Source organism: Pleurodeles waltl, chromosome 2_2 (assembly GCF_031143425.1).
Source record: "Pleurodeles waltl isolate 20211129_DDA chromosome 2_2, aPleWal1.hap1.20221129, whole genome shotgun sequence".
NCBI classification, from domain to species: Eukaryota; Metazoa; Chordata; class Amphibia; order Caudata; family Salamandridae; genus Pleurodeles; species Pleurodeles waltl.
In genome coordinates this window covers 593,452,674-594,606,106 of record NC_090439.1, presented here as the reverse complement: position 1 = coordinate 594,606,106, position 1,153,433 = coordinate 593,452,674, and the positions used below count along the sequence as shown (strand labels likewise).

The window sequence follows — 1,153,433 nt, the reverse complement described above, 5'->3', positions numbered from 1 at the left end:
CAGTTTTGTTCCCTGGTGATAGTGAGGGGCAATATTTAGATTTACTTTTCAAATTGCTATATTGGTGTCTGTCAGTATTAATCTCCAATTATTGTAATATCTCCATTTCTGTCATCTCGTTATCTTTTAGATCAAACATCAGATCAAACATGTTTTAGGTCGAGCCTAGGCAAAGCACAGCACTGTCTCCTGACATGCTGTAATCTATTCTGTGGGTTTTCAACATGCTCAATACACACCCATCACTTTCATCCGTTGCTTGGCCTGTCTTTCAAAATCCCTTTCGTTTGTTAGGTTAATGCTTTAGGTTTGTTCCGCCTTGAGGCTGTTTTGTTACCTCCTTGTAGACTGACCCTATTACATGGATTATTGCACATTCGGCCATATACCTTATTGTCAGTGCACTGTTTTTTTATTTTGCCTCTCTGCTTGGCGCTCGTGGCTATATGTTGTTTCTTCCTCTGGCATCTCGCTGTTTCTTTGCCTATTTGCAACTGACAAAAGCTACAAGCTGGAGTGGATACTCTTTTATTTACGTATATAATGCAAACTCCACTGGAAGATTGGAGCACTCTACATGAATACCAGTTACATTTTCAGCCCCATTCCTAAATTCCTCCCAAATTTTGCAGTTGAAAAATATGCAAACCGGTGCCTTTTAAATAGAAAAAACACAAGGGAAACCCTCAACGCAGCTCTCCAGGCACAGCAGGAGAGCCTATACTGCAATATTCACTGCACTCAAGAAACTCATCTCATAATCCTATGCGGGGCATTCCTTTTACAGCGAATGTTTGCCCATAAACTCAGCTTGTGGTGGTCCTAGAGGAATGAGACCATCACTAAAACCTTTCAGCACAATGTACTCTTTCTGTCTAGCTTATCTTCTGGGTCCCCACACTAGGATGGGGTGGACCCCAAAATCATAACCTCTCCCACCATGCAAGTTTTTTTTTATATCTCTTATGACTGGAGCTTTTGCTTTATAGCGGGGAATAGTTTGTGTTCTAAGAATCTTGTTTGTAATAATATTTTAACAGGCCTTTTAGGCCTGAAAATGTGTAATGCATTACGTCCTCTAGGGGTTGAAAATATAGTTACACTGCAATATTCTCTACTCTTTTCTTTTTGTGCAGTTATGCTTTCTAGGGGCTGTCTATATGGTTACATGACCATGTTTTTTCCAAATGCTATTTTTATTGTGGTGCCCTCTAGGGAATGTTCTGACCATTACAGTCTAATACCAAGAGTAGGAAGGAATGCACAAACACAGTTTATGTCTCATAAAGATTTAGGGGGTCATTACGACCTCGGCGGTCTTTTCGCAAGACCGCCGAGGTACCGCTGTGCTGAAGACCGCCAGTGGTGGCGGTCTTCCGCGCCGCATGTTATGACCGCTGGCAGGCCGAAATCCTTTTTCGTACGGAAAGCCGCCAGCAGCCATACTGGCGGACGGCGGGAAAGTGGAGGTTGCTCAACCTCCACCGCCACGTCAACAGAGCACTGCCCACTGAATCACGTCCCATGATTCGGTGTGGCGGTGTTCTGGTGACGGTGTTCTGGTGGCGGAGCTGCCCCCATGGATCCCCTCCCCTCCCGGAGGATCAACGGACAAGGTAAGTTGATCGTCCGTTAGGGAAGGGGGTGTGGGGTGTTGTGTGTTGTGTGCGTGCATGGGGTTGTGCATGTGAGAGCGTAGAGGGGGTGAGTGAGTGAGTGTATGCATGCTGGGGGGTGCTGTGTGTATGGGAAATGTGTGCGGGTCGAACAGTGTGCATGTCTGTTTGTATGTGTGCGGGTATGTGTTGTCGGGGTGTATGTGTGCGTGTAGGGGTGTGTATATGTGCATGTTAGGGGTGTGTGCGTGTAGGGGTGTGTATATATGCATGTTCGGGTCAGGTGGGGAGAGGGCTTGTGCCACCTTTGGTGGGGTGACAGGGGGGAGGGGAGTGTGGGGGGAGGATTTGTGGGGGGGTAGCGGGGTGGGGGAGACCCCTATCCGTACCAGGGAAGGAATTCCCTGGCACTGATAGTGCCTACCGCCATGGATCTCATGGCGGTTCCCAACCACCCGAGATCCATGGCGGTATGCAGGGTCCTGATACCGTCGGCGGTCTAGTGACGACCGCCGGGCTGGAGACTGCAATCTCCAGCCCAGCGTTCTGCACCGCCATGGTGGTCGGAATGGTGAAGTGGCGGATGACCGATTTTTTTTCCCACCGGCCTGTTTGCGGTCTTACCGCTGCTTTACCACCGACCGCCAGGGTTGTAATTACCACCTTAATGTGCTGCAGGACTAAATACTTATAAGGTCCCAAACACAGTTTATTTCTGATAAAGGTGTAATGTGCTGCATTGCTAACTACTTATAAGGTCCCAAAGATACTTATAAGGTCCCAAAGACAAGACCTACTGGCTAGGCCAATGCTTGTTAACATTTGGAATCTGTTCAATCTTTTGATTGGATCTGGATTTTTTATTTGTCTCTCATTCACAGGTTTTGGGGTTTTCTGGGCATGTACTTCGGCAAGCTTTTATTTACATATGTATTTGTACACATCTAGAATAGTTTCTTTATAATCAACATGTCGTTCTGAGCAGAATGAAAGTTCTTTGTTTAGCCTAAAAGCTATTTTCAATTTTATATTGGAACTTCTGTGTATTGTTAATACATCCTACAGTGGCAGACATGTTGCCTTATCATTGATTAATCAAGGATTTATTGATTGGTTTATTGATTTACCACTTTTCTGTACTGACACTTCCAAGACGTTTTTATGCACTGATGGAGTCAAATGGCCCTCTGTTACCTAGCTGGCCTAGTCAGCGCTAAAAAAAAACACGAAAAAACAAATATCTAATTAGCTTATACCACTGCGTGCGCGAAAGAATCTATATTTTCCACAGATTTAGTGCAAATCATTGCAGGAGGTCCTTTTAAACAGAATTGCGTTCATTATGCCGTGGTGTTTCAAATTTAATGGAAACACCTTCAGTTAGTCTTCACGAGTTCTCACCATATTCTGTGGGACAAGTTAAGATACGTTGTGCAACACAAATAGAGGGGGCAGTCACGCTGACAGGCTACGCAGCAAACAACAAGTACATTAATTCCATAAGCATAGCGCAGACACACAAAACATTCCCTGCAGTGGAGCGCCTCGGTGCTGCATGACCCTGACTATAAATCTGCATGAAACCGGCGTGAGCGTTTCGGGCCAGGGCTGCCAGAAATAGTCGTCTTCCTGCAAGATTACAACTGAGATGACGAAGAGGTGGGTGGAAAGGGAGGGGGAGCAGCGCGAGGGAACTCATAAAAAGTCCCACTTGTTGGACGTCTGTCTGGAGGAAGTGAGGGGAGCCTTGGCACACGTGTTCATGGGGCTGAATTAACTGTTAAGACAAATAATCAAAGTGCGCGGCCCATCGCGGACCTGGCGCCAGCGAACAGAGGGAGAGGCCAGGTCAGCGGCGCTGTCTCCAGAGCCAGGCTAGCAGGTGGAGACCGACCGGGGAGTCGACAGGATGGAAGTGCTTACAGAACATCATTGACCTGCTGACAGAGGAAAACTCCACTGCGCACCGGCTTTCCAGCTATTGTGTGCATCCAGAGTGCAATTTTTTATTTTAATCCGTGGTGTTTGTGTGTGTACCTGTTTTTTTCTAAGTTTCTAAAAATCGAGAACTCGTCCGAGAAGTAAAAAGTCTATACAGAACAGCTTGTTAACGGTTAGTTCTGCTTTATTTACGGGGTCGACTCATAAAAGCATTTGTGAGTAGTACTAAAGGGGTACTCATTTATGTACTCTCACACACGCCGTTGTGAATTACCCTGGAACGTCCAACTCCTTGTTAGTAAAATGTGTTAGGTGGTAGTTTGATTTCTTTTCTTGGCTAGCAGCGCTTAGAATAGTTTAATCTTCTAATGTCGATACAGGCATTTTGCGGGTCATAGCATCTCAATGAGAAGGGTCAGCAGAACGGGAGTTCCTTAGGATTCAGAAAAGTCAGCCAGAGACATTGCGACCGCCTTCCATGTGGTAGAGAAGGCGCTCCCAGGGTTTAGTGTGGTTGCAGAATGAGACCATGCACCCAGGTATCAGCAAGGCAAGCCGGAGGCAATGCGACCTGTCTAAGTTTGATTTTCCTGGCTGGCAGGGCTCATCATACTTTCATCTTCTAATGTTGATAAAGGCAGGGGCAAAACTTTGCAATGGAGAGGGTCAGCAAGACAGGACCACCTGCCTAGGATTCAGCTAGCCTAACCTGAGATATTGCGACCAATCGTAATGAGTAGGTGATAGTTTGATTTTTACTGGCTGGTAGGGATGTGCATACCTGCATATACTAATACTGATAAAGGCAAATTGTGGGCTGGGCAGTCTCTAGACCGGTGCTGATTTTGGGAGGGGGCGCTGTGTTTGCAAGTATATTCTAGTTCTAAAAGACCTTACTGCAGGTTCCTTGCCTCCATCAATTGTCAGGCAACAATAAAAATGTCTGGATTATGTCTCATTAATATTCTGCCTGGAGAGAGTTCGAGTTTTCTCTAGGGGAAGTTTTAAGATAGCAAAGGGGGTTAATATGCCTCCTGCAAAGAACATGTACCATGCAAATCACAAGTTGCATATAATGCAAATAGGTCAGTGGGTTACTGCTTTTGTCAGAGGGGTCATTTTGTTACTTACAGTTTATAAGTTAAAATCCTAACATAGAAGAGTAAACTGTTAACTGTCATCAAAAACTGCATGCATTTCACAAGATATAGATTAGAGCATTATTCATTTTCCCAAATCTTTCATTATCCTAATGCTGCACAAAGAGTTTAACCGGGTATAAACCAGTTCTGATGATTAAAGAGAGCCCCCTACCACAGTGTTGCATTTTAAGTTCTGAGTTTGTGGTTCTCCAGACCAAGCACTCTTAAACAATACATCCTACCAATATGGATGACATGTGCCTCCTACATCTTGTAGTGCTCTGTCTTATGTAACATTTCTTATACACTGATTTACACACTTATGATTTATTGTCTCTGTGTAATGTGTGTGCTCTGACACCCTACACTGGTGTGAGCAGCGCCACAAAACTAATAAATGCATCTCAGAGAGAGTGGTTATGGAGACTTGAGGGGCACTGTTAAAGTGTGGTAGTGAGGGAATCTGTGGTGGAGATGGTCATTGGGAGTGCCAACAAACGTACAGGGCACCGCCAGCACTAAGGCTGGCCCTGATTGTGGGCCATATCTATGCCTAGTGAAGATTCCGCAGTATATTACCAACTGTCTGGGAATCAGAGAGGCTAGCCACAGACAAAGCGACCAGCCTCACAGTAATAAGGTTAGTCTTATTTTCCCAGCAATGTCGCTGTATGGCACAAGACCAGACTTCTTGAAAGAACAGGGCAGGCAAAGTCTCTGCCCTCCTACATTCAGTAGACCCAATCAACACACTTTCATGACTGGAGCCACCATTCAGAGAGGTTGAATTAGGAGTTATGCAGGTCAGGAAATTACACCTAGTGGCTGCTACTGTTTAACTTTAAAGGCCTCTGGCTAGAGGTGCGAGCCGAGTTAATGGGCAAAGGGTGCATGGAGGGAGGGGTAGATTGGAATGGGCCTGACAAAGGAGCTTGGAAGGGCAGTAAACTTGTGGAGGCATATATTACAAGCAAAGGCAACGCCAATAGCTCTCACCTTCGTGACCTACTGGCTTTGCCAGTGGTTATTAGCCATGCTGCACAGTGTCTGTGGTGTTTTGCAGCATGTCTAATGTTATAAAAAAAAGAATTTGACAGGGCCATTTGTGGGTGTGTGCACCACACCTGTGCTCACCTACAAAATGATGCAGGTGTTTTTTTTATTTTTAATTACTGATCTGAGTTAGAAGGTAACTAAACAGAACATAAAAAATGCACAATTTACTCCTTAAAGCGTGTAGACAGGGGAGTGGAAGCACACAGATGGACAAATGGCAAAGCAACTCAGAAAGGGAGGCAAAACCAATGGGGTAGATTAGAAAGGACGTGAAAGAACCAGGGGAAGGGCAAGAGCAAAAGTAACACTCGTTCGGGAGAAAGCAACACTGTGTGCACATTTGGAGCAGGAATGGGAAGAAGCACCAGGGTGAGTACAAAAGGGGCAGGAGAGGGGAAAAGCAGTCAGGCAACTGAGAGCAACACAGAGTGCAGGGGGAGAGGCGTACATGAGGCAGATGACTCAAAAACACACACACAAGTGTAATGCTTCTCACAAGAGAAAAAAGTAGTGCATGAAAAGTAAGCAGCGGAAGGAGCACTGCCAGCCAATCAAAGAGATTGTAAAGAGGCAATGATACCAGGGAGGGACACACACTAGATTGACAACCTGGGGCGGGAATAAGAAGGGGACAAATAAAAATGACAAGGAAAGACAACCAATGATAGGCAATGGGTGGGCTCCAAGCCCCTTTATGTTTTTTGTAACCTACAATATGCCTCGCAACAGACAGCGCATGGTACATGGTTACTGCTTATGTCACCAATTCATCTTGCCCTTTTAGTAGGTGATTTACTCACTCGTCAGCATGTAAGGCTGCTGCATGCCTCTGTATGGATTATTGGGCCTTCTCAGATAACCCCTCTCCCCCCCATTTGGGTGTATTGGTGCACAGCAGCCTGATGCCCCATAGGCTAAGTTGATTAGCTGTTATCATAGTACTAACTTGTACGACCATTTCTCTCATACTCTTACCCATCACTGTGCAAGGCACTGCGTCCCATAACACGATAACCGCACCTTCATGGTCATCAAGCACCACATGAAAATACTTTACATCTTGGCTCAAAACAAAAACAATACCCTCCCTCCAACAAATCCCACAGTAGCTTGCTATCCATGTGAGTAAGTGCTTCAGTGCCCCACACAGGGTAGTAAGTGTTAAACAAATGCTATACTACAATTACAATGTAGGCAGTATTGAATTACCTTTGGTGGTGAAAATACAAACAGTGGAACACATCATCTCCTAGTATTCAACAGATAATACATTGGTATTTGATACCCCCAGCAGTGAATTTTAAGCCACTGTCGTAAAAAAACTTCTTAGGGAAATCTAAGTGGGAATTAAAGGGGTGGTGTCTGGAACCATTTGATTAAACATTCTCCTGCCATTATCTTATTGTGTATTGACCATCACTTTAATAGAAGTTGTTTTCTGGGATAAAGCCCAGAAACTAAGCAGATTATTGAACAAATGGTTATATTCTGATTGTTATTCTGAGTCCTTGCCTTCCTTGTCTGAGGTCTGACATACTTGAGGCAGCATACCTCCCCTGAAGTAATGAAGATTACCATTAATTATCCAGGACATTACATTCTCACCCTTCTTCTTTGTCCCAGTCCTGACATGCATGAGGTTGTAGAAAGCCCAGAAACTGGACATAGAAATAATGATCTAAAATTGAGAATTAAATGCCATAATGTTCTGAAGAAAGAAGATGCTTAAATAGAAGCAGCACTTGTAACCGTAAACACAAAGTAGCCAGTCCCTAAACCCCACACCTAAAGGTGGTCGCGAGAAACAAAAGTGTTAGAATGCAACCAAACAGCTGTTCTACAAATTTTGTGAAGGGGAATCCTACAAATGTCTGCCCAGGAGGCACCCATACCCCTTGTCAAACTAGCTTGGACCCTCACTTGTTGAATCTTCCCTGAATAGGCCTGAACTAAGGCCACTCTAACCTAATTGATTAGCTTAGCAAAAATGGGGCTTCATTCTGCTACCAATTCCTGCAAAGGTCACAAAAACAGATTCCAAGGAACACAATTAATTGGTTCTGTCTAAATAGATTGAAAGGGCCTTGCATACATCCAAAGAGTAGAGAATCATTTAAACATTCAAGAGGAACACCAGTAACACAATAATCTGGGATAAATGAAACTAGAAAGGATTCTTGAGAGGAAAAACTGGCCCAGGCTTTAAGAACCTAATCAGGAACACAAAAGGAGGAGAAATAATCAAATATCCTAATTCCCTACTCTAAGGTCAGAAGTAATGTCAACATGGAAAAACCTATGCAAGAAGCCTGAAAAGGCAGCAGATTTCAGTGGCTCAAATGGGCTCTTTGTTAACCCTGAAAAAAAGGGGGAAGACCGCACACTGGAAAAGCGGGAAGAAGAAGAGGAAAGCCACTGAAGTCAGTGATCCCCAAGACTTATTAAAAGTGCAAACAGCCACTGATTATTCACCTGATGTTGAAGGAGCCAGACCCTTCAAAAAGCCACCCTGAAGGAAATATAAGATGAGAAACGGATTTCAAAATATGAGAGTAACTTCACCATTCATGCATCACCAGGATTAAAAATGGACTTGATGTTTTACATAGCATATAACAATAGGTACACTCCTGAGTATCCAAATCCACAGCTCTAGAAGAATTCTGGGCTTCAAACCTATCCGCTTATTTCTTAAGGTGTGAGCTGAAGGTGTCACTGAGCCTGACAGGAAAGTTCAGGACACTTTAGGGGAGGATGGATCTCTGGGAGGTGTAACAGAGGAAATACTGGCAATTTTGGAATGCTTGAGAATGAGTGCATCATTTCCAAAAGGGTGCTATCCAGATCGAAGATGCCCCTTCCCCCCGAATCATTTTTTGTCCCATTGGAAGGCAATCGGAAGTAAAACATACAGTACCCCAGTGGCAAGACCAGAGACAGAGCATCTCCTCATTTTGCCATATGAAACCAAACCCCCTACCAGAAAGGAGGAAGAACAGAGGGCTCTTCTGTGGCAAAGAGATGCAGTCAGGATGGGTCCAACTGGTCTGTTACCAACTAAAGGGCCTCCACATAAAGCTGGAATGCTCTGAGATAGGTAACACTTGGTTGATGAGATATGCTGTGTGGTTCTCTGTCCTCTGAAGATAGGATGTCTGAAGAGCTGATAAGTGTGCTTCTGCCCAAAAAAAGAGAGTCTGAATTACTTAGGTAAACACTTGGTGCCCTGTGTTCCACAACAGTTGATGGTCATTCATATTTAAGTTATGTCCATTCTGACACCATTAGTTATTCCCCCAACTCAAAATTGACAAACCCTCTAGTACCCTCACTGATCCTTTTTGTTATAATAACATCAAACCTTTACTCATGCTACCATCTCTCTCTCACGCCTCTCTCAATCTTCCTTTAATCATTGGCAACTAGGCACAATGTTTGAGGTTGAAAATGTCTAACAATTCACTCCTCAACTACTGTGCAGCATCTAAATAGCCTGTCTTTGGTAAAGTCATAGATTATGTGGTGTTCAAAAAGCACACTCTCTACCAAGCCTCTGATATCTACTTTGTTATCTCCAGTCTGAAGTCCATGCTCTTATCCACTCTCTACCTTGCTCTAATACCAGAACCACCTCAGCCCATCACACCTGTCCTTCAGCCGTAAAAATAAATTTCAACCTGTCTGCAGCCTTCGACCCTGTCTATTACTCTATTCTGCTTAAAATGTATGCATCTCTTCATCTTTTTGGTTCAACTGTCATTTTTAAAGCTTCATACAGATCACAGAAACAAGCTGAATTCTTACTCAAGTAATACCTCCCATGTAACAGTAAATAATCAATGCATAGTAAAGTGAACAGGGGGCACATCAGACCACATATACAAATCCTTTCTATATAGCAGGAGGGAAACCCATGACTTTGTTATCACTTAGTGGTTGAGTTTTTCACTTTTTTATTTTTCATTTCACAGGTTGTATGTGACAAGAATAGGTATTGCATACAGAGGGCCTATCAAACTAGTTGTTTCAGTTTTGTCAACATAAGAAACGAATGAGAACATAGGACATTGAAATAGAGAAGAGAGAGAGCGAGAGAGAGTGAGAGAGAGAGAGAGAGAGAGAGAGAGAGAGAGAGAGAGAGAGAGAGAAAGAAAGCACACAGTTAGATCTAACATACCCATCACTCAGCAGCAGCCACACCACCCTTCCTAAAAGTCCACTCAGGGACCCACCTCCACGTACCTGATCATCAAAAGCCATTTTAAGAGGATTCTTTCTGTATTTCACAAATACTTTCCCTAAACAGTTCCCTGGGTTTCCCTTCCACCCAAACGTAATCAGAGTTAATAGACTAAAATGGATCTCAAAGTACCTGTCTTCTGCATAATCTTCAGGCAGTAAAATACTACGCCGGAATAGCACCCACTCCTCCAAAAACTCAGAGTGCCATTCTCTGTAGCATACATATTTCAGATATTATGCATCCACTAAGGACCTGACTTATGGCCTCATTACGTGTACGATGGCCCATAGGACCATCAAACCCATGGTGGCAGTCAGAACGCTGCACTCCTAGCGGTCCAAATGTCAGTTTACAACCCTGACGGTCAGACCGCCACCAGGATCATGGATCCCGGCGGGGTAGCGGTGGTTGGAGTTATGGTCAGCCACGGTGGTGCTGAATTCAGCACTGGCATGCTGATCATGAGTCCCCTGTCTGCCAGCCTTTTGATGGCAGGGTCCCCGCCATAAAAAGCCTGGAGGACAGGCGGTGCTGGAGGCCTCCAGGGGGCCCCTGCACTGCCTACGACCATGTAGTGAGCAGTGCAGAGGCCCTCCTGCCCAGCATCCTCGGGAATGCGCAGTCTACTATGGAAGAAAGTGCGCATTCTGAGGGTGCTGGGGGCACCCTCTGTGCGACGGCATTGGCCTCGGCTCCCTGTGGAGCCGAGGCCATTGCTGCCACACTGTTTTCACTGGGCTGACTGGCCATATTAGGAGGTTTCCACTTGTCAGCCCAGTGGAAACATCTAAATTGGGCTGGAGGGGAGACCACCAGATCCATTGTCGTCTCCAAACTGGGCTGGTGGGGATGACAGTTGGCCTACCAGTCTCGTAATGAGGCCCTTGGAGTTTTGCAGAAAGGATACCCAGTCACAAACGTTCATAAAAAAATTCACAGATATGCATCTAGCAGAAGGATGTATGTCAAACTCCCAACAATGCCAGCCATTTCAGAGCCCATATGCCTTTTATTGTAAAGCAAGATTAGACATGCTTACCAGTAACTAATAGAAATGTCAATGTCTCTCACATAGTTGTGGGGTTTAATCCATAGATCCTTGATTATGTAATAATCAATAATTATTATTGTGATAATGTCATACTCCCATGTGTAAAAGTGGGAATGATCACACGTAGGTGTAGGCACTTGGAGTGTCTGTGAAGGCTTAATTTGGTAAACAGAAACATCAGATATTGGCTGTTCATTAATTCGAGCTGCATAAGCAGACATATCTGCATGACTCACAGGAAGGAACAGGAGGAAAGCGGTCATAGCCACTCTTTGTTACTCACTAAAAGTCCATGGAAGTATGTGGTTCTTCCTGCCATTCCCGCTGAGGCTGCCCCAACCCGGACAATTAATTCATTGACGTGAGTTCTCAGTCCCCTTGACAGCAGCGCAGAGGCTTCTGGGAAGATATCAGAATCTCCCTAGAATTAAAGCGGAATATTTCACTTGATCAACCACTGTCAACAAGGCAAATCCGAGAACCAGACTGCTTGGATTCTAGTATTTCTCAACATCTTAAATGGTTTGCATTCAGCGGCTGTTAGTGTTAAATATGTTTTACGAATGTCGCCAAAGAAAATTCAAAAAAATATATTGCAAAAGAAATTGGGAACCACGCTTCAGAACAAACTTGCTGGTTTTCGGATAAAAAGTTGATATTACAGAATCTGAGCAGTAGTTATTTTGGGGTCTTAATGAATCAATTCCTTTATAAGCTATATACGTGACTCTTACTGACCAAGCAGCAATAAATGTGTTTGATTTCTACTGCAGCACAGCGATTTGGAAGGCCTCTCATTTATATGCACTACTATTACTGAATACAACAGTTACGATTTTATTAGCCTCAAGTTCATGATAAGTATTGGCAAAGCCATAATGTCTTGTGCTACCAGCGTTTTGCTTTGTCAGTTCTCATTTTGTGTTGACATGTTTTTTGTGAAACTTGTTTTGTTGGGTGAGATGCCGGGTCCTCACCATTACATAAAAAAAAAATCATTGGCTGAAAGCAAAAATATTTTTTGATGTCAAAAAACACACATTGCTATAGTAGTCCCTGGCACTAAAATGTACTACGGTGTTCGCAAATGTGCTCCGTGTGAAAGTACTGAATGCTGTCATTCACAGTGAAGTTAGCCAATGGCTGATTGGACTGACCCATTGCCTCATGCTGTATAATAGACTAATAGATGAATAAGGCTAGCTGAAAACCCTTTGTTGTGTATTATATGTATAATTTTGGTAAAATCAAATGTCTTGGCTACTGACAGATCTTAAACGGGCTGATGGGTCTGTGGAGGTACAACCTCTGACCTTCAGGTTTCACACAGATTTGAGCAACAAGGCCTTACCTCATTAAGCTATCTTAGTGGTTCTATCAGAATAAGTCCTAAATACACGTTGCAAGGTATTGGTGTGGTGCATCTCTGCACCTGTACTTACCGGTGCCATGTGTTCAAACCCACCAGTACCATAGAATTAGGAATGAAACCTCAGACAATGAGGAATAACTGCACGTGCCTGCAGTTGCCCAGCAGTATTGTCCACTGCATTCCCTCTTCTGTGGGCTTCAACACACGTGTTTACCACCTGCTGTCATAAGGTGGTCTATATGTGTGGTGATCAAGACCCCGGGATATAATTCCCTTTATAAGAGTGTGCCTGTATGTCCTGTGGAATTAAAAGTTAGTCACAGATTTCAATGGGGGCCTGCTCTGATGATGAAAATCACAGACGTGGAACTGATCTTACACTTAGAGGTTCTTTGCTGATGTACCTTATGTGGATGAATATTACAGATCTTTTCTCATGAAATAAAGATGTGCTACGCCCACAGGTGGGTATTAGTAGTATGGAAAATTGTCAGGTTTAGTGGTCATACGAACCAGAAAGCTCTTTTGGACTTGCAACATGTATGAAATGCACTATATAAATGCTGTTTACATTTTCATTTGACTAAGAACTGAGGGCCTAATTTCTTGTGCTGCCCTATAACCCCTTAACGGCGCCATGAATGTGCTGTATTTACAATACAGAGCTCCATGGTGCACGTTTTCACAGATGCGTCAGAAATTCTGACACATTTGTGGCGCTAAACTGCCGCATTGCTGGACTAGCGCCTAAAAAAGTACACTACTCCAACAATGCGAGGAAAGCTCCCATGGAGAAAAGCTCTACGTCAGTTTAACGCCTGCTCTAAGCAGGCGTTAAAATTCTGATGCAATGAAGTCACAGAACGACGCAGTGAAATGTAAATTTCACAGCGTCAGTTCTGTGTGGCTTTTCCCAAGGGAATGCCTACCTTGCATACATTATACCTGGCGCAGGTATAATTTGATGCAAGGCTTTACAACTGGTGTATTGGGCCCAATGCGTCAGTTGTAAATGTGGAGCAGTGTAAAGCACAACCGTTCCGTCAGAAAAAAAGTTATGCAATGGTGGTGCAAAGGTCTTGTAAATTATACCCTAATTACTAAAATGGAGATAGCAAGGAGTACTAACTAAGGGCCATGCTTTGTATTTGGTTGACTTCAACTATCCCCCAACAATAAACTTTTAATTCAGCCTGTTCAGCACTGGAGACACACACAACTTTTTAAAACGTCTGAGTAAACACACAATTTACCCAAAACCTTAAACTGGAAGCTTTACCGCTGGCAGAAAAAAACGTCTGGCTTAGGGTGGGACTTGAACACTGAAGTCTTACATTTTCATAGATTTGTTGTCTACCCCTCTGAATTCTGTGAACTCCACAAAAGCAGTAACTTGGCATAAATCCTAGGCATAAGCCTATGAATCCTAAAGTTATTATTTTCTTTCTGAACATGTCCTTTGTATTCCAAGATCTTTTAATCTCACAAGCATATCTCTCCCCAAGGATGTGCTCTATATTTGCTTGTTTTAGTTCTCTGATTGACTCTAAAATATGTAACTTTTCCTTTGAGTTTAAATGTCATGAAACGAACACCAGCTCAAGTCTCTAAGTTATCAATAAAAGAAAATAAGCATAGATGCAAGTGGCATAATTATTCTCAAGGGCATGACAAAGTGGTCTATACATATCCGAAGAAGCTGGTGACCGCAGCAGAGTTATAGCAGACTTCAGCATATGAATTGAGTTAGGGAGATATCAGTACAGGAACAGAAACAGCAGTGCCCTTCTGAAGACAGATTTTATGTTTTGATTGCGATGGAAGAAATAATAAGGGCCACTGTAGAATTCCATTTAGAAGATTGCATATCATCTATATGTGAATATTTTTGACCCTCAATGTGATCAGTATTTTCGTTTCAAAGGTGTTGTGTGCCTGGTAAACAAGATGGAAGGAAAAAAGTATTGACAGTGTAAAGTATTGGCCCAAAAGCCTTGGATGTGAAGTTCACTTCTATTTTAGGCAGATGTGCACATGTGATCAGAAAAAATGCCACCACTCACAGTGCAAGTAGGCCAATGGCTGAAGTGGACTGACCCAATGCTCCATGCTGTTTGTTGCAGTGGGTAGAAGCAAAATGTGAATGACAGCTGAACAGAGCAATGGATGAAGAGGGCTGACACAGAGGCCCTCTTTGTATGCATATACATTTATATATTTGTGTTATTGTCTTTGATTATATGAGGCTGTATAAACAGCTAAGATTGTCTGTAGGCCAGAATCAAAAAAGGGCGGTAGCGTTATCGCTGGTGGTAGTGCTCGGCTATTATCAGAAGCTTCCTACTACCAGTTAAACACGCTGCAGCAGTAGAGAGGGGCAGTGACCTTTCCCTCCTAAAAAAACAAATGTTCTGGTCAACCTGGGAAAGGATAATGAAGTCTAATCACGCGTAGTGGCTAAAAGTTAAAGGCTAGTCAGCCTTACATCAACCACAGGAAATAATGTAAAAAAGAAGCAATAGTCAAATGGATTAAAATGGGTAGCAACATGTTTTCACAACAGCAAAGTTATGCCTGTCAAATCTAATTGAGTTCCTTGCCTGGTTGTCTCTGGAACATTCCAAGTTCTTAATTTACATTTGGGCAAGGCACTAGCGCCTAAATGCTTTAAAAATAAATTTTTACAACACTTTGGTGTGGACTTGGCTCCTCTGATGAGGTGAGTATTAAATGGTAAGAATGGTTATTTCTGTCAGGTTATGAAGCTTTTGCAAATTATTTTGATCCATAAAGAATTGAAGGGCAAGAGTTGGAGACCAATTTCACTCATGAACAGCGACATTACATTTATGAAGATTTAGGCAACAAGGCAACATCAAGTGATAAACTATCTGGTTTTCAAAGAACACGTTGGATTTATAAGATGTGAATGTAGCAGTGTTAGGCATATCCTCAGAGTTATACAATCAGCCACATCAAGGGATAGCACATATGTTTTGTTTAGACTTGAATGCCAAAGAAGAATTTAATATTGTATATCAAGGATAGCATCACACTCAGGCTGTCTCATAAAACTCCAGCAACGTAAGACTGATAACATTCTTCTGCCAAATCCCTAAAATATGAATTTATTCTCATCATGCTTAAACATAAAATCAAATTTGACACCATACTTGTGAACAAACTTAAAAATGAGGGTTCCACTCATCTCTCTCTTCTATGAAATACATGACCATCACCATTGAGAGCTCTTTATAATTAATACCTCATATCAACAAGTTACCTAAATCCTCAAAACGTTCCTAATGGTCATGGAAGAAAACTTAGCACACTCTGACAATCAACCAGATGAAAATTTGTTTTCTAAACTTGCCCATCTTTTCAAAATATTCTTATCGAGTGAAAAAGGTGTCAGTTAGTTTCCCAGAAAGAAACCATACCCTTTCCTTAGCACTATAAATCAAAACAGTTACCGTGATTTGTTCCTATTTGGGTATAGGCTTATCTGATTGCTTGAGAAGATGTGGGTGAGGGTTGATATAAAGTAATCCTCCCAACATGATTTTCTAATCCTACTGAGGTTACACTCAAATGAGATAAGTTTTGGAAGTGATTAACTGTCTCAATTAAAACAGCTTGAATATTAGTGTGGAGGACAGCTCTAAAAATGAAGATGATCTGTGCCAGAACATCTGTTTTTGTGCAAAAACCAAACAATAGAAATACATAATGAACCATAGTTCTGGAAAGAAAATGGATACCCAGCATGCATTATAGTTTAGTTTCAGAGAACTGAGAAGAGAATACAATCCCCTTTCAGAACTTTGAATCATCTCATACTGGTGTATGTTCTGAAGGAATACACTAAAGAACCTAGGGAGCCTTGAGTCCAGTGTTTGCACTATGAATCAATGCTATTCAAAGTTTCAGTGGAAAGATTGCACACTCTATATGATTGGGAGCTAGACAAAGTTTCATCTTGATAAGCAATGTTAGGAAAAGGTCTTGGGTAGATAAAATAAATTTAGCCCGGGTAGACAGAACAAGAACTTGCAATTGATGATCTATTTAATAATGTACAGGACTCAAAGTAACATGTATTTGTTGGGTATGAAGGACACATTTCAGTAGAGGCGCTGCAATTACATTAATGGTTTTTATAAACAGTCATTTTGACACTGCAGAGTTTTGAGGAACTGGTTGAGTGATACTAAAGAATCGACCAACATCTGACAATTTCCCTGACTCCTAGAAGTGCCATTCTTCTTAAGCTGGAGGACCTACAGAAGGTTGAAAAAGTTGCAGCACTTTGAAGTGTTACAAGCATTTCAATCGCTCAGTTCAACCATCGATGCGATCAGTCACTCACTCGTTCATCATCCATGCACTTAGTGATCCATCCACCGATTGGTTCTTTCTTGCATTCATCCATTCACAGAATCACACACACACAAACTCACCAATCGATGAGGAAGTGGTTTCAGATACAAGAACGTCGGACCTACTGGCCTTACCAGAGCATGTGTTGAGATGAGAGTATTCCCTGTATGGCATAAGGGCATGCTCTCCTGCTCTGAGTGACACCTGCCTGTGACTCTAGTATCCTGACTTTTAATTTGGGCCTCAAGTCACACAAATCTAGTGTGTATGCAAAGCCCCAGGCATGCCCCTGACAAGAAAAGGTCCAGGACCTGTTCTGTGGCCTGAGGTTGTCACCAAGTGTGCCCTCATTGTGGACAGAGGACTGCAGTCCCTATCTTGGGCATAGCACTTACAGTGGTGGTGGCAGTGTACAGTCTTTTGTGAATCCTTGGTATGACAAGACCTTTTCATATGTGTCAATGGAAGTGTGGCCTAGTGACCACATTTGTGTAAAGTTCCCCTATTATATGTACCCAAGCATGTCACATTGACATCCCTTGTATATGTCAAGTGTGTGTGCGTTTATAGTATGTATGTAGTATATGGGTGGTAGTTAGGTTCAATAGGTGTATGAATCTCGCTAAACACTCTAGTGGGATTTATCATGGATACTTCTAATTCTCATGGCAAAACATGGATGGTGACGACAGCTTCCTCAAACAGGGGAAGTGTATTTCCTACATTCCTGGTGCTGGAGGTTGAAGCTCCTGACACTGAAATGATGAGGATGGAGATTAGTCTCCCGTTAAAAATTCTATAAAGTATTCATGAGCAAGGGACAGCAGGTTAGCTCTTCCAGAGCACTGCCATTTAGTATATGGTAGGGATGAAAAGGGACTGCAGTTTATGTTGTTCGAGGTGAGGAAGTTCTAGGCCTGTTCTACTCTCTTGTCTATCCCTGAGTACTGCTTTAGAAAAGCTGTTGATAGCCAGCAGCATATAAATCATACTTCATTGTTTCCATGGGGTGGTTGTTCCTGCTTGGAGATAGCCACAGTGCTTTCAGATGTGTGTAAGAATCACCATATACAAAGGCCGCATCTGGAGTGCTGCCTGAGAAGGACACTTGAAAGGTGAAACCACCCAACAAAAACAGACAGTAGATCTAAATCCCCATTCTCGGAAATGTGTATAAAACTGGGATTCAAACCAGCCCACTTTGTTCCAGACTCAAATTCTTCTTGACAAAGAAAGGGAGTGATCCACATAGTAGTCAGCAAGTTGCTTTGTAACCAGGGATAACAGTCAGTCTTCCAGAGCTTCAATTACATCACCAAGTCTTCATCATTTGCTGGAGAAGCATAGGGTCTGCTTGGTTCCTTGACAAAGACTGCCTGCCTTCTGAGAGGGTAAAGGAGTGTGCCTGTACCTGCAGGAGGAGAGTCTGTCAAGGAGGAGAGGTCCAGCTTGTTCCCAGTGTGCAGAGAACCAAGAGAAAGCAGAAATATCAGGGAACAAAGTCAGATGCAAGCAATATCATGAGTGAGTTCCCCGGTCTCTCTGCTTGGTTCTTACCTGAGAACTGCCCCAAAGGTTGCACCGAATCAAATGTGACAGCCAGCTACTGCAGGCCAGGAACTAGTGCCACCTCTGCTGACACACGAAGATCACAAAGGCACCTCACCACTTGGAGCCCGGTCTACCTGGTAGACCATAACTGCACCTCGACACTGTGAGCCTCATCAGCCTGGAATGCTGCAACTACATCTCATTGTTGAAAGCATTAGAAGGGGATGCAACATTGATAAGAGTGTACAAAGATGAGAATGTTTATGGCAGAGAAGAGTGCAGCTCTGTCTTTGAAAATACACCATGGGATCAGGCCCGAAGGGAGGGGAAGCACTAGAACCTTCCTTTTAAGTTCTGTTTAAAGTATACAAGGCAGAGAATCTTTGCACTGAGGCAAAAGGAACTCATTCCTGAGGGTGGACGCATTGCTCAAGAAAATCAGAGTCCCAATGGGGAAATTCCTCCTGTCTCAGCTGCTCCAGGTTCCACAGCTTGAAGTTGGCAGACAAGGATGATGGATTTGATCCCCATGGTGATGAATTCTCAATTCTTAATTATCTAGCTTCAATGTGTGCATGCATAAATATACTTAGTCACTGCATATATATATTCATCGTTGATATATTGCATTTTCTCTGATTATTATTATCCTAATGCTGTGATTATTTTAGTAGCTGCACGTGTGTTACTGCATTCAAATTAAGTGATCACTTTATTATTTTGTATATTTGTGTTTGAGACCTGGGAAGTGCCTTAATAAATTCATTACTCAGACTAAGAGTGCTACATTCTTCGCATTCTTTAGCTTTGTTCCCTCTTAGTTTGAAGCAAAGCAGAACAGCGGAGCAAATGCAAATACCAGTTCTCCTGAGAAGGGCTTGTAAACCGAGAAAAAATAAGTTCTTAAAATGGTAATAAAATGAGGAATAGTGGAAGGATTGTGTACTCAATCCCGGCTCCCGGGGAGGAGTAAACAGAGAAAGAGGCATGTCAAATGCATGTACAAATGGTGACAATGGGAGAGCAACAATGGAGCCAGCCAACAGCAAGCCTATAGGCAGGCTGAATTTCATGATGTAGCTATAGCATATCTCGGTTTCCAGACTCTGCATGCGCTCTGTCTAGAGCCAAGACCTAAAAATAGACTGAGTTGCACTGCAAGCCTCATGGGGGTTACAGTAATAATCTGCTCCTGTGGCTAATCCACGAGATAGAGGGGACTGTATTTTCCAGGGTAACCTGGGTTGAGTGTGGAAACTGGAGCAGAAGAGTGTAGCATCTTCTGTGGAGCACAATCATACCCTATATTCATTTACTTAATTTAATTGTGTAATATTCAGTTCTATTATATGATAGAAGTACCTTTTGTTGTGAAAGACAAGCACTGGGCAAGTTATTGTATCTATTGGCTGATTGTTGAGTTTTGAGCTCTTGCACCTCACACTACCTCACTGAGAAGCCTGTGATAGCGTGCCCTGGCAACCCTGAGAGGCAAGTGTAAAAAGAGTTGTACTTGGCTCAGATTGCAGAAACATAGTAGGACAGACCCTAAACCACCATGGTGTTGGCCCAGTCAACCCTGTCTGCCTTGTGACACATGGCCCCATGAACAAAGCCTGACAGAATGTTTAAAATACCTTATTGCATTGCACACTCCTTTAATTTCCAGTCATCTAATTTATTTCTGTGTTTTTAATAGAGTTTGTACAGCAAGCCATATCATTGTATGTACAGTGTGTGCAATACCTTAAAACATAGATACATAATACCGTTCTTTGCATTCACAGGATGGGATTTTATACCTTGAAAAACGTACACCACAGTATTGGCTTCCTGCCAATAAATATATTTAAGTAAAATATATATATTTTTAATACATTGGAACAATTCTTAGACATGCAATTCCTGGGTGTGAATTTCTACTAAAATTAAAGAAATGTTCTATTTGTTTTATTTCAAGTCATGTAGATGTTTTCCTCATTTATGTAAACAAAACTAGTGCTTCACTGATTAGTCTGTTTAAAGCCTACATCCCTCTGCTTCATAACTAGGAACAAGATTGCAACCTGTCACTGAGTAGAAAGTTTAACTTGGTGGCCGTCATTTAGGTATGCTCATTGCATAACCCTGTAAAACAGGAGAAACAGTAATAACAAGAGACTGTGAGGATGTTTTGTTATAGTTGAAAGTAGAACATGGTGGACAGATGTTTAAAGGACACGTTGCCACTTTATAGAACATACTGCCTTCCCAATCTACAGTTACTGCTTTATGTCTTGCATAGACTGTATCTTTGTAAAGCTCATATTTTAATTTCAAAATACTTTATTCAGTATTATATAAAACAATACAAAGAGGTAAGCTGTATAAAACATTTTGTTACATAACATATGACCTAGCTGGAGTTCCAGTAATCAAATATACAAGTACCTTATGAGAATGTATGAGATAACAATTCTGTTAATATTAGTACAAATAAGGTAATACAGTGTAGAAAATCACACAAAACACCTTTATGTATGCTGTTCAATAAATGATTGAGTAACCATTCAACAATGGGTGAAAGTTTGTTGTAAACAGTGCTTGCGAGAGGAAATTAATAAATGGGAAAAGAAAAAAGAAAAAGAAGACTGGAGAAGATAAGAAGAAACAAAAAATGGGAAACAAAGAGAGAAGGTAAGAGATTAAGGGCCTGATTCTAACTTTGGAGGACGGTGTTAAACCGTCCCAAAAGTGGCGGATATACCTCCTACCGTATTACGAGTTCCATAGGATATAATGGACTCGTAATACGGTAGGTGGTATATCCGCCACTTTTGGGACGGTTTAACACCGTCCTCCAAAGTTAGAATCAGGCCCTAAATGTACATTCCCGTCAAAGTTCCTAGAAGATAAAACATCTGAGTGAGTTCTTCAATGTTGTATTGAAAATAACAAGTGTAACACTGTAGAAATATACCAGTGTTTGAGTCTGTAACTTATCTGTATTTTTTCCTAAAAGTGTGGTATTGAAATTATGGAGGTGCAATATTTTCAAGATATTCATCTAATTTCCTTCATAAAGGAAAATTTGCTAAGATTTAGGGATAGTGTTGGGCCACAATGCTTTCAGCTCCTCTAATGTATTATAACCACTCCCACTAAGTAAGAACTGAGTTGGTCCCAAGATCCTTTCATAGTTCCATAGTTTTGTGTGCCAGAGAGAACATGGGATCTAATGAAATTAAGTTGTTCTATTAACATATGGATACTAGTACTGTATAGGTGAAATTTGTAGGCGGTCTAAATTTAAAGAAATGTATGAATATATTGTGTCACAGTATTGATGAAGTAGAAGGCACTTCAAAAAAACATATGTGCAAGTGTTAGAAATGGGGGTTTTGGTTGGCAGTCAGGTTACCCTCTGTCCAAGCAAGAACCTTCACTCTAGTCAGGGTAAGTCACACACAATCCAAATTATCCTGTGCCCACCCTCTGGTAGCTTGGCACGAGCAGTCAGGCTTAACTTAGAAGGCAATGTGTAAAGTATTTGTGCAATAAATCATACAATAACACAATATAGCACCACAAAAATACACCACACAGTGTTTAGAAAAATATATAATATGTATCTGGATATTTGCAGGTCAAAACGAATAAAGATGCAATATGAAATTGTAGAGATATCACTGAAAAGTGATATAAAGGCCCTCATTCTGACCTTGGCGGGCGGCGGAGGCCGCCCGCCAAAGTCCCGCCGTCAGATTACCGTTCCGCGGTCGAAAGACCGCGGCGGTAATTCTGACTTTCCCGCTGGGCTGGCGGGCGGTCGCCTTCAGACCGCCCGCCAGCCCAGCGGGAAAGAGGCTTCCACGATGAAGCCGGCTCTGAATCGAGCCGGCGGAGTGGAAGCTGTGCGACGGGTGCAGTTGCACCCGTCGCGTATTTCACTGTCTGCGCAGCAGACAGTGAAATACATGTAGGGGCCCTCTTACGGGGGCCCCTGCAATGCCCATGCCAGTGGCATGGGCACTGCAGGGGCCCCCAGGGGCCCCGTGACCCCCCCTACCGCCATCCGGATCCCAGCGGTCGGACCGCCGGGATCTGGACGGCGGTAGGGGGGGTCGGAATCCCCGCGGCGGTGCAGCAAGCTGCGCCGCCGTGGAGGATTCAATGGGGCGGCGGTACACTGGCGGGAGCCCGCCAGTGGTGCCGGTCCGACCGCGGCTTTACCGCCGCGGTCGGAATCCCCATTGGAGCACCGCCGGCCTGTCGGCGGTGCTCCCGCAGTCCTCCGCCCTGGCGGTCAAAGACCGCCAGGGTCAGAATGAGGGCCAAAGTGTCTTAAGTCTTTAAAAAGCGAACAAAGGCCCTCATTCTGACCCTGGCGGTCAAAGACCGCCAGGGCGGAGGACCGCGGGAGCACCGCCGACAGGCCGGCGGTGCTCCAATGGGGATTCCGACCGCGGCGGTAAAGCCGCGGTCGGACCGGCACCACTGGCGGGCTCCCGCCAGTGTACCGCCGCCCCATTGAATCCTCCACGGCGGCGCAGCTTGCTGCACCGCCGCGGGGATTCCGACCCCCCCTACCGCCATCCAGATCCCGGCGGTCTGACCGCCGGGATCCGGATGGCGGTAGGGGGGGTCGCGGGCCCCTGGGGGCCCCTGCAATGCCCATGCCACTGGCATGGGCATTGCAGGGGCCCCCGTAAGAGGGCCCCTACATGTATTTCACTGTCTGCTGCGCAGACAGTGAAATACGCGACGGGTGCAACTGCACCCGTCGCACAGCTTCCACTCCGCCGGCTCGATTCCGAGCCGGCTTCATCGTGGAAGCCTCTTTCCCGCTGGGCTGGCGGGCGGTCTGAAGGCGACCGCCCGCCAGCCCAGCGGGAAAGTCGGAATTACCGCCGCGGTCTTTCGACCGCGGAACGGTAACCTGACGGCGGGACTTTGGCGGGCGGCCTCCGCCGCCCGCCAAGGTCAGAATGAGGGCCAAAGTCTCTTTCAAGCACAAAGTACCTGGTTTAAAGTGGAAAATCTCCTCAAAGGGCCACAGAGGAGGAGATACGTGGAAAAATGGTGTGTGCGTCGGTTTCGCCCCTTCACACACGGACTTGCATCGTTATTTTTCACGCGGGAAGTCGTGCGTCGTTTTCCGGCGTGCGGACAGTCTCCTTCTGTGGGTTTGCGGGATTACCAGATGTCCCGGGGTCTGTGCATGGAATCCTAGGCTTGTTTTCCGGCTGCGCGTCGTTCCGGGGGGCTGTGCGTGGAATCTTCTCCCTCACGGCAGGCGTCACGTCGATTTCCTTTCTGAAGTCGGGCGGCGTTGTCCAGGCAAGGCCGTGCGTCGAAGATCCGGTCGCACTGCAAGCGTTGCGTCGAGCGGTGTCTTTCCGGATCGGCGTGCGGTGAATTTTTCACCGCGGAGCAAGCTGTGCGTCAAATGAAAAAGAGAAGTCTTTTTGGTCCTGAGACTTCAAGGAACAGGAGGCAAGCTCTATCCAAGCCCTTGGAGAGCACTTCAGCAGCAAGGCAAGAGTTCAGCAAGGCAGCAGGGCAACAGCAAGGCAGCAGTCCTTTGTAAAAAGCAGTCAGGTGAGTCCTTTAGGTAGCCAGGCAGTTCTTCTTGGCTGGATGCAGGTTCTGGTTCAGGTTTCTTCTCCAGCAAGTGTCGTTGGTGGTAGGGCAGAGCCCCTTTTTATACCCAAATGTGCCTTTGAAGTGGGGGAGACTTCAAAGAGTTGCTTAGAAGTGCTCCAGGTCCCCTTTCAGTTCAATCCTGTCTGCCAGGGTCCCAGTAGGGGGTGTGGCAGTCCTTTGTGTGAGAGCAGGCCCTCCACCCTCCCAGCCCAGGAAGACCCATTCAAAATGCAGATGTATGCAAGTGAGGCTGAGTACCCTGTGTTTGGGGTGTGTCTGAGTGAATTCACAAGGAGCTGTCAACTAAACCTAGCCAGATGTGGATTGTAAGGCACAGAAAGATTTAAGTGCAAAGAAATGCTCACTTTCTAAAAGTGGCATTTCTAGAATAGTAATATTAAATCCGACTTCACCAGTCAGCAGGATTTTGTATTACCATTCTGGCCATACTAAATATGACCTTCCTGCTCCTTTCAGATCAGCAGCTGTCACTTCAACAATGTATGAGGGCAGCCCCCATGTTAGCCTATGAAGGGAGCAGGCCTCACAGTAGTGTAAAAATGAATTTAGGAGTTTCACACTACCAGGACATATAAACTACACAGGTACATGTCCTGCCTTTTACCCACACAGCACCCTGCTCTAGGGGTTACCTATGGCACACATTAGGGGTGACCTATATGTAGAAAAAGGGGAGTTTTAGGCTTGGCGAGTACTTTTAAATGCCAAGTCGAAGTGGCAGTGAAACTGCACACACAGGCCTTGCAATGGCAGGACTGAGACAAGGTTAAGGGGCTACTTAAGTGGGTGGCACAACCAGAGCTGCAGGCCCCCTAGTAGCATTCAATCTACAGGCCCTAGGCACATACAGTGCACATTACTAGGGACTTATAGGTAAATTAAATAGTCCAATTGGGTATGATCCAATATTACCATGTTTAAAGGGAGAGAGCATATGCACTTTAGCACTGGTTAGCAGTGGTAAAGTCCGCAGAGTCTAAAAACCAGCAAAAATGAGGTCAGAAAAAGAGAAGGAGGAAGGCAAAAAGTCTGGGGATAACCCTGCAGAAGGGCCATTTCCAACAGCAAGGTTGCCAGAACTAGATTTACAGTTCCAACACATTTTATATGTTAGCAGCCCAATTTGGTTGTCTCTGAGCTGTCAAAAAGTCCTGTTGAGAAGTAAAAGTTTGGACTGAGCCAGTTTAGAGGTGATTCTTTTGTAAGTGGTATATGTCCAGAATTTAGTCCACATCTTGTCTGTCAAGTGTGCTTTGTTATCCATTAACCAATTTGACGACCATCTTTCTTGTTTAAACTTCAATAGACTAGCGTTAAGGGTTTAGTATGCTGTATATTTTGGACACAACATGCCTTCCTTTCCTCAGTTTATTAATTAGCGAGATAACAAATGGTCTTGTGGAGGGAAGAAAGGATGCTTGGAGACAGTTTCTTTTAGCTTTAGGAAGTCATAGAAATCAGAATTATCCAGTCCATATTTGTGCTGCATGTTTGCAAAGGACCTAATATCTTTCCTACTAGCCTGATCTCTAATCTAAAGTACTCCTTTCTTACACCATTCTTCTTGCATTGACACAACATTGTCCAATATAATCTTCTTGTTTGACCATAATGAGGCCATATTAGAATTATCATGCATCAGATCCAATAATTTGGAATCCATTTTAATGGTACATGTGATTATTATATTTTGTAGAATTGTGTTGTCTTTGTTAAGAGTGAGTGAGGATATTAGAGGAAGGTCACCCATCAATAATTTTTCTAATTTAATCCAAGGAGGGGCATAGTTCTCCTCAATCTTCAACCAATGGATTCACTGACTAAATAGAAAGGCTGCTTAGAATTTCTTAAAATCTGCCAAGTTAACATCACCCAGTTCCTTAGGAAGTCCTCAAATTTTATTGAGACACATTCTTTTGTCCCAGTCCAGACAAATGCATTACTATTTTAAAGATATAGTTGAAGATGTCCCTGCACACTTGGTGTGGGACATACTTCACAGATAATTGAGAATAGGCATAGTGATCATCTTAAGTGATTCCACCTTGCCCCACTAAGTGAGGAATATTTGGGACAATTATTCAATACAGTTAGAGAGTTTTTGATCAGTAAATTCTTGTTGTGAGTCAGGGATTCTTTAAAATGATCATTAAACTTGTCTCATGGCCTCGGATAATCTTTTTGCCATGCTAGCCCTGAATTTTCCAGTATGGACCCACTACATCAAACAATGAGGTGGCCTACCTCAGATTTGTCTTCATGAAGAGAGTATCCAGATACTCTAGCATGTTCATCAGTGATTTCCATAAGGGCCGGGATGTCTGTTTGTGCTTGTTCTGTCATAACCAAAATATCACCAGCATATGCTGCCATTTTGAAATTATTATTCTTTATTCGTAATCCTGTGAACTTCAAGTTGTGGTTCATAGTAGTGATAGATGGCATCTCTGTCTAGTCCCCTGTTTTAAATAGAAGAAATCAGACATAGGGCCTGATTACGACCTTGGCGAATTGGATTCGCCTGTCCCAAATTGACGGATAGCATGCCCGCCATATTACAAGTGCCATTATGTCCTATGGAACTTGTAATATGGCGGGTGGGACATCCATCACATTTGGGAGGCATCCCCTCCACCAAGGTCGTAATCAGGCCCATAGTGTCTCCAGCCCTAACTTTCGCTTTTGGTAAAGTGCAGTGGCCATTCTTATGAACTTTTCTCCCAGGTTAGAATTTTTTTTTAGTACATTTTTGAGAAATGACCATGCCACTTTATTAACAGACTTTTCAGCATCTAGTTCTATTTGCCACACCTTAGCTATTTCTAGAGTATCATAGAAAATCCTTATATTGTTACTAATTGTCCCTTCAGAAACTCTGCTTGGTATGAACAAATTAGCCAAAGCCCGATTCTTTCTAATCTTTTGGCAAATATTTTTACATAGATCTTACAGTCACAATTAATCAGCCACAACTGCCTATAGTTCTTTGGCATGCTTAAATCTTTCCCTTCTTTTGGTACAAGCATTACTATTGCTTTGTCCGCCGTCCCTGTAATCTCCCCTGTCAACATTTACTCTTGAAAAAGGTTCAACAACAAGTCTTTCAGACTCTCCCAAAAGGTTTTATAAACTTATTCTATCAACCCACACGGACCAGATGTTTTCTCTTCTTAAATTCCTTAATTATCAGATACATTTTTTAGATTAATTTCACTGTTCACAAGACATTTGTGGGCCTCAGTTAATTTGAGTTTAAATTTGTTATTCAGAAATGTTATCCCCTCTTCAGTGTCAATTGTTTTAATTATCAATATATTGAGCCTTGTAGTGATCATAAATGACTTGTAGACTTTTCTGAGGGCCAGAGTGAATGTTACCTTTTTTATCCTTAATTATTAGAACCTGATTATTGAGTACTCTGTTTATATTTCAGGTGTCTTGCTAGGAGTTTGCCTGCATTATCACCTTCACATAGACAAATCAAGTTGTGTTTAATTTTTCATTGCCCTGCTTTATTACGCAGGATTTTGTTAAATTCATAAATATTCACTATTCAACAACTCTACAAATGTATTGCCTTTTTCCGATCTAGGTGTAGCTGTGTTTATTAATGTCTACTTCTAAAGACTTCAGTTTCTTATTTGTCACTTTATTAATTTGAGCATGTATACTTATCAGTGTCCATTAATTTGTTTCTTTAAAGGCATACCAGCATAATTGGGGCTTGTAGACTTCTTTGGGGTTTTCTTTAAAGACGTTTTGTATTCGTCTACAGAGTAATAGTCCTGCAGAATTTCCACGTTCAGATGCTAGATTTTGTCTTCTTTTTTAGTCATATTCCAATTTGAATGACAGAATAATCAGAGACTATTTTCAGTCTGATTGTTGTTGTGAGAACTGAACTGAGATTAATAGGTAATCAATTTTGGAATGTGTTTGATATCGGTGGAAAAAAAATTATAATCTCTTTCGTTAGGGTGCTGAAGTCTCCAAGCATCCTTGAATGTGTATTGGTTATAGATTCTTTGCATTATTTTATGTGATGGAGTCGGGCGGGATTTGAACCTGGAAAGACTTTTCAGGGTCATAGTGGAAAATTAAACTCACCTAATGAACTAGAAAGTCAGTACGTGAGTTTCAAAACTTTTGTACCAGTGACATTCGGGCATATATGTTAAGTGCATATCATTATTTTTCTGCATTTGAAAGTTTAATAAATACCCATCTCCCTTCTTTATCTATGAGTTTCTAAAATTGACATTTTGGATTGTTTTGCTAACATAGATATAACGCTTTTTTTTTGTTGACATCGGGAGAACAGAGAATATCACTTATCCTACCCCAATGAAGGGAGGTTGACTCTTTCGTGACTTTTGTTACTTGTATGAACAGAACATAATGCCCCCTTAAATTTATATAGGTATTCTGAAGCTTTTCTTCTCTTCATAAGATTGTTAATACCTTCAACATTTATTGTCACTAATTTTATGCAATCACTTTTTTGGCAAGTCATGAGTTAATTTTTTTAAAACTGTAAAAATCATTGGGCAAAAGCTATAAATATGAAATATTTCCAAGGGACTGTTCACAAGTTTCATCATGTGTTCCATTTCTTCTAAAGAACCATCAAATGAAACACAGGACTGACTGTAATGAATGTCAGTCTAAAGAAAATAAGAAAAATAAAAATAAATAGGAAATTAAAAGACAGTACCCTTCCACGTCCGTACCCCTACCTTTCCCCCCTTATCTAAATATGTATTGCATGGTAGCAACAGAGTAGAAAGTAACAAGGGCTCCACCCTCCGATCCCCTATCAGCTTCTAAGCAATTGAGCCAATATGAACTTCTTATCAGTAGACCACAACCTTCTTTGGGTGGAGAAGAGACATAACTATAATTGGTTTGGTAGTTAATCATAAACATGGAATGTCTAAGAATGAACATAAGGATCTAGTTTATGTTGAGTACAGTCATAAAAACTAATGTAGAATTACCTTAAAGTTTAGGAACAAATGAGTATTCATTTCTTTATCTCAATCAGTATAATTCCAACTTAGTATCATCATGATGGGTATCCTTAATAGTCAATAAAATGTAAACAACTTCCAGACAAATCTGGCCTGCTTACTTTATAAGCTTCTTTTACATTCTAGTGTAAGAAAGTGCCCTTTTGGATTTTTACCCCCACTTTTTGCTCTAGATGTGGTTGGTTACAACTCTGAAAGTGCAGTGAAGCCTGCTAACCAGGCCCCAGTTCTTTCTCCTTAAATTGGTAACTCTGAATTGGTATTCCCAATTGGCAAGTATTTTAACTCCCTTATAAGTTCCTATTATATGGTACCAGTAGTACCCAGGGCATCGGTGTTAAAGAGGTCACCAGGACCTGAGCACTAGTTGTTCTACCCTGCATGACCCAAGCATAATACTGACGGCAGGCCTGCCATTGCAGACTGCAGGAGTCGTGCAATCTGCTCAAACCTGACTGTGCCCATACCATGTGTGGCACAGCCCCAGCATTGCCATTAATATATGTAAGTCATCCCAAAGGTAGGCATCCAGAACTCAGGAGGAAGGGTGCACTATATTAAAGGTGTGGACATATACGTGTCAGCTTAATTGTCCTTATAGTAGCCTTTTCCATTAAAGGCTACTATAAGTGAATGGCGGTCCATAGGTCAACAGGGGCTGGCACCTGGGCAAACCCAAAGTCACCAGCTCCATAATAGTATCATCAAAGTGGGCCATGTTTGGTATCAAACAATGTACATTCTCCCCCTTGACATGAATCTCGCGTTGAGGGTGAGGTGCATGGACCCAGAGAGCACCCCACTTTTCCTGTGCTCTGGCTGCCAGCACACAGCTGCTGCTGCCAAGACTGGATTCTGACCCCCTGGACAGAGGTGCGAACGCTCCCAGGAGTAATGACAACTGCCTGAATGGGAAGGAGGTCACACTTCCCTCACTCCCAGGAAGGCTTTTTTGAAGGTGACATGGAATGTGGTCAGGCAGAGGCTCAGTGGGAGGGATTTCCAGATTCCTCTGGCGCTTCTGGAGATGTATTAATTAATATAGCTCTTGTGCCTGAAGGTGGGGGTTCAAGGAGCAGCAATTTAGTGTTTCTTGAATCTCGTCAGCCCCTGAGATTTTCAGTTTTTCAGAAAGGTGCAAGGATAAAGATGAGTGAAGAGCTTTATGAGTGGTGGAGGCAGTTTTAAATTGAGCTCTTGCTTCTATGGAAAGCCACTGAAAGGAGCGTAGAATTAGGGGAGATGTGATTGAATTTCTTGTCTCCTGTTATGAAGAGGGCTAACGCATGAGTGGACTTAGGTGGCCTTTGGGAATGCCGGAAAGGAGTACAATTCACCAGTCAACTCTAGAGTGCCTGAGAGCAAGGACAATAGATTCAAGGTCTTGTGCTGGGATATGGTTCTTGATTTCCCTAGGCAGCCTTAGCTGGAACCGGGCATTCTAATCCCTGGAAGAGATACAGCTCTAGAGGTTAAGGTATCTGTCCAGGGTGAGTCCAAGAGATTCTGCATTCAGAATGATGGAGGAGCAAATGTCAATTTCCGGGAAGAGATCCATCCAGTCTTCGATTGAAGAGTTTGATTTCTTTGGAGAGATAAAAAGAAATTCTCTTTTCACAAGGTTTAATTTGAGGTGGCTTGGATTCTATTCAGGTAGTTGGACAGGCAAGTGAAGTTTTCCAGGCATGAGACTTTCAGGTAGATGTGGGCGTCAACGGCATATAGGTGGAAGAAGACACCTCATTTCCTGAGGACCGTGCAGAGGGGTTTGAAGTAGGGGTTTGAAGAGTTGGGGAGAGAATTGAACCTTGGGAGACCTCTTGCTGCACGCTGACTTGATCTGCAATGAAATTCCCAATTTTTACTCTTTGGGATCAGTTTGTTACATACGAGGTGAACCACTTAAGTGCAACACCATCAATACTCAATCAGTACTTCAGGGTATCTAGCAAAGCCTGGTGGTTGACTGTGTCAAACGCAGCAGAGTGGTCGAAGAGTACCAGTAGACAGGAGTTACCCCTGTCAAGGATATGGAGGGTGTTGTCCACGAGTTGCAGAATCACAGTCTCAGTGCTGTGGCCCTGTTGGAATCCGAATTGATTAGAGTCAACTAGGTTGCTGTCCTGGAAGTGGGAAGACAGTTAGGATGCAACTTTCAATTACCTTGCTTAGGAGACATAGGGTAGATGCAGGGCAGAAGTTGTTAAAGTTGTCAGGGTCCAAGATTGTTTTTTTAGGAGAGGAGGAGAAATTTGACTCCCTTTTAGATAGTCTGGGAATAAGCCCTGATGCTAAGAATGAGCCAACCAGTTATCCAAATTAGGAGATGCAGTTTAGCTATGAAGCCCAGAAGAGCATTGCAAAGATGGTTAGAGGGCTTCACCATGGATAGAGTTAGTAGTAGATCTGCCTCTGAGATTGGGGAGAAAGAAGACTATGGTGCAGTGCCTTGCAAGGCAGTTTTTCCTCTACTATGTTGTCGAGTTTGACCAAAAGAAAGATGTGAATGTCTTTGACTTTTTGTCAAAGAACTCTATAAACGTATTCTTAACTTAAATGAGGAGCTAGAGGTAAGGTCCTTGGTTTGTTTATTTACCTTAAATAGCAGTTTCGCTTTGTTCTTTGCCAGCTCCAGGAGGGATCTAATATGTGATGCCTTGGCTTTGAGGGCTTTGAGGATGAGGCATTTGGAGTTTTGTCTTACAGTTTGAATCCTTTTTAGACGTAGTGGTGAGGGAGCTTGTCTCTAGTCTTTCTCCAACTTTCTGATATTTTTCCTGTCTTCTTAGAGTGCTATGGTGTACCAGCTGCAAGAGGGTTGGGTTCTAATAAATTTGCTCTAGATGGATGAAAATTCCCCGATCAAAGAGTCCAGTCAGAAGTTGAAATAGCCTGTGATTGCTGATGTTGAGTTGAGAGACTTTCGTGGAGAGATTTGAGAGGGCTAGATGAGCCGATGTTACTGGTGCCTTTAAACCCAATTCTTTTCTTTCTTCAGTTGTCCAAGGGTTTTCTTGTTTGAGAAAGGCACTGTGAAGGGAATCTGCAGGCGATCAGACCAATCAACTTGTATGGGGTCACTGGTCTATAGATGAGGTGTTGTTAAGAAGGTTAGGTCAAGAGTATTGCCTTTTCTAGTTTGTGGGTTTCCAGCTGTGTTGGTGGAGGTCACTGTCTTCTAGAAACACAATAAAGTTGTCCAGTGGTTTATTTTCTTTGAAATCCTAGTGGAGGTTCGAGTCACCAAGAAAGACCACGTTGTCAGAGCTGATTAATTATCCTATGCAGAATTAAATGCACTCTTCGATAAAGCTGTTAGTTTGGTCAGGTGGGTGGTAGATCACTTTCAAACTGAGGTTAGAGCTAGCTTGTGAGATGATTTCCAGTGATAAAAACTCTAAGTATTGAAAGCGGGTACCTGGGGGTACCCTGTAGTTCAGAGAGTTTCTGTGTATGACGGCTAGGCCCCCACCTTGATTCCTTACCGGTCGCATTTCAGAATGGAGTGGAGGGGTTAGGGGAGCAGGAGAAGGACACTGTAGCATCATTCAACCAGGTTTAGGTGAAGACCAGAATGTCAATGTTGTGGTTGATGATCGTGTCTGAGATATCAAGGCAGTATTTGACTGCAGAGCAGCAGTGATGCATCATGTAAATAAGGGAGGAGCTGGTGAGTCTGTGCTCAGTTTGACTGAGAGGGAAGAGTGGTAATATGGATCAGATTTGAGGATAAGTTGCAATTTTGGGTAGTGTAAGGAATGGCTTTTGCATACAGTTCGAGATAATGGTGGAGATAGAAAGGATATTATGTGTCTGGCTTGGGGTCTGAGTGTCGGGGGCAATGGGGTTTTCATAGCTGTTTACAAGTTTGAGTATTTCATTTTTGTTTAGTGGGGAGTATATCTAAGGGGGTGATTATCCTTAGGGATTGTGTTTGGAGAGGGGCTCTTAAACTGCGCCGGATGTGGTGGGTAAACTTTATGAGATGAAAGTGAGTTGCTGAAATGAGAGAAGGCTTGCGTATGGATGTCTATTTGTTTCCATGAAAAAAGATAGAGAGAACAGGAGTGCAAAGAAAGAGGGCCAGTGTTGTATGGGGGCTGAGATGCATGTTGTTCTTTAGTGGTAGGCATAGGAAAGGGCTTTTGGCTCCAAAGACCCAGGTGTGAGGGGGTGAAGTGGGCAGAAGTGAAGAGTTAAGGTGAGAAAGTTTCAGAAGGTGATTGATCCTGTTGAATGAGATGATGAGGGTAACAAGTTAATGGCCTGGGGAGTTGTGTGCAAGGCAATAGTAGTGGGTGTGGAGACAAGCGTTGAGGGAGGAAGGAAGGTTTTTGTATGACAGCTAAGAGGATGTGCTGACTCTTGTTGAAGGTTGAGGGAGAGAATGTGGCATAATGGCCAACTTTGGAACTGAGGACCCAGGCTTGAGTCTTGGTGTTGGCTCAACATCCTGTGATTCTGGCCAAATCACTTAGGCCCTCATTCTGACCTTGGCGGGCGGCGGAGGCCGCCCGCCAAAGTCCCGCCGTCAGATTACCGTTCCGCGGTCGAAAGACCGCGGCGGTAATTCTGACTTTCCCGCTGGGCTGGCGGGCGGTCGCCTTCAGACTGCCCGCCAGCCCAGCGGGAAAGAGGCTTCCACGATGAAGCCGGCTCGGAATCGAGCCGGCGGAGTGGAAGCTGTGCGACGGGTGCAGTTGCACCCGTCGCGTATTTCACTGTCTGCGCAGCAGACAGTGAAATACATGTAGGGGCCCTCTTACGGGGGCCCCTGCAATGCCCATGCCAGTGGCATGGGCACTGCAGGGGCCCCCAGGGGCCCCGCGACCCCCCCTACCGCCATCCGGATCCCGGCGGTCCGACCGCCGGGATCTGGATGGCGGTAGGGGGGGTCGGAATCCCCGCGGCGGTGCAGCAAGCTGCGCCGCAGCGGAGGATTCAATGGGGCGGCGGTACACTGGCGGGACCCCGCCAGTGGTGCCGGTCCGACCGCGGCTTTACCGCCGCGGTCGGAATCCCCATTGGAGCACCGCCGGCCTGTCGGCGGTGCTCCCGCGGTCCTCCGCCCTGGCGGTCAAAGACCGCCAGGGTCAGAATGACCACCTTAATCTCCTTGTGTCTACTAAAATGAATGTGTCCTTGTGTTAATGTAACAGGTGCTCATGTAAAGCGCTCTAACACCTTTGGGTTGAGCTCGCCATGCATAAACTTTTAAAAAAGAAGTCCTGGGTGTGGAAGTAGTGGTGGATGAGTGAAGCGGGGAGAAGAAGAGTGAATGAGGGCAAGAGGAATTATGGGGTGTGTTACAGTTGAATGAAGGTGTGCTGAGTGCAGAAGTCAGAGGAGGGAAGCATTGAATGATGGGTGGAAGATGAGTAAGGGGGAGTAGGGTAAGAGGTTGAGAGATCGGATAGTTTAAGATGTGAGTTAACTTTTGAGAATTAGAAATGAGAAAGATATTGTCAACCAAGGCTAGGATACTATTGTTCACTTGAACATGATTTTCTCATAATCAAGGACGGATATTGCAAGGTTATTGGGTATGCCAAGCAGGGGGGTGATTTTCATTTTTCATCCAAAGGGAATGTTTGACAGGGAGGGGGCTCAGAACTTATTTTGTAAGGAGATGTACCAAAGGTCAGTGGAGAAGGTCTGGCCTGTGGGCTCCTTTCTGCATGCACTGGTATTGGTCTGCAAAAAGGGATTCAAGGAAGCCTCTCAAGATTTTGTGTCTCAGATTTTTCTTCGAGTATTTAGAGAGGTTAGGAGAGAATGTAATCTTGAAAGCAAAGATAATTGGGGGGTCATTACAACATTGTGGTAAAAGCCGCTTACCTCCGTGCAGAAGACCGCCAACACACCGCCGCACCCGCAGAAATCCGCCACAGCTATTATGACCCACATCCCGAAATCCGACAAAATTCAAACACCCACACAAGTCCGCCACACCAAAGGTCAGTGATAAACTGGCGAAAACAAAACCTCCACCGTCACGCCAACAAAAATACGCCCATGCTATCACGACCCACGAATCCACGCAGCGGTCTTTCAACCGCGGTATTCCATTGGCGCTACACACCGCCACGCTCAAAATACCCACACACCTCCAAAACACCACCACATTGGATAATTCGAAAGACACACACCTGATACACATACACACACCACTCCCACACACACAATACTATATAAAACACACACCCACATCACCCACAAACCCCTACGACCACAATTACGACAGAAGGCCAGAGAGAGACACTACAATCTACAACCAAGCATCCACAGGCACACAACACCATCACCCACATAACATCCACGCACAAAACACCACACACCACTACATGTCACCACACTTATCACCACATACACCGCCCCACACATCACCTACACCACCCCATGGCACGGCAAAGACACCCCAGGTTCTCGGAGGAGGAGCTCAGGGTCATGGTGGAGGAAATCGTACGGGTAGAGCCACAGCTATTTGGCTCACAGGTGCAGCACACCTCCATTGCTAGGAAGATGGAGCTATGGAGAAGAATAGTCGACAGGGTCAACGCAGTGGGACAGCACCCAAGAAATTGGGACGACATCAGGAAGAGGTGGAATGACCTACGGGGGAAGGTGCGTTCCGTGGTCTCCAGACACAACATCGCGGTACAGCGGACTGGCGGCGGACCCCCACCTCCTCCCCCACAACTAACAACATGGGAGGAGCAGGTCTTGACAATAATGCATCCTGAGGGCCTCGCAGGAGTCGGTGGAGGAATGGACTCTGGTATGTCAAATCTTAACTATCATATCCCCTACCCTACCTGCATGCTATCACAGACCCCCACCCTCGCCCCCACCCCTATCACTCCAACTCCTCACAAATGTACCTATATCACAAACCACCCATCCCAACACCAAGCCCTGCATGCAAAAACAAAGCATGGACACCCATCACTAAAGCATGCCCACTGCACATACCCATAACACCCCCCTCAACCATCATCACACAAGCCCACACACAGAAATGCCAGCACTGGGGTACACAGTCACCCACCCATTGCACACCATAAAACACACAGATGCAATAATCATGCCTTTCCACCCCTGCAGGACCACTACCCAACGTCACCAGACAGGAGGGTCCAGACATCTCCACCCCACCCACAGAAGAGGCCCACAGTGATGACAGCAGCTCTGTCCAACTGGACCTAGATGACTAGCCCGGACCATCGTGGGCCTCGGGACAGTCGGTTCCCCTCACACAGGCACAGCCCACCACAGACCTTCCACCCTCTGGGAACAACAGCACAGCACCCACCCAGGGGCCCCATACCTCCGTCCCCAGGACACGTCAATCAGCTGTGTGTCCACCACTACAGGGAACCCAGGATAACCCACCACCCCAACAACAACAGGGACCTGGGGGCAGTGGTAGTGGGCACACGGTCCAGGGGACAGAGGCACAGGAACACAGGGGAACTGGGAGGGCTGCCGTGCGACAGGGGGCGGACAGGCCTAGGGAACCCACTCTCCACGAGGCCCTCTCCTCCATCATGGGAGCATACCACCACTCCCAGGAGACGATGGCGACGGTCCTGGCCAAGTTTCAGGAGACCCAGTGCCTGCAGGAGGAACAGTATATGGGCTTCAGGGAGGAACTCAGAACCATCAGCACCGCCCTGGGCACCATCGTAGGGGTGCTGAAGGAGATACTCAACACCAGGAGGGACACTGTGGCACTCCAAGGGGCCCCTGACACTAGTCAGGACGATGAACTGCCCACCAACCCCGCCGGCGCTAGTGGACAGGAGGCACCGCCACAGGACCACCACACCAGCACCCCACCCCCTGCAGACGGAGAACCACCCCGCAAGCGGTCCCTGAGAACCAGGAACAAGACAGAGCACGATGGCAAGACCCCTGCCAAGAAATAAGACCACCCTGATTGTCATCCTACTGTCCCACTTTGTAACCCTGTCCATATTGGAACTGCCCCAGCTCCACTTCCAATGCCCATATGGGCAATGCACCTGTGAGACTCAGAATGGACTCTGCCATGGACAGTCCTCCACCATCACCCCTCACCATTTTACAACCCCCCTCCAATATTTAGCACTGCAATAAACACCCTTGAAGCACAAAACAACCTGGTGTCAGTCTGTGTTTTAGAAAATGTATATTAGCAATGACAGTGACAAAATGCGTTCTCAATTGTAATGTCAACATACCTATGTCAAACATCTCAAGTCCATGAGGAATCTAAGCAGATGACACACGTTGGAAACCACACCTGTGAAACCGTAATGGAAATGTACAACTCAGTACCATATACTGGTTGAACTCGACAGACAGGATAGAGGTAGAAGTGTGAAAGTACTTGTAGTAGGCAGGAATGTTTTCTCACCTGTGTGTCACTGGAAATATTGCTGGATAACTGAGTCCCTGTTGTCAATGTCTTCTTCCTCTGCTTCCTCCTCATCACTGTCCACAGGCTCCACAGCTGCCACAACACCGTCATCTGGGCCATCCTCCTGCAGAAAAGGCACCTGGCGTCGCAAAGCCAAATTGTGAAGCATACAGCAGGCCACAATGATCTGGCACACCTTCCTTGGTGAGTAGAATAGGGAACCCCCTGTCATATGGAGGCACCTGAACCTGGCCTTCAGGAGGCCGAAGGTGCGTTCTATCACCCTCCTAGTCCGCCCATGGGCCTCATTGTAGCGTTCCTCTGCCCAGGTCCTGGGATTCCTCACTGGGGTCAGTAGCCATGACAGGTTGGGGTAACCAGAGTCCCCTAATAGCCACACCCGGTGCCTCTGGAGTTGACCCATCACATAAGGGATGCTGCTATTCCGCAGGATGTAGGCGTCATGCACTGAGCCAGGGAACATAGCATTTACCTGGGAGATGTACTGGTCTGCCAAACATACCATCTGTACATTCATGGAATGATAACTCTTCCGGTTCCTGTACACCTGTACACCTGTTCACTCCTGTGGGGGGGGGGACCAAAGCTACATGGGTCCCATCAATGGCACCTATGATGTTAGGGATATGTCCAAAGGCATAGAAGTCACCTTTCACTGTAGGCAAATCCTCCACCTGAGGGAAAACGATGTAGCTCCGCATGTGTTTCAGAAGGGCAGACAACACTCTGGACAACACGTTTGAAAACATAGGCTGGGACATCCCTGATGCTATGGCCACTGTTGTTTGAAATGACCCACTTGCAAGGAAATGGAGCACTGATAGCACTTGCACTTGAGGGGGGATTCCTGTGGGATGGCGGATTGCTGACATCAGGTCATGCTCCAACTGGGTACACAGTTCCTGGATTGTGGCACGGTCAAACCTGTAGGTGATGATTAAATGTCACTCCTCCATTGTCAACAGGTCCACCAGCAGTCGGTACACCGGAGAATTCTGCCATCTCCTCACATGTCCCAGCGGACGGTGCCTAGGAAGTACAACAGCGACCACAGAGTCAAACAACTCAGAGGTATGTACCCACAGTCTACACAGAACACGAAACATAATTCAAAAAGTTGCTTGTATGTGTGTTGAGTCTAGGCCTAGGTATGTGTGACACAGTTGAAAATGAAGCCATGTGGGCCCCTGAAATGGCGGCTGCCTGACCTCTAACGTGGGACAATGGGATGTGAGGTAACTGCGCTGGTGTTGTACACCGTCGCGGTAGGCGGTCGAAGAGCGCGGCGCAATGCTGCATTGGTTAACATTGGACCCTATGGGTCCCAGGAGCCAATGACGAAGTGCGCCGGCGGTAATGGTACGCACCGCCGCGGACGTGACCGCCATTTTCTATCTGTTCAATCACTTGATACCTGATCTTCGACAGGAGAGGACCTACACTGCAAGTGCTGCTGTGACCTCGGTCTGGAAGAGACAATGGCTCGTGCGTCTGGGGAAAGGGCCCCTGCCTTCACTGCACAGGAGTTGGAGAAGCTCGTGGACGGGGTCCTCCCCCAGTACACGCTACTCTACGGTCCTCCAGACCAACAGGTAAGTACACAGGGAGCACGTTGTATGGGCTATGCCTGAGTGGAGAGGGCTGGTTGTAAGAAGGAAGGGGCCACGGTTCTGCGTGCATGATGGACTGTGAATGCATGTGCCACATGGCAAGGGTAGGGATGTGGGCCACTCACTTCGACGGTGCAGTTGCTAATGACTTCTCCTCTTCCCCTGAACATTTCATTTAGGTCAGCGCCCACCAGAAGAAGGATATTTGGCGTGCCATCACCAAGGACGTCCGGACCCTGGGGGTCCACCACAGACGGAGCACCCACTGCCGTAAAAGATGGGAGGACATTTGCCGCTGGAGCAAGAAGACGGCGGAGGCTCAGCTGGGGATGGCCTCCCAACGTGGGAGGGGTGCCCGTCGCACCATGACCCCCCTGATGTTCCGGATCCTGGTGGTGGCCTACCCGGAGTTGGATGGGCACTTGAGGGCATCACAGCAGACACAAGGGGGTGAGTACAACATCATTCTGCGGACTTTGCGCGCAGTGAAGGAGTCTGGGTGGGGAAGGAGGGCTGTGGGTTCCCCTAGGCCAGGGCGAGTTCCGTAGGCTAGGCCCCTCCGTAATGCAGGCCATGTGGCACTCCACCCCACCTCTGTAGAGTGCCAAGTACAGGTATACATGCCCCTGTGTCATCTATGTGTGCAGATGTCGACCATAGCCATGTAGGCCATATCCCAGGAACTGCATCTGTAGAGCCCAACAGCACGGCGTAGTGCAGGGGGCTGCTGTGTCTGTATTGTCCGCCAACGGTAGCCGTAAGACATGCACTCAACCTGTCTTTCTTCTGTCGTCCCCCCCCTTTTTGTGGTCTCCCTGTTCTTGTGTGCATCAGCATCATCAGGCGGAGGTACAGTGGCACCTGAGCACGAGGGAGCTGCATCCCACATGGCCATGGAGGGCCACACCACGGACTCAGAATACACCAGTGGGACAGAGGGCGAGGGGAGCTTCACGGCGGGGACAGGATCAGCAACCAGCGACACAGACTCGTCCTCCGATGGGAGCTCCCTTGTGGTGGCGGCAAAATCTGTGCCCCCCACTTCTACAGGTACAGCCGCCACGGCCCCTACCAGCACCGCCCTCCCAGCAGCCCCTCAGCCTTCGCCCAGTGCCCGCTTGCCCAGGAGGGTGGGCATCACCTTTGCACCATGCACCTCAGCCCCTGCCCCTGTCACCTCTGCTGCCCTCAGTGAGGAGGCCATTGACCTCCTCAGGTCCCTCATTGTTGGGCAGTCTACCATTTTGAATGCCATCCAGGGTGTAAAAAGGGAATTGCAACACACTAATGCATTCCTGGAGGGCATTCATTCTGGTCAGGCTGCCCTTCATCGAACCCTGCAAACTCTTGCCTCAGCACTGATGGCAGCCATTGTCCCTGTGTCTAGCCTCCCCCCTCCAACTTCCTCCACCCAGACCCAATCCCCTGTACCCTTGCCTATCCCAAGCACACCATCAGACCAGCATGCACACACCTCACCACACAAGGGAAGCTCAGGCAAACATAAGCACCACACATCCCACAGGCACTCACACAAGCATCACACACATACAGACACACCAACATCCACTGCCTCCACTGTGTCCCCCTCCTCGTCGTCTCCCTCCTCCCTCCCAGTCTCATCTACACTCTCACCTGCATGCACTACCACTACAGCCACTAGGTCCCGCACCAGCACACCCACCACCACACCCCGCTCATGTACACTCACCACCCCCACTACCATTTACACGTCCCCTGTGTCCTCTCCCAGTGTGTCTGTGACGCCCCCTCCCAAAGTACACAAACGCAGGCACACCCCCACCCAACATACATCCACCTCACAACAGCCTTCAGCGCATGCACCTGCACCCAAAGCCACAAAAGTTACACCTCCTACATCCACCTCCTCTTCCTCCACTCCCAGACCCCCTCCAGCTACCCGTCCCAGTGTTCCTAAGAAACTTTTCCTGACCAAGCTTGACCTCTTTCCTTCCCCCCCTCCAATTCATAGGTCCCGTACTAGCACCTCAGCCAAAAATTCTCCGGAACCAGTGGTGCCTGTTGTTAGAGGTATGTGGAGTGCACCGGGCTATTGGGCAGCCAGTGTGACACGGAGCCACAGCACAGCCAGTCCCCCCCCTGTGAAGCACCAGAAGTTGGACAGTGCCCGGCGGGAGTGGGGGAAGACTCCAGCCAGCAAAGCCGCTCACAAGGGTCCCGGGGGGAGTGTCCACTCAGCTGTGACTCCTCCCAAGGTGGGGAAGGGGCAGAAGAAATCGCCAAAGTCTGGGAGGAGCAGCACGGCGGAGAAGACCGCCATCATCCCCGCTGCCCAGGAGGCCACCGCCAGCCCAATCGTCAGTGGCCAGGAGGCCACCGCCAGAGTCAGTGCCCAGGAGGGCAGCCCGATCGTCAGTGGGCAGGAGGCCACCGCCAGAGTCAGTGCCCAGGAGGGCAGCCCGATCGTCAGTGGCCAGGAGGCCACCACCAGAGCCAGTGCCCAGGTGGGCAGCCCAATCATCAGTGGCCAGGAGGCCACCGCCAGCCACAGCCCAGCTGCCCAGGAGGGCCCCGGCAGCCACAGCCCAGCTGCCCAATGAAGGACCGCCAGCCCCAGCCCAGCTGGGCAATGAAGGACCGCCATGGCAAGCACCGCTGAACAGGTCAGAAACTTCAAACTCAAGCACTGCTGAACAGGGCAAGCACCACTGAACAGGGCACAGACTGCCATGGCAAGCACCGCTGAACAGGGCAAAGACCACCATGGCAAGCACCGCTGAACAGGTCAGAAACTTCAAACTCAAGCACCGATGAACAGGGCAAGGACCGCCAAGTCAAGCACCGCTAGCCCATGAGCGGCAGGGGCAGTGACGCAACTGGGACCGTCACGGGGAGAATGATGCACTCTGGGCACCAGTCCCCCTCCAGAACCAGTAGAGACATGCATCCACTCAGTCTGTCCTGCACAGGATGAAGCACTCTGGGCACCAGTCCCCCTCCAGAACCAGTAGAGACATGCATCCATTCAGTCTGTCCTGCACAGGATGAAGCACTCTGGGCACCAGTCCCCCTCCAGAACCAGTGGAGACATGCATCCACTCAGTCTGTCCTGCACAGGATGAAGCACTCTGGGCACCAGTCCCCCTCCAGAACCAGTGGAGACTGTTCTCCACTTGAGAGACTGTGGCTTTGCACTTCCCAGGATGTAATAGTGGGCAAACCACCCACTGTAGAGACTTGAGAGACTGTGGCTTTGCACTCCCCAAGATGTAACAGTGGGCAACCCACCCACTGTAGAGACTTGAGAGACTGTGGCTTTGCACTCCCCAGGATGTAATAGTGGGCAACCCACCCACTGTAGAGACTTGAGAGACTGGCTTTGCACTCCCCAGGATTGAACAGTGGGCAAACCACCCACTTGTGAGACTTGAGAGACTGTGGCTTTGCACTCCCCAGGATGTAACAGTGGGCAAACCACCCACTGTTATCCACTTGAGAGACTGTGGCTTTGCCCTCCCCAGGATGGTACAGTGGGCAAACCACCCACTGTAGAGACTTGAGAGACTGTGGCTTTGCACTCCCCAGGATACAGCAATGGGCATGGAGCTCCCTCGTGGATCTGGCGTGGTGCACTCATCCGGCTGAGGTGCCCCCCCTTCCCTTCCCCCTGAGGTGCCTGTTGTATTTGCATCTGATGCCCCAGCAGTGTTCTCTCCGTTTCTGGTCAGGTATCTTGTGTGGGCCTCGCCCATGCATTTTGGGCCCAGTGGTCCACGGACAATGACTTGTGCATTACCTGCACTACTATTCGTGGTTTATATATTTTTTAATGTGTATATATATATATATATATATATATATATATATATATATATATATATATATATATATATATATGTATATCTTGGTTACTGTATTTTGACATATTACAATGGTTCCATTCATTTCCTTTGGTCTTTGCATTCTTCTGGGGGGGGTTGGGGGGTGTTACTGTAATGTTTGGATATGCATTGGTGTGTGTGTTGTAGTGGGTGAAGGTGGGGGTGGGGGTGGGGGTGTTGCGTGTGTGTGTCCCTGTCTTTTGCCTCCCCCTCCCCTATGTCGTAGGTGCAGTACTCACCGTTGTCTTCGCCGCCGGCGTTGATGATCGTCGTACAGGAGCAGGAAGACTAGTGCAGGAAGTATTTGGAGTTCCGGCTCCATGGTGTCCTCGTTCCTCGTGGAGTGTGTAGAGGTGAGCGTTTTCCCTTTGAAATGGCTGTTTCTGCCGTGTTTTTATCCGCGGTGAATCCGCCCCGGAAAAGGTGGCGGATTGGTAGGTTGTGATACTGTGGGCGGTACATTGTCTCCCGCCTGTCTGTTGGCAGTGACCGCTGCGCTGTTTGTTTGTACCGCCGTGGCGGTCGGAGCGTTAAAGTGGCTGTCTTTGTTGGCGGTTTCCGCCACGGTCATAATTCCAATTTTTTTACCGCCGGCCTGTTTGCGGTCTTACCGCCGCTTTAACACCGTCCGCCAGGGTTGTAATGACCCCCATGATTTGGAAAAGCGGTTTGAGTGTAATGTTGGTAAGTGTCTGCTATGAGTATGCAGAGGCTTGATTGGGAGGGAGAAAACTGGATCAGGTCGCCAAAACACTATAAAATGTGAACTACGGCTGCCTTAATGACATGAATGACAGTTAAAGTAAACACAAATGGAATACAAATGGTTTCCTATAAAGTATTCTTTAAGGGCCATGTCTGTGCCTTTCCTGGATGTTAAAATGAAAAAGTAGGTGGGAATTTTACTCCGGGAAACGTGGCAATCCCCTGTGAGAAAGGTGTGGAGGGGTTAGTGTTGTGAGGGTAGTTTCAATAACCAACCCTTATTGCTTCTGTTAAACATCTGGCTATGAAAGCTATAGTCATGACTTGTAGTAAGCTGGCAATAGGTCTTTCTCAATCTTCTGTGTAGTCGGCTTGATCTAAAAGTGGTGCACGGGGATGTGTCAAGGATGGGTCGATGCATAGAGTGATGATTTTAGACAGTAACTCTGGCTTCCAGGCCTCTTCCTTTTCAAGTCCTTCTTCTGTGTTTACAACACGCACTGTTTAGAGTCTTTCTCTATTTCCAGATCCCCCTTTGTGTTTGCCCTTCGTTTGTGTTTACAGCACACTGTTTCCTATTCAGTTCCAATTTTCAGCTTTTGAAAATGTGTATTAGAAGCAACAATTTGGGAAATCATAGCACCAAGATCAATGTTTGTGGTTATGCAGTGTTTTGTGCAGTAGGCAGAAGAACATCACCTTGCATTCATTGTTATTTCATTAATACCAGAGAGGCGAGGGTTGTGCTCTCAATGGTCATATGGGATCCATCCCTTTAGTTATTTGGTTCCCTTCTCTAAATTGGCAACTCTCAGGTGCAGCATGAGAAGTAGAGTCCAGTTCTGAAATCAATGATTAGAAAAATCATGTATCTTATTTTTCTTTACCTTTCTGTGAGATTTACTAGGGAGTAAGTCCTGATTCACTGCTGGATCCTCAAAAAACTGTTGTCAAAATCTGGAACTATTTAAGAAATGTAATAAAAATGAAAGACTGGCACAGGAGCCCAGGCACATCAGCCTTGGAACTAAAGTGTACTCCTTTTCAGGAAACCGGTGCACATGTGATCAGGCAAAATGGTATCAGTCAAAACAAGGCAGGCAATGAATGAAGTGAGTTGACTCATTGCCTCATGCCCTAGGCTGTGGTGGTTGGAAGCAAAATACTGATACTGATGAAAGTTAATGGCAGCAAGTTTAAAACAAACAATGATCATTTTTTTTCAATCATCCACGAATGAAACCCTGCTGAAAATCCATAATTGTAGAAACATGTCTGCACAGGGAGGGAGACAATTATAAAAAATACAGTTTGTATAACATTAATAAGTTTAAGTCTCACCTACAGACAACTGTTGGCTGTCTTTTGGCAAGACCGATTGTTTCAAGTGCCAGTATTTAGAGTGGACTTCAGGTCAGCCCATTACTTGTCATTGGCTTTCTTTTCAATGTCATTTGCTTCTTATTCAATGGCTTTCTTTCCTTTTCTTGTGTTTATCTCTCTCCGGGAGCATTCTTTACCATTTTTTGACTTGAAAACTTTTTCCCTTCATTTACTTTCATTCAGGAATTACATTTTTCTTTTGAATTCAACACTCAATGGAAATGGATGTGTTTTCTTTCTCCCTCACGTCTGTGCCCCCTTCCTGTTGAGTTCCTTTTATACTGCATTTGAAGTAGTTTTCTGTTAAACCATTGCTCCACTGCACAGCAGTGCTTTTCAAAAGGGATTTCAATGTTGCTTGATGAAATGTCAGTGCTTCTAACTTTTGTTCTACCTTTGTAATTTTAGGCCATCACGTAGTTTATTGTGTTCACTTTGTGTGCAACTACCTGTGTTTGCTGTAAGTGGAGTCATAAATACATTATTGCACAACATTTTATCTCACTGTACATTGCAGTGGTGTGCTCTAGCCTCCCTTCTTCATTGCCCTTTCTTTTAGGTAATTTTGATTCATTCTTTTGTCATGTCATTTAGGGTCACCAGGGGTCGCAGCTGCGACCGCTGACTTTTCCCTTGTGGCCCCTTGGCAGTGCCTTTGCGACTCCTGGCCTAAGAGGAGGCAAAATAAGTGCCTGAAACACAGTGGTAGCTCATGTTAACGTGCTTTGGTTGGGGATCCACTTTCCTGATTTTATGCCAATTGTTTCTTACACATTATTCACTATTTGTGTAATAAAAATGGAGTACAGTTCTCTGGAATATGACCCTATCTGACAGCCAAGGTAAGAAAAAACGTTTTCAAATGTGGTATGCGTGCTTGTGGGTTAGAATGTGTTTATGTGAGAAAAAGCGTGTGAATGTGTGTATATGTGTAAGCATGTGAATGTGAGTCACAGTAAAGATCAAATGGCTTGTTATGTCACTTCGGCTACCCCCAACATTTTGGTGAATTGACGCCCATGGCTTTTGTCAGTTCCAAGTTAAGTTGGGATTAGCTACAATTCTCCAGGCCTTGCTGCATGCCGAAGTATTTCTGCTAGAGGCTCACTTAATGAGCGTGGGTTGTTTCACTTCCTGCTATAATTATACTGTTCCTAGTGATTCTTAAATTATTTCCTGATGAAGCTGCCACCCTCAATGCTCTAAAACAATTGCAAGACTGTTGTAAATGTGTGTTTAAAAAAGCTAGTATACCTTGTCTCTTTTATTTCATTATTCGTGGGATTGCTCCAGAAGATAACACACAATGGCCCTCATTCTGACCTTGGCGGTCGGCGGAGAGGCGGCGGTCGGACCGCGAACAGACCGGCGGTATTAAAAATGGCATTCTGACCCTGGCGGGAACCGCCAACACAGCCCGCCAACTTAACACTCCGACCGCCACAGCGGTACAAACAAACAGCGCGGCGGTTCCCGCCAACAGCCCGGCGGCAGACAAAGTACCGCCCACCCTATTACGACCCACCAATCTGCCACCTTTTCCGGGGCGGGAGCACCGCCGATAAGAACACGGCGGAAACAGACTACGAACGGGAAAACGCTCACCTCTACGCACTCCACGCGAGATTCCGGCAGTATGGAGCCAGAGTTACAGGTCATCCCCGCACTCCTATTCCTCCTCATATACCAGGAGCACGCCCGGCGGCGCGGAAGACATCGGTGAGTACTGCACCTACGACACAGGGGAGGGAAAAGATTACCGGCACACACCCACCCACCCACACCCACTACAACACACACATCAATGCATTCCCACAGATCACTGTCACAACCCACAAACCACCCCCCTCCGAAATAATGCAAAGACCAAAAGAAGAGATCATAAACGGGCAGATATATTGAAATATGTACGCCATTAATCCCAATAAATAAATAAACTATGTACAAAATATATACAGCTACTAAATGTAGTCCAACCACTGTCCGTGGATCACAGGGGTCCTGTGCAAAGGGGCAAGGCCCAGTCCCACGACAAGAACTCCACGGAGAGAACACTGCAGGGGCATCAGAAAGAAAATAGGACAGGCACCTCAGGGGGAAGGGAAGGGGGGGCACCTCAGCCACTTGAGTACACGACGCCAGATCCACGAGGGGACTCCATGACCACTGGCCCATCCTGGGGAGAGCAAAGCCACAGTCCAAACAGTCCATACAGTGGGTGGCCTGCCCACTGGGCCATCCTGGGGAGAGCAAAGCCACAGTCCATACAGTCCATACAGTGGGTGGCCTGCCCACTGGGCCATCCTGGGGAGAGCAAAGCCACAGTCCAAACAGTCCATACAGTGGGTGGCCTGCCCACTGGGCCATCCTGGGGAGAGCAAAGCCACAGTCCATACAGTCCATACAGTGGGTGGCCTGCCCACTGGGCCATCCTGGGGAGAGCAAAGCCACAGTCCAAACAGTCCATACAGTGGGTGGCCTGCCCACTGGGCCATCCTGGGGAGAGCAAAGCCACAGTCCATACAGTCCATACAGTGGGTGGCCTGCCCACTGGGCCATCCTGGGGAGAGCAAAGCCACAGTCCAAACAGTCCATAACAGACCCCACTGCCACTGGAGGAGGCAAGTTGGCCAGAGGACATCCTGCAGCCCTGCCCGAGATAGATCCTGCCCTGCCACGTCTGCCAAAGGGCCAGCGGTTCTTGCCTTGAAGGGCCCAGTTCAGCGGTTCTTGCCTTGAAGGGCCCAGTTCAGCGGTTCTTGCCTTGAAGGGCCCAGTTCAGCGGTTCTTGCCTTGAAGGGCCCAGTTCAGCGGTTCTTGCCTTGAAGGGCCCAGTTCAGCGGTTCTTGCCTTGAAGGGCCCAGTTCAGCGGTTCTTGCCTTGAAGGGCCCAGTTCAGCGGTTCTTGAGACGGCGGGGCCCAGTTCAGCGGTTCTTGCCTTGAAGGGCCCAGTTCAGCGGTTCTTGAGATGGCGGGGCCCAGTTCAGCGGTTCTTGCCTTGAAGGGCCCAGTTCAGCGGTTCTTGCCTTGAAGGGCCCAGTTCAGCGGTTCTTGCCTTGAAGGGCCCAGTTCAGCGGTTCTTGAGACGGCGGGGCCCAGTTCAGCGGTTCTTGCCTTGAAGGGCCCAGTTCAGCGGTTCTTGAGACGGCGGGGCCCAGTTCAGCGGTTCTTGCCTTGAAGGGCCCAGTTCAGCGGTTCTTGAGACGGCGGGGCCCAGTTCAGCGGTTCTTGCCTTGAAGGGCCCAGTTCAGCGGTTCTTGAGATGGCGGGGCCCAGTTCAGCGGTTCTTGCCTTGAAGGGCCCAGTTCAGCGGTTCTTGCCTTGAAGGGCCCAGTTCAGCGGTTCTTGCCTTGAAGGGCCCAGTTCAGCGGTTCTTGAGACGGCGGGGCCCAGTTCAGCGGTTCTTGCCTTGAAGGGCCCAGTTCAGCGGTTCTTGAGACGGCGGGGCCCAGTTCAGCGGTTCTTGCCTTGAAGGGCCCAGTTCAGCGGTTCTTGAGACGGCGGGGCCCAGTTCAGCGGTTCTTGCCTTGAAGGGCCCAGTTCAGCGGTTCTTGCCTTGAAGGGCCCAGTTCAGCGGTTCTTGCCTTGAAGGGCCCAGTTCAGCGGTTCTTGCCTTGAAGGGCCCAGTTCAGCGGTTCTTGCCTTGAAGGGCCCAGTTCAGCGGTTCTTGCCTTGAAGGGCCCAGTTCAGCGGTTCTTGAGACGGCGGGGCCCAGTTCAGCGGTTCTTGCCTTGAAGGGCCCAGTTCAGCGGTTCTTGCCTTGAAGGGCCCAGTTCAGCGGTTCTTGCCTTGAAGGGCCCAGTTCAGCGGTTCTTGAGACGGCGGACGGTCTATGGCCAACTGCTAAATGCCTGGTGGTGCCCTCCTGGGCAGCGGGGATGGTGCTCCTTCACTGCCCACCTGGGCTGTGGGTGGTGGGGCCCTCCTGGCCAGCTGGGCTGGGTCCTCCCTGGGCAGCGGCTATGGGGCTGGTGGGCTCTCCCGGGGCAGCTGTGCCGGTTCCTCCCGGGGCAGCGGCTATGGGGGTTGTGGGCTCCTCCTGGGCAGCAGGCCTGCTGCCTGACCTCTCCAACTTGCTGCCCTTGCCCTCCTTAGTCGTCGGCCTGTGGCCCTTTCCTCCCTTTGGAGCTGTGGCAGGTGACTGTCTCTGGGTGGTGTCCGGGGGGGATGTAGAAGGCGGGCTCCTGCGGCGCCCCTTCCGCCTTCTGCTCCTCTTCCCAGGGGGTGGGCTGGCTGTCCCCTTGCTGCTGGGCGAAGATCCAGACATGCGGGCTGGCGGGCTCCAATACCCCTGCACCCTTGTCAAGGGGGCTGCAGGGCTGGTGGTGGCTGAGGTGCTCTTCTTACCCCGACGAGAAGGAGGGGGGGGCTCAGGGTCAGGAAAGAAGTTAGTAGTGGCGAGGAAGAGCTTCTTGGGACAATGGAGAGTGGTAGGTACAGTGGGAATGGGAGTGGAGGGAGAGGATGTGGTTGTAGGTGAGTCACGTTTGCTGTCTTTGGGTGCAGGTGCAGGAGGGATAGGCTGTCGTGAGGTGGATGGCTGTTGGGTGGGTGGGTGGCTGCGTTTGTGTGGTGTGGAAGAGGGGGTGACAGACACAGTGGGAGAGGACACAGGGGACGTGTAAATGGCAGTGGGGATGGTGACTGCACGTGTGCGGACTGGAGTGGAGGGTGTGCTGGTGATGGAAACACTGGCTGATGGTGAGGTGAATGGAGGTGTGAGTGTAGACGTCACAGGGAGGGAGGAGGGAGACGAGGAGGTGGGGGTCACAGAGGTGGTAGTGACTGTTGGCATGTCTGCATCGGAATGTTGCGTGTGTGAATGTCTGCGTGATCTGTGGTGCTTATGTTTGGATGAGCTTCTCTTGGGTGTTGAGGTGTGTGCAGGCTGGTCTGATGGTGTGGGTGGGACAGGCAGAGGAACAGGAGACTGGGAGGAGGGAGTTAGTAGAGGCAGGCAGGAGACAGGGACAATGGCTGCCGTCAGTGCTGAGGCCAGAGCCTGGAACGATCGCTGATGGGCAGCCTGACCCGAATGAATGCCCTCCTGGTACGCATTGCTGCGATGAACCTCCCTCTCCACCCCCTGGATGGCATTCAAAAGGGTAGTCTGCCCAACAATGAGCGTTCGGAGGAGGTCAATGACCTCCTCACTGAGGGCAGCGGGGGTAACAGGGGCAGGGCCTGAGGTGCCTGGGGCGAAGGAGATGCCCGGCTTCCTGGCAGAGTGGGCACGGGGCGAACGCGGAGGGGCTGCTGGGAGGGCGGAGATGGTGCGCTGGGTGGCGGCTGTACCTGTAATGGCGGGGGGCACGGATGGTGCCACCCCCGCAAGGGAGCCCCCTTCCGAGGACGTGTCCGTGTCGCTGCAGGCTCCAGTCGTCCCCGTCGTGGAGCTCCCCTCGCCCTCCGTCTCACTGGTCCAGTCTGACTCTGTGGCATGGCCCTCCTGGGCCATGTGAGATGCAGCTCCCTCCTGCCCCGATGCCACTTCTCCTCCGCCTGATGATGCTGATGCACACAAGCACAGAAAGACAAACAAAAAGGGGGGGGGGGAGAGAGAAATAAAGGGATATTGAGTACATGGATCTCCGGTACAGTTAGCGGACATGACAGACACAGATGCCCCCTGCACTAAGTTGCGCACTTGGGGTCCGCTACGCATTCCGTGGAACATGCCCTACACGCCTAGAGTTGTCAACTGCACCCATGGATGACACGGCCCAGGGATGGCTGTACTGACACACTACTGAGGGTGGTGGCTGGGGACACAGGGGCTTACGGGGTGCCCAGCCTACAGATATCGCCCTGGCCTAGGGGGACCCACAGCCCTCCTCCCCCACCCAGACACCTCCACTGCACGACAACAGAGTAGATGATGCTTGTACTCACCCCCTTGTGTCTGCTGTGCTGCCCTCACGCGCCCATCCAAATCAGGGTACTCCACCGCCAGGATCCGGAACATCAGGGGGCTCAGTTGACGGCAGGCACCCCGCCTACGTTGGGAGGCCATCCCCAGCAGAGACTCGGCGGTCTTCTTGGTCCCGCGGCGGATGTCCTCCCACCTCTTGCGGCAGTGGGTGCCCCGTCGATGGTGGACCCCCAGGGCCCGGACTTCCTTGGCGATGGCACGCCAAATCCCGATCTTCTCATGGGCGCGGACCTATGTGACACGTACAGGGAGGGAGAAATACCACGTTCAAGTTACTCAGCATTTTCCTTTCCAGTGGCCCAACGCCCCCCATCCCCGCCAGGCCCCCCGCCAGGCCCAACATGCCCCCCATCCCCGCCAGGCCCCCCGCCAGGCCCCCCGCCAGCCCCAACATGCCCCCCATCCCCGCCAGGCCCCCCGCCAGGCCCCCCGCCATGCCCAACATGCCCCCCATCCCCGCCAGGCCCCCCGCCATGCCCAACATGCCCCCCATCCCCACCAGGCCCCCAAGCCAGCCAGTGGCCCCAAATCCAGATAGAATTAAACTCACTTGTTGGTCTGGAGGACCGTAGAGTAGCGCATACTGGGGGAGGACCCCATCCACAAGTTTATCCAACTCCTCTCCAGTGAAGGCAGGGGCCCTTTCCCCAGTCGCAGCAGCCATTGTCCCTTCCAGACCGAGGTCACAGCAACACTTGCAGTATAGGTCCTCTCCTGTGAAAGTTCAAGTCGCAAGTGGATAAGTAGATAGAAAATGGCGGTCACGTCCGCGGCGGTGCGTACCGCGGCGGTGTGTCCCGCCACCGCCGGCGCCCTTCGCCATTGGCTCCTGAAACCCATAGGCTTCAATGTTAACCAATGCGGCTTCGCGCCGCGGTCTTGGCCCGCCGCCCGCCGCGGTGTGCCACGCCAGCGCATTGACCTCACATCCCATTGTCACACTTCACAGGTCAGGCAGCCGCCATTTCCAGGGCCCACATGGCTCAATTTCAACTGCGTCACACAGGCCTAGGCCTTGCATAGCCACTCATACACGCCATTCACTGCATAGAGAATCGTATACTGTGCTAGCTGTGAGTACGTACCTGTGGGTTGCCTGACTGTGTGCTCCATGTTGTCCTTCCTAGGCACCGTCCGCTGGGTTGGGCGAGGAGACGGATGAATCCTCCCGTGTACCGACCGCTGGTGGACCTGTCGACAATGGAAGAACGCCACATTATCCTGACCTACCGTCTTAACCGTGCCACTATCCATGAACTGTGTGCCCAGCTGGAGCCCGACCTGATGTCCCCCATCCGCCAACCCACAGGGATTCCCCCTCTGGTGCAGGTCATGTCAGTACTCCATTTCTTGGCAAGTGGGTCATTTCAGACAACTGTGGGAATAGCTTCTGGGATGTCTCAGCCCATGTTTTCAAAGGTGTTATCCAGAGTGTTGTCTGCCCTGATGAAATCCGTGAGGAACTACATCATTTTCCCTGAGGTGGGCGAACTGGCTACAGTGAAGGGTGATTTCTACGCCCTTGGACATATTCCCAACGTAATTGGTGCCATTGATGGGACCCATGTGGCTTTGGTTCCCCCAAGAGACAGGGAGCAGGTGTACAGGAACAGAAAAAGTTACCATTCAATGAACATCCAGGTGGTGTGTTTGGCTGACCAGTACATCTCGCATGTAAATGCCAAATTCCCAGGGTCAGTGCATGACGCCTACATCCTGAGGAATAGCAGCATCCCTTACGTGATGGAACAGCTACAGAGACACCGTGTATGGCTAGTGGGGGACTCTGGGTACCCCAACCTGTCGTGGCTACTGACCCCAGTAAGGAATCCCCGGACCAGGGCAGAGGAACGGTACAATGAGGCCCATGGGCGTACTAGGAGGGTGATCGAACGCACCTTTGGCCTCCTAAAGGCCAGGTTTCGCTGCCTGCATATGACCGGTGGATCCCTAATGTACTCACCTAAGAAGGTGTGTCACATCATCGTGGCCTGCTGCATGCTTCACAACCTGGCTTTGCGCCGCCAGGTGCCTTTCCTGCAGGAGGATGGTCGAGACGGTGGTGTTGTGGCAGCGGTGGAACCTGAGGAGAGTGACGAGGAGGAAGACGACGGGGCTGAAACAGACAACAGGGACAGAATCATTGAACAGTACTTCCAATAGGACACAGGTAACATTTCAAAGATAATTTAGTAAAAGTTAACTACTCTGCAGCATCTCTGCTGCCTGTCTATTTGCCCCAGTGTATGATGACTGAGTTTTGGCTTTTCCCTCCCTATTTCAGATCTGGGGTCCCCACTACGAGTCCTGTGCTTCGTTTCCCCATGGACTACAGCTTTGTGGCAGCTGTTTGTTGACTTCACCATGTACAAGGACATATTTGCACTGTCATGTCAATTACAATCTATTGAAATCACAGCCAGACTCCTGATATTTTGGTGCAAAATAGGTGTTTATTGAAGTGCTCAAAATTGGATGGGTGGTTTCAAGTGGGTGGGGGCTATGGTGAAGGAATGTCCATGGCAGAGTCCAGAGTAACAGTCACACAGGTGCATTGTCCAGAGGCCTGTGGAGAGATGGAGCATGGGCAGTTCGAGGATGGACAGGGTGACAATGTGGGACAGTGGGATGACATCAGGTGGTATCCATTGCTGGCGGGGGTCTTGACATCCTACTCTGTCTTGCGAGATCTCAGGGCCCTCTTGCGGGGTGGTTCTTCTCCTGCAGGAGGTGGGGGTCTGGTGGGCTGCTGCTGTGCGGGGGCCTCCTGTCCACTAGCGCCGGCGGAGGTGGATGGCTGTTCTTGGTCCCGGCTAGTGGCAGGGGCCCTTGGGTGTTGTTCAGTGTCCGCCCTGCTGTTTACGAGGTCCTGCAGCAGCCCTACCATGGTAACCAGGGTGGTGTTGATGGCTCGGATGTCCTCCCTGTACCCCCGATAGTGTTCCTCCTGCAGCACCTGGATCTCCTGGAACCGGGCCAGTACCGTCGCCATCGTCTCCTGGGAGCGGTTGTATGCTCCCATGATGGTGGTGAGGACCTCGTGGAGAGTGGGTTCCCTGGGCCTCTCCTCCCCCCCCTGTCGCACAGCTGCCCGCCGAGTTGCCCTGTTTCCCTGGGCCTCTGCCCCCTGGCCGGTGTGCCCACTACCACTGCCCCCAGGTCCCTGTTGTTGTTGGGGTGGTGGGTTATCCTGGGTGCCCTGTAGTGGTAGACACACCGCAGATTGACGCGCCCTGGAGACAGAGGCATGGGCCCGCTGGGTGGGAGCTGTGCTGGTGTTCCCAGAGGGGTTAGGGTCTATAGTGGCCTGTGCCTGTGTGAGGGGAACCGACTGTCCAGAGGTCCCCGATGGTCCGGGCTGGTCATCGGTGTCCAGATCGACAGAGCTGCTGTCATCGCTGACGGCCTCTTGGGTGGGGGGTGTGGATAATTCTGGCCCCTCCGCCGCGGTGTGTTGACGGTCGGGTCCTGCAGGGGTATAGAGGTATGGTTATAGTTTCAATGTGTCGCATATGGGTGTATCTGTGGGTTCTCGTGTCCCCAAGTGCTGGCATTCGTGTGTGGGGGCTTTGGTGAGGGTGGCTTGTGGGGGGGATGTGTATATGCATTGGGCATGCTTTGGTGATGGGTGTCCATGCTTAGTGGACGCATGCAGGCCTAGGTTTTGGGATGAGTGGGTTGTGATGGTGAGACATTGGCGGGGAATAGGTGTGGTGGGGGTGGGGGTGAGGATGGTGGTGGGGGTGAGGATGGTGGTGGGGGTGAGGGTGAGGGTGGGGGTGAGGGTGGGGGTGAGGGTGGGGTTCGAGGATGGGGGTGAGGGTTGGGGTCTGATTTGGCATGCAGGTGGGGGGGAAGCAGTATTGAAGCTTCAACTTACCAGTATCCATTCCTCCGCCGACTCCTGCGAGGCCGTCAGGATGCAGGATGTTCAAGACTTCCTCCTCCCATGATGTGAATTGTGGGGGTTGAGGTGGGGGTCCTCCGCCAGTCTTCTGCACGGCGATGTTGTGCCTGGATACCATGGAACGCACCTTCCCCCGTAGGTCGTTCCATCGCTTCCTGATGTCTTCCCGATTTCTGGGGTGCTGTCCCACTGCGTTCACCCTGTCGACAATCCTCTGCCATAGCTCCGTCCTCCGGGCAATGCTGGTGTATTGGACCTGTGTGCCGAACAGCTGGGGCTCTACACGAACGATTTCCTCCACCATAACCCTGAGTTCTTCGTCTGTGAAGCGGGGTTGTCTTTGGGGTGCCATGGGGTGGTGTGTATGATGTGTGGGGTGGAGTATGTGTATTTAAGTGAGTTGAGTGTGGTGGTGTGTGTTGTTTTGTGTGTGGATAGTGTGTGGGTGATGGTGTTGAGTGGCTGTGGCTGTTATGTTTTGGATGCTGGTGTCTCGCTCTTGCCTTCTTTACGATTTTGTAAGCGTAGGGGTTTGTGGGTGATGTGGGTGGGTGTTTTATATTGTATTGTGTGTGTGGGAGTGGTGTGTGTATGTGTATCAGGTGTGTGGGATTCAAATCGTCCAATGTGGGTGAGTTTTGTTCGTTGGTGTGTATTCTGACCGCGCCGGTGTGTCCCGCCAATGGAATACCGCGTTTGAATGACCGCCGCGTGGATTCGTGGGTCGTAATGGCATGGGCGTATTTCTGTTGGCGTGGCGGTGGAGGTTTGGTCACCTCCACCTTTCCGCCGACCGCTGGTCTGGCGGTCTGTTGTGGCGGTCGGATTTTCGGAGGTTTGCCTTCTGCGGGTCAGAATGACCGTGGCGGGTTTCCGCGACCGCGGCGGGATTATGGAGGATTTCTGACCGGCGGTAGGCGCCTTTTACCGCCGAGGTCAGAATGACCACCAATGTGTCATGTTGGGTTTTCTGCTTCTGAACCTCATTAGCAGAGCCAAGAGGTGAGAACTTTTGACATTGCCGATGCTGGATATAGTTTTTTCATTTAATGTTCCAACCTGGGCATCCACCATTTTATACAGTAAATCAAAAGAAAATATCAAAATGGCCACTGCACCGTGAGCACATGCATGGTGAAGCTGGGTCATAGTTGCGTCAGGACACATACAGGTGCATGTATATGCATCACTCCTTTTTTCTATATAAAAACATGCTTTCCTTTTACTGATGATGATCACCAAAAAGTATTGGCAAGGCCAATACTTCTGCAGTGGCAGCCTAAAGGCAAACTCTATTGTTTGCCATTGCTTGTTTAACATTTTCACTTTGTGGCATAAATCAAGCCCTAGCCTCACTAGAAGCTACCTAATACAGCAGTGTAGGTACAATTATTGCTCCGCACTGTGGCCCATGGGGTTGAGAGGCCAACAGCCTCATAAATATTGCTGTTTTTTGTACCCATCCAGGGGGGTGGCCCAGTTTCCTAGCATGCATGAGATGTCATGGCATTATTGCTACACCACTGTCCTAATATAGTGTCAGTTTTCATTTTCCTACTCTTACGCCAGTTACGCACTATGCCATGTCGTACCAAAAGCAAGCAGTGGCGCAATGACCCTTGAAAGGGCCCCCTGCAAAGTGAATGGAGCCCCCCAACTCACTCAGGAGCTGACAGCCCAGGGTAATGTGCTGAGGGGGCCCCCTGGAGCTCAGGTCCCCCTCAGTGGGGGCCTTACTTACACCACTGCAAGCCAGACTGGCCAAATTTGGAACTGTGGTGTCAGTTTCAACTCCCCAGCGTTGCCTCACCATCCTGTGAATCTGGGCAAATCACTAAGGGCCATATGTATCAAAGTTCCATTTTGAATTTCCTAAAAATAAGAATTTTAGTAAATCGCTATGTAGGAAATGCAAAATGGAATGTAACAAAATAGCAATTCCCTAATAGCGATACCTACAGAGTCGCAATCGCTATTAGGGAATCGCTATTAAGAATGGCGACTCCATCCGTTCCTATGGGCCTTCAGGCCCATAGGTGTGAATGATTTTGCATTTCCTGAATTGCGATTTCTTATTAGGGAATCGCAAATTAGGAAATGCAAAATCAAGGGTGCCGAGGGTTAAGACCCCCATTGATACACCCCAAAAATTTATTGCGCACATGTGAAGTGCACCCATGCCCTAGAAGCATGTCTGCCCTACATGGCACTTTCAAAAATACATTTTTACAAATTGCACATGGTTCCCATCAACTTTGCGTTTACAGTAATAGCATTTTCTAGATGCTATTTCACATTTAGGAAATAGTTGATATATGTGCTTATGAAATCGCAAATAGATCATCCCTATTTGCGATTTCATATTTAGGAAATCACAAACTGATTGTGTGTAACATCTGCATAGCTCTCGAATGCGAGTTCGCTCTGTATAAAACTGCATAAAAGAAAGCGGGTCTGCTTTGCTTTGCGAAGCAGGCACGAGGCTTGCATACACACGAGGCAAACACGTGGCTTCAGCATGCTATCGAACCCCGTCATGCATTTACGCACGGCGTAATTAAAAACATCCAGAAGTAATTCATTGGTTCCCACCAAGCAGAGACACGAAGTCTAGCAATTTACCCTCTGCATTTTTAACTCGTGAAAAAATAGGAACAAGCGATTCCAGAGCCAGATTTCGAAACATAATCAACATGATGGCTTCACTCTTGTGGACCGCTTGCGTCCACGGCCGGAACTCCTCTGGGAGACGAAGTGCTGAACACAGGAATCGGACCAGGTTCCGATTCGTAGCCCAGCATCGCACAAGAGGTTTGCTTTTATTTTAACTGTCAAACAGAGACAGCAGTTGCAAAAAGAAATCCATGAGCCTTGGCAGAGACAGACTTTCTGCAGGCTGATGGTAGGAGGGAAGAAGGAAGGGAGGTAACAGAAAGCAAGTAAAGAGGCAGGAGAGGAAGTTATGACTAAGAAAAGCTCGAAGGAACGAAGGAAAACAATTAAAGATGGGAAGATGAAAGGAACACGAACTATAAAGGAATAGATCTAAAGAGGATGTAATAAATGAATGAGGAACAGAATGAAAGAAAGACTAATAGGAGGGAGGGTGGAATATGAAACCAAGGGCCAGATTTACAAGGCCCTTGCGCCCGTTAGCGTCACATTTGTGGCAATACTTTTGCCGCAAATGTGACACTAATGGGCCACTACAATAGTGCCAAATTTACAAGAGTTTGCGCCACCTTGTAAAAACCTTGCGCCACATTATGCATAATATATGCATGATGTATGCAAAGGGGGTGTTCCCTCGTCTAGCGTCATTTGTAACGCCTTCTTGAAGCAGGCGTTAAAATGAGGCTCCCATTCTTTTCAATGGGCCTCTTAACACTATAGTGGATTAGCGTCATTTTTTTACACTAATCCAGTATAGCGTTAAAATATTATTAAAAAATGACACCATTGCCCCCAACATGCATCATGGTGCGCCTTATTGTAAATACTGTGCTACCATGGTAGAGTTAGGGGATGCAAGGGGGCCACAAGAAAAGTGATGCACCACTTTCTTGTAAGTATGGCCCCAAGTAAACAGGCTGAAGAGAAAGTAATTAGAAAGGAAAAGACATAAACAGCAAAGTATAGAATGAAGAAGGAAAGGAAATACAGGGATGGAAGAGGAAGGGACAGAGGGAGAAAGGGGAAGGAAGGAAAAAGAGGAAAGGGAGCAAGCAAGGAAGCGATGGAGTAATGAAGGAGGAAAGGGTATGGAGAAGAAGGAAAGAAAAAAGGAAGGGAGGCGGCGAGAAATGGCTATGGGAAGGAGGGAAGAAAAATGGAGAGATGAGAAAGAAATGGAGTTGCTAAAGCCCTGTAGGGTTACAGTAACTCCAGTTCCGTTTTTAGTCAAGCCATATTGTGTCCGAATTTGGTTAAAGCTATTACTCAGTTTCCATCGTTTGTGGATGGTTGACTATTGTTTTAGTGTGTCAAACAAGTACAGGGTGAGAAACCTGCCACCCTTGTTTTAGAAGACTACGCTCTAAAGATACACATGCTAGCAGCATCCAGATAGATATATTTCTAAAGAGAAATGCTAGAGCATATCCTATCCAAAGCCATATTCGAATGAAGAGGTCAGTTCCAAGGCATCCGGTAAAGGGAAGTCCCCCATCAGTAGAGGTGGCTGATAATTGAATCCTAAAGATCCCTAAATCCATGCACTGGAACCTCCAGGCAAACACCAAGATGGTTATATGCAAATAGAAGGAATGCCATAGCAGGAACAGGAACTGAAATAAATTCCTTTGGGCCACGACTTTAAAGTCTGTGCAGGTGCACCCAATACCCTGGTTTTTGAGGACCATGAAGGCTCTGCAGGGTTGGGCGAAGTTTGATTTCCTCCAGCTTTGTGTGGCAGAAAATTTATAAAGTTGCCATTTATCAACCATTTTCCCATAGACACAGAATAGGTAAACCTCTTTGATACATCAGACCCTGAACTGTAATGAACTGGCAACAGAGAGATTAATTTATTACAGATTACCATTAATTTAAAGTGGCTCACCAAAGTCATGGTAATAAGTGCCAATAACAGAACTTTCCTTCCTATCAGACAGTACATAGATAATCCACAGTTCCATCCATCTTCTCAACCCACTCTCTCACATCTTCATCCAAGCTTTCATCCATCCATCCATTCATTCAGCTGTCTTTAAGATTATTCAGTCCACCAGTTGTACAGCATTACAATCATCCAACTGATTGGAGCATTTAGACAGGATGGCAAACGTTGCATGAGAAAAGCCACCATTAAATAGCACTCATGCAACTTTAAAGTTTGAAATCCTCTATTTCTGGATGGTCTGAAGTGAACACAGTCATAAAACACCCATGGCCAGATGCACATGCAGACATGTTGAACATAACAGTCACAAGTTGTGTACTGACTTTTGCCACCTTTGCGATGAGAGCATTGCACTAATAGTTCACATCACGAAACTTCCAGTCACAGGAAGTTGCAGAGCATCTTGTCTAGCAAATATGAATTAGGCTGTTCTCTATTTGCAACCCCTTGTGATTGGCTACCAACACAGAGATGGTGATTTGCAAGGAACAGCAAATCACCACCCCTGTAATTTGCATTTGGATACCAAAATGCTTTTTTGTTTTTTAAGGTAGGCCATGTTTCCAAAAGGAAATTGTGCTGTTTTAAAAAACAATTCCTTTTGGGAGGACATCTGGGGCAGCAGGCAGTGGTTCCTTGGACCAATGCCTGCTCGCCTGAGGCCACCCACACCAATCCCCAAAGGGGAAGCTTTCCAAGAGGTACAACTTTCCCTTAGCAAATGGTTGCCATCTCCTTTGAGAAGACAGGGACTTTTCAATGATTTGGGACCACAATTTGCAGTCCCAAACCATTGACATAACTCATTGCAAATCACAATTAGGAGGGGACGCTTCTTACACACCTCGTTCTATTTGTGATTTAGAACGAGTTGTTAAGCAACTGTTCTAATTCAGAAAACTACATTTTGTGGTTGTAGACCCTCTGAGGTTGCAAATTGCAGTTTGAAACTGCAAATGGCTTTGTACATCTGGCCCTAGGACACTTCCTCATGCCTATTTTACTCCTACTGTAAGTTTACAGGAGTCTAATAGCAGGCCTAGCTGGGCAGTAGCTAGGGTTTTATAATGAGCTATTTTTCATGCTCTACTTCCTGACACCAGTTCCCTGCCACCTTACTTTTTACCAGTGTGAATGTCCTAATGTTTTAGGGAAATGTAGGCATATGTGTATTGGTCTCAGTCGTGTTGGATGCTTTGGTAGGATTGGTGTGGAAAACAGCACGTCCAGTCTACTGTTAAAAAACATGACAAGATCAATTGTGAATTAAGAGGTAAAAGTGAAATGTTACCAAATAGTATGTAAAGTTCCTCGGCCCTGCAAGAAAACTGGGAGAAGAAATAGCAAATAATGATTACATATTAAGCGTCTGGTTGTCCAGGTGGTACTGGAGTGTGTGTGTGTGTGTGTGTCGTGCGCACACATGTGGGAGAAGAAATACCAAATAATGATTATATATTAAGGTTTACCAGGTGGTACTGGAGTGTAGTGGCAGAGTGTGTGTGACTGTGTGCATGCACATATATGTACATGCGTACTTGTATGTCTGTCTCCCTGATGAAAGTACATATGATGTGGTTTCCCCAGCCTTATTTTAAACAAGAATTTGCAATGCAATGGGTCTCGCATTACGTCGAGTTAGAGCTATTAGTGTTATAAACTCCTAACCAGACTTTTCTTACCACATTAAATGGAAAATCAAACCGAGCGAGATCGCGCTGTGTAAAACACAGCACGATTGCGCTTCGAAATAAAGAGAAAAAGTAGTCTACAAACCATACAGAAAACATGGAGTCTTGTATGTTTCCGGTAGTTTACTGGTGCTCTCGAGGAGGGCTTAACACCCGAAAAGGCATGTCGTATGCATGCCTTACACGAATGAAAACAAGCGGATTTTAAAAGGCAAGCCCACAAGCCAGCGAAAGTGACTGACGTAACATGGGCATGGTTAAAATCCCCCTAAAGGGAGATTAGAAGAGGGACGGAGCGCTTTGTGCTCGCCCCTAAAAAATGGAACTCAGTGATGCCCACAGTCCTAAGTTGATCACTAAGTTGTGGTCCAAAAAAATGGTAGAGGCGCAAAGCCATTTACAGCGTAGACATTCTTGATTGAAATTATATCTTGGTACTCATAATAATGAACAGAAACAACAACTTTGGGAAATGGCTCATGCTTTTCACAGAAGTATACTAAAGTAATCTCAAACATAGCAATGTTACGAAGGTAAATCTAAGAGGGATGTCATAAAATCATGTATGGCTCAAAATGTCTAACACAGTCCCCAATTCATCACACATGGCTGTTTACCTTTTAAAGCTGGGGTGTGAAAGAGCACCTGTGAACAGTGATGGCTGGAAAAATGTGAGTGTTGTAAATAAATATCCGGTAAGAAATGGAAGGTTGTGGGGGTTGCCTACTCTAGAAAAATAAAATGGGACCCAGTAGCACGTTTAAGAGCATAATTTGGGCCAAGGTTGCTAAGATTCATAGAGTCCGATGGAACACTCACACCTTCGTTGTGTGCCAAGCATGCCTCACCTGCACCAGGGGTGTTAAGGATTCACTGTCTCCAACAGTTGCTCATCCATCTACCTTTCAGTTCAGCTTCACTTAAAATGCCCAAAGCTGAACAATAATTGCCACCATTGTAACAGCGATAAAGTGCGGTTCCTGGATTCACTGTCAGGAGTGTGACTCGGATGTGATAGAAAACCAGTATCTAACAAGTACTGGGAGAGTGACAGATTTAGAGACGGTGCCAGGGGATGGTAGGTTGGAAAGAATTACGAGCATGACAGGGATGGAAAGTATGACAGGGACTGGGGTGCTGATAGCATCTGGGAGATGTAACCTGGAGAAGTGCCCTGGCATTAGGACCCAGGGGAAGACACTAAACAGCAGGACACGGGCCACCATGTTTTTGAGGCATGGTGGAAAGACAGGAAATGGTGGGACAGAGGGCTAGAAGAGGCCACATAGTGCCAAGATAAATATCATACATGCCAACGTTTTAGATGTGGTAAGTGGGAGTTTAAAAAAAAATTATCAAGAGAATGTATTTCTCTCATTGACTTCTATTGAAACAGAGACAATTTCAGACGGGAGACAGCCAAAATAAAGCTATTTTTGGCTTTAAAAATCATGAGCCTCCCATCTAATCGAGTCTATTAGCATGCATGGAATATGGGTGGAGATAAACTCCCACAGCAGGAGAAATGACAGTACTAGAGACACTGCTCTAAAATAGTTAGAGTTCAATACATGTGGTGGGGTGATCTCCATCAGAACAGCAATCCGACTAGAGAGAGGCAGGAACTTGGAGGGCTACAGGAACTGGGGAGAGTCATAGGGATGGGAGGGTTGAAAGGTCACTAGAGTGTGACAGCGATTGGGAGGCTAACATTGAGGATGAAATTACAGTAGTGGGGCTAGATAGTCTAATAGAGAATGGTAGTATGACAGTGAATCGGACGGTCATAGGAATGGGGAGGGTGACAGGGAAGTAGAGGGTGATGGGGAAGAGGAGAATGACAGAATGAGAGAGTGGCAGGGAAGGGGATGGTGACAGAGATGTGATTGTGATAGGCTTTGGCGGTGTGACGGAATGTGAAGGTGACAGGGACTGGAAAGGTGACAGGGGTTTATAAGATGGCAGGGATGTGAAAGGTAAGGGGATTGGGAGAGTGGCATGGATTGGGAGTGTGAGAGTTACAGGGTGGATGCCGGGGACCAGTAAAGTGACAGAGTCTGGGAACGTGAGCGTTATAGGTATGACATTTTCTTTGCTTGAATTAAAAGGGCCTTTCGAATTTTGTGTCAGGGCAGAACAAAATTATGTGGCAGGGTTTACTAAATTATGTAGCAGATAAAGGCAAATTATGCAGCATATTGTTTTATTGTGATAGTATGGAATCTGTCATTTGTTACACATGTTAATAATAGTAGGGCAAAGGTGTCACCTCACGAGTGCCAGTCTGACATCCAAATACAACAATAAGCAACAAAAGATGGCCAAACTTTGAAGAGGGTCTTCCACTGCGCAGGGACACGTGTTGCTAAATTTTTAGTACCTTTTGATCCATTGAACTAGAAACAATCTTTTTGGCTAAAATATGCTGCTTATGCAGAAGATAATAGATTATCTTGCAAATGCAGCAAATCCATAATTATGTGGAAAACGTTTCAGCAACAAAATCGCATAATTCCACTGAGAGATAATGTGCAGAGGGTTAATGCACTAATGCAGATATTCGTGTAAAAAATAGGTCTCGTACCCATCCTAATATTGTTGAGCTATGTTTGCAATTTGTAGGTCACACATTCCATCCTTAGTGAGATGCCTCCTTCCCACCACTGCACTGACTGTTTAAGCCAACCTTCAGTAGAGGGATGAACAAGAAAGACCATTAACAAAGCTAACAAACTCCAACCACCTCATTGTGGCACCCCAGACCAGCTGGAACATGCCCCACACCGGCCACGCACTCTTTGGATATTAGCTATGGATCCCTTTGCCTTACGTTTGTGAGTGTTCTATGCACACTGCAACTAGTATTTGCGCGTACAATTGTTGACGTGTAGCGTTATCCAACATTATAGAATATATGTACCTCGCTGTGCTAGGCTCCTGTTTGTACATGTACTATGCCCTGTGTACTGTAACTATTGTCTCTTGGTTTTACTCTGCTTTTTGTCATTGGCATGGAACACTGCCCTATGGCCCTAATGCGAAAAATGTTCCCCGCGGCATTTTCTGCTTTGTAAGACAGTTTGTGCCAGGTTTCTGCTTGCAGAGGATGTGTGTGATTACTTCAGCAAGTGTTCTGGCCTTCAGTTAAAATGTATGGGAATGCTAGTTTTGTGATGGAAACAGTGACATCTAGCGGCCACAAGAAAAGTTAAATGTCGGTCATATCACATTTTTCGTATTTGAAAACTCCTAAAAGTTGCAACAGGAACATATAGTGAGTCTTGGTGCCTATTTAAACAACACTTACAAAGCTAAGTGAAGTGAATTCAGATTGGGAGGGCTCTACGTCTCCTCCCAGCTTCACTGATATGAAAATTGGGCTGGGGCTTTAGAGCGTGTTTACACTCAGGTCGGTGCCAGCTTTGCTCAGCCTTAGGCGGTAAACCTAACGCTAAAACAGGTGGGTGTATCCTCGTGAACTGCTCCTGAGGGTGTGAGGCACTTGTTTCTCAGGAATGAGACGTGGCATGTCAGGAGAAGCGAGAAAGGAATGCACCACTAATCAAATATTATAATACGTGTTTTCATAAGGTGCATAGAAAGAGATCAGGGATTGCTCTCTTGCACCATCATCATTTTGGTGTAATTAATTATAGTAAGAATTGCCAACCTAATATAATAGCGTAGTGTTCTAGCCCTAACTCTTGTCTCCTAGTCCCTAGATTGTTTTTGATTTCTCAACTTTAAAAAACATCAACAAAGCAGTGTATCCCCGTATATTTTTAATCTGTATTTCAAAATCACTCAGAACAAAATTTATTGGGATGAGAATGTACAGACACAGAAAAGCACGCCTTTCGTGAATGCGAAAAAAAAACACTTTATTGAGGCAGGTGCGTATCACAAGCAGCAATTCCTGCAGCTGTCTTTAGACTACTTGAAAACTCACTGTACATTACCATTCCTATCAATGCCCCCCACGCTTAAACCTCCCAAATCCAAAATGACCAAAATCCCCAAACATCTCTCCCATGGGCATCAATTCACCAAATGGCAGTAGTAATGTACGTGATATTACACACCATTTCACCTTCACTTTCTTTCTCTCTCTCTCTCTCTCCTGCTCTCTCTCTCACACACAATAGAGCGTATATTTTAGCTCTGTTCCTCATGCTATTGAAGTCAGCAGATTGTGGCAAGTTTCAGTCACAAACCTACAACTGAAAAACTAAGATAGAAAGCTGCACTAACACATTTTAAATGTGCACTTTGCTTGTATTTCAAACTGGACATTGGTGCCTTTCTAATTAAATCATATGCTATAAAGTTTCAAGTTATGTTAAAATGTAACTTAGACTCTAAACTAATAGCTAATGTTGAATCAAATCTGCATTTCTAATCTTTAGAGAAGAATTAATGACTTTGAAAATACATGCAAGTGGGGAAAATGCACTTCTTATACTTAATGTAATGCGTTAAGGAAGTTTTTACAGTTTATAATGAAATGTTTCACTTATTCTATTGGTATCCTATTAATACTGAATGTATAGGTTTGCATATTATATGTGTTTTATTAATAAGTATTTTTAATGCATTTTATATTTTCTCGTGTTAGCATAATTTAGACATATAGGGCCAGATGTATCAAAGGGTTTTACCCATTCTGTGTCTATGGGAAAATGTGTTCGTACCTATGGCCCATAGAGCTTGCTTTTCGCATTCATGTAGATGTGCTGAATTATTTTTCTAACGTGAAGCCTTCTTTCAGAATCTTTGTCATGAAAAGCAAAGACTCATTTGTAAAAGCCTATTGTTTAACTGTAGAAGAACCGTGCACGTTGACCTTGAGAAGGGTATATTGCAGGAACATGGCATACTTTTGTTTCGAACCTTTGGGTTCACAACAAACTGTGATGATCCCATGGTAAAAACCTGGGAACCAAGTGAACTGTTGCAAATTCATACTTTTGTTTCAAATCATTTGGAGTCACACGGAAAGAGGAGATGTTCTTATGACAGATCTGGGAAATTGTCAGTCTGTTGCATCGTGAAGTTTTCCTAACATTTTGTTTGGATTATGCTCCTTTTTTGTAAATTGAACTGACCATGGAAAGCAAGTTGGAACATTTCATGTGGTTTAATATGTCATTGCTGATGGAACTTTGCTCAGATCCCCAGATGTCTCCTGATGCCTGCACATGTCTTGGGAAATTGATGCTTTGCTGAAGAAGATTCCCGGAATGCTGTTTCCTTTGGAGAGGTACATTGCTCTCTACCATTTGCCCCTGCTCCTTGAAATGCCCTTTTAGGTTAGACTCTCCACTATGCTGACACTTCTTTTATTTTTCTTTAGGTAGTGTCCTGTAACCCGAATTATTCTACTTTCCAAATGAATGTTGTCCCTTTTGTAAATTTGTATTTTGCCCGCATGTGTTACACAGCACATATGCATGTCCCTAATGTGGTTGGACGTAAGGTTGACATGTGCCCAGACAATGATTATTGACTTAATTGAATTTGAATTGACTAAATGATTGTGCAATCTGAGCATTGCATTACTTCTATGTCTCAGATATTTTGGTTAACTTTCTGTATTATTATTCTCAAATCCTTAGTTTTATTGATGCTAGTTCGCTTGAACGTGTTTCGTCGTCTTGGGCAACCCTTGGTGGTTATGTATCTCTACAACATTTTTTTTACGCCTAGTCTACATGACTGTGAGCTTGTGTTAAAGCTTTGAACTACATTGCTGATTGGAGTTTACCTTCCGTAGCCACAGTGGTCATGGTGTGCAAATTATTGGAGTGGTGTGTAGTAATTATCTGTGGTTCAGCACACATCTTACTGGGTCAAAAGATTAATCAAACTAGTTGTGTATTTGATTCCTGTGAAGGATGAAAAATAAGTTTGCGGTTTGGTAGCAGAGAAATGGTTTCATTCCATAAGACGGGGAACCATATTTTAGGTTAAGGTAAGGGAATTATGATTTACAATTCTGCCAGCTGAGTTATGGGTTCATATTTTTCTCTAGTGTTAGGGAGTTAGAATTGACCCTATGTCATTGCCCAGTCCAAGTTTTGCCCACTCTGTTATTCGTCCCATGACTCATTCCAGAGATTGATGAATTCCCAGCATTGTGACTACAACTGACGTGTTGTGTGAGTATAACTAGGGATCTGCGCTTTCCATGCTTTTTGCTTGAAGTTTGTGGTGCAGTGTGATGTTGTGAAGTGTTTTGCGGAGTTGTCGTACTTGAAGTGATTGTGGCATTTTGGGCTCAAAAATGTATGCATTGGTGTTGTTGACTGGTCAGTTGAGGTCTAAGATCCTGGGATAGAAGACACCTGGTTAATTTATTGTCTGCAGTAAAGTACGTGTCATGAGGCACCCTTGACAGTGCCCGTAGCTGTTCCTTGAGTGAGTGTGAGTTATGGTTGCCATTTTTGTGACTCCAAAAGACCTATGGAGGATCTATATCAACCAGACTGAGAACTGCTGGTCAAGTTTCACTCTTTGTGTAATAGCGAAAGGCACAGTTGGAAGTGTAGCCTGTACAGTTTACAAAGCATTTGAGCCCTACCCTTAGTGTACATACATGTTTTTGGTTTTCTCACAATATTTTGCGTTTATTGTATGTGGGAGCGATTGTGTGAGAGACAATTGCAAAGCGATTGCAGCTGCTGAGAGAAATGAGTGTGATGTCATTTTGTTCTGTAATGAGATAGGTCAGTTAATGTGAAGCCGCGCTGGTATAGGTCGACAGAACTGCATTACTATTGGTTGAGAACAGATTGCGAAAAGGATTGTGGGATTGAATTTGCTTCATGAATTTTGATTAAATTAATTGTGATTAATTGAAACTGTGCAAAAATGACATTTTCAAAGCTTTGAGAAATGCACTAGGAGGGGGTGTATTTATTCCAGTTAGGGAGGGTGAAAAGGTAACACCAGAGGGAACACCAGCTTACGAAGTGTCAGAAAAAAAAAGGAGTTTCAGCATGCATATGGCTTAAACAATGGTTTAAGGTCACTGAGAATGAAGATCCTTCAACCTTTGCTTGCTAAGGAACATTTCATCTGAGAAATGTAGACAATTTGAGAAGAGTAATGTGTCAATCAAAGCCTTTTCCAAGACCCACACAATTCGAAGCCCTTGCTATTTGGGATCTTTTTGCAAGACGGAAAGAAATGGCAAAAGTTGAGAGTAGAATGCAGAAAGCATTTAAGACATTAGCCGAAGCTAGATGGGCTTAAGAACAAAACATGTGGAGAGAAGTCATACTAGATGGAGTGTGAATGTTTCCAGTTATCACAGAGGAATGTGATGGGGGTGCAAAACTAAAAACAAGAACAAAGCAGACAAAAAATTAGAACAGACAGCAGATGTGAGTAAAAAGGCAGCCACATATGAAAGTGACTCAAAAGATGAGTTAATCAATCAGCTTCCAATGATTATACCCATAGTATAAGTCAGTTGAGTAAGCCATACAGGGTGTAGCCCCAAATGTGTTAAAGGCTCCAATTACACAAAGCCCAATTCAGATAGTTCCAAGTACACCTGCAAATTCAGTGACACAAGTGCCTGTGGTTTATCCAATAGTTCCAATTGTCAATAGAGCTCAGTCCATTACAAGCCCAGTTATGAACCAGCTAATGTCAAGTCCTAATGTAGATCAAATGGTGCAGACACCTAATGTGACTACATCTGTGCAGAACTGTAATCAGAATCAGACTATGCCTATGTATACTGCAGTGCAGACAATGTCAAATGTTACACCAAGTCAAACAGGACAGACTTTCAGTACTGTTTTAATAGTTCAAAGTACTGGAATGCAAATTCCACAGAATCAGACGGGACCAATCGGACCCGATCCATTAATAGTTCCCCTGGTTATAGGTCCAGTTATTCCATTCTATGTCTCAGGTAACTCTGGAAGTAGAGCCCAGTCAATGAATGTCTAAAACAGTAAGGGGCATATTTATACCTCATTCGTGCCAAATTTGCTTCATTTTATTTGATGCAAATTTGGCGCAAAAATAACTCCATATAAATATTTTGACATTAGACCGCTCTAAAATCACAATATTGGAGTTTGCACCATTTTTTAGATGCGTGAACCACCTTTCGTCAATGAGATGCAAGGTAGGCATTCCTAATTAAAAAATGGTGCTAACCCCATATCCCCATATTTATCCCCCCATGCTAAAGTGACGCACGTGTGGGAGGAGGGGCTAAATAATGGTGCAAAGTAAGCTTATTTAATGCCTGGGTCAGACCGGGTGTTAGGGGACCTGTGGACCCATTTCCATGGTTGAACACCATGAAGTGGGTCCAAAGGTGCCCTCCTCAAGCCCCAGGAAAACCCCCACCCACACCAGAGGGACACCGGAGGATGGGGGACCCCATCCCAGGTAAATAGGTAAAGTATAGGTAAGTTATTTAAAAAAAAATGTAAAGTGCTATGGGGGCCCAACTTGGGGCTCCCTGCATGGCACAGGGTGCAATGGCCATGCCCAGGGGACATCGGTCCCCTGTGCTGGCCACTGGGGTGGTGGGCATGACTCTTGTCTTTGCTAAGACAAGAGCCTTGTGGTATGGATGGTTTTGCATCAGAAAATGATGCTAGGCCGGTTAAAGGCCTCTAACCAGCCTAATGTCATTTTTGGATGCAAAACCCCCTTCTCGCATACCGCCACCCCCACCCAGATAATGTCTTTTTTTTTTTACGCTAGCCCACCCTTTGTGCTGGCTTGCGGCATTCCATAAATTTGCCACCCAGCTGGCAGTATGGAATGACGCAAGCCAGCGCTACACTTTTTGACGCAAAACTGCATTTGCGCAGAAATAATGTAAATATAAATAAATATGGGCTCAGGTATCTGCAAGAATGTCATCAATCAGTATACAGGGATCAGTATATTCACACAATTCATAGATGGAGAGAATAGCTTCTTGCACCCAACTTTCACCTCTACCCGAATTGCAGAACCTAACCAGATGTTCAAGCAGGACCAGCTCTTGATGCGAGATTTCCTCTGGGAACTCCACTTCCTTACAAGCCCACACAAGATTACAAATGTACATTGCAGTACCCTGCAAAATATGCCCCAGAGAAATAATATTAGTTTGCAAGGTTTTTCAGCACAGCAGCTAACTGATTGGTTAGACAATCTGAGCCCTAAAGGAGCAGCAGGTGCAACAAATTGTAATATTAGGTCAGGAGAGACACCAGAGTGAGACAGAACAGTGAATGTGCCCAGATTAAAATTAGAATTAAATTAATTAATTATAGGAATGCTCGAGATGGAGCAATTAGAAACATACACAGAAGATGGATTGTGCTTCATGTGCCAAGATGTTACTCAGTTTGCAAGACTGGCTTATGAGAAGTTAGCAGAATTGGCTAATAAATATGAAGTAGATTTAGAAAAATCTAAACCCTTTAGAAGGAGCTACAGATTGGAGTTCAGTACCAAAGATATGCAAAATATGAGATCTTCTGCAAAGATAATGTATATTAAAGAATTAAATATATACATTTAGGAGCATCAGATAAATGGGAAGGCAGATAGGCTAAGAAAAGAGATCAAAAGAAAGCTAGGCAGAATATGTGTCTGGCAGGAGCAAACCAAGCTGAAGACAATGAAAAATTATGCAGATGAGAGAAATACCAGGTGGAGGTTATGTGCTTGTACCTTGGACTAGTAGTGATATATTGTCATTCACAAACAATTACCCAAGATTGAGAGAAAAGCCAGTGGAATGGTACAAGCAGACGGATAGATTTGTGAAACTTTCAAAATGCCTGTAGGAACACATTATTTGACATTGTAGTTCCAGTAGATTTGTGAACAGAGTGTAAAGTATCCATTGATTGGCTAGAACTTGAGCCTCTGAGCGATCCAGTAAAAGGTGTGCCACCTGAAGAGGTGATGAAAGTGTATTATAAGGTAATTGAATTCCTGAAGAGCAAAGTTTCCCCGAAAGATGTTGATTGACAAAAGATTGACAGGACACCACAGGAAACGGAATAGTCGACTTATGCATATTTTGAGAGATTCTTGAAAGCTTTCTTGGTTGTTCTGAAACCATGGAGCTGAAAGATATGAGTCATTTTGTATTTAGGTTTGTGCAAGGATTCAAGCCAGAGATTAGTACCATGATTAAGCTGCATTTAATTTGTTGGCAGAGCAAGCCCATTGATGAGGTACTACAGTACACAAGGTACATGTAGTAATGAAATTGAATTGAAGCAGAAAGAGTTGAGAGAGAAATAGATGGTAATGAAATTGAAAGCTGCAAATAGAGGAAATCAGAATCCTCTGATGATGGTAAATACAAACAGAATGCAAGGACTGCAACAGCAAGTTAGCAATGTGGTTCAGCCTAGAGGTGGAGGAAGTTGTCTTCATGTACATCAGAATGGAAATATGGTTGATGTTCAGCCATTGAAGAAAACAAGTCAATGGGAAAAATTTGGCCAGTGGTGGAGGGAATGTCCATCAAATAATGTGAATAATTTGGTGCAGAATGCTGGAGTTGCTCAGACTCAAGGTAACAATCAGCTTCTAATTCAGAGAGTCCAAGGACCCAGAATCTTCAATGTGCAAATGTCCCCAGTGCAACAGATGCAGGTTCTACAAGCCCCAATGCAGTAGCAGGTGATTGTTCCTCAGAAAAACATGAATCAGATGTCAAAAGTAAAAATCAAATGGTAAATGCAAATGTAAATCACATAGCTTCACAATTTCCTTTAATTGATTTAAGTGATGAGGAATTCTAAGAGACATTTCATAGTGATATTTCTGGTGATGAGGATTGCATGTTAGCCGCATCAGTAGAAGTAGAGTGATGTGGTACCTATGGAAATGCAAGCGTTATGGAACAAAATGTGTCATTCTTGGTCGACACTGGAGCTACACGTTCCACTGCCATAACTGTAGAAGTACCAGACAACCCTATCAGGAAGAAGAATTCAGGTTGTAGAAGTAGCAAGCAAGCAATTGACAAAAACAGTGACAGAACATGTCCCGGTGAAAATAGGTTCCTTTCAATTGTTAATGTTTTTCAATTCAAGTCCAGTAAATCTGTTAGGGTGTGACCTGTTGTGCAAGTTAAATTGTTCCATTAGCTGCACATCTAAAGACATTGAAATTCAAACAAATGAGGGCCAAGATGTCCCTTGCAAAGTTGTAAAACAGTACCCACTTGTCACACTGTATCCAGTGATGACATGTAATGATTTGCCAGAAGAATTGCAGGAAACAGTCATTCCTGAAGTTTGGGATTTTTCAGGAAAAGACCTTGGTATCATAAAAGGTGCTGAGTCAGTCAAAATGACAGTGAAGCCAAATCCAGTGTATACTAGAATACCATCATATAACATAACACTGAGATAATTGAAGGAATAATCTCCTTAATTGAGAGTTTGATAGAGCAAGTTGTTCTGCAGGACATTTTGGGAAGCCCTTGTAATTCCCTTATTTTAGGATTGTGGAAGCTCAGTGGAAAATACTGCATAGTTCAGGATTTGAGAAAAGTGAATACAATTGTTGTTCCATGTTGTCCTGTGGTACCGAATCCAGCAGTGAATATATTCCAGACTCCTTGTGAAGCAGAAAGGTTTATGATCATTTATTAGTGCTAGGCATTTTTCTCTATTCCAATCCACCAGGAATGTCAGTTCCTTTTTGTGTTCAGATTTTGCAGTCGTATTTTAACGTGGTGTCAAACTCCTCAGGGGTATACAGAATCACCATCAATCTTGAATCAGGTTTTACAAAGGAACTTGGAGTCACTTCAAATGCCCTGCTATTCAGTGTTTTGCAGTATATTGACGGCCTATCAGTTGTGTCAAATACAATAGAAGCATGCAGAAGAGATACCATAGGTCTATTGAATCATTCAGGAAAAAAAAAAACATAAAGTTCCCCAGCAAAGTTGCAATACTGTAAAAAGGAAGTCCAATACTTAGGTCACCACATAGAGAAAGGTGCAAGAAAAGTGTCCTAAAGGAGAATTTCAGTAATCATGCGGATGAATCCCCCAGTTACCCCGAGGTCAGAATCTTCCTTGGAATGGTTGACTACTGCTGCCAATGGATTCAACATTTTTCCTTTTTGTCCAAACCCTTACAAAGATCAACATTCAAGAATGTGTCTAATCCCGTACCATTTGATGATGAATGCTTGAAAGCCTTCTCTGAGCTGAGAGGAAGCTTATGCTGAGCCCTAGCTCTGGGAGTACCAGATTACATCAAATGTTTTTCTTTGTTTTGCTGTGAAAGGGATGGATGTGCTCTCTCTGTTTTGACACAGTTACACAGAAGTATTAAGAAGCCGTGGCATATTTTACAGCCACACTTGATCCTGTAGATAATGCACTGACTGGCTGTTTAAGAGCCATAGTTGTGCTTTTACACTGCAAAGGCATTTGTATGAGCTACCCCTGAACATTTTTATTCCCCATTTGGTGGAGATTTCACTCACCCCCACAAAAACACAGTTTCTCACATGTGTCCGTTTGACCTACAATGAACAGGTGATCCTTGGATCCCCCAATGTAACTATAAAATGATGTTCTGTTCTGAATGTGTCAACTCATATGCCAGATCCTGTTGAAAATAAATGGAAGCAACCATGAGGATGAGGTTGAGCATGACTGTCTTGGTGTGATTGAACTGTGCACCAAACCAAGACCCGATATTGAAGATGTCCCCTTGAATGAAAATGACTATGCCCTTTTAGTTGATGGCTCCTGTTTAAGTGATCCTGAAGGTGCCCTGAGAGCTGGTTATGCTTCATGGCTTCAAGGAATCTTTTCAGTCCAAGTAGCCAGATTGATTGCTCTCACTAAAGCATTCAGTATTTCTAAACAGTTCAAAGTGACCATATTCACTGATAGTCATTATGGGTTGGGTGTTGTTCATGATTTTGGACAATTGCAGTCCTGGAGACGCTTCATGACCACTTCTGGATCACCTGTCCAAAACGGTGACAAAATATATCAATTGCTGAAAGCATTACAAATACCTGTGAAAATTGCAGTTGTAAAATATGCAGCTCACCAGAAATCAAATTACTAAATTTCCCTGGGAAATACTTATGCTGACAAAGTAGCAAGATACTCTCCCATGCATTGCACTTCCTTTAATGAAGAAGTGAGCTATGGAAGTGATGATAAGACAAATCAAAATTTCTTTATGACAGCCATTGACACTTGGGAAGAAGTTAAAAGACTGCAGGATGTAGTAGTGGAAGAATAAAGGCATGGTTGTACTAGAGCAGGATGTGTCCAGAGGAATGAGGATGATGTATGGGTTTCAAGTGAAGGTAAAGCAGTGTTGCCAAATAGCTTATTGTACCTGATGGCAAGATACTACAACATAGGTAGGGATGCAATGATTAGAACATTCGACAAAAATGGCACAACCATAGATTCAGAATTAGTTATATACACAGATCAGGAGGACCTTCAACCTAATGCAACTTGATTTTATTGAATTGCCAGTGTGTAATGGATTGAGATACGTGTTGGTGATGGTATGTGTTTTCTCACATTGGGTCGAGGCTTACCCACCCAAAAGAAATGATAGCCTTACAGTTGCAAAACTGCTAATGAAGAAAGTGACACCTCGATTCAAGGAACTCATTTCAATGATGAGATCCTTAAATTGTTGTGTGCCGCATTTCAAGTTGAACAAAGATTGCATTGCAGTTACAGATCAGAAGTCTCTGGTCTGGTAGAGCAGATAAATGGAACGCTCTTGTCCTTTTGAGTATGCGCAGCTCACCCGACAGAAAAACAGGCTTCTCGCCTCACAAGATCATTATGTGGTAAACTATGAGATTGCCAAAAGTGCCTGCAAATACTCTTGTGAACATTACAGATGGCTTGGTTCTGGATTATTGAAAAGGACTAGCTGATGTGGTTCATTCTTTGTCTCACCAGGTTGGAGAAGCAACTGTGCAACCGCCTCAAGAACTCTGTCACAACCTGACTCCTGGCACCTGGGTGCTGGTGAAGAAGCATATAAGAAAGACATGCTTGGAGCTGCATTAGAAAGACCCATACCAGATCATTCTGGTTACAGTGATGGCTATGAAGTGTGCTGGTCTTCTGAACTTGGTTTGTGCGAGCCACACAAAGCAAAGTTCCATGTCCTCTTGATGATACAGCACCTGTTCCTGAATGGTCGGTTACAGTGAAAGAAGGGGTCCAGGTTAGCCAAGCTGTGGGGACTGGACAAGTGGCTATAGCAGAGCATGCACAGCCAGGTGAAAATCTGGGCACGTCAAAAGCAGCTGAAGGTACAGAAGGGTAAAGACAGAGTCAAGCGACTCCTGCTAGCTCAGATCCCACTGAAATTCCAGTAGTGCAAGACAAAGTTGTAACCGGAGACCAGTGTCTCGAGAAAAGCCAGACCCAGTGATAAAACTGTCCCCTACAATTGCTGAAGCAACTGAAGAATCAGAGCGAAGTGACAGTGAAACGTAAGATTGTGTGACAAGGAGATCAAAAGGAAAAGAGTGCCAAGTCACAGATACTCTGATAGACCAGTGGCTCGAGAAAAGCCAGACCCAGTGATAAAACTGCCCACTACAATTGCTGAAGCAACTGAAGAATCAGAGCAAAGTGACAGTGAAAAGTAAGATTGTGTGACAAGGAGATCAAAAGGAAAAGAGTGCCAAGTCACAGATACTCTGATACCAAATGGTCTTATTTCACAACTTATGACTGGGAGAAGGAGTTTGTTGCCTTTTGTGTTGACAATTCATATCCAGCTGAACATTTTGGAGATTGAGATTGCTTTGGAATTGAACTTTAAAATCACATTGCTGCTTGATGAACAGAGACATTATTTGCTGGAAGTGCTTTTGAACTTTGAATTTTGTTTTTGAAAAGACTGTTTTTGAATCTGCTTTGCTCATATAAAGAAAAGACTGAAAGCGACGGTGAAGTAATTGAAAGACGCTTTAGAATTTTTGATTTTGATGTTATTTGTATTTTTTTAATTTAAAATACTTTGGTCTGATTCTATACAAGCCATGATTTCTAATAGAAGTAAAAAGAGTAAATGTAAATATGTGTGTGTGTGTGTAGGTTTAGCAGTGGCATGTGTGATTGTGATAATTTTGATGATTATCAGATTGAGCTTGCATGTTAAGAATGAGAGTGTGAAAACTTCAGTCACAAGTGCCCCAAATTTAGAAGGTTTACTCACAAATAGAGATACACTATGGCCCTCATTACAACCCTGGTGGTAAATCCCGCTCACCGCCGTGCAGAAGACCGCCAACATACCGCTGCTGCCGCGGAATTCCGCTACAGCTATTACGACCCACAGGACGGAATCCGCCACAATACAGACACCAACACAAGTCCGCCACACCAAAGGTCAGTGATAAACTGGCGATAACAAAACCGACACCGTCACGCCAACAGGAATACGCCCACAGTATCACGACCCACGAATCTTTCAACCGCGGTAATCCATTGGCGGTCCACACCGCCCCGCTCAAAATACACACACACTTACAAAACACAACTACATTGGACAATACGAAATACACACACCTGATACACATACACACACCACACCCAATCCAATATAAAGCACACACCCACATCACCCACAAACCCTTACTACCAGAATTTTGAAAGCACGCCAGAGAGAGGCACCACCTAAAATAACACCAGCATCCACAGACACACAACACCATCACTCACACAACATCCACGCACCTCAAACAACACACACCAACACACCCCCTCACACATCACCCACACCACACCATGGCACCTCAACGACACCCCAGGTTTTCTGAGGAGGAGCTCAGGGTCATGGTGGAGGAAATCATCCGGGTAGAGCCACAGCTATTCGGATCATAGGTGCAGCAGACATCCATTGCAAGGAAGATGGAGCTATGGCGCAGAATTGTCGACAGGGTCACCGAGGTGGGACAGCATCCAAGAACTAGGAATGACATCAGGAAGAGGTGGACCGACCTATGGGGCAAAGTGCGTTCCGTGGTCTCAAGACACTAGATTGCTGTACAGAGGACTGGTGGTGGATCCCCACCTTCTCCACCACAACTTACAACATGGGAGGAGCAAGTCTTGGCGATACTGCATCCTGAGGGCCTCGCAGGAGTAGCAGGAGGACTGGACTCTGGTAAGGCAAATCTTTACTACCTTATCCCCCCACCCCCTCCTGCATGCCATCACATACTCCCACCCTTACCCTCACATCCATCCCCCCAACAACCCACAGATACCCCTCTAACACAACCCACACATCCCAAAACCAAGTCCTGCATGTAACACAAATGCATGGACACCCATCACCCAAGCATGTCCACTACAGAGACTCACTCATGCCCCAAAATCACCAGTCACACAAGGACCAAGCCAATCATGCAAGCACTGGAGTAGAGGGTCAACCACCAATTGCACACAATGGCACACACAGATACAATAATTATGAATTTACACCCCAACACGACCCCACCCAACGTCACCGAACCGGAGGTGCCCGGCATATCCAGTCCCCCCACAAAAGAGGCCCACAGTGATGACAGCAGCTCTACACAACTGGATCAAGATGACCAGCCCGGCCCATCTGGGACCTCAGGACAGTCGGTTCCCCTGACACTGTCACAAGCCAACACAGAGCCTTCCCCCTCAGGAAACACCAGCACTGCACCCACCCAGCGGGCCCACCCTCTGTCCCCAGGACATGTCAATCAGCAGTGTGTCCACCACTACAGGGAACCCAGGCAAACCCACCAACCCAAGAAAATCAGGGACCTGGAGGCAGTGGCAGTGGACACAGTGTTCACGGGACAGAGGCACAGGATAACAGGGAAACTGGGAGGACTGCTGTGCGACAGGGGGAGGACAGGCCCAGGGAACCCACTCTCCACGAGGCACTCTCCAACATCATGGGAGCTTACCATCATTCCCAGGAGACGATGGCAACAGTACTGGCCAAGTTTCAGGAGACCCAGCGGCTGCAGGAGGAACACTACCTTGGGATCAGGGAGGACTTGAAGTCCATTAACACCACCCTGGTCACCATTGCAGGGGTGCTGGCAGACCTTCTCAACACCAGGATGGACACAGTGGCACAACAAGGGGCCCCTGACACTAGCCTGGACGATAAACAGCCCTCCACCTCTGCCGGCGCTAGTGGACAGGAGGCACCGCCATAGGAACAACAGGACACCAGCACCCCACCCCCTGCAGATGGAGAAAAACCCCACAAACGGTCCCTGAGATCCAGGAACAAGACAGAGAACAATGCCAAAACCCCGCCAGGAAATGAGACCCCCCTGAATGTCACCCTTCTGTCCCACTATGTCACCCTGTCCATCCTTAAACTGCCATTGCTCCACTTCCTATGCCCCTTTGGACAATGCACCTGTGAAACAAATAGACTGGACTCTGCCAAGGACATCCCCCACCATCTCCCCAGCCCATTTTACAACCCCTCCACTTATTAGCACAGGAATAAACACACTTCAATCAGAAAACAATCTGGAGTCAGTCTGTGCTTTCACAAATGTGTAATTGCAATAACTATGGAATATAGCAATGTCAATTTACTTGTTCACATACCAATGTAACACAGCTGTAGGCCAGCAGTAAACATAGCAGATGGCACAAAGTGGTACCCACATCTGTGAAACGGAAAGCCAAAGTGACACGTCAGGGTCCATACACTAAATGAAAATGACACACTTATGCTAGTTCCAACAATAGAATGAGATGTGGGAAGCAGTGGCATCTTCTTACCTGTGTCTCACTGGAAGTATTGCATGATGAAGTTGTTTCGGTTGTCAATGTCCTCTTTTCTGCCTCCTCTTCTTCACTGTCCATATGCTCCACAGCTGCCACAAGACCACCATCTGGCCCATCCTCCTGCAGAAAAGGCACCTGGCGTCGCAAAGCCAGGTTGTGCAGCATACAGCAGGCCACGATTATCTGGCACACCTTCTTCGGTGAGTAGTATAGAGAACCACCTGTCAGATGGAGGCACCGGAATCTGGCCTTCAGGAGGCCAAAGGTGTGTTTGATCACCCTCCTAGTTCACCCATGTGCCTCATTGTAGAGTTCCTCTGCCCTTGTCCTAGGATTCTTCTCTGGGGTCAGTAGCCATGACAGGTTGGGGTAACCAGAGTCACCTTCAAATGTCGAGGGAAAACTGTTAGACACACACTAACCCTTAGGGACAGCCCACAACCCAGACACCTATGTCAACTGTATTGGGACCTTGGCCTCACCTATTAGCCACACACTGTGCCTCTGGAGATGCCCCATCACATAAGTGATGCTGCTATTCCTCAAAATATAAGCGTCATGCACAGAGCCAGGATACGTGGCATTCACATGGGAGATGTACTGGTCTGCCAAACACACCATATGCACATTCATAGAATGGTAGCTCTTCCGGTTTCTGCACACCTGTTCATTTCTGCGGGGGGTACAAATGCCACATGGCACCAGTGATGTTGGGGATATGTCCCTGGGCATAGAAGTCACCTTTCACCGTGGACAAATCCTCCACCTGAGGGAAAACGATGTAGCTGCGCATGTGTTTCAGCAGGGCAGACAACACTCTGGACAACACATTAGAGAACATTGGCTGGGACATCCCTGATGCCATGGCCACTATTGTTTGAAAAGACCCACTGGCCAGGAAATGGAGTACAGACAGGACCTGCACTAGAGGGGGGATTCCTGTGGGATGGCGGATAGCTGACATCAGGTCCGGCTCCAACTGGGCACACAGGTCCTGGATTGTTGCATGATCAAGTCTGTATGTGACTAGGATGTGTCTCTCTTCCATTGTCGACAGGTCCACCAGGGGTCTGTACGCCGGAGGATGCCGTCATCTCATCACCTGCCACAGCGGACGTGCCCTATGGAGGAGAACAGCGAGCAGAGAGTCATCCAACACTGAGGTATCACAATGTCTTATTTTCAGAAACGTTATTAATCTGCAATGTTCCGGTATCTGTTTATATTCCCGGCCTAGATAAGTGTGACGCAGTTAACATCCATCCCATGTAGCCTCTTGAAATGGCAGCTGCCTGACCTGTAAGGTGGGACAAGGGGATACGAGGTAACTGCGCTGGCGTTGTACACCATCGCGGTGGGCGGTTGAAGACCGCGGCGTAATTCTGCATTGGTTAACATTGGGCCCTATGGGTGCCAGGAGCCAATGACGATGTATACCAGCGGTGACGGTATGCACCGCCGCGGTCTGTTCACTCACTTGATACCTGACCTTCAACAGGAGAGGACCTACACTGCAAGTGCTGCTGTGACCTCAGTTTGGAAGCGACGATGGCTCATGTGTCTGGGGAAAGGGCCCCTGCCTTCACTTCGGAGGAGTTGGAGAAACTAGTGGTTGGGTTCCTCCCCTAGTACACACAACTGTACGGTCCTCCAGACAAACAGGTGAGTACACTGTGAGCATGCTGCATAAGCAATGCCTGTTTTGAGTGGTGTGGATGGAAGATACATGGGGGGGCTGAGGCCTGCATGTGCGGATGGTGAGTGTAGGTGCGTCAGGGCAAGGGTGGGAACTGGGGGGCAATGAGTATGACGGTTCGGACGGGTAAGTAATTTCCTTTCCCCCTGTACCATTCCTCTAGGTCAGTGCCCACCAGAAGAAGGATGTTTGGTGTGCCATCGCCAAGGATGTCCGGACCCTGGGGATCTATCACAGACAGAGCACCCACTGTGTAAGAGATGGGAGGACATTTACCGCTGGAGCAAGAAGATGGCGGAGGCCCAGCTGGGGATGGCCTCCCAATGTGGGAGGGGTGCCGGTCGCACCATGACCCCCCCTGATGTTCCGGATCCTGGCGGTGGCCTATCCGGAGTTGGATGGGCGCTTGAGGGCATCACAGCAGCCACAAGGGGGTGAGTACACTGTCATTCAGCTGACTCTGCGTGCATAACGAGGTGTCTGGTTGGGGGAAGTGGGCAGTGGGTTCCCCTAGGCCAGGGCGAAGTTGGTAGGCAAGGTCCCTTGTGAGGCAGGCTATGTGGCACCCCAACCCCACCAGTGGTAAGAGCCATCTACACCTAGTCAGGCTCCTGTGACTTCCAGGTGTGCAGTAATTGGTCTTAGGCCTCTTACCCCATGGTCAGCTGAAATTCCTAGGAGCTGTTAGTGCATGGCGTAGTAGCGAGGGCTGCTCCCTGTGTGTTGTGTCCGCCAACAGTAGTGGTGTTGCATGCACTGAACATGTCTTTCTTCTGTCTCCCCCTGCCTTTTTGCGGTCTCCCTGTTCTTGTGTGCAATAGCATCATCAGGCGGAGGAGCATTGGCACTGGAGCAGGAGGGGGCAGCAACCCACTTGGCCCTGGAGGGTGAAACAACGTAGTCTGAAGCCACCAGTGGGAGGGAAGGCGAGGGGAGCTCCACGGCGGGGACAGGAGCAGACAGCAGTGACAGCGACTCGTCCTCTGATGGGAACTGCCTTGCAGTGGCGGGGACCTCTGTGCCCACCGCATCAACAGGTACAGCCGCCACCCCCCCCTACCAGCACCGCCCTCCCAGCAGCCCCTCAGCGTGTGTCCCGTGCCCACTCACCCAGGAAGGTGGGCGTTGAGAGGTATTTGCAACAACAAATGCATACCTGGAGGGCATTCATTCTGGGCAGGCAGCCTAACAGAGAGCATTTCAGGTTCTGGCCTCAGCACTGATGGCATCCATTGTCCTTGTGTCCAGCCTCCCCCATCCAACTTCCTCCACCCAGACCCAATCCCCTGTACCTCAGCCTATCCCAAGCACACCATCAGACCAGCATGCACACTCATCAACACACAAAAGTGGCTCAGGCAAACATAAGCACCACACACCCCACAGGCACTCACAGAAGCACCATCCCCATGCAGACACATCAATATCCACTGCCTCCACTGTGTCCCCCTCCTCCACGTTCTCCTCCTCCCACCCTGTCTCGTCTCCACTCACACCTGCATGCAATACATCCTCAGCCACTACCTCCAACACCAGCACGCCCATCACCACACACCGCTCATGTGCACTCACCACCCCACTACCATTCACACACCCCCAGTGTCCTCTCCCAGTGTGTCAGTGAGCCGCCCTCCCAAAGTACACAAACGCAGGCACACACCCACCCAACAGCCATCCACCTCACAACAGCCTCCGGCCCATGCACCTTCACCCAAATTCAGCAGACGTACACCTCCTACAACCACTACCTCTACCTCAACTCCCAAACCCCCTCCATCTTCCCGTCCCAGTGTGTCTAAAAAACTCTTCCTGGCTAACATTGACCTCTTCCCTACACCTCCCCCACCTGTCCTTCCCCTAGTGCCAGGCTTTCCAGGTCCCAGCCCAGCACCTCAGCCACCAAATCCCCAGCCACAGTGGTTCCAGCAACTGCGGGGTCACACATCAGGGCTGCCAGTGTGCCATGTAGTGAGGGCAAGGACATTCCGCCACCTGCTAAGGTGAAAAAGGTGCCCACATCCCAGAGGGAGAAGCCAAAAGTACCTGCCACCAAGGGCTCAGCAAAAACCAAAGGGGATAGTGGCAAGACAACTGCGGCACCATCAAAGCTGGGGAAGGGCCAAAAGCTGAAGAGCAGGTCAGGAGAGGGCAAAGTGGCACCGACTGAGGGACCAGTGGCACACTTTCTGTCCACGATCACGCCAATCCGGATTGATGGCGAGCACCGCTATTTGCCCCACCACCACAACCGCCACCTGCACCTCCCCCGGCACGTCTACAGCCTCAGCGACAGTCCCCAGCCTCTTCCCCAGTGGGCAGCCGTTCGAGGCTGCAGGAAACGTCCTGCTGTGTCCCTCTGCAGGTGCTAACCCATGCATCGCCGGCAGCACCGCCGAAAGCACTACCACAACAGACACCGCGCAAAGCACCGCCGGGACAGACACCGCCGCAAGCACCACCACCTGCACTGCCCCCGGCACGTCTACAGCCTCAGCGACAGTCCCCAGCCTCTTCCCCAGTGGGCAGCCATCCAAGGCTGCAGGAAACGTCCTGCTGTGTCCATCTGCAGGTGCAGACCCATGCACCGACGCCAGCACCGCCGCAACAGACACCGCCGCAAGCACCGCCACCGGCCCCACAGCGTCCTCAGACACTGGCACCACCGCTGACATGGCTACCATCCCCAGTGGTCAGTTGTCTGAGGCTAGAGGAGAGTTCCTGGTCCCTGGGCAGCTTCCATGAGGCATTTCTTCCATCACTGTGTACACCTGCAGGTGGAAGGCGCAGCCGCAGCAGTGTGGAGTATGACGTTGCCTCCATGGCGTATCATGCTACCTGAACCTCGCAAATCTCGTGGCACGCACACCCAGGTGAGAGAATTGTACCAGCCACACTGCACGTAGAGCACTCTGGGCACCATGCCCCATCCAAAACCAGTGGAGAGATACATCCACTACCCCAGTCCTTGGCAGGATGAAGCACTCTGGGCACCAGGCCCCCTCCAGAACCAGTGGAGAGATACATCCACTACCTCAGTCCTTGGCAGGATGAAGTACTCTGAGCACCAGGCCCCTTCCAGAACCAGTGGAGAGATACATCCACTACCTCAGTCCTTGGCAGGATGAAGCACTCTGGGCACCAGGCCCCCTCCAGACCCAGTGGAGAGATACATCCACTACCTCAGTCCTTGGCAGGATGAAGCACTCTGGGCACCAAGCCCCCTCCAGAACCAGTGGAGACTGTTATCCACTTGAGAGACTGTGGCTTTGCACTCCCCAGGAAAAAGCAGTGGGCAAACCACCCACTGGAGAGACTTGAGAGACTGTGGCTTTACACTCCCCAGGATAAAGCAGTGGGCAAACCACCCACTGGAGAGACTTGAGAGACTGTGGCTTTGCACTCCCCAGGATACATCATTGGGCATGGAGCCCCCTCGTGCAGCAGTGGCGTTGTGCGCTCATCAGGCTGAGGTCCCCCCCTCTCCCTCCCCTAAGGTGCCTGTATATTTTCAATCTGATGCCCCGTTTCCAGTCAGATATCATGTGTGGGCCTCGCCCATGAATTTTGGGCCCAGTGGTCCACGGACAATGATTGGAACACTATCCCGACTTGTGTAGTTGGTGTACATATTTGTATATACTGAATTTTGACTTTTGACTACTGGATTTTTCATGATTACACTGGTTACAATCATTTCTTTTTGTCCTTGCATTCTTCCAGGGGGTGGGGGGTGTATATGTAATGTTGTTGCATGTATTTGTGTGTATGTTGTTGTGTGTGAGGGTGAGGGTGGGGGTGTTGCGTGTTGCGTGTGTGTGTCACTCTTTTTCCTCCCCCCTCCCCTGTGTTGTAGGTGCAGTACTCACCGTGGTCGCCGCAGCCGCCGTTTGTACTCCTGGTAGAAGAGGAGGTAAACCAACATTGGCAGTACGTGTAGTTCGGGCTCCATGGCGTCCTGGTTCCTCATTGGGTGTCGAGAGGTGAGTGTTTTCCCTTCTGTGCACTGTTTCTGCCGTTCTTTGGATAGCGTTGGTTCCGCCCCGGAAAAGGTGGTGGATAGGCCTCCTGTAATAGGGTGGGCGGTACTTTGTCTCCCGCCTGTCTGTTGGCGGTGACCGCCGCGCTGTTTGTTTCTACCACCGTGGCGGTCGGAGTATTAAAGTGGCTGTCTATGTTGGCGGTTTCCGCCACTCTCTAATCACATTTGTTTTCCGTCAACCTGTTTGCAGTATTACTGCCGCTTTAACACCAACCGCCAGGGTTGTAATGAGGGCCTATATGAAGATGAGAAACCTTTACACACAGATAGTTCTGTGGGAGATTTGACATCAAATGTATATTACAGATTTTTATATGAGTACATTAAAACCAAGGGGTGGCCACGGACGTCAAGATGACGGTCGCACTCTAGGAATGATCCGAACCCCCCCGTCATCCGCCCTGCTTGGCCTGGCCATCCTGGGGCTCTTTCTGGCTCTAGCTGGCTCCCTGCTTGTGAAGGAAGCGGCGGGGCGGACACCGATCCAGAATCCTAAAAACAAGGCCTGGGAGTGCGTCCGGGCTTGGCGGTTCGGACTCAGCGTCCCAGGCCTACTGGGGAAGCCCACGGATTTGGGGCATTCCCGCCGGGGGAGCGGCGGCCTCCCGTGCCGCACTGGCTTTTCCAAGCGGTGCCCCGTGGGGGAGGGGTGCCGTGAGACCAGACTGCTGCCCTTCCGGGGAGGCAGCGAGAAGATTTCCTCCGTGCCGCATTCGGACGCCTGTGCCCTGGCTGGGGTGGAGGAGGACGGCTGGAAGAAGAGCGGGGGTCTGCGCCGTTTGGTGCGGTCGGGCCCCTTAGCCTGTTGGACTGGGTGCCGGTGCCTGCGGGCAGCCGGGGAGGCACGCGGTCCCGGGAGTGCCCTCGGCGGTGAGGCGGCGGCCTCCTGAGGTGGGGAGATCACCACACGGCGCTCCTCAGAGGAGGGGCGCCGCGGATCCGGACTGCTCCTAGGTGTCCTCCTTTTGGCCACGAGGGGCAGTGGAGGACTTGAGGGGTGCCCTGCCCCCCCGGGCCATGGGCGAGAGCAGGTGCCAGGGTTGAGGCACGATAGACGGCCGCTGAGTGGGGGCCCGAGCTGTGAGGTGTGGTATGGCCCCTGAACCATCAGAGACTGGTGCCTGGCCGGGCCTTGGGTGATCCTGCCGGGGCATAGGTGGGGGACCAGTGGAGAATGCTGGACTGGTGTTCTGCCCGAACTGGTGCCGGGGCAGAAGCCCTCCGGGAGCAAGACCGGGCAGCGGAGAGGACGTGGCAGCGGCATAGTCCGGTGCGAGGCCAGTGGACTGTGTGGTGGACAAGGGGGGTCCATGGGCCCCCCAGTTGAGGCTGAGCCTGAGCAGAGACTCCAGCGACCTGAGAGCGGTGGTGCAACATGGAGAGCTGAGGTGAGCGAGGCGACTGGCGTCGCGAAGAGTGGAGTGTGGCATTCGGCCGGGGATCGGACCAGTGCCCACTCTTGCGGGGCCGGTGCCAGGCGGGTGTTGCTTGTGCCGGTGCCACTTGGACTGACCTGGATTGGTCCCCTCGGAGGGGCGGCAGCCCTTGGCCCGGCGTGGCATCTTCCGGGAGGGGGTCCTGGAGAGCCGAGAGTGACTCTACAGTGGCCCTCTGGCATACCGGTGGGGCCCCTGGAGGGAGTCCTGATCGCGCTGATGCTACTGGACCAGAGACAGTCCTGGTCCTGATCGCGCCGACGCTACTGGACCAGAGACAGTGATGGGGAAGGACAAAGCAAGTAAGCAGGCGCCGGCGTCACAGCAGCGCATTGATCACTTTGCCAAACAGATGTCACCTCGGGCAGCGGGCGATCAGGCCCCCGAGGCTGCGGCAGCTGATGGGGTGCACACAATCCTTCAGGCCATCCAATCTTCACAGCTGGCTGTAGAGACTAAAGTCGGAAAGGTGCGAGAGGACGTGGTCCTACTCTGACAGGATCTGCGGACCGCGGTGGGTCACATCAAGGAGGTGGAAGACCACGTCTCTCAGGCAGAAGACTAGATTGCAGATCTTAAATCCAAGGTCGCACAGTTGCAGACTCGTACAGGTGAAGTGCACCACAGAGCAGAGGACGAGGAAAACCGCACCAGGTGGAATAACTTGCACTTTGTGGGACTCCCGAGGACACGCCATTGATTTCTTGGAACGTTGGATTAAGTCTTGGGTCCCTGACCAGCATCTCTCCCCCTGGTTTGCCATTGAAGGTGCGCATAGGGCTCTGGTGCCCGGGCCCCCACCGGGTGGTCCCCGGAGACCAATGATCGCACGGTTCCTCAACTTCAAAGACCGAGACGTTGTCCTTCGGGAGGCGATGGCGCACCCGGACCTCTGCTGGGACAATCATAGGATCCTCATCTTCCCCGACTACACCCGCGAAGTGCAGGCCAGGCGGCAATCGTATGAAGACGTCAAGCAGAAGCTCTGGGCGATGCAGTTGACCTACATGCTCCTCTTCCCTGCTCGCCTCAAGGTTCTCCACGATGGAAAGTCCTTCTTTCATTCCCCAGAGGCAGCCTGAGATTGGCTTATGGAGGAGCATTGGATGGCCCGGAGGGGCTCCCCACGGTCGGGGGGTGTGAGGCGGGAGTCCGCCACTGGCGGCTCCCCAGGGGATGGGGGGGACGCAGGCGAACACGGTCCCACAGGAGGAGGCGGAGTGGCCTGCGCGGTGGGTCAGTGGAGGACGACCGAGCGGGCCTGAGTCAGCCTGTGGACGGGACCACACTGGGGGGCCCCGGCAGTGGGGGTCTAGTGTCGGCCCGGAGGAGGAGCGCCTTAGCCAGTCCCCCCGGCTTTCTTGTGGCTGACCTCTCGGCGCTTTGTGTTGGAGGGGAAAGCATAGACATCGACGTCCCCCCAGCACTGGGCTCAGGGCAGCCGAGGGCCGTAGTGCAAAACTCCGTCTTGAAGGAGGGGTTCACCACTCCACGCTTACTGTTGACACTCTGTATTTACAATTTTGGGCGACAGATGCTTCTGGGTGGGCAGTTGGGGGTTGTGGAGGGATTGTTTGTACACTGTTGTCCATGGTTGGACTGGTATTATGTTTTTCTGTTCTTCGTTAGTTGGTCACAATGGGAGGATCGGGTGGGCGCACTCCATGGGAAGCAACCACATTTGTCCTTGAGCAAGCTAAGCGGGTCCTCTCATGGAACGTAAATGGACTCTTGGACAAAATTAAGCGGTCCGCGGTCTTCTCCACTATCCAACGGTTTGCCCCGTCCGTGGTCCTGCTCCAGGAAACCCACCTGTTGGGTACTAGGTGCCCTGTGCTTATGAGGGGGGGCTATGACAGAGTCTATCACGCTGGCTTCTCTAGGGGCTCGAGAGGAGTGGCCGTCTTGCTGCATCGTTCCTTGCCGCTAGTGGTAGCAGATTCCTGGTTGGACCCACAGGGGCGATACATTGTGGTGTCCGGTATGCTTGGGGGATACCCAGTCAATATTCTTAGTGTCTTTGCCCCTCCAGGGGCTCGAGAGCGGTTCTTGGTGTCCCTTAGGGAGGTGGTGGCAGGACTTCCCCCAGGACTGACCGTGCTGGGAGGGGACTTTAACTCTGTTGTGGACCCTGAGGTTGACATCACTGGGCCCCCGTCCTCGGGCCGAAGAGTGGGGGCATCTGTACTGCGCAGATGGATGGAGGTTCTAGGTCTCTGTGATGTGTGGCGGGTTTGGCATCCCCATCTGCGGCAATATACCCATACATTGGCGGCGCACCACACCCACGCATGAATTGATCTCTTTCTTGTACCGGCTCTAGACATGCCCCCAATCTCGGGAGTGGCGATCCTTCCTCATGGGGTATCGGATCATGTGCCACTTCTCCTTCGTCTGGACGGGGTGAGTGCAGACTGACAAACAATATGGTGGCTCAACGTCTGGTACCTGCACGACAGTGAGTATGCCCGTGCCCTAGGAGATCAGCTCTCCAAGTTTTTCACTTTTAACCTGGGATCCGTGGCATCACCGGGCATCATTTGGGAGGCCTGTAAGGCCACTGTCAGGGATCACGCCAGGCAGCTCCTCCTGGTGCTGGAGCGCGTATGCAATCAAAAAGTATTGGTGCTCGAGGCGAGGGCGGTGCGCCTGGAGGGCCAGGTCGCAGAGTCAGCGGGTGCAGTGGTCACAGGGAAGTTGGCCTTGGTCAGAGAGGAAATTAAACATATAACACTTGAGACTGCGGAACACATGTGGCGAGCCTCCATGGCCCGTGTATACGGGTGGGGGGACAAAAATGGCAAGTTCCTGCACTGGCTTACCACTAGACCAGTGGCGGACAGGGTGGTCCCAGAGATCGTTGACAGCTCAGGTGCTGTCTCTCGGACTCCAGGCGAGATTGCGCAGAGTTTTGCCGCCTATTATCGGAACCTCCATGAGGAGCGGTCGAGATCAAAGGCCAAGTTGTTGACAGAGGTGATTCTCCCCAGAGTTTCTGAAGTGGAGAGGTGCCAACTTGATGAGCCTATCAGCCTCAAGGAGGTTGGGGCGGCAATAGCGGAGTTGGCGATGGGCAAGACACCCTGCCCTAATGGTTTCCCGCCTAATTTTACGCAAAGTTTCGGGACACCTTGGTTCCCCACCTCCTAGGCATGTATGAGGAGGCTGAAAAAACAGGGGGGTTCCCCCCAGGCTTGGATCAAGCCACTATAGTGGTGATCCCAAAGAGTAGGCCCCCCTGCGGAACTGTTCGGCATACCGCCCCATATCACTTCTTAATACTGAACTTAAGATCTATTCTACGGTATTGGCCCTGAGATTGAAGAGGGTGCTGCCCTCGTTGGTTCACCCTGACCAGTGTGTTTTTTTGCCTGCTAGAAGTACCCGGCACTGTATTAGGCGGTTGCATGTGGCTCTGGCCCACTGGGCCCTCCTAACCTCTCCCCTGGTGCTTCTGTATTGGACTTTGAAAAGGCATTCGATACAGTAGACTTGTAGTACCTACCACGAGTCCTCATGAAGGCTGGGCTCGGGCCGCAGTTCTGTGTGTTGGTGGGACTCCTTTACTCCAATCCATCAGCCCGGGTGCAGGTCAACGTGGAGGTCTCGGAACAGTTTCTCATCCTCAGGGGAATCCGCCAGGGATGCCCCCTTTCCCCGCTCCTATTCGCCTTGGCGATGGAGGTGCTGGCGAAACTAATTCAGAAGGATCCCCTGGTCGAGGGATGGTCGTGGCCTACCGGGAGGGAGGACCGTATCGCATTATACGCGGATGACGTACTCCTGTTCCTGGCCAACCCAGCCAGCAGTGGACCCAGAGTGCTGCAGTTGCTGGGACTGTTCGCAGAGGCGTCGGGTTTAATAGTTAACCCTAGTAAATCTTTATTGATTCTGCTCTGTCATTCCAGGGACCGCTACGACTGCAGCACACCATTCCTATCCGTCGAAATAGCTTCTGGTACCTGGGAATACAAATAGCGCTGTTGCCGGAGCTGGCGTGGTCTCTTAATGTCAAGCCCCTAACCAAGCGAGTCAAGGATGACCTCCGGAGATGGAAGTCTCTTCTGCTCAATATCCTCGGTTGGACAGCATTTTATAAGATGATGGTACTTCCCCGGTTCCTTTACCTACTCCAAAATTTCCCCTATCACGTCCCCAGGCGGTGGTTCGCCGATATGGAAGCCGTGGTGCGGCAGTTCTTGTGGCATGGCTCTCGCCCCCACCTGGCACTTCGGGTCTGTCAAGGTGACGTCTATGAGGGTGGTCTGGGGATGTCCAATCTTTATTTTTACCACCTGGCGATGCATCTGCAGGTGATTAATGACTGGCTGGGGGGACCCCGCCATATCAATTGGAGCTTCTGACAATAGGCGGCGCAGCGAGTGTCGGGGTGGTGGCGTTGTCTCACCCAACAGACCCCATTGTGGCAGGGTTCTTGGCTGAAGGAGGTCTCAACGCTTCAAGGGTTTCATAAATGGGATCTTGTTGGGATATCGTTGCTCGGCGACGTCTGGGCGGGTATGCATATGCGGTCCTTCTGGGAACTCCAACAGCACTTCTCACTCAACCAGACTCAGTTTCACAAGTATTTACAACTCCGTCATGCCCTACAGGTGCACATTCAGGCAGGAACGGTTTCCCAGAGCTCAGCCCCGTGGAGGCCAAGAAGCTTATGGGACATCTGGGCAAAGGGGGAGTATTGCGTATATACCGCATGCTGACTACTAACGCATCACAGCCACTCAAAAAGCTTTGTAAACGATGGGAGCAATGGGTGGTTCCGATGGCAGACGAGGACTGGAGGGATGCCTTGATGGCCCCAAGACTGTTGACTATGCCCTCCTGTCTCAGACTGGTGCAGATTTATTTTCTCCACACCGCATATCTCTCCCCCGAACGGCTGCACAGGGCGGGCCTTTGGCCGCAGGCGGAGTGTCCCCGGTGTGCGGGCCCTGAGGCCGACTTTTTTCTTATGGTGTGGGCATGTCCTTATATTACTACTTACTGGTGTGCAGTGTTGGCGGAGGTGTCCAGAGTCTTACAGTTGGAGATCGAGACCGCCCCTTTGCCAATCTTATTGGGGGTTCTTGGAGGGGTGGGATCCAGCAGGGTGGACCAAGCTTTTGTGGGGTTGGCCTTTTTGGTGGCCAAAAGGGACATTGCTTCGAGCTGGAGAGCGGAGTCAGCTCCTGCGCTGGCAAAGTGGCGCCGGGGGGTTGACTGGTGTGCCTCCCAGGAAAAACTTGTCTATGAAACAAGGGGCTGCCCCGCCAAGTATGAATGGGTGTGGGGGAGATGGATGGGATCCTGGGAGGACGGTGTCGGGCGTGACCCCTCGGTCTGAGAATAGGGACGCGCACCCAGAACTTTATGGTGGTTATTAGTTCTTTGACCATGATATATCTGTGTAATGTTCAATTTGTGGAGAGCAATTGTGACCAGTTGTGTTGTATTCTTTCCTTGATCTTCAACAAAATCAATAAAGCTGTTTTATAAAAGAAATAAAAAAAAATTAAAAACATGGGGGTGCAGAACTGCTATGTTTGTACACAAATCTCTTCATCGGTACATGAAGGAATCACCTATCACAGCTTGCCGCTAACATATGGAATTTCTTGTAGTGTTTTACCAACACAGCTATATGATCAGGAGTATTACCAGTACTTCTATTCAGACTATGACCTAGGGCCTCATTATGAGTTTAGAATTTTTCGGGAAGACCACTTCGGTGGCAGCTGCCAAAACACGGCCATTTTGGTGGTAATCTGACCACTGTATTAAGAGTCACACTGTGAAGTCCGCCAAAAAACAGCCAAAATTCTGACTTTGCCAGGACACTAGAGGACAGAAAAGAGGTGGTCCTACCACTACCATTGCCAGCTCCACAAAAAATCCACGCATCAAATTACGATCCATAATTCACGACAGGCGTTCTTCCATTGACAAAAAGCCCTTGCCAAGGCAAATCGCGGCGGTCTGAACTCACATCAGACAGAACACCACACCACATTGGACAGTTTGAATACACCACACCTGACACACATCCCCACACCTGACATACATACACACTGCACTAAATAACACACCACTACACAACCCACAATCCTCTGCAAACAGAACACCACTCACTGCCACAAAGAAGGAATAACTATCACAGATTTCACTAAAAAAACTTTTGGCACCCATACACATTTACCCCCGCATACATCCCACACCTGCACAACATACCCAACACACAATTTACTATGACACACAATACACAACCATCACCCACTCACATCACAGCACCTACACCTCATCACTAACATTTCATACCACCTTTTTAGTTACAGAACCTCACCGTCTTTACTACCACTACCATGTCCCCACATAAACACCCACGTTTCACTAATGATGAATTGAGGGTCATGGTAGACAAAATTGTCAGGGTAGAGCCACACCTTTTCGGAGCACAGGTCCAGCAAACATCGATAGCCAGGTAAATGGAGTTATGGCAAAGAATAGTTGACAGGGTGAACTCTGTAGGTAGCTATCCACGCATAAGGGAGGACATCAGGAACAGGTGGAACAACCTCAGGGGAGAAAGAATATTCCAAGGCATCCGGGCACTAGCTGGCGGTACTCAAAACTGACGGTGGGCTCCAACCTCCTCCCCCTACTTTCACATTTTGGGAGGAGGAGGTCTTAGACACACTGCATCCTGAGGGCCTGACAGGAATACCTGGGGGAGTGGAGTCTGGTAAGTCCCCACAACATTCATATCACAAAAATGTTTTGTCTTGTATGCTCCGTCACCTCCTTTCCCCACATCAATTACTTAACCACCCACCACCCCTCTGTGCTAAATGTAGCAATACCCCTCTCTGGCATGCCACATGTCCACTAAACTCACCTGGGTCTGCAGTCCTTGGAAATGGCATGTTAAGTACTGGGAACTGACAGCGTTGCAATTCCCAGAAGGCACTACTCCACCATAAAGAAAAGCAGACCAGTGCACCATATATGAGATGTCCTGCATGTGAAACTAATAAGCAATGTAACCCATCATAAGTGTTCCACTATGAAACAGTTTATGGCAATGACAGCAATGTAATGGCCCACTCCCACTACCATTACAAGTACAATACAGCTACAGTTGAGTGCCCCATTAAACTGCCATTAGTAAAAAAGATACCTAAGATTGAAATTTACTCACCTGGGGTAGAAAATTAAATGTCAAACTGGATGCACTTGCAGTACATCCAGATGGAGGGCAATGTCATTTGATTACTCCCATACTGTGTACCAACTCTGATACTATTGTACATTGTTCAGCCTTTTGTACCATGTATCATGCCATACACTTCACTAGACAAAACAGGTAATCACCGATGTCATAAGTCAGGCAAAAAAAGAGGATATAAGCAGTCATACAACTAACAATGTGGTCTAACAGCTTTGAGCATAGTGTATGGTATTGAAATATCTGTGTCTCATTTTGTTCTAAGAAGTGGCAGCAGCTGTCATTGTAATTTCTGGGGATCATGTTAATGCAGTGTATGCATCTCAAGCAACATCACTACTACTCAAACTTAAACATCACTTGTTTTATCACTTAAAGCAACAGTGTGTTCTACTTTTCCCACAGGTAACCTTGCCATTGTCACCACGGAGAGGATACCAGAGACTTCCACAACCCCTCTGGATAAAGGCCCTAGTGAGGACAACAACCCTGGATGTTTGGGCACTGAGGACGAAGGTGGCCCATCAGGGACACCTGGTCAGTCTACAACTGTCAGTCTCACCCTGCCCACTTTGACTCCTCCCTGCCTTGTTGCATCTACATCATAGGCAACCATTGACCCCCAAACCTGTGTCTTAGGGACTGTTTCATCCACTGTGTGCCCCCCAGTACAGGTACCTGGGTATCCTATTGTCACCCCTGACAACGATGGTCCTGCCACCACGGGGAGTGGGCACACTGTGTCAGGGGCACAGGGTGCGTGGGAGGGATGATGTGGGCCAAAGGATCGGGCACAAAAAGAGACACTACTGACCAGGACACCATCTCTTAAGTCATGGTAGCCTACTGAAATTCCAAAGTCATGATCTGCCATTTACTCACCATGATGGGGGAAATCCAACAGCTGCAGAGGGACAACCACCAGGAAGCCATGCAGCAGTGGCAGGCACAAAATGCCATCTTGGCTTCCATTGCTGGGAAACATCAACACTACCCTAAGTAGGTATGGCACCCAACATCAGGCCTCTTCCACTACTAATTGTAGGAGGCTGGCCTGGCTTGTAGTGGTACCAGAGGTACTTACACCTTGTGCCAGCTCCAATTATCCCTTATTAGTGTACAAGAGGTGTTTCTAGCAGCTTAGGCTGATGGAAGGTAGCTATGGCAAAGCAGCTTAGGCTGAACTAGGAGACATGCAGAGCTCCTACTATACCACTACTGTCATATGCACAATATCATAAGAAAACACAATACACAGAATTACTAAAAATAAAGGTACTTTTTTTTAATGACAATATGCCAAAAGTATATCATTGAGTACCCTCAGTATGAGGATAAGGTATATACACAAGATATATGTATACAAACTAAAATTAGGTAAGTAATAGCAAGAAAAGTAATGCAAACAGTGTAGAATTACAATAGATTGCAATGGGAGCATGTAGGTATCGGGGCAACACAAACCATATACTCCAAAAGTGGAATGCGAACCACGAATGGACCCCAAACCTATGTGAGCTTGTAGAGGGTCGCTGGGACTGTAAGAAAACAGTGAGGGTTAGAAAAATAGCCCCCCCCTAAGACCCTGAAATGTAGGTGTAAAGTGCACCTACTACCCCCCAGAGAGCACAGAAGTTGTGATAGGGGGATTCTGCAGGAAGAACAAACACCAGCACTGCAACAACAGTGGATTTCCGGACCTGAGTACCTGTAACACAAGGGGACCAAGTCCAATAGTCACAACAGTGTCAAGAGTGGCCAGGAGCCCCGGAAATGCCAGCTGAGGGTGCAAGGAAGCTGCCACTGGATGGAAGAAGCTTGGAGTTCTGCATGAAAGAAGAGAGCTAGGGACTTCTCCTTTGGAAGATGGATGTCCCACGTCGCGATGAAGCTTGAAGAAGTGTTCCCACGCAGAAAGACCACAAACAAGCCTTGCTAGTTACAAGGGTCGCTGTAGAGGTTTTTGGGTACTGCTGTGGCCCAGAAGGGACCAGGATGTCGCCACTTGGAGGAGGAGAGAGAGGGGGTGCCCAACAACTCAGGCAGCCCTCACAGAAGCAGGCAGCACCCGCAAAAGTACCTGAACAGGCACTTGGAAGGAAAGTGAACCGGAGTCCACGCGAAGTCACAAAAGGGAGTCCCACGACGCCGGAGGAGAACTTAGAAGGTTGTGCACTGCAGGATAGAGTGTCGGGGACCCAGGCCTGGGTGTGCACGAAGGAAATCCTGGAAGAGTGCACAGGAGCTGGAGCAGCTGCAAATCACGTGGTACCCAGCAATGCAGTCTAGCGTGGGGAGGCAAGGACTTACCTCCACCAAACTTGGGCTGAAGAGTCACTGGACTGTGGGAGTCATTTGGACAGAGTTGCTGAGTTCCAGGGACCAAGCTTGTCAGGATGAGAGGGGACCCAGAGGACCAGTGATGCAGTCTTTTGGTGCCTGCGTTAGCAGGGGGAAGATACCATCGACCCACGGGAGATTTCTTCAGAGCTCCTGGTGCAGGGAGGAGGCAGGCTATCCCCAGAGCATGCACCACCTGGAAACAGTCGAGAAAGCTGGCAGGATGAGTCGATACAAGGTTGCTAGTAGTCGTCTTGCTACTTTGTTGCAGTTTTGCTGACGTCCTGAGCAGTCAGCGGTCGATCCTTAGGTAGAAGGTGAAGAGGGAGATGCAGAGGAACTCTGGTGAGCTCTTGCATTCGTTATCTAAAGAATTCCCCAAAGCAGAGACCCTAAATAGCCAGAAAAGGAGGTTTGGCTACCAACAAAGGAGGATTGGCTACCAAGACAGGTAAGAGCCTATCAGAAGGAGTCTCTGACGTCACCTGCTGGCACTGGCCACTCAGAGCAGTCCAGTGTGCCCCCAGCACCTCTAAATCCAAGATGGCAAAGGTATGGGACACACTGGAGGAGCTCTGGGCATCTCCCCTGGGAGGTGCAGGTCAGGGGGGTGGTCACTCCCCTTTCCTTTGTCCAGTTTCACGCCAGAGCAGGGCTGGGGGATCCCTGAACTGGTGTTGACTGACTTATGCAGAGATGGGCACCATCTGTGCCCATCAAAGCATTTCCAGAGGCTGGGGAGGCTACTCCTCCCCAGCCTTCACACCTATTTCCAAAGGGAGAGGGTGTAACACCCTCTCTCAGAGGAAATCCTTTGTTCTGCCTTCCTGGGCCAGGGCTGCCTGGACCCCAGGAGGGCAGAAACCTGTCTGAGGGGTTGGCAGCAGCTGCAGTGGAGACCCCGGAAAGGCAGTTTGGCAGTACCCGGGTACTATGCAAGAGACCCGGGGGATCATGGAATTGTCCCCCCAATGCCAGAATGGTACTGGGGTGACAATTCCATGATCTTAGACATGTTACATGGCCATGTTCGGAGTTACCATTGTGATGCTATACATAGGTAGTGACCTATGTATAGTGCACGGGTGTAATGGTGTCCCCGCACTCCCAAAGTCCGGGGAATTTGCCCTGAACGATGTGGGGACACCTTGGCTAGTGCCAGGGTGCCCACACACTAAGTAACTTTGCACCCAACCTTCACCAGGTGAAGGTTAGACCTATAGGTGACTTATAAGTTAATTAAGTGCAGTGGTAAATGGCTGTGAAATAACATGGACTTTATTTCACTCAGGCTGCACTGGCAGGCCTGTGTAAGAATTGTCAGAGCTCCCTATGGGTGGCAAAAGAAATGCTGCAGCCCATAGGGATCTCCTGGAACCCCAATACCCTGGGTACCTCAGTACCATATACTAGGGAATCATATGGGTGTACCAGTATGCCAATGTGAATTGGTAAATTTTGTCACTAGCCTGTTAGTGACAAATTTGGAAAGCAGAGAGAGCCTAACCACTGAGGTTCTGGTTAGCAGAGCCTCAGTGAGACAGTTAGGCATCACACAGGGAACACATACAGGGCACATACTTATGAGCACTGGGGCCCTGCCTGGCAGGATCCCGCTGACACATAGACTAAAACAACATATATACAGTGAAATATGGGGGTAACATGCCAGGCAAGATGGTACTTTCCTACACAACCCCCCCCCCCCAAACAATGGACAATAAGACTAGCCATGACTTGATGAGTCTTCATTGTCTAAGTGGAAATATCTGGAGAGCCCATCTGCATTGGAGTGGGTACTCCCAGGTCTATGTTCCACTGTATAGTCCATTCCCTGTAGAGATATGGACCACCTCAACAATTTAGGGTTTTCACCTTTCATTTGTTTTAGCCAAAGTAGAGGTTTGTGGTCTGTCTGAACAATAAAGTGAGTGCCAAACAGGTATGGCCTCAACTTTTTCAGTGTCCAGACCACAGCAAAGGCCTCCCTCTCTATGGCAGACCAACGCTTTTCTCTAGGGGTCAACCTCCTGCTGATAAAAGCAACAGGTTGATCCTGGCCCTCAATATTCAGTTGTGAAAAGACTGCCCCTACCCCTAATTCAGATGCATCAGTTTCAAAAATGAATTTCTTGGAGTTACATGGGCTTTTTAGGACAGGTGCAGAGCACATGGCCTGTTTGAGCTCCTCAAAAGCTTTCTGACAGCTGGCTGTCCATAATACCTTTTTAGGCATCTTCTTACTAGTGAGATCATTAAGAGGGGCTGCTATGGAGCCGTAGTTTTTAATGAATCTCATGTAATACCCAGTGAGGCCTAAGAGGGCTCTCACCTGGGTCTGTGTTGTAGGGGGAACCCAATCCATGATTGTCTGGATTTTCCTCTGAAGTGGTGCAATCTGTTCCCCACCTACCAGGTGTCCCAGATAAACCACTTTTCCCCGCCCTTTCGGGCACTTTGAGGCCTTGATAGTGAGGCCTGCCTTTTGCAGGGCCTCCAAAACTTTCCAAAGGTGGACCAGGTGCTCATCCCAGGTGGAGCTAAAGACAGCAATATCATCTAGATATGATGCACTTAAAGCCTCCAACCCTTGTAGGACTGTGTTCACCAACCTCTGAAAAGTGGCAGGTGCATTTTTCAAACCAAAGGGCATCACTGTAAATTGGTATTGCCCTCCTATAGTTGAAAATGCAGTTTTAGGTTTAGCATCCTCAGCCAATTTGATCTGCCAATACCCTGCAGTCAAATCAAAGGTGCTAAGATACTTGGCAGATGCCAGTGTGTCAATGAGCTCATCTGCCCTGGGTATAGGGTGAGCATCAGTTTTTGTTACCTGATTGGGACCTTTGTAGTCTACACAAAACCTCATCTCCCTTTTTCCATCTTTTGATTGAGGCTTTGGTACAAGCACCACAGGACTCGCCCATGGGCTTTCAGAAGGTTCAACCACTCCTAGATCAAGCATTTTCTGCACCTCTTGTTTTATGTAGTCCCTGACATGGTCAGGCTGCCTATAGATTTTACTTTTGACAGGTAAGCTGTCTCGAGTATCAATTGTGTGTTCAGTGTGTTCACACCAGGAAGTTGTTCCTGGCACAATTGAAAAGAGGTCAGAAAACTGTCCAAGGAGATTTATGCAGTTGTCTTTCTGTTCTGCAGTCAGACAATCTGCCAAAACTACTCCCTTCACTAAAGCATCAGATTCAGTGGTGGAAAAGAGATCAGGGAGAGGGTCACTCTTTTGTTCCTGTCCCTCATCTGTTGCCATAAGCAGGGTGAGATCAGCCCTGTCATAGTAGGGTTTTAGGCGGTTGACATGAATCACCCTAAGGGAACTCCTGGCAGTGCTCAGGTCTACCTGATAGGTAACCTCACCCTTCTTTTCAACAATGAGATGGGGTCCACTCCATTTGTCCTGGAGTGCTCTTGGGGCCACAGGCTCCAATACCCACACCTTCTGTCCTGGTTGGTACGGGATCAGAACAGCCTTCTTGTCATGCCATTGCTTTTGGAGCTCTTGGCTGGCCTGAAGGTTTTTACTGGCCTTTTTCATGTACTCAGCCATTCTGGATCTTAGGCCAAGTACATAGTCCACTATGTCCTTTTTGGGAGCTTTTAAAGGTTGTTCCCAACCCTCCTTTACAAGTGTTAGTGGACCTCTTACAGGGTGTCCAAAGAGGAGTTCAAAGGGGCTGAAGCCCACTCCTTTCTGGGGTACCTCCCTGTAAGCAAAAAGGAGGCGAGGTAACAGGACATCCCATCTCCTCCTGAGTTTTTCAGGGAGTCCCATTATCAGACCTTTGAGAGTTTTATTAAACCTCTCTACCAGTCCATTAGTCTGTGGATGATAAGGAGTGGTGAATTTGTAGGTTACACCACATTCCTTCCACATTGCTTTCAAGTATGCAGACATAAAGTTGCTACCCCTGTCTGATACAACCTCTTATGGAAACCCACCTTGGAAAAGATTCCCAGGAGGGCCTTTGCCACTGCAGGAGCTGTAGTGGTCCTTAGAGGAATTGCTTCAGGATATCTTGTGGCATGGTGCACAACCACCAAGATAAACCTATTGCCTGAAGCAGTAGGAGGGTCAAGGGGGCCAACTATGTCAACCCCTACCCTTTCAAAGGGGACCCCAACCACAGGTAGTGGAATAAGGGGAGCCTTTGGTGTGCCACCAGTCTTGGCATTGGCTTGGCAGGTCACACAAGACTTGCAAAAATCTTTAGTGTCCTCTGACATCCTAGGCCAGTGAAACAGGGGGACAAGCCCTTCCCATGTTTTGATCTGGCCCAAATGCCCAGCCAAAGGAATATCATGTGCAAGAGTTAGGAGGAACTCTCTGTACTGCAGGGGAATGACCAATCTCCTGGCTGCTCCAGGTTTTGGGTCCCTTGGCTCGGTGTACAAGAGGTTGTCCTCCAGGTAAACTCTATGTGAGTCACTGACATCCCCATTTTGCTGTTTGTTTGACAGCTTGCTGTCTGAGACCCTCTACTGTGGGACATGTTTGCTGTGCCACACTTAGCTCTTCCCTGGCAGGCCCTCCTCCACCCAAAAGCTCAGCAATGGTTGCTGCCAGCTCATCTGGTGAAGGTTCTGCACAGGGAGGAAATTCTTCTTCCTCAGAAGGAGAATCATCTGTAGAGGGAGGGATAGTGGGTAGGGATTTACCCTTGCTACCCCTAGCTTTAGGGAGCACTTGGTCCATTGTTCCAGGATCCAAGTTACCCTGTCCTTTTTGCTTTTTGGCCTGAGCCCTTGTCAAATCAAAAATATGCCCAGGAATGCCAGGCATTGCTGCATGAGCCTCCAACTCCACTTCTGCCCAAGCTGATGTCTCTAAATCATTTCCTAGTAGACAGTCTACAGGTAAATCTGAGGCAACCACAACTTTCTTTGGACCAGTAACCCCACCCCCAGTTGAGATTCACAACAGCCATGGGGTGACTAAGAGTGTTGTTATGAGCGTCCGTCACTTGGTACTGCTGACCAAGTAGGTGTTGTTCAGGGTGGACCAGTTTCTCTATTACCATGGTAACACTGGCACCTGTGTCCCTGTAGGCCTGGACCTCAACACCATTTATTAGGGGAAGTTGCTTGTACTTATCCATATTATGGGGACAAGCAACCAAGGTGGCCAAATCAATGGCACCTTCAGAGACTAACACAGCCTCTGTGGTCTCCCTAACAAGACCAACCCGAACTACATTACCAATAGTGAACCCAGCTACTCCCTTGGATTGGCTATTTGTAGGTTTGCTCCCACCACCACTGCTATTACTAGGGGCACTAGAATTTGCAGTAGGGGTTGTGGTAGTGGGAGGTTTGGTGTTTTTCTTTGGACAACTGGCATCAGTTGTCCAATGGCCTTTGACTTTACACAAATAACACCATATACTCCAAAAGTGGAATGCGAACCACGAATGGACCCCAAACCTATGTGAGCTTGTAGAGGGGTGCTGGGACTGTAAGAAAACAGTGAGGGTTAGAAAAATAGCCCACCCCAAGACCCTGAAAGGTAGGTGTAAAGTGCACCTACTACCCCCAGAGAGCACAGAAGTCGTGATAGGGGGATTCTGCAGGAAGAACAAACACCAGCAATGCAACAACAGTGGATTTCTGGACCTGAGTACCTCTAAGACAAAGGCACCAAGTCAAATAGTCGCGACAGTGTCGAGAGTGGGCAGGAGCCCCGGAAATGCCAGCTGAGGGTGCAAGGAAGGTGCCAGCTGATGGAAGAAGCTTGGAGTTCTGCAAGAAAGAAAAGAGCTAGGGACTTCTCCTTTGGAAGACATATGTCCCACATCGACATAAAGCTTGCAGAGGTGTTCCCACGCAGAAAGACCACAAACAAGCCTTGCTAGTTACAAGGGTTGCGGTAGAGGTTTTTGGGTGCTGCTGTGGCCCAGGAGGGACCAGGATGTCGCCACTTGGAGGAGGAGACAGAGGGGGCGTCCAGCAACCCAGGGAGCCCTCAGAGAAGCAGGAAGCACCCACAAAAGTACCTGAACAGGTACTTGGAAGGAAAGTGAACTGGAGTCCACGCGAAGTCACAAAAGGGAGTCCCACGACGCCAGAGGACAACTCAGAAGGTTGTACACTGCAGGATAGAGTGTTGGGGACCCAGGCTTGGCTGTGCACGAAGGAAATCCTGGAAGAGTGCACAGGAGCCGGAGCAGCTGCAAATCACGCAGTACCCAGCAATGCAGTCTAGCGTGGGGAGGCAAGAACTTACCTCCACCAAACTTGGACTGAAGAGTCACTGGACTGTAAGAGTCACTTGGACAGAGTTGCTGAGTTCCAGGGACCACGCTCGTCAGGATGAGAGGGGACCCAGAGGACCAGTGATGCAGTCTTTTGGTGCCTGCGTTAGCAGAGGGAAGATTCCGTCGACCCACGGGAGAGCTCCTGGTGCAGGGAGGAGGCAGGCTACCCCCGGAGCATGCACCACCTGGAAACAGTCGAGAAAGCCGGCAGGATGAGGCGATACAAGGTTGCTAGTAGTCGTCTTGCTACTTTGTTGCGGTTTTGCTGGCATCCTGAGCAGTCAGCGGTCGATCCTTTGGTAGACGGTGAAGAGGGAGATGCAGAGGAACTCTGGTGAGCTCTTGCATTCGTTATCTAAAGCATTCCCCAAAGCAGAGACCCTAAATAGCCAGAAAAGGAGGTTTGGCTTCCAACAAAGGAGGATTGGCTACCAAGACAGGTAAGAGCCTATCAGAAGGAGTCTCTGATGTCACCTGCTGGCACTGGCCACTCAGAGCAGTCCAGTGTGCCCCCAGCACCTCTAAATCCAAGATGGCAGAGGTCTGGGACACACTGGAGGAGCTCTGGGCACCTCCTCTGGGAGGTGCAAGTCAGGGGAGTGGTCACTCCCCTTTCCTTTGTCCAATTTCACGCCAGAGCAGGGCTGGGGGATCCCTGAACCGGTGTAGACTGGCTTATGCAGAGATGGGCACCATCTATGCCCATCAAAGCATTTCCAGAGGCTGGGGAGGCTACTCCTCCCCAGCCTTCACACCTATTTCCAAAGGGAGAGGGTGTAACACCCTCTCTCAGAGGAAATCCTTTGTTCTGCCTTCCTGGGCCAGGGCGGCCTGGACCCCAGGAGGGCAGAAACCTGTCTGAGGGGTTGGCAGCAGCAGCTGCAGTGGAGACCCCGGAAAGGCAGTTTGGCAGTACCCGGGTACTATGCTAGAGACCCGGGAGATCATGGAATTGTCCCCCCAATGCCAGAATGGCATTGGGGTGACAATTCTTTGATCTTAGACATGTTACATGGCCATGTTTGGAGTTACCATTGTGACACTATACATAGGTAGTGACCTATGTATAGTGCACACGTGTAATGGTGTCCCCGCACTCCCAAAGTCCGGGGAATTTGCCCTGAACGATGTGGGGGCACCTTGGCTAGTGCCAGGGTGCCCACACACTAAGTAACTTTGCACCCAACCTTCACCAGGTGAAGGTTAGACATATAGGTGACTTATAAGTTACTTAAGTGCAGTGGTAAATGGCTGTGAAATAACGTGGATGTTATTTCACTAAGGCTGCACTGGCAGGCCTGTGTAAGAATTGTCAGAGCTCCCTATGGGTGGCAAAAGAAATGCTGCAGCCCATAGGGATCTCCTGGAACCCCAATACCCTGGGTACCTCAGTACCATATACTAGGGAATTATATGGGTGTACCAGTATGCCAATGTGAATTGGTAAATTTAGTCACTAGCCTGTTAGTGACAAATTTGGAAAGCAGAGAGAGCATAACCACTGAGGTTCTGGTTAGCAGAGCCTCAGTGAGACAGTTAGGCCTCACACAGGGAACACGTACAGGGCACATACTTATGAGCACTGGGGCCCTGTCTGGCAGGGTCCCAGTGACACATAGACTAAAACAACATATATACAGTGAAATATGGGGGTAACATGCCAGGCAAGATGGTACTTTCATACAGTAATGAGTTATCAGGCCCTTCAACATCTGCGGATACTAGGGATATGGAAGCCCAGCCAGGGGGAGGACATGCTTCACACACTCCACCCTCTGTAGCAGAGGAACCTCCCGCAAACGTGGACATCCACCCAAAGATCCAGGAGGAGCAGATGCAAAGGCCAAACCCACTGCCAGGAAGTGACACTCTCCTGATTGTTTCCCCTTGTGTGCCACAGACACATCTGTTGTGATACCTAACTCCATTTTCCTATGGTGCAAAGGCCCTGGACTTGTGTTTCCAAATGGTGTAGCAGCTACCCTTTTGATATCATCCACCATGACTGAACCATTCACTGTTTACTTACTGGTATGTCTGTTTCAAATCACAAATATTGTTTTGCACTCCCAATAAATATCACTTAAACACAAGTCCTGTGTAAGTATCATGTATCAACCATGTACAACTATCATATATGACAACTCTTGTACTAAAATGTCCTTCTGTATTGTACAACCTTTGTTCTGGACATCACACGTGTACTGTATAGCCAGGAGACATATTACATTGGGATTGTAACATAGACATGACCAAAATCAGCTGTATTGTACATCTCAACACATTTTTTTGTAGCTTTGCAATCAGCAGATATACTTCAGAGTGTCAGCTTAAGTGACACTACTAACCCTACTGAAGGTAGATACATGCTAGTCTTTCTACTGGTCATGGGGGAAAACAGATTGACCCTATGTATCACCAGGTAAAACCTTATCACTTACCTATACCTTAGCTTCCGAATAATCATACCCCATGATACAGACAGAGATCAGTATTGCTGTTCCCAGTCCTAGAACTTTTCACTTACACGGTCAGGTAGGCTTGCCGATCACCTATGTCAGTCCTCAGAGACATGCACGTTGGTCTGCAAAGAAGTAACATACTGACAGCTATGTACAAGGTAGGTCACATACAACAGAAATCATTGTGATGGTAGAGGCTCTGGTTCAACACTGTGTCATACACATATGGACACACACATGGCACAATTTGACCGCCTTCAGTTCAAACAGGTTTTCTTGGTGGGAAAAGACACTTCATACCCAGCATCCTGACAGTCTGCCCATATGAGTGACACTCCACAAACACATGCTAAACAGTACCTGGTTTCATCCATGTCCACTTCTCATGTCTGCCTGCCAGTCCCATCTGCCTCTGACACTGTCTGTGATTTCCCAATGAGGATGAGCCAAACAGAAACTCAGCTATTCTGTGATTGACAAAGATAAAGGATAGGACACATTTCTAAACATACATCACTTTGACAATTCATTTGTACATGTGTGACTTTGCTTGTGCAGTAACAAATCATGGACCAGTATACCACACTGTTCAGTACACAATACCAACTTACAATCTGAATGCATAGCTGACTCATTGGCATTGGAGCTACCTAAGACCTCACAGATGGTGGTAAATAGGACGTGACATGCCAGGCATTAATCATACAATACACCATGGAATCCCATCACTCTTAAGAACACATCATATCCCTCTAGTCAGTTGAAGTACTGATTGATGAGATCTGCCCTGAAATCCCCAGCTTCAACTTCATCATGCTCACCCCACATGGCAAATCTGCATTTCCACCCACGGCTTATGCTGGCTCCCCCCATCTGGTATGAATGGTATCTGATGTCTCATGGCAAGGTTGTGTAGCATACAGCATGTAACTATTATGTGACATTCCTTGTTGGGTGAGTAGAGGAGGGCTCCTCCAGGTTTGTCCAGGCTGCGAAATCTTGCCCTCAGGAAACGCAAAAGTCCACTCCACAAATTCCTTGTCCTTCCGTGGGCCTGATTGAAGCGGACTCCTCCTGGCGTGGTTGGGTACCTTACTGGTGTCAACAACCAAGGACGGTTTGGGTAGCCAGAGTCACCTGTAAGGAATAGGTACAACACAAACCTCTATCTTGAACATGCACATTTGTGATAGCAGGAGAAAGACTTTACAGACACACATGACATATGTGACTTACCAACCAGCCAGGCCCTCTCTGTGTAGAGTTGTGTCATCAGCAGTGGGTTTTATTCCTGTTCCGCATGATGAAGGAATTATGGACGGAACCAGGATACTTTGCACATACTTGGGAAATGTACTGGTCTGCCAAACAAACCACTTGGACGTTGATGGAGTGGAAGTTTTTCCTGTTCCTACATTCCTGTTCATTGGCACTGGAGAGAATCAAGGCTACATGAGCGCCATCTATGGCTCCAACCACATGTGGAATGTGTCTCAAAGCATAATACGCTGCCTTTACATAGGCCAAATCCTCAGGTTGGGGAAACCTGATGTAGCCGTCCAGGTGTTTCAACAATGCAGACAGTACAGCCTTCAAAACCAGACTGAACATGGGCTGAGACATCCCTGCAGTTAGGGCCACTGTATTCTTAAAGGACCCAGTGGCCAGGAAGTGTAGCACTGACATGACTCGAACAATGGGAGGTATGCTATTGGGATTGTGAATAGCAGGCATCAGATCTGTCTCCAAATGTTGACAGATATCCATGATTGTATGCTTATTCAGGTGATTGATTTGTATAATCTGTCTCTCCTCCATGGTGTGCAGGTCTACTAGTGGGTGCTACACTGGAGGTTGTCTTCCTCTCCTCATGCCAGGGTAACTATGTGGGACAATAACGGATGGTAGGTGAATTTTACAATCTACACATCATCAATATGTGCACATACAAGTCACATATCTCCCTATAATGTCAGATGAAACATATGACATTTGGTGAACAGCACATTGCTATGCATTCTATGACAGTTCCCTTGATTCAGATCTCCTAAACCCTTATATTTACTTTACATGCATAAATATGTGGCTGGCAGTGATTTATACTCCTACCTAGTTTACATGTGAAACATATTAATTGCACCTATACTCCATTTGCGTTACAAATAGGATGTTGAGAATAGATTATAATTTTTATTACCAGCCTTACCTCTTTTACATAGCTTTTACAACTCAAATGCACATTCACTCTACTAAACATGAAGGCAGCACTCAAACTTGTTCGTATAGAATAGTAAATAGTGAATGACGCACCATCCTTTTCTTTCCCATACATATAATTGCCCCAAAAATGGTAGCTGTCTGACCTACTGTACTGGACACGAGGAAGTGACCTAACTCTGCCGGCGGATGTCGTCATGGTGGTAGGTGGTTACTACCATGGTGGACAATGCCATTGGAACACATTGCTGCCTCTGGTGGACTTGGGCCAAGGGCAGCATCCGCTGGTGGTGACGGTTGTGTACGTGGCAGATGGGACCGCCATCTTCTGCAGTATTGCTCACTTGACTCCTGACACTGCTGCCAGCACAACCTCCACTACCTGGGCTGCTGTGTACTGCCTCTGGGAGCTATAATGCCATGTCATGCAGGCGATAGCGCTCCCGCCTTCACTCCAGAAGAGCTGGAGAAGCATATGTATACTCCTGCATAGACAGCTACATGGTGCACCAAAAGAGGGAGGGATGCCCCTTGGACCTTGACCCCCTTGTAGTGGAGAATCCCAACTCCAAGGAAAGAAAAATCCACACAGATTAAAGATGAAACATCACAGTTTTTATTGGATATTGCAGGAAGAAGAAACTCCATCTACACCTGCAGGCAGCTCTCTATCTCCTAACTGACTGTCTAGAACACAGGATTATTCTAGACCATAACACAGAGAGCCAGTGCAGGGAAGGACGGCACATACCATAATAGTAATAACAACAATAATGCTACAAAGGGTAAAAGAGATATAGTAAAAAGGAAAATATAAAGTTATAAAACTAAATAACAATACTACACCCCTCTAATGGTCTGCATTCTGGTGGTGGCCTACCCAAAGTTGGATGTGCGTTTGAGGGCAGCAGAGTAGCCACAAGGGGGTAAGTACTGACTACACACTTGTAAATCCCTCTGCCAGTTCAGTGTTTGTAAGTATCTAAGCTGTGACAATGTATTAAGTGCTAAAGGTAAAGGGTCTCCTAGGAACACCTAGGTGTACAGTTGCTAACATTGATACGCTGGTGTGGACATTCTATTGTGTATAGGAACATAATACTCAACTATGTTAACACTACTGTAGTGTATAAGCATGTGTTGTGTGCACGTGACTTTGTAATATGTGGACCTCTATACTGCTCTATATATGTAACCTGCTGGTTCATCCTTCCCACCTACCGATCCATACTCCAAATATCCTTTTGATAGGTTGCCCAGGTCTTTGGTCTCTGTCTACTCCAATGCCACTGAATCTAGCTGTATGTGCAACATAGGGTCAGGAAGGTAAGAAATAGGCCAACTATTCCCGAGTTGTGAAATACATGTCAAGTTCATTGATATTTTGCACCACTTGAAGTACAATAATAAAGTCCAGTTAGTCCATATCGTCACAAGATCATCTTCTTTTTATTTAGTTTTCCTTGCACATAAAAACAGATCAGCCAACGCATTTCGTCCATAACAAAGGACTTCTTCAGGGCTGAAATATGACAGATACATACATAATATGGAAGCTACTTACGAATATAAAGTGCACATTGAAATCATGACTAACACATTTAATTAATTGATGAGACATAACACAAGGGACAACCACAATAGAATACGCTGAATTTAAAGGGAAAAAAATAACAATAACAATAAAACAATGTGATAACTTGACGAGAAGTTATTCCAAATATTGCACAAATCCAGTGAATAGACATAAAATAGTACATCTGTAACATGAACAAAAGAAGAAAGAAGGCAAAAAGAAGTATCTAAACATAAAGAGCCAGCGACGCTTTCCAAAAGACAGTGACTGTCACAACCTGCCCTGACATTCCCACCAACCCCAGCATCACTGACAGCACACCTGGCACACCTGCAGACACCAACATTCAGTGATCCAGCCACTACACCAATCCTACCCACAGACAGCACCACAGCAGACCTTCAGACATCCACCCCAGTCACCACACCCGCAGACACCACAACCACTGACACACCTACATGTAGCACATCCACCATACCTGCAGTCACCATCCTAACAGACCCACCCACCAAGGCATCCCCCAGCATCTCTACCCCCCTCATCCCAAGAGACTTAAACACCCTCACTCATCCACCCAACAGACACCCACCACCCACAAACACACCACGTACAAACATGCACCCCGGACATCCACACCAACACCTCAGACAACCACTCCCTCTCCCTCCACACCCAAACCCTTTTGCTTTGACTGTCCCCATGTGTCTAAGAAATCTTTCCTTTCAGAGTTTGCTTTAGCTGTATTCTGTTGTGAATACCACCAATGTCATAATTTGGCGGCCTTTTCCACCAGTCTGTTGGCGGTCCTAAGACTGCCAAACTCGTAATGACCCCCCTAGTGTTTTCTTATGTGCTTATCATAAAGCACTTGAGTATTATTACTAAAGCAAAAAACATTGTAATTGTGGGAGGATTCTTTGAACCTACCCTAACATTTGGAACAGAATATGCACAAGACTAATTTAACCTTCATACTTAGGGCCAGAATAGCGCCACACTAGCATAATTTTTCTTACTCTAATGTGGTGTTAAGGAGGCCATTCTCCTTTGCCATATTTGCAAAGTGGCGCAATGTTTGCATTGCACCACTTTGCGACCCCTTACGTCATATTATGCACATTATGCCTGTGCCAGGCATAATGTATACAGGGGGGGCGTTCTGGAGGTGGGATGCTTGTAAAAATGGCGCAGTGAAATTTACAACATTTCACTGCACCATTTTTTACATCATTTTTAATGCCTGCTCAGTGTGTTAAAATGACGCACCCACTACTTTCAATGGGCCTCCCTTTACTTTGCAGCATTAGCACCATTATTTATGACACTAATCCTGCAAAGTACCACAATAGTATCATAAATTATGAAGCTATTGTCCTAATATGCACCGTATTGTGAATACGGCGCTACCATGGGGTTGTTAGGTGCTGGTAGGGGGGGCACAAGAAAAGTGGAATATCACAGCTGATGCACCACTTTATTGTAAATCTGGCCCCTTAGTTCAGTAGAAAAGGAGTTAATTGGACAAGTTGACGACAGAAGGAGGGCAATGAAAGCCAAAATAGAAAAATAAATAGTTTTACAAACATCGGACAAAGATGCAACACATTCAGTGCCTGAAAGTTAAGGATTCTTAGCTTTAGGTCAGCAACATGTAGGAAAATTATGTATATAGAGAATAAAGTCAAAGACAGATAGTACTAGGTACTAGTTAATGTAGACATGTTTTTGGTTTCCAAAGCTCTTGGACCTTTATCTTAAATGGAAAGGATCCAGCGATACCAGGTGTTTATATCATTTGTGGACAGAAAGTCTATTACAAGCTCCTGGAATAGGAAAGGTTAAAAATGTCTAGAGGTAAAAACTGTTGAAATCTTTAATTAAATGTTAGTACCTCTGGCAAGATTAAAAACAAAGAATAGGGATATAGTAAAATAATGTCTACACTCCCCATAAAACGCAAAAATGCTATTTATAGCTACCGCCTCTCATACTAGGAAGTGGTATAACCTTTTAACCTTTCCTATTCCAATCCTCATTTTCTACTTTTTGACCGGTACGCATTTCATTCTAAAAGATCTCTGGCAAAGAGCCCCCGTGTGGGGCCCGTCAGGCATTGCAGCGCCGGCTTGACGAGGAGCACAGCCCTATGATGAAGCATGTCACCGAAAGGTGAGTGAGGGCTCGTGCTTACAACCTTTTGGTTTCCCTGATTTGCAGAACCGGTAGATACTATTTCCCGCCTTTTGGAACCGTGTGTGCAATTTTTTGGTTTATACAGTATTGGGAGCTCCACACACTGGACCAGGAGTCTATCCTCCAAATATCCCACACTCTGCCCCTCCTGTTGTTGTTTTTTGTAGATAAACTATCTACTGACTATGCAGGAGCTATGTTATTAATGGATACGGAGATGGTTGCTGTGAGATCAATGGTTTTGTAAAATCGTCTTGCGTTAGACGTCTTACTCGCAAAGGAGGGTGGATTACCTCAAAGGAGGGGATGATAGAGCATAAATTTCAGCTCAGTTCCTCATGCTATTGATGTCAGCAGACTGTAACAAGTTTCAGTCACAAACGTACATGAGTGAAAAACTAATGTAGAAAACTGCTCTGATGTGCATTTTAAATGTGGACTTTGCTTGTATTTCAAAATCGACATTGGTGCCTTTCTAACTAAATTTCAGGATGGAAAGTTAGAAGCTATGTTAAAGTGTAATTTAGACTTAAAGCTAATGGCTAATATCCAAATTCATTTGCATTTCTAATGTGTAGCGAAGGATTAATGACTTTGAAAATATGTGAGAAAAATGCACTTCTCTGTTATACTCAGTGTTATGCATTAACAAAGTTTTCTAATTTGTAATTAAGAGTTTTTCTTATTCTGATGGTATATTATTCATACTGAATTTATAAGTTTGCATATTATGCATAGTTGATTACCATGTTTTTTTAATGCATTTTATATTTTTTTGTGCTAGCATAACTTAGTCCTGCAGAGCTTGCATTTCGTATTCATGTAGAAGTGCTGAATTATTTGTTATAACATGAAGCTTTCTTTCAGATTCTTTCTTACGAAAAGCAAAGTCCCAATTGTAAAAGCCTATTGTTTAACTGTAGAAGAACTCAGGCCCATATTTATGCTTTTTGACGCAAACCTGCGTCAGCGCAGGTTTGCGTCAAAAAGTTTAACACCAGCTACCGCCATTCCAACGCACTAGCCGGGCGTCATATTTAAGGAATGACGGTAGCCGGCGCTTTGGCCTGGTTAGCGCGAAGATAAATTACTCTAATCGGACAGCGAAGGGGTAGGGAAGACTGGGGGTTGTATGTCAAAGAGTGGTGCAAGTCAGGTTAGAGGAAAAAAAAATGAATCTAACCTGACTACCGTCATATTTTGATGCACAACCCCCATGGAAATGACTCCTGTCTTAGCAAAGACAGGGAGGAGTCATGCCCCCCTGCCCAATGGCCATGCCCAGGGGACTTCATGCCCAAGTTAGGCTCCCCATACCACCTAAAAAAATAAAATAAAATTACTTACCTCTACTTACCATAAATGGGTCCCCCCATCCATGGGTGTCCTCCAGGGGTGGGCGAGGGTGTCCCTGGGGGCAGAGAAGGGCACCTGTGGACTGCTTCCATGGTCAGAGACCATGGAAATGAGCCCACAGGTCCCTTAACGACTGCCATGACCCTGGCGTTAAAACATGGTGCAAATCCGGCTAGGCGCCATTTTTTAAGGCCCGCCTCCTCCTGTGCGTCAAAATGCCTTAGAGTAATTTTTTGCACGGGAACACCTACCTTGCATGTCATTAGTGCAAGGTAGGTTTTCACGTACAAAAAATGACTCAAACTCCATAACTTTGGCGCTGGACGGGTCTAGAGCCAAAGTATAAATATGGAGTTAAGTTTGCACTGAATTTGCGTATAAAAAAATGACGCAAATCCGGCGTAACAGAATATAAATATGGGTCTCGGTACAGTGGTCCTTGAGAAGTGTATATTGCAGGAACATGGCATACTCTTGTTTTGAACTTTTAGATTCACAAGGAACAGAGATGATCCCACAGTAAAAACCTGGGAACTAAGAGAACTGTTGGAAAGGCATACTTTTCTTTCAAATTGTTTGGAGTCACACGGAAAGAGGAGATCTTCTCATGACAAACCTGGGAAATTGTCGGACTGTTGCAACCTGAAGTTGTCCTAACATTTTGATTGGATGATGCTCCTTTTTTGTAAAATGAGGTGACCATGGAAAGCCAATTGGAACATTTAAATTGGTTTAGTATGTCATTACTGCTTAAACATTGCTCAGATCCCCAGATGTCTCCTGATGCTTACAGAGGCCTTGCAGAATTGATGCTATGCTGATGAAGATTCCCTGAATGCTGTATCCCTTAGAAAGGTACCTTCCTCTCTATATTTGTCCCTGCCCTTTGAAATGCCCTTTTAGGTTAGTCTCCCCACTATGCTGACACTTCTTTAATTTTTCTTTAGTTATTCTATTTGTCAAATTAATGTTGTCCCTTTTGTATTTTTGTATTTTGCCAGCATGTGTTACTCACCACACACGTATAGTTTGGTTAGCCGTAGGGTTGACATGGACCCAGACAATGATTATTGACTTGATTCAATTTGACATGACTAAATAGTTATGCAACCTGAGCACCACATTATTTCTGTGTCTCAGATATTTCTGTTAAACTTTCTGTATCATCATTCTTGAATGTTTTGTTTTATTGATGTTAGTTTGCTTCAACTTGTTTCATTGGCTTAGGCAAGGCTTTGTGATTATGTATCACTATTACTTGGTTTTACGCATAGTCTACATGACTCTGAGCTTGTGCTTGTAATAAACCTTTGAACTATATTCCTGATTGGAGTTTTCCTTCTATGGTCACATTGGTCATTGTGTGTAAATTATTGGGGTGGTGTTGAAGTAGTCTATGGTTCACCACACATCTTACTTGGTCAAAAGATTCATCAATCTTGCTGCACATATGATTCCTGCAAAGGATGAAATATACGTTTCCACACACACATTCATACACACACACACACATTCACACTTACAAACACTTTTACATAAACACACTCTCACGTGCAAGCATGCACACAACATACATTTTAAAACATTTTTTTACCTATCTCAGATGCAAGGAAATGTTATGTACTCCATTTTCTATTACACTAAAAGTGAATAATATAATATTGTTCACTATGAGTGTGATGAAATTGTTGACAGAAATCATAGGGAGTGGAGCCCCAACTGAGGTCCTCACAAGCTGCCACTGTGCTCCTGGCACTGGTTTTGCCACCCCTGAGGCCAGGGGTCGGAAAGGCACTGCCAAAGGTTGCACATGATCCCTCCCTCTAAAAGAAACAGCTTCAACTAACTTGTGCTACCAAAAGGGCAACATTCCTTAACCAAACATCCTGTCAACTCCTCATGATGGTCTCAAAACTCCCCTCGCCCCATCTAACACCATTTCCTCCCCCAAAGTGATCCGTGTGTCCTTCAGTGCTACCAACCATGAGTAAAACCTATCCTAAAATCATACAAGCTCCACCAATAAAATCCCTCCATGCAGAGGCGTTTTTGCCGCACACAACTTTTTCACTCAATAAAGTTGCCAACACATCTCTCAACTCCGTAAGATGTAGAATCATTCCTAAAAATATATGGTGTGCTTTATCAGTCCTAAAGTACTGCTGTTCTTCAAATCTAATCTCAGGGTGCAGCACTTTACCCCCATTCTCGTCCTGCAAAACTTCTGCCTGTTCACCTTTCTCTTTGAACCTTCAGTTGCTGACTGTGTCTGAGCCCCTTGCCACACTCTGTGTGGCATCAACTCCGTCTTCCCCATAAATATCCCTGACCAAAAACTTTCTATCCCTCTGATGTCACACTTCATGTTTTTTCACAACACAAAGCCACAAACACAAATGTAACAGGCCATTCCCTGTACCTTTGTGCATGCTGAAACATAACCCCAATATTACTTACCATAGAATACGCCCCCCTCTAGATTTCCTGTGATTGGACAGCTGGCAAACCTCTTTCAATCATGTCTATAATAAAATTCATTAAGTCATTATGCCGTTCAATATGGAAATCTGTCTTTTTATGGCAACTTGTTGCTCCTGGTGCCAAGAATTCCATCAAAGGCTGCCCATACGCCCTCTTCACCCAGCGCGCGAAGGAGCCTTCCATCAACCTGCATAACTTTCCTACTGTATCTCTGTCCTCCAAATGTGTGCTGCTGGTGCCCACTCACAGTCCATTATCTCCTGGAAATAAGATAACACATCTACAATGTTGTTATTCCCTCATTAACTTCCTGTGTTGTGTACACACGACTATGTTGCAAGCAGCCCAACATGAAGCCCTGCAGCAACTAAACACTCTTAAATCCCTAGCGGACTGCCTATTGACAATATTAACTCCAATCATACTGGTCATTTTGAAACCCACACTCTTGTTTCTAAAATGTCTGCCAAACAGCACCACTTCAACTACAAGATGGAAATATTCATGGATAACAATGCTCATGCCCTCCTCTTACTCATGAGGTAATTTTTCTGAGCACAATTTACCCTGCATAAACAAACTCAAACCATAGCCCCCAACAGCATCTGAAAATATCTGAACACTACATTTCCTCTTCACACAATTCTGACACAGCCTTACCCCTCTTAAGACCCACCTCACCTGCATCCTCCATCCAGACCCACCTGCCAGCTCCTCACTGGCTCACTGTCTACTCCCAAGCTCCACCTCTCCTTTGCAGACCTGCCTCATCAGTCTTCGGGCTGGTATGTGAAACCTCTTTTTCCCTGAATGTGTGAACACAGGAAAATTGCTAATTTCTCAAGCTCGATCTACACATATTGGGGGTCATTCTGACCCTGGCGGTCGGTGATAAAGCGGCGGCCAACCCGCAAACAGGCCGGCGGTCCAAAAAATGGAATTCTAACCCTGGCGGGAACCGCCAACACAGGCTGCCACTTTAACACTCCGACCGCCACGGCGGGACCGACAAACAGCGCGGCGGTCACCGCCAACAGGCAGGCGGCAGACAATGTACCGCCCACCCTATCACAACTCACCAATCCGCCACCTTTTCCGGGGCGGGAGCCCCGCCAATAAAAACACGGCAGAAACAGACTACGAACGGGAAAACGCTCACCTCTACACACTCCACGAGGAAGGAGGACAGCATGGAGCCCGAATTACACATCCTACCAGCTATTGTCTACCTGCTCATCTACCAGGAGTACGAACGCCGGCGCAGACGACAACGGTGAGTACTGCACCTACGACACAGGCGAGGGGGGAGGAGGAAAGCTTACGGGCACACACATGCGCCATACACTCACCCCCCCACCACAAATACCTACACCCCAATGCCGAGCAACAAGTCAGAGTGACACCACACAAACCCCCCGGAATAATGCAAAGACACAATTGAAATGATCTATAAAATATATGTATAAATAGCTCCTTTGAAGGAATGGCAAATATGCCATATAAAAGATACAAAAATAAGGAATGAACATAGTCAACAATGGGGGTCATTCTGACCCTGGCGGCCGGTGACCGCCAGGGTCACCGACCACGGGAGCACCGCCAACAGGCTGGCGGTGCTCCCAAGGGCATTCTGACCGCGGCAGTTCAGCCGCGGTCAGAAAGGGTAAACCTGCGGTCTCCCGCCGGTTTACCGCTGCCCCACTGAATCCTCCATGGCGGCGGAGCGCGCTCCGCCGCCATGGGGATTCAGACACCCCCTACCGCCATCCTGTTCATGGCGGGAAACCCGCCATGAACAGGATGGCGGTAGGGGGTGCCGCGGGGCCCCTGGGGGCCCCTGCAGTGCCCATGCCATTGGCATGGGCACTGCAGGGGCCCCCGTAAGAGGGCCCCACAAAGTATTTCAGTGTCTGCTTTGCAGACGCTGAAATACGCGACGGGTGCAACTGCACCCGTCGCACCCCTGCAACTACGCCGGCTCAATTCTGAGCCGGCGTCCTCGTTGCAGGGGCATTTCCGCTGGGCCGGCGGGCGCTCTTTTGGAAGGCGCCCGCCGGCCCAGCGGAAATGTTTGAATGGCCGCCGCGGTCTTTTGACCGCGGTGCGGTCATTTGTCGGCGGTACCTTGGCGGACGGCCTCTGCCGTCCGCCAAGGTCTGAATGACCCCCAATATATCCTTGGTCAAAAAGTCCTGCACATTCCATCAAAGTTCCATAGTCCGTGGGCCAATGTGCACAAACACATGGGCAAAGCCCACACAGGAGACCAGATACCATTGGAGAGAACACTGCCGGGGCATCAGATGATAAAACTACAGGCACCTCAGGGGGAAGGGAAGGGGGGGCACCTCAGCCACATGAGTCCACGACGCCAGATCCACGAGGGGCCTCCATGCCCACTGTCCCATCCTGGGGAGTGCAAAGCCGCAGTCTCACAAGTCCCTACAGTGGGAGGCTTGCCCACTGTCCCATCCTGGGGAGTGCAAAGCCACAGTCTCACAAGTCCCTACAGTGGGAGGCTTGCCCACTGTCCCATCCTGGGGAGTGCAAAGCCACAGTCTCTCAAGTGTCTACAGTGGAAGGCTTGCCCACTGGACCATCCTGGGGAGTGCAAAGCCACAGTCCATCAGATGGATTACCGACTCCACTGTTATTGGAGGAGGCATGGTGCCCAGAGTGCTTCCTGAAGCCCTGCTCGACACAGAACCGGCACTGTCAATGGGCCAGCGGTGCTTGAGATGAAGGGCCCAGCGGAGCGGTGCTTGAGATGTCGGGGCCCAGCGGAGCGGTGCTAGAGAAGAAGGGCCCAGCGGAGCGGTGCTTGAGATGTAGGGCCCAGCGGAGCGATGCTTGAGATGAAGGGCCCAGCGGAGCGGTGCTTGACAGGAAGGGCCCAGCGGAGCGGTGCTTGAGAGGGCGGGGCCCAGCGGAGCGGTGCTTGACAGGAAGGGTCCAGCGGAGCGGTGCTTGAGACGGCGGGGCCCAGCGGAGCGGTGCTTGACAGGAAGGGCCCAGCGGAGCGGTGCTTGACAGGAAGGGCCCAGCGGAGCGGTGCTTGAGATGTCGGGGCCCAGCGGAGCGGTGCTAGAGAAGAAGGGCCCAGCGGAGCGGTGCTTGAGATGTAGGGCCCAGCGGAGCGATGCTTGAGATGAAGGGCCCAGCGGAGCGGTGCTTGACAGGAAGGGCCCAGCGGAGCGGTGCTTGAGAGGGCGGGGCCCAGCGGAGCGGTGCTTGACAGGAAGGGTCCAGCGGAGCGGTGCTTGAGACGGCGGGGCCCAGCGGAGCGGTGCTTGACAGGAAGGGCCCAGCGGAGCGGAGCGGTGCTTGACAGGAAGGGCCCAGCGGAGCGGTGCTTGACAGGAAGGGCCCAGCGGTTCGGTGCTTGACAGGAAGGGCCCAGCGGAGCGGTGCTTGAGACGGCGGGGCCCAGCGGAGCGGTGCTTGAGATGAAGGGCCCAGCGGAGCGGTGCTTGAGATGAAGGGCCCAGCGGAGCGGTGCTTGACAGGAAGGGCCCAGCGGAGCGGTGCTTGAGACGGCGGGGCCCAGCGGAGCGGTGTTTGAGATGAAGGGCCCAGCGGAGCGGTGCTTGAGATGAAGGGCCCAGCGGAGCAGTGCTTGAGACGGCGGGGCCCAGCGGAGCGGTGCTTGACAGGAAGGGCCCAGCGGAGCGGTGCTTGAGACGGCGGAGCCCAGCGGAGCGGTGCTTGAGATGAAGGGCCCAGCGGAGCTGTGCTTGACAGGAAGGGCCCAGCGGTGCAGTTCTTGTCCCGGCGGGGCCCGTTCAGCGGTTCTTGTCCCGGCGGGGCCCTGTTCAGCGGTGCTCCTCCCGGCGGGGCCCTGTTCAGTGGTGCTCCTCCCGGCGTGGCCCTGTTCAGCGGTGCTTGTCCTGTGTGTCTAGGGAGCCAGACCTGGGCAAGACTTCCCGCTCATTCACCATCCGAACTTGCGGTCGCGGCGCCCTCCTGTGATGGAGTCCTGGGCCCGTGGGTGTCGTCCGTCACACCTGGAATGGGGCTGGTGGGGCCCTCCTGGGCAGCTCGCCTGCTGCCTGACTTCTCCGCCCTGCTGCCCTTGCCCTCCTTCGCTGGAGCTCTGTGGCCCTTGCCTCCCATGGATGATGTGGCAGGTGACGGGGCAATGCTACTGTCCTTGGTGGCAGCCGTCTCAGGCTTGTCGCGCCGGGCCTTCTTCTTTTTTGTCCTCTTCCCAGGGGGGGGGCTGGCTGTCCCCTTTCTGCTGGCCGATGTTCCTGCCCTAGGATCTGGTGGACTCCAATAGCCCTGCACTATGGTCACAGTAGATGCAGGGCTGGTGGTGGCTGAGGTGCTTTTTTTACTCTTACCAGATGGAGGGGGTGGGTCAGGGATTGGAATGAGCTCAAGGTTGGAAAGGAAAACGACTTGGGAAGGACAAGGACGGGTAGCTGTAGAGGGTATGGGAGTGGAGGAAGAGGATGTGGTTGTAGGAGAGTCAAGTGTGCTGTCTTTGGGTGCAGGTGCTTGTGACGGAGGCTGTCGTGAGGTGGATGGCTGTTGGGTGGGTGGCTGGCTGCGTTTGTGTGCTTTGGAAGAGGGGGTGACAGACACACTGGGAGAGGACACAGGGGACGTGTAAATGGCAGTGGGGGTGGTGACTGCACGTGTGCGGACTGTAATGGAGGGTGTGCTGGTGATGGAAGTACTGGCTGATGGTGGTGTGCATGCAGGTGTGAGTGGAGACGTCACAGGGAGGGAGGAGGGAGATGAGGAGGTGGGGGACACAGAGGTGGTAGTGACTGTTGGCATGTCTGCATCTGGATGTTGCTTCGGTGAATGCTTGTGGGATCTGTGGTGCTTATGTCTGGATAAGCTGCCCTTGGGTGTAGAGGTGTGTGCAGGCTGGTCTGATGGTGTGGATGGGATAGGCAGAGGAACAGGAGACTGGGACTGGGTGGAGGGAGTCAGAAGAGGGAGGCTGGAGACAGGGACAATGGCTGCCGTCAGTGCTGAGGCCAGAGCGTTGAACGATCGCTGATGGGCAGCCTGACCCGAATGAATGCCCTCCAGGTATGCATTGCTCCGATGCACCTCCCTTTCTACACCCTGGATGGCATTCAAAAGGGTAGACTGCCCAACAATGAGTGTCCTGAGGAGGTCAATGACCTCCTCACTGAGGGCAGCAGGGGTAACTGGGGCAGGGCCTGAGGTGCCTGGGGCGAAGGAGATGCCCGTCTTCCTGGCCGAGCGGGCACGGAGCGAAGGCTGAGGGGCTGCTGGGAGGGCGGGGCTGGTGCGCTGGGTGGCGGCTGTACCTGTTGTGGCGGTGGGCACGGATGTTGCCGCCACCACTAGGGAGCTCCCTTCCGAGGACGTGTCGGTGTCGCTGACGTCTCCACGGGTCCCCGTTGTGGAGCTCCACTCGCCCTCCGTCTCACTGGTGTACTCGGAGTCTGTTGTATGGCCCTCCGGGGCCATGTGAGATGCAGCTCCCTCGTGCGCCGATGCCACTTCTCCTCCGCCTGATGATGCTAATGCACACATGAACAGGAAGACAAAGAAAATGGGGGGGGGGAGAAATGAAGACAGGTTGAGTGCATGCATTGGCAACACCGTTGGCGGAGAGGACAGACACAGAAGCCCCCTGAACTAGGCCGCGCAATGGGGGTACACTACTCAGTTATTGTGACTAGGCCTACGGGTCTATGGACGACAAATGCACACATGGGTGGGGCCGGACCTTGGGTAGCTCTACTTGGCACCCTACAGAGGTGGGGGGCGGGGGCACAGGGCCGTGTCTAACGGAGGGGCCTAGCCTACAGAATGCGCCCTGGCCTGGAGATAGCCACAGCCCTCCTCCCCCACCCAGACACCTTCACTGCACGCAAAGATAGCAGAATGTGCTGATACTCACCCCCTTATGTCTGCTGTGATGTCCTCATGCGCCCATCCAAATCGGGTTAGGCCACCGCCAGGATCCGGGACATCAGGGGGGTCAATTGGCAGCTGGCACCCCTCCTACGTTGTGAGGCCATCCCCAGCAGAGACTCGGCGGTCTTTCTGGTCCCGCGGCGGATGTCCTCCCACCTCTTTCGGCAGTGGGTGCCCCGTCTGTTGTGGACCCCCAGGGCCCGGACGTCCTTGGCGATGGCACGCCAAATGTCGATCTTCTGATGGGCGCTGACCTATGTGACATGTACAGGGTGGTAAAGGAAATCGCATCAGTTTTCTGCCTGGTCAATGTGAGTGGCCCCCCCCTCCCCAACCTTGCCATGTGGCACATGCTCTCATCTTTCGTGCGTTGCACTCCTCATTCGCTCCCCTCCCCACCATCTTACATACACCCCACTCAAAACAGGCATAGCCCATTCAACGTGCACCCTGTGTACTAACCTGTTGGTCTGGAGGACCGTAGAGTAGCGCATACTGGGGGAGGACCCCATCAACAAGTTTCTCCAATTCTTTGGAAGTGAAGGCAGGGGCCCTTTCCCCAGTCGCAGCAGCCATTGTATCTCCCAGACCGAGGTCACAGCAGCACTTGCAGTATAGGTCCTCTCCTGTGGATGATCAGGTCTCGAGTGATTAATCAGATAGAAAATGGCGGTCACGCCCGCGGCGGTGCGTACCGCGGCAGTGCGTACCGTGACCTCCGGCGCACATTGTCATTGGCTCCTGAGACCCATAGGGTTCAATGTTAACCAATGCTGCTTTGCGCCGCGGTCTTCGACCGCCTACCGCCACGGTGTGCCACGCCAGCGCAGTGACCTCACATCCCACTGTCACACTTCACAGGTCAGGCAGCTGCCATTTCAAGGGCCCACATGGCATGATTTCTACTGCGTCACACAGGCCTAGGCCTTGCATTGGCACTCATACAAGCCGTTCCATGCATAGCGATTCGTGTACTGTGCAAGCTGTGTGAACTAACCTGTGGGTTGCTTGACTCTGTGCTCCATGTTGTCCTTCCTAGGCACCGTCCGCTGGGACTTGCGAGGAGAAGGATGAATCCTCCCGTGTACCGACCGCTGGTGGACCTGTCGACAATGGAAGAACGACATATCATACTTACATACCGGCTTGACAGAGCAACTATACATGAACTACATGCCCAGCTGGAGCCAGACCTGAAGTCCCCCATCCGCCAACCCACAGGGATTCCCCCTCTGGTGCAGGTTCTGTCAGTACTCCATTTTTTGGCAAGTGGGTCTTTCCAGACAACAGTGGCCATATCATCTGGGATGTCTCAGCCTATGTTTTCTAAGGTTTTGTCCAGAGTGTTGTCGGCCCTGATGAAATACATGCAGAGCTACATTATTTTCCGTGAGGTGGGCGAATTGGCTACAGTGAAGGGTGATTTCTATGCCCTTGGACATATCCCCAACATCATTGGTGCCATTGATGGGACCCATGTGGCTTTGGTTCCCCCCAAAGAAAGTGAGCAGGTGTACCGAAACAGAAAAAGTTATCATTCGATGAATGTCCAGGTGGTCTGTTTGGCTGACCAGTACATCTCCCATGTAAATGCCAAGTTCCCTGGGTCAGTGCATGACGCGTATGTCATGCGAAATAGCAGCATCCCTTATGTAATGGAACAGCTACAGAGACACCGTGTGTGGCTAATTGGTGACTCTGGTTACCCCAACCTGTCGTGGCTACTGACCCCAGTGAGGAATCCCCGGACCAGGGCAGAGGAACGGTACAATGAGGCCCATGGGCGATCTAGGAGGATCATAGAAAGGACCTTCGGGGTCCTGAAGGCCAGGTTTAGGTGCCTGCATATGACAGGGGGATCCCTCATGTACTCACCAAAGAAGGTGTGCCAGATCATCGTGGCCTGCTGTATGCTTCACAATCTTGCATTGCGACGCCAGGTGACTTTTCTGCAGGAGGATGGTCCAGATGGTGGTGTTGTTGCAGCTGTGGAGCCTGTGGAGAGTGAAGAGGAGGAAGACGACGGGGACGACACGGACAACAGGGATACAGTCATACGACAATACTTTCAGTAGCACACAGGTAAGAAACAGCCACCCCAATTTACATTTACTTGAGGCCTCATGCGTATCCACTGTCTGTGTTTCCCCCCAGTTCCTGTTGACTGATTTGTGACTTTCCCTTCCCTTTTCAGAGCTGTATGACCCACTGCCTGACTTCAGCTTTGTTTGCCCATGGACTAAAGCTTATTGAAATTGGTATGTTGTCATCACAAAGTAACTGGACATTATTGAACCGTTATGTGTAATACATTTGTTAAGAATACAAGCAGACTCCTGTTTATTTAAGTGGAATAAGTGATTTATTTTAAGTGCTACATATAGGTAAATGATTGGGAAGCGGGGATGGGTGGGGGTGGAGTAATGTCCATGGCAGAGTCCAGTTCTCAGTCGCACAGGTGCATTGTCCATATGCCTGTGGAAGGATGGAGCAGGGGCAGTTCAAGGTTGGACAGGGTGACAATGTGGGACATTGGGATGACATCAGGGGGTATCTTAGGCTGGCGGGGGTCTTGCAATCCTACTCTGTCTTCTTGTGAGATCTCAGGTTCCGCTTGCGGGGTGGTTCTTCTTCTGCAGGAGGTGGGGTTCTGGTGGCCTGTCGTTGTGTGGGGGCCTCCTGTCCACTAGCGCCGGCGGAGGTGGTAGGCTGTTCCTGGCCTGGGCTAGTGACAGGGGCCCTTTGGGGTGCCACATGGTCCCGCAATGTGGTGACGATCTGGGTAAGGGCCAGGACGATGGTCCCCATTGTGGAACCGATGTTCCTCAGTTCCTCCCTGAACCCCATGTACCGTTCCTCCTGCAGTTCCTGGATCTCCTGGAACCGGGCCAGTACCGTCGCCATCGTCTCCTGGGAGCGGTGGTATGCTCCCATGATGGAGGAGAGGGCCCCTTGGAGAGTCGGTTCCCCGGGCCTGTCCCACCCTGTCGCACAGCAGCCCTCCCAGTTCCCCTGTGTTCCTGGGCTTCTGTCCCCTGGACGGTGTGCCCACTACCACTGCCCCCAGGTCCCTGTTGTTGTTGGGGTGGTGGGTCAACCTGGGTGCCCTGTAGTGGTGGACACACCGCTGATTTACGTGCCCTGGAGACAGAGGCATGGGCCCGCTGGGTGGGAGCTGTGCTGGTGTTCCCAGAGGGGGTTGGGTCTGGTGTAGCCTGTGGCTGTCTGTGGGGAACCGACTGTCCAGAGGTCCCCGATGGGCCGGGCTGGTCGTCTGGCTCCAGGGAGACAGAGCTGCTGTCATCGCTGGGGGCCTCTTCTGGGGGTGGGATGGACATCTCTGGACCCTCCATGGCGGTGTGGTGGCGTTCGGGTCCTGCAGGGGTATAAAGATATGGTTATTGCTCCTGTGTGTGGCATTTCGTGTGATGGGTGGGTGTCCGTGTACCCATGTGCAGGCATTTCCTTGTGGGGGCTTTTGTGAGGGTGGCTTGTGGGGGTGATGTGTGTGTGCAGTGGGCATGCTTTGGTGATGGGTGTCCATGCTTTGGGGTCGCATGCAGGGCTTGGTGTTGGGATGGGTGGGTTGTGATGGTGAGCCTTTTGCTAGGGGTTGGTGTGATGGGGGTGGGGGTGAGGGTGGGGGTATGATTTGGCATGCAGGTGGGGTGGGGGTGGGAAGCAGTAGTGAGGATTTGCCTTACCAGAGTCCATTCCTCCGCCTACTCCTGCGAGGCCCTCTGGATGCAGGATGTGCAAGACTTCCTCCTCTCACGCGGTAAATTCTGGGGGAGTAGGTGGGAGTCCGCCGCCAGTCTTCTGCACCGCAATGTTGTGCCTTGATACCATGGAACGCACCTTCTCCCGTAGGTCGTTCCATCTCTTCCTGATGTCCTCCCGATTGCGTGGATGCTGTTCCACTGCGTTAACCCTGTCCACTATCCTTTGCCATAGCTCCATCTTCCTGGCAATTGTGGTGTGCTGCACCTGTGTCCCGAAGAGCTGGGGCTCTACACGGACTATTTCCTCCACCATGACCCTGAGTTCGGCGTCACTGAACCTGGGGTGTCTTTGGGGTGCCATGGGGTGGTGTGGTTGAGGTGTGGGGTGGCGTTTGTGGTGATGAGTGTGGTGCGTGTGGTGGTGTTTGGTGCGTGGATTCTGTGTGGGTGATGGTGTTGTGTGCCTCTGTGTTGTGGGATTCTCTATTCTGTGCTCTGTCTCTAGCCTTTGTCAATGATTTCGGGTCGTAGGGGCTTGTGGGTGATGTGGGTGTGTGTTTTATATTGTGTTGGGTGTGTGGGAGTGGTGTTAGTATGTGTATCAGGTGTGTGTATTTCGAACTGACCAATGTGGCTGAGTTTTCTGTGGGTGTGTGTATTTTGACCGCGGCGGTGTGTACCGCCAATGGAATACCGCGTTTTAAAGACCGCAGCGTGGATTTGTGGGTCGGAATGGTATGGGCGTATTTCTGTTGGCGTGACGGTGGAGGTTTGGTCAGCGCCATTTTTTCGCTGACCTTTGGTGTGGCGGATTTTTGAGGATGTCAGGTTTTTGGCGGTTTGCCAGTTGCTGGTCAGAATGACCGTGGCGGTTTACCGCGGCCGCGGCGGTGTTATGGCGGTCTTCTGACCGGTGGTAAGCGCCTTTTACCGCCGAGGTCAGAATGACCCCCATTGTGCCTTGCAGCTAACTGTCCAATGCTCTCATCCCCTTGCACGCACAAAATTCAGTGCCCTTCACTGCTTGCCCCATTTCCTCCTCACTTTATTTCTCTGACTCAAGGGCTGACAACAAGTCCGTAGAGTCTGCATGAATGCGGATACCGAATACCTCATGCTCCTTTGCAGGCCTTGTTAGCCCTATTTCACTTTTCGCATTATGTGTACGCCTGCACTCAGCCTTAGTGCCCTTCACGGGGTGCTTGGACGTCCCACCTGCTAGGGCACAAACCACTCCACACCCACCTGCCCTAACACGTGCACCTCCCTAGCCCAGAGAGTGCAGATTTTCCCTGCTTCAGTACCCAGCATGCCTCCAAGGCAATGGTCAAGGAGGGTGATAGACCCAGACCACCACTCCCTTTTCTAACTCCTGCCACTATTGCTACTACCTTGTTATCTGAGGGCCTGCTCCTTCACACACTACTGACCCTCTGACTTTCGCCACTCTTTTTCCCTGCTCAGGCCCCTGTGGTGCCACACAACTCAATGTTTGTTCTTTGGAGGGAGCTGGGCAGAGCAGCAACAGCAACCCTCTTCTACACAACCTCCTGACTAGGCAGGCCCATTTAGGAACGGTCGCAAGCCTTGTCCAGCACACCTGGCTTCAATAGGTCCTTCCATTCAGCCTCCCTAAAAAAACAATAAATTATCCACTGCTGTATGATGCTGCTTATTAGCAATTTCACACCACCCAACCACTAAATTAAACTAAGGGACCTTGTTAACTTTGACCTCCCACTACAACCCGAGTGTAGCTACAATTCGCGTCCCCGCCATGCACAGTTTTTTTGTCAAAAAGTTTACTGTAAATATTACATTGATATTATCAATGATGTTATGAAAGATGGCATTATTGCAGTAATTTATGGGTAATTTGCAGTGCATGGCAAGGGTGCACATTATAGTTACCTTAGGGCACAAGTTTTAGTTATTTGAGGTAACTCTTACAATAACTGGTGAATTTCTCTGGTTTGGTACAGTTAAAATCTGAGCCCGACTTTAATGTCCCAGTAACCTTTGTTTTTTTTAAGTGAACTACTATTTTTCTTTTTTAAATTCTATTTCCTAACTATAACCTCCCTGTAACTTTTGTTTTTTACCAAGGAATTGTTATGTTTTTGTTTTAATATATAATAATTTACATTACTATATGTTAAGCCAACCACTTGTCGCCAGGCCCTGAGGCCAACCCCCTAAAAGCACCCAACCTTGCTCTGTGCACAGCCTTCACCTGTGCACAGGGGAGGTTGCCCGAAAGACCTGGCTTGCAGCAAAATCCTGTGGCCAACACCCCTAACCCAAAACTATGATGTGCACAGTGCTTTTGCTGTGTTCAGCAGAGTTGGCCGCAGCTTCTCTGGGTGTGAGAATAGGTGTGAGAGGGTGTATCTGTGGGTGAGAGTGGCTGGGAGATTGTCTGTCTGGGTCTGAGAGCGCGTACATCAGTGTTTTATTGGGTGTGTCAGTGTGTGCACGTGTCTGTGAGTGGGTGTGTGATGGTCTGTGTGTGTGTGAGTGTGCATAACTGTCTGAGTGGGTCTGAGTGGGTGCGTGAGGGTCTGACTGGAGCTGTGAGTGAGTAAATGAGGGTCTGAGTGGGACTGTGAGTAGGTGCTTGAGTGTCTGAATGGGTCTGTGAGTGGGTGCATGATTGTCTGAGTAGGACTGTGAGTGGGTTCATAAGTGTCTTAGTGGGTGTGTGTGGGGGAAAATTCATTGAAAGAGTGACCCACTCAGACTCACTCAGACAGTTACGCAATCCCTCCTTATTTATTTATTTATTTGCTTTGACAGCAGCTCTGTGCTTGCTGAAGCATTTCATCTCTGTCCCCTGCACACATGCAGGAAACAGAGATGAAAGCTCCATTGTTTGACAGCGGGACCTGCTTTAAAGGTCTAGCTGTCAAAAAGGGGAGTGTTGGCTGTGACTTGGCTGCAGCTTCATGCTGCAGCCAAGTCACAGCAAACAGCTATGTCCTGGGGTGGGCACCCTGAGACATAGCAGGAGCCAGCCCTGGAGGGTGGTGGTCCCCAGGGCCATCTGTGGATCCACAAGGTGTGCCACATGCCCCCATCCTACATGACGATACTCCGGGGCTGGTGGTCCCCAGGGGGCGGGGGTCCAAAACGGACCCCTTTCAATTTTTTACAGCTTGCCCGGGGGGGGTGGTCCCCAGAGTGTGGGGTCCATTGCCCCCTGCACGTATATATATATAGAAGCACCGGGGTGGTGGTATCCCCAGAGCTTGGGGGTCCCATAGGAACCACTTTCTTTTTTTTAATGATTTGCCCAGGGGGGTGTTGTTCCCTTGGGCAGTAGCGGGACTACATGACCCCCCCCCCCACAAATACAATGCATTTTGCCCCAGGGGTGGTGGTCCCTGGCGCAGCGGGGGCCGCGCGCCCCTCCCATTGCTGCAAGTACAGTGTTGCCCCAGGGGATGGTGGTCCCCGGTGTGCAAGGGGGCAACAGGTCTCCCCATAAAATTAGCTCAATGGCTTGGGGAAGTTCTGGTCCCTGAGGTAGCAGAGAAGGCAGAACACCCCCGCACCTACTACATGAAAGCCCTGGGGATGTGGAGGTCCCCAGGGCAGCTGGGGGGGCACAAGCCCCCAGCAAACAAAAAAAAAGCCCTAGGGAGGTGGCGTCCCTGGAGCATGTGGAGGGGGACAGGAGGCCCCCCGCTTTTTTAAAAATAAAAGCCCCCGGACCTTGGCTCACCCGGGGGCATTAGACTAACGAAGTGCAGGAGACTTAGCTTCATTTTATTTTTATTTTACGAGCGGAGTCGCGGATCGGTAGGTTATGCAAGATGGAGGAAAATGAAATGGAGAGAGCACCTTGCATGGAACACCTTAGGGGTGGTGCAAGCTGGGGGTGGCCAATTCTTCTGTCCTTTGTGCATTTTCCTGCCGTTGCTCCTGCCAAAAGTGGCGGCTTGTAACGAGGGTGGCCATTTTCTGCTAGCAGCAGGGCTGGGGGTTGAGTTTCAAAGGCGGTAAGCACTTTGAATCTCGCTGGCAGGGCAGTGAACACTCCTGGGGGTGAAGGTGTAACACCTCTGCCCAGGAAGGGCTTTGGTTTCTGAACCCAGAGAGCACAGGCTCTTATCCCAGGGTTCCAGAATATTGTCTGGTAGTGACACTCTAGTTGTGACTGGACAGCAATCATGCCACGGTTATTTAGCTTTTGCAGGCGGCACCTCTAAGGTGGCCCCTGGATACATTTTGCAACACATCCAATACTGGTATTGGATTTATTGTTCTGAGTTGTTTGACAACAAACAACCCAGGGTTCAGAGTGGCCATCATGTAGCTGTGAAATTTGTACTGACCATTGTCCAGCACATCCATTTAAAATGACTGCTCTGTTCACTATCTCTGTCCCAGGTTTGGCAAGGACACAGGAGGGGCATATTGCTCATGCATCTATGCCCACACATGCATTATAGTGCACCCTGGCATAGAGCCCTCAGCCAAGCCTGCCAGAGGGGTGGCTTACCTATGTTGCATGGAGTGTGTCATGGATAGGTCACACAGGCTGTGCCATGTCAGTTTTGCATTTTGGAATTTAACCAGGACACTCAGCCTGCAATGGCAGTTCTGGGTGCACTTGGATGCATGGTCTCTGAGGGTGGCAGAATCTACGCTGCTGCCCTGAGGAGCCTACTCTTAGTATCCCATGCCCTGGGTACCTACCTACCATTCACTAGGGACTTATAGTGGCAGCTAAGGGTGTTGCCAATTATGCCAATGCATCATAACAGTTTTGGGAAAGAGATGTGGCCTGGACAACCTGGTTAGCAGAGGCCCTGGGCAAACCACATCAAATACCAGACAGAAAGTGGGGGTCTAGCCATGTCCAAAGGAGCACTTTATCACTAACATATGTGCTGAAATATGACTTTGCTGCCCTGTTTTTCATACTGTTCCAGCATTTAATAGTATTTTTTTAACTGCAACACTATTTATTTTACTACATTGCAATAATGCATTGTAAATGTATGTGTGGTAATTGTGTGCATGGCAATAGTACACTTGAATATGGTACTTATAATGTACCTGGTGGTATATAGCTTAGTTGATCTCAGCTTGAGTGGAATGCTCACTATGCTGTGCCTTGGGCTGAGGTCATCTATGACCTCAGAGTAGAATGTGAAGGTGAGAGATGAGAAGGGAGCAGAGTGAAGAGCAGGTTGTTCAGGGTTCCTGGTGGATGGGATGCTCTAATAAAAGGACCTACATTTCCTTCTTGAAAGATCTGGTGGAGTGATTCTTTTCTACACTGGCGACGAGGATGGGATATTCTGCATCATGTAAGGTTAATATAAAGCCTGTAATAAAACCAAAAATATTCTTTCTTATATATTTTCAACTTTGATTATATTTTAAAATGTAACCAGCAGAACTTTAGATAATTTGCTGCAACAGATTAAACTTCAAGAGTTCTAATTCATATGTAAATACATGGAAGTCACCAAGATGCTGCAATGTTACACATTGAAACTGAGATCGACCAGTTACCACTTGAAAAAATCAAATTTCACTTGTAGGTACATCAATGTCTTTGTTTTACTTTGGTTTAAAGGGATTATTTTCTATGGGAAATGGATCTTGTTTCCTAGTCGTCCTTTAACCTTTCTCTTCTGTCAAAGGCGCTTGAAATGACTCGCACCCTCCTGAACGCGAGTTAAATGCAATGCGACGAGCTGTAAATATAACACTTGCTGTTTTACTCGCATATATACAAGCGCGAGTTAGAAACTGAAACCACTGACACTTTTACTCACGCCCTCCTGAGCGCGAGTTAGATTTCTTTCGCGAGTGCAACGCCAGTCTTTGTTGTCAAGGAAATGGCTTGCTCGTGTCAGGGAGAGAACGCGCTAAGCAGCGTGAGACGGAGCAACGGTTGGCACAGGTAAGGCAAAATTTGAAAATTAATCACATTTGAAAGTACCTTGTGAATCAGAAGAGTCGCAAAGATCCTTAGTAGAAGACATCCATGTTTAGTAGTTCAAATACAGGATTTAAAAATGGAGAAAAAAAAGTTTCAAATAAAAAACATTAAAAAAAACAGCCAGAATCCTCGCAAGGCAGAGTTAGCTTCAGTTTGGGTCGCTCAAGTCGTTCAATCCCAACAAGCAGTGTGTAATTATGACTGATGCGTGCGAGACAGGACTGGGGGCGGTATTGTTACAGGAGATGGATAATCAGGGTCTTAAACCCATAGTATTTTGTTCCAGAACACTAAGAGGACCAGAAGTTAACTGCTCTACCATTGAGAAAGAGGCATTGAGTGTGTATTGGGCGACTAACAAACTCAGGAACTTTGTGTGGGGAAGAGAGTTTCAAATATTTACAGATCACAAACCTTTGGTGGAGGTGTTTATGAGGAAGGGTCTGGATTTGATCTCGGGAAGAATTAGTAGATGGGTAATCAGTTTACAAGATTACAATTATACAGTACACTATGTTCCAGGATCTTACAACAGGGTTGCGAATTGTCTATCCAGATTGAGTTCTGAAGTTGAAGAGTTTCCGGAGAAGGAAAGAAGAGAGAATATATGTGTGTGCAGTGTGACGGGAAGTGTAGTAGGACAAGATGAGTGGGTGAAAACTGTATTTGGGGAAACAATTTTGCAACAGGTGTGTGAGCAAATCAGGTTTGGCTGGAGGAATGAAGCTAAACAGAATAAGGATCTGTGTAGTTTTTGGAGAGTGAAAGAAGAATTGTCGGTGGAAGATGGTATTCTGTTACGTGGACTGAGGTTGGTAGTTCCAGTAGAGTTGAGAGACAAAATTATTGAGCTGGGGCATGAAGGGCACCAAGGTATGAGTAGAACAAAGGCTAGGATTCGTCTTAATTATTGGTGGCCTGGGATGTACTTGATGATTGAAAGATTTGTAAGGGAGTGCACAGATTGTTGCAGTAGTGAAAAAATATACAGGACAAGGGTTCCTCCTATGTGTGTAAGAGACATGCTGCACAATCCGTGGGAAATAGTAGCAGCTGACATTGTTGGACCTGTGCAAGGAAGAGGTGGCTCCAACTATCTGATAGTGTTGATTGATCAGTTTTCTAGGTGGGCAGAAATTGGTATTCTCAGTTCCACTGAGTCAAGGAAGATTATTGAATTTTTCAAGGATGTTTTAGTCCGTGAGGGTTTACCTAATGTTATAGTGACGGACAATGGGCCTCAGTTTATTTCAAAGGAAATGGAAGATTTCCTTCAGGAGGCTGGGATGAAGCATAGGAGGTGTCCTCCATATCATCCAGAAGGGAATGGTACTGTGGAGAGGTTCAATAGGTGTGTGAGAGAGTGTGTGCAGTTGGAGGTTGCGTCTAATAGAGTCTGAAAGGATTTCTTCATGCGTACAGAGTCACGACACATTCCACCACGGGTAAGGTTCCATTTGATCTATTCAGAGGTCGGAAAGCCAATACTTTCCTTTCACCTGCATGGGTGTCCTGGGGGAAAGAATATGGGGAACGAACGAGTGTTGAGGGTGAAGAAAACGAGCATGAAAAAACATGTGTGCAGAAGAGGACGGAGTATTATGAACACAAGAAAAGTACACATTGGTGATCAGATTTTGGTAAGAAAACCTACTTTGTATAAAGGGGAAAGTAAGTTCATGGGACCATTTGAAGTTGTTAAACTTTTCAGGATTGCTGTTAAGATTAAGGATGGAAGAGTGTGGAATCTTAATAGAGTAGTCAAATCCAAGGGAAAGCAATAGTGTGTTGCTTAAAGTTTTGTGTGAATGTTTTGTTTCTTATGTTTTCTTACTTCTTTAATTTTGTACTTCTTATTTCAGTGTAAATATTTGTAATATAGTTTCCTTGAGTAGTTTCATTGTTAAGGGGGAAGATGTGTGGTATATGGCTTAGTTGATCTCAGCTTGAGTGGAATGCTCACTATGCTGTGCCTTGGGCTGAGGTCATCTATGACCTCAGAGTAGAATGTGGAGGTGAGAGATGAGAAGGGAGTAGAGTGAAGAGCAGGTTGTTCAGGGTTCCTGGTGGATGGGATGCTCTAATAAAAGGACCTACATTTCCTTCTTGAAAGATCTGGTGGAGTGATTCTTTTCTACATACCTCTATGTATGTTTCTGGTAATGACATGCTTGGTAAAAAAGTGCGTTGTAGTGGAAGATGTGTTACAAATATGGCATTGTAAAGGCATGCATGGTAATGGCATGATTTGTTCTCCCATACAACCACTGAGAAGCATACATGCGAGTCGGTGTTAACATGCGGGATAGCTGTGACCTGGTGTAGGGCGATGGTGTAGGTGTTGTTGCCTGTGTGGCATGTGTGTTGGGAGGGGGTGTTGGGGGCATTGTTAGTATTTGACTGGGGGTGTGGGGATGTGGCTGCTAAAGAACTGGCAGTGGGTGCAGGTAAAACCTCCTAACATGGTGTAAGTTACAGCACTGCAGCAGTTGGGGGAATAGTGTCCAGGGTCTAGCATCGTAAGGAGTGCTGCTGAGTATTGATGGGCAGTGACTGGACTAGGGCTCCTGGCGATGGGTGCAGACCAGGTGCAGACAGGCACAGATGAGCTTGCCTTTGGCACACCTTCGGTGCGCAACCTGTGTGTCCATTTTGCAGCTGTCAATAATTAGGTCCTGGGAGGGGTGGGAGTGCAGGGTGCCACAATGTCATTTTCTGTGCTGATGGATGATTGGAAACAAAGTCCTCTTGCTTGGCTTTTTCTTGTAGAGACAGTTGTGGCAGGAAAACCAGTAATATCACTTCCTGTCCAGATGTATGATGAAACATTCAGTAGTCACTTGCTGTGTAGGTGGATGATAGAAGATCCAGTAATGTACATTCCTCTTCTAATGGATGATGGGCTACAAAGCCCTCTTGCTTGGAGTCTTCTTTATAAGTTGTAATTTTTGTTTTTCCACAGGGCACCTGAAAGCATGCCCTTACCCAGGCTGTCTGAAGCTGAACAATGCTTTGCAGATAGCAAGAACAGATGGATGTTTGGGAGTTGGGAGTCATAGATGAGGGGTATGAAGGCTTTGAAAACTATACACATTATAGTTTGTTTACTTCACATGATGACCTGCACATTGTCATGCAGTACAAAACATTATTGGGAGTCTCCAGGAGGATGCTACTCCCTATTTGTATGTGTGTTGTCAAGATGCCTGTCATGGGGAATAATCTCTACTATTACAGGACTACTGCTTCAATTGTAAGTCAGTGGAACAACCAATTTTGCAGGAATGATGTGGACATTCTGGCACTTAATACTCAGGGTATGAATTTTATTGTTTTGTTTTGCAAAAGTGGACTGATGCAAGCGTTAGAATTACCTTGCTTGCAGGTCGGAAATATGTGCATCGACCAAGAGAGAATAATGGTTGGAATTACCTGAAGTCTGAGCTTCAAGGACATTACTGTGCCCTACTCTAGGGACAAAACATATTTATTTAAACCCTCTTTGAGAAGCTTTCCCAGATTTCACATGACCCTGAATCTAGAGGGTAATACTAGGTCCCTGACCTGTCTGCTGTAGGTCTACGCACTCCATAGAGAGTACCAAAACACTTGCTCTGGAGAATAAAAAGAGTTAGCTTTTTTGGATGACTGAAAAAACTTTGACCCAAATGACAGGGGCTACACGCATTGCTCACATTTTCACTGTATGTGCTTATGACTTGATCTCATATTAGTCAGCATGACTATTATGAAATTATATGAGGCCCGCGAAAAGTATGGTCATTGGTAAGCTTATCTATTTTTTCAAGAGCTCAGGAGAGGGAAAGCAGAGCAGTTTGGGAAGGTGCATCTCCAGAGTCTGATCAACAAAATTGAATTTAATTGAAACACACATCGATTGTATATAGGCAATTCATTGAGCTCAGAAGCAAGCTCGACTATCTATTGCTAGGTAAGGCTTGAGGAGACCACTTTTCACCGAGATTCTACTATTCTAAATGTAATCATGTGAGTTGCCTTTTAGCATATATGATATGCATAGCACAAATATATCATCAATGTTACTTAACAGAGGATGTCCATCTGATGAATAAAGAGCAGAAGGTGCATGCCCTCACTGACTTTTCCTCTTGGCTGTTTTCATGGGGGAACATTTTGACCTACATGATCAGACATTATTTGTTTCTGACCTCTCTTTAACAAGGCATGCTGTGGAGGGTAGGAATTGTGTGAGCAATATATCAAACCTGAAGAGATCCATATTGCTATTCCATGCAACAAACCTAAGGCTATGATGAGATACTAGCAGCTTTCAACAAGGCCTTCAGGGGTCCTGCGGAAAGCTCAAGATGTCTGTGGGTTCACATGGGTTAAGGATTAGATGTCCACCTAGAACTGCAAAGGATCTGCAAATCAAGCACCTGTTCCTGCTCCTTTATCAATAACATGGACAGCACTTGAAATATGATTCCCAGAGGAATATTAACTTTGCTCAGCTTGTTGCCATTTTGGCAGTGACTGGAAACGTTACTGTCTAACAATTTCTTTGCTTAAATATTTTGGGATATCTTTACATTTTATAGTTTTCTCCCTTGTAGTTATTTGCATTATATTATATTAACTTTCAATATTCTAATGTATATGCTTGTGCAGTATTCCATCAAAATATAATTTCAAAAATATTGATTGAAACAAATAACATGTCAAAATAGTCTGGTTGAGGCCCATTTGGGGACCGATTATAGTTTGTGCTGCCTTCTTTCGCTGCCAGTCCTCCTTTTAGTGCCCAGGCCTTCAGCACTGTACAACCTCACGGGAGACGGGGTAACTGGAGAATTTGAGAGATAGGCCTGAGCTAGTCATATCACTGTCCGTCTGGTGAATCAGGGAAGTGGTGCCCTCCCGGATGAGAGATGGGTGGGGCTACAAGATTGGAGACCCACCAACACCACTCAGAAACAATTGCTCATCCAGGGCCTCTGCCATCTGGACTACAGCAATCTGATGCCGCAGCAGGATGGCGAGAAGTGGTGGACTCTTCTTAGGGAAGGACTGACAACAGCGCAGAATGATGAGAAGTGGTGGACTTTTCGCAGGGAAGGAGTGACAACAGCTTCACTAGAATGAGTGGGGGCAAGCAGAGGACCAGGGATAGCAAACACTTCCCCAATCAAAAGAGCCCTGTATGAAGTATGACTTTCACATTGGAAATCCTTCAAGCAATGAAAGGCTCCTGTGCAGCCCTGACAGACAGGAGAGGTGGAGTTGGCATTGAGGTAAATCTTCTGCAGCAGGACCTACATATGGTGCGGAATGTACAACAGCAGTGGCGACCAGTGTGACCTCTGCAAAGGAGGAAGTGTGCGCCCCTAAAAAGGTACTTTTCTAAGCTCTGAGAGGTAGTCCTACATCTTAAAAGATGAGCCGAGGATGCAGAAGTCCTACCCTTGCACAATACTTTGCACTAAGGGAGTCCCTGAGGACCTTGAGGGACTTGGACCTGAGCATTTTTTGTTCAAATCCTGGGTTTCAACACAGGAGCTCTCATCGTGCTTTGTAATTGAAAGGGCCAATGTAAAGAAACTTCCACCAGGAACCACACCTGGCCCTGCCCAGATCTTGAAGTAGAAGCTGTCTGCTCACATGATAAGAGCACTAACAGGCGACTTTATGACATGGCTGAGGGACTTTAACAACATAGGCTGGGGGCAACTAAGCTTTCTTGGCTGGCTATTCAACATTCGGTTTATGAGTGGGAGGACAAATTGAGCAAATTACTGTACTGGCTAGCGACAAGGGATTTGGGGTTTGTGTGATATCGACTATTTGTCAGATTAATGGAATGTTGGTGATGGAGGCAACCTTGATATCAGAACCTTTTCTGACTATTATGCTACTTTATATGTGGCCTGTACCCCTCCATGGGCTGAGCACTCTAATCCAGTTGTGCCAGATCTAATTTTGAATGAGCCAGACACACAGCAGAGGTGAGCGCTTGATGACTTCGTTTCTATCGAAGAGACTGAAGAGATTCAGATTACAATTGATTTCACGAATAGTAGTAATTCCCTCACCACTTATGAATTTCCAGCTGAATTTAAAATAAAAATCCTCTAAACTAGCCCTTCACCTCTAGGCCATATATGAGGAAGCAGAAGAGACAGGGCAGTTGCTGGATGATCTCAGCTGCTATTGTGGTCATACTGCACAGGTTAAGGACCTGATGAGATGCTCTTCATGCAGCCTATCTCTTTGATTAATCTGAAAACCAAGATCATGGCTAAGATTCTTGCTATGTGATTGATAAGATGATAAGCTCTTTGATCTACTGCGATCAAAATCACTTTATGCCAAATCGGGGGATCTGACGCTGTATGAGGTGATTTCAGATGGTCATGGTGAGGGCTGCTTAGATTAACAGTGCAGTGGTCTTGATTTCAATAAATTTCAAAAAGGCATTTGATTCCATTCATCTGCCTTTCATGTTTCAAATCTTACCATGATTGAATTTTAACCCTCGCTTTTTGCCTCTCGTACACATTTTATATTAGGCTTCTTGGGCGCTAGTAAGGTTAGTGGAGTATAATTCTAGTCCTTTCAGATTGAGAGAGTTACACCCCAGGGGTGCCTTCTTCCCCGCTCCTTTTTTCCTAGTGATCGAGACACTGGTGGAGTGGATATAATGGGATGTGGGTCTGTGGGGGATTAAACGGTGGTCTGGACATGAATATTGTGTCTCTTTTATGCAGGAATGCATTTGGCCTTCACATTAATCAGTCTAAATCATATACACTGAGTATGTTCCACTCATGGGAAAACACCAAGATGTTTTGGCATGGGCATGTTTTTGGGATCCAGGAAGCCACTTCCTATATTTGGGGATCTCTAGGACCACACAACTAGAGCTATGCTGGAACCCTAATATTGCTCCACTCCTGGCACGTATCAGGAGTGAGGTCTCAGCCTGGTACAAGTTGCCCCTCTCATTGATGAGGTGTGGAGCCATCTTCAAGATGATACTTTTGCCCAGATTTTATACATACATTAAAACTTCCCATATGTGCTACAGCACACCCTACCTACAGGCATTAACACCATACTAAGGCCCTGATTAAGAGTTTGGCGGATGGAACACCTGTCTGCCAAACTCCCAAGAGGGTGGCGACCTTCCAGTTGCCCCCATTATGACTTTACCGCCTGGCTGACCGGTGTAAACCTCAGCCCAGTGGAAAAGTGTCAGCAGCATAGTCACCGGCTCGTAATAGAGCCAGCAGCGATGCTGCCGCCTGTAGGGAGCACCTGCACCCTCGTAATGAGCACTGTGTACACATTACAAGGATGCTGGGCAGGGGGACCCCTGCACTGCCCATGCCTCTGTAGCCTCCTGCACCTGTTCTCTGCCAGGCTTTTCATGGCGATGAAACTGCCATGAAGAGGCTGGCAGAAAACCAGGTTGTAATCGGCAGGGTGGCTTTGAGGTCAGCGCCCCCCTGGCTGATTGAAACCTGCCGTCAGCCCGTCGGGATCTCCCAGCAGAGACTGCGGTAGATTGGCGGGGCTGCCCACCAACCTCGTAATGTGACGGTCGGACCGCTGCAATGTGTGGCTGTCCGAGGACCGCCACACTCACAACCAGGCCCTTAGTAAGTTCTGGTGGGCTGGCTCTCTACCCCAGGTATCAATGGCCAAGTGCATCCAGGTGCTATCTAAGGGGGGCCTGGTGATGCTGGACTCTGCAGCTACTACTGTGTGTCACAGTTGATGATCATGGCTGGGTTTATAGTCACACTCAGAGTCCGACATTCCGGCTGGAGCGGGACTTGCTGCAGACCTGGAACTTAAATGCTGCATGTATGGTTCCTCTCAACCCAGAGCCCACCAGGATTCCACTACTTGCTGGCACAGGGCATTGAAAAACATTAAATGGTTCAAAAGATAACTGGGGAACCCCCAGGTGGAGGGGCACTTGGATGCCTGAGGTTTCGAATCTGTAGGGGTTTGAGCCCTGGGACCTAATTGGCATTTCTAAAGTAGGAGATGTATGGGATAGGACATAATAAAGTGTTCACCCAGCTGGTGGATAAATAAATGCTGCAGATCTCCAAATTCCTTTGCTTATTGCAACAAAGACATGCACTCCACTGATACCACCATCTCACATTAACAGTCCCACAATTCAACTCGTTTGAGCTCAAAATTGTAATGGGACTACTTACGTTGACCGATATTTATCAGATATAGATCACTAGTGATCACCTCTCCAGATTCACTTCTAAAGCTATGTGACAAATGGCAGATAGATGTTGGTCTCATTGACAATGAGGACTAGAGAGAGACCAAGATGAGGGCCAAAGGCTTGGCCATCTTGGCCAAATTGACACTGATTCAATTCAAGGTGTTTCACAGGACCTACTAGGACCCTTTTAAGATTTGGCACATGAGGAGGAGGAGGGACTCCTCCTGTCTGTGTTGCACTCAGGATTGTGTAGGTTTCTTCCATATGATATGAATACATCCAAAGTTCACCCAGTATTGGTCTGACATTAGTGGTAATGTATTGCACCAAATAGACCCAATGTTTTCTGAGTGGACATAGATCTGTAAAGCATCTTTCTTAGTCTTCTTGGTACATGATGCAAATTCTGTCTTGGTTGTTTTTAGCTTCAAAAAGCCTCTGGACATCCAGATCTGGATGATGTGCAAAGCAGTATTTGAGGCGTTGAATGTCTAAAGCAGAGGAGACTTTGAAGTAGAGTTGTGAAAATGGGTGAATCTTGATGCTGTGAGTAGAGCACCAAGCATCTTTGGAGTGTTTGACTGTGCTGTCCATACTGAGGCAAAATCAATGAAGATGGTGCTCTCACAAACAGATCATATACCCTTAGTTAATGTTTGGTGCTGAATAAACCTGAAGATACTGACTATTCTGCATACCTTAAACATATTGACCATAAAGCTCAAGAAAACCACAACGGGATGATATTAGTTGTGAAAATTGCATTTTCGTATGTCAAGCATGAAACCCACAATCAGCAGTTAGATGCGATATTTCCTGATCAATCCAAATGGCTCATCTGTTCATGTAAAATGTGCCTACATTTCCTTTTCCAACCTTCATAACCTCTGTTCTCTAAAATATCATCTGTATCCAATTTGATGCCTATTTACTACCATTTTAGGAATGTCTTTGGGTGAGTATGGTAGTGCTCTTGTTCTAGCCTCCTTGTTGTTTACATATTTCATTGTATAGATTCACTTGCTATTTGAGTGGCATGCAAAACAGTAGACACTTGGAAGTTGTATGAAGTGTTGCCCCATCAACAAAATAGGTTCTTCAGAACTGCCGGATTTGCATTCACATTAGGAGAATGACAATAATGTCCACAGAAGGTCCACAGTGATTTCCAGGTGGCTGCCTTGCAGATCTCCACTGATGCTGTAGTGGACATGACCACCACTATAGTGGATCTCCCACTCATCGAGCAAGCATTCACTCTCTAAAGCAGCTATCTTCCTTACCTATGGAAGGCAAACTTGATGTGGTCTGCAAGAGAACTAACAATGGTGGCATTGGCTGGGGTTTTCAAAGGCCACAACAGTAGAGAGGTAGACATAGGCATCTTGGTCCTCTCAACATGGTAGCTGAGTGCCCTTTTTACATCAAGGACAGGCAGTACTCTATTTGGCTTGGATATAGGTGACTTGCAAAGCACTATCCTGGAAGCTAAATGGTTAAGGTGAAAATTGGCCACCATCATTGATATGAACTTTGGGATTATCTGTAACATGTTAGCGTCTTGAATCTGCTCATGTGGGCAATACCACGAGGCATGGTAATACCACATTAAGGGCCAGATGTAGCAAATTTTAAATTTGCGAGGTGCAAAGTGCGAGTCCATGCGACTCGCACTTTGCACCTCGCAAATTGGTATGCAGTACGGTGTCTCAGACACCGACTGCAACTCGCTATGGGGTCGCAATGACCCACCTCATGAATATTCATGAGGTGGGTCGCAAATTGCGGCCCCATAGCGAGTATAGGCACTCGCAAACATGGAGGCCTGCTGTCGTCAGCAGACCTCCATGTTCGTGACTGCTGTTAAATAAAGCAGTTTTTTTTTTTTTAAGTGTAGCCCGTTTTCCTTACAGGAAAACGAGCTGCACTTAAAAAAAAACCGAAACCTTTAGTTTCGGTATTTTTTCAGGGCAGGGAGTGGTCCCTTGGACCACTCCCTGCCCTGAAAAAATATTTGAGGGTCCAGTCACAAACTGGAAGGGGTCCCATGGGGACCCCTGCCAATTTGCGAGTGGGTTACCATCCACTTGAAGTGGATGGTAACTGCGATGCCATTTGCGACCGCGTACGCGGTCGCAAATGGTATTGCATACCACTCAGACTCGCAAATAGGAAGGGAACACCCCTTCCTAATTGCGAGTCGGAAATGCATATTGCGAGTCGGTACCGACTCGCAATATGCATTTCTGCATAGCGAAGAGGCATTTGCACCTCGCAAACGGCGATTTTTGCCGTTTGCAACGTGCAAATACTTTGCTACATCTGGCCCTAAGTTCCAAGTCCATGCTGTTTTACATGATGATTTTTTCATTTGTTCTAATTTGTCATTCATGGAATTAACTATTTTCAAATCTCAATAAAATATGAGTTCCCACCTCAGCAAAGATAGTCAAACGAGTTGAAATATCCACATTAAGCCAGTCAGAAAGTCCTCAATCACTAGTTTGAATGGGTAGGGTGCCCTGACCAGGCCTCATCGGGTAGGAAGTTAACAGTCAGATGCACTCTTATGGATGTATTTTTGCAATCCCAATTTGAACAGGCCCAGAACATACAGTTAGTATTTGTGTTGTTTACTCATCAGCAGATGTGTGTCTTTCTCCAAGCATCAGGCACAGAAACCTTTCACTTTCAGATTGTATGTAGTGTTGAGAACTCCAACACTGAAATTGGTCAGCACCTCTGTAAAATCATGCTTGATGATGTAGCATGAAATAAAGTCCAACAAGGCAGTGAATTGTCTGCATAAACCTTTGTTTGCCTCCCTTAACGTTGCAGTTCCTTACAGTAAGACCTTCACCCTGCATTCAGATGGTTTCATCCTGCATCACACAGAGCCAGGCTGTGAGCAGAGGAAACAATCTACTTTGTTTTAGGAGGAACAATTGAAAATTGATGGGTAGCCCCAAATATTCGAAAAGCACTGTGGAAGTCTCTCTTGGCCTCATCCAACAACAGTACATGCCAGTCATTGACATAGTGGAAGACATGGAGTCCTTGCTAGCGCAGAAGAGCTGCTATGGTTGCTAGACACTTCATGAACGTCTTGGGAGTAAAGTGTAGCCCAAATGATGGGATTTTGAAATATCAGAGACCTCAGCCTATCCTGAACCTCACGAACGTCTGATATTTCTAGTGGATTTGGATGGGGATGGGGATTGGGAAGTAAGTCTTCAGCCTTCCAATCATAGGTAGGATATCACCTCTGCCAACGTTATCATTGATCTGCTTTCAGATAAACTTGTTAATAAACATGTCCCAAATTCAGGCAGTGGCCTTTGTCTTTCAACTGTACCAGGAAGTACCTGGCATAGTTTTATTTAGTGCATCAGCACTTGTTACATCACACCATTGACGAGGCACACCTGTACATCTGTTTCTGGCTGGATATGTTGTTCCCTTGATTCAGTGCAGCCCTGCCAAAATAAAGAGGGAGAATAATTTCTCAATTGTAGCATTTGGGAAGATGTCAAAATGTCCATTGTCCATATGACTAAAGGGATTGTGTCTCATACCTAGGCACTTTAGGAAATGTGCTCTGGTTGGCTGAGTTTATCCAGCTTCGTCTCCATGGATCTATGGATCATGCATGTTTCAGGACAACCCACAGATCTATGATCATCCCCTCCTTTGGCTCGGTGCTGACCCAAAGCCCTGTTGGCCTCTTTGCAAGTACTAGTGCTAAAAACCACGTGGAAGAGTAGAAAAAAACATTGTTCGAACTTGGGAAGGGAAAACCTCTGTGATTGTGTGACAAGCATAGTTTGAATCTTTTTTTTATGAGAACCAGTGCTTAATCCAGTTCAGCCCAAGGGATTCCGGTTCAGCGGACGTGGTGACGTGCTCATGCCTGCTCCCGAGCCTCTCCTTGCAATCTCGGCATCCCTGCCACTTTGCTTTGCTCCGGCCACTTCTGCCCGTGTCAGTCGTGCTATTCCCAGCTGTGGCAACTGCCGCCATTACCACCACTTGAGGAGGCAAGGGGTGGGGCAGATGGTGTAGGCGCCAACAGCCGATAAAGATCAGACAGCTAGCTGCGAATCCGGGATAACTTGTGAGCTTGATGAAGGACATTTATAAGTGTATCATACAGGTGGGCAGGGGCTGCGGCACTCAGTGGCAAGCGTGCGTGGTGCAGTATTAGGACCATACCCTTATGGTAGAGCTAGGGCAACCCGTAAGGTACCAGGTCAGTACCTGGTGTGGCTTGCGTCTCCCTATGCTCCCGCTTAGCTCTTACAGCTGGTCATGCTTTAGAACTGTGACTGTGACCTGTCAATTGCATCACGCTTTCACTCCGAGCACCAACTCCTGCGGTTCTACCATAACCACAGAAGAAATACACAGGCTTTTAACTGAATTATCAGGGTGGGTGCTCGTGCCCACTTCCCAATAGCTGTTATTTGTAACTTCTATCAGGGCACATGTCCATCCCCATTCCACCCACATAGCGCCCAGATTCTGGGAGGGGTGTGGCGGAGCTCCTGGGGACAGCACCAACAGTTCTACCGGACTCTGGCTGTCCCCTTACTTGGACAAAGACTTACCTCCTACAGTGCCCTGACCTCTGGTGGGTCGTGGGTGCACTTGGGATTAGTGCCAACAGTTCTTCTGGACTCTGATTTTCCCTGTGTTGGGATATAGACTCATTTCCTATAGCTGGCACACTTGTGAAATAACTATCATCCAGTGAGGTGCCACGGTGCCGGTCAGGGGACGAATCTAGGATAGACAGCAGGATAATTCCTATGACATACTGAAGTATTTTTGGTCCCAAGGAACTCAAAAAGCAAGATCAGACGTTGTGTGCTTCCTCGTCTGGTGTTGCCGAGTCAAGACCATCAGCAGCTGATAAAGCCTTCTAAAACCAGGGGGAGCGAACTACCCTGTGAGTGGAGGCGGCGGTAGTACTAGCAGGCGCCGGTCCATCAGAGGATAAAAATATTATAAGACATTATAAGACATCCACCAAATTTGTCTGCCACCTGCCTGCCAAGCCTGCTGGCCATCCAGAGCACGCGCAGCATGGGAAAAAGTGGTCATATGGGTTGTGTGGTGCAAAGAAGGGCCCAAAAGGATCGGAGGGTGCTGGTAGGAGAAGGGTGCACCGAAGAAGAGTCTGACCCTGGGGGCATCAGCCATAAGCCAAGATGGGGGAGACTAATCTCAGTGTTTTCAAATTGAGAGTGCCCTGAATGATGTCATAAGTGACAATGAGGAAAGAGCTGCTGCAACTCGTTTGGTGGCATCAATTAAGGATTTTGTGGGGAAGTACTTTAAAAGTCTTCAAATGCGGCAAGGCCCCTAGAAGGGGGGAAGTATATTAAGCCCTGACCAGAGTAAGGTCGAGCGGGCCATATGAGTGGCACCCAGATCCTAGAGTCACCACAGTTAGAGGATTTGGGAGGGGGAGAGAAGACAATCCGGGGGAGGCTTTCACTGGAGCCCGGGCTGTCGTCATCTCCATGCCTCCTGTACCAATTAACAGGTAGAGACATCCTAGAGGGGTGGTCCCCGTTGTACTCAGAACCAGAGAAAAAAAGTAAGGGTAAGGAGGAGAAGGAAAAAGAGGAGCAGGGAGAGGTGAGTAGAGATGTTAACAGTAAGGGGAAGTCTGCTCCATCACCTATGTCTTTTTTGGGTAGGCAATCAGAAAGATAGTCCACCCTTGGCTTAAACACCACTGCTTTACCCGCAGATTCCCTACTTGATGTGATGTTCCTAATGCAAAAAACTCTACAAGCAATTTTAGAAGTAATAACAAAAAACAATAGCTTGGGCAAAATGCAACAAAATTATTTACAAGGGATAATGGAAGAATTGAAGCAACTCAATCATTGTATGCCGGCACTGGTGTGCCCTGTGGGTGAAAAAAGGGACCAGGAAACAGGTACTTACAGCGAGTATAGTGAAGTAGTGAGTAAAGATACAACAAAGAGGATAGAGCCCTCATCAGTATGTCTTGAAGCCACCGATACTTGTGATAAAAAGGAGTCGAGGGCGGGGGGTGAGAGGCTATGCACCCTATAACCTACATCATAATACTATAAGAAGTAAACGAAGTAAATTAAGAGAAGGTGGGGGACAAAGATCAACAGAGCAAGGGGTAAGGGCAGCTCGATGTAAAAAATTAAGAACTTTCTCAAAGAATATAGGAGAAATGACTGCTCCAAACAAAATGCTTCAAAAGGCTTTGGCTGTACTACAAATGGAAGAGTCTCAAGCAGTAGCAAGGTATAAGCATCCTCTCAAAATTTAAATGAAAGAAAGGAGGGGGAGGAGGGAAACAGAGGAAGGGAAGGATGTTAGAAGGTTGGCAATAAGTAAAAATAGCAATGAAGACTATCATTGGTATAGGAAGGAGATGGGGAGCACCGCACAATCATCAAATGGCCCAGAAGATAGGAGGTGGAAGGAATGTGCATGAGAAATGGGTAGTAGGTGGGTATATTTGGACCCTTGGGGAAGGGAGATGAGGAAGAAAAGGCAGAGGAAGTTAAAAACCTTTAAACGCTCACACCTGCTAGAAGTCATGGCCCTGTACCCAAGTTTATGTAAGATTGAGTCGGATGACATTAAACAAATAGGGTTCTTTCTAAACACAGCGGGGGCAGAGGTTACAAAGGCACTTTTTACTCAGAGTGTGTGAGTCAATTGGTAGTGCAGGCAGAGATGGAGTTAGTAAAGGAGGGTGTACGGTTGGTTCAAATGACTGGGCTAGAGCCCGGGGAAGGAGGTAGTAGAGCTCTAAAGTGACATGGAGGTTTGTTTCCCAATCAAATGCAGCATAAGTGCAATTTGATAGGATCAAAAGATCTAAGAGCGTATGTGGATGGTAACAAAGGTAGTTTAAGTGTAACTAAAACAAATGAACATAAAAAACATTTTGAGCCCATTACAAACCATTGGGATAACCATAGCACGGAGGTCGTGAGTGATCTGGATTAGGAATTTATCCCTTCGCACAGCATCCGGATTTTCTCTTGGAACCTAGGTGGCTACAAAAGACATCTAAAACAAGTTTTATTTAAGGGAAGGCTGGAAAATTATGATATAGTATATTTCCAAGAAACGTGGCTGTGCGAAGAACCCGAACCAGTGGTTGGATTTATGAAACATTTTAAGGGAGCTACCCGCCAGGGCCAAGGCCGCCCCTCACGGGCCTGATTATCCTGGCCTCAACTAGAATAGCCAATAGATTTATAGAAGTAAAAACAAAATGCCATTGGATTCTGGCTGGATATATTGACCTGTACAACACCATTGGCAGGCTCACACAACTTCTGAAAATTAATGTATATATTCAGCCAGAGATGTCTTTAGATTATGATGCCCAAAGGGGGCTTTTTGAAGAAGATCTGGAAGGGATTTGTATCAGTAAAGCAGAATTCCCTATATTAATATTGGGGGATTTTAACCATAAACTTGTGTACATGTGGATTACAAAAAAAGGGTAGCACTCAACATATATTAGTGGATTGCTTATGGTTGTTAAAAGTGCGTAAAAAGTTCTTAAAACCAATATTTAAGGAATGCAATACTAATTATAATCGGGACCAAGCGCTGACATTGTTAACTGATGAGTTTTTTGAATGTGACTTGTGCGCTAGGCAGTTTTCTAGTTGCAACAAGAGACATCTTAGCTGGACTTATATAGGATTTGTGGGCAAGATGACAGTATGTAAAGTTTAAAATTAGGGATGTTGGGATTTAGGCAAATGAATCATATTACAAAGAAGGTGTGGCATTATGCTATATGTGTTGTATTGCTATCCAATTAAACGCAGAATGTAATTTATATGAGATATTTATTTATTATTGGGTTGAAGGAAAAGGTGAAATAATTTATGATATGCTATTTTTGCAAAACCCTGTCAGTACTGCCTTTTTAGTATTTGTATGGTAATTTACATTTTATAATTGACGTTTTAATATTCTTAATGTTTTTCAACTGTAATATTGTTTTTTGATGCACTTTCTTGGTCTGAAACAGACTGAATAAAGATATTTTGACTTGACTGTGTGAACCTTCCTCTCAGTTCACAAAATGTGATACAGGGCTCCCTTAGCCTGACCCTGACTCATATTACGGAACCCTGTTTCCACAAAAAGGATGCATTCACACTATTATTATCTCATATAGATGCTTTGTTTTTCCATATGATAAAGGACAATGGCATGGAAAGCTTCCTGTCCCTCTCTTCGTTTTTCTTGCTGTCTTTCTCTGCGGACAAAGGACTAAGACAGGATTCAAGGAACATCAGACACCACAATATCCAACTTTCTGGTAGTCTTATCTACAGCAAATAGGTTGATATCACTGAGGTTAGATTTTTGAAGAAGCATTTTTAATTCCCTGAATATTTTTCAGTAGAGGGGGAGCCATCAACATTTTCTCTAGTTCCTTTTCTAGCACAAGAGGAAGATTGGATCTTTAGCCTCTACATTTTGTGGAAACCACCCGCCTCAAAAAATTTATTTACTTTAAGTCTTCTTTTGTGTAGTTATCACATACAGGGTCTGCATGAGAAGAAGCTGCTAGAAGAAAGGAAAGCCAACCTCATAGATCAAATCAGCAATCAAGGATAAATCTGAATTCCGTTTAAAAAACTTCACAAATTTTGTGAAATCGCTCTGATTGACTGTATTTTGACTCTCACAATAAAGAGTGATTTACATATTACATCTCCTCAAAGTCACTGAAGTCAGCACATTAGAAAGCCTATTATAAGCAAGACTACAAACTAGAGGTTTTAAACTATCTAAAGAAAGGTTCTCTGATAATGATTATTGTTACTTTGGTGCTACTGCATGCCATTCAGTGCATTCATTTTAACATTGTTAATAGCATTAAGTTGAATGTTGACATAAGAATAACTCTTGCATGGTGAATGGTTTCTATCCTTGCCCTAAGTCACCTGAATGCATGTAAAACTAAAATCCTGACTTTTGTTGGCCTAGCTGACAAGCTAATCTAGCAGTGCTCTAACGGCTGGCCCTGTCCATGGTGATTCCAAAGGCCAGAAGATGTTCTGTGACCTATTGGGGGGCACCAAACATACCCTCTTTTTCGATTAACAATACTGAGCGGACCTTTTTTACTGTTTCACAAGGTTTGAAGCCTACCGGTCTCATTTGCATAACATTTTGCTTAGACGTTAAACCCAGATCCTTGTTCTCACATCTGCTTGTAGAGTGCTTGTATGTAAGGCATAGCTAGAAGCAAGACTCCATATTGTGGTAAGAGTGGGATTGCGAAGACTAGAGGGATTAATTTTGGATGCCCTTTGGTTTCAAATGGGAGAGGATGGGAGATGGAATATGCTTCACTATACTGTGAAAATGCATTGTCTGTGTTTTTTAGTTTAAGGAAGGAGACACACACTGATGTGAGCGACAATAGAGAAAGAGCTAGAAATTCTTAAGGACCTTTAAGTAAAGGAATATTAATTAGTCCTTCCTGAACATTGCTAATTGGTGGTTGGTAGGGGGCAGTGTGTGAAAAATCATATCCTGATGTTAAGGGTGAGGAAGTGTCTAGTGAACCTGCGATTTTGTCATTCTCTGGAGATTGCTGCTTCAGGAAGGCTGATGATTGCCAGGTACAGACTCTTTACGCTTCATTGTATGTTTGTTTTGGTATACTTATGCTTAAATCAAGCATCATCACTGTCTGCTGTGGGAGCCATCACCAGCCCATAGGCTCTGCTGCACTTTACATGAGTGGGCCATCCTGTGACACAGATAAAAAGGCCTGGTCAGAACTACTGAATCATAAAACATAGTAAGCTGCCACCACTGCTTTACATGCTAAACCCATGATAGGGAGGGTAGACCACTGTCAAACAAATGTGGGTATGTTTTGTGTGCCCCTACAGGTTCAGGACAGGTCCAAAACCTCACTCATGTCAGAGGACAGGCATAGATCTTCGCACACACAATCAATCAGAGTGAGCCTGGGACCAAACCTAAAAACCATATAGCAGCTATTTACTCAGGGCAGGAGAACAGGACTTTATAACGCGCAGTGGAATGCACTTCCCAACAAATCTTATCTTAACGTCATAATCTCATCTAGAATTTTATCCGGTATTATTGCTGTGGACACATTCAAGGGCAAGCAATTCATGCCTATCTAAGAATGTTTTTTGTTTCCAGTAAGGCACCACCAATAGGTCATTTCTGGAAGTGCGCCTTTAATCTCGAACAGTAATGTGCAATGCCAACGTAGAATTGATTGAACAGGCGTTTAATACAGTGTTAACATTTTGGTACATTGATTTGTGTATCATTCAAATGCCATTTTAAGTAAGTAAACTAAAAATGTTTGTGCACCTACTGGGTGTGCCATCTGCACAAATATCTACATGTGAAATATCCATTCAGTGACGGTAACAGCTAAATGTGGGTAAGAGCTCTGTGAAGTTGTTAGTTCACATGTATATGAACTAAATGAGTCCTGCAGTTAATTTTATTTTGACATTTGAACACGCCATTGAATTATTTAGTTTAATGATTAACAGTGTTAGTTGGTAACTCAATCTATTTAATGTGAACTTCAGAATCGTATTTACAATATTACACAGTTTTGCTACTGTGGGCAAATTATAGGCCAGCCGTCCATGTCAGTGTTAAAATTTTGTGTTTTTCATAAGGCACCACCACCAGTAATAATGAGTCCAGTATTTTTGCTGTTTTGAAATCCAGTTATGGTGTTCAATAGAAAAACAGGCACATTTCGCCATATCAGTTTTTGATTGGGTTATTAAAGGTTCCTTGAGTTCCACACACCAATTGCTGGCCATTTTGTTTGGTTTTCACTAGGACGAGGGTGTCCCTTGTTATAGCGACATGCCCTTTTCACAGATTGTTTATAAATCGCAAGGGATTACGGTCTGTTGTGCAATTTCCGGCTCAAAATTGTTGCTTCAAAAAATTGATGTTCGCCTCATAATTACCCCTCATTTTGAGAAACTGAAAGAATATTGCCTTTCAGCAATATATTTCTCTTTGTGGTTTTCTATGTGTATAAGTGTACAGTAACTAATTTTTTTTATATTCTAAGTTCCAAGAGGAAAATTTATTTTTATCATACTCCAGTATAACTTTGTAGTAGTAATAATCACATATGGAACAGAGATGTTCCCTAACTATTCTTGAATACCACCTTTATGTATCAGTTTCTTTTACATACACACACCCTTAAAATGGACCTATATACATCTATTATAGAATTAAAGAGCTATAACTACATCACACTCCCCATGGGAATGGAATTTTATGAGTACTTCACTTTAGCTCTGTCCAATATAGCTCCATGAAACTCTGATAAAGTTTAATTCACATGCAATGTCCTCAAGGACATCTTAAGGATTCTGGGGGCCCAGGGCCAAATGTATTTCGGGATCCCCTGTTTGGAACAGCTTTGCCTTTATGAACCAGTTTCAGCTCTGCCACGCCCTCTTTGGCCAGGTCGCTGACAGTGCACAGGCACACTTGTCCAAATTCTAAAAGTGTTTTCATTCAGTATCCCGGGATAGTGACCTATTTGCATATTGTCACATAGCAGCAGCGTACTAATATTACTGCAAATTGTCTCTGGGAAATCCCTATCCACATTTCTCATAGGTGAGGTCCTGTTTTGATCTACAAGAAACTTTTTTACGGGTGTTGCATGAAACAAAAACACAACATTTCTCTTAAAAAATGTTTGTATTCGGCTCTCACACAAATTTGACAAATTTATTGAAAAGCGTATAGTTAATTAAAACCATTAGAGCATGCTGAATAAAAGACATTTTTAACACATTAATATATTCTTTACTATATCCCCATAAAAACATTATAAGAGTACGCATTACATAAAGCTATGAGTACAACAAGCAGCATATATTACCACAGGAATTTTCCAAGTACCCTACAAAGCTAATTGCTGAAAAGGTACCTTGTTTTAAAGTGCACCAATATTTAAAATGTAAACCTCAGAAAATGCACCCCCAAATGTTTTATAAAGTGCAGCCATTTCACCCCACAGAAGTATGAAAAAAATAAGATGAAATATTAACCTAAGTAGGCATTATATTCAACACATAATACAACTGCCCTTCCAACACCACCTACGATATTCAGAGTAAAAAAGAAGCACAATCATTTTAAATCCAATTTTATGAACATTTATCAAACCCTAAAAAGTTTCATTCTCCTACCCCAATTGAGTTCATCTTGCCTTGTTCGTACAGCTTTTCTGATGCCAAGCACACAAATGTTGTTAGTCTACTGTTTAAATTAATAGCTGATGGTTTAAAACTACTGATCACTGCTTGCCTACAAATATGTATAGCACTCTGGTTAAAAGCACTCTTCAACAAACTTCTTCGTTCGTTTAGCAATCCTTTACATATACAAGCCAAATGAATAACATCTTCTACCCCAGATCTACACAAAGTACATGGAGAATTTAGACCTGTCCGTTCCCAGGGAACTGTATTAACTCGTTCTGGCAAGTCCTTTTCTCTTTTTGACCACCCAAACTTCAGGTTTAACTGGGGTTTTAAGATTTTATACTCATTTATTATTATCCATAAGAGGGATCTATCTGCAAGGAGACACTTATCCATGATTAAGGATTTGTTCTTCACTGTGCGGTTAATAACTTTTAAAAGGCATCAGAGGGGACACTTTTATCCCACAGCGTCGGAGCCACCAGATCATCCAAAGCCTGATTCAGGTACTGCTGGGAAAGAGCCAAGGGATTCAAACTCATCTCCTTGCAAAGTGTCTGACAAAGTTGGTTCCCCATACCTTTCTGTACATTTTTCCATATCTTAATATAGCTAAAGTTTTTTGCTAAAATTTGATCCAGATATCCAAACTCTAATCTAATCTGTGCCTGAGAAGAGTTATCTGGAAGATGGAACAGGGACAAAAAACATTAGCAATAATCCCGTTCAAAATCCAGGCGTCTGTCTCATGCAAAGCTTGGATTCTGTAACTAATACTTGGCACTAATTTTACAGCAATCACTTGCAGCAGAGTTCGATAACTAGGGCCATCTAACGATCTTTGCAGAAAGTGAGTAACATGCAGTTTCCTTTCTGTTGTAAATCAAGCCTTTGAGTTAAAAAGGATCACTTTCCATCAAAAAGTACGCCCAGACATCTATAAAACTTGGCCTGTTCTAATTCTTGCCCTTGCAGTTACCACTTATATGTTTTCTATATTTTTTACTTACTTCCATAACTTTAGTTTTTTCCTCATTTATTATCATTCCATTTGCCTCAACATATTCAGATAGACTGTCAAGAAGATGCCTTAATCCTACTTTCATTTGGCTTAGAAGGATTACATCATCTGCATAGAGAAGTTTCAGATAAAACTTCTCCTATCTTTGGACAGTGCGCATTCCCCTTATTTAGCTTAACAGTCAAGTCTGATAGGAAGTGGTTACTTTCACACATCACCCACATTAAAAGTAAATTAAAGTAAAGCAGTATTCAGAACAATCTGTTTAATAATTATTATAGAACATCAGGGCTAGACTCTATGCAGAACAGAGCTTGCTCCAACTGAGGACCCTCTGAAAGGCTGGGGCCCTGTGCCAGTGCCCAGTTTGCCCATGCCTTAAATCGTCTCTGATTGTCCTGATTCTGAACATTTTCATGAAGAAACATTAAGGAGGTCAGAAGTTGCAGGGGGTTCCAAAAGTGCTCATATCCATGTTAATTTCTATAACTTTCTGTTGTTGGTACAGTAAAAACCTTTGAAAGAATGTTCACCAACTGTGGATGAGATGAAGCAGTTTGGTCCAACAAGCCACACTTTTTTGTTCAGTGATTCTCCATTTAATAACTTATACATAAAAAAGTAATAAACTAGGGGCCAAATAAAAGAATAAATGCATGGCTAACTTAATAGTTGGGCTGCTTTCTTGAATGTTCCAAGTCTGTCAACCAAAACTTGAGAAATGAAGGAATCTGATATTATGAACTGTTCTTCCTTGGTCCATGCCACAGGCAAATGCACTGTAAATCCACTGTCCAATGTGTTTTGTTGCAGCAGCAATTATAGAATGATGGCCACTTAAGCTTGCCTTCTGAAAGAAAATTTGGGGAGAACTCCAAAGAGGACTGAACAGTCATATCTTGACAACAGGGAGCGTTTGGATGAAGTCCAAGAGGAAGGCTACTGCTCCAAAACTAAAAGAAATAAAAAACACTTTTTCACAGGATTTGAAGATCCAGCTATAGATTTATGGAATCTAGAAGCCAGCATTTTGAATTGGAATTGTGTTTAAGAACCTGCAGACTTATTTAAAAAAAAATCAAAATCTTTTGTTTTCGGCAGTAAAAACAATGCTATTTAAAATAACAAACTCCACAGTCGAACTGCATGCAGCAAAAGACCATGTGAACACCATATACATATATTATGTAATTGATGCTATTATGTTTGAAGTGATGAGCAGTGTTTTGTAGGGAGGTGAATTGTAGTTTGCTCAGCTTCTTATAACTTGGGTGTTTTTAGGTTTTGCATTATAAGAATAATGTTGCTTTTACTGTAGGTTTTTTTTTTTAGCAAAAGTTAATTCATTTTGAGCAAAGGCATCTGTAGTGTCCTGCCTATGTGCTGCCCAGGAGCACTCCCTGGGGAGTACTAATGGGGAGCAAGAGCGAGGCAACTATTATGGGGATGATCCCCCCATCTATGCCTCATGTTGGTTTAGTCGGGCGTGATTGTGTCCATTTGTTAATAAAAGCGCTAACCTTGATAGCCACAAGACTAGCCAATGAAGCACAATACTGTTTGCAGTGTATTTCTGAGGAATGTGGGAGTTATCGCACATTGCTAACCTGGGCTACTATATTGATGACGCGGGGTCGAACCACTTGCCCAACGTCCTCTGCATGCCTCACCTGCTCCAAGGCTGCGTGTGGGGTGAGCCGAGTGTTCGCGGTGACAGTTTGGGCATCAGAACAGCTGCTTTGCTGTGCTACCCTGCAGCAGCGCCCATCGACTCAGAGTCATCACTGGCCTGTGCTTGTCCCCGTTTCAGAATACTAAAGCAGCCCTGTATGCAGACACCACTCTATTATAATTTGATCCAAAAAAGGACTCGGAACTGGCAGTGGATGAAAGCATGACAGGACTGGTTGCTGTGCTTTCCCAACTCTACGAATGTGGCAACCGGGCCCCTGTTGCGCATGTGAGACACACTCTCACCCCAACCAACAGAGGCACTCTCAGATAGAGAGGGAGGCCATTGCCATACACTAGGGGCATTTTCATGTCTATCTGAACGGACATCCTTTGAAGGTATTCACTGACCACAAACCACTAATCCCTCTTTTCCAAGGGTCAACATCCAGGCCACGACCACAGATGGAAAAGTGTATCCTGCAGCTGCAGGAGTTTGACTTCTCCGTGTTGTATCAACCTGGAACACGAAAGCCAGCAGATTTCTTGTTGAGACATGCATAACCCACCCCCCCCAGGATTCCCAGGATGCCCAGAACACTGAGGAATATACCCATCTGGTGTTTGACCGGTCTAAGCCTCTTCCAATGTCATTAGCGGATGACTGTTTTCTGTGGACAATCATGGCACTGGAATCCAAAGACTGGAAAGTTCAGAGTGCCCACTCACAGTGGCAAATCGAATAAGCCAGTCTGTCCCTGCAGAGGTTACACCAGGTGAGGCAAGAATTGTCGGTAAGAGCTGAGGGGTGCTTAATGCGAGGCCACCGATTAGTTCTACCCAGCTGCCTCCAACAAAAAGCTATTCATCTGGCCCATGGAGCTCAGCAAGGTATCGTCAAGTTGAAGAACAGACTCCGCTCCAAGGTATGGTTCCCTAGCCTAGATCAAGCTGTCCAATGAATAGTGAGAGACTGTACTGCTTGTCAGGCTAGTAATCTTCCGGACATGGCCACTCCTGTTATTACGGAAGAAGGCCCTACTTTTCTGTGGCAGAGGGCAAATGCAGATTTTGGAAGTCTACCTGATGGCACGCATATGTTGGTGATGGCTGATTACTTCTCCGAATATCCTGAGGTGAAGATAGTTAAGTCTACTTTGACAGCTGATGTAATTCCCAAAATTGAGAAAATCTTAGCAGCACCGGGTCTTTTGGGTGAGTTATGTTCAAACAATGGCCCCCAATTCAGTGCTCATGAGTGGGCCAGGTACCTGGTATCCAGGAACATCAAGCACAGACATGTCACCCCAAGGTGGTCCGAAGCAAACGGAGCAGTAGAACTTTCTATGAGGACACTTACAAATATAATACGCATTGCCACAGTTGAAGGGCACAATGGTGAAAGCACTATCTATTTATTTCTGAGAGAATGCAGAGTGACCCCACACTCAGCCCCTGGACTACCAACATTGTCAACCAAGAAAGAATTACACACCACCCTCAATGAGCTGACCAACCAACTCTGCCAAACCAGACAGAAATCTGAAGAACTTGGAATAATGACTATGCTTTCCTTAGAAGGTGAGTTTGAACCCAGTGTCTTGACCCAGGAGTGCTGGTATTGGTGCATGATTGTCATCTGGGAAGAAAATTTAGATTGACATTCGAGCCACTCCCCTGGAGAGTGTTATAGGTCAGAGGGACCATCGTCACAGCCACCCACGGTGATGAGTCAGTCACGTAGAATAGCTCACATTTCTGGAAAGTAACCAGTGGACTCAAGCAGGGTTGAGCAAGCCCTGCACTGCCTGATGGCTGCCAGAGGAGATTTGATAAGTGGAAATCTCAAGAGTGTCTGCCTTTGCAGCACACGCCAGACTCACCGACTTCTTGTTATCCCACTGCTCCCCTGGCGGGCCCTAGTGCCAACCACACTGGCAGCTGCTGGCAGCAATGGCTAGTGTGGAAGCGCGCAGAGCAGGGGGAATGGGGGCACATACTAAAAAAAAATGAAAAAATAACACCTGCTGTGCCGTCTTGCCTCCTCTGCTCCCGCCCCCGCGATTCTTCTCCTGCCTTGCTCCCCTCCCTACCCAAACCAGACGCTTCTTTCATGTTACACAGCATGGGAAAAGCATCAGGATTGGCCTGAGCGGGCTGAAATGCTGCTCAGTGAGGGAGTGGGAAATTGGGCTTGGTCTACACCTAGCTGTGGAAAACAGCCAGGTGGAGAGTTCTAAATGCACATGTCGGTTTGGCCACCTCACATCTAGCACTCCATCCTCCCGCCCCACCTAAGCAGAAAAAATAAATTGATAATAAATTCTTCCTTTCAGCAGGAGGGCGACGCTCCTCCTCCATAGCAGTGGGGCAGTGCCTGGCCACCCACCTCAAGCATACCAGTAGCCAGTTGTCCCCAAGAATCCTCACAGTCAAGCCCAAGTGGGGGAAGCCAGCGCTACAACTTCCGAGCTAATCCTAACCCATTCCAATGGGTTAGACCAAGCCCAATTTCCCACTCCCTCACTGAGCAGCATTTCAGCCCACTCAGGCCAATCCTGACGCTTTTCCCATGCTGTGTAACATGAAGGAAGCGTCTGGTTTGGGTAGGGAGGGGAGCAAGGCAGGGGAAGAACCGAGGGGGAGGGAGCAGAGGAGGCAAGGCGGCACAGCAGGTGTTATTTTTGTTTTAGTATGTGCCCCCATTCCCCCTGCTCTGCGCGCTTCCACAATAGCCATTGCTGCCAGCAGCTGCCTGTGTGGTTGGCACTAGGGCCCGCCAGGGGAGCAGTGGGATAACAAGAAGTCGGGGAGTCTGGCGTGTGCTGCAAAGGCAGACACTCTTGAGATTTCCACTTATCAAATCTCCTCTGGCTGCTATCAGGCAGTGCAGGGCTTGCCCAACCCTGCTTGAGTCCACTGGTTACTTTCCAGAAATGTGAGCTATTCTACGTGACTGACTCATCACCGTGGGTGGCTGTGACGATTGTCCCTCTGACCTATAACACTCTCCAGGGGAGTGGCTCGAATGTCAATCTAAATTTTCTTCCCAGATGATGATCATGCATCAATACCAGCGCTCCTGGGTCAAGACACTGGGTTCACACTCACCTTCTAAGGAAAGCATAGTCATTATTCCAAGTTCTTCAGATTTCTGTCTGGTTTGGCAGAGTTGGTTGGTCAGCTCATTGAGGGCGGTGTGTAATTCTTTCTTGGGTGACACGGTTGATACTCCAGGGGCTGAGTGTGGGGTCACTCTCCATTCTCTCAGAAATAGCAAAGGATGTATGCTGCACCTGTGATCCAAATAGCTGTGGCTCTAGCTGGATGATTTCCTCCACCATGACCCTTAGCTCCTCCTCAGAGAATCTGGGGTGTCGTTGTGGTGCCATGGGTATAGTGTGAGTGGTGTGGGTGAGGGTGTGTGGGGTGATTTGTTGAGGTGTGTGATGTAAGGTGCGTGGATGGTGTATAGGTGATGATGTTATGTGGCTCTGGTTGTGTGTGTGCTCTAGCTGTCTCTCTATGGTGGCAATTCTTTCTAGTTGTAAAGGGTTGTGGGTAGTGTGGGTGTGTGTTTTATAGTGGTGAGGGTGTGGTGTGTGTATGAGTGTCAGGTGTGTGTTGTTTCAATTGTCCAATGTGGTGTAGTTTTGTTTGAGTGTGTGTATTTTGAGTGTGGCGGTATGTACCGCCAATGGTTTACCTCCATTGAACGTCTGCCACGGTGATTCGTGGGCAATAATGCTGTGGGCATAGTTCTGTTGGTGTAACGGTGTGAGTTTTGCTACCGCCAGTTTATCACTGACCTTTGGGCTGGCGGACTTGTGTGTGTGGCTGTATAGTGATGGATTGGCATGTGTGTGTCATAATTTACTTGGCGGTTATCTGCAACGGCGGCATTATATTGGAGGCAGTGAGCATGGCGGTAAGCGGGATTTACTGCCAATGTCATAATGAGGGCCTTTGTGTTGGACAAAGACTACCCGCATGGCGGAACTTTCTGCTCCGTTATTGAGAGAGATCAAACTTTACTAATGTATTAGTGGCATAGAAGTTAACACATAGTGATGAATAAACCTGCATTTAAAGGCATAACGGAGAAAATAACACAAGATATAAAATGTGCACATTTGAATTATGGTGAACCATGTGGCCACCATTCTTAATAAACACTATGGGCCTCATTATGACTTCGGTAGTCTTTTCAAAGACTGCCAAAGCCGCTGCAGTCAATAGACCACCAGTGCTAGTGGTCTCCTGACCGCCATATTAGGGGTTGTGTATGAACTTCCTCCCAGTCTGAGGCCAACAGAGTTGAAGAGGCGGTTGCATCACCAGGACCACCATGGCAGCAAGACTCCGCCCGCCATATTACAAGCCGTAATATGGCTTGGCGGAGTCTTGCTGGCATGGTGGTGCTGGTGGTGCAAAACCACCAGGACTCATCCCCTCCCAGATGACCAGCTCACAGGAAAAGGTAAGTTGATCGTCCAAAAGGGGAGGGGGAGGAGTGTTGGGTGCACGTGTGAGGTGTGTGCGTGTATCTGTTCAAATGGGGTGTATGAGTGCGTGTTTGTGAGCGAGCTAGTGGGAGTGTTTGGATGTATGCATGCAGTTGGAGGTGTGTGTCTGCAAGTATGCGGAGGGGAGTGGGATGTCGGGGTGCGAGTGAGTAGGTGTTTGTATTGGGATGCATGTGAGTGGGGGTGCATGTTTGCAAGTCTGCAAGTGAGTGAGGGAATGTGTGTGTGAATGTATGTGGAAGGATGTGTTTGTGAATGTATGCGTATGCGTAGGGGTGTGTATGTGAATGTATGCATATGCGGAGGGGGTGGGGTATGAATGTGAGTGTTGGTGTGTGTATGTCAGTGTGAGAGCAGGTGGGGTGTTAGAACTGATGTGTAAAGTTGGGGGGTGTTTGTAAGTGTGTGGATAGGTGGGGGGGTGTCTGCAAGTGTATGGACGCGTAGGGATGTGTGTGCCTGTGACAGGAATGGAGATTTCTGTCACCCGGTGCATCACCACCAGTGTTTCTGTGGTGAGGTGACCACGACAGAAAGCATGGCGGGCTGCAACCTTGTAATCCGGCCAGCAGGCAGAGGCCTGCCACCGCGCTGGTGGAGCTTACCGCTGGCCGTGTCGGTGCGACCACACTGCAGGCTAGGCGGCGTTGTGGCAGTTTGGCTTCTGCCAAACTCCACAACTTGTAATGTGGCAGTCTTTACCGCCGGGTCCGCGGCAGTAAAACCACCACAGCGAGGCTGGCGGTCTGATGACCGCCAGCCTCGTTAAGTGGGCCAATGTTTTAACATGCGAGCTTTGCATTCATAATAAACGTGTTATTGAAGTATTAAATTAATATGAATTTAACACACTTATATTGAATTGAATGAATTTTATTATTGCAAGTTACATGAGTGCAGAAAAATAAATCCATGTCTAAATTGTTTTAACATGTCATGAATGATGTTTTAATAAAATAATTTCCTTTCATGTATAAGCTGTAAGGTGTGCAATAGGTTTATTACAATATTACATGTATTAATGTGTATCAAGACTTCTTAACCTGACTAGGCCTGAAAGAATTCAATTTTGCAGTGAATGGGAAATCACTTGTTTATTCTGTCTCCTCTGACCTGAATTCTTTCCTAGTCTGCTAATGTGAATGCTGAATGTCCTAGTAGGCAAGAGACATAGTTTAAAAGCAACAATGTTGCTTTATTTGTTCTAGCTATCAAACATGAGAGGAAATTTGTAGTTCTCATGTGAAAGACTATTAGCTTAGTTTATTGAGTGTCATGAGAAAGGATCTCAAGTAACAAATTATTAGAAAATATATTTTTGTGGAAGTGTATGAAGTCATTCAGCTACAACACACTTTTGCAGTGAAGATTCAGAATAGTAACAGAATTCGATGGTGCCGTCTGCAGTGATTGGATTCTGAATCTGATGTCTGAAGTGAGACCACCTGAGGGACCAATGAATGGATTGTGCATACTTTTAATTAGTGAAGAACTTTGGAAATGTACTCAGTTGTTGTTAGGTCTTGACAAAGTCAGTCAGCCGTCTTCAGTCCATCTTTTCCCCAACTTCGATGCTGTTAAGAACTCTGTCGCAGTATGTTTAAGTCTGCTGTTATTCCTCTATTCTTTAAGTTCCCAGGTGGCTTTTCTCAACATAAGCAGTCTCCCCAATTCTGTTATGTATTTCAGTACTAATAAGCCCAACTAATTCTGAACTGCGGATCTGTCCTATGTGCAGCCCATGTTTTGCAATGTCATGATGCTACTGTCAACTGATGCTGGAAGAAAGTGGCCATCCTGCCCGACAAACTGCTCTTTCTGCTGTCCCTTGAGGAGAGATATACCTAAATGTGGTTCCTTGTTTCCTTTTCAGTTAGGTTCTTACACCAGCGAAATTTGTAGAGTGAGTTATCCTAGTTAGATGTTTTCCAAATTATTTTTGTCTTTCTTTTGTGTTTGCTTTTGCCCATATTGTTAGCCAGCTCCCCCACATGCAAGTCCAAATTCGTGTTAGTGTTAGGAATGGCCCAGCTCTGAAAACTGAAATTTTAAATTGAATATTAAAACTGTATTTTGATGACTTACTGATGTCACCGTCATCTGCTTTGAAATCTGGTAACAATGTTAATATTGTATTGTTGCTAATCTACATTATTCTTTTGTAGTGCCTGGCAGTATTGATATTTAATAGGCTAAATCTTTCCAGACATTTCAGTCAGCCTATGGTTTTTATGTATGTTTATTACTTAATTTTGCATACCATTTATGTGGCATTGATTTTGGGATTTTAATAAAGCTTTGAAACTTTATTTAGTTGGGAGTTTGATTTAGGCCCTCCTTATGTCCCTATAATGTGGTGGTATGACTGCCAACAGGCTGGTGGTACATACCGCCACATTATGAGAATGGCTGCAGCCAACCTGGCACTTCTCCACTCATACCGCCTGGCGGTATGAGCCGCTGGGCCGGAGATGTCTATCTCCAGTCCAACTGCCAGCATAGTACCGCCCATGGCAATATGGGCTGGCCTACCACAATGGTTTTCGTGGCGTTGAAAAACATGGCGATAGGCCCTAGCGGTGACAGGGAATTACTTCCCTGTCACCGGTAGGTGGCTTCCCCACCCCCCCCAACACTCACCTGATGCCCCCATCCCCCTCCATCCAAACTCACCTGCCCACCCACTTACGATCCACTCACTCAATCCCATACACGCACACACCACACAACTGACCCCACCCCTCACAGCCACACATGCACACATCACCACCCCAACCCCACTACTGTCACAGCACCCCACACCCTTCTCTCCGCATAGATGCACACAGATCCCCACACGCAGCAGGCATGCACCCATTCACTTACCCTGACATACACGCATTCATTCACACACTGACATACACGCATTCATTCACACACTGACAAACACGCATTCATTCACGCATACTTCAAGACATGCTCACACACTTTCTTACACACATTCACACTGACATGCAGACACGCACTCGCTTCACCATTCTTACATGCATTCACTCACACATACACCCACGCAAACAACACACTCAGACGCATTCACACACACACTCAGACATTCATACACACACTCAGACACACACACAACACCCCCCTTCCCTGTCGGAAGCCCGACTTACCTTGGATGAGGAGGTCTTCCGGCGGAGAACTGGAAGGGGTGCTGTTACCGCCAGCAGCACCCCACCAGCAGAACACCACCAGACTGTATTACTGGTCATAATACAGCTGGCGGTGTTCTACTGGCATGTCGGTGCTGGTTGTAGAAGCGCCAGCTTACCACCGTCCACCACCATGAGCACTATCTGCCCTTATTGTGGCGGAAGTCAGGCAGTGCTCATAATATGGCGGACGGATGGTAGCCGTGGTGGCGGTATGTTGGCAGTATGTACCGCCGATGTTAAAATGAGGACCTTAGTGTTTAAATTGTTTATGGTGTTTAGTATTGTTTGTGATATAATGTCATTGATTTGCAATTGTAAGATTCTGACCCTTTCATCAAGTCCAAAGATTTAGTTGACCTCTGAAGGTGAGAATAGTGATGGTGTTTCACCCTTAGCGCTTGTGGTTTCTGAACCCGAGGCGGGAAGAAGACCTCTTTGTGTGCTCTAAAAGTTTTTGGAGATAAACGTAAACTTCACACTTGTATAGCGCACTACTCACCCATTAGGATCTCAAGCCACTGTACGCATACCACTGTGGAACTCCTCCTGGCTTTTCCCTGTGAGGCAATCACATCTGGGCAACCCCAGGGTGAAGCCAGGCATCCAAACACTGTCAGGGCCGTTGTAGAGATTAATCAAGCTATTGCCCAGAGTAGGACCCATTAGTTAGAGTAGGCACCAAAGCAAGAATTATCTTGTCCAAGGGAATTGAGCCCAAGACCTGCCAAGGCAGGAATTGAACCTTGGTCCAGGGCCAGATCTCTGCATCAGGGTCTGCCACTCTAACCATTGTGCTACACTTCTCTGGACAGAGGATCGCTCTATCTTGTGAGGAGTAGAGTCATAATTTGCCCACATTGTGAGATGTTCTTGGTGTAGTGTAAGGGTTGATGAAGTTCCAGCGTTGTGTTACAAGTGTACGGTATTTGTTCTGAGTAGGGTTTATGCTTGCAATGCTTTGGCCAAATCACAGTGTAGTGTGATGTATGAAGTGAAGTAGGGAGTTTGCATACTCCGAGGTAATTGAGTAGGGAGTTTGTGTACTCGAAGCAAGAGATCGGGGAGTTGGCGTACTCCAAGTGAATGTTGCACTTTGTGCTCAAAAATTGCCTACATAACAGGTCCTGTGAGGCCTAAGACACCGGAGTATTGTACATGTGTATGGAGACCCTTGGTTACTTTATGTGCAGGCAAGTTGTTGGCCGATTGAGCGCTGTCGACAATCACAGTAGGAGATCCCTTGAGTGTTTTGAGTTGTTGGTTGGCATTAGGTTAACCCTGAGTGCGCATGGGGGATCCGTACCAATTGGAGTGAGTTTTATGGGTCAAATCTTACTTGCGTTTGTGAGAAAGCCACAACTGGAAGAGTAGCTGTTTGCGCGAAAGGCCGCATTTGAAATTTCGGGACAGCTTTCAAAGCGTTTGAGTCCTACCCATAGTGAGCAGACAGGTTTTTGTTTTTGAAGAATTGATGACTGAGAGTTCAGAAGATGAAGGATGTGTGTTGGTTGCCTAATTGGAAGTAGATCAGTGTGGTCCTTATGTGAATGTGAGTGTTATGGGTCATGATGTTTCATTCCTGGTTGACACTGGAGCAACTCGTTCCACTGTCAGATCTGTAGAAGTTCCTAATGTGCCCCTTTCAGGAAGAACGGTTCAGGTGCTAAGAGTAGCAAACCAGCACTTGATAAACCCCCTTACAGAGGCCATTGCAGGTAAGATAGGAACATTTGACGGTATGCATCGATTTGTGGTTTGCAATTTGAGTCCTGTGAGTCTGTTAGGAAGAGACGATGCAAATTAAAATGTTTCATCACTTGTACACATGAAGGGATAGCAATTCAGACCAATAGTGATACTGAAGTTTCCAGTCAAACTGATGAGATGTATCTTCTTATTACATTGTTTCTAACTATGACCATTAAAGACTTGCCTGATGAATTTCAAGAAACAGTAATGCTGAGAGTTTGGAATCTATCTGGAAAAGATATTGGACTTATTTGAGGTGTTGAACCAGTCAAAGTGACCGTAAAACCAAATGCAGTTTTCCCCAGAACAACTCAGAATAACATGACTCCAGAAGGGATTGAAGGATTACCCCAGTTATTGCAGACTTTGTTGAGCAAGGAGTGTAAAAGACGTAATGGGCAGCCCATGTAATTAACCAATTATGGGATAGCGAAAGCCAATGGGGAAATATCACAAAGTTCAGGATTTGAGAAAGATGAACGAAACCTTGGTATTCTTTTGTCCCGCATAGCCAAATCCGGCCTCGAATTTATTTCAGATTCCATGTGAAGAATGGGTTTCAGTTATTGATTTGTCACAAGCATTTTTCTCTGTGCCTTTGCATTAGATCAGTCAGTTCCTCTTTTCATTCCAATTCAGCAATTGTGTGTATTCAGGGTGCTGTACTCCACAGGAGTTTCTGGACTATCTTTCCGATCAGATCCTGAAAAAGAATTTAGAGTCTTTGAACATGTCATTTCAGTCTACTTTAGCGCAGTACATTGATGACCTGATGGTTGGGCCAATACATGTGAAGCTTGCAGACAAGATACCATAGTGTTATTGAATCATTTAGGTGAAAACAGACACAAGGTTTTCCCTGCTAAGTTACAGTATTGTCAGAAAGAAGTGAAGTATTTGGGTCAGCAAATTGAGAAAGGTGCAAGGAAAGTGTCCCGAGAAAGAGTTACAACAATTATGCAAATGAATCCCCCAGTTACACAGAGAGATGTCAGAATATTTTTGCGCATGGTGTGCAATTGTCACCAATGGATCTTGAATTTTTCAGTAATTTACAAACTGTTGCAGAAATTGACACACAAAGAAGTCACAGATCCAGTCCCATTCAATGAAGAGTGCATGAAAGCTATCACTGAATTGGTAGATGATTTGTGTAGAGCTCTAGCTGTGGGAACTTCCTGATTATACAAAAGATTTTGCCCTGTTTTGACATGAACGTGACGGTTGTGCTCTTTCTGTTTTGATGCAGTAGCTTGGAAGAACAAACAGACCACTGGTAAATTTTTCCACCACATTGAATCCTGTCGCTGCTGCTTTTCCCGACTGTTTGAAAGCCGTGGGCAGTGCTGGTGTAGGAATCAGTCAATGCGAAGGCATTGTGATGGGTCACCCTTTAACTGTTTATATCCCACACTCAGTTGAAGTACTTCTGACCCGGTCAAAGACCCAATATTTGACCAATGCCAGTCTTACCCGTTATGAGTTATTGACCTTTGGGTCATTCAATATAACTGTTAAGAGGTGTGCGGTCTTAAACCCCGCCACATTAATGCATGTAAATGTTGATGATTCAAATTATGTTAATGAAGTGAAACATGACTGCCTCAATGCCACTGAACTGTGCACCAAACCTGTCCTGATATTCAGGATACTCGTTTAAAGGAGAATGAACAAGTTGTTTTTGTTAATGGCTGCTGTTTAAGAGACAGTGAAGATACTCTGGGAGCAAGTTATGCTGTTTGCACTCTCTTATGAGTGGTCGAAACCCTCACGGCTTCAAAGTGTTGTTTATGTCCAAGTAGCTGAATTGGTTGCTCTGACCAGAGCATGCTGCATATCAGGGCATCTGAAAGTGACAATATTCACTGACAGTCTATACAGGTTTAGTATTGTCCATGATTTTGGGCAGTTATGGCACCAGCAAGGTTTCCTGGCCTCATCTGGGTCAGCCATTTGGAATGGTGAAAGAATTCCTGATTTATATAAATGCTCTACAGTTACCTGAGAAGATTGTGGTTGTAAAGTGTACCACACACGTAAGATCAAATGATTATGTATCATTGAGCAATGCCTATGCTGATCAAATTGCCAGATATTGTACACTTGATTGTGTCACCTTCTATTAAGAGTGGAGTAATGAAAGTGACATTAGTAAGACAAATCACAATTTCTTGATGTCAATGGTTGTTACCTGGGATGAGATTAAGAAATTGCAGGAAGAGGCAACAGAGGAAGAACACAGAGGGTGGATAAAAGCAGGTTGTGCTCAAAGAGAAGGAGGTGATGTGTACATTTCAAATGAAGGGAAGGTTGTGTTGCCAGATTGTTTGTTGGATTCAATGGCTAGATGGTATCATGGTCAGGTTAATCTCAGCAAGGACACAATGATTTGCACATTCAAACAGACATGGTCTAACCCCAGATTTAGATGGGTTGCAGAAGCGGTCTGTCACAGAAGTCTTACATGCCAACAGATGAATGTAGAGAAACGCACAGTGGTTAATTTGAGTCCCATAAGCAGATCAGGATGTCCCTTTAACAGAATGCAACTTGATTTCATTGAAATGGCTGCTTGCAATGGATTGAAGTATGTATTGGTCATTGTGTGTGTACTCTCCCATTGGGTTAAGGCTTATCCAAAATGTAGGAATGATAGTCTCTATGTAGCTATGCTTCTGCTCAGGGAACTAATACCAAGGTATGGATTCTCGGCTTCTTTGAAGTCAGATCTAAGAACTTATTTTAATAATGAGATCATAAAGTTGTTGTGTGCAGCATGAAACATTAAGCAAAAACTGCACTGCAGTTACAGGTCAGAGGCATCTAGATTGGTGGAGCAAATGAATGGAACACTAAAATGCTTGATTGACAAAGGTGTGTGCCTCTACAGTGTTGAAATGGCGTGCTGCATTGCCACTTGTTCTGATGAGCATGCGTAGCACCCCTGACAGGAAGACAGGACTGTCTCCCCACAATATTCTGATGGGTTGTCCAATGAGACTACCAGCAGTACCTGCAAATGCACTTCTGAACATAACTGATGACTTAGTGCTGGATTATTGCACAGGTCTGGCTGATGTAATTCGCTTTTTGTCTCATCAGGTTGAAGCAGCAGCAGTTCAAATAGCCCAACAATAATTTCACAGCTTGAAAGCTGGAGATTGGGTTGTGGCAAAGAAACATGTGAGGAAGCCTTGCTTGGAGCCAAGGTGGAAGGGACCGTTCCAAGTAATTTTGGTGACAACAACAGCTGTGAAGTGTGCTGGTCTTTTGAACTGGGTACATGCAAGCCCTACACACAAAGGTCTGTGTCCTCTTGAAAACACAGAGTCAGATCTTGCAAGGGTGAATGCTGATGAAGAAGGGATTCGGCTGGACCAAGCTGTGAGGATGGAACCAGTGGTTGAAGCAGAAATCGTGCAAAGTGGTGAAGGTGCAGGCAGCCGAAAAGCAGACAAAAGTGCAGGAGAGCAAAGTCAAACTCAAATGATTCCTACCAGTGCAGCAAACATTATGAAAGCAGTTGCACCCAAAAGGAGAACTGTGAAAGAAGACAAATGGCTTGCAGCTGCACATGAATAGGTTGCTGATAAACTCCCATCAATAACGGAAGCAGTCGAAGAGTCAAATCAAAGTGAAGATGAAGATGGTGCTGTAAGAAGGATGAAAAGGAAAAGAGTGCCAAGTCACAGATACTCTTCAACTGAATGAATCTACCTTGTTACAAATGAATGGGAGAACGAGTTTATAGCCTTTTGGTTTGACCGTGAGAATTCACTTGAACATTCTGGAACTTGAAATCACATTTTTAACTGAGCTTTGAAATAAGCTTGCCAATAGATTAACAAAGGCATTACACTCTGGAAGTAATAATAAGCAATCATCAAACTGTGTTCAATTGAAAATGAACATTGAATTATTTTAAAGAGCCACTTAGTTGAATCTTGAAGAACTTTCTTGAAGATCGAGAATTGCTGTAAATAGTGCAAAGGCTTTGGAAAGCCACTTGATTTTTTTGATTTTTGGTCCTATTTTTTTTTTCTTCAGATTCTACAGAAGCCATGAATCCTGACAGGGCAAACCTAGTAGGTGTAAATATGTGTGCATCGGTCTGATTATAGTACCGTATTTATCGGCGTATAACACGCACTTTTTCTCCCTGAAAATAGGGGGCAAATGATGTGTGCGTGTTATACGCCGATATAATGTTAAGGACCCATAGTACATACCAAAATTTTAGTTTATGGGTGCGTGTTATACGCCGGTGCGTGTTATACGCCGATAAATACGGTATGTATGATTGTGTGCATTTTATTGATTGTTGGAATTAGTGTTTCAATGAAAGGAGAAGTGCAAAGCTCAACAGCCCCAGGCAGAGAATGACAATACCTAAGCAGGATAAGTTCTATAAGGATGAGGGATTGCTTCATTTAGATGACACAAAGGGAGATTTGTCTTCCAATGTAAATTATAGTTTGCTGTATGAGTACGTGGGCACAATGAATGTGCCTGATTGTTATGTGTGTACACAAAGTTCTTTATCAGTACAAGAAGGGATCACTTATCACAGTTTACCACTAACTTTTGGGATTAGTTGCAGCGTGCTATTAACACGTGGGTACAATCAAGAGTACATTCAGTATTTTTATAGTTTTCTCTTTTGTTCCCATTAATCAGTATTTGAGCAGCATTGCAAAAGCTAGAAACATAGATATAGTAGGTGGATTTTTTTAACCTACCCTGACTTTTGCCACAGCATATTTACATCGGAATAATATGACATGTCTTCTTACACTGGTAGAGAAGGAGTTCATTAATCAGGTAGATGATAAAAGAAAAGCAATGGAAGAATGGATAGATAAGGGAACAGTTTCCATGAGTATATGGGATTTTATGCTAAATGGACAAGACCCCGCTGTACCCTGTGTCTATTACAGATGTGGTAGGAACGCTTATTACAAGTTGCCGAAAGGCTGGTATGGTACATACTATTTGGGAATGGTTTTCCCAAAAATGTACCAAGTGGACAATATTGACAATCCTGAATGGATTGAGAGACCTAAAATGAGATTTAAAAGAGGAACAAGTAGTGCAGACATTACAGGAGATATTTGTGGAGCTATTGTCCCATCAGTGGGAGTGACCTTGAATGGCATTAAGATTAGAAAGTTATCAATGATTGTAGATAAGATGTCAACTGACGTTTCATTTGCAATGCTCCTAATGCATACAGAAATGGTTGCGGTAAGGTCAATGGTTCTTTAGGATCGCCTTCCATTATATGTCCTTTTAGCAAAAGAGGGCGGAGTCTGCCGAATTTTGAAATCACAGCAATGCTGCACTTACATAGCCGATAACAGCAAAGAGGTGAGGAGATACTTATCTAACTTGATTAGTCTGAAAAATGACTTGAATGACCTGAAAGAGAAAAATGTTTGGAAAACAATAGGTGAAGGATTTTCTAAGGTAGGGTCTCGGTTTGGAAACTTGGGAAATGGTTTTGTGAAAATGATCTGAAACCTTTATTGATTGTGAAAGTGTGCATAATTTGTGCACTTGGCTTTTACAAAGCTTACAATTTTGGGAAAGGACAAGGAGTGAAGAATAAACAGAGGAGGGAAGAAATGGAAATGGAAAATATCCAAAACAGGTATTATCAGACGATGAAGAGAAATGACAATTATCACAAACCTAGATCTATGTGTTATCAAACTACAAAGTTTTGACTTGTCTCATTGTAAATGAGAAAAGTTATTTTGTGACGGCATAGATTGCCATCAGAGTAGGGACTGAAAGAGATCAAACTTTACTAATATATTAGTTGCATAGAAGTTAGCATATGGCGACAAATTAACCTTCATTTAAAGGCCTAACACAGAAAATAACATGAGATATAAAATATGTAAGTTTGAGTTATGGTGAACCATGTGGCCACCATTCAAATTAACCACTAAGGGCCATATGTACGAACACATTTTGCCATTGACACAGAATGGGAAAAACCCTTTGCTACATCTGGCCCTAAGGCCCATATTTATAATTTTTGCAGTAAAACTGCGCTAACGCAGTTTTGAGGCAAAAAGTATAGTGATGGCTTGCGCCAGATGGGTGCCGTATTAATGGAATGGCGCAAGCTGGCACTAAACCTGGGCTAGTGTCTTAGAAGAAGATGCTAGCCGAGTGGAGGTGACGTTAGGGAAGAAGGGGGTTATGCACCAGGAAATGGCGCTAGCCTGGTTGGAGGCAAAAAAAAATGCCTCTAACCAAACTTGCGCCATTTCCCGGAACACAACCACCAAAACATGACTCCTGTCTTAGAAAATACAGTAGTCCTGCCCACCACCCCAATGGCCAACACAGGGGACAAGTGTCCACTGGGCATGGCTCTGGCACCCTGTGCCATGCAGGGGGCCCTAGGTTATGCTGCCGATGGCACTTTAATTAAAAAAAAAAAATACTTACCCTACCTACCTAGGATGGGGTCCCCCATCCTCTGGTGTCCCTCTGGTGTGGGTGGAGGATGTTCCTGTGGCTTGGGGAGGGCACCTGTGGAACCATTCCATGGTGTTCAACCGTGGAAATGGGTCCACACGTCACGTAACACCTGGTTTGACTCACGCGTTAAATAATGGTGCAAAGCAAACTTTGCACCATTATTTAGCCCCTCCTCCCACCCGTGCGTCATTTTAGCACGGGGGAGATAAATATAGGGCTATGGGGATAGCACCATTTTTTAGATGCAAAAGCCTACCTTGCATCTCATTGACGCAAGGTAGGTCCACACATCTAAAAAATGGTGCAAACTCAACTATTTTGAGGTGAGACAGGTCTAACATCAAAATATATATCTGAAGTTAGTTTTGCGCTGAATTTGTGTTAAAAAATGACGCAAATTCAGTGCAAATGGAGTATAAATATGCCCCTCAGTTTTAACACGAGAGTTTTGCATTCATATAAATGAGGTACTAATGTGAATTAATATTAAAAGTGTTACTGAAGTATTAAATAAATATGAATTGAACGCACTTATATTGAATTAATTTTATCATTGCACATTACTTGTGTGCAGAAAAATAAGTGCACGTTTAAATTGTTTAAACATGAAATGAATGATGTTTTAATAAAATAATTTGCTTTGCATTTATAAATTGTAAGGTGGACAACAGGTTTATTAATGTATTAATGTGTATTAAGGCTTCTTAGCTTGACTAGGCCTTAAAGGATTCAATTCTGCATGAAATGGAAAATCACTTGTTTATTCTATCCCCTTCGACCTGAATTCTTTCCTAGGCTGCTAATGTGAATGTTCAATGTCCTATTGTATTGTAGGCAAGAGACCTGTTTTAGAAGCAACAATGTTGCTTTATTTGTTCTAGCTGTCAAAGAGGACAGGAAATTTGTAATTCTCATGTGAAAGAATATTACTTTACTTTATTGTGTGTCGTGAGAAAGGATCTCAAGTAACAAATTATTAGAAAATGTAATAATTCCACAGAATTGTATGAAGTCATTCAGCTAACAACACAATTTTACTGACAAGATTCATAATAGTAACAGAATTCGATGGTGCCATCTGCAGTGATTGGATGCTGAAACTGACGTCCGAAGTGAGAGCACCTGAAGGACCAATAATGAATGGATTGTGCATACTTCTAATTAGTGAAGAACTTTGGAAATGTTCTCAGTTCTTCTTAGGTCTTGTTGAAGTCAGTCAGTCGTCTTCAGTCCGTCTTGACCTCAACTTCTATGCTGTTCAGAACTCTGTCATAGTCTCTTTAAGTCTGCTGTTATTCCTCTATTCTTTAAGTTCCCAGATGTCTTTTCTCATCCTAGTCTTAACAGCCCTATTCTCTTATGTGGTTCAGTACAAATAAGGTCAAACTAATTCTGAACTGCTGATCTGTCCTATGTGCAGCCCGTGTTCTACAATGTCCTGATGCTGCTGTCAACTGATACCAGAAAATGACCGTCCTGCCTGATGAACTGCTCTGTCTGCTGTCCGATGAGAAGCGGTGTAACTAAATGAAGTTTCTTGTTTCTCTTTTTAGTCAAGTACTTACACAGGCGAAATTTTTATGGTGAGTTATTCTAGTTAGATGTTTTTCCAATTTTGTTTTGCCTCTGCGGGCGCTCTAACGTGATCATACAGATGTCACAAGGATCTGTTTTGAATTTTCGATTTGGCTGTGGGGTTTTGTGTCCATATTGTGTTTTATGTTATTATGCTGTTCATTAATTTTTTTTATATATATATATATTTTTTATTATTCCAAGTTGAGGAGGGATGGAGTGTCCTGCTCACGAGCACTTCCTGGGCTGTACCAATGGGGAGCAACAGCGAGGGTGTGTAGCAGTGCTTTAAATGGGACGGTACTGTCCAGTACTGATTACCTGCACTTTTTTATTTTGAGAGGTAGAATACCTGCACTTCTCAAGAAAAACGTAATACTTAATTACTTTTAATTGGAGAGTACCAGCACTTCTCAGAAACAAGCAGGTACTACCGTACAGAGGGCCTGCACTTCTATTTTTCCATTCCAAGCACTGGTGTGTAGTAAAGTAGTAGTTCTCATGTCACGATGATGACCTCCCCATCTATGCCTCATGTTGGTTTACTCGGGCGTGGATACGTCCTAATAAAAAAGTCTTAATAAAAAAGGTCTAACCTCGGATGCCATGAAGTAAGACAGTGTGAATTACCACTGGAGACCCGCAGAGTTATCCCATGTGGCTGACCTGGACCACTACAGTAACTATTATCATGTCCAGCTGAATATAGGGCTGGCACCAGGAGGTCGGGTCAGTTTTCCTCAGACTCCGAGGGTCACGCACTTATGCTGCAAAATGTATTCATATATTTTTTAAACAAAACTGCCCTTATTATTAACCCCTTCTGTTCCATGGGCGTAATGATAACCATTACGTCCTCGGCACTGAGCTCAGAGGGAGGGGTTCCCGGGTGCCTTGGACGAGATCACCTCGTCCTGCACCCGGGAACTGGGGGGAGCGCTAGCGCTCCCCCCATGTGCTCCCCACCCACCCCCCAAGGCAGGGATGGAAGGGGAACCCATTACAGGGTGCTGGTCGCACTGGAAGCCATTTGCTTCCAGTGCGACCTTGGAGAAACAGACGAGTTTCTCCTCCGGCGGGTCGGGGGTCTCAAACAAAGAGGCACCGGGGGGAAGGAAAGGATTTTCCTTTTCCTCGGTGTCTCTTTGAGCATTCCTGCTGCCCGACCGCCTATTAGTTTTAGGCTGATCTGCCCCCAAGGGGGCAGAAACCACTAGAACACCAGGGATTTTTGTTCAAATGTTTATTTATGTGGGGGGGGTGCCCCCTTGTGCAAGGGGTGCCCCCCAACTGAGGCATTGAACTGTTGGCCATTTCTGCCCCCTTGGGGCCGATGGGCCTATTTATTTTAGGCCCATCTGCCTCAAAGGGGGGCAGAAGCCACTTAGACACCAGGGATAGTGTGTGTGTGTGTGTGTGTTAATGGATGGGGGGTGGCCCCTTGGGCAAGGGTCAACCCCCTTTGGGGGGCACGTGTACTGTTGCTATTTCTATTTTTAGGCTGATCCGCCCTCAAGGGGGTCAGAAACCACTAGAACACCAGGGATTTCTTTTTTATATGTTTATGTGGGGGGTGTCCCCTTGGGCAAGGGGCGCCCCCCCAATTGGGGCATAGAACTGCTGGCCATTTCTACCCTCCTTGTGGGCAGATCGGCCTATATTTTTAGGCCCATCTGCCCCCAAGGGGGGAAGAAGCCACTTAGACACCAGGGATAGTGTGTGTGTGTGTGTGTGTGTTTAGTGGATGGGGGGGTCGGCCCCTTGGGGAAGGGTCGCCCCCCTTTGGGGGCACGGGTACTATGGCCATTTCTGCCCCCCTTGGGGGCCGATCGGCCTATTATTTTTAGGCTGATCTGGCCCCAAGGGGGGCAGAAACAACTAAAACGCCAGGGATTTTTTTTATATGTTTATTTATTTGGTTGGGCATCCCCTTGGGAAAGGGGTGCCACCCCTAGGGGGGCATAGAACTGTTGACCATTTCTGCCTCCCTTGGGGGTGGATCAGCCTATTGTTTTTACCATCTGCCCCCAAGGGGGGCAGAAGCCACTTAGACACCAGGGATAGTGTGGGGGAGAGGCCCCTTGGGCAAGGGTCACCCCCTTTTGGGGCATGTGTACTATGACCATTTCTGCCCCCCTTGGGGGCAGATAGGCCTATTATTTTTAGGCAAACCACAAGAATGCCAGGGATGTTTGTTTATATGTTTATTTATGTGGGTGGTGCCCCTCAAGGGGGGCATAGAACTGTTGGCCATTTCTTCCCCCCTTGGGGGGCAGATCGGCCTATTTGTTTTTGAGCCTTTGGTTCTCTTCAAGGGTCGTTTGGTTTTTAGGCAGTACATTCCTAGCAAGAGGGCACAATATGGAATTAAATTGTATATGCTGTCTGAAAGTAGTACAGAATATGTGTATAGTTTCCGTGTCTACACTGGTAGGGATTCCAGTATTGACCCCCCCGGTTGTCCTCCCACTTTTGGAGTTACTGAGAAAATTGTGTGGGAACTTGGTAGATGACTGTTCAACAAAGGTCACCATTTGTATGTAGATAACTTCTACACTGGAGTGCAGTTGTTCAAGGAATTGTTATGAGTGGACACTGTTGCTTGTAGCACAATTCGTTGTAACCAGAATAACTATCCAAGGGAGTTTGTCTGTAAAAAACTTGAGAGGGGACAGTGCAGTGCCTTGCGGAATGATGAGCTGCTAGCTTTGAAATTTTCAGACAAGAGGGATGTCTACATGCTAAGTACCATCCATGATGAGAGTACTTCCCACGTGACAATTTGGGGCCAGGTTGCTGAAGTGCGCAAACCTGTGTGCATTTTAGATTATAATAAGAACATGAGAGGTGTAGATAGAGTCGATCAGAGGTTGGAACCTTATACTGCTATTTGTAAGTCTTACTTTTGGTATAAGAAGTTAGCAATTAACCTCTTCCACTTGGCAACTTTTAATGCTTTTATTGTGTTTAAGGATAGGTCTCCAGAGTCAAAGATGACATTTGTGAAATTTCAGGAGTCAGTGATAGAGAGCCTTATTGTGGTGGAACAGGCAAGAGTTCCTAGAGAAGCAGTGGTGGAGGATGTGGCTAGATTGAAAGATCACCACTTTGCTGAGCACATTCCTCCCACGCCCAAAAAAAGACTTTCCAGCTAAGAAATGTAGAGTCTGTGCTCGAAGAGGTATCCGGAGAGAGACTCAAATGTACTTCCCAGATTGTCCTTCAAAATCTGGGCTGTGTGTGGGTGATTGTTTCAAGAATTACCATACCCAGAAGAATTACTGGGAACTACCATGAGTGTAAACTGCCTGTTTTATATTTTCATGTGTTCAGTTTCATGGTTGGCATTTCTGTCATGTACTTAGTTAGAAATTTTGTGTTTGTAGTTTGGAATTATTTCTAATTAGTTAGTGGTTTCTTTGTTTTTAAAACAAAAGAAAAAGTGATGCCATTGTGTGTGGAGTGGCGCTTGGCTGACGGTGTACACATTGACTTGCTGTTGGCTACTGCAACACACTGCCAGCCAAACGCCAGTGCACACACTCCCATCAGCTGATGTGATTGCTGTATCAGGCATGTGGGCGTATGTAAGTGATGGGCCCTTGAGTGGCGCTGTCGGTCGATGTGAGTGTTGTAATGTGCTGGGCCCGTGGCTGGCGATGTGAATGGTCTCGTGCATGTCATGTATGAAAGGTGTGTGAATGTCTGTAAAGCGGTTGGTGCCTTGCCGTGGCTTTACAGCTTGCGGGCTGTGAGTCATTGGTTCAGTTTTTTGGCCTTTCAATTAGTAACAGTGCATTTCATTTTTGTGAAATCTCTTGTTAATAAAATTTGATCCACTGAACCATCACTCACCCTTGTACCAAATCCAACCAGTATGTGTGGTAAAAATTACAAAACCTGCTCCGCTGTAATCAGGCGTCGCAGCACACCTGTGACACGCTAGGTGTCTCGGGTGGGACCCCGATGTTGAAGCATGCCACCAACTTGGTTGGTGGGTGAGGGGTCTTTTTAACATAACCTAAGTGTGTTTCTTTTCACAATTTTAGCGTTTGGAACATCACATACGTATGTGGACACACCAAAAGGATCTATTGCAAAACTACCTGTGTTTGGGGGGGGAGGGGGACACCTATGTTTTTGGTCCTGGGTGCGGCCTTTTTCTAGGGAAACCTACCAAACCCAGACTTGTTTTAAAAATAGACACCCCAAGGAGTCCAAAGAGTGTGGCTTGCCTGGATCCCCCAACATTTTCTTACCCAGGTTCCTCGGCAAACCTCAAAATTTGCTTAAAAAATCATATTTTCTCACTTTTCTTTGTAGGATCATCGCTGCTGCACAAAATTCCTACCACCCAGCATTCCCCTCAGTCTCCCAAGTAAAATGATACCTCACTTGCGTGGGTCCCCAAAGCAGAGTCAGCCTAAAAGATGTATAAAAGAAAAATATGTGCTTATCAACTCGCTGTGCTATCCCTTCAATCTCTACAGGTTGGTGGCATTTTTCTGTTGCAGGCACCTGAGCCACCCACACTAGTGAGGTATCATTTTGATCAGGAGACTTAGTGGAACGCTGGGTGGATGGAAATTTGTGGCTCCTCTCAGACTCCAGAACTTTCTGTCACCGAAATGAGAGGAAAAAGTGTTTTTTGGCCAAATTTTGAGGTTTGCAAAGGATTCTGGGTAACAGAACCTGGTCAGAGCCCCAAAAGTCACCCCATCATGAATTCCCCTAAGTGTCTAGTTTTCAAAAATGCACAGGTGTGCTAGGTTTCCCCAGGTGCCAGTTGAGCTAGAGGCCAAAATCCACAGCTAGGCACTTTGTAAAAAACAGCTCTGTTTTCTTTGTGAAAATGTGATGTGCGCATGTTGTGTTTTGTGGCATTTCCCGTCACGGGCGCTAGGCCTACCCACACAAGTGAGGTACCATTTTTATCGGGAGACTTGGGTGAATGCTGGGTGGAAGGAAATGTGTGCCTCCTCTCAGTTTCAAGTACTTTCTTTCACCAAAAGGAGAGGAAAAAGTGTTTTTGGCCAAATTTTGAGGTTTGCAAAGGATTCTGGGTAACAGAACTTGGTCAGAGCCCCACAAGTCACCCGATCTTGGATTACCCTAGGTGCCTAGATTTCAATACTGCGCAGGTTTCCCTAGGTGCCGGCTGATCTAGAGGGCAAAATCCACAGCTAGGCACTTTGCAAAAAACAGCTCTGTTTGCTTTGTGAAAATGTGATGTGTCCATTTTGTGTTTCCTGTCACAGTCGCTAGGCCTACCCACCCAAGTGAGGTACCATTTTTATCGGGAGACTTGGGGGAACACAGAATAGCAAAACAAGTGTTATTGCCCCTTGTCTTTCTCTAGATTTTTTCCTTCCAAATGTAAGACAGTGTGTAAAAAAGACGTCTATTTGAGAAATGCCCTGTAATTCACGTGCTAGCATGGGCACCCCAGAATTCAGAGATGTGCAAATAACCACTGCTTCTCAACACCCGATTTTGTGGCCATTTTGAAAATACAAAGGTTTTCTTGATACCTATTTTTCACTTTTTATATTTCAGCAAATAAATTGCTGAATGCCCGGTATAGAATGAAAACCCATTGCAAGGTGCAGCTCATTTATTGGCTCTGGGTACCTAGGGTTCTTGATGAACCTACAAGCCCTATATATCCCCGCAACCAGAAGAGTCCAGCTGACGTAACGGTATATTGCTTTAAAAATCTGACATCGCAGGAAAAGGTACAGAGTAAAACGTGGAGAAAAATGGCTGTTTTTTTACCTCAATTTCATTATTCTTTAATTTCAGTTGTTATTTTCTGTAGGAAACACTTGTAGGATGACCCCTTGCTGAATTCAGAATTGTGTCTACTTTTCAGAAATGTTTAGCTTTCTGGGATCCAGCATTGGTTTCTCACCCATTTCTGTCACTTACTGGAAGGAGGCTGAAAGCACAAAAAATAGTAAAAATGGGGTATGTCCTAGTAAAATGTCAAAATTGTGTTGAAAAATTGTGTTTTCTAATTCAAGTCTGCCTGTTCCTGAAAGCTGGGAAAATTTTGATTTTACCACTGCAAACCCTTTGTTGATGCCATTTTCAGAGAAAAAAACATGAGCTTTCTACTGCAGCCCTTTTTTCCCATATTTTTTTAAAAAAATGAGATTTTTGCTGTATTTTGGCCAATTTCGTGGTCTCCTTCAGGTGAACTCACACAGTCTGGGTACCTCTAGAATCCCTAGGATGTTGAAAAAAAAGGATGCAAATTTGGCTTGGGTTGCTTATGTGAACAAAAAGTTATGAGGGTCTAAGCGCAAACTGCCCCAAATAGCCAAAAAAAGTCTCGCCACTGGCGGGGAAAAGGCCTGGCAGCGAACGGGTTATTCACGAGGCGGCTACCACCGCTAATGCCACTAGATGGCAGCAGAAATTGGCTCAGCTGTGTTTTCTCTCACCGTGCAAGACAACAAACAGATTCTCCCTCCTCCCATGTCCATGACATGACTGACTCTAATTTATATGTAACAAACTTTTTTTGTCCATTGAGTACATGCGTATGTTAGAGAATAAAAATATGTTTCTAATATTTAATGCTCTGATGAGTTTAGTTTATTGAGTGTATTTGTAGGATTAGGCAAATAATCGCTTGCAATTATCAATTTTATTGAATTATACGGTATGTATGTTATTAGAACCTGATAGGTTTGTCCCCCTAATGAAAGATGGGATGATGAGGTTAACATTTAATAACTGTGGTACATAATAAAGTGAAATGATTGCCGTTGGTTTCCACTCCCTTATGAACGCAGTGCAACAGCAGACATGCGGTAACGCGCTTTAAATTTAAATACACACATTAAATAAATGAACAAATACATAAATAATTGCGTAATATATAATTTTTAGGTACTGGTGCAAATGTGTCCATCCAACCTTCAAGCCTAAAGGTCAGTTCTGATGAGTAATCCTAGCATAATAATGTGGAAGAATTGAACTTGAAAAAAGTACATTACAGGACAAAGCAGTGAAATCCCATTAGTTTTACATCAGGCAACAATTTGAGAACTCAAAACACCAGAGTCCCTCTCTCAGAAAAAAACAAATAGCAGATGTCATTAGATCGCCTTTCTGTTTGATCTCATGCAACATGATTTTAATCTGTGGATTGCGAACATGTACTTTGTAGTTTAAGAGGAACACTGGCCTTGGAAATTCTCTTTTGTATGCATCTGGTACAGTTCTATAGTAATTGGCTAATCGGCATTTAGCTCCCGTGGTATGCTCACGGTATTGCCATCATGAGATAGGGCTGTAGTGTAATGCACCGTGAACTGTCCTCCCAAAGGATTTAGCTGCTGATAAATCAATATTCAGAGAATAAATTGCTATTTCTACAGATTATACAAAATCTTGAAAGCTTTATTATATACGTGCAGCAATGGGGCTGTCACAGTGCTAGAGATTTCCAGAGCGACATTTACACACACACACACACGACCAGTTGAGGGCCAATCTTCAGATTTTCAGGTGCTGGCATTTGTCAGAGCAAACAGCAAACTGTAGTGCTAAATTCCGAGAGGCTCCTTCTGTTCCCAATATGTCTCTCTCAAGGATAGCCTGCAATGATACAGGGAAGCTGTCAAATAATCGAATTTACCCCATTGGGCAAATAGGCCCAAATTTAAGTAAAGTGGCGCACAACTGTGCTATCGCAGTTGTGCGTCAAAAAAATTAATGCCGCCTAATGACATTTCCTTGTGCCATCCGTGCGCCGTATTTAGAAAACAACGCACCATGGAGCTAAGGAAAGATTAGCGTGAAAAGAATGATGCTAACCTTAATGGCACGGTGTAAAGAAACAGACAGCCACTTTAACACACTGACCGCCAGGGTGGTAACGGCCGCTGGGCTGGAGACTTCGGTTTTCAGCCTGCAGCCGTCACAATCCCACCCTCGGGATTCTGACCCGGCCTACCCCAATGGTTTTCGTGCCAATCTTACCGCCACGAAAACCATGGCGGTAGGCACTATCAGTGTCAGGGAATCCCTTCCCTGGCACTGATAGGGGTCTCTCCCGCCCCCCCTCTCCAGAGTCCTCCCCTGCCCTCTCCCTCCCTCTCCTGCCCCCCGCACATTAACAGACCCACATGAGCACCCATATACACACATGCACACACGCATACCCACCACCACCCACGCATGCACACATACATACCCACACACTGCAACACACACCAACATACATTGTCCCACACGCATTCACAACACACAACATACACTCACATTCAGTCATTCACGCACGCATTCAATACGACTCACACCCGCATGCACGCATACCAAAACATACACACACCCCCACATACACACAACACCCCCCACATACACACAACACCCCCACCCCCTCTCCTGTCGGAGAACCCGAATTACCTGCTTGCAGGGGGTCCTCCGGCTTGAAACAGTCCGCTGCGCTGCTGTCAGCAGCAGTGTTCGCCAGCAAAACACCACCAAGCCGTATCATTGGTCATGATACGGTTGGCGGTGTTTCGCTGGTGTGGCGGTGCTGCTGTCAGCAGCGCCACCTTACAGCCGTCCGCTGCCATGACCGTCAGCTGTATTCCGCCAGCATTCTGGCAGAATACCGTAGGCAGTCATAATACGCGTAAATGGCTGGTAGCCACGGCGGCGGCATGTTGGCGGACGTCGCCGTGGCGGTAGGTGGGAGTCACCGCCAAAGTTATAATGAGGGCCTTATTCTTTTGACAATTCATATTTTAACTTGTGTATGTTGGATTTTTGTGTTTTGGTCTTGATTGATTTCGATAAATATTGCCTATTTCTCTAAACTGGTGTGGTGTCCATCTTGTAGTGTTTTCACTGTATTACTGAGTGTGTTGGTTTGTCTTATCCAGGTGACTGGTTGACACCTGTTCGGTATAAGTCAATAAGGACGCTCAATGAAGGACCACACGCCAATTATGAATACAATTTATCTTTACTAGAATTTCAGGTAAATGTAGGCATTTAGCACATTAACAATAGTGGAATAAGAATAGCAATGAAAAACATCTATTTATATATAAGTACACTACAAAGAGCATCTATGCATATATATAAGCAAAGAGTTCATTGACAGATATAAGTTTTGATTAACTGTATACCAAAATGCATCACACTACGATGTTTAGAAAGCAAAATATAAACAAGCTGAATACTTCAGGTTATAAACACAGTGAAAGCATAAATAATCGATCATAATAATAGAGCAGAGAAACAAAGGCCTTTCATCCCTGTGTGGAACTTAACTTAGTCCACTAAATGCCTGCTTGGACCTCTCTCCCCCTCAAGCATCACGGTCAGCAAAACAGGGAGGCAGCGCTGGGCCAGGGCAGCTTTCACAACTCCATCTGTGAGCTTCAAGTCCCTCACACACACTTCAGTGCTTAAATAACTCGATGCTTGGATTATATCTCTTTCTGGCATTTTCTAGCTATGTTATCAGCACTTGGCTGCTCTGCCCTTCCCCAGCCTTTGTTTTCATTCCATCTTCTCCCTGTACTCTGGTTCTCAAGGTTGAGACGGAGTCTTCTACACAAACAAGCTTGAAAATAATATCATTAACTTTTCCACATTGTTCGGGGAGGTTTCAGCAGGCATCACACTCATCTACACTGCTCAAGCTAATTAACCCTTTGCGTCCCAATGTCTTCCGCACCTTTCCCTATACTGATCACTCCACCCCTTAGATGAGCATGATGCATGCAAAACGGATATCATTTACTTTGACATTCCGGAAGCTAGGTTGCTAGTAATACTGGTCAGCATTATTCTAAGCTCCTGCATCTTAGTATAAAGCTGTTTTGTGCATACATATAGTCTGCATAGTATAGTCATTAGCGTAACACAAACAATCAATAACCAAATTAGCTGTTGTAACACTATATTTAGCGTCTTCATAGCTCCTAGTGCCCAGCCTAAGAAGATGTTATACCAATGATGCTCAGTTATTTGCTGGATGCATTATGCAGTGTGTATAAGCTGTTTAGCGTTTATGGTCATTAGTATGGCGGTATCCTTGGTGTATTTAGCTGCCATATCAAATTTAGCAAAGGTAACTTGTGTGTAGTGCCTGATTGCCTCTAATCTGGGTAGCTTAACAACAAGCGAGATGTTCCACTCTAACTGCGCACACATTTGCGTCTGTAATGTGGTTATGGTGAACTTAGTCGGTCGGTACAAGATGTGAGTGCTTATGTCAATAATGCTGGTAATATTGCGCATACACATTACTTGCTCTCCGGTGGTTTGTATAAATCCGTTAATAAGTAAGGGATGATTAATGACATAACATATGCTCTCTGTCCCTATCTGATATAAGTCTGTGCCATTCAATAGGATAAGGTAACCATTCACATTCTACCGGTATTGTGTGAAGACATGGATCTAGCACCCGTCTAGTGTGGGTACATACCCACCCCTTAGACCAATCTGCACATCTACTGTGATCTACAGTGTGATTTGTTTAATCAATCCACTTTTTGTCAGTGTGAGGTAACCACCATTCTTTTACTTCTCACTACGGGGAGCAATATAAAGGGGCACCATATGTCAGGAGGAAGATCACTTCTTACTATATCAAAAAGAGCATAACACATTTCTTCCTCACAGTGAAACTGTATGGGCTTTACCCATATTTCTTCAGGCAAATGCAATTGTTGTCTCCAATATTCACCCTGAAGCTGTCCCCATTCTGCTTTAAAGTCTGCATACTGTTGATTAACAATGCTTTGCCATAGTATGCACTGGATGCCCTTGGACACTGCTTTTGTGTTTTAAAAGCTTTTTTTTTTTTTATTGTTCATAAGTGAAATTATGCCATTGCCAATTGCGATACAACCCACACATGACTTTCCATACTTCTTGTGAGTGTGTGGGCCCTCATTGAGAAATTACTTTTATGGCCTCTCCTGTACTATATCCTGTAGAAGATAGCTTATTCCTAATGGCTTCAACATCAAAAGAATTCAGGGCCCCTACACCGATTCCGGTGGCCCCAGCTATCAAGGACCCTAAATCTCTTCTAATACGTAACTTTGGCAAGGGCCATAACTGTGGTGTCTCTGGTGCACATAATGGATCATACTTTGAGACATTCCCCTTGGCAATATTTATCTGTAACACAATACGATTAATTATGCTTGCATGCAGAGCTTGCTTACATCCTATTCTATATCGAACTATAGAAACGTTGCTTAAGTTGCTAACCATGCGTCTTTCGGTTACATAAAACATGAAGGCTGGTGGTTTGGAGTATCGAACTTCTTTGGTTTCATTGTTCATTGTAATGACCACCATGTGTCCTGGTATCACAATATTTATATATCATGTTTAGCATATAACTCAAAGCCTGTACTGTTGCTGGCGTCCCCTGCACCTCGTTCAGTCCATTGGCATGTCGGATTTGCTGTCCAGTTACCTTCCAGGTCACAGCTTTGGCAGCCATCCACTTGCCTCCAGGTACCTCCACGTTGCAAAGTGAAACATTTCCCTGGTCATCAATTACGTTAGCGGCTTGAGGTGCACAAGTGACAAGAAGGTCCGTAACGACATTCTCTCCTATATTCGGTCGGACCCATACACTTTTTCCGGTTATAATCATGAACCACGTCATCGATGCAGATGTCATCATTTACGACCGTGGGGTAAGTCTCAATGCAGGTACAAATACAGGTACATTAGAGTTCTTTAAAAGTACAATATACGTACTTCCCACCCCTTGACTCAATATCTCTCCTGCCTCTGGCTTTTTCCCTGGATAGTTCACCCATACTTTTCTTCCTGTGCTTCCAAATCCTCCCTCACCTCTCTGGGTATTATCGGGGGGCAGATCTTTCTTCAATGTGTGGGGTGTACGCTTGTTCACAAATCAATTGTGCAAGTCTGTCATGTGCTGATAACTTTTTTAGCTGTTCTTTCAACAATCCGTTATATTTCTCAATCATGCCTACAGCTTGTGGATAGTAACTAAGGTGCAAAGTCCACCGAATTCCCTGTTCCTGCGCCCAGCCCGGCACTGTTTTCCCTGAAAAGTGTGTGCCCCTATCTGTTTGGATCTCAACAGGTGCCCCATAATGTTTTATCAGGTAGTTTAGCCCTCGCAAAGTGGACTTTTGGTCTGCAGACTTACAGGGCACACCCAACATAAGGCCAGAGTAGGTGTCCACCATGGTCAATACGTAGCTTTTTCCTCCTTCTTTTGGTAGCGGCCCGATATAGTCCAATTGCCACACCGTAGTAGCTTCAGTTCCTCTTCTGATATGGCCGCTAGGCTTCTTTTGCAAGGGCATTTGTCTTATCTGGTTGCATGTGGAGTACTCCTTTACTGCTTTTTGCACTTGTTCTTTAGTGACTGGAATTTGTCGTTGCTGTGCCCATGCATAAGTGCCATTCTCTCCTAGATGTCCGGATGTTGCATGGGCCCTGTTTGCTAAAGCAGCTTCAGCTTCCTCCTTGATGACCACAGTTCGCGTTTTGGCCATTTGATCTGCGGTGTTGTTGGATAGAGATGCAAGTGAGGTATCCGATGGGCAATGGGCATCCACATGTCCCACATAGATTTGACATTTTTGCCCTTTCTCCCACATCTCTTCCCATAGCTGCTCGCCTCCCGAAATGGGGGTGCCTTTAATTTTCCATCCATCCTTGCGCCAAGTCGGGCCCAGCTTACTAGTCCTTGGTAAGTGGCCCGACTGTCAGTGTACACAAATGTTTTCTCTCCGATGGGGGCTTGTTTGATCACTGCTGCTACCCCCTGCAGTTCTGCAAGCTGGCTTGATTCATTATCCCCTCCTCGCAGCAACATCGTTTCTGTAGCAGGCTGGAATGCAACTGTTTGCCATTGTCTTTTTCCTTGATAGTACCGGGCGGTACCATCTGTGAACCATGCATTTTGCTGTTCTTCTTCAGTGAGTTGTTCAAAAGGCGGGGCTGTCTTAAATGGTGAGGATTCCATTTCAGAGGGCTCTGGTGCAGGGGCCATTGCCTGCAAGTCCACTGCCGGTAGCTTATCTTCTTGTAACTTCGAAACTCCTGCTGGTCCTGGTTTTGCCCTCTGCTGCAGATACCATTTCCTCTTCACAATGGCAAACTCCTGCGCTCTGCCTACTTTATTGCCAACCCCTCCTTCTCTTGTCCAGCCTAGTAAGGGGACCCATGTTTTTAAGGTGACCAGCCGATCATCAGTTATGCGTTCTATTTCCACTAAGGTCCAATCTTGTGGCACCCTCTTTTTTCCCTGCCTCTGCCATAGGCTCCATATCACTACATCATCTACATCATCCTGTACTATCATTTCCAGCTCAAACGGGTCTCCTTCTGTGATGGGACCTAACGTAAAAGGATTCTGTAACGCATCTTTTGCTCGAGTGTCCCACGATTTCACCAACCATTTAAACTAAGGCTCTGCAGGCATCTGCCTAAACATACGGGTTCTCTCCAACAACTCACTCTGCGTATAATCTCTTACCAAACGAGAATTCTGTATTTGCCCACCATTCACTCCCTTTTCACCTTTAATTTCACCTACACGTCCTTCTCCACTTTCAACTCCACCTAGTTCTGTTACACGTACGTCCACTTCATTCTCCCAAGTATGTGGATCCCAATTTTCTTTGCGTACCAATGCCCTCACTTGCACAGTTGAGGGTATTTTAGGCTTCTGCCTACTCTTCTGTTTGCGTACCAGTGCCCTCACTTGCACAGTTGAGGGCATTTTAGGCTTCTGCCTACTCTTCTGTTTGCGTACCAGTGCCCTCACTTGCACAGTTGAGGGCATTTTAGGCTTCTGCCTACTCTTCTGTTTTGCTACTCGTACTGCTAATGCGGTGCACCTTGCCTCCATTTGATCACCCCGAGTCACTGCACTTTCTATGGTCTCTGTCATAAGTAACTGCCTTTTCTGTAAGGCTGCAACCTCATCCCCAAGTTTTCTTATCTCTGCATCTTGTGTTAATGTTTTCCTGTATACCGTACGGAGCGCAGACAGGAAAAGCCATCCCAATTGCCCTGCTGCTTTCAGCTCTAGCTTCGCCCCTCTTAGCTTCACGCTCTCAACCGCATCTTCCACTAAGAGAGGAGTCACTTTCTCATCTAATGCCTCCCATAACACCGGCGCTGCCCACCGTTTCAGGAGTCCTGCCACACCAGAGAACGGGTCAGTTGCTAACCACCCGGGATGGATCTGGCTTCTGCCCCATGCTGCCTTCCGATCTCTGCCTCACTTTTCTTACGTCCCTAAAGAGGCATTATTGACTTATACCCCACTTCTGGTACCAAAATGTCTTATCCTGGAGACTGGTTGACACCTGTTCGGTATAAGTCCATAAGGACGCTCAATGAAGGACCACACGCCAATTATGAATACAATTTAGCTTTACTAGAATTTCAGGTAAATGTAGGCATTTAGCACATTAACAATAGTGGAATAAGAATAGCAATGAAAAGCATCTATTTATATATAAGTACACTACAAAGAGCATCTATGCATATATAAAAGCAAAGAGTTAATTAACAGATATAAGTTTTGATTAACTGTATACCAAAATGCATCACACTACGATGTTCAGGAAGCAAAATATAAATGAGTTGAATACTTCAGATAAGCTTTGATTTACTGCACACCAAAATGCATGTTTCAGTTACTACAGCAGGCTCACACTACGATGTTTAGAAAGCAAAATATAAACGAGCTCAATACTTCAGGTTATAAACACAGTGCAAGCATAAATAATCAATCATAATAATAGAGCAGAGAAACAAAGGCCTTTCATCCCTGTGTGGAACTTAACTTAGTCCACGAAATGCTGGGAAGCCCTCTACCGCCTGCTTGGACCTCTCTCCCCCTCAAGCATCACGGTCAGCAAAACAGGGAGGCAGCGCTGGGCCATGGCAGCTTTCACAACTCCATCTGCGAGCTTCAAGTCCCTCACCCACACTTCAGTGCTTAAATAACTCGAAGCTTGGATTCTATCTCTTTCTGGCATTTTCTAGCTATGTTATCAGCACTTGGCTGCTCTGCCCTTCCCCAGCCTTTGTTTTCATTCCATCTTCTCCCTGTACTCTCGTTCTCAAGGTTGAGACGGAGTCTTCTACACAAACAAGCTTGAAAATAATATCATGAACTTTTCCATGTTGTTCGGGGGGTTTCAGCAGGCATCACACTCATCTACACTGCTCAAGCTAATTAACCCTTCGCGTCACAATGTCTTCCGCACCTTTCCCTATACTTATCATGGTCCAAATACTTTACACATTGCTCCTGGGTTAAGCCTTTCTGCTCGTGCCAAGCTACCAAGGGGGTGGGTGTGGGTTAACCAAATGTGTTTCTCCTTTGCCCATACTAGAGTGAGGGTCCTTGCTTGGACAGTGGGTAACCTGACTGCCAAACAGAGACCCCATTTCTAACACAGATCAGTTTCCAAAATTAAGGAAGAGTCCCAATTTGTGGTACACTCAGGTTGTTTGATTTGTGAAAATCTCAAAAGTTTTCTGGGAGGATTCAAAACCTTTTTTGACATAGTGGTTCCAAGTGATTTGTCATATAAGTGGAAGGTGTTGATACAGTCTCCAAATGCTATCCAACTGACAAGGCAGTTTTTCACTATGATACGTGTATTGTTTATTGGTAGTGTAGTATTGTTTATTGGAACTGTGTATCGTTTCTCTTTTATGTTAACTTCGATTTGTATATATATTCAATTGGGATGTTCCTATGATCCCTTTCTCTGTGGTTCTATTGTATTAGGCCAGAGTGAGAGGTTCTAGAATAGATTGTAGGTTGAAGATGTTGTAGAGAGGAGGCTTGATCCTGAGATGTGGATGGAGTTTCTTTGTATAGAAATGATCGAGAATAAATACATCTGAATATATCAAGAACTGCCTTATGTCATTCCTGTGATCTTCCTACCTGACACTACAATTTGGAGACGATCTGGTTGGACCTGTGCATTAACTTCAGCTTTTCAAAGAAACTTCAACATATATACTCCATTTTCAAAAGGATTTTTTTTTTACTAAAAAGGTACTGTGGATATTTTTTCTTTTACAATATCAACCTTAATCTTTCATTTCTTTTCCTGCGGTGGTATCCTGATTCTACTGTGATTTACGTTATTGCGCTTCATTGGAAAGTAAACATTTTCTGTGCAACATTCCTCACACTCCATTGAAGTTGTTGCTTTCTACACGCTTTATTAGTTGCTAAGCGCGTTTAGTGAAGTTTTTGCTTTCGACAAGCTTCATAAATCACAGAGCGTGATACCGAGCGGATTGCTCAGGATTGGATAAACGTGTGTTTCCCCACTTTGGAAAGTGTTTTTTTACCGTATGCTTCAGCTGCTTCAGTCTGCTGTTTGACATTTGACTTTGACAAGTTGATTTTTTTAAATCTCTTGTATGCTTTTCAACGTGTGCCTCCATGCGTGTGTAATCGAGCGTGTAGTACAAGTAGCTACGCTGGTGACTACTTCGGTGTTTACAAAAGCTTTGTTTTGCTACATGAATTATACAGTCTTCTCACATACACAAATAGTGATAAAATAATTTTTTGTTACCTACGCTGACTGTTTTTCATTGATTTGCTTTGACGGTCGTCTGCACAATGTATAAACATTGAAGATGGACTAATCTTCTGGCATTTTAATAGAAATTGGAGAAGGACTCTACTTTCCAATCTGGTTTTCTTCAGAAGACAGACTTTATTTTAGAATATTTTAATTTCTCTCAGTTTTCTATCCATTCACTTTTTTTTCTCTCCTTCATTTTCTTTCTATTTTGCATGTTGTTATTTTAGTTTATTATTTTTAATCTTTTCTTTTGAACGTTTGCTCTATCATGCATAAAACGCAACACATTACTCCACCCCCTTTCTTTTTATCTATCACAGGAGATCCACCCATTCCTTGGCCTAAATGGAAAAAGGTTTTCTTAACTTATATACATGTTTGTGGTAGTCATTTATCAGCTGAAGGTGAAAACATCTGTTTTTCAACATTGCTTAGGCGCAGGAGGGCAAGAAATTTTGGAGACATTTTACCACCTATTACTTCTCCTGAGGGTGGTAAAGGTGATACTCCTTTGAATTAATTTGAGATTACGTTACTTTGATTGGATAGACATTATTTACCAAAAATGTCCATTATCCTTCAGAGATATTATTTTGGTAAGCGAAAACAAAATGATGATGAGTCCATAGAAGATTTTGTGACAGCGTTACCTAAACTAGCTGCGTTATGCAATTTTGGTGAGAATGTGGATGAGCGTGTTCATGATCAATTTATGCTTGAATACAAGAGTGAAAAAATTAGAGAAGCCCTCTGGTCTAAAAGTGATCCCACGTTGGATGAGGGGTTAATGGTAGTTAAACAAGTTGAACACTCTATGTCATGTACTGATGAATTGAAAAAATCAAAAGGTAATTCTCTTAATGTGCAAGCAGTTGATGTAAGATCTAATGAAAAATTGTTGTGCTTCAGATGTGGATCTCTCTCTCACCTGGCCAATTGCAAAGAGTGTCCTGCACTTAATATTGTTTGGAATAAGTGTGGGAAGAAAGGGCATTTTGCTAAATGTTGCAAATCCTCAATGAAATCTAAAACCAAAATCAATGAAATTGAGTGCGAGGAGGAGCTTGATTTTATCCTTCAAGTTGTGAATGATGTCAACTGCGTTTCTATCATTCATTGTGAGTATCCATCTGACATTGTTGAAGTGAATGGCATTAACATATCAATGATGCTGGACTCAGGAGCAAAACTGTCGCTGGTCACTGAAGCCGATTGTGTCAAACATTATCAAGGGAAAGTAATGCTTCATGATCCTGATGTTATGCCCTACAGCTATGGTGGTAAACCAATTGAATTGAGAGGGTATTTTGATGCCACTACTTGGGTTAAAGGGAACAAGATGTTAGGAAAAGTGTATGTTCCTGTAGTAGGTGATACTATATTATGCTGGCCTCATCAAAAATTGTTAGAGATCATTTTAAATCCTAATTCAGTACCTCAGGTGGAGGTTCAAAGAATTAACAACATAAGGGATGAGCTCATGAATTAGTTTTCATACGTTTTTAACCCTAAGATAGGATGCATCAAGGGTTACAAGCATCGTATTTGTTTGAAAGATGGTGCACAACTGATTGTGTGTAAAGTCAGGAGCATTCCTTTTAGTTTGCAAGCAAGAGTCAAGTTGGAACTCAAAAGGTTACAATCAGAGGGCATCATAGAAAAGATGGAGGCAGCTCAATGGAATGCTCCAATTGTGGTAGCAATGAAAAGTTCAGGTGCCATCAGACTTTGTGTTTATCTCAGGCACCATAACAAGGTGGTCGTTGAGGACAAATTCCCATTGCCCAAAATCACTGAAATTGTCAGCTCCTTGGGAAATGTGAAATTTCTTACTACATTGGACATAAGGTCTGCATATCATCAGGTTCAGTTGTATGAACAGTCCAAATTGTTGACTTCTTTTGTGACTCCTTTTAGTGTTTACAAATGTAACATAATGCATTTGGACTTTGCTCTGCAGCTTCAGTTTTCCAGAGGCTTATGAATGAGATGCTTGGGGAAATCGATGGTGTCAGGTTTTTTCCGGACGATGTACTTATCTCTAGGGGTACTCTGGAACATCACATTTTGAAAGTTAGAGAAGTATTGGAAATTTTTTGGTCGAAGGACATTCCTCTAAAAGGTAAAAAGTATAAGTTCACTAGACCAGAGATAACTTATTTTGAGCACATCATATCAGCTGAGGGTGTGAGACCTAAGGGCAATTTGATAAACGTCCATAGTTAATATTACCAATCCCAAGAAAAAAGAAGATGTATCAAGCTTTCTTGGGAATGGCAGAGTTTTATGCTAGGTATGTACCAAATTTTGCCAAAAGATCATGTTCCATCAGGGGGTTACTCAAGAAAGAAGTGGAATTTCATTGGTCAGAGGAGTGCCATGAAGAGTTCAATGATTTAAAACATGATTTGTCCTTTGCGCAATGTCTTAGCAGTTTTCAACCAGGGGTACCCTGCTGTATTATAATAGATGCTTGTGATAAGGGTTTAGGTTGTGTTCTCAAGCAGATAAACAATGAAAAAGAAATCACCATAGCTTTTGCTTCAAGGGCACTAAGGGGGACAGAATCCAGGTATTCTACAATTGAGAAAGATGTTTTCGCTGTTTAATGGGCCATCAAAAAATTCAAGCAGTTTTTGTGGGGTGTACGTTTTGTACTGCAATCTGACCATAAACCGCTACAAGTTTTTGAGAAAAAGGGATTGGATTGTATACCTTCCAGAATATGCAAATGTATAGGAGGACTGCAAGATTCCCAATTCATGGTTAGATATATTCCTGGGTGTGAAAATAAAACTGCTGATTGTCTAGAATGAGGAGTGAATGTTGGGATGTTGAAGATGAAAAGGTGTCATGATGGGTTAATGATGAAATCAAGGTATGTGGTATAACGGATGGTTGTGTTTCTGAAAAAGAGTGGCTTGAGGAATTAGGGAAAGATGAGGAATTGTTGTAAGTCAGGGATTTGGTGGTCTCAGGCAATATTTCAGTGAGTCAAGAGAGGGATTTATTGTTGTTCAAGAAGGTTTGGACTGAGCTTTCCGTGGAAAATGGTTTGATTTTGAGAGGAAGTTGGTTAATACCTCCCATTAATTTGCAAGAACGATTAATAAGGCTGGCACATTCAGGTCATCAGGGTATATGCAAGAGTAAAAGAGATTGAGAAGCGCATATTGGTGGTCTGGTATGGGCTTGGCTGTGGAGAGGAAGGTCAGAGACTGTGTAGAATGCAAAGTAGCTGACAAAACCTTGAAGACAAGGACTCATCCCATGGTGTTAAATGAGATTCCTAAAGAGGTATGGGAAGAAGTGTCCTTAAATATTATGGGTCCATTAAATTGTGGTTCTGCTTCAAAATATGTTGTGGTTTTGATGGACACTTTATCTCGTTGGTCAGGGGTTTTGGTAACCTCAGAGGTTACATCGATGACAATAGTGAAGTTTCTAACTGATGTGTTTGCAAGGGAAGGAAATTCAATGAACATATTAATGATAATGGAGTTCAGTTTACTTCTAGGTTATTGTGCAAGAGTCAAGAGGTATTGTACATACAAAATGTGCCCTGTATCATCCTGAATCTAATGGGATGGTTAAACGATTTAATAGGACTTTAAAAGAAACCATTCAAATGGCTATGAGATGGGGGTGAGTTGGATGGAGATAGTTAAATCAAAAGTAGAAGAATACAGATATACTGCTGACACTAGCACTGGTCAACCGCCTTTTGTGTTGTTTATAAAAGGTGTACCGCACACAAAAGTAAGTCTACCATGGGTTAAGTTGTACGTTAAAGGATCGAACAACTGTGAGGAACAGAAAATAATCGCTCTGAGAAAGGAAAAATATGTTCATGAAAGGAGAAAACACATATATAATATACGTAAATTAGTGAAGAGGGTAGAAATGAAAGTTTGAGATTCTGTTAAAATAAAATTACAAGGAAAAATAAGCAATGGACATTCACATTTCAGTGAAATTCAAGGTGATTAAGGTGTTTGAAGGGGCTGTCAAAGTGGATGATGGTCGCGTTTAGAATATGAACAGAGTTGTGAAACTAAATTGAAGTTATGTTTCTTATGTAATGTTATAATTTTTTATTTGTATTATATGTTTTTATTGTTTAAGTGAGAGGGTAGTGTAGTATTGTTTATTGGTAAGGTAGGATTGTTTACTGGAACTGTGTATCTTTTCTCTTTTATGTTAACTTCAATTTGTATATATGTTCAATTGGTATGTTCCTATCATCCCTTTCTCTGTGATACTATTGTATTAAACCAGAATGAGAGGTTCTAGAATAGAATGTAGGTTGAATATGTTGTTGAGAGGAGGCTGGATCCTGAGATGTGGATGGAGTTTCTTTGTATAAAAATGGCCCCGAATAAATACATATAAACATATCAAAAACTGCCTTGGGTCATTGATTCCTGTGATCTTCCTACCTGACACTACAATGCATTACAACAGTTGCAGAAATTACCAGCACATGTGACAGTTATACTGCACACCTGTCAACAGGTCTGGCTTTATCACTCGTTGAGCCCGATGCAGCAACCTTTTTTGGCACCCCATAAACACTTTTTGTGTGCAGAGTTGAATGGTTTCACAGCCTCATTTAAAACACATACAGTTTAACTTAACAGAATATAAAGGTTATCCTCAAATACATTATAAATGGAATACAGACTATATATGGAACAGATATTACAAAAAACATTTATCAAATATAACTGTTTAATTTTGTAGATTAAAATTATATACACATTTTGTTTACATAACTATTAACATGTACTAAATGTGTTCATTTTGTAAAATACAATGTTCATAATTTAATAAATTTAACTCTATGGGCTTTCATGTGGCAGATGCCAATATTTAAGTTGAAAAGTTCAGCCTTTGTGCTACATCATTGTCAATAAAGAGAGTTGCCAAAAAGGACAGTGTCTCATCAATAATTGTTGATCTTGAGTATGTTTTAAATAAATGTAACTTAGAAAACATCTCTCTCCACTAGCCACTCTCATTGGAAAAGTTAAAAGTATGTGCAAAGCCACCCAGCTGTTAGGAAATATATCTTGAAATTGCAATGCTTCATGTGGAATATTTTTACTATCAGAGAGAGTTAAGTGAAAGTGTTTTAATTTTTCAGTTTGGTCTGATGCATTAATGTCCAAACACACCATCAGTAAGGGCTACCTGTAAATCTTTACAATGAGCTGAATTACCTTCAGCCAGCAGGCTGACATTTCAAACTATACAAAAATTCCCACAACTTTGTATGATTACATAGTTGCTGAAAATCTCACTTCAGATATGTGAAATCTGCATCAAACATGGTGAGACAAAACTCTTAGTTAAATGTTTCATCTGTGTTTTTCTTCTTTTTGTCTAAACGTTGACAATCAAACATCCTCATCTTTTTACATATGAGTGTATCTTTGAAGAAGTACCTGCTTCGAGAGATATGGCTAATATGTTTGCTTTTTTCCTTGCATTGTCAAATCCATTCTATTGGTACAAAGGCAAAAAGTACAGAGTGCCCTCTTTCAAGGCTGTTACAGTTGTAACATTTACCCTTTTGCTCTGCAAATATTTGGTAAAAGTGTTGATTTGATATAAAATGTCAGACCATGCGGAAAGGGCTATCAGAAACCTAAAGTCCAAATGTTTCCGATAGGCAATATGCTTTGTGTCAGGTACCTGTATTTACTGTATTTACATTTCTATTAGGGCATCATAGATTTCTGTTGGTTGGGTGTAAAATGTTTTCATCCTCTTGATGCTTATTTCTGGCGAGATACACTGAATAGCTTTACAGTTAGGGTAGGTACATGATTTAGTAAAATAATTAACTTTCGAGTTGGAATGGAAAACAGAGTGCAAGTAAGCTAGCCTCTTTAGATGTTTCGATTTCATCCAATGACACAAAACTCAGGGAACACCTATACTGAAGAACAAATTTAAACATTTCATAGCGTTGACCACTTAGACCTTGCAAATAAAGGCTGTACTTTTTCAGTTTTTGTTATTTTTTTGTGAAATCTGTAAACCAAATTGTCAGTGATGACTTTTTAGAATGGATTATGTCAGGTGTTCAGTCAAATATAACAAAATACTTTCTTTCTGCCATTGCTCTAAGTATAATATTAAGAGGGATTATATTTATTATTGCCACTGGACTTTGAAGGACACATCTACTGACATTTGTCTCTCCCCACAAGTCATAGGAACCAGTACCCTTCCTGTGAAAGTACTCCAGGGGGGTTTATGCAATGGGATGGTGAAAATCAGGCTTTCACAGCTGTCTCTATCTAGCCTAGTTGCTGACAACAGTTAGACGCTAGGCCAGATCCAATGCAATAAATCATCAGCACACTGCATATCAAAGCTAATAGTCTTTAATCCATCACCTGTCACTCCCTGCTGATTTTTCCTGTTTTTGCAGGATCCTTCTTTCTCCCTTTCTGATGATTTTGCTGGCTTTCTCTTCCTCCATCTTTCCGATCAGTGTGTTTGTCCCTCTCTTGCATGTGGGGAAAATCTGATGCTGAAAAAAAAGGGCCAGTGCCCCCCACCGGCAACCACAGGCTCATATTAAGCACTGGATGGAGGACCCTTTATGTGCTGAAACTAGAAAAACTATGCCAAAAGAGTGTATTCACAAAGTCTAAGTAAAAAGATTTTAATATTTCTCCTGTTCAGCTACCCCTATGTTTTGAGTACATTTAAAATCTCCATAGAATTTTACAAAGAATCGAAGTTCTTCGAATTCTTTGGCAGTCATAAATGTGTGTCGATATATGTAAAATATACACAAGCAAAATGCTAAACTTGCTGGAAAATTCTAGATGAGTAAATCATGCAGAGAAAGCAAATTTCACTTTTTTATTTCTTGTAGTTGTTGCTTAGTGGGGAAAACATATTTCCCCTTGAGGAAGCTTTTTCACCGACATAAAATGTTTTCCCTTCCCTTTCAAACCTTGCCAAGGCATTTACTTCTGCATTTGAAACCTTCACTGGATATCCCCAAAGTATGTGTTTGGAAGCATTCACCTACCAGTACTGCCGGGTGTCACACCAAGAAACTTAAATGTACTTTGCAAGGATATAATTCTACACATACTGATTCTGTGAATTAGGATGTGAAATTTGCCCATCCAAATAGCTGGTTTTGTGCACATAAGTAGAACTTAAATGCACAAAAACATGTATGATTCAGGCTCTGAATATTTAGATAGGCTGTGCGAGGTAGACCTCTGAATCGCGTATGTAGATTCAGAGTTCACAGAATTGCTTGGTGACTTCTAGTCCAAGGGCTCCTCATCAGAGTCCAGAAGGCCCGTATTTAATTGAAGGCCTAGTTTTTCCTCCAGCTGGAAGGACATCAGATCTTTCCGGGTGAGTATTCCTACTACTTGGTTGTGCAGGTCGACAACGGTGATATGACGAAGTCCCAGTGTCCGAAAAATAAGATATGTGCGCTGTAGAGAGAAGTGGGCCTGAACAGCCATTGCAGACTTGTTTATATAAGGCTCCTGTAAGCAAAACAGATCGAATCAATGTGTGAATAAGACTCTTGTAAAGACAAAATAAACTGCAGAAAAACACACTGAACACCTAATTGTCCAACAACAGATACAAGTTCAAATGTCCTTATGCTTTGGGCTAGACAGAAATTGCGTTATTCTCAGCACGTTTGCAAAATAGACCCTTCTTGAAAATCTGACTCCACTACATATCTGATAAGGAAGGAGGAAAATAAAGAGGACATTACATCATCAGGAACTTGAGAAACAAAGAAAAAGGAAGGAGGAAGGAGGGAAAATGGGGATGAAAAAAGAGAATGCCTAGAAAGGTGAAAATAGAAAGAGGCGAAGGACCCACCGCCCCTACCAGGATTATCTCTAAAAATTCATATACAAATGACTGAGAACCCCAAATTACACCTCGCGTATCCGACGTTATACACGCAGACAGCTATTGGAGCAAAAAAAAAGGTTGTTTTAGCAAGTTTGGGATGTGAAGTTATGTTTTTAAAAAATATATTTCAGCAAAACAAAGACTAGTTCAGTCATCTTCAGAATTACAATCATGCATTTGTGTGGCTTTACATAAAAAATGCATTTCACTAAGTTATTGCTGAAGCACAAGCATTTTTACAATTCCACACTAGGGATCCTCACACGTCTTCAAACGGGTATTTGCACGTCTTACACGCCAACATTTCAGAAGAGGAAAGTGGGTCATTTAAAAAATAACACGCCCAATATCCGTTTGAGCAAACTCTGGCAGGATGCAGTTAAGGCGCGGAGGAGGCGATGAATACTGGGAAGCTTATTTTCATAATATGGTTGTCAGGACTCAGAACACCTGCACAGCTAACCCCCTACAAAACACATGCCACACTTGCATGGAGTCCTGTGTAGTCTGAAAGATCTATGTAAACATGAATGGATCGAACAGATGTACTACTGAGAATGTAAGATGATGCCATGAAGTTATAGGTCCATGTTCTAGAGGATTTGTGCATACACCTTAGAGTGGGTTTCAGTGAACATATGATATATCAGCAGTACCTGTGCTTAATCTATTTGGTGGTTCCAAAGGTTCTGAGTCTATAGCCCTATCTTCATGCCACTAAAGAAGGAGACTCTCTTACACATGCAGCCCTAAACTCACATTCCTCATGTTGGTAGGTGGACAGATAAACCTTTTGTGATCCCCATTGAGGTCCTCCTTCAGAAATCTTGGTATGCATGCACACTTGATCTCTTTTGCCTGTTTTTGTTTTCTGGTTTCACCACCTTGAATAAAGTATGCATATGTTGGAGCAGATATGTTAATTAAGAAATTTCTAATTACTTATATGTGTGTATGCTAATGAGAAAAATGCATAGAGAAATTAATAGTCGAAAATAATGTGCATGTTTAGAAATGTGCCCTCGGGGAGTGATCACCACATGTACTAAAGTGACTAAATGTGCAAAATAATGAAAAATGTATGTGAAAAATGTACTAATATGTCATAATGAGATGTTTTGTATTAATTCAATAGTGTTAAGTTAGCTGTACCAGAGGCCTAGTTTCACTGGGCCTTGCTCGCTCTGAACATGGAGAATTTAAACGCCTTGCAAAGGACTGGTAACTGGGGGCTGTAACCTTGAACCGTTCTGAGTTCAAGTCGCTTAGCTAGAACATTCAGCAATGTACCGACGGACAGGAGATGGTGAAGACAATTTGAAACAATTATGTGTAGTGTAGGCTAAATGTACTTTCCCAGGACTTGAACAATGGAAGCACTAACTAGAGAACCATGTGCAACAATTTTGATTCCTGAAGAGCCGGATGATGTCCTCATCGCAAGAAGAACCAATCAGCGTTTTGTGAAATATAAGAATATGATTTAGTAAATGAAAACAATAGGTTAGAGTCATATCTTCCGACCGATTGACCAATTAGCGATTAGTGGGATGGAGTGGGAGACCCTAATAAAAAGTTGTGACAAGGGGTGAGGAATCAGAACTGCGAGGAGAATTTTGATGATGTCAGGAGACGCTGTCCGAGGTGCTGATATTGGGCTCATAGTCTGTGAGCCTGATCTGTAGCTGACTATTGATGACCTGAAGATGAAGATTGACTTGTTGCTGATCCACCTTGGATAGGTAGCTATGAAAATGTGACTGCCGATTTTGTGCCTTTTCTTCTAGGTACCAACTGTGCTGTTTTACAGAGATTAACACTTAGGTAGATTTTCCCAAATTAATGTTTTCTCTAAATTGTTTTCGCATGAAGACCCCCATGCAAATGCTAATTTTGGTTAGGTAGGCTGTTAGGGGTGACGTTGACAGTGACAAATGACTGACAAACTAAATTGCTGAATTACATTATTAATGCTGATATTCATAGCTTATGGTGTTGCTTTGTCGCACATGTTTTCTTCAAGAGATAATGGGGGTCATTCTGACTTCGGCAGGCGGCGGAGGCCGCCCGCCAAAGTTCCCCAAACAGAATACCGCAGCGCGGTCAAAAGACCGCCGCGGTAATTCTGAGTTTCCCGCTGGGCCGGCGGGCGACCGCCAGAAGGCCGCCCGCCCGCCCACCGGGAAACCCCCTTCCACGAGGATGCCGGCTCCGAATGGAGCCGGCGGAGTGGAAAGGGTGCGACGGGTGCAGTTGCACCCATCGCGATTTTCAGTGTCTGCTATGCAGACACTGAAAATCTTTGTGGGGCCCTGTTAGGGGGCCCCTGCAGTGCCCATGCCGTTGGCATGGGCACTGCAGGGGCCCCCAGGGGCCCCACGACACCCGTTCCCGCCAGCAAGGTTCTGGCGGTCAAAACCGCCAGAACCAGGCTGGCGGGAAGGGGGTCGGAATCCCCATGGCAGCGCTGCCTGCAGCGCCGCCATGGAGGATTCCTCAGGCCAGGGGAAAACCGTCGGGAAACCGCCGGTTTTCCTTTTCTGACTGCGGCTTTACCGCCGCGGTCAGAATTGGCCTGGATGCACCGCCAGCCTGTTGGAGGTGCATCTGCGGTCCCCGGCCCTGGCGGAATGACCCCCAATGTCTTTTAACTGATGAATTAATAAAGAGTTGATTTGAATAAACTTTGAACTAACAGATGACTTAGAATTGTAAGCAATAGGGAATGAAACTTGTTAACCCTTTTCCTGAATAGTGGTTATTTCTGATTAGTATGTTTTATATTATGGTTTCATAAAGTGTTTATCTTGTTTATTGATGTTGATTATTGGTTCAGTGGTCCCTGCATGACTAGGATACTTCATGCGATTCAAAAGGTTCATCGACCTATACGCGTCCCGTTGTAAGTTTACTTACCAAGGACCGGGCGCGCTAGCAGTTTTTGGCAGCAGCTTGATGGTTAGTTTCCTCGGAGAACGAGTTATGTGGTGATTGCTGGTTGTGGTACTAGTCTAAGTTAGGGTTAGTTGTTCGTATTTTTATGAGATTTGAATTTTGTTTTTCAGAAATGGCATTGTAGCAAGGATGAGGTCCCCTTAAGCCCAGAAATGACTTTCCCAGATCCTGGATCCTGCTAGTAAAGTTGGGTATGTTCTTGGCGAATTTCGAGATAGTGTGAAAGTGGTAGGTTGCGCTGGCACAGGCTTAAGCAAATCGCAGGTAAATTGTAATGTATGGGTGGTAAGTAGGGAGTCTGCGTACTCCAATTGAGGTTAGTAGGAGTGTGCGTACTCCATGGTATGAGAGTAGGGAAGTTGTTGAACTTCATATGTGTATGGTGCTTTGTGCTCAAAAATTATCCACGTGGTTGTTGGTGATGTACGTACTCTGCGTGGTCTAAGACTCCGGAGTAAATTGATAAGTGTAGGAGACACTTGGTTATATGTCGTAATCTGTCTGGTTTACTAGGTTAATTGGGCGTGGTCAACAAATCGGTGTGTGTGAGAATTGAGTAAAAGAAAAATTTGACTGAGATTTGTCGAGTTCTATGTGCACCAGGACAGAACCATTGATCAGCTGAGAGTAAAAATGTGTGGGTTGTATTTTGATTGCGAATGTGGGAGACTGAGAAAGATGAATAACTACAGTATATGAGCCAAGAGAGCCATTAGTGAAAATCTGTAAGGTCTCTAAAGCGATGGTGTCCCTTCCTGTAGTAAACCAGCAGGTTTGTTTTAGTTATTGGTTTTTGGTACATGCTCGCAATAATTAGCATTAGTTGTGGGAATTGAGCTGAGGAAGAGGCAATTGGTTGAGTAAGTGGGTGAAGGGAATCTTGGGAGTAAAAGTAATTTTATCATTGAATCGAAATAAACAAAGCAGGCAAAATGACGTTTTTCAAAGCATTTAAGAGTGCGATGAAGGGTGATACTTACATTCAAGTGTCAGTGGGGGGGGGCAACCCCACCGGAAAATAATCCAGCTTACATTGTGATGGAGGAGCGAGGTGTAGCACTGTGTTTGTGGTTGAAGCAATGGTGTAAGTTAACTAAAAACCAAGGGTCTTTAGCGTTTCCAGAGCATGGAACATTTAATTTGAGAATTTTGGATCAATTACGAATGTCATTGTATGACATGAAGCCATTACCGAGACCAGCACAGTTTGAAGCTTTAGCCGTTTGGGAGCTAGTGGCCAGACAACAACAAGAGATGAAGTTCAAAAGGAGGATGAAGCAAGTAAAGAAATCATTAGCTGAAGCTAGATGGGATTGGGAACAAAAGAAATGGAGAGCAGTGACATTACAGGATGTCAAATTGTTTCCTGCAATTACGGAGGGAGGTGAGGCAGAGAAGGAAGTAGTGCTAAAGAGGATGAGAGTGCAGGAAGAAAGAAAAAGAGAAAGTCTTATGTGGATGACGACGATTCTGATGTTGAGGATCTCATTACCCAGCTGTTAAGAGATCGACCTCCACCTTTAACGACCTATTCAGGGGGTCCAGGCACAAGTGCCACTGCCAAAACAGCTGCTCTGGCACAAGCCCAGGGAGCCGAGGGAGCTGTACAGGTAGAAGGCGGACAAATACCAGGGGTAGAATAGAGTACACCTAATGCAGGAACTATTACTGTAGTTCAAGCGCAGATACATCCAACTTCGGTGCAGAGAATTTATCCAGATGTGCCAGTTCTTGAGACAGTTTCGAGCATAATGGTACCAAGGGAGCAAGCACTTCCGAAGCCAATGCTGGTTCAGACAGACCCAACACCAATGTTATTGCCTTCAGCACAAGCGCAGGGTTTGCCAAAGTTTACACCAAGAACAGGAACGCAATCAGATATTACACCAGTCATGAATCAGGCAATGGGGGTAACATTCCCGCAAGGTGCAAGTGTTAGGGCAGCTCCAGATGCAATATCACTACCAATTACTGTTGGTCCAGCGGTACCCTTATTTGCGTAGAAGAAATCAGACACAGGGGAACAGAATGAATTATCAAAGAGTCTCGTGAGGAGGGGAGTGAGTGATCCTGTGCAGATGATGCCATCTGCAGGACAGACTTTCAATGGATCTAGACCTTTAATGGATCTTAGTCCACTTGTAGCGCTTCCAGATGCAGTGAATGGCACAAATGTGAGTCAGAGTTTGAAACTTTTGACCCCGCATACGTCAGGTGCAGTGGTGCAACAGCTACCAGTGCCAAATGCAAGTAATATTTCATTACAGGGATTGTCAGCTCAGCAGTTGAATGAGTGGTTAGATAGTTTAACTACACCTCAAAATGCATCTAAGGGCGAATATCAGATAAATCGTGTGAGGTTGAATAGAGAAGCAACCAAATTAGTTGAGGGAACAATGGGTGTGAACAGACTGAAATCTTACATCGAAGAAGAGCTGAGGTATTTATGCCCAAAGATTACATGAGAAGTGAGTAAAATACTTCAGAAATTGGCAGAGCTGGCAGAGAAGCATGATATTAAGATTGAGAAAACAAAGCTTTTAAAATGGCAGTTACAGATTAGATTTTGAGACAAAGGATTTTGAACACATGAGATCAGCAGGAATGAAGACACACTTGAGAGAATTGCTGCAGAGTGCACAGATTTGGGGAGCATTAGAGAAGTGGGAAGGTAGATGGACAAAGAAAAAAGATAAATGAAAATGGGATTCACAAGGAGGGTTTGAAAGTGTCGACAAGGGAGAATTAGTTAAGATGCTTCCAATGAGAGAAATCCCATGAGGGCAGTTTGTTCATGTTCCATGGCACAGGAGTGCTATAATGTCATTTACAAATGATTATCCCGGTTGAGTGGTATCAACAGAGAGATTTGTGAAGCTTTCCAAATGTTTGTGGGAAGACTTGAACACGCTATTGGAGATAGTGGTGCCAGCTAACTTGTGGGTTGAGTGTAAGAGAGCAGTAGACAGGCCGACAAGCGATCCAGAAGGGGATAAAGAAACAGGTGCACCTTCACCTGAGGTAATGAAAAATTATTATAAAGTGATCGAATTCCTGAAGACAAGAATCTCTCCTAAAAATATTGATTGGCAAAGGATTGACAGAACGGATTGACAGAACAGTTCAAGAGTCTAAAGAGTCAATACATACCTACTATGAAAGATTGTTGAAAGCATTTAAGGAGTACAGTGGTAAAGAAGCAATTGAGCCAAAGGACATGTTGCATTTTGTGTTCAGATTCGTCAAAGGTTTGAGACCAGAAGTAGGGCAGATGATTAAGAATCATTTGATTTGCTGGCAGGCAAAACCAATTAATGAGGTGTTGCAGTATGCAAAATACTGTAGCGATGAGACTGAATTGAAGCAGAAAAAGTTGAAAGAAAAAGCAACGGTGATGCAAATAAAAGCAGCCCAGGCAGGAGTGCAAGGGGCTATAGTACCGCTTATACCGCCGCAACAGAGAGCTGTTATGTTTCGGCCTCAAATGAGAGGTAGAAGACGTGGAATTGACATGATGCGTGGTCCAGATAGAGGGACTGTGGTTGTTCAGAATGACATGCAGGGAATTAAAAATATGTTGCCGTGTCATTTGTGCGGAAACGTGGGACACTGGAAGCGGGAGTGTCCATTGGTGGCGCAGGATGGTGTTGTTCAGCAAGGTGACGTCAGTACATTTCAAATTGTGAAAGTCCCAAAAATGAAAGGATTCATTCCTAATGTTCAGAATCTAGGACAGAATTTCTTATCGGTGCAGCAAATGCAGGTGCCATGCGCACAATTTACCCAATTACAACCAGTACAGCAGCAGGTCCCTATGGTACCTAGACAGCAAATGCAGATACCTCAAGCCCCGATGGAGCAGCAACAGGTGATGCTTACTCAGCAGATCACAGGTCAGAGGCAAGACAATAGTAATAACACAGTGCATCAGTTTCCATTTTACAGTGAGGATGAAATAAACGAAGAATGGATGAGTGACAGTTCGGATGAAGGAGCTTGTGTGCTTGACGCTTCCCCAGAAGTAGATCAGAGAGGACCTTTTGTGGAGGGAAAGGTGATGGGCTACAAGGTCTCATTCTCAGTGGATACAGGAGCTACGCGCTCTACAGAAAGAAGCATAGAAGTCCTGAATCTACCTCTTTCAGACAGGACAGTTCAAGTTGTGGGTGTGGAGAACAGACAGTTGACAAATCCAATCACAGAACCAGTGCAAGTTGAAACTGGAAATTATCAAGGCTTGCATAGATTTGTGGTGTGCGATTCAAGTCCCATATCCCTATTGGGAAGAGACTTAGGGCCAGATGTAGCAACTTTGCAAATTGCGACTTGCAATTTGCGAGTCCGAGCGACTCGCAAATTGCAACTCGCAATTTGCAATGCAGAACGGTGTCTCAGACACCGTCTGCGAGTCGCTATGGGGTCGCAAAGACCCACCTCATTAATATTAATGAGGTGGGTCGCTAATTGTGGCCCCATAGCAACTATGGGCACTCACGGATATGGAGGCCTGCTGTAGTCAGCAGACCTCCATGTTCGTGACTGCTTTTAAATAAAGCAGTTTTTTTTTCAAGTGTAGCCCGTTTTCCTTAAAGGAAAACGAGCTGCACTTAAAAAAAAAAACGAAACCTTTTGTTTCGGAATTTTTTCAGGGCAGGTAGTGGTCCGTAGGACCACTACCTGCCCTGAAAAAATAATTTGGGGTCCAGTCACAAAGGGGAAGGGGTTTGCGAGTGGGTTACCATCCACTTCAAGTGGATGGTAACTGCGACTCCATTTGCGACCGCATACGCGGTCGCAAATGGAGTTGCATACCAATCCGACTCGCAAATAGGAAGGGAACACCCCTTCCTATTTGCGACTCTGAAATGCATTTTGCGAGTCAGTCCCGACTCGCAAAATGCATTTCTGCATAGCAAACTCAGGTTTGCGACTCGCAAACTGCGATTTTCGCCGTTTGCGACTCGCTAACCGTTTGCTACATCTGGCCCTTACTGTGTAAGACAAAATGTTCCATTAATTGTTTGGACACTGGGATAGAAGTCCAGACAAATAGTGATGATGAAGATGAACAGGCGACTGAAATGTTGGTTAACAACTCCTAAGGAGAATACCCATTGATTGAATTTTTCCCAATGTTTACTGTGAAAGAATTGCATGCAGACCTGCAGGGAACAGTGAAGGAGGAGGTCTGGGATTTGACAGGGAATGAAGTAGGTCTGATTAAGGGAGCGGAGCGATTAAAATCACTCTGAAGCCCAATGTAGTGTTCCCGCAGCTACCACAGTATAACATGGCACAAAATGTTTTAATGAAGGTGGCACAAATAATTGGAGACTTTTTAAAACAAGGAGTTTTGAAAGAAGTGCTGAGCAGCCCATGTAATTCACCGATAATAGGTTTGAAAAAGGCATGTTGTAAAGTGTGAGTTGTGCAAGACTTGCGAAAAGTGAACGACATGGTGGTTAAATGTTGTCTGGTAGTGCACAATCCAGCAGTGATACTGTTTCAGATTCCTTGCGATACAGAGTGGTTCACAGTGGTAGATCTTTCACAAGCTTTCTTTTCTGTGCCTTTTCATGAAGATAGTCAGTTTCTTTTTAGTTTCAAATTCCTAGACAGAATCTACAGCTGGTGCAGGCTTCCACAAGGGTATACGGAGTCACCATCACTGTTTATTCAGATTTTGAAAAAGAACCTGGAGTCTTTAGAATTGCTATATCAATCGACCCTAGTGCAATACACTGATGATTTGTTAATCACATCCAGAACAAGGGACGAGTGTAAACATGACTCGATTGCCCTGTTGAATCATTTGGGAGAATTTGGACATAAGGTCTCACCTGTGAAATTGCAGTAGTGCCAAAAGTCAGTGAAATACTTGGGACACTAGATTGAGAAAGGATTGAGGAGAATCTCCTGGGAGAGGATTACCATGATTCTGCAGAGAAGTCCCCTAACTTCACAGAGAGATGTTAGGATGTTTCTGGGAATGGAGGGGTACTGCAGACAGTGGATTCCAAATTTTGCTGAAATTGCTAAAACTTTGCAGCAGTTGACACATAAGGAAGTTACCGATCCCATTACCTTAGATGAAGATCAGATGAAAGTATTCACTGAATTGAGAGAGAGTTTGTGCAGAGCTCCAGCATTGGGAATGCCTGATTACACAAAGCCTTTCACATTGTTTTGTCATGAACGTGATGCTTGTTCTTTGTTTGTTTTGACACAGGTCCATGGAGGTGCTTATCGCCCAGTAGTCTATTTTTCAGCAACCTTGGACCCGGTCGCAGCAGCTTTACTGGGTTGTCTGCGCGCAGTAGCCGCAGTTGGTCAAGGTCTTTCCCAATGTGAGGGGGTAGTCATGGGATACCCTTTGACGGTAATGGTACCACACTCTGTTGAGATTTTACTGACAAGAAAAAAAAAAAAATTGATGGGTGCAAGACTGACAAGGTATGACACGAGCATATTGGGTGCTCCAAATGTAACATTCAAAAGATGTACAGTGTTGAATCCAGCGACTTTGCTTCCAAGTGACACAGCTGAAATTGAAAAAGAGGAAGATATTGAGCATGATTGTCTTGAGGTGACTGAGCTGTGTACAAAACCGAGGCCTGATATTAGAGACACACGTTTAGAAGAAAATGATCAAATTGACTTTGTTGATGGCGTGTCTCAGAGATGGAGCCTGCACACTGAGAGCAGGATATGCTGTGTGCACACTTACAGGCACATTAAAAGCTTCATGGCTTCCAGGTGTATATTCTGCACAAGTAGCAGAATTAGTAGCTCTTACTAGAGCATGCTATGTTTCTGCAAGATTAAGAGTCACAATCTATACTGACAGTCAATATGGATTTGGAATTGTTCATGATTTTGGCCAGTTGTGGTCGCAGTGAGGTTTTATTACCTCTACTGGAACTCCAGTGAGAAATGGCAATCGAATAAAAGAGTTGTTGTACACAATCCAGTTACCTGAAGAAATTGCTGTGGTAAAATGCAGTGCACATCAAAAGACACAGGATTACATTTCATTGAGAAATGGATATGCAGATCAAGTCACAAGGTTTTGCGCATTGAAATGTATATCGTTAAAAGACAAGTGGGAACTAATGTCTGAAGAAGAAAATAACTGTGCAAGTTTTGCTTTGAAAATAATTGATACACTAGAAGAATTGAAAACATTGCAGGAAAATGCAGACAAGGAAGAAAAAAAACTTTGGGTAAAGTTCAAGTGTGTTCAAAGACCTGATGAAATGTGAGTTTCTGAGGAGGGTCAGATGGTGCTGCCAGACAGTTTGTTGACTCAGATGGCCAATTATTATCATGGCCAAGCACATATTGGAAGAGATGCCATGGTTAGGCTGTTTAAAGTTGATTGGTTTAATCCAAAATTCAGACAAGCAACAGAGGCAGTATGTCATCGATGTGTAATCTGCCAGCAACTAAATGTGGGGAAAGGGACAGTGGTGAATTTGAGCCACATTGGAAAAGCAGGAGAACCATTCAGCAGAATGCTGTTGGATTTCATTGAGATGCCTGCATGTGGTGGATTGAAGTACATGTTGGTGATTGTGTGTGTCTTTAGTCATTGGATTGAAGCATATCCCACCTGAAGGAATGATAGTCTCACAGTAGCAAAGCTGTTGCTTAGAGAGTTAATACCACAGTTCAGATTTCCGATCTCTTTAGAAACAGATAGGGGAACACACTTCAATAACGAAGTGATTAAAAGCTTATGTGCAGCATTAAACATTGAGCAGAAGTTGCATTGTAGTTACCTCCCAGAAGCATCAGGACTTGTAGAGCAAATGAATGGTACACTGAAATCTAGAATTGCCAAAAAGTGTGCAGTGACGAATCTGAAATGGCCAGACGCATTACCTTTGGTATTGATGTCAATGCGAAATATTCCTGACAGGAAGACAGGACTGCCAACCCATGAGATTCTCATGGGCAGAGCAATGAGGTTGCCAGCAATTCCAGCTAATGCTCTTGTCAATATTACAGATGATATGGTGTTGGACTACTGCAAGGGTCTGGCTGATGTGGTTCAATCTTTCTCTCAGCAGGTACAGGCTGTTACCTTGCCACCCATCCATGACCCAGGTCACAATCTGAGAGCTGGAGATTGGGTCGTCATCAAAAAGCATGTATAAAAGACTTGTTTAGAGCCACGTTGGAAAGGTTCATCCCAGGTGGTGCTGACAACTATGACAGCTGTGAAGTGTGCAGGACCGCCGAACTGGATACACGCAAGCCACACAAAGAGAGTGGTGAGTCCGCAAGAGCATGAAGAAGTGTTGTTGAGAGCACTAACGGCAGCGAAACATGTGGCTGTACCTGAACCGGAACAAGAGCAGATTGAACCTGAAATTGATCCTGAACTGGTGGAAGATGGGTCAATCACCCCTGAAAGAGATGAAAGTGAAGAATTGCAGGGGGGTGAGCAAGAGTCTAACAACTCGACAGATACAGCAGGAGAACCGAGCACAGCAGGGGTTCTCCCAGAAGCAGACGGTGCTGAAAAACAGGCAGAGCAAGTGTCAGATCAAGGGGGTGAAAGAGTTGAGACGGATCAAAGTCAAGGTGGTCCGACTTCTCCTGAACGCGTTGCAGGTCCATCAAGAGAAAGAGGAAAAGAGAAGAGTCCAATTCTGAAGAGAATATTGACAGAAGGAACAAGAAAAGGAGACAATTGCCCTGAATCGCAATTTGGAAAGAAGAAAGAAGAAAGAATTGGTTATAAATGAACCAATAGCGGAAGAAGTGGATGCTATGAGAAAAGACTAATTAAGTGAAGGAGAGTTAGGTGGACAAAGAAGGTTGAAAAGAAATAGAGTAGCAAGTCGAAGATACGCAGGTCCTGAGTGGGCATATGCAGCAACAAGTGAATGGCAAAACGAGTTCATGTCTTTTTGCTTTGACAGAGAAGTTCTGAATCAGTACTTTGATGCAACCTGAAGGAAATCAATAGACTGAGCTGTTGAGCTAATCTGAAGAAAAATCTAAAAAGAGACTGTTGAAATAAAACCGGAAAAGACATTGATAGCCTGATTTGACATTTGAAAACCTGGATGTAACAGGCTTCTAACCGATTTTCCCAATTTTCATTTTCCTGCTGCACTTAATTAAGGGTTATTTCTTGCTTTCTGATTCTTTATAGATCATGGCTGAATTAAATAATTGCGTTGGAAATATTAGATATTGTAGGTATTTGAGTGTGGGAGTGGCAATTATGTGTGGAATAATGTTCATAATAATGATTGTGGGTATGTCTGTTCATGAAATGAAGGAGGCTACTATTGCTTCTATTCCTGAAACTACTACATTAACAGCTTTAGAGAGATTTAAGTTAGATGAAAAATATTTGCATGATTATACTAATGCACAAGGAGAGCTTTCTTCTAATGTGTTCTATCGGTTGTTGAGTGAGTATGTGGAGATGATGGATGCAAGGAATTGTCTTGTGTGTACGCAATTTCCTTCCTCTGTGGAAGAAGGGATTACATACCATAGCTTGCCTTTAACATATGGCATAACTTGTAGTCTCCTACTAACCAGATTCTATAACCAAGAGTATATTCAATATTTTTATTCCAATCACGATATAGTGTTCTCCTTTGTTCCTATTATTAGATAATTGAGTAAAGTAGCTAAGAAGCATGATATAGTATTAGTTAGGGGATTCTTTGAGCCAACACTAACATTTGGTACTGCTTATGCACACCACAACAACCTAACTTGCTTATTAACCCCATTAGAAAAGATCTTTATAGGGCATACTGATGACAGAAGGAAAGCATTGAAGGAAAAGTTAGAGAAAGGATTGGAAAAAAAATAATATAAGAATGATTATGCTTATACTGCTATTAAAACACAAGGGAGATTATCTTTAGATGCATTACATATAGGGATGCTTTGTAAATATATAGGCCAAAATCATGCATTGACACCTTATTTGTGGGAACGAGTGAATGTAGGCATGTGTTTTTGTTCCAGTGTAAATGGACTTTTATGCTGAATGGTCAGAACCCTGCGATTCCTGGGATCTACTATATTTGTGGAGTTAATGCTTATTACCGTCTTCCTAGAGGGTGGTATGGGACATGTTATTTGGGGATAGTTTTCCCTAAAATCTATCAGATAGATGATTTAAAGAAAATTCCGAAAGTGACTGAATTACAACATGAGCGACAGAGGAAGGAAACCACTTCTGCAATTGTGGGAGATATTTTTGGTGCAATAATTACTTCTGTAGGGGTTATTCTGAATGCAATTATAATATGAAAGTTGTCTACTATTGTGGATACCATGCTGACAAACTTTACAGGGGCAATAATCCTGTTAAATACTGAATTGGCTGCGGACAGAGCTATGACGCTTCAAAATAGGGTTGCTTTAGACATAATTTTGGCAAAAGACGGCGGAGTCTGTAAAATGATTAATGCTAGGCATTGTTGCTCATATATTCCAGAGAATGATAAGGAGATAAGAGACTTAGGGCCAGATGTAGGAAGCATTTTGGACGTCGCAAACAGCGATTTTCGCTGTTTGCGACGTGCAAAATGCACTTTGCAATGTACAAAACCCGTTTTGCGATTCAGTAACCTAGTTACCAAATCGCAAAATGGGTTTGCGAGTTGCAATTAGGAAGGGGTGTCCCCTTCCTAATTGCGAGTTGCAGTGCAATGCAGGATTGCTTTGTGACCGCAGTCGCAAAGCAATCGCAGTTTGCACCCATTTGAAATGGGTGGTAACCCATTCGCAAAAGGGAAGGGGTCCCCATGGGACTCCTTCCCCATTGTGAATGGAACTGCAAACATTTTTTCAGAGCAGGCAGTGGTCCTGTGGACCACTGCCTGCTCTGAAAAAATGAAACAAAAACGCTTCATTTTTCGTTTTTGTAATGCGTCTCGTTTTCCTTTATGGAAAACGTGCTGCATTACCAAAAAAAAAACTGCTTTATTAAAAAGCAGTCACAGACAAGGTGTTCTGCTGTCCGCAGCAGGCCACCATCCCTGTGAATGCCGCCACTCGCAAGGGGGTCGCAAATTGCGACCCACCTCATGAATATTAATGAGGTGGGCCTTTGCGACCCCCTTGCAAGTCGCAGATGGTGTCAGGGACACCATCCTACATTCCGATTTGCGACTCGCAAATTGCGAGTCGCTCTGACTTGCAATTTGCAAGTCGCAATTTGGAACCTACCTACATGTGGCCCTTGCTTACTAACTTAACTAATTCAAGCAAGGATTTGAAGGATTTGAAGGAACCAGGGGTTTAGGAAAAAGTTGGAAATGGATTTGCCTCTGTGGGAAATTGGTTTAGTCAAATTTGGAATGGGGTATTATGGAAAATTGTCCAGGGAATATTAATTGTCATTGTTTCCATATTAGGATTATGGGGTGCATGCAAATTATGGCAAAAGATAAAATTAAGGAAATCTAAGAATGATCAGAGGAGGGAAGAACCACCTAGTTGGCGAATTTATAGGGAAAACTCAAGAAGAAGGCAAAATACATCTGAGACAGAATTATAAAGTGTGATAAAGAAGGTGTGATGACATACTTAGTCATGAGAAGAGGGATTGTTGGAGCATATATGTTAATTAAGAAATTTCTAATGACTTATACAGTATGTGTGTATACTAATGAGAAAAATGCATAGAGAAATTAATAGTAGAAAATAATGTGTGTGTTTAGAAATGTGCCCTCGGGGAGTGATCACCACATGTACTAAAGTGACTAAGGGGGTCATTCTGACCTTGGCGGTCCATGACCGCCATGGCGGAGTGCGGCGGAAGCACCGCCAACAGGCTGGCGGTGCTCCCATGGGCATTCTGACCGCGGCGGTACAGCTGCGGTCAGAAACGGGAAACCGGCGGTGTCCCGCCGGTTTCCCGCTGCCCCTGGGAATCCTCCACGGCGGCGCTGCAAGCAGCGCCGCCATGGGGATTCCGACCCCCTTACCGCCAGCCTGTTTCTGGCGGTGTCCACCGCCGGAACCAGGATGGCGGGAACGGGTGCCATGGGGCCCCTGGGGGCCCCTGCACTGCCCATGCCACTGGCATGGGCAGTGCAGGGGCCCCCTAACAGGGCCCCACAAAGATTTTCACTGTCTGCTTAGCAGACAGTGAAAATCGCGACGGGTTCCACTGCACCCGTCGCACCCCTTCAACTCCACCGGCTCCATTCCGAGCTGGCTTCATTGTTGAAGGGGCTGTCCCGCTGGCCTGGCCGGCGGTCTTCTGGCGGTCGCCCGCCGGGCCAGCGGGAAAGCCGGAATGACCGCGGTGGTCTTTTGACCGCGGTGCGGTCTTTCGGCGGGAACCGCTTGGTGGGCGGCGACCGCCGCGGTCAGAATGACCGCCTAAATGTGCGAAATAATGAAAAATATATGAGAAAAATGTACTGATATGTTATAATGAGATGTATAACCTATGTTTTGTATTAATTCAATAGTGTTAAGTTAGCAGTATTGGAGGCCTAGTTTCACTGAGCCTTGTTCGCTCTGAACATGGAGAATTCGAACGCCTTGCAAAGGACTGGTAACCGGGGACTGCAACCTTGAACCGCTCAGAGTCCAAGTTGCTTAGCTAGAACATTCTGCAATGTACCGACAGACAGTAGATGGTGAAGGCAATTTGAAACAATTATGTGTAGTGTAGGCTAAATGTACTTTCCCAGGACTTGAACAATGGAAGCACTGACTAGAGAACAATGTGCAACAATTTTGATACCTGAAGAGCCGGATGATGTCCTCATCGCAAGAAGAACCAATCAGCGTTTTGTGAAATATAAGAATATGATTTGGTAAATAAAAACTATAGGTTAGAGTCATACCTTCTGATCGATTGACCAATTAGCAATTAGTGGGATGGACTGGGAGACCCTAATAAAAAGTCGTGACAAGGGGTGAGGAATCAGAACTGTGAGGAGAAAGTTGATGACGTCAGGAGACGCTGTCCGAGGTGCTGTCACTGAGACAGTTTTACTTGGGCTCATACTTTGTGAGACTAATCTGTAGCTGACTATTGATGACCTGAAGACAAAGACTGACTTGTTGCTGATCCATCTTGGATAGGTAGCTATGAAAATGTGACTGACAATGTTGTGCCTTTTCTTCTAGGTACCAACTGCGCTGTTTTACAGAGATTCACACTTAGGTAGATTTTTCCAAATTAATGTTTTCTCTAAATTGTTTTCGCATGAAGACCCCCATGCTAATGCTAATTTTGGTTAGGTAGGCTGTTAGGTGTGACGTTGACAGTGACAGACTGACAAACTAAATTGCTGAATTACATTATTAATGCTGATATTAATAGCTTTTGGTGTTGCTTTGTCGCATATGTTTTCTTCATGAGATAATGTCTTTTAACTGATGAATTAATAAAGAGTTGATTTGAATAAACTTTGAACTAACAGATGACTTAGAATTGTAAGCAATAGGGAATGAAACTTGTTAACCCGTTTCCTGAGTAGTGGTTATTTCTGATTAGTATGTTTTATATTATGGTTTCATAAAGTGTTTATCTTGTTTATTGATGTTGATTATTGGTTCAGTGGTCACTGCATGACTAGGATACTCCATGGGATTCAAAAGGTTCATTGACCTATATGTGTCCCCTTGTAAGTTTACTCTCTACATGTGTATGATGTGGTATTTGTATAGCTGAAACCTTTTCGATTGGAAGCAGAGCACTATATAGGTTAATACAGCCAATCAGTGATTGGAGAAGAAGCTGAGTTCTAGGGTTGGAGATGAGCTATTTCTTTGTAGTGATGTGATGTTCTTAATAGAGGTGCACCTTCAGCTGGTTCCAAAATTGGAACAGGATTGACACAGTCCTGTGGCCATGTTTTTGTATTTTTGCACTTTTTCACCACCAGTCTGATGGTGTTAATTGTGGGTTTAGTAAGTGACACAGGTTTTGCGCCTTTCAGCCAGATAGGTCAGGGGCCATTTGTGATGCTTTTGTAGGGGATGTACCTGGTTTTGAAGATTGTGGAAGCTGGCAAGGGAAACCAGTTGACTTCTATCTGAGTTGGGTGTCATGGCCATATTTCTTCATGTCCTTGACAAAACATGCTGCAGTGTTTAGGAAACTGTTAATGAGGGTCAGAGTGGCATTATGGGGACTGTAAAGTACAGCTATCCAGATTTGAAAGTATAAGGTCATTAACAGTAAGTCTGATGACTCATATAGGCAGCAATTATTGTACTTTCTTCAGTACAGAAAGATAGCACTGGGTAAAAGTTGGGGTTTGAATATCTCCAGGGTCATGTGGTTGAGCCAGTTTTAGATTGAGTGTTCATTATTCTTTTTGGCATATCGTAGGAATTTTGTTCTGGTCGGGTTGAACTTCAGATGGGTGGAGGAAACACAGGACTGGATGAGTAGCAGGCAGTGTTTGAACACAGGAGACTTTCACATAGAGTTATATGCTGCTGGAGTATTGGTGATGTATGATGCTGTTATCAGTGAGTAAAGTCCTGAGGGCATCACATAGAGGTTGAAGATGACAAGGAGCAGAATGAAACCACAGGGGACTTTACAAGTGATAGGGATCTTCTGAGCCTGTGGGTGCCCATGAAAGAAAACTAGTGTTAGTTGAATAGGTGGAAGCAGAGTTAGAGATGGATGTTGCCAGTGAACTCCATTGGAGACTTCAGAGTGTGGATGTAGGTGGGATGATTGACAAACGGCTTGAAGATGGCTGAGGATTTCAACAATATCAGCAGTCAGTGTTGCCTTTATCTGTGGTCAGGATGCCACTGTCTATGATATGCAATGCAGCTGTCTCAATGCTGCGTGTGGCAACCTTAAGCTGTAATATACTCATGCAGCAGTCAGTTGGCACTGATGTGAACTTGAGGTTGTGCACATAGTGCTTTAAGGTCTCATTTACAGAAAGCTGTTAGCTGTATGTTGTTGAAGATTTGAATAATGCCAATATTTAGAGAGGAATGTGGCTCAGCCCATTTCTTTGCTTTCTTGTCACTCTTATTTTCTTGCTTCTTATTGGAATTGATTTTCATCATCTTCGTGTGTTTGCCCCTCCCCTGAAGCATAGCTTCTTTACCATGCTCTGTTTGTATGACTTGTATGCTTTTACTGTTCACATTCAGAGGCTATTTTTTTATTATTGGCCTTAGCACTTCTTGGGAGTGCATGTATTTTCTTGCTCTCCCCCTTATATACAACTTGCCCCCTCAAATCCCTCTCCTCTGTGAGTTTCATGTTGTTCACCCTCTGCACCCAGCTCGTCCATTGCTTCCCCCAGCCATATAATTTTTGCTTGCTTATTTTATTTTCAATCCCCAACCCCCAACATCCTTCATTGCATTCTCTATCCCTGCTCCATTTTGCTCCCCACTTCCCCTCTCCAGTGTTGACTTATCTCTTACTGCCTAGTTGTTCCCCTACCCCTCCACCTCACGTTCTTTTTTTTAACATTTATTGAAGATTTGCCAGCTATAATGTTTCTTGCTTGACCTCACTTTTATTAAAAAGCTTTTTTTGCACATATTATTCACTTTTCAACATTTACAGGCCTAAGATGTGCATCTGCCAACATGGAATTGTAAATTATACAAAAATTATTATTGTGTCATACCGTATTCATGAATATATGTGGTGACGCATGCTTACATATGCCAGTACGCTGTTCTGCTGTATCATCATGACACATACATATCATATAATTTTTTCTATGTTTTTTCTTTTTCAATGCTGTTCAGGATCTGCCAAAAAAATTATTTATTTTTCCTGATGCGGAATAGCATCAACAAAAAGCATTGACAAAGCCATTATGTCTGCATTGCCAGACCGCAAAGAGGAGACTTTGCCAGTGCTTTCTCAATGGTTCTGGCCATGAAGATAAGTGAGTTTGGAGGCCATATTTGGCAAAGTCATTAAGGTTTGGTGCGGTTTCTTCAGGGAAGGGAGGATTTGGCCTGTCTTGTGAGCTTCTGCAAAGATGCTTTGAGTGAGGCATTGATAGCGATAAGTGAGGTGAGGGAACTTCTCTGAACAGGACTTCAGAATGTATATGGAAAAATATCCCTATTCTCTGTTTTGCAGCTTGGGACCACTGAAAAAAAGCGGTTCTATCATGCGTTAAATAGAAGTTGGACTTTTGTTAACGCTCGTTATGATCTGAGAAACTTGGAATAGAGCAGTAAGAATATCGCAAGGAAAAAAAAAACAAGGTGTGGTAAGAGGTTTTTCACTGAGACAGTTTTACATGTCGATATTCCTGTAGACCTTAGAAAGAACGACAGGTTTGATCATCAACTTCGCCCTTGAATTTCTACTTTTCATCCTTGTAACCAATATTGACTGTAGGCTGGAGGAATATGTCTTGTGCAGCTGTTGCGTCGGTATAGTTTACATTTTCAAGCAAACATGAAAAACGTATTCTAGATAATAGACATAGTGCAAACCTGGCTGCAAGACGCAGTAGGGAACTTCCCAAAGAACACTGTTGTGTCAAGGTCTCTACATTAAACATCAGGGTAGGAGGCAGCTGAGACCAGATCACCCAAAGCAGACATGATGAGGACATTGTTAATTGGGACAACGGTAAACAACAGATTACACAGCTAGTTTGTAAATATAATATAAGGTCCAGCGCAGGGTTGTGAAAAGTTGCATAATTTGCTTTTGGGTATGTAGGCAAAATTCTGCAAATTTGTGCAAATTGCAAAACAGAAATTTAGTGCTACATTTTAGCACAAAATGCAGTCTTGTGTCCATTTTGGAAGCAAGGTGCATATTGTGCCAAACAAAGATACGGCAAAAAAGAAAAGAACCTTGAACTGCAACCGCTCGTGTTCTGGTCATTGTCATAACAAGCAGAATGTTAAATTTGCTAAATGACTCAATATTACGCCTGCATTACATAAATATCGCTGGGGCCTGAGCCACAGAGCTAAAGCAATATTTTTTTTATCAAGTACCAAAACTGGGTTTAAGCCCATTTTTTTCAAATTACTAATTCACCGGCTTAGACCATCACCTGTTCCCCCCTGCTGGACGATTGTGCTTTACACTCTGTGCAAAGCCTTACTGTGTTTACCTCTTGGTGTGTACTGGCGCACATATGACAACAGTGTCATCGCACGCCCCTGACGGTGCAGACTGGACAAACGGGTGGGAAGTTCGCATAAGTGGACATACAGTGGAGGCAAAAGTTTACAGAAACAGCACTCAAGTGCATTGCTTCACATTACTTAGCAGTTACTCAAGAGCTAAAAGTGACATATAAATGATCCATTCTATTAACATTGCATCGATGCGTCACTCTGGAATGCATTTTCACAGAAAAAAAGCGGTCAAATTGTCTCCTTTGTTGTATTTTCGTGTTGGCTCATTTTTACAACATCTGTTATGTTTATACGGCAGGAATTAGAAGGCAGGAATGCTGTTTGTGCTCTGCTACTTTTGTTGAAAGTGCACCGTCTTGGGCTTGGCACTGTTTATATAAATCAGTGAGGCTGACACAGCCATCATAAACAAATGATCAGAAATATAACAAACACATTGTTCAGAGAGGAAATGTTTGTTTTTGTAGTTGGCTCCGGCTCTTACCAGATTGATGAAGAGATGCTGGTACCGAGGGTCTGTACTGTAGCGCTTCAGCAGGCTGCTTACTCGAAGCACATCAGGCAACTTCTCCACCACTACCTGAAACAGTCAAAGCAGTGTGGTGTAACCATTGGCCCATACCATAAAAGTGAGAGGTTACCATTCTGTGAACAGTCAACCATCAGCCCAGCACTATGCAACCATGTGAACCTGGCTAGTGAGATCTTATCATTCTGCGGCGTTAAAGCAATGTGGCGTAACCATGGGTCATATCTATGCAAGTGCATGCTCCTGGCCAGTAAGCGTTTCCTAGTCTGCGAACAGTACAAGCGGTGTGGTGTAATCATGGGCCCATAGCTATGCAAGCTCACACACCTGTCCAGTAAGAGGTTACTGTCCTGCAAACTGTCAAAGCAATGAGGCATAACCATCAGCCCATCTCTATGCAAGCACATGCATCTGGCCAAGGAGAGGTTACCAGTCTGTGTACAATCAAAGCGATGAGGTGGAAACCATTGGCCAATCCCTATGCAAGCACATGAATCTGGCCAAGGAGAGGTTACCAGTCTGTGTACAATCAAAGCGATGAGGTGGAAACCATTGGCCAATCCCTATGCAAGCACATGCATCTGGCCAAGGAGAGGTTACCAGTCTGCGTACAATCAAAGCGATGAGGTGGAAACCATTGGCCAATCCCTATGCAAGCACATGCACCTGGCCAGTTGGAGGTTACCAGTCTGTGAACAGTCAATGCAATGTGTCGTAACCATTGGCCCAGCCCTATGCAAGTCCATGCACGTGGCTAGTGACAGTTTACCACTCTGCGAACAATCAAAGCAATGTGCCCTAACTATTAGCCCGTCCCTATGCAAAAGCATGCACCTGTCCAGTGAGAGATAACTAGTCTGTGAATGTAACATTGATAAGAAATGGCCTGATTCACGGAGAATTGATATGACTTACTCTTGGAGTAGTGGTGGCTCAGTGGTGTGGCTTAGTGAGATTTAGTGTCTGGCCCTCTAATTTTCCAACTAAAACAGCAGTGGGCTGCAGGGTGGATGGGCGAGATGACCAAGTTTCGAAGTGGACTGTTTCCATGAATAACAAGGTTACCACTGATTTGCACTAGGTGGGCATCTGTCTAGAGTGGCAGTGTGTGTGAAAAACAGTGGGGTGCAATGCTACCCTGAGTGACTGAAACTGGTTAGCCTATTTGAAAGCATTCATCCAAACACTTCTGGGTGTTTAATTGCCAGTAGCATGCATGGAAATCTGAGACTGGTGCAACAAATTCAATGAATGTGAATTTTAAAAAGTAGCACATTTTCACCCATTTAAGTACCTCTATGGATGCAAATGTACTCATTTTTGGTGTACAAACTACCTTTTATATTTAAGTGTCCACTCCAGAAAATGAATGTTTAATGCTCCTAGAAACTGAGAACAATGAGAAAAATGACACAGACATAGCAGATGTGATTCAGGGCCCACAGACCCAACTACCAAGCCAAGAATGCATTTGGTTGGTGGCGCACCCCAACACCATTATGAAGCTACGTTCCTGCCCATCCAACCTGAGCCAGGTAGTTCTCCCTAGGAACTCATGGCTACGATCACATACAACACAACAGTCTGGAGCCCTTGCCCTGGGATCATTTATTTTAAATGTATTTTTATTTAACGCACCCTTCTTTGTGCCTGCTATTAAAAGCCTTGATTGTAGAATTGTCAAATTGGTGCATATAGGCAACATTATTTTTCCATCCTCGCCTTCTATAAATCATTTTATCACGTGACTGACAGCCTCATATAATAAACTTGAGTTGCAAATAGAGGTGGGTGTACCAGCAAATTAATAGGGCGAGCAGAGATAGGCAAGGTTCTCGTTTAGCTCTAAGATTACATGCATGACCCTAGCCATGAAGATATTTGGCATGTATATTGTGCAACAAGCTTAATGTAGAAATATGTTTTAGTCTCCTCAAACTCCAAAAACGTGTATTTCTTTAATATGCAGAAGATTGTATCACAATTAATACATCAGATTGGATCACACTTAAGCAGACATTTATTAAAAGTGATTTAAACATGAACCTAGAAACATGAATTACTTCTTCACCAATGGCAATACCATTAGTGAACTAATAGGGAAGTCAGTAGTCATGTAAACCCTAAACATGGACTAGATGCTTATTATAGATGAGAACGACATTATAATCCATTAAATCAAGCATAAGAGGTGCTTGTACAGCGCACATCCGGAGCTCAAATATTTGAGAGTGCTCTCATATGAGATTATGGAAAACGAGGTTCTGTGAAATAAAATGTTTGCCTAGGATCACACAGTTGGACAGGGAGGCCAGTATTGATTCCAGTTTATCTAGTTTCACATTTTTTAATTCAGCCCCGAGATGTATATCTCTGTCTCTCTCTCCTGCTTTACATCAAAAAGTCACTGTCTTTTATTCTTGGCAGCCCCCAGACCAAGAATGCATTTATTTGGGGAGTGTCATACCCCAAACACCTCCTGAAACTACGCCCTTGTGCTGGCTTACTAAAATGTTTTTGGATCGGGCTCTGCCTTCTGACATGTTTCTGTATCCACACGTTGTCCACGTATCTCGTCATTACGTGCAGCCCTCCATTACCCTCTGCGGCAAAGTTTGTGCTTTGAGTTGTCCCTACTAAATACAAACATTTGCAAAGTCAGTCGGTCTGGCATTGGCAGGGGCGTAGCTTCAGGAGGGTGTTTGGGGTGATAAATCCCCCTCATAAATGTACTTTCTGAATAAAGGGTACAGGTGCTTTCAGTCGGGTATAGTGAGATGTCTGTCTGATTTCACCAGGAATTCCTACACATACACAGACAAAAACACTGTTAGATTCTCTCTCTCTGTTTTGAAAGTACTGATTTTTTTTTTTTTTTTTAAATAATGTGTTTTCTTTCACATAATACTCCTACTAGTCTGAATTTCTCTCCCTGTCAACTGTCACACAGTCCCCGCTCATGCACTAATCTATTTTTACATTATATGCCAGCGTGATTGTTGGGAAAATCTGAAGCTCCCCCCAATCTTAGTGACCTAGCTAAGCCCCTGGGCATTGACTGACAACCTTTAGGTTTGTCAATTATTATTTTATTTCTTCATTGCTTTTGTAGATTTTTAATGTTGGAGTACAGCTGCCTTCTGCAAGTATATTAACGAAATTGCCTAAAAGCAAAAAAATATTTTTTTCGTTTGAAAAAGCATATATTGGGATAGTAGCATCTGACATACAGAGACATACTTTGTGTGTGTACTCTTCAGGGCAGTGGCGTAACAAAGGCCCCCGCAGCCCGTGCTGCGAGTGGGCCCCCGGAGCTCCAGGGGGCACCTCAGCACAGTACCCTGGCTTGTGAGCTCCTGAGTACGCTCAGAGGGGGCCCCTCCATTATCTTCACAGGGGCCCCCTCAAGTTTCGTTATACCACTGCTTCAGGGGCAAAATGGAATTGTCCTGGCTCTGTGTACATGGAATGATTGATGGAATAATGGCAAGTGCACATGCAACGCATTGCATACATCCCTTGTCATATATAAGAAGAAATGAAAATAATACATGAGGCATATTGCAAAGACCACATACATTTGGAAAGTGACCAATGCCAGTAATGCTGCATTTTGTAGTAAAGAGTGCATCTGCTTGTTTGCAGGGCTTGCTCTGAGAACTTTTCAACGGCAATGGCACCAGTGCACATTTCCCTGTTGCAGTGTCACATAGCAATGGGCAAAAGCCCTTAGTATATGTGTTGCATTTATGCACAGTGTGCACATTTGCTAAATCCAATTTGTATCTGGGCAAGTTTAATTTGCGCATACACCTGTCAACAGTCAAGTTACCCTCATTTGTGGTGTCACATTCTGAACATGAATAGATGAATTAGGGGTATTACTGACAAATGTAGGGTGTATATCCATTGGTCAGAGACTTGTGAGTTCTGAATGGAAAAGCTAACACTGACCTCACCGTCCACCACTGTGTAGGTTTTAATGTTTCTAAATCCAGTCTCCCCACCCCTAGCTGGTGAAATGAGGACATCAACCATAAGAGCAAAATGCAATCTTCAGTGAAAACCCATTCTAAAAATTCACAACCATCAAAAACACCAACGGTGCAAGCACTATTAAGCAATAGCTATGTAAGGTTGAGCACCTGTTTAATTGGACATTTTACAATACAGAAGATTTAATGGCGTTATGGACATTTACCAAAATGCTAGGAGTAACCCATATGACATTATGCAACATTTACCCATCGATGACATCACACGGTTGACATTATGCTCTGCTTTTAATACCTCTGCAGCCTTCTTTTTGCAAACTACAGGATGCAAACTGAAGTAACACTTACTATTTATTCATGCCTTTATTTTAATGGCCCCCGATACTAGATAAATGCTACCCCTGGCTACCTCTAAATCTACTTCTGTGAATGGTGTTAGGTCTTCTGTCAAAGTAAACATATTGACTGGAAATTAACAGTGCTTGTGGTAGATCAACAGAGCCAAGAAGGGTCTTATCTGTACTCTGACATTTACAGATTCGCAAGTTTAAAGCTGTGCATCGTATGCATGGTATCTGATCACATTATGCAAAGGGTGCACTTTCCCTGTTTGTGCTGAAGGGCATCTTTAACTAGATGCGCCCTATTACAATTAATTCACAACACCCAGAGAAGCCGCAATCTCTCACCTGTCTGCACAATAGTGAAAGGTGGAGTGGCTCTTTGAAGCAGTCACTCAGGGGGTCATTACGACCCTGGCGGCCGGCGGTAAGGTGGCGGTAACACCGCCAACAGGCTGGCGGTGTTCTGCCAGCAATCATGGCCGTGGTGCAATAGCCACGGCCATACCGCCGGCCCCTCCAACATACCGCCAGGCTTCTGCCTGGCGGTCATAATCCCCAGGGCAGCGGTGCAAGCACCGCTGCCCTGGGGATTATGAGTCCCCGACCACCAGCCTGTCCGGGGACTTGGGGTATCCCTGGGGGCCCCTGCACTGCCCATGCACTTGGCATGGGCAGTGCAGGGGCCCCCAGGCATAGCCTCGTCGCGCATTTCACTGGCCGAATTTCGGGCAGTGAAATGCTTGACAGGTGCTACTGCACCCGCTGCACATCAGCATTGCCGCCGGCTCTATTACAAGCCGGCAGCAATGTTGATGTGACATTTCCGCTGGCCCAGCGGAAATGTCATAATCGGGAGCCAGGAATACCGCCGGCAATGGCAGTATTCTGTCTCGCGCAGCCTCGGTGGTCTTTTTCCAAGACCGCCGAGGTTGTAATGACCCCCTCAGTCTTTAGTAGTGTAGGCTGCACCCAGAAGGAGACCGGATCCACCTTGTAGGCAGGCCAATGAGTGACCGCACCCGTCTGCAAGGAGATGTCTGGGGGAATCCATGGAACCCCGTTTGCATTCTACAAGAGTGCTCCCTCAGGGGACACACAGTCTGTGAACCACCTCTCTGTGGTGGACAGCCAGTGCACCTCATGACAGTCTGTTTGCCTCTGCACCCACATCAATAATGCGGCGCGGGTGCAAAGACAAAATGTGCCCCTCATTTGCATGCGATCAAGTATGTGTGCACCAGAGCAACCTACATTACAAGAAAGTCTCCCCTTCTGTGGTACCAAATGGTTTCAGGGAGTGCAATGAACACATGCACTCCCTTTCTTGCCCCCTGGGAAAGTTTGATACTGCAGAAGGGACAGCCGATGCTTCTGCTTCCCCTTCTGCAATGCAGAAGGCGAGCATTTGATATAATATGGCTTCTTGTGTCTTTTTCTTGCACGCCTGTGCACTTAGGTCAGCATTTCACCTCCTTTAACACTAGGTTCTGCAGATAAAATGTCAGCACCGCCATCTAGCTAAACCAAAAATAAAATGTGGACTCTGAGGTCACATCTGAATTCTTAAATTCTTACCATTTGAAGCACTACGTCAATAGCCTTGAAAGCTTCACTTACATTTTATAACTAGAAGGCTCGTGTGTAACTACATATATAGTATTCACTCACCCCTTACTATGCTCATCAGTATTTTTTCGTCTGCATGTTTCACATATTTGAATAAATCATTTTTTTTCTCCATTTATTTGATTAACACAATACAGTAGTTTTTATCCGTGGGGTCCTTGGATATCTCACAATAATACTTATTTATTCCGGGGGTCCTTGGATATCTCACTATAATACCTATTTATTCTGGGGCCATAAATAATTAACTTATTACATGCCCCCATATATAATGTATAGTCCTATCTTAGCAAATATATGTTCGCTTCCAACCTTTTCTAATTATGGCCTCCGCACTTCAGACCAATGAATTTTACAGCCATGAGGCAATGTTGCTTTTTCTACTAATAAAGTCCAACATCTCTCTGCCTTTCCGCTGCCTTCTGGCATTATATCATCTCTTGATTCATCTGATTTAGTAACACTACTTGAATCAGTTATTTTTACTGCAGTTTTAGAGCTTTACTGTTCTGTAATAAATGCATGACTTGTCATTTACACACCAAATTGTGCATCTAGCACAATCATTAAGTGAGCCACTCCTTGGTGTCAGAGGTGTAGTTGATGGTCACTCCCTTCCACAAGTTTAATTCTTTGTCAGTAGAGGAGTGCAATATTTTCTATAAAATTAAAACATAACAACGGGATATCGGCTATTCTGCACTGAGACTTCATCCATAAAGCCATTCTTTCCAGACTAAGCCCCACCCACCAACCTATGGCCCTTCTGAACCAATCACCTCCAAATGACTCTAGCTGACTTCTACTCTTCTATATCATAACCCTGTCCCTTATATCTTGACGTTTTGTGGGAATCAAACCCAGTGCCATAATCACATCCCAACTTTTGGGAGAAATGACCCAACTACCACTATTCCCCTAGATGAGTTTGCATGCTGTTATTTAGAGGGACAGGTGATGCATCCTGATATATTTGGGTGTTTTTAAATCACACAGAGCGCCTTCAAAGATGTTGCCCATAGACAAAGCATAATAGGGTTTGAGTGTCCATAGAAAGCTTAGCCCTGCTCAGAAGTCCACTTGTATTGGGATCCTTTGGATGACCGGAGAAGTCTTTGATACCATTCCCAGAGCAAGAAGACTGTGTTGGTAATACTTAATCAAACCACTCATGCAATATTAGGGGATTAACCCTTAAAACAGGATGGTATCCCGAAGGCTTCCCTGAATTCTATACATTACTCTATATGTAACAAGGAGCTTCCTCATCTGTGCATGTACCGACTGTAGCTACTGTAACCACAGGCATCAACCATTGGTTTCCCTAGTGGAGTACCCAACAGTCCTCCACAAATATCTCACCCTAGACATCTGCCATTTGCCTCACACTCAAATCCAACATAGCAGCATCTCAAACCCAATTCACCATCCTAATATACCGGCCAACATTTAACAACCCTAAACTCATGCAATTCTCAAAGCAGAAAACACACAGACAGTTCGGTCACCAAATCACAGATCAGAATTCATTGTAACTAGAGATGAAAAATTAATTTGTTAAAATACTCACTGATGATCTATTTCAACTACATTCTAAAAAAGTGGTCTCACACTTTAGAAGTCATGGGGGTGGCTATCAAAAGGCATTACATCAGGACCTTACTCGGAAAATTGGAATTGATATTGCCACAGTAGGTTTAGAATGAAAATGTGAACCATGCACTAACATAGTTAAAACCATGGCTGATGGACACCTAAAAACTGTTCATTCAGTACTCTTAGACACCATCCTTTGGGCCTCTCACCGAACCATGCATTCAGTCTAAGCAAACAGGTGCATATGTTTTACCTTGTAAAACCCTAAGGAGTAACACCCATTAAAAAACTTCATGCCACAACAGCTAAACTGTCGACTTTACATCTATAACCGCCTACTCCTCAGGGAAATTTGTAATAGAGAAGATTGAACAGTTTGCAGCTGTTGCACCTTTAGTACCATAAATAGCTGTTGTATGATTCTTTCCCTGAACGAGTGACTTTGCAGTTACTTTATAGCTGCTCAAATTAATGAATTGTTTGAATTACGAAGAAAACACCTGTGCCATACCCAAAGATGCCCAATCTCGACATATTCTATTAGTGGACCCATAAAGAGCTACACCCATGACTACAGAACTCAGTAGGCATTACGTGATGAGCTTATCCCATTGATACTTCACTTTCTACTTGTAGATGTAAGACTTACGGTGCCATTCCATTTAATTTGTCCCTGCCAGTACTCGTACCTTATAGACCCTGTGGGCCAGATTTACGAAGCCCTTGTGTTTCCAATGCATCACGCAGCATGGTGCAAGGAACATAAGGGTTTCAGTGACAATAATTAAGCCATGCAAAGCCATCATATGTGACTCTGTCACTAAGTGAATGCAGGGAAAATCAAGGCAGCGCAAGTTGCTGCCTCACATTACTCTCAATAGGGAAGGCATTCCATGGGTGGAGCATGGGAGTTTCCACACATCCACCCATGGTTTTGGTGCATTACCAGAATTACTAAGACAATTAACCTGAAAATGCGTCAAAATGCTATGACTTCCTAGGTGAGGCGTACCAAAGAAAAATATGTTTATACAGACAGTGCGCATTCTGAGGGTGCATGTAGCCCCCAGCACTGGCTTTCTGTCAGCCTTTTCATGGGCAGGTCCCTGCCGTGAAAAGGGTGGCAGAATGTGAAGTCGTGATCAGACGGTGGTGCTGTTTTAAGCACCACCGTTGCTGTGCACGACTTCAACCACTGCCTACCCGTTGAGGACAATGGCAGCGGTCCCCTCACAATCTGACTGTCAGGGTCTAATTTTCGGCAGTCGGACCACCAGGAGCGTGGCGGTCCAACCTCAACCACATGTCTGGCAGTCTAAAGACTGCCAGACTTGTAATGAAGGACTACGTCTTGGTGGATTCCGACTCATGCTGAACCACTGACTTCTACATGCACCCTGACTACACCACAGGATGGAACTTAGTTTTAGAAACCTTTGTCCTCTATGGCCCGTTTGAAAACTCTATCAAGTCTGTACACATCTGTTATTTGAACACCTTAGCAGTTGTTAGATTTCCCAGACTTAACACATGGATCCCCTCAAAGCACAACCTGATTCACTTACCCTCTTGCATTCAGCCACACATAGAGTGCATGTGCATCACGCACTCCTGAGATTGTCGTGCTGCGTATGCTGTACAAACCTATGCATAGACACTTTCTTGCACTACCACTTATGACCATTTTGTACAATGTTGGCCTATATCACACAAGTGAAACTTCTGCTTACCTAAAATCTAGTCAACATTGGTACTATTTTAAACATGTATTGTACATTTGACATTCTGAAACATGCCCATACACAGCGCACACTGTCTTTAAATTTTTTTGCAATGTATGATGATATAAAAGAAGACTGTGTGAAGCATTACTTATCACATAATTAAAAGCGCAGGCATGACTAAACAGTTTAAAGGAATTTGCAAAAGCAAACCTAGCTATTTAATGTGTCAAATCAAACTTAGTACACAATGGTGGTCATTCTGACCCTGGCGGTCTTTGACCGCCAGGGCGGAGGACCGCGGGAGCACCGCCGACAGGCCGGCGGTGCTCCAATGGGGATTCCGACCGCGGCGGTAAAGCCGCGGTCGGACCGGCACCACTGGCGGGGTCCCGCCAGTGTACCGCGGCCCCATTGAATCCTCCGCGGCGGCGCAGCTTGCTGCACCGCCGCGGGGATTCCGACCCCCCCTACCGCCATCCAGATCCCGGCGGTCGGACCGCCGAGATCCGGATGGCGGTAGGGGGGGTCGCGGGGCCCCTGGGGGCCCCTGCAGTGCCCATGCCACTGGCATGGGCATTGCAGGGGCCCCCGTAAGAGGGCCCCTACATGTATTTCACTGTCTGCTGCGCAGACAGTGAAATACGCGACGGGTGCAACTGCACCCGTCGCACAGCTTCCACTCCGCCGGCTCGATTCCGAGCCGGCTTCATCGTGGAAGCCTCTTTCCCGCTGGGCTGGCTGGCGGTCTGAAGGCGACCGCCCGCCAGCCCAGCGGGAAAGTCAGAATTACCGCCGCGGTCTTTCGACCGCGGAACGGTAACCTGACGGCGGGACTTTGGCGGGCGGCCTCCGCCGCCCGCCAAGGTCAGAATGAGGGCCAATATGTTTCTCTTCATTCTTCTCATGCAGCACCTTCCACCCTAACCCTCTTAGTCCAACAGATGTCAACATTTCAACAATCCTTTCAATGTTCACTTCTGCTACCTGTTAGCCTTGTGATCATTCAGGTGTCATTTGTTATCTGTGCTCATCAGAGTCAGATGTTGAAGCATTTAAAACTGTGAGCGCAGATATTACATGACATGAACCGTTATTCTTATGTAATCATACTGCTGTACTAATATGAAAAATGCTTTAAATGTATCAACTGTAAAAGAACATCTCCATAGAACTACAAGCTTCTTTTGTCTTAATCATGAGTTTATTCTGTGTTCGTACTAATGGAATGTTTTTCTCCCGAGGGTAAGAACTGATTTGGGAAATGTTTCTACTTCTTCCTGACTATCGTCCGGCACAAGTGTATTCTGAAATGTGTTGATCAAAGACCTTCACTGAACAGTGCGGAAATATGCATCTGATATAACAATTAATATCGTTTGGGCTTACACAAAAAAGAAGAGGCAGAGAAATACAGAACATTTAGGCTAATTTTAGGATATTTTCTGAAGAGCTAATGTTTTGTGATTGGTTATGTACATATGAAGTTTTCAGCCAATCACTGAAGTTTAGCAAGTTTAATTTAATGTTTGAGAGTCAGGCATTGAGGTTCATTGCTTCCTGGTTTCCAGAGACTTCACATCTCATTCTTATAATCTGTCACTTAGACATTTCATGCTTTACCAATCAGTCTACTGACATTCTGGAATTTTATTCTTTTGAATTATTTTTCTATGTTCCATGCAATGATGCTGGTGCCTACTTTAGCACTCAATGCTTAGAGCCTGTAGTGCTATGCTGCCTGCCATAGATAATTACTGTTACTCCTTTCCCTGCCCCTGTCCTGATGCTGATGTTCCCCTGATGAAGATATAACCTGATTGCTGATTACCTTAAGAAGAGGTAAATGTATGAATTCTGTGTATTGTTTTTGTCTTTTGTACAGGTACCAGCTGCTACTGTGTTAAATTCTCCTGCTATTTTGATAGTGTCATAGCCAGATGTTTTCTAAATGTATGTTACTAAAACGTTTGCATGAAACCCAACATGCTAATGCTAATTTGAGGTTAATGGGGTGTTTTCTCTATGCTTGTGATTTGACATTGTTTTATTACTGAATCAAATGTATTCAATCTCTCTTACACAGATTTTCATGTTATTGAATTGTGTTCTAACTATTGAGGTCATTGTTTTATTTTCTCTGTTCAAACTAAGATTTTTTCAGACCAGTCCGTCAGCCTGTGATGCTTCTTTATTTGTACCATTTGATGTTGCAAATTATTTTTGTGACCTTAGCATTGTAGAGCAGTGTCCAATCACTCACTATTATGAAATAGATGAGCCAAGGATCTGCGCTAACGGTTTTGGTATCCCGAGTTTGTTATGTCTCTTTAGATTGTTGATTATTAATTATTATTAATTTTTTATTAAGATTTATGATTTTTTTTTAAATTGATGAAAAATATGGAGAATATGTGTCCCTAAACACCCAAGGTGACTGTGCCCGGTCCTTGGTGTCTGCCTATGTTGATGGGAATGTTCTCAGCGTTCTGTTGTTAGATTGAAGTAGATTATGCGCTTGCACAGCTTTAGCTAATTTTGTAGGTGATTGAGATGTTTGTGAGATTTTAGGAGTGTTGACGTACTTCAAATGTTGTTGAAGAAGGAGTATGTGTACTGCAAAGTGTGAGAGTAGGGAAGTTGGCAAACTTCATATGTGTGTGGCACTTGGTGCTCAAAAAATGTCCATGTGGTTGTTGGTATACGGACCCTGAGCTAGATCTAAGACTCCTGAGTATATTAAAAGTGTATTGAGACACTTGGTTTTTGTAGTAATTTGTCCATTTAGTAGGCCAATCAGGCGTGGTTGGCAAGTCAAGTGTGTGAGTCAAGTTGAGTGTAAGGAATTTTTGACTGAGATTTGGTGAGTCCAATACGTGCCAGGACAGTATCCATTGATCAGCTGAGAGTAAAATTTGCAGGTCAAATTTTGCTTGCGAATCTGGGGAACTGAGAAAGAAGAATAGCTGCTAGAGCGAAAAGCCATTAGTGAAAATCTGTAAGTTTCATGAAGCCATTGTATTACCCTACCTGTAGTAAATAGGCAAATTAGTTTTTTTGGTATTTGATGAAGTGCTTGCAAATAATATTGCATTAGTTTTGAATGTTTGTGAGTTTAGGAGGGCAATGGCAAGACCTTGTCAGCTGTTGGGTGTCTGTGTGAGGTCATTTTGTCCTGCGCTGAGATAGATTGGTTAGTGAGAAGGGTCGCAAATGGATTAGTGGACAACTGTGAAGCACAATTGGTTAAGAAGGGAGACAAATAGGATTGTGGGATTAAAAGTCACTTAAAGATTATTGATTTTTTACATAAATTTGTGAAAATGAAGTTTTTCAAAGCTTTAACAAGTGCTCTTACAGGAGATGAATATATTTCAGCTAGGGTAAGAGAAATGTTTCCACCAGAAGGTACTCCAGCATATATGTAATTGAAGAGAAAGGTACTGGAGCATGCCTTTGGTTAAAACATTGGTTCAAAATCACAAGGAAAGAAGGGAGCTTAGCGTTTCCTGAAAATGGGACATTTAATTTGAGAATTTTGGAGAATTTGAGACAGGTGATGTATGGTCTAAAACCTCCACCAAGACCAGCACAGTTTGAGGCATTAGCGATCTGGGAACTAGTAGCCAGACAACAACAAGCATTGAAATTTGAGAGAAAAATGAGAAGAGCAGAGAAGTCACTACCAGAAGCTAGGTGGTGCAATGACCAGAGACAGTGGAGACTCAATACCTTACATGGTATTGGAATATTTCCTGCAATGTCTAAAGACAGTGAGGAAGTTGCAAAGAAAGCTTTAAAGAAATCTACAGTGAGTTTTTCTTCATCAGATGAATAGCAGACATAACCTGGAAGGTCTTTGATTAATAATGAGGAATCAGATGATGATGAGTTTATTTCACAGATATTGAGAAATCGTCCACCACCACCATATGTAGCACAAGAGAACGGTCCAAGTACTAGTGTGAATCCTTTTGCACCAACACAGGCTAACATATCACAGAGTTCAATACAGAGTAGTCTTAACATGATTGAGAGTTCCACACAGGTTAATCCTAACATGACACAGAGCTCAGTGCAGAGTATTCCTTTAGTACAAATACCAATGCAGAGCAGTCTAAATCAATCACAGATTCTGTACAGTTGCCACAACCTAGCATTCCAAGGATTTATCCAAATTTGCCAATTGTGGAGGTAACAACAAATCTAGTAGTGCTAACAGGACAGGTTTACCAGAAACCAATGTTGATTCAGTCAGAGACAACCCAGTTGTTACTACCTCAAATGCAGAACACAGGTGTAATGCAGTCTCAGAATGTAAATGCCAGAATAAGTCTGGATGCAGTGTCTGTACCTGTCACTATTGGTCCACCCATACTATTGTATGCCCAGGGTAACAATGGTACAAATGGACAGGGAATCCTGAATCAGAATTTGGTGGGAGGAGGAATCAGTGATAATGACAAAATAGGTACATCTGTGACAGACAGTTGATGGAACAAGGTAATTGATAGATTAAGTCCTTTCAGAGGTCCTCTGAATAGTGGAGCAGGGTCACCTATTGGTGCTGAGCCGAGGTCATTGACACCTCAACCTCTGAGTCTAACTGTACAACAGCTACCTAGTACTCAGCCTAATAACATCTCATTACAAGGGTTGACAGCTCAACAATGAACCCAGTCGTTAGAAAAGCTGAAGCTGAATACCTCACAGAATGCTTCTAGTGGAGGGAATTATATTAACTACACTAGGCTTTCAATGGAAGCATGTTATCTTGTTGAGGGTACCATGGGTGTAAATAGGTTAGAGTCCTATACTGAAGAAGAACTGAGATACTTATGCCCAAAGATTACAAAAGAAGCAGGTGAGATACATCAACAGTTAGCTGATGTAGCAGACAAACATTGGAAAGATGTATCAAAAATGAAATTTTTTAAAAGGAATTATAGGTTAGATTTTGATGCAAAAGATTTTGAACACATGAGATCTGCAGGAATGTAAACACACCTTAGGGAATTGCTTCAAGGCATCCAGATATATAGAGCATTTGGCAAATTTGAAGGCAGATGGGTGAAGAAAAGAGACAAGGTGAAAAAAGTCCTGATAATTCTTCTACAGAAGCATTGCAGTATACAGAAGCAGTAAAAGTTTTACCAATGAGAGAAATTCCAGGAGGGAATTTTGTACATGTCCCCTGGAGCAGAAGTGACATTTTGTCATTTACAAATGATTACCCCAGGTTGAGGGAGAAACCAGTGGAATGGTATCAACAGTCAGATAGGTTTGTGAAACTTGCAAGATGCCTGTGGGAGGACTTGAACACTCTTTTAGAGATAGTTGTTCCAGCAGATTTATGGATTGAATGCAAGAGGAGTGGAGATTAGCCAACAAGTGAGCCACCAAGAGATCCAGCAAAGGTGCACCATCACCTGAAGTAGTGAAATAGTATTATAATGTCATTAAATGTCTGAAAACAAGAATTTCGCCCAAAAACATTGATTGGCAGCACATAGATAGGACAGCTCAGGAAGCAAAAGAATCGATTCATGCATACTATGAGAGGTTGTTAAAAGCATTTAAACATTACAGTGGTACAGAAACAATTGAGCCAAAAGATGTGATTCATTTTGTGTTCAGATTTTTTGAGGGACTCAGACCAAAAATTAGTCAGATGATTAAAAGTCATTTGATTTGCTGGCAAGCCAAACCGATTGATGGGTGCTGCAGTATGCAAAATACTGTAGTGACGAGATTGAGTTGAAACAGAAGAAGTTGAAGGAGAAAGCGATGGTGATGCAGATTAAGGCTGCACTGACATGGATTCAGGGAAGTTTCCAGCCTCAGCAGCAACTGGGAAGTGGCATGTTTCAGAATCAAGGTACATTTTAGAATGGAGGCAGAGGTAGAGGTCATGGTGGAATGGAAAGTGTTAATCGTGGTTTGGATTTGAATACAGTAATGATTCGAGGAGAGCAGCAAGGAAAGAGAATGTTACCTTGTCATGCTTGCGGGGGAATAGGGCTTCGGAAATTGCAGTGTCTGATGGTAAATCATGTAGATATGATTCAGCAAACAAATAATGTCAATTCATATCAAAATGTGAGAGGACCAAGAATGAGAGGTCAAATTCAAAATTTCCAGAATAGTGTAAACCCAATGCAAGGTTTCCAACCCATGCAGCCCATGCAAAATGTACAGCCTTTATAAATGTGAATGCCCCAGTTACAGCAGATGCATTAACAGGTGCAGATGGTGCCTGCACATCAAATTCAAATGCCTAGACAACAGTTTCAGATACCGGAAGCCCCTATGGATCAGCAGCAGGTGATGCTTTCTCAGATGGTCACAGGTCCAAGTGTGAATCAGAATACCAGTCCAGTACACCAATTTCCATTACACAGTGAGGATGGGATAAACAATGAATGGATGGCAGAGAGCTCAAATGAAGAAGAATGTGTGATGGCGGCTTCTTTAGCAGTGGATCAGAAAGGTCCTCATGTTAAAGGAAAGGTGAATGGTCACAGAGTTTCATTTTTGGTTGACACTGGAGCTACATGCTCAACAGTGAGATTTCCAGATGTTCCAGATTTGCCCTTGTGAGAGAAGACAGTTCAGATTGTGGGGGTTGCTAATCAATATTTGACAGACCCAATTACAGAACCTGTTTTGGTTAAAATTGGCAATTTTAAAGGCTTGCACAAGTTTGTCATTTGTGATTCAAGTCCTGTGTCCTTACTGGGAAGGGATTTATTGTGCAAAACACGATGTTGTGTTACCTGTTCAGATGAGGGAATTGAAATTCAAACAAACAGTGATGATGAAGAAGACCTAACACTTGCTGTTAACAATAAGTCAGTGTCTGAAGAATTTTCTTTGATCAGTTTTGATGAGCCAGTGAAGGACGAAGATCCTTTGATTAGTTTCTTTCCAGTATTTGCAGTGCAAGATCTTCCTGATGACCTACAGAAAAGTGTAAGACTGAAGTTTGGGATCTTTCAGGAAAAGACATTGGGTTGATAAAAGGAGTAGAGGAGTAGAGCCAGTTAGAGTTGTAGTGAAGCCCAACGTAGATTTTCCTCAGACTCCACAATACCCGATGGCAAAATATGTAATTGAAGGAGTGAGACCATTGATAAGAGAGTTTGTGGAGAAAGGGATTCTGAAAGAAGTGTTGAGCAACCCATGTAATTCACCAATAATGGGACTGCGCAAGCCCTGTGAGAAAATTCAACTTGTGCAAGATTTGAGAAAAATAAATGACTTAGCGGTCAAGTGTTGCCCAGTTGTGCCAAATCCAGCTGTAATAATTTTTTAGAACCCATGTGATGCTGAATGGTTCACTGTAGTGGACTTATGTCAAGCATTTCTTTCCGTGCCTCGTCATGAGGACAGCAGATATCTCTTTTGTTTTACATTTTCAAGGTCACCGTCCATGTTTAACCAGATCTTGAAAAAGAATTTGGAATCATTAGTGATGCCCTTTCAGTCAACATTGGTGCAATACGTTGATGATTTGTTAATTGCATCCAAAACAAAAGAAGGGTGCAAATACGATACAATTGCATTGTTGAATTTCCAGGGAGAGTATGGACATAAAGTCTCCCCTGCTAAATTGCAGTACTGTCAGAAAGAGGTGAAATACCTGGGTCATTTGATTGAGAAAGGAACTAGAATTGTTTCTAGTGAGAGAGTTGCAACTATTTTGCAAATGCCAGCACCAACTACTCAGAAAGATGTGAGGATGTTCTTGAGAATGGTGGGTTACTTCTGCCAATGGATCCCGAATTTTTCAGCTTTTTCAAAGCCCCTACAGAAGCTGACTCATAAGGATGTTTCAGACCCTATAGTGCTGAATGAGGATTGTATGAAAGCATTTACTGATTTGAAAGAGAGTTTGTGTCAAGCTCCGGCTTTGGGTATGCTTGACTACACTAAGCCTTTTTTGTTGTTTTGTCATGAACGTGATGCATGTTCTTTGTCTGTTTTGACTCAGACTCATGGTGGTGTGAATTGTCCAGTAGCATATTTTTCAGCCACTTTGGACTGGTTGCAGCAGCTTTACCTGGTTGTTTGCGGTCCTTTGCAGCAGTTGAGCAGAGCCTCGCTCAGTGCGAGAGTATAGTAATGGGTCATCCCCTTACTATAATGGTTCCCCATTCTATTGAGATTTTGCTTACTAGGTCTAAAACATAGTGTATGACCAGCTCAAGGCTGACCAGATATGAGACAGCAATCTTGGGGTCTTCAAATGTAAATATTAAGAGATGTACAGTGCTTAACCCAGCAACGTTACTTCCAAATTGATAACTTGGATGATACTGAACATGATTGTCTGGAAGTTACAGAGCTATGCACAAAACCCAGAACAGATTTTAGAGATACTTGCCTGGAAGAAAATGACCAAATTATCTTTGTTGATGGTTCCTGCCTGAGAGATAATGAGGACACATTAAAAGCTGGATATGCAGTATGTACCATTACTCCTACTGGAAGCTTCATGGCTTCAAGGAGTGTTTTCTGCACAAGTGGCAGAACTAGTGGCTCTTACTAGAGCATGCCACATTTCAACTCAATTGAAAGTGACAATTTACACAGGTAGTCAATATGGATTTGGCATTGTGCATGAATTTGGCCATTTGTGGTCACAGAGAGGATTCCTGACTTGATGAAATAATTTATGATTTGTTAAAAGCAATTAAAATGCCTGAAAAGATTGCTGTGGTAAAATGCGGTGCACATCAGAGACCACAAGATTACGTGTCATTGGCAAATGCATATGTGGATCAAGTCGCAAAGTTTTGCACATTGAACGGCATATCCTTCAAAGGAGAATTGGAATTGTTACCTGAAAATGATTAAATCTATGCAAATTATGTGATGCATGTCATTGATAATTTGGAGGAATTAATAAAGTCTTCAAGACAATGTGGGGAAAGATGAGCATAGAGATTGGGTTAAGATGAAGTGTGTCCAAAGAAATGATGGCATATGGTATCGGCAGAAGGCAAAATAGTACTGCCAAACAGGCTACTAACTCAGATGGCCGGATACTATCATGGTCAAGCTCTTGTGGGGAGAGATGCCATGGTTAGGCTATTCAAGCAATATTGATTCAATCCAAAATTTAGACGGGTTGCGAAGCAGTTTGCCACAGATGCGTTATCTGCCAGCAGATGAACGTGGGAAAAGGAACAGTTGTCAACATGGGACATAAAGGCATGGCTGGAGGACTATTTAGTAAAATGCAAATGGATTTCATTGAGATACCTGCATGTGCTGGTTTGAAATATGTGCTGGTGATTGTATTTATTTTCAGTCATTGGATTGAGGCTTACCCTACAAGGAGAAATGACAGTCTCACAGTAGCAAAGTTAGTACTTAGGGAGTTAATTCCACATTTTGGTTTTCCGGTCTCTATAGAATCAGATAGAGGAAGCCACTTCAACAATGAGGTGATTAAGTTGCTACGTTCAGCTTTAAACATTGAGCAGAAGCTTCATTGTAGTTACCGCCCAGAAGCCTCAGGACTTGTAGAACAAATGAATGGTACTTTAAAATCGGGATTGGCATAAATGTGTGCATCCATAAATCTGAAATGGCCAGATGCTTTGCTGTTGGTTCTAATGTCAGTGAGAAGTACTCATGACAAGAAAATAGAGGTTGCCAGCTGTACTTGCAAATGCTCTTGGGAACATTACAGATGATATGGTATTGAACTACTGCAAAGGTCTGGCTGACGTGGTGCTCTCTTTCTCTCATCAGGTGGAAGCTACCACACTGCAACCGTCACAAGAGCAAGGATACAACCTGACTGTAAGTGACTGGCTTGTGATCACAAAGCATGTGAGAAAATCATGTTTGGAGCCTCTGTTTAAGGGTCCTCACCAGGTGATATTGATCACTACCACAGCTGCGAAGTGTGCAGGACTTCTCAACTGGATCCATGAGAGCCATACTAGGAAGGAAAACAGTCCAACAGAAGAAGAAGAGCTGTTGAAATTACCACCACCTGAACATATTCCAGGACAAGACAGAGCAAATGAGCTGGAGATAGTGCCTAAACAAGTTCCAGTTGACTTGCCCACTCCTGTGTCAGACGAAGTGGAAGAAATCCTGGAAGATGAGGATGAAACTCCATCAATGTTCTCAAATAAAACAGTAAAAGAACAGGTCCAGAGAGAACGAGAAAGGGAACCGGTCCAGAGAAAAGCTGCTCAGAGGAGGGTGTCCTCAGAAGCAGATAGTCTGATAAACAAGACTGAACAAGTGACTGACCCCAGCAGGAATGGAGTTGAGGAAGATCTAAGCCAAACAGATTTGCCTCCCCCGGAACCAGTTGTGGGAACATCGAAGAAGAAGAATTTGAGTCCTATGCTGAAAAGAGCATTAACAAAAAAATCTCTGAAAGGTGATAACTGGCCAGAAACAAGTTCAAAGTCAAAGAAGACAAATCTGGTGCAACCAATACAGGAAGAAGTTGATAACACCAGAAGTGAAGATCTAAGTGACGGTGAATCAAGTGATGGTCAAAAATCAGAAAGAAAGAGAGTTGCCAATCAAAGATACTCTGGCCCTGAATGGGCATATGCAACTACTAATGAATGGCAAGAAGAATTTCAGATTTTTTTGTTATGACAGAGACATTACAGGTCTATATTTTGGCATATGAAGAAAACTGATGGACTTCTGTTGAGAAAAAAAATTGAAAATTTGAAAACTATATGAAAGAGGCTATATTTTTGAGAGACTTTGATACCTGATTTTGACAAGCTGCTAAACTGATTTTGACAACTTTACAGATTTGTGACAAAAGGGTCCTGTGTGAATGAAGCTGTAAACATTATTGAACAAAAAAATATGGAGGGATTGAAATTGAAGACTGAAGATTGAAAGTTCTTGAAAATTTTAATTTTTATTATTTTTGATTTTTGCTGCATAGCCATATTTTTGTATCTGATTTTACTTTTTGATTCTTTACAGACCATGTGTAGCCAAAACCAGCAGAATTCTAAAAATAGATGCTGTAAATACATGGGTATTGGTTTGGTGATTGTTTGTGAAATTGTATGTTTGGTATTGATTGTGGGTGTGATTGACTTTGATAAGAATGGGACCAACCATACCATACCTATAGAAACAACTTCACAGAATTAGTCCTGGGATTGACTATGCATACACTGACATTACTAAACAAGGGAGTCTAACTTTAGATGCCCATCATGTAGGAAAGCTTTGTATATACAGACCACAATCTAGGGTAGATAAAATATTTGTGGGAACAAGTGAATGTAGAAATGTTTTTTTGTTTGAGAATAAGTGAAAATTTATGTTAAATGGTCAACACCCACCTGTGCCTGGAGTCTATTACATCTGTGGAAAAAATACATATTACCATCTTCCTAGAGGATGGTATGACACTCGTTATTTGGGAATAGTTTTTAAAAAAAATGTACCAACTTGATGACTTGAGTAAATTTCCTAAAATGACTGAATTACAACCAAAGAGACAACAGTGAGAATCAGTTTCTAGCATTGTTGGAGACATATTTGGAGCAATAATTCCTGCAGTGGGAGTTGTTCTGAATTCTAATAAAATTCAACAGTTGTCTACAGTTGTGGATAACATGCTGACAAGATATTCAGGAGCTATTATCCTTTTGGAAACAGAAATGGCTGCGGTAAGAGCTAAACATTCTTTTATCAAAGGAGGGTGGAGTTTCTAAATTACTAGGTTTGCGTCATTGCTGTACCTTTGTTCCAGACAACAGTGAAGAGGTTAGAGGTTTGATTAACAATTTAACAAAAGATGAAGAGAGCTCAATATTTGGAGAAAACACTGGCAAAGGGATGCCTGCTGTGGGAAACTGGATTGGCAACTTGGGAAAAGGATTGGTAATGAAAATAATACAAGTAGTTTCAATTATGGTGATTTGTCTAATTGGGATATGGGGAATGCGCAAATTGCACAAAGGGATCAAAAGAAGAAGATTTGAAAAGAATCAGAGGGGGTAGAATTTTAATTAGAAAGATTATATGGGAAAAACTCAAAGAAGAGAGAAACACAATTTTAGAAAATAAGTACAATGAAATAAATACATTTATTTGGGATGTAAGTGTGAGGACATATATAGTCATCAGAGAAGGGATTGTGAGCGCAGATATTTTGAAATGAATAATTATTCTTATGTAATCATATGATGTACCAATATGAGAAATGCTTAATGTTAACATGAAAATGGTGCCTACTTAGTGGCCACTACCTGAGGAAAAAGCCTGCACATGCTTTATAAAATGTGTTAACTTAGTGAGGAGAAAAATATTCTGTTTCTTTAAGAACATGTTTCTTTGCAAAAATAAATGTTGAAATAATACAATTAATTCTTGGGTTTTCTGCGGTGCCTTTTGGAAAAGCAAGGCCAGAGCTAATGTTGAATGTCTGCCAAAAGAACTGAAAGCGCATGTTCTATGCTGTGCATCAAGCATGCAAGGTCACAGCATGTAGTTATCTGACTGTCAAGATTAGCTAAAGTATCAACTGTAAAAGAACATCTCTGTAGAATTACAAGCTTCCTTCGTCTTAATCATGAGTTTATTCTGTGTTTGTACTAATGGAGTGTGTTTCTCTCGAGGGGAAGAACTGATTTGGAAAATGTTTTTACTTCTTCCTATCATCCAGCAGCAAGTGTATTCTGAAATGTGTTGAATAAAGACCTTCTCTGAACAGTGAGGAAATATGCATCTGATATAACAATTAATATCGTCTGGGCTTACGCAAAAAGGAAGAGGCAGAGAAATACAGAACATTTGGATGATTTATGTAAATATGAAGTTTCCAGCCAATCACAGAAGTTTAGCAAGTTTAATTTAATGTTTGAGAATCAGACATTGGGGTTCATTGCTTACTGGTTTCCAGAGACTTCACTTCTCTTTCTTATGATTTGTCACTTTGACATTTCATGTTTTATCAGTCAGTCTACTGACTGACATTCTGGTATTTTGTTATTTTGAATTATTTTTCTATACTCCATGCAATGATGCTGGTGCTTACTTTAGCTCTCAATGCTTACAGCCTGTAGTGCTATGCTGCATGCCTTATATAATTAAGTTGATGGTTCAGAGAACTTAAAGTCCAAATTATGAACAGTTACCCCTTTCCCTTCCCCTGTCCTGATGCTTATGTCCCCCTTATGAAGTTATAACCTGATTGCTGATTACCTTAAGGAGAGGTAAATGTATGAATTCTGTGTAATATATTTGTCTTTTGTTTTACAGTACCAGTTGCTGCTGTTTTAAATTCTGCTGCTATTTTGATAGTATCATAGCTAGATGTTTTCTAAATGTATGTTACTAAAAGATTTGCATGAAACCCAACATGCTAATGCTAATTTGAGGTTAGTGAGGTGTTTTCTCTATGACTATGATTTGACATTGTTTTATTACTGAATCAAATGTATTCAATCTCTCTTACACAGATATTCATGTTATTGATTTTCATTACAACTATTGAGGTAATTGTTTTATTTTCTCTGTTTAAACTAAGATTTTTCCAGGCCAATCCGTCAGCCTGTGATGCTTCGTTATTTGTACCATATGGTGTTGAGAATCATTTTTGTGACCTTAGCATTGTTAATATAGGGAAACAAATATTTTAATTGATACTAAAAGGTGTGGTTATTCATGGCAAAATGGGTCATGGTGTGTCATATATTGATTCTTTGGTGATTATTGTTATTGTTTAACATTGCTGTTTTATGTGTCAATAACCATTATGGTACTCAATACGGTAATCAATATAATCTAAATGAGTCGAAAGGTTCATTGACCTTAGAGCAGTGTCCAATCACTCAATATTATGAAATAGATGAGCCAAGGATCTGCGCTAACAGTTTTGGTAGCCAGCGTTTGATGGTTATGTCTCTTTAGATTGTTGATTATTAATTATTGATTATTATTGATTATTGATTGTTTATTGTGATTTATTAATTTATTTTTTAATTGATTAAAAATATGGAGAAGATATGTCCCTAAACACCCAAGGTGACTGTCCCTGGTCCTTGGAATCTGCCTATGTTGATGGGGAATGTTCTCAGGGTTCTGTTGTTGGACTGAATTAATTAGATTATGCACTTGCACAGCTTTAGCTAATTTTGCAGGTGATTGAGGTGTTTGTGAGACTTTAGGGGGGTTAGCGTACTCCAAATGTTGTTGAAGAAGGGGTTTGTGTACTTCAAAGTGTGAGAGTAGGGAAGTTGGTGAACTTTACATGTGTGTGGCGCTTGGTGGTCAGAAATTGTCCATGTGGTTGTTGGTATCAATAATCAATATGTTAATAAATAGGGTAATCAATATAATCTAAACAAGTCAAAAGGTTCATCGACCTTAGAACAGTGTCCAATCACTCACTATTATGAAATAGATGAGCCAAGGATCTGTGCAAACAAAACTATCACATTTCCTCATTCCTATCCTTCTCATCTCTGTATAGTTTCCCCATGGGGAGGCAGATACAATCAGATATACTTTCATTCTTTATTTCACTTTTTCCAGTGGCATGAAACTATCAACACACTAACTGAAAAAGCTATATTCATCAGCTATAACACTAAAAATCACTGTAATGGTACATAATATATACTTAAAAAATGAGTGTGCAAGGCACCACTTTTAAATAACACAGGGCCTTAAATCCAGTCAGTAGGAACCAGATGCCATAAATCCTAAAACGTATTTGACAAAATTCCTAAGACATATTAAATGGTCAATATTCAATAACAGATGAGCTGCAGATAAAGATTTGTAGGTGGTGGATTTGAGAACCTGGTGTCACTGAGGATGCAGAATAAATTATGTGATACTACTCTCTTGGAGATTCGATTTTATGAACAGCGAAATGTAATCTTGATAAATCCAGATCATCACTACCAGATAGCACTACTCAATAAACCAGACAAGAGGACCACACCAATCTGCAAAAGTCACAAAAAAGCAGCACCAGCCCCTAATAGGACTCGAGGTACAGACTATGAAATAGTAAATAATATTCTGCAACTGCAAAACCGCATATATTATAAAACATCACATAATGGAAATAAAACAGCTAACTGCTAAGACTGAGAGAGCAGAAGGAAGAGTGACTAGATGCAAGGACAAGTAGTTACAGACCACACACAAATTAAAGGTGCTGCTAGAAAAATTAAGGAAATATAGTGAATTATTGACTCACAAAACAGACAAAGTTTAGCATCACAGCCCAGAAAAAATAAAAGAGGTGATTCATTTGAGAAATGGCGTTTGCTAGAGGAAATACTGTTGAAAGTATTCAGACATGGGTCCATGCCTATTGTGTCATAAGATCCAAGCTGCACATCACCAATGGGGCCGAAAAAGCTTGACACCAGTCTGGGGTTGCTTGTTTTCCAGGTCAGAGAGAGCATGATCAGGCAACTTGGGGTGCATGGTTCCTATTGGAGGAGGATTGTTTTGTCTATGGGTGCTCCTGACCTGGAAGGACACATGGTAAAAAAAGATGGATTGAATGTAGCTTTGAGCAATTGCCAGTAACTGAGACTTTTGCAAGCATTCTGCCCATCATCTATTGCTGTTATCATATGGCACTCAAATTTGAAAGATATGCCTTGGCATGGCTGCCATGGCCACCATGCCAAAGGATCCAAGCTGTACCTCACCGGTCCAATAAAGCTAAAAACAGTGTTGCTCGTATTCAAATGTAGAGGGGACATGGCCTGGATGTTTAGACTGGACTGTTCCTATTAGAGCAGGATCAAGACCGATTTGTATATGATTAGGTATTTGAGAGATATATATATTGAGAGTAACACACTGGGAAAAATGGACTGGAATGCGGCTACAGTATTTGACAGTGGTTGAGACGTTTGCAAGCATTCCACCCATCACTTTTTTATTTTAATGCAGCATCTCAATGGAGAAACCCATGAGACCTCAGTGTTGACAATAGCTGTCTAAAAACAGATTGCAAGTTAATGTGTATCAACTCAATCATCTTATGACTTGTGCTTCTTGTAGCTCTCACCTCTTGATGCGTAAGAACCGGTGCACAATTCGCAGATTCTCTGTTGTCCTGAGATTGGAAGATTTGTTGATTTTCCAGCAACATACAGAGTTCCAGCCTGGAAACAAAAACATTTCATGCAAAGAAATATAGACATAATTAAGCTCTATACCAAATCACCCCGTTCATCTTCATCAAATGAAAGAAGCATGCATGATAACAAAACAAATGAGTTGTGCAAATTGCACATCTTTTGTATTTTGTATAGTGCTACACACACTAGGTACTTACAGAATTATTTGGGAGAATTCTCATAGACATAGTAGCAGCACATGAATAATAAGTACCACTATGCCCTTTTGTGGTGCATTGCTGCCAGGCTTAAAATCTGACTGGAGAAGTCCCGCAGAAGTGTCACACTGTGAGTATAAATAGCTCATTTGTGCTTTCTAAAGGACTAGATTTTCAACGGAAAATGTGAAGAAATGTTTATGGTTGAAGCTTGGTTAAGAAACTTTAGGCAGATTTCTTGACAATGGAAGTAAGGTATAACCAGTTTGCTTTAAGCCTGATTTCATATTCAATATTTAAAGCACTTCTGAGCTGGCCTTGAAGTTAGCATGTGATCAACTCCCCATTGTAAGAGTCTGGCTCTCTATTTAGTGTACAAAAGTAATATGCACTGTGCAGAAAGTCTGAGCAACCCTGCGTTGGTTTACAGAGGTAAAAACTAGACCACCTAATGCTCTAATATTTTGGGTAGCTTGGTTGAGCAGTTAGGCCAATATTGGAGAAGTGCAAAGCATTTGTTATAGTCACAGTATCTATAAATATGGACACACACTCACAAGAAAAACTCAAGACCAATTTAAAACTTACTTCAGATTTTTATAATTTTTTTAAAACCAAGATCATCAAAATTGGGTAAGTACCTTGTAAGTTATTATTTTTTTCAAAGTTTAGCAAAAATAGTATTTTTTGCGTAATTATGTACCATAGGAATCAATGGGAGAAGAGTTTAAAAATGCATATAAAATCAAGCAATGCTTTCACAAATGGTTTAGGTCGAGGTCATTGAGCTGTCCTGTGGGCCAGCCGGAGAAGTTCAGGCAGTTCCCAGTTCGAGCTGGAACAGTGGCTGATGCTGGTGCATGGCAGGCGAAGGGGACCACTTAGAAATGCACTACACAGGTGGACTTAAAGGTGAGTCCTGAGGATCCCTTTGGAGTGTAGAGGTCGCAAGTGGTGGGGGACCCTTACAGCACAGCTGGTTCTCTGGTGCAGGGGCCAGGGAGGCCTGGTGCAGAGCAGATAGGTCCTCCAAGAGCTGTGCTCTTATGTGACCTGAAGCCCCTCGACTGGTGCTTGCTTCTTGTCCTCGGAGAGTCCAGAGTGGACTTTTTTCTGGGTGTCCGTTGTTGGGGATCCAGTACCACAGGCTATTGCACGGTTCAGCCACTGGAGGTGACAGTGCCACCAAACTTGGCACACTCAGAGCGTTCATCCTTGGGGTCTGTTGGGGAAAATTTGGTCTGGCTGCTGTGTCCAGTTCCTTGGTCAGCAGCCAGTAACTGGACTTCACCAGATCTTGCTTGCTGGTTGCCGGGAGTGATGCCTTTACTCTGGAGGAATGTTCTTGGCAATTTTTAGAAGGTTGGAGATCCTCTACAGGAGTCTATCCGATGTCCAGTTGACCCCTCATTCGCGATTGTCGAGTCTTGGGTGCAGCAGGTAGGGTTTGATGCCTTTTTCTTGGTGCAGCAGGACTTCAGTTCGCAAGCCTTGGGTCTTCTTTGTCACTGGCATTCTTGTGTCTATTGAATCTGATCTGCAGGTCTAGGGGTGCCAACTAAATACTGCATTTAGTGGGCATTTAGGGGAGTACCTGGTAGTGGCCAGTGGGCCATCTATGTTAGGGTGGCTACACCCACTATGTGACCACTTCGTGGGGGGCGGGAGAGGTCACATCCCTAATCCTGATTGACTATTTTCCTACCATGAAAGATGGAGGAAAATGAAATGGCAATGTCACCTCACCTGCTTCACCTGATGGGTGGTGCAGGCAGAGGATGACCACTCCTCCTAGTTTTCCTACATTTTCCCGTCACTGCTCCCACAAAAGTGGGAATTTGCAATGGAGGTGACCGTCTGCTGCTAGCAGCAGGGCTGGGGTCAAGTTTCAAGGGCAGCATGCCCTTTAAAATTTGCAGGCAGGGCAGTGCGCATTCCTGGGGGGGAGAGGGGGTGTAAAATCTCTGCCAAGGAAGGGCTTTGTTTTCTGGTTCCAAAAAGCAAAGGCCCTCACCCAAGGGATCCAGAATCTTGTCTGGTGATGGCAGACTGGTTGGGACCGGCCACAACCATGCCAGGGTTATTTAGCTTTTGCAGGAACACCTCTAAGGTGTCTCCTGTTGCAATAAATCCAGTGCTGGTACCAATTTGGATTGGTTGTTCTGAGTTGTTTGATACCAAACAATCCAGGGTCCAGAGTGGCCATCATGTAGCTGTGAAACTCGTACTGACCAGTGTCAAGCACATGCATTTAAAATGGCTGCTCTGTACACTTACTATGTCTTAAGGTTTGGCAAGGACACAGTAGAGGCCTACGCATGCAATATAGTGCACCCTGCCTTAGGGCTGTAATGCCTGCCATATGGGTAGCTTACCTATATTGCATGCAGTGTGTAGTGGATTGATCACACAGGCTGTGTGCCATGTCATGTTTACATTTTAGGATTTTACAGGACACTCCTACCTGCAATGGCAGTGCTGAGTGCAATTTAATGCAGGGTCCCTGAGGGTGGCACACTATGTGCTGCTACCCTCAGGGGCCTTCCTATAGTAGCCCATGCCCTGGATACCAAAGTACCATTTACTAGGGACAATATGTTTATCCATTTTAGGGGAAGAACAGTGGCACTGGGGATCTGGTTAGCAGGTACCTAATGCACTCCAGTCCAAGTTGCATTCAGAAACCAGGCAAAAGGTGTTGTGGGAGGCACTCAACAAGGGGTCAGTGCCACCCACCTATAGCCATCTAGAATGGTGCAGGATAATTTTGCTGACTCCAGTCCTAGCACTGCATGCTGCCAGGAAGCACTAGATAAGGGTAGATTGTGTTAAATGGAGGAAGAACTTCTGAACCAAAATGAGCAAGCAATGGCAAAGCCAGTAGGTCACATCTTCATAATGTGAGTGTCAAGCTGTTGGCAGAGCCAGCACTTGTTTGTAAAGAATTGTTTAAAAAAGTAATAAAAGAAAAACATTTCAAAATACTGGAGGAACAGCAAGCACATAATTTATGGTATCTGAAAATTGTACACTGAATTCAATATTTTCAGTCTTCATAAAAGGTCTGCTTTAGTTTTCAAATACTTTTCACTAATGAAACTCTGAACAGAATTTAAAAAGAATAAGGGACTGTCAAAATGTAAAAGGAAATGCATCCCATTTCCACAGGATTCACCCATTTGCAACAAACCAGGGAGCACACTTATGGGCCTCCAGAAGTGTCATGCTAAATACATTTTCCTCCTCGGACACCAGCGGAGTGAGCGTAGCGAAGACCCTTTCTCCAGTGCCACAAAAAGACTTTGTATGTCAAAGATTATGCTCTGACACAATATAGGGAATGCAAGAGATTAAAAAAAACAACCCATAAAGTCTGCTTTTGAGCCACACCCCTGCAATAGTATCCTTGTTGCTGTGCTCTTACAGACAAACCTGGGGGTGTGGGGAGAAACACAGCATGGTGAGAAGGTATTTGAGTGGGAACAGCACACAAGAGAGCTACAAAAGCATGCAATTAAATGGAGTGCTGAACAAAAAAAGGAAAAAGTAGCTCTCTAAAGGTATTTCCCAAGTGTGGGAAAAGGAAGAATACAATTCAGCCAATCAAAAGGATTGTAAGGGGCTATGCTCCAGAGGAGAGACAAATACAAGATGAGGAAGGCTTCCATTGAACAAGAAGCAAGCAAGACTGACAATAAAGCCAACCAACAGTAAAAAGTGGGTGGGCCCACTGTAAGTTCATAAATAGATATTTCTCAAACAAACAGCTTATACTGTATTGTAGGTGACGTCTATAAATGTGACTTCATGGTTAACATGCAAAAAGCAGACCAAATGAAATGGCAGCTAGGAAGGATTGGTAGCAAAGGTTGCTGAAGTGGTAGGAGAGAGATTCTGCTGGTTGATAATGGTAAATTAAATACATCCAATAGAAATTATGTAAATTGCTTTAGCACCAAAACTAATTTTACTAAAAACCGTGGGGCAAAAAATGGCTCAATGGTTCATCGTTCTACACGTCTCTTCAATCTCTAAAGTTTCTCTGGTGAAGAGCTTCTACCAATTGCACACAGGTTCTTGCCCACTTTCCATTCTTAACAGCGTAAGCCATTTATATTCATAGTGCATGATGGAGAAAGGAAATGGGAGCCCACAGAACCTTGCATTTACATAAAAAAACTATGCCAAAGACAATAGGTCTCACCTTTGGGACAGATTAGCTTTGATAATGGTTTCTAGTTTTACTACAAAGGATCCCAATGCTGTGCAGCATGGATAAAGAAAACTAAGTTAAAAAAGGTGCTTTAATGTGGCAGTCACATAATTTTGTAACCATGCACACCTACAAAATGACACAGTGATGAATTTTATTTACCTTGTTGGATCAGTAAATAAAAAGAAAATCAGTAGCGCAAAACTGTTTTTTAAAGCGCATGTAGAGGGAAGCAATACCGAGGGCTGGGGAACCACACAAAAGGCTTGGATGGGGGAAGGAACATTTGAGAGATAGAAGTAACACTAAGGGTGAGTCAGGGGAGCAGAAGCAACAAGCACGAGAGGAGGGTGCATGTAAGGGAAGCAACATGAATGGTGGGGAGGGGATAGGAGAAGCAATGTGTGAGAGAGAAGAAGGGTTGAGTGGGTGGAAGCAACACAGAGGGCAGGGGTGAGGAGGAGAAGTAATGGGTGAGGCAACAACGTGAAATGGACTGGGGTTAAGCACACGGATAGGAAAGCAATGGGAGAAGTACACAAGGGAGAGTGCAACATGGACGGGAATGGGGAGAAGCATACTGACTACAGAGTGCAGAGGGAGGGAAGTATAGGAGAGAGACAGTTGGCAAACACACGCACTGCTATAGACTTCTTATCCTAAAAGAAAACTGTGGTGCTTGGAAAACAAGCAGTGGAAGCACAGAGCAAGCCACACAAAAGAAAATGGAACAAAGCTCTTCTCCATGTAAGGGACAAAAAGTAAGATTGATAAACTGGAACACTAATATGAAGTGGAGTGGGCACGACTCATGTAACATTACGTAGCGTAATTATGAGAAAATACAGTGAGATGACACGTAATTACACGAAATGCATCTCATGCTTACAAAATTACCCAAATTATCTTTTCTGGTAAAAATCCAAATTTAAAATGTAATTTGGAATTTATTTCCATTCAGTTGCTGACATTCAAAACACTTCTGCTCAAGTGCAGATTTGTATTTGTGCGCTCAAATGTTACCTGAATGGTCTGCTTGGGTACAAATCTATCTGAAATGTTTGTTGACCTCTCATGTTAAAGTATCTACTGTTTGCATTCAAAATACTGATGGCTGCTTTTTTAAAAATGACCGAATGGTCTGCTCCTGAAAAAAAATCTATCTGAAATGCAGTTCACCTTCCAAAATTCCTTGAACGTTACATCTTGTGTTAAAATTTCTCCCTCAGATTACATAATGTGGCATATTGGCATAATCTTGTTAATTTCACATGAATGTTGTTACACAAAATTACCAAAAATTACCCAATTAGTCCAGCATAATTGCAATTTCGCCCAGGCTTTATAAGATTCAGGTAAGTGAGCATGACCGCAATATTAAGCAATGGGCAGGTTCCAAACCCTTGTATGATCTTGTTAAGTCCACAATATGTCTCACAACAGACACTGCATGCTATGTCTGATAGGCTTGACCTAACCAGTAAAATCAAAATCAAAATAATATTTAGGGAAAAGCTACACTTTTTTTCGTCAGATTGCAGCTCTCAGTTAACCCTGATTATGGCATATTTGCTGTGTTTCAGAACTAGGGTATTTAAAGTCCTTTTTTGTCACTGAGACTTTGCAAAGTTACCCATTTTCTTTCGTGACAGTTGTAAAGTTCCTAGTTTACCTTCGGTTTCGCCCTATACATCTTTCTCTTCACTTTACAACATAATTTTGACTGCACAGCAAGATACATCAAGACAGAGTCTGTTTTAGGGGGGTGCTGACCTGGAGGGGGGCACCAACGTCAGGGGGAAGGGGAAGGTTCTGTGTTTAGCAATAAATTAGAATTTAAAACAGTTGCTGCAGAGTTTTTTATGCAGCCAGCTGTGAGGCAACAATAAAATTGTCACAATAACTCTCGTGATTAATGTTCCTGATAGATAAAGAGTTTGAAGTTTTGTCCAGTGGCAGTTTTGACAAACTATAAAGTAGCACAAAGGGTTAATATATCTGCTGCAAAGAACAGATCTGGATTTTATATGGATAGCCGAGTGGATTAGTAATGCTAGTCAGCTCATCATCATCCTTTTTTTTGATTAATTTGAATCATAAAAGGCACAATTACAAAAAGAAGTAAAACCATCATGGACTAAAATATAATAGAATTCGTGCTCTCACTTCTTATGGGGTTAAAACCTAGATGAAGTGTTAAAATATATACAATGCATTGTTATATACAATAATACACGTGCTCCACAATTAATTTATGGCCCTCTGGTGTTAGAGTGTTTCCTTGATACTTAGAGACTTTGAGCTAATATGGCATATTGCTGTTAAAAACTTTGCTACAGCACACACAACAACACCATGGGTGCTAGTTCTACAAATCCTAAGGGCTGAATGACAATCGCTAAGCCCCAGCAATTTACAGAGGGATCTAATCCAACGAGCCCTCTGTTTCTTGTAGACAGGACAAAAAAAATAAAACATGGCTAGTATTCTCTTGTGTCATGCATCCCATGGGGCGAAAATCTGTTAATCCGCAATTTTATTTCCATCTAGTTGTGAAATCACGCAAAGGTACAGATCCAATTCTAAATCTAATATAAAGTGCACGTGCTAACGGCTGTGAAACAGTATCAAAATAGTGTTCTGATTCATAGAAACACTTGATTGTTAAAAAACTGTCTGTCAGACTGCCTGATGCTGCAGATGCTAATTTCTCTATTTGCACACTGGCCCAGTGTGCATCCTTTGTGCTCTGCAAAGCATTTTTGGGAAGATGTAAGGGGTCTGACCAATAGGACCCCAAGCCTAATTTAGTAAAACTGCCGTTTACATAACAACACCACACAATTTTCTCAACGTGTGAACTCTCCAACAGCCATCTAAGCCATACCCTGTATGGCTCTAATTCTTCTGTGGACCAAACCCTGATCCAGTACTGCAGCAGCCGAAGGGCAGCAATATCTGCAATAGATAACAGACTCAGATCCAGACGGATAGGAAGAGTTGGTGAGCTCTAGGGATCTTTAGTAAAGCTTTTAAAAAGTTGTTTTCTACTTTTTCCATGTCATCCAGTTTTCCGTAAACCCACAACTCAGCGCCATACAGGACTCCCCTCTGGCTTGACTTTTGTATATTTCTATCACTGGTGTGATGGGAAAGTTGGATGCTCTTCAGACAAATCTTAGGATTCCCCCACTTTTTGTTTTACAGCACCTTAGTAATTGGCCCGACCATTTTTGGGAATTGTCTAGTCTTATTCCCAAGTAGTTGAATTCTGGGAATCTTTCAAGGGCCCCACCATCTTAAAATATGGCTTTCTTCTTGGATTCAGAGGTGTTGGGGCACAATGGACTGCTCTGAGTGGCCGGTGCCAGCAGGTGACATCGGAGACCCCTCCTGATAGGTGTTTTTCCCTCTTTCAGTAGCCAAGCCTCCTTTCTTAGTAGCCAAACCTCCTTTTCTGGTTATTTAGGGTCTCTCCCCTTTTGGGCTATTCCTCAGATAACGAATGCAAGAGCTCACCAGAGTTCCTCTGCATTTCGCTCTTCGACTTCTGCCAAGGATCGACCGCTGACTGCTCCAGGGCGCCTGCAAAACCGCAACAAAGTAGCAAGACGACTACCAGCAACATTGTAGCGCCTCATCCTGCCGGCTTTCTCGACTGTTTCCTGGTGGTGCATGCTCTGAGGGCTGTCTGCCTTCACCCTGCACTGGAAGCCAAGAAGAAATCTCCCGTGGGTCGACGGAATCTTCCCCCTGCCACCGCATGCACCAAACTTCTGCATCACCGGTCCTCTGGGTCCCCTCTCATCCTGACGAGCGTGGTCCCTGGAACACAGGAGCTGGGTTCAAGTGTCTCCCACAGTCCAGTGGCCCTTCTGTCCAAATTTGATTACTATCTCCAAAGACCAAGTATTTTGTTTTGGTATTATTTACTTGCAGGCCAGAGTCTCTGCAGAACCCCTAGAATTTGTTCAAGAGCTTCGACAATCCAGACGCTGTCTGCAATACTAAAAGGGTATCATCAGCAAATAACAAACAGGGTGTCCTTGACCCACCTATTTTAGGAACATCATTTTCGCAATCGTACAAGTAAAGAAAACAGCCATTAATGTACAGGAGGAAAAGTGTAAGTGCCAGCACACAACCTTGCCTGACGCCTTTCTGAATGGGTATCTCGTCTGATACTTCACCCATCTTATTCTGGAAAATTTCTCAGAGTACAGTTCCTGAATCAGTCTTAACAGAGCCCTTGAAATGCCAGTTCTAGCAAGAATCTCCCATTGTTTGTATTGAGAGACAAAGTCAAAGGCTGACTTAATTCTTCCGGCATCCAGGTCGACCAGTTTCCACTTTATTGTGAGAAACAGGAAGATCTGGTCACCATACTAGTCTTTTGCCTGAAGCATGCTTGAAGATGGCTTAGAGCGTCTTTCTTCACAATCCAGTCTCGAAGACTGACCAATATTTGATAAGAAAATATTTTCTGGAGGTTGTCCATCAGATTAATGGGTCTATAGTTACCCGGGCCGACTTGTCGCCTTTTTTATAGATAAGTACAATAATCGCACCTTTCCCGAAGTGAGGGAAAGGACTTCCTGTCAGGACAGCATTTGACACATGGTTTGTGTAGGGGCCCAGAGCTTCAAGTCAGATCTGAACAAGTCAGTTTGTATCCTATATCTAGTCCAGGTGGTTTTCCAGGTTTCTGTGCAATGTGGCTACCTCAGTTTCCTTTAACGTAAAAGGGGTGATCGATCCAACCCCTATATCACTCAACTCATTTAGGTTCACCAAACCTAGAGCTGATCTAGGCTCTTGTCTATATAGTTTGGAAAAGTGAAGAGTCCAGTTTTCAGCAGAGATATGATAATCGGGTCTGGGATTCTCATTACCCCCATTTTGTGACACCAGGGATCAAAACCATGTGTCATTGTTTTCTTTCGCTGATATTAACAATTAGTTCCATGTATCCTGTTCCCACTGTGCCTTGCTAATTTTAATGGCACCTGTGGCAGTTTTGACACACCATGAAGTAGCAGAGAGGGTTAATACAGGGAGTGCAGAATTATTAGGCAAATGAGTATTTTGACCACATCATCCTCTTTATGCATGTTGTCTTACTCCAAGCTGTATAGGCTCGAAAGCCTACTACCAATTAAGCATATTAGGTGATGTGCATCTCTGTAATGAGAAGGGGTGTGGTCTAATGACATCAACACCCTATATCAGGTGTGCATAATTATTAGGCAACTTCCTTTCCTTTGGCAAAATGGGTCAAAAGAAGGACTTGACAGGCTCAGAAAAGTCAAAAATAGTGAGATATCTTGCAGAGGGATGCAGCACTCTTAAAATTGCAAAGCTTCTGAAGCGTGATCATCGAACAATCAAGCGTTTCATTCAAAATAGTCAACAGGGTCGCAAGAAGCGTGTGGAAAAACCAAGGCGCAAAATAACTGCCCATGAACTGAGATAAGTCAAGCGTGCAGCTGCCACGATGCCACTTGCCACCAGTTTGGCCATATTTCAGAGCTGCAACATCACTGGAGTGCCCAAAAGCACAAGGTGTGCAATACTCAGAGACATGGCCAGGGTAAGAAAGGCTGAAAGACGACCACCACTGAACAAGACACACAAGCTGAAACGTCAAGACTGGGTCAAGAAATATCTCAAGACTGATTTTTCTAAGGTTTTATGTACTGATGAAATGAGAGTGAGTCTTGATGGGCCAGATGGATGGGCCCGTGGCTGGATTGGTAAAGGGCAGAGAGCTCCAGTCCGACTCAGACGCCAGCAAGGTGGAGGTGGAGTACTGGTTTGGGCTGGTATCATCAAAGATGAGCTTGTGGGGCCTTTTCGGGTTGAGGATGGAGTCAAGCTCAACTCCCAGTCCTACTGCCAGTTCCTGGAAGACACCTTCTTCAAGCAGTGGTACAGGAAGAAGTCTGCATCCTTCAAGAAAAACATGATTTTCATGCAGGGCAATGCTCCATCACACGCGTCCAAGTACTCCACAGCGTGGCTGGCAAGAAAGGGTATAAAAGAAGGAAATCTAATGACATGGCCTCCTTGTTCACCTGATCTGAACCCCATTGAGAACCTGTGGTCCATCATCAAATGTGAGATTTACAAGGAGGGAAAACAGTACACCTCTCTGAACAGTGTCTGGGAGGCTGTGGTTGCTGCTGCACGCATTGTTGATGGTGAACAGATCAAAACACTGACAGAATCCATGGATGGCAGGCTTTTGAGTGTCCTTGCAAAGAAAGGTGGCTATATTGGTCACTGATTTGTTTTTGTTTTGTTTTTGAATATCAGAAATGTATATTTGTGAATGTTGAGATGTTATATTGGTTTCACTGGTAATAATAAATAATTGAAATGGGTATATCTTTTTTTTTTGTTAAGTTGCCTAATAATTATGCACAGTAATAGTCACCTGCACACACAGATATCCCCCTAACATAGCTAAAACTAAAAACAAACTAAAAACTACTTCCAAAAATATTCAGCTTTGATATTAATGAGTTTTTTGGGTTCATTGAGAACATGGTTGTTGTTCAATAATAAAATTAATCCTCAAAAATACAACTTGCCTAATAATTCTGCACTCCCTGTATATCTGCTGCAAAGAACAGATCTGTATTTTATGTGGATAGCTGAGTGGATTAGTAAAGCTAGTCTTTACCAACATGTTTAAACAAATGAAATGTATGTGAGAGAAGGGCTATGGAGATATGAGGGGCACTTTTGCCAGGTGGTAGTGCAAGAATCTGAGGAGGGGGCCATGGGGGGGGCACTAAACAAGAACGTCGCCACCAGCTCTAAACCTGGCCCTGCCTCAGGATAACTTTAATCGTAATTGCCTCCATCGTACTCGCCTGTAGAAGCTTACCTTTTTCATTTTTTTTTTTTTTCAATTTCAGCACTTTATCAAAGTTTTATCAAAATGATGCAGTGGTTAATGATATTTTGTTACCACCCAGAAGTTCAGATACACATATTGTTAGAAATGGGGTATTTGATTGGCAGTCAGGTTGCCCCCTGTCCAAGCAAGGACCCTCACTCTAGTCAGGATAAGTCACACACAATCCAAATTATCCTGTGCCCACCCTCTGGTAGCTTGGCACTGAGCAGTCAGGCTTAACTTAGAAAGCAATGTGTAAAGTATTTGTGCAATAAATTATACACTGACACCATATAGCACCACAAAAATACACCACACAGTGTTTAGAAAAATATATAATATTTATCTGGATAAATGCAGGTCAAAACGATTAAAGATACAATAAGTAAATGTTGAGATATCACTGAAAAGTGATGTAAAGTGTCTTAAGTCTTTTAAAAGCAAACAAAGTCTCTTTTAAGCATAAAGTACCTGGTTTGCGTGAAAAACTCTCTGCAAAGAACCGCAGAGGAGGAGATGCGTGGAAACAAAGGGGCGTGCCTCAATTTCTCAGGCCTCACACAGCAATACGTTGTTTAGTTTTCACGCAGGGACGGCTGTGCGTCAATTTCCGGCACTCAGTCGTGGATCCTCTTCAGGTTGCGGGGTTTTCAGACACCCTGGGGAAAATGCATGGATTTCCTGCGCTGGCAGGACGAAGTCACAAGAGCTGCTTCGATCCGGTGGGCGTTGCGTCTAATTTTCTACCACACGGCAGGCGCTGCGTCAATTCCTCTCTGGAAGTCAGTCGGCTGTGCGTTGATCCAGTGGTCCGGGCGTCGAATTTCAAGTCACTATGCTGGCGCTGCGTCGATCTTCTCATTGCAAAGTCAGGCTACCTCGTTGCGGTTTGGTGTGCGGTGACATTTTCAGGCAGGCTGTGCATCATTTCTGGCAGGCTGTGCGTCGAATTTCGCCGCACAATGAGTCTTTCTTGAAGAGATGAAGGCCCTCATTACAACCTCGGCTTTTCTTCTGAGAAGACCGCAGAGGCTGCGCGCACCAGAATCCTGCTGTGCTGGCGGTAGTTCTGGCACCGTATTTCGACTTTTCCGCTGGGCTAGCAGACGGTAACAGTGAAATGCACAATGGGGCTATGCCAAGTGCATGGGCAGTGCAGGGGCCCCCAGGGGCACCCCGAGTCCCCTTACCGCCAGCCTTTCCATGGAGGTGCCTACCGCCATGGACAGGCTGGCGGTAAGGGGAGTCGAAATCCCCAGGGCAGCGCTCGCGGATTACGACCGCCGGGATCGCCATGGCGGTATACCGCCGGTCCTGGCGGTGTTACCGCGATGGTACCGCGACGGTCAAAATGAGGCAGGCAGTACCACCGGCCTGTTGGTGGTACTACCATGAGGGCCGAAGTCTTTTTGGTCCTGAGACTTCAGGGAACAGGAGGCAAGCTCTATCCAAGCCCTTGGAGAGCACTTCTTCACTACAGCCAGAGAGCAGCAAGGCAGCAGGGCAACAGCAAGGCAGCAGTCCTTCACAGAAAGCAGTCAGGTGAGTCCTTTGGGCAGCCAGGCAGTTCTTCTTGGCAGGATGCAGGTTCTGGTTACAGGTTTCTTCTTCAGGAAGTGTCTGTGAGATAGAGTGTCTACCCCAAGAAGTGTCTAAAGTCTGTGGTTTTGGGTCCTCTTCTTATACCCATTTTGGACTTTGAAGTAGGCCTACTTCAAAGAAAAGTCACACTTGTTTATAAAATCCTGCCTTGCCCAGGCAAATACTCAGACACACATCAGGGGGTTGGAGACTGCATTGTGTGAGAGCAGGCACAGCCCTTTCAGGTGCGAATGACATCTCCTCTCCTCCCTCCTAGCACAGAAGGCTCATCAGAATATGCAGGCTACACCCCAGCCCCCTTTGTGTCACTGTCGGAGAAAGGTGCAAACAACCCAACTGTCAAACTAACCCAGACCGGGAATCAGGCAGAGTCACAAAATGGTTTAAGCAAGAAAATGCCCACTTTCTAAAAGTGGCATTTTCAAACACACAATCTCAAAATCAACTTTAATAAAAGATGTATTTCTAAATTGTGAGTTCAGAGGTCCCAAACTCCACATGTCTATCTGCTCCCAAAGGGAATCTACGCTTTAATCATGTTTCAAGGCAGCTCCTAGGTTAACCTATGAGAGAGATAGGCCTTGCAATAGTGAAAACCGAATTTGGCAGTATTTCACTGTCAGGACATATAAAACACATTAGTATATGTCCTACCTTCACAATACACTGCACCCTGCCCATGGGGATACCTAGGGCCTACGTTAGGGGTGTCTTATATGTAGGAAAAGGGAAGAGTTACACCTGGCAAGTGGGGACACTTGCCAAGTCGAATTTACAGTTTAAAAACTGCACACACAGACACTGCAGTGGCAGGTCTGAGACATGATTACAGGGCTACTTATGTGGGTGTCACAACCAGTGCTGCAGGCCCACTAGTAGCATTTGGTTTAGAGGCCCTGGACACCTCTAGTGCAATTTACTAGGGACTTACTAGTAAATCAAATAAGCCAATCATGGATAAACCAATCAACAGTACAATTTACACAGAGAGCGTATGCACTTAAGCACTGGTTAGCAGTGGTAAAGTGCTCAGAGTTCAAAAGCCAACAAAAAGTGGTCAGGGAAAATAGGAGGAAGGAGGCAAAACGTTTGGGAATGACCCTGCAAAAAGGGCCAGGTCCAACACATATGAAAGACAAAATCAAATGCTTACCGAATATCCTGTCAGTAAACCTAATGAGCATAATACCATCTCACTGTCAGTTCCTCGCACAACTTCCAACAGTGCTGGAGGCTGGAAACAATGTCTGAACTGTGTATGAAAGTCTCACCTAACCTGTCATTGCAAGGCAGTAATGTACCCAAAAAGTGTTCATAGGATAATGATCTCACAATAACTTAGACCCCTGGGAGGGAAAGGTCCATTAAGCATCTCAAGTGTCTCGAAAACCACAAATGTGGTGGGGAAAATCCTGTCCTTGGTCACTGTCCCTTCTGTGATGGTTTTGTATGGGTGCCAGTGTCCAGGGTGGAGCGTGGCTTGATTAGTTGGAGGCCAATGATAAAGGAAGGGGGAAGAGAATTGAAAAGCTTTTTGATGCACAGTAGTGAAAGGTTGTGGAACTTATATCATTTGAATCCTGGGCATAAATCTCAAAATAGTTAATAAATGTTGTTTGCGCTTGAATCTCATTACAAGCTTATAAGGCAGACCTAAATCATGGATACCGTGGGTGTCATTACCTGCATCATGTTTACCAGGTAAACTTGGCACAAATCAAGCAGGTGAACAATTTAAAACCATGTTTGTGCATTTCAGAATGCAGTGTAGATTGTGCAAACAGTAATTACCGAATCCCTTTCTTTCAGTAAGTGCCAGGTGTACAATTTGCACTTGCACTCAACATTGAACCCGACATAGAATAGAGGGCTCTCTGCTTTCTGCAAAGTAGAAATAATGCAGAATCATATTGGCACTGTAAAATAACCTTATGTAGTGTGTTGTTATAGTTGCTAGCGCAGGTGTATTAATAAAAATGATTAACAAGTGTTCACGTATTCTGAATTAGTGATTTGTGTAGAAAATATAACAACATAGAAAATAATGCACACATTTGAAAATGTGATTACGAAGAGTGGCCGCCAATGTTCATGAAGTGTACTTATTAATACCCTAACACTGTAAAAAGTTCAATATATGTTTGACTAATGTAGTAATATGTCATATTAAGGGTTATGCAGTATGCTTTAGTTTTATTTATTGTAGGCCTTAACTTAGCGAGTGTCTTGTCCTACTTGCCAGGCCTCATGTCAAAGCTGTATTTCTTAATGTCTAATAAATGGCTTTCCTTGAGAGTTACATTGTGATTTCCATTTTGCATTGTTAAATGTGCTCACAACGGATGTTTTCTCATGAGAACCGACTGCTAGAAGATGCTGTTCTTGCTAATATAACATTTTGTGTGTAATGTGTGTGAGAGTGACTTTCTCAGGAGAAGAACAATGGAGATACTGACAGGAGTAGAAGCTGCAACAATATTGTTACCTGACAAGCCGGATGATGAGGACATCATAGGACAACCAATCAACGACATGTGAACGGAGTAATAGTAGAATTTATAGATTTGGAGTTTTAGTTTTATTGGACAAAGTGTGAACGAGTGATTAAATGGCCAATAGGGATTTGGGAAATAGTTTTACTAGTTTTAATATAACAACACTGCACTGAGAGAAGACACCTTTATTGTCCATTTTCTTGCTGGCCGAAAGGTCAACATTTTCTTGTGCGTTTTGACAAGAGACGTGCTTAACTTTACTGCTTACAGACTTTGGGGGTCATTACAACATTGGCGGTAAAAGCCGCTTACTGCCGCGCAGAAGACCGCCAACACACCGCCACGACTGCGGAATTCCGCCACGGTCATTATGACCCAACGCCCGGAATCCACCAAAATCTAGACGCCCACACAAGTCCGCCACACCAAAGGTCAGTGATAAACTGGTGATAAAAAATCCTCCACCGTCATGCCAACAGGAATACACCCACACTATCACAACCCACGAATCCACGCGACGGTCTTTCAACCACAGTATTCCATTGGCGCTCAAAAATACACACACATTTACAAAACACTACCACATTGGACAATTCGAAATACACACACCTGATACACATACACACACCACTCCCACAAACCCAATACAATATAAAACACACACCCACATCATCCACAAACCCCTAAGACAAAAATTGCAACTGAAGGCCAGAGAGAGACACCACCATCTACAAACGAGCATCCACAGGCACTCAACACCATCACCCACATAACATCCACGCACCTCACACAACACACCACTAAACATTACCCCACACATCACAACATACACCACACCACACATCACTCACACCACCCCATGGCACCGCAAAGACACCCCAGGTTCTCTGAGGAGGAGCTCAGGGTCATGATGGAGGAAATCATCTGGGTAGAGCCACAGCTATTCGGATCACAGGTGCAGCACACCTCCATAACTAGGAAGATGGAGCTATGGCGAAGAATCGTGGACAGGGTCAACGCAGTGGGACAGCACCCAAGAACTAGGGATGACATCAGGAAGAGGTGGAACGACCTACGGGGGAAGGTGCGTTCCATAGTCTCCAGACACCACATTGCGGTACAGAGGACAGGCGGCGGACCCCCACCCCCTCACCCACAACTAACAACATGGGAGGAGCAGGCCTTGGCTATTCTGCATCCTGAGGGCCTCGCAGGAGTAGCTGGAGGAATGGACTCTGGTAAGTCAAATCTTTCACTGCTTCATCCCCCACCCTACCTGCATGCTATCACATACCCCCACCCTCACCCCCATCACTCCTACTCCTCACACATGTCCCAATATCACAAACCACCCATCCCAACACCAAGACCTGCATGCAACACCAAAGCATGGACACCCATCACCAAAGCATGGCCACTGCACATTCCCTTACACCACCATAAACCATCATCACACAAGGTCCTACACAGGAATGCAAGCACTGGGGTCCACGGTCACCCACACATTGCACACCATGGCACACACAGATGCAATAATCATGCTTTTACACCCCTGCAGGACCCCTACCCAACGTCACCGGACAGGAGGGTCCAGACATGTCCACTCCACCCACAGAAGAGGCCCACAGTGATGACAGCAGCTCTGTCCAACTGGATCTAAACGACCAGCCCGGCCCATCTGGGACCTCGGGACAGTCGGTTCCCCTCACACTGACGCAAGCCACTAAAGGGCTTCCCCCCTTGGAAACACCAGCACAGCACCCACCCAGCAGGCCCATACCTCTGTCCCCAGGACACGTCAAGCAGCAGTGTGTCCACCACTACAGGGAACCCAGGCTGACCCACCACCCCAACAACAACAGGGACCTGGGGGCAGTGGCAGTGGGCACACGGTTCAGGGGACGAAGGCCCAGGAACACAGGGGAACTGGGAGGGCTGCTGTGCGACAGGGGGAGTACAGGCCCAGGGAACCCTCTCTCCATGAGGCCCTCTCCAACATCATGGGAGCCTACCACCATTCCCAGGAGACGATGGCAACGGTACTGGCCAAGTTTCAGGGGACCCAGCGGCTGCAGGAGGAACAGTATTTGGGCTTCAGGGAGGAACTCAAATCCATCCATTCCACCCTGGGCACCATAGTAGGGGTGCTGAAGGAACTCGTCAACACCAGGAGGGACACTGTGGCACAACAAGGGGCCCCTGACACTAGCCTGGACGATGAACTGCCCACCACCTCTGCCGGCGCTAGTGGACAGGAGGCACCACCACAGGACCACCACATCAGCACCCCACCCCCTGCAGAGGGAGAACCACCCCGCAAACGGTCCCTGAGATCCAGGAGAAAGACAGAGAACGATGCCAAGACCCCCGCCAAGAAATGAGACCACCCTGATTGTCATCCATTTGTCCCATCTTGTCACCCTGTCCATCCTTAAACTGCCCCAGTTCAACTTCCTATGCCCCTTTGGACAATGCACCTGTGAGACTAATAGACTGGACCCTGCCATGGACATTCCTCCACCATCACCCCTCACCATTTTACAACCCCCTCCAATATTGAGCACTTAAATAAACTCCCTTAAAGTACAAAACAATCTGGAGTCTGTCTGTGATTTCGAAATAGTGTATTAGCAATTACAGTGCCAAAATGCTCTTTCAAATGTAATGTCAACATACCTATGTCACACAGCTATAGTCCATGAGGAAACAAAGCAGATGTCACACAGTGGGACCCACATCTGTGAAATCGTAAGGGAAAGTGACAACTGAGAGACCATACACTGGATGAAAAAGACAGACAGTAGAGAGGTATTAGATTTAAATAAGATGTAGCAGGCAGTGTTGTCTTCTTACCTGTCTCTCACTGGAAGTATTGCAGGATCACCGTGTTCCTGTTGTCGATGTCCTCTTCTTCTGCTTCTTCCTCTATACTGTCCACAGGTTCCACAGCTGCCACAACACCTCCATCTGGACCATCCTCCTGCAGAAAAGGCACCTGTCGTCGCAAAGACAAGTTGTGAAGCATACAGCAGTCCACGATGATCTGGCATACCTTCTTTGGTGAGTAGAATAGGGAACCACCTGTCATATGGAGGCACCGGAACCTGGCCTTCAGGAGGCCAAAGGTCCACTCTATAATCCTCCTAGTTCGCCCATGGGCCCCACTGTATCGTTCCTCTGCCCTTGTCCTGGGATTCCTCACTGGGGTCAGTAGCCATGACAGGTTGGGGTAACGAGAGTCACCTGCAAATGGCGAGGGACAACTGTTAGATACACACTAACTCTTAGGGACATCCCCAGACCCAGACACATAGTAACACTGTATTGGGTCCATGTCCTCACCTAATAGCCACACCCGGTGCCTCTGTAGTTGCCCCATCACATAAGGGATGCTGCTATTCCGCAGGATGTAAGCGTCATGCACTGAGCCAGAGAATTTTGCATTAACATGGGAGATGTACTGGTCTGTCAAACACACCATCTGCACATTCATGGAATGGTAACTCTTCTGATTTCTGTACACCTGTTCACTCCTTCAGGGGGGTACCAAGGCCACATGTGTCCCATCAATGGCACCTATGATGTTGGGGATATGTCCCAGGGCATAGAAGTCACCTTTCACTGTAGGCAAATCCTCCACCTGAGGGAAAACGATGTAGCTCTGCATGTGTTTCAGCAGGGCAGACAACACTCTGGACAACACGTTGGAAAACATAGGCTGGGACATCCCTGATGCTATGGCCACTGTTGTTTGAAAAGACCCACTTGCTAGGAAATGGAGTACTGACAGCACCTGCACTTGAGGGGGGATTCCTGTGGGATGGCGGATAGCTGACATCAGGTCTGGCTCCAACTGGGCACACAGTTCCTGGATTGTGGCACGATCAAGCCTGTAGGTGATGATCACATGTCTTTCCCACATTGTCAACAGGTCCACCAGCGGTCTGTACACCGGAGGATGCCGCCATCTCCTCACATGCCCCGGCGGATGGTTCCTATGGAGAAGAACAGCAAGCACAGAGTCAACCAACTCTGAGGTACGTAAACACAGCTTACTCTGAAAATATTCATAAATCAAAATTTGCCTGTATGAGGGTTTAGGCAAGGCCTAGGTATGTGTGACGCAGTCAAAAATAATGCCATGTGGGCCCCTGAAATGGCAGCTGCCTGACCTGTAAGGTGGGACAAGGGGATATAAGGTAACTGCGCTGGCGTTGTACACTGTCACGGTAGGCGGTCGAAGAACGCAGCGCAATTCTGCATTGGTTAACATTGGACCCTATAGGTCCCAGGAGCCAATGACGATGTACGCCGGCGGCGACGGTACGTACCGCCGTGGATGTGACCGCCATTTTCTCTCTGTTCAATCACTCGATACCTGATCTTCGACAGGAGAGGACCTACACTGCAAGTGCTGCTGTGACCTCAGTCTGGAAGAGACAATGGCTTGTGTGTCTGGGGAAAGGGCCCCTGCCTCCAGCACGGAGGAGTTGGAGAAGCTCGTGGATGGGGTCCTCCCCCAGTACACGCTACTCTACGGTCCTCCAGACAAACAGGTAAGTACACTGTGAGCATGCTGTATGGGCAATGCCTGTATGGAGTGGGGTGGATGAAAGATAGGGGGGGTGAGAATGAGGCGTGCATGAAACGACGGTGAGTGCATGTGCGTCATGGCAAGGGTAGGGATGCGGGCCAATGACTGTGACGGTGCAGTTGGTATTTACTTCTCTTTTTCCCCTGTAAAATTTGTGTAGGTCAGCACCCACCAGAAGAAGGACATCTGGCGTGCCATCGCCAATTAAGTCCGGACCCTGGGGGTCTACCACAGACGGAGCACCCACTGCCGGAAAAGATGGGAGGACATTCGCCACTGGAGCAAGAAAACGTCAGAGGCCCAGCTGGGGATGGTCTCCCAACGGTGGGAGGGGTGCCCGTCGCACCATGACCCCCCTTATGTACAGGATCCTGGCGGTGGCGTACCCGGAGTTGGATGGGCGCTTGAGGGCATCACAGCAGCAACAAGGGGGTGAGTACACTCTCATTCTGCTGATTCAGCGTGCATTGTAGGTGTCTGGGTGGTGGAGGTGGGCTGTGGGTTCCCCTAGGTCAGGGCGAGTTTGGTAGTTAAGTTCGCTTCTTCAGGCAGGCCTTGTGGCACCCCACCCCACCTTTGTACAGTTCCAACTATACCTAGTCAGTCTACTGTGACATCCATGTGTGCAGAAATCGGCCATAGCCTTGTAAGCCATGTCCCAGGGATTGAATAGTGGACCCCAAGTGTGCAGTGTATTGCAGGGGGCTTCTGTGTCTGTCGTGTCCGCCAACGGTAGCGGTATTGCATGCACTGAACATGTCTTTCTTCTGTCTTCCCCCCTCCTTTTTGTGGTCTCCCTGTTCTTGTGTGCATTAGCATCATCAGACAGAGGAGCAGTGGCACCGCAGTAGGAGGGAGCTGCATCCCACATGGCCCTGGAGGGGGACACTACGGAGTCTGAATACACCAGTGGGACGGAGGGCAAGGGGAGCTCGACGGCAGGGACAGGAGCTGACACCAGCGATACCGACACCTCCTCTGAAGGGAGCTCCCTTGCGGTGGTGGCCCCATCTGTGCCCCCCGCATCTACAGGTACAGCCGCCAACCCCTCGTACCAGCACCGCCCTCCCAGCAGCCCCTCAGCGTTTGCCCTGTGCCGGCTCACCCAGGAGGGTGGGCATCACCTTCGCCCCAGGCACCTCAGCCCCTGCCCCAGTCACCCCTGCTGCCCTCAGTGAGGAGGCCATTGACCTCCTCAGGTCCCTCACTGTTGGGCAGTCTACCATTTTGAATGCCATCCAGGGTGTAGAGAGGCAGTTGCAACAAACCAATGCATACCTGGAGGGCATTCACTCAGACTCTAGCCTCAGCACTGATGGCAGCCATTGTCCCTATCTCTAGCCTCCCCCCTCCAACTTCCTCCACCCAGACCCACACCCCTGTACCTCACCCTATCCCAAGCACACCATCAGACCAGCATGCACACACCTCAACACACAAGGGAAGCTCTGGCAATCATAAGCACCACACATCCCACGGGCACTCACGCAAGCATCACACACATGCAGACACAACAACATCCACAGCCTCCACTGTGTCCCTCTCCTTCTCATCTCCCTCCTCCCTCCCAGTCTCTTCTCCACTCACACCTGCATGCACTACATCCTCAGCCACTACGTCCATCACCAGCACACCCACCACCACACCCCGCTCACGTGCAGTCACCACCCCCACTACCATTCACACATCCCCTGTGTCCTCTCCCAGTGTGTCTGTGAGGCCACCTCCCAAGGTACACAAACGCAGCCAAACAACCACCCAACTGCCATCCACCTCATGACAGCCTCCAGCCCATGCACCTTCACCCAAAGTCAGCAAACGTACACCTCCTACAACCACAACCTCTTCCTCCACTCCCAAACACCCTCCAGCTACCCGACCCAGTGTTCCTAAGAAACTTTTGCTGTCCAACCTTGACCTCTTTCCCTCACCTCCCCCACCCCTTCAGTCTCCTAGGGCCCAACTCTCCAGGTCCCAATCGAACACCTCAGCCACAACATTGGTGGGACCAGTGGTGCCAGTAGTCACCGGATTATGGAGTGCACCAGGCAGCAGGGCAGCCAGTGTGGCAAGGAGCCACAGAACGGACAGTCCCCCACCTGTCAAGCATAAAAAGTTGGACAGTGCCCGGCGGGAGAGGGGAAAGAAATCAGCCACCAAAGCCGCTCCCAGGGGTACAGTTAGGAGTGTGGAGACAGCTGCAACACCATCCAAGGCACAGTAAAACCGGCAAGTCTGGGAAGATCAGCACGGCGGACAAGACCACCAGCAGCCCCGCTGCCCAGGAGACGACTGCCAGCAGCCCCACTGCCAAAGACAGGACCGCCAGCAGCAGCCCCGCTGCCCAGGAGACGACTGCCAGCAGCCCCGCTGCCAAAGACAGGACCGTCAGCAGCAGCCCCTCTGCCCAGGAGACGACCGCCAGCAGCCCCGCTGCCAAAGACAGGACCGCCAGCAGCAGCCCCGCTGCCAAAGACAGGACTGCCAGCAGCAGCCCCGCTGCCCAGGAGACGACCGCCAGCAGCCCCGCTGCCAAAGACAGTACCGCCAGCAGCAGCCCCGCTGCCCAGGAGACGACCGCCAGCAGCCCCGCTGCACAAGACAGGACCGCCACCAGCTGAACCACTGCCCAGGACACCACCGCCAGCAGCACCGCAGGCCAGGACAAGACCGCCAGCAGCTGAACCGCTGCCCAAGACAGGACCGTCAGAAGCTGAACCGCTGCCCAGGACACCACCACCAGCAGCACCGCAGGCCAGTGAGCACCAATGATTCCGATGTTACTGAGTCCACCACAGGCAGGATGAAGCACTCTGGGCACAAAGCCCCCTCCAGAACCAGTGGAGAAAGGCATCCACTACCTCAGTCCTTGGCAGGATGAAGCACTCTGGGCACAAAGCCCCCTCCAGAACCAGTGGAGAAAGGCATCCACTACCTCAGTCCTTGGCAGGATGAAGCACTCTGGGCACAAACCCCCCTCCAGAACCAGTGGAGTATCACATCCACTACCTCTGTCCTTGGCAGGATGAAGCGCTCTGGGCACAAAGCCCCCTCCAGAACCAGTGGAGAAAGGCAACCACTACCTCAGTTCTTAGCAAGATGAAGCACTCTGGGCACAAAGCCCCCTCCAGAACCAGTGGAGAAAGGCATCCACTACCTCAGTCCTTGGCAGGATGAAGTACTCTGGGCACAAAGCCCTCTCCAGAACCAGTGGAGAAAGGCATCCACTACCTCAGTCCTTGGCAGGATGAAGCACTCTGGGCACAAAGCCCCCTCTAGAACCAGTGGAGAAAGGCATCCACTTGAGAGACTGTGGCTTTGCACTCCCCAGGATAAAGCAGTGGGCAAACCACCCACTGGAGAGACTTGTGAGACTGTGGCTTTGCACTCCCCAGGATTGAACAGTGGGCAAACCACCCACTGTAGAGACTTGTGAGACTGTGGATTTGCACTCCCCAGGATTGAACAGTGGGCAAACCATCCACTGTAGAGGCTTGTGAGACTGTAGCTTTGCACTCCCCAGGATTGAACTGTTGGCATGGAGCCCCCTCGTGGATCTGGCGTTGTGCACTCAACCAGCTGAGGTGCCCCCCCTTCCCTTCCGCCTGAGGTGCCTGTTTTATTTCTAACTGATGCCCCTGCAGTGTTCTCTCTGTTTGGAGTCTGGTATTGAGTGTGGGCCTCGCCCATGCCTTTTGTCCTCGCATTCTTCCAGGGGGGGTTGGGGGATGTAACTGTTATGTGTCAATATGTATTAGCGTGTGAGTTGTAGTGGGTGAGGGTGGGGGTGTTGCGTGTTGCGTGTGTGTGTCACTGTTTTTTCCCTCCCCTGTGTCGTAGGTGCAGTACTCACTGTGGTCTTCTCCGCTGGCATTCGTGCTCCTGGTAGAGGAGCAGGAAGATAAAGGCTGGCAGAATCTGGACCTCGGGTTCCATGGCGTCCTGATTCCTCATGTGGTGTGTAGAGGTGAGCGTTTTCCCTTCGAAGTCCTGTTTCCGCCGTGTTTTTGTTCACGGTGACTCCACCCCGGAAAAGGTGGCGGATTGGGGGGTTGTAATAGTGTGGGCGGTACATTGTCCTCCGCCTGTCTGTTGGCGGTAACCGCCGTGGTGTTTGTTTGTACCGCCGTGGCGGTCGGAGTGTTAAAGTGGCTGTCTATGTTGGCGGTTTCCGCCACGGTCGTGATTCCATTTTTTTTCCGCCGGCCTGTTGGCGGTTTTACCGCCGCTTTAAGACCGACCGCCAGGGTTGTAATGACCACCTTTGTGTTTTCAGAACTTTGATGCTGAATCCTGGTGCCTTGCTGACCGACTGATGTCCTTAGGACAAAGACTGACTCTGCTTGCTGATCCACATTGACAATAGCTATTATGAATTAGACTATTGATTATCATGCATGTTTGCTTTTCCTTTATAGGTACCAACTGCACCATTTTGATAGAGCCATAGTTAGATGATTTTCCAAATTTGTGTTACTAAATTATTTTGCCTGAAGCTCAACATGCTGATGCTAATCTGATATTAGTTAAGGATCCTCGCAAATTAAATTGTGCTAAGAGGGAATAATGCTTGATGAATTTCTCTGCTAAACATAAATGTATGTAATTACTTTGACGCAATTGACTTTGTAATTCATTTGCACTGTAACTTTAGAATGTGTTGTAGGTCAAGCTTTGATTAGATTACATTTCTTCTGCCACTTTGGACAGCCATTATAGTTTCTGTATGCGTTTCATTTGATTTTAAGATTAATCTACATGACCCTAGCACTGTTAATATAGGGAAATAAATATACTACCTTTACTAAATGGTGTGGTTATTCATGACTGAAAGGTCATTGTGTGTGACAATTACTGACTCTATTGATTATTATGGTTATTGATTGTTGTTGATTATTGATATTGTGTATTGGTTATTGATTATGTACTGGAGCTATGGTAAGAACGTCTTAATTGCGAGTCAAAAGGCTCATCAACCTATTTGCGTCCCCTTGTAAGTTTACTTATTGAGGTCAGACGTGCTAACACAGTCAAGTGGCAAACTGAAATGAATTGAACCTTCATGAATTTCCAAGTATTTTCACAGAAATGTGTAAAGGTTGCTGAAAAGAACCTATCCCCATACTTAGGCCTCCCTAAAGTTTGTAACATGAAACGTGCATCATGAACATGTAAGATGAACTTTGAGCTTCTGATGAGACCTGCAGCGAGTTTTGACATATTTTCTCCCGCTAACAAAAATCCAGTCCATCATCTCAAAGAAACTGACTTTGGAGTCATCAATTCACGTACCAATCACGTCATTTGTTGCTTCCAATCCCATCATACTCAATAATATTTTAAATGATTATTAGCATCTACGTGACTCTAGCAAAGGAAACAGAGGTACTCCTGAGGAGAAGGATTGTTACCTACACTGATAAGCCATGAGAAAGCCAGGTAAGCAGAATGGAGAGAGAGCACAGCAACATTATGAAAATATCATGTAACTAACTATTTAGTTGCCATCCCTCTCAGTACTGTAAAGTAATCTACCAAAATAGACTCTACTTATGTATCTTCAACACCATAAAACATAGATTTTTCACAGGACTCACCGCTATGTTAGGAATAGTTTACCATCCAAGATAAGCCTCACCCGTCACCAATTGACTAATATCCGAATTTCCGACCTAGACCAGGCTAGTTGGTCAATGGTCACCTTTGGTCCATGGGCAATTGAACCTCAGGTCATTAAACTATAAAACTGCACAAAATCCTACAAAGTAAAGTGTAAAATTGTTCTATGGATCCTAGGAATTACGAACAGATCCCATTACTCATTCAGTCATTTGCCGAGATTTCAAGGTAAATAATAAGCTGAGCCGATCTTACAGTATGCCATTCAATAAGTAATACCATTACTTTTCATTTTCACAATGGAATTGAAAAGAAATATAATATGAGATTGCTCAAGAGAAACAGGCACACCATATCCTAAAAAACAATTTAAACACCTTGATATATGAAATAAATTTATAATGATAGAAGTTCAAAACTAAGCCCATGACTTGGAGGAGATATAAAAATGATTACAATATCAGTTGTGCCGAAGATCCACTATGTTCTCCTGATTGGCCGAAATAGATCAGTATTTGAGGAGAATCCAGATGAAATGTCCCAAGCTAATGAACATATAACCATGGACTAATGCTGAGTATTATTATGGCCAAATACATAGCAAACTTTCTTTTTAGGTCATGTCCCACGAGACAGCACAGCTGTCTGGTATGCAAAAGACATCTTAGGGTGCTTCAAACAGACCTGGGAATGCATTTTGTCCGTTGTTTGCCATTGGCTTTGTGGTTTGTAACTCTCATTTTCTTGCTTTCCATTTGCTATCTTAGGCTCTCCAGGTTCACTTCCTTCCCATGCCATAACCTTATTAACCAGCATCCTTCCGAGAGCTACCTTTCTGTAAATAGGCCTGTAAATCTTCTGATCTAGTCACATTTTCTGTGAAATCAAAGACAAAAGTCAACTTTCAGGCCGTCTTCCAGAGAGCTGGGTGTTGACTTTGATTTACGCAGACTTCAAAGTGAAAGCAGAATGCAGATTAGTCTCCGCATGGGGCTCACTGGTGCCCCTCCTATTTTCCATTTACGAGATTGAAGCATAACCCTTAAATAGCACATAATGTAACATGCGGATGACAGATTTTTGTTTAGGCATGGAGAGATGAGTGACTTGCCAGAATCACAGGATCTTGCAGCGACAATGCCATCCCTGCTTGTTACACATGGATAGAGTGCAGTAAATACAGATGGGGCCGCAGTAAGGGTACAAATGCCAAGCAACATAAAACATCCTATCAAGAGTTTGGTAAATTTCAACAGTTCCTGTGTCTTCTATTTAATGGCCTAGTGCCCTAATTTACATTGGGAGGACAAAACGCTAGAGCTTTAACAAAGTGTTAAAAAGTCTAGAATCCGGTGTCACGTACAGAAACACTAGGCTACACACCATTTAGGTGACTGGAGCAGAAGAGACAACGTGAGCTGAGACTTGGGGCCTGAGTTTTTAGATTTTTGAACTGCACCCGAGTGACAAGAACCTGAATCAATACATAGACCTGAGTACCTTTCTTACCTGTGCTTCAGACACAATCTGCATCATATAGGCAATGATTATGAATTCATTAATGCTAGTGGCAACATCAACACTATTTAGGGGTCTCTGGTGTTCTAAGCTTCGGCACACCTATCTTTCACTAACCTTCCTTATTCTGCCTTATGGGCCATTTTTCACTTCTGGGTTACTGTTGACATCATATACAGCAATTTGATCGGACTGTTCTATTTTTGTAAACTTGTTATACTTCACCTGCTATTTAATTATATTTTAATCAATGTTCAGTATTAAAGACCTGCTCGTGGAGCAGGATTTTTCTTAGAAAATGACAAATCACGCAACTAAGAAGACTTTTTTTTCTTTTCTTTATAACGCCACATTCGTATGGCTGGTCTACAGCCGTCAAGAAGCTTCAGGGCAAAATTACCAGCGCAAAACAATCTGACTTATTTTTGGTTTCTTGTGACAAAATGGAGACTCTTGAATGGCAAAGGTAAGTGCATAACAAATGTGATCCAGTCCTTATTCTTCGTCAATACTCTAAAAATCTTTTCTGAAAACCTGAAGCTGTAATGGTGGACAATCTCCCTGCTGGAAGTTGCTTTTGGGTGTTCAGTTTAGTGGTTGCTGCGTTTTTCTACATCTTGGTGAAAAGCTCTGGGCTGTATTTAGGACACTTTTTGAAGCTTGGAGATTTTTTCCCTGAACAAGTATTCCATACAGGAATGCTTTTTAAAAATGTTTTTATGATGAAGTATCAGTGGTAGTAGGTTGTCACCATTTTTGATTTGATGGATAGTGGACTTTAGTACGGAGTGGAATTTTATGAACATACATTTGACAAATCACTCGTTATGAATAACTGAATATTGTCTGTGCAAGTTTTTTGTGCATGTCATAGAAACAGCACTATTTTTTAACTAATTTCGTTCTACTGAATTCTTACTTCATATTTTAGTTTTCCGTTGTCTTTAATCATTATATTGTTAGCGTCACATTTCAGTTTTCCGGCTTTGTCAAAAAATACTGTTTTGTATGAACGTCTGAGGAGTACATTTTACACTTTGGTCCTTAGTGAAGTACAAAGTTCAGTAGTTTATATACCTTGTTTGACTGAGTGACTTTGTTTCATCCAGCAAATAGCCATTGGTTATTGCAAAGCCCATTTTTCACATCAATTCAGTTGGTAATTATGTGCATTCAGCAAACCTAATTTGGCCAGATGTGTTGCACTTTGCACTTCCTCATGTTCTCCAAACCACACATCCTGCTCAGACAAAGGGCCTGATTTAGATCTTGGCAGGTTTAATGCCAAGCTGCATCGGCGGCAGACCCAAAAACACCATCAAGTCAACAGTGTTCTGCCCGCCGTATTTAGATGTTACAGCTCTGCAAGGAGCGTACTGGCGACAGATTGGTGACAGAGGGAGATGGCAGTCAGACCCAATGGACTTCGTACAATGGTAGGGGCTATGGAATAGAGGTAGGTGACACACACACACTGTCCCCTAAGCATATATGTCCCCCTGCAGTACACACTACACAACACACCACATTCATTTCATCATCCATTAAAATTCCAACATAACACAACCCGTACATGCTGAAAACACACATTGACATACATTCATGACACATACCATTGACACTGCACCTACACAGGATACGACCACAACAACTAACAAACCACACACCCATCTACACAAACATACTCATGCACAAGCACAGCTACACACATCACAACATCGTCCGCCACACAACACTCACCTGAATGTGTCACACGGCAACACAACATGCAAATTTAACATCAATCTCACATGCAAGTGGCACACATACAGACACAACCACACCACCCACTCCAGCTACTTCCACCTCTACCAGCCAATCTCCAAACATACACATTCTGACTCACATACACAACAGATGGCACAAACCTACCAGGACAGGTCCCCTTGCAATGAGCACACATGGACACCATTGACAAGTGTGAATATCCCATTGTTGTGGTGCAAACAGTCATTTGGCAATGAATACTGACACGTAAATGATGTGTATTGGTGTGCAATATGCATGTTGGGCCAGTGTGTCCACAGCTATGTGTTACACAATTGTCTCCTCGACATACACATGTCACAGTGATAAAAAAATGACTGTGACATGCATATGCCTGCAGCGGTCCCGACCTCCATTGAGTCCCCACCCAAGGTACTGTGACAATGTGCAATCCCTACCTTAGAGTCCGGTGACGGGGGGGGGTGTCATGTTTTCTCAGTGGGTGGCAGCATCAACAGCAGATGTTGTACGGTTGGGTCCAGTCAAAAACAGAAGTGGAATTGGGAAACAAAGGTGAGTTTTCACCCCATTTCCCCCCAATCCACCAACTCAGAGGTAGAGGTTGGACTGCCACTTTTTGCTTGGTGGTATGACGATTTGGGCAGTGTTTCTTGGTAGGGACGGCGGTTTAAAATGCAGGCTTTCGGCTATGGGCCATCCACTTTCCTCTCTCCCGCCGTCAACGCATGCAGTGTTTCATGGCAGAGGCGGTGGTTCAAATGCAGGCTTTCGGTTATGGGACAGCCAACATCTAAATATGGTAGGCAGATCATCACAGCGACGGATGGGTTTTCAGTTGAAAACTCAATGGTGGGACCGTTACTGCCAACATCGACATAAGACCCTAAATCTCCATACTGCCACCCACAGTGTGCCTCATTTAACCATTTTTGCAGCTTTTGGAAATACTGCTGAAATGGTTACCCTACACATTTTTATTTCTTATAAGCGAGGAACAGCGTAAAGTACTATGCAGCACATTTAAACTTTGTTTGCACTGCATTTGCGTAATTTTTTTCCCTTAACTCCATATTTATATTTTGATGCTAGACGTGTCTAGCGTTAAAATGTTGGAGTTTGCCCCATTTGATGCAAGCTAAGGGTTCCCATCCAAAAAATGATGCTATTCCTATAGCGCCATATTTATCCCCCCATGCTAAAATGACGCATGGGTGGGAGGCGGACCCAAATAATGGCGCTAAGCTTGCTTAGCGCTATTATTTAATGCCTGGGTTAGACCAGGCATTATGGGACCTGTGGACCCATTTCCATGGCTACAAACCATGGAATGGGTCCACAGGTGCCCACCCCAAGCCATAGGGATACCCCCACTGACACCAGAGGCACACCAGAGTATGGGGCCCCCATCCCAGGTAAGTAGGGTAAGTATAGGTAAGTATTTGTACAACATGTTTTAAGGGCCATTGGGGACCCTGAAATGAGCCCGCTGCATAGCACTAGGTGCAGTGGCCATGCCCAGGGGACACTCGTCCCCTGTGCTGACAACCTGGGTGGTGGGCATGACTCTTGTTTTTTATAAGACAGGAGTCATGTGTTATGGATGGTTCTGTGTCAGGAAATGACACTAGGCTGGTTCGCTGCATTTTTTTTGCCTCTGACCAGCCTAGCGTCATTTTTTGATGCTCAACCTCCATCTACTCTACCGCCACCTCCACCCCGCTAGCGTCTTGTTTTTTCAACGCTAGCCCAAGCTTAGCGCTGGCTTGCGGCATTCCATAAATTTGGTGCCCGGCTGGCACCTTGGAATGACGCAAGCCAGTGGTAAACTTTTTGACGCAAAACTGCGTTAGGGCAGTTTTGCACCAAAAAGTTTAAATATGCCCCTGTTATGTCCGGAAAAATCCCTCTGGAAGTTGCTGTATATTTGCTTCATAGATCGTGGGGCCAATGATTTCCTGATCACCTATGTGATTCCTTTCTTCTGCCTTTTTGAGTGAGCGATGTGTACGCTTTTCCGTTCATATCACTTGGATTCTTGGGCAGCTCGAGACCAAAGTCTGAGGGAGAAGGGAGAAGATTCTGAAGTTATGGAGTAGAGTTGCAGACATCTACAATTTCAGTGCACATTTGATGTTAGACTTCATTCAACCTGCTGTAGCTTTGGGTTGTTTATTGGGGAGGACATTGTGTCACGCCTGTGAGGTAAAATCTCTTTACCATAAAGCTTTGTATGTGTGTGTGTGGAGGTGAACTCACCCACCCACCCATCTGCCCACATTTTCTTAAGGAATGATTTTGTTCCTCTAGTAAATTAAGTTTTAATATGTACAACCCTTTCACCACTGCATTCTGCCACTACACAGCACTATACTCCACACCACTCTATGCTACTCTACTCTGCACCACTCTACTCCAGTAGAGTTGTTTCTCAACTCTATCCTGCACTCTACACCTCTGCACTCTGTGCCGCTCTACTCTGCTCTGCACCACTGCCAGCTGCATCACTCAACTCTACGCCACTCCACTCTGCACCACTCTACACCACTCTACTCTACACCACTGCACTCTATGCCACTGCACTCGAAGTCACTCTACCCTACTCTAATCTGCACTAATTTATTCTGTGCCACTCTACTCTGTGATACTGTATTCTGTACCACTCTACTCTGCACCACTACACTCTCCACCACTTTTCTCCACGACACTCTACTCTGTGCCACTCCAGTCAGTGGCACTCTACTCTGTGCCACTCCACTTTGCGCTACTCCACTCTATGCCACTCCACTCTAATCTACGCACTGCATTCCATGACACTGCATTATATGTCACTGAATTCAATGTCACCGCACTCAGTGCCACTGCCCTCTATGCCACTATACTCTGCAACACTCTATGACAATACACTAAACCAGTCCATTCTACTCTACGCCAATGTAATTTAGGCCACTATATGCGACTCCACACTATGCCACTCCAATACACAACACTCTATGCTACTATACTCTAAAACACTCTACTCCACTCTTTACCATTCCAGTTTACGACACTCCACACCACTCTTCTCCACGTCACTAACTAGACATGTTGCGTGGTTCTGGTGGACTTAGGTCAAAATACTACCAACTGAGCATGTTTATGTTAAACATATATCAAAACATACACTATAGCCAAACTGATTTAGTGAGCTAGGGAATCGACATGTGTGCCTCTCTAAAACCTGAATTACTATTTCATCACAACACACAGTACTGTATCTACTACAAAATATTTCTTGTACATATGAAAACTAGCCGCTAGGTTCACCAGAGTTTGAAATAATTTCAAACGTATTTAAAAATAGTATCATTCAATAACGCATCAAATTGAATGATTACACATAGACACCTCCTGTAGATAAAATTAGAACGGAAGAATGGAAAACAGAATAACGTGTGCAATGGAGCTCCAAGATACTCACCAAACAAAGAGAGATGATGGGCAATAACTTGAGCAGCCTGCTAACTGAGGCACCAATTTAATGGTGCCATGTGAAATTTATGAATTAGATAGGCTGACCCCTCCAGCTACACCAGATATCATCTGTAGTAGACTCAGAAAAGAGACAAATGTAAAAAAAGGTACATTTTGGAAAAATGTGAAAAATATCTGAGAGAGCATAGCTTATAAAATCTATATTTACGTGAAATGTTTATAGACTAATGTGTGATAATGCCACATAGAAATTGTATTAACCTGTTTTACTAAAACATGCGTTTGAAATGTGGCCACCAATATATACGTGGTTTAATAAAAATGAATAAATGCCTATGAATATTTGAATTAAAGAATGGTTTGCACTAATTATTAATGACTATGCTATTAGAGTTATGCTAAATAAATCTTGTAGGCTTTAAGTTAGTATGAGCCGAAGCTTAGCTGCCTGGCTCGCATATTAAATGTGTTTTCTAACGTGCAGTGTGCTGACTCACAAAAGGACATGACCTCTTGTTTTCTTCAAACTAGAAGCTGAATGTAACCATAATGGATCCATCGAAATGCAACAGTGTAGACTAATATAATGTACAAGGTCGTTTAAACCGGTGAAGACAATGGAGCTACTGACCAGAAGATGTGCAAAGAATTACAGAAGGATGAAATCGTACCGGACGTCTACCTCTGAAGACGTCAATCATATGGCCCAATAAACTGTCTGAAATTAATTGGGTAGAGATAGTGGGGTGCAACCCCTTAGCCAATTAGATTTTAGGGGAATGTACAATGAAAAAGGGATAAAAACCCATGACACGGGGAGTCTGAGAGAGGTGTTAGGGAATGCTATTGATTTTATCTAGAAACTCTGTCACTCTGTTTGGTGACTGATTGGTTTATTAAAACCATCCTCTTCCTTAGATTGCACATTTAAACTTTACCTCCTTATGAGGGAAGTGCCCCTTTTGCCCCAGAGCTGAGTTTTGACTGATGGCGAATCGACTGATGTCCTGAAGACAAAGACTGAACCTGAGTGCTGACCTAAAACTTGGAGAGTAACTATGACAATGAAATTGTGATTTGTCTGTTTGCTTTTCCTTTCTATGTACCAACTGCTTACTTTTGATAGAGACCGTAGTTAGATGTTTTCCAATTTGGTGTTCTAAATTGTTTTGCATGAAGCCCAAAATGCCAATGCTAATCAGCAGTTAGGACAGGGTTCACTAAACTGACGCAAATAGACATACAACTGAATATATGCTTTGTTGAACCGACGTGTTAATGACACTCTGCTAAAGTTGAACTATGTTCACGCCGTGTTATGTTTTGATGTTTGTGATCCTTGCCTTGATGAAATCTTATCAGAGTTGCCATATTGTGACTATGCTGTTTTGATTCTTGGTTTTGAGATTAACACATTGGCTCTTAGAATTGTAATTAATAGGGAATAAAACTCATGAACTTCTACTAAACTGGTGTGGTTATTCATGACTGCCAGGTCATGGTGGTGTCTTGAATTGATTAATGTCTCTGACTAAAGTGAAATGCATTGTTGTAATAAATATTGATGACATTATTGACGTATTGATTGACATATTGATTAGCTATCTCGTCCTAAGGTGTCTCTCAAATGGGTCAAAAGATTCATTGGCCTAAAACGAGTCCTGATGTGTAATAAATTATCATAAAGGGACGCGTTATCATACCCATGTCCAGTGAAAGGTTGGAGTATTTGCAGGGCAACGACAGCATACTATGAAAGTGTGGGAGAAAAATGAGAGACAACATGGAAACCTTCATGGAGTTGTATGTGTAATTCTGACCTCAGCAAGGATCAGGCAAAAGCATATGGTTTGTGGTGGATCTCAGTGGGGCATGTGTTCTTCGTAACTAAAGGAAATTTGGAACTGAAAGACATTTCCAGATACAGTTTGTCCTCTATGGACCTACCTACTCTTTTGCTGTTACTTTCTTTTGTTTACATGAGTAAAGGAAAAATTAGGTGTGAAAAAATGGCAAAATATTGTAAACACCTAATTATTAAAACTCACATGAGTCTGAATGAAATGTGAACCCGATCTCCAAGCTCTTGATCGGAAATGCTGAGCAACTGCCATTGAATGATGTAATGTTCCAGCCAGGTGAGGGGTCCAAGATAGAAACACTGTCACGTTGTGAACTACTTCTAGAAGTTGAGTTTGAGACATGTCAGAAATGGGGTCTCCAGATGGTGTTGATTTGCACCCTGTCCAAGGAGGGTACCTCACCCTGGTCAGGGTAGGGGAGTCACACAGCTAAGATAACCCCTGTTCACCCCCTTGGTAGCTTGGCTCAGGCAGTTAGGCGTATCCCAAATGCAATGCATAAAGTATTTGTACCCTGTTGGCGTGGTCTCCCTCAACTTTTTGCCTCTGTTTCCCAGGTTCTTGATGTGTGCTGGACTCTGTGTTGATTTTGTTACTCTGGGCACTTTATCACTGCTAACCAGTGCTACAGTGCAAGTGCTCCTATAAAAAATGTGAATGTAATTGGTCCATCCATGATTGGTATATTTGATGTACTGGTAAGTCCCTAGTATAGCGCACTAGAGGTGCCCAGGGCCTATAAATGAAATGATACAAGTGGGCCTGCAGCACTGGTTGTGCCACCCACATAACTAGCTCTGTAATCATGTCTCAGACCTGCCACTATAGTGTCTGTGTGTGTAGTTTCAAACTGTAAATTCGACTTGGCAAGTGTACCCACTTGCCAGGCCTAAACCTTCCCTTTTCTTACATGTAAGACACCCCTAATGTTGGCCCTGGTAGCCCCATGGGCAGGATGCAGTGTATGTTTAAGGTAGGACATATACCCATGTGTTTTATATGTCCTACAGTGAAATACTGCTAAATTCAGTTTTCACTGTTGCAAGGCCTATTCTCCTCATAGGTTAACATAGGGGCTGCCTTTAAATATGATTAAAGTGTAGATTCCCTTTGGGAGCGGATAGACACATGGAGTTTGGTGTCTCTGAGCTCACAATTTAAAAATACATCTTTTAGTAAAGTTGATTTTAAGGTTGTGTGTTTGAAAATGCCACTTTTAGAAAGTGAGCATTTTCTTGCTTAAACCATTCTGTGACACTGCCTGTTTGTGGATTCCCTGTCTGGGTCAGTTTGACAGATAGTCCGTTTGCACCTCTCTCTAGACAGTGACACAAAGAGAGCTGGGGTGTAGCCTGCATATCCCGATGAGCCATCGGTGCTAGGAGGGAGGGGAGGAGTGGTCACTCACACCTGAAAGTGCTGTGCCTGCCCTCACACAATGCAGTCTCCAACCCCCTGGTGTGTGTATGGGGCCTGGCCTGGGTAAGGCAGGATTTCACAAACAAGAGAGACTTTTCTTTGAAGTAAGCCTACTTCAAAGGGCAAAATGGGTATAAGAAGGGCACCCAAAACCACAGACTTTAGATCACTTCTGGCAACCAAGAGGAACCTCTGCCTGGAGAAGAGTTAAAGAGCTGAGGAAGAAGAGCTGCACTGTCTGTGTCTGTGCTTTGTGGAGCTGCTCTGCAGTTGCTGCTTCTGCCTGTGCAAAAGGACAAAGACTGGACTTTGTGTGCCTTCCTGCGTGTGAAGAACTCTCCAAGGGCTTGAAATTCAGCTTGCCTCCTGTTGTTGACGTCTCAGGGACAGCAAAGACTTCTCTCTGCCAGCACCTGGAGCCTCTCCTGAGAGTCCTGCCCTGCCAAGTGGTGCCCTATCCAGTTCCTGGGGCCTTGAAAGGAGAAGCTGGCCAAGTTTGAGAAATCCACACACAGACCGCCGTGCGGGGAGAATTTTGACGCAAACTCTGGAAAAATAACGTGCCATGGGTTAGTGGCTGAAATCAACCCTTCGCCTGCATCGTGGCTGGGAGATCGACGCATGCAGCTGTAGAAATGATGCGCAGCATCGCTGACGGAGGCTGGTGAGATTGCAACCCACACTGCGCGGTTTTTGGATCACGTGTGGCAGGATTTCCGATGCAAACATCGCTGGGCATGTAAAAACAATGCAAAGCCTGCCCGGACCCGAGAGTGCTTGTCCGGATCGACGCATCGCTCTCCTGCGGAGAGAAGAAACAACGCCCTCCAATCCGACTGAAGGAGAAACAACACACTGTCTCACTTGTGAGTGATATCGACGCATTGCAGGCTTCTTTCAACGCACACTCGTCCGTTGGGGTTATTTTTGACGCGACCCAGGGACATGTTCATGCTAACAGCATTAGCGTTGTGTTTAAAAGAACATGAAGACTCTTTTTGCTTTTTAATTAATAACTTGACTTGTGTTTGTTGGATTTTTGTCGTTTTGGTCTTGGTTTGTTTAGATAAATATTCTTTATTTTTCAAAACCTGTGTTGTGTCATTTTGTAGTGTTTTCATTAAGTTACTGTATGTGTTGGTACAAATACTTTACACCTAGCACTCTGATGTTAAGCCTGCCTGCTCGTGCCAAGCTACCAAGAGGGTGAGTGTGGGTTAGCTGAGGGTGATTCTCTTTTTCCCTGACTAGACTGAGGGTCCTTGCTTGGACAGGGGGTAACCTAACTGCCAACCAAAGACCCAATTTCTAACAAACCCACACACAGTAACATAGTGAAAACACCACAAAGGTACCCCTTACTAGTTCAGAAAATAGCTAATATTTATCTGAGTAAAACAAGGCCAAGACAACAAACATTGAACATACACAAGTAAAGATATGAATTTTCAAAGATTAAATCATAATATAGCGCTTAGAAACACAATAGCTCCAACTGGGGCTATCACAGCATCTTGACTGAGTCATTGTCAACAGTCTGATACCACTCGCGAGGGAGTGTGGGCCGGTCAAGGAGTCGCATGGACTCCAGGTACAGTACCTTGGAAAACGATGAGGACACAAAGACGTTGCAGGGAGTCGAAGAGGTGAGGCGTCACTGGAGCCGGTGTGGCGTCTGTTCACTAATGCTACAGGGGAGGTGAGGCATTGGTTCCTTACTGCTAGACAGGGGAGGTGAGGGGTCAGTTCCTTACAGTTGCAAGGGAGGTGATGTGGCATTGGTAGCGAGGCGTCGGTTCTTTATGACGGGGGGGTTCGATTAATCCAGCAGGTCAAGATGCAAGGCATTGACTTTGTGGTGTTGTGATCACACCAAGGGGCCACAAGTGCTGCGGCGGAATCAAAGTAAAGTGTCACGGACATCAGTGATATAGTACTCAGGTCTCATGCTGTGGCATGACTTCAGAGGCACTGCAGTGGTGTCAGGCCTGTGTTGCAGGTCGCAGTCGCTGCACTCAGCGGGCACCCCGGCTTTGGTGCAGGTGGTGGCGCTGAGACGGAGGGCGACACCAGTCCTGAAGTTGTTCTAGAGTAGATGTGCTTAGTTTCTTCTTGGTTGCATCAGAGCTTACTTACAAGGGCCCAGGAACTGGATTTGGCACCACTAGACAGGAAGAGGCACAGAATGATTAAGCAAGAAAAATCCCACTTTCTAAAAGTGGCATCTTCAAACTTACAATTCAAAAATCAACTTTGCCAAAAGATGTATTTTTAAACTGTCAGTTCAGAGACCCCAAAACATTTCTCCATCTGCTCCCAGTGGGAAATTACCCTTAAAAGATATTTCAAGGCAATCCCCATGTTGCCCTATAGGAAAGATAGACCTTTCAATAGTGAAAGACTAAATTGGCTGTATTTCACTATTAGGACATGTAAAATACACCAGTATATACCCTGCCTTTTAAATGCACTTCCCTCTGCCAATGGGGCTGCATTGGGCCTACTTTAAGGGTGTTGTACATGCAGTTAAAGTGAAGGTTTGGGCCTAGCAGGTGGCTACACTTGCCAGGTCGAACTGGCAATTCAAAACTGCACACAAAGACACTACAGTGGCAGTTCAGAGACACTTTACAAGATTAGTCATATGGTGACACAAGCAGTGATGCAGGCACAATAGTAGCATTTGGTTTACAGGCCCGGGGCATGCATACTGCACTTTACTATGGACTTACTAGTAAATCAAATATGCCAACCATGGATAAACCAATTACCAATACATTTTAGACAGGGAGCACTTGCACTTTAGCACTGGTCAGCAGTGATAAAGTGTCCAGAGTCCTAAAGCCAACAAAAATAGATCGAAGAAAATAAGAGGAAGAAGGCAAACATTTGGGAATAACCCTTCAAAAAGGACCAGGTCCAACAAGAAAGAAGGAGGTCCTAATTGATTAATCTTGTCTAACAAGAATGCCCTTTTCTGAAATGTTTCTAATTCTTCTTTTATTTTTTATATGGCTTGTGTCACAGCCTATCACTGCTTCACATCACAATAAGCCTGGCAAATTGCGGACCAGATGAGTCTGAATCCAATATAAAACCGACCCTCCACTTTGTCATTGTAAATGTCGCCATTACCTGGTAATGCACTATGGACAGGTAGGGGAAGAATGGGAGGGGAGGAATGGAGAAACACATCTGCTGTAATGTATCTTCCAAGGATCATGTACGGAGACGGCTGTCTCTAACATCATGCAAATATTTGTCAAAGAACCCACGGAACTCTCTTGTGCATAACGGTATTGCACTTTCCAGTACATGCTAATATAATCATACTTGAGCCACTGTCAGTGGTGCTATGGTGACGATTGTGGAAGACCAAGAGACATTTCCAGCAATCAGTCTAAAGCTAAAGGTATGGACTCCACCAACTGTAGACGGAGGAAGCGAAAAACGGAGCAGCAACATCCTGCCTAACTGAGCAGGTATTAATAGAAACTAAACAAGCATTTGCAATGCAATGTGCCTCGCATATTTCGATCAAGTTAATTGTCATCTTTTGACAACAGCGCCCACGACGAAAAAAAAAAAAAAAAACATGAGTGCAAACTGAGAAAAGGCAACTTAAATAGAAGAAAGTTAGCTTTAAAAAATAAAACTTTGCAATTTTGTTTCTCCTGCTGGGCATGTTGCTTTTGCCAGTCACAAGCCTTGTGTTTGAGAGGCACTGGAAGTTAGAACAAAATAGTACCTCGATCACGTTGGGAGCAGATGACGGGCACTAATTAAGTTGAAATCAGTTAGTGCTTGATCCCTGTTCCACACTGAGGAACGGAAATCCCTTGACAAATTACAAGGCTATAAAGAAGAGTGCCATGCAAACCAACAAATGGTGAGCAACAGGCGGGCTCCAAGCCCTCTACTGAACACAACAGTGTCTCGCATGTGAGACGCATGCACTTGCGCATGCACTCGCAGGCTCGACCTTAAAAAGGGAATTGGAAAATAAAACAAATGTGAGGGTTTGGAAGGCTGTGTGGCCAACTGGAGCGACAGAGAAAACCTCTTATGCATGTATCCCCAAGGTGACCTGCAAGTAAAGGTCACACGTACAGAACCACTTGCTGACTATAGCCTTAGAACCCGCTGTAGCGGGCTCTACCGGCTATTAAAGGCCCGCTCCCGAGTTAAATGCCCGAGCCGAAGGCGAGGGCATTTAACAAGGGAAAGGGCCTTTAATAGCCGGTAGAGCCCGCTACGGCGGGTTCTAAGGCTATTAGAACATTCTGCCACTCAGGGCAGAATGTTCTCTTAAAAAAAACAAATTGCTCACGGAGCCCGAGGGGATTAGAATCCCCTCGGGCTCCGTGAGGCTTTGTTCACAGCTGCTGCTGTGAACAAAGCCCATTGGAATGTTGGCGCTGCGGGCTTTTACCGGCCAGTAAAAGCCCGCAGCACTCCATTGTTTTCAATGGAGCTGCCAACTTCCAATGTTCTAATTGAACTGTAAGACCGATAACCCACGCTTAGGGTGCCAACTTCCGGTTGTCCACAATTCACAGGATTTCCTACCAAGTGCTGGAGCTTGACCCTTCCGTACCGTGGCACTAACAGACAAAAACACTGCTTTTTAATTTACAGAATAGCCTAGTGTAAGAAACGCTGAACAAAAAATAAAATATTGAAAACTAGGAAAAGGTTGCATTGACAAAAAATAAGATGACACACCCGAGAGATTAAAAGGGGCCTGTGATGTGATAGAGACACTTAAAATCTTAAAGAGGCAAGTATTTCAGGGCGTGAGTAGTCCTTGAAGTAGAAGTCACCATATCAGATGCGGAGGCTCTGTGGAAGAATTACCAACTTAGTGGCAGAGTCACGAACAGTAACAAAAAGCAGGAAAGCCTGGGAGAGCCACAGGAGCACAATAATGGCAGGTGAGCCCTACTTATCTGTTTAAAGAATAAGCAGGAAGTGCGCTCCGGTGGGCTGGTAACCCGTGCCATGAACGTCTGTCTGGCTATTATGAGAAGGTGATATTTCAGTCAAAGAGTGTTTCCTCCTTGGTTTCCATCAAGGAGCCTCACGGGAAGCAATGAAAGGAACAGTATTACGCAGTGCTTTAAATGGGCCAGTTCTGTCCGGTGCTGAGCGCCTGCGTGTCTTTATTTTGACAGGGAGAGTACCTGCACTTCTCACTAGAGGTGTAATACTTTTTAATTGGCTATTACCGGGGGTTCTCGGAAGTAAGCCGGTACTCTAGTGTACGGTACCTGCACTTCTGTTTTTTCCATTTTAAGCACTAGGATTAGGAATTAGGAAAGTATAGGGTAGTATTACTGGACATCCCAAAGCTACCGACAATCCACTTCTCGACTGTTCATATACCAATTACAGCTAACGCTCTTCTGGACTGCGTGCGCTCGTTTATATGGAAAAGGTAAGAATAACATGCAGTCACCTGCATGCCACCCACATTCCTACACATATTTCTCATTTAAAACAACGAAGGTCGACCAGCTCAAGGCGCTTGTAAAGAATGCAACGCCAAATCATGCAACACCTGGGCAAATATTTCTTCTACAATTCGGGGCTTTTCATTCAGAATACGGCGCCGAGCGGCTCTTTATACACAGCTTTGCTTCTCGGACCTTCCAAAAGTGAGCTTTTAGATGCCTTTGGCCTCTACCGGGTCGCGTGAGGTATACTGGATACTGAGGGCTTGGAACGCACGTGCGAATGATAACTCGCACAGACTGCATAAGCCCTCATGCTCTACGGCTACACTGCGAGGGCTCCCCGAAAGCAACAGGATTTCTATTTCAGGCCTGAGCTGTGGGGACGGTGCTGTTTTATTAGCTCACTGGGTTAAGCCAGAGACGTTTAAGGCATGGGAAAAGTGGGCTCTGGCCCAGTGCCCCAGCCTTTCAATGGCCACCCTGATAGAGCCAGCTCTATTATGCAGAGACATAGGTTACGGCCTTGACGGAGGGGTTTCTTCATCACAATTGTGACGGATATTCCTTCCGCAATATTAGGATCCCCATTGAATAAAAAAGGAATCATAATATGGCGGATGAGATATCTGCCACATTTGTGGTGGAGGAAAACCCCTCTGTCAAGGTCCCAATGAGACCCTGAGGGTCTTGCCCTGATGACCTTGAATAATTCTTAGATTTTTTCAAATACCGTTCTCCTTTAATTTATTTTTAATGTGAGTGATGTTTGAGAGTCTATTACATATATTTTGCAGAGTAATTATGTTTTTATGTTTCATGCAACATCCATACCAAGTTTTTTTTTAGAGCAAAACAGGCCCTCACATATGAGAAATGGGAGGGTGTCAGAGATTATTTGCGTAATGTTAGTGAGCTGCTGCTGTGTTAATATTGAAAACTAAAATACGTTTGGCCCAGGGCCCCCAAAATCCTTTACCTATCCCTTGGTTAAGCTGGAGAGGAGGAATGTTTCCTCCCACTCCTACGCAGTGGCGTAGCCTGTGTGTCATAGTCCCTAGTGCAGGCAAGGAAATTAGTTCCAGGGCTGTTGTTTGAACTGTGAAATAAAGCAATATTCAGGATTCAGTGGGTCCTTCGGGCCTCAAGGGTCACGTGCTACTGCACCTTTTGCACCAATTAAAGCGAAGACCCTGCCTATGCTTTAAATCATGGTGGGCCTGACATAGAGTTACAATGGGATTTAGATTTCGGCAGACGGGATATCCGTCACCGTTATAATGGAGTAACTCCTCCGCCAAACTCTAAATCAGGCCCTGAGTCTATAGTTTCACGGTGTTAGAAATGGGGTTTTTGGTTGGCAGTCAGGTTACCCTCTGTCCAAGCAAAAGCCCTCACTCTAGTCAGGGTAAGTCACACACTATCCAAGATTATCCTGTGCCCACCCTCTGGTAGCTTGGCACGAGCAGTCAGGCTTAACTTAGAAGGCAATGTGTAAAGTATTTGTGCAATAAATCATACAATACCACCATATAGCACCACAAAAATACACCACACAGTGTTTAGAAAAATATATAATATTTATCAGGATAATTGTAGGTCAAAAAGAATAAAGATGCAATGGAAACTTGTAGAACTATCACAGGAAAGTGATATAAAGTGTCTTAAGTCTTTAGAATGTAATAAAGTGTCTTTCAAGCACAAAGTACCTGGTTTCTGGTGGAAAATCTCCTCAGAGGGCCACAGGTGAAGAGATGCGTGGAAAAAGGGGTGTGTGCGTCGATTTCCTCTCAGCACACACAGACTTGCGTCGTTCTTTTCCACGGGGGGAAGTCGGGCGTCGTTTTCCGGCGCGCAGACAGTCTCTTTTTTTTTTTTTTTTTTTTGTCCTCATATTCATCCCCCATGCTTTGGTTAAGTAAAAAAGGCAATGACACAACAAACGACAACATGCCACCAAACCTCAGTAGATCATCCCCTCTAATCTACTGATTGTACTTTCTCGTACGGGAGTCATTGATCAAAAGTTGTCACTTTCAATCGTAGCCAAAGCAGCACCTCCAGAGAACGAGGGGGAGATCTTAATCATTGGACTTTAATTTTTTTTTTTAAAGTATACGGAGTTTATATGACAAAAAAAAATAATATGTTATTGATACACATTTTCCCAATATAACCAAAAATTATCTTTTCTAGACAAGGGGCCCCATTGTTCCAATGTACAGATTCGATTTACAGCTATCTGCCAATCCAACACCCGAGGAGGCAGAGGATCAATCCATTTACGACAAATTTCTCGCCTAGCTAGAGGAATTAATATGAACAGCAAATGCTCCTGCTGAACTGACAATTTCTGATAATTTGTATCCTGATCCCACACCCCAAACACCACCAATGCTGGATTTACAACTAAGTTTACATTAAAAATTACTTTAAAAATACTCTCTATGTCCCCCCAATAATTCAACAACTTAGTGCAATGCCAAAACATATGGATATCATCCGCCTTATCATCCCCGCACCTTGGACAATTTTTCTGAGATTTCCCAATAGCTGTTAATTTGGCCGGAGTCCAGTAAACCCTATGGAGTGTGAACAAATGATTTTTCTTCAGCCCTGCAGGACTAGTAGTAAGCCACAGTATTGAACAAGACTTTTGCCACAGTGTTTTAACATCTAAAGTTGGAAAAGTTGCTCCCCACTTCGACAAGGGGAGGGAAGCGCTATCATCTGATGATTCTAACAGAGCGTGGTACCACAATGCAACCTCTTTGTTGATAGCTCCCTGATTTAGCTTCCCTTCCCATATACTCCTCCCTATTTCCCCAATTCGACGGGACTTTACCCAACTAGATATTTGAAGATACTTAAATCTAGAAACTGTCCTACCAGTACCTTCCTGGAATGCGCCCCAGCTTAACACTTCATCTCCTTCCATCAACTGGCCCCATCTTTCCACCCCACTTGTTCTCAAAGGAGTTGATAGTTTGTCTATGAGGCATTCCGGAGTGCCAGGCGAATCCCAAATGGGAGCTGAGCTACAAAAATAAGGTATCTCTAACGCCCTCCGAAAATGCATCCAAACATTACATGCATGTCTGGGGAGTTTCAAGCGAACTTTCTTGAAGTAACTGGGGTGTCCAAATTTATATAAAAAGTGATCTGCTCCTTCTTCAAGGTGAGCCGTTAATGCTCCCCAGACTGAATCGTGCTCAGTCCTTTTATTCAATAAAACTCTAATATTTTTTAAGTGAAAAGCCAAATAGTACTTAAAAAGGTCTGGAGACGCAATACCTCCCCATTCCCTTTTTCTACTCAACTTCTTCCAAGCAATCCTAACTCCTTTGGAAGCCCATACAAATGAGGATAACTCCCCTTGTAGTTTTTTAAACCAACTCTTCTCAAACTCTAATGGGATAGTGTTGAACAAAAAAGTAAATTTTGGAAGGATACACATCTTCAAAATATTAGATCTCCCAATTATCGTGAGAGGAAGAGCAGCCCACGCTTTTAACAGTTTTTTGGTTTCCCTATATACTATATCAAAGTTCAATTTAGCTACCTCGTTAAGAGCAGCTGTTAACCGAATACCCAAATATCTGATCTCTTGTTTAACTAAAGGGGAAGCATACATCAAATTCCAACACATTATTTCTGTCTTTTCTGCATTTATGCTGTACCCAGAAAGTCTTCCAAATTGTTCCATCAAAGCAATGACCTTAGGTAGAGTAGAGCTAACATCACTCGTATATATCATCAAATCATCTGCGTATAAAGCTAGTTTTTTTTCCCATCCCCCAGTTCGAAATGGGATAATCTCTTTAGAAGACCGGAGTAAAGTTGCCAAGGGTTCAATGTATAAATTAAAAAGCAAAGGAGATAGGGGGCATCCCTGTCTCGTACCTCGCCAAATCCTAAATTCTTGTGTTAAATGGCCATTTACCAGAATTCTCGCTAGAGGACATCTATACAGTTCTCCTATAGCCCTGATAAAAGGGATTCCCGAGCCCGCTTTTTCCAGAACCACCTTTAGAAACAACCAATTAACACGGTCAAAGGCCTTGGCCGCATCAAAAGACAAGATCGCCAGAGGCGCCTTCTCGTGAACCGCCAAATCAATTGCAGCAAATAACTCGTGAGTTATCTCGTGAAGCTGCCTCCCCTTCATAAAGCCCTTTTGGTCCGAATGGATTAGATTGCCAGCAACTCTCCCCAGTCTCTTGGCTAAAAGTCCTGAGTAAAGTTTATAGTCTACGTTCAGCAAAGAGATGGGCCTATAGGAGGAACAAGACGTGGAATCCTTACCCGGCTTTAGCAATAAGCAAATTGTCGCCTCTCTCCAGGAATTGGGAATTTGGGTCCCTTCTATCAACATAGAGTTGAATAACTCTAATAAAAAAGGGATAAGTTCCTCCCCCAAAGCCCTATATAATTCGTTAGGGAGACTATCTGGCCCCGCTGCCTTACCTTTTTTTAGTGCCTTTAGACCTTCCGCCAACTCAGCCTCATTTAACTTATCATTCAGTAGGAGCATCTTCGACTCCTCTAAAACTGGGAGATCTACATTATCTAAGAATTCTCTTACCGGCTCTTCTAAGTTAACCGAACTTTCTGAATATATCTCCTGAAAGAAAGATACGAATGCCCCCTCAATCTCCTCTTGCTCCGTACAGACCTGATTCGCAGGCTCTGATTTGACTGATAAAATGTGCCTTTTGGAAAGGTCCGACTTAACCTTCCACGCTAACAGTTTACTGCAACCTTCTCCATAATCAAAATGAGCATATTGACTACTTTCCCATTTTAACCTACAGCGGTTTTCCAAAAAAGCATCTAGATTAGACCGGACCTTTTCCTCTTGACAAGACAGCTCCATTACTAAATCCGTTTTCCCTTCTAACTGCGCATTATACCTTGCAACCTGCAAGGTTTTCAATGACAACTCCATGTTTCCCAACTTTTCCCTCTCTTCACGATACTTATAAGCTGCAAGGTTAACTATCCTCCCTCTTATAAAAGCCTTGAACGCATCCCAAACACACCCCAAACTTGCTGTTCCTTGATTCAACTGAAAAAATTCTCTAGTATCTTTTTTTAACACTTCTACTGATGCGTCGTATAAAAATAGAGCACGATTGATTGTGCTCCTAATTGTCCTGTTACTCACCCTAATATCTAAATGTAGTATTACTGCAGAATGGTCTGACATGTGTGCTGTGTTGTGAGCTACCCTTCTTACCTCCGGGCATAAACTTTTATGAATTAAAAAAAAATCTATTCTAGATCTATGCCCATATTTTTTATTGTGGAATGTATATCTATCTCCTTCACCCCTTCTCCAGTGCCAGACATCTACCAAGCCTAAATCCTGCATTGCTTGCTTCACTACTGCCCTTGTTTTAGGTGAATTAACCGTACCCCTAGGGGTTGACTTATCCTGTACAGGGTCTAGCAGTATATTAAAATCCCCACCCAACACCACTGGGTACCTAGCTGAGAGTAGAATATTAAATAAGTCTTGAAATGGCGATGGGTCGTCAATATTCGGCCCGTAGTAACCCGACACTGTAACCCAATGACCACCTACACACAGCTCTACCACTACCCACCTCCCTCTAGGATCAGCATGTACTATTCCTACCCTGAACCTCATGGATTTCTTAATCAAAACTGCCACACCTTTTATTGTACTAGTTTGAGAAGAGCATACGCTAAACGCAACCCAATTCAGCTGTTTAAGCCAGGTCTCCCATTCAGTTTGGTGAAGATGGGTTTCTTGCAATATAATAATCTCCTCCTCAACCAAACGTAAGTACTCAAAGATCTTCCTCCTCCTACCAGACACCCTTAACCCATTCACATTCCATGAGATAAATCTCAACTTTTCAATACCCTGCATGCTCATTCATAGCGAGAAGGAAAACAAAGGGAGAACAGCAACCCCCGACCTATATTAGCAACATATGAGGACTTTCTTATTTTATCCCTTTCAACCCACCAAACCCAAAACAAACCCAGACTCCCCGTGTCACCCACCCCTACACCCACCACCACCAACGTGCCCCCCAAACCCCATTCCCCCCCCAGAGGAACCCTCCCTTTTTCTACTGGGATAACCATCCTGTTATCCTATCTTCGAACCCCACGCCGAACGGGGGCTTTCCACTAGATCTTATTGAGACGCCTTAATCTGCTCTATAAATATACTGACCTCCCCAGGATCTCTCATATTGTACATTTTATTCTTCCACATTATACGGAGAGCTGCCGGGAACCTTAGTTGGACCGTCGCCCCTAGCTCACGGAGCTCACGCATAAAACTTCCCAGCTCCCACTGCCTATCTAACGTTGCCTTAGACACATCAGATCTTATCCTAAGAGACCATTCCCCTTTGGGAAAAGCCCCAACCTTGAGAGCTTCGGACAAGATTCTTTCCTTAATAGAGTATGTGTTGAAATTTAGGGAAACAGGAGGAACATGACGGTCAGCTAACGAGCTGCCGTGAACTCCCGTCGGACGGATGTGACGCCGAAACCGCGCGTCTTGCATTGTGAGCAGACCTTCCCGCGGTCTCTGCTCGGGAAAGCAGCAGAGGTTTCTTCCCGTCGGATCCACGTCTGTTTGTCTCCCCTGGCCCCCCCCCGGGCGACGGCTTGAAGGATAAAGGGGCGAGGGTGAGGATTTTCCTCATCTCGCCTTCGCGCTCCGGTTTGGGAGTCTGGGCGCGTGAGACTCGGGAAAGCTGCGGTAGCTTTCACTGCCGGATCCACGTGTGTTTGTGCCCCCGGCCTCCACCCGGGCGACGGCTTGAACGACAGGGAGGCGAGGGTGAGGATTCTCTCCTCTCGCCTTCGTGCAACGGATTGGGAGCCCGGGAGCGTGAGCCTCGGATCTCCCGTTTCAGCGTTTCTTGAGGGAAGCCCCTGGAGCTGCGCTAACGGAGCAAGGAGCAGCAAAGACGGTGACAGGGCATTTCTGGTGGAGTGGGGGGGTGCCTGGGTGACTAGTCCTATGATTTTTGCTTGACTATAGCTTGTCTCCAGCAGGCAGAGACTGTTATCATTATCGTTGCTGCCCTCCCAGGAGTATTGGGGAGCTTAAAGAAAACATTTATACCTGTGAAAGTGCTGCCTATTGCAAGAATAACCAGATGCAAGGGTCTTCTACTAGAAGTTTGTATTAGAGGAACTCCAAGCCTAAATATTGAGTTTTACAGCTGCATATTCGCTAGGGATTGTTACGTTTCAGCGCTTGTCATTTTATAATCACAAATTCTGTGCAAAACTTGCTGCTTTATACAGAAGGGTAGTGAGACTCAGAGGGACGCCAAAACTCAAAACGCTTTTGTATTCATGGTGCTTTGCCGTTTCCTGGAAGGACTGAGAGTGTAAATTGTTGTTTCAATTGAGAGCTCCTCAGGTTTAAGGGTCTTGAGAAAGGAGGTGGGACATCGCTTAGATAGGTTTCCTGTCGGGTGAGGGTACTTGGCCCTCCACTTCTTGTGCTGTTTTTTCCCTGGATTTCTAGGCGTTAAAAAGAGAAAAAGAGGGGGCAAGAAGAATACTTTTGGTTATTGCGCCTTGTTAATTTCATTCCTCCTCTCTACAGTGTTTTCCTTTTTCCGACTTTTGTCGGGAAAACTAGGGAGGAAAAACGGCGAACAAGAAGGGGGGGTCATTATCTACGGAGAGGGGTGGCGGGGTGCCTTGGAAGCAGGCTCTAAACTCCAGTATTTGGGCAGAAGCGGTAAAGGGTGTGCGACGTGGGAGATCTTATACCTCCCGCTGCTCTCTCCGTGGGAGCCTCCCGGAGTCCCCGGGGAGCCACACCAGATCCAACTAAAGTGGGACGGGGGCAAGAAAGGAGTGTGAGAGTGTTGGAACCCCGCAGTGCATGTCATTAATGAAGCGACGCCCCAGGGGTGCCCGGGCAGAAGTCAACGATGTGATTGTGGCCAGGAAAAGTAAGCCCGGTACCCGTGGTACAAGTGCTAATCTTCGGACTCAGGTCTCTGGAACTATAACAACAGGTATAGCGGACTTAGATCCTAAAATCTATGGTGAAGGGCCACCCCACACAACACTATTAGTGGATCATCCTTTACCCCTCCGGGAAGAGAGTCAAATTGAGATCCAGGGGAGGAGTGATTCGTTGATCACAAGGTACTTTCAGACCGCAATTCCTCCACCACAGGATATGGCAAACGTTAAACCGGCCTTAGACAAGCTAGAGGCTTCTAAGCTAGTTGAAGGTGGTTCAGTTGTCGGCCCAGCACAAGAATTGTCAGATATGGAACCAGCTACAGTGAGAGAGGGCCCTTTTAAGATACTACCCTTGCCGGAAGTCGATGGTAATTTTTCCAGTGGATCAATAACGCATGACTTGGATGTACAGGCTCTGCTAATTTCTCTCACTAAAGAAATTAGAGGGAAATTCGAAATTTCAGAAACTAATCAAACTAGGATTCGGGAAGCCTGTGAGGTCTTGGAAAGTAAAATCAACCTGTTATCAGACCGGCTGGGGAAACTTGAGGCTGTGGTGGAGGCCCACGAGGAACGAGTGTTAGCTCAAGCTAAGGACATTTCACAATTGAAACGGGGAGAAAAGATGTTGCAGGACAGATTGGAAATGTTGGAAAATAATATGAGGAGAAACAATATAAGGCTCTTGGGAGTCCCAGAGGGGTTGGAAGGGGAAAATATTAAGAGCTATGTGATTTCGCTGATTAGGGATGTCCTCCCCAGTATGGTAGGGATCAATCTGGAGGATGACATTCAGAGAGTCCATCGTGATCCTTTCAAGAAAAATCCAGGAAGGAAAAACCCCAGGAGGATTTTGATAAATTTCAGCGCAGACAGTCTCTTTTTGTGGATCGCGGGGATTACCAGATGTCCCGGGTCTGTGCGTGGATTCTCCTGCTTGTTTTCCGGCTGCGCGTCGTTCTGCGGGGCTGCGCGTCGAAGTTTCGATCTCACAGTAGGCGTCGCGTCGATTTCTCCTTGGAAGTCGGGCGGCGTTGTCCTTGCGAGGCCGTGCGTCGAAAGTTTGGTCTCACGGCAGGCGTCGTGTCGATTTCTCCTTGGAAGTCGGGCGGCGTTGTCCTTGCGAGGCCGTGCGTCAAAGTTTCGCACTCACGGTAGGCGTCGCGTCGATTTCTCCTGGAAAGTCAGGCGGCTTTGTCTTTGCGAGGTTGTGCGTCGAAGTCTCGATCGTCCCGAGGGCGTTGCGTCGATCAGCGTCGGTGTGCGGCGTTTTTCTCGCCGCGAAACAAGCTGTGCGTCGAAATTTTCGGCGCACGGAGCGTCCAAGTGAAAGGAAGAAGTCTTTTTGGTCCTGAGACTTCAAGGAACAGGAGGCAAGCTCTATCCAAGCCCTTGGAGAGCACTTTCACAGCCAGACCAGAGTTCAGCAAGGCAACAGGGCAACAGCAAGACAGCAGTCCTTTGTAGAAAGCAGACAGGTGAGTCCTTTTAGCAGCCAGGCAGTTCTTCTTGGCAGGATGTAGTTTCTGGTTCAGGTTTCTTCTCCAGCAAGTGTCTGATGAGGTAGGGCAGAGGCCCTGTTTTATACCCAAATGTGCCTTTGAAGTGGGGGAGACTTCAAAGAGTGGCTAAGAAGTGCACCAGGTCCCCTTTCAGTTTACTCCTGTCTGCCAGGGTCCCAGTAGGGGGTGTGGCAGTCCTTTGTGTGAGAGCAGACCCTCCACCCTCCCAGCCCAGGAAGACCCATTCAAAATGCAGATGTATGCAAGTGAGGCTGAGTACCCTGTGTTTGGGGTGTGTCTGAGTGAATGCACAAGGAGCTGTCAACCAAGCCCAGCCTGACGTGGATTGTAAGGCACAGAAGGATTTAAGTGCAAAGAAATGCTCACTTTCTAAAAGCGGCATTTCTAGAATAGTAATATTAAATCCGACTTCACCAGTCAGTAGGACTTTGTATTACCATTCTGGCCATACTAAATATGACCTCCCTGCTCCTTTCAGATCAGCAGCTGCCACTTCAACAGTGTATGAGGGCAGCCCTAATGTTAGCCTATGAAGGGAGCAGGCCTCTCAGTAGTGTGAAAACGAATTTAGGAGTTTTACACTACCAGGACATATAACTACACAGGTACATGTCCTGCCTTTTACCTACACAGCACCCTGCCCTAGGGGTTACCTAGGGCACACCTTAAGGGTGACTTATATGTAGAAAAAGGGGAGTTCTAGGCTTGGCAAGTACTTTTAAATGCCAAGTCGAGGTGGCAGTGAAACTGCACACACAGGCCTTGCAATGGCAGGCCTGAGACAAGGAAAAAGGGGCTACTTAGGTGGGTGGCACAACCAGTGCTGCAGGCCCACTAGTAGCATTTAATTTACCAGCCCTGTGCACATAAAGTGCACCTTACTAGGGACTTATAAGTAAATTAATAGTCCAATCAGGTAGGATTCCAGGTTACCATGTTTTAAGGGAGAGAGCATATGCACTTTAGCACTGGTTAGCAGTGGTAAAGTGCGCAGAGTCTATAAACCAGCAAAAACAGTGTCCAAAAAAAATGGAGGGAGGCAGGCAAAAAGTTAGGGGTGACTACCCTAAGGCTGTCAGGTCTAACATGTGTCCCCCCCAGCTGAAAGTGGGGAGAGCTACCCGACCTCCTGGGAGCTCTCATCGCTAAGGCGGAAGTACCTGGAAAGACCATCAGCATTGGCGTGGTCAACCCCTGGGCGATGTTCCACCGTAAAGTCCATCCCCTGTAGGGAAATGGACCACCTCAAGAGTTTTGGATTCTCACCCCTCATCTGCATGAGCCATCTGAGGGGCCTGTGGTCTGTCTGAACCAGGAAGTGAGTCCCAAACAGGTAGGGTCTTAGCTTCTTCAGTGCCCAGACCACAGCAAAAGCTTCTCGTTCAATAGCACTCCACCTCTGTTCCCGTGGTAATAGCCTTCTGCTAATAAAGACTACCGGTTGATCTCTGCCCTCCTCATTCAGCTGTGCTAGGACTGCCCCTATGCCATGCTCTGAAGCGTCTGTCTGCACGATAAATTCCTTGGAGTAGTCAGGGGCCATGAGTACGGGGGCCGTGCACATGGCTTCCTTCAGGGCGTCAAAGGCTTTCTGACAAGCCTCTGTCCAATTCACCAACTTAGGTTGCTTCTTGGAAGTGAGTTCTGTCAAGGGTGTTACAATGGTACCATAGCCCTTGACAAATCGGCGGTAGTATCCTGTGAGGCCTAGAAAGGCTCTCACCTCCATCTGTGTTCGGGGTGGTTGCCAGGCCTTGATAGTTTCAATCTTGGCCTGGAGTGGCTGCACCTTGCCACCACCCACTAGGTGTCCTAAGTACACCACGGAACCCTGCCCAATCTGGCACTTACTGGCCTTGATGGTCAGGCCTGCCTGTTGCAGGGCCTGAAGCACCTCCTTGAGGTGAAGCAGGTGTTCCTCCCAGCTGGAACTGTAGACAGCTATGTCATCCAGGTAGGCTGCACAGAAGGCATCCTTGCCAGCTAGGACCCCGTTAACCAACCGTTGGAAGGTAGCGGGGGCATTTTTCAACCCAAACGGCATCACCCGGAACTGGTAATGGCCATCCGGGGTTGAAAATGCGGATCTTTCCTTGGCCCCCTCAGTTAGGCCGATCTGCCAGTACCCTGAAGTAAGATCAAACGTACTCAGGAACTTGGCAGCGCCTAGCCTGTCCACGAGCTCATCAGCTCGGGGGATGGGGTGAGCATCAGTCCGTGTGACTGAGTTGAGACCCCGGTAGTCCACACAGAACCGGAGTTCTGGCTTCGCACCTGGGGCAGTAGCCTTAGGGACCAATACCACTGGGCTGGCCCAGGGACTACTGGATTTCTCAATGACCCCTAGAGTCAACATCTTGGAGACCTCCTCCTTGATGCTGGCCTTCACCTTATCCGACAACCTGTAAATTTTGTTTTTCACAGGGAGACTGTCACCGGTGTCAATATCATGAACACAGAGGTGGGTCAGCCCAGGAGTAAGGGAGAACAGGGGGGAGAACTGCTCCAACAGCTCATAACAGTCTCCTTTCTGATTTAGAGTCAGGGAGTCAGACAGAATGACCCCGCTTACTGACCCATCACCTTCTTGGGCAGAGAGGAGGTCAGGGAGAGGTTCACTCTCCTCTTCCGTTCCTTCATCTGTGACCAGAAGCATGTTGATCTCTGACCTCTCAAAATGAGCTTTTAGTCGGTTCACATGGAGCACCCTTAGGGGATTCCTAGGGGTTTTGAGGTCCACTAGGTAAGTGGCCTCCCCTTTCCGCTCCTTTATTTCGAATGGGCCAGACCAGCGGTCCTGGAGAGCTCTGGGCTCTACTGGCTCCATTACCCACACTTTGTCTCCAGGTTGAAACTCTACCAGGGTGGCCTTCTGGTCATACCATTGTTTCATCACCTCTTGACTGGCCTCAAGGTTATCTTGGGCTTCTTTCCAGAAGCGGGTCATCTGGTTGCGGAGGGCCAACATATAGCTGACCACATCCTGAGGGGGTGTCTTTGGAGCTTTCTCCAATCCCTCCTGGACAATGCTTAAGGGTCCCCTGACAGGGTACCCATAGAGAAGTTCAAAGGGACTGAACCCTACCCCTCTCTGGGGGACCTCTCTGTAAGCAAAGAGAAGGCATGGTAAGAGGACGTCCCACTTACGCCTCATGGCCTCAGGGAGGCCACCAATCATGCCTTTCAGGGTCTTGTTGAATCTCTCCACAAGACCGTTCGTCTGGGGTTGATAGGGTGTGGTGAACTTGTAAGTTACACCACACGCATCCCACAGAGACTTCATGTATGCAGACATGAAGTTAGTGCCTCTGTCAGACACTATTTCCTTGGGGAATCCCACACGGGTAAATATCCCCATCAGGGTTCTGGCCACCACCGGTGCAGTTACTGTCCTTAGAGGGATTGCCTCTGGGTAACGGGTGGCATGGTCCACCAAAACCAGGATGAACCTGTTGCCTAAGGCAGTTTTGGGGTCCAAGGGGCCAACAATGTCGATGCCCACCCTTTCAAAGGGGGTGCCAACGACAGGAAGTGGAATCAGGGGGGTTTTAACCCTTTTTCCTGCTTTACCACTGGCCTGGCAGGTAGGACAGGATCTGCAGAACTTGTCTGAGTGTGTCCTCATTTTGGGCCAATAAAAGTGGGTGACAAGCCTGTTAAAGGTCTTGCCCTGCCCCAAATGTCCTGCCAGGGGAATGTCGTGAGCCAGACCCAGTAGGAAGGTTCGGTAACATTGGGGGACCACCAGCATACGTGCTGCCCCAAAGCCTGGAACCTTAGGCTCACTGTAGAGGAGATCATTCTCCCAATATAGGTGGTGATCGCCAGAGGCGTCGCCGGCTGCCTGGTTTGAGGCTTGTTTCCTCAACCCTTCTAGAGTGGGACATTCTTTCTGCGCCTTGCAGAATTCCTCCCTGGTGGGTCCACCCTCAACTTGCCAGCCAGCAAGCTCAGGTAAGTCACCTAGGGCGGCGATGTCTTCCCCAGTTGGCTCGGAAGCCTCCTCCTCAGGAGCCCCGTCAGCCACTGTGGGAACAGCGGGGGCCGGTTTCCCGCACCCCTGGTCCCTCCTCCTGGCAGCTCTCTGGGCCATCGTTCCAGGCTCCAGATGCCCTTGACTTCCCTCTCGGTCAGCCATGGACCGTGTGGTCATGCAGACCCACTCAGGTAACCCTAACATCTCCAGGTGAGACCTGAGCTCCACTTCTTTCCAAGCAGTGTGCTCAAGGTCATTGCCTAACAGACAATCTACAGGCATGGCAGGACTCACAGCTACTTTCAGAGTACCAGAGACCCCCCCCCACTCAAATGGAACCAGAGCCACCGGTAGGTGACTCTCGCGATTGTCAGCGACTCTGACCTGGTGGAATGTATTAGGTACTATCTGCTCTGCTGACACCAGCTGACTCTTGATAGTAGTCATACTGGCTCCTGTGTCACGCAGAGCCTCCACCCTCTGCCCATCAATGGTGACCCACTGCCGGTACTTGGAAGTATTTCTGGGCATGTGGGCCTTGGGCACCATTTCTCCTTCTCCCAGGGACACTAGGGAAATCTCTACCTGCTCCCCAAAGCTAGTTGGGTCCATCTCCCCCCCGAGTGCTACACTAGTCAACCCAGGTGCCTGTCCGGTAGTGGACGGTGCCCTCTTGGGGCACTGTGGATCGCCTTTGTAGTGACCATATTGGTAACACTCCATGCATTTGGGGCTAGATTTTCCTGACCTGTCAAATGTCCCTGGCTTTTTCCCAAATTTGGAAAAGGAAGGGTTGCCACCCCCTCCCTGGGAATTCTTTTGGGGGCCTTTAGAGAGTTCCTTATCTGTAAGTTTATCTCCCCCCTCTTTCTTCTGTTGGGAACCCTGACCACCTTTGTGGGAGTCCCCCCCAGGTACCTTTTTGGACACTCTGGTGCTAACCCAGAGGTCCGCCTCCTCAGCAAGCTTCCTGGGATCAGTCAGCTTACTATCCACTAGGTGCTGGCGCAAATCGGTATAAGTAACATTAAGCATATGCTCTCTCAGGATCAAGTCATATAAACCTTTATAATCTGCTACTTTGTTGCCCCGCACCCATCCATTCAGTGCCTTACTAGAGAAATCAAAGAAATCTACCCATGTTTGTGTGGTTTGTTTGGTGCTGTCCCTGAACCTCTGACGGTATCCCTCAGGGGTCAGCCCAAACTTGGCAAGTAAAGTGGCTTTCTGGAGTGGGTATGTGTTTTGATCCGGTGGATCCAATGTGAGAAGTGTGTCCCTCCCCAATGGCGGCACATAACCCCACATAGCTACCCCCCATTGCCCTTCAGGAACCTCATGAGCCCTTAGTGCAACTTCATAAGCAGCTAACCATTTATCTATGTCATCTCCCACCACAAAACTGGGCACCACATTTTTGGGTATACGAACCTTCTTTTCTCCAGCAGGTCCTGTCTGTATGCTGCCACCATTATTGCTGGATTCAGACTGTCTTGCCTTGATCTCCAGCTCCTTGAGACTCAGTTCATGAGCCAACAATAGTTTCTTTTCAGCCAAAGCTCTTTCAGCTTCCACTTGTTTGGCTGCTCTTTCAGCTTCTGCTTGTTTGGCTGCCCTTTCAGCTTCTGCTTGAATCTGTTTGGCTGTTCTTTCAGCTTCAATCTGTTTGGCTGCTCTTTCAGCCTCAGCTTGTTTGGCTTCTCTTTCTGCCCTCCTCTCCTCCTGTTGTGCCTCAATTTTCAGTTTTGCCATTTGCAATTGGAACTCCCTTTCCTCTCTCCTTTCCTCTGCGGTCAGGCTTTGCATGGAGACACTGCTCCCTGGTCTGGAAGGGTGCACAATTGCAGTGGTAACACCATCCATAGATAGTGAAAATCCTTCTGAGGGGCCATTTTCTGGCTCCTCTTCCTCATCATCCTCTAAATGGGCTTCTGCCCAGGCCCTCAGCGCCACTTGAAAGTCCTCCTTTCTGGAGGCCCCTTGGGTGGGTACCCTTAATGCCCTGCAGAATCCTCTTAGTTGTTTGACCGTGTATGTATCCAACTGGACTAGGTCAAAGTCCCCTGTCTGAGACCCAGTCAGAGACATGTTGAGTGAGGATTTAGTTTTTGAAAATTGTCAGGAAAAAACGGATTTTCAAAAAGAGATAAAAACCAAGTTGACCTTCAACTGTGGGTAGGTAGTGAAATACTTAGCTACTGTATGTCACTGCACAAATACAAGTCCTATCCTCACCGCTGATCACCAACGTTAGAAATGGGGTTTTTGGTTGGCAGTCAGGTTACCCTCTGTCCAAGCAAAAGCCCTCACTCTAGTCAGGGTAAGTCACACACTATCCAAGATTATCCTGTGCCCACCCTCTGGTAGCTTGGCACGAGCAGTCAGGCTTAACTTAGAAGGCAATGTGTAAAGTATTTGTGCAATAAATCATACAATACCACCATATAGCACCACAAAAATACACCACACAGTGTTTAGAAAAATATATAATATTTATCAGGATAATGGTAGGTCAAAAAGAATAAAGATGCAATGGAAACTTGTAGAACTATCACAGGAAAGTGATATAAAGTGTCTTAAGTCTTTAGAATGTAATAAAGTGTCTTTCAAGCACAAAGTACCTGGTTTCTGGTGGAAAATCTCCTCAGAGGGCCACAGGTGAAGAGATGCGTGGAAAAAGGGGTGTGTGCGTCGATTTCCTCTCAGCACACACAGACTTGCGTCGTTCTTTTCCACGCGGGGAAGTCGGGCGTCATTTTCCGGCGCGCAGACAGTCTCTTTTTGTGGATCGCGGGGATTACCAGATGTCCCGGGTCTGTGCGTGGATTCTCCTGCTTGTTTTCCGGCTGCGCGTCGTTCTGCAGGGCTGCGCGTCGAAGTTTCGATCTCACGGTAGGCGTCGCGTCAATTTCTCCTTGGAAGTCGGGCGGCGTTGTCCTTGCGAGGCCGTGCATCGAAAGTTTGGTCTCACGGCAGGCGTCGCGTCGATTTCTCCTTGGAAGTCGGGCAGCGTTGTCCTTGCGAGGCCGTGCGTCAAAGTTTCGCACTCACGGTAGGCGTCGCGTCGATTTCTCCTGGAAAGTCGGGCGGCTTTGTCTTTGTGAGGTTGTGCGTCGAAGTCTCGATCGTCCCGAGGGCGTCGCGTCGATCAGCGTCGGTGTGCGGCGTTTTTCTCGCCGCGAAACAAGCTGTGCGTCAAAATTTTCGGCGCACGGAGCGTCCAAGTGAAAGGAAGAAGTCTTTTTGGTCCTGAGACTTCAAGGAACAGGAGGCAAGCTCTATCCAAGCCCTTGGAGAGCACTTTCACAGCCAGACCAGAGTTCAGCAAGGCAACAGGGCAACACCAAGACAGCAGTCCTTTGTAGAAAGCAGACAGGTGAGTCCTTTGAGCAGCCAGGCAGTTCTTCTTGGCAGGATGTAGTTTCTGGTTCAGGTTTCTTCTCCAGCAAGTGTCTGATGAGGTAGGGCAGAGGCCCTGTTTTATACCCAAATGTGCCTTTGAAGTGGGGGAGACTTCAAAGAGTGGCTAAGAAGTGCACCAGGTCCCCTTTCAGTTTACTCCTGTCTGCCAGGGTCCCAGTAGGGGGTGTGGCAGTCCTTTGTGTGAGAGCAGACCCTCCACCCTCCCAGCCCAGGAAGACCCATTCAAAATGCAGATGTATGCAAGTGAGGCTGAGTACCCTGTGTTTGGGGTGTGTCTGAGTGAATGCACAAGGAGCTGTCAACCAAGCCCAGCCAGACGTGGATTGTAAGGCACAGAAGGATTTAAGTGCAAAGAAATGCTCACTTTCTAAAAGCGGCATTTCTAGAATAGTAATATTAAATCCGACTTCACCAGTCAGTAGGACTTTGTATTACCATTCTGGCCATACTAAATATGACCTCCCTGCTCCTTTCAGATCAGCAGCTGCCACTTCAACAGTGTATGAGGGCAGCCCTAATGTTAGCCTATGAAGGGAGCAGGCCTCTCAGTAGTGTGAAAACGAATTTAGGAGTTTTACACTACCAGGACATATAACTACACAGGTACATGTCCTGCCTTTTACCTACACAGCACCCTGCCCTAGGGGTTACCTAGGGCACACCTTAAGGGTGACTTATATGTAGAAAAAGGGGAGTTCTAGGCTTGGCAAGTACTTTTAAATGCCAAGTCGAGGTGGCAGTGAAACTGCACACACAGGCCTTGCAATGGCAGGCCTGAGACAAGGAAAAAGGGGCTACTTAGGTGGGTGGCACAACCAGTGCTGCAGGCCCACTAGTAGCATTTAATTTACCAGCCCTGTGCACATAAAGTGCACCTTACTAGGGACTTATAAGTAAATTAATAGTCCAATCAGGTAGGATTCCAGGTTACCATGTTTTAAGGGAGAGAGCATATGCACTTTAGCACTGGTTAGCAGTGGTAAAGTGCGCAGAGTCTATAAACCAGCAAAAACAGTGTCCAAAAAAAATGGAGGGAGGCAGGCAAAAAGTTAGGGGTGACTACCCTAAGGCTGTCAGGTCTAACACACGGCATGGGCGTTGGGAGTGACAAGTTATTTTGCCTGTCTAGATAAAGTGAAATGTCAACTTCATCTATCACTGCTGACTCCTAGTGGTCATCATTTCTGCGAAATCAGAGTAGCAGCAGAAGTGACATTGTGTAAACCCTTTGCCTCCCTTATAGCATCGCCTGAAAATTATATCACACAGTATCAGACTTCACTGAGGGATCATTGTACATTTTATAAGCAACAATTACTGAATACTGGAGATGACGCATGTCAGTAAATTAGATAAAATAACCTGTTCGTTGATTATAAAGGCCACTGAAATTATGTGTTGCTGCTGCTGATTCATTTTCAGCATAATTATGGGTTTGCTGCGCTTGCATTTTTTGCATAATTTGCAGATTTTAACAAAAAAATGTGTAGGTTAACTGGATTAAAAATTATTAAAACCACTGCCACGCATGTTGCAGGATAGGGACAAATGCTTTGCATGCAGTTACAGATCACATTTGTTAAACTAAAGCTAATGTGGTAGAACCTCTGACCCAGACAACGTTAATATTTACAAAATAAAAAAATAATTAAGTAATAATGCCACAAAATGTGATTCTTCATAAGTGTGTGGATTTTCAAGGTGACTCGCACCACTCTTTTATGTACAGCATACTGTATTTTATTCCTTATTATAATACATGATCACACCATCATCCTTCCTTAAACAGTTTAAATCATTGGTCTTTTGCTATTTTCTATTAAAGAGGAAGTATGTTTTAGATACATGCAAGACGTGAGGAATCTGCACTATGAAAATAAATACATCAATAGGCAGCTAGAATTTTGTTGCAAAACTTTGTTTTAACCAGTTTAATGTTCGTAATTTAAAAATGGTTGTAATTTAGTATGTCTTTAAGCAAAAATAAGGATTCTTGTTTTCAGAAACATTGAAAAACTAGCCCTCCCTTCCACGGCTAAAGCAGCAGTTATCCTGCTATGCTGCTGCTGACAGTTGTCACTGTGACGTCACACCTCAACTGTAATCAGTAATTACAGTACAATGGCTATGCCATTTTCTAGGAAACTAGAGAGCAGCTTTATACATACATTACAGGCTTCCATGTATTCTAAACTGAGAAATAATGAGCACAGACACCAAATAAAAAATCTTTAAATTATCAGTGCTCAGGTCGTTTTAAGACGAGGATTCCAGTGCAGTCGATATTAGGGGACGCACGAAGCAACATAGCAGCATTCATTGCACACCTATGTATACTTTTTCTCGTGGGGATCTAGGATAATTCTATTAATAATTCAAGTAATCTAATAGTTCTCATAAATTATGGTTCATTTTGATTTATTCATTCAAAATCATTATGATAGCATTCATAGTACGAATTAAAGTTTTACAGCACCACTTCCTACTCTTTTCTTATGATTATATCTAGTTTACAAATACCATAGTTTTACTACACATTCAGGTAACGCGTGTTTCGCGGGTATAGTCGCTCCCTATGAGAAAAACTATACATAGTTTACAATTATCGAGCTGGCTCGGGACCGGTCTAATAGGTGGTAGCTTTGCGCAGGGTCATTATGTTTGCTCAAACCGAGTGGACTTTATATCCATTGCAAACCTGCCATGGAGAGATAACACTAGATGCTTTGAGGGCATTTATGGGTAAAGTAGAAGTGACCAGAGTGGCAGGGTGAAAACCACACAAAATTCAGTGCAGGTGAAAGCCATGGACTTTGAGAGAATACCGCTGGTCAGCACATTTAAACAGATTCAAAGTTGCTAACAACTGAGGTGGAATGAGGAGGCGATATTGTCTGCAATGAGTGCTTCCTTCAACTTGGGTGGTGGCGATCTCAGTTCTGCAGCGCCTTTCGCCCGGCAATGAACTGCCAGAGAAGCTCGGATAAACTAATAAAACATTGTAGACACTGCAAGAAGAATCCCAAAGCATTCCACACTGAATCTATGTCCAGAAGCAGACGTGCCACAGTCCTGCTTGTCGGAAGAGATACACGTCACCGCTCCGCGCCGTCTTTTTGTGGAGCATAACCAGTAGCAACAGGGGGCACTGATACAGGGACGCATTGGACCCATGTTCATTTCACATTCTTGATTTTGTAGATTAAACGTGGAGGCGAGGGCAAACAAACTCTAAAACACTCTCCTAATCTTTGAGCACAGTTATGATTTGGACACTGTAAATTTAAGTTAGATGGTAAGAACGCAGCCACATGACTCATCCTCAACCTCCCTTGCCACGAATACATATCCACCCACCTCAAATCCCTACACTGGTTGCCCATCAACAAAAGGATAATTTTCAAAGTCCTCGTCCACGCTCACAAGGCCCTCCACGACACCGGACCGGCCTACCTCAATGAACAAGTAAACTTCCACATACCTACTCGCCAGCTCCGTTCCGCCGACCTCGCCCTCACCACAATCCCCCGCATCCAACGTACCACATCCGGCAGCAGATCCTTCTCCCACCTCACCGCCAAGACCTGAAACTCCCTCCCCACCAACCTACGCAAGACCCAAGACCTACTAACATTCAGAAAACACCTAAAAACATGGCTTTTCGAGCAGTAACCGGCCACTACCCCCCCCCCAGTGCCTTGCGACCCTACCGGGTGGGTAGTGCGCTTAAGAAATTTCTTGATTGATTGATTAAGAAGCGCGCATAGGAGATTCCCTGGGGGAGGAGGATTTAGGACGAATGGCTGAATCACTACTGATCCTGCGGATTGCATCAGAGCGGTGTAAGATTGTTGTGTATTTCTGTCTGTTGTCTGGGTGCTTTCTCTCTGATATCAGATGTGGCTCTTTATTTTCACCAGATCCCGCAAAGCAGGGAATGGTGATGGATTCCCAATCTGACACCCACAAAGGAACTGAATGCAGGTAAGCATGAACTCACGTGGAAAATAATACATACTTTATTGAATGTGCCAGCTCTTCCATGGTGAGTTAAAACAACAGTCATATTGGAAGGGGCCAAGAAGTACCATTAGCTTCTACTTGTTCTTCGCGAGAAGCAGGTAATGTCTAAAACAACTTTTATTGTCACTTGCTGATCAACATGCAAACATTTTAACTTTACTCCTAGACAGGCCAGTCAGAAACTTTTGTTGAGCCAGATACGGGGCTTCCCAGCTTGACCAAATTGTGTTACCCAGGCCAATTACTTTACTTCACTGTGTCTCCTTTTCTCTGATCACCATATTTGAGAACATCTTGAAATAATTCAGTTCACAATTCACACTGTTCAAAAACCTCTCTTGCAATAGCAATCATGTTGCTCAATTTATAACGATAATAAACAACTTGTATAGAAGGCTCTAGACAGGTGATTTGTCTCCTGAGTCACTAACACACTTATTAATAAGGCAGAAGCTTAAGAGAATGTGATTCCCATCCAATGGATGAATTCCACAATGTGTAATCATGAAACCTGGTTTCATTCCCAGCTTCCCAACTTGACCAAACTGTGTGAGCGGAGACAATTACTTTTCCACTTCTTCACAGTGCTTCATTTGCAAAAACATAAGTGCCAGGACTTTCGTCAGGAGGCCACTGCAGCTGGAACCACACATTGCCCCTGCCATGCTGCCAATGATAATAACACCACAGCTACTAACCATTACACTCCTATGTGACAATTCGAACTATACGAGGCCCCCAAAGCTGTACGAATAACTTGGGCTACAGGTAATTGTAATTTTGAATGTATGTTTGAATAATAGTTAACTGTTGTTGTGGACATTCCCTGTGATTACATGCCCTCATGCCTCTAGATTGCAGGGGAATATTGGAAACTCTGCCTATTTTTGCATTGCTGTGGGTCATATTGCAGACTTTTGCAAATGCACTGATTGTGTGGGCAGGGATTGACTCTCTGCCCACAAGTGTAAGACTAGAAATTAATATGCTGACACCATGGTAAAGACAACCTGTAGCAGACTGCAGTCACGCAATCAAGCTTCAACAAGTATGCCAGGGCTCTTGTGCTTGCTGGGTCAAAGCATTGGCAGTGGACCAGGCACAGACAACTCGTACACTTTTAGATATTAACAAGATAACGCAAGACATTAGAGTATCACTGTAATTTAAAGTGGAAGCAATGGCCATAGATTTGAGTCTAGTTCGGGCAGATCTTCACAATTTAACAGATAGAAACACTCAAATTGAGTGCCAAGCAGAGGAGATGCAATCCACAGTGTCGAACATGAAGGAACTAGTGTATAGTCAGGAACAGAGGACAAGGATACTTGAGTTCAGAGTTGAGGATCTAAAGGGCAGGCCCCATTGCAACAACATCTGTTTAGTGAGACTGTCAGAAAACAGTGACAAGGAGCGTCTTGAGCACTTCTCAGAAGACTGGATTACTACAGAAGTGAAGTTGACTGGACTCTCAAACTATTATTAAATTGATAGAGCTCACATTATTCCCATACGGCCCCCACCCCGGGTGCAGCTCCAAGACCCATGATATTCCGCCTACTAAAGTATAGAGATAGGGATGTGCTTCTGCAGGAATCACATAGATGGAAATATTCCAAATGGAGTGCGCAGAAGTAATGCTATTCACGGGTTACTCTCTCCATGTGCAGAAGATGAGACGCTCCTATGCAGCGTCCAATCGACGATGGCATGAACAGCAACTCAAATATATGATTTTCTTCCTGGCCAAGTTGAAAGTGCTTCAGGGCAACAGATAATCTTTCTTCACTGATTCTACACAGGATTAAGACTGGTAGGACAAGTTGCACAAGCAAAACGGCAACATGTATACCGGTGCACACAGGCAGTCACTGAGATCGACAGAGGAGCAGGAGGCAAGATCACTGCATTATGAAGTGATGGAACAACCAGCAGTGAAGTGCTTTCTAGATGGGCTGAGGGCAGGGATGTCAAGATAGCTGACTTCTCTGTTAGTTGCTACCCACAGCCCCTCCTATGTACCTGCTGAGGATGCAACCTAGCACAAACCCTATAATTAGGGCATAGACTGGGTGCTGGATCAGCCTACGCATGTAATTTGTATTGTACAAGAATATTTGTACCCTTTTAATTTGTTTTAGTTCAGCTTTACTTTGCTTCTAGTACTTAAGGCAGCAAGGAGCAAGAGTGGTGCTATCCTCTTAGTTTGGGGGTAAACTATAAGTGCATGCATGGGCCTCATGACAGTGGCTCGGGTGCTAATGTTCTTCACAATTGCAGTTTGTAGTTAATCTGCCATGGGGCAATCAGAAATTTATTGAAGTTGATTAAGGTCAATGAGAGAGCTGCTATTGTGTAACTAGGGACTATGTTTTTTATGGATGATGCAACAGCAATGTTTACCTTGAATGTCTGTGGTTTAAACAATAATGTCAAGAGAGCCAGGGTGGTTGCACAGCTAAGTAGATTGGGAGTCCAAGAGTCCTGTCTAAAAAAAGACTGACTTACAAGCAGAGTAAATAGACAATTAGAGACATACATGGAAGGGAATGATCTATCACGCTAGCTACAGCACGAATGACAGAGGGGTAGGAATATGGATTGCTCCTCAGATGCCCTATGAAGTCACTTCAAAGGAATGGGACCCTGAGGTACGATTTGTCATAGTGGGTGGTAAGCTTAATGGACAGGACCTTACATTGGTGGTATTGTACACCCCTAATACAGATGAAACAGAATTCTTCCCAGACTTGGACCAAGGAGTACATTAGATATCTAGGTACACTGATGATTTGGGTGGGGGATTTTCGTTGTCTCCCACAGGGTAATTTGGCTAAAATGCTGCAATCTATGGGCCTGACTTAGAGTTAGGTGGACAGGTTACTCCCTCACAAACATGGCAGATATCCCATCCGCCGTATTATGATTTCCATAGGATATAATGGAATTGTAATACAGCAGACAGGATATCTGTCAGAATTGTGACAGAGTATCCCCGTCCACCAAACACTAAATGAGGCCCTATGACCTACAAACAGAAAATGAGAGCATCGCTTCATCACTTGATGTCATCCTTGGATTTGCTGGATGTATGCCGGAGTCAATATTCATATGAACAAGTGATCTAGCATTATGCTAGGGCATCGCCCACAAACTATGCATGAAATAACATATTGGCAGACTGAGCAAATGCTCATAGAATTTAGGTTATGCCATACATAAGTAGAGTCCTCTCAGACCATTGTCCCTTGGTATTCAAATAATGTTGTCAGAAATATAGGACCCAGATCCCCACCTGGTGGCTACAGTTAGCTATTCTGCAAGACGGCACACATTCAAACACTTCAAGAAGAATTAGTGCAGTATTTTAGACAGAATGATAATTCCACTGCCGACAAAGGTCTGAATGGGCAGCAATGAAGGAGGGTATGAGAGGGTTGACAATCTTGAGCGTTGCCAAACAAAAATGCGGAAAAATTAGGCCAAAATACAAGAATACATGAGATTCTACAGATCCAAACAACACCAGTGGATTCAGGGACTAGAAAGGAGCACAAACTGATAGCCTGTATTCTGAGAAAAACAAGCAGAAAAGAGGTGCTACATAACGCTCAATATACTCAGCTGTGGCACAGGGGATTGGATAGACCTAGGAAATTAGTAGCATAGCTCCTTCAATGGTAAAGGGCTCCGGTTACTATCACTGCGCATCAAAATGAGCAGGGAGACACAGCTAACATGCAGCTGCAAATCAGTGAGGTCTATTGCAATTATAAAACACTGTACAGTTTACCACCTGTTCATCAGGGAGAAGGCTGGTATCCGGTACTGCGAACATAGTCGATAAATACATTAATATGTGAACAGCATGAGTCACTAGAGGAACCTATCACGCAGGCTGAAATGAAAACGGCAATAGCAGACCTGAATAAATCCAAAAACCCCTGGACTAGATGGCTTCCTGGTAGAATGGTACCAAACATTCCCAGGAACATTACCTGGAAAGCTCCTAGCTTTCTATCAGGAAGCTCATGAATGGGGCAAACTCTCCAAGATGATGAGGGAGGCAGTCATTATTCTATTCAACAGACTGTCAGGCGTAACAACCAGTGTCTATGTTAAATTGTGATAATAAAATCCTAGTCAAATATAGGCAAACGATCTAAAGGGTGTTATCACAGACCTGGTGCATACTGACAAAAATGGCTTTATTCCAGGCACGAGTACTCCATTAAATATTATACGTTTGGACAATGTGCTGGGTTGGGTGGAAAGTAGCACCAAAGACCCTGCTTCACTATTGCTGGATTACTAAGAGAGTGTATGACACAGTTGGCTGGCGGTCCCTGTTTCCTACCTTGGAAACCATGAGTTTCAGCCTGTAATTCCTAAAACTGGTTTCACTCTTATATACAAAACCACTAGCCAAGATCAATACTAACGAATATATTTCTGAAGAATGGAAGCTAGAGGGAGGCAGCAGGCAGGGAAGCCCTTTCTCACCCTTGCTGTTCACCTTGGCATAAGAACTGCTAGTGTGCAGGTTGAAATGAGATATGGATGTTTGGGTCATAAAAACATGGACGCAGAAGCATGTAGTGTTCCTATATGCAAATGACCTACCGGTATATTTGACAAACCCAAAAAGGGGTTTCTTCTAGCTGAAATGGGTCACTTTGTTGAACAGACAGAATTGAAAGTGAAGGAGCAAACATCCACCCTATACTCCTTGGGTCACCTGCAGCTCGTGCCCTAATTGAATGGAAACAGCTACATCCTGGAACAAAGACTCTTTCCATATCTGGGAACACCTGTTACAAGCAACAAATATAAGGGCCTCATTTACAAGGCCTTTGCATCACCGTTGCATCCTTTTTTTGGACGCAACAATGGCACAAGCAGTGCTTTACACTGCTCCACATTTATAAACTGATTGGGCCCAATGCATCAATTTGGAAAGCCTTGCATCACATTATACCTACAACAGGTATAATGTATGCAAGTTAGGCGTTCCCTCAGGAAGAGCCATGGAGAACTGACAAAGTGAAATTTACAACATTTCATTGTGTTGTTCTGCGACTTCACTGTGTCAGAATTTTAACGCCTGCTCAGAGCAGGCATTAAACCGATGCAGGCCTTTTCTCTATTGGAGCCTTTCTCGTATTGCTGGAGTAGCAACATTTTCTTTACACTAGTCCAGCAATACGCCAGTTTAGCGCCACAGATGCATCAGAACTTCTGACCTAGCTGTGAAAACGTGTGCCATGGAGATCTGTATTGTAAAAACAGTGCATCCATGGCATTATTAGAGGGTTGTAAGGCAGCACTAGAAATCAGACGCATCAGAGCCAACAGCAGAGTCGCTTACAGAGTGTTTGTAAGCCAGAAGCCTACTAAACTAGATGACCTGCGCATAATCAGATCACGTTGCACTCCTGGCAAATGTTTCTGGCTAGATGGGGTAGAGGGCTTTTCTATTCCCAAAATATACCCTTGTGGGACATACCAGGGTTCTGAAGTATGGATGAGAGTCTGGGTATGGCCAGGTGGAAGGAGGGAATATACTGTGTAAAAGGGTATCTTTATACAGATGGCCCTCTGGTCTCCTTGCAGCAAGCTATCACAAAATGCTGCTTGGGACAGGGACAATTCTTGCATTACTACGTCATACACACTACAGCCTTGAGGGTATGGGGAACAATAACTGAAAACCCAGGTAAATCCCATATACAGGAGCTGTTACACCAGACGAATTGTGGCAGAGGAGTCATAACATGGATATATTTGGCCTTGCAGTAAAACTTTCAGAAATCGCCACCTAAACCTGGAATGAAATGCAAGGCAGACTGTGGCCAATTATTCACTGACTTGATTTCTAGCTGGAGAAAAGATATTGTCAGATGGTATATGGCAGAAGAGGTCAGAAGAACTGAGAAACTGGAGGAAGATTTAGAACTCTGGCAGCTGCTAAATAAAACAAGCATTGGCAAAGCCAACACGTCTCACCTATGCAAGAGCTATTGGATTTGGCAATGTGTTTTTGCCAAGTTGTACACCAGTGTGGCTGCAGCTCAGCATGGCTAAAAGTTGGTGTATTGGGTTGGAATGGGGTGGATTGTTTTGCTTTGGGTGGGGCAGATTGATGAGGTGCAGAATGTTGTTCATTGGAGCTGATTAGAGTGGGGCAGATTGTTTCTGATTTTCTGATTGGAGCTGACTGGAGTGGGGCAGATTGGAGTTGGGAAGATTGTTTAGGATTGGAGTGGGGCTGATTGGAGCTGGGCACATTGTTTTGGATTTAAGTGGGGCAGACTGGAGTTGGGCATATTGTTTTGGTTTGGAGTGGGGCAGATTAGAGTGGGGCAAACTGTTTTGGATTGGAGTGGTGTAGATTGGAGCGGGGCAGATTGTTTTGGATTGAGTGGGGCTGATTGTTGTGAATTGGAGTGGGGAAGATTGTAGTGGAGCAGATTGGAGTGGGGCAAATAGGAGTGGGGCAGATGGTTTTGGATTGCAGTGGAGTGAGGTGGATTGGATTGGATTGGATTGACATGAGGTGCATAGGGGAGGGAGTGGATTGGATTGGGGTGAGGTGGATTGAGTTGGGATGAGGGGGATTGTGGTGGATTGGAGTGGGGTGAATTGGAATGGAGTGGGTGTATTGTAATGGGGGAGATTGGAGTGGGGTAGATTGTTTTGGATTGGAGTGGGGTAGATTGTTTTGGATTGGAGTGGGTCAGATTAGACTGGGATGGATTGGGATGATTGGAGTGTGGTGGACTGGAGTGGATTGGATTGGGGTGAGTGGTTTGGATTGGAGTGGGGTGAGTGGTTTGGATTGGAGTGGGGTGGAGTTGAATGAGTGGTGCGGATTGCTGTGGTGTGAGGTGGGGTGGATTGGCATGGATTGGAGTGGGGCAGATTGGCGTGGGGTGGATTGGGGTGTATTTCACAATAATGTGTTAAAGCACCATTTCAGAAATTATACATAAGAAAGAAACAATGTTACTCTGCAATAAGATAATCCTCATCTTTTGAGAACAGTGCCCAGAAGCAAAAACAAAAGAAAACATGAGTGCAAAGTGAGCAAAATAAAAAAAACATAGCTATAGAAAATAAATCCTAGTAATTTTGCTTGTCCTGCTGGGCACGTTTTTGCCAATCATACACCATCTGTTTGCAGGGCACTAAAAGTTAAACAGAACAAATTAGTACCTCAATCATGCCGGGAGCAGTGGATGGGCACTGATTAAGTTGAACCAATCAGTGCTTGGTCCCTGCTCCACAGAGAGGAATGGAAATGATGTTAGGCCTGCCTTGACGTATTACAAGCTGTAAAGAAGAGTGTCACGCAAACCAACAAATGGTAAGCAATGGGCGGGCTCTAAGCCCTTTTATGTGTACAACTGTGACTGGCAAGGGAGACAGATGCACTAATCCATGCTTTTGCAGGCTTGACCCTAAAAATTGCAATTCCCGCAAGATGAACACCCAACTTAAATGCTGTACAAACCCTAGAGTGCAATATGTGTATTCACTTCAGTCCGGGAAAGCCCCAACTTTAACTGTGAGATTGACAGATATGTGTGTTTTTTCATTTTTCACTATGTTGAACGCTATGTGCTGTACAGCTGTATACTGTATACAACTCTATACAGCTGTAAATTCATTGTACATCATGATATCTGATGTGTTGTATAGATAAACTCAAACAAATATTGGAAACAAAAAGTACCAGTCACTGACACTTCCAGCAGGGAGGGAGGACCAGGCTGAACTAAGAGCTGTTCTGCTTAGACTCTGCAGCACTGCAGTTTCAGTCAGCATACAACACAAGCAGAGCCACCGAGAATTAGGACTTAGCCATCACCTGTTCAGCATCACAACTCGGAGGCAGTAGATTCTTGATTGTTAGGCACATGACGTACGCTCTCAAGACCAATGGGTGCCCGCCGCCCCAACCCAATCAGCTGCTATCATGACTTGTCAGCATGGGCATGACCTGTTTAAGAGCACAGGCTATGATTAAACTAACCTGAACTGTAAAATATGCTGCATGTTGCAATAGCTTTGTCCATAGTGCACCATGTGGACCCTCTTGTATGAATGAATGTATGAATTATTGGACATTTGTGTACTGAGGAGTGTCCTGGCACTCTGCACCCTTACCATCATTGTCCAATTAAGCCAAAACAGTTAATCCTGCTTAAAGAGTTATGTTTTCAATGTCTTTCTAAACTGAGACGTGGCTGTAATGACCTGTAACTCAAGAGGCAGTTTGTTTCAAGCTGATGGCACTGGAAAAGAAAAGGACCTGCCTCCAGCCCCATACTGCTAGATCCTAGGAATTCTGGCCAATAAAGCATTGGCTGAATCAAGGCACCTTGATGGAGCATAGAAACTTGTAGGAGTGGGCCTGGGTAAAAATATTTGCCTACCCCAGATCACCCTTCTGACGATAGTTCTCCCAAAGCATCTTTAAGGCATGCTGCAATGCAATAATATGAACTGTGCCTCTACTTTTAAATTAAAATGTGTTGAGGGAAGCTGTTTAGTTTTATTGGTGCTTCCCAGTCACATCAATAAAATTAGAATACACAAGGGTATTGTATATTGCAGATCCTTGCTATTTTAAATCATCCAAATGTTTCTGTCCTTATTTGTTGGCTTAAAAGGGTCCTGGCAATACATCACAATAGGTGTCCCTAAAACACAACAGATAACAGTCCATATCAGTAATAAAGTCATAGGCAGTCTGTAGATGCCATCAAGATTCAGCTCACTTAAAGTGTGGCAAAGCCACCTGGCTCAATAAGGTCATAGGTTGAGTGCCTAAGGGATTCAGGGATAGAGAATTGGTTAGTAAAATAAAGGCCTATTTAAGGAAGACCTTTAAATATGGGGGTTGTGGGGTCTTCCAGATCATTATGATTATCACTTGCCTCTCTTGCGATCACCACAAGTGACTGGCTTTCTGTGTTCACAAACTAATGCAGAGCATCTGCATTTGTTGTGTGATTCCATCAACACATAGAGAAGTCTAGAGAAGTCTAGATGCAAAGTGGCCTCATTGGCTGGCACTTCAGCAAAAAAGTTGAGGCTGTATAGTTGAACGTAGTGGCTATGTTAGAACACACTACGGCCCTCATTATGACATTGGCGGTAAGTCCGGCTGACTGCCACGCTGACGGCCGCCAACTTACCGCTGTGGCAGCAGATATCCGTTCACCATATTATGACACACACACAAATCTGCCAGAATTTAGCCACATACACAAATCCGCCAGTCCAAAGGTCAGTGCTAAAGTGGCAGTATCAAAACCCACACCGTTACGCCAACAGAACAATGCCCACCACATCATGACCCACAAATCTCCACAGCGGACATTCAACGGCGGTAAACCATTGGTAGTGCATACCGCCGCGCTCACAATGGACACCCACAGACAAAACAACTCCACATTGGACAATTCAAACAACACACATCTGACACCCATACACACACCACGCCCACACACCCACACCACTATAAAACACACACACGCACATTACCCACAACCCTTTACGATTACAAATCATTGCCACCAGAGAGACACCAAGACCACTGAGAAAACTAGAGCCACACACTACTCACACCCATACACCACTCACGCACTCCACATCACACACCCCAACACATTACCCAACACACACTCACCAACACACCTCACATAACACTCATGGCACCACAAAGACACCCCCGTTTCACAGAGGTGGAGCTAAGGGTCATGGTGGAGGGAATTGTCAGGGTAGAGCCACAGCTATTTGGAGCACAGGTGCAGCAAATCTCTATAGCTAGGAAGATGGAGCTATGGAGGAGACAGGGTCAATGCCCTGGGACAGCACTCCAGAACAAGGGATGACATCAGGAAGAGGTGGAACGACCTACTGGGGAAAGTACGCTCTATAGCAGCAGGACTCCAGCTTGCTATCCAGAGGACTGGCCGTGGACCCCCAACTCCTCCCCCACAACTCACAGCATGGGAGGAGCAAGTCTTGGCAATACTGCATCCTGAGGGCCTGGCCGGAATCAGAGGAGGGATGGACACTTGTAAGTCAACTCTCTACTATTATCATCCCCCTACCTGCATGCCATCACATAACCTCACCCTCACTCCCACCCACTCCACTCCATCCCACGCACTCCACCATCACATCTCACTAATCCCAATGCCAAGCCCTGCATGCTGTACCAATGCACGGATACCCCTCACAGCCCTGCATGGACACCTTTCACTAAAGCATGCACAGCATAGAGAACTAACAATCCCACCATACACTAACATACAAAAGTGAAAGCTGGCAGGGCAAACCCAACCGTAGAGGGGAAGCCAGGGATGTACAATATGCCATACACATGAACCATAACACATCATTTACATCCCCACAGGTACCCCAGCCAATGTCACCGGAGAGGAGGTGCCAGCACTATCCAGTCCCCCAACTGAAGAGGCCCACAGTGATGACAGTAACTCTGGACTTCAGGATCTGGATGACCTACCTGGCACATCAGGGACCACTGGACATCTGGTTACCCAAGCCCAGTCACAGACCACCACAGAACCTCCCCCTTCAGGAAACACCACCACAGCACCCACCCAGCGTACCCACACCTCTGTCCCCAGGACAAGTCAATCAGCATTGTGTCCACCTGTACAGTGACTCCAGGCCACACCTCGCATACAAGACAATCAGGGACCTGGGGTCACTGGGCACACTGTTCAGGGGGTAGAGGCACAAGCCAACAGGGATAACTGGGAGGAGTGCTGTGCGCCAGGGGGAGGACAGGCCCAGGGAACAGACTCTCCAGGAGGCACTCTCCGAGTGCCTCCTAGCCTACCAACATTCCCAGGACAGGATGGGCCAGATCCTGGGCAACATGCAGGAGAACAGGCGGCTGCAGGAGGGACAGTACCAGGGGACCAGGGAGGACTTGCAGGCCATAATAAACACCTTGATCTCCATAGCAGGGCTGCTGGCAGACATGACCAACATTATGAGGGAGGCAGTCTCACACCAGTGGGCCCCTGCCACTAGCAAGTCATCTGAACAGCCATCCACTTCAGCTGCCGCTAGTGGCCAAGAGGCCCTGCTACAGGACTCACAAGCCACCAGCACCCCTCCCCCTGCAGAAGGTGAACCACCCCGCAAACGTTCCCTGCGATCCAGACAGAAGCCAGAGATACTTGCCAAGACCCCCGCCAGGAAATTAGACTCTCTCAATTGTCCCCCTTGTGTCCCATTCAGTCACCCTGTCCACCTTGAACTGCCATTGCTCCCCTCCCTATGTCCCATTGGACAATGCACCTGTGCTACAAACAGGCTAGAACAATACCCTGGACTTTCCTCCATCATCACCCATCCCATTGCACTTTCCTCCTATATGTTAGCACTTCTATAAACACCCTTTGACAAAAATCGATTTCAAGTATGTCATGTATATCAAATATGTATTGTTTAAAACAGGTACAACCATTGCAAATGAACTGTACATAGAATGAGCATAGATTTAATGACCTGTAACTGGCTGTAGTGATCACACCAGGAGTATTTGTCATAATGACCTGTAACTGGCTGTAGTTATCACACCAGGAGTATTTGTCATATCACCAACATCTGCAAAATGAATGTCCAGAGGGAACAGTAAGTGGGCATTGAATTGGGAATTACCAGCATGCCAATGTCACACAGATTACAACCAAAGTCACTGAAATATAAAGTTACACTGTCTTACCTGTGTGTCATTGGAAGTACTGACGGATCACATATGTTCTGTTGTCCTCGTCTTCATCCTCTGCCTCCTCATCCTCACTGTCCACAGGGTCCACTGCTGCCACAGGGGCATCTCCAGTCTCCTCCAGCAGAAAAGGGACATGATGTCTGAGGGCCAGGTTGTGCCACATGCAGCATGCCACCACTATCTGGCAGACCTTCTTGGGTGAGTAGCACAGGGATCCACCTGTTAGATGGAGGCACCGAAACCTAGCCTTCAGGAGGCCAAAGGCTCCCTAAATTATCCTTCTGGTTCGCCCATGTGTCTCATTATAACGTTCTTCTGCCCTTGTCCTGGCATTCCTCACAGGGATCAGCAGCCATGATAGGTTTGGGTAACCACAGTCACCTGCAATTATTGAGGGCCAACATTCAGGCATACACTATCCTATATGGCCCACACTATACCCATACACCAACATATACTGGTGGGAACCAGGGCTCACCTACAAACTACATCCTGTGCCTCTGTAGTTGGGCCATCACATTTGGGATGCTGCTATTCCTTAGGACAAAGGCATCATGCACCGACCCAGGATACTTAACATTGATGTGGGAGATGTACTGGTCCGCCAAGCACACCATCTGCACATCCATGGAGTGGAAACTCATACGATTCCTGCACACCTGTTCATTCTGGCACGGGGGAGGGGACAAATGCAATATGATTCCATCAATCGCCCTAATTATATTGGGGATATGTACCATTGCATAAAACGCGGCCTTCACAGTGGCCAAATCTTCCACCTGGGGGAATGCAATGTAGCTGCACATGTGTTTTATTAGGGCAGACAATACTCTTGTCAGCACTATTGAGAACATTGGCGGTGACATTCCCGCTGCCAAGCCCACTGTCACTTGGAAAGAACCAGCTGCCAGGAAATGGAGTACTGATAGCACTTGCACAAGAGGGGGATCCCAGTGTGGTGATGGATAGCAGATATCAGCTCAGGCTCCAATTGGGCACATAACTCTGTGATTGTGGCCTTGTCCAGTCTATAGGTCAGTCTATAGGTGAGTATTATGTGCCTGTCCTCCAGTGTAGCCAAGTCCACCAGGGGTCTGTACAAGGGGTGATCAATATAGGGAAAGGTGCGGAAGACATTGTGACGCGCAGGGTTAATTAGCTTGAACAGTGTAGATGAGCGTGATGCCTGCTGAAGCCAAAGCAACGTGGAAAAATTCACGCTGTTCGCTTTCAAGCTTGTTTTTTTTTTATGACATTCCGTAGATAAACTTATTCGCAGCTGCATGTGTAAGAAACAGGTTGTGAAAGAGATTCAGTCTCAACCTTGAGAACGAGACCACAGTAAAAGATGGAATGAAAACAATGGCCAGGAAATGGCAAAGCAGTCAAGAGACTTGTGCTGATAACATAGCTAGAAAATACTGGAAGGGGATAAAATCCAAGCTTCAGGTTACTTAAGCACTGAAAGGCGAGTGAGGGAATTGAAGCTCGCAGATGGAGTTGTGAAAACTGTCGTCTTGAGACCCAGAGCTGCCTCCCTGTTGTGCAGTTCAGAGACCATGACGCTCGAGGGGGAGAGAAGTCCAAGCGGGCGGTAGAGGGCTTCCCAGCATTTCATGGACTAAGTTAAGTTCCACCCAGGGATGAAGGGCCTTTGTTTCTCTGCTCTATTATTATGGTTGAGTATTATGCTTGCACTGTGTTTATAATCTGAAGTATTCAGCTTGTTTATATTTTGCTTTCTAAACATTGTAGTGTGAGCCTGCTACAGTAATTGAAACATACATTTTGGTATGCAGTTAAGCAAAGCTAATCTGAAGAATTCAGCTTGTTTATATTTTGCTTTCTGAACATCATAGGGGGTCATTCCAACCCTGGCGGTCATCGACCGCCAGGGTGGATGACCACGGAAGCACCGCCAACAGGCTGGCGGTGCTTCCCTGCCCATTCTGACCGCGGCGGTAAAGCCGCGGTCAGAAAAGGGGATCCGGCGGTTTCCCGCCGGATTTCCCCTGTCTGGGCTGAATCTCGCCATGGAGATTCCGACCCCCTTCCCGCCACCCTGTTTCTGGCGGTTTTTACTGCCAGGAACAGGATGGCGGGAACGGGTGTCGTGGGGCCCCTGGGGGCCCCTGCACTGCCCATGCCACTGGCATGGGCAGTGCAGGGGCCCCCTAATAGGGCCCCAGCATGATTTTCACTGTCTGCTTAGCAGACAGTGAAAATCGCGACGGGTGCAACTGCACCCGTCGCACCCCTGCAACACCGCCGGCTCCATTCGGAGCCGGCTTCTATGTTGCAGGGCCTTTCCCGCTGGGCCGGCGGGCGCTCCTTTGACGGGCGCCCGCCGGCCCAGCAGGAAAGCCAGAATGGCCTCCGCGGTCTTTTGACCGCGGAGCGGCCAAATGGCGGTGACCGCATGGCAGGCGGCGCGGTCAGAATGACCGCCATAGTGTGAGCCTGCTGCAGTAATTGAAACATGCATTTTGGTGTGCAGTAAATCAAAGCTTATCTGAAGTATTCAACTCATTTATATTTTACTTCCTGAACATCGTAGTGTAACACATTTTGGTATACAGTTATTCCAAGCTTATATCTGTCAATTAACTCTTTTCTCATATGCATACATAGATGCTCTTTCTCTTTGTAGTGTAGTTTTATATATATATATATATATATATACATATATATATATATATATATATACATATATATCTAGATGCTCTTTATTGCTATTTTTATTCTGCCATTGTTGAAGTGCTAAATTCATACATTTCCCTGAAATTCTAGTAAAGCTAAATTGTATTCATAATTGGCGTGTGGTCCTTCATTGAGCGTCCTTTTTGACTTATACCGAACAGGTGTCAACCAATCACCTGGATAAGACATTTTGGTACCAGAAGTGGGGTATAAGTCAATAATGCCTCTTTGGGGACGTAAGAAAAGTGAGGCAGAGAGCGGAAGGCAGCATGGGGCAGAAGCCAGATCCATTCCCGGGTGGTTAGCAACTGACCTGTTCTCTGGTGTGGCAGGACTCCTGAACCAGTGGGCAGCGCCGGTGTTATGGGAGGCATTAGATGAGAAAGTGACTCCTCTCTTAGTGGAAGATGTGGTTGAGAGTGTGAAGCTAAGAGGGGCCAAGCTGGAGCTGAAAGCAGCAGGGCAAGTGGGATGGCTTTTCCTGTCTGCGCTCCGTACGGTATACAGGAAAACATTAACACAAGATGCAGAAATAAGAAAACTGCGGGATGAGGTTGCAGCCTTGCAGGAAAGGCAGTTACTTATGAAAGAAACTATAGAAAGTGCAGTGACTCGGGGTGATCAAATGGAGGCAAGGTGCACCGCATTAGCAGTACGAGTAGCAAAACAGAAGAGTAGGCAGAAGCCTAAAATGCCCTCAGCTGTGCAAGTGAGGGCATTGGTACGCAAAGAAAATTGGGATCCTTATACTTGGGATGGAACGGTCCCAGATAATGATGATGACTGGAATTGGGAGGATGAAGTGGAAGTACGTGTAGCAGAACTAGGTGGAGTTGAAAGTGGAGAAGGACGTGTAGGTGAAATTGAAGGTGAAAGGGGAAGTGTAATGGAGGTTCGCCCACTTGTGCAAAACAAATCAAAGGGAGTGAATGGTGGGCAAATACAGAATTCTCGTTTGGTAAGAGATTATACACAGAGTGAGTTGTTGAAGATAACTCGTATGTTTAGGCAGATGCCTGCAGAGCCTTTGTTTCAATGGTTGGTGAGATTGTGGGACACTAGAGCAGATGGTACATATTTGTCACCAACTGAACTTTTGAAAATGGGATCAGTAACTACACATGCCATGTTAGGGCAACGGTTACGAGGTGCACAGGGGCAACAAGCTTTCTCTCTAATGGGCTGGTTGATGGAAGGAGTGAAGCAATTGTACCCAACTGCTATAGATGTGGAAGACAGTTGGGGCCCTTGGCATACGATTTCAGAGGCAAATGAACAACTGCGAAAAATGGGGATGCAGAACGCAGTGTATTCCCAACAGTTTTTAGGACCTGATGTTGAACCCGTGACAGCAGGGATCAGGGCACGGTTAATTAGAAATGCCCCTCCGCATATGAAAGGTGCCTTGTTAGTTCTTCTAGGACCCGCTCAGGGAAGACCAGTGGGGGATGTGGTGTTATTAATGGCACAATTGGAAGGGCTTGACAGACAGAAATCAGCAAGAGCAGTGGGGCAGGACAATAAATATAAGGGAGGAGAGTCTACAAAAAAAGTGACCAGACGTCAAATGTGGATAGATTTGTTGAATGCTGGGGTGAAGAAAGAGGAGATAGATGGGAAGCATACCCCTTATCTGCTTAATAAATAGAAAGCTTTGCAACGTAGACAGAAAGAGAAGGAGGCATTTGATGAGAAGCAGCCCTCAGCACCACCCATGGAAGAGTCTGAGAAGGAAAAAACAGAATCAGGGAAAAATAGGAAGGTGCCTGTCTCAACTCTATATCCTGACTTGCCCAGCGATGGCTGGGAAGTCCCAGACCCCTTATTATGAAGGTCAGGCCAAACCCCGGGGATCAGAGCAGTGCAAGAGGTAAGCCCCGGGGACAGGCGGCCATATGTACCTCTCATCATATATTGGCACAAAGGAACACAACATGTTATGGCACTGCTCGATACAGGTGCTGAAATAACTTTGATAAATGGAAACCCTAAGAGGCTGCCAGGAAAGGGTGTGATCATTAATGGTTACAGGGGTGCAGAGACAGAGGCCAAACCTGTTAAGCTCAAATTGTCAATTGGTAAAGGACCCCTGTTCACGGCAGAAGTATTAATAGCCGAAGTACCAGAATACATTATTGGCATGGATTTGTTACTAGGCAAAACTATTGATACGCAATGGGGAACATTTACTTTTGGAGTGAGGAGCGTACATATATAGAAATCTAGGACAGTTCTGGTTGGGCATGCAAAGTGGAGTCCATTACATGTGCCTCCTCCAAAGGAGTCGGTGTGCATTAAATAGTACCGCATACCCAGAGGTCATAAAGAGATTTCAGAAACCATTCAGGGGCTGCTAGATGCAGGTGTGTTAAGGCCGGCTGTGAGCCCATTTAACTCTCCCATATGGCCCGTGAAGAAACCAGATGATACCTATCGAATGACTGTCGACTATCGACAACTGAATAAAGTGGCTCCACCCTTGGCAGCCACAGTCCCAGACATCATCACACTGGTGGAACAGTTGAGTAAAGATGTGGGGGGAATGGCATGCCGTGATTGATTTAGCAAACGCCTTCTTTTCTATTGATATTGATGAGGCCTGTCAAGACCAATTTGCAATAAGCTAGCAGGACAGACAATTCACATTCAGGAAGTTGCCCCAGGGGTACGTGCATAGTCCCACATTGTGTCATGGGCTAATAGCCAGAGATTTAGCCAACTTCTCGGCAGGAAACATCTGACTTGCATATTACATTGATGACATCATGATCACTGGGGACACTAAAGAGCAAGTCTCAGACACACTGGAAAGGTTAATTGAATACTTACAGCAGAGGGGATGGGCTATTAACCCGAAAAAGGTCCAAGGCCCGACACAAGAGGTGAAATTCCTGTGCGCTATTTGGTCAGGACCAGTAAAAAGAATACCGCAGGAAGTGATTGATACGGTACAGCAGCTAAAGATTCCTTCAACTAAGGCAGAAGCACAACGATTTATTGGTTTGATGGGATTCTGGAGACAACTTATCCCTCACTTAGGATTAATACTGAGACCATTATATCAAGTCACACGAAAAAAGCACCCTTTTCAATGGGGACCTGAACAGCAAGAGGCCTTTGAGGGAGCAAAAGATGCATTACAGAATTATCTTGCGTTAGGTCCCATCACAGAAGAAGACCCGTTTGAGCTGGAAATGATAGTACAGGAGGATGTAGTGATGTGGAGCTCATGGCAAAGGCAGGGAAAAAAGAGTGCCACAGGGATTCTGGTCAAAGAGATTAACTCCATCCATGAGCAATTACACCCTATTAGAAAAAGAACTAGCAGGAGCATATTGGGCATTAGTAGAAACAGAACGCATTACTGGTGACAGGCCGGTTACCTTAAGAACACGGGTCCCCTTACTAGGCTGGATAAGAGAAGGAGGGGTTGGCACAAAAGTAGGCAGGGCGCACGAGTCTACCATCGTAAAGTGGAAATGGTATCTGCAGCAGAGGGCAAAACCGGGGCCAGCAGGAGTGTCAAAGTTACAAGAAGATATGCTGGGGACAGTGGACTTACAGGCAATGGTCCCCTCGCCAGAGCTATCTGAGATGGAGTCCTCACCATTTAAAACAGCCCCACCTTTTGAACAACTCACAGAAGAAGAACGGCAAAATGCATGGTTCACAGATGGTACCGCCCGGTACCATCAAGGAAAAAGACAATGGTAAACAGTCGCATTCCAGTCTGCTAAAGAAATGCTATTGCTGCGAGAAGGAGATAATGGATCAAGCCAGCTTGCAGAACTGCAGGGGGTAGCAGCAGTAATCGAACAGGCCCCCATCGGAAAGAAAACGTTTGTGTACACTGACAGCTGGGCCACTTACCAAGGACTAGTAAGCTGGTCCCCGACTTGGCGCAAGGATGGATGGAAAATCAAAGGCACCCCCATTTGGGGAGGCGAGCAGCTATGGGAAGAGATGTGGGAGAAAGGGCAAAAATGTCAAATCTATGTGGGACATGTGGATGCCCATTGCCCATCGGACACCTCACTTGCATCTCTATTCAACAACACCGCAGATCAGATGGCCAAAACACGAACAGTGGTCATCAATGAGGAGGCTGAAGCTGCTCTAGCAAACTGGGCCCATGCAACATCTGGACATCTAGGAGAGAATGACACTTATGCATGGGCACAACAACAACAGATTCCAGTTACTAAAGAACAGGTGCAACAAGCAGTAAAGGAGTGACCCACATGCAACCAGATAAGACAAATGCCCCTGCAAAAGCAGCCTAGCGGCCATATCAGAAGAGGAACCGCAGCTGCTACAGTGTGCCAATTGGACTATATCGGGCCGCTACCAAAGGAAGGAGGAAAAAGCTACGTATTGACCATGGTGGACACCTACTCTGGCCTTATGTTGGGTATGCCCTGTAAGTCTGCAGATCAGAAGTCCACTTTGAGAGGGCTAAGCTACCTGATAAAACATTATGGGGTACCTGATGAAATCCAAACAGATAGGGGCACACACTTTTCAGGGAAAACAGTGCAGGATTGGGCGCAGGAACAGGGAATTCGGTGGATTTTACACCTTAGTTATTATCCACAAGCTGCAGGCATGATTGAGCGATATAACGGATTGTTGAAAGAACAGCTAAAAAAGTTATCAGCACATCAGATTCTAAAAGGATAGAGTAGTAATTTAGACAAAGCCTTGTTCGAATTGAACAATAGACCAGTTGGGCAGCAGACTCCTTTCATTCGGATGACAGGGCATGATAAAGAAATCACCCACATAATGATTGTCTGGAAAACAGACCCTCGAGCTCGATTACCTTTACAGGCTACTTCTGGCAGTATAGGACTGGACCTGTTTGCTCCAGCGGATGGAGAAATACCCATAGAACAGGTGAAGACTGTTCCCCTAGGAATAGGAGTGAGAGTACCACCTGGAACATATGGTAGAATTGCCCCTCAATCCAGCCTAGCCATCAAGGGAGTGTCGGTGCTAGGGGGAGTCATAGACCCAGATTTTAGAGGAGAGGTTAAAGTAGTATTACTGAACCAAGGAGATGCTACTGTATCGTATCAAGCACATGACAGACTTGCTCAATTGATTTGTGAACAAGCGTATACCCCCCACATTGAAGAAAGATCTGCCCCCCCCGATAACACCCAGAGAGGTGAGGGAGGATTTGGAAGCACAGGAAGAAGAGTATGGGTGCATCATCCATGGAAAAGGCCAGAGGCAGGAGAGATATTGAGTCAAGGGGTGGGGAGTACGTATATTGTACTTTTAAAGAACTCTAATGTACTTGTATTTGTACCTGCAGTGAGACTTACCCCACAGTCGTAAATGATGACATCTGCATCGATTACGTGGTTCCTATTTGCGGTCATGATTATAACCGGAAAAAGTGTATGGGTCCGACTGAATATAGCAGAGAATGTCGTTACGGACCTTCATGTCACTTGTGCACCTCAAGCCGCTAACGTAACTGATGACCAGGGAAATGTTTCACTTTGCAACGTGAAGGTACCTAGAGGCAAATGGATGGCTGCCAAAGCTGTAACCTGGAAGGTAACTGGACAGCAAATCCGACATGCCAACAGACTGAACGAGTTGCAGGGGATGCCAGCAACAGTACAGGCTTTGAATTATACGCTAAACATGATATGCAAATATTGTGATACCATTGTACCTTTTACACCAGTACAGGCATATCCGTGTAGACCCTGTGATTGTTCCAACAAACAAAACATTTTACCAGGACATATGGTGGTTGTTACAATGAACAATGGAACCAAAGGAGTTCGATACTCCAAACCGCCCGCCTTTATGTTTTATGTAGCCGAAAGACGCATGGTTAGCAATTTAGGCAACGTTTCCATAGTTCGATATAGAATAGGATGTAAGCAAGCTTTGCATGCAAGCATAATTAACCATATTGTGTTACAGATAACTATTGCCAAGGGGAATATTTCAAAGTATGATCCATTATGCACACCATGGACACTACAGTTATGGCCCTTGCCGAAGTTACGCATCAGAAGAGATCTAGGATCCTTGATAGCCGGGGCCACCGGAATTGGGGTAGGGGCACTGAACGCTTTTGATATTGAAGCCATTAGGAATAAGCTATCTTCTACAGGATATAGTACAGGGGAGGCCATAAAAGTAATTTCACAATGGGGGCCCACACACTCACAAGAAGTATGGAAGGTTCTGCGTGAGTTGTATCGTGATTAGCAATGGCATAATTTCACTTATGAACAATTTGGAAAAAGCTTTCAAAGCACACAAACAGTGTCCAAAGGCATTCAGTGCATACTATGGCAAAGCATTGTTAATCAATAGTATGTAGACATCAAAGCGGAATGGGGACAGCTTCAGGGTGAATTTTGGAGACAACAATTGCATTTGCCTGAGGAAATATGGGTAAAGCCCATACAGTTTCATTGTGAGGGAGAAATGTGTTATGCTCATTTTGATGTAGCTAGAGGTGATCTTCCTCCTGAAATATGGTGCCCCTTTATATTTCTACCTGTAGTGATAGGTGAAGAATGGTGGATACCTCACACTGACAAAAAGTGGATTGATCAAACAAATCACACCGTAGATCCCACTAGATGTGCAGATTGGTCTAAGGGGTGGGTATGTACCCACACTGGACGGGTGCTAGATCCATGATTCACCCAATACCAGGAGAATGTGAATGGTTACCTTATCCTATTAATGGCACAGACTTATAGCAGATAGGGACAGAGAGTATATGTTACGTTACTAATCATCCCTTACTCATTAACGGATTTGTACAAACCACCGGAGAGCAAGTAGTGTGTATGTGCAATATTACCAGCATTATTGACATAAGTACTCACATCCTATACCGACCGACTAAGTTCACCACAACCACATTACAGACGCAAATGCAAGCACAGTTAGAATGGAACATCCCACTTGTTGTGAAGCTACCTAGACTAGAGGCAATCAGGCGCTACGCACAAATCACATTTGCTAAATTCGACATGGCGGCTAAATATACCAAGGATACCGTCATACAGATGACCATAGACGCCAAACAGCTTATGCATCCAGCAAGTAACTGAGCACCATTGGTATGACATCTTCTTTGGTTGGGCACCAGGAGCTACAAAGACACTAAATATAGTGTTACATCTGCTAATTTGGTTATTGATTGTCTGTGTCACGCTAATGATTATACTATGTAGACTATTTGTACGCACAAACCAGCTTTATAATAAGATGCAGGCGCTTAGAATAATGCTAACAAGTATTCGTAGCAACCTAGCTAACGAAGTGTCAAAATAAATGATTCTTGTTTCGCATGCATCGCGCTCATCTAAGGGGTGGAGTGATCAGTATAGGGAAAGGTGCGGAAGACATTGTGACGCAAAGAGTTAATTAGCTTGAACAGTGTAGATGAGCGTGATGCCTGCTGAAGCCAGAGCAACGTGGAAAAATTCACGATGTTCGCTTTCAAGCTTGTTTTTTTTTATGACATTCCGTAGATAAACGTATTCGCAGCTGCATGTGTAAGAAACAGGTTGTGAAAGAGATTCAGTCTCAACCTTGAGAACGAGACCGCAGTAAAAGATGGAATGAAAACCATGGCCAGGGAATGGCAAATCTGCCAAGAGACTTGTGCTGATAACATAGCTAGAAAATACTGGAAGGGGACAGAATCCAAGCTTCAGGTTACTTAAGCACTGAAAGGCGAGTGAGGGAATTGAAGCTCGCAGATGGAGTTGTGAAAACTGTCATCTTCAAACCCAGAGCTGCCTCCCTGTTGTGCTATTCAGAGACCGTGACGCTCGAGGTGGAGAGAGGTCCAAGCGGGCGGTAGAGGGCTTCCCGGCATTTTGTGGACTAAGTTAAGTTCCACCCACGGATGAAAGGCCTTTGTTTCTCTGCTCTATTATTGTGGTTGATTATTATGCTTGCACTGTGTTAATAATCTAAAGTATTCAGCTAGTTTATATTTTGCTTTCTAAACATTGTAGTGTGAGCCTGCTACAGTAATTGAAACATACATTTTGGTATGCAGTTAAGCAAAGCTAATCTGAAGAATTCAGCTCGTTTATATTTTGCTTTCTGAACATCGTAGTGTGAGCCTGCTGCAGTAACTGAAACATGCATTTTGGTGTGCAGTAAATCAAAGCTTATCTGAAGTATTCAACTCGTTTATATTTTACTTCCTGAACATCGTAGTGTAACACATTTTGGTATGCAGTTATTCCAAGCTTATATCTGTCAATGAACTCTTTGCTCATATGTATACATAGATGCTCTTTCTCTTTGTAGTGTAATCATATAAATATATATATATATATATACATATTTATTGCTATTTTTTATTCTGCCATTGTTGAAGGTCTAAATTCATACATTTCCCTGAAATTCTAGTAAAGCTAAATTGTATTCATAATTGGCGTGTGGTCCTTCACTGAGCGTCCTTATTGACTTATACCAAACAGGTGTCAACCAATCACCTAGATAAGACACGGGGGTATGGCTCCATCTCCTATTCATCCCCAGTGGTAGGAATCTATGGGACAAAAGAGTGAGGAGCCTGTCACAAACTGAACAATGGAGCCACAACAGTAGTTTGCATTCTGTGAACATGTAATGGGTCAGTGTGATTTGTCCAGTATGTGCCTATTTCTCCTGTGACACAGCATTATTCCATAGGGCTCGCCCCCTGAAATGGTGTCCGCCTGTCCTATGTGGAGGGAAAGGTGGAAGTGAGGTAATTCAGCAGACGTTGTGCGCCGTGGCGGGAGGCGGTCGGAAACCGCCGTGCAACTCCTCATTGGTTAATATTGGGCCCTATGGGTTACAGTGGCCAATGATGATCAAGGCCGACGGTGACGGTATGCACCGCCGTGGATGTGACCGCCATTTTCTATCATGTTCCTCACTTGTTACCTGACCTTTCATAGGAGAGGACCTACACTGCATGTGCTACTGTGACCTGTGTCTGGAATCCACTATTGCCCGTGTGACCGGGGAAAGGGCCCCAGCCTTCAGAGGAGTTGGAGCGACTGGTGTTGGTGCAGTCATTGACCCAGTGTATCCTTTGTCTCTCTACCCCCTTTCTTGTTTTGTCATCCTGTCCTTATGTGTGTTGGCATCATCTGGTGGAGGAGCAGAGGCACCGGCGATGGAGGGAGCTGCATCCCACATGACCCAGGAGGCAGAGTCCACCGACGCTGAGGGCACCAGTGGGACGGAGGGCGAGGGAAGCACCATGGCTGAGACTGGAGGGGACAATACAGATTCTGATACCTCCTCTGATGGGAGCTCCCTGGTGGTGGCAGACACCTCTGTGACCCCCCCAGCTACAGGTACAGCCACCACCCCCATACCAGCACCACCCTCCCAGCAGCACCTCAGCAAGTTGCCCGTGCTCGCTCACCCAGGAGAGTGGGCATCTCCTTCATCCCAGTCGCCTCAGGCCCTGCCCCAGTGAGTCCTGCTGCCCTGAGTGAGGAGGCTATTGACCTCCTGAGATCCATCTCTGTAGGGCAGCCAACCATTGTGAATGCCATCCAGGGGCTGGCAGCCCAGATGCAACAATCTAATGCATTCCTGGAGGGCAGTCACACTGGATTTGCGGCCCAACAGGGATTGATTCAGGCACTGGCCTCCTCTCTGATGGCAGCCATTGTCCCTGTTTCTACCGACCCCCTCCAACTTCCACTTCCCAGTCCCATTCTCCTCAACCCCAACCCATCCCAAGCACACAGCCAGACAAACATGCACACAGGACAACACCCAAGAGTGTTGCAGGCACACACAAGCACCAAACTTCATCCCACAGGCACTCACACAAACACCATCCAGTTGTAGACACAACAACATCTACTATTTCCACTGTCGCCCCCTCTTCCTCCTCCTCCACCTCCCACCCAGCTACGTCCACACTCACACCTGCATGCACTACATCATCATCCACTACCTGCAGCATAACCACACCAAGCAGAACACACACCTCACTGGCAGACACCTCCACAATGGCCATGCACACGTCCCCTGTGTCCTCTCCCACTGTGTCTGCCCCCCTCCTAAGGTACACAAACGCAAGCACTCAGACACCCAACAGCCATCCACCTCACAACAGCATACAGCCCATCACTTGCACCCAAATCCAGCAGACAAACACCTCCAACAACCACTCCCTCATCCTCTACTCCCATTACTTCTCCCTCATCCCGCCCCAGTGTCCCTAAAAAGCTTTTCCTTTCCACCATTGACCTCTTCCCTACCCCTCTCCCCCCGTCCTGCAGATATGGCCAGGGTATCAGGAACCCAGCCAAGCACCTCAGCCACGCAGTCCAAAGGCCCACTTCCATCCACACCTATTTGTGGTGGAAAGGATTCCAGACCACAGATCCTGAAGGGGAAGGAGCCTACACCAGCCAGTGGAAAGGAGAAGGAGCCTGCACCAGCCAGCAGAAAGGGGTAGGAGCCTGCACCAGCCAGCAGAAAGGGGAAGGAACCTGCAGCAGCAAGCAAGAAGGGGAAGGAGCCTGCAACAGCAAGCAAAAAGGGGAAGGAGCCTGCACCAGTAAGCAAGAAGGGGAAGGAGCCTGCACCAGCAGCTGTCACAGAGCCCCCACCACCAACCACGGTTGTACAGCTATCAGTGAGTGCAGGGGCTGAGCAGGAGCCTCCCACTACCTCCACCACCACCACAGTGCAGCCATCGCAGGGTGCAGGGGCTGAGCAGGAGCCTCCTACTACCTCCACCACCACCACAGTGCAGGCATTGCAGGTTGCATGGGCTGAGCAGGAGCCTCCCACTACCTCCACCACCACCACAGTGCAGCCATCGCAGGGTGCAGGGGCTGAGTAAGAGCCTCCCACTTCCTCCACCACCACCACAGTGCAGCTATCGCAGGGTGCAGGGGCTGAGCAGGAGCCTCCCACTACCACCACCACAGTGCAGAAGTCACTGCCGGCAGACACAATGTGATCCAGCCTCCATGGGCTGCTGTGTGGCATGTCCCCTTCAGAACGAATGGGGAAGACACCCACTCTAGAGACTGTGGCCTTGCACTCTCCAAGACCAAGCACAGGGCTTGTTGTCCCCTCCAGAACCATGGGCAAGTCACCCACTTGAGAGACTGTGGCCTTGCAATCCCCAGGACCAAGCACAGGCCATGTTGCCCCCTCCAGAACCAATGTGGGAGACACCCACTTGAGAGAGTGTGGCCTTGCACTCCCCAGGACCAAACACAGGGCATGTTGCCCCCTCCAGAACCAGTGGGGTGTTCACCCACTCGGAAGACTGTGCCTTGCACTCCCCAGGACCAAGCACAGGGCATTTTGCCCCCTTCAGAACCAGTGGTCTTTTTCCCGCATCCGGCTGAGGTGCCCCCCCGAGGTGCCTGCCTATTTACCAACTGATGCCCCTGCAGTGTTCTCTCCAGATTGATGCAGGTAACAAGTTGGGCCTTGGACTTTGCCCTGTGGCCATGTGGCCCACGCAAACTGTGGACTGGGCAGTGTCCCTTTTTTGTACATTTGTACATATCTGTCGCATTGGCAAAATTATTATTTATACTGTGTTGATCTTATTACAATCACTATAGTCAAATCCTGTTGTCCTTGCATTATTCAGCTGATTTACGGGGATTAACTTGTTTTCTTGGGCAGCTGGTTGTGTGTATGTATCTGGGGTGTGTATGTGCGAGTGTGTGTGTCACTCTCGTTTTCCTCCCACCCTCCCTTGTGTGGTAGGGGGCTGTGCTCACTGTCGCCGTCTTCACCGGCATTGGTGTTCGGGTGGAGCAGGACTTAGAATATCATCAGGAACACTTGCAGTTCTGGTTCCATGGCGGCGTGGTTCTGCCCTGTGTCTCCAATGGTGCAGTGTTTCCGCCAGGCTTTTGATGTTGTTGATACCGCCCTGGAAAAGGTGGCGGATTGTCTTTGGTTAATATTGTGGGCGGAATGTTGACTTCCACCTGGCTGTAGGCGGCTATTGCCGTAGTGCCTGTTGTTTCCGCCCTGGCGGTCGGTGTGGTACATTGGCTGTCTATCGGAGATATCAGCACCATGGTCATAATTTGGCAGTAGTTACCGCCAGCCTGTTGGCGGTATTACCGCCACTTTAACACCGACCGCCAGGGTCGTAATGAAGGCCTATATGTGGTTGCTTCATTATGTTGATGCATAGTACAGACCATGTTAGGAGAGAGTGTTCACCTCAACACCCTTTTAAAATTGTGGCTGAATACTCCTAATAGGAGGTTGATATGGTGTTTATGGCATGTCGTTCTGTACTTTCAACTAACAACACATATTGTTTTCATTATGGTAGCTGATGGGGGACATCAGATAGTCTTAGGGCTGCTTGACATGTTTGGTGCCTTTGATAATTTCAAACACAAATTATTAATCTTCAGATTTGCAGAGATTTGGGGTCAGAAGCTCAGCGTTAAGATATTGCAAGTCATATCTGGAGGACAGAACTCCAGCATTACATCTTCCTGTTGACCTCTCCACTTTGAAACCAGTTATCCAGGAGGTGCCCCAGGGTTCCTCCCTGAGCCCAACTTTGTTTATTGTCTATCTTAGACAATTAGCTCTCCTGATCAGATTTCATAGAGTAGAGTACAGTTTGTCAGCTATGCGTAGGACACACAATTGATAATTTGACCTTAGACATGGGATCTCAATCCGCAATGTCTGGTTTTCACAACTGCATTAATGGTATTTCTAGCTAATTGGGCATCAGTACACTTAAATTTAACAGCAACAAGATGGCAAGCATGTTTTGTCACACAGGGACCTTCTCTGCCCACATATTTTTGGCCTACAGAAGACAACTCGTCTCCAGCAGCAACAACTTTGGTTCTCAACTTCGGGGTGCAAATGGATTGCGATCGAACCTTCACTACCCATCTCCATAAACTCCCCCGCATGCTTTTAGCTAATGAGGATCTTACCTAAAATGCTGCCAAGAGTATTTTATTCAAGTCAGTCTGTCTGTTCCATAAGACTTTTTCATCCAGAAGAAACATGCTTTCTCTCAATTAAACTCCAGTGCTACATCCCACCCAGATCACTATTCTCCACCAATGCTAACCTTTTTCAGGTTTCTCATTTCAAAAAAGCACATGCAGAGTTTCCCTCCTTCTCCTGCTGAGAATACCTAATCGTGCTCATCACCCACTGGTATCTTGATTCGTGTCACCTTAATTAAATGAGAAAATGGCTATAAATATTTTGGTTTGCTAATAACTTTGGCATCTTTGATGAATCTTCCCAAAAAAAAAGTTTAGCTACTTCATCTTCTTCTTTCCCTTCTTCCTGGAGATTTTTGGAATGATCTGTCAAGCGGGGCCGTGAAAACAAAGGGGGTGGGGTGCAAAATATGTTTTCCCCATACAATTTTCCACAGGAAGATTGAACAGCGATGCAGAAAAACCAGCAGAACGGAATTACACCAGATTTGTTAGGAAGCTAGGTCTTGAAGCAGAAAGCATACTTTTGTGATTTGGTTACTTGATGTAACTATGTTCAGATGTTTTGTGAATAAGTAAATTGAAACATATTTGTATATTTAAGAAACCGCAGAGGATCCATGGCGCCGAAGGATCTACAGAAGATCTGATTGGCTGACACCACACAACAAAGATGAGGTGAAAGCCATTTTAGGACTTGAGGATGCAGTCCTCTGTCCTAAAAATAAGTTTAAAAAAACATATAACAGCACAGGGTAGTGATACCCTGTCCCCTAGGAATGGGGTAGGGGATCCCAGACAGATTCCCCGGCCAAAAACGGAATTATGTTTTTTAAATTTTACAGCATCTTTGCTGAGGGTCTGTGGATCTGTGGTCTTTTTTTTTTTTTAAAAGGTTGGGCTCCTGTCCTTTTGAAAAAAGAAAAGCTGTCCCAACCCAGGGTGGGCCAGGGCCCGGAAGGGCGGTACAGTGTTTTCTTATTAAGGAAGGGGCATGCTGCCCCCCTCCTTAGGCCTCCAAAAGGCAACTGGGACCCCATCCTCCAGGGCAGATGTTATAATTAGGAGAGGAGGGCCTGTAGCCAAAGGCCATGCACATCTGGGAGTTGGGTGTCCAGGGTGGGTTGAGTACAGGGTCTGGCCTGTGACCAGACCCTACATCCCATCCCATGCCACGCATGGCGATGGGCATCTTACTTTACATTTAAGTCTATGGCATCATTGATAATATCACTACAACATCTGAAATTACATCACTGATGACAACACTGTCCTGGCGGGGTCGCGAGTTGCAGTTACTTTAGGGCAGAAGCTACAGTTACTTGAGTAAACCATAACTGGTGATTTTTTGTGGTTTTCTTCACTTAAAACAGTATGTTTCAAATTATATTTTCACCTAACTATAACGTCCCTCGTATTACATAACTACTGCCATCTGGTCCCTTTGCAGACGCACTTTACATGGAGCAAGGGAAAGAAACTTTATTGACTGGTACAAACGTGATCAGAAAAAAATCATATAAGAAAACATTTTTGTTGCAGTGGCTTAAAACAAGACAAGAAATTCTTAATGTTTATAACCCTTGGAGAGTCCAAAATATAGATGAAGAGCTTTAAGTAATACTGCTATCCTGTGGGGCTAAACATAAGGCCCACAACCTCCCACAAAAACGTTTTAGTGGTTGATCCCACCCACAGTTGAAGCTGAATGGAGTTGAAAATGTTATGAATTTCTCACTCGTTTCGAGCAGAATTGTAATGTACACCTCGACGTACAACTGTTTTTCTGTAGAATAATATTGCCACGACATATTCAGCTACCCGACCACCGTTCAAACTGGGTCTGAGATTTCTATTTGAGAAGAAACAAAGCACTCTGATCCAGTTTTGAAAATTATCACTTGGAACGGAAAAATGTCCTTTCTCCCACTCAAATAATAAAACAGCGTGTATCACTTCATCTTCTAGAGGCGCAGAGCCAGAGGTTTATCTCAGTTCAAGGACCATGTTTTCTTCATTAGCTCAATCCCTGGAAGTCGCCTACATTTGGTTTGCTAATATGCGCCTCTCTTTATCCACACTTTGTAACATTTAGTCCTTCAAAGAGTTCATCAAGTAAAAACAGACAATGCAGTAATTGCTTACAGGCACATCCACACATTATCAAACAAACACGCATCTTTAATTTTGCAAATCTCCTTCCTAGCAATGTGTCATTAAGACAAGAAAAACGGTGTTCAAAGAGAATTTGTTTTCATAGGATAGGCCTTTTAGGAGCATAATTAATTTTCGGAATGTCATATTTGGACAGCAAGTGTCTGGAGATTGAGGGGACTAGATTGGGATCTTAAGAAAATGGTATTGTTGTGGATTGTAATGGATACTATTTTGAACTCAAATCTAGCTAGAATTGAAGATCATGTAACATAACGTGTGAGAACCTGATTGTGGGGTACCACTGATGGGCCTGAGGCGGAGGAGCTGGAAAGGGTCTAACATATGGTCAACAAGGTGCCTGTGAAGAGGCGTTCCTTTCCGAACTGTTGGAGTGACGCAGCGCGTCTGATGTGAGGTAAGGTACTTGTCCAAATCCCCAGTTATAAGTGGAATAAGGCCTGACTTCTGATTCTCTTAGTTTTGCACTTTTTGGTTGTGAGCTTTTCAAAAATCTTGACTTGTTTTGATGTTAGCGGTGTAAGGTGACTAATTGTAATACGAGAGGTATGTTGTAGGTGAAAACGACTTTCAGTACCCTATCATGTGATGTAGTTATGTTTGAATATGGTACGGGACTGGATGGGCAGCAGATGCATCCCCTTCAGGATGTCAGCCATTTGCTCATAATTTTTCACTTCTTTTCTGCGATTTGTCGTGACATAGGATCAGTATGGGATGAAAACAGAGGTACAGGCACAAGTGTGCAAAGTATTTCCCGATCTAGGTGAGTAAAGACCTGGGCTTGGACTGTCATTCTGTCCATCTTGAAAACATTAGATGTCGTTTAGTCTATGAGTTATGGGTGTGTTGTGTCTCACTGGACAGAGGAATCTGGACTGAGCTCGCAGTGCCATCTTCTTTGGCATGCAACCACCCCATAATGGAGCAAACCGTCCCAAAGTTGTTGCCACTCCCCAAAGTAATCGAAGCTTCAAAAACAGTGATGGCTCTTGCCACCAGAGTAAACCGACGCCTAACAAACTATAAGTTGTACACAACACCGGGGGTTCACTGTTTCCTCAGAAAATGACGCTATCACACAATGCAGCTTTAAGTTTTCAGCCCTGTCATGTTTTCTAAACTGTAAGCTTTTCATTTACTTTCCACGTGGGGGCACCCCCTTTGCTGGAGTGAAGGCATGCTTTATATAAACAACGTGGTTTGGATTTAATGTTCCCATGCATCATCATGAAAATGTTTGTCTCAGCAATGGTGTCATTATGATTACTTGTAACAGCTGCTCCTTCGTCATCTCTCTGAAAATGGAAAAAACAAGGCACTTTTTTTCTGTGGAGACAGGAAAAATGCAAGCAAGTGCACGTCCTGTCTTTCCGACTGCGGTGGTCATAATGCCTGAAGGCTTGTCCAAGTGGACCGTAAAGAGAGGACAGTTCAGTTTTCAGATCCCCTCCTGAGCTGACATATGTTTTAAGATGCTAAAGGTCTGTTTGTCAACGGTGATACTTCTTGCACAACGAAACGGGAAGGCAGTGTCCGCTACTAAGTGCCTGCACATCTTTACTTTGAAAGGGCCCGTGACGTCACTTCCCAGCAGGGTTACACCACTCATAGGGGAAGAGCATCCCACTTACAGGAGGAAAACAGATACACTCTGGGATATTGAGTACGTGCACTCCTATATTTCCATGTCAAGCGCTGGCCTTAACCAAATGCATCTTTGATAGGAGTCGTAGGTTTAAATGAGGACGGTGAACTGAGCACCACTTAGCCACAATTCCACAGCGGTAACCACAGTGTCTGTGCTAAGCAAACTCCTTTTAATTCATTCGTACGATAGGCTTTTCGTATTATGAGGTATTTAGTCTCTGGTCATTGTGTAACATAGTCAAATAGCATGACTGTGCTGCAGCAGTGATCCGTCTAAAACACACTTGTTACTATTCAGAAGGATGAGGAGAAAAGCCTTAGTGCAAATTTATCTCATTATTCTCTTCCCACTCTTCTTTAAAGCAATCACTTTTCGCAAGATTCAATTTTCTTCACCACTGATTTTTTTCAGCGACGACCCTCCTCCCCCAAGGATTTGGATTACAGATATGACATACTATTTCACTCTGCACCTTGTGTTTGTGCAGGGTGTAGACTCGGCCAGTGTGCTCCATATCACAAATAGACGCTTTCCCCAGTATAATGGAAGCACACGTGCACTGGGAACCTGTAATTAGTGAAAGGTGGACCAGATGTTTTAAAATGCTGGTCCGCATTCACTGGAGATCTGGCTTCCATTCCAAAGGGGGTCAGAGTTCCACTGCAGGTGGATGCAGTGAGTGAGTGCAGACGTGGGGATAAGTAATGGCTCCCTGGAACCCTTGTATCTCCTTCACGAGGGGAACCCTCAAGGCACATCCTGTTTGTGTACCACGGCTATGAATCTACTCCATAGACACCATCCAACTTGCTTAATTTTCCCTCTATCAAGCGAACTCTCCACACCTCTCCTACTGCCTCCTCAGTTTCCTTTTGACTATATGCTAGTTTAATAATAAAGCGAAATAAAACAGAGATATTCTTGGTCTCAGTATCTTAAATCCCTCCCAACTATTTTCTCCCATGTTCTTCTGGAGGTGTCCTCCAAATCACCTTCGAGTTATTTTCAGCTCCTCATTGACCTTCATCTGTTGCCACTCTCTTGTCTCCCATGCTTCCCGTTTCCAGCCAGCTAGCAATATGTGCCCTTTATTGACCTTCAATATAACTCAGCTGCACCACCATTATCTTTTTTCATCGTCATTGTTTCTCCTATATTATCAGTCTATCCTTCTGTACTACTGCTCATGTCTTTAACGGAAGTACTTGAACATACATTTCTACTTCGTGGTTACAACACTTATTGCCAGTGTGGGCCTAGTAAAGTGTTAAGGCATTGGTGTCTTACTGGTCAGAATGCACAGACCATCAGAAACCATGTTCTAATAAATATTTTTTCTGTGAATATAATTATTGTTTCAAGTTACTGCACCATAGGAATGTCCATGTGATTCCACCCAGATAGAAGAATCATTTCATAAAATTGCTTAAAGCCCTCACCTGCGCAGGGGAAATAAGTTCAAACAAAGTTACATTTCCAATCACTTGACCCCTCATTCCCATCACCATGGAACTAGCCCAGATATAACTTTTTAAAGTCTGTCACCCATGTGATTAATTTGAGCCAGTGGTTTCCGTGGCTCAGCACCAGCACTTAACTGTCAGCACCATCACTTATGATAGTCTGCCATATGATGGCACTGTCTGCCTAATTTATGGATGTGCACACCAACAGTTGTTTATGGCTTGAATATAACTAATACCTGCCACCCAATGCATTCTTATAGCATTGGGGGTCTGGAATATTCTGAATCTTCTTGTTGGAGTGTGATGGTTAAGAGTTATGTTGGCACTGTCATTGGCAGCGCTGGCAGGGGTACTGGATGATGGAAAATCAGTGGTCGCCTGACGAGGGCCGTGGCACTTATTTTTTTTTAACAAATTAAGCACTGCTGTCAATCTCTCTTCCATCCCCAAACTACAGAAATCAGGGGTCTTGGTAATTCCGGAAGCAGAGTTAACATGGAATAAAGGTGGAACTCTAAGGCTTCTTCCGGAAAAGAGGTATCTGAGGAACCAGTATTGCTGGGTCCAATTGCCCTGGTAACGCCTCATTTTCTCCTCTAGTTTCATCCTGAGAGTTCAGCAGCTTTATGTAGCTGAAACAAAACAGATTTATAGTGTTGCCGCAGATCTCAAATTCTGATGGTGCCGATCACTGCCGTTCATAAAGGGGTGCCTTTAGTGAGAAAACAAGAAAAAACAGCAATCATACATGTTTCAAAATATATCTAATATTCATAGAGATGACCACGAAAGGAAGCATTTAATTTGATTTTGTTCATGTGCAAATTATACGATATGAATATTACCTATGCAGAGAAACTGCACATAGGTGGACAAACACATAAGTGCAAATGTATGACTAAACCTAAAAACTAGCTTTACAGACTTAAACTTTGCAGACTGAAACTCCACTACAGCACCTATATCATATTTTCGCTGGCTAAAGAAGTCACTCACAGAAAACAGTCATCCCTTCTTACAATTAGAACGAGAAATAGATATCAGAGACAATCGATTTGATAGTGTGAAATGTATATTTTCCAGTTGTATGTATAATGTGCAGCATTTACAGTATTTCTGGCTTCACAATTTACTGTTCTGTACTAGCCTGCCCCTAAACCCAGGTAATAAATAAAAGAGCTACCCATACCTATTTTAAACTACATCTCAGTTTCATGGAGATTCCCAACAAAGCAATTATTTGATTATGTTTTGGTCTTGAGCACAGTATACCATGTAAATACTACGGTCCTGATTTGCACTACAAAACGTACTACAAAGTGCAGTTTACAAACTACGTTTATGCCTCCTCATTACCTACACTTATGTGTACAGAGTTCTCCATCCTGACTGCAAAGTCTTTGCTCACGTAAGTATGTGTTTTAGTAATTCATGTGGAAAGTAATCGGAGGAGTGGGTGGAAAAGGAGGCAGATTTACCACAAAAGGGGATGGGATTAGGGAGAATTAAGAGGGGCTCAGAAAGGGTCAGAGAGGGGTTTAGGTAGGGATGTCACCCACCCACATACAAGAAAGTCAATTGCTGGACACGGGGTGGAGACATCTAATTTACACTTTTGTAGTAAATTTACACTCAGAGTTTGGGAATACCGAAAAGTAGTAGATTTACCCCAAAGTGAAAATTACTTAAAAGTGTAAATTATCATTGTGAATCAGACCCAACCTCTTTAAAGGAAAAGCATATCAGTGTAAATACTGAAATATGCATAGGTGCAATTGCAGGAATACAGAAACGTGTGACCGCATGACTATACCTAAAAAACGTAGGACTTATCCGGCCCTAACAGCACACTGCATCACCAGAGCATAATTTTTTTAAAGCTGTGGTGACGCAGTGTGCCAGTCCATATTTACAAGGCCATGCAAAGCCACACCGGGTGGCTTTTCACGGCCTTGTAAATATGGACCCCTTTCACGCATAACACTGCATGAAATAAGTGTTCCATGGGTGTTGCATGGAGTGTTCCCATGCAACACCCATGGAACCCAAAAGAATCTGATGCTTTCACAGATTTACAAGTCTGGGAATGTATCAGATTCCTATGCGACCTTAGGGGTGGCGTAAAAGTGATGCAATGGGGAGACCCCGTCTTTCCTCTTTCACATAAAAAGAGAAAAACACCTTTGCGATTGTTTTGTGCAGAAAGGTGTGCCTTTCTGCACAAAAACAATCATCCCTATAACACAGGTATCCTTGCACCATGGTGCAAGGATGCCTGCATTGGCGCTAGGCAGCAATTTGTGCGCCGGCGTAGAGGAGAGGACAGAAATGCGCCATATCTTTCAGATACAGCGCATTTCTGCCCTTTCCCGGTTATGCAGGGCAGTAAGGCACTTGCTGCGCTGCCCTTCGCCACTGGCCTCGTAAATGAGCCCCGTAGATTTACGTATTGAGGCTCCTATAGAGTAGCTCCGGTGTAATAGTCCCAGGATCCAAAGCAGATTCATTTGCTATCTACTATAAACACGGGTTAGCTCATGTCAGCCACATCAGAGAGCCGTCCCTTCTTACATATAGATTTGAGGGCAACTGTATTTCTGGACACAGAATTTCATCGGCCTAAACTTTTTTAGGGTCGGTAGAGTCTGAGCGAGTGAGCATGGCTGGTCATGTTTTCCTACTACTCAGCATGCTGCTATGCAGAGCTCAAAACAACTTGGCAGAACTTCGGCCAGAATGTTTTGTAGGGCTCTGGTGGTTTGGGAATCCCATTAGGGCCGTTACTTATACAGCACTGGAATTCATCTCTCTGCTGCTTAATCACAGCTGAGGAAATCCTATGGATTAGGATGGTTTAGGAAGGTACAGAAGGTTCTGTTTTAAAGTGCGTAATCCAATCTCTCTGGCTTCAAATCCCTTTTATTTTCACAATTAGTTTTGCTCTGCTAAGAACTCTTAAGCGAAAAAAAGAAAATAAATATCTTGAGATGCCATGCTACTGATTTCTTCTAAGCAAAAAAGGATGCATAGTCCCATATATATTGGCAGGATAAGACGCATTCTGCCTATCTCTTATGCCAATACCACAAAGTCTGCCCCACCATGCAGAGTACACAAAAGGCCTGATTAGGAGTTTGGTGGTAATGAAAAATCATCCAATGGTGGGCATCCAGATTTAACACTCCTTGTCCCAAATTAGATTATTCTGAGATACCACCCTCCTCCAAATCTGGCCCCAGGTCTCCAGCTTTGTTCTTCTACTGCACTACAATTTTGCTTAATTATTTTATACATACACGAGAGTGAGTCACACAGAAACCAATGTACCATGACCTACCTGATGACACTGGCAAGTTCAACCACTATACACATGCACCCATGGGGAAACTTGCATCAAAGAGGCAACAGTCTGGATGATAAGTGCAGAACACCACTAACAAGCTCATGAATTAGTGGAAAGGTGGAAAACCAGACCCAATTTCTAAGTCCCATCATTAGGAATGCCATAACCAGTAGACAAGGAGAAACTAATGTAGGAGAAAGTCCTTGGTGTTGTCTCATTGTGACAATCTGATGCCATATTAGAGAAAGTGCCCTGGAGGCCAATGGGTGTTTCAGCCTACGTGTTGTGCCACTGATGCACTTTGCTATTATAGAAGGGACCAGAGATGCTTATGCAACCCTTTCTGCAATGCAGATTACACATGGGAACATGGGGCATTAACTTATTTGCATTGGGTCCTGGCCTCATGTAAATGTGAGAACATTTTGCCTTTGAGTCCACACAATATTGCAGACCCAGGCACAAAGGCAAAGAACCTCTTGGGATACACACTGACTGTGTGCCACATAGAAGTGCACCTGGGGCACCCCAGGTATCTCTGTGCAGACAGGGGCAGTAACATACCACATCCACCTACAGGGGAACACCTTTTCCATCTTCAAAGACAGTCTGGTCTACCTCCAGTGAAAGACAGACCAGATGTTTCAAACAACAGCCCTGCCTTTCACTAATGTGACCTCGTAAGCCGTAATTGTTGTATTGTCCCAGTCTGTGTGTGAGAGCACCTAACTAAGGGAGCACCGTTGTGTAAACACGGTCAGTGAGCTTGATATCGAATTATGGCGTGGTCCTCATTTTATGGCTCTGGCAGACTAAGCGGGTCCCATTTGTAAAAGAATTTATGAGTACAGAAGCAGTACTAAATTAGTACTCTTTTTTGTACTCTTAACATGCCTTTTTGAATCGGCCTAAATTGCCCAACTCTCTCTTAGGAAAAGGGCAAAGAAGAGACAGTCTTTTCTATTTGTACTTAACGTACATGAATATTCCTTGAGAATTCCTATTTAGATGTTTTGGAGACAACTAACAAAGGCATGTGAAAGCCTGTAAAACAGTTCTACAGGAGTCCTACTTTACATTCTCCAAATTGTCTTTGTGAGTAGACCCATGCATGTTTTGTTGTGCAGGAAACGTTTGTCACAGGACTCCTGACAAGTGCTCTATACAGCTTTGGCCTGTGGCTCACGAACAGCTAGACTCTGGTGGTTTGCTGGGGTACACCCAAAATCCTTCTCCGATGGTACTCATGATTTATATAGCTACTACATCCATGACCAAGCCATAACACTAATAACAGTTAATGGCAGCTGGTCATGGTAGTGGATACAGGCAATCTTACCTGAACCTTAGTGAGGAGAGTCCCTACTGGCTCATGATGGTATAATCCATTTAGTATGTCAGGAGTGAGCCCCTTTATTCCCTCTGATTGTATGCCTGAGTGCATTTAGATAACATGAGGAGGAGCACACGTTAGGTGCCCCCTAGTTGTAAATACCCTCTACTGTTGCAGAGTCATCAATGTGGTTTAAAGGTAGTCACTGCTACTGTCTCCCTTCTTCTTGAACAGACTGCTTCAATATAGATAATATTGCTGCTCTTAGATTATTAGTGGTAAGCCACTAAAGAACCATCTTACGCTGTATGCGTTATATAGATTACAGCTCAGCTTCAGATAAACTTAATTGGAAGAAACTGTGGGATGTTTGAAGTTGACACCTTACTATATTTTTGATAGCCATACATGATGAAACCTGGCTGAAAATAAAATTGTCAAATAGGAACATTTTCCAATAAGATATTGAATGGTTTAAAGCAGGGATGCATTCTGGCCCCTCTCCTATTTTCTATATATATCTCTAACTTAGCATTGTTAGAAATTGGGTTGTTGGTTGACTGGAGTGTTAACCTTAGTAAAGCAGAAACCACAATCCTAGTCCGGATGTCAGGAAATCTCTAAATCAACCTTTGCTCACCCTCTGGTAGATTGGAACAAAGCAGTCAGGCTTAACTTAGAGCCAGTGTGTTAAGTATTTGTGCAACACTTCAAACAGTAAAACAGTGAAAACACCACACAAAAAGATTCCACACCAGCGCATAAAACAGAGCAAAATTTAATAAATGAAACAAGACTGAAACTGCAAAAATCCCTCAAGTAGAATTTAAGATTTGAAGCTTTAAAGAATGAACTGTAAAAGAGAGCTTAGGAGCAAGAAGCACCAGACGGGGATATCTGTTGTGCCGGACCAGGACAAAGTCAAAAGTTCAGGCCGACTGTGATGGAGCACTGGCCGGCTACAGTGACCCTGTTGGGTCCTTTGACCCAAAGTACCTTAAAATCCTCGCGCAGGAGAGTTTTGTTGGTTCGGAATCACACCGTCAAGTAGATGTGTCAATTTCCCCCATGCATCAGTGGCGATGCATTGGTTCTGCAAAGCAATGGAGTTCAGGTGTGGGTGCCACCTGCGTCGACTTCGTGGCAAAGCACTGATTCGGATGAGCGCAGTGGCTGCTATGCAGAGTTTGGCATGGTTAGAAATGGGGTCTCTAGTTGGCAGTCAGTTTACACCCTGTCCAAGAAGGGACCCTCACTCTAGTCAGGGTAAGGGAGATACCCAGCTCAGATAACCCCTGCTCACACTCTTGGTAGCTTGGCACAAGCAGTCAGGCTTATCTCAGAAGCAATGAGTAAAGTATTTGTACAAACACACACAGTAACACATTGAAAACACCACAAAAGGACCCCACACCAGTTTATAGCCAATATTTATCTAAATCAAACAAGACCAAAACAACAAAAATCCAACATACACAAGCAAAGATATGAATTTTAAAACATTAAATCCCAATAAAAACACTTGGAAACACAATAGCTCCAACTCAGGCTATCACAATGTGGTTGACGAAGTCGTTCCCAACAGTCCGATGCACCTCACGGGGAGAGTGGCCCCGCTCACGGAGTCGCACGAATCCCCAGGTACAGTACCTTTGGTAACCAGGAAAATAAACTGGTGCACGGATTTGGGAAGATGAGGCGTCGTTAGATCCAGTGCGGTGTCGTCTCCTTACTGCAGAACAGGGGATGTGATGCAGCATCGGGGTGAGGCGTCGGTTCCTTATGATCCAGCGGGGTCAATGAGTCCAGTGGGTCAAGACGCTGTGGGGGTGACCTCTCAGGATCCGGTCACGCCACAGGGCTACACGCGTGGCGGCGTAGTCAGGTGTCACAGACCTCGGTGACACAGTCTTGGGACTCACAATGTCGCTGGACTTCAGCGAGGCTGCGTGGTGTCAGGCCTGTGGCGTCGGTCAGGTTTGTTGCATTCCAGTGGCGACCACCACTTTGAGTTTCAGGCAGCAGTGAGAAATCGTGCAGCAGCGCTGGTTCTGGAGTTGTCCAGAGTCAGTGCGCCTGTTGTTTTCTAGGGTTCAAGCCAGGTTTGACTCCCAAGGGCCCAGGAACTGGATTGCCACAACTTGGCAAGTCAGAGTAATCAGTAGGAGTACTCAGGTGCTGGCAGGTGAAGTATTTGATGTCCCTGAGACTTCTTAACAGGAGGCAAGCTCAGTCCAAGCCCATGGAGAAACCTCACAAGCAGGATTTTAGAAAGCAAAGTCCAGTCCTTCCCCCCTCAAGGCAGAAGCAACAGCAGCAGGCCAGCAGAGCAAAGCAACAAGCAGAGTGGCAGGTCCTCCTCAAGCATCAAGCTCTTCTCCTTGGCAGAGGTTCTTCTTGATCCAGACGTAATCTAAAGTTGTGGGGTCAGCAGTTCAATATTTATGCTCATTTCTACCTTTGAAGTAGGCAAACTTCAAATGAAAGTCTTTGTAGTGCACAAGACCCTGCCTCTTCCTTGCCCTTCCCCAGACACATTCTCAGGGGTTGGAGAATGTATTGTGCGAGGGAAGGCACAGCCCTTCCAAATGCAGATGTCAGCTCCTCCCTCCCATTCTAGCCCAAGAAGATTCAGCAGGGTACGCAGGACACTCCTCAGCTCCCTTTGTGTCACTGTCTAGAGTGAATTCACAAACAGTCCATCTGTCAGTCTGACCCAGACGTGTATTCAGTAGCCAAGAAGAAGCACAGAATGGTTAAGCAAGAAAATGCAAACTTGCTAAAAGTGGCATTTTCAAACAGACAATCTAAAAAACAACTTTATCAAAAGCTGTATTTTTAATTAGTGAGCTCAGAAACCCCAAACTCCATATTTCTATCTGCTCTCAATGGGACACTGCACTTAAAAGAGATTTAAAGGCAATCCCCATGTTAACCTATGTGAGTGATAGGCCTTGCTATAGTGAAAACTGAATTTGGCAGTATTTTACGATCAGGATATGTAAAACATACCAGTACATGTCCTACCGTTTAAATACACTGCCCATGAGGCTACCTAGGGCCTACCGTAGGGGTGGCTTACATGTAGTGAAAGGGAGGGTTTGGGCCTGGCAAGTGGGGACACTTGCCAACTCGAATTGGCAGTACAAAACTGCACACACCGACACTGCAATGGCAGGTCCGAGACATGAGACATATTTACAGGGCTACTCATGTGGGTGGCACAATCAGTGCTGCAGGCCCACAAGTAGTGTTCGATTTACATGCCCTGGGCACACATGGTGCCCCATACTAGTGACTTACCAATAAATCAAATGTGCCAATCATGGAAAACCAGTTACCAATATCCTTTAGACAGAAGGCTCTTGCACTTTAGCACTAGTTAGCAGCAGTAAATTGCCCAGAGTATCAAAACCAGCAAAAACTAATTACACCACAGCATCCAAAAACAGAAGATCAGAAGCAAAAAGTACAGGGCAACTATGCCAAAAACTGCCAGGTCTAACAGGCATTGTCGTTAAGGCTATCGTCAATGTGGACGCATGGGTCTTGCATCCTTGGAGTCACTCTGGGTTCAAGGGATGAAGGCCCACTCCTTCTCATCCAGGCAAGGAGACAGCAGACAGCAAGCAGCACAGCAAGGCCATAGTTCAGCAAAGCAGCAGTCCAGCAGAGTGGCAGTGCTTCAGCAGCACAGCAGACCTTCTTTCTGGCAGAGGAGTCACAGGTCTAGACATGTACTGAGTTATTGGTGTCAGAGGTCCAGTACTGATACCCATTCAGGCCTTTAAAGTGAGGGAGACTTCAAATACAGGCCTTTGAAGTGCACAGAGGTCCTGTTCTTCCTGCCCTGGCTCCTCACTCACTACAGGGAGTTATGTAGCCCTTTGATTGGGGACAGGACACAGCTTATTCAGGTGTAAGTGTGAGGCTGTGGCCAGATCCTCCCTTCTATCCTGCCAGGGTGGCCCGTCAAGTCACACATGGGCTCCCATTGTGTGTGGTTGCCTAGGGGAATACACAAAGCCCAGCGGGCACCCGCCACAGACAAGTGATCAGAGACAGGCAGCAGGCACCAAATCCCAAAAGTAAGAAAATGTCAATTTTCTAAAAGTGACATTTTCGGAATTACAATTTAAATTCCAACTTAACAATAAGTTGTGTTTTTAAATTGTCATTCCAGAGACACCAAAGTCAAAAACCCTATCTCTTCCAGATTATGAATTATGCTTAGAAAGATGTAATAAGGTAATCCCAGTGCTATCCTATCGGAACAATAGGTTATGCTATAGTGATAAACGACTTTGGGAGTTTTTCACTACCAGAACATGTAATATTTAAATGTATATGTCATGCCCTTTACATACTTTGCACCCTGCACTCTGCGTTGTCCAGGGCATACCTTAGGGGGACTTATAAGTATAAAAAGGGGAGGTTTGTGCCTGGCAAAATGGTTATTTTGCCAGGTCGACATGGCAGTGAAGAACTGCACACAGGCTCTGCAATGGCAGGCCTGAGAATGGTTAAAGGGCTAATTAAGTGGGTGGCACAATCAGTGCTGCAGGCCCACAAGTGGCATTTAATGTACAGGCCCTGGGCACATGTAGTGCACTTTACTAGGGATTTACAAGTGAATTAAATATGCCACTTTGGGATGAGCCAATATTACCAATGTTCAGGGGAGACAGCACAAGCACTTTAGCACTGGTTAGCAATGGTAAACTGCACATAGTCCCAAAGCCAGCAAACATGAGGCCAGAAAAGTGTAGAAGGTAGGCAAAAGTTCGGGAGGGGACCACCACAAGGCTGTCAGGTCTAACAAACATACTGTGACCATGCAGCAGGCTTACCTTCACAATTAGGCAATCACCCTGACCTATCTAGGTTATACAGACAATATCATCATTCTATCACTAACTCCAGTAGGTCTCCAAAATCATTTGTCAAAGTGGAGAGTGATCTAAAAGTAAACCTGGGAAAACAAAAACAGTGTTTTTTGGCAGAGCTCCTAAAACCTGCAATGTAAATTGGGAGCTAAATACATCCAACGAGTAAATAAATACTAGTACTTGGGGTGGCTGTTGATAACAAGTTAATATGGTCTGGCCAATATGTTAACTAAGAAACAGTAGCATGTACAATCACAAAATCACTAAAGCGAAGTTCCAACATTTATGGTAGTCCTGCTATTGGACAACCAATCACTGCAATCAACTCAAAGCTTATTCCATGATTGCTATATCTGCCGTAGTTTTCAAAAAAAGGCAATTGATGAAGTCAATAAAATATACATGATGGAGATAAGATCATTAGTGAATACACGTTCATCTACTCTACTGTAAATTATGGCTCGTACTGTCTATAACCTTGTTAACCACATTGCATACAGGAAAGATGCTAAATTATGTAGGGAAATATGATCCTACAAATATAAATTGTGTAAAAAGACACATCCTTGTCAAATTAAAAGGAAGACCCCGAAGTAATGTAGAACTGAATCTTGCAGTTGAAGAAGAGGCTTCCCGTCGTTTGCTATCTTACAAAAATATTTGTTTAGAGCGCAAAACGTTCACAATGAGGATTTTGAAGATGAATAGAACACTGTCTGACTTGTCAAGGTTTTAGTTCTATAAGTATGCAAATTACACATTCGACCGAAGCCTCTTGACAAATCAGAAGTATCTCCATACCTCTTTGGAAGCAGTTTGAAAAATCAAGCACTTAAGATATAGGCTAATATATGTGCCGATTGCTCGGTTCAAAGGCTTGTGGAATACTTTGCCTATTGCCTGGGAAATATAACTATGTGATTATAATAGTGAGTCCATTGAGGCTATCATCTGCCTCTGTCTTTTTTTATCAGATGTATGGAAAAAATATCCGCAATCATCATTTATTGCTGCTAACATTTGGCCTGTACAGCGAAGCACTAATTACTGTTTCATTTCTAAGGACTACTAATTCATCGGGAAGGTGATGAAAAGTTTAAATCTCTCTAATTTCTTTGCAAAAATATGACGCAAAATGCTATAGGATGATAGCTCCTTAGAATTCTACCTTCTTGCGGCAAGATTTTAATTTGCTGTTTTTAATATTTAATATGTTGCTTTTAATTGTTCAGATGAGTTATTTATTTCTAATGCTTTTATTTAGTTGATATGTTTTCTACACATTAAACTTCATTCATGCATTCATTCCTTGCATGCCCCCCTGCAAGGTACCTATGAATACACATTCTCTCAAGAATTCTTTGCTAATCGAAGGGCAGCTATCTGGCTTGAAAGTGACAGCTGCGCCTGAAACTGGTTATGCATGCACTCTGACATGATTGGTTCCCTCAATGTGTTAGGACCTAACTTTGAACGTGACTGGACATCTGGAAAGGAGGAAACCGTCCAGGTCTGAATATAAGTCGATACATGTTCATATTTGACTTGAAAAAGCTCTTCATACTGGTGAAGAGAATAACACCAGCGGCAGAATTATTGGCTGTCTTTCTATGGCCTTGCAATGACCGTAATGTAAAACTAATCAGAGCCAGAACCATGGCCTTGGCCTCAAGGAGAACTGGCGAGGCCTAAAGCCCCTCCACTACCCCTGGAATTGAGGAGATCTATGCTTCTGAGCCCTGCTTAAAAATGAGGTAGACTGCCTGGACTGCGTTTAACCTTCTTCGCAATGCCAGAGCATGAGCTCTGTACCTCAGTGAAATAATGAGGCCCGATTAAAGTACTGCCAAGTCAGGATTTCAAAAGCAGTGTCCTTCGACAAGCAAGACCATCTGCAGACGTGAGGCAGCAAGAGCGACTTCATTATGACACCTAAGCATGGTGATTCCTGGCTGTGACCCCCCCTCTACCCACAGCATGAAGCTTCTTTATGGAAGAACTATTCTGGATGTGAGACCAGCAGGTGTGACCCGCATTGCAGCACCTAGGGTTGTTGGTCCATCGCCATTATTATGCCCTGCACCTTCCAAACTGGAAGACCGCAGGAGACCAGAGAACAGGTTGCATTGCTCCAAAGCTTTCATGTTCATTCCAAGGCCAGCAGTGCTGCAACAAATTGCATGCTTTGACCACATCCAGCTGTATCTTTCATTCAGCAGCGACACAAAGAAGAGCTTGCCCATGACATCATTCTTCCTTTGCCCGACCAGGGCTGGGCTAGAATGACGATCTCTCCCCCTCTCTAAAAGGCACATATTGCCAGAGTAGTCCCTGTCGCTTTGTGTGCTGTTGTGCTCCCTGTGAAAGAGCAGAATGCTGTCACTCACGGTGAAACTAGCCAATGGTTGAGGTGGGCTGCCCCATGCTGTATACTGCAGGGGGCAGAAGAAAAACGTGAATGAAATATCAACTAACCAATGGGAGAAGAGGACTGGCTGAAAAACCCTAAAAGTACATCAATTATATATATAATTTTACTGAAATTAAAAAAAGGCCTTGGCCTCTGCCATACTTAAAAATATAAGAAGCAACAATTGAGAAACCGAGCAGTGTTAAGAAGGCCAAGATTTAGCAGATGCGGCAGAGTATAAAAATGTGATGCATTACAACATTTATTCTGATTGTTTTGTTGCACCAACATGTTGAGCTGTGACAACGTTGGAGCACTAAGTCAAGCAGAATATCAGGATGACAGACTATTTACCCCGTCATCACTAGCTTCCACAATCACAATGGGGAGAGGATGTGACATAATGGCAAGAACTGCCAACTTTAGACCAGAGGAACTAGGTTTGAGTCTCTGTGTTGGCTTAACATCCTGTGATTCTGGGCAAATCACTTAGGGCGGTATTACGAGTTCGGCAGTTGAATCGCCCGAACTCCAATATGGTGGTGGTGAGGATGCCGTCAAGCCAGCGGCCTCACCACTGTCGTGTTACAATGTTTCCACTGGGCTGACCGGCAGAAACGTCATATTACGACGTTCCCGCCGGTCAGTCCGTTGGAAACAATGCAGCAGTATTGGCCTTGGCTCCCTCAGGGAGCCGAGGCCAATGCCGTCGCACACAGCATCCTTGGAATGCACACTATCTGCCTTAGCAGACAGTGTGCATTCCAAAGGCGCTGGCATGAGTCATGGGCAGTGCAGGGGGCCCCCTGTGGCCCCCAATTCTGCCTTTCCCGCCAGCCTTTTGATGGTGGGGAACCCACCATCAAAAGGCTGACAGAAAGGAGTTGTGATCAGGTTGGTGGTGCTGAACTCGGTCCCGCCACAGCTGACCATGACTTTCACCACCAGCCAACCCATCGGGATCCCTGATCCCGGTGGAAGTGGTGGTTTCAAGACTGCCAAACTTGTAATGATGCCCTTAATCTGCCCGTGCCTACCAAAAATAAATGAATGTGACTTTATGTAATGTAATTGGTGCTTATGTAAAGCCCTCCAATATCTGTGGGTCAAGTTTGAACTATATAAAAATGCAAAAAAAATAAAATAGATAACATGTTTAGAAGATGGAAATATGTATCAATAGAGTGGGTTTTTCCAGGTAAAGCACTAGTTCCCACCTCCTCCTTCACTCCTTCGCTGGCAGGCCTTTTTTGGCTATATGGGGTAGTTCACAGTTTAGCCCCCATAGCATTTTGTCCACATAAAGTATCCATGCCAAATTTGTGTCCTTTTTTTTTCCAGAATCCTGTGCATTCTAAAGGTACCCAGGGTTTATGGATACCCCTAGAGGAGACCAAGAGAAAATGGGTAAAATATAGCTACATTTTGAGTTTTTTAGGAAAATTGGGAAAAAGTGCTGCAGAAGAAATCGTCTGGTTTTTTTTCCTGTAAATGACATCAACAAAGGGTTTGTGGTGCTAAAATTTCCAGCTTTCAGGAGCATTTTACAGGGACATGGTCCATTTTTACTATTTTTTGTGCTTTCAACCTCTTTTCAGTTAGTGGTAAAAATGGGTGTGAAACCATTGGTGGATCCTGGACAGCTATACATGTCTGAAGAGAAAAAATGCTGAATTCAGCAAAGGGTCATTTGTGTAGATCCTTCAAGGTTTTCCTATAGAAAGTAACAGTTAAAATAAAAAAAATATTGAAATTGAGTTGAAAAAAACCCAGCCATTTGTGTCTACGTTTTCATCTGTAACTTTTCCTAACTATGGCAGATTTTTTAAGCAATATACTGTTATGTCCACTGGATCCTTCTGGTTGCTGGAGTATATTGGGCTTGTAGGTTCACCAAGAGCCGAGGTACCCAGAGCCAATAACTGAACTGCACCTTGCAAAGGTTGTTCATTGTGTACCGGGTATACAGCAATTCATATGGCAAAATATAAATAGCGAAAAGTAGGTATTAAGGAAACCAACGTATTTTCGAAATGGGCACACGATATGGAGTTTAGAAGTAGGCGTTATTTGCACATCTCTGAATTTGTGGGTACCCATACTAGCATGTGAACTTTAGGACATTTCTCAAAATTATTTATTTCTTGCACATTGTCTTATGTTTGAAAGGTGCAAATGCAGAGAAACACGATTGGTAATAACACCTGTTCTACTACTCTGTGTTCCTTTAAGTCTCCCAATAAAAATGGTACTGCGCTTGTGTGGGTGGGCCAAGTGCCTGCGACAGGGAAGGGCCAAAAATGTGTATAGTTTGAGGGGGAACCAAAGTGGGTCCAAAAGGGCAGGGCTTTCCTAATACTTTTTTAGGCTGACTCTGCTTTGGGCACCCACACAAGTGAGGTATCATTTTTATCAAGAGACCGAGGGAAACGCTGGGTGGTAGGAAATTTGTCGTTTATTTCTGTTTGCAGAAGAATATGGCACAGAAATGCAAGTAAAATGTGTGATTTTAGTCTCATTTTGAGGTTTGCAGGGCACTGTTGGTAAGAAAATGGTGAGGTTATGATATATTGTTTCACCAGAATGCTTGCAGTTTCTGAACCCGAGGCAGGAAGAAGACCTCCGCGAGTGCGCCGACAGGACAAACAGTCTGTTTCTGGATTAGAGTGATGGCCATCCTTAGTGGGGAACGGATGAACGAGGCAGAACAGATAGCCTGCTACTCAGGCCCACAACTATCATTAGGGCAGAGGGGAAATTGCATTGGGGCCCAGGAGAGTGAGGGCTCACAACACCTCAATTATGGGGAACAATGTTTTTGGTATATTTCAGTTTTTGTTTAATACATTTCGTTCTTTTAAAGACCTCATAAGCCCCATCCCCTGCGTTAAACCCTGGCCTTCCCACTCCCCCCGTCCTTGCCATAAAGTTACAGAGGCGGACCAGACTTTAAAGACCTGTGATATAGAATAACTTTGGGAAAGAAAGTGACTAAACATGAAATGTTAATAACATACATCAATATAATGATCAGTGCTTGATTTGGAAAAATAATAAGTTCCAGCGCCCAATGTAGGAGGCAATTGCAGATTGCACAACCCTTTAGCCCCTGCCAGCACCAGTACCTACACATCAATTAACCATCACATTACTACAAGTGTGAGATAGCAGACTACTCCAGGTCACACAAAGATTTAAGAATTGAGTGGACGGCTTGTAGTATTAATTTCTTCGCGTATTGAACAATTAAACACACTGTTATCTCCCCCCAAAAATAGACAAATAGCTGCTTTAAATGGTGGACTGTCATAAGTACAGGTGTTGAGAATTAAGTGCAGGTGCTGAGCACTGCCAAACACTTGCTCAAATTAAGCAGTATGATGTATCTTAGAGTAGCTAGGTCCTTCTTAAAGTATTTCAAAGTAGATGTACCTTTATGATAAAATGGGATTTCGCTTTAAGGTGAAGTTCACCGGAATCTATAGTTTCATGAAATGCTCTACACTGAAGCTGTTGTTTGAAAACATGCTCTACAAAATCATTTCCTTTACCCAATACCACAAACCCTTGTACCCATCTGCTCTTCTTTTTGTGCAATTTATGTTTTTAAATGGTTATTTCTTTAAAGCTTTCAGTCTGGTTTCATGTTCGTCCATAGTACAGTACACAAGCAATGTAGCACTTTCACTGTAATAGATAGGCTAGACCAGTCTAAGAGGAATAAGCAAAAGGCAGGAAGTGGTCTCAGGGTTGACTGTTAAAATACACAAACACTATCCGCAACTTTGCTATAAAGATGGGACAAAAAATGACAGCTAGTATACCAAGATGTCTTTACCAGAATCCCGTGTCCCAAACCACTGAAATCTGAAAAACATTCTGTGCTCTGGGGTTGGGATATCCATTGCCAACTCCATTTGCCAGCTGCGAGACCAGCACAGGGGAAGAAAGTTTTGTCATCCTCGTTTTGGGTAGAGGCACACTATGGGATAGTTTGTAGTTGGGCACAGAGGAAGTGCTATAAAAATGGGTATGTTTCCCATTGGGAACATTTTCTCTAATGGTTCGAGAGGGGAAAAGGGTCACCCTCCCCCACAGATTAGTTCAAGGCATAAATGTGGCTCTCCTCAATAGCCTCTTCAGTACACTACTAGACCTGTGGAAGACAGAAAAAGGACTGCACCTGCTGTTGAGACCCGGGAGGAGACCTGAAAGGCTGAACCTGCTCCCACTTATACTCAGGAAAAATAAGTAGACTCCAAAGGTCAGCTGGCTGATCTCCTGTTAAGCTACAGGAACACAACAAGCTGCTATAATCCCTTTTTCTGAAGTTCCAACTGGACCTGCCCTAGGTCCTGCTGGTAGCGTCTGTCAAATTGGTTCTTGACTCTCAACTGCAATTTGTGAGGCCCTGGAACACTTGGTTGTCTCACAATGTACTCCTCCTAACATCCTGAAAAACCAGGGTCTTGGAAACTCTTTCGGTCCAAAGTTCTCCAGAGAACCTGGTTTATAGTTATGAATAAGGCTAGTGCTAGGGACAGGATGAGGCATAAGGTTAACCCCATTGGTGCTGAGGATGGCCTAAAGCTATCCTCAGCCACAGTGGGTGTGTGCTGAGGACCGCTCCAAGTAGTCCTAGCAATCACCCATGGAGGAAGTGCTGGCGCTGCCCCTGTGGCCCTTCCCGTAACATGCCACCACTAGGGATGGCAGCAGAAGCCATTTGCTTCCAGTGTGTCCAGGAGGAAAGTAAGTTTCTGGGGAAGGATCACTAGGGAGGGGGGAAGTCTAGGGAGAGATCTGGGAGGGCAGAGATGCACCGGGGGGAAAGGAAAGAGTTTTTCCTTTCCCTCAGTGTCTTTCTGCAGTGGATTCCTGCTGCAGGATCGTGGGTGGGACCGCAATCGCAAAGGAATGCACCCAGTAACCAGCAGGGAGTTTCTTTTCTTTTCTTTTGGGGAGTGGCTCCTTGGGCAAGAGCCGCTCCCCATTAATGTGGGCAATATTTTGCCAGTTTTCTGTCCCCCAGGGAAGAACGGCCATATTTTTAGGCTCATCTTACTTCAAGACGAGGAATGAAAACCACTAGACACCAGGGCTTAGGTTATTTACATATTGGGGAACTGCCCCATGGGCAAGGGTCGCTCTCCTTTTCTTGGCCAATATTTTGTCCATTGTCTGTCCCCCGGGGTCACATCGGCCATATTTTAGGCCCATCTTCCCCCAAAAGGGCAGAAAACCACTAGACACCAGGAATTAATTTATTTACATGCATGAAGTGGCCCCTTGGGCAAGGCCTGGCCCCCATTATTGGGAAAGTGTTTTGACTGTTTTCTGGCCCACTAGACACCAGGGAATATGTTTCTCTGTGTGTGTGAACTGGAGTTTGGTTGATGGGCTGAGTGTACTGGCTGTGTGAGTACTGGCATTTGGCTGGTGGTGTGTGTGGAAAGCTATTTGGCTGATGGTGAGTTTGAACTGAGGATTTTGCTTGTTGTATATGTGGACTGGCTTTTGGCTAGCAATGTGTGTGGCTTGCACTTGGATGGTGGTGTGAGTGAAGTGGTGTTTGGCTGGAGTAAGAGTAACTCCCCTCTAGGATGTCAATTTCCTGCCTTTGCTTTCTGACCCCTTGGGGGCTGATAGGACGAGGAGTGTCAACTTCTTGCCTTTGCTTTCTTCCCCCCATGGAGGCAAGTTGGATGTTTGTGATGTTGATCTGCCCCCAAGGTTAGACTTCATATTGTTTTATAATGTTAACTGTTTTATTTCTTGTCTTCATTTCCATTTGTGATCTTAATGTTTTATTTCTCCTTTTTATTCTAGTGAAAAGCTTTCCTTGGTGGCAACTCCTGCTTGCAGGTTCAACACTGGTAGATCTGCAGTTTGTGTAGTTGCATGTGTTTGGTAAGAAAATGTTTTTGTACTGTTTATGTCAAATTAGTATTTGTATCTGGAGAAGTGTGGCTCAATGGTTAGAGCGGCAGACCCTAATGCAGAAATCTGGCCCGGGACCAGGGTTCAATTCCTGCCTCGGTGGGTCTTGGGCTCAATTTCCTCGGACCTGATGATTCTCGCATCGGTGCCTAATCTAATTCATGGGTCCCACTCTGTAACTCTGGGCAATAGCTTGCTTAATCTCCACAACAGCCCCAACAGCGCTGGGATGCCTGGCTTCACCTTTGAGGTTGCCCAGGAGTGGGCACCTCACAGGGAAAAGACAGGAGGGGTTCCACAGCGGTATGCGTACAGCGCCTTGAGACCCTAACGGGTGAGTAGTGTGCTATACAAGTACGAAGTTTACAGTATTATTGCCCTCCATGAATGTGTTTGTTAAATGGTGTAATATTTGAAGCATACTTAGTTTCTGTCAAATTGTCTTTGGATTTGTGCAATATGTGTATTGTGTTGTCTTGTTTGTAATTTCTGTTTGTTTTTCCTTTCTTGTGGGATAATGTTGGTGCATGCTGTGTTTGTACAGAATAAGTGCCAGTGATCCTCAGTCTAACTGCCTTTGGCAAGAAAGTGGTATCGTTTTTGAATATATAGATCTTTGTATGCTTTGTACTGATTGACTTTTCCTTCAAGATTACAATATAACAGTAGTTTTACTTTCTGTTTGATAAAGCCAGTTTGTCTATTAGTTATTTTACACATTGTTGCTTATTGTTAACTTAATTGTTGTGCTATTTTTATTAGTAAGGACTATGGCTAGCTGCAGGATTACCGCACAGCAAGTTGCTTGTGTGCTTTTTGATTCTTCATCTGACCATGGTTCTGAGACTGACTAAAGAGGAAGTCCAAGATTCGGGCAGTGAATTTTCTGTCCAAGAGGAATCATCTGAAGATGAAGCCACTCTCAATGTGAAGGAAGTACCTCTTTTAGAGGAGGACACTGATATGCTCAGTGCGGCAAGAGGAATCTACAAATGCAGCCTGGGCATCAAAGGCTTCCCTTTGGAAGCACTGAACTCTGGGTTGCCCCAACCATGGTGCAGCCTGTGTTGCCTGCCTTTAGTGGTGTTGCAGGGTGTAAAGTCAATACTGAAAACATTTTGCCTATAAATGTTTTTCAGTTGTTTATGGACAATGTATTTTTGGATGAGATTGCTGACCAGACTAATTTGTATGCTGAACAGTGTTTGAGGGACAGCAGTGCCAGACTTAAGCCTCACTTTAGAGCTAGCCGATAGGGATCTATGTTCTAGGGAAAGAAAAAGCTGTGGATGGATCTTTGATCTTGTTCAAGTGGCCGTTTGGTTTTTAGGCAGTACATTTCTAGTAAGGGGGCACGTTATGGAATTAAGATGTATATGCTGTCTGAGAGAAGGACTGGATATGTCTATAATTTCAGGGTGTACATTGGAAGAGATTCTTCTATTGACCCTCTTAGCTGTCCATCCACTTTCGGAGTCAGTGAGAAAATTGTGTGGAAAACTTGGTAGAGGACTTTTTAACAAATGTCACCATTTATACGTAGATAACTTCTACAGTAGTGTGCCATTGTTCAAGGAGTTGTTCAAAGTGGACACTGTTGCTTGTGGCACAACTTGCCCTAGTCGCAAGGGTTACCCTAAAAAAACATGTATGTAAAAACATTCATAAGCAGCAGTGCAGTTCCTTGCGTAGTGATGAACTTCTAGCTGTGGAATTTTCAGACCGGAGAGAAGTCCACATGCTGACAACCATTCATGATGAAAGTATTTCACCTGTGACTGTTTGGGGTCAGGTTGCTGAAGTGCGCAAACTTGTGTGCATTTTAGACTGCAATAAGCATGTAGGTGGTGTAGATAGAGTAGATCAGATGTTGGCGTCTTACACTGCTGTTCATAAGTCATACATGTGGTATAAGAAGTTAATTGTCCATTTGTTTAATTTGGCAACCTTCAATGTTTTTGTTGTATTCAGGGATTGCTCTCCAGTTTCAAAGATGAATTTTGTTCAGTTTTAGCAGTCTATGATAGGCAGCCTTGTTGTAGTGGAGCAGGCAAATGTTCCTAGAGTTGGAGTGATAGAGGATGTGGCTATATTGAAAAATTGCAATTTTCTTGATTACATTCCCCCCACACTAAAAAAAAGTTCCCTGTAGGAGATGTAGAGTCTGTGTCTGAAGAGATGTGCTTAAGGAGAGTAGTATGTACTGCCCCAAGTGTCCTTCTAAGTCTGAGCTATGTGTGCCCACATGTTTTAAATTGTACCACACGTCAAATGAAGTATTGGGAGCAATCATGAGTGTAAAAATGAACTGCCTGGTCTGTATCATTTTATATTTTTTTGTTCAGTTTCATGGATGGCAGTAGTTTGATGTATTTAGTTAGATCTGTTATATTTATAGTCATTGTTAGTTTTTCATCTCCTTCAAACGGGTTTGTGTTTTCTTTTTTGATAAAAAATTTGATGATAGTGTCTGTGGATGGGTGCTTGGCTGGTGGGGTGTGGGGCCTGGTGCCTGGCTGGTCTTGAGTGTGGGCTGGCGCTTAGCTGGTAGTGTGTGTGGACTGGTGCATGGAGGATGTGTGCATGGACTAGCGCTTGGCTGGAGGTGTGCTTGGACTGACGCTTGGCTGGCAGTGTGCTTGGACTGGCAATTGGCTGGGGAAGTGAGCTGGCATTTGGCTGGTGGTGTATGTGTAGTGATTTCCTGGTGGTCACTTCCCACAAATTGCCAGCCAAACACCAGTCCACACAATCCGTTGGCTGCCAGGCAGAGTGATTGCTATGTCAGTCCTGTGGGTGTATGAAAATGATGGATCCTTGAATGGCACTGTTTGTTGATATGAATGTTGTAATGTGCTTGGCCCACAACTGGCAGTGTGAATGGTTTTGTGTGTGTCACACATGAAAGGTGTGTGAATGGCCTGTAAAGCGGTCATGGTTTTACAGCTCATGAGCTGAGAGTCATCGGTACAGTTTTTTTTACTTGTAATTATTAATAGTGTATTTCATTTATGTGAAATCTCTTGTCAATAAAATTTACATTAAGAACCTTTCACTCACCCTCCTACCAAATCCGGCCAGTATGTGGGTGTACTTGAGGAGTGGATGGTTGTGCAGTAATATTTGCCTTTTCTGTCATTCTTTGCCAGGGTGTACATTGTCTCTAGGGAAAATCTATCAACTCTATATCTTCTGATAAAAAATGGTACCTGACCTATGTGGGTGGGCCTAGTGCCTGCAAAAAGACGCAATGTGGCAACATCAACAAAAGTGGTAGCTGCAGTTTTTGTTCCTGGGTTCGTCGGCCACCCAGGAAAACCTTCCAAACTCAGGCATTTCTGGAAACTAGACACCCGGGGGAGCACAGGGTGGTGTGCCTCTTATGGATCACTGCCAACAGTGCCCTGCAAACCTCAAAATGTGACTAAAATCACACTTGCATTTCTGTGCCATATTCTTCCAGAAGCAGAAGGAATCCACAAAATTCCTACCACCCAGTGTTTCTCCAGTTGTCCAAATAAAAATACTGCCCTCTTGTGTGGCCAGGACTAGTGCCTGAAACGGATCAAACTAGCATCAATGGGAGTCTTCACAAAGGGACACTCATTGACCTTGGTTTGATCTGTTCTGTCAGGGGCACCAGGCCCCGCCACACAAGTGGGGCATCATTTTTATTGGGATAAGTGGGAGAATGCTGGATGTAAGGAATTTTGTGGATTCCTGCTGATTCCAAAAGTTTACATCACAAAAATTCGAGGAAAATGCAAGAAAAGTTGCATAATTAGTAACAGTTTGAGGTTTGTAAGGGATTCTGGGCAACACAAGCTGGTGAGAGCCACACAAGTCACCCCATCCTGAAGTCTCTCTAGGTGTCTAGTTTTCAAAAAAGTTCAGGATTGCTAGGTTTCTCTACGTGTTGGCTGAGCTAGGGCCCAAAATCCACAGCTAGGCTCATTGGAAAAAAGTTTTCTGCAAAAATCTGTGATGTGTCTATGTTGTGTCTTTGGCCATTTCATCTCACGGGCACTAGGCCTACCCACACAAGTGTGGTACTATTTCTATCAGAAGACTTAGGGAAATGCTGAGTGGAAGGAAGTTTGTGGCTCCCCACAGATTCTAGAGCTTTCCATCATAGGAATGCCAGGAAAATGTGATTTTTAGTCAAGGTTTGAAGTTTGCAAGGGATTCTGGGTAACACAACCTGGTGGGAGCCATGCAAGTCACCCCATCTTGGACTCCCCTAGGTGTCTATTGCTTAAAAATATACAGGTTTGCTAGGTTTTCCTCAGTGACGACTGAGCTAGGCCCAAAATCCATAGCTAGACACATTGGAAAAAAGGGTCAGCTTTCAGTGAAAAAATGTGATGTGTCCATGTTGCGTTTTGGGCCATCTGTTACTGTGGGCACTAGGCCTACCCACACAAGTGTGGTACCATTTTTATTGGGAGACTTAGGAGAATACATAATAGCAAAAGAAGTGTTATTACCAATTGAATTTCTCTGCATTTTTGCTTTCCAAATGTAGGACAGTGTGTAAGAAAGAAGATATTTTGAGAAATGCCCTGTAATTCACATTCTAGTATAGGTACTCACAAATTCAGAGATGTGCAAATAACCACTGCTTCTAAATTCCATATTGTGTGCTAATTTTGGAAATCCATAGGTTTCCTTGATACCTACTTTTCACTCTGTATATATTCTACCATATAAATTGCTCTATATTCGGTAGATAATGAAAAACCATTGCAAGATTCAGCTCAGTTATTGGCTGCGAGTACCTTGAGATCCTGGAAAACCCGCAAACACTATATTCCCACAACCAGAAGGGTCTAGCAGATGCATAGTATGTTACTTTTGTAAATTGGCAATTGCAATGAAAATTTATAAATGAAAACATTGTCACAAATGGCTGTTTTTTCCTACTAATTTTCAATATTTTTTTGTTTCAACACTTAGGTGGTCAGACAAGCCAACCTCCTAAGCCGCGGGTAGGAGGCGACTGTGATGCCGGTGGCCTCCCACTATTCGTATTATGATGTTTCATCTTGCTGATCAGCGGAAACATCATATTACAACATTTCCACCGGACAGCCCGGCGGAAACAGTGCCACAGCATTGACCTCGGCTCCATTAAGGGAGCCGAGGCCATTGCCATAGCACAACAGCACCCTCGGAATGCCCACTGTCTGCAGTGTAGACAGTGCGCATTCCAAGGGTGCGGGTAGGGGGGCCCCTGCACTGTAAAAGGACACTCATTGACCTTGGTATGATCTGCACAGAAGGAGTTTTCTAGATTCCCTCCTGTGGGCCCCAGCACTGGCTTTCTGACAGCCCTTTTATGGCGGGGACCCCACCATGAAAAGGCTGCTGCCACCTCATCGGGATCCATGATCCTGGAGGTGGCAGCAGTCCTGTGACGGTCCGACCACCACGGATGTAATCTGGCAATCGGACCGCCAGGAGTGTGGCGGTCTGTCTCACTGCGGTTCCTTAGTTTCTTTGGGAAACCTTGAAGGATCTACACAAATGACCCCTTGTTAAATTCAGAATTTTGTCTAGTTTTCAGAAATGTAAAGCTTTCTGGGATTTACCATGCGTGTCCCACCCATTTACACCACAAACTGGAAGAAGGTTGAAAGCTCAAGCAATATGAAAAATTGGCTATTTCCCAGTAAAATGCCACAACTATGCTAAAAAATATGTTTTTTCTGAATCAAGTCCGCCTGTTTCTGAAAGCTGTGGAGATGGTGATTCTAGCACAGCTAACCTTTGGGTCATGCATTTTACAGGAAAAAACAGACTCTTTCTTCTGCAGCACGTTTTCCCATTTTTTCCCTAAAAACAAAATGTTGCTATATTTTGGCTAATTTCTCAGTCCACTCCAGGGGAATCCTCTAACCCTGGGTACCTTTAGAAACCCCAGGATCTTGGAAATAAAGGATGCAAATTTAACGTGGATAGATTATGTGGACAAAAACCTATGAAGGCTTAAGAGCTAACTACTCCAAATAGCCAAAAAAGGCTTAGCAAGGGGGTAAGGGAGGTGCATCAGTGAAAGGGTTAAGGTAAAGGCGAATGCCAATGTTAAGGGGTGGGATAGCTGTTAAGTCCCAGGTTAGAGTGAGTGTTAGATCTGGTTAAAGGGCTGGGTATTTTCTATGGCAAGGGGAAGAGGTGATGTTAGTATTACAATTAGAACTGATGCAGTGATGCAGGGACTAATTAGATTATATACATACCTGGTAGATGTAGTGGTCGATCAATGTAGTGGCCACTATGTACTTGTAGTTTCATTTTCATATAGTTGTATTCTATGTAGTGACTTAAACCCCACTGTAGGAAGTTGGCTCTGTATGTGCTATTTCAAAGTAAGGAATAGCATGCACAGAGTCCAAGGGTTCCCCTTAGAGGTAAAATAGTGGTAAAAAGAGATAATACTAATGCTCTATTTTGTGGTAGTGTGGTCGAGCAGTAGGCTTATCCAAGGAGTAGTGTTAAGCATTTGTTGTACATACACATAGACAATAAATGAGGTACACACACTCAGAGACAAATCCAGCCAATAGGTTTTGTTATAGAAAAATATCTTTTCTTAGTTTATTTTAAGAACCACAGGTTCAAATTTAACATGTAATATCTTGTTTGAAAGGTATTGCAGGTAAGTACATTAGGAACTTTGAATCATTTCAATTGCATGTATACTTTTCAAGTTATTCACAAATAGCTACTTTAAAAGTGGACACAGTGCAATTTTCACAGTTCCTGGGGGAGGTAAGTTTTTGTTAGTTTTACCAGGTAAGTAAGACACTTACAGGGTTCAGTTCTTGGTCCAAGGTAGCCCACCGTTGGGGGTTCAGAGCAACCCCAAAGTCACCACACCAGCAGCTCAGGGCCGGTCAGGTGCAGAGTTCCAAGTGGTGCCCAAAACGCATAGGCTAGAATGGAGAGAAGGGGGTGCCCCGGTTCCGGTCTGCTTGCAGGTAAGTACCCGCGTCTTCGGAGGGCAGACCAGGGGGGTTTTGTAGGGCACCGGGGGGGACACAAGCCCACACAGAAATTTCACCCTCAGCAGCGCGGGGGCGGCCGGGTGCAGTGTTGCAAGTCTCACGCTTCTTGCGGGGAGATTGCAGGGTCTTTAAAGCTGCTCCTTGAAACAAAGTTGCAGTCTTTTTGGAGCAGGTCCGCTGTCCTCGGGAGTTTCTTGTCTTTTTCGAAGCAGGGCAGTCCTCAGAGGATTCAGAGGTCGCTGGTCCCTTGGAAGGCGTCGCTGGAGCAGGGTTCTTTGGAAGGCAGGAGACAGGCCGGTGAGTTTCTGGAGCCAAGGCAGTTGTCGTCTTCTGGTCTTCCTCTGCAGGGGTTTTCAGCTAGGCAGTCCTTCTTCTTGTTGTTGCAGGAATCTAATTTTCTAGGGTTCAGGGTAGCCCTTAAATACTAAATTTAAGGGCGTGTTTAGGTCTGGGGGGTTAGTAGCCAATGGCTACTAGCCCTGAGGGTGGGTACACCCTCTTTGTGCCTCCTCCCAAGGGGAGGGGGTCACAATCCTAACCCTATTGGGGGAATCCTCCATCTGCAAGATGGAGGATTTCTAAAAGTTAGAGTCACCTCAGCTCAGGACACCTTAGGGGCTGTCCTGACTGGCCAGTGACTCCTCCTTGTTGCTTTCTTTGTTCCCTCCAGCCTTGCCGCCAAAAGTGGGGGCCGTGGCCGGAGGGGGCGGGCAACTCCACTAAGCTGGAGTGCCCTGCTGGGCTGTGACAAAGGGGTGAGCCTTTGAGGCTCACCGCCAGGTGTCACAGCTCCTGCCTGGGGGAGGTGTTAGCATCTCCACCCAGTGCAGGCTTTGTTACTGGCCTCAGAGTGACAAAGGCACTCTCCCCATGGGGCCAGCAACATGTCTCTAGTGTGGCAGGCTGCTGGAACTAGTCAGCCTACACAGACAGTCGGTTAAGTTTCAGGGGGCACCTCTAAGGTGCCCTCTGGGGTGTATTTTGCAATAAAATGTACACTGGCATCAGTGTGCATTTATTGTGCTGAGAAGTTTGATACCAAACTTCCCAGTTTTCAGTGTAGCCATTATGGTGCTGTGGAGTTCGTGTTTGACAAACTCCCAGACCATATACTCTTATGGCTACCCTGCACTTACAATGTCTAAGGTTTTGTTTAGACACTGTAGGGGTACCATGCTCATGCACTGGTACCCTCACCTATGGTATAGTGCACCCTGCCTTAGGGCTGTGAGGCCTGCTAGAGGGGTGTCTTACCTATACTGCATAGGCAGTGAGAGGCTGGCATGGCACCCTGAGGGGAGTGCCATGTCGACTTACTCGTTTTGTCCTCACTAGCACACACAAGCTGGCAAGCAGTGTGTCTGTGCTGAGTGAGAGGTCTCCAGGGTGGCATAAGACATGCTGCAGCCCTTAGAGACCTTCCTTGGCATCAGGGCCCTTGGTACTAGAAGTACCAGTTACAAGGGACTTATCTGGATGCCAGGGTCTGCCAATTGTGGATACAAAAGTACAGGTTTAGGGAAAGAACACTGGTGCTGGGGCCTGGTTAGCAGGCCTCAGCACACTTTCAATTGTAAACATAGCATCAGCAAAGGCAAAAAGTCAGGGGGCAACCATGCCAAGGAGGCATTTCCTTACACCCACCACTCAAATGATGGTATGCAAAGAAAGGTCCAGTTAGATTGAGGGTACTGAAAACGAAGATGCTTCTACCTCAGGGGAGTGCAAAGAGAGTCCCTTCTAGATTGAGGGTATCTAAAAAGGGAGGCAATGAAAAGTAAGGCAGCTTTGACTCAGAGTACTGAAATTCAAGGACCCTCTGAATTAGGGTAGTGAATATTGAGATCTCACCAGGCTCACAGTTGGCTGGTTCCTCCAGACACACTAGTCCCTACTGGTTAGAAGAGTAGGGTTACTAGATGTCCAGGATTTGCCTGAATATTGCCGTTTTTTGTGCTTTATGTCCCAACAACTTTCTCCAAATGTACTTCATATCCTGGGTTTCAAAAGGGTCAACTAGGCATAGTTGGAAATAGGTCTTTGTATGTATTTGTGCTGTTTTGGAAATCACAATTCAGAAGGAAGCAACTTATTCGACACAGATGATACACTGTATCAAAGCTGGATTTAACCTTCCCTAAGCAAAACACTTTCTACTTTGGTGAGCACTGTCAGATACGTTGTTGTGTATTCCACAGTCAAAACCAAATTCTAATCCTACTTTTATCTATATGGCACGTTCCACTCGATTTTCTCCTATTATCTCTACAAATAAAAAGGCAGGTGGAGACAGTGTTGGGCTACAGAACAAATGTGCAGGACTAAATTGTCAGGTGCAAAACACACCAAAGTTGACTTATGTGAACCACCTGTGAACCATATGACTGAATGGTCATAAATAGTCATGCATAAAATGTCTATACTCTACCGGTATACCGTGTACTGGTGGCATTACACTTGTTTGTTTATTGAGTTGTGGTTGCTCTATAATGGGGACAGGACTATACAGGGATGGGTGAGAGATCGATAGGCTCTTAAACTCCTTAAAAGTAATGGCAACTGCTGTCGCTAAGGAAAGCATCTCATTGTTTTTCTTGGGCTCTTACCTCCACCTGCCTAGTTTTCATGCCACCAGCGACCTATTTCTACCACCACCTTACAATTACTTTCTATTTATCTTACTCTTCTAAGTTAATGTCCTCCCTGCTTTCAGCTTTTTGTCATGTTTTCCCTCTTTTCTATTATTTCTTCTTTTAGATTCTGTTTTCAGAACACAAAACATCTACCAACAATCGCCAACATGCGAAATTAAGAGGCTTCGGTTTCGATAGGAAGTGCAAACGTAATCGAGCTAGGATTTATGTAGAGAAGGAACCCATAATAAAACAAAGATCATTATTCCACACCCATTTTAAGCATCATTACTTCTTCCTGGATTAGTTGATTGTTCACATGAACATACATATAGGTCATAATGTTGTACCTTACAGGAGATACTGAAATTCTCTTCAACTGTTCGCTGTCCTCAACTGTTATGGCCTGTGTTCTGAGGATATGATTTTGGATTCTGTTAGAAGACTATTTCCTGCACACAGCAAAATGTTGTCAGAATGCTGGTCTCTATTTGGCACATTATGCCTAACATCTGCCATTTTATGTGTGTTGTTTGAGTTCTGCAAACTGTCATGTCTGCGTTTCGGTGACTTTCTAGTTGCATGTGTAGAGCATTATCATTGTTAGGTATAAATGAGATCAGAAAATAAGATCCTGTTTGGTGGTGGGATGTCAGAACTATTGATATCGATTCGGTAGGTGAAACAGGGACGAAGCTCTCAAAATTGTAGTAGGTGCAGGTTCCCCAGGTCCCAAGGGCCCCATTGCGCTAGGATTATGACTATCTTCTTCTACTCAACCAGGGTTCAACTTTCTCTCCGTGCTTGAGGGCAGGTGGCATCTTTGCTATGTCCCAGTCAGGAAGTACTGCCACACTGTCGCAGATGACTTTGTGGTTGAATAAACCAGGCCTATCTTGCATTTTACGCCTTGGTGTATGGTTTAAAATATATACACATTTGCTTTCGATTACGCACAAGAACTTTGACATCTCTCCATGGCCTTCAAGGGGCTAATGAATTGGCAGGCTCATGTCGCGCTACACAAAAAGCACGCATAACGTATCAATGACACATAGATGTAGATCCGATTAAAAGATCGAGTCCCAAACCCGATCCTGGGAAGCCTTTGATGCTTAATGTTTGAAGCTGTGTTATCTGCAGTAAAACTACAAAGGCCACAAGAAGACGTAGTGATTGAAACCGGCCTAAGAATGGCATCTGTTGTGCATCACAAGTGTTGTCATGATTGGGCTTTAATGACAGCTCACACATCCTCTGCACGGCAAGCTGGCGTTCAGTACTTGAAGTTTTTGATAACATGCCAGAATGCTCTTAACGGGTTCTGGCTGACAGCAAACAAACACAATACATCTGTTGTTGGATACAGCACGCCCACCCTATCACACTCACGCACATTCACCAAATACTTTTATATTCAAATTTACAATCGTGTTCCGTTGATCTGACCCGCATTGATGGATTGCGGAATTTAACAAGGTGACAGCAGGTGCTTTAGAGAAGTATCTGTTGGCACCAGCCTCATCTCAATAAGGAGTTTTCCCATGTGCTCGCTTGTCAACTAATTTCTTATTTTGGATGCCATCTTGCAGTTTGTTCTCCCCAACGTTGCAGCACATTCTGCTACTTATAATTCAGCTTCAGAACAGATTCCTTTAAGTCTAAGTCTCAAAATATTTATGCCTGAATGCCAAGCTGTCAGATTAAACATAATGGATGTAAAAAAACAGTTTACTTGAAAAAAACATAGAGGTCCAACAGTGAGAGCATAAACTGACGTATAAACTCACTTCATTGTGTACTGTACAGCACAGTAGAATAAGGCCTTTCTATGAATGATATTAACAGAAAAACAGTGTGTTAAGCTTGAAAATTTATAGAAAATAAAAACGCAAACCAATTAATTGAGGATCTGATGAGATCGACTTCAGAGGAAGCACTGAGAGCATAATATATTTAGGGGTATATTTACAAGCCGCTAGCACCTCTTAGCGCCGCCTTAGTATCATATTTTTTTACACTAAGGCAGCGCTAAGTAGTCCTTTCCCCGCACGATATTTGCAAAGTGGCGCAATGCATGCATTGCGCCACTTTGTGACCCCTTGTGCCACATTATGCCTGCACCAAGCATAATGTATGCAATGGGGGGTGTTCCCCTGCAGGGAGGTCCGAAAAAATGAAGCAGTGAAATTTACAAGATTTCCCTGCGCCATTTTTTCTGTCATTTTTAATGCCTGCTCAGGGCAGACTCACCCATAATAACCCATGGGCCTCCCTGTGCTTTGCTGCATTAGCGCCAACATTTTTGGCACTAGTGCAGCAAAGCGCCACAACAGCGCCAAAAATGTTGATGCTGTTGTGGTAACAACCGCCATGGTGCACCATATTGTGAATACGGTAGAACCATGGTGTCGTTAGGGGGGCAAGGGGCACCGATGCACCACTTTCTTGTAAATATGCCCCTTATTAGTGTTCAAAAAAGAGACCCAGACAAAACAATATCTCTTTACAAGTAGCCGTGGGGAAGCAATAAGTAGGAGAGTTGGGAAAGATTATAAATAGGACTAAGAGAAGTAGCTATTTAAAACTCGGAAATAATTTAGTGTGGGTATCCAAAAAATCTAGTCAAAAAAGCAATTGACCACAGGGATGGACAGTAGTGGTAGGCTATTTCTACTGACATTTCTATTTCAACACAATTCCGATTTCTTTCTCCACCTCTCTCTTTCCCTTTCTTCAGGCAACAATACATCCCATTATGATTATGATTGTTAAATAAGAACTCATACACTATACTAAAACACAATTGTTAATCCGAAGCAAAGAAAAATTCTAAATGTAATGCTTTCAATTTTCTAAAGTACTATGGCCCTCATTATGACCCTGACAGTGAGTGATAAAGTGGCGGTAATACCGCTAACAGGCTGACGGAAATTACTGCCAAAATATGAGACTGAGAACTCCAATAGACAGCCAATGTACCACACCATCCGCCAGGGTGTTAACACCACGCACGACGGCGGTCGCCATCAACAGCTAGGCAGGAGACAAAGTACCAACCACCATATTAAGACCCTACAATTCGCCATGTTTTCCGGGGCGGTACCAACACCATCAAAAGCCTGGCGGAAACACATCACAGAAGAGAAAAGACTCACCATCGGAGACACAGGAAAGAACAACGCCGCCATGGAACCCGAACTGCAAGTTTTTCCAATGATCTTCTGCGTTGTGCTCCACCTGGAACACCGACGCTGACGAAGATGGTGAGTACAGCCACCTAGCACCCAAGGGAGGGAGGGAGGAAAACAAGAGTGACACACATACGCACGACACACACCCGACACACACAAACCATATACACAACCAGCTGCACATGAAAAACTATTTGCACCCGATACACGGCAGAATAATGCAAGGACAACAGGAATACACTAAGGTGAATGTATTAATATCAACTGCTAATAAATAAACCAATTGTCAGTGAAACAGGTATGTACAAATGTACACAAAGGGACACTGACCAGTCCAGTGTTCAAAGGGCCCACATTGCCACAGGGCACAGTCCAAGGCCCAACTCGAATTCTGACTTCATCCGGATAGAACTCTGCAGGGGAATCAGTTTGCAAGTGGGCAGGCACCTCAGGGGGATGGGAGGGTGGGCAGCTCCTGCTGTCTGGTGTTTGCGTGAGTGCTTGTGGGATGAATTTTGGTGCCTGTGTTTGCCTATGCTACTCTTGGGTGTTGTCTTGTGTGCATGCTCGTCTGTATGTGTGCATGGGATGGATTGGGGTTGAGGAGACTGGGACTGGGAAGTGGTAGTTTGAGTGGGGAAGGTAGAAACAGGGACAACGGCTGCCATCAGAGTGGAGGCTAGAGCCTGAATCGATCCCTGTTGGGCCGCAAATCCACAGTGAATGCCCTCTAGGAATGCATTGCATTGCTGCATCTGCGATGCCAGCCCCTGGATGGCATTCACAATGGCTGATTGCCCTGCAGAGATGGATCTCAGGAGGTCAATAGCCTCCTCACTCAGTGCAGCAGGGCTGAGGTGCCTGGGGTGAAGGAGATGCCCACCCTCCTGGGTCAGCGGGCATGGGCAACTCGCTGAGGGGCTACTGGGAGGGTGGTGCTGGTACAGGGGGTGGCCGCTGTACCTGCAGCTGGGGTGGTCACAGAGGTGTCCGCCACCACCAGGGAGCTCCCATCAGAGGAGGTATCTGAGTCTGTGTTGTCACCTCCTGTCTCGACCGTGGTGCTCCCCTCGCCCTCCGTCCCACTGGTTTCCTCGGCGTCTGCCTCCTGGGTCCTGTGGGATGCAGCTCCCTCTGTCGCCGGTGCCCCTGCTCCTCTGCCAGTTGATGCTAATGCACACAAGGACAGGATGACAGAACAAAAAAGGGGGGAGAGAGACAAAAGAAACACTGGGTCAATGACTGCACAAACACCACAGTTTGCATACACAGCAACGTCACACACAGGGAGCAGACCTAAGCACTATGCATTACACTGCCAGTGATATGGCTAGATGCTAAGGCAAGATGAGGGCCACACACCGCCAACTGCACCCCTCCTGGTACCCACAAAGCCCTGCCTGAAATGGAATGCTAACAAGCTAGGTAGCCTGCATTTGCTAGACACCCATTACCCTAGAGTTGACCGATGCTGCAACGTCTTGCCTGGCCTTAGGGGGCACCCACTAACTCACATCCACCACCTGAATCCCACCCCACCTGCCAAATTTTGGAATTATACCCACTGTACTCACCCCCTTGTGGCTGCTGTGATTCCCTCAAGCGCCCATTCAGCTCTGGTTAGGCCACCGCCGGTATGCGGGCCATCAGGGGGGCCAAGTTCCGACAGGCACCACTTCCTCATTGGGATGCCATCCCCAGCTGGGCCTCCGCGGTCTTCCGTGCCCAGCGTCTCAGGTCCTCCCACCTTTTCCGATAGTGGGTGCTCTGCCTGCCATAGAGCCCCAGGGTCCGCACGTCCTTGGCGATGGCACGCCATAATCCCTTCTTTTGATGGGCGCTGACCTGCAGAGGCAATACAGATAAGAGAACACCATTAAACCAGCAGTCCAGCCTGTCACACAAATGGCCCACCATTCCCGTTTCCATCACCATTGGCACACACATCACCCGGCGCACACCATGTACACCACCACAAGACATTACCCCCGCTCCCCTGATAACACGATGCTTGCACACACATCTCTATGCATCCTTCCCACTTGCATTGTATCCAATGTGTACTCACCTGTTGGTCTGGAGGCCCATACAGCAGTCCATACTGGGGTAGGACCCCATCCACCAGTCGCTCCAACTCCCCTGAAGGGAAGGCAGGGTCCCTTTCCCCGGTCACACAGGCCATGGTGGGTTCCAGACTCAGGTCACAGCAGCACACGCAATGTAGGTGTTCTCCTGTTGAAGGACAGGAAACAAGTGAGGAATCAGATAGAAAATGGCAGTCATGTCCGGGGCGGTGTACACCGTCACCACAGGCGCAGATCCCTATTGGACACTGTACTCCATAGAGCCCCATATTATCCAAGGAGGAACTGCACGGCGGTGCAAGACCGTCTTCCGCCATGACACCCAATGTTGGCAGAATTACCTCACTTCCACGGTCATATCGACATTAACTGCGTCACAGATTAGATTGGCACATACCTCGCCATTAACACTATCCCATTACGTAAATGCACCATGTACACTGAAGTTGTGGTTCCATTGTTCCAATTGTGACAGCCTACTCACTCTTGTGTCCCTTAGATACCTACTGCTGCCAATGAATAGGAGGTGGAGACATACCCCCGTGTACAGACCCCTTGTGGACTTGGCTACACTGGAGGACAGGCACATTATCCTCACCTATAGACTGGACAGGGCCACAGTCACAGAGCTTTGTGCCCCATTGGAGCCAGACCTGATCTCATCTATCTGTCATCCGACTGGGATCCCCCCTCTTGTGCAAGTGCTATCAGCACTCCATTTATTTGGTAACTGGTTCTTTCCAAGTGACAGTGGGCTTGGCAGCAGGAATGTCACAGCCAATGTTCTCAAATGTGCTGGCAAGAGTCCTGTCTACCCTGGTGAGACACACGTGCAGCTACATTTCTTTCCCCCAGGTGGAAGAGTTGGCCACTGTGAAGGCTGGGTTCTCTGCAATGGTACATAGCCCCAATATTATAGGGGTGATTGATGAGACACATATGTCCCCCCCGGCCAGAATGAACAGGTGTTCAGGAATCGTAAGAGTTTCCACTCACTAAGTGTTCAGATGGTGTGACTGGCAGACCAGTACATCTCCCACATCAATGCTAAGTATCCTGGGGCAGTGCATGATGCCTTTGTCCTGAGGAATAGCAACATCCCAAATGTGATGTCCCAACTACAGAGTCATAGGGTGTGGCTAATAGGTGAGCCTTGGTCCCTACCCACTGTATGTTAGTGTATGCCTTCAGGTGTTCCCCCCATAGGATTGTTTGAGGCTAAATATGGTCCCACAATACTTGCAGGTGACTCTGGCTACCCAAACCTACCATGGCTGCTGACCCCTGTGAGGAATCTCAGGAGAGGGGCTGAGGGATGTTATAATGAGGCACATGGGCGAACCAGACGCACCATCAAGAGGATCTCTGGGCTCCTGAAGGTCAGGTGCCTCCATCTGACAGGTGGATCCCTGTCCTACTCACCCGAGAAGGTATGCCAGATAGTAGTGGCATGCTGCATGTTGCACAACCTGGCCCTCAGACGTCATGTACCTTTTCTGCAGGAGGAGGAGACTGGAGATGCCCCTTTGGCAGCATTAGACCCTGAGGACAGTGAGGATGAAGAGGATGAGGATGAGGATGAGGACAATAGAACATCAGTTATCCGTCAATACTTCCAATGACACACAGGTGAGACAGAGCAACTGACCATTCCTATGACTATTGGTGTATTCGGTGTGGCTGTAGCATGATGGCATTAACTTCCTTTGCATCTCAACTTACTATCACTTATGGCTTGTCATTTTACAGATGATGGTGGTATAACAACTGTGTACTGATGTGCTGACTACACACAGCTACAGGTCACTATTTCTATGCTCTCACAGTGTACAGATCATTTCCGCTGTTCCCATAAATGCACATTTTCAATACATAAAACACTAGTAGTCAAGTTGTGTTCAAGGGTGTTTATTGTAGTGCTAAGACTTTGAGGGGAAAGTGCAATGGAATGGGGTGATGATTAAGGAAAGTCCAGGGTATTGTTCAAGTCTGTTTGTAGCACAGGTGCAGTGTCCAAGTGGCCATAGGAAGGGGAGCAAAGTCAGTTCAAAGTGAACAAGGTGACAGTGTGGGACACAAGGGGGACAATCAGGAGAGTCTCATTTCCTGGCGGTGGTCTTGGCAAGTGTCTCTGGCTTCAGTCTGGTTCACAGGGAATGTTTACGGGGTGGTTCACCTTCTGCAGGGGGAGGGGTGCTGGTGGCCTGTGGGTTCTGTGACGGGGCCCCCTGCCCACTAGCTGCAGCAGAACTGGAGGGCTGGTCAATGGACTGGCTAGTAGTAGGGGCCCGGTGCTGTGCTGTTGCGTCCCTCATGATGTTGGCCATGTCTGCCAGCACCCCTCCTATGGAGATCAGGGTGGTGTTAATGGCCTGCAAGTCCTCCCTGATCCCCTGATACTGTCCTTCCTGCAGCCGCCTGTACTCCTGCACGTTGTCAAGGATCTGGCCCATCATGTCCTGGGAATGTTGGTAGGCTCCCAGGACCTCGGAGAGTACCTTCTGGAGAGTCGGTTCCCACAGCACTGCTCCGAATGTCCCTGTTCCCCTGTGCCTCTGGCCCCTGAACGGTGTGCCCACTGCCATTGACCCCAGGTCCCTGACTGTTTTGGGTATGAAGTGGCCACACTGCTGATTGACGTGTCCTAGGGACAGAGTTGTGGGTATGCTGGGTGGCTGCTGTGGTGTTGAATACTGATGGAGGAGTCTCTGTGGTGGACTGTGAGTGGGCTTAGGTGACTGGCCATCCAGTGGTCCCTGTTGGGCCAGGTAGGTCATCCAGATCCTGAAATCCAGAGTTACTGTCATCACTGGGGGCATCTTCTGTTGGGGGACTGGATAGTCGTGGCACCTTCTCTCCGCTGACATTGGCTGGGGTACCTGTGGGGATGTAAGTGATATATTATGCTTCCTGTCTGTGTCATACTGTACATCCCTGGCTTCCCCTCTATCGTTGGTGTTGCCCTGCCACCTTTTACTTGTGTATGGTGATGTATTGTTAGTTTCCCTGTGCTGAGCTGTGCATGCTTTTGTGATGGGTGTCCAGGCAGGGTGGGAGGGCTGTCCATGCATTGGTATAGCATGCAGGGCTTGGCATTGGGGTTGGTCATATGTGTAGGTGCAGTGTGTGGGATGGAGTGGAGTGATGGGAGTGAGGTTGAGGGTGTGAGATGGCATGTAGGTATGGAGAGTCATACTTGGGAAATGTTGACTTACCAGTGTCCAATCCTCCGGCTACTCCAGCGAGTCCCTCAGGATGCAGTATTGCCAAGACTTGCTCCTCCCATGCTGTGAGCTGTGGGGGAGGAAGTTGGGGTCCTCTGCCAGTCCTCTATATGGCAAGCTGGTGCCTTGCTGCTATGGAACGTACCTTCCCCCGTAGGTCGTTCCACCTCTTCCTGATGTCGTCCCTTGTTCTTGGATGCTGTCCCACGGCGTTCACCCTGTCCACAATTTTCCGCCATAGCTCCATCTTCCTTGGACTGGATATCTGCTGTACCTGTGCTCCAAACAGCTGTGGCTCTACCCTGACAATTTGCTCCACCATGACCCTTAACTGCTCATCAGAGAAACGGGGGTGCATTTGTGGGGACATGGGTGGTGTGTGGTGTTTGTTGGTGAGAGTGTGTTGAGTAATGTGGTGTGATGTGTGATGTGGGGTGTGTGAGGGATGTATGGGTGTAAGCTGTGTGTGTGCCTAGTTGTCGCAGTGGTATTGGTGTCAGTCTGGTGGCAATAATTTGTATTCATAAAGGGTTGTGGGTAATGTGGGTGTGTGTTTTATAGTGTTGTGGGTGTGTGGGTGTGGTGTGTGTATGAGAGTCAGGTGTGTGTTTTTCGTATTGGCCAATGTGGTGGTGTTTTGTATGTGGGTGTCCATTCTGAGCGCGGTGGTATGTACCGCCAATGGTTTACCGCCATTGAATGTCTGCTGTGGTGATTCGTGGGTCATAATGTGATGGGTGTTGTTTTGTTGGTGTAACGGTATGGGTGTTGAGACCGCCACTTTTCCATTGACCTTTGGGCTGGCGGATTTGTGGATGTGGCAGTATTCTGTTGGATTGGTGTGTGTTTGTCATAACATGGCGAACGGATATTGGCCACCGCGGCGGTATGTTGGCAGCCATCACCACGGCAGTAAGCAGGATTTACCGCCATGTTCTAATGAGGGCCTTTATGCCCAATTCTCAAACAATGTCATATATCTAGACACATAGATTTGTGACCTCAAAACGACACATGTTTATAAAGTTAAGGAATTCACAAAGCTTTCCCTGAGCATACCTGGAATAATGAGCCTATCACCACTGTCCAGGAAAGTCATGTGACTTTCTGATTTTTGTTGCAGCATTGGCATTTCTCCATGGATGAACTGTATGCATTGTACAATTCAACATTGTGGACAGTCAGTCTTAAACCTAGAGTCTTTTTTTAATTTTTAATTTTTCCCTTAGATGAAAATATTTTTCTCCATACCCACACCTCTTCTATACAACTCCAAAACAGTTTGAGGTTTTCTGTCCACATCTGGCCTTATAAATGGACTTCCTCCAGCTTCTGGAGTACATTCCTTATCATTTGAAGTCTGAGAAAGGGTCAGGTGGAAGTTTGTGAATACCACAAGCTCACGGTTGTGGGCTTTTACTAACAATCTAGGCTCACAAGACTGTGACATTTCCACTTCACATCCAATGTGTGGGAGTTACCTCCACATAACATTAAGCAGTTGCTGAGTGATATAGATTAACTGTACTTAATTCCTGATATATGTAACTTGATGATATATAAATATTTTCAAGGTAGGTAGACCTAGAGATAAGTATAGTACTGATGGAAATCAAGGGTAATAATGACTTCATAGTTAAGTGAGAATTTCAGTGACAATGTAACGTCTAAGCTTAAAACCCACTGAAATTTACCAGTTAACTCTAATAACTATAACCTGTGTTCCTAAGTTAACAGTACCTCCTACACCCACTTAGCACAGTTTTGTCAACAATTATGTTATTTCAGGTGTTGCAGTGATGTTATCAATGATGTTATAGAACATGCCTTGAGTGACGCAATATGTGGAGTAACTTGCTGTGGATTAGGAAGGCATGAGTTATAGTTAACTAGAGATAAGTATAACTGGTAATTTTCAGTGTTTTTTAAGTTTAAAATGCTATGTTGTCACTGAAATGTTCACCTAACTACCATGTCACTTTAACCCTTGTTTTAGTTAATGAATTACTAGGGCTGTTTTAAACTTAAAGTAATATTTTATTACCATGCATAAAGCCAACCCTTCCTGCATACAGCCTTTAGCCGAGTGATGCCGTTTGCACTCATTTTCCAGTACGGAACACGCTCCCGGCACTAAAACTCAACATGACATGCCAATTTCCACCCCTTCGCTGAACTGCGCAGAATATTGAGGAGTTTTCATGTAACTCCGTGGAATTCCACGGAGTGAAACTCCACGAGTTCCGCCCACCCCAAGTTGTGACTGATCATGCTAAATTTAAAAAATGTCAATAACAGGTGAAAAATAGTTGTAAAAAACACACAACATACATTAGTACCCTTTAATTGGGACAGATCTGGAAATTGGGCACAAAAACCCACCCAACCCCTGGTACAATATTCACACTTGAGTGTATTTATACTTGATTTACCTCAAAAATATAATGGCCCACCATAGTGTCAAGCCTGATGTTAAAGATTTGACCTCTCATGACAGATGCTTTAAGGGATAATGCAACAAAAGAATAAGCAGGGATACCAGGCCCAGACACTATGCGACCTAAGTGCAAGGGTACTTTACACTCTTAGCATGGCTTGGCATACAGCTATAGGGTCTATCCTGGTAGCACAGCACTTTAATGTGTCTAAACAATAGTTCTTGGAAGCACTTAAAATGTTTAAAGTTGCCCAGGCAAAATTAACAAGTGGTACCTCTTAGAATTTATGACTGTGGGACATTTAAGTTATGTGACAGACAAAGAACCTTGGATCAGGTTGAACCATAAAGAACAAGGATACGTGGCATACATCGATGGATAATACTTGGGGCACACATATAGATAAGTTTACAAATATTCACTCATTCGGCTGGTACTAGGGAAAGCAATTCTAGGACTCTACCAGCAGGGGTTATCAATTTGCCACTACATAGAGAAATATGTCTCAAGGCATTTTGTGGTTCAGGGCAAATTTGCACTTTACTTAAGGTGTCAAAAATCTTTTAGCCAACCTTGACCATCAGCTGCGCTGAATTAAGTTTCACTGAACACCATTTTCTTAGATGAACACTGTCCAAAAGTAGGGCAAGGCCATACAATGTTGATCCTGCACTAGTGTGCTCTAATGAAAGCCCTTAGACCACTGTCATCAGAGCAAAGCATGAGTTAAAAACATACGTCTGACTAACAGTAATCTTCAGTCTTACAATCACTTGGCATGCTGCAAAAAGTAATAGGATCATAGAATGTAAGTGCTTCTTTGTGGAGCACACACTGTACAGTGTAGGACACATCACAGGTTCTTTAATTACAGCTGAACATACGAAAGGAAGCCAGAGACCAGAAATTGGACGAAGCATTACCTTGTAATAGTTCCCAAGAATACGTCGTCGTGGTCTGGTTTCGGCTTGTAAACCACTGGGAATCCACTGTGGCTGGTATTAACGAGCAAGCTAGCCAATGAGGAGACCGCTTCTTGTAGGTGGAGAACTCTCACACATGGCTTCATGACATCTCTGGCAGTGAACAGTTCCAGGTTTACCCTGAAAGACACAGAACAGACAGACCCCAGGGTGAGTGCTGTAAACAGGAAATGGGGCCTATCATCTCAGTATCTGATGAGTTAGCAGTGCGTCAGGAGATTACTTCATGCTGAAATACTCGGGTAAGTAGCGCGTGTTTTTCGTGAAAATCCTCAGCTTAAGAGCTCTGAGCATTTACATAATGGTCGCCGTTCCTTTGTGCCTGAACAATACTTTCAAAACGTGTAGTTCCCTAACTCTGGACAATTTAGGTCGCTTCTAAAAGGGGTTTCTTTGATTGAACAATAAAAACATGTTGCGCAGGTTTACTCTGATAGCGTTATAACACCTTAGCCAACACCAAATACTTTGTGACGTGACGTGATTTTACCCTCCTTCTGTGTTTCTTATCTTCGTTTCCTATTTTTCTGATTTACCTTTGCGCAATAAAACGCATTTTAGCGTTCTTCACAAAATTACCTGCTATAATGTGTGTTTCTTTTTTGTAAAACATCACAACCCACACCAAGTTTAAGAGAAGCTGCCACTCAGCACTGAAAACTACTTATCTTTATTTCAAATCAGGATCCTCCTGTAAAAAAAGACCTGAGCTCCTTGATGGCATGATATTTTGCTTTTGCCCAACTATCCTCCTATTAAAGAAAGAAGTGGGAAAAAGGAAAAACTCTTGTTACAGAAATCGAAGTTGCTTGTTTTATCAGGAATATAAATCGAGCCAAATTGAAGGATTTGATCTACTTAGTTAAGTTAGGGGCATATTTACAAGAAGGTGGTGCATCGGTTCGGATGATCCACTTTTCTTGCGTCCCCCTACAGCCACCTAACGACACCATGGTTGCGCTGTATTTACAATACGGCGCATCATGGCAGTCGTTAGCACAATGACATGAACATTTTTGATGCTATTGTGCCACTTTGCTGGACTAGCATCAAAAATGTTGGTGCTAGCCAAACAAAGGTCCTGGAGGTACATAGGTTAATATGGGTGCATCACTTTAAAACCTGCCCTTAGCAGGTGTTAAAAATGACAGAAAAATGGGGCAGTGAAATCTTGTAAATTTCACAAGAAAGTGGTGCATCGGTCCCCCTTACCCCCCTAACGACACCATGGTTCCACCGTATTTACAATACGGTGCACCATGGCGGTCGTTAACAGCGGCAACATTTTTAGCACTGTTGTGGCGCTTTGCTGCACTAGTGCCAAAAATTTTGGCACTAATGCAGCAAAGCACAGGGAGGCCCATGGGTTATTTTGGGGGTGTCACTTTACTGCCTGCCCTGAGCAGGCATTAAAAATGACAGAAAAATGGCTTGGTGAAATCTTGTAAATTTCACTGCCCCATTTTTTCGGGCCTCCCTGCATGGGAACACCCACCTTACATACATTATGTCTGGCGTACGCATAATGTGGCACAAGGGGTTGCAAAGTGACGCAATGAATGCAATGCACCACTTTGTAAATATTGCATGGGGGAATGGCCACCTTAATTCTGCCTTAGCGTCTTAAAAATGATGCTAAGGTGGCGCAAGGGGCTTGTAAATATGTCCCTTAGTTTCAATAACATTTCACAGCAGAGAGGATGCAAGCCCGCCGTCTTGGGATATGACCTAGACTGGTAGATTGCAGAACTTCTCGTCCTCTGAGGAGAGAGCAGGGTATTGGAGGGGGAAGGGCTTTGTGTCAAGCACAATCTCAGGCACTTCTACGTGCCTTCCCACCAAAAACAAAAAACCTTGTGAGTCTGCCACTTATGTCCTCTGGAGGTTTCACACCCTAGAATGTAGAGACTATATACAGGAGCCAGAAGCCCAGTCTGTGCAGGGATTTCCAACTCACTTTGTGTTCCAGTGTGTGACATCGGCTCTTCGCAGGGAGAGCATGTGACAGGAGCCAATATCGTGTAACACACAGAGGGAGCGAGTGAGTTAGAAATTTTGAGACTAAATTGTCAACTGACTAGGAGACAGGGTGCTAGTAAATGGAGATAATGCTGATTAAAAAGAGTGAGCGCTTGGGATGCCACAAGGACCAGTGACATCACAGGAGTGAGGGTGTAAAAAGTACAACAACATACAAGTCATTTGAAAGTCTACAAGAAGATTGTCACCAATTAAGACAAGGGACAACAAGGCAAAGTTTAACAAGGAAGCCAAGATGTAAAGTAGCCAAGTCCAAAGTCACGCATACAGCCAAGGGGAGCTTAGAGAACCAGTTTGAGACTGGAAGCAAGGCCTTAAATAGTTACCACAGCCAAAGGAGTTTGGAGCTGCTACATGGGCCCATCAAAATAACATAGACAGAAAATCAGCTAACACAATATGCTGAAGGTGAGTTTGCACAGGTAAGTATAGATTTATTATTCTTAACCCCTTTGCTGCTATGTCTTTTCCCCCTGTCCTAAGCCTATTTTCTGTCTATTTGGGGTAGTTCACGCTTAGGACTACATAAGTCTTTGTCCACATAAGCTACCCACGCCAAATTTGTATCCTTTTCTCCAAACATCCTGGGGATTCTAAAGGTACCCAGGGATTGTGGTGTACCCTGGAGGGGCTCCAGAAAATAGCCACAATACAGCTAAATTTGGGCTTTTGGGGGGGGGAAGTGCTGAAGAAGGAAATGTCTGTTTTTCCCCCTGAAATTGGCATCAACAAAAGGTTTGTAGTGCTAAAACCACCATCTTCCCAGCTTTCAGGAACAGGCAGACTTGAATCAGAAAAAAAAAATTCAACACAGTTTTGGCATTTTACTGGGACACGCCCTTTTTGCCTATTTTTTGTGCTTTCAACGTCCTTCGAGCTAGTGATAGAAATTGGTATAAAACCAATGGTAGATCCCAGAAAGCTATACATTTTTGAAAAGTAGACAAGATTATAAATTCAGCAAGGGGTTATTTGTGTAGATCCTTCAAAGTGTCCTGTAGAAATTAACAGTTGAAATAAAAAAGAAATTGAAATTGATTTGACAAAAACAGCGATTTGTGTCTATGTTTTCATCTGTGACTTTTTCACTCTATGGCAGATTTTCGAAAGCAATATATTGTGTCCACTGGACCCTTCTAGTTGTGGGGATATAGGTAGGTTCACCAAGAACCCAAGGTACCTAGAGCCACTGAGTTACACCTTGTAGTGGTTTTTCATTGTGTACCGGGTATACAGCAATTCATTTGGTAAAATATAAAGAATGAAAAATAGGTGTCAAGGAAACCTTTGTATTTCCACAATGGGCACAAAATATGGAGTTTAGAAGCAGTGGGTATTTGCAGATATCTGAATTTGTGTGTCCCCATACTAGCATGTGAGTTAGAGAGCATTTCTCAAAATGACTTATTTCTTGCACAGTGTCTTACATTTGGAAGGCGCAAATGCAGAGAATGACAATTGGTAGTAACACTTGTTCTATAATCCTGTGTTTGCCCAAATCTCACGATAAAAATTATACCTCACTTGTGTGGGTATACCTAGTGCCCGTGACAGGAAATAGAAAATGCAACATGGACACATCACATTTTCCCACTGAAAACAGACTCGTTTTTTTCTATGTGCCTAGCTGTAGATTTTGGGCCCTAGCACAGCTGGCACCTAGGGAAACCTAGCAAACCTGTACATTTTTGAAAAGTAGACACCTAAAGGAATCCAGGATGGGTCAACTTGTGTGGCTCTCACCAGGTTCTGTTATCCAGAATCCATTATAAATCTCAAAACTTGACTAAAAAACAAATTTTTCTCACATTTCTGTGGTGGAAAGTTCTGGAATCTTCACAGAACCGCAAACTCCCTTCCACCCAGCATTCTCCTAAGTATTTTGATAAAAATGGTACCCCTCTTGTGTGGCTTAGTCTACTGCCAGTGACAGGAACTTATCAACCCAAGGGCAATAAGAGTGCTTGCTTGGGTATTCCTAATGCCATCGGTTGGATACGTTCCTGTCTGTGGCACTAGGTCCAGCCACACAAGTGACACAGTATTTTTATAGGCAGAAGTGGACCAATACTGGGTGGTATGAATTTTGTGGATTCCTGCAGATTCCGGAAGGTTCCATCACAGAAATGTGAGGAAACATATGTTTTTAGTCAACATTTGTGGTTTGCAGGGCATTGTGAGTAAGAAAATGGCATAGGATAGATGCAAAGCACACCCCGTGGACACCACCTGACGTCTATTTTTCAGAACTGTGTGGGTCTGGTAGGTAATTCCAGGTAGCAGTGTACACAAGTGCAAAAAGTGCAGCTGTTCACCATTGCAAGTGGGATGATACTGGTAGTTAGCCAAACTCTCCTGGCCCACTTGTAAAACCAACACCCAAAAGAATCAAATACCCCCTTGCTTGCCATTGGGATGAGATGCTTTAGTCCACAGGAGAGAAGAAAGACTGTTTCACCATTTTTGAGGGCATGGGGGCCTGGCCCTCACCCTACAAAAAAAAGTAATCCCTGGTGTCTGGTGAGCTTTCTGACCCGGGGGGCTGATGGAGATAGTTGACCCAATCTGCCCCCCCGAGGGGGCCAAAAGACTTTCACTTAAATTTGGGAGGGGCATGGCCATGTCCATGAGAGGCAGCCGCTACTGATACCATTTTTTAAAAAAGTAATCCCTTGTGCCTGGTGGGCTTTCTGCCCCCAAGGGAGTTGATGGGGGTAATAGGCCCCATCTGCCCCTTTAGGGGTGGCAGAAAGACCTTCCCTATTTTGGAAGGGGAAGGGCATGCTCATGCTGGGTAGCCACCTGATACCAATTTTAAAAAAGTAATCCCTGGTATCTGGTGGAATTACTGCCCGCAGGCGGCCGATGGGGGTAATTGCCCCCATCTGCCCCCTTGGAGGCAGAAAGACTGTTTCTATTTTTTGGAAGAGGTGGGGGCATGGCCATGCCCAGGCTGGGTAGCCCCACTGATATAAATTAAAAAGAAAGTAATCCCTGGTGTCTCGTAGGATTTCTGCCCCCAGGGGACAGATTGGCCTACAAATAAGACCAATCTGCCCCTGGGGGGCAGAAAATAGCCAAAATAAATAACAACCCCATAGTGAGTAGTGGTCCATGCCCAAGGGGCCACTCCCCAATTTATTTTTTTAGTCCCTTGTGTCTAATGGTATTCTGCCCTCCTGGGGGGCAGGTTTGCCTAAAAATGAGGCAAATCTGCCCAAAGGAGGTCAGAAAACTTCCAAAATAATCACACAATCATGGGATCGGCCACTCCCCAACTTTTTTTTCTTTAAATCCCTGGTCTCTAATGGTATTCATCCCCCCCCCCCCCCCAGCCCCAGATGGCAGACTGCACTAAGGCCAATCGGCCCTTGGTGGGGGAGAAAATGGTCAAAGTGAATCCCCAAGTATTGAGAGCAGCCCTTGCCTGAGGGGCTGCTGCCTGATCCCTGGTGTCTAGTGGAGTGGATCCCTGCTTGGGGATCGCCCTCTTTAGGCGATCCTCAAGCAGGTATCCACTTGGGAGATTCTCCCCTTTCCAACAATACCTCTCCCGTGTGTGTTGGTGCTCGGGGGCTGAGATAGCCCCACGAGCACCAAAGCAGTGACAGTTAAATTAGCCGATCAGCTTATTTCACTTTTGTTTTCAATGTAATGACGTCAGTGCGCCGTGCATAAAATCATCATTACATTGAAAAAGAAAATGCCTCAGTGGCTAGGGAAGCTCTTCCCCAGCTTCGGAGGCAAAAAAACATAAAAATAAATCTCTCTGCTATTTACAGCATAGGTATTTTGCACTCGTAAGCGGAATGCTTATGCTGACGTCCCCACTCCTACATTTTGTAATGTTGAATCACTGTCCCTTTTAGAAGATGCTACACGGTACTGAACGAACGTAAATGTTTACAGATCCTATGTCTAGAAATCACAATCTATTATGTACACCCACGCATGTATGTTTTATGTAGAACTAAGTTCATGCCACAAAAAGGTCTGACTAGAGGCCTGAATATTTAATTAAATCTAAAATTCACATTGAAACATGCACATACGGAATATTTTTGCAGGGGTTAGTGGGGGAGGGGGGGTGTTTCACTACCTATGCCCAATGCTCGACACCTACTTGTCAACACCGGCGCTTGTGACAGTCTGCCGCAAGGTGGCGCTGTCGGGCTATTTTACAGAGGACTACGACCACAATTAATTATTAATTCCGTTTACATTAAAAATTACTGCTAGCTGCCGCTCAAGTCATTCTTATAGCTTTGGGGACCTGGAATAGTCTGAATTTTCACACTTGACTTGTAGGAGTGTGATGCTTAGTAGCTGTGTTGTTTCTAACATTGGCAGGGGCGATGTGTGGTGCAAGCTGTAAAGAGCCACTTGGGTTCTACTGTTATATGCATCTACCTTGCACACGGAGGGCCGGCTCGGCCTTCAGATATAAATAAAGGCGCGCGAGGTCCCTTGTGACCTTCGCTCAAAGGTAGTTACTGAGTCCGTGTCTTGCATGTATTGGCCTGCTCTGGGGCCTAAACTAGCGAAGTGTGTCCCCTCGCTACATTGGCGATGAGAGCGGAACACCCTGCGGCATCTCACCGGCACCTGTCACCCATCCATACCGAGACCTGGACCTGCAGTAACCTGCCCGCAACGCCGCAGCACCCATAAGGCGCCTTATCATTCCACAGCAGTAGGCGCTTCATCGCGTGGCTGCCCGATCAGCACTAGAAGTTGGCGGCAAGGACACCTACCGGCCCTCTGACTACCTGGCCCTGGTGGCCCCGCTCATTGCTGGAATTGGGCCGATGAAGAGTCAGCCTGCACAGCATGTGGGCCCGTGCAGCCTGCAACACGGCGGCCAGAGGAAAATCTGTCTGAAGACAATTATTTTCTTTAATTTAAGTACTCTAGCAGAGGATGACAGTTTTAAGTCTCTCCGAGGGAACAAACAGTATTTATGCAGGTACACAGAGTGTAATACCATTGTTGATTGGATGAGGGGATGCCTCTACCCTCAGTAACATCAACCATGATGCCACTCCCTTCCCTCAACAATGGTTATACATATCATATAATACTCTGCATATCTAAATGTACATGCCAATTTCGATGTACTTTGGTAATGACATGGAATGTGACATTTTCACCGTGGCAGTAAATATATGAATGTGCATTTATATCAATGGTTGCTCTAATTAACGTGTTATTTGACCACATTTATTTTCAGTGCCATGTCATAAACGTTTTCATTTTTTAACTGAAATGCACTCTCCTGATTCTTTCATTGCCATAAAACCCACATGTTGGGCAAATAAGGGAGACAGAAAGATCCCAGCCAGCTGAAAGGATTATATGCAAGCTGAGCTACTAAACGTGGTTTTACCCCAATCATACTGGGTTACACTGAAATGTATTGTAAACGGACTGTGGAAGGTTTGTGGAAAAGACCACACTGTCACCCTGCTGACATCTGGAACAGGGAGACAGTTCAGACATTTACTAAAAGATGCCTCAAAGAAAGGATATCCAAAGTTGCACAACATCATGATGGCTGAGATGAAGAAATAGAGTTCATAAAAGGTGAAAAGGGTGAGGTATTGGCACTTCGCATGCAGACTATCCTCCTATAGAAAAAAAGACATTGAAAATAAATCAAGAAGGAGTAACCTGTGTTCACAAGGGATTCAAAGTTGCACTAAAGGAACAGACATCAAAAGCTCCAGAGTTAACCCGTTGCTTCCCCTAATAGCAGACATTGAAGTCCGGATCACACTGGACAGAATTCACACTGCAGCAAATTATGCAACTCGAGGGATTCGCTCACCAGATATTATTACGCAAATCCATCACTTCCAGTTGAAAGAGCAGATTATGATGGCAACGAGGATTCAAGACCATAGTATATTTGACAGCCATCAGTTCCACATCTAATAAGATTTAGTAGGAGTAAAGCTACTCCAAAGAGGAAACCTTTGATTTTTTAAACAATTCCTGCCACAAGTAGGGTAACGTCTTCGGAAATTGTTTCAAATGGCAGTCAACATATGCAGAATACAGACTAAATTGCCAAAGGAGGAATAGAAATCCCTGGGCATCACAGTTAATGATGCCCCTATCCCTGGCGGCTTCACAAACCAACCAAGCAGAGACTCTCCCAAGCATAAAAGAGCTATGGAAAGTAGTACGATCCAGACACAACGAACCTATCAAAAAGGAAACGGAGGTGACAATCGAATCTCGCTGGTGCAGTGGCAAACCAGAACCTGAATCGCAACCAGACACTCGAGACTAGGTGAAAGATTATCTGTGCTGAAGAGTGGTCAGGCAAACAATGTACAGATGTTGTGGGTTGGGGGAGGTAGGCTATGCAGAGCACTGGTGGGGTGGGAAGGTAGACATATCCTTGCATAAGGTGCCCTTACAGAGAGGAGTAATAGGCTAAGAGAGCTCTGAGCTGCCTGGAAAAGTAGTTTTGACCTGAAACAGGTTGCAGACCGGACTACCCACTAGATGGTTATCACCAGTGCTTGAAATGGAAAAATAGAAGTGCAGGTACTCTGTATCAGAGTACCTGCTTGTTTCTGAGAAGTGCTGGTACTCTCCAATGAAAAGTATTACGTTTTTCTTGAGAAGTGCAGGTACTCTCCCTCCCAAATGAAAAAAGTGCTGGTACTCAGTACTAGACAGTACCAGCCCATTTAAAGAACTGGTTATCACAGTTCTAAAGTTATGTATCTTATTTAGAGGGCTGCCAGAGGGGATGCATGTGATGATGGTGGCAGTGCTAAGCATTTATTTATGGCTTTTATCAAAATCAGTTTAAACACATTAACAGACTGAATGTGAGGACACTACCTTATAACTGTTTGGTAAAACCACTGATGTCTTTCAATATTAGGGGCTTCAATACTCCAGGTAAGAGAACATGAGTTCAGGGGACATTCATTTAATAGAATAACCTCTTTAAGAGAGAACCTAGTAGATGCGATTACGCTTCACCCAACAATATTATTATATTATATAGGGCAGCATATATGTTTCTTGGCAAACAATGTTTTCAAAGCTAGGGAAAGGAGATAGGTCTTGATAAATGGCAAGCTGATGCATCAAAATATCTCTCTGGAGTCAATATACGGTCCAAACCAGGGTCAAGATGAGATTTTTCACCACACACTAAAAACAAAATTGGTAGGACTAGCTTTGGGCCCCTAACTAAATGCATGCAACTGGAACACAGTCCTAGATGAGACACAAGAGCTCTCAAACAACAAAGAGGGAGGTTTGGCAGGCATCTTCTACATAAAGATGACAGGGATTACTGACACTACTCGACATCCCACAGGTCCTATGCCAGAATATATTATATATTGTTTGACCGTAACCTACTAAACACAGCTCAGGAAGCTGGAATTGGCGTGATATCGCTTTCTGGCCAGGTGCTGCTTACACTTGAACTTTCATGGGAAGGACCTGGCCAAGATTGTAGGTCGTAATAGCAGCTCATTAAACATCTACCTAGAGACAGGGTAGCCAGGGATTCTCTGCGGTCCAAGATCAAAGAGTTTATACCGCACAATGATCCTGGGAAATGGAGTACAGAGCTACTATGGGACTCAGTGAAAGTGTAATCTGAGGGACTTGTATAGCAGAAAGTGTGAGGGTATAAAAGAAAAGACTCGCTTGGTGGTCTTGCAAGACCTTCAAGCTGAGTTAGGAAAGTTGGAAGAGGCCCAAAAGAAAACTATCTCCCCAAAAATATGACACCACATAGTCCATGTATGGGGAAAGTTAGACTTCTCAAACTTAACAAAGCTGAATACTCCCTAGCACAAATCAAACAAAAATTACATGAAGGCTCTAATAAGGCAGGGAGCTTACTAGAAACCAAAATAAGATGGAAACATATTCAGTGCCATATTCTGCCTAAAAAGACCCCAGATGTCACACTGGACGAACATAATAAACAAACATACTAACCATGAGGCTAATGCACAATTTTACCAGGCACTTTACTCAGCTGAAACAACTGATGCCACATTTATTAGACAATTCCTGCAGTACTCCAATTTCAGCAAACTAACCCCAGATCAAATGGCAACCCAGGAGGCCTCTATAGAGGCAGAAGAAATTATCTAGGTTTTCAAATGCCCTTCAACTGTCCAAGGCTTCAGAACCTGAAAAATTTACCCTGGCCTTCTACAGGAGCCTCTGGCCCACTCTGAGAGCACTCATTTTTTTAATGACGTAGGTCCTGATTTAGATCTTGGCAAAAAGTCAGTCAAGTCGATGGAGTTCCACCCTCCATATTTAGATGTATAGTGGCTGTGCCGCTGACCGCCACAACGAAGTGCTCTGCCTAGCCGTCAGGCAGGTGGTTTCACGCCAGATGTTACAGACCTTCAAGGTAAGTGACACACACACAGACACACACACTGTACCTTAGCCATATGTGTCCCCCTGCATCACACATGACACAACACACCACATATACACCATTATCCATTGCCATTCCACCACAACTCAACATATACATGCCACAAACACACATTGACATATGTTCATGACACAACATACACACACAATTGGCGCTGCACCCACACAAGACACAACCACAAAAACCACCACAACTACTTACTCATCTACGCAAACACACTCACACAGCATCACAACTACACACATCACAACAACGGCTGCTACACAACAACACTCACCTGACTGTTGCATGCAGCGACACAATGCAGCGTACACAACAATATCAATGCCATATGCAAGTGGCACAGACACTGACACAACCACTCCACCCACTCCAGCTTCCTCCAGCTAACACAGCCAATGGCATTGCACACACACATACATGTACTAACTCACACACACAACTCAAAGCACAATACGACAGGTACAGGGCGCCTTGCAATGTGCACACATGGATACTGTTGACATGTGTGATTTCGCCATCACTGTGGTGCCAGCATTTATTTGGTAATGAATACTGACACCAAATTGACAGTTATGTATGTCTGAGATATGTGTTGTGCAACAGTGTGTCCCTATCCATGTCTGACCCAATCATGTCCCCAACATATGTCACAGTAATAAAAAAAAAAAATATCTGTGACATGTAAATGTCTGCTGTGGAGTCCAGAGCTCATGTGCAGTGACCACCCAAAGACAGAGCCAATGTGGGTTCCCTACCTTCGTGTCCAGTGACAGGGGTGAGGGGGCATACTTTCTCCATGGTCCAGTGGCAGCAGCAAGGGAGAGTGTTGTCCAGCCCTGTCGAGGCAGAAACAGAAGCAGAATTATTTTCACCCATTTCCCCTTCCAATCCCCCAACTCAGAACTAGATGTCGGAGTGCCACATTTTGCTTGGTGGTAAGGCACATCCAAACCTGCATGGCAGTAAGTGTGGCTGGGGTCCCGCTACCAGCCACTATTTTCCTATGGCACCGTCGCAGCGGATGGGAATCATTGGCGGAGTCGGCAGGACACAGTTGAATTAACCGCCAACATCTACATCGGGTGGGTGGACAGACCACCAAGCTGGCAGACTGGGTTTCTGTAGAAAAAGTGACAGCTGACCCATTACCGCCAACACCTGAATCAGAACCATAGTGTTGTAAATTTCCCCCTTAAGCATGGTCATACCAAATCGTTTTACCTTTTCTAGGACCCTATTTTTGATAGATATAGAACTCGGTGCACTTTACCCCTGTTAACCAATGTACCAAAGGTAAGGTGCTTGGGCTCCTCCTTTCAACATGGTAAAAGTGATATACTCCTTATTGACATATTTAACCTACCTATACGTCACTACTATATGGTACAAAGGTGTACCCAGGGCCTATAAATTAAATGTCACCTGTAGGCTGCAGCACATAGTGTGCCACTCAATGCAGTGACAGGAGAAAAATGACCACAGTCTGCCATGTGTAGCACAGTGGTGCGGGTATTAAATGCAAAGTTGACCAGTCAAAATAACCATTTTAAACAGGCCTTTTAAATATTTATATGTCACCGCAAAGTTCGCCTTACTGCCAATTAAGGCAGACGGCCTGGTGTTTAGGAGCAGGACATGTAACAGTTTAATGTTAAACATGTCCTTACAGCAAAAAATACCTAAAAGTCTATTTTGCCTGTAGAACAGTTAGATGTCCCATAGGAAAGCATTGGGATACAATATTAAGTTTAGTAAATGTTATCTCCGCCTAGGAAATAGCTAAAGAAATATTTCAAATACTATTTTTAGTAGTTAAAATGTAATTCAATGGTGAAGTTGAATTTTGTCTTACTATTAAAGAAAAGATACTTTAGAAAATCTACCTTCTGCCTGCCTAAAGCTTCTAAGGCCTTTCAGTGCCTTCCAACTATCATCTGACAACATATAGGTTCTCTGGGTGAGGTGTGAACAGCTCCCAGGAGCAAACAATAGGCTGACCTGAATGGGTAGAGATGACCCATCTGAACTTGATAGAATATGCAGGGGAGGCTGGGAGGATCCTTTTGGACATTAACGTGTTAAGTCCTACTTGAATTTCACATCCTTTCTGACAGATCTGCTAGACTTTTTCATATGGCACTTCAAACAGGCCTCCCCAGTCACTGGCAAATGTTAGCTGACACTGGGGCAGGACCCTTTTATTGTTCTGCCAGCCAGTCAGTCCCCAATCACAGTGGGACTCTCCTTGACATTACAGTGTAAGAACCTGTTTAACAGGTCTGTTGGGTTTACATATAACATTTGAGGTGCGCTTCAAAGGAAGGGAAAAGATTGCCAAAATACTTTGGGGGTCATTCCTACTCTGGCGGGCGGCGGAGGCCGCCCGCCAAAGTACCCCCGCCAGAACACCGCTGCGCGGTCAGAAGACCGCCGCAGTGATTCTGGCTTTCCCGCTGGGCTGGCGGGCGACCGCCAGAAGGCCGCCCGCCAGCCCAGCGGGGAAAGCGCTTTCAACGAGGAAGCCGGCTCCGAATGGAGCCGGCGGAGTTGAAGGCGTGCGACGGGTGCAGTAGCACCCGTCGCGATTTTCAGTGTCTGCATAGCAGACACTGAAAATCATGGTGGGGCCCTCTTACGGGGGCCCCTGCAGTGCCCATGCCATTGGCATGGGCACTGCAGGGGCCCCCAGGGGCCCCACGACACCCCATACCGCCATCCTGTTCCTGGTGGCCAAAACCGCCAGGAACAGGATGGCGGTATGGGGGTCGGAATCCCCATGACGGCGCAGCAAGCTGCGCCGCCATGGAGGATTCCCCTGGGCAGCGGAAATTGCCCTGGATGCACCGCCAGCCTGTTGGCGGTGCATCCGCGGTACCCTACCCTGGCGGTCTCGGACCGCCAGGGTAGGAATGACCGCCTTTGTGTGGACCCACTGGCCCTCATTACGAGTCTGGTGGTTGCATGACTGCCAGACTCGCGGTGGCGGTCCCACCACCAACAGGCTGGCGTTGGGACCGCAATATTATGACCGTGGCGGAGCCGCCACGGTAGGACCACCGACAACGCCAGGCTGCCGAAAGCCGGCAGCCTGGCAATCCCGTTGGGTTTCATCATCCAGGGCAGCGCTGCTTGCAGCCATTCCATGGTGGTTTACACTGCCAAGGAAAGGCTGGTGGAATAGAGGTGTCAGGGGACCCCTGGTGGCCCCTGCAGTAGGAGCCCCCATGCCCAGCCCTGTCACACATTCCACTGCCCGAATTACGGGCAGTGGAAAGCGCGACGGGTGCTGCTTCACCCGCCGCACCTCCACAATGTCACTGGCTCCATTAGCCAGGGGTCAATAGTAAGGCCCTGATCACCGCAGGGAAATGTCAAATTGCGCCGAGGTCCTTTTTCTACCGCGACCACTGACTATGATTGGCACTTTAACATTTCCGATTCCCTTTATTGAATTTTTGTCATTTTGGTGTAATTCTTATTGATGGGTTCATGACTGTTTTAGTAATGCATAAATACTTTTTACACTGCCTCTACGTTAGCCATGTCTGCTTAGTCTGATAGCTACCAGAGGCTGATCTCAAGTTTATTTAGTGGCTTTAATAGCTCACCATGACAAGGACTGTGATTATTTCTTGAGGTGGGTACTCATCCTCCGGAACAAATAACTAAGGCCCTCATTATGACATTGGCGGTAAGTCCTGCTTACCGCCATGCTGACTCCTGCCAACATACCACTACCGCGGCAGTATACCGCTAACCATATTATGACCCATACATAGCAATCCGTCACTATACAGACACACACACAAGTCCGCCAGCCCAAAGGTCATTGATAAACTGGCAGTACCAAAACCCACACCGTTCCGCCAACAGAATTACACCCACAATATTATGACCCACGAATCACTGCGGTGGACATTCAACCGCCGTAAACCATTGGCGGTACATACCGTCGCGCTCAAAATACACACACACATACAAAACAACACCACATGGGACAGTTCAAACTACACACACCTGACTCACATAAACACACCACACCCACACACCCACACCATTATAAAACACACATCCCTTTACGACTAACAAAAATTGCCACTAGAGAGCGACACAGCGAGAGCATCCACAGAACCAGAGCCACAGAACACCACCACCCATACACCATCTACACACCTCACAGCACACACCCCAACACAACACCCCACACACCCTCACACACTACAACCATGGCACCACAAAGACACCCCAGGTTCTCAGAGGAGGAGCTAAGGGTCATGGTGGTAGAAATCATCTGGGTAAAGCCACAGCTAATCGGATCACAGGCGCAGCAGACATCCATCACTAGGAAGATGGAGCTATGGCGGAGAATCGTGGACAGGGTCAACGCCGTGGGACAGCACCCAAGAACAAGGGATGACATCAGGAAGAGGTAGAACAACCTACGGGGAAAGGTGCGTTACGTGGTAGCAAGACACCAGATAGCAGTACAGAGGACTGGCGTGGACCCCCACTTACTCCCCCACAACTAACAACATGGGAGGAGAAAGTCTTGGCAATACTGCATCCAGAGAGCCTGGCAGGAGTAGCAGGAGGACTGGACTCTGGTAGGTCAAATCTCTATTACTATCACCCCCCTACCTGCATGCCATCACATACCCTCACCCCCATCACCCCACCACCTCACATACACCCCACCATCACTACCCACCCATCCCCGTACCCAGCACTGCATGCACCACCAATGCATGGGCACCACTCACAGCCCTGCATGGACACCCATCACCACAGCATGCCCACTAGAGAAAATCACCTAGCCCACAAAATAACTACTCACACAAGGCAAGCTGACAGGGCACTCACAACCATAGACGCCAACACACCCATGCACAAGATGTCACAGGCAGAATCAATAACACTGCATTTACATCCCCACAGGTCCCTCACACAACGTCACTGGAGAGGAAGTGCCAGCAACATCCAGTCCCCCCTCAGAAGAGGCACACAGTGATGATAGCAGCTCTGCTCGCCTGGATCAGGATGACCAACCTGGCCCATCGGGGACCTCCGGACAGTCGGTTACCCAGGCACAGTCCCATACCACCACAGAGCCTCCCCCCTCAGGAAACACCACCACAGCACCCACCCAGAGGGCCCATACCTCTGTCCCCCGGACACGTAATCAGCAGTGTGTCCACCACTACAGGGACCCAAGGCCACACCACAAACACAGGACGATCAGGTACATGGGGTCAGTGGCAGTGAGCACACAGTTCAGGGGACAGAGGCACAGGACAACAGGGAAGCTGGGAGGACTGATGTGCGACAGGGGGAGGACAGGCCCAGGGAACCGACTCTCCACGAGGCACTCAGCAACATCCTGGGAGCATACCACCATTCCCAGGAGACGATGGGCCAGATACTGGCCAAGTTGCAGGAGACCCAGCAGCTGCAGTAGGCACAATACATGGGGATCAGGGAGGACCTGAGGGACATCCACACCACCCTGGTCACCATTGCAGGGGTGCTGGCAGACGTGGCCAACAGCATGAGGGAGGCAATGGCACACCAATGGGCCCCTGACACTAGCCAAACCGATGAACAGCCCTCCACTCCGCTTACGCTAGTGGAAAGGAGGCCCCACCACAGGAACAACAGGCCACCAGCACACCACCCCCTGCAGAAGGAGAACCACCCTGCAAACAGTCCCTGCGATCCAGGCAGAAGCCAGAGAAAATTGCCAAGACCCCCACCTGGAAATAAGACTCTCCTGATTGTCACCCTTGTGTCCCACTCTGTCACCCTGTCCACCTTGAACTGTCATTGTTCCCATTCCTATGCTCCCCTTCCTATGCCCCCTTGGACAATGTACATGTGATACAAATAGACTGGACTCTATCCTGGACTCTCCTCCACCACCCCCAGCCTATAGCAATACCCCATCCACTTATTAGCACATGCATAAACATCCTTGTAAAAAATATATATAAGTATTGAGTCTGTCAAGTGATTGAACTATGTATTCATTTCACAGTCTGCAATTCAACTGTACAGTAATGTATACTTAGGTATGACCTGTAGTTTGCTGCAGTCAATACACCAGGAGCCAGAGTTGGGCACAGATATCTGTAAATAGATATGTCAAAGGGTACAGTAAGTGGCCATAGCAGTGGGAATATCAGACTGACAGTGAAAATGTACAATACAAAACTGCAATGGAAGGTGAAGTTACAGTGTCTTAACTGTGTGTAACAGGAAGTACTGTTGAATGATTGCTGTTCTGTTGTCCACATCCTCATCCTCTGCCTCATCTTTGTCGCTGTCCACACTGTCCACCGCTGCCACACGCCCATCTCCAGCCTCATCCTCCTGCATAAAAGGCACCTGGCGATGTAAGCAAGGTTGTGCAACATGCAACATGTGACGATGATCTGGCACACCTTCTTGGGTAAGTAACACAGGGAACCACCTGATAGATGGAGGCACTGAAACCTGGCCTTCAGGAGGCAAAAGGATCGCTCTATAATTCTTCTTGTTCGCCCATGTGCCTCATTGTAACATTCCTCTGCCCTTGTCCTGGGATTCCTCACTGGGGTCAGTAGCCATGAGAGGTTGGAGTAACCAGAGTCACCTGCAAATACTGAGGGATACCTGTTAGCCAGACACTAAACCTTAGGGCCAACCCTATACCCATACACCAACATATACTGGGTGGGGACCATGGGCTCACCTATTAGCCACACCCTGTGCCTCTGGAATTGAGCCATCACATATGAGATGCTTTTATTCCTCAGGATAAAGGCATCATGCACATACCCAGGATACTTTGTGTTCACATGGGAGATGTATTGGTCCGCCAGGCACACAATCTGCACATTCATAGAATGAAAGCTCTTTCGATTTTTTAACACCTGTTCATTTCTCCAGGGGGAATTGGGGGGGGGGGGGACAAAGACAATATGTGTACCTTCTATTGCCCCAATAATGTTGGGGAAATGTCCCATTGCATAGAAGTCAGCTTTCACTGTGGCCAAATCCTCCAACTGGGGCAAAACAATGTAGCTGCGCATGTGTTTCATCAGGGCAGACAACACTATGGTCAGCACTACTGAGAACATTGGCTGAGACATTCCTGCTGCCAAGCCCACTGTCACTTGGAAGGAGCCAGTTGCCAAGAAATGGAGCACAGATAGGACTTGCACAAGAGGGGGATCCCAGTGGGGTGACGAATAGCAGAGATCAGGTCTGGCTCCAATTGGGGGCACAGCTCTTAGATTGTGGCCCTGTCAAGTCTGTAGGTGAGGATAATGTTCCTGTCCTCCATTATTGCCAAGTCCACCAGGGGCCTGTACACGGGGGGATGTCTCCATCTCCTATTCATCCGCAGCGGTTGTAATCTAGGGGGAAAACGATGAGCTTCTGGTCAGTTTTCCACATTTCCTAAATGTACAGTGCATTGCATATTGTGACAGAAAGAGTATGTTGATGTATGGGCCCAAATAGTGCCTATGTGTGCTGTGACGCAGCTAGGTGCCATAGCCTGCACCCCCTGAAATGGCAGCCGCCTGTCCTGTGTGGATGGACAGGTGGAAATGAGGTAATGCCGCTGACATTTTGTGCCGTTGCAGGAGGCGGTCAAGTACCGCCGTGCAACCCCTCATTGGTTAACATTGGGCCCTATGGGTTACAGTAGCCAATGGTGATGTACGCCAGCGGTGACAGTACGCACCACTGTGGATGTGACTGCCATTTTCTATCTGTTCACTCACTTGCTACCTGACCTTCAACAGGAGAGGACCTACACTGCAAGTGCTTCTGTGACCTGTGTCTGGAACCGACCATGGCTCGTGTCACTGGGGAAAAGGCCCCCGCCTTCACCGCTGCGGAGTTGGAGAGACTGGTGGATGGGGTCCTACCCCACTACCGAATGCTGTATGGGCCTCCAGACCAACAGGTGAGTACACTGTGAGCATGATGCATGGGGCATGAATGCATGGAGTGCTGCATGTGAGGGCCTCGTGTAAAGGGGGGTGGTTGAGGGGTGCTGGGCTGCGTGCTGCATGTATGGTGGGCAATGTATGTGTGTAAGGGTATGGGAGGGATATGGTGGGCCATTAGTGTAACAGGCCAGACGGTATGACTGATATCCTTTTTCTATGTGTATTTCCTCTGCAGGTCAGCACCCATTAGAAAAAGGGTATATGGCGTGCCATCGCCAAGGATGTGCGGACCCTGGGGGGTCTATGGCGGGTGGAGCACCCACTGTCGCAAACGGTGGAAGGACCTGCGACGCCAGGCACAGAAGACGGCGGAGGCCCAGCTGGGGATGGCCTCCCAACGAGGAAGGGGTGCCCGTCGAACCCTGACCCCCCTGATGTTCCTCATACTGGCGGTGGCCTATCCAGAGCTGGATGGGCGCTTGAGGGCATCACAGCAGCCACAAGGGGGTGAGTACAGTTCCCAATATACTACTTGCGCATGGTGGGGTGGTCTCTGGGTGTGGGATGTGTGCCTTTTGGTGCCCCAAGGCCAGGCCGAACATTGCAGGGTAGGTTCCATATTGGGCAGAGGCTGATGAACTCCACCTCCAACCAAGCTAGTGGGCATCCACTACTAGGCAGGGCTCTGTGGGTCTCAGGTATGCTGCAACTGGCGTTAGATATAACTGTCCATGGCGACTAGCATTGTGACTGGTAGTGCATTTCCTAGTGCGTAGGGCTGTTCCCTGTTTGTTGTGTATGCCAACAGTGGTGTTGTTGCTGCCATTGACCAAGTGTATTCACTGTCTCTTCCCCCCTTATTCTTTTGTCATCCTGTCCTTATGTGCATGAGCATCATCTGGTGGAGCAGCAGAGGCACCGGCGATGGAGGGAGCTGCATCCCACATGGCCCAGGAGGCCGAATCCATCGACCGTGAGGGCACCAGTGGGACGGAGGGCAAGGGGAGCACCAAGTCAGAGACAGGAGAGGACAGTTCGGACAGTGATACCTCCTTCAATGGAACCTCTGTGGCCACCCCAATTACAGGTACAGCCGCCACCCCCGTACCAGTACCGCCTTCCCAGCAGCCCCTCAGTGAGTTTCCTGTGCACGCTCACCCAGGAGGGTGGGCATCTCCTTCGCCCCAGGCACCTCATGCCCTGCCCAGTTAGCCCTGCTGCTCTGAGTGAGGAGGCTATTGACCTCCTGCGATCCATCTCTGTTGGGCAGTCAACTATAGTGAATGCCATCCAGGGCCTGGCAGGGCATTTGCAACATACAAATGCATTCTTGGAGGGCATTCACTCTGGCGTGGTGGCCCAACAGAGATCATTCCAGGCTCTGGCCTCCTCCCTGATGGCAGCCATTGTTCCTGTCTCTAGCACTCCCCCTCCAACTTCCTCTGCCAAGTCCCATTCCCCTGAACCCCAACCTATCCCAACCACACAATCAGACCAGCATGCACCCAAGACAACACACAGAAGTGGCTCAGGCAAACACAAGCACCACACATCCTCCCACAGTCACTCACACAAACACCATCCAGATGCTAATATAACAACATCCACTGCCTCCACTGTGTCTCCCTCCACCTCGTCGTCCACCTCCCTCCCAGTAGTGTCTCCACTCACACCTGCATGCACTACATCCACACCCACTGCCTCCATCACCATCACGCCTATCACTACACGCCCCTCACTGGCAGTCTCCACCCCCACATCCATGCACACGCCCCCTGTGTCCTCTCCCGCTGTGTCTGTGCCCCCTCCTCCCAAAGTACACAAACGCAGGCACTCAGACACCCAACAGCCATCCACCTCACAACAGCATCCAGCCCATGCACCTACACCCAAACACAGCAGACAGACACCTCCTACAACCACTTTCTCTTCCTCCACTCCCAAACCTTCACCCTCTTCCCACCCCAATGTCCCTAAGAAGCTTTTCCTCTCCGCCGTTGACCTCTTCCCTACCCCCCTGTCCTTCATGTCGGGCAAGGGTGGGCAGAACCCAGGCTAGCACCTCAGCCACCCAGTATACGGCCACTGTAGTTACAGCAGCTAGTGCAGGTGTGAGAGGCTCCAAGGAAACACCCATCAGCACTGGCAGTGTGCCTGCACCAGCTGCCAAGGATGTACCACCAGCTGCCAAGGGCAAGGAGGCACCACCAGCTTACAAGGGGATGGGCAAGGAGGCACCACCAGCTTACAAGGGGAAGGGCAAGGTGGCACCACCAGCTTACAAGGGAAAAGGCAAGGAGGCACCACCAGACAGCAAGGGCAAGGAGGCCCCACCAGACAGCAAGCGGAAGGGCAAGGAGGCACCACCAGACAGCAAGGGCAAAGGGCCTGCCCCTGCAGGCAGGAGGGACAGGAGGCCTGGTGCTGTGACTGAATCTGAGCCCCTAACACCAACCAAGGAGCTTCAGCCATCCGAGGCTGCAGGGGAAGGGCTGGAGCCTCCCCCCCACCACTGCCAGCACCGCCACAGGCACCGCCATCAGCATCGCCACCTGCACCGCCACCTGCACTGCCACCAGCAACGCCACCAGTGCCACTGCCAGCAGCAGCAGCCCCAGTGGGCAGCCGTCCAAGGCTGCAGGGCATGGGCTGGAGGCTCCCCCCACCACTGCTAGCACCACCACCAGCACAACTGCCAGCAGCAGCAGCCCCAGTGCACAGCCGTCCGAGGCTGCAGGGGAGGGGCTGGAGCCTTCCCCACCACTGCCAGCACCACCCCCAGCACCGCCATCAGCACCGCAACCTGCGCCTCCACCAGCAGCGCCGCCAGTGCCACTGCCAGCAGCAGCAGCCCCAGTGGGCAGCTGTCCGAGGCTGCATGGGAAGGACTGGACCCTCCCCCCACCACTGGCAGCACCGACACCAGCACTTGCACTGCCACCACTGAGCAGCCGTTGCCGCCGGAGGGCAGTGTGTAGTCCTGCCTCCATGGAGTGTAATGCATCTTGCCCACTGCACATCGTGTGGGTCTGACACCCAGGTGAGTGACTGTGACCTTGCACTCCTCAGGATCTGCAACACAGGGCACAAAGCCCCCTCCAGAACAAGAGGAAGAAGACATCCACTCACCCCCTCCGTGCCAGGATGAAGCACACTGGGCACAAAGCCCCCTCCAGGACCAAAGGAAGAAGGCATCCACTCACCCCCTCCTTGCCAGGATGAAGCACACTGGGCACAAGCCCCCTCCAGAACCAGTGGAAGAAGGCATTCACTCACCCCCTCCTTGCCAGGATGAAGCACACTAGGCACAAGGCCCCCTCCAGAACCAGTGGAAGAAGGCAAACACTAAAGAGACTGTGGCCTTGCACTCCCTAGGATTAAGCAGTGGGCAACCCACCCACTAGAGAGACTGTGGCTTTGCAGTCCCCAAGACCAAGCAGTGGGCAGACCACCCACTAGAGAGACTGTGGCTTTGCACTCCCCAGGACCAAGCAGTGGGCAGACCACCCACTTGAGAGACTGTTGCTTAGCACTCCCCAGTACCAAGCAGTGGGCAGACCACCCACTTGAGAGACTGTGGCTTTGCACTCCCCAGGACAGTGCACAGGGCATGTAGCCCCGTCCAGGACCAGTGGTGTTGTACAATCTTCCAGCTGAGGTGCCCCCTCATTCCCCATCCCCCTGAAGTGCCTGTGTATTTTCGACCTGATGCCCGAGCAGTGTTCTCTCCGTGTTGATGCAGGTGTAAGGTGGGGCCTTGGCCTATGTGATGTGGCCCTGTGGCCCACAGACATTATGGACTGGGCAGTGTCTCTCCATTTGTATATATGTAAATGCTGTTTTGAATTTTGAGGACGTATTTCTAGAATTTTATCTTATTACACTCACTTCAATCACTTCCTTTTGTCCTTGCATTATTCCTGAGGGGTATGGGGTGGATGTGTAATGTTGTTACATCTGTTTGTGTGTATGATATTAGGGGTGGGGGTGTTGCGTGTTGCTTGTGTGTTTCACTCTCTTTTTCCTCCCCCTCCCCTGTGTGCTAGGTGGCAGTACTCACTGTGGTCGTCGTTGCCGGTGTTGATATTCCTGATATAGGAGGAGGTAGACCAGCATGGGGAAAACCTGCAGTTCGGGCTCCATGGCGGCGTGGTTCTTCTCTGAGTCTCCAGAGGTGAGTCCTTTGACTTCTGAGATCTGTTTCCGCCGTGCTTTTGTTGTCATTGGTACCGCCCCGGAAAAGGTGGCGGATAGGCCTATTGTAATATAGTGGGCTGTACATTGTCTTCCGTCTGACTGTTGGGGGTTACCGCCGTGGTGCTTGTGGCTACCGCCATGACGGTCGGTGTGTTAAAGTGGCTGTCTGTGTTGACGGTTTCCCGCCTTGGTCATAATTCCATTTTTGTTACCGCTGGCTTGTTGGCAGTATTACCGCCTCTTGATCACAGACCGCCAGGGTTGTAATGAGGGCCTAAATTTCTTACATAGAGCCTCTACAGGAGCAGTAAAGCCAATCATAAATGAGACAACAGTGTTGGTTATTCCCAAAAGAGGGCAGCAACAAGAACAATATGGCTCCTATAGACCAATCCCTTTATTAAATGTTGTTTTTAAAAATTACACAGAAATAATAGAAAACCGGTTGCAGCATTCTATGCAAGACATGGTTCACCCTGATTTAGTAGGACTCATTCCCAAGAGGGGATAACACAAAAGGTTCTACATCTCATTGACAGAATAAATATACGGATCCTGTGTTACAGAGGCCTCTCTATACCTAAAGGCATTTGATAGCGTGGATTGACATTTTCTGAAGGCAGTACTAAGAGAAAGATTAATAAGAGACCATTACATTATCATGGCTCTAGCAGGATATACTAAACGACAGTGAAGATTGTCAATGGAATTGGTTTACACGCTGTGCATATAGAGTGGGGGATGAGGCAGGAGGGACTGCTGTCTCTTTGCTTTTTGCTCTTTATCTACAGTGCTTTCTTAGCATATTCAGTCCACCTAAACATCTGAGGGGTCACACTGGGTAAAGACGAGTTTAAACTCTCTCTTTTCACCAATGATATCTTGATCTGGTTGGCCAGTCCAACAGCTTCCCTCATCCTGTTACTGAATTAATTAAAAGCTTTCTGTGGAGTATTGGTATTTAAAATAAATATTTCCAAGTCTGAGGAGGCAGGCCTCAACATTGTGCAGTGGCTGAAAGAGCAGTCCCCCCTTTCAAACAGTGAATGAGACTATTTAGTACCTTGGGATAAACCTGGGGCTCATATTAGAGGCAGTTCATTTTGATAACTTCCCTATAATGCTTAGGGAATTAGGAGGGATGTACAAAGCTGGCATGGAGGTTTGCTCTCATACCAAGGACGCATATAATCCATTCTGATGAACATACTGACAAGGGTGCTATTTATGTACAAAGCCATCTCCTTCAAGGTTGATCTTGAAATCATGAGACAGCTACAAAAGGCTTGTCTGGAGTTCATTAATAGATGCAAATTAAAATACAGAATTGCTGCGAGATATTCATTCTGACCAATGGCGTGTGGCAGGCTTGGGATCCCGCACTTCCAAGTCCATTACCAGCCGACACATTTGAGCATCCTATCAGAATGCTCTGGATGAGAATCAGAGCACCACTGGTGGTTTATAGATCACCATTTGTCAGGATGCTTCCTTTGGAATTCTCTTGGCAAAAACAAGATCCAGATCTGTTAACCTGACTAACTCCCCCACAACAAAGGCCACAGTAAAGATAGAGGATTCTATTGGGGAAAGGCTTGGGCTTACGAAACCCCTTTAGACTGCTGTTCCAGAACCTGGACTTTACACCAGGTATGAACAGGGTGGCTTTAAAGAGTTGGAGAGAGGAGAAGTTTATCAAAATAAGCAATATATTCAGTCATACAGAAGTAAAGTCCTTTAAGCAAATGAAGAAAGATTATACCTTGGGGGAAAATATAGGCTTTAGATATACCCACGATAGCCACTGCGACTTACAATAGGAGATTAAAGAGGCAGCTACTCCACCCTATTAGACTTTGAAAAGCTTTAAACGAAAGTAACACCCACATAATTTCATGACTATACATGCTATTAACAACAGACCTCACTAGCTCAAAATATGCATCCCAAATTGGGTGGGAGACGGAACAGAGATAAGTCACACATTATATTTAAAGCTATGTGTAAAGGAATCACAAAAGGACAGGGTAGGGAAGCAGCAAGTACAATTCTCCTTCATTGACACCATTCCCAGCACAGGCTTTACTTAACCAATATGAAGACAAACAACTGATGCTGAAGGGGATGTAATAAAATTCGGCATCTGGCGCACTTAGGGGCATTGGAACAAGCCCCTTACGCCTCTTAGCACCGACGTAGTGGCATTTTTTTTACGCTACAGTGGCACTAATCAGGCACTCACCTTGCACCATATTTACAAACTGACGCAAGGCTAGCATTGCACCACTGTGTAAACTCTTGCCTCACATTATACCTGTAACAGGTATAATGTATGCAGGGGGGTTATTCCCCCGCAGGGAGGCCCAAAAACATAGCGCAGTGAAATTTACAAGATTTCACTGCTCCATTCTAGCGCCATTTTTTTATGTCTGCCCAGGGCAGGTATTAAACTAATGCTATTGCTAGAGCCTATGGGCCTCCCTGGTCCTACTTCAAGTTGAATGTCCATCTGCCTTAATATCTGTTGTATTTCTACAAACTGCCAACACCTTCATTTCATAGATGATAACTTCACCTTCTTTGAAACCATATTCCTGCAATCTAACAATAGCTAATCTTGTTTAAACTATTTATTCATACTACAAACCATATGCTTAAACTCGAACAGCCCCACTACTAAACCCACCTAACTCCTACTAATCTAAAGTACCACAAGTAAACTTAAGTAAATGCAGCTAATTCGTGGAGAGCACAAGACAATTAATAAGAATATTAATATGAATATAATAATAATAATAATAATAATAAGACGAAGAAGAAAAAGAATATTAATAAGCAAGATTAACTAGTGGCAACTGGATTAATTACTAATCTTTGGGTCCAGAGTTTCAAAAATCTCTTTAATGGCTATTCAGGTGTAGTAAATGTTATATAAATTCTATGTAAATTCAATACAATGCAAAATAATACAATACACTGATTCTGGTGGCAGCGCAGTCAGATCTTCCAGTGTTCAATAGCAGAATAGTTAACAAAAGTGACAGCACAACACCAATATGTTGTTATGGTTTGTCTGAAGAGAGAAAATTACTTGAAAGCATCTTTTTGCCCAACTAAGAGCGCTTGTTTCATTCTGACCTTCTCTGTCCAGACGAAGCAGTAGATAAGGGTGTATCTAGGGCGGAGGAAGCTGTGTTTTAATACTGCCTTGGAAGAGGAAGATGGAGTAAGAATGATAAGGAAACCCAGTGATTACCTTTTGACTATAAACGCCCATATGGCTGACGTGGCTTTAACAATCTAAGTGATGGAGATCTACCTGCTTCCAAAAGCTGCCGTTAGCTTCTATGATATGAACTTTTCTAATACCATTTTGAGTGCTATAAGTGACAAATATAACCCTTATCCAACTTAATCGTAGTCAATCTATCAAAACTGTAAGGCTGAAAAGCTGAGGTGGCCCTGCTGGAACACTGCAAAACAACTCAAGTTATCCATCTTGCAGGCTCCTTTCATTATCTGATATGTACGCTTTGCCAATCTAAAGATGAGGAAGTATCTTTTGGCTAAGAGTCTATCTTTCAAAAACTATGGAGGTGCATAAGATTGTCTTGGATGTGGCAGCATAAAAGTGTATTATTTACTGGATGAAGGAAATTAAAGACTGTCGTTTGCACTTATACATATTTAAAGCAAATTCCACCGCACTGAAAGTCTATTCTCTAATTTAAAATGTTGGAGGAAAGATTTTAGATTTGGCTTTTTGAATGCCACCTGCAGCATTTTATTCACACCAATTGCATTTTGAGATATAAGAACAAGGAAATCAAGTTGTCATGTGAAATTGCCTCCTTGGCGCATGATTACATGAGAAAGGAATGCACATGGTATGTTACGAAACTGCAGTTCAGCTTTCTCAACATGATGATGTGTCTGTTGATGTGTTTTGTGGGGGCGCTATTAGAAGGAACATCTGGCTTCAGAAAAAGCTTTAAAGGCATTGCTCTCACAGCCCATTTGCATTTTCTGGATGCCTGCGCTTCTTTATGGTACCAACATTTAAAAAATGTATTTCATGAGATACATTGCCTGCTATGAAAATTATACAAACAGGCAAATGAAAATGTTTGTTAAAGCCTTTCTCAAATCTAGGACTTCAGGACCACTTCACTCAAAGAACGTTCTATTCCGTCACCTTCAGCAGAAATTTTGTGAAGTACGCTCACTTATTTCCGTTGCACCAAAATTCTAGAATAGTTGTCACTACAATGTCAGCAAATATAAAGCCATCCTGCCTTCAAGAAAGAGTTGGAAACAATCAGATTTGGTCCGCCAGAATGAAAGTGTTGCCTACTGTTTGTAAAAATACCAAAATACATTTGATTCACTGAAAAAACAAATAAATATGGGAAAACCAATGGACATGGCTTGCATTTTTATTACTGACTAAAACATAAAAAAAAACATATCGCAGTGAAAACAGAAAAGCAGAAACCGAGTGCTCTCTACATGAAATACTTCTACGAGATAAATAATTTAATGTATGTAGATTTAGTGTACATCTAGGATGCAAAATATTTTCTTGTGCATTGCAATTCATGCACTCCTTTGGAGACTGTCAGGGCAGACCTAGAATGGATGAGATTATCAACTGTACAATAATTGAAAGTATTTTTTTATTTACAAACATCGGTTCGTATCTGCATCTGTTCATGGGTATTAGTGCACAAGCACTAGAAAGTGCTATCTATGTGCACACGTGTCTGTACATGTGTTGTCTGTGTCCATAGATGTCTGCGCATGTGGTTATCAATGTTTAAAGCTGTCCGTGTGTAAAGGTGTCTGTGTATGAATTAGTCTGTGTATGTGTGTGCATGGTACTGTCTAAGGGCCTGATTTAGATGATGGCGGATGGATTACTCTGTCACAAACGTGACGGATATCCCGTCCGCTGTATTACGATTCCCATAGGATATAATGGGATCGTAATCAAGCGGACGGGATATCCGTCACGTTTGTGATGGAGTATTCCCCTCGACCGACATCTATCAGGCCTATAAACCTTTCTCTGTCTTCATCTTTGTGTGCATTTTTGTGTTTTGTGTGGTACTGTGGATGCACTGAGAAAGGCGACAACTGTTATATTTGCTAGTGCTTGTTCAGTTCTTTGTGAACAAAATAAATCAGCAAGATCTATTACCTATGTTATAAGGTCAATTCATTCATTTAATTCCCTTCTTTGAACTTCTAAGCTCTCTTTCTCTACGGTTGATCATCGCTGTAAGGTAGATCTTGCCCAGAATTCTTAGAATCATTGAAGGGCGCTATCCAATAGAATTTCACAGCAGAGTCCAAAAAGACACCTACACATTTGATTAAATACTTTGCATGGCTATAACTGAAGCCAAGGCAGTAACACATACTGTCACCATGGAGGCAGGAGGGAACAGAACTCTTCAACAAGCACACCAAATAATCTGTGGGGGATACCAAGCAGAAGAAGCAGCTACCATCGACAGAAAGTGAGAAGGCATGATATGACTGTCGCTGTGCACCCAGGTGCGTGCCTCACTGTTGGTAAGAATGGGAGAGATATGGAAGAGATAACCATTTTGCAAGTGTATGTAGTGCAAATATTAGTTGGCACGCCAAAATAAATAGAAATCGCCTTGACAAATATGGGCACAAGCACTCCCATCATGCCCAGCAGCTGAAATCCACTGACACAACACCGCGGCGGACCGTCAAATGCAGCAAATCCAAGAACTTGATAAACAAGTATTGGAAAAGACAATAGGTCTCAGCAATCCAAGAGCTATTGGCGTTGTCAATGTCATTTGGCCATGTTGAATAACAGGGCTGACTTTTTTTCCATTTAGCATGGAGGTGTTGTTTGGTTGGCAATTACTGGCAGGGGTTTTTGGATGTGATATCCCGTGTTCTTTGGTGGGAGATTCCAAACATGCTTGGCATTACTATGTTGGATTATGTTGCTAACACTCCTAAGTCTGTACATTGCCTGGCGGTGATACTTCTGATACAAGTGAAAAAGATATCCCTCCACTGAATGAAGGGTCCGTACCCGACACAGGAGAACTGGTTCAGGAGTGTTGTTGTCTGTAATACTAATGCTAAACCTTTTTCAAAGATGCAGCCTGTGAAGGCCAGGCCCACAGATATAGGGGCATCAGCGAGATTGTTTTGAATGCAATTCCAAAATGCTGCATTTGATTATCATCTATGTCTTCTCCAGATCTCATCGCTTAGACTAATATGTAATATTTGGTGCTACGTGGGTTGCACGCTATTCATGGTTAGAGGTGCTGGTAAATAATTATGTTTGTGATTGTCCCAATTATAATATTGGCTGGCTTTTTTGATTGGTGTCTAAGCTTAACCTCTGTGTGGAATGATGTTTAATGCAATATAACAATGAAATAATGGAAAAAAAGTGAGTGCTGGTGTGAGGCTTACTGTGGTGGGTGTAAGAGCTTCAGGGGCCCTGTCACTGTGAGGCATGCTGTGGTGGGTGTGTGTGTGTACAGGGGTGGATATGGAGCATGAGGCACTGCCTTGCATTTGTAAATGCATTGGCTACAGGGATTAGAGTTGCACCTGCAGTTTTTGGGTGTATGGTTTGCACAACATATGATTGCAGTACTCAATGTTGAACCAGCAGGATTGTTGTTGCTGTTGAGTCTCCACTGATTGATAGAGGGTCCCTTGTGATCTTTGCTAGGGGATCATGGGCCTGCAGTGGTTGGTGTGAATTCACCATCAGTGCACGTGGTCAGCGTGGGGTGGACTGTCTGAGTCCCTAACAGTGCAGCGTCTTCTTGCACAGCTGTTTTCAAGGCAGCAAGGCTGATTCTACGTTGCATCACTATAAGGGACCAGTGGCCTTCCTTTCGTCCCCTCTCAAAAAAAGGTGTTTCTCAGCAGAGACCTGCCTCATTAGCATAACTAAAGATAAATAAAAATTAAGAGTTGATTTTTGCATGACACCTACTGTGCTGCAGTGCCTCTATGTCAATGAGCCTTACAGATTCCAACAGCTGTCTCTTAATCATGCTGGTGAGGTGAATGATTTCAGGGATTTGAATCCAGGGGTGGTTCCTCTGTGGGAGCGTGGGGGCGTTGACCACCTGCAGTGAGCCACCGAACCAGACACAGAATCCTTTTTAACACATTTATTTCCTTTAAGTATTTCTCCTGAACCTGCATTCATTTTTTTGCCTGTTAGTGGCGGGGCTACAGTGCTCTTTCCCAGCAAGGACAGGCTGGGATGACCACTAGAAGCTGAGGCAGTGTAAACTGAACTGTGCATGTCAGATTGGCTGTAGTTTTCACTGTGGCCAGCCTAACAAATGCAGTTCAGGCTTCCAGAAGCAATGTTACCACGGATGTGACACAGCAGAGAGGCAGCTCCATCAGACTCTCTTGGAGCATTGTCTTTGCCTGCCCCAGACAATCCTGGTACTGCTTTTATTCTGTATTGCAGAGGTGATCAAGGCAAATTCTATTTATAAAGCATCTAGCATCCGTTATTAGCACATTTAAGTTTTACCCACACCACCACTTTTTGAATTTGCCAGCCGCCTTTGTTTGAATCTGGGCCACATCAGCTCCTACTTGAGCTGCGGATTGCAATCCACTGTGCTGGTAGTCAGCACCTCCATCTGTAATTTCACAACATTACAGGCATTCTACTGGAAATCAAGCTACAAATCTCTCTGGCACTGCCAACATAGGCCCATCCCACTCGCTATCTGCAACTGCAGTAGCCAGGCTACATCAGTGGAGGCAGGAACACAGGGAGCAAGGTTATGTATAAGGATTGAGAAGAAGTTGTGATTCTTTCAGAGAATTACGTTCTTGTCTATGGCAAATTCAGTGCTAAAGATGGTTCCACTGGAACTGGCTCAGTTCTTTTACCATTTCAGTAGCTCGAGAAGTTAACAACTCAAGGGCACCGGGGTCAGTGGCGGGGGTGAAGTAAATAAGAAACAGATGTGGGCAGAGGGGTGAGGCATAAAAGAAGTAACAGGGATGGGGGGGCAAGTGGGAGGGGAAAAGAAGCAACACCGAACACGGGGCGACTGGGAGGGGAAAGAGTGAGTGAAAACACAAGCACTTGTATGAAGTGCTTGAACACAATTTAAAAAGTAGCTCCAAAAACAGGAGTAATGAATAGACACATGTACTTGGTCCATTCTCTAGGGGAGGGCCTTCTACAAGAAGAGGTACGATGCATGCATGGCGTCGCAAAATGCAATGAAAGATATGAGAACGATGTTTCAGCTAACGAATGGCAAGCCTGTGAGCGGGCTGTAGCCCACTAACAGTAAACAACATGTCTCCTAGAGACAGTGCTTGCTCTGTCTAGCTGGGACCTAAAAAGGCATCAGAGAAACAGCGTCCACTGCGCTAGAGGTGTACAAACACACCACCACATTTGTACTACAAAGCAGTGGCATTTGCATTATCATCTGTGCATCTGAGTACCTCACAATATCGAACCAACCAAAACTTTCACCGTAATGGACATCTTCCAAACGGGTGCCAAAATCCCTCTGAAAAGCCTTGGAAAGCTCCGTGCTTACATCAGGAGGGGGACTACATATCCCAGACTGTTCTTTGGCACCAGGAGGCGGTCATTTTCTGGCACTGCTTCTCCCACTCACCACACCAACGAGCGCTATAAAGCGCTGGGGAGCCCACCGTAATGTGGGATGCGCTAACTTCAGGAGGGGGACTACATATCCCAGACTGCTGTTTGGCCCCAGGAGGCACCCATTTTCTGGCACAGCTCCTCCCACTCACCACACCAACAAGCACTATAAAGTGCCTGAGAGCCCACCGCAGCGCAGGACATGCTAACTTCAGGATGAGGACTACATATCCCATACTGCTCTTTGGCCGCTGGAGGGGGACATTTTCTGGCACAGTTGCTCCCACTCATCACACTAACGAGTGCTTTAAAGCGCTAGGGAGCCCACCACAGCGCGGGACGCCCTAACTTCAGAAGGGGGACTACATATCCCAGATTGCTCTTTGGCCCAGGAGGCAGCCATTTTCTGGCACAGCTGCTCCCACTCACCACACCAATGAGCACTATAAATTGCTTGGGAGCCCACCGCAGCACGGGATACACTAACTTCAGGAGGGGGATTACATATCCCAGAATGCTCTTTTACTCAGGACCAATCGCTCAGTTGTGATAACATCGCACTGTCTTCCCCCCATCAGCCTCATCTGTTAATTCAGGATCGGCCAACTACTTGTGAGAAGATTACATTTATGGTCAGGTCAGCTCCCCTAGATAGATTCCACCAGTCAACCCAGGACCTACTGAACAATTGTGATAGCACTGCAGCTCCCCCCCAACAATTTCATCTGGCAAATCAAAATCAGGTAGCCAATCGTGCAAATATCACATCTATGGTTAGGGCAGCTCCCCAAAGCGTTGGGGTGTGATATGTTTCCTGGAACGTGGCAAGCTTGAGATCTGTTCTCCCCCTTTCAACCTTTACTTGTTTTATTGAGGAACATGACCTATGTCTCTTCCAGGAGACATGGTTGATTGATCCACTTTTTCAGTCTGGTTATTTGCATTTTTATATTCCTCCTCTTTCTAGTGCCAGGGGTAGGCCTTCTGGTGGTTTAACTATTTGGGCCAGAACATCATTAAATTGTCACATATCTCAGCTATCCATTGATTCCCCTGACTTATTAGGTCTTAGGTTATCATTTGGGGAAAACGCAGTTGTGATTATTTTTAACATCTATACTAGTGGGGTCAGGGGAGGTTCGGCTTCCGGAACCCCTTTGTGTCCTGGAGACATTTCTACAGAAATGTTCCCAGCATAATAAAATCATTGTGGAAGGAGATTTCAATGTCATGTTTGAACCTCTTGATTGGGATGATCTTGGGTTTACTCATGAGGAAGATCAGGTATGATCTGTTTCTGCCCTGGACATTCCGCCCATCAAAAGGTGGTTGCAAGTTGCCGTTCAGGTGAAGTCTTTGACTACTGAATGTGGGCTCAGAGCACTCAATGGTAGGATTAAATACAAAGGGTTGCCATACTTATAGCAAGGTCAACCACATTAGCAGAATTCATTTTGGCTTAGTTGATATAAGATAGTGGCACCTAGTCATTGATATGGCAGTTATTGAGAGAACTGAGAGCGATCATTACCCACCCTCAGTCCATATGTCCGCTCTGTGCAATCAAATGTTTATGATCATTACCCCAGCTATACCACCCGTGGGAATTGGTTTGGCTAATGACAAACGCCACCTGCAGTGGAATAAGGCTTTGGCCCGACTAGATATTATTAGTGCTACTAATGATGTTCTGAAGATCTCATTGATGTGTTTAGAGGCGGGCTCCGCAATTCCCAATGAGCAAATAAGTGTAACTCATACCTCATGCTTTGAGGGTACTGCGGCCCATTTTACAGTAGTGCTAGCGCAGGTGTTTTAAAAAGAATTATTAATGAGTGTTTATGTATTTTAAATAATGAGTTTATGTAGAAAATGAAATAACATAGAAAAATAATGCACACATTTGGAAATGTGATCTTGAAGAATGCCCACCAATGTTAACGAAATGTACTAATTGATGGTTAATACTTATGAAATATTGAATATGCGTTAGACTAATGCAGTAATATGTCATATTAAGGGTTATGAAGTATTCTTTAGCTTTATTAATTGTAGGCCTTAACTTAGCGAGTGTCTTGGCCTATCTTGCCAGGCCTCATGTAAAAGCTGTATTACTTAGTGTTTAATAAAAATGCTGACCAAGAGAATTAAACTGTGAAATGTCTATTTTATTGGTCAAATGTGCTCATAACTGAAGCTTTTCATGAGAACTGACTGCCAGGAGATGATGTTCTTGCTACTGCAACATTTTATGTGTAATGTGTGTCAGACTGACTTTCCCAGGACAAGAACAATGAAGATACTGACTAGAGTGGAAGCTGCAACAATATTGTTACCTGACAAGCCGGATGATGAAGACATTGCAAGATGAACCAATCAACAATATGAGAACTGAGAAATATTAGAATTCATAGATTTGTTATAGTAGTTTTATTGGACAGAGTGTGAACATATTATTAACTGACCAATAGGGAATTAGGGGATAGTTTAGGTGACTTTAGTATAACAACGCTTATTCTGAGCCAGACATTAATTCCAACATTCTGAGAGAAGACAGTCTTCTGCCCACATTTCCTGACCGAAGGATTATTACTTTGTTATGTGTCTTTACTAGAGACGTGCTTGACTTTAATGCTTAATGGCTTTGCCCTATTTTCCTGAGACCTGATGCCTTGCTGATCGACTAATGTCCTGAGGACGAAGATTGATTCTGCTTTGCTGACCCATACTGAGGACAGGTATGCAATTGAAATGTGATTATTATGCATATTTGCTTTTCTTTTCTAGGTACCAACTGCGCTGTTTTGTCTATGGATCATAGTTAGATGTTTTTCCAAATTTGTGTTACCAAATTGTTTTGCATGAAACCCAACATGCTGATGCTAATCAGCTGTTAGTTAAGGATTTTGACTTAAGACAATAGAGACTAATGCTTGATGGATTTTTCTGCTTAACTTCATGTATTTCATCTAGTTGACGCAGCTGACTTTGCTATTGATTTGCACCGTAATTTTCAAATGTGTTGTAGTTCAAGCTTTGATTAGATTGTGTTTGTTCCACCGCTTTGGACAACCAATGTTGTTTCTGTATGTGTTTCATTTGATTTTGAGATTCATCTACATGACCTTAGCATTGTTAATATAGGGAAATAAACATTCTAAACTTGTACTAAAGGTGTGGTTATTCATGACTGAAAGGTCATGGTGCATGACAATTACTGATTCCATTGATTATTGATTTTATTGATTACTTATGATTGTTGATTATTGTGTATTGATTCCTCTACTGGAGCTATGGTAAGAACTTCTTAATTGGGAGTCAAAAGGTTCATCGACCTATTTGCGTCCCCCTTGTAAGTTTACGTATTAAGATCTGACGCGCTAACAGTTATGGTAGCAGACTGATGCTTGCCATAGACGTTTGGTACAGAGTGACAGGTGTTCCCAGAAAGGGTAGTAGCTCAATGAGTTGGTTCTTGGAGAGTTCATTATTATTGAGATTTGGATTTTGTTTTTCAATGATGATAATTGGAGAGAAAATGATGTTCCCTTAAGCCCAGAAATGACTTTCCCAGATCCTGCCAATGGTTGTTCGGGGATGTTCCCAGCGTTCTAGTGAAAGAGTGAGTGAAATAGGTGGCGCTTCTACAGTTTATGCAAATCGAAGGTGAATTGTGAGGTTTCCAAGGATTTTAGGGAGTTTGCCTACTCCAAATGAAGTTGTAGTAGCAGTGTGCATACTCCGCAGTGTGAGAATAGGGAAGTCGTCGAACTTCATATGTGTGTGGCGTTTTGTGCTAAAAAATTGTCCAGGTGGTTGTTGATGTATGGACCGTGCGTGGTCTAAGACTCCGGAGTATATTGAAAAGTGTATGAGACACTTGTTTATATGTTGTAATTTATCTGGTTTAGTAGTTTGATCGGGTGTGGTCAGCAAGTCAGTGTGTGAGTTAAAGTGGGCGAGAGAAAATTTAGACTAAGATTTGGCGAGTCCTATGTGCACCAGGACAGACCCATTGATCAGTTGAGAGTAAAATTTGCAGGTCGAAATTTTCTTGTGAATCTGGGAGACCAAGAAAGAAGGAGTAGATGTAAGTGCGGGAAGAGCCTACAGTGAAAAATATGTAAGGTTTCTGAAGTGATCGCTTCACCTTTCCTGTAGTAAACGAGCAGATTTGTTTTTGGTATTTGGTTTTTAATTAGTGCTCTCAATACTTTGCATTAGTTTTGCATGAAGTGGAGTTTAGGAGGACAAGCCGCAAGTCTTTGTCAGCCGAAGTACGTGTGAGTGTGACATCATTGGAGCCGTGCTGGGATAGGTCGGTTTGTGAGAAGGGTCGCGCACGGATTGGCAGCCGTCCGTGAGAGACAATTGGTTGAGAACATGGGTGAAAGGAATCTTGGGATTAAAAGTAATTTCCTGGTTTGATTTTGAGCAAACAAAAAATGTAAAAGATTAAGTTTTTCTAAGCGTTAAAGAGAGCTCTAAGGGGAGATATGTATATTACAGCGAGTGTAGGCGAGGCTACACCGCCGGAAGGTACACCGGCTTACATTGTAATGGAAGAGAGAGGTGTCGCGCCATGTCTTTGGTTAAAGCAATGGTGAAATTGACAGAGAAAGATGTGAGTTTAGCATTTCCTACAAATGGGACGTTAAATTTGAGGGTTTTGGAGCATTTACAGATAGTGCTATATGAATCGAAGCCCCTTCTGAGGCCAACACAGTTTCAGGCATTAGCGATTTGGGAGTTGGTAGCCAGACAGCAACAGCAATTGAAATTTGAGTGGAGGATGAGAAAGGCAGAAAATACTCTGGCGGTGGCGAGATGGGATTATGTTCAGAAGGTATGGAGAACAGAGACTTTGCAAGGGATTAAGGGCCAGATGTAGCAAACGTTTGCGACTCGCAAACGGGCCGATTCGCAATTTACGACAGTGCAAAATCGGAAATGGGATGCAAAAAGCCCATTTCCGACTCGCAAAAAGCGATGGGACCCGTTTGCGAGTCGCATCCGTTGCGACCCCATTTTGCGACCCGCAAATTGCAAGTCGCAATTTGCGAGTCGCAAACCTTATGCAATTGCAACTCGCAAATTGCGACTAGTCGCAAAAAGCCCAGTTTGCATGTCCCATTTACCACTAACTCAGAGCAGGTGGTAACCATTACCAAAGTATAAAAGGAGACCCAGAAGGCATCTGGGTCACTCTAGATGGCGGACATATACCTGATAGCAGTGAGGAGGAGAGTCTACGCAGCCCAGCAGAGGAGGAGGAGGGGCCACAGACAGGAGAAGATATATAGAACAAGGCAGACCCTTTTCCAGCAAACTGAAGAGGAGATCTATGATAAATACCGCCTTAGCAGCGCTGCCATTCTAGAATTAATAGATTTACTAAAACCACAGCTAGAACACAAGACTCTGCGTGGCTGCGCCATCCCTACGCATGTGCAAGTACTATGCGCACTGCACCTCTTGGCCTCAGGGAGCTATCAGGGGGTCATTGCCGTGGCAGGTGGGGTATCCCAAAGTGCAGTGTCAAGGTTCCTCAGGGCATTCCTAGATGCCTTAGTAGCGCACAGGTCTCAGTTCATATACTTACCAAGGAATGAGGCGGAAATTAACAGCACGAAGCTGGACTTTTACCGCATTGCCCACTTCCCCCATGTCATTGGATGTGTAGATGGGACACACATTCAAATATGCCCCCCGCTAATCTGGAACATATTTTCCGCAACAGAAAGTGTACCCACTCACTCAACATACAGGTTGTTTGTGATGCCCATTACGTCATCACGGACATCGTAGCTAAGTTTCCAGGCAGTACCCATGACTCATACATTTTTAGACATAGTGGGATACATCAACGCCTGGAACGTGGGGAGTTTGGAGACGGATACCTCCTAGGTAGAGCTGCATACACCTTGCAGACATACACACAGGTCACTGTGCACGACTATCTGGACTTACTAACAGTGTACTTTTGTGCCCAACAGGTGACAGTGCATATGCTCTAAGGCCATGGATCATGACTCCATTTTTAACACCCAGCAATGATTCAGAGAGGCAATACAACAGTGCGCATAAGAGGACCAGGAACCTCATAGAGCGCACCTTCGGACTCCTGAAGGCAAGATTCCGATGCCTCCACCGCAGCGGAGGCGCCCTCCAATACACCCCCATTACCGCTTTCAAAATTGTGGTCGCATGCGCCATCCTCCACAACATAGCCACCCGACGTGGGCTACCTCTCACCCCTGCAGACCCAGATCCTGATGATGAAGAGCAAGAACAACCACATCGCCATCATGGGGATTGGAGTCTAGCTAATCAAGGCAGACTGAGACGGGACCACATTGCAACGCAATATTCTGGACGGTACGTGTCAACTCCCACCATACTCACCTATTAACCATTTGTTAAGTGGAACAAAAATAACTGTTTTATTAATGTCATGAAGAAACTATATACAAGTTGAAATTGTCCATGGGCAGGAAAATGCCAACCAGTCATGTGGCACATTAACGCCATGTGCCACATGAATCTGTCCTGGCTGTTATCTATGATCTCCTGCCCCTCCTGCCAGCCTGGCTGGTCCCTGCTGCGTCCATGGTGCTGTGCCTACCACTCCTCAGCACCCTACTGTGAGTGGCAGAGACACTGCTCACTGTTGAGCCCTCCTCCCAGGTGTATTTGTTAACTTCCTGGCTGTGATGTCATCATCATGTGCCAGGAAGTGTTTCCAGGGTGTTCTGGTATGCTTTCTGGAGTGTTCTGCTGCATCTGCAAGCAATTTTGAAGGTATTCGCAATTTGCAACACCCACTCGCTATTTGCAAGTTCGTTTTTGCACACTCGCAAACAGCGACCTCGCAAACTGCGGACTCGCACACAGCGTTGCGAGTCCGGCTGCGAGTCGCAAAATCGGATCGCTTTTTTTTCTGGCATTCCAATTTGCGACTCGCATCAACTCGCAATTTTTATTTTTGCTACATCTGGCCCTAAGTTGTTTTTGGCAATAACGCAGGAAAATGAGAAGGAAGGTAGGAAAGCTACTAGGAAAACTAGTAAAAGTCCATACGAGAGTAAGGAGGCTAGAAAACCTTCCACAGTGGAGGAGGACTCGGACTATGAGGAGTTTATTACACAGTTATTGAGAGATCGACCACCACCATATACAGTAAATGAGAGTGGTCCGAGTACTAGTGTTGATCCGACAGCCCCGACACAGGTTAATGGTACAGCGAGTCTGGTGCAGGTTAATGCTAACATGACACAGAATGCAGTGCAAAGTGGTCTTAATGTGCCTACTACTCCTGTAGTGCAGACCCAGATGCAACCACCACAGGTACAGAGAATATATCCTGATATGCCCATTATGGAAACTACTTCGAACTTAGTGGTGCCCACGGAGCAGGTGATTCCGAGACCAATGCTGGTTTAGACTGAGCCGACTCCGATTTTGTTGCCCCAAGTACAGCAGCAGGTAGTGCCAATATTTACTCCAGTAACAGGGACACAGTCAGACATAACTCCAATAATGAATCAGAATATGGGAGTTACTCTCCCACAGAGTGTAGGAGCCACAGTTGCCCCGGATGCTAATACACTACTTATTACTGTTGGACCAGCAGTAAAAATTTTCGCACAGAAGAAACCGATTGTAAGTGAACAGGGAGCAGGGAGCAACGAGCCAGAGCCTAATGAGGGGGGGACATAACAAACATCTTCGGGTAGTCTCTCCTGTGGGGTCAGACTTTTGACAGATCCAGATCATTGTTAGACTTTAGTCCACGTATTGCACTTACAGATGCTGTGACAGGAACAAATGTTAGCCAGAACTTGAAATTGTTGACACCGCAGGCTCCAAATGCAATTGCACAGCAGGTGCCCCTGGTCCAAGCAAGTAACATTTTGTTACAGTGACTGACAGCTCAGCACTTAACTGAATGGTTAGACAAGCTGAGTACCCCCGCATACTGCCCCTAAAGGAGAGGAGTATTTGAATTGTGCTAGGCTAAGCATGGAAGCGGGTGAACTCATTGAGGGAACGATGGAGGTGAATCGGTTAGAATCCTACACAGAGGCAGAATTGAGATATTTGTGCCCAAAGATTACGAGAGAGTGAGCAGGTTGCATCAGAGATTAGCATAGTTGGCAGAGAAATACGATATAGAGATAGTGAAAATAAGGCATTTGAAGAGGAGTTACATATTAGATTTCAAGGCAAAAGATTTTGAACACATGAGGTCGGCTGGAATGAAGGCACACCTTAAAGAATTGCTGCAGAGTGCTCAGACTTGGGGAGCATTAGACAATTGGGAAGGCAGATGGGTAAAGAAAGTAGACAAGAGAAAAAAGGATTCTTTGGAGCTGACTGAAAATGAGCAGTTTGATAAAGATCCAGTAAAGATTTTACCAATAAGAGAGATTCCAGGGGGAATTTTGCTCATGTCCCTTGGAGCAGAAGTGACATTCTGTAATTTACAAATGATTATCCAAAATTGAGAGAAATGCCTGTAGAGTGGTATCAGCAGACAGACAGGTTCTTGAAACTTGCAAGGTTTTTGTGGGAAGACTTGAACGCATTACTAGAGATAGTAGTTCCAGCTGATCTGTGGATCGAGTGCAAGAGGAGTGTAGACTGGCCAACAAGTGAACCGGAGAGAGATAAAAATACAGGTGCACCGTCTTCTGAGGTAATAAAATATTACTGTAAGGTGTCTGAGTTTCTGAAATCGAGAATTTCACCCAAGAATATTGATTGGCAGAAAATTGACAAGACAGCTCAGGAAGTAAAAGAATCAATACATGCGTATTATGAGAGATTGTTGCAGGCATTCAAGCAAGTGGTACAGAAACAATAGAGACTAAAGATATGCTACATTTTGTGTTCAGATTTGTGGAAGGGTTGAGACCTGAAATTAGCCAGATGATTAAGAGTCATTTGACTTGCTGGCAAGCAAAGCTGATTGATGAGGTGTTGCAGAGAGTGAGAGGTCCCAATCCAAATTTTCAGAATAATATGAATCAAATGCAAAATGTTCAGCCCATGCAGCAGGTGCAAATGTCCCGTGCACGAGTGTCACAGTTGCAGCTGATACAGCAGAAGGTTCTCATGGTACCTGGACAGAAAATTCAAATACCTCAAGCCCCAATGGAGCAGCAACAGATGATGCTTTCTCAACAGGTCACAAGTCCGAGGCAAAACAGAAGAAGTAACACAGTGCATCAATTCCTGTTACACAATGAGGATGGAATAAATGGTGAATGGACGAGATATAATTCAGATGAGGAGCCATGTGTGCTTGCGACTTCCTCAGAAGTAGATTAGAGAGGACCCTATGTGAAGGGAAAGGTTATGGGTCACAGAGTTTCATTCCTGGTGGACACGCCATAAAGTGAGAAGTGCAGAGGTTCTGAATTTGCCCCTTTACTTGACAAACCTGATTACAGATCCAGTTCAAGTCGAGATTAGCAATTTTCAGGGATTGCATAAATTTGCAGTCTGTGATTCAAGCCCAGTATCCCTACTGCGAAGAGACTTGTTGTGTAAAACAAAGTGTTTGATTACTTGTTCAAATGATGGAATTGAGATCCAGACGAATAGTGATGATGAAGAAGAACAAGCCCCAGAAATAGAGTGTGAAACTACAAATGAAGAGTACCCTTTGATTGAGTTTTTCCCGATGTTCACAGTGAAAGAGCTCCATCCTGATTTGCAGGGAACGGTACAAGAAAAGGTATGGGATTTGACAGGAAATTAAGTGGGTCTGATTAAGGGAGTGGCGCCAGTCAAAGTCACCATAAAACCGAATGCAGTTTTCCCCCAACCTTTGCAGTACCACATGCCACAAGATGTTCTGATGAAAGTGGCTCAGATAATTGTAGACTTTGTAAAGCAAGGGGTTCTGAAAGAAGTGTTGAGCAGTCAGTGTAACTCACCAATAATGGGTTTGAAGAAGCCCTGTGGGAAGGTTCAGATTGTTCAGGATTTAAGAAAAATAAATGAGATTGTGGTCAAATGTTGTTCCGTGGTGCCAAATCCAGCTGTGATAATGTTCCAGATTCCATGTGATGCCGAGTGGTTCACTGTCATCGATTTGACAAAAGCATTCTTTTCTGTGCCTTTTCATGGGGATAACCAATTTCTCTTTTGTTTCAAATTCCTGGATCAAGCCTGTTGCTGGTGCAGAATTCCTCAAGGGTATTCAGAGTCACCTTCCATATTTAATCAGATCCTGAAAAAGAATTTGGAATCATTGGAATTACTTTTCCAATTGACCTTGGTGCAGTATATTGATGACTTACTGATTGCGTCCAAAACAAGGGACAAGTGCAAGTATAATACAATTGCCCTATTGAACCATTTGGGAAAGAATGGCCATAAAGTGTCTTTGCTGAAATTGCAGTATTGTCAGAAAGTAGTGAAGTATTTGGGTCACCAGATTGAGAAGGGTTCAAGAAAGATATTCAGAGAAAGGATTACAACGGTATTGCAGTAAGCCCCCCAACCACACAGAGAGATGTCAGGATGTTCTGGGAATGGTGGGATATTGTCGGCAGTGGATTCCAAATTTTTCAGTCATTTCAAGACCATTGCAGAAGCTGACTCATAAGGAAGTCACTGATCCCATAGTGTTAGACCAGGATGAGATGAAAGGGTTCACTGAGTTGAGAGAGAGTTTATGGAGGGATCCAGCATTGGGTATGCCTAATTACACAAAGCCTTTCACATTGTTTTGTCATGAGCGTGATGCATGTTCTTTGTCTATCTTGACACAGGTCCATGGAGGCGTAAAACGCCCAGTAACATATTTTTCAGCTACTTTGGACCCAGTTGCAGCAGCCTTACAGGGTTGTTTGCGCGCAGTTGCCACAGTTGGTCAAAGCCTTACACAGTGTGAGGAAGTGGTGATGGGATATCCCCTGACTGTAATGGTCCCTCACACTATTGAGATTCTACTGATAATGACGAAAACCCAATACTTGCGAGGTTGACTAGATATGAAATTAGTATTTTGGGGTCACCAAATGTGACACTGAAAAGATGTACAGTGCTGAACCCGGCAACCTTACTCCCGAGTGAAAATGCTGAAATTGAAAAAGAGGAAGATGTTGAACATGATTGTCTCGAAGTAACTGGTTTGTGCACAAAACCGAGACCTAACATTAGAGATACCAGATTGGAAGAAAATGACCAAATTATTTTTGTTGATGGTTCTTGTCTGAGAGACAATACAGGGACACTGAGAGCAAGATATGCTGAATGCACAATTACAGGTACCTTGAAAGCTTCCATGCTCTGAGGAGTATATTCTGCTCAAGTAGCGGAACTGGTAGCCCTTACTAGAGCGTGCCATGTTTCTGCTCAGCTGAGACTTACCATCTATATGGATAGCCAGTATGGATTCGGAATAGTCCATGATTTTGGTCAATTGTGGTCACAAAGAGGCTTCTGGTTCACCAGTGAGAAATGGTGAGACAATTAAAGAATTGTTACATGCTATTCAAATGCCTCAGAAGATTGCCGTGGTGAAATGCAGTGCACATCTGAAGTCACAAGACTATCGGGTCATTATGAACATGGCAGTCCATGCTGACGGTGGCGGAAATTACCGCCACCGGCATGGCGATCTGGACCACCATATTCCGAACACAGGGAGACCGCCACAGGTGGCCCTCCGCCATCGCCAGGCTACCGCTGCCAGGCAGCCTGACGATGAAGGAGATCTCTATCCGACAGGGCAGTGCCCTCCAGCCGTGTTCCTCTAGCCTTTCCCTGGCGGTTTCCCCTGCCAGGGAAAGGCTGGCGGAAGGGGTGCTCCGGGGCCCCCCTGGAGGCCCATGCACTTGGCATGGGCATTGCAGGGGCCCCGTGCACAGCCCCGTCGCGCATATCACTGCCCGATTTATGGGCAGTGATATGCGCGACAGGTGCTGCTGCACCCGCCCCAATGCAGCATTGACGACAGCTCCATGTGGAGCCATAGGCAATGTCCTGGCCCAGCATTCTGCTGGGCCGGCTGGCAGAAACACTGTTTCCGAACGCCGGCCCAGTGGAATGTTCATTATTGGGCCAGCAGGATCTTTAATGGGCTGGCGGTCTGTGTTTAGACCGCCAGCATTAACACGGCGGGGAATCCCACGGTGTTCATAATGACCCCCTATGTGTCATTGGGAAATGGTTATGCGGATCAAGCCGCATTGAACTGTATATCATTGTAAGACAAGTGGGAACTGTTACCTGAAGAAGACAAAACTTGTACAAGCTATGCATTGAAAGTAATTGACACTGTGGAAGAATTAAAATCGTTGCAGAATAATGTTGACAGGGAAGAGAAACGTTAATGGAGATAAATGAAATGTATACAAAGACAAGATGAATTGTGCGTTTCTGAGGGGGGTCAGTTCGTTTTGCCAAATATCCTGTTATCTCAAATGGCAAGGTACTGTCATGGTCAAGCACATATTGGGAGGGATGCGATGGTTTGTCTGTTCAAACATGATTGCTTCAACCCACAGTTTAGACAAGTTGCTGAAGCAGTTTGCCATTGTTGTGTCATTTGCCAACAGTTAAACGCAGGAAAGGGGACAGTGGTTAATTTGAGCCACATTGGAAGAACAGGAGGTCCATTCAGCAGAATGCAAATGGATTTTATTGAGATGCCTGTGCGTGGAGGTTTCAGATATGTGTTAGTAATTGTATGTATCTTTACTCATTGGATTGAAGCCTACCCTACACAAATAAATAATAGTCTCACAGAAGCGAAACTACTGCTTAGGTAACTAATACCACATTTCGGGTTTCCATTCTCTTTAGAATCAGATAGGGGGTCACTTCAACAATGAAGTAATTAAATTACTGTGTGCAGCATTCAACATTGAGCAGAAGTTGGATTGTAGTTACCGCCCAGAAGCATCACGACTAGTAGAATAGATGAATGGTACCTTGAAGTCAAGAGTTGCAAATATGTGTGCAGCTACAAATTTGAAATGTCCTGATGTGTTGCCCTTAGTGTTGATGTCAATGAGAAACACACCTGACAGGAAGACAGGACTGTCGCCCCATGAGATTCTCATGGGCAGAACAATGAGGTTACCAGGGTTGCCAGCAAATGCACTTGTCAACATTACAGATGGTATGGTGTTGGATTACTGCAAGGGGCTGGCTAATGTAGTCCACTCTTTTTCTCAACAGGTGGAGGCCACCACACTGCCACTGATCCATGACCCAGGGCACAACCTGAGAGCTAGGGACAGGGTTGTCATCCAAAAGCACGTGAGAAAGACGTGTTTAGAGCCTCGTTGGAAGGGACCCTAACAAGTGGTCCTGACGACTACCACAGCTGTGAATTGTGCAGGAATTCCAAACTGGATTCACGCAAGCCACACAAAGAAAGTGGCATGTCTACTGGATCATGAAGAAGCGTTGTTGAGAGTACCAACAACAGTGAGGCAAGTCTCAGGGCCAGAAGGAGAACTAAGAGGAACTGAGACCAGATCTGAGCTCGTTGAGGACAGTTCAGTCACTCCTGTGACAGACGAGGGAGGAGACCTCCAGGAGAGTATCAGATAGCCTATCTCAACTTAAGCAGCAGGAGAGCCTAGTCAGATGAGGGCTTTCCGAGAAGCTGACGATCTTGAGAGTCAAACAGAGCAATTGCCAGACCCAGAAGGGGAAAGAGTTGAGGTGGATCAAAGTCAAAGTGATCCGACTCTTCCTGAACCAGTTGCAGGTTTAGTAGTATAATATAATACACTGTTCCAAGAAAGAAAAAATGAAAAGAATATTAGGGAGTCCTGATCACTAGGAGCAAGAGTCCTCACATACCATATTCGGTGTCATGCTTCATCATCGGGCAGCTCCTCGTCAGACCGGCGCTGCAATGTCTGACGGGCACCCCCCGAAGGGGGGCTCTTTGCCGGAGATCTTTTGTTGTCGATGATGCCGCGGAACCAAATATGGGTCCGAAGGGAAAGGAGAACAAAAAAAAAATAAAGAGTAAAATTGGCTCAGAACCCTCACTAAATATTCATTTATTCTTTGATGTTGGGTAATGGCCAAGATTAAAAAGTAACAAGGGAGTGAAATAGAGTTAATGCTCAAACACTCTCTAGAAACAATAATAGAATGTTGAGGAAGACGGTAATTATCCGGCATTCCTCAATATGCGGTCGACATGTTTTGCGTCTCTTATGGTCCACAAGGATCCTGTGACGCTTCTTCAGGGCCTACTATATCTTTAGACTTCTCCAATAGAAAAAAGGCAAATATAGACTCCTGCAATCTAACGCTCACAGTTACGACGTCATCAGTCACTTACTAGAGTTCACTTTAACTGGCTGTTCCTATCAGTCACCCTAAGGACATGAAATGAAGAGGTTAAAATTGCATAGCTTCTTCATCAACAAACGATCGTCATAATGAAAGAATAATTCGATCACGACAATAATGTAATAGTGACAAACTGTGCAACACAAAGTGATAAAGTGGATGGTAGCAACCCATGCTAGTAATATGCAGGAGGGCTTACCATCTCGACTAGAGAACGGGCTTCATGGGATCACGCAGGCCTGTTGCCCGATTAACAACAGATCTGGTCATGAAATAAACAGGGGTATAAACAAAAAGATAAATAGCTCTGTTACCAAATAATTAAGAGAGTCATTCGCATGGTCACAGGGAGCATGCAAATATTTTTTAATACACACAGAATGTATACAAAAACACTTAAATATCTAATCAAGTCAAACACACCAAGAATCTGATACCACATAATCACAAGATCGTTAGTACTGGTAATGGTCACCAAAGGCTAAAGGTAAATCAATGACCACAACTCAGTGTGCATAAACATTGTAATGACAAAGTCAGAATACACACTCAAACGTGCATATAATCTGTTCAGCAGTTGCGTTAGGAAAATGATAAATAATGTAGAGTACACTCGAGACCCCCAAGTCATACAACAGGAGTCAGTGTATCTGTAAATATTGTAGAAGAAAGTAATAATCTGTTTAAAGTAGGAGGCCCGGATAGTACTCTACATCCTGGGTAACTCCCTTTTACAAACAAAGTTAACCTGACATCTGAAAAAAGGATCCATAACTTCGTGTTATAGGTATCAAAACAGCGGTAGGGAAATGAAACAGGAGTCCCCAACTGAAGGACCGGTTTCTGGTTGAAAAGACAGCATCGCGTACAAAATAACGCTCAAAAAAGGGTCCGATGGCACTTACTTGTGAGTAACCGGTGTCAGATATGGCACCTACCCTCTGGCTGCGTTCCCGAAAGAGAATGAAGCCGGGCGCCCAGGGGAATAAATAATACACGTGCAGAGCGCGCAAAGCCCAATTACTTTCCTCGTTACCAAGCAGCTGACACACGTGTGGAAGGCTAGAGACGACGCGTGTAGTACTAGAAATAAAGAGGGGACTTCAGTATAAGGTCGCTGAAGTCGGGAAATATGGCGGCCATTTTAAGCTAGTGTAAACTCGAAAGTGATGTATACATGATCCAGTATAAATCAAAACAAAGACATTGGAAAGTAGGGTTATCTACGCCCTGTGACAATCAGTCTCTGTCAATGTTGTGACAGTTGGTCATACAACATCATGATGTACAGTCATTTGATTCGTCAAAAAAATTAGGATATCGGTGGTACAAGTTTCCTAAAAATCCCATGGTTCAACAGCAACAAGAGGTCGTCGATGGATGTGAATAATTAATAGGCCCACAAACTGTCTACAGAGAGAGGTTAAACCAGGGTATGTCATCATTTAACCCTTGACTATGGGTGTTAAGTCTGTACACCCAGCGCTGTTCAAGTTCAAAGAGTGGACGGGTCCCTTTTAGTGCACAGGTCTGTAGTACAACCCACCACATGTCATCTGGTGTATGATTAAGTTCAATAAAATGAATGCTGAGTTTGGTTGTAGCACGTCCACAGCGGATGTTGCTACGGTGTTCATTTATCCTCACTTTGACAGCTCGTGTAGTCATCCCTACGTATCGCAGGTTGCAAGGACAAGTAATCAAATAAATACAATTGCGAGTATTGCAATTGGTATGTTTCATCAATTGCCATGTCAGTATAGGTTCTAAATCAAGGATGTCTGTCTGTTTAGTAAGTGAACACACATTACAGATTCCACACGGGAAATGGCCCTTAACTGGGGAGAGTTTCAGGTTTGTCAAGAGAAAACACCACAGAACAAGGAAAAGGTTCAAGTTCAATCCTGAAGAGAATACTGACAAAGGGTCAACTGAAAGGAAATAATTGACTGGAATCTCAAGTGGAGAAAGGGAAAGAGGTAGTTGTTGAACCAACAATCAAGGAAGAAGTAGACACCACAAGGAAAGAAGATTTAAGTGAAGGAGAGCTGAATGGTGATCGAAAGTTGAAGATAAAGGGAATAGCAAGTCGAAGATATGCAGGCCCTGAATGAGTGTATTCAATTAATAACGAATGGCAGCAGGAGTTTTTGTCTTTTTGTTTTGATAGAGACGTTCTGGGTCAGTATTTTGGCACGTGAAGGAGATTAATAAACTGAACTGTTGGAACAATCCAAGAGAAATTTTTGATGAAAGAGACAGTTGAAAGTAACTGGAAGAGGCATTGATTACCTGATTTGACTTTTGAAACCTAATTTTGACAAAGCTGCTGACCGATTTTGACAAGGGTTCTTGGAAGTGAAACTGAACTACTGAAAGAAAGAGATGTCTGTTTTGGATTTTTGATGCAAGTTTTCCTAAATTTCTGCTTTATAATTCTTTACAGATCATGAGTAACATTAGTCAACAAGGTAGAGGTGCTACCCATTGTAAAAATATGAGCATTAGTTTGGCGATTTTGTGTGGGATGTTGTTTGTGGTGTTGATTGTGGGTATGTCTGTTCTTGATACGAGAAAAGCCAACCATACTTCTGCTTTTGAGATGACTACCTCACTAACGGCATTAGAGAAGTTTAAATTAGATGAGAAATATTTATATGGGTATAATATTGCGCAGGGAGAGCATTCTTCTAACGTTTTCTATCGCTTATTGAGTGAGTATGTTGAGACAATGGATGCGAAGAATTGTTTTGTTTGTACGTAGATTCCTTCATCAGTCGAGGAAGGAGTCACATATCATAGTTTACCTCTAACCTACGGGATGATTTGTAGTCTGTTACTAACAAGGTTTTATAAACAGGAGTGCATTCAGTACTTCTACTCAAATCATGATGTTGTGTTTTCGTTTGTCCCTATAATTAGGTATTTGAGTAAAGTAGCTAAGGATAATGACATAGTATTAGTTAGAGGTTTCTTTGAACCTACATTGATGTTTGGCACAGCTTATGCGCATAGAAATAATTTTACATGCTTGCTTACACCTTTAGAGAAAAGCTTCTTGGATCACACAGCTGACAGGAGAAAGGCATTTAAAGAGAAATTAGAAAAAAGGCTTAGAGAAAAGGACTTACAAGAATGATTATGCTGATGGTGCAATTAAAATGCAAGGGAAATTAGCTTTAGATGTGCAACACGTAGGGAAACTTTGTACATATAGGCCTAAATTGCGCACTGAGACTTTATTTGTTGGAACAAATGAATGAAGGTATGTGTTTTTGTTTCAGAGTAAATGGACTTTATGTTGAATGGACAGGACCCTGCAATCCCAGGAATTTACTATATTTGTATACTATATTTGTGGACTTAATGCTTATTACCGTCTTCCAAGAGGATGGTATGGGACAAGTTATTTGGGGATAGTTTTCCCAAACATTTATCAAATTAAGGATTTGAAGAAGTTTCCGAAAGTGACTGAATTACACCATAAGAGACAGAGGAGGGAGTCCTCTTCGGCTATAGTGGGAGATATATTTGGAGCGGTGATTCCTTCAGTGGGAGTCATTCTGAATTCGATAAAGATTCGAAAGTTGTCTACTATTGTGGATAACATGCTGACTAATTTTTCAAGGGCCATACTCCTGATAGATACTGAATTAGCTGCTGATAGAGCTATGACTCTTCAAAATTGTCTTGCTTTAGACATTCTTTTAGCGAAGGATGTTGGAGTCTGTAGAATGATTAATTCTAGGCATTGTTGTTCGTGTATCCCAGATAATAGTAAAGAGATAAGAAACTTACTTATTAATCTGACTAATGCAACTGCTGATTTTAAAGAACTGAAAGAACCAGGTGTTTAGGAAAAGGTTGGTAAAGGGTTTGTTTCAGTGGGAAATTGGCTCAGCAACATTTGGAACAGGATTCTGATGAAAACACTGCAAGGCATATTAATTGTTGTGGTTTGTCTATTGGGAATATGGGGATTATGCAAATTACGTAAAAGGATTAAATTGAAGAGGTCAAAGAATAATCAGAGGAGGGAAGAAAAGAAAAGGGAAACATTTTACAGAGAAAATTCAAGAAGAAAGAAAAATTATGAAGGGATTGAATTAAGAGAAATTTAATGGATGAGAAAATTTGTGGGTAATAGTGTGATGACATATTTAGTCATCAGAGGAGGGATTGCTAGCACAGGTGTTTTAATAAGAATTATTAATGAGTGTTTATGTATTTTGAATAATGAGTTTATATAGAAAATGAAATAACATAGAAAAATAATGCACGCATTTGGAAATGTGATCTGAAGAATGGCCATCAATGTTAATGAAATGTAAAATGTACTAATCAATGATTAATACTTTTGAAATATTGAATATGCGTTAGACTAGTGCAGTAATATGTCATAATAAGGGTTATGAAGTATGGTTTAGCTTAATTGTAGGCCTTAACTTAGCAAGTGTCTTAGCCTATCTTGCCGGGCCTCATGTAAAAGCTGTATTTCTTAGCGTTTAATAAAAATGCTGACCAAGAGAATTAAACTGTGAAATGTCTATTGTATTGTTCAAATTTGTTCATAACGGAAGCTTTTCGTGAGAACCAACTGCTAGGAGAAGATGTTCTTGCTACTGCAACATTTTATGTCTAATGTGTGCAAGACTGACTTTCCCAGGACAAGAACAATGAAGACACTGACTAGAGTGGAAGCTGCAAAAATATTGTTACCTGACAAGCCGGATAATGTAGACATCGCAAGACGAACCAATCAACAATATGAGAACAGAGAAATATTAGAATTCATAGATTTGGTATAGTAGTTTTATTGGACAGAGTGTGAACATACGATGAACTGACCAATAGGAAATTAGGGGATAGTTAGGTGATTTTAATATAACAACGCTCATTCTGAGCCAGACATTCATTCCGACATACTGAGAGAAGACAGTCATTCTGCCAACATTTACTGACCAAAAGGTTATTACATTCTTATGCGTCTTTACTAGAGACGTGCATGACTTTAATGCTTAATGACTTTACCCTATTTTCCTGACTGAGACCTGATGCCTTGCTGATCGACTGATGTCCTGAGAACGAAGACTGATTCTGCTTTGCTGACCCATACCGAGGATAGGTATCCAATTGAAATGTGATTATTATGCATATTTGCTTTCCCTTTCTATGTACCAACTGCACTGTTTTGTCTATGGATCTATCATAGTTAGATGTTGGCTTTCATGAAGCCCAACATGCCAATGCTAATCTTGTGTTAGTTAAGGATTTTGACTTATGACAATAGAGACTAATGCTTGATGGATTTCTCTGCTTAATTTAATGTATTTCACCTCATTAACACAGCTGACTCTGCTATTGATTTTCACCGTAACTTTAGAATGTGTTGTAGTTCGAGCTTTGATTAGATTGTGTTTCTTCCGCCGCTTTGGACAACCAGTGTTGTTTCTGTATGTGTTTCATTTGATTTGAAGATTATTCTACATGACCTTAGCATTATCAATATAGGGAAATAAACATTATAAACTTTTACTAAAGGTGTGGTTATTCATGACTGAAAGGCCATGGTGCCTGACAATTACTGACTCCATTGATTATTGATTTTATTGATTACTAATGATTGTTGATTATTGTGTATTGATTCCTGTACTGGAGCTATGGTACGAATTTCTTAACTGCGAGTCAAAAGGTTCATCGACCTATTTGTGCCCCCCTTGTAAGTTTACTTATTAAGGTCTGATGCGCTAACAGTATATATAGTCTCTGGCGGTGGGAGGTCTAAGGGTAGACATCGCTGGTTTAATAAAGAATGTTGGTCATCGAACAAGCGTTTAATCCAAGCTATTAAATCTAAGGATGTAGATGCCATTCGTTCAGCTAGGAAGGCTTATAAATCAGCTGTTTGTAAAGCCAAGCATGAGCAAGATGACAAGTGGTAGGCTGCACTGAATGACGCTTCACGTGAGAGGAATTTTGGTCCCTGGCGGCGCGCGGCCCTGAAAATAGCACATTGAATATTACAACTAATATTGCTCCAATGGAGTGAGTAGATCATTTGTGCAGATTGGACTCTCCTGATCATTCTAGTAGGTTTCTGAACATGATAAGGACTCTTGTTCAATTATTAACCCAATCATAACCCTCCATCGATGCAATTGTTTTCCCTCTGGGATATAGTACATTCATTGCATACTTTAAAGACTGGAGGGTGGCTGTTTCTGATGGTTTTCCCGGCAGACCTATTTCTAACTGACATTGAAGTATGGTCAAGATATATTATTATCATATCAAATGCAAAGCGACTGGGGCACTAATCCCTGAGTCATGGAAGGGTGCTATTGTAGTCCCGATTTTTAGAAAGGGTGTTAGAGCCCTCCCTAGTAATTATAGGCCAATTAGCCTATTAGACTGTGTGCCGAAAGTGTTTTATCACTTCCTTTTGGGCAAGATCCAAGATTTGATGACTGAATGTGATGTACTTAGTCCACCACAGGCTGTCTTTCGTAAGAAAATTTCCACTATTGAACAAGCCTTCAGGTTCTTGCTTTTATATTGGAAGTCAGTTTTTATTGGCAAAGGGAATTTGTATGTTGCCTTTGTGGACTTGATCCAGTGCCTCGTAGTAAGCTGTGGGAAGTTCTTTCTGGGATGGCAACCCCTGAGCATATTTTTGCAATATTAATATGGCTTCATAAGGATAATTATGTGTGTGTTAGGTGGGGTGACAAGGGGCAGCTCACTGACAGAATCCAGGTGCCAAGGGGAGTACGTCAAGGGTGTGTCCTTGCCCCCACTTTGTTTTATATATTAATATTAATGATATTGTTTTCTCTTTACTCAGAGTGGAGGCTGACACCCCATCATAAAGCACACACAAAATTACGGTCCTGCTATTATCGGATGATGCACTTTTGATTTATAAAACCGCAAGCGGATTACAAAATTTCCTTATGTGTTTTGAGGAATTTTGTTCCGCACGGGGTCTGGAAATCAACACTTCCAAAACCAAATTAATGATGTTCAATCCTCATAGATCCTTCAAAGGAAAGTTTATGCTCGAAAGTACTGCACTTGAATAGGTGAACACATTTAGTTACCTGGGCTTAATGTTAACAGAGAAAATGTTTTGGAAGTCACATATTGCAAAGCAGGCGTTAAAACTAAAACAAACTACAGGGGTTTTAATCAAGGATTTTAATCTTTCATAGACTAATCTAATACGCCATGCACTCCAGATTCACAAAGCTAGGGCTGTGAGCTCGGCTCTCTTTGGGGCCGAACTATGGGGCTATGCCAAAGCTCAAGAGCTATCAATTTCTGAAAACAATATTTTAAGAAATCTTGTTTCTCTCCCATCAAGCACTCCACTGTTTCCTCTCTTTAAGGACCTAGGCATGAAGACCATAGGCTCGCCTACGTCATCTCATGTATTGGCGGCGTCTTTGGACTACTCCAGAGCTTGCCTCATTTACTCCAGCCCTGCAGGTCATTTTAGAAACTGACCGCTCTCTTAGTATTCCTTGGCTCAGACATATCAAAGAGTTACTTTATTTGCTTGGGCTCAACAAACTCTGGGGCTCTCCAACTACTGCCTCCTTTCCATCAAAACTTGACCTAAAAAAACAACACTGGAAGATGGTAGACTCTAAGAAACTGGGGGTAGCACTTCACTCTACACTGCCATGTGATTTTGATGACCTAAAAGATACCTGCAAATACATGGCTTTTGGGGATCTAATCTTGGTGCCTAGAAAAAGGAAACTGCATTTCTAGTTTTGTGTAGGAACCTTGCCATTAGGATCATTTACCAGCCGTTGGTCACCTGAGGGGATAATTACTTGTCCAGCTTGAAAAGCACCTATTGAAAATCTTCCTTATGTTTTATTTGTTTGCCCTGCCTCTGCTGCCTCTCGCAGGAAATGGCTGGCCCTGCCTGTAAATTGTTGGGAGTCTGTAGGTCCCATGCTGCCCTTCGAATTCTTAGATTGGACACACGTTCGACTTTGGTCATCGCTGTTACCAAGTTCCTTGGGGCAAGTTGGGTTCTTAAGGCAACATTTCTATCTGTATGATGGGTTTAGTAACTATGTATCAAAATTGCCCTGGAAGAGCACTCAGGTTTTATTATTTACGGGCTGAAACTCACTACCATCTATGGATAAGTCTTCAATAGATTGGACTATTGGATACACATCTTATGAACTAATAGCCACTTTTATTACCAGATGTCGTACAGACAGTGGACTTTTCTTCTACTTCATTGTCAAATTGAACCTTATGCAAATGGACATTAGTTTCATTGTGTTTTTTGGTGCGAGAGAATATACTCTTTTCCTTCTTGTTTTCTTACTTCATTATATAAATCCTGAATTTCACAATTATATGCTGTTTTTTTCTCTTTACATAATAACGTAATAATTTCAAATTAATAACATCCACATCTTATTTGGACACCCATATGTTTCAATACGTCTGATTGTGTTGTTTATATTTTGTTGTGTTATACGTATTTTCTTAAATGATCCTAACAGGCACCATATTATGTACTTATGCATATATCTTTGAGTGCTCCACTATTATTCAATAACTCATTGTAAGGAGCCAGAGGAGTAGCTATGTCGAAAACAGGAGTCAACACCTATAAGGAGTTAATAAGGGACATTTGATGGCATATATGACTATAAAAGAAGAGATCTCTGAGAACGAGCATGGGATATACTTGTTGGGAGCCAGAAACCGCATTCATAGGTTGCTCTGAGCAAAATTGGTAGACCTAGCACATGAAAGTGACAGTGGCACGGTGACTACCAAGAGACTACATCAAGAGAAGGTCTGGTTCCCAGGATTGGATGCCATAGTGAACAAGACTATCACCACACGCTACTTTGTTCAAAATACTGGAAAGTGCTCCCCAACACAGCAGCTCCAAATATTTAACCGGAGATGAGGTGGTCAATGCTAGCATAGACATTTATAAACCGTTGGACTCTTGTGACTACCTCATGGTGGTGGTTGGCGATTGTGAACAATTGACTCTGCAAGATTAGTCAGTCACTATGAATGTGTCACACTTCAAGGAATTTTATCCTGCTATGATTCAAGAATCATGGATGGTGAAATGACACCACAACTTGCAAATGTTCACACACCATCAGAAGACAGCAACGTCTACTATGTAACTCATAGGAGGCATGTGCGCTTTCCCTGTCCTATTCAGTTCTTCTCTCTCACATTGTTCTTATGCCTCACTTCTCTTTTATCTCTATCTTTTTGTTTTTTCTCTTATTCTGTGTCCTATCTCTTTTGCCCCTAAAGTCCAACTAATTCATTTGTAAAGAAAGTAAGGAGATGTACTAGAGTGCACAGGGCAGGCAGTGACTTGCTCTTCCTGGGTGTGTGGACAAGAGTTTAGTTAAGGGGTTTGGAGAGGAAGGAAGAAACAGAAATGGTTTGAGGAGCGAGGAAGCAAGCTTCTGCCTGGTGAAAGGAAATAGAAGGCCCCTAGTGGCACGCGCAATCTCCTGTCTTTTTTCTGTCACCAATACCACATACTCCATGCTGAAGTGAGATTTGTTCTGGCAACTCGCCGATATTCCCTTCCTATTTTCTGATACTTAACGAGTGCTTAAGAAAACAGAATTTCATGCGTAATTACTAAGACATTATATTGCATCAGTGGAATTAAATTGGTTCACTATGTCGCTTCCTCAGTATTCTGACGCCAAAGCTCGCCAAAGCTGTGCAGGTGAGTGCTATTTTGAGCTCGAGAGCGGTGTTGTCTGCTTCAGATGAGGTCAGACACCAAAGGGGGTGCATTCCAAGTTGAAGGCCCAACTCTTTGGAAGGTCCTTTGTACTGTTATAAATCGCAGAATCATTCTTGCCAAATTTCTCAATCTGCAACGTGAATTGGCATGGTTTTCCTTCAATAAATACAGATTGTAGGTCTTCTTGGCAACTTGACTTTCTAGCACTTTAGATATAGATGTTGGCTCAAAAAAAAATCCAATCAGATAAATTATTATCTCAATTTAAAACGCATTTATTTTTTGTTTCCTATGAATTATAATGAGAACGTGTTCCTAATTATTTATATTTCCCACGGCAAGCAGCCCAGAATAATTTCATTTCCCAGCATTCATAGACTATTCCCATGTAGGTTCAGGAAATAAATTCATTTGTGAGACGTGTTGGCATGAGAAAACCACATCAAGTTGTGAGAAAACACGTTATTATTCAGGCCTTGTGAAACCTGCATGGCTCGTCCAGCTGTGGACGAAAGGTGGTGAGATTTTTGTAATTTCGATTTTTTACTTACTGACCAATTGTTTCACTTGTTTGTTACATAACATGAACATCAAAAGTGTATTCGCAGCTGGTACACATTTTGAGATTGTTGGAAATGTTATAGCACTACATATATACATATATATCTATATATAGATATATATATATCTATATCTATATATAGATATAGATATATATATATGGATCAGTTAAATGAATGTACAATTGAAAATTGTAAATACTTTGGGATTTAAGAAAAGTGTTGCTGCACTTTCCTTGCGCCCCTTAGCACCCCCCTACTGCCACCATGTGTGCGCCGTATTTAAAATATGGCACACCATGATGCAGGGTAGGGGGCAGTAGCGTTATTTTTTTTATCCTAATAATTGCAGCTCATGCATTTTACAGTAGATTGCAGTCTTGTTAATAAAACGTATTGAAAACTTTACTGCATCTCTTTCATTGCCTGTGTGTGAATGAGAGTTATTCCTCATGTGAGAAATGGGTAATCCCTGTTTAACCACGACTACCCTGAATTGTCGCACTCTAGAGTCCATGCGTTAAGGGTGCCAGAAATTACATTTTACTGTTTGGGTTTTTAGTGAGGTACTGCTTGTGAGACAACAGTTGCGACTTGTTGTAGGATTGACATAGTCACCTACAAACAGAAGTGCTGTCATCCCTAAACCAGCAGTCTTGCCTAGAGCAAGAGTCCCACCACAACACTACTATCCCAAAATAAGGCAGTTCACCTGCCTCATTGGACTATGTCGCAGAAGCACAGCCCAACACACCACACAGTGCACGACATGCATGGAAGACTAACATGCCACACTAGAATATGCCGAAGACATACAAATACTCTACATTGCACCGCAATCTAGTGATAGAGCGTAAATTTTAGCTCTGTTCCTCCTGTCACTAAAGTATTTAGAATGTGACAGGTGTAGTTTATGAACGTTAATGAGTGAAAACCTAACATAGAAATCCGCACTTACACACATTTTAAATGTTCAATTTGCTTGCATTTTAGTTTGACATATGTGCCTTTTCAATTAAATCACATGTTAGAAGGTTAAAGTTGATGGTAAAATGTAATTTCGACTCTAATCTAATAGCATACATCTAAACAAATTTGCATTTCTTGTGTTTAGTGAAAGATTACTGACTTTGAAAATATGCGCAAGTAAGAAAAATGCAGTTCTCTGTTGTACCTAATGTAATGCAAAGCAAATCTTTTCCAATGTAACTGAAATATATTATTAACAATGATGAAATATTATTAAGTATGAATTTTTAAGTCTGCATATGTTTTGTGTATTATTAACAAGTATAAATCAATTGCATTTTAGATTTTCTTCCGTTAGCATAACTGAGGCCTACAGGGCTTACATTTTGCAGTCAGTTAAAAGTATGAATTCATGTTTTCTAATGTGAACTTTCTTCAGATTTCTTTCTAATGAGAAGCAAAGCCCAGCTTATGCAATGTCTATTGTTTAAACAGTTATGCTCAGTTGTTCTTGAAAATAACATAATGCAGGAGTGTTAGACTTGGCATCCTTGGCTTGGTCTCCCCTGGCGTTTTGCCTCTGCTTCCCAGGTTGTTGATGTGTGCTGGACTCAGTTTTTGCTGTTTTTGATACTCTGGGCACTTTACCACAGCTAACTAGTGCTAAAATGCAAGTGCTACTATGTAAATTGTATGTGTAACTGGCTTATCCATGATTTGCATACTTGATTTACTGGTAAATCCCTAATAAAGTGCACTAGAGGTGCCCAGGACCTGTAGATCAAATGGACCCACATGAGTAGCCCTGTAAATATGACTCAGACCTGCCACTGCAGTGTCTGTGTGTGCAGTTTTAAACTGCCAATTCAACTTGGTAAGTGTACCCACTTGCCAGGCCTAAACTTTATTTTTTCACACTTGTAAGGCACCCCTAAGGTAGGCCCTAGGTGTGTTAAAGGTGGAACATGTACTGATGTGTGTTACATGTCCTAACAGTGAAATACTGCTAAATTCAGTCTTCAGTGTCACAAGGCCTATCTCTCTCATAGGTTAACATGGGAGCTGCCTTTAAATAACTTTACAGTGGAGATTCCCTTTGGGAGCAGACAGAAAAATGTAGTTTGGGGTCTCTGAACTCAAATTTGAAAATACATATTTTAGTGATTTTAAATTGTTAGTTTGAAAATGCCACTTTTAGAAAGTAGGAATTTTCTTGCTTAAACCATTATGTGACTCTGCTTGTTTGTGGATTCCCTGTCTGGGTCAGTGTAAGGAAATGCCTCCTTGGCATGGTTACCCCCTGACTTTTTGCCTTTGCTGATGCTATGTTTTGAATTGAAAGTGTGCTGAGGCCTGCTAAACAGGCCCCAGCACCAGTGTTCTTTCCCTAACCTGTACTTTTGTTTCCACAATTGGCACACCCTGGCATCCAGTTAAGTCCCTTGTAACTGGTACCCCTGGTACCAAGGGCCCTGATGCCAGGGAAGGTCTCCTCTAAGGGCTGCAGCATATCTTATGCCACCCTGGGGACCCCTTACTCAGCACTGACACACTGCTTGCCAGCTTGTGTGTGCTGGTGAGGACAAAACGAGTAAGTCGACATGGCACTCCCCTCAGGGTGCCATGCCAACCTCACACTGCCTATGCAGTATAGATAAGTCACCCCTCTAGCAGGCCTTACAGCCCTAAGGCAGGGTGCACTATACCATAGGTGAGGGCACCAGTGCATGAGCACTGTGCCCCTACAGTGTCTAAGCCAAACCTTAGACATTGTAACTGCAGGGTAGCCTTAAGAGTAAATGGTCTGGGAGTCTGTCAAACACGAACTCCACAGCACCATAATGGCTACACTGAAAACTGGGAAGTTTGGTATCAAACTTCTCAGCACAATAAATGCACACTGATGCCAGTGTACATTTTATTGTAAAATACACCCCAGAGGGCACCTTAGAGGTGCCCCCTGAAACCTTAACCAACTACCCGTGTAGGCTGACTGGCTTTAGCAGCCTGCCACACTCAAGACATGTTGCTGGCCACATGGGGAGAGTGCCTTTGTCACTCTGTGGCCAGTAACAAAGCCTGCACTGGGTGGAGATGCTATCACCTCCCCCAGGCAGGAGCTGTAACACCTGGCGGTGAGCCTCAAAGGCTCACCCCCTTTGTTCCAGCACCACCGGGCACTCCAGCTAGTGGAGTTGCCCGCCCCCTCCGGCCACGGCCCCACTTTTGGCGGCAAGGCCGGAGGAAATAATGAGAATAACAAGGAGGAGTCACTGGCCAGTCAGGACACCCCCTAAGGTGTCCTGAGCTGAAGTGACTCTAACTTTTAGAAATCCTCCATCTTGCAGATGGAGGATTCCCCCAATAGGGATAGGAATGTGACCCCCTCCCCTTGGGAGGAGGCACAAAGAGGGTGTACCCACCCTCAGGGCTAGTAGCCATTGGCTACTAACCCCCAGACCTAAACACATCCTTAAATTTAGTATTTAAGGGCTCCCCTGAACCTAAGAATTTAGATTCCTGCAACTTACGAAGAAGAGGACTGCTGAGCTGAAAAACCCCTGAGGAGAAGAAGAAGACACCAACTGCTTTAGCCCCAGCCCTACCGGCCTGTCTCCCTCCTTCAGAAGAAACCTGCTCCAGCAACGCTTTCCCCAGGACCAGCGACCTCTGAATCCTCAGAGGACTGCCCTGCTTCCAAAAGACCAAGAAACTCCTGAGGACAGCGGCCCTGTTCAAAAAAGACTGCAACTTTGTTTCCAGAGGAGCAGATTTAAAGACCCCTGCAATCCCAGCAAGAAGCGTGAGACTTGCAACACTGCACCCGGCGACCCCGACTCGACTGGTGAAGAAACAACGCTACAGGGAGGACCCCCAGGCGACTCCAAGACTGTGAGTAACAAAAGTTGTCCCCCTTGAGCCCCCACAGCGACGCCTGCAGAGGGAATCCCGAGGCTCCCCCTGACCGCGACTGCCTGACTCTAAAATCCCGACGGCTGGAAACGACCCTGCACCCGCAGCCCCCAGCACCTGAAGGATCGGAACTCCAGTGCAGGAGTGACCCCCAGGAGGCCCTCTCCCTTGCCCAGGTGGTGGCTACCCCGAGGAGCCCCCCCCTTGCCTGCCTGCACCCCTGAAGAGACCCCTTGGTCTCCCATTGAAACCTATTACAAAGCCGACGCTTGTTTGCACACTGCACCCGGCCGCCCCCGCGCTGCTGAGGGTGTACTTTCTGTGTGGACTTGTGTCCCCCCCGGTGCCCTACAAAACCCCCCTGGTCTGCCCTCCGAAGACGCGGGTACTTACCTGCTGGCAGACTGGAACCGGGGCACCCCCTTCTCCATTGAAGCCTATGCGTTTTGGGGACCACTTTGAACTCTGCACCTGACCGGCCCTGAGCTGCTGGTGTGGTGACTTTGGGGTTGCTCTGAACCCCCAACGGTGGGCTACCTTGGACCCCAATTTGAACCCCGTAGGTGGTTTACTTACCTGCAAGAACTACCATTACTTTACCTCCCCCAGGAACTGTTGAAAATTGCAGTGTCCACTTTTGAAATAGCTATATGTGTTTTATGTAAAAAGTATATATGCTATTGTGATTATTCAAAGTTCCTAAAGTACTTACCTGCAATACCTTTCAAATGAGATATTACATGTAGAATTTGAACCTGTGGTTCTTAAAATAAACTAAGAAAATATATTTTTCTATAACAAAACCTATTGGCCTGGATTTGTCTCTGAGTGTGTGTTCCTCATTTATTGCCTGTGTGTATGTACAACAAATGCTTAACACTACTCCTTTGATAAGCCTACTGCTCGACCACACTACCACAAAATAGAGCATTAGTATTATCTCTTTTTGCCACTATCTTACCTCTAAGGGGAACCCTTGGACTCTGTGCATGCTATTCCTTACTTTGAAATAGCACATACAGAGGCAACTTCCTACATTGGTGGATCAGAGGTGGGGTACAAGACTTTGCATTTGCTGGACTACTCAGCCAATACCTGATCACACAACAAATTCCAAAAATTGTCATTAGAAATAGATTTTTGCAATTTGAACTATTTTTCTAAATTCCTTAAAAGTCCTGCTAGGGCCTTGTGTTAGTCCCTGTTTAGCATTTCTTTTAGAGTTTAAAATTTTGTGAAAGTTTGAATTAGAACCTAGAACTAGTTTTAGATTCTTAAAAAGTATTCCAACTTTTAGAAACATAGGGGGTCATTCCAACCCTGGCGGTCGGTGTTAAAGCGACAGCCAACCCGCAAACAGGCAGGCGGTAAAAAAAAATGGAATTCTGACCCTGGCGGGAACCGCCAACACATCCCGCCACTTTAACACTCCGTCCGCCACGGCGGGACAAACAAACAGCGCGGTGGTCACCGCCAACAGACAGGCGGCAGACAATGTACCGCCCACACTATCACGACCCACCAATCCGCCACCTTTTCCGGGGCGGGAGCCCCGCCGATAAAAACACGGCGGAAACAGACCACGAACGGGAAAACGCTCACCTCTATACACTCCACGAGGAATCTGGACAGCATGGAACCCGAATTAAACATCCTACCAGCTATTGTCTACCTGCTCTTCTACCAGGAGCACGAACGCCGGCGCAGACGACAATGGTGAGTACTGCACCTACGACACAGGGGAGGGGGGAGGAGAAAAGGTTACGGGCACACACATACGCGACACACCCCCCCCAAATCCCTACACACCAATGCCGAGCAACAAGTCAGAGTGACACCCACCAAACCCCCCTGGAATAATGCAAAGACAAAATAAAAAGATAATTAAAATTAAAGTATATTATAGCATATTTTAAGTTAAGTGAAATATGAAATCTATAAAATAAATATATTACAACATGAACAACATATACATAGTCCAAAAGTCCGGCACATATTGGCAACATTCCATTGTTCGTGGGCCAATGTGCATAAACACATGGGCAAAGCCCACACACGAGACCCGATTCCATTGGAGAGAACCCTGCTGGGGCATCCGATAATAAAACGACAGGCACCTCAGGGGGAAGGGAAGAGGGGGCACCTCAGCCACATGAGTCCACGACGTCAGATCCACGATGGGCCTCCATGCCCACTGTACCATCCTGGGGAGTGCAAAGCCACAGTCTCTCAAGTCTCTACAGTGGGTGGATTGCCCACTGTACCATCCTGGGGAGTGCAAAGCCACAGTCTCGCAAGTCTCTACAGTGGGTGGATTGCCCACTGTACCATCCTGGGGAGTGCAAAGCCACAGTCCATCAGGTGGATTACAGACTCCACTGGTTATGGAGGAGGCATGTTGGCCAGAGTGCTTCGTGAAGCCCTGCCCGACACAGATCCGGCCCTGCCAATGGGCCAGCGGTGCTTGACAGGAAGGGCCCAGCGGAGCAGTTCAGAGACGGCGGTGACCAGCGGAGCGGTGCTTGAGATGAAGGGCCCAGCGGAGCGGTGCTTGACAGGAAGGGCCCAGCGGAGCAGTTCAGAGACGGCGGTGCCCAGCAGAGCGGTGCTTGAGATGAAGGGCCCAGCGGAGCAGTGCTTGACAGGAAGGGCCCAGCGGAGCGGTGCAGAGACGGCGGTGCCCAGCGGAGCAGTGCTTGAGATGAAGGGCCCAGCGGAGCGATGATTGACAGGAAGGGCCCAGCGGAGCGGTGCAGAGACGGCGGTGCCCAACGGAGCGGTGCTTGAGATGAAGGGCCCAGCGGAGCGGTGCTTGAGATGAAGGGCCCAGCGGAGCGATGATTGACAGGAAGGGCCCAGCGGAGCGGTGCTTGAGATGAAGGGCCCAGTGGAGCAGTTCAGAGACGGCGGTGCCCAGCGGAGCGGTGCTTGAGATGAAGGGCCCAGCGGAGCGGTGCTTGACAGGAAGGGCCCAGCGGAGCGGTGCAGAGACGGCAGTGCCCAGCGGAGCGGTGCTTGAGATGAAGGGCCCAGCGGAGCGGTGCTTGAGATGAAAGGCCCAGCGGAGCGGTGCTTGACAGGAAGGGCCCAGCGGAGCGGTGCAGAGACGGCGGTGCCCAGCGGAGCGGTGCTTGAGATGAAGGGCCCAGCGGAGCGGTGCTTGAGATGAAGGGCCCAGCGGAGCGGTGCTTGACAGGAAGGGCCCTGTTCAGCGGTGCCTGTCACGGCGGGGCCCTGTTCAGCGGTGCTTCTCACGGCAGGGCCCTGTTCAGCGGTACTTCTCACGGCGGGGCCCTGTTTAGCGGTGCTTCTCACGGCGGGGCCCTGTTTAGCGGTGCTTCTCACGGCGGGGCCCTGTTCAGCGGTGCTTCTCACGGTGGGGCCCTGTTCAGCGGTGCCTGTCACGGCGGGGCCCTGTTCAGCGGTGCTTCTCACGGCGGGGCCCTGTTCAGCGGTGCCTGTCACGGCGGGGCCCTGTTCAGCGGTGCTTCTCACGGCGGGCCCTGTTCAGCAGTGCTTCTCACGGCGGGGCCCTGTTCAGCGGTGCTTCTCACGGCGGGGCCCTGTTCAGCGGTGCTTGTCTTGTGTTCCTAGGGAACCAGATCTGGCCAAGAAATCCCGCTCAGTCGCCATCCGACCTTTCGCTTGCGGGGCCCTCCTGTGCTGGAGTCCTGGGCCCGTGGGTGTCCTCTGTCACACCCCAAATGGGGCTGGTGGGGCCCTCCTGGGCAGCTCGCCTGCTGCCGGACTTGTCCGCCCTGCTGCCCTTGCCCTCCTTCGGCGAATCTCTGGGGCCCTTGCCTCCCTTTGGGGATGTGCCAGGTGACGGTGCAAGGGTGGTGTCCTTGGGGGCAGCCGTCTCAGGTCTGTCGCGCCGGCCCTTCCCTTTCTTGGTTCTTTTCTCAGGGGGTGGGCTGGCTGTCCCCTTGCTGCTGGCGATGTTCCTGCCCTAGGAGCTGGTGGACTCCAATAGCCCTGAACGATGGTCCTAGTAGGTGCAGGGCTTGTGGTGGCTGAGGTGCTGTTTGGACTCTTACGAGATGGAGGGGGTGGGTCAGGTGATGCAAAGAGGTTAATTTTGGTGAGGAACAACTTTTTAGGAGCAATGGGAAGGGTAGGTGCAGTGGGTATGGGAGGTGAGGAAGAGGATGTGGTTGTAGGAGAGTCAAGTGTGCTGTCTTTGGGTGCAGGTGCTTGTGACGGAGGCTGTCGTGAGGTGGATGGCTGTTGGGTGGGTGGCTGCCTGCGTTTGTGTGGTTTGGAAGTGGGGGTGACAGACACACTGGGAGAGGACACAGGGGACGTGTAAATGGCAGTGGGGGTGGTGACTGCACGTGTGCGGACTGTTCTGGTGGGTGTGGTGGTGATGGACGTACTGGCTGATGGTGGTGTGCATGCAGGTGTGAGTGGAGACGTCACAGGGAGGGAGGAGGGAGACGAGGAGGAGGGGGACACAGAGGAGGCAGTGGCTGTTGGCATGTCTGCATGTGGATGTTGCTTGTGTGAATGCTTGTGTGATCTGTGGTGCTTATGTCTGGATGAGCTGCCCTTGGGTGTTGATGTGTGTGCAGGCTGGTCTGTAGGTATGTCTGGGATAGGCAGAGGAACAGGGTATTGGGACTGGGTGGAGGGAGTTGGAGGAGGGAGGCTGGAGACAGGGACAATGGCTGCCGTCAGTGCTGAGGCCAGAGCGTTGAATGATCGCTGATGGGCAGCCTGACCCGAATGAATGCCCTCCAGGTATGCATTGCTCCGATGCACCTCCCTTTCTACCCCCTGGAAGGCATTCAAAAGGGTAGACTGCCCAACAATGAGCGTCCTGAGGAGGTCAATGATCTCCGCACTGAGGGCAGCAGGGGTAACTGGGGCAGGGCCTGAGGTGCCTGGGGCGAAGGGGATGCCCGGCTTCCTGGCCAAGCGGGCACGGGGCGAAGGCTGAGGGGCTGCTGGGAGGGTGGAGCTGGTGCGCTGGGTGGCGGCTGTACCTGTTGTTGCGATGGGCACGGATGTTGCCGCCACCAGAAGGGAGCTCCCTTCCAAGGACGTGTCGCTGACGTCTCCACGGATCCCCGTTGTGGAGCTCCCCTCGCCCTCCGTCTCACTGGTGTACTCGGAGTCGGTTGCATGGCCCTCCGGGGCCATGTGAGATGCAGCTCCCTCGTGCGCCGATTCCACTTCTCCTCCGCCTGATGATGCTCAGGCACACATGAACAGGAAAACCAAACAGAAGGGGGGGAGAAGAAAGAAAGACATGTTAAGTGCATGCATTTGCGACACCGTTGGCGGAGAGGACAGACACAGAAGCCCCCTGCACTACGCCGCGCACTCGGGGTACACTACTCAATTATTGTGACTTGGCCTACAAGTCTATGGACGACAAATGCACACATTGGTGAGCCCGGGCCATGGATAGCTGTACTTAGCACCCTACAGAGGTGGGGGGTGGGGGCACAGGGCCATGCCTTACGGAGGGGCCTAGCCTACAGAAACCGCCCTGGCCTAGAGATAGCCACAGCCCTCCTCCCCCACCCAGACACCTCCACTGTGCGCTAATATAGCAGAATGTGCTGATACTCACCCCCTTGTGTCTGCTGTGATGTCCTCAAGCGCCAATCCAAATCGGGGTAGGCCACCGCCAGGATCCGGGACATCAGGGGGGTCAATTGCCGTGTGGCACCCCTCCTAGGTTGGGAGGCCATCCCCAGCAGAGCCTCGGCGGTCTTTCTGCTCCCGCGGCAGATGTCCTCCCACCTCTTGCGGCAGTGGCTGCCCCGCCTGTTGTGGACCCCCAGGGCCCGGACGTCCTTGGCGATGGCACACCAAATGTCAATCTTCTGATGGGCGCTGACCTGTGTGACATGTACAGGGTGGGAAAAGAAATATCATCACTTTTCTGCATGGTCGATAAGAGTGGCCCTCCCTCCCCAACCTTGCCATGTGGCACATGCTCTCATCTGTCGTGCGTTGCATTCCTCATTCACTCCCCTCCCCACCATCTTACATCCACCCCACTCAACACAGGCATAGCCCATACAACGTGCTCCCTGTGTACTTACCTGTTGGTCTGGAAGACCGTAGAGTAGCGCATACTGGGGGAGGACCCCATCAACAAGTTTCTCCAATTCCTCAGATGTGAAGGCAGGGGCCCTTTCCCCAGTCGCATGAGCCATTGTCTCTTCCAGACCGAGGTCACAGCAGCACTTGCAGTATAGGTCCTCTCCTGTGGATGATCAGGTCTCGAGTGATTAATCAGATAGAAAATGGAGGTCACGCCCGCGGCGGTGCGTACCGCGGCGGTGCGTACCGCGACCGCCGGCGCACATCGTCGTTGGCTCCTGAGACCCATAGGGTTCAATGTTAACCAATGCGGCTTTGCGCCGCGGTCTTCGACCGCCTACCGCCACGGTGTGCCACGCCAGCGCATTGACCTCACATCCCATTGTCACACTTCACAGGTCAGGCAGCCGCCATTTCAAGGGCCCACATGGCTTAATTTCTACTGCGTCACACAGGCCTAGGCCTTGCATTGCCACTCATACAAGCCATTCAATGCATAGCGAATCTTGGACTGTGCAAGCTGTGGTTACGTACCTGTGGGTTGCTTGACTCTGTGCTCCATGTTGTTCTTCCTAGGCACCGTCCGCTGGGACTTGCGAGGAGATGGAGGAATCCTCCAGTGTACAGACCGCTGGTGAACCTGTCGACAATGGAAGAAAGACATGTCATACTAACATACAGACTTGACCGAGCCACTATACAGGAACTGTGTGCCCAGCTGGAGCCAGACCTGATGTCCCCCATTCGCCAACCCACAGGGATTCCCCCTCTGGTGCAGGTTCTGTCAGTACTCCATTTTTTGGCAAGTGGATCATTCCAAACAACAGTGGCCATATCATCAGGGATGTCCCAGCCTATGTTTTCTAAGGTTTTGTCCAGAGTGTTGTCTGCCCTGATGAAATACATGCAGAGCTACATTGTTTTCCCTGAGGTGGGCGATTTGGCTACAGTGAAGGGTGATTTCTATGCCCTTGGACACATCCCCAGCATCATTGGTGCCATTGATGGGACTCATGTGGCTTTGGTTCCCCCCAGTGGAAGTGAGCAGGTGTACAGGAACAGAAAAAGTTATCATTCGATGAATGTCCAGGTGGTCTGTTTGGCTGACCAGTACATCTCCCATGTAAATGCAAAGTTCCCTGGGTCAGTGCATGACGCATACATCATGCGAAATAGCAGCATCCCTTATGTGATGGAACAGCTACAGAGACACCGTGTGTGGCTAATAGGTGACTCTGGTTACCCCAACCTGTCGTGGCTACTTACCCCAGTGAGGAATCCCAGGACAAGGGCAGAGGAACGCTACAATGAGGCCCATGGGCGTACTAGGAGGATTATAGAAAGAACCTTCGGCCTCCTGAAGGCAGGTTTAGGTGCCTGCATATGACTGGTGGATCCCTAATGTACTCACCAAAGAAGGTGTGCCATATCATCGTGGCCTGCTGTATGCTTCACAACCTGGCTTTGCGACGCCAGGTGCCTTTCCTGCAGGAGGATGGTCCAGATGGTGGTGTTGTAGCAGCTGTGGAGCCTGTGGAGAGTGAAGAGGAGGAAGACGAAGGGGACGACACAGACAACAGGGACACAGTGATACAACAGTATTTTCAGTAGCACACAGGTACGAATCAACCCCGCCATTTTACATTTACTTAAAGTCTCCTGCCTCTCTACTGTCTGTGTTTCCCCCCAGTTCCTGTTAACTGAGTTGTGACTTTCCCTTCCGTTTTCAGAGCTGTGGGCCCCACTGCGTGACCTCTGCTTTGTTTGCCCATGGACTACAGCTGTGTGACAGTGGTATGTTGTCATCACATTGTAACTGAACATTTTGGCACCGTTATGTCTAATACATTTGTTCAAAATACAGGCAAACTCCAGAATTTTTAAGTGCAATAAGTGATTTTATTAAAGTGCTAAATTTAGGAACATGATTGTAAAATGGTGATGGGTGATGGTGGAGTAATGTCCATGGCAGAGTCCAGATTTTCAGTCTCACAGGTGCATTGTCCATATGCCTGTGGAAGGATGGAGCAGGGGCAGTTTCAGTTTGGACAGGGTGACAATGTGGGACCGTGGGATGACATCAGGGGGTATCGTTTGCTGGCGGGGTTCTTGGCATCCTACTCTGTCTTCTTGTGAGATCTCAGGTTCCGCTTGCGGGGTGGTTCTTCTTCTGCAGGAGGTGGGGTTCTGGTGGCCTGTCGTTGTGTGGGGGCCTCCTGTCCACTAGCGCCGGCGGAGGTAGTAGGCTGTTCCTGGTCCATGCTAGTGACAGGGGCCCTTTGTGGTGCCACATGGTCCCGCAATGTGGTGACTATCTGGTTAAGGGCCACTACGATGGTCCCCATTGCGGAACTAATGTTTCTCAGTTCCTCTCTGAACCCCATGTACTGTTCCTCCTGCAGTACCTGGATCTCCTGGAACCTCGCCAGTACCGTAGCCATCGTCTCCTGGGAGCGGTGGTATGCTCCCATGATGGAGGAGAGGGCCTCTTGGAGAGTGGGTTCCCTGGGCCTGTCCCCCCCGTCGCACAGCAGCCCTCCCAGTTCCCCTGTTTCCCTGGGCCTCTGTCCCCTGGACCGTGTGCCCACTACCACTGCCCCCAGGTCCCTGTTGTTGTTGGGGTGGTGGGTCAACCTGGGTGCCCTGCAGTGGTGGACACACCGCTGATTGACGTGTCCTGGAGACAGAGGCATGGGCCCGCTGGGTGGGAGCTGTGCTGGTGTTCCCATAGGGGGTTAGGTCTGCTGTAGCCTGTGGCTGTCTGTGGGGAACCGACTGTCCCGAGGTCCCCGATGGGCCGGGCTGGTCATCTGGGTCCAGGGAGACAGAGCTGCTGTCATCACTGGGGGCCTCTTCTGGGGGTGGGATGGACATCTCTGGACCCTGCGTGGCGGTGTGGTGGCGTTCGGGTCCTGCAGGGGTATAAGAGTATGGTTATTGCTTCTGTGTGTGCCATTTCGTGTAATGGGTGGGTGGCCGTGTCCCCCAGTGCTGGCATTCCCTTGTGGGGGCTTTTGTGACGGTGGCTTGTGGGGGTGATGGGTGTGTGCAGTGGGCATGCTTTGGTGATGGGTGTCCATGCTTTGGGGAGGCATGCAGGGCTAGGTTTTGGGATGGGTGGGTTGTGATGGTGAGCCATTAGCAAGGAGTTGGTGTGATGGGGGTGGGGGTGAGGGTGGGGGTATGATTTGGCATGCAGGTGGGGTGGGGGGAATGAAGTAGTGAAGATTTGACTTACCAGAGTCCATTCCTCCGCCTACTCCTGCGAGGCCCTCAGGATGCAGGATGTGCAAGACTTCCTCCTCCCATGCTGTGAATTCTGGGGGAGTAGATGGGGGTCCGCCGCCAGTCTTCTGCACCGCAATGTTGTGCCTTGATACCATGGAACGCACCTTCCCCCGTAGGTCGTTCCACCGCTTCCTGATGTCGTCCCGATTTCGTGGATGCTGTCCCACAGCGTTGACCCTGTCCACTATTCTTTGCCATAGCTCCATCTTCCTGGCAATGGTGGTGTGCTGCACCTGTGTCCCGAAGAGCTGGGGCTCTACCCTGATGATTTCCTCCACCATACCCTGAGTTCTGCGTCAGAGAACCTGGGGTGTCTTTGGGGTGCCATGGGGTGGTGTGGATGAGGTGAGGGGTGGTGTATGTGTTGTAGAGTGTGGTGAGTGCGGTGGTGTGTGGTGTTTTGTGCGTGGATATTGTGTAGGTGATGTTGTGATTTGCCTCTGTGTGATGGTGTACTCTATTCTGTGCTATCTCTCTCTGTCCTTCAGTCGCAATTGTGGTCGTAGGGGTTTGTGGGTGATGTGGGTGTGTGTTTTATATTTAATTAGGTGTGTGGGAGTTGTGTGTGTATGTGTCTCAGGTGTGTGTATTTTGAATTATCCAATGTGGATGTGTTTTGTGAAGGTGTGTGTATTTTGACGGCGGCGGTGTGTACCGCCAATGGAATACCGCGGTTGAAAGACCGCTGCGGGGATTTGTGGGTTGGAATGGTATGGGGGTATTTCTGTTGGCGTGACGGTGGAGGTTTGGTCATCGCCAGTTTCCCGCTGACCTTTGGTATGGCGGACTTTTGTTGATGTCGGGTTTTTGGCGGTTTGCCAGTTGCGGGTCAGAATGACCGTGGCGGTTTACCGCGACCGCGGCGGTGTTATGGCGGGCTTCTGACCGGCGGTAAGCGCCTTTTACTGCCAAGGTCAGAATGACCCCCATAATGTCTAGTGCAGAGATGAATGTGGAGGAACTCGACCTCACACCTTACCTCCATCTTAAGATGAGGGAGCTAAGGTCATTCTGCAAAATAAAGAAAATTACAATGGGCCCCAGACCTTCCAAACTACAGCTCCAGGAGCTTTTGGCAGAGTTTGAAAAGGCCAACCCCTCTGAGAATGGCAACACAGAGGATGAAGATAGTGACTTGGAGGAGAATCCCCCCCCCCCTCCAGTCCTACTTAGGGAGAACAGGGCTGCCCAAGCCCTGACTCCAAATATACTAGTCAGAGATGCTGTTTCCCTCACAGGAGAGACCAACATCTCTGAAATCACTGAGGATAACTCCAGTGAAGAGGACATCCAGTTAGCCAGGATGGCCAAAAGATTGGCTTTGGAAAGACAGATCCTAGCCATAGAAAGGGAAAGACAAGAGATGGGCCTAGGACCCATCAATGGTGGCAGCAACATAACTAGGGTCAGAGATTCTCCTGACATGTTGAAAATCCCTAAAGGGATTGTAACTAAATATGAAGATGGTGATGACATCACCAAATGGTTCACAGCTTTTGAGAGGGCTTGTGTAACCAGAAAAGTGAACAAATCTCACTGGGGTGCTCTCCTTTGGGAAATGTTCACTGGAAAGTGTAGGGATAGACTCCTCACACTCTCTGGAAAAGATGCAGAATCTTATGACCTCATGAAGGGAACCCTGATTGAGGGCTTTGGATTCTCCACTGAGGAGTATAGAATTAGATTCAGGGGGGCTCAAAAAACCTCGAGCCAGACCTGGGTTGATTTTGTGGACTACTCAGTGAAAACACTGGATGGTTGGATTCAAGGCAGTGGTGTAAATAATTATGATGGGCTGTACAATTTATTTGTGAAAGAACACCTATTAGGTAATTGTTCAAATGATAAACTGCATCAGCATCTGGTAGACCTAGGACCAATTTCTCCCCAAGAATTGGGAAAGAAGGCGGACCATTGGGTCAAGACTAGGGTGACCAAGACTTCCACAGGGGGTGACCAAAAGAAAGGGGTCACAAAGCCTCCCCAGGGGAAGAGTGTTGAGACATCCAAAAACAAAAATAGTAAAGAGTCTTCTTCAGGCCCCCAAAAACCTGCACAGGAGGGTCGGCCCAGAGCCTCGTCACAAAACAATTTTGGGTACAAGGGTAAAAACTTTGATCCCAAAAAGGCCTGGTGTCGTAGCTGTAATCAGCCTGGACACCAAACTGGAGACAAGGCCTGTCCCAAGAAAAGTACCACTTCTAACTCCACTCCAGCTAACACTGGAATGGCCAGTCTCCAAGTGGGATCAACAGTGTGCCCAGAGCAAATCAGGTGTCACACTGAAGCTACATTAGTCTCTGAGGGTGGGGTGGATTTAGCCACACTGGCTGCCTGGCCTCCTAACATGCAAAAATACAGGCAGCAGCTCTTAATTAATGGGACAAGTGTAGAAGGCCTGAGGGATACAGGTGCCAGTGTCACTATGGTGACAGAGAAACTGGTTTCCCCTGGTCAATACCTGGCTGGACAAACTTATCCAGTCACCAACGCTGACAATCAGACTAAAGTACATCCCATGGCTGTGGTAACTTTAGAGTGGGGAGGGGTCAATGGCCTGAAACAGGTGGTGGTCTCCTCAAATATCCCAGTAGACTGTTTGCTTGGAAATGACCTGGAGTCCTCAGCATGGGCTGAGGTAGAACTGAAAACCCATGCAGCCATGCTGGGTATCCCTGAACTGGTGTGTGTCAAGACAAGGGCACAGTGCAAGGCTCAGGGTGAAAAAGTAGAGCTGGAGTCTGGAAAAAGGGCCCAGCCTACCAAGAGAAAAGGAAAGTCAGCTGGGAAACCAGCTGCAACACAACAACAAAAAGAGAACCTCTCTTCCCAGGAAGAAGTTCTGCCCTCTGAGGGAACTGAGCCTATGGAGTTGGAACCTTATCAGGTTGAGCTCTTAGGCCCAGGGGGACCCTCAATGGAGCAGGGGAGTAAGGGGCAAGAAACCTGTCCCTCTCTTGAAGGCCTTAGGCAGCAAGCTGCTGAAGAGCCCAATGGCAAGAAAACTGGAACACATAGGGTCTATTGGGAAGATGGGCTCCTGTACACCGAGGCAAGAGATCCCAAACCTGGTGCCACTAGGAGAGTGGTAGTGCCTCAGGAGTTCAGAGAGTTCATTCTGACCTTAGCCCATGATATTCCCCTTGCTGGGCATTTGGGACAAACCAAGACGTGGGAGAGACTAGTCAACCACTTCTACTGGCCCAACATGTCCCAGAAAGTTAAGGAGTTTTGTGTCTCCTGTACCACCTGTCAAGCCAGTGGCAAGACAGGTGGACATCCAAAGGCCCCCCTCATTCCACTTCCAGTGGTGGGGGTCCCCTTTGAAAGAGTGGGTGTGGACATAGTGGGTCCACTTGAACCTCCCACAGCCTCAGGAAATATGTACATCCTAGTAGTAGTGGATCATGCTACTAGATATCCTGAAGCTATTCCCCTTAGGTCGACTACTGCCCCTGCAGTAGCCAAGGCCCTCATTGGCTTCCCTAAGGAGGTGGTGTCTGACAGAGGTACCAACTTCATGTCAGCATACCTGAAACACATGTGGAATGAGTGTGGAGTGACTTATAAATTCACTACACCCTATCATCCACAAACTAATGGCCTTGTTGAGAGATTCAACAAGACATTAAAGGGCATGATCATGGGGCTCCCAGAAAAACTAAAAAGGAGATGGGATGTCCTCTTGCCATGTCTGCTCTTCGCTTACAGAGAGGTGCCTCAGAAGGGAGTAGGATTCTCACCCTTTGAACTTCTGTTTGGCCACCCTGTAAGGGGACCACTAGCTCTTGTGAAAGAAGGCTGGGAGAGACCTCTTCATGAGCCTAAACAAGACATAGTGGACTATGTACTTGGCCTTCGCTCAAGGATGGCAGAGTACATGGAAAAGGCAAGTAAAAACCTTGAGGCCAGCCAACAGCTCCAGAAGTTTTGGTATGACCAAAAGGCTGCACTGGTTGAATTTCAACCAGGGCAGAAAGTCTGGGATCTGGAGCCTGTGGCTCCCAGGGCACTTCAGGACAGATGGAGTGGCCCTTACCCAGTACTAGAGAAGAAGAGTCAGGTCACCTACCTGGTGGACCTGGGCACTAGCAGGAGCCCCAAGAGGGTGATCCATGTGAACCGCCTTAAGCTCTTCCATGACAGGGCTGATGTGAATCTGTTGATGGTAACAGATGAGGATCAGGAAGCTGAGAGTGAACCTCTCCCTGATCTTCTCTCATCAAACCCTAAAGATGGTTCAGTAGATGGAGTGATCTATTCAGACACCCTCTCTGGCCAACAGCAATCTGACTGCAGGAAGGTCCTGCAACAGTTTACTGAGCTCTTTTCCCTAACCCCTGGTCAGACACACCTGTGTACCCATGATGTGGACACAGGAGACAGCATGCCTGTCAAAAACAAAACATTCAGACAGTCTGACCAAGTTAAGGAAAGCATCAAGGTGGAAGTCCACAAGATGCTTGAATTGGGAGTTATTGAGCACTCTGACAGCCCCTGGGCTAGCCCAGTGGTCTTATTCCCCAAACCTCACACCAAAGATGGAAAGAGAGAGATGAGGTTTTGTGTGGACTACAGAGGACTTCATTCTGTCACCAAGACAGATGCCCATCCCATTCCTAGAGCTGATGAACTGATAGACAAATTAGATGCTGCCAAATTCTTAAGTACCTTTGACTTAACAGCAGGGTACTGGCAAATCAAAATGGCACCTGGAGCAAAAGAAAAGACAGCATTCTCCACACCTGATGGGCATTATCAGTTCACTGTTATGCCCTTTGGTTTAAAGAATGCCCCTGCCACCTTCCAAAGGTTGGTGAATCAAGTCCTTGCTGGCTTGGAGTCCTTTAGTGCAGCTTATCTTGACGATATTGCTGTCTTTAGCTCCAACTGGCAGGATCACCTGGTCCACCTGAAGAAGGTTTTGAAGGCTCTGCAATCAGCAGGCCTCTCTATCAAGGCATCCAAATGCCAGATAGGGCAGGGAACTGTGGTTTACTTGGGACACCTGGTAGGTGGAGGCCAAGTTCAGCCACTCCAGCCTAAGATCCAGACTATTCTGGACTGGGCAGCTCCAAAAACCCAGACTCAAGTCAGGGCATTCCTTGGCTTGACTGGGTATTATAGGAGGTTTGTGAAGGGATATGGATCCATTGTGACAGCCCTCACAGAACTCACCTCCAAGAAAATGCCCAAGAAGGTAAACTGGACTGTAGAATGCCAACAGGCCTTTGACACCCTGAAACAAGCAATGTGCACAGCACCAGTTCTAAAAGCTCCAGATTACTCCAAGCAGTTCATTGTGCAGACAGATGCCTCTGAACATGGGATAGGGGCAGTTTTGTCCCAAACAAATGAAGATGGCCTTGACCAGCCTGTTGCTTTCATTAGCAGGAGGTTACTCCCCAGGGAGCAGCGTTGGAGTGCCATTGAGAGGGAGGCCTTTGCTGTGGTTTGGTCCCTGAAGAAGCTGAGACCATACCTCTTTGGTACTCACTTTGTAGTTCAAACTGACCACAGACCTCTCAGATGGCTGATGCAAATGAAAGGTGAAAATCCAAAACTGTTGAGGTGGTCCATCTCCCTACAGGGAATGGACTTTATAGTGGAACACAGACCTGGGACTGCCCATGCCAATGCAGATGGCCTTTCTAGGTTCTTCCACTTAGAAAATGAAGACTCTCTTGGGAAAGGTTAGTCTCATCCTCTTTCGTTTGGGGGGGGGTGTTGTGTAAGGAAATGCCTCCTTGGCATGGTTACCCCCTGACTTTTTGCCTTTGCTGATGCTATGTTTTGAATTGAAAGTGTGCTGAGGCCTGCTAACCAGGCCCCAGCACCAGTGTTCTTTCCCTAACCTGTACTTTTGTTTCCACAATTGGCACACCCTGGCATCCAGGTAAGTCCCTTGTAACTGGTACCCCTGGTACCAAGGGCCCTGATGCCAGGGAAGGTCTCTAAGGGCTGCAGCATATCTTATGCCACCCTAGGGACCCCTTACTCAGCACAGACACACTGCTTGCCAGCTTGTGTGTGCTGGTGAGGACAAAACGAGTAAGTCGACATGGCACTCCCCTCAGGGTGCCATGCCAACCTCACACTGCCTATGCAGTATAGATAAGTCACCCCTTTAGCAGGCCTTACAGCCCTAAGGCAGGGTGCACTATACCATAGGTGAGGGCACCAGTGCATGAGCACTGTGCCCCTACAGTGTCTAAGCCAAACCTTAGACATTGTAAGTGCAGGGTAGCCATAAGAGTAAATGGTCTGGGAGTCTGTCAAACACGAACTCCACAGCAACATAATGTCTACACTGAAAACTGGGAAGTTTGGTATCAAACTTCTCAGCACAATAAATGCACACTGATGCCAGTGTACATTTTATTGTAAAATACACCCCAGAGGGCACCTTCGAGGTGCCCCCTGAAACCTTAACCAACTACCCGTGTAGGCTGACTGGTTTTAGCAGCCTGCCACACTCGAGACATGTTGCTGGCCACATGGGGAGAGTGCCTTTGTCACTCTGTGGCCAGTAACAAAGCCTGCACTGGGTGGAGATGCTATCACCTCCCCCAGGCAGGAGCTGTAACACCTGGCGGTGAGCCTCAAAGGCTCACCCCCTTTGTTCCAGCACCGCAGGGCACTCCAGCTAGTGGAGTTGCCCGCCCCCTCCGGCCACGGCCCCACTTTTGGCGGCAAGGCCGGAGGAAATAATGAGAATAACAAGGAGGAGTCACTGGCCAGTCAGGACAGCCCCTAAGGTGTCCTGAGCTGAAGTGACTCTAACTTTTAGAAATCCTCCATCTTGCAGATGGAGGATTCCCCCAATAGGGATAGGAATGTGACCCCCTCCCCTTGGGAGAAGGCACAAAGAGGGTGTACCCACCCTCAGGGCTAGTAGCCATTGGCTACTAACCCCCCAGACCTAAACACGCCCTTAAATTTAGTATTTAAGGGCTCCCCTGAACCTAAGAATTTAGATTCCTGCAACTTACGAAGAAGAGGACTGATGAGCTGAAAAACCCCTGCACAGAAGAAGAAGACACCAACTGCTTTGGCCCCAGCCCTACCGGCCTGTCTCCCTCCTTCAGAAGAAACCTGCTCCAGCGACACTTTCCCCAGGACCAGTGACCTCTGAATCCTCAGAGGACTGCCCTGCTTCCAAAAGACCAAGAAACTCCCGAGGACAGCGGCCCTGTTCAACAAAGACTGCAACTTTGTTTCCATAGGAGCAGATTTAAAGACCCCTGCAATCCCCGCAAGAAGCGTGAGACTTGCAACACTGCACCCGGCGACCCCGACTCGACTGGTGAAGAAACGCTACAGGGAGGACCCCCAGGCGACTCCAAGACTGTGAGTAACCAAAGTTGTCCCCCCTGAGCCCCCACAGTGACGCCTGCAGAGGGAATCCAGAGGCTCCCCCTCACCGCGACTGCCTGACTCTAAAATCCCGACTGCTGGAAATGACCCTGCACCCGCAGCCCCCAGCACCTGAAGGATCGGAACTCCAGTGCAGGAGTGACCCCCAGGTGGCCCTCTCCCTTGCCCAGGTGGTGGCTATCCCGAGGAGCCCCCCCCTTGCCTGCCTGCACCGCTGAAGAGACCCCTTGGTCTCCCATTGAAACCTATTACAAACCTGACGCATGTTTGCACACTGCACCCGGCCGCCCCCTCGCTGCTGAGGGTGTACTTTCTGTGTGGACTTGTGTCCCCCCCGGTGCCCTACAAAACCCACCTGGTCTGCCCTCCGAAGACTTGGGTACTTACCTGCTGGCAGACTGGAACTGGGGCACCCCCTTCTCCATTGAAGCCTATGCGTTTTGGGCACCAGTTTGAACTCTGCACCTGACCGGCCCTGAGCTGCTGGTGTGGTGACTTTGGGGTTGCTCTGAACCCCCAACGGTGGGCTACCTTGGACCCCAATTTGAACCCCGTAGGTGGTTTACTTATCTGCAAGAACTAACATTACTTTACCTCCCCCAGGAACTGTTGAAAATTGCAGTGTCCACTTTTGAAATAACTATATGTGTTTTATGTAAAAAGTATATATGCTATTGTGATTATTCAAAGTTCCTAAAGTACTTATCTGCAATACCTTTCAAATGAGATATTACATGTAGAATTTGAACCTGTGGTTCTTAAAATAAACTAAGAAAAGATATTTTTCTATAACAAAACCTATTGGCCTGGATTTGTCTCTGAGTGTGTGTTCCTCATTTATTGCCTGTGTGTATGTACAACAAATGCTTAACACTACTCCTTTGATAAGCCTACTGCTCGACCACACTACCACAAAATAGAGCATTAGTATTATCTCTTTTTGCCACTATCTCACCTCTAAGGGGACCCTTGGACTCTGTGCATGTTATTCCTTACTTTGAAATAGCACATACAGAGCCAACTTCCTACAGTCAGTTTGACAGTTGGGCTGTTTGTGAATCCCCTCCAGACAGTGAGATGAAGGGAACTGGGGTGTAGCCTGCATATCCTGATGAGCCATCTGTGCTAGAGTGGAGGGAGGAGTGGTCACTTACACCTGAATGGACTGTGCCTGCCCTCTCACAATGCAGTCTCCAACCCTCTGGTGTGTCTGGGATCTTGCCCCATGCATTGTGCTTTTTTAACATTGGGCGACCAGATTTTCCATGCATTGACCCTGGGCGTCAAAGGCAACCCAACTCTGTGCGAATCTGAGGTGCCCCGTCTGGAAATCGATGCATTGCTCTCTTGCGAGGGATAAAAACGACACATCGCCGACCCGACCAGAGAAGAAACGGCACACTGACTCCCTTGCGAGGAAGGCATTGACGCATCGCTGCCTTTTCTGATGCACGCTCGCCCATTGCGGCTTTATTTTTTACGCTAACCAGGTACTTTGTGCAAAACCAACATTTCCATTGCTTTCTATGGAGTAAGACTCTTAGGGCCTGATTACAACTTTTTGCGGAGGGGTTAATCCTTCCCAAATGTGACGGATATCCCGCCCACAATATTACAAGTTCCATAGGATATAATGACTTGTAATACGGCGGGCGGGATATCCGTCACATTTGGGACAGGTTAACCCCCTCCGCCAAAGTTGTAATCAGGCCCTTTTTCATATGAAAATTCATATTTTAACTTGTGTATGTTGGATTTTTGTTGTTTTGGTCTTGTTTGATTTACATAAATATTGCCTATTTTTCTAAACTGGTGTTGTGTCAATTTTGTAGTGTTTTCACTGTATTACTGTTTGTGTTGGTACAAATACTTTACACATTGCTTCTGAGTTAAGCCTGGCTGCTCGTGTGAAGCTACCAAGAGGGTGAATGGGGGCTAACCAGGTGTGTTTCTCCTTTGTCCTGACTAGAGTGAGGGTCCCTGCTTGGACAGCGGTAACCTGACTGCAAACCAAAGACTCCATTTCTAACAAGGAGCATGGACTGAAATTGTACACATTTGTTACAACCCATTTGGAGTCACACAGAAAAGGAGATGTTCTAATGACAGACCTGGGAAAACATTGCACTGTTGCAATCTGAAGTTTACTAAAAAGTTATGATTGGATGATGTCCCTTCCTCGTAACATGACTTGATCCGGCTAACCAATTGGAACATTTCATGTGGATTGATATATCGTTATTTGATCGAACTTTGCTCAGAGCAGAAGCAGCCCTCGCCCTGTTTTGGTCAGAGACAAACACTTTCCTGATGCTTGCAGACCAGATGCTTTGCTGCTGAAGATTCCCTGAATGTTGTATCTCTTGGAAAGGTATTTTCCTCTCTGCCATTGCCACTGTCCCCTGAAGTGTCCTTTTAGCCTAGAAACTCCAAAATGCTGATGCTTTATTTTTCCTTTATTCTTAGTTAGTGACCTGGAGCCCAAGTTAACCTTTTTCCAAATTATTTTTGTTCTTTTTGTATTTTTGCCCACATGTTTCCCCCCACACATGTATTTCCCTGATTTGGTTAGCTGTAGGGTGGACATATGCCCAGGCAATGATTTTTGACTCTGCTAATTTGAATTGACTAATGGTTGTAAATTCTGAGCAATGTGTCATTTCTGTGTCACAGATATTCCTGTTGAGATTTTACATTATTCTTCTTGAATGCTTAGTTTTGTTAATGTTAGTTTGCTTAAATCTATTTCATCACCTTGGGCAACCCTTGGTGATTATGTATCTTTATATTTTGGTTTTGCACATAGTCTCCATCACTTTGAGCTTGTGTTTGTAATAAAGCTTTGAACTATATTCCTGGTGGGAGTTTTCCTTCCGTGGCCACATCGGTCATGGTGTCTAAATTACTGGGGTGGTGTTAAAGTAAGTGTTTATGGTTTACCACACATCTTACTAGGTCAAAAGTCAGCGCAGTCGGAAGTGTAGCCGGTACAGCTTTCCAAGCGATTGAGTTCCTACTCGTAGTGTGCACACAGGTTGTTGGTTTTTGCTCACAATATTTTGCATTAGATGTGGGTGAGCGATTGTGTGAGGTACAATTGTGAAGCAATTGCAGCTGCTGAGAGAAGTGAGCATGATGCCATTCTGTGCCATGCTGTTATAGGTCAGTTATTGTGAAGCTGTGGTGGTATAAGTGGACAATACAGTGTTGCTATTGGTTAAGAACAGCTTGCGAAAAAGATTGTGGGATTGAAATTACTTCCTGATTTGATTTCAATTCATTGTGGTTAATTGAATTTATGCAAAAATGACATTTTTGAAGGCATAAAGAAGTGTGCTAAGAGAAGATGTGTTTACTTCAGTTAGAGAGGGTGAAAAGGTAGCCCCTGAGGTAACTTCAGCTTATGAAATGTCAGAAACAGAAGGAGTTTCAGCATGCATATAGCTTAAACAATGGTGTAAAACTACTGAAAATGAGGCTCCATTAACTTTTTCTTGTTATTGGACAATTAATCTGAGAATTTGTAAACATTTGAGGAGAGTAATGTGCGGATCAAAGCCTCCTCCAAGACCCGCACAGTTTAAAGCTCTTGCTGTTTGGGGACTTTTGCAAGACAGACAGAAATGACAAAATTTGGGAACAGAATGACGAGAGCAGTTAAGATATTATCAGAAACTAGATGGAATGAAGAACAATTTTTGTGGAGAGCAGCCACACTAGATGAAGTGAGGATGTTTTAAGCTATTACCACAGAAATTGAAGGGAGTACACAACTTAAGACTTGTAAGAGACAGGCAGCAAAAGCATAACAGACAGCAGAAGATAAGGGTAAAAAGACAGTTAAATATGTGAGTGGTTCATAAGATGAGTTCCTAAATCAGCTTCTGATGAATCGTCCGCCACTGTATCATTCAGTTGAGGCATAAACAAGTAGAGAAATAGTACGGAATGTAGCCCTGAATGTGCCAACTGCTGCAGTTACAACACAGCCTGATTCAGACAGATCCAGATACACCTGCAAATTCAGAGACACAAGTACCCGTGGGTTATTTACCAGTCCCGACTGTTAGTACAGCACAGTCCATTACAAGTCCAGTTATGAATCAGTTAATGCCAAATCCTAAAGTGAAACAGATGCTGCAGACACCTAATGTGACTACAGGAACACAAAAGGATGATGGACGGAGTCACAGATTTGGGGTTAATCGATTTTTCTTTTGCTCACCATGCCACCCCAGTTTGGACCCAGCCATATGCAAATAAGTCTTGACACTGTTCACCATGGGAACAGTCCAGCACGAACTACCAGGCCGGGTTCTCCCTGGGACAGAAACAAGCACCCTGGGACCCGTTTCAGGGTATCACCCTTCATCAGCCAGGCTACCTTGAATCCAGTGGCACAGTGAGCAAAGGACCCATGTCTGGGAATACCCTTTCCACTTAGGGCAATTTTAGCAAGACAAAAGGATGATGGATGGGGTGTTGAAACTTTTCAAACAATTACCCCTTACTGTGACTACACCTATGCTTATGTACATACCAGTGCAGACAATGTCAAATATTACCCCAAATCAAACAGGACAGACTTTCAGTATCGTTTTACCAGGTCAAAGTACTGGAAAGACAATTCCACAGAGTCAGACAAATGTATTGACAGACCCTGTGACTATAGGTTCAGTTGTTTCATTGTATTCCACAGGTAATCCTGGAAGTAATGCCCAATCAATTAATGTTTCAGCATTTCCTGAAATGCCAGCTGCATCTGCTGGGATATCACCAATTGGCATGCAGTATATTCAAACAATTTGGAAATGGTCAGAATAGCTTATTTTGTCCCAACTTTGACTCCTACAGGAATTGCAGAACCTAACCAGATGTTAAATCAGGCAGGTCCAGTTCTTGATGCAAAGTTTCCTCAGGGAGCTCCACTTCCTTACATGCCCACACCAGATCAGATTACGGATGTACATTGCAGTACCCCGCAAGATGTGCCCCAGAGAAATAATATTAGTTTGCAAGGTCCTTCAGCGCAGCAGTTAACTGATTGGTTAAACAATCCGAGCCCACAAGGTGCAACAAGTGCAACAAATGGTAAGGTTAGATTACAAAAGACACCAGAGAGAGATAGGACAGTTAATGTGCCCACACTGAAATTAGAATTAAATTAATTATTTTTGGAAACGCTCAACATGGGGTAATTGGAATCATACACAGAAGATGACTTGTGATTCATGTGTAAGGATGTTACTCAACATGCAGGACAAGTTTATGAGAAGTTAGCAGATTTGGCTGAGAAATATGAAGTGGATTTAGAAAAATGTAAACCTTTAAAGAGAAGTTACAGATTAGAGGTCAGTAGCAAAGATATTCTTAACATGAGATTGCCCAGAATGAAAATGCACATTAAGAATTAATTACATACATTCAAACATGGGGACCGTTAGGTAAGTGGGAAGGCCGATGGGTAAAGAAAACTGATCAGAAGAAAGTAAAGCAGAAATTGTCTTCGCAAGAGCAAATCAGGCTGAAGACAATGTGAAAATGATGCCTATGCGAGAAGGTGGAGGTTAAGTACATGTATCCTTGAGTAAGAATGATACACTGTGATTTACCATTGATTACCCAAAATTGAGAGAGAAGCCAGTGAACAGGTATAAGCAGACAGAGGGATTTGTGAAAGTTTCAAAATGCCTAGGGGAAGATTTGAATATGTTGTTTAACATTGTTGTTCCAACTGACTTGTGGACTGAGTGCAAAAGAAGTGTTGAGTGGCCAGAATGTGAACCTCTGCGAGATCCAGCAACAGGTGTGCCGTTTGAAGAGGTGAAGAAAAGGTATTATGGGGTAATTGAATTCCTAAAGAACAAAGGCCCTCATTAGGACATTGGCAGTAAGTCCTGCTTACCGCCACGCTTACTGCCGCCAACATACCGCCAGCGCAGCAGATTACCTCTACCCATATTATGACACACACATAGCAATCCGTCACTATACAGCCAAACACACAAGTTTGCCAGCCCAAAGGTCAGTGATAAACTGGCGATACCAAAACCCACACCATTACGCCAACAGAACTACACCCACCTCATTATTACCCACGAATCAGAGTAGAGCCACGGCTATTCAGATCACAGGTGCAGCAGACTTCCATTGCTAGGAAGATGGAGCTATGGTGGAGAATCGTGGACAGGGTCAACGCCGTGGAACAGCACCCAAGAACAAGGGATGACATCAGGAAGAGGTGGAACGACATTTGGGGGAGGTGCATTCCTTGGTAGCAAGACACCAGATAGCAGTACAGAGGACTGGCGGTGGACTCCCACCTCCTCCACCACAACTAACATGGGAGGAGCAAGTCTTTGCAATCATGCATCCTGAGGGCCTGGCAGGAGTAGCAGGAGGACTGGACTCTGGTAAGTCAAGTCTTTACTACTTTCACCCCCCTGCCTGCATGCCATCACATACCTCCACCCCTACCCTCATCCCCATCACTCCACCACCTCACATACACCCCACCATCACAACCCACCCATCCCAATACCAAGCCCTGCACGTAACACCAGTGCAAGGACCCCATCACAGACCTGCATGGACACAGATCACTAAAGCATGCACATTAAAGAGAATCACTTAGCCCACAAAATCACTACTCACATAAGGGAAAGCTGACAGGGCAATCACAACCATAGAGGGCAACACACCCATGCACAAGATGTCACACGCAGATACAATAACACTGCATTTACATCCCCACAGGTCCCCACCCAACATCACCGGAGAGGAGGTGCCAGCAACATCCAGTCTCCCCACAGAAGAGGTCCACAGTGATGACAGCAGCTCTGGACACCTGGATCTGGATGACCAACCTGGCCCATCAGAGACCTCCGGACAGTCGGTTACCCAGGCACTCTCCCATACCACCACATAGCCTCCCCCCTCAGGAAACACCAGCACAGCACTCACCCAGCGGGCCCATACCTCTGTCCCCAGGACACGTCAATCAGCAGTGTCTCCACCACTACAGAGACCCCAGGCCACCCCACAAACACAGGACGATCAGGGGCCTGGGGTCAGTGGCAGTGGGCACATGGTTTAGGGGACAGAGGCACAGGACAACAGGGAAGCTGGGAGGACTGCTGTGCGACAGCGGGAGGACACGCCCAGGGAACCGACTCTCCAGGAGGCACTCACCAACATCCTAGGAGCATGCCACCATTCCCAGGAGACAATGGGCCAGATAGTGGACAAGTTGCCGGAGACACTGCGGCTGAAGGAGGGACAGTACCTGGGGATCAGGGAGGACCTGAAGGACATCCACACCACCCTGGTCACCATTGCAGGGGTGCTGGCAGACATGGCCAACACCATGAGGGAGGCAGTGGCACACCACCGGGCCCCTGACACTGGCCACACCGATGAACAGCCCTCCACCTCCGCTGCTGCTAATGGACAGGAGGCCCCACCACAGGAACAACAGGCCACCAGCACCCCTCCCCCGACAGAAGGAGATCCACCCCGCAAACGGTCCCTTAGATCCAGGCAGAAGCCAGAGAACACTACCAAGACCCCTGCCAGGAAATAGGACTCCCCTGATTGTCACCTTTGTGCCCCACTCTGTCACCCTGTCCATCTTGAACTGCTGTTGCTCCCCATTCTATGCCCCCTTTGACAATGCACCTGTGATACCAATAGACTGGACTCTGTCCTGGACTTTCCTCCACCATCACCCCAGCCCATTGCACGTACCCCTCCACTTATTGGCACTTAAATAAACTCCATTAAAAAAAATACAAGTATGGAGTCTGTCAAATGATTTAACTATGTATTCATTTAACAAGCTTTAAACTCTGCAATACAACTGTACAGGAATGCATACATAGGAATGACCTGTAGTAGGCTGCAGTCAACACACCAGGTGCTACAGTGGGGTACAGATATTTGAAAATAGAGATGCCAAAGGGTACAGTAAGTGGCCATAGCATTGGGAGAATCTGCCTGCCATGTACAATGTCCAACACAAAACTGTCACTGTTAAGTGAAGTTACAGTGTCTTACCTGTGTGTCACTGGAAGTACTGTCGTATTATTGTAGTTCTGTTGTCCTCATCCTTATCTTCTGCCTCCTCATCTTCACTGTCCACAGGGTCAACTGCTGCCACACGCCCACCTCCAGCCTCATCCTCCTGCAGAAAAGGCACCTGGCGTCTCAAGGCAAAGTTATGCAACATGCAGCATGCCACAATTACCTGGAAGACCTTCTCGGGTGAGTAGTACAGGGATCCACCAGTTAGATGGAGGCAACAAAACCTGGCCTTCAGGAGGCCAAAGATCCTCTCGATAATCCTTCTTGTCCGCCCATGTGCCTCATTGTAACGTTCCTCTGCCCTTGCCCTGGCATTCCTCACTGGGGTCAGTAGCCATGAGAGGTTAGGGTAACCAGAGTCACCTGCAAATTTTGAGGGCTACCTGTAAGGCACACACTAAACCTTATGGCCAACACCATACCCATACACCAACATCCACTGGGTGGGAACCAGGGCTCACCTATTAGCCACACCCAGTGCCTCTGGAGTTGAGTCATCACATATGGGATGCTGCTATTCCTCAGGATAAAGGCATCATGCACAGAGCCAGGATACTTTGCATTGACATGGGATATGTACTGGTCCGCCAGACACACTATCTGCACATTCAGAGAGTGAAAGCTTTTTCGATTTCTAAACACCTGTTCATTTCTCCAGGGGGAGGGGGACAAATGCAATATGTCTACCATCAATGGCCCCAATTATGTTGGGGATACGTCCCATTGCATAGAAGTCAGCTTTCACTGTGGCCAAATCATCCATCTGGGGGAAAACGATGTAGCTGCGCATGTGTTTAATCAGGGCAGACAACACTCTGGTCAGCACTATTGAGAACATTGGCTGTGACATTCCTGCTGCCAAGCCCACTGTCACCTGGAAGGAGCCAGTTGCCAAGAAATGGAGCACAGATAGGACATGCACAAGAGGGGGATCCCGGTGGGCTGACAGATAGCACATATCAGGTCAGTCTCCAATTGGGCACACAGCTCTGTAATTGTGGCCCTGTCCAGTCTATAGGTGAGGATAATGTGCCTGTCCTCCATTGTTACCAAGTCCACCAGGGGTCTGTACACGGGGGATGTCTCCATCTCCTATTCATCCGCAGTGGTTGTAATCTAGGGGGCAAAACGGGGAGAAGCTGGTCAGTATTCCACATTTCCAAACACTACACTGCATTGCATGTTGTGACTGTAACAGTATATTGTTGTATAGGCCCAAATGGTGCCTATGTGTACTGTGACATAGGTGCCATGGCCTGCCCCCCCCGAAATGGCGTCTGCAGTCCTGTGTGGATGGACATGTGGAAATGAGGTAATGCCGCTGACGTTGTGCGCCGTTGCGGGAGGCGGTCGAGTACCGCTGTGCAACTCCTTATTGGTTGTCATTGGGCCCTATGGGTTACAGTGGCCAATGGTGGCGTACGCCCGCGGTGACGGTACGTACCGCAGCGGACATGACTACCATTTTCTAACTGTTCACTCACTTGCTACCTGACCTTCAACAGGAGAGGACCTACACTGCAAATGCTGCTGTGACCTGTGTCTGGAACCGACTATGGCTCGTGACACTGGGGAAAGTGCCCCTGCCTTCACCGCTGCAGAGTTGGAGAGACTTGCGGATGGGGTCCTACCTCAGTACCGAATGCTGTATGGGCCTCCAGACCAACAGGTGAGTACACTGTGAACACGATGCGTGGGGCATGAATGCATGGAGTGCTGTGTGTGAGGGCCTCGTGTGGGGAGGGGTTGGTGGAAGGGTCCTGGGCAGCATGCTGCATGTATGGTGGGCAATGTCTGTGCGTAAGGGAATGTGAGGGCTATGGTGGAACATGAGTGTGACAGGCCGGATGGTCTGACTGATACCTTTTTCTATGTGTATTTTTCTGCAGGTCAGCGCCCATCAGAAAAAGGGTATATGGCATGCCATCACCAAGGACGTGTGGGCCCTGGGGGTCTACGGCAGGCAGAGCACCCACTGTCACAAATGGTGGGAGGACCTGCGATGGTGGGTAAGGAAGGCAGCGGAGACCCAGCTGGGGATAGCCTCCCAACGAAGAAGGGGTGCCCGTCGAACCCTGACCCTTCTGATGGCCCACATAGTAGCGGTGGCCTATCCGGAGCTGGATGGGCGCTTGAGGGCATCACAGCAGCCACAAAGGAGAGAGTACAGTTTCCCAATATACTACTTGCGCGTGGTGGGGTGGTCTCTGGGTGGGGGATGTGTGTCTGTGGGTGCCCCTAGGCCATGCCGGACATTGCAGGGTAGGTCCCATGTTGGGCAGGGTCTGATGTACACCACCTCCTACCAAGCTAGTAGACATCCACTACTTGGCAGGGGTCTGTGGGTCTCAGGTATGCCTCTATTGGCGTTAGGTATTCCTGTCCATGGCCTGGTGACTAGCATTGTGACTGGTTGTGCTTTGCCTAGTGCGTAGGGATGTTCTCTGTGTGTGTGTGTGTCATGTACGCCAACGGTGGTGTTGGAACAGCCATTGACCAAGTGCATCCATTGTCTCTTCCCCCACCTCTTTGTTTTGTCACCCTGTCCTTATGTGCATTAGCATCATCTGGCGGAGGAGCAGAGGCACGGCGACAAAGGGAGCTGCATCCCACATGGCCCTGGAGGCCGAATCCACCGATGGTGAGGGCACCAGTGGGACGGAGGGAGAGGAAAGAACCACTGCGGAGAAAGGAGAGGTCAGTTCTGACAGTGATTACTCCTCCGATGGAAGCTCCCTGGTGATGGCGGACACCTCTGTGCCCACCCCAACTACAGGTACAGCCGCCACCCCCGTACCAGCACTACCCTCCCAGCAGCCCCTCAGCATGTTTTCCGTGCCCGCTCACCCCAGGAGTGTCGGCATCTCCTTCGCCCAGGCACCTCAGGCCCTGCCCCATTTAGCCCTGCTGCCCTGAGTGAGGAGGCTATTGACCACCTGCGACCCATCTCTGTTGGGCAGTCAACCATTGTGAATGCCATCCAGGGGCTGGCAGCCCATTTGCAACAAACTTATGCATTCCTGGAGGGCATTCACGCTGGCATGGCCAAATGGAAAGGCAAGGAGGCACCACCAGCTGCCAAAGGGAAGGGCAAGGGGCTTGCACCAGCTGGCAGGAAGGACAGGAGGCCTGGTGCTGGGACTCATTCGGAGCCCCACCACCAATCATGGTGGTTCAGCCATCAGAGGCTGCAGGGGATGGGCTGGAGCCTCCCCCTACCACTGCCAGCACCGCCACCAGCATTGCCACCAGCATCAGCAGTCCCAGTGGGCAGCCATCCGAGGCTGCAGAGGATGGGCTGGAGCATCCCCCCACCACTGCAAGCACCGACACTAGCAGCAGCAGGCCCAGTGGGCAGCCATCCAAGGCTGCAGGGGATGGGCTGGAGCGTCCCCCACCACTGCCAGCACCGCCACCAGCACCACTGCCAGCAGCAGCAGCCCCAGTGGGCAGCCGTCCGAGGCTGCAGGGGATGGGCTGGAGCCTCCCCCACCACTGCCAGCCCCGACACCAGCCCCACCACTGCCACCACTGAGCAGCCGTCACCGCCGGCGGGCAGTGTGTAGTCCTGCCTCCATGGGCTGTAGTGCATCCTGGACCCTGCAAATCCTTTAGGTTAGAGACTGTGACCTTGCTCTCTCCAAGTGCTGCATCAAAGGCACAAGGCCACCTCCAGAACCAGTGGAAGAAGCCATCCACTCACCCCATTCTTGCCAGGATGAAGCACACTGGGCACAAGGCCCCCTCCAGAACCAGTGGAGAAGCCATCCATTCACCCCATCCTTGCCAGGATGAAGCACACTGGGCACAAGGACCCCTCCAGAACCAGTGGAGAAGCCATCCACTCACCCCATCCTTGCCAGGATGAAGCACACTGGGCACAAGGCATCCTCCAGAACCAGTGGAGAAGCCATCCACTTGAGTGACTGTGGCCTTGCACTCCCCAGAACCAAGCAGTGGGCAAACCACCCACTAGAGAGAATGTGGCCAAACCACCCACTTGAAAGACTGTGGCTTTGCACTCCCCAGGACCAAGCAGTGGGCAACCCACCCACTAGAGAGACTGTGGCTTTGCATTCCCCAGGACCAAGCAGTGGGAAAACCACCCACTTGAAAGACTTTAGCCTTGCACTCCCCACGACCAAGCAGTGGGCAAACCACCCACTAGAGAGACTGTGGCTTTGCACTCCCCAGGACATCGCACAGGGCATGTAGCCCCCTCTAGGACCAGTGGTGTTGTACCATCTTATGGCTGAGGTCCCCCCATTCCCCATCCCCCTGAGGTGCCTGTGTATTTTCGACCTGATGCCCCTGAAGTGTTCTCTCCGTGTTGTTGCAGGAGTGAGTTGGGGTCTTGGCCTATGTGTAGTGGCCCTGTGGCCCATGGACATTGAGGACTAGGCAGTCTCCCTCCATTTGTAAATACGTATATACATTATGAATTTGAAGCACGTATTATACTATTTTGTCTTATTACACTCACTTTAGTCAATTCCTTTTGTCCTTGCATTATTCCTGAGGGGTAAGGGGTGAATATGTAATGTTAGTGTATCAGGTTGTGTGTATGGGGGTGGTGGTGTTGCGTGTTGCATGTTGCGTGTGTGTGTTACTCTCTCCCCCCCTCCTTTGTGTGTTAGGCGGCAGTACTCACCGTAGTCGTCTTTGCTGGCGTTGATGTTCGTAATGCAGGAAAAGGTATACAAGCATGGGGAAGATGTGCAACTCGGGCTCCATGGCGTTGTGGTTGTTCCCTGAGTCTCCAGAGGTGAGTCCTTTGACTTATGTGTTCTGTTTCCACTGTGCTTTTGATGTCATTGGTACCGCCCCAGAAAAGGTGGCAGGTAGGCTGTCTTAATACAGTGGGCGGCACATTGTCTTCCGCCTGACTGTTGGCGGTTACTACCGTGGTGCTTGTTGCTACCGCTGTGGCGGTCAGTGTGTTAAAGTGGCTGTCTGTGTGAGCGGTTTCCTCTGTAGTCATAATGCCATTTTTGTTACCGCCGGCCTGTTGGTGGTATTACCGCCGCCTCATCACCGACCGCCAGGGTTGTAATGTGGGCTGAAGTGTCCCCAAAAGATATTGATTGGTAGATAATTGACAGGACATCGCAGGAAACGAAAGAGTCTGTTCATGCTTATTATGAGAGATTGTTACAAGCTTTCAAACAAAATAATGGTACTGAAAACATTGAGCCGATAGATATGGGTCATTTTGTGTTTAGGTTTGTGCAAGGATTGACACCAATATTAGTGCAATGATTGAGCAGCATTAAAATTTGTTGGCTGAACAAGCACATTGACGAGATCCTGCAATATGCAAGGTATTGTAGTGATGAAATTGAATTGAAGCAGAAAAAGTTGAGAGAGAAGTTGATCGTGGTGCAATTGAAGGCTGCACAGAAAGGAAGTCAGAATCCACTGGTGATGGTTAATACAATACAAGTGAAGTGCACGGAGTGCAACAGCAGGTTAGCAATGTGGGTCAGTCTATAGGTAGAGGACATGGTGTTCATGTAGATCAGAACAGAAATTGGGTCGGTGTTTGATCTTTAAAGAAAACAAGTCCATGTCATGCCTGCCAAAATTTAGGTAATTGGCAAAGAGAATGTCTCTATAATAATGTGAATAATTTGGGTCGGAATGCTGGAGTTTGTCAGACTCACGCTAATAATCAGGTTCAAATTCAGAGGGTCCAAAGACCCCGAATTCCGAATGCACAAATGTCCCCAGTACAACAGAAGCAGGTTCTATAAGCCCAGATGACACAGCAGCATCTGATTGTTCCTCAGCTAATGCAAATATAAATCAGATAGCTTCACAATTTCCTTTAACTGACTTAAGTGATGAGGAAGTCATAGAAACATTCCACAGTGATAGTTCTGAATATGAGGATTGCACGTTAGCTGCATCCTTAGAAGTAGATCAATGAGGCCCCAATGTAAATGCCAATATTATGGGACACGACTTGTCATTCTTGGTTGACACTGGAGCTTCCCGTTCCACTGTTAGAACAGCAGAAGCGCCAGACTTGCCCCCATCAGGAAGACAAATTCAGGTTATAGGAGTAGCAAATAAGCAGTTGACAAATCCTGTTACAGAACATGTCCCAGTGAAAATAGGTTAATCTGAAGACAAGCACCAATTTGTGGCTTGCGATTCATGTCCAGTAAATCTGTTAGGAAAAGACCTGTTGTGTAAGATAAATTGTTCAATGGCTGTAGACACAATGGAATAAAAATACAAACAAATGAGGAAGAAGATGTCGCTTGTAAAACCGTAGACCAGTACCCACTTGTCACACTGTATCCAGTGATGACGTAAAGATTTGCCCGAAGATTTGTGAGAAATAGTCATTTCTGATGTTTGGGACTGTTCAGAAAAAGGCATAGGTCTCATAAAAGGAGCTGAGCCAGTCAAAATAACTGTGAAGCCAAGCATAGTGTAACCGAGAATACCATCTTACAACATGACACCCAAGATAGTTGCAGGAATAACACCCTTAATTGAGAGTGTGACTAAGCAAAATGTTCTGAAAGAGATTTTGAGAAGCCCTTGTAATTACCCTATTTTAGGGTTGTGGATGCCCAATGTAAAATACTGTATAGTTCCAGATTTGAGGAAAGTCAACAAGATTGTTGTGCCATGTTTTCTTGTGGTACCAAATCCAGCAGTGATTTTATTTCAGATTCCTTGTGAAGCGGTATGGTTATGGTCATTGATTTGTGCCAAGCATTTTTCTCCATTTCCCTCAAAGAGGAAAGTCAGGTACTTTTTGCTTTTAAATTTGGCAGTCATATTTTAACATGGTGTCGTACCCCTCAGGAGTACACAGAATCGCCATCAATCTTTGACCAGCTCAAAGGGGCCATATTTACTGATAGTCAATTTGGGTATGGTGTCGTTCATGACTTCGGACAGTTGTGGTCCCAGAGAGGCTTCATGACCTCTTCTGAATCACCTATCAAAAATGGTGATAAGGTTTATCAGTTGTTGAAAGCATTGCAGTTGCCTGTGAAAATTGCAGTTGTAAAATGTGCAGCTCACCAGAAGTCAAATGATTACATATCTTTGCAAAATACCTATGCTAACAAAGTTGTGAGGTATTGTGTCTTGCAATGCACTTCCTTTAATGATGTATTGAGCTATGGAAGTGACAATGAGACAAGTCAAAATTTCTTTATGACAACTATTGACACTTGAGAAGTCAAACGATTGCAGGATAAAGTGACAGAAGAAGAGAAGCAAGGTTGGATTAGAGCAAAATGTGTCCGGAGGAATGAGGATGATGTTTGGATGTTGAGTGAGGGCAAAGCAGTGTTGCCAAATAGCTTATTGTGCTCGATGGCAAGATACTTGGTAGAGATGCAATGATTAAAAATTAAACAAACATGGCACTGTTCCAGATATAGATTTGTTGCAGAGCAATGTGTTACAGATGTGTCACATGTCAGCAGATGAATGTAGGAAAATTCACAGTTGTCACCCTGAGTCGCATAGGCAGATCAGGAGGACCTTTCAACTGAACACAACTTGATTTTATTTAATTCAGTGTGCAATGTGCTGGGATATGTATTGGTGGTGGTGTGTGTTTTTCCCCATTGGGTCGAGGCTTACCCAACTAGAAGAAATGATAGCCTCAAAGTTGCTAAACTGCTATTGAGAGTGTTGCTATCTCAATTCGGTTTTCCAACTTTTCTGGAATCAGACGGAGGAACTCATTTCAATAATGAGATCCTGAAATTATTGCGTGAGGCATTACAAGTTGGGCAAAGATTGCATTGCAGTCACAGCCCAGAAGCCTGAGGTCTGGTAGAGCAGATAAATGGAAAATTGAAGTCTCGACTGGCGAAAGTATGTGCATCTACAACACTGAAATGGCCAAATGCATTGTCTCTTGTCCTGATAAGTATGCTTAGCAGACCCAACAGAAAGACAACCTTGTCATCTCACAAGGTCACCATGGGTCGAGATATGAGATTGCAAGCAGTGCCTGCAAGTGCGCTTGTGAATTTTCCAGATGACTTGGTTCTGGTTTATTACAAAGTACTAGCTCATGTAGTTCGATCTTTGATTGCCAGGTTGGAGAAGCAACTGTACAACCACTACAAGAACTTTGTCACAACCTGATTCCTGGCACTTAGGTTCTGGTAAGGAAGCATTTAAGAAAGTCCTGCTTGGAGCTGTGTTAGAAAGGGCCGAACCAGATTGTTCTGGTTACAGCAACAGCTGTGAAGTGTGCTGGTTTTCTGAACTGGGTCCAGGCAAACCACACACGCAAAGTTCCAAGTCCTCTTGATGGAAGATTGCCTGTTCCCGAAGGGTCAGTTACAGTGAAAGAAAGGGTCCAGGTTAGCCAACCTGTGGAGAGTAGACAAGTGGCTAACGAGGAGCATGCACGTTCTGGTGAAAATCTGAGCGTGTCAAACGCAGTTGAAGGTACAGAAAGGTCAAGACAGAGTAAGGTGACTGCTGCTAGCTCAGATAATGTTAAAACCCCAGTCGTGCTAGAGAAAAGAGTTGTATCTGGAGATCAGTGGCCAGAGAAAAACCCAGAGCTAATGATAAAAGTGTCTTCTACTATTGCTGAAGTAACTGCAGAATCATAGTAAAACAGAAGGTCGTGTGACAAGGAGGTCCAAAAGAAAAAGAGTGCCAAGTCCCAGATACTGTACTCCTGAATGGACTTATACAACTGGTGATGGAAGAGTGCCTGTTCCAGAAGGGTCGGTTACAGTGAAATAAAGGGTCCAGGTTAGCCAACCTGTGGAGACTGGACAAGTGGCTAACGAGGAGCATGCACGTTCTGGTGAAAAACTGAGCGTGTCAAACGCAGTTGAAGGTACAGAAAGGTCAAGACAGAGTAAGGTGACTGCTGCTAGCTCAGATAATGTTAAAACCCCAGTCGTGCTAGAGAAAAGAGTTGTATCTGGAGATCAGTGGCCAGAGAAAAACCCAGAGCTAGTGATAAAAGTGTCTTCTACTATTGCTGAAGTAACTGCAGAATCATAGTAAAACAGAAGGTCGTGTGACAAGGAGGTCCAAAAGAAAAAGAGTGCCAAGTCCCAGATACTCTACTCCTGAATGGACTTATACAACTGGTGACTGGGAGAAGGAGTTTGTTGCCTTTTGTGTTAACAATTATTCTCCAATTGAACATTTTGGAACTTGAAATTGCTTTAGAACTGAACTTTGAAATCTCATTGCTGCTTGATGAACAAAGACATTATTTGCTGGATGTGCTAATCAGTGACTACCAGATGGTTTGTTAGGGGAGACCTTTGAGGTTTCAGTTGGAGCTCTTGAATGTTAGTAAAAAAGAGAGACTTCTGATGAACTTTTGAATTTGTGTTTTTGAAAAGAAACTGTTATTGAATTTGCTTTACTCATATAAAGAAAAGGCTGAAAGAGGCAGTGAAATAATTGAAAGCCACTTTTTTATTTTTGCTTTTTTATTTTTATTTTTTATTTGAAATATTTCGCTTTGAGTCTAGACAAGTCATGAATTCCAATACAAGGAAGAGGAGTAACTGTAAGCATGTGTGTGTAGGTTTAACAATAGTATGTGTGATTGTGAACATTTTGGTAATTTTGGATTACGTTTGTTTACAGACAATTGGCACAGGGCTCATTGCACCCACTTCTCAATGAGCATCTCCACTTGCCATTCAGCCACAAATCATAAACACCACAATGGGAAAATGTCCAATACAAATAGTATATCCTCCTATGATCCCCCAAAACACAGAATTATGGCCATGCATCTTCCTGTCAGGATGCAGCACACTCTTCAAAAGTTCATTGTTTGGCGGAGCATTATTTGCCAATATTTACACTTCTGCACAGAGTACCCTACATATAGCTGTGTTGCCAGAGGTCCCACACAAAGATGTGGCTTGGTCTAATGAACACAATGATTGAGGAATTAGGATAATGCTTGTTCAATCATTTTAGAGAACTTAAAAAGTGAAGCATCTCTTTTAGATCTTAGACATTGACTGGCTCAAGGGCACAAGGGCAAGCTGAGTTGGCTACAATATCACAAATCTATATATACATAGGATTACATTCTTAATTACATTCTTTGGGAAAACCTAAACCTCAACTTAACCAAAAACAGAAAAAGAGGGAGAACCCAAATAGGAAGATGAGCAGACAAACAGATATAGCTAGAAAAAGGGGCAGCCCAGTAGGAGATCTAAATCCCAATATGAGGGAGAGTCTTGTAGGGATTACAACTAAAGGAACTATAAAACACTAAGCCCACCAGAAGCGTGTAGCCCTTCTGATGAGTGTGAATACCTGCGTTCATAGGATAAAGCGCATAGAATATGCTTAGATATATACCCCAGAGCCAAAGGAGTGACCGAGAAGGGTCCTATAAAACTGAGAAATCTTGTTGAGAGAAACCTGAAGAGAAGGGACAAGCCCAATGGTGGACCCTTTAAACATCTTACAAAAGGATGGAAATGTGGTTCAGATAAAAAACACTGCTTAAAAAAAGAGAAAATAGCCACACATATAGGTTAATCATGACAGACAAAAATGGAAGATGCCTATGCTAGACAGTGAAGGAGAAATTATGATAGCCCACTTGGGGTTGAATAGAAAGTCCAGATGAACTTGGCCACAGAAAATTCGCATAAACCAAATCCAATTGGAAAAGGGCAATAAAAGGTTCATACGAATAATAATTTGGTCATATTCATCCAAGGCATATGATAACGTTAGCCGAGGCTGACTGGCCACCACAATTTATTAAAGAAGTGCCTAAAAACGCGGAATCCATAACTGAAGCATTCTCCATATTTGTTCCCATGGCATTACCGGATTTACATGGAAGTGAATAGGCAGAGAAAAAAGTTCCAGGTCTTTAAAAGTTCCTCCTGTTGGGAGAAAAGGCTGACTCCACACATCAGTCCGAACTTAGACTTAGTTGACTTAGCCAAAATACTTCTTAGCCAACAGGCTAGGAGGGATATGTAGCCGTTTTTATGGTCTTGTTTTATTTTCTATCTATATTTCTGTTTTTGCCTAGGCCAGCACTCTGTTCTCAAACAAGACAATCTTGCTCACTCTGTACTTCTTCCAAGGCTGCAGAAAGATAGGTTGCCGGTGAATGTGGTATAAGTTTAGTCTCCGACATTCGTCGAAAAACACACATCCTTATGTAGGGAAATTTTCTCAGAACAACAGTTGTTTTATTATAAAAAAGACTTCCCTGTCCCTTACACGTTAGAGGGAGATTCCAGCCAGAGAACCCCGACCGTATGCTGATTGCTTGACTACAGCTGCTTTTGCAGATTCCAGGCCTTTGCTCAGGTATGGGGGATGATGTCTTCCCAGGGGAACCTGAAGGGCAGAATTAGAGCTTAACATGCTGTGCCCTATTGTAGCCTAGGTAAGAATTAGTCCATTGACTATAGTGACAATATGTTAGCGTTATTTCTATGCTTCAATCTCCTTGTCACCATATTAATCTTGTTATGCTGTATCGTCCTGGTTATTGCAGCTCACGCTTTGCTATCTAAAATGCAGTCGCTTTATTAAAAACATTATTGAAACATATACTGCTCCTGTTGTCATTTTGTATATGAGACTAATGTAACTGAGAGAAACGGATGAGATCTAAGTGATCACGGCTTCCCTGAGAAACCAGTTATGTCATGTGCTCGGCTGCCCAATCACCCCTGCCCTCGGGTAGAGATGAGGCACTGCTAGTTAGCCGGAGCAAAACCCGGATTGGAGCAATGGGCATCAGCTGTAGTGGGTCAGACTCAGGGGGTCATTACGACCCTGGCGGACGGCGGAGAAGCGGCGGTAAGACCGCCAACAGGCTGGTGGTCTATTTTTGCAATTATGATCATGGCGGTTACCGCCATAGTCATCCGCCGTTTCTCCGTTCCGCCAGCCAGGGTGGAGATGACCGCTGGGCTGGAGACCTGGGTCTCCAGCCTGGCAGTCGTCACTATACCGCCGGCGGTATTTGGACCCGGCTGACCGTCATGGATTTCATGCGGTTTGGAACCGCCATGAAATCCATGGCGGTAAGCACTATCAGTGCCAGGGAATTTCTTCCCTGGCACTGATAGGGGTCTATCCTACCCCCCACCCCCACCCCGTCTCCCTCCCGTACACCCCCACCACCCCTGCTACCCCCCAAAGGTGGCAGGACCCTCCTACCCACCCCAAACCCCGACATCACATCACTTATTCACACACGACATGCACGCAGGCACCACCAACACACAAACACGCACACACACCGACATACATGCCAACATCCACACACACAGTCAGACACGCACACCCACATTCAAACATACACGCACACATCCATACAGACGTACCTACAGACATAGACGCACTCATTCCCAAACACACAACACCCCCGCAAACATACATGCACTCACACGCCCCCTCTAAATACACCCCCATGCACGCACACAACACACAACACCCCCACACTCCCCTCCCCTAACGGACGATCGACTTACCTGGCCGTCGATCCTCCGGGAGGGGACGGGATCCATGGGGCTGCTCCGCCGACACCACACAGTCAACAGAACACCACCACGCCGAATCACAGGACGTAGGAAAAAGGACGGAGAGCTGCCAACAGTCATAATACGCCGAGCGGAAAACCGCTGGCGGTCTTCAGCACGGCGGTCCCTCTGCGGTCTTGAAAAAAGACCACCGAGGTCAAAATGACCCCCTCAGTCTCCAACACCACAGGCGATTCTGCCACTCGAAATCCAGTAGTCTAATTAGAATAATGAGAGCCTAGGTGACAATACAAAGGTTTCTTTACAAAACTACAGCTCCAGAGTAACAATTTTTGATAGCCTTCACCTTCACACAGTCTCAGTTTGCAATCAGCTGTTTACCACAAGGCTATCATACAAGGTCAAGCGTGTTCTTTGCTAGAATTATGGAAATTCTAAAAAAAAGCTTAATAGGTCAACGACAAATACTTGACTGATGATGAACACTATCCTCACCAGACAAATAATAACCATCCAATCAGAAGTAAGTTGCAAAGAGAATTTTTGAAAATTTAAAATGACGCAAGTCATTTATTTGGGAAATGAGCTGTCCAGTGAAGGGGAAGGTATAGTACATGATTCCCTGGAAAAGTGTACTACACTGAAACGTCAAAATACCCTTCCTAAACCTCAAGCATTAATGGAATTTTTACAATTTGCAAATCATATCTGCCATTATGGGCAAAGGGTTAAACTCCTGTACTTGATAATTCTACTTACATTTTCAGAAAAAAACGGAAGAGAAACTCACATTAAACTACTACAATATTTGCAGGCACACAAGCTAGAAAATCAGAACTAGATGTATGAACATTGTATTTGCTAAAAGTGGTAGCAATTAGTAAAGCTCCAGCAAAAACATGCTCCTCGTAGAATCCAATTATACTTCACAAATCAGCCTAGGTACTAATAGGTTGTGTCTCAAACTAGCAATTCATAGAGGGTTGCAAATTGACCTATCATACATATATCAATGGTAGGTCGTTAACAGTATGTCGCAAACTGTATCCCACTACGATTTGTTGCTATCATAAGGATGGTGGCTTGCTGGGGTCAGCAGACCACCATGTTTGCGACTGCCTTCAAATATAGAAATCTTTTTTTTTTAAATGCAGCCCTTCTTCTTTAAAAAAAACACGATGAAGCAGTTTTAAGAGCCCCTAGTGCCACCTTAGCGCGAATTTTTTTAGATGCTAAGGCGGTGCTAAATTAGCATTTTCCCTGCACCATATTTACAAAGTTGCGCAATGCTCGCTTTGTAAACCTTTGCACCACATTATGCCTGTGCCAGGCATAATGTATGCAAGGGGGACGTTCACTCATTAGGGGGGCTGTAAAAATGGTTGCACCATTTTTTTCGGCACATTTGATGCCTGCTCAGAGTAGGCGTTAAAAGGGGGCATACCTTTAGTTATAATGGGTCCCTACGTGCTCTGCAGGAGTAGCGGCAACATTTAGCTGCTACTCCTACAGAGTACATCAATAGCATTAAAAAAAATACGCTATTGCCCCCTACTCTGCGCCATGGTGAGCCCTATTTTAAAATTGGCGCACACATGGTGGTGTTAGAGGGGTACAAAGGGGCGCAAGGAAAGTGGTGCTGCACTGGGTGCTGCACCATTTTCCATAAATCTGCCCCGATGTAAACAAAAAATCATGAAAAGTTTTACAAACTTATTTTTAAGACTAGGCAGTGTCCACAGGACCACTGCCTACACCTAAAATTGTTTGTCAACATTCAAAAAGGGTTATGAGTTTCCCATTTGCAAAAGGGTTACCTCTACTTTTATGTGGTCTGTAAAACTGTAATGTTTTGAAACAGGATTTGGTTGCAAACCAATAATGCATTCCCTTGGAAATCACTGTTTGGAAGGGATGCCCTAAACACACCCCTTCCAAGTAACGGTTCTGTATGTACTCGCAAACCCAAATTGTGATTTTATAACATGTTACTTAATCACAATTTTGGTTTTGTACATACCTAAAGTTCATTTTCGGAAGCAAAGGTTCTCAAATTGCCAATATGAGCCTTTGCAACTGCAAAATCCCTTTGTACATCTGGTCCTAGATACTTGCAAACCAGGAATAAAAAAAACTAGGGCCTGATTTAGGGAAAGTGGCACTGCACCAAGTTTTCTTGCACCCCTTATTGTCCCCCTAACATAACTATGCGTACGCCATATTTAATATATGGTGCACTATTGCAGTAGTTAGGGAACTAGTGCTGGAATTTTTTACGCTAGTTCGGAGCTTTGCAGGATTAGCCTAAAAAATGTTGACCCTAATCCTGCAAAGCCCATTGAGGCCCATTGAAAACAATGGCATGCCTCCTTTTAACACCTGTTCTGAGCAGGCATTAAAAGTGCAGAAAAAACATGATGCCAAGAAATCTCTTAGATTTCTTTGCGCCATTTTTTGCCCCCCCCCTAATGGGAGAATGTCCCCTTTGCATACTTTATGCATGTCACAGGCATAATGTAGCGCAAAGGAATACACATTGGCACAATGCATGCATTGCACCATTTTGTAAAATTGGCGCAGTGATTTTGGCCTCGTTGGGCCACACTAGCTTAAAAAGAATTATGCTAATGTGGCGCAAGGAGGCACTAGGGGCTCTTAAATCTGCCCCTTAGTTGAGTTTTATAGGTGATTCATAGTGCACAATATTACCTATATGTTCTTTCCAGCGAAGGGTAAATTCCAACAATTGATCAAATACCATCTTTAGTTCGATGCAGAAGACAGTTATACTTGCAGAGAAAATGTTGATATAAATCAAACAGCCATTATAAAAAAGAGGCCAACAGCCCAGAAGACAAAACATAATCATTGCATCACCAATAACTGAAGCTCTGAAACAGGCTTCCATGCCTAATTACAAAGCATTACACATGAAATGAGATTCAGCAAATCAGCAACAGACATTCAATTTCTGTATGATCATTTACTCAGGAATTCTGCAAAACCAACAAGGAATCCCAACAACAGCACATACAACATCCTCAGAGTCATACCGCACAAAAACTTATATCAGCGATTTAGCACAGCCTGCTATATGGAAAACACATACATGTCTTAAATCCTGTGTAACAATTCAGGGAAAATTCAAGGCTCAGAATTTCAGCCATGGCAGATGTACACTAAAACACAGCTAGACTTTAGGCAGAATATGTGTAACACAGGCATTAATTTAGACCATGCACAAACGGAGAACATGCTCCTACTCTGATAATACCAGATTCGCCGTCTGTCCAAGTGTACAACAATATTGCAACAGTAAATAGGATATAAACCAAAACGTGCCGTACCATACGATGAATATTTGTTCAGATACCATGACTTCATGCCCCACTGACAAGCAAACCAGTTCAAGGTGTGTGATCACATAATTAATTTAGGAGTTACCATCAATTAAAACACACGAAATTCCACATACGTTAGTCAGTGACTCAAATGTATTTGTACCATGTACATTTATTCACATCAGAAAACATAGCGTGCAAAGAAGTGTTTTATTGGTACAACAATTTGATTTGGATTCATTTATGCCTGGTGATTAGCCACTGACTGTATGGTGGATTAATTGGATTATTTACATTGTTTCATTTAAATATATGGGTTGCTCCAAACTAGAATGTTTCATTGTGGGCCGCAGTATATGTCACAGTGAATTTTACTGCACATTAGCATGTTCGATAACCCCTACAGTCTAGGTTCGTTAAGCCACCACACTTCACTACCCACCAGGGACAATACTAAACTTCCACAGTTCACTAAACAATATCCCATGACACAGTATTACATCTCAGGGGCACTGAGGCCCATATTTATACTCTGTGTGCGCCGGATTTGTGTCATTTTTTGTCTACCACCAAAATGTTGGAGTTAAAGTAATTTTTTGACTGAGGAAAACTACCTTGCGTCAATGAGATGCAAGGTAGGCATTCCTGGGCTAAAAATGACTCAAAGGCCCAAGCGCCTTATTTATCCTCCCGTGCAAAAATCACACATGAGAGGAGGAGGGCCTTAACTAATGGCGCTAAGCATGCTTATTTAATGCCTAGGTATGGGCAGGCGTTAGGGGACCTGTGGGCCTTTTTCCATGGCCAGAGACCATGGAAACAGCCCACAGGTGCCCTTCCCTGCCCCCAGGGTCACCCACACCCACACGCACCCACATCTGGAGGACACCTAAGGATGGGGGACCCACCCCAGGTAAGTCCAGGTAGGTATTTTTCAATTTTTTTCAAAGTGTCATAAGGGGGCCTAATGTGGGGCCCCCTACATGGCACTGTGCCCAATGGCCCCCCATGGGGAACAGGGCCAAGACTGATTTGCATATGGCTGGGTCCAAACTGGAATGGCATGGTGAGCAAAAAGACTGATGGATTAAACCCAGATCTGTGACTGGGGTTGAATGTTTGATTTGGTCTATATTCCTTCTATCAACTGTTCTTTTTGCATTTGTTGCCCCAAGTAGGAAGGCTATGCCCAGACAAGGGTTTTGTGCTCACTATGCCACCAGATTCAAGCTAGCCTAGCTGATGAGGGGTGACACCCTGAAACTGGTCCCAGGATCCTTGTTTCTGGTCCAGAGAGGACATGGCCTGGTAGTTCGGGCTGGACTATTTCCATGGGGAACAGGGTCAAGACTGATTTGCATACGGCTGGGTCCAAACTGGAATGACATGGTGAGCAAAAAAACTGATGGATTAAACCCAGATCTGTGACTGGGGGTGAATGTTTGATTTGGTCTACATTCCGTCCATCAACTGTTCTTTTTGAAAGAGCAGAGTTTAAGCACTGGATCATTTTCCTTTCCTCATCCTTGTGGGGTTCCTGCTGCAAGAGAGCACTGGGGAATCCCTGGCCCAGAGAGGGTCCATACAACACAGCACCCTGGAGACCGAATCTCCTTGAATGCACACATCAGTGGAGTCTAGCATTGGACCTTCGTAGTGGCAGGACCAGGAGCAAGCAGAGTATCCAACAGCAGCACCCAGGAAATAGGTCATTAAGAGACCTTCAACTGTGCTTGCAGAGACAGTAGAGTATGGAGAAACAAGAGGCGAGCCAGGCACACTCAAGCTATAAAGCAAAAAGGGATGGCCCTTCCCTTGTGGGAGGATTCAAATACATGGGGACCATCTAGCAGGGGCCGCAGACGATGGCTGGAACCACAAACAAGCATAGAACTAGTGGAGTCACCACACTGCCACTTTGTACGCAGTTTTACCAGATCAGAACCGTAGCACCACAATAACCAGGTAGCTCTTCGGGGACACTATGAGCTCAGATCTCTAGCAACGTGAGCATCCTAGTAATCAGCATAGAACAGCCAGGAGCCAGCTCTATACTGAAGGGAGAACCCCAAGAATTGGTCTTGGATATGGTGGGAGAAGACCAAGCATACAGATACTAGCAATGGCTAACTCAATGCTTAGACCTCACTTGGAGAAAGGGAGGAGGGATTCAAGGTTCCAGAGGAGGCAAAAGGCTGCCCTTGGCTATACCTCTGACAGCGGCTGGCAGGGCCATAGTAACAGATACCTCATTTCGGGCACATCCCCCTGAGCCACACAATGGTTCTACCTGTACTCTGGGAGGACCCATCCCCAGTCCCTATAAAAGATATGCTAACCCAGCCCAAGCAGTGAGGGCCCAATAGTGACAAGAAAAATTCCCCAGATAACACCCTGGCAGAGGACAGAAGCATGGAGGAAGATGTGCATTGTGGGCTTCCTTTTGAGAGCCTTCACAGTAGTCAAGGATAACATAGAAGCTGTTATAACAGACTTCCATGGAGACCTATACGAAATGAGATACAAAATAGCCGATCTGGGATGCCATGTTGAGATGTAGATAAAGGCCCTCAAGATTGGATAAGCAACTGGGACTGCTTGCAACAAAGGAGGATCACTCTTGAAGAACAACATGTTCAACTTCAAGAAAAATGTGAGGTCTTAGAGAACTGTTCAATGAGAAACAATATCCGCATCTGGGTATTTCCACAGACATCTGTAGGAGTGATCTTATGCGCTATGTCCAAGACCTCTTTGAGGGACTCCTTGATCGATCCGGATCGGTAACAATCAACCTAGACAGAACCCATAGAATAGCCGAATGAACAAAAGAAGCACCCCATATGTCCTGACAGTAATCTACTTCTTTGAAAGAAAGATGCCATTATGACGCAAGTGCAGAAACAGGACCCTAGATCCTTCAGTGGTCTGCAATACAGCTACTCCAAGATCTTTTCTCAACCACACTGGCAAAGCCAGGTCCATCTACCAAGTTGTAGAAAGACTGGGATCAAAAGGCATAAAACACAAATCATCTTCCAAGGGGAGGGCTCTCAAAGAAACCCAGCCTTGCTGGATCAGATATGTGCACTTTTGGGCATCAACATTCTAAAACATTCCGACTACAAAGGATGGAACAGAAATGAAAATCAAGCAGGAGTAATAGGGTACAGTGGTGAACAAATGTGGAAAAGCAAAGCTTGACAGAAAAGAAATAGCAACAAGCAAGGAAAGCGTGCTCACGCTCCTGAAGCTGGTTTCTGTTGGCCACCTACACCCTAGTCTAGTTCAAAAGAGATCACTAGTTGGAACTATCACTCATGGACTAGTGTTCTTGATTACTCCAAGGAGACACCAAAACACTAAAGGGATGGGCTTGAGCAGGGATTCTGGGTTACTTGCACACATGACCAATACACCCCCAACGTCCACTTTAACCTTTACGAAGGGGAGATTGACAAGATGGTAGATGGACTCTTTGTAGTCCAACTGCAGAGTAGGAGATGGCAGCTTAAAAGTTAGACACAAAAATATACACTCTTTTATATACAGTTAGATTCCACAGTTTCAAAGTTACACTTTTGTGGTACTTTACAGTAATAGGGATAGGGAATGCAGTGACACAACTATAATACACTAGAGAACGAGCCAAATTGATGATTCACAACCCAAGACTACTATCCTTTTCAATGAAGCCAATCCATTCACAACCCCTAATAAATAAAACTTCACAAATTCAAACTACTCACATATAATGTTTGAGGATTGAACAACCAGACAAAGCACTGGAGCATATTGAAGGAACTTAGGAGGACAGGAGCAGACATCTGCCTCTTACAAGAGACCCATCCAGATCACAATAGACTTGAGATATTTTCTAACACAATTCCACACATTGTCACCCACTAAGAGAGTGAGGTAGCTATACTCCTCTAAGCCAAGCACAGATTCATAGTGCTGGAGACAAAAAATGATAAAGAGGGCCATTGGATAATAATAGTGGGAGTTCCAGCCACTTACAATAGCTACATTGAACACCCCCAGTACTGTAAAAGTGAAGTTCCTAGCCCCCACAATCCACAACATAGTGCAAACATCTGGCAACTATGTCATAATTGGAGGGGACTTCAATTGCATGATGCATTCCACGCAGGACAAGTCCCAATGACTCACAGGCCAGACACCAGCTCTCAACAGCTGGCAAATCCACACTGGGCCTGAGTTAGATTTCAGTGAGGGGTTACTCCGTCACAACTGTGACGGATATCCCGTCAGCCGAAATATAAATCCCATAGGAAACAATGTGATTTAGATGTTGGCTGAAATCTAAATCAGGCCCTCTGTGACTTGGGTCTAATTGAGGCATGGTGCTATAGACATCCACTCCAGGTAGACTACTCACATTTCTATGCACCACACTAAATGTACACATACATCAATCATTTTCTACTCAAGCAGCTGACACAGCTGCTGCTCAAGACATAGATCAAGGACCACAAACAATATTGGATAAAGACCAGATAAAGTTGACACAGGACTGGCCTATAGTGGGGGGCAAAGCATCTGGTGGTACTTAACACCGGAATGGCTGTCTCCTAGAAGACCCTGTAGCTTAACAAAACATGAGGTTTGTGCAGCAATTTAATAATATCTTTCACTGAACAATACCCAGAATCTCCATCCAAGGGTGGTGTGGTGTGTGCTGAAAGCTGTGGCAAAGGGGACGTTTGTCCAAGAAACAGCCCACCTACTTCACATCAGTGACGTGGAAATGGAACACTAGAATGGGGAGCTGCAAGCCTTAGAGCAAAGCCATAAGAAAAATCCCACTAAAAAGGTTGGGAGGTAGCTGACTTCAGTCAGAGGTCAGATCCACACAGTAGAATACAACAAAGCTAACCACATCCTAGCAAGGATACATACACATTTTCATGAGGGGGCCACTAAGGTAGGCACACTCCTTTTTGACAAATTCCAAGCTAAAAGATGCAGAATTTCATTAGGGAAGTCAATCATGAAAAGGGAGACCCAGGAGATAGACAAGAAAGTTACAAGCATGCCATGCATTTTATAAAGCGCTACATACAGAGTTCCCTACCAATATATTGACCATAAAAACATACACTCGACTTCCCTCCTGACAATACCCTCCCAAGGAATAAGAGCATCTATGTAACCTCATACCAGTGTCTGAGGTCCTGATTTAAAAGCCTTAAAAGAGGAAAATCCCCAGTCCCAAGGAGTTTCATGTCAAAATTCTACAACAATTCACCTTCCAGTGGTCTCTGACTGTAGGAAAGTACCATCTTTCTTGGCATGTTACCCCTAATTTCTGCCTGTTTGTCCTTTTGTTTTGCCTGTCTCACTGGGATGCTGCTGGTCAGGACCCCAGTGCTCATAGTTTGTGGCCTATTGTGTGTGTTGTCAGTAGTGCTTAACTGTGTCACTGAAGTTCTGCTAACCAGAACGTCAGTGCTTAAGCTCTCTCAGCTTCCAAATTAGTCACTATAGTTTAGTGACTTCATATTCTAATTCCAGTTGACACACTGAACCCCCCCTTATAAGTCCCTAGTATATGGTAGCTAGGTACCCACGGCATTGGGGTTCCAGGAGATCATTATGGGCTCTAGCATTTCTTTTCCCACCCATAAGGAGCTTAGAAAATCCCTTCTTCAGGACTGCCACTGCAGCCTGCGTGAAATAGTGCACACAGTATTTCACAGCCATTTTCACTGCACTTAAGTAACTTATAAGTCACCTATAGGTCTAATCTTAATTTACTGAAGGCTGGGTGCAAAGTTACTAAGTGTGAGGGCACCCTTGCACTAGCAAAGGTGCCCACATACCTTCCAGGGCCAATTCCCTAGACTTCGTGAGTGCGGGAATATCATTACACTCGTGCACTACATATAGGTCAATACCTATGTGTAGCTTTACAATGGTAACTCTGAATATGGCCATGTAAGGTGTCTAAGATCATGGAATTGTCCCCTCATTCCAAACCTGGTATTGGGGGGCCAATCACATACATCCTGGGGGCTCCACCATGGACCCCCAGTACTGCCAAACCAGCTCTCTGAGGCTTGCACTGCAGCTACAGTTGCTGCCACCTCATAGACAGGGATCCTGCTCTTCTGGGGTCTGAGTAGCTCAGTCCCACGAAGGCAGAACAAAGCATTTCCTTTGGCAGGAGGGTGTTACTCCCTCTCCCTTTGGAAATAGGTGTTTCAGGCTTGGGAGGGGTATCCTCCCAGAGCCTCTGGAAATGCTTTGTAGGCCACAGATGGTGCCCTCCTTGCATAAGCCAGCCTACACCAGTTTAGGGAAACTGGACAAAGGAAAGGGGAGTGACTACTCCCCCGTCCATCAGCACCCAAGGGGTGGTGCCCAAAGCTCCTCCAGTGTGTCCTAGCCATTAGCCATCTTATTTTTCAAGGTGTGGAGACACTCTGGAAATCTCTGAGTGGCCAGAGCCAGCAGGTGACGTCAGAGACCCCTCCTGATAGGTGCATACCTAGGTAGGTAGCCAATCCCCCTCTCAGAGCTATTTAGGGTCTCTCCTGTGAGTTCTTCTTCAGATTCAGCTTGCAAGACTCCTCAAGAAATCCTCGGCATCCTCTGCTTCAGCTTCTGACCGTCGGATCAACCATAGACTACTCCAGGAACCGCTGTATCTGCAGCAAAGTATCCAGGACAACTCCTGTGGCATGCAACTTCAGCTCCAGCCAGCATTTGGAACAATTTCCAAGGTGTGCACACTCTGCTGAATCCCTGCCTTCACTCTGCACCAGAAGAACCAAAGGAATCTCCCATGGAGTGACGGAATCACTTCCCTGCTCCTTCAGTCACCTTCCAAGATGACTGGTTCTCTGGGACTCCTTTCCTGACGATGAGCGTGCTCCCTGGAACACAGGTGGGGGACCCATCTGACCCAGACTGTCTTAAGGTCCTGCTGTCCAAATTTGGAGTAGGTAAGATCTTGCCTTCCCGGTTTGCGACAGTACCCCTGTGGACTATGTCATCTCTAGCTCCTTCGGCTCCTGCGCACTTCTTCCAAGAATCCTTCATGGACAGTGTAGCCCAGGTCCCCAGCACTCCATCCTGCGACGCACAACTCGCTGAGTTGTTCTCCGGCACCTTCTTTTGTTGTGCTGCATCAACTGCAATTTGCACCTTCTTTGTCCCCGTGTCCTGAGACTCCCGTGGGTGCTGCCTGGTCATCTGTAGGCTCTCTCCAGTGTTGGGAGCCCCCTCTGCCTCCTCATTCTGTGTTGAGGCCCCCAGGGCCCTCCTGGGTCCAGGCAGTGCCATTTTGGTGCAAACTTGCTTGAACCAAGGCTTGTTGGACGAATCCAGTGACGCAAACAGCCTGCATCCAACTTCTCGATGTGGGACATCTCCTGCCCACGCAGGAACCTGCAACCATATTCTTTGGTGCTCTTCTGCAGACTTTTTCTAACCAAAGAATCCTCTTTTACACCATCTTCTAGATTGGCAGGGGCTCCTGACCTTCCTGGAATCTTCTGCGACTTCTGGACTTGGTCTCCTCTCTTCACAGGTCTTCAGGTCCAGGAATTCACCATTTGTTGCTTGCAGTCTTGCTTGGTTCTTGCAATAACTCTTATCATGACTTGTAGTGTGTCCTGAGGAAACTTGCAGTACTTTACTCCTACTTTTCTGGGCTCTGGAGTGGGGTATTTTACTTACTTTTGGTGTTTTCTTACACTCCCAGCGCCTCTCTACACACTACACTTGCCTAGGGGGGAATTCGTGATTTGCTTTTCACTTTCTTAGTATATGGTTTGTGTTGCCCCTAGGCCTATTGCATTCTATTGTATTGTCTACTGTTTTCACTATTCTATGACTACTTACTTACCTGATTATGGTCTTTCATGAATATGTTGTATGTAATACTTACCTCTAGAAGGAGTATTGCCTCTAAGATATTTTGGCCTTGTGTCACTAAAATAAAGTACCTTAATTTTTGGTAACACTGAATATTGGCCCTCAGTCTAACCCTGGCGGTGTAACACCGCCAGGGCAGAGGGCAGAGGAAGCACCGCCAACAGGCTGGCGGTGCTTCCTGGGCCATTCTGACCGCAGTGGTAACGCTGCGGTCAGAAAAGGGGAACCGGCGGTTTCCCGCCGGTTTTCCCCTGGCCCAGGGAATCCTCCATGGCGGCGCTGCTTGCAGCGCCGCCATGGGGATTCCGACCCCCTTACCGCCAGCCTGTTTCTGGCGGTTTTCACTGCCAGGAATAGGCTGGCGGTAACGGGTGTCGTGGGGCCCCTGGGGGCCCCTGCACTGCCCATGCCACAGGCATGGGCAGTGCAGGGGCCCCCTAACAGGGCCCCACCATGATTTTCACTGTCTGCTGAGCAGACAGTGAAAATCGCGACGGTTGCCACTGCACCCGTCGCACCCCTGCAACTCCGCCGGCTCCATTCGGAGCCGGCTTCCTCCTTGCAGGGGCATTTCCGCCGGCCCAGCGGAAATGTAAGAATGGCCGCCGCGGTCTTTTGACCGTGGTGCGGTCATTTGTCGGTGGGACTTTGGCGGGCGGCCTCGGCCGCCCGTCAAAGTCTGAGTGAGGCCCATTGTCTTTTATTGTGTATAACTACTGTGTAACTATAGTGGTATTGCAGAAGCTTTGCATGTCTCCTAGTTCAGCCTAAGCTGCTCTGCTACAGCTACTTCTAGACTAAGATGCTAGAACACTGCCTACATTTCACTAGTAAGGGATAACTGGACCTGGTATAAGGTGTGAGTACCTCAGGTACCCACTACAAACCACCCTTACTGAAGTCTACAGTGACATGGACCGCACATTCAGCCTCACATGCTCAATGGCTGAGGCTACCATCTCCCTACTAGGTAAACCAAGCAAGGATCAAACACAGTGTTTGTTGAATTAGTCTATCTCACTGCTGAATGTGGATGCTAAAATATTTGCAAGTGTACTAGCAAATCACCTACAGGCAGTGCTGCCACTGCTAATCTACTTGTTCCAGACAGAATTGATCCCTTCAAGGTTGACCAGTGACAGCACCAAGAGGGCACTCCATCTAACATATCTTGTACAGATGTGACACAAGGAGGCAGTACTACTATTTCTAGATGCAGAAAACATTTTGACAGGCTAGGTTGGGCGTGATGATGGCAACGCTGAGCAGAGCTGGAATTGTCTGAGATTCCGAGGGTGGGTAGATGCATTATATACCTCCATCATGGGCTATAATAAGGGGTTATGGCATAGCATCTTCACCCATGATGCTACAAAGGGGTACAAGCCAGGGGTGTCCACTCCCTCTAAAATTCATTGCCTGATATCTTGACAGACTATTTCAAAGAATAAGAAAGCATCCCCATTTCCTTGGTATTGTCTTTTGACAGGAAATATTCATGATATCAGCTTTTGCAGACAACATATTGATTTCCCTTACCTTGACAGTCCCTGCCAGAGATGACACTGTAGCTAGATGAGTACAGGATGATTGTGGGCTTTTGGATTAACCTACATAAATCAGAGGGGCTTATTGTGTCAGGAGGGAATTCCCTGGCTAAACCACTGTAAAGCGAGCCCCCCTTTCAGATGGGTGCTACATGGGTTAACACATTTGGGTATCTATTTGACCCCTAATCTACACAAGTGCACTAGAAGCTACAGTATGTTCAAACCCTAATGAAGGAAGTTTAAACCCTCTCAAACTCCTAGTGAATCCCTGCTCTGACATGACTGGAAAGAATAGTATAATTTTAAATTTAAATAATAGCCCAAATATTCTACATGTTTCAATCCTTACCTCATCTTCTATCCAGAGGGGAACTCACGCAGCAGCTTCAGGAAATATGCACCCCCTTTTCTTGAGGCGGAAGAGACCCCGCACACACAAGCATGCATGCACATTATACCCTAAGCAGGGAGGCCTGGGAAGCCCGACCTAGGCCAATACTATGGGCGGCCACAGTACAATACACCACTGAGGATTTTTTTGAGGGAACTGTCAAAATGCCTTATTTAGAGTTCTGGGATTTAGTTATTTCATCACAAACATGACGGATGTGCTGTCTTCTGTATTATAAGTGCCATTGAATATAATGCACTTGTAATATGGCAGATGGGATATCCATCAAGCTTGTCGTGGAGTAACCTGTCCACCAAACTCTAAATCAGGCCCAATATTTGATGCGTCATTGACCAGATCCTAATGATGACTTGCCCATAGGAGGAGGTGTTCTGGGTCCCCAAAAACACAGCTGCTAGGACCTCTTCAAGAGACAAAAGCTCATCACTTACAGTTCACTGCTAACCACTATCACAAAGAACATTGATGTCACACCAGGATTCGACAGAAATCATTTTAAGAGCTGGAAGACCCACGGCTATTTCAGGAGAGACTTCTTTCACAAAGGGGGACCCTTAAACATTTGAAAGCATCTAGGCTACCTATGGCATACCCAGAAAGAAAACTATTTCTGTATCTCTAAATCAGGCACTGGATTCTGCAGCCCTTGTAAGAGAATTCCCAACATCCACAAAATATCTCGCATCTAGGCCTTACTGAATGTGAAACTCCTACAAATTAACTAAATATACCAAGCACAGTGGGGAAAGACCTCAAAATGGAAATCTCTCCCAAAAATGGGATGACATTTTCACTTGCATGAACAACTTTGCTCACCATGCACAAAATTGAGAATATCTAAAGAAAAATGTGTACAGATGGCACTACACACAAGCAAACCTGCTTATGATAGACACAACATGTTCATCACACTACTGGAGGCACTATGGGGAGGGGCACAATACTACATATACTATATGCATGCCCGAAGCTCAAAGAGTTCTATGGACCCATATTATGCAGCATCTCATAATCAGAGGGTAGAAAAGGTGGTTAACAACCCAGCAACCATAATCTTGGCTGTTCCAGCGGCGACGACTTATCCTTTACATTCTGTTAAAGGAAAACACAATTCTCACCGGCTCCTCACAGCCAAACAAACAATATTGGGCATATGGGGCATGTCAGTGGATCTGACAGCAGATATATGGCTCTAGAGTCTTGGCACTAATTTGCTCATGAAAAGGTGGCTTACATCTTTAAAGGGGAGACATTTGAATTTCATAAAATGTGGGCCTAGTGCTGCAATGTCTAAATGTTCACAATGGAGTCCTTTAGTGTTCAATTAGACTACGTTCCCTGGGCCTGCCAGATTACGAGAAATATATGTTAACAAAGCTAAAGACATAATCAGAAATGGGGATGGAGGGGGTACAACTCATCAGGACTCAAGCATCAAAAGCGGAGGGTGAATTAGTGCATGGGGGCATAGAACTGGGAGAAGTTGGTGTCTACAGGTTCAAGGAAGGAATGCCTTTCTGAAGTTTTGCAATTGTTTCTAAAAATTAATAAAAACTATTGAAACGAAAGGGGGTGCTCGTAATGGCTCTCATGGGTCCTACACAAACATAGAAAACCTTTACAGCAGTTAAAACTACAACAAAACATTGCTTTCTGTGTGCAATTTATTGATAAAATAAAGAATTGACTGTGTGATGGTTGAGGGCCTGATTTAAACTTTGGCAGGCAGTGTGTACCGTCACTATAGAAGGATACTTTACTCCTCCAATGACCAGTGTACCCCTCCTTTAACACTACCTGGTGCACAGAAGTACACTAGAAAAGACACACTATCATAAAGTCGTAAGCCAACAAAGTCAGCAAGTGATAATCCAATATCAGCGCTTACCCCCTCATGCCATATTTAGAGATTTATGCGGCCCCAGCAGACATCTCTTGCTTTTCCAGGAACCACAAAGCAGGACTTTCTTTTGGGGAAAAATAAACAATGCCCACCTCACCCGGGGACATTTCTCCCTTAGGAAAGGGGTCACTTCACAGTTTTCACTGCCCCTTACTGTTGTATATTACATGCTCAAGTTCAGTGTTTATGAAGTTGCCATGACAATTAGAATGGGGGAAATGGAATGTAGATGGGCGAAGTGACAGTTGCTGAAGACTGTTCTCTGAGCCGGCTGTATACACATGGTACTGAATACAGATGTAACGTTTGGATCTGCATTCAGTGATCTTTGGATGAAGAGAGACGTTTTAGTGGCGACGAGGGACGGGATCTATGGTTGACAGCCGGCTCTGTAAACAAAGGTATGCTGTGCTGCACGGTGTGGAGGAGTAGAGAAGGCATGGTGGCATTGGCGTGTTAACAGTTGTTTGATTAAACAGGCGACACATGTTGTCTGAGGCTACAGTTGACGCATAATCGATTTGTGGAACAGTATACAGGCGTTGTCTACATTCTGGAAGAAATCTCAGGAATACGCAGCGTTATTGCGGTGTGTGTGGTGAAGACACACGTTTATTTCAGAAAGGTGTTCAAGTTATTTAAGGCGAGTGAAAAGTGCCGGGAGCGTGAGTACGGAGGGGCACACAACGTTGCTGTTGGATTCACGGAGGGGCATACTGTTGGATCCAAAAAGAAAAAAAAAAAAAACTTGAATGTACACACTGGGCGCGTGTACAGAAGAAGACTTGGCACTCACTTGTTGGAGAGGAGAAGAACGCTGTGCGCCGTGGAAGGTTTAAAAACTTCAATGTACACACTGGGCGCGTGTACAGAAGAAGGTTTGGCACTCACTTGTTTGTGAGAGGAGAACATCGCTGAGAGTTTATGTGACTCATTCCTGGTGTTTTGTTTGTGCTGACGTTAGCACCCTATGCCGATAAGCGAATTGAAAGTGAAAAAGGACTACTGTTCAGTGTGCCATAAAAAAGGAAAAAAGACTTATTCATGTAAAGTGTGAAGGTGCAGACAATAGTGTCGACATTGTTATGTTAGTTTGTTATTTTGGTGGTGATTTATCATAAGATAAAATATAACAATTTACTTATACATACATATATATTCACATACATATTAAAAAAAAAATTTTTTTTAAATCATATATATACACATATACACTTACAAAAGAAAAAATGCAATCGATTTTACCACCACCTACATTTTTGGAAGGCCCTGGGAATCCAATTATGCAATGGGAAGATTGGCGTGAAGCATTTGAAACTTATCTAGAGGCAATGGATGGGTGTGCTTTCACTGCTAGAAGGAAAGTGGCCATATTGAAACACAACTTGGGTGTTGAAGGCAGAAAAGTTTTAAAAACATTACCAGGTATTAGAGGTACAGATCAGAGCAATATAGAGAATTCATATATGGAAGAAGAGTCACTTGATGAATATGATGTGGCGATAGGAGCTTTGGAAGAACATTTCGGTAGGAAAGTAAGTGTAGTTGTCGAAAGACACAAATTTTATTCTCATACACAAGGTGTTGATGAATCCATTGATCAATTTGTGGCTGCCTTACGTAATTTAGCCATTACATGTAAATTTAAAGGTCTGCAAGATGAAATTATTCGTGATCAATTAATTAACAGAACGAGCAATGTCAAAATTCAAGAAAAGTTATTAGGGATGAAAGAACCCACATTAGAAAAAGCTATTATGGTGGCTAAAAGAGTAGAAAATACATCTAAGTATGTAAATGAATTACATAATCGCGACAATGTTTGTAAAATAAGAGAGTTAAGTTCTAGTAATAAATTCAAGGAGGAAGGGAAAAGAAACTTAACAATGAATGAGAATTATAAAAGAACGTGTTATCGTTGTGGGAGAATAAAACATGTAGCGTCAGCTAGAAATTGTCCTGCAATAAAAATGAAATGTTACAAGTGCAAGAGATTAGGTCATCTTGCTAAAGTCTGTAGAAGTGAAGGGAATATTACTAACGTGAATTGTGTGACTGACCAAGGAAAAATTAATAAGATGTATGAGGAAGAAAAGTCAAACTCGGAAGATGAGGTTGAAGTGTTGATGGTTCAGGATGGTGAAGAAATTTTAAAACTAGAATCTTATGATACAGAATATCATCCTCCAAAGTGTGTTGTAAAGATATGTGGGAAAGAAATATGTATGTGGGCGGATTCTTGTTCTCCTTCTACACTAGTTAGTAAGGATGTATGGTATGACTTGGGGGGCATGGAGTTACAGGAGACAGGCATTCAGCCTGAAGGTTATGGTGGAGGTAAAATAACGATAATTGGATGTTTTGAAACCAAAATATCATTCAAGGAAAGAAGTGCTAAATGTATGGTTTATGTTGTTGATAAAGGAAAGTTGTTGTTAGGATGGAGAGATCAACGTGCTTTAAACATTACATTAGATCCTAGTAGCGAAGATCAGGTATTATCAACAGCTTCTGATAATATAACAACATGGGCACAGAAATTTTCAACATTATTTAGTACAAAGTTGGGTTGTTTTAAAATAATTTGCACACAAAATTATATTCAAGGAAAATATGACTCCAATAGCTCACAAAGTTAGAAGTGTACCGTTGGTTTTGCGAGGTCCTTTAAAGGAGGAATTAGAGAGATTGTGTAAACTTGATATAATTGAACCTATTGAGGCGTCTGATTGGTTAAGTCCAATTGTTTTAGTACGGAAACCGAATGGAAGGATAAGGATGTGTGTGGACTTGAGGGATTTAAACAAGTGCATATGGATTGATCGCCATCCTTTACCAAATATTGCAGAATTGTTATCAGGTGTGTCTGAAGGGAGATATTTTTCAACGATTGACCTGTCAAATGCTTACCATCAAATTATATTACATGAAGATTCTCGTCATTTGACATCATTTATTACGCCAGAAGGTGCATTTCGTTTTAAAAGAATGCCATTCGGATTGGCATCGGCCTCAGCTGTTTTTCAGCGAGTGATGCAAAAATTGTTGGGTGGTGTAAAGCAAGTAAGATTTTTTCAGGACGACATATTGGTTTGGGGTGTTGACAAACAGGACCACGACAGAATTTTATATGATGTGTTGTGCATTCTAGATAAAGCTGGTGTAACCGTTGAATTGAATAAATGCAAATTTGCTATTCGAGAAGTGGAATACTTAGGTCATACATTGTCGGAACAAGGTATAAAACCCAAACATAAATTAATGGAGGCTATTGAAATGGCTCCGGATCCATTGGATAAAGATCAGTTAAGATCTTTTCTAGGTTTAGCTGAATTTTATTCAAAGTTTGTGGATCATTTTGCGGATAGAGTTAGACCCTTGAGAGGATTGATGAGGAAGGGTTGTAAGTTTGTATGGTCAACAGAATGTGGAAAAGCCTTTAAGAATATAAAGGATTGTATTATAAATGCTGTAGCCTTAGCACCATATAAACCAGGTGACAAACTAATTATTGCAACTGATGCAAGCATGTATGGTCTAGGTGCTGTTCTTATGCAGAAGAATAAGAATGGCCGTGAAAGAATAATTGCATTTGCTTCAAGGACGTTAAAAGGTGCTGAATTAAATTACTCAACTATAGAGAAGGAAACTATGGCATGTTGGTGGGGTATTCAACACTTTAGAAATTTTGTATGGGGTGTTGATTTTGAACTGTGGACAGACCATAAGCCATTAATTGATGTTTTTACAACAAAAGGTGCAGGAAGAGCTACTCCAGGCGTTGCAAAATGGTTATTCAGATTACAGGAGTATACTTTCACAACGAAATACATTCCTGGAATAAATCAAATCATTAACATTTATAAAGCGCGCTGCTCACCTGTGCGGGTCTCAAGGCGCTAGGGGAAAAAGGGGGGTTATCGCTGCTTGAACAGCCAGGTCTTTAGGAGTCTCCGGAAAGCGGAGGGGTCCTGGGTGGTCCTGAGGTTGGTGGGGAGGGAGTTCCAGGTCTTGGCCGCCAGGAAGGAGAAAGATCTCCCACCCTTGGATTCCGGTGGAGCGGAGGCGGGTGATTAGGGTGCGGTGACAGACGGTGTCAAAGGCAGCCGAGAGGTCGAGCAGAATGAGGGCGACTGTTTCACCGTTGTCCATCAGGGTTCTGATGTCGTCAGTGACTGAGATGAGGGCGGTTTCAGTGCTGTGGTTGGTTCGGAATCCGGTTTGTGAGGGGTCGAGCAGGTTGTTGTCTTCCAGGAAGGTGGTCAGCTGTTTGTTGACGGTCTTCTCTATTACTTTGGCTGGGAAAGGCAGAAGAGAGATGGGGCGGAAGTTTTTCAGGTCGCTCGGGTCAGCCGTAGGTTTCTTTAGTAGGGCGTTGACTTCGGCGTGTTTCCAGCATTCGGGGAAGGTAGCAGAAGAAAAAGAAGAGTTGATGATGGTCTGGAGGTGCGGGGAGATGATGTCGTCGGCTTTGTTAAAGATGAAGTGCGGGCAGGGGTCCGAAGGGGCGCCGGAGTGGATAGAGTTCATGATGGATTTGGTTTCTTCCGTGTTGATGTGGGACCAGTTGTTGAGGGTGATGGCCGTGGATGCCGGTTCGGTGGTGTTTGGTTGGGTCTGGTGTCCGAAGCTGTCGTGGAGGTCGCTAATCTTGCGATGGAAGAAAGTGGCGAGGGATTCGCACAGATCCTGTGAGGGCGTGACGGCGTTGGCGCTGGGGTTGGAGAACTCCTTGACGATGCTGAAGAGTTCTCTGCTGTTGTGTCTGTTTTTGTCCAGTCTGTCGGTGAAGAAGTTCCTTTTGGCAGCGCGGATCAGGTGGTGGTGTTCGCGGGTAGCGTTCTTGAGGGCGGTCATGTTGTCAGCGGTGCAGTCCTTGCGCCAGGCTTTCTCAAGGGCGCGACAAGTTTTCTTTGATTCTTTGAGGGTGTCAGAGAACCAGAGAGGTTTTTTGGTGTTGGTCTGTCGATGCGTGCGTTTGAGGGGAGCAAGGATGTCTGCGCAGTTGGAGATCCAGTTTGTGAGGTTGAGGGCTGCATCGTTGGGGTCGGTGGTGAGGGTGGGTTGGTTGGCGGCGAGTGCGGAGAAGAGTTGCTCTTTGGGGATCTTGTTCCACTGTCGACGAGGGATGGGTTGGGTGCGGATGTGGCGGGTCTCGCGTCGGAATGTGAAGTGGACGCAGCTGTGGTCGGTCCAGTGTAGGGCGGAGGCGTGGCTGAAGAAGACGTGTTTGCTGGCGGAGAAGATGGGGTCAAGCGTGTGTCCAGCGATGTGGGTGGCGGTGTTCACCAGTTGTTTGAGGCCGAGGTTGGCGAGGTTGTCGAGCAGGGTGGTGGTGTTGGGGTCGTTGTTTTGTTCCAGATGGAAGTTGAGGTCACCTAGGAGGATGTAGTCCAGCGAGGCGAGGGCGTGCGGGGAGATGAAGTCGGCGATGGCGTCGCTGAAAGGGGCGCGTGGCCCGGGAGGACGGTAGATGAGGGATCCTCTGAGGGTGGTCCTCGGATCGGTGCGAATCTGAAAATGCAGGTGTTCAGCGGCGAGAGGGGTGTCTTCGGTGGAGGTGGTGACGCTGATGGAGTCTTTGAAGACGATGGCGGTACCTCCTCCTACCTGGTTGGTGCGGTCTTTTCTGGAGATCTTGTAGCCTTCGGGGATGGCAGTGGCGATGTCAGGGGCCGAGGAGGCGTTCATCCAGGTCTCCGTGATGAAGGCGACGTCCGGTGCTATGGAGTCCAGGAGGTCCCAGAGTTCAACGGCGTGTTTGTGGACGGAGCGAGCGTTGACTAGGATGCACTTGAGGTGGTTGATGGCACGTGGGCTTGTGGTCGTGGTTGTTGCGTGGTGGAAGGTGCGTTTGCAGGAGTTGCAGGCGAAGGGTCCATGGGTGCGTTTGGGGTGAGCTTGGAAGCAAGTGTTGGAGCGTCCTGGGTTGAGGGCGTGGAGGGTGGTGGGGTCGTAGCGGGTCAGTGAGGCTTGGGAGAGCTGGGGACCAGGGGTCGTGGCGCTGGGCGCGGGACAGGCGCGGACGGGCGCAGACGGGCTTGCCTCTGGCACGCCTCCGGCGCACCCGCTGCGCAGGCGCGCAGCGGCCGCCATATGAGGTAGGAGGGGGGGGGAGGGGTCAGGTGGGAGCGAATGGGAGCTGGGGGGCGGGGCTGTGCAGGAGGTCGCGGTGGGAAAGCGCGAGGGAGGGGGGGACAGGTAGAGTGAGAAGAGCTGGGGGAGGGGGGTTTAAGGGTGGAGGGGGTGAGTGTTAGGAGGTTTAGGAGATAAGGGAGAAAGATAGGAGTAGGGTTGAGAAGATAGGGGAGGGGGGGTTGTAGAGGTGGGTGAGGGTGAGAGGTAGAGTGAGAGGATAGGAAGATAGGTAATAGAGGGGGTGAGGGAGGGGGGGAGAGATAGAGAAATAGATAGAGAAAATGGATAGATAGGGAAATCGATAGATAGGGAAATAGATAGAGAGATAGGAAGATAGGAGGAGGTGGAGAGTGAGGGAGTTAGATAGTGGGATAGAGAGATAGAGAGATAGGTAGATAGGAGGAGTGAGGGAGGTAGATAGTGAACGGGTTAGATAGGGGAGATAGAGAGGGGGATGCGAGTGGGGGAGGGGGATGAGGCAGGAGCAGTAGGGCAGGCGCGGGGAGAAGAGGACGGAGGAGGCAGAAGAGCCGAAGGCAGAAGACAAGAAGAACAGAAGACAAGAAGAACAGAAGAACAGAAGAACAGAAGAACAGAAGACCGGAAGGAGAGAAGAAAGGAAGATCAGAAGACCGGAAGGAGAGAAGAAAGGAAGACCGGAAGAACACAGAAGAACACAGAAGAACACAGAAGAACACTGAAGACCACAGAAGAAGATACAGAAAACGAAGAACAGAGGGCAGAAGACCACAGAAGAAGATGAGGAAGAAGAGAAGAAGAGTGAAGACGGGGGAAAGAAGAGTACAGAAGAAGATTACAGACGAGGAGCGAGGAGGAAGAACAGAGAAGAAGAAAAGAAGAAAAGAAGCAGGAGAGAGGGTGAGTAGCACGGGGCAGAGCGAGGGGCTGGGAGGGGGGGGTACTTACTGTGAGGTGGGTCTCAGGAACTCAGGAACTCAGGAACCTGGAGGAGCTGCAGCGGCAGGGGGAGCGACCTACCCTTTATCTCGATGTCCATTAGATGGAATGAACCATGTGGAGGAAGACGATATTTTAGTAGCAGACTTGCAATAGAGGAGGATGAAATTTGTCAGAAATTAATAAATTTGTTGCCAAAACGATGGAAGTGGGAATGGGATGAATCAGTTGAGATCTATAATTATAAATCTATTTGGACAGAATTGTCATGCGTTGATGGAATTTTAAGACGTGGTGATCGGTTATTAGTGCCGAAATCATTACGGCATAGAGTACTAACTGCGCTTCATGAAGGTCATGGCGGAATGTCTGCTATGAAACGCAAGGTTCGATTGGATTTTTGGTGGCCTGGTTTAGATCATGATGTGGAAAGATTTGTGAGGGAATGTGTTGCATGTGCGCATAGTGATAAGTCTCATAGTCCAGTTAATACGCCGATAACAGCTATGGATTTTCCTGAATATCCATGGCAGAGATTGGGTATAGATGTATGTGGACCTTTTGATATTTTAGGTAGTGAGAGTAGGTATGCTGTGGTGCTGATGGACTACTATTCCAAATGGCCAGAAGTTACTCTTGTCAGGGAAGTAAAGACAAAAGTAATTATAGAATTTTGTAAAGAAGTGTTCAGGAGAGAAGGATATCCGGAGATTTTGGTTTCTGATAATGGTCCACAATTTCTAGCAAAAGAATTTGAGGAATTTTTAAAACAGTGTGGAATTTCACACAGAAAAACTGCTGTATATCATCCACGTGAGAATGGTCTTGTTGAGAGGTTTAACAGGGTTTTGGGGGAAAATATACAATTGGCTATGAAATGCAAATTGGATTGGAAGGAGGAAATTAAGAAAATTGTGTGGAATTATCGCACAACTCCACATTCTTTGACTGGTGAAACTCCGTTTGTCTTGTTGAGGGGTAGGAAGGCTTGCACCATAGCTGGTCCAGGTTGGATGAATAAAGATAGGGTAGTGAGAGTGGATGAAGAAAGCATGAGAAAGGGTGTTAAAATGAAAAAACAAAAATATTGTTCAAAGGGAAAAGAACATAAAGAAAATTTACTTTGGAATGTAGGTGATGTAGTAAAAGTTAGAAGATTCCAGGACTATAAGAAGGGTGAATCTAAATGGTCAGATCCTAAGGAAGTTCGGAAGGTAATGAAATATTCAGTGATTCTGAATGATGGGAAGAAATGGAATCTAAGGAATGTTGTGAAATGTAACGATTTAGAAACAGACAAGTTTAAAGAAAATAATCATGAATTAATAACAAAACAAACAAATGTAGGTAAAGATGTTATGAAGTATAAAGGGAAAAGTTATGAAGGAATAATGTTACGGAGGAGTAGTCGTCAAAGGAAAATTCCAGGAAGATATAGAGAATGAATTTAACATTGTATTAATATAACATGTAAATAGTTAATGTATCATTTTGAACACCGTTGTGTTTTCTGTTGTTAATAAGGGAGATATGTTGTATATTACATGCTCAAGTTCAGTGTTTATGAAGTTGCCATGACAATTAGAATGGGGGAAATGGAATGTAGATGGGCGAAGTGACAGTTGCTGAAGACTGTTCTCTGAGCCGGCTGTATACACATGGTACTGAATAAAGATGTAACGTTTGGATCTGCATCATCTTTGGATGAAGAGAGACGTTTTACTTACCACCAGGCCTTACATGGCTGTGACAGACAGTGAAAACTTGCCATTTGTTTGCCCATTCTAAATACGGCGGATAGACAAATAGCAAATCCGCTGATGGCCCTCACATTGTCTAGCCGTCTGAGGTGAACGTCGACAGCGGAGTCTAAATAGTCTCTGTCATCGACATACTGAAGGTCTACCTTATCTATATAAGGAAGAAGGACCTGCTATTTAGCAGAAAGGTTACACCTTTGTAACAGTACCCTCTCTGCCAAAATGTGCCAAACTCTAAATTGGGCCTTAACTGTCGTTCAGGCCTTGCAAAGTAAGCACTCCATGGAAGGCTAAATGAAACACTAAGCAATTGTTTTGCATGAGGCGACAAAGTAGTGCTAGTATAAGCAGAATCCCAATCTATGTATATTTTAAGAAGGCTGAGATCTCTACTGTGAACTGTTGTTGACATAATAGTGCAATAGCTTGACACTTAAACAGTACTGTAATTATTTTTGTATTTTTAGATTATTACTACTATAAGCACACCTCGAAAATCATCTGAGAACATATTTACAAAATGATCCAGTTTAAAGCACACTTGACCAATCAATGGCCAGAACAGGAACGCATTTTGGGTTTTGGGGTTGTGCTGCACATTTTAAAGTAAATAAGTGTAACCAGCAAGTTTGGGCAGATTCTGTAGTGATGTAAAGGCAACTTTACTGGGTGAGTTTCTCTGTTCAGGAATTTATGAGAAAAAGACTAGTGAATGGTAAGTTTTAAATTATGTTTACCAGTATCATTGATAAACAAGGAATTCCATTGAAATACAACTATAGAATAGGCATTTGTGAGTCTCCCTCAAGGTGTTTTAGGGAACTCGGCCAACAAATGATTCCGTTACCTCACAATGGATAAAATCATTGGTCTGATATGGATAGAATTTAACTATAATTTTGTCCAGGCTTTGTGGGTTATTCTCTCAAAGAAATGTTGGGAAATGGATGATATATGCTGCATGTTTAAGGACCTTTGCCCAAAAGCAGAAGAGGGCCTTAATCACCCCTATTTTGTCAGAACTCCCCTTCCTCCTTTCTTCTTGTTGTTCACAGCACAGTTTGGACACTGGTTTGGTGGTGCCTGTCAAGAGCATGTTGCAAAGTTTATTCTGTCACATGGGAAGGTTTCTCCATGAGGTGATGGTGATTCATTTCAGTGTCCAGTTTACTGACTGGTGTTGGTAACAGCAGTTGATTAGTGCCCCAAGAAAGAAACCAGTAAAATGAGGTGAAAGGCAATGTCTTAAATACCTTTAAGGAGCTGGCAGACGAAGGGTAACTAACTAACTCCACTGGCACAGAATATGTTTTCCTTAGTCACCTCATCCAAGCTCACTCTCATGCTTTTGTCAGCATGGGCGTCACCTCAGACTGCAGATGTGCCCTTAAAAATTAAATGTGATATTCTTGTAATCAAAGAGATTTGTGCTATTAGTGCCAAGACACTCTTGGAAGACGTGTTATTTACTTTCAGTTTTATAGTCAAGGAAAGCAACACCATTCATATTTTAGTGGTTGTTGTTGCATTGATTTGATGGTCTCTCAGTATGTCATTGAGACACATTGTAGGTCATTCAGGGCCTCATTTACGAGGAAATGACTCAGTGTGGCACTGCAAGCCAGCTTGCTGAGCTGTGTCATTTTGAAAGTTCAGGGATGCGTTGTGTTTACAGAAATACGATGCATCCCTGTACTTTCATCAGCACTGGTGCACAAACTTCTGCCTAGCACCAACACAGGTAACATTGCACCATGGTGCAAGGGTGTTTGTGCTGCAGGAATGATTGTTCATGTGTAAGAGGAGACACCTTCCTGCACATAAACAATCATTAAAGCATTTTCCTCTTTCTATGTGTGCTGCAGAATGCAGCACGTAGAAAGAGGAAAAAACAGGGAGAAATAATGTTATTTCACCCTGTTGCGCCACTTTAACGCCACTCCTGAGGTGGGATAGGGACCTGACAAATCTGGGAATGCGTCAGATTCTTTCAGTTTCCATGGGTGTTGCGTGGGAACACCCATAGCAACACCCATGGAACGGCCCTTTCACATAGAGTTATACATGAAAGGGGGCCATATTTACAAGGCCATGAAAAGCTACACAAGATGACTTTACGTGCTCTTGTAAATATGGACCAGCACATTGCGCCACCAGAGTGTTAAAAAAATTAAGCTTCAGTGGCACAGTGTGCCACTAGGGCCTTGTAAATGAGGCCCTCGGAGTTTGGCAAAATAGCGGAACTGTTCTACGACCCACCAAACGTGCAGTTCCATCACATTTGCTCCGGTTACACCAGCAGAAAAACATTTGCAGAGTATGAATTTGCCCTTGATGTGTTTTCCAGAACGTGATGGTACGTTTGCAGTCCTACTCTTACTCAAATTCTTCATTTGGTGCAAGTGTCTAGCATTACTGTGTTTACCGTAGATAGTCCACAACCTGTGATGTTAGCTTGTTCATTGTATAGCACCGACCACGATGTGCACATTCCAGTGCATTCGCTATCCAGGAGTCTTTTGAGTAGATATAGAAAGGCGGTCAGTTGGACTAAAGAAACCATCATTTGTTTCTTTTGGGTCAATATAAGGCTTATATCCCTCACAAAATGTAATAGATGATATTGCAGACATTTTCTGTATTAATGCTATTCAGTGTCTTCCATGCCACTAACGGAAAGGGGACTGCACAAATTAGGGACTGAAAAACTAGAAAGAGATACTCCTTGTTGGTCCGTCAATCGCTTGTTATATTGGCAGATGTTGGCTGCTAGATCAAGAAAGGACACACAAATGTATATATTTCGATTCTTTTCGGAAGGCTGTAGCACCTGTGATAACAAAACTTTCCCAGGGTTAAAGTAGCGAGAGAATCGCGTAATCTGAGTATGAAATTTGTAGCAAAGGCATATTGTACGTCTTGGGGATTTATTTAGAACAGGAGCGAGAAAGGGAAATAGTTAAGGGTGAAACCTCCCACTCCCCTAGATGAAGAGAACAATAAAAGATTTGTTGCAGAGTGTCCCTCAAAATGAAAATGAGTAAAATGCTATGCAGTAAACCCACAGCAACAAATATTTTTCAAACGTGGAAATAAATGGCATGCCTAAAATCATACCAGGGGTGACATGTTTGACTGCATGACAATGAGACTCCAAAAATACATAATGTTAGTAGCGGGTGATAGGCTCACTTTCCCTCTAAAATCCCCCAGGGGAAGAGGATTATGACAATATTGCGTGCGATCAAGCAGGTGATCCTGGGAGCGTGGAGCACAGGCAAGGTTCCAGATCACACTCAGTGGGTACACAAGATATGGCAGATAAGAGACAAGGAAAAGATCTCCATGATTTTAAAGCACAAAGGGAAAGACTTTGAAAAGAGGTGGGCAAATGTCTCTCCTTTACTGGCCAGCAATTCAATAATCCTAGGTATCTCAGGGTGCTGCGGTTGGCAGCCCCATGTGCAGGAACCTCATTAGTACTAGGCGCACGCGTCTAATCACCGGCCACAGTGCACCGCATACACGATTATCTGAATCCTGCGGCAGCTGAATAGGAGCTGGTCTGGAGTGCGCAGGGAGGGCTAGTGTGGGTACTTTTTATGTCTGGTGTTTTCTTCCTTTGCTTGGTTTCTACTGTTTCCTGATTATTTTCCTGCTGGCCCGTTGGTTGTCGGCAGGTATTTCCCTTATTTGCTCAAAACCTAATAAAGAGAACTGAATATAAAGTTGCACCAGCACAATGTTACAGTGGACTGAATAGACTGCTTCCTTGAGATACAATAGTTTGGGGATTAGGAACAAAGGGATAAACCAGTTTCCTTAGATACAATTTGACAGTGCTGGACAATCAATGACCCTTCTTTCAAACTCTTTTCACCACTCATTTCTATTTAATTTGACCATGTGTGGTGAGACAACAGACCACTACTTACAAACGTAAGCGAATACTGGGGTCCAGGAAGGAAGACATTAGAGTTTGTCATGTACCTCTGTTGAACAACAGCACAAACCCAGCTTAAGCTATTGGGATGCAGGAATCTAAATGCTGTTAAAGAGTAAATCTGAAATGATAAGGTCAACTTTCACTGCAGCCCTACTGTTGCAGTAGTACAGCAGATGATGACAACAAAGTTATGTAAATTGGTTGAAACAATTTGGAGCTCAGTAGATACCTCGTTAGGAAACCAAAGAAGGAACTGACAGCCTCAAAGCAAACGCACACAAAAAGGTGGCGACACACCTACATAGAAGGTAGAAAACTGCATCTGCACACCAAGCAAAAACAGAGAGTCTTTATTCAGAACAAGAGAGCAAGAGCTTATTGATTTATTCCTCAATAGTGTTTATAGAGTACTAGATGCTTCCTTTTGGTCACATAATCATGCTGCCGTGAATGTGCGTGTTCTGCACATAGGGTGTGTTAGAGTCTATTTGTAGAAGAGTGGGCTCAAGACAACAATCTTCAGTCGCTACAACCAAAAGTGTGGATTTCTGCCATAGGCAGACGTGGACAGTTTGATTTGCAGACTTTTCCTGAACCAGGTATAATTTGATTTAGATTTATCGAGTAAAACAACCTGGGTTCAAGCAATTCCAGGGTTCTCCCTCGATATGTGTTCAATCAATCAATCAATCAATCAATCACTGCATTTGTAAAGCGCGCTACATACCAGCGAGGTTCTCAAGGCGCTTGGGAGGAGGTGTGCTACTGGTCGAAGAGCCAGGTCTTGAGGAGTCTTCTGAAGGCCAGCAGGTCCTGGGTCTGTCGTAGGATGGTGGGGAGAGTGTTCCAGGTCTTGGCGGCTAGGTAGGAGAAGGATCTGCCGCCGCCGGTGGTTTTTTGTATGCGGGGGACTGTGGCGAGGGCGAGGTTGGCTGAGCGGAGGCTTCGGGTGGGGGTGTGGAAGCTGAGTCGGTTGTTGAGGTAGGTGGGTCCGGTGTTGTGCAGTGCTTTGTGTGCAAGGATCAGGAGCTTGAAGGTGATCCTTTTGTTGACGGGGAGCCAGTGCAGGCCTCTCAGGTGGAGTGTGATGTGGCTGCGGCGAGGGACATCGAGGATGAGTCGGGCCGAGGCGTTCTGGATGCATTGGAGTCATCTCAGGAGCTTGTTTGTAATTCCTGAGTAGAGGGCGTTCCCGTAGTCGAGTCTGTTGGTGATGAGGGCTTGGGTAACGGTTTTTCTCGTGTCGAGGGGGATCCATTTGAAGATCCTGCGGAGCATACGGAGGGTGTTGAAGCAGGACACGGAGACGGCGTTGACTTGCCTGGTCATGGAGAGAGTGGAGTCGAGGATGACCCCCAGGTTGCGTGCGTGGTCCGTGGGTTCCGGGGCTGTGCCTAGTGACGTGGGCCACCAAGAGTCGTCCCAGGCTGATGGGGTGGGTCCGAGAATGAGGACCTCCGTCTTGTCTGAGTTCAGCTTCAGTCTGCTGTCCTTCATCCAGTCGGCTACGGCCTTCATTCCTCGGTGGAGGTTAGCTTTGGCGGTGTGGGGATCTTCGGTGAGGGATATGATCAGCTGGGTGTCATCGGCGTAGGAGATGATGTTAAGGTTGTGTTGTCGTGCGACGTGGGCGAGGGGGGCCATGTAGATATTGAACAGTGTCGGGCTGAGGGAGGATCCCTGTGGGACGCCGCAGATGATCTCAGTGGTTTTGGAGCGGAAGGGTGGGAGGCGGACGCTCTGGGTTCTGCCGGAGAGGAAGGATGTGGTCCAGGCCAGGGCCTTCTCTTGGATACCGGTGTCATGGAGGCGTGCTGATAGGGTGCGGTGGCAGACCGTGTCAAAGGCTGCTGATAGGTCCAGGAGGATGAGGGTGGCTGTTTCTCCTTTGTCCATCAGGGTCCGGATGTCGTCAGTGGCGGCGATGAGGGCGGTCTCGGTGCTGTGGTTACTGCGAAAACCCGATTGGGAAGGGTCCAGGATGTTGTTGACTTCGAGGTAGCGGGTCAGCTGTTTGTTGACAATCTTCTCGGTCATTTTTGCCGGGAAAGGGAGCAGGGAGATGGGCCGGAAGTTCTTGAGGTCCTTGGGGTCCGCCTTGGGCTTCTTCAGAAGGGCGTTGATCTCGGCGTGCTTCCAGCTTTCTGGGAAGGTTGCTGTCTCGAAGGAACAGTTGATTGTTTTCCGGAGGTGGGGCGCGATGGCTGTGCTGGCTTTGTTGAAGACGTGGTGAGGGCAGGGGTCCGATGGGGATCCGGAGTGGATGGAGTTCATGGTTTTGATGGTGTCTTCGTCGCTGACGCTGGACTAGACGGTCAGGCGACTGGTGCGAGTGGTAGTCGCAGGGGTGGTGCACTCGGTGGTGGGTGCGGGGGGGGTCGGGCTTGAAGCTGTCGTGGATGTCGGTGATCTTGCGGTGGAAGAAGGTGGCCAGGGAGTCGCACAGGTCTTGAGATGGCGGGATGTCGTTGGTGATGGAGCTGGGGATGGAGAGTTCTTCCACGATGCTGAAGAGCTCTTTGGTGTTGTGTGCGTTGTTGTCTAGGTGGTCCTTGAAGGCGGTCTTCTTGGCGGTCCTGATGAGTTGGTGATGTCTGCGGGTGGCGCTCTTGAGGGCTGTGTGGTTGTCTGGTGTTCGGTCGTGGAGCCATTTCTTCTCCAGCTTCCGACAGGTGTGCTTGGAGATTCGGAGGTCCTCGGTGAACCAGGCGGATTTCTTCTTGGTGTGGTTGGTTGTAAAGGTCTTGAGAGGGGCGAGGGTGTTGGCGCAGTCGTTGTCGGTGATCTTGCGGTGGAAGAAGGTGGCCATGGAGTCGCACAGGTCTTGAGATGGCGGGATGTCATTGGTGATGGAGCTGGGGATGGAGAGTTCTTTCACGATGCTGAAGAGCTCTTTGGTGTTGTGTGCGTTGTTGTCTAGGCGGTCCTTGAAGGCGGTCTTCTTGGCGGTCCTAATGAGTTGGTGATGTCTGTGGGTGGCGCTCTTGAGGGCTGTGTGGTTGTCTGGTGTTTGGTCGTGGAGCCATTTCTTCTCCAGCTTCCGACAGGTGTGCTTGGAGATTCGGAGGCCCTCGGTGAACCAGGCGGCTTTCTTGTTGGTGTGGTTGGTTGTAAAGGTCTTGAGAGGGGCGAGGGTGTTGGCGCAGTCGTTGATCCAGTGTGTGAGGTTGGTTGCGGCGGTGTCTGGGTCGGTGGGGTCGGTGGGTGGTCTCAGGGCGAGGGCGGTAGTCAGTTGGTCCTCGGTGACCTTGCCCCAGCAGCGGCGTGGTAGCTGTTGGGTGCGGTGGTGTGTGGTGGGTTTTCTGAAAGTGAAGTGGACGCATCTGTGGTCGGTCCAGTGTGGTTCGGTGGTGTGGTTGAAGGAGACGTGGGGGCTTGCGCAGAAGATGGGGTCGAGCGTGTGTCCAGCGGCGTGAGTGGGTGTCGTTACGAGCTGTTTGAGTCCGAGGTTGGCGAGGTTGGCGATCAGGGCGGTGGAGTTGGCGTCGTTGTTGTTCTCGAGGTGGAAGTTCAGGTCCCCGAGGAGGATGTAGTCTGTGGAATCGAGGGCGTGGGTGCTGATGAGGTCGGCGATGGTGTCACTGAACTGTGGGCGGGGTCCGGGAGGTCTGTAGATGAGAGTTCCTCTGAGGGTGGTGTTGGGGTCAGTGTGGATCTGGAAGTGCATGTGCTCGGCGGTGGTGAGGGTGTCATCGGTGTTCGTTGAGATTTTGATGGAGTCTTTGTGGATGATGGCGATTCCTCCTCCCACTCCGTTGGTGCGGTCTCTGCGGGAGATCTTGTAGCCTTGTGGGATGGCTATGGTGATGTCTGGTGCTGAGGTGGGGTTCAGCCAGGTCTCTGTCAGGAAGGCGACGTCGGGGCGGTGGAGTCTAGGAGGTCCCAAAGTTCGATGGCGTGCTTGCGAGCAGAGCGGGTGTTCAGGAGGATGCAGCGGAGGTGGTTGGGTTCTCTGGCTGGTGGTGTGGAGGGTTGGATGCTGGTGAATCTGCAGTTCCGGCAGGTGAAAGGCCCCTGGGTGCGTTTCGGGGTGGCCCGGTAGCAGGGGTGGTCTCATCTGGTGTTGAGTGCGTGCAGGGTGCTTGCATCGTAGTGCAGTCTGGAGTTGCGGGGGTGCGGGTTCCAGGGGTTCTGGTGCTGGGTGCGGTCCAGGCGCGGACGGGCGCAGCCGGGCTTGCCTTAGGCACGCCTTAGGCGCGCAAGCGGCGCGCCCTCTGCACGCGTCCGCTGCGCGCCCGCTATGCGGCCTCCATATGAGGGCAGAGGGAGGGAGGAGCAGCTGGGAGCGGGGCAGCCAATGGGAGTGAAGGGGGCGGGGCAGCAGGGGCTCAGCAGCAAGGGAAAAACCCGGGGAAAAACCCTGGGAAAAACCCGGGGAAAGCCCGGGGAAAAAACGGCGGGAAAAGACGGCGGGAGAGGGACAGCAGAGCACAGGGTTACAGAAAGCAAAACACAGGGGCACAGAATGAAAAAACGAAGTGGCACAGAAGCTAACCGCAGGGGTACAGAAAAAAGGGAGCGAGTAGTCAGGCGGCAAAAGCGGCAACGGAGGTTCAACCCACAGGGGGCTGCGTGGCAGATGGGGGTAGCGACCTGCCTGGTGACAGGGTCAAAGTGTTCCTTTCAGACACGTGTTGCACAGATCACAAGTGTCCCTGATCGCACCAGTGACTGGAAGCCTGTTCTTTCATTGAATGACGCTTCTTGGTTTGGAAGCTCCATGTTCAGTGTCATCCCTAATACCCCCATTCCTTGTGTCGAAAATCCAGAATAAATTAGTAAAACAGAAAATGTTAGAGCAGAAAAAACATGAACTCCGACTACATTGGAAGAAAAACTCGCAACCAAAAAACAAGTACACAAATATGGGACCAATGGATTCAGTTACATTTGTAGACTTTAATGCCCAGGTGGAACCCCTTTGGTGCCATCACTGCAATGGCTATGGTAACACTAGTACGCAAGAAACATAGCCTTCTGGTGCAAGGCTTGAGAACACACTGCACCCAGTCATAGTTTACCACCGACAGCATTGAATATATTCCATGTTAACGGTGGTATGTCGGAACGCCGCCTGCCGAAACAACGAGTGCCTGAACAACGAGGTCGGACACCAACCTCTTTGTTACTACTAATGCCTTTACCACGAATGCCTTAACAACGATATTTCTTTGTAAAGGCATTCCTGGTAAAGGCATTAGTAATAGGCATCCATTGATCCTGCATGCGTCACCCCAACCCCACCCCAATACCTAAAACGCCCCGCCCCCCCAACCCCACCCCAAAACCAAAAACACCCCGACCCCCACCCCGCCCCAAAACCTAAAACCCCCTAACCCCCACCCCCACCCCAAAACCTAAAACGCCCCGCCCCCCAACCCCACCCCAAAACCTAAAACCCCCTGAACCCCCAACCCCGCCCCAAAACCTAAAACCCCGACGCCCCACCCCTGCCCCAAAACCTAAAACCCCCTGACCCCCAACCATGCCCCAAAACCTAAACCTCCCCCCCCCCACCACTTACCTGAATCATCGCCTCGTCATCCGTGTCGTCCTCCTCAGCCGACTCCCTTGTCTGTGCCTTAACCACGCATGTTCGTTGTTCAGGACATGCGTGGTTTAGGCACAAAATAACGAAGTTGTGGTTAAAGAAAGCGTTGTTCCGCTTTCGTTAACCAGGACTTCGTTATAAAAAAGTCGGCGTAGAGTACGTTTCCCCATGTTAACAGCTTTTTTCTGAAACCTGTGTGTTTTTGAAATACTTAAGGTCTGCTAGCAGCGTAGGCCTGGATATGCTACCTTGAATTTAAGGCCCTGCCTCTCAGACTCTGTCCTTCATAGCTAACATAGTCATACCTTACTGAATGTTTTTACACTACAGGGAATAGTTTAACCTGTACTTGTTATTCATTTTTACTTTGCACAGTGTTTTAGTCACAGTTTCTTTATCATCTGCTGTGGGACATCCTTAGCTACAGATACATGGAAAAATCTGAAGTATATGCTATAAATGCCGTATTTTCCAAACTCCTCTTTATATATCCATATATACCGGATACTTCTCTGTTCTCGCTTCAGTAAATAGTAATACCGCTTGGCAACAGAGCACAGGAAAAGAACCCTAGATAATTATATCATCAAATTTGACTCCTAGACTACATGTTACTAGATAGCGAATTTTCTCATTCACTCATTAGATCAAATGGTAAGATTAGTCCTATCAGAATATTTGCATTTTGAGTTGTTTGGGTGATTTATGGCATACTGAGCCTTAATATGAGAAGGGCAGTAATTGGGCTTCTGCCAAAACATGTCAGGGACTCAATTCACCCTCCTCTCCGAACCTCTGCCCCATTTAGAAGACAGCTGCTTGCAGCATGTACATTTATAGAAAAACTAAATACTAGAAGTCTGTATCGCAGTTCCAAAATAAATGAAAAACAATTTAGTGGAAAGAGGTCTTCAAGAAATGCAATTTAGTGGAAAATAATATCACGAAATAAATAAATAAATTATACATAACATCACTCTATTTGGTCATACACATTTTTTAAAGATCTATAATTGATTGTTCTTTTGAAACTAACTAAGGCTGATTAGAATATGTCAAGTAAATGCTCTGTAGAGAAGAGATGTTGAATTAAATTATATAACCGGTAGAGCCCTCTTAGGTAGTCGTATATGGCTATCTAAGCACGGACTAGCAAAACAAGGTTGCTATTTAAATAGCAGTATTTGCATTGGTGCAACCATAACCTGCTTCAGCCATGTTTTCATGTTCACGCTAACATTGCTCAAAGGAAGCTCCCATCTCTGACATGATCTGTTCCCACCCCACGGCGCTACAGGCAAAAAAACAAAGACTAACTTGCTCAGCTGAAACATTTTTCACATTAACTATACAATCTGAAGGTCGTTTCACTTGTTCTCAGCCTAGGCACCTGCTTGCTTTTTTGTAAGAGTCTGTCACGTGACCTTATTCAAAGCTCTTAAGTGCTAGTGTATATATGTATGCCTTGACTTCTCTCAATGATGTTCTCCATTCAGGCGTGCTGGGAGATCTTCTGGCTGGTTGATTTTGAGATTCACAGATTATTAATTTTTCTTTTGCTAATAAACCCTTTCAGTCTTCAGTTGTCAAGGGAGAAGATTCCATTTAACACAACGCATTTATTGTACTAGAACAAATGTGTAGCCAAGGCGAAAACATATCTAATGTTTGCAAAAAATAGGTACGATTCACAGGTGGCTGGTGAGGACCCAGCCATCCCTCTTACTATTATTCCCGCTGCCAGTGATTGATTTCTTCACATGAGTATTAAACGAAATCCTTCATTTGAGGACTGAAGTAGGAACTCTGCATGTGTGCGGTATATCTAGAGCAAACTAAATGTGAACAGGTTCACTGCATGTCTGGGATTTTGGAAGACACTGTTGTACAGAGCCATCATTTTGCCAGTTTTTAAAACCTGCATTTTGCCCCCCTGGTCACTGGCAAACAGGTTCAGTCAACCGTAATATGATGGGGGCACCCTGTGCAGTTTTCCAGTCTTTCGGCTGCCTATCACATTGAATTCCAAATGTATCAAAAGGCAGGTCACAAAAAAAGATTGCAAATTGTGCACTGAATTTTCATGACAAGTATTTACATTTGCGATGTGACCTATGTACTAAGCCATATTGCAAAAATGTGAGTCACGGGGGGATCACAGACCGATCTGCCTTGTGAATATTAATTAGGAAAGTTACTATTTGTGACATCCTGTGATGGGCTACAAATTTACTTACAGAAATAGGCATTTTGTTTAAAAAAAAGAAAATAAACAGTCTCTGTTCCTTAATTAAACTGGTTCTAATTTGAAAAAAATATGTTTCCTGGTTGGGAAGTGTTTGTTGGGAAATCACTTTGTTGGGAAATCAGCTACCACCTCCTTTGAGGTGTTGGTAACTCATCAATGGGTCGCAAGCCACTGTTGCATACAATGATGAATCACAATTAGGAACGCACCTTTCACGCTCCTTCTTCGTTGCAATTCAGTATGGGTGTGTAAACCTTTTGTTCAAACCCTGAGACTTTACAAATTGCAGTTTGTGATCACAAACTGGCTTAGTACATGTGGCCCTTTGTTCCCAGTTACTTGGCCTTACATGCTTACTTCAATTCTTTCCTAGCAGGCATTGGTACTTTTTAACATGGCTAATAGTAGAAGGAACGTGCAGTTGATGCACAATGCACCCTTCATGAGACAAGTCCATGTCATGGGTTTGTTTCCTGTATGTTGGACAGCATATCAGTGTCAGCAGAGGATGACTACTATTATGAACAAGTAAAAGGCAGGTGAGTGGAGGAGATGATGGGGGGAGGGGTGTGCATGTGGTGAGAGTACTGCCATTATATAATATAGAAAAATACTGTCACTGGTAGTACTTGGTGATATAATGGAAACAGCATGAATGTGGTGGCATGACAAGATCTGCTTTGCTGGGTTAATGTAAAATTGGCATTGGTATGTAGAAACTGGCAAGGTAATTTTCTGCGGTAATGTGAAACTGCAGTAAGGCAGTGCAGAAATGAGCGCCCCCTTTTTCAGAGAAAAACGTTTAAGTGACATGATAGAGTTGAAAAGTGCAACGCAATTGTGTAGTAGCAAGGTGCTTATTGGGAGTAATATGAAACTGTAGTCGCAATGTGTGAACTAAATCAGCAATTTTCTGTAAGCAATGTGAAAATGACATGATAAAGTGGAAACTGGCACGGCAATTTGATAAATGGCATCAGGTACTTCTGGTGGTCTAGTGTAACTTGCACTGGAATGTGTAAATTGGCATGGCAATTTGCTAGATTGACATTAAAGCTAGCATGGGAATTTTTACTCATGTGAAAAAAATTTAAACTAGCATGACAGAATGTAAAATGATGCGATGTATCGAAACTGTCATTTTATTTTTTCGGAATCAATTGTACAATATGCCTTTCAGTATGCTTTTCATTAAGGCAATGTGAAATGAACATGGTGGTTAGGAAATTGATACTGAACTGCAACATGGTAAGTGACAGGCGGCAACATCGCACAGGACTCTGACATACTTCAGCAACATATCAGTTAGGGCAACAGGTCGAGAATCACATTCAGTCTGGGATATTTAGGAAACAATCAGGAAATATCTTTTTGTCTAGTGTGCGCCCTGGCATAAAATGGCTGTGTAGGAAGATGGCTCTGTACATACTATCTCAAAGTAAGAGATAGTGTGCACAGAATCCAAGGGTTCCCCATTAGAGGTAAGATAGTGGCAAAATTTGATAATTCTAATGCTCTATTTTGTGGTAGTGTGGTCGAGCAGTAGGCTTATCAGAGGGTAGTATTACGCATTTGTTGTACACACACAGGAAATAAATGAGGAACACACACTCAAAGACTTAACTCCAGGCCAATAGTTTTTATATAGAAAAAAATATTTTCTTAATTTATTTTAGAACCACACCTTTCAAGATTTGAAGTAAATACATAAAATGCAAGGTACTCCACACAGGTAAGTTAGGCACTTTGAATTAGGGCAGTAACATACACAGTTTTAGTTAAAATGGCAATAGGCTATTTTAAAAGTGGAGACAGTGCACAAATCAACAGTTCCTGGGGGAGGTAAGTAATGGTTAGTTTTTCAGGTAAGTAAGGCACTTACAAGTTCAAGTTCCTGGGCATAGGCAGTCCACCATTGGGGATTCAAGACAACCCCAAAGTTACCGCTCCAGCAAACCAGGGCCGGTCAGGTGTAGGGCCCAAAACACATAGGCGCCTTTGAAGAAAAGGGGTGCTCCGGTTCCAGTCTGCCAAAAGGTAAGTACCTGCGTCTTCGGAGGGCAGACCAGGGGGGTTTTGTAGAGCACTGGGGGGGACACATGGAGGCACACAAAACACACCCTCAGCGGCACAGGGATGGCCGGGTGCAGTGTGCAAAGCAGGCGTCGGGTTTGTAATAGAAATCAATGGAGGGACCTGGGGTCACTCTAGCGGTGCAGGCAGGGCACAGGGGGGCTTCTCGGGCAAGCCACCGACTGGGCTAGGCAGAGGGTCGCCTGATTGTCACTCCTGCACTGAAGTTCGGTTCCTTCTGGTCCTGGGGATGCAGTGCTTGGTCCAGGCGTCGGGTTCCTTGTTACAGGCAGTCATGGTCAGGGGGAGCCTCATGGGCTGTGAGGGTCCAGGGGGGTCCTCTCGGTTACTCATGAGCTCGCAGTCACCTGGGAGTCCTCCCTGTAGTAATGGTTCTCTGGAGCTTGAGCCGGGGGCATCGGGTGCAGAGGGTGAAGTCTCACGCTTCTGGCGGGAAGAGTGAGTTCTTTAAAAGTTGCTTCTTTGTTGCAAAAATGTTGCTGTGGGTGAACAGTGCTGCTGTTCTCAGGAGTTTCCTGGTCCTTTGGGTTTCAGGGCAGTCCTCTGAGGCTTCAGAGGTCGCTGGTCCCTGTCGGATGCGTCGCTGTGCAGCTTTCTTTGAGGCCGGTAGGGCTGAGGCCAAAGCAGTTGTCGTCTCCATCCTCTCTGCAGGGCTTTCAGGTCAGCAGTATTTCTTGTTGTTGTAGGTTGCAGGAATCAGATTTCCTGGGTTCTGGGGTGCCCCTAAATACTGAATTTAGGGGTGTGTTTAGGTCAGGACGGCAGTAGCCAATGGCTACTGTCCTGGAGGCTGGCTACACCCTCTTTGTGCCTCCTCCCTGAGGGGAGGGTGGGAACATCCCTAATCCTATTGGGGGAATCCTTCAATCTCAAGATGAAGGATTTCTAAAGGCAGGAGTCACCTCAGCTCAGGGCACCTTAGGGGCTGTCCTGATTGGTGGGTGACTCCTCCTTGTTTTTCTCATTATCTCCTCCAGCCTTGCTGCCAAAAGTGGGGGCAATGGCCAGAGGGGTGGGCATCTCCACTAGCAGGGATGCCCTGGGGTGCAGTAACAAAAAGCATGAGCCTTTGAGGCTCACCGCCAGGTGTTACAGTTCCTGCAGGGGAGGTGAGAAACACCTCCACCCAGTACATGCTTTGTTCCTGGCCACAGAGTGACAAAGGCACTCTCCCCATGTGGCCAGCAACTCGTCTGGTTGTGGCAGGCTGGCAGAAAGTGGTCAGCCTAGCACTAGGAGTCGGACTAGTATTCAGGGGGCATCTCTAAGATGCACTCTGGGTGCATTGTACAATAAATTCCACACTGGCATCAGTGTGCATTTATTGTGCTGAGAAGTTTGATACCAAACTTCCCAGATTTCAATGTAGCCAATATGGAACTGTGGAGTTCGTGTTTGACAAACCCCCAGACCATATACTCTTTATGGCTACCCTGCACTTACAATGTCTAAGGTTTTGCTTAGACACTGTAGGGGCATAGTGCTCATGCACACATGCCCTCACCTGTGGTATAGTGCACCCTGCCTTAGGGCTGTAAGGCCTTCTATAGGAGTGACTTACCTATGCCACAGGTAGTGTGAGGTTGGCATGGCACTCTGAGGGGAGTGCCATGTCGACTTAGTCATTTTCTGCCCACCAGCACACACAAGCTGTGAGGCAGTGTGCGTGGGCTGAGTGAGGGGTCCCTAGGGTGGCATAAGCCATGCTGCAGCCCTTAGAGACCTTCCCTGGCATCAGGGCCCTTGGTCCCAGGGGTACTAGTTACAAGGGACTTACCTGAGTGCCAGGGTTGTGCCAATTGGGGAGACAAAGGTACAGTTTAGGGAAAGAACACTGATGCTGGGGCCTGGTTAGCAGGGTCCCAGCACACTATAAAAATCATAACTTAGCATCAGCAAAGGCAAACAGTCAGGGGGTAACCACGCCAAGGAGGCATATCCTTACAAGCTGCAATTCAGTTTTTTTTGGGGGGGGGGTTTGGATGGCTTGATAGCTGGGCCCAACAACGAGGACACGCTCTATTGAACAGGCTGTGTTTCGCCTATGGTACAAATATGTCCCTACCATGCGTCCATTGTTTTATTTCAACACATAGTTTAATTATAGGCAAATACATGATTCTCTACTGGAGAGAAGTTAGGTTGTTAAGTTCCTGTGCCAACCCTGAAGCACAGTAAAACTTTATGAGTAGGGATTCAGAACTGCCTGAAAAGGCAGCGGCATCGTAACCAGCTTATTTACAATACTGTGCTATAAAATGCATGTTTTTTCTTTTTAAAATTTAAGAAAAGTGGTGCTGTGTTACATTCAGCGTCACTTCTTGCACCACTAAGCGCCCCCAGGGCCCTCTAACACGACCACGTGTGCGCCATATTTAACATGCACCATGGTGCACGTTAGAGACAATATCATCATAGTTTTTGAAGCTATTGTTCTACATTGCAGGATTAGCGCCAAAAAATTTGCACTAATCCTGCAAAGTACATCGGGCCCATTAAGAATAATGGTGTGCCCCATTTTAACGCCACTAAAAATGGCGCAGTGGAATCTTATATATTCCACTGCACCATTTTTGCAGTCCCCCTAATGGGAGAACACTCACCTTGCATACATTATACCTGGCGCAGGCATAATGTGGTGCAAGGAGTTACAAAGTGGCGCAATGCGTGCATTGCACCACTTTGTATATCTGGCGTGGCGAATTTGGCCTCATTGAGTCACATTTGTGTCATAAAAAATTACACTAATGTGGCGCAAGGAGGCGCTAGGCCTTCTTAAATCTGGGCCGGAGTATCTTAACCAAGTCGACCACTCAAAGCCTGTCACAGTTATTTATTGAGCAATGACTAACTAGGCCAATCTTGAAGTTTAAGGGTTTCATACAGAAATCTACAAATCTCTTGAAGACAAATGCCTCCAAAAAGGCGTGTTCTCTTCCTAACCAAGAAGTAAGGAAATTAGGGCCTCATTCTGACCCTGGCGGACAGCGGAGGCCGTCCGCCAGGGTACCGCCGCTGAATGACCGCACCGCGGTCAAAAGACCGCGGCGGCCATTCAGACATTTCCTCTGGGCCGGCGGGCGCTCTCCAAAAGAGCGCCCGCCGGCCCAGAGGAAATGCCCCTGCAACGAGGACGCCGGCTCAGAATTGAGCCGGCGTAGTTGCAGGGGTGCGACGGGTGCAGTTGCACCCGTCGCATATTTCAGTGTCTGCTTAGCAGACACTGAAATACTTTTTGGGGCCCTCTTACGGGGGCCCCTGCCGTGCCCATGCCAATGGCATGGGCACGGCAGGGGCCCCCAGGGGCCCCGCGGCACCCCCTACCGCCATCCTGTTCCTGGCGGGCGAACCGCCAGGAACAGGATGGCGGTAGGGGGTGTCAGAATCCCCCATGGCGGCGCAACAAGCTGCGCCGCCATGGGGGATTCTAAGGGCAGCGGTAAACCGGCGGGAGACCGCCGGTTTGCCTCTTCTGACCGCGGCCGAACCGCCGTGGTCAGAATGCCCTGCGGGGCACCGCCGGCCTGTCGGCGGTGCTCCCGCCGACCCTGGCCCCGGCGGTCTTAGACCGCCGGGGTCAGAATGGCCCCCTTAGTCTTTATTTATATTGCATTAAAACATTTCTTTTTCAATACCAGAGCAAGTACAATGTGTAGTAGTTTATTTTTCCTCCGACTGTGTTTACTACCGGGCGACAAGGAGGCATAGCCAAATGGAAAAAATTAAGGGCCTGATTTAGACCCTGGCGGCCGGTGACCGCCAGGGTCACCGGCCACGGGAGCACCGCCGACAGACCGGCGGTGCTCCAAAGGGCATTCTGACCGCGGCGGTTCTGCCGCGGCCAGAAAGGGTAAACCGGCGGTCTCCCGCCGGTTTACCGCTGCCCTTGGAATCCCCCATGGCGGCGCAGCTTGCTGCGCCGCCATGGGGGATTCTGACACCCCCTACCGCCATCCTGTTCCTGCCGGTTCGCCCGCCAGGAACAGGATGGCGGTAGGGGGTGCCGCGGGGCCCCCGTAAGAGGGCCCCACTGTGTATTTCAGTGTCTGCCTAGCAGACACTGAAATACGCGACGGGTGCAAACTGCACCCGTCGCACATGCCCACTCCGCCGGCTCCATTCGGAGCCGGCTTCCTCGTGGGGAGGGGTTTCCCGCTGGGCTGGCGGGCGGCCTTCTGGCGGTCGCCCGCCAGCCCAGCGGGAAAGCCAGAATGGCCTCCGCGGTCTTTCGACCGCAGAGCGGCCATATGGCGGTTCCCTCCAGGCGGGCGGCGACCGCCGCCAGCCGGGGTCAAAATTACCCCCTAAGTGTTCTTGTTTCAATAAGTTAGTTTTAAACAAAAGAATACTTTTACATCAATGCATCTAAAATCGCGTGTTATGGCATTGTGTAAACCCGATTTACTTACTAAATTTTAGAGAAGAAACCATGTTTTATTTTGGCCAGGAACTTCTTCTTTCAGTCAGCTTATTTTCAGATGGACCAAATACTGCCTTCTTGTGGTTGCATGTTTACCTATTGGCTAGGTTCTGAGAATCTTGTTTAGGAATAGAGGAAAGAATATTCTGTTGTATTTTTGTTTATAATACATTGTTCCCTTTTCCATTTTATGGACAATTAGGTTCTGTGTAAATAACGTTCAAGTGCTTATTTTAGGAGGCTGATTTAGTGTTGTGGGTGGCTGCCAACTCCAGTCACGCCAATTAGCACAACCTACTTCGATTGCAAGGCCTCGGATAATGATTCAAAGAAATCAATTATTTATGTCATGGTTTCAAGTGAGGAAATACTACAATGCTCCATCTCCAAATAAAATAAATTCCACTTGGGAGGTTAGATAGCGAACACACTTTCTGTCTTGTCTTCCTTCTCACTGTGGTATAGCTTCAACAACAACACTTCTCATCATTGACTGCAAATGGAACGATTGCGGTAGAGACAAAGCTGCATGGTTTCTTGTTGTGGGGCCTTGAGACATAGGTTTTAGTCATGGTATTGACTGTTGGGCTAAACACTGTGTGATTCTGAGGGACGTGACCTGTGTTGACAATATGTCTGCAGGTCAGTGATGGTCATTCAACACCAGACTGCTTTGAAAGTGTGTAATACAAGGGGCGAAACCCATTTTCGAAATTCTTCAGAAGAGTCAACCTTTGTTTTCTGCAGAGTAAAATTGAACATTTTGTGATGGCCCAGAAAATTCCTTTAAAAAAAGCATTCCTTATGATTTAATAAAAATTATAAATAGGACCTTGGAGGAAGGGCAATATGGCCTTTACTCAGCACTGACACACAGGTGTCACATTTGTTTACACTTAAAGAGCGATAGACAGTTGTACAATGTGTTCTATCATGTTTTTCAGGTCAATGAAATAGGAATGTATATCATTCTGTCCCACCATATTCTGCAGTGAAGGTAGTCCATTTCAGTGGGACTTTTACTGGTGATGTTAGGGTGTAGATATCAGTTATTAGAAATTCTTCAGGATACTTTTTTTCCATTTGCCTGGAGTCCCTGTAGTACTGAAGATTGCTTGGAAGACAGATCTATATGCTTCCTGACACTTACCTAACACTTATGGCTTTCCTTCTGTCTCGTTAGACAATCTCTTGAGACTATCTCTGTGAGACAGTCTTGATGAACCAAGTCTCAGATAGCTTGTGTAGGGGACTTGACCTGGAAGCTCATCCTGGATTGCTCCAATTGGAGCCGGACAAAGACTGATTTGCATATGACTGGTCTCTGTTTAGACTGGCACTGTAGGTGAAAAGCAGTCATCTGGAATCAGGTCCCTAACAAATGCCAGTGGCTCAGATTCCTTCTAGCATTCTTTCCATAACTTTGGTGGTAGTTTCAGTAGATGCCAACATGTAATGTGGATGCCCAGATGTGGGTCTCATGCTAAATGGGCCAGACGACTTCACTGATAAGGCACAAGTAGGCCAACACAAGTCTAGATTTTTTCTATTTCTATTTGGGGGACACCTGGTCTGATGGTTCACGTTGGACTTGCCCTATGAGAGCAGGACTAAGAGTGAACGGCCTATAGCTGATCTCTGTCTAAAGTGAAATTTGCTTTGGGCATTGTCTGTAATCTGCTCCCCTTTCAATTAACTTAATTCCAAAGATAACTTTTCTTAATGTGCCAAGGCTCTACTACTTCGAGGGTTGCTTAGTTTGTATCAATGGGATAATTCTGTGCTTTCCTGAATTATCAGGTGGTTTCTGCATAGTGAATTATTGCTTCTCGAAATGGCACTGATTCTAATACCCTCTTGCTAACACTTGCAGTGACACTCAGGGAAGTCATCAGGATGCTCAATTTACCTAACAAAAACTATATAAAATACTTACCACGTTTAAAGTCTGCAAATGGCCCTGCTGCCCAAAGAGTTGGCCTGTGCGCCCAGGGACTATTTTCAATCTTGTGGGAGCATTTTAAATAATGAAAATTAACGTAATTGACACGTAGAAATAAAAGTGTAGGCCTTAAATGAAAAGCAGTATTGTACACACAAACCTGCGCAGTAAGATTTCATAGCCACATGTGTTTAGCTAAAACCACTAACGAATGCATTTTTCTTTCTTTCTTTTACCCTGACCTAGGTCAGAAATATGATGCAAATGTACTGAGACAATAGATTTAATAAAGAACTGTTATATTTTAACTTTCGCATAGGCATAGTTTTCATAAAAATGTATTAAAATGTTTAGTTTAATTTTCATAAAATGTTTCTTTATAAACAAGTTTTGTCAATAGAAGCGTATGAAAAAGGGCATGATCTCATATAGCAATGTAGAGACCTAACCATGAACTGTTTTTGTCTTATAGTAAGAGGTGTTGGGAACCAGGCTCGAATTGGTAGTCACATTACAATTTGTAGCATAATTGTATTTAATGATTAGGAGCCTTTTGTTTTAGACTGCTTAGATGCCGGAAGCTGTCGTGTTCCCTTGATGACATCGCTGCCTCGCTTGATGAGCTGCTGAGAGATGGCAACAAGTTTTAGTGAACTGCTGATGTGAGAAAATATAAAAGTGCCTGTTCCTAGAGCAGACTAGAGCACTTCACTTCAGATCTATTTTGACCCAGACTCATTACTGATGCTTCTCAGATTCAAATCTAGAGCCCCATTCATTTTCCTTGCTTAAATCTATGCTACTCTGAGACTCTACTGAGTTTCCCATGCCTCTCTTTATGGAAAGTTCTGCTTATGATCTGAAATGTATGCTAAAGGTTTGCTGCGTTCAGAGTGCATTGCCAAAAAGTTGGTCATATATAAAGGAAACATGACGCTTTCTGCTTAGCTATCTAGAACTGACACAGAGCTTACACTTGTGGATGGCAACAGTTCAGTTGATTTTTCATGGGCGGATCTGCAGTACCTTTTAGACCGCATGTGTGAGACATGGCAGTGTTTGTGTGATTGGCTCGCTGTGCCCGGGTGATGTTGTCCGCTTAGTTTTGAAGCTCTGACACAGAGCTCATGTTTGTGGATGACAGCAATTTAGCCGACTTTTCAGTGGCAGACCAGCTGTGCTTTATTGGGAAAACACTTCACACGCGCAGAAGAATGACATGACTGGAAATTTTTTTTCAAATAGAAGGATAACTTAATTTTCATGACAGCAGACCAGCCGCAACTCCCCCAAAGTGCAGGTTAGGCTCTCATGTAGCGTGGGCACCCAGAGCATAGACTACAGCCCACAAGTAAGTCATTATTGCCACCCAGTCGGGATTAGGGTCCTTTAGCTTATAGATTTAGGGGCTTATTTACACGCCCCTTGTGCCACCAGAGGATCACATTTTGTGATGCTCCAGTGGCACTGTGCCCTGCTCCATATTTACAAGGCAGCGTTAGACTACTTTTCATGATTTAACGCGGCCTTGTATATATACATGCAGCCGGACACAGTTTTCTGTGGAAAAGGGGCATGCAATGGGTGCTACTGTGGGTATATCCACACAACACCATTGCTTTTTGCCCCAGATTTACAAGGAAACGTAAACCTGAGTCAGTGCCAAAAACGAACACCTCCACAGGGGTGGCATTAGAGTAGCGCAACGAGGAGAAATACTTTTATTTCTCCTCGTTGTTTGCTTTCTATGTGTGCTGCATTGTGCAGCACACATAGAAGAAGCAAATTGCCATTAATTATTGTTTTTGTGCAGGAAGGTGTCCCTTCCTACACATAAACAGTCACCCATGCAACACAGGCATCCTTTCACCATGGTGCAAGGGTGGCTGCATTGGTGCTAGGCAGCTGATGCCTGTATTCTGGTAAATACTGCACATCCCTGCGTTTTGGAAATGACGCAGCTCGGTGCAGCAAAATTGCTTGCAGCACTGCACTGCGCAATTTCATCATAGATGAGGCCCTTAGTTTATCAATTTGGCCCACATTTAATGTTACATTTGTTTTTATGTCCCAGCTTGTTCCTTTATTAACTTCATGAGGGGTCGTGTGTAGGAAGAATATTTGGGATGCCAGACACACGTGAACGGAGCGGTGTGTCAGACTTTTGTTCCTGTGTTAGTTAACTAAGAGTGGAGCATATCTCCTTAGCAGTAAGGTACATTTTCTATGTGGAATGGAGAGTTTACCACACATGCATATCTCCCACAGCACAGGCACACCCCGGTCTGTAAATTTTTTGTCACTGATCTCCTATGGTAGGTATAACAAGTAATATATAGATTTAGGTTGAGATTGTGACAAGTGGTTTTGCACATATTTTTTTATCAGGTCTCTCTTCCTTTTATTGTCCTGAAGAGGCCCAAAACCAACAGGGCTAAAACGTGTCAACATATACTGTGGAAGAGCCTTTGAAACTTGAATGATATTAGTTGCCACGACTGTTGCACACAGACTAAATGAATGAAGAGAAAGACATCTTGTGTGCACCATTTTGTGGACATGATTCTTATTTTTTCAAACAAGCCACAGATATGCATATCAACTCAGAAGGGAGGAATAACCTCTCATATCTCCCTTCATTATAACAGTTATGTATATTATGCTACATGTAATGTAATGTTGTGCCATTATGTGACAATGCAATGTGGTGTCATTATGTATCTTTGTGTTCTTTTGTCTTGGAGAAGAGATGTTTTTTTTCAAATTGTTTTGACACTGTGCTATATAAAACACACTCACAGCTTTCACATGGTAATTTATAAAATATACTGTTGATGAGAGAATAGGTTGAGAGCTTGTGTAAAAAATATTCCAGTAATTACAGCTGGAGATTTTCAACCATTTGCAAGTGATTAATTTGAGTTTTCAATTTGCGACTGTTCAGATTGATCATCAGTCCCCTCATCTGCCCCCTTGTTTTCCTTTTTTATTTCCATTGTATATTGCCCAGGGGATGTGGAGTTATTAGGGCAACCCCTGTGTATATGTCTATATTCAAGATGGTGGTCAAGGCGGACATCTTAAGCTAGGCTTCTTCCGAGTCTGGCACTATCCAGAGACATCCTGGGTACCCGAGACCACTTCAGTGCTATTGGGGGTCCCTGACTGCCCTCCCCAATTCACCTGCTTGTTCCCACAGTTTCTGCTTGACAGCGGGCCATTCGGAGCCCATCGTGCCAACTCCTTCATAGAGCCGCATGGGCCAGTGCCATGGTGCGGCCCTAATAGCACCACAGGGGCGACTTTCTCTTCTCCCCTGAACCTCCTCTTGATGTGACAGTCGGGCGAGGGGCCTCCTCACTCTCATTTTCTCAGCAGAGCCACAAGGGTTGTGGGACTGTGTCCAGGTGGCCAGACGTAGGAGGGCCCAATGTGAGAGGCATGGCTCAGACCACATTGGGCCACAGCAGGAGCTGCTGTGTTGTCTGCAATCACCGGAAGCCATGATCGAAAGATGAAGAGACTCAGCATTGAACGCTTGTCCTTGCTGCCCCTGATGGCTATTGTGGGAGTGCGCCCAGGCCCTGGGAGCCTGCAGTGGTGACAACAGAAGGAGGGCATGGGCCAGGTCGAGCTCATGTCTGTGCCCACCTGTGATGTAGCTGCAGTCAGCCATTTCATTGATCAATTTTGGGCCACAAATGGGTGAACTGGTTGGGCTCCTGCCAGATTGAGGCCCAATTGGATGGAGGCACCCCCTGTGGAACCTTTGCACTCTTCCCTAGAAGGCCCCCTTCAGGTGCTTTGTGAGCTGAGGATGGAACACCTGGCGGGGCTCCACAGCGTTGCCAGGTGAGGTAACGGCTGTGGGCTCACCTTGTGGTTCTTTGGTGTTCTTGATTAGTGAAGGTCCTCAATACACAGGCTGACATCAATGCGGCCATTGTGAGTTTTTATAGCTCCCTTTATGCAGCCATGCTGGGTCCTTCTAAACCTGCCCTGTGTGCCTATCTTCAGGAGCAGCCACTCCCGAACTAAATGCAGCTTAGATGACTGATCTTGATGCTTCCCTTCAGCCAGAAGAGATATGCCTGGCCATCTTGCAGATGGCGTGCAGCAAAATACCAGGTACCAATAGCCTCCCGATAGAACTATACTCCACCTATGGCACTATCTGGACACCCAAGCATTTGGAGGTTTACAACACTACCTATGCTCATTGTCCTCTTTCCTGTTTGCCCTCGCCGTGGAGCAGCTGGCCTGCCTGTCGTGTATGCAGGCAGAGAAATAGTGAGTTTGAGCTCACAGGTGGTAACGTGATATCGCTGTACTTGGACGATGCACTGATATACCTATGGGATTTGGAGGCTGCGCTGCCGGGAGGGATGTCACTGCTAGAGGAATTTGGAGTGATGTCTGGTCTCCATGTCAACTGGGCTAAGTATTGCCTGTTCGCTATCCGCTCGGTCCCCGAGCCTGAGAGAGATGCGCTTCATGAAGCATGCCTACAATGGCGCTGAGATACATTTAAATACTTAGGAATTCGGATCTATCACTCTGATGCACACTTCTTGCAGGGTAATCTCTACAGGACCCTTGGTTCGGCTTGTGGGTTGCTCCCATTCTAAAAGTCTCTTCCTCTGTCGCTGATGGGCCATGTGACCATCTCAAAGATGTTAATATTGCCACACTTCTTGCATTACTTTTCAGCCATCCGGCTTGTGCCCCCTTCGCATTTCTTTGCTGACTCTAAATCGCTACTTGTGCAATTTTCTGGGGTGTGGGCAGATGCAGGGTGGCTTTCAACAGGTTGTGTAACTGTTTGCTTGAGGGTGGGCTTGGTGCACGTAATTTTGAACTATATTTTGCTGCAATGAGCTACATTGCCCCCTGAGGTGGCTCGGTTTGGCGCCTTATGGTGAGCGTCCAGAGGTCTTGCAACTTTTACATGAAACTCCCATGTAAACGGGGCTCTCAGCCCCTGGCCCACATGAGGAGATGCCACAGATGACAGTGGCCAGGCATTGCTGAGTGAAAATTATTCGGGGGAGTGGGGTTCCTCCCCCATATTCACCCTTAATTCTGGTGTGGCAATGGGTGAATCTCTGAGACTTTACCTGTCTTCATGATGTGGCAGTTGGAAAGAGGCAGGTGTGACCCAAATAGGCAAACTGTATGACAAAAGGCTGATTTGTTTGTTTGATGAGATCTGCAAAAGATTTAATATACCAGCTGGGCAATTCCTACCTTACACTGACATCGACTTGGGGGCAGGAGCCGATGGATTTGTGACTGTGCTCCCACTCCACACTATATTAGCACATAGGGTCACTTGTTGCCTTATCACAGCACTGTATATGGCTCTTTTGGGACAGTGGCAGAAGCCATTCACTAAATCTAGAGATCGATCTCCACCTCCTCTTAACAGATAAGCAGTGGACCCAGGCCCTAAGCATGGTTAATGATATCTCATGGAACTACTGTTTTTGTTTTACCCAATTTCATTTCCTGCACCAGACATGTAAAAAACCTCAACGCTTATCGCGCATTTTGCCTGCCTTCAATCCAAGCTGCCCGCTATGTTGGGTTCTAGGTCCAAGATTTTTCCATATGGTGTGGGATTGCCCGGGAGTGCACCGCAAATGGGATGAAGTAACACAGAGCTCCCCTTCCCTGATTGATAATGTGCTCTTGCCCTCTCTCAATCCTTTTTACTAGGTATTTATCCTCGAGCCAAGTGTCCCATATATCTCCACAGATTTAATGACTTGGCGTTTGCGCTGTGCAATTGCCAGACTACAATGGTGTGGAAGTCACCAGCAGCACCAGACACCACCAGACACTTCCATCTGGCTCCACACTTTGCTGTGCTGGGTGAAGGCTGAGGCGGTGGTGCTCTCTGATGCCCAGTGGGGTTGGGGGGTTGAGTACAGACTCCTGTCCAGGGATATTTATCTGCAGAAACTGGAAGCGAAGGTGGAGCAGGATGACACTAGACCACCATAGGCTGTGCATGCAGTTCACAGTGGTCAAGAGATACAATATTGTATATGGGTGGTTACAGCTCAATACTCTGTGGAAGGGGGGGTCCAGTATAACTGCTTCATGCTATGTTAGTTGATGTCATAATTACGTTCTTTACTTCTCACACTGTGCATTTACGTCTAATAATGTCTGTTTGGAAATATGGTCACATATGGACATCCGGCCTGGAGGTCTTTGATGTCAACTGCCTACTGAACACTGTACAGCAAATTCCCAATTTCCTGCTAAGCAGATAGTGGGAACCCACGAGCGAGGGCATGTTTGAATTGTTATTCAAAATACTAAAAAAGAAATGCAAAAAAATAAAAAGTTTCATGCTTTCACATCTCGAATGTACATATCTCTAAGAGTTCTAACTGATGCTTTTCTCTCACTCTCCATAGTTTAGAATAGGTATCAACTTATATGAAACATCACACATGCTTTGTTCTGTATTGTACGAATAATTTAATTGATTAATGTTGATGACTTTGCAATAAAGAGGTAATTATGAAAAGACTTACTAACGTTTTGAAACTCACAACGAAATTTCATTATTAACTCCCATGAAAATATAACTGTTTTTTTATTACAAATAGATGCTTTTGATTAATGCCTTACTTACCTCAAAAGTCCTTCCCAGTGGGCCCAGTAGCTGTACTAAGCAGAAACTTTATCCTTCTGGATGAGTTGGTGGGATTTATGTCATATAGCAAATATTTATTTAAAGTCCCTACTCCACCAATCTTGAGAATAGTGATTTTCACATATAGCAACTATTGGCACATACAGCACTCCTGTTCTGGATGCTACATAAATCAACTGATGCGTTGCCAGCCCATGAGCCACAACTGCAAATTTATGAGCTGGCAACGAATCCGTTTTTTACTCTAAGTCTGTACGGTCTATGCATCTAATTCCAGTATTTTCTTTACAGTGTATTCTTCAACTTTGCTAGAGTCCAGAAGGTGTAGGTTATCAAATTGGAATAGTGGTAGGGAGGATCTGACCCTTCAGCACCAACTGGCAATTTTGGAAATCTTGTGGGATCTTACACTGTCAAAATAAAAGCAATTGGTTTGTGGCTTTGTGCTAATGGTGCCTAGAAGAGCCGTAGTAAAACTATGGGAATGCTCAGTCATCCAATCTTTGGAATAAAGTGTTATACTGTGCATCTGGTGCACTCAGGTGGAAGATGTGATATATAAAGCAAGCTGGTGCCTGCAAAAATGTGACATTTGTGGTTCATGAAAAGACTTCCCAAGTGAAAAATGGAAACATATGTGATGGATACAACAACATCACTGAACAAATGGTCTAGGGACAAATGGGAGGAGGTCAGGGCGGGCATTAGAGGTCACACGGAGGAACCATCAATGAGATCTAGGAGAATGGGCAATACTCCTGAATGTTGAGAGAAATGTTTTCAGTTGTTTTTTTGGTGTAATATCTGCGCCATTTAGCTGGCATATAAGAATAAAAAATGTATAAAACACTTGGCTACAGCCCTAAATATTAGCAACTTGCTTGTTCCTGGGTTGCCAGTGCCACAACAGTGAAATATTTGTATCCCTATAGGCCTTAGGGGGTCATTTTGACCCCGGCGGGCGCCGCCCGCCTGGAGGGAACCGCCATATGGCCGCTCCGCGGTCGAAAGACCGCAGAGGCCATTCTGGCTTTCCCGCTGGGCTGGCGGGCGACCGCCAGAAGGCCGCCAGCCAGCCCAGCGGGAAACCCCTCCCCACGAGGAAGCCGGCTCCGAATGGAGCCGGCGGAGTGGGCATGTGCGACGGGTGCAGTTTGCACCCGTCGCGTATTTCAGTGTCTGCTAGGCAGACACTGAAATACCCAGTGGGGCCCTCTTACGGGGGCCCCTGCCGTGCCCATGCCATTGGCATGGGCACGGCAGGGGCCCCCAGGGGCCCCGCGGCACCCCCTACCGCCATCCAGGAACAGGATGGCGGTAGGGGGTGTCAGAATCCCCCATGGCGGCGCAGCAAGCTGCGCCGCCATGGGGGATTCCCAGGGCAGCGGAAAACCGGCGGGAGACCGCCGGTTTTCCCTTTCTGACCGCGGCCAAACCGCCGCGGTCAGAATGCCCTGCGGGGCACCGCCAGCCTGTTGGCGGTGCTCCCGCCGACCCTGGCCCCAGCGGTACTGAACCGCCGGGGTCAGAATCACCCCCTTAGTCTCTTACTTTAGACCATCAGTTTCAAGCCAGGAAAGCAAGATTTAACATTTTTAATATAGTCTAGAGTTGATGAATAGTAAAAGACTATAAAAAACATTTCCTAGTAACTAGATTAGCAACCACAAGGTTAATGTTTGTGGCTTTACGTTCTAATGCTTTTTACACAAACTTCCTGGGCAATCTACCTGTAGCCCTTATGTTAGTCAATTCCATACTGAGGTTCACCCTTTCTTTAAGAACGTAAAGGTTCACCCCATATCTAGTCCTTGATACTGACACACAGAACTAGCTTACTTTCTAGCTGATCTGGCCTTTGACCTGAGTCCCACTAAAAATACCCATATAGACATTAGCAACCCCTATAACACAGATGATAATATAGGGATCTGGGGCCAGATGTACGTATCTTTGTTTTTGTGATGTCCTAATTGGGAATCTTTGCGATTCGCAATTAGGAAATCGTAAACAGCTATACTACACTGTTTTTGATTCCCACTGTGTCGCAATTGACCTACCTCATGAATATTCATTAGGTAGGTCGCATATTGCGACCCATTGCAAATCGCTAAAAACACGGGTATGTTGGCCTGTGTTTGGTTTTAAATAAAGCAAAGTTTTTTCTTTAGTTTTTTTTTAAATGCAGCCCATTTTCCTTAAAAGAAAATGGGATGTGTTTCAAAAAGAAAAATGAAACATTTCAGTTGCATTTTTTAAGAGCAGGCAGTGGTCCCTGGGACCACTGCCTGCTCTTAAAAACATTTTTGCATGCATTCACAAAGGGGAAAGGGTCCTTTCGAGACCCTTTCCCCTTTGTGAATGGGTTACCACCAAATTGAATTAGGTGGTAAAAAGCGAATGTTTTGAGACCACATTTCAGTCGCAAAACATTCATACATACTATTGTAAGTCGCTATTAGGAAGGGGCGCCCTGGACACATCCCTTCCCAATACCAAATTGCTAACCCATTTTGCAATTTGGTTATAGATTACCAAATCACAAAATTGGGTTTGGCACACACAAAAATACTTCTTTCTGGTCGCAAACAGAGCAATTCTGCTAATCAGGCCGTTTGCGACCAGAGAAAGGCTTCGTATATGTGGACCCTAGTTTCCATATTTATCAAATAATAACTTAACAGTTATTTTGATCTGATTTACCCTGGATCGTTCAGTCGCATTTAGCTAAATTGACAGTATTTCATATCTGCCTTTGCAAAACTATTATTTATATCATCACTACTCTGTATTATATGAGTTGCTTCTTGAATACTCCAAGATGTGTGACATGTATGTTAATGCACTGGTTCTGAGCTAATATTAAGCAATAAAACAACATTCACTAGTTATATGGAATGCTTACCTTCGAGTCTGACGATGACAGGGTCATGTTTCCTTTGTGGTCCAGTGGCAGCAGCAATGGCAGGCAGCTGCACTTTCTCCTTTAATGCAGAGGAACATCGCCCCTCTGCCTGAAATGCTCCCCAGGGATGAAAAATAAAATTAATTTATTACCATTTTATTTTCCACCCTCCCATCCTGAACTGACGGCCAGCCAGATGTGCACACTTTAAAGTTCTCTAACCCAGAGTTAGAGAAGGCACTGGCCTCCAGTGCTCTTGTGAGTGCTGAGACAGGCTGCTCCCCCCAATCCTGGCGCTTCTTTCATGCTGGTTATCAGCATGAAAGAAGCGCCAGGATTGCTTCAGGGAATATGCCAGAGAGGAGACCGGAGCGAGGAGTATGTTGGATGTCATGCAGCAAGCAACGTAAGTGTTTTTTTCTTTTTATTTACACCACTCACCTTGCATGCATGCATGCATGCACCAACGCCACATTTTCAAACCCCCCCCCACCATGCATACATGCCAGCCACGACTGACGGCAGGACTTGTCCAGTCAGATCCAGTCAAAAATGGAAGTGGGAAAGGTAAAAAAGGTAAGTTTTTACCTAATTTCACTTGTCTCCTTCCTATAGTCCAGGGGTGTACTCCTAATAAATGGGCATCTGTTGGCACATATCTGGCACCTCAAAACATTTTCTTGGGAGGGGTGGGGTGGATTGACTGGTTGAGGCAGAGGAAGCTGGAGCGGGTGATGTGGTTTTGTTTGTATGTATTCCACTTGCATGTGGGTCTGGTGTATGTATGTTTGGTTGAGTGATGTTTTGCTGTGTGCAACATTCGGGTGAGTGTGGTTGTTTGGTTGTGGTTGTTGTTGTTGTGATGTGTGTAGTTGTGCTTTTGCGTGAATGTGTTCGTGTAGATGAGTGTGTCATTGTCTTGGTAGTTGTGGTTCTGTTGTATGTGAGTGTAGTATCAATAGTGTATGTATGTATGTTGTGTTTAGGATGCATGGCATTGTGTATTTTCTGCATGTAAATTTTACGCTGTGGTGGAATGGCAAAGGGACATGGTGTGTATGTTGTGTGTTATACAGTGGGTTATGCAGGTGGTTACATATGGCTACAGTACATGGGGTGTGTGTTACTAGCATCATTTCCATAGCCATTGTACAATGTACATTGCCTCTTGCGATGGTCTCCCTCCATTGGGAATCTGCCACCAGAACAATGCCTGCAGAATAGTAACATCTAAATATGGTGGGCGAAACCTGCCAGCCTGACAGTGAGGAATTGTAGTCTGTCAAGGCAGTCATCCGTTCAGTTGCAATACATTTAAATAAAGTGAGCGGAACTCCATTGGCTTGACGGAGTGCGGCGGCGGTATTCCCATCAAGATCTAAATCAGGCCTGAAGTTAGGCATCTCCATCTCCATCCAAGATAAGGTCTTAAATAAAAGAAATGTGACAACAACAAATCACTCATACATGGCGCAGAGAGAGAATAGACACAAACACCAAACTATAGGCCTGATTTAGAGTTTGATGGACGGGTTACTCCATCACAAACGTGAAGGATATTACGTCCTCTGTATTACGATTTCCATAGGATAGAATGGAATCCTAATATTGTGGACAGGATATCCATCATGTTTGTGACAGAGTAACCCCATCCACCAAACTCTCTATCAGACCCTAAGGCTTTACACTAGAGAAAAGCATCTTCCTAGTATGCTGAATAGAAAACGCAGATGACTACATCAGTAAACAATACCATGGGCATCTGAGGGATCAATATGAATCTCTTTCATACACCCAGATGTCAACCATTTAACAGATAAGAGCACAGCTCATTTGATGGCCAACCAATAACTTTTCAACAAGAAAAGAACCTGGATGTCGTCGACATATATCTACAATGTGAAGCTGAAATAACCCAGAAGTAATGCAAATGGTCGAAGATATATGTGATATAAAAGGAAGAAGAAAGAAGACGAGTGAGGCATTCTTTAAGCCATTATTCTTGATATAGACATAACTAAGGGCAGTAAACCGACAGAGATTACTTTACATTCCCACATTTCTTCTATGTCAGCAGTCCAAGACAATCAAAAAAGGGTGGACGTTGGTGGTATCATATGACCCTGACTGATCTTGGAAACTCAATCCACCAAAACCACATCACACTATAAGCACCCACCAAAAAGGCCACATATTGTAAATCTAGGGGTGTAAAGCCAGCCCGGACACTGTGCACAAGGTTCCTTTTCTAACTATCCACTAAATATCCATTAGTTGTGTTAGGAAAAATACTGTATAGCTTGCTGATTCACTTGAATCAGTTTATCTTTTCTTCAGTGGGAGAAACACTGCTGTCTTCCTAGTAACTTGTACAACTACTTCTGATCAATGATTAATTATTCGCTTGGTGGAACAGTTCTTTAAGTACAAGCTCCAAGTTACACTTGTACAGGAAATCAAATGGTCACTTTTTCTCATGCATTAAAATCGTTGTATTAAAGCAAGGGCCGAGGGGAGGGATTCAATAGTCGCAGCTCTGTGTTCATTACCAGAGATTTCAGCTGAGGGGCCAAAATGTTTATGAGCTCAGAGCTGAAAGAAATATTTGCTTCACAACTTCTACCAAAAGAGTATTGCATCACACACCTAATAAACATATATACGTGAAGCAGACCCACTAGGACAACAGTGATCATTTCAAGTAGCAAAAGGGTAAAAAGAGAACAGATGAAATGTAAACACATTAAGAGTCATAAAATATATTTACTTCATGCAAAGTTTTTAAGAAGTGCACATTCTTTCGAAGCTTCAAGGTCCGTTTATCCAGGATGTTAACAGATTGGTATACGAAGGGAAAGAAAGAAATAAGGAATATCCAAGATCTTTTGAGGGGCTCTGGGTGGTATAAAAAGCTAGCGCCTTGATGTCACTATGAGTGTGAAACGGTAATCCTGAACTTTTGGTGAACCAACGTCCATATCTCTCTTAAGAGAGATGCGCCACAAGATCATTTTCTACAATCTCTGCACTTAGGCCCATATTTATACTTTTTAGCGTCGCATTTGCGCCGCTTTTTTACGCAAAAGCGGCGCAAACATACAAAATACATTTGTATTTTGTATGTTTGCGCCATTTGTATTGTGTATGTTTGCACCGCTTTTGCGTAAAAAAATGACGCAAATGCGGCGCTAAAAAGCATAAATATGGGTCTTAGTGTATTTTACTTTTTCTTACAAGACTCAAAAATGGGCTGGTACTGAAGCCTCTGAATTATATTAATGATTATTGCTAAGGGAACATTTAAGAGCTCATCTGCAGCTCCGTGGTAAAACCTATTTGAAATATACAGCACCCTTTATTCAGAAAATTACAATAATTTGTAAATGAATGTACACACTTAGTTTTTTCCAATTCCCTTGTGGTCTTTGAGCAGGCATCAAGCCCCACGTATGCTGCTTTTCTAAAGTCACAAAATTTTACATTTGCAATAGCACGCTGTATGGTAGGTATGTTTTTTTCTGCTGCGTGTTTACCTCACAACTACCTCATTTGTTTAAAATGGACCGCTCTTTGGGAATTACATTTGCTGTGCTAAGCAAGGCATTCCGAAACCTCTGTACAAAACTTGTGCACCGTAATTTAATTGCATGATCTTATGATCAAAGGCAGTCGGGCAGAACCTCTCCTTCCCTGGCTCACTCATTTCAGCTTTTCTGTGCCATTAGGTAATCTTCGGGCTACACAATCGCGTGGCAAATAAGCACAAAACTGGCCTTCTGTTAAGCCTCGGATGTACTTTGTAATGACTTGCACACCACAGAATGCAAGCATCTGTGTTTTTCCTGGAACATCTGTACCACTGACCTAACCAATATTGAATAGCTGTTTGTGTTTATATCAATCTTAAATGTATATAACTTAATTATGCTAACTTTGTCTTGAACCACTGCCATTGGATAAAGCCTCTCAAACACTATAATATGTGCCGCTATGCCTCTATCGCGTGGTTGTTACCCTTAGATTATATGAGGTAAACTTGGACTCTGCAGGAGAAAAAAAACATGGCTGCCTATACTGAATCCAGACAGTATCTGCATACAGTCCCCTCTACCTTTCTATTAGCCCATTAGCAAATACATAGCAAATGCGAACACATGGATTAAAGTACTAGCCAATACGAGAGCAAAATGAGCAGAATTAACAAAAAGGTTTACAACAGCACACAAAGAAGATCACTCTGTGTGCGTGGTACATGATTTAACGTCCATGTTTGAAAATATACTCCTAATTCATTTACCAGAGACAAGGTCATCTGCGCCTCGGTTTGACCCAGTTACAGATTAGGAATTGACTCAAGGATATTTAAGATTTTTGTAGTGAAGTCCATTATAGAGCCCTTCAGCTGCTGAGACTATTTCGAAGAGACAAGGGTCACTCCAAAAGTGACCCAGACAAAAGTCAACAATGCAACATGGAAACTGCTGTACAGTATTACATGCTCAGACAGGGAGTCAACTTGCCTGCTGTGCCACAGAATCTAAGCTATACCTCACTCATGCGGCTTAATGCATCTAAAAGTGGTCTGGTGATGGTGTGGTCCCTTTTAGATGGGGGTGTCTCACCTGGCAGTGCAGAATGGACTGTTCCCATAAGGAGCAGGGCCAGTACTGATTTTCATAAGGCATACCTTTGCCTAGAGGCAACTGCTGAATGAAAACTGATGGGTTGAAATTCTACCCAAAGACATTTTCAGTGGTTATACTATTTGCAAACCTTCCTCCCAACAGCTTTAGTGTGTATTATGTAATGCCTTACGTGGACAAGGGTTTGCCTAGACGTGGGTGCCTTGCTCACTGCTCTACAGTATCGAAGCTGTCCTACAATGATGAGGTCTATTAAGGCCGAAATCGGTTTAGGGTTGCTTGTGGCTCCTTCTTGAGGAATTCTTGTCTGGAAGTTGGAAATGGACTGTTGCCATGGGGAGAAGGGTCAGTACTGATTTGCATGAGGCAGGCCTTTGTCTAGAGAGGCACAGTGGACACAAGCCAGTGGGTGGGAATGCTGAGTGATTGTCAGTGGATAGGCTGCAAGCATTCCTATCATCAGTGTTCATGTGTATCAGTAAACGTGTCGCACAGTTCAACTCACTATCAACATTTAACAAATGTCAGGTGAAAATACATGCACTTCTTGTATGTGTAAAAATCATAGGTAATATGAGAATCTAGGAAATATTCTTTCACACTACAGTTTGTGTGTCTGGCGAGATATCCAGAGTGCAACCTACCAGTGCTCAGTTTTGCCATAAGAAGGAAATCAGGCTGATTCCTCGCTGGGAACTCACCTCTTATTTAAGAGAGCTCATTAAATACACCTATCCAGAGAAATGCCCACCTCCTTCACAACATGCACTATTAACACCAATACAATGTAGCAGTTTGGTTCCAAAATATTGTTTTCAAAATACCCTTGAGACACATTCCATGACCTCAGTACCACCTGCAAAACTATGGTCCCCCATTGGAGTTTTTGACAGAACACCTGCACCCAACAGGACTTTTTTTGTAAAGGATATTGTGAAATTAAGATTTATGTCAGACAATATTTCTGTAGACAATATTCTGACATGCACCCCATTGTTGCACTAGTTAATCTAGAGAGAAGACCAAAGGCCAACAATACAAGAGCTCCCCTAAGGAAATAGTGGATGGTGTTTGAGTATTTAATAGGAAGAAGAAACTGCTACAGTCCAGTTACAATGGCTGGCCCACCACTGAAAGTTTCCACTCTAATGTAAGAATGCCACCCACACATAGTCAACTGTTAAGGAACTGCAATGATCCGTGGCAGAGTTACTTTTTAATTAATTGTCAGAAACTGGCTAAGATGATGGAGGATAAAATACACTCCTCTTGCAATTTTTGGTAGCAGAAAAAAATATTATCTCATTTCTCCTGAAGAACAAATATTATGCTTTGTTGCAGGACACAACTGCACAGTTCTCAAAGTGTCTTTCAGCTCAAAGCCAGTGGTACAGAGCATAACGTATTATGTATTTAGTCTAAGTTCTCCAAAAAGCCTGCTTCCGGATTAACAATTCACCTTGTCTACTAAGGAAGGAATATTGATAAGATTGATCATCAATTCCAAAGTAAATTGTAACCTTTACTTTATCTAACGTCACAGAAGAGTCCAGGTCATCGTGGATGCAATGTTTCACTCTCGAGAGTTCATTTAGCTACCTAATGCATTCTGGGAGTAGTTGTCCTAGTTTTCATCAATTAAACACGTTTGACTATTTTTCTAGATTTGTTAGCTGCAAATAGATATCTGTGACAGTAACTAAAAGATTGTGCACAATACTCAACTAGTCAGGGTAGAAAGTCTACAGAGAGAATACTCGTTTACTCACTGGTGCTACCAGAGTATACACCCCTGCTATCTGTGAGGGCTATGATGGTGCTCCTCCAAAACATAACAAACCACTAAATAATAAAAAAAGTGCGTTGCAGCGCTCCAACAATTTGTTTAAATAACACCTTTCGAGGACAAATGACCAGAAAAGTCACTAACAGCGAGATTCCGGAAAAGCTGTGTCCTGTACTTCGCAAAATGAAATGTGGCCCACACAAGAGACCCAGCAGGGAAAGAAAGCATAATACTTGCCTCCGTGACTTTCATAAAATTAAGACTTTCCTTCATAATTCACTATGAAAATCTACATTAAGCATTTCAGGTACATTTCAACAAGTTACTTTTTTAACATTGACCAGATGGACATTGCGTAAACAAATACACTCCATATTATAGGTGCCTTCCCTGCATTTTGCTTTGGTCCATGAAGGAATAATTCTTTTTCAATTACTATCATCTTTAAACTGCACAGCTAACACATTCTTCACTTCCAGGGCCTGTTTTTACTAAATATTCAGCAAGATTTTACTCCCCTCTTGTTTTTTGTTTGTTTTACCTCTCCTAGAAGCCTTCCCAATCATTAAATGTCCAGGGTGTGCCAAGTTCCTAAGAAAAACTCAGAGCCTACCAAAATGGCTTCCTTGTTTCTTAATGGAATTATTAATTCACCATTAAAATTCATGTTCTTAAAAATACATCGGGAAGCCCTCCAGTGGAACATGCACTTAAGGCAAAAATAGCAAGCAGTGCAATAAATAATGAAAACAATTGCAATTTTAGCTGGCCAAAACTCTATCTAGAAGAGGGTCAGTTGAAGCCTAATACTAAAATACATTACATTGAGGACAGTTTACGTATATATTTTCTCTCAGTACAACTCTATGGAACCCAGTTAGGTCACAGAAATGTCTTACTTTTACCATAAACTAATCTAATAAACAGGTGGCAGGGACTTCTCCTGGAGGAAGCACAAGATGTGCTGGAGGAGAAGATATTATTCATGAATACAATAGTGACCTCTCAAAAGCCTACTTCTAGCTCCCAATATTGAAAACGAGGTTACAGTTTGCAGAAATGTGTAAATGTAGTACCCTACTCAGCCTACTATAACCTTGAAATTTAGCAAGCATAACTAAAGCCGAAGGACACCTCAGATCAGTGAGGAACATTATCCATATTTGATCATAAAATACATTGGTACACATAGTGCTATGCCTATACATAACACCCAGTGGCGGTCGCCACTGGGTATTTATAGTTAGGATCATGTTGCTATAGTTAATTCATTTTTTATCTTGCAAATTAGTTTGGCATCGTTTGACAACACTTCATGAAACTTTTTAAAAAGTGCTACTTTTTATCTAGTTTGCATATGGAAAGTTTCAGGGTGATCCATCAAGCGGGGGCAAAGAAAAAGGAGGGGGTCCCAAAACACGTTTTCCCCATTAATTTTTCCATACAATTGTTAGACACAGCTACAACCAAAACGGCTGAACGGATTTACATAACATTTGGCTTAAAGCTAGATCTTGGTCCAGAAACAGTGCTTTTTCTGATATAATTTAAATCTGTGCAGTAGTTTTTGAGTAATTAATGCTAAAAAAACGTTGTATATCTAGGGATGCCGAGCCTCTGCTAATCCGACTGATCTCTTCTTGAGATCTAATTGGCTTCTTAAGACTCAGGGCCCAGTCCCAACTCCTAAAAAAGTTTTAAAAAAAGACATACAGGAACAGGGTTGGGATATTCTGGCCCCTATGGCTTGTGGTAGGGCCAAAAGTGTTTTTTTTAAAAATGTTGCCACAAGTTTGCAGATGCTCCCGTGCTTACCCATCCCCCAGGGCCAAAATGTAAGTTAAAGGGGAGGTGACCACAAGGCTCCCGTCCCAAAGCCTCAAAGAGGCCCCGGGGACCCTATCTCCGGGTACGAAACATATTTTTAAAAAGGAGGATGGCCACATGCCCCCAAGCCATATAGACCCCAGAGAGCCCACCCTTGGGGGCTGAAATATGCCAATGAGGAGAGGGGGCCACATGACCCCCTTCCAGAGCCATTACAGGCTCTGGGGAGCCCTCCTCTGGGGCCGTAACACATTTAAAAAAAGGAACGGGGCTGCACATGCTGTGTCTCGGGGAGCCCACCCCTGGGACACAGCGGTTTCTCTGCCCACACCAGAGCGGCAAGGAAACCTGTGTTGGCTCCCACTTGGTGGGAGCATTTTTTAATCTCCCTCCACACAGGACCAAACATGCAGGGAGCTGGCTGGTGAAACTGGGGCCCTGGGTCTCCCCGTGGTTCCCAATGAGTGTATGGTGGGTGGCTTGGGTGGGCACCCACATTTAAGTAATACAGGTCCTGGTGGCTGGGGCCCGGGCCGATAGCAGCTAGGGTAAGCAGGCTGTGTGGCCCCTCTGCCCTTTAAGTGAAGTATCTGCCCTGGGGGTTGGGGTCCCCAGGGTCCAATAAGGCTCAGGGAGGGGACCTATGCAGCCCCCTCCCCTTTAATTAAAAAAGGCCCTTGGGGATGGTTATCCCCAGGGCCTAAAAAGACTCGGTGAGGGAGGGCCATATGGACCCCCTTACAATTACAATAAATAAGGCCCTGGGGGATGGTTTCCCCAGAGCCTAATGAAACTCGGGGAGGGAAGTCGTTACAAACAAAGAAAAGACTGAAATTCACCATTTATAGATATCTATAAGTAGCTATAACTTGTGCCCTAATGTAACTATAACTTGGGCCCTTACCATGCCCTGCTAATTGCTCCACATATTACCTCAATCATGACATAATATGTGACATCATTGTTGATATCACTCAAACATCTGAAATGACATCATTTATTACAAGACTGCATGTACACAAGTTTTATAGTTACTTGAGATAACTATAACTGGTGAATTACAGTGGTTTTGTTAATTTAAAACGGCATGCCTCAACTGGCCTTTTCACCTAACTATAACAACCCTTTAACCTTTTATTTTCAGTGAATTTATAAGGTTTTTATGTAAATGTAAACTAACATATTGTTACAATTCCTAACTATAACATCATTTTATCTGGTTTTCTTTTGGTGAATTTCTATGTTACTTTTAATGAAAAATAGGATGTCCATCACCTTGCATGGTGTAGGGTTGGGCGTAGGGCGAGGCCTGCACCAGGCCGTGCACCCTATCCCAGAAAACGCCCATTCCCCAGCGCAGAAGCATGGATTTGGAGTCCAAACCCTCACTGGCTCCAAACCACGCCCCTCTGCATGGGCATTGGATGTGGCGTTGGGTGCAGGGCCTGTCATGTGGCCAGATCCTACCCCAAGCAAGTACCCTAGGTCCTGCAGCACACAGTATTTTGCCATGAGCAGCATGTAGTTAGTCGCAGGACCTGTCCACAGTCAGTCAGACTTGCTGACCTTGTCAAAGTGTCACAACACCAAAATATAAAAAATGGAGCCTATTAGCTTTATGAAGGGGTGAGCCTTTCAACATATATAAAGTAGATCTATAATATTTGTTCACAAATCACCACTAATTTTCACAATGCAACGTTTAATAAAAATGATTCTTGCAAAAAGTGTTTGATAAAGGTCTATTTAGAAAGATCAACATGACTCTGAGTGATGCTTTTAACATTTTTCAGCCCACAAAATGTAGCCATAATAACAAGCCACCAGAGGGCCTTGCACTCCAGCTGAAGATCATAGAGCTCCAGAAAGAAGTGCTTTAAAAAAATATGGTACGTTCTTCTGGGGTCATAGATTTAATGTCCAAGGAGACACACTTTTTAATGTTGATCGGGACAGCTGCACCTCTTACAGCTCACCATTATATAAAAAAATGTTGATAGTGCCCTTATCTCTTCTAGAGGCACCACTAGCAAGAAAATATTTTTATTTAAATAAGCCCTATGGCATTATGGGGCACTCCTTGCCAGAGAAGTGAATGCTAACTTATTACTCTTTTTTTGTCTTTGTGGGTGTCCTGGTGCCCACCCAGGACACCTACATTTAAAATTTTGTTTGCTGTGCAGGTGGAGCCCCAGGGGCCCTGTGGCCCTGGTCAGCTCCCCAGCTAGCACCCAATGTGGGTACAGGCAAGAGACATCATTTTTTTCTTAAGTGGGTGCCCTGGTATCCAGTCTGAGCACCAAGAGCTCACTTTGTTTGGGTGTTCTGAGCAGGAGCCCCAAAGCCCCCACAGCCCCATCCAGATACCCTGGCAGGAGCAAGCACTTTTAAAAATTTCACATGGGTGCTCACTGCACACTCGGAGCACCCACAATGCTGGCCATGTTGGTGGAGCAAGAGGAGCCCCGCAGCCCCCGCAGCCCCCGCAGCCCCCACAGCTCCTGCTGGCTCTCCAACCAGCACAATTCTGGGCGCTGGCAGAAGCCGGCACCTTTCCTTTGCTCCTATCCCAGGGGGGAGCAGCATGTTGTAACTGTTGCCGCCAGGCAGGAGAAAAATTCTGCTCCCTGCCTGGGAGAGCACAGGCAAGAGGGGGTCCACACACCCCATCCCTTTATTATTTAATTTGGTCCCAAGGGATGGGAATCCTGGGGATATAAAGAAAACTTATTGAGGGTGTCATGTGCCTCTCTCCCCTTCTAAATCATTTGTGCCAGCCCCCTCTTCCCTCGCCCACCTCAGGAGGATTTTTTCTTGTAGCGTAGGAGCCACGGATTAGCGGATCCACCTCAAATTTGCAGCAATATTTCAAAAACATATATCTTTTAGACCCAGTAAGGTCCATCTGCGACCCCACTGCACCAGGCCTATGGTAGCAGGGCATCCCCACCTACTCCCTGTATATCTTTTCCTTTACCTTTCATCAAGGACAAGGGTCCTGGGTCCCAAAATGGCTCCTGCACATCTTAGTTGATGTGGTGGTGTAGTGGATCCTATTTAGTTTAATGGGAATGAAGAGTTTAGCTCAGCCTTCTGGCTTTCGGCCTGTGCCCCTGCCACCTAGTGACTTTTAACCTACTTAACTTGCTCTGTCCTAGCCTATTTATTTAATTATTTCTTTCAAAATGCTGCTATGTTTATAGCTAGTGAAATGTTTTGATTTTACATTATCAGTGTCCTTCTGTGAATGTGTCAATATCAGCGTCATAGTTAAGTGAGGCACGTAGGTATTAAAATCATGTCCCTTTCCCAATTACTTATGACAGGAACGTAATGTACTTCTTGAGGGAATTGTTTATATAATTGCCGCCCCAAGCACGCCTCCTTATCTATTATTTGGGAACATACCTGTATCAGGGGTCCTACAAGATCTTTATAAATACATCTCATGCAGACAGTGTTTTCAGAGGGATTCCTACCAGATGCTATCGACGCCATCTACGCTGCACATCGCCTTGATGCAGACCCAGCCTTCGTGTCACCATGGAGTCTGATCTAGAGATCTCATTCCAAGGTAACAAGGGTTGTGGGTGCTTCTCGTGGACAGGGTACCGGCAGATTAGGTTTATTGCACCCAGTTCTCTTTAGGTTAGAGATTAGGTTCTCAGTGCTAGGGCCTTAGGGATATTTTACATTTCATGTTATTGCAAGATGGTGCGGGTCTTTGTATTCACAACTCTCATGTTTACAATTCTGCTTCTTGCATTGTTCATTATTCTAATCATTGCAGCTCATGCGTTTTACAGTAGATTGCAGTCTTGTTAATAAACCTATTGAAAACCTTACTGCATCTCCTTCATTGCCTGTGTGTGACTGAGACTTATTGTTCATTTGAGTAAAGGGTACTCTCCGTTCTAACATGACTCCCCTGAAATGTCACACTCTTGAGTCCATGCACAAATGCTGCCAGAAATCACCTTTTTACTGTTTGTGTATATTGGTGAGGTCCTGCTTGTGAGCCTGAAGGGCTGGGCTGACAGTTGCAACTTGTTGTAGGATTGGCCTAGTCACCTACAAACAAAAGTGCTGTCATCCCTCAACCAGCAATCTCGCCTAGGAGTGAGAGTCCAATAGGGACAGTGGCAGCCAATGAGATCTCATCTTGGGATCCATGAGCTCTGCAGATTCTCCACGGTGTGAAATATAGAAAGTTTTTCTCAAAAATTACTGAACATATTTACATCAAACCACAAAAAACACTCTTTCTGGACCAAGATCTAACTTTCTGCCAAATTTGGTGTAATTCCATTCAGCAGTTTTTGCGGTGTCTCTGTTCAATTTTCCTATGGAAAAATGAATGGGCCATATGTGTTTTGTGACCCTCCTTTTTCACGCCTCCCACTTGATGGATTATTCTGAAACTTTCCTGGACGGGGCTAGGGTGGATGGTACTTTTCTTCTGAAATTTTGGGGAAGACTCATCAAACGGCACCAAAGTTATAAGCAAACCAAAAAATACCTTTCTTATGGAAACACGATTCGAACAATAACTACTCAGTGACCACGGCCACTGGGTTCCAATTGTGTGTGTGTGCGTGTTTGTGTGCTAGTCTCTGTGTAATACATCAGATTCTGCAATCCCTGTATAAAAACCTGTCTCTACTTTCTTTATAATAGGCGACTTGTGAAGCACTGAGTCGCCTATTATAATGAAATGACATCGGAATTCAATTGTAATTACTTATTACATTTGAGTTCTGACCTCACAATGCCTACTGTCAGAGCAGGCATACTTTAATTATTTTAACATTTCACCAAGATTACAGGAATTGGGTATCAATGGGTAATAAGCGTGATAATGGACGTCAATTAGGGGTTGCCAGGGATCGCACCTGCGACCCCTCGACAACCCATTGCGACCCCTGGTGACTTGCTTGCGACCCCTAGCTCCAATTGACCTTTTTCAGGACACTGGTAAGTTTACTGGCCTCATTAAAATTATGTACATTACATTGGTCTCTTTGAATAAACAAAATATTTGTATTAGATGGCCTCAGACAGGGCCGGCCTTAGCACTGGTGGTGCCCTGTGCGACAATGTTTGTTGGCACCTCCCCAATGACCACCTCTGCCACGGATTCTGTCACTGCTACCCTTTAACAATACCCCTCAAGTCTCCATAACCACACCCCCTCAGATGCATTTAACTAGTTTTATAGCACCACTTATTCTAGTGTACGGTGTCAGAGCACTTTACATTGCACACACATACACAGACAATTAATCATATGTGTGTAGATCAGTGTATAATAACTGTTACATAAGACAAAGGACTACAAGGTGTAGGAGTCACATGTGATCCCTATTCGTATGCTGTATAGTTTAAGAGTACTTAGGCGGTCATTCTGACCGCGGCGGGCGGCGGTCGGCACCCGCCATGCTGTTACCGCCATATGGCCGCTGCGGCCATTCTGGCTTTCCTGCTGGGCCGGCGGGCGACCGCCAAAAGAGCGCCCGCCGGCCCAGCGGGAAAGGCCCTGCAACAAGAAAGCCGGCTCCGAATGGAGCTGGCGGAGTTGCAGGGGTGCGACGGGTGCAGTTGCACCAGTCACGATTTTCACTGTCTGCAATACAGACAGTGAAAATCTTCATGGGGCCCCCAGGGGCCCCACGACACCCGTTCCCGCCATCCTGTTCCTGGCGGTAAGAACCGCCAGAAACAGGGTGGCGGGAAGGGGGTCGGAATCCCCATGGCGGCGCTGCAAGCAGCGCCGCCATGGAGGATTCCCTGGGACAGGGGAAAACCGGCGGGAAACCGCCGGTTCCCCTTTTCTGACCGCGGCTTTACCGCCGCAGTCAGAATAGCCCTGGAAGCACCGCCAGCCTGTTGGCGGTGCTTCCGTGGCCCCGGCCCTGGCGGTCATGGACCGCCAGGGTCGGAATGACCCCCTTAGTCTGGAGACGCACAATCGCTGAATTTAAAATGTGATGCATGGTTGATTTTTTTTTTTAATAATAAGAATTGATTTCCACTCAAATGAACCATTTTTGGTACACGTTCTTTGCAGCAGGCATATTAACCCTCTGTGCTACCTTAAAAGTTCAGCTAGAGAAAACTTCGATCTCTCTCAAGGCAGAACATTAATCACCACAGTTATTTTGACATATTTATTGTTGCCTGAAAATTGTTGAAGGCATGGAACGTGCAGTAGGTGCTTTTAAAACCATAATATACCTGCAAACGGTGCCCCCACGTGAAGTCAGCATCCGGTGAGGTGGCTCCTGGCGCACCGCTCAAACGTAGGCCCTGGCCTCAAACTCAGAGGGCGGCAGCCCAGCCAGCAGGAATACGGTGGCGCCTTGGAGAGCACTTGCAGCTCCCTGGCCCTCTAAATATTGCTGCCAGTGAGCCTGGGGCCTGCTGCAGTCATCCCAGGCCCTGCTTTTATAATTGGAAGTGCACTATTAGAGCTGGAGTACCGTAATGGCACTGAGTGGCACGTGTGTCCCATGCTGTCTTTGCAGCAGTGTCCATCAGGCGAGTCCCAGAGGTCGAAACCTGTGCACAGGGGTAGGCCTCCTCTGCTTCACAGTCAAGCTCAACTCCATTCTCATGAGTTACAGCATCCTGCTGTCAGAAATTCCCTTACAGTCAAACTGTCAGTCAATGCAGGACTATTTTAAAGTGCCGACCATTTAATGTTTATCGTTTTTACCTGGGATACGTGCTTAGGTCTCGAGTTGCAAATTACACCCCACAAATTTCACGATTGGGCCAGGATTTGTTTATACCTTTTATCGAACAAAAAACGTGCTCTTGCAGTCACATTAACATGTTTATCCCCTCCAATATTTAATGGGAAGTTCAGTTTAGGAGGGCACTACCTATAACTTTGATTTTCAGAGTTATGACATTTGCAGAAATGAACATGAAGAAAGCTCGTAGAATGCACAATTGGGACTGATGGGACAGGTCACTGATGTTCAGGCCAGCTCCACAGTCCAAGAGCAAAACATGAATGTCAAGGAGGAAAATATCGTATGATTAATTATTGCATAATTTCTTACATTTGGAGCGTGTTAACATGCTTCTTTCAAAAGGAATGTTAAGCATGCACACAAAAAGCAAACTCTTTAGCCTAAACACTTGCTTGCCTCAGTTCCGAAACAGAGATCACGCTGTACATAGTAGGTGAGGCAGTATGACATATATTTGACGGTACCTTGTTCCTGGGTGCAGGGCATTACGCGGGACGGCTTGCAAGGGGGTCCCTACGAGGCTCTGTTGTTACCTTAACAGGCAAAAGCAGTGTGACTGATTTCTCAACAGTAACTATAACAACCATTAAAGGTAACTAATGTCAGAGAGGCAGTCCCTGTTCACTTTTGGCCTTTTTACGTCATCTTGCACTCCCTAAACATATTTGCTCTTTCGATCTGCTATGTTTCAGTAGTTTTTATTTCAAGCAACCTATACCATTTTCTATAGTGCAGGCTTTGAAATTAGTTGTCTCCAGGAAACGGGTGATAGCTATGGAGCAGAGGATGAATGCAGCGCAAGTTTGCCACAGTGACTGTCAGTGGATCTGAAGATGTTCAGAGTGCATACAAATCCAATCCTTGGCCTCTCTGAAGAGGGCAGTGTTCACATATGTGCCAATTGTAAATGTGGGAAAGTGTGTAAAGAAGGTACACCATTGTATAAATGTGGATAGCGCCAAAGGAAAAGAAAACGCAGTGTCACCAGGTGAATGAGTGGGCTCTGTGCAGTGGGGATAGTAAATTGGAAGAGATAAAGGTGAGTACAGAAGAAGGTAGTGAAGAGATGATGTGTAAAGTATGTAGATAGGACATCTAACAGATGTGGGAAGAAAAAGGTTGCAAGTGTCTAACAGAGTGAGATTCAAGAGCAAAGTGTTGTAGAGGGGAGCATGAGAATGACTGACACTCAAAAGATCACTATCCCTTCCACAGACCTTAATAATGCTTAATTCACAGTGTCATATTTTCAGAATTGGAACATTTTCAGGCATAATTATTCAAAACAAAATCATTGCTGTTATTATTTATTTTGATACTGATAACAAGCATTGACAAAGCCAGTAGGTCTGCATTGTTATAGGCTAGGTCCATTGTTGTGTTGCATGTCTGGGTGCAATGGCAGAATACTCACAGAGAGCCCTCCCAAATACTGGACAGGATGGGTGAAGCACAGAATTTTAGTTCACATAATTTAAGCCATATCCTTAATTATATGTTGCTTGGAAAAGATCAATAGTTATGATTCTTCACCCATGTTTCTTTTAAAGCCAACTCAACTTGCAATGCCACTTAAAGCACTTCCTGCTAGTGCACTCACCCAGCGTCTGCTTATTGCTAAGAGCAAGAGCACTGAAGATGTGCTTTCTGTAGAAGAATGTAATTGGTGATACACAATTTCAAGGCAAACAGAATGGGTATTGTCACTTGATCACAAATAGGGAAGTGGGGTGGAAGATCACAAGCAGACCCATGATGATTAAGCTCAACTCAAACCAACTGCCATTAAAGGCTACCTCAAGTCTGCCTGCTGTGTTAAATCTTGCAGGTATGGGTTCCTATTACGGATAGCCTAATTTCTTGGTGCATGCCAAAGCAAGGCTATAGCACCCACACATCCACACTGTCCAGTCTCCTCTCTTGAGCCTTTGTGTGGAGAACAGGTTTGTACTGGAGCCCCAGCTACACTTGAAAACAAAGGCCTATATTTACAAGCAGCTTGTGCCCCTGTTGCCTCATTATTTCTGGCACTCTGGCGGTGCAATAACTACACCATATTTACAATGTTACGCGTTTAGGCCAATGCATCTATTGGAAAATTACTGCGCCAGAACCGGCTGCAGATCACACAACTTAAAATATGCAAGGTAGGCTTTCCTTCATTATTAATATCTTAAAACTGATGCAGTGATATTTACAAGTTTTGGCCAAAGGGACGCATTATCGGCAAACGGCGCGCAGAATATGAAATTCATCAACATTACTGCGCATCAGCAACCCATGAGAAAGAAATGACGCATTGGCTCTGGTACATATACAGAACACAGAGAAAGCACATTGGCAAGCTCAACTACGCCATGCAGGTGCTCATTCTTTAGCTTGGAGTAGAGAGGAGACCACTCACCACGTAGTCAGCGCAGGAGGAGAGAGCTTGTCTACTGCCATCGGATTACCCTCATTGACCTCAAGAAGGAGGAGGTCATCACCTATTATAGACTCTGGAGGGAGTCCATAATACGGCTACTGAACCAGATTGCACCACAGCTGCAGCCAACATCGCAGAGGTCCACCATCATCCCTTCACAAGTAAAGCTGATGGCATGCTAGAATCTGGTTCATTCCAGACCACAGCAGCCAGAGTAGCAGGAATATCAGAGCCGTCATTCTCCACATTCCCACCCTCTTTCCTGGATGCAATTATCAGCCTCACACCCCAGTACCTCCTCCAAGACACAGCAACAAAAGCTGAACACTAAGCAAGGCTTTCATGCCATGGCTGCTTTTCCATTTCTTGGGTGCAATGTACTACACACGTGCAACTGGTTCCCCCTGCTGCAACATCACATCTGTACAGAAACCGTAAGCACATATACTCAATAAACGTGCAGTCCAACTTGGGCCATAGGCGAATCTTCACTAATGTGCTGGCAAGATATCCAGGGAGCACGTGTGATGCTTACATCTTCCGGCACTCCATCACAAATGAGCAGTTCTAGAATGGGAAATATGGGAATGGCCTAATGGTTGGTAAGTAAAACTGAAGTACATTACATATCAACTAATAGTAACAAATGTATTACAATAGCCATCTCTGTGTCTGCTGACGAGCATAGGAAAATATGTCTGAAGGGTGTGCCTCATGCATCATGGTACACGAGTAATGTAAGCCTACAACTCAGTCAGGTTAAGACACGCAAAACCACTTTCAGTGCCTTTGAATGGCGTAAAGGTACAGAGTAGTGCAATGCTGACCAAAATGCAGTGTACCATCCCCGTGTACAAGGGAGGGGGCTCCACAAATGCAGTGTACCATCCCCGTGTACAAGGGAGGGAGGCAAACATACACAGATGATCACGGCTATGAGGGCACATCATGTGCAGGAATGTTACCCCATGTCACCCAAAAAAAAGTTCTGCATGCAATGCAGACAGCTTTGCACCATGGTGCAAGGGTGCCAGCTTTGTGGCTAGGGAATTAATTGTGTCCTGGCGCTGAGTGAAAGAACAGGAATGCAATGTTTTACATAAATACTGTGCATTCCTGCCATTTCACATTGACATAGGCATAATAGCAAAAACACTTACTTATGTTCACCTAAGCATGCTACCCTACGTCAATCAGATGTAAATATGCCGCCATATTTGTGAGCCCATGCAAAACCATACAAAGAGGCTTTGCATGGCATCACAGATATGTTTGAGTGGCTTGGGCTGCCAAAGCCCCTGAAGTGATGCCATGGTGGGGCAAGCCACTCATAAAGATGCCCCCGTTGTGCCAGTGTAGGGTAGAGCACAAAGATGTCATGTATGACTGTGTACAAATGCCCTTTTTCTGAGCCACAATGCTGAGCAGACAGATGATGTGCAGCACTGCACAGTGCCAAGTACCCAAATATTTAGGCTTCTGTGTCCTGTGCACACATTGAGATGAATGCACTGCAGTGTGTAGATGATGATGTGCCACACTGATGTGCCCTCACTAATCTGTCAATAGCAATAGTAGTTGATTGTCAGTGTGCATCAATGTGTCATTTCACTCTTTGTGGATGGATGGAACCAGATGGAACCAGATCCACTGCACTGGGTAATGAATCATGTATTAAATCATGTGACATTACAGACAAGCCAAATATGAGTACAAAGTCAACACGAGACAAACGTCTGAGATGAGTGTACTCTCAATGGCGTAACAACTCTTAGTACCAGTCACAGGTCAACAAGCTCAGTGGTGTGCAAAAAAGTACTGTGGAAATCAGAAAGTGTGTTACACCTGCAAGTATACTTGTATGTTGACCAAAGTAGTAGGAGCAACACAGGAAGAAGTATGGTTAAAGCCCATGTTTAGCATGCTAAATCAGTGTAGGGCCTAGACAAGTGTAAATGTCAATTGTGGAAGGCGACGTGACACCAACAGCACAAAACACACATGTGTCTTGGCAGTAATGACAGTCTACGTACAAACATACACATAGGCAGTAGGCCACATTGAAGGATGTAACCAATGGTATGGTTCACCTGTTCTATTTACAAATGAAAAGCACATGAATACAGCATAGTGAAACTCACGAAGTCTAACACAATGCTGGCCAACATGTCATGCATAAGCCATCAACATATGTTAATGGCTAACTTTGACAAGCCAACACAGAGTACTCAGGATACTAATCTCAATGTTCAGTTGCCACCGCACTGTTGAACTAACAAAGCAATAGAAACACACAGCACTCCAAATTACACACATAGACATATATGTAAAAAATAATTGTATTGTGCCTACTTTTGTTGTACCAAGCCGCTTGTAAAAACATCACTGTGTCCTACATGAAGATAGCCTACATTGCAATACATAAGTGCTAATCCAAATGCACCACTACAACTCCTCTGACAAAAACAATAGTTCAAGCCTGACAATGATCACATATCAATCCATATAACATGTGTGTACTGCACCCCCTGTATGCTCAGAAATCAAATAGACAAGTAAGTCCACAATGAAACAGCTGGGCCAAACTCATGTAGGCCAACAGCGACATCTGTGGTTTACCATGGACCTCTGAATGTATAAATGTTATACATGCTGGCAATGTGACTGTAGGAGGCTGGACTGGCTTGTAGTGAGTACCTAGGGGTACTTGCACCTTGCACCAGGCCCAGTTATCCCTTATTAGTGTATAGGGTGTCTAGCAGCATAGGCTGATAGATAATGGTAGCTTAGCAGAGCAGCTTAGGCTGAACTAGGAGACGAGTGAAGCTCCTACAGTACCACTTAGTGTCATATGCACAATATCATAAGAAAACGCAATACACAGATATACTAAAAATAAAGGTACTTTATTTTTATGACAATATGCCAAAAGTATCTCAGTGAGTACCCTCAGTATGAGGATAGCAAATATACACAAGATATATGTACACAATACCAAAATATGCAGTAATAGTATTAGAAAACAGTGCAAACAATGTATAGTTACAATAGGATGCAATGGAGACACATAGGGATAGGGGCAACACAAACCATATACTCCAAAAGTGGAATGCGAACCACGAATGGACCCCAAACCTATGTGACCTTGTAGAGGGTCGCTGGGACTATTAGAAAATAGTAAGGGTTAGAAAAATAGCCCACCCCAAGACCCTGAAAAGTGAGTGCAAAGTGCACTAAAGTTCCCCAAAGGACATAGAAGTCGTGATAGGGGAATTCTGCAGGAAAGACACAAACCAACAATGCAACAACGATGGATTTCCAGTCGAGGGTACCTTTGGAACAAGGGGACCAAGTCCAAAAGTCACAAGCAAGTCGGAGATGGGCAGATGCCCAGGAAATGCCAGCTGTGGGTGCAAATATGCTGCTACTGGACAGTAGAAGCGTAGGTTTCTGCAAGAACAACAAGGGCTAGAGACTTCCCCTTTGGAGGACTGATCCCCCATGCCGTGGAGAGTCGTGCAGAAGTATTTTTCCGCCGAAAGACCACCAACAAACCTTGCTAGCTGCAAATCATGCGGTTAGTGTTTTTGGATGCTGTTGTGGCCCAGGTGGGACCAGGATGTCGCCAATTGTGTCAGGGGACAGAGGGGGCGTCAAGCAAGACAAGGAGCCCTCTCAGCAGCAGACAGCACCCGCAGAAGTGCCAGAAACAGGCACTACAAGGATGCATGAAACGGTGCTCACCCAAAGTCGCACAAAGGAGTCCCACGTCGCCGGAGAACAACTTAGAAGATCGTGCAATGCAGGTTAGAGTGCCATGGACCCAGGCTGGACTGTGCACAAAGGATTTCGCCGGAAGTGCACGGAGGCCGGAGTAGCTGCAAAAGTCACGGTTCCCAGCAATGCAGTCTGGCGTGGGGAGGCAAGGACTTACCTCCACCAAACTTGGACTGAAGAGTCACTGGACTGTGGGAGTCACTTGGACAGAGTTGCTGGATTCAAGGGACCTCGCTCGTCGTGCTGAGAGGAGACCCAAGGTACAGGTGATGCAGTTCTTTGGTGCCTGCGGTTGCAGGGGGACGATTCCGTCGACCCACGGGAGATTTCTTCAGAGCTTCTAGTGCAGAGAGGAGGCAGACTACCCCCACAGCATGCACCACCAGGAAAACAGTCGAGAAGGCGGCAGGATCAGCGTTACAGAGTTGCAGTAGTCGTCTTTGCTACTATGTTGCAGTTTTGCAGGCTTCCAGCGCGGTCAGCAGTCGATTCCTTGGCAGAAGGTGAAGAGAGAGATGCAGAGGAACTCAGATGAGCTCTTGCATTCGTTATCTAAGGAATCCCATGAGACAGAGACCCTAAATAGCCAGAAAAGAGGGTTTGGCTACCTGGGAGAGAGCATAGGCTAGCAACACCTGAAGGAGCCTATCAGCAGGAGTCTCTGACGTCACCTGATGGCACTGGCCACTCAGAGCAGTCCAGTGTGCCAGCAGCACCTCTGTTTCCAAGATGGCAGAGGTCTGGAGCACACTGGAGGAGCTCTGGACACCTCCCAGGGGAGGTGCAGGTCAGGGGAGTGGTCACTCCCCTTTCCTTTGTCCAGTTTCGCGCCAGAGCAGGGCTAAGGGGTCCCTGAACCGGTGTAGACTGGCTTATGCAGAAATGGGCACCATGTGTGCCCATTAAAGCATTTCCAGAGGCTGGGGGAGGCTACTCCTCCCCTGCCTTCACACCATTTTCCAAAGGGAGAGGGTGTAACACCCTCTCTCAGAGGAAGTCCTTTGTTCTGCCATCCTGGGCCAGGCCTGGTTGGACCCCAGGAGGGCAGATGCCTGTCTGAGGGGTTGGCAGCAGCAGCAACTGCAGTGAAACCCCGGGAAAGGCAGTTTGGCAGTACCAGGGTCTGTGCTACAGACCACTGGGATCATGGGATTGTGCCAACTATGCCAGGATGGTATAGAGGGGGCAATTCCATGATCATAGACATGTTACATGGCCATATTCAGAGTTACCATTGTGAAGCTACATATAGGTAGTGACCTATATGTAGTGCACGCGTGTAATGGTGTCCCCGCACTCACAAAGTCCGGGGAATTGGCCCTGAACAATGTGGGGGCACCTTGGCTAGTGCCAGGGTGCCCACACACTAAGTAACTTAGCACCCAACCTTTACCAGGTAAAGGTTAGACATATAGGTGACTTATAAGCTACTTAAGTGCAGTGTAAAATGGCTGTGAAATAATGTGGACGTTATTTCACACAGGCTGCAGTGGCAGGCCTGTGTAAGAATTGGCAGAGCTCCCTATGGGTGGCAAAAGAAATGCTGCAGCCCATAGGGATCTCCTGGAACCCCAATACCCTGGGTACCTTAGTACCATATACTAGGGAATTATAAGGGTGTTCCAGTAAGCCAATGTAAATTGGTAAAATTGGTCACTAGCCTGTTAGTGACAATTTGAAAGAAATGAGAGAGCATAACCACTGAGGTTCTGATTAGCAGAGCCTCAGTGAGACAGTTAGTCATAACACAGGTAACACATTCAGGCACACTTATGAGCACTGGGGCCCTGACTATCAGGGTCCCAGTGACACATACAACTAAAACAATATATATACAGTGACAAATGGGGGTAACATGCCAGGCAAGATGGTACTTTCCTACAGTGACTACCTATATGGGGTGGATCAACAAGCCAAATAGTGGTTCTTCAACCTGTCACTTCACACATGTTGTGAGTGCACATAACATAAAGTGGTCAGGAACATATCCAAATAGCCAGCACAGAAAAATAACAGATTACCATGAAAGTCAGGATGTAGAGCTATATAATGTATCAGGCCCGGCCCATCACTTGCTATTACACAGAGAAATTGAAGCAATATGTGTAAACCCCTGGCCAACTGTATAATTAACACATATTGTGAGATACTGTAAGAACTGTGTATGTTTATTTGAGTACACATAACACACATGGACAGGAATGGAGCTTTAACAGAGTTCAACAGCATTTACAGTTGTCATTTCTCTTTTACTTCCAGCTGACTAAGGATATTGGCTCCAGCCATGGGTCATGACCCCAATACCGCATCTCCAGACTGAGCCGGAGAGAAATTACAACAATGCACTTATCAAGAAATACAACATTGTGGAACGGACCTTCCCGCTTTAGGATTTTAGATGTGTCAGGTGGCAGATTGCTCTACTCCCCCCCTCTTGTCTGAAAAATAATACTTGTCTGCACCATCCTCCACATTATTTGTGTCAGGACAAATGTCCCATGGGACGGGGACCAGGAAGAGCAGGACACAATGGAGGAAGACCAGGAGGATGATGCTGCAGACATTCCAAACACAGTTGTTGGCAATAGGCAAGGCACATATACGGCCTCATTATGAGTTTGGCAGAGGAGACTACTCCGTCACAATGTGACAGATATCCCACCCACCGAATTGCAAGTTCCATTATATCCTACAGAACTTGTGATATGGCGGACGGGTAATCCCCTCTGCCAAACTCATAATGAGGCCATAGTGTGCAACATTTGTTCTCATTAATAATTTGTTCTGTGATAAACCATGTCAACACATAATTGCAAGTTATATGGATGTATTTTGTCATGCACTTTGCTTTGCAAGAGTTTGGTACCTCTGACCTGAGTGTACAAGTGCATAGTAATGTGGTTCACACATTTTGTATCAACACAAAAGTGAAAAGAAAGTCGAATGTGTCCCATTACACATACCTTTGTCAGGGAAAGCTGTCTCCTTGGACCAGGAGAAACAGACAAAGTCTTGCCTTCTGAGTCTATGTAGTGCCACTAATGTTGACAGGAGTAAGCTGCAGATCATGTGTGCATGGCATCATCTTGTTGATTGAACGTCAGAAATACAATGGACAACATGTCTTACTGTAGGGGTGAAAGATGGCTAACTCACATATTCTCAAGGTATGTTGCTGTGTGACACAATCACCTCAGATTAACATCATGTTTCATGATATATGTGTGTTGTGACAACACCATTTGTAGCACATGTAGACCTGGCCAAGACATTCAAAAGCAAAATATAGCAACTTTTAACTGTCTACACGTGCAGAGATTGTGTATGCTTTTAAAGTGTGTGCAGAAAACCTCTGCCACAGTCCAAGTAAGTGTGATACCAAATAGAGTTTAATGGATAAGTGTGTGTCATGCACTGCATGATGTATGTTTCTGGCTTACCTAAATCATTCATAGTATAGCTCCCATGTTGTCCTGTGAGTTTAAACAAAGAGGAATATAACGTGCATGGGCACACAGTACATCCAAGATAGTCTCCCTATACTACATCAATGTTTTCAAGCACATTTCAAAATAAGTGCAGTTTCTTACTAATACACATAAATGTTGAATTTTGAGCTGTGCCAATGCAGGCACACTTGCCCCATTAAGCAAGGATGCAACTATTACATGCAGGAATGGATGTGACCATATTGGTGTGTCTTACTGTTAAGCAAACAATGAAGTGAGTCCTAGTGCTCAACCTATGTGTGCTGCTGAAAACAGGAAACAGAAAAATAAAAAAATTAAGATGTCAAAGTATAACTACATGGAATATCACTCCTGTCAAGGTAGCATGCACTGACACATTCCAGGTTTGAGTGGTGTTATCTGTCAGTAAATGCACATATGACCATCTGGTGTGAATAGCTGTAAAACATTTGAAACATATTGCTACTTGGGATTCATCACTTGTTTGGCCCACTCAAGCTTGCCTTGTGATAATCAAATTATAGGCAAACAGTTTTAGCAAACACTTTTCAGCAAGTACATTGTGCATATGCCACAATTATTGTGCCAGACACCAAGCCCAGGCAGCAGATGTGTCTGTACCACAATATTATATGGTGGTCGTTGGGTATTGTAGTCTGGTAAATGATGTCTGCGCCACAATAACAGGTGTGATATTGGCCTAACCCCAAACCTTTCATTTCTATAAAGTTCAGTCAATTTGTGAGCTGGATAACACATACATTGTAGACAGGCTGAAGCAGCCAGTGTATATCGTTCCCTGAGCATGTATTGCATCCAAAAGACATCATGCAGGAATGCAGACAGTATGATTTTTTACTTTGTGCATAGTCAGGCATAACAATGTGTATTTAATTCGAATAGGACTGCAATATAGAAATAAAAAATGCCTTCTACACAACTACCTACTTTCACCCAAGCATACTACAAACTTTAATACACATAAATTATGTAAAGATCTCTACAATTCGCAATATGTATGTGTTTTTCGCATGTATTTATTCTCAATCGAAATTTCAACCCCATGAACAGAATCACACCGATGCTCACTTTTAATACAGACATGCAACACATCCCACGCCTTTGAGCATGTCAGGTAAGAAAAGACGAGCAAGAAAATTGAGCCCTGGGAGTGTTTACCTGCACTGCACAATTCACTACACTGTACCACACACAATAGGCTAGTTGTGTCAATCAAAACACATGCATTGGCCATTAGCGTGACACATTGCACCCGGAGTGTTGGACAGAAACCACATCATCACCAATCCATCAAAAACAATGCATTGTGCGTTAATCACGCATTGGCTATTTCTCTACCGATGTGTCAGAAAAAAACTATGCATTTGTAGAAAATGGGTATGATATACCCAGAAAAGGACGCAATGGCTCTGCCATGCTGTAAACTAGGGAGTGTGAAGTTACTTTCACTTTTACTTACAGACTTTTTGTCTCTGATGGCTGTTGGGGGTGTTTGGTGTTTGCTCTTGTTCTGGTTTGTGAAATTCGGTCATGTCAGGGTCTGTGCTGTCCCTGTTGTGTGTAAAAGTTGTTACTTGTGTATTGTATTTGTCACTTGTATTGTTTTTTTTAATGTATTTTTAGATGTAAGTCTATTTAGGAGTTTTGTAGTTTTAGGGGTAGGGGGTAAGGATTAGTTTTTGTTTAGCTACTATTAAGGGTGAGGAGTGTTGGTAGAGAAATGTCGGGGAAGGGCAGAGCCAAGAACCTGTGCGAGAGAGTGTCTGGGGGCCTGCTTTGGATGCTGGCCCATTACATCCCCAATATGATAGCTACTGGAAGTGGGGCCAGTCAGTGGTACCCTACCAAAGATCACAAGGAGTGGTGGGAGAAAGACCGCTGGCATATGAGCCAGGTTTTCGGAGTAGAGCGCACTGTCCACCAATAGAAGCACAGATGGGCAGATGTGGTTAGCTGTGGTGCTGATCTGCTTCATCATCTCAGAATGGAAGTTGGTTACCCCAGTTGTAAGTACATATGTTCCATAAACTTGTAGCTGTGTGTTGTTAGACCTGACATGCCTTAGGGTGGTCACCCATAACTTTTTGCCTACCTCCCTTCACTTTTTGGACTCTGTTTTTGCTGGCTTTTAGATTCTGCACACTTTACCACTGCTAACCAGTGCTAAAGTGCATATGCTCTCTCCCTTTAAACATGGTAACTTTGGATCATACCCAATTGGACTATTTAATATACTTATAAGTCCCTAGTAATGTGCACTGTATGTGCCTAGGGCCTGTAGATTAAATGCTACTAGTGGGCCTGCAGCACTAGTTGTGCCACCCACTCAAGTGGCCCCCTTACCTTGTCCCAGGCCTGCCATTGCAAGGCCTGTGTGTGCAGTTTCACTGCCACTTCGACTTGCCATTTAAAAGTACTTGCCAAGCCTAAAGCTCCCCTTTTTCTACACATAAGTCACCTCTAATGTGTGCCCTAGGTAACCCCTAGAGCAGGGTGCTGTGTGGGTAAAAGGCAGGGCATGTACCTGTGTAGTTTACATGTCCTGGTAGTGTAAAACTCCTAAATTCGTTTTTACACTACTGTGAGGCCTGCTCCCTTCATAGGCTAACATTGGGGCTGCCTTCATACATTGTGGAAGTGGTAGCTGCTGATCTGAAGGGAGTAGGAAGGTCATATTTAGTATGGCCAGAATGGTAATACCAAATCCTGCTGACTGGTGAAGTTGGATTTAATATTACTATTTTAGAAATGCCACTTTTAGAAAGTGAGCATTTCTCTGCACTTAAATCTTTCTGTGCCCTTCAATCCACGTCTGGCTAGGTTTAGTTGACAGCTCCTTGTGCATTCACTCAGACACACCCCAAACACAGGGTACTCAGCCTCACTTGCATACATCTGCATTTTGAATGGATCTTCCTGGGCTGGGAGTGTGGAGGGCCTGCTCTCACACAAAGGACTGCCACGCCCCCTACTGGGTCCCTGAAAGACAGGATTGGACTGAAAGGGGACCTGGTGCACTTCTTAGCCACTCTTTGAAGTCTCCCCCACTTCAAAGGCACATTTGGGTATAAAACAGGGCCTCTGCCCTACCTCATCAGACACTTGCTGGAGAAGAAACCTGAACCAGAATCTACATCCTGCCAAGAAAAACTGCCTGGCTGCTTAAAGGTCTCACCTGTCTGCTTTCTACAAAGGACTTCTGCCTTGCTGTTGACCTGCTGCCTTGCTAAACTCTTGTCTGGCTGTAAAAGTGCTCTCCAAGGGCTTGGATAGAGCTTGCCTCCTGTTTCCTGAAGTCTCAGGACCAAAAAGACTTCTTTCTTTCAACTGGACGCCGTGTGTGCTGAAAAATTAGACGCACAGCTTGTTCCGTGGTGAGAAATTCACTGCATGCCAATCCGGAAAGACGCCGCTCGACGCGACGCCTATGGTGCGACCAAAACTTCGACGCACGGCCTCGCTTGGACAACACCGCCCGACTTCCAGAGAGGAAATCGACGCGACGCCTGCTGTGAGGAAGAAAATTCCACGCACAGCCCCCACGCAGCCGGTTAACAAGTCGAAGATTCCACGCACAGACCCTGGGACATCTGGTAATCCCGCGACCCACAGAAGGAGTCGGCCCGCGTGCCGGAAAACCACGCACGTCTTCCCCGAGTAAAAAATAACGACGCAAGTCCATGTGTGAAGGGGCGAAACCGACACACACACCATTTTTCTTCCCGCAGAACGACACACGTCTCCCTGCGTGAAAAATAACAACGCAAGTCTGTGTGTGAACGGGCGAAACTGACGCACACACCATTTTTCCACGCATCCCCTCCTCTGCCGCCCTCTGCAGAGATTTTCCACTCCAAACCAGGTACTTTGTGCTTGAAAGAGACTTTGTTTGCTTTTTAAAGACTTAAGACACTTTGGCCCTCATTCTGACCTTGGCGGTCTTTTCGCAAGACCGCTGAGTTACCGCCGCGGTGAAGACCGCCGACCGCGGCGGTGTGCCGCTGTGCGCATTCTGACCGCTGGGAGCGTTCCGCCGGAAAACCGCCAGCAGCCACACTGGCGGTCGGCGGGAAAGTGGAGACTGGTCAACCTCCACCGCCACGCCAGCAGAACACCGCCCACAGAATTACGACCCACATTTCTGTGTGGCGGTCTTCTGTTGGCGGTCTTCTGTTGGCGGTCACGTCCCTATGGCTCCCGTCGCCTCCCGGAGGACCAACGCACAAGGTAAGTTGATCGTCCGTGAGGGGAGGGGGTGGGGGGGTGTTGTGTGATGTGGGCGTGCATGGGGGTGTGCGTGTGAGTGTGTAGAGGGAGTGTGTGAGTGCGTGTATGTGGGCGGGGGGTGCTGCTGTGTCTATGGGTAATGTGTGCTGTTCGGCAGGTGCGCATGTCGGCATGTATGTGTGCGGGTATGTGTCCCCGTTGTGTATGTGTGTGTAGGGGGTGTGTATATGTGCATGTTGGGGGTGTGTGCATGTCGGGGTACATGTATGTGCATGTCGGGGTGGGGGTGGGGAGGGGGTTCGTACCACCTCTGGGGGGTGGCAGGGGGGTGGAGGGTGTGGGGGGAGGACTCGGGTGGGTAGTGGGGGGTGGGGGAGACCCCTATCAGTGCCAGGGAAGGAATTCCCTGGCCCCGATAGTGCTTACCGCCATGGTTCGCACGGCGGTTCCCGCCCGCAAGAAACCGCGGCGGTAGGCAGGGTCATAATACCCTTGGCGGTCTTCGGACGACCGCCGGGCCGGAGTGCGCAAACTCCAGCCCCGCGGTCATGACCGCCGTGGCGGTCGGAGTGGAGAAGTAGCGGTCGGTCGCGGCGGGGACCGCCGCGGTCAGAATGCCATTTTTAATACCGCCGGTCTGTTCGCGGTCCGACCGCCGTCTCTCCGCCGACCGCCAGGGTCAGAATGAGGGCCTTTATCTCACCTTTCAGTGATATTTCTACAAATTCTTATTGAATCTTTTATTGTGTTGATCTACAAATATACAGGTAAATATTCTATATTTTTCTAAACACTGTGTAGTGTATTTTTGTGGTGCTATATTGTGTTATTGTATGATTTATTGCACAAATACTTTACACATTGCCTTATAAGTTAAGCCGGACTGCTCGTGCCAAGCTACCAGAGGGTGGGCACAGGATAATTTGGATTGTGTGTGACTTACCCTGACTAGAGTGAGGGTTCTTGCTTGGACAGAGGGTAACCTGACTGCCAACCAAAAACCCCATTTCTAACATGTGTCTTTTGCAAAATTCTGGTATTGCTTTGTCGACTGGAAGGGTCAGCTATTTTGAGGGGTAGTATCCATAATACAGGCTAACTCTGTGAAATGCAAAAACCATGCCCCACGGCCTGTTCACAGTGGCATAACAATAGCCCCGACAGACAATGGGAGGTCCAGAGGGCGAGTGAGTCCCTCAGGCCTTGTGCAGGGAATGTTGTCCCCTGGCTTGCGAGCTCATGGTTGAATCTAGACTGTGGAGGCTACCCGCTGTGTATGTTTCAGGGGGGCACACTCCTATTTCATCATGCCACAGGCTGGACAGGGTATTTGGTTCACACCAAAGAAATTCACATACATGTATTTGGATACATGCTCAAAATTCAGAAATGAGCCTGTAGAGGGCATGAGTGGTAAATGTGTATGTACTCTGCACCTGTACCATGGAAGAAGCTGACTGTCTGATTGTGTTGCATTGTTCAGAACAGGTATACAGTTGAGCACACCCCAGCAAAACACACATCTTGCAGAGTGTGGTCTGTCAAATTTGACTGCTCATATAGCCATCAAAGCCTTGCATCCTTGCACCACGTAGCAAGGAGGGATGGTTTTGCACATAGTCTGCACTCTGTGCACTAGAGACATGATTTGCTTGATAATATCCTTAAACACTGCAACATTGCAATCATCTGTTCATAACTAAGCCATGTCAATTTTGCCATATGCTACATGTCTAACATGCAGACAATACCAGACATTTGTGAAGTCAATGTATTGTGCTTCATATGTACACAGTGTACATGTTCAATATTCACAGAGCAATGTACTGTGTTTTTGTCTTGCAGGTGGACCTGCACCATACTGTGCCGAGGTGAAGTCCTTCAGGAATCCTGATGCTACTAGTGAGTGTCACCTGAATTTGTTTGTCATCTCTGTAAGGATTGAGTGTGAGCTATGATATTATTAAAAATGAGATGTGCAAGGGCTATTATCATTCATCTGTAAACAATTTTCCTTACATGTCAAATCATGAATGAAGTAGCACAAAGTGGCATGTGCAATGAATAGGGACAAATGTCAATTTGCATGTACTGGCAATGTATGCAGGCCCACATGACTGATGGCTCATTTATCTGCTGCAGTAATGTTTGGCCAGTTATGGTTTGGATGCTTATGGCACATGTACCATCATCAGCCCCAATACCTACAGATGGTTATACGTTCAAAGCTCTAGCACCCATACCATGGACAGAAACTAACAAATACTTCCCAAAAATATGTGACAGAAAAGTTGCATGAGATAGGCTGAGATTCTCAAGACAAAGTATGTTTGCCAAAGTCCAAATTTGAGCATGAAACAGGTTTGGATTGTGGTGCAGCACATATCCCAATCAATATTACCAATAGTCAACATTACATGTTTATGGGATACTATGCACAGTGAACATCTTTTCAACTGTAATAGTCCTACCATTGTGAGTTTACCTCATACTATGCCCATACATGCAGAAGACGTTTTTTATCGCTACCACAATTGGTACAGTGTGAAAGATTAAAGACATGATCAGACATTCATGCTATTCAAAAACCAAAATGTTTTTGGGATCCACACATGTACCAGTAGCTAGCCGTGTAGCCAAATTCCTGAATCAGATATACTTGTGTGACCAAGTGATCATTCTAGGCATCACGAAACAACATTCCTTCCTAGTATAGGTGCTGTATATGCAGTTGTGAGGGAGCAAAGTTAAACTTAGGGCCTGACTTAGAGTTTGTTGAAGGGGGATACTCCATCACATATGTGACAGATACTCTGCCTGCAGTATTACAATTCCATTATAGCCTATGGAACTTGCAATACGGCAGACAGGATATCCGTCACATTTGTGCTGTAGTAACACCTCCTCCAATCACAGTGGCCATAGTAGTCATTTACTTTGTTTTACCACTTTCACAGTAATTTACTTTGTTTTACCACGTAGGCCACATTTATCATGATGTATGGCAACTCTAATCCAGTCTCATGGGTATCCTGAGCATCCCTCAGAGTACTGCATATCATAGACATGTGAGATGAGGGGATAGAGGAGCATTTTCCAAACTCTATTTGACCATGGTTTTGGATGGTTCATCGTCAGTCTGCCTGCCTGATGCACATTGCTGGTGTAGTCGTCCAAATGGCAAGGTATGGCCATTTTGCCTGGCAGGTCCTGACAGGATGCGAGGATTCCTACCTCAGTGCAGACAGAATAGCTATGGGTACATGTGGCACATGTCACCAGTATACACATGGAAATTAAGTTAAATGCCTGACTCATGGTCTCATACACTCAGTGTCCCATTTTAGACACATGCCCATACCATTGTAGTGAGTTTTTAAAAACAAGATGCAATGTGGAAAGGATTTCATGCAAGTCTGCACTGTGTTGGCAGCATAACATCCATTACACAGTTCACCTACTTGTGGCGTTATCCCTACTGGCTCACACCAAACCTGTCACCCTTCAATCATAGTTGGAGATTACCTGCAAGATACAGCACTAGGTACTTCAAGATATGGGATCTTTATCATGCATGCACACACTCATTACATGAATATGGTGTTAGGTAATGTGCATCAAGGAAAGAATCCTTGCTGACATATGTGGAAAGACACTAGAATTTGTAAAGGTCTCCATGGTATTGCTGGAAATTCATGACATGAGCTATGTTTTAGGATTCCTTGTATTTCCATGGGTCAATTTTGGAGAAGTGTCTAAAATGTGTGTTTAATGGGAGGTCGCTAGCCACCATTCATCTATGTTTGAACTACCTGGCACAGAGTCAGTCAATGCAGCAATGTGTGTTGCCTTGTGTATTTGCCAAATGAGTTAACCAACTCTGAGGCACAATACCTGTACTTGCTGGACATTACTAATTTTACATAGGTTATTGACCATAGAATATACCCTTTTGCATGCTGCTTAACAAACACCAGGGAGTCCCTAGGTAGACCATGTGTTCCATTCCATGTGTACATCACATCATGGTTCCAAATTAGTCTCAGTATGATTAAGGTTATAATTTTATTTGTGTGGAACTGTCATTTCATGTACCTACAATGCCAGTACCTGGGGGAATAGGCCCAGTCAAACTAGGTAGATGGCTAGCACTCATGCTCACCCCATTGCATCATTGCCAGTGCTGATTATCTGCAGAGTATTGTACATTGTTTGACACAACGCCACTCACTTGTACATGTACATGACTCCTCTGGCAATCCTCATTTAGGATCAGGGATTCCACTTACTGTCACACACAGATGGGATAGATGGAAGCTTGACCATACATTGACTCTCATGTGATGCCAAACCCTACAATAATATTCATAATTTCCAAGAGCCCAACATGGCTGCATGTATTTGAGGGCTATGTGGCAAGCTGTAGCCCACATGCTAGTAGTTTTGATAATCAGTGATGTACCTACCTTGGTTTGCCTCACAACCAGACCCATACTTCTCAGCCTCCAATCATCACAGAATCAGACACATAGGGGGTCATTACGACCCTGGCGGATGGCGGAGAAGCGGCCAACAGGCTGGTGGTCTAATTTTTGCAATTATGACCATGGCGGTTACCGCCATGGTCATCCGACGCTTCTCCGTTCCGCCCGCCAGGGCAGAGACGACCGCTGGGCTGGAGACCTGCATCTCCAGTCCGGCAGTCGTCACTATACCGCCGGCGGTATTTGGACCCGGCTGACCGCCATGGATTTCATGCGGTTTGGAACCGCCATGAAATCCATGGCGGTAAGCACTATCAGTGGCAGGGAATTCCTTCTGTGGCACTGATAGGGGTCTCCCCCAACCCCCACCCCCACCCGACTCCCTCCCCTACACCCCCCACCACCCCTGCCACCCCTCAAAGGTGGCAGAACCCCCCTCCCCACCCCGACCCCCAACATCACATCACTCATTCACACACGACACGCACGCAGGCACCACCAACACACATACACGCACACACACCGACATACATGCCAACATCCACACACACAGTCAGACACGCACACCCACATTCAAACATACACGCACACATCCATACAGACATACCTACAGACATAGACGCACTCATTCCCAAACACACAACACCCCCGCAAGCATACACGCACTTACACAACCCCTCTACATACACACATGCACACCCCGATGCACGAACACAACACACAACACCTCCCGCCCCCCTCCCCTAATGGACAATCGACCTACCTGGTCCGTCGATCCTCCGGGAGGGGACGGGATCCATGGGGGCTACCCCGCCGACACCACACCGTCAACAGAATATCGCCACGGCGAATCACAGGACGTGATTCGGGGGCCGGTGTTCTGTTGACGTGGCGGTGGAGATGGAGCAACCTCCACTTCCCCGCCGACCGCCAGTATGGCTGTTGGCGGCTCTCCGTCGGAAAAAGGACAGAGAGCTGCCAACAGTCATAATACACCGAGCGGAAAACCGCCACCACTGCCGGTCTTCAGCACGGCGGTCTTGACAAAAGACCGCCGAGTTCAAAATGACCCCCATAGTTGTTACATATGGCTCATCCTGTCACTTCAAAATTCTCTGCTTGACATCCTCCTGCTTTGACATATGTAGTCTAGTATAAGATTTGTTCTTCCGTCTCCCAATTGACACATGCTATATCTTCCCCCTGGTCCACATTACATGTAGAATGTAGTACACCTATGTCCTCTTTTATGTCATCCCTTCCCAGCTGCAACAGAAGTGTGCCCTGATCAATACACATGCACAGACACAGCAGTGCATGTGTATTGCTAAGGCTACCTTGCAGTACACATGCCACTGCTCACCTCCTTGCTATGCAATGTGCCCCCATTCAACACACTCCCAGATCAGTGTACTCAGCCACACCTACGTTGAACAGCACTACCAGGGGCCCACCAATCTCTCATACCGTCAACTGTATGTGCAAACACACGTTCCTACTTTATGCATCAATTGCATTCCCCCCCTAAGATGGTGTACATACCAAGTGTTAAGGTGTTGACTACCATAGCAGGCTACACCTGTGTGCTTACAGCCCTCACAGCAGGGCAGCTGTGTGCAATGTAGTTTCATGCTAGGGACTATAGACATGGCTCTTTACATGTTCCTATGTGGGGGTACCTCACATGCCAAACACCCGACTCCCCTCTCAGGTGAGTTTATCCTCTGACAACCCCATTCCATTCCATTGCTTTGCAGTTCAGATTTGGTTGCATAGCCCCAAGACAAACACACTAGCCTCATGGTGCGAGGGGGTATGCTTTATCCAAGTCAGGGTGGTCAGGGTTACAGTGTTCTTTCAGGTTGTGGTGTTTCAGTCCAGGTGGCATATTGACAAGCCCCATGTGCCACTGGTGCATCACTTTTTTGATGCTCTGTGCATAACCATATCTACAAGGCCATGTGTAGGGAAATGGCTCCCTGTTGCAGTTACCCCCACTTTTTGCCTGATACTGATGCTGACTTGACTGAGAAGTGTGCTGGGACCCTGCTAACCAGGCTCCAGCACCAGTGTCCCTTCACTTAAAAATGTACCATTGTTCCACAGTTGGCACATCCCTGGCACACAGATAAATCCCTTGTAAGAGGTACTAGTGGTACCAAGGGCCCTGTGATCAGGGAAGGTCCTTAAGGGCTGCAGCATGTGTTGTGCCACCCGCAGGGACCCCTCACCTAACACATGCACACTGCCATTGCAGATTGTGTGTGTTGGTGAGGAGAAAAAGGCAAAGTTAACATGACATCCCCCTCAGGATGCCATGCACACAAAATACTGCCTGTGGCACCCCTCTAGCAGGCCTTACAGCCCTAAGGCAGGGTGCACTATACCACAGGTGAGGGCATAGCTGCATGAGCAATATGCCCCTACAGTGTCTAAGTCCATTCTTAGACATTGTAACTACAGAATGGCAATATTAAGTATATGGTCTGGGAGTTTGCCAAAACGAACTCCACAGCTCCATAATGGCTACACTGAATACTGGGAAGTTTGGTATCAAACTTCTCAGAATAATAAACCCACACTGATGCCAGTGCTGGATTCATTAAAAAATGCACACAGAGGGCATCTTAGGAATACCCCCTGAATTTTACTTGATCCTTCAGTGCAGGACTGACTGGTCTGTGCCAGCCTGCCACTGAGACGAGTTTCTGACTCCCTGGGGTGAGTGCCTTTGTGCTCTCTGAGGCCAGAAACAAAGCCTGCACTGGGTGGAGGTGCTGAACACCTCCCCCTGCAGGAAATGTAACACCTAGCAGTGAGCCTCAAAGGCTCCGGCTTCATGTTACAATGCCCAAGGGCACTCCAGCTAGTGGAGATGCCCACCCCCTGGACACAGCTCCCACTTTTGGCTGCAAGTCCAGGTGAGATAATGAGAAAAAAAAAGGAGGAGTCACCTACCAGTCAGGACAGCCCCTAAGGTGCCCTGAGCTGAGGTGATCCCTGCCTTTAGAAATCCTCCATCTTGGTTTTGGAGGATTCCCCCAATAGGAATAGGGATGTGCCCCCCTCCCCTCAGGGAGGAGGCACAAAGAGGGTGAAGCCACCCTCCAGGATAGTAGCCATTGGCTCCTGCCCCCAGACCTAACCCCACCCCTAAATTCAGTATTTAGGGGGGACCCTGAACCCAGGAAATCAGATTCCTGCAACCTAGAACAAGAAGAATGACTGCTGACCTGAAAGCCCCACAGAGATGACGGAGACGAAGACTGACTTGGCCCCAGCTCTACGGGCCTGTCTCCAGGCTCAAATAACCTGCACAGCGACACATCTGACAGGGACCAGCGACCTCTGAGGTCTCAGAGGACTGCCCTGAACCCAAAAGACGAAGAAACTCCAGAGAACAGCGGCACTGTTAAAAAACTGCAACAACTTTGCAACTATAAAGCAACTTTCAAAGAACTCTCTCTTCCCGTCGGAAGCATGAGACTTCACACTCTACACCCGACGCCCCCGGCTCGATCTCCACAGAACCAACACCGTAGAGAGGACTCCCAGGTGACGACGTGGGTACCCTGAGTCGACCCTCCTGCACTCCCACAGCAAGGCCTGCAGAGAGGATCGAGAGGCTCCCCCTGACCGCGACTGCCTGGTAACAAGGAACCCGACGCCTGGACCAAGCACTGCACCCGCAGGTCCCAGGACCGAGAGGAACCACCTACCAGTGCAGGAGTGACCAGCAGGTGGCCCTCTTCCTAGCCCAGTCGGTGGCTTGCCCGAGAAGCCCCCCTGTGCCCTGCCTACATCGCCTAAATGACCCCCTGGCCCCTCCATTGCTTTCAATAGCAAACCTGATATCTACTTTGCACACTGCACCCAGCTGCCCGAGTGCCGCTGAAGGTGTGTTTTGTGTGCATGTTGTGTCACCCCCCAGTGCTCTACAAAACCTCCCTGGTCTGCTCCCCGAGGATGCAGGTACTTACCTGCTAGCAGACTGGAACCAGAGCACCCATGTTCTTCATAGGCACATATGTGTTTTGGGCCCTCCTTTGACCTCTGCACCTGACCAGCCCTGTGTTGCTGGTGCGGTGACTTTGGGGTTGTCTTGAACCCCCAACGGTGGGCTGCCTATGCCCAGGAGACTGACTGTGTAAGTGCTTTACTTACCTGAGAAACCCAACCAAACTTACCTCCCTCAGGAACTGTTGATTTGTGCAGTGCCCACTTTTAAAATAGCTTATTGCCATTTTAACCTAAACTGTGTGTACTACTGTTTTAAATCAAAGTTCTATACTTACCTGTGTGAAGTACCTTGCATTTTATGTACTTACCTCAAATCTTGAATCTTGTGGTTCTAAAATAAATTAAGAAAATGTATTTTTCTTTATAAAAACTATTGGCCTGGAGTTAAGTCTTTGAGTGTCTGTTCCTTGTTTATTGCCTGTGTATGTACAACAAATGCTTAACACTACCCTCTGATAAGTCTAGTGCTCGAACACACTACTACAAAATAGAGCATTAGAATTATCTAATTTTGCCACTATCAATCTCTAAGGGGAACCCTTGGACTCTGTGCACACTATCTCTCACTTTGAGATAGTATATACAGAGCCAACTTCTTACACCATGCAAAGCCACTTTGCGTGGCTTTTCATGGGCTTGTAGATATGAAGTATGGCAAGGCCGCGCAAGTCGCTGCTTTACCTTACTCTGCATCAGGGATTGTTCCCTGGGCATTGTGGTGGGTTTTCACATGCAACACCTGTGTATTTTGACACATTCCCAAATTTACAAGGACATGTAAACCTGGGAATGCATCAAAACTGTTTGCCTCCCCAGGGGAGGCATAACGAAGAGGAGTATTTTCATTTATCCTCGTTTTTTTCACCTCAGTTTCTGTGCAGGAAGGTGTCCCTTCCTGCCCAAAAACAATCCTGCATGCAACGTAGACAATCTTGCACCATGGTGCAACGGTGCATGTGTTAGCGCTAGGGAGCCAATTGAGCGCCAGTGCAGGGGGAAGGGACAGAAATGCACTGTATTTTGTAAATACTGCGCATTTTTTACCTTTCCCTGTGGCGCAGGGTAGCAGAGCAAGGTCATTTGCTGTGATGCCCTGCGCGATTGTGTTATAAAGATGCCCCCAGATCTTTTGGTTGGTATTGTCCGACTTGTAGTCCTGGTCACTCTTTTTGCCCAACATGTCCCATTATACAAAGGTGAAAAAGGACTGGTGTAGCACATCACACATGGACTGAACAAACATAATGGAACTTGACTGGGCTGTGCATCATGTGGCTGGTAATTTTGAATTATATTTCTAAGATGTATGACTGGACATGTGGCCATTTCATCCCTTTCCTTTACCCACAGCACAGTGCAGTGATGGAACGAAGCATGCTGCACTGCAGAGCATGACATATTTGTTTATGTTGTCCATTGTTGACACTCACCCTGTAGGTCTTGGTGGTCCCCATAGGCTGCACTGTCAGTTTCTTCTACTCCTACCACCAACTCCACTGGGATGACTTCTGCCACCTGCTCCTCCAAGGACGTCAGCTCCTCTGGAACCTCAGGTCCTCTTCCTCCTGTCTAAATGGCTGCCCAGGTTGCTGGCCAGTTTCTCCTTGGTCCTGCGCTTGTAATCATGCTAGTGCTTCTAGCAGTCTGTCACTGTCCTTTTGACTTGCCCTACACTGTTGTTTTTAATCCATGATGGTCTTCCATATTGCCTATTTCTTCCTTAATGGCAATTTGGAGGCAATAAAGACTTGGGGGGTTATTCTAACTTTGGAGGAGGTGTTAATCCGTCCTAAAAGTGACGGAAAAGTGACGGATTTACCACCAGCCGTATTACGAGTCCATTATATCCTATGGAACTCGTAATACGGCTGGTGGTATATCCGTCACTTTACCGTCACTTTTGGGACGGATTAACACTCCTCCAAAGTTAGAATAACCCCCTTGATGTTTATACTTTGTCACCTCTGCTATGAATATTTGATTCTCCTCCTCACTAAAATTACTCTTCCCCTGTACTTCTGTCTGGACATCCTGACTGGCCATTGTTGTTAGTACCCTGTGTATGTGCTCTGATTCCTAAAACATGTGGAAATTGGTTAATCCATGATTGGCTTATTTAATTTTTATATAAAACCATAGTATATGGTGCAGAAAAACCTCCCTTTTAAAAACTATTGTCACCCCTGTAAGGCTTGTATCACACAAGATTGAATGCATGGTATTTAAAAGTGGAACATGTGCAGGATTAATGTTACCATGTCCGTACAGTGACAAGGCCCTAAAAGCTATTTTCACAGAGACTGGCCTAGCTGTCCTATGTAGAAAACCAGAGTACAGATTAAAATACTAATACTGTATCTCGGGAAAGGAACAAGATAGAAAAATAATTAAACCACTATTTTAACAGGTCTTTTGAGCCACATGTAACACTTAGGACACACTTGAAAGGGAGGGAGAGAACAAGATGACAGAACACTTCTTTTCTTGTTTTGTCACTTTTTGTCTATCCCTTATCTGAGGAGACATGAAGAGATTGGACACCCTTCCACTTGAAACAGAAGTACAGAAATATCTCCAAGGATCATTAGGCTGGTCCCCTGGGAAGCTCCAGGAACAAACAAAAAGCTGAAGAGGACACCCCTGTAAAGAAGCTGGCCACGACTAGACTTTGCTGTTCTTCTTGGCACCATCGGAGTCTCTAATTGCTCCTCCCTGATGTCCCAGGGGCCATAGTGTACTCTTGCAATTGTTTGGGCACCAAAAGAAGTTTGGGAATATTTTAAACCTTTTGTTCCAGAGCTACAAGGAGACTAACCATGAGGAGTATCCGCCTGACAGTTCCTTGGCGTCCGATTGAAATTCAGGTTTGTCCTACACAGGGAAAAAATATTTACTCTGAAAAAACAAACGGTCTGATTTATATCTTGGCAGATGGAATACACTGTCACTAATGAATCTCCCGTCCATCATATTGCGATCTCCATAGGATGTAATGGGATCGAAGTAGAGAGGATGGGATTTCCATCACATTTGTGACTGAGTATTCCCCTCCGCCAAGACCTAAATCAGGCCCAAAGTCTCTTTTTAGATTAGAGTTTAGAAAGTTTTTCGGCCTTCCTTACTTCCAGGCCTACTGGGCCATTTTACTTGGTGTATATGACCTGTGCTCAATCTCGGTTGGCCTCTAATCATGCCTCTATCCAGTCTACTGCAACTATTGACTATCACTGGTGCTTCAGGTATTATTTTCACTTAAATCTTTAAAAATTCATAGCGCTGATTCTCCTTAATGGATTTTTCTTGTTTTCGTGTCATTATGTTAATTATTGTTGGACCTGGCTCTTTCTGTAGAGTCAACGCAAACTTTTTTGCTTTCCTCCTCCTGTTTTTCTGACCCCATTTTTGTTGGCTTTAGGACTCTGGACACTTTACCACTGCTAAACAGTGTTAAAGTGCATGTGCTCTATGCTTAAAACATGATAACGGCTTATCTACAATTGACATATTTAATTTATTTATATGTCCCTAGTAAAGTGCACTAACATTGCCCAGAGTTTTTAAATTAAATGTTACTAGGGGGCCTGTACGACTGATTGTGCTACCCACTTAGTAGCACTTTAACCCTGTCTCAGGTCTGCCATTGCAGACTGTGTGTGCAGTTTTAAACTACAATTTCGACCTGCCAAACAAAACCTTTTGACAGGCCCAAAGTTTCCATTTTAATGGATGTAAGTCACCCATAGGGTTGGCCCTGGACAGCCTACAGGGCAAAATGCAGTGCATTTAAAAAAGGGGGCATGTATGTTTTAGTGGTAGTGAAAAACTCATAAGTTCTTTATTAACTACTGCAAGGCCTACCTCTCCCATGGGATAAAATTGGAGCTTAGTGATAGTTTCCAAGTGGAAGCAGGTAACTGGCATTTGCCTGCTTTTGCCATTTAGTGCCCGCAGCTTGAGACTGGGTGACATGACTGGGTATATATGACAATTTCGCGTATTCCTAGACAGCCACACATTTTTGTAAAAAAATTTTTTTACTCACACCAACGCCATTACATATTTAAGTAATGACGATGGCGCTAAGGAATGGCTAGCATAAAAAAAAAAAGTTGATTGCCAGGACGGGGTGGCGTTAGGGGGAATGGCGCTAGTGGGTCAGAAATGACAGTAAGCTGGTTAGCAGCAGAAATACTGCTGCTAATCAGCCTAGCATCATATTCTGACCCACAAGCAGCCAAAAAATGACTCCTGTCTAAGTTGAGACAAGAGTCATGCTCACCACTCCAATGCCCACCACAAGGGACCAGTGTCCCCTGGGCAAGCCCAAATAACTCCAGGTAGGAAGCCCCATGTAGGGGGCCCCTATGGTATAACAGACACATTCACAAACACCTGCAACTTACCCTGGGATGAGCTCCCTCCTCCTTTAGTGTCCCTGTGGTGTGGGTGGTGGTGTTGCTGGGGGCTGGAGTGGGCATGTTTGTGCCCATTCCATGGTGTTCCACCATGGAAATGGGCCTACCTACACTCTAATGTCTGGTCTGACCCAGGCGTTAAATTATGGCGTTAAGCGGGCCTAGCATCATTATTTAGGTCTGCCTCCTCCTGGCGCGTCATTTCTGCACCGGGAGGTAAATATGGCACTAGGGGGTTAGCATTGTGTTTAGGACCGGAATGCCTACCTTGCATCTAATTGACGCAGTGGGTTCGCACATCATAAACATGGCGCTAACTCCAATATTTTGACGCTAGACGGGTCTAGCATCAAAATATAAATATGGAGTTAGGTTAGGTTAGCTCTGTTTTAGCGCCAAAATAAATGGTGCTGTAGCGACGCTAACCATCCATAAATATGGGCCTAAGTTTTTTACAATTAATGTGCTGTTTATTAACGTAGGTTTATTTTTATGAAATGTGTGTAAATGCTTCCATAAAACTTAAATCAAATCAAATCAAAACTTTATTGTTTTCAGCTATCAGTTAATAATACAAATTAAAACATGATGATTATGATAAAAATTCATAATTGATTTTTAAAATCACATGAGGTTAAAATACAATAATTCAGTGCGATCAGCAACATTAGAGGGAATGGTTAAATTTGGTCATGTGACCAAATTATTACTTAAACTTTTTCTTACTAGGAGTCATCAGCTTAAACAATGGTACAGTCCCACGTGCTTCCCTTTGATATGCTAGGTGAGTGATGTAAAATAAAAAGGAAGGTGTATAGAAAAAATGGTTGCAAAACTTCATGTGCTTTTTCAATACCAGTACGAGAAATAGCTTGGCTAATTAAAGGGAAGAAAGTGGGGCTGCTAACTGTCCATAAAGTACAATGCTTGGAAAGTGCAAGTGCATTTGCCCTACCCTCGGAAGTGAACCTTTCACTGAATGCCACAGTAAAAAGTATCTGCTTAACTTAAAATTAGATAAGTATCAGGGGAGTGCTTTCATATAGAGGTCAACTGAAAAAGCCCCAGTTAAAGTGCCATTGCATATGTGCTTTGCACAAGAGTAGCCATAAAGCCGGACTAAGCCAAATCAGGGTATTCAGCAGGGAAAATGTGGGCTAACTTCATTAAAGTGCTTCAGAAGAGCCATACTTTACATTTTAAGAAAGCATGATTATAATCATAGAGTGAATAAGCACCCAGACAGCTTTGACACTTTCATCAAGACTTTAAGAAGCACTGAGCCCGGACTAAAGATTTTGTTGTCAATCGTTTGTAAAGTCAACATGCTAATAACATAAAGTGCATAGACACGAGGCAACTTTGACGCACAGGTTGACAGTTTCATAAAGGCTTTACTAGGTGCTCAGCCCAGGCTAGAGGCTTTATTGGAACTCATTTGAAAAGACAGCCTATCCACGCCTTTGTGATCAAGGGTTGTCGGTCATTGATCATGGTTTTTCTGAACTCCTGCTCTTAATTTCGAGGTTGTGTAAATGAAAGAAAAAGCAGCTAAGACACTGTTTTTGTCATCTGATCTCATGCAAAGAGCTTCAGCTTTGTTAGACTTCCTGATGTTGAACTTAATAAAAAGAGGACCTAAGTATTTTTTATGTGGGCTTAACTAGAGTGGCACAGAAGGAGGAACTGAGATGATGTTTCCTGGCCTCCCAAAGAGCACAGGCAGTGTTCTGACCCCTCATCAGTATTTGATGACCACCTTTTAGTTACTGAGCCCACTGGCAATGTACCCAATTGAAATTTTAGGCAACAAGATCTTCTTTCTGCTGGGAAGATGTTGCCAATAAAAGCTCCAGGGCCACAGTCCTGGTTGCGTGACACATAAAGTTTTAGCAAGGGGCCTGCTTGATTCAACTTCACTTGATTGCTAATATTCCCAATAGGCCGTCATGACTATATCAAGGCTGGCCTTCGTATTGCTTTCTGTGTGGAGCCAAAGATTTTTGAGACCAATGTTGTATAGGATATTTAACAAATGGGCAAACCACAGTAATATGTGATAATCTTGTATCTTCATAATGTTCATTGATGTGGATCTGTAAGAGGTGAGCTGCTTCTTGGACTTAATACTAATTCAATATTTTAATAGTGCCAGTGCTATGTATTCCTCATTTTTTTCAATGTCTAAGTCTGTTCTCAGGGCGTCCATTGGTGTTCCACAGCCCAGGCACAGTAAACATCACAGGAAGGTGTTTTCAGTAATTTGCATTGATGAACTTTTTCTGTGCCCCCAGATCTCGGCACCATATATACTTGCTGCCCTTCTTTCATTTTGTGTGGCATTATTGCTGATCCTACTGAGTGGTTGCCGCAGGATTTAGTAAATCTCAGCATCACTCCAGCTTGCTGAGCCAAGATAGTATTACTCTTAGATATCTGCAAAGCCCACAAGAGATTGCCATCAAAACTGATTCTTAGACAGTCGTAGCAGGGCACATGATCCAAGGGTTCGTTGTAGACCCTAAAGGTTGCTCAAAATTTCTGATTTTGATTAAGGGTCATGTGTTATTTTCTTAACATTGATGGTTAGACTTCTAGAGGCACAAAAAGACTCAAATCCTGCCAGTAATTGGTGCAGTGATATCTCTGTGCTGGACAACAGCATTGCATCATCGGCGAAGAGTAGTAATGGGATTGGTTCATTGCTCATCTTGGGCACATCAAGGTTTAGGTTCATAAGAGATTTCACATCATCATTTATACAGCAATTAAAACGGGTCAGTGGTAGAACACAGCCTTGTTTGATGCCTCACTGTACTGGGATCTCTGTTGTGCATTCACCCCTGGTGCTGTGCCTAACTCTAGTGGTGTTCCCAGAATGCAGTGCAATAAATAACTTCAGGATCTTTTACAAGGCTCCCATCTCTATTAAAATTTGCCAAAGTGTGGGACGGGTAATGCTATCAAAAGCTGTTTGAAGGTCGACAAATATCAGATCTAGTGACAAACGTTTATCGCGTGTTTAATTAGAACAGATGAGGATTAATCTCAATGCTTGGTCCACTGTACTCTGGCCTTTCCTAAAGACAGATTGGTATTGGGTTATTAGACATTTTTCTTCCAAGCACTGGTCCAGGTGAGATAGTACCAGCTTCCCAAATATTTTATCTTCACCATCAGGCAATGAAATGGTCCAATAATTGCCCACAGCGTCTCTAGGCCCTTTGTTGTCTAAAGGCAAGATTATTGATTTTCTCCATGAGGATGGAATCTCCTCGAGAGACCACATGTTGTTAAAAGATCGAGTCAAAATAGGCAACCATACGGTTATGTGGTTTCAATAAACATCCAAAGGAATTTTATCTGGGTTGGCGGCTTTTTGTGGTTTTTGGACCTAAATTGCTTAGACAGCTTATTTTTCACTATATTTATCCATTACCCCCAAAAATGAGTAGTGGGGAAGGGGGCTGGTGGAAACAATTACAGAATTTCAGGAGTTGGAAGTGGCTATTGTAGGTGTTGAATGATCCGGGAAGTGTTGGTCTAGGCTACTACTTTCATTCACATTGGGCTTTTAGTCAACTTTCCCACTGTGGTGTTTTGGTTGTTACATTTCATTTGGATTAAGGTTGCCTCCGATTGCGACCTGATTTTGTATATGTTGCCCATTTGTTTTGTACTGTACAGTTTTGCCATCTTTCGGGTGCACAATTGTAAAGTGGTTCATTCAGAGTTGTGGGCTAATGTTCAGCTCCAGATCATTTGGAGGGTCTTCGCACCCCATTTTACAAGCTCCCAAAATTTCTTGGATTTTCATAAGGATATTGCATCCACCAAAACTTGCCAAAGCTTATGCGAGCGAGGCTTCTTCTGGAACATCTTTTTATAGTGCTTCCTGCTGTCAAGGAATAGCTGTTCATTGATATCTGACAAATATTGGTTCATCAGAGTAGTGGAAAGGACCTTTTTATAGCTTTATACATTCTGTTTCGAACCAATCCAGACAGTCGGGGAGGAGTGGTAAAAAACACAGTGAATTCTATTTTTTCTTGCCTTAGCCGTTTGGGCCAACAGCACTTCAAATGTTTGCAGCTGCTGCAGCTGCTGCATGGCCTCATTTGTAGGTAAAGTTAGGATCATGGGGCGTAATGTTAACTATTTATGACTCACAGTTGACATTGACAGGAACAATGATTTTCCTGTTTGGTTTCAAGCCAATTTTGAGGCCACTTGCTTGTTGTTTGGAGATAGTTGAAGGTGCTCGAATTGGGGTGCTACAGGAGTAGTGGATCATGATTGCTTTAAATACTTCCAAGCACCCTCATATCATTGATAAGATGCCATGCAACAATGTTTATAGCCATATACAGTTAATGACACTGCCTATTGCCAGCTCTAAAGGTGGAGTTTGGCGGGTTGTCTGATGGTTATTGGCTGTTCAGTAGGTACATGCCTCCCTCGACTAGAACACTGAAGGTGAATACTGTCAGGAATCCCCAGGGTGCCTCCTGCATTATCTGTCAGCATCCCCAGGGATTAGGGTTAAATCATATCTCTGTTCTTGGTTAAACTTTCATGTTTCTAAGTAAACATAATGTGCTCTGTTACACAATTGGTTTTATCTATGCTTGTTTTACCAATGCTTGTTTTCTAATGTGAGCAGGTGTAGACATGTGCTTCTAATTGGGTGTGGTGTAGACATGTGCTTCTAATTGGGTGTGGTGACTCATCCACATGTGGAAATTCAACTGCTTTCCTGATTGGCTATAAATAGCAGAGTGAAGCATGCCTCTCTGCTTGGCTTTGTTTTGCTTCCTGATCTCAGCATCTGATTTGGCAGTCCAGCCACTGCTGTCCTCCTCGTATTCAGGACTTTCGAGGCAATTCTTTTATTTGTTCCTGTACCAGCTGACACCAGGCATTCCTCCAGCACTCCGGAAAAGACTGCAGCTAAGCGACTAGTATTCTCCAAGGAGTTTGTTCTTTGAGCGATGCGCTTTCCTAGAACAGCTGGTGTATTTCAGACCTCGTATTTTGGCAGAGTGCTTATCTTATAAGAGACAAATGCATTGCTGAACATTCTACATTATTATTGTAGTTACTTGCCTAAATGTGCTTCAGGAAATCTGCTTGAACTAAAGTACTACAAAAAGTGACAGTGCAATTTTAAAAGAGCATTTATGTGACTTTTCTTTGTCTAATAGCGTAACATTTGGATTTAAATTGTGTCATTCATGCCTGTGTTTCAGGTTTGAGGAATTTGCTTTTGAAGGGTTGTTCACACACACAGTGAAATCAAACCAAACTGTGGCACCCTAACTGTTTAAACCCAGAGTGGACATTTGTATTTCTTGGATTGTTTTTGTTCCTTTTAGTTTAACCCTATGCATGCAGGAAAGTTATATGTGATATGATTAATGACCTTGTTTGTCTTTCTTGTGCATGATAAGTGCAATCACAGTTCTAACTGTAGTGTGCAACAGTGAATCTCTGTGAAGCCAGCCCTAGTGTTGCAGTACTTATTGTTATGGTACTCAGTTTGGGTTTTTGGTAATGCAGTAGTGATAGTAATTGTGCCAACAGTTATTATTATCCAAGAAAAGAAGTGCTGAAGTATCCCGGTGCTCTTCTACCACTCCCGTGCCCACATCAGAAAGAGAGATTCAGTTTCAAGGAAGTTGAGTGCACTAACTTTACTATCACTCTGTCAACAATGGCCTGCCCCGAAGATACAGGGTGCCTGGCTGGACCGGTAAGACGTGGCAGTGTTTTGTCTTTTTCTCTTCCACTCCCACTTTCCTTTTGGGACACCTGCTGGGGTTTCTGTGTCCACCAGGAAGTGCCAAGAGGTGTTCCTGGAGGTCAGGGGGCACACCATCACCCCTGTAGACATCCTGCTTTTCAAGTGAGTGGCCCTGTCTCGACAAATACATCCTTCTTTGTGCTCATGCAGCGCTCTGTAGGTGGTAAGGGTTTATTCTATGTGCTCTCTTTGCCGATTATTGACTGTTCCAGCATCAAGGGGTGATCTTTTGTGTTAAAATCACCACAGACTAATACACAGTTACTTTTGAAGCCACTTGACCCTTCTGGCGTATTTTCAGGTAGAAATTTTGGCACCTCTTACAATCTTTTCATCAGAAGATAGTCTTTTAAGGGCAAAATGACAAACTTGACCAGGGCCCATCCGCTTGGTAGAAATAGACATTCAGGATGTTGCATGGCCATGCCTTGCTCTTTAAGTTGATGATTTGTATAGTCTTGTTTATTGTAGTACTTTTTTTTCAGTATTTGCTAGCAATGACGTTCTTATTGAAGTGGTCAAGCCCCCCGTGGGTCTGCCCTTTTCTGCTTGATTGCAGGTAGATGGTATGCTGAGTAACTATCTAGGTCGATATCATCAATGGACCATGATTCCTGCAGGCAACAGATATCCTGTTGTTTTAAAAAGAACAGTCAAAAGTTTTCCACCAATTTTAAATTTAGGCCCGCTATGTTCCAGCTCATGATTTTTAGATGCATTTTCGATCCAATTTCCGCCTTGAAAAATGTAGGTTTATCCTACAGGCTGTTTCCTACTTGATTGACCAGTGAAGGTCTTGTAGATGACAGTGAATCAAAGCTTTGTTGATTTTGTATTGAGGTATTTACCCTACGAAACTTCATGTTGGTTAAATAGGCGTGTTGAGGAAGGAGTTGATGCGAGCTAAATGCATCTTGTAGATCTGAATTTGAGCTTCGACTAGACTTGGGCTTATTTTTGTGAAAGTTCACACTTGGGTGCTCTAGAAGAAAAGTAGATACAGTTACTTTTTCGGTAGCTCTACTGAAATGCCCCAAGCATTCATTAAATTCATGTGATTGAAAATGTCACTTGTTATCCTTGAACTGGATCATACTGCATGTGTAGACTCTTTTTCACCTAGCTTGTTTGATTAAATAATTTTTACTGCTAGCAGATGATTTGATTTTATGTTTGCAGGCCTGGAAAGGAGTTTATAAGTCACAGAATATTGCTTCTATTGAGGTTTTCTTGGATCCCTCTCAAAGTGTATTCTGGGGTGAATATGATAATTTCCTGTTCTTCGGTGGTGCTCCAAGTACCCTGAGTTTCACCACGCAAAATACTTATTTGCATGTGGCTTTGGCTGGGTTCCTTTATAGTATTTTTCCTGGGTTCTAATATTGATAGTTCGACCCTATCATGCATCACAATTGTTGGTTTTGCCCAGGGGCGTTCAAAGTCAACTTGAGTTGATCCAGAGGATAGAGTTGAGTCTAGTGAGGGCAGATCTTGGGAGATTCATGAATAGCTTTTCTGATGCTTATTTCAGTTTGATCCAACTTGGATTCAATTGATGAACAAGGTCCTTCATTTGCGGTACGTGAGCTTGGATGGACGGTGCAGGTCTGTGACTTTGGGTCCCAGAGGCTTTCCCTGACTGTGATACTACAGGGAAATTGTAGATTGCCCTAGTGTTTGTGATGCTTAGTTGTTTGCCTTGATTGGGCATAATTTTAAATCAGATTTATGATGTTTGCCCTCAGTATATGCTGGTATTATTGTGACATCTATAGTTGTTGGTTTGTCTCCATTGCTGGTTTCTGGGTTTAATGTGGAAGTTGAACTGAATCCTGTTGGTATTCAATGTATATGTGAGTGGAGAGTGCATGCTTTGCTGCACAACAGACCTGAATTTTGGTTTGAAAGACTTCGGTTCCGTCGCCTTTCATTGCTTTGCTGGCAAGCTTTTCTGTGCCTCCACTTTGTTCTTGGGTGTTTCAATTCCCCGGAGTTTGTATAATAGTTTGCAAAAATTGTGATATATTTGACTGGATGCAAGAATGTTTTGATTTTTTTGCGGCGGCCTTTTTAAATATGATTTTATTTCCAGGAGCTTTTGTTTTTTTCTTTAATTTGTTCCTCCTCTTTTGGGTCTATTTTTTTTGGGGGGGGGGGGCGTCAGCAATGGACATGCAGGACTTGCTTAGTTCCTCTATTGAATTCTCAGTACTAATGTAGCGATTCATCAGGGTCGTAGGCTTTTGGGTGGAGGATGCTAATTTTACGTTGCTTGTTAGACTTTTGATAGCTGGTTCTTAGCTGGTGAATCAATTGTTTGTTAAGATTGTTAAGTTTGTTAAGTTTTGCCTACAGTCTTTGATGATGCCATTCATGACCATTTGGGACTTCCAGCAATTCCTCCAATACAGGGGTGCAGCTTTGATTTTCTTGGGTCCCTTAGATGGTATGTGGCCTTAGATTTTCCTTTATATCTTCTTCAACTGAAGTCATCCTGTGATCAACTCTCACTATGGAAAATTGCTTAGCAAGTTGGGCGTCAAGTTTTGAGGATAGTGTAGTAATTACACTTTCAATTGTATCCACTGTTTTGCGCATAATCTTCATGATGCTCAATATTGATTGGTCCATTGAATACTCAGGTCTTGGGCCATATATTGAGCACCAGCCATATCGCTTGCATAAATTTGTTGGCTTATGTCGAGCAGATTTAAGTCATAGTTGTTATACTGTCCATTCGGGAATCAATCCTGTTACTACCCAAGTTATCTAGTGTGGAAAGCTCCATATTGGGCGAATCCAGGCTCCCTGTGTCTGAGATGTACCAGTCGTTTTCGACTAATGAAATTGGGGACAGTGCTGTTTGTGACAGGGATGCTCATATGGATAGTTTTTACTAATTTTGCACTGTGGTTGGGGCAGTGTTTGAGGCCAACATGTTTGTCGTGACCAGGGTTTTGCAGCGCAAGAGGCTTTGCAGCCTCTGCCACTTCTGCAATTTCTGAAATTTTCAGTAATGGAACCTGCAATGGGTCCTAGAGATTCCCCAACTTACACCTGTTCCTGTCAGAACCAAAATTATAGTTGCAGCTCGCAGGCTGCCCTCTCACCTTTATGTGTTGAGATGATAGTAATACCAGGTATAATTTAGGCTCTTTGTGATGTCCCCAAATGACTTACTCTTTCGCTTGTTTACTTGCTCACACTTTCGCTTGCTTTATTTTACTTTACTTTTTGCTTATTGCTTGCTGTGCTCTCCCTTGCTTAGCTTTGCCCTAACACTTTATCACTCTGCTGCTTGACTCTTTGCTGCCCTGTTGCTTGATGCTTGATGGAGAGTGCAAATCAATATATTCAAGAAGTTCAGATCGATCTATGAGTGCTCGGCTTCGGCCATTTAGATGTCAACGGACAGGCAGCGGAGGGAAAAAGTTGCTAGGGCTGGTAGACTCCAGGCCCTGTGCAGCCTGTTGGTACTAAAGGACTGGGGTGCTGGGGATCTGAATGCTGGAATACTGAGAGGTTGGTGTGACTGCCACACTGTTTGCAAGCTGCACCGGCCTAACCCCGGCCGCTTCTGCACAATGAGGGTAGCGCTGCTACCTAGAGAACCAGGAGCAACCAATCTCGACCCCTCGCTCACCTGTTGTGGATGCAGATACTGTTATGCCTCATGCCTCTGGGTCCTAGCTCCTAGAGCCTGGATGTGGGGACCAGACCAAAACCAGCTGACATGTCTCATGTCTATGGTACTTTAAGTGCGGGAATGCAAGGGGAAGGCATGTCCCAGCTTCACCTCGTGACTCAACCCGCCTCCGGCTCACACCAACACTTGTCACCACCACTCGGGCAGACACCCGCCTTTGAAAAAGGTGGCCACCGCCCTCAGACCGTGTAGGCAGGTGCCGTAAGACAGTGAGGGAAACAGTCCGGGGGTTAGAGGTGGGTGAGTTAGTGACGGTGGCAGCTGCAGCAGAAATCCTCAGCGGTCCGATGCAATTTGATGCACATCCCCATGTGATGTCAGTCCATATGCATTCTCTGTGTCCAATAACACATAATCTGATCTGGATGAAAACTGAAAAAAACTGTTCCTTTCTACTCCATGGCCCTCCTTCATGTCCTCACTTACACAAGAATACAGGTATCAAAAGTTAGTACCATAAAGTATGCTACTGTATATGAAAATGTCAGTAAGAAGAACTAATACTGCGATCTTAGTCCTCTCAATGTCTGTCTACCTCTTGATAATTTGGAAGTGAAATCGACCTTGCATTCTAAGTCATTTGACTTTTCCAACATTTTCTTCTACTATCCTGCTAACATGACATTTAAGTATCCCTTCTGCTTCAATTTTACTGTGCATTCTATACAAATCTTCTGTGTTATCCAGTTCCACTCAATTGTAATGATTGAATACAGGGCCAGTGCTGGACACAGGCAGCACAGACAGCTGTCCAAGGCCCCGCGCATGCTCAAAATTACAGGCCCTTGCACCAGAGCACTCCCTTCATAAAGGCATCAGTGTTACGAGTTCCAAGTCGGCAGACCCCTTCCTTGCAGCCCTGGTGCTGTGCTGCGAGGCCCAAGGGATGGGGCCCCGCTATCTCGGCCCCCTTAGTTATAGGTATAGTTAAATTATCGTCCCAAGCCCAGTTAGCTGCCAATTCCAATACAAATATTTGAATCGCCTTTCTACCAACATTATCTGCCAAACTCGCTTTGCTGGCGCCCCTCCCTCGTCCTAATCGCTGCATCTGCACGACAACAGCGATTATCCTGCTCATTTGAGGTTGCCTTAGTTGTAAAGTGAGCCCTGCCCTTGCATGAGTGGAAAGCAAGGTATCCTACAGGGCTCGCACCAGAAGAAATAATGACCTCTCATCACAATGGGCACTGCTCACCTGGCACCAAGAGATGGGAGGAGCAGCAGAGAGAGGAGGGACTGGCAATTTCTTTTACAGTTCTCTTTTATTGTTTTTTATACATGCAAAATGTAAACGCAGAATTAAAAATAAACATTAGCTCTAGCTGAGCATAAGCGAGCCTTGTCTTTTACATTTGTGTAATTTACGAGAAACAAAGAAATAATGAATGATTCGGCAGGTAACAGAGGAAGTAGAGATGGAGTTAAAGGGGTGGTATGGGAAGGGGGATTGGGAATTGGCCGCATATTCATCATTACCACCCCGAGAGCACAGCAAACCCTCAAGGACACACCCAACGCCTATAACCCATGAAGCACACACCATTCCTTGTTCTACACATCCAAAAAGATAGCACTAATTCGCAGCATCATCCATGTTCACATATGATGCCCTACTTCCTGTGTTATCAAAGATACCTAAGGAGGTCCCAGTTTTGCTTTTGGTAGTGTTATTGAGAGAGGACAAATATAAAGGGGTAAGACAAGTCAAAGAAGGTGCATGGTGGGAAGATGGGTGAAGAGTACAGCATAGGGAGGAAAGGTGAATGCAAGGAGCAGAACAGCAAGAAAGATAACGATGCTGGAAGAAAGGAAGAGGAAATAGAAGAATACTATGCAAAAGAGAGGCACATAAGAGGGGCAGAATCCACAGAGAAATGTAAGAGGCTTGGGGAAAGTGGAAAGGAAGAGACTGGTGTAAAGGAAAAAGAGCAGTAGTGTAACACAATGTTACACTAATCATAACCAGTAAGCTCGTCATCCAGCAAGCCTACTTATATCTTTTATAAGGGTCTGATTTAGAGAAGGTAGTTATGTAATGAAACAACAAAAAATGTGTACTCTAGATAATAGTCTCACAATCTCCAGGAAACATGTTCAGATGCCTGTGTGTGTGTGTAAAGTGTTCTACAAAGTGATAACGGAAAGTAGGCCACCCTGCAAGACTTAAGCACTGCAAGTATCAGGGAAGGGGACTAGTATTGGATAGGCGAGGTGGAGAATCAACAGTTGATCAACAGTGCCATGGCCAGCTTCGGTTGGTGGGATGAATTTTTTTATTACTATGGATAGAGTGACTTCCCCTGACTGGGCTGCTGGTGCACAACCCAAAAGGTTGATTTCCATCCTGCCTGTGCTCACAAATTCAGCTGGATCATTGTCATGTGCAGAATGGCAATGGGGTGGCCTGGGCAAACACAGAATAATGTGAGCATCTTTCCACAACAAATTATCCAAAATCTTAGGAAGTGACAGGGAGGTCTGGGAAATTTGCTGCTCATAAGCAGTAGTTAGAAATGGCCTTGCAGGGAGTGTACAGGAGAAGGGTGCTGTTGCATAGGGCTGACTGAGGCAGGAGGCATTCCACAGAGTGCATCAATGCACATGGATTGATCATTGAGCCTATGTGAGTATGCCACCAGTAGCTCCAGCGATGAAAATCATGTATTACAGGTTTGAAGGACCAAATGTGTTTGGTTAGGTAGCCTGGGGTGTGATAGAAGTAACTTGGGATGATGGAAATGTTCTTGCATTGTTATCTCTTTAATCAAGATCCAGTGGCGATGCGGCTGACACAGACAAACTTGAGATACGTTTTCACAGTTCATCAGGAGCTCCAAGTCCAACAAAATGTAACAAGAGCATCAGGCACCCATCGGGACATTGCCCATCTTGACCAGGTTTGGGGACAATAGCACAACAAAGGCTTAAATTCACTGGGTAAGGTCACAGCCCAACTTTAACCACGGCTCCCCAACTCACTTTATTTCATTTGTCATCAAACACAGAGACAGTTGCCCCTAATAATCTTAAAAACAACTCAGATCTTTCTCTGAGGGAGGACAGCAGAGAATAACTACCCACTGAAGATACCAGTAATAAAGCAATTAAACAGTGGGGCAATTCAATTTATATAGACCAGACAACCACCCAAATAGTGCTAGCATTAATCATGTTGAGCAAAACAGTGGAGCAACGGATACCACAGAAAACAACAATCAAAATAACCTCCAGGACAACTATGCCAGAACCTACGGAAGAGGCGCAGAAACCCATCCGAGACCCTATCTGCAGTCTCCCCAGATATAAACTGAATTCAATGACCGAGTTACTTACTTTAACGGTGGAAGCATTGAACCTGCAGTGTCTCAAAATGAACATACAAATCGATATTCTCTACAGTTGCAAGGTCTTGATGACAAAGGGGGTCATTCTGACCCTGGCGGTCTGAGACCGCCAGGGCTATAATGACTGAAAGCACCGCCAACAGGCTGGCGGTGCTTTCTCCCCTATTCTGACTGCGGCGGTAAAGCCGCGGTCGCACCGCCGGGGCCGGCGGTTTTCCGCCGTTTCTGCCCCGGCGGTGATAATCCGCCAGGGCAGCGCTGCCCTGGGGATTATGACCCCCTTACTGCCAGCCTGTTTCTGGCGGTTTTCACCGCCAGGAAGAGGCTGGCAGTAAGGGGTGTCCTGGTGCCCCTGGGGGCTCCTGCACTGCCCATGCCATTGGCATGGGCAGTGCAGGGGCCCCCTAACAGGGCCTGCATAGCATAGCAGACAGTGAAAAGCGCGATGGGTGCACCTGCACCTGTCGCACGGCCGCAACACCGCCGGCTCCATTCGGAGCCGGCTCCTGTGTTGCGGCCTCATTCCCGCTGGGCCGGCGGGCGCAAACTTGGTTTGCACCCTCCGGCCCAGCGGGAATGTCAGAATGGGGGCCGCGTGAGTGCGGCCGCATTGGCGCCCGCATGGCGGTTTCCGCCTGGCGGGCGGCGGTAGCCGCCCGCCAAGGTCAGAATGACCCCCAAAGTGTCTTACCACAGGACAAGCCCCTCTTCCCATGTTCACTGTTTTTGTGGAGAAATCATTGAGAAACTAAGGACTTTACCAAGCATCCTAAAAACAAAGATCACTCGTCGGATGCAGATGGAAAAAGAAATTAGGCTCCATGGCTCAGTCCAAAATCCATCAAATCAGGGCCATGCCAAACACGTCCCCAACCCTCAATGTATTTACGTTGATAGTAATGACTTAACTTTTTTAAACTGCAAATCTCTGGGATTATAGCTTTAGTTTGAAAGTCAAGCACCACCTCCCCTAACCTACTTATTCCATGCTGCTAGATTTAATTTCCTCTTCGAGGAAAACTGCACTGAATCGGCTATATGTTTGTCTTGTTTTGTTACTTTAGTTTACTGCTTGTCTGTTTAGTGACTGGGTCCCAGACTAGTCTTTGGACGTTTTGTTCCTGGCTACAAATTGTTCTCCCTCTTTAGCCATCTCCTTTCTGTATCTTTAAGTCACTTCAACTATTTGAAATTCTAAAAAACAGTTTGAGAGTAATTGTTATGTTTAGGAACTCAATGTGCATGTGAGGTCCAGCCTTTGGTGCTCCTGTCTGCGAATATATCACTCACCCCACCTGTGTATTTCATCCGTGCTGTTGTGGCTTCTTAACTTCTGCAATCCATTCTTCCTGTTGTTTACTGCAGCACTTGCAGGTCACTCATCCAAACCAGCATGTATCCCTTAGAGTGGATTTCCCCATGTCTGCTGATAACCACATGCCTCTTCGTCCAACTTCACTGACGTAATGGGAGGGTTGGCGAGTCATCTGAAGATCTGTTGCATAGCTCTGAGACAATTTGACTTTGAATTTTAATAATGCACTAATATGAAAACAATTAGGTCTATATTTATACTTTTTGCAAAAGCGGCAGAAACGTACTTTGTAAGTTTGCGCCGCTTTTGCGTCAAAGAATGACGCAAATGTGGCGCAAAAAAAAGAATAAATATGGGCCTAAGTGCATCGAAGTAAAAATATCAGGTCTAGAGAGGCCCAGCTTTTCCATTTTGGTTATTGTATTGTATTTCCATACAACAGAGCTTTAAAATATGTGTACTTATTTCATTAGGGTTATTATTTGTACTTTCAGCCATTTTACAGATATCCACGCTAGATCGGCAGCATCTTGGAAAGCTGTTTCAAAAATGCCAGAAAATGGATGGTCAATAGATGTCACTTCTTGTTATGCCATTCCCTGCGATATTAAATATTATGCAAATTAGAGACGCCTCACGTGCTCATATTCTGCCCAGAGCCCCACAAATCCTAGAACCAGCCCTGGCTGTAGAACCCTATATGTGTCTTTGAACGGGTAACACTGACGCAGATGAAAGTTATGACAAGGATGATTCCTAAAGTTTTTGTCTGTCTGCCCTTCTGCCTTAAGAGCTGCGTGCATCAGGGTAGGCTGCATAAAGCCACTAAAGCTGATTCAGGAGAACATGCATGAGTAGAGGAAGTAGTACTGCTGGAATACTCTTTCATATACTCTAACATGCCTTTGTGAATCAGCCCTAAAGCGGGCGTCTGTCTATTAGTAAACAGGGTGCAATCCTTTCTATTGCACTAATATTACATGAATATTCACCTAGAATCCTTATTTTATTTCCATTTCAGATGTTTTGGGGCAAAATCACAAAGGCATGCAAGAGTAGTAACAACAACGACAGTAGTACTGCTTTATGTACTTCAGAATGCATTTGTGGACAGGCCCCTCTGACTCAAGTACAGCAACACGGTCTCCCAGTGCTCCAACATACACGTGGCAGGACAGTTTAAATCATTACTAACATAACTTGTCAGTAAGTATGCAAACATAAAAAACTCAGCCATGCCACGAAACGCGGTTCATAATAATAACCCACCACCTGTTAGAATAAATTCATAATGAGTTGTCTTTAACATGTACTTGAGTCAAACGCGTTGGCTATAAAAACAGCCTAATTTGGAATTAAGTTTAGAAACTCTCTGAAATATTTTCCAAGAAGCTTGGCTTTGCCAGTTCACATTCAAAGAGCTGGCGGTAACCCCTATTCCCTGCCATAAAAAACATGCTCTTTAGGGAGATATGTGCTTCTGAAGAGTATAGCAGTTGGTAAACTGCAGCAGCAATAGCTGGCTGTGTTCAGTCTCTCTTCGCCCTCATTAAAGAACTTTTCTGGCAGCAGAAAGCTGAGTGTGCCCCCGTGAACAGAGTTTCATGAGGCGCGCGCCACACCATACTCCGACTCTTAATGGCCGTTAACAGGCACCGCTGCGCGAGACGCCTCGGCACGAGAAGAACTGAATAAACACGTTTTTTGGTTCTCAATGCCATTGAAAAGACATTTCTCACTTAGCGCGCCAACAATTTACATTGACACTATCGCCCATGTTTAAGGTACTCAGAATACATGCAGAAGCGACAACTATTCTCTTATGCACCGAGGAGATAAGGCAAAAGTAAAATTGAGTAGTTGGGTTTCCTCCGGAACGCATCGTCTGGAGCAGAACAGACAACGACAGCTCCTCACAGGTCCTCACAACTGGAGTAGCTGGGAACGGACAGACAAGATCTCTTCTGTAAGGACAGCCCAGCATCCTTTTCCCTTGAAGGCAGAGCCTCCCTCGCAGGGCAGTGCAACAGCACATCATTCAGGATGCAGGTCAGGCTTGTCCCCAGTCTGACAGGAACGTAGCAGTCAGGCAAGAATCATGTGCGTTGGTGTGCAGGTCTTTTTATGGGCGACGAGAGATGCAGTAAAATAGTGCTGGTGGAGATGCTCAGTAGTGGAGCAGTCTGATCTTGGCTGCACCCCTACACGTACCAAAAGTGATCCAACAATGTAATCAACCTCGCGTATATTGTGGGTCTTAACCTTTTATGTAAAGTGAGGCATCAAACTACTTTATTGAAAGTGCACTCACTGTAGAAATTAGCGTTTTCCTTTATACGTGTGAGTTCTATTTTTTGGCATTAACGTGAAATTGTAGTTCTCATTCACATTTACAATTGTATTTCAAAGTAATGCATTTACTGAAAAGAGCCACGTTGGTGTGTTCATGATTAGTTGCTCATGCTTTCTGTTTATCCTAATATTATGCATAAAATTATAACTGAATGTTTAAACGTGCATTTTAGTTGTGGCTTGTTAAGTTAGCATAAGCAGGCCTACATTTAACATGTGAAATGTACTCTCTCTACTTTGCATAATTTTCCTTTGCAGGTGTGCATTCTTCATGGCTTAGCTAGTGAAAGGAGTATTGTGTATTTGAGATAGAGAGGCCGAGCAAGAAGCCCTTACAACAGACAAGATCATTTGGTTAGCAGATTACTCATTGTTTATCTGGGAAGAAAATCAATGTTGATCTGTTTGTTAGTGTTGAGTGGGATGGGAGAACCACTCCATGTTGCAAGTGCACTCTGTGTGAAGAAGTTCTGATTGGGTTTTTGAGGATGCGTTCAGAAGATGCGGATGCTCCTGGAACTTTCCACATTAGCATAGTGTTCACACTATTAGAGTACAGTAGAATTCTTTTAGACTTCGAGAGGTGCAGAACTCTTGTCCCCATAGTACATAGCTTCATGCTACCACTTACTCCTTTATTTTCCTGAAGCCTTCTGCTGAAGTCTTTGCAATGCTGACACCTACCTTGCTTTGTCCAGAGACCCTACAATCTGGTTCTATTTAGCCTAGGACCTAGCTAAATGTTCCTACTATTTATTCTTTATGATAATTAGAAGGAAATTAAATTCCTCTCTAGAATGCCAATTCTTATTTCTTAGTTTTTGCATTGCTGACGATAACTCTTATATGCCTTATACTGAAGAGATTCAACTTGTTGTGGCGCTTCAGTTTGCCGACTTTGATTTTGTGCCTTTATAATCTGGCTTTGATATGCTCATATAATGGAGTGATTACATCCTCTTTGTTTAGCCAAATGGGCTTCACAAAATTGTAAATGTGAAGTTGATGCTAACTCCTTTGTCCCTCAGCACTCTAAAAAGATCCAGAAGAAGAGTGCCCATGTGCATTGTAGCAGTAGTAACAGAAGAGCTGGTCAACTAGCTCTCTTGTAACAGTCAAAATGCACTCCATCATAAACTCTGACAAACATGCACACTGAACTCACACACATGCCCAACATACACAAATGTGTACCTACACCATCACCAAATACCCCACTTGTGTGGTGGTAACTGAACCTCGTTAAGAGACTCTGGGAAATCTTTTACGCATGGAGGTCAGTAGGTATTTCCGCCTGAAGTAAACAGGGAGAAGGTTCGTTTGTTCACTGTAGATCACAGTGCAACACTGCCAGACCAACAAAGCCCATGTAGAAAGCATAGTAATTACTCTATCATAGAGGTAAGTACTTTGGATTCTCTTTCAACATCAGAATCAATTTAACAGAGAGAACTCTCAGTGGACTTACATTAGTACCAGGTCACTGAAGGAAAAATGACAGAAACATCAGTCAAGCAGCACAGGGAAGCATGGCTCTCCAGACCTATGAAAGGACCTCCTGTCCTAACACATGCATTAGAACATATCAATAAATATTATGGGAAATCACATTTTAAAATATAAGAACTGTATTAGGAGGCATGTCTATATAGTTACACACTGTAGAACATAATTGCATAAGTGGACCCTTAATTTACTACTTGTTCGATGTCACAGATTTTTGGATGCTATGCAAGAACAAGCAGCATTGCTCCGGAACCCATTGTCCAAGTCAGATTATTCTGAACATGATCCCCAGAGGAAATCATGTTATGTCCTTAAAGCCTCTTGAGTCTGGTTTGCTCCTTATAACTGGGCTCCTTATAATCCTTAGGAAAGGCTCACCAGAAATGCATGATTGCTAACTCAAGCAAGATTGACATCACCCCTCCAAACCCCAAAACATCTAATCAATTTGTAACAGTAGTGTAGCAAGGATGCCATGGGCCATGGAGCAGCAAGAAAAATTGTCCCATTGACTACTATTGGGATAGTAAATACAGCAATTATCATAGTTTAATAGGCTTCTCAGGTCTTTGGGGCTCAGTGCCACTGCACCTGTTGCACCAATGATTGATACACCCCTACTTTGAGAGGAAGAAGTAGCTGGGCAAACCCAAACCATATATGATTGAATTATTTCACAAAGAAAAGGAGAATGCAATTTGACAGAGCACAAGAAGACCAGAAGCTACGAGACTAACAGCCCTGCCTCCAACCAATCAAGACCTCAGCTGCGATGCAACATACAATTTATTTTGCCTTGATGAAGGAGTATTTTCAAACAGCCTTTTTTGGCTTGGCACTTTGTCAATCACGTCCTGGCCCATCTCAGTGTAGTATTTATCTCTCATCTAATGCTATTTGTTATTGGGGTGCAGCATTCCACCTCAATTAGAGTGTTTTCTTTAAGTTTTGTGAGTGATTAAGTTACAAGTATAGCCCTCTCTGTCCACTCTTGCCTGCCCTCTTACTTGTGTCTCTCTCTAATGTGCTACGCTGCATGCATTGGCATATTAAACATATACCTATTGCCTTTACAAAATGCTTGTGTAAATGGTAGTTTAGCCCATTCAAATGTACTTGATTGATATAATTTCACATTTACATTTATAATAAATTATTCCAATGATTCACCCACTCATCTTCCTGTCACCATATTATCAGTATGGCAAAGTCCATATTTTTATGTGTTCCCGCCTTTGTGCTTTTTATTACATAGCTGACATTTTTTATCCTTGAGTAGAGAGAGGATGCTGGCTAACCTCTCACTGAATGATTTCTATTCCTAACAATTTACATACACAAATTCACAACTTTACTTAAAAGTCGAACACCCAACTTAGGATGCTATGTAGTCTTACATCACCACATGTGGGATTTAAAACATGCGCAAGGGGGACAGTCAGTGCTGGGACACTGCAGACCAACCTCTTTTAGCTTGTTATGTCTATAATTGCCATTAAATAAGTCAAATGTAAAGAGTATCCAAGTCTCAGCTGCATAATGGTCAGAGATGAAACGTGGATCTTGTCCTTGCTTCCGGGCTTCTGAAGTAAAAGGAACACCAATGTGCTTCTACTACTTTGGCTTTGGTAGTGTACACTTTGGGGACTTCTGATACATTAATTACAGGCAGCTTTGCCTGTATTAGGTACAAGTAAATTAGGTTTGGGTTTGGTTAAATGGATTTTGAGTCCCTTCATCAAGTCTTCTTTAAATGGTGAGACTGGGCCTTGATGGGATTAGCTCCATGAGGTTACCTCAGCCCTTGAAGTGAGACATGAGATTCAACAATTTCAGACAATTTTGCCTGCACTAGGTACTGTTGAATTAGCCTGGGCATGTTTAAATGGGCTTTTCTCAAATCTGGCTTATTTGGTGTGAGTGGCCTTCAGTGGGATCTGCCTCCTGGGTTTCTCTCATAAACCCAGGGGATATTGTATTCATTAATACCTGGCAACTGTGTTTGTGTTGAGAATACTTTAGATGTTTCATAAGCTTTGAGTCCCTTCCATGAATCGTCTTTATCTGGTGCGCATTGACCTTGGTGTTATCTGCCTCTTGGAGTTGTCTCAGCCCTTGGGTGTATTTGATACATTAATTACAGGCATTTTTGCCTGAATTGGGATTGTTTAAAACGGCTTTGAATGCCAACCTCCAATCAGCTTCAGTTGGTGTGACAGGCCCTAGGTGAGAACAGCCTGCCTGGGTTAGCTCAGAAAATTTGATTCATTCATTCCAGGCAGCTTTACTTGTATTGGTCACATTTTATTGCACTTTATTTTGTACTGGGCATGTTTAATTAGCCTGTTTAATTGGCCTTCAAATCCATTTCTAAAGTCTTTTTTAGTTGGTGTGATCACTGGGATCTTGCATACGTGTGAAAATCACCAGAAAGCTTTGTAGACATAACCACTTACTCTCCATCTGTTCACTCTAAGCTTAAGCACATCTCCCTGTGCGCAACAACACATTATGAGCAGACTGCATTAAATGCACACCTACCATTTGGGCCACACTGCATTCATAGACCTTACTACTCATACGCTTGCGTTCTCTAAATGTAAGCGCCCAACTCCCGTACCTCACGTTTCAGTACATGCCATGGGTGCAGCAACATAAACACTGTAAGAACACAACTCTGGTCATAACACTTGCTATTGAAACACTTCCCACTTCGGCTACATCATAAACCTACACTCTTCCATCCAAGCATACCCACGAAGTAGTGTGGTACTAACCAATTAATGTTGGTGCTCAAGCACAACTCTCCACCTACCTCAGTTGTCCCTTGGCCAGTTGTAGAATCTGCGTTCTTCCAGGTCCTCACTCCTCTGCTGCATTCTTCTTCCTCTTTCTGCTTTTGCATCACTCTCTTCTGAAGCCTCTCCCTACTCTCTTTCCCACACTTTTGCTGCTCTTGCTCTTTTTTTCACCCTTTTTGCTGCTGATCCTACCTGTTTCACACCCGTTTTCCTTACTCTACACTTCAGCCTTTCCCTATTGCTTCGTTCTCACCTTATTTCTTTATTCTTTTGTGCTCTCTTTTTGCTTTTTTCTGCCCGCTTTGGACCCTTTTAGTCCACTTTTGCTGCTGCCCCTTTTTATCCTTTCCTAGTCCTTTCTCTCTCGCCTCTTCTTTCCTTCCCACCTTTTCACTAACCCCGCTCACTGCTTCCCAATGCCCCTCTCTACCTTCTAGGACCTATTTATAGGTGGCCGCATGCAACAGGAGCACAGCTGGTGTGCCAAAGGCAAGCCTGTTTGCACCTGGAGCACTCCCAGCACCAGGAATCCTAGTCTAGCCGGGTTAGCTCAGCTACACTTCTTCGCTGTCTGCATCCTCAACTCAGGCTGCCGCCATGAACACTGCTATCACATCGCACCACACTCCACAGTACGACCTTTCACCAGCACCCTCTGTTATTTCATCTGCTGCAACACGCATGCCCCCTCACCTCACCTCAGCAACATCCAGCCCACTTGATGCACAACACCAGACTCCCCCACCAGCTCAAATGCACCCTCCTGAACACTTGCTTACTCAGCAAGCACGCCATCAAGGTCTTGGACCTTATTCACAATCTAGCGTCCAACACTGTCTTCCTAACCAACACATGGTTCAACCCCGCATCGGCCCCCATCTTTGCCACTGCCATACCAGCAGGATACAGAATCACCCACCATGACCACATTAACAAGCCAGGTTGAGAAATACAGATTCTCCATCAAATGCACCACCACCACGAACAACACCATCCCAGCAATGGAACACTTCAACTTCACTATCCAAACAGGTGAGAAATCCACCATTTTGGAACCCTTGCATACCATCCGCCAGGACATCAAACAACCTTCTGCAACATCATCACAGATTTCATATCACCCCTTGTCATCGTCTCAAAGGACTACATGTTTCTGGGCAACAACTTCAACTTACACCTTGACAACATAACTGACCCTAACACTGCTAACCTGCTCAACAGCTTGAACAACATTGTCCTCACCCAATTCATACACAACCCCACAGACATCACAAGACACACACTCAACCCCATATTCCCCTCCAGTGACCAAATCAAATACAGCCACACCACCAAACTCACATGGACTGACCACTCAATTGTCCACTTCATTATCTCGACCCCAATGCGATTCCACCCCCTGACGCAACTCAGTGCCACCCATTGCAGCTGGAACAAGGCCTCAGAGACCGAATGGACCAACACCCTCACCTTCAACCCATTCAAACACCTACAACAAAGGTGTACAGGACGTCAGAAGCTTCAACACCTGGATCACTTCCTGCCCTGGCATTGCCACCCCCATCAAGAACAAGAAACACGGAAGATAAACCAAGCAAGCCAGCTGGTACACAGAGGACTTTAGGACAGCCAAGCATCACTGCAAGCACCTCGAGAGAAGGTGGTGCACCTACAAACACTCAGCCGACAGAACTGCCTACAAACCAGCACTCAACCTACACCACCACCAACTACAAGAGACAAAAAAAGCCCTTGCGTTACGCATTGAAGCTAACCTCAATGACTGTAAGGAGCACTTCTGCATAGTCAAGGAATTCACCAACTCCGCAATGGCAACAAGCAACTTCTCTCCCTCTCAGGCTCTATGTGACAGCCTTGCAGATTTTTTCCATGAAAACAGAAACTTCAACCCCCAACTCAAGCCTGAAGACTTTTTCAACAGACATACCTACACACACACGACCATCCCAAGGCTAACCATCTGCACCATCTCACCACTCAGGACACCATCACCATCATGAAATCCATCCACTCAGGGGCCCCATCCAATTCATGCCCCAAACACACCTTCAACTTAGGAGCATACAGGATCTGCCTTGAACTTTCCATCCTACTCAACAGCTCCCTGGATTCTGCCACCTTCCCAGAAGACTGGAAGCATGCAGTAATCAAACCCTTTCTGAAGAAACCTTCAGCGGACCTCAACGCACACAGCAACTACAGATCCATCACCCTGCTCACATTCCCAGCCAAAGTCATTGAAAAAGCCATCAACCAACAACTCACCATCTACCTGGAACACAATCACCTCCAGGACGATTCCCAATCTGGATTCCACAGCAACCACAGCACGAGACAGCCCTGATCAGGCCATAAATGCATCTGGGCCCTCCTCCACAAAGGAGACAGCTGCCCTTATCATCCTTGATCTCTCAGCAGCCTTCGACACCATCTCTCACCACATGCTTATTGCCAGACTTCATGATATAGGTATCCAAGGAGCCGTCCTCAGATGCATCGCCTCCTTCCTCATCGACAGAACACGAGTCCACCTTCCATCCTTCACCTCCGAACTCAAATCATTCATCTGCAGAGTCCCTCAAGGCTCATCACTCACCCCCACTATCTTCAATATCTACCAGCCCCCCTTGCCAAAATAGACAGATCCCCTTGACCCAACATTATATCCTACACCAACGACACACAACTCATCCTCTCCCTCTCCCAAAAGTCAGTACCACCAGAACCAACTTCCAAGAGTGCATGGCCAGCATTGCCAATTGGATGAGAAATAAATGCTTCAAGTTCAATACAGACAAGACAGAAATCTTGAACTTTGGGACCATAACTCCCCCCCCGGGATGCCTCCTGGTGGCCAACAGAACTGGGGCCCACTCCAACCCCATCTGCATATGCCAGGAATCTCTGTATCATGCTGGACAGCAAACTCACCATGAGTTCCCAAAAAACAGACACACACTGTCACCCAAGCCTTCATCACCAGTCAACTGAGCTACAGAAACACCATCTACATGGGAATCGAGGGCCCCCAGTTCAAAGACCATTGAGAACACTCAGCATGGATCTCCCTCGTCACACCCACATCACCCCCCACCTCAAAAAACTCCACTAGCCTCCAGTTCAGAAAAGATGCCAGTTCAAGCTCCTCAACCATTCATTCAAGGTCCTGCACAACTCCAGACCTGCCTATATCAACTGCCGCCTGAAAATCCACAAACCCTCCAAACACCTCCGCTCTGCCTCCCTTGCATTGGCTCATAACCCCCGCATACAACTCAAGAGAGCAGGAAGCTACTCCTTCTATCTTGCAGCCAAAGCCTGGAATGGCCTCACCCTGCACCTCAGGACCTCCCCTACTCTACAGGAGTTGTGTAGGATGCTGAAAACCTGGCTCTTTGACTGAGACCCTGCTAGCCCCTAGATACCCTTACAGGTGACAAGTCATGCTCTACAAGTGGACTCATTGATTGATTGATTGATTGAATGATGGATTGATTGATTGATTGATAAGTGTGCTTCAGCACCACATCAGGGGTATGATGTGCTATATAAATGCAGATACCTTATAAAACAACTGAAATTTCGACTTATCATGAAAACCACAACTGAACTTTGTGTAAGGAGTCACAATGAAACAAAATACAGTCATACAAATAATTGATCAGTAAACAACACTGTTTATGCCAGTTTCCTCTTTAATTTACAGGCCTGAATGACAATATAAAATAAATATATAAATGTGCACTTACTGTTTATTGCTGTGGACCACATTAGGCTCTGATTCTAAGTAAGGAATGCACTTCAGTGTGAGTAAGGAGCTGTATAAAGATTTGTTAAACCAATCTCCAATCGTTTTGGCTAACATGACTGCAACCATAATGAGCAAAATTGATTGCACATCATTCGTAATCTCCACCTAATAAAAACAAAATGTGAGGTACTGTACAGAGCAGCTTTGGTCAGTTAGCACACAAAGTTACATATACACAAAGTTATGTATACAGAGCTCACATAAATTATTTTCAGACTAGAATGCATATATATAGATTAATAGGAATAACAGGCTATGTTTATTTAGTATTTAAATCCCAATGTGATACCAAGTGTTGCAATGCCAGCCGGCTGTCCATCGCAAAAGTAAGATAGCTTCATGTTTTAAAGCGTGAGGTATTACAGGTCTCTTCTTATATAAACATGTAAGCAAGATGACTTTGTTCCCCCACAGGACAAGGACACTGTGCTCATTTGACTGTAATAACGGTTTTACACTTGCTGTTCCATTGATTTCACATTCAACAGATGGTGTTACCTAGTTTGGGCCACAGGGATCCCCTTTGCCGCAAACGTGTTTCCTCTGCAGAAATGTGTACGGGGGTTACATTGAGGGCACATTCAGGTTGGGGCACGATAAGTTCTCAAGGGGGCGTGGCCACATTGCAAAGGGAGCCTGTTGGTTCACATGCATGCCGAGTGTCAGTACAGCTGGGACCACACTAACAGGATTCATACTGTGGCCTTTGAGTGGGTGGATAGCAGTGAAAATAAGTGAGGGAGACCAGGACCATAAGTAAGACCAAGGTATAACTGGACATAGGAAAGTGTTCTAAGTATATGGCAAGATAACAGTGCTAGACTGTGTCAGGAACTCTTTTCTTATTCCAGAAGCTGAAAATCTATATTGCTGTATCTTCTGTGACCTGTAGACATGGTTGGACTGGGACAGAAACTAGGCTCCGGCATCAATTTAAAAGTGGCCTACATTTGGGATTCGGATAACTGCTAAAGTGACACAGATTGTCAAAACAAGCCAGCTTAAACTTGAAAAGACAAGCTGTAAAATTGTTTTGCAAGTTATGCGAGATATCATGCATTTGTCCTTGCTGAAGACAATGATTGTGGTAATCAGGAGCAGCCGCTGCAAATGTCAAGGGGTGCCGGGGGGGGCAACAGGGGAAACAATAAAAAAAAAACATTTACTGTTCCAGCTGTTACCGCCTCCTGCCGCCTTGCTTCTCTGCTCCTGATGGTGTCCCAGCATTCACTGGGACACCAGAAGAGGCTTCCCAGCAATCCTAGCACTGCACTCATGCTATACCTAGCACGAAAGCAGCGTCAGGATTGGTCTGAGCAGCTTGGACCGCCACTCAGACAGTGCACTGGGGTCTATGCAGTTTCTCTAGCCAGGCAGTGCAACACAGCCGGGTTGGAGAAACCTGAGTGTGCATGTTTGTTTGGTCAGTCGAACACGGCCGGCCAAACACACATAAGCATTTAAGCGCACTCTACCCCCCTCCCCTCATAACCTTCCTGGGGCCCAGCCCCACGTCTCCCTGCACTGATAGCTGAGCCAGCAGACGATAAATAAAACAAATGTAAACTATTGCTTTATTTTTCATCTGCTTGCTCTTAGCAGGTGGGGTGATCCTCCTCTACCATTGCGGAGGAGACGCCCCTGGTGGTAATATCAAAGAAATCAACAGTAAAACCCGGCCTACCAGACCATGAAACAGACTCCAAAACGGCAATAAATAAATAAATAAAACAGCCCATACACTGATGTGTGAGACCAGCCCTTCGGACACTGCCAGACCGCCTGATAGGCCAGTCCGACCCTACTTGTAGAAAGTAAAAAACTGAGAATGAGCTTTGTATGTTTTTCTGTACATTATCCTCTTCTGTATCAAATGTAGCGCTGGCAGGAGTGGGGTTTTGCCATTTCTCAGAACCTAGGTAATACCTGCAGAGACTATCCACTATACAGATTATAAGAAAATAAAATAAATCTGAAGTGTTTGACAGGAAAACATGCATTAAATCCTAGGTCTTACTGTAGTGACAGTACTAGGATATTAGTTTCATCACTAGTACCGAAGGGTTTCGTCGTGAGTAACCTGGATGTGGGAAAATAAAACAATTAAGAAAAACCACAAGTAACATAATATTATTTAGTAAATAAAAGATTGAGTGAAGGTCTGGAAGAGCGTGTTTATTAATAGTGTCACATGAGTAATATTTGAAGAAAATATTTGTACGAAAAAAGATGTCACACACTTTTATAATGAAGCCCCAGGAGCATAACTCTTGCTTAACCCTTATGTAGATTATAGCTCACGTGTTTGCAAAACATTGATGTTTAGCAGACAAAATAGGCTTATTTACTAATTGAGTGCTCTTTTCAGAATTTACTTGGAAATTTATATGTAAATCATGTGAATATATTTATCTCTGGAATGCTCTAGGGTCAGTCAGAACAAAGCACTCACTAGCGAGAGACACAAAGTTGGTATATTTGAGTCAGGCCAGTCAGAGATGTATGGGCCAAGAGCTGTGTCCTTGTCCATGTCTCTCGGTAGGCCTTCCTAAATACAGCCCCTCGTCTGGTGTTTGGACAAAATACTGAGTTAAAAATATTGGGTGGACAAAATATCATGTCAAGAGTATAGAGGACAAGAATATCGTAAGGTAAGTTTTAATGGGAAAGCAAAGGTTTACTATGCTTAACTCCACTTATATGTACCTTGACAATATATATACATCTTTAAAGTGCAGAGATGTGAAGTTAAGAATAGTAAATCTACACTTGCCTATTTGGATTTACTTTCTCAGTACTTTGATCCTTAATACTTTTGACACAATATTCAGTCCACATGATATTTTTGTTCTTGATATTCTGTCAGTGATCCCCTAGGGTAGTTCTTCAGTTTAGAGCACTGCCTAGTTTATCCCAGTCTCTCGATGACAGAGAAGGTGTTGGTGAATCAACACCCTACTTCCATTTCAGAGCTAGAGTTTGAGAGATGGATTCTGTAGTAAATAGTGCCTATGTGAGCAATCGAGGTTTCACATTTAGCAAACTAAAGCATGGAGGGATTACAAAAGATGTGCAAGCATGAGTGAAAGAAGTGAATATGGAGTGGTATGGAGTGCAGAACCTTACTTTGTGCTAGCCATTAAATAGGGAAAGAGTACTGCTTCCTCAGTGACGAACATCTGGGAAGGAGTTTTGCTTCACTCACAGTAATGGCTCGTTGGCGTATTAATAGGCCTTACTTAGAAAGCATTACTTAAAGTCAGGATGCTCGTGATGATCTGTTTGTTATCAATACTAATGTATAGTGCCTTGAACATGTCTTGAAAGTGACATAGCTTTCACCTAACTTGCGATTGGATTAGGTCCATGCGCGGGAGCCGGGGGTCACACCTGAGAGCTGTGCTTGGTCTTATCCATAAATATTACAGCAGCAGGACATGCTCCCCCGCCTTACCCTTCATATGTTTACAAAAGTATGACACATGTCAAGGGATACTAGCACTGATCTGAGCTTGAACTTTCAAGGTTTTATTGACTGAATATGAGTAAACATTTTCTGTGGCTACATTACTATGCAACAGGGAGAACTGGGACAATCTTGCCAGTAGTGAAAACCCCCACCCCTGTGGTCAATTAATTTATGTTGTAAAACCGTTGCCTTTTTATGTAGGAAAGACAGGTTGAAAGGCTTAGAGGCATAGACTGGTCCAGAGCAAACTTGCAATCTTTCTGTAAATTAAAAATGCCCTGTTAAGGTTAAACAGAGACTATAAGCAAACTTGCCATATATTTTTAAGTGTTTTGAATGAAAGTAGTATTAGAATCCTTCATACTCATATCATATGATGGTGCTTTATTTCTTGAACTAACATTATGCAGCTATGGCATCACTGATGGCAATGCCTGTCATTTAGATTTTGTACTTTAGTTTGTCTACTGACAAAGTGAAGAATTTTAGATATGATTACCTGTATTTGACCTTCTATTGTATGGATAAACAAAGGCTCAGATCGGCCTAGCACACATCTTTGTGCTGAATCAATAGTTTAAAGACTGGGGCACCCACTGCTTAATTTTTAAAATAATAAGTGTTTGGCCTGAAGTTTTTCTCAGAAGCCTGCAGCCGGTGCAGATGAATGTGAGTATGCAGAGTACCAGCAATCTGGATTCTAACTCATTCCTCTTTCTGCCCCTTTTATTTCACTCTTTCAGATTCTTTTTTAATCTTTTCTTTCTCCACCTGTCAGTGTTGTCTGTCTTTCTTTTCGTCCTCCTTTTCTCCATTTGTGTTTTTCTCTATCTTGCTCTTAGTCAATCTATGATGAGGAAACACCAGTGCCAGCCACCAAAATGAGTGTCAATGGACCCAACCAGCAACCACCAGCTCAACTTGAGCACCGGCGACACTCTTAGTTAATACCCAAAGTACAACGCAACAGCAACACAATGAAACATAAGCCAATGCTAAAAGACACGCTTGAAACAACTCTTCAGGAGTCTCCTTATCTTTTTCCCACACGTACATTGTAATCCCTAGGCATTGCTTCACATTCCCTAAGTGTTTGATCTGCACTGACTAGTTTTTCCGACAAAATGATGTTTCCAACATTTCTATTGTCTGCTTATTAAGATGGGCGCCAAAGATGTTTTAAAGGCATGGGCAAAATGTGCAATTACCGAGGCCCCCAACCTTCCAGGGGCCTCCCTGGAAAAGTGGAATCCCTCTCTATCTCACATCTATATGTGCTATTCAGCCTTTAATTTATTATTTAATTGTGTTTGTTATAATGGGGCTTGAATTAGCAATAAATGGGTAATAAAATTCAAGGTTTTTCGGACAGGGCCCCATAAAGTATGGCTTGCCCAGGGCCTCTAACACTCTTAAGACGACACTGAGGGCATTACATTATGTACTCATTCTTTCCAAGTGCAGCCCTCGCTGAACCTGTCCAAACTTCTCTATAATTGAGGAACCTGTATACCGAGTGAATCTTGTATCGCCTCTGTGATAGTTTTAAAAGGGTGAGTTATGTTCTTGTACTACAAATGTTCTTCTTATTTTTATAGACGTGTTCTCATGGGCGTCAACTCACCAAAATATCTGGGGTAGCGGGAGTGACATCAAATGCCGTTTGACCTTAATGGCTTCACAAAAAGTGACGTCACATGACGTTAACCATCACGACAACACAATAATTGCACTTATTTTATCCTTATCACTTCAAAACTCCCCTGTTCTGCTCCGCGCACACCCACTGAACCACATACTAACATACACGCTCACACCTACAATCTCTTATTCAAACTCCTTCTCCACATGCAAGCACATAAAAATATATAGAAAAACATTTTATTTTACTTACCTAATATGCCCATGAAGGTCCCACTCCAAGCCCTGCTGCTTCACTTTGAATTGCATTAATAGCGAATGATAGATTGTTCTTTACTTTTAATGTAATAAAAAATAGCGGAAAAGGAGGCTGGACCCTGACACTGGACATGCGAGCCTTCCCTGTGTTTTTAGCAAACATTCTGTCCAGGGGTCGCAAAAGCAGTACCAGGAGTCGCAAACAGCATGCCAGGCTACCCCTAAATGACGTCTATGCGAGTTGTACTGCAGAAAGCTGTCTTGCTGTTAAGCACCTTGCCCAGCCTTAGGGTGAAAGGTCAGTACTGTATTTCTCTTTTCTACAGTCATCCAACATCGATTGTGTCAAAGGGACAACGTACATGTGTGTGTGTGTGTGGCCGGGGGTAGGGGGTAGGAGGGGTGCTTTATCAGCAGACGTGAGGGATGTGCTGCTATTACCAACACAAGGCCAAGTAAGGCGCTTACCACAATTAAAGATATGGGTCTTTTAAAGCCTTTCAAAGGAACACAACACATTTAAAAAATGTATAATATAATCATACTACTGAGGCCAGAGAAGGATAGATACTACATGCCAGTACGACCCTTCTACTGGGCACCCCATCTAAGCATTAGCCCTGCCTAGCAGGACCAGTTTTAAATACTCTACAGCTGCACCATATCTTATTGGAAAGAGTTGAGGTAACCGAATGATATACATGTTACAAAAGTAAGGGAGTCACCTATGGGATGAAAGTCCTCTGCATGGCTCTGAAAAGCTGTTGCTCTGCCCTGCACCCTTATGATTCTCTTTGTATTTTTTTCCTCCAGTCATTCTAAGGGAAGCTCCAGGTTGAGTGAGAGTGGCTACTGCCAGATCATGTGGTGACAAGTCTTAGTCCTGTGGCACAGACCTTTTTCCCGATATCCACGTGGAGAGGGTGGTTGCTGGCTGTCTCCTGTATAGGTCCTTCCAGACCCCTATAAGTGCAGTCCCTTTCCCATCTTGTGAGATAGATCTGTGAACATAGAATGCATGGGTTTCATGAACCAGAAGTGAATGATGGCGTCCATTTGGGACACTGTCTGTCTGGATGAGCAAAATGGTGGCTCACCTGTACACTGCATTTGTCCTGGGCAGGCATAGCTGCATACACTTACGTTCTGGACCCCCCTCCTTGGAGGATGTTTACCTGTTGCAGAGCAACCCTTCCAAACTCTTCCTTTGTTATGTCTGGTAAAATGGTGAAACTCCCTCTCTCCCTTTTGCATGAGCTGCTGACTCGGCAGCAACAGTCGGCTTCTGTTGGCCTCTTTTGAACAATAGCAGTGGCGGTTTTTCCTTTAGGGCTGAGGGGCTGCACCCTTCTGAAATTCCTACACTTTTACAGCAAAAAATAATAAATAGATCAATTTGTTCAGAGTTGCGCTTGTAACGATCGTAACTCTAAAAAAATCAATGCATTTAATCTGGGCTGTATCTGCCCTGCTTTACTTTTAAGCAGGAGACAGAAGCCAGGTAGTAAATCAACTTTATACAATGTGAAGTAGGGCTGACTGTTATAAAGCCCTTCATTTTTCCATTGTGGGCTATGGCAGTATCCACTATAGGCCAGTGACACCCTTAGCCTCATGGTTTCGGGCGTCAGAGTCTTCAGCCCTGCATCAGGACAGCCATTTGTCATTCAGAGGCATAGCTCCCACCCTTTCCCCAACCGTCATGCAGTGAGAATGGATGCAAGCATGTGTAATTTGGTGCCTTGTCTTCAGTAATGGTAAGTGTTATAAAGCTAGTCCTGTACTTTTTTTTTTATTGTACTGAGACCCCTTGTCACACTAACCTCCCCACAGTGACACCCCAGGCCCTAGCTGCAACTCGCTGGCTCCTTTAGAATTGGAGCTGCTGTATTTGTTCCCTCACTAAATCAATCCAAAAGATGAACACGGTTCTTGCTCCCTTGCAAAACTGATCCAAATATCAGAGTCAAGCGCAAAGGGAGAAATATGTACTTACTGTAAAGCCCCTCTTCTGCTGTGTGGCTTTAAAGCTGTGGTCATGCCCTTAGCATTAACGCCAACAACATGGATTGATATGCAAACAATGAATGTTAAAAAGCGATTTAGTTTCTCTTATTTCTCATGTTTTACTTAATGTCGCATTCCTCAAGAGAGTTAACTGTTTCATTATGCTGTATTTCTGTGCATTGAATTTCACTTTCATGGTGTTCACTTTGACTTGTGCTAGATGTTTGTGAGGGGCTTTGATTGAGAGCGCTAGTGCGCTGGTCCTGAAGGCAAAGCAAAGTTCCTTTCAGTGGGTTGGCGTCTCTGCAGAGCACACAGAACAATGGTCATGTATTCCAGTTACAATTGAAATTCAGCATAAATGTGTGTGAAGGGGGTGCACAGAGGTCAAATTATTTAAAAGGCAAAAGCAATAGGAAATAATGTGCTTAAATGTGAATGAGTGCAGTGTATGTTTGGGGTGGTAAAATGAGGGAGATGCTAGGAAGTGCATTCAAGGGAGAGTGGAGAGATCGTGCTGAAGAAGAAAGAGGAGATTGAAAATGTGCAGATGGATGAGATGAGAAGATAAAAAGGGCATACATACCTAACACACAGCACACATAACTGAAGGTCCTACTCCTTTCACAGGCCTCAATAATGCTTCATTCACAGTCTCACAATTTCAGAAATGAAAGATTTCCAATGTTAATTATTTATAACTAATAATTATCGGCACTCATGTATCTTAAACAGCTAACAACCATTGACAAAGCCAACAGCACTAACAGGTTTCAGGTGTATGTCAGTTGCTGTGTTCTATTTCTGGATGCAATAACATCTCAGAGAGAAACCAAAATATAGGCCAGCTGGCACACTATGGGAATCACAGAAATGTATTTTGCATGTTCCCTTTTAGAGAGCCCCCACTTTTTTCACCCCACTTAAAAACCTGCCTGCACATATTTCTGCATGACTGATTGCAGCCAGCAGCTGCGGGTGCTCCCTGATGCCTGGTTTGAGCATTTTCTTCCAAAGCTGATGCCACATGCAGTGCAAGACACTGGATAAGCACATACTTTAAAACACCTGAAGCTGTTGCAGTGTACAATTGGCACATTAAGGTAACTGTTGAACATTTTAATGCAGGAAGATATGGGGCAGTTTTTAATGTGCTTAATAGTTCAAGTCTATACATTCCCACTGCTTCTTAAACCTTGCTTTCTCACTAAATGTAATTCCTTTCAATTGCACCATATGTCAATCTTTTTTCAATATTTTCTTGGGAGGAGGACCCACCCTGGACCCCACGTTTATTCATTGAGCTTGCTCGCTTCACTCGCTACATAAAAGTCATACCCAAACTGTTACGACTCACTACTTTCAAATGTCACCAGCCGCCCCTGAACGTAAGACTGGCACTAAGGCTACGGCAGGTGCTGCAGTGAACCAGAAGATTTTGTGGGAGCTCAGCTAGACAATAGGTGTCAATGAGGCCTGGTGAGTGGTTGTTGTTTGCAGCATGTAGGGTGTGTGTTCAGACAGTTATGTATCAGCAGGGTAGAGGAAAAACTGCATTTTACATACTTTTGTATTTATAGATGTATAAAACATGGGATCCTGTAATCCCTGTATACATGATTTCTTTATACTTGGCTCCTAGTGCTGCATTCAGTTGCTGATCAGAAAGAAAAAACATCAGAACGCGACTATGATCAGTCATTACAGTGGAGCTCTGATGTCACAATGCCTCCTGCCAAAGCCAGCAGTCGAAGCGAAAGGTAGGTCACTGGGCAACTGTTTAACCCCTTCTGTGCCGCGGACGTAGTGGTTACGTCCCGCGGCACAGTGCTGCTGTGCCGAGGACGTAACCACTACGTCCTCGGCACACAGCCCAGAGGGAGCGCTCTCGCTCCCTCTGTGTGCTTCCCCCCACCCCCCCAAAGTCAGGGATGGAAGGGGAAGCCCTTCCCCTTCCACCCCCGACCCCCCCACCCCCCCATAATGACGTCAGCGCGCGATCGCGCGCTGACTTCATTATGGGGATTTCGCCGCACAGGAAGCCATTTGCTTCCTGTGCGGCGAACGGAGAAGAGGTGAGTTCCTCTTCCCGGTGGGTGGGGGGTTTGGGCTAAAGAGGCACCGGGGGAAAGGAAAGGCTTTTCCTTTCCCCCGGTGTCTCTTTGAGCATTCCTGCTGCCCGATCGCATTGCGATCGGGCAGCAGGAATGCCCACTAGACACCAGGGATTTTTTTTTTTTGTTGTTCTTTACGGTTTCTTGTTTGCGGGGAGCGGCCCCTTGGGCAAGGGTCGCTCCCCTTGTGGGGGCAATTTGTTACGGCCATTTCTGCCCCCCTTGGGGGCAGATTGGCCTACTTTTTAGGCGGATCTGCCCCCAAGGGGGGCAGAAACCACTGGATCACCAGGGATTTTTATTTTCTGTGCATTTATGTTGGGGGGGGGTGCCCCCTTGGGCAAGGGGCGCCCCCCCCAAGGGGGCAGAGAACTGTTGGCCTTTTCTGCCCCCCTTGGGGGCAGATCGGCCTATATTTTTTAGGTCCATCTGCCCCCAAGGGGGGCAGAAGCCACTTAGGCACCAGGGATTGTGTGTGTAGTGAATGGGGGGGCGCCCCCTTGGGCAAGGGTCGCTCCCCTGTGGGGGGCATGTCCTTTAGGGCCATTTCTGCCCCCCTTGAGGGCAGATTGGCTACTTTTTAGCCAGATCTGCCCCCAAGGGGGGCAGAAAACACTAGATCACCAGGGTTTTTTATTTTTATGTGTATTTATGTGGGGGGTGCCCCCTTGGGCAAGGGGCGCCCCCCCCAAGGGGGCAGAGAACTGTTGGCCTTTTCTACCCCCCTTGGGGGCAAATCGGCCTATTTTTTTTAGGTCCATCTGCCCCCAAGGGGGGCAGAAGCCACTTAGGCACCAGGGATTGTGTGTGTAGTGGATGGGGGGGCGCCCCCTTGGGCAAGGGTCGCTCCCCTTTGGGGGGCATGTCTTTTAGGGCCATTTCTGCCCCCCTTGAGGGCAGATCAGCCTATTATTTTTAGGCTGATCTGCCCCCAAGGGGGGCAGAAACTACTAGAACGCCAGGGATGTTTTTTTATGTGTTTATTTTTGTGGGGGGGCGTCCCCTTGGGCACGGGGCGCCCCCCCAAGGGGGGCATTGACCTGTTGGCCATTTCTGCCCCCCCTGGGGGCAGATGGGCCTATTTTTCTAGACCCACCTGCCCCCAAGGGGGGCAGAAGCCACGTAGACACCAGGGATAGTGTGTGTGTGTGTTAGTGGATGGGGGGGGGCTTGGGCAAGGGTCGCCCCCCACTTTGGGGGCACATGTACCCAGGCCATTTCTGCACCCCTTGGAGACAGATCAGCCTATTATTTTTAGGCTGATCTGCCCCCAAGGGGGGCAGAAACCACTAGAACGCCAGGGATGTTTTTTTATGTGTTTATTTTTGTGGGGGGGCGTCCCCTTGGGCACGGGGCGCCCCCCCAAGGGGGGCATTGACCTGTTGGCCATTTCTGCCCCCCCTGGGGGCAGATGGGCCTATTTTTCTAGACCCACCTGCCCCCAAGGGGGGCAGAAGCCACGTAGACACCAGGGATAGTGTGTGTGTGTGTGTGTGTGTTAGTGGATGGGGGGGGGGGCTTGGGCAAGGGTCGCCCCCCACTTTGGGGGCACATGTACCCAGGCCATTTCTGCACCCCTTGGAGACAGATCAGCCTATTATTTTTAGGCTGATCTGCCCCCAAGGGGGGCAGAAACCACTAGAACGCCAGGGATTTTTTTTTATGTGTTTATTTTTGTGTGGGGGCGTCCCCTTGTGCACGGGCGCCCCCCCAAGGGGGGCATTGACCTGTTGGCCATTTCTGCCCCCCCCTGGGGGCAGATGGGCCTATTTTTCTAGACCCACCTGCCCCCAAGGGGGGCAGAAGCCACATAGACACCAGGGATAGTGTGTGTGTGTGTTAGTGGATGGGGGGGGGCTTGGGCAAGGGTCGCCCCCCACTTTGGGGGCACATGTACCCAGGCCATTTCTGCACCCCTTGGAGACAGATCAGCCTATTATTTTTAGGCTGATCTGCCCCCAAGGGGGGCAGAAACCACTAGAACGCCAGGGATTTTTTTTTATGTGTTTATTTTTGTGTGGGGGCGTCCCCTTGGGCACGGGCGCCCCCCCAAGGGGGGCATTGACCTGTTGGCCATTTCTGCCCCCCCTGGGGGCAGATGGGCCTATTTTTCTAGAACCACCTGCCCCCAAGGGGGGCAGAAGCCACGTAGACACCAGGGATAGTGTGTGTGTGTGTGTGTTAGTGGATGGGGGGGGGCTTGGGCAAGGGTCGCCCCCCACTTTGGGGGCACATGTACCCAGGCCATTTCTGCACCCCTTGGAGACAGATCAGCCTATTATTTTTAGGCTGATCTGCCCCCAAGGGGGGCAGAAACCACTAGAACGCCAGGGATTTTTTTTTATGTGTTTATTTTTGTGTGGGGGCTTCCCCTTGGGCACGGGCGCCCCCCCAAGGGGGGCATTGACCTGTTGGCCATTTCTGCCCCCCCTGGGGGCAGATGGGCCTATTTTTCTAGAACCACCTGCCCCCAAGGGGGGCAGAAGCCACGTAGACACCAGGGATAGTGTGTGTGTGTGTGTGTTAGTGGATGGGGGGGGGCTTGGGCAAGGGTCGCCCCCCACTTTGGGGGCACATGTACCCAGGCCATTTCTGCACCCCTTGGAGACAGATCAGCCTATTATTTTTAGGCTGATCTGCCCCCAAGGGGGGCAGAAACCACTAGAACGCCAGGGATTTTTTTTTATGTGTTTATTTTTGTGTGGGGGCGTCCCCTTGGGCACGGGCGCCCCCCCAAGGGGGGCATTGACCTGTTGGCCATTTCTGCCCCCCCTGGGGGCAGATGGGCCTATTTTTCTAGAACCACCTGCCCCCAAGGGGGGCAGAAGCCACGTAGACACCAGGGATAGTGTGTGTGTGTGTTAGTGGATGGGGGGGGGCTTGGGCAAGGGTCGCCCCCCACTTTGGGGGCACATGTACCCAGGCCATTTCTGCACCCCTTGGAGACAGATCAGCCTATTATTTTTAGGCTGATCTGCCCCCAAGGGGGGCAGAAACCACTAGAACGCCAGGGATTTTTTTTTTATTTGTTTATTTTTGTGGGGGGGGGCGTCCCCTTGGTCACGGGGCGCCCCCCCAAGGGGGGCATTGACCTGTTGGCCATTTCTACACCCCCTGGGGGCAGATGGGCCTATTTTCTTAGGCCCACCTGCCCCCAAGGGGGCAGAAGCCACTTAGGCACCAGGGATAGTGTTGTGTGTGTTTTTTTTGTTTGAGGGCTGTCCCCTTTGGCAAGGGTCGCTCTCCATGGGGACACAGTACTAAAGGTATTTTTTGGCTTCCTTGGGGCAGACAGGCCTATTTTTTTAGTAGGCCCATCTGCCCCTATGGCAGAATCCACTTAGGCACCAATTTCTAAACTGTTTGATGGTGGGGTGTTTGTCAACTGAAGAAGTCTTTGCATTTGTGATAAAAAATGTTTTCCTCCTTTTTGTTCTAGTTCAAAGCTTTTGCTTTATTTGCTGTGGCTCCTTGCGGTTTTGGCGGTGGTTGACCTGCAGTTTGCACAGTTGCATGTTTTAGGTAAGTAAAAACAATTTACTCCAAAGGAGTATTGTTGCCATGCATGAATGACATGTTTGTAGGGGGTGTACTAAATGCAGGATTGTGTGTGAAATTGTCCTTAGGTTTGTGCACAATGATATTTGTTTTGTCTTATTTCTAATTTGCCTTTCTTTCTTTCTTTTTAGTGGGATATCATTGGTGATTGCTGTGTAGTTGCTGGTGAATCAAGCTTTTTCAGGCAAGTGAGCGGTATAGTTTTTGAGTTTGTAACTCTTACTAACAAAGCTACACTTTGTTACTTGTCTTACACAGTGCTGGTTGTTGGTGGTGAATTTGTCCAGTTAATTTTAGCAGGAGAGATCATGGCTAGCCGCAGGATGACCGCTCAGCAGGTGGTTGGTATGCTTTTTGAGTCACAGTCTGATCATGACTATGAGACGGACTCTGCATCTGAGGCAGAGGAGGAAGTCAGAGATTCTGGCAGTGATGTTTCTGTTGGAGGGGAATCTTCTGATGATGAAGCCACACTCAGTGCAGATGAAGGTTCTGTTTTAGAGGAGGACATTGATGTGCCAATAGTGCAGCAACCTGGGGCTGAAAGGTTTCCCGTTAGAAGACCTGATGTCTGGGTTGCCCCAAACATGGAGCAGCCAGAGTTGCCTGCCTTTACTGGTCTCCCGGGGTGTAACGCCAATACAGAGAACTTTATGCCTATCAATTTCTTTGAGTTATTCATGGATGATGTGTTTTTGGAAGAGATTGTTGAGCAGACTAATTTGTATGCGGAGCAGCATTTGAGGGACAACGCTGCTAGACTTAGGCCACACTCTAGAGCTGCCCAGTGGATTCCCACAAATTTGGAGGAGCTAAAAAAGTTTTTGGGTTTGACTTTTTTGATGGGGTTGATAAGGAAGCCGTCACTGGCTTCTTATTGGTCTACTAGTCCCTTGATGGCAACAGCTATATTTCCAGCTACCATGAGTCGTAATCGGTATTTGCTTCTTCTTAGGATGCTGCATTTTGTTGACAATGCATTAGCCTTGCCACGAGATCACCCAGATTCTGACCGTCTTTTTAAGATTAGGCCTGTCCTTGATCATTTTGTAGATCGGTTTTCGGAGGTCTATGTTCCAGGCAAAGAGATAAGTGTGGACGAGTCTTTGGTCCTCTTCAAGGGTCGTTTGGTTTTTAGGCAGTACATTCCTAGCAAAAGGGCACGATATGGAATTAAATTGTATATGCTGTCTGAAAGTAGGACAGGATATGTGTATAGTTTCCGTGTGTACACTGGTAGGGATTCCAATATTGACCCCCCTGGTTGTCCTCCCACTTTTGGAGTTACTGAGAAAATAGTGTGGGATCTTGGTAGACGACTGTTCAACAAAGGTCACCATTTGTATGTAGATAACTTCTACACTGGTGTGCAGTTGTTCAAGGAATTGTTTAGAGTGGACACAGTTGCTTGTGGCACAATCCGTTCTAACCGGAAAGGCTATCCAAGGGAGCTTGTCTGTAAAAAACTTGAGAGGGGACAGTGCTGTGCCTTGCGGAACGAGGAGCTGCTAGCTTTGAAATTTTCAGACAAGAGGGATGTCTACATGCTAAGTACCATCCATGATGAGAGTACTTCCCCTGTGACTGTTTGGGGCCAGGTTGCTGAAGTGCGCAAACCTGTGTGCATTTTAGATTATAATAAGCACATGGGAGGTGTAGATAGAGTTGACCAGAGGTTGGAACCTTATACTGCTATTCGTAAGTCTTATGTTTGGTATAAGAAGTTAGCACTTCACCTCTTCCACTTAGCAACCTTCAATGCTTTTATTGTGTTTAGGGATAGGTCTCCAGACTCAAAGATGACATTTGTGAAATTTCAGGAGTCAGTGATAGAGAGCCTTATTGTGGTGGAACAGGCCAGAGTTCCTAGAGAAGCAGTGGTGGAGGATGTGGCTAGATGGAAAGATCGCCACTTTGCTGAGCACATTCCTCCCACACCCAAAAAAGACTTTCCAGCTAAGAAATGTAGAGTGTGTTTTCGAAGAGGTATCCGGAGGGAGTCTCGAATGTACTGCCCAGATTGTCTTTCAAAGCCTGGGCTGTGTGTCGGTGCTTGTTTTAAGAATTACCACACCCAGAAGAATTTCTGGGAACAACCATGAGTGTAAACTCATGTCTGTTTTGTATTTTCATGTGTTTAGTTTCATGGTTAGCATTTCTGTCATGTTGTTAGTTAGAGCTTTTGTGTTTGTTGTTTTGTAATTCTTTCTACTTAGTTAGGGGTTCCTCTGTTTAAAAAAAAAAATATATATATGATGCCATTGTGTGTGGAGTGGGGCTTGGCTGAGACTGTACATATTGACTTGATGTTGGCTACTGCAACACACTGCCAGCCAAACATCAGTCCACACACTCCCATCAGCTGGTGTGATTGTTGTATCAGGCATGTGGGCGTATGTAAGTGATGGGCCCTTGAGTGGCGCTGTCTGTCGATGTGAGTGTTGTAATGTGCTGGGCCCGTGGCTGGCGGTGTGAATGGCCTTGTGTGTGTCATGTATGAAAGTTGTGTGAATGGACTGTAAAGCGGTTGGTGCCTTGTCGCGGCTTTACAGCTCACGAGCTGTTAGTCATTGGTTCAGTTTTTTGCCTTTCAGTTACTAACAGTGCTTTTCATTTTTGTGAAAGCTCTTGTTAGTAAAATTTGATCCACTGAACCATCACTCACCCTCGTGCCAAATCCAACCAGTATGTGTGGTAAAAATGACCAAACCTGCTCCGCTGTAATCAGGCGTCGCAGCACACCTATGACACGCTAGGTGCCTCAGGTGGGACCCCGATGATGAAGCATGCCACCAACTTGGTTGGTGGGTGAGGGGTCTTTTTCACATAACCTAAGTGTGTTTCTTTTCAAAATTTTAGTGTTTGGCACATCACGGACGTATGTGGGCACATCAAAACGATATATTACAAAACTACCTGTGTTTGGGGGGGGAGAGGGCACCTATGTTTTTGGTCCTGTATGCGGCCTTCATCTAGGGAAACCTACCAAACCCAGACATTTTTTAAAACTAGACACCCTAAGGAGTCTAGGGAGGAGTGGCTTGCGTGGATCCCCCAACATTTTCTTACCCAGACTCCTCTGTAAACCTCAAAATGTGCTTAAAAAAAGCATATTTTCCTGACTTTTCTTCGTACGATCACCACTCCAGCACAAAATTCCTACTCCCCAGTGTTCCCCTCAGTCTCCCAAATAAAATGACACCTCACGTATGTGGGTCCCCAAAGCAGAGTCAGTCTAAAGATGTATAAAAGAATATGTCCTTATAAACTCGCAGTACTATCCCCTGTATCTCTACAAGTTTTGGGCCTTATTCTGTTGGAGGCACCTGGCCCACCCACACAACTGAGGTATCATTTTTATCAGGAGACTTGGGGGAACGCTGGGTGGAAGGAAATTTGTGGCTCCACTCAGATTCCAGAACGTTCTGTCACCGAAATGTGTGAAAAATGCATTTTTTTAGCCAAAATTTGAGGTTTGGAAAGGATTCTGGGTAACAGAACCTGGTCAGAGCCCCTCAAGTCACCCCATCTTGGATTCCCCTAGGTCTCTAGTTTTCAGAAATGCACAGGTTTGGTAGGTTTCCCTAGGTGCTGGCTGAGCTACAGACCAAAAACTACAGGTAGGCACTGTTTTCAATGAAAAAATGTGATGTGTCCACGCTGCGCTTTGGGGCGTTTCCTGTCGCGGGCGCTAGGCCTACCCACACAAGTGAGGTATCATTTTTATCGGGAGACGTGGGTGAACGCTGGGTGGAAGGAAATTTGTGGCCCCTCTCAGATTCCAGAACTTTCTGCCACAGAAATGAGAGGAACATGTGTTTTTTGTAGCCAAATTTTGAGGTTTGCAAAGGATTCTGGGTAACAGAACCTGGTCCGAGCCACACAAATCACCCCATCTTGGATTCCCCTAGGTCTCTAGTTTTCAGAAATGCACAGGTTTGGTAGGTTTCCCTAGGTGGCGGCTGAGCTACAGGCCAAAATCTACAGGTAGGCACTTTGCTAAAAACAGGTCTGTTTTCTGTGATGTGTCCACGTTGCGCTTTGGGGCGTTTCCTGTCGCGGGCGCTAGGCCTACCCACACAAGTGAGGTATCATTTTTATCGGGAGACGTGGGGGAACGCTGGGTGGAAGGAAATTTGTGGCTCCTCTCAGATTCCAGAACTTTCTGCCACAGAAATGTGTGGAACATGTGTTTTTTTAGCCAATTTTTGAGCTTTGCAAAGGATTCTGGGTAACAGAACCTGGTCCGAGCCCCGCCAGTCACACCTCCTTGGATTCCCCTAGGTCTCTAGTTTTCAGAAATGTACAGGTTTGGTAGGTTTCCCTAGGTGCCGGCTGAGCTAGAGGCCAAAATCTACAGGTAGTCACTTCGCAAAAAACACCTCTGTTTTCTTCCAAAATTTTGGTGGTATCCACGTTGCGCTTTGGGGCGTTTCCTGTCGCGGGCGCTAGGCCTACCCACGCAAGTGAGGTATCATTTTTATCGGGAGACTTGGGGGAACGCTGGGTGGAAGGAAATTTATGGCTCCTCCCAGATTCCAGAACTTTCTGCCACAGAAATGTGAGGAACATGTGTTTTTTTAGCCAATTTTTGAGCTTTGCAAAGGATTCTGGGTAACAGAACCTGGTCCGAGCCCCGCCAGTCACCCCTCCTTGGATTCCCCTAGGTCTCTAGTTTTCAGAAATGTACAGGTTTGGTAGGTTTCCCTAGGTGCCGGCTGAGCTAGAGGCCAAAATCTACAGGTAGTCACTTCGCAAAAAACACCTCTGTTTTCTTCCAAAATTTTGGTGGTGTCCACGTTGCGCTTTGGGGCGTTTCCTGTCGCGGGCGCTAGGCCTACCCACGCAAGTGAGGTATCATTTTTATCGGGAGACTTGGGGGAACGCTGGGTGGAAGGAAATTTGTGGCTCCTCCAAGATTCCAGAACTTTCTGCCACAGAAATGTGAGGAACATGTGTTTTTTTAGCAAATTTTTGAGCTTTGCAAAGGATTCTGGGTAACAGAACCTGGTCCGAGCCCCGCCAGTCACCCCTCCTTGGATTCCCCTAGGTCTCTAGTTTTCAGAAATGCACAGGTTTGGTAGGTTTCCCTAGGTGGCGGCTGAGCTAGAGGCCAAAATCTACAGGTAGGCACTTTGCTAAAAACAGGTCTTTTTTCGGTGATGTGTCCACGTTGCGCTTTGGGGCGTTTCCTGTCGCGGGCGCTAGGCCTACCCACACAAGTGAGGTATCATTTTTATCGGGAGACGTGGGGGAACGCTGGGTGGAAGGAAATTTGTGGCTCCTCTCGGATTCCAGAACTTTCTGCCACAGAAATGTGAGGAACATGTGTTTTTTTAGCCAATTTTTGAGCTTTGCAAAGGATTCTGGGTAACAGAACCTGGTCCGAGCCCCGCCAGTCACCCCTCCTTGGATTCCCCTAGGTCTCTAGTTTTCATAAATGTACAGGTTTGGTAGGTTTCCCTAGGTGCCGGCTGAGCTAGAGGCCAAAATCTACAGGTAGTCACTTCGCAAAAAACACCTCTGTTTTCTTCCAAAATTTTGGTGGTGTCCACGTTGCGCTTTGGGGCGTTTCCTGTCGCGGGCGCTAGGCCTACCCACGCAAGTGAGGTATCATTTTTATCGGGAGACTTGGGGGAACGCTGGGTGGAAGGAAATTTGTGGCTCCTCCCAGATTCCAGAACTTTCTGCCACAGAAATGTGAGGAACATGTGTTTTTTTAGCCAATTTTTGAGCTTTGCAAAGGATTCTGGGTAACAGAACCTGGTCCGAGCCCCGCCAGTCACCCCTCCTTGGATTCCCCTAGGTCTCTAGTTTTCAGAAATGCACAGGTTTGGTAGGTTTCCCTAGGTGGCGGCTGAGCTAGAGGCCAAAATCTACAGGTAGGCACTTTGCTAAAAACAGGTCTGTTTTCTGTGATGTGTCCACGTTGCGCTTTGGGGCGTTTCCTGTCGCGGGCGCTAGGCCTACCCACACAAGTGAGGTATCATTTTTATCGGGAGACGTGGGGGAACGCTGGGTGGAAGGAAATTTGTGGCTCCTCTCGGATTCCAGAACTTTCTGCCACAGAAATGTGAGGAACATGTGTTTTTTTAGCCAATTTTTGAGCTTTGCAAAGGATTCTGGGTAACAGAACCTGGTCCGAGCCCCGCCAGTCACCCCTCCTTGGATTCCCCTAGGTCTCTAGTTTTCAGAAATGTACAGGTTTGGTAGGTTTCCCTAGGTGCCGGCTGAGCTAGAGGCCAAAATCTACAGGTAGTCACTTCGCAAAAAACACCTCTGTTTTCTTCCAAAATTTTGGTGGTGTCCACGTTGCGCTTTGGGGCGTTTCCTGTCGCGGGCGCTAGGCCTACCCACGCAAGTGAGGTATCATTTTTATCGGGAGACTTGGGGGAACGCTGGGTGGAAGGAAATTTGTGGCTCCTCCCAGATTCCAGAACTTTCTGCCACAGAAATGGCAGGAACATGTGTTTTTTTAGCCAATTTTTGAGCTTTGCAAAGGATTCTGGGTAACAGAACCTGGTCCGAGCCCCGCCAGTCACCCCTCCTTGGATTCCCCTAGGTCTCTAGTTTTCAGAAATGCACAGGTTTGGTAGGTTTCCCTAGGTGGCGGCTGAGCTAGAGGCCAAAATCTACAGGTAGGCACTTTGCTAAAAACAGGTCTGTTTTCTGTGATGTGTCCACGTTGCGCTTTGGGGCGTTTCCTGTCGCGGGCGCTAGGCCTACCCACACAAGTGAGGTATCATTTTTATCGGGAGACGTGGGGGAACGCTGGGTGGAAGGAAATTTGTGGCTCCTCTCGGATTCCAGAACTTTCTGCCACAGAAATGTGAGGAACATGTGTTTTTTTAGCCAATTTTTGAGCTTTGCAAAGGATTCTGGGTAACAGAACCTGGTCCGAGCCCCGCCAGTCACCCCTCCTTGGATTCCCCTAGGTCTCTAGTTTTCAGAAATGTACAGGTTTGGTAGGTTTCCCTAGGTGCCGGCTGAGCTAGAGGCCAAAATCTACAGGTAGTCACTTCGCAAAAAACACCTCTGTTTTCTTCCAAAATTTTGGTGGTGTCCACGTTGCGCTTTGGGGCGTTTCCTGTCGCGGGCGCTAGGCCTACCCACGCAAGTGAGGTATCATTTTTATCGGGAGACTTGGGGGAACGCTGGGTGGAAGGAAATTTGTGGCTCCTCCCAGATTCCAGAACTTTCTGCCACAGAAATGTGAGGAACATGTGTTTTTTTAGCCAATTTTTGAGCTTTGCAAAGGATTCTGGGTAACAGAACCTGGTCCGAGCCCCGCCAGTCACCCCTCCTTGGATTCCCCTAGGTCTCTAGTTTTCAGAAATGCACAGGTTTGGTAGGTTTCCCTAGGTGGCGGCTGAGCTAGAGGCCAAAATCTACAGGTAGGCACTTTGCTAAAAACAGGTCTGTTTTCTGTGATGTGTCCACGTTGCGCTTTGGGGCGTTTCCTGTCGCGGGCGCTAGGCCTACCCACACAAGTGAGGTATCATTTTTATCGGGAGACGTGGGGGAACGCTGGGTGGAAGGAAATTTGTGGCTCCTCTCGGATTCCAGAACTTTCTGCCACAGAAATGTGAGGAACATGTGTTTTTTTAGCCAATTTTTGAGCTTTGCAAAGGATTCTGGGTAACAGAACCTGGTCCGAGCCCCGCCAGTCACCCCTCCTTGGATTCCCCTAGGTCTCTAGTTTTCAGAAATGTACAGGTTTGGTAGGTTTCCCTAGGTGCCGGCTGAGCTAGACGCCAAAATCTACAGGTAGTCACTTCGCAAAAAACACCTCTGTTTTCTTCCAAAATTTTGGTGGTGTCCACGTTGCGCTTTGGGGCGTTTCCTGTCGCGGGCGCTAGGCCTACCCACGCAAGTGAGGTATCATTTTTATCGGGAGACTTGGGGGAACGCTGGGTGGAAGGAAATTTGTGGCTCCTCCCAGATTCCAGAACTTTCTGCCACAGAAATGTGAGGAACATGTGTTTTTTTAGCCAATTTTTGAGCTTTGCAAAGGATTCTGGGTAACAGAACCTGGTCCGAGCCCCGCCAGTCACCCCTCCTTGGATTCCCCTAGGTCTCTAGTTTTCAGAAATGCACAGGTTTGGTAGGTTTCCCTAGGTGGCGGCTGAGCTAGAGGCCAAAATCTACAGGTAGGCACTTTGCTAAAAACAGGTCTGTTTTCTGTGATGTGTCCACGTTGCGCTTTGGGGCGTTTCCTGTCGCGGGCGCTAGGCCTACCCACACAAGTGAGGTATCATTTTTATCGGGAGACGTGGGGGAACGCTGGGTGGAAGGAAATTTGTGGCTCCTCTCGGATTCCAGAACTTTCTGCCACAGAAATGTGAGGAACATGTGTTTTTTTAGCCAATTTGTGAGCTTTGCAAAGGATTCTGGGTAACAGAACCTGGTCCGAGCCCCGCCAGTCACCCCTCCTTGGATTCCCCTAGGTCTCTAGTTTTCAGAAATGTACAGGTTTGGTAGGTTTCCCTAGGTGCCGGCTGAGCTAGAGGCCAAAATCTACAGGTAGTCACTTCGCAAAAAACACCTCTGTTTTCTTCCAAAATTTTGGTGGTGTCCACGTTGCGCTTTGGGGCGTTTCCTGTCGCGGGCGCTAGGCCTACCCACGCAAGTGAGGTATCATTTTTATCGGGAGACTTGGGGGAACGCTGGGTGGAAGGAAATTTGTGGCTCCTCCCAGATTCCAGAACTTTCTGCCACAGAAATGGCAGGAACATGTGTTTTTTTAGCCAATTTTTGAGCTTTGCAAAGGATTCTGGGTAACAGAACCTGGTCCGAGCCCCGCCAGTCACCCCTCCTTGGATTCCCCTAGGTCTCTAGTTTTCAGAAATGCACAGGTTTGGTAGGTTTCCCTAGGTGGCGGCTGAGCTAGAGGCCAAAATCTACAGGTAGGCACTTTGCTAAAAACAGGTCTGTTTTCTGTGATGTGTCCACGTTGCGCTTTGGGGCGTTTCCTGTCGCGGGCGCTAGGCCTACCCACACAAGTGAGGTATCATTTTTATCGGGAGACGTGGGGGAACGCTGGGTGGAAGGAAATTTGTGGCTCCTCTCAGATTCCAGAACTTTCTGCCACAGAAATGTGTGGAACATGTGTTTTTTTAGCCAATTTTTGAGCTTTGCAAAGGATTCTGGATAACAGAACCTGGTCCGAGCCCCGCCAGTCACCCCTCCTTGGATTCCCCTAGGTCTCTAGTTTTCAGAAATGTACAGGTTTGGTAGGTTTCCCTAGGTGCCGGCTGAGCTAGAGGCCAAAATCTACAGGTAGTCACTTCGCAAAAAACACCTCTGTATTCTTCCAAAATTTTGGTGGTATCCACGTTGCGCTTTGGGGCGTTTCCTGTCGCGGGCGCTAGGCCTACCCACGCAAGTGAGGTATCATTTTTATCGGGAGACTTGGGGGAACGCTGGGTGGAAGGAAATTTGTGGCTCCTCCCAGATTCCAGAACTTTCTGCCACAGAAATGTGAGGAACATGTGTTTTTTTAGCCAATTTTTGAGCTTTGCAAAGGATTCTGGGTAACAGAACCTGGTCCGAGCCCCGCCAGTCACCCCTCCTTGGATTCCCCTAGGTCTCTAGTTTTCAGAAATGTACAGGTTTGGTAGGTTTCCCTAGGTGCCGGCTGAGCTAGAGGCCAAAATCTACAGGTAGTCACTTCGCAAAAAACACTTCTGTTTTCTTCCAAAATTTTGGTGGTGTCCACGTTGCGCTTTGGGGCGTTTCCTGTCGCGGGCGCTAGGCCTACCCACGCAAGTGAGGTATCATTTTTATTGGGAGACTTGGGGGAACGCTGGGTGGAAGGAAATTTGTGGCTCCTCCAAGATTCCAGAACTTTCTGCCACAGAAATGTGAGGAACATGTGTTTTTTTAGCCAATTTTTGAGCTTTGCAAAGGATTCTGGGTAACAGAACCTGGTCCGAGCCCCGCCAGTTACCCCTCCTTGGATTCCCCTAGGTCTCTAGTTTTCAGAAATGCACAGGTTTGGTAGGTTTCCCTAGGTGGCGGCTGAGCTAGAGGCCAAAATCTACAGGTAGGCACTTTGCTAAAAACAGGTCTTTTTTCTGTGATGTGTCCACGTTGCGCTTTGGGGCGTTTCCTGTCGCGGGCGCTAGGCCTACCCACACAAGTGAGGTATCATTTTTATCGGGAGACGTGGGGGAACGCTGGGTGGAAGGAAATTTGTGGCTCCTCTCGGATTCCAGAACTTTCTGCCACAGAAATGTGAGGAACATGTGTTTTTTTAGCCAATTTTTGAGCTTTGCAAAGGATTCTGGGTAACAGAACCTGGTACGAGCCCCGCCAGTCACCCCTCCTTGGATTCCCCTAGGTCTCTAGTTTTCAGAAATGTACAGGTTTGGTAGGTTTCCCTAGGTGCCGGCTGAGCTAGAGGCCAAAATCTACAGGTAGTCACTTCGCAAAAAACACCTCTGTTTTCTTCCAAAATTTTGGTGGTGTCCACGTTGCGCTTTGGGGCGTTTCCTGTCGCGGGCGCTAGGCCTACCCACGCAAGTGAGGTATCATTTTTATCGGGAGACTTGGGGGAACGCTGGGTGGAAGGAAATTTTTGGCTCCTCCCAGATTCCAGAACTTTCTGCCACAGAAATGTGAGGAACATGTGTTTTTTTAGCCAATTTTTGAGCTTTGCAAAGGATTCTGGGTAACAGAACCTGGTCCGAGCCCCGCCAGTCACCCCTCCTTGGATTCCCCTAGGTCTCTAGTTTTCAGAAATGCACAGGTTTGGTAGGTTTCCCTAGGTGGCGGCTGAGCTAGAGGCCAAAATCTACAGGTAGGCACTTTGCTAAAAACAGGTCTGTTTTCTGTGATGTGTCCACGTTGCGCTTTGGGGCGTTTCCTGTCGCGGGCGCTAGGCCTACCCACATAAGTGAGGTATCATTTTTATCGGGAGACGTGGGGGAACGCTGGGTGGAAGGAAATTTGTGGCTCCTCTCGGATTCCAGAACTTTCTGCCACAGAAATGTGAGAAACATGTGTTTTTTTAGCCAATTTTTGAGCTTTGCAAAGGATTCTGGGTAACAGAACCTGGTCCGAGCCCTGCCAGTCACCCCTCCTTGGATTCCCCTAGGTCTCTAGTTTTCAGAAATGCACAGGTTTATAGGTTTCCCTAGGTGGCGGCTGAGCTAGAGGCCAAAATCTACAGGTAGGCACTTTGCTAAAAACAGGTCTGTTTTCTGTGATGTGTCCACGTTGCGCTTTGGGGCGTTTCCTGTCGCGGGCGCTAGGCCTACCCACACAAGTGAGGTATCATTTTTATCGGGAGACGTGGGGGAACGCTGGGTGGAAGGAAATTTGTGGCTCCTCTTGGATTCCAGAACTTTCTGCCACAGAAATGTGAGGAACATGTGTTTTTTTAGCCAATTTTTGAGCTTTGCAAAGGATTCTGGGTAACAGAACCTGGTACGAGCCCCGCCAGTCACCCCTCCTTGGATTCCCCTAGGTCTCTAGTTTTCAGAAATGTACAGGTTTGGTAGGTTTCCCTAGGTTCCGGCTGAGCTAGAGGCCAAAATCTACAGGTAGTCACTTCGCAAAAAACACCTCTGTTTTCTTCCAAAATTTTGGTGGTGTCCACGTTGCGCTTTGGGGCGTTTCCTGTCGCGGGCGCTAGGCCTACCCACGCAAGTGAGGTATCATTTTTATCGGGAGACTTGGGGGAACGCTGGGTGGAAGGAAATTTGTGGCTCCTCCCAGATTCCAGAACTTTCTGCCACAGAAATGTGAGGAACATGTGTTTTTTTAGCCAATTTTTGAGCTTTGCAAAGGATTCTGGGTAACAGAACCTGGTCCGAGCCCCGCCAGTCACCCCTCCTTGGATTCCCCTAGGTCTCTAGTTTTCAGAAATGCACAGGTTTGGTAGGTTTCCCTAGGTGGCGGCTGAGCTAGAGGCCAAAATCTACAGGTAGGCACTTTGCTAAAAACAGGTCTGTTTTCTGTGATGTGTCCACGTTGCGCTTTGGGGCGTTTCCTGTCGCGGGCGCTAGGCCTACCCACATAAGTGAGGTATCATTTTTATCGGGAGACGTGGGGGAACGCTGGGTGGAAGGAAATTTGTGGCTCCTCTCGGATTCCAGAACTTTCTGCCACAGAAATGTGAGGAACATGTGTTTTTTTAGCCAATTTTTGAGCTTTGCAAAGGATTCTGGGTAACAGAACCTGGTCCGAGCCCCGCCAGTCACCCCTCCTTGGATTCCCCTAGGTCTCTAGTTTTCAGAAATGTACAGGTTTGGTAGGTTTCCCTAGGTGCCGGCTGAGCTAGATGCCAAAATCTACAGGTAGTCACTTCGCAAAAAACACCTCTGTTTTCTTCCAAAATTTTGGTGGTGTCCACGTTGCGCTTTGGGGCGTTTCCTGTCGCGGGCGCTAGGCCTACCCACGCAAGTGGGGTATCATTTTTATCGGGAGACTTGGGGGAACGCTGGGTGGAAGGAAATTTGTGGCTCCTCCCAGATTCCAGAACTTTCTGCCACAGAAATGTGAGAAACATGTGTTTTTTTAGCCAATTTTTCAGCTTTGCAAAGGATTCTGGGTAACAGAACCTGGTCCGAGCCCCGCCAGTCACCCCTCCTTGGATTCCCCTAGGTCTCTAGTTTTCAGAAATGCACAGGTTTGGTAGGTTTCCCTAGGTGGCGGCTGAGCTAGAGGCCAAAATCTACAGGTAGGCACTTTGCTAAAAACAGGTCTGTTTTCTGTGATGTGTCCACGTTGCGCTTTGGGGCGTTTCCTGTCGCGGGGCGCTAGGCCTACCCACACAAGTGAGGTATCATTTTTATCGGGAGACGTGGGGGAACGCTGGGTGGAAGGAAATTTGTGGCTCCTCTCGGATTCCAGAACTTTCTGCCACAGAAATGTGAGGAACATGTGTTTTTTTAGCCAATTTTTGAGCTTTGCAAAGGATTCTGGGTAACAGAACCTGGTCCGAGCCCCGCCAGTCACCCCTCCTTGGATTCCCCTAGGTCTCTAGTTTTCAGAAATGTACAGGTTTGGTAGGTTTCCCTAGGTGCCGGCTGAGCTAGAGGCCAAAATCTACAGGTAGTCACTTTGCAAAAAACACCTCTGTTTTCTTCCAAAATTTTGGTGGTGTCCACGTTGCGCTTTGGGGCGTTTCCTGTCGCGGGCGCTAGGCCTACCCACGCAAGTGAGGTATCATTTTTATCGGGAGACTTGGGGGAACGCTGGGTGGAAGGAAATTTGTGGCTCCTCCCAGATTCCAGAACTTTCTGCCACAGAAATGTGAGGAACATGTGTTTTTTTAGCCAATTTTTGAGCTTTGCAAAGGATTCTGGGTAACAGAACCTGGTCCGAGCCCCGCCAGTCACCCCTCCTTGGATTCCCCTAGTTCTCTAGTTTTCAGAAATGCACAGGTTTGGTAGGTTTCCCTAGGTGGCGGCTGAGCTAGAGGCCAAAATCTACAGGTAGGCACTTTGCTAAAAACAGGTCTGTTTTCTGTGATGTGTCCACGTTGCGCTTTGGGGCGTTTCCTGTCGCGGGCGCTAGGCCTACCCACACAAGTGAGGTATCATTTTTATCGGGAGACGTGGGGGAACGCTGGGTGGAAGGACATTTGTGGCTCCTCTCAGATTCCAGCACTTTCTGCCACAGAAATGTGAGGAACATGTGTTTTTTTAGCCAATTTTTGAGCTTTGCAAAGGATTCTGGGTAACAGAACCTGGTCCGAGCCCCGCCAGTCACCCCTCCTTGGATTCCCCTAGGTCTCTTGTTTTCAGAAATGTACAGGTTTGGTAGGTTTCCCTAGGTGCCGGCTGAGCTAGAGGCCAAAATCTACAGGTAGTCACTTCGCAAAAAACACCTCTGTTTTCTTCAAAAATTTTGGTGGTGTCCACGTTGCGCTTTGGGGCGTTTCCTGTCGCGGGCGCTAGGCCTACCCACGCAAGTGAGGTATCATTTTTATCGGGAGACTTGGGGGAACACTGGGTGGAAGGAAATTTGTGGCTCCTCCCAGATTCCAGAACTTTCTGCCACAGAAATGTGAGGAACATGTGTTTTTTTAGCCAATTTTTGAGCTTTGCAAAGGATTCTGGGTAACAGAACCTGGTCCGAGCCCCGCCAGTCACCCCTCCTTGGATTCCCCTAGGTCTCTAGTTTTCAGAAATGCACAGGTTTGGTAGGTTTCCCTAGGTGGCGGCTGAGCTAGAGGCCAAAATCTATAGGTAGGCACTTTGCTAAAAACAGGTCTGTTTTCTGTGATGTGTCCACGTTGCGCTTTGGGGCGTTTTCTGTCGCGGGCGCTAGGCCTACCCACACAAGTGAGGTATCATTTTTATCGGGAGACATGGGGGAACGCTGGGTGGAAGGACATTTGTGGCTCCTCTCAGATTCCAGCACTTTCTGCCACAGAAATGTGAGGAACATGTGTTTTTTTAGCCAATTTTTGAGCTTTGCAAAGGATTCTGGGTAACAGAACCTGGTCCGAGCCACACAAATCACCCCATCTTGGATTCCCCTAGGTCTCTAGTTTTCAGAAATGCACAGGTTTGGTAGGTTTCCCTAGGTGGCGGCTGAGCTAGAGGCCAAAATCTACAGGTAGGCACTTTGCTAAAAACAGGTCTGTTTTCTGTGATGTGTCCACATTGCGCTTTGGGGTGTTTCCTGTCGCGGGCGCTAGGCCTACCCACACAAGTGAGGTATCATTTTTATCGGGAGACGTGGGGGAACGCTGGGTGGAAGGAAATTTGTGGCTCCTCTCAGATTCCAGAACTTTCTGCCACAGAAATGTGAGGAACATGTGTTTTTTTAGCCAAATTGTGAGGTTTGCAAAGGATTCTGGGTAACAGAACCTGGTCCGAGCCACACAAATCACCCCATCTTGGATTCCCCTAGGTCTCTAGTTTTCAGAAATGCACAGGTTTGGTAGGTTTCCCTAGGTGGCGGCTGAGCTAGAGGCCAAAATCTACAGGTAGGCACTTTGCTAAAAACAGGTCTGTTTTCTGTGATGTGTCCACGTTGCGCTTTGGGGCGTTTCCTGTCGCGGGCGATAGGCCTACCCACACAAGTGAGGTATCATTTTTATCGGGAGACTTGGGGGAACATAGAATAGCAAAACAAGTGTTATTGCCCCTTGTCTTTCTCTACATTTTTCCCTTCCAAATGTAAGACAGTGTGTAAAAAAGACGTCTATTTGAGAAATGCCCTGTAATTCACATGCTAGTATGGGCACCCCGGAATTCAGAGATGTGCAAATAACCACTGCTTCTCAACACCTTATCTTGTGCCCATTTTGGAAATACAAAGGTTTTCTTGATAGCTATTTTTTACTCTTTATATTTCAGCAAATGAATTGCTGTATACCCGGCATAGAATGAAAACCCACTGCAGGGTGCAGGTCATTTATTGGCTCTGGGTACCTAGAGTTCTTGATGAACCTACAAGCCCTATATATCCCCGCAACCAGAAGAGTCCAGCAGACGTAACGGTATATTGCTTTCGAAAATCTGACATTGCAGGAAAAAGTTACAGAGTAAAACTTAGAGAAAAATTGATGTTTTTTTCACCTCAATTTCAATATTTTTCTTTTTCAGTTGCTATTTTCTGTAGGAAACCCTTGTAGGATCTACACAAATTACCCCTTGCTGAATTCAGAATTTTGTCTACTTTTCAGAAATGTTGCGGTTTATGGGATCCAGCGTTGGTTTCATGCCCATTTCTGTCACTGACTGGAAGGAGGCTGAAAGCACAAAAAATCGTAAAAATGGGGTATGTCCCAGTAAAATGCCAAAATTGGGTTGAAAAATTGGGTTTTCTGATTCAAGTCTGCCTGTTCCTGAAAGCTGGGAAGCTGGTGATTTTATCACCGCAAACCCTTTGTTGATGCCCTTTTCAGGGAAAAAACCACAAGCCTTCTTCTGCAGCCCATTTTTCCAATTTTTTTAAAAAAAATGAAATTTTCACTGTTTTTTGGCTAATTTCTTGGCCTCCTTCTGGGGAACCCACAAAGTCTGGGTACCTCTAGAATCCCTAGGATGTTGGAAAAAAAGGACGCAAATTTGGCATGGGTAGCTTATGTGAACAAAAAGTTATGAGGGCCTAAGCGCGAACTGCTCCAAATAGCCAAAAAAAGGCTCGGCACAGGAGGGGGAAAAGGCCTGGCAGCGAAGGGGTTAAAGTAACGAAAATGAAACATTTCTTTCCTTCCTTCTGCTCTATTTTCTAGCTTACAGTGGCTAGCGGAAAGAACATGATTATTTTTTGCATTCCTTTGATAATTAAAAGAAGTTATAATCTTTCTGCATATTTCTACACATTCTGAAATACTGCAATTTTTTTTTTAAACTGACTTTTATTGAACTGTTTCTAATATCTTTTTGCAAAAAATATCCAACAGGTTTTTGATGTGTTTAGTTTTGCACAGGGTTCTATTTTTATTTTTCGTGTTTATGAACCTGCTCTCTGTTTCTGAAAAAGGTTCAGACCAAGGTTTTAAGGGACATATTTAGGAGCCCTTGCGCTGCCTTAGTGTGATTTGTTTACACTATTGTGCTAACGACCATCATGCCGCACCGTATTATCAATATAGCGCAATCATGGTGTCATTAGGTGCCAATAGGGGGGGGGTGCAGAAAAAGTGGCGCATCAGCTCTGATGTACCATGTTTTCATAAGTATGGACCTAAGTGGTTTGTGGGAAAGGTGACGGTGTGGCCATGTATTAGGTGGGATAAAGTGCCTATCTGCATACATGATAAGGATATTGCAAGTCATATCAGAGTTCCATAACCTTCTGAAGGAACTCAGGGGGTCATTACAAGCTTGGCGGGCGGCTACTGCCGCCTGCCAAGCGGTAACCGCCGTGCGGCCGCCAATGCAGCCACACTCCCGCGGACCCAATTACGACATCCCCGCAGGGCCGGCGGGCGCAAACCAATTAATGGAGCCGGCGGTGTTGCGGCCGTGCGACGGGTGCAGTCGCACCCGTCGCGCTTTTCACTGTCTGCTATGCAGACAGTGAAAAGCTGGCCGGGGCCCTATTAGGGGGCCCCTGCACTGCCCATGCCAGTGACATGGGCAGTGTAGGGGCCCCCAGGGGCCCCAGGACACCCCTTACCGCCAGCCTCTTCCTGGTGGTGCAATCCGCCAGAAACAGGCTGGCGGTAGGGGAGTCATAATCCCCAGGGCAGCGCTGCTTGCAGCGCTGGTCTGGCGGATTATCACCGCCGGGGCTAAAACGGCGGGAAACCACCGGCCCCGGCGGTGCGACCGCGGCGCTACCGGCACTGTCGTAATACCGGTCTCCGTACCGCCAGCCTGTTGGCGGTATGGACGCCACATTACCCTGGCGGTCGTAATGACCCCCTCAGTCTTCAACCCCGTTCCTCTATATGGTTATGGAACTCCTTTGTGAACTGCAATATCCTCATAATGTACGGCGGGGGTGCTTTATCCATTATATATTTACTCACTTCTTCAAGTCCATCAGTCCAATAGGGTGGCCTTTTGTGGCTCGAAGTTAGTAGCTGTCTTGACTGGATCCAGGAGAGGGTGTAAAAGGGATGTTGTGCCAAAGGTGTAATAATGTGCTAAAAGATGTGAAAAAATCTAGCTTATTTTTTAAAGGGTACACATATTTTAAGTTATATATCCATGGTAAGATGTGTAAATCAGACACATTGCCTCGTAATGCAAAAGTTTAATAGGAAACATATTTCTGGAGGTGGCAAAACAAGCTGGGATTAAAACAATTGATGTTTTCCGCTGTGTGATCTACACAGGAGTAAAATAACATACCTTTATTTTCGTTTATTTTGATAGCTCTCTTTTGCCAGTTGCAATGGACACAACTGTAGGCCTGCCAATAAGGCTGATTTATGATATCATAGGTGGAATAGTAGTGAAACGTATTACTGCCATACAACTTTGTTATTGTGAATATACAGCGAAAAAGGTTTCTCAGATTTGCCCACTGCAACAACAGGTTTGCCTAGGTCGACTAATATCACTTTGCTCCTACGCTATAGCCATATATGAGGCAAGAGAACAACACTGCTGTGTGCAGCTGAAAGGTGGGCGCACTTTACCCACTGCACTTCGCGTCCCGAGGCAGCAGCAGGTTGTAGGTAGTACGTACCTACCTACAGGCTGACAAAACTACCACTTATTATTACACTTTGTCCGTGGCAAGTTTTGTAGATTCTGAGCAGCAGCCACATGAAGCCCTCAACCAGTGCTTAATTTGTAAATAAAAACGTGCCGGTGCCCAAAGCCCTCCTCTTAAACACGCAGCTGCTGCAATTAAATGTGTGAATACAGAATACTGAGACGGCGTAATCCTGAAGCCGCCTCGAGCCTCTTCAATCCATATAAAGCCACTCCCTGCTCCTTCAGCTCACTCTTGCAGCTTTCTGCTTTCTCCCTTTGTGACACTTTTTCGTTTTTCCCTTCTTCCGTCTTTCCAATATGTGTCTTTTGCTCGCAGCAAATGCTTAAGCCAGAAGAATAAGCCCCGGCCCTCAAAAATAAGTGCCGGTGCTCAGCACCGGAAACAACAAGCACAAATTAAGCACTGCCCTCAACTCACAATGCCATTTATCAGCACTCAGCTGCTAGTTGTGAGTCAACCCCGGGCCCAACATCCCATCCCTTATATACTTCATACTACCGAAACGTATGTCTTTTGTAGTGTATGTAGCGTGAGTTGGTGTAACCTTTTAGTTACACATGTAGTTGCTTTGAAAATTGTCTTTCTTGATAATTGCTTTGATTAATTTAGATTATCTTTGTGATTTTTTTCTCATTTGGAAGTTCCTTAACCATATCTGAAGAATGCAAATAAATATTTTTTAACAAATTGTTTGGATGTTTCGATTTCCCTAATGATGTGGTGCACAGGTGATAAGCCTGCACGTATATGGATAGCATTAGATTTACTGGCAATGGCTCTCCAAAGACCAGCTCCTCGTGTTGCAAGCTTCTCGCATATGCTAATAATAGCAATACAGATATTGTCTAATACATAAAGTAAAGCTCTAGAGAATTAACATGTCAAAGGACCAGCTGATCCTACACACCCTGTACCCCCCAAACAGAAGCATGTGTGGGTGTGGTCGCACATGTGAAATAAAGGGCAAGCGTGCAGTTTGAGAATGATTGCACAAAAAAGCTTACTGTGGTATTGCCAGACATAGGCGCCATACTTGGAGCCTGCACCGTGAGGGTGGCTGCAGCCAGTTCTATTTTTAGGAGATACACATACACAAAAAAGGGTGAACCTGCACCATGTGGTAGCAGCACATAGAAGCGTGGTCACACATCTGCACTAGCAACTGAGTCTAGAACCTAGAAGGGCTACACAATGAGGCTTTTAGAGGAAAACACTGTGCATCCAGAGGTAGCTGTGCACCCTCATGGGAGCTGCTCACACATGGGTACTGAAAAGTAAACCTTCCCTATGAAGATGATGATGCACTGTGACTTGGGGGGCTTCAGTCAGTGCTTTGTTTGTGAAAGAATATGTGATGGGGCCCAAAGTTTTGTTGAGCAGTCCACGTCCACCAATATTGACAGTGGGGGTACCGAATACCAAAGTTAAGTAGTCTTAATTCCACCTCATGTCTCTGAAATAAACCACCAGACACTTCCTGCGTTCTTATCTCTCTCTGGCAGGATCTTTTTCTTCCCTGCTTTCTCTGTTTTCTGTTTAACTCTTCCCCTTTTTTTTCCTCTTTTGTGTTTTTTCTCTCTCCCGCTCTTGATCAAAGTCTTTTAAGGAAAAATGAGTGATGGTAGGCCCACCTGCATTCACCAACTCAAATTAAGCACTCTGATTTAGTCAAATGTAAATACAGCAAATGGTGAGCATACACCTATAAGGAATTAATCAGGGGAAAAGTCCTAGCCCCCCCGAGACTTACCTGTGCCTTGTCCTCCGACCAGACAAGCCCCTTACAGTCCCCGCTCCAGTTAGTCAGGCCCCTGCGTCGCTCTTTTCCTGTCACTCTCTTTCTCTCTTCTTTCTGTCTGTTTCTCTCTCTCTCGCTCCAAATCTGAATCATTTTGATCTTGCCTCTGGTGTTTTCCTGTCTTTTCCATTTGTTTTTGCATTTTTCCATTTGTAACTCTCTATTTAAAACCTTTCTGTAACTGTCTTTTACTGCCTTTTGCCTATCCCCTTCTGTACTTTCCACCACTCTCAGATCTCGCTACTGTTCACACTCTTTGCCATTGCCTTTGGGCTGCTGGTTGCCTTTTCCTTATTTACCTTTATTTTTTTCACCTCTCTCGGCTTGCACCGCTTTCTGACACTATTTGCCTTTTTTGCTTTTCTTGGCTGTCTCTTGCTTCTTTTCAACATTTTTGCCTTTCTCTCGCTTGATTCCAACACTCTTGTTTTTTGTTTTTTTTCTTATCTGTAGGGAGCTGGCTCTGTATATACTATCTCAAAGTGAGAGATAGTGTGCAGAGTCCAGGGATTCCCCTTAGAGGTTGATAGTGTCAATAATAGATAATACTAATGCTCTATTTGTGGTAATGTGGTCGAGCAATTAGGCTTATCAGAGGGTAGTGTTAAGCATTTGTTGCACACACACACAGGCAATACATGAGAACACACACTCAATGACTTAACTCCATGCCAAGAGGTTTTTATATGGAAAAATATTATTTTCTTAATTTATTTTAGAACCAAAGGATTCAAATTGCAGGTACATACATAAATTATAAGGTACTTGGCATAGGTAAATATAGTACTTTGAATCAAAACAGTAATGTACACAGTTTAGCATAAAAAGACTATAAGCTATTTTAAAAGTGGAAACTGCAAAATTCAAGAGTTCCTGGGGGAGGTAAGTACAGGTTAGTTTTAAAGGTAAGTAAAGCACTTACAAGTTCAATTTCTGGGGCATAGGCAGCCCACCTTTGGGGGTTCAAGTTAACCCCAAACACCCATCACTAGCAACACAGGGCCAGTCAGGTGCAGAGGTCAAAGAAGGGCCCAAATAACATAGGCGCCTATGGATACTAGGGGTGCTCCGGTTCCAGTCTGCTTGCAGGTAAGTATCTGCGCCCTTGGGGAGCAGACCAGTGGGGGTTTGTAGAGCACTGGGGGGGGTCCCAAACAGGCACACAAAATACACCCTCAGCGGCACAGGGGCGGCCGGGTGCAGTGTGCAAACAAGATGTCAGTTCTTTTTAATTGAAATCAATGGAGGGACCCGGGGGTCACTCTGATGATGCAGGAAGAGCACAGAGGGGCTTCTCAGGCCAGCCACAGACTGGGCAAAGGTGAGGGCTATCTGCTGGTCACTACTGCACCAGTAGTTGGTTCCTCTAGGGCCTGGAGGCTGCGGTGCAGTGCTTCTTCCAGGTGTCAGGTTCTTTGTTACCGGTAGTTGCGGTCAGGGGGTATCCTCTGGATTCTCTCTGCAGGTGTTGTCGTGGGGGTGCAGGGAGGTCGGCTCAGCATGGACATGTCGTTGGAGTCACCTGGGGGTCCTCTTTGCGGTGTTGGTTTCCCTGGACACTGGCCGTGGATGTCGGGGGCAGAATGGTGGAGACTCACGCTTCAGAAGTGATGTGAGAGTCCCTTTAAAGATGGTTTCTTGTTCTTTTTTTGGACAGAGACGCTGTCCATGGGAGTTTCTTGGTCCTTCGGAATTGCAGGGCAGTCCTTTGAGTCTGCAGAGGTCGCTGGGCCCGTAGGATGCGTTGCTGGTCCAGGTTTTCTGAATCTGGAAACAGGCTGGTAGGGCTGAGGCCAAAGCAGTTGTCATCTCCTTTTCAGGTCAGCAGTCCTTCTTCTTGTTAGGTTGTCAGGAATTTGATTTCCTGGGTTCAGGGTCACCCCTAAATACTAGATTTAGGGGTTTGTTTAGGGCTGGAGGGCAGTAGCCAATGGCTACTGTCCCTGATGGTGGCTACACCCTCCTTGTGCCTCCTCCCTTTGGGGAGGGGGACACATCCCTAATCCTATTGGGCTAAATCCTCCAAAGCAAAATGGAGAATTTTCTAAGGGGGAGGTCACTTCAGCTCTGGTCACCTTAGGGGTAGACCTGGCTGAGGGGGTGACTCCTCCTTGTTTTTCTCATTATCTCCCCGGACTTGCTGCCAAAAGTGGGGGCTGTGTCCAGGGGGCAGGCACTTCCACTAGCTGGAATGCCTTGTGGCATTGTAACACGAAGCCTGAGCCTTTTGAGGCTCACTGCTAGGGGTTACAGTTCCTGCAGGGGGAGGTGTGAAGCACCTCCACCCAGTGCAGGCTTTGGTTCTGGCCTCAGAGAGCACACAGGCTCTCACCCCAGGAGTTCAGAAACTCATCCCTCAGTGTAGGCTGGCACAGAGCAGTCAGTCCCGCACTGAAGGATTGGGTAAAATACAGGACGCATCTGTAAGATGCTCTGTGTGTGCATTCTGTAATGAATCCAGCACTGGCATCAGTGTGGGTTTATTTTTCTGAGATGTTCGATACCAAACTTCCCAGTATTCAGTGTAGCCATTATCGAGCTGTAGAGTTCGTTTTGACAAACTTTCAGACCATGTACTTAATATAGCCACACTGTACTCACAATGTCTATGAATGGACTTAGACACTGCAGGGGCATATTGCTCATGAAGCCATGCCCTCACCTGTGGTATAGTGCACCCTGCCTTAGGGCTTTAAGGCCTGCTAGAGTGGTGACTTACCTATACCACAGGCAGTATTTTGTGTGCATGGCATCCTAAGGGGATGCCATGTCGACTTTGCCCTTTTCTCCCCACCAACACACACAGTCTACAATGGCAGTGTGCATGTGTTAGGTGAGGGGTCCCTTAGGGTGGCACAACACATGCTGCATCCCTTAGGGACCTTCCCTGGTCACAGGGCCCTTGGTACCACTGGTACCTTTTACAAGGAACTTATCTGTGTGCCAGGGGTGTGTCAATTGTGGGAACAATGGTAAACTTTAAGTGAAAGAACACTGGTGCTGGGGCCTGGATAGCAGGGTCCCAGCACACTTTCAGTCACGTCAGCATTAATATTAGGCAAACAGTGTGTGGGGGGCTGCAACAAGGATCCATTTTCCTACGTCATCACTTTAGATTTTGTTCAGAGGTTTCCCCTTCTGAGGCCATTTTTCTGCACTCTCTACTCCCCCACACGCATAATCCCTTCTCCTCCCACTCCTTTGTTACCTGCTTTCTCTCTTCCCGGCTCCCACATGCTTCGAAGCTCTGCGCAACCCCCCTCTCCTTCCTCCTTCATCCTTCCAGGACCTACTTAATGAAGGCTACTGCACCGATATACAATGGACATGCACAGCAAGTGCAAAGCTGGTGCAAAGGCAATCTCGCCTGCACCCATTCGTGCCTGGACCACACCCAGCATCAGTAACACTGACCCTAATCCCACACTTCACTACCATGCACACTACTCCACGCCCTCAAACCCGGCCACTGATCACCTTGCTGCTGTTGCATGACATATCACAACACTCATAGAGCATTCTTCTGTGTCTCCTGCAAGTTCTCATGCACTCACACTCACTCACCTCTCCTCACCACTGCACCGACCTCACCCATGACCTGAGTCTCCTAAACTCATACAGAGCAGCCACCATACTCTCATTCATGCTCCTCAACACCTGCTCACCTACAAAACATCCTATGAAGATTTGAGACCTGATGCATGACCACACACCAGTCCTACTAATCCTTACGGAAATCAGGTTTAACTAGACAGTGGCTCTGGATATCAACAAAGCCACCCCCCCTGTAAAGAAGATCACCAGGAAAGATACGCTTCACAAGTCCAGAGGAGGAATCATCATCATACACAAAAGGACCATCAGCTTCAGCATCTCAGTGGACACGTCATCCACTCACATGAAGCACCTATCATCCGATCTTCACCTCACCTCACAGGGTCCGAGGACCCTCATCTACAGACCACTCGGTCTGTAGTCCAACTTCTCCAACACCACTGCAGATTTTGCCATGCCACTCATCCTTGATGCAAGCAACTACATGCCCCTCAGTGATCACCACCTTGATGACCTCACTGATGCCAATACTTAAATACTCCTACTTGAGGACCTGGGAAACCTAGACCTCCCCCAGTGGGTTAAAGGACCTACCTCCACTGATTGACATCTCCTGTGCTCTATTTGCACCGCCTTCAGCATAGCCCTAGCGATGGAACAACTAAGATAAGCTGGACAGACCACACCCTCATAAGGCTTAGCACACCCATCCCCCTACAATGCACATGATCCTCCATCAGAAGAGCCTGTCCCAACCGGAACAATGTATTAGACTAGGACAGGAACGCTGCCCATAACTCCAGCCGACCAGAACCCCGCAATAACCTCCAAACAGACATCGCAAACGTCAACAATTGGATCATCTCCTGCGCTGACGTCCTAGCTCCCCTCAGGCACAACAACAAGACAAAGACTTAATCCACAAGCCACCAGGTACATTTAAGAACTCAGACTGACAAAACACCACTGCCAACAACTGCAGCCACAGATGGAGAATGAGCAAGGACAACAAAGATAGGACCACTTTCAAGTCAGCCCTGAGACAATTCCACCAATCGATCGGGACTATTAAACACACCACTGTATCAGGCCGTATCAACACTAGTGCCAACAGAAGCAAGGAAATCATGTAAAATATTTCACCTCAACAGCAGCCACATCTAACTCATCCATCACCTCACCAGACCTCTACAACGATCACTCCTCCTTCATCAGCAACAAAATCACTACCATGTACAGCAACTTCAACCATCATCTGGACCGGACAGATCTAGCAAATCGACTCCTGATTTCATCCAAAGATCCAATGCTAACTACATGACACACCACCACCCACAGACCAAACTGACAACATCATGAAGTCCGTGCACCCAGGAGCCTTAGTGGGCCCTTGGCCCCACCACGCTTCTCCAGAGGACTTGTACTTATCAGCACCATGCTCATCTTAAATACACTCCATCACAACAGGGACCTTCCCTGATGCTTGGAAACATACACCAGTCTTCCCACTGCTGAAGAAACCACCCTTGGGCCCATAAACACTCACCAACTACAGACCGATCTCCCTGCTTGTATACCCAGCCAAGGTTCTAGAAAAACTTATCAACAGCCTCACCTCATACCTAAACAATCATCAACTTCTCACCAACATTCAGTCTGGTTTTAGTCCCAACCACAGCATGGAAACTGTTTTCATAGCCGCCACAGACAATATCTGAACGATCTTAGAGAGAGGAGACGCAGTTGCCCTCATTCTCCTTGACCCCTCTGCAACTTTTGAAGCAGTCTCCCACCCCATCTTCATCCACAATCTGCACAGCATCAACTCTCCACTGGACCTGTTTCTTCCTGACTAGCACAACCCAGTCAGTTAGCCTGCCACCCTTCACTTCAAACCTAATCTTCAGAGTCACATAGGGATCTTCCCTTATGCTGGCACTTTTCAATGCTTACATAATCCTCCTAGCCAGCATCATCAGGTCTCACAACATCAATGTCCTATCCTATGCCAGTGATTCGCAACTCGTTCTCTCCCTCACAGAAAAGATGCTCAGCACACAAAACAAGTTCACTGCTTGCATGACCGAAACCACCATCTGAATCACAATCAACTGTCTCAAGCTGAACACCTAAAGACCATCAGAGCTAGGTCCAACTCACCCCACCAACAACATGAAGAGCCTTGGAATAATTGACTGCAAACTCAGCATGACTGCCCAAGTCAATGCCATCACTGCCTCGTGCTTCACACCCTGCGGTTAAAGAGGAAGATCTTCAAATGGTTACATACCAACACCAGGAAATCCATCACCCTTGCCTCAAGCAAGCTTGACAACAGGAACACGCTATATGCCAGGACCACCAACCAACTCATCAGCATGCTACAATCCATTAAGAACTCAGCACCCAGAATCACTCACAACCCCCTACACTAAAATACATAGCATTTCAACTCAAGTAGCTACACTGGCTACATACACACAAAAAAGCACAATTTAAACTTCTCACCCACATGTTTAAGGCATTTCCTAACTCTGACCCAACATACATCAACAAGTGCATTCACTTCCACAAGCCTTCCAGGCACCTTCGCTTTATTGGACCTCTACTACCACATGTCCCACACATGGAGAAAACTAGAACAGGTGACAAAGCCTTCTCCAACATCACTCCTAAAGGATGGAAAGACCATGACTTCTCCTCACGTCTTGAATTCTGCAAGAAGCCCGAAGACAGGGTTTCTGGAATAGTTACTCTACACTCAGATCGCCAGTCCTACAGCTGCTCAGCACCAGGGTATCCTCCCGGGTAACAATGTTCTCTACAAATTACTATAACATAATATAATACCTTTGGATCACTCGTCATGGTTAATTCCAAGCCAAACCATAGGCCTAATCTGAGGAGCTACATGTAGAGGCTTTTGGAGGTCTGGTCACGCCTGTGCACTTGAGTGGTCCTGCGTACTGGAGCTGGTTACACACAGAGGTGTGTAGGATTGTGGCAGCATGGATGGTTGCATGTAGAGGCTTGTGGCAAGCTGGCATCCTGGGAAGGGCTGGATGACGATTGCAGGGTTTGGGGGATAACCCAGCATCTGTTTATTCCTTACACTCCTTGTCAAATCTTCTTTAGCTGGGATGTCACTATGGGCCCGATGATGACAATTAATCATTCCTGACCTGTTGATGTACAACAGACCCCAATTGAAGAGATGTAATCAATGTTGCTTGTATTGTTCTGCCAGTGCCACCTTCCATAGCATAAATCTTAAAAATGGTCTCTTTATGCTACCTAAAACTCTTTGTTAGAGTAATTTTTGCACAAGATGTACAGTGCTTATCAAGTTCAATACAATACATGGTTACAAGAACTTAAATAAATATACACTTAGTAGTAGGTGACCACACATCACAAATGCTATTATAAATTATTATTACAATCGCAACATAAAATTGCATGGTTCAATAATCTAACATTTATTGCACCTCACTAAAATGCAATGCCATTACATGAGTGAGGGAGATGGAAGAGTTTCTTGTTGGAAGTGACAAAATATATTCAAGTATTATTTACAGCAGAGGTGGTCTTGGTCTTCTGCCCTAACTTTCACCTTGCCTAGTGTGCAGGTTGACAAGCGCTTAATGGTGGCTCTGTTCTGGGGGCTCTACCTGGTGAAAGCTTAGTCCTTCTAACACTGCTCATGTGAGACTGAGAGGGCTCTCAATACAACATTCTTCCCTGTTGGCACTATCCTCTCTCTCTTCCATCAAAGGAAGAAGGACAAAACTTCAAGCTCTAAACTTGGCGACTACGGATAGGTACACAGATTCCAAACTTGGCTTTGGTACTTGAACACAAATGTGAACTGATTTCCTATATCCTCCTAGACTATGTAGGTATATCAAAATATGATGGTGCGTTCTGCTACAAGTGCATGATCCCAACACACCTGTTCTTCAATTACTGATGCATGTAATTCTGCTATTATGCAAAGTCTGCCACCATCTCAACCACATACATACACAATATTACCACATGTCACTCAAATCTACCCCACACTAGTCCAGCCTAACCCAATTTACCCAAGTCCACCCCACTCCAGTCTACCTAAGGCCACCTCACCCCAAACTACCCTACTAAATCTACCCATCCCATCCACCACACACCAGTTTACCCCAATCTACTTCTCTCCAGTCTACTTCACTCTACTCCAATCTAAGCAACCCTAACCCAATCTACCCAACTGCAACCTACCCCACTCCAGTCTACTCCCATCCCATCATAACCTACCACAGAGCACTCTATCCAACCCCACTCCAACCTACTCCACTCAATCAATCAATCAATCAGGGTTCTTCTAGAGCACGGCTAATCACCCGTTCAGGGCTCAAGGCACTTGGGGTGTTGGGGGGAGGGGTTATGTGGCTCGGTCAAATGCAGGATGGCCGGTTCAGTCGAACAGCCAGGTCTTGAGGTCCTTCCTGAATTGAGGCAGAGAGGGAGATTGCCTGAGGTGAAGAGGGAGAGCGTTTCAAGTGTTTGGGGCACGGTAGGAGAAGAATCCTCCTCCAGCTGTGGTCTTTCAGATCCGTGGCTTGGTGGTCAGGGCCTAGTGAGTGGAACTGAGTTGTCTGGTGGGGGGCGTGTGGAAGGCAAGGTGGAGGTTGAGGTATGCAGGTTCGTTGTTGTGGAGGGCTTTGTAGGTGTTCGTGAGGAGCTTGAAGGTGATTCTTTTGTTGATCAGGAGCCAATGAAAGTCTCTTAGGTTCCCAGAGATGTGGCTGCAGTGAGGGATGTCTAGGATGAGTCTGGCCAGGTGTTGTGGATTCTTTGCATCTCCCTATGAAGCATCTGGGTAGTGCCTGCGTAGAGTGCGTTGCTGTAGCCGAGCTTACTGCTGACGAGTGCCTGGGTGACTGTTCTTCTGGATTGTACAGGGATCCACTTGAAGACCTTTTTGGAGAAGGCAGAGCATATGGAAGCAGGAAGACAGGATGACGTTGTCTAGGTGGTTCATAGAGAGCGAGGAGTTGAGAAAGATGCAGAGGTTACGTGTGTGGTCAGTTTGTGTGGGGAGCTCTGAGTCCTGTGGGCCACAAGGACTCGGCCAAGGCAGAGGGGGTGGTACCCAGAATGAGGACTTCTGTCTTGTCAGAGTTGAGCTTGAGGCAGCCGTCTTTCAGCCAGGGGGCGACCTTGTTTATCCCATTGTTGGAGTTGGTCTTCATGACCGTAGGTTTGTTAGTGAGGGAGAGGATCAGCTGAGTGTGGTCAGCATAGGAGACGATGTTGAGTCTGTGGTTTCTTATGATGTTTGCTAGCGGGGCCATGCAGATGTTGAAGAAGGTGGGGCTCAGGGAGAAGCCTTGGGGGATGCCACAGCTGATCTCCGTAGGTTTGGATGTGAACAGCGGGAGCCTGACTCTCTGGGTTCAGCGGGTGAGGAAGGAGAGGATTCATTCTAGAGCTTTGCCAAGGATGCAGCATCGTGGAGTCTTGCACAGAAGGTTTGGTGGGAGACGGTGTTGAAGGCGCCTGAGAGGTCCCAGACGATGAGGGCTGTGGGTTTCACCTCAGGCCAGGAGATTGCGGATGTAGTCTATTGCGGTGAAGAGAACAGTCTCAGTGCTATGGTTGCTTCTGAAGCCAGATTTGGAGGGGTCCATGATGTGATTGGTCATGATGAATTCGGTGGGTTGGGCATTGATGACTTTTTCGATGGCTTTGGCCGGGAAGGGGAGCAGAGAGATGGGTCTGTAGTTCTTGAGAGCCAATGGGTCTGCGGAGGGTTTCTTTAGCAGGGTGTTGGTCTCTGCATGTTTCCAGTCTTCAGGGAAGGTGGCTGCCTCAATGGAACAGTTGATGATAGGGCAGAGCTCAGGGGGATGTTGATACTAGCTTGGTTGAAGATGTGGTGATGGCAGGGGACTGAGGGGGCTCCGGAGTAAATGGTCTTCATGATCCGTAGGGTGTTGTCAGTGGTGAGGGTGGACCAGTTGGCCAGGGTTGACTGTGATCTTGGATGCAGTGGTTGTGGGTGGGGTTGGCGGGTCCTGTGTGGGAAGCTGTCGTAGATGTTGGAGATCTTGCAGTGGAAGAAGGTGGAGAGGTTGTCACAGAGGGCTTGTGATTGGGGATGTCCGCGGTGTTGGTGCTGGGTTTGGTGAATTCTCTGAACACAATGAAAAGTTATTTGCTGTTGTGTGCGTTGGCGTTGATTCGTTCTTGTATGATGGTTTTCTTTGTGCCTCTGATGAGGCAGTGGTGTGATGTGACAGCAGTTTTGAGGGCTGCATGCTCTGCCGGGGTCTTGCTGCACCTCCATCTTCTTTCAAGCTGTCTGCAGGTGTGTCTTCACTGTTGGAGAGTGGGGGAGAACCAGCTGGCTTTATTGGTCTATTTTCTGGAGGGTTTCCTGAGGAGGGCCAGGGTTTTGGCGCAGTCTGAGATCCATCAGTGGAGGAGGCGTGCCAATGTGCTGATGTCCGTGGCGGTCAGTGTTGGTGTGTTGTGGAGGGTGGTGGCAAGTTGGTCTTCAATTACCTTGTTCCAGATTCCATGGGGGTGCCGGATGGCATGATGGTGGTGGGTGGGTTGGTGAAGGAGAAGTGAACGAAGTGGTGGTCGGTCCAAAGGAGTTCAGAGGTGTGGCTGATGGAGATGTTGCTGCTAGCGTAGAAGATAGGGTCCACCCCACTCCACTCAAATATACCGCAGTCTACCTCACGCCTATCTATCTCACTTAAGTCTACCCCACTCTGCTCCAATCTACCCCCTCTAATTTACCCCTTTCCAATCTAACTCCATTTTAATCTACCCCACTCCACTCAAATCTCTCCCACTCTGATCTGCCCCACTCTAATTTATCCCACCCAATCAACTCCACTCCAACCTAGCCCAATCCACAACAGCACTCCACTCTTCCCAAGTCTACCCCACTCCACTCCAATCTACCCCAAAATATCCCAGTCCCATCTACCCCAGTCCACTCCAATCCACCCCACCCCAATCTACCCCACTCCACCACAATCTATCCCAATTCAATCTTCCCCACTCCAATCTACAATGCTAATCTACCCACCTCCCACACTCTAAACTACCCAATCCACCCCACTCCATTATACTCTACTCTACCCCCACTACACTCTACACCAATCTACCCCACTACACTCTAAACCCACGCTGCACTATTCCACTCGACTCTACTTCAGTGTATTCCACTCCAGTCTAAAACATGCCACTACTTTTCGCCAGGCTGAAGAGGAGCCACACAGGTGTACAACATGGCTAAAACACAATTGCATGTGTGAGACCTATTCGCTTTGCCAATGCTTGTTTCTTTTTGCTTAAGCACTCCGGAGTTGCTCTCTCTCGTCCATGTGCTTCCCTCACCCTGCGCTCTGTGTTGCTGTCTCTTATGGGCTTCTCTCCCCCACATTCCCTGCTGCTCCCAACCATGTGCTTCTACCTTATGTTGTTTTTTCCAATGTGTGCATCTCCATCACCCTTCTTGTGTTTCCCTCTCTCATGCTTTTCCTTTTCGATTCGCTCCCACACACTACTCTGAACTTTGTTGTTCCCCTCATCCACCATAGTCCAATTTTTTTATTTTACTTTTTTTTTGGGAAGGCCAGGAAGCAAATTGCTGCCAGCCCTTCTGCTTTCTGAAAACAAACCTTTCACCCAACTTCATTTTGATCTCCTGTTTTATTTAGCCATACGCGGTGGATCAGTAAATTAAAAAACAATGGCATTGGTGTCACACTTATGACTCATGAGTACACACCTACAAAATGATGCAGTTGCCAGTGACCATGCCACTGCTCCTTTTTAGGTCTTGCCTGGGCAGCGCATGTACTGTCTCTTCGAGACATGCTGTATCTACTCTACGGGCTTACAGCCAATCCATCACTTTTCATTTGTTTCTTTGTGTGTCCCTCCCAATAGCTTGCTTCTATGTGGGTAATGTGTGCTTTTTGTCCCTCCTTATGGTGTCTTGCTCCCTCCCACGAAGCAAGGGCCTATTATTTGTATCCTTTCTCTTTGCTGTATACCTGTTTGTATATGACTACTTTTTTTGTTGGTTTCTGCCTGTCTTGTTGGAAGTGTTCCTTTTCTCCTTTGTAGTGTTGTTAGTAACGTTATTTTAGCATTCATTTTTTTTTTTTGTATAATTTATTTTTATCAGCAATACGGCCATTTTGTAAACCTCTTTATCAGTGTGTTGTGACCAGAAAGCACTCATCCGACGCAAACTTTGAAAATGGTTTTCCTTTCGCTGGGACTCCAACTCCGTATAACACTAACAGTATGATTTATGTATGTTTTTGACAATGTATTTAGACATGTTGCTTTAACCTTGCAAATAGGTCAGCCGAGCATCTCAGTACTTAGAACCAATAACGGTAATTTGGGGAGGTAACCAAAAGTATTGTCAGGATTTTTCTTAATTTAGATAATATTGGCAAGTACAAAGCAATTACAGTTGATTATTTGTCTGCTGTGATGAATATATTTAATTCATAATATGAATGAGAGGCTGCTATTTCAAGGTATATTTGTAAACAATCACAGATGATGATGATGCTGTTACCTGGTATACAAGATATGCCTCTGAGACAGCCATTTGCACTGAGGATTTACTGTTTCCTTGTGGCAGATGGTGTTAATCTCCCACTATGACATACATAGTTACTGGGAAAAGATATTGGAGCCACATTAGCTGCAGAAAACTGCAGTGCCAGTCCCCAGTTTCAATTGCAAGCACATAGGGAATGCCTTCTCTCTCTCTCTCTCTCTCTTTCTCTCTCGCTCGGTCTCTCTCTCTCTCTCTCGGGAAACTAGGAGTCCTATTTATTTTTTATTAATTTGGAAGACGACCTTTTGATTTAAGAAGGCTTTCACTTGGATTGATAGTGGTGACCTATCTTAAGTGTATTGAATTCTGGTCAGACTTCTCTGGTGGGTACATAGCCAGAAATGAGATTCCACATAACGTTAATGTTATTATAGCAAATCTGCCTTTTCTGCACGGTCACATGAGATTTGTCACCTTTTTCTGAACCCTGGCTTTAGGACGCTGTGCACTTTACCAATACTAAACATTAGTAAAGTGCCTATGCTTGCCATATAAAATGTGCTGTACATAGGACCTTCCTGTTTGACCTGTTTAACTGCCCTATATGTCCACTGTAAATGCTAGCTAAAGCTCCCCTTTGGCATGGAAAGTTAAATGTCATATGAAGGTCACAGTGTGTATTTACCCAACTCTCAAGTGTGGCAAAAACGTATGTCTGTCACTCGCATCAATATGCTCCGGCTAGGCTGCAGTTTAAATGCACTGTTGTTGCATATGGAAAGAAAAATGCATTTGTCATGTAGAAAAAGTCTATTTTATACATTCTTAAGTCATTTCTAAAATACAGCTCGTAAGCCGACAGAGCAGGATATTAATATTTGACAAGCACTGGCAAAGGCAATAGGTCACGTCTATGCAAGAACTATTGGTTTTGCCAATGTGTTTTAGCTATGCTGTACACTAGTGTGGCTGCTGTTCAGAATGGCTAAATGTCAGTGACCGAGAGGAGAGTGGCATGAAGTCAAGTGGCCGAGAGGAGAGTGGCATGAAGTCAAGTGGAGTGGTGCAGAGTGTCATGGACTGCCGCCAACATACCGCTGCCGCCGCGGATCACCGCTACCCATATTATGACACACACATAGCAATCCGTCACTATACAGCCACACAAACAAGTCCGCCAGCCCAAAGGTCAGTGATAAACTGGAAGTATCAAAACGCACACCATTACGCCAACAGAACTACGCCCACAACATTATGACCCACGAATCACCACGGTGGACATTCAATGGCGGTAGAGCACTGGCGGTACATACAGCCGCGCTCAAAATACACACACACATACAAAACAACACCACATTGGACAATTCAAACTACACACACCTAACACCCATTCACACACCACACCCACACCACTATAAAACACACACACACACATTACCCACAACCCTTTACAAATTCAAGCATGTGCCACAAGAGAGATAGCAAGGCCACAGACAAGACCACAGCCACACATCACCATCACCTATACACCACCCATGCACCTTACATCACACACTCCAACACATCACCCCACACACCCTCACCCACACCACTCACACTACACCCATAACACCACAACGACACCCCAGGTTCTCAGAGGAGGAGCTAAGGGTCATGGTGGAGGAAATCATCTGGGTAGAGCCACAGCTATTTGGATCACAGGTGCAGCAGACATCTATTGCTAGGAAGATGGAGCTATGGCGGGGAATCGTGGACAGGGTCAGCGTCGTTGGACAGCACCCCAGAACAAGGGATGACATCAGGAACAGGTGGAACGACCTACGGGGAAGGTCTGTTCCATGGCAGCAAGACACCAACTTGCTGTACAGAGGACTGACGGTAAACCCCCACCTCCTCCCCCATAACTAACAACATGGGAGGAGCAAGTCTTGGCAATCATGCATCGTGAGGCTCTGGCAGGAGTAGGAGAAGGACTGGACTCTTTTAAGTCAAATCTCTATTACTATCACGCCCCCTACCTGCATGCCATCACATACCCCTACCCTTACCCTCACTCCCATCACTCCATCACCTCCCACACATCCCACCATCACAACCCACCCATCCCAGTACCAAGCTCTGAATGCAACACTAATGCATGGACACCCATCACAGACCTGCATGGGTGCCTATCACTAAAGCATGCACACTAGAGGGAAACAGATAGCCCACCAAATAACAACTCACACAAGGCAAAGCTGCCAGGGCAAAAACAACCTTACAAGGCAACACACCCATGCACAAGATGTCACACGCAGAAACAAAAACACTGCATTTACATCCCCACAGGTCCCCCAGCCAACGTCACCGGAAAGGAGGTGCCAGCAACATCCAGTCCCCCCCAGAAGAGGCCCATAGTAATGACAGCAGCTCTGGACGCCTGGATCTGGATGACCAACCTGGCCCATCAGGGATCTCCGGACAGTCGGTTACCTAGGCACAGTCCCATACCACCACAGAGCCTTCCCCCTCAGGAAATACCAGCACAGTACCCACCCAGCGGGCCCATACCTCTGTCCCCAGGACACGTCAATCAGCAGTGTGTCCACCGCTACAGGGATCCCAGGCCACCCCACAAACACAGGACGATCAGGGACCTGGGATCAGTGGCAGTGGGCACACGGTTCAAGGGACAGAGGCACAGGACAAAAGGGACTCTTGGAGGACTGCTGTGTGACAGGGGGAGGACAGGCCCAGGGAACTGACTCTCCAGGAGGCACTCACCATGATCCTGGGAGCATACCACCATTCCCAGGAGACGGTGGGCCAGATACTGGAAAAAATGCAGGAGAACCAGCCGCTGCAGGAGGCACAGTACCTGGGGATCTGGGAGGACTTGAAGGATATAAACACCACCATGGTCACCATTGCAGGGGTGCTGGCAGACATGGCCAACACAATGAGGGAGACAGTGGCACCCCACCGGGCCCCTACCACTAGCCAAACTGATGAACAGTCCTCCAATATTCCGTGCGATCCAGGCAGAAGCCAGAGACTTTTGCCAGGAAATAAGACTCTCCTGAATGTCACCCTTGTGTCCCACCCTGTCCACCCTGAACTGCTGAGATCTGTTTCCTCCAGGCTTTTGATGTTGTTGGTACCGCCCCAGAAAAGGTGGCAGATAGGACGGTCATAATAGAGTGGACAGTACATTGCCTTCCACCTGGCTGTTGGCGGTTACCGCCGTGGTGCTTGTTGATTCCACCTTGGCAGTGAGTGTGTTAAAGTGGCTGTCTGTCTGAGCGGTTTCCGTCGTGGTCATGATTCGATTTTTGTTACCGCCAGCCTGTTGGCGGTATTACCGCCGGTTTATCACCAACCGCCAGGGTTGTAATGAGAGCCATAGTGTTGCAGAGTTTCATGGAGTGGAGTGTTGTAGAGTGAAGTGTCATAGAGTGCAGTGTTGCAGGATAAAGAGGCGTCAAGTGGAGTGCAGTAGCATAGAGAGGAGTGGAATGGCATAGAGTGGAGGGACAAAGAGTGAAGGATTGCAAAGTGGAAGGGCACAGAGTGGAGGGGTGTAGACTGAAGGGACAGAAAGTGTTGTAGAATGGAGGGACAGAAAGTGGAATAAAGTGCTGTAGAATGAAGTATCTTAGAGTGTCATAGAATGGAGGGGCTTAGAGTGGAGAGGTGGAGAGTTGAGGGGTGTAGAGTGGAGTAAAGTATCCTAGAGTGGAGTGGAGTAAAGTGGCATAGAGTAGGTTAGAGTTTCATAGAGTGAAGTGGCTTTGAGTGTCATAGAATTGAATGATGTAGAGTGGAGTAGAGGTGCCTAGAGTTAAGTGCCATGAGTGGTGTAGAGTGCCATAAAGTGGAGTATTGTAGTGGCATAGATTAGATTAGAGTGTAGTAGACTGGGGTGACATAGAGTGGAGGGGCATAGAGTGGAGTAGAGTACAGTGAAGTAAAGAGTTGTAGAGTGGAGTAAAGTGTCATAGAGTCAATTAGAGTAGATTGGTGTTGAGTGGAGTGCCACAGAGTGGAGTAGAGTGGAGTGCCATAGCCTAGAGTGGAGTAAAGTGTCATAGAGTGGAATGAAATAGTGTTGAGTGTGAGATGGTGGGGTAAAGTGCTGTGAAGTGTAGTAGAGTAGAACGGCATAGGGTGTAAAATCGCATACAGTGTCATAGAGTAGCACTAGAGTGGAGTAGAGTAGAGTGGAGTAGCGTAGCCTTCAGTGAAGTGGTGTAGAGTTGAGTGGAATATAGTGGAGTGGCATACAGTGGCATGAGTAGTGTCATAAAGTGGAGTGAGGTACACAGGAACAGTGTGTCATAGAGTGGGATAGAGTGGCATAGAGTAGAATTTCATGTTTTGGAGTGTTGGAGAGTGGAGTAGCATGGCCTTGAGTGGTGTAAAGTAGATTGGCATAGAGTGAAGTATAATGGCATACAGTGAAGTGTTGTAGAGTTTTGCAGAGTGGAGTAAAGTAATGTGCCATAGAGTGGGGTGTTGTAGAATAGAGTATTTGTAGAGCAGAGTGGTGTAGAGTCAAGTGGAATGGCAAAGAGTGGACTGGAGTGATGTAGAGTGGAGCAAAGCAGCATAGAGATGCATAGAATAGAGTAGAGAATAGTGGTGTAGAGTGGTGTGGTGTGGCTTAGAGTGCTGTGGAGTGCAATATAGTAGAGGAGTGTAGAGTGGCATTGAGAGAAATATGCATGGTGTGGCAGTGCACTACCATTACAGACAACAGATTTTCAACTGAAGTGACACCATTACATTTGAAGACATGCAATATTACTAATAATAATATACGGCACACAAACAATAATGTGTGAAAATGGCATTACCTGGGGTATCAATATTTTTAATTGTATTAAAATATTAAAATATGTGTATCCAGCAGACTTCAGAATTGCAAAAAAAAATGATTTGCTCTTTCCCCTTCATGATATATTCTGAAATATTTGCAAAGTTAATTTAGAGACATTTCAGTTTTGTGGTGTGCTAGAAAAACGCCTTTTCTTTTCTCCCCCCCCCCCACCAAGATTGCCAGACAAATCCTCTCACTCTGAAGTCAGAGAAAGAGAACACCATGCTGCCCTTAGAAGACAGAGCCTGACATTTGACCTCTGTCTTTGAACGCACAGCAAATGTAACAAGCTAAGAACAAATTTTAAAGGCCTGTCTACAGAAAGCCAGCAGTCATGCAAGAATACAGTAAATAGGCTATGCTCCACCAGAGGGACAACAACATACTGGACAGTCTAAAACAAATTATGTCAGGAAATACAAAACAAGCACATGTAAGTTACAAACCACAAAGCCAATGGTAAGCAATGGGTGGAATGCATTCTTAGGTCAGCTTTCAGTATGTACCCAAGACGCCTTTAGCAACCAGACAGCTGCTCTGTCTGGTTGGATTTCACCTAAAAATATGTTTAAAAAAAATAGAGCATAGCATATATTAGGGTTCATCTGCCTTCACAAATAAAATCCAAAAGCTACTTCACTGTGTAGACCTGGCTAGACCTTTCCCTAATAGGCTTAGATGGGATTCAAATAATTAATCCCCATCTCCACTTAGGAGAGGGTTAGAAAAATGCTTCAAAGTTATATACTGCTTAGTTTTACAATTAATGTTGAACTTAACTTTAGCTGCAAAGTATCTTTGTAGAAATGTACTTCTGATGGATACAACTACCTGTGGATTCCTCACCTGATGAATACTCCCATGGCGCCAGCATTTGACGGAAATCTTCTTACTAGTCTCTGCACGTCGACGAGGACGTCACTCTAGCCCACGCGACGCCGTCTGACGTCATACAGGCATTAAGAAGTCCTCGCCGACGTGCCGATGACAGTTCCCTTTTTTCCGTGCATTCGAAACGGTTATCTTCGAGGGAGTTACTGTTACCTTCGTGGTTACAGTGTATTGTCTGCTGCGTAGTCTTCTCTGCGGTAACAATGTCTCAGAGGAAGTCGGGTTTCAAGCCCTGTCGAGAGTGTGGGGGCAAGATGTCAGTTACAGATCCTCACTCCGACTGTCTATGGTGTTTGAGCTCCGACCACGACGTCTCGACTTGCGATTCATGTCAACACATGAATCCGAAGGCCCTCAAAGAGCGCGAGGCCAAGTTATTCATGGCAAAGTCAAAGAAGAAGGAGAAACATCATAAGAAGTCTTCTTCGCCAAGGTCTCACCGGCGTCATCGAGACTCCCGGCGCCGTAGAGACTCACGACGTCACTCCAGCAAGGAGTCTCATTCGAGGTCACCTTCGGCTCGGCGTCGGAGGACTTGGGAGGTCAGCCCCACGGTCACGCCGCATCCATCGACGCCGTTGCCCTCTCCGGCGTCACCGACTTCACCTGGTCAGGCGTCAGTGATTGAGGTGGTGCAGCCTCTTGTGTTTTCTCCGGCGTCGCAGACGTCGAGGCCGGCGTCGGGGTCGCCCTCGATCCAGGCACCCCAGTATCCGGCTTTTCCCACTCCTGGAGCCGATAGTACCGCGTTTCTTAATGCGATGTATACCATCTTTCAGCAGATGGCTCCAGGAGCTGCTCCGGCTGGTCCTTCGGGGCCCTTGGCCTTTTCGTTGGGTGATCCTGCGCCTCTTCGGCCGGCACCCTTTATGCCCTTTCTCCCTTTTGGGAATGTGGGCTCGGCGCCGGTGCCGGCGTCGGTTGCCCCTCCGTCGAAGTCAGGATTTTGCCCTGTGACTCCGGTTGGTCCATCGGCTCCAAGACCTCGTCCTCCGGCTCCTGCCTCGGCGCCGAAGCTGCCTGTGGCGCCGGACGCGGCGTCAGATGCTTCTGGAGATCGGCGCCGTTCTTCGACGTCGGCGGAGGCCATGTCGACTCCGCGTATCGAGGAGAGACTTCATTCGAGGAGGCGTGCTCTCCGTCTTTTAGAAGAGCAAGAGTACCAGCGAGTCCTAGAGGAGGGAGAGATTGAGGACTCTGGAGACGGACTGCATGGTCTGGATACAGCCAGTGGGCTGGACACTTCCCCTGAGTGGGACCTTTCATCTCCAGGGGAATATACGGAGGAGGCTGCTTCCTTTCATGCTGTGGTGAGGAAGGCAGCGAGCTTTTTGGACCTGCCTTTGCCGGTGGCAGAGGCAAAGCAGAATTTGCTGACAGAGGTATTGCATCCGGCCTCTGCTGCAGCTGAGCCTCTCTTGCCATTTAATGAGGCTTTGCTGGATCCGGTGTTGGAGGTGTGGAAGAAGCCGGTGTCTTCCTCGGCCGTTCATAGGGCTGTGGCCAGGAGGTATCGAGCTGCACCATCTGACCCTGGCTTTCTCTCTAGACACCCTACGCCGGAGAGCTTGGTGGTGCAAGCCTCCTGTTCCTCAAAGTCAGCGCCTGGTTCCTTCCCGACGGTGCCTGGAGACAGAGACTCCAAGAAACTGGATGCGCAGTCCAAGAAAATATTTTCGTCATGCAGTTTGGCGTTGAAGGCCACCAACGCCACGTGCATTCTGGGGAGGTACATCCATGCGCTGATGGATGATATTTCGTCTTCATTCACGGAGCTTCCCCAGGGTCTTTTGGATGTGGTCTCGGACGCCCAGGCTGCCGCGACCCAGATTATCCAGTCTGGGCTGGACACGACCGACTCGGTGGCCAGGGCGATGGGCACGGCTGTGGTGGCAAGAAGACAGGCCTGGCTCCGAAACTCAGGGTTCTCTGCGGATGTGCAGTCGACCCTGCTGGACCTCCCGTTTGATGGGGACAGACTGTTTGGAGCCAAGGCAGATTCAGCCTTGGAACGATTTAAGGAGAGCAGAGCCACAGCCAAATCGTTAGGACTGCAAGCTCCTTCTTCCTCTGCCTCTTCTAGAATTTTCAGGAGGTTTCGGGGATTTGGGCGTGGCTCTTATTCCTCTTCCTTTCGGGGGAGGTTCCAGCAACCCGCCTCTTCCCTCCCCTATAGGTCATTTAGAGGGAGGGGGAGGGGTGGGGTCCGTACCAGAGGAGCCTCTCAACAGCACTCTGCCTCTTCCTCGTCCTCTGGAGGGGTGCAGCAGGGGAAGCAGCCTTAGGCTTCCACCGTTTCCCACTCACTCCTCTCCTGTAGGGGGAAGATTACAGCGTTTTCTCCACAAGTGGAAGTCTATCACAACGGACACTTGGGTTCTCGGCATTGTGGGAAAAGGCTACGCCCTTCCCTTTCGGGAGTTCCCGCCCCTCATCCCGCCCCGCCCATCTTATTGTTCAGAAGAACACCTCCTGTTGCTAGAACAGGAGGTTCAAGTCCTCCTTTCAAAGGGCGCGGTAGAGTTGGTCCCAGAGCAGGAAAAGGGTCGAGGTTGTTACTCAAGATACTTCCTGATTCCCAAAAAGGATGGTCAGTTGAGACCAATCCTGGATCTGAGGATCTTGAATTGGTTCCTCAAACAGGAAAAGTTCAAGATGCTGACCCTAGCACAGGTGCTTTTGGCGTTGAACAAGGAAGATTGGATGGTGTCTGTCGACTTGCAGGATGCTTACTTTCATATCCCGATACTCAAGTCGCACAGGAAGTATCTCCGGTTTGTGGTAGGGTCGCAGCACTATCAGTTTGCGGTCCTCCCGTTTGGTCTTACTTCAGCACCTCGAGTCTTCACAAAGGTGATGTCAGTGGTTGTGGCGGAGCTCAGAAGGAAGGGGATAGCAGTATTCCCTTACTTGGACGACTGGTTGATCAAAGCCAAGTCCCCGGAGCTTGTGTCGCATCATCTGCAGTCAACAACCCAGTTGTTGTTCGACCTGGGCTTTTCGGTGAACGTGCCCAAATCTCACCTGGAGCCCTCTCAGCGCCTCCTGTTCATAGGGGCAGTACTGGATACAACATTGAGTCGAGCCTTTCCTCCGCCTCAGCGGATTCAAGATATTCAGGAATTGGTTCCAATGTTTCGAAATGGAGCGGTAGTTCCAGTCCTCAAGGTCCTTCGTCTGCTCGGTCTGTTCGCCTCCTGCATTCTGTTGGTCACGCATGCTCGCTGGCACATGAGGGCTCTTCAGTGGTGCCTCCGAAGGCAGTGGTCTCAACACAAGGGAGATTTAGAAGGTACTGTCAAGATCTCCAGAGATGCTGCTGTGGAATTGAAGTGGTGGATTGCGGGCAACAATCTTTCACAGGGGAAGCCGTTCGCGCAGTCGCCACCAGTGGCCACGGTAATAACGGATGCCTCCACCCTAGGATGGGGAGCTCATCTGGGGGATCTGGAGATCAAAGGGCTTTGGTCTCCAGAGGAACAGGTGTTTCATATCAATCTGTTGGAGTTACGGGCTGTACGTTTGGCTCTCAAGGCCTTCCTCCCATCCCTTCGTGGTCAGTCGGTACAGGTCCTGACGGACAATACTACCACGATGTGGTACATAAACAAACAGGGAGGAGTAGGGTCGTACCTTCTCTGCAGAGAAGCTCTTCGGCTATGGTCCTGGGCAAAGGACCATCAGATTTGCTTGGTGGCAAATCATCTGGCCGGGGTCTTGAATGTACGTGCGGACAGTCTCAGTCGCCAATTCTCGGCAGACCACGAGTGGCGTCTCCATCCAGATCAAGTCTGTTTAATCTTCCAGATGTGGGGGTTTCCTCGGATAGATCTGTTTGCCACTCGGGAGAACGCGCATTGCCCGTTATTCTGCAGCCTCCAGTATCCGATGCAGGGAGCGTTGGGGGACGCGTTTCAGATAACCTGGTGCGACCAGTTGCTTTACGAATTTCCCCCCATACCCTTGATTCCTCGAGTGTTGAGGAAAATTCGCCAAGACCGGGCCCAAGTCATCTTAATAGCTCCGGATTGGCCAAGGAGGGTATGGTACTCCGACCTTCTCCAACTCTCACTGTGCCCTCCGCTCCGTCTCCCTCTCAGGGCAGACCTCCTCTCGCAGTCGCAGGGGTAGGTTTTACACCCCAACCTCCAGAGTCTGCACCTACATGCTTGGAGATTGAACGGGGCAACCTGAGTTCCTTCTCTCTCCCGCCTGATGTAGTGGATGTTATCTTAGCGGCCAGGCGACACTCCACTAAATCTATCTACGCTAATAGGTGGTCTAAATTTGTTATGTGGTGTGGAGAGAGACAGATTGATCCCTTACATGCTCATCTGTCACATGTTTTGTCTTTTGCACTGTCTCTAGCGCAGAAAGGTTGTGCAGTAGCTACCATTAAGGGTTATTTGTCGGCCTTGTCAGCCTTCATTTGTCTTCCAGACCAACCATCGTTATTTAAATCCCCTATTGTTCTCAGATTCTTGAAAGGTCTTCTGAATCAATATCCTCCAAAACCATTCGTTATGCCTCAATGGGATTTGTCCTTGGTCCTGACTTTCCTTATGGGGTCCCCTTTTGAGCCTATGCATTCTTGCCCCTTAAGGTATTTGGTTATTAAAACAGTATTCCTGGTAGCTATAACATCTGCAAGGAGAGTGAGTGAGTTGCAGGCCTTATCGGTTAAACCCCCTTATATAATGTTTTATGGGGATAAGGTGGTGTTGAGGACCAAGGCTGCTTTCCTTCCGAAGGTTGTTTCACCCTTCCATTTGGCTCAGACAATCACTTTGTCCACGTTTTATCCTCCGCCTCATCCTTCAAAGGAGGAAGAAAGACTACATCGCCTGGACCCAAAAAGGGCGTTGAGCTTCTATATCGACAGAATGAAGGATATCAGGCTGGAGGATCAGCTGTTTGTCGGATACGTGGGCAAGAGGAGAGGAAAGGCAGTCCACAAGAGAACACTCTCCAGGTGGGTTGTTCTTTGCATTAAAATCTGTTACTCTTTGGCAAAGAAGGATCCGCCTGAGGGCATTAGAGCTCACTCCACCAGAGCTAAGTCGGCCTCTTCGGCCTTGGCCAGGGGTGTTCCTGTGGTTGACATCTGCAAGGCCGCAACTTGGTCGTCCCTTCACACTTTTGTGAAACATTACTGTTTGGACTCTGAGGTCAGAAGGGACGGTCATTTTGCACGGTCAGTGCTGCAGGATTTCTTGGTTTGACCATTTAGGCACCCACCGCCGGGCGTGGTACTGCTTTGGGACTCTATTCATCAGGTGAGGAATCCACAGGTAGTTGTATCCATCAGAAGAACGAGTTACTTACCTTCGGTAACGACTTTTCTGGTGGATACATTAGCTACCTGTGGATTCCTCACGGTCCCACCCGCCTCCCCGTTGCCTTTTTGGTCTCTCCAAGCAATCCTTGAGTGTGCTCCTTTTGGTCTTCAAAGTTGCAATACATTTTGCATGTATGATATTTGTATATATGTGTATATTTATATATAAATCTATATATATATTGGGTATATACATGATTCGTATGTATAAATATATTTATTTGTTTAAAAAAAAAAAAAAAAAAAAAAAAAAAGGTTATATTAAATCTACAGCTATTTTATTGCAATGTTGTGTGATTTACAATATTAAGAGATGTTGCTTTGCTCTTTCATTGCATTGGGTTATTATTATTATTCTCATGCACGTAAAAAATGTTGGTACTGTCATCGGCACGTCGGCGAGGACTTCTTAATGCCTGTATGACGTCAGACGGCGTCGCGTGGGCTAGAGTGACGTCCTCGTCGACGTGCAGAGACTAGTAAGAAGATTTCCGTCAAATGCTGGCGCCATGGGAGTATTCATCAGGTGAGGAATCCACAGGTAGCTAATGTATCCACCAGAAAAGTCGTTACCGAAGGTAAGTAACTCGTTCGTTTGGTTGTCTCAGCAAGAACTGCCTTAAAAAATGTTTTATCACTCGTCACATCTCCAGAGCTGGAATGCACATCCTTGGCTGGGAGAGTAAACAACCCAAGATAAAATAACAATGTCATGCCTATTAGCCCAGAAAATGCCAATGGGTGTTCACTGATAACTACTTAGCAGAGATTAGCTATCCGGGAGTGGATAGGAGCATTTGGCAAAACAAATGGCAGCATTATTGACTTGGAGGTGCCACGGAGGGCTTATTTTATTAATTTCCAGAACAATCCACACAGCTAGGCTCTAGCCATAATAAAATGGAAAAAAGGTTTTGATACTGTCAGATATGGGAGTGACCTAGAGCTGAAGACAGGCTCGCCTGGTGGTAGATGGGTACTGCCATAGTGAAAAAGTGGTTCCTTGGTAATGTTAGAGTATGCCAAAAAGGAAGTGGTGTAAAAAAAGGTGAGGACTGTGAAGTGAAAATAGTTAGGATTTGGTGATAGATTTTCTCCAGCCACTGGCTAGTGCACAGGATAAATAAGGCACCTCTACCTCCACATCTGCAGAACATTCCTGGATCTAAGAAGACTCCATCCTAAAAAGAAGGACCTGCTGGAATAAGAACCCTGACTTATGACTCCTGAATTCAAAAGGGCCCAACTGACTAAAGAGAACTAGATAAAGCAGGAGACCTGGTTGTAGGCAGACGTGTGTCCAAAACCTGCCTTGAGATGCTAGAGGCCACAGGACTGACCAAAAGAATCCTTCTCCGCATTTGGAGAGTAAAGGCCTTATGGGGCATCCGGGATGCTCTGTCACAATAGTGAAGGATACCCATCTTTGACATTACAAGTGTATTATAACTTATTTAATTTGCAATACAGCACACAGGATATATGTCATGTTGTGTGAAAGTATCCCTCTGCAAAATTCTCCATTTGGCCGAATGTCTGTAGATAAAATATTTTGCCCTGGAAATCTTGTTTGGTGTACCAACCTCCACTCCACCACAGTCAGTATGAAATTGTGCCTAGGTCCTCTTCCTTCTCGTACTATTGTTTTTCCATAATGCTTGACTTCTTTGATACTCTTCTTCCCTTAAAGTTTTAAAAGTTCATATCACTGATTCCTCTTAATCTACTGTGATGAGCTTCCTATATTTTTGCTAATCACATTATTCTCAATTCAATTGGTTTTGGGAACTTTATTGTGCTGTGATCTTTACTTTAAAATTGTTGGTGCTAGTCAAACATAATACAACTTTCTCTGGGGATTTACTGCTGCATGTGCAATAACTTCCATAGTTGGGCAGAGGTTCCCTCCAAACCATGTTTAAACTAAGCAGAGTGGGTTTATTGAATTGGGAAGAGTACCCCTCCATGGTTGTGTTTACATTGTTGTCCTTCTTTCATTATTGTTATGTACATAATGGAAATGTTGATGTTTGACTTAATGGCCCACGCTTGTGCACCTGCCCATTGAAAAATGCATGCTGTAGAATTGCTGTATTTGATTTTGGCCCGTGGCTGCTCGCCCACCCTGGGGGTTCCGAATGCGACTGATCGTCAGTTGTGGCTTGAAACTACAGGACGTGGAGGCAATCTTGTGGGCTCCGGCTTTTTACAAGAAACTTATCTTCAAAACGGAAAACATACTTCTTTTGTGAATTCTGTATTATTTGCAGAGAAGCACTAAAATTTGTGTTAATTGCACAAACTGTTGCACATTTGTCATTATAAGGTGCATTGATGACAAGCAAAGGAAATTACCACATACAGATGTAAACTGATGTCTCAGGTTGACGGGGCGATGTAGTGACCAAACAATGTGGGGTTGAATAACTGAAATGTATGTCCGTTTGAATTCTTTCCTATTAAAAAGTTATTTGTCTTTTTAATCCAATGATTTCCAATAGCTTTGTATTGGAATTGCCCCAATCTCTCGTGTGACGAAAGGCTTCCGCCAATATCAGTGAGGTAGGCACGCAGCTCGCCGACAGACCAAGCGCTTGTGCGATACAGCTCGGGAATGCCGAGACACAGTTGAATGATGCTGGGAGGAGGTTTTTGGCTGTGAACTTCAGCGCATGCGCTGATCGTTCACGCACACTCCTACAAGTCAACCTCTGTTTTTGGTGCTCTGAGGGGCACACAGAAGTCGGACACAGAAAGTATGAATGTCTGCTGTAAATGCGCTTCAGGAGATCCTGCAATCCTGACGTTGCTATATTTTTGCTCATCACATTACTCCCAATTCTTCTAGATTGGTTTTAGGAATTTCATTGTGCTGTGTTCTTTACCTTGAAATTGTTGGTGCTGTAGCTAAACTTGGTACATATTTCTATGGGGATTGACTGCTGCTTGTGCAATAACTTCCATAGGTTGAGCAGAGATTCCCTCAAAACCATGTTTCAACTAACCAGAGTGGCTGTATTGAATTGGTAAAACTCCCCCTCCCAAACTAATATATCTATTTCTGACAGTTATCAGTCTGCTGTAACAAGGAGAGCGTATGGAAATCCTTTTGGGCATTTCTTAATTACCAAGAATCAGTGACGTATGACACTTTTTCTTGGTAAGAAAATGCAACCCACCATTCAAGCTTAGCTGGAAGACTGGAAGGAGAATAAAATAATTTAGGAATTGCTAGACTAATCAATTAAATTATCACAAACTTGAGAATCTTCAAACTTAGGGCCTCATTACGAGGTTGGTGGGCCTACTGTCGGCCCGCGAGTAGCGTGTAGAGGAGACTGCTGAAGAGCTGACTGTCTCCCCCTCCAGGCCAATTATAAGGTTTCCACTGGGCTGACCAACAGAAAACTATGAAAATGGAGGTTTCCCACCAGTCAGCCCATTGGAAAAAGTGCGGTGGCATTGGTCTCGGCTCCTCATGGAGCTAAGGCCAAAGTCGTCGCACAGAGGGTGCTCCCAGCTCCCTCGAAATACACAGTCTGTTGTAGCAGACAGTGTGCATTCCAAGGGTGCTGGGTGGGGGGGCCCTGCACTGCCCACAGCATGGTCCCCACTGTGGCCCCCAGCACTGGCTTTCCACCAGCCTTTTCATGACAAGGTCCCCACCATGAAAAGGCTAACAGAAACAGGACTTGTGATCAGGACAGCTGCACTGAACTCAGCGCTGCTGTGGCTGGCAACAACTCCGACCCCCACCATCCAGCCGGGAACCATGTTCCTGGCAGTGGCAGTCCCTTGGCGGTCTGACTGCCAGGAATGTAATTTGATGGTCGGACCAACAGGAGTGCGGCAGTACCGCAAGTCTGACAGTCCAAAGACCGCCAGACTTGTAACAAGGCCCCTAATCTGGGCATTTAGGGGCATTATGGTGCTGCATGACTATTGCTGTATATAGGATTGGGAAAACAGCCCAAAATAATATGTGTAGTCAGATTGTGGTCTAATGAAGTATTCTTTTGTATGGAATGTATCAAGTTATGTATACTTAAATCTAAGAATTCGACTGACTGTCTTTTCTTAGCTCTAAAACACATTCTGTGCCAATCTCAAAGAGCTTAAGGGACTGTCATCTTTCATCACGGAGGTCTGATCACTTCTCATGTCACCAAGGTAAAACCTTCATCGAGAGGGGTGTTACATGGGATGAAAGACCTAAGTCAACCCAAAAACCTATTCTTGCAGAAAGAAGCCTAGTCTTACATCTGCTGTGAAGGGGCATCTGGTGAATGATGTAATAATAGCCCTCTTAACCTCAGCAGGCGTCATCAAGCTAAAGAGCAGTCTGGAATGGCTGCTGGCAGTTATTGTTAGTGATGCAACACAGGGTAACGAGAACCGCCTTTTTTCTACAGTGTTAGGCCCCTGTAAGGCCTTGGCCTGTCACAACATGATGGGTCCCTCCTGCAGAATGTGGTAGAGTCCCAAACACTTCCATAGACCTTAGGCTGAACGAGAATCCCCCCTGAAGGTTAGGGACGCCTAGGCTTCAAGGTCCTGCCTTAGGCCCCTGCAAGACCCCACACGAAAGGCAGAGGCTCTGAGCAAAAAAATCATTTTCGAGGGGTGACCTGAGACAGCAAAGCCTTACTGGCTTCATTACTAATGGCTCTTTCTAGCTCGAGATGAACGTGTTTCCATTGTCAGTTGACAAATGAAAAGCTCTTGCAAGCGAGCCAAGACAAACACTCCCTGTGGTGAATGAGAGCCAATGTGGGCCTGCTAGAGTCTGTGTGCCACACCTTGCAAGCACACTAGTGCACTGCCGGGACACACGCCGCTGCATCATCCGCAAGTCAGCACAGCTCAGAAAAGGAAATAATCACTCAAGCAAGCCATTACTGGGGTTGGACTGACATTAATCGAAATCAGGGTATGAATGGCCAGCTCCGCTCAGACGAGTTGGAATACAACCTGGAGGGGATTTCAGGACAAACCACCGTTTCGACTGCCGCTGATCTCACTCCGTTACTCTTTCCATCATCTCAGCATTTCTTTGTTAACTGCTTTTAGATACTGCCGGCATCAGAGATTCTGAAATATACTACCCCAGGGGCGCAGAGGCACAGAAGAGGCGTAACACAATATGCTGTTTATTTTTTCAACAGTACAGAGTTTTTTCTGATTGTTTTTGAAGGTGTGTGTCCCCAAATCAGCTCCTATAGGGTAATATGCCTTCTAGCAGCAATAGGGGTGACCTGAGAGAGGAGTGTGCCAATACGCAACTGGCGCGAGGCAAAATGAGCAGTAGTTAAACTGCATTCAAGTCTTAAGGGTTGGTCCCCTGCTGGTTCAGGCAAACTTCACTGTAAATGTTCACATTCCTCCTCGCTAGCGTCACTAAAGCTAACGTTGCTTTTAGCTGGACACTTTCTGTGCTGGAGCTAATCCCACTAATTTACCATGTAAACAAATATGGCTCCTCAGAGGCACATCTGCTCAGCTCATGCTCACCTTGTGCAGGGCTGTGAGAGAAAAATCCCACTTGGCTAACTGAAGCATCCCACGGGGTCACTCAAGCCATCCCAGTCCTCCTCTGCCTTTTAGACATGGGGTTATGCCTGAGCTCGGAAGGTTGGACAGTGTGCGGTGCAGAGCAGATGTTACCAGATCTGAAATGATCATCAGAAAAGGAGCTTTAAGAAGTGCTGCTGCTAGAGGGGAGTAGACTTAGCCCACATGTTGATCTTGCTTCCTATACATTTTAACTGCTATAAATATTTAGGTGGATAATAGCTGTTTAAGTCCACCTGCAAAGTAGTTCCATTGAAGATGTACACTACCACGGACATTGAAGTGCCCACAGGCTGCAATGGAGGTGCATAGTATAGCATTGTTAGCAAAAGAGTTCCCCGCCACCACCTTCTCAGGAACTACGTGTTCCTTGCAGACGGTCTCCGTGTCATACCATGTGGGGCAGCAGCAGCATGATTAGCCGATGCATCGTGATTTGTTTATGATTCCCATTATGAAAGATGGTCGCTGTCTCATTATCTGGGACAGTTATGCAGCAAGGTTACAGGGAAGAGCTTCTCTCCTGGTAGACAAGGTGGTTTTCCTCATCCAAAACAGTTGCTGCATCCAAGGTGATGATGCGTGATGATGTGGCAGGAGCTGAGCACTTTTATTATTTTGATTACTCATCTGTGTCACTCTGGTGGGCCATCCAATACACCTTTAGCCTGTAGTGCCTGCTACTTCATCCATAGCCTCTACTTGTTCCTCCTTCCACAAGACCTCCTGCTTAAATTCACTCTTCAGACTAGCACCAGCCTCTGAAGGCATTGCTTCAACTTGTTCCAACCACTACAGCCTCCGACTGCACCCCGCTCCCTCACCATCCCTCCAAAAACCACCACTACCACCATGCATGCCAACGGGGCCCAGATTCCATTGTGCGCCAGGCTAGCGGAGGTAATAGCACGTTTGGATGTAGGCATCGCAAACCCTCCCAGCCCCCATGACACGTCCTAGGTCCAGGCCAAACTTGCCCTGGACACAGTAACCACTTTTCCCACCCACTCTGCACCTTCAGTCTGCAATCACCACTACCGTTCCACACTGCCCCGGCCCAATCCCCCTGCTGGCACCACCCCAAATCCTCAGCCTACTCTACTCTGCTTACACCAGTTCACAGTTGTTTTTTGATGATAAATACGTGAATTACAAATTACATTTTGTGGTGGCATTGACGTTGATTATAGTTTTTTTTTGCTTTATTTTTTTTAAGAAAACAAATGAATAGAAGTGAATAGGCGTCTAGCACTACAAAAAGAGCAGATATTTCGTAAATGTCATTGTAGTCATATATGAGTATATAATCATATGTTTTGGAAAATTAAGTGTGCCCATATGAGTGCAGGGTGAGTGATGTACCTGTATGAGTGCACAGTAAGCAGTTGATGTACCTGTATGAGTGCACAGTAAGCAGTGTGCACATGTGAGTGCATGGTGAGAGAGATATGCCTGTGTGAGTGCAGGGTGAGTGATGTGCCTGTATGAGTGCATGGTGAAGAGTGTGCACAGGTGAGGGCAAAGTGAGAGGGGTGCCTTTGTGAATGCAAGGTGAGAGGCATGCCCATGTGAGTGCACAGAGAGTGATGTACCTGTTTGAGTGCACAGTAAGCAGCGTGCACATGTGACTGCATGGTGAGAGAGATATGCCTGTGTGAGGAGCGTGCACGTGAGTGCAGTGCTAACAGTGTGCTTGTGTAAGTGCTGGTTTAGAGGTGTGAGTGAGTGTGTGAATGTGTGCGTGCAGGGAGAGAGAGGTGCACCTGTGTGAGCAGGAAGAGCAGTGTGTCCGTGTGAGAGCTGGATCAAAGGTGTCAGTGCAGGTGAAAGGGGTGCCAATGTGAGTGCACAGCGAGCAGTGAGAACGTGTAAGTGCAGGGTGAGAGATGTGCCTGGTTGAGTGAAGGGTGAGAGATGCACCCACGTGAGTGCAGGGTAAATAGTGTGCTTGCAGAAGTGGTGGTTAAAATAAAGCCAGGTTTATTGACATTACCACTGTTTTTTTCCGATATAGCTCACACAGTCAAGGGGATGCTTCAAAGTGCTAGACTAATTTTCCTACTTTTGGCCACAGTCACTTAAAGTAGATTTTCCTTTGCAAATGAGTCAAAACGTGATACACTGTATTCATATGCCTAGGAAGTTTGCAAAAACCTATTACAAGATGGGAGGTACTAGTTGCTGCACGGTTGGTTCTTCAAAACAAGATTAATGTTTCTACTGTCGCCTCAAATGCAGGGTAACAAAGCTCCAAAAATCACTCCTATTAACGCAGAGGTAGACGAACACTTGACACAGCAGTAGGGAGACCAGATTTTGAGGAGCAAAAACCGGGACAGATCAGACATAAAAGAAGGGCTACATATTTTACACTCACTTTTATATCTGGCCTGTCCCGTTTTTTTGCGTAGCTTTGTGAATGTGTGCCTATACATTTGTGTGTTTACATATATATATATATATATATATATACATTTACAAGACTACACATATAAAATTAGTTATGGCTTGACCTCCCACCCTGCACCCCCAACCCGCTCCCACCCACCTCTCTGCTCCCCACTCCATCTCTCTGCTGGGAGCAGACAGGGGACTGTGTTGCCTGACAGTAACAGACAAATTACTTTAACTATTGCATACTTTGTCGGCGTCTGTTAAAGGAGAGCATACCTTTAATTTATGCTTCCCTAGATAATCTGACCTTTGTCCCAAAAACCGGGACATTTATGTAATGATCTGACCTTTGTCCCACAAACCGAGACATTTGTTTAACATAAGACACCGGGACAGTTCTCTGAAAACCTGGACTGTCCAGGGAAATCCGGGACATCTGGTCACCCTATACAGCAGGCATTGCAGCACAAATCCGTATTTGAACACCAGAAAGTTCATTGACGTTTAATACACATTTTGGAAAAACATTATGGGCCTGATTTAGGGCCTGTTTTAGATCTCAGCAGATGGAATATTCCGTCACAAATGTGACGGCTATGCTGTCCGCCATTTTACGAACTCCATAGGATATAATGGGATCATAATGTGGCGGATGGCATATCCGTCACATTTATGACAGAGTATTCCCCTCCACCAAGATCTAAATCAAGCCCTTAGGTATTGGTGGATGAGTTACTCCGTCACAATGGTGATCGACATTCCGTTCACCGAAAACTAAAGATTTCGGTGGACTGGACACCCGTTAATGTGGTGAGGGAGTAACTCGTCTGGCAATATCTAAATCAGGCCCTATATCATTTTGTTTCCCGTTTAATAAAGCCTGTGAGGAGAGAAGAGACATAATGAACCATGATGGTAGGGGTAGATGCAGGAGTGAAGACACTGAGATAGAAACAGCATCCTTTTAACTATTATGGCAGTTTTACCTAAAATGTGGCCTAACTAAAAACACTTCCAAGTCATATATAAAACATGTTTCAAAGGCAGACATATTAATTTGTGCTTTGCGACTACAATTCATTATAAAATCATTAATACTCAATATTATTTGCAACATGAAATTGTAAACTCGAAAATAACACCCACAATTACAAAAGCAGTCCTGGCAAAACTATTCAAAACAGCCCTACCACCCTCCTCTTCGCGATCTCATCTCTCTATCTCATCTCTTTCTTCTCTCTTTGTATCTCTCTCTCTTTCTCTCTCTCCTGAACGCCCCCCCAAATTCCACTTGCCTGTGATGGAGCGTGATTAAAATCTAATAATTAACATGAGAAGCTTGCAATATAATGCTTAGTGAAATCGCATAGAAAATGTAAACGTTAACGCATGTGTATGAAATGTGCCCACGGGGAGTGGCCACCATTGTATTAGATGATTAATGAAATTGACTAATGATGGATTACTAATGTATTAATGTATGATTTTTCTGTATTAATGTTAGGTTTTATGTATTAGAATTGCTAAATTAACATTAGGCCTTAGTTAGCAAGGGTCTAGGCCTAGCTGCCTGGTCTCATATTAACTGCGTTTTCTAACGTGCAATGCAATGTTTCTTGAAGGACGTGAAGCTGTACTTTTCCAGGAGTGAGAGATGTGTGTGTAACCGCAGTAAATTTTCTCATGAGAACCCGACTTGCTCAAGGAGATATTCTTGCCGAATGCAACAGTGTTAACTTGCAACAGGTACAAGGTTGCCTGAACTGGTATAGACAATGAAACTACTGACTGGGTCTGTGAGAGGACCACAAGAACATGAAATTGTACCTGACATTCTACCCGTTGGGGACGTCAATTACTGAAGCCAATAAACTATGTGAGAACTGTTATGAGGTGACAATCTTAATGAGGCGACAAGTAAACCATTGGATGGAGATAATGGTGCACCAAAACTTGCCCAATTGGAAATTAGGGGACTGTACAACAAGTTTGATATAATCGTAGGACACAAGAAGAAATCAGCCATTACGTTCCTTTGCTATTGCCTAGACACTTTGCCACTCTGTCTTAAAGACTTTGCGGTTTAATTCTCCGAACCATCCTTGCTTTGCCTTGCCTGATTCATACTTTTCCTCCTTATGAAGGAAGTGTCCCTAATTGCCCGTCTTACTGAACTTTGCTGTGTTTCTTGGCTGATGGCCAATCAACTGCTGTCCTGAGGACGAAGACTGACTCTGTATGCTGACCCATTACAGAGGGTAACTATATGATGATGAAATTGTAATTGTCTGTTTGCCTTTTCTTTCTAGGTACCAACTGCTTCTTTTGATAGAGACCATAGTTAGATGTTTTCGAAATTTGTGCTGCTAAATTGTTTTGCATGAAGCCCAACATGCTAATGCTGATTCGAGGTTAGTTAAGGAATTCACTAAACGGACGCAAATAGACAAATGACGGAATCTATGCTTTGTTGAATAATGCGCTAATGATATTCTGTTAAGTTTAACCCATGTTGACGTTGTGCTTTGTTCTAATGTTTCTGATTTGTGTTTTGATTAAATCTTATTCGAGTTGTCATATTATAACCGTGTTGATGTGTTTTCTGGTTTTGAGACTAATAAACTTGCTAGTAGAGTGTAATCAATAGGGAATAAATATCATAAATCTCACGAAATATTGTGTGGTTTTTCATGACTGAGAGATCTTGGTGTGATTTGATTCTTATGCCATTATCCAAATTGAATCGATTTATTATAGTGAGTATTGATGATGTTATTTGTAGGAGGCTGGACTGGCTTGTAGTGAGTACCAAGGGGTACTTACACCTTGCACCAGGCCCAGTTATCCCTTATTAGTGTATAGGGTGTCTAGCAGCATAGGCTGATAGATAATGGTAGCTTAGCAGAGCAGCTTAGGCTGAACTAGGAGACGAGTGAAGCTCCTACAGTACCACAAGTGTCATATGCACAATATCATAAGAAAACACAATACACAGATATACTAAAAATAAAGGTACTTTATTTTTATGATAATATGCCAAAAGTATCTCAGTGAGTACCCTCAGGATGAGGATAGCAAATATACACAAGATATATGTACACAATACCAAAAATATGCAGTATAGTCTTAGAAAACAGTGCAAACAATGTATAGTTACAATAGGATGCAATGGGGACACATAGGGATAGGGGCAACACAAACCATATACTCCAAAAGTGGAATGCGAACCACAAATGGACCCCAAACCTATGTGACCTTGTAGAGGGTCGCTGGGACTATTTGAAAATAGTAAGGGTTAGAAAAATAGCCCACCCCAAGACCCTGAAAAGTGAGTGCAAAGTGCACTAAAGTTCCCCAAAGGACAAAGAAGTCGTGATAGGGGAATTCTGCAGGAAAGACACAAACCAGCAATGCAACAACAATGGATTTCCAGTCGAGGGTACCTGTGGAACAAGGGGACCAAGTCCAAAAGTCACAAGCAAGTCAGAGATGGGCAGATGCCCAGGAAATGCCAGCTGTGGGTGCAAAGAAGCTGCTACTGGACAGTAGAAGCTGAGTATTCTGCAGGAACAACAAGGGCTAGAGACTTCCCCTTTGGAGGATGGATCCCCCACGCCGTGGAGAGTCGTGCAGAAGTGTTTTCCTGAAGAAAGACCTCCAACGAGCCTTGCTAGCTGCAAATCGTGCAGTTAGGGTTTTTGGATGCTGCTGTGGCCCAGGAGGAGGGACCAGGATGTCGCCAATTGCGTCTGGGGACAGAGGGGGCGTCGAGCAAGACAAGGAGCCCTCTCAGAAGCAGGCAGCACCCGCAGAAGTGCCGGAACAGGCACTACGAAGTAGAGTGAAACGGTGCTCACCCGAAGTTGCACAAAGGAGTCCCACGCCGCCGGAGGACAACTTAGCAGGTCGTGCAATGCAGGTTAGAGTGCTGTGGACCCAGGCTGGACTGTGCACAAAGGATTTCCGCCGGAAGTGCACGGAGGCCGGAGTACCTGCAAAAGTCGCGGTTCCCAGCAAAGCAGTCTGGCGTGGGGAGGCAAGGACTTACCTCCACCAAACTTGGACTGAAGAGTCACTGGACTGTGGGAGTCACTTGGACAGAGTTGCTGGATTCAAGGGACCTCACTCGTCATGCTGAGAGGAGACCCAGGGGACTGGTGATGCAGTTCTTTGGTGCCTGCGGTTGCAGGGGGACGATTCCGTCGACCCACGGGAGATTTCTTCGGAGCTTCTAGTGCAGAGAGGAGGCAGACTACCCCCACAGCATGCACCACCAGGAAAACAGTCGAGAAGGCGGCAGGATCAGCGTTACAAGGTCGCAGTAGTCGTCTTTGCTACTTTGTTGCAGTTTTGCAGGCTTCCAGCGCGGTCAGCAGTCGATTCCTTGGCAGAAGGTGAAGAGAGAGATGCAGAGGAACTCTGATGAGCTCTTGCATTCGTTATCTAAGGAATCCCCAAAGACAGAGACCCTAAATAGCCAGAAAAGAGGGTTTGGCTACCTAGGAGAGAGGATAGGCTAGCAACACCTGAAGGAGCCTATCAGAAGGAGTCTCTGACGTCACCTGCTGGCACTGGCCACTCAGAGCAGTCCAGTGTGCCAGCAGCACCTCTGTTTCCAAGATGGCAGAGGTCTGGAGCACACTGGAGGAGCTCTGGGCACCTCCCAGGGGAGGTGCAGGTCAGGGGAGTGGTCACTCCCCTTTCCTTTGTCCAGTTTTGCGCCAGAGCAGGGCTGAGGGGTCCCTGAACCGGTGTAGACTGGCTTATGCAGAAATGGGCACCATGTGTGCCCATGAAAGCATTTCCAGAGGCTGGGGGAGGCTACTCCTCCCCTGCCTTCACACCATTTTCCAAAGGGAGAGGGTGTAACACCCTCTCTCAGAGGAAGTCCTTTGTTCTGCCATCCTGGGCCAAGCCTGGCTGGACCCCGGGAGGGCAGAAACCTGTCTGAGGGGTTGGCAGCAGCAGCAGCTGCAGTGAAACCCCGGGAAAGGCAGTTTGGCAGTACCCAGATCTGAGCTACAGACCTGTGGGATCATGGGATTGTGCCAACTATGCCGGGATGGCATAGAGGGGGTAATTCCATGATCATAGACATGTTACATGGCCATATTCGGAGTTACCATTGTGAAGCTACATATAGGTAGTGACCTATATGTAGTGCACGCGTGTAATGGTGTCCCCGCACTCCCAAAGTCCTGGGAATTGGCCCTGAACAATGTGGGGGCACCTTGGCTAGTGCCAGGGTGCCCACACACTAAGTAACTTAGCACCCAACCTTTACCAGGTAAAGGTTAGACATATAGGTGACTTATAAGTTACTTAAGTGCAGTGTAAAATGGCTGTGAAATAACGTGGATGTTATTTCACCCAGGCTGCAGTGGCAGGCCTGTGTAAGAATTGTCAGAGCTCCCTATGTGTGGCAAAAGAAATGGTGCAGCCCATAGGGATCTCCTGGAACCCCAATACCCTGGGTACCTCAGTACCATATACTAGGGAATTATAAGGGTGTTCCAGTAAGCCAATGTAAATTGGTAAAATTGGTCACTAGCCTGTTAGTGACAATTTGAAAGAAATGAGAGAGCATAACCACTGAGGTTCTGGTTAGCAGAGCCTCAGTGAGACAGTTAGGCACCACACAGGGAACACATACATATAGGCCACAAACTTATGAGCACTGGGGTCCTGACTAGCAGGGTCCCAGTGACACATAACAAACATACTGAAAACATAGGGTTTTCACTATGAGCACTGGGCCCTGGCTAGCAGGATCCCAGTGAGACAGTGAAAACACCCTGACATACACTCACAAACAGGCCAAAAGTGGGGGTATCAAGGCTAGAAAGAGGCTACTTTCTCACACAACCCCCCCCCCCCCCAAGCGAAGGACAATAAGGCTAACCTTGGCCAGTTGAGACTTTATTGTCTAAGTGGTGATAAGTAGAGAGTAGCTCTGCAATAGACTGGTTACTCCCTTTATCATCCACTATATGGTTACTTCCCTGTGGGGATGTAAACCACCCTGTTTGAAGTTTTTTAGCTAAGCAACAATGTGAAGATGTATTTTCAGAGTTTCTATCACTAAGTTTTAGTTTAGAGCAGTGGGAATTGTCCACTGAACCTATTTGTAGTGATGGAAATGCCAGACAGGGATGCTGTCTCAGAAAAGCCATAGCTGGGCAAAAACTTTGTCCATATGGCTGGAAGAGAGAACAGGGATGCTGTTTCTCTTGAGTTGGAGCAGGGCAGGGATGCTGTCCTATGAGCTCCACACTAGGGCAGGGATGCTGTCCTAAGTGTTGTGAGGCAGTGCAGGGTTTCTGCACTAAAGTTTCTCTGGGAGGGTTGGAGGGATGCTCCATGTTAACTAAAACGGTGCTCTTTTTCTCACCAATGTTAGTTATCCCACAGAGAGGTACTTCTACCTCAGGGAGTACAGCTTTGCCAGCTGATGCTTCCCTTGGAACAGGTGCCACCCTAGGAGAGGTTTCTCCCACCACAGGAATGGTATCCTGAATGGCAGGGTGGTTAGGGGATATTGTGATACCCTTTTTACATGTTGATGGAGAGGGATCCTGATTTTTCAGGCCTTCTCTCCATTGCTTTTTCATTTCAGTAGAAATGAGAGGGAACAATTCCTCTGGGATGCCCAGCATGGCTGCATGGGCATAAAACTCCACATCAGCCCAACCTGAGGCCTCTAGGTCATTACCTAAGAGACAGTCTACAGGTAAGCTAGGTGATACCACCACCTGCTTAGGGCCAGTAACTCCACCCCAACTAAACTGAATTATAGCTAAGGGAAGAAACTTAGTGGAGTTATGGACATCAATAATTTTATACTGTTGTCCAATGATGTGTTGTTCAGGAGCCACTAGGTTTTCAGTCACCAAAGTGATACTGGCACCTGTGTCCCTGTAGGCCAAGGCCTCAACACCATTTATTGACACTGTCTGCCTGTACTTATCCATTGTAAGGGGACAAGCAGCCAGTGTGGCAAGGCCAATGCCACTAGGTGTGACAGAAACTGTCTTGGGACTGACTACCCCAGTTTCTATTATGGACCCCTAAGTGAACCCAACTACACCCTTAACTTGAATGTTGCCAGCAGTCCCACCACTAGTACCACTACTGCTAGGGGCACTAGAGCTTGATGTATTAGTGGTGGTAGGCTCAGGGGGGTTACCTGGACAGGACTTATCCCCTGGCCTATGGCCTCTGTTTTTACACACAAAGCACCAAGGCTTTTTAATGTGTGCAGGTTGAGAAGAAGAGGATGAATTTGTTTTATCCCCACCCTCTGAAGAGTGTTTAAGATTTGAAGTGGGATCTTTGGTTTTACCCTTATCCCCATTCTTATCTTGAGATTTTTCACCATCTTTTTCTTGCCATACTTGTCACCACCTGTATGAACTTTTCTGTTCACTCTTGTTCTGACCCATTTGTCTGCCTTCTTTCCCAATTCTTGGGGAGAGGTCAGATCTGAGTCCACTAGATACTGGTGCAACAAATCAGACACACAAGTATTAAGAATATGCTCTCTCAGGATTATGTTATGTAGGCTTTCATAGTTAGTCACTTTACTGCCATGTAACCACCCCTCCAAGGCCTTCACTGAATGGTCAACAAAATCAACCCAGTCTTGTGAAGACTCCTTTTTGGTTTCTCTGAACTTCATCCTGTACTGTTCAGTGGTTAAGCCATAACCATCCAGGAGTGCATTCTTAAGAACTTTGAAATTATTGGCATCACTTTCTTTCACAGTAAGGAGCCTATCCCTACCCTTTCCACTAAATGATAGCCATAGGATAGCAGCCCACTGCCTTTGAGGGACATCCTGCACAACACAGGCCCTCTCAAGTGCAGCAAACCACTTGTTAATGTCATCCCCCTCCTTATAAGGGGGAACTATCTTGTGCAGATTCCTAGAATCATGCTCTTTTGCAGGATGACTATTGGGAATACTGCTGCTGCCACCATGGGTTTCTAAACCCAATTTCTGTCTTTCCCTTTCTACTTCTAAGGACTGTCTATCCAAATCCAGCTGTTGCTTCTTGAGCTTCAGTCTGGTTTGTTCCACTCTCAATCTATTGAGCTCCCTTTCTAACAATCTGTCATCAGGGTGGGTGGGAGGGACATGTCTAGAAACAGAAGTATGATGTGAAAGGACAGAAGGAGACCTGTCCCTAACAGAAGGCACCCTAACAGCTTGGCTCACAGAAACAGCACTTTTACTATGGTGAGAAGGAATACTCTTACTGAGATGTGAGACCACACTATCTGTATGATGTGACTCAACATCAGTTCCAACTATGCTAGGTTGTCTGCTAGGGGGCAGGCTTGGAAGTTTCCCTCCCACATCTTTTGCTAGGGGTGCCCCAGAATCAGAGTGGGAACCATCAGCTAACTTTTCAACAGGAGTGCCAGCTGTGGCCTTATCCTGTTCAATAAGCATATTCACTAACAGTTCTCTAGAAGGATTCTTCCTTACACTTAAACCTCTATCTATGCAGAGACTCCTTGCTTCCTTCCAGCTAAGGTTATCATAAGCACGTTTGGACAGATCAACAGTTTGGCCTGTGCCAGACATTTTAGACAGTGTTTAAATGACAGAAAAAGTGAAGAAAAAGTTTTTCAGAACTTTTGGGAAAGACAGAAAAAAACTTTAAAAACTTTTAAAGAACTTTTTAGAAAGTTTAGATGTACTTTTCAGCACTTTAGAAAAGAGGTGAGAAAAGAAATGCAAAACTTTTTGGTTAGGTGTACATACACTGAACTTGTTTTGTATATTTTTCTCTTATGAAAAGTACAATGACAACAGTGGTAAGTAGTCTCAAAGCACTTATCCCACCGCTGCACAACCAATGTAGGAGGCTGGACTGGCTTGTAGTGAGTACCAAGGGGTACTTACACCTTGCACCAGGCCCAGTTATCCCTTATTAGTGTATAGGGTGTCTAGGAGCATAGGCTGATAGATAATGGTAGCTTAGCAGAGCAGCTTAGGCTGAACTAGGAGACGAGTGAAGCTCCTACAGTACCACAAGTGTCATATGCACAATATCATAAGAAAATACAATACACAGATATACTAAAAATAAAGGTACTTTATTTTTATGACAATATGCCAAAAGTATCTCAGTGAGTACCCTCAGGATGAGGATAGCAAATATACACAAGATATATGTACACAATACCAAAAATATGCAGTATAGTCTTAGAAAACAGTGCAAACAATGTATAGTTACAATAGGATGCAATGGGGACACATAGGGATAGGGGCAACACAAACCATATACTCCAAAAGTGGAATGCGAACCACGAATTTACCCCAAACCTATGTGACCTTGTAGAGGGTTGCTGGGACTATTAGAAAATAGTAAGGGTTAGAAAAATAGCCCACCCCAAGACCCTGAAAAGTGAGTGCAAAGTGCACTAAAGTTCCCCAAAGGACAAAGAAGTTGTGATAGGGGAATTCTGCAGGAAAGACACAAACCAGCAATGCAACAACAATGGATTTCCAGGTGAGGGTACCTGTGGAACAAGGGGACCAAGTCCAAAAGTCACAAGCAAGTCGGAGATGGGCAGATGCCCAGGAAATGCCAGCTGTGGGTGCAAAGAAGCTGCTACTGGACAGTAGAAGCTGAGGATTCTGCAGGAACGACAAGGGTTAGAGACTTCTCCTTTGGAGGATGGATCCCCCACGCCGTGGAGAGTCGTGCAGAAGTGTTTTCCTGAAGAAAAATCGCTAACAAGCCTTGCTAGCTGCAAATCATGCAGTTAGGGTTTTTGGATGCTGTTGTGGCCCAGGAGGGACCAGGATGTCGCCAATTGCGTCTGGGGACAGAGGGGGCGTCGAGCAAGACAAGGAGCCCTCTCAGAAGCAGGCAGCACCCGCAGAAGTGCCAGAACAGGCACTACAAAGTAGAGTGAAACGGTGCTCACCCGAAGTTGCACGAAGGAGTCCCACGCCGCCGGAGGACAACTTAGGAGGTCGTGAAATGCAGGTTAGAGTGCCGTGGACCGAGGCTGGACTGTGCACAAAGGATTTCCGCCGGAAGTGCACGGAGGCCGGAGTAGCTGCAAAAGTCGCGGTTCCCAGCAAAGCAGTCTGGCGTGGGGAGGCAAGGACTTACCTCCACCAAACTTGGACTGAAGAGTCACAGGACTGTGGGAGTCACTTGGACAGAGTTGCTGGATTCAAGGGACCTCGCTCGTCGTGCTGAGAGGAGACCCAGGGGACTGGTGATGCAGTTCTTTGGTGCCTGCGGTTGCAGGGGGACGATTCCGTCGACCCACAGGAGATTTCTTTGGAGCTTCTAGTGCAGAGAGGAGGCAGACTACCCCCACAGCATGCACCACCAGGAAAACAGTCGAGAAGGCGGCAGGATCAGCGTTACAAGGTCGCAGTAGTCGTCTTTGCTACTTTGTTGCAGTTTTGCAGGCTTCCAGCGCGGTCAGCAGTCGATTCCTTGGCAGAAGGTGAAGAGAGAGATGCAGAGGAACTCTGATGAGCTCTTGCATTCGTTATCTAAGGAATCCCCAAAGACAGAGACCCTAAATAGCCAGAAAAGAGGGTTTGGCTACCTAGGAGAGAGGATAGGCTAGCAACACCTGAAGGAGCCTATCAGAAGGAGTCTCTGACGTCACCTGCTGGCACTGGCCACTCAGAGCAGTCCAGTGTGCCAGCAGCACCTCTGTTTCCAAGATGGCAGAGGTCTGGAGCACACTGGAGGAGCTCTGGGCACCTCCCAGGGGAGGTGCAGGTCAGGGGAGTGGTCACTCCCCTTTCCTTTGTCCAGTTTCGCACCAGAGCAGGGCTGAGGGGTCCCTGAACCGGTGTAGACTGGCTTATGCAGAAATGGGCACCATGTGTGCCCATGAAAGCATTTCCAGAGGCTGGGGGAGGCTACTCCTCCCCTGCCTTCACACCATTTTCCAAAGGGAGAGGGTGTAACACCCTCTCTCAGAGGAAGTCCTTTGTTCTGCCATCCTGGGCCAAGCCTGGCTGGACCCCAGGAGGGCAGAAACCTGTCTGAGGGGTTGGCAGCAGCAGCAGCTGCAGTGAAACCCCGGGAAAGGCAGTTTGGCAGTACTCAGGTCTGAGCTACAGACCTGTGGGATCATGGGATTGTGCCAACTATGCCAGGATGGCATAGAGGGGGTAATTCCATGATCATAGACATGTTACATGGCCATATTCGGAGTTACCATTGTGAAGCTACATGTAGGTAGTGACCTATATGTAGTGCACGCGTGTAATGGTGTCCCCGCACTCACAAAGTCCTGGGAATTGGCCCTGAACAATGTGGGGGCACCTTGGCTAGTGCCAGGGTGCCCACACACTAAGTAACTTAGCACCCAACCTTTACCAGGTAAAGGTTAGACATATAGGTGACTTATAAGTTACTTAAGTGCAGTGTAAAATGGCTGTGAAATAACGTGGACGTTATTTCACCCAGGCTGCAGTGGCAGGCCTGTGTAAGAATTGTCAGAGCTCCCTATGTGTGGCAAAAGAAATGGTGCAGCCCATAGGGATCTCCTGGAACCCCAATACCCTGGGTACCTCAGTACCATATACTAGGGAATTATAAGGGTGTTCCAGTAAGCCAATGTAAATTGGTAAAATTGGTCACTAGCCTGTTAGTGACAATTTGAAAGAAATGAGAGAGCATAACCACTGAGGTTCTGGTTAGCAGAGCCTCAGTGAGACAGTTAGGCACCACACAGGGAACACATACATATAGGCCACAAACTTATGAGCACTGGGGTCCTGACTAGCAGGGTCCCAGTGACACATAACAAACATACTGAAAACATAGGGTTTTCACTATGAGCACTGGGCCCTGGCTAGCAGGATCCCAGTGAGACAGTGAAAACACCCTGACATACACTCACAAACAGGCCAAAAGTGGGGTATCAAGGCTAGAAAGAGGCTACTTTCTCACATTATTGATCTATTGATTGCTATGTTGATTAATTGTCTCGTCCTGAGGTGTCTTCAATCAGGGTCAAAAGATTCATTGGCCTAAAACGAGTCCCAGACTAATTAATTATTTAAGACGGGACGCGTTATCAGTTCTGGTAGCAGAGGACGGTTTGACCCTTTGGGGCCCTAGGATCCTCGTCCATTGTTTTGGAATTGTTTTTTTTTAGATAATGGAAATTGGAGGTATGAGGTGCCCCTAAGTCCCAAATGACTTTCCTGGAATCTCGAAGCTTGCTGAAGTGAGTTGGGTATGTTCTCGGTGTTCTAGTGATAGTATGAGTGAAGTAGAATTTGCGCTTTCCCAGCTTATGCCAATCGCAGGTGAATTGTGAGGTTTGTGAGAATTTTAGGCCAGGTGATGTTTTAGTAGGAGTGGGCGTACTCCGCAGTATGAGAGAAGGGAAGTCGGCGAACTTCATGTGAGTGTGGCGCTCTGTGCTCCAAAATTGTCCACGTGGTTGTTGATGATGTACGGACCCGGCGTGGTCTAAGACTCCGCAGTATATTGATAAGTGTATGAGACACTTGGTTTATGTTGTAATTTGTGCGGTTTAAAAGGTCAATCGGGCGTGGTTGACGAGTCGGGTTTGAGTCAAAGTGTGTGAGTGAAAACCTTCGATGGAGATTTGGCAAGTTCTAAAGTGCACTAGAACGAACCATTGACAAGTCGAGAGTGAAATTTGTGGGTCAAATTTTGCTTGCGGTGTGGGATCTGAGAAGGAGAGAGTAGCGGCCTAGGCTTCAAGTGAAATCTCTGTAAAGTTCTGAAGCGATTGTGTTACCCTTCCTGTAGTAAACCGGCAAATTTGGGTTTTGTTGTTAAAGTGCTCGCAATATATTGCTTTAGTTTTTGTGTGAATAGAGAGTGAGTAAGACAAGCCGCAAGACTTTGTCATCCGCAGTGTGTGTGAGTGTGACATCATTGGAGCCGCGCTGGGATAGGTTAGTTGCCGAGAGGGGTCGCGCACGGATTGGCAGCCGTCCGTGAGAGGCAATTGGTTGAGAAGGTAGGCGAAGAGTGTTCTGGGAACTGAAGTCACTTCCTGATTAGATTCTAAACAAAATAGAAGACACAAAAATGAAGTTTTTCAAGGCTTTAAAGAGATCTTTGAGGGGAGATGCGTACATTACAGCGAGTGTGGGGGAGCCTACACCGCCAGAGGACACCCCGGCTTATGCCGTAATGGAGGAGAAGGGAGTCGCACCATGTCTTTGGCTAAAGCATTGGTGCAAATTAACAGAGAAAGATGGGTGTTTGGCGTTTCCAGAGAATGGAACCTTTAATATAGGGGTCCAAGAAAATTTGCGGAAAGCGTTAAATGAGCAGACGCCGCCTCCGAGACCAGCTCAGTTTGAGGCGTTAGCGATTTGGGAATTAATGGCCATACGACAGAGGCAACAGAAATTCGAGCGGAGAATGAGGAAAGCAGAAAAGACCTTAGCAGAAGCTAGATGGAATAGTGAGACCAGGATGTGGAGAAGGGAAATAATAGACGGAGTTAGGATGTTTCCGGCAATAACTCAAGAAGCTGAAACACAGGGAAGAAAGGCCACTTGTAAAACAGACAAGGGCTCTAGCAAGCAGAAGGAGACTCAGAAGTCTTGGGTAGATGCAGACGATTCTGATGATGATGAGTTTCTAAATTAGTTGTTACATGATCGACCGCTACCATATGCCATGAATGACAATAGACCGAGTACTAGTGCAGGTCCTGTAAGTCCGACACAAAATCAGGAAACCACAAGCGCAGCACAGGCAAATAATGTTATCACATCAGCTCCGATACAGAATGATGCTAGTGTATCAACTGCACCCGAGACGCAGATAGGGTTGCAACCACCACCAGTTCAGAGGCTCCATCCTGATGTCCCAGTATTAGAGACAACTACGATTTTGATGGTGCCGCCTGATCCGGTGTACACGAGATCAAAGTTAGTGCAGATTGAGCCAACTCCACATTTGCTGCCCCAGCCGCTGCAACAGACAGTCCCGAATTACACTTCGGTTGCCGGACCGCAGTCAGTTACAGCACCTATGATGAATTAAGCTATGGGAGTTAATGCTCCACCGGGATTGGGAAACGGACAGGCACCAGCCGCTATATCATTGCCGATTACCGTTGGTACGCCAGTACCGCTATATGCGCAGGCAAAACCTAGTGTGTGTGACCAAGGAGTAATGACTCAAGAGGTGATAAGAGGAGGGTTCTCTGGAAGTTCCCAAGGGATGACACCGGGAGAACAGACAGTCGAGAGATCTAGATCTTTGCTGGACTTCAGTCCGATCGGGGTTCCTTTAGAGACCATGAGACAAGCAGGTTTGAGTCTATTGACTCCATAGGTATTGGGAGCAAATACGTCACAGACACCAACGATGCAGGCTGGAAATATCTTGTTGCAAGGCTTAACGGCGCAACAGTTGACTGAGTGGTTAGACAAGCTTAACACTCCACAGACTACTCCTGCGACAGCAGAGCGATCAGAAAGAGGGGAATAACTGAATTTTGTGAGGGAGGTTGGGGTGGAAGCAGCTGAGCTAGTAGAAGGGAGCATGGGAGTGAACAGATTAGAATCATACACTGAAGCGGAATTAAGATATTTGTGCCCGAAAATAACCAAAGATGTGAGTAAGGTGCACCAGAGGTTAGCGAATGTGGCAGACAAATACGGCGTAGACTTAGACAATACTAAGCATCTGGAGAGGAGTTATAGGTTAGACTTCGAACCTAAAGATTTTTATGAGATCTACTGGGATGAAGGCACACCTTAAATAAATTCTACAGAACGTTCAGGTTTGGGGAGCATTAGAGAAATGGGAAGGCAGATGGGCAAAGAAGAGAGATAAGAGGAAAAGTGACTGCCTGGAATCGCAGCAGGTGAAAGCTGTGCCAGACACGGGAACAATAAAGATGGTACCGATGAGAGAAACAGCTGGAGGGGTCCTAGTCCATTTACCCTGGTCTAGGGGAGACATCTTGTCATTCACAAATGATTATCCCAGTTTGAGGGAAAAGCCAATGGAGAGGTATCAGCAAATGGATAGGTTTGTGAAGCTTGCAAAGTGTCTCTGGGAAGACTTGAATACATTGTTTGAGATCATAGTCCCAGCTGACTTGTGGCTTGAGTGCAAGAGGAGTGTGGATTGGCCAACGACGGAACCGGCACGGGACAGGGCTACAGGAGCACCATCTCCTGAGGTGATGAAATACTGCTATAAGGTGATTGAGTTTTTGAAGCAGAAGGTGTCACCGCAGAATCTTGATTGGCAGAAAATTGATCGAACGGCACAAGAAGGCAAAGAGTCGATACATACTTACTATGAGAGGTTGTTAAAGGCATTCAAACACTATAGTGGCACGGAGGTCATAGAACCGAAAGATATGAATCACCTTGTGATCAGGTTCGTTGAAGGACTGAGGCCAGGGATTAGCCAGATGATTAAGAATTATTTGATCTGTTGGCAAGCGAAACTGATTGATGAAGTGTTGCAGTATGCGAAATACTGTAGCGATAAGATTGAACTGAAACAGAGAAAGCTGAAAGAGAAGGTGATGGTGATGCAAATTAAGGCAGCTCAGGCAGGGATGCAGGGAAATGGAGTACAGTAGATGGTACAGCAGCAGCCTCAAGGGAACGGAATGTTCCAACCGCAAACAAGAGGCAGAGGTCGGGGAGGTTTTGTGAACCGTGGTCCAGACTTGTATACTGTTGTGGTTCAAAATGACGTGCAAGGGATGAAAAAGATGTCACCATGCCATGCGTGTGGGGGCGTGGGACACTGGAAGCGGGAGTGCCCAATGATGGTGCAGGATGGTGTTGTTCAACAAAGCAATGATGTCGGTACATTTCAAAATGTGAGGGGTCCAAGAATGAGGGGTCCATATCCGAGCTTCCAGAATAATATGGTTCAGATGCAGGGTCTCCAGCTTATGTAACAAATGCAAATGCCACGTATGCAACCAGCGCAGTTGCAGCACATACAACAGCAGATTCCCATGGTACCTAGACAGCAAATGCAGTTGCCTTTAGCTCCGATGGGACAGCAACAGGTGATGCTTCCTCAACAGGTCACAGGCTAAACAATCAGTCAAAATAATACAGTACAACAGTTCCCATTGCGTGGTGAGAATGGAATAAACGATGAATGGTCGGATGATTGTTCAGATAGTGAGGAGTGCAGGCTTGCAGCGTCCCTAGAAGTAGATCAGAGGGGACCTTACGTGCAAGGGAAGGTGATGGGTAACAAGGTTTCATTCCTGGTTGATACAGGAGCTACACGCTCTACAGTCATAAGTGCAGAAGTTCCAAAATTGCCGCTTTCGGGGCGTACCATAAAGGTGGTAGGAGTAGCAAATCAGCTCTTGACAAATCCGATTAAGGATCCGGTCCAAGTTGAGATTGATACCTTTCAGGGATTACACAGGTTTGTAGTCTGTGATTCAAGTCCCGTATCCCTACTGGGAAGAGACTTAGGGCCAGATGTAGTAAGCTGCTTGCATGGTGCAAACTGCGAAAATCGCAGTTTGCGCCATGCAAAAAGCCTTCTGCGATGCACATTCACAATTTGCGAGTTGGTACCGACTCGCAAATTGAGAATGCGACTCGCAAATAGGAAGGGGTGTTCCCTTCCTATTTGCGACTCGCATCGCAATGCAGAATTGCTTTGTGACCGCGAATGCGGTAGCAAAGCAATTCGCAGTTACCACCAGTGTCACACTGGTGGTAACTCATTCGTAAAAGGGAAGGGGTCCCCATGGGACCCCTTCCCCTTTGTGAATGTTTCCCAAAAGGTTTTTTCAGAGCAGGCAGTGGTCCAATGGACCACTGCCTACTCTGAAAAAATGAAACCAAATGGTTTCGTTATTTTTTTTCTTTTGCAACTCGTTTTCCTTTAAGGAAAACGGGCTGCAAAATAAAAAATAAAAACTGCTTTATTTAAAAAGCAGTCACAGACATGGAGGTCTGCTGACTTCAGCAGGCCACCATCCCTGTGAGTGCAGAGACTCGCTATGGGGTCGCAAAATGCGACCCACCTCATTTATATTTATGAGGTGGGTCTTTGCGACCCCATAGCGAGTTGCAGAAGGTGTCTGAGACACCGTTCTGCATCCGCATTTGCGATTCTCGCAATTTCCGAATCGCAAATGCGGAAGTTGCTACATCTGGCCCTTACTGTGTAAAATGAGATGTTCTATCACCTGTTCCAATGAAGGGATTGAGGTGCAGACAAACAGTGATGATGAAGGGGACGATGGTCAGATCTCAGAGACGGAGACCACAGATGAGGAATACCCTTTGATAAGCTTCTTCCCGATGTTCACAGTGACCGATTTGCCAACAGAATTACAGGGAACAGTGACAGAGAAGGTATGGGACTTGACAGGAAAGGAAGTGGGACTGATCAAAGGAGTAGAACCAGTCAAAGTAGATGTGAAGCCAAATGCCGTGTTTCCCCAGGTACCACAGTACCACATGGCACAAGATGTCCTCATACAAGTGACGCAGATAATTGCAGACTTAGTGAAGCAAGGGGTCTTAAAAGAAGTGATGAGCAGCCCATGTAATTTGCCAATAATGGGACTGAGAAAGCCTTGTGGGAAAGTTCGAATTGTCCAAGACCTGAGAAAAATTAATGAGATAGTGGTAAAATGTTGCCCCATAGTGCCAAATCCAGCCGTGGTCATGTTCCAAGTCCCCTGTGATGCAGAGTGGTTCACGGTTGTGGACTTGTCCCAGGCGTTCTTTTCGGTGCCTCTTCATGAGGATAGCCAATTTCTATTCAGTTTTAAATTCTTGGACAAGGTTTACAGTTGGTGTCGAATTCCTCAAGGGTTTTCAGAATCACCTTCCATCTTCAATCAGATATTGAAGAAGGATTTGGAATCATTGGAACTGCCTTTTAATTCGACTCTAGTACAGTACATTGATGACTTGCTGATTGCATCCAAAACGAAAGATGACTGCAGGTATGATACTATTGCCCTACTGAATCATTTGGGAAAGAACGAACATAAAGTGTCCCCAAAGAAGCTACAGTACTGTCAGAAAGAGGTGAAGTACTTAGGCCACCTGATTGAACAGGGGTCAAGGAGAATATCCAAAGAAAGAGTGACAGCCATATTACAAATGAGTCCCCCGACATCCAAAAGAGACATGAGGATGTTTTTGGGAATGGTGGGCTACTGTCGCCAGTGGATTCCCAACTTCTCAATTATCTCTAAGCCTTTGGTGAGGTTGACTGTCAAGGAGGTTAAGGATGGCCCGGATACCCTAACTATGTCCGAGAAAGAAATGAGGGCATTCATTGAACTGAGAGTGCATGTGCAGGGCTCAGCTTTAGGTATGCCTGACTACACAAAGCCTTTTGTACTGTTTTGTCATGAACGTGATGCTTGTTCTCTGTCTGTCCTGACACAGGTCCATGGAGGTGCAAACCGCCCAGTAGCATATTTTTCAGCTACTTTGGACCGAGTCGCAGCAGCCTTACCGGGTTGTTTGTGAGCAGTTGCAGCAGTTGGTCAAAGCCTTACTCAGTGTGAAGGCATAGTTATGGGACATCCTTTAACAGTCAAGGTCCCACACTCAGTCGAGATCTTGTTGACTCATGCTAAGACCCAGCATATGACAAATGCGAGACTCACCAAATATGAAACCATTATACTGGGGTCAGTGAATGTGACTTTGAAAAGATGCACTGTGTTGAACGCGGCAACTTTACTTCCAAATGAGGATACAGAGATTGAGGATAGAGATGATGTTGAACATGATTGTCTTGAGGTAACCGGACTGTGTGCCAAACCAAGACCTGACATTAAAGATACCCAATTGGAAGAAAATGATTACATTATCTTTGTTGATGGTTCATGCCTGAGGGATTCAGTGGGAGTACTAAGAGCCGGATACGCTGTGTGTACAATCACCGGTATCCTGGAGGCATCTTGGCTCGAGAGAGTGTATTCTGCTCAAGTGGCTGAATTGGTTGCTCTTAGTAAGGCATGCCATGCCGCTGACAAACTAAAAGTGACTATCTATAATGACAGCAGATACGGATTTGGGATTGTCCATGATTTTGGCCAGTTGTGGTCACATGGGGGTTTCATGACCTCTTCTGGTTCTCCAGTGAAAAATTGTGAAAAAATTGAGGAGTTGTTGCACGCGATTCAGTTACCTCTTGAAATTGCCGTGGTGAAATGCAGCGCTCATGTTAAATCGCAAGACTTTGTGTCAATGGGAAACGGATATGCAGATCAAGTCGCAAGGTTTTGTGCATTGAACTGTATATCGTTCAAAGATCAGTGGGAATTGTTACTGGAAACTGAAAATGAGCCATGCACAGGTTATGCATTGAGGGTGGTTGACACAATGGAAGAGTTAAAATTGTTGCAGGGGTGTGCCAGCAGAGAGGAGAAACGCTCTTGGCTCAAAATGCAATGTGTACAAAGACCTGATGATTTGTGGGTTTCAGATGAGGGGAAAATGGTTTTGCCAAACAGTCTTTTGTCACAGTTTGCAAGGTTTTACCATGGTCAAGCACATATTGGGAGAGACGCCATGATCAGGTTGTTTAAAGTCGATTGGTTCAATCCGAAATTCAGACAAGCAGCAGAAGTCATCTGTCACAGGTGCATCATCTGTCAACAGATGAATGTGGGGAAAGGGACCTTGGTGAATGTGAGCCACATTGGGAGAGCAGGAGGTCCATTTAGCAGGATGCAGATGGATTTTATTCAGATGCCTGTGTGTGGAGGTCTGAGGTACGTGTTGGTAATTGTGTGCATCTTTAGTCACTGGATTGAAGCTTACCCTACACGTAGGAATGACAGTCTCACAGTAGCGAAGTTGCTGCTTAGGGAGTTGATACCACGTTTCGGGTTTCCGATCTCTTTAGAATCAGATAGAGGAAGTCACTTCAATAACGAGGTGGTTAAACTCTTGTGTGCCGCACTGAACATTGAACAGCTTTGTAGCTACTGTCTCGAAGCCTCAGGACTAGTGGAACAGATGAATGGTACCTTGAAGTCGAGAATGGCAAAAATGTGTGCAGCTACAAATTTGAAATGGACAGATGCATTGCCCTTAGTGCTAATGTCAATGAGAAATACACCCAACAAGAAAACACGACTGTCTCCTCATGAAATTCTCATGGGCCGAGCCATGAGATTACCAGCAGTGCCTGCAAATGCTCTTGTGAACATCACGGATGATATGGTGTTGGACTACTGCAAGGGTCTGGCTTACGTGGTCTGCTCTTTCTCTCACCAGGTGGAAGCCACCACACTGCCACCGATAAATGGTCCAGGTCACAACCTGAAAGCCGGTGACTGGGTTGTCGTCAAGAAACACATGAGGAAATCGTGTTTGGAGCCAAGGTGGAAGGGGCCTTATCAAGTAATACTGACAACTACAACTGCTGTGAAATGTGCGGGAATTCCAAACTGGATCCATGCCAGTCACACAAAGAAGGTGACGTGTCCAACTGATGAGGAACTTGAGTTGTCGAAAATAACAGCTACAGAAAAGGAAGTCTCAGGGCCGGAGAGTAATCAAAGGGGAACTGAGACAGAAGGAGAGCCCATTGAAGACGGCTTGGTCACTCCAGCAAGAGCTGAGACCCAGAGGGGTGACAGTGAGCCTATCTCAACTGAGACGCCAGAAGAACCGACGCAAAGAGAGGTTCTCCCAGAAGAAGACGGATACGGGTTTGAAGTAGAGCCCGTGACAGACCCAGAAGGCGAAGGGGAAGAGTCAGGAGAGAAGTAAAGCGGCCAGACTCCTCCGGAGCAAATTACAGGTCCATCAAGAGAAGACACCATAGAATCAGAGGAGGGCAGAGAACAGCCACAAGAAAGGCGAAAAGTCGAAAAGGTACTGAAAGGAGACAAGTGGCCCGAATCGCGAGTAACCAAAGGAAAGGTGGTTGTTAACGAAAATATAGAAGAGGAAGTCGATAAGACCAGGAAAGAAGATCTTAGTGATGGAGAATTGCAGGGCGAGCGAAAGCTAAAAAGAAAGAAGATAGCCAACAGAAGGTATGCAGGTCCTGAGTGGGCGTATGCAACTTCAGCTGAGTGGCAACAAGAATTCTTGGCATTCTGTTTTGATCGAGAGGTTCCAGGTCAATACTACGGCACCTGAACTTGACCACAGAGAAGAGAGATTGTGTTAAATTTGAAGTAAAGCTGAAAAGCTGAGAGAAAAAGAGACTGATAAATTGCCGGATGTGACACTGTTAACCTGAATTGACTTGAAAAAATGATTTTGACAAGCTGCTAACCTGATTTGACAAGGATCCTGGGAGTGAGTGAAACGCTGTAAATACTTGCTAAAGAAAGACTTTGCTTGAGAGAAGAGAAAAAAAAGAGCTTTAGACCTTCCTCAGTTGATTGTTTGCCTTTATATTGTTCTGCTTTCTGATTCTTTTCAGATCATGATTAACACTAGAGATAATAATAAGGGGAGTAGGATTTGTGGATGGTTGGGTATTATTTTGGGTGTTGTGTGTGCGATAGTAATCATAGCTGTGATTGTGGGAATGCCATTGGTGGATAAGAGTGAGACTAACAATCCTACAATTCCTGAGACTGCTACACAAACACCATGGGAGAGATTTGAGCAGGATCCAAAATATTTGCATGAGGGAACTAACACAAAAGGGGAACTATCTACTAATGTTTTCTATCGCTTGTTGAATGAGTATGTTGAAACAATGGATGCGAAGAATTGTTATGTGTGCGCAAAAATTCCTTCGTCAGTACAAGAAGGGGTTACCTATCATAGCTTGCCGTTAACATATGGGATAAGTTGTAGTTTGTTATTAACCCCTTCGCTGCCAGGCCTTTTCCCCCTCCTGTGCCAGGCCTTTTTTTGCCTATTTGGGGCAGTTCGCGCTTAGGCCCTCATAACTTTTTGTCCACATAAGCTAACCAAGCCAAATTTGCGTCCTTTTTCTCCAACATCCTAGGGATTCTAGAGGTATCCAGACTTTGTGGGTTCCCTTGAAGGAGGGCAAGAAATTGGCCAAAATACAGTGAAAATTTAGTTTTTTTCAAAAAAATTGGAAAAAGTGGCTGCAGAAGAAGGCTTGTGGTTTTTCCCCTGAAAATGGCATCAACAAAGGGTTTTCGGTGCTAAACTCAGCAGCTTCCCAGCTTTCAGGAACAGGCAGACTCGAATCAGAAAACCCAATATTTCAACACTATTTTGGCATTTTACTGGGACATACCCCATTTTTGCAATTTTTTGTGCTTTCAGCCTCCTTCCAGTCAGTGACAGAAATGGGCATGAAACCAATGCTGGATCCCAGAAACCTAAACATTTCTGAAAAGTAGACAAAAATCTGAATTCAGCAAGGGGTCATTTGTGTAGATCCTACAAGGGTTTCCTACAGAAAATAACAACTGAAAAAGAGAAATATTGAAATTGAGGTGAAAAAAACATAAATGTTTCTCTACGTTTTACTCTGTAACTTTTCCCTGCAATGTCAGATTATCGAAAGCAATATACCGTTACGTCTGCTGGACTCCTCTGGTTGCGGGGATATATAGGGCTTGTAGGTTCATCAAGAACCCAAGGAACCCAGAGCCAATAAATGAGCTGCACCCTGACGTGCGTTTTCATTCTATACCGGGTATACAGCAATTCATTTGCTGAAATATAAAGAGTAAAAAATTGCTATCAAGAAAACCTTTGTATTTCCAAAAAGGGCACAAGATAAGGTGTTGAGGAGCAGTGGTTATTTGCACATATCTGAATTCCGGGGTGACCAAATTAGCATGTGAATTACAGGGCATTTCTCAAATAGATGTCTTTTTTACACACTCTCCTATATTTGGAAGGAAAAAATGTAGAGAAAGACAAGGGGCAATAACACTTGTTTTGCTAATCTATGTTCCCCCAAGTCTCCCGATAAAAAAGATACCTCACTTGTGTGGGTAGGCCTAGCGCCCGCGACAGGAAACGCCCCAAAGCGCAACTTGGACACATCCAAATCTTTGGAAGAAAACAGAGGTGTTTTTTGTGAAGTGCCTACCTGTAGATTTTGGCCTCTAGCTCAGCCGGCACCTAGGGAAACCTACCAAACCTGTGAATTTCTGAAAACTAGAGACCTAGCGGAATCCAAGGAGGGGTGACTTGCAGGGCTCGGACCAGGTTCTGTTACCCAGAATCCTTTGCAAACCTCAAAATTTGGCTAAAAAAACACATGTTCCTAACATTTCTTTGGCAGAAAGTTCTGGAATCTGAGAGGAGCCACAAATTTCCTTCCACCCAGCGTTCCCCCAAGTCTCCCGATAAAAATGATACCTCACTTGTGTGGGTAGGCCTAGCGCCCGCAACAGGAAACACCCCAAAGCGCAACGTGGACACATCCAAATTTTTGGAAGAAAACAGAGGTGTTTTTTGCGAAGTGCCTACCTGTAGATTTTGGCCTTTAGCTCAGCCAGCACGTAGGGAAACCTACCAAACCTGTGCATTTCTGAAAACTAGAGACCTAGGGGAATCTAAGGAGGGGTGACTTGCGGGGCTCGGACCAGGTTCTGTTACCCAGAATCCTTTGCAAACCTCAAAATGTGGCTAAAAAAACACATGTTCCTCAAATTTCTGTGGCAGAAAGTTCTGGAATCTGAGAGGAGCCACAAATTTCCTTCCACCCAGCGTTCCCCCAAGTCTCCCGATAAAAATGATACCTCACTTGTGTGGGTAGGCCTAGCGCCCGCGACAGGAAACGCCCCAAAGCGCAACGTGGACACATCCAAATTTTTGGAAGAAAACAGAGGTGTTTTTTGCGAAGTGCCTACCTGTAGATTTTGGCGTCTAGCTCAGCCGGCACCTAGGGAAACCTACCAAACCTGTGCATTTCTGAAAACTAGAGACCTAGGGGAATCCAAGATGGGGTGACTTGCGGGGCTCGGACCAGGTTCTGTTACCCAGAATCCTTTGCAAACCTCAAAATTTGGCTAAAAAAACACATGTTCCTCACATTTCTGTGGCAGAAAGTTCTGGAATCTGAGAGGAGCCACAAATTTCCTTCCACCCAGCGTTCCCCCAAGTCTCCCGATAAAAATGATACCTCACTTGTGTGGGTAGGCAAAGCGCCCGCGACAGGAAACGCCCCAAAGCGCAACGTGGACACATCCAAATTTTTGAAAGAAAACAGAGGTGTTTTTTGCGAAGTGACTACCTGTAGATTTTGGCCTGTCGCTCAGCCGCCACCTAGGGAAACCTACCAAACCTGTGCATTTCTGAAAACTAGAGACCTAGGGGAATCCAAGATGGGGTGACTTGCAGGGCTCGGACCAGGTTCTGTTACCCAGAATCCTTTGCAAACCTCAAAATTTGGCTAAAAAAACACATGTTCCTTACATTTCTGTGGCAGAAAGTTCTGGAATCTGAGAGGAGCCACAAATTTCCTTCCACCCAGCGTTTCCCCAAGTCTCCCGATAAAAATGATACCTCACTTGTGTGGGTAGGCCTAGCGCCCGCGACAGGAAACGCCCCAAAGCGCAACGTGGACACATCCAAATTTTTGGAAGAAAACAGAGATGTTTTTGGCGAAGTGCCTACCTGTAGATTTTGGCGTCTAGCTCAGCCGGCACCTAGGGAAACCTACCAAACCTGTGCATTTCTGAAAACTAGAGACCTAGGGGAATCCAAGATGGGGTGACTTGCGGGGCTCGGACCAGGTTCTGTTACCCAGAATCCTTTGCAAACCTCAAAATTTGGCTAAAAAAACACATGTTCCTCACATTTCTGTGGCAGAAAGTTCTGGAATCTGAGAGGAGCCACAAATTTCCTTCCACCCAGCGTTCCCCCAAGTCTCCCGATAAAAATGATACCTCACTTGTGTGGGTAGGCCTAGCACCCGCGACAGGAAACGCCCCAAAGCGCAACGTGGACACATCCACATTTTTGGAAGAAAACAGAGGTGTTTTTTGCGAAGTGCCTACCTGTAGATTTTGGCCTCTAGCTCAGCCGGCACCTGAGGAAACCTACCAAACCTGTGCATTTCTGAAAACTAGAGACCTAGGGGAATCCAAGATGGGGTGACTTGCGGGGCTCTGACCAGGTTATATTACCCAGAATCCTTTGCAAACATCAAAATTTGGCCCAAAAAACACTTTTTCCTCTCATTTCGGTGACAGAAAGTTCTGGAATCTGAGAGGAGCCACAAATTTCCTTCCACCCAGCGTTCCCCTAAGTCTCTCGATAAAAATGGTACCTCACTTCTGTGGGTAGGTCTAGCGCCCACAAAAGGAAATGGCCCAAAACACAATGTGGACACAACATATTTTTTCCCAGAAAACAGAGGTGTTTTTTGCAAGGTGCCTACCTGTGGTGTTTGGCCTGTAGCTCAGCCGGCCCCAGGGGGGGGGCAGAAATGCCCTAAAATAAAATTGCCCCCCCAACCCCTACCCTCCCCTGCCGGGAGCGACCCTTGCCTACGGGGTCGCTCCCCCTGCGTGACATTGGCGCCTAAAAACAAATCCCCGGTGCCTAGTGTTTTCTGCCCCCTTGGGGGCAGATTGACCAAAATTCTGCCAATCTGCCCCCAGGGGGGCAGAAATGGTCTAAATACAATTTGCCCCCCTGGGGAACGACCCTTGCCTGATGGGTCACTCCCCATCACAAAAAAAACAAACAAACAAAAAAAAAAAAACACAAAACAAATCCCTGGCGCCTAGAGGTTTCTGCCCCCCCCCCAGGGGGGGCAGAAATGGCCTAAAATAAACTTTTCTTCCCCCAACCTCCACCCCCCCCCCGGGAGCGACCCTTGCCTACAGGGTCGCTCCCCCTGCGTGACATTGGCGCCAAAAAACAAATCCCCGGTGCCTAGCGGTTTCTGCCCCCTTGGGGGCAGATTGACCTAAAATCGGCCAATCTGCCCCCAAGGGGGGTGGAAATGGCCTAAATACAATTTGCCCCCCAGGGGAGCGACCCTTGCCTGATGGGTCACTCCCCATCTCTAAAAAAACAAACAAACAAACAAAAAAAAAGATTCCCCTGGCGCCTAGAGGTTTCTGCCCCCCCGGGGGCAGATCAGCCTAATATTAGGCCGATCTGCCCCCAGGTGGGGCAGAAATGGCCTAAAATAAATTTCTCTTCCCCCAACCTCCACCCCCCCCCCCCCCGGAGCGACCCTTGCCTACGGGGTCGCTCCCCCTGCGTGACATTGGCGCCAAAAAACAAATCCCTGGTGCCTAGTGGTTTTTGCCCTCTTGGGGGCAGATTGACCTAAAATCAGCCAATCTGCCCCCAAGGGGGGCAGAAATGGCCTAAATACAATTTGCCCCCCAGGGGAGCGACCCTTGCCTGATGGGTCGCTCCCCATCCCTAAAAAAAGAAACAAACAAAAAATATAAAAAAAGAAAAAAAAAATTGCCCTGGCGCCTAGAGGTTTCTGCCCCCCCTGGGGGCATCTGCCCCCAGGGGGGGCAGAAATGGGCTAAAATAAATTTGCCCCCCCCAGGGAGCGACCCTTGCCTAAGGGGTCGCTCCCCTTGCGTGAAATTCACGCAAAGAAAAAGCTCCCTGGTGTCTAGTGGTTTCTGCCCCCCTTGGGGGCAGATTGGCCTCATCAAAATAGGCCAATCTGCCCCCAAGGGGGGCAGAAATGGCCTAAATATAATTTTCCCCCAAGGGGAGTGACCCTTGCCTAAGGGGTCGCTCCTCACCTAAAATAAAAAAAATGAAACATTAAAAAAATTAAATAAAAAAAAATGGTCCCTGGTGCCTAGAGGTTTCTGCCCCCCCTGGGGGCAGATCGGCCTAATAATAGGCCGATCTGCCCCCAGGGGGGGCAGAAAAGGCCTTCCTGAAAAAATGCCCCCATGGGAGCGACCCTTGCCCAAGGGGTCGCTCCCTTATGTGAAGATTAGTAAAAAAAAAAAAAATCCCTGGTGTCTAGTGGGGTTTCAAAAGCCGGATTGCAAGCAATCCGGCTTTTGAAACCCTCGGAGAGACTTCAAAGGGAAGGAAATACTTTTCCTTCCCTTTGAAGCCCCTCCGGGCCTCCCAAGTGATTGAAAGAGAAATGCTTTTGCATTTCTTTTACAATCGCCCTAATCAGCGCGCGCGCGCGCGCGCGCGCTGACGTCACATGGGGGTGTGGGGGGGGTCGGGGGTGGAAGGGGAAGGTCTTCCAACTTCTTCTTTTGATAGAGACCATAGTTAGATGTTTTCGAAATTTGTGCTGCTAAATTGTTTTGCATGAAGCCCAACATGCTAATGCTGATTCGAGGTTAGTTAAGGAATTCACTAAACGGACGCAAATAGACAAATGACGGAATCTATGCTTATTGAATAATGCGCTAATGATATTCTGTTAAGTTTAACCCATGTTGACGTTGTGCTTTGTTCTAATGTTTATGATTTGTGCTTTGGTGAAATCTTATTCGAGTTGGCATATTATAACCGTGTTGATGTGTTTTCTGGTTTTGAGACTAATAAACTTGCTAGTAGAGTGTAATCAATAGGGAATAAATATCATAAATCTTACGAAATATTGTGTGGTTTTTCATGACTGAGAGATCTTGGTGTGATTTGATTCTTACTTATGCCATTATCCAAATTGAATCGATTTATTATAGTGAGTATTGATGATGTTATTGATCTATTGATTGCTATGTTGATTAATTGTCTCGTCCTGAGGTGTCTTCAATCAGGGTCAAAAGATTCATTGGCCTAAAACGAATCCCAGACTAATTAATTATTTAAGACGGGACGCGTTATCACCTGCTTTAGTACCTGGGAAAGCAGGAAAAAGCAACAGAGGTGCTTGCCCTGAAAACGGGTTTCCATTGGCTCCAGCCTGTCTGGGAAATTCCAATGGAAAAACCAAAAGGGCAGATCGGGCCTGGACGGGAAAAGAGAGAAATAACAGGAGAAAAAAAGAAAACTAGGTAGAGACAAAATTAGAATTACATGTTGACATTGGGTGGGAGATACAGTGAAAGACAAAGAAAGAACTCAAAGAGAGAAAAGGCTCAAGACTAGAGAGAGACATGAAAGAGAGAGCAAAAGTAATGGACAGACCTAGAGAGACAGAGAAAGAGAGAAAGCCAGGAAAACAGCGAGAAAGCGAGAGGCAAAGAAAGACAAGACAAATAAAGAGAGGCAGAGACAGAGAAAGACAGAGAAATAGGGAGAGACAGAGGGCAGAGAGAGAAACAGGAAAGTCAGAGAAGTGAAAGGGCGAGGCATGGAAAGACAAAGAGAGAGACAGGAAGAAAGAAAGACATGGAAAGGCAGAGAAAAACAGTGAGATGGAGTGAGGTAGGGAAACACCATGAGAGATAGTGAAAGACAGGGAGTGATGATAGAAAGAGCTAGATATAAAGAGAGGGAGAGAAACGGGAAGATAGAGAGGGGAGAGACAGAATTAATGCGAGACACAGAGAAAGAGAAGGAGAGAGAGGGAGACAGAAAGAGAACGATAGGAAATGATGGCAAGATAGAGACAGGAAGAGGCCGAGCTAAAAACGGAGAGCGAGAATTACAGGAGTGGAAGAGACACACAAAAAGCCCGCAAAGGGGGAAAGAAATGGAATGATAGGGTCACTCTAAACTGAATCTATTTACTTTCCTTCTATCGACCTTCTATCTGTCTATCTATTTCTCTTGATCGCTGAACCTCTCTAAGCCTCAAACTCAATTGCACTGATATATCCACAGATAGAGAAATTGTTCTATATGTACATCTGTCATTCTTTAGCTCCATCTACATTAATCCCTTTGTCTTTGTCTACACTCGCATCTCCCTCGGTCTATCCTTCTTTTAACCTATCTATCTATCTCCAAAGTTTATTTTAAAATTGTATTTATCCATGAGGCCCTAAAATACAAAGTATAAGAAGAGATATGTTAAAACTAGTTATACACCAATGGCCACGTTACAGAAAGGAAGTTTATTTAAACATGTCAATAACATTGTATTTTACAAACAATGGGCTTGGGTAACATCAAGGTAACGGTATTCTTCTCAAAGCACCTGGACATTTTCCATTGTTACGCATCATAAAATCAGATCCTAGGATATACCACCCCAGACTGTACACTCTGCCTCCACCTCAAACGTTTGTTTCTAAGCAGTGAGTCAGGTTATATGTCTAAATACAGAGGGCCTGATTTACAACAAAATGACACAGTGTGGCGCTGCAAGTCGGCTTTCAGCACAGAACTGCGCCACTAAGAAAGTGCAGGGATGCGTCATATTTACAACAATACGATGCATCCATGTACTTTGCTTAGCACTGGAGCACAATTAGCAGCCTAGCGCCAACTCAGCCACCCTTGCACAGTAGTGCAAGGGTGCCTGTGTTGCAGGGATGATTGTTTATGTGCAGGGAGGGACACCTTCCTACACATAAACAATCATTAATGGCGTTTTCCTCTTTCTATGTATGCTGCAGAATGTAGCACACATAGAAAGAGGAAAAACAGGGATAAATAATGTTATTCCTCCCTGTTGTGCCATTTTAATGCCATCCTTGAGGTGGCATACAAATCAGACGCATTCCCAGACTTGTAAATCTGGGAATTGGGCTGATTCCTTTGGATTCCAGGGGTGTTGCTTGAGAAAACCCACATCAACACCCATGGATAACTTTGTTACACAGTGTTATGCATGAAAGCGGTCCTTATTTACAAGGCCATGAAAAGTCACGCATGGCCTTGTAAATATGTGCCGGCACATTGCGCCACCAGAGAGTCAAAAAAAGTTCCTCTCCGGTGGCGCAGTGTGCTGCTAGGGTCCCGTAAATGAAGCCCCTAGTATTCCTACTAATGTTCAAGTGATTTAATGTAAGAAGAACAGAGTTTTTGATCTGTGGTAATAAAATATCTTTCTCTTCACTTCGGGCCACAAACCTCTATTTTTGCCCACCTGCTCCTACGTCATAAAATATCATTATACCGTGTTAGAGCCAAAGACTTTTTTCCAAATTAAAGTCGGAAGAGAACAGTTTCTCTAGCGTCAGAGTTTGATTTTTTTTTTGATTTGCAGTAACACCAACGCACCTGAGATCTTGCTGCTAAAGAAACACCCCTCAAAAAGGAGCTGGAGCTTTATTTAGCTCGTTCTCTCTGCTTCAGAATGGAAAAAACAATTCAAAAGAGTCAGCATTTGCAGCAGGAAGAGAAAGTTAATTCCATCTCCAGGCCTGACCTGTAACACTTACTATCTGATGCTGTGATGTCTCCACTAAAAGAGCCTCTATCTGAGGGTACAGATGAGGAGAAGACAAAGGGCCATATGTACAAACACTTTTTCCCATAGACACAGAATGGGGAAAAACCTTTGTACATCTGGCCCAAGGTGTCAAAAGGCAAATATATGCAATGATGTCCATTCAGTTTAGGGTAGTTTTGGCTAACCCCTACTCAAGCTGAGGATAAATCCTTGCTAAATACAGCATCAAGCAATATTTACTTCCTTTCCAAGATGTCCTAAAGGCTATCTTGGCAAACGAATGAAAGGATATCAATAATTTCCCTTTTCCCAATTTTTTGGGGCAAGAGATATATATATCCCTTACAAGATTTTAAAGAACATCTCCATCAAGTCCCTGAAGTCAATACAATTCTATCAAGTTTGGTATCCTCATCATCAATTAGTAGAAAGTGTTGGACATGAAAGGGAGCCACTTGGCATCTATTTCTACAAATTTTACAAAGTCTAGGCCATTTAAAAAACTACGTGTTTTTAATTTGTAAACCCAAAAGTAAACTCTGCTTACACATTTTGCGAGGGTGCAGTCTTTTAATAGCATCATGCATTAAAACCAGCATTTGCAATGTAAATCATTTTGTTTTGTGTGTAGTGGGTTTTGTATAATGCTCCACAACGCAATTAATGTACAACATGGACAGCAGCACAACTTTCCCTAACACAAAGAATAAGTAAATGGTAAGTGATAGTAGCAAGGAAGAACATCATAGGATTCTCTCACACATACAGGAAAGATAAAACACAGATACCTAAAGAGGAGGTGAGAGTAGTAAAAAGATTGTGGTACCATCTCCATAAAGAAGTATAAACATATAAGTAGTACAAAATCGCTGGAAGAAACAGACACACTTCTCACGGAATTACTTTGCATTCATGTACTCTTATAGGATGATAAACCCTAACCAGCCTCCTGTGATATGCTTCACCAGTCAGTGGGTTCCACATCCAGCACTGGGAAGCAACCCAGAGTACTATCCTTCACTGGTTGTACAGTCACGTAGCGATGGGTTCCCTAGCTCGGGTGCAGTTACAGATATTATGTTGCATTTATCTCATATCTTTGTTAAATTTTCAGACCAATATTAAAATTGTATGTGGGTTACCTAATATATTAATGTCTCAAAAGGCAAGTCATTTTCCATGTATCCTCTATATAAGTCATTATTGTTATGGATTAACAACATTATGGTCTAATAAACCAGATATTTGCATTAAAGATTTTTCTACAATAAGCATTCTTATTTGAGTTATTACAAGGTTCTCTGAAATGTGATGATGATAGGAAATGAGGCACCATGAACAATAGTAATTGTCTAGGACTACACGTTTGGCCAAGTTTGGAAATCAGGTTTGAAACCAGGGTCTCTGGTCCAGGACCCTCCAACTAGTTTTTGTCACTGATCCCAGTAAAGCTTTTGACTGGCCTGGGTATTTATGCAAATGACTTACAAACATCCTTTTTTCATAAGATGGAGCAATAGCAGTGGAAACACCCCTTCTGCATACACCAGGTACCCCTTGGGGAAAACAGTGCAAGCTTCCCTCCTTCAGGTGATGAGGACAGGCTTTTTCCGTCCCAGGACACACACACACACAACAGGCAGCAAATATGAAAACTTAGCTTCCTCACAGAACAGGTGCAGCCTGACAGTAGCAAACTAATCTCTCACAGAAGACAGCTAGGGCAATCTTCCATTCTCTACAGAACAATCTCAGTAGAACAAACGAGTACAAAGTTTAACACTCACAGAACACGCACAGTTAAAGTATGAGTGACATGTAGGCTACAAACAGATTTCTGGAGTGGTGTTTATCTCACTAAGAGGAATAGAATAATAGGTGAATGAGTGAATATGCAAATTCTGACGCCATGCTCACTTAGGTAACAATAGGAGACCTACTGTTTGTGCTGATCTTAGGTTTTCCACATAGCCGTTATCTAGTAGGTTATTGTTTTTTGGAGCAGCCTAGCCGCAGCTTCATTAACTATGCTCTAAACAGACATAAAGGTGCCTGCCTATTTGAAAAGGTTTTTAATGTGTGCACAAAAGGCTCTGTGCAATCCCAGCCTTTGTGATGTACCTGTTAAAAATGTTGAGGGTCGCCACTGCCTATCTGGGTTGTAAAGAAGATGCACCACAAAAAAATGTTACAGCACTGATTATTGTGATGAGAAGACCCTTATTTAAGATAAAAGCCACATCTTCAAAAATTAATGTGGTGGCCAAGTTATCGAAGAAGATTCACCTCAGACTGATCAGCACTGTATGGGTTTATACTCTATGAGTTTCTCAAGCACTGTCATGTTGTGAGCCCACTCTCCTGCAGAATGCCGGGAGCAGAGTGGAAGATTCCAGGGTTAGCTGGAGTAGCAAATCCGTAGCATGTGTTCTACCTACATCTCATCAATTGTAGTTCGAGAAATGGACTCCTTTTTAAATCACTGCTGAGGAATGTAAAACTGCACAATTCTCCTACAATTAAGCAACACTGAAGGTGGCCTAACCAAAGTGACCAATACCTAAAGGGGGCTTACCCAGAACTCCTACTTGTTTACACCTGTTGGTGTTGATAATACAAGCTCTGGCAGACAACTAGGGCTGTCTCTACCAGACCTAGTTACTATGAGAATCCCCACATGGGTGTGGTTGGGCGGAAGTGTCAAAAAGGGAAGAGATGTCAGAAAAGACACAGTGAAGGGGGCCAGAACAATAACAGTCACTCTGTGGTTTGCCAGTAAATATGCATTATTTTTACTAAGTCTGCCCCCAAAATCTGATAAGAAACTAGGACAAGGGGCAGCCTGATATACATGGGAACCTGGGAATATTAGTACTACAATGAAACAGTGTTTCCTTCATGTGGCATGGAAGGCGGTACCAGAAATTAGTCAAATGACTTGTCAGAGTGAATATGTTTGTGCAGGAGTATTTGATTTAATTTATTGTCAGATAACATTCAAGAAAGAGACAAAGTAAGTAAGTAAATAAGTGCTCCCTCCCCAGAAGTCCTGGAGGTCTTTAAAAGTCTACTCCTGTCGTGGATTGGGTTTTAAAGGTCTAAAGCTAGAAGCTAAAATCTTTGGCCAGAACAAGCCTGGTAGGTATATTCGACCCGCACTCCATCTAGCTCAGCGTCAAATTGTGCTTAGGTCCCAATCTACCACGACCATTGACTGTCATTGGCACTTTGTGCATTGTGCAAATTCATTTCTTCAGGTTCCCTTATTTGATTTTTATTATTTTGATGTCATTCTGTTTATTCAATTTTACTTTATATTTCTAATTCAGTTAATTATTTTTTATTATTTTGCGTTTTTACTTTACTACTGTTTTGGTACTGCACATTGCCCTAAGCTAAGCCAGTCTGCTTTGTGCCATAGCTACCAGGCAGTTGAGCTCAGGTTATTTTAGTGACTTTAGAGTTCGCCCTGACAATGCTTGTGATTATTCCTGGAGGTCGGTTGTCACCCACCCCAGTTATTAATCCAGTTTATTACAGTAAGCATATCCATTCAGTTGTTTCAGGTCTTCATTGTTTGAAGAGCATGATATTCATACTGCTGTGTGTCATGCAACAAAATGGTGTTGGACCAGGAAATCATTGTCGGAATATCATCTGATATAAAGATGGTGTCCTACCTTCACAGAAGTTATTAATAGAAAAGCTACACCCAAACGAAATATCTTTGTAAATGATATTTTTTATCAGTCAATTTTACAATATATAATATTCTTCCATACAACAGTTCGCCTTTCTAGCACACAAATACAATTTACCTAGAGCTAATAATCAATGATATAGAATACTAGTTGTGTCATATCTGGAACATCTGACCTTCTGGTTATTCCAAGACTTAAGAAATAATTCATCGAATGGCTGGTCACTGCACAAGGTAAGATTCTGTAGAATGCATTATCTCCCTCAGATCTAAAGGAAGTAAAAAAATGTGCAAGTTTCTAGAAATATCTCAAGAGTTGGTTCTATCACTTAGTCTTTGGGCAATGAAGAAGACGTGGGTTCTTTTAGTTCCCCCTGTTCTGGTCATATTCCATGGCTATGTTGGCCACCAACCCCCCAAACAACACAAACTCCGAAGCGGTATCTGCACAATCCCTTCTGCCACAAATAACCAATTTACATATACATTCTCTCTGCAAACTATTCAATCGATTCAGCATCTTTGTGGGAAAGTTTAAAGAAAATGTGTCAGCAAAACCTATATTATAAATCCAAGATATTTATACTTATTATCATTCCTATGTGTCAAAATAACCCAAAATTTAGTAGTAGGCTGTACACCTCAAGTTTTATCTGTACTTTTAATACAACACCTTTTGTTAACCCCTTCGCTGCCAGTGCTTTTCCCCTCCAGTGCCGAGCCTTTTTTTGGCTTTTTGGGGCAGTTCATGCTTAGGCCCTCATAACGTTTTGTCCACATAAGCTACCCATGCCAAATTTGTGTCCTTTGTTTCCAACATCCTATGGATTCTAGAGGTACCCAGAGCTTGTGGTTTGCCCTGGAAGAGACCAAGAAATTAGCCAAAATACAGCAAAAAAATAGTTTTTTTCAAACAAATGGAAAAAAAGGCTGCAGAAGAAGGATTGTGTTTTTTTCCCCTGAAAATGGCATCAACAAAGGGGTTGTGGTGCTAAAATTACCAACCTCCCAGCTATTAGGAACAGGCAGACATGAATCATAAAACCAACTTTTTCAACATAATTTTGGCATTTTACTGGGACATACCCCATTTTTACTATTTTTTATGCTTTTAGCCTCCTCCCACTTAGTGACAGAAATGGGGGTAAAACCAATGCTGGATCCTGGACAGCTAAACATTCCTGAAAAGAAGACACAATTCTGAATTCAGGAAGGGATCATTTGTGTAGATCCTAAAAGGTTTTCCTACAGAAAATAACAGCTGAAATAAAAAAAATATTAAAATTGAGATGAAAAGAACGGGCATTTGTTTTCCACATTTTACTCTGTAACTGTTTCCTGCAATGTCAGATTTTTTAAAGCAATATACCGTTACGTCTGCTGGACTCTTCTGGTTGCGGAGATATATACGGCTTGCAGGTTCATCAAGAACTCTAGGTACCCAGAGGCAATAAATGAGCTGCACCTTGCAATAAGTTTTCATTGTATACCGGGTATACAGCAATTCATTTGGTGAAATATGAAGAGTCAGAAATGGGTATCAAGGAAACCTTTGTATTTCCAAAATGGGCATAAGACAAGGTGTTGAGAAGCAGTGGTTATTTGCATATCTCTGAATTCTGGGGTCCCCATACTAGCATGTGAATTACAGGGCATTTCTCAAATAGAAGTCTTTTTAACACACTGTCTTACAAACAAAAGGACAAAATGTAGAGAAAGACAAGGGGCGATAACACTTGCTGTTCTATTCTGTGTTTCCCCAAGTTACCCAATAAAAATGGTACCTCACTTGCATGGGTAGGTCCAGTGCTCACAGCAGGAAACGCAACATGGACACATAACATTTTTACATTGAAATCTGATGTGTTTTTTGGAAAGTGCCTAGCTGTGGATTGTGGCCTTTAGCTCAGCCAGCACCTAGAGAAATCTAACAAACCTGTACATTTTGTAAAACTAGACACCTAAGGAAATTCAGAATGGGGTGACTTGTGAGGCTCTCACCAGGTTCTGTTACCCAGAATCCTTTGCAAACTTAGAAATTTAGAAAAAAAATGCACTTTTACCTCAAATTTCGGTGATGGAAAGTTCTGGAATCTGAGAGGAGCCACAAATTTCATTCCACCCAGCATTCCCCCAACTCTCCCAATAAAAATGGTACCTCACTTGTGTGGGTAGGTCTAGTGCCCGCGACAGGAAATGCCCCAAAACACTACATGGACACATCAAAATTATCAAATACAAAACTACCTGTTTTTGCTGGGGGCACCTGCGTTTTTGGTCCTGGGCTCGGCAGTCATCTAGGGAAATGTGGTATTCTGATCATAGAATGTGCATTGTGAGACTCCTCATGATGTAACCCGGGAAACCGGGTGGCAGTTGATGGGAGAGATCGGATGAAAGTAGAAGTATTTCTGAAGGCTGGGGTGTACTTAATCGTACTTAAATAAATCTAGAGACATTATATACATAAAATTGTCTCCATACATATTTTCATTGGCGATGAGTTGATGAGGGGCTTGCGGACCTGCCGGAGTCACTATCACCCCAACTCGCTATTCTTCAGTGAACCATCGAACTGTATGTACATTCAAATATTTTTTTTCTCATGTTCTTCTAGTCTACAATGGTTTTTTGGTCCCAACATGCGTGAAAAGCTTAATTCATTCCTGTAATTTAAAGATTGAAATTCCGTTTACCATGACACGCGTACAGTGTTTCCAGCGCGTGCAGTGTTCCTCGCTTCCTGTAATCAATTGGAGCGTAATTCATTACATCCTCGCCTGCCCTTCACCAGCTTCGGAAATAAGTGTAAAAACCTCATGCTCTTGAAACAAGCTCTATTTCCTCTCAGGCATGACGTCTTCACGTTTTGGTGGCCATCTTGAGGCTTTGGGCTGCTTTCTATCTGGACTAAGCAACTCCACGAAATTCGGTGACAGGCACACCTGTTGATTATTAAACAGATGCCTTCACAATATCTTTTGTGCGTTCAGCTTCGGTGATACGCACACCTTGATCAGCAGCAGCGACTTACCAGCAGTTTCGCTTTCTCAGTTTCATCTTTTAACTGTTAACTGGCACATTCTTAAAGTGTTTCACAGTGCTTTGGACAGTTTCTTTGATAAGTACATCTTCTGTATTTTTTTTTTTAGGAGTTTCCTTGTCTTCATTGTCCAAGTAGAATAATTTTATTATTTTCTTCATTTATTACCTGGTCACTTCGGCTTTTCAATTCATAATGCAAAACGTAACTTGTCCACCATTTTTTTTAACCTCTGCAGGTGAGCCACAAATACGTTGGAAGAAAGGGAAATCTGTCTTTGCACATTATGCAAGAGTTTGTGGTACTTCTTAGAGTGCAGAACGTAAAATGTCACTTTTAATACATTGCTTAGGTTCTGAAGGGCAAGTCGTTTTCGAGAATCTGCAAGAACTCTCTGTGGAAGACGCTGGTGAACTCAATGACTTTGAAATTTGCATAAAAAAACTAGATTTACATTATATGCCAAAAATGTCTATAGTCTTAGAGAGATATCAATTTGGCAAAAGGGTTAAAAAATCAAGTGAATCGGTTGAAGAGTATGTTACTGTTTTACAAAGGCTAGCTTCAACTTGTAGTTTTGGGGGAAGCAAGGAAGAAAGATTGAAAGACCAATTCATGTTAGGGTGCAACATTGATAAAGCAAAAGAATCCTTTTGGAATAAAGATAATCCTTCTCTCAATGAGGTAATAACGATTGCTAAGACATCTGAGCATAGTTCAGCATGTCTTGAAGTGATAAAAAAGACAAGTTTTGGAGACAAAGAAAGTGAAGTACATTCTATTAGGCAAGGGAAGAAAATAATTGAGAGAGTGGGGACTCAAAAGATGATGAAGGAATGTAATAAACATAGTAAAGGGAAAGAACTGGAGCAAGAAAACTGTTTTAGGTGTGGTGAGTTTGGTCACTATGCTAATTACAAGGGTTGTGATGGATTGGAAGTCATTTGTACAAATTGAGGGGAAAAAAGGACGTTACCACATGTTGTAGAAGTACAAATTTTAAAAAAGAAGAAAGTTCAAGAAGTTACATTTGAAGATGATGATTCTTCATCTGAAGAAATTATTTTGCAAGTGAAAAATGATATTACTGGTCTAGTAGAAATTGTACAAATTGATGTTCCCATAATGTTTGAATCGGGGCAAAAATTACAATTATTCCCAGAGATACGTTTGAAAAACATTTTAAGACCTCAGTTAAACTATTCAAACCAGACATTTGTCCTAAGGGTTATGGTGGAGAGCCTAATAAGTTGTTAGGTTATATTATGGGCTCTATACAATTTAAGGATAGGTTCATGGCAGGGAAGATTTATGTCTCCATAAAAGGTGATTCTCTTATTAGTTGGCTGCACCAGAGGGATTTGAAGGTATATCTTAACCCCAATGAAAACCCTTCGGTCCGGCTAAAAGACATAGAATGTGTTGACACCGTAACCAGTTCCAGGCCCCTGTATGAACAAGAATTTCCAGAATTATTTCAGAACAAACTTGGCTGCCTAAAGGAATATGTGCATAAGATAAAGATAAAGAAAGGAACCATACCTGTAGTGAGCAACGTAAGGGTTGTACCTTTAATGGTTAAAGACAAGATGAGGGCAGAATTGAATAAATTAAAACACAATGGCATAATTGAGGGGGTGGAAGCCACTGAATGGTTAGCTCCTGTGGTCATGGTAGTGAAGGCTAATGGTGAGCCGAGGTTATGTACTGATTTGAGAGAGTTAAATAAGTGTGTAGTAGTTGATGATTACCCTCACATTAATGAAATGTTATCCATGTTAAAGAGTGCAAAATGTTTCTCTTCCATTGATTTAACATCTGCCTACCACCAAATTAGATTACACAAAGACTCGCAGGATTTAACAGCGTTCATAACTCCTTTTCGTACTTATAAATTTATTTGCATGTCCTTTAGTCTGATTTCAGCTGCGGCTTTATTCCAACATGCCATGGAAAGAGTACTGGAGGGAGTTCAAGGACTCAAAATATACCAAGGTGACATTTTAGTCTATGGTGAAAATGATAAGGAGCATGATGAAAGAGTACAAGAGGTTCTTCGGAGACTTAAAGAGAGTGGTCCAACTTTGAAAGCGGAAAAGTGTAAATTCAATCTTGATGAGATTGACTATCTAAGACACAGACTTTCATCCAAGGGCATTGAACTTAAAAAATAATTAGTGGACACTATTTTCAATTTCGCGAGTCCATCTTCTAAGGATGAAGTGATTACGTTTCTTGGCATAACAGAATATTACAATAAATTTGAAGGCATTTTTGCGGAAAATACTAAATTCATGAGAATAAAAAAGGGTGTTACATTTAAATGGCGTGCACAATGTGAAGAAGAAATCATAAACATGAAACGCAATCTCAGGAATACCTAAGTTTTGAACGTGGTCAGGAAACTGTGATAATGTCTGATGCCAGTGACAAAGAACTTGGGGCTGTGTTTATACAAAAATCAAATCGTGCAGAGAGAACGATTCTCTTTATATCAAGATGTTTGACAGAAGCATAGTTAAACTACTCTGTCATAGAGAAAGAAGAGTTTGTTGGGCAGAGCGAAAGCTAAGGAAGTTTGTCTGCTGGGGCAGATTTTTAATAAGAACAGATCACAAACCTCTAAAAGAGATTTTTGAAAAGAAAGGATTGGATGTTGTATCTGGAAGGATTAGAAAGTGGGTAGTGGCTTTACAGGAATTTCGTTTTGAGGTACAGTACATACCTGGTGGAGAAATTAGCATTGCTGATTGTTGTTCAAGGTTAGTGAATGATATTCCTGAGGTTGAAGAGGGTATCGAATGTGAGGATGATGATTTTGAAGTATGTGTGGTAAGAGAAGGAATAATCAAAGAAGGTGAATGGCTGGCAGAATTAGAAAGGGTTGAGATAATACTGCAGGTAGTTTGGAAGATCAGTAATGGGTGGAATGGTAGTGAAAAAAATGATCAGCTACTGTGTGGTTTCTGGAGAATTAGAGATGAATCATCCTCACAAGGTGGATTATTACTGAGAGGAACAAGACTGGCTCCCACAATTGAAATTAAGGGAAGAGTTAATATCACTAGATAATGAGAATCAACCTGGAATTTCTAAGACTAAAGAGAGGTTGAGACTAATGTAATTACCAGAAATGGATGTTCAAATTGAGCGGAGTGTTAGGGAATGTGTAGAGTGTTCTAGAGCATGTAAAACGTTAATGTGTAGGGTTTGACCAATGAAAGTGAGGGAAATACCAAAGGAACCATGGCAAGAAATTTCAATGGATATTCTAGGTCCCATAAGGCATTCCAACACAGACAAACATGTCATAGTGTTAATGGATATGTGCTCAAGGTGGCCTGAAATAGGAATTACTACCTCTGTAGAAACACGTGATGTTATAAACTTTCTTGACCACATTTTCGAAAGGGAGGGATTTTCATCTTTCACCCTTACGGATAATGGTGTGCAATTTGTCTCGCACTATATGGAACAGTATCTAAGTGACAGGGGCATTAAGCACAAGAAAGCCTCCCTTTATCATCCAGAAACTAATGGCATGGTAGAGAGACTGAATAGGGTTTCGAAGGAAACTATACAAATGGCTTTGGCGAATAACAAGTTTTGGAAGGAGGAGATATTTTGCAAGATTAAAAACTATCAATAGACTCCTCACACAACCACTGGGTTTTCACCATTTGAATTATTTAAGAGGAGAAAACCCAACACACTTATCTGTCCTGCATGGGTAAATGAAAAGGTGGGTGCAAAATTGGAAATTACTAGTAATAATGAAAGGAAATGTGTGAGGGAACATAAGAAAATTTCACAAAGGAAAATTGGGTTTGATAGACGGAAAGCTATAAAAAAAAGTAGTAGTTCAGGTAGGTGATTTTTTCAGAGTGAAAAATCCTCATTTGGGTCTTTCAAAAGATCATTCGAAGTTTTCTGACCCTCTCAAGTTAACAAATGTTTTAGGCAACGCCATAAGGACTGAGAATCATAGGATGTGGTATATTGGAAGAGTAGTAAAAATCAAGACTGGGTTGGACATTGTTGAGAAAGCCAACTCAGTCAGAAACAGAGTGAGAGAAAGGAAGGTTGATGAACATAATTCAGAATTAAGAAAGAGTTCAAGAATTATTAGGTGTCCTAAATTTCTAGAAGACTTTGTAAAAAAATAATTGTTGATGTTATTTTGTTTATGTACTTTTGTTATATTGATTTTGTTGTTATAATGGTAGGAGGGAGATGTGTGGTATTCTGAGCATAGAATGTGCATTGTGAGACTCCTCATGATGTAACCAGGGAAACCGGGTGGCAGTTGATGGGAGAGATCGGATGAAAGCAGAAGCATTTGTGAAGGCTGGGGTGTACTCAGTGCTTAATTTGTAAATAAAAAGGTGCCAGTGCCAAAAGCCCTTCTCTTAAACACGTGGTTGCTGCAATTAACTGTGCAAACACGGAATACTGAAGCAGCATAATCCCGAAGCCATGTAAGGCCTCTTCAATCCATTTAAAGCCACTCCTGACCCTTCAGCTCACTCTTGCAGCTTTCTGCTTTCTCCCATTGTGGTGCTTTTTCATTTTTCTCTTCTTCTGGCATTCCCATATGTGCCTTTTGCTCGCCGTAAATGCTTTAGGCAGAAAAATAGGTGCCGGCCCTCAAAAATAAGTGCCAGTGCTCTGCACTGGAAACAACAAGCACAAATTAAGCTCTGGTACATTATGCAGAATCATTTTGTCAGTGTACAATAAAGACCAATGCTCTGTTCTTGAATGTGACAAGGGTCTATATTCATCTGGAAGTGCCAAAGTGAAAACATTTGCAAGATACAAAGGTTTCAATGAATCTTCATGAAGGGTGCAAAAAATATCTTTGAATCTTTGTTACCCATTAGTAAGATCGAACCCTTTGCTGGAAAACACCCTGCAAAGCTTGGTATATCCTACATTCATGTTTAGTTAGCCGACCGCCAGATCCTTTCTTTTTTCCAACTCTTTTTATTTTATTTTTTCAACATATGTATAATTTCACACGTCACCTTAAAGTCAAATTGTGTACAACCTCTCCTCCCTCTCCCCACGCCTCCCTGTGGACTATAAAGGGAGTGCCTTTTCCACAACACTTAAAATCGTGTAGATCGTGGAGTGTGCAGTCCAAGCCCCCCAGACTTTTTGCCGTTTTTCAGGCGTGCCTCTGGATTCGTACAAACATCGTTCAGCAGCAAGGAATAGTCCATTCCGCAAGTACATTCTGCTATTGGGGGGTGCCCTCTCTGCTCTACAGTGCTTAGCAGTGTCCCTTTTTGCAAGAAGGAGACCAGTGCTTAAGTTGAGCTGGTGGTTTCCGGCGCTGGACACTAGCACTTATTTTTGAGGGCCGGCACAAATTTTTCTGCCTCAAGTATTTACTGCGAGCAAAAGACACATATGGAAAAGAAAGGAGGGAGAGAAAAACGAAAAAGCATCACAAAGGTATAAAACAGAAAACTAAAAGAGTGAGATGAAGGGGCAGGGAGAGGCTGTAAATGAATTAAAGAGAATCGAGATGGCTTTAGAATTATTATTCTGTGCCCGCATTTTTAATTGCAGCAGCTTTGGGTTCCGCCACGTTTTTATTTACAAATAAAGCACTGGAGGAGACCCACCTTACCAGCAATCTAGTGTATCTGCTGCCGCCCCATTCATCCGTTAGTCCCAATATCACCATTTTAGGTTCAGGTACCACCCGCCAGCCTACTATTAGGGAAAAACTATCGCAAACGGTGTGCCAGTACCCTTCAGCTCACTCTTGCAGCTTTCTACTTTCTCCCTCTGTGACGCTTTTTCGTTTTTCTCTTCCTCTGCATTTCCCATACGTGTCTTTTGCTCAGAGTTAAATGCCTGAGTCAAAAGAATAAGCACCAGCCCTAAAAAATAAGTGCTGGTGCTCAGCACCGGAAACAGCAAGCACAAATTAAGCACTGGGTGTACTTAATCGTACTTACATAAATCTAGAGACATTATATACATAACATTGTCTCCTTACATCTTTACAGTAAACTTCCCAAACCCAGACATTTCTGAAAACTAGACAGTCCAGGGAGGTGTGACTTGCACGGATCCCATAGTGAATCCTGAGCGAACCTCACATTTAAAAAAAAAAATACAAAATTTCCCACACTTGTGTGTGGGATCATCAAACCAGCACAAATTCCTACCACCCAACGTTCCGCTCAGTCTCCCAGTAAAACTGATACCTCACTTGTGTAGGTGGGCCTAGTGCCTGTGACAGGGAAGAGCCAAAAACATGTTGAAAATGAGGGGGAACCAAAGCAGGTCCAAAATGACAATTTGAAAAAAAGGTTTTTAGGCTGACAAGTGGGGCAGAATTTTTATCGGTATAGAAGCGACAATGCTGGGTGGTAGGCATTTTGTGGATTCCTGCAGATTCCATCACAAAAATGTGGGGAAAATGTGTGATGTGAAGCAAAGTTGGAGGTTTGCAGGGCATTAGGGGTAAGAAAATGGTGCGGGGTGCATGTGAAGCACACCACCCTGGACTCACCTCGATGTTTAGTTTTTAGATGAGTCTAGGTCTCGTAGATGTTTCTACATGGCAGTGTCCCAAAGTCCAAAAAGTGAAGCCCTCACCATTCCAAGTGGGACGATTTTGCGAGTTAGACAAGCTCTCATGGCTAAAATGTTAAATCAAAACCCAAAGTAATCAAATGTCCTATTGCTTGCCGTGGGATAAGATGTTTTAGTGTGCGGTGGGGAGGGAGATGAAAAACTGTTACCCCTTTCAGTTGGGGTGGAGGCATAACCATGCCCATATTGGTTGGTAGCCACCACCCCACTATTTTTATTTTTAATTCCCTGGTATCTAGTAGGCTTTCTGCCCCCCCGGGAGTGCATCGGGGGTAATTGCCCCATCTGCCCACTGGTGGTCAGAACAACTTTGTCCCTGTTTGTTTGGGGTGGGAGAATAGCCATACGCCCACCCTCTTTTTTTGAAAAAAATAACTTCCCTGATCTCTGGTGGGCTTTCTGCCCCTTTTGGGGGCAGATAGCCTTTCAAAAATAGGCCAAACTGCCACCCGAGGGGGGCAGAAATGGCCTAAAATAAATTTGCCCCCCCACGGGAGTGGCCCTTGCCTAAGGGGTCGCTCCTCTTGCGTGAAAGGGAACAGGGGGGCAGAAATGGCCTACGAAAAAAATGCTCCCATTTAGGGAGCGACCCTTTTTTTGACATTTTCACAAAAGAATCCCTGGTATCTTGTGGATTCTGACCCCCATGAGGGGAGATTGGCCTAATTAATATAGGCCGATCTGCCTCCGGGTGGGGGCAGAAAAGACCTAATAAAATATTGCCCCCTAGGGAGCAGCTCTTGCCTAAGGGGGTACTCCCTGTATCCAAGTAAATGTAAACAAAAAAATCCCTGGTATCTAGTGGCATTCCTGCAGCACGATCGCTTTGTGATCGTGCTGCAGAAATGCTCAAAGAGAAATTAAAAGGGAAGGAAAAGCATTTCCTTCCCTTTTCATGGCTCCCTGACCTCCCCTGCCCCCGTACCAAGGCGAAACTAAACTGTTTCTCCTTGGCTTCCAGCACGATGGGAGCAGCCTCTGATGAGGTCAGGCGCGATTGTGGGCTGACGTCATCAGACATCACTGGGAGGGGGTTGGGAGGTAGGGTGGAAGGGGAAGCGATTCCCCTTCCATCCCTGCCCTCGGCGCACTCCCCCAATGCTCCAGTACAAGGACATAATGGTTACGTCCTTGGCACAGGAGCACTGTGTCACGGGACATAACCGTTACGTCTCCGGAACACACCCGGTTAAAACGGGAGCATGGCGCGGCAGAGGTCAGACATGTCTCAGTGAGCTCTTCGAGAAAAGATTTCCCATCCACAGTCATCTGCCACATTGGGGGGCACAAACAACTTTAAACTTACTGTTGTACTGGGGGGCACCTGTTTGGGCCCAAATTGGGTAAGTTTGCACTGGCAGACCCTGTGCAGGAAATCAGACGTGGACTGCTCCTTCGTCCGGCTGCCCACCGCCGCACTCAAAATGGCGCTTTTAGGAAGGTGTCTTTCTTCTAACATGGTTACCCTGATTTTTTGGCCTGTTTGTCAGTGTATTTGTACTGTCTCACTGGGATTCTGCTAGTCAGGACCCAGTGCTCATAGTTTGTCGCCTATATGTCAGTGTGTTTTACTGTGTTGTTAGTATGCTTGACTGTGTCAATGGAGTTCTGCTAACCAGAACTCCAGTGCTTATGCTCTCTCTGTTTCCAAATTTGTCACTATAGACTAGTGACTCTATATTCCAATCCAGATTGGCACACTGGACTCACCTTATAAGTCCCTAGTATATGGTACCTAGGTACCCAGGGCATTGGGGTTCCAGGAGATCCTTATGGGCTGCAGCATTTCTTTTGCCACCCACCAGGAACTCATACAAACACTTCTTCAGGACTGCCATTGCAGCCTGAGTGAAATAGTGTAATCACTATTTCACATCCATTTTCACTGCACCAAGTAACTTATAAGTCATCTATATGTCTAACCTTCAGACCCTGAAGGCTACGTGCAAAGTTACTGTGTGTAAGGGCACCCCTTCACTAGCAGAGGTGCCCCCATGTTGTCCACGCCCATTTTCCCGCACTTCGTGAGTGCGGGGACGCCATTATAAGTGTGCACTAACTATAGGTCAATACATATATGTATCTTCACCGTGGTAACTCCGAATATGGCCATGTGAGGTGTCTAGGAACCAGAAATTGTACCCCCAATCTGATTCTGGTATTGGGGGGACAATTCCATGCACCCTCAGGGCTCCACCATGGAACCCCAGTACTGCCATACCAGTCTTCTGAAGTTTTCACCGCAGCCCCAGCTGCTGCCACCTCACAGACAGGCTTCTGCCCTCCTGGGGGTTGGGCAGCCCAATCCCAGGAAGGCAGAAAAATGCATTTCCTTTGGGACAGGGGTGTTACACCCTCTCCCTCTGGAAATAGGTGTTACAGGCATGGGAGGGGTTTCCTCCCAGAGCCTCTGGAAGTTCTTTGAAGGAAACAGATGGTGCCCTCCTTGCATAATCCAGTCTACACCGGTTCAGGGACCCCCAGCCCCTGCTCTGGCGTGAAACTGGACATAGGAAAGGGGAGTGACAACTCTCCTGTCCATCACCACCCCAGGGGTGGTGCCCAGAGCTCCTCCAGAGTGTCCCTGGCATTAGCCATCTTGGATTCCAAGGTGGGGGACCCTCTGGGAGCATCTGAGTGGCCAGTGCCAGCAGATGACGTCAGAGACCCCTCCTGATAGGTGCATACCTGGGTAGGTAGCCAATCCCTCTCTCAGGGCTATTTAGGGTCTCTCCTCTGGGTGTTCCTCAGATTCGGTTTGCAAGACTCCACCAGGACTCCTCAGCATTCCCCGCTTCAGCTTCTGACCTTCGGATCAACTGCAGACTGCTCCAGGAACTGCTGTAACTGCAACAAAGTATCCAGGAAGGCTATTGTGACCTGCAACTTCAGCTCCAGCCTGTAACTGCAACAATTTCCAGGTTGTGCACGCTCTGAGGACTGTCTGTCTTCACCCTGCACCAAAAAAGCCGAAGGAATCTCCTGTGGAGTGATGGAGTCACTTCCCTGCTTATGCAAGCACCTCTCTGCGACAACAACAGATACTCTGGGACTCCTCTCCTGGCGACGAGCGTGATCCCTGGAACACAGGTGGTGGACCGAAGTGATCCTGACAGTCCAAAGGTCCAGCTGTCCAAATTTGGTGGAGGTAAGAGCTTGCCTCCACGTGCAACAACAGTACCCCGGTGCACTGCATCTTCTGCAGCTCCGTGGGCTTCTGTGCACTTCTTCCAAACATTCTTCATGCACAGCGTAGCTCAGGTCCCCAGCACTCTGTCCTGTGATGCTCAGCTCCCTGAGTTGTTCTACGGCGGCGTGGGATCCCTTTGTGTAGTGCTGCGATGACCGCACTTTATAACTCTTTTGTACCCGTGTCCTGGGACTCCTGTGGGGGCTGCCTGGTCTTCTGTGGGCTATCTAAAATGCTGAGAGCTCCCTCTGTCTCCTCAGTCCTAGTTGAGACCCCCAGGTCCCTCCTGGGTCCGGGTAGCTCCTATTTGATGCAAAACGCATTCTTGCGTGAACCAAGGCTTGTTCGCGGAATCCAATGACGCAAACTGCCTGTATCCAATGACTCAACGTGGGACATTTCTTGCACCAAGCAGGAAACCGCAGCTATCTTCTTTGGTGCATTTCTGTACTTTTCTTCCAAACAGAGAATCCACATTTGCACCTCCTTCCAGGTTAGCAGAGGCTCCTGTTCTTCCTGGACTCTTCATCAACTTCTGGGCTTGGTCTCCTCTTTCCACAGGCCTTCAGGTCCAGGAATCCACAGTTGGTCTCTTGCAGTCTTGCTTGGTTCTTGCAAAATCCTTTATCACGTCTTCTAGTGTGTTCTGAGGAAACTTGCTATACTTTACTCCTGTTTTCCTGGGCTCTATGGTGGGGTATTTTACTTACCTTTGTTTTTTTTCTTACACTCCCAGCGCTCCTCGACACACTACACTTGCGTAGGGGGAATCCGACTTTCACATTCCACTATTTTAGTATATGGTTTGTGTTGCCCTTAGGCTTATTGCAATCTATTGTGATTTTCACTGTTTGCACTATGTTACCTAATTTTGGTTCCTAGTGTATATATTGTGTATAAGACTTACCTCCAGAGGAGTACTGCCGCTAAGATATTGTTGGCCTCGTGTCACTGAAATAATGTACCTTTATTTTTGGTAACACTGAGTATTGTCTTTACTTGTGTATAGGTACTGTGTGACTATAAGTGGTATTGCAAGAGCTTTGCATGTCTCCTAGTTCAGCCTTGGCTGCTCTGCTACAGCTGCCTCTAAACAGCCTAAGCTGCTAGACACTGCCTACATTTCACTTAGGTGGATCACTGGACCTGGTATAAGGTGTAAGTACCTCTGGTACCCACCACAAGCCAGGCCAGCTTCTCACAGTGCTGGCGAACAATTAAACACCTACCTGCCAGAGGTGTAACAGGGCAGCACCGGCATATGGCTGCGAGTGAGAAGACCTCCTACCAGACTTGGCCACACGCTGGAGTAGACCAGACTGGTTCGGAGCCGCCTGCGACACTGCTGTGGAAAGGGAGCAGAGCAATTGCCACTGAGGGGTCTCTTTGCCGCGGGCCTGGCACATGTGGTGGGGGCTCTGGTGCATTTGGAGGGGCCCTCTGCCATTAAGGAAATAACAACGGGTGGCGGGAGGGGGACGTGTCACAGGAGTGCTGGCACAGACCCGAGAGCTACTCGTCCCTCCTGAGCACTTGAGTAGAAGTGGCGCCCGCTCTGAAGCATCAGAGCCGGGAGGCAAGCGGAGCGGCCTGCGACTGCTGGGACCTGCCACTGCCACACCCCCAGGACCCCTATTGGGCTTGCACAGCAGGTGAGCAGATGGCGCTTGGTGGGACCCCCGGCGAGCTACTGTTGGAGGATTGCCCCGGACCAGCGAAGGGCTGGGCTGGCAAGAACGGTCCTTGCCAGCATGGAAGGTGTGATCTGGAGCCCTGAGTGGTACAGGAACTGAGCACTTTCAGGGGAGCTGTGGCGGATTGCTTGGGCCCTCTCCAGCAACATGACGACAAAAGAGGGCCAAGGCCAGAGACCCAGGGCAGTGAGTGATGCTTGGGGACAGTGAATGCGCAGTAGGAGACTTGGGGCAGTGGCGGGGGGCTTGACCTGCTTCATTGATCCTGCATCCAGAATCTCCCCATCCCTGTGCATCGCCCCCAAGCCCCGCGAACATTGCACTGGCCACCTGATTACCAGTGGGAATCTGCACACACCCCAACTGGGCCGCCCGCCATAGATGGCCCTGGACAATTAAAGCCAAACACTTGCCGCCACCAATGAGGGACAAGCACCTAAGAGAGAAGGACCTGATTCCCCCTGTAAAGGCCACATGGTGGCAGAGTATCCCGCAGAAGATATCGCAAGTGTCAGACACCCGCCACCCCCTGAACCACTCGTCGCCGCGGGGACGACAGTGAATGGTGCATGGCAGACCTATCGCCACACATAAGGAGAGGAGCGGGCTGAGCTGAGCAACTTACGCTCTGACCCACACCAAACCCCTGAAGGCCAGCAACTATGCACATTCACATAGCTCTTTGTCTGTGTCTCTGAGCTGCTGTTTCCTCGCTCCGTGGAGCTGACATCTACCAGAAAACATGGCAACAGCACAAATAGAGAAAGCAAACAAGAAAATAGACTTAATTGTCAAACTTCAGAGCGGTGTCAATGGTGTCATGGAGGGAGACTCGCAGAGCTGGGAGAGCTTGCCGCCATCTCAAACACCGGGACCCATCCTCCAAGACATCCTGCAGGCCATCACATCCATGCGGGAGGTCCTTGTGACCAAAATAAATGCAATGGGGGCCAACCTAGGCCTCCTCAGAGATGACCATAAATAGCTGGCAGAAAGAGTCACCACCACAGAGAGACTTATGGCCGATATACCACCAGATATAGCGAGGATGCAGGCGCAGGTCTCTACACTGGAGACTAAAGCGCGCACCCTGGAAGCCAAAGTGGAAGATAACGAAAACAGGTGTTGCTGAAACAATGTTAGAATCATCGGGCTCCTGGAGGGTGTTGAGGGCACAGGGATGGAGCCATATCTGAAGAACTGGCTAAAAGAAATGGCGGCCCCCATTGGACTATTTTCATTCTAGGCACTTAAGCTTGCCCATCGAGTGCCCTCTTGGCTGCCTCCCCTGATGGCCCCCGAGGCCAGTTGTCACCAAATTATTATACTATGGCGACCGGGATCACATCCTTCCACAGGCTAGTTGAAAGGCGATATACAAGTTAACAATAGAAAAGTCATAATCTTTCCTGATTTCACCCATGAAGTCCAAAAGTGCTGCGTGTCATTTCTAGAGGCTAGGAGGCAATTACCAACCCAAGGACTGCAATATGCGATGCTCTTTCCTACACAATTGTGAGTCATCACACCGCAAGGAGTACAGTTCTTCAACACTCACCGTGAGGTATTGAATTGGCTAGACAGTCACAAGCAGGCAGGCTATAGCAACCGAGAGGACAGTCGCCCATCACAACGCCGTGGGTGAAAACAAACTGGCAAGGGCTCCCGACAGAGGGTCACAACAGACGTTAAGGTGCAGAGGGAAAGGAGACGGGCTCTGGAATCCATAGTGGCACTGAGTCAGGACAAAGCCATCCCTACCCCCTCGCCGGACCTGGTCCTTCCTGACATATCTGAATGCTTGTCCAACTCTGACTCTGACTCTGAATCCTCCAGTGATCATTTGCCTACTATAACCCCCAGGATGGCAGATGAACTTGTGTGATCACATGTCTGTATTTGACCTCCCCCCAAAGCAGAGAACAGTCAATAGTCTACACGATGAACAAAATCAGCAGCACACAAGTACACTTAGTGCCTGGGTGGAGCCTCCTATCTCCACATTGGAGTTCAACCCGGAGGCTCGACGGGGAAGCCTCAAGAGAGAGGAATGTATACTCACTGGCATGTCACCTCTCCTACATAGACTGTTCAGCACTGTTGTCATAAGAATCTCTGATTTCGTAGTCTGGATGTAGGGGGTTTACTACTTGTCCTGGGGACTGGGAGTTTGAATATTATTGTTTTTATGGTGGAGGGGATCTCTCTGCCTTTTTGCCTGCATTGCAACACATTACGCCCATCTGCTGAGAGAGACTCCAATGAGGGTGCACCTCCCCTCCCACAATGACCCTTTTTCCCTGCTCACACCACTGAAAATGGCAAACTGTATGGAATATAGACTTCTCTCCTGGAACATCAGGGGGATGAACTTGATGACCAAGCACCAAAAAGTGTTTTCCCACCTCACCAGATGCAGGATCCATATAGCCCTCCTCCAGGAGTCCCACCTAGATCCGAAAGCGGACCCTGAAGCACAGGTGGAGGGGCTAGACTTATTACACTGCCTACTCAGCATACACAGAGTGGGGTTTGAATACGGATTAGGCCAGGGATTCCGTTCCACATTCTCCACTCCTTCGTCAATCTGCTAGGCTGCTATGTGGTCCTGATTGGCAAATTGGATGGCATGGAAATCACAACAGGGAGTGTGTGGGGCCCAAATGTCGACCAAGCCAGCTATCTTGCATCCCTATCCAACCAGATAATTACAACCTCACGGGCTCCATTATACTAAGCGGGGACTTTGACAGGTCGCACCATCTCCTGGGGACTCGCCAGTCACCCGAAATGCAAGAGCCTATGCCACATGGAATCGAGAGTGGGGACTCATTGACTGCTGGAGAGCCCACCACCCATCTGAGCGAGATTACTCATTCTTTTCCGCATTGCATGAACTACACATCCAACTGGACACTTTCTAGAGCTCTCCAGATGTACATGAGTCAGTATTAGTCTCGGAATACTTAACTAGAACTATATCGGACCACAACCCGCGAGTGCTGGGCCTAAAATGGAACCAACTTCGAACATCTGTCCCCATGTGGGAATTGAAGCCAGAACTACTGGAGGGCCAAGTCTTCCGAGATTCTTTTGGCCCTGCCATACAAATTTGCTTCACAAAGAATGAGGCATCTACGGCCTCAGAATTGATAGAATGGGAGGCCTTCAAAGTAGCGATTCGAGGATGCTGTCTCTCCGCTGCTGTGGAGGTCCGTAAGGCACTACTGAATGATGCATGCAAGCAGAAACGGCATTGAGGGACCACAAGCAACGCTGCCCTTCAGGCTGATATGTTAGAGGCCAAGGAGAAAGTTGCGGAGACGGTTGAGCTATGACATTGCTATGACTATAAGATGTACCAGGCCCACACTCACGCAGAGGGAGACCATGCAAGTGCCCTCCTCACATGACTGGCAAACCCAGCCAGAAGGGGCTTGATAATTGCAGAATCACAGACGCCCCCGGGCCACACCGTGTGCTGACAAACTGACATTAATCAAGAACTTCGCACATATTATGCTGACATTTATCACAGCAAAACGGAGTCCAGGCCTGAAGCGGTCCACATCTTCCTGGAGAGAATGGACCTACAGCCCCTCAGGAATCAGAGGCCCTTGGGCAACACATTACACTCCCAGAGGTGCGTGCACCAGGTATCTGCAGCATGGCACGACATAAGACCCCAGGCTGGATGGCCTCCCTGTGGAGTTTTGTTTGACCTACGTTTAGGAGTTGGCCCTGCGTCTGACCTCCCTATATAAGGCAGCCAAAGAACAAGGGATCCTACCAGAGTCAGCTTGAGGGGCTCTCATTATACCATTATTAAAGACTGGGAAACTATCCACTGATGTAGCCTCCTATCATCCTCTCTTGAAGCTGAGCTTAGATTATAAAATACTTAGCAAAATACTGGGTTCATGGTTACTGCCCCATATGCCTACTCTACCCCATCATGACCAATCAGGATTCATGGCACTTAACATCCGCCGACTCACCTCCATCCTAATGTGACCACTACCGATAAAACTAGCAATGCAATATTTGCGGTTGACTTCAAAAAAGGTTTTAAAAGCTTGGAGTGGTCATATCTCTACGAAGTCTTTCGCAGGTTCGACCTGGGAGAGGGGTTTGTGGCCTGGACCCAATTGCTCTACACAGCTCCAAGTGCCCCAATCCGCACCAGGGATTTATATCTAAGAGTGCTGAGATAGCTCGGGGAAACTGACAGGAATGCCTCCTTTTCGCACTAGCAATTGAGCCTCTTGCAAGCTGGGCCCACACTTGTGATCCTTATCGTACCTTCAGACAACTGGGCAGGAACATTACATAGCATTATACGCTGATAATCTTCCCCTGTTTTGGGAGACGTAGAAGGTGCGCTGCAGGAAGCGAAAGATATGCAAGACCACTTTGGCACTCTGTCGGGACTCTGGGTGGATTGGCAGAAGTCTAGACTCTTACCCCTTACTGCAGGCAGGATGGCTCCAACAAGCATCGGTGATCTCAGGTGGGAATCACGTCACCTTTCTTACTTGAGAGTCCATGTTTATCATGACTCTAGTGACTTACTCGAAGGAAACGTGGCACAAGCGATCAGGGACCTCCGAGGGAATATGTCCTTTTGGAGCTCCCTGCCATTTTCAATGGCGGGACGGATGGCGCTACTAAAATTGATAGCTCTGCCCGACTACTTTACCACCTTGTCACTCTTCCTTTATGGATTTCCAGAAAGATTTTTAAAGAGCTAGACTCCCGACTCAAAGGATCCCTCTGGGGCAGCGGTCGACGAAGGGTGGCCATGGCCACCCGGCAGTGCTTCACAGCTGACGGGGGCTGCCTATCCCTGACTTTCAGTCTTACTACCTGTCGGGTCAGCCTGATAGTGAATCGAACAATGCCTGGAAGGGAGATACGTCCCTTCCCCCAACTCTCTTTTTGCTAGGCAGGGTGATCCTTCATCTTCCACCGCCCCAAGCTCCGGAACCCCTGGAGCTGGCCGTGCTGAGGCAGTGTTGGATATATACATACACTTTAACCCAGTCCCTTTGGGGGTATGAGGGGTACCTCTTTAATTTGTTTTTGGTGGTGTTGGACATGACAGCTCCAGAGATCGAGATGTCTGCTGACCTATGCCCCTGAAATCCTGCTTTGCCCCCTTAATAGCTTGCCCCATGGAGGGAGCTGGAGAGGCCTCTCACTCTGGGCAGAAGCGGGGGCCTCCACTATAGGAACCCTCTATAAGCTGATGCCTTTCTGCCCTTTGAGGAATTCCAGACAACCTACACCCTTCCCCCGACACTTTCTCCTTTATAGAGCTCTAACCAGAGCAGTGCTTAACCACTGGAAACATGGTCAAGTTGAACCACGCACACTAGAAGCATGTCAGTATTTGGTCAGCGCAACCGTTACCCACAAAGCAGTGACGTGCCTCTACTGCAGAAGTAGAACAGACCTTACCTCAGCCCTGGTAAATCTCCAACTGAAGTAGAAAGAGGACTTGGCAGTCCCGATTGGTGAGGACGCACGGGATGCCGTCCTAACGCATACCCCAAAAATATCGCTAAATACTATGTTCAGACTCATCAACTTCTTCATAATACGTAGAGAGTATATAACACCTGGCAAGCTTGCCCAGCATTTTAGGGCGGCAGATGCTAAATGCCCAAGATGTGGTGCAGAGGCGGCAGAATTCTTCCACAGGTTCTGTGCCTGCCCATCGCTGACAGCGTATTAGACAGCAATAGCTGATGCCTTAACTGACATATTAGACCGAGATGTCCCCTTTACACCTGGGCACTGCTTACTCGGCTGGTATCCCCATATGCCCAAATTCATAATCTCTAACCAATTTCAGGACCTAGCACTATTGTAAGCTTATAGAGAGATAACAAAAAATTGGAAGGCATCACAAGTTACGCCCATATTGGCCTGGAGATGGGAACTGTTGAAATGGGCTAAACTGGAGGAAATGGTGAGGTTGCGCGAGTCCCGATGGGGGCAGGACTCGGTGGAGGGAGAACGGCCCTGGGGCACATTAGCCCAAACCTTGGAAATCACTGATGATTAACCCACATTGCAATGGAAGAGGAACTCAGACTTCCATCCACAAATAGGGTGGGAATATCCATGTGTTAGAACCGGTTGACACACTTGGGCTGGTCACGTGAACCCTCCCATGAACTACACTGGAGGAGCCCCCTTCTCACCACACTTTGAATGGTCTGCTACTACATACGGAAGACAGTCACTGGGCACAGGGTGGGGTGTGGGGGGAAGCATGTTGGGAAGTGCTTTGCCACTGTTTTGTTAGGATCCCATATGGTGCTTGTCAGCGAGAGATGCATTGTAACAAACCGGGATTACTTTGAGCAATAGATGCACCTTGGGCACCCTTGATAGCTGATGCTAGAATATGAAAATACTATGTATCGCTGCACAGCTTATGATTTATATCTGGACCAATACTGGCACGCTCCCTAGAATGTTGCTGTATGTGTTTGTTTGAAAATCAATTAAAAATTGTTGGAAAAAATAAATAATTAAGCATCCTAGAAGTAAAAGTAAGAAATATACACTTGCACATCAAACTAAAATATCAAACTCAGTGTTTATGAATAATTTGAGAGCCAGATAGACTCAAGCTTAAACAATTATTAAACTAGAAGTTTATTACATTTGAACTAAGTAAGACTCTCACCCAGGCAAGGGGGCAGATATTAAGACATTTTTGGGGGTATTTATTCTGTGATGGCCAAGAGAGGAACAAATCCTGTTATAACATTTTAGGTCAAGGTTTAGTCATAAAGTGTGGTTATTGCCTACATGCCATTAAACTCATTACTGTAGTCCAAAGGCCATGAAGTGAACCATCCTCATGACCTCTCCTCAATGCCTGGATACTAAAACACTTTAAGAACGCTGGGAAATTACTGGTCCTAATATAATATGTTTTATAATTGTACCATATGTTTTTATTGTTCATCAGTGTAAGTATTACAAGCTGAAATGTAGAAACATTCTTAATAATGTGCACACAAAAAGGCCTAGGTACATGATGAGAACTGTTTGAAAGGGTCTCCATTTTACATTTTTAAAACATTTATGCTCTTATGTTTTACACCTTCATCCTTCTTTGAAAATAAACAGGCCACCAAAGAAAAGAATGAAGGCTACATTGATTTGGAAGGTGGGTCTTCGGCTAATTTCATAAACAGCCTACATTAACAGAGTAAAAAGGTACCCTTAAAGAAAAGTGTTATGAAAAGAAGTCAGAAGATGACGTTTTCATTGTAAATGGTGAATGTAAAAGGAATGCACAGCAAACGGCTTCATTGTTGATAGCTTGGACTCAGGGCTAGTATATTCATGGCATCTTTTAGTTTATTTTGTCAACAAAAAAGCTGTAAAACTAACATGTTTCCATGAAAGTAAAGTGAAACAAATGAACCTGCAAGGGTGATTGATGAACATCACCCTGCCTTTATGACAGAGTAGAGCATCCAAGTAGCAAGTACTTTCTTAACCGCTTTAGTGCGGGCGTCGGACACTTACCGACGTCCACACTACCTCCCTCATGTGTGTCATCACCAGTGGGCGACACCAGCGAGGGGGTTAAAAAATCTGATTTTGTTGTTTTATTTTAAATACCCCAGGAGACACAGAAGATCTTCCGTGTCTCCCCTGCCCCCCCCTACTTGCCCCTTTAGGACGTCAGCGTGTCACGAGGTGCGCTGACGTCACTATTGGTTTTCTCCATCGAAGCAGGAAGCGGCATTGCGGCCGCTTTCTGCTCCAATGGGGAAAACAGACCCAAAAGGCTTTCTCGACATTCCGGAAGGCCTTGTTTGAAAGGGGAGACTCTCCCCTTTCAAACAAGGCCTTTCTGAATTGGTTTCCTGGCCCTCAAGCACAGGAAACCCCAAAAGACATCAGGGATTTCGCTTGGGGGGGGTTCGGCCCCCTCGGCAAACGGCCACCCCCCCCCCGTTACCCGGGGCATATTTTTTTATGAAAAAAGGTAGCTTTATCATCAGGGATTTAAAAATATATTTTTTTAAAGCGAATAAAAAAAAAAAATGAAATTGACAGGGGCTCGCCCGTTAGCAGGGCGAACCCTGTGGGCGCAATCATTTAAAAAAAATAATTGTATGGTTTCCCTGGGGGCTACTATGGCCCCCCCAGGGAAACCATACAGCTATTAAAAAAAATATATAGATCTACATATATATAGATATATCTATGTAGATATGATATGTATATCTATATATATAGAGAGAGAGACAAGGATATATATATATATCAATATATATATATATATATATATATCAATATATAAATATATATATATAGAGAGAGAGCGATCACTTTTGTCAACGCGTGTGTGGTTTCCCTGGGGGCTGCGATCGGCCCCCAGGAAAACCACACCCACATATAAAAGTGATCTATATATAGATATATATATATATAAAAAATATATAAATATATATATTTGCCACCGGTTGTCTTGCAGTTGCAGCTTGCGTCTTCAAGGCAATGCACATACTTCAACTGTTGTGTTTCAACTGTAGCTTTTAGGCTGCAATAAAAAAGTTAAGTAAGTCTTGTGATTATGTTTCTGCTAAAATAGGATCAGACTTTTGTCTAGTGGCAGTTTTGATGCCATAAAGTAGTGCAGAAGGTTTATATGCCTACTGCAAAGATCAAATCTGTATTTTATGTAAATAGCTGAGTACATTGGTAAAGTCAGCCATTGCCTGCGCTATAATACAAATTAAATATATGTGTGGGGGGGGCTATGGAGAGATGAAGGGCACTTTTGCTGGGTGGTAGTGAGGGAATCCAAGAAGGAGGTCATGGGAGTGGAAGCACCAATAATGATTGTTGAACTGGACGGTGGAGGCGCTAAAGACTGTGACGATTGGTATGTGACAAGATGAAGTGATAGTGTGTCTTTTTTTGAGTGTCTTGAAACACTGTGCTGATTGAGGGAAGAAGCAAAGGTAAGGTGACCTCTACTGTTGCACGTATCACACACACACACCCATCAGCAATTTCGTGACTGTCTATGTAGGCGAGTGTTTTAGAGCAACAGTTTTTCCAGTAGCAGAGATGGCATCTCGTGGATGACTGCTGCTCAAGCCCTCATTCAGGTTATAGAGAACAGCTCTGACGTAGGATCAGAAACAGAGACAGCAGGTACTGAGACAGCTTCTGAGGGATAAGACAATGGTGCAGACTCTGGCAGTGATTTTTCAGTTGGAGCAGTCCCATTCGATAACTTCTCTTCCAATGACTATGAGGGAGGTGATGAGGACAGTCCTGCTGTCCCTTCGCAAGCACAGTCTGTGCAACGGGGTAATAGCGGGTTAGCCCAACCCAGAGAGCAGGTGCATGCGGTGGCAAGCACAGAGAGAGTGCTCTCTTGGGAGCTCCCCAATTTAGTTCAGCCCCAAATTCCCCCCCCGCCCCCCCTACCTCCCCCCCCCCACCAAATCATATTGTGGAGCCATGAAAATTATCTATCACAAACCAAACTGGTTTTGTAAGGCAGGCACCTGCGTTTTTGGTCCTCAGCCCATCAGCCATAGAGGATACATACCAACCCCAGACATTTCTGGAAACTAGACATCTGGGGGAGTCCACAGAGGTGTGACTTGTGTGGATTCCCCAAAGTTTTCTTACCCAGAAAACCGTGCAAAGCTGAAATGTTGAATAAAATCTCTACTTTTTCTTGCATTTCTGTCTCAAAAACTACAGGAATATGCTGGGATTCACAAAATTCCTACCACCCTGTCCTGATAAAAACACTACCCCACTTGAGTGACTGTACCTAGTACCTGCGTCAGTAATGGATCACCCCAGGGTCAACAGTTGCCCTCATGAAAGGACCAACATTGACCGTTGTGTGATCTATTCCTGTCGTGGGCACTAGGACTACCAACACAAGTGAGGTACCATTTTTATCGAGAGACTTGGGGGAATGCTGGGTGGAAGGAAATTTGTGGATCCTCTCAGATTCCAGAACTTTCTTTCACCGAAATGTGAGGAAAAAGTGTTTTTTTGCCAAATGCTGAGGTTTGCAAAGGATTCTGGGTAACAGAACCTGGTGAGAGCCCCACACGTCACCCCAACTTGGATTCCCCTAGGTGTCTAGTTTTCACAAATGCACAGGTTTGGTAGGTTTCCCTAGGCACTATGCAAAAAATATCTCTGTTTTCTTTGGGAAAATGTGATGTGTCCATGTTGCGTTTTGGAGCATTTCCTGTCGCACTAGGCCTACCCACACAAGTGAGGTACCATTTTTATTGGGAGACTTGGGGGAACACTGGGTGGAAGGAAATCCATGGCTCCTCTCAAATTCCAAAACCTTCTGTCGCCTAAATGTAAGGAAAAAGTCTCTTTTTGGCCAGATTTTGAGGTTTGCAAAGGATTCTGGGTAACAGAACCTGGTGAGAGCCCCACAAGTTACCCAATCTGGATTCCTTAGCTGCCGGCTGAGGAAGAGGCCAAAATCCACAGCTAGGCACTTTCCAAAAAACATGTCATTTTTCAATGTAAAAATGTGATGTGTCCATGTTGCGTTTCCTGTCGCGGGCATTAGGCCTACCCATGCAAGTGAGGTACCATTTGTATCGGGAGACTTGGGGGAACACAGAATAGAAGAACAAGTGTTATTGCCCCTTGTCTTTCTCTACATTTTTTCCTTCCAAATGTAAGCCAGTGTGGAAAAAAGATGTCTATTTGAAAAATGCCCTGTAATTCACATGCTAGTATGGGCACCACGGGAGTTCAGAGATGTGCAAATAACCACTGCTTCTCAACACCTTATCTTGTGCCCATTTTGGAAATACAAATGTTTTCTTGATACTTATTTTTCACTCTTTATATTTCAGCAAATGAATTGCTGTATACCCGATATAGAATGAAAACCCATTGCAAGGTGCAGCTCATTTATTGGCTCTGGGTACCTAGGGATCTTGATGAACCTACAAGCCCTATATACCCCGCAACCAGAAGAGTCCAGCAGACGTAACGGTATATTGCTTTTAAAAATATTGCATCGCAGGAAAACGTTACAGAGTAAAATATGGAGAAAAATGCTGTTTTTTCAGGTCAATTTCAATATGTATTTATTTCAGCTGTTATTTTCTGTAGGCAAACCTTGTAGGATCTACACAAATGACCTCTTGCTGAATACAGAATTTTGTCTACTTTTCAGAAATGTTTAGCTTGCTGGAATCCAGCATTGGTTTCACACCCATTCCTGTCACTAAGTGGAAGGAGGCTGAAAGCACAAAAAATAGTTAAAATGCGGTATGTCCCAGTAAAATGCCAAAATTGTGCTGAAAAATTGGGTTTTCTGATTCAAGTCTGCCTGTTGCTGAAATCTGGGAAGGTGGTGATTTTAGCACCATAAGCCCTTTGTTGATGCCATTTTCAGGGGAAAAAAACACAAGCCTTCTTTGGCAGCCAATTTTTTCCAATTTTTCTGAAAAAAAACGAAATTTTCGCTGTATTTTGGCTAATTTCTTTTTCTCCTCCAGGGGAACTCACAAACTCTGGGTACCTTTAGAATCCCTAGGATGTTGGAAAATTAGGATGCAAATTTGGCGTGGATAGCTTATGTGGACAAAAAGTTATGAAGGCCTAAGTGCGAACTACCCCAAATAGCCAAAAACGTGCTCAGCACTAGGAGGGTGGGGGAGGACCAGCAGCTAAGGGCTTAATAAATCAACAAATGAATGTCTTCCAATCAGAAAAGTAAACACATCAAAGAACACATACTGGCTGTCAATCAGATGCTATGCATCGTGTTATATCTGTAGTTTAAGGACTACCTATTGCGATCACCAAACCAAATGAGAACACAAATGAGACAAAGTAAACTAACCCATCCACACGATAGCAAAGCATGAAAAACACATGAAAGCCAATGGCTTAAAGGGAGCTTGCCAAAGCCCACTTTCTCTTTGTGCTTCTCATTTTAAGGATTTAATAGCATGAGGTCAGGAAGACAGCTAAAACTGTCTATAATCAGATGCAATATGTAATTAAAAGCAGAGAGAGAAAAAGAGGCTACAAGGTACAAGAGTGTTTAATATTTACCATGATAACAGAGAGTGAAATTGTTAGCCTTGCTACTCCGCTGAAGAAAGAGGCTGCTCCAATAGCAGCAAAGAGGCCAGGGTCAATCCAGGCTCCATACTCATCATTTTGGACACCAAACATGGATACCAAAACTCGACCAACTATCCTTCCATACAGGGCTCCGGTGTACCTGCCAACACAAAAAACATGTTAATTGTGCAGTACTGATCCTTGACGGAGAATGTGTCCCCTACACACGTAGGCACACATAGGCACACATATATATATGCACATCGTCCCCACAATACACTGCACCGGGATCTCATTGCTGTCACTTGTGAGAAGTGAACAGCACTTTACCTTGTAGCCCTACTTCTTTCAAGACGCCGCCCGAGTTGCGTGCACGTTCTTTGATTGAGGTCTGGGTGAGGCACTGTATGCGGTCGGGGGGCATCCTGGTCGCCTAGCTGAGTGAGAATTAGTGGGCATATTGTCTGCATGGCCCACCACCCGCTACTTCATGGAGCTCCTGCCCTAAGTGCTACTGTTCATGCACTGTGCCAAAACACAAGAGTTCCAAGGGAGAAGTTAAAGGACGTTTGGGACAAAAACCTGACATTTTGTTGGAATTCACAAAGAATTTCAGTAGTAATCACAAATCTGTACAGTCACAGTATTGGATAAGTACTCAAATGGGGAAATATTTCTGTATGTGTCATTGCAACTTTGTGTACATTTATATGCAAGGAAATAAAACCCAAATGTGAATTAGTACTTTGAACTTGTTTGCCTTTGCAAACAAACTGATTTTCCATATGAAGAATGCATTTCGTCCTCTCCCTACAAAACATAGCGATTTCTTCCATCACACTTACTTCTATCCTTTGCAAACGTAAATTTAGACGTTTCTCCAATGTGAGAAATTACCAGTGAGCATATGGTAAATACCAACAAACACACAAGTTTATGGATGTTTTTACATTCTTACAAGTGGACTCACACAGGAATGCCCCAAGCCCACTACTACAATTACGACTAGGTTTTCAACTGTGTAAACTGTAGAATGCTGGCCAAATATTTTGTATTGTCAAGTACAATTTGTGAGGGTAAATTCCCCAAATTCTTGATTTCTTTGAATAAGGAATGTGAACTTACCTTCAAATATTTTTTGTGAACCTACATTGGACTTACATGCTGTATACCCTGCTGCAGCACTGAAGAAAGTGGCCTTCAAATTTTTCCTCTCCCTTCTCAAAATCTAGTTGGATTACATATGTAGTTTGAAGTTGAAGTTTATTTAATAGTGTAAAGTTATTTAAAACCATTACACAAACAATAAAACATACTATTAAAACACATAGTCCACAGTATCTCACAGTATAAAAGTACAAAGATGGGCGATATGCTTTACCCCAGGTTTGCTGCTTTTGGGCCTGAAATAGGCTGAAGTGCTGAAAATGAACACTTCAATGTCTATGATAAGGGCGTGAAGAGCAGTGAAGCGGGAAAGACCTTGAAACATCTGTACCTTTAGTGCGCACTGTGAAACATATAATGCAAGATTGTTGGAATATAGAAATAAAAATGCAACAATTTATAAAAACCTTTCCAAGGATATTAAAAACCAGATTTAGAGCTTGCAGGGACTAGTTAGGCCTGAAAAATAGAAAGAGATAGGCACCTCAAGATCCTCCAGACATAATACTTCAAAGCCCTATAGCCCTTCCCCAGTCTCCCTCCCAACAAGTTACGGGCCTAGAGATGAGAGGTCGAGGAAGGCTGGAATGACTTGCCCACCATCTCCTGTTTAGTCTTCAGGGGCCTATGTGAAATAGATAACTCCTATCAATTAATATCAGTGTCAACAGAGCACGGTTAGCTAATTCTATACCCTTAAATGCTGAGAGCCTGCTCCCAAGTTTGTCATCCGAGTTGTACATCCTCCCCACTGAACATGGCCATGGTCGCTGGTCTGCACCTGCACAGCCCCCTTACAATCCCCGCTGGTCGAAGGAGAGTCTTGAACATTACATAAGTAGGCACAGAGTTCTAGTTCATTGGCATGCACCTCCATTTTGTGTGCTCAAGTGTGACAGGGACTTGTGGCAGATTACATGAAAAAAAGTGCTCTCTCCAGAACATTCCTTTGGAGAGGTCTTGTGGGTTTCCTTGACCCCAGCTCTAAGTAGCACACAGTTGATGTTATCTCTTTGTCCATCAGCCAGTATCTCTTACATTGCCCAGCATCCCAGGCATATGCAGTACCTCATTTGTTTGGGGCCACATTGCGATGCAACTGAGTGATGTATAAAGAGTGATGCATGAAGATGCATAAGTGTGAAATGTGCACCTCTACAATTCTGATCACAGAAAGGGCTTCACTTTTCTATGCTTTATATCTTTATCCTTAGATTTAATATGATCATAGCCAACTTACATTTGTTGGATCTGATTTTCACACTGGCCCATATGTTGCCTATCAACAAATGGAAGGAGCTAGGCAACGTCCTAATACATTCCTGGTGGGAATGGCTAAGATCTGTCAGAGGCGCTGAGAGTATCATTTCACAACAATATCGCCAGCTATCTATAAAGAGCCGAAAATGAGGAAAGCTTGACTACTGCCCTGCAAAAGTCAACTCACCATAAACTCACATTCAATACATTAGCTTGAGATTACATTACCTATCGCAAGATAGACATTTACCCCTGTGTTGCCACCCTTATAACACCTCACTGTTGCCACAATAAAGCATACTGAAATACAAAAGGAGGGATACTCTACCATCTGAAGCTCTTTCTTTAATACAGATGTGCCCAGGGAGTGTAAAAGTGTGCTGAAACCCCCAATATACTCGTGGGGCACTTATGAAATCCAGTATCTGGATTCGTCAGTTAGCTCCCGAGATTCTCAGTTTCATGGCTGAGAAATCCAGTCCAGATTTGTTTCCTTGCATTCTGAGACCTTTAGTGCTTTTTGCGAGATGGAGGACTTAAAATCCCAGACTGCAAAGAAAAAACCTTGGGGGTGTGACGGAGCAAGATGGCTGTATAGACTCGCCTTGCCGGAGCTCTGAGCCCAGACGAAATAATTCTTCATAATCCTGGCAGCCTCTGTATTAAAAGAGGCTGATTGTGCAGCAGCACTATAGTGGGCAATCTCCCAGAGACTGCAGCGGAGCAAGGGGCCACATGAATGAGCAGCAGGGCTGGAATCACAGGAAGATTGTTGCCCAGCCTAGGAGACAGCAAGGGAGAGGCCGGCCTGACCCCGCGGGAACCAGCATGAGGGGTCGACTGACATGCCTCTTGAAGGGCGCCCTCTGGATTGCCAGGGCCTGGAGCAGCTAGACTAACGGGGCAGATGCCATGCTGGAATAAAGCTGAGACCGTAAGGACAGCAGGAACTTCTGGGCAAGGGCACTGCTGGTGAACTTCAGGGCTGGGCTGAGCCTAACTGCGAATGCCGAGCCTCCCGACTATGGCCTGGCCTACTCGCAACCGTAGCTGCTGGGGGTGAAGCAAATGAGGGGAAGCAACGGCCTACAGACTGCACTGCGATGGGGACTTGCCCCGCCTGAGGGGCTCATACGAAGAGGATAACTATCACACTGTAACCCCAAGTTGCATGCAGCACAGTGGTTTGGTGGAAAGACCGCTCCAGAGGAGAAAGCGCCGAACTGGTGATATTTGAGGCCCGATTCCTGAGTGCCTGGCCGAGGGGACATGGAGCTGGGAGGACTACTCAGTGTGCCGTCATAGTGGACCCTGGGGACCTCCTGGCCCGCCCTGTGGTGAGACGCAAAGTGGACCCCATCGAGGGTGACAGGACACTTTCTTGGATTTCCAGGACATGTAGAGGCGCCCTCCGCAGAGCTATTCCTAGAAGACAAAATACAGACTGCAATGCCCTCCATTCACCTGTCTAATTGTTTTACGTTAGACTGGTCACATAGATCTCTGGGACCGAAGCCGCAATCTAGGGCACCAGCATGCAACAAAAGCATGGCTGTATAATCATTGTGACAGAGACAGCATCCTTCAGCACGTTCTAGCATATGGTACCCCACAGTATGATGGCACCGCCATACAGATCTTTCTGAACTACGCGAGAAGGGTCCAGGACCATTTGTAGGTCAAATGAAGAAAATATCAAATACAGCCTGATTTTTCGGCACACTGCAAATGAAATATGATGGGAAAGCTCACTTCTTCGAAACTCCTCAAGACGCTACTGACTGGATGGACTCTTTGGGTCTAGGTGGAGGGGAGCACTTCAACGAATGTCATGGCACACAATGCAGGAACAATCAAAGGCCTAACAATCAATGGAAAGCAGCCTCAAGGCAATGGGGTACGCCCCAGAAATAGACAGTGGAACGTATCCTAGTCGCTAAAGATGGGACACTCCAATCCGAAAGGGGCCAGATTGAAATGCAAAACCCCCATAACCTGTTAAGCCAACTACCAGAATCCCTAGAAGAGGACGCTTCATTGGGCTGAGGAGCCCTGAGCAACATGAGACTGGACTAAGGGTTCCGGGGTAACAGGTAATTAGGAGGAGTTGAGTGGAGGGCGGCTGAGGCAAGGGAACAAATTCCTACAGGCCTTACTGTGTGCTGCAAATGGAGAACATTTAAAATGATGGGTAATATTTTACAGGGTGCCTACTATGGTCTGGATCGAAGAAGCGAGGGCCCAGACCTCTATAGATTGCTGAGCTCCTATTGCGAGTTCATGATAAGCAGAGGCCAGGGGTCGTGGATAGTTTCAACACTAAATAAACAATATCATTATAAATCAAAACTAGTTCCTGGTAAGGGGAGCTGGGGCAGGGTTTATCAACCGCTTGAGCGAATAGCTGAGCATCAGAGATTCATAGGCCACTGGCCGATGGAGGGGTGTAGTTGGATCAGGGCATACCATTGTTTGTTGTTAGTTGTTTTTGTAAGCAGATGAGTTTCAGAATTTTCTATTTCATGATTATGCAAATCTGCAGTTATTTACTCAGTGCATGTGTAAAGGGGGAGTTTCCATGGTGAGGAATACACGACTAGGAGATGTGCACCATCGCTACAGGTCTCAGAATTGGGGACAAAGCTACACCTCATGGCAGGGGTGAAAACAAAATCGCAATATAAATTCATGAAGTGGGATACGAGGGGCATGGAGAAGCCAGTGAAACATAACAGAGTCATTTTATACCTCAAGTGCTATGAAGTAACAATAGCAATCCATCAAGAGACACACTCACAGGGAAACTGTCAATCTTTGCAGAAAAGATGGCATGGAAAGGTAATAGCCGCCTCATACTCTGGGTGTGTTAGAGGAACCTGAATCTGGATAGCCCTGGGAACTCCCTTTCAGCCCACTATGATTGTGATAGACCCGGAAGGCGGATACACTATTCTTGAGGGAACATTGGATGCACATGCCTTAAGGCTTATTAATATTTACACACCGAGCATAGATGATGGTGACTTTCTGGGGTGACTGATTCAGGTTGAGCAGATTTCTCCCAACATACAAATTATCCTTGGGGGGACTTTATTTGTGTATTAGGTGCGAACACAGATAGGTATTCCCCTACCGGATGGGAGTAAAACCCCACGCTACGGTAGCGCTACATCAGACCCTACAAGACCTAAGATTGTTAGCTGTGTGGCACCAACGACACCCCCACTCACGTACATATTCATGCCATACCTCAGCCATAGACACCCACAGTCGCCTTCATTACTCTCTTCTTCAGGCAACAGCAGCACATCGAGTCACTGATGTCCAATACTTGGCGCCCTATATCTCCAACCACTCACAACTTTTATTGACATATTCTATACATAGGCAACCACCTAAAGTCCAACTGTGGCGACTGAATGTCGAATCTCTATCTGATGCAATATTTTGTGATACAATAGCCATGTCCTTATCTCATTATTTTGAGGACAACTGGGACACAGCGGGGACTAGAGCCATAGAGGGGGACGCCATGAAGGTGGTCCTCCAGGGGCTGTGTATAGCCACCTCGGTCGGAGTACGACACACTTTAAAACAAGACTTTTCCAAACAGGAGGCTGAATTAGAGAAACTGGAGAAACAGCTCTCCACCAATTCATCCCTAAAAACGGTTTGGGACAGACAAAGACATAAATTGTGCGAGTTATGGGATCAATTAGAAAAACACACCAGGAAGAGAGCTAGACAGTGCTGGCATGTGGAAGGGGATAAGGTGGGAAGACTACTGGCCAGACTGATTAGATCAGAATATGCACCACTGCCCAGACTATCTACAAAAGACAGCAGAGGTCACGCGATATACACACAACAAGCCATAACTGAGGTCTTTGCTGCACATATCCATGAGATGTAAGTGAAACCACAGCTGCCGGGAAGAGAGAAGGACTTATCAAACTATGTGAACCAGCTCCCGTTACCATTTCTGTCCCTGGAAGAATGGAAAGTACTGGGAGCGCCCGTCATCAAACAAGACCTTTTAGAAGCAATGAAATCCCTAAAATCTGCTAAGGCACCTGAAAGGGACGCTTTACCCTCAGAATTTTATAAGTGTTTCCCATCTGTATTATTGGACAAACTAGCTGAAGTGTATGTTTAAGGGTACGAAAAGCGGGCACTTCCTCGCTCAATGAGTGAGACTTTGATTTCGCTGATACTGAAGCCAGGGAAAGACCAGTTAGAAACAGGGTTATACCGCCCTATAGGGATGCTAAATTTCGACCTTAAGCTCCTTTGTCATGTACTGGCTGCCCTTCTTCTTCCCGAACTTCCGCATTTGATCCATGAGGATCAATAAGGGTTTATTCCTGGTAGAAGCACCCTGCAGAACTTGTGACGGCTGGTGCATGCGATACAAGAGCCACAAGTGCAGGAGGGATGCTATGCTCTGGCCTTCTTAGATATAGAGCAGTCACTTGACTTCCTAAATTGGAAGTATGTGTGGACGGTCTTGGAGAGAGCGGAACTTGGTTTTCCCTATATTAACTGGATCAGGCTACTACAGATGCACCCGCGAGCAACAAAGCGAACGCAGTGCAATGTCTCAGAGGAAATTGTCCTACAGCGCGGCACCAGACCTTGCTCTTTGCCATAACAATGGAGCCGCAGGCATGTAGACTCTGACAAACTTTTGAAGGATGGGGGTTAATGGTAGGAGCCACGGAAAATATAGTTTCATTATAAGTGGATGGCGCCATGATATACCTAAGATGGCCTAATACATTGGTCCGATTCTTTGAATGTAATGCAAGAATACTGGAAGTTTTCAGGGCTTAGGGTAAATGTAATAAAATCAGTTATATACCCATTGGACTCCATGATGAGTCAACCGCCTGAGAATATGCAGCAGGCGGGCCTTCTGTGGAAGACAGATGAAGTATATTTAAGCCTGCATATCACCCATAATAAGAAACAACTTTATGACTTTAATGTGGGGAAGGTAGTTGTGAGACTAAGACCCTCTATACATTTGTGGAATACGCTACTTTTAACGTTGATGGGAAAGATAGGAATTTTGAAAATGGTGGTGCTGCTGCGTTGTCTATATGTGATGCAAGGCTCCTTCTATGAGATCCCTAGAGAGGTGTTCAGAAAACTGGATCATCTAATAGTGGATCTCCTATGGCACGGCAAAAGATGTAGAGTAAGCTTATCCACACTTAGAAGGGAATGGGATAAGGTTGGCCTGGAGGTACAAGATTTGGAGCTGTACTATTTGGCCGCACAATTACAGTATGCGGTGCACTGGTTGGAACAGAACTGGGAGAGGACCTTGTTGGGGGGAGCCTATGGGAACTACAAGTTATGGGAGCTGCTGATGAAGGGCGGGGGAGTGCCTCACATGTTTCCCCATGTAATCCGACTTATGGGTAGAATATGGGAGACAGGAGTTAGAAAGGTTCTTAAGAGAGCGCCTTATGCCCCAAATATGGATATCTGGATTCTGCCCCCATTTGTGCAAATAACACATACTATGACGGTAACCAGATGGCAGGAAGGAGGTTACATAATGTTATCTGACCTATTCCCTGCAGGTAGATCTATTACATTACAAGAGGCACAGGAGTCGCTTAATATGAGTGCAGGGCACTTTCTACAATATGCAAAAGTTGCTGCAATAGCTAGACAATTATGGCCCACATTCCTAGAGGCACCAGCCCGACTCGAACACTAGTCACACTACTTGCGATGGCAGGGGGTGCAAGATCAGAACCCATTTGTACCAGCACTGCGCTCTGACAGGAGGGTACAACCACTACCAGTGGAAAGCACTTGGGTGAGAGAAGTGGTGGTCTGCACCCACTTTAAGCTAATCCGATATAATTTTAAACATATGATTTATCTATCCCCTAAATGCCTACACACCATATATCCCACTAGGGACCAGAGTTGTTTGGAGTGCAAGGAGGAATTTGTTGATTTTATTCATATGGTATGACCCTGTCCTTTGGTACGGGATTTTTGGGTGGAAGTCCTTGTCCACGGTCTGCGAAGTCCCACAGACAATGGAAAAATGCCTGTTGGGACTTCTCACACAGAATCCGAAGAAGAGGCTTAGCAGGAGTTATACGATGTTAGGCCTAACAGTGGCGCATTGCAATCCACTAGTTGAGTCCCGGGCCCCAATGAGGGAAGCGTGGGAGTCAGACATGATAGCATGAGCAGGGGATGAAGAAGTTCTCATGAGAAGGACGGGGAGAGATGACAAGGGACTAGAAGTATTGATAGCCTGGGCGGAACGAGCAATACTTGCACATAAGGGTACACAACAGGGAAGTGCCCCTTTATCACAGAGGGTTGGGAAGTGACAAATGAGGATGGGGTGGGGTTTTGTTCAATATCAGATGTCTAGACACTATAGCTGACTGAGACCAGAAAGAGACAATTCTAACGAACACTGATGAAGAGAAAAACAGTATGATGTGCCGTCCATGGAAGCTTTGGGGGAGGGGAGAGAATGTGAGGGGGAACACTGTTGTATTTCCAGATTTTGAATGAGATGTTAGCAGATCAGTTGTGATATGTGTCAGGCTAAATCTTTTACTGCTATATGTAAATGCTGATGTATGAAATTGTCTACCTGACGTGGATATAAACTGGATCACTTAATAAAAAGAATAAAGAAAAAAAGAAAATATCCGGACTTAAATAAGCTAAGCATGAGTGGTCCTAGGAAACATGAGTGTTCTGCCCACACATAGAGGGACACCCAAAAATAGTGCAGGATGCTACTGCGGGGCATAGATGCCAAGTTTCCCAGGTCCATGTGTGATGAGCTGCTCCAGTCCAAGTGTTTTCATTTGAAATCAGGAACATGTAGTCTAGTTAAAAATGGAATAAGCAAGATTATAAATCCTGTAATTCAAAGAAAAAACTTGGACCGGAGCAGTACATCACAGACATTTTAACTTTGAAGAACTGTTATGGCAAGTATTTATGTAAGCTGGCACTGTTGCGGTCATGTTTGATCTTCATTGCTCTTAATCCAGAAAATGAGTAGTGAATTCACACCTATATTAGTAAGAGCTCCTACGGGTAGAAATCAAAACTCACTGATCTATTTTGCATGAAGCTCACCAGAAAATAGTTCCATGCACGAAAAGGAAAACTGCACTAGGTTTCAGTTTCAAAGAGATTAATTGTGCTTTGCCCACCTTGTGTGGCCAAAAGTATACACTGTGTAATCAATTCCTAAATATTAGAGGTGAGCACACCGCTGAAAGCTCGATCCTGAAGCCTGGCTCTGGCTAAGCTTGAGGTCCTGTTGGAACCTCGAGTCAATAATGAGCCAAGCTTTCACATGGCTTCTGCCAGCTTCCCTGTACCCTCGATGCAGTGTTATGAGCAGAGCTGCCGACTATGGAACTCGGGAACCAGGTTCAAGTCTTGGCATCGGATCTACATCATGTAATTCTGGGCAAATCACTTAGGGCCTGATTCTGACCCCGGTGGTAAGGAACCGCCGGGGCCAGGGTCGGCGGGAGCACCGCCAACAGGCTGGCGCTGCCCCGCAGGGCATTCTGACCGCGGCGGTTTTGCTGTGGTCAGAAGTGGAAAACCGGCGGTCTCCCGCCGGTTTTCCGCTGCCCATTAGAATCCTCCATGGCGGCGCAGCTCGCTGCGCCGCCATGGGGATTCTGACAGCCCATACCGCCATCCTGTTCCTGGCGGTTCTCCCGCCAGGAACAGGATGGCGGTATGGGTTGTCGAGAGGACCCCGTAAGAGGGCCCCACAAAGAATTTCACTGTCTGCATTGCAGACAGTGAAATTCGCAACGGGTGCAACTGCACCCGTCGCACCTTCCCACTCCGCCGGCTCAATTCTGAGCCGGCGTCCTGGTGGGAAGGGTGTTTTGCACTGGGCTGGCGGGCGGCCTTTTGGCGGTCGCCCACCAGCCCCGTGCAAAACCCAAAATACCCTCAGCAGTCTTTCGACCGCGGAGCGGTATTTTGGAGGGGGGAATCACCCCCTTAATCTCCCCATGCCTATAAACATGATGTGACTTAGTGTAATGTAAACTCATGCTCATGTAAACGGGGCTGGACTGGTAACCCGAAGCAGCCCCAGCAAATTTTGCCCTTCCAGCCCCATACGGTGAATAGCAAGAGACCCTGGCCACTACAATGGAGCTTGGGGAGATTCTCCCTTCCTAGAAAAATTGGGGAAAAATGCAAAAATGGTGCATTCTACAGCACATTTTTCATTACATATTCAATTGTATTTTTTTTTTTAAGCATAGTCAATGATGACCTTACAGTGCAGCAGGATACGGCAATCTTTATTGGGATTCTTCAATGATTCCCTCACCATCACCTTCCAACAGTGCCTCTCATCTCTCCATAGCCCCTCCCTCACATGTTTTTCATTTGTTTTATAGCACCTCTCTTGCCAGCATAGGGTGTTAGAGCACTTTACAGCACACACACGTACAGAGACAACAGATCATACATGTGTATATCAGTGTATAGAAAATGCTACATAACAAAAAGGGGACCAAAAGGTGTAGGATTCATATGTCATCCATGCTGCTAGGCATTTTTTAAGAGTGCTTGGTCTGATGAAACACAACTCAGGATTTAGAACGTAACACAGTAGTTAGGGTTGACTTTACTGATAACAATTTATTACTACCCAAACAAACTATTTTTATTAAAATTATGATACTCAAAGGCAGGGAAAAAAACATAACTTTCTAACCTGTACCATGTAGTTAACATGCAGCTCTCTGGTGGCGGTTCATTGCTCACTGTGCCAGATTATTATTGTAATTTATGAACTGCACAGTAACAAAAGGATTTCTGTGACAAACGCAGTATCCCTCTGAGCATTGCACATCAGATACTGTTCTGTGATCTTCATGGTACCTGTTCTTTGCAGAAGGCATATTAACCCTCTGCACTACCTTTGACAAGTCAAAACTGCCACTAGACAAAACTCCCTCTCTGTCCAGCAGGTACATTAATCACCCGAATTGTCTTGGCACTTTTATTGTTGCTGAACACTGTTGGATATACAATGAACTCTGCAGTGCTTTTAAAGCTTCAGCTCTTCGACCAAACGCCCCCACCCCCACAGAACAAAAGTGTGCCACACCCTTGAAACACCCTTCCAGCCTCCCGGGGAAATGCCCGAAGCCCATATGGCAAGTCCGGCCTTGCATGTAAAGCCCTCCAATACCTTTAGGTTATGTTTGCGCTACGTTGTAAAAACTGATAAGGAATGCACTTGGGGGTAAAAACAAAGCCTTAACATAAGGAAAGATTTGTACAGTATGAAACCAGAAAACCTGCATACATTGTGGCTTCCCTGCTTAAATTATGTGATCTTAGGCAAATATTTTATTTGACTAAAGCTCTTTTTTCTTCAATATGACGTATGGTAGCAATTTCGAATTTATTAGTTCAGTTGTACAAAACTATCACTTTTAAGAACTGTTCCGGAGTGCAATGCTATAATGTGCCCTATTAGTGTCAAAGCTTTCATATGTTAAAGAAATACCCTTTTCTGAACTTTGAAGAAAATCTATCATACTTTACGTGGTTTGTTGTATGATTTACATAATACACATTTTCAAGGCTCGGCTCTTGCTGATCTGAGCCAGACCCTTGGCTCGGCTCTCCGTTAATTAGGTGCCTCGCCTCAATCTACTAACTACAAACAAACATTAAGTTACAGGTCAGTTAATGATCGGTTTTGTGCTAACGAATTTGAAAAGTACTGTCAGTACCCTCAACTTGCCATAGGAGGGAGCGCTGACATAACAAACCAGAAAATGCATCACTTTAACGAACAAACAAAATTGCTACTATAACACTATCCCCGACATTACGCTTCTTCAAAATTGACATGTTAAAAAATATACCAAACGTAACTTAATGGAACTTGAAACTATACTTGATGTATTCTTCCCACTCTTTAATTAACAAAATCACTTTAATAACTGCAGTTTACCATACTGTTGTTTTTCCTGAAAATATCGCAAGTGCTCAAACAAGAGCAGATACACGGTCCTTAGCTTATTAAAATAAGCTTGAGCTGCCATAGCTGAGGGAACCCCATGAACAGGGAGGTGCTATGAAACTGAGCAGAAACTCAATTTGCTTTCATGTTATTGTGAAATATACGATTGTGCTTGAACAGAGAGAATAGGTCTTTTAAAAACTGACTTCAAATTGAGGGAGCCAGCTTCTTTGACAATTCGTTTATTAAACAGCTCTCCAGATATATATTTGCCTTCACCATAATAAACAGAACTAAAGCTTCCAGCCTAGAGCCTCTTGAGGCTGAGTTTTCAATAGGGACAAGAGAGATTGCTCCGCGCCCCTTTTTCAAACATTCTCCAGATTCCACAAAAATACTTGTCTGGAAGCACGCTCATTTTATAACTAAGGATGACTCAGCTGTCAAACTACCACTTCAAAGGCCTGGTCACTTAATGGCCAATATGGGAGGGGCCTGCCAAGTGGGAAATATGTGCCTGAATAGAAGTGCTTGCTGTGCCACCGGATTCAAGCTAACGTAGGTGATGAGGAGTGATACCCCGAACCAGTCCCAGGATGCTTGTTTCCGGTCCAGGGAGGATCTGGCAGTTCAGGCTGGACTGTTCACATGAGGAGCAGTGTCAAGATTTATTTTCATATGATGGGGTCTGTAGTGTTGGGGCCCTAGGCCCCCATCCTACTAAAATGGACCACACGGACACGGTTGGTTGGTAGGCATAACTGGCCCTGGGCACGTGCGCCCGGCCCCTCTTATTGCCAGGGTCACCTGACCGGTGACGCCTGTGTTGGGTGGGTGTGGGGTGTATGTGGGAGGCCAGCCCTCAGCAGAGAGGCTGGCCAAACACTAGAACGTGTCCAGCAGGACACTACATTCCTCCAAAACTTTGAGGAACAAAAACAAAATCCGACCTGAAAGAGAAAAACAGAGTAACAAAAACACCACCATCAGTCTCTCGACCTCAAAAAGGCAGGCCGCAGGATTGCCGTGGGCAGGTACAGCTGGGAGCACCCGGATCCTTCTGCATGAGTTCATGATTTAACCAGTCACAGCCGGGCACGAACACAGTGTGGAAGAAATCCGGACTCTGACAGTCAGATGGTTGGACAAGTGTCCACTGATGCACCGTGCTTCAGTCCTGTGGGCACTCGTGGCGAGGCTGGTGGTGTTTACAGTTCAATTTGTTCAAATAGGGTGTATCATTCGAATTGGGTGCATCACGAGCGTTGGTGGAGTCCACTGTGAATCTGCTTGCCAAGACATCCTGGCTTCACGAAGGCCAATCCCTTGAAGACGGGTGATATCTTGGATGTTGTGAGGTCCTCCTCTGAAGCCTTTGTATGTTCTGACCCTCTGATGGCAGAGCTGCTTCCAGGCCACCTCTCGGTTTTGGATTCTTCACTATGGAATTTCCTCGAGGCCTTTTCGATGGGTTTGCCACGGGATTGGCATGGACTGTGCTGGGCTGCGTGTGGGCCATCTGCCGGCCGCTGCAGGCTCTCCGACAGGATCCATGGTCATCTCATTCGTGCAACCACAAGAGTGGATGTTTCGTGGTCAGGGCGCTTGCCGACATGGATCAGGTTCATGCGGGTTCTCAGACGGTCTTAGGGCAATTGTCTCTCAAATGCCAGGAGGGTGTCTAGTTGATGTCATGTTATTTCACTGAAGACAGTCTTGGTGTGCTGCGACCTGTTGGAGTCTCCATTGCACAGCGTTGCTTGTCTCCTTGACTTCATCGGTGGGGCAAAGTCCAGTCCTCACTCAAGCTTGAGAGGCCCCTTGTCTGGGTTGTCACGGGACTGCTTGTGGTCTGCGCTGGGGCTGCTTGTGTGCCACATAGGGCAGCTGCAAGACCTCCTAGGAGCCACTGCCTAGTCGCTCGTGCAATTACAGGGGTAGATGGATCTGGGTCACGACTTGCTCTTGTCACCGAGAGCAGGATACAGACAGGGCGAGCAGTTGGTCATTGTTTGACTAGTTCTTCAGAGCATTGAAGCAGAGGTGTAGGACTCCATTCTGGTTGTTTAACTGCTCCTTTGATGGATACCGTGATGCACATGGCAATGATGATGTTTGCCGTTTGGAGACCTGGACGACAAGTGATGTTGCTGGAGTAAGGGTGATTGGAGTAACTTCGTCACAGCGAGTGCAGTCTTTCTTTTGCTCATGTGCAGATGCTAGCTAGCAGTGGTGCCATCTGCTTCAAGCAGCCGATGACATGTGGCTTGGATGGTCACCTTTGACGTGTGGGGTAAGTACGCGGTTCGTGCATGGCGTCTTACATTTGGCACTCCCGCCGAGCTGTCTCCAGTAACGCCATCGCACCCTGTGGCTGTCTTTTCTGTGGGTGCACTCTTCCTTTGTTGTGGGAGTCCTCCATCTCTCCATCTTGTTGATCTTCCGTTCTTGTTCTTTTGTGGTCGTCAGGTGTTGCAGTGTGACAGGTGATGTCACACAGTCTACTTTCTTTGCTGCAGTGTGACAGGTGATGTCACACAGTCTCCTTTCTTCCTCCTTCATAGCGTGGTGCTACGCCACGCTTTCTTCTCCTTTGTTGTGGCGTCTGGCCACTTGTCTTCCTTTCGTGTGGACCTTTAGAAGGTCCTGTCTTGTCCAAGGACTAGGGGCTCATCCCCGTGTTGCAGTGGTGACGTCGTGCCACTCAGGGTGTGCGACTCTCCTTTTGCCTGTTGCGAGTCACTGCCGACTCCGTCTTGAGGCACTGTGGGGGAGGACACTCCTTGTGCGACTCTCCTCTTGCGAGTCACTGCCGACTCCGTCTTGAGGCAGTGTGGGGGAGGACACTCCTTGCTGAGTCTCTGGCCCGTTGCAGGGCAGTGACATAGGGTCACTTTCTTTTCCGCTTGCTCTTCACTTGAGGACGCAGTGCTTGCGCCTCAAGGCCGTGCTTTCTTGGCACTGGGTCTTGCTTGAACCTGCGTGTGCTTTGCAGGGTTGGTCGCTTCTGATGATCTTCTGTGTGATGGGCCAACGGAGGCCGTCTTGTGTTGCAGAAAGGCCGGCTGGCACGGCCTCTTGTCCCGTGCGTTACGTCACGCTCTTGGGTGCTCTTTCCAATTTTGTGGGCGCTTTTCCATGTCGTCACGTTCTCTGGTGCAGCTCTCTGCACATGTGACATAGTTTCTTTTCTTTTCTGGGCATCCTTTGTTATTGCCTGGCATGTCCCTTTCTTGTCCTGTGGTGATGTCCATCACCGCTGGGGCATGTCGCGTGCTTTTGGCGGTGGTGGTGGACGGCTGGCAGGGGCTGCGCAGTCCATGCGCGGTCTCCTCGTGCGACGCGTGGCACTTGCGTCCATTTCTCGTCGTTGCAGCTTGGCTGGGACAGCTGCAGTCTTCTCCTTCCCTTTTACAGCGTCGCTTCCTTCTTCCTCGCCGTTTCCGTCTTCTGCGCCATTTCTGTCCACGGGCGCACTCTTGGTTTGGAGCAGTCACTTTCTGAAGGTGCTGCTGTAAACTTGCTTTCATCCAAGCTTCTTTTACCTTTCAAAACAGAAATAGGGTGCAGTACCGATTCTGGCCACTGGATGCCAGTAGCGCACTGTTTTTTTTTTCAGCTTGAAGACAGTCTTTTCTGTTACTGGGCCTCCTTGTATGGAACAGATGCCGGTGAAGCCATGCTAAGGAGCCGTGCTGCTGGAGGAGTTCTTCAGTCTGGGGGGGGCTCTTGCAGGTATCCAGAGATGCAGGTAAGTGCTGTTTTCTTTACTTGTACACTTTTCTTTCTTCTTTTTTCAAAGATGCACAGCCTTGTCTGTAAACAGCATGCAGACGGCACGAAGTTCATTGGGGGGTTCCGGGCACTGGTGTCAGCACCTCAATTCTCTGTTGTTCCCTAGGAGGTGGGGGCGCGGCCCTGGGCAATTTGCTTTCCTTTGGTGGTGCATGCCAGCACCACCACGGATCCCTTGTTGCGGCCGCAGCAGCCGTCCTTTGTGCTGCGGGCCGTTTTACTGGCATTTTAGGGGCGGGGGCAGCCCTGGGCACATCTTGTTCGGTGCGCAAACAGCACCATTCGCTCTCCGGCGCGGGAGCTTCGCTTGCGCTGCCGGGCGTGTCTTTTCCCTGGTGCCTCCGAGCACCATCACATTGCTGCAGGGAAGAGGTGGGGCGGCCCTGGGCATTTTGTTTGTTTTCCGGTGCGTGAAAACACCGTTGAGGCTCTCTCGACCCGGCCGCAGCAGCCTTCTCACACGCTGCGGGCCGCGTTGCAGCAGACAGGGGGTGATTTCTCACGCCTCGCACCTTACTTACTGTGCCCGCAGCCTAATTGGCAGTGTTGCGGGCGCGCGGTTCGCTTACTGTTTTTTTTTGTTTGTTTGTTGGCACACCGCTCCTGGGGGTGCGGTCGTCAGGGCACCGCCACTTTTGTGTAGAAGGGCGGCAGGATAGCCCCCAGTTCGTGCGCTGGCGGGGCTGGGGCTGCGACGGCCTTCTTCTCCCCCCACCACATCGCAGAAGATGCTTCCTGCCACGTGGGATCAGACCCTCTCGTCGCCAATGTAGTGTTGGGGCCCTAGGCCCCCATCCTACTAAAATGGACCACACGGACACGGTTGGTTGGTAGGCATAACTGGCCCTGGGCACGTGCGCCCGGCCCCTTTTATTGCCAGGGTCACCTGACCGGTGACGCCTGTGTTGGGTGGGTGTGGGGTGTATGTGGGAGGCCAGCCCTCAGCAGAGAGGCTGGCCAAACACTAGAACGTGTCCAGCAGGACACTACAGGGTCTACACTGGAATGGAGTGGCGAGCAAAAGAATGATGGATTGAGGCCCGGAACTGTGACAATGGGGTGAATGTTTGACATTGTTCAGCATTCTGTCCATCATCTGTTGTTTTTGTATTTGTCACCCTAAGTGGGAAGGGTATGCCCTAACATGGGTCCCGTGCTCACTATGCCACTGGATACAAGGTAGCCTGGCTAATGGAGAGTGATACCCTGAACCAGGTCCCAGGATGCTTGTTTCCACTACAGGGAGGACATAGCTAAGCAGTTTGGGCTGGACTGTTCCCATGGCGGTCAAGATTGATTTGCATATGGCTGGGCCAAACTGGAATGGTGTGATGAGTAAAAAGACGATGGATTTAGGCCCAGGTGTGTGACTTAGGGTGAATGTATGACTTAGTTCAGCATTCAGTCCATCATCCGTTCTTTTTGCATGAATAGAATCTACAGCAACTTTCCGCATTCAGAAGGGAGGCCAGCAAAGCTTTCTTCTGTGAGAGGCTGGGGCAAGTGTTGGCTGTTTGGAGGAGATAACGTTTGAAGCTCAGGGTACTAAATTGGAAGGGCCATGGATGGAGCTGTAAGGGGGAGGAAAGCTAAGCACAGCTGGAAAGAGAATTCATAATTTTAGATTTTTGGTACATGGAACTCTGGGTTAGACTGATGAAAAAAAGCATGTCACTGGAGAGGAAGCACCCCCACTTTGCTGAAAAATCAAGAGAGGGAAGCCTGGGAATTTTACCAGGATTAGCTACATCTCATCACCAATGACTGACTGTGTTGTAGTTTAAAACACCATGCTTAATCCTCTCCAAAGCAAGTATCTGCCTTGAAGTGAAGAGGAGAGAAGACGTCCCTATCTGCTGCACTATAAATTACTTTTTGACTGCCAGACACCACTGGATAGAGTGGTCTGCTCTGCTTGAACCTATGCTTCCTGTATTTTGCTCCAAGGTGGTTGCACCAGTCGCCTGCTGACCTGCAGAACTAAATGGAGCCACATTCCTGAGAGTAACAAGTGGTTAGCACTTAGAGACTGCAGTTTCTGAGCTTAGAAAGTGCAGAAGGTCCTAGGACAGAGGACAATTGTGTTTATCTTGAAATATTAATTAGGCCTGGGCAGAACTCATGGAGTTTCACTTTTGGGAATTACATGGAGTTACAGAAAATCTCTGCGAGACTCTCCTGAGTTCTGTGAGCGGCCGGAATTACGCATGTTGCACTGCTCATGCTGATTTTTAGCATGAGCATCATGGGGAACATGGCAAAAGTTTTAGAAGATGACCTAACTATACCTGGAGTCTATTTTACCTGGGGTGGAGAATGCTTACTTAAGTTTACCTTCTGCTTGTGTGGGTATATGTTAGTTATGTGTGCCTTTTCTGAAAATGTACCACATACAAAGCTTAGATGCACTGAAATTAACACCTGCATATTGTCAGAAATGGGGTCTTTGGTTAGCAGTCAGGTTACCCCCTGTCCAAGCAAGGACCCTCTCTCTAGTCAGGGTAAAGGAGAATCACCCTCAGCTAAAACCCGCTCACCCCCTTGGTAGCTTGGCACAAGCAGGTAGGCTTAACTTCAGAGTCTAGGTGTAAAGTATTTGTACCAACACACACAGTAACTCAGTGAAAACACAAAAAAATGACACAACACAGGTTTAGAAAAACAGGAAATATTTAGCTAAACAAAACAAGAACAAAATGAAAAAAATCCAACATACACAAGTCAAGTTATTAATTTTAAAAGCAAAAGAGTCTTAAATCCTTTTGTAAACAGTAAAAACACTGTAAATGTTGAAAAGTACCTGGGTACCGTCAAAATAACATGCATGGGTGAGTGTGCGCCGAAAAAGATTAGCGATATGACGATTTCTCACCGCAAGAAAGACCATGTGTCATTTCTTCTCCGGTCGGGTCGGCGTGCATTGTTTTTCTCTCTACAGGACAGCAATGCATCGATCTGGGCAAGCAATCAGGTCTGGCCAGCCTTTGCGTTGTTTTTCCACGCCCAGCAAGGTTTGCATCGAAAATCCTGCTGCACGGTATAGGCAAAACTGTGCTATGTAGGTTGCGACGTTATCAGCCTCCGTCAGTTTCGGAGCGTCGTCGATCTTCCAGCTGCGATGCCTGTTGAGCGTCGATATCTGCTGCGAAGCTGGCGGCGCATCGTTTTTCAGCCTCGTCTCAGAAAGTGCATCGATATTTTCCCTGCACAGCGGTCTGTACGTGGATTTTCAGTCATGGTCTGCCAGCTTCTCCTTCCAAGGCCTCAGGAACTGGATAGGGCACCAATTGGCAGGGCAGGAGTCTCAGCAGAGAGTCCAAGTGCTAGAAGGAGAAGTCTTTGATGGCCCTGAGACTTCAACAACAGGAGGCAAGCTCAGGACAAGCACTTGGAGATTTCTTCAAAAAGCAGGAATGCACAACAAAGTCCAGTCTTTGTCCCCTTGCACAGGCAGAAGCAGCAAATGCAGGATAGCTCCACAAAGCACAGTCACAGGCAGGGCAGCACTTCTCCTCAGCTCTTCTCCAGGCAGAGGTTCCTCTTGATGTCCAGAAGTGTTCTAAAGTCTATGGTTTTGGGTGCTCTTCTTAAATACCATTTTGGCCCTTGAAGTAGGCTTACTTCAAAGGAAAATCTCTCTTGTTTGTGAAATCCTGCCTTGCCCAGGCCAGGCCCCAGACACACACCAGGGGGTTGGAGACTACATTGTGTGAGGGCAGTCACAGCCCTTTCAGGTGTAAGTGACCACTCCTCCCATCCCTCATAGCACAGATGGCTCATCAGGATATGCAGGCTACACCCCAGCTCCCCTTGTGTCACTGTCTAGAGAGAGGTGCAAACAGCCCAACTGTCAAACTAACCCAGACAGGGAATCCAAAAACAGGCAGAGTCACAGAATGGCTTAAGCAAGAAAATGCCCACTTTCTAAAAGTAGCATTTTCAAACACACAATCTCAAAACCAACTTAACTAAAAGATGTATTTGTAATTTGTGAGCTCAGAGACCCCAAACTCCACATGTCTATCTGCTCCCCCAAGGGAATCTACACTTTAATAATTTTTAAAGATAGCCCCAATGTTAACCTATGAGAGAGATAGGCCTTGCAAGAGTGAAACACGAATTTGGCAGTATTTCACTGTCAGGACATATAAAACACATTACTATATGTCCTACCTTAAATACACACTGTCCCCTGCCCATGGGGCTACCTAGGGCTTACCTTAGGGGTGTCTTACATGTAAGACAAGGGAAGGTTTAGGCCTGGCAAGTGGGTACACTTGCCAAGTCGAATTGGCAGTTAAAAATCTGCACACACAAACACTGCAGTGGCAGGTGTGAGCCATGTTTATAGGGCTACTTATGTGGGTGCCAAAACCAGTGCCGCAGGCCCACTAGTAGCATTTGATTTACAGGCCCTGGGCACCTCTAGTGCACTGTACTAAGGACTTACCAGTAAATCAAATATGCCAAACATGGAAAGCCAATTACATACACATTTTATATAGAAGCAGTTGCACTTTAGCACTGGATAGCAGTGGTAAAGTGCCCAGAGTAACAAAAACAGCAAAAACAGAGTCCAGCACACATCAACAACCTGGGAAACAGAGCCAAAAAGTTAGGGGAGACCACTCCAAGGATGCCATTTCTAACACATATGGATACTCACCAAGGTGCTCATTCCAAGTCTGGTGGTCTTGAGACCGCCAGACCGTGGGTGGCCATCGGACCGCCGCTTTAGTGGCGGTCCAATCTGCCACATTCTGACCGTGGCCAAAATGCCACGGGAATATCGCCGACACAGCCACGCTGGAGACAGACTCCAGCCTGGCGGTCCCATCAGTTGTAATCCACCAGGGCAGTGCTGCAACACTGTTTTCGCCCGCTGGCCCTGCAATGAAGTCAGAATACAACCGGCGGTGTCCTGACGGTACCAGCAGTCAGGTGGCAGATTGAGTTTGGCGGGCGCCTCTGCCACCCGCCAAACACGGAATGGGGGCCTAAGTGTGAATGAAGGAATACAATTAGTGGGAGATATATTTGGAGCTATTATACCAGCAGTAGGGGTAATACCAAATGACAAAAACGTTAGAAAGCTTTCAACAGGAGAGGATAAAATAGCATCTAGTACTTCTGGAGCTCTATTAGTAGAAAACACTGACTTAGTAGCAATCGGATCAATGGTTTTACAAAACAGATATGCTTTAGACATTTGATTGCAGAAAAGGGTGGAGTCTGCAAGACGCTTAAGATAGAGAATTGTGGTAATTCCATCCTGGAAAGGAGTAAGAATATTTCTGATTTAAAGCTTGATTTACAACATTCAAAATATATAATATAGCCCAAAGTTTCACTAAAGGAATTTCTGCAATAGGCAACTAGAATAAAGCAACTGGATTTGGAATCCTTAAAGCAATGTATTTACCTGTGTTAATACTAGTTGTTTGTTTCTTGTCCACACCTGCAGTCTATAATGCTATTAAGGCATTATAGCAAACGAAAACAGAGAGATGAATAAAAGAATGATGAAAGATTTCGAGTTAAATGAGCGTATTAACAATGAATATAATAGACTTTAAGAAAGGGAGAACTTCAAAAGAACGAGAAAGGACTCAACTGAAGATGAGAGTGAACTTTGAATTCACCTTTGAATGAAAATTTTATGATGGTTAGAAACCATCAAACTGGGAGGTTGCAGAAGCATTTTCACTAATTTAGGACTTAACAAAATTAACCTGTATGAAATGCCATGTAGGTCTAAAACAGATGTTGCATTTAAACAAGCTTCACACTTGAAGCTTTCACAGACATGTATTTATCTTAAACCTCTGACGAATACGTTCTTTTGGCTTCCTTTTCCTCTTTGTTTACGTTTTGACCTGTGTCAGAATCATAAAGAATAGCACCTAATGATGCAAATGTATTTTGAAACAATTGAAGGAATAGAAGATGTGTAATGCTTAGCTTTCCCATCCATTCAGCTTTCATAAGAAAACAAAAATGTAATGAAATGTTAGGATAATCTTGTTACAATGTTTCTTTGTGAATAGGTTTGTCAATATAAGCATATGGGAAAGGAAGTGACATCACTAAGTAATGTACTGTACTTACCTCGACTTGTTTTGTCTTATAGAGAAGAAGCATTGAATTGATAGTTGTGTTATGAATTGTAGTATAATTTATCATGTTTAGGATGCTCTTAGTTAAGTTTGCTAAATCGACGAAAGCTGTTCTCTTCCCATGAAGACATTGTTTTCCTATTTGACCAGATGCTGAATTATCTCCAAAAAGTTGTCATAAAATGCTGCCTTCTGCTGATATGTTCTCATATAAAAAGAGCATGTTCCCAGGCTGGAGAGGTCTAAGACTAGAGGGAGGACTTGAGAGAGCTGAGACTGGGGCAATGACATCTACTCACTCTGAGCAGCACATTTGCTTGCCTATCATAGACCCATTCTGACCCAGACTCTGCTGATGCTGTTTTGAAACTCTACTGAGTTTTCTTGAATTTCTCTTTACGGGACGTTTGGTAAGCAATAAAATATATGTTGAAGACTTTAGGCTTTCACATCTAGACTGTAGAACTCTTCAAGGGTTCTGCTGATGCTTTTCTCCACTCTTCTTAGCTTAGAATAGGGATACCTGTGGAACACGCTTCATGCTTTCTTCTGTATCGTATTGATATTTTCATTAATTGATTGATGATTTACAATAAAGAAACTATTACAAAAGAATTTAATAAAGCCTTGAAAAACTATACAAAAAATCTAATTATTGATCCTACCAAAAGTGAATTATATTTTAAAAGTTGATAACTTGTTGATTGAATTGCAGCTCCTGATTAATGTCTCATCATCACAAAGGTCCAACCTCTTGGGCCCAATGGCGTGCAGAAATTTCATGTTTCCAGTTGCCATTAAATGTTAGAGTCTCCCAAAAATCCCCAAATCTGTTAGCACTTCCAAACAAAAACGAAAAACATGAAGACATTAAGAGGTTGCAGATTGCACAAAATTAAAATTGCAGCATTGTCCAACATCACATTGGCCGGGAAAGTTTTAGGAGGCAGGTAAAATTATTTATTTGCAAAGTAGCAGTTTTACTCGTGGATAGCTGCACCAAATTTGCAATAAAAGAAAAGCTAATTAAATTATTCTTATTTTCAACATTGTTTTCGTGATAAACAGTAGACAAAGATCTAGAGGCACAATGTGGTCAAACAGCTACTCAACATGTAGTTTTCTGTGGCACCACAGCCATATTTTGTAACAGTGGCAAGAAATGACACGCTTTCAGTGGCAGCCATAGCAGAAGATGAACAATTTCATAGATAAGCATACAAACATGTGTCAATACTTACAACATGGGGATGACCAGACCACTGGCAACAGCTGTACCTGCTGTCCAGCAGGAGATAAAGAAGTAAAACGTCAGTGCGGTGAAGAGCGAGGCATAGCCAAACTCCTCATGGGTACCACGTTTGAACAGGAGCATGATTCCTCTCTTGCCATTTTCAACCAAAAGAGCAGCAGCTGTAAAGGAAAGAGAAAGTGGACAAAGCTTTAGTTCTACGTAGTATGTTCATATTATATTACATTTTGGGTATGTGGAATTATTGTATTCTCTAATTATATCGTGTACTATTTGGGGTATTTTATTTTATAAAGTATGTGCAAAATTATAATTTTTTATATTTTTACAAAATAGAATACATTTCTTTAGGTAGAAGAAGTGACTTTTACGTGACTCAGCAGGGTAGAATGTAAACATTTTCCTGTAACAAAAGCTGCTTTTAGGAAAACAAATTGCATGCACTCAGAGGAGGGGTGGGTAAAAGTTACATTTTGTTTGCTAAGTTTTACAAAATTGATAACCTTTGCACTCTGTGAAGATTGTGGAATGTGTTAACTATACAAAACTTCGTCTGTCGGTGAAAATTCCCCTCCATAATCGTTCTTGCTAAATAATTTCAGACCAAAATTATTTTGAGAGACAATTCTTCTATTAACATTAGGTTTTGACGATTTTTCCCCCATTTACCTAATTTCCTACAGTATGTCAGAAATGTTAAAATTTCTCAAAGTTTGTGCAAATAAAACTTTTACCTTTGCAAAACACTTTCTCAAAAGATGGATTTTTGGCTTTTTTGCGGTTCCACATTAAAATAATTCACATCATTCATAATGTCCTCCTGGGTTGTATTAAGCCTTATCACTTGTTACCTTGGTTAAATGTCTGATTTGATTGGATGGCTCCATCTGTTCCAACCCACGAGCTGCCCGAAGGGCAATTGTATTCTGAAATCTCCCTCTGGAATTGTTGCGTGGTAGAGCTGTTAAATGACCTAGTTATAGAAAATATCAAAAGCCATTATTGGAGGTTTCATCACAATTGTGCGTTTTTATTCGTGCAAACGTTACAGCCATACTTATTATTTGAAAAAATGAGAAAAAAGTAAACAAAAACAACTAAAAGTGATGACCTTGAATTAGCTTCAGCCACCGTATTTACCCGGAATTGCACCCCAGTCCTTAGTTTTTTGCCCAAGAACAGCTGGAGTCCAATGCCACACCGAACATGGAACCCACAATGGCACGGACCCATCGCATTTACCACGCCTTCTGAGAAAACCAAGAGCAAACACTGGAAAAGCCAAAAGGTTTCACCTTTGAAATCTATCGGCTTTGTCATTGGTTAGCCAAGCAGCACAGCATTCCTGATGCTATGCAGCTTGACTAAAGTGTTTTTGTTTTTTTTAAGTAGCCTTTCACACTGCCTTCCACGTCATTTTGTAGGAACGCCACACCATTCATGGTTGTGACTACCAAATGATGTAGGCCCTTTTTTTTCTTTTTCATGGGTGGGTGGGGGCAGAAGTGACTTAGGGGCTCGTGGGGGGATAAGAAGCCGATGGGAGAAGAGAGGTAGGGGCACCCAAACAACCTGGGACAACGAAGCAACACAGGGGAGAGCCGGGGGGACATGGAAACAACAGGGACACGTACATAACACAGGGTAGGATGGGACCATGCTGAAGCACGAAAAGGGAAGTTAGAAAGGGGGGGTCAGAAACAACACTGGGTTCAAGGATAGCAACAATGAGGACGGGGAGAGAAGTACTTGAGTGAGACAGCTCAAAAACACATGCACTCTCATGAGTCCTTAACACAAAAATAGTTTTGAAAAACAAGGAGTGGAAGCAGAGATGCCAACCAACCAACGAGGTGGTAAAGAGGCAAATCCACATGTCAGGGATAAATACAAGACTGACAAGCTGAGGCACAACCAGGAAGTAGACAAATGAGAGTAACAGGAAATCCAACCAAGGGTAAGCAAATGGGTGGACTCCAAGCCCCGCTATGTTCTTTGTAAACCACAATATGTCTCTCAACAGACCGGTCATGTGCTGTTTATAGGCTCAACCTAACACGTGTTCATTCATCACACATAAATGTAGGCGACTCAGGAGTTTTGTGAAGCTTTAAAAACGTATTGTGCACCCCAGGTTGCTGATGATAAATAGGCACTGGTGTACACCGCATGACTGTTCGTGTTACTAAAAAGAATATATTTCACAGCTCGCACTCTTGTTGTAACTTTAGAAAGGCTGCCAGAGTTTGAATAAACAGGTTTGGTAGAAATGCTGTTCGTGCCAAATGTAGCATGGGACTCAGGGGTGGCACTTGCCCTGCTAGACCCCCCCAGGCGAAACGAAATTGGGTGCCAGGTTTGAAACTAAATTCTGGGCCCTCCTACATTTTTGAGATAAAATATTCCACTACCTTCAATTAAATTAGTAAATACATTTGTAATGAGAGCAAACAAAACTGCAAGTCATAGATGCAAACAGAAAACAAAAATACCGAAAACAAATATGTAGTAAAGTTAGAGGTGTGGCTCATCCTACGCCCAGGCCCCTTCCCCTAGTGACTCTGATTTTGCCTGTTACATGTGGAAACATACATTCCCTCTCCCTTGTGGTTTGCTGAGCACTCATGCCTGTATGTGTGCAAAGCTCAGACCATGACTGATACACTCAACGCTATGACTAACCTCTGAGCACACATCTCCCCACACTCTTCCCCACTTTCCCTGGCCATCAATGTATTTCTTGTCAGCAGTAGTTGTTCGGGAGTATGTGTGGTTACTGAATTTCCCTGAAGTGTGCTGTGCATCTGAATGCACGTGTCTGTGCACGTAACTCCATTGGTTGTATGCCTCCAGCAGACGGTTTTCATGTGAAGTTCAACTTGAGGTGATGCACTGGGTGGTGGCTGACATTACAAAGCATAATGCTCCTTACCCACCATGGTGGCGGTGTGTAAATTGATCAATATACATCCAAATTAAATGATGTTTGAAATAATGCATTTTAGTCATTCAGGCCAGACTATGAAATCTTTGTATTTTAAAGCTCTCAAGTTCACTTCTGGGTTCAAAATATTAATTTTAAGATGGGCAGCAGTCAAATTGCGCTTCATGTCAAGGTGGCTGTGTCTGGTGTTCTAATTTATATCAAATAACTACATGGGTGTCTGGCACACTTAAGAATGGTTGCATGCATGCACAAACTACGTCATATGGGACACTGTGAGCCGGTCGTGACTTTTAAACCAACAGCACTTTACTCTCAGGGAATTGAAGTATTTACCGTAGGTATGCATGTGAAACCAAGGAATATAAACTGTTGTTGGATACAAATAGAGAACTACTTGAAGGATGATGCCTGTTGGCAACCTTGCACACCAACCCTTTCACTGTTACTCTTTATGGATACATATATTGTCAGGGAGAATTGAAGTGTTGACTGCTTCCGGGTCAGCACCTATTTGTGAGGTCAACTTACTCTCCTGCTTTACATATTGCACCTCTGTCATGTGAGGGATGTCTGTCCAGTGCGTGTCTCGGCTGCATCTGCTGTGTGAGGAAGGTTTGCACTGTTGCATGCTCCCAGTCCTGCACGTTTAGAGAACAGCACCCCAAAGCTGTTGCACATGGGTTTCCCATTTTGTGTAAAGAAGGACTGCACAGCTCTCAACTATCCTGTAGGTGTTTTGTGAGAGTTTTCCTCTGCTACTTCCCGTAACTATCTCAGTTAGGCTTGCGCAACGCCTTACTCTAGTGTACTAGTGTGGTGTGAAGGATGACTACACGCCAAATTCCGATGGTATAGCTGCTTAGTGTGAGGGTGTTTTTCAAAGTTGCTGCCTATACTGTTCCTTTATTGTCTGGGTTTTGTGTGTGTAATAAATAAGCTTGCAGAGCTACTCTCTGTGCTGTACCGCTACTGTTTTATGTAAGAAACTCAAGCATAGAGGCATGAGTAACCTGGATTAGAAATTGACCCGGTGAGCCTGAGGGACTATGTCACAAGGGGAGCAGAGAACAGGTTGATACAGAAGAGTAAATAGTGAAAATGAGTGAGAGAAAGCAGCAACTGTATAGCAAAGGATGAGGGAAGACTCTAGAAGCAAGAACACATGGAGTGAAAGAATGAATTGGAGAGGAAAAGAAAGAAGCCAACTTTTGTTATACGGGCAATTTTAATTACCACCCCATTTCTCTCCTCCCCCATCCAGCACATGCTTTGGAGTGGGAGCTTGTTTACAAATAAGGATCATGTAGGAATTCATGGCCTTCTTCATCACAAGCAGGCACACAGACATCCAGTTACTGGATTGGAGGCTGGAGCTGCACATGGAGAGGTTGCACCAATCTCTGGAGACTGAGGCTGAGTAACGAAGGCTGGACTTGCATATTGGAAGCTGGCGCTGGTAACTAGAGAATCTGATTGACTTGGGGAGGTTACACTAGACATTCAGTGCAGGAACTGCATCAGTGGAAGTGCATCGGACACTAAAGCATGTGGTGCTTTGTAAGATGGTAAATAATCACTACTTATCCCTCATGCATTTCAGACAAACAGACAGGTGTGTTTGGGTGATCCACCCTATCTTCCTTTCCCAAAAAAGACACCAAGGTTTCTTAATCTTGGCAGCAAACGTCTACTATGAGACGTTAGAATCTCTGTTTGAGTTCTCTACTTTTCCCCAAAACTGATCCCCTTTCCCTGAGAATTGTCTGCCCATGGGAAATACAAGGTCCTTACCAGTGGCACAGAGACGGATTAGACTCGAAAATGATGAGTAAAGCCTGGGGCCCAAAGCAACTCTAGTGCCAGGTGATGTGATTGTATTGTGTCTGGCTGCTGTAGGATGTTCCTTGGGGACGGTCTGCGATTCTTTTCATTAATATTTTTAACAGATTTTTGCGTTTTACAAATAACAAATAACACATTCTGTCACATCTCAATGAACAATTAGTTTTTTAAGATTTATTACAATCATGTGAGCCGCATCTCTTCATGTTTACATATCCATCTCTATTGCATCTGTTTTGTAAACAATCTATGTAAAATAAAAGCTTCATGTGGTGCACACCTTTGGCCAGTTTGCTTTTCCCATTAGTGGGTGTCATAAATAGGGGTAACTGCTCACCTCGGTTGTCAGTACCTTTCGCCTCCTCAATAAATAAGTGTTGCAAGGTCCCAGTCTCCACATATCCCACTGTCAGTACGTTAGCATCAAGGTTGGTCGTCATCTGTCTCTCACTATGTAAATGTAGCAATTATTTTAACCCATATCAGGTGAAGTCAGGTTTCCTCATAACCCTTTTGACCCCCACATGCAGTAACACGCTCTCACTTTCAGCCCATTTCAGCACCTCTGACTTCCACCTGATCAAGGTCAGCCCTCCCATCGCTTTCAACTTGATTGCTATTTGGAGTTTTGCTAATACCAGTGGTAGGTCTGCAAATTTGTTAGTAGCTTTCTTGTTATTGGGAAAAAAGCCCCAAAACGTGTCTCTGGTTTTCTGAATACCTATCTTTCTGTGCCTCGGTTAATATGTCACACAATCTCTTTAAATTATGGCTTTTGTCGGAAGCTGGCTTTCTATATAGTGCAGTAAAATGAAGTACAATGTGCGGACAGTCCAGTGGATCCCCAATTGGTATTGCAGAGGCAAAAGTAGATAGGACTAATGCTCTACTTGTGGTACTGTGTGTGAGCAGTTACCCTTATCAGAGGGTAGTGCTAAGCATTTGATGTACTCACAGAGGCAATAAATGAGACACACACTCAAAGAATAAAACAAAGACCAACTTAGAAAAAAATAGTTCTTTTTATATATGTTTCAACCCAAGAATTTTGCAATCAAGTAAGTAGATTTTCAAGCATAAATACTTTGCAGTTTCAAAAATCAACACTGCGATTTTTCAGTTCAGCAATGTTAACCTATGGGAGGACAACATGAATGCAGTTTTGCAGGTAAGTACACTACTTAACAAATCCAGTCTTCTGGGTTTTAGGTCAACACCAGGCAAGGTTCAAATCATTACCAAGAGTGCACCCACAGTGTCACAGGGGCGGCTGAGTGCAGAGGTCAAAGTCAGAGCCGGGTGCCAAATGTTAACTAATGGAGACGGGGGAATGAAGATGTGCTGTTCATGATTGTGTAAAGCTGTGTCAGGGGTAGGCGTGGGTGAAGAATTCCGCTCCACTGGTGAAGTTCGCTGAGCTTTCCCCACTCTGCACTCTGCGCAGGGTGTGGAGTTCTGAAAAACTCCACAAAGTGATGCGTAGTGGAGTTTTTTTCTCTCGCTTGCACTCGCCAACGTTACGTTTTGTGAGCGCAAGCAAGAGAAATTGCTAAGTTGGTGAGCGAAAGTGCGATTTCTGAACCCGAGCAGTCACTGTAGGCCGTGACCGCTCGCGTTGAGAAAATACCCATCGGGTTGAGATAGTTGCTGCTCGAGTAGGAAATCTACTCCAGCGGCAAAAATAAGTTAACACCCTCTGGTGCTCTGCGTGGTGCCATTTGCACTGATTTTACAGCACAGGAGAAACTCCTGTGCTGAAAATCAGTGCGAACAGTGCGCCTTACCCAAATTCCGCTGCTCGCTGAGCTCCACGTAGCGCGGTGACGTTTTTACGGCACTTCGCGGAGTTCCATGTAGCAGAACTTCGCAAACTCTGCTCAGGCCTAGTCAGGGGTCGATCTCCAGGGGTTGAGGTAAGTATAACAGGGGGCCACAAGGCAGCACCAAACTTACACCCTCAGCTGCAAAGGGGTAGCCAGGATGCAGAGCGCCAACACAGCGTCGGTACCCAATGTTAACCAATGAAGACTGGGGTAACCAAAGATGCACTGCTCACAGGTGAGTAAAGCGGTGTCAGGGGTTGATCTCCTGGGTTTGAGGTAACTACAAGGGGGCCACAAGGCAGTACCAAACTTACCCTCCAGTGGCACAGGGGCAGCTGGGTGCAGACTGCCAGCACAGCGTTGGATGCCCAGTGTTAACCAATGAGGGAGATCTCTTTTGGAAAAAGGCTGCAGGCTAGGGCTAGGAGGCTGAATGAAGAAAACCCACAGCTGCTCAGGTAAGTTCTGACGCTAGGGGATGTAGGAACACTGCTGATCCAGCTCCCCAAGGCCCAGAGGTGGGTCTGGATGCAGTTTTGCGGTTCCTCAAGGCAAAGTTCTTTTCTTTTAAAGTTTGTTTCTTCTTGAACATGTCCGCTGTTCTCTGGAGATCTTGATCTTTGTCGACAGCAGGCAGTCTTCCCAAAGCTTTGGAGGTCACTGTGCTGCAGGACAGGTCGTCATTTGGTGCAGGATCACTGATGGGTGCAGACAGGCCGGTAGGGCCGGGGCCAAGTCAGTTGGTGTCTGTAGTCTTCTCTGCTGGTGTGACTCTGTAGTGTCCAGCTTTTCTTAGGTTGTCAGGAATCTGAGTTCTAGGGTTCAGGGGTGTCACCTAAAGATTGAATTTAGGAGCGTTACAGGGAGTGCCAGATGCCAATGGGCTACTCACATTTAGGGTGACTATATCCTTTTTATGACCAATTATTTTGAGAAGTGGGTATAACCCTAACCCTAACCCCAGTGGCCTAATTCCTTTCAAACAAGATGGAGGAATTTAAAAAAGTAGTGTCCACTTCAGCTCGTCCACCTTAGGGGTGGGACTGGCATGAAGTGGGCACTCCTCCTAATTTAACTAATTTTCCCACCTGTGCTTCCGCCAAAAGTGGGGTCAGGACAGAGGGGTTGGTCATCTCCACCATCTGGAGAGACTTGGATTACATTACAAAGGTGGCAAGTCCTTTGAAGCTCCCCGCCCTGGAAAATCCATCCTGCCTGGGAGAGGAGGTCACACCTCTGCCCAGAGTAGGCTTTTGTTCTGAGCCTTCCACAGCATTGGCTCTCACATCAGGGGGCCAGAACTCTGTCTAAGGTGGCTGCACTGGTTTTGACCAGTCAGTGTCCAGGCTAGGAGTTGGTAGGTTTTCAGGGGGCACCTATAAGGTGCCCTCTGAGTGCATATATTAATAAATCACTAGATTCAGTGGGGGTTTATTAATACAAGATGTTTGATACCAAACATCCCTATCTCCAGTGAAGCCATCATGTAGCTGTGGAACTCCTAAAAACCAGTGCTTGGCAAATGTACTAAAAATGGCTTCCCTGTTCACTTACTATGTCTGAGAATCGACAAAGACATAAGCAGGGGCATATCTGCTCATGTGGGAATGCCCTCACATGTAATATAATACTCCCTGCATTTTGGGCTGGAAGGCCTGCTAGAGGGGTGACTTACATATATTGCGAGCAGTGTAAAGGGGAAAGGGCACACAGGCTGTGTGCCATGTCATGTTTTCATTTTAGTTCTGCACCAAGACAAGCAGCACTGTGTACACTTGGTGAAAAGGTCCCTGAGGGTTGCACAATTCGTGCTGCAGCCCTCAGGCAACTTCCTTTAGCACCCCATGTCCTAGGTACCAGGGGTACCATTTACTGGAGACATACTGACAGGCCAGGGCCACTCACTTGAAATCCAAGTTTCTGTGGGACAGAATAATGAAGCCCACACCCCAGTGGACTAATCCTTCACAACTGGAGGACACAGAAAGTGAGTAAGTAGTCCCACTGGGAGAGGGAATAGGTTAGGGAGCGGGACAAATCCTGGACTACTGTGTACATAGCTGCCACTATGGTGAGGTGCTTTCTGCCTTGTGATTAGGGAATCCTGGACAAAGAAGAACAAAGAAAATTTAAGCACTGATCCACTCTACTAACCTTCAAACACGTGCTTGAGATTTTCAAATAGTAACGTTAACACACACTATGATATTGTATTGTCTCATTTCGTAGTAAAGAAAACATGACGCTGTTTCTCATCACAAGTTAAATTGTTTTGTGTTCCACACTTGTTTCAATTATTAATGATCTCCACACTTAAGTCTTAAAAGAAGTGCCTAAAGTATTTTTAAAACCTTGCTCACATACACTGAAGGCCTGCCTGACTGTAAATGAGGCGGGAAGACCTTCAGGTTGATAGAAAAGATACTCAGTCATCATTGTGACGGAGTACTCTTTCTGCCAACAAATAAATCAAGAATTATATGATAAAAATATGCATCTGTTTAATGCCTCTGAGGTAGTGTGCTGATACTTGCAGGTAGAATGTGTTATTTTCTCAGGTATAATATAGGTTCTAAAAAAGCAAACACATTTTATCAGCTTGAAGCTTGAAAAGCTTGGGGCAATACGCAGAGCTTGAGCCCAAGTTTATCAATACCTGTTGCCCACCTCTCTTGTAGCATACCTCATATGCATTTAGATTGTTTGAGAAGTGTTCAATACAGTGCTGGCACTGTCTTAGTCCCCTTCGCACCATGCAAATCATTTGTCGTACACTATGTAAAGATAGTTTATTGTCTCCAGTCTCCCTCATGTCATATCGTAGTCTTAAGGTGCAACAGGAACTGTCCTGAAGGTACTTCATGGTTTTGCATCAGGTCCTGTTAGGTTCTAACAGCTTCTGCCAAACACATCCCCCAGCAGTGTAAGCCTCCTCATTTCCAAAGCCTGCATTCCTCCATGCTTTCCACAGTTATGGAGGTGTTGAACCTCGCCAGCTGTATTTCAGATGCATAGGATGTCAGTGTAAGTGTCTTTTATAGGCAGCATCCCCAGCAATATTTAAGGGACCCCCACAATCAAGGTAGAGCTCTAGTACTGCCTCTGGGCTTAAGAAGTACACTTATCAGCTATCCCATCATAGTGGTTTTAAAGCCTCCCTCGCCTTAGTCCCAGTAAGGTCAAGCATCCAATTTGCTCTTCATTGATGCAGAGCAGTTAAATAGTGTAGCTCAGAATCTAGGACGGCCAGGTCTCCTCTGTCGTGGGTAGACAACCTTTGGGCGGTGCCATACTGCGTCATCTCAAATTTCACACCAGGGGCTGTATTATACATTGTGCCCCAGGCCGCAACAGGCGTGTGCACCTTCTCTTCCAGGGGAATCTTAATCAAAATAATAAGCACTGAATTGTCCAGCTCACATGCAGGGACCCCAGAGCACATATTAAATATCATATAAATATATATATAACGCCATTAATGTACATAGTACCTTTAATCACACACAAACACATATATACAGGGAGTGCAGAATTATTAGGCAAGTTGTATTTTTGAGGATTAATTTAATTATTGAACAACAACCATGTTCTCAATGAACCCAAAAAACTCATTAATATCAAAGCTGAATATTTTTGGAAGTAGTTTTTAGTTTGTTTTTAGTTTTAGCTATGTTAGGGGGATATCTGTGTGTGCAGGTGACTATTACTGTGCATAATTATTAGGCAACTTAACAAAAAACAAATATATACCCATTTTAATTATTTATTATTACCAGTGAAACCAATATAACATCTCAAAATTCACAAATATACATTTCTGACATTCAAAAACAAAACAAAAACAAATCAGTGACCAATATAGCCACCTTTCTTTGCAAGGACACTCAAAAGCCTGCCATCCATGGATTCTGTCAGTGTTTTGATCTGTTCACCATCAACATTGCGTGCAGCAGCAACCACAGCCTCCCAGACACTGTTCAGAGAGGTGTACTGTTTTCCCTCCTTGTAAATCTCACATTTGATGATGGACCACAGGTTCTCAATGGGGTTCAGATCAGGTGAACAAGGAGGCCATGTCATTAGATTTCCTTCTTTTATACCCTTTCTTGCCAGCCACGCTGTGGAGTACTTGGACGCGTGTGATGGAGCATTGTCCTGCATGAAAATCATGTTTTTCTTGAAGGATGCAGACTTCTTCCTGTACCACTGCTTGAAGAAGGTGTCTTCCAGGAACTGGCAGTAGGACTGGGAGTTGAGCTTGACTCCATCCTCAACCCAAAAAGGCCCCACAAGCTCATCTTTGATGATACCAGCCCAAACCAGTACTCCACCTCCACCTTGCTGGCGTCTGAGTCGGACTGGAGCTCTCTGCCCTTTACCAATCCAGCCACGGGCCCATCCATCTGGCCCATCAAGACTCACTCTCATTTCATCAGTCCATAAAACCTTAGAAAAATCAGTCTTGAGATATTTCTTGGCCCAGTCTTGACGTTTCAGCTTGTGTGTCTTGTTCAGTGGTGGTCGTCTTTCAGCCTTTCTTACCTTGGCCATGTCTCTGAGTATTGCACACCTTGTGCTTTTGGGCACTCCAGTGATGTTGCAGCTCTGAAATATGGCCAAACTGGTGGCAAGTGGCATCGTGGCAGCTGCACGCTTGACTTTTCTCAGTTCATGGGCAGTTATTTTGCGCCTTGGTTTTTCCACACGCTTCTTGCGACCCTGTTGACTATTTTGAATGAAACGCTTGATTGTTCGATGATCACGCTTCAGAAGCTTTGCAATTTTAAGAGTGCTGCATCCCTCTGCAAGATATCTCACTATTTTTGACTTTTCTGAGCCTGTCAAGTCCTTCTTTTGACCCATTTTGCCAAAGGAAAGGAAGTTGCCTAATAATTATGCACACCTGATATAGGGTGTTGATGTCATTAGACCACACCCCTTCTCATTACAGAGATGCACATCACCTAATATGCTTAATTGGTAGTAGGCTTTCGAGCCTATACAGCTTGGAGTAAGACAACATGCATAAAGAGGATGATGTGGTCAAAATACTAATTTGCCTAATAATTCTGCACTCCCTGTATTGTTAGAAATGGGGTCTCTAATTGGCAGTGGTTTGCACCCTGTCCAGGCATGTACCCTAACTCTAGTCAGGATAACGAAGCCACACAACTAAAATAAACTCTGCTCACCCCCTTGGTAGCTTGGCACAAGCAGTCAGGTTTATATCAGAGGCAATTTGTAAAGTATTTGTACACACACACACACACACACACAGTAACACAGTGAAAACACAACTATAAGTACTCTTGACCAGTTTAGAAAAATAGCCAATATTTATCTGAGTAAAACAAGACCAAAACAGCAAAAATCCAAAATGCATAAGCAAAGATATGAATTTTCCTCGCTGGGGATTGAAGGCGGGACATAGAGTCGCACAGACCCCAGCTACAGTACATTGGAAAACAATGAGGACACAACGACGTTGCACGGAGTCGGGAAGGTGAGGCATCGCTGGAGCTGGTGCGGCATCGGATCCTTACTGCTACCGGGTAGGGGAGGCATCGGTTGCTTACGGTTGCAGGGGCGGTGAAGCAGCATTGGTTGCAAGGCATGGGTTTCTTACAAGAAGGCTAGGTCGATTAATCCAGCAGGCCAAGACGCAAGGTGTGACTTCATGGTGTCGCAATCACACCACGTGGAAACAGGTGCTGTGGTGGAGTTGGGTGCCACGTACGTCAGTGACTTTGTACTCTGGGGTCACGCTGTGGCAGGACTTCAGAGGTGCTGGAGCGGCATCAAGCTTGCGGCGTTGGTCATGGTCATTGCACTCAGTGGGGACCACTGCTCTGGTAGGTAGAGGTGCGGAGTCGGACAGCAGCACCAGTTCCGAAGTCACTGTAGAGTCATGCTTGTTTCTTTCTTGCTACACCAGAGCTCACTCCAAGAGTGCAGGGACTGGATTTGGCACCACTTGTCAAGTCAGGACTATCAGCAAAAGAGCCTAGCTCAGTCCAAGCCCTTGGAGAACCTTTGGAAGCATGATGTAAAAAGCAAAGTCCAGCCAATTCATTCTCAGGACAGACGCAGCAAGCAGCAGGCCAGCACAGCAAAGCAACAGGCAGAATGGCAGTCCCTCCTACAGCATACAGCTCTTCTTCCTGGCAGAATGTCCTCAGTCCAGAAGGATTCTAACTATGTGGTGTCAGAGGTCCAGTACTTATACCCATGTCTGTCTTTGAAGCAGGCAAACTTCAAATAGAAGTGTTTGTAGTGCACAAGACCCTGGATGTCCCTGCCCTGGCCCCTGACACTCCAGGGGGTTGGAGACTGCTTTGTGTGAGGCCAAGCACAGCCCTATTCAGGTGCAAGTGTCAGCTCCTCCCACCACTCTAGCTCATGAAAACCCATCAGGAAATGTAGGGCACACCTCAGCTCCCTTTGTTCGACTGTCTAGAGTGAATTCAAAAACAGCCCAACTGTCATTTTGATCCAGACATGTATTCTACAGCAGGCAGAGGCACAGAATGGTTAAGCAAGAAAATGCCTACATTATAAAAGTGGCATTTTTAAACCTACAATTCAAAAACCAACTTCACCAAAAGATGTATTTTTAAATTGTGAGTTCAGAGACCCCAAACGTCAAATCTCTATCTGCTCCCAAAGGGAAATTGCACTGCAATAATAAAAACTGAATTTATCAATATTTCACAGTACATGTCCTACCAGGTTTGGGCCTGGGGCGTGGGTGCACTTGCCAGGTCGAAATGGCAGTTTAAAACTGTGGCAGGTCTGAGATATGTTTACAGGTCTACTCATGTGGGTGGCACAATCAGTGCTGCAGGCCCACTAGTAGCATTTGATTTACAGGTCCTGGGGCACACATGGTGCACTATACTAAGGACTTACTAGTAAGTGGGCCTCTGAAGTGAGTTGCAAAATGCATCTTGGTAAAAGTAGCTCTGCAAATTTTTAACCCACGCATTTGGCCTGTGAACAAGTACGGTGATGTCTGAAATGCGTTAGGCCTGGAGAAATGAAAATGCTAAAGAATTCTCTGTTTGCTGCTGGCTTTGCTGCATTCCACAATTCCACAATAAATAATAACCTGTTTGGGAGTGCGCTTTCATCTGAGGACAATTTCTTTTGTGTATATATATATATATATATATATATATATATATATATATATATATATATATATATATATATAAAGTGAGAGATAGTGTGCACAGAGTCCAAGGGTTCCCTTTAGAGGTTGATATTGGCAAAATTAGATAATACTAATGCTCTATTTTGTGGTAGTGTGGTCGAGCAGTAGGCTTATCAGAGGGTAGTGTTAAGCATTTGTTGTACACACACAGGCAATAAATGAGAACACACACCCAAAGACTTAACTCCAGGCCAATAGGTTTTTATATAGAAAAATATTATTTTCTTAATTTATTTTAGAACCACAAGATTCAGAATTTATGTAAGTACATAAATTGTAAGGTACTTGAAACAGGTAAGTATGGAACTTTGAATTAAAACAGTAATGTACACAGGTTTGGCAAAAATGGCAATATGCTCTTTTAAAAATGCACACTGCAAAAATGAACAGTTCCTGGGGGATGTAAGTATTGGTTAGTTTCTCAAGTAAGTAAAGCACTTACAAGTTCAGTCTCCTGGGCATAGGCAGCCCACCGTTGGGGGTTCAAGTCAACCCCAACACCCAGCACCAGCAACACAGGGCCAGTTGGGTGCGGAGGTCAAAGTAGGTGGCCAAATAGCATAGGTGCCTATGGAGAACAGGGGTGCTCCCAGTTTGCTAGCAGGGAGCAGACCAGGGGGGTTTTGTAGAGCACTGGGGGTCCCAAATAGGCACACAAAATACACGCTCCGCGGCACAGGAGCGGCCGGGTACAGTGTGTGAACAAGGCATTGGGTCTTGTATTGAAATCAATGTAGGGCCCCGGGGGTCACACTGGTGATGCAGGCAAGGCACAGGGGGGCTTCTCAGGCCAGCCACTGAGGGGGAGCCTCTGGATCCTCTCTGCAGGCGTCGCTGTGGGAGTGCAGGGAGGTCGACTCAGGGTGTCCACATCGTTGGAGTCGCCTGGGAGTCCTCTCTGCGGTGCTGGTTTCTCTGGACATGGGCCGGGGGCGTCGGGTGCAGAGAGCGAAGACTCATGCTTTTGGAGTGAGGCCGGAGTCTTCTTTAAAGTGGTTTCTTTGTTGTAGTTTTGGACAGAGCCTCTATCCTCGGGAGATTCTTGGATCTTTAGGTGCAGGTCAGTCCTCTGAGTCCTCAGAGGTCGCTGGTCCCGCTGGATGCATCGCTGTGCATGTTCTTTGAGTCTGGAGACAGGCCGGCAGGACTGGGGCCAAGTCAGTTGTTGTCTCCATCATCTCTGCGGGGCTTTCAGGTCAGCAGTCCTTCTTCTTTCTTCAAGTTGCAGGAATCTGATTTCCTGGATTCAGGGTCGCCCTTAAATACTAAATTTAGGGGTGTGGAGGGTGGCTATACCCTCTTTGTGCCTCCTCCCTGAGGGGAGGGGGGCACATCCCTAATCCTATTGGGGGAATCCTCCAAATCAAGATGGAGGACTTCTTAAGGCAGGGGTCCCCTCAGCTCAGGACACCTTAGGGGCTGTCCTGACTGGTGGGTGACTCCTCTTTGTTTTTTTCATTATCTCCTCCGGACTTGCCGCCAAAAGTGGGGGCTGTGTCTAGAGAGGCGGCATCTCTACTAGCTGGAGTGCCCTGGGGTGCTGTAACACCAGGCTTGAGCCTTTGAGGCTCACTGCCAGGTGTTACAGTACCTGCAGGGGAGGTGAGAAGCACCTTTACCCAGTGCAGGCTTTGTTCCTGGCCACACAGTGACAAAGCCACTCACCCCATGTGGCCAGAAACCCATCTGGATGTGGCAGGTTGGCAGGAAGTTTGTCAAACACTAGCATTGGGACTGGTATAAAGGGGGCATCTCCAAGATGCTCTCTGTGTGCATTTTTCAATAAATCCCACACTGGCATCAGTGTGGATTTATTGTGCTGAGAAGTTTGATACCGAACTTCCCAGAATTCAGTGTAGCCATTATGGAACTGTGGAGTTTGTGTTTGACAAACTCCCGGACCATATAATCTTTATGGCTACCCTGCACTTACAATGTCTAAGATTTGGCTTAGACACTGTAGGGGCATAGTGCTCATGCAACTATGCCCTCACCTGTGGTACCGTGCACCCTTCCTTAGGGCTGTAAGGCCTGCTAAAGGGGTGACTTACCTATGCCACAGGCAGTGGGTTGTGGGCATGGCACTCTGAGGGGAGTGTCATGTCGACTTAATCATTTTCTCCCCACCAGCACACACAAGCTTTGAGGCAGTGTGCATGTGCTGAGGGAGGGGTTCCCAGGATGGCATAATACATGCTGCAGCCCTTAGAGACCTTCCCTGGCCACAGGGTCCTTGGTACCAGGGGTACCACTTACAAGGGACTTAACTGTGTGCCAGGGCTGTGCCAATTGTGGAGACAAAGGTACAGTTTAGGGAAAACACACTGGTGCTGGGGCCTGGTTAGCAGGGTCCCAGCACACTTTCAATCATAACTAGCATCAACAAAAGGCAAAAGGTTATGGGGTAACCATGCCATGAGAGGCATTTTCCTACAAAAAACATACAAATTCAGCAACTTTAAATATAAATATATATATATATATATATATATATATATATATATATATATATATATATATATATATATATATATATATACAAATATATATATTTATCACTGAAAAAAACAAAGATTACAGTGACGTTATAGTTAGGTTCTTAATTTACTCGTACAAAACCATAAAAATTCAGCAGGTATAGTTAGAGTTATTTCAAGTAACTAAAACTCGCGCCCTAAGTTAACTATAACTCGCGCCCCCACCATGCACAGTTTTTTCCCATTATTTTGACTGCTAATGCTTCATTTATATTTTTTATAATGTTATAGAAGTTGTCATGAGTGCTGTAATATATGGGGTAATTATCAGTGCATGGCGAGGACGCAAGTTATAGGTACCTTTGGGTGCAAGTTATAGTTAGCCATGCACCCACTTACAGACCCAGTCAAACACTCACACACCCACTCACAGACCCACTCAGACCATCACACATCCACTCACAGACCCATTCAGACCCTCACACTCCCACTCTTACACCAAGACATTCTCACACCCACTTTCCATCCAGAGACACCCTCTCACACCTATTCTCACACCCAGAGATAGGGACCCTGCGGCCATCTCCCACAGTGCACATCCAAAGGCCAGGCATGATGCAGGGTTGAGTAGTTAAGGGGGTTTGCTGCAGGGCCTGGCTGTAGGCCAGGCCCTGTGGCCAACCCATGCCGGGCACAGCCTTTGGCCGTCGATGCCAACACACCACTGGCTATAAACATTGAAGCACTTGACGCCTCTTACCGAAATGCCGTCAAAGGATACACAACATTCATCGATCTTGAGACAACCTTCACCGACGAGACATACCCATAAGGACATGAGGAGTCCATTGACATCGAGGATACACCCTTTTCGAAAAAACCAGAAAGGTTAGGATCGGTCAATGTCAAAGACTCCATCTAAAGGACTGTTAAGGTCAGGAAGCAGCTCACATTCATCAGATCTGCAGATTTTGCCAACAGAGTCAGTGGAGCCAGGGTCTCCAGCACCAGTTAGACCCGCTGCTGACCCACCTGTTAATTCTTCAGCTCGCTGGCTGGAAAGTGGGCACAAGTACAGTGATCTACCTCAGAGTCCTGGCTCAGATTATTCACAAACCTACTCTTCATGTAAGGCAACTCCATGTACTCTGTCTCCAAAGTGTATTCCTCCTCTGGCAGTCTTTCCAGATACACCATCCACACTTCCAAGGCAACCTACAGTTCCCCACAGTCGCCATGCAGATCCAAAACCCCACAAAGACGTAGAGAGCATAAATCAAAGTCCAGGACTCTACACAGGCATCCATCGAAGTCAAGGTTGTCAAAAAACAGGTCTATCTCCAGATCGAGACACTCGCACAGATCGAGATTGTGCGATAGTAGACATAGAACACCCTCCTGGTCTACCACTTCACGTTCTTCTATGAGGGATTCCTCACCAACACTTTCAGACATGCCACCTTCAATGGTGTCTCTGGAGGACGACGTAATAACAATTAATGTTGTGTTAGCCAGAGGTGCAGCAAAGCGCCTACCACATTGTCCTCAGTTATATTTGAAACTCTGCATTACAGAGCAGCATCTAGAGCACTCCTGCCTCTGGTCCCTGGCTTTCTAGAACCAGTGATGCAACTTTTTCTGACTCAGGCTTCTCTACGAAATGCGCCATCACGGATCCTGAAAAAGTATAAGCCATCGGACCAGTACCCATTAATTCTAAGGACTCATCCACAACCATACTCAGTCATGGTAGCCGCAGTTGAAAGAATCACTCTGCCACAGGCTCATCAGTGCCTCCAGATAAAGACAGCAAGCAGATGGACCCTGTAGGTAAAAACATGTGTGGATAATCTGCCTCTTTCATGAAGGTGGCCAGCACCTCTGCCTTGCTAGGGAGGTACGATAGGTCACTCTGGGGCTCGTTTTCCAAGTTCACAAAAAACCTACCAAAGGAGGACAGGCAGAACTTGCAAGAAATCCTCCATGAGGGCAGATTAGTCTCCAACCAGAATACTAGTTGCGCCGCAGGTGCATCTGACCTGGCGCACATGGATACTCCAATAGCATCTGAAGGTCTTCCTGGCTTCGCCTCACAGGACTGAAACCTGAGGCACAACACATGATTCTCAACCTCCTGTTCACTGGCAACTCACAGTTTGGTTCACATGTGGATGACAAAATGGCCAAGATGAGGACCAAGCTGGAAAAGATCAAGGCTGTGGGTCTCGAGAAATGGAAAGAATTCTGAAAATGATACAATCCTTACGATAAGTGTCCTTATCAACGAAGGTTTAAACCCGTCACTGGTTTACGCACCAGCAGCATCAGGCATCATTGCATTATCATCACTGTAGACCAGCTGGAGGTTGAGGAGATCCTCGTCAACCAGCATCCTCTTCAAAAACACAAGCCAAACAATTAGCCCTCACTTCCCATTCTCTGTTACCCGCTCCGGTGGAGGAAAGTATCATCAGGCACCTGGACGTGTGGCGGTCCGTCTCAAGCAACAAGTGGGTCTTGAATATTGTTGAAAATGTCTACTCACATTGATTCAAGTCTCCTCCTGCAGCTGTCCCACCTACAAAATTATCATGTCATCTGCGAGTCCTCCTGCAAAACAAAATGTCACCAGTGTGCTACAAAAGGAGGCCATAGAGGAGGTTCCATTTTCCCAAAGGGAATGGAGCATTTACTCTGGCTATTTCCTAGTAAGGAAAAAAAGGCCCAAACCAAGAGTTCAGACTCATCCTGGACTTAAGAACATTAAACAAATTCATATGCAAAGAAAAGTTGAGGATGCCAGCCCTTTCACCAGATCTATCTCTAATCCCATTAGGGGGACTGGATGTGTTCCATTGGTCTCCAGGATGCCTACTTCCATATTCCAATCGCCATAGCACACTAGAAGTTCCTACACTTCAAGGTAGCATCCAAAGCCTACCAGTACAAAGTGCTACCATTTGGCCTGAAATCAACACCTTGCACATTCTTGAAGTGCATGACAATAATGGCAGCATACCTGAGGAGAAAAAGCTATTCATCTACCCCCTACTTAGATGACTGGCTCATAAAAAGCTCCTCCTCGTCCCAAAGGGAAAAGCACTATTATACCTGTGACAAGACCCTACAAAACCTAGGTCTTCAAATCAATTTCAGACAATCTATACATTTCCATCCCCAAAAATACATTACGTGGGTGCAACTCTAGACACAAGGGCCACAAGATTGTATCCTTTGGAGGAGAGGTTATCCTCAATCAGTCTGAAGTGTCACAATCTTCTGCACACTCGTCATCCATCAGCCACACAGGTGGCATCTCATCTAGGATTGACGTCCTCTTGCATTTTCATCATCCCACATGCCAGGTCGCACATGAGAACTCTGCAACAAACGAGGATTAGTGGACTCAGTTCTCAGACCGCTGGGAAGACAAGCTGACCCTCTCACAAGATGCAATGCAATTGCTACCATGGTGGACTCACCATCAAAATCTACTTGTAGGAGTCTCCTTTCATCAGGACCCTACCGCACAGACTCTCATCAGGGGTGGGGTGCCAACATGGGTCCCCTGCAAACCCAAGGACTGTGTTCAGACAAGGAACAGCAATACCACATCAACATGCTAGAGCTGGGAGAATTCCATCAACTCTTCAAGTCATTTTTATCGATCCATAACGACAAGCTCTCTCCTGGTCCAAACAATCAACACAACCACAATGCATTACTTAAACAAACAACGGGGGTCTCGTTCTCGTCCTCGTCCCCTATCTCTGGAAGCGCAGGCCATTTGGAACTGGCTAATAGTCAGGACCCTAACAATTTTAGCCATCTGCCTGCCAGGAGTCCAAAACACCCAAGCAGACTCTCTTTGTCGCACCTTCACCAAAACCCATGGCTGGATTCTACACAACAACATCGAACAAGATATTTTTTGAAGTTTTTAGAGAAAAGAGGCATCTGCAAATCAACTTGTTTGCAGATGAAATCAACAAAAAATGCCTAGGTTTGCCGGACCAGGGTAGAAGGGGAATGCCCTTTTGATAGAATGGTGAGGGAAATTTCCCTATGGGTTTTCCCCAACTTTGTTTATCCCTACTGTACAGGTCCAGAACCAGGATGATCCTCATAGCTCTGGAATGGCCTCACCAGTGGTGGTGCCCGGATCTCCTATACCTGTCAGAAAGACCACACAGGAGGCTTCCATGCAGACAGGATCTTCTTTACAAGCTCAGAGGGCAGATTTTCCATCCCAAACTGCTCTCACTAAGCTTGCCACCATGGCTCCTGAATTCCTCTTGTATGGGCAGTTAGGCCTCTCGCAGAATTGTATGGATATCCTCAAAGAATCCAGAAGACCTTCGATCAGGAAATCCTATGCTTTCAGATGGAAGCAGTTTTACTTATGGAAAACCCAAAATGATCATCATCCAATTTTGGGTCAGGAGAAAGTGATGTTACCTTGCCTCCTCTATTTTACGAGGTCTGGCCTGCAGTTTTTCCTCCATAAAGGTACATTTAGCAGCCATTACTGCTTACAGAAATTCTCCCACTCATACTTCATTCTTTCAAGTGCCTGTGGTTAAAGATTTTTTAGAAGGAATGAAAAGGAATTCCCTCCTGCAAGATCTCCTTTTCCTTTGTGGGAGCTTAATATTATTCCCTCAAAACACATGGCTCTCCTTTCAAGCCTATACACAAAGCCTTTTTACCACACCTTACTTGGAAAGCGGATTTCCTAGTAGCCATTACTACAGCACGTATCAGTGAGATTCAGTTTCTATGTGCTAAAGAATCCTATGCAGTGTTTCATGCTAATATGGTGGTTGTTAGAAAGGGGGTCTCTAGTTGACAGAGGTATTCATCTTTGTCCAAATAGTGACCACAATCCTAGTCAGAGTAAGTCACACACAATCCAAATTATCTTGTGCCCACCCTATGGTAGCTTGGCACTGAGCAGTCAGGCTTAACTTAGAAGGCAATGTGTAAAGTATTTGTGCAATAAATCATACAGTAACACAGTGAAAACCCCACAAAAATACACCACACAGGTTTATGAAAATATAAGATATTTATCTGGTTAAATTAAAGTAAAAACGATAAGGATTCAATAAGCACGAGCTGAGATATCACTTTTGCAATATTAAAAAGAGTCTTAAATGTTAGAATTCAACAGTTGTCTTTTGGCTGCACAAAGTACCTGATTTGCGTAAAAAATAACATGCATGGAGACCGCAGAGGAGGAGATGCATGGAAAAATAGGGTGGATGTTGGGATTTCCGGCACGTCACAGAGGATGCGTAGTTTCTTTCCATGCTACAAGGGGCTTTGCGTCAATTTCCGGCACGCAGTCTTGGTTCCTCACTGCGATGCTTGGACCTTTTTGACACCCAGTGACGATGTGGGAAAATCCTGGGCGTGCCAGAAGAAGTCACAGGCATTGCGTTGATCCGGTAGGCAATGTGTCGAATTTCCTGTCACAAGGCAGGCACTGCGTCGATTCTTCACTCAGGAAGTCAGACTGCATCATTCCATCTGGGCTGTGCGTCAATCCGGTAGGGGTGTGCGTCAAATTTCTGGTCGCAACGCAGGCTGCGTCATTCTGGTTCGACTGTGCAGCGATTTTCTTGTTGCAGGGCAGGCTGTGAGTTGTTTCTGGCAGGCTGTGCATCGATTTTCGGTGCGTAAGGAGTTTCCTTGAAGAGATGAAGTCTTTTTGGCCCTGAGACTTCAGAAAACAGGAGGCAAAATCAATCCAAGCCCTTGGGGAGCACTTGTCAGCAAAGTCAGAGGCCAGCAAGGCAGCAGGGCAACAGCAGGGTGGCAGTCCTTCACAGCAAAGCAGTCCAGATGAGTCCTTTGGGCAGCCAGGCAGTTCCTCTTCACAGGCTGCAGGGTCCGGTCCAGAAGTGTCTGATTTGGTGGGGTCAGGGACCCGGTTTATATACTCAAAAATGCCTTTGAAGTGGAGGAGACTTCAAAGAGTGGTTTTGAAGTGCACAAGGTCCCCTTTTAGGTCTGTCTGCCAGGGTCCCAGTAGGGGGTTTGGCAGTCCATTGTGTGAGGGCAGGCCACTAGCATTTGAAATGTAAGTGTCAGGCCCTCCACCCTTCCAGCCTAGAAAGATCCACTCAGTATGCAGATGTGTCTGAGTGTCCTGTTTGTGGTTGTCTGGGTGGAATGCACAAGGGAGCTGTCAACCAGCCCAGCCCAGACGTGGATTGGAGACAGGCTGTAAGGCACAGATGGATTTTAAGTGCAGAGAAATGCTTACTTTCTAAAAGTGGCATTTCTAAAATAGTAATATAAAATCCAACCTCACCAATAAGCATGATTTTCTATTACCATTCTGGCCATACTAAACATGACCTGTTTACCCCTTTCTGATCAGAATCTACCACTCAACCAGTATGTGAGGGCAGACCTAATGCTAGGTTATGAAAGGAGCAGGCCTCACAGTAGCAGAAAACACATTTAGGAGTTTTCCAATACCAGGATATATAAAACACACCTGCATATTCCCTGCCTTTTACTTACATAGCACCCTGCCCCATGGGTTACCTAGGGCCTACCTTAGGGGTGACTTATATGTAGAAAAGGGGGAGTTTAAGGCTTGGCAAGTACTTTTAAATGCCAAGTCGAAGTGGCAATGGCAGGCCTGAGACATGGGTAAGGAGCTACTTATGTGGGTGGCACAACCAGTGCTTCAGGCCAACTAGTACCATTCAATTAAGAGGCCCTGGGCACATGTAGTGCACCTTACTAGCGACTTACAAGTAAATCAAATATGCCAATTGGGAATTAACCAATGTTACCATGTGTGAGGGAGAGAGCATATGCACTTTAGCACTGGTTAGCAGTGGTAAATTGTGCACAGTCCTAAAACCAGCAAAAACTGTGTCAGAAAAATGGAGAGAGGCAGGCAAAAAGTTGGGGGATGACCACCCTAAGGCTGTCAGGTCTAACAGTGGCCATAAGAACGCATCCAGGATTCCTTCCCAAGGTGGTTTCTGACTTTCACAAAAAACAAACTTCCCTAACCCCTCCACCCCAGATGAGAGGGCTTTGCATTCCTTAGACATCAAGACAGTTCTTAAGTTTTACCTAGATAAAACAAAAGATATCAGGCAATCTGACCATCTATGTTTCAACTAAGACCCAATGAGGACAGGCATAGCTTTCTCCAAGCAGACCATTTCTAGGTGGATAGTATCCTGTATAGTGCTCTCCTACCAGTTAGCCAACAAACAATTACCAGCCAGCCATAAGTCCCATTCTACTACGGGCAAGGCAGCAACAACTGCTCTACTGAGTAATGTACCCATTTCTGAGATATGCAAAGCTGCAACATGGAAATCAGTACACACGTTTACCAGGCATTACTGTCTAGTCTCAAACAGATACTCAAGTAGGTCAGGCCTCTTTAAGGAATCTCTTTCGATAACTGTAAGAGCTGCTTTTGAATGTTTTAAATTTGTCTGTGGGTTTGTGGGATGCACTTGCTAGTCTATCCAGTTCTTATGACTATTGATGAGGATCCCCTGGAAGAGAAGGATACATTGCTTACCTGTAATCCTAGTTCTCTTTCAGGGGAATCCCCAGCAAAGTCATAAGCAACTCTCCTGTCTCTCTGGAAGAATTTTTCATGCAGCAGCTTATACATCCTTTGTTCTGTTTTTCATGTCACTGTGAAGACCTGACCTAACTGTCACCTGTGGGGCATGATGGGATACAGAGGGTGCTGTGAGGTCGTAAAGACACAATGCCAGTCTTCCCTGTTATGTTGAAATGCATGCAGCCTATTGACTAACAATGCTTTTTGTTCCCTTGCATTTTTCTTTTCAAAGAAAGGCTGTGATTACACCTTCTTGTGTCTAGTTTCTGCATTACAGAAATCTTCCATTTTGTGAGGTAGTATATATATATATATATATCTATATATATATAATGTAAAATACAAATATTAAAGCTTAGTTATAGTTAGGAAAACGTATTTATATATGTATAATGTAAAATACAAATATTAAAGCTTAGTTATAGTTAGGAAAACGTATTTTACCTATACAAACCAAGTTTAGTTAGTTATGAGTCATTTACAATTTATCTGCTACCTTCAAATAATTATAACCAGCAGACCTCATTACACATTCTTATCCACTAGCTAACAGAGAACACTTACTATAATTCGCCACTCTCCCATGCACTGTGTTGTGACAATTGATGTAAGAAGTTCTAATTGTTGTTATGAATGCTATGATGTCACATAACTGCTGCTCACAATCTTCTGTGTTATGTAGAAATTGTCATGTTCGGACGATTCTGTCTAATAACTCAAGGCTACTTACAATACTTAGTATGTAGTATGTGGAATCTTTGCCCTATCAAAAAAAAATCTTCAGAACCAAAAAAGTGGTATGGAACATACTGCACACAAGTTATCAAGTGTCACCTACACACAGAGATACTCTTTAATACAAAGATGTATAGCATCTTCAATATCTCTATACAACTATGATGCATTAGGAGCACACCTATTTTGTAAGCACTTATAACCAATAGCTCGATACAGGCTTTGCAAAAATAGGTGAAGAAGTAATATGGTAGTTACCTATGTAAATTATTAAACAAATAAACAAACTCATTGGATGAAAGCATCAGTGATGTCATCAATTATTTTATTTGAGATATCATTAGTGTGAGGGCCTCCTTTGACATGGGTATCCCCTACTTTTTGCCTGGTATTTGATGTGGTTTCAAAGTTATTAGTGCCTAGGGCCCCTGCTAATCAGGTTCCCTGGGCCAGATCTCTTCCCCAAAACTGTTATGATGAATTGGCACAATTGGAAACACCTTTAGGTCCCCTTATAAGTCCCTAGTAAATGATACTAAGGTACCCAGGGCATAAGGTACTAAGGGTAGGCCCCTGAGGGCAGAGGCACAGATTGTGTCATCTTCAGGGACCGTGCATCCAAGTGCACCCAGCAATGCCATTGAAGGTTGAGGGTCCTGGTACAATCCTAAAATGCAAATCTGACATAGCACACAGCTTGCGTGCCCTTTCCAGTGCACACTGCATGCAATATAGGTAGGTCAGCCCTCTGGCAGGCCTTCCAGCCCTAAGGCAGGGTGCACTATACTGCATGTGTGGGCATAGATGCATAAGCAATATGCCCCTAGTGTGTCCCTGCCAAACCTGGGACATGGTAAGTGAACAGAACAGTCATTTTACATGCATGTGCTGGACATAGGTCAGTACGAGTTTTACAGCTACCTGATGGCCACTGTGCACCCTGTGTTGTTTGGTATCAAACAACTCAGAATGATAAATCCAATTACATACCAGTATTGGATTTATTACAAATTGTACCCAGGGGCCACCTTGGAGGTGACCTCTGCAAAAGCTAACTACCCTGGCATGGTTGCTGGCAGGCCACAACCAGTGTGCCACCGCCAGATAGGATTCTGGAACCTTGGGGTGAGAGTCTGGGCTTTCTGAGTCCAGAGAATAAAGCCCTCCTTGGCAGAAGTGTTACACCTCCTCCCCCAGGAATGTGAACTGCCCTGCCAGCGAGCTTCAAAGGGCTTGCCGCCCTTGAAACTTGACCCCCAGCACTGCTGCTAGCATCAGATGGCTGCCACCATTGCTGTCCCCGTTGCAACCACCACTTTTGGTGAGAGCAATGGCAGGACAATACACAAAGAACAGGAGGCATGGCCACCCCAGCCTGCACCACCCCTAAGGTGTTGCATGTGAGGTGACCCCTCCATTTCATTTTCCTCCATCTTGCATGGTAAGAAAATAGCCAATCAGTGTTAAGAAAGTGACCTCTGCCCAGAGAAAGTGGTCACATGGTGTGTGTAATCACCCTAATATACATGGTCCATTGGCCACTACTAGGAACCCCACTAAACACCCACTAAATGCAGTATTTAGTGGGCACCTCTAGACCTGCAGATCCGATTTGATGGACACAAGAAGGCTAGCAACAAAGAAGACCCAAGGCTCGAGAACTGAAGTCTTGCTGCACAAAGCAAAGAAGCCAAACCCTGCCTGCTGCACCCAGGACTCAGCAATCGCTGCTGAGGGGTTGACTGGACATTGGACGGACTCTACAAAACCACCAAAGGACCTCTAAGCTTCACAAAATCACCAAGGACCTCCCTCCAGAGTGAATATATCACTTTCTACAAGCAAGACAAATAAATCAGCCAAGTATAGTTTACTGACCGACCATTGACCAATGAACCGGAAACTGCAGCCAGACTAAATTCCACCCAATGGACCAGGAGGACAAACCTGAAAGTGTGCCAAGTTTGGTGGCACTGTGACCTTCAGTGGCTGAACTGTGCAATAGCCAGTGGTACTGGGCCCCCAAAGTCGAACACCCAGAAGAAAAGTCCACTCTGGACTCTCCGAGGACCAGAAGCAAGCCCCAGTCAAGGAAATTCAGGACGCATGAAAAACGCTCCCTGACTGGCCCCTGCTGACCTGCATTCCACCCTCAAAGTGATCTGCCTGCAGTTTCCAAGGGAACCTTTGCGCACAACTCTTGTCTGACTTATCTGCTATGCACACGACCTCCATAGACCCTGCACCGGAGAACCAGCTGTGATCTAAGGGTTCCCCACTCCTTGCAACCTCTACACTCCAAGGGGACCCACCCGACTCACCTTGAAGTCCGCCTGTGCAGTGCATTTCTAAATGCCCCCCCTCACCTATCCTGCACTAGCTCCAAGACTTTCAGCAGCTGCTCCTGGTTGAACCAGGAACCACCTGAACTTCTCCAGCTGGCCCACAGGACTCCCCGATGACCTCAACCTAAAAACAGGAGACATTGGTAAACGCATTGCCTGATTTTCTATGCATTTTTACATTTTTCACCCATTGATTCCTATGGTGTGTATTTATGCACAAAAAGACTATTTTGCTAAACTTTAAAAAACCATAACTTAAAAAGTACTTACCTGATTTTGATGATCTTGTCTTAAAAATTGTATAAAAATGAGAAGTATTTTTGTAAATTGGCCTTGAGTTATTTGTTTGAGTGTGTGTCCACATTCATTGATACTGTGGGTACAACAAATTCTTAACACTTCTCCAAGATTGGCCTAACTGCTCTACCAAGTTACCACAAAAATTAGAGCTATTGGTGGTCTCGTTTTTACCTATGTAAACCAACGTGTGGTTGTCAGGACTCTACACAGTGTGCCTGGTTTTGCACACTGCATAGAGAGCCAGCCTCCTACAATTAGTGATGTCATAAATGATGTCATAGAACATGTCATAAGTGATGTAATGTGTGAGGCCTTAAGCAGTACATGGTGAGGGCAAAGTTATAGTTAGCTGTGCTGACTATAACTGGCGAATTTCCATTTTTTTGGTTCTAAAAATTAATGTTGTCACTCAGATATTCACCTATCTATAATGTCAGTTCAACCTTTGTTTTTTTCAGTGACGTATGCGGCTGTGGTTCGATTAACACATAGTAATTAAAATGACTTTGTGTTAAAAAAAACATAGAAATTCACAGAAAAAAACAAAGGTTGCAGGGACGTTTATAGTTAGGTTTTGAATTTACTCGCAGAAAACCATAGAAATTCAGCAGTTATAGTTATAGTTATTTCAAGTAACTAGAACTCGCGTCTTAAGGTAAATATAACTAGCTCCCCCGCCAAGCACAGTTTTTTCTTGAATAGTTTGACTGCTAATGTTTCATTTATATTTTTAATGACGTTATAGAAGTTGTCACGAATGCTGTAATATCTGGGGTAATTAGCAGCACAAAGCGAGGGTGTGAGTTATAGTTACCTTAGGGAGCGAGTTATAGATACTTGAAATAACTAAGAACTATAACGTCCCTGTAACTTTTGTTTTTTTAATTGAATTTCTATGGTTTTTTGTAACATAAAGTTATTTTAATTACTATGGCCCTCATTATGACATTGGCATGCAGGTGTGAGTGTAGACGCTACTGGGAGGGTGGTGGACGACGAGGAGGAGGGGGAAACAGTGAAGACAGTGGATGTTGGTATGTCTGCATCTGGATGGTGTTTGTGTGAGTGCCTGCGGGATGATGTGTGTTGCTTGTGTTTGCCTGAGCCACTCCTGTGTGTTGTCTTGGGTGCATGCTAGTCTGAATCTGTGCTTGGGATAGGTTGGGGTTGAGGGGAATGGGACTGGGTGTGGAAGATGGAGGTAGGAGGCTAGAGACAGGGACAATGGCTGCCATCAGGGAGGAGCCCAGAGCCCGGATTGATCTCTGTTGGGCCGACCATGCCAGAGTGAATGCCCTCCAGGAATGCATTTGTTTTTTGCAAATGGCCTGCCAGCCCCTGGATGGCATTCACTATGGTTGACTGCCCAACAGAGATGGATCTCAGGAGGTCAATAGCCTCCTAACTCAGGGCAGCAGGGCTCACTGGGGCAGGGCCTGAGGTGCCTGGGGCGAAGGAGATGCCCACCCTCCTGGGTGAGCGGGCATGGGAAACTCGCTGGGGGGCTGCTGGGAGGGCAGTGTAAGTACGGGGTTGGCGGCTGTACCTGTAGTTGGGGTGGGCACAGAGGTGTCCGCCACCAGCAGGGAGCTTCCATCGGAGGAGGCATCACTGTCAGAACTGTCTCCGCCGTGGTGCTCCCCTAGCCCTCTGTCCCAACTGGTGCCCTCACCGTTGGTGGATTCAGCCTCCTGGGCCCTGTGGGATGCAGCTCCCTCCGTCGCTGGTGCCTCTGCTCCTCCGCCAGATGATGTTAATGCACATAAGGACAGGGTGACAAAACAAAAAGGGGGTAAAAGAGACAAAGGATACACTTGGTCAGTGGCAGCAACAACACCATCGTTGGCGTACACGAGACACACACACACAGGGAACAGCCCTACGCACTAGGCAATGCACTACCAGTCACAATGCTAGTCACCAGCCCATGGACAGGAATACCTAACGCCAATAGCAGCATACCTGTCACTCACAGACCCCTGCCCAGTAGTGGATGCCTACTAGCTTGGTTGGAGGTGGTTCACATCATACCCTGCCCAACATGGGATCTACACTGCAATGTCCGGCCTGGCCTAGGGGCACCCACAGTTCACCATTCCCCACCCAGAGACCACCATACCACGCGCAAGTAGTATATTGGGAAACTGTACTCACCCCCTTGTGGCTGCTGTGATGCCCTTAAGCGCCCATCTAGCTCCGGATAAGCCACCGCCAGTATGCGGGCCATCAGGGGGGTCAGGACTCAACAGGTACCCCTTCCTCGTTGGGAGGCCATCCCCAGGTGGGCCTCCGCCGTCTTCCTTGCCCAGTGTCTCAGTTCCTCCCACCGCTTCCGACAGTGGTGCTCCACCTGCCATAGACCCACAGGGTCTGCACGTCCTTGGTGATGGCACGCCATATACCCTTTTTCTGATGTGTGCTGACCTGCAGAAAAAGAAACATAGAAAAGGTATCAGTCAATACCGTCTGGCCTGTTACACTCATGGCCCACCATAGCCCTCACATCCCCTTACGCACAGACATTTCCCACCATACATGCAGCATGCTGCTCAGAACCCTTCCACCAACCTCCCCACATGAGGCCCTCACACACAGCACTCCATGCATCCATCATCGTGCTCACAGTGTCCCCCCATGTTGGTCTGGAGGCCTATACAGCATTCGGCACTGGGGTAGGTCCCCATCCACCAGACTCTCCAACTCCACAGCGGTGACGGCAGGGGCCCTTTCCCCAGTGACAAGAGCCATGACCGGTTCCAGACACAGGTCACAGCAGCACTTGCAGTGTAGGTCCTCTCCCGTTGAAGGTCTGGTAGCAAGTGAGTGAACAGATAGAAAATGGCAGTCACGTCTGCGGCGGTGCGTACCGTCACCACTGGCGTACATCACCATTGGTCACTGTAACCCATACGGCCCAATGACAACCAATGAGGAGTTGCACGGCGGTACTCGACTGCCTCCCGCAACGGCGCACAATGTCAGTGGCATTACATCATTTCCACATGTCCATCCACACAGGACAGGCGGACGCCATTTCAAGGGGGGGGCAGGCCATGGCACCTAACTGTGTCACAGTACACATAGGCACCATTTGGGCCTATACAACAACATACTGTTACAGTCACAACATGCAATGCAGTGTTGTGTGTGGAAATGTGGTATACTGGCCAGCAGCTCCCCATTTTGTCCCCTAGATTACAACCGCTGCGGATGAATAGGAGATGGAGACATCCCCCGTGAACAGACCCATAGTGGACTTGGCAACAATGGAGGACATGCACATCATCCTCACCTATAGACTGGACAGGGCCACAATCACAGAGCTGTGTGCCCAATTGGAGCCTGACATGATTACTGCTATCCTTCAGCCCACCGGGTTCCCCCATCTTGTGCAAGTCCTATCTGTGCTCCATTTCTTGGCAAGGGGCTCCTTCCAAGTGACAATTGGCTTGGCAGCAAGAATGTCTCAGTCAATGTTCTCAATAGTGCTGACCAGAGTGTTGTCTGCCCTGATTAAACACATGAGCAGCTACATTGCTTTCCCCCAGGTGGAGGATTTGGCCACAGTGAAACTGACTTCTATGCAATGGGACATATCCCCAACATTGTTGGGGCTATTGATGGTACACATATTGCATTTGTCCCCCCCCCGAGATATGAACAGGTGTTCATAAATGGAAAGGGCTTTCACTCGATATATGTGCAGATAGTGTGCCTGGCGGACCAGTAAACCTCCCATGTCAATGCAAAGTATCCTGGCTCTGTGCATGAAGCCTATATACTGAGGAATGGCAACATCCCATATGTGATGGCTCAACTCCAGAGGCACTGGGTGTGGCTAATAAGTGAGCCCTGGTTCCCACCCAGTGTATGTTGGTGTATGGGTATGGGGTGGGCCCTAAAGGTTAGTGTGTGTCTCACAGTTGCCCTTCAACATTTGCAGGTGACTCTTGTTACCCCAAACTCTCATGGCTACTGACCCCTGTGAGGAATCCCAGGACAAGGGCAGAGTAACATTACAATGAGGGATATGGGCGAACAAGGAGAATTATAGAGGGACATTTGGCCTCCTGAAGGCCAGGTTTTGTTGCCTCCATCTAACAGGTGGATCCCTGTACTACTCACCCAAGAAGGTGTGAAAGATAATCATGGCATGCTGCATGTTGCATAACCTCGCCTTGAGACACCAGGTGCCATTTCTGCAGGAGGATGAGGCTGAAGATGGGCATGTGGTAGTAGTGGACCCTTTGGACAGTGAAGATGAGGAGGTAGAGGATCCCTGTACTACTCACCCAAGAAGGTGTGCAAGATAATCGTGGCATGCTGCATGTTGCAGAACCTTGCCTTGAGACATCAGGTGCCATTTCTGCAGGAGGATGCAGGGGGATGAGGCTGAAGATGGGCATGTGGTAGTAGTGGATCCTGTGGACAGTGAAGAGGAGGAGGCAGAGGATGAGGACAACAGAACAGCTATTATACGAAAGTACTTCCAGTGACACACAGGTAAGACACTGTAACTTCACTCTGCATTGACAGTTTTGTATTTGACATTGTATATGGCAGGCAGATTCTCCCAATTCTATGGCCACTTACTGTACCCTTCGGCATCTCTATTTTCAGATATCTGTGCCCCACTCTGGCACCTGGTGTGTTCACTGCAGCCAACTACAGGTCATTCCTATGTATACATTACTGTCCAGTTGTACTGCAGTGTTTAACCCTAGTTAAACAAATACTCCATATTTGTATTTTTTCAAAGGGTGTTTATTTAAGTGCTAATAGGTAGAGGGGTATGTGCAATGGGCTGGGGTTATGGTGGAGGAAAGTCCAGGATAGAGTCCAGTCTATTCGATTCACAGGTGCATTGTCCCATGGGGAATAGGAAGGGGAGCAATGGCAGTTCAAGGTGGACAGGGTGACAAAGTGGGACACAAGGGTGACAATCAGGAGAGTCTTATTTCCTGGCGGGGGTCTTGGCAATGTTCTCTGGCTTCTGCCTGGATCACAGGACCGTTTGCGGGGTGGTTCTCCTTCTGCAGGGGGAGGGGTGCTGGTGGCCTGTTGGTCCTGTGGCGGGGCCTCCTGTCCACTAGAGGTAGTGGAGGTGGAGGGCTTTTCATCGGTGTGGCTAGTGTCAGAGGCCCGGTGGTGTGCCACTGCCTCCCTAATGGTGTTGGCCATGTCTGCCAGCAACCCTGTGACCAGGGTAGTGTGGATGTCCTTCATGTCCTCCCTGATCCCCAGGTACTGTCCCTCCTGCAGCTGCTGGGTCTCCTGCAACTTGTACAGTATCTGGCCCATCGTCTCCTGGGAATGGTGGTATGCTCCCAGGATGTTGGTGAGTGCCTCCTGGAGAGTCGGTTCCCTAGGCCTGTCCTCCCCCTGTCACACAGCAGTCCTCCCAGCTTCCCTGTTGTCCTGTGCCTCTGTCCCCTGAACCATGTGCCCACTGCCACTGACCCCAGGTCCCTGATCGTCCTGTGTTGGTGGTGTGCCCTGGGGTCCCTGTAGTGGTGGACACACTGCTGATTGACGTGTCCTGGGGACAGAGGTATGGGCCTGCTGGGTGGGTGCTGTGGTGGTGTTTTCTGAGGGGGAGGCTCTGTGGTGGTATGGGACTGTGCCTGGGTAACCAACTGACCGGAGATCCCTGATGGGCCAGGTTGGTCATCCAGATCCAGGTGTCCAGAGTTGCTGTCATCACTGTGGGCCTCTTCTGGGGGGGGGGGGGGGGGGGGGAGATGTTGCTGGCACCTCCTCTCCGGCGACGTTGTGTGGGGGACCTGTGGGGATGTAAATGCAGCATTATTGTTTCTGCGTGTGACATCTTGTGCATGGGTGTGTTGCCCTGTATGGTTGTGATTGCCCCATCAGCTTTGCCTTGTGTGAGTAGTGATTTTGCAGGCTAGGTGATTCTCTCTAATGTGCATGCTTTAGTGATGGGTGTCCCTGCAGGGCTGTGAGTAATGTCCATGCATTGGTGGTGCATGCAGGGCTTGGTATTGGGATGGGTGGGTTGTGATGGTGGGGTGTATGTGAGGTGGTGGAGTGATGGGGGTGAGGGAAGGGGTGGGGGTATGTGATGGCATGCAGGTGGGGGGTGATAGTAATAGAGATTTGACTTCACAGAGTCCAGCCCTTTCTGCTACTCCTGCCAGGTCCTTAGGATGCAGTGTTGCCAAGACTTTCTCCTCCCATGTTGTTAGTTGTGGGGGAGGAGGTGGGGGTCCACCGCCAGTCCTCTGTACAGCTATCTGGTGTCTTGCAACCACATAACGCACCTTCCCCCGTAGGTCGTTCCACCTCTTCCTGATGTCATCCCTTGTTCTGGGGTGCTGTCCCACTGCATTGACCCTGTCCACGATTCCCCGCTATAGCTCCATCTTCCTAGCAATGGATGTCTGCTGCACTTGTGATCCAAATATCTGTGGCTCTACCCGGATGATTTCCTCCACCATGACCCTTAGCTCCTCCTTTGAGAACCTGGGGTGTCTTTGTGGTGCCATGGTTGTAGTGTGAGTGGTGTGTGTGAGGGTGTGTGGGGTGATGGTTGGGGTGTGTGCTGTAAGGTGTGTGGATGGTGTATGGGTGATGGTGTTCTGTGGCTCTGTTTGGGTGCTCTTGGTGTGTCTCTCTCTCAGTTGTCAATGTTTTTTGAGTCGGAAAGGGTTGTGGGTAATGTGTGTGTGTGTTTTATAGTGGTGTGGGTGTGTGGGTGTGGTGTGAGTGTGTGGGTCAGGTGTGTGTAGTTTGAATTGTCCAATGTGGTGTTGTTTTGTATGTGTGTGAGTATTTGGAGAGCAGCGGTATGTACCGCCAATGGTTTACCACAGTTGAATATCCGCCACGGTGATTCGTGGGTCATAAAATGATGGGCATAGTTCTGTTGGTGTACCGGTGTGGGTTTTGCTACCGCCAGTTTATCACTGACCTTTGGGCTGGCGGACTTGTGTGTGTGTCTGTATAGTGACGGATTGCTATGTGTGGATCATAATATGGGTAGCGGTAAACCGCCGCGGCGGTGGTATGTTGGTGGCAGTTGGCATGGCATCCACTACCCCCATCACCATCACGCCTATCACTACACACCCCTCACTGGCAGTCACCACCACCACATCCATGCACACGTCCCCTGTGTCCTCTCCATCTGTGTCTGTGCCCCCTCTGCCCAAAGTACAGAAACGCAAGCACTCAGACACCCAACAGCCATCTACCTCACAACAGCATCCAGCCCATGCACCTGCACCCAAACACAGCAGACAGACACCTCCTACAACCACTCCCTCTTCCTCCACTCCCAAAACTTCACCCTCTTCCTGCCCCAGTGTCCCTAAGAAGCTTTTCCTCTCTGCCGTTAACCTTTTCCCTACCCCTCCACCCCCCGTCCTTCACGTCGGGCCAGGGTGGTCAGAACCCAGGCGAGCACCTCAGCCACCCAGTCCACGGCCACAGTAGTGTCGGCAGCTACTGCAGGTGTGAGAGGCTTCAGGGAAACAGCCATTAGCACTGACAGTGTGCCTGCACCAGCTGCCAAGTGGTAGGGCAAGGAGGCACCACCAGCTGCCAATGAGAAGGGCAAGGAGGCACCACCAGCTGCCAAGGGGAAGGGCAAGGGGACTGCACCTGCAGGCAGGAAGGACAGGAGCCCTGGTGCTGTGACTGATTCTGTGTCCCCACCACCAATCATGGTGGTTCAGCTGTCCGAGGCTGCCGGGGAAGGGCTGGAACCTCCCCCCACCACTGCCTGCACCGCCACCAGCACCACTCCCAGCATCAGCAGCCCCAGTGGGCAGCCGTCCGAGGCTGCAGGGGAAGGGCTGGAGCCTCCCCCCACCACTGGCATCCCCGACACCAGAACCGCCACGAGCACCGCCACCAGCACCGCCACTGCCACTACTGAGCAACCGTCACCGCCGGTGGGCAGTGTATAGTCCTGCCTCCATGGGCTGTAGTGCGTCCTGTACCCTGCAAATCCTGTAGGTGTGACAACCAGGTGAGAGACTTTGACCTTGCACTCCCCAAGTGCTGCATCACAGTTCACAAGGCCCCCTCCAGAACCAGTGGAGAAGCCATCCACTCACCCCCTCCTTGCTAGGATGAAGCACACTGGGCACAAGGCCCCCTCCAGAACCAGTGGAGAAGCCGTCCACTCACCCCCTCCTTGCCAGGATGAAGATCACAGGGCACAAGGCCCCCTCCAGAACCAGTGGAGAAGCCATTCACTCACCCCCTCCTTGCCAGGATGAAGCACACTGGGCACAAGCCCCCCTCCAGAACCAGTGGAGAAGCCGTCCACTCACCCCCTCCTTGCCAGGATGAAGATCACAGGGCACAAGGCCCCCTCCAGAACCAGTGGAGAAGCCATTCACTCACCCCCTCCTTGCCAGGATGAAGCACACTGGGCACAAGGCCCCCTCCAGACCCAGTGGAGAAGCCATCCACTCACCCCCTCCTTGCCAGGATGAAGCACACTGGGCACAAGGCCCCCTCCAGAACCAGTGGGCAAACACTTTGCACTCCCCAGGACCAAGCAGTAGGCAAACCACCCACTTGAGAGACTATGGCTTTGCACTCCCCAGGACCAAGCAGTGGGCAAACCACCCTCTTGAGAGACAGTGGCTTTGCACTCCCCAGGACCATGCAGTGGGCAAACCACCCACTAGAGAGACTGTGGCTTTGCACTCCCCAGGACATCACACAGGGCATGTAGCCCCCTCCAGGACCAGTGTTGTTGTACCATCTTCCAGCTGAGGTGCCCTCCGTTCCCCATCCCGCTGAGGTGTCTGTGTATTTTTTACCTGATGCCCCTGCAGTGTTACCCTGTTGCAGGAGTCAAGCGGGCCTTGGCCTATGTGATGTGGTCCACGGACATTGAGGACTGGGCAGTGTCCCTCCATTTGTATGTATGTATATACTGTTTTGATTTTGAAGCACGATTTTCTAGCATGTTATCTTATTACACTCACTTTAATCAATTCCTTTTGTCCTTGCATTATTCCTGAGGGGTATGGTGTGTATATGTAATGTTTCTGCATCTGTTCGTGTGTATGGGGTTGGGGGTGGGGTGGGGGTGTTGCGTGTTGTGTGTGTGTGTCACTTTCTTTTTCCTCCCCCCTTCCTTGTGTGCTAGGCGGCAGTACTCACCGTGGTCGTCTTCGCCAGCTTTGCTGTTCGTAGTGCATTAGGAGGTATACAAGCATGGGGAAGATGTGCAACTCGGGCTCCATGGCGTCGTGGTTCTTACTTGAGTCTCCAGAGGTGAGTCCTTTGCCTTCTGTATACTGTTTCCGCTGTGCTTTTGATGTCGTTGGTACCGCTTGGGAAAAGGTGGCAGATAGGCCTGTTGTAATACAGTGGGCAGAACATTGTCTTCCGCTTGGCTGTTGGTGGTTACCGCTGCAGTGCTTGTTGCTACCGCCGTGGCGGTCGGTGTATTGAAGCGGCTGTCTGTGTGAGCGGTGTCCGCCGTGGTCATAATTCCATTTTTTTTACCGCCGGCCTGTTGGCGGTATTACTGACGCTTTATCACTGACCGCCAGGGTTGTAATGAGGGCCTCTATGTTAATCCAACCACCAACTATGCATGGGCTTTGTAATGCATGGCAGGGGTTTGTGTGTATGGGGTTGGGGGTGGGGCGGGGGTGTTGCGTGTTGTGTGTGTGTGTCACTCTCTTTTTCCTCCCCCCTTCCTTGTGTGCTAGGCGGCAGTACTCACCGTGGTCGTCTTCGCCAGCGTTGCTGTTCGTAGTGCATTAGGAGGTATACAAGCATGGGGAAGATGTGCAACTCGGGCTCCATGGCATCGTGGTTCTTCCTTGAGTCTCCAGAGGTGAGTCCTTTGCCTTCTGTGTACTGTTTCCTTCTGTATACTGTTTCCGCTGTGCTTTTGATGTCATTGGTACCGCCCTGGAAAAGGTGGCAGATAGGCCTGTTGTAATACAGTGGGCGGAACATTGTCTTCCGCTTGGCTGTTGGCAGTTACTGCTGCGGTGCTTGTTGCTACCGCCGTGGCGGTCGGTGTGTTGAAGCGGCTGTCTGTGTAAGCGGTGTCCGCCGTGGTCATAATTCCAATTTTTTACCGCCGGCCTGTTGGCAGTATTACTGCTGCTTTATCACTGACCGCCAGGGTTGTAATGAGGGCATATATGTTAATCCAACTATGCATGGGCTTCGTAATGCATGGCAGGGGTTGGCTGCAGGGCCTGGCCTGCAGCCAGACCATTCAGTCAACTCTCTATAACCTCCCAACGCAGCGCCACACAATGGCTTTCAGCCGTGCACAGCAGGGGTTGCCACAGGGCCTGGCCTGCACCCAGAACCTTAAGTCAAATCCCTATAACCATTGAACCTCTTTATCGCGCACAGCCTTTGGCTGTGCACAGCAGGGGTTGGCCGCAGGACCTGGCCTGCAGCTAAGCCCTGCAGCCAAGCTCCTATAACCACCAACCCCGTGCCACTCATGCCCTTTGGCAGTGCACAGCAGGGGTTGACCGCAGGGCTTGGCCTGCAGCCAGGCCCTGCGCCAAACGCCGTATAACCACTCAATCCTGTGCCGCACAAGGGCTTTGGAATGTTTAGCAGTCAAACCACTAGTAAATAAACAGACACACTGCATGAGATGCCAGGATTTGAACCTTCAACCTATTGAGTGACAGTGCAAGAGCTATACCAGTAGGCCAGAGATGACTCTGTGTTTTTTTATGTTCAAAATGTAACTATAAAGATTGAACCAAACATCTTACTAGTGTGACGCTAAGTTATTGCATGGAGAGACCACTGCAATAACAATCTCTCGCTCTCTCTTCCATCCCATTTTGGGATGGAAGAGAGAGCGAGAGAGAGAGAGAGAGAGAGTGACAGGACAGTGGAAGGAGCCTGAAGTCCCCTGCAGTCCTAGCCGGCTCCCTACGTCCTGCGGAAGCCGGCATTGCTCCCGCAGGTGGGACCAATGTTTTCATCTGTTTCCATGCATGCATATTTGCGTGCAGGGAAACAGATGAAAACTCCACAGGAGCTGTTTGACAATAAAAGTATAATAATAAAAATATTAAACAGACTGTGCTGGATGCCTTTGCAACATCTATGGAAAGCATTATTCACAGGGGGGCCTCTGTTGATCCCATTCATATCTGAAACAACATTCTGCTATTCATGAATGTGCTGCAATCCATGATGAACTCAGAGATGCAGAATTTCTATCCTTGGATGGCCCAGACATCCTGTTTGGGGTCAAGGGCAACATGTTTTCATGTTTGTTTTGTCCTTGGGGCAGGTGGGCCCAGCCCCCTGTGGCACAGGCCCTTTGGCTGTTAATTTATAGAGAGGGAACTGTCTGCAGTTGAGGTAATGCATGTCCCTATGTTAATGCTGGTCGAACTCGTATTTATGGTTCATTAATTGAAAGCCTTCATTATTAGGGTGAGAGTTGTAAACAAATGTTTTAAGGACACACTGCACTACTAACAGTGGTTCCAGTAAAAAAAAAACTGTACATGCATGTTTGAAAAGTTTAACAATATGAAGAAGCTAAGTATAATGCTCCCAGAATGCTCTCTGGTTCGATGAAAATGTTTGCAGAAGCTTATCAGCAAAAGTGAGGATTCTTTGCTTTTAAAATAAAATGTTCAGAAAAAATGCAACTAGGAAAAACAGTTTTGTTACTGTGAAATTTGTGGTGCTTTTTCTTTGAAGCGTCATTTAGTCAAATGTGTTGATGCGTGCTAGTATTTCCCAAAAATATTCCTAATGGAAAATCAGTCTAGCCATTTTCAACAAGATTATGGGAAGCATGAAAATAAACAAGCACTGACAAAGCCAACCGATTCAACATCTTTTTGTGAGTCTTTTAGTTTTGTCAATGCATGTCTTGTTTTGACATGGCTCTTGTAACACTTTATTGTCGTGGGAGCAGCCAGGCCCTCATCTTTGTAACAAACACCGGAAAATACAAAAAAAAACATTTTTGATATCTAAAAGCACACGTTGCCACCAGTGGCGTAACAAAGGCCCGCAGCCCTTCTCCAGGTGGCCCCTTCAACACAGCACCTGCCCTGAGTGAGTCTAGATAGGTGCCCTCTCCACGTTCTTTGCAAAGGCCCCCTCTAGTTTTTTTACGCCACTGATTGCCACTGTAGTTCCTGGCACTGAACAAAGCTACTTTGTGTGCTAATATGCTCCCTGTGGAAGAGCAGAATGCAATCACTCACAGTAAAGCCGGCCGATGGAGAAAGAGAAGTTTAATAACAGACCTAATTAGGGACCTGTTGGACCTGGCCCTTTTGACAGATTCATCCCCTGACTTTTTGCCTCCTTCCTCCTATTTTTTCGATGGCTCTAGGACTCTGACCACTTTATCACTGCTGATCAGTGCTAAAGTGCAGGTGCTCTCCCTTCTAAAGTTGGTATGATTGGCTTACACCTGATTTGCATATTTAATTTACCTGTAAGTACCTTGTACAGTGGTATCTCTATACTCAGGGCCTGTAAATTAAATGCTACTAGTGGGCCTGTTGCGCTACTTGCGCCACCCACTGAAATAGCTTTTCAAACCAGTCTCAGGCCTGCTAGCGCAGGGCCTGCATGCGCAATTTTCTGCGCAGTTTTCTGCACAATTTTCTGCCACAGGGACCTTGCATCTAAATTTACTTTCCAGGCCCAGAAATCCCCTTTTACTACATGTAAGTCACCCCAAAGGTAGGCCCTAGCTAGCCCTATGGGCAGGGTGCTATGTATGCAGAAGGCAGGACATGTGCCTAGTAGTGTGGCCTGTCCTGGTAGTAACACCAGCCTATTTGGTTTTTCACTGTTGTGAGTGCTGCCTTCTCATAGGATTGCATTGGAAATGTCCTGCCTTATGTCTAGGGGGTATTGTCTGATTTCTGAGCGGTAGCGTAGGCATGTTTGGTGTGGTTGTAATGGTAGTACGAAATGCTACATACTGGTGTAAGAGGATTTTTTTATTACTATTACAGAAATGCCACTTCTAGAAAGTAAGCATTTCTCTGTGCTTATGACTATGGTGTTTTACAGCTTGACTCCAATCCACGTCTGGGCAGAGTGACAGTTTGGCATGGTGCAAACTTTTCAGACAGCCTGTACACAGGGAGGGTGGAGGTGTCACAGAGGTGCATCTGCATTTTGAATAGTCTTCCTGGGCTGAGAGAAGGGGGAGGCGGGGCACACATGCATTTGTAAAGGCTGTGCCCTGGCCTCACACAAAAGGTTTGTTTACCCGCAAATGATGTTTGGAGCCTGTGCTGGAGGAGAGAGGGGGCATTCCCAGAACCAGTTGTAACTGGTTGGAACCTACTCTCCCCTTCTTTGTGAAACCCTTGCAAAACTTAGTATAAGTGCAGGGGAGTTTTCCCGACAATTTGGTGACATTATGAAACTGCACACAGAATGCTGCTGGAGGGAGTCACCAGGAACCGCCTGGGACTGCTGCTGCTGTGCTGACCTGTGACCTGCTTGGTCATGTGGAGGAACTGCCAACTGCCTGCATTCACCTTGTGCTGGCCTGCTGCTGGGCCCTGTCGCCCTGTGCTCGATTTGTGCTGCTGTCCCGCAGGGGCGGGGTTCTGTGGCCCCTGACCCCATCTATGATCTGCTCAAACGTGAGAGAAGTGCCTTTTCCCTTTCAAATACTGAGTGCCTATAGAGCTCTTTATGTGTTACCCCAAGCGGCTTGTTAGCGCTTTCCTCATATGTCCTTTGCACTTTTACAGTGCGCTGCCGCCGTGGGAATCACCGCTGCAGCCCAGGTGAGCTGCTTCTACCCAGGGTGACTGAAACGCGCTGCTCGGTGCCCTCGGGGCACGAAGAAAAGGAAGTTGGAGCAAAGTTGCTCCTATCAGTGCCCCCGGGGTGAGGTACACTCCGAGGAGTGCCCCCGGGGCACCAGAAGGCCGTTACTTGGACCCATTCATCGCTATGGCCCGGGTGGGCTCTGTGCCTTGTCAGGAAGGAAACAAGGAGGGAAAGAAACCTCATAGCAGGCTCCCCGCCCCACCGGGCCCCTAGCTGTTGTGGTGAACGGACAGGGGGGAAGGAAGCCTCATCGGAGGCTCCCCGTGCTCCACTTGGCCCCTGATTTGCTCTGAAGTACTGCGGGCGAGGCGGAAGCCTCACTGGATGCTCCCTGGGCCATGTGATCCTCCCTTTGCCACTTGTTGTGTTTGTGCTTTGCCCCCCCTGCTTTGGAGGGCCAGTCGAGGTCCAGGGGGTTAACAGAAGCCACAAGGAGCCTGTTTTGAGTGAGGGTCCCAGGAGGAAACCGATATAAAAGCCGTCGGAGATGCCTGACGCCTCCCTCCCCACAAATTACCGCAATGCTCCCGTTTGGCACGGAGAAGCGCCGGAGGACCCAGTTTTGTTCATGGCACTATAGATGCCTCGCCATCATTAAACAGGTACTTTAGGATGAAGGGACACATGATTTCAAGTGTTCCTAGTATGAACATTATTGATTAATATGTTTTCCTGTCTCTTTTTATGATGTGCCATATATGTGCTGATGTTCCATTTGTGGAAATTCTATGCTGACATGTTTTTATTACTTGCCATTTGTTTGATAATGTTCCTGGTATGGGCATTTATGATATTTCTATGACAAGTACATTTCTGTGGTAATGTTTTCCTAACTACTGCTTATGTTGCAGAATATGGAGTAACCTGTGTGTTATGTGAGACTACTGCTGATCTCTGCAGAGTAACTATGGTGAAACGTTCTGACAACTGCTTGGTTAGCAGGATATTATTGACATGTTGTGTGTGGTTTAATAATTATGTTGTGTACAATATAGTTTATTTTTATATAACTTGGTGTTGTGTTTCCTTTGTGGTGGGGATAGTGCGTCACGTGTCTTGTGTGTGTTGAGCAAACGCTTTACACATTGCCTCTGGGATAAGCCTGACTGCTCACGCAAAGCTACCAAGGGAGTGAGCAGGGGTTATCTTGGACGTGTAACTCCCTTGCCCTGACTAGAGTGGGTGGGTTCTGCCTGGCTTAGCTGCATACCCTAGCCAACCAGAAACCCAATTTTTAACAGGACCCAATTCTTAAAGAAAGTCACAAAAGTGGACCCATTACATATGTCTTTAAATTAGTGGCTTTCATGAATTCACAAGAAGTATACCAGGAAATCGTACTCCTAGAAAAATTTGTGAACTGTTTTTAAGTATGGGCAAATATGCATGTGTAGATATGCTCATGTGAAAATCTATTGAGCATTTACAAGTTCACTTTCCCTCCGACCACTTTTTCCCAACCCTGGATGAAGTTCTACTTCTGCCATTGTCAGGAGTAAATTTCCAACCTTTCTTATTATGGGAAAAGATTAGAGAAGAGCTGGTGAAAATCCTTAAAACATGCAAGTTAGTAGGTTTGCAGACTGAAAGGCATTCCAGCCCCGGAACTATTGCTTACTGCGTCCTCCAGCCCCAGTATGTAGATCTGTGGAAAGGTGGAAAAATAAGGAAATTGCTATAGGAGGGACTGAAAATGCAAGTATTCAAGCACTACTATGGTAGTAGCCCTGGCATAATCAGAGAGGCTATTATCAGAGCTCTAACATAATGAGATTGCTGCCATAATTTGTCGCCGCACTACATGGCACCAAAGGGACAAGTAGATATTTTTACAGGACAAGTAGATTTAAGAAGCAATCTGTCCCATGGACAAGTAGATATTTTACTAAATTCCACACCCATGTGAACCTGCTCTGGCCTTGGTGTATCAACTGTGGTAGATACGGGATTAGCCTGTTAGCTAGGCCCTTACTCAGGATTTTATGATCACTATTATGGATCTACAGAGATCTGTACAATGCCATGTCTGCTGTGTCTCAGCTTGGTTTAGCCATGGATCAGTGGTATAACAAAGGCCCCCGAAGCCCCTGCAGTGCAGGGGGCCCTCAACTCCAGTGGCCCCCCTCAGCACAGTACACTCTGCATGGGGCAACAGGCTTCTGACTCAGTCCAGGTGGGAGGGGGCCCCCTCCAGATACCTTGCAGGGTGGCCCCTCAATTTCATTGCACCGTTGCTATGGACGCAAGCAGGACATCGCATGTTGTTGGTGGTAGAGAGTGATTTTGCAGTGCTAAATTGTGTACATCAGGCAGTTGAGCCAACCGACCAACGTATGTGGCATAAAATTTAGCAAGGAGTCCATAAGTGCTAGGTGATTTTCTCCTTACCCTCCCCTTAATTGCAGCCTTTTATTATGTTTCCAAAATATCTACTCTAACTGTTAGACAATATGCATTTATGATTGTTATACAAAATGCCTGTATGACCACCTTAAAGGCTTAATAATAGAGGACGCTGTACCTCTGTTATCCTAGAAATAACTCTCTCTCTTCACATACCGAATTCCTAAAAACTTTGTGCTCCAGAGTAGTGACTTGAAGCTTCCACATGGGGATTGCTGCATGATGTCTACTCAAACGCAAGGTGAGCAAGAGGAGGGTTTGATCAGAAAGTGTCCCACGGAGGTGTTCTGCCTGAGTCACTAATGTTTGTAATTGGGTAAAGCAGACCAATTTGTTGACCCTCACATGTAAGTCATGCATACATGAATAAAAGAGTAGCCCTTGTCAGGCAGGTCTCAGTGCTTCCCAAGAGTCTATCAATCCCCAATAGGCTAAACATTTTTCTTGTTACTCAAGCAGTTCCCATAGTCTATGAAGTGGAGGGTGTGATCTAGCTACATCCAACGCAGCTAAAGTCACCCCCTCATACTAGGGGTTAGTCAGTCCTGCTAAATGTAATGGCATCTCACTGAAAAATATTGCCTGGTCAAAATTGGGACCAATAATTAAACAAGAGAGGGTTGGCCTGTCTAGAAATGAGCTCTTAAGGTCTAAGAGGTCACTTATCTGGTCTCAATATGTCTTATAATGGTGGGGGATCGGTACCGACGTATACTGCTGTGTCCTGAGCATCTCATTGATATATTAGTTGAATCCTCACCCACAGGTACCACCAGTGGCATGCTTCGTCATTGAATTCTCATCCACTGCACTTAGAGTGAGTGGGTGGGCTCAACACAGTTTGTAAGCAGAGCTCCTTTTCTAAGGGATAACAAGTGCAAGTTAAAATCGCCTTCGGGATCCTGAATCCTGTTTACTAGCAAGGTCCTTTGGCGAGAATAAAAACAGCTGCTCCGTCCTCCTCAAATGTTTCTCAGCTGGTGGCACAAACTGCCCATTGACCTCCACTGCTGATAACTAGGCAGGGTCCTGCCATTTTGGCCGTCTACCATGCCTCAGTTACTGGCTATAATCGCAGTAAAAGTCCAATGTTGAACAGGAGTGTACAGTCCAGCAGCTATCATCTCTGATCTTTCCATTGCCCTTTGCTAGATCCCTCTCCCAGGGAGGACATATCAGCTGCAGAGCTGTCACTATGTTGTTCTTGCTTCAGGTCATTTGGACCATTGGTCAATGTTCACTCCAAAGACATCATCAGCTGCCATTTTGGAAGGTCACTATCACAGCAAATGTCTATTACTCACCTTTAAAGCAGACATGCTTTCTGTTTGGAAAGTTGTCTCATACCTGTCTCCTCTTCCCTTTAAGGCTGCCCTCAGTTATATGGATGACATTGCAAGCTTCAGAAGTAATGTGACTTGAGAAGGCCAGCACAGAGCACCAGGGAAAGCTGTGCTACTCCATTGGGTTCTAGCCATCCCCTCACCTCTTAGTGCCCCATTTGTTGCTATTATAGTGGGAAACTTGGCCACACAAACTGACTATTATGATCCTACTTTTGATAGTTGAGGAACCACAAATAATTTTCTGGAGGCTTGCTCTTGTTGGATCAGGTTCATACCCTCACAGTGAGCAAATGTCTTCAGCATCCAATGTGGTTCATTGGTAGTGTTGTCTATTCAGAGCTCATTAATCTGGTCCTCTGGAGCTAATCCAATGGACACTCTGTAATCAGAATCCAGTGAAGGCGCACTAAGAGCTTTCTGCATTAGAAATTCCTATTAGTTGGTTCTCTCACCTTCCTCCAGGGACTAAAAGTCAGGAATCCAATCTGGAACATTCTGGAAGGAGGCAGAAGCCTCTGGACACTTCGGAGTCAGTAAGAGCTGGGAAGGTTTAAACACCAGTCACAGCATTATACTTTGCCTGGCAACAACTGTTGATGGGTTGTCTAGAATAACTGCATAGTTTGCAGCATTTCAATTCCTTGCACCTTTTTTGTTTTGCTCCCTTTCAATTCCCTTGAGTAGTTAGGGCAGCTGAAGTTAACCCTTCCTTCCACAGAACTCAGCTTTGCCTGCTGCCATTCTGGGAATTCCTGCTATAACTTCAAACGCTACGAGTCATCCTGGCTTCCGGCATCTCTACTATTAGAGGTGGGCCTTTGTATTCATTTCTTGAACTGTATTCTTGTTGTCTGAGGGCTACTTATGGACTCTCTGCTTCCATACCCTGGTAAGCCATGCTACTGATAATTTTAAGACATTGTATCCTGTTATGCACAAGTATATTTAGATTAACTAAGTCTTATAGTATAATGGAGGCTATTAATCAATCCATGCAGACTGAGAGCCCTTGCCATACATCTTTAGCCCATGCTCCAGAGGTCAGCTGTCCAGGACGTTTCGCAAATTGTTCTTTTCTCTCTATCTTCCTTCCTGTATTTCCCCCTGTGCAGCCATTTCAGACTGTGGGGTTCATTGCAGATCTTATTTGACTGAAAAGGAAGGAGTGAGGTTAGAATCAGAGTCCATGGCCTGAATTCCAGTGAAATCCTGACACTAGGGGCCTGATTTAGATCTTGGCGGTGTTACTGCCAAGCCTTGTCAACGGCGGACCCGAGAAGACCGTCAAGTCGACGGAGTTCCATTCGCCACATTTAGATGTTACAGCTCTGCAAGCGGAGGACTGGTAACGGATTTCTGATTGAGGGAGATCAATCGGGACCCAATGGACCTTGTACAATGGCAGAGGCTGTGAAATAGAGGTAAGTGACACACACACACACACATACACTGTCCCTTAGCCATAGGTGTCTCCCTACACTACATACTACACAACACACCACATACACATCATCATCCATTACAATTCCAAAACAACACAACCTGTACATTCCGAAAACACACATTGACATACATCCATGACACAACATATACACACCATTGACACTGCACCCACACACAACACAACCACAACAACCAACACAACTACACACTCAGCTACACAAACACTCTCACACACACACAACTACACACATCACGATAATATCCGCCACACAACAACACTCACCTGAATGTGCCACACAGCATCCATCTCACATGCAAGTGACACACATTCAGAGACAACCACATCACTCACTTCCGCTCCCTCCACCTCATCCTGCCAATCCACCCACACACACATACATGTACTGACTCACATACACAACAGATAGCATAAACTTACCCATACAGACCGCTATTCAATACGCACTCATGGACTCTGTCCGCCAGTGTGAGACTACCGTCATTGTAGTGCTAGTGTTAATCTGGCATTGAATGATGACACCAAAATGACAGTTGTGTACATATGCGATATGTTTGTTGTGCGAGTGTGTCCCCAGCCATGTGTGACACTATTGTGTACCCCACATATGCATGTCACAGTATTTTAAAAAAATTACTATGGCATGTATATGCCTCCAGTAGTCCCGACCACCAGTACAGTGCCCACCCAACATACCCTGGCAATGCGGCATCCCTACCTTCGAGTCCAGTGATGGCAGGCCGTGTTTTCTCCATGGATCGGTGGCAGCAGTGACAGCAGGTGTTGTCGAGTGGTGTCCAGTCAAAGATGGAGGTGGCATAGGGAAAAAGGTGAGCTTTCACCACTTTCTCGCCTCCATCTGCCAACTCAGACATGGCAGTTCGACCGCCACTTCTTTCTTGGCGGTAAGACAAATCCAAATCTACAAGGCGGGAAGGGAGGCTGGGGTCCTGCTGGCATCCACTTTTCCCTCTCCTGCCATCAATGAGGGCAGCGTTTCTTGGTGGAGGTGGTGGTTCCAGTCAGGGTTTCGTCTATGGGAACACCAACATCTTAATGTAGCAAGCAGACCGTCATGGCCGCAGAAGGTTTTTCAGTTGAAAAGTCAACAGTGGGAACGCTACCACCAACATCTAAATCAGGCCCTAGGTCTACCCTTCCAGAGAATAATCAGTACAAGGTATGCCACCTCATGGGCTGCCCAGTCATACTGAAAGTGTGGTCCACTGGGAGCACATTTGGGGCTGGGAACCAAGGCTGACAGAGACTAAAATCCTCATTTAGAGGTGGGTGGTATTAGGAAAGCCATCGAAAAATGGCAGCTGTTCTGTTTGCCATCTCCAATACCCACATCCTTATTTAGTGGCCAGTGGATAGTGGGTTTTCTGATGGCCAAGGTGTCTCTACCTTGAGGAACTCCCGCTTAGGGGGGCTGCTGCTGGTGAGTCTTGCATCAGAGGGGACATCCTGTTAAAGACGACACCCCTTATTCCATGCCCATCAACTTTTTTCCTGTCTGCGCTGGCCACGTACAGCATGGCAGGCCCCAGACAGAAGAAATGCACAAATGCCCCACATGTGCTTGTGGGATATTTGGTTGCTTCACTAAAACCAACAACTGTTTTGGGAGGCCTGCTTTCAGGAATAAACTACTGATAGGTCTGCCACACCACCATACCATGGCAGGCCGCAAGTATCTGTCTTTTTTATTATTATTATTATTGAAGACGAAGCTGCTCTGAGGGCAAAAACAACGACTCAGCGGGCAACTTTGACCTCATTCGGCAAAAACTCTAAATGGGTACTTCTGGGGTCACTTACTTTGGCAAGACAGAAACCAAAGGACTGAGGTAGAGGTGGTCGAAAAAGCTTAAATGACCCTCTAAGTCTCAATGGATTCTTTTAGCGTAGTAAAGGCAGTGCTATCTGATAGGTCAAGTACTGTTACGGCAGGGCTCTTTTGAACATTAATTATAACCATGCAGGTGAATCAGTAAATACATGTTTATTTATCTACATTTTGGTGTTCAGCATTTCATTTTCTGAACTAAGTCCAGTAGCATTTTCTAAGTGACCCATATTACACCAAAGAGAAAGACGCCTTGTGCTCGGTTAGGAACCACAATATGGGTTATTAAGGAAACTTTTTAAGTCCGTTTTAGGACCGAGTTCTGATTGAAAACATCCAACAGACGTACTTCCTTGGCAGACGTCAATGCCATTTTTGATGCACATCCATTTAAAACATATATTACAGCATCATAAACTGGGAAACAGTGTGAAATCGAAAGCCAGGATGTGAGAGGGAGCAGGCTAGAATATTACACAAATATACAGTTAGGGAAATAAAGTGAATGTCAAGAATCACACAGTCTTTTTAGACAAGCTTGAGGCTGGGTTTAGACCCCGGATTGGCAGATTTGAATGCCGGTAAATAAAACACTTGAACGCAATCACATATTTTCCCGCTAAAAACTCTTGTTAGAACTCTATTTTTTTCTTGATTGAAACACTCAGCGATGACATTGATGGTTCAGCTAGGAGCACTTGCCTATTAGATTATCAAAGATGGTTTACATATAGCTGTGTACCCTTTTCTTGTACATGTAATATGGCATCCTTTCAGATACCTAGCCCATGTGCTTAGTGGGCGAAAAGGTACATCCACTGTGCATTAAGGTACATTGTGGAGGTAATTTTTTCGTAATCAAGGCTGTTCCTGTGGTCTAAAGGTAGACATCTTTTTATAGTCCTCTTTTGTAATTCACACAAAACAACTTTTGCCATGCACACAAAACAAGTACTCTATTTAGTTTCAATCCACCCTGACTAATACTGCAAATCTAGATGGTGGAGAAATAGCAGATGGAGATCTGAGACATGGGCACTCCACACACAGTGGGCTTTTATGTCAAAAAGATCTGAGCCACATGCAGAGTGTACAACTCTCTAAAGTTTATAATATTGAAATGATGCTTTGCTAAAAGTAATCATATGGGTATTTCATCCACCCCTTCCCAATCAGGCCTTCTTCATCTATGCATCCAGGATCTGGACTGAACTGCTCTCACCCAGGCTTCTGTCCTGTCTACAGTGATTTAGCAAGGAACACAACACCTACCTCTTCAATGCACACTTACCGCAAGCGAACTACCTCTATTCTGGACTAATCACAACAACAGAACACTCACGCTTCCCCTCAAATCCTCCCTCATTCAGTTTTGTAGTTTTCTATAGCACTTTATAAAAGTTTAATTCTGTTCATGTTCTGCTTTGGGGTTTTTAGGCACGGGGAAGTGAATTAATTTGCAAAGAATAACATGATCTTGAGCCAAGGCCTGGTTTCCCAGGTGCAAAGCTCTAGCCCTTAAGCCACATCTTCTCCATCATCCAAGAGTGTAACTGTCTTGTTATAAGCTGCACATAGTAGCAGTGAGTTATGTGTGACCCAGACTTACTATAACCCTTGTAGGGCAGGTCCATGTTATGAAAATAAACAAAGATCAGTTGAAAGGGTCTTCACACAAGTCGTGCTCCATTTAATTAATGTTATTTCACAATCACATTGGAGAAAAATTGATCAGTGGGATGGTAGGAGAAAAATCACATATAGTGTAACCCAAGGGTGGACTCGGTTTTGAAAAAGTATAAAAATATTTGTATATATTAAACATATTGTAATTGGAAAATATTGAAAATATTTGTAGTGCTGTAAGCAGAAAAGGTCATTAGGGCACTTTGAAAAATGGGGAAAGAGAATGAATAAAGAAAGGTCAAGAAGATAGCCTAAAAGGATTTAATGATGCCTCTGGTCTTGTATTTAAATGAGAATTTATGTGTTTGGGGTTTGGGGTTTGGAACGGCAGTCACTTGGAGATCCCGTCATGCTCTGTGACTAGTTTGTGTCCGGGTCAGAGGGCAGGATGATGGGCCAGAGATCGAAGCGAGGCGAAGTGGAGAGCCGAGGAGTGATAGATGCAAAGACGACCCAACTTAAGTGTTGGTGCCCTTGAGTCCAGGAGTTCGGGAGCGGCGGTAAAAGGGCTCGGAGCAGCTTGACTGCGCAGTGCGGTGAGCAAGGAGCCGGTAACAGGAGCCGAGCAGAGTAGAAAGTGTAACAGCCTGCATTCAATCCTGCGATACCAGGAGGCGCCAAACTAAATATACCTTCTTGTCGAAGTGACCCTCTCCCTCCCCGCAGCACGCTGGCCTAAAGTAGCATGGAGGCAGTATAGCGGCAATGAGCAGGTAACGGGCTGTGGGTGTGCCAAAGGGGCCAAAGAGTGAAGAAGGAAAGTTAGTTGCAATGCACCATATGTGGGATAAAAGAATCCTTGAAGTATGCAGAGTACATAACTAGAAAGGCAAAGCTAATATTGGAAACACTTCAGAGAGACAGTTGTTTTTTAACAGGGGGCCTTTTATCTGTGTTGACAATTACCAGGAAAAATCGATATAGTACTGAATATAGAGAACGGAGCAACCTCAGGCATAGCTACATTGCCTCCTACTTTTAAAGGGTTAAGAGAGGAAAGCAAGTATCAAGCAGCGACATTATAAGGCAAGGGGCACCAGTCCGTATTATTGCACTAGCAGATGTCATTAAAGCTTGTGACTGTCTCTTAACATACTACACTACACTACTGCCTCCTTGTAGGGACAAGGAATATTTAAAGTCATATAAGGGTCATACAGGACCTGGAGCAACTCGGGCCTGCCTTAGGCAACCTCCGATGCGGAGTGAGAACTCAGGGTGGCAGCGAAAGCGGTCTGTGTAGCACAGATGAGGCTTGTTGCTTCTTGGCTTCCCTCCGGCACCACCCTCCATTCTGTATCCTGGAAAGTATGAAACTCATTACCCGGGATACTTCTTCCAAGACCCGTGCAGCGGGTAGATCCTTGAGAATAGGTAGAACTAAAGGCCTTACCCTGTTATTTGTGGGAAAACAAAAAATGGGATCAAAGAAAGAATATGTCAATGATATGGAAGGTCCTCAGGATGAGCCAAGCTCCGTCACGACTTCTATGTCACCCCAGCTGCCTCCTCCAGCAAATCTGTGTTGTGAGAGAACAGGGCTGATTGCAGAGGCCCCCTAACTTTTTGCCCCCATTTTCCACTTTTTGCTTGTGTTTTCCTGACTCTGATGGTGCGATGGGTACTGCTAACCAGTCCCAGGGCCTGTGCTCTGTGTAAAATCAGTATACGAATTAGGCTTATTATAATTGGCTAAGTCAACCTACCTATAAGTCCCTAGTATATGGTAGGGCATGTAGATTTAGGGACCCCAGCATAGGTAGTGCAAGGTGCACTGCTGAGGTGCCCAGTGTCATTTTAAAGGCAGGCCTGCCTTGCTGGCTGCTTTTAAATTAAAGTTACATGCATATTCGACTTTGGAATTAAAAGTAGTTCCAAAGTCTTAAACTACCTTATTTTTACATATAGGTCACCCCTGTGCCCTATGTGCCCCTAGGGCTGGGTGCCATGTAACTATAAGCAGGGACCTTATAAAAATAGTTTTATAAGCCCTGGTGAGGTGAAACAGCCAAATTCGTTTTTCCCTCATTGTAGTGAATGGCCTCCATAGGCTAGAATGGGGAGACTTTATTTTAATTTTAAAAGTCCCCTTAAGTAACAGATACCAGACGTGTGGTATCAAATTAATTGTTATAATAAATCCCACAACTTCCAGTTGTTGGATTTAATATAACTTGTTCAGGTAAAGAGTTTTAAACTTTACCTGAAAAGTTGCCAACTTCAGCCCTGCAGTGTTTTTGCTGCTGTGCTCTGACTGGCCAGCATCTGCAGCCTGGCCAGGCTGCCTTTATGAGGTGTGAAGTGGCCTGGCTCTACACAAAGAGATGTGCCTGGGGGAGGAGATCTCCCCTCAGCAGATGGTGAAGCAGGAAGGGGGAGGGCTGCCAAACTGGTCTTCAAAGGCAGGGAAGGACATTTGGAGCAACCCAGCAACACCCTCACATCCTGCAAACCCAGACAATTAGGTGCCCATTGATTAGATTAGGAGAGGGGTGTGTATTGGATTTGTAGCCACCCACGTGGGTGGGCTCAGCCAGATGTAACCTCCAAAAATCACTTTCAGCCATGATGGATTTGTGAGGAATGTTGCTCCCTGGGACTGATTTTTGCCACACTTCCCAGGAAGTGGTCATCACAGGGGGAAGGACCCTGCACCTGATTGGAGAACCAGGACCCCCTGTTTTTCACCCAGGAGCAGGGATAAAACTGGCAGACCTGCACCCACACCTCAGATCCCTATCAGATTCCAACAAGGAAGAACTACAGGAGAAGAAGGACTGCCCTGCTGGAGCCCTTACCTGCACCTGGACACTGTACTCTGGAGGACTGCATCAGCTGCACGCTTGGGCTTCACCACTAAAAGGACTTTACCTGTCTTCTACTGCTTCAAGAAGGGACTCCCTGTTTGCGACAGGTACACAGGAGCTGCCCAGAGTCCCCTGCATCAAGTCCTGCAAGCAGAGCCTAGCTGACCAGCATCCAGTGGCCATTTGAGGATCCTGACCAGGTGCATTCTGGGAATTGTAGTCCCAACTCCTAAGGAGCAACTCAGAGCTTCTGGAACCTTGGATCAAGTTGTGGACACTTCAAGGACACAAAAAGGACCTCTGGAAGAAGATCCAGTAGTTTGGAGCAACTCCATAAATTGAAGAGATGCAGTGTGGGAGTCGTTGTCCCAGACCCCAAGAGGCACACCAGAGCCTCTGAACCCTTGGCTTGTGCTGTGGACCACTTTCCTGATTCAAACACTTCTGAAAGTAAGCGTGACAGTGTTACCTCGTGGGTGGCCTGAACTCTGGACTTTGTTCCTTTCCAGTGTGACCTTTTTCAACCCTTTGAGCGCTAGTTGCTTCTATGCGCTAGAAAGCATTAATTCTTTAAAAATTCATATCTCTGGTTCCCCTTATCTGATTTTATTTGTTTTTGTGTCATTTTAAAGATAAAAATATAATCTATTGTTATAAATTGATTTTGGATTTTCAAACTGTTTCCTGTGTTTTATTTAATGACTGTTTTGTGATTTTTGAATGCTTTACGCTTTGTCTCCTAAGTTAAGCCTTGTCGCTCGTTGCCAAGCTACCAAGGGTTGAGCTGGGTTTAATTTACTGAGACCTATCTGGACCTAAGTGGAGGTTGGTGGCCTATTGCTAAGTTTAGATACCTACCTGCCCTTACCAATAACCCATTTTCCAACATTCGTATTAGCCATCAAGAAGCAGGAACGACCGGCTCATCAGCAAGCTCATTATCTATGCCTACCATGGACCTAATGGGAGAGGGGTCTCCTTGCCTTTCTGTCAGCAACGGGACAAGGCCCACCTCAGTAAACATAGATACTGCTTCACCAACCTGCTCTCTCGAAAACCCTCTTATCCCTTATTCTCAAGGCTTAATAGTAAAGGGGCAGTGAGAGAGAAAAGCTCCCTCCTGATGGAGAATGCATTAGATGATCAGCCTCTCAATAGCTTAGAGGCTTCAATAGCCTCAGTCACTCTAGGCTTCATTGATCCTCTTCCTCTGGCATCACATTTATCAGTCATTAGGGATGACAATCCTGCTCAACTTTAAAGCCTCCTACATCAAACAACTGTAACTACACTGTCTAATCGCACCGTTAAGACCATGTTGAACCTTATCTTAATGGAGCTATGTGACCTAAAAATAACTCACGAACTGACTCATAGAAAAAAACTACCAATCAACTACTCCAATACAATTCTAACATATAACATTTGACGTCCCGGATCTCTCAAGTGGAACAGAGGGTCTCAGATCTTGAAGATACGCACCAAAGATCCACAACTGTAGTGAGCTAGACGCAGACTGAACTAGTGGCACTGTATTACAAATTGGATGATATTGAAAATAGGTCTAGAAGTTCTAATCTGAGATTTTTCAGAATTCCAGAAGAGATAGAAACTGCATCCTTAGTTACAAAAGTGCTAACAGATTTGATTCACAACCATATACTTCTTGACAATACTTTGGCTTACCCAGACCTGACCATCATGGGGGCCCATAGAGTTCTGGCAGCACGGTCTCAGAGCTCCAAATATCCACGTACTATCCTTGTCAAATTTTGGTGATTACAGGATAAAGGAACCAACCTTATCTCAAGCTATTAAAAGGAGAACTTTTAAAGTAGAAAGCGATTTGTCTTTTAGGATCTTTTCCGATATGTCCATACCTACAGCACGTCGACATTGTGAATTTGTTAGCCTGAATGATGACTTTAAAAAACTGGGGGGGCCTGCTGGTATAGTGCAAGTGGTGAAGCTAAAGGTTTTTCATAAGGGCCAGGCCCATATTTTTCAAATAAAACATTTGCATGAATACGCCTTGTACTTTCTCGAATAGGTTGCAAGACCAGCTCCGGGGCCAACAGGCCCCTAAAGACTCCTATATTTTTTACCAAATGAGTGAGAGGCAAACTAGCACGTTCTCCTCTGGCTTCATCAAAATTGCGTCATGCAATGCGAATGGGCTGAATAATTCACATACATTTAGAGCAATATTCCATTGGTTAAGATCCTCCCAGGCCCAGGTGATTCTATTACAGGAAACTCATTTTAAACAACAGACCAACTTCCCTAGCATTACCAACTTAATTTCTCATTCCTTTTTTGCCACTGCTCATGTGGCCGTCCGTGGCGTGGCAGTTCTCCTCACACAGGACTTCCAAGGAGAAGTCCTCGAGGTTCAGCGGGATCTTCAAGCAAGATGGATAGTAATTAGCGTTAAGGTAGGAAGGCCACTAATGCATATTTCAAGCTTCTATGGTCCCACAGAAGATTAAACTACCTCTCTGCAAAGTCTCTACGACCTTTTGAGCACACTTCCTGGCCACTTGGTAGTCGGTGGTGATTTTAATATTATTCAGGATATAAATCTAGATGCCTCCTGCAAAAATCGTTCACAAAACAAGCTGAGAGCACACCGATTTTTGCCCAAATGTATCCGTGATCTGGCTCTCCAGGATCCTCGGTATCAAGGATCGATTACTTCTTAGTATCTCATTCTTGGGATAGAGTTGGTTCTGAACATAATATCTAACCCCTTTTTGGACCACTCTGTTCCATTGGTTGAACTACCTTCCTCTGATCAGCAGTGAGAAAGACCTAGGTGGTCTCTAGATAAATCTTTATTAACCAATGAAGGCTGGACCTCCACACTCAAAGTATCAGTTGCCGAGTTTTTAACTAGAATGAAGCAACTGCCTCTATCTTCACCGTCTGGGAGTCATGTAAGGCACACATTAGGGGGGAAGCCATAGCTTTTAATGCCTTTCTTAGGAAAGCCAAGAAGGAGAAAGTAAACAATCTTCAGCAGGAACTTAATCACTCCACGGGCCTGCATCAGTCACTCAGCGATCACAAGTCATGGACTCGCCTCTATGATGCTAAAACCCAATTGAGGATTTTTTCTTAGAACCAGAGATTGTCAATAATAATACATGATTTCAGCAATATTACAAAGAGAGTGAGCATGTAGGTACATTTTTGGCGCACTATATAAAAAAACGTCAGAATGCTTCTTTAATCACATACAATTTTGCCGAATCTCAGGGGCGTATGGTGGACCAGGCTAAGGAAACAGTAAAGGTGTTTCTAGCACACTACACAAATATCTATACTCCCAAGTCAGTTACAAGCAATGAGATGGTTAACGAATATCTCGGATCAGTCTCTTTACCGATTCTCGACCAAGAGCTCCAATGTGCACTGCTGCAGCTAATCACTAAAGTAGAGGTTGCAGAAGCCATTAGGGGTTCTCTGAATGGCAAAGCTGCCGGGGAAGATGGTCATCCAGCGGAATTGTACAAAATTCTGTCCGAGCAGATTGCAGCGACCCTAGGCGCACTCTTTAATGCAATACTTAATGGAGGAAAAGTACCTAGTTCATTTACCCGGGCAGTTATTGTCAGCTTCCTTAAGAAAGACAAGGTTGCTGAAAAACCTGATTCTTATCACCATATTAGTCTTCCTAATAATGATTATAAGATCCTTATGAAAATCTGGTCAGCTCGTATTACACCCTTAGCCCAGGGTCTTATTCATCATGATCAGTGTGGTTTTCTCCCAGGAAGATATAGCTCTACCAACACAAACTTCCTGTTTCAGGCAATCGATTATTATTCTACAAATAAAATCAAAGCACCTTTAATAATGCTCGATGCGGAAAAAGACTTTGACCTGGTACAATGGGAGGTCCTTTTTGCAATCCTCTGAAAATTCAAGTTTCCTGATAAAATAGTCAAATTTTTTTCCAATCTTTACAAAGGGGCATAGGCCAATGTCTTTTCACAAATAATCAGGATGGTTTCAATACGGCATGGAACCCGGTAGGGATGCCCTCTGTCTTCAGTCCTCTTCGCTCTTTTTATCAAGCCATTGGCTTTGGCTCTGAGGCAGGATATTTCTATAAAACCTCCGATACCAGGTGCCCCCAAGCTAAAACTTTTTGCGGATGATGCAATCTTGTACCTTGCGGCCGACTCCCAGAATATTGAAAAGGTCTTTAGCAAAATCCAAACATTTTTCAACCTGGGAGGCTATCAGATTAATAAATCCAAATCCGAGGCTTTGCTTTTTAATGCTCAAGATTCAATCTTGCCATCCGAGATGCAAACTAATTATTAGACCCATCACCCAATCAGATATTTAGGCATTTATGTCACTCACAACATGTCCGACCTTTACTCAATGAACTATCTCTCTACTCTTAAAAAAGCACAGGCTCTCATGTGCAAATGGCAGAATTCACCATTAACAATAATTGGCCGGATTGCCTTGACCAAAATGATGATACTACCTCTATTCCTATTTATATTCTCTAATGTATGATCAAGGCTCCTCAAACGTTTTTCAAGGATCTCAATGTAATACTACATAAATTCATTTGGTCAAATAAAAAACCTCACACTCGGCTAGAGACAGCTCAGCTCACTCTAAAGGATGTTGGCCTAGCTTTACCCCACTTTAAAAAGTATTATGAGGCGAACTACATAGATTGGATTGTAAGTGCTTCTTCTACACATCATGTTGATTCGAACTTCTATTGGAAACAGATGCTTTTTGAAAACAACATTCATCCGTCTCATTTTCTTAAAAAAACATGGCTTCCGAAACGTACAAGATATAAGATCCCAAACCTTCTCTGGTCCAGATGTGCAGAACTTCAACAAAACTATCATTTTACTCAGTTCTATCCAACTATTCCCCTAAGAGAAGCTGTTGCATTTGGGCTTCCTCTTGCTACCAAAGCCCCAAATGACTGGGAAAATCTGGGGTTGGGAAAGCTTCAGGATTTCCTAGTAGGGGACAGAGTCGTATCATGAGGACAACCCCAAAGTGGCAATCCAGCTATTTCATCACGCATAAACCTTTCTTATTTCCAGATTCTTCACTTTATCCAGACAATGGGTTCTCTAGGTCAATATCCAGATGATTCACTATCTTTTAGAATTACACAAGCCATGTGGGTTCAGAAACGGACAGGGGGCGGTAACTGGTACAGTATCCTTCTAGAAGAATTGCCAGCTAAAGCTCTTCCTCCTGCTTTAAGCAGAATAGTAGCTGCTACAGCTTGCATGATTAATCCCCAGACATGGAAGCATTATAATAACTATTCCTCCAAAGCCTTAAGAGGCGCACATTTTAAGAGAATGTCATTCCTCACAAAGTGGATGCTTTACTATACTCCCGTGCAACTTAATAAGATGGATCCATCAATTCCAAGCAGCTGCTTCTGATGCCATTGTGAGGTTGGGGATTGCCGGCATGTCTGTTATCTTTGTCCTGTTGTCACTAATTTTTGGGTCCAAAATTTCCAATCGATTAGCTTGAAACTTCAGGTAGCACTAACACCAGAACCGCTGGGGGAACTTTTCGGCATATCTAATCATCGCGGGCTGTCCAAATGCGCAAAACAATACTTCTTTATTGCAACTTTGATTGCCAAATCCCTGATCTTCCAACAATGGGAGACCCCTCTAGCTCCATCATATGATTTCTGGGAAAAGAAAATGATAGCAGTCCAAGCTAAAGAATTTCTGTATGCACAAAGAATCGGGGCCACACGGAATTATCATTCCGTTTGGGGAAAAAACATCTTCATCCTCAGTCGGATCTAGAACTTAATCCAATCAAATGTATATTGCTTTAGCACGTCTTTATGATTTATCAGATTATTATTAGTATGTAAAAGAAGCACATCAAAACTCAGCATAAAGTCCTGCACTGTATAGATCTTTATGCATATTTCGTTATTATGATTTGTAATTTTGAAGCTTAAATGTCATACCTGCTCGTATTTGCTTAATAAAAATATTATTATTTTTTTAAGTTTCAGAACCAGATGTACAAAAAATGGGTGGCAAAATAGTGGTGGCAAATCATGACCAGTATTTTATTGCAACGAGTAAAGAATTTTTAACAACTGAAAAAAAAATATATATGTTCAGTGTTTAGAAACATTGTTGTAAAGGTTCACTCCAACACAGGGAAAGCTAGTAACCCACTATGTTTCTTTTATATTCCAATACGTTCATGGAAAAGACAGAAGAGCAAAGAGACCTTGACCCTCTGTAATGCTATCTGTATTTAATCACCAGCTCCATCTAGACCACTGACTCCATTTTGTGCTCAGCTTAGCTTTATACATGTCACATTGGTGCCGTAGGTATTTTTCCATGCACAGCTTGTGCAACGTGTTTTCGCTCTTTCTCACCGAGGATGGGCACATAACATGGGGGAGTATGCGTGATAAAATGTACCAGACTGATAATGTTTATGGTAAGTGAGGGAACAGCTCGGTCTTGGAAAAACACTGTGAGAGTTGGCCAGTCTCTAGCGTGTTTCTTTTCAACACTGACCTGGTGCGGCCAGCCTTTGAACAGCAACTTTATGTATGGGAGGGGGAATTTCTAGAATGTTCCTCTCCAGTTTGTTTAAAGGATATAAGGAGAGGAAGCTTGACAGCTGGAACTAGAAGGAACTCATTCTGAGGAGGGAAGCCTTGCTCAGAACCCCGGTCATCCTGGTTCCACAACTTGAACGTGGCAGACAAAGAGATGATGTTCAGGTCAAGCCCCATGGTGAGGCATTTTTCTTAATTTAAGCTTTGCTTTGTGCATGCGTGAATATGTAGTATATATATATATATATATATATATATATATATATATATATATATATATGTGTGTATATATATATATATATATATATATATATATATATATATATATATATATATAAATAATAACCATTGTTGAGTTCTGTGATCATTATTATTTCACTGCTGTGATTATTTTCAGAATTGCACTTGTTTTACTGCCTTTGAAATAAAGCCTACATTATTTTCTCTGTGCAAGAAACTTGAGAAGTGCCTTAATAAATTCATTACACAGACTAAGAGTGCTGCATTCTTGGCATTCCTTTCCTTTCATCTCCTCTTAGTGTGAGGTAGAGCATAACACCCTCCCAGTCAGATTCTGCATATTTTATTCAAATAATAAAATAACCTGAACCATTCATTATATAATGCCCGTGTAAACCAGCTGCAAAGATATGCTTTCGTCCAGTGCAAACCACATCGTGTACTTCAGGGCTGGAATAACCTGTGGGCTCCTGGGCAGCCTCACTGCAATTTGAATTCACTGTGATTTACTAAAATATGCTTAGAATGATTAGGCCAGGAAATTTCAGTAGTCCAGGGATACAACAGTGGAAGCAGATAGAATGGGATGTTTTACATGACAAAAAAAATTGTGAGTGGATGTCTTGAGTGATGGGTTTCTTAACATTTCTTCATCAGCATAGAAATAACGCTCTCCAGTATCAGATTGAAATCCAGAATCCAGTGCTTAATTTGTGCCAATGTTTGCTGGGGTTCAACACAGACACTTATTTCACAAAACTGGTGCAGCCTTATATTCCACCACATGGTGGAGGTGTTTGTCTATTTGTAAGCACAGTATATCAGCAGCATTTTTCATAATTCCATATATACATTAAGCAAATAATATAATCATTTCCAGACCATTCTTACTGCTTTGAGTGGCCTGAAGCAGTAAAAATTGTCATATTTGTTGGAGTGTGATGGAGTATGATGGCCAGAAGGTAGCATCAATACTGGAATTTTGCAGCACTTGCATGGACAGTTGGTGGGGCATGTTGCAGTGACCACACCTGAAAAATATCTTGGGCCCTAGCACTTACATTTCTTATAAATTAAGCACTGAAAGAATCATACCCAGATACAGAAAACGAGTGACACTGACATTACTACTGCATGATGGAGTAGGTCAAGCACACTCAAATCCACAGCAATTTTTTTTAACAACTAGACAGTTGTGCCTCCTCATCTAGTACACCTGAAAAATATCTTGGGCCCTAGCACTTACATTTCTTATAAATTAAGCACTGAAAGAATCATACCCAGATACAGAAAACGAGTGACACTGACATTACTACTGCATGATGGAGTAGGTCAAGCACACTCAAATCCACAGCAATTTTTTTTAACAACTAGACAGTTGTGCCTCCTCATCTAGTACAATCTGACAAACATCAAAACAAAAGACCTAGTGAACATAGAATCCTAGGTATCCTCAGACTTCATGTGCAACCCATTGAACTCAAGGGTAGAATACAGGCCCTCATTACAACCCTGGCGGACGGTGGAAAAAGGGCGGTAAGACCGCAAACAGGCCAGCAGTCATTACCGCCCCATTATGACATTGGCGGTTTGGCATATGCCAAACCGCCAATGTCCCACACTGTCCGCCACGGCGGTAACGACCGCCAGGCTGGAGACAACGGTCTGCAGCCCAGCGACCATCACTAGACCGCCGGCGGTATCAGGACCCCGCATACCGCCATGGATTTCATGGGGTTTTCTACCACCATGAAATCCATGGCGGTATGCACCATCAGTGCCAGGAAATTTGTTCCCTGGCACTGATTGGGGTCTCCCCTCTCTCTCTCCCCTCTCCTGAGTCCTCCCCCAACACCCACGACCCCCCTACCAACTCCCCAAAGGTAGTAGGACCCCCCCACCCCATTGAAACCCCCACACATAACCTCCAAACCCCCCTAAATGCACGCTCACACCACTCACACACATACACGCGCACATACATGCACATACACATACACGTTACATTTACCTTACACACATTACACCCCTGCATGCATACACGCACTCACACAACCCCTCTACACACTCACACGCACACCCCCATTCACGCACACACCACACAACATCCCCCACCCCCTCCCCTAACGGACGATCACCTTACCTGTTCCGGTGATCTTCAGGGGGGGAACAGGATCCATGGGGGCTGCTCCACCGCCAGCACCCCATCACCAGAACACCACCATGCCGAATACTGGGTCGTATTACGGTGGGCGGTGTTCTGATGACGTGGCAGTGACAGTGGAGCAGCCTCCACTTCACCGCCGACTGCCAGTATGGCTGCTGGCGGCTCTCCGTCCAAAAAGGGGCGGAGGGTTACCAGCAGTCATAATATGGTTGGTGGAAGACCGCCAACGCTGGCGGTCTTTGGCCCAGCGGAACCTAGGCGGTCTCTGGAGGAGACCGCTGAGGTTGAAATGAGGGCCATAGAGTTTAAAAAAAGTCAGAAATGTTCTCATGCTGCTAGCTGTGGGTAAAATGGGTATGGAAGGAATACCTCCTCAAATAATGTCACTACAGCTTTATCACATGCACTACAGTTTGGCTACAGTTTGAATATAGAAACAAGAATACTGTAGAATGTGTAAAATGTAAACAAAAGTATAATAATATAGTTTGGTTTTAAGAAACCTGGTGTTGATTTACAAAAACCAGTACAATCAATCAATCAATCAATCAGTTGATTTGTAAAGAGCTACTAATCACCCACAAGGGTATCCAGGCTCCTGCAGGTTGCTAGGCTTAGTCAAAAAGGTAGGTCATCAGTGTTTTCCATAAATCCATAAGCAATGGGGTGATGCGGAGCTGCAAGAGCAGGTCATTACAGGCCTTTGCTGGGAGGTAGGAGAAGGAGCCTTCTCCGCTGGTGCTTCCATGGATGCGGGGAATGTGGGCGATCGATAGGGAGGTGGATCAGCATTGTCTGCCTGGTTGGTGGAAGTTCAGACGTTGGTTGATGTAGGAAGATCCGAGGTTGTGAAGGGCCTTGCATGGGTGGGTCAGTATCTTGAACTGGAATCTCCTCTGTACTGGGAGCCAGTGGAGTTCTTTGATGTGGGGGGAGAAGAGACCCGGTGGGGAAGGTTGAGGATGCCTGACTGTGGCATTCTAGTTGGCCTGTAGCCTCTTGAGGAGGTGGGCAGAGATACCATACTAAAGTGTGTGACCGTAGTCAAGTCAACTTGTGAGGTGGGCATGTGTGATGGTGCGTCTGATGTTGAAGATTTCCATAGCATGGACAGGCCGAAGAAGCAGGCTGATGAGACCACATTGACCTGGGAGTTCATGGGAAGATTTCTGTTGAGGATGATGATGAGGTTTCTGGATTGACTGGACAGGGGCGGTGCGGGACCCAGTTTCACGGGTCACCAGGAGGAGTTCCAGGAGGTAGAGTTGTTGCCAAAGATCAAAACTTTAGTTTTGTTGGTATTGAGTTTCAGGCAGTTCTGTCTCATCCAGTTGGTGACGCTCGTCATGCATCTGTGAAATCTGGCTCTGGTGGTGGTGGGGTCCCTGGAGAGGAAGAGGATCAATTGAATGTCATCTGTGTATGAGTTGATGTTGAGTTTGTGGGATCTGTCAATGTTGGCCTAGGGTGTCATGTAGGTGCTAAAGAGGATGGGGCTGAGGGATGATCCCTGAGGGGCCCCGCAAGATTATGTCCTTGGATTCAGAGGTGAAAGGAAGGAGGCAGTTTTTCTGGGTTCTTCCAGTGAGGAAAGAGGCGTTTCATCTGAGGGCATTTCCTTGGATACCGATGTTGTGTAGTTGAGTAATCAGTGTGTGGTGGGATACCGTGTCAAACGTTGCAGTGAGCTTGAGGAGGATCAGGGCTGCCTTGATCAAGGAGGGCTCTGATGTCATCTGCAGCTGCGATTAGAGCGGGGTTGGTGCTGTGGTTGCTGAGGAATCTGGACTGGGAGGAGTGGAGAAGGTGGTGATGCTCCAGGTGAGAGGTGAGTTGCTTGTTGATAGTCTTTTCCAGAACTTTGGCTGGGAATTGCAGCAGGGAGATAGGACAGTAGTTTTGAGTTTGCTGGGGTCATTGATGATTTCTTGAGTAAGGGTTTGAACTCAGCATGCTTCCAGTCTTTTGGCGACATGGGCATGCTTATTGAGGTGTGGAGCAGGGAGCTGAGTTCTTGTCTGATTTTGCTGGTTCCACGGTTGAGGATGTGGTGTGGGGAGGGGTCACTCAATGCTCCTGACTGGATGGAGTTCATGAGGGTGTTGGTTTCCTGGATGGTGGGTGTGTTATAGGTGGTGAGTCAGGGCCCTGTGCCTAAAGTGGTGGTGCTGTGTAGGTTGAGGAAGTCATGGATTCAGGTTGGGGTTCGAAGTTCTTGTAGATGGTGGTGATCTTGTTGTGGAAATAGATGGTGAGATTGTCACAGAGCTCCTGAGAGAGGGTGATGTTGTTCTCTCTGACCGCCGTGTTGGAGAACTCCTTGACAATGTTGGAGAGTTCCTTGTTGTTACTGGAGCTGAAGTCTATGTGGGCGGTCAAGATGTCTCTTTTCTTTTTTAGTAGAAGACGATTTTAGAGGGTTAGACAGGTCCTGAAGGAGATTCTGTCAATGAGGTCCTTGGTGGTGCGCCATCTTCTCTTTTGTTGTTTGCAGTTGCATTTGGCTGCCCTGAGTTCTTCTGTGTACCAAATGGTCTATTTGGTGGACTTTGTGTGGTGGTTGGCTTTGACGGGGGCAACTTTGTTGGCGCATTTGGTGATCCATGCGTTGAAGTTCTTAACTCCTTAATTGAGGGAGATGGTAGGTCTGATTTGGAGTAGTTAAGACTGTTGGACCATTGGGATTCAATTATTTTTTTTCTCAACTATGGTGGGGGACTCTCTCTCAGGGGAGTGTGGTGGTGTGTGGACAGGTTATGTGGAAGTGTATGATGAAGTGGTCAGTCCAGATGAGCTCAGTGTTGTGGCTGTACATGACTTGGTCACTTGATGAGAATACGGGGAGTGTGTGTCCTGCGATGTGGGTGAGGTCATGTACAAGTTGGGTGAGTCCTATGTTATTCATTTATTCGAGGAGGTTGGTGGTGTTGGCGTCACTGTGGTCATCAAAATGAAAATTGAGATCACTGAGGAAGATGTAATCAATGGGGAGAGGTGCGATGAAGTCAGGGGTGGTATTGCAGAAGTTGAGGTGATGTCCCAGAGGTCGGTAGGCGAGGGTGCCTCTGATAGTTGACTTGCTGTTGGGTTCGAGTTTGAAGTTGAGGTGTTATATGGTTGGGGTGATAGTGTCCATAGTGGTGGTAAATTGCATGGTTTCTTTGTGAATATTAGCTGTACCTCCACTGGGTTGGTATTGGCATGGTCCCTGTAGACGATTTTCTATCCTTCTGATACTGCTGTGGTGATGTTGGAGTGGATGAAGGGTTCAGTCATGTTTCAGTGAGGAAAGCAACATCAGGAGCTCGGTCCCATATCTTGGTGGCATGCTTGCACAGCAAGGGCATATTGAGGAGGATGCACATGAGCTGGTGGTGCAGTGCTGTGGAGGAGTGGTGGGAGGTATGCGTGGTACTGGGGGGGTGAGCTGTTAATTGTGCTAAGACAGGTGAAGGTGCAGTTTGTACAAGAGAAAGGACCTTTTGTGAGGACGGGAAGGCGCAGCAGCAACAATCGCTGGAGTCTGTGTTCAGTGCGTGGAGTGTATGTCTGATTAAGGCAAAGGTGTGAAATAAGGGAATTCGCTAAACACATTGGTGCAAAATGCATCCAGATTTATGCTTACATAAATGTGCAAATCTTTTTGAAATTTTATTTGCTACACTAACTTCATGCACTTCAATGAGTCAGTCGGTCAAGTATTAAGAAAATTGTAGGTAAAAAACCTGCAATCAGTAGGTTTTGCTTGAAAAAAAATCCTACTAAACCTACTTTAGGCACAATTATTCATCCACGCAAAAACTTTTTAGTGATTGCTTGCTATCAATCAACGTTCAATAACATGGTGAATCTTTGAGATTTGAGTAAAGATTATTTAAAAAGATACTGTATCCATTATCTGGGCAAATATTTGGTAAAGTAATTTCCTGTGATGTCATTAGTTGGGCCAAAAGGAGTGAAATGTCACCACCTCTGATATCATTAAGGTCAATTAGTGTGTGCTGTGCAGTTGCCCACTTCTGTGAGTCTGGTAACGCATTTGGCCTAAATCCTGCACATTTATGATGCTGATTGCCAACATGCGCACTGAGCAGTCAGCCTCTACAAGATGCAAAAGCCGCTATCTGAATAAATGACTTTCACAGTTGGTCGAATCTGGGTACATTTCCACAAGCATGTTTGTGCTCTGAGCATTGGATCTCATTCTAATGAATCGGTTGCATATGTTTTGCACACTTTCTGCCCAATCCTTCGATTCGAAATTTAAGAGAGTGGAGAAGGATGAGGATAGAGTCTTTCCGAGGGATGTTTATCTGGCTTGACTGCAACAACATAGGAACATTTTTAAAAAATACATTTTTATGACTTACAGCTCAGGCTGGGTTTCAAATTGCAGATCAGTTTCCTTCACGACAGGAGTACAAGGGAAGAAATACGGAAGGTATACAGTAATAGTGAGGGTTACCACCTGCATATGCAAAAAATAAAGTTGGGTAAATAAACACAAGAATGAAAGTGCAAGAACATGTCTGTCTTCCAATCATGCACAAACAGCAGCATACCGTAACAAATGATTTACGACAACATTTCAAGTAAAAATTAGATGTCTGGAAAATGAAACCCGCAAAATCAATTGGGGGGAAGTAGATGTTTTTTGTTGCCAGTAGGTTAACTCCACTTCAAATGCTACAGAAAAAGCCCACTCTCATCTCTGTACCTTGTTTGAAAAGCCATTTGGCCTTTTTCCAATGACTCACACCCATCAATATTTAGAGGCATGCTTCATCATTGAGTCCTCGCCCAGAATGTGTGCACATCTTGGCGGGCACAGCTTTGCTAGTCAAGGGAGCGGTTTTAGATCTTGGTTCAAGACAAAGCAAACCTAAAAATAAAACTTCCTAGAGAAATACACCAACGATTGAATACTAGTTAATTTAGGGGTCCACAGGCAGGAGTAAAACAAGCATTTGCAATGCAATGGGTCTCGCGTTTGCTTGAGTTAGAGGTTATTAGCGTTGTAAATGCCTAACCGGACTTTTCTTCCACATAAATTGAAAATGAAAACTAAAACAGTTCACATAAACAAGCCGATTCAAAGCACCAAGGCCAACCATGAGCATGAGCGTAAATGAGACACACAAAGGGGAAAAGAAATTTGCTTGCAGTCAAACTATCGGCAATCGTGTAATTACCCATCTAACAGGGATGGCCAAGGCACTAACAAAACCGCCCCAAGGAAGAACAAAAGTAAAGCACTTACCAATGATAATAAAGGATTTTTGAAAGGCAAGCCCATGAACCCGTGGTGTGCGTGGTTAAAAGCCCACAGAGAGATACTAATCCACCACTAATTCCTCTTGGGTTCCGGAGTAGTGTGTTGCTTGCCGAAAAGCGCTTTGACGGCTGGTCAGGGGTAGTAAGCGCTATATAAATACTATAACAATACAATACAATACAATCACAACACGTCAGAGCGCTTGCGCGCTCGACCTAAAAAGACCAGATGCTAATGGAGACCGTGTTTCTCCCGCATCTATGGGTGTACGTTTCTGCCTGTTTGTTCATGGACATACGGGTCAAACGGCTTTCATCAGCGTCAGATAGTGCCCTGACAATTTCAGATCGGTTTGAAAGTGTGGCATGTATTAATGTGGGGATACCACAGTGAAGGTTATACCCAAATGCTGCATACAACCTTGAGGTTAAAAGAATTAGGGCTCTTTCGCCGGTGCAGTGTGTTTCCTTTATAGGAAAACGATGTATGCAACCGCATGGCTTTGCCCAAATTTCCTTTAGCACGTGTTTTTTCTCTGCCAAGTTTATTTAACCATATCTCAAGCTTTGGCAAATAATTATGGAATAGTCATAACGTTCTCATTTCCCCGTACATGATACGCCGGAATGGGGTATGTATTCACAATTGAAGTTGGCATTTTGTTCTCTGCAATGTTGTATGAATTCTGAGACTGCGGAGCAGGCTGTTCCGTTTCGGCCCACTAGTGGGAAGCAAACTCCCTGAAAATCGAAGAGCATCCGAAAATATGAACTTCAAATGGTGTAATATTTGCAAACATAAACTATCAAGATTTTGCAATTAAGAAAGGATATTTATTATCAAAGTGCAAATGACTTTGCCATTTTGAGCTCACACATGCCTTTTGTGTGTCGATGTGGAGTTTCTCTGTCATTTCTTTTATTGACTACACCTTGGCTTCCAAAAGTTCCTCTCTTGTCAATATCGTTTAAAACATCAACGGCGAACGTAAATTTAATAATAATTTACTTTAAAAAAAAAAGCTGACTTCCAAACGTCTGGAGAGCCTGGCTGGACCAGCAATCACATTCATCAACAGCTCTCCTCATAAAAGAGTAGTCACAGACACCTTGTAACAACAGTCCCTCAAATTTCCACTTGACTCAGTTAGTTAAAAAAAATACAAATCCACATTAACCTAGCTACACCATCAACTTCACCCCATTGCAGATCTCCCCAGGATCACCAGGTCCCTGGAATTCCAAAATCCCAAATCCAAATCGCTTAGGAAGCAACGATTTATTTGGCACTAGCTAATAAGACTTCTGCTTCAAACAGGGAACTCAAATATTATGGGGTGACCTACTTAAAAAGGCAGATAAGTGGTCACTCAGCATGCTAATGCACAACAACCCCTATGCCACCTTCGACACATGAGCCACAACATTCCACTGTACCGCAACATTGTAACGTTGTAGACCCCCTAGGATATTGCGGCATACATTTCCAAAATTTGCGGCACTAAAATGGAAATTTGTTGACATTATTGTGGTACTTTATTTTACTTATAATCATTCCCTTTCAGCTTTAAATCGATGGGAACAGTTTTAGTAGGGTATTCCACTTTAAAATAGGCATGTTTATAAAGTGTCTGAGAGCGTTTGTGTACTATATTCTCCTTTGTGGTAACATTCTGGATCATAGGGTAAGCCAAACACAATAGCACAGGGTTGCTAGACATCCTGTTTTCTGTGGCATTCTGCTGACTTGGGGCTAGCTGCTCCAAGCCCCAAAGCCATCTGCTACCATGCTTTGATATTCCCACTATGAGAACCTTGAAGAACATAAAAGACATTCAACACTTAGGGCCATATGTACGAACACTTTTTCCCATAGACAAAGAATGGGTAAAAACCTTTGCTACATCTGGCCCTAAATTACTATGAGTGCACCTAAATGTGCATGTGTTTTTGACTGGTTGTCTGAGACCAGCCAAACACACATGCACACTTAGGTTTCTCCAGCCCTTTGCGTCTGAGCAGTGGTCACTGCCGCTCAGACCAATCCTGTTGCTGCTTTCATGCAAAGTTTTGCATGAAAGCAGTGCCAGGATCACTGGAGAGCCTGTGCTGGTGTCCCAGAGGTGAATACTGGAACTCCAGAGAAAGAGGAGCGAGAGGTGGTAGGATGCGGCAGGGACAGAGGTAGGTGAGTTTCTTTTTTACCTTGTCTCTGTCCCCACTCCTCCCCTTGTGTTATGTGGCAGCCACAGCTGTACAAAACACCTATAGATTGTGTCTCCAAAAGTTCAAAAAGGCCCTATTAGCCAATGTGGCCACATTTTAGCTATCTGATTCACTAATGGGGTCCACTTTTATTTTGGTGCCCTGGCCTATTTTCTGTCCCAGTCCGACCCTGGTCTTCATATAACGTTATTGGAGAGTGCAGAGTAAATCCTCCCCTAAAATGCATCACTGGTGTTCATTGCTATGTGTGCATGTGTGCTTTTATGTTAGCTGGACTTCATTAAAATGGACGCCATTAGATGGTTGGATAACTGGCAGTGGAGTGCATGACTATGATGGGCTTTATAATTTGTTTATGAATGAACTTCTTTCAAGTAACTGTTTCAATGACAAGTTGCTTCAATATCTGGTAGACTAGGTCCAATTTCTCCCCAAGAATTAGGAAAGAAGACAGAGTATTGGGTCAAGACTAGGGTGACCAAGACTTCCACTGGGGGTGACCAAAAGAAAGGTGTTACAAAGCCTCCCCAAGGGAAGGGTGGTGAGACACCTAAGGATAAAAGTAAAGATACAGCTAAAGGCCCCCAAAAACCTGAGCAGGAGGGTGGGCCCGAGTCTCTTCACAATTTTCACATAGATACAAGGATAAAAACTTTGATCCCAAAAAGGCCTAGTATTTCGACTGTAGGTGGAATGGACACCAAGCTGGAGACTTGGCCTGTTCCAAAAAGAATTCCCCTAGTACTGCACCAGCTTACACTGGTATAGCCAGTCTACAGGTGGGATCAACAGTGTGCTCAGAGAAAATCAGTTTTCACACTGAAGCTAGTTTAGTGTATGAGGGTGGGGTAGATGTGGCCACTCTTGCTCTCTGGCCCCCTAATATGAACAAATACAGACAGCATCCTTTGATTAATGGGGCAAAAGTAGAAGCCCTGAGGAATACACATGCCAATGTCATCATAGTGACAGAAAAACTGGTTTCCCCAGGACAGTATTTGGCTGGACAAACCTATCCAGTCAACATTGCTGACAATGTAACTAAGGTCCATCCCATGGATATGGTGACCTTAGAATGGGAAGGGGTTACTGGCCTGAAACAGGTAGTAGCCTCCTCTGCAATCCCAGTTGAATGTCTGCTGGGGAATGACCTAGAGCCCTCAGCTTGGGCTAAGGTAGAACTCAAAACCCATGCAGCAATGCTGGGAATCCATGAGATGGTGTGTGTAAAGACTAGAGTGCATAGTGTATTTGTATGCACTGTCCGGTGTTAGGGGACCACAATGGTCCAAGTACACACATTGTAATGGTTTGTTGGAAATTAGAAGTGGTGTCTGCAGTGGGCGTTTGACGGTGGAACCCTTAATTTGTTGGCAGATGTTACAACAAAGGACATACTGCTTGGCCTGTTTGTATAGACCTGGCCACCAATACCGTGCTTTAAATAATGCTATTGTAGCCACCACACCAGCATGGGCAGATGCTACCCCCTCATGCACTGCTTTAATCAACTCTGATCTTATGGGAATTAGTCGAACCCCCACGCCTGGTATTTTTACTTTCGCGTCTAGGCAGCCTCACATTCGGTAGGAATATTTAGCAGGAAATGTTTTTGAATTTCCGGTTGAATGTCCGGTTTCGTTCCAGACAGGTTACTGCAGCAAAAGCAGCCATAGCTACTGCAGATTTGGCGGCTTCATCAGCCAGGATATTTCCAGTAATATGTATTCCAATGCGTTGGTGTCCAAGTGTACGTACAACATGGACGTTTGGTAGCATTTCCTTCAGATCCTCTACTTTCCCCCACAGAAGTCTGTGTTTAATGGTGTTGCCTTTAGAATCTCTTAACCCATTCTGGTGCCAGTATTCATTGAAGAACTGGATACAGTAGTACGAATCACAGACTATCAGTGTTAACTGTGTAGGATCTGTATGTTCCAGTGCCATCACCCTGGCCTTTAGCTCTGCTAATTGTGCTATGCAATCCCCTACGGTTTTCGTAAATGTATGTTGGGGACAAAATGTATTATCCTTCATGTAGCCACTTACGACTGTGCAAGCAGCTGAGTATTGATGTTTTGTGCCAATTACAGGTTGTGCTGCGCCATCGGTGTACATTACTTTGATATTGATCAATAGGCAATGTATTTGCTGGAACTGAGTATTCTAGTTCATATTGCAAAAAATCTTGATTTTGGTAATTTGGGGTCACAAATGTATTCAACATCAGTGGCTGTCAAAGATGTTGCCCATTGAATCCAACGTGGATGTAATGCTTTAGCGTTTAGAACGCTGGCTTTGGTAACAGCCTCAAGGGCTGGAATTGGAGAGACGACAATAATGCGTTATCCCTGGGTTAGTGGTCTTTCTTCAATGACAGCCACCTGAACAGCAGTGAGAATGTTCTCAGTGGGAGCTAGGCGTTGCTGCGCTGCTGAATACAAATGTGATTTGTATGCAATCGGGACTGTCTCACCCTCACTGACAGTTACATAGGTGAAACCAATGGCACCAGCAATTACTCTGATGACCAGATGTTTATTGTTGTCCCTTGTGTGTAGGTGTTGTGCTGCAAGCATGTCTGTTTGCAAAGCTCTGAGAATGCATGTGTTTGACTGTCCAAAATGTACTTGAAAAGTCAGGACATATCAAGTCATATAAAGGTTTTATGCATGATGTGTAATCTGGAATGTAAATTCTGCCAAAATCTAGGAAACCCAATAGGGATTGGAGTTTTGTACTTGTATTTGGAGGTTGGAACTGTGCGTATTTTCCAAGAATTGTTGTGCTAGGCTCTTTCCTTCACTTGATAGCTCATATCCCAAAAACAGGACGCTAAGGAAGGCTATTTTTGTTTTCTTGAAGTTGAATTTATAGCCAAATTCAGCAAATCCTACAACAATGCAGGCTACTCGTCTTAGATGTTGCAGTAATTCATCATCCGTGAGATAAATATCATCTAGATAAGTCAGTGCTTTAGGGTCAATGTCGTGCAATATTGAAGTCACACGAGCCGCAAACAGTCCTGGAGTGTTCTTGTACCTCCGGGGTAAACAACAGAATTTGTTCTGGGAGCCGAGTGTGCTGAAACTTGTTAAGTCTCTACTCTCAGGTGCTATGTTTTGGCAGAAGAAACCATTGGAAATGTCCAGTGTTGTTTTGTATTTTTTGCGCACTGTGTTGTTCATGAGTGGTGTGCTCTGTGAGTTTTGTATAACGTATGTGTGTGCATGACTGTTCAAATGTCTGTAATCTAAGACTATTCTGTACGAATGGTCCATTTTAGCTACTGGGAATAGGGGATTTTTCATTGGTGAGACACAGGGTTCAATTACGCCCTGGTACTCCAGTTGTGTGAGAATTTCCCTCACGGGTGCTTTAGCATCATGTTTTATTGGATAGTGGGGTTGTGGTTGATTTTTAAAAGGGATTACATGATAGGGGTAGTCTTTATCCCACCCTATACGGTTGCAATTTAACGGTGTTGCCTGCGCCAATGCCCAAGCAATGGTGTAGGATTCTGGGAGCTCCTAGGTAACAAGAGGCGAGAAAGGTTTGATAACCTCATCCCCATATGGGCAAGTACGGACAAATTCAGGTGGCCAATCCCTTTCGGCCAGTAGAATATCATATATGTTTTCGATGCTGTCCTAAAAGATTGCATCGATTGTGCGCTCAATGTCTCCTTCTAACTGTAACATTACTTTCTACACCCTATCAGGCATGGAGACACGCATGTCCGCAGTTTTTACGTGTTGGAAGTCATCAGTTGCTTTCACTTGCTCTAGAAGATTCCGGCAAATTATTGTGACCTCTGCCACAGTGTTTAATAGCGTTAATGTCCACTTCTTGTTCTTCAATAGAGCCCTCTTCTTGAGTGGCATGTCGGACTGCAACTGCTGCCACCTTTTTCTTTTTGAATTAGGGTTTTTATTGGGGAAGTTTCTCCTCTTTTTTAACAGAAACTTCTGTTGAGCGTTGTGATTCCTGTCTCGGTTTCACATGCTCAGTTCTTCGCTCTGACCGCCCACCTCTCTCACTGCATTTTTCCGTTGAGTCCTGAAAGGGCCGAGATTGGCGTGTATCAGTACATTGATATCTGTCAGGTGTTTTTATATTATCTCTATTTCTGAGATTATATCTATTCTGTGGGTTCTCCATACGCCAAGATTCTCCCCTTTCTTTTTTAGGTGTTTATTGTTTTTTAGCCCAGCGTTTCTTAGTGCCCTCAGTAGCTTGCTTGGTAGAATCTTTATTAGATTTACCCTGTAGTAGTGGTTTTGTGGGTCTTACCCCCAGACTATCTCGACCAATGCTGGAGTAGGTCTCCGCAATAATTTTAGGCAGCTCAAGTTCTTGGTCCTTTGGAGGAACGTCCCGGAGCGGCATGCTCACTGCTAGTGCGACCGCTTTCCCTTTAAGGTTACTCAATATAATTGAGGACACTGTGGCAAAGTTGCCCATTAGTTGCATCCCCAAGTCCAGGGCCAGGGCAGCCCTGTATTCATCTTGAATTTGTTTCAACACTTACGATAAATTGGCAATGTGCAGTAGTTGTACCATGTGCAGTAGTATAGAGCGTAGCAAATACCATGCCCCAAGTATTACAGTTATCTATGGAGGGAACCATCAAAAATGGCAAGCACATAGTTAATATTCTATGGCTATCCTGAGGTTCCCTATGGGAAAATATTGCTTCCAGTGCTTTTATTTTTTGAGCTAACCAAAACGAAATTTCTTCCCGTTTGGCGGGTACTTTACGCATGATCGAATGTACAGTCGCTGGATTAATACCTGGCGTTATTGCATGTCGTTGCACCGGAGCAGCACGTGCTGGGTTTGTATTTAATGTTTACATTACAAACTGCACTAATCCTCTATATATTTCCGCCAGCTCAGCGTATAAGTGACGGACCTCAGCTACCGCCAAGGCTGCTGCATCAGGGTGAGGTATATAAGTGGCCAATAAAGGCCAGATAGGACCATCATTACTTATAGGACCTAACCTAACATGTAAAACTGTGTGGGGTAGGGCGCCATCATGCCAATCATTATGTTCTTGATAAGATAGAGGTATTTCTAGATAAGCATATGCTCTGTATTGTGCAGGTATATTTGCAGGTGTATAATGATGGAATGTATTTGTGTTCCCATCAGCTGCTGGAAATGTGACCCAAGAAAAAAAAAATTCTGTTGTATAGGCTGCATGAGCCTCAACAAATGTAACTGGACCCCCCGGGCCGTTAGGCCATGTGCCAATAAATGTGCAGTAAGGGATGGTCGCATATTGACTGCAATTCCTACCCGTTGCGGGTTCACCATAACGAATGGTAAATTTTGTTCAGAGACAAGCACACCAAATGGGGATAATACTTTTAATCGTTCAAGCTTGGACAACTCACAGCGTTAGTTAGGTACTCCCTACTTAGCTGAGGAGGAAAATCCACAATACCATGGACATCTCCGTATATAGTACTGAGGTGTCTTTGTATGTAGTGAGACAGAGATACTCAGGAGGACCCGAGAATTAGAGCCTGACCAAAACGTTGGCGGTGCCATGTCACGTAGGCTTTCATTATTGCATTGAGACTACTGGATTTGAGCGGAAGTATCACCTGCGGTGTGGGGGGACTGAGTCTAACCCACTATAGGAGACACCTGTCGAACTAATCCAGGTTCTGCTCCGGCTAACTAGCAGTGCCTCATCTCCACCCAAGAGCAGGGATGATTTGGCAGCTGAGCACATGACACAATTGACTCCTCAGGGAAATCGTGGTCACTCAGATCACATCTGTTTTTCTCACTTACATTAGTCTCACATATACAAGGACAAACAGAGGCAGTATATGTTTCAATAAGGTTTTAATGAAGCAACTGCATCTTACATAATAAAGCATGTACTGCAATAACCAGGACGATGAAGCATGACAGGATTAAAATAGTGACAAGGAAAGTAAAACATAAAAATAACGCTACCATATTGTCACTAGAATCATTGAAATAATTTCTAACTAGGCTATGTTAGAGCACAGCATGTTAAGCTCTAGTTCTGTCCTTCAGGTTCCCCTGGGAAGACATCATCCCTCATACCTGATCAAGAGGCCTGTAGCCTCCAGAAGCAGCTGTAGCAAAGCGTTCAGCAATCAGCATACAGTCATGGTCATCTGGCTGTAATCTCCCTCTAACGTGTACGGGATGGAGAAGTGTTTTTATAATAAAACAGCTAATGTTCTGAGAAAATGTCCCTACGTAAGGATGTGTTTGTTTCTATGAATACAAGAGACAAAGCGTTACCACGTTTACCGGCAACCTATCTTTCTGCAGCCTTGAGAAAAGTACAGAGTGAAAGAAATGTCTTATTTAAGAACGCAGTGCTGGCCTAGGCAAAGAACAGCTAGATAGAGAGAAATAAAACAAGACCGCAAATGTGGCTATTGTTAAAATAATAAACAAAGCTGAATCAAATATATCAAATTAAAGTGCACAGCTGCAGGCCTAGTGTGCTAAAATATTGTGCATGGAGCTATAACTAAAATGGCTACACAACAAGACGAGCACAGGGTGAAAAAGAAGTGTTGGAGCCTGGATTAATGGCTCAAACTTCCAAGAGAAAGAGGAGGAAGACTGGGGGACCATCTTCTATACTGCAAAAAGCACAAGACTCCTCTTCTCAGGAATAAGTCTTATCTTCCACTGAGGGAACTGAGCCCATGAAGCTTGATCCTTACTAGGCAGAGCTCTTGGCCCCAGGGGAGCCACTATGGACCAGCAATACCATGGACAGAGAACCTGTTGAACAGGAAAAGGGAGATGTCAGTCGCTCACACAGGGTCTACTGGGAGGAAGGGACTCCAATACAATGAGGCCAGAGACCCCAGAGGTGGTGGTTTTAAGGAATTCATCCTCACTTTTGCACATGGCATGCTCCTAGCTGGGAATCTGGGCCAAACTAAAATTTGGAATAGGTTTGTCAGCCATTTCAACTGGCTCAACATGCCTCAAAGGATGACGTTTTGCAGCTCCTGTGTCACCTGCCAAGCCAGTGGTAGGGCAGGTGGTCACCCAAAGGCCCCCCTTAATTCTACTACCAGTGGTTGGAGGTTCCCTTTGAAAGTGTTGGTGTGGACATAGTGGATCCACTTGAACCACTCACAACCTCAGGAAACCAATACATACTGTTAGTAGTGGACCATACTACCAGGTATCCTGGAGCAATTCCCCTTAGCTTTACTACAGCTCCTGCAGTAGCCAAAGTCCTCATTGGTATCTTTACTAGGCTAGGGTTTCCTAAGGAGGTGGTGTCTGACAGAGGTGTCAACTTCATGTCAGCTTACCTGAAACACACGTGGAATGAGTGTGGGGTGACTTACAAGTTCACCGCACCATACCATTCACAAACCAATGGACATGTTAAAAGGTTCAACAAAATATTGAAGGACATGATCACGGGGCTCCCTGAAAAGCTCAAAAGGAGATGGTTTGTCCTCTTGCTATGCTTGCTTTTTGCCTACAGAGAAGTGCCTCAGAAGGGAGTATGGTTTTCCACCTTTAAACTACTGTTTGGCCACCCTGTTAGAGGACTACTTGAACTTGTGAAGTAGAATTGGGAGAGATCTCTCCATGAGCCTAAGCAAGATGTGGTGGACTATGTGCCTGGCCTCCGCTCTAGTATTGCAGAGTACATGAAAAAAGCATCCAAAAACCTTGAGGCCAGCCAACAGCTCTAGATGCAGTTGAATAACCAAAAGTCTGCACTGGTGAAGTTTAAACCAGGGCAGAGGGTATAGGTTCTGGGGCCCGTGGTTCCCAGGGCACTTCAGGACAAGTGGAGTGGCCCTTATCCTATGTTAGAAAAGAGAAGTGAGGTCACCTACTTGGTAGACCTGAGTACTAGCAGGACACCCAAAAGGGTGATCCATGTGAACCACCTCAAGCTTTTCTGTGACTGGGCTGATGTAACCATGCTGATGGTTACTGATGAGGAGCAGGAAGTAGAGTGAGCCTCTCCCTGACCTCCTCTCTCACAATCCTAAAGATGGGTCAGTTGATGGAGTTGTCCACTCAGACACCCTGAGTGCCCAACAGCAGGCTGACTGCAGGCAAGTTGTGCAGCAGTATGCAAAGCTTTTCTCCTTAACTCCAGGACAGACACACCTGTGTATCCATGATGTGGACACAGGAGACAGCTTGCATATCAAATCCAAGATTTATCACAGTCTGATCAAGTTAAGGAGAGCATCAAAGTTGAAGTCACGAAGATACTGGATTTAGGGATTACAGTCTCTGGGCTAGCCGAGTGGTCTTAGTCCCCAAACCTCATCCCCAGGGTGGAACGAAAGAAAGTATGTTCTGTGTGGACTACAGAGGTCTCAACTCTGTCACCAAGACTGGTGCTAACCCCATTCTAAGGGCTAATGAGCTGATAGACAAATTAGGTACAGTACATTTTCTCAGTACCTTTGACTTAACTGCAGAGTATTGGCAAACCTGCATGGCACAAGGAGCAAAACAAAAGACTGCATTCCCTACACCTGATGGGCATTATCAGTTCACTGTTATGCCCTTAGGTTTAAAGAATGCCCCTGCTACCTTCCAAAGGTTGGCAAATCAAGGTCTGGCTGGCTTGGAGTTCTTCAGTGCAGAATAACTAGATGACATTGCTATCTTTAGCTCCTCCTGGCAGGATCACCTGGTCCACCTGGGGAAGGTTTTGTAGGCTCTGCAATATGCAGGACTCATTATCAAGGCATACAAATGTCAGGTAGGACAGGGCACTGTTGTATACTTGGGCCACCATGTAGGTGGAGGCCAAGTGCAACCCTTACAGCCCAAGATCCAGACAATCCTGGACTGGAAAGCTCCTAACACCCTGACTCAAGTCAGGACATTCCTTGGCTTGACTGGTTCTTACAGGAGGTTTGTGAAGGGGTATGGATCCATTGTGACCCCACCCCCTCACAGAACTGACCTCTACGAAATATCCAATAAAGTATACTGCACTGTTAGTTGTCAAAACGCCTTTGACACCCTGAAGGAGGCAATGTGCTCAGCACCAGTTCTCAAAGTTCCAGACTATTCTAAGCAGTTCATTGTGCAGACAGATTCCTCTGAACATGGGATAAGAGCAGTCCTGTCACAAACCAATGATAATGGCCATGGCCAGCATTTTGCTTTCATTAGCAGGAGGTTACTCCCCAGGGAACAGCGTTGGAGTGCCAGTGAGACGGAGACCTTTATTGTGGTTTGGTTTCTGAAAAAGTTGATACCATATTTGTTTGGTACTCACTTCATTATTCAAAAAGACCACAGACCTCTCAGATGGCTAATGCAAATGAAAGGTGAGAACCCTAAACGTTTGAGGTGGTCTATCTTCCTAAAGGGAATGGACTTTACAGTGGAACATGGACTTGGGACTGCCAATGCCATTGCAGATGGACTTTCCAGGTTTTTCCACTTAGACAGTGAAGACTCTCTTGGGAAAGGTTAGTCTCATCCTCTTTCGTTTGGGAGGGGGGTGGGTAGGAGAGTGCCCCTTTTGGCATGTTTATCCCCCCACACACTTCTTTGCCTGGTATTGATGCTAACTTGACTGAGTGTGTGCTGGGATCCTGCTAACCAGGCCCCAGCACCAGTGTTCTTTCCCTAAACTGTACTATTGTTTCCACAATTGGCAGACCCCTGGCACACATCCAAGTCCCTTGTAAAAGGTACCAGTAGTACTAAGGCCTGTGTGACCAGGGAGGGTTCCTAAGGGCTGCATCATGTATAGTGCCAACCTAAGGGACCCCTCACCGAACACATGCACACTGCCATTGCAGATTGTGTGTGCTGGTGGGGAGAAAAAAGGAAAAGTCGACATTACATCCCTCTCAGGGTGCCATGCCTACAAACCCCTGCCTGTGGAATAGGTAAGTCATCCCTCTAGCAGGCCTTACAGCCCAAAGGCAGGGTGCACTATACCACAGGTGACGGCATAGCTGCATGAGCAACATGCCCCAACAGTGCCTAAGTTCATTGTTAGACACTGTAAATGCAGTGTGGCCATATTGAGAACATGGGCTGGGAATTTGTGATTACGAATTCCACAGCTCCATGATGGCTTCACTTCTCAGTACAATAATCAAACACTGATGGCAGTGTTGGGTGTATTGTACTATCCACACAGAGGGCTCCCTGTATTTTACCCAACCCTTTATTGCAAGGCTGACCAGTCTGTGCCAGCCTGTCACTAACAGACAGGTTTCTGACCCCATGGGGTGAGAGCCTTTGTGCTCTTTTGGGTCAGAAGCAAATCCTGCTCTGGATGGAGGTGCTTCACTGCCCCCACCCCCATGAACTACAACACTTGGCGGTGAGCCTCAAAGGCTCAGGCCTCCTGTTACAGTGCCCCGGGGCACTCAAGCCAATGGGGATGCCCACCCCCCCAGACCAAGCCCCATTTTTGGCAGCAGGTCCGACGGGAAAATTAGGTAAAACTGGGAGGTGTCCAGAGCTGAAGTGACCCCCTCCTTGCAGAATCCTCCATCTTGTTTTGGAGGATATGGACTAATAGGGTTAGGAATGTGCCCACCTCCCCAAAGAAAGTAGGCACAGGAAGGATGTAGCCACCCTCAGTGTCAGGACGTCTGACCCCTGTAACACCCCTAAATCTAGTATTTAGGGGCACCTCTGAACTTTACTCACCAGATTCCTGGTGACCTCAAGAAGAAAGAAGGACTGCGAAGCTGACCCCAGCAGTGAAGACTCAAGACGACAAGTGACTTGGTCCCAGCACTACAGGCATGTCTGCAGCTTCAAAGGCCCCTGCTCCAAGATGGAGATGCATCCTGGAGGACCAGTGACCTCTACAAACCTCCAGAGGACTGCCTGCCCAGCAGAGGACCAAGAACTCCCAAGGACAGCGGCCCTTTCCAGAAGAAGCCTCCAAAAAGGTCTCCAGAACCGCCCTGGATCTGCAAGCCCTGCCCACTCTGTACACGATACCCACGACTCGAGTCCAGGTGGCCCACCGGTCCAGAGACGGTCCCCAAGGGATTCCGACCTCGAGTCCACCCTGGGTTGACTCCTCCTGAACAACAAAATGACACCCGCAGCCTGAATCCGGAGGACCCCCATGACCGCCAGCAGATCCAACAAAGATTCCCGATGCCCAGGGAAACCCCTGCACCCGCAGTCCCCTGGCCTTGGGAAATCCGACTGATGGTCCAGCAACGTCCAGCGAGCGTCTCTCCTGCATGTCCAGCCTTTGGTTTCCCTGAACTGACCTCCTAGACCCAGTCTGCAGCATCTTTTGTGACCCCCGGGGTCCCCACATTGAAAAGCATTGGGTGCCCAGCTCTGTGTTTGCACCCTTCACCGGGCCTCCCCTGTGCCGCTGAGGGTATGTGTTTGGTGTAGACATGTGGTCCCCCCGTGCTGAACTAAACTCCCCAGGCCTGTGTCCTGAAACCGCAGGTACTTACCTGCAATCTGCTTTCTACCGAGTATCCCCAGTCCTCACAGGAATCCATTGCAAACCTGACGCCAAATTTGACCTCTGAACCCAGTCCGCCCGTGATGCTGGTGGTGCCCTTTTGGGGTCAGAGTAAACTTTGACCTGGGGCACCCTACCCACAAAGACTGGAATTGTAAGTCGTGTACATCCCTGTTAACTGGGCTAACACTTTTCCTCCCCTACCACCCTATTGACTACTATGAAAAATTGCACTGTGTCAACTTTTGAAATGGAAAAGTGTTACTTACTTGTAAACTGCTTTATCTGCAAAAAAACAACAAAGTACATTTAATACATTCGTTTGATACCTATTGACAGCTGCACTTACCTGTAACAAACATCTTCTGGTTCTAGTAATAAATAAACAAAATATATTTTTGCTATATAAAAACAATTGGCGGGAGTTAGGCATTTAGCGTGTTCCTAATTTCTTGACTGTGTTTGTACAACAAATGCTTTGCATTACTCTCTGATAAGCCTAACTGCTTAACCACACTACCACAAAAGAGACCATTAGTATTATCTACTTTAGCCTCTGTTAAGCCTCCGGGGGATCCCTGGACTCTGTGCACACCATACCTCATTTTGGTATAATATGTACAATGCCAGCTCCCTACACACAACACATATCGAACAAAAACGCAACTGTTATCATGGTGCCAGTATTCATTGCCAAATGAATGCTGGCACTACAATGACAGTACATTCACACTTGTCAACTGTGCCGATGTGTGCACATTGCAAGGGGACCTGTACCTGTCATGTTGTGCATGAGTTGTGTGTGTGACTTAGTGTGTGTAAGTATATGTGCAATTGGCTAGTTGCAGTGAAAAGAGGTGTAGTGGGTGATGTGGTTGTGTCAGTATGTGTTCCACTTGCATATGGCATGGATGTTGTTGTGTATGTTGTGTTGTGTTCCTGCTTGCAGAATTCAGGTGAGTGTTGTGTGCCTGTTGCTGTCATGATGTGTGTAGTTGTGCTTGTGTGTGCATGTGTTTCGGTAGATGAGTGTGTAGTTGTTGTTGTGTCATGTGTGGGTGCAGTGTCAATGGTCAATGTATGTTGTGTCATGTACGTCAGTGTGTGTTTGCGGCATGTATGTGTTGTAATGTAATGGCAATGGATAATGGTGTGTATGTGGTGACTTGTGTTGTGTGTGATGCAGGGAACGCATATGTGAAGGGTAGAGTGTGTGTGTGTGTGTGTGTGTGTGTGTGTGTGTGAGACTTCCTTGTATTCCGAGCCTCTGGCATTGTCCGATGTCCATTGGGTCAAGTGAAGTCCTCCCACTGTCAACAAACCACCGGCAGTACACCACCTGTGCAACTGTAACATCTAAATACAGCCGTAGGTAACCCACCTGCCTGACAGCTAGGAAGAGCACTTTAGCTGTCTTTGGCTCAGCCACTATACATCCAAATAAGGTGGGCAGAACACCGTTGACTTGACGGTCTTCTCTGGCCCGCCCCGACAACACAGACAAAGGACTCGATTCACTAACAGTCTCTGCTTTGATGGTGGTGGCTCTACAGTCATGGTTGGATCTCCACACTCATGGCGGGATCTTCGCCATAAAAAACTGCCAGGAGAGCAGGGATCCCTCCACGACTGTAGAACCTCTACCACGAAAGCGGAAGCTCTTTGTGAAGTGGGAAAAAAAGTCAGACTCTGCAAACTTCAATAACGCACATACCAGCCTAAAAGCAAATGAAACATTCAAAATAGTTCATGGGTGAAAAACAGAAGAAGTTAGTCCAAAGTGAGATGCTGGACCTAGATTAAGATATTAGTACTAGGTCAGCTCCATCTCCTCAAACAACTCACCCATCTCTTCTATTGTTTTTCGAAGAGTTGTTCCCCATAAAATCAAAAATCAGAAATCAGGTTGTGATGAAAGATGCTGGCATGGGCCTTAGCCTCTAAACAAGAACAGTTGTCAAGTCCACCTTCCACCAACAGAAACTACTTTCTTAAGTACTACTTTTCAATCCCCTGGAACAACCATCCTGTAGTGTTCACTACATTGTGGCAAAAACAAGAGGAGCCAGGTGCCTCTCAGACAGCGACTCCAATTATATAACAATGTTTATGGGTCCTTCACAACACTCCCAACCTCATGATATCCACGGCAAAACTGAAAACCTATCTTCTCAACTAACCATGTACCAGTATGGGGGACCCACAGCATGGTAACACCACAGTAATAGGCCCAGTAAGCAAGAAGCAGGACCAAACGGGACTTTTACAGGGAGTGCAGAATTATTAGGCAAGTTGTATTTTTGAGGATTAATTTTATTATTGAACAACAACCATGTTCTCAATGAACCCAAAAAACTCATTAATATCAAAGCTGAATATTTTTGGAAGTAGTTTTTAGTTTGTTTTTAGTTTTAGCTATGTTAGGGGGATATCTGTGTGTGCAGGTGACTATTACTGTGCATAATTATTAGGCAACTTAACAAAAAAAAAATATATACCCATTTCAATTATTTATTATTACCAGTGAAACCAATATAACATCTCAACATTCACAAATATACATTTCTGACATTAAAAAAAAAAAAAAAAAAAATCAGTGACCAATATAGCCACCTTTCTTTGCAAGGACACTCAAAAGCCTGCCATCCATGGATTCTGTCAGTGTTTTGATCTGTTCACCATCAACATTGCGTGCAGCAGCAACCACAGCCTCCCAGACACTGTTTAGAGAGGTGTACTGTTTTCCCTCCTTGTAAATCTCACATTTGATGATGGACCACAGGTTCTCAATGGGGTTCAGATCAGGTGAACAAGGAGGCCATGTCATTAGATTTCCTTCTTTTATACCATTTCTTGCCAGCCACGCTGTGCAGTACTTGGACGCGTGTGATGGAGCATTGTCCTGCATGAAAATCATGTTTTTCTTGAAGGATGCAGACTTCTTCCTGTACCACTGCTTGAAGAAGGTGTCTTCCAGGAACTGGCAGTAGGACTGGGAGTTGAGCTTGACTCCATCCTCAACCCGAAAAGGCCCCACAAGCTCATCTTTGATGATACCAGCCCAAACCAGTACTCCACCTCCACCTTGCTGGCGTCTGAGTCGGACTGGAGCTCTCTGCCCTTTACCAATCCAGCCACGGGCCCATCCATCTGGCCCATCAAGACTCACTCTCATTTCATCAGTCCATAAAACCTTAGAAAAATCAGTCTTGAGATATTTCTTGGCCCAGTCTTGACGTTTCAGCTTGTGTGTCTTGTTCAGTGGTGGTCGTCTTTCAGCCTTTCTTACCTTGGCCATGTCTCTGAGTATTGCACACCTTGTGCTTTTGGGCACTCCAGTGATGTTGCAGCTCTGAAATATGGCCAAACTGGTGGCAAGTGGCATCGTGGCAGCTGCACGCTTGACTTTTCTCAGTTCATGGGCAGTTATTTTGCGCCTTGGTTTTTCCACACGCTTCTTGCGACCCTGTTGACTATTTTGAATGAAACGCTTGATTGTTCGATGATCACGCTTCAGAAGCTTTGCAATTTTAAGAGTGCTGCATCCCTCTGCAAGATATCTCACTATTTTTGACTTTTCTGAGCCTGTCAAGTCCTTCTTTTGACCCATTTTGCCAAAGGAAAGGAAGTTGCCTAATAATTATGCACACCTGATATAGGGTGTTGATGTCATTAGACCACACCCCTTCTCATTACAGAGATGCACATCACCTAATATGCTTAATTGGTAGTAGGCTTTCGAGCCTATACAGCTTGGAGTAAGACAACATGCATAAAGAGGATGATGTGGTCAAAATACTCATTTGCCTAATAATTCTGCACTCCCTGTATTGAACTGGTCACTTACCCAGTGAACTGGAGCCCCTCAAGGTCAGTTTTTAAGGCAGGGGGTCGCTCCTGGCGCCTTTGTCACTTTCCTCAGCTCCCCAAGATAATTGCAGCAGGCACAGGGAGGATTGAGAGAGAGAGAGAGAGAGAGAGACAGAAAAAGAAGCATGGGGGGGAAGGTAAAGAGAAAGTAATCAGAGATGGAGACGACAGAAGGAGTTAAAGAATGGATCGATGGATGAAAAGAGAGAATACGAAAGGAGGTGCAGAGAGCAGCACAAAACATATGAAATGCAAAAATTTCTGAAAAGTACCCCCATCCACTATCAAAAATATTCGACTTGCACCTTGCAATAGGTTCCATTCATAAATATACAATCTCTCACTGAGAGCGCCTAGAAGCAAGCTAGATACACAATGTGCTTTTTATCAGCAGATAAACAGAAATATAAACATTCCAAATTGGAAAAAAATTAGTTTTGCACCTTTTCTTTTTCAGGTGTAAAGTATGCAAGGCAGATGTTTTGTATATGACTGGGTGCTAAATGTTCCTGAACGGTGATTAACAAATATGTTTTTTCACCATTCCCAAACTATGCTTGTCACAATATGCACTTACAAATATTTATGAATGAATAAAAATGAGCAACTGCCTACAATCCCCTCAATTTAGCATCATCCTTATCAACAATGATAGAACTGTTTCTCTGTTTAGGAAATACTTTTTAAAATATTGTAATACTTGTTTTGTGAATACGTCCATTGTGGTATTTGCTGCTTTGTGATTGTTCACCTCAATGGCATTCCCTGTCCTTGGGAAATCATTGGAATTTCACATTTTGTAAGGGGTTTCAAACATTTTACCCTTCTTCCTGTTCACTCGCTTTAAAAGAGTGCATATGTTGTAAACACAGATAACATACTTCTTTCCATTTGTGAATCAAACACATCTTTCTTAAGTGTGATTTAATTATGTTTACTGGAGAAAATCTGTGTGGCTATAGCTTTGTGACTCAAGTTCTGAATGTCTACACACACTTTTTAGGTCTCCCCTAGACAGGGCTTACGCTGTCTCTTCGAGACGTGTTGTATTTAGAATATGGTAATTGGGTTGTTTTATTGTCTTTCCTAAAAAGCTTGCTTTTGATTGGTGCAAATGCTTACTACTCCCTTCTTGTGCACTCTTGTAACCTCCCATGAGGATGCCTCTGTTACATGTGGGTGTCCTCTTTTTTTACATTTAGGTTCCTTTGTGCGCACTATTTTTTTAGTTTGTCTGTGCTCATGTGTCAGAACAACAGCCACTTCACGCACACCGTGCTTCATGTTGAATGCTTTTGTTTGTTTGCGCTCATGGTGGTATATTTTTTGGCACTTTTACGAAACGAGAACTCGACACAAAGGTATTGCACACTTTATATGATCACCGGTTCATTACACAAGCATACTTTTTTATTTTTGGTAGCAAGGGGAGATCGAGTAATTTTCCCGGAATCACAGGATGCTGAGCCGACACTGAGATTTGAACCCAGGTTCCCCAGCTCCAAAGTCAAGAGCTCTGGCTGAACAGTTTACAACACTTGCTCCCTCATCTACCTTTAGAAATCTTCTTGACTCGTGTATAATTGAACCACTCAAGTCCACTGAGACAAGTATCAATTCACCCAACCCGCCAGAGCATTTATGATGCATAAAACTTCGGCATAGGTGTGAAAAGTGCCATGTTCACCTCTATAGGATACCACACTAAGTAACCTCTAATAAACCATTTGCCTCAGAAAAAAAAGATATGCAAGTGATACGCCTGCTGCCCATTCTTCGGCTGCTGTAAATCACTTACAGTTTTCTGTCTTGTTCTTATGCTGTGGGTAGCTTATTTGATTAGCTATTTAAACTGCATCTGCACCAAGGCCTGTGCTGACAGTAAACAGATGCACTGTGTGCACAAGGTGCACACTTCATGGGGGGGATCCTTTACGTATTTTTTCTTTCTCATCGACTTGTTGATTGAAGATTCTTGAAATAATTATTTTTGGAAATGTAAAGTGCATTGCTGGGAAGGGCCTTGTATGATGTAGGGAAGGATACATACCAAGGAGCTAATCAGTCTGCATACTTATGGTCAGCAAGCACTCCAGACTATTAATACGGCTTCATTAACACTCGGACAGAGGGGTAAATATTACTGTTACTGAAACTTCTTAGGGTGATGCATTGCAAGTTAATAACTGCAAATGCCAGTTTGCCTGTGGCCGTTTGGTGCCATGGTATTAAATGTAGGAATTCATGCCATGCAAATACTCCGAGGTGTTAAGAAGTTACCTGTGTTTGTATTAGATGGCTTTTGTGTTTAAATTTAGTAAGGAACATATTATACTTCAGATTCGGCTTTCTGACTAGAGTACATGTGGATATGTTTTACTCTTTTTTTCCCCAAGCCCACCCTTTGTTGTGCACTTATATCTGTGTTTATGAGCCAACTTTGTTGTCAGAGCATGGCACCTAGACTGACCCCTGCGAGGAGGTTCTCTGTGTGTGTGACTAGTTGAATCCTACGCTAAGACAAGTGGTTGTAGAAGCGGAAGTAATATGTCAATACTTATTTATGCAGAGACACCAGATGTCCACTTCAGCTGTTACACCTGACGGGCTACATCAAAATACCCTTTTTGAGGGGACAGTTGGAGGTGAGGTGTTTACCTGCTTATTACCAAGCAACCGTATTCCTGCAAATGTTTGACTGCTGGCCACTGTGCAGTATTTAATTTCAACATGCATACCACAAATTAATGTGGAGACTGCAGGTTTATTTTTAGTGGCTTTAGTACTGTCTCAGATTTACTCTTAAACAACGGACGCACTTTGTACAAAGCAAATTTTTAGGTCTTGACTAGTGTGTGAGGGAAGCTTGCATTGCTTCTGTGCTGTATCTGAGGGAAGCTTGCACTGCTGCTGCCTGTGTTGTATCTCCTGTGTGTGAGGGAAGCTTGCATTGCTACTGTGCTGTATACGAAGGAAGCTTGCACTGCTGCTGTGCTGTACCTTCTGTGTGTGAGGAAAGCCTGCACTGCTGCTGCCTGTGCTGTATCTGCTCTGTGTGTGAGGAAGGCTTGCACTGCTGTTATGCTGTTTCTGCTGTGTGTGCGGGAAGCTTGTACTGCTACTGCCTGTGCTGGTATGTGTGAGTGAAGCTTGCACTGCTACCTGTACTGTATCTGCTATGTGTGAGGGAAGCTTACATGGTACATTTTTTGTAAGGGGAGCTTGCATTTAACCTTCTGTGTGAGGGTAGCTTGCATTGTACCTTCTCTGTGAGAAAAACATGAATTGTACGTCCTCTGTGAGGGAACCTTGCATTATACAATCTGAGTTAGGGAAGCTTGCATTGTACCTTCTCTGTGAAGGAAAGCTTGCATTGTACCTTCTCTATGAGAGAAGCTTGCACCAGTTCCTAAATAAACTACCAATCCCTCTCTGTCTTCCTTTCTATCTATTCTATGCAGCTCTCACCCAAATTCAACGTAGCACATAATTCCACTACACAAATACACTCCGAACCACACAATTCCAAACTGCACAATTCTACTGGTAACAATTAAAATACAAGCCACAAATCTCCAATCCACACTACATACATCCCCTACACTGCAAACCAAAACACATAAATAAAAGACATGGTCATTTTCAATGCCAATAGCTCTAACTCTTGCAAATGTGAGACCTATTGCATTGCAAATGCTTGTTACTTTTGTAGCAGAATAGGCCCACTACAGTGAGCAAGTCTACCTATTATCCATTATTTTGACAAAGGAAAATGCTATGTGAAAACTGCCTTTGGCCCATGGTTCAACGTGGGGAATAGAATCATTCAATTGTAGGTGAAATCAGACCATTAATACTTACCACAATCAGTAAAGCTTCACACACTTGACTGGCTTTCTTTAAGATTTCACTTTGAATCATGTTAAAAAGCCTCATGCGTGATTGGTTTATTTTTATGTTGAGATATACAAAAAGAGCTCCCAAGAGGCCCCCGAGAATTCCTATGATGATGGTAGGTATGAAGGCCAGAACGCTCATATCCAGTAAAGTTTTTATCTGCATGAGGAAAACACATGTTAAAAATGCATGAATGTCTGATTCTTCATGATAAAGAAACTTAGATTAAACATCTGTGATAACACAAAGCACCAAGAATGTGTGAAATGCAGGGAACAGTTCAGAATTAAGAGTGTTAAATAAAGAAAGGGAGAAGTAGCAATTTATATATTCTAGACCAGTAGTTCTTAAATTGTGGTCCGGGGACCCCTGACGGTCTGCAAAAGCTACTCAAGTAGTCCAGGACTAATTAGAAAATTAGACAATATTAACAGATTACTAAAGTGTACATACATAAAGAAGCAACATGTAAAACTGGAGGACAAAAAATAACTTAATATTGTCAGATTGATTTGTGAGAACAGTGCAAGTGCATCAAGTAGGATATAGCCTGGATGATGAGTTGCCTCAATTGAATTATCGAACAGCTCCAACCTTCCCATTAAAAATTAAATGCTGATTTTGTTTATATCTGTTTGTGTATTCAATACCATATTTCATCATTTTGTGTAAAAAAAACATAGCTAAATGCTTGTTCCTGTATTTTTGTGCATATTTTGCAGTAAAAATCATATAAAATGCTTCGGCCAGGGTCTCCAGCTTCCACAAATGACTCTCTGGGGGTCCCGGGTTCCAAAAATGATTAAATGGGGGGGTCCATGGGCCTACTTTTTTTCTATACATCTACAACCATGTTATTTCTTTCATTAGAGAAAGCAAGAGACCAAGTATTTACGTTTTGTGGGCGAAGGGCAATGATGAGACCTTGTATTGTAAGGAATTGTAAGAGGCTGGCCTGGCTTATAGTGGGTACCTTGTGGTACTTACACCTTGTGCCAGGTCCAGTTATGCCTTATTAGTAGATTAGAGGTGTTCTAGCAGCTTTGGCTGATAGAGGTAGCTATAGCAGAGCAGCTTAGGCTGAACTAGGAGACATGCAAAGCTCCTACTATACCACTTACATCATATAGCATTATATCATAAGAACACACAATTCTCAGTTACTAAAAATAAAGGTACTTTATTTTAGTGACAATATGCCAAAAGTATCTCAGAGGATATACTCCCTTAGGAGGTAAGTAATATATACAAAATATACACACACAAACCAAAATCAGGTAAGTAACAGTTAGAAAAGTAGTGCAAACACTGTAAAACACAATAGAATGCAATAGGAGACAATAGTCCTAGGGGCAACACAAACCATATACTCCAAAAGTGGAATGCGAACCACGAATGGACCCCAGGCCCAGTGTAGTGTGTAGAGGGTCTCTGGGAGTGTAAGAAAACACTAAGGGGGTCATTCTGACCTCGGCGGTAAAAGGCGCTTACCGCCGATCAGAAGACCGCCATAACACCGCCGCGGCCGCGGTAAACCGCCACGGTCATTCTGACCCGCAACTGCCAAACCGCCGAAAACCCGACACCCTCAATAATCCGCCACACCAAAGGTCAGCGAAAAAATGGCGCTGACCAAACCTCCACCGTCACGCCAACAGAAATACGCCCATACCATTCCGACCCACAAATCCACGCAGCGGTCTTTCAAACGCGGTATTCCATTGGCGGTACACACCGCTGCGGTCAAAATACACACACCCATAGAAAACTCAGCCACATTGGTCACTTCGAAATACACACACCTGATACACATACTAACACCACTCCCACACACCCAACACAATATAAAACACACACCCACATCACCCACAAGCCCCTACCACCCGTAATCATTGACGAAGGCTAGAGACAGAGCACAGAATAGAGAATCCCACAACACAGAGGCACACAACACCATCACCCACACAGAATCCACGCACCAAACACCACACACCACCACACGCACCACACTCATCACCACAAACGCCACCCCACACCTCAACCACACCACCCCATGGCACCCCAAAGACACCCCAGGTTCAGTGACGCAGAACTCAGGGTCATGGTGGAGGAAATAGTCCGTGTAGAGCCCCAGCTCTTCGGGGCACAGGTGCAGCACACCACAATTGCCATGAAGATGGAGCTATGGCAAAGGATAGTGGACAGGGTCAATGCGGTGGGACAGCATCCACGCAATCAGGAGGACATCAGGAAGAGATGGAACGACCTACGGGGGAAGGTGCTTTCCATGGTATCAAGGCACAACATAGCGGTGCAGAAGACTGGCGGCGGACCCCCACCTACTCCCCCAGAATTTACCGCGTGGGAGGAGGAAGTCTTGCACATCCTGCATCCTGAGGGCCTCGCTGGAGTAGGCGGAGGAATGGACTCTGGTAAGGCAAATCTTCACTACTGCTTCCCACCCCCACTCCACCTGAATGCCAAATCATACCCCCACCGTCACCCCCTCCCGCATCACACCAACCCCTAGCAAAAGCCTCACCATCACAACCCACCCATCCCAACACCAAGCCCTGCATGCGACCCCAAAGCATGGACACCCATCACCAAAGCATGCCCACTGCACACACACATCACCCCCACAAGCCACCCTCACAAAAGCCCCCACAAGGAAATGCCTGCACATGGGTACACGGACACCCACCCATCACACGAAATCCCACACACAGAAGCAATAACCATACCTTTATACCCCTGCAGGACCCGAACGCCACCACACCGCCACGGAGGGTCCAGAGATGTCCATCCCACCCCCAGAAGAGGCCACCAGCGTTGACAGCAGCTCTGTCTCCCTGGAACCAGATGACCAGCCCGGCCTATCGGGGACCTCTGGACAGTCGGTTCCCCACAGACAGCCACAGGCTACACCACACCCAACCCCCTCTGGGAACACCAGCACAGCTCCCACCCAGCGGGCCCATGCCTCTGTCTCCAGGGCACGTCAATCAGCGGTGTGTCCACCACTACAGGGCACCCAGGTTGACCCACCACCCCAACAACAACAGGGACCTGGGGGCAGTGGTAGTGGGCACACCGGCCAGGGGACAGAGGCCCAGGGACACAGGGGAACTGGGAGGGCTGCTGTGCGACAGGGGGGGGACAGGCCCGGGGAACCCACTCTCCAAGAAGCCCTCTCCACCATCATGGGAGCATACCACCGCTCCCAGGAGACGATGGCGACGGTACTGGCCCGGCTCCAGGAGATCCAGGAACTGCAGGAGGAACGGTACATGGGGTTCAGGGAGGAACTGAGGAACATCGGTTCCGCAATGGGGACCATCGTCCTGGCCCTTACCCAGATCGTCACCACATTGCGGGACCATGTGGCACCCCAAAGGGCCCCTGTCACTAGCCCAGGCCAGGAACAGCCTACCACCTCCGCCGGCGCCAGTGGACAGGAGGCCCCCACACAACGACAGGCCACCAGAACCCCACCTCCTACAGAAGAAGAACCACCCCGCAAGCGGAACCTGAGATCTCACAAGAAGACAGAGTAGGGTTGCAAGACCCCCACCAGCCTAAGATACCCCCTGATGTCATCCCACTGTCCCACATTGTCACCCTGTCCAACCTTGAACTGCCCCTGCTCCATCATTCCACAGGCATATGGACAATGCACCTGTGCGACTGAGAACTGGACTCTGCCATGGACATTACTCCACCCCCACCCATCCCCGCTTCCCAATCATTTACCTATATCTAGCACTTTAAATAAATCACTTATTCCACTTAAATAAACAGGAGTCTGCTTGTATTCTTAACAAATGTATTACACATAACGGTTCAATAATGTCCAGTTACTTTGTGATGACAACATACCAATTTCAATAAGCTTTAGTCCATGGGCAAACAAAGCTGAAGTCAGGCAGTGGGTCATACAGCTCTGAAAAGGGAAGGGAAAGTCACAAATCAGTTAACAGGAACTGTGGGAAAACACAGACAGTGGAGACGCATGAGGCCTCAAGTAAATGTAAATTGGGGTGGCTGTTCCTTACCTGTGTGCTACTGAAAGTATTGTTGTATGACTGTATACCTGTTGTCCGTGTCGTCCCCGTCGTCTTCCTCTTCTTCACTCTCCACAGGCTCCACAGCTGCAACAACACCACCATCTGGACCATCCTCCTGCAGAAAAGGCACCTGGCGTCGCAATGCAAGATTGTGAAGCATACAGCAGGCCACGATGATCTGGCACACCTTCTTTGGTGAGTACATGAGGGATCCCCCTGTCATATGCAGGCACCTAAACCTGGCCTTCAGGACCCCGAAGGTCCTTTCTATGATCCTCCTAGTTCGCCCATGGGCCTCATTGTAGCGTTCCTCTGCCCTTGTCCTCGGATTCCTCACTGGGGTCAGTAGCCACGACAGGTTGGGGTAACCAGAGTCACCAATTAGCCACACACGGTGTCTCTGTAGCTGTTCCATCACATAAGGGATGCTGCTATTTCACATGACATACGCGTCATGCACTGACCCAGGGAACTTGGCATTTACATGGGAGATGTACTGGTCAGCCAAACAGACCACCTGGACATTCATCGAATGATAACTTTTTCTGTTTCGGTACACCTGCTCACTGTCTTTGGGGGGAACCAAAGCCACATGGGTCCCATCAATGGCACCAATGATGTTGGGGATATGTCCAAGGGCATAGAAATCACCCTTCACTGTAGCCAATTCGCCCACCTCAGGGAAAATAATGTAGCTCCGCATGTATTTCATCAGGGCAGACAACACTCTGGACAAAACCTTTGAAAACATAGGCTGAGACACCCCAGATGATATGGCCACTGTTGTCTGAAACGACCCACTTGCCAAAAAATGGAGTACTGACAGAACCTGCACCAGAGGGGGAATCCCTGTGGGTTGGCGGATGGGGGACATCAGGTCTGTCTCCAGCTGGGCACATAGTTCATGTATAGTTGCTCTGTCAAGCCGGTATGTAAGTATGATGTGTCGTTCTTCCATTGTCGACAGGTCCACCAGCGGTCGGTACACGGGAGGATTCATCCTTCTCCTCGCAAGTCCCAGCGGACGGTGCCTAGGAAGGACAACATGGAGCACAGAGTCAAGCAACCCACAGGTTCGTTCACACAGCTTGCACAGTACACGAATCGCTATGCATGGAACGGCTTGTATGAGTGGCAATGCAAGGCCTAGGCCTGTGTGACGCAGTAGAAATCATGCCATGTGGGCCCTTGAAATGGCGGCTGCCTGACCTGTGAAGTGTGACAGTGGGATGTGAGGTCACTGCGCTGGCGTGGCACACCGTGGCGGTAGGCGGTCGAAGACCGCAGCGCAAAGCAGCATTGGTTAACATTGAACCCTATGGGTCTCAGGAGCCAATGACCATGTGCGCCGGCGGTCGCGGTACGCACCGCCGCGGGCGTGACCGCCATTTTCTATCTGCTTAATCACTCGAGACCTGATCATCCACAGGAGAGGACCTATACTGCAAGTGCTGCTGTGACCTCAGTCTGGGAGATACAATGGCTGCTGCGACTGGGGAAAGGGCCCCTGCCTTCACTTCTGAAGAATTGGAGAAACTTGTTGATGGGGTCCTCCCCCAGTATGCGCTACTCTACGGTCCTCCAGACCAACAGGTTAGTACACAGGGTGCACGCTGAATGGGCTATGCCTGTGTTGTGTGGGGTGTATGTAAGATGGTGGGGAGGGGAGCGAATGAGGAGTGCAACGCACGACAGATGGGAACATGTGCCACATGGCAAGGTTGGGGAGGGGGGGCCACTCACATCTACCATGCTGAAAAGTGATGATATTTCCTTTCCCACCCTGTACATGTCAAATAGGTCAGCGCCCATCAGAAGGTCGACATTTGGCGTGCCATCGCCAAGGACGTCCGGGCCCTGAGGGTCCACAACAGACGGGGCACCCACTGCCAAAAGAGGTGGGAGGACATCCGCCGCGGGACCAGAAAGACCGCCGAGTCTCTGCTGGGGATGGCCTCCCAACGTAGGAGGGGTGCCAGCCGCCAATTGACCCCCCTGATGTCTCGGATCCTGGCATCCTGACATCACAGCAGACACAAGGGGGTGAGTATCAGCACATTCTGCTATCTTTGCGCGCAGTGGAGGTGTCCGGGTGGGGGAGGAGGGCTGTGGGTAACTCAAGGCCAGGGCGCTTTCTGTAGGCTAGTCCCCTCCGTTAGCCATGGCCCTGTGCCCCCGCCCCCACCTCTGTAGGGTGCCAAGTACAGCTATCCATGGTCCTGCATCACCCATGTGTGCATTTGTCGTCCATAGACCTGTAGGCCTAGTCACAAGAACTGAGTAGTGTACCCCGAATGCACAGCGTAGTTCAGGGGGCTTCTGTGTCTGTCCTCTCCACCAACGGTGTTGCCAATGCATGCACTCAACCTGTCTTCATTTTTCCCCCCCACCCATTTTCTTTTTCTTCCTGTGCATGTGTGCATTAGCATCATCAGGCGGAGGAGAAGTGGCATTGGCGCACGAGGGAGCTGCATCTCACATGGCCCCGGAGGGCCATGCAACGGACTCCGAGTTCAGCAGTGAGACGGAGGGCGAGGGGAGCTCCACAACGGGGACCCGTGGAGACGTCAGCAACACCGACACGTCCTCGGAAGGGAGCTCCCTTGCGGTGGCGGCAACATCCGTGCCCACCGCAACTACAGGTACAGCCGCCACCCAGCGCACCAGCTCCGCCCTCCAAGCAGCCCCTTAGCGTTCGCCCCGTGCCCGCTCGCACAACAAGGCGGGCATCTCCTTCGCCCCAGGCACCTCAGGCCCTGCCCCAGTTACCCCTGCTGCCCTCAGTGAGGTGGTCATTGACCTCCTCCGGACACTCATTGTTGGGCAGTCTACCCTTTTGAATGCCATCCAGGGGGTGGAAAGGGAGGTGCATCTGAGCAATGCATACCTGGAGGGCATTCATTCGGGTCAGGCTGCCCATCATCGATCGTTCAACGCTCTGGCCTCAGCACTGACGGCAGCCATTGTCCCTGTTTCCAGCCTCCCTCTTCTAACTCCCTCCACCCAGTCCCAGTCTCCTGTTCCTCAGCCTATCCCATCCACACCATCAGACCAGCCTGCACACACCTCAACACCCAAGGGCAGCTCATCCAGACATAAGCACCACAGATCCCACAAGCATTCACACAAACAACATCCAGATGCAGACATGCCAACAGTCACTACCACCTCTGTGTCCCCCTCCTCCTCGTCTCCCTCCTCCCTCCCTGTGACGTCTCCACTCACACCTGCATGCACTCCACCATCAGCCAGTACTTCCATCACCAGCACACCCTCCATTACAGTCAGCACACGTGCAGTCACCACCCCCACTGCCATTTACACGTCCCCTGTGTCCTCTCCCAGTGTGTCTGTCACCCCCTCTTCCAAACCACACAAACGCAGGCAGCCACCCACCCAACAGCCATCCACCTCTCGACAGCCTCCAGCCCAAGCACCTGCACCCAAAGACAGCACACTTGACTCTCCTACAACCACATCCTCTTCCTCCACTCCCATACCCACTGCACCTACCGTTCCCATTGCTCCTAAAAAACTTTTCCTCTCCAAAATGGACCTCTTTGCATCACCTGACCCACCCCCTCCATCTCGTAAGAGTCCAAAGAGCACCTCAGCCACCACCAGCCCTGCATCTAGTATCACCATAGTGCCGGGCTACTGGAGTCCACCAGCTCCTAGGGAAGGAACATCGGCCAGCAGCAAGGGGACAGCCAGCCCACCCCCTGGGAAGAGGACAAGAAAACTTAAGGGCCGGCGCGAAAAGCCTGAGACGGCTGCCACCACGGAGAGTGGCCTTGCCACGTCACCTGCCACATCATCTAAGGGAGGCAAGGGCCCCAGAGCTGCAGCGAGGAGGGCAAGGGCAGCAGGGCGGAGAAGACATGCAGCAGCCGAGCGCACCAGGAGGGCCCCACCAGCCCCATACCGGGTGTGACGGACGACACCCACGGGCACAAGACTCCATCACAGGAGGGCCCCGCTACCGCAAGGTCAGAGGGCGACTAAGCGGGGAGTCTTGGCCAGGTCTGGCTCCCTTTTAAGACAGGACAAGCACCGCTGAAGAGGGCCCCGCCAAGACAGGCACCGCTGAACAGGGCCCCGCCGTGAGGAGCACCGCTGAAGAGGGCCCTGCCAAGATAGGCACTGCTGAACAGGGCCCCGCCGTGAAGAGCACCGCTGAACAGGGCCCGCCGTGAGGAGCACCGCTGAAGAGGGCCCCGCCAAGACAGGCACCGCTGAACAGGGCCCCGCCGTGAAGAGCACCGCTGAACAGGGCCCCGCCGTGAGGAGCACCGCTGAAGAGGGCCCCGCCAAGACAGGCACCGCTGAACAGGGCCCCGCCGTCTCAAGCACCGCTGAACAGGGCCCCGCCGTCTCAAGCACCGCTCCGCTGGGCCCTTCATCTCAAGCACCGCTCCGCTGGGCCCTTCCTGTCAAGCACCGCTCCGCTGGGCCCTTCATCTCAAGCACCGCTCCGCTGGGCCCTTCCTGTCAAGCACCGCTCCGCTGGGCCCTTCCTGTCAAGCACCGCTCCGCTGGGCCCTTCCTGTCAAGCACCGCTCCGCTGGGCCCTTCCTGTCAAGCACTGCTCCGCTGGGCCCTTCATCTCAAGCACCGCTCCGCTGGGCCCTTCATCTCAAGCACCGCTCCGCTGGGCCCTTCATCTCAAGCACCGCTCCGCTGGGCCCTTCATCTCAAGCACCGCTCCCCTGGGCCCTTCCTGTCAAGCACCGCTCCGCTGGGCCCTTCATCTCAAGCACCGCTCCGCTGGGCCCCGCCGTCTCAAGCACCGCTGGTCCATTGACAGTGCCGGTTCTGTGTCGAGCAGGTGTTCACGAAGCACTCTGGGCACCATGCCTCCTCCAATACCAGTGGAGTCGGTTATCCATCTGATGGACTGTGGCTTTGCACTCCCCAGGATGGGACAGTGAGCATGGAGGCCCCTCGTGGATCTGGCGCCGTGGACTCATGTGGCTGAGGTGCCCCCCTTTCCCTTCCCCCTGAGGTGCCTGTTGTTTTCTCATCTGATGCCCCAGCAGTGTTCTCTCCAATGGTTTCCGGTCTCCTGTGTGGGCTTTGCCCATGTGTTTGTACACATTGGCCCACGGACTATGGATATTGAACGGACTGTGCAGGACTTATTCGCTATGTTTATACTTTGCACTATGTTCATTATTTATTTTGTATATTTCATATGGCATATTTACCATGACTTAAATGAACCTATTTTATACATAAATTTTAAACTTCATTTGAATTATGTCTTTGCATTCTTCCGGGGGGTTTGGGGGGTGTCACTCTGACTTGTTGCTCTGCATTGGTGTGTAGGTATTGGGGGGGTGGGTGTATCGCGTATGTGTGTGCCTGTAAGCTTTCCTCCTCCCCCCTCCCCTGTGTCGTAGGTGCAGTACTCACCGTTGTCGTCTGCGCCGGCGTTCGTACTCCTGGTAGATGAGCAGGTAGACAATAGCCGGTAGGAGGTGTAATTCGGGCTCCATGCTGTCCTCCTTCCTCGTGGAGTGTGTAGAAGTGAGCGTTTTCCCATTCGTAGTCTGTTTCCGCCGTGTTTTTATCGGCGGGGCTCCCGCCCCGGAAAAGGTGGCGGATTGGTGAGTTGTGATAGGGTGGGCGGTACATTGTCTGCCGCCTGCCTGTTGGCGGTGACCGCCGCGCTGTTTGTCGGTCCCGCCGTGGCGGTCGGAGTGTTAATGTGGCGGGCTGTGTTGGCTGTTCCCGCCAGAGTCAGAATTCCATTTTTTGGACCGCCTGCCTGTTGGCGGGTTGGCCGCCGCTTTATCACCGACCGCCAGGGTTAGAATGACCCCCTAAGTGTGTCCAAGATACCCTACCCAAAGACCCTGAAAAGTAGGAGTAATGTTACCCTACTACCCCGGAGAGACAGTAAAGTTGAGATAGGGGATTCTGCAAGGACAACAACTGACTGCAAAACACTGAAGACGGATTCCTGGACCTGAGGACCTGTAAAAGAAGGGGACCAAGTCCAAGAGTCACGCAAGTGTCCAGTGGGGGCAGGAGCCCATTAAACCCCGGATGAAGGTGCAAAAGGGCTGCCTCTAGGTGGAAGAAGCCAAAGGTGCCAGGAACTTCTCCTCTGGTCAGAAGATGTCCCACTGCGTGCTGGTGGATGCAGAGTTGTTTCCACGCAGAAAGACCACAAACAAACCTTGCTATCTGCAAGAGTCGTGGTTGAGGATTTTGGGTGCTGCCAGGGCCCAGGAAGGACCAGGAGGTCGCCCCTTGGAGGAGGAGACAAAGGGGGCGCTCAGCAATACGGAGAGCCCACGCAGAAGCAGGCAGCACACGCAGAAGTACCTGAACAGGCACTTAAAAGATCTGAGGACGACAGTCAACTCAGAACAACAAAAGAGGGTCCCACGACATCGGAGTCCAACTCAGCGAGTTGGACAATGCAGGACAGAGTGCTGGGGACCTGGGCTAGGCTGTGCACAAAGGAAGTCTTGCAAAAGTGCACAGAAGCCCGAGCAGCTGCAGTTCATGTAGTATGCAGGATTACTGTCTGGCGTGGGGAGGCAAGGACTTACCTCCACCAAATTTGGACAGAAGGGCCACTGGACTGTCGAAGACACTTGGACCCAGCTCCTGTGTTCCAGGGACCACACTCGTCAGGATGAGAGGGGACCCAGAGGACCAGTGATGCAGAAGTTTGGTGCCTGCGTTAGCAGGGGGAAGATTCCGTCGACCCACGGGAGATTTCTTTTTGGCTTACAGTGCAGGGTGAAGGCAGACAGCCCTAAGAGCATGTACCACCAGGAAACAGTCGAGAAAGCCGGCAGGATGAGGCGATACAATGTTGCTGGTTGTCTTCTTGCTACTTTGTTGCGGTTATGCAGGCGTCCTGGAGAAGTCAGCGGTTGATCCTTGGCAGAAGTCGAAGAGGGAAGTGCAGAGGAACTCTGGTGAGCTCTTGCATTCGTTATCTGGTGAGATGCTCACAGGAGAGACCCTAAATAGCCCACAGAGGAGGATTGGCTACAGAGAAAGGTAGGCACCTATCAGGAGGGGTCTCTGATGTCACCTGCTGGCACTGGCCACTCAGAGCTATCCATTGTGCCCTCACATCTCTGCATCCAAAATGGCAGAGGTCTGGGACACACTGGAGGAGCTCTGGGCACCTCCCCTGGGAGGTGCTGGGCAGGGGAGTGGTCACTCCCCTTTCCTTTGTCCAGTTTCGTGCCAGAGCAGGGCTGGGGGGATCCCTGAACCGGTGTAGACTGGCTTATGCAAGGAGGGCACAATCTGTGCTCTTCAAAGCATTTCCAGAGGCCAGGAGAGGCTGCTCCTCCCAAGCCCTTCACACTTATTTCCAAAGGGAGAGGGTGTAACACCCTCTCTCAGAGGAAATCCTTTGTTCTGCCTTCCTGGGACTGGGCTGCCCAGGCCGCAGGGGGGCAGAAACCTGTCTGATGGGTTGGCAGCAGCAGTAGCTGCAGTGGAGACCCCTGAAAGTTAGTTTGGCAGTACCCGGGCTCTATGCTGGAGACCCGGGGATGCATGGAATTGTCCCCCAATACCAGAATGGTATTGGGGTGACAATTCCATGATCCTATACATGTTAAATGGCCATGTTCGGAGTTACCATTGTGACGCTACATATAGGTATTGACCTATATGTAGTCCACACATGTAATGGTATCCCCGCACTGACAAAGTTCGGGGCTAGTGCCAGGGTGCCCACACACTAAGTAACTTTGCACCTAACCTTCACTAAATGAGACTTAGACATATAGGTGACTTATAAGTTACTTAAGTGCAGTGTAAAATGGCTGTGAAATAACGTGGACGTTATTTCACTCACGCTGCAGTGGCAGTCCTGTGTAAGAATTGTCTGAGCCCCCTATTGGTGGCAAAAGAAATGCTGCAGCCCATAGGGATCTCCTGAAACCCCAATACCCTGGGTACCTCAGTACCATATACTAGGGAATTATAATGGTGTTCCAGTGTGCCAATCAGAATTGGTAAAATTAGTCACTAGCCTGCAGTGACAATTTTAAAAGCAGAGAGAGCATAAACACTGAGGTTGTGGTTAGCAGAGCCTCAGTGATACAGTTAGCCACCACACAGGGAACACATACAGGGCATAATTTATGAGCACCGGGGTCCTGACTAGCAGGATCCCAGTGACACATAGGCAAAAACAAACATACATACAGTAAAAATGGGGGTAACATGCCAGGCAAGATGGTACTTTCCTACAGGAATAAGATGACCTTTACTGTTTGTCTGAAGGATATTGTGTTGCAGTTCTTTAGTAATAGGTTAGAATTCCCTTTATTCAATTAAAAACAAGATGCTAACACAAACTAAACATTCCTGTTCTTTGGGGTATATAGTCAGAACATTGGCCCAGTTGGTAATTGCTGGCGCCAAAGCTCTATACAAATACAATTTGTGCCAGCAGCTTGAAGTTTGTTGTGCTTGACCGACAGCAAGTTTTAACAAAAATTTACATATGTAGGTACCAGGGTCAAAAATCAAATGATTTCACTTACTATTGCGTCTTTAAGGCGGACAAATGTGTGGGTCTTCAATTCCAATATCCATGTGATTCGAGTACCCAGAGTTTTGTTTACAGTTTGCCTTGCCCGGGTATCTCACCATAGGTGCTTTATCCAAACTGTCCGATTTCATATGCAAGTTCATAAATTTATATCAACTACATATAATCATGCACAATCTCTTTAAAAATACCAAGTAAGTGGTCCAATAGGGAACAAATCTTTAAGATAGAAAGTGTGGTCAGATAAACAGCCCGGACAAAAATCAACATTTTGATTTAATAGTGGTGACATTTTCATAGGGCAACAAGTATTTTAGAAATATGATATCTAAGGTTCATTGATCTTATTTTGTAAGATTTTGAGCCAAGATTGCCAACGATATGAAATGACAAAAGTATTCCCCTTAAATTATATAATTATTTTTCATTTGAAAATGTGTGTACTTTGTGAAAGCATTGCAAGAATTTTGCATGCTTGCCTGCTTCAAAAACGAATAGTAGAATTCAGGAGTCATGTGCATAGAGTTAGAAAATTGTTTCTGAAGTAGAACTCTGGCAATTTTCTGCACAACACAGAATTCTTGACTTTTCCAGCCGACTGGTCGGGCATTCTGTGCACTTTGTGTGGGCAGTTCAATTATTATGCAGGTATTGTGTAAGAATTCTATGAATTTGCCTAAAATTCAAACACAATGTGCATTATCAACAGTCTCTGCATTTTTTTGAAATGCAAGGAAATTATTATATATATATATATATATATATATATATGTTACTACAAACAGAGTGTGAGCATTTTTAGTACGTTTTCTTACTGATCTGAGTCAAAGCTCACCTTCATGGCTGTTGCTCATGAAGCAAGCATTAAAACACTGGTGCACATCTGGATACAATAAGCTTAACCAGTCCTAGAGCTCCACTCACCAGCATTTCTTGTTTTCTGTTGTCTATGGGTCACAATGACTCAGTACTCCACCTCACCAAACAGGGCTGCTTTATTCCAGTCCCTGGAGGGCAGTGAAAACGTAATTCCCCAGTTAGTGGTGTCACCCTTGCAGAGGGCAACTCCGGAGATCACTATCTCCACAAAGGGCAAGCCCAGTTGCCTGGACAGAATATACTTCTTAAAGAAGTTGTACGAAATGGAGATTGTGCTTACCCAAAACAAGATTCTGTTTTCTGCTTTAAAAAATCCAAAATGGCCTCTGTAGACAAAACCAGCAAAGGAGGAGGACAGTAAATCAGTGGTGAAAGACGCCATCAAGCAGCAGAAAAAGGTCTGCCAGGCCAGTTTGATGTCCCAGAAAGAGGCTACTTCTTCCATTGTAAACAAGAGACCACCAACAGGTGCTCGAAATACAGATGCGATCCCTGCTCCTGCTCCGGCTGTAACAAAGTTCCGCCTACAAGCGACAAAAAGAAACAAGGGGTATTTTTAAATACAGGTCCACCTATTGGTGCAAGAATTTTAAATATTTTTTGAACAAAAGAAGCACAACTATAGTTAAGTAGGAGTCATGTTGTAATTACATTTTTGTATATCTAATGAGACGTGGAGTGTCCAACAAAACTACAACATAGATACAATATGTTTTCAAAATACATAATGAGAGCTTACATAAACACAGGAACGTAATGAGATGTTTTAAAGATGAATTGTAAAACTAGGCAATGACGCTAAGGCTTTCTTTAGGAGTGACTCATAATGATTCCCGTTATTTCCCTGCAGTTACTATTACCACGGGTTCAGGAAATTCCAGGCCCGGGGAAGGGGTGAGGGTTAGTTGGAAGTCTGAGTGTTTGACGAATACCATGCGGAAATCAGTATTATTTTGCTGATCACTGCATATTTTCCTCGGTATTCTGCCCTCTGACGTTACCTGGTCGTAGCAGGCAAACTCTCACGAGGAAATACCATGAAGCCTGGTATTCCTGCAAAACATATAAGTTAGATTGGTCCGATAACTGTAATCATTGGCCCTGTCGGCTTTATCGGGCCATTTGCCATGAAGGCCCAAGTGGAAAAGGTGTTGATGGTTTGTTTGTTCCATGGTACTCACTTATCAGCTGAGTTGCGAAATCTTGTGAAGAAAGGTAAACGGAATCCAAGGGTATCGGATTTGAACTGACTCAATCCACATCCTATTATGGCTCTGAAAAAAATGATTAATGGCATCTCAGTTAAACCTGCAGAAGGAATATGCATCATATCACATGGCCGAATTAAAAATAGATCATCTAAATATATTAGCTAAGACAAGGAGATAGATCTATCACTCCCTTCAATGAATTGCAAAACCAAAATGTCAGCATTCAGCAGAGAACAGGAAAATAAAACAATAATATCCAAAATCCAATAGGTTTCACCTTGTCCAGGCCTCTGCCCAAAACGTGTGTCTTGAGTTTTGGAGAAGTTAGCCAAGCATGTACACTACCATGTCCATTAACTATGTTCAATTCCACTGGTTCTTGTCTTCTCAGAGCCTGCCTAAATTTGAATGTATGTATATTTGTACCTTGACACCCTTATACAATGGCTGCTCACAATGTATGCGGATTACAATTACTAGCATTGTGGCAGGGCCTGCATTGTACCAGAAATTATGAACAGTGTTCCAGCATATTGCCAGGGATTGACAATCACAGTGGTTCCAGGGCCTGCATTTTACCAGAAACTACAATTATCACAAAAGTGCCTGCATTGTGTAAGGTCCAGTAGTTCACAGGCGGGCTGTGCGCGCAACACTGTCTACTCCTCTGCTCACACACACACGGCAGAAACTTGTTTTATTTACTATTGTGAAAGATCACTGCTGTTGCTGCGGCGGTAGCCTACATCTTCTCTCCTGGGCTCACAGTTAGTACTCCGATAAACTGGAGGGAAAAAGGGAGAAAGAACACCGGGCAGCTTTGCAGGAGAGTGAGGCTGAAGCCGGTGTGTGGTGAGCAGAGATTTTCAGTGAATTCAGGAAAGTGCCACATTGGGTTGCCAAACGCTTCGGTATTCTCGGCTGGTTCTGAAGTCGTGACCCATAACAAAGGCCGGTTCTAGGTCGGTGCGGCTGGTGCAGCCGCATGTGGCGCTGGCTTTGGTGCGGGGCGTTGTGGTTACAAACAACTAATGAGTTTAAAAGAATATGAACTTTCTTGTGCGTCCAGCACTGTTAAGGCAACAACACAAGTGTCAAGATAACTCTGGTGATTAATATTACTGCTGGTAAGAGATCATAATTCTATCTATCACTAGTTTTTACTCATCATAAGGTAGTACAGAGGGATAATGCGCCTGCTGCAAAGAACATGTACCAGGCACATCTCAAAACTGTGTAAGTGATCTATGAGTAGAGCTTCAAAAATCTGAAATGTCTGTCAGAGAGATGTCTTGGAGAGGTGAGGGGAACTGATGAACGATAGTGAATGAATTTGTGGAGAAGGAGGTCATGGGGTGCCAAAAAAGACTGCTGTACCAGGAGCCACAAGGGCTATAGCCAGTCCTGCCCGGAACAGAGGCTTCTGCTGCTAGCATGGGCTGATCACATTCCACAATGTGTAGATAGAATCCACAGACTGACCCTGGACAGAACCTTCTGCTTCTCCTACTGGTGGTTACTGAGCATGTAAATCAGATCCACACAGGGCAAGTATAAGCACCTGGCGGGGCCCTTGGGATCTACGGGCACAAAGAATACTGGTGGCTAAGGGGCTTTAGGTGATCTGCGGAGATATAGAAGTGCAGGTACCTGCTTGCTCCTGAGAACTGCCTATATTCACCCATTAAATGTATTGCCGGATTGCTAAGAAGTGCAGGCAGGTACTCTCCCTTCCAAATTAAAGAAGAGCAGGTACTCAGTATTGGACAGTACCTGCCCATTTACAGCACCTGGGCGAAATCTAAAAAGGTGGTGGACCAGCCCATTTCTGTACCTCATAATTACCCCATACAGTGATACCACTGCGAGAAAGGGCCTCTTTTGACCTGGTTAGCCCCCCACTTTTTGCCTGGTATTTGATGTGGTTTCAAAGTTGTTAGTGCCCAGGGCCCCTGCTAACATGTTTCCATGGGCCAGATTTTTTTCTCCCAAAGCTATTGTGATGCATTGGCACAATTAGCAACACGTTTAGCTGCTACTATAAGTCCCTACTAAATGGTACTTCAGTCCCCAGGGCATGTGGCACTAAGTGTAGGCCCCTGAGGGCAGCAGCACCGATTGTGTCACCCTCAGGGACCATGCATCCAAGTGTACCCAGCATTGCCATTGCAGGCTGAGTGCCCTGGTGCAATCCCAAATTGCAAAACTGACATGGCACATAGCCTGTGGGCCCTGTCCACTGTAAAGTGCATGCAATATAGGTAAACCTATACTGCCCTCTGGCAGGCCCTCCAACCCTAAGGCAGGGTGCAATATAGTGCATGTATGGGCATAGATGCATGAGCAATAGGCCTGAACTGTGTCTTTGCCAAACCTGGGACATAGTAAGTGAACTGAGCAGCCATTTTAAATGCATGCGCTGGACACTGGTCAATATGAGTTTCACAACTACATGATGGCCACTCTGAACCGTGGGTTGTTTGGTATCAAACAAATCAGAACAATAAATCCAAACTGGTACCAGTATTGGACTCATTGCAAAATGTATGCAGTGGCCACCTTAGAGGTGACCCCTGCAAACCTAACTAACCCTGGCTTGGATGTTGGCCAGTCACAATCAGTCTGCCTCCACCAGACAAGATTCTGGACCCTGGGGTGAGAGCCTTGGCTCTCTGAGTTCAGAAAACAAAGCCCTTCCTGGGCAGAAATGTTACACCTCCTTCCTCAGGAATGTACACGGCCCTGCCAGTGAGTTTCAAAAGGCTTACTGCCTTTGAAACTTGACCCCCCAGCCCTGCTGCTAGTAGCAGATGGCCAGCCCTGTTGCAAATCCCCACTTTTGGCAGGAGCAACGATGGGAAAATGCACAAAGGACAGGAGAAGCGGACACCCCCAGCTTGCACAACCCCTAAGGTGGTGCTTGCGAGGTGACCTCTCTCTTTCATTGTCCTCCATCTTGCATGGTAGGAAAACAGCTAGTCAGGGATAGGGAAGTGATCTCTGGCCACAGGAAGTGGTCACATAGTGGTTCTCGCCACCCTAAGATAGATGACCCATTGGTTGCTACTAGGGACTCCTGTAAACACCCACTAAATGCAGTATTTACTGGGCAACCCTAGACCTCCTGATCAGATTCCAGGGACACAAGAAGCCAAGAAACAAAGAAGATGCAAGACTCAAGAACTGCATTCCTGTTGCACAACGAAAAAGCCGCCAAACCCTGCCTGCTGCACTGAGGACTCAACAATTGCAGCTGAGGGGTTGCATGGACATTGGATAGACTCCACAAAACCCCAGAGGACCTCCACCCTTCTAAAAATCACCAAAGATCAATCAACCAATCAATCAGGGATTTGTAAAGCGCACTACTCACCCTTGAGGGTCTCAAGGTGCTGAGTAGGGGAAGGAGGGGGAGGAGGGGGAAGGGGAAGGTGGGACAGTGCTGCTACTGCCTGAACAGCCAGGTCTTGAGAAGTTTTGTGAAGGTAAGGAGGTCTTTGGTCTGGTGCAGGTGGGTGGAAGAGTGTTCCACGTTTTGGCGGCAAGGTGCGAGAATGATCTACCGCCAGTTGTAGTTCTGCGGACGCGTGGAACGGTTGCGAGGGCGAGGTCGGCGGAGCAGAGATGCCGGGTCGGGGAGTAGAAGGAGAGTCATCTGTTGAGGTATTCTGGTCCGGTGTTGTGCAGTGCTTTGTGAGCGTGGGTGTCTCCCTCCAGAGTGAAGGCATCGCTCCCTGCAACAGAGAAGCAAAAGACCAGTGAACTCCAATTCACTGACCGGCTGCTGACCAAGGAACTGGACATAGCAGCCAGACCAAATTCCACTTTATGGACCTGGAGGACAAACTCTGCAAGTGTGATAAGTTTGGTGCACTGAGACTTCCAGTGGCTGAACCATGCAATAGCCCAAGGTACTGGACCCCCAATGTCAGACACCCAGAAGAAAAGTCCACTCTACCGGATTCACAAAGGACCAGGAGCAAGCACCAGTCAAGAGACTTGAGGACACATAAGAACGACCCCCAGAGTGGCCTTGCTGACCTGCAATCCACCCTCAAAGTGACCTGCCTCCTGCTTCCAAGGCCACCTTTGCACACACCTATTGGCTCAATTATCTGCTCTGCACCTGGCCTCCCAGGGCCCTGCACCCGAGAATCAGCTGTACTCTAAGGGTCCCCCACCCCTTACGACTTCAACACTCCAAGGGGACGCATCAGACTCACCATGAAGTCTGTCTAGGCATTGCTTTTCCAAGTGGTTTCCCGCAGTGGTCCTGCACCAGCTCCAAGGGCTTTTCAGCAGCTGCTCCTGTCGGAAGCTGCCAAAACTTCCCCAGCTGGTCCACAGGCCATCTCAATGGCCTCAACCTATAAATGAAAGGAGACATTGATATACGCATTGCCTGAATTTCTCCAATTGATTCCCACAGTGCGTAATTTCGCACAAAAAGACTGTTTTTGCTAAACTTTGACTAATCAGAACTTAAGAAGAGTTTACTCTATATTAATGATCTTGGTCTTAAAAAAAATCATAAAAATCTGAAGTAGTTTTGTAAATTGGTCTTGAGTTATTCTTTTGGGTATGTGTCCACATTTATGGATACTGTGAGTACAACAAATGCTTAGCACTTCTCCAAGATTGGCCTAACTGCTTGACCAAGCTACAATAAAAATTAGAGCATTAGGTGATCTAGTTTTTACCTTGGTAAACCAAGGAGGGTTGCTTGGATTCTCTGCACAGTGCACATCATTTTTGTACACCATATAGACAGACGGCCTCCTACAACCACCCAATTAAAATTCTTTCTTTGAAAGTATGGTAGCCTGATATAATTTCTGCCCTTACAATTTACTTCTAACTTTGGTTATACACCATCCTCCATGATGCAATAACCTTTGTTTAATGACACAGAAAGTTCTGCAACTGAGAGACTTTAACTTACAGGTAGATAAACGTATATAAAATTGATCATGTGAAATGTGATCAAAAGTGATATACACGTCCTTGTAAATAGGTTAGTGCTAGACACTCACTTTAGTTTTCTCACCCTATGTTGAAAGGTACCACCTAATGGCACAGTCTGGGAGCTGGTCCAAACACTCCTGAACATTCTTCTGCTGCCCAACATGATCAATCAACTTCACCCACACCGAAATCAGACTTCCGACAACATAATCTCAAAAGATGTTAACTAACAAAGAGCTAGGGAAGTATCTGTCAACATCTTCGGACTCAGAAACCAGACTAGAAATACGCTAATGTAACATTACTAATTCAGTCAACCAATATGCCCCTTTCAGATCATTAAAGACAAAATGTGGAATCAAATTAACCAAAACGTGGTTAAATAAAACACTGACTGAACTATAAAGAAACTTGAATTAAATGTTGTAATACTTTTGCTACTCAGGACAAGCTACATTGCTAGGAACAGAAGAGTGATTAGTACATAGGAGTGAATACCACAAAGGCAACAATAGGCCAAAAAAGGCATACTCATCAATGAAACATCCAACAAATACAGAAATGTTTGTCATATTCCAAAAATGTACAAATCTGGAAGCTCTGTAAATCATCCCCTGCATCTCCACACAACTTTGCAATGACTTCATTACGTATTTCACACATATAAAATTGCAAAAATCAGGATCAAGACTGTCATCTCTGTTCCCTTCTATTCTGCAAACTAACATACAAGTGTCACTCTGGTCCCTTCTATTCTGCAACCTGACATAGAAGTATCATTTTCAGCATTCAAATGTCTGGAGCTATTGGAATTAGTGATTAAGTTCAGAGCTACCCTTTGAACCTTTTCCAACTGTGTACTTTGAACACGTTATTACAACTCTAATCCCAGATCTCACATAAGTGATTAATTTGGCTCCTTTAGCTAGTTCAGATCCAAATCCTATCATGCCACTGGTAACATATCTAAAGATGATCCAATGATTCTGACCAACTAGCACCCCCTATCCCACATGCTGGAGAAATTCCTAAAAAAGAAGTAATGAAACACGTTTAGAATCATGTCAAACATAACTGACCTCTACACACTCACCAACCAGGGTTCAGACCCTTAACAGGCACCAAAACTAACCTGTCCAGTATTAGAGCGGAAATCCTTACTTCACTGAATGAAGGTTAGCAATATGTACTGATACTGCAAGTTCCTTTAGCTGTCTGAGGCACATCCGGCCATATAATTCTACTGAGTAGTTTCAAGGAGTGAGAAGAGATCACAGCAATTAAACTAGACTTGATCTCCTCCTTCCTCCTATATCGTAGCTAAAAAGTACACATTGGATCCACATCATGTGTTCAGAAAGAGTCCACCGGGAGCTATTGTAGTAAACTGGCTCTCTATGTAGTGCACTATTATGAAGCACACTCTGCAAAGAGTCCAGTGGATCCCCAATTGGTATTGCATAGGCAAAAGTAGATAGGACTAATGCTCTACTTGTGGTAGTGTGGGCGAGCAGTTAGGCTTATCAGAGGGTAATGCTAAGCATTTGCTGTATTCACAGAGGCAATAAATGAGACACACATTCAATGAATAAATCTGAGACCAATTTAGAAAAATAACAATTCTTTTTATATATGTTTCAATCCCAAGAACCTCATAATCAGGCAAGTAGATTTTTAAGCATAAATATTTTACAGTTTTAAAAATAGACACAGTGCAATTTTCAGAGTTCTCTCAATGTTATCCTATTGAGGAAAAACAATGTTCAGCAAACATGGTTAACATCGACTTACGGAGCCAATCTCAGGGAGTTAAGGTAAGTACTGGACACTGACCAGAACCACACCTACAGGTCACACTGGGCGGCAGTGGTGCAAAGGTGCAGTAAGGCATCCAGTTGCTAATGGTTTCCTATGGGAGTTTGACCCCATGACAAACAGGCTGCAGGCTCTGGCTGGGAAGCCAGTTAGGGACTACAAACAGGTAGGTAGTAGACTTGAGATGCTTCGGGACACAGGTGCATCTTTGGCCCTCTTCTCCTGTGCCCAGGAACGAGGGATGCAGGGGTGTCTTTAGGCATCGGGCATTTATGTCCGGGAGTATTCATGGTCAGGGGGTCCTGTCTGATGTGTCCGGCAGGGGTGGACTGGAGCTCTTAGGAGCCGAGTGACATTGTTGGCACCAGTGACCCACCTCAGCTGGGGTCACAGGTGCAGTGGTCGCTGTAGCTGTTGGATTTTCTCTCTCCACAAGCTTGTGGGAGAGAGGTCCTGTGTGCAGAGGCTGCAGGCATCTTGGGAGAGTCCAAGATGGGTGAGACCACACTGAACTCTGGGAAGCTGGGTACCCACGTTGGCACCGTCGGTTGGCTTCACTTCAGGTCGTTGATGTCAGGTGCAGTGGTCACTTCCAGTGTTGGGTTTCCAGGGCTCCCGCAGGTGCAGAGACTTTTCTTTGGAGCTTCTTGTTGCAAGGCAAGTCTACTTGAGACTGGAGTCTTTATTTAAGGCTGGACAAATTGGTTTCTTGTGCAGTATCCTTCAAGGTCAGCAGGCAGGCAGGAGGGGCTGGTTCCAGGTCAGCTGCTTCTTCTTTTCCTCTTCTGCAGGTGCAACACTTCTTTGTCCGGGTCTTCTTAGGTTGTCGAAATCTGAGTTCTAGGGTTCAGGGGTACCAGCTAAATACTCAATTTAGGGGTGTTACAGGGACTGCCAGGTGGTAGCCAATCAGTTGACCATCTTTAGGGTGACTTTACCCTTCTTATGACTATTCCCACTGGGAAGTGGGCATAACCCTAACTCTAGCGGCCGAATTCCTTCCAAACAAGATGGAGGAATTTTAAAAAATAGTGTCCACTTCAGCTCGTCCACCTTAGAGGTGTGACTGGAATGAAGTGGGCACTCCTCCTAATTTAACTAATTTTCCTGCCTGTGCTGCCACCAAAAGTGGGGTCAGGACAGGGGGATTGGTCATCTCCACCATCTCAAGAGACCTGGATCGTATTACAAAGGTGGCAAGGCCTTTGAAGCTCCCTGCCCTGGAGTGCCAATCTGACGGGGAGAGGAGGTCACACCTCTGCCCAGAGCAGGCCATTGTCTCAGGCCCTGGAGAGGGCTGGCTTTCACCTTGTGGGGCCAAAAACGCACCTGTGGTGGCTCAACTGGTCAGGACCAGTCAGTCAGCACACTAGTAGTTGGCAGGTTTTCAGAAAGCACCTCTAAGGTACCTTCTGTGTGCACTGGGGTCAGTGAGGGTTTATTATTCTAAGATGTTTGATACCAAATATCCCAGGACTCAGAAAAGCCATCATGTAGCTAGGGAACGCATAATGGCCAGTGTCCAGCATATGCGTTTGAAATGGCTTCCCTGTGCACTCACTATGTTTCAGAATAGACAGAGATATAGCAGGGGCATATCTGCTCATGCATATATGCCCTCACATGTGCCTGGATGCACCCAGCTTTAGGGGTGACTTTCACCTGGCACATGCGGTGATAGGGGACCTGGAACACAGGGGTGTGTGACGGGTGATGTTTTCAATTTAGCCTGCACCAACACACGTAGTCTGCAATGGCAGCACTTGTGTGATTTTGGTGAGGGGTCTCTGGGGGTGGCGTAACTGGTGCTGCAGCCCTCAGAGGCCTTCCTTAGTACCCCAGGCCCTAGGTACCAGGGTTACCATTTACTAGGGACTTACAGTGGAAACTAAAGAGTTTGCTAAATGTGCAAAACAACTGTGCAGTTTTGGGGGAAGAGATCTGCCACTGGGGACCTGGTTAGCAGGGACCCAGCGCACTAACAGTCAAATCCACATCATAAACCAGGCAAAAAGTGGAGGCTAACCATGTCACAAAGGGTGCTTTTTTACAACTTTAGATTTTGGCACATTCTCAGTGACTGTGTAACATATCAGGCAGCCCTTAGTCAAGAGATACATCAGTTAGTGTATAATTTCATATGACAGCTGACAGCATTCAAATTGCCATTCAATTGGAAACATCCCATGAATCCTGGGACAAAATAACAGATTGCCTACGTTATGTATACTACTGAATATGAGGATTTTTCCTTTGTCTGAATCAGGATATGACTGGGAACCCAAAGCAGCCTTGGCAAATTTTATCAGACCAGCCCAAATATAGTGCTAAGCGATTGATCCTGAGCACTACAATGGGGCTTATGGGGTTCTCCCTCCCCCCCAAGAAAATGTGGGGGGAAATGACAAAAATGGTGCATTCTACAACACATATTTCATTATATATTCAACGTTATTAATTTTCAAAGCATAGTAAATGGTGACCTTACAGTGCACCGGGATACAACAATATTTTTGGGGGCTATTCAATTATTCCCTGACCATCACCCTCTAACAGTGCTTCTCATCTCTCCACAGCCCCTCTCTCATAATGTATTTAATTTGTTTTAGCACCTCTCTTACCAGCTTAGGGTGTTGGAGCACTTTACATCACACACACATACAGAGACAATGAATCATATGTGTGTAAATCAGTGTATAGGAAATGTTGACAAAAGGAACTACAAGGTGTAGAAGTCACATTTCATCCATACTGGTGGGCATTTTTTAAGAGTGTTCGGTCTGGGGAAGTATAAACTCTGGATTCAGAACGTAGCACACATTTATACCCAAACAAACCCTTTTTAGCAAAATTGGGATGATCAAAGTTCAGGAAAAAAACATAACTTTCTAACCTGTTCCATGCAGTTTGTATGCAACTCTTTAATGGCAGTTCCTAGCTCACTGTGCTAGATTATGATTGTCACTTATGAACTGCACGTAACATAAGGACAAAAGCAGTATCTCACGAGCTAGGCACATAAAAACCATATCCTGTCATCTGCATAGTACACGTTCTTTGCAGCAGGCATTTTAGCTCACTGTGCTACCTTAGATGAGTCACCGCTGCCACTAAACAAAATGTTGATATCTCTCTTCAGCAGGTACATTAATAACCAGCGTTATCTTGGCATTTTTATCATTTCCTGAAACCTTTTGGATGTACAAGGAACACTGTACACTGCTTTATTTTCATTATTCTGGTTGGAAGCTGGCTTAGTCCTCACACCTAGCTGCAATGGAGAAACAAAGGTACATAGCTTGTTATCTCTTCACAGGTACTGAAGAAAGGCATGGTTTTCACTTTATTCAGTCCCTGTACATATGACATATGCAAGTACTGTAAGAATGTCTGATGTGTTGATCTGTCCCAGTATTTGCACAAATAACAATGTAAATACCACCATTTTGCTTTATTTCTTTTGTAGGGCCACACAGGTTCAAAACTAGGAACCCAAAGTAGCCCTGGCAAATTTGATCAGACCAGACCCCACAGGATGCATAGCGAGGCAGCCTGACTACTGCAATGAGACACAGTAACAACAGGATCTCTGTGACTAAAGCAGTATCCCACTGAGCTATGCGCATAAAATACTGTTCTGTGATCTGTATAGTACACAGCCTTTGCAGCAGGCATATTAACCCTATGTGCTACCTTAGATGAGTTAAAACTGCCACTAGACAGAAACTCCTATCTCTCTCCAGCAGGTGCATTAATCATCAGTTATTTTGGCACTTTTATAGTTGCCTAAAAACTGGTAGGCATACAAGGAACTCTGCAGTGTTTTTAAAACTGCTGTACTACAACAAAACTGGCCTCCCAGTAACAAAAGCCGCCCCCACCCTTCCAGCCTCCAGGGGAAACGCCCGAACCTCGGTACAACCAGCCGGCCTTGGTGCTACTCACCCCAATTCAGGGTATCAGAGTTCTTTACATCATACCTAAATATTATTCATTGACAATAAACAATATGTGTGTGAATCAATGTACCGGGTGTGTTGCATAATTCACTGAGGGTTAGAAGGTGTAGGAGACACATTGTAGGAGGCTGGACTGGCTTGTAGTGAGTACCAAGGGGTACTTGCACCTTGCACCAGGCCCAGTTATCCCTGATTAGTGTATAGGGTGTCTAGCAGCTTAGGCTGATAGATAATGGTAGCTTAGCAGAGCAGCTTAGGCTGAACTAGGAGACGTGTGAAGCTACTACAGTACCACTTAGTGTCATATGCACAATATCATAAGAAAACACAATACACAGTTATACTAAAAATAAAGGTACTTTATTTTTATGACAATATGCCAAAGTATCTTAGAGTGTACCCTCAGTGAGAGGATAGGAAATATACACAAGATATATATACACAATAGCAAAAATATGCAGTATAGTCTTAGAAAACAGTGCAAACAATGTATAGTTACAATAGGATGCAATGGGGAAACATAGGGATAGGGGCAACACAAACCATATACTCCAAAAGTGGAATGCGAACCACGAATGGACCCCAAACCTATGTGACCTTGTAGAGGGTCGCTGGGACTATTAGAAAATAGTGAGAGTTAGAAAAATAACCCTCCCCAAGACCCTGAAAAGTGAGTGCAAAGTGCACTAAAGTTCCCCTAAGGACAAAAGAGTCGTGTTAGAGGAATAATGCAGGAAAGACACAAACCAGCAATGCAACAACTGTGGATTTCCAATCTAGGGTACCTGTGGAACAAGGGGACCAAGTCCAAAAGTCACAAGCAAGTCGTAGATGGGCAGATGCCCAGGAAATGCCAGCTGCGGGTGCAAAGAAGCTTCGACTGGACAGAAGAAGCTGCGGTTTCTGCAGGAACGAAAAGGGCTAGAGACTTCCCCTTTGGTGGACGGATCCCTCTCGCCTTGGAGAGTCGTGCAGAAGTGTTTTCCCGCCGGAAGGACGCCAACAAGCCTTGCTACACGCAAATCGTGCGTTTGGCGTTTTTGGACGCTACTGGGGCCCAGGAGGGACCAGGAGGTCGCAAATTGGACCTGCAGAGAGAGGGGACGTCGAGCAAGACAAAGAGCCCTCACTGAAGCAGGTAGCACCCGGAGAAGTGCCAGAAACAGGCACTACGAGGATGCGTGAAACGGTGCTCGCCGAAGTTGCACAAAGGAGTCCCACGTCGCCGGAGACCAACTTAGAAAGTCGTGCAATGCAGGTTAGAGTGCTGTGGACCCAGGCTTGGCTGTGCACAAAGGATTTCCGCCGGAAGTGCACAGGGGCCGGAGTAGCTGCAAAGTCGCGGTTCCCAGCAATGCAGCCCAGCGAGGTGAGGCAAGGACTTACCTCCACCAAACTTGGGCTGAAGAGTCACTGGACTGTGAGGGTCACTTGGACAGCGTCGCTGGATTCGAGGGACCTCGCTCGTCGTGCTGAGAGGAGACCCAAGGGACCGGTAATGCAGCTTTTTGGTGCCGGCGGTTGCAGGGGGAAGATTCCGTCGACCCACTGGAGATTTCTTCGGAGCTTCTGGTGCAGAGAGGAGGCAGGCTACCCCCACAGCATGCACAAGCAGGAAAACAGTCGAGAAGGCGGCAGGATCAGCGTTACAGAGTTGCAGTAGTCGTCTTTGCTACTATGTTGCAGGTTTGCAGGCTTCCAGCGCGGTCAGCGGTCGTTTCCTTATCAGAAGGTGAAGAGAGAGATGCAGAGGAACTCGGCTGAGCTCATGCATTCGTTATCTAAAGTTTCCCCAGAGACAGAGACCCTAAATAGCCAGAAAAGAGGGTTTGGCTACCTAGGAGAGAGGAAAGGCTACTAACACCTGAAGGAGCCTATCAGCAGGAGTCTCTGACGTCACCTGGTGGCACTGGCCACTCAGAGCAGTCCAGTGTGCCAGCAGCACCTCTGTTTCCAAGATGGCAGAGGTCTGGAGCACACTGGAGGAGCTCTGGACACCTCCCAGGGGAGGTGCAGGTCAGGGGAGTGGTCACTCCCCTTTCCTTTGTCCAGTTTCGCGCCAGAGCAGGGGCTAAGGGGTCCCTGAACCGGTGTAGACTGGCTTATGCAGAATTGGGCACATCTGTGCCCAACAAAGCATTTCCAGAGGCTGGGGGAGGCTACTCCTCCCCTGCCTTCACACCATTTTCCAAAGGGAGAGGGTGTCACACCCTCTCTCAGAGGAAGTTCTTTGTTCTGCCATCCTGGGCCAGGCCTGGCTGGACCCCAGGAGGGCAGATGCCTGTCTGAGGGGTTGGCAGCAGCAGCAGCTGCAGTGAAACCCCAGGAAGGGCAGTTTGGCAGTACCAGGGTCTGTGCTACAGACCACTGGGATCATGGGATGGTGCCAACTATGCCAGGATGGCATAGAGGGAGCAATTCCATGATCATAGACATGTTACATGGCCATATTCGGAGTTACCATGGTGAAGCTACATATAGGTAGTGACCTATATGTAGTGCACGCGTGTAATGGTGTCCCCGCACTCGCAAAGTTCAGTGAATTGGCTCTGAACAATGTGGGGGCACCTTGGCTAGTGCCAGGGTGCCCTCACACTAAGTAACTTTGCACCTAACCTTTACCAGGTAAAGGTTAGACATATAGGTGACTTATAAGTTACTTAAGTGCAGTGTAAAATGGCTGTGAAATAACGTGGACGTTATTTCACTCAGGCTGCAGTGGCAGGCCTGTGTAAGAATTGTCAGAGCTCCCTATGGGTGGCAAAAGAAATGCTGCAGCCCATAGGGTTCTCCTGGAACCCCAATACCCTGGGTACCTCAGTACCATATACTAGGGAATTATAAGGGTGTTCCAGTAAGCCAATGTAAATTGGTAAAAATGGTCACTAGCCTGTTAGTGACAATTTGGAAAGAAATGAGAGAGCATAACCACTGAGGTTCTGATTAGCAGAGCCTCAGTGAGACAGTTAGTCACTACACAGGTAACACATTCAGGCACACTTATGAGCACTGGGGCCCTGGGTTACCAGGGTCCCAGTGACACATACAACTAAAACAACATATATACAGTGAAAAATGGGGGTAACATGCCAGGCAAGATGGTACTTTCCTACACAACCCCCCCCAAAACAAAGGACAATAAGACTAGCCATTACCTGATGAGCCTTCATTGTCTAAGTGGAAATATCTGGAGAGTCCATCTGCATTGGAGTGGCTACTCCCAGGTCTATGTTCCACTGTATAGTCCATCCCCTGTAGGGATATGGACCACCTCAACAATTTAGGATTTTCACCTTTCATTTGTTTTAGCCAAAGTAGAGGTTTGTGGTCTGTCTGAACAATGAAGTGAGTGCCAAACAGGTATGGCCTCAACTTCTTCAGAGCCCAGACCACAGCAAAGGCCTCCCTCTCAATGGCAGACCAACGCTTTTCTCTAGGGGTCAACCTCCTACTAATAAAAGCAACAGGTTGATCCTGGCCCTCAGAATTAAGTTGTGATAGGACTGCCCCTACTCCTAATTCAGATGCATCAGTTTGGACATAGAATTTTTTAGAGTAACAAGGGCTTTTCAGGACAGGTGCAGAGCACATGGCCTGCTTCAGCTCCTCAAAAGCTTTCTGACAGCTTGCTGTCCATAATACCTTTTTAGGCATTTTCTTGGATGTGAGGTCATTAAGAGGGGCTGCAATGGAGCCATAGTTCTTAATGAACCTCCTGTAATACCCAGTGAGGCCTAGGAAGGCTCTCACCTGAGTCTGAGTGGTAGGGGGAACCCAATCAATAATAGTTTGGATTTTCCCCTGAAGTGGTGCAATCTGTTCCCCACCAACAAGGTGTCCCAGATAAACCACCTTACCCTGCCCTATCTGGCACTTTGAAGCCTTGATAGTGAGGCCTGCCTTTTGCAGAGCCTCCAAAACTTTCCATAGGTGGACCAGGTGATCATCCCAGCTGGAGCTAAAGACAGCTATATCGTCCAAATATGCTGCACTGAAAGCTTCCAGCCCTTGCAGGACTGTTCACCAACCTCTGAAAAGTGGCAGGTGCATTTTTCAAACCAAAAGGCATTACAGTAAACTGGTAATGTCCTCCAATGGTAGAAAATGCAGTCTTAGGTTTAGCATCTTCTGACAATTTGATCTGCCAATACCCTGCAGTCAAATCAAAAGTGCTTAGATACTTGGCAGATGCCCGTGTATCTATGAGCTCATCTGCCCTGGGTATAGGGTGAGCATCAGTTTTGGTTACCAAGTTGAGACCTCTATAGTCTACACAAAACCGCATTTCTTTCTTTCCATCTTTAGAATTGGGTTTTGGTACCAGTACCACAGGAGAAGCCCATGGACTGTCAGAGTGCTCAACCACTCCTAGTTCCAACATTTTCTGAACTTCTTGCTTTATGCAGTCCCTGACATGGTCAGGCTGCCTATAGATCTTACTTTTGACAGGTAAACTGTCTCCAGTATCTATAGTGTGCTCACACGAAGAAGTGGTGCCTGGCACAGTAGAGAAGAGTTCTGAAAATTGTCCTAGGAGATTTATGCAATTGTCTTTCTGCTCAGCAGTAAGACAATCTGCCAAAACTACACCTTCCACAAGAGCATCTTGATCTGTGGAAGAGAAGAGATCAGGTAGAGGATCACTGTCTTCTTCCTGTCCCTCATCTGTTGCCATGAGCAGGGTGAGATCAGCCCTGTCATAGTAGGGTTTCAGGCGGTTGACATGGAGCACCCTAAGGGGACTCCTGGCAGTGCCTAAGTCAACCAAGTAGGTGACTTCACCCTTCTTTTCAACAATTGTGTGGGGACCACTCCATTTATCTTGGAGTGCTCTTGGGGCCACAGGCTCCAAGACCCACACTTTCTGCCCTGGTTGGTACTGAACCAAAACAGCCTTCTGATCATGCCATTGCTTCTGGAGCTCTTGGCTGGCCTGAAGGTTTTTACTGGCCTTTTTCATGTACTCAGCCATCCTTGATCTGAGGCCAAGTACCTAATCCACAATATCCTGCTTAGGAGCTTTTAAAGGTTGTTCCCAACCCTCCTTTACAAGTGTGAGTGGACCCCTAACAGGGTGTCCAAAAAGAAGTTCAAAGGGGCTGAAGCCCACTCCTTTCTGGGGTACCTCCCTGTAGGCAAAAAGGAGGCATGGTAGAAGGATATCCCATCTCCTGCGGAGTTTTTCAGGGAGACCCATAATCATGCCTTTGAGAGTTTTATTAAATCTCTCCACCAGTCCATTTGTTTGTGGATGATAGGGTGTTGTGAACTTGTACGTTACACCACACTCCTTCCACATGGCCTTTAAGTATGCAGACATGAAATTGCTTCCTCTGTCTGATACTACTTCCTTTGGGAAGCCCACCCTGGAAAATATTCCCAGGAGGGCCTTTGCCACTGCAGGAGCTGTAGTGGTCCTTAAAGGAATAGCTTCAGGATATCTTGTGGCATGGTCCACTACCACTAAGATAAACCTATTGCCTGAAGCAGTAGGAGGGTCAAGGGGGCCAACTATGTCAACCCCTACCCTTTCAAAGGGAACCCCAACCACAGGCAGTGGGATAAGGGGTGCCTTTGGAGTGCCACCTGTCTTGCCACTGGCTTGACAGGTTTCACAGGACTTACAAAATTCCTTTGTGTCCTCAGACATCCTAGGCCAATGAAACAATGGTACCAATCTGTCCCAAGTTTTCATTTGACCCAGGTGCCCAGCTAAGGGAATGTCATGTGCCAGTGTTAGGAGGAACTTTCTGTACTCCTGAGGAATCACTAATCTCCTGGCAGCTCCAGGTTTAGGATCCCTATGCTCAGTGTACAAGAGGTTGTCCTCCCAGTAAACTCTGTGAGAGTCACTGACATCCCCATTAGTCTGTTTGACAGCTTGCTGTCTGAGACCCTCTAATGTGGGACAGGTTTGCTGTGCCACACTCAGCTCCTCCCTGGCAGGCCCCCCTTCACCCAAAAGCTCAGCAGTGTCTGCTTCCAGCTCCTCTGGTGTAGGTTCTGCACAGGGAGGGAATTCTTCTTCCTCAGAATTAGAATCCACTGTAGAGGGAGGGATAGTAGGAAGTGGTTTGTTTCTACTAGCCCTAGCTTTAGGGAGCACTTGGTCCATTGTTCCAGGATCCAAGCTTCCCTGTCCTTTTTGCTTTTTGGCCTGAGCCCTTGTCAAAGCAAAAATATGCCCTGGGATGCCCAGCATTGCTGCATGGGCCTCCAACTCCACATCTGACCAAGCTGATGTCTCCAAATCATTCCCTAATAGACAGTCTACAGGTAAATCTGAAGCTACCACAACCTTCTTTGGACCAGTTACCCCCCCCCAGTTGAGATTTACAACAGCCATGGGGTGGCTTTGTGTGATGTTGTGAGCATCGGTTACTTGGTACTGGTGTCCAAGTATGTGTTGTTCAGGGTGCACCAGTTTCTCAATCACCATTGTGACACTGGCACCTGTGTCCCTGTAGGCCTGGACCTCAACACCATTTATTAGGGTTAGTTGCTTGTACTTCTCCAAGTTATGGGGGCAAGCAACCAAAGTGGCTAAATCAATAGCCCCTTCAGAGACTAAAGTAGCCTCTGTGGTCTCCCTAATCAGACCAACCCCAACTAAATTACCAAAAGTGAGCCCAGCTACTCCCTTGGATTGGCTATTAGTAGGTTTGCTCCCACCACCACTGCTATTAGTAGGGACACTAGGTGTAGCAGTAGGGGTTGTAGTGGTAGGAGCTGTGGTGCCTTTCTTTGGACAACTGGGATCTGTTGTCCAATGGCCTTTTATTTTACATAAATAGCACCATGGTTTCTTTTCCTTGTTCTGATTAAAGGAGGATTTGGACCCACCACCCCCACCAGAGTGTTTTTGTGGGCCTGATGAAGACTCATTTTTAGATTTGTCCCCACCCTTGTCAGAAGACTTACCATCCTTCTTTTTGTTGCCATCTTTGTCACCCCCTGTATGAACTTTTCTGTTCACTCTTGTTCTGACCCATTTGTCTGCCTTCTTTCCCAATTCTTGGGGAGAGGTCAGATCAGAGTCCACCAAGTACTGGTGCAACAAATCAAACACACAATTATTAAGAATATGCTCTCTCAGGATCAAGTTATACAGGCTGTCATAATCAGTAACTTTACTGCCATGTAACCACCCCTTCAAGGCCTTCACTGAATGGTCAATGAAATCAACCCAGTCTTGTGAAGACTCCTTTTTGGTCTCTCTGAACTTTATCCTGTACTGTTAAGTGGTTAAGCCATAACCATCCAGGAGTGCATTCTTAAGAACTTGGAAATTATTGGCATCATTTTCTTTCACTGTAAGGAGCCTATCCCTACCTTTTCCACTAAATGATAGCCATAGGATAGCAGCCCACTGCCTTTGAGGGACATCCTGTACAACACAGGCCCTCTCAAGTGCAGCAAACCACTTGTTAATGTCATCCCCCTCCTTATAAGGGGGAACTATCTTGTGCAGATTCCTGGAATCATGCTCTTTTGCAGGATGACTATGGGGAATACTGATGCTGCCACCATGGGTATCTAAACCCAACTTCTGTCTTTCCTTCTCTAATTCAAAAGACTGTCTATCCAAATCCAGCTGTTGCTTTTTAAGCTTCAGTCTGGTTTGTTCCACCCTCAACTTATTGAGTTCCCTCTCTAACATTCTGTCATCAGGGTTGGTGGGAGGGACATTTCTAGAAACAGAGCTATGATGGGAATGAACAGAAGGAGACCTGTCCCTTACAGAAGCCAACTTAACAGCTTGGTTTACAGAAACATTACTACCAGTATGGTGAGAGTAAATGCTTTTGCTATGATGTGAGACAACACTATTTGTTTGGTGTGGCTCATCATCATTACCATCTATGCTAGATTGTCTAGTAATGGGCAGGCTAGAAAGTTTCTTTGCTGAATCTTTTCCTGGGGGAGTCCCTGAATCAGATTGGGAACTATTAGGTACTTTTTCAACAGATGGGCCACCTCTGGCCTTATCCTGTTCTCTAAGCATGTTAATTAACAGTTCCAAGGCAGGATTCTTCCCTACACTCAAACCTCTCTCTATACAGAGACTCCTTGCTCTCTTCCAGCTAAGGTTGTCATATGCAAGTTTGGACAGATCAACACTTTGGCCTGTGCCAGACATTTTTTAGAGAGAGTTAAAGTGATAGAGAAAGAGACAAAAGTTTTTAGAACTTTTTGGAAAGACAGAAAAAAAACTTTTAAAACTTTTAAGAACTTTTTGAAAGTTTAGGAGTACTTTTCAGCACTTAGAAAAGAGTGAAAAGAGGAAATGCAAAACTTTTTGGCTATGTGTATATACACTGACCTTGTTTTGTATATTTTTCTCTTATGAAAAGTACAATGACAAGAGTGGTAAGTAGTCTCAAGCACTTATCCCACCACTGCACAACCAATGTAGGAGGCTGGACTGGCTTGTAGTGACTACCAAGGGGTACTTGCACCTTGCACCAGGCCCAGTTATCCCTGATTAGTGTATATGGTGTCTAGCAGCTTAGGCTGATAGATAATGGTAGCTTAGCAGAGCAGCTTAGGCTGAACTAGGAGACGTGTGAAGCTACTACAGTACCACTTAGTGTCATATGCACAATATCATAAGAAAACACAATACACAGTTATACTAAAAATAAAGGTACTTTATTTTTATGACAATATGCCAAAGTATCTTAGAGTGTACCCTCAGTGAGAGGATAGGAAATATACACAAGATATATATACACAATAGCAAAAATATGCAGTATAGTCTTAGAAAACAGTGCAAACAATGTATAGTTACAATAGGATGCAATGGGGAAACATAGGGATAGGGGCAACACAAACCATATACTCCAAAAGTGGAATGCGAACCACGAATGGACCCCAAACCTATGTGACCTTGTAGAGGGTCGCTGGGACTATTAGAAAATAGTGAGAGTTAGAAAAATAACCCTCCCCAAGACCCTGAAAAGTGAGTGCAAAGTGCACTAAAGTTCCCCTAAGGACAAAAGAGTCGTGTTAGAGGAATAATGCAGGAAAGACACAAACCAGCAATGCAACAACTGTGGATTTCCAATCTAGGGTACCTGTGGAACAAGGGGACCAAGTCCAAAAGTCACAAGCAAGTCGTAGATGGGCAGATGCCCAGGAAATGCCAGCTGCGGGTGCAAAGAAGCTTCGACTGGACAGAAGAAGCTGAGGTTTCTGCAGGAACAAAAAGGGCTAGAGACTTTCCCTTTGGTGGACGGATCCCTCTCGCCTTGGAGAGTCGTGCAGAAGTGTTTTCCCGCCGGAAGGACGCCAACAAGCCTTGCTACACGCAAATCGTGCGTTTGGCGTTTTTGGACGCTGCTGGGGCCCAGGAGGGACCAGGAGGTCGCAAATTGGACCTGCAGAGAGAGGGGACGTCGAGCAAGACAAAGAGCCCTCACTGAAGCAGGTAGCACCCGGAGAAGTGCCAGAAACAGGCACTACGAGGATGCGTGAAACGGTGCTCGCCGAAGTTGCACAAAGGAGTCCCACGTCGCCGGAGACCAACTTAGAAAGTCGTGCAATGCAGGTTAGAGTGCCGTGGATCCAGGCTTGGCTGTGCACAAAGGATTTCCGCCGGAAGTGCACATGGGCCGGAGTAGCTGCAAAGTCGCGGTTCCCAGCAATGCAGCCCAGCGAGGTGAGGCAAGGACTTACCTCCACCAAACTTGGGCTGAAGAGTCACTGGACTGTGAGGGTCACTTGGACAGCGTCGCTGGATTCGAGGGACCTCGCTCGTCGTGCTGAGAGGAGACCCAAGGGACCGGTAATGCAGCTTTTTGGTGCCTGCGGTTGCAGGGGGAAGATTCCGTCGACCCACGGGAGATTTCTTCAGAGCTTCTGGTGCAGAGAGGAGGCAGGCTACCCCCACAGCATGCACAAGCAGGAAAACAGTCGAGAAGGCGGCAGGATCAGCGTTACAGAGTTGCAGTAGTCGTCTTTGCTACTATGTTGCAGGTTTGCAGGCTTCCAGCGCGGTCAGCGGTCGTTTCCTTATCAGAAGGTGAAGAGAGAGATGCAGAGGAACTCGGCTGAGCTCATGCATTCGTTATCTAAAGTTTCCCCAGAGACAGAGACCCTAAATAGCCAGAAAAGAGGGTTTGGCTACCTAGGAGAGAGGAAAGGCTACTAACACCTGAAGGAGCCTATCAGCAGGAGTCTCTGACGTCACCTGGTGGCACTGGCCACTCAGAGCAGTCCAGTGTGCCAGCAGCACCTCTGTTTCCAAGATGGCAGAGGTCTGGAGCACACTGGAGGAGCTCTGGACACCTCCCAGGGGAGGTGCAGGTCAGGGGAGTGGTCACTCCCCTTTCCTTTGTCCAGTTTCGCGCCAGAGCAGGGGCTAAGGGGTCCCTGAACCGGTGTAGACTGGCTTATGCAGAATTGGGCACATCTGTGCCCAACAAAGCATTTCCAGAGGCTGGGGGAGGCTACTCCTCCCCTGCCTTCACACCATTTTCCAAAGGGAGAGGGTGTCACACCCTCTCTCAGAGGAAGTTCTTTGTTCTGCCATCCTGGGCCAGGCCTGGCTGGACCCCAGGAGGGCAGATGCCTGTCTGAGGGGTTGGCAGCAGCAGCAGCTGCAGTGAAACCCCAGGAAGGGCAGTTTGGCAGTACCAGGGTCTGTGCTACAGACCACTGGGATCATGGGATGGTGCCAACTATGCCAGGATGGCATAGAGGGAGCAATTCCATGATCATAGACATGTTACATGGCCATATTCGGAGTTACCATGGTGAAGCTACATATAGGTAGTGACCTATATGTAGTGCACGCGTGTAATGGTGTCCCCGCACTCGCAAAGTTCAGTGAATTGGCTCTGAACAATGTGGGGGCACCTTGGCTAGTGCCAGGGTGCCCTCACACTAAGTAACTTTGCACCTAACCTTTACCAGGTAAAGGTTAGACATATAGGTGACTTATAAGTTACTTAAGTGCAGTGTAAAATGGCTGTGAAATAACGTGGACGTTATTTCACTCAGGCTGCAGTGGCAGGCCTGTGTAAGAATTGTCAGAGCTCCCTATGGGTGGCAAAAGAAATGCTGCAGCCCATAGGGTTCTCCTGGAACCCCAATACCCTGGGTACCTCAGTACCATATACTAGGGAATTATAAGGGTGTTCCAGTAAGCCAATGTAAATTGGTAAAAATGGTCACTAGCCTGTTAGTGACAATTTGGAAAGAAATGAGAGAGCATAACCACTGAGGTTCTGATTAGCAGAGCCTCAGTGAGACAGTTAGTCACTACACAGGTAACACATTCAGGCACACTTATGAGCACTGGGGCCCTGGGTTACCAGGGTCCCAGTGACACATACAACTAAAACAACATATATACAGTGAAAAATGGGGGTAACATGCCAGGCAAGATGGTACTTTCCTACACAACCCCCCCCAAAACAAAGGACAATAAGACTAGCCATTACCTGATGAGCCTTCATTGTCTAAGTGGAAATATCTGGAGAGTCCATCTGCATTGGAGTGGCTACTCCCAGGTCTATGTTCCACTGTATAGTCCATCCCCTGTAGGGATATGGACCACCTCAACAATTTAGGATTTTCACCTTTCATTTGTTTTAGCCAAAGTAGAGGTTTGTGGTCTGTCTGAACAATGAAGTGAGTGCCAAACAGGTATGGCCTCAACTTCTTCAGAGCCCAGACCACAGCAAAGGCCTCCCTCTCAATGGCAGACCAACGCTTTTCTCTAGGGGTCAACCTCCTACTAATAAAAGCAACAGGTTGATCCTGGCCCTCAGAATTAAGTTGTGATAGGACTGCCCCTACTCCTAATTCAGATGCATCAGTTTGGACATAGAATTTTTTAGAGTAACAAGGGCTTTTCAGGACAGGTGCAGAGCACATGGCCTGCTTCAGCTCCTCAAAAGCTTTCTGACAGCTTGCTGTCCATAATACCTTTTTAGGCATTTTCTTGGATGTGAGGTCATTAAGAGGGGCTGCAATGGAGCCATAGTTCTTAATGAACCTCCTGTAATACCCAGTGAGGCCTAGGAAGGCTCTCACCTGAGTCTGAGTGGTAGGGGGAACCCAATCAATAATAGTTTGGATTTTCCCCTGAAGTGGTGCAATCTGTTCCCCACCAACAAGGTGTCCCAGATAAACCACCTTACCCTGCCCTATCTGGCACTTTGAAGCCTTGATAGTGAGGCCTGCCTTTTGCAGAGCCTCCAAAACTTTCCATAGGTGGACCAGGTGATCATCCCAGCTGGAGCTAAAGACAGCTATATCGTCCAAATATGCTGCACTGAAAGCTTCCAGCCCTTGCAGGACTGTTCACCAACCTCTGAAAAGTGGCAGGTGCATTTTTCAAACCAAAAGGCATTACAGTAAACTGGTAATGTCCTCCAATGGTAGAAAATGCAGTCTTAGGTTTAGCATCTTCTGACAATTTGATCTGCCAATACCCTGCAGTCAAATCAAAAGTGCTTAGATACTTGGCAGATGCCCGTGTATCTATGAGCTCATCTGCCCTGGGTATAGGGTGAGCATCAGTTTTGGTTACCAAGTTGAGACCTCTATAGTCTACACAAAACCGCATTTCTTTCTTTCCATCTTTAGAATTGGGTTTTGGTACCAGTACCACAGGAGAAGCCCATGGACTGTCAGAGTGCTCAACCACTCCTAGTTCCAACATTTTCTGAACTTCTTGCTTTATGCAGTCCCTGACATGGTCAGGCTGCCTATAGATCTTACTTTTGACAGGTAAACTGTCTCCAGTATCTATAGTGTGCTCACACGAAGAAGTGGTGCCTGGCACAGTAGAGAAGAGTTCTGAAAATTGTCCTAGGAGATTTATGCAATTGTCTTTCTGCTCAGCAGTAAGACAATCTGCCAAAACTACACCTTCCACAAGAGCATCTTGATCTGTGGAAGAGAAGAGATCAGGTAGAGGATCACTGTCTTCTTCCTGTCCCTCATCTGTTGCCATGAGCAGGGTGAGATCAGCCCTGTCATAGTAGGGTTTCAGGCGGTTGACATGGAGCACCCTAAGGGGACTCCTGGCAGTGCCTAAGTCAACCAAGTAGGTGACTTCACCCTTCTTTTCAACAATTGTGTGGGGACCACTCCATTTATCTTGGAGTGCTCTTGGGGCCACAGGCTCCAAGACCCACACTTTCTGCCCTGGTTGGTACTGAACCAAAACAGCCTTCTGATCATGCCATTGCTTCTGGAGCTCTTGGCTGGCCTGAAGGTTTTTACTGGCCTTTTTCATGTACTCAGCCATCCTTGATCTGAGGCCAAGTACCTAATCCACAATATCCTGCTTAGGAGCTTTTAAAGGTTGTTCCCAACCCTCCTTTACAAGTGTGAGTGGACCCCTAACAGGGTGTCCAAAAAGAAGTTCAAAGGGGCTGAAGCCCACTCCTTTCTGGGGTACCTCCCTGTAGGCAAAAAGGAGGCATGGTAGAAGGATATCCCATCTCCTGCGGAGTTTTTCAGGGAGACCCATAATCATGCCTTTGAGAGTTTTATTAAATCTCTCCACCAGTCCATTTGTTTGTGGATGATAGGGTGTTGTGAACTTGTACGTTACACCACACTCCTTCCACATGGCCTTTAAGTATGCAGACATGAAATTGCTTCCTCTGTCTGATACTACTTCCTTTGGGAAGCCCACCCTGGAAAATATTCCCAGGAGGGCCTTTGCCACTGCAGGAGCTGTAGTGGTCCTTAAAGGAATAGCTTCAGGATATCTTGTGGCATGGTCCACTACCACTAAGATAAACCTATTGCCTGAAGCAGTAGGAGGGTCAAGGGGGCCAACTATGTCAACCCCTACCCTTTCAAAGGGAACCCCAACCACAGGCAGTGGGATAAGGGGTGCCTTTGGAGTGCCACCTGTCTTGCCACTGGCTTGACAGGTTTCACAGGACTTACAAAATTCCTTTGTGTCCTCAGACATCCTAGGCCAATGAAACAATGGTACCAATCTGTCCCAAGTTTTCATTTGACCCAGGTGCCCAGCTAAGGGAATGTCATGTGCCAGTGTTAGGAGGAACTTTCTGTACTCCTGAGGAATCACTAATCTCCTGGCAGCTCCAGGTTTAGGATCCCTATGCTCAGTGTACAAGAGGTTGTCCTCCCAGTAAACTCTGTGAGAGTCACTGACATCCCCATTAGTCTGTTTGACAGCTTGCTGTCTGAGACCCTCTAATGTGGGACAGGTTTGCTGTGCCACACTCAGCTCCTCCCTGGCAGGCCCCCCTTCACCCAAAAGCTCAGCAGTGTCTGCTTCCAGCTCCTCTGGTGTAGGTTCTGCACAGGGAGGGAATTCTTCTTCCTCAGAATTAGAATCCACTGTAGAGGGAGGGATAGTAGGAAGTGGTTTGTTTCTACTAGCCCTAGCTTTAGGGAGCACTTGGTCCATTGTTCCAGGATCCAAGCTTCCCTGTCCTTTTTGCTTTTTGGCCTGAGCCCTTGTCAAAGCAAAAATATGCCCTGGGATGCCCAGCATTGCTGCATGGGCCTCCAACTCCACATCTGACCAAGCTGATGTCTCCAAATCATTCCCTAATAGACAGTCTACAGGTAAATCTGAAGCTACCACAACCTTCTTTGGACCAGTTACCCCCCCCCCCAGTTGAGATTTACAACAGCCATGGGGTGGCTTTGTGTGATGTTGTGAGCATCGGTTACTTGGTACTGGTGTCCAAGTATGTGTTGTTCAGGGTGCACCAGTTTCTCAATCACCATTGTGACACTGGCACCTGTGTCCCTGTAGGCCTGGACCTCAACACCATTTATTAGGGTTAGTTGCTTGTACTTCTCCAAGTTATGGGGGCAAGCAACCAAAGTGGCTAAATCAATAGCCCCTTCAGAGACTAAAGTAGCCTCTGTGGTCTCCCTAATCAGACCAACCCCAACTAAATTACCAAAAGTGAGCCCAGCTACTCCCTTGTATTGGCTATTAGTAGGTTTGCTCCCACCACCACTGCTATTAGTAGGGACACTAGGTGTAGCAGTAGGGGTTGTAGTGGTAGGAGCTGTGGTGCCTTTCTTTGGACAACTGGGATCTGTTGTCCAATGGCCTTTTATTTTACATAAATACCACCATGGTTTCTTTTCCTTGTTCTGATTAAAGGAGGATTTGGACCCACCACCCCCACCAGAGTGTTTTTGTGGGCCTGATGAAGACTCATTTTTAGATTTGTCCCCACCCTTGTCAGAAGACTTACCATCCTTCTTTTTGTTGCCATCTTTGTCACCCCCTGTATGAACTTTTCTGTTCACTCTTGTTCTGACCCATTTGTCTGCCTTCTTTCCCAATTCTTGGGGAGAGGTCAGATCAGAGTCCACCAAGTACTGGTGCAACAAATCAAACACACAATTATTAAGAATATGCTCTCTCAGGATCAAGTTATACAGGCTGTCATAATCAGTAACTTTACTGCCATGTAACCACCCCTCCAAGGCCTTCACTGAATGGTCAATGAAATCAACCCAGTCTTGTGAAGACTCCTTTTTGGTCTCTCTGAACTTTATCCTGTACTGTTAAGTGGTTAAGCCATAACCATCCAGGAGTGCATTCTTAAGAACTTGGAAATTATTGGCATCATTTTCTTTCACTGTAAGGAGCCTATCCCTACCTTTTCCACTAAATGATAGCCATAGGATAGCAGCCCACTGCCTTTGAGGGACATCCTGTACAACACAGGCCCTCTCAAGTGCAGCAAACCACTTGTTAATGTCATCCCCCTCCTTATAAGGGGGAACTATCTTGTGCAGATTCCTGGAATCATGCTCTTTTGCAGGATGACTATGGGGAATACTGATGCTGCCACCATGGGTATCTAAACCCAACTTCTGTCTTTCCTTCTCTAATTCAAAAGACTGTCTATCCAAATCCAGCTGTTGCTTTTTAAGCTTCAGTCTGGTTTGTTCCACCCTCAACTTATTGAGTTCCCTCTCTAACATTCTGTCATCAGGGTTGGTGGGAGGGACATTTCTAGAAACAGAGCTATGATGGGAATGAACAGAAGGAGACCTGTCCCTTACAGAAGCCAACTTAACAGCTTGGTTTACAGAAACATTACTACCAGTATGGTGAGAGTAAATGCTTTTGCTATGATGTGAGACAACACTATTTGTTTGGTGTGGCTCATCATCATTACCATCTATGCTAGATTGTCTAGTAATGGGCAGGCTAGAAAGTTTCTTTGCTGAATCTTTTCCTGGGGGAGTCCCTGAATCAGATTGGGAACTATTAGGTACTTTTTCAACAGATGGGCCACCTCTGGCCTTATCCTGTTCTCTAAGCATGTTAATTAACAGTTCCAAGGCAGGATTCTTCCCTACACTCAAACCTCTCTCTATACAGAGACTCCTTGCTCTCTTCCAGCTAAGGTTGTCATATGCAAGTTTGGACAGATCAACACTTTGGCCTGTGCCAGACATTTTTTAGAGAGAGTTAAAGTGATAGAGAAAGAGACAAAAGTTTTTAGAACTTTTTGGAAAGACAGAAAAAAAACTTTTTAAACTTTTAAGAACTTTTTGAAAGTTTAGGAGTACTTTTCAGCACTTAGAAAAGAGTGAAAAGAGGAAATGCAAAACTTTTTGGCTATGTGTATATACACTGACCTTGTTTTGTATATTTTTCTCTTATGAAAAGTACAATGACAAGAGTGGTAAGTAGTCTCAAGCACTTATCCCACCACTGCACAACCAATGTAGGAGGCTGGACTGGCTTGTAGTGAGTACCAAGGGGTACTTGCACCTTGCACCAGGCCCAGTTATCCCTGATTAGTGTATATGGTGTCTAGCAGCTTAGGCTGATAGATAATGGTAGCTTAGCAGAGCAGCTTAGGCTGAACTAGGAGACGTGTGAAGCTACTACAGTACCACTTAGTGTCATATGCACAATATCATAAGAAAACACAATACACAGTTATACTAAAAATAAAGGTACTTTATTTTTATGACAATATGCCAAAGTATCTTAGAGTGTACCCTCAGTGAGAGGATAGGAAATATACACAAGATATATATACACAATAGCAAAAATATGCAGTATAGTCTTAGAAAACAGTGCAAACAATGTATAGTTACAATAGGATGCAATGGGGAAACATAGGGATAGGGGCAACACAAACCATATACTCCAAAAGTGGAATGCGAACCACGAATGGACCCCAAACCTATGTGACCTTGTAGAGGGTCGCTGGGACTATTAGAAAATAGTGAGAGTTAGAAAAATAACCCTCCCCAAGACCCTGAAAAGTGAGTGCAAAGTGCACTAAAGTTCCCCTAAGGACAAAAGAGTTGTGTTAGAGGAATAATGCAGGAAAGACACAAACCAGCAATGCAACAACTGTGGATTTCCAATCTAGGGTACCTGTGGAACAAGGGGACCAAGTCCAAAAGTCACAAGCAAGTCGTAGATGGGCAGATGCCCAGGAAATGCCAGCTGCGGGTGCAAAGAAGCTTCGACTGGACAGAAGAAGCTGAGGTTTCTGCAGGAACAAAAAGGGCTAGAGACTTTCCCTTTGGTGGACGGATCCCTCTCGCCTTGGAGAGTCGTGCAGAAGTGTTTTCCCGCCGGAAGGACGCCAACAAGCCTTGCTACACGCAAATCGTGCGTTTGGCGTTTTTGGACGCTGCTGGGGCCCAGGAGGGACCAGGAGGTCGCAAATTGGACCTGCAGAGAGAGGGGACGTCGAGCAAGACAAAGAGCCCTCACTGAAGCAGGTAGCACCCGGAGAAGTGCCAGAAACAGGCACTACGAGGATGCGTGAAACGGTGCTCGCCGAAGTTGCACAAAGGAGTCCCACGTCGCCGGAGACCAACTTAGAAAGTCGTGCAATGCAGGTTAGAGTGCCGTGGATCCAGGCTTGGCTGTGCACAAAGGATTTCCGCCGGAAGTGCACATGGGCCGGAGTAGCTGCAAAGTCGCAGTTCCCAGCAATGCAGCCCAGCGAGGTGAGGCAAGGACTTACCTCCACCAAACTTGGGCTGAAGAGTCACTGGACTGTGAGGGTCACTTGGACAGCATCGCTGGATTCGAGGGACCTCGCTCGTCGTGCTGAGAGGAGACCCAAGGGACCGGTAATGCAGCTTTTTGGTGCCTGCGGTTGCAGGGGGAAGATTCCGTCGACCCACGGGAGATTTCTTCAGAGCTTCTGGTGCAGAGAGGAGGCAGGCTACCCCCACAGCATGCACAAGCAGGAAAACAGTCGAGAAGGCGGCAGGATCAGCGTTACAGAGTTGCAGTAGTCGTCTTTGCTACTATGTTGCAGGTTTGCAGGCTTCCAGCGCGGTCAGCGGTCGTTTCCTTATCAGAAGGTGAAGAGAGAGATGCAGAGGAACTCGGCTGAGCTCATGCATTCGTTATCTAAAGTTTCCCCAGAGACAGAGACCCTAAATAGCCAGAAAAGAGGGTTTGGCTACCTAGGAGAGAGGAAAGGCTACTAACACCTGAAGGAGCCTATCAGCAGGAGTCTCTGACGTCACCTGGTGGCACTGGCCACTCAGAGCAGTCCAGTGTGCCAGCAGCACCTCTGTTTCCAAGATGGCAGAGGTCTGGAGCACACTGGAGGAGCTCTGGACACCTCCCAGGGGAGGTGCAGGTCAGGGGAGTGGTCACTCCCCTTTCCTTTGTCCAGTTTCGCGCCAGAGCAGGGGCTAAGGGGTCCCTGAACCGGTGTAGACTGGCTTATGCAGAATTGGGCACATCTGTGCCCAACAAAGCATTTCCAGAGGCTGGGGGAGGCTACTCCTCCCCTGCCTTCACACCATTTTCCAAAGGGAGAGGGTGTCACACCCTCTCTCAGAGGAAGTTCTTTGTTCTGCCATCCTGGGCCAGGCCTGGCTGGACCCCAGGAGGGCAGATGCCTGTCTGAGGGGTTGGCAGCAGCAGCAGCTGCAGTGAAACCCCAGGAAGGGCAGTTTGGCAGTACCAGGGTCTGTGCTACAGACCACTGGGATCATGGGATGGTGCCAACTATGCCAGGACGGCATAGAGGGGGCAATTCCATGATCATAGACATGCTACATGGCCATATTCGGAGTTACCATGGTGAAGCTACATATAGGTAGTGACCTATATGTAGTGCACGCGTGTAATGGTGTCCCCGCACTCACAAAGTTCAGTGAATTGGCTCTGAACAATGTGGGGGCACCTTGGCTAGTGCCAGGGTGCCCTCACACTAAGTAACTTTGCACCTAACCTTTACCAGGTAAAGGTTAGACATATAGGTGACTTATAAGTTACTTAAGTGCAGTGTAAAATGGCTGTGAAATAACGTGGACGTTATTTCACTCAGGCTGCAGTGGCAGGCCTGTGTAAGAATTGTCAGAGCTCCCTATGGGTGGCAAAAGAAATGCTGAAGCCCATAGGGATCTCCTGGAACCCCAATACCCTGGGTACCTCAGTACCATATACTAGGGAATTATAAGGGTGTTCCAGTAAGCCAATGTAAATTGGTAAAAATGGTCACTAGCCTGTTAGTGACAATTTGGAAAGAAATGAGAGAGCATAACCACTGAGGTTCTGATTAGCAGAGCCTCAGTGAGACAGTTAGTCACTACACAGGTAACACATTCAGGCACACTTATGAGCACTGGGGCCCTGGGTTACCAGGGTCCCAGTGACACATACAACTAAAACAACATATATACAGTGAAAAATGGGGGTAACATGCCAGGCAAGATGGTACTTTCCTACACACATGTCCTTCATAGTTGCCTGTGCTATATTAAAAGGATCACAAGATGTGAACTGCAAGTTACAAAAGGATCTTTGTGTTAAAAACAGTAACCCACACACCTATCTACATACAAAAAAAATCTGGCATCTGCGTGCTACATGATATGCTTTGCAGGAGACATAGTATCCCTCATGCTGCTTGGAGTCAAAACTTGGACCAGAAAAACACACATCTCTCCAACAAATGTGATAACTTCCAGAATTATTTTACCAATATTATTATTCCCTGAGATTTACTGAGCACACAAATACCTCTGTAGCAGATGCATTAACCTCATAAAATAGTTTAAAATGCAGACTTTGCAACCATAAGCAGAAATGGTTTACTGACACATTTCTCCTTGTGGCACAGTTTTTTATAAAATAAATGAATAAGTTGATGCCCAGATTTTGTGTTGGTGTTGTGTAACTTTTTTGCCACAACCCCAATGCAAATTATCACTTGGTAAATCTTTGTATGCTCTCAAATATAGCCGTGGTAGAACTGCTAAACATATGTCTGAGGTGTTATGATCTGATGCCACTTCCTGTGATGTCATTGGTTGTAATGCCAAGTGTGATGTCACACGCCGTGATATCATGTGCCATGATGTAACTTGCATACTAGCTAACTTGGTTAGTCCTCCCACTTCTGATTTTCAAGACGTGCCCTGACTACACCTGCTTCTGGTGGAAAAGTGAAACATTAAAAAAGTCCATGTATTGTACTCAAATCATATTGGAAGAAAAGCTTGGGGTACCTGTAGAGTACATTCCCCTTGTGCATCCCACACAGGAACGTCCATTAAACACCGAATTGCTAGACGAATATTAAAAAGACCGAAAAACAGAAGTACATTTTAGAGAGACCAAGGCCTAAAGCTATGAAAAACATCGACTTCCGCCGTTCGAGGAAAACACAACGACCGTGCGATTCAGGAAACTCCTAAAAACAGAGCTATTCACAAGAGCTTTCAAATAAAATACAGTGTTGAAGAATACTGGAATGGATTTGTAACATAGATTATACAGCACCCGGAAGTAACCTTGATGATGCAATGCGATGAGCACCACCAAATAAAACTTAATACACAGATACCAAAACTTAAGCAACAGATGTGCTCTTCTAATGTTTAAAATTAATAAGCTCATGGTAGAACATAGGCAATGACTTACAAGTTCGGAACATTATGCAGAGGACATTTTATGGTGAGAGGATGAGCGCTGGAATGCAGAAGAATAGCAATATGAATGAAATGAACCTGAAAAGTTCTAAACCATCTGTTACCATGCTATGCTGTGTCATACTCTGAAAGACGATAAAAAAAGAACTCCTCCTCCTCCTCAGCTTCGTTAAGAGTTTCGTAAAACCTTGAAGAACTAACTAAATTTGCAATGCGAAAACCACAAGTAGACAATGTCAGTCCAAAGTAGGTTTTGTGGAGAAAAAGCTCAGCAAAAACACAATTTTAGTTCCAGAATTATTTTACCAATTTTTTCGGCAACCTTTTGTCGGAAAGAAAAATGTGCGTAAAAACTTACGGCAGAAGTAAGATGAAGTGTCAAGTTTGCCAACTAAACCTAATTTCAAGGGCAACAATTAAGCCTTTTTCCACCCCTAACTTAAGTTCCAACAGCTCTAATCAAGTGCCACATCTATGACCCACTACTCATCCGCACAAGCATCAAAACTTTCACCATATACACATTTCTGAACTTATAATGCACTTGCATTTATAATATCAAGAAAGGTGCTCAGAGCTTCATCTGAAATAATTATTATGTGTATTTTTTCGAAATTCTTCAACCAACCTTTCATGGTTAATTCCAAAGAATAGATGCTGTTTTCAGGTGATCAGAAACATAAAGGTTTAAGTAACCCATAGCCTCACTGATTTCCATTTTTGGTCATTCTACAGATAATTGAATCCACCACACTGCTCCTTACCCCAAGTGGATCATAGGCCCTTCGGGTCCGCAGAAGAGTCCTGACGCCACCGCCAGCACACAGGATACAAACGTCCCAAAAAAGGTCTTTACATTGAAAATGTGTGGAATCGAAGCACCATTCAGGAAGCCGATGACTTCAGGTAGGCCGCCCGGGGATCCTGATGGGCAGAAGAACTGAAGAAGAAAATAAGTACTTTACATAAAGCAAAATATCAATGCACAGCAAGCACTCTTTCACCTTAGTAATTAAACTGCAAAATGGATACCATTTCCAAGAGCTCAGTACAGACTTCAGTACAGAGAGATGGAGAGCCATTGGCCCACTGCCCAATCAAAGACTTCATTACCACTTTACCTCATTGTCTCCTCACTGTCCTTACTTTACGTGAGTGCTAGTCACTTTGATTTTAGCCTTTCGCATTGCCCCGTAAATATTTATATCAGACCTCTTACCTGGGACTCCTTCTATATCTGGCACCTCTATCAGGATTCTGCTTTTCTATCAAGCTGTTCCCATCACTTCTTGTACAAATTTACCTCATGATTCCTCTGTGAGGACAACATGAGACCATATGCTGCCCTTATGCATGGTTCTTTTTAATTTACTCCTTATTTCTGTGAAGATGAGGGTGGCCCTTGTTAAAGCAGGGTGTTCCTGACACTTCGAGTGATAGGTTCCTCAGCTTATACAGAAGAGGGATATTCTTAAAGTCTCTGGTCTGCTTTATGTTAGGATTCTCAAAGTCTATTGTAAATTGTGTGGTCATTCGCCCACTAAGGCCTACTATCAGAAAAATTACTTTAAATATCTCCACATTCTATGGGCTTCTCATGCCACGTGGTTAGTTACCAGTATTAGCTTTTGCAGTAATGATGAGGGTTTAGAGAGGCGGACTTATTCATCGTTTTTTAGAATTACCCCTTAAGGGGGTTAGGGGAGAGGTTGCCGATTTTGGATCTCAAAGTCTTTTTGAGTACGTTGTGTCTTTTCTCTCCTAGTGCAAAGATTCTTCCCTAAGCAAGTCCTTTTGCCGTCTTTTATTCTGTTCATTCTGCTTTCCCATACGTACTTTACATTCTGGGAACTTGTAATTCTGCTGCTACCCATTATAAGCATGGATCAAGGGGCTCTGGCCCGCATGGTTTTATTCGTTTGGGGAGGGCTGGCTGGATGTGCAGCACATGGCACGTGGCTGCTTGAAAGTCAAAGTGCCATGATCTTGAACAGCAAGTTATGTGGCTGAACTTCACAGGATTTAAAGTAGAATTTAAAGTGCCAGAGTCCTGTCAAACAGCCTATTTGATAGTTTCTTCTCATACCTTCAAGTAGGGTTGCCACCATTTGTTCAAGAAAGAAACAGAGAAGGCTGTTTTCAGTTTTTTAGACCCACAGTCTATATAGGTCGAGTAGTAAAAAAAAAATGAAAAACTGCGTACCCAGACCTAAACATAACATTGTCCCTATGAGTTGGAGGACCCTCTGAATGGGAAAAATGAACCTAACTCTGATCTGCTCTTAATTAACACAGAAAGCTGGAAACTATTGCTTTGAAGTCAAAGTCTTGTGAAAGCAGGAGACATGATAGATACTTTATAGCACTTTACTGCAAAACCCTTCAGTGTAGGCAACTCTCAAGACAAATGGCAGAACCACGACCTCCCAGAACAGGTGAAATTGGAATATTTTTCAGATTTATGAAAACCATAGCTTTGAGGTGAAAGCTGTATGTCAGATGAATCTCAAGGATTTTCGAAGCCCCGGCCTGCCAGAGCAGCTTCATGGTTTAATGGCCTCCTATGAGGAGAAGTCTGGCCTTCGCCCTTACTTCCTCGCCACATCCTGCTGGGGATATGCAGAAGACTTACAGACATTTTCCCATCATGGAAAGATCTTTAACTCAGTGTGAGAACGCTTGTTGTGACAATCATGCAAATGTTTCTTTTCATAAGTAGCCGTTGCACTCAGTTGCAATCTGCAATTCTAAGGTACCCCCACAGAAGCAAGGGAAAAGTGCCCCCCAAGATGGGGGGGCGTGGCCCCTTGGGAAACGGGGCCGCCGAGGCCCAAGAACCCCTTCGCACTTGTTGTGCGATGGGCTGGGCTGTTACTTCCACCCCCACGCCTCGCGATGTGTGGGGGTGGAAGTCTAGGATTTGGAACGTTTCGGCTGCATCAGCCGCCGGCCGATTCCAGCCGCCGCATGCCGGTGGGGGGCTACATAAGGGCCCCCCCAGGAAGGCTCGGCCTTCTCTTCTTGCATCGTGGCGGCTGGACCAGCGGACGGCAGTGTGGACCCACTGGGATACTCCCCCCATTCATTCCGGATTGGGGCAGCTACGTTAGCTGCCAGCGCTGGGTTGCCAGTGACCGAGGTGAAGTACATTGGTCGCCGGTCATCTAATTGTTATAAACGGTACATCAGGCCTGAATTGGTCTAAGCAATACTTCCTCTTTAAGCTGGTTACTTAAGTATGGTCTCCTCAAGCAATTTTTCTTTCATTTCAGTTCTATGGTACCACATGTGGTATGGGTCTTGGGGAATTTGTTTGTTCGACAGGCGGCCTACCGGGTGCAACAGCTCCGTGAGCCATATACGGCGGCGGGCCAAGGCGTGGCTTTCCAATGGTGCGGGGTTGGAGGAATAGGAATCGCACAGCTTCAACAGCTCGTCGCATTGGCCAGAGGATTCGAGGGACTCCAGTTCACGTATCTCATCATTATTCACATAGGAGGCAATGATTTGGTGCACATGGGCCGCAAGGCACTGAGAGAAACGATATTTCTGGAAATCACAAAGTTAGCAAACAATACCCCAACACGGCCATTGCTTGGTCTCACATGGTGCCTCGCCGCAAGTGGGGCCCAGGAATTAAATAAAGAAAAATCAATGTCTCGGTGCGTCGACTCAATGCAGAAATGGCCATACTATGCCCTGGCCTGGGGCTATTATGGAACATTCCGCACAGACTTTTGAAGGGCCCTAGCATGTTTCACAAGGATATGGTGCACTTGTCTGACGCTGGTACTGACCAGTTTATTTCCGACATGTGGTTTTCGCTCGCAGCCTGTTTGCGGGTGGGGAGGGCAAAGGACCTTTGGGACCCTGGCCGCCCTCATGGCAGAAAGTGAGGTATTAAAGTAACCAGAAGCAACTGAGGGGTCCCCATGGCTGGGGCACCGGGAGAACACCAGAGATAGGATCCTGAAATCCTGAGCCAACCTGCGGATGTACACACCAGATTAAGGGTTAGGGAGCCCAGATCGCTGGGGGGGCCATGGGGCTCCCTCTCCTGGCCGCCCCGTTACACCCCTAGGCAGATTGGTGTTTGGAGGGGGGGGCGGAACCCTGAGCGTGTGGACAAGGAACAGTGTAGTCAGGGCAAAAGCCCCTCCTAGGGATACAGGTGAGGTACGGTTCACTTGTGTGGTCCAATAGTGGTTCAGGACAGGAAGGGATCCTGTCATAAGTAAATGATTTATAGTTACCGAATATATTGTATGGATGTGATTTATGTTTTGTAAATATGACTGAAGTTTACTTGAAGTGATTTATGGTTTAGATATGTGTGGTAAAATATCATGAAAAATTTGTAATAAAACTTCTTCCAACAAATAAGTTTGTCGGTCTGCGTATAGCTGGTGTTGGGGTGAGGGCTTGCTGACAGTCTCCGGATTCTAGGGAAAAGCGCCACACAAGATGGTGGAGCGCGGCCCCTTAGGAAACAGGGCCGCCGAGACCCAAGAACCCCTTCGCACTAGTTGTGCGATGGGCTGGCCTGTTACTTCCGCCCCCACGCCTCGCGAGGTGTGGGGGCGGAGGTCTAGGGTTTGGAATGTTTTGGCTGCTTCAGCCGCCGGCCAGTTCCAGCTGCCGCATGCCGGTTGGGGGCTACATAAGCGCCCCCCCAGGAAGGCTTGGCCTTCTCTTTTTGCATCGTGGCAGCTGGACTGGTGGACAGCGCGCAGTTGTCCCACCCATCCTCTCCTTAATTTAGGTTGTGAAGAAGGTATCAGCGGAAAGTGATGTATTAAAGTATCCAGAAGCAACAGAGGGGTCCCCAAGGCTGGGGCACCAGGAGGACACCAGACATAGGATCCTGAAGTCCTGAGCCAACCTGCGGATGTACACAGCAGATTAACCGCTTTGATGCGGGTGTCGGCCACTGGCCGACGCCCACACACCCTCCCTGGTGCGGGTTACGACCAGTGGCTGACACCAGGAAGGGCATTAATAAATCCTCGGATGCATCGCACCCGAGGATTTATTTTTTATTTTTTTACTCCCCCCGGGAGACACGGAAGCTACCGTGTCTCCCCCCGCCCCCCACCCGCCCCTTTGTGACGTCAGCGCGCCGCGAGGCGCGCTGACGTTTCTTGCGGCCGCTTCCTGCTTTGATGGGGAAAACGGCCTTTTCCACGTTCGGGAAGGCCTCGTAAGAAAGGGGAGACACTCCCCTTTCTTACGAGGCCTTCCTGAAAGTGTGGACGTTTCTTGCGGCCGCTTCCTGCTTTGATGGGGAAAACGGCCTTTTCCACGTTCGGGAAGGCCTCGTAAGAAAGGGGAGACACTCCCCTTTCTTACGAGGCCTTCCTGAAAGTGTTTCCTGGCCCCCGGTCGCAGCTGTGCTGCGATCGGGGGGCCAGGAAACACTTTGAAAAGGCCTCGTTAGAAAGGGGAGACTCTCCCCTTTCTTACGAGGCCTTCTGAAACGGTTTCCTGGCCCCCGATCGCAGCACAGCTGCGATCGGGGGCCAGGAAACCCCACTAGACACCAGGGATTTCACTTTTGGGGGGCGGCCCCCCCCGGAAAACGGGCCGCCCCCCCCCCCGGCATAATTTTTTTTTTTAAAAGGTAGGTGCCCCTTGGGGGGGGGGGGTGGGGCGATCGCGTCCCCCCCCAGGGGATTTTTTTTTTTTTCTTCCAAAAAAAAAAAACGAAATGACGGGTTGGCCGTGGGCAGGGTGATCCCCTGTGGGGCAATTTTTTTTTAGATGTTGTAGGGTTTCCCTGGGGGCCATTTTGGCCCCCAAGGAAACCATACAACAACTAAAAAATATATATATGTATATATATATCTATATATATCTATGTAGATAGATATATCTAGGTACATGGATATATCTATAGATATATCTATGTAGATAGATATATATATATATATATATATATATATATATATATATATAGAGGTAGATCTGTATCAAAGAGATTTATAAAGCGCGCTACTCACCTGTGAGGGTCTCAAGGCGCTGGGGGGGGGGGGGGGGGGGAGGGAAAGGGGCTGGGAGGTTCACTGTTCAAAAAGCCAGGTTTTGAGGCCCTTCCTGAAAAGAAGTAGGTTTTGGGTCTTGCGAAGGTGGGTTGTGAGTGCGTTCCAGGTTTTGGGTGCAAGGTAGGAGAAGGATCTGCCCCCGGTGGTGGTGTGTTTGATGCGGGGGACAGAGGCGAGAGAGAGGTCAGCTGAGCGGACGTTTCGTGTGGGGGTGTGGAAGGTGACTCTCGTTGAGGTAGGCAGGGCCTGTGTTGTGGAGTGATTTGTGTGCGAGGATGAGGATCTTGAAGGTGATCCTTTTGTCAATGGGGAGCCAGTGGAGGGATTTGAGGTGTGGAGAGATGTGTTCGTGTCGGCGGAGGTCGAGGATGAGTCGTGCTGCTGAGTTCTGGATGCGTGTAGTTTGCGCTTGAGTTTTAGAGTGGTGCCGGCGTAGAGGGCGTTTCCGTAATCAAGCCTGCTGCTGATGAGTGCGTGAGTGACAGTTTTTCTGGTCTCTGTGGGGATCCATTTGAATGTTTTTCAGTATACGGAGTTTGTTGAAGCATGAGGAGGTAAGAGCGTTGATTTGTTGGGTCATCGAGAGGGAGGAGTCTAGGATGATGCTGAGGTTGCGTGCGTGGTTGGCGGGGGTGGGTGCAGGGCCTAGCGTGGTGGGCCACCATGGGGGGTCCCAGGTGTTTTTGTGTGGGCCAAAGAGGATTATTTCGGTTTTGCTTGAGTTGAGTTTCAGGTGGTTGGCTGTCATATATATATCACTTTTGTCAATATGTGTGTGGTTTCCCTGGGGGGAAAAGGGTCCGACTTGTCTAGTGGCAGTTTTAGTGCCATAAAGAAGCGCAGAAGGTTTATATGCCTACTGCAAAGAGCACATCTGTATTTTATGTAAATAGCTGAGTACATTAGTAAAGTCTATGGAGAGATGAAGGGCACTTTTACTGGGTGGTAATGAGGGAATCCGAGGAGGAGGGAGTGGGAGCACCAATAATGATTGTTGGACTGGGCGCAGGAGGTGCTAAAGACTGACGAATGGTATGTGACAAGGTGTTTTTTGAGTGTCTTGAAAGTAGTACGTGCTGATTGAGGGAAGAAGCGCAGGTAAGGTGGCCTCTACTGTTGCACGTATCTCACACACACCATCGATTTTGTGACTGTCTACGTAGGCTAGTGTTTTAGAGCAACAGTTTAGCCAATAGCAGAGATGGCATCTTGATGGATGACTGCTGCCTGCACTCGGGTTATAGAGGACCGCTCTGACATAGGATCAGAGACTGAGACATCAGATACTGAGACAGCATCTGAGGGATAGGACAATGGCGCAGACTCTGGGAGTGATTTTTCAGTCAGAGGAGTCCCATTCGAAAACTCCTCTTCCAGTACATTATGAGGGAGGTGATGAGGACAGTCTGCTGTCCCTTCGCAAGCTGTTCGTGCAACTGGGTAATAGTGGGTTAGGCCAACCCAGAGAGCAGGTGAATGCGGCGGCAAGCAGAGAGAGAGTGCTCTCTTGGGAGCTCCCCAATTTAGTTCAGCCCCAAATTCCACCACCCAAATCATATTGTGGAGACATCAAAATTGTCTATGGCAAAACAAACTGGTTTTGTAAGGCAGGCACCTGTGTTTTTGGTCCTGGATTCGGCGGCCATATAGAGAAACACACTAAACCCAAACATTTCTGGAAACTAGACATTCCGGGGAGTCCACAGAGGTGTGACTTGTGTGGATTCCCAAAATTTTCTTACCCAGAATACCCTGCAAAGCTGAAATGTTGAAAAAAAACTCTATTTTTCTCGCATTTCTGTCACACAAACTACAGGAATATGCTGGGATCCACAACATTCCTACCACCCAGTGACTCCTCACCTGTCCTGATAAAAACACTACCCCACTTGAGTGCCTACACCTAGTGCCTGTGTCAGGAATGGATCACCCCAGGGTCAACAGCTGCCTCACGTAAGGACCAACATTGACCGTTGTGTGATCTATTCCTGTCGCAGGCACCAGGCCTAACCACACAAGTGAGGTATCATATTTATCGGGAGACTTGGGGGAACGCTGGGTGGAAGGAAATTTGTGGCTCCTCTCAGATTCCAGAACTTTCTGTCACCGAAATGTGAGGAAAACATGTTATTTTAGCCACATTTTGAGGTTTGCAAAGGATTCTGGGTAACAGAACCTGGTCCGAGCCCCACAAGTCACCTCATCTTGGATTCCCCTGGGTTTCTAGTTTTCAAAAATGTGCTGGTTTGCTAGGTTTCCCCAGGTGCCGGCTGAGCTAGAGGCCAAAATCCACAGGTAGGCACTGTTTTCTATGAAAAAATGTGATGTGTCCACGTTCTGTTTTGGGGCATTTCCTGTCGCGGGCGCTAGGCCTACCCACACAAGTGAGGTATCATTTTTATCGGGAGACTTGGGGGAACGCCGGGTGGAAGGAAATTTGTCGCTCCTCTCAGATTCCAGAACTTTCTGTCACCGAAATGTGAGTAAAACTTGTTTTTTTAGCCACTTTTTGAGGTTTGCAAAGGATTCTAGGTAACAGAACCTGGTCTGAGCCCCGCAAGTCACCCCTCCTTGGGTTCCCCTAGGTCTCTAGTTTTCAGAAATGCACAGGTGTGGTAGGTTTCCCTAGGTGAAGGCTGAGCTAGAGGCCAAAATCTACAGGTAGGCACTTCTCAAAAAACACCTCTGTTTTCTTCCAAAAATTTTGATGTGTCCACGTTGCGCTTTGGGGCGTTTCCTGTCGCAGGCGCTAGGCCTACCCACACAAGTGAGGTATCATTTTTATCGGGAGACTTGGGGGAACGCCGGGTGGAAGGAAATTTGTGGCTCCTCTCAGATTCCAGAACCTTCTGTCACCGAAATGTGAGGAAAACTTGTTTTTTAGCCACTTTTTGAGGTTTGCAAAGGATTCTGGGTAACAGAACCTGGTCCGAGCCCCGCAAGTTACCCCTCCTTGGATTCCCCTAGGTCTCTAGTTTTCAGAAATGCACAGGTTTGGTAGGTTTCCCTAGGTGCCGGCTGAGCTAGAGGCCAAAATCTACAGGTAGGCACTTCTCAAAAAACACCTCTGTTTTCTTCCAAAAATTGGGATGTGTCCACGTTGCGCTTTGGGGCGTTTCCTGTCGCAGGCGCTAGGCCTACCCACACAAGTGAGGTATCATTTTTATCGGGAGACTTGGGGGAACGCCGGGTGGAAGGAAATTTGTGGCTCCCCTCAGATTCCAGAACTTTCTGTCACCGAAATGTGAGGAAAACCTGTTTTTTTAGCCACTTTTTGAGGTTTGCAAAGGATTCTGGGTAACAGAACCTGGTCCGAGCCCCGCAAGTCACCCCTCCTTGGATTCCCCTAGGTCTCTAGTTTTCAGAAATGCACAGGTTTGGTAGGTTTCCCTAGGTGGCGGCTGAGCTAGAGGCCAAAATCTACAGGTAGGCACTTCGCAAAAAACACCTCTGTTTTCTTCAAAAAATTTGGATGTGTCAATGTTGCGCTTTGGGGCGTTTCCTGTCGCGGGCGCTAGGCCTACCCACACAAGTGAGGTATCATTTTTATCGGGAGACTTGGGGGAACGCTGGGTGGAAGGAAATTTGAGGATCCTCTCAGATTCCAGAACTTTCTGTCACCGAAATGTTAGGAAAACTTGTTTTTTTAGCCACTTTGTGAGGTTTGCAAATGATTCTGGGTAACAGAACCTGGTCCGAGCCCCGCAAGTCACCCCTCCTTGGATTCCCCTAGGTCTCTAGTTTTCAGAAATGCACAGGTTTGGTAGGTTTCCCTATGTGCCGGCTGAGCTAGAGGCCAAAATCTACAGGTAGGCACTTTGGAAAAAACAGCTGTGTTTTCTATAAAAAAAAATAGGATGTGTCCATGTTGTGTTTTGGGGCATTTCCTGTCGCGGGCACTAGGCCTACCCACACAAGTGAGGTATCATTTTTATCGGGAGACTTGGGGGAACATAGAATAGCAAAACAAGTGTTATTGCCCCTTATCTTTCTCTACATTTTTTCCTTCCAAATATAAGAGAGTGTGTAAAAAAGACGTCTATTTGAGAAATGCCCTGCAATTCACATGCTAGTATGGGCACCTCGAAATTCAGCGATGTGCAAATAACCACTGCTCCTCAAAACCTTATCTTGATCCCATTTTGGAAATGCAAAGGTTTTCTTGATACCTCTTTTTCACTCTTCATATTTCAGCAAATGAATTGCTGTATACCCAGTATAGAATGAAAACCAACTGCAGGGTGCAGCTAATGTATTGGCTCTGGGTACCTAGGGTTCTTGATGAACCTACAAGCCCTTTATATCCCCGCAACCAGAAGAGTCCAGCAGACAAAACGGTATATTGCTTTCAGAAATCTGACATCGCAGGAAAAAGTTACAGAGTAAAACATAAAGAAAAATGGCTGTTGTTTTCAGCTCAATTTCAATATTTTTTTATTTCAGCTGTTATTTTCTGTAGGAAAACCTTGTAGGATCTACACAAATGAACCCTTGCTGAATTCAGAATTTTGTCTAGTTTTCAGAAATGTTTAGCATTCCGGGATCCAGCATTGGTTTCACACCCATTCCTGTCACTAACTGGAAGGAGGAGGCTGAAAGCACCAAATATAGTAGAAATGGGGTATGTCCCAGTAAAATGCCAAATTTGTGTTGAAAAATTTGGTTTTCTGATTCAAGTCTGCCCGTTCCTGAAAGGTGGGAAGATAGTGATTTCAGCACCAGAAACCCTTTGTTGATGGCATTTTCGGGGAAAAAACCACAAGCCTTCTTCGGCAGCCCTTTTTTCCAATTTTTTTGGAAAAAACAAACCTTTCACTGTATTTTGGCTATTTTCTTGGTCTCCTCCAGGGGAAACCACCAACTCTGGGTACCATTAGAATCCCTAGGATGTTGGAAAAAAAGGACGCAAATTTGGCGTGGTTAGCTTATGTGGACATAAAGTTATGAAGCCCTAAGCGTGAACTACCCCAAATAGCCAAAAAAGGGCTCAGCACTGGGGGGGAAAAGGCCCAGCAGCTAAGGGGTTAAGGGGTAGGGAGCCCAGATCACTGGGGGGCCATGGGGCTCCCGCTCCTGGCGGCCCCGTTACACCCCTAGGCAGATTGGTGTTTGGAGGGGGGGCGGAACCCTGAGTGTGTGGACAAGGAACGGTGTGGTCAGGGTAACCGCCCTCCTAGGGATACAGGTGAGGTACGGTTCACTTGTGTGGTCCAATGGTGGTTCAGGACAGGAAGGGATCCTGTCATAAGTAAATGATTTATGGTTACCAAATATATCTTATGGATGTGATTTATTTATTGTAAATATGACTGAAGTTTACTTGAAGTGATTTATGGTTTAGAAATGTGGTAAAATATCATGAAAAATGTGTAAAAAAAACTTCTTCCAACAAATAAGTTTGTCGGTCTGCGTATAGCTGGTGTTGCTGGCGGTCTCCGGATTCTATGAATGTATGAATTATGTCTTTGGGAAAGCTTTTATTTACCGATCTTATCTTGGCATTCCTTGTGTTTTTGTTGGGCGTATAGGTGTGTTTTCCTTGCTTTTATTCAATGCCATACTTAACATCATGATCCACAGGACTATGGTTGGTGGTTGAAGTGTCTCTTATGAAACTAATGGTCTTGGGTTCTGGTTCCTTGTTTTTGTTTTTGACCGTGACTTGTCATTTTGAGTACCCCTGTAGGAATTCCTCATAATGTCAAAATGGACGTGGGAGACAGCCTAAATGACAGCACAAGCTATACAAAACAAGAATGAACATGCTGTCTGTTCTGTGTTTCCGCAGGTTGTGGAAACATTACAGTGATATGGTGCAAGTTTAGGTTTTGGGCCACTGTAGGTCTTGTTGGGGTGTCCCCTGTGCTCTGCTGGTGTCAATTGATTTCTCTGTTTCCAAAGTATGCTATTAACACCCTCTCTGGCTGGTGCTGCGTGGAGGGGTGAGAGGTCACCCAAGTGCACGCTGTTTATTGTGCGTTAGAAGTTAGTGATGGTTCGTCCTCCCCATCAACACCAGAAGTGGTTCTACTCTACTACAATTCAGAATGAAATCAAAGATGCATTGATTCGAAGAGTCCTTCCATCCTACATGATAGACACCTTCTACCTAAAATCTGCATCACCGTAAATGATCATGAGTCCTGCACAAAGACTCAACATCACTGTTTATCACTCCATTGCTCACTAGCTAGGTGAGCAATCAACAAGTATTTCTGCATATATGTACAGCATACAATAGGATCAGATAGAGAGATACTTCAAGGATAAACACCCCTCTATTGTCATCTACTGAATTACATGTCAGAGAGTACCTGCATTGGCTGCTATGGCTTGCTGTTTTTATGACTGAACAACAGTTCAGTTGCATTGCAGGTAAAGATGGATTAGGTGAAATGCTGAGCAATTATGTCGTTTTATTTCTCAAACAGGCAAGTGTCTTGTCATAATATTCCCATAGATTTTTCTTAGTCTTGGCTGATTTTTTTAGTTCTGTTTCAATGTTCTTGGATTTTGAACACAAATATGCTGTTTGCATCAAAAAACACCGAAAGTATTCTACTGAGGTTATACTTTCCTCAGTGCACACCTGTTAGACAGAAAAGAATTTCTTATATCAAACCTCCTCGCACTTTTCTCAGACAAGACAAATGCAGATAACGACCTCCTCAACATGTACCTCATATTATACATGTACTACTGAGTAAATATTATTATTGTATTGAAAAAAACTGAAAAATAATAATTTCTAGTGATAAAACTTTCCTTTATTCATATTGGTCTCCTTGAATTTGTTTTTATTGCATTATATACCAGTTTTGTTACAATATGATCGATGCAGTGCTGAGCTTTTCACACAAGGAGAAATTGTGAGCCTGGCCCTAAGAAACACGAGTACAATTTAAAGTAGAGGACAAACAGTAAAAGAAAAGTCGAATAATCTTATACTGATTGGAATGTAGGGTCCATGAGAGAATGTTTGCACAGTAAGTGGATCATGGGTGTTTTGAGGGCGTTTAAGAGGGAGTGAGTGGAGGGCTAGCAATGAAGTAAACAAGATAAGGCAGGAAAAGACAAAGTGGGTTCCAATTCTTTAGGGTAGAGCAAGCGCAAGTGCTCTGGACCATGTTGTAGTCTGTCTGTGGGTTTCTAACCACGCCCATGTCACGCCCGTTACTTTTGTTAGTTTGTGGGCTCGCCTTTGAAAAATCGATTGATTCCATTTGTGAAAGGCATGCATAAGTCATGCCTTTTCTGGTATTTAGCCCTCTCGAGTGCACCAGTAAACTACTGAAAACATACAAGGGTCTGGGTTTTCAGCTGGTTTCTGGACTACTTTATCTATTCATTTCCTGCGCAGCGTGATCTCGCTGGGCAGAAATTTTGCGCTTTGCGTGACATCAACCCTGCTACATGGATAATTGCACTTTTGCTGGTTACATGGATAATTGCACTTTTGACGATAAGTTTCACTGCAAGTGAACATCTGTTTCTTTTTTCTGTGTCTCTTTCACGCTCATGGCGACAATCCGATCGCATATGTGAAACTGTTTTACTTTTCATTATTAGTTTATGTGGCAAGAAACGTCCGGTTAGGAGTTTACAGCGCTAATAGCTCTAAGGCGAGCAAACGTAAGACCCATTGCATTGCAAATGCTTGTTTCATTTTGTTGTCGTTGGTGAACATAGATTCGTTTAAATGCTTCTTCTCCCTTCTGAAAGAATACCAATGAAATAATGAGTATGAAGTGAAATCGTAAAACTAAATGGTATACTTTCACTGAACAAAAACAATAACGAAAATGTGAATATGGTTGCAGTAAGTAGTGGAAATATCTTCCTGCAAAATAGTGGTACTCAGTTCCTGCTAGTTCCACCTCTTTTTGACCTCTACTTTAAAGAGTGTTTCTGTTGTTTTCTAAAGTGAGTTATTATTTTATTTTTTTCTAGTTTGTTTTCATTGCATACATTTGGCAGTCAAGGGTGATTAATCTAAGGAGTGAATCCATGAATGATATACCTGAAATGAGCTCTATATCAGGGATGCTAGAAGTAGAACTGCGGGTGGGGGAGTTGGTGTTTACTTTTCCTTCCATTGATCGTAAACGGAGGGAATTTTATAATGTGAAACAAGTGACAATCTTGCCAGGGAACAGGAAGTATAAAAGGAAATATAAAAGGAAAGTCTGCAAGATGTCAAATGTTTTGTAAGCCATAAACAAAATGTAAACACTTATGAATTAGCTTTTCAAATATCTCCGAATACATCAGCAGCAAGAAAAAATTAAATGAAACAAGTTGGTTTTTGTATTTCTGAAGTGTGATGGAAACAAAGATTTCATTAGGAACAAAACAAACCAAGACACTTTACGCGTGTGATGTGTAAATGAAAGTATGAGGGAAATCACATTTTCACCAGTTTTAGTTTGTGTATACAAAAGGTTAGCAGTAAAGCTGCATGACTGATGCAAATTTAGTGGATGTTTGAAGAGATCATCTCAGTGAAAAATCTCTCTGTACAAAGCAGTACCCTAGCACACCATGCTTCAATCATATATCTGGGACAATATGATCCAAAATGAACCACAGCCCACACACTACTCTCCCATCATTCTCCTAACAAATAGTTGTGTAACACTTGGATTTTTCAAAACCCCTAAGACTTCACTGACATAACATTGATGGAAGTACTCCCTACTCTGACCACTGATCTAGTTTATATAGTCTCATACTCTGAGCTGAATTTGAGTTTGGGCTGATTTTGTTGTAGAACCAGTTTCTCTATGTACTCTTGGTCTTTGTTCCACTGTGCTTTGTGAGTGATTCAAGGAATCCACTGGTGGCCCGAGTCGTGACCTTAACACAAATATTAGCATCTGTTTAGATCACTGCATAAGGTTGCGGCGTGATTTTATACTCCTTGCAGTTTCTATATGTTTTCCAAAAATCCCTATGCCATATTACACAACAATGTGGTCGTCAAATGAGGTATCCACAATTAGAAACAATTATGCTGTATGTTATTTGTATAAAATTCTCTAATTGAAAGTTAGTTCTCTTGACAAATGTGTTAATTTGTGGTTTGCATAAGGCCTCAGAGTTAGGCAGAAATCCTAGGTTCCTTACAGTTCTCACTACTGTTAAGAGGTTACTTGTGATTGGGATCAGAGGAAGCTATATCCTTCATTTTGATCCCGTTCAGATGGAAATTTCATGCAACAGGTTAAGGTGAGAACTTCTGGAGATGAGAACATTGTCCACTGACGTGTGGTTGCATGCCAAAGATTATTTGCTCCAAACAAGCCTTTACCACTCAAGTGACACAAAACTGTCTTTAAAAAACTGTACATTCAAAAACATCCAGTGACACAATGCATGGCTCACCAACATTCATGCAAATGTCCGTGTGCTATACGGAGAAGGGAAATATTAAAGTTTCAGTAAAAGATAATGAATGCTATTAAGATGCTGCACCAGGTTTACCGATTTTGAATTTGTAATATTTAAGTTTCATTAAATGTCAATGTAGTAAAGTGGAATATTGTGTGGTGTGGGGGTTAGTCCTCACCATGTAATACTCTTGAAATACCCAGTGAAGGTTCTTGGATTCGAAAGAATGATTGAATCAGTATAACAGGAGTTGTAGATTTTAAAAGCAAGATTAAATCACAGCAGAACTGGCATTTAAACTTTACATCACTAGTTGCAAAACAGTGCTTAAAAAGCGAGTTGTGTGGAACCCTTTTGGGGTTAAGGTTGTGCAGTCCCTAGAACCAGATCCTGACAGTCAGTGCAGTTTTACCTGGCCTGCGGCGTCTGGTTGCAGATTTGTCCTGGCTGTTGGTGATGCTGAACAGGACTCGCATTGAAGTCAATGGCGGGGAGTCACTGTTAGCAAAAGACCACTTGGAGGTCGAGTTGTGGGGAACCCTTATGGGGGTCAAGTTGCGCAGGTCCTGGTACTAGGCCACAATAGTCAGTTTACTTCTACCTGGTCCATGGCTGCCCATTGTGCTTAATGGGGCTGGTGCTGGTTTTACTGCTTATACAACAGTGCTGACGAAGGGATGCAAAATCTCAGCCGGGGCTGTGTTGTAGATGTCAGGTGCAGGCTGCACAATATGCTCTGCACTTTCAGCTTCGAGTGTAGAAGTTAGTTAGCAGACTAGTATCCAACAAGCCTTGGCAGCGGAAAAGGTGCAGAAATCATTTGTGAACTTCACAGGGTCCAGGGGAGCAATGTAGTGGCCTGAAACTTTGAGGCAGGCAAAGACTACATCTCCCAGTTGAAGCTCACCGCCCTAATGGCTCTATTCTCTAGCCCAGCTGGGGTGTGGGAGTTTTTTTCTTAGTCCAAGGTGTGTCCTTCCTGCCTCAACCTTTGTCTCTGACTCCTGGGAGCACCCACGCTGCTTGGCAGCAGGTCAGAAACCTGTTGTGGGGGAAGCAAGTGCAGGGAAAAAAGCACAGGCTGACCAGCCAGAGCACAAACAAGGGTGACAAACAGGTGGGCAACCTCTAGTGTTCCATCTGGGTGCATGCCAGCCATCCCTTGACACCAGATGCATGTTGGAGGAGAGACAGCGCATTGTTTGACACCAAACTCAACATATCTAGGCAGTACCATATTGAAGCTAGCAACCCGGGCCCAGCTGTAAGTCCCATGTTATCCTACGGACCAGCCTGCACCTCTAGTGTGCTTTAATGGAAAGGACACTATAGAGATATTTAAGCTCATGGTTACAATCCAGCACCTAACGTTTAATACACCCTGCCTCCTGGGTTGCAGAGGCCTTCCTTAGGGGTGTCTGACATATATGTAAGGCAGTGCATGGGATTCATGGTGAGGACTCAGTTGAATTCAAGAAGTTTGGACCACTTTGGCAGTCTGCAATGGCAGGCCTGCCATCAGCAATTTGTGTGGGTCACCTAGGGTGTCACAAACTCATGATGCAGCCCTGAGGAACCCTTTACCACCTATGAACAGTGTATCCTTAGTCCCATTTACTAAGGACATTCAAGGGGTTAAATTATTTGCCAATCAGGGAATCACAAAGGTGACAATCAGTTTAGGGAGAGAACACTGGCACTGGAACCTGGTTAGCAGGTTCCAGTGCACTGTCAGAGTTAAAAAACGAGCATCTAGTAGTCCAAATAGGGGCAAAAAGTGGAGGGGGGAGATATCTGCAAGAAGCTTGACATTTCAGTAGTAGAACTTAGAGTCTTTGCAGCAAGTTTCTTTTATGGAAACAAATCTGCCCAACTCATGTGCATGTTTCCCTTCATGTTTTGTTATGTTTGAGGATTTTAATTTGGTTGTGCCACAAATATTTTCCTCTTATTTATACTTGCATTGGGCAGTCTATACAGCATTGTCTGATTTACCATTGCACAACAATCACACATCCATGAGACTGTGCTAAGGGATTGACATGATGATGTAAAATGTATGAAACCCTCCTATATTGTAGAATAGGAGAGTTTTGCTGGCCCCATTGCAGAAGTGTGATTCAATCTGCATCTACTGTTGATCCAGCAGAGTTTGCTCTAACTAGCATCTGTGCTAGCTTTGATGGCTGGTTTAAGGATATTGCATATGGCTATCTGAATATGCAATTTGATCATCCCTGAAAGGTATTGTATGCAGACATCTAATAACATTGTAGGAATGAAGCAGAGGCTCATGTGGTTGCATTACATTTTTGTACTTCAAAAGATGTGCAATGGTTATTGCACTGTGTATTTGGGGTGCACTTGAATTACTTTGATCTACACCGGTAATATTAAAGAAATGCTCCCTGGGAAATCACCATTATTCAGGATCAGGATTCAAAGCAGAAAGAGGTACATAGGGAAAGAAATATGAAAGAGCTAATAGGCAATAATGACAGGGAGTTAATATGCTGCACATGGACGTAGCTTGGTGGGTCAGGGGAGGGGAGCTTCAGATTTTCGAACAATCATACTACTTAAAATACATTATACAAGAAACAGGGCAGTAGGGGGCCTTGAGGAGCAGTAAAAAGCAAGAGGAGTGTGGATTGTGAAGGGTACGTATAACTCACTATTTTGTATAATAATCATTTTTAAGTCCTTTAAAATAGAGACAAGCGAGAGAGATAATGTGTGTTTGTGTGCTGGTGTGTTTGTGTCTGCATGTGTATGTAGAAATCCCAAGTGAAATCAAACACCTCACCACACTGACTTAAAGTACTATTTACTAAAGAACACCTTTATTAGGGGTGTGTGTAAAAGACCCCCCCCCCTCGAAACTACACCCCTTACCCTGCATACATGATATTCTTTCACAAATACATGACATTACCTGGGGCCAGGATACTAGTACACAGTTCACATGTCATCATTGTTGCCAGTTACAATTTCAGTAACAGAGCTGCTGCATTTTTATATGGTAACAGCACTTCTTAATGGTCAGACATCTATGTAATACAAGGACACCCCATCTATGCAGAGGTGTGAGACTAAAAGGAGCATACATGTATGTATTAATAAGACTACTAAAGAAATAAAAGATAATTTTCATCAGGATTGCAAGACATTTAATGGGAGAGTGTGGGAAATCTGGATCACAAGGTCCCAGGGAAATCAGATGTTATTGGGCCCCATTTGTGGCCACCAGGGTCATTTCCTTAAGGTGTCATGTGACTCCCATACTGCAAAACCCTAAACTAGGATTTAAGTAACTCTTGTAGCAGTAGTGAGGCAGAGCAGTCCATGGCTTACCCAGGGAGGTGATGTGAGATAGAAGGTCAAAACTTAGAAACACAACAAATAACTCTTAATTAATCAATGTCCATTAAGTGATCTTTCTATAAAAAGGAAAAATACTTTAATACAGACACATTAAATATTAACGGACAAAATTATGAGTACAAAATGGCAGGTACAAAAACTAATGGAACCACCCTCTAAGGGGCCTGGAAACAACAGGGGCCCACATAAAGAAGTCACAGAAATCAATAAATCACCTAAATGGGGTCTATATCTGCTAATTCTGAGGGATTATAAGCATCTCAATAGTAATAACAACAGAACATTACAAAACAATGCATATGTTCTAATTTTCACTTTTTACAAGCTACACCTATGTGTTTATCTTACCTCTGTTATCACTAAAATTCTTATTTATACTACCAAACCAGGTTATCAAACAACCACTGAGATCGCAGAAGCTCACTAAATCATACACTCCATAACAATAAAGAAGTTCAGCACTATCTGTGCACAGATCTATGGAAACCCTCTCCTAGAGCCATTAATTTCCCACCGTGGCAGACTTCAAGTGCCACTTTTCAAAGGCATGTGGAAGCTTTTATGGGGCACGGGGCTTCAATACTCATGCAGTCCTCCCCCCAAGGTTAACAACAATTTTTGGCAGCACCACTATTCCTCCCGGGCAGAGCTAGACAGAATATGAACATTTTTAAGCTAGTGCTTGGATTTATTGAGTACTCAATTTCCCTAAGACAATTTTTTTGCGTGCCACGTTTGATGTAGTCACTGGTTTTGATGGTACATTTATCTTTTTTCTGATTTTTGATACACCCACTTCAGTACTCCAGTAGGATTGCCTCTGCCTTTACCCAGGCAAAACACAACACCAGCAGGCTCCTTTAACTGTCCAGCACAGTTCCTTCAAGCGAGGAGGTGGAGCCGCTTCTCTCTCTCTGCTTCTCTCACAGCCAATACTGTGCTGCATCCAGAGATACAGGTTGGCTCCTGCTGGGTTTACTGATCCTACACTGCCCCTACTTGAACATCCAAAGTACGTATGCTCATGCTTCCTCAGACTATGTTGATGGTCCGGCCTTCCCCCACTTCTAATGGGAAGGTTAGGAGAACAATGGTGCCTAATACTGTGCAGTTCACTTGAGGGAACTCAACTGGCTAGGGTCTCCTGGAAGGGGTGAAAGACAGATCTTGCTTGGGAGGCAACAATGCAACAGTGCCGAATCCTCATGGCACTGCTTCAAATACACAAAATGGTACACAAAATCTGCTCATTTAAATGAAGATATTGCTGGCTCAGATTCATTTGCCCTAAGTCCAGGGATCCCTTCCTTCAGTATCCCTTTACACAAATTCAACCCTCTGCTGACCCAAGAAAGAGGTGGGGAAATCGTGCCATTATCTCTGGAGACAGAGACCAACAAAAGTCCAAGAAATACAAGTCCAGAGCCCTTCCACTCCACACAGGGGTTCATCCACACTGGGGTTCATCTACACTGTCCACACAGGTTCATCCTTCTTCTGTTTCTCCTTTGCTTCTGAAATCGTCTTCCTTGAATAGGGGTTTAAAAATGAAGATGGGGAGTTCTAGAAGGTGGAGACTCCACCCAATTCAGAGATGTGGCATCACCAATCCACTCAATTGCAATTCCAGGGAACAGCCTACAGTCATTCAACCTCCCTTCACGGCATTCCTGGAAGACTCACATTTTCAAAAAGATTTCTCTCTGAGTCAGACTCCTTCCAGTCAGGTCAGGCGTCTTCCCTGCGAGAGCTGTAGTGACTGGTACGAGAGGTTTGTCTGCTCTCTATTTGTCTTTGGTGAGAACACCCTGCCAGTGTTCTTAAGCGAGAGGCAACAGATTATATTATGTAATTTCATCCACACTTCTTTCATCTGCCAGGAAAACGGTAATCCCTCAGGATGAGTATATTGTTCAGAGGGAGGTTTGAACTGCCACCCCGAAGCATAAATTAAATAAAGGCAGGCTAAGGGAAATATGTTCACTCTTAAAGTGCAAAAAATAAATGCTTATATAGGAAAACTAACCCTGAATATGCATTTGGGGCCCAATTTCTGATAGGGAAATATATTTATGGTGACCGTACTTCTTGCCAATCAAATCTTATGATTTAGGCATAATTTACAAAAAGTATAAAACTAGTTTTAATACACTGCAGCTTTTACACTTCAGCTAAAGAGGAATGGGCATTTCTGTATCCCAATTGAGTGATAAGGCCTTACCAGGGCATAACTAGTTTATTTTAGGTCCTATCTATCACAGTGGTACCGGTGCGTATGCCAAGGTGAGTCAAACATTTCCATGCTCAGTCTACACAGCAGAGCACACACGTCTACACATGTTCATGAGTAACCTGTACAGAGACTCTTATCTCATTTCTAAAGGTGGGCACTGGAGGTTACTGCTCAAAACCAATGTAAACTAAAGCTAACAATTAGTGAGGTGTTTCCTTAGGGAAGCAGAAGGCCAAAGCCAGAGGTCCAAAAGCAAAAAAATAAAAATATTGGAGATTCTCACAGGCCAGCATCTGTTTCGGTATACGTAGTATCATGGCTTCTGAACAGGACTGATGTATTTTGCTCTCTGCATGACAGACACACCTTTAATGTGATGGTAACATCTTTTCATGCAGGAAAACAGATATTTAGTGACTACGAAGCTCATTTATGGTCTGTCAGGCCAGTCGACAAAGTACTAGGGCAACAGAGGCACCACATTCCAGCACATCCCAGCAGTAGTCCCTCAATTCCAAAATTAGGGTTTGCTGCGGGTGCCTCAACACTTTTTTTTTCAAAAGGGCTCCTGTCAGCCCAACAGTAGTGCGGTGAAGCAAGGTGGGCCAGCAACCATTTCTTATGTTTTCCAGCAACAAACCTCCAAAGCATGGGTTTGTTTTGTGGAAAACAAAAAAAAAACAATATACCTGCAAGTTTTCTCTACGTGTGTGAGCACTATTCTTTGTTTTTTTTCATTTTCTGGGACTCCATGCTGCACATGGTAGTCCGGACAGGCCAAAATATGGTTAGGATATGTCAGAACACCCATAATAATTAGAAAAGCCCTTTCAACAACATGTTTGCTGTGTTGGAGTGTAGTTTTATAATCAAAATGAAATGTTTACGAATTAATGCATAATGATGCCGCATAGAAAATGTATTAATGTGCTTTTACTAAACGTGTGTTTGAAACTGACTAATAATGAAATATTAATGTACTAATGTATGATTTTGTACTAGTATTAAGAGTTATATGTTAAGATTTTCCTAATTAATCAGTAGGCCTTAGTTAGCATGAGTCGGGGCCTAGCTGCCCGGTTTCATATTAGATGTGTTTTTCTAACGTGCAATGTGCGGACTTGCTGAAGGACATGTAGTCATACTTTTCCAGAAGCTAGAAGATGTGTATAACCGTAGTAAATTCTTTCTCATGAGACTCGACTTGCTCAAGGAGACATTCTTGCCGAATGCAACAGTGTAAACTTGCAACAGGTACAAGGTCGCCTGAACTGGTATAGACAATGGAACTACTGACTGGGTCTGTGAGAGGACCGCGAGAACATGAAATTGTACCTGACATTTTGCCCGTTGGAGACGTCAATTACAGAAGCCAATAAACTACGTGAGAACTGTTATGAGGTGACAATCTTAATGAGGCGGCAAGTAAACCATTGGATGAAGATAATGGTGCACCAAAACTTGCCCAATTGGAAATTAGGGGACTGTACAACAAGTTTAATATAATTTTTTGACACCAGGAGAAGCCAGCCAATATATGCCATAGCTACTATGTGCCTTTGCTATTGCCTAGACACTTTGTCACTCTGTCTTAAAGACTTTGCGGTTTATCTCTTAGAACCATCCTTATTCTGCCCTGCCCGATTCATACTATTCCTCCCTATGAGGGAAGTGTCCCTTATTGCCCGTCTTGCTGAACTTTGCTGTGTTTCTTGGCTGATGGTGAATCAACTGATGTCCTGAGGACGAAGACTGACTCTGTATGCTGACCCACTACGGAGGGTAACTATATAAAAATAAAATTGTAATTGTCTGTTTGCCTTTTCTTTCTAGGTACCAACTGCTACCTTTTGATAGAGACCATAATTAGATGGTTTCTAAATTTGTATTGCTAAATTATTTTGCATGAAGCCCAACATGCTAATGCTAATTCGAGGTTAGTTAAGGAATTCACTAAACGGACGCAAATAGACAAATGACTGAATCTATGCTTTGTTGAATAACGCGCTAATGATACTCTGCTAAGATTAACTCATGTTGACGTCGTGCTTTGTTCTAATGTTTATGATTTTTGCTTTGATTAAATCTTATTCGAGTTGTCATATTATAACAGTGTTGATGTGTTTCATGGCTTGAGACTATTAAACTTGCTAGTAGAGTGTAATCAATAGGGAATAAATATCATAAATCTTACAGAATATTGTGTGGTGTTTCATGACTGAGAGGTCTTGGTGTGATTTGATTCTTACTTATGCCATTATCCAAATTGAATCGATTTGTTATAGTGAATATTGATGATGGTATTGACCTATTGATTGCTATGTTGATTAATTGTCTCGTCCTGAGGTGTCTTCAATCAGGGTCAAAAGATTGATTGGCCTAAAACGAGTCCCAGACTAATTAATTTATTTATGACGGGACGCGTTATCAGGAGCTATATCCTAACAGTTGCCTCACCCTAATGTTATTTCCCAGTGCGGAGGCAGGGGCAGCGCTACTCTCAAATACACTGTAGTTTCCTCTCTCTAAACCAGAGACTGGAACAGGACAGCTGACAATTGTTCGAGAATGCCCCATTACAAGCTCTGAATGAGGCTTCAGCTAATTCTGTCTATCTCTCATTTTCCACTATATGTATCAGATGTCACATATGAATGTTTGAAAGCAGATGTGCATAGCACTTGGTCCAATTTTGAAAACATATTGTTGCAGGAATTTTGTTTTTTAACTTTATAATTTTCTGAATAACTGTAGGAGGCTGGTCCTCTATGTAGTGTGCAAAACTAGACACACTGTGCAGGGGGTCCAGACAACCACACGTTGGTTTCCAGAGACAAAAATCAAATCACCCAATGCAACAATTTTTGAAGTAGCTGATGGAGGAAGATGGAGGAAAGTGAATTTGAGGGTCCACCTCACAGGAAACACCTTAGGGGGTGGTGCATGCCAGGTGAGGCCACTCCTCCTACCCTTTGTTAGGTTTCCCGCCTTTGCTCCCGCCAAAGGTGGGGGTTTGCAAAGGAGGATGCCAGGTGCTGCTAGCAGCAGGCTTGGGGGTCGATTTTCAAGGGCAGTAAGCCCTTTATAGCTCACCGCCAGCACAGTGCACATTCCTGAGAGAGGGGTGTTGGCTCCTCCACCCAGGAAGAGCATTGTCTTACAAACCGGAGAGGCTGGCCTCTCTCACAAGGTTTGTATGTTGGCTGTCTGGAGGGGGCAGCTGGATAAGACCAGTCAGCAACCATGGCAGGTTAGGTTAGCTTATGCAGGAGGCACCTCTAAGGTGACCCCTGGGTACATTCAAGGATAAATCCAATACTGGCACCAGTTTGGATTTATCATTCTGAGTTTTTTTATACCAAACAACTCAGGGTTCAGAGTATCTATCATGTAGCTGGGTAACTCGTGTTGACCAGTGTCCAGCATATGTATTAAATTGGCTGCTCTCTTCACTGACTATGTCCTAGGTTTGGGAGGGACACAGTGGGGGCATATTGGTCATGCAGCTATGCCCTCACATTTAATATGGAGCACCCTGCCTTAGGGCTGTAAGGCCTGCCAGAGGGGTGACTTACCCATAGTAAATGCAGTGTAGGGTGGACAGGGCACGCAGGCAGTGTGCCATGTCGGGTTTTTAATTTTGGTTTGCACCAGGACACTCAGCTTGCATTAGCATTGCTGGGTGCATCTGGATGCATGTCCCTAGAGGGTGGCACAACCAGTGCTGCTGCCCTCAGAGGCCTATCCCTAGTGCCCCATGCCCTGGGTACATTGGTACCCACGTACTAGGGACTTATAATGTTAGTTAATGGTGTATCCTATTGTGCCAATGCATCACAATAGATTTAGGGAAAGAGATCTGGCTCAGGAAACCTGGTTAGCAAGTCTGGGCACTACAATTTCTAGAACACTTCAACTTCAGGCAAAAAGTGGGGGATAACCATGTCAAAAAGAGGCCTTCTTTCACAATAACCATATAAGGCAAATAACAGGATCCCACAAGGGAGTAACATTACATTCCACAGTTGTTGCAGCAGTGTAGTCAGAAGTGGCAACAGTGCATGAACACATTTACAAACATAATTGTGCATCAGGGGTTGATAGAAGGGAAGAAAGGGAGGTGGGGGAGCAGTGACCGATGCACGTTGTGGTCGGGCCTGGCATGTCCCATGCAAGCAACATAAGTCCAATCAGCAACGTGGGAATATACACTGTAGGTTAACCATTTAGTCAGAAGAGGTGGGCTCCAAAGTCAATAAGTATGCATGAAGCAGTTGCAAAATATCTTTGCGACAAGAGGTGGGGGCTGCAGCGAGGCATATATATCACCGGTGGAATCACAGTAGACTAGGCTGCTCAGCCAAGCATCTCCATTTGGGCAGTATTTGCTGCCCCACTGTAATGCAATCTTCTGCTTAGCTAGCAGTACGGCTATCGCTGTGAACCTGTGGACTCCCCTTATCCAAGCAAGGCCAGGAGTGGGTCAGAAACCAGGTCAAGGCCTACCATTAAGGAAAGACTGGAAAATACCTCACACCAGAAAATCTCTATGTGGCTGCATGTCCAAGTCAGATATGCAAAGTCTGCATTGTCTGCGTGACACTTCGAGCAATTGACAGGTCTCAAAGGGTTATCCATGCCAATGCGCAAGGTGTAGATTATGCTCTGTGGAGATACTTGTATGGTAAGAGCTTGTGTCTGTGATTCACAGAAACTAGATTTGTGTGCAGCAATAGTACCAGATCGTGTCCAATAGGGGACGTCCCATATTTTGTTTCTTGGTCTCCCGTAGTTTTTCATCCCTGGTGCGGTAGAAAATGGTTCCTCTTGCCGTCCGTTATCATCAACGACAATGGGGTGACCTCCTCCAGGGCTAATGGGTAGGTAGGGAACTGGGCCCACAGCATGCTATGTATGTGCCGCAGAACAAAAAGATTGATGTGGGTAGCATTGGTGAACCTTGCTTCATCTATATGTGAGAACAAGTCTCAAAATGTTTACATATTGTATCATGCCAATGTGTGCTAAACTAGTTTCTCCTGTGTAATGGGAAACCATTGGTTATCTGCCAATGGCAGGGAGGGAGAATAGAGCATGCCACTCCCAAGCAGCCAGGCAAACTTTCTCCATGCCCAACTGGTAGTCGCAAGTGTTTGTATGTCACTGTGGTTCAGGGCAAGCCCTTTGGGAGATGGAAGCAAAAGGGCAGAGGGTCTGCATGGTCCCTTTCTGGAAAGAACGCATTCCGCATGATACTAGTGATGGACATAGTGACTTTGCTCTGCCGGGTAGTATAGTTGGAGGTAAGGAACACCAAACCACCGTGCTCATAGGGTATTACCAGAGTATTCCAGCTAATACAGGCTAGCAACCAGCCCAAATGAACCGCAGTAATAGGCCAGGTAAGTAGTGAAGAATGTGTTTGTGAGGGGGATGGGGATGTTGAGAAAGAGGAACAAGAATTGGGGGAGTACAACCATCTCAATGATGGGGATGTGGACGGCAATAGAGGGTGGGAGACGGATCCACCTATCAATTTGGGAAGTGAGTTAGTCGATGGCAGGCCATAGTTTAAGCATATACCTGACCGAGCCTTCACACCATTTTAGGGGAAAGTCACCTAGGATCAGAGCTGTGGCGTCTGTAAGAGGAAAGAGTTTGGATTTGTTCCAGTTTAACGTGTGGCCAGAAAAGCCACCAAATCTAGTAATTTCTTGGATGAGTGGGGAGAGATAGTCTGCAGGGTGCCGAATGAATAGCAGGACATCATCAGAGTATAGGGACAATAGTAAGGCGCCAGGTTTGAAATGTATACCCCGTTGGAGATGTTTCTCCTGTAAATGCTTGACCAATGGTTCATTGCCATGATGTAAAGTAGTGGGGATAGGGAGCAGCCCTGCCTGGTCCCCCAGAAATGGGAAAGAGGGGATATAATGGAGTCATTGGCCCTGATGTGCATGACCAGCTGAGTACAGTAGCATTACCAATGCAATGAAACCCCGGGAAATTCCCAGTTTGTGGAGTGTCGCATGAAGGAAGTGCCACACCAGGGAGTTGAACACCTTCTCAGCATTCAGGAGGGCAATAGCCACTGGTACATCAGGGGAGACACTGTGTAGCACTGAACACAGCACAGAGATTCAACGAGGTGGAGCAGTGGGGGATGAAGCCAGACTGAGTGAGCGAAGTGATCTGCTCCAGGAGAAGTGACAGCCGATTGGCAAGGACCTTGGCAAGTATTTTGTTGTTGAAGTTCAATAGCGACAGTGGGTGATAGGCACAGTTGAGTGGGTCTTTGCCAGGTCTCAGCAAGAGGGTAATATCTCCTTCTTTCAGTGTATGCGGGTGAAAACCCGACTCCAGGGATTCAGCATACATCACCAGTAAGTATGGCACGAGTAGGCTCTTGTTATTCTTGTAGAAGGACCCAGTGAGCCCATCGAGGCCGGGGCTTTAGACCCGTCAAGGGAATTGATATCCTGAACAATCTCCTCACTTGATATTTGTTCACTGAGAAATTGCCTCTGGGCATCTGTAAGCCACATCATTGCAGGCTCTGAATGGTAGTTTGTGAGTGCTGCATTGGCACGGGAAGTATGGGAGCATTACAGGCTAGTGTACTATCTAAGCAGCTCTGTATGAATTTTTTATTTTCATGACTCAGGACCTTACTGGTGCAAGATGCCCTGGTATGTAATTGCTGCCCCTGGGTGGGCAGAGAAGTCTTTCCAGTGTGTGGCCCGGATACTCACCCTCCCCACAGCATCTGGCTCTGGCATATTTCCCCAGATAGGACACCTCTTGCTTGGCTATCTCAGAGTATTCCTCTAAGAGAGTAGCCTGACAGAAAAGCTGGGGCTTGTGACAGTCTTGGGTGCTAGCTCAGTCCACGTCCACCAGTTTAGCCTCCACTCGGGCCAAGCCTTTGTGCAAGTTGCGCAAAATCCCTACGTGTTTGGCTATACAAACCCCTAGGATATAAGGCATGAAGGCATCCCAAAGGGTGGCCTGTCTAGGTACCGAACCCACACTGAGTTTAAAGCACTGTTGCACGGAGTTATGCAGTTCGGAATGAAACACCTCATCATACAGTGCAGAGCTGGGAAAGCGTCATTGACATTTGAGACCATCACCAAAGGGTATCCTCAAGATCATTCAGATTTGGGAGTGGTCAGACAGTGTGCATGAGAGATGGGTTACACTGCCAAGCTATGGAGTAGCAGTCGCCCAGATGAGCCTAAAGTCTATATGGGACCAAGTGTGTGTGGTAAAGAGTAAAATGTGTAGCTCAGCATGGTGTTGTGCAGCCTATACCATGTATCCTTAAGGAGATATGTGTCACAGAGTTCCCTATGCACCTGTAGGGAACAGTGTTTGGAACTTGGCACTCTGGTAGTGGTGTCCAGTAAGGGATCTATGGTTAAATTGAAGTCTCCCCCTATAACATTTATGATCCACATCTAGTAGGCCCAAGGTAGAACTGAAGTCCTGAAAGTCCTGAAAGAATTGTGGGGAATCGACATTTGGAGCGTAGATGTTCACTAACAGGATATGCTGGCCCGCCATGGTGCCAGCCACCACCATGTACCTGCCTTCATCATCATGAATGCTGTCCTCAGGGTGAAAGTGGAGATCCTTACGTATTAACGTTCAGACATTCACGCTGTAGTGTGAAAAGTATCTGTGGGAACCCCAAGCAGATGCAAGGGTGGGGACTGCTTGTGGCGGAAGATGTGTCTCCTGGAGAAATTAAATCTTAGTGCCATGTTGTGCTAGGTAATTGAGGAACTGCTTGCATTTACGCGGATTGTTGAGGCCTCTAATGTTCCACAAGAGGAACGTCAGTTCAGCCACTGATCCCCTACCACTACGTGTTTGAATCAGCTGGGAGTGATTTCATGGTATCAGAGCATCGGTCATTGATATGGGCTCCTTCCTGTGCAATAAATCTGTTGACAAAAACAATCCTACTAATCCTTCCCGCCTCCTCCTACACTGAGTGCCAAACCGCACAGCGACCCCTCAAACAGATAATGAAAACCTAAAACAATATCAACAATAACAACCCAACAATCTCCATAGTGGCATACACCAGAGGGGGGGGGCAGCACTACAGTAGGAGAGTCCCGTGAACATGACTATCTTGATCGTGGGTGTGGTGAAATGGGTCTTCAGAGGACCGCAGATGCAGTCCAATAGGTACCTCAGCCAGGTGGGCCTCTTCACATCTCATCAGGCAAGGGAAGGAGGTGTTGCGCAACTGGGCACATAGCTTATGGAGTGTGCCAATCATCAATCCATGGGGAAAAGATCCATGCTTGCTGAGGCTTATAGGTCCAGGGGGAAAGGCTCAAGTGTGGCACGGATCGGTCCTTGCTGAACTGCTTGCAAAAGGCCAATGCGCCAGCTGGTGAGTCGAACAGGTGGGTTTTGCCATTAACATAAACTCTGAGCTTGGCAGGATAGAGTATGCCGTACCTTTAGCTCAATTTCCATGGCGAGCCTTGGCATCTGGAAATTTGTGTCATGCCTCCTGCACCGTTATTGTGATGTTCAGTAAAAGGAAGATGGCAGCACCTTGGTAGCGCAAAAGGTCTTCTTCAAGAGCCAGCCTATGGGTGGTGTTGGGGTCCTGAAAGTTGAGTAGACAGGCTATAATGGGACACAGCAGTTCTCCAGGTACGGAGCATCATTGTGCGGGCTCGATCACAAAAGTGGATGTTAATTCACGCTGGCCTTAGAGCCTCCGACCTGTGTCATTCAACAGCAACATGCTGCAGCAGCCCACTGTTTTCAACAACGGCCAACTGGCATATCCCTCTACGCTGAAGATATGGTGGTGTACATCAGGCGTCCCACAACACATTAAGGAATATGTCCTGTATGAGCGCCACTCCGGCCTCAGCATCAGCTGGGACAAGTGGCTGATTTCACCACTGTTCCCCTACCCAGTGCTGTTCCCTCTGGAGTACCCACTTGAATGGTGTTCTGATGCAGTGACATATTTGGGGGTGTGAATACACAAAGATCCAGAGGTGGTGATTTGCGAAGATTATGGTAAGGCCTTATCGAAACTGGAGAATCAAGTGGATAGATGGATCAGGATGCCACTATCTCTTGCAGATAGAGTGGCAGTACTGAAAATTATAGTTCTACCGTGATTTCTCTACCTATTATATTCCCATACCGCTTCCCAGTCATTTTTCAAAATGTTAAAAACGCAGCTGATCAAACTGACCTGGGCAGACAAACAATCCCGGATAAGATGGAATATTCTGACAATGATGTACGCACAAGACGGCTTTGCAGGGCCTGATTTTAACCTTTACTATCTCTGCGCAAGCTCACTATGCCTATTATTGGTATCAACCCCATGGTTATGTTCCTCATTTAGCAGCTGAAGCTGAGGGTGCACACCCCATTCCACTGTATCATACTTTACCACGAAATAAACACAATTAACTGTACAGAAGTGGCATAGTGGGCAATGGGATCTAGAGCACACAGGATACCTTTTTATGACCCAGTGCTTCCAATAGGACATCATCTGGCACTTTTAGTCATGCAGGAGTCGGGGGCACTGGCACTCCTGAAAATGGTGGGAATCATTAAATGCTTCTGGCACCTCCTGATCTAAAATATATACAGAATGCAACACCACTTTTTACCTTTTACTACCACTTCTTCACACTTGCCATAAGAGACTTTTATCCCACCTTTACAGCCAAACCCCCAGTGCTGGTTCTCTGCAAACATTGCTAACTAGCTCTAGCCAGGAGCAGCTCCTTCACAATGGTAGAGGAGCGTAGCCCCACTGGCTTAGAGCCAGCAGCAGAAAAATGAAATTATATTTGAATATTGTTTTCATTTTCTGCTGCTGGCTTAGCCAGCAGGTGGACGGGGGGGCGCAGCTGGGCCACGGGAGGTGAGATGAGGAATTGTGTGCATTAAGTGAGCATGTGTGTTTAGATGGCCTAAGACAGCCATCCAAACACACATGCCCACTTAGGTTTCTTCAGCCCGGCTATGTACATAACCGGACTGGAGAAACTGCACAGGCCCCGGGGTTGTGTCTGAGCTGCAGCCACTGCCGCTCAGACCAATCCTGACACTGCTTACATGCTATGTTTAGCATGTAAGCAGCACCAGGATTGCTGGGGAGTGTCTTCTGGTGTCCCACCAGAACAGGAAAGGAGGACAAGCGAGGTGGCAGGAAAGGAGGACATGATAGGCGGCAGGAGAGGACGGCGGCGGCGACGACAAACTGTAAGTTTTTTTATTTTTAATTAATTTATTCCCCATCCACATCATCCCCCCGGCCCTCCCTTGATATCTGCAGCAGCTGCCGCTGGCTCTAGCCACTAACATTTGGTCACTAAGTTGTATGAGGCCACGAGGGCAGACACCCCACCATTAGAGGACTAATGCGCTGACGCGCTGGAACGCCTGTTTGATCTCACCCCTGACGCCTGATGACTGGGTATTCTGTTGCACATTTACTGTACTTCTCACCTCAAACTGCAATTTGCATATTATACATTTTAAATATTGCCATCAGATGTATTACATACCTTCTAGGCTACACCATTATGGGCTCAGGGAGGACGCATGCTGCGTCTGCTGTGGTCAGGCGGATGCAGACTTCCTACACCTTGCTTGGGATTGTGCACACATTCGAAGAGTCTTGGAGTGGGTGGTGACTGACCTATGTGATATGACAGCAGATTCTGTTGAGTGCACAATCCAAATGTGCCTGTTAGGTTTGGTTAAGTCACTTCAGTCACAGGATTGTGGATTTGTGGCCTTGGCACTTTTACCGGCTAAGAGGCAGGTGGCCCTGCATTGGGGACATCACTGGTACCCTACACGGGGGCAATCAGTGCAGGACATGGCATATTGTAGGGATACCCTGGAGACTTATGCGGAGGAACTGCCAGCTGCTTCCCGCCCAGAGATATTTGGGTTCCTTCCACTGCACACCTGCTAGAACATCATGATATCATCCCATCTACTCCGCAGACAAGGGATTGAAACACCTAAGCTATTATAAATTGTTTTCCATGCGTACTGGATCTGTATGCACATGACTGCACTCTAAGCTTGGTGACTATGTTCTGCTGATGACATAGTGTTGCTTTTCTTTTTTGTTGTATTGTTTATCCTAAGCTGCAAAATTCATTAAAAAAATGTTTTAAGTGGACATGAAGCTTTGAGAGTCAAAACTTTCTGAGAGCAGACATTTAACAAATGTGCTCATGCGGCCCATGTCTGTGGATTCCGACATGCTTAGGATGCAGAGATTATTACACGTGACCTCGTTTCCAAATCTTTGATTTTGATGGCCACAGTTTTTAAGAGACGTTCAACCCTTTCCAGCCACTTGGTAGTTGTTGATACACCGTCCTCTAGGTTGGACTTATGCTCCTCCATGCCTTCTATTCTGGTATTCTGGCTGACAATGCACTCCTCCGTGCGGTCATGTCGGTTTCTGAGCATATCAAAGCGGTCATCTATAGAATGGAGGCCTGTGTGGAGTTCCGCCATTATCTCCTCAGTTTCTGCCATCTGGTCAGTCATCGTGAGACCTGTCGCATTGATCCCAGTCTCAGTGAGGGTATCTCGCAGTTCAGAGTCCCGGGGCCACTAGAATGGCAGCTTACGCTGTTTGGGATTGCTGTGTACCATATTATGTCTGAACCAGGACAAAGTAGCGCTTAGGAGATTTGGTGCAGGTTTTTCAGTTCTGGCGGGTCGCAGCTAGGTGTGTCTGTGCAGGCAAGCAGCAGAGCACAGCGTGATCAAACAGTGACAGGCCCAGCAATATATGGCAGGCCCATGCTCAGGAAAAGGAAGCCAGTGGTGCGATGTACACTCAGCAGTACAGCGCTAGGTGTGTAGCCATTGTTTCAAGGCATGGGGGTGCTAAGGTGGCAATGCTCCCTGAGCGTGGGTCTTCTCCCATATGGGCCGGGGAATGTGACTGGACAGCCTCTCATCTGGCAGCATCATGGGGATGGTGTATGTCACTCATATAAGAGCCAATGTGTCCTTGGTAGTCAGCTCTGCATGGGTGTCCAGAAAGTACAGTGGAGAGCAGTGAGTAGTATGCAAGTGGGTGTTGGGTTGCTGCTGATCAAGCCTTGCTGCAGGCCTTGGCAAGGCGTTTCCAGCAATTCTTCAGGGTCATGAGGGTAGTGCACACTATTCATACAGGAGCAGATGTTGCCCTAGCAGCAAGGTTTTGTGTGAGTGTTCCAGAATTAAAGCGGGGAGCGGTGAGTAGGCTGCAGGCTTGTGTGGGGATGTCGACTGCACCTTAGTGCAAGGCCTGAGGAGGGTGTCTCCAGCACTTTCTGGAGTTTGCAGACTTTTCATCATGGCTCCCCGATGTCGCGGCCAGGCCCGCCTTTCAGGTCCGGTCTCCTCTCATCAGAGGGGTCATCAAGATAAAGCCTGCGGTGACGGCAGACCACGGCAGCTCAGCAGCCACGTACCTTAGGCTCGCCCACAGCCCCTGTTGACACAGGGCCTCCAGGGAGCCGGCCAGGCCGCCGCACACACACGATGGATCGCTGCAATATTGGTGGTGCATTGCCAACAATCCCCTGCCGAGACCTTCAGCAGTCTTCAATAGTCGGGGACTGCATCTTTGATGGCTGTAGATGTAGGCAAATCGACCCAGAACACAGGACTTAGGGGCTATACTAGCCGGAGCCTCAATACTGTATTGCCATCTTGGTCACCAGCATGGCCCCGCCCCTTGTTGCAGATGTTTTAACTTGATGTTCCTTATGTAATACATGGAACCTGCAAACCCTGTATAAAGCCTATCTCTAGTTTACTTATTAAAGGTGACTTGTAACATCCATAGTTACCCATAATAAAGAAATAACATAGTTGCTCAACTGTAATAATTCATTACAGTTGAGCTCTGATGATAGAATGCCTTCAGTGAGAGTCAGCAGCTGAGGGGAATGGCAAGTTACAGAGTAAATTTAAAACTGTAGTTTAAAACATGAAACAAAGCATGGCTTTTCCGTCTTCTGGTCTGTTTATTAAGGTGAACAGTGATAAGCAAATCTTAGATATTTATGGCAACATATTTATTTTTCCAGGCCTTAGGTAGTTATATAAAAGATTGAATCTGTGTGCATGTCTCTATATATTCTGTACTACGAAGTTTTTTTTTTAATCTGACTTGTTTCAAACTGATTTCATTGTCTTTCTATAACATTTATTTTTATTTATTTTTAAGAGTTTTCTATAGCGCTAGCAAGACCGAGAGGGTAACAGAGCGCTTTACAGCATGACAGGAAGTAAACATAAGAATAAACATGATAAACATAAGAATAAACATAAGAAACACAACAAGACAAGAGTCATTTTGTACAATGGGGGTACAAGTGGGTTCTCACGGATAGAAGGGTGGCAGTTCGGGGAAGGGGGGGTGGAGAGGGAGAGACCCTTATTACTGAGAGGGGTGGTTTAGGAGGAATTCTTTCAGTAGTTTCTTAAAGGACAGGTGGGAGGTGTTAGATCTGATGTGGATGGGTAAGGAGTTCCATATTCTCGGAGCGTTGTTAGAGAATGAGCATGATCGAGTTTTTTGCTTGTTGGGTTTCGGAAGGAGGAGGAGGAGACAGTTTGTGCTTCTCAGAGATCTGGTTTGACCAGCTTTCACTAGCTTGTTAGCGAGGTATTCAGGTTTTCCAGTGTGAAGGGCTTTGTGTGTCAGGCAGGCAGTGCGGAACAGGCAGCGGGCCTCAATCGAGAGCCATTTCAGGTTCTTCAGGGCTGGGGAGATATGGTCAAATTTGTTAGTTCCTGTCACTAGTCTAGCTGCTGCATGAAGAGTGGACCTCATAGGGGCGAGTCGGGATTTGGCCGTGCCAGTGAGGATAGAGATCCCATAGTCTAGTCTTGAGAGTGCCAGTGCTTGAGTGGCCTGTTTGAGGTCATCGTGGGGTATGAAGGATTTGATTTTGTGAAGAAGTTTAAGGCTGCGGAAGGCATTATTAGCGTTTGACTTAATATGGTCCTGCAAGGTCAGGTTAGAGTCCAGAGAGATTCCCAGGGATTTGACCGTGGTAGATGGGGAGAGAGTGCAATTAAGGGCGTCAATAGATTTTAGCCATTCTTGCAGTTGAGGAAGCTGGTTAGATTTCGAGAGGAGGAGTATTTCCGTCTTTTCATGATTGAGTTTGAGGTGGTTATGAGAGAGCCAGCAAAGGGCTTCTTTAAGGGTATTGTTCAGGTGGTGGATGTCATCTAAGGAAGATAGTTCAATATAGAGTTGCGTGTCATCCGCATAAAGGTGGAAGGGGATATTAGCTCGGGTGAGGATAGTGGTAAGAGGGTCCATGTAGATGTTGAAGAGGGTTGGAGAGAGGACAGAACCCTGGGGGACCCCTCTGGTAATGGGGGAGGTGGGCGAGGTCGAGTTTAGAAGCTTTACTAGTTGTGTACGGTTTTGTAGGAAGGAGGAAAACCAGCGGAGGACAGTGCCTTCAATGCCTACTCTCTTTTGGAGGGAGTCGAGAAGGAGTTTATGGTCGACAGTGTCAAAGGCTGCTGTAAGATCAAGGAGAATGAGTAGGCAGGGTCTGTCAGAGTCAAGAGAGATGAGGAGGTCATCTACAATGTTGAGGATGGCGGATTCAGTGCTGCAGCCTTTCCTGAAGCCAGATTGAAGAGGGTTTAGGAGGCTGTTGGAGTCAATATGTTGGGTTAATTGTTGGAGAGCACATTTTTCGAGAATTTTGGCCAGGAAGGGAAGGTTGGAGACAGGTCTGTAGTTGTGGAGGTTGTTCGGGTCTGCTCCTGGTTTCTTCAAAATTGGCGTGATTTGGCCTAGTTTTAGGCAGTCAGGGAACACGCCAGTCTGAAGGGAGCTATTGATGATCATTGTCCAAGTAGGGGAGAGGGACTGGTGGAGTTTTTTTGCCAAGGAGGAAGGGAGGGGGTCAGCTAGGTGGGAGGAGGTTTTGGAGGAGGACATGAGTTTGGAGATGTCCGATACCAGGAGGGGTTGGAAAGAACTCCAGTTGGCAGGGGCCGGCCGATGCGACCGGATGGGGAGAGTGATCTCGGTTAGGGGGGAAGAGTTGTCAGAGGGGTATAGAGTGGGGGTAAGATTGACAGTGGATGGGAGGAGGGGCACAATGTTGGGGGGAGAGTCCCTTGCTAAAGAACGTTCAATCTCAGTGATTTTATCGTTGAAGAAGTTGGCAAAGTTAACGCAGGTGGTCTCAGTGGTGGGTAAGGGGTTGGGAGTAGGTTTGGTCGTTTGTTGTTTAATGATGTTAAAGAGCTCTTTCGGACGGTTTTTGGCTCTGTCAAGGGTATTCTGGAAGAAGGATCTTTTTTCATTATATATGTGTTTTTTGTACCTTCTCCGTGCACATCTGAGCTGATCTAAGTGGGTGGAGGAGGGGTCAGATCTCCAAAGTCTTTCCGTGGCTCTGAGTTGTCTTCTCTCAGAGTTGAGATCATTGTTGAACCAAGCTCTAGATGGGATATTTCGCAGTTTTTTCAGTTTTAGAGGGGCAAGCTGATCCAATATGGTAGTTATAGTTGAATTGTAGTGGGTGGTTAAGTCCGTCGTGGAGAGGATGGTCGAGGGGGGGGGAAGAAGAGAGGTGATTTTTTCTTCAAGGGTAGATAAGGGGATTTGGCTGACATTTCTTTTCCAACTAAAGGATTTTTGGGGATGGGGAGTGGGTTGGGGGATAAAGTTGAGATGGAAAAGGATGATGTGATGATCTGACCAGTCGACAGGAAGGATGTCAACGACCTTGAGGGAATCTTTATGTGCTATGATCGCATCTAGTATAGCACCTTTGCTGTGGGTTTGGCCCTTGCAGTGTTGAGAAAGGTTGTTGCTGTGAAGGAGGTCATGTAGGGATTGAATGAGTGCATTGTTCTCATCATTCCAGCGAAGGTTGAGATCGCCCAAGATGATAAAGTTGGGGTCAGAGAGGGAGCAGTGAGTTATTAGGTCAGCTAGGTGATCCGCAAAAGGTTGGGTATTACCCGGGGGGTGGTAGAGAAGGTGGAAGGACACCTTAGAGTTGGCGTTGGTCTTCAAGGAGGCGTTCAAGTGTTCACAGGAATTGAAAATGAGAGTTTCTTTGAAATCAATTTCTATGGTATTTTTGTGAATGATGGCAATACCTCCCCCCCGTCGGTTCTTTATCTCTTTGTTGTAGATAGAGTAGCCGGGAGGGACAAGGGTGTCCAGGATTGGTTGAGAGAGTTCGGTTAGCCAGGTCTCTGTGATGAAGGCAATGTCAATGTTATGGCTGAGGATAGCGTCAGCAAGATCCGTAGCGTGCTTGACTGCTGATCTACAGTTGATGAGCATGCAGTTGGTGCGAGGATGGATCTTAGGCTCGGGATTGGAAGGGAGAGGGGGGATAATGACGAGTTGGGCAGGGAGTCTGGGAGAGGGAGGTTGTATATGCTGTCTCCTGAGACCGGTGATGACTGGAATGTTAGAGGGGGGGGTGGTGTGGGGAGGGGGGGGTTATAGGAGAGAGCGAGAATGGTGGCTTCCTTATGGGATAGAGGAGGGCTGGTTCTTCTAGGTCTCGGGGTGTTACGAGGAAGGGGAATAGAGGGCCAGTGGATGTACTGGGAAGAGTTGTTGGCCGATAGAAGCAAGAGTGACTGGGTCGGCACAGGGGGGAACAGTGAGTCAAGGCTTCTCGCTAGTTTGTTAATGCCTTGAGTGATGAGTTTTAGTTGGGATTCAAGGTTGGAGAGCCGTGAATTAATGTTGGTGGAGGGAGAGAAATTAGGGGTGAAGGAGTGGGAGGAAAAATTCTTCTTAGGAAGGGGCTGGGGGGATTGATTACGATGGGATATAGGATCATTGGGCAGAAGGTTAAGGGAGGCTGTTGAGGAGTGGGAGGAGTTAGAGTCGGAGTAAGGGTAAGGTGGGAAAGGGGAGGCAGGCTTGGTAAGAAAGTTACTACAGGTCAACAAGTTGGGTCTAGAGGAGATCCGGGGGAGAGGGTGGGAATGAGGGGCGATAGAGGGGGGGGAGTCGAAGGGGGGTTCGGGGAGAGGAGAGGTGATGTGGGGGAGGATCAGGGGAGTAGAGGAGGAGGAGACAGGGAGGGCGTAGTAACTGGGGGTATTGAGGTTGCGGGGGTAAGAGGCATGATTAAGGGGAAAGTGGGGATGGATGGGACAGACAGGGTGGGGTTGACGGCACTGGGAGCCGGGGGGGTGCAAGGGGTGGTGGTAAGGGGAGTAATGGGGGTGGGGAGGGGTTTCAAAGGGCTGGGGGTGGATTGGGGGGGAGGGAGTGTGGACTTAAGGGCAGGGAATAAGGATTCAAAGGCACGGAGGTTGGAGTCATTTGCTTGAATCATGATGGTTCCATTTCTGAAGATGGAGATGATGAGATTTCCCTGGAAAGCCGGGGAGCTGGAGATAGAGAGTTTGCAACCGTAAGGGATATTAGTAGACTTGAAGGGGTGGAGGTGAGTAGTGAGGAGGGTGTTCCATTTAGCCGGGCGTCTAGTGAAGAAGATGAGATCAGTCTTTTTCGGGCCTTTATGAGCAGTAAAATAGGTGTCCACGAGAAGCAGCTCCGGATATTGCCTGGAAAGTTTGCGTTTGAAGTTTTTCAGCGCAGAGGGGGAGAGGTGATTAGGGGGGGAAATGGAGAAGGAGTTGGGCCCATGGGGTTTGAGGAAGGGGGAAATGGAAGAGGAGTTGTATCCTGTGGGGGGCGACATCAGGAGGATGAGGACAACAGGAGGGCTACCCCAGGTTAGGGGTCTTCAGCGTCGGCACAGATGGTTGATGGGCAGCTCCTCATGGGTGAAGACCGGAGATGGGGGCACCTCCAAGGCTGGGCCAGGGAAGGGGCTTTAGTAGACCAGCCCAGGTTGGGGGCCTTTAGGGGCGGTGTAGTCAGGCGGCTCTTCGCGGGTCAGAGTCGGGGGAGGAGATTCCTTAACCGTTGGAGCCAGAGATGAGACTCCGGGAGGTGGGAGTCCGGTCCTGCCTTAGACCCAGGCTGTTCAGGGCGGGCAGAACGCCCGTAGCCCGGCAGTGGGATCAGGGACGCAGAAGAATGCCCAATTGCCGTCTCAGTACATAAGGCGGTCGGGTAGGATCCCACGAGCATGAGCTGGCGAAAACAGCTCCTCAGAGGACGGGGCGAGAGCGGAGACTTAGACCAGTCTGACTCACCCGGCGGGACCAAAAACACTGAAAAGGATGCCCTCAGCTGCCAAAGAGCAAAGACAGATCAACTGCGGAGGGAGGCAAGGCTCTGGGAGAGCGGAGATCAGGTCCAGCATCAGTCTCATCCAGTGGGAGCAAAGATGGTGAGAAATGGTCACCAGAGGGAAGGAGGAGAATCAAGACTTACATAAAAAAAAAAAAAAAAAAAAAGAATGATCCCAACCCTCAAGAGCTTCTCGAGGTGCGTCCGTCGTGGCGGCCATCTTGTTAAAGCTGCCAGGATCAGCAGTGAAAATCATATACCCAGGGGGGGGCACCCCAAAGGGCAAGGGGCTGACAGAGGGCCGGAAGGAGAGGCAGCTCGAAGTTGAAGGGAAACAGCGCCAGGGCGATATCGAGATTACAAGCCCGAAGGAGCAGCCTTCCTCTCTGGCTGCCAGGAGAAGATGCAGAGCAGTCCTCCGCCCTCCCCTGAACGGCGGCTCACGGAGACCCGCGGCGGGTCTTCCACACCACCAGGACTCAGGGCCAGCAACAGCTTCAGTGCCCTGCTGGATCCAGGGACCTACGGCCCCAAGCAAAGGGGTGCCACCCCAGGACTGAAAGGACTGGAGATCCGGAGAGGCTTTCCCAGAAAACCGAGCCCTCCCTCTGGCCGTACCAGGGACAAAGGACTGTACCTGAATCACTCCCCGATGTTCAACTGTGTCTGGTGCCTACCTCGGCCAGATGGATGGAAGCTGCGTGCGAATGTCGGGTCCCGGCACAATCCCGGATGACCGACTGCTCCAGGAGAGGACGCTTCCTCACGTTTCCTCTGATGCGATCCGAAACTTCGGAACGGCGCACGAGGACCAGGCTCAACGTCGGGGGCGCTGCTCTCTTCGCTGCAGGAGACCGGGCTCTCCGTCGGGAGCGCTGCTCCCCTTGTCATAGGAGACCGGGCTCTCTGTCGGGAGCGCTGTTCCCCACGTCACGGGGACCGGGCTCACCGTCGGGAGCGCTGTTCCCCTCGTCGCGGGAGACCGGGCTCACTGTCTGGAGCACTGCTCCCTTCGCCGCGGGGTCCGGGCTCACCGTCGGGAGCGCTGTTCGCCTCGTCGTGGGGACCGGGCTCACCGTCGGGAGCGCTGTTCCCCTCGTCGCGGGAGACCGGGCTCTCTGTCTGGAGCACTGCTCCCTTCGCCGCGGGGACCGGGCTCACCGTCGGGAGCGCTGTTCGCCTCGTCGCGGGGACCGGGCTCACCGTCGGGAGCGCTGTTCGCCTCGTCGCGGGGACCGGGCTCACCGTCGGGAGCGCTGTTCCCCCCGTCGCGGGAGACCGGGCTCTCCGTCGGGAGCGCTGCTCCCCTCGCCGCGGGGGACCGGGCTCGACCGTCGGGCGCGCTGATTCCCTCGTCGCGGGAGACCAGGCTCACTGACGGGAGCGCTGCTCTCGGGATCTCCGTCGGGAGCGATGAAGCTGAGAAACGGACGCCGGTCAGGGGAAAAATCGGGATTTACACAAAAGAGTGATCCCGTCCCTCAGGAGCTCCTCGAGGAGCATCCGTCGCGGCGGCCATTTTGGGCCATTTTTTTAACAAATATTTAACTGATTTTTGCTGTGTTAAATTATGTACTATAAATTGGTTCTAATTGTATTCTTCATGTTTATAAACATCCCATCTATTTCATACAAAAGAGCACCACAGCAATGATGCATGTGATTTGTGGAAATGGTTGCAATGTGACAATGTATTATAAGGAATATAATAAACCCTTTTTGGTACATTTTAAGGATATTACAAGTCACCTCGAAATTCAATTACCTTATATAGGAACTCAGCCTTTGCCCAATACCGTTATGATGTCTGACGGGTGTACTTTGTGCCCTATATAACATATTAGAACACACAAATGTTGATACCCTTCAAACCCTCTCAATTTCACCCTCATTCCAAACACTTCAATGAACTCTGCTTTAAATTAACACTTCCATCCTTTTCAGGATGTACCCCAGCAACTGCAGTATAGAGCAGTCGCCCCCACAGGAAAGACTTACCACAACAAGTCCAGAAGAAACTGCAATCATGCCCAATCCAGTCCCTAGTATGAAGATCCAGGTCATGTGAAAGTTACCATTCTGTCAGTAACATAAAGTACATTATATTTCATTAGCATATGATTTGAAAAAAACCAGAATGCCACCAAGCAATAATTCAGCTACTAACTATGCACGTCCTTTAAAATCTATACACGATCATTCATTGTCTTGGTCTCAGATTATTTTATAATGCACTACATTTGTTTACAGATTAGAGGCCCAAAGCAATAGAAGAAAAGAGATGTTGGGGCCAAGTTGCAGAAAAACAATCCGACATAGAGATTATTGTTTTAACATCTTCCTATCCTGCACTCAAATCAAGTTAGTAGGGCTAGCACTGGGTTACTTGTCATGTGCGGTTATCAAGTAACCTATAACATAGCAAACACTGTGATATAAAGAAATCTTTATCACTAAAACACTAAAATACAAAACGTATTGATTTAATTTCTAAAGTTCTCTTCAACCTACCTATTGTAGTGCAATCATCAGAATATTAAATTAAATACAATCAAAAGCTTTCTCTGCATCAATTGAAGCTAAGGCCAAATGCACCTCTTCTTGTAGTGTATCACAATATTGTGATCGAAATAGAGACCTGCTCATATATCATGTGTGAAATATCGACTACTAGAATATTCAAGATAAATTATGATTAATGCTGATATAACAATATTTCGGATGTCAATATTGTGATTACAGTATATTTGCAGGTCAATATTTCAACTCTGATATTGTGGTAGAATTGTGGGAGGAATCGTCCTCCATCCCCGTCAGCTAACCCCTCTTCTCATTCCTCACCCTCTGTGCACAGTACTGTGTAAGCCCCCTCTTCTACAGCGCTCATTGCTTTGCAGCTAGCTGTGCTTTTCTCTATGCCTAACACATAGTTACAGTATTGCACCTCTGGAGAAAATACCACTCGAAAAAAACATACTTTCAATGGTGATAAAGTCGGAAATAATTTTTGCTGACAAAAATGACAGTTTCAGCACGAGGCATTATCTTTTCAGCATTGAAATCATTTTTAAAAACTTTAAAGTCTGAAATTTTCTGACATGTCTCTATTACATGTCCTCCAGAAAAGTATTTTTTTTTAAGCTGAATACAAATATCACGTCAGAAATGCAGCTTTTGAAGCGTCAAATAAGTGCTCTTAAAACCGCACACCTTAATGCCAGTGCGAATGAGCCTATGTAATCATTAATATGCCCAAGAGTCAACTAAAGTCTCAAATGTCATAGACTTAAAATGTTCAGGTGACATTTTTTTGTGCTCTGAAATGATCACAAGGTGATATCTTGTAGCTCTAGGAAACACTCAAATCAAAAGTCCTAACTATAAGCCTGATATATCAAGTTGTTTTGTGATCGCAGACCTTATGTATTGCAAAACCACAGGGATTGCGACGTAAAACGGCTTTTAGTTTTGTAATAAAGCCATTTTGAGTTGGAAATGCTTTTCTGACTGGAACAAATGGGTCTAGAGACATATAGCGAATTGCAATTAGGAAGGGTTGTAAAAGGTACAGACCCTCCGAATTATGGTTTAGTATCGTGTCTATCAATGGTGTGCAACTGCAATTGAGCAGTCACTGACACCTCAAAGCAGTTGTTACGTGATTTGCAAAGGGGCATGTGTCACTTGTGACACCCACCCCCTTGTGAAAGGTGTCGGGTGACCTCGGGTGGGGGGTGGGGTGGTTGGGGAGTAGGCAGGGAGCCAGGGGATCCCTGTGTTAGTAGCCAATGAAAACGGGGCCTCAAAGAGCGAACTGCCTAGTTATTATTCATTAGGCAGGTTATTCCGCAACCACCCGAAGCTGGAGATTTAGTGATGCGACCTATTAGTAAATAGAGACAGGCCACAAAAATCAGTGCACGATTAGCGACACTTTTTTCAGCTGCTGCTTAGTGAACTGAGTCTGCAGCTGTAGCTTGAAAACACTTCTGAGCTCTTGTTTTACTTTCTTGCCAGTGGAGCAGCTACAGGAGTGAAGTCACAGTCTGCTATCACCATTTGCATTCCTGAACATTCAGGGCACGTCCAAAATTTAGGAATTGTTATTTCCTAATTGCAAATCATACTGAATCCCAATTAGGAAATCACAATTCCTAATGTGAGAAACATACAGGTCTTAATAGCGATTCATAAAGGAGTCCCAATTGACCTACCTCATAAATATTAATGAGGTAGGTTGCAATTTGGGACCCAATAGGAATCTCTGCCATCACAAAAAGGGTGGCTTGCTGAGGTCAGCCGACCAACAGGTCTGTGCTTGCTTCTTAATAAAGCAATTTTTTTCTTAAATTAGAAGAAAATTAAACTTCAACATTTCATTTTTTAGGAATAGGCTGCTGTCCCAATGGGACTACTTCCCATTTGCACATGGTTACAACCACCCTTGAGGTTGTGGTAAAAAATGAATGTTTTACAACTGTAATTCGGTCACATAACATTCATTCATAGCACAGAAATTCGTTATTTGGAAGGGATGCCCTTAACACGCTCCTTCCAAATACCAAATCAATAAACACAAATTGCGATTTGGTAACTTACTGAATCACAATTTGTGTTTGGTACATATCAATAAACCTTTTTGCTGTCGGTGAGAGCCCAATTTCATGAATCGGGCCATTACTGACAGCAAAAATGCTTTTATACATATGCTCCCCAATTAGCGCCTGGTCTTGGCAATGGTGAGTCATTATCTCCTTAAAAGTCAAGGTCTCCTATCTCCAAGAGCCCAAGGAAAAGGATGGGGACATGCTTCATGGCCCTTTCATTCTTCTAAATATCGTTTCATTCGTAACCACACGCAGACAGATAGATAGGCACAAATAATATTTGTGGTGTATGGGAGGAGGTGATAAACATAGTCACTCCTCTTGTCTCTCTGCCAAATCTTGATTTCTCTCTCTCTAGCTCAGGCAGACCCTAATTCTGCTCTCAGTGTCAGCCCAATTTCTATCCCATTCCCACCTCTGTACTCTCAGGCCCCACTTCTGCACCAGGCACCCAGAGATGATTCAGACTGTAGATTGCATGTCGCAAGCAATCATTTAATCATAACATCCATGTGCCCAGGTTAGAGACCAAAGAAAACAAAAATCAGAAAACATGATCTTCCAACAAAGTGTCACCTTGGTCAAATCAAGATATTATTTATGTTATTAGTTTTCCTTGCCAGTTCAGATGTCCATTTGACAGACATTTGCTACTGTCATTAACCTTCAAAGCAAAGCTGGTGGAAGTCTGCCACATATGATACTCACCTGAATATATGTTTCAACAAACTCCCATTTTATTTTGAAAATATAATCAATTATTTGATGTGTAAGGAAACCAAAGGTTCCCACCACTGTTCCAATGAGTCCCATCATCAGCCACCGGTCCCAATCTGATCTATAGATAATAAAAATAAACATGTTTCATTATACTGCAATGCTTGAAAGAATGCCAAGCATATGTCTTTTTTGTAACTCATTATAGTGATTACATAAAGAAGCAACTCTTTCATTAGCTGTCACAAACATTTCCCTAGACCAATTTATAAGAGCAGAACAGATATACTGAAAAATGTTGACATATCTGACCTCGTGTTGAAAGAGGAGATTGGCATTAGAGCAACTGAGTACTTTAGTCTGTCGCCCTAACGGACATCCTGTCCACCAAATTTAGAGAAGTCCATCGGCCTCATGGATATCTTTAAACAGTGTCAGGAACCACTATCACAGACCTCCCTAAAAATACAGGAAAATTTTGGCGAATAGCTCAGTCAAACATCAGGGCCGGACACCAAACTTTTCCAAACTTTTACTTTTTTGAAAAACAAACCCCCAAAGTAGGGTTTGTTTTTGAAAAATGTAAAATGAATGGCCCCATCACCATGGAAGTTTTCTCCCATGATGTTGGTGTCGTTTTTTATTTTCATTGTCCTGGGCAGAAACAATAACATCTGACTGCTCGGACGTTCGGATGTCTTATCTCTGACTGCCATACTCTGTCAGACTGTTGGAGCAATATGTCGGCAACAATGCTGGAGTACTTTCTCCAACATATTGTTGGTCCATCATGACTTATAGCGGACAAGTATACCAAAGGTTTGGCAAAGAGGGCACTCTGTTGCTGTTGCGAAGGAGAACTCTCTCCACCAAACTCTAAATCCGACCCTAAAATTGGCTACAAAAAGTAAAAAATCAAAAATTCAAAAGTGACAAATGAGCATCTATCATCTTCAGAGCCAAATGAAAAGAACTACCTCACAGCAGACATCAGGGTAAACGTAAAGATTAACAAAGAATCCGTCAAGTCATGATGTGGGAAGTATACAAACATCAAAGTGAGAAAATTCTGAGGGAAGCAGCCAAGAAAAAGAGATTGGTAATACGCATTAGAAGCACTAATCAATACATTTAATACAGAACCAAATACTATGTACGGGCACAGACTATTAAAAGGCAAACATAAATCACGTTATGTATACTAAAAGGACAGAATGGTACTATTTCAGGATTAGACACTGACATGAATTACGTGACTGGACAGGACAGTGAAAAATGTATACTCGGAGGCTAATGCTTAGGATTTGCAAACATTTCTGACTGTCGCAGCATTCTCAAGGAAATCCATAAGTACACTTAGAAACCTGTGACTGTAACTGATAGCAAGAGAGGACACGCATGTGAACATTTCCATTTTTGGAAATGTAGCAATCCTGCATTTCCACATCAACACATGACGCACTAAAGTGCATTTTCATAATTTAATTCTGTTTTCTTTCTCCAAAGAGAAAATGTTTTTCTCCTTGGAAAATTCTACTTTTCTTCACCCTACAAATGTATGGATTGTTCACCCTTCACACGTCTCACCTTGAAAAATAATAGGCTTCTGCCCTTGACATATGTAACTTCATGATTGATTTCAGTGTGGGAAATGACCTGCAAGAATGTGTGATTACTCAGAAAGTTGTTCACCACATTTTGCAGATGTCACCACCGTGGAACACCTACAATCTACTTCTTCCTATTGGAACATCCACAGTCTACTTCTTCATATGAGCAGATATACCTAGCTGTAATAGTTTGTCATTTTACAATTAATCCAAACAGCAAAGATACAAAAGAGCAAATCACAGCATTTTTGATTCTGGGACTCAGGAACAGTATTTTGCTCTCGTAAAGACTGCTATTTATGCTTTTAAGTTTGCCTAAGATGTGCATGTAGTTTTGTTAAACAGGCCATTGATAAGAAAGAGGTCACAAAACACTCTACTTCATGAATAATAATGAGTCAGGAGGTATTTTGCAATCCCAGCTAATGGGTCAGGAGCCTAAGCATTATTGCACATTTACAAACATTTTAAATGCAGTGCCATGTTGTTGTCCCATCTTGTACATTGCACATTTAGCCTGATTGTGCAAAAAAAGGCAACTCATTCTGAAGCTGGAACTATACTGGGGGGGTGAAATATTCCGTTCTACTGGCAGAATTGGTAGCATATTGGAGACTCCATGTTACTCTTGTAAAGCGGATTTCCAGTAAATTCCACGTGGCAGAATGTTTTCTTGCACCCAGGACAGAAAGTCGGCAAGCATGAGCATGATTTGGCATCCTCTGTCATGATTTTAGGACACTAGGAGGACATCTGGCGAGATTTTTTTAACCATGCAGTTGCGGGCAGACAGAAGGCTGCCACTCGTGTAGAAAATCTACTAGATCGCCAGAAAAATCTACTTGAGGAGCTGTGACCTAGCGTACATTGTGCAGCTTGCGCTGATTTTTCAGCGCACAACGCGCACCCAGTGGTAAATCACAGCACAATGTGCCTATTTTCACCCGTTGCGGAAACTCCTGAGAATCTTGAAGAGTTTTGTGTAACTTCGCGAAATTCCATGGAATCAAATTCTGTGAGTTCCCCACACTCCTAGTTGGCACAACAAACAAGAACTGCAGATTCATTGAAGTCAGCCTTTTACAATAGCTTGTTTCATCTCTGTTTCAAGGAGTTTACAAATTCCTCCACTAGAACGGCCTGTTAGTTAATGTCTATTGGGTGTTTCGTTTTGATCATATTGCGTTGAAAACAATTGCATAAAAATAGCACGTAAAATTATAACATTTAGCAATACATGCTACAACTGATGAGACTGTGGAGTGCTAGTCCTTTGAAAAGACCAATTGCACTTATAATATCTTGATGCTAGCCAGCTCTTTTTTGCATTAATCATGTGTTAGACTTCCATAAGTTTTTAAGAGTATCTGTTTTTTCACACAGTACAAAAAAGTTTCCAAGCAGAGAAAACATCAGACAAACATGGGGAGGCACCTTTGAGTACTGTCTGCTTATCCACAAACTCATGCACAATAATTCCGAAAGGACAAAACAGTTACCCCTCCAACCCAGCCTAGGTGTCTAGATCCTGGAGCAGTGCCCCACCATCTCTGAGCCATCAAAAAGGGTCAAGACATGTTTGATGTTTTGTGATTTTTGTTGTTAACACATGTCGGACATCTCCCCTTTCTTTCATTTATGTCCTACTCGAAGATTGCAAGTCACAGGCCTACTGACTGAATAAGGTAGCATGAGGAAGGAGGAGTGGCCAATGCTCATGAATGACAGTCTGCAAGCAGGATCTCTCTGTCTGACGCCTTTTTGGCATGTTCAGACAGCTCAGTTCCTTGTTCTGTTAGCCTTACCAGAACACTTTAGAAGGCATCTCTGTGTGAGGCAGCCCACGCTGCATGATTGGAAGGGTAGTGACAGATACCACAGGCCAGAGGACCCTGATGGACTGATGGTCTGCCTTGTCCATCCTATCGTGATTCTGTCCTTTTTTTTGTAAAGAACATCATCAGGTTTCAGACCTACCAACTCACACAATGCCAGTGTGTCACATGATATGGGCTCCTCTCAAACAGTCACCGACAAGGAGCCAATATCACATGGTGGTATACAACGTGAATTGGAAACCCCTGCAGACAGGGTTTACAACTCATGTTGTGTGGAGTCTGAGCACGACTGATCTCCACTGGGGTTTTATAATTTTCACAGGACACCAGCAGTAGCTATGAAGCCTTGGTTTGTGTGTTTTTAGGGGCGGTTAAACTTGCTGTGTTGGTAATAGGCTCAGGGTAACACCCTCTCCCCAAGACTCTCCCCTTCCGGGTCTCTCCTCTCACATTTTTAGGGTCCAGCACACAAAGCGCTCTGTCCCTTGTGTAATCTCTCTATGGGCTTTTAACCATGCCCACATCACACCCATCAGTTTAGTTGGTTTGTGGGCTTGCCTTGTAAAACTCTCTTGATTTCATTAGTGAAAGGCATGCATACGTCATGCCTTTTCAGGTGTTTAGCCCTCCTCGAGCGCACTGGACAACTACTGAAAACATAAGCAGACTCTGGGCCTCATTATGACCCTGGCGGGCGGCGGAGGCCGCCCGCCAGGATCCCGCCCTCCATTATACCGCTCCGCGGTCTGAAGACCGCGGAGGGTATTATGAGTTTTTCCCTGGGCTGGCGGGCGGTCTCCAAAAGACCGCCCGCCAGCCCAGGGAAAAACTCCCTTCCCACGAGGATGCCGGCTCGTAATCGAGCCGGCGGAGTGGGAAGGTGCGACGGGTGCAGTGGCACCCGTCGCGTATTTCAGTGTCTGCAAGGCAGACACTGAAATACTTTGCGGGGCCCTCTTACGGGGGCCCCTGCCGTGCCCATGCCATTGGCATGGGCACGGCAGGGGCCCCCAGGGGCCCCGCGACCCCCCCTACCGCCATCCTGTTCATGGCGGCTTTCCCTCCATGAACAGGATGGCGGTAGGGGGGGTCAGAATCCCCTCGGCGGCGCAGCGAGCTGCGCCGCCTTGGAGGATTCTAAGGTCAGTGGAAAACCGGCGGGAGACCGCCGGTTTTCCCGTTCTGACCGCGGCCAAAGCGCCGCGGTCAGAATGACCAAGGGAGCACCGCCGGCCTGTCGGCGGTGCTCCCGCCCCCGTTGGCCCTGGCGGTAGAGAACCGCCAGGGTCAGAATGAGGGCCTCTGTGTTTTCCGTATGGCTTTTGGACTACTTTTTCTCTTTATTTTGTAGGAAGCACGATCTTGCTGGGCAGTAGTCGAGCGCTTTGGCTGACATCGACCCTGTCACATGTATAATTGCACTTTTGCCGATTACATGGATAATTGCACTTTTGCCCATACGTTTCACTGCGAGCGAACTTCTGTTTCCCTTAGTGTGTCTGCTTTGCGCTCATGGTGGCCATCAGCACCCTCATGTGAAACTGTTTAACTTTTCATTTTCAGTTTATGTGGCAAGAAAAGTCCAGTTAGGAGTGTACAAAGCTAATAGCTCTAACTCAAGCAAACGCGAGACCCATTGCATTGCAAATGCTTGTTTTCTGGATGTTGGCAGGCTGAGGTTTGGCTGGGCTATAGGCAAACATGCTAAGGCAGCTCGGGCATACACACGGGTCGAGTTAAGTGAATCACAGCCCAGGAGTGGGAGTGACCAATCACTTTACGTTTTTATTACAAAGCCGAGGATGATTGGGCATGCGTTGCTGCCCCTCTGCTAAGGCTTGCAGCTTGGTTTGATGCACTTCACCTACTAAATGTGTGCACTTTCTGTCGTCACCTGTCAGACTCTCCCCGGAGATACGTTCAGTCACCATACCATCTCACAATCAGAGGTAAATAATAACAAATAGAAACACTTGCACTGCTTTCATGTGTGATCCATCTAATTGAATAATAATTGAATGGCAAGTTCAGTGTGCCACTCAGCACTGTTTCTCAGTAGCCTGGCACAAGCAAGAAAGCAGTGTCTAAAAGATCCCTCCCCTGGTCCATTATATCCTGATCTTAGGCCTCCCTCCTCTCCTATGTGACAGGCACAGGCTCTCAACACTCACCCTTTTGCTCCAGAACTCCCTCTTATACATTGCAGCATATCTAGACCCCCAGTGCCCTCCGTGTTTGGTTCTTGACATGGGACACAGAGGTTGGGCAGGTACTGTTAACTGGTTACTCTTGGGAGAGGAAAGTTTTGAAAGACGCTCATGTGTGTGAACTTTAGCCACTTGAACAATCTCAACATCTACAACATTGGCTTCACGTTTGAAAACACCATTGATTTTGAACTAGCCTGCACAACAGAAAAGCTCGGTGTCTATTGTGCACACGGCATTAAATGGTACCACTGTCCCGTTTCTAAGCATTCAAAACGTTTGCAAACAGTAAAAATATGTCATTACGCTATGTCCACAAGGACGCAATGTTCCCGCCTTAGGCGTTCCCTTTACAAGCTGTTTTATCTGATGTTTTTTTTTAGTATGAACGCATCATGGACTGTAATAAAGACATCATCTACCGGAATGCACCAGACTCTCTTATGCAAACTCCCAGAACTGGAGCAACCAAGACAAAAGGATCTCAGATTATTTTCGTAGGATTCATGCACTAACCCCTTGCTCTCCCAGTTCCAGAGTTGAACATTAATTCATTCGAAAGCCAGTGCTTAATTCGAGGCCAGTGGTTTCAGGTTGTGCCCACTGGCACTCATTCGTGGGGATCTGCACACCCTCATTAGACTTTAACCCAGAGCAAGAGAGAGAAGAACATAAAAAGGAGGAATAGAAAGAAGAAAACCTTTGACAAACGGAGCAAGCATTGGCAAATCCAATAGGTCTCGCCAATACAAGAACTATTGGCTTTGGCAATGTGTTTTTTCCATGTTGCACCCTAGTGTGGCTGCTATTCATCATGGCAAAAAAGTAGTTGCATGGAGTGTCAGAGTGCAGTGGGGGAGTAGAGTGTCGTACAGTGGATTTGTTGGAACGTTATATAGTGGAAAAGGAGGAGTAGAGTGTCGTAGGGGTGAGTAGAGGGGATTAGAGTTCAGTGGCAGAGAATATTGTGGAGTGGGGTGGATTAGGGTGGGGTGGGTTAGAGTGGACTGAGGTAGTGGGGTGTTATGGACTGGAGTAGAATATTTTGGATTGGGGTGGATTGAGTGGGGTGGATTGGAGTGGGGTGATTGAAATGGGGTGAAGTGGATGGGATTGGGGTGGATTCAAGTGAGGTGGATCGGATTGGGGAGGGTGATTTCAATTGGAGTGATGGGGCTGGGTGGAGTGGATCAGATTGGGTGGAATGGATTGGATTGGGGTGGATTACACTGGACTTGAATGGGGCAGATTGGATTGAAGTGGGGTGGATTGGAGTGGGGTTGATTGGATTGCAGTGGGGTGGGCATGATGAACTGGAGTGGGGTGGGCTGGACGGATTTGAGTGTGGTGGACTGAAGTGGGATGGGGTGGGTTAGATTGGGACAGAGCAGGTGGGCTGGAGTAGAGTGTGGTTGAGTGGAGTGAGTGGGATGGATTGGAATTGAGTGGGGTGGGTTTGAATGTGGTGGCGTGGATTGGATTGAGATGTGGTGTGGTGGGCTGCAGTGGATGGATTGGGTTGGGGTGGGGTGGATTGTATTGAGGTGGGGTGTGTTGGATTGGGGTGGGTGGATTGGAGTGGGGTGGATTGCACTGAGGTGGGTGGACTGGATTGGAGTGGGATGTACTGGGATGGGGTGGGGTGGGGTGGATTGAACTGGATTGGGTGGGGTTGGATTGTAACAGGGTTGATTTGAGTGGGGTGGATTGGAGAGGGTTAGGCTGGATGGATTGGATTGGACTGGAGTGCAGTGGACTGAACTGGGATGGGTGGGCTGGAATGGGGTAGAGTGGAGTGGACTGGAATGGAGTGAGGTGGATTGGAGTGGAGTGTGGTGGATTGGAGTGGGGTGCTTGGAGTGGGATGAAGTGGATTGGAATGGAGTGGGGTGGATTGGGGAGGGGTAGACCGGAGGGATGGATTGGATTGGGGTGAGGTGGATTGGACCTTGGTGGTTTGCACTGAGGTGAGGTTGATTGGAATGGGGTGGGGTGAATTGGATTGAGTGGGGTGGACTGGAGTGGGGTAGGGTGAGGTGAGGTGGGGTGGACTGGAATTGTGTGGATCAGATTGGGGTGGAGTGGAGTGAGGTGGATTGGATTGAGTGGGGTGGAGTGGATTGAGTGAGGTGGATTAGTGTGGTTTGTGATGGATTGGATTGAGTGTGGTGAATTGGATATGTGTGGAGTGGATTGGATGGGTTGGAGTGGACTGGATTGAGCTGGGGTGGATTTGATTGGGGTGGGGTGGACTGGAGTGGAGTGAGGTGGACAGGATTGGAGTCTGTTGGATTGGTGTGGGGTGGATTGGATTGGTGTGGGGTGGATTGATTGGAGAGGGGTGTACTGGATTGAAGTGGAGTAGATTAAGGTGGTTTGGAGAGGTGTGGACTGGACTGCAGTAGGGTGGATAAATGTCAACTGGATTGGAGTGTAGTGGGGTGGATTAAAGTGGATTGGACTGCAGTAGGTGGATTGGAGTGAGGTGGATTGGGTAGTGGTGGACTTGATTTGAATGGGGTGGATTTGATTGGGGTGGGGTTGCTTGGACTGGAGTGGAACAGGATGGATTGGAGTGGAGTGGATTGGACTGGAGTGGGGTAGTTGGACTGGGCTGGATTTGAGTGGATTGGATTTCTCTGGGGTGGATTGGATTGGTGTGGGTTGGACTGGTTTGGGGTGAGGTGGATTGGATTGGAGTGGAGGGGATTGTTTTGGAATGGAGTGGGTTGTTTAGAATCGGATTGGGGCAGTTTAGAGTGGGGCAGGTTGTTTTGGAATAAAGTGGGGCAGATTGAAATGAATTGGAGTGGGCCAGTTTGTTTTTATTGAAGTGGGCAGAATATTTTGGATTGGAGTGGGGCAGATTGGAATGGGCAAATTGTTTTGAAGTGGGACCGATTGGAATGGGGCGGATTGGAGTGGGACAGATTGTATTAAGATAGATTGGAGTGGGGTGGATTGAGTTAGTGTGGGGTGAATTGGATGGAAGTGGGTGGATTGGATGGGAGTGGGTGTATTGGAGTGGGATGAATTGGGATGGAGTGGGGTGTATTGGAGTGGATTAGATTGGAGTGAGGTGTATAGTTTTGCATTGGAGTGGGGCAGATTGGAGTGGAACAGAATGCTTTGGATTGGAGTTGGGCAGACTGGATTGGGGCAGATTGTTTTGGATTGGAGAAGGGCAGACTGGAGTGAGGCGAATTTGTGTGTCACAGATTGTTTTGGATTGAAGTGGGGCAGATGGGAGTGGGGCAGAATGGAATGGGGCGGATTGTTTTGGATTAAAGTGGGGCAGATTGGAGTGAAGTGGACTGGGCTGGGACATATTGTTTTGGATTGGAGTGGGGCAGCTTGGAGTGGGGAAAATTGTATTGAGCTGGATAGGAGTAGGGGGTTGGTGTGCAGTGAATTGGGTTGGGGTGGGGTGGATTTGATGAGCGTGGGGTGGATTTGTTTGGGGTGAGGTGGATTTGACTGGCGTATTGTTTTGGATTGGATTGGGCAGACTGGAGTGGGATTGATGGGAGTGGGGCAGATTGTTTTAGATTAGATTGGGCAGATTGGAGTGAGGTGGGTTCGAGTAGGGCAGATTGTTTCAGATTGAAGTCGGGCAGATGGGAGTGGAGTGGGGTGGATTGGAGTGGGGCAGACTGTTTTGGATTCAAGTGGGGAAGATTGGTGTGAGGTGGGGCAGATTGTTTTGGATTGGAGTGGGGCTGATTGTGTTGGATTGCAGTAGGGCAGATTGGAGTGTGGCAGATTGTTTTGGATTGAAGAGCAGCACATTGCAGTGGGGCAGATTATTTTGTATTACGGTAGATTGGAGCAGATTGTTTAGGACTGGAGTGGAGCAGATCAGAGTGGGGTAGATGGAAGTGGGGCATATTCTTTTGGATTGAAGTGGGGCATATTGTTTTGAATTGGGGTGGCCTAAATTGGAGTGGGGCAGATTGTTTTGGATTGGAGTGTGGCAGAATGTTTGGGAGCGGTGCTGATTGTTTTTGATTAGAGTGGGGCAGATTTGAATGCAGTAGATTAGATTGAGGTGTGTTAGGTTGGGGTAATTGGAGTGGGGTGGTTTGGAGTGGATTAGATAGCGCTGAGTGCTTTTGAGCAGAATGGGGTGGATTGGCGTGTGGTAAAATTGGGTGGATTGGGGTGGATTGTAGTCGGGCAGATTAGGGTGTACTGCACAATTATTTGTTAGTAGGAACAATGCCTCTTTGCAAAATTTCAAACAAGATAATAGTCATCTTTTGAGAACAGCGCCTGCGAGCAAAAACAAAACAGAATTTAGGAGGAAAGCGAGAAAAGACAATTTGGCAAAATAAAAGAAAGTTAGCACTAGAAGTTAAAAAGAACAAAATAGTACTTCAATCACGTCAAAAGCAGCAGACATGCACTAATTAAGTTGAATCAATCAATGCTTGGTCCCTGCTCCAGACAAATAATAGAAATAATGCTAGGCCTGCCTTGAAAAATTACGAGGATATAAAGCAGAGTGTCACACAAGCCAACAAATGATATGCAACGGGTGGGCTCCAAGCACTTTACTGTACACAACAGAGTCATGCAAGCAAAACACATGCACTACCATATGAACTCGCAGGCTCGACCCTAAAAAGCAGAGCTGAAAAATAACACAGAGGAGTTTCATAAAGGTGTCGGGAGCATCTGGTGGGGGATTAAAGAGGCATGAAGGGGAATCAAGAATATACAGCATTGATATTTGGCACTCCAACATTCCATAGTGTGTTAATTGTGAACTGGCAAAGGCTGCACAGGCTCTAGAGCAGAAGTCTTCAAACTTTTTGATGCTGAGACTCCCCGTCAAAACTTTTTGGGTGTAAGGACCCCCTCCTGACAAAAAGGGCGGGAGGCTGGAGGGCCTTGAGAGTCTGAGCATGGAGAACCATGTGATAGCGCTTCCCGACCCAGTGGTATAACATCCTGTGCAGTGCCCCCATGCACCATGAGACTTAGTTAATGTGTGCACCTGCGACACACTGCCTTCTTTTTCAGCTGCTGCCTGGGAGTGAGAGCTGGCCTACGTGCAGGGGTGCAGCCATATGCTGAGGCAGGCACTTTCTGTGCGGGAAAGCACCTGTGGCAGCAGCTAGCACAGTATTGCAGAACAGTGCAAGTCTGCACGCCTTGAAGGTGAGGTGTCCGTCACACTAAAAAAAAACACATTTACAGAGTTCAATTTAGCCCAAAATTAAGTCAGTGGTTGCATATTGTCAATGAGGCATGCACCAAACTGGAAGCACAGGCAGCAGCACGAAAAAGAAACATAACTGCTGCTTGCCGCCCGAGTGAGTCTCAGGCCAGCGCGACCAATGGCAGATATATTGTAATGAAGTATCAGTGCTGTGTGCAGTGCTCCAATTCTTGTAACCTTCCACCATCTGCACAGAAATGGGCAGCCAATCCAACCAGCTCTTGAAGTGCATTAGATAAATTATGGGAACTGAGATGCTGCATGCAATAGGGGTGATGTCAGTGAGTGTGGGGGCGGGTTAAAGGTGTGGCCAAAAACAAAGGGGCATATTTATACTTGCTTTGCACCATTTTAGCGTCAGTTATTTTGACGCTAAACAGCTCAAACTTAACTCCATATTTATATTTTGACACTAGAACCGTCTAACGTAAAAATATTGGAGTTTTCATCATTTTCTTGGTCCCTGAACCCACCACGCGTCAATGAGATGCAAGGTAGGCATTACCGTGCAAAAAATGACACTAAGCCCATAGCACCATATTTATGCCCCATGCAAAAATAACACACAGTGGGAGGCAGACCCAAATAATGACGCTAAGCCTGCTTAACGTCATTATTTAACGTATGGGACAGACCAGGCGGTAGGGTACCTGTGGACCCATTTCCATGGCCAAACACCATGGAATGGGCCCACAGATGCCCACTTCCAAGACCCAGGAACATCCCCACCCACCCTTTATTAGTTAATGCACAGTAGTGGTCAGTGTGTAACCAGAGAGCCACACAATTAAATCTTGGGTGGTGCAGTGGAAAATAGTGACTTGTGTATTTTTAGTGCTACGAGGTCACAACCTGCGACAGAAAGCACTTAGAATATGCAAGTCATTATTTTTACCTTGCATTACACACAGTATGAAATATACTGCTACAAAATGCATTAAAAGTTTTACGATACAATGGTACTTCCAAAATATAGATTTTCGCAGGTCCCAGACTGTGTAAGACAGTATTTTTACATACCTACCCCTTCAACACCTACTTGTGACAGTAACGGCTATGTAAATACAATTACAATTAAAAGCACTCACACCACAGCTCAGTTGTTAACTGCACTACCTCTCAAACAGAATAAATCTTTGTTATCACAAAGATTCGATCAATTGAAGCCAGTACTGTCTTCAAAGCATCCATTTCATTTGCAGATCACCCTTTACATTTGCAGACTAACTCTTAGCACACATTTGCATTTCTTTCAGGCAACAGGTATCCTGGCAGGAAGTTGTTTATCTGTCTGCCCGACTTCAGTTCCACAGCGCAGGACAATTCCTGAGTGACACTTCAGCTGAAGCATTTACAATATCACCGTCCCCCGATATTTCTTTTAACAAAAAATAGAAGAACAGTTTTTCATAAATCCTTTTTGTGCAGACACTAAGGGGGTCTTTATGAACATAGCGGGATTCCCCACCGTGTTCATGCTGGCAGTCTAAACACAGACCGACAGCCCGTTAAAGACCCCGCCGGCCCAATAATAAACATTCCACTGGGCCGGCGGGCGGAAACAGTGTTTCCGCCCACCAGCCCAGCTGAATGACCAGAATCGTAATACGGTGGACGGGATATCCAGCACTTTTGTGACAGACTATTCCTCTACACCGACATCTAAATCTGGCCCTAAGACCCAGCGCAAGACAGAACTACCATTGGCAATGCTATATGTCTCATATTTGTGATAGTTGTAGCTATTGGTGTTGTAAATGCATAATTTGACTGTTCTTGCCACATAAATTGGTCAAAGCTGCCTCATAATTTGGCTGTTTCCTGCCACATAATTCCACTGGCCCTGCATATAATTAAAGCACTTCCATGTACCTTCTTCCTCTATCTGCAGCAAAAAATGAAAGTGTTGCCATTTAGCATCGTAATTTAAATCTGCCATGCTGATTCCAATAGAATACCACTTTCGCCATCCCACCATCAGAGTTGCTGGCTGGCTAACACAATTCCCCCCCAAAAAAAACACAAGACAGCCACAGAAGAGTAATGAGAGCATAAGAGAGAAATAAACTAGAAGGGTAACCCAAACATATTAAGAGTGTACAAACAGTCATAATGTAATAATGATGATATGTTGGCCTGAATCACGGTCATAATTGAAATGAGGAGCGATTCATAAAACATATACAATAATCATGTAAACCCAATAAAAAAACTTTTATCAGACATAAATGTTTGGCATTAGACTGTAATGCGCAAAACAGTCCCTAGAGGGCACCACAACAAAAATTTAATTTGGAAGAAACATGGTCATGAAACCATACAGTCAGCCCCTAGAGGGCATAACCACATCAAAACAGAATGGCAGAAAGTAATGCAGTGTAACCATATAAGTAGCACCTACAGGGTGTAATGCCTTACACATTTTCAGGCCTGGTAGTGGGCCTACTAGAAGGCCTACTAGAATATTATTACAAACAATGCCCTTAAAACACAAACTACTCCCAGCTGTAAAATAAAAGTTCCAGCCATGAGAGAACTTAAAAAGACACAAATGGTGGGAGGGGTTATTAGTTTGGGGTCCTCCAAACCTAGTGTGGGGACCTTGCCTAGACCGAAAGGCAGTGGCATGCTGAACATTTTGATGGTGGTCCCATTGTCCTAGGGCCATCACATGGTTAATTATGGGCAAAAATGTTTTGTAAAAGGAATGCCCCGCAAAACATTATGGGGCAAGTTTCTGAATGCAGCAAATATTGTACTATCTTGACTGCAATGCTCAGAACAGCCCCTGAAACAAAGTCAAGAGGAGGAAAAGAGAGGTAGGAAAACTGTGACCAAAAGAAAAAGCAGAGATAAAAAAGATCTTGCACGAGTGAGGTACAAGATAGAAAGTTTAGAGGGGAAGAATAAAGAGGTATGAGGTGAAATAAAGATGAGGCAACAATTGCATTCAATAGCACCACCAGCAGCTACTCTAAAACTAAAAGGTAACCAACAATAACTCTGAAAGGACGATATAATATATATGGTGCTTACTGATAACAAGTACACAGCTTCAAAGCAGTATAAAAAACTGATTGTATTGTACTGTATTTTATTTGCTTCTATATAGTACTTACCACCCTCAATGAGGTCTTGAAGCTTTTCACAGTGAGAAACAATGCACTCTGGAACCAAGATAAGTGGTCAATTGAGTGGCTATTGGTTATTTTGGGTTACTGGGATTAGTCATGTGTTCTCAAGGAAATCATTCCATCCATTTACTCCAGTTTCATTGTGGTAAATTAAATTAATAGGAGTTAGGTGAGATCATTAGTGGGGGCTATGTGGGTTCATTTAAATGTGAGCGGGATGAAGAGATAAAATACAGGAGATTAGGTCTTGTTAGGTTAGGTTTCAGGGACATGTTTTTTAAGAAGCAGAGACTGTGATCTATGACATGAGGTGTGGCCAATTTGCAAAAATGCAATAAAAGAGATTAGGTCGGCCTAGCCTAGCATTTGATTTAGAGGAGGCTATAATCAAAGAAAGGAGGCATGCAGAGAACGTAAGGAGTGGCCTTGCAAAAGAAAGAATGGAGAGGAAATACTCAATAGTTTCATATCAAAGTCAAATAATCATGCATGGTTTTGGTAATATAAGGAGAGGGGGCTTTTTGAAGTAGCATGCAATCAGGAGGTGCAATCAGGAGGCGTAAAAGTGTAGAAAAAAATCATTACTTGTATGTGTTATAGTGCTATATTAAATACTTTTGAAATGTTACAGATTGTAGAGAGGTGAAATGTCACCTAAAAATGAGGCAGAAGATGGGTACCACTGTATTCTTCCACATCCCCTAAACAACCCACAAAATCTAAAGAAAGCCAGATACTGGCTCTTTCCCTTTAGTCTCCTAATTGTTATAGCTATTCAGTTAATTGCGGAGTATATGCAATGATAGTGGAACTGCAGCAAACGTTCCTTTCTTAAAAAATATATATATATGTACATTTGAATAAAAACGTATAGATGGGTATTTTCTGTATTGCCATCATAGAAGACGCATCTACAGTATGTATTCATATCTATGTATCCAAGTAAAAAAATTACTCCACATACTATCGATTTGGCATTTACCTCAACTCAGTGCTTAATTTGTAAAAGAATGAGTACATCTGTCCCAAACTCTGCTCAGAAGTCCAGGTCCCGCGCTCAAAGATTTCAACGGACGGAGTACCAAGGCTGCGTATGCCTGCCCCTTTATCTCATTCTTGCAGGTCCAGGCTTTCTCCCTTAGTTAATTTTTTTTAATCTTTCTCCTTCTTTCGCCTTGGTGCGTTTTTCTCTCTCCTGCTGTCTGTAAATCTTCAATGAGTAAAACTAAGCGTTGGTCCCCAAAAATGAGTGCCGGTGGACCCCACTGGCAAATACTGGCTCAACCGACACCCGTCCCTTTCTCCAGGCAATGTAAAAATTCTAATCAGTGTAGGTTTATGAGGAGCAGATTATGTTGCAACAGACGTCATATAAAATGCTTGGACTGAACTACTGTACAAGTTCATTCCACTTCCTATTAATTAATTAGTCCCACTGGCACCCCATATATATGCATGTATTTTACACCTAACATTCAGTAGAATTCTATTTGGGTTATTCTCACATACTACTGTCAATTCCATTAGGTAGAATTGAAATATGCTTCCACGACCCTCAGTTAGCCAAGAGAATAAAAGTTATAAAAACAATTATATGGCAAGGCTGGAAGGGCGGTTGGGGTGTGATCAGTCTGCTAATATTTAGCAATTAAGCAAGTGCTTGATTTTCAGAAAAGGAGTATGAGTTATATCTTAAGTAAAGAAAACGTTGATATTCACGTTATGAGATGCGAGCGCATCATACTGCTGCTGGTAGAGTGCTACTGTGGTCATTTTCATGCCAATGCGAATCCGATCGAGGCTTTCTCTGGCCCAATAGATGTGCTATATCTGGGTGGTTTCCACATTAGTTCTACTATCTTTATCTCAGAGTTGGCTCCCACGGCTCTGACAGATGGTATGATCTGCCAGTGGGTGTGTAATATCCGGCTGGCAGCTTCAAAATAACGCTTTGCCGGGAGTGGGGGAGACCGGGGCATAGTGAAACAGGTACTACGCACTACAAAGGCGTTTTATCTCCGACAAGGAGGCCCCTCCAGCTAATTGTCTGTGAATTAGTACTGCTGACTAGCTTGCTTGGGCAAGGAACATTCACATCAACACTGCTCCCGCGGACAAATCTGAAAGCCAGGCCCCACTTGAAAACTTTGCCCATAGCCGGGCCCCGGCATACATTTTAACATTTTGGAAGAGGAAAGTGGGAGATTTTACGAAATAACCGGGAGAATGTATTTTGCCTATTGACTTCTATTGAAGAAAGGCAAATTCTGGCGGGTGACAGCCAAAAGTAAAGCCATTTTTTGAATCAAAAAGCGGGAGTCTACCGCTTGAATTGGGTATATTGATATATATGCCCCAACAGTGTGGACAGTTATTTATATATGGCATTTTGAAAGGGTGCAGCTTCCCCGAAAACTATTAGGAATCACACAGCGTGTGGACGTGGATTCTTTTGATACTGTGAACTACAGGTCGTAGGTGATGAAGCAGAAAATGAAGGTTTTGATTTATTAACGCTTAAACGTAGTGCTGAAATAATCATGTGTGACTTTAACCGAACTAATAAAGGTTGTACGGGGACAAAATGTGCCCTCAGAGTAGTTTGCCATCATTTATACGCGAGCTTTATATAACGTGGTGTATTAGAATTGCACTAATCCGACATAATCATAAACGTGTGCTACGATTTGCTTGTTTGAATTGCTTTAGCTTAGCATGACTTTAGCGGAGGCTTTGGCCTAGTTGCCCGGTCTCACGGTTTAGATGCTCGTATTTTTCCACTGTGCTAATAAACGTGTATTTTTGCTTGAAGCTGTACTTTTCCACAGAAACTGTTCACATGCTTATCTTAAGGTTTCGTGCCAGCCTGGCATATTTTCTCCTTACTTCAAGGTCGATTTGCAGGTGCGGACAATGGAGGCTCTGAAAGTGAGCTAATTGGTAGACAATGTTGCAACTTGCGTACCCATCTCCAAGGATAATGTATGCTTAAGTAAAAGCTTGAGAACTGTCGTTTTTGATTGGTCAATTTGAAGCTAACCTATGAACCCTCCAATGGAAGACCCTACTGGATTTGAACTGTTGTCTATAAAAACCAGGTGCACGAGAAGAAAAGAGATCCATTGCAGCCATCATCTTGACACTACGCCATTTTGACTTCGTAGCTATTATGGCCCACTTTGCTGCGACGCCATTTTGAAAGAGACTTTGATTCTTTCTCTAATCGAGAGAAAGAGACTTTTAATGATTCTTGCCCTAGAGACTTTAACTTTGATTTGTCCCTTTGCATGAAGTAGTAGTCTTACCTTGCCGCCGTGAGGCAATTGCCCCGTCCACCCCTGCCCCTTTGCCCCGTCCCATGCTGATCGAGAAACGGTACCCATGATGACCGAAGAACGGTACCTGTGAGACGAAGACTTCCTTGATTACTGATCGTAATTGGTAAATATGAAAGGAAATTGTACAATTGCATTGTGTTTCTTTTAGGTAACCAACTGCTGATTTTGACAAGAGCCCTAGTTAGGAGTTTTTTTCTAAATTAATGTTGTTAAATTATTTTTGCATGAAGTCCCACATGCAGATGCTAATTTGAGGTTAGACGAGGATTCCATATGTCGCACGATGCAATTTGAGATCTTGTTATGCTGACTAAATGTATGCAATTAGTTCATTACAGATTATCGTATTAGTGATTTGCATTGCTATTATCGAATGCCTTGTGATTCAAATGCTACATAGATTGCACTTGTTTCGCCGTTATGGACAGCTATTAATGTTCATATATGTTTATCATTTGGTGTTGAGACACATTTATATTGTGCTAGCTTTGTTAATATAGGGAAATAAAATTCACTAACTTTGCAATAAACTGGTGTGGTTATTCCTGACTGAAAGGTCAGGGTTCGCCGAAATGTATTCTGGATTAATTGTTAAGTGTTATGTTGATCAAGGTATTGCTTATGTTTGTTATTGATTACTGATTTGGTGCAATTGATCGATTGGGAGTACAGAGAGTTCCCACTAAGTCAAAAGATTCATCGGCCTAAAGAGCGTCCGAAACAGGTAAAATTATTACTACGGACCGCTCTATCATAGGTCACTACATTTTCACCACCAGTGTGTAATTCTACGACGGCTCAATCTATAAGAGGCAGCTCAGCGACCGTCCTCTGACACAGGCTTATCACAATTCTTACAATCTGAGGGTGTTTCCATCTAAAAGACAGACTCATACGGCTTTAGCAAGAACTACATTTTTCATATTCGTAGGTTTTAAGGTGTTAAATTTAGCCCTATTGTTTTTAAAATCCACCTTCCTACCCCTAAATCCCCCTGGGCCAGGACTGCTACCTGCTTGTTTCCAGCTCCAGTATGCGGCCTCTGGGGTAAGGATTCCACTCGTTGTATATACTTATTTGAATCCCGCAGCAGGCCGCAGGCATAGCCTTGAATAACGGGCCTTGATTAGTTCTTATATTAACCCTCCCCACACACACACACACACACACACACACACGACCCCACCCCTATTTACCCCCCCGCCGCCGCCCACGTCAAAGGCTAAATCACTAACCATCACGGCCGCGGGGTACTCCTGGCACAACCCCGTCAAAGCATAACAAAAGCAAAGACTCAACATTCAAAATAAAATAAAAAACACACCAACATAGGAACAAGACTATGGTCAAACTGATCTTCCCTACTCCCACTACAGATAGCCCTGATGCTTCATGGAAAGTGCACGGTGAGCCATAGTTGATATTGGGGATGCTGTCGCCCATGTGAAATCGGCAGCATACACCGCGGCTAAACTGGGCTTCCGTAACCTCCTCCACCATGGACTGCGCATTCCCGGTTGGACCTGTGAACTTTGAACAGAAGCCAAAGCCTCCCCTCCCAAGGGTGAACACCTGGCATTGAGGCAAATTCTGGACAGGAATGTAAAAAATTCAGGGCAGAGGGCAAAAATTCAGGACAAAAATTCAGGACAAAGTGTCAAAATTCAGGACAAAAATTCAAGATGTCAGTGCATTTATTTACTCTTTTTTAACATAGCACTATTTATTCACTGTGGTCTTTTTGTGATTGTCTCCTGGTATGCTACATTCAGGTGTCACATTATGTCCTTATTAAGTAGTAAATGAATGACCTTCAGCACTGTGTCAAGGCCATCAACAGGGCCGGCTTTTGGGCGTGCAAGCGGTGCGACCGCACGGGCACTGACCTCAGGGGGGTCCTCTGTTTAGCAATTACTTATGAAACTTGCGATTTTAAAGCACCTGTTGAAAAGTTCCTTGTGCGTTTAGCTTTCAAGAAGCAATTAAAATGCCATAATACCTCTTGTGATTAATGTTCCTGCTAAAGAGAGAGATCTGAGTTTTGCCTAGTGGCAGCTTTGACTTAACATAAAGTAGCATAGAGAGTTAATATGCCTCCTACAAAAAACAGAACTATGGGGCATAAATAAGAAAAGTGGTGCTGCATACAGTGCAGCGCCCCTTTTCTTGCACCCCTTACCGCCCCCTAACGCCACCATGTGTGCGTCATTTTTAAAATACGGCGCACCATGGTAGTAGTTAGGGGACTAGTGTCAGAATTTTTTACGCTAGTACGGCACTTTGCAAGATTAGCATCAATAATGTTCGTGCTAATCTTGCAAAGTACCCAGAGGCCAATTGTAACCAATGGAAGCCACCTTTTAATGCTTGCTTTGAGCAGGCGTTAAAAGTGCTGGAAAAAAATGACGCAAAGAAATCTGGCAGATTTCTGTGCGTCATTTTTTTGGCCCCCCAGACTGGGTGGATGCTCCCTTTGCATACATTATGTCTGCCACAGGCATAATATAGCGTAAGGGGTTACAAAGTGGCGCAATGCAAGCATTGTGCCTCTTTGTAAATATGGCACTGCGTTTCCGGCCTTCTACTGCCACATTAGTGTAAATAAATGGATTACGCTGCCTCTGTATTACGTGTTCACACATTTAATTGCAGCAGCCGTGTGTTTAAGAGGAGGGCTTTGGGCACCGGCACCTTTTTATTTACAAATTAAGCACTGCCCTATGAGGCATATTTTAAAAAAGTGGTGCTGCACACAGTGCTCTGCCACTTTTCTTGCACCCCTTAGCGCCCCCCCAACACCACCATGTGTGCTTCATATTTAAAATATGGCGCACCCTGGCAGTAGTTAGAGGACTAGTTTCAGCATTTTATATGCTAGTCAGGCGTTTTGCAAGATTAGCATAAAAAATGTTGACGCAAATCCTACAAGGCACCCAGAGGTCCATTGTAACCAATGGACGCTGCCTTTTAATGCCTGCTCTGAGCAGATGTTAAAAGTGTCAGAAAAAAATGATGCAAAGAAATCTGTCAGATTTCTTTGTGCCATTTTTTGGCCCCTCTAACGGGTGGATGCCACCTTTGCATACATTATGCCTGGTGCAGGCATAATGTAACACAAAGGGTTACAAAGTGGCACAATGCATGCATTGCGCCACTTTGTAAATAGGGTGCAGTGCTTTTGGCCTCCTAATGCCACATTAGCTTAAAAAAAATTACACTAATGTGGCGTTAGATTGGCACTATGGGCCACAGTGCTGCACCACTTTTCTTGCACCCCTTAGCGCTCCCCTAATGTCACCATGTGTGTGCGGTATTTAAAATATGGCGCAACATGGCAGTAGTTAGGGGACTAGTGTCAGAATTTTCGACGCTAGTCCGGCGCTTTGCAGGATTAGCGTAAACATTTTTTATGATAATCCTGCAATGCACACAGAGGCCCATTGTAACCAACAGATGCCTCTTTTTAACGCCTGCTCTGAGCAGGCATTAAAAGTGTCAGAAAAAAATGACGCAAAGAAATCTGTCAGATTTCTTTGTGCCTTTTTTTTGGCTTCCCCTAACGGGGGAATGCCACCTTTGCATACATTATGCCTGGTGCAGGCATAATGTAGTGCACAGGGATACAAAGTGGCGCAATGCATGCATTGCGCCACTTTGTAAATATGGCACAGCACTTTTGGCCTTATCACGCCACATTAGCATAAATAAAATGACACTAATGTAGCGTTAGAATGGCGCTAGGGGCTCCTAAATATGCCCCTATATTTTATGTGGCTAGCTGAGTGGATTAATAAAGCCAGTCTTTACAAGTGCTTTAAAACACATGAATGTATGTAAAAGGGGAGCGATGGAGAGATGAGGGGCACATTTGCTGGTGGTAGTGAGTGAAACCGAGGAGGAGGTCATGGGGTGGAGGGTGCCACAATAAACGGTCGCACAGGGCGCCACCAGTCCTAAAAGTCGGCCCTGGCCATCACCCTTACCAAAATCTACCAATCTTTCTTGAAGAGAAAGAAACAGCAACATTCTGATTATGTTTCTGAACATTTTAAAACCCCTGGCAGTTTGGAAACATTAAGGTAATTAACCTTATGCTACTTTAAACAAATTGAACAAAAATATGTGGCTCACCCCAACCGTCCATGGACTTTCAACCTAAACATTTTTTAATGAAGCAGAGCAGATGGGGTGGGCGACAGTCTCACACCTAATGTCAAGTTTGAGGTACCCACAACTTGTCTGTAGTCTCACAGCACTAGAGTGTATTTCTGGGACTCTACATTTATATCAGAAATGGGAGCTCGGACTACTAATCAAAGATAATAAAAGAGGAGGATGAAATCGAGATCAAATGGGAGATCCACGGCAAGTGATTCAAAGGGTTGTTGCTAAGAACTGGATAAATAAGACAGAGAAGACCAAGGTGGGACAATTCCTAAAATCAGACAAGATGGGTCCACCAAGACTATTGTAAGGTATTGGGTACCTGGGGAGTTGTCTCTGCACACAGGAGAGAAACAGAAGAGGCACTCTCAAGTGGTTGAACAAGCAACACCCATCCACCTTGGCAAAATCTTCTGGTGCAATGGTCCACTGTTCGTGCTTGAGAAGGGTGAGCAGGGGCCAGACCCCTTACATGGTTGTGCAAGGCAATTGCCTGCTTTGTCGATGTCTTTAAATGGTTTTGAATTTGAGCAAAAGCCAAACTAGTGATCTGGGTTATCCTTAAGTGCCAAGTACATATAGAATCTTGAAACTATTTGGGCTGTAAATTGCACAAACAAAAGTAATAATGTTAAAATATAATTAGTGTTTCTTTAACATATGGCACTGTTTTCCCCTTTATATACAATTAGATTTCAGCTTGAACTGGGAAATAGTTATTTTTTGATACCTAGTGATTAATATCTACTATTCTCCCACTGATTTGCATGATGGAAATCTCAGCAGAGTGTCGAGGTCCCCCCAAACCCAGTTTGCTTTTTGGTCTTCTCTTCTACTTTCTGTAGTGGGCCACGTGGCACTAGTGAAGATGGTGCGCTACCCCAAAGATAGTATTATTTTGCAAACCTTCTCCTGCTTGTCCTTCATTCCTTCTTCAGACATGCCACACATCTGATTTGGTCACTGCCACACCGTCAGGTAGCTCTTTCCACTGTAAAGCTACCCGTGACTGCGGGTGGATTAGGTCTTCAGGACTTAGAATGCTATGATTCAGCTGCACAGGTCCAATGGGTGGCTCGTTGGCTTTCTGCCCAACTCCCTGCATGAGATGAGGTTTATCTGTAAAAACGTTTAAGGAAGGCTTATTGCACTGCTCATTGTTTCCTACTGACGATTCTACGGATCACCATCGGGGTTATCATGTACAACTTTCTCTTGCCTTGCTAGAACCTGTAAACTTACTAACACGAAGAAACTCTGTGCTCCAGCACTATCTTTGCTAAGCCTTCCCACTTGCACAGGACGGCTGTGCTCAGAGCAACTCCATCAGTGGCATGCTGCAGGTGTCTTAAAATTGAGGGATTTGTTTCTGGTCAGCGAACTACTAAATTTCCAAACCCTTGTGGTAGACTACCATCTTCACCCTGGTCAACTCCTTACTTACAACCACCTTAAATAATCATTAAATGCCCTATTTCATATCTGCCACCTAGCACTAACCCTACAAGAGGTGTGCCAGAAACTCTACACAATAGGAACTGGTAGCAAACTGATATAATGGGTATACAGACCTTTCGTGCAACATGGAAACCACTCCAGGTCTTCCTGTCATACTACCTGGGCGATTGATGTGGCCAAACCTCTGCAAGATACGGACTGGACTAAAATACTGCACTTTCCCCACAGAGTATCCCATGGCTGTCACTTTAAGTACATTCCTAGAGCTTCCTTGGAAATGTATTCCGCCCATTGCTTGCCATTGGCCTTGTGGTTTGTAACTCACATTTTGTTGCTTTCAGTTTGCTTGCTTTATTTGTTTTAGGCTATGCAGCTTGAGTTCGTCCCTTCCCTTGCCCAAACCTTATTTACAGTATCCTTCTGAGTGCTCCCTTTCTGTGTACAGGCCTGTAAATCTTGTTCTTATCTCATCACATTTGCTGTGCATTCAAAGAGCAAAGTCAAATGTCAGGCTCTGTCTTCAGTGGGAACTTAGGGCCATATGTACGAACACTTTTTCCCATAGACACAGAATGGGTAAAAACCTTTGCTACATATGGCCCTTAGTGTTTACTTTTCTTTCTCTGACTTCCAAGTGAAAGGATGTATGCTACAATCTTGCTGGATACTGGGGTTAGGAAAGAGTTTTTTTCTATCACATGACAACATTTAAATTAACTTCAGAATATATCAGAATTAGGAGTACAAATGAAGCACATTTTTGTTAATTCTGAACTGTGCTTGAAACAAATACCTTTATATGAATAAAACAAATCATTGCATTAGGTGATGCAATTTCCACACATCATCGTCTGTGCACAGTATAGTTTGATTTGAAAAACTGTACGTCTGTGCAAATGTAATGGTAATTTCAATCATAAATGTGTTGTCTGTAATGGCAGTGTGTTACCACGTCATGCATGCTCCACTCCACTCTTCTCTGCACCGCTCCACACCACTCCACCCTACTCCACATCACTCCACTTTACACCACTCCGTGCCACTGCACTGCACTGATCTCCATTCTGAACCACTCCACATAATGCCACTGCACTCTATGCTACTTCACACTATGCCTCTTTACTCTACTCTGTACCACACTACTCTATGCCAATGGACTTTACATCTCTCTACACCTCCAGTCTAGGCAACATCAATCTAGTCCGCACAACTTCACTCTGTGCCACTCTGCAACACTGCACTGTATGCCCCTGCACTGTGAGCTAATACACTCTATGCTAGTGCACTTTACTCTGTAACACTCAACTCTATGCCCCTACACTCTACATCAATACACTGTACATCACTCTAATCTACTCTGCACCTCTGCACTCTATGCCATGGCACTCTATTACTCTATGCCATCACACTCTATGCAACTCCACTCTATCCTGCACCTCTCCACTCTAAGCCACTTCACTCTACTGTGAAACAATCTACTGTATGCCACTGCACTTTGTTCCACTGCACTCTACCCTGCACATTTCCACTCTATGCAACTGCACTCTACTCTGAAACAATCTATTCTACGCCACTGCACTCTACGCCACTCTGACCACTGCATTCTAGTTCAATGCACTCTATGCCACTGCACGCTAACACTCTACTTTGCAACACTGCACTGGCCGCCACTATACTCTACACCACTCTACTCTGTACTACTACATTCTGCACCAATACATTCTATTCTACTGCGCTCTGTGCCACTCTTCTCTGCCCCATGCCACTCTATGCTGCTGCTGACCACCGCTACCCCTTTTTCCAGGCTCGTGTCGTCCTCGCCACTGTGGCGGGAGCCCAGACTGGGGTTTCAGTTCTCGACGCACATTTTGCGCAGCCCGCTGACATTAGGTAAAAGCCCTCGGGCCCAGTCCCCATCGTCCTTTCACTTACCTGGGATTCCCTCATGGGCTTTCTCTTTCTTCTCTTCTTGTGGGAAGCCATTTGTTCTGCTTTCCCATCATACCTTTCCCTTTTCTAGTTCACTGCATGCACCTTTTTCCCTTCTTCCTATGGCATTTTTTCCTATTTTGTTCTATTACCCCTTCCCAATACAAGATGTCAGTTTTTTCATTTTCCTGTTCATCACTTCCTGTTTAGGGGTATATAAGGGCATTGATTTCTTTTCTCCTTGCATTGCAACACTGCTTGGTGGTGGTTACGCTCCAGTTGGTCTTCTCATTTTGATGTCCAGTTTTTTGCTCCTGTTTTTTCCTGTTCTCCCTGTGTTTTTTCCTGGTTTCAAGATTCTGATTTTTCCGTGTGTCCTCCTTTCTTCCAGGGAGTTCCCATCTGAAAGTTTTTTCCCTGCGGGGTTTTTCCTCAGGGACTCCTTCTGGAGGGCACGGACTGTATTGGCGTATCACTGTCAACAACACCTTGGCTACCGGAAGGGGACGCCCCTACCTCGGCCAGAGCCAGACCTGCAAGAACCGAGGCCGTACCCCATCTCCATCTGGTCTGGATGGTAAGCCAAAGATAAAGTTTGACAAGTGGACTCTAAACAACTGCACTGTATGCCACTGCCCTCTACTCTGCATCACTGTACTCTATGCTATTGTTCTCTATACCACTTTACACCACTGCACTGACACTCTACTCCGCAACACTGCACTCTACACCACTCTACTCTGTACTACTGCATTCTATGCCACTGCACTCTCTGCCACTGCACTCTACGCCAACGCACTCTAGGCAGTATACTCTACTCTGCACTGCACCACTCTACAATACTCCACTCTGCACCACTCTATGCCACGTGAATCTACTCTGCACTCTATGACATTGCACTGCTCTGCATTACTGCACTCTCTGCCACTCTACTCCACTGTACTCTATTCTACTCTACCCCATGCCACTCTATGCCACTGCACTCTGCACCAATGCACTCTAAACAATTGCACTGTACGCCATTGCCCTCTACTCTGCACCACTGTACTCTGCTCCATTGCTCTCTGTGCCACTCTACTCCACTCTACATCACTGCATGGACACTCTACTCTGCAACATTGCACTCTCCGCCCATGTACTATACACCAATCTACTCTGTACTACTGCATTCTATGCCACTGCACTCTATGCCACTGCATTCTATGCCACTGTACTCTGCATCGCTCCACTCTACGCACATGTACTCTACAACACTATACTCTGCACTACACCACTCTACACTACTCCACTCTACACCACTGCACTCTCTGCCACTCAAGCCTACTCTGCACTCAATACCACTGCACCACTCTACACTACAGCACTGTCTGCCACTCTATTGTATGCCAAGCTCTTCCACTGCACTCTGTCACTCTACTCTGCCCCTGGCCACTCCATGCCACTGCACTCTAAACCACTGCATTCTGTGCCAATGTACTCTGAACAACTGCACTGTACCCCACTGCACAGTACTCTGCACCACTACGCCACTGCTCCTATGCCACTCTATTCTACTCCACACCACTATGCCACTAACTTTTAGCCATGCACAGCAGCCACTCTTTTGTATAACATGGCTAAAACACATTGGCAAAGCCAATAACTCTTGCGTAGACGAGACCTATTGGCTTTGCCAATGTTTGTTAGTACTATGAGGTACCGGCGTCCCTGAAAAAACTGTGAATGTGTAAGTCCTTCATTTAAACATGCATTTGATGCCTCGTCAGGGGTAGTAAGCGCTATATAAATATAATTACAACATAATATAGGTTGCTACAAAATGCGCAAATACATTTCGGTTAAATAAAAAAAAAGTGCCTCTCAAATACAGATTTTAATAATATACAGTTTATACCTAGTACTAACATTTTTTATAACACTCCATTAAAACCACACAGTCCACAGCTCACCTTGAAACAACATTACAGTACCTCTCTAAAAGAAAATATCTTTGCCATCAGAAAGCTTCAAGTGACTCCTTTGATTAAAGTCAATGCAGGTTTTCAAGACCCTCTGCATTTTCAGATTTACCAGTTGTGCACATTTGCATTTCTTTAGGGAAAGAGGCAACCTGACAAGAAGGCATTTTCTTAACTGTCTGCCCCTCCCTCAGAGCACAGGAGACTCCCTCCCTTACACTCAAGCTGAGAAACTGATCTGCCTGAAATTTCACCCGGCCGTCCGTTGTCCTTTAGGTGAAAGGCTAAAATGATGGACAAATGCTGTCCGTTAAGCCTTTCATCACGGACAACGGACTGCCGGGCGAAATTACGGGCAGTCTGTGAAATTTTCAGAGGGGTGGTCACCCTACCCCTCCCTCTTCATCTGCACAACAGTCCCTGACTGCAAGACTCAGTGTTCTTACCAGCGCCTTTGGGGCCTAAGAACTATTTGAACAATAACATGTCGCTGGTAACCAGCTTCTGACTCTGGCACCTGTCACCGGGGGAAGAGGACTTCAAACTGGGTGGCGGGCCCCCGTAGGGGTGCCTGAAGTGATTCCAGGGGTGGGGAATGCCAGGCTCTGCCCAAAAGAAGCATTATGAGGATAACATGAATTTGTTTGAAGCTAAAAAAATGGGCAACAGTAAACTGCCTTGTAATGGGCCATCACTGACATGTTTTGCCATTTGGGAGTATGTGTCAAAAGGGAAGGGACTCCAAGTACTCTTCAAAAGCCCCACTCCAGTTCTAATAATCACACTGTGAATACTCAGAATAGTATGTTTGACATTATGTTTTCGACTGCACTTTTAAAACAGTAACAGAACTTAACTGCAATGTTTAAATAAGTCTACACATATTTAAACATTGCCAATTTAACAGAATAATTGTGAAAAATCTGAAGGGGATGGGCGATAATTTTTTTCCAGGGGGGTGAGGAGAGAGGTCGCAGCATTAAAAAGTTTGAAGACCATTGCAATGGGACCTTTTACCCTGATGATGTGCCACAGATCGGGCACAAAAAAGAACAAGCATTTACAAAGCAGTAGGTCTTTGGAGAGTTATGGCTATTGGCAGTGCTTTAAATGGGCCGGTACTCTCCGGTACTGAGTACCGGCACTTTTTTATTTTGAGAGGGAGAGTACCGGCATATCTCAAGAAAAACGTAATACTTTTAATTGGAGAGTACCGGCACTTCTCAGAAACAAGCAGGTACTCTATTACAGAGTACCTGCACTTCTATTTTTCCATTTAAAGCACTGGCTATTGGTATTGTAAATACATAAGTGGACTTTTTTGTCACATAAATTGTGGATTGCTTTGAGTACCAGTGAAATGTCGAGGGGATTTGATCAGTGGACTCCATCCACTGGTCTGTTACGCTGTCAACATTATTCTTCTGTCCAGCACACCAGATAGCATGAGACACTGGGTCACCTCCCTTTGCTTTGAGTCACTGCTCAAAGCATGTTCACATTGGTCACATCCACAGTTAATTTCTCTCCGGAGACAAGGCCGATTTAAATTAGTTTTATTATATTATTTTGTACATTAACCTGAAATACCAGCTATTTATTTTTTCCTGGACTTTGCATGCACACAGTTATTTTTTGGTTAGTTTGTGTCTGCTTTTTGAAGCTATGTGTTGAATATTGTAGCCGTCTACATTTTTGGTGCTTGCATGAGTGGAGATTTATTCTCCTCGCCTTCACAAATAAACATCTAGCATAAATAAAAACAACTCACTAGGTGAACGGCCACGTTAGTTAATGTTAGTTACGTGTAAAACGTTTTACTTCAAATATGTGGCAGCCTCGTTTAAATCTTATATTTCTTCTGTAGCATATGCTTGTAATAAAAACTACATTTACTATTGTGAAGCTTGCCAGCGCAAGGCATATTGACTTTGCCAATGCTCGTTTTAGAAGCGGTAGCAGATTAAAAAACCTTTGGTTCAAAGATAAAATCCCAATTCCTTGACCACTGCAAAATAGAAATGGAAACTCAAGGAACGAGCGTCTCAAGTTAGCGATGTCTGACAGAGCTGAGGCATAATGGCAGTAGGGCGCTACATATACAGTAACGAAAGTATTGTGTGCATACCAGCTTTTACCAGATAATGGCATGGGTCAGATGAATGGAAAGAAATAAGAAAAATGTGTGTAAAGAACTGAACATGACGCAGAATGAAGGTCTATACAGAAGACGCAAGGCTGACCCCCTCTGCACAGAAAATACCAGGCAGTGTAAAAAACAAAACAAGTGTGTGGTCAACAGTGGGTTAAGATGCATGGTGGGAGAGGGACGCAGAGAGGTGATAGACAGCACGAGAATAAAAAGACTCAGGCCCATATTTATACTTTTTTAGCGCCGCGTTTGCGCCGCTTTTTGACGCAAAAACGGTGCAAACTTACAAAATCCAATTGTATTTTGCAAGTTTGCGCCGTTTTTGCGTCAAAAAATGACGCAAATGCGGCGCTAAAAAAGTATAAATATGGGCAATGTAGTTTACATCAATGCTGAAGGAGGGCGGAAAGCCGGGATGCAGAGAAAGTTAAGCGCGATATGGGGTGAGTAAAATATGTTCATTGGGCGTACAGTAATTGGAAATGCGGGGGTTAGAAGGGAACAAGGCATATTTTAAACAATGGCAATATAACAAGCCAAGTTACGACAGAAAAGAAGGGAGGAAGGTGCTAAATGCATCCGAAACGATTGAAATGAGGGGATTAACAGGCGGGGGGGGGGAGGGGGGCGTGGCCAAGGACCCGGAGATGGCGCACGCCTGATTGTTTCGCTCCGGAGGGGCCGGCGAGTGAACCCTTCGAACCGCGTCTTCTCCGGACCGATCGGGGTCCAGGCAGCGAGCCCGTGTTAGCGGAGGTGGCCGAGCGTGGGTGGGCCCCCACGGCGATCCGGGAGAGTGCCGGGGAGCGGAAACGGCCTATCGGCGGAGCCCGGGGCCGAGGGCCCGAACGCAAGGCAGAAGCCGCGGCCTTGCCTGGGGACGCGGCCTGAGGAGGCGAGAAGGCGGACGGCCCCAGGCGGCGGGCGACCCCCGGTGAGCCCTGCCTTGGTGGCGGAGGAGCCGGGGAGGGCCCGGGGGCCTGGGAGAAGCTGCGCCCAGTCGTGGTGCGTCGGGACTGCACCCCTGGAGGCGAGTAGCCCCCGGAGGGTACGAGGTCGCGTACGCGATCGGGGTTGCGACCTCGCGCAGAGACGTGGGCCGAGGTGATCTGGGAGCCCGGGCATGGCGGGGGTCGCCGGGGGGAGTCTCCCTCCATCGGTGGAGACCCCGGTTGGGACCCGGGGCCCCAGAAGAAGTTGCACTCAGAAGAGAAGAGAGGCGACGCAACACTTGGACACAGGTGAGGCCCCAGTGGGGCCCAGTGGCGGCACGGGACCTTTGAGAGAGAGAGCGATGGAGTGTGGTGGCACCATGACGAAGGCGTGAACCGGGGGCAAGAAGCGAGGCTGTTTGAGTTGAGGAAGAGCTCTGGCCCAGGCACAGGGTAGAAGTGGAGCGAACAGTCCCTGGTGAACTCCGGTAGACATTGGAGAAACTGTAACCCGACAAGGCAAGAGGATCTGTTGGTGGAGCTGGTGAGTGGCGTATTGCGCTCTGGGGTAGAGCGGTGGGGGAAGGCCCAGCAGCCCGGATTGCGGACTCCCCCGGGCGCGCTGGAATGCCAGGGACCCCTAAATGAGCGGGTGCGAGCAAGGAATGGAGAGGAATATTCTCTGACTGGTGACTGAGAGAGCCCAGAAGAGTCTCTGCTACGACGGGCTAGAGGGCCTGGTGCTGCACTGGAAGGGATAGCGGATGGTCAGAGAGTCCCGGTTCGGAACCTCCGGCGCCATGGCCCGAGAACAGTGGGCCTAATAGGGGTGCGGGGACATCGCTGAGAACCGACTGCGAACAGCGGTGAGGCCAAGGATGGGCGTTGAGTGTCGATATAGAAGAAGACCATAGGCATCGCTGGGGCGGCGGTCGGTGCCCCTGGGGTGAGGCCCGCCACTGATCTAATGTCCCCCAAAAGCCGTCATAAGAACAGAATCATGGATACCGCGGCCTCGGCTGAGAGAGGGGAAATAGACCTACAGGGTCACACGCAGGTTAAAGTCCAGGATACCCTAGATAAAATACTTGGGGCGATTGAGGACACAAAAACAACGTTGCAGCGGGAGATCAGCCAGGTCGCGGTCGAAGTGAGTCTACTGAGAGCAGACCACCATAAGCTGGTAGACAGAGTCAAGGAAACGGAAACCGCGCTGGCGGACATTACACCAAAACAGAAAAACCTGGCGGCTGAAGTGACCTCCCTGGTCGACAGGGTGACGCGCCTCGAAAAGAGGGCTGAAGATGCGGAGGGGAGGAACAGAAGGAACAATGTACGCGTGGTGGGCCTCCCGGAGGGGGCTGAGGGGACGAACATTGTGGAATTCCTGGAGAAGTGGTTCAGTGCGACAGTGGCGCCTGGGCGCCTCACTCCTTTCTTCACGCTGGAGCGGGCGAACCGGGTACCGGCGAGACCCCTGGCTCCGGGTAGACCTCCTCGGGCAGTGATAGCTAAACTCTTACACTACAGAGACAGGGACACTCTCTTGCAGAGGGCCAGGGAATCGGGTCCATTTAAAGTCGCAAACGGGGAAGTAACGCTATACCCGGACTTTACACTGGAGGTACAGAATAAGCGAACATCGTTTCTGTCAGTCAAGAGAGCCCTAAGAGACGAAGGTATCCAGTATTCGCTACTCTACCCAGCTAGACTAAGAGTGATGCTGGAGGGGAAGACAACGTTTCTCCAATCCCCCGAGGAGGCATGGGAGTGGCTGGAGTCACATAGCGCTCAGGCGGGAGGTTCCACAGGAGTGGGCCCGACTGGGGGCAGAGCTCGGCGGGCTCCGAAGGAGAGGAAGCCCAGAGACCGTAGACGACTGGTGCCCACACAAACGCAGAAAGAGAAAAGCAAGAAGGACGCACTGGAAGCAGCGGCACGCATGGGCGGTGAGGCATCCTCCCAGGATGGTTCTGGGGATGAGTCGGATGACACGCTGGTGTCCTCTGCGGGAGACCCAGAACATTCGACCCGGGCCCCGAGGGTGACCCCGCAAACGGCTGATGAACTTGGCTGACCGAGACCTGCGGAGGACCCCGGAGATAGGGCATGTCATGGAAATAGCGGCCCCTCCGGACTTGGCCACCCCCCGGACCAGAACCTCGCCTAACCAACAAAATGGCGAGTACTGCTGATATGAGGATGAATAAGTTGCACTGTTGCACAGTTTATTGGGCAACCTACTGTTTAAGAGGTGCCCTGGGGACAGGGAGTTGGGACAAACAGTTTCAAGTTAATATGGCAGAGTGGGTGGCGGACCTAGATGGTGGCATGGGCATGAGAATGTGTGGAGACAACTCCGGGGTTTGGGAGAGCTGGGGTCAATGGTACCAGTCTGATATTGTGAAATGGCAGATTATAATCTCTTGACCTGGAACGTTAGGGGGATGGGCACACCAGCTAAAAGGCACAAAATACTCTCTTATTTAAAGAGAAGGGGCATACAGGTGGCATTGCTGCAGGAGACTCACCTGGCACCTGGCGAGGGAGAGAAGCTGAGACGCAGGTGGAGGGGGCAGGTGTTCGCGTCGGAATACTCGGCCTATGCCAGAGGGGCGTTAGTATGGATCAGAGCGGGGGTCCCCTTCACGGTGATCTCCTCCAACATAGACCGGGAGGGAAGATACGTGATATTAGAGGGGAGGCTGCAAGGTATGCCGATGGTTTTGAGCTGCATATATGCCCCTAACCAAGATCAGGTACCCTTCTTGACGAGCCTATCGAGACACCTAGCATGCCAATGTGCCGGTGACCTATTAGTAGGGGGGGATTTTAATGCGGTGTTAGACATAAATATGGACAGGTCCACTCCGCCGCTACAAGGGGCAGCGACAATTAAAACAGCCAAAAGATTGGGCGAGTGGTTAGACACATGGGGGTTGTCGGACGTCTGGCGAGTACATCACCCAACAACTAGAGAGTACTCGTATTACTCGGGCCTCCACCGGGTGCACACTAGAATCGATAGAGTAGTCTGCACGGCTGGCCTGGTAAATAATATGACACGCTCTGAATACTTAGCCCGCACCTTGTCTGACCACAATCCCTTGCTATTAACGTTGAGGGCTTCGGAGGATAGACCCCCCATACCGTCATGGAGACTGACTCCCTCGGCACTAGAGGACCGGGCGTACAGATCGGCCCTACATGATCACCTGGCAGAACATATAGGGATAAACAGTGGGTCCACCTCCTCTAGGGCCATGGAGTGGGAGGTGCTTAAGGTGGTAACGAGGGGCTTCTGTTTGGGGCAGTCGGTGGGGGTGAGGCGCACGCTTGAGATGGAGCTGAACGACCTGGAAAAGGTTATGCATGAGGGGGAGCTGAGACAGGGGGAGATAGCCCAGGAGAATAAAGAATACAACCGTGCTCGAAGGGAACACTCCCGAGTTGAAGAGCAGCTCCGGTGTCATGATAGGCAAAAATACTTAGCATCCCTGCAGGCGGAGGAGGGCAGATCGGGGAGAATGCTGGCATGGCTGGTCCGTTCAGGGGGGCAAGGAGAGCCTATTACATGTGTGATAGATCAGGAGGGATCTCGCAGGCTCAGGCCGGGCCCCATAAATGACGCATTCAGGGAATACTACACGCGGCTGTACGGGAAGCCCCGCGAATTGCGAACGGAATCCTTTAATAGGTACTTGCAGCGAACCCCACTACCAACACTGAGTGCAGAGGAGAGAGACAGCCTGGGGGGACCAGTATCGGTGGAGGAAATAAATGAAGCAATAGAGCAGTTAGCATCTGGGAAGACCCCAGGAACAGACGGTCTTCCCATGGATTTTTATAAAAAATACAAGACGCTGGTGGCTCCCCAGCTGGCAGGGCTGTATGCGGAGGCATTACAAAATGGGGAATTACCCTGTACGATGCGGGAGGCCCTGGTGGTGCCGCTCCCCAAGACAAAAGATAGGGAAGCCTCGGTGAAGGACTTTAGGCCCTTATCAATGCTAAACAGTGACTTCAAAATTCTTAGCAAGATTATGGCTGCTCGACTACTCCCTATTATGACCAAGCTAGTGCACGCAGACCAGAACGGCTTTGTCCCCGGCCGTAGTACCTCTCTAAATCTGAGACGGGTTTTTACGATCTTGCATATGCCCAAGGACCTGAGGCCATCGGAGGGGGTCCTACTTTCGGTAGACTTCGAGAAGGCCTTTGACTCTGTCAGGTGGGACTATTTAAGGACAGTGATGCTAAAAATGGGGCTGGGGGAGGGATGGGTGAAATGGGTGGACCTGCTGTATTCATCCCCACTAGCAAGAGTTAAGACCGGAAAGACGATCTCCGGTGCATACCCAGTATACAGGGGAACTAGGCAGGGCTGCCCCTTATCCCCATTACTGTTTGCCCTGGCAATCGAGCCTCTGGCATCGCAGCTACGATGTGAAGGAGTGGGCAAGGGTATCCTTTGGGGTCCGGCGGAGCATATTGTTTCCCTATATGCAGATGACATCCTTCTCTACCTGAGGGACAGGACAAGTGGGCTCACATGGGCACTGGGGATACTGGAAGACTTTGGGGGCTTATCTGGACTCCGACTTAATCGAGGGAAAACGTATGTGTTTCCTGTGTTGTCAGATAGCGTGCGCCCCGATGCGTGCCCAGCCGATGTAAACTGGGCCCCGCGGATTTTCAAATACCTGGGCATACAAATATTTCACGAACTAAGCGACCTTAGGGACGGTAATCTTGGTGGGACACTCAGGTCCCTGCGGTCCTCGGTGGGGTTTTGGAGATCGCTGAAACTACCAATCATGGCCAGGGTGGCGCTCTCAAAAATGATCATGCTTCCATGCCTCCTCTACTATTTTGCTAACTTACCCATATGGATCCCCTCTGCGTGGTTCCGAGAGCTGAACGCCTTGCTTAGAGAGCTGATATGGGACGAGGGTCGCAGGAGAACGGCGCTCTCGACCATCTGCAGACCGGCGCAGCTGGGGGGACTGGGCGCCCCGGATTTCGAGGCCTACTATCTGGCAGCCCAGTTGCAATGGGTGGCCGGCTGGCTGGCGGGCAGGGGACGACTAGACCTGGTTACTGTAAACGGGGAAATGGACACAGCTCGGATAGCGGCAAGCATGGTGGGCAGAAAAAGTGCCCTCATTAGAGACAACATAATGTGTAATGTGGCGCTGAAATGCTGGAAACGGTGCGAAAGGAGGACCGGGGTGGGCCCACCGTATTCCCCCGCTCTCCCATTGGCGGCTGTAGCTATGGACCCTGGGCCCGGGGAGAGTCGGGGGCTGGGATTGGGACAACGGGGGGGCTATTCAAGGAAGGGGTGCTGAGAAGCTTCGCTGAGTTGGTAGGGGAGGGAGTACCGCAGGGACAATTTTTGCTATTCAGGAGGATGGTGCACACCCTGAAGGCTCATTGGGACACGGTCAATGCGGAACCAGCTGTCCACGGGGTGTTGCACATAGTGTTGACTGCTGGTGAAGAACCTCACTTGCTTGCGAAAATATACCGGGCCCAAATAGAGGCATCTGTGGACCCCCTGCAGTCTCTAAGAGAAAAATGGGGGAAGACAGTTGGGCGGGAGCTATCCGAGCCAGAGTGGACCAGAGCATTAGCTTATCCTAGGATGATATCACGCAACACGAGGCTGAGATATATCCAATACAACTACCTACACAGAACATACCTCACTCCTCACCGACTACACCGCATATACGGGGGGTGCCTAGGACCTGTCCTAGGTGTGGAGATGACGTGCCCGACTTTGATCATATGATGTGGGGATGCTCGACGATTCAGAGGGGTTGGAGCAAGATGATGGCAACCCTCACGGGGTTATTCGGGATGGAGCTCCGGCCAATCCCCGCCATGTGTCTACTGGGCCTTAGAATCGGCATCAAACTAAGTAAGGTTGCCGGACGTTTCCTTGACATGTCCTTGGCCCTCTATAAAAGACTAATTACGAAGGGCTGGAAATCCTCGGCGCACCCCTCCCTGACAGAGTGGAGGGATGATGTTGCAAGATGGTCCAGAGCTGAGTTGCAGGTCCTTAAGGCAGAGGAGGCAAGGGGAGTTCGTCAGACCCCCATCGCCTTGGAGTGGGAAAACCTAGTGACAAATTGGGACGACCTAACGAAGAATCCGTTGGCGCGGGAGGGGGTGGGTTGATCCTGATGGTATGGTAAACTGATATGCTGGTGGGAATAGGTTTCCGAAGCCATGACGGATCGATCTCCGCGCACTCTTCAGGCCCGGATATGGAGTGGGGGAGTGCGGAGTAATATGCGAAGTATAGGCCACTCTTACACAACGTGGTAGCCACGACAACCCTCCCCTTTTTTTTTTTTAAACTAGGCATCCCCACCCACACATGCCAACATGTTCATTAGTAGTTAGTAGCGGAGTTAAGTCTGTTGTTGGGACACAAATATAAAAAGTAACAAGGGGGGCTGAAGGAACTGATGCCATAACATCGGATTGATTGTGGGCTGGGCACAGCGATGTATGAATACCATAGCATTACAGTAATGAACATGTAACTGTGAAATACATTGCAAGCAGAGTAAACCGGAGGGGAGGCACAGTCAACAGAAATGTACAACAAAGTTGAATTGTTACTGTAAACAGACGTACATATGTAAAACAGCAAACAGTTAATGTTAATAAAAATATATTTAAAAAAAAAAAAAACAGGCGGGGGGGGGGAGAGGGGCATAGAGAAACGAGAGAAGAGGGTACAAATATTGCCCATTATGCTGTGTAAAACTTAAAAGCATCTTGGCCGCCATGAGCGCGAAGGAAAAACAAAACAAACAATAAGAAGTAACTGGTTGCCAAGCAAAGTGCTCCAATAATGCAGATAAAAAAAAAGTACCCCAGAAACCATGCGTAAAAAATGGACACTTTGTATGCATGCCTTTAACAAATAAAATGAAGGGAATTTTGAAATACAAGCCCACAAACAAATAAAGTGATGGTTGCGGTTAAATCCCAGAGAATAGATAGCAACAGGTCAGAAGCGCTGGTGCTCTCGACCTAAAAAAAGAAGACAGATCATACTCCCAGGCAGGCAGGCTTTAGGACTGGTGGCGCCTTGTGCGACAGTTTATTGTGGCGTCTCTCACCCCATGACCTCCTCCTCGATTTCACTCACTACCACCCGGCAAATGCGCCCCTCATCTATCCTTCGCTTCCCATTCACGTGTTTTAAAGCACTTGTAAAGGCTGGCTTTACTAATCCACTCAGCTAGCCACATAAAATATAGGGGCATATTTAAGGGCCCCTAGTGCCATTCTAATGCCACATTAGCTTCATTTTGTTTATGCTAATGTGGCGTTAGAAGGCCAAAAAATGCGTGCCATATTTACAAAGTGGCACAATGCATGCATTGGGCCACTTTGTATCCCTTTGACCTACATTATGCCTGATGACATTCCCCCGTTGGGGGGCAGAGGGCAAAAAATGGCACAAAGAAATATGACAGATTTCTTTGCGTTATTTCTTTTTGGCACTTTTAACACCTGCTTGGAGCAGGCGTTAAAAGGAGGAGTCTGTTGGTTACAATGGGCCTCTGAGTGCTTTGCGGGATTAGCATACATTTTTTTATGCTAATCCTGCAAAGCGCGGGACTAGCGTCAAGAATTCTGGCACTACTTCACTAACTACCAGGCATAATATATGCAAAGGGGACATCTCCCCCTTTAGGGGGGCCCAAAAACATGATGCAAATAAATCTGTCAGATTTCTTTGGGTATTGTTTCCCGGCACTTTTAACTCCTGCTCAGAGCAGGCATTAAAAGGAGGCGTCTATTGGTTACAATGGGCTTCTGGGTGCTTTGCAAGATTAGTGTAAAACATTTTTACGCTAATCCTGCAAAGCGCCGGACTAGCATAAAAAATTCTGAAGCTAGTCCCCAAACTACCGCCACAGTGCGCTGTATTTTAAAGCGGGGCACTAAGGGGTGCAAGAAAAGTGGCGCTGCACTGTGTGCAGCGCCACTTTTCTTAAATATGCCCCAAAGTTCTGTTTTTTGCAGCAGGCATATTAACCCTCTATGTTACTTTATGTTGAGTCAAAGCAGCCACTAGGCAAAACTCTCCTCTCTCTAGCAGGAACATTAATAACAAGAGGTATCTTGACATTTTAATTGTTTCTTGAAGGCTAAACGCACAAGGAACGTTTCAGCAGTTGCTTTTAAATCGCAAGTTTAGGAAGTTATTGCTAAACACAGCACCCCCCTTAGGTCAGCGCCCAGTGCGGTCGCACCACCCAAAAACCAGCTCTGCTCCCAGGGTTGCCGTCACAGATTAGTAACAAGTCCACCCCTCTTGTAAAGAGACCACCTTGGCTTGTCGGTGGTAGCTCACTGCATCGTTGCACTTATTCCTTCTGTCCCACATAGCATCATAGCCAGGATCGCTCAGGAAGCAGCTAGGGTGATGCGGAATGGCATCGCTGACCAAGCGGCACATCAGTACCACATCACAACCATGCACATCTGACTAGGACACTGAACAGTTGTTGCATGTGGTGTCTGTCTGTACTCTTGTACAAAATAATATAGTGCCCACTCCAGATGATGTCGTAGTGCATGGGCAATTTAAATAGCCTTTCTCATCATCCTCATGAACTGTTCTACATCCCTATTAGCCTAGAGCCAATGTGGCAAGACCTGCTAATATTTGATGCCCAGAGACCCCAGAAACTCTGCCTTTTCATGACCCTGAAAAATAAGTTGTCCTTTCTCAAATCCTGCCCCATCGCATGTGTGGTCAGAATTTTCTCCAATTTAGGAATTGCCTCCTTCACAACATTACTGTCGGTCACTTCTACTTCCAGATACTTGGAAAAGTCAACTATGACCACCAGCATGTAACACTTATCTGGGAGCCTTTCAAAATTTACACTAGCTCGCGGTCAGGGGCATTGAGGACTGACTTTGCAGATCATCAGAGTATAAGTTGGCTTTGGGGCCAACTGGTGAGCTCCCTAATACACTCTTCTTTGTAAGCAACCAGTTCATGCATAACATTGTAAAGAGACAGTAAGGTTTGCTCTGCTTCCACAGTTTGGAGGGACAGATTGCAATTCAGAAAGATCTAATTTCCCAGTTGCACCGCTTTCACTGCAAACTGTAAACACATATCTTGGGTGGTGGCACTCACAATCTAAGAGAGCTATGGGTAGGGGCGGCATCCTGTTAGACCTGTCACTCTTGCCTTCTGTTTCTGACCTCTTATTTGTTGGCATTAGAACTCTGCACTTTACCACTGCTAACCGGTGTCTCTCCTTAAAGCATGGTAAAATTGGCTTACACCAAATTGGCACACTTAAATTACTTGTAAGTCCCTGGTAGATGGTACTCCATGTATTCAGGTTCTGTAAATTAAATGCAACTAGTGGGACCAAAAGGTGCCTCTCCAGGGCCTGGATCGTTTGTTGGCATTGGTGAAACTCCTCCTAAGAAGAAAAATGAAGCCCTGAAGTTTTAGGCTCTTTGCGACCACGAATGGGACCATTGTGCCAAGATTCTGCCGCCTGCAACACTGGCCAAAGCTAAACTCGGGTAAGGACCTAATCTTCACACTACAATGACTGCCAGCAACGACTGGCAAAGCATGATCTGTACTTTGTGATACAGCAATGACAGCCCATGATGACCACCATCGCAAATCTCCAGCAATGATTGTCCATGACTCCCAACCAGCTCTTCACGCTACAGCGATGACAACCAACACCATTAGGGTCTGCTGTTCACACCACAGTGCCAACCATCCCCGATGCTCTCCCTGCTCCACGCACCCTCCTCCAGCGCAAACAGGACTCTTCGCAGTTGGCTTTGAGAAGGTAACTCTTTCAGCAGGGCTAACCTGGTCCCTGTATCCGACAAGTACTCCATTGCGGTCGGACTGAACATATCACTTTACCCCTGTCTAGCATGACCAGATGACCATGAGTGGTGCTTTGTGCTTTTAAGTGCTATATCTACCTGCAACTTTCAAATTGCATATCTCTGGGGCCGCCAGAGAGCCCACGGCAAGATGGCTGCACCTTAGTGCAACTCTGCCAGCTAGGGCATACAATCTGGGAACAATCCACCATCCAGCAGCAGAAATGCTACAAATTTGAGAGCTGTGTGTGGAAAAATAGGGGGCGGTTCACAGGGCCCAAGAAATTGCCTCTTGCTGCTTCACCGCCAACATTACTGTCCTGAGGCCACAGGTCACATGAAAAAAAGGCTACAGGTGGAGGGTCCGCACCCACACTAAGGGGAGAGCAGGAGGCAGAACTGTGTGTTGGGCAGCGGTATCAGGGTGTGCTAAAACATCCGATTCACCCACCAAAGAAGTGGCAGCTACGGATGAGGCTGAGCCAAGGGAAAAGGTGAGAGCCGTACGGCCTGAGTCGGAAGCATGGGTGCCAATGCACGAAGCAACAGCGGAGGCCGGCAGGCACATTGCAGAGGCTGTGGTCTCTAGGCCTATATCTCTGCTGACTAGTGACTATTGTAGTGTTTGAGCACCACCCTATGACTGTGGTGCCCCCAAGAGAGACACAGCGTTGTTCATTGATCCTCCCACTGCAACTGTTAGACTGCAGTTGCACTGCCTGTACCACCATTGCAAAAACCCACAGACTGGGGCCCGCGGTCTGCTCGTGCCTGGGCCCACTTGGTGGCACCAGGCCCGAGGCCCTCACCATTCTAAGTATTATAGTGCTGGTCTCCAAAAAGCGGTGTGCTGACTCTATCCTAGTTGTTAGTGGGTGCCGACGTTAGGAATACTGAGCAACCACTGAGTGGTTGGTAGTGTGCGGTACCATGCCACGAGCATGGAGGCCTTGTGGTGCAATGTTGAGGCTCTGTACTCTGTGAATACCACCTGTACACTCTGCCACATGCTGTGAGACTAGGGACCACTTTGCATACTTCACTTGCGTCACTGGTGGGTACAGTTGGGTAATGTAATCCTGCATAGGGCTTTTATATCTCCTGACTCTGGATACCTGAAGGCTGCTGGCTGAGGAAATAGTGGGACTGTCCAAGCCGATCGTTGCCACTGTGCTATTGCAGGGATCTACGTCACTCAGTGAGTCCAGGTACATAAGCCCCAAACTAGTACCAACCTTCGTAGAGCAGACTGATGTACGGGTTCATGCAAACATGGGGAAAGCAGAACGAGACCAGACGCACCTAAATTTTGAATCCAAATGCTCTACCATCATCCCGCCGGAGACAATGTCAGAGCAGGAGGCGGGATCACTAGGTGCGACTGCACTGGAGGCTGTGTAACAAAGCCTTCAATCCATAGATTGTAAGACAGACTCTTAAATCTGCGCCTAGACCACGTCTACAAAACTTGACAAGCAAACAGCGTGCATTATGGCAGCGGAGCAGTGAATCTCTACCGGGAAAGACGACCTACAGTCAGTGGGCCCGAATTGCCTGAGTATGGAAAAGGTCCTGGCAGTCATACAGGTCAAAAATAAAGATGCTGGTGATGGGCCAGTTTCTGCTGAGCGTAATTCTAGGGACCTGATTTAGAACTCGGCAGATGGGTTACTCCAAAACAGCGGTGATGGATATCCTATCCGATGAAATATAAATCCCATAGGCCATTATGGAATTTAGATTCCGGCAGACAGGATGTCCGTCACCGTTGTGAGGGCCCATCACCAGCATTCAGGAATCCACTAACACTGGGAAAATGGAGACTTATGTAGAAACACTCCTCCTAGCGATTTTTGGCCCTGAACAACCACATTTCTCTCTTCCCTGATTTTTCAGTAACAGTACAAGTTAGTTGAATGAGATGTGATTTACTGTTATGCACTGTATGCCCCTGCACTGTGAGCTAATACACTCTATGCTAGTGCACTTTACTCTGTAACACTCAACTCTATGCCCCTACACTCTACATCAATACACTGTACATCACTCTAATCTACTCTGCACCTCTGCACTCTATGCCATGGCACTCTATTACTCTATGCCATCACACTCTATGCAACTCCACTCTATCCTGCACCTCTCCACTCTAAGCCACTTCACTCTACTGTGAAACAATCTACTGTATGCCACTGCACTTTGTTCCACTGCACTCTACCCTGCACATTTCCACTCTATGCAACTGCACTCTACTCTGAAACAATCTATTCTACGCCACTGCACTCTACGCCACTCTGACCACTGCATTCTAGTTCAATGCACTCTATGCCACTGCACGCTAACACTCTACTTTGCAACACTGCACTGGCCGCCACTATACTCTACACCACTCTACTCTGTACTACTACATTCTGCACCAATACATTCTATTCTACTGCGCTCTGTGCCACTCTTCTCTGCCCCATGCCACTCTATGCTGCTGCTGACCACCGCTACCCCTTTTTCCAGGCTCGTGTCGTCCTCGCCACTGTGGCGGGAGCCCAGACTGGGGTTTCAGTTCTCGACGCACATTTTGCGCAGCCCGCTGACATTAGGTAAAAGCCCTCGGGCCCAGTCCCCATCGTCCTTTCACTTACCTGGGATTCCCTCATGGGCTTTCTCTTTCTTCTCTTCTTGTGGGAAGCCATTTGTTCTGCTTTCCCATCATACCTTTCCCTTTTCTAGTTCACTGCATGCACCTTTTTCCCTTCTTCCTATGGCATTTTTTCCTATTTTGTTCTATTACCCCTTCCCAATACAAGATGTCCGTTTTTTCATTTTCCTGTTCATCACTTCCTGTTTAGGGGTATATAAGGGCATTGATTTCTTTTCTCCTTGCATTGCAACACTGCTTGGTGGTGGTTACGCTCCAGTTGGTCTTCTCATTTTGATGTCCAGTTTTTTGCTCCTGTTTTTTCCTGTTCTCCCTGTGTTTTTTCCTGGTTTCAAGATTCTGATTTTTCCGTGTGTCCTCCTTTCTTCCAGGGAGTTCCCATCTGAAAGTTTTTTCCCTGCGGGGTTTTTCCTCAGGGACTCCTTCTGGAGGGCACGGACTGTATTGGCGTATCACTGTCAACAACACCTTGGCTACCGGAAGGGGACGCCCCTACCTCGGCCAGAGCCAGACCTGCAAGAACCGAGGCCGTACCCCATCTCCATCTGGTCTGGATGGTAAGCCAAAGATAAAGTTTGACAAGTGGACTCTAAACAACTGCACTGTATGCCACTGCCCTCTACTCTGCATCACTGTACTCTATGCTATTGTTCTCTATACCACTTTACACCACTGCACTGACACTCTACTCCGCAACACTGCACTCTACACCACTCTACTCTGTACTACTGCATTCTATGCCACTGCACTCTCTGCCACTGCACTCTACGCCAACGCACTCTAGGCAGTATACTCTACTCTGCACTGCACCACTCTACAATACTCCACTCTGCACCACTCTATGCCACGTGAATCTACTCTGCACTCTATGACATTGCACTGCTCTGCATTACTGCACTCTCTGCCACTCTACTCCACTGTACTCTATTCTACTCTACCCCATGCCACTCTATGCCACTGCACTCTGCACCAATGCACTCTAAACAATTGCACTGTACGCCATTGCCCTCTACTCTGCACCACTGTACTCTGCTCCATTGCTCTCTGTGCCACTCTACTCCACTCTACATCACTGCATGGACACTCTACTCTGCAACATTGCACTCTCCGCCCATGTACTATACACCAATCTACTCTGTACTACTGCATTCTATGCCACTGCACTCTATGCCACTGCATTCTATGCCACTGTACTCTGCATCGCTCCACTCTACGCACATGTACTCTACAACACTATACTCTGCACTACACCACTCTACACTACTCCACTCTACACCACTGCACTCTCTGCCACTCAAGCCTACTCTGCACTCAATACCACTGCACCACTCTACACTACAGCACTGTCTGCCACTCTATTGTATGCCAAGCTCTTCCACTGCACTCTGTCACTCTACTCTGCCCCTGGCCACTCCATGCCACTGCACTCTAAACCACTGCATTCTGTGCCAATGTACTCTGAACAACTGCACTGTACCCCACTGCACAGTACTCTGCACCACTACGCCACTGCTCCTATGCCACTCTATTCTACTCCACACCACTATGCCACTAACTTTTAGCCATGCACAGCAGCCACTCTTTTGTATAACATGGCTAAAACACATTGGCAAAGCCAATAACTCTTGCGTAGACGAGACCTATTGGCTTTGCCAATGTTTGTTAGTACTATGAGGTACCGGCGTCCCTGAAAAAACTGTGAATGTGTAAGTCCTTCATTTAAACATGCATTTGATGCCTCGTCAGGGGTAGTAAGCGCTATATAAATATAATTACAACATAATATAGGTTGCTACAAAATGCGCAAATACATTTCGGTTAAATAAAAAAAAAGTGCTTCTCAAATACAGATTTTAATAATATACAGTTTATACCTAGTACTAACATTTTTTATAACACTCCATTAAAACCACACAGTCCACAGCTCACCTTGAAACAACATTACAGTACCTCTCTAAAAGAAAATATCTTTGCCATCAGAAAGCTTCAAGTGACTCCTTTGATTAAAGTCAATGCAGGTTTTCAAGACCCTCTGCATTTTCAGATTTACCAGTTGTGCACATTTGCATTTCTTTAGGGAAAGAGGCAACCTGACAAGAAGGCATTTTCTTAACTGTCTGCCCCTCCCTCAGAGCACAGGAGACTCCCTCCCTTACACTCAAGCTGAGAAACTGATCTGCCTGAAATTTCACCCGGCCGTCCGTTGTCCTTTAGGTGAAAGGCTAAAATGATGGACAAATGCTGTCCGTTAAGCCTTTCATCACGGACAACGGACTGCCGGGCGAAATTACGGGCAGTCTGTGAAATTTTCAGAGGGGTGGTCACCCTACCCCTCCCTCTTCATCTGCACAACAGTCCCTGACTGCAAGACTCAGTGTTCTTACCAGCGCCTTTGGGGCCTAAGAACTATTTGAACAATAACATGTCGCTGGTAACCAGCTTCTGACTCTGGCACCTGTCACCGGGGGAAGAGGACTTCAAACTGGGTGGCGGGCCCCCGTAGGGGTGCCTGAAGTGATTCCAGGGGTGGGGAATGCCAGGCTCTGCCCAAAAGAAGCATTATGAGGATAACATGAATTTGTTTGAAGCTAAAAAAATGGGCAACAGTAAACTGCCTTGTAATGGGCCATCACTGACATGTTTTGCCATTTGGGAGTATGTGTCAAAAGGGAAGGGACTCCAAGTACTCTTCAAAAGCCCCACTCCAGTTCTAATAATCACACTGTGAATACTCAGAATAGTATGTTTGACATTATGTTTTCGACTGCACTTTTAAAACAGTAACAGAACTTAACTGCAATGTTTAAATAAGTCTACACATATTTAAACATTGCCAATTTAACAGAATAATTGTGAAAAATCTGAAGGGGATGGGCGATAATTTTTTTCCAGGGGGGTGAGGAGAGAGGTCGCAGCATTAAAAAGTTTGAAGACCATTGCAATGGGACCTTTTACCCTGATGATGTGCCACAGATCGGGCACAAAAAAGAACAAGCATTTACAAAGCAGTAGGTCTTTGGAGAGTTATGGCTATTGGCAGTGCTTTAAATGGGCCGGTACTCTCCGGTACTGAGTACCGGCACTTTTTTATTTTGAGAGGGAGAGTACCGGCATATCTCAAGAAAAACGTAATACTTTTAATTGGAGAGTACCGGCACTTCTCAGAAACAAGCAGGTACTCTATTACAGAGTACCTGCACTTCTATTTTTCCATTTAAAGCACTGGCTATTGGTATTGTAAATACATAAGTGGACTTTTTTGTCACATAAATTGTGGATTGCTTTGAGTACCAGTGAAATGTCGAGGGGATTTGATCAGTGGACTCCATCCACTGGTCTGTTACGCTGTCAACATTATTCTTCTGTCCAGCACACCAGATAGCATGAGACACTGGGTCACCTCCCTTTGCTTTGAGTCACTGCTCAAAGCATGTTCACATTGGTCACATCCACAGTTAATTTCTCTCCGGAGACAAGGCCGATTTAAATTAGTTTTATTATATTATTTTGTACATTAACCTGAAATACCAGCTATTTATTTTTTCCTGGACTTTGCATGCACACAGTTATTTTTTGGTTAGTTTGTGTCTGCTTTTTGAAGCTATGTGTTGAATATTGTAGCCGTCTACATTTTTGGTGCTTGCATGAGTGGAGATTTATTCTCCTCGCCTTCACAAATAAACATCTAGCATAAATAAAAACAACTCACTAGGTGAACGGCCACGTTAGTTAATGTTAGTTACGTGTAAAACGTTTTACTTCAAATATGTGGCAGCCTCGTTTAAATCTTATATTTCTTCTGTAGCATATGCTTGTAATAAAAACTACATTTACTATTGTGAAGCTTGCCAGCGCAAGGCATATTGACTTTGCCAATGCTCGTTTTAGAAGCGGTAGCAGATTAAAAAACCTTTGGTTCAAAGATAAAATCCCAATTCCTTGACCACTGCAAAATAGAAATGGAAACTCAAGGAACGAGCGTCTCAAGTTAGCGATGTCTGACAGAGCTGAGGCATAATGGCAGTAGGGCGCTACATATACAGTAACGAAAGTATTGTGTGCATACCAGCTTTTACCAGATAATGGCATGGGTCAGATGAATGGAAAGAAATAAGAAAAATGTGTGTAAAGAACTGAACATGACGCAGAATGAAGGTCTATACAGAAGACGCAAGGCTGACCCCCTCTGCACAGAAAATACCAGGCAGTGTAAAAAACAAAACAAGTGTGTGGTCAACAGTGGGTTAAGATGCATGGTGGGAGAGGGACGCAGAGAGGTGATAGACAGCACGAGAATAAAAAGACTCAGGCCCATATTTATACTTTTTTAGCGCCGCGTTTGCGCCGCTTTTTGACGCAAAAACGGTGCAAACTTACAAAATCCAATTGTATTTTGCAAGTTTGCGCCGTTTTTGCGTCAAAAAATGACGCAAATGCGGCGCTAAAAAAGTATAAATATGGGCAATGTAGTTTACATCAATGCTGAAGGAGGGCGGAAAGCCGGGATGCAGAGAAAGTTAAGCGCGATATGGGGTGAGTAAAATATGTTCATTGGGCGTACAGTAATTGGAAATGCGGGGGTTAGAAGGGAACAAGGCATATTTTAAACAATGGCAATATAACAAGCCAAGTTACGACAGAAAAGAAGGGAGGAAGGTGCTAAATGCATCCGAAACGATTGAAATGAGGGGATTAACAGGCGGGGGGGGAGGGGGGCGTGGCCAAGGACCCGGAGATGGCGCACGCCTGATTGTTTCGCTCCGGAGGGGCCGGCGAGTGAACCCTTCGAACCGCGTCTTCTCCGGACCGATCGGGGTCCAGGCAGCGAGGCCGTGTTAGCGGAGGGGGCCGAGCGTGGGTGGGCCCCCACGGCGATCCGGGAGAGTGCCGGGGAGCGGAAACGGCCTATCGGCGGAGCCCGGGGCCGAGGGCCCGAACGCAAGGCAGAAGCCGCGGCCTTGCCTGGGGACGCGGCCTGAGGAGGCGAGAAGGCGGACGGCCCCAGGCGGCGGGCGACCCCCGGTGAGCCCTGCCTTGGTGGCGGAGGAGCCGGGGAGGGCCCGGGGGCCTGGGAGAAGCTGCGCCCAGTCGTGGTGCGTCGGGACTGCACCCCTGGAGGCGAGTAGCCCCCGGAGGGTACGAGGTCGCGAACGCGATCGGGGTTGCGACCTCGCGCAGAGACGTGGGCCGAGGTGATCTGGGAGCCCGGGCATGGCGGGGGTCGCCGGGGGGAGTCTCCCTCCATCGGTGGAGACCCCGGTTGGGACCCGGGGCCCCAGAAGAAGTTGCACTCAGAAGAGAAGAGAGGCGACGCAACACTTGGACACAGGTGAGGCCCCAGTGGGGCCCAGTGGCGGCACGGGACCTTTGAGAGAGAGAGCGATGGAGTGTGGTGGCACCATGACGAAGGCGTGAACCGGGGGCAAGAAGCGAGGCTGTTTGAGTTGAGGAAGAGCTCTGGCCCAGGCACAGGGTAGAAGTGGAGCGAACAGTCCCTGGTGAACTCCGGTAGACATTGGAGAAACTGTAACCCGACAAGGCAAGAGGATCTGTTGGTGGAGCTGGTGAGTGGCGTATTGCGCTCTGGGGTAGAGCGGTGGGGGAAGGCCCAGCAGCCCGGATTGCGGACTCCCCCGGGCGCGCTGGAATGCCAGGGACCCCTAAATGAGCGGGTGCGAGCAAGGAATGGAGAGGAATATTCTCTGACTGGTGACTGAGAGAGCCCAGAAGAGTCTCTGCTACGACGGGCTAGAGGGCCTGGTGCTGCACTGGAAGGGATAGCGGATGGTCAGAGAGTCCCGGTTCGGAACCTCCGGCGCCATGGCCCGAGAACAGTGGGCCTAATAGGGGTGCGGGGACATCGCTGAGAACCGACTGCGAACAGCGGTGAGGCCAAGGATGGGCGTTGAGTGTCGATATAGAAGAAGACCATAGGCATCGCTGGGGCGGCGGTCGGTGCTCCTGGGGTGAGGCCCGCCACTGATCTAATGTCCCCCAAAAGCCGTCATAAGAACAGAATCATGGATACCGCGGCCTCGGCTGAGAGAGGGGAAATAGACCTACAGGGTCACACGCAGGTTAAAGTCCAGGATACCCTAGATAAAATACTTGGGGCGATTGAGGACACAAAAACAACGTTGCAGCGGGAGATCAGCCAGGTCGCGGTCGAAGTGAGTCTACTGAGAGCAGACCACCATAAGCTGGTAGACAGAGTCAAGGAAACGGAAACCGCGCTGGCGGACATTACACCAAAACAGAAAAACCTGGCGGCTGAAGTGACCTCCCTGGTCGACAGGGTGACGCGCCTCGAAAAGAGGGCTGAAGATGCGGAGGGGAGGAACAGAAGGAACAATGTACGCGTGGTGGGCCTCCCGGAGGGGGCTGAGGGGACGAACATTGTGGAATTCCTGGAGAAGTGGTTCAGTGCGACAGTGGCGCCTGGGCGCCTCACTCCTTTCTTCACGCTGGAGCGGGCGAACCGGGTACCGGCGAGACCCCTGGCTCCGGGTAGACCTCCTCGGGCAGTGATAGCTAAACTCTTACACTACAGAGACAGGGACACTCTCTTGCAGAGGGCCAGGGAATCGGGTCCATTTAAAGTCGCAAACGGGGAAGTAACGCTATACCCGGACTTTACACTGGAGGTACAGAATAAGCGAACATCGTTTCTGTCAGTCAAGAGAGCCCTAAGAGACGAAGGTATCCAGTATTCGCTACTCTACCCAGCTAGACTAAGAGTGATGCTGGAGGGGAAGACAACGTTTCTCCAATCCCCCGAGGAGGCATGGGAGTGGCTGGAGTCACATAGCGCTCAGGCGGGAGGTTCCACAGGAGTGGGCCCGACTGGGGGCAGAGCTCGGCGGGCTCCGAAGGAGAGGAAGCCCAGAGACCGTAGACGACTGGTGCCCACACAAACGCAGAAAGAGAAAAGCAAGAAGGACGCACTGGAAGCAGCGGCACGCATGGGCGGTGAGGCATCCTCCCAGGATGGTTCTGGGGATGAGTCGGATGACACGCTGGTGTCCTCTGCGGGAGACCCAGAACATTCGACCCGGGCCCCGAGGGTGACCCCGCAAACGGCTGATGAACTTGGCTGACCGAGACCTGCGGAGGACCCCGGAGATAGGGCATGTCATGGAAATAGCGGCCCCTCCGGACTTGGCCACCCCCCGGACCAGAACCTCGCCTAACCAACAAAATGGCGAGTACTGCTGATATGAGGATGAATAAGTTGCACTGTTGCACAGTTTATTGGGCAACCTACTGTTTAAGAGGTGCCCTGGGGACAGGGAGTTGGGACAAACAGTTTCAAGTTAATATGGCAGAGTGGGTGGCGGACCTAGATGGTGGCATGGGCATGAGAATGTGTGGAGACAACTCCGGGGTTTGGGAGAGCTGGGGTCAATGGTACCAGTCTGATATTGTGAAATGGCAGATTATAATCTCTTGACCTGGAACGTTAGGGGGATGGGCACACCAGCTAAAAGGCACAAAATACTCTCTTATTTAAAGAGAAGGGGCATACAGGTGGCATTGCTGCAGGAGACTCACCTGGCACCTGGCGAGGGAGAGAAGCTGAGACGCAGGTGGAGGGGGCAGGTGTTCGCGTCGGAATACTCGGCCTATGCCAGAGGGGCGTTAGTATGGATCAGAGCGGGGGTCCCCTTCACGGTGATCTCCTCCAACATAGACCGGGAGGGAAGATACGTGATATTAGAGGGGAGGCTGCAAGGTATGCCGATGGTTTTGAGCTGCATATATGCCCCTAACCAAGATCAGGTACCCTTCTTGACGAGCCTATCGAGACACCTAGCATGCCAATGTGCCGGTGACCTATTAGTAGGGGGGGATTTTAATGCGGTGTTAGACATAAATATGGACAGGTCCACTCCGCCGCTACAAGGGGCAGCGACAATTAAAACAGCCAAAAGATTGGGCGAGTGGTTAGACACATGGGGGTTGTCGGACGTCTGGCGAGTACATCACCCAACAACTAGAGAGTACTCGTATTACTCGGGCCTCCACCGGGTGCACACTAGAATCGATAGAGTAGTCTGCACGGCTGGCCTGGTAAATAATATGACACGCTCTGAATACTTAGCCCGCACCTTGTCTGACCACAATCCCTTGCTATTAACGTTGAGGGCTTCGGAGGATAGACCCCCCATACCGTCATGGAGACTGACTCCCTCGGCACTAGAGGACCGGGCGTACAGATCGGCCCTACATGATCACCTGGCAGAACATATAGGGATAAACAGTGGGTCCACCTCCTCTAGGGCCATGGAGTGGGAGGTGCTTAAGGTGGTAACGAGGGGCTTCTGTTTGGGGCAGTCGGTGGGGGTGAGGCGCACGCTTGAGATGGAGCTGAACGACCTGGAAAAGGTTATGCATGAGGGGGAGCTGAGACAGGGGGAGATAGCCCAGGAGAATAAAGAATACAACCGTGCTCGAAGGGAACACTCCCGAGTTGAAGAGCAGCTCCGGTGTCATGATAGGCAAAAATACTTAGCATCCCTGCAGGCGGAGGAGGGCAGATCGGGGAGAATGCTGGCATGGCTGGTCCGTTCAGGGGGGCAAGGAGAGCCTATTACATGTGTGATAGATCAGGAGGGATCTCGCAGGCTCAGGCCGGGCCCCATAAATGACGCATTCAGGGAATACTACACGCGGCTGTACGGGAAGCCCCGCGAATTGCGAACGGAATCCTTTAATAGGTACTTGCAGCGAACCCCACTACCAACACTGAGTGCAGAGGAGAGAGACAGCCTGGGGGGACCAGTATCGGTGGAGGAAATAAATGAAGCAATAGAGCAGTTAGCATCTGGGAAGACCCCAGGAACAGACGGTCTTCCCATGGATTTTTATAAAAAATACAAGACGCTGGTGGCTCCCCAGCTGGCAGGGCTGTATGCGGAGGCATTACAAAATGGGGAATTACCCTGTACGATGCGGGAGGCCCTGGTGGTGCCGCTCCCCAAGACAAAAGATAGGGAAGCCTCGGTGAAGGACTTTAGGCCCTTATCAATGCTAAACAGTGACTTCAAAATTCTTAGCAAGATTATGGCTGCTCGACTACTCCCTATTATGACCAAGCTAGTGCACGCAGACCAGAACGGCTTTGTCCCCGGCCGTAGTACCTCTCTAAATCTGAGACGGGTTTTTACGATCTTGCATATGCCCAAGGACCTGAGGCCATCGGAGGGGGTCCTACTTTCGGTAGACTTCGAGAAGGCCTTTGACTCTGTCAGGTGGGACTATTTAAGGACAGTGATGCTAAAAATGGGGCTGGGGGAGGGATGGGTGAAATGGGTGGACCTGCTGTATTCATCCCCACTAGCAAGAGTTAAGACCGGAAAGACGATCTCCGGTGCATACCCAGTATACAGGGGAACTAGGCAGGGCTGCCCCTTATCCCCATTACTGTTTGCCCTGGCAATCGAGCCTCTGGCATCGCAGCTACGATGTGAAGGAGTGGGCAAGGGTATCCTTTGGGGTCCGGCGGAGCATATTGTTTCCCTATATGCAGATGACATCCTTCTCTACCTGAGGGACAGGACAAGTGGGCTCACATGGGCACTGGGGATACTGGAAGACTTTGGGGGCTTATCTGGACTCCGACTTAATCGAGGGAAAACGTATGTGTTTCCTGTGTTGTCAGATAGCGTGCGCCCCGATGCGTGCCCAGCCGATGTAAACTGGGCCCCGCGGACTTTCAAATACCTGGGCATACAAATATTTCACGAACTAAGCGACCTTAGGGACGGTAATCTTGGTGGGACACTCAGGTCCCTGCGGTCCTCGGTGGGGTTTTGGAGATCGCTGAAACTACCAATCATGGCCAGGGTGGCGCTCTCAAAAATGATCATGCTTCCATGCCTCCTCTACTATTTTGCTAACTTACCCATATGGATCCCCTCTGCGTGGTTCCGAGAGCTGAACGCCTTGCTTAGAGAGCTGATATGGGACGAGGGTCGCAGGAGAACGGCGCTCTCGACCATCTGCAGACCGGCGCAGCTGGGGGGACTGGGCGCCCCGGATTTCGAGGCCTACTATCTGGCAGCCCAGTTGCAATGGGTGGCCGGCTGGCTGGCGGGCAGGGGACGACTAGACCTGGTTACTGTAAACGGGGAAATGGACACAGCTCGGATAGCGGCAAGCATGGTGGGCAGAAAAAGTGCCCTCATTAGAGACAACATAATGTGTAATGTGGCGCTGAAATGCTGGAAACGGTGCGAAAGGAGGACCGGGGTGGGCCCACCGTATTCCCCCGCTCTCCCATTGGCGGCTGTAGCTATGGACCCTGGGCCCGGGGAGAGTCGGGGGCTGGGATTGGGACAACGGGGGGGCTATTCAAGGAAGGGGTGCTGAGAAGCTTCGCTGAGTTGGTAGGGGAGGGAGTACCGCAGGGACAATTTTTGCTATTCAGGAGGATGGTGCACACCCTGAAGGCTCATTGGGACACGGTCAATGCGGAACCAGCTGTCCACGGGGTGTTGCACATAGTGTTGACTGCTGGTGAAGAACCTCACTTGCTTGCAAAAATATACCGGGCCCAAATAGAGGCATCTGTGGACCCCCTGCAGTCTCTAAGAGAAAAATGGGGGAAGACAGTTGGGCGGGAGCTATCCGAGCCAGAGTGGACCAGAGCATTAGCTTATCCTAGGATGATATCACGCAACACGAGGCTGAGATATATCCAATACAACTACCTACACAGAACATACCTCACTCCTCACCGACTACACCGCATATACGGGGGGTGCCTAGGACCTGTCCTAGGTGTGGAGATGACGTGCCCGACTTTGATCATATGATGTGGGGATGCTCGACGATTCAGAGGGGTTGGAGCAAGATGATGGCAACCCTCACGGGGTTATTCGGGATGGAGCTCCGGCCAATCCCCGCCATGTGTCTACTGGGCCTTAGAATCGGCATCAAACTAAGTAAGGTTGCCGGACGTTTCCTTGACATGTCCTTGGCCCTCTATAAAAGACTAATTACGAAGGGCTGGAAATCCTCGGCGCACCCCTCCCTGACAGAGTGGAGGGATGATGTTGCAAGATGGTCCAGAGCTGAGTTGCAGGTCCTTAAGGCAGAGGAGGCAAGGGGAGTTCGTCAGACCCCCATCGCCTTGGAGTGGGAAAACCTAGTGACAAATTGGGACGACCTAACGAAGAATCCGTTGGCGCGGGAGGGGGTGGGTTGATCCTGATGGTATGGTAAACTGATATGCTGGTGGGAATAGGTTTCCGAAGCCATGACGGATCGATCTCCGCGCACTCTTCAGGCCCGGATATGGAGTGGGGGAGTGCGGAGTAATATGCGAAGTATAGGCCACTCTTACACAACGTGGTAGCCACGACAACCCTCCCCTTTTTTTTTTTTAAACTAGGCATCCCCACCCACACATGCCAACATGTTCATTAGTAGTTAGTAGCGGAGTTAAGTCTGTTGTTGGGACACAAATATAAAAAGTAACAAGGGGGGCTGAAGGAACTGATGCCATAACATCGGATTGATTGTGGGCTGGGCACAGCGATGTATGAATACCATAGCATTACAGTAATGAACATGTAACTGTGAAATACATTGCAAGCAGAGTAAACCGGAGGGGAGGCACAGTCAACAGAAATGTACAACAAAGTTGAATTGTTACTGTAAACAGACGTACATATGTAAAACAGCAAACAGTTAATGTTAATAAAAATATATTTAAAAAAAAAAAAAACAGGCGGGGGGGGGGTGAGGGGCATAGAGAAACGAGAGAAGAGGGTACAAATATTGCCCATTATGCTGTGTAAAACTTAAAAGCATCTTGGCCGCCATGAGCGCGAAGGAAAAACAAAACAAACAATAAGAAGTAACTGGTTGCCAAGCAAAGTGCTCCAATAATGCAGATAAAAAAAAAGTACCCCAGAAACCATGCGTAAAAAATGGACACTTTGTATGCATGCCTTTAACAAATAAAATGAAGGGAATTTTGAAATACAAGCCCACAAACAAATAAAGTGATGGTTGCGGTTAAATCCCAGAGAATAGATAGCAACAGGTCAGAAGCGCTGGTGCTCTCGACCTAAAAAAAGAAGACAGATCATACTCCCAGGCAGGCAGGCTTTAGGACTGGTGGCGCCTTGTGCGACAGTTTATTGTGGCGTCTCTCACCCCATGACCTCCTCCTCGATTTCACTCACTACCACCCGGCAAATGCGCCCCTCATCTATCCTTCGCTTCCCATTCACGTGTTTTAAAGCACTTGTAAAGGCTGGCTTTACTAATCCACTCAGCTAGCCACATAAAATATAGGGGCATATTTAAGGGCCCCTAGTGCCATTCTAATGCCACATTAGCTTCATTTTGTTTATGCTAATGTGGCGTTAGAAGGCCAAAAAATGCGTGCCATATTTACAAAGTGGCACAATGCATGCATTGGGCCACTTTGTATCCCTTTGACCTACATTATGCCTGATGACATTCCCCCGTTGGGGGGCAGAGGGCAAAAAATGGCACAAAGAAATATGACAGATTTCTTTGCGTTATTTCTTTTTGGCACTTTTAACACCTGCTTGGAGCAGGCGTTAAAAGGAGGAGTCTGTTGGTTACAATGGGCCTCTGAGTGCTTTGCGGGATTAGCATACATTTTTTTATGCTAATCCTGCAAAGCGCGGGACTAGCGTCAAGAATTCTGGCACTACTTCACTAACTACCAGGCATAATATATGCAAAGGGGACATCTCCCCCTTTAGGGGGGCCCAAAAACATGATGCAAATAAATCTGTCAGATTTCTTTGGGTATTGTTTCCCGGCACTTTTAACTCCTGCTCAGAGCAGGCATTAAAAGGAGGCGTCTATTGGTTACAATGGGCTTCTGGGTGCTTTGCAAGATTAGTGTAAAACATTTTTACGCTAATCCTGCAAAGCGCCGGACTAGCATAAAAAATTCTGAAGCTAGTCCCCAAACTACCGCCACAGTGCGCTGTATTTTAAAGCGGGGCACTAAGGGGTGCAAGAAAAGTGGCGCTGCACTGTGTGCAGCGCCACTTTTCTTAAATATGCCCCAAAGTTCTGTTTTTTGCAGCAGGCATATTAACCCTCTATGTTACTTTATGTTGAGTCAAAGCAGCCACTAGGCAAAACTCTCCTCTCTCTAGCAGGAACATTAATAACAAGAGGTATCTTGACATTTTAATTGTTTCTTGAAGGCTAAACGCACAAGGAACGTTTCAGCAGTTGCTTTTAAATCGCAAGTTTAGGAAGTTATTGCTAAACACAGCACCCCCCTTAGGTCAGCGCCCAGTGCGGTCGCACCACCCAAAAACCAGCTCTGCTCCCAGGGTTGCCGTCACAGATTAGTAACAAGTCCACCCCTCTTGTAAAGAGACCACCTTGGCTTGTCGGTGGTAGCTCACTGCATCGTTGCACTTATTCCTTCTGTCCCACATAGCATCATAGCCAGGATCGCTCAGGAAGCAGCTAGGGTGATGCGGAATGGCATCGCTGACCAAGCGGCACATCAGTACCACATCACAACCATGCACATCTGACTAGGACACTGAACAGTTGTTGCATGTGGTGTCTGTCTGTACTCTTGTACAAAATAATATAGTGCCCACTCCAGATGATGTCGTAGTGCATGGGCAATTTAAATAGCCTTTCTCATCATCCTCATGAACTGTTCTACATCCCTATTAGCCTAGAGCCAATGTGGCAAGACCTGCTAATATTTGATGCCCAGAGACCCCAGAAACTCTGCCTTTTCATGACCCTGAAAAATAAGTTGTCCTTTCTCAAATCCTGCCCCATCGCATGTGTGGTCAGAATTTTCTCCAATTTAGGAATTGCCTCCTTCACAACATTACTGTCGGTCACTTCTACTTCCAGATACTTGGAAAAGTCAACTATGACCACCAGCATGTAACACTTATCTGGGAGCCTTTCAAAATTTACACTAGCTCGCGGTCAGGGGCATTGAGGACTGACTTTGCAGATCATCAGAGTATAAGTTGGCTTTGGGGCCAACTGGTGAGCTCCCTAATACACTCTTCTTTGTAAGCAACCAGTTCATGCATAACATTGTAAAGAGACAGTAAGGTTTGCTCTGCTTCCACAGTTTGGAGGGACAGATTGCAATTCAGAAAGATCTAATTTCCCAGTTGCACCGCTTTCACTGCAAACTGTAAACACATATCTTGGGTGGTGGCACTCACAATCTAAGAGAGCTATGGGTAGGGGCGGCATCCTGTTAGACCTGTCACTCTTGCCTTCTGTTTCTGACCTCTTATTTGTTGGCATTAGAACTCTGCACTTTACCACTGCTAACCGGTGTCTCTCCTTAAAGCATGGTAAAATTGGCTTACACCAAATTGGCACACTTAAATTACTTGTAAGTCCCTGGTAGATGGTACTCCATGTATTCAGGTTCTGTAAATTAAATGCAACTAGTGGGACCAAAAGGTGCCTCTCCAGGGCCTGGATCGTTTGTTGGCATTGGTGAAACTCCTCCTAAGAAGAAAAATGAAGCCCTGAAGTTTTAGGCTCTTTGCGACCACGAATGGGACCATTGTGCCAAGATTCTGCCGCCTGCAACACTGGCCAAAGCTAAACTCGGGTAAGGACCTAATCTTCACACTACAATGACTGCCAGCAACGACTGGCAAAGCATGATCTGTACTTTGTGATACAGCAATGACAGCCCATGATGACCACCATCGCAAATCTCCAGCAATGATTGTCCATGACTCCCAACCAGCTCTTCACGCTACAGCGATGACAACCAACACCATTAGGGTCTGCTGTTCACACCACAGTGCCAACCATCCCCGATGCTCTCCCTGCTCCACGCACCCTCCTCCAGCGCAAACAGGACTCTTCGCAGTTGGCTTTGAGAAGGTAACTCTTTCAGCAGGGCTAACCTGGTCCCTGTATCCGACAAGTACTCCATTGCGGTCGGACTGAACATATCACTTTACCCCTGTCTAGCATGACCAGATGACCATGAGTGGTGCTTTGTGCTTTTAAGTGCTATATCTACCTGCAACTTTCAAATTGCATATCTCTGGGGCCGCCAGAGAGCCCACGGCAAGATGGCTGCACCTTAGTGCAACTCTGCCAGCTAGGGCATACAATCTGGGAACAATCCACCATCCAGCAGCAGAAATGCTACAAATTTGAGAGCTGTGTGTGGAAAAATAGGGGGCGGTTCACAGGGCCCAAGAAATTGCCTCTTGCTGCTTCACCGCCAACATTACTGTCCTGAGGCCACAGGTCACATGAAAAAAAGGCTACAGGTGGAGGGTCCGCACCCACACTAAGGGGAGAGCAGGAGGCAGAACTGTGTGTTGGGCAGCGGTATCAGGGTGTGCTAAAACATCCGATTCACCCACCAAAGAAGTGGCAGCTACGGATGAGGCTGAGCCAAGGGAAAAGGTGAGAGCCGTACGGCCTGAGTCGGAAGCATGGGTGCCAATGCACGAAGCAACAGCGGAGGCCGGCAGGCACATTGCAGAGGCTGTGGTCTCTAGGCCTATATCTCTGCTGACTAGTGACTATTGTAGTGTTTGAGCACCACCCTATGACTGTGGTGCCCCCAAGAGAGACACAGCGTTGTTCATTGATCCTCCCACTGCAACTGTTAGACTGCAGTTGCACTGCCTGTACCACCATTGCAAAAACCCACAGACTGGGGCCCGCGGTCTGCTCGTGCCTGGGCCCACTTGGTGGCACCAGGCCCGAGGCCCTCACCATTCTAAGTATTATAGTGCTGGTCTCCAAAAAGCGGTGTGCTGACTCTATCCTAGTTGTTAGTGGGTGCCGACGTTAGGAATACTGAGCAACCACTGAGTGGTTGGTAGTGTGCGGTACCATGCCACGAGCATGGAGGCCTTGTGGTGCAATGTTGAGGCTCTGTACTCTGTGAATACCACCTGTACACTCTGCCACATGCTGTGAGACTAGGGACCACTTTGCATACTTCACTTGCGTCACTGGTGGGTACAGTTGGGTAATGTAATCCTGCATAGGGCTTTTATATCTCCTGACTCTGGATACCTGAAGGCTGCTGGCTGAGGAAATAGTGGGACTGTCCAAGCCGATCGTTGCCACTGTGCTATTGCAGGGATCTACGTCACTCAGTGAGTCCAGGTACATAAGCCCCAAACTAGTACCAACCTTCGTAGAGCAGACTGATGTACGGGTTCATGCAAACATGGGGAAAGCAGAACGAGACCAGACGCACCTAAATTTTGAATCCAAATGCTCTACCATCATCCCGCCGGAGACAATGTCAGAGCAGGAGGCGGGATCACTAGGTGCGACTGCACTGGAGGCTGTGTAACAAAGCCTTCAATCCATAGATTGTAAGACAGACTCTTAAATCTGCGCCTAGACCACGTCTACAAAACTTGACAAGCAAACAGCGTGCATTATGGCAGCGGAGCAGTGAATCTCTACCGGGAAAGACGACCTACAGTCAGTGGGCCCGAATTGCCTGAGTATGGAAAAGGTCCTGGCAGTCATACAGGTCAAAAATAAAGATGCTGGTGATGGGCCAGTTTCTGCTGAGCGTAATTCTAGGGACCTGATTTAGAACTCGGCAGATGGGTTACTCCAAAACAGCGGTGATGGATATCCTATCCGATGAAATATAAATCCCATAGGCCATTATGGAATTTAGATTCCGGCAGACAGGATGTCCGTCACCGTTGTGAGGGCCCATCACCAGCATTCAGGAATCCACTAACACTGGGAAAATGGAGACTTATGTAGAAACACTCCTCCTAGCGATTTTTGGCCCTGAACAACCACATTTCTCTCTTCCCTGATTTTTCAGTAACAGGTCAAGTTAGTTGAATGAGATGTGATTTACTGTTATGTTTTTAGTTTATGATTCCTGTGTTCTTTGACTGTGAGATTGTTTTTAGCATGGTTGGGATGCTGAAGTGGGTGGGGAAGGGGCAGTGTAGTGTTGTTTTGGTGACCCTACAAGTGCTCAATGGCAATATCTTGCTCCAATGCGGTACACACACTCTAACTTGATTTGTAATACACAGCTGGACAACACGTTAATAAAATGGAACCACTCAGGGGACAACTAGCCCTCCTAACTTGGAATGTTCAGGGGCTTAACAACCTTCGCAAGACTAGATAGGTACTCTCCTATCTTGACAGGCATCATATAAAGATTGCATTCCTGCAAAAAATGCACCTCACACTCCACAAAGAGCCAGCTATCGGGTCCCAGTGGGCGGCTTACAAATTGGCTTCTTCTTATGCTTCATACGCCAGTGACATAATGATTTTGGTAAAAAAGTGGGTACCCTTCACAGCAACGCATTGTATGGTCAACGACCATGGCTTTTATATCATAACACAGGGTACGCTCTATGGAACACCTATTACTCTGGTCAATACATATGACTCTAACGTAGACGATCTAGGATTTTTCATGACAATCTGGCGCAATATCCATGCATTGCTTCTGATGACTGTTGTGTGTGTGTGGGGGGGACCTCAACACATACCTAGGCTCTGTTCTTGACCGGTCATTTGTTACAAACTGACATGGCAAGCACTCTGCACAGATTGTATGCAAGGGTATGGAAGAATATGATATAGTGGATATATGGAGACTCTGACATCCGATTCACAAAGTGGGCACATTTGTGTCATCCTTACATGGATTGTGGTCTTGGCCAGATTACAGGTTAGTCACCCGCGAGGTTAATGAATAGACCAAAGAAGTTCTTCATCTTCCCAGGAGTTTATCAGATCATGCACCCGTAAAACTCATGCTTTCAATCTCTACACATACCACAACCCAATTTATGTGGCAGATCCAAGCAAAGGCCCTCCTGGGCTCTGTGTTCCGCGATGGTGCATTACTGGGATATTTCCCAAAAAATGAAGATCTATGAAAGAAATGGGTACGCCATGGGAAGTGTTTAAGGTCACAATCAGGGGTATGTGCATTAGCACACAGGCAAGAGTGGTGCGGGCAACATGCACCCAACTGTAAACCACTGAGAGCAAGTTGAGATCCCTAGAAGGAGATTATGAAGTCAATCTCTGCCTTTGCCATACTGGCTGCCATTCAGGAACATTTCACTGCTTTTCACGAGCTAGTCACACAAGAACTGCACTTCTTGTCCAAATGTCATTCAGCAAAAACATATGTGGAGGGAGGATGCCCAGGGCAGAGGTTAGCTACAAAGTTAAGATCACCAAAGGGGCAGGCACACATAGTAAAAATCAACTCCCCAGAGTGTGTGCGCCGATATGATACCCCTCTATAATAAGTGAGTTTAAGAATTTCTACAACGGCCTATTTGGTACTCGACACTCAGCCGTGGAAGTAGACCTCAGGAAATACCTTGAAGACATTGCACTGGCATGGCAGTCCCTGGGTCATCAGGAACATTTGATGCAACCTGTTAGAGCTGACAGCCCTAGGGCGGTCATCCCCCAACTTTCCACCTGCCTCCCTCCACTTTTCTGACACTGTTTTGCTGGTTTTAGGACTCTGCACACTTTACCACTGCTAACCAGTGCTAAAGTGCATATGTGCTCTCCCTTAAACATGGTAACATTGGTTCATCCCCAATTGCCATATTTGATTTACATATAAGTGCCTTGTAAAGTGCACTACATGTGCCCAGGGCCTACAAATTAAATGCTACTAGTGGGCCTGGAGCACTGATTGTGCCACCCACCCAAGTAGCCCCTTGACCATGTCTCAGGCCTGCCATTACAAGGCCTGTGTGTGCAGGTTCACTGCTGTAGGAAGTTGGCTCTGTATATACTATCTCAAAGTGAGAGATAGTGTACACAGAGTCCAAGGGTTCCCTTTAGAGGTTGATAGTGGCAAAATTAGATAATACTAATGCTCTATTTTGTGGTAGTGTGGTCAAGCAGTAGGCTTATCAGAGGGTAGTGTTAAGCCTTTGTTGTACACACACAGGCAATATGTGAGAACACACACTCAAAAATTTAACTCCAGGCCAATAGGTTTTTATATAGAAAAATATGATTTTATTAATTTATTTTAGAACCACAAGATGCAGAATTTAGGTAAGTACATAAATTGTAAGGTACTTCACACAGGTAAGTATGGAACTTTGAATTAAAACAGCAATGTACACAGTTTTGGCAAAAATGGCAATAAGCTATTTAAAAAGTGGACACTGCAAAAATCAACAGTTCCTGGGGGAGGTAAGTATTGGTTAGTTTCTCAGGTAAGTGAAGCACTTACAAGTTCATTCTCCTGGGCATACACAGCCCACCGTTGGGGGTTTAAGTCAACCCCAAACACCCAGCACCAGCAACTCAGGGCCGGTCAGGTGCAGAGGTCAAAGTAGGGCCCAAATAACATAGGCGCCTATGGAGAACAGGGGTGCTCCGGTTCCAGTCTGCTAGCAGGTAAGTACCTGCGTCCTAGATGAACAGACCAGTGTTTTTTTTTAGAGCCCTGGGGGGTCCCAAACAGGCACACAAAATACACCCTCAGCGGCACAGGGGCGGCCGGGTGCAGTGTGAGAACAAGGCGCTGGGTTTTGTGTTGAAATCAATGGAGGGACCAGGAAATCACTCTGGCGATTCAGACAGGGCACAGGGGGGCTTCGCAGGCCAGCCCCCAACTGGGCTAGGATGAGGGCCACCTGCTGGTCACTCCTGCACCAGTGGTTGGTTCCTCTCGGTCCTGGAGACTGCGGGTGCAGTGCTTTGTCCAGGCATCGGGTTCCTTTGTTACCGGGCAGTCGGGGTCAGGGGGAATCTCTGGATCCTCTCTGCAAGAGTCGCTGTGGGGGTGCAGGGAGGTCGGCTCAGGGTGTCCACATCGCTGGAGTCACCTGGGAGTCCTCTCTGCGGTGTTGGTTTCTCTGGACACAGGCCGGGGGCGCCGGGTGCAGAGTGTGAAGACTCCGGAGTGAGGCTGGAGTCTTCTTTAAAGTTGGTTTCTTTGTTTCAGATTTGGACAGAGCTGCTGTCCTCGGGAGGTTCTTGGTCGTTTAGGTGCAGGTCAGCCCTCTGAGTCCTGAGAGGTCACTGGTCCTGCTGGATGCGTCGCTGTGCAGGTTCTCTGAGTCTGGAGACAGGCCGGTAGGGCTGGGGCCAAGTCAGTTGTTGTCTCCGTCGTCTCTGCAGGGCTTTCAGGTCAGCAGTCCTTTTTCTTTCTTCAGGTTGCAGGAATCTGATTTCCTGGGTTCAGGGTTGCCCCTAAATACTCATTTTAGGGGTGTGTTTAGGTCTGGGGGCAGTAGCCAATGGCTACTATCCTTGAGGGTTGCTACACCTCTTTGTGCCTCCTCCCTGTGGGGAGGGGGGCACATCCCTAATCTTATTGGGGGGCATCCTCCTAAATTGGATGGAGGATTTCCTAAGGCAGGGGTCACCTCAGCTCAGGACACGTTAGGGGCTGTCCTGGCTAGAGGGTGACTCCTCCTTGTTTTTCCTCATTATCTCCTCCGGACTTGCCACCAAAAGTGGGGACTGTGTCCGGTGGGGCGGGCATCTCCACTAGCTGGAGAGCCCAGGGGCGCTGTAACACCAGGCTTGAGCCTTTGTTGGTCACTGCCAGGTGTTATAGTTCTTGCAGGTGGAGGTGAGAAGCACCTCCACCCAGTACAGGCTTTGTTCCTGGCCACAGAGTGATAAAGGCACTCACCCCATGTGGCCAGAAACCCGTCTGGATGTGGCAAGCTGGCAGGAACTGGTCAGCCTTACACTAGCAATTGGACTAGTATACGGGGGCATCTCTAAGATGCCCTCTGTGGGCATTTTTCAATAAATCCCACACTGGCATCAGTGTGGATTTATTGTGCTGAGAAGTTTGATACCAAACTTCCCAGTTTTCAGTGTAGCCACTATGGAACTGTTGAGTTCATGTTTGATAAACTCCCAGACCATATACTCTTTATGGCTACCCTTCACTTACAATTTCTAAGAATTTGCTTAGACACTGTAGGGGCATAGTGCTCATGCAACTATGCCCTCACATGTGGTATAGTGCACCCTGCCTTAGGGCTGTAAGGCCCGCTAGAGGGGTCACTTACCTATGCCACAAGCAGTGGGTTGTGGGCATAGCACTCTGAGGGGAGTGCCATGTCGACTAAGTCATTTACTCCCCACCAGCACACACAAGCTGTGAGACAGTGTGCATGTGCTGAGTGAGGGGTCCCCAGGGTGGCGTAATACATGCTGCAGCCCTTAGAGACCTTCCCTGGTCAGAGGGCCCTTGGTACCAGGGGTACCATTAACAAGGGACTTATCTGTGTGCCAGGGCTGTACCAATTGTGGAGACAAAGGTACAGTTTAGGGAAAGAACACTGGTGCTGGGGCCTGGTTTTCAGGGTCCCAGCACACTTTCAATCATAACTAGCATCAACAAAAGGCAAAAAGTTAGGGAGTAACCATGCCATGACAGGGATTTGACTACAACTGCCACTTCGACTTGGCATTTAAAATACTTGCCAAGCCTTAAACTTCCCTTTGTCTACATATAAGTCATCCCTAAGGTGAGCCCTAGGTAACCCATAGGGCAGACTGCAATGTAGGTAAAAGGCAGGACATGTACCTACGTGTTTTACATGTCCTGGTAGTGAAAAAACTCAAAATTTGTTTTCCAATACTGTGAGGCCTGCTCCTTTCATAGACTAGCATTAGGACTGCCCTCGTCTACTTTTTGAGTGGTAGACTCTAAACTGAACGAGGTTCCCAGGCCATATTAAGTATGGCCAGAATGGTAATTGAAAACTCTGCTTATTGGTGAGGTTGGATTTTATATTACTATTTTAGAAATGCCACTTTTTGAAAGTGAGCATTTCTCTGCAATTAAAAAACATCTGTGTCTTGCAGCCTGTCTCCAATCAACGTCTGGGCTGGGCTGGTTGACAGTGTCCTTGTGCATTTCACCCAGGCAAACACAAGACACTGCTGGACCTACACCTGCAACCTGTCAAGAGGAACTGCCTGGCTGCCCAAAGGACTCATCTGGGCTGCTTTACTGAGAAGGGCTGCTGCCCTGCTGTTGCCCCGCTGCCCTGCTGGCCTGTGATTTTGCTGAGAAGGACTCTGCCTTCCCCAAAAGTGTTGTCCAAGGTCTTGGATTGGAGTGGTGACAGCTTCCCAAATGCAACATGGAACTAGAATTAACCTGTCATCAAACTTTGTTCTGTAATATTTATGGTGAGGCAGGGTGTAAAAATAGAGCATCCAAATGAAGTGCTCCCAAAAATTAGAGCTGCAATGCGACTACCAAAGACAGAGTAGTAATACCTAAAGAAATCACTACAACATATTGGTTAGTGGCCCTGTAAAAAATATAGGGTGATTATCACATGGATCATGTTTTTAATTTTATGGGAGTTGAATGCTCCTGCTATCAATGTTCTTGGAGGCCATACCTCTATGCAATTTTGAATTTCAGCCAACCGTGGCTCCATCATAGATGGCTAATACGGAAAAACAATGGTTCTCATGGAGCTCATTCAAACATTATTATAATTGTGCAATGAAATCATTGCATGCAATAAAAGCTTATTCGTACACCATGGCAATAAAGATTAAAAAAAATATATATATTTGAATGCATTATATGTTATAATATCCATTACAACAATAACGTGGTTCAAAAATACCTTAGAAAAAGGGAGATGGTGCACTGTGTCCCCAAGGTGAAGAAAGATAGAAACCACAGGTATAAATGTAATGAAAGAAGATAAGAAATGTATCAACTGTTTTTTTACAAGAGCAACCCACTTATAATGATATTTGAAATGCAAGGCTGAAATATACACAAATAGGGTCTAAATTGTTCATGTCAGCAAGTTTGTTTGTTACTAGTTCTGTCGATGCCTTATGTAGTGCTGAGATATCATCAGGACAATGCGATGTAAGGGACACCTATATGGGATCATAAGGGCTAGAGTTAGTCCCATTGTGGAAGCAGGGCTATAGTGCTATATAATGATGAAGCACCAAAATATGAGTTCCCTTGGAGATGACAAGGCAGCTCATGCATTTCTGTGATCCATGGGCATGTACGATAGTATTGAATTACACTGCATATAGGAGGAATTTTGAGAAGGTCTGTTTCAAGTACTTACTTATGGGTATGTTTAACCTAAAAGGATAATTAATTAAGAACAAGTTCTGGGTGCTGAATTAGGCAGCAGTGACCCTTCCTTAAGGGCAGAGCCCCCCCCAAACTATTTTTAAATGTGAAGAGTGTCTGCCAGGCTGAGCAAAAGTCAGTCTGATAGGTACCCTTCATGTTTCAGGCAGCCAGTCACTGTACTTGCGCTAAATGTGCAGGTGCCTGGCTTCCTGAGTCGAACTTTGCCAGCCTACACATGCACATCCCTGTGTGTGTGACCCCTTCGGCCCGGCAAAGAGTTTAGTAGTCCTCCTGCTCATTATAAGGTGGAGCTTTACCGATAGCCTTGGATCTGAGCACTTCAGTTTAAAGCCCTGAGGTACCCAGGACAAAGTGTCTATCAGTGTGGCTCATCACACAGTAGGGTGGTGTTAGCAGTCTCACTGACCCCGTCCCACTCTGTAATGAGTTAGGGAATGCCACTTCCTCTCATTAGCTGGCACATAACAAGGTCAGCCAGTGAGACAAGGCGACAGTCTCAATACTCAGAAACCACTGAGGCTTCTTTCCTGCAATTCGACATCATTGCTGCAGCACAGTAAGTGCTATTTTTTCATGTTTGGTGCCTGCACACGTGTGTGTATGTATGAATATTTGTGTATTTATGAGTGTGTGTTGTGAATGGGTGTGTGTGCATATGTGTGTGCTTGTGAATGATGGGTGAATGCATGCACATGTGTAAATGCATGGGTGTGAGTGTGTATGTGTATGTGTGAGACCTGCCTGCCAACCCTCTGCACGAATTACTAGCCGCCACTGGAATTAGATGATAAAAGGGTCTTTCCAGTCCTGACTTACCCATTAGTAGTTTTGCACAGGAGATGTGGCTCACAAGTGGGAATGATGTGGTAAGATGAATAATATCTTCAGTGGGAAGCTGAATCAGTCAGTCAAGAGCACTTTATTTCAGCTACAAGAGCCATAAAAGCACATAGCAGCAATAAATAAATACACACAGTTATATAAAATATGTACAGTACATGTGATTAGATAAAAATAATAAAATTAAATGCACTCCTAGAGTGAATTGATACATTCTTGCTAAAACCATTATACATATAAAAGTTTTCCTCTGACAATCCAACTTCCCCCAAGGAACTTGGCAACAGCAATAACTAACAATGGGCAAGTGTCTGATCTGAGAATTCGGAGGGCTGTGTCCCACCTGCGAACTCCCAGCAGTCTACAAGCTGGAGCCAGCCATTTCCTACAAGAGGCAGCGTATGCAGGGCAGACAAATAGGACATGAGGGAGGTTTTCAATGGGTGCTTTGCAAGCTGGGCAGATGGTTGTTTCTTCATGTGACCAGCAACTGGTAAGTAGTCTTAGTGGCAAGGTGCCAATGCGGAACTGGAAGTATAACTTCCTTTCTCTTGGCACAGTGATTATGTCCCAAAAAGCCTGATATTTCCACATCTCTTTTAGGTTGCCAAAATCACATAATAGTGTAGAGTAAAGTGCAACCCTCAGATCTTCAGAGTACCATATGCCAATACAATTTTTAAGGTCACTTTTTGAAGGAAAGGAGGTAGTAGTTGGCGAATCCCAGAGTTCTCTAAGCCCAAGTGAATAAAGTAGCCCCTTGATGTGTCTGAGCCAGGGGATATTATGAGAATGGTCAGCTTCTAAAATGATCTGCAGGGCTACAGTAAAGAAGGCAAGCTCTTGGGTAGTCCAAAGACACCGCCGGTACAAAAGGGGACATAGGCAGGCTTTGTGGCCAATGCGTTTCATGCCTAGGTCCTTAAAAAGGGAGAACAGTGGAGTACTTGGCTTGAGGGACACAAGATTTCTTAGGAAATTGTTTTCAGAAATCGTTATTTCTTGGGTTTTGGCATAGCCCCACAGTTCAGCCCCGTAAAGGGCTGAGCTCACAGCCTTGGCTTCATATATCTGGATTGCAGGGCGTATTGGCTTGGTAAGCGAGAGGTTAAAATCCTTTATTAATCCCCATTTGTTTGCTTTGGTTTTAGTGCTTGCTTCGCAATATGTGATTTCCAAGACATTTTTGCAGTTAACATTATACCCAGGTAGCTAAATGTGCCCACCTTTTCAAGTGGGGTACCCTCGAGAATGAACTTCCCTCTGAAGGATCTGTGGGGATTGAGCGTCATCAGTTTCATCTCAGAAGCATTGATATCAAGTCCCCGCATGGAACAAAATTCCTCAAAGCATGTGAGGAGTTTCAGTAATACGCTTGGGGTATTGAAAATCAGGAGTGTATCATCTGAAAAGAGCAAGACTGGAATTTTCTGTGTGCCTAACGATGGTGCGTCAGTCTCCACTTTGAGTAGAGAGGGGACAATATCATTAATGTACCAGGAGAACAGGGTGGGGGCAAGGACACACCCTTGCCATACACCCCTTGACACCTAGATTCTGTCAGTTAGCTGCCCCTTCTCATCCCACCTTACACGTGCATAATTACCCTCATGGAGCCGTATTAATAGTACAAGAATCAGGATTCCCATTAGGAAAAGGACTTCCCCCAGCTTGTTACTGGGTACTTGGTTGAATGCGGATTTCAAATCCACAAAAGCAACATACAGATTCCCTTAGCCAATAAGAAAGCAAAAACCTAAGGGCTTGCTCAATGGTAGATTTTTTTTACGAAAACCTGCTTGGAGGGGACTAAGGATGTTGTGTTCAGTCATCCAGTCTTGCCCAAAAGGCAGTGATAGAACACTTTCTGCACACAATCTATTAAGATAATTGGCATATAATTACGGGGGAGGGCTCTGTCACCATTTTCAAAAATTGGGACAACGATGGCCCTATTCCAGGACTCAGGGATTGGTGCCCCAGATGCTATTGCATTCACTATGATGGTGATGTATGTTGACCAGATTGCAATATCGGTTAAGAATAGGTCTGCTGGAACACCATCCGAGCCAGGTGCCTTACCACGCTTTAGAGTACCTAAGGAATATGCAATGTCCCCTTGGGAGAACAGTTGCAGCACTGGAAGGGGTGGATGTTAGAGTAATATTTGAGCAAGGGTCCTTATATTCAGAAGTTGTACTATAATGGTCATAAGAGTACAGCCCACTAAAATGGTCTACCCAGTCCTTTCGAGCAATATTAATTGTGATGCTCAATTCACTGTTTCCTGGGCCGCGCGCTACTAGGGACCAGAATGCACTACAGTTCCTCTCTTGCGCAGCGTCACCAAGTGCTGCCCACCACTTGTCATCTTGTTCACACTTGGCTTTCAAGATAGCTGATTTATAGGACTTTCTAGCTGAACAAATGGCGTTTACATCCTTAGAATTAATAGCTTGGATTAGATACTTGTTTGAGGACCGGCACTCTTTGTTAAACCAACCTACCCTTGAGCCTCTTGCTATCAGGATCTATATCTACTGGGAAGTGGGCCGCAATACCCTTGAAGCATGAGGTGTGAGTTGAGCTTATTTCCCCTTTGGGGATTGTGGGACCCACCTCCAAACCCATCAATGTGGTCCTCAAGGTGTTGTTAGCAGCATTGATGAGCATGGTTCGGGCCAGAACCTTATTCCACTTTAGGTGACGTTTGTCGTTAACTACACTAATTCCCTCTGGTGCTATTACTGAGGTGTTAGTCATGGACAGGTGGTTACACAAAGCTGACATATGGACTGAAAGAGGGTTATGGCCACTTTCAGATCTCTCAGTAACCATCATGTTGATGACGAGGGGCCCTAGTCTTATGTCGACTAGACCATAGTCAATTCTACTAGTATGGCTGACTTTGTTATATGTGTGACAACCCTTTACGTCTGATTTGGTCCTGTCGTTAAGTGCACTGAGTCCAAATTCCATGGTTAATGATTTTACTTGGACAGCAACCTGCGACCACCTTTAAATGGGTGAGATTTCCAGGGCAGGGATAGACCATGCCCGATCCTCCTCATGGGTGAACCCAAGATCATCCCAGTCAAGAGGTTCAAATGTGACATTGAAGTCACCTGCCACATGATTTTATGATGCCGGGGACTCTTTATGCAATAATGCCTCCAGAATACAGAGGGTTTTGGAGACCCGACCCCCCCAACCCCTCTAGTGTAGATGTTCAAAATGATCACAACTCCGTCTGCCCCGAATGATAGACGAAGACCTAACAGGTTGGGGGAATCAATAGATAGCTGTGACATGCAGCAGTTTAGTGATGTTGTAGTCCAAATGGTTACACCGCCGGAAGGCCTGCCCTGATACTGGGCAAAGCAGGGATATCAAAATTTGAGTAGCCAGTTCGAAAGTATGGATCGGTCAACCATGTCTCCTGGAGAAGACATATGTTATGTTCCTCAATAAAGGAGGTAAAGGACGGGAGGGGGAGGATAGATCTCAAACCTGCCACATTCCATGAGGCAAGTCGTACCCCAGTGATTGGAGGGACCTCCTTGTCCACTGATGTGATATTTCAAGATTTAGTTACCAGAGGTTGGTTTGGCAGGTGGAGTTGATTGAGGGGGGAGGGGTCGTTATCACTATTGTTTTATGTAAGTCGGAGGGAAGTTCAACATGTGTTTCAGATGGTACTTCAAGTCAATCATTCTCACTGAGAGAGATAGATTACCTGTTGGACCATGAGTGGGGCAAACCCCATAGTGCACAGGCGGCCTAGGGTTTTTAAACTGGATACAGGATTGCCCTGGAGCACTTGTCCTTGCTTTCCAGGGCCACCAGGTTATCCACCATGCTCCTGTCCCTAAATGTCAACTGTAGCATGTCAAAGTGTGTGCCTGGGTCAGGCCTTCTGACTGCATCAATTATATCTTCACTTATTACAGAGTAGCAGCCTCTTATGTGACGAATCCAAAGAATTGCCTTATTTCTGATAAAATCTCCCCCTTCCCTTTGTGCCAGTGGGTGTAGCTTGGGAACGTTGACCATTAGAACAGTGCTTTTAGATTCAAACCGGTCAATGGCGGGCTGTGTAGTGCATTTAGGGGCAGTGTCGCTCGTGAATTTGGGGATTTGGTAGCAAGCATCAGATGCCTTTTCTGCACCTAAGCTGGTGTGTGGGGGAGGCTGATAGGTATTCTTGATTTTAGCACCAGCTAAAGGTTGGCCAGCACAACTGGTTGCTGGCAATTTGGGCAACTTCATCGACGTACTTAATGGATTTGGGGTTGAGCTAGGGATATGATTCATGATGGTCGTGGCATCTGAAGAAATTAGCTGCTTCACTACTTCAATTAAGGAATTAACCATAGACTTGAGTTCTGACACCTACGTCTTTAAATCTTGTATACATAAGATGTGCTGTGAATTTGTCTGGCCTGTATACACATTTAGGTCTACTGACCAACCTATCCTAGTGCCTGGGTCGGGGTCGTCATGTGGGTCTGAGATACTTATTAAAGGGCCAAAGCGGTTGGTACACTGAATAGAGTCACTAGGATCTAGTGGTGGCTCTTTCACTGATAATGAGGGAGCGCGGGTGGGAGCATGAGTGATGACATTCCTACCCTCCCACTGCCCTGTAGTGGCTGTGACCTGTTGGCCGCGTTTTCCGAATATGTCAGAAATTTTCTTGTGACCCGCCCCCTTCCTAACTGGGGAGCACTCGCCCCCAGTTTCGTTCGGGCCATAATCCGGGGAAGAGGTTAAAATTTCTTTGCATTCACCAAGGAGGTTGTCAATTCTGTCCAAAACACAATTATTAGCTGCATCCTTATGTCTTTTCCACTTAGTTTTTAACACCGCCCCTGCCCCACCCTCTGTTGCTTTCCTTTTTCTCATCAAAGGACTGTAATTGGTGGATAAGTGTTCTATAGAGAGTTAGTTCAATGATACAACCTGCAGGAAGATACAATAATAAAAACGAGAGTCAACGATGCCTACTTGGAGATAAATGTTAGGGGAGTGCCCCAGCCCAGACTCCTCTGGGCTCTGACGGGTGTGGATGGGCCTGCCCTTGGCCCGGGCTTTGCCTGGGCGTGTCCCGTGCATGTCCGGTGCGTGTCCCGCGCCCCAAAGTGTCCCTATGCGCTTTATAGCTCTTGTTGGTCTGGTCAAGTGGATGCAGGTGCTAGTGAAAATGGCTGCTTCCTGGGGCCACAAAGCAGTCTAGGATATGTAGTCCCTTGCCAAAGTTTCTAACGCATCCCGCGCCGTGAAGTGCCCCCAAGCTCTTTATAGTGCTCGTTGGTCTGGTCATGTGGATGCAGGTGCTGGTGAAAATGGCCGCTTCCTGTGGCCACAAAGCAGTCTGGGAGATGTAGTCCCTTGCCAAAGTTTCCATTGCGTCCCGTGCTGCGAAGTACCCCCACGCGCTTTATAGCGCTATTGGTCTGGTCAAGTGGATGCAGGCGCTGGTGAAAAATGGCTGCCTCCTGGGGCCACAAAGCAGTCTGGGAAATGTTGTCCCTTGCCAAAGTTTCTAGCGCGTCCGCTGAATCAGTTTACAAGATTGCTGTGTTTGTAGAAGCATACTGCTGGTTGAGATTCAGGTTCTACTATGGATGGAAAGTACATTGCCATCAGTGCTTTAAATGGGCCGGTACTGTACAGTACTGAGTACCAGCACTTTTTTATTTGGAGTGGGAGAGTACCTGCACTTTTCAAGAAAAACAAATACTTTTAATTGGAGAGTACCGGCACTTCTCTGAACAAGCAGATACTCTGGTACAGAGTACCTGCACTTTTATTTTTCTATTTCAAGGTCTGATTGCCAGGAGTCTGAGGGAACAGTGTAACTGTCACTGTCCTTGGATTGAATGGACCTTAATCGTGGCATAGGTTATGTGTGAAAAAGTCATGGCTGCTTCTGAAAGGAAGACTCAGCGTGCTTTCCCCTGGGGGGAGCGCCATTGATGTCAATTCACTGAAATGCCTGGGGTAGCAAGTGACATCACACGCCCTTTGCCCTTCACTTGCACTCACACACATGCTCACACATACACACAAATTCACACTTACACTCTTTCTCCTATAAACACGCTCCCACCCACAAGCACGCACACATCATACATTTAAGAGCATTTTCTACGTACCTAAGCTACCGTGGAAGGGCATATTCCAGCTGATTGTACTACATTTTTGTTACACTAATAATGAAAAATATATTATTATTCACTTAATGTAATAAAAAGTTGACACAAAACAGAGAGAGTGGAGTCCCAACTGAAGAGCTGCCTCTGTGTTCCTGGCACTGAATTTGCCACCTCTGCGTTCAGGGGTCGCAAAGGCAGTGCCAGGGTTCAAAAGGGCAAGCCAGAGGTCGCAAATGACGTCCATGGGGAGCGCACTTTCACTGAGAAATTGATCCTTATCGCAGCGTGCACAATGTATGGAGAAATCAAGATGGCTCTGAGTGAGTCTCGAACATGGTGTGCGTTCATTTGGGTGCAGCACACTATCACTCTCACTAGTTAAACTGATAGCGGCTTCCTGGTGCTTCTTCAGAAAGGCAAGAGTGCATGCTGTGTGTGATCTGCATGTCATGCAGATGGGGGCTTTTCTCGCAATTAGGGTGAGCAGTGTGTAGACATCAGGTACTGTTGGTGTCATCACACATGTAAGAGGGATATAAGAAACAGATGGGTAGGAAACCTACCTGGCGGCACTTAGGGCAGCAGGTTGTCACAATGCAATTCAACAGTGAAACTGTATCAGATCAAAGATGAACCATTAGGAGTTACACTTTAGATAAACTACGCAGTTTCATGACTCAACACAGATGAGATCAGGTTAATTAACACCCTGTACGCAGTGTACCTATACAGGAAATTATTAGACAGGTGCCAACCTGAGGGACATGCGTGTGTAAATATATCTTATCTGGCATACAAACTCCTTTTATCCTGATTTCCTTGTAGATGCTATTTATGATATAAACCTGGTTATCCAGTTACTGAGTGAAAAACCTACTGTGTGCCCATGAGGTGCTACTCATCGATTAATGTGAGTAGGTGTTACATACACTCTTTTCCAGCCTAAATCTGGAGGGTAACTACTGTAACTCTACTGGGTGGCCTTACTGCATCGCCAATTTTTGGAAGCCTCTAGTTTACGTGTTCTAGAATTAGACACTGCTTCACCAAAGCATTACAAAACAAATGATGGTGACATGAGATACCTGGAGATGTGTTTCTGTTTTTGTCTGAGTTAGTGGCTTGAGGGTGACCCTAGGTTTTATCTCCTCACAGTTTCCTTTCATTTTACAATGATATTCATTTTAGCATAATATGAATCCGCCTCTGTACCTAAATATCAAAGGTGTAACGTTTTCTGGCACCTTATAATCAACAATAAACTCCATACATTTGTATAATCCAACTCTTTCAAACAATGTTCATGCTCATTTTAGTATTGACAGCCTTTATGCTCAAACGATTAATCTACCTTTGTAGAACAGCTTTAGTAGTTATAATGCTGGTGAATATTTTCGAGGCACATGAATTCCTATAGGTATTCCTTTGGCCGTGAATACTGTATGGCATTTTCTCTGGCACGTCTGAAGTTCACTCTAGCTGATGGCATAGAGCATATGGTTGATGTTATTATCCCTTCTGCCCCTTACTGACATTCCCCAAAAGAGTATGCTTCCCCAAGAGGAGCGACATCTGAATATCTAGCTCCACCGAGGGGCGGACAGAATTACAGTAAGTATTTAAGGTCTTAATAGTGCATTGGAGCAATTCATGACAAATCTGTTGTCAGAGAAAGCAAGCATTTGCAATGCAATAGGTCTTGCATTTGTGAGAGTTAGAGCTACTGGCATTGTAAATGGCACTGGCGGTCATTACAACATTGGCGGTAAAAGCTGCTTACCGCCGTGCAGAAGACCGCCAACACACCGCCGCGGCCGCAGAATTCCGCCACAGCTATTATGACCCACATGTCGGAATCCGACAAAATGCAGACACCCACACAAGTCCGCCACACCAAAGGTCAGTGATAAACTGGCGAAAACAAAACCTCCACCGTCACGCCAACAGAAATACACCCATATTATCACGACACACGAATCCACGCGGCGGTCTTTGAACCGCGGTATTCCATTGGTGGTACACACCGCCGCTCTCAAAATACACACACACATAAAAAACACCGCCACATTGGACAATTCGAAATACACACACCTGATACACATACACACACCACTCCCACACACCCAATACAATATAAAACACACACCCACATCACCCACAAACCCCTACGACCACTATTACAGAGAGAAGGCCAGAGAGAGAAACTACAAACTACTACCAAGCATCCACAGGCACACCAGACCATCACCCACACTACTTCCACGCACAAAACACCACACACCACTACATATCACCACACTTATCACCACATACACCACCCCACACATCACCTACACCACCCCATGGCACGGCAAAGACACCCCAGGTTCTCGGAGGAAACGCTCAGGGTCACAGTGGAGGAAATCGTCCGGGTAGAGCCACAGCTATTTGGAGCACAGGTGCAGCACACCTCAATTGCAAGGAAGATGGAGCTATGGCGAAGAATAGTCGACAGGGTCAACGCAGTGGGACAACACCCAAGAAATCGGGACGACATCTGGAAGAGGTGGGACGACCTACGGGGGAAGGTGCGTTCCGTGGTCTCAAGACACCACCTGGCGGTACAGCAGACTGGCGGCGGACCCCCACCTCCTCCCCCACAACTAACAACATGGGAGGAGCAGGTCTTGGAGATTCTGCATCCCGAGGGCCTCGTAGGAGTAGGTGGAGGAATGGACTCTGGTAAGTCAAACCTTTAACTACTTCATCCCCCACCCTACCTGCATGCTATCACAGACCCCCATCCTCGCCCCCTCCCCTATCACTCCAACTCCTCACTAATGTACTAATAACACAAACCACACATCCCAACACCAAGAGCTGCATGCAACACCAAAGCATGGACACCCATCACTAAAGCATGCCCACTGCACATACCCATAACACCCCCCTCAACCATCATCACACAAGCCCCCACACAGGAATGCTAGCACTGGGGTACAGGGTCACCCACCCATTGCACACCATGACACACACAGATGCAATAATCATGCTTTTACACCCCTGCAGGACCACTACCCAACGTCACCAGACAGGAGGGTCCAGACATCTCCACCCCACCCACAGAAAAGGCCCACAGTGATGACAGCAGCTCTGTCCAACTGGATCCAGATGACCAGCCCGGACCATCATGGGCCTCGGGACAGTCGGTTCCCCACACCCAGTCACAGGCCACCACAGAGCTTCCACCCTCTGGTAACACCAGCACAGCACCCACCCAGCGGGCCCATACCTCCGTCCCCAGGACACGTCAATCAGCTGTGTGTACACCACTACAAGGAACCCAGGATAACCCACCACCCCAACAACAACAGGGACCTGGGGGCAGTGGTAGTGGGCACACGGTCCAGGGGACGGAGGCCCAGGAACACAGGGGAACTGGGAGGGCTGCTGTGCGACAGGGGGCGGACAGGCCTAGGGAACCCACTCTCCACGAGGCCCTCTCCTCCATCATGGGAGCATACCACCACTCCCAGGAGACAATGGCAACGGTCCTGGCCAAGTTTCAGGAGACCCAGCACATGCAGGAGGAACAGTATTTGGGGTTCAGGGAGGAACTCAGAACCATCAGCTCCTCCCTGGGCACTATCGTAGGGGTGCTAAAGGAAATACTCAACACCAGGAGGGACACTGTGGCACTCCAAGGGGCCCCTGACACTAGCATGGACGATGAACTGCCCACCACCTCCGCCGGCGCTAGTGGACAGGAGGCACCGCCACAGGACCACCACACCAGCACCCCACCCCCTGCAGATGGAGAACCACCCCGCAAGCGGTCCCTGAGATCCAAAAACAAGACAGAGCACGATGCCAAGACCCCCGCCAAGAAATGAGACCACCCTGAGTGTCATCCCACTGTCCCACTTTGTAACCCTGTCCATATTTAAACTGCCCCAGCTCCACTTCTTATGCCAATATGGGCAATGCACCTGTGAGACTAATAGACTGGACTCTGCCATGGACATTCCTCCGCCATCACCCCTCACCATGTTACAACCCCCCTCCAATATTTAGCACATAAATAAACACCCTTGAAGCACATCACAATCTGGAGTCAGTCTGTGATTTAGAAAATGTGTATTAGCCATGACAGTGACAAAATGCGTTTTCAAATGTAATGTCAACATACCTATGTCACACATCTCAAGTCCATGAGGAATCTAAGCAGATCACACATGTTGTAAACCACACCTGTGAAACAGTAAGGGAAATGTACAACTCAGTTACCATATACTGGTTGAAATCGACAGACAGGATAGAGGCAGAAGTGTGAAAGTACTTGTAGTAGGCAGGAATGTGTTCTCACCTGTGTGTCACTGGAAATATTGCTGGATAACTGAGTCCCTGTTGTCAATGTCTTCTTCCTCCTCATCACTGTCCACAGGCTCCACAGCTGCCACAACACCATCATCTGGACCATCCTCCTGCAGAAAAGGCACCTGTCGTCGCAAAGCCAAGTTGTGAAGCATACAGCAGGCCACGATGATCTGGCACACCTTTTTGGTGAGTAGAATAGGGATCCACCTGTCATATGCAGGCATCTGAACCTGGCCTTCAGGAGGCCGAAGGTGCGTTCGATCACCCTCCTAGTCCGCCCATGTGCCTCATTGTAGCGTTCCTCTGCCCTGGTCCTGGGATTCCTCACTGGGGTCAGTAGCCATGACAGGTTGGGGTCTGGAGTTGACCCATCACATAAGGGATGCTGCTATTCCACAGGATGTAGGCGTCATGCACAGAGCCAGGGAACATAGCATTTACCTGGGAGATGTACTGGTCTGCCAAACATACCATCTGTACATTCATAGAATGATAACTCTTCCAGTTCCTGTACACCTGTTCACTCCTGTGGAGGGGGACCAGAGCTACATGGGTCCCATCAATGGCACCTATGATGTTAGGGATATGTCCAAGGGCATAGAAGTCACCTTTCACTGTAGGCAAATCCTCCACCTGAGGGAAAACGATGTAGCTCCGCATGTGTTTCAGCAGGGCAGACAACACTCTGGACAACACGTTTGAAAACATAGGCTGGGACATCCCTGATGCCATGGCCACTGTTGTTTGAAATGACCCACTTGCTAGGAAATGGAGCACTGATAGCACCTGCACTTGAGGGGGGATCCCTGTGGGATGGCGGATTGCTGACATCAGGTCTGGCTCCAACTGGGTACACAGTTCCTGGATTGTGGCACGGTCAAACCTGTAGGTGATGATCAAATGTCTTTCCTCCATTGTCGACAGGTCCACCAGCGGTCGGTACACCGGAGGATTCCGCCATCTCCTCACATGTCCCAGCAGACGGTGCCTAGGAGTGACAACAGCGACCACAGAGTCAAACTACTCAGAGGTATGTACCCACAGTCTACACAGAACACCATTCATACACAAAATGTGGCCTGTATTTGTGTTGTGCGACAAGGCCTAGGTCTGTGTGACACAGTTGGTAATTAGGGCATGTGGGCCCCTGAAATGTATGCTGCCTGACCTCTAAAGTGGGACAATGGGATGTGAGGTAACTGCACTGGCGTTGTACACCGTTGCGGTCGAAGACCGCGGAGCAATGCTGCATTGGTTAACATTGGACCCTATGGGTCCCAGGAGCCAATGACGATGTACGCCGGTGGTGATGGTACACACCGCCGCGGACATGACCACCATTTTCTATCTGTTCAATCACTCGATGCCTGATCTTCGACAGGAGAGGATCTACACTGCAAGTGCTGCTGTGACCTCGGTCTGGAAGAGACAATGGCTCGTGCGTCTGGGGAAAGGGCCCCTGCTTCACTGCAGAGGAGTTGGAGAAGCTCGTGGACGGGGTCCTCCCCCAGTACACGCTACTCTACGGTCCTCCAGACCAACAGGTAAGTACACAGGGAGCATGTTGGATGGGCTATGCCTGTGTGGAGAGGGCTGGTTGTAAGAAGGAAGAGGGTACAGTTCTGCGTGCATGAAGGACTGTGAATGCATGTGCCACATGGCAAGGGTAGGGATGGGGGCCAATCACTTAGACGGTGCAGTTGTTAATGACTTCTCTTCTTCCCCTGTACATGTCATGTAGGTCAGGGCCCACCAGAAGGATATTTGGCGTGCCATCGCCAAGGACGTCCGGACCCTGGTGGTCCACCACAGACGGAGCCCCCACTGCTGTAAAAGATGGGAGGACATTCGCCGCTGGAGCAAGAAGACGGCGGAGGCTCAGCTGGGGATGGCCTTCCAACGTGGGAGGGGTGCCCGTCGAACCATGATCCCCCTGATGTTCAGGATCCTGGCGGTGGCCTACCCTGAGTTGGATGGGCGCATGAGGGCATCACAGCAGACACAAGGGGGTGAGTACACTATCATTCAGCGGACTTTGCGCGCAGTGAAGGTGTCTGGGTGGGGTAGGAGGGCTGTGGGTTTCCCTAGGCCAGGGCGAGTTCCGTACGCTAGGCCCCTCCGTAATGCAGGCCATGTGGCACCCCACCCCACCTCTGTAGAGTGCCAAGTACAGGTATTCATGCCCCTGTGTCATCTATGTGTGCAGATGTCGACCATAGCCATGTAGGCCATATCCCAGGAATTGCATCTGTAGAGCCCAACAGCGCGACGTAGTGCAGGGGGCTGCTGTGTCTGTATTGTCCGCCAACGGTAGCGGTAAGCCATGCACTCAACCTGTCTTTCTTCTGTCGTCCCCCCCACTTTTTGTGGTCTCCCTGTTCTTGTGTGCATCAGCATCATCAGGCGGAGGTACAGTGGCACCGGAGCACGAGGGAGCGGCATCCCACATGGCCATGGAGGCCCACACCACGGACTCAGAATACACCAGTGGGACGGAGGGCGAGGGGAGCACCACAGCGGTCACAGGACCTGCAACCAGCGACACGGACTCGTTCTCCGCTCGGAGCTCCCTTGTGGTGGCGGCAAAATCTGTGCCCCCCACTTCTACAGGTACAGCCGCCACCCCCTCTACCAGCACCGCCCTCCCAGCAGCCCCTCAGCCTTCGCCCCGTGCCCGCTCACCCAGGAGGGTGGGCATCATCTTCGCCCCAGGCACCTCAGCCCCTGCTCCAGTCACCTCTGCTGCCCTCAGTGAAGAGGCCATTGACCTCCTCAGGTCCCTCACTGTTGGGCAGTCTACTATTTGGAATGCCATCCAGGGTGTAGAAAGTGAATTGCAACACACAAATGCATTCCTAGAGGGCATTCATTCTGGTCAGGCTGCCCTTCATCGAACCCTGCAAACTCTGGCCTCAGCACTAATGGCAGCCATTGTCCCTGCGTCTAGCCTCCCCCCTCCAACTTCCTCCACCCCGACCCAATCCCCTGTACCTCAGCCTATCCCAAGCACACCTACAGACCAGCATGCACACACGTCAACACACAAGGGAAGCTCAGGCAAACATGAGCACCACACATCCCACAGGCACTCACGCAAGCATCACACACATACAGACACACCAACATCCACGGCCTCAACTGTGTCCCCCTCCTCCTCGTCTCCCTCCTCCCTCCCAGTCTTGTCTACACTCACACCTGCATGCACTACCACTACAGCCACTACGTCCCGCACCAGCACACCCACCACCACACCCGCTAAGGTGCACTCACCACCCCCACTCCCATTTACATGTCCCCTGTGTCCTCTCCCAGTGTGTCTGTGACGCCCCCTCCCAAGATACACAAACGCAGGCACACACCCACGCAACAGCCACCCACCTCACGACAGCCTCCAGCCCATGCACCTGCACCCAAATCCACAAAACTTACACCTCCTACAACCACCACCTCTTCCTCCACTCCCAAACCCCCTCCATCTACCCGTCCCAGTGTCTCCCAAAAACTTTTCCTGGCCCCCTTAACCTATTTCCCACCACCACCCCCCGTCCAACTCATAGGTCCCGTACTAGCACCTCAGCCCAAAAATCTCCGGGACCAGTGGTGCCTGTTGTTACAGGTATGTGGAGTGCACCGGCCACCAGGCCAGCCAGTGTGGCACGGAGCCACAGCACAGCCAGTCCCCCCCTGTGAAGCACCAGAAGTTTGACAGTGCCCGGCGGGAGAGGGGGAAGACTTCAGCCAGCTCACAAGGGTCCCGGGGGGAGTGTCGACTCAGCTGTGACTCCTCCCAAGGTGGGGAAGGGGCAGAAGAAATCTCCAAAGTCTGGGAGGAGCAGCACGGCGGATAGGACCGCCATCATCCCTCTGCCCAGGAGGCCACCGCCAGCCCCATCGTCACTGGGCAGGAGGCCACCGCCAGAGTCACTGCCCAGGAGGCCAGCCCCATCGTCACTGGCCAGGAGGCCACCGCCAGAGTCACTGCCCAGGAGGCCAGCCCCATCGTCACTGGCCAGGAGGCCACCGCCAGAGTCACTGGCCAGGAGGCCACCCCCATCGTCACTGGCCAGGAGGCCACCGCCAGCCCCAGAGTCACTGCCGAGGAGGCCACCACAAGCCCCAGAGTCACTGCCCAGGAGGCCACCGCCAGCCACAGGCCAGCTGGCCAGGAGGGCCTCGCAAGCCACAGCCCAGCTGACCCATGAAGGACCGCCAGCCACAGCCCTGCTGGGCAATGAAGGACCGCCTTGGCAAGCACCGCTGAACAGGCCAGGGACCGCTGAACAGGGCAAAGACCGCCATGGAATGCACCGCTGAACAGGTCTGACACTGGCAACGCAAGGACCGCTGAACAGGCCAGGGACCGCTGAACAGGGCAAAGACCACCATGGAATGCACAGCTGAACAGGTCTGACACTTTCAACGCAAGGACCGCTGAACAGGCCAGGGACCTCTGAACAGGGAAAAGACCGCCATGGAATGCACCGCTAGCCCATTTGCGGCAGGGGCAGTGACGCAACTTGGACCGTCACGGGGTGTGTGCTGCACTCTGGGCACAATGCCCCCTCCAGAACCAGTGGAGACTGTTATCCACTTGAGAGACTGTGGCTTTGCACTCCCCAGGATGGTACAGTGGGCAACCTACCCACTGTAGAGACTTGAGATGTGGGCAAGCCACCCACTGTAGAGACTTGAGAGACTGTGGCTTTGCACTCCCCAGGATGGTACAGTGGGCAAGCCACCCACTGTAGAGACTTGAGAGACTGTGGCTTTGCACTCCCCAGGATGGTACAGTGGGCAACCCACCCACTGTAGGGACTTGAGAGACTGTGGCTTTGCACTCCCCAGGATGGTACAGTGGGCAAGCCACCCACTGCAGAGACTTGAGAGACTGTGGCTTTGCACTCCCCAGGAGACATCAATGGGCATGGAGCCCCCTCGTGGATCTGGCATGGTGTACTCATCCGGCTGAGGTGCCCCCCCTTCTCTTCCCCCTGAGGTGCCTGTTGTATTTCTATATGATGCCCGAGCAGTGTTTTCTCCGTTTTGATCAGGTATCTTGTGTGGGCCTCGCCCATGCATTTTGGGCCCATGGTCCACGGACAATGAATGGTGCATCACCTGCACTACTAAACGTGGTGTATATTTTGTTGATAGTGTATATATGTATATATTTGCTTCCTGTATTTTGATATATTACAATGGTTCAACTCATTTCCTTTTGTGTTTGCATTCTTCCGGGGGGGTTGGGGGGTGTTACTGTAATATATACATATGCATTGGTGTGTGTGTTGTAGTGGGTGAGGGTTGGGATGTTGGTTGTGTGTGTCCCTATTTTTTCCCTCCCCCTCCCCTATGTCGTAGGTGCAGTACTCACTGTGCTCTTCGCCGCCGGCGTTGATGATCCTCGTATAGTAGCAGGAAGACTATCGCTGGCAGAATATGGAGTTCCGGCTCCATGGTGTCCCTCTTCCTCGTGGAGTGTGTAGAGGTCAGCGTTTTCCCTTTGAAATGGCTGTTTCCACCGTGTTTTCATCCACGGTGAATCCGCCCCGGAAAAGGTGGCGGATTGGTAGGTTGTGATATTGTGGGCGGTACATTGTCTCCCGCCTGTCTGTTGGCGGTGACCGCTGCGCTGTTTGTCTGTACCGCGGTGGCGGTCGGAGTGTTAAAGTGGCTGTCTTGGTTGGCGGTTCCCGCCACGGTCATAATTCCAATTTTTTTACCGCCGGCCTGTTGGCGGTCTTACCGCCGCTTTTACGCCGTCCGCCAGGGTTGTAATGTCTTTTACCTATGTGTTTTGGTTTGGAGTGTAGTAGATTTATGCCAGGTGCCACAGCAACCCTCCCAGGAGAGAGGACACAACAAGGCTGCCATCTTGGGAGTGTTTTGCCTCATTCCTACAGACTGGCTGTGATAACCTAGAGATACAACCTTTTCTAGTCTGTTTACCTAAACTTTTATTTATAGCACCAAACAAGCCACAAAGAGGTACCTTTGTGGCATTTAAAACAGAGAATCAGGGGATCAGAGAGTTTGAAGCAAATAAAATGGGGCAGCCATATATTTCTGAATGTTATACTTTTTAAGGAATTATTCCTCTACATTGGCAATAGCAGCCTACCTTTTAAAACATTGACGGTAAACAAAGTGAATAACAGAAGAGGCAGCTTAACTGAACAGGAGGCTTCAAACGAGTACAGAATGGTGAAAAAAGTTTCAGTGGTAGATGGGCGACAGTATAGGTTCCAAAGGTGAAACACCTGTGACCTTGAGTCCGCTTTTTAAATGGAAATACAGAAGGGATGGTATTCTGTATTAATTTAAAGCACTGCCTTGGGTTAATAATCTTATGATAGCCCCTGGCTCAGGAATGGAAAGTTATTTGTACCTGAATCTCCTGGGCCCTGACGGTGCCTTTTTGGTGCATACATTTGTTCACTGGCTGATGGTTTTTAAGTCAGAATTATCTCTGTTGGGGTGGCTACTTAAAATTTGAAGTCTAGGCTTTGCCATCTGGACCACTCAGAGTAGAGCGAGAAGCCTGGGTTTGGACAATAGATTGTTTTTTCACCTAGGCCAATGGTGCCCAGTGAGGCTCTTACAAGGCTGGTTCACTGGCATTTTTACGGGCTATGAGAAAGATTCAAATGTATGTTTTTTGGGGGAGTCCAAGGTAGGTCTAGAATCATGTCAGAGTTTCTTGATACCCACATAAGATAAATTATGTAAAATAATTTATATGGAACTTATTTACACAGTTGTTACCCTGCAAGCCTGGCATGGATCTTGCCTATTTGTTGTCTTATACAAAAAATACTTCAGTCACAAATGCACATTTGGGTTACATAAATACAAACAGGGGCTGGTCCTGATGGCCACAGTTTGTGAAACAACAGTTCTCCTGTTTAAAACATCTCCTTCCCATGGAGTCTTTACTGTTACTGTCCAGGATTGACTTTGAGCCATAGTCCTTGGGGTGTGTACCCATATAAACAAACACATGTATATTCCTATAGACACGGGGAGGCATGGTGAAGCACTGAGAGGAACACAAGTAGAAGCACAATTGAGAAAAGGGAATGGCCACTTGGTATGGTCAGAAAGATATTTTCCTGACATTGATTTTCCATGTACTTGGTAATGACGACAATCAGAAATAATGCATAGAGTTTACATTAAATTATGCATGGGATCTTACTGGAGTGGTTACATGAAGCCTGGGGTTGGAAGATAGGAGAGCAGGTTAAACATTAATGGACTGTGACAGTTGATGCGTGTATCATGATACACAGGAGTCCAGAGGGTGATGGGGAAGTGCTCTGCGAATGTGACAGCGACTGTGGGGGGTATTCAAGGTGGTGCCTCTTCAAACAGGAAGCAGTGCTATTGGAGCACTGTTTTAGACAGCGCTTCCGGAAGTGGCATCTGCAAAGTCGCAGTAGCTGTGAGGGGACTGTTGTCAAAGCCATGACGCCAGTGAATTCTGAGAGGAAGAAGTGATGAAGTTTGCTCCACTTTTGTGCCCTATGATGGGCTGCTCCTCTCACTGTGGCACCCTTGTGTTAAGTTTGTTGTGCCACAGAGTTAGGAAAACAGCTACCTCTACTCACTGAACTCTATTTGAAGAGTGCCAGGTTGCATCCAAAGGCTAGATGTTTTTTGCTATCAAGCTTGAGGCCATGATGTGCTTGAGTCTGGAGTCATGACTACTTTTCCATCATTTTGGAGACAACACCTTTTGCCATCTTCTTGCCTAGAACTAACCTATGTACTTGGTTGATGACCCTCCGGAGGTTATCAAGAGCACGTGCTATCACCTAGTGATAAGCTCTACTCAAGTCAGTTGGTTAATGCACCCACTGCAGAGGTCTGGACAAAACGAGAATGTCACAGATTACAATCCTGACAAAGCTTTTTCACCTCTTCATCTCTGCAAGGTCGATGCAAATAAATTATAGAGATTTTTTTAAGAATGGCACCTGCTTTGCAGTGCTATGAAATGGCAGAACCTGTATTACCAAGCGCTATATAAAAAAAGAGTTATTCCCAGACTTTCCCAACATGCACAAGACAAAGACCCTAGGGGAGAGGATATGGCATAAGGGCCAGAGCTGTTGACTTTAGAGCTGGAGAACATGGTTTGAGTCTCAGCGCAACATCCTGCTGTTCTGTGCAAATCACCTAATCTCCCCTTGCTTCCAAAAATGAATGTGTTCTTGTGTAATGTAACCGGCGCTCATGTAAAGCATGGTAATACTTTTGAATCAAGTTTGCACTAACTGAACTCTATTTGAAGAGGCCGAATTTACATCAAAAGTCTAGATTTTTTTGCTAGTAAGCTTGAGGCTGTGAAGTGCTTGGGTCTGGAGTCACAACTCCTTTTCCACCATTTTGGAAACAACACCTTTTGCCATCTTCTTGCCTAGAACTAACCTATGTGCTTGGTTGGTGACCCTCTGAAGGTTATTAAGAGCACATGTTATCGCCTAATGTTAAGCTCTACTCAAGTCAGTTGGTTAGTGCACCCACTGCAGAGAATCACACTAACATACCGCCATGAGCACGAAACGGTGAGGAAAAAGAAAACAAGCAACCACGGCGGCACACAAGTTAACAAGCGACAGCGGGAGAAGGGTGACTGGGTGGCAGGAGAAGTAAGAATACGGCGTGGGGGAGTGTGATTTAAGCACCATGGATGAAGCAGTAGGGTGTGTGTACAATTCCCATGAGTTCAGCATTGTAAACACATTGACTCACAGGAGAAGGTAACCAAGAAAAAAAAAGTCCCCCAAAGAACAGATAAACAAGACAAAGCGTAATTATACAGTAGTTGGTCCCTGCTCCCAAAGAGAAAAAGGAGGGACAAAGAGGCATGACTGACCACTAGCAAGCAAGGATTTTTAAATGTCACTGAAAAGAATACATGAAATGGCTTTAAGCCCACAGAAGTTCATAAACTAAAGATATACAAGAGGCCGTACACTTACTCTCAACCTAAAAACCACACGGGGCTCTGAGGACTGCACACCGAATGTAGGTGTCTTACTGTACTCACTGGCCCACTACATGGTCGTTTGCAGATTTCAGATTGGATGTTACACCATACATACGACCATCACAAGTTGGATCTATCTTACCCAGTTATCCTACATAAAAAGCACTACCCAGTGTCCTGCTTCTTACTTTTGGAGAGTATCTCACACCTTTTTAAAATCAATACTCATTCCAACTAAGTCTCAGGTATGTTCTTTTTATGAGTGTATTGATTTTCCATTAAAAAAGAAAAAGGTATTCAATATATAAATAAAATTGCTATTTACAAGACAAAAGTAATTTTATCAATATTTACTGCAGGAAATACAACAAAAATAAACTCAATTCTGAAAGTGATTGTTAGACCTGGCATCTTTGGTGTGGTTTCCGCTGTCTTTTTGCCTCTGCTTCCTTTATTTCTGACTGTGTGCTGAACTTTCTTATTGTTGGTTTTTGGTACTCTGGGCACTTTACAACTGCTGACCAGTGCTAAAGTGCAAGTGTGATTATGATTGGTTAACCCTGATTTGGAATATTTGATTTAATAGTAAGTCCCCAGAAAAGTGCACTAGAGGTGCCCAGGGCCTGTAACTCAAATGCTACTAGTGGGCCTGCAGCACTGATTGTGCCATGCACATGAGTAGCCCTGTAAACATGTCTCAGATCTGCCACTGCAGTGTCTGTGTGTGCAGTCTTGCACTGCCAATTCGACCTGGCAAATGTACCCACTTGCCAGGCCCAAACCTTCCCTTTTACTACAAGTCACTCCTAAGGTAGGCCCTAGGTAGAAAATACAAAAGGGTGTTTAATAGGTGATGGCGCTCACGATATCTCACCAAAGTCTCAAATACACATAAGTATACACAGTGCTCCTGGAAGGGAAGACCCACCCAACTCCTCCAAAATTGTCCCGAGGGGAAGTAATAATTATATACAATCCAAGGTACTCGTCTCAAATGAATGAAAGTCAATATCAGTGTCCTGTGTGTTCTCCAATTCCACTTGTTTTTATTTCATATTTTCTTCAGTTTTCTCAAGGTGTCCATTAACAATCCAGTCAAGTTTCTGTAACACACCCACCAGCATTATTTTTCTCAAGATGTCCATTAACAATTCAGTAAATTTTCTGTAACCAGCCAACACGTGTTTCGTCTTGCGAACAATAATCACTATGACTTCATCAAGACTGTAGATTAACGTATATTATCACCATTGTAATTCCAATAATAACTGAATTTGATACAGTATATAACCCATCCCCATGTCAAAGTTAATCAAATGTGCGTGATATTTACTCATATGTTCTATCATCCATAGCTGTGCTCTCCCCATATAAAAAATAGTGGGTTATGGGCAAACAATTTGCTCATTAGTGTCATCTAAAGAAAAACACTATTAAACAAGAGCAAGGTAAAAAGCTCCATTTGTGCTGAACCCATATAAATAAAACTGTACAATCCAATCACAAATTATTTTGGGGCAACTAAAGGGGGACAAAAGATGTGTCTTTGCCCAATGTATAAATTTTAGAATGTACACAATTTAGAGTATGTCACTGACATAAGTTCAGTGTGTCTTGTGTTTTGATACCACTATAAGATCAACACACTTCTAGTGGCTTCTTTATTAATCGGTCTCAAATACAACTCCAAGTTTTAATTCAAGCCTGTTATTCTCACCATTCAAATGCCTCTACCATAGAGGCTTGGTGACTCATCTCTGAGCTCCCTAAGTCAATTTTGCAGCATTTCAGCTCACATCATCTAGTGCTCAGCCACCCCTTCATCCATCCTCACCTCCCTCCCTCATAACTCGCTTGCTCCGCTGATACCCATTCACCCATATCTGTGTTCCAGTTCCTTGCCAAGGGGCCATTACCCGACATGCATCAAATAGCAACTATTAATGTTCTTAGCTTCTGGGGAAGGTATAACCCCCAATAGACAATTTTTGACCAAGAGCTCTGAATATCGGACACTTTCCTCCAACTCTTGACTACTTCCCTCCAATAAGGTTCATCCTCAGAGCAAGTTGAGGTCAGATGTAAAAGTCCATCACAACCCATTTTTCATTTAGGACATACGTCTGGTCTGGCAGGATAAATCTGGTGTAGTTTGGCAGGTGTGAGAAAAGTATGATGCAATACATAGAAATGGTGAGCTTAAATCAAGCTCTGCTGGATACCTCTCTCATCTGAGCACATGTAATACTCCATTCCTTGTCTGACAGGGGCTCCTCCAGGTCCCCCTGCCATTTTGACTTTGCCTTTAGGACCACTGGAATCCTATCTCTTTTTAGCAGTTCATAGAGGTTTGAGACCAGGCGCTCGGGCGACTCTATATCCAACAGGACATCCTGGGTATTCTTCTCTTCCATGGGTGAGGGAAAACATGTACTTATAACCATAAACAGAGTATTGAGGTAGAGGGTCCTTGGGATCCTACTGTTACAATAATGATGTTGTGGTACTTCTGTAATTATCCCCTGAAAGGGATGAACCCATGCCTAATAAAATAGGTTTATTCCAAATTTAGTAGAGCAAGGATAATTATATAAAAATTGGAAATACGCAGGGTAACAAATGTAATTTAAAGATCACATTTTCAAAAGGGAGCCAACACATTCATATACACATATATCACGAAACAAAGATATTTCTAAGAGGCCAATAGCTTGATGTTGAGAGATATTTATTTGTGCTTGGTTCTGTCTATTGGTGAAAAGGTAGCCTGAAGAAGATCAGCCAACATGTGTTTCGCCTCGTTGCGGCGCTCAGGCCTGGGGCCATTTCAAGGCTGAAAAATTAAATTTACAGATACAGTAGAAAATGAAAATTACATAAAAGTAAAAACAAAATAAAGAATAAATAATATGTGATGTATTGTCTTTGCATTGTTGGTCCCACATCCAGTATCCCTTCACCTCTCTCATGAAGATACATGCGTACGATGGAGACAGTTTTGCCCCATCACTGTTCCTTGAAGCTGTTGAAAAATGTCTCTATCCAAAGAGAAAAAAGTTATGTGTAAGACAGAAACATAGCATTTCAATGATCAAATGTCTGGGTTTGAGGTAATGTGCAGACTGGGTTGATGGTGATTTGTTTACTGCAGTGATCCCATGTTCATGTTCCAAGGAAGAGTGTAAACTGACAACATCTACGGTAATGAGAATATAATCTGTTTATCAATTGATGTTGCCCAATTTGTTCACAATAACCTTGGCATCCCGAATATATGTTGGGAGATCCTTCATGAAGGGTTATAATCGACTATCTAAGGGTTCTCCGACTCGCAAACAGACCAGGTTGATTACAGAAACAATAGGAGACCTGGTGGGGGAATACCACGTTTATGTATTTCGTGTAGTAAATAGAAGGTAGCTGTTGTTGGATTCTTAATATACAGTGAGGTCCTTTCTTCAAGAGTCAAAAATTCTAAGTGATATCATTCCTCCAATTTGTTCTTGAGATCAAGGTTGAATTCTTTGGTGGAATTGTATTTCAGTTTCAACTAGCATGTCATATCCTTAAGTTGTCTTTGGGCTTTGTCCAAATAGTCATCAACGTCGAGAACTACTACATTGCCTTCCTTGTCCGCTTTGCTGATGATGATTTCTGGGTTGTTTTGGAGAACTATAAGGGCCTATTTCTCTTTTTTGCTATAAGTTCCATTGTAAGTATTTTTCTTCAATACGTATTTCAGACCCTATCTCGCTTCTACCATATATGGCAAAGGTGCTGGAAAGATTAATCAACATCCAACTATCTCATTTTGTAGGGAGCAACAAGGTGCTGAATCCTTCTGAAACAGGTTCAGAGCCAAAAACTGCACTGAATCTACCCTTCTGGCGGTATTGGGCAGTATAGGTTCAGGGGCCGATCAGGGTAAAGCCACAACCCTTATCCTTTTAGACCTGTCCACTGCTTTTGACACTCTCTCTCATCATCTACTGCTGCTGCTGCTGCTGCTGCTGAGGTTGCATGAAATTGGCCCACACTCTTCTACTATGCAGTGGTTTGGCCCATTTATGAGCAACAAATCACACTCACTACAGCTGACTCCTGTTAAATCTAAACCTCACTTGCTACACTGTGGGGTTCCTCAAGGATTTTCATTGAGCCCCACATTATTTAACATGCATGTTTTATCTCTTACAGACCTTGTTAAGGCCTTGGAGTTTGAGATCCTTACATACGCAGGTGATATGCAGCTTATTATTTCCATTGATGAACGACATACAGAGACACAAGGGAAACTGATAGGCTGCCTCTCTGATTTAGCAAAGTGAATGCAGGCACCTTGGTGATCATTACGAGTTTGGCGGACACATGCCCCATATGCTGGTGGTGGCGATCTGACCGCCAACAGGCTGACGGTGCAGACCGCCTTAATACGACCGTGGCAATGAACAGGCCAACACACACCCAGTACATTGCCTGTACCACCAGCGCAGGCCGATGGTGGATGCCATCTACAAGGCGGCAGAAAGGACCGTACCGCCGGGCGTATTACGGATCAGCACACCGCCACGATTTCAGGGGGGGCCAACCTCCACTAAAAGCCTGGAGGAAAGGAACAGTATAAAAGAAAACACTCACCGTAGGGACACAGAAGGCCGCCGACGACATGGAACGTGAACTGGAGATCTTCAAAATGCTGGTACTTGCAATCCACCTCCAGGACATACAGCGCCTGCGAAGACGGCAACCAGTCTACCACGCAAGGGAGGGAAGGGGACAATTACACACCCACATGCCACACACACACACCCGACACCCACTGCCATGCCCACACACAAACACACCCACAGCAACGCCCCTACCCATTTACACACACATACACACACACACGCACTCGCAATACACTCATGCACAATCAGAACACACACCATGCCCTACACACACAACACCAAACAACATCAACCATAAACACGGGCCTACACTCATACCCAGCCACACACAAACTGATCAGAAAACCACAGCCGAAACAGACACCAGGCAGAAGACGGCATACCAGACACACATACGGCACACAACCACAAGTGTCATCCACACATACACTGGTACCATACCGTGACGCCATCGTCCATACCACTCACTCCACCCACACCATGCACAACAAATGATAACACATCACAACCAATTACCCACACACATACCATCCACACCAACTTCCAAAACCATCACCACACAAACACCATTGCACACACAAATACAGACAGGGGCAAAAGTGAAAAATAGAAGTGATGCACCCACACAAGCACAGTACACATGCGCAGATGGTGACAACGATGCACATCCTTGTGCACACGAGGCAGCCATATTGCAACGCAGGACAACTTGATCAAAGTGCACACACTGTGCAGGTTGGCCAGATATATTATTGGTCAAAACAAAAGGAGAAACAGGAACTATTTACAAATGGGCCCAATGGATTCTGAGGTCCATGACTATGCGGCCAGACAGTCACGAAAAGGCTCTCAACTTGACTCCTGACACAACCATGATCTCCTCAGGACATGGGCATCAATGGGGCAGGCACCTCAGGGCACAGGGGGAGAGGTTGGTGGTGGGAACTCAGGTCATAAGGGGGGGCTTGGGCTTTGGCTTTGGAGGAGGTGGCTTGGGCTTTGGCTTGGGAGGGGTGGCTTTGGCTTCAGATTGGCCTTAGAACTTGATGGAGAATGGTGAGTGGTAGCGGAATCAGGGCTCTTGAAAGGTGTTTTCTTGGAGAGGGAAGGGACATGGGAACTGGAAGGAAGGTCCAGAGAGAAACATGAAGCGGAGGTTCTGGGTTTGGAGAGGCCACGGTAATGCGCAGGGACAAGACTGAGTGGGTCAGGAGGTTCAAACAGGTCAACGCGGGAAAGGACATTTTTTAGGAGCATGGGGAGGGACTGTAGAAACAGGTGTGGGAGTAGAGGTAGAGGGAGTGATCATAGGATGTGCAGGTGTGCTGGATGTGGATGCAGGTGGGTGAACAGTCTGTTTGTGTGTGGTGGATGAATGTGGGGTGCCTGAGTGGGTGCGTTTACGTGTGTTGGGAGGAGGTGGGTGAAAAAGAGTGGGAGAGGACAAACAGGTCATGTGAATGTAAGTTGTGGTGGTGTCCGCATGTCTGGTGTGAGTGCTGCAGGTGTCTGTAATGGTTGTTGTGGTGAGTGCAGGTGTGGTGTCTGGTGTGCGTGTCTGGGTGACTGCTGTTGTGGTGACTGTGTCAATGGGGGCAGGACCTGGGAGTGAGGATGCAGTGCTTGTGGATGTGTGTGGTGAGGTCACTGTAGAGGAGGAGGACGGGGTGGGGGAGACAGTGGAGGATGTGGCTGTTGTTGTGTTTGCATCTGTATGTTAAGTCTGTGCATGGCTGCGGTGTGCCTTGTGGTACCTGTGTGTGTCCTTGTGTGTGTGTGTTGTTCTGTGTGCATGCTGTTTGGCTTGTGTGCTTGGGATGGGTGAGCGGTGCTGGATGGGGCACAGTTGGTTGGAGGGGGGACGGAGGTACCAGGGACACTGGCTGCCATCAAAGAGGGGGCCAGAGCCTGAAACAATCTCTGGAGGCCAGACAAGGCACTGTGAATGCCTTCAAGGTAGGCATTACTCTGCTGCATCTGGGATGCCAGCCCCTGTATGACATTCACGATGGTTGTCTGTTCCACAGAGATGGTCCTCAGGAGGACAATAGCCTCCTCATTAAGGGCAGCAGGTCTGACTGGGGCAGGGGCTGAAGTGCCTACGGCGAAGGAGAAGCCCACCCTCCTGGGTAAGCGGGCACAGGCAACTCAGTGGGGAGCTACTGGAAGGGCAGTGCTGGTGGGGGGGGGTGGTGGACGAAGATATATTGGGGGTAGCCCGAGAGGGGTCTGCCACCACCAGGGAGCTACCATTGGAGGAGGAATCCAAGTCTGATGTTCCAGTGGTAGTAGGCTCCCCCATGGTGCTCCCCTCGTCCTCCAACCCACTGGTTCCCTCAGCATCTGTGGACTGTGCCTCCTGGGTCCCGTGGGCTGCAGCATCCCCACTCGCCAGTGCCTCTGTTCCTTCGCCTGATGATGCTGATGCACAGAAGGACACAAGAAAACAGAGAGGGAGGGGGGGAGACAAAGAAAGGGATGCAGGCTGTGAGCAACTCAACTATGATGCAGGTAGGCACACATGCAGTACACTTCAGTCTCAAAGCTCACCTTACCATAGCCTATGCACTACATGAATGTACCAATGATATGGATTACACCTGCCTCTTTGGAGTACACTACACTGACAGTGGCGCCGTACAGATTCAATGCACATGTCCTGCAACTCCAACTGAGGTATCCATTTAATGTTCAGATGTATTGAGTACCACTATGTCACTTAGCAAGACAACAGGAAGAGTATCTGACTGACTGTACTATCCAATTACCACCTTACCTGGGTACACATGCCCCCTGCACCACAAGGTAACATAACCTGGTCAAGAAGCTGAACACCTGCATACCCTGACACCTGTGAGTCACTGTAACAGCAACCTTTCCCCACATTGCCTACCATCCCCCCAATACAGTTGGCATGCAGGACAATGTGAGAACTCACCCCCTTGTGACTGCTGTGATGCCTTCAAGTGCCAATCCAGGGCTGGGTAGGCCACCACCAGTATGTAGGCCATTAGTGAGGTCAGGGTCTGACTTGCACCCCTCCCTCATTGGGAGGCCGTCGCCAGCTGGGCCTCTGTGGTGTTCTGGACCCAGCGTCTCAGGTCCTCCGACAGTTTCCTGCACTGGGTGCTCCACCGGCTATAGACCCCCAGGTTCAGCACGTCCTTGGATATGGCTCACCATAACCCCTTCTTCTGATGGGCGCTCACCTGGATGGGAGAAATATAGGAATACACATTAATGTAGACTGACCACACGCATGCTGACATAGGATACAATCGCACTGACAGTAGACAATCATACATTCCATCATCTTCCTACAGGTACACATTGATGGCCTACTCCACCACTCCTAAACGCTTGTAATCCTACATTCACAGACACCTGCACCCAAGCAATCACACTCACTACTAGGACACTGTTATCCACTCACCTGCTCCTCTGGTCGCCCATACAACATTGCATACAGAGGTAGGACCCTGTCCTCTAGCCTTGTCAGCTCCTCCTGGGTGAAGGCTGGGGCCCTCTCCCCTGTAGCACGTGCCATCTTTGGGACCTGATGGAGGACACTCCAGCACACGTAGTGGAGTAGTGGTCGAGGTGAGTGCAGGAGTCAAGGGGCAAAGTGAAATCAAAATGGCGGTGAAGACTGCGGCGGTATGCACCATCATCGCCTGTGGCACTCATGATTGGCCCCTGTTCCCTATAGACACCAATATTAACCAATGGGGAATTGCACAGCAGTGCCTAACGCAATGATGACTTACACCAGCGGAGTCATGTCACTTGCATCTGTCCTCAGCATGTAGGACAGGCGACCACCATTTGAAGTGTAAAATGTAATAGAGTGCAATCTCTACACGCCCTCCATGCTGTCATATCTTCCTGTACATGTCAGGCACACCAGTCATACACAGCAATACATGCCATATGTGATGTGTGGCATCAGTTATCTGCTTTTGTGGGTTGCATGGCACCGTGTTCTCACGTTGATTGTCACAGTGTTAGCTGCATACAACCCTTCCATAATGTAAAGGCTATGTTTGTGCAGTTATGTCTGCGTTGACATCATCCGTAATGTGTTAGTGTGGTGAAATATGTGTGTTGTCCCTCCAGAGACTGAGGAATGCGCCAGTGTATCGGCCCCTAGTTGACATGGCAACCATGAGGAAATTACAAATCATACTGACCTACCGTCTGAACCATACATGCATTATAAAAAATAAAAAAAAGCATTGGATGTGAATGTACAGTTTTCATTAAGTGCAGCAAAATAAGGGATGGGGAAATACAAGGGAGTAGGCAGATGGTGGACGAAATAGTCAGCTTGGTGTTCACAGCTGTTGGTAGCACAGGTCCAGAGTCCATGGGGCCATTGGGAAATGGAGCACGGACTGTAGATGGTCAACAAGGTGTGTCAGTGGCACACAAGGGAGACAGTACAAGAATTGATCACTTCCTGGTGGTGGGTTTGGTCATGGCTACAGTGTGTGAGGTATGTCGGGTTGGGCGGCCACGTTTGTGAGGGAGTTCTTGGGCAGCAGAGGAAGGGGCGCTGGTGTCCTGTGAGTTCCCTGGCAGGACCACCAGTCCACTACCAGCAGCAGATGTGGAGGGCTGTGGTGTCTCATGTCTTGTGGATGGGGCTTGCATGCGGGTGGTGACAGGCGGTGACTCCGGTCCCTGCATAGGTGGGCACACAGTTGCTGACCCAGAAACGCTTGTTTGGGGGCATTGGGCCACAACTGTTGGTGGTGGCTGCGTAGTGGGGGTCTGTTTGGTGGGCTTGGTGGGGCTTCTGGAGGGTGACTGACCAGAGGTTCCCGATTGGCCAGGCTGCTCGTTCAGATAAAGACATCCCGCTGTAGTGTCATCACTGGGGCCTTTTTCTGCTGTGGGACTGGCACTTCCTGGCACCTCCTGGTGGCTGCCATGGGCAGTGTCACCTGTGGATTAAAACGAATCAAGTTGATTTTGTGTCCTGCAGACTGTTTGACTGTGCGTTAGCTGGGTGGCAGTAGTGTTCAACAGCTTCAGGGGATATGCCATTGACAGTCAGTTAGTTGCCGATGGTGGATACTGCACATGTGCATTGCTTGCACAAATTATCAGTGTTTCTGTCCTCTGTCCTGTCATTGCCATTTCCCTGTCAGCATCTGTCACCAGTTTCTTGTGCTTGGGTGCAGTTCATGGAATTAGTGGGATGGTTGATGCCTTGTGGGACTTGTTGTGTTCCAAGCTTTACATGCAGGGACTGGTGGTTGTGTGCACATTGGTTGGGTAAGTGTTAGTGGGGTACGTGGGCATGCAGGAGATGGGTGTGGGTGGTTGATGGGGTGGGATGGATATGGGAAAGGGTGTCTTCGGTTCAGTACAGGGGGGTGACATGCCTTTCAGGTGCAGGTGGTGGGAGGGGTGTGTCATTGACTTACCAGAGTCTAGTCCTCCAGTGAGTCCAGTGAGTCCAGTGAGGTCCTCAGGATGAAGGATAGCCATGATCTTCTCCTCCCACTCGGTCGACTCGGGGGAGGTGGTGGGGGTGCCACCGACAGTCCTCTGGATGGCAATCTGGTGTCGTAATGACATTGCCCGGGCCTTCTCCCGCAGGTCATTCCGCCTCTTCCTGATGTCGTCCATTGTGCATGGATGGTTTCCCACTGCATTCACCCTGTTGACGATCCTCTGGCATAACTCCATCTTCCTGACTATAGATGTCTGCTGGACGTGTATACCGAACAGGTGTGGCTCCACCCAGATTATTTCGTCCACCATGGTCTGGAACTCCCTGTCAGTGAAACAAGGGTTCTTAGGGGGAGCCATAGTGGGTTGTGTGGGGAGATGTGTGCTGTGATGTGGTGGTGTTTTTTGGGGTTGTGCAGTGTGTGACTGAGTTGGTGGCAGGTGTGGTGATATTTGAAGGTGCAGTTGTGGGATGCGTGGTTGCGTGTTTGTGACTTATAGGTGGTGTGGGGTGTGCAAAAACATGACTTGAGTTTGTGGTGTCCCTTTCCAGTTGCCCAGTAGTTGTGTGGCAGGAGGTAGGAATAGATAGGGATTGTGGATATTGTGGGAGTGTGTTTTATAGTGAGGTGTGTGGGAGTGTGAAGTGTATGTATGTGTCTCAGGTGTGGGGTTTTCAAATTGTCCAATGCTGGGTGTTGTCGTTGGTGAGTCCATTTCGTGGCTGCGGTGGTCCGTACAGCCAATGGCATACCGCTCTTGCATGACAGTGCTGATTTCTGATTCGTATTTGGGAGGGCAGTTTAGTTTTTGCCAGTGGCGGATTCTGTGCAGCCTGTTTCCCGCCGTTGTTCGGCCTCGCGGGGTCGGATACCTCGCTCTTATCCAGCGTATTTTGCCTTTGGGGTCATATTACGGCGGTAAGTTTCCCGCGTCCACGCCGGTCTTTTGACAGCAGATTGCACCTCGGTTGGTAGTAATTGCCGCCAAACTCTGAATGATCACCATTGTCTGAAACTCAATAGTAATAAAACCAAAATCTTTCTCTCCCGTGGGGCTAGCAGAGTTTGGAACGACTTCTGGTAGCCTTCTCTGTTAGGACCAGTAGTCAGGAACTTGGGCTTTCTAATCGATGACTCTCTGTCTAATGCAGGATCAGGTAAATGCCATATTCAGGAGTTGTTTTGGACTCCTCTGCATGCTGTGCAGGCTATTTCAGAGGATCGCTTTAGCATGGCGGAAGAATGTTGTACAAGCGGTGATTATGAGTAGGCTAGATTATGGCAATGCGCTGTATCTAGGAATGGCTGACTACTTGTTCACCCACATCCATTCCATTCAAAATGAAGCAGCAAGATTGATTTGTAATAGTACCAAAAGGAGTTCGAGCTACTCTGCTACACACATAAAACTCTCTATGACCCAGGTCCCGCAATTTTCCACAACGATTTGCTTTTCACAAGCAGGGTGCTCTCCGCTCTTCTAATCAGACTCTGTTATATAGCAGAAGAATTACATAATCCAGAATGGGTGGCCACTCTTTAAATTACTTAGCGGCTTCTCGCTGGAATACTGTGCCTCTTTGGGCCTGATTAACGCCTTGGCTTAGGGGATATTCCATCACAAATAGGACGGATATCCTGTCCGACGTATTAGAAGTTCAATTATATCTTTGGAACTGGTAAAACGGTGGTGGGATATCCGAAACATTTGTGACTGAGTATCCCATCCGCCAAGGTTGTTTTCAGGCCCTTAATCTTTGTCAGATTTACTAACTTTTCAGAAGATGTTGAAGACCTGGCTGTTTCTACTTTAATGACCTTGTAGTGTATAGTGTTTGTGTAATTCAGGTCTAGTGCTATGATATCCCTCATGGGGTGATGTCGCACTTTACAAATCCTATAAATAAATAAATATTTTGTGTACTCTTTTTCTCAATCCTATATGGTAGCTGTAGGAAGCTGGCCTGGTGTGAGGTGGGTACCTATGATACTTATACCTTAAACAAGGTCCAAGGTTCCCCACTCAGTGAAGTGTAGGCAGTGTCTAGAAGCCAGGCTTTCTAGAGGTAGCTGTGGATGAGCAGCTAAGGCTTATCTAGGAGACATGCAAAGCTCATGCAATACCACTAGAGTTACACAGTACTTACACAAGAAAGAAAACACGTGGTTGTACAAAAATAAAAGGTACTTTATTTTTGGAACACAATAACAGAAAATACTAGAGCGGCAACCCTCCAATAGGAAGTAAGTAAATACATTTTATTTTATATATATATATATATATATATATATATATATATATATATACAATATATATATACACACACACTAATAAACAGTAAGAGGCATAAAAAGGTAAGAAAACAGTGTAAAATAGCAATATGCAATAGCAGCCCTAGGGGGAGCCCAAACCATATACTAAGAAAGTGGAATGCGAACACAGGGTCCCCACCTAGGTAAGTAAATCGTGTAGAGGGGTGCTGGGAGTGCTAGGAAACCACACATGTAAATAATGGAGTACACCCCAGCGACCAGGAATGCAGGAGTAAAACACTGGATTTCCCCCAAACCACCCCAAAAAATGAAAAGAAGAAAATGAATACACCCAGAACAGCCTGCAAGGAACCAGCAGTGGAATCCGAAGATGGAGACCTGTGAAGAGAGGTGACCAAGTCCAGAAGTGTCTTTGGAGTTCAGGGGGAGTAGGAGATGTTACCCACCCAGAGGTACCTTTTGAAGTTGGTCGATGAAGAAGGAAGACAGGTCAGCACTGCAGCACAAAAGCTGGAGAAGAGTTCCTGATGCGTGCAAAAGGTGTCCCACACTGGACGATGGATTGCAGATGGGTGTCGGTGAAGGATTTCCACCAACAAGCCTTTGCAGTTCGGGGGAAAAGAGTGTTGCCGGGGACCAGCAAGGTCCAGGAGGACTCTACCCAGGATGGGGAGTCACAGGAGACCCTCTGTGTCGCAGAAGGCCCCAGGAGCAAAGGCAGCACCCAGAGGTGTCCCACAGGACAGGGACACAGAAGTTACTGAAGCAGCCCACGCAGCACCACAGAAGTTACTCCCACGTCGCCGGAGGACCACGCAGAGGCCCAGAAGTTGCAGGAAGGAGTGCTGGTGGCTGGAGCTACATGTTGCCTGAAGTTCCCCTTGGAGGTGAAGCAACAAGCCTTGGCAGCTGCAAAGGACACAGTGCCCAGGAGTGATGTCTTGCATGGAATGGAAAGCACTGTTGTGTAGCCATTTTAGTTATAGCTCCATGCACGTTATTTTAACATACTAGGCCTGCCGCTGTGCACTTTAACCTAGATATATTTTATTCGGCTTCGCTTATTATTGTTACAGTAGACACTTTTACGGTCTTGTCTTATTTTCTCTCTATATGACTGTTTTTGCCTAGGCCAGCACTCTGTCCTCAAACAAGACATTCTTGTCTCACTCTGTGCTTCTTCCAAGGCTGCAGTAAGATAGGTTGCCGGTGAACGTGGTATAAGTTTAGTCTCTGACATTCATAGAAAATACACATCCGTACATAGGGGCATTGTCTCAGAACATCAGCTGTTTTATTATAAAAACACTTCCCTATCCCTTACACGTTAGAGGGAGATTGCAGCCAGAGAACCACGACTGTATGCTGATTGCCAAATGCTTCGCTATAGCTGTTTTGCAGACTTCAGGCCTTTGCTCAGGTATGGGGGATGATGTCATCCCAGGGGAACCTGAAGGGCAAAATTAGAGCTTAACACGCTGTGCTCTATCATAGCCTAGCTAGGAATTAGTCACTCTAGTGACAATATGGTAGCATTATTTTTATGTTTTACTCTCCTTGTCACAAGTTTAATCTTGTCATGCTGTATTGTCCTGGTTATTGCAGTCCACGCTTTGCTAAGATGCAGTCGCTTTATTAAAACATTATTGAAATATATACTGCCTCTGTTTGTTATTGTGTATGTGAGACTAATGTAACTGAGAGAAACGGATAAGACCTGAGTGACCACGGCTTCCCTGAGAAACCAGTTATGTCATGCGCTCGGCTGCCCCATCATCCCTGCCCTTGGGTAGAGATGAAGCACTGCTAGTTAGTGGAGCAGAACCCGGATTGGAGCGACAGGTGTCACCTGTAGTGGGTCAGACTCAGTCTCCCACACCGCAGGCGATTCTGCCACTCGAAATCCAGTAGTCTCATTAGAATAATGAGAGCATACGCGACATGCCGCCGCCAACGTTTGGTCAGGCTCTAATTTTCGGATCCTCCTGAGTATCTCAGTCTCATTATATACAAAGACACCTCAGTACTCTATATACAGAGACGTCCGTGGTATTGAGGATTTCATCCTCGGCTAAGTAGGACATCCTATCTGATGCTGGAGGTTGTTCAAGCTTGAACATTAAAAGGAAAACCCCTATTTGGCGTGCCTTCTCTGAACAAATTTATCATCTATTATGGCGAATCTGCAACAGGTAGCAATCGCAATCAACATGAGACAACCCCTGACTGCACATTTATTAGCAAACGGCCTAACGGCCAAGGGCGGTCCAGTCACATTTGTGGTGGACGCCCATGCAGCTTATAGAACAGAACTTTTCTATTCTTGGGTCACATTTCCAGCAGTTGATGGGAACACAAACACATTTCATCACTATACACTTGCAAACGTACCTGGACAATATAGGGCATATGCATTGTATTGAAAGTGTGCTGGGACCCTGCTAACCAGGTCCCAGCACCAGTGTTCTTTCCCTAAACTGTACCTTTGTCTCCACAATTGGCACAACCCTGGCACTCAGGTAAGTCCCTTGTAACCGGTACCCCTGGTACCAAGTGCCCTGATGTCAGGGCAGGTCTCTAAGGACTGCAGCATGTCTTATGCCACCCTGGGGACCCCTCACTCAGCACATGCACACTGCTTCACAGCTTGTGTGTGCTGGTGGGGAGAAAAGACTAAGTCGACATGGCACTCCCCTCAGAGTGCCATGCCAACCTCACACTGCCTGTGGCATAGGTAAGTCACCCCTCTAGCAGGCCTTACAGCCCTAAGGCAGGGTGCACTATACCACAGGTGAGGGCATATGTGCATGAGCACAATGCCCCTACAGTGTCTAAGCAAAACCTTAGAAATTGTAAGTGCAGGGTAGCCATAAGAGTATATGGTCTGGGAGTTTGTCAAACACAAACTCCACAGTTCCATAATGGCTACACTGAAATCTGGGAAGTTTGGTATCAAACTTCTCAGCACAATAAATGCACACTGATGCCAGTGTGCAATTTATTGGAACATACACCCAGAGGGTATCTTAGAGATGCCCCTTGAATACCAATCCGACTTCTAGTGTAGGCTGACCAGTTTCTGCCGGCCTGCCACACACCAGACATGTTGCTGGCCACATGGGGAGAGTGCCTTTGTCACTCGGTGGCCAGGAACAAAGCCTGTACTGGGTGGAGGGGCTTTTCCCCTCCCCCTGCAGGATCTGTAACACCTGGCGGTGAGCCTCAAAGGCTCACCCCTTTTGTTACAGCACCCCAGGGCATCCCAGCTAGTGGAGATGCCCGCCCCTCCAGGCACTGCCCCCACGTTTGGCGGCAAGGTGGAGGAGATAATGAGAAAAACAAGGAGGAGTCATCCACCAGTGAGGACAGCCCCTAAGGTGTCCTGAGCTGAGGTGACCCCTACCTTTAGAAATCCTCCATCTTGAGATTGGAGGATTCCCCCAATAGGATTAGGGATGTGCCCCCCTCCCCACAGAGAGGAGGCACAAATAGGGTGTAGCCACCCTCAAGGACAGTAGCCATTGGCTACTGCCCTCCCAGACCTAAACACCCCCCTAAATTCAGTATTTAGGGTCTCCCCAGATCCTAGGACAGATCCTAGGAAATCAGATTTCTGCAACTTGAAGAAACAAGAAGGGCTGCTGACCTTCAAGCCTGCAGAGAAGGAGGAAGACGACAACTGCTTTGGCCCCAGCCCTACTGGAACTGTCTCCAACTTCGAAAACCTGCAACCAGCGACGCATCCGACAGGGACCAGCAACCTCTGAAGCCTCAGAGGACTGCCCTGGACTAAAGGACCAAGAAACTCCAGTGAACAGCAGCCCTTTTCAAAACCAGCTACTTTTTTGCAACAAAGAAGCAACTTTCCAAGACTCCACGTTTCCCGCCTGAAGCGTGAGACTTCTCACTCTGCACCTGACACCCCCGGCTCAAGGTTCAGAGAACCAACACCTCAGAGAGGACTCCCCGGCAACTGCGAGCCCGTGAGTAACCAGAGACGACCCCCCTGAGCCCCCACAGCGACGCCTAGAGAGAGTCCAGAGGATCCCCCTGACCATGACTGCCTGTAACAAGGGACCCGATGCCTGGAACCAACACTACGCCCGCAGCCCCAGAACCTGAAGGAACCAAACGTCAGCGCAGGAATGACTCCCAGGCGACCCTCTGCCTAGCCCAGGTGGTGGCTGTCCGAGAAGCCCCCCTGTGCCTGCCTGCACAGCTAGAGTGACCCCCGGGTCCCTCCATTGTTTCCTATCTAAAACCCGACGCATGCTTTGCACACTGCACCCGGCCGCCCCTGTGCAACTGAGGGTAAGTTTTGTGTGCCTACTTGTGTCCCCCCCAGTGCTCTACAAAACCCCCCTGGTCTACCCTTCGAGGACGTAAGTACTTGCCTGCTGGCAGACTGGAACCGGAGCACCCCTGTTCTCCATAGGCACCTATGTGTTTTGGGCACCTCTTTGACCTCTGCACCTTACCAGCCCTGAGCTGCTGGTGTGGTAATTTTGGGGTTGCCTTGAACCCCCAACGGTGGGCTGCCTATGCCCCAGAACTGAGACTTGTAAGTGTTTTACTTACCTCACAAACTAACCTTTACTTACCTCCCCCAGGAACTACTGATTTTGGCAGTGTCCACTTTGAAAATAGCTTATTGCCATTTTTACAAAGACTGCATATGATATTGCTTTTATTCAAAGTTCCTAAAGTATCTAAGTGAAGTACCTTACATTTAAAGTGTTTAATGTAAATCTTGATCCTGTGGTTCTTAAAATAAACTAAGAAAATATATTTTTCAAAATAAAAACTATTGGCCTGTAGTAAGTCTTTGAGTGTGTGTTCCTCATTTATTGCCTGTGTGTGTACAACAAATGCTTAACACAACCCTCTGATAAGCCTACTGTTCGACCACACTACCACAAAATATAGCATTATAATTATCTAATTTTGCCACTATCTTACCTCTAAGGTGAACCCTTGAACTCTGTGCACACTATTTCTTACTTTGAAATAGTATATACAGAGCCAACTTCCTACATGCATACTTAGAAATACCTCTATCAAGAACATAATAATTGGCTTGATGGCGCCCTATCCCACACAATCTTACCAGTTAGGTTAGGTCTTCTAAGTAATGATGGTCCTACCTTGCCTTCATTGGCCACATATACACCTCACCCTGCAGTAGCAAATTTAGCAGTAGCTGAGGTTCATCACTTATATACTGAACTGACAGCAGTATTCAGACAATTAGTACAGTTTGTAATGCAAACATTGAATACAAACCCAGAACGTGCTGCTCAAGCGCATCCACATGCAGTGACACTAGGTATTAACCCTGCAACTGTACATTCGATCATGGGTAAAGTACCCGCCAAACGAGAGGAAACTCCGTTTGGGTTAGCTCAAAAAATGTGTGATGTTCCTCAACAGGATCAAGAATGTGAGCTGCCAAAGATTATCGCAGAGACCTATTCTAGTATTGGTTGAGATAGCCTAGGGGCCAGACCATCTAAACCACAGTTTCAGGCCAAATCAAATAAGTATTTTTTCAAGCAAGGTCCTGAGGGTAACAAAAAATGTTGGGATAAAAAACAACAAACGCCTAAAAAAGAAAGGGGAGAATCTCTGCATACGGAGACCCCACAGAATAGATCTAATCTCCGAAATAGAGATAATATAAAAACGCCTGATATATATACTGATACATGCCAATCTTGTTCTTTTAGGACTCATCAGAAAAACTAAGTGAGAGAGGTGGGTGATCAGAGCGAAGAACAGAGTACGTAAAACCGAGACAGGAATCACAACGTTCATCAGAGGTTTCTGTTAAAAAGGAAGAGAAACCTCCCCAACAAAAACCCAATTTTAAAAAGAAAAAGGTGGCAGCAGTTGCAATAAGACATGCCGCTCGAGAAGAGGATCCACTTGAAGAACAGGAAGTGGGCACTAGCACTGCAAGACGGCGCGGCAGAGGTCACAATAATTTGCCAGAGTCTTCTAGAGCATCTGGAGGTGAAAGAAACTGATGACTTTCTATAAGTAGAAACTGCGGACATGCGAGTCTCCACGCCTGATAGGGTATATAAAGTAACGCTACAGTTGGAAGGAGACACTGAACGCACAATAGACACAATATTTTGGGATCGAGTGGTAAATATATATGATATCTTGTTGGCTGAACAGAATTGGCCACCTGAATTTGTCCGTACCTGCCCATACGGGGAAGAGGTTATTAAACGCTCTTTCTCGCCCCTTGTTCCGGAGGAACTTGCAGAATCCTTCGCCATCGATTGGGCATTGGAGCAGGCACCCGCATTATATCGCAACCATGTAGGATGGAACAAAGAATCCCCCTACCACGTAATACCTATTAAAAATGAACATCAACCTCAGTATCCACTAAAAAATGATGCGAAAGCACCCGTGAGTAAAATCCTCACACAACTAGAGTAGGGCGTAATTGAACCCTGTGTCTCCCCAATGAATAATCCTTTATTCCCAGTAGCTAAACCAGACCATTCATACAGAATAGTCTTAGACTACAGACATTTAAACAGTCATACACGCACATATGCTATATGTAGGAAGTTGGCTCTGTATATACTATTTCAAAGTAAGAAATAGTGTGCACATAGTCCAAGGGTTCCCCTTAGAGGTAAGATAGTGGCAAAAAGAGATAATTCTAGTGCTCTATTTTGTGGTAGTGTGGTCGAGCAGTAGGCTTATCAGAGGGCAGTGTTAAGCATTTGTTGTACACACACAGGCAATAAATGAGGAACACACACTCAAAGACTTACTCCAGGCCAATAGGGTTTTATATAGAAAAATATATTTTCTTAGTTTATTTTAAGAACCACAGGTTCAAGATTTACAAGTAATACTTCAAATGAAAGGTATTTCACTCAGGTATTCTAGGAACTTGGAATAATCACAATAGCATGTACAGTTTTGACAACAATGGCAATAAGCTATTTTAAAAGGGGACACAGTGCAAAAATCAACAGTTCCTGGGGAAGGTAAGTAAATGTTAAGCCCACAGGTAAGCAAAACACTTACAGGGTTCAAAGTTGGGTCCAAGGTTGCCCACTGTTGGGGGTTCAAGGCAACCCCAAAGTTACCACACCAGCAGTTCAGGGCCGGTCAGGTGCAGAGGTCAAGGTGGTGCCCAAAACACATAGGTTTCAATGGAAATAGGGGTGCCCCGGTCCCAGTCTGCCAGCAGGTAAGTACCTGCGTCCTCGGAGGGCAGACCAGGGGGGTTTTGTAGGGCACCGGGGGGGACACAAGCAGGCACAGAAAGTACACCATCAGCGGCACAGGGGCGGCCGGGTGCAGAGTGCAAACAGGCGTTGGGTTTCTGATGGGAATCAATGGGGAGATCCGCTGGACTCTTCAACGATGCAGGCAGACACAGGGGGGGCTCCTCGGGGTAGCCACCACCTAGGCTAGGCAGAGGGTCACCTGGGGGTTGCTCCTGCACTGGAGTTCGGTTCCTTCAGGTCCTGGGGGCTGCAGGTGCAGTGCTGGTTCCAGGTGTTGGGTTCCTTGTTACAGGCAGTCGCGGTCAGGGGAAGCCTCTGGATTTCCTCTGCAGGCGTCGCTGTGTGGGCTCAGGGGGGTCAACTCTGGCTACTCACGGGCTCGCAGTCACCGGGGAGTCCTCCCTGTAGTGTTAGTTTTTCGCAGGTCGAGCCGGGGGCATCGGGTACAGAGTGGAAAGTCTCACGCTTCCGGCGGGAAACGTGTGTTCTATAAAAGTTGTTTCTTTGTTGCAGAAAGTTGCAGTTTGTTGAACAGGGCCGCTGTTCTCGGGAGCTTCTTGGTCCTTTAGATGCAGGGTAGTCCTCTGAGGCTTCAGAGGTCGCTGGACCCTGTTGGATGCGTCGCTGTTGCAGTTTTCTTCGAAGTAGGGAGACAGGCCAGTGGGGCTGGGGCCAAATCAGTTGTCGTCTCCGTCTTCACTGCAGGACTTCAGGTCAGCAGTCATACTTCTTCTTTAGGTTGCGTGAATCTAGTTTTCTAGGTTCTGGGGGCCCCTAAATACTGAATTTAGGGGTGTGTTTAGGTCTGGGAGGGCAGTAACCAATGGCTACTGGCCCTGAGGGTGGCTACACCCTCTTTGTGCCTCCTCCCTGTGGGGAGGGGGGCACATCCCTAATCCTATTGGGGGAATCCACCTTCTACAAGATGGAGGGTTTCTAAAAGTAAGAGTCACCTCAGCTCAGGACACCTTAGGGGCTGTCCTGACTGGGGGGTGACCCCTCCTTGTTTTCCTCATTATCTCCTCCAGCCTTGCCGCCAAAAGTGGGGGCAGTGGCTGGAGGGGCGGGCATCTCCACTAGCTGGGATGCCCTGTGGCGCTGTCACAAAGGGGGTGAGCCTTTGAGGCTCACCGCCAGGTGTTACAGTTCCTGCAGGGGGAGGTGAGAAGCACCTCCACCCAGTACAGGCTTTGTTCCTGGCCACAGAGTGACAAAGGCACTCTACCCATGTGGCCAGCAACATGTCTGGTGTGTGGCAGGCTGGCAAAAACTAGTCAGCCCACACTGGAAGTCGGGTATGTGTTCAGGGAGCATCTCTAAGATGCCCTCTCGGTGTATTTTACAATAAAGTGCACACTGGCATCAGTCTGCATTTATTGTGCTGAGAAGTTTGATACCAAACTTCCCAGTTTTCAGTGTAGCCATTATGATGCTGTGGAGTTTGTGCTTGACAGACTCCCAGACCATATACTCTTATGGCTACCCTGCACTTACAATGTCTAAGGTTTTGCTTAGACACTGTAGGGGCATAGTGCTCATGCACATATGCCCTCAGCCTTAGGGCTGTAAGGCCTGCTAGAGGGGTGACTTACCTATGCCCCAGGCAGTGTGAGGTTGGCATGGCACTCTGAAGGGAGTGCCATGTCCACTTAGTCATTTTCTCCCCACAATCACACGCAAGCTGTGAAGCAGTGTGTATGTGCTGAGTGAGGGGTCCCTAGGGTAGCATAAGACATGCTGCAGCCCTTAGAGACCTTTCCTGGCATCAGGGCCCTTGGTACCAGGGGTACCAGTTACAAGGGACTTAATTGAGTTCCAGGGTTGTGCGAATTGTGGAGACAAAGGTATAGTGTAGGGAAAAAACACTGGTGCTGGGGCCTGGTTAGCAGGGTCCCAGCACACTTTCAAATCATAACTTGGCATCAGCAAAGGCAAAAAGTCAGGGGGTAACCATGCCAAGGAGGCATTTCCTTACAATATACAAAACTCACAAAGCACAGCACTAATGAACAACATAGTGCACAAAACATACAAAACAACACTGGACATTTCCAATGGTTTCTTCTGCCAGAGTATAGCACCTGAGAGTAGAGACTTAACAGGTTTCAGTGACCTAGGTTCTCAGAAAAAATTCTGTTGTTTACCTCAGGGGTACAAGAACAGCCCACGACTGTTTGCAGCTTGTGTGACTGCAATCTTGCACGACATTGACCCTGAAGCATTATCCTATATAGATGATATCTATCATATGGATGATAAATTACTACAACATTTAAGATGGGTAGCCCGCATTGTTGTGGGATTTGCTGAATTTGGCTACAAATTCAACTTTAAAAAAACTAAAATAGCCTTCCTCAGCCTCATGTTTCTGGGATATGAGCTATCGAGTGAAGGGAAGAGCCTAGCGCCACAATTCTTAGAAAAGTGTGCACAGTTACAACCTACAAATACGATTAAAAAACTCCAATCTCTATTGGGTTTCCTAAATTTACATTCCAGATTATGCATCATGCATAAAATCCTTATATGACTTAATACGTCCTAACTTTTCAAGTAAGTTTTGGACAGTCGAACACACATGCATTCTCAGAGACCTGCAGACAGACATGCTTGCAGCACAACATCTAAACACAAGGACAACAAAACACACTTGGTCACCAGAGTAATTGCTGGTGCCATTGGTTTTACCTATGTAACCTTTAAGGAGGGTGAGACCGTCCCGAATGCATACAAATCACATTTATACTCAGCAGCAGAACAAAGCTTTGCTCCCACTGCGAAAATACTCACTGCTGTTCAGATGGCTGTCATTAAAGAAAGACCTCTAGCCTACGGCAAACACATTATTGTTATTTCTCCAATCCCACGAAAGCCAGCTTTCCTAATGCAAAAGCATTACATCCACATTGGATACAATGGGCCACGTCTTTGACATCAACTGATGTAGATTATATTTTTGACCCAAAATTGCAAACTCAAGAATGTTTGCAATATGAACTAGAATACCCAGTTACAGCAAACACAGTGCCTACTGAACAATATCATATAGTCATGTACACCGATGGCTCTGCACAAACTGCAATTGGCACAAAGCACAATACTACGCTGCTTGTGCAGTCGTAAGTGGCTACATGGAGGAAAATAAATTTGTCCTCAACATACATTCACTCAAACCCTAGGGGATTTCACAGCACAACTAGCAGAGCTGAAAGCTCTGTTGATGGCACTGGAACATATGGATCCTGCACAGGACACGCTGATTGTTTGTGATTCGTACTATTGTGTCCAGTCCTTGAATGAATAACTGCATTACTGGCACCAGAATGGGTTCAGGGATTCTAAAGGCAACACCATTAAACACTGATTACTGTGAGGGAAAGTAGGGAATCTGAAGGAAACACTACCAAATGTCCATGTTGTACATACACTTGGACACCAGCGCTTTGGAATGCACGTGACTGTGAATACACTGGCTGATGAAGCCACAAAGTCAGCAGTTGCTACAGCCACTGTTGCTGCAGTAACCCGCTTGAGTACAAAACCGGACGCAGACATATGGGCTGCCGTGAAAGCTACAGCTGATGGTACGCCCTATCCAAAAGCATTTCTTGCTAAATACTCCTACCGAATGGGAGGCTGCCTAAACGCTGAGGTTAAAATACCAGGTGTAGGGGTGCAAGATATTCCCAACAAAGTTATAAGACCAGAGTTGATTAAAGCAGCTCATGAGGGGGTAGCATCTTCCCACGCTGGTGTGGTATCTACAATATCATTGTTACAAGCCCGCTATTGGTGGCCAGGCCTATAAAAAGAGGCCAAGCAGTATGTCCTTTTTTGTGACATCTGCCAACAAATTAAAGTTTCCACTGCTAAACGCCCACCGCAGACACCCCTCTTAGTTTCTAATAAACCATTACAATGTGTGTACTTAGACCATTGCGGTCCCTTAACACCAGACAGTGCATACAAATACATCCTTGTCGCTGTTGACTCCTGCTCCAGATTTCTATGGGTGTGGACACAACGCTCGGCTGATGCTCGGACTGTTATTAAAGATTTGCGAGTCTTTGTTGGTACATATGCAGTTGCGGCTTTCCACTCGGACCAGGGCCCTGCTTTTGCCTCAAGAGCTTTCAGGGACGCCATGGCTTCGCTGGGGGTACAACTCCGGTACTCGTCTCCATTTCATCCTGAGAGAAATAGTGTCATGGAGCGATTAAACCGTGATTTAAAGCAATCCTCAACAGCCAGAGTATTAGGTACAGGTCCTAGTTGGCTTGATCACCTGTATAGAGTCCAGAGAGCACTTAATCATCTGCCTAGAAGGTCCCTGGGGGTTGTACTTCATATGAGTGCCTGTTCGGAACTCAAATGTATGTTCCAGATCTAGATGGTCCTGGTGTGGAGGCAGCAGAAACACCTTTTGACATAAATGAATGTGTCACTGTCTTACAGGAATTACAACAGTTCCCTGATGACAACTATTCTGCCAGTGCTGCCTCCATAGGAATTAAGGAGGTACCTGTAACTCCTACCGGCTAGATTCCTAGAGTGGGGGATCTAGTACGTGAAAAGGCTGCTGTGAAAAAGGAATTTGGCCCTTTCTTATCGTGCACCGGCCCCAGTCCTGGGAATACACGGTACCAGAACTGTCATTCTACCACTGTTGGCAGGTGCCAAAGAAAATCGTTTTGTCTCCATCGACAATGTCAAATCACACCACATGGCCGATCCTGCACAGTCGACCAAAAGGAACAGCCAGTAGTTCCCGAATCCGTCTCACTACTGGTCAAGAAGTTCCTTTACAAGACTATACATTACACATCATATATTCTTTATTTTATTTTTACTTTTATGTTTAGTTATTTTCATTTTTGCTTTATCTGTGAATGATATTTTTAAGTCTTGAAAAAACTCAGCCTGCACACTGTGACGAGGTAAAACACATGTTGTCTGTATTGCTTCAGACTACTTGTTACCGATACGAAGAAACAAGCACAAATAAATATCTCATCATCAATCCATCAGCCTCTTAAAAATGTCTTTATTTTTAGATATGTGTCTATGAATTTGTCAGCTGCCTTTCAAAATTGTAATGTATAAATTACATTTGTGATACTGATTATTATTAGTTTTCATATAATTATCCCCGCTCTACTAAACAGTACATCCATAACTGTTTTTGTCAGCTTGGCTAATTGCAGGAACTGGCCCATACCTACATTAAATTGATCTTGCGCCTTCTGGAATGTAAGACAGCTGTCCACTGTGTACAAGTCGCCTAGTGTCTCACATCCACCTTCTATCCACATAGCTAAGGACATATCCCTGCTTAACTTCAAGAGGGGCTTTAGCCACCATATTGGTAGATTCCTAGAAAGGGCAGGTTTCTGCTGTACTGCCTTTACCATGATTTCCTATGTCCTCTCCACCTGGTGTACCAAATATGGGCATATTTAGCTCCAGCTATTAAAAACATCTGAAGATTCTCCTCCCCTAGCACTCCTACTAGCATCCTTTTTAGGTCAGCGCACAATCGGTTTGACCTGTTGTAAGTATTGTGGGCTTTTAACCACGTCCACCGCACGCCCATAACTTTCACTCTTTCGTGGGCTTGCCTTTCAAAAACACTTTTATATCATTGGTAAATGTTATACGTTTGTCTCTCCTTGGGGCGGTTTTGGTACTGCCTTGCACACTGCCCTTATTACATGGATAATTACACAACTGCTGATACGTTAAACTGTGAGAGAACTTATTTTTCTTTTTATGTCTCTTCTTTGCACTCATGGCGGCCGTGGCACTTTGAATCGGCTCGCTTGTGTCAACTGATTTACTTTTAATTTTCAATATAAGTGGCAAGAAAAATCCAGATAGGAATTTACAGCACAAATAGCTCGAGCAAATGCGAGACCCATTGCCTTGCAAATACTTGTTTCCCCTTACTTTCTCCTGAACACCTTGTAGCAGAATTTTGGACCTGTGTCTCCACGTAACATAATTTGAAAATGAAGATCCCTTGCACACCGTTTTTTTTATTTAGTTTTAGAACATTTACCCCCACTCTGCTCCTTTTACCAACTGGCTGGCAATTTACCTAAAGGTAGTTCTTCATTACAGATATAAAGAGATCTGCAAGGGATTCAAACATCTTGGAAGAAAAACATTTTAGCAATTGCAATCCGTCCTGTCACAGACAAAGGTATTGTGTTCCAGAAGTGTATGAAAGCATAACATCCTGCCAGCGATTTTCTGGTATTATAAACAAATTGTGTCTCTGGCTTGTGTGCCACTTGGATTCCAAGATATCTAAACTTGTCCAGCTCCCATCTCAAATCTAATATGGGTAGTCTATGTAAGCGAAGACCATTTAATCCTGCTATTGGAAACAGTAATGATTCAGTGTTATTGATGAATAGGCCTGATGCATCTCCAAATGACTGTAACTCATCCAGCAATTGAGGGACCAAGATTAGGATTTGTTGTCGATTGAGGGAAACATCAGCTGCATATAAGGAACCTAGATGGCCAATATCTCCTATTGTGATACCCCACTCTCCCAGTATGTTCCACAAGTAGATAGCCAGTGGCTCCACTGTAAACGTGAGTAATAACTGGGACAGAGGGCATCCCTTCCTGGTTTCTCCCCCCACACCCCAGCCATTTAGAATGTAACCCCCTGATCGAACTGTGCCATTAGGGCTGAAGTATGGTAAAGACACCCAATTTAGTAAATTGGACCAAAATCCCATTTTCCAAAGCACTGCCCTTATGTATTCCGAGTCTAAGGTATTGACTGCCTTTTCTATAACTAAAGCTACTAAAGCTGCTTTAATATCTGATCCTGGCATCTAGTGCATAATGTGTGCTGCGTGTTCATGAGGGTGTAACTGGCTGGTGTAAAACCACATTGATCCTCTTGTACAAATAGGCATATCAATGCTACAGTAGCTCCTTGACAAAACAATAACATAACCATATTAAACAGCTGAAATAGACTATTGTCCTCCAGCTTGAATTAACCGACCCGTTGTTCTCGATAACTATAGGCCTATTGCTCTTCTCCCCATTCTAGCACAGATCCTGGAAAAGCATGTTAATTACCAACTGACCAGCCTTCTTGAGAATCATGAGCTCCTAGACCCCACCCAAATGGGTTTTAGAGCCCAACACAGCACTGAGTCGGCTCTTTTAGTGGTCACCGAGTCTACTCTGCAACTTCTGGATCATGGTGGACATGCAGCCATCATCCTGCTTGATCTCAGTGCAGCCTTCGACACGGTGGATCATAACCTCCTCTGCCACAGACTTTCTAAGATGGGGATAGAAGGCACTGCATTATCCTGGCTCTCCTCTTTTCTGATAGGAAGAACCTTTCAAGTATTAGACCGCTCATTCCTATCTGATATCTGTCCTTTGACCTGTGGAGTTCCCCAGGGCTCCTCCTTGAGCCCGACTCTTTTTAAAATCTATTTATCTTCCCTGGCTAAAGTTGTTAACAAACTACACCAAAGGAGGGGCAATATGGGAGATTTGGAGAAAGGTAACTCCTGGTCCTGTGTGTATGTCTCCCAATAGTAGATCCAAACAAAGTATACACACAGTTCCAAACACTACAAAGAGGGTAGGGGGGTGTGGGGTTTGATTCTCTAAGCCAAAGGTTTCCAAAAAAGGGGGGAAGCCATATGCTTGAAGCAAGAGCCCTCACTCACCTTTCGGTGACATGCTTCATCATAGGGCCATGCTCCTCGTCAGGCCGGCTTTGCAATGCCTGACGGGCCCCACAGGGGGGCTCTTTGCCGGAGATCTTTTGTCAAATGATGTGGAACCGGTCAAGTCGTGAAAAAATGATTGGTATAGAAAAAGTTAAAAATGACTAGAGGTAAAAATGAACCTTTTATTCTGATATTTATACCCCTGACATGATTAAAAACACTGCATAGGGATATGGTAAATTAATGTCTACACTGCCTAAACAAAAACATACACAGTTTACTAGAATTTGTAGTAAAGATGGTACAGGAGGAGAGCACACAGAGTCACTGTGTTACTCAATCAAAGGGTCAACATGTTTCTCGCTATATTGAGTCAAAACAAATCTCATGCGATTCTTCAGGACCTAAGTACGTACCTAATCCTTATGAAAAAATGTTCGTGAAAAGATTAATTCAAGTCCCCTACTAGGGAGGTCAGAAACCCTCTAAATATTCCTGGTGGGCCTCATCGGGGAGGCATCAGGCTCATAAGGATTAGTTCATAGTGGATTTCTGAGCCTGATGCCTCCCCGATGAGGCCCACCAGGAATATTTGGAGGGTTTCTGACCTCCCTAGTAGGGGACTTGAATTAATCTTTTCACGAAAGTTTTTTCATAAGGATTAGGTACGTACTTAGGTCCTGAAGAATCGCATGAGATCTTTTTTGACTCAATATAGCGAGAAACATGTTGACCCTTTGATTAAGTAACACAGTGACTCTGTGTGCTCTCCTCCTGTACCATCTTTACTACAAATTCTAGTAAACTGTGTATGTTTTTGTTTAGGGAGTGTAGACATTAATTTACCATATCCCTTTGCAGTGTTTTTAATCATGTCAGGGGTATAAATATCAGAATAAAAGGTTCATTTTTACCTCTAGTCATTTTTAACTTTTTCTATACCAATCTTTTTTTCACGACTTGACCGGTTCCACATCAATTGTCAAAAGATCTCCGGCAAAGAGCCCCCCTGTGGGGCCCGTCAGGCATTGCAAGTGCCGGCCTGACGAGGAGCATGGCCCTATGATGAAGCATGTCACTGAAAGGTGAGTGAGGGCTCTTGCTTCAAGCATATGGCTTCCCCCCTTTTTTGGAAACCTTTGGCTTAGAGAATCAAACCCCACACCCCCCTACCCTCTTTGTAGTGTTTGGAACTGTGTGTATACTTTGTTTGGATCTAAAGTTGTTAACCCCCACAACCTCTCAATGGTCACTTACGCTGACGATGCCCAATTAATAGTATCCCTCTCGAGTACCGGGCTTCCTCTTCTACCAATCTGTCCCGTTGTTTGGCCGGCATTGGTAACTGGATGACCCTATCTAAACTGAAGTTTAACGACGGGAAATCAGAGGTGATGATTGTGGGCAATGGGTCCCCGTCTATCCCTTTGGTGTTGTATTTGGAGGCTTTTAATAGTCTGCCGTCCCAAGGCACACATTAAAAGCCTGGGTTTTTGGCTGGATCCCCGTCTAACCATGGAACATCAGTCCAAAAAAATCTCTTCCATGTGTTTTGGGCTCTTAAGATCACTTAGGAAGATTTTTAATCTTCTACCTTTTACGCCCAAAAGAATCCTTATTCAGACTATGATTCTCTCCCGCCTTGACTACGGTAACTCTTTATTTCTTAGCTCCCCTGAATACGTGGTGAAAAAAACTACAGGTTGTGCAGAATGCAGCAGCCAGACTCCTCACGAACCTACCCAGAGATCACTCGGCAAAGCTGGCTCTTACAGCACTTCATTGGCTGCCCATAAAGCAATGTGTCCATTTCAAAGCCTTATGTTTGACCCATAAAGCCCTTCACAATAAGGGTCCTCTATTTCTCAGACAACGCATTTTCTTTCACACACCTTTTTGAATTCTGAGATCCTCTACCTCCCGGCTAGCTCATATAGCACGGTATAAGAGATCGTGGGGAGGTAATTCCTTTTTGGTCAAAGCTGCACGTCTCTGGAATGCACTCCCTTCAGAGCTTCGGCACGAACCCTCGGAACGTTCGTTCAGATAAAAACAAAAACTGTCCTTTTTAGTAGCTAACTTCGGTTCTACCGCTTTTTTCACCTCAACTGTTGTCACGTATCATCAGCGCTGGAATGCACTAGGGTAGCTATGCGCTTTATAAAACTGTAAAACTAAACTAAACTAAACTTAATCATTTGGTGCATTTCCTCCAAAGAATAATTAAGTGGAAAAAAAACCAAACCGCCCCATGAAGTATTTTTTTGTAAATCATTTTAACAGTCTTACACACCCAATGATCTAATAGGTACCATTTGACACGATTTGGCCCAGAACATCCTTCTAAGAAACCCAAGTACCCATGCAAAGTACTTTTTATTTTTTTCCATTAAACTGGCATCAGCATGCACTATTTTACAGTATTATTGTCAACAACTGTTTTGCAGAAAACCCTCCACCAACAAATGAAATGTTGTTAAATTATCTGTGTTTTTGAAAATGTTACACACCCCATCCACTTGTATAATCAAACACTCCTTACATTAAACAACAGCAAGCAACGACATATTTGTTGAGATCACCTCAGTCATTAAAACTGAAGGTTTTATCATTTTTAGAGGTAGGTGGCAGTGACCAGTGGTCAATGTGTCCATAACAAAACATAATTTTGTGACTTCCAAAAAACGTTTGTGAGAGACCTTGCATAAGACCAGGAGCGGCGCTTTGATGGGCTGGGATGGCTTGTGGGGGAGGGGAATTAATAAAAAAAAAAAACACTTACCTTTCTAGCCGCCGCCACCACCGCGCTGCTCCTCTGCTGCAGCTGCAGGCACAGGCTCCCAGCCTGCCCTGCGGCCAATTCGAATGTTGCTGTCATGCTGTTGGCAGCATGACAGCAGCTTTTGGATTGGACAGAGCGCCCAGCCAGGGCCCTCCAAGGCAGAATCCAGTATGCATGCCAGAGACGGCTGGCCAAACACACATGCGCACTGAGGGGACGTGCTGTGCACGTCCCCTCTTTCCCCATCGTAGCCGGTGGCCCCACCACTTATACTATAAAACGGTTATAAATTCAGTTTATTATCGTTTTATAGTAAAAGGTTTGCAGCAGCTGCTGCTGCTGGAGGGGAGGGTGACGCTCCTCCGCCCTAGCGGAGGGGCCGCACCTTCATAAGAATATTTTTAGTGCCTCATACCATGGCCCAGGGTTTTACCAGGAAATAATACAAACAGATAAATAACAATACCATGGGAATTGTTTTTTTTCTCCCTACTCCAAGTTCTTGAGCTCGCAAGGGGGACAACATGCTAATATTGTTCTATTTGCACTAGTCCAAGTTGCAAAACTCAGAATATTGCGTTTTCTTCCTGCACAAATTTCAACCAGTTTCACTTGGTAAATTCTGTGGGGAAAAACACCACATCTATGTATTATTGCTGCGCCACTTTTATTCCTGATTTGTGTACAGACTACCTGAAGTAAACACGTCCAGGACACTTGAAGGAGATGACTGTAGTGGAGTTTGTTCGGCAGCAAACCCTGTGACACCCAAACCCAGACAACACCAGTAACTGTCCAAATACATTCTAAACACAACCAGCATAGAACATACACTTGTGACATTCCAATAATAGCTGACGCTCTAATACAAAGCTAGCATTCCTAGGCTCTAGATGGCTATTACCTAACACCATCACTATCTTTACAACACTACCCTTTGTGCCCAAGCTTGGAATAGAGTGTCCCTTGTAATGAGGGCCTTGGTCACCAGGCCGTTCCTTGATGGCATGGTATATACATGCAACACCTCATTGTTCCTGGTGGTTGCAGGTGGCACGACCGGCACATAGTTAAAGGAAATCTTTTAGCAACATATTTAAAAAATAATAAAGCAACAGGTTGTAACTAATGAAGAGAGGTGGAAGAGGCAGTGTTTTACGGTGTGTTCTCCAATCACTTTTGACAACCCATGGCTGTATTATACTTAGGGCACACATTTCATGTTTGTGCCACTGCGTTCCCTTAACGGGTGAGTCAGGCACAAACAGGGACAGTGCACGCCGTTACATTTAACGTGTTACCTGCAGAGAAGTACATTAGTGAAAGGCAAAGCAGCTGTGAAGCAGCCACTTTGTCTTTCGCAGAGCAGATGGCACCTGGTGTGCACATCAAAGAGTGGACAATGATCCAGCTGTAGGCATGTGCCAGTGAGAGACTGTACCCGCCTGGGGGTATTTCAGGGGCAGCATCGGACCCCCTTTCAGAGGGCGTCCTCAGGGGCTGCAATGATTGTTTGTTACCTGTTTGTGGCCCAGAGTCAGCGTGCTTCCTGGTGGCCTCTTTACCTCTGTGCCTGAGTCATAACCCAGCGCAGAAGCAGAGGTAAAGTGTTTCCCTCATTAGCATGGGGCTCCCCCCCTCTAAGATATTGCTGGTGCAATATGTGTGCAGGGGCTACTGTACTGCAGAAGCACAATATCTGCAGCACCTCCTGGAATAATATAGTGCCCCCGTGCCTAAAAAATAAGGCACGCATGCCTGTTGCACCTAGAAGACCCTATGTAATATGGTTCCTGTTCCACATAGCCAAAATAAATGGAGCTGTGCCAAAACTCATCTTATAAAATCACAGTTCTCACTAGCGTAAAAATAACTAGTCAAACCACATTTTGTGCAATGGGAAGGAATTCGTCATGTTCATATTCCATTTCTTACGGATAGTCCTGAACAGCGAAAGGACTAACAGCAGCCCAGCACACTTTCCTTACACATGGGACAGATAGTTCAAGTGAAACAGCAGTGGAAGATTTCCTATCACATAAAGAGATAGTGTAGGAAGTTGGCTCTGTATGTGCTATTTCAAAGTAAGGAATAGCATGCACAGAGTCCAAGGGTTCCCCTTAGAGGTAAAATAGTGGTAAAAATAGATAATACTAATGCTCTATTTTGTGGTAGTGTGGTCGAGCAGTAGGCTTATCCAAGGAGTAGTGTTAAGCATTTGTTGTACATACACAAGACAATAAATGAGGTACACACACTCAGAGACAAATCCAGCCAATAGGTTTTTATATAGAAAAATATCTTTTCTTAGTTTATTTTAAGAACCACAGGTTCAAATTCTACATGTAATATCTCATTCGAAGGGTATTGCAGGTAAGTACTTTAGGAACTTCAAATCATCAAAATTGCATGTATACTTTTCAAGTTATTGACGAATAGCTGTTTTAAAAGTGGACACTTAGTGCAATTTTCACAGTTCCTAGGGGAGGTAAGTATTTGTTAGGTTAACCAGGTAAGTAAGACACTTACAGGGCTTAGTTCTTGGTCCAAGGTAGCCCACCGTTGGGGGTTCAGAGCAACCCCAAAGTCACCACACCAGCAGCTCAGGGCCGGTCAGGTGCAGAGTTCAAAGTGGTGCCCAAAACGCATAGGCTAGAATGGAGAGGAGGGGGTGCCCCGGTTCCGGTCTGCTTGCAGGTAAGTACCCGCGTCTTCGGAGGGCAGACCAGGGGGGTTTTGTAGGGCACCGGGGGGGACACAAGTCCACACAGAAATTTCACCCTCAGCGGCGCGGGGGCTGCCGGGTGCAGTGTAGAAACAAGCGTCGGGTTTGTAATGGAAGTCAATGGGAGATCTAGGGATCTCTTCAGCGCTGCAGGCAGGCAAGGGGGGGGGTTCCTCGGGGAAACCTCCACTTTGTCAAGGGAGAGGGACTCCTGGGGGTCACTCCTCCAGTGAAAGTCCGGTCCTTCAGGTCCTGGGGGCTGCGGGTGCAGGGTCTCTCCCAGGTGTCGGGACTTAGGATTCAAAGAGTCGCGGTCAGGGGAAGCCTCGGGATTCCCTCTGCAGGCGGCGCTGTGGGGGCTCAGGGGGGACAGGTTTTTGTACTCACAGTCTTAGAGTAGTCCTGGGGTCCCTCCTGAGGTGTTGGATCGCCACCAGCCGAGTCGGGGTCGCCGGGTGCAGTGTTGCAAGTCTCACGCTTCTTGCGGGGAGCTTGCAGGGTTCTTTAAAGCTGCTGGAAACAAAGTTGCAGCTTTTCTTGGAGCAGGTCCGCTGTCCTCGGGAGTTTCTTGTCTTTTCGAAGCAGGGGCAGTCCTCAGAGGATGTCGAGGTCGCTGGTCCCTTTGGAAGGCGTCGCTGGAGCAGGATCTTTGGAAGGCAGGAGACAGGCCGGTGAGTTTCTGGAGCCAAGGCAGTTGTCGTCTTCTGGTCTTCCGCTGCAGGGGTTTTCAGCTGGGCAGTCCTTCTTCTTGTAGTTGCAGGAATCTAATTTTCTAGGGTTCAGGGTAGCCCTTAAATACTAAATTTAAGGGCGTGTTTAGGTCTGGGGGGTTAGTAGCCAATGGCTACTAGCCCTGAGGGTGGGTACACCCTCTTTGTGCCTCCTCCCAAGGGGAGGGGGTCACAATCCTAACCCTATTGGGGGAATCCTCCATCTGCAAGATGGAGGATTTCTAAAAGTTAGAGTCACCTCAGCTCAGGACACCTTAGGGGCTGTCCTGACTGGCCAGAGACTCCTCCTTGTTATTCTCATTATTTTCTCCGGCCTTGCCGCCAAAAGTGGGGCCTGGCCGGAGGGGGCGGGCAACTCCACTAGCTGGAGTGTCCTGCTGGGTTGGCACAAAGGAGGTGAGCCTTTGAGGCTCACCGCCAGGTGTGACAATTCCTGCCTGGGAGAGGTGTTAGCATCTCCACCCAGTGCAGGCTTTGTTACTGGCCTCAGAGTGACAAAGGCACTCTCCCCATGGGGCCAGCAACATGTCTCGGTTTGTGGCAGGCTGCTAAAACTAGTCAGCCTACACAGATAGTCGGTTAAGTTTCAGGGGGCGCCTCTAAGGTGCCCTCTGGGGTGTATTTTACAATAAAATGTACACTGGCATCAGTGTGCATTTATTGTGCTGAGAAGTTTGATACCAAACTTCCCAGTTTTCAGTGTAGCCATTATGGTGCTGTGGAGTTCGTGTTTGCCAGACTCCCAGACCATATACTCTTATGGCTACCCTGCACTTACAATGTCTAAGGTTTTGTTTAGACACTGTAGGGGTACCATGCTCATGCACTGGTACCCTCACCTATGGTATAGTGCACCCTGCCTTAGGGCTGTAAGGCCTGCTAGAGGGGTGTCTTACCTATACTGCATAGGCAGTGAGAGGCTGGCATGGCACCCTGAGGGGAGTGCCATGTCGACTTACTCGTTTTGTCCTCACTAGCACACACAAGCTGGTAAGCAGTGTGTCTGTGCTGAGTGAGAGGTCTCCAGGGTGGCATAAGACATGCTGCAGCCCTTAGAGACCTTCCTTGGCATCAGGGCCCTTGGTACTAGAGGTACCAGTTACAAGGGACTTATCTGGATGCCAGGGTCTGCCAATTGTGGATACAAAAGTACAGGTTAGGGAAAGAACACTGGTGCTGGGGCCTGGTTAGCAGGCCTCAGCACACTTTCAATTGTAAACATAGCATCAGCAAAGGCAAAAAGTCAGGGGGCAACCATGCCAAGGAGGCATTTCCTTACACAACCCCCCCCCAAACGAAAGAGGATGAGACTAACCTTTCCCAAGAGAGTCTTCATTTTCTAAGTGGAAGAACCTGGAAAGGCCATCTGCATTGGCATGGGCAGTCCCAGGTCTGTGTTCCACTATAAAGTCCATTCCCTGTAGGGAGATGGACCACCTCAACAGTTTAGGATTTTCACCTTTCATTTGCATCAGCCATTTGAGAGGTCTGTGGTCGGTTTGAACTAGGAAGTGAGTCCCAAAGAGGTATGGTCTCAGCTTCTTCAGGGACCAAACCACAGCAAAGGCCTCCCTCTCAATGGCACTCCAACGCTGCTCCCTGGGGAGTAACCTCCTGCTAATGAAAGCAACAGGCTGGTCAAGGCCATCATCATTTGTTTGGGACAAAACTGCCCCTATCCCATGTTCAGAGGCATCAGTCTGCACAATGAACTGCTTAGAATAATCTGGAGCTTTGAGAACTGGTGCTGAGCACATTGCCTGTTTCAGGGTGTCAAAGGCCTGTTGGCAGTCCACAGTCCAGTTCACTTTCTTGGGCATTTTCTTGGAGGTGAGCTCAGTGAGGGCTGTCACAATGGATCCATATCCCTTCACAAACCTCCTGTAGTACCCAGTCAAGCCAAGGAATGCCCTGACTTGAGTCTGGGTTTTTGGAGCTACCCAGTCCAGAATAGTCTGGATCTTGGGTTGGAGTGGCTGAACTTGGCCTCCACCTACAAGGTGTCCCAAGTAAACCACAGTTCCCTGCCCTATCTGGCATTTGGATGCCTTGATAGAGAGGCCTGCAGATTGCAGAGCCTTCAAAACCTTCCTCAGGTGGACCAGGTGATCCTGCCAGGTGGAGCTAAAGACAGCAATATCATCAAGATAAGCTGTGCTAAAGGACTCCAAGCCAGCAAGGACTTGATTCACCAACCTTTGGAAGGTGGCAGGGGCATTCTTTAAACCAAAGGGCATAACAGTAAACTGATAATGCCCATCAGGTGTGGAGAATGCTGTCTTTTCTTTTGCTCCAGGTGCCATTTTTATTTGCCAGTACCCTGCTGTCAAGTCAAAGGTACTTAGAAATTTGGCAGCACCTAATTTATCAATGAGCTCATCAGCTCTTGGAATTGGATGAGCATCTGTCTTGGTGACAGAATTGAGCCCTCTGTAGTCCACACAAAACCTCATCTCTTTCTTTCCATCTGTGGTGTGAGGTTTGGGGACTAAGACCACTGGGCTAGCCCAGGGGCTGTCAGAGCGCTCAATGACTCCCAATTCCAGCATCTTGTGGACTTCCACCTTGATGCTTTCCTTAACATGGTCAGACTGTCTAAAGATTTTGTTCTTGACAGGCATGCTGTCTCCTGTGTCCACATCATGGGTACACAGGTGTGTCTGACCAGGGGTTAAGGAGAAGAGTTCAGGAAACTGTTGTAGGACTCTCCTACAATCAGCTTGCTGTTGGCCAGAGAGGGTGTCTGAGTAGATCACTCCATCTACTGTACCATCTTTTGGGTCTGATGACAGAAGATCAGGGAGAGGTTCACTCTCTGCCTCCTGATCCTCATCTGTTACCATCAACAGATTGACATCAGCCCTGTCGTGGAAGAGCTTAAGGCGGTTTACATGGATCACCCTTTTGGGGCTCCTGCTTGTGCCCAGGTCCACCAAGTAGGTGACCTGACTCTTCCTCTCTAGTACTGGGTAAGGGCCACTCCATTTGTCCTGGAGTGCCCTGGGAGCCACAGGCTCCAGAACCCAGACTTTCTGCCCTGGTTGGAACTCAACCAGTGCAGCCTTTTGGTCATACCAAAACTTCTGGAGCTGTTGGCTGGCCTCAAGGTTTTTGGTTGCCTTTTCCATGTACTCTGCCATTCTAGAGCGAAGGCCAAGTACATAGTCCACTATGTCCTGTTTAGGCTCATGGAGAGGTCTCTCCCAGCCTTCTTTAACAAGGGCAAGTGGTCCCCTTACAGGATGACCAAACAGAAGTTCAAAGGGTGAGAACCCTACTCCCTTCTGTGGTACCTCCCTGTAAGCGAAAAGCAGACATGGCAGGAGGACATCCCATCTCCTTTTGAGTTTTTCTGGGAGCCCCATGATCATGCCTTTTAATGTCTTGTTGAATCTCTCAACTAAGCCATTAGTTTGTGGATGGTAAGGTGTAGTGAATTTATAAGTCACTCCACACTCATTCCACATGTGCTTTAGGTATGCTGACATGAAGTTGGTACCTCTGTCAGACACCACCTCCTTAGGGAAACCCACTCTGGTAAAGATACCAATGAGGGCCTTGGCTACTGCAGGGGCAGTAGTTGACCTAAGGGGAATAGCTTCAGGATACCTGGTAGCATGATCCACTACTACCAGGATATACATATTTCCTGAGGCTGTGGGAGGTTCCAGTGGACCAACTATGTCCACACCCACTCTTTCAAAGGGAACCCCCACCACTGGAAGTGGAATGAGGGGGGCCTTTGGATGCCCACCTGTCTTACCACTGGCTTGACAGGTGGGGCAGGAGAGGCAAAACTCCTTAACCATGTTGGACATATTGGGCCAGTAGAAGTGGTTGACTAACCTCTCCCACGTCTTGGTTTGTCCCAAATGTCCAGCAAGGGGAATGTCATGGGCCAATGTTAGGATGAACTCTCTGAACAGCTGAGGCACTACCACTCTCCTAGTGGCACCAGGTTTGGGGTCTCTGGCCTCAGTGTACAGGAGTCCATCTTCCCAATAGACCCTATGTGTTCCATTTTTCTTGCCCTTGGACTCTTCAGCAGCTTGCTGCCTAAGGCCTTCAAGAGAGGGACAGGTTTCTTGTCCCTTACACAGCTCCTCCCTTGAGGGTCCCCCTGGGCCTAAGAGCTCAACCTGATAAGGTTCAAGCCCCAAAGGCTCAGTTCCCTCAGAGGGCAGAACTTCTTCCTGAGAAGAGAGGTTCCCTTTCTTTTGCTGTGTTGCAGTTGGTTTCCCAACTGACTTTCCTGTTCTCTTGGTAGGCTGGGCCATTTTTCCAGACTCCAGCTCTACTTTTTCACCCTTTGCCTTGCATTGTGCTCTTGTTTTCACACACACCAGTTCAGGGATACCCAGCATTGCTGCATGGGTTTTTAGCTCTACCTCAGCCCATGCTGAGGACTCCAGGTCATTTCCAAGCAGACAGTCCACTGGGATATTTGAGGAGACCACCACCTGTTTCAGGCCATTGACCCCTCCCCATTCTAAAGTAACCATTGCCATGGGATGTACTTTTCTCTGATTGTCAGCGTTGGTGACTGTGTAAGTTTTTCCAGTCAGGTATTGGCCAGGGGAAACCAGTTTCTCTGTCACCATGGTGACACTGGCACCTGTATCCCTCAGGCCCTCTATTCTAGTCCCATTAATTAAGAGTTGCTGTCTGTATTTTTGCATGTTAGGCGGCCAGACAGCTAGTGTGGCTAAATCCACCCCACCCTCAGAAACTAGAGTAGCTTCAGTGTGGACCCTGATTTGCTCTGGGCACACTGTTGATCCCACTTGGAGACTAGCCATACCAGTGTTACCTGGATGGGAGTTTGGAGTGGAACCTTTCTTGGGACAGGCCTTGTCTCCAGTTTGGTGTCCATGCTGTTTACAGCTATGACACCAGGCCTTTTTGGGATCAAAGTTTTTACCCTTGTACCCATTGTTTTGTGAAGAGGCTCTGGGCCCACCCTCCTGTGCAGGTTTTTGGGGGCCTGTAGAAGACTCTTTACTATTTTTAATTTTGGTTGTCTCATCACCCTTCTGCTGGGGAGTCTTTGTGACCCCTTTCTTTTGGTCACCCCCTGTTGAAGTCTTGGACACCCTTGTCTTGACCCAATGGTCCGCCTTCTTTCCCAATTCTTGGGGAGAAATTGGTCCTAGGTCTACCAGATGCTGATGCAGTTTATCATTGAAACAATTACTTAACAGGTGTTCTTTCACAAATAAATTGTACAGCCCATCATAATTACTTACACCACTGCCTTGAATCCAACCATCTAGTGTTTTCACTGAGTAGTCAACAAAGTCAACCCAGGTCTGGCTCGAGGATTTTTGAGCCCCCCTGAACCTAATCCTGTACTCCTCAGTGGAGAATCCAAAGCCCTCAATCAGGGTACCCTTCATGAGGTCATAAGATTCTGCATCTTGTCCAGAGAGTGTGAGGAGTCTATCCCTACACTTTCCTGTGAACATTTCCCAAAGGAGAGCACCCCAGTGAGATCTGTTCACTTTTCTGGTTACACAAGCCCTCTCAAAAGCTGTGAACCATTTGGTGATGTCATCACCATCTTCATATTTAGTTACAATCCCTTTGGGGATTTTCAACATGTCAGGAGAATCTCTGACCCTATTTATGTTGCTGCCACCATTGATGGGTCCTAGGCCCATCTCTTGTCTTTCCCTCTCTATGGCTAGGATCTGTCTTTCCAAAGCCAATCTTTTGGCCATCCTGGCTAACTGGATGTCCTCTTCACGGGAGTTATCCTCAGTGATTTCAGAGTTGTTGGTCCCTCCTGTGAGGGAACCAGCATCTCTGACTATTATTTGTGGAGTCAGGGCTTGAGAAGCCCTGCTCTCCCTAAGTAGGACTGGAGGGGGGGAATTTCCCTCCAAGTCACTATCTTCATCCTCTGAGTTGCCATCCTCAGAGGGGTTGGCCTTTTCAAACTCTGCCAAAAGCTCCTGGAGCTGTACTTTGGTAGGTTTGGGGCCCATTGCTATTTTCTTTAGTTTACAGAGTGACCTTAGCTCTCTCATCTGTAGATGGAGGTAAGGTGTGGTGTCGAGTTCCACCACATTCACATCTGTGCTAGACATTTTGCTTCTAAAAGTTGGAATACTTTTTAAGAATCTACAACTGGTTCTAGAATCTAATTCAACCTTTTACAAACTTTTAAACTCTAAAAGAAATGCTAAACAGGATCTAACACAAGGCCCTAGCAGGTCTTTTAAGAATTTAGAAAACTTTTCAAATTGCAAAAATCAATTTCTAATGACAATTTTGGAATTTGTCGTGTGATCAGGTATTGGCTGAGTAGTCCAGCAAATGCAAAGTCTTGTACCCCACCGCTGATCCACCAATGTAGGAAGTTGGCTCTGTATGTGCTATTTCAAAGTAAGGAATAGCATGCACAGAGTCCAAGGGTTCCCCTTAGAGGTAAAATAGTGGTAAAAATAGATAATACTAATGCTCTATTTTGTGGTAGTGTGGTCGAGCAGTAGGCTTATCCAAGGAGTAGTGTTAAGCATTTGTTGTACATACACAAGACAATAAATGAGGTACACACACTCAGAGACAAATCCAGCCAATAGGTTTTTATATAGAAAAATATCTTTTCTTAGTTTATTTTAAGAACCACAGGTTCAAATTCTACATGTAATATCTCATTCGAAGGGTATTGCAGGTAAGTACTTTAGGAACTTCAAATCATCAAAATTGCATGTATACTTTTCAAGTTATTGACGAATAGCTGTTTTAAAAGTGGACACTTAGTGCAATTTTCACAGTTCCTAGGGGAGGTAAGTATTTGTTAGGTTAACCAGGTAAGTAAGACACTTACAGGGCTTAGTTCTTGGTCCAAGGTAGCCCACCGTTGGGGGTTCAGAGCAACCCCAAAGTCACCACACCAGCAGCTCAGGGCCGGTCAGGTGCAGAGTTCAAAGTGGTGCCCAAAACGCATAGGCTAGAATGGAGAGGAGGGGGTGCCCCGGTTCCGGTCTGCTTGCAGGTAAGTACCCGCGTCTTCGGAGGGCAGACCAGGGGGGTTTTGTAGGGCACCGGGGGGGACACAAGTCCACACAGAAATTTCACACTCAGCGGCGCGGGGGCTGCCGGGTGCAGTGTAGAAACAAGCGTCGGGTTTGTAATGGAAGTCAATGGGAGATCTAGGGATCTCTTCAGCGCTGCAGGCAGGCAAGGGGGGGGTTCCTCGGGGAAACCTCCACTTGGTCAAGGGAGAGGGACTCCTGGGGGTCACTCCTCCAGTGAAAGTCCGGTCCTTCAGGTCCTGGGGGCTGCGGGTGCAGGGTCTCTCCCAGGTGTCGGGACTTAGGATTCAAAGAGTCGCGGTCAGGGGAAGCCTCGGGATTCCCTCTGCAGGCGGCGCTGTGGGGGCTCAGGGGGGACAGGTTTTTGTACTCACAGTCTTAGAGTAGTCCTGGGGTCCCTCCTGAGGTGTTGGATCGCCACCAGCCGAGTCGGGGTCGCCGGGTGCAGTGTTGCAAGTCTCACGCTTCTTGCGGGGAGCTTGCAGGGTTCTTTAAAGCTGCTGGAAACAAAGTTGCAGCTTTTCTTGGAGCAGGTCCGCTGTCCTCGGGAGTTTCTTGTCTTTTCGAAGCAGGGGCAGTCCTCAGAGGATGTCGAGGTCGCTGGTCCCTTTGGAAGGCGTCGCTGGAGCAGGATCTTTGGAAGGCAGGAGACAGGCCGGTGAGTTTCTGGAGCCAAGGCAGTTGTCGTCTTCTGGTCTTCCGCTGCAGGGGTTTTCAGCTGGGCAGTCCTTCTTCTTGTAGTTGCAGGAATCTAATTTTCTAGGGTTCAGGGTAGCCCTTAAATACTAAATTTAAGGGCGTGTTTAGGTCTGGGGGGTTAGTAGCCAATGGCTACTAGCCCTGAGGGTGGGTACACCCTCTTTGTGCCTCCTCCCAAGGGGAGGGGGTCACAATCCTAACCCTATTGGGGGAATCCTCCATCTGCAAGATGGAGGATTTCTAAAAGTTAGAGTCACCTCAGCTCAGGACACCTTAGGGGCTGTCCTGACTGGCCAGAGACTCCTCCTTGTTATTCTCATTATTTTCTCCGGCCTTGCCGCCAAAAGTGGGGCCTGGCCGGAGGGGGCGGGCAACTCCACTAGCTGGAGTGTCCTGCTGGGTTGGCACAAAGGAGGTGAGCCTTTGAGGCTCACCGCCAGGTGTGACAATTCCTGCCTGGGAGAGGTGTTAGCATCTCCACCCAGTGCAGGCTTTGTTACTGGCCTCAGAGTGACAAAGGCACTCTCCCCATGGGGCCAGCAACATGTCTCGGTTTGTGGCAGGCTGCTAAAACTAGTCAGCCTACACAGATAGTCGGTTAAGTTTCAGGGGGCGCCTCTAAGGTGCCCTCTGGGGTGTATTTTACAATAAAATGTACACTGGCATCAGTGTGCATTTATTGTGCTGAGAAGTTTGATACCAAACTTCCCAGTTTTCAGTGTAGCCATTATGGTGCTGTGGAGTTCGTGTTTGCCAGACTCCCAGACCATATACTCTTATGGCTACCCTGCACTTACAATGTCTAAGGTTTTGTTTAGACACTGTAGGGGTACCATGCTCATGCACTGGTACCCTCACCTATGGTATAGTGCACCCTGCCTTAGGGCTGTAAGGCCTGCTAGAGGGGTGTCTTACCTATACTGCATAGGCAGTGAGAGGCTGGCATGGCACCCTGAGGGGAGTGCCATGTCGACTTACTCGTTTTGTCCTCACTAGCACACACAAGCTGGTAAGCAGTGTGTCTGTGCTGAGTGAGAGGTCTCCAGGGTGGCATAAGACATGCTGCAGCCCTTAGAGACCTTCCTTGGCATCAGGGCCCTTGGTACTAGAGGTACCAGTTACAAGGGACTTATCTGGATGCCAGGGTCTGCCAATTGTGGATACAAAAGTACAGGTTAGGGAAAGAACACTGGTGCTGGGGCCTGGTTAGCAGGCCTCAGCACACTTTCAATTGTAAACATAGCATCAGCAAAGGCAAAAAGTCAGGGGGCAACCATGCCAAGGAGGCATTTCCTTACAGATAGGCCTAGCTTTCATTCGTGCAACAGGTACAATAGCAGTGAGTGCCCGAGCTGTGCATTCTACACAGTATCCTCATCTTTACTATTCGACAGGGGACCTATTTTCCTAATTGACTGAATGTTTTCAACATATTTGTTTGTTTTCCTGGAAACGCGAACAGATGTTTAAAGAAAATATGTTGCTTTGTTCATAGTCCTCTGCTTCCTCACCATCCAAATATCCTTGCCCTGATAGGAAGAGTAAAAAAGGAAAACGGACAAAGAACGGATGTGATTTACTGTGTGGGAGAATATGGGGTTTCCAGCTCTTGATATTCCTGGTACTTCATCGGATGCACTAGTGTGCCGACCCATTTTTTTTTCTCAGGGGGGCTTCCAATTCAGCCTTGCGTGCTGGAAATCACTTTACGAGAATGAAAGGATCGTGACAGGATTGATTTGGGCTAGGGCTAAGAGTAGCAACAAGACTAACGGCGATTACGAAATTACCCATTGAGCTTGCTTTCATTCACATTCTCGTTTGCCCTTCAGGCACATATGAGTTAAATTGTACCACTCGAGCCACCAGACTCCCTTGGCGTCTAACTGAGACTGCACACCTGTAAATTATGCAGACGTACTCCTTATCCAGCACAGGTCAGGTGCATCCCAAAGCAATATTGCTTTCAGATTCGGTTTCTTCAAAAGCCTTACTTTATCGGCGAAAATGTGCTAATTAACCTCTTGAAAGACAACTGTGTCCAGACCAATGTTGCCTCTGATACCATAGAAATCCAAGAAATAAAAACAAACATATTAATGTAGCCCCTTCCGCAGAATTTCTCAAACTTCAAAGCATTCCATTAACATATGGTGCTGTGAACTGACCCACAAAAACAAAACGGTTATCATACATGTGAAAAAGTAATAAAACAATTGCAAATTAGTTTTAAAGGGTGATTAAAGCTTATAATGATGTCTCACATACAATGTACAGTAGGCAAAAACCATCTCAAAATAGTTTCACGTAAATCGCTGCGCTCTAGGCAGACACGCATAAATAAACAACTTCGTCAATTCCTAGTTAAATGTCTTTTCTTATGGCACCTGAAGATACCCGGTAACAAGAAAACATGGGCCAGGCAGTCTGCTGTAGGTGACACCAACCTGTGAGGCGCCTCCTGGAGCCATTTCTTATAGACTTCACTGTGAGGCGGGAGATAGTCCAGACTCTCGTGGGCCGCCAGATGCTCGCGCTCCCTGGCACAGCCGCGTGCAGGGCGCTCTGTTCCCCGGCAGCATGTCCTCGGGTCCAGGGAGCTGATCAAGTCGGGGCCATCGCCAGCCAGCAGCATCTGTTCTTCACTTTCATCGGAGTTTCTCCTCTTCGGGAACAAAGCAGACAACATTTTATCCAAACTTTGCTGCCGCTGCTCGTTCTTTTGACAGACGAATTTAAACTGTACTGGACAAGTGAGGCACCGGTGCAGGGGCGCACCCTGCTTCGGTTTGTTTTGCCCATGCACAGACCTGGTAAGTTAATTCCACTGGCAGCTTGTTAAAACTGGATCCTTGTGTTTTCAACAATGCGTACGAATGAATGAACGCTTATTTGTTTTCGGGTGTGATTGAAACTGTCCAACTGTTGTATAGGCTTGTGCGTAACAGAAATTCGACATTTACCTAAATGAAATAGTTCAAATATTTATATATAGATTGAGCTAAAAAAAAATGTAGACGTTATGTTTAGCCTGACTACAAATGTGTGAGACCGCTAACATTTGCCAGATAAGATAGTATTGGACGAGGCCCTTTTTGCAGGGTCATCCCCAAACCTTTTGCCTCCTTCCTACTATTATTTCCGGCCAGTTTTTGTTGGCTTTAGGACTCTTGGCACTTTACCACTGCTAACCAGTGGTAAAGTGCATATGCTCTCTGTCTAAATTGTATTGATGATTGGTTTATCCATGATTGGCATATGTGATTTACCAGTAAGTCCCTAATAAATTGCACTAGAGCTGCTCAGGACCTGTAAATCAAATGAGACTAGTGGGCCTGCAGCACCTGTTGTGCCACCCACGTGAGTAGCCCTATAAACGTGTCTCAGACCTGCCACTGCAGTGCCTGTGTGTGCAGTCTTGGAACTCCAATTCGACCTGGCAAGGGCACCCACTTGCCAGGTGTTAGACCTGACAGCCTTATGGTGGTCATCCCTTAACTTTTTGCCTGCCTCCCTCCACTTGTCTGACACTGTTCTTGCTGGTCTTAGGACTCTGCGCACTTTACCACTGCTAACCAGTGCTAAAGTACATATGCTCTCTCCCTTAACCAAGGTAACACTGGTTCATCCCCAGTTGGCATATTTGATTTACTTATAAGTCCCTGATAAAGTGCACTACATGTGCCCAGGGCCTGCAAATTAAAATGCTACTGGTGGGCCTGCAGCACTGATTGTGCCACCCACATAACTAGCCCCTTAGCCATGCCTCAGGCCTGCTGTTGCAAAGCCTGTGTGTGCAGTTTCACTGCCACTTAGACTTGGCATTTAACCCCTTAGCTGCTGGGCCTTTTCCCCCCCAGTGCTGAGCCCTTTTTTGGCTATTTGGGGTAGTTCGCACTTAGGGCTTCATAACTTTTTGTCCACATAAGCTAACCACGCCAAATTTGCGTCCTTTTTTTCCAACATCCTAGGGATTCTAATGGTACCCAGAGTTGGTGGTTTCCCCTGGAGGAGACCAAGAAAATAGCCAAAATACAGTGAAATTTTAGTTTTTTCCAAAAAAATGGAAAAAAAGGGCTGCCGAAGAAGGCTTGTGGTTTTTTCCCTGAAAACGCCATCAACAAAGGGTTTCTGGTGCTGAAATCACTATCTTCCCACCTTTCAGGAACGGGCAGACTTGAATCAGAAAACCACATTTTTCAACACAAATTTGGCATTTTACTGGGACTTACCCCATTTCTAGTATATTTGGTGCTTTCAGCCTCCTTCCAGTTAGTGATAGGAATGGGTGTGAAACCAATGCTGGATCCCGGAATGCTAAACATTTATGAAAACTAGACAAAATTCTGAATTCAGCAAGGGGTCATTTGTGTAGATCCTACAAGGTTTTCCTACAGAAAATAACAGCTGAAATAAAAAAATATTGAAATTGAGCTGAAAACAACAGCCATTTTTCTTTATGTTTTACTCTGTAACTTTTTCCTGCGATGTCAGATTTCTGAAAGCAATATACCGTTTTGTCTGCTGGACTCTTCTGGTTGCGGGGATATAAAGGGCTTGTAGGTTCATCAAGAACCCTAGGTACCCAGAGCCAATAAATGAGCTGCACCCTGCAGTTGGTTTTCATTCTATACTGGGTATACAGCAATTCATTTGCTGAAATATGAAGAGTGAAAAAGAGGTATCAAGAAAACCTTTGCATTTCCAAAATGGGATCAAGATAAGGTTTTGAGGAGCAGTGGTTATTTGCACATCGCTGAATTCCGAGGTGCCCATACTAGCATGTGAATTGCAGGGCATTTCTCAAATAGACGTCTTTTTTACACACTCTCTTATATTTGGAAGGAAAAAATGTAGAGAAAGATAAGGGGCAATAACACTTGTTTTGCTATTCTGTGTTCCCTCAAGTCTCCCGATAAAAATGATACCTCACTTGTGTGGGTAGGCCTAGTGCCCGCGACAGGAAATGCCCCAAAACACAACATGGACACATCCTATTTTTTTTATAGAAAACACAGCTGTTTTTTCCAAAGTGCCTACCTGTAGATTTTGGCCTCTAGCTCAGCCGGCACATAGGGAAACCTACCAAACCTGTGCATTTCTGAAAACTAGAGACCTAGGGGAATCCAAGGAGGGGTGACTTGCGGGGCTCAGACCAGGTTCTGTTACCCAGAATCCTTTGCAAACCTCAAAAAGTGGCTAAAAAAACAAGTTTTCCTCACATTTCGGTGACAGAAAGTTCTGGAATCTGAGAGGAGCCACAAATTTCCTTCCACCCGGCGTTCCCCCAAGTCCCCCGATAAAAATGATACCTCACTTGTGTGGGTAGGCCTAGCGCCCGCGACAGGAAACGCCCCAAAGCGCAACGTGGACACATCCAAATTTTTGGAAGAAAACAGAGGTGTTTTTTGAGAAGTGCCTACCTGTAGATTTTGGCATCTAGCTCAGCCGGCACCTAGGGAAACCTACCAAACCTGTGCATTTCTGAAAACTAGAGACCTAGGGGAATCCAAGGAGGGGTGACTCGCGGGGCTCGGACCAGGTTCTGTTACCCAGAATCCTTTGCAAACCTCAAAAAGTGGCTAAAAAAACAAGTTTTCCTCACATTTCGGTGACAGAAAGTTCTGGAATCTGAGAGGAGCCACAAATTTCCTTCCACCCGGCGTTCCCCCAAGTCCCCCGATAAAAATGATACCTCACTTGTGTGGGTAGGCCTAGCACCCGCGACAGGAAACGCCCCAAAGCGCAACGTGGACACATCCAAATTTTTGGAAGAAAACAGAGGTGTTTTTTGAGAAGTGCCTACCTGTAGATTTTGGCCTCTAGCTCAGCCGGCACCTAGGGAAACCTACCAAACCTGTGCATTTCTGAAAACTAGAGACCTAGGGGAATCTAAGGAGGGGTGACTTGCGGGGCTCGGACCAGGTTCTGTTACCCAGAATCCTTTGCAAACCTCAAAAAGTGGCTAAAAAAACAAGTTTTCCTCACATTTCGGTGACAGAAAGTTCTGGAATCTGAGAGGAGCCACAAATTTCCTTCCACCCGGCGTTCCCCCAAGTCTCCCGATAAAAATGATACCTCACTTGTGTGGGTAGGCCTAGCGCCCGTGACAGGAAACGCCCCAAAGCGCAACGTGGACACATCCAAATTTTTGGAAGAAAACAGAGGTGTTTTTTGAGAAGTGCCTACCTGTAGATTTTGGCCTCTAGCTCAGCCGGCACCTAGGGAAACCTACCAAACCTGTGCAGTTCTGAAAACTAGAGACCTAGGGGAATCCAAGGAGGGGTGACTTGCGGGGCTCGGACCAGGTTCTGTTACCCAGAATCCTTTGCAAACCTCAAAAAGTGGCTAAAAAAACAAGTTTTCCTCACATTTCGGTGACAGAAAGTTCTGGAATCTGAGAGGAGCCACAAATTCCCTTCCACCCGGCGTTCCCCTAAGTCTCCTGATAAAAATGATACCTCACTTGTGTGGGTAGGCCTAGCGCCCGCGACAGGAAATGCCCCAAAACAGAACGTGGACACATCACATTTTTTCATAGAAAACAGTGCCTACCTGTGGAATTTGGCCTCTAGCTCAGCCGGCACCTGGGGAAACCTAGCAAACCAGCACATTTTTGAAAACTAGAAACCCAGGGGAATCCAAGATGAGGTGACTTGTGGGGCTCGGACCAGGTTCTGTTACCCAGAATCCTTTGCAAACCTCAAAATGTGGCTAAAATAACATGTTTTCCTCACATTTCGGTGACAGAAAGTTCTGGAATCTGAGAGGAGCCACAAATTTCCTTCCACCCAGCGTTCCCCCAAGTCTCCCGATAAATATGATACCTCACTTGTGTGGTTAGGCCTGGTGCCTGCGACAGGAATAGATCACACAACGGTCAATGTTGGTCCTTACGTGAGGCAGCTGTTGACCCTGGGGTGATCCATTCCTGACACAGGCACTAGGTGTAGGCACTCAAGTGGGGTAGTGTTTTTATCAGGACAGGTGAGGAGTCACTGGGTGGTAGGAATGTTGTGGATCCCAGCATATTCCTGTAGTTTGTGTGACAGAAATGCGAGAAAAATAGAGGTTTTTTTCAACATTTCAGCTTTGCAGGGTATTCTGGGTAAGAAAACTTTGGGGAATCCACACAAGTCACACCTCTGTGGACTCCCCCGAATGTCTAGTTTCCAGAAATGTTTGGGTTTAGTGTGTTTCTCTATATGGCCGCCGAATCCAGGACCAAAAACACAGGTGCCTGCCTTACAAAACCAGTTTGTTTTGCCATAGACAATTTTGATGTCTCCACAATATGATTTGGGTGGTGGAATTTGGGGCTGAACTAAATTGGGGAGCTCCCAAGAGAGCACTCTCTCTCTGCTTGCCGCCGCATTCACCTGCTCTCTGGGTTGGCCTAACCCACTATTACCCAGTTGCACGAACAGCTTGCGAAGGGACAGCAGGACTGTCCTCATCACCTCCCTCATAATGTACTGGAAGAGGAGTTTTCGAATGGGACTCCTCTGACTGAAAAATCACTCCCAGAGTCTGCGCCATTGTCCTATCCCTCAGATGCTGTCTCAGTATCTGATGTCTCAGTCTCTGATCCTATGTCAGAGCGGTCCTCTATAACCCAAGTGCAGGCAGCAGTCATCCATCAAGATGCCATCTCTGCTATTGGCTAAACTGTTGCTCTAAAACACTAGCCTACGTAGACAGTCACAAAATCGATGGTGTGTGTGAGATACGTGCAACAGTAGAGGCCACCTTACCTGCGCTTCTTCCCTCAATCAGCACGTACTTTCAAGACACTCAAAAAACACCTTGTCACATACCATTCGTCACAGTCTTTAGCACCTCCTGCGTCCAGTCCAACAATCATTATTGGTGCTCCCACTCCCTCCTCCTCGGATTCCCTCATTACCACCCAGCAAAAGTGCCCTTCATCTCTCCATAGACTTTACTAATGTTCTCAGCTATTTACATAAAATACAGATGTGCTCTTTGCAGTAGGCATATAAACCTTCTGCGCTTCTTTATGGCACTAAAACTGCCACTAGACAAGTCGGACCCTTTTCCCCCCAGGGAAACCACACACATATTGACAAAAGTGATGTATATATGACAGCCAACCACCTGAAACTCAACTCAAGCAAAACCGAAATAATCCTCTTTGGCCCACACAAAAACACCTGGGACCCCCCATGGTGGCCCACCACGCTAGGCCCTGCACCCACCCCCGCCAACTACGCACGCAACCTCAGCATCATCCTAGACTCCTCCCTCTCTATGTCCCAACAAATCAACGCTCTTACCTCCTCATGCTTCAACAAACTCCGTATACTGAAAAACATTCAAATGGATCCCCACAGAGACCAGAAAAACTGTCACTCACGCACTCATCAGCAGCAGGCTTGATTACGGAAACGCCCTCTACGCCGGCACCACTCTAAAACTCAAGTGCAAACTACACGCATCCAGAACTCCGCAGCACGACTCATCCTCGACCTCCGCCGACACAAACACATCTCTCCATACCTCAAATCCCTCCACTGGCTCCCCATTGACAAAAAGATCACCTTCAAGATCCTCATCCTCGCACACAAATCACTCCACAACACAGGCCCTGCCTACCTCAACGAGAGTCACCTTCCACACCCCCACACGAAACGTCCGCTCAGCTGACCTCTCTCTCGCCTCTGTCCCCCGCATCAAACACACCACCACCGGGGGCAGATCCTTCTCCTACATTGCACCCAAAACCTGGAACACACTCACAACCCACATTCGCAAGACCTAAAACCTACTTCTTTTCAGGAAGGGCCTCAAAACCTGGCTTTTTGAACAGTGAACCTCCTAGCCCCTTTCCCTCCCCCTGTCCCCCCCCCGCAGCGCCTTGAGACCCTCACAGGTGAGTAGCGCGCTTTATAAATCTCTTTGATACAGATCTACCTATATATATATATATATATATATCTCTACATAGATATATCTATAGATATATCCATGTACCTAGATATATCTATCTACATAGATATATATATATATATATATATATATACATATATACATATATATATTTTTTAGTTGCTGTATGGTTTCCTTGGGGGCCAAAATGGCCCCCAGGGAAACCCTACAACATCTAAAAAAAAAAAATGCCCCCACAGGGGGTCACCCTGCCCACGGGCGACCCCCTGTCATTTCATTATTATTTTTTTAAAATATTTTTTTGAAAAAAAAAAAAATCCCCTGGGGGGGGGGGGGGCGCGATCGCCCCCCCCAGGGGGCACCTACCCTTTTTTATAATAAAAAAAATTATGCCGGGGGGGGGCGGCCCGTTTTCCGGGGGGGCCGCCCCCCAAAAGTGAAATCCCTGGTGTCTAGTGGGGTTTCCTGGCCCCCGATCGCAGCTGTGCTATGGTCAGAACGGTAACAGAAAATCCTGCTTACTGGTCAGGTTGAATTTTATATTACTATTTTAGAAATGCCACTTTTAGAAAATGAGCATTTCTCTGCACTTACAACCATCTGTGCCTTACAGCCTGTCTCCAATCAACGTCTTGTCTGTGCTGGTTGACAGCTTTCTTGTGCATTGCACCCAGACAACCACAAACACAGGACACTCAGTCACATCCGCATTTATCTGCATACTGGAAGGGTCTTCCTAGGCTGGAAGGGTGGAGGGCCTGACACATTTCAAAGGCCAGTGACCTGTCCTCACTTAAAGGGACTAATAACCCCCCACAGGTACCCTGGCAGACAGGTCTGGGCTGAAAGGGCAACTTGTGCACTTCAAAACCACTCTTTGAAGTCTCCCCCACTCCAAAGGCACTTTTGGGTATATAAACTGGGTCTCTGACCCCACCAACTCAGACACTTCCGAACCTACACCTGCACCCTGTCAGAGGAGCTGCCTGCCTGCCCAAAAGACTCATCTGGACTTCTTTGGGGAGAAGAACTGCTGCCCTGCTGTTGCACTGCTGCCGTGCTGGACTCTGACTTTGCTGGAAGGACTCTGTCTTCCCCAAAAGTGCTGTCCAAGGCCTTGGACTGAGCTTGCCTCCTGTTTTCTGAAGTTTCAGGGCCAGCAAAGACTTCGCCTCTTCAAGAAATTCCTTGTGCATCGAAAATCGTCGCAACGCTTGCAGAAATTGAAGTGAAGCCTGCATTGCTGCTGAGAAATCGATGCACAGCCGACCGGAACGACGCAGCTCAACTTCCCTGACTGGAAATTCAACACAACGCCTACCTTGCGACAGAAAATTAGATGCATCATCTACCGGATCAACGCACTGCCTGTTCCTTCTTCCAGCACATCAAGGATTTTCAATGCATCGATCCTGGGTGTCAAATATCCCTGCATTGCTGTGAGGAACCAAGACTGCGCACCAAAAAACAACGCAAACCCCTTGCAGCGTGGAAAGAAACAATGCATCGTCTGCACCACGTTGAAAAATCCGATGCAACACCTTATTTTCTATGCATCTCCTGCTCTGCGGTCTCTGGTTCATTATTTTTGACACATACCAGGTACTATGTGTAACAAAGAGAAAAATGTTTATTGCTAAGGATTGAGGCTCATTTGAACCTTTTAAAAGTGATATTTAAAATTATGCTTATTGGATCTTTGTCGTTTTGACCTTATTTTATTCTGATATATATTATCTATTTGTCTATACCTGTGTGCTGCATTTTTGTGGTGTTTTCACTGTGTTATTGTATGATTTATTTCACAAATACTTTACACATTGCCTTCTAAGTTAAGCCTAACTGCTCAGTGCCAAGCTACCCGAGGGTGAGCACAGGATAATTTGGATTGCGTTGTGACTTACCTTGAATAGGATTGTGTTCCCTACTTGGACAAGGCTGTATACCTCTGCCAACTAGAGACCCCATTTCTAACACCAGGCTTAAACCTTCCCTTTTATTACATGTAAGTCACCCCCACGGTAGGCCCTAGGTAGCCATATGGGCAGGGTGCAGCGTATTTAAAAGAAAGGACTTGTGCTGGGGTGTTTTAGATGTCCTGATAGTGAAATACTGCCAAATTAGTTTTTCACTGTTGCAAGGCGTATCTCTCCCATAGGTTAATAGGACTGCCTTTAAAAATCTTTTAAGTGCAGTTTATCATTGAGAGCAGATAAAGATATGGAGTCTGGGATCACTGAACTCACAATTTAAAAATACATCTTTTGATAGAGTTTGTTTTTAGAGTGTCAGTTTGAAAATGCCACTTTTTGAAGGAGGGCATTTTCTTGCTTAACCATTCTGTGCCTCCGCTTGGCTGCTGAACGCACATCTGGGTCAGACTGACAGTTAGGCTGTTTGTAAATTCACTCTAGGCAGTGACACAAAGGGAGCTGAGATGTGTCCTGCATATCCTGATGTGTCTTCCTGGGCTAGAGTGGGAGGGAGGAGTTGACACCTGCACCTGAAAGGACTGTGCCTGTCCTTATACAATGCAGTCTCTGATCCCCTGGAATGCTTCTGGAGCCCGGCCTCAGCAAGGCAGGATCTTGTGAACAACAGAGACTTTCCTTTGAAGTTTGTTTACTTCAAAGGCAGAGATGAGTATAAGTAGTGGACCCCAAACCCCTGACTTTCAGATCACTTCTGGACCAAGAGGAACCTCTGCCAAGGAGAAGAGCTTGATGCTTGAGGAGGACCTGCCACTCTGCCTGTTGCTTTGCTGTGCTGGCCTGCTGCTGCTGCCTAAGAGGGAAAGGACTGGACTCTGCTTTTGGCAAACCTGCTGGTGAATTATCTCCAAGTGCTTGGACTCAGCTTTCCTCCTGTTAAGAAATCTCATGGACAGCAAAGACTTCACTTACCAGCCTCTGGGTCTACCTGCTGTGGATCCTAGCTCGCCAGATGGTGCCTACTCCAGTCTCTGGGCCTCTGGGATTGAAAACTGGGAGAGGAAAACTAGTGCACCGACTCTGGAGGACACCGAGACCGATGCTGCTGCTTGAACCCGCAACATCGCCTGCAATAGAAGCCTTGGTCCCCGCTGGAGTGCGACGACCCCACCGACATCGCAGGCCTGAAACCGCTGCACTCCCACTGACGTCCCGTGACTTCATGAGTCCCGAGTGCGTGTCACCAACGTCTGTGACACCCGACTCCGCCGCAGCATCTGCAGCCCCCTGGCGTGACCGAGAACCCATGAGGTCACCCCACTGCATCTTGACCCGCTGGACATCGACCCTGCTGGAGCGTAAGGAACCAATGCTTCTCACCGATGCCGCATCACCTCCCCTGCTCCGCAGTAAGGAACTGACGCCGCACTGGATCCAGCAACGCCTCTCCTCCCTGACTCCATGCACCAGCTTGTTGTTTTGTTACCAAAGGTACTGTGTCTGGGGTCCATGTGATTCCGTGACCGTTGCCATTGGCGTCGCATTGTGGGGAACAACTCTGTCATGACACCGTGATAACACCGAATTGTAGCATTTGTGTTTCTAAGTGCTATATTCAAGTTTAATCTTTGAAAATTCATAACTTTGCTTGTGTATGTTGGAGGTTTGTGATTTTAGTCTTGTTCAATTTAGATAAATATTGGCTATTTATTTTAATGGGTGTTGTACCCTTTTCTGGTGTTTTCACTGTGTTACTGTGTTTGTTTGTACGAATACTTTAAACATTATCTCTGAGATAAGCCTGACTGCTTCTGCCAAGCTACCAAGGGAGTGAGCAGGGGTTATCTGAGCTGTGTATCTTTCTTTACCCTGACTAGACTGAGGGCCCTTGCTTGGACAGAGTGCAAAGTGACTGCCAACCAGAGACCCCATTTCTAACAAGTAGCTACACAACTTTAATTGCTTACTGTGCATTGCTTGCTCATGGCCTCACACAGGAAATCACAAGTGGCATAATGCATGGTATCACTGATGACATGAGTAATAAAATCATTGGGACATCATTGGGAAGTGCTCCTGACTGTCTTCACACATTGTCCTTCTTTTACTCAACTTTTCCCAGTATACTCACCTTGTGTTCTTTGAACTCACTGCATTTATAAACCAATAAGATTAACATCTGTAGGCAAGTAGCCTCTTTCTAGCATGGTTACCCCCACTTTTGGGCTGTTTGTGAGTGTGTGTCAGTGTGTTTTTACTGTGTCACTGGGATCCTGCTAGCCAGGACCCCAGTGATCATAGATAAAAACCTATATGTCAGTATGTGTTGCCTGTCTCACTGGGATGTTGCTATCCAGGACACCAGTGCTCATAGTTTGTGGCCTAATGTGTGTGCCTGGGTAGTGCCTAACTTTGTCACTGAGGCTCTGCTAATCAGAACCTCAGTGCTTATGCTCTCTCTGCTTTTAAATTTGTCACTGTAGGCCAGTGACTTAATTTACCAATTTCAATTGGCACGCTGGACCCCCCTTATAAGTCTCTAGTATATGTTACCTAAGTACCCAGGACATTGGGCTTCCAGGAGATCCATATGGGTGGCAGCATTTCTTTTGCCTCCCATAGGGGCTCAGACAAACCCTTACACAGGACTGCCATTGCAGCCTGTGTGAAATAGTGCACACACTATTTCACAGCCATTTTCACTGCATTTAAGTAACTCATAAGTCACCTATATGTCTAACCTTCACTTGCTGAAGGTTAGGTGCAAAGTTACTAAGTCTGAGGGCACCCTTGCACTAGCAAAGGTGCCCCCACATAGTTCAAGGCCATTTCCCCGGACTTTGTGAGCGCAGGGACGCCATTACACACATGCACTACATATAGGTCAATACCTATGTGTAGCTGCACAATGGTAACTCCGAATATGGCCATGTACCCTGTCTAAGACCATGGAACTGTCCCCCATTCCAAACCTGGTATTGGGGAGCCAATTCCATGCATCCTGGGGGCTCCACCATGGACCCCAGTACTGCCAAACCATCTCTCTGAGGCTTGCACTGCAGCTACAGCTGCTGCTACCTCACAGACAGGGTTCTGCCCTCCTGGGGTCTGGGCAGCCCAGTCCCAGGAAGGCAGAACAAAGCATTTCCTCCGAGACCAGGGTGTTACACCCTCTCCCTTTGGAAATAGGTGTTACAGGCTGGGGAGGGGTAGCCTCCCCCAGCCTCTGGAAATGCTTTGAAGAGCACAGATGGCGCCCTCCTTGCATAAACCAGTCTACACCAGTTCAGGGATCCCTTCTCCCCTGCTCTGGAAGGAAACTGGACAAAGAAAAGGGGAACGGCCACTCCTCTGTCCATCACCACCCCAGTGGTGGTACCCAGAGCTCCTCCAGTGTGTCCCAGACTTCAGCCATCTTGCTTTGCTAGGTGTGGGGGGACTCTGGAGGGCTCTGAGTGGCCATTGCCAGCAGGTGACGTCCTGATAGGTCCATACCTCATAAGGTAGCCAATCCCCCTCTCAGGACTATTTAGGGTCTCTCCTGTGGGTTCTCTTCAGATTCTGTTTGTACGTTTCCTTCAGGAATCCTCTGCAACAACTTCATACTCTTCTGACCTCGGATCAGCCGCAGCCTGCTCCAAGAAATGCTGTAACTGCAACAAGGTGTCTACAAGAGACTCTTTTCTTCAGCAACCTCAGTTCCAAGTCAGCAACTGAAACAGTTTCCATGGCGTGCATGCTCTGGGGACTCCCTGTCTTCATCCTGCACCAGAAGTACCAAAGAAATCTCCCGTGGAGTGATGGATTCACTCCCCTGCTCCAAGCAGGCACCTTCCAAGGCGACAATCAGTACCCTGGACTCCTCTCACCGCAACGAGCCTGCTCCTAAGGACACAGAGGGTGGATATCATTGACATAGACTGTCCTGAGGTCCTGCTGACTCAATTTGGAGGAGGTAAGACCTTGCCTTCCCCAAGAACGATAGTACCCCTGTGTATTGTGTCTTCTTTGCCACCTGAGGCCTCTGTGCACCCTTTGCATAATTCCTTTATGCACAGCCTGGCCCAGGTCCCCAGCACTTGACCCTGTGACACTCAACTCGCTGAGTTGTTCTCCGGCGGCATGACACCTTCTTTTGTTGTGCTGCATGAACCACGTTTTGCACCTCCTTTGAACCCGAATCCTGTGGCCTCTGGGGGTGCTGTCTGGTACCCTGAGGGCTCTCTAAAGTGCTGAGAGCCTACTCTTCCCCCTCACACAGAGTTGATCCCTCAGATCCCTCCTGGATCCATCCAGCGCCATTTTGATGAAAAACACACTTTTGTCATAGCCAAGGCTTGTTGGCACCTTCCAACACGAAAAATTGTCTGCAACAATCTTCACACCATGGAACATCTTTTGCATCATACAGGAACCTGCTGGCATCTTCCTAGGGTGCATTTCTGCAGTCTTCTACTAACCAAGGACTCTTCTTTTGCACCCTCTTCTGGGTTGACAGGGGCTCCTGTCCTTCCTGGAACTTCTTTCGACTTCTGGACTTGATTCCCTTCCTTTGCAGGTCTTCAGGTCCAATAATCCAGCAGTTGTTCTTTGCAGACTTAGTTGGCTGCTGCAAAATCCCAAAAACGAGGTATAGTGTGTCCTACGGAAACTTGCAGTACTTTACTCCTGCTTTTCTGGGCTCTGGGGTGGGGTAATTTAATTACCTTTACTGAATTCTTACTCTCCCAGCGATTCTGCACACACTACACTTGTCTAGGGGGGAATTTGTGATTCACATTCCACTTTTTAGTATATGGTTTGTGTTGCCCTTACACCTATTTTCTCCCATTGCGTTCTATAGGATTTCCTACGGATTGCATTGTTCTATTACTATTTACTTGTATAATTTTGGTGTCTAGTGTATATATTGTGTATAATACCTCCAGAAGGAGTATTGTCTCTAAGATATTTTTGGTACTGTTTCACCCCCAAAAATACCTTTATTTTTGGTAACACTGAGCATTGTCATTACTTGTGTATAAGTACTGTGTAACTGTAGGAGGCTGGCCTGGCTTATAGTGGGTACCAGATGGTACTTACACCTTGTGCCAGGTCCAGTTATCCCTTATTAGTAGTGTTCTAGCAGCCTAGGCTGATAGAGGTAGCTATAGCAGAGCAGCTTAGGCTGAACTAGGAGACACATGCAAAGCTCCTACTATACCACTTATATCATATAGCACTATATCATAAGAATCACAATACTCATTGTTACTAAAAATAAAGGTACTTTATTTTAGTGACAATGTGCCAAAAATATCTCAGAGGATATACTCCCTTAGGAAGTAAGTAAAATACACAAAATATACACACAAACAAAAATCAGGTAAGTAAACAGTTAGAAAAGTACTGCAAACACTGTAGAACACAATAGGATGCAATAGGCCTAGGGGCAACACAAACTATATACTGTAAAAGTGGAATGCGAACCACGAATGGACCCCAGGCCTAGTGTAGTGTGTAGAGGGTTGCTAGGAGTGTTAGAAAACACTAAGGGCCAGATGTAGGAACGTAGCAAAATGCGACTTGCAATTTGCGAGTCCATGCGACTCGCAAATTGCAAGTCGCAATTTGCTATGCAGAAAGGTGTCTCAGACACCTTCTGCGAGTCGCTATGGGGTCTCAAAGACCCACCTCATTAATATTAATGTGGTGGGTCGCAATTTGCGCCCCATAGCGACTCTGGGCACTCACAGCAGACCTCCATGTCCGTGACTGCTTTTAAATAAAGCAGTTTTTTTTTTCCAAGTGTAGCCCGTTTTCCTTAAAGGAAAAAGAGCTGCACTAAGAAAAAAAAAACGAAACCTTTTGTTTCGGATTTTTTCAGGGCAGGTAGTGGTCCCTTGGACCACTGCCTGCTCTGAAATTTTTTTGGGGGGTCCAGTCACAAAGGGGAAGGGGTCCCATGGGGACCCCTTCCCGTTTGCGAGTGGGTTACCATCCACTTCAAGTGGATGGTAACTGCGACTCCACTTGCGACTGCGTACGCGGTCGCAAATGGAGTTGCATACCACTGCGACTCGCAAATAGGAAGGGAACACCCCTTCCTATTTGCGACTCGGAAATGGATTTTGCGAGTCGATTCCGACTCGCAAAATGCATTTCTGCATAGCAAACACGCATTTGCGTGTCGCAAACGGCGATTTTCGCCGTTTGCGAGGCGCAAACAGTTTGCTACATCTGGCCCTAAGGGTGTCCAAGATACCCCACCCCAAGACCCTGATAAGTAGGAGTAAAGTGACCCTACTTCCCCAAAAATACACTAAAGTCGTGATAGGAGATTCTGCAAAGGCAACAACTGACTGCAAAGCACTGAAGATGGATTCCTGGACCTGAGGATCTGTAAAGGAAGAGGACCAAGTCCAAGAGTCACGCAAGTGTCCGGGGGGGCAAGAGCCCACTAAACCCCGGTTGAAGGTGCAAAAGGGCTGCCTCTGGGTGGAAGAAGCTGAAGATTCTGCAACAACGGAAGATGCCAGGAACTTCTCCTTTGTACAGAAGATGTACCACGGCGTGCTGGAGGAAGCAAGGTTGTTTCCACACAGAAGGACCGCAAACAAGCCTTTCTAGCTGCAAGAGTTGCAGTTGACGAAAATGGGTGCTGCCCGGGCCCAGGAAAGACCAGGAGGTCGCCCCTTGGGGGAGGAGACAGAGGGGGCGCTCAGCAGCACAGAGAGCCCACGCAGAAGCAGGCAGCACCCGCAGAAGCACTTGAACAGGCGTTCAAGAAATCTGAGCACAGCGGTCGTCTCAACACTACAAAGGAGGGTCCCACGAAGTCGGTGGTCAACTCAGTGAGTTGAGCAATGCAGGACGGAGTGCTGGGGACCTGGGCTATGCTGTGCATGAAGGATTCCTTGCAGAAGTGCACAAAAGCCCTAGCAGCTGCATATCACGCAGTACATAGGATTACTGTCTGGCATGAGGAGGCAAGGGCTTAGCTCCACCAAATTTGGATAGAAGGACCACTGGACTGTCGGGGTCACTTTGATCCAGCTCCTGTGTTCCAGGGACCATGCTCGTTGAGATGAGAGGGGACCCAGAGGACCGGTGAAGCAGAAGTCTGGTGCCTGCGTTAGCAGGGGGAGGATCCTGTCGACCCACAGGAGATTTCTTCTTGGCTTCCAGTGCAGGGTGAAGGCAGACAGCCCTCAGAGCATGCACCACCAGGAAACAGTTGAGAAAGCCGTCAGGATAAGGCACTACAAGGTTGCTGGTACTCTTCTTGCTACTTTGTTGTGGTTTTGCAGACGTCCTGGAGCAGTCAGCGTTCGATCCTTGGCAGAAGTCAAAGAGAGAGATGCAGAGGAACTCTGATGAGCTCTTGCATTCGTTATCTGAAGAGAAACCCACATGAGAGACCCTAAATGGCCCTCAGAGGAGGATTGGCCACCTAACCAGGTAAGCCCCTATCAGGAGGGGTCTCTGACGTCACCTGCTGGCACTGCCACTCAGAGGCCTCCATTGTGCCCTCATACCTCTGCATTCAAGATGGCAGAGGTCTGGGACACACTGGAGGAGCTCTGGGCACAACCCCTGGGGTGGTGATGGACAGGGGAGTGGTCACTCCCCTTTCCTTTGTCCAGTTTCGCACCAGAGCAGGGGCTGGGGGATCCCTGAACCGGTGTAGACTGGCTTATGGAATGAGGCACCATCTGTGCCCTTCAAAGCATTTCCAGAGGCTGGGGGAGGCTATTCCTCCCCAGCCTTTAACACCTATTTCCAAAGGGAGAGGGTGTAACACCCTCTCTCAGAGGAAATTCTTTGTTCTGCCTTCCTGGGACTGGGCTGCCCAGACCCCAGGAGGGCAGAAACATGTCTGAGGGTTGGCAGCGGTGGTAGCTGCAGTGAAAACCCCAGAGAGCTAGTTTGGCAGTACCCAGGGTCCATGCTGGAGCCCTGGGGATGCATGGGATTGGCACCCCAATACCAGATTTGGCATGGGGGACAATTCCACGATCTTAGACATGTTACATGTCCATATTCAGAGTTACCATTGTGAAGCTACATATAGGTATTGACCTATATGTAGTGCATGCGTGTAATGGTGTCCCCGCACTCACAAAGTCCAGGGAAATTGCCCTGAACAATGTGGGGGCACCTTGGCTAGTGCCAGGGTGCCCTCACACTTAGTAACCCTTCACTAGGTGAGGGTAAGACATATAGGTGACTTATAAGTTACTTAAGTGCAGTGTAAAATGGCTGTGAAATAACGTGGACATTATTTCACTCAGGCTGCAGTGGCAGTCCTGTGTAATATTGGTCTGAGTTCCCTATGGGTAGCAAAAGAAATGCTTCAGCCCACAGGGATCTCCTGGAACCCCAATACCCTGGGTACCTAGGTACCATATACTAGGGAATTATAAGGGTGTTCCAGTGTGCCAATCAGAATTGTGAAAATGGTCACCAGCCTGCAGTGACAATTTTAAAAGCAGAGAAAGCATAAGCACTGAGGTTCTGGTTAGCAGAGCCTCAGTGACACAGTTAGGCACCACACAGGGAACACATTCAGGCCACAACCTATGAGCACTGTGGCCCTGGCTAGCAGGGTCCCAGTGAGACATTTAAAACATACTGACAAATAGGGTTTTCATTATGAGCACTGGGGTCCTGGCTAGCAGGATCCCAGTGAGACATTAAAAACACCCTGATGTATACTCACAAACAGGCCAAAAGGGGGGGTAACAAGGCTAGAAAGAGGCTACCTTCCTACAGTAACTATAAGTGTTATTGCATGAGCTTTGCATGTCTCCTAGTTCAGCCTAAGCTGCTCTGCTATAGCTACCTCTATCAGCCTAAGCTGCTAGAACACTACTACATTCACTAACAAGGGATAACTGGACCTGGTGTAAGGTGTAAGTACCCAAGGTACCCACTACAAACCATGCCAGCCTCCTACAACATCAAGAACAATATTTTTGAGAGACTATCAAAAGGGAAAGAATTGAAGGTGCAAGGATCTGAGTGTGAGCTATCCTGCTAAAGGTCATTCTAGATTGGCTTTTTTTTCACACCACATCCCCTCTCCCCTTGCTTTGAATTAGGTCTGAACGTCAGGGCCCACATTTCCACCTTTCTCTGCCTTGCAGTTAGATTACGTATCATACTTTGAGGTTCTGGCACTCTCAGCAGCCATTTTACTCCTTGCAACTCTCTCAGTCATGATTGTTTATAATCCCACCACTCTCATTGAGAGCTTGCATTAAAGTATGGTCTTGGGGGTCTAATATCCAGAGCACCCTATTCTCCTGAATCTTTGCTCCTCAATCAAGTAAGTTCCTTTATTTTCTCAACCCTTATAATCTTCATCAGGCTGTCCTCAGCATGGCTTGTTACTGGACCCTTTTTGTACTTTAGCACAAGCATTGTCCCAGTTTCTGTCTATGAATGGTTTGGAGTGTCACAGCGTTTAATAAAAGAGTACCACTACAGCTGCTTTAAATTGCTCAAGCATGTTTTTTTCAGAATACATGGCTGATATCTTTAACAACTGTTAACTAAATAAGCACACTCCTTGTGTACTATAAACACAAAATGACACCCAGGCGTAGGGTATTTTTATCAAATGACAGTTCCCGTAAGGAGAATCAAAAGAGATTTTGGAGTAGAAGCCTCACCCACAATTTGTCATTTCATGCTTCATCATAGGCACCTATCAACACCGTGGTGGACTCAACCAATCATAGGAGTTCTTATAACAATCACAACTGGATAATAGCAGGGATCCGGGTAAAAAAAATATCTTAGGGTATACCCTTATTGTATGACAGACCCCTTATGTACTATCAAAACCACACCTGGTTGAAAAAGCAAGTGCCATGCCCATTCTGCAGTGGTTTCTGAACAAGACAATAGTTCACATCTTTTTTTGTGTACAGTTGTGACTTTTTCTGATCTTCAGTTTGCAATACTCATTAATTTTTAAGAGTAAAACATATTTACTCTTGGAAAACAGAGCTTGCATGTGTCCAACACTCATACGTGAGGAGCTCATCCAGGTCTGGATTGTTCCTTGGCACTCTCGGATTTTCAGTCCTGTTGGTTTTATTATCAAATTAGGACACCAATTCACATAATGCAAAGGGGAATAAAACAAAAAAACACCATGCTGGAAAAGTTACTCATGATTTCTCCTGAGAAACATTAATGATCTAGGAAACACGTATTCCCTTTGTAAAGCCAGTGGGTCTTTCCTATGAGAGCTATCGGCTTTGGCAATGACTTTTAGGCATGCCATAAAGCAGTGCGGCTACCGTGCAGCATGGCTAAAAATAATTTTAAACTAAGTTCTAAAATACAGCCAGAGCAAAATCGTGGTGAGTTGGTAAGGGTATGAGGCAATACAGATGGGGGGAGGGAAAGTCGTAGGCAGACGGTGGGAGAGGACATGTGCGGGAAAATGTAGAAAAAGCACACTTAAAAGCCACTTCACATTTCTTGATTTTTGATTTTGTTTTTATTTTTGAAATTGGTATTTTTGGTCTCACTTTAGACAAGCCATGAATTTGGATCAAGGTAAATGGAGTAAATGTAAATATGTGTGTATTGGCTTAGCAATAGTGGGTGATTGTGAGTATATTAGTGATTGCTGGATTGAGTCTGTGAGTGAACGACAGTTTAGAGAGCAGAGTTACACCAGTGCATGGAGAGACGCATACAAAGCAAGATCAATTGTATGAGGATGAAAGATTGCTTCATTTTGACAATACAAAGGGAGATTTGTCTTCTAATGTATACTACAGATTATTTTATGAATACATTGAAACCATGGATGTGCGTGATTGTTATGTTTGTACGCAGATTCCTTCATCTGTACAGGGAGAAATTACATACTCTCATAGTCTGCCTTTGACATATAGTATTCGTTATAGTTTGTTACTAACATGTTTGTATGAGTGTATTCAGTATTTCTACTCTAACTATGATGTTGTGTTTTCTTTTCTGCCTATTAATTAGCATTTGAGTAGCATTGCTAAGACAAAGAATATTGACATAGTGTGAGGTTTCTTTGAACCAACACTAACCTTTGGCACTGCTTATGCTCACAAAAATAATCTGACATGCGTTCTCACAAAAGTAGAAAAAGATTTCATAAATCACGTAGATGACTGGAGAAAGGCAATGAAAACCAAAATAGAAAAGGGAATAGTTTTATAGGATTGTCAAAAAGATGCTACACATCTTCCAGGTGGTGATTCACAAGTGTGCTTAGCTTTAGATTGGCAACATTTAGGGAAGGTTTATTTATTTATACATACATATATATATATACATACATATATATATATATATATATATATATATATATATATATATATATATATATATATATATATATATATATATATATATATAAAATATATATACAGGACGTAGTCAAAGACTGCTAATACGTTTGTAGTAACTAGTGAATGTATTTGTCCCGACCGACAACCTGGTCTCTGTAGCTAAATGCGCTCAGTAACGAGATACTGAGTAGGAGAGGACTTCCTACCACGTGGCAAGGAGCAATCATAGTCCCTATTTATAAGAAAGGACCAAGGGAACAACATACCTACTATAGGCCTATCAGCCTAATTGATGTTAGTCAAAAGATATTCAGCAAGCAGGTACTGAATAGACTACAGACATGGATAGAGGACTCTCACATTCTCTCCGATTTTCAGGCAGGTTTCAGAAAAGGAATGAGCACAATAGATCAGGTATTTAGGTTTAACCTTCTCTGTTGGAAATACCTGTCACTTAATAAGAGCCATCTATATGTAGCCTTTATTGATTTAAAAGCTGCCTTTGACATGGTACCTCAGGATATATTATGGAATGTTATGGAGAGTTATCAACTTGATGGAGAACTATTAAGATTGATTAGGTACGTACATGAAGGGACTTACGCTCACGTACGTTGGTCAGAAAGTGGCGATTTAACGGAAGCTATACCTGTCAATAGGGGGGTCAGGCAGGGGTGCATTTTGGCACCAATACTGTTTAACCTTTACATCAATGGTGCGGCAGGCCGATTGTTGCATTGCAACCATGATGCCCCAAGGCTAGCTGGATCCCAAGTCCCTATTTTAATGTTCGCTGATGACACTTTATTAATCTCAAGAACACCCATGGGCTTACAAAATGAATTGGATGCCTTTTATAACTTTTGTGTTAATAGAGGTCTTGAGATAAATCCAACAAAATCGAAGTTCATGGCTTTTAACCCTCACAAACTGTTTAGGGGGAAAATGACCATAGCTGGCCAACCAGTGAAGAGAGTCAGCCAATTTGATTATTTGGGGATCAGGTTCAGTGATGACCAACATTGGTCGGCGCAGATTGAGAAGAGTTTGACAGCACTTAGGCAGAGGTCAATAGTGATAGGGAGGAAAATTGCCAATACTTTGTTAGGGGAGATATCACCCGCCATCACTGTTTACAAAGCAGCGGCAGTTGCAGCTTCAATCTATGGCGCCGAACTTTGGGGGTACACTAACTCTAGGTGTCTGACCAAAGTAGAAAACCGGTTCATACGGAATTTTTTGAGGTTGCCGACGAGCACCCCTCTCACCCCCGTTAGATTTGACCTAGCCTTAAACGAGATCCATAACTAAATTGCACTAAAACCACCCATGTATTGGATTCGTCTTTGGACTTCGGAGTATTTGCCCACCCTTCATGTAGCATTAGACGAGTTTCTTGTAGGTGACTTTGCACTAAAGATCCCTTGGTTTAGACACATTAGAGATATGTGTAAACTCCTCAAGATGGAGGAGGTGTGGAGTGCTCCTCATAATTTGACCAAGGAAGTAAAAGAGCGTGTTAAAAAGTGCTACTGGGAGAACATTCTGACTCAAATTTGGTTTAAAAGTCATGGCAGTCGGACTCTACAGTTCCTAGACCATAAATGTAGCCCCAAATTTGAGGCCTATATGGACAATGTAAATCCTCCCTATGCTAAAACACTATTTTTCAAGTTCAGATTAGGGATCCTCCCGCTCAAGACATTCACAGCGCAATGGAGATTGGAGGACTGTAACACAATATACTGTCATTATTGTCAAAAGACAATAGAGTCACTCGCGCATTTTATGTTTTTTTGTCCTAGATATTTGGTACCAAGGAAGAAGTGGATTGCTCCGCTATGTAGGTTAATTGGGATAAGGGAGTGGAATACAGCATTACGCCTTCTGACAACTGACACAAATGATAAATTTGTTTTTTCAGTTGTGAGATATTTGCAAAGTGCATGGGCTATAAGAACTAAAGAATTGCTATAATTGTGTGTTTTTAACACATTGATTTTAGATCATATTTATTTAACATAACAAGTTTTAACTGGTTGGAATTAAGATATAATGGCCTAATATTTTATAGTTAATATTTTGGGATCTTAAGATTTTAAGAACAATGTTTGCTTGCACTGTTTTCAACTACTCTGTGATCCTATAATTTATTTAGGACTTTTGAAGTAAACTGTGGTATCTCTTGTTTAACTCCTCTCTCTTACAATCGACAACTGTCACAAATGACAAAATAGTTTTCTTAGTTGTGAGATACTTGCAAAGTACATGGGTTATAAGAAACAGAGAATTGCCATAACTGTGTGTTTTTAAAACATTGAACTTAGATTATATTTATCCAACATAACAAGTTTTAATTGATTGGAGTCAAGATAAAATGACCTAATATTTTATATTTAATACTTTGGGATTTTAGGTTTTTAAGAACAATGCTTGTCTGGCACTGTTTTTTCAACTATGTGATCTTATAACTTATTTAGTGTTCTTAAACTAAATTGTGTTACCCTTTGCTCATTTTCTCCTTCTTATTACCGACATGCTGCTCAATCATGATATGGCATTTTATTGTTTACTTTTATGGCTTGTAGCCGAAATAAAGTTACTATTTGTTGTTTGTTGTTTGGAACTAGTGAATGTAGAAGTTTTTGTTTAAGGATGTTTGGAACTTTATGTTGAACAGACTAGACCCAGCCATACCAGGTGTTTATTTCATATGTGGAAGAAGTGCCTATTACAAACTCCTGAAAGTTTGCTATGGTACATGCTATTTAGGGGTAGTTTTTCTGAAAATCTACCATGTGGAAAAATTTGACAATCCAATCTGGAAAGGGAAATCTGATTCCAGGACAAAGAGAGGATCTAATGCAGCAGAGATTACAGGTGACATTTTTGGTGCAGTTATTCCGTCTGTTGGAGTGATTTTGAATGACATCAATATAAGAAAGTTGTCAACTATTGTAGATAAGATGTCAACTGATTATGTAGGTGCTATGCGTTTAGTGGACACAGAAATGATTGCTGTGAGATCAATGTTTTTTCAAAATTGTCTTGCTTTAGACATCTTATTGACAAAGGAAGGTGGTGTCTGCAATGTTTTAGAGGCACAACATTGTTGGCACAACATTGTTGTACCTTTATCCCTGATAACAGTAAGGCGATAAGGAAATTGATATCAAACATGCCAAACCTGAAACATGGCCTGAAAGATCTGAAAGAGACAAATGTCTAGGAATCAATAGATAGAGGATTTTCAAATATTGGATCATGGTTTGGAGATTTAGGAAAGGGAATTGTGAGAATGATCCTGAAACCTTTATTGATTGTGACTGTGTGCATTATTGTTGCACTTGGACTTTACAAATAATAAAATTTTTGGAAGAAACAAAGAGCCAAGAATAATCAGAGGAGGGGCATGGCCAGGCAAGATGGCCGGCAGGCCGTGCTTCTAGGAGGCTCCTCACTGCCCCAGCCTTAACCTGCGGAATCCTGCCATGTCTTCCCCTTTGTGAGGGCAACAGAGTACTGCTGTCTATCTTGTGTTCTTCCCCCCAACCCCCGGGACAGAGTGCTGAGGGCCACGTGGACTGGTGATGAGAAGTGATGGGCAGGACCATGTGGGGGTTGGTGGAGGGCTGGCCTATAGTGGATGGCAGGATGGCTCCGTTTACTCATCTTTGCCAGAAGGGGCTAGGGGGGTGTCCAGTGCTCTGTGGGAAAGAACACCACCCACCCTCGAGAGGAAGGTGGCTTGATGTGGGCACCCCTAGCCTGGAACTCAGGGAGTGCATTGCTGGTCAAGCCTGTGGGGGGGACCCGGCGAGGACTTTTAGGGCCCGGTGCCGAGAGATCCTGCCCTCGTTGCAACCTTGGCGCTCAGGAGATCGGTCTACCGGTGTGTAGGGCCCCGCTGGGGCCACCATTGGCTGCGCGGGCTGGCCGTTGTTGATGCACATTGCATTTCACCAGTGGCTGGTGGAGACCGTAAATAAGCCGGCAGACGGGCGGGCCAAGGGGCCCGTGGTGTTGGGCCACCTGCAATGTAGTGCTGGTGGGAGCTGTCATCAGTGGGGGCTATGGACCTCGACCCCACAGAACAGGAAGCAGATCGCTGCACCACACTGTAGCTGGTGCGGCCTGGGCAGACTCTTGGGATGCAGCCTGCCGGGCCCGATGAAGGGCACGCCGAGGATAGTGGAGGAGACCACTGATATTGGAATGGAACTCATGGACTCTCGCTACATTGATCCGCTTACTGTGGTGTGAAGGAGGACTGGTGAGACCGTGCTAGCATTCCATTACTATGCATGTAATACCTTAGTGCTCTCCTCATTGCTTATTGTTGAGATCTGAATGGTACGCTGTCCCATCGGAGTGCAACTCCTGGATCTGCACCTATTAATGAGTAGGTGAGGCACTGTGCAACTTTGGACTCTTTGCGCTCGGCCCTGGTTGTCTCTTCCCCTGACCCTGTGAGACTGGTGCCAGTCATGGATGGTCCCCTGCACACCGCAGGAATTGTGGTTGCAGGGGAGAGAGGTACAGGTATGTGGTGTACCTGGAACTGCGTGATGGGGTGACGCTCCTTCCTCCCTCCCTTGGCCTGCATAGGAATGGGAAGACATAAGCAGGCAGCTCATTTGCAGGGGAATACTATTGAATATTATACCACTTCCACCCCATTACCTTGGCGCCAGACGGGACAGGGTGGGCAAGGAGATGAACAGATGATGCCTACACCACGGAGGAGCCATCTTATGCAGAACTTCTAGTAGCGATCCAGGGCTGTAAGGTGGCCCTTGAGGGGAAAATAGAGACTGTAGCTTTGGAAGTGAACCTCCTCCGAGCAGACCTCAGTAAGGTCTCCGATAAGGTTAAAGTGGCGGAGGGCTCCATCGTGGAGTTGCAGGCAGAGGTTACCACCATCTGTAAACAATTGGCACAAGTCACCCCCAAATTAGGGGCTCTGGAGGCAAGGCTGGGGGATGATGAGGGTAGGTCCCGCCTCAATAATGTCTGCCTTCTTGGGTTCCCAGAGCATGCAGAGGGGACCTCCACGGAGGTCTTTGTGGAGCGTTAGATTAGAGATGTGCTGAACCCTGTGGGGCTATCCTCTATGTTCACAATAGATGGCGTGCACAGTGCACTTGTTGCTCCTTCTATTCCTGTGGTGCCCCCACGAGCCATTATTGTTCAGATTCTGAATTATAGGGATCAAGACTGTATCCTGCGGGCACCGCGGGAAACCAACAATGCTGTTTTTGAAAATCATAAAATCTCCATTTACCCGGACTACTCAAACAAAGTTCAGAACTCGATAAAGGGCTTTCAGGAGGTGAAGGCCAAGCTCTGTTCATGAATGTGCGCTATATGTTAATGTACCCGGTGCACTTGAAGGTAATCTTTGGGGGCAGGTCCCACTTCTTTGATCGCCCTGAAGATGTCAGGAGATGGCTTGAGATGTGGGACAAAGCATCACCGGGTAGGTCCGGCACGCTCTGACTTGGCGAATGGTAGGTTCTGGTAGTCCCAACTGAAGACAATGAGGCACGGATGGATTCCTCACCGAGCCCCTTGAGGGGAGCCCCTATCAGAATCGAAATGCGCCAGGATTGTACGATGGTGATGGCCCTCCTGGCTTGTTGTTGGCCCCTGATGGACTCTTCCAGGCACTGTGTTTGGGTGTGGGCCAGGTTCGGATGCCAACTAGGCTTGTTTTTCACAGATTTGCCTTTTATCTCTCTTTCTCTATGGGATGTATCATTGTGGTGAATGTATTTTACCTACGTTGTATGAGGTGGTAGGTGTGTGACCACTTTGGAGGAGATCTCATTAGCATTAGCCGGTATAGGCGGGCGTAGCGCCCCTGCGCCACTAAAGTACCTCCTTGTGGGGGATGGTCACAGATTTTCTGGGGTTTGACATAACTATAGCGCAGACACAGTACACTTTGTTTACAGGGTGGTGGATGCTACCTCCACTGTTGTGGTAGGTTATCGCATTTGATAATACCAAAAAGTGATTTTTCCTGAATTGCTAACTGGGATTCGCAAAATGCAATGTAACAACACCATCACAGAATTTTTTGTGATTTCTTAAAATTCGCAATAGCGAATAGCAAGTACCAAATAGCGATTCTGTATAATAGGGAATCGGTATTTGGAAATCACAAATTGCGATTTTAGTATTCTGGAGCAGCTTGATGACATCACAAACAGGAAGTGAGTCAGTGCATGCTGTTTCCAGAAGCCTGAGCCACAGGAGCAGGCAGAGAGACCCAGCACCAGGGAGGCACTCAGGAGAGTCAGCCAGGACCAGAAAACACAATGGCCACTGATGGGAATGGCAAGGACACAGGAGGGAGAAAAAGAAAAACTGAAATGCAATGAGCATAAATTGGAGGTGCTCACAGAAATGGTGGTCAAGAACCATGACCATTTGTTTGGCAAACACTCACTACAGGTCCCAGAAAGTGAGAAGAGGAAAATGTGGACTGACACTGGGTGTTGCGAAGCGTTCAATTGAGGAGATACGCTACCGTTGGTAGGACCTGTGATCACCTGCCAAAGAAAGGGTAGCAAGCAGGCTGAAGGAAGCAAGGAGCACTGGTGGAGAACCAGCCACCCAGACACTGTCCACCCCCTTGGAAGACATGGTGGAGTCAACACTGCTGCCTGAAGCACTAAGTCGTGTTACTGACATTGACGCCTCAGGCACATCCAGCACCAGCAAGGGGAAGGCAAGGGCAGTAATGATTTGAATCACCATATGTGTATGTATAAATGTCCCTTAGGAAATTGCAAATGTACTATGCACTGTGATATGTAGTCCATGCCACATATTCCATTCAACACAACAATGCCTTATAGGAGTGGTAGTCCAAACCTCAAAAGTGCATCTACTACATAAGTAGCAATGTAGTCTAAAACCAAACAGTGAAACAACACAACAGACAATTAGAAACAATATGCCAGTGGAAATGTTTATTATGAAAGTAACTGTAAGATTGCAAATGCAAGGTAAACATCATGGATGACATGCTGCACATTGTTGTTGCAGATGTTCCAGGCCCAGACGCCGCAGAAAGTGGAACAGGGGAGAATGATGAAAGTCAGCCACAGTAAGATTCAAACACCAGTGAGTCCATCATACCAGTACCAACCCAGATGCAGGGCAAGAGTGCTACCCCTCCCTGAGTTAACTCTGGACTCCGATGAATTGCAGGAAAAAGTATCCACACCACCTTTAAAGGGTAAAAGCACCCACAGACAGCAGTCGCTAATCCAGAGTCAGTCTACTCCTCTCTGGAGGCATCATGAAGAAGGCAGACAGTGCACAGAGGAAGGTGATGGCCCATCATTGTTTGGTGGTCTTGAGGCATCCATGTTGAAAGTGCAACACATGAGATCAATGCACATGCAGTTGGTGTCTATCGATCCCTACATGGGATCAATGCCTAGGCAGTTGGTGTCTCTCAATCACAACATGTGCAAGCTGCATGAGGGACAGCAAGCTACAGCAGAACACGTAAGGGAGATGACAAATGCCATTAAGGAACTCTGCACTGTAATGCAGCAGGAGCATGTCACCCATCGTAGGCGCAATCACCAATTGATAGGTAGGTTGGATGTGTTCAGCAGATCTGTCAATCGGCTCACTAACACAACTGCTTTGCTGTCACGATGTGCTGTGGGCATGCAAGTGGAAATGGCACATTGCAGTCTGGATGTTGCACGAGGATTGGTGCAAGTCACCAATGCATTGGAGACAATGCAGACAGCCCGGAGTGCTGCAAACAGCAATATAGGTGGTGGGGATAGTGAGGAGCTCTCTAGCCTCTGCAGTGTCACAGCCCCTGTGAAGGATCTAGATGTCGCAGTTCCAGACACAATTCTGTCCCTGAACCCGCAACAAGAGGTGCCACTGAGCCTACAGAGCGTTCAAGTGGAATGCATGGACATAAAAAGTAATGTTGAGAAGTATAGGGGCCTTGCGTATCATGTAGCAAAGCATTGATACTATGATGTCAATATTATCACACTGTAATTGGGACCTGATTGTGTATTATGTACATCAATGTCCTATTCACACATATTTTACCTGAAGTCAAGGCAACAAATGTGATACCTACAGAAAAAAATGAAAGTAGACATGGTGTTGTCATTACTTACATCAGAAATAGTTGCACGTAATTTCAGCACGTCTTTACCTACCCTCTGCTGCTCTGGTTCTGTCTGATGGGTGAAGGGGCGGCAAGGGTTCGTCATCCTCATCAGAGTCCGTCTCTGCGGGTTCGACTGGTATGCCGCTTGTTGTTGCGATGTTGTGCAACATTGCACATGTGGCCACGATCTTGCATGTGGTTTCCGGACTGTATTGCAGTGCGCCCCCCCTCTTCTGCAGGCATCGGAAACAACTCTTCAGCAGGCCAAAGGTCCTCTCAATCACATTAGGGGGCATATTTATACTCCATTTGCGCCGAATTTGCATCGTTTTTTTCGACGCAAATTCGGCGCAAAACTAACGCCATATTTATACTTTGGCGTTAGACGCGTCTAGCGCCAAAGTATGAGGAAAGAGCGTCATTTTTTTGCGTGAACGCCTTCCTTGCGTTAATGAGATGCAAGGTAGTCGTTCCCGTCTAAAAAAATGACTGCGACGCAAATGCGTCGTATTTATACTCCCGGGCAAAAATCACGCCCGGGAGTAGGCGGGGCAAAAAACCCCGCATTTGCGCCGGATTTTAGCGCCTGGGTCAGGGCAGGCGTTAAGGGACCTGTGGGCTCAAAATAAGCCCACAGCTGCCCTCCCATGCCCCCAGGGACCCCCCCTGCCACCCTTGCCCACCCCAGGAGGACACCCAAGGATGGAGGGACCCATCCCAGGGACATTCAGGTAAGTTCAGGTAAGTATAATTTTTTAATTTTTTTATATTTTTTTTGGCATAGGGGGGGCTGATTTGTGCCCCCCTACATGCCTCAATGCCCAATGACCATGCCCAGGGGACATAAGTCCCCTGGGCATGGCCATTGGGCAAGGGGGCATGACTCCTGTCTTTACTAAGACAGGAGTCATGTAAATGGCGTCTGGGCGTCGTTAAAAATGGCGCAAATCGGGTGGAGGCGATTTTTTGGCGTCAACCTGACTTGCACCATTTTAAGACACCCTAACGCCATTTTCCCCAACGCTGGCGCTGCCTGGTGTACGTGGTTTTTTTCCACGCACACCAGGCAGCGCCGGTCTGTTAGCGCCGGCTAACGCCATTCAATAAATACGGCGCCCGCATGGTGCTTCAGAATGGCGTTAGCCGGCGCAAAACATTTTGACGCTAAACTGCGTTAGCGCAGTTTAGCGTCAAAAAGTATAAATACGGGCCTAGGTGTCCTCCTGTGTGCTTCATTGTATCTCCATTCACTCGGCATGGCAGGATTGAGATAGGGTGTCAAAATGAAGGACCGCACTTTCTCCTAGAATGACAGGAGTGTAAAATTAGTTTTTGTAATCTGTGACATCACATAGACATTATGTGACATTGTTCACTGTTACATTACCAAGTAGGTATTCCACTATGCGTGAAGATGACTGAATCATGTGTGCTACCAGGGTATCTGGACACAAGATCAGTTATTATGTTGGAGATATTGCATATGACCTGGATGTTCATAGAATGGGTACTTTTCCTATTCATATATACATATTCTGTTGCAGATGGTGGACAGATTGCTACATGTGTCCCATCAATTAAGCCAATGACGTGTGGAAATTGGGCTTCCTAGTAGAAATCAAATTTTGTTCTTTGCAAAACCTGGGGGGTTTTGGGGAATTTTATGTGCAGAAGTAGTTTTGTTAACAATGCATTTAGGAATGCATTAAAGAAGTTTGAAAGCGCACTTTGAGATGCAGGTCCAGCTGCTGCTATGACCCCTTGATAGCTTCCTGAGGCTAAGAGGTGCAGGGAGCATAATACCTGCACATGAGTGGGTATGGCATTAGTTCTGTGTGTGTGTTTGTCGCTGCAGTAGGGGTTGTAAATCAGCTATTTAGTCAAGTATAATGGCAGAGATCAACCTGTACTTGTCATAAATCTCCTCCTCTGTCTGATCAAATAGGGTAACGCGCACTCTAAAAATGCGCTCCTGTCGCCTCCTCCCTCTCCTCAAACCTGCCAGGATCCTCATCTTCCTCGCCATGACGTAGAGTGCAGCCATTGTTGAAAGGGGCTGATGCATTCTGGGCCTCTTTATATGGGTTGCACCTGTTTACCACCTGATTTCAATTTGTGGTAAATCGCACATGCAAAAAACCATTTTGCGACTAATCGCAATTCGTGAATGCTTGATACATTGAATTGCAATTTGTTATTTGCGAATCACACTCTGCTGTGAAATTTACCGTTTCGCCCTGTTTGCAAATGCAAAATCCATCTGATACATCTGGCCTTAAAAGTCTACACTACTCAATACAGGGTACACTCATTCCTGCGGCGGCACAAGATCCAAATAGCCTGATTACAGGAAACACTTATGACGGATGATGAGTCCCAGAAACCATATGCAGTCAATACTGATGATTGCTCCTTTTATGACAATGTCCAAGAGTTGCTGGAGACTGGTATAGGATCCCCATTGTCTGAGCTGGGAACTACAATTGCATATTGAATGGGGATAGAGACCGTCATCCTCCAAAATAGGACACTAAACCGTTGATGCTAAGATCCTTTACCTCACTTATGCACAATTTGGGGTTATGGGATGGATGGAGGGGATTGCACCCGGAGAGCAGGGAATATACATGTCATTCAAAGTCACATAACACATATAGCCGCATACACCGATTTCTACTGGGTGGCTTGGATTGCTTGCAGGTGATGGAGGTAGCGCACTTAGGGCTGTTCCTATCTGGCTATGTCCCTGTACTTCTGCGGCTGGGGTGGGGGTCGGCTGACAGAGTTGCGCGAGGCTGGCTTATGCATTTTGACTTCCTGACAGACACTGCATGTTGCGAGACACTGGCCCCCATGATAACGAATGATTTAGATACAAATTGGGTTACTATGGCAACCAGGGGTCGTGAGTGGAAGGCAATGAAAGCTGTTGTGTGAGGAACATGTACAAGCACCATGTGTGGAATTTTAGACAGTTGGAACGTGATCTTAAGAAATGGGAGGAGCAACTGGCAGATGTACAATGTCATGAATCCCTTATTAGGGAGGCGCAAAGAGAACATCTTCGCCTAGGTAGAGAAGTAGGCACGAGTTGTGAGACACTGCACAAGCAGGCACTTAGATCTTATTGTCAGAGACTGCACAGGGAGGGGAATAAATCCAGGAGGCTACTGGCATGCATTCTGAATGAGAGGTAGAATCTCCCCCTATTTTGCATATTAAAAACGCAGAGGGTGTGCTGGTTGCCAACTGTAGGGACATATTACATGTGTTGGCAGAGCACCTGCAAATGGTGTTTCGAGCTGGCCCTCTGGCGTCTGACAAGGCTATACAGGGGTTTTTGCAGTGGTTGGAGCTCCCGCAGTTGGACCCTGAGTGCCGGAAGGAGTTGAATAGTGATATCACTGTGGAGGAGGAGGTGGGTGCAGCTATTGGGGTGTTACCTAAATCCGAGGCCCGGGGGGGGGACGGATTCCCCCTTGATGTCTTTCAGGCACATTCCTCTCTCCTTAGATAGAAATTGTTGGTGGTGTTCGGGGAGGCACGTGATCAGGATATCTAGCCAGAATCGATGCAGCAGGGTATTGTCTGTCTTATGCTCAAGCCTGGGGGCGATTCTAGTGACCCATCTTCCTACAGCCCACTCAGGATGATAAATAGCTACCAGTCCATGAAGACCAATGCGGCCTTATACCAGCCCGAAGTACAACCTTTAACTTAAATGGTTTGACCATTGTGATAGATAAAACCATGGATATGTCGCAAGAAATGGCATTGCTATAGCTGGACCTTAAAAAGGCCTTCAATATTGTTGAATGGAGTTACCTAATGGCCGTGCTGTGGGGAATGGGGTTAGGCCCAAAGTTCTGTGCTTGTGTCCGTCTTCTTTATACAGAGCCTATAGTACGAGCTCTCGGGTGGGGGATAAGCTCTCAGATTCCTGAGTAGTCGGCAGAAGAACCAGACAAGGGTGTACTCTTTTGCCACTCCTTTTCACCGTTGGCCTTGTTGCATGGGAAGCTGGCTCCTTGGGGGATTCAGGTGGGCCTCTCCACTCACATCACCTCTCATTCTGCAGATGACGCGCTGGTGTACCTTCAGTCCCCGCTTGAGTCAGTTCCCCTATTATTATGGCTGTAGATGGAGTTTGGGTCCATTTCTGGCTTACAAGTGAATCCACGTAAGTCACTTCTATTCCTTCTGGGTACGCTTCGTGGTAGACCTCTGGATGACTTGCCTGTGGTAGGTCTCCTTTGCGAATTAGAGAGCTTTCGTAATTTGGGCATTTGGGTTGCTCACACCGTGGTGGCCCATGAGGCCCTCAATGTGGAAAGAGTTGTGTCAGGTCTGGAGTGCTCAGTTTTGTTTTGGAACAGATTGCCACTCTCTGTAATGGGTAGAGCAGCTATCGCAAAGATGGTTTTCCTCCCGAGTTGTCTTTATCTGGTGCAGAACTCATTGTTTCCACTGGCCTATTGGTTATTAGCTCAAATGGATAATTTGCTGATTTCTTTGGTTTGGGCAGGGCGCCGCAGCATGGTGGCCCTGTCCACACTGCAGAGAGATCAGGAACACGACGGGTTGGCTATCCCCAAAATTCGGCTATATTATTATGCTACACACCTGCAGCATGCTGCGAAGTGGCTGGTCGAGTCGGACACATGGGAGAAGCGACTTTTTAAGGGCATGCGAGTCAGATACACTAGCATGGATTCTGAAGAGAGGTGGCCTTTCGGAGGGAACAATCCCTTACCCAGGTTTACAATACTGCAAGGATCTGGGAACAGGCTCTCAAGAAAGTACTTTGTCATGCCCCGCTTGACAGGAAATTAAAGGTGTGGGACCTAGCTCCATTCCGTGATATTGAAAACCTATGGACCGCTGTAGGGTGGGTGGATGTCTAGTTGCGGGGCATTTATTTCCTAATGAGATGTTCCTTTCCTTTCAGGAGGCACAGGACATGTTTGATTTGGGCTTGGATCAATTCCTGCAATATGCAAAGCTTAAAAGCATGGTACAGGAGGTTTTGTGAGATTTCCTAGCTACACCACCATCCTCTAAGGTGCTGGGTGAGCTGATAAACTGGTTGGAAGGGAAACATTTAACTATCCTATTTTATAGGGCTCTTGGGAGGACATGCCTGGTACAAACTATGCAGTGTGCCGGGGGTGGGAGCGGGAGTTGGGGGAACCAGTGGCAGATGCCACCTGGGCTTGGGCGTTGTTGTTAGTTCGCAACATCTCATGCAATAATAGGTTTAAGCTCCTGCACTTTAATTTTGTACACCGTACCTATGTCAGACCTTATCATCTTAACAAGATTGATCCAGCTAGGGAGGCCGGGTGCACTCGCTCTGGTGAAATAGATGCCTCCTTTCTGCACCTGGCATGCTCCTGTAGAGGGGGTTCAGTTGTTCTGGCAGAAGGTGGTTGCAAGGATTTTGGAGGCTACGGGCTTGGTTATTGCTCTGACACCACTGACATGCATACTTGGGGTGGTGGTGCAACCCAGGGGGGTGGAAAATCCCTTACAGATTAGCACAGCTGGCTGGTTGGCCAAACAAAGGGTTGCCATAGGCTGGATGAATTCTAGGAGCTCTGTGGTTGAATACTGGTTGCAGGATCTCCTGGAGTGGCAGAAGAATAACATATGAGGTTGCCATGTACAGATGAAGGTGCACCTGCCATAAAGAATGTTTGTGATTTGTTTGCATTATAGCACTACCATGTGTTGGGAACTAATATGATGCTCCTCTTGACAAGACAATGTTGACATGTACTTCTGACTGCGTGAGTGTCTCTCTTAGGAGGCTACTGTATGGGGGGTCTCACATGTTTTGCACTGTATTGTTTTTTGGTTTTATTTGCATAAAATCAATAAATAGAGTTCATTAAAAAATAATAAACTGAGGAGGGAAGAAATTGAAATGGAGAAAATGAGGAGCGGGTATTATAAGAACCTGAAGAGATTTGAGAATCTCACTAGACCAAGGCCCTTACGTTATCAAACAACCAGGTTTTAAGTTGTCTCATTGTAAATGAGAGTGTCCTTTTGTGACGGCATAGATTGCCGTCAGAGGAGGAGGAATTGTTAGAGTTGAAATGTTTGTAATGCTTTAGTGGCACAGAAGTCAGCATTCAGTGACTTTATATTTGCATTTAAAAGTCTAAACGAAATGCACTAATATGTATTTTAAAGTATACATGTTTTGTCTGATGGTGGACATTGTTCCTACTATAGGTGGACATTGTGTTTACCATAGCAGACGTCGTGCCCAACCGTGGTTCATAACATACTAACCTGATTTATAACAATGTTTGAGAATAATTAATCATTAGAGTGAATTATTATGAGTAGAAATAATTATGATTTATGTTGATTTATATGGGTTATTAGTTTAAAGTTACATGTGTGCAGAAAAATAAATGCACACTCTCAGTCATATTTAGTGTAATGTGTTAAAGATTGAAATTAATATTGAAATGCTGTACCTATTTTATGATATGTTATTAATGAGATAAATTAATGAGTTTTCATATTTTGCATGTTTTATAAATGGTTATATTAATTAATTGAATTTCTTGTGTTACCATAACTAGGCCTGAAGTTTTACATTTGCAGCAGTAATGAAATGCTGAATCAGTTATTTTTCTTTAACCTGAATTTTTCCGTTAAGTGGTCTCAAATGTTTAGCAGAATTTTATTGTACTATTTGCAATTCTTTTCCCACTGACCTTGGAAATGCTACATCGAGAGTTGGAGATTTTAACATTAAGACAGACCCCCATTGTTCAATCATTTTGGTCCCATGTGAGTCGTTGGAACTGTTGTGAGCCATGGGAAGATTTTGGAATGTACAAAGTTGCTAGGTATTGCTGGTGTCACACGGAAGAAGAGATGATTTCACACCTGCCTTGAGAGAATCTGGAAATGTTCAAAACAATCTGCGTTCTAATTTTCATTGGATATTGTTCTTTTACGAAACGTATTCCTATTCAGTTGACCAATCAAATTCCAATGGACATTTCTAGTTAGGCAGAGACTTTTGCAACTGTTAGCCAGACCCTTTTTGCTTCTCATGTTGTTAAGTCACCGATTACTCAACACTTGATGCTTCTATTGTTAAGTCCACTCTTAAATTTACTATTGTTAACTTGTCCCATGCACATTCCAGATATGCAGCTCATGTTCTTCACTTTCCCCTGATGACACGCCGGATGAAATCTGATCCACCTGAAGTGTTATACTGAGGAACCTGAATTGTATGCTGGGAGAGGTATAGACAACTGCAATTTTATTTGTCCCCTTGCTTATTTTAATTAGTATAGTATGCTGACTCTGTTTATTTTGATTTATAGCTAGTCTAATCTAACCCAAGATAGATGATTCTTCTAAATTATTTTTGTCTTCTTTTGCTTTTTGCTTTTGCCCACATGTGTTAGTCCTTTCCCACACATTCTTGTCCTAATTTGTGATAGTAGTAGAGAGAACCTTGTCCATAAAATTGTATGCATTAATCTGTGAATTTGGATATTATCTGTCTTCACCATCTGGCGATTTGAAACCTGTTTCTGTTGCACACATTATATTATTGCTTGAATGTATAATTCTTCTGGAATGTTTAATGTAATTGATATTGAGTATATTAAACTGGTTTTGCAGATTTGCCCAGCCTACGGTTTTCATTTACGTATATAATCTAGTCTTAAGCACTATTTATGTGACTGTGGCTTTGTGGTTATAATAAAGCTTTGAAACTTTCCATTGATTGGAGTTTTATTTCCATGGCCAAATTGGTTGTATTGATTGAGATTGGAATGATTGTATATGGTTAACCACAATCTTCACTGGGTCCAAAAAGCCCATCAACCTCGGTGGAAGCTTTTTCGAATCCTGACCTGGAGAATACGAGCTCTCAGTAGGCAGACTTACAAAAGGGGTAGTGGGGGGGGATGGGGAAGCATGCTGACAACACAATTCTGTGGAAGCACATGTACAATGGAGGGTTAACGGGCAGAGTTGGGGAAAGAAACAGGTAAGGGGGAACTAGGGAACCAAGAATAGAAAGGGAAGGTGAGTGGGGAGAAATCAAGAACAGCAAATGAGGGAGGTCAACACAGAGAGATGGAAGGAGAAGAGCACTTGGGAGACAGCTGGAAAACACACTCTCTAGTAGAGTACTTAAAGAAAAAGTAAATATAGTGCCTGAAAGAAGAGCACCAGAAGGGTACAAGTATTGCGGCCACGATCTAAGGAAGGGACAAACATAAGAAGAATAAGGAAAGCTTATGGAAGTTAATTAATAAGTAGAAAGCATGTGGGATTAACAATGAAGCCAACCAATGTTACAGCAATGGGTGGGATATACACTGACTTTAAGCTAACAACATGTCTTGCTACAGATAGAACATAGATTGTCTTAGGTGAAACCTAAAAAGCTTTGCTGGTTCTGCCTGTGAATAAATAGCTCTTACTGCTCAAGTAAAACAAAACTACTCAGCAGAAAAAGCATATAGATTCGCATTTTAACATAGTGAATGGATGCTAATGTGTCTGATAGAGGCCCCTTTTGCGGGGTCACATGGACCACTGTTTTCACAGATGAGCCAGCGCGAAACACTTAGTATCCCTAAAGTTCACATCTTTTAGTTGTGGGGACGCAGTCGCTGCAGAAAGAATATTCTGTTATGAAGGAACGTGGTGGGGCAGACATTTATCACCGGTTCTTTCATGTACAATGATGTTGAAGAAATTGACACATATATAGGCCTTGCAGAGCTTTGTTTTTATTACAGTGTAACAAGATATTTCCCTGCTATTTACAGTAAACCAATATCCAGTTACAATAGTGTGTGGTCTGGAGTCCCGAGAATGAGCCATGTTGAGACTGAAAACAGTCAGGGTGGAGCAGATTCCTCCTCGGACAGTTTGTCCGGTTGGTTCAGCAGGAACTATGTTCACAATACCTCAACAATACGGGGTGTCAAGCACTGGCGCAGATTGAACAGTTTGATTTGTTCAGGTGGTGGCACGTGGCAGGAAGTGGGCATCAAAACTCATTTTTGGCGAGGCACTGTCACGTTGTTCTTCATCATCAGACTTTGACCCAGAGCAGAGAAACAGAGAAAATGGATAAAGAAAGCAGAGAACGCTAAGAAGACAGTGACAAAGGGAAAAAGCTGAGATGGAAAAGAACCTGCGAGAGTGAAGTAAGACGGCAAGCGGAAGATGGTGAAGGGAAAAAGACCTGAGGTGGAATCATGGTTAAGCAGCATAAAGTAGGCGAAAAAAGTGCGGTGTCTCTGAAAAGGGCATAGCCTATATAACTGAAGGGGTGGCTTAAACATGTTAACTGAAATTCCCTTACCAATACATATGCATAGATTCAAAACTGCAACTGGCATACGTGACCATAGCTCTGTGCGCTTTGCAGAGGCCAAGGATTGGATAATCATTGGATGACCATATATTCTAAAATGTATTCTGAACACTGTTTTGATCTCCATGACGAACGCTGAGAGAAACTCACTCTGGCTTTATCCCTACCCCATTCAAAGTATGCACTATTTAAGAGTAACTGTCGCGCCGCGCAGTGCGGTGCGAGCCGAGAGCTCGACTTCGGCCGGGCGTTCGGCTCGGGCCGCGCACCGCGTTATTAAGACGCGGCGCACCCCCAGCCTCTCCTGCGCGTTTCGAGGCCCCAGATTTGCTTGGGGCCTCGTTCTTCCTTCTGCCTTTCACTGTCCCAGGGGTCTCTGAACCCTCTTACCTGTTTTTCTTCGTTTCTTTGTCCTTTCTTCTTTTTGCAGTCTGTTGTGTGCCTTTCTTTATGTCTTTTCCTCCTTCCCAGATTCCTGTGCTTTCCCAGCATTCCTTGTTCCCTATTCTCTATGGTTCCTCTACTATTCTGTTCTATATATTGTTTCCCTATCTAAGATGGTGTCCTTTTACTTCCTGTGGGTCACTTCCTGTTTTTTGGTATATAAGGGCTGTGTTTTTCCTCTTTCTTTGCGCTGCAACACTTTCTGCTCAGTTGGTGTCTTCGCTCCTGATTTCCTTGTCTTTTGGTTTTGGACTCAGCATTCTGTGTTTTCTGATTTTTGCTCCTTTTGGATTCCTGTTTGTTTGTTCTTGTTTTTCTCCAGGACTTTTCCTGTTTGGAGGTTTTTCCCCTTTGGAAGGGGTTTTTCCCTCTGGCGCTACTTTCTGAAGGGCACGGTCTGTTCTTGGTGTCTCCATTGCCTACAGCACCGTGGCTACCAGAAAGAGTCGCCCCTTTTTGGGCCAAAGCCGAACATTGAAGATTCACACCACCAGATCTGCAAATTCCAGGCGCAAGCAGCACGTGAGTCGTGACAGATTGCAGCGCCTAACCATTCCGACGTCCTCAAACACCATGGATAATACAGTGGCGGCTGCTGCAGATCCGGAGCAATCTCTGTTAACCACGATTCAGCAACAAGCCCAGGAGTTGCAACAACTACGTAATGAAAATGCTGCGTTACGACAGGCTTTGGCCCTCCGCACCAGTGATGTTCCGACAATCTCCGCTTCTACCCCTTGTTTCTCTGGTGAACCAACCAAGCTTCGCGAGTTCTTGGATGCTTTAACGGTGTATTTCGCTTTCCGACCTACTCAATTCTCCCACGACAGGACCAAGGTGGGTTATCTTATCAGTGCCTTATCCGGCCCAGCCTTGGCCTGGGCAACCCCGATGGTGTCCTCCGACGACCCTGTATTGTCAGACTATTCCGCCTTTGTGAGTCGCTTCAAACAAATGTTTAGCCGTCCTGGATTGGAAGCCTCCGCTGAAGAAGCCTTGTGCGACATCCAACAAGGCTCCCAAGACGTCCTGCAATATATAACCCGTTTTCGTCAGCTGGCGGCAGAGACCACTTGGGTGGAACGTACTCTGGTAACATTATTTCGTAGAGGACTCAAAGAAGAAATAAAGGATGAACTAGTGCATTCTACCAGAGCGGAAGATCTTCGTGGCCTGATGGATCAAGCACTGTCCATCGAATATCGTCTTCAGGAACGGAGATCGGAAAAGAAAAGGAGTAGAGGGTTTACCCAGCCAAGTAGCTCACGTGCATACCTGCAGCGTTCCGAGGAACCTCGCACTCCTGCTAGAGACATCGAAGGGGAACCCATGCAGGTGGATACTACCCGAGGTCCGCTCTCTGCTAGTGAACGAGAAGACAGACGCAAGAGAGGGTTGTGCCTGTATTGTGGTTCTGCTGGTCACATACTCCGTACCTGTCCAGTACGTCCGTCCAGACCTTCGGGAAACGCCACCTCCCGTCCTCTGTAAGAAGGGAGGGGACGGGATCTACAGCTATACCTTCCATCAGCTCCTTTAATGACAATACAACTGCCTTGTTCATCTTTCCTGTCCTGTTACAACTTCCTGACGGTCGTCAAGAAAAGACTATGGCATTACTAGACTGTGGTGCTAGTGGTATATACATGGACAAGACATGGGCTGCTGCTAACCTAGTTCCTACTCAAGCAAAAGAAGTACCCGAACAGGTACACACTGTGGATGGATCTTTGATATCCTCTGGTCCTGTAGACACCACTACCCTGATGTTAAGTCTACAGGTGGGAAACCATCAAGAACACATCTCCTTCGATCTTATTACGTCCCCTAACCATACCATCATTCTTGGAATTCCGTGGCTCATTAGACATAACCCATATATAAATTGGGTTACCCGGACAGTCTCTTTGTCTTCGCAATTTTGTCACGAGAACTGTTTTACTTCCGACAAGTATTGGTCTCCGAAAAGATCCTTAGCTACTGAAGGTGCCACTGGTATGTCCATTAATACGGTCCAAGGGGTCCCAGACCACTATTTGGAGTTTCAGGATATTTTCCAAAAACCGTCAAAACCTGTGCTACCTCCACATCGAGAATATGATTGTGCAATTCCATTAGAACCCGGCACAATTGTTCCTTTTGGGAGGATGTACTCCCTCACGGAACCCGAAAGGGAAGTTCTAAAGGAGTATCTGGACGAAAATATACAGAGTGGTCTTATTGTTCCATCGTCGTCTCCGGCTGGGGCCCCTCTCTTTTTTGTGCCCAAGAAGACTAAGGATCTTCGTCCGTGCCTGGATTTTCGAGGTCTGAATAAAATCACCATTAAAGATCGTTATCCTTTGCCTCTCATCAGGGACATACTGGAAGCAATCAGAGGGGCCCAACGTTTTACTAAATTGGATTTACGAGGAGCCTACCACCTTTTACGCATAAGAGAAGGCGACGAATGGAAGACAGCATTCAGGACCCCATTTGGCCATTTTGAATATAGGGTTATGCCGTTTGGTCTTACTAACGCCCCGGCAATCTTCCAGAGATTTATGGACTCAGTGTTTTCAGACCTACTTAATCAGACAGTCGTGATCTACCTAGATGACATTCTTATTTATTCTAGAAATCCTGAACTCCATACTTCCCATGTGAAACAAGTTCTTCAAAGACTTCGTGATCATCAACTATTTTGCAAACCAGAGAAATGTGAGTTCGACATAACGGAAGTCAAATATCTGGGCTATCATTTAAGTCCCACCGGCATAGCTATGGATCAAGAAAAGGTACAAGCTATCCTAGAGTGGCCTTCTCCTTCTACCATAAAAGAAACACAATGTTTCCTAGGTTTAGCAAACTTCTATCGACAATTCATTCTAGACTTTGCCAGTCAGACTAGCCACATAACTCACACCTTAAAGAAGGACAATTTAAAGAAGGGGTTTGTCTGGACTGAGGCTGCTGAAGAGAGCCTTCACCCAAGCCCCCATCTTAAGACATCCAGATACCACCAAGCAATTTATAGTAGTAACTGATGCTTCTGAGAGAGCCATCGGAGCTGTCTTACTCCAACGACAAGAGGATGATGGCCTTGAACATCCTGTTTTCTATTTGTCTCATATCCTTTCCACAGCTGAACAACATTATTCCGTACTTGAAAGGGAATTATTGGCTCTGAAAACAGCCTGCCTTGAGTGGAGGCAGTTTCTGATGGGTTCCAAGGAACCATTTGAGGTGAGGACAGACCACCGTAATTTACAATGTTTAAGAAATTTTGTATGCCAGAATAGTCGTCAGGCCCGCTGGGCCTTTTTCTTCAGTCAGTACGATTTTTATATTACATATATTCCAGGATCTCAAAACATTCTGGCTGATGCTCTGTCTCGCCGATATCCAGAGTGTTCTCCTTCCTCATCCCAGTATCTTCTAGAACCCAGTAAGATCATTGGAGTGGCTCAGCCTTTCCTGGAAGAAGTACAACAAGAATACGCCAACCTATCGGACCATGACATAGAAGAACTAAGACCATTATTGTACAAGAAACAATATATAGAACAGAATAGTAGAGGAACCATAGAGAATAGGGAACAAGGAATGCTGGGAAAGCACAGGAATCTGGGAAGGAGGAAAAGACATAAAGAAAGGCACACAACAGACTGCAAAAGAAGAAAGGACAAAGAAACGAAGAAAAACAGGTAAGAGGGTTCAGAGACCCCTGGGACAGTGAAAGGCAGAAGGAAGAACGAGGCCCCAAGCAAATCTGGGGCCTCGAAACGCGCAGGAGAGGCTGGGGGCGCGCCGCGTCTTAATAACGCGGTGCGCGGCCCGAGCCGAACGCCCGGCCGAAGTCGAGCTCTCGGCTCGCGCCGCACCGCGCGGCGCGACAGTAACATGCTGCCTGTAAAAAATGGTTAAGTTAAACATGTGAGATATAGATAGTAACCATGGGGATGAGAGTATCTCTTTAACACTCAGGCCCATATTTACAAGCGGCCTGCACCGCCGGTGCCTCACTTTTTGACCCATATCTACAAGGCCACGCAAAGCCACTTTGCGTAGGTTTTCATGGCCTTGTAGATATGAAGTAAGGCAATGCAGCGCAAGTCACTGCGTTGCCTTACATTGCATCAGGGAGGCGTTTCTATGAGTGATGCATGAGTGTTCCCAGGCAACATCCATGGAATTTGATGCATTCCCAGATTTATTACCGGTTCTGAGACCCGAAGGGACAGACTCACTTAAAACCCTTTTATACTGCCTTAGTATTCATCAACCCAGCATTTGTCAGGGAGCTCCTAAGAACATCTGTTGGATTCTGCACTTATGTATTTGAATGACAACACTTTGTTGGTCTGTTGAGGAGTGGACGCAACTGAGAAGCTATAGTGCTGTGGTCCAAATGGAAGCAAGAGAAATGGGCCCATATGTGCACTAGGTAGTGAAAGTCAGCGATGTAACTGGGGTTAAGTGAGCCTCTAAAACGTCTGGTCCCGAGTACCTACAGGGAGTGCAGAATTATTAGGCAAATGAGTATTTTGACCACATCATCCTCTTTATGCATGTTGTCTTACTCCAAGCTGTATAGGCTCGAAAGCCTACTACCAATTAAGCATATTAGGTGATGTGCATCTCTGTAATGAGAAGGGGTGTGGTCTAATGACATCAACACCCTATATCAGGTGTGCATAATTATTAGGCAACTTCCTTTCCTTTGGCAAAATGGGTCAAAAGAAGGACTTGACAGGCTCAGAAAAGTCAAAAATAGTGAGATATCTTGCAGAGGGATGCAGCACTCTTAAAATTGCAAAGCTTCTGAAGCGTGATCATTGAACAATCAAGCGTTTCATTCAAAATAGTCAACAGGGTCGCAAGAAGCGTGTGGAAAAACCAAGGCGCAAAATAACTGCCCATGAACTGAGAAAAGTCAAGCGTGCAGCTGCCACGATGCCACTTGCCACCAGTTTGGCCATATTTCAGAGCTGCAACATCACTGGAGTGCCCAAAAGCACAAGGTGTGCAATACTCAGAGACATGGCCAAGGTAAGAAAGGCTGAAAGACGACCACCACTGAACAAGACACACAAGCTGAAACGTCAAGACTGGGCCAAGAAATATCTCAAGACTGATTTTTCTAAGGTTTTATGGACCGATGAAATGAGAGTGAGTCTTGATGGGCCAGATGGATGGGCCCGTGGCTGGATTGGTAAAGGGCAGAGAGCTCCAGTCCGACTCAGACGCCAGCAAGGTGGAGGTGGAGTACTAGTTTGGGCTGGTATCATCAAAGATGAGCTTGTGGGGCCTTTTCGGGTTGAGGATGGAGTCAAGCTCAACTCCCAGTCCTACTGCCAGTTCCTGGAAGACACCTTCTTCAAGCAGTGGTACAGGAAGAAGTCTGCATCCTTCAAGAAAAACATGATTTTCATGCAGGACAATGCTCAATCACACGCGTCCAAGTACTCCACAGCGTGGCTGGCAAGAAAGGGTATAAAAGAAGGAAATCTAATGACATGGCCTCCTTGTTCACCTGATCTGAACCCCATTGAGAACCTGTGGTCCATCATCAAATGTGAGATTTACAAGGAGGGAAAACAGTACACCTCTCTGAACAGTGTCTGGGAGGCTGTGGTTGCTGCTGCACGCAATGTTGATGGTGAACAGATCAAAACACTGACAGAATCCATGGATGGCAGGCTTTTGAGTCTCCTTGCAAAGAAAGGTGGCTATATTGGTCACTGATTTGTTTTTGTTTTGTTTTTGAATGTCAGAAATGTATATTTGTGAATGTTGAGATGTTATATTGGTTTCACTGGTAATGAAAAATAATTGAAATGGGTATGTATTTTTTTTTGTTAAGTTGCCTAATAATTATGCACAGTGATAGTCACCTGCACACACAGATATCCCCCTAACATAGCTAAAACTAAAAACAAACTAAAAACTACTTCCAAAAATATTCAGTTTTGATATTAATGAGTTTTTTGGGTTCATTGAGAACATGGTTGTTGTTCAATAATAAAATTAATCCTCAAAAATACAACTTGCCTAATAATTTTGCACTCCCTGTATGTATCTGCTACACTAACTACTCTCATGACCCTGCTTTCATCCAAAAACAGTTGACACAAACCATTGTGCACACAGGGTGAAGAGGCATATTCTAGGCTTTGGCATTCTCAACACCGCAGAACCAGAAGCCAAAGTACTCTGAACACCCAACATGTGTAGGAGGCTGGCTTAGTATATGGTCCACAGCTATAGGTGAGGCACCCTGCACTGAGTCCAGGCAACGCTTAGTGATAGTGTAGGCAGCTCTAGATAACCAGAACTCTCATAGGGGTAGCAGTGGAGAGCAGTTAAGGCTTATCTGGGAGGGTGTAAAGCAGTTGCAAATACCACACAGGCTAGTTAGTGAAATACACACAGGGAAAAACCAACCAGGTGTTAGAAAAATATGTAATATTTATTATAACACACACAATAGAACTAACTTTGGTATATCTCCTAACTGGAGCTATGGTCATACACATATATACTTACTAACAGGTAAACAAAAGCATACAATAACATGGATCCCTAAGGGGGGGGGGGGCAAACCATATTCTAAAAAGTAGGATACCAAAAGCACAACCAACCCACACTACCACCCAAAGACCCTTAGGACTGAGGAAGTACTAACACTCTTTTGAGTAGGATTTCCCAGGCGCCTGTGTGCAGAGTAGAAATCTCAGGTCAGTGTCCACAGGATAACATGGGGAAGTTGTAGTTCTCCTGTTTTAGGACCCTTTGGAGAGGACCTCGAGGAAACCCGCTGGGACAAGGGAGGTTGGATAGTGCCCCCACCTGTGGATACCCAGAACAGTGGAGTACCTACACCAGGGAGCCCAGGTGCATAGGGGTGAATTTGTGTTGGAACCTCCTGCTGAAGCCAATGGGGACCTCGGTTGTCCAGCTGCTGTCTTGACTTGTGGACCAGGTCAGTGGAACCCAGACATGGATTCCAGAGGAAAAGGACCGAGGGGGGAACACGTCCAGACCACCCTGGTGTGCCCAGGTGGTGCAGGAGGTCAATGCACACCCTTCTTGGTGATGCTTCCTGAAGGACGATGGACAAAGAAGTGCAGCTGTGGAGTCCAGGCATTGCAGGAGGATCCCAGGAGTCATCCACCAGCTGTCTCATGCCAGTCATCAGATTGCAGAGGAGTCAGTGGTCAGCAGGACCACAAACAAGCCTTGGCAAAGGCAAGAAACATTGCACAGAGTTTACAGGAGTTTTGGAGACCAACAAGGTCCAGACAACCCAACCATGTCAGGTAGGTCAGGGTCAGCCCTCTGCAGTCAGGAGAGCCAGGAAGAATAGTTTGGGTCCCCAGCAGAACCCTCTGGCAGCAGGCACAGAGAGTTACAGGGAGGCCCCAGCAGTACAGCAAAGAGGGATGCCCACGTCACAGGAGTTGCAGAGAGGACCTTGTTCTTGGAGCTGAGAGATGTTTGAGGCCAGCGCTTCTTGGAGCTTAGAGGTCTTTGTACTGAAAGAGGCAACACCCCTTGGCAACAACAAGCAGGCACAGTGCACAGAGGTTCCAACCAAGCAGCTCCAGCAAGTTACCACAAATTTCCCAGTTGCAAGGAAGATAGGTCAGACCTCTGGAGAACCACAAACCACCACCTGTGTTGCAGAACCCTGGAGAGTCAGTGGGACAACAAGATCCACAAGCCAGTCGTCGTCAGTGAGGTGCCTTCGGATGCAAGGGAGTGACTCCTTCACTCCAAGGGAAATTCCTTCATGCCTTCCTAAGTGCAAGCAGAGTCCCAGTGACTCTAGAAGATGCACAACCATGGGGTTTCAGAAGTCTTTGCAGAAAGAAGAAACAAAGTTGCAGCAAGAGCCCTCCTACCGGTTACATGTTTGCTCTTGGTTCCTGAAGTAAAGCAGTGGTTCCAGTGTGCAGGCTGCAGAAGTGTCTTGCAGAGGAGACTTGCAGTTGGAATCAAGAACCCACCCTCTGTGGAGCCCTTAAGTAACCCTAACAGGTGATTGGACACTATCTGCAGTGACCCACATATCAGAGGGGTCAGGGACGTCACCTACCTACATTAACCCGTCAGATGCTACCAGGGTCTCTGTGCATTTTATTTTCAAGATGATAGAATCAAGTGGCCACCTGGCAGAGCTCTGTGCACCTCCCTAGGGGAGGAGCTGGACAGGGGGGTGTTGGTCACTCCCCTGTCCTTTGTGTGGCTTTGTGCCAGAGCGGGAACTGGGGGGGGGGGGGGGTCCTGCACTGGTGCAATCTGGTTTATGCAAGAAGGGCATCAAATGTTCACTTCAAAGCAGTCTGGTGGCACTGTGAGACATCCCCTACCCCAGCCAAGAGACACCTAGTTCTAAAGGAGAGGAGGTCACACCTCTCCCCTACAGGAAACCCTTTGTTCTGCCTTCCCCTGTCCGAGTGAAGCTCAGCAGCAGGGGAGCAGAACAGTGTCTGGGGTCGGCAGCGGCATAGGCTGGCATGCATAACCAGTAAGGCTGTACAGGCAGACATGGAGGATCCCCTAGGGAACCCCCAGAGTACATGATATCATGCAACTAACACTGGAATCGGTGTAGTTGCATGATTCCAACATGTTTGATTCCAAACATGCCTAGGTTCGGTGAAGCCATTATGTAGTTGGAGTACTCGTGTTGGTCAGTGTCCACTACATAACTTAAAATGGCTTCCCCACACTTACAAAGCCCAGGGAATGGCGTCTGGGGTTTGTAGGAGCACCTCTGCTCGTTCAGTGGTGCCCTCACACTTAGAACCATGCACCCTGACCTTGGACTAAACGGCCTACCTTGGGGTTGGCTTACGCGGTCAGAGTGGAGTGACCATGATAAAAGGCAATCCTTATATCTGGAATGAAAGGTGCATGCACCATTTCATTCAGGCTGCAAATGCAGGCCTGCAGTCACAGTTTGCATGGCCCCCCATGGGTGGCACAATACATGCTGCAGCCCATTTGGAACCCCTGGTGTACCAATGCCCAGGGTACCTAAGTACCATATACTAGGTACTTACATGGGTGCACCAGTATTCCAACTGTTGGGTGTAAAACGTACCTTACAACTAAATATAGGGGAGAAGGTACTGACAGTGGGGCCCTGGATAGCAGGGTCCCAGTATACTACTGTCTAAACACACTGACACCAGGCAAAGCTTGGGGGTAACTATGCCAGAAAGATGCTGCTTTCCTGCAAAATGTATCTTAATAAATGAACCTCTCTATATTATAAGAGTGCAACCGTGTATCTACATTTAATTTGACTACAACCAACAAATATTCCTAGTATTTTAAGAAAGAGAGCAACTATTTTCTCACCCAATTAGTTAAAGTTAAATCAACAATCCAGCTATTTAAATAGAATTAGCATGTCATTGGGAGGAGTGCTTTCCATTATGACAACCCTTGATATCAAGAGGGCACAGCAATTCCCCCACCCTGAGCAGCGACTGCCACAAAGAAATTGGCAGTAAGGAGAAATGTGGCAGCAAATCTGTTCTGCTTAATTGTTGCATAGTCTACATTTTAAAATGTCTTATGAGAGCATCTGCTGCAGAGATCTTTGTGTGCCCAGTAAATCTCAGGGAATAATAATATTCAAGCAATCAATCAATGGGTTTGTAAAATTCAGCGCATCACTCTAGGGGGTACCAGGCGCTCTGGGATATTGCTGTGCATCAATAGCTACTCCTCAAAGAGACATGTCTTGTGCTTTTTCCTGAAGCCTAGGAGGGTGTGTGCTGTGCGAAAGTAGAGGGGGAGTCATTCTAGATTTTGCTGGCTAGGCAGGAGAAGGAGCGTCCTCTGCTGCGGGGGACACTAAGGACATGCATAAGGGTGAGGGTTGTAGAACGAAGCTTCCTAGTTGGCTGGTGAAAGGAGAGACTGTGGTTGATTAGCTTGGGTTCGATGTTGTAGAGGGCTTTGTATGTGATGGTGAGAACCTTGAATGTGCACGTCTCATGCACCAGCAGCAAGTGTAGATCTGTGAGGTGGGGGTGATGTGGGTCCTTCTGGGGAGGTCTAGGACGAGTCTCGCTGCTGTGTTCTGTATGGTCTAGAGGCAGTGGAGGAGCTGGGCAAGGAGTCTGACTTAGAGGGCATTTCCATAGTCTAGTCTGCTGGTGATGATGGCTTGGATGACCATCTTTCTAGTTTTGATGGGAATCCATTTGAAAATCTTTCATAGCATGTAGAGGTTATGGAAGCTGGAGGAGACCACTGTATTTATCTGCTGTTTGAAGGTTGCTGTTGATGATGCCAAGATTGCATACATGGTCCAAACGGGACGGGGTTGTCCGAGCATGGATGGCCACCAGAAGTCGTCCCAGGGGAGGGGCTGCTTCCAAAAATGATCACCTCCGTTTTGTCCATGATCAGTTTCGAGCAGTTGGATCTCACCCATTCGGTGACGTGTGCCGTGGCGTTGCTGAAGTTGTCTCTGTGGGTGGCATGGTCTTCGGAGAGGGAGAGTATTAGTTGAGTGTCATAAGCGTAGGAGATGATGTTGAGTCCATGGGAACAGACAATCTTGGCCAGCGCCATCACATAGACCTTGAAGAGGGGGGGGGGTTGAGAGAGTATCCCTGTGGGACTGCGCAAAGTTGAAGTGTGGGAGGCCTGTGATTAAGGCGTGGATCAGTTTGAGTGCATTGCTTCAGAACCCAATGTGATAGAGACTGAAGGTGAGGGTGAAGTGGGAGATGGTGTCAAATGCTGCAGAGAGGTCTAAGAGGATCAGGGGCGCTTTCTCTCCTTGGTCAAGGAGGGACCTGATGTCGTCCATTGCAAAGATGAGGGCGGTCTCAATGCTGTGGTTGGACCGGAAACCACATTGGGAGGAGTCTTGTAGGTTGTGTCTTTCCAGGTGTTTGGAGAGTTGCTTGTTGATGGCTTTTTCCAGGACCTTGGCTGGGAAGGGGAGCAGAGAGATGGGGCAGTAATTCTTGAGCTCGTTGGGGTTGGCTGAATGTTTCTTCATGAGCGGTTTGACCTCTGCTTGTTTCCATGCTTCTGGGATGGTGGCAGTCTCAATGGAGGTGTTGAATATGTGAGGGAGGAAGCTGGTGATTTCCTTCTGGCCCAGGTTGAATGTAATGTGGGCAAGGGTCATTGGGTGTGCTGGAATGGGCAGGAGTAAAGAGGGTGGCTGTTTCCTGTATGGATAGTGGCATTCAGTCTGTGATGAGGTGGCCGGGGGAGTCCTCCAACTGAGTCAGAAGGTGATCTATATTGGTGGGTTGAGGAGGAAAGTTCCTGTATATGGCTGTGATTTTGTCATGGAAGTAGTCGGCAAACAAGTTGCAGAGAGTCTGGTAAGGTTGGATTGTGTTTTTGGTGGCTGCTGGGCAGGAGAACTCTTTGATGATCTTAAAGAATTCCTTCAGGCGGTTGGTGCTTTCCTTGATGTGCTTGAGTAGGGCCTAACTTTTTTGCTTCTCTGAGGCAGTGATGGTACTTGTTCAGTGCATCTTTGAAGGTGGTGCAGTCAGCATGGTCCCTTGTGCGACTCCATCATCTTTCTAACCTTTTGAATTCTCTCTTGTGCGTGCATTGTTCAGGGGTGAACCACATAGGGGGCTTGCTGGATCTTCTAGAGGAGGAGCTTCTTGTGGGGGCGACTCTGTTGGCACCGTTGATGATTCATTCAGAAAGATTGCTGGCGTCTTGTTCAAGGTTGCCAGAGAGGATGGGTTTGCTAGTCTGGAAGGACGGGGCCATTGTTTCTCTGTGACTTTTCCCCATCTGCGGAAAGGAGGAGGTGGAGGTGTGGTGCATGGTTCTGGTCTGCTGGTTATGTTGAAGTGTACCAGGTGGTGGTCGGTCCATGTGAGCTCCACTGTGAGGGTGAATTTGATTTTCTGGCTGGCTGTGACAATCTTGTCCAGGGTGTGGCCCGTGGCGTCAGTGGGTCTGGTGACTAGTTGTTTGAGTCTGATGTTATTTAGGTTGTATAGGAGATTGGTGGTATTGTGGTCACTGGGTTCATCTAGATGGAAGTTCAGTTCTCCTAGGAATATGTAGTCTGTTGATTTGATGGCTAGAGGGGCGATGAGGTCCCAGGGGTCTGTGTGTGAGAGTTCCTCTGATGGTTGTTCTGGCGTCGGTTCAGATACAGAAGTTTAGGTGTTCCATGAGCTGGTACTCCTATTCTTTGAAAGTGGTGCACAGGAGGTTGTCCTTGTGCATGATGGCGATGCCTCCTCCATGCTTGTTGTGGCAGTCTTTGTTAATCAATTTGTGGAGCAGGTGATGTCGGGGGTTGAGGAGGGAGTGAGCCAGGCCTCGGTGATGAACATCAGGTCTGGCTAGAGCGTGGCTATAGTGTCCCAGATTTCTGTGGTGTGTTTGCAGAGGGAGCACTCGTCAGTCAGCAGGCATTGGAGTAGCTTTGTGGGCTTGGAGGGCGGCATTGCTGGTGCAGTGTTGGTCTGGGTGTTGCAGGTGAAGTGGCATTGACAGCAGGTGAAGGGACTGACTCCACTCTAGCGTCTCTCTTCGTAACACAAATCCTCGGCTTTGATAAACTGCAGCGTACTCGCTGGTGTGAATGACATCAGCCGGGTCACATAGAATACTAAAATAACATTTGGAGGTTAATGGAGGATACAGACGTATTGGGATATAACAATAAGACTGGGCATTTATAGACAATACTATGGAGCGTATATAGCAATCAAGTATATGTTGGAGGATGTCCTGATGAAATCCAGGGGTACTCCCCGGATGAAACACGTGTTGACGAAGAGGCTGGACTGAATTGGTAACTTTGGGATCAATCACGTAGGATATGCATATTGGATTTGTGGATATTACTTTCGGACTGTGGAGGAGAATATAGAATGAACATTGAATTTTGGAACAATTGGATTGAATCTATTGGAACCTATAATTTAGGAGGAATTTGATTAAGAGTGAACCACACAATGTAATTTATGTTTGTTAATACTCTGTATAAAGAGGAATTTGTTTTGAGAGTGAACCACACTTTTTTAATTTATGTTTGTTAATACTCTGTACAAATATAATATATATCTAATAGTCTAAGAAATTAGATTTGTTCTGTTACCATTCACGTGTGCAATTGTGTAAATTCGAAGGGATTGACAGTGGTCTGGAAGGACGAGATGCAGCAGCTGTTGTCCCTGTTCCTGAGGACCAGGACCCGGAGTTTGGAGGCAGAGTATCGGCGGATGGTGGGAGATCCAGGGTTCCTGGCCTTGGTACAGGTGGGGACAGGCGTAGATGGGTCTGCCTTTGTCACGCTGTTGGCACCAACCACCATTAAGCAGGTCCTGGAGTGGGAGAGGTGCAGGGGGAATAGAGAGGGGAGGGGGAGGTGGGCAGGAGCGCAATGAGTGGGAAAAAACGCGGGGAGGCGGCATGGCCCTGAACTGCAGGGGAAGCAGGAGTAAGCACAACAGGCAGCAGAGGGAGCAGTAGAGACACTATACTGCAAGCGCTAGAGGAGCGATAGTGGTGCAGAGCGGGGGCAAGCTGGTTCAAGTCCTGCTCAGTGGGTCGCATAGCGACTGCCATTAAGTAGGTCCTGGATTAGGAGGAGTGTGGGGGGAGGGAGGGGAAAGGCAGGAGAGTGCAAAGAGAGGTCAAAAAAATGTCAGGGTGGTGGTAGGGGGCTGAACTGCAGGGGAAGCAGAAGTAAGCACAACAGGCTGCAGAGGGCGCAGTAGAGGCGCTACACTGCAAGTGCTAGAGCAGCGATAGTGGTGTAGAGCGGGGGGCTGGTTCAGGACCTGCTAATATAACTCTGGAAGTTAAAGCATTGCTGGAGAGATCTGTGTTTCATATAGCCCCAGTTTTGAATCCAAGTAGCACAGAAGCTTGATATGACTCCTGCAAAGCACATCATGTAACATGCAGATGACATATTTGTATTTCATGAGCTAGGTAAGTGGTTTGGTTTTCTGCTTTAACACAAAGATCCTTTTGTTGCTTGCAGTTCATAAATTATAATTCTTCTAATATAGCCCAGTCACCTATGAAGGATATGTGACCAGTCACGGCTGGCGACACGGCAAAGTGGCGGGCGGGGGCACAGAGAAGCACAACAAAAATAATTAAAAAAATATATTAACAAAATAAACTTATTTGGTCACCGTCGCACTCCAGGCACAGGCTCCGAACAGGCTCAGAGCAGCGTTATGATTGCCTGGAGCACTCTGGATGGGCGCTTCAACGAACACTGGGAGCCTGGGACGGCTATCTCCAACTCAGCAACACAGTGCTTGGTTGGAGAGAGCCCTTGTGCGCATGTGTGTTTGGCCGGCCCGAGACAGCCGGCCAAACATATATGCTCACTGAGGGGAGTGCTCTGTTTACTCCCTTCACTGCTCGTCACCCTCATGGCCCTGCCCCTTTAAAAATAAAACAATAATAAACAGCGTCTGCTGCTGGTGGCGGGGCAATGCTTCTCCGCCCTAAAAGAGGAGCCGCCTCTGTATGTGACTCCTAAACCTTGTAACCCTCACAGTGTTATGTAACATTCTGTACATTGATTTATGCACATATGATTTACTTTCAATGTATAATGTTTACGTGTGATGTAAAGCGCTCTGACACCCTTCATTAGGATGAATAGTACTATAAAAGAAATAAAACAAAATAGTGGTATTTAAATTGGTATTTGTGTAAATACTAGGACAGACCAAAACATCTGACATTCTTACAGTGCATGCATATGTCTTACATTTACAGTGACTGAACAAAGTCCAAATCATGGCTCTCTTCAGTAACTGTGAAGTGATAAGCCGCATGCCTTTGTTTCCCCTCCGTTGCATTTAGGTGTGAGGCTCCAGATAGCTCCCAGCCAGAATATTCTAACAAAAGGTGCCTGATGCACCCTTAACTTCGGTCTTTGTTTTGTGACTGCTGGAATTTGAAATACGAAAGCCCCCGTCTCCGCCTGCACGTTGCTGCTTGGAACGAAAGGAGACAACATGCAGGTGTTGCTGAAAGGGCTGTGAGTGTTTAAAACCTATACTGGGACGAACTCAGCATATTTTAGTGGGGCCCAACATCTTAGCAGTATGGATGACGTGCACCCTGTGGAAATAGTGGATGGTCACCATCTACCCATGGGTATCCCAGACTTGTACCTTACTCACCACCTAACCCTTCTGGACCGACCTCTAGAAAATCCATACAACACACCTATGTAAATTATTGGAATTGCCAAGTACCCAAGCTTTTTAAAATTCACACATAAAAAAATACAGCATTCTCATATTTTCATGAAACTGTCTTTTTGGGTGCAGGACTAAAAATGTACAAAGACTCAAAAAAAAGAATAATAGGTCCAAGACTGTCTGGAGGATGGTCCTGCACTAAGAATTTGCTGAGCTTGATAAAAATCAGTCCCAGTCTACACCAACTGATAAAAAAGCAAAAAAGGGTTCTTGCGCTTTCAGGGGTGGGGGCATTTGATGTTATGCGAACTGGCCTTGGAATTGATAGCTGTTCCCATAGTCTTTAGACCCACTTTGCAAAAATGATTGCGAGCTGCAGATTTTCAGGGATAGGAACAACAATAAGGAGTTTAGGTAGTCAAAGAATGATAGCTCGAACATCAGGAAAGACTACGTGGTCAAAGACTGGTCGGAGAACATGGCTTCCAGAAATAGCGGTGGGAGGCTGAGTCATTCCTTCTGAGACCCCCAGTCAGGCAACAAGAAGAATGGAGCTTGATAGGCTTCCAAAATAAAATAAAAGATGGGGCATTCAATTTGTTGGATCTGATCCTCTCTGCAGGGTCACCCCCAGACCTTCAGCCTTTTCCCTCCACTCCTGGCTGAATTCATTTTTGCTGGCCTTAGGACTCTGTGCACTTTACCACTACTAACCAGTGCTAACATACTTGTGCTCTCTCCTTACAACATAGTAACATCGATGTAATTTACCTGTAAGTCCCAAGTAAAGTGGCACTACAAGTGTCTAGGGCCTGTAAATTAAATGCTTCTAGTGTGCCTGCAGCACTGATTGTGCCACACACATAAGTAGCACTTTAAACATGCATCAGACCTTCCATTGCAGTCTGGGTATGTGCAGTATTAGACTGCCACTTCGACCTGGCAGTGAAAAAACAATTATATTTGTTTTTCACTACTGCAATGCCTATCTCTCCTATAGATAACATTGGAGTTGTCTTATTATATTTTATAAGTGTAAATTTCAAATGGGAAGGGATAATCAGTTCATGTTTGGTGTCTTTGGAATTGGAGGGAAAATCCCTATCTAGTGGTTTTTTATCACAATTTTAGAAATAACACCTTTAGAAAGTTGTCATTTTTCTGCCCTAGGTTCTTTAGTGCCTATAACCTGGGTCACATGAATGGGTGGAACTGATAGACTTTGTGCATTCCTCTTGGACAATCTTCCAGTAGAGGAATTAGGTGTGCCGGAGTTGGGCAGCTGCAGGCAGGTTTGGGGGGAGGGAGTGGAGTACAGCTCTACTTACACCTGAATAGCCAGTGCTCTGCCTTCACACAAAGGGCATAATAACTTCGCATTGTCACTTCAGCCAGCTTAGAGCCAGGGCAGGAGAGACCAGAAATTCTATGCATTTCAAAACCACTGTCTAAAGCTTCTCCCGCCTTCCAAACCCAGGGTAACAAGGTATAAAAGGCCCCGGACACCAACTCTTCAGCACACTTCATGACCTGTGGATACTCTGCCAGGAAGACCTGCTGCCCTCTTACCTGGGGAAGAAGAACTGGATCTACAACTTCACCTTGAACCAATGACCCCAGAAAGACTCAAAGTGCTACCCTGCTGGCATCCTGATCTGAGCCTCAGGGAAATAAAACGCTCCCCAACAGCTCCTGGATCAGTCTTCAGCAGGTTCCTGACCCCCAAGTTGTGCCTCTCACATCCTGGACCATTGGTGTGGCTCTCAAGCTCCTGAAATCAAGCTTTGGGCCCTTCACAACACTAAACAGGCCCATTTGCACCAGAAATTGCCCTATTGCACCCCAAATCAGCGCAAGCTGCAGTTAGGCCATCCCTTTGCACAGCAGCATCGGCAGCCTGCTGGGGACCGCCAACGCGAAGCTCCCGCCCTCCCATCCATGATGCCTGGTTTGCTCTTCGCACAACACTGACTTCTGCCTGCAATGCTATCCTTGCTCCTCAAAATCCTCTCCAATACAAACAGTACACATGACACAAAACTTGAGAAGGTAAACCTTCAGTGGGACTAATCTGGGGTTGTATTCGACCCCATTGAGGTCACCTGAACTTTTTACCTTGGCCCGGTCCAGTGCTACTAGAAGGTCTTGGTGGGTGCTTTATGCTTTTTGGTGCTATATTGCAGTTATTCTCTGAAAAATACAAACCTCCAGTTCTGCTGATTAGATTTTTGCTGTTGATGGTGTCAAATATTTTGTTCAAATTTACTCTACTGTTCTAAATTGGTTTGGAATTTTTCCTGTGCTGCGTTTTTACGTTATTACTGTTTGTGTGCCTCATAAATACTTTACACATTGCCCCTAAATTAAGCCAAGCTACCCAGGCTTTAGCAGAGGTTAATTTAGTGACTTTTTGTGGTTCACCCTGCAAGGGATTGTGGCTGTTGCTTGACCAGGGCTCATAACCCAGCCAAACAACACTCCAATTTCTCACAAAGCTCAAGAATGTACTTTCCCTTTCTGTTCTTGATTCTTACCTCGAAACTATATGCATCAAGAAATCCAGGAACAAAAATGATCAGGATTGGCAGGAACTGCATAGGTCCTATCTCCAGTAAGAATTACGATTTTGCTTTCATTACTGATAATTATTACGATGATCAGACTGTCCAACATTTGAAGTTTTCACAATGGTTTCCAGATCCCAGCTCAGGGTTTTCTGACAGTGAGCAACCAATGATGGTAGGTCTAGAGTCGGCTTTTAGTAGTAAAGCAGTGCCTCTTCAAAATCGACCCTGCCAAGAATTTGCCTCTTCGTTACAGGGGACAGTTCCTAGGAAAGGCATTTCAGGCACAAACACACCAATGTTCAAGCTTTTCACTAATTGATTCACACCTAGAGGATGGTTGGAAGTGTTAGGAAAGCAGTCACTTGCCTAACTTGCTGCATTTTGTCCATGAACTCGGAGAACTTCATCTTGAGTTTTCATTTCCAGAATGAATATTGTTTGACATATGCCTAGAGGTTGCTCAGTATCATGTGCTTGTTTTGGACATATCAGCTTCTTCTTGTACTGCATCTTTCACAAGAGGTTAGAATGCTGACCCTCAAAATCTTTTTCAATACCTAATTGATTTTTTCATTTTATTTTCCAGGGTTTCAGGTGGTTTTGCATGCTATCCAAGGTTGATCATTGATTTGATGAATCACGTAGTAGTTCTGTAATAGAAGGAAAGTATCACCAATGATCCTGCTATTTTAGGTATTGAAAACTTTATCACAGGAGGGCAGCAGCACTACCACATGTGCCTCTCTGCGGATATCAAGGCCGATACCATGGTTTTCATCTGTGACAACAATGGGTGCATGTTCAGACACTCTTTACCAATGCCTAATCGAGGATTGGCTTTGCACGTATATGCAGAAGGTATCTTGGGGTAGGGACTATATTGGGCAGTGAATAAGGAATGCAGTTTGTAGGAAATTGGGTTATTGGTTGACAGAGGCGAAAGCACACTCAGGCAACAACCACAATCCTTGTCAGGGTAAACCACAAATGTCACCAAATCAATCTGTGCTTAACATTCTGATAGCTTTGCACAAAAGCAATCAGGCTTAATTTACAGGCAATTTGTAAATTATTTATGCAGCACTCCAATAGTAATAAAGTGAAAATACAACACAAGAAAAATCACAAGCCAATGTAGAAATATAGAGTAAATAAAAAAATATATAATGGCACCAAAAGGACAAACATTCAACCAGTAGAACCGGAGATATGAGTTTTTAACTTGTCAGGTGACAAAAGAGCCAAAAAGCACAAATCGCCGCATGCCGTTATCTGGTCGTGCTGGACCCCTGGAAAGTCACAAGTTCAGGCCCACCTCAATGAAGTGCAGATTGGATACAGGAACCAGGTCAGTCCTGCCGAAGAGTCATTGCCTCAATTCCGCACGAAGAGTTTCGTTCACATTGGCAGGGCCGCAAGGAGGAGGAAGAAGTTGCGGATGTCACTGCTGTAGGTCAAACAGCCTGTCTTTGCTTGGGATTCACATTGGCGTTTGACGAGCAATGTCACTGTCGGCACGAAGAGCAGGTGTCACTGGAGCTTTGTGCTGGTGGTCATTGAGAATACACACTGTCAGTGGGAAGAGCAGGTCCAACTGGGGCTTCGCGTTGGCAGTCGTCATGGGTGTTCTATTCTCAGTGTCAAAGAGGTCACTTTGCTGTTGCGAGGGGACCAAAACTTCTGGATCTTCAACGTTTCTTCAGAAGGAGCTTACACTGATGCCACCTAAAGGTCCAGGATTTGGCGTACATTTTCGGGATCAAGACTCATTCCAATAGAGGCAGCAGCAGGGCTCGGGCCATTCAGTGACATAATATCAACACAACAAATATCTACCTACAAAATTATTGAGACATTAATATGGTTAACATTATTGAAACACTATACTTAATTTTTGAAAATCACAAATAACGTACACAAAAATATTGATCACAAAAATATATAAATTAACCTATACCGAAAACAAAAATATCAGAAACAAAAATATTGTGACCTATAACTAGCCATACACTATATCAAAAATATCGAAGCCAACAATATCGAAGACAAAAATATTGTTAAAACAAATAATAAATGCCAGTTTAAAACACACAAAATATAACTCATAAACTGATAAACAACAAAAAAATCCCACAATAATAAATTAAATTTATAAATAAAATATAATATTTCACTAACCCAAAAATTTTACATTTCAAATATATAAACACAAAACACCTCTAAACTACAAAACAAATTACACATATTTAAATCCCACTGACATACAACATACATTTATTTTTACAAATAAAATATTTATTCACCTAAAATAAATATGTAAATCCTTAAATTAAATAAGTTACCTCGAATACGAATATAAAAACTCTTTAATTAGTGCTTTTCATACACAGGACATAATTAAAAGAATAATTGAAAGAAAACGAAAGCAACCAACCATATAAAAGTACTAAAAATATAACGAATAAAATAGCTTCACTAATTAAACAAACAATTTAAAAGCCACAGTAATTTAACCAAAAAAATAGGTCCAAAAATGGCAAACATTTCAAGAGGAAGAAACTCTGCCAGATAGTCCCTACAAAAGAGAAGGCTACCTAATATTCAATTATACATCCACTTATCCAAGTAAGTAACAATTATACTAAAATTGTCCACTTAATTAAATTCACCTTTAAAAATTAAGGACCTCATTAGAAGTTTGGCAGTCTTGGTACAGCCATGGCGGTGGTGACGGAAGCATTGCTGCTACTTTGGAGGTCCAAACACTGTATTACGATGCATGCAGTCACATAGACAAAAACCGGATGCTTTCCCGCCTCCACTGCAAGCCTCTCACCACCCGCATTGATGGCGATCTTCTAGGGGCCGCCGTGGTACAGCAATGTGACCACCAAACTCATAATCAGGTCCTAATTCTTAATACTCAATTACTAGCAAAATATTTAACATTTATCATTTTCCACAGATTAGTCAAGCTTCAACTACAGTCCATCAACAAGAACACCTCAAAGACCATCAAAAAAATGTAAATATATTTAAAACAAATACTTTAAACTTACTAAAACAACAAAAGGTAAATCTCTAATTATTCTAACCAACCTTCAACACAAAAAAGTTAATATATGCAAAAAATAAAACAACCTTTTATCTTCCAACAGAAATAAACACCTGTTTCAAAAAGAACCTGGTTGAAAAAAAGTTGCCAAGAAGACAAAACTTCACTCAACAAAAAAGAAGGTATAAAAACACAATTATGTCTATTTAAATGTATATTAACTATAAACACTTATTAATAATTATTTTTCTATATTTACGTTATTTCAGTAAATAAAGGTAAATTGACAGAAAATGCAAAATTTATAACATCACAGAAGGGGAAACTTTTACTCTGTTACATGGAATACACATACAGCCAAGAAAATCCTTCTTCTCAACATATTAATTGGAAGTGTACAAATATTATTCAAATGCACGATATGGGAGGGCAACTACCATAGAAACTGTAATATTAAATGTTAAAGAGCATAACCACCTTCCCAAAGTCACAGAAATAGAAGAGAAGTGTTCCCAAGAACCAAAATCACAAATACTTGAAGGCATACTACCCCATGTACCAGAACATATAACAGGCCAGTTACCATCAATACCCACTTTAAACATCTTATAACACAGACTAAAAGTGCTACCAGTGAAACACTCAAAGAAATAATCATCCACCTGAAATTACAATAACCCACAAAGAAGGACATTTCCTATGATAATAAAAGCCATGACAAGTGTATACTTAAATTTGCTACCCCTACAAACTACCTGAAACTAGCCCAATGTCAAACATGGATGATGGATGGCACATTTAAACATGTCCCAAACAATTCTACCAACTATACACCATAGATGGTGAATTTCAAAGCACAAAAATACCTTTTGTGTATGCATTACTCCCAAACAAACAAGGTAGCACCTACATGGAGCTGCTAACTCGTATAAAGCAAAAATGAGCAACTACTATCCCTTAAAAATAATTATTGACTTTGAACAAGCCATGATACAATCTACACTCAAAATATACCCCCAAACAGCCATAAAGGGATTTTACTATCCTTTTAACCAAAGCATATGGAGACACCTACAAAATCTTTCAATAAGGGTCTGATTGTGAATTTGGCGGTCCATAGACCACCATGGTGGCGGCCCGACAACCATCGGCTTAATGGTCAGACCACCATATTATGATGCATGCAGTCCCATAGAGGAAAGACCACTGCGGTCTCGCCGACATAGCCAGGCAGCGCAGACTGCCGCGGTGGCGAGACAGGCCAATGTGGCCATCAGAGACAGTGTTTCCGCCAGACACATTATGATTTTGCCTTCTTCTGACGTGACCGTGGGGGTCCAACCATTACATTTCAGCAGGCAGAAATGGAGAGCATAAAAGAAGGAACTCACCTACAGGCAGCGGCACACGTCCTGTTTCCTGCGTTCATGGAGCCGATCACAGACGTCACAATGAATGACACATCCTCAGCCATAACACACCACCTTAGGGCAGGTCACTGACACTGCACTGCCACACTCCACAATAACACATGTCTGCTCATCTTAGTCACAGGGACAGTGAAGTGTACATAACATTGTGTCACACAACAGCAACTACACATCAACATCACACACAGTGGCATAATAAAACTTGAGAGGGCCCCCTTGAAAAGTACCTGGAAGGGGCCTACTTTCCCCTGGACTCAATCAAGGCCCGCTGCCCATGCACATTGTTCTGTGCTGAGGGGGCCTCCTGCAACTCAGGTTCCCCGCACCACAGGGGTTGTGGGTGCCTTTGGTACACCACTTATCACACATAATTCAACTGACACCCACACATTGATCACATGCAATGGACTGTCATCAGATTTAAGACACATGTGTATGGATGTATCACTCAATACAAACACACCTCCCATTAACCCCTTCGCTGCCAGGCCGTTTCCCCTCCTGTGCCGAGCCTTTTGTTGGCTATTTGGGGAAGTTCGCGCTTAGGTCCTCATAACTTTTTGTTCACATAAACTACCCAAGCCAAATTTGCGTCCTTCTTTTTCTAACATCCTATGGATTCTAGAGGTACCCAGACTTTGTGGGTTCCCCTGAAGGAGACCAAGAAATTAGCCAAAATTCAGCGAAAAGTTTTTTTTTAAAAAAACAATGGGAAAAAAGGGCTGCAGATGAAGGTTTGCGTTTTTTCCCCTGAAAATGTAATCAACAAAGGGTTTGCAGTGATAAAATCACCATCTTCCCAGCTTTCAGAAACAGGCAGACTTGAATTAGAAAATCCAATTTTGACATTTTACTGGGACATACCCCATTTTTACTATTTTTTGTGCTTTCAGCCTCTTTCCAGTTAGTGACCGAAATGGGTGAGAAACCAATGCTGGCTCCCAGAAAGCTAAATATTTCTGAAAAGTAGATAAAATTCTGAATTCAGCAAGGGGTCATTTGTGTAGATCCTACAAGTGTTTCCTACAGAAAATAACAGCTGAAATAAAAGAATATTGAAATTGAGGTGGAAAAAACAGCAATTTTTCTCCACGTTTTACTCTGTAAATTTTTCCTGCAATGTCAGGTTTTTTTAAGCAATATACCGTTACATCAGATGGACTCTTCTGGTTGTGGAGATATATAGGGCTTGTAGGTTCATCAAGAACCCTAGGTATCCAGAGCCAATAAATGAGCTGCACCTTGCAATGGGTTTTCATTCTATACCGGGTAAACAGCAATTCATTGCTGAAATATAAAAAGTGAAAAATAGGTATCAAGAAAACCTTTGTATTTCCAAGATGGCCACAATATAAGGTGTTGAGAAGCAGTGGTTATTTGCACATCTCTGAATTCCGGGGTGCCCATACTAGCATGTGAATTACAGGACATTTCTCAAATAGACGTCTTTTTTACACACTGTCTTACACTTGGAAAGAAAAATTTTAGAGAAAGACAAGGGGCAATAACACTTGCTTTGCTATTCTGTTTTCCCCCAAGTCTTCCGATACAAATGGTACCTCACTTGCGCGGGTAGGCCTAGCGCCCGCGACAGGAAATGCCCCAAAACACAATGGGGACACATCACATTTTCACAAAGAAAACAGTTGTTTTTTGCAAAGTGCCTAGCTGTGGATTTTGGCCTCTATCTCAGCCGGCACCTAGGGAAACCTAGCAAACCTGCGCAGTTTTGAAAACTAGACACCTAGGGGAACCCAAGATGGGGTGACTTGTGGGGCTCTGACCAGGTTCTGTTACCAAGAATCCTTTGCAAACCTCAAAATGTGGCCAACACTTTTTTCTCTCATTTCGGTGACAGAAAGTTCTGGAATCAAAGAGGAGCCCGCAACAGGAAAGGCACCAAAATACAACGTGAACATATCACATTTTCACAAAGAGAACAGAGCTGTTTTTTGCAAAGTGCCTAGGTGTGGATTTTAGCCTCTAGCTCAGCCAGCATCTTGGGAAACCTAGCAAACCTGCGCAGTTTTGAAAACTAGACACCTAGGGGAATCCAAGATGGGGTGACTTGTGGGGCTCCGACCATGTTCTGTTACCCAGAATCCTTTGCAAACCTCAAAATGTAGCCCCAAAACACTTTTTCCTCTCGTTTCGGTGACAGAAAGTTCTGGAATCAGAGAGGAGCCACAAATTTCCTTCCACCCAGCGTTCCCCCAAGTCTCCCGATAAAAATGGTACCTCACTTTTGTGGGTAGGCCTACTGCCTGCGAAAGGAAATGCCCCAAAACACTATCTGAACACATCAAAATTATCAAATAAAAAACTACCTGTTTTTGTGGGGGTTGGGGGGACACCTGCGTTTTTGGTCCTGGACTCAGCAGCCTTCTAGGGAAACCTTCCAAACCCAGACATTTCTGAAAACTAGACACTGAGGGAGTCCAGTGAGGTGTGACTTGCGTGGATCCCCTAATGTTTTCTTACCCAGAATCCTCAGCAAACCTCAAATTTAGATACAAAATCAAATTTTTCCCACATTTCTGTGTGGGGTCACTGTACTGGGACAAATTTCACACCACCTAATGTTCCCCTTAGTCTCCCGGTAAAAATGATACCTCATTTGTGTAGGTGGGCTAAGTGCTTGTGAAAGGGAAGAGCCAAAAACATGTCGATATTGAGGGGGAACCAACGGGAGTCCAAAAGGGCAGTTTGCAAAAAAAAAATTTTTAGGTGCAGCAGAATTTTTATCGGTATAGATGAGACAATGCTGGGTGTTAGGAATTTGGTGGATTCCTGCAGATTCCGGAAGGTTACATCACAAAAAAATTGTGGGAAAAATGTGTGATTTCCAGCAAAGTTGGAGGTTTCCAGGGCATTGTGGGTACGAATATGGTGCGGGTGCATGTGAAACACACCACCCTGGAATCACCCAGATGTTTACTTTTCAGATGTGTCTAGGTCTTGTGGATTTTTCTACATGGCAGCGTCCCAAAGTTCATAAAGTGCAGCCCTCACCATTCCACGTGGGACGATTTTGAGAGTTAGCCAAGCTCTCATGGCCCAAATGTAAAACCAAAACCCAAAATAATCAAATGTCTTCTTGCTTGCTGTGGGATAAGATGTTTTAGAGTGCAGGGAGAGATGAAATACTGTTACCCCCTTCAATTGGGGTAGGGGCAAACCAGGCCCATACTGGTTTATAGACACCACCCCAATATATATGTATATTTTTTTAATTCCCTGGCATCTAGTAGACTTTCTGCCCCCCGCGGGGTGTGGGTCAGGGGTAATTGCCTCATCTGCCTACTGGTCCCAGTGGTCACAACTTTGGCCCTATTTATTTGGGGTGGGGGCATGGCCATACCTCCACCGTCTTATTTTGGAGAAAAAAACTTCCCTTGTCTCTGGTGGGCTTTAGGCTCCCCCCCCTTTCTGGGCAGATGGGCCTTCCAAAAATAGGCCCACCTGCCCCCAAGGGGGGCAAACATGGCCAACAGTAAAGTGCCCCCATGGGGAGCGACACTTACCCAAGGGGCTGCCCCCCTAAAGAAAACACACACATACACACACACCAATCCCTGGCGCCTAAGTGGTTTCTGACTCCCTTGGGGGCAGATTGGCCTAACAAAAATTGGCCTATCTTCCCCCGAGGGGGTCAGAAATGGTCTAAATACAATGTGCCCACCAGGGGAGCTAACCTTGCCTATGGGGTCGCTCCCCACCTCTAAAAAACAAATAACAAATCCCTGGTGCCTAGAGGTTTCTGCCCCCAAGGGGGACAGAAATGGCCTAAAATGTTATTGTCCCCCCCCCAGGGAGCGACCCTTGCCTGAGAGGTCGCTTCCCTTGCGTGAAATTGGCGCAAAAAAAAAGATCCCTGGCGCCTAGAGGTTTCTGCCCCCCCTGGAGGCAGATTGGCCTAATAACAATAGGCGGATCTGCCCCTGGGGGGGCAGAAATGGCCTAAAATAAATGTCCCCCCGGGGAGCAACCCTTGCCTGAGGGGTCGCTCCCCTTGCGTGAAATTGGCACAAAAAAAAGATCCCCGGTGCCTAGTGGTTTCTGCCCCCCTTGGGGGCAGATTGGCCTAACAAAAATCGGCCGATCTGCCCCGGGGGGGAAAAATGGTTTAAATACATTTTGTCCCCCAGGGGAGCGACCCTTGCCTAAGGGGTCTCTCCCCACCTCTAAAAAACAAAAAAAAATGTTTTTATCCCTGGCGCCTAGAGGTTTCTGCCCCCCTTGGGGGCAGATTGGCCTAACAAAAATCGGCCGATCTGCCCCGGGGGGCAAAATGGTTTAAATACAGTTTGTCCCCTAGGGGAGCGACCCTTGCCTAAGGGGTCTCTCCCCACCTCTAAAAAACAAAAACAAAAATGTTTTTAGCCCTGGCGCCTAGAGGTTTCTGCCCCCCCCCACAATATTAGGCGAATACCAGGTTCCTTCCCACAGATCCCACACAAGATCATGCGTATATCTATTTGTCACATATAAAATACCACAATAATAAGAAATGATTTTCCAATGAAAGAGATAAACGCAATATTTCGGGAGTATTATGAGCAGCTCTATGGAGCACGTGCAGAACTTCCTGTGACGGAACTGAGGGAATTTTTTGATACCCTACAACTACCAAAATTGCCCCCAGAGCAAGTAGAGACGTTAGGAGCTGAAAATTTCAGCTTACGAATTTCGGTCATCGTTGAAAATCATGGCCCAAAATAAGACACTGGGTATCGACGGGATTCCTGTTCAGTTTTATGACACATATAGGGAAACCCTAGCTCCTAAACTGACCAATATGCTTAATATGGCCAAGGCCATTTTTCTACTACCACAGTCTACCAGAGATGCCCTAATTTTTCCCTTGCTAAACCCAGGCAAAGAACCCCATGATAAATGTGCTTATAGGCCGCTCTCAATGTTAAATACGGATTATAAAATATTAAGCAGAATCTTGGCAATGGGACTGCTGCCTCATATGCCTCTATTGATTCATGCACATCAATTAGAATTCATTCCAGGGAGAAGCACAGCTCATAATATACAGCGTCTCTGCACAATACTGAAGGTCACTACCTTAGACAGACAGACAGACAGCAGTTCTAGTGGTAGATATAGAGAAGGCCTTCCACAGCCACGAATGGCTCTTTGTATATGGAGTGATGGAACGTTTGGGTCTAGGGGAGGCATTTATTTCCTTGACCCGTTTACTTTACACTGACCCAACAGCTAGAGTCTGGACAGGATGGCAGAAATATGAGGCTTACAGACTGGAGAGAGGCACTAGACAGGGGTGCCCCCTTTTGCCCTGTTATTTGCCCAGGCCATGGAACCAATGGCATGCTGTGCCCGAGGAGGGAGGATGTACTGGGGTTTAGAGGTTGATAGCAGAGAGAAATATATTGCACTATATGCAGATGATATGCTCCTTTTCCTCCGGAATGCCCAGAGGGATCTACCTGGAGCGCAAAATATGCTGGAGAGATATTGCTTATTTTCAGGACTCCAGGTTAATTGGAACAAGTCATGTCTGTTTCCAGTACAGGCAGATGGGATACCCCCAGATGAGCTAAGACCTTTGATCTGGCAATCTAGTTCCCTGACATATGTAGGGATCCATATGTACCATTGCTTAGATGATTTGCTGGATGGAAATCTGGGTAAAGCCATCAGAGGCCTGAAGACGAGTGTATCGTTCTGGTCCATCCTACCGATCTCCGTTGCAAGGAGAATGGCTTTTCTAAAAATGGCGGCGCTCCCCAGATTATGCTCCTATTTTACGACTTTGCCCCTATTGATAAGATAATAGCAGGATTCATATGGGGTTCTGGCTGACACTGAGTAGCCCTGGCCACATTGCAGAGACCGACAACAGAGTGGGGTATGGCATTCCCAGCGTTTGAGGCTTATTATTTAGCAGCCCATCTGCAATGGCTTACACAATGGGTAGCAGGCAGGAGAACAGCGAGAGGATAACTCCCCATCTTGGTTCCTAACCTGGCGACTTTGTGCAGGGCAATTCTGCGGCTCCCAGATATTGGTGGCAGTGACAAACTTGAATTCCAAATTCCACAACGGTGCTGGGCAAGACACCTCCGAAAAATACACACGAAGATCCAATATTCATTCTCCAGACATCCCAATGGGATTCTTGGAGGAGCTCCCTCACTTGGAGAGGGTTTATGTCATGGAAGGAGGCAGGGGCAACCGAGATGAGAGCGCTGTATGATAATGGGGTGCTCCTCCCGTTCGAGGAATTTAGTTCATGTATGAATTACCAAGAAGTCACTTTCTTTTACATAGAGCACTTACGCAAGATATTAAACAGCATTGGGGGACAGGAATAGAGAAGCCACGTCAATGGACTAGTTGTCAATATTTAGTGATGGCATTGAGAACAGTCAAAGCCGTAACTTGCATATATGGGAGATTGCGAGGGGAAGTAATGAGACCAATGGAGGGTCCAGTATAATACAACGAAGGCCACGAGAAATGCTCAGTTTAAGCTAATTAACTTCTATATCTTACACAGAGCATACCTTACACCGGAGAAAAATAATAAGATGTATCACATAAATACAGCTAAATGCACTCGTTGTAATGAAGTAAGCGTCACTTTCTTTCACATGCTCTGGGAATGCCCTGGGCTGATGGGTTTTTGGAGGGGAATCACAGAAATAGTCTCAACTTTTATAGAAAAAGAGGTCCCATGTTCGGCAGACCGATGATTGCTGAGTTATTCCCCCAAACATCTAAGAATAAGGTCACTAGCTGATTTTAAGGCTTAGCCTATGTTCTTGGAAAAAAGAGAAATAACCAGATACTGAAGAGTAGAGGAACCCCTTGCATAGCCACTTGGAAGACAGAATTCACCAAATGTGTGGGATATGAATCAGATGTTAGACTCTGGGAGGCCAAGAGAGTATGAACTTCAATTGAGGAAGCACATGCCTGGGAAGCCTTAACAGATGCCCTAAGAGATTAGGAGATCTGAGGAGAGGAGACCTCCTCTGTGTGTCATAAGAGATAGACCACAAAATAAAGTGTTCTGGGGCCCATCTAGGAAGGTGTGGAGAACCCCGTAAAGGAAAGGTGAAGGAATTCCATAATTGCATACCGCCTTCAAATGCCGCAGATTGCGGGAGTCACTATATCCTAATGCTGGGAATCAAGTGGAATGGGACATATGAGTGGTGCTGTGACTAGGACATTCCCAGGGAAGGGGTGGGGGAGGAATGGTGTTTGACTGTTATGAGATTTTGAGAAATAAGACACCAACTGCATGATACTGTGCAAGGAATCAGGAGTGAGTTGTTGCAATATACTGTATATTATGCTCCTAGGGATTACTCAGGCATAATAGGGATCACTGTAGACCCTCACAGAAGACACTCCTGAAGATACACTATTGATTTAACAATGTATTATCTCTAATTGTTGATATGAGAAACGCAATAAAATTCTGTTTAAGAAAAAAAACAATGATGGTCCAAAATCCTGGCATGTTGCTGTCAAACGTACAGTAGCCTGAAGAAGGGGACATGGAACTACCCATGTGACACTGGACACAAATCAACAACGCTCACTTCACCATGTGTAAATTGTCATCATGGAGGTTGTACTAATATTGGTCAGCTATACTACACATTTAGCATGGAAATGTACACTGTAGAAAATTTTTCCAAAATGTCAAGGAGATATGTCTCCAAAATGCACAACACAATGAATCAGCTAGCCCTAGGGAAATCACCTCTCTTGTATGGCACACCTTACAGTGACATACTCTGATTGCATCAGTAGTTGCCAATAGTCCTTTGAATGTTGGAGAGGTCCAGGCATTCTCAAGTACTTGTAGAAGGCCCTCAACATGTTGCCCAATGGTAAGGTAAATCACTGTCTCCATTTTGATCCTGCAAACCCAGATTTCTGTGGATGCATGGTTGTACACAACCACATATGATTCCCACATAACTGCAAGTCACTCCATGATGTATGCCAACATGTAACAAACCTTTCACATTTCACATGTGCAGAGCACTTTGCTACATGATGCCACATCAATGGCATGGAAATGCACATTGTGGGTAAAAACTGAAGTCCTACATGTCATGTCTATCATTGCTACTGCCGTTGTACATGCCAAATAACATGAAATGATGGTTGAGGGCATCTGTGAGTCACCAATCAATAGTGACACACTCCTGTCTATGGTACCACATGAAATGTAGTCCCATGACATTTGTCCAATTCCAAACACATATTTGCATGCACACATATGTCAGGGAATACCAGAAATCATCCCATGAACACAGGTAGAACATGCATAAAATAGCAGTGAAAATAAGTTTTCAAAAGTGAAAGAAACACATGTGAACATGTAGGCACAAGGAATGCTGGCAACAGTGATGTCACACAAATGATGTCAACGGACATTGCCCACTTACCAAGGGAAAGTTCTGATCTGTAGCAGATCCAAAGATCAATGCATAATCTGTCCCTTGTATGATGGGCATCTTCACATTACAAACAGTAGTGAGGGGCTAGCACTTGTCACACACTGAAGACAAGTGGCCTCTGGGGTGCAGATGCCAATTTACTCACTTGACCAGACACATGGCTGAGGAGAGTGATCCATTACTTATTTTTCTTTGGGCTGTAACACTGAGGAGTAGTGGTCTGTATCGTAGAAGTTACACCCACAGCAACAAGCGTTACCTGATTGATCAATGTACACAGCCAAGTATTGACCCTGGAGAACAAATCATTTGTGGAGTGTAGACAGTTGTGTCCTAGGTCCCTGGGCCAATAGTCAAGGCACATCGGTATACACCACATTACATATCTACACAGGTACTCATCTACTGTGTCACACCTGGCTCATCCCAGTCATCAGGAGATATCAGAACCTAACACATTAACTTGGAAATGTGACAGGCAGGACTATGCCATTTACTCCCCCCTTGCGGTTGCTGTGCTCCACTCAAATTCCCATTAAGGTATGGGTACACCACCGCCAGAATGCGGGTCATTAGGGTGTCATGGTCGGACATGCGGCCGCCCACATTGGGATGACAGCCTTAGCTGGACCTCTGCGATCTTCTGGGCCCAGGATCTCAGGTCCTCCTACCTCTTCCAACAGTGGGCGCTCTACTGGCTATGGACCCCCAGATTCTGCAACTTCTGGCGATGGCTTACCAGATCCACTTCTGATGATGGTCATTTACCTGTATGGATGCAAGACAAATCAAGCAATCACAAGTTTTTGCCTAAATGGTTGTGCCACACAGATGGCAGAAACACCAAACAAAGAAAAAAAGGGTCAATTTGTCAACACACCACAAGTGTAAAGCACACAAGCCAATAAGTACAGGAACATGACTACAGACATTTCTATTTATCTGCAGTCTAGCCCACTACCCTGCTCATGGCCTGCAATGACTAAGCAAGCCTACTCACATCAGGTAGCCCATGTTCCAACAATATGTACTACAATATATTTGTAGGAGCATCACAAACATCCTCATTCTGTCTTGTTATGTAGGTCCTACTACACAACCACCAGTGTAGTGTGTTGCGGGCACAGATGGCAAGTGACAACGGTGCTGTGCCACCACTGCTGACAGCAGTTTTTGGCAGTCGGAAAATGCAGTCACATTTCCGAGAGGCAATTGTGTAGCAGATAGCTGGTTATCACCCAAATCCATATCGTAGACACATGTGGACAACCATGGGGGACAGATGTGACCCTTGTGTACTTGCCAGCTGGGATGTGTACTGTGTATCATGTCCATCCTGTCAGAATGCTTTGTCACATGATTATTGTTGGCATGCATCATGTATGTTGCTGTGGACACACTGACTAATGTTAAAAATCATGTCTTGTCGCACATAAGTACCCTGGGAGAGGGAGGATACGACAACCTCCTGTCTATTGTCACTGCCAGCCCTTCAGATCATGGAAGAATGTCATATCATACAGTTATACTGTCTGAATAGGCAAAAAATAGTTGACTTATGCCATCAGTTGGAGCCGGATCTGATGTCAGCTAACAGTAATCCAACCTGCATACCACCAATTGTACAAGTCATGTCATTATTGTATTTCTTGGCCACATGGTCCTTCCAAAATACAGTGGCCCTATCTTCTGGTATGTCCCAACCTATGTTCAGTCTGGTGTTGAGTGATTTCCTCTCTGCAGTGTTGAAACATGTTGATAGCTATATCGGGTTCCACTGATGTGAGGATTTAGCCAATGTTAAGACTGACTTTTATGGTTTGCCTGCCTCCCACATGTGGTGGGGACCATTGATGGGACACATGTTGGCTTGGTGCCACTGCAGGCCACTGAGCAAGTCTGTTGCAACAGAAAGAACTTCCATTCCATCAACGTGTAAGTTGTCTGTTTGGCGGATCTCTACATCTAAAATGTGTGTGCCCGTTATCCTGGATCAGTCCATGATTCCTTCATAATGCGGAATAGCACCATACCCAAGCTGATTTCACAACTGCACCCAGAGAGGGCCTGGCTGGTTGGTAAGTCACATATGTCCTGATTGTGTGTGAGCAATATCAGGTGCTACAATCATGAAGTGAGTGACTTGTTGTTGCACTTATGTCCTATTTTTTAACAAGAAACTTAGCATATCCAAACTGTCCTTGGTTATTGACACCTTTGAGGAATCCAACTACGCCACTAGAAGTTCACTTCAATGAGGCCCATGGAATAACATGGCGGGCAGTGGAGCAGGCTTTTGGGCTCCTGAAGGCCAGATTCGGCTGTCTGGGCCAGACTGGTGGAGCCCTCCTCTGCACACCCTGGAAAGTGTAATGAAATAAATCAAAATATCCAACAGGGATAAATCTATGCTAAGTATCTAAGCAAAAAACTCAATTTTGTACTGAATAGTAATTTCTTTATTACAAATAAATCAATTTAATGATAGTGTTGACAGATCACCTATGCACCTAACAAAATAATACACACATAAGCTATATACAAATCGAAGACAAACTTAACAACCAAACAAGCACCGTGGAACTTAAAATAAAATACAAGCTGCTTAACCATGAACAGGCAAGCAGTCATGAATCCAGGTAGTGACAATTGTAGGAGGAAAGTATCCCGTTCCAGTGCAGGAAGTCCAACACTGGAATAAAAGTCCGATCCACTCTCCAAATTATTCAATCCAAATGTTTCAAAAGTTCCAACAGTCACTCCTTAGAACAGTATAGTCGATGCGTTTCGGCCTAAGAAACTACGGCCTTCTCAGGACAATGACGACAGTGCCTATATATATAACACAATCATATTACCAAACCAAGAACCTATAATCCAAACATACTAAAGTACCACCAGGTGTGTGGCCCACACCTGTTCACCAACAACACCTCGTATGTGCATAAATCAACCAAAAAAAATAGTAAGAATGTGAGATCACACACATTAAAAAATTATCTAAACAAATAGTCAAGCTACAACCAACCCTTGTATCTGTTTTGTTAATAGGAAAGTGTGTCAGATCACTGTGGCATGCTACATGTGCCACAACATCACCCTGGGGAAGGAGTATCCTATACAGCCCAAAGGAGGGGGAGCCGGCAGTGCCACTGGGTAAGAATCCTGAAATGCCAAGTGAGGATGACAGTGGTGAAGAGGAAGGAGCTGACTTGCGAGAAGATCTCATCCACAGCTACTTTTTCATGAGTGTATGTTATGTTATGTCATGACTGTGACTGTACAATGAACTGTAGTTGTGAGAATGTATGGAGTTGAGTGTTTTGGAAACTGCCAGGGAGCTGATTCTCTGCAATATTCAGCCAAAGACTGCTTGATAAGATAACTTTTGACACATCCCCACCTTGATGATGTTGCTTTGTGTCAGTTTCCTTGCAATGTACTTTGTTTTCCAGATGCTTGAGATGTGACTTATGTCATAGATATGGTTTCAAGCCTATACTCCTTGTTTTGTTCTTTGTTCAGGTACCTTCACCAGACATCATCATGTGGGCATTTGAGAGTTGTGACATTGGCAGATATGTGATGCTGTTCTGACATACAAAGTGGTATGGATTGTTCCAGGTAATGTAGGTGGCAGAGTTTGGATGTATGAGACCTGTACCAAGACAGTTTCCACAGTGTTTGGGTAGAGGTTCAGAAGTGCTGATTGCACTTGTTTTGTGTGTCCTAGCTTATAACCAAGTCATTTTCCCTTAACATTGGCTAAACACTCCTCTATGAAGATGTGTTTCATCATTGTAGGCCAAAGTGCCTGTGCCACACAACTGACATATGTTTGTGTCATACCACCCGATGCATGGGAATTGGATTATGATGGCCCTGTGATCAGGAACTGTTGTGCTGACATCTGTCTGTATCTTGGATTATGTGATGTTGAAATACTTTGGTGTGGTATCTAATAAGGCTCAAGCTGCTAACATCAACCACATCAATGTTTACCTATTCTACAAGACAATGTCGGACAAATCTCTTTCTTCTGTGGTCTAGGGGTCCGTACCTGTCAATGTAGTCTTTTACTGAGTATGACTCAATCATTCTTGATTTCCAATAGTTCAGACATAATGACAGCCTATGTGATGAACACTAATACATTTTTAGTTTGAGCAGACACTTGTATGCATGTGTATGTGTGGGAGGGTTGTAATCCAGAGCTAGACACTGTGTACATGCAACATATCCCATCTTGAACAAGTAGCTTGGATCATAATTGTATGGTTCACATGGTCTGACATATCTACATGGCTAAATATGAAACCAAAATCAACAGGTGAGTCAGTGAAGGATGATTTTATTGTGCAGCTATGACTAACATAAAATATATGTGACATGATTCAACACAAATTCAAATGTGAAGGGATTAGTCATGGTGAATGAAATCATTGGAGTAGATGCCACACCACTGGGAGTCCAGATCAAGTCAGGATCAGTCCACAGAGTGAATGTGTAGCACACAAAGGAGGTCCTTACGAAAGAAGTGTTTATTACTGGGAGTGGTGGGTATCTTGCCATCTGCACCTCCTGGATTCATTGCTGGACTTCTCCGCTTGCGGGGAGGGGGGTCTTCTGCTTCAGAGGCAGGTGTGTCTGGGGCTTGTTGTTCCTTTGGCAGGGCCTCCCTTCCAGTGTCTGGCACCGATGGTGAAGAGCCTGCTGTTGATGAGCCAAAGGAAGGGGTAGACTGGTGTTGAAAAGCCCAGCTCAGGGTGGTGTGTATGTCGCTTAACACTCCTGTTAGGGAGGCCATGTTGGTATTGTGGGCCTCCATCTGTTTCCACATGTCCCTAAGCATGTCCTCTGTAGCTGCTTGATTTCCCAGAATTCGGTCTGGCCCATTACGCCTTGGGACTCCTGATAGACCACCAAGACGTGACTGATGATGTCTTGGTCAAGAGCTGCCCCAGTGGCCTCACCTCGCTGGCACACAGCATCCCTCTCATGTACCCTACCCTCACAAGACTGTGCCCTTGCCACAGGGTGCCCTCTCCAACTTGTTTCTGGACCCCCCAAAGTGTTGTGCTGCAACTCAGGATCCAGGACTGGGGGGTACAATATGGTAGACACTATGCTAGGGAAACGGATTGGGGGTGAATGGCTGCCTGGGATATTGAGGAAACAGGGCTGGGAGGTGACATTGTGGAGATGGTGAGATTCACTGTTACTATCTGACCAGGTTGCCCAGATGGGCCAGAGCCATCCTCCACATCCAGAGGTCCAAGAGTGTCATTGTCACTGAAGGGCTTCATTCAGGAGGGTAATGGCAGTCTGTCCTGTGGCCTCTGTGTGCCCAGTGGCAGATCCACCTGTTGATATAAAACATAGAATGTTACTGGTTGTATTGTGACATCTACCTCCAACAGTTTAGAGTTACAGTAAGCAAGACCTTGTACAAAGTAAAGTTGTAGTTAATCCAGTTGTGGCAAGTAACCATGGTATTGGGTGTTTTGAGATACTATGTGTGAAGCATGCCAAATCATTTTGACTCAAGCAGGTGCTGAGACCCTATCTAGATGCAAGTAGCGTCCTCCTGAGCATCCAAACAGAGGAATTTAAATAAAGGTATATGAAACAAAGTCATGGTGATTTTATCTCTGTGAAAGCCGAAGGTTGAGACTTTGTTAAGCAATTTGAAATTCATGTGCTACCGGCATAAAGAACTTTTCATTCCTGAAGATGACCCACTATTGATTTGTGTCTTTACATAGGGTTGAAACGTTGACTAAATTAGATGTGGATTAAAAATACATGGTGACTTCAAGACACCTGGAGTAAAGGGGTCTTCTTGAAGATCACTGCTCTCCTTTGCTTTTAAACACATTTTGTATATATTGTATACAACACTCTGGCACTTTAACTATCACATTACTCACTCTCGCTGCGCCGTCACTTTAGGTGCACCTATAAATTTATAATGTTCAAGTTATATTAATATATAAACCTGTTTGGAATGAAAAAGATTAAGGGCCTGATTTTAACCTTGGCGGACGGCGGAGGCCGTCCGCCAAGGTTCCGCCGCCAAATGACCGCACCGCGGTCACAAGACTGCGGCGGCCATTCTAACATTTCCTCTGGGCCGGCGGGCGCTCTCCAAAAGAGCGCCCGCCGGCCCAGAGGAAATGCCCCTGCAACGAGGACACCGGCTCAGAATTGAGCCGGCGTAGTTGCAGGGGTGCGACGGGTGCAGTTTGCACCCGTCGCGTATTTCAGTGTCTGCATGGCAGACACTGAAATACTTTGCGGGGCCCTCTTACGGGGGCCCCTGCCGTGCCCATGCCATTGGCCCAGGGGCCCCGCGGCACCCCCTACCGCCATCCTGTTCATGGCGGGTTTCCCGCCATGAACAGGATGGCGGTAGGGGCTGTCAGAATCCTCATGGCGGCGGAGCGAAGGATTCCCCCGAGCAGCGGTAAGTCGGCGGGAGCCCGCCGACTTGCCGCTTCTGACCGCGGCTGAACCGCCGCGGTCAGAATGCTCGTGGGAGCACCGCCAGCCTGTTGGCGGTGCTCCCGTGGTCGGTGGCCCTGGCGGCCACCGGCCGCCAGGGTCAGAATGACCCCCTAAATGACTTCAAAGGAAGAAAAAATAAATATGAACTAATGTAAGGACACTATACCTAGACAAAGACGTTTTTTTCTAGAATTTAAAATTGCCGTGGAAGTCAAGGCATACACTTCCCCCAGGCGGCCAAGTTTCTATTCATTATTTAATTACCCAGGCCTAAGGGTCATTGGGGTTTGCCTCATTTTGTAGAACAATTTTTAGAAAGTGGGCATCTTCTTGTGCAACCATTCTGTGCCTCTGCCTGCCTGTGGAATCCACTTCTGGGACAGACTGACAGTTGGCCTGTTTGTGAATTCCCTCTAGACAGTGACACAAAGGGGGCTGAGGAGTGTGCTGCATATCCTGATGAGTCTCCTAGGCTAGAGTGGGGAGGGAGGAGCTGACACTCATACCTGAAAGGACTGTGCCTGTCCTCACACAATCCAGACTCAAACTCCCTGGAGTGTGTCTGGAGCCAGGCCTGGGCAAGGCAGTATCTCGTGAACGACTTCCCTTTGAAGTTTGCCTACTTCAAACGCAGAAAGGAGTATAAGTAGTAGATCCAAAACCCCAGACTTCGGATTACTTCTGGGTCACGAGGAACCTCTGCCAAGGTGAAGAGCTTGATGCTTGAGGAGGACCTGCCACTCTGTTGCTTTGATGTGCGGGCCTGCTGCTGGTTCTGCCCGAAGAAGGAAATAACTGGACTTTGCTTTCTGAAATCCTGTTTGTGAAGTTTCACCAAGGGTTTGGACTGAGCCTGCCTACTCTTCTGAAGTCTCAGGGACATCAAAGACTTAGGCCCTCGTTATGAACACGGCGGTAAACACCTCACCGCCGGCGGTGGTGGTAACAACTGCCAACAGACATGCGGTCCGAACCGCCAAATAATGAACCAACTGAAACACAGGCATCCTGAAAACCACTCACCACCAGCAGAGGAGTGCTAACAACGACGGCAGAGCCCACCCACAGGCCGACGGAAATACCCTACCCGCCCATCAGATAATGAAGCACTAGACCGCTGTCAGTTCCGTGGCGGGAACCACCGTCACGCAAAGCTAGGCGGAAACAAACCAAATATAAGGAAACACTCACCGGAGGGCCACACAACATGCAGATCATGCCAGCCCTGCTCCTTGCCATATACCTCCACGACCGAGACCGCTGACGAAAACGACAACGGTAAGTACCGCAACCTACGAAACAAGGGAACAAAGGGCACAGTTACATACCCACCCACTCCACCCAACCTGCAACGCTCCCACAAACCTTCACAGCAGCACAAGCCATACACCCCACAGCAAGAGGTACTTACCCGACACAAGGCAAATCCAACCTGCCCAAAGTACATACATGTGCCCCACACCCACAAACAATAAAACAAGAGTCCACGGCTCCAGAGTGTGGCTCTAACATCACAGGCCACACAATAACCTTTATTATGCTCACTGAGCAACAGAAGTGCATAGAAGGCCAATGGCCAGTCCATTGTAAAATAAGTCCAATGGGCCACAATGGCCCCAACTTCACTCCCACAAGTGCTACGATACTCCACCTCATAGGGGCAACAACGGGGCATCTAGGCACCTCAGGGAACAGGGGCATGGGGTGGTGGGGATTTACGCTTGGGGGGGCTTAGATTTCCATTTGGCAGGTGGAGGGGGTTTGGTTTTGCCCTTGGAAGGTGGGGGAATGGGCTTGGACCTGGGGGTGGCAGATGGACCTGGTTCAGCACTGGGATTCTTCCTCTCTGGGGAAGGGGCACGGGAATAGGAAGGGCGGACAGGGGTGGGCTGTGAAGTGGGAGGAGTGGACAGGGAAAGGAGGGGAGCACGTGGAGGTAGAGGGAGTGGTCGTGGTCGTGGCAGGTGTAGGTGTGCGTGATGTGGGTGTAGGTGACTGGACAGTATGCTATGGTGGTGTGGTGGATATGTGATGAGTGTGTGTTTTGGTGCGTTTGAGTGTCTTGGGAGGAGGGGGGGTGGACACAGTGGGAGAAGACAGGCTGCCAGTGTAAGTGGATGTTGTCTGGGTGTCTGCAGGTCTGGTGAGTGTGCTGCATGTGTCAGTCAATGTCGTTGTGGTGAGTGTAGGTGTGTGTCTGGGGTGCATGAATGGATGTGTGCTGTTGTGGTGACTGCAGGAACAGGGTCAGCAACATTGAATGAGGGTGCAGTGCCTGTGGGTGTGCATGTACAGGGGACAGACAGGGAGGTGGAAGAGGTGGGCACACTGGGGGAAGTGGATGTTGGTGTGTGTGTGCATGTGTATGGTGGCTGTGTGTATGGTTGTGGTGGTAGGTGTGGTGCTTGTGTTTTGAACTGTCCTTCTTGTGTGTTGAGGTGTGTGCCTGTGTGTCAGAATTTGTGCTTTGGACGAGTGAAGGGAGTGGGGTGCTGGAAGGGGTAGAAGTGGTTGGAGGGGGTACGGAATGACCAGGTACACTAACTGCCGTCCAAGAGGAGGCCAGAGCCTGAAAAGATCTCTGTAGGCCAGACACGGAACTGTGTGTGCCTTCCAGATAGGCATTGGTCTGCTGCACCTCTGATGCTAGCCCCTGGATGGCATTGACGATGGTTGTCTGCCCTACAGAGATGGTTCTCAGGAGGTCAATAGCCTCCTCGGTGAGGCCACAGCAGGGCTGACTGGGGCAGGGGAGGAGGTGCCTGCGGTGGAGGAGATGCCCAACCTTCTGGGTGAGCGGGCATGGGCAACTCGGTTGGGAGCAACTGGGAGGGTGGTGATAGTATGGGGGGTGGCGGAAGATGACTCTGTAGGTGTGGGCCCACTAGGGTCCGCCACAGACAGGGAGCTCCCATCGGAGGAGGTATTGGAGTCACCACCTCCAGTGGTAGTTGCCTCCCCGTGGAACTCCCCTCGCCCTCCAACCCACTGGTCCCCTTGGCGTCAGCCGACTCTGCATCCAAGGATCCATGGGCCGCTGCATCCCAACTCGCCGGTGCCTCAGCTCCCTCGCCAGATGATGCTGATGTACACTGACAACACAAGAGAAAAGGGATGAGGAGACAAAACAGGAGAGAAATTGTAAATAGCTGAATGGAGGTACATTAGTGGTTTACACAAACACCCACCCAGAAAACCCTGCAACAGGCAGCACCTAACGCTATACACATGGCTATGCCCCTGACTAGTGGCCAGAACCCTGCTCTACAGCCATTCCCCAACTAACTTAAGGACCTGACGTATTGCAGACTTGACCCAAACACACCTACTCCCCACGGGGGCCATTATGTAGATGGACATCAGTCATAGTCCCTGCCACTAGACAGCATAAATACGAATTCACACACACACATCCATCAATGGGCCAGAATATGGTATGTGTACTCACCCCCTTGTGACTGCTGTGCAGCCTTAAAGTGCCTATCCAGGTCCGGGTACGCCACCGCCAGGATGCGTTGCATAAGGGGGGTCAGTGCCCTTCCCATTTGGGAGGACTTCCCCAGCTGGGCCTCGCAGATCTTCCTCGCCTAGCGCTGCAGGTCCTCCCACCTCTTCCTGCAGTGGGTGCTCCACCCGTTGTAGACCCCCAGGGTCCGCACTTCCTTGTCGATGGCTTGCCAAAGTCCCCTCTTCTGGTGGGCGCTTACCTATAAGGGACACACAGAAAAGTAACACTAGGGTCAGACACTGGCCAATCATATACAGCTGGCTATACGTCCACTATGGGACGGACATTTCAAACTGCCTAACAGCACACACGCAGCATGTCAGGAACCCTGGACCATACAGTGTCACAAGTGCACACATGTATGCAGCCAACAACCACCACTATACACATCCATGCCCCCCAATCCTCCTACTCACCTGTAATTCTGGCCGACCACAGAGTTTGGCGTACAGGGGCAGGACCCCGTCCATGAGCTTCTCCAATTCCTCGTTGGTGAAGGGTGGGGCCCGTTCCCCTGCAACACATGCCATTTCCAAGACCAGAGGCAGGACATAGCAGTGGAGTGCCTGCATGCCCAAGATCAGGGAGTTAAGTGAAGTTGGGTTGACGAGTTTGCGTACGCACCGCGGTGGTGTGCACCGTCACTGCCGGTGGCGATCATGATAGGCTAAGAATCCCCATTGACAACCATATTAACCAATGAATTTGTGCACAGCGGTAAACACCGCCTTATGCTATTACGTCAACCGCTAGCAGTATGAGGTCACTTCCACCACAACACTTCTGGATTACAGGGGGCAGACATTTTGGCCTTAACTACACAGTTGGAAAACTCTCATCAGCGCAATGCAGGCCCTATTGTCCCATAAACACCCATAGGCGGCATGAATACATTACCTCACCTGAACAGCCCTGATATCTCATTGTGGTCATGTTGCTGTAATGTCACACACACTATGCATTAGTGTCGTCGACAATCATGCCAGCAGTGCTGAATGAGAAACAATGTGTGCAGATGTATGTGTGTTCCTCACACGTGTTTTCAACTTCTCCCAGGTACAGACTCTTGTGGCAAGGAAGGACCCCATCGGTATACAGACCACTTGTTGATTTGCGGACCATGGTGGACCGTCAGATCATTATCAATTACAGACTCACTCGTGCAACTATTCTTGAACTTTGTGCATTACTGGATCCAGCACTGAGACCGGCAAATCGTAATCAGCATGCCATCCCTAATGAAGTGCAGGTGCTCTCTGCACTCCATTTCCTGGCCACAGGCTAATTTCAAGTAACAGTGGGCATGGGTGCAGGTTTTTCAAACCCATTGTTTAGCATTATACTGTCAAGGTTCCTGAATGCATTTGTTCGACACCTACAGTCCTATGTGAGGTTTCTCCAAAGTGCTGACCTCCCTGCCATCAAGTCAGACTTCTATGCCTTTGCCAACATGCCCCATGTGATAGGTGCCATCGATGGCATCAATGGCACCCACATAGCTATCATCCCTCCAAGAGTCAGTTAACAGGTGTACTGAAAAAAGGAAGAACGTTCATTCCATGAACATTCAATTGGTGTGTACTGCAGACCAGTACATCTTACATGTGAATGCCATGTTCCCTGGTTCAGTCCATGATTCCTTTGTGCTGAGGAACAGTAGTGTGCCACACAAGATGGAACAACTAAAAGAGGACAGAGGGTGGATCATAGGTAGGTGTTTCTGACACTTATTGCCACATAGCAGACAGCCAGGCTGTCTGCCTCTGAAGGTTGTCAATGAAAGTCCTGTTTTGCACCTTTTTCTAGGTGATTCTGGCTATCCCAACTTGCGTTGGCTCCTGACACCAGTGAGGAATCCTGGAACAGATGCAGAGAGGAATTACAATGAGGCCCATTGACGTACTAGGAGGGTGATAGAGCGCACAATAGGTCTCCTGAAGGCTAGATTTCGTTGCCTACATATCTCTGGCGGTTCCCTGGCCTATGGCCCTGAAAAGGTGTGGAGAATAGTGGTGGCCTGCTGCATTCAGCACAACGTGGCTGTGAAAAATTCTATCCCCCTCTTTGAGGAGGAGGGTGCAGTATATCCAGACCAGCTTCCTCAGAGAGGGGATGAGAGTGATGGTGATGATGAGGAGGGGGTAGATGTAAGTACCAAGACCCAACTGATACAAATCTACTTCCAGTAACTTTGTGGGACAATTGGATGAGATTGCTGTCTGCGCATCATACTGTCAGTGTGCCTTGTCATCTAGGGGGTTGTTGGGTCAATACTCATTGCCACTGTGACCAGGTCTGCATAGGACAGATTTCAGTATAGTCTAGATGTTCAACACAGCTGTAGGCACAACAACATGTAAGGCGTGTGGTGCATTTCCTGCTACTCAGATAACAATAAAAGATTTATCATACAGTTGCATCCATACTTCACTTTGTTTAAACTTAATGACAGGGAACATTGTTACAGGTCAAAAGGTGTTTTATTTGGTGCAGGGATTAAATCGTGCAGATTACAATGATGGGAGTGGGCTACTGGTGGTTTTACAATATGGCAACATGGTCGCAGCATTGTTGGCAGTGGTGGTGGGTCCAGCCATGCTTACAAGAGTTTGTTGTATTTTTCAGACGGTTTGGTGGTTGATTCAGTGGGACACTTGAAGGACAGTTTTTGGCAGAGTCACTTCTTTGAGGGGGCCTTGTTCTTGGCAGGTGTTCCTGTGCCATATCTGGGTCCGAGGGTCAGTTTGGGCGCCTGGTGTACAGGTTGAGATGGATGTCCCCTGTGTGTCCTGAGAGGGTGGTACATGTGCAGTTGCTGCTGATGCTGTTGTCCAGTCTGTATCCTGGCCTGTAATAGGGGCTTCCTGGTCTGTGTGGGCCTCAGGCAGTGCTGGGACAAGCTGCAGCAGCGCACCTGCTATGCTGGCCATTGTGGCATTGTGCAGTTTCCACTGCTCCATGGCCTCTTGGTGGTGTGCTAGCTGGATCCTTTGACTCTGCTCCAGGGTGGATACTATCTGGGCCAATCTATCCTGGGTATGGTGATATGCTCCCAGGACCTCAGATATCAAGTCATGGGCTGCAGCATCCATCCTGTGGCCTCCCCCCGGAACACTGATGCCCTCCCACTGGGCCTAGCCTCCTGTGCCTGTGTCCCCTGCACAGGTCTGGCGATACCACTTGTACTGGGGCCATCGTCTTCCTGCCTGTTGGTAGGGTGTGACTGTGGCCTCTGTACTTGTGTTCCACCAGTCTGTGGCTTGGATACACAGGTGTGGGGATGGTTGCCCTGGGCTGATGTTGTTGGCTGGGTGGTAGGGGTGTCAGTGGTAGCCTGGGTGGGGCTGCTGGATGGTGACAGTCCAGTACTGTGTGAGGGGTCGGGAAGATCGTCAGTGTCCACGGTTCCATCCCCAGTGTCCTGGGAGGTGCCTCTGTCTCCCTGTGGGGCACTGCCACTTCTTGTCCTGTCCGTCAGGGTGGCATGGGTGGTGGTGCCTGTTGGGAGGAATGGACATGTCTGTTACATTAGCATGATTGGATGGGGTGCACAGGCCTGAGCAGTTTTGTGCAGGTTTCACACCTTGAGGCCATGCAGGATGCTTTTGTGAGGTTAGCATTGCTTTTTGCTTAGGATGTGGATGTGCATTATGGGTGCTGTAAGCCATTGTGATTCCTTGCAGGGGTGGGTGGCTGTGCACAGGGGGAGGGATGTGGGCCTGTTAGTGGGTTTGTGGGCATATACGGGGACTGGATTAAGTGATTGTGGCCTGGGTGGGGTTGTGGCCCTGGTGGTAGTTGGAGGGGTGGGGTGGCGCATGCATTCCAGGTGTGATGGATATGGGGTAATTTTAGATGACTTACCCGAATCCATTCCTCCAGTGAGTCCAGTGAGTCCCTCAGGGTACAGGATGGCCAGTACCTTTTCCTCCCAGTCAGTGTAGTCGGGTGGTGTTGGCGGAGTTCCTCCCCCAGGCTTCTGGACTGCAATGTGGTGCCTGGCTGCCATGGACCTGACCTTCCCACGCAGGTCGTTCCATCTCTTGCGGATGTCGTCCCTGGTGCGTGGATGGTGTCCCACTGCATTGAACTTGTTGACTATTGTCTGCCATAGCTCCATTTTCCTGGCGATGGGTGTGTGCTGGACCTGTGCCCCGAATAGTTGTGGCTCCACCTGCAGGATCTCGTCCACCATGGTCCTTAGCTCCCTTTCTGCGAAGAATGGGTGTTTGGGGGGTGCCATGGTGAGTGTTGTGAACGGTGTCTTGTGTGGATCTAGGTGAGGGTGCTCTTGTGTGGTTGGGTGTAAGTATCGTGGATTGTGGCGTTCGGTGTCTGCTTCTGGAGTTCTCTGTATTAGTTGGCCTACTTTCGTTGCAAAGGATTGTGGGGTGTGTATGTGAGTGTTTTATAGTGTTGTGGATGTGTGTCAGGTGTGTGGGTTTCAAACTTACCAATGTATGCATTTCTTACTGTTGGGTCCATTTGCCGCCCGTGGCGGTCTGCACGGCCAGTGGTCGTTCGGCATCCACTGACCGCCGCGGTGATTTGTGCTTCATTATTTGAAGGGCGGGGTGTTTGTGTGCTCAGCGGTGGCGGGGTGGGAGGTCCAGCATTTCTGCCGACAAGGTCCTGGCGGTGACTGGTGGCAGGGAGATTTTTGTCCGATTCTGGTTGTTGCATCATTATATGGCGGGTTTCTGTTCAAAGCCAATGGTGGTCTTCTGTTCACCGTCGCCACGGCGGTCTACGGTGTTTACGGCCGTGTTCATAATGAGGGCCTTAATCTGTCAGTGGCTGGTCTCTTCTGATGGGAGTCCTGATTTGCTAAGTGGTGCTAAATCCAATCCCTGGGCCTTTGGAAGTGGAAACTGGTACTCTGTGGAGGAAAATCCACACACCGCTGTGCGTGCCTCAGAAAAATCAATGCATCGCCTGTCCCACGGCTGAAAATTTGCCGCAGTGTGAGCCTGGTGGCTGGAGAAACAACGCAGTGCCTGTTCTCAATGTGGACTCTTCGCACAGCGCATCAGAAATTTCCATGTACAGATCCTGGGCATCAAAATCTGCAAACATCACCGCACAGACCCGAGGCTGCGCACCCGTAATCGTCAAACGGCCTCCCTTGCGAGTAAAGAATCAACTCACGGCCTCCAGTGCGGGTAAAGAATCGATGCATGGCCTCACTTGCGAGTAAGGAATCAACGCATCGCTTGCTTTTCTGACGGAACTATCGCCCTTGCAGCTTTATTTGTGAAGCATACCAGGTACTTTGTGCTAAAACAACGCATCCATTGATTTCTATGATTTCTATGAATTAAGACTCTTTTTACTTCATATCTTTGCTTGTGTATGTTGGGTTTTTGATGTTTGGTCTTGTTTGATTTAGATAAATATTGGCTATTTTTCTAAACTGGTGTGGAGTCCTTTTGTGGTGTTTCACTTTGTTAATGTGTGTGGTGGTACAGATACTTTATACATTGCCTCTGAGATTAGCCTGACTATTCGTGCCAAGCTACCAAGGGGGGGAGCAGGGGTTATCTGAACTGTTTATCTCCCTTACCCTGAATAGAGTGACGGTTCCTACTTGGAGAGGGTACAAACTGTCTGCCAAATAGAGACCCTATTTCTAACACCGGGAATTACATATATGTATGCAGGCTGCATTTAGGTTTGGGCATACATTTACATATTGAGGCATACAATGAGTACTGGGATTATTTTTGTATATTAAAAGATTTACAGGCACCATTTGGTTATTTGGTTATATGACATGTGATGGGCCTTTGTAGCTGTGATGTTTGGTCGAACAATACACATTGACAGTGTTAACACTCAGATACTCTGGGTATTAAATAATGGTGGAGTACATGAACAAGACAGTGGCAAAGGTGAGCTGTTCGCATGCATGACATTACATTTTTGTGACTTTTTTGTGTGGTAACCTACCAGACTCCACTTCCACAGGTATCCCTGTCCAGCCCTCAGGATGCAGGATGGCCAAGACCTTCTCCTCCCAGTGAAAGAGTATTAATGGGGCACTGGGAGGGCTACCGCCAGTCTTCTTGGCCTGCAGCTGATGCCTAGAGACCAGGGAACAGACTTTACCCCCGAGGTCATTCCACTTTTTCCTAGTGTCCTCCTTTGTGAGCAGGGTTGTGCCTACAGCATTCACTCTGCCAATGATCCTGCCCCACATTTCAATTTTCCTACTGAGAGGAGCGTGCAGGACTTGTGCTCCAAATAATTGTGGCTCCACTGTTTCATCCAACATGACTCTTAACTCATCTTCTGAAAAACTGGGATTTTTTTAACGTGACATGGTGGGAAAATAATACCACAGGTGACAGGGACTTACTGCACTGGGGAAGTGCAATAGGGTGTGAATGGACAAATGTGTGCACAGTGTGTTCTATAGGATGGTGCAAAAAGGGGTGCCTAATCTATGTACTCTACAGAAAAAATGTGCTCGAGCTTCTGTGTCTTGCAGTGGAAATGTAAAGAATTATGGTCTGTGAAGGGTGTGTTTTCTAGTGTTCTTTGCAGGTGTGTACACTTGGCCAATATATGTCAGCTATGCTGTTTTTTAATTCATCCAGTGTGCACTTGTCTGTTACTTTGCTGGCCATGAACAGCAGTGGTCCTGACTGCCATTGACTGACCGCCACAAGGGGACAGCTATGGTGACAGTGTGCTTGTAATAAGTTCAGTGGTTGCCCAAGGCGCTGACTGCACTGGAGGTCAACCTGTAATATACAAGCTGCTGCGTCACTCGCTGTCTGCCTTTTTGCTTGGCAGTTCTGCCTATATAACTCATAACAGGGTAGTCTGGAAGATCTCTGACATGGCGGTCTTCTCAGGCTCGCCAACATGGCGGTCTGGCAGTCCAGCCGCCAACCTCGTAATGAGGCCCTCAGACAAGATACATACACAGCACAGGCTGACATGCACATACGTGTTGTGTGATTTTTACAACCATCATTAACAAAGAAATGCCATTATATGGCAAAAGGTCTCTTTGCCTTGTTATTTACATCCAATCCAAGGAAGATCTACGGCCCCAGAAAACAACACCCAACAAAGTGTGAATGTCCACAACATATAGTACTAGTCTCCAATAACTGTATCTTGTACATCCCATTGATGCCACACAAACAGTAACAACAGGCTCACAAGAAGTCTAACTGGCACACAGGGGCACATTGTAGCCTCTGAGGAGGGAAAGGGTAGTGTTTACCAGAGTCAATTGTGTCTATGAGGTACTTACCTGCTCCTCTGGTGAGCCATAGAGCTAACCATACAGGAGAAGGACCTCATCCACAAGCCTCTTCAGCTCCTCTGGAGAGAATGTAGGGGCCCCTTCACCTGCTGGCTGCGGCATGATTGCTCCGAGAGGTGGCACACAGCAGCTGTAGTGGTGGAGGTGTTGCTGGCAGCAGTGTCAGTAGTTAAGTGACTGATTTTGCAAAACGCGGCGTACACAGGCAACAACTTGTCCTATGGCTGTGTCTGCCGCAGTTGGTACCGCCCACAGTATGGATGACTTATGCTGCCAGTCGTAGGCGGTTCCTAGTGTCCAGTGGAGTAGGTTATGCATCCGCCATTTTGAAAGTTGGAAATACAGTAAATGGCCCTGTTAAATGCACCACAACAACAATATATGTGTGTGATCATCACAAACATCCCAAATCAGTCTTACCACACAGTCACCAGTGTAGTGTGTTGCCGGGCACAAATGGCATATGACGGCGGTGCACTGTCCACCACCGCTGACATTTTTTGGGTGGTCAGAAAATACTGTTCAATTTAGAGAGGCCAACTATGCCAGGAGAAGTCCGCTTCAATGAGGCCCATGGAAGAACACAGCAGGCAGTGGAGCAGGCTTTTGGGCTCCTGAAGGCCAGAATTTTCTGTCTGGACATGACTGGTGGAGCTCTCCTCTGCTCACCTGGAAAAGTGTGTCAGATCACTGTGGCATGCTGCATGCTCCACAGCCTCACCCTGCAGAGGAATATCCCTTACATCCCAGAAGAGGAGGAGTCTGCAGTGCCACCGGGTGGAAACCCTGAAATGCCAAATGAAGATGACAGTGGTGAAGGGGTAGGAATTGACTTGTGACAAGATCTCATCGACATTTCATCAACAGCTTCTTCTCATGAGTGTATGTCATGTGATGTCATGAGTTTGGCTGTCCAATGTACTGTAGTTGTGAGACTGTGTGGAGTTGAATATTTCAAATAGTTTGGGGGCGATGATACGCAGACAAAAATCATCCAAAGGCTGTTTGATGAGATAGCTTTTGACACATCCACCACCTTGATGATGTTGACTTGATTGTGTCAGATTTATTGCATTGTACTTTGTTTTCCAGGTGCGTGCTATGTGACTTGTGGCATAGGTATGGTTTCATGCCCATACTCCTTGTTTTGATCTTTGTTCAGGTACCTTCCCCATGACATCTTCATGGGGGCATTTCAGAGTTGTGACATTGGCAAGTATGTGATGTTGATCGGACATATGAAGTGGACATGGATTGTTCCAGGGAATGTAGGTCACAGGCTTTGTTTATCGGAGACCTGTGCCAAGACAGGTTGCACAGTGATAGGATGGAAGTCCATTAGACTCCATTGGACTTTTTACTTGTCTTGTGTTGGCCCTCATGCATCATGTGTCTCATCATGTGGTCAGAAAATATGTGGTTGTAGGCCACAGTCATGTCAGTTTCCCTTCACATTGGCTAAACACTCTTTCTGTATGACCTGTACGTAGCTGTTGATCATCTTTATAGTTCAAATTGCCTGTGCCAAATCACTGACATATGTTTTTGTCATACCACCAGATGCAGGCGCACTGGATTATTATGACCCTGTGATCATAAACTGTTGTACTGCCATCTGTCTGAGTCTTGCATTATAAGATGTTGGATTACTTTGGTGTGGTAGGTAATATGGCTCAAGCTGATGACACCACCCACTTCAATGTTTGACTATTCTACAGGACAATGTCTGACAAATCCCTTCCTTCCCTGGTCTGGAGGTCTGTATCTGTAAATATCTTCATGTACTCAGTATGACTTGATCATTTATGATTTGCAATGTTTCAGACATCTTGACAGCCTATGTGCTGAACAATGAAATAAAAATTATTCTTTGAACATATACTTGTATGCATGTGTTTGTCTGGAATGGTTGTAATCCTGAGCTGGACACTGTGTACATGCAACATATCCCATCTTCAACAAGTACCTTGGATCATCATCATATGGTTCACATGGTCTGACATATCTATATAGCAAAATGTGAAATTAGAGACAGCAGACTATTGCCCTCATTATGAGCTTGGCGGTAAATACCGAATACCGCCGTGCTGACTGCCGCCAGCATACCGTCACAGAGGCAGACATCCGTCCACCACATTATGACATAGACATACAAATTTGACAGAAAACAGCCACAACCACAAATCCACCAGACCCACTGAATGTGATAAACTGTGGGTACTACCACCCATACCGCTACGCCACCAACACTACACCCTCCAAATAATTATCCCCAATCACCACGGTGGACATTCAACGATGGTAAACCATTGGCGGTGAACACGGCCACTCAAAGACAAAACAAGACAACATTGGCCAGTACCAAAAACCCACACCTGACAAAATTACATACACCCCACACACCCATCAACAGCACAATAAAACACACACCCACATCACCCACAATCCTTTGCTAACCCGAAAAGACCGCAATAGCTAGCCACGCAAATCACAGAGACAACTACACACACACACACCACAACCACCCATTCAACCGTCACGCACCCCACACCCCACCACATTACTCAACACCCTCTACACAACACACACAACACCCATGTCCCCACAAAGGCACCCCCGTTTCACTGATGAGGTGTTGCGGGTCAAGGTTGAGGAAATAGTCAGGGTAGAGCCAGAGCTGTTCGGAGCACAGATCCAGCAGATCTCCATTGCCAGGAAGATGGAGCTATGGCAGAGAATCGTGGACCGGGCGAACGCTGTGGGACAGCATCCACAAACAAGGGATAACATCTGGAAGAAGTGGGACAGCCTACTGGGAAGGTACGTTCCATAGCAGCAAGGCACCAGCTCGCCATCCAGAGGACTGGCGGTGGACCCCCCACCTCCTCCCTCACAGCTGACAGCATTGGAGGAGCAAGTCTTGGCAATCTTGCATCCTGAGAGACTCACTGGAGTTGCCAGCGGACTGGACACTGTTGAGTCAATTTTACTACCTATCCCCCCCTTACCACCACCACCCCTCACCCTGAAACCCATCACTCTGCTCCATCCTACACAGTGCACCACCACAATTAACTAACCTAAATGCCAAGCCCTGCATGCCATACCCACTGCATGCACATCCCTCCCAGTCCTGCATGTACACCAACCACCAATGCATGCACAGCATGGAGAACTAACACTCCCACAATACATCACCATATATAAACAAAGGCAACAGCAACAATATAGGGGAAGCTAGGGATGCAGAATATGTTACAGACATGTAGCATAATATACCACTTACATCCCCACAGGTGCCACAGCCAATCTCAGCGGCGAGGAGGTGCCATGGCTACCCAGTCCCCCACCAGAAGATGCGCCCAGTGAATACAGCAACTCTTGAGTTCTAGATCTGGATGAACTCCCTGGCCCATCAGGGACCACTGGTCGGGCGGATACCCCAGCCCACACCCAGTCTGCCACAGAGCCTCCCTCCTCAGTATCCAACACCAAAACAGCCACCCAACGTCCCCAGACCTCTGTCCCCAGGACAAGTCAATCAGCAGTGTGTCCACCTGTACAGGGACCCCAGTCCACACCTCACAGACAAGACAATGAGGGTTCTGGGGTCAAGGCAGTGGGCATACCGTTCAGGGGACACAGGCACAGGGGGCCAGGAACGGTCGGAGGACAGCTGTGCACCAGGGGGAGGACAGGCCCAGGGAACCGACTGTCCAGGAGGCACTCACTAATGTCCTGGGGGCTTACCAACAATTCCAGGACAAGATGGGTCAGGTGATAAACATCATGCAGGAAAACCAGCGGCTCCAGGAGGAACACCACCAGGAGATCAATAAAGAATTGCAGGTCCTGAACACCACCATGGTCTCTATAGCAGGGGTGCTGGATGATATGGCCAACATCAAGAGGAAGTACACATCACACCAGCGAGCTCCTACCACTAGCCAGTCAACTGACCATCCCTCCACATCAGCCGCAGCTAGTGGACAGGAGGCCCTGCCACAGGATCCACAGGCCACCCTTACCCATCCCACTGCAGAAGGTGAACCACCCCGCAACTGTTCCCTGCAACCCAGACAGACACCAGAGACACTTGCCAAGACCAAGACCACCACCACCACCAGGAAATGATCCCCTCCTGAATGTTCTCCTTGTGTTCCACTGTGTCACCTTGTCCACTTTGAACTGCCATTGCTCACCTTCCTATGTCCCCTTGGACACTGGAACTGTGCTACAAACAGACTGGACCACTACCCTGAACTATTCCTAACCATCACCGCACTCTATTGCACTTCCTATTGTAGAACAATTTTCAATAAACACCCTTGGACGCAACTTGAGTGATAGTGCTTTATCTACAGGTAATGTACAATGTAACAAACTGTAATGAACTGCATGATCCTGTGTAAATGTCCAGTAACATGCTGACCCATCCAACAAATGTGTCTCAGCAGTCTGTACACATCACAGCATTACATTTTTGGGACAACACCAACATCTGCAATAAGGGAAGATATAGGTGACAGTCAGGTGATATGCAAAGGGAATGACTGGCAAAATGCTGCAGTCACACAGTACAACACTAAAATGAAGTATTGCTTAGTTCAACAGTCTTACCTGAGTGTCATTGGAAGTACTGCTGGATCAAATGTGACCTGTTGTCCACATCCTCCTCATCTTCCTCCTCCTCACTGTCCTCACTGTCCAATGTTGTCACAGCTGCTTTGTCACCCTCCTCCTCCTCCAGATAGGGTACATGCCATCTGAGGGCCAAATTGTGCAACATGTAGCACACAACGATTCTGCAGACCTTCTCAGGGGAGTAGCATAGGGATCCACCTGTCAGATGGAGGCACCTGAACCTAGCCTTCAGGAGACCAAAGGTCCTTTCTACAATCCTCCAGGTACGCCCCTGGGCATCATTGTACCTATTTTCAGCCCCTGTTCTCGGATTCCTAACAGGGTCATGAGCCAGGACAGGTTTGGGTAGGGACACACATTAGCCCTGCGCAATGGCTTGGCCATGACTCCTGAAGGCATACACTCACAAACATTGGGTGGGGACACAGGCTCACCTATTAGTCACACTCTGTGCCTCTATAGTTGTGCCATCAGCTGTGGGACATTGCTATTCTTCAGGACAAAGGCATCATGCACCGACCCTGGACACTTGGCAGTGACCAGGGACATGTACTGGTCAGCCAGGCACACCATCTGGACATGTAGTGAGCAGAAACTCTTCTGATTCCTGTACACTTATTCATTGGCCCTGGGGGATACTAAGGCAATATGGGTCCCGTGGATGGCCCCAATAACATGAGGTGTATGTCCCATTGCATAGAATCCAGCCTTCACAGTGGGTAAACCATCTACCTGGGGAATGTGATGTATCTGCACATGTGTTTGAGCAAGGCAGACAAAACTCTTGCAAGCACAATAGAGAACTTTGGCTGTGACATCCCTGTAGCCAAGCCCACTGTCACCTGGAAAGAGCCTGTTGCTAGGAAATAGAGCACTGAGAGTACCTGCACAAGAGGGGGGAAAGCAGGTAGCAGATCAGGCTCTAATTGTGCACACAGCTCTGTGATGGTGGCCCTGTCCAGATGATAGCTGAGTATTATGTGCCGGTCTTACAGTGGAGCCAAATCCACAAGGGGTCTGTACACAGGTGCTTACCTCCTCCTATTCCTCCGCAGTGGTTGGTACCTAAGGGACCCAAATGTGGTAAAAGGAGAGTCAACAGGAACCATGGACTCACTACAGCAGTGTACACAGAGCATGTTTGTATGTTGGACACTGGAACTGTGTAGGTGAATACATTCTACCACAATGACGCACTTATTAATCTGTACATTTGTACCAGCATTAGAAAATAGCACCCCCCTGGCTGTCCTGTATTCAGGGACAGGTGGAAACGACCTCACACCACTGCGTTGGCATCATGGCAGAAAGCAGTCCGCACCGATGTGCAATTCCTCATTGGCTAACATGGCCCTTTATGGACTATGGGAACCAATGATGATCAACGCCAGCGGTGACGGTGTTCACCGCCACAGACCTGACCACCATTTCTTTTCTAACACTTCACTTGATTCCTGACTTTCCACAGAACAGCATCTCCACTGTGTGTGCTGCTGTGACCTTTGTCAGGAACCTGCCATGGCTCGTGCTACAGGGAAAGGGCCCCAGCCTTCACGTCGGAGGAGTTGGAGTCGCTCGTGGATGGGGTCCTATCCCAGTATGTCCAGTTGTATGGGCCTCCAGACCAACAGGTGAGTACACAATGGGTACGTTGCATACAACATGACTGCATGGAGATGTGTGCTGGCAGTGTGTCAGGTGGTGGGTATGGCTGGTTGGAACGTCAATGCAGGCGTATGGGTCATGTGTGTGCCTGATGAGGGAAAATGCTTTTTGTGGGCCATATGTGTAGATTGTCAGGTTCATGGTATCCCGCCTTCTATGTTTCCTCTGCAGGTCAGCGCCCATTAGAAGAAGGGATTGTGGCGTGGACCCAGGGGGTCTGTAGCAGGCAGAGCACCCACTGCAGAAAACGGTCGGAGGACCTAAGACGCTCGGCCTGGAAGACCACGGAGGCCCAGCTGTGGATGGCCTCCCAACGAGGGAGGGGTGCCTGTTGGAACCTGACCCCCCGATGGCCCGCATACTGGCGGTGGCCTACCCAGAGCTAGATGGGCGCTTGAGGCCATCACAGCAGCCACAAGGGGGTGAGTGCAGTGTGTATGTCAACCATCTCTGTTGCCTGGCATGGGATTTGGGTCCAGAGTACTAGTCAGTAGATGGCCCAATATGCCAGTTCAGATATATCTGCCTGGTCCACCTCAGGATAATAGGGTGTAAAACATGTATTAGATAGCTAGGTATGTGGCTTCCTATGTCAGGCAGGGCTTAGCTGGTCCCAGCTGGTGTGTAGCTGGCAGTGTTTGGCTCCTATCTGCTGTGGTACTTAGCCAATGGTATTCCAGTGTGGTCCATTTTGCCCATTTGCAGTCTCAGTGTGTGACAGGGATGTGTCTGCCATCTGTGCTGTTGATGCTGAGATTGACCATGTGCTCCCTTTCCATCTCCCCCCTCTCCTTTTGTCATCCTGTCCATATATGCATTAGCATCATCTGGCGGAGGAGGGACACTGGCGAGTGAAGGAGCTGCAGCCCACAGGACCCAGGATGCAGACTCCACAGAAGCCGAGGGGAACAGTGGGATGGTGTGCGAGGGGAGCACCACAGTGAGGACAGGAAGTGACACCACTGACTCTGATTCATCCTCCGATGTGAGCTCCATGGTGGTGGTGGGCCCCTCCGGGACCACCACAGCTACAGGTTCTACTGCCACCCCCGTACTAGCACCGCCCTCTGAGTCGCCCCCCACAGAGTTGCCTGTGCCCGTTCACCCAGGAGGGTGGGCATCTCCTTTGCTCCAAGCACCTCCAGCCCTGCCCCAGTCAGCCCTGCTGCCCTCAGTGAGGAGGCTATTAACTTCCTGAGATCCATCTCTGTGGGCAGTCAACCATTGTGAATGCCATCCAGGGCTTGCATCCCAGATGAGGCAATGTAATGCCTTCCTGGAGGGCACCCACTGTGGCTTGGCGGCCCTACAGAGATTGTTTCAGGCTCTGCCCTCTTCACTGACAGCAGCCAGTGTCATCTCCAACTACCACTACCCAGCCCCAGTCTCCTCACCCCTAACCCATCCTACGCACATATTCAGACAAGCATGCATCCAAAACAACACACAAGACTCGCACAGACAGACACAAGCAGCACACCTCAGTCCACAAGCACTCACACAGCCAACAGACAGATGCACACATAACATCATTCACTGCCTCCACTGTCTCCCCCTCCTCCCCCTCCTCCTCCTCCCTCACAGTCATATACTCACTCACACCTGCATGCACTGCATCAACAGTCCCAGTTCCTGCCACCTGCACAGTCTTGCCCACAGTCAACACAACAGCAGACTCGCAGACATGCACCCCACACACCACATGCGCAGTCACCACCACGACCACCACATACAGCACACCCACCTCACTTGCAGACACCAACACAACATCCATCCACACATCATGTTTGCCCTGCCCACCCTGTCTGCCCCCGCAGTAACACACACTCGCTTACACTCAGACCCCCAACAGCCATCCACCTTGAACATGCACACTGTCCATGCACCTGCACCCAAGTCTAGCATACCTCCTCCTCCTACAACCACTCCCTCTACCTCCACTCCCATCCCTCCTCCCACATCCTGCCCAATTGTCCCTAAGAAGCTTTTCCTTGCCCGCCTTGACCTCTTTCCCCCCCCTCCCCTCCCTCCTGCCCGTAAGAGAAAGGTCACACCACCCCAGGCCAGTCCCTCAAGCACCCAGTACGTCACAGCTCCACCCCCAAAGTCTCCAGCTGTCACTGAGTGGAAAGCCGGACCCCTGCAACATGGACACTCCACCACCTCCAAAACCCAGAGCCAAGGAGACTCCAACAAAGTCCCTGCCCAGGGAGGCCCCCCCAAAAATCAAAGGTCCAGGAGGCCCCACAGAAATCCAAGGCCAAGGAGGCCCTCCAGCCATCCAAGGCCAAGGAGGCGCCCCAGAAATCAAAGGCCAAGGAGGCCCCACAGAAATCCCTGGACCAGGAGGCCCACAACTTAGTGGCCATGGAGCAGCATCCGGAACCTGAGGCCAAGGAGCAGCATCAATAACTAGTGGGCAGCCAGCCCCCTCCTCATCCTGTGGGCAGCGAGCCCCCTCCTCATCCTGTGGGCAGGAAGCCCCCTCCAGAACCAGTGGGCAGTCAGCCCCCTCCTCATCCTGTGGGCAGGAAGCCTCCTTTCAGAACCAGTGGGCATCCAGCCCCCTCCTCATCATGTGGGTAGGATGACCCCTCCAGAACCAGTGGGCAGCCAGCCCCCTCCTCATCCTGTGGGCACCCAGCCCCCTCCCCATCATGTGGGCAGGAAGCTCCCTCCTCATCCTGTGGGCAGGAAGCTCCCTCCAGAACTAGTGGGCAGCCAGCCCCCTCCTCACCCTGTGGGCAGCACTCATCCTGTGGCCAGGAAACCCCACCCAGAACCCGTGGGCAGCCAGCCCCCTCCTCATCCTGTGGGCAGGAAGCCCCCCCTCCAGAACCTGTGGGCTAGGAGCCCCCTCACAATGAGTTGCAACCCCCCCACCCCGCCTCCGACCCCCTGAGTTGCCTGCCCATTTCCAACATGATGCCCCTGAACAGCGGAGTCCCAATGTTTTTAGGAGTCAAGTTGGGGCTTGGACTTTGCCTGTTGGCAATAGTGACTTTGGACTGGCCTTTGGGCCTGCATTTATTTATTTCTGCAGTTGTGCATTTTTTTGCATTTGACAAATTCATACAAAGGGAATACAGTGGTTTGAACTGTGTATGTGCCCTGCTTTTACTTACTCCGGGGTTCTGTTACTTTTTATTCCTGTGCATGTGTTTCTGGGCGTGTAGTGTGTGTATGGTGTGTATTGTGTGTGTGTGTGTGTGTGTCACTCCCCCCTCCCACCCTTGTGTGCTAGGCGGCTGTTCTCACCGTCCTCGCCTTCGTCGGTGTTGGTGCTCCAGGACGGCCATGGCATGGTACAGCATTGGGAATACTTGCAGTTCCGGTTCCATGGCGACAGCGGACTCCTGTGTGTCCCTGGAGGTGAGTGGCTCCTTTTAAATGATGTGTTTCCGCCAGTCTTTTGGTGTTGTTGCTACTACCCCGGAAATCGTGGCGGTGTGCTATGTCATAATATGGTGGGCAGATCCTTGTCTTCCGCCTACCTGTATGTGACTACCATTGTGTTCGGTGTTTGTACCGCACTGGTGGTTGGTGTGCTACATTGGCTGCCTATGGGAGGGATCACCACCATGGTCATAATTTGGCAGTCATTACCGCTAGCCTGTTGGCGGTGATACCGCCACGTTAACCCTGGCGGCTAGAAGACCGCCAGGGTCATGATGACCACCAATGTGTTTATGACATGTGTCTTTATTTCAGTGCTCAAACATAAAATAAAATTAGGACCGAAATGTGAATAAAAGTGAAGTGAAGGGATCAGTTATGGTGGATGAAATCATTGGAGTAGATGCCACACCAGTGGAAGTCCAAAGTCTAGAGTACTCCTCCCATTAGAAATGGAAGGTGGCTCAGGATCAGTCCACAGAGTGAATGTGTGACACACAAAGAAGGACCTTAAGGAAGAGGATTATGGCTGGCAGTGGTGGGTGTCTTGCCATCAATCAATCAGTCAATCAATCAGTGATTTGTTAAGCGTGCTACTCACCTGGAAGGGTCTCAAGGCGCTGCGAGGGAGGTGGGGTGCTACTGCTCGAAGAGCCAGGTCTTGAGGTGCTTCCTGAAGGTCAGGAGGTCCTGGGTCAGACGTAGGTTGATGGGGAGGGAGTTCCAGGTTTTGGCGGCAAGGTAGAGAAGGATCTGCCACCGGTTGTGGTACGGTGTATGCGGGGGACGGTTGCGAGGGCGAGGTTGGCGGAGCGGAGCAGGCATGTCAGGATGTGGAAGTTGAGATGCTCGTTGAGGTGGGCCGGTCCGGCATCATGGAGTGCTTTGTGAGCATGGATTAGGAGTTTGAAGATGATCCTTTTGTTGACGGGTAGCCAGTGGAGGTCTCTGAGGTGGGCTGAGATGTGTTTGTAGCGAGGGAGGTTGAGGATGAGCCGTGCTGAGGTGTTCTGGATGCGCTGGATTTTCTTCTGGAGCTTGGCCGTTGTTCCCGCGTAGAGGGCATTGCCGTAGTCCAGTCTGCTGCTGACGAGGGCGTGGGTGACCGTTCTTCAGGAAGGAAAAATTAACGCAACAGTGGTCGGTCCAATGGAGTTCAGTGGTGTGAGTGAAGGTGACGTGGCTGCTGGAGGAGAAGATGGCGTTGTGTGTGTGACTGGCTGAGAGCGTGTGGGCGAGGTGACCAGTTGCTTCAGGCCGAGGTTGGCAAGGTTGTCCAGTAGGGCAGAGGAGTTGCTGGTGTTCTCCAGGTGTAAATTAAGGTCGCCGAGGAGCATGTAGTCTGTGGAGGTGAGGGCGTGGGAGCTGATAGTGTTGGCTATGGCGTTGCAGAATTGAGGGCAGGGACTGGGGGTCTGTAGACGAGGGTTCATCTCAGAGTGGTGTTGGAGTTGATGTATATCTGGAATTGCAGGTGTTCTGCGCCATCAAGGATGTCGTGGGTGTCGGTTGAGATCCTGATGGAGCTTCTGTGGGCTATGGCGATTCCTCCTCCTGGTTTGTTGGTACAGTCTCTTCGGGTGATCTTGTAGCCCTCAGGGATGGCTATGGCGATGTCTGGTTCTGATGAGGGGTTCATCCAGGTTTCGGTGAGGAAGGCGATGTCAGGGGAGGTTGATGTGAGCAGGTCCCAGAGTTCCACGGCATGCTTGTGGACAGAGCGGGTGTTGAAGAGGATGCAGCTGAGGTGGTTGAGGTGTCTAGCGTTGTTGTGGTTCTTGGTGGCCTGAGGGCAGGTGAAGTGGCACGAGCGGCAGGAAAAAGGTCCATAGGCGTGCCTGGGGAATGCCTGGATGCAGGCGGCGGAGCGGCCGGGGTTGAGTGCGAGGAGTTCTGAAGTGGTGTAGTGGTGTCTGGCGGTGGGAGGTGCGAGGGGAGGGGGGCTGGCGCTGGGTGCAGTCCAGGCGTGGACCGCCACAGATGGGCTTGCATCGCACGTGCCAGTGGCGCGGCCGCACAGCAGCCGCCATTAAGAAGGGGAGGCGGGAGGGAGGAGCAGCTAGGAGGCGGGATGCGGGGGTGAATGGGGGCGCGAGGGGCCGGGCCGCAGGGGATGCAGTGGCAGGAATGGGGAGACCGGGACAGATCAGAAAAAGGCAGAGGCAGGCAAAACAGGCAGAGACAATAAAAGTAAACAGGCAGAACAACGAAAAAGGTACTAAACAGAAAAGACGGCACAAAAGCACAAATACAGATAACAAGACACACACACGATACTTACGACAACCACTAGACACCAGAGATGAGGCGCAGGCGGGTACCTGCGTTTGGTGGAGGGCCTCGAACTTGCGGCAGCAGCGAGGACGGGGTCGGGAACACGAGGGCAGTCTGGTGGAGCTGCTTGGCATGTAGAGTGGTGCCTGGCCTTAAGGCAGGTCAGGGGTCACTGCCATCCACACCTCCTAGACTCTTTGCTGGACGTCCTCACTTGTGAGGGTGGATAGATCAGCTGTTACAGAGGTAGGAGTATCTGTGGCTGGCTGTTCCCCTGGCTGGGCCTCCCTTCCTGTGACTGGCACTGATGTACATGGGCCTGACGTTGACCAAAAGGAAGGGGAAGATTGGTTTTGAAAAGTCCTGTTTAGGGTTGTGTGAATATCTCTCAGCACCCCCGTTAGGGACGCCATGTTTGAATTGTGGGCCTTTATTTGTTTACACATGTTCTAATGCATGTCCCACTGTAGCTGCTTGATTTCCCGGAGTTTGGTCAAAATCCGGCCCATCATGCCTTGGAACTCTTGATAGACATCCAAGATGTGGCTTATGGTGTCCTGGCCGACAGCATCCCCAGTGGCCTCACTCCGCTTGCCCACAGCATCCTCCCATGCACCCTACCACCACGAGCCTGTGCCCTTGACACAGGGTGCCCTGTCCAACTGTTTTCTGGACCCTCAGTGTCTGAAATGTTGAGTTGCACCTCAGGATCCAGTACTGGGGGTCCACAAATAGTGGAAACTGTGCTAGGTACACAGGTTGGGAGGTACATGGTTGCCTGTGACATAGAAGCAACAGGGCTGGGAGGTGACGTTGTGGCCACAGTGAGACTCACTGTTGCCATTTGACCAGGTTGCCCAGGTGGGCCAGCAGCTTTCTTAACATCCCCAAGTCCAGGATTTGTTGTCACTGAGGGTTTCATCCACGGGGGTAGGGGTCGTCTGTTCTATGGCCTCAGTGTTCCCAGTGGCAGCTGGACCTGTTGATGAAGAACATACATTGTTATTGTTTGAAGTGTGACATCTATCTCCAAAGTTTTTGTGTGAAGGTAAGCAGCAACATTTGGCATACTTAATATGTAGGTTAGCCTATTGTGCCATGTTACCATGGTAATGGAGTATTTGACCTGACATGAGTGAAGTTTGCCTATACTATTTGACTCAAGCAACTCATGAGATACACAGATCATTTGCACTTTTGAAAATGGACCGAAAATGGCATCTTACCACCAGTGAAGTCAACAGAGTGGAGATACAACATATGCCTTTGACCATTCGGAGGCCTAGTTGAGTGGGATGCAGGCAAAAAAACAGGACTTTGTGGTATGTGTGACTGGAGTTATCATGTGCACAGTCCTGTGTCAATGTGTCTGCTGCCAATCTGGTGATGCATCTTGAGGCATTATAAATACTTGTTGTACATACTTGGTAAGATGTAATTTCTGTCCTCAATAGTTTCCTCTTTGGGAAGCAGGTCAAGATGGGGCACGGTAGACAGACACATCTATGAGTTGAGCATAATCTGTTTACTGATCACTCACAGGTGAGTACACTTCTATTGGGAGTTAACAAACAGGAGTATTTGGACATGTGGACACTGTAATTCTGGTGTTTGGAATTACAGACACAAGACCTCCTGGGAGTTGTGGTCATGTCACTCCCTCTACTTCCCAAAACATGACAATTTGTATCCTCCCAGGTGAGTAAACTTCATTTGAGGATTCACTAACAGATGCATTGGGGCAAGTGAACACTGGGCTTGTGGTTGGAGTTAGAGAAAACAGGGCCTATTGGGCTTTGCAGTCATGTGACTCCCTCTACGTCCCAACACTTGACAATTGGTATCCTCGCAGGTGAGGAAACTTCATTTGAGAGTTCCCAAACTGGAGTATTTAGCCAAGTGAACACTGGACTGGTGATGTAGAGAGTATAGACACAAGGCCTCCTGGGAATCGCAGTAAGGTCACTCTCTCTACTGCATACATTATACAAATGGTATCCTCCCAGGTGAGTACACTTCAACTGAGAGTCCTCAAATAGGAGTATTTGGGCAAGTGAACACTGGGCTGGTGTTTGAAGTTACAGACACAAGGCCTCCTGGGAGTTGCAGTCAGCTCAATCTCTCTACTGCACCAACCATACAAATGGTATCCTCCCAGGTGGGTACACTTCAATTGAGAGTTCCCAAAGAGGAGTATTTGGACAAGTGAACACTGGACTGGTGTTTGGAGTAAGAGACACAAGGCCACCTGGGTGTTGCAGTCAAGTAAATCTCTCTACTACGCACACAAGACAAATATTGGGTATTACATATCTATATGGAGACTGCATTTTGGTTTGGCCATACATTTACATGTTGAGATATACCATGAGTCCTGGGATGACTTTTTGAAATTGAAAGACTTACAGGCACCATATCAATATATGGCATTTGATGGGCATTGGTAGCTGTGATGTTCGGTCCAGCAATACAGATTGACAGAGGTAACACTCAGATACTCTGGGTCTCATTATGAGTATGGCAGTCGGACTGCCAGACCGCCATAGTGGCAGCCGCCAAAAGACCACCATGTTTGCAGTCACACAAACTGCCATATTACAATTTACACAGCCAGAACCACCACAAGTCAGCCATAAAATAACAGTGCCAATACGCAGGAGGGTGGGAAATAGGTGGCCCGATCACCAGCAGTGACAGCCCATCAACCAACCAAACCTATTACACGTTAAAAATTCCAGTGGCAGTCATGCCGTGGCAGTCCTCCAATGGCAGTCGGAACCACGGCAGTTCGCGTCCACCACATTAATACATAACACCACATTGGATGAATTTAAAATAAACACAGATGACACACATTCACATACCCGACACACCTGCAAACCACACTATAAAACATGCGCCTTCACACACCACAATCCTTTGCAACTCCCACGCAAAAAAAGAAGTCCACCAGAGTGCCCAAAAAAAGAGAAATTCCAATTTAACTGGCACCCCCTCCATCTCTTACTGAGCAAATATCTCACACCCTGAAAACACCCACATCATACCCGTTTCCACCCCTCCACTCCATTTACTTCTCATCGCCTTCTCATTTCCCAGCAGCTATCTTTATTATTGATTATTTAATTTCACCCCCATGTCACCCCAGAAAAATTCCCATTTCACCGAAGATGAGTTAAGAGTCATGGTGAATTAAATAATTAGAGTAGAGCCACATCTATTTGGAGCCCAAGTCCAGCACACTACTATTGCCAGAAAAATGGAAATATGGCAAAGGATAGTCAACAGAGTGAATTCTGTAGGCCCCACCCACGCACAAAAGACAACATCAGGAAGAGGTGGAACAACCTCAGGAGGAAGATCTGTTCCATGGCATCCAGGAACCAGCTGCAGTTCCAGAAGACTGGTGGTGGGGCCCCACCTTCTCCCTTACAGCTCACATCATGGGAGGAAAAGGTCTTGGCCATCCCGAATCCTGAGGGCTTACAGGAATACCTGGGGGAGTGGAGTTGGGTAAGTGACAACAATAAAAATTGTACCAAAATGTATTGGCATGCATGCTCATTGTTCACCTTTTACCACCTTCACTGTCACCCCACTCAACAGTCCAGTGTCCACCTGTCCATAGACCCCTGTCTGGCCGCCAACATGTGAAGTAGACTCACCTAGGGGAACTACATCTTTGTATAGTGGTTGTAATACAGCAATTGACAACACTACAATTCCCAGCAGGCACTGTTCCAACATTACTAAAACCAGAACAGTGTGTCCTACTCAAAAGACATTTATTACAAACTCCACATTGGAGTGTACTCACCTGAGAGGATGGCATCTGTGTAGTCTGTGTGTAGGATAGATACTGACAAGAATGCTATTTTCCATGCTAGTAGGACACTCAACTTTGGACTTCAAATGTTGTGGCATCTACTATAATGATTACATCCACTATGACTGATTGCTTCACTGTCAATTAATTTTTTTGAGTTTAACTTTTCTTTCTGGTGCCCATGCAAATAAACACACCTAACACTAAAACACTGCCTACTAGTGTTTTTTCATCATTTTGAGATGTTGAATGTTAAATTCATGTGATGCAAATGATAAATACATTAGATGGTAATGGAAGGAGGGATATGTCACAGGTAGTGGGATGCAGAGGATTACTACCAATACAATGATACAAGTGGCTAGTGAAACCAAACATTATATTGCACTGTACAGCACATAGGCTGCCAAAATGGCTGGACTGTTGTAGCCAAGAATGCAGAACTATGTTGAGTCAGGATAGATATCTCAAGGTACTGTTCCCCACACCAAAAAAGAAAGGGATATGTCAGACCTTGTCCCGTAGAATAAAAGGATAGTGGATGTTGTTACCAGATTAAGCCTCATCATATACCAAAACCAGGTCTACCAACTTTACATATGCCATGACACAGACAGAGGGCAGTACAAGAGTCCCTAACCATAGGTCCATCCTATTACAATGAACCAACTTCTGGTGGTATGATACAAACCTGTGTCAGTGTTGTGGCACAGGCACTGTGGCCTGCAATGAGGAAACACTTCGACAGCTACATACAGGTCATACAGGATCATTGTAAACATGAGACAATTGGATCAACACACCACATCACACAAGGGTATTGTGCACTTCAGAATTCCAACCACTCACTGTCATAGCTGCTTTTGGCAAAAGACTTATACACCCCAAATCTGTGACCAACATTACCTGCATCAGTCCATGTCCACTTCATATGTCAGGACAGCAACAGCTACATGCCAATGTCACAACTCTGAAATGCCCACATGAGGATGACATGATGAAGAGACCTGAATAAAACACAAGCAAGGAGTTTAACAGGAAAATACATACATATGACCATAACCTCATATTAGACTTTAGTAGATCCTTTCAAATCTCCGTGAGACTGACGCAAACAAAGAAGATAATGATGGTTTTATCTTTTTTCTGTCTGAATTTGCAATCATACCTTCACTGTACACTATATTGGTGTGAGATCCCCTGTCCTTTGTGAAAAACATGCCCTGCTCCACAAATCCTGTCAACTACGCTTTTCCATACAATCACAGGAATCACATAAAATCACACACTTACACTCAAGTAAAGTATTGATTGATGAGATCTGCCCGCAAGTATTCACCTTCCTCCTCATCACTGTCATCCTCACTTGGCATTTCACCTGGGGGCACTGCGTGCTCCACCTCATCTGGTATATATGGGATTGTAGTGTGGTTAGTTTTACGTATCTTTTTCGCGTTAGCTTCAGGCTTTAGGCCTTTGTGCACTTTGCCCTGGATGTATTTTATTCATTTGCTGGCAGCTTAGAGCCTCTGTGCACTTTGCTCTAAATGCTTTTTATTAGGCTTCGTACTGTTATGTTTCAAATAGCCAGTTCTACGGTTTTGTTTTTTATTCATATCACACTGTTTAGCCTACTTCAGCACTGGAGTTCTCCATAACACATTCACTCTGTGCTTCAGTCAAGGATACAGTCTGGTACATTGCCGATAGACGTGGTAGGA

At 46.2% G+C, this 1,153,433-nt stretch overlaps 1 protein-coding gene across 1 annotated transcript; it reads right to left on the bottom strand.

Annotated features, from left to right (window-relative positions):
* Nucleotides 1-191,884: 191,884 nt before the first annotated feature.
* On the bottom strand, nucleotides 191,885-1,050,515 carry LOC138282493 (chloride channel protein C-like). The gene is made up of 16 exons (XM_069220139.1): nucleotides 1,050,222-1,050,515; nucleotides 920,420-920,549; nucleotides 917,103-917,183; nucleotides 876,577-876,752; nucleotides 844,140-844,232; nucleotides 843,239-843,482; nucleotides 829,438-829,632; nucleotides 807,104-807,201; nucleotides 741,915-742,036; nucleotides 741,053-741,224; nucleotides 717,444-717,615; nucleotides 592,688-592,854; nucleotides 375,332-375,511; nucleotides 241,045-241,141; nucleotides 215,667-215,762; nucleotides 191,885-194,730 (listed from the first exon to the last, which is right to left on the bottom strand). The coding sequence occupies exons 1-16, from the start codon at nucleotides 1,050,461-1,050,463 to the stop codon at nucleotides 194,500-194,502; spliced, it is 2,496 nt and encodes an 831-aa protein (XP_069076240.1). The 5' UTR covers nucleotides 1,050,464-1,050,515; the 3' UTR covers nucleotides 191,885-194,499.
* Between the last annotated feature and the right edge of the window lie 102,918 nt (nucleotides 1,050,516-1,153,433).

Coding starts and splice junctions, on each gene's coding strand:
- LOC138282493 (XM_069220139.1), bottom strand. CDS start 1,050,463: ATGTTGTCTGCTTTGTTCCCGAAGAGGAGAAACTCCGATGAAAGTGAA. Junction 876,753..917,102: donor TTTCTTCTGGACTTGTTGTG/GTAAGTCTTTCC, acceptor TTTCTTCTTCAG/TTCTTCTGCCCATCAGGATC. Junction 215,763..241,044: donor CGGTTCTTACGCATCAAGAG/GTGAGAGCTACA, acceptor TGACTGTTTCAG/GTAGTGGTGGAGAAGTTGCC.